This window comes from Pezoporus occidentalis, unplaced genomic scaffold (assembly GCF_034315485.1).
Source record: "Pezoporus occidentalis ecotype Australia unplaced genomic scaffold, CSIRO_AGI_Poc_V1 ctg78, whole genome shotgun sequence".
NCBI lineage: Eukaryota > Metazoa > Chordata > Aves > Psittaciformes > Psittacidae > Pezoporus > Pezoporus occidentalis.
In genome coordinates, this window is record NW_026916137.1 from 1,390,041 (window position 1) to 2,511,596 (window position 1,121,556).

The window sequence follows — 1,121,556 nt, forward strand, 5'->3', positions numbered from 1 at the left end:
TTTGAGTTTTATATTTCATAGGTCAATCAAACTCCAGCAAACTAAAAGGCTGGCAAGAAGAAATCAGTGAGCTGGGGGAGATAATTTTGTAATTTTGATTACTGAAATGGAAAGGAAAATATTGCCAAGGGGAATAAGTGACTTTTTTTTATTTTATTTTTTATTTACTTTATTTTTTATAAATTCCTAGGAAAATCCTCATTTCTGGAAAGCTAGTCTTTGGAAGGAGAAACAGAAGTACTTTTACAGCCAGCACATCTGCTATCTTACGTTCTCTCTGATCACATATGCAGACGGCAAGAGGGACAAGCCTGGACAGCTGGGGAATACCCCTGAAGGTCATTGACACAAATGATCAACTTTCTGAACCTTTCTTTGGTGCTTATTAGCAAAAAAGGAAAGGAGCTACTGAAAGACAGTCCCTGTCCATTCTTGTCAGGATCAGTCAGGACACAACAGCAACATGGTCTCAATAAATCAGTATAGAAAAATGATCTGCCACCTTTGTTAAGAAGCCCTAAATCCAACAAACCAGTGAGGTCTCAAATACTGAAAGTTATTTTGCAAAGGGTGGAAGATTTACAGAGTCCCAAAGAGCACTCAAGTCCCTCTCTACTGTCCCTTCATTCAACTTTCCCACAAAACCAAAATCCAGGGGCTGATGGGTATGCATATGTTGTCAGTATATACACACTGTGAACAGTCTAATTTGCAGGCTACATCGCTTTCCTAATGTCTAAAAGGTCAAAAAGAAAAGCCAAAAGAAAACTCAGCCTGAAAAAGACATGACATCTTTCTGCTCCTGCAGAACCAGCCCTTTCATCTCCACTCTAAGGCTACTTGTACAAAGACTAGAACTGTATCAGAAAGGTACCTGTTTCTTTCAAGCAGCACGTTGGATGTAAAAGCAGGTTAAGTATTTCCATTGGTCAAAGCCTCACAGTGATTATAACCAGCAAGGAGAAAAGCTCTTCTTAGCCTCAAAACAGACAAAGAAGAATGTTTCCAAACATTGCACCAAGCCCTTTCTTCTTGGCCTGAACATTGCTCTGTAGAAAGCAATGTAGTTGAAGTCTCCTAAGGAGCCCTTCTGGCTGCCAGACCCCCTGTGAGGTTGGGTCAGCTGCAGGTATTCTAGTTCAACACTAGATTTAACTTGTTCAGCTTGGTTGAATTCAATGAACTTACTATTGGTTTTACACCAGCAAAAGCAGAGTCGGAGGTAGTGTGAAAGAAATCAGCAATAATAGGAAGTGACTGCTCAACCTGCCATTCAGTGGGCTTCTACAAACCAATGACAGGAATGCTCTAGTATAGTTAACAAAGCCATTTATTCCTGATCATACAGTACTAGTTAAACTGTAATAGTAGGTATTCATAAATAAGCAATTATTTCTTGCTGTGCTTTACAAAAGGCTTGCTTTTCCTTCCAGGTTGAGAGCTGACCAGTCAGAAATTTGTGATTCTCATGATTAGGCTCTGACACTCTTGGTATTATTTCAGTTTTAAGGAAGGCATCTGAGATAAAACTAAAGGATGGCCAGAGAAGAACAGGAAACAATTGGACTGTATAGTTTATATCCACCTGCCAAAGTAAAAGCTAACCTTGAGCCAGCCTTATTTGTCTTTTCAAACCATTTTGTGTCAGAGAGCAGGACTCGTGTCATTGCACAGAACCCCTGCAAGGAACAAACAGGAGAATTCATGTTCTCCGTGTGGCAGGTACGGGAAAGGGTGATACAGGATTTGTGACAGCTTCCCTCATCCCTGGGAATTCGCAGTACAGTTTTGTATCAGTTCAAAGTGAAAACTAAGAACAGTAGGAGAGGCAGAGCTAGAAAAAAGCCTTGGCTTTGGGTGCCTGTATCTGAAGCCAGGATATTGTCCTAGCAGTATATTTACCATGTTCATAATTAAACCCCTAAGTGCCAGCTGAACTAGAAATCATGCTGTGTGGTGCCTCTCCTACCATCTGAATGACTGTTAGACAGTTGGCACTGCTTTGACACAAAAATGCAGTCCATCATAGGCCCATTCATCTGTCATCTGTTGCCTGCTTGTCTCTTTTCCCATTTAGTTGTGTATAAGATGAAACGCTTTCCTCCTGCTGCTTGTCTGGGTTTTTTTTGCACTTCATTTTCTTTGCTGGTTTTTATGTACTTACAATGAAATAGCCACATAGAGTCACATTGCCAGACATAATAGCTGATTGAAGCTATATTGACTTAAGATATATACAGCCATTTTAATATTTTTTCCTTTCTCTTTCTCATTACAAATCTGAAATGAACATATCAATTAGTCTCTTCCCCCCTCCCTTCACTTTAAATAACTAGTGGGAGAGCAGGGGAAAACTTACCAGTCATTGTTACATGTTCATTACTGTGACATATTAAGGAGAGAGCCAAAGTAATGATAGAGTAATACAGCCAAAGAAAATTACCTGTATTATATTGTCACAGGTGATTGAGACACAGTCACATGTATACAAAACCACGTAAACTGTTTAAAGAGCAAGTAATTATGGGGCCAAGGGACAAAGAGTTTTAGATAAATACTCTCCTGAATTATTTACTGTAACACTGTGGAAGATTCTTTTTTCCTGAAAATAATTCAAAAAAGTAGCCACAAATCAGGCTATTTGCAGAGCTGCTCTGCAGTAACGAGTGAGTATGTATATATTTCTGTGCTGGACTATGCCCTTCATCTGTGCTTTTGCATAACACATGACAGCTCCTGAAGCCTTCTATGAAACCCTCTGCTTCTCAGACAGTGAAAATGATAAAGAAACTTTTGAGATCTAGAGTATCCATGATTCATCATGAGTCATGCTGCCTTCATTTCAGAGTACCCTAAACATGAAAGTTAAACTCATCTTTTGTTTCTTTAAGGAAATATCTGGGACTGGGTGTGCAAATACTTTCAGGCATCAGAAGACTTAAAAATAATGCTTAACAGGATCTTTAAGAGTTCCTGATGTGGTTATGCACAGGATTCATATCACAGACACATAAATATCAGGCACCTAATTTAAGCATGTCCTCCAGTTCCTTCTGCAATCAGTGGAACCAGAGGACTCCAACAGAGGAACATTCTGTCCGCCAAATGAAAAGGGAGAAGAATGTCTGTCCCATAACCTGAGATGCCCATGTTTTCCTGAGGTTAAGTGGGATGAATCCCACCTCAATGGCAGGTCTGTGAGAATGCCTGCCCCTCAGCCACTCTGAACCACAGCAGCTCTGAAGCAGCAGTGCCTCTGCCCATGTGTAAATCAGGTGCTTGCACTAATCTTGCACTACCACATATCACCCTGTGTGGGATAAGTTTTGGGAAGAAACAGGAAATGCCCAGTAGATGTGCACTATGGAATGATGCAGTAGCATCAGCGTGCAGCTCCCATCTGGCCAAAGCCAGTCCTAAGCAAAATATTTCTTCATAAACTAGTCTTTGCTATCTCTGGTTTGCTCCCCCCGCCTCACAGAACCAGTAGCACTAGAGGCCTCTATCGTGGTGCCTGGGGGGCACCTGAGCAGGCAGACCTTTGACAAACCTCAGTGGGCATCTGGATGGGCACCTCCTGCTCCTGACAACCACAGCTGGACATCCCTTGTGTCAAGCTCATCATGGCGCATATTCTTTTCTCTCCAGCCTCTTCACCTGTTTCTGGAATTGCAGCTCTGCAAAATAACCAGAGTATCCTCTGGATAAAAGTAAAGTAACTCAGGAAAAAGGAAAATAATTAGGCTCATGCACAAGTGACTCCTGCATGTTCATTGTGCTATGGGCACTGATTCTCTGGGGTAAATCTGTGTATAAAGATGAAGATGCTATCTCTTAGAGATACTCTGACACAAGGTTCATCAAAGCTTGAAAAACCACCTTATTGATACCAAAACTCGTCAGACCTCATGCTAAACCCCCACTGGCTCTTACCCAGATTCCAAGCTACCTGAGGAATTACTAGTTTCAAAGCTTCTTCAGATCTTGTCATCTGCATCTAGCTCACCACTTATGTAGGTAAGATTCACGGCTCCTCACAAAGGAGAAGGGATCTGACCCAGGGTTCCCTGTCCTATTTTAATAGTGCAAATTGTTCATGGCTGTAATGAGGGCTGGTTGGGAGTGGTTTTTTTTTTTTGCTATTAAGTATATTGAACTGAAAAATCATCAGAAAATATTTTTTCTTTGTTTTTGAAACAAAAAATGCAAGTTAAAAGGATTATTTAAAACTTTTCAGTGAAGGAATAAAGTCACAAGACCAGGGCTACATAAGAGACAGGGCACTCAAAATCAGTTCAAGATATGTAAAACTTATTAAAGTGAAACATTTCTCTCTCAGTTGAACTACTTTTTGTGTATGGGGAAGGATTCTCGCTATGAACATTTTCAAGAGATTGATCTCCCTATTTCTGCTTAGGTTAGGAAAAAATCTGAAATGTCAAAAAGTATTACGGGATTTGAAGGGTTTCCCATTCACATCATTAAAGAGAAAAAAGCAGAACTGATTTACTCATACTTAATTTTAACAACATAAACTCCCACCTGCTCTGACTAGAACACTGGCATGGTGATTTTACCTGTTATTATTACACAGTTAAATTTTCCCAAACTGGTATTTAACACTCTACATGTCTCCTTGCTAATGATCTTGATTAGATGTCCTCTGAGAGTTCCTTGCATTCACATTGACACTACCTGTGATACAATATTTCAGGCGGTCAAAATATGCCTTTACAAAAGTGTAAAAGGACAAATCTGTGCCTATGTGAAAGAATAACAAGCTTTTGACATTCACAGATTATAAAAAGAAAAAAAAGAAAAAAATAAAAACCTCTCTAGGGCTTGTCTAACAAGCCTAATTCAACAGCTGAAACAAGTGCTCTGTGAAGGGAGCTGTGTTCATTACAGTGTTAGTTCATTAGAGGTGAGGTGGCAACTCTTCTGCCACCTGCAGCTGAATCACGCCCCACAGCCTGCAAGTATAGTATGCAATTGCTCACTCCTCTGCCTCTTCACTGATGAAGCAGACATGCTGACATTTGAGACTGGGCATCCATTAATGCAAAGAAGGGCAGCTCTGCTCCACTTCAAGATGCAGTGGAGCAGAGCTCCTTTTGCCATCTCACTCCTCCTCTGCCTGGCCCATGTGTGTGAACCTGATTCCGTATTTTTGGCATAACTCAAACACAATTCTCCAGTGGTCCACATCCTCCTGGCCCAATGGTACCCCACAATGGCTGCTTGAACAACTGTACAGATGCTGATCTGGAGCAAACTGGTGTGGTCCTCCTTCTCCTGCTCCTGACTGCTAGCCTGTCGCATAGGATCTGAGCTGCTTAAGCACTCTTTAACCCTTTAGAGAGGCTGAAAGTGCACGGTCACATTCCTATTTATTACCCAGTTTCTGATATTTTGCAAGCAGTATTAGAAACACCACTTTCAAGGGTTTCTTGATGCTTCCCTTGTTAAGTCTTTATTTTCGGCTTTCACTCGCTTCAACGGTGCAAATGTTTCCCATGTGGGATTATATCTCAGGATAAGCACATGCATTTTTTAAGTTTTAACAAAAATGCATGAAAAAATCCCTGAATCACAGAATCCTAAGGGTTGGAAGGGACCTCAAAAGATCATCTAGTCCAACCCTCCTGCAAGAGCAGGGTAACCTAGAGTACATCACAAAGGAACTTGTCCAGGCGGGTCTTGAATATCTCCAACGTAGGAGACTCCACAACCCCCCTGGGCAACCTGTTCCAGTGCTCTGTCACTCTCACAGTAAAGAAATTTTTCCTGATGTTCACATGGAACCTCCTATGCTCCAGTTTACACCCATTGCCCCTTGTCCTATCACTGGACATCACTGAAAAAAACCTAGCTCCATCATCCTGGCACTCACCCTTTACATATTTGTAAACATTGATGAGGTCACCCCTCAGTCTCCTCTTCTCCAAGCTAAAGAGTCCCAGCTCCCTCAGCCTCTCCTCATAAGGGAGATGTTCTACTCCCTTAATCATCTTTGTGGCTCTGCGCTGGACTCTTTCAAGCAATTCCCTGTCCTTCTTGAACTGTGGGACCCAGAACTGGACACAATACTCCAGATGCAGCCTCACCAAGGCAGAGTAGAGGGGGAGGAGAACCTCTCTTGACCTACTAACCACAGCCTTTCTAATGCACCCTAGGATGCCATTGGCCTTCTTGGCCACGAGGGCACATTGCTGGCTCATGGTCATCCTCCTATCCACCAGAATGCCCAGGTCCCTTTCCCCTTCACTACTGTCCAGCAGGTCAGCCCCCAGCCTGTACTGGTACATGGGGCTGCTCTTCCCCTGATGCAAGACTCTACACTTGCCCTTGTTGAATTTCATCAAGTTCCTCCCTGCCCAACTCTCCAGCCTGCCCAGGTCTCGCTGAATGGCAACACAGCCCTCTGGTGTGTCAGCCACTCCTCCCAGTTTAGTATCATCAGCAAACTTGCTGAGGGTACACTCAGTTTCCTCATCCAGGTCGTTGATGAAAATATTAAACAGCACTGGTCCCAGCACCGACCCCTGAGGGACTCCACTGGTCACAGACCTCCAGCTAGATTCTGCCCCATTGACCACAACTCTCTGCCTTCTTCCTTCCAATCAGTTCTTGATCCAGAAATGAGTCTATGGGAAGAGATGGAGCTATTTTGCAATGCCAACAAGTAGCTAAAACTTTATTCTAGAAACTGTAGTGCCCCCATACTTTGGAGGAGGGACATAATATTTGGTAGAGGTGGCCTTTCCACTTTCTGCTGTTGCTATGGAAAACTGCTTTTACTGGCAAGGCTCAGTGTTTGAAACATTATATTTGTGTTTGTTACAGCCTTGTTAGAACTTGGCTGTTAAATGCTTGAGAAGGTTGTAAGGGCTAGCTTGGCTCTGAAAGCATTGCCCTTAAGGAAAACCTGTATGGGCTCCCTTTGGGGCAGGAAAGGCTCAGCAGTGCTCCAGGCAGACAGGCAGGAAAGCAGTGGGCTTGGAGCATGGTTTTCCAGCCTTCCCAGCATGGAGATTCCTCCAGCAAGGAGAAAGTACTGTGGCACAATGTGCTGGTGGGACAGGAGTTTATGGGGCTCTGTGGGGAATAAATGCACAGAGGAGTGTGAAAGCCAAAGACAGGAGGGAGGGGAGGGAGGAAAGTGAGGGAAGAAAAGGGGAAAGAAGAGAAAACTCCCTGGCCCTCTTCTAGCTACTGAGCATGCCGCTGTCTATTCTAAATTTATTATGCTTTTCTTTAGGTTGTGGAGGAAAAGTTCCAAAATAGCATAAGGTAAGGTCAAACACTTGCTCCAGGATAACAGTAATATCAAAAAAAACATATGCTGTGCTGTGTTACCACCAATTAGCAATTGCTTCCACTGTGACAAATGGTCTCTGAAACACCATACTTCCAGGGTAAGGAATATGTAGAAAGCAATTGTGAGTTACATACATCTGAAGTGTTTATGTAAATGCTTATTGTTAATAATAACAACAACCGTAATGACAATAGAGAATTCCCTCTTTTGCAGTGTTGTGGTTGCTCAGAACAGCTGTTTTAATGAGACATCTGCCAGTGAAACAATTTAGCCGGAGGATAACGAATAACTGTTACTTAACTGAGACAGTATTAGCATAAACTCTGCTTAATGGGGACACATTTGGCCAGTGAATAGTGATTTCTTGGTATTTATCTAGGTGTTTAATAGTGAAAATTTCAAGCGTGTGGCAAAAATAAAGGAACAAATGAATAGTCATATACTATATACTGTGATTTTTCCGGTTGCTTTAGTTTGAAATACCTTAAAGGGATCTTGTCAGAGGGTGAATTATGCAAAACTTAGGGAAACTTTGTGTTGGGTGCTTGGAAATGCTGAAACAAGATGATCGCTGAGGTCTTAATCTTTTGTTACAGAAGTTAGTAAAATATTAGGACACAATCATTTGTTTCCCTATTTTATGGTGTTATTTTCTCTCATCTGAATCTTTCCATGTATCTGTTATGCAGGTGCAGGTACAGGTACACATGCATGTTTAAGAAACCTTACTCTGGATTGTTTCAAAGCTGGGTAAGCCAAACATCCAGAATGGCATTTCAGGTATAGAATTCTGTTCTGATACACTCTGCTCAGGAGAATTCCCAGATTTTTCTAGTTCCTGTAGAGATGTGTTTCAGAATGCTGAGACAACTGCATAAAAACTTTGTTCTGTGATGGGCAAGCACAGCGCTATGCTGTAGTCAAAGCTATAGAGACAGTTTTTGTAAACTACTGGTTGTCTATGCAAGAAGTAAAAGCTTGCTAGTAAGTGAAATGTTACTTGCTTTCAAAAGAGATGCACTCTATGTGTGTGTTGGCTGTCATTCCCTGGCTCTAAGAAAAAGAAGTTAGCAAAGACTATGTTCTTTATGCAAGAAACTAGAATAATGAGGTTAAATGAGAGACCAGTGCAGTGTGATTCAATTTATTTGGCCAGATGTATGAATGAAATGAATGGGAGGCATGGGACCTTTGAACACTGTGAAAAGCTGTCTGCTGTTTCTCTTGAGGAAACTAAATGAATCCTTTCTTGGATAAGATAAAAGACACTGTTGCCATATTAGTGAAATTATTTAACAGATTCAGAAGAATGCCAGATAGTCTTTCCTCTCATATTTGTAGCTGTCTTTTCCTACATATAAAAAACACAGCTTCTGTCTAAAGGTAGAAGAGAGCCCTTAGGATCTAGAAGAGGAAGAAGACTTTGGGAACCTCTAAGCAACTGAGGTCTGGAGCTCACCAGAGACATACACACCATTTGGCAGGCAATCCTGACGCCTGCCTTCATTCTGGAACCCAGAAATGATGAAATTCCCACCTGGGAAATGTTAAGAAAAATTGGCAATTCTTTTGAATGCATTGAAATATCTTGTTTCATTACCGTTATTATCTTGTTCTAATAATCATTATCTTATATGTGTATCTTGTTTGATTATCATTATTATCTTATTACAATAATTGTTATATTCATCCCTTGTTTCATTATCATTACTATATCTTGTTTCAATAACCATTATTGATTACTTGATATATTGATACAGCAACATGTATGTACTGTTCCTATAGTGGTTCTAGTGTTGGAAATGTCTTGTGAGAATCATTCATAACAGAGACATGTATGTTTGAACAAGGCAAGTAGACTCCCTTCTAAGCAGGAATTTTAGGCTGTGATTCATTTGACCTATTTCAGACACCTACACTAAGGCAAGATGAATCTGGAGAAGTGAATCATACCAGTCGTGTCTACACTGCCCTGGACTCCTGTTGAAACTGCAGTAGAATTTCTGGGGGCTGGTCTAATTTCCTCAAGTTAGAGCTCTCCCAGTAATGTTCTCCAAAAAGTAACAGGAATCAAAGTCAACTTTGGAGTTTGTTAGCATAGCTATGCTTCTTAGAAAAGGGAAGGAGTCTTGATGTTGATAGCTTTTCTGACAGCAGTCCTAAATTCAGTTTTATCAGCAGCTTGGTGGGACAGCAATATTGATTTTGCAAGACAAGCCCTACAGTAAAAGACTTCTTTCACAAGGACAAGCCTTTCTTGTTTACACTTAGGGTGCATCATAAGCAGGGGACTACTATTTCTTTCAGCACCTGAGCTGGGAGTGAGAAAGCCTTGAAATCTACAGGGAGGAAACACTTTTGTCTGACTGAATGTAGGTGACTGCTGTTTGCCCAAGAGCTAAGGTCAGCACTTAGAGAGGATAGTGTCCCCACTCCATAGCACTCCATCTCTCATCAGATATTTGTGTGAGTGAGCTGAGGTGACATACTTTGTTGGCCTGGCTACATCTGGCCTAGCTCTAAAGAATCAAGGCAGTCTGCTCTTAAATACACTTAATATCATACTCACTGTCATGCCCGGCTCAGGAAAGATCACAGAACAGTTTAGATTGGAAGGGATCTCAGTAGGTCATCTGGTCCAACCTTCTTGCTCTAAACTGATTTCAGATTTACATCAGGTTTCCCAAAGCCTTGTCCAGTCAAGTTTTCACAGTGTCTGTGGATGGAGATTTCAAGCAACAGCTCTATTTAGTACAAAGACTGCAGACTTTGCTTACTTTTGTGTAGCTACAGACTGATTTCAAGTAAACGGCTGCTTTGTGGCCTGGTGCAAAATCACAGATGAAATATGCCAATATTCCTTTAGCATGTCACAAAGGACTAGCAAAATTATATACAATTAAAAGGTCCAAGGACAATGAAGAGAAGGTGTTGCCCTGTAGAGAGAAAACACTAGGAGAACTTTCACAATACAGCTATTTGGGGAACTGGCACTGAATTGAACTCTTACTTGCTCCAACTTCACAGACTTACTCTTGGCCAGATATCTAAACCATTTGGCCGAACAGCATTCCAGACACAGCCACATTTTCAAAGTGATGCAACAGGGAAATAAATTACCTCTATTATGTGAAAAAGCAATGGGTGTGCAGTCTCTAAGAAAAAGTAATTTTGAGAGCAAGAGACTGAATTTATCTTGGAAAACTTGAATACCAAGAAATACTGGTGATTGTGCATGCACACAGTCTTGGACACAAAGTTATCCAGACCACATGAGTATTTCATTGCTGCTTGAGGACTGGTTGGACAGCTTTGAATTTCTTGCTGGAATTTTAAAATTAGTGCTGTGTCTGGCTGTCTCAATGGACACCAAGTCAGACATAAGTTATCAATCAGGGTTGGGATGAAATGTTGTAGTCTTAGTTATGTTAAGAACTAACTAAAAAACTTCATTTTATTGTTTCCTCTTTTGGCTAGCGCACACCACCAGCACTACCCCCTCCCTCCCACCCAGCTCATCTGCACCCTTCAGAAACATTCAAGGACTGATTTCATTCAGGATTTGTTGTTCCTTTTGTATGTCCTAAAGAAGATGTGTTTGAATCATTGGGTTCATACTAATGGCTTTCACTAATTGTTCTTGGAGGGACATCAGACTTTTGTTTACGCTTGTATACATGAAGACTCTGTGAGGGAGTCTGTGTTTTCAGAAGCAAGCTCCCACCCATAAACCTGTTAACTCCAGTCATAGAAAGATCACACAGCTGGTGAAATTGCTTTAGCCCTCCCAACCTCTGGCTGATATAAGGCTCAAGTACTTTGACCGTGAACACTACTGCAGTCCATTAATGCCCTGCTTTTATTACATTCTTTCTCATCCGCAGATGTAATTACCAGAGATGTGTACTTTCTCTGTGACTCTTCTAACTTGATATCTTCACAGAGCCAGAAGGACAGTGCATATTCATACTGAGGAATTAAAATCAACCCTTCATCCTCACACTGCATTTTCACAAGCATTTTTGGAGATGACAGGGAGGAACCTCCTTCATTAATTCAAATAAAACCAACCAAACAAAGCACAGACCGTTAGTAAGGTGTTAATAGTATCTTATTCTGCGTCCAGCCAAGAAATAAACTTATTGTGTGATCATGTTTGTAAACTAGAAACAATTCTTTTGACTGATAATTGCTCTCCTGAAGAGATGTAAGATTTCCTACCAGGGTGCATGTGGGATATTCGTTCAATTGATAGGAAAATGGGGTTATGATCTAGGCGTGGAGTTCTCAAGTGTTACTGCTAAAAACAGGAAGAAAAATAATCTGGAAGGACTGCTGAAGGTGCCTTAAAGGAGCTCTCTTTTAACACCTCTGTTTATGAGTAGAAGAGTTCATGAGTGGAAGAGCTTCTAGATGCACAGGCACAATTTCAGGAGCATTTTCTCTTTCTTTTTTCCCCTCTAAAGTAACCTTTCCACTATGTGTGTACTCTATAAGCCAACAATCCTTCCTCTGCTGCAGGAGCTCAATTCATTGCTTAAGGGAAGAATAAAAAAGAAACACACACTGCATCAAAAAGAAACAAGGCTGCAGGTCTGGGAGAGATTTGCCTTTGGCATTTCCTCTTGCCCTTCTCCCACAGGCAAGCAAGACTATAGGGACCTCTGTCAGTCTTATGGAAATACATTTCATCTGAAATAAATGTTACACTAGTTCACAGATGCTGTAAAGAAAAATGTTGGTCTTCTAAAGTTTAAAGGAGAGATTTCAGTTGTGGAAAGGGCAGTGGCAGTTTTGGGGAGGCTTTGCTTGACCCCTCTTGATCTGGACTTTGCTGATAAATGCACATAAAGTGGCCCAACAAAGAATCCAATTATAAAGTGATTAAGAATGCTGAACCTGACAGTTCCCTTGGCTGACCAAATGTGTGTGCCCTGACTGTGAAACAGAGCGACTCCTGCTCACACTGTGCTGTGGGTGAATGTAAAACAAAATTTTGGGGACTTTGGCTTCCACTGTGGCAAACAAGAGGCTTCTGGCAAGAGTTGTGGCCCTTATACAGTTAGGCCATCAATCAAAGGAATCCATTTCAGGGATGAGTTTTAAACATGTCAACAAATTGTAGCACCAACTTTTTTGTCCTAACTTTTCTCGCCAGTTTTTCACATGCCATAGATGGTAACTACTGAGTGTTTTATGAAAACAGCAAATCAGAATTGAATGCACAGCACTCTTTCTCCAGCAAGTCAGGCTCCAACTGTTTGAGCTAAAGGAAAACCTGTGTAAACTACCAGTGAGGGAGAACCTTAACACACACATGATCTGCCCAGTGTCCAGGAAACTTACTGAAACCTACCTGGTTTAGCCCATTCACTCTTAATGTGCGAAAGCAAATTGCTGACCAGAGCCCTCATGTCTAAGTTTACATTTTAAAAAGTATTTTTAATCCAAAACACTTCTTAAGCATCCTAACTGGGGCATTAGTGACCCAAAATTCCTCAGACTTGGAATGCTGATGCCTTTAAGATTTTGCTGAAAGGACAAGAGAATAAAGAGAAAACCCTTTCCTGACTATCTCTCCAGAAAAGAAACAGTGGGAAGAAAAACTTCACAGCAAGTATCTGCCACCTTTCTTCTACTCTCCCTCCTGCTGACCAGCATCATGTGGAAAGTCCCTTCTATTCCAGAATCAAATGTCTCTGGAAGGCAAAATACTGTGGGAATTCCAGATTTTAAAGGACAAACCCCCATATTTCCATGACTTAGTCAGCAGCACAGCTCCAAAACCCCATAAAAGGATACAAGAGATCTCAAAATTCTATGTCAGAGCAGCCAGGACTCCAGTTATCTGCCAAATCCCCTAACTTCTCCATGTGTGCTAATCCTGCCAGTGCTCTGGAGCTTGTGGGCTGATAGCAGACTTTCCATGGGGGCTCAACTGGAGGTAACTGTTGCATCCGGGATGTGAAAGAAACAGGCTTAAACTGAACATAGGGACCAGTGTTCTGTTGATGGCTAAGTAAATCCTCCGTTTTGAAACACGAGATGCAATAAGCAAGAGACAGACCCCCATGCTTCCATTGCACAGGAACAGAGGAGGCAGCTCTGCTTGCCAGAAATGCTTACAGAAGCAATAGCAGCTTGCTGGCTTCCATGGAGATGTTTAATGTAGAATCATCATCAGTATCCCGGGGCAGGAGTGCAGCGGAAACTGTTAGCAAGATCTGTCCGCAGGCAGAGAGATCAGTGCATGAAAACAAATGGTAGTGCTCAAGAATGTCAGATTTCAGTTGAAAAGCAATTTTATTGTGTGGTTTCCAAGGTTTTATTACTATTCCAGACAAAGGAAGAAAACTGTATATTGGTAGCATCCTTTTAATCCTGTATCTTAATTGGATGAGAGGAGTGTCTGCCAGTACAGAGAGAAGCAACAGGCTTTTAGACTCATAATGAAATTACTTTCCCCTATTGAACTTTTCATGAGTAGATCTCAAAACACTTTACAAGAGGAAGTCAGCTTTGCTATTTCTGTTTTATAGAAATAGTTTATGCAGCTGATATTACACTCTCTTTTTATGCCTCCATACACTAGAAAAGGATTTTGTAATGGAACAAACTGTCTTTTGTAATGGGTAAACCACTAGTATTTAATTAAGCTAGCAGTGGGATGATGCTCATCAGCAGTTTTAAAATATCCCTGACTCCACACCTCTGGGAATATCACTTTAACAGTCAAATAAGAAAATGCACAAAACTTAACATTTGCATGGGAGCTTTATTCTCCTTTTATTTCTGTAACTATAAATAAAGACTTTCCTCCTGGACAAGGGAGAATAAATACCTTCAATGCAGAATGCGCAAAAGTTCAGTGAAGTAGCAGAATTATCTTATGGCTAATTTAGGGATGCACATAACCAGAGTAAAGAGGTGGCAGTTCTTTATGCCAGCTGAAGCTGCATTTCCTGAATTTCTCCTAAAAAGCATGGTGTCTTTGATCTTGGCACTTCACTTCTCTGAATCTCTGATTCTGCTGGGGCAATGATCTGTTAAAAGTCTGACATTTTCAAGCACAGACAAAAAGTGCCTTGTTGCTAGTATCCCAAGCGTTATCCACATTTGAGAACATAGGCTTGATATTGTATGCATGTATAATACTTTATAGTACGTATGTGCACTCAGAGAATTTACTGATCCTGAGGTGCAGTTTCTTGGTTTTCAGAGAGCACGTTTACAAGGAGTACCTGGTATCTTGAACAGGTATCTCTTCTTGTAGGATGGCAGCAGCTTTCTCTTTCAGTTCATGTTGTTCAACATTAAAGAAAAACACAAGAAACAAACAAACCTGACACAAAAGCAAAACCCAAACCAAATATCTACATAAATCATATCTGCTTTATTGTGAAACACTATCTTTTGACATTTCTAACAAGCAAGTCTTGAAGTTATGAAACCTCCTGACATATACCTTTATGTAAACTACAGGTAAAAGCATTCCAAAGGTCATCCCACAAACAGTCACATCCACTGCCCTGCTGACCAGGCTCTCTAAACACAGCATGCGATCTTGTATTCTTTCCCTAATTCTCGGGGTTAATTCATTAAGAAGAGTTTGATGTCTTAATTCATATTTTAATTCAGCAATGTGTTAAAAAATAGTTTAGTTTTCTCCTCTTTTGAATGGACTATTTCTCCCACTTAATGAGACCTTAGAGCATGATTTGTTCTACTGGAGTGGAAGGATTTCATACAGGCGCACCCATGCTAGCTGTGGATTCTACCTCTCCAACACCCATGGCAGTACAGAACTCAGCCCAGAATAAGTATCTGAGCATGTAGTATTGCAGACCAGTTTTACTGCCTGCTTTAAACTTAGCACTATGATTGCTATGCTGATAGAAATGTCAATGGCTCTATATGAGCTATAGTTAGAGCTATGACAATGGTTTTGTAAGCTCTCATTTTTACTTTTTCTTAAAACTTGTTTTCATCCAATTATTTACTTTTCGTTGATCAGTCTTCTATTTATTTCACACACACACACACACACCCACCCCATAATACTGGAGCACAAACAGAGCACAACTGCACTACAAACCCATATGATGTATATTCTAGAAGAGTGCATTCTGTAATTGCTGATACCACTGCATCTTGGTGATTTCCTATGCAAGTCTATTAGCTGTAAGTGACCCTGCTGAGGAAGATGCTCCAAAAGAGTAGTAACCAGGGAGGACAGCCCAAAGGGGGCTGCTTGGGCAGTGAGGTAGCTCTCTTATTCCTCTACCACATCTGCTAAGCTAATGCCAGGAAACCAATTCCTTTGGCATAGACAATAACCTCCCAAATCCCCAGAGAGCACACAGAAGCTGTTTCACAGCACTCTGTGCCTGCCAGCCAGGAGGGATGTGTGATGGGATATGGGATCATGAGTCCAGGGTGAGAAACCGCAAGATGTATCATTCATTACCACCACCCACCACATGCCTGCAGATGTGGGACCTGAGAACAGAGTGCTAGTGTGGAGAATGTCAGGATGCAGAAGCGTGGTAGGCTGCCGTATGTTGGCAAGCGCGAGATTACCTAACGCATGGTTAGCATACAGTGTAGGCAGGTTTTATTAGCAAAGTTCAGACCATGATGTGCTAATTAAAGAAGAGGTTGTCCTAGTTGCTAAGGAAATGAATGCTGTCTGTATTACTGCTTCTACTCCAACAAAGCATGTTCTCAACTGTCCTTCTGGTTGTGTTTGCCAGAAAGAGGGGTCAGGGCTTGATATTGTTGCTTTAGTGATTACAGTGCTCCTGTGAGCTGATTTTCAGGTCAAGTGTAGTAGGTGAAACAGATGTCAGGGAAAAGTGTTTTAAAACACTCTTTTATCAGGTATATGTCTAGTGAGAAGCTCTTTTTAAAACTCCCGGTTTCAGGGTATAATGTTTTTGTTTATAAGCTCAGTTCTGCTTCTTTCAGGAAAGATGCAGTCCAGACCAGGAGATTTGTGTGCTTTAAAATTGGTCTAACTCTTCTGCAATGCAGAATCTAATGGAGTGTTGGAACCAGTCCTAGAATAAAGGATATGTAATGGTTTGAATTTTTCATTAGTAAAGAAGCTGGCTACCACCAGACAGGCATCATGCTTAGTCTCATGAGAAAGCATTCTCTGATTCATTATTCCTCTACCACAATACATACTGTGCATAGGCAGCTGCTACAAACATAAGGATGCATCAACATCAACAGGACTGAAAACTGCATATTGTGAAGTTAATATGTAAGTAAGTGAAAAACTGTCTTCATGGGGTGGTCCATTGCTGGCTGCTAGTCCCACAGCAATTCTTGTCATCCTTCATTCTCAGTGTGAGATTTACATCAGTCCCAGCTTGAAACGTACATGATTATGTACAGCATCTTCAAAGCACTTAGTTTCTTTTTCTTTCCCCTCTGCACCTTCCATGGAAACCCTGTCACCAGCACTACAAATCCTTCTCCTCTATCACTCTCTGGGACAGCGTTTGTCTGGCTGTAACTTTGTGAGATCCCAGAGTCATGATCCTCCTGTGTCATGGAGATGGGCAACAATAATAAAAAATTATAAAAAATTAAGATAAAATTGTCTGTGTCTTTGGGAGACCGTAGAGCTCTACATTAACCTCCAGTTTCAAGTGTGCTGGAAAAAAAAAATTGTTTTTTTTTAAATTATGCTTTTATTTTCTGAAATAATATTCCTCTAGCTATTATAGCGGAACACATTCCCTTTATTTCATCTGCTCCCCTCCTACCTCGATGCAGACGTTGCAACATTTGGCATCACCCCTCCCTACCAGCTGGTTTATTGCTGCATTGTTCAAGGAATAAGTTGCCATTTCCAAAGAAAGACCTTTGAAGTCACAGAGCTCCACTTCCAACTTTCTCTCCCTGAGGACTTTAACACCCCGTGACATTCATTTTTCTTTCTCTTAAAAACGCTCCCTGCGCAATTTTATCCGGTCTAATTTTGCATTGAAAACTCTGCAATATCCTTTTGCCAATTCAAATGTTTCATGAGGGGCTGTGAAACCCTCATAACACAAAAATCTTTAGCTGAACCTCAGACTGGGCGTGACAAATGAACAGGAACCTCTTGCTGCCTCAGATTCATAGCAGAGACTGGAACCTGCCAGAACCTTCTGCTGCCCACTGGAGGCAGATGTGGACTGTTAGGCTTTGAATATTTAGGAGAAAGTTCTCTATTTAGAGCTAAGTTCTGTTATTTAATATTTAGGAGAGAAGCCAACAACCGCTGAGCCAAAGTTCTTCTCCCAAGTTACTTTGCTTTGGTGTTTCCGTGTTGATGTGGCTGGTTTTATTTTCAAACCACCTTTCTGTTAATAAAGCTTGAAGCAGAATGAGACCTTGGTGCTATGGTAAAGGCAGTATTTTCATTTGCATGTTGGTGGGGATTCATCATTTTACAGGGAGGTACAAAAGCAGCTGCAAATATTGTGTGTGTGTGTGTTGTGTGAAGAGCTGTGAGTGCTGATGTAGGAGAAACATTTGCCACAATTAGCTGTTATTAGTCTCAGTGGTCAATGTTCATCAGAAGTTCATCCTGTCTGGGAGTCTTGGTCTGTGATGAAGCCTAGTGTTTCAGTCCTTGCCAAATTAACAGGAAACCAAAATAAACAGACATCTCTAAAGACCCTTCCTGCTTATAAAATGTACCAACCATTTTAAAATCTCTTAGGACAATCTGCTTAGATAAGATGTTAATGCATTTACTGGATATGCTGACATTTAATAGAGGAAATTACTTTCAGCATAATCCATATTGGATAGTAAAAGGGGGCAGGATTCCTTGAAAGATGAAAAGAACTCTTCAAAAAATTAGGGCTTGTTGTCTACACTGTATTTATAAATCAAATATATCAGCTGTTGCTTAAATTCTAAGTTCATTTGTACTCAGAGTGGATAGTCATAAAATGCCCTCTCCTTTTTAAACGAGATCAGATCAGGTCTAGGCTCAGCCCTTTACTTGTAACTTTTGCATGTAACATTTGGAGACTGCCCGACTACACCTCGTTAGTGCACAAGCTTAGAGTGGGCAGTATTGCTGTTTTGTCATTCCCATTTAACCTCTACAGGATTAGCATTATTTTACCCATTAATGTTTCACTGCCTGTCATCATATTCAGTGGTCTCTCTATTCAAGTTGGTCACTGATGGGACAGTTGGGCTCAATAGTTAATTACTTGTCAAATTAATCACTACTTCCACTTTTGAGACACTTTTTTAGTGGTATAGAAAGAGTACTGCATTTCCAGGGAGGAGGTTAAAAAATTAACTAAAGGTATTTTCAGTGTTCCACAAATTGGATGAGCTTTATTGAGCTAGCCATTCAGTGCACTGGGAAATCTGTGGGCTGCAATTCAGAAGACGTTTTTAGTCTTCCCTGCTTTTTCTCTCTGATTTTCTTCCAGATTTCATTTTATTTACTTCCCTGAGTTCTCTGAAACACCAGTATCTCTTTTCACTTTATCCTTTGTGTTTGTCTGTGCATAGGTCTCTGGCTCCACTGTCTCCCTCCACCTTTTCTTTCACCACACTGCAATCTCCCCATTTCCCTCCTCCCCTCTGCTCCCCCCCCCCCCATGTTATTAATGCTTATTTTTATTTATTTACTTTTGAGGACTTGCATTCAAAGACCAACTTCTTCCTTAGACATTCCCAACCTCCTCTGGAGGCCAGGTGTCTATCAGTGTTCCTAATCCTCCACCAACCTGTTCCTGCTTATGGCTGGAGCATTGGCTTTTTGTCATAGCTGTAGAGGAGGGAGCAACACTGACTCTTTTACTGCTGGCAGCCATCCTTCTTTCCGTCCTGTGTGTTTCTTCTCATCTAGCAATACCCATGAGGTCTGTACAACCCATGAAAAAGTAATGAAGCTAGCAATTTTACTTTTTCCAGCACGCTGTTATCACCAGCATCTTAAGAACTGAGTTCCGACTTAGATACCAAAAGTGCATTAAGATTACATAATGTTCTAATCAGGTTGTGTCTTTTGCTAAAGGAAACGATCCTCTTATGGGCATTCCCTGTGCTTTTTATAGAAAAGCAGTGTAAAAAAAGGCTGCTAATTTTCAATGCCTACAACAGTATGAGCATCTAAATGTACATATTCCCAGATGAGAAACAGCATTAACAGTGAGTTAAAGATTTTAGACTGTGAATACCACCAACGCAAGCCATAAAAGGGGAAAAAAGAAGAGAAACCAAGAAAGAAGTAGCAAAGTTCTTTAGTGCCTTGTCTGTGCTCCATACAACTGTTCTTTATTCTGGCTAACTTCTACTCCCTCCCACTGCCCAACTGTTTCCACTTATACCCACGAATTGATGCTTTAACAAATCAAGGGTTTCTGAAAACAGATGAAGTAAATAGATCATAAATTTAGAAAAGAGGTTCTTAGAACTACAGAAATACAGAAGTCAGGTTGATTTCTTTCTTTCCCCTCCGAAGAGTATATGTGTCAAGCTGAAAAACTAGCTCTGTATCACATACAGATGACTACTTCAGAAGTTATTTCCCAAAGCAATGTTTTCATAACAATGTAGTAGATTCCACCTAACTAGCTCTTCTTTACTAATGCATCTTTTGGTTTTTTTTTGTTCTCTCTGTAACAAATACTTATGTGATAATCTATCCAGACTGTTTGATTTTCTTTTATTTTTATTGTTTTGCTTTTCAAATAAAGGGACTTGTAAGTGTAGGGGAACAGAGCAGATTCCTGCCAAAATCAGTAGAGAGATTCAGTGCCTGATGAGACATACTTTGTGTGTTTTTAGCAGAGACCCTGCAATTCTAAGAGAGGATTCTGTATTACTCATTCACTGAGTCTCACAGTTCAGAACACAGGCAAACCTTTACTTTGTGTGTATGTGAATGTGAGATAAGGTTTTAAAGAGTTTATGGATCTGCCTACTCAGGAAGGGGGTGTTCTTTTGGCTGTTGCTTTTAAAAAGGTTTTGAGTTTAGTTGTAACGAATGTGTATAGCACTGTATGAAACAACATCTCTCTCACCCAGAACTGCTAAGAGTAATACCTTTATGCAGTGTTTCTTGATAGAGAAAAATGCAGTAAACTTTTCCTAGAATAAAAAAAAAAAAAAGGAAGCAATTAAGTATACAAATATATGCAGCAATCCTACCTAATAATCTTGATGAATGATGATGAATGGATCGTGCACACTGGGTTTCTACTCACCTTCTGTTCCTGTATTGTCCCAAACTGGGTCACCTTCAGCCATTCAGAATTACTTAAGAAGCTGCCTTTTTTGTTTGCTTGTTTGACAAAACCTACCAAAAAGGTGAACAGGGCACACCAGTTTTTATAATTAAATCAGATGGGATTTCCGATATATATAAGCCCCAGTCCTGCAAAGCAGAGCCAGATCAACACTTCGTAACAACATATGTAAAAATTCAATGTTTCTGCCCTAAAGCAGACTAAGGATGGGGCTGCTATCTCCACGAGAAAGGAATTGGAGGGAGACAGGCGGTAGACCATGTGGAAAGTGTCCACTTCCAGCAACTTGTAAAGAGTTGGTAGCATGTTGCTGGGCACAGCACTGCTGGAGAGGCTGCTGAAACCCAGCAGTGGATATCACACCAGACATCCTGCCTGTTCTCTTATGACCTACAGTCATAGCTCAGAAGAGCTGCAGTCCTGGTTTTCCACAGCCATCGTGGTTTTTCCACAGCCCTGGCACAGCCAAAGCAGCCTGCTGGACCATAGCTTGGCTAATCCTAGTCTGCTGCAAAGGTTTGCATATTCCTATAAAAGCTATCTTAATTTCTCTGGAAAACTGTCCAGATGCAATGTTTGGTATGTCTGTATAGCTTTTTTGGAGTTGTGGTCTCAGCACCCATAGTCTTTAGCGCCTCACTAAGGCTAGAGATGGGACCTTCAGTCTTGTCCCAGAGCATCTCAGACTCCCACTCAAGACAGAGACAAAGAGTCTCCCACAGAGCCACAGCACTTGCAACAGCCTCTGGAAAATTCCTGAGCTCCAGCAGCTTGACAAAAACAAGTAAAGAGAAAGAACCTGTTTGAGATAATTTGCAGTGACTACTGAAATTCACTTGTAATATCCTCTCCGAGTCTTGTTCGTTTGGACTCATGTTACACAGCATGTTCAGAATCCTATCTAATTTCCATTTGTTTGGGGCAGATGTTTTAACATGCATGCCAGTTAGAAGCTATGTAATTTTTCTCATTAACAACCTTAATCAGTCAAAAAGACATTTGTGCCCATGTTTCCACTGGTTTCATTACAGCCTTGTGTACTGTTGTGTCCATTTCACCTAAACTTTTTAAGTACATGCTGCAACTCTTTGGTTCCTTCCTTTTTGCTCACAGGCCCTCCAGGTCCACACTGTAGTGTAAGTTATGGTGTCTGGTTTGTTTTGACACTGTCATTCCCCAGGTTTAAATAGCCAATGTACAGCTGATGCAGTTCATCAGGAACTAATGCCTCGGTCTCGTGAAAGCAGCGGGTTTGCGCAGCAGTACTGGAGACAGAGCTGGTAACAGGAAAAGGCTAAAGAATGAAGTGTACACTTATCTGCAAAATGGTTTGCTCTGCTACCATCTTAGCCATGTCAGGCTGACAACACTGTGAAAGGTCCCCATGCAAATGTGATTGGTTGCCCTCAAGTAGTTCTGAGAGTCATCTAGGATTTTGACAATCAAGCCAGTAGTCTGGTGTGGAAAAATGAATCCTTCAGATATCTGGTAAGGTTCCAGCACTGTCTGCCAGCATCTGCCAGCTGAAGATTTGGTGCTCAGTACCCAAGAGACAGGAAAAGTTTTGAAAGCTGAAGATGGAAAATTCTTTTTTTCTCTTTCCTGCTCAGAGAGGAGTAGGTGTGAATATAAACTGGTGGGGACAGGATATTTTTAGTACCTCTTAGCAATTTCTATTAACTACTTGTCCTCCTGCATTTACTCTTACCACTTCATCCATATCTTTTTGTCGCTGGTAAAATGACACACACTAATGGAAGCATGCATATTGCTTTCAGTTTGCAGCCTGCTAAGAATCATAGGACCATAGAATGGTTAGGGTTGGAAAGGACTTTAAGATCATCTAGTTCCAAGCCCCCAAAGAAGTTGACACACGGTTTTGAGATAGCCATCTACAGTCTCCAGGAAAGGACTGATCCCAGTCTGCAGACATTCTCTACTGAGTTTTAAGCTTTTGCTTACAAAAGTAAGAGAAGAAAAAGATATCAAAAAGGAAAAGATATCTATATGTTTGCATCTGTTCTGGTTTTGGCTCAGGTAGAGTTAATTGTACCCCAGCCAAAACCAGCACAGCATTAATATTAATTGGCAAGTATAGAGTTGTGGGACTACTGACCTTGTTGTGTAGTCCTGTCACTCAAGGGATATTAATCAGTCCAATATATGTTAAGATTCTAGGGTAGAAAGTGCCATTTTCTCACTACACTTGGTGCAGAACTGCACAACTACCCTGAGGACAGGCTAAAGACTGGGTCTACTGAAATTTTCTTCACAGGATGCCTTTGAAGTATCATGTTAAGCATCAGTTATATCAGAGATGTACGCTATGCTGAAAATCTATTGCACTGCATATCTGAGGCATATTCGTGAAGTATCAGGCTCTCTAGCCAACCCAAACATTTTGTGACTATTGGCTTAAAGCATGCCCTTCTTCTGAGGCTATTCTTTGCAGCAGAGAAAACTGAAGATTACTATTTTGCCAAAGGATACCTCCTTTCCTAGCAGAAGGAACATAGGTCATAGAAAATCAATTGGAACATAATTCATCTGGTGTCATTCCTCTTTCAAATCAGCCCTCTGCTGTCTTAAGACAGTATGCTCTGCTTACACCTCTGCTGGATTCAACATTTTGTCACGTGAAGTTAGGCCACAACTTTCTTTGTTCTGAGTCTAAATCTCCTCAAGAGTAGTGAGAGAGATTATCAAAACAATCATGTGCACCTGATTACTAGTACTTAAAGCAACTGATCTTCTGAGGTAGTAGTGCAGATAGACGGAAATCAAACAATGACAGCTGTATCTGCTAGCACCCAATCTGTTGTGCAGGTGTCACCTGCATCTAAGCCTTTCCCATGAGTATGATGGTAGATAGGATTATCTTCCTGTTCACACTCTATTACACTGACACTGTCAAAATATTCTTCAAAAAAAAGTAATTCATTAGTGCCCCACTTTCTTCCAAAATGCTCAAAAAGGAGAATACCTATTGTATTATTTCAGGGAGGAAACCACAAAACTGATGGCAGAATCCTATTCTAACTGTAGTTTACATTAAATATAAACTGTTTGGGGTGTCGTAGCATTCTGAGAACTTCAATGGCATAAAACCATCTAGGCATCTGACTCTTATTTGTGCCTATTAGGTTTTTTCTATAAATGTCATCACTAGAAAGAAACTAAGGAAAAAACCTTCCTGTTCATATAGGCACTTATCAGCAATGCAACCAGTACAAGCTTGAAGAAACAAACTTCACTAGACTCCATCTCCATTCTATTTCTGTAATATCCAGCCTTACACACAAAAAGTACATTAACAGAAGATTGCTGTGGTTGCAAACTCAAGTACACAAAGTTAGGAAATGATAACAAAATTCTTGTATGCAAACAGAATTTGACACCCCATTTTTTTTTCCACGTTATGATACAATTCCTAATTATATGATCACAGAGTGATTTCTACCAGACCCTTACTTCACTTGGTGTGCAAAAAGGTCAAGTGCAGACTTCACAGCACTTTTTAGGATACTCATCTCTCTTAAAAACATCTGATTTCTTCATCCAGACAATCCTGTTTTTCATCTTGTATCCCAACTCCCCATCAAATCTCTTTTGTTCTCCTTCTGGCTCCTATGGAAGAAATAAAGTCACCATTGTTAATTCCTGTATCCATCTCTATATGGGCTTGAGCAAAGAGGGGTAACCACTTTAGAAGAACTAATTTTTGTTCCTGCAGTGTCAACATAAAAGAAAATAATAAAAACCAAAACAATTTGCTGTTGGCTATCAGCAGCTGCAAAGCCTGGTAACAAATCAAAGGAGAGTGAGCTTTCTTAGCTGCTGTGTTAGACTAGTCAAGGAAGATGTTTGAGATCACCTTCTGGGTATAGATTCTTCAAGGGTGCAGCTCTTCCCTTTTATCAACTCTCTACTAAGCACATACGGATTTTTAATGTCTTACATAAGTAAAATCCTTTTAAAAAAAATGTTCACACACTGATGGCATTGTTCTCTAGAAGAATTCTGAGAAAATTGCTTAATCCAACACTAGTTTTGAGGCTCCAAAAAGTTGCTGAGCATCTAGTAATACATGGCCCACCACATCTCAGACTTGTCACAGATTATCCTGCAGAAAGAAGTCTTACAACTAGTCCTTCCTTTCAATGAGCTAATTGATATAAATGGGGTAAGACTCTTATATTACAGCCTAGTAATTGCCATAGCAAAGCTAGCACTGTATTTGGCATAAAGCTCATTCTCAAGGAATGGTATCTTTTTTACCTTGATCTGGAAGAAGGTAAGGAAATACAGTACTAATCTTGGCTGCATCTATTTTGCATTTAGTTATCCTGAAGGTGAGAAAAAGTCTCAAAAAGCCATTGGCATCAAGTTTGGTACTGTTAAAATCTCAACGTATTCTCTCCCATTGGAACTGCTGTAATATCAAGCTAGCATAGGATCAATAAGGCAGCACACCTGGAAGTATTTTCAATATGGGCAAAGGCACCACACCAGTGTAATTTCCAATTCCAGCACTGAGATCTTGTGTGTTGGTTGGAGAAGTGATGTTTAAAATTATTTTCTCTCTCTTCTTTTAACTGACTTAAACACATGCTGATTTCATTGGAAACTTTGCTTTGTATGGTCATTTCTTTCAGGTGCTGCAGGAACTATGAATTCCAGTCATCGATGGTAATAAAAGCCTACTCCTTTCCTCAGTCCACCATCTGAAACAAACTTCAGTTTTAGAGTAAGTAGCAATGCCAGCACAGGCTTCCCAGCTCAGAAATTCAGTTACACACATAGAGTATAAAATATCTATTGCATTGGTTGGGCTTTTTTGTATCTGTTGCTGGATTCCTTCAATGTAACCTTCAGACACTGAAGGACAGTCCTTGTTCTGGGTCTGACCTTGTCTGCTTGGCCTCTAGTATGTCTGACAGCTTTAGTTTCACCTAAGAATCAATGAAAAAAATCCTAATGTGTCAAGATAGAGTCTGAAGCACAGAATACTGAAGCGTTAAAGTACTCTGAAAAAGAGGTGTTTAATGTTGACAGGTTCACTGGCACTAATATTGGTCTTGCCTTGTTGCTCGACCTTAGCATCAACTTCCCTGTAACTGCTGTTGAGACTGAGGAGGATTATCCTTTTGTTACTGACATTTTTACTGCTGAGATGGGGTGACCTTTCCTATTCTTTTACAACGTAGCAAGTCCAGATCATAGCTCACAACTTCTCAAATGTCAGCAAGAACACAGAAACTTTCTTTAGCATTGACAATCTTGGTCAGAGAGCTGGATGCGGCTCACAGTCACATCATAGCTCCGGCAAAGAAATATTTTAGTTTATTCACAGCACACTTATGAGATACGCAATCACTTGCGGCCACTGAATGAGTTCATTTTTTGTATGCTTGGCCATTCAGACTATGCTCCTTGTTTATATTCAGATGCATGTACATATATTTCCATCGTGCTTTTGTCTGACAAGGACATGAAAGTGGACTTTCTTCTGCCAATTTTGTTAAACTGCCAGAAAAGATACATGTTGGGCAGTCTTACTGTTGTGATGGCTATAAAGCAAATAAGCCTGAGGCATTAGACAGGATATGGGTTTTATTTTATCACTTCATTGAATAGTAGCAGCTATAATGCATTTCTGCTTTATAGAGAAATCCTCTAGAAAATATTTAAAAGAATAGCCCTCATTGGGAAAAAACATGGAAGTTCTAGGATCTGACTGATAATTATGGTCACTTATTTTGGTCAAAAAAAATACAGTAAGTCTGGGGTAATTTCCTTCCCACAGTGCCTTTTTTAAATTCAGGCATTTTTTTATACAGTCTAAAAGCCTGACCATTGCTATACAATTTAAAGTTATTTTAACAAGTCTTGCTATCATGCATTAGTTTGTAACAGGATCTATGTTTTTATCATTCATCTATCTGGTTTAATTTTGTTTACATTTTACATTTACACTTACTCTTCAGTCCTGTACAGACTTTTTCTCTTTTTTCTTTTTTTTTTTTTTTTTTGGCAGACTTACATGAGCTTTAAAATAAAATCAGCGTAAATGTGACAAATGCCAGACATGTTACTACTGATACTCTGGCTGCGTAAGGAAGCAATCCAAGAATTCATATGCCACCCTCTAAACATGCCTAACCCACCTAGTTGGGGACATGGGAGCTAACAGATGATGCTGGCCACAAAGATCACTGCTCAGACTGCATGGAACTTGATGGACAACTTAACATTGTTTCCTTTATCATTATTAGACTTACTGTTGGTTGTCTGAAGAGGCTATTTCAGTGTGGGAATAACTCATTTGTCACATGTATTCTCTGAGTTCATATAACCAGCAGTTATTCCTCCTTTCTGGCAGAAACACTCTGGCAGTGATTGAATGAGCCTTCTTGCTCTCTTAAAGAAGACACAATTCTTGAGCTACTGTAATGACAGTTTTCCTTCCAATTAGCATCCTGGCTCTGGGGAGGCCTGTATTGGTAACACTTTCAGAAGTTAATGAAGCTATTCTGAAAACTATTCAACCTTCCATGCATAAGACAGGTACTTCTAATGGAAACGATAGGTCTTTTTTTTAACAGGTAGAGTATCCTCTTTTTTACCAGAGCAGTGAAAGGTGTCTTTAGATGAATTAAATTTGAAATGTGTTAAGATAAGAGCAGAGGAGTGATACATCCTGTGCTTTAATACTTCTAGAAAGGATAGCAGGTATTAATTATACAGATCTACAATTCATCTAAGGCTTTTCATGGTCTTATTTAGCATTCATACCACAGGGCAATAAACAGAGAAGTGTAACAAAAGAAAGTAACAAGAGAGAGACAATATATCCATTATTTGATTGAGAGTGAGGTAAAGCAGTCAAATAGAAACAATTACTAAAAAATAACTTCATAAATGTGTGTGTGTATGTATATACGTGTGTATGTATTTTTTTCCAAGAACACAGACTGGGACATAAAGGATCGTTTAGACTGAATACCAGTGAAACCAGTACAGTTGCTCCACTGAGCTTAACATACCTTGATCTAGTCTTTAGAGTACCTGGGTCAGTTTCATCTTCATAGACAGTGAAGTTTTAGATTATTTTAAAGTCTGTACAATGCTGCTTTTCTTTCCCAGAAGATTCTGTAAAGGGACTGATAGTTGTTAATACAGAAGAGTTATGCTACTTTAGTTTACCCAGAATTTGACTGCAAACAGCATAGGTGTGAAGATTCCTTTGTAAAAGAAAAAAAAACAAACCAAATAAATAAAAGAACAAAAACACAGGAGAAATTTCAGACACAGCACTTGTTACTTTTTGTTTGTTTGGTTGGTTGGTTTTTAGCATGCAGTTATGTATGACTAAGAGATCTGGAAACATTGGCATTGACTTTATGGAGTAAATCATAAAGTCTTTTCTGAGTTATACAAGTCATATTAACAAAAGAATTATCAACTTTTTCTATAAGTACAGGATTGACTTGATCACAGTAGGTCCAAACTCAAAGAACTATCAACCTGAAATGAGATTAACGTCATGAAAATCCACAGGAAGTTCTGTCAGAGACATAAAGTAAACAAACAGGCAAATACCCCTTTCCTTCACGTTTTCTTTGCTATAGGGTATAATATTATCTAAGACTCTATTATGTATATTTACCTTTTTTGTGTGGAGAAGTACAACTGAATCCTAAGAGAAATCCATATGAAAATCAAAATAAGTTAACACAGAACAACTTTTATTGTTTGAAATCTATTTTGGCATAAAAAAAAAAGAAATAATTTCTGGTTTAATAATGACTTTTTTTTTTTTTTCGTTTTTAAAGTTTCAGGGTTTCATGATATTTTGTAGTCTTTTAAAGGCACTCAGTTTACCAGTCTTTATTTTTTACCAGTTCCTACAACCCCAGAGAATCTGGATCTTGTTCTGACTTTCTTAGGTTTTGTTGACTTCTCTTTTTTCTGTTAGACACACAGAAAAATCTCCATTAAATTTTAATTTACTGCACATTGTGGAAAGCATATGTAACAGAGTTTCCACTTTATTTTCCCTGGGTAGATTAAATTTCACTTATTTCTAGTCGTACTACAAAAGATGCTAGGCAGCCTGGTAGTCCTGTATTTACTGCAGTGGCAGATGATAACAAGAATCTGAAGATTCAGACTTTTGGTCTTGCTCTTCATGCTCTGTTACTATTAACAGTTGTGCTATTTAGCATCCAGAAGGTAAGAGTGGCAATTTGTAAACAAAGAGTCATAACCTTCTGTGTTAAGTGGATCATTTAACATAATCCATCCAGCTAGCTAAATCAGATTTGAGTTTCTGTTCCTCAACAGAACACCCTGAATGGCTGATTTTATGAAAAGTGGTTATCAGCTCCAAACAAAAGCAGGTCATGGAGAACTTAGCTTTGTTATAGAATCACAGACTGGTTTGGGTTGAAGGGACCTTAAAGATCTAGTTCCAAACCCCTGCCACAGACAGGGACACCTTCCACAGACCAGGTTGCTCAAAGCTGCATCCAGCCTGGCCTTGAACACTGCCAGCGATGGGGCAGCCACAGCTTCTCTGGGCAACCTGTGCCAGCGCCTCATCACCCTCACAGGGAAGAATTTCTAGAACAGTCCAATCTAAATCTCCCCTCTTGACAGCTTAAAGCCATCCCCCCCCCTTATCCTGTTTGTTGAATGTAACACAGCAGCATCAGCCCAGGTATGGAGGAATGGGGACAGAACAGCCTCCTGGTTTTCAGAAATGTTTTGGCTTCAATTGCAGCTGGCACATAATGCACTATTAGGGTAGTAAAGCACTTTCCAGTCACCTCTTGAACAAAGCACCGTCTTTTTCCTCAAAAGACCTGGTAGTGGTTGAATTCAGCTAGAACAACAAAGCAACTCGAAGAACGTAAAAAGGACTTCACTGGTGTTAAGTGGGAAATGAACTTCATGCACTTCTATAAGTTTGAATACTTGTGCACCTTACACCTCTCTTTCACATAAAATTGTTATATTAGAAATAATCTTGTTCTTTTCATTAAAACCAGACAGCATGTGCTTGGGGTATTGTAAACAGACTTAATCCTATTTTACTTACTGTTGTTCTGGCAAAGGCATCACAACCCATTTGAAGTTGTTTACGTTTATGCCTTTATCTCTTGTTATTAGGAAAAAAAGAGACCAAATGGTTGTGTGATAATTTTACATCAGTGAAACTTGATCATATAACACTACCTCAAAATTGACCTGTTCCTATCATAAAGATCTGGTTTATGTAATTTTTTAATAATAGGACTGTTAAAGCTTTGAGCTTTTCAAACTTACATAACTGCCACTTTTTTAAAAAGCTATACACTTTAGGTTTAGCTTTTTTTTTTTTTTTATTGTAAGTAGACCTCTCACTCTAGAACTTGAGTAGCTTCTAGAGAAACCTTCCTTCTGGCTGAATGAAATCTGAAGTGCAAATATTTGCATCTCCTTTCTTCTAGCTGTCCTTGGCATAAGGATCCTTCTGCACTGCTTGTTTTCTCTATGTCCAAAGCAATTGCCACTTCAAGATTTTCAAGGACAAAGACTGATGGAGCTATTCTATGATGAATATGAAAAGGTTACTTGCTTATAAACACAGTTTCTTAAAAACTGTATCTTCACAGGTAGTCCCTCCTCCTGTCCTTGTTGGATTTTGTTAGCTAGTGGTAATTATTCTCAACTGGAGCTTCTGACAAATGCTGCTCTGGGTTTGGACAACTGTTGACCATTTTGTGAGTAGGTCACCACCTTGACAGATGCAGAGCAATTGTTCCAGTGTGAAGACATTTTGTTTCAGTGTGAAGTTCCATATTTCTTAGGAATGGCAGTACATTTGACAATCTTAATAATCCATGCTGCTTCTAAGAATTTTTGTGGGGGCTGAAAGTTGCGTTCTCCAGTAGTAGATAAGAACATACAGAAATTGTTCAGTATTTTGTGGGGTCAGACTCTGACAATTTGCTAGACAATTTTAAGACATCGCATGAGACTAAAATATGTGGAACTGCTGAGAATTCCAGTAACAGGCAGCAGACAATCTGGTTTTATTAATAATAAAGCTGTATACAAAATCTTGTTTCCTCCTCCTTACATCCCCAGCAATTCATTCATTGTGTCTGTCACCAAAGCAGTTACAATCTTTCAACAGCGCAAGAAAACATTATTACATGAAGGCTGATCCTTTAGCTTCACTTAGGAGAATGGACGGAATAAGTCACTACAGTACAGCTCACTTCTGACTTTGATTTGCTCATGAAAATAACTAGCACAACAGAAACCAATCTGCGTGTTACAACAGCTTCTCCAGAAAATCATTCATATCAGAATTAAGTGCTTTTTACAGATATGCAGAGGTTTTGTGCTATCGGGTTTTTTTTTGTTTGTTTGTTTTTTTTTTTCCCTAAAATACTTTCCTACTTGTCATAAGATGTCAACATTTGCAGTTAGTAACACATGATATCACTGGCATGTTCAACTTCATGATTCACTTCAGTTCATCAGACACGACTCTTGACTAAAGCATCAGGAAGTGGGCACTGCTGGCAGCAGAATACCACACTTGATGAACCAATGCCTTTAATTAAGTCTGGCAAATACTATCTTGCCATGAGAACCTATTCCAGCATTCACAATATTTTGGTACCACATATTGCAAAACATAATTTCTGCCCATGTTAAAGAGACTTTTGAATAAGTTATAGGATTTAAGAAGTTGATGTAACAAGAGAATTAGCATCTATGGTATCTTTTATAGAATAACATTTTTCTCTTAAACTATCCCCCTATCCTTCTGGAAGGAGAAAACAATACTGATACAATCCGTATCCCTATTATTTCTACTTCTGATTATTTACATTGCTACTCAAAGCACATGTATACTTTCCTTCCTCTTCCATTCTAAGAACGCATCAATGCCTTTCAGAATCGGACTGTATACACATTTGCTCCCCTCCTCTCATTTCTGTTCTCCTTGCAGTCCTCTCCAAATCTCAGGCACTCTTTTGCATCCACACACATAGAGTTTATCACACGGTCCTCTTAGCATGATAACGGATTGCAATGACCCACTTTACACCGCTAAGGAAGTTGAAGAAAAATTATGCATAAGACAAAAAGAGCGTTGTCCTATGCCCAAGGAAAACAAACAAGCAAGCAAGCAATGAATCAGAAGGTGCACTTATTACTTCACTCTCAGCAGTTACGAGCACACAGGGAAACAACACCGGGACACGCTCCGCCGCATTTAAGTGCAAAGCCGTGGTACTCAGTTCTGCGTGTCAACTATCAGTGCTATTAAGCCAGGTCTCCCACCGCCGAGCGCTCACGTTTGAAGGCTGGGCACCGCTTCGCCGGCGTGACGGGCACCCCGCCCCGCCGCTGCCTGAGGCGAGGGCCGGGCCACGGCCGTCCCTCGCTCTCGCCGCACTCACCACACCGCGCTCCGCCGTCCGGCCGGGACGGTGCACTCAGCTGCGGCGCTTGGGGTCACCGCCCGGCAGGCGGAGGCAGGCGGGCGCGGAGCCGGGTCTCCCCTCGCAGTGCCCTCCCGCGGGACGCGCTCGCTGTCCCGGGCCCAGGTGTAGCGACCCGCGCCGCCCCGCTGCGCGGTCGGGCGGGCCGGCCGCGCTGGCGGCAGCCGCTGGTTGGGCTCTCGGCGCCTGTCGCTGGGCGGCGTGTCAGCGGGCTGGCTCCGCCTCGGCCCCGCGCCTCCGCCCGCCCAGGCACAGACATGACACAGGCACACAGTCACTGCAGCTGCCGCTGAGCCCGGGGTAGAGCGGCGGCGGGCAGCCCGCTCCGGCACCCGCGGAACGGCAGTGGCGGCCACCCTCGCCCCGGCTCGCCGGGCACAGCGCCGGCGGCTGGCAGCCTCGGCACCGAGACCCGCAGGGGGCAGCCTGGCACCGGGCGCCGGAGAGAGCCGGCGGGGGAAGGCTGGCAGCGGGGAAGGGGCGGGAGGCAAGGGAGGAAGGAAGGAAGGAAGGGGAAGGGGGCACCCTGGCACTCAGACTCGGAGGCGGCCGCCGGGCACTGGCACGGAGCGAGCCCGGGCGGAGCGCGGCACCCAGCGGCCGCTGAGGCTGGGCCGGCAGCAGTAACAACGACCGCGGCGGTGCCGGAGGGAGACTCTCCGTGCTCTGCTCCACGCTGCCGGTGACCTTCCCGGGGCTGCTCGCCGCCCGCCAGGCCGGGGCAGGGCCTCCTCTCCCCGCGGAGAGCGTGCATCAGGCCTCGGGGAGAGGCCGGGAGGCTGGGCCGGAATCCCCCGTCGCCCCCGAGTCCTTCTGGCCGCCGGCGGGGCCTGTGCGCCTCGCAGCTCGCCGCCTGGGAGCGGGTCGGGGGGAGGCGAGCGGGACGGACGGACGGGTCCGGGCTGCGCCTCAGGACAGCCTGAAGAAGGGAGCGGGCAGAGAGCGAGAGAGCGGGGAGGAGAAGGCAGCCACTTCGGCGGCGCATCCCAGGAAGAGTGCGACCCTCCCCGCCACCCTCCCTCTCCCGCCGTCAGCAGCTCGTCCCACGGAGAGTGGAACCGCTGGTACCGCCCCGGCTGGGACCCGCCGGCTGACACCTCCGGACCGCCGGGCGGCGGGGACGGAGCTGGAGCTGCTCGCCTGGAGCAAAGGAGGAGGAAGGACTGCTTGCCTGTGCGGAGAAGTGGGCGCTGAGCGCCCGTCCCGGCGGCCCGGGAGCCACACGGGGAAGGTAAATGCCTCGCCGGGTCGCTGGTGCTTTTAGAGGCGAGGGGCGGGGGAGGGCGAAGAACAATCGGTGAGTGTCTGCCTTCCAGCAGCCCGGGGGAGGGGGCATCCGAGTCCGGTAGAGCTGAGAGGGTGACGGTTTTATCTCCTCGATTTTAATCCGCATCAGATCTGGAGTTGAAGAGATGATCCGGCGGAGGCACGCTTGTCGCTCCCCGGGCACAACGGGGCACACCCCCTGTTCCTCAGCTGAGGGAGGTTTCCCTGCCTGGCTCGCACTGCGCTCCACTCGTGAGTCTGACCGGGCGCTGGTTTACACCGCACCCGTGCCTCTTCCCTCCAGCTGGGTGCGTTCCTGTGCCGCGGGGCTCTGGCCGCGGGGCTGGCGGGAGGGACGGAGCCTCCGTCCCGCAGAGGAGCCCGGGGCTGCCGGGGCCGGTGGCTGCTGCCTTGGGGGGTGGCCGGGTGTCACGCCGTGGGGCGTGAGCGCCTCGCCCCGCGGCGTGTCCGCTCTGTGAGGCAGCTGTCTGAACGGGACCTGCCCGCTGGCCCGGGGAGAAGCCGGAGTTTCGCTGAGACAGTGAAACGGGGAGGGTGGTTTCCCCGTCCCCCTCTAGCCTCCCCAGCAAGCTTTCAGCCCAGGAGGCTCTCCTTTGGGAAAGCTTCTGCTATCGCCTCCTATCCGAGATGGTGTCATTTAGATCATTAATCCCTGCTCAAGGGGGGGGGAAGGAAGGGAAAATAGCAACTTGCGGCCTCTGTGGAGGTGATGTGAAGTTTGACAGTGCCTTATGTAACACTTTGGAGAGATTCTTAGGTCTTCTGCTGTGCCCAGTTTTGTTTTTAGAAAGCAAGTGATTTCTCGTCTTTGTAGAGCATCAGACAAGCGATCTTTATTTGTGTTTTCACCTAAGTAAAGTGTCTTCTGCTTTGTTCAACTTGGAACAGAGGTACTGTTAGACAGCAAATAAAGCCTGCTTCTTCTCTGACGTGCATTTTTTTAACTGAAAAATTAGCCCGTGGAGGCATCTGAACAGTTGTCATAAGGTCTTTACCTTTTTGTGGATGTATTGTAGTTGCTTTTTATAGCGCTCTTAAAATTACTACAGGAAACATTTTCACAGCACTGATTGTCATTTATGTGTTCTGGAAGATATGATGCCAGGATGGAAATGACAGTAAATCAACTGTCTTTTAAACATTGTTAGCTTTTTTTATAGTATTTAAGTGCTGTAATGAACAGAAGCCACCGGGCTAAACAAAGTACTATGTTAAAATCAGACCTGGCAATTGCCAATAGGTCAGCACATCTCATTTATTGAAATCTTCTGGATACAGATTAATTTTCTTTGTACAGCTTTTATTTTTTTTTAAGTTCCTCAGAAACAGCAGGAAATTAGATAAATGGGTTGAAAGGTTGCCTAGTTTCCCTGCAGTTTCTCTAAGTGGTTATGTCTTCTACTGAAAAAAGAAGCTAGCTTCACACAAAAAGACAGGGTAGTGATTCATGACATATTCTTTAGACTCCTACTGCAAAGGTACGCTAGGGGGACTAGTTTGGGTTGTGTTTTTTTTTTCCCCATTCAATGGTGAAAATGCATAGGCTATTGTAATAAGACCTGTAAAATGAAGGGTTTTTGTGTCACCTTATAGGGCTCCATGATTATAATTGTAAGCTTAGAGGAAAAATCACATGTGTAAACTTAGATGATGAGTTCAGGGAAGAGGGATCTTCTAAGAAAGTCGTTCTGCTCCCTGCTGAATAGAGAGATAGGTTATTAAAGGTTAGTTTACTTACAAGAACAGAACAAGTTAATGAACAAACCACTCCGAACATTCTCAATGTGTTGGAGTTTTTTGTTTGTTTTAAATGGAGAAATGACCAAGGTGGAGCACATATCCCTAGGCTTCTTGAAAACTGCAAAGTGCTGATAAGTATTCCAAGTTTTAAATATGAAACTCTTATTGCTTAGGTGTCTTGTGACGACCCTTGATCAACAAGGCTGCAAGTCATGTAGAAGCCGCAGTAACTGCAGAGTCTCTGATGGATAATTGGATTGGTAGGTTGGTTTTGCTTAATTTCTCCCCGCCCCCCCCGCCTTTTAATTGCCTGCTGTGGTAGCAGGTTCCTTTTCTCCATCCTGTTGATATTTAATTCTCATCATTTTTTATTTATGTTGTCTGTTGCATCTTTCCTGTTCAAAGCATATACCCTGTCTCAGTTGCTAGTAAGGAAAAATAGCTTGGAGGTATTTGGATGGCAGTATGTAGCAAGATATATTTATTTATCTGAAATATACATGACAACATTTTTTCTTCTCTGTTTAGATGACATAAAAAGATTGTAAGTTTTCTCAAGTCTGGAGAAATAAGTACTGTTTTTTCTTTGGAGAAGCACTGACAATAGTATTACTGATATGTTGAATTCCCAGGGCCAGCTATTCAATCTACAGGAATTCCAAAGTACGGTACTCGGAAAGCCAAAGTGCAGCGGAGTGGTGGATGACTGCCTGTCCTTTGGCAAATTCAGAGCTGTCAGAGGCTTGATCTGAAATTTCAGTGTGTAGGACTTAATATTAGCAAAAGTAGTATTCCTGCTGAATGAGTTATTTTAGAAAACTGGTAAAACTAGGCATCTCCCATGTGCACTTAAATCACTGAAGTGTTCTTAAATATAACGATTTTGAAGGAACAATCCTCCAAACTATTACTTGTGTGACTGTTTATTGCTCTAATGTGTATTTTTTGTTTTTACTTGGAAGAAGCTATCAGTTGTCAGTAGCCCCTTACTGGAATACTCTCCTCTTTCATCCTCTGATTTCTTTTTTTGTATGTGTGCCTTTATAAGAGCAATTTTAAAAAAACAAATGCGCATATACACAAAACCAACAAAACCCAAGTCATTTTTCCTGAGGCTAATATTGAGTAAAATTCATAACCTGACCAGAAAGGCTTTGCACTGTATGTTAAACTTGATCTACATGCAAACTCCTATCAGTGTTCATGGGAGTGCTTGTCTAAATTGAGAACAGCTTTGGTTTAAGACATTTCATCACCTGCATTAGAATAATTAAAAATACTATGCGTTTTAAGGGTGTGAGATTTCTGGTGTATCTGTTTTTCTTGTAACTTGTATGTGCTGATGACATTAAGATAAAGACTTACGTGATAATAGGGCATAATGACCAATGCAAGTTTACAGTTGGTTAATCTTCATGAGTTTGTCTTCATTCCCTCCAGAGCTAGGTATATTGGTTAATTGCCTAATTCTGTGGCTAAAGAACTTTCTGAAAAGAAGCTTTGTGTAAGGAAACATACACACAAGCACATGCACTATTTTTGCTCAGTTACTTGTCTGGGTTTGAATCATCTTTGTAGTAAATATTAGCTTTAAGAGACAATTATTGTTTATTACCCCACACTTGGCATAATTTAAGAGCTGGAGAGTGAGAACTACCATCAGGGAAGGTATTTTTCCTTTTTTTGCCTTTTTCACTGGATTCCTAGTTCTCCCCTTCCTTGTGGTATGCACACCTGAAGATAAATGTTAAGAAACGAGCTTTGTACCTTGTAGTGATTCATGACTCTCTGGTGTCATTTTGCTAAGTATTTAAGGTCTGTCCTGTGTCTTGTCAAAGCTTGTTCAATGCATGGCTGTAGAAGGGGAGTAGCAGATAAGAAATTCTATTTCAAATGGAAGTTGGTGGCTCAAAAATCGAGGAGAAAATTGCTAGAAAGGATTATCCTGGCCTTGGCACTGACTTTTAAGCAAAACTACCAAGCCTGGAAGCCTTGCTTAAGAGCCACGTGTGTCAGAATTAGAAGCAAAGTGTGTGGAATAGTTCCATTAACTGTTTCAATTTGCAGATCAGAGCAGGTCTGATCTTACAATGCTTGCAGTGGTATCCATATCACTGTTCTTTCTCAGATACAGCTACTATTTCCCCAATAATAGAGTTAACTGGATAGAAGCTGCACTTGAAATTGACAAGAAGAACCCCAGAAATGTCTAGCCAATGTATAACAAAAAGCTAGATCTAATCACATAAGCCTGATGATGGAGGAAGCTGGAAATCTCAGACAGTGCAGGCAGAATGTAGTCTTCCTTGCTAACTTCCGCATAAGATAGGTATGCTTGAAAACAATAAATAGATTGCTTTTTAAGAATAGACTTCCCTGTGCTTATGCCTCTGATCTCTTGACCTATGAGCAGATAGAGTGGTTGTGGCAGCTACTCTTCACCCATGCATTTTTGAGTACTGATGAGTCTTTTTTGTTACTCCACATCCATACCAGTTTTCTGTCCTCAGGGAATAGTTGCACATATTGACCCAGACCCTATGCATGTTGCCTGAGAGGCAGCCAGTCAAGGGTCACATCATTTAACACTGGCTGACGTTACTGTTTTCCCAGATATCTGTGAAAACGATGGAAACTCGTGACAATTTTTGATTGTTGTTTCGCAGAGCCGGAAGTAACTTACTAATACCAGAACCGTTGCTTTCTTAAATCAGAAGGACAACACCTATATCAGTTTAAACCTGCTTTTACATTCTGGTACTGACACACTTTTACAAGAAAACTTGCATTCAGAAAAAGAATTTTAAGCCCCCCTGTGCTGCTTCCTCCACCAGAAATTTTCTGCTGCTTTAAACTTCAGGGAAGTTGAGTTTTGCTTTGAGTTGCAACTTTCAACAGTCCCTCTAAAGTTTATCCCAGAATGCAATATGTTTACATGCAAAATGCCATCATTTCAGTTGTATCATTAGCTTTTGGGTTTTGTTTCCTGATAGGCATTTGGCAGCCAAGACTTGGGACTAGGAGAAAACTGTGTTATTGAGCAATCTTCATTTAAATACGGAGAAGAATGAAGGATTTTGATTTGAGGGGGAAGTAGAAGAGAGAAAGTGCAGAATAGTGCAAGAATTGTGGAATTTGATTTAATGTACTTATTTTATTTTTTTTTAATATGAAAGTCTTTGTTTTCCTACAATTGCCAGATGGACTTTTGTACCTGTTTAGGACTTGGGAGAAAAGAATGTTTCTCATCTTGGAATATAAAGTGCTACTGAGTGGTGAAATGGTGGGAGCAAGGAGAATTGTGAAATTAGATGTGAATTCAAGTGAATTGTTTAAACTAGATGAAGTTTCCAGCTAACAGGCTTCTCAACCCAGCTCCTTCTGGCTAAGTTTCACCTTACTCTCTCTGATTCCCCTGCTGTGCCCCTGAACCTCAGTCACCTTGGTGATTGTTTTCTGTTCCGTCTTCAGTTAATGGTACTGCTAGTCAATACTGTCAATGGAATTTTATGTTCAGAAATGACTGGACTTCAATATATGAATCTGCTTAATCTAATATTTTTCAGGATGAAGTTATGAGAAAGGTGTATGCCACTGGATAAAAATAAGAGATTAAAACCAATCATTCTAGCATTATTAAATCTCCAAATATATATTCTTTAGATCATGTTGTTGTTAAGGATATTAGCTTTCATTGTTTTCTAACAGAAGGGACTCATAGCCTTCTTGGTTTTTTGTAGAGCATGAACAGACATTAACTCTGAGGCTGTGCAAGCAGCAGTTATATTCTGTATTTCTGTAGTTTCATCTTTTTTCAGTTCTAGGACTGATTCTAGAATGTGACTCAGATTTAAACACAGGGAGGTTATCATTCATGTAAGACAAGTCTTCTAAGATAATATATTGGTTGGTGTACCTGAGAATTCTTATGTAAGATAAAAATGGTTCCTAACCTCTTAAAAGGGTACAGTTGTAGTTTTTAATTCTTCAGTGTGTACCATACAACTAGGTGCTGTTTTATCAAAGTAGAGAATTGGAGCATTTGAGATTGAGGTCTGTGTAAAGGTGGATGTTTTCTATTGTTATTTTTCAAATACTTTGTATTATTTTCTTGATCTTTCAGATCTCTTTAACATCAACTACATTTATGAGAAATCTGTTCCTCTTTAGTGACTCTTCCAAGTTAGATGTCAGCAGGTTGATGATTTGCTCTGCATGGTGGCAGAGCTACAGGAAGAGGTGGAATGGCTAAGGAGCATAGGGGAATATGAGGAGGAGATTGACTGGTGGACCCACACTTCACCATCCCTGAGAGAAGCAAGCTAGCCACTTGAAACAAAAGAAACGAAGGATACTCTACCGTCTAGCCACCAGGCAGATGGAGGAGACCTAGGAGACAGGGGAGGTTGGAAGCAGGTTACTCCTCGGTGTAGATGGTATATTACTCCCCAGCTTATGTCACCTTCCCAGTACCCCTCTACAATAGGTTTGAGGCCTTGGTACTTGAGGATCAGGAAGATGATGAATTAGATTTGAGGAGGGCCACAAGGATCATAAGGGGACTGGAGCACCTCCCGTATGAAGACAGGCTGACACAGTTGGGGCTGTTCAGCCTGGAGAAGAGAAGGCTGCATGGAGTCCTCATAGCAGCCTTCCAGTATCTGAAGGGGGCCTACAAGGATGCTGGGGAGGGACTCTTCAGTAGGGACTGTAGTGGTAGGACAAGGGGTGATGTGTTCAAACTTAAACAGGGGAAGTTTAGGTTAGATATAAGGAGGAAGCTGTTTACTATGAGGGTGGTGAGGCACTGGAATGGGTTGCCCAAGGAAGTTGTGAATGCTTCATCCCTGGCAGTGTTCAAGGCCAGGTTGGATGGAGTCTTGGGTGACATGGTTCAGTGTGAGGTGTCCCTGCCCATGGCAGGGGGGTTGGAACTGGATGATCTTAAGGTCCTTTCCAACCCTAACTATTCTATGATTCTAGATAAGGGATCACCCAGCGTAGAAGAGTCGCCACAGAAGAGTCAGAGAATGCCTTGTATCACAAGCAACTCTACTAGGAAAAAAAGTAGAGTGGTTGTGATTGGTGAGTTCATGCTAAGGGGAGCAGAGGGCCCCATGTCGACCTGACCCAACTCACAGGGAAGTCTGCTCCCTCCCTGGGGCCAGCGTAAGGGATGTTACTGGAAAACTCTTGTCTGGTATGCCCAGTGACTATTATCCTTTTACTAGTCTTCCAGGTGGGGAATGAGGAAATACCTTCAAGAAGCCTTAAGGACTTAAGAAGGACTTCAGGGCACTGGGGCAACTGTTTCAGGGTTCAGGAGCCCAAGTAGTCTTATCCCTCCTGCCAGTCGCAAACAATGATAGTGGTAGCATCAGAAAAATCTTGCCGATTAATTCCTGTCTCTGGGACTTGTGTCAACATCAGAATTCTGTGGGTTTTGATCATGGGTTGGTTTACAAGGCACCAGGCCTGCGAGCAGCATATGAGGTATGCCTTTCCCAAAGGGGGAAAAGGATGCTAGCCCAGGAGCTAGCAGGGCTCACAGAAAGGGCTTTAAGCGCTTAAAGGGGAAAGAAATATGAGAATGCTTGAAGGAGTAAATGAATATATCTTGGTCTTTAAAGGTTGCAGGTTAGTGTTCTTTAAATGTATGGAGTTTTGTCTATGGCCAGGTGATGCTAACGACCTGGAGAGGAAAACATGCACAGGCTATTGCCATTTAGCTGAAGTCACCATAAGTGAATGTTAAGGAGACCACAGTTTCCGCTGAATTATTGACCCATGCTAACTGGGTTAAAAATGGAGCACTTTTATTTATGACATCAGTTCCTATCAGTTTTGATGAGTGATAAGCAAGGGCAGGCACAGCATCTGACTGAGTAGAAGGGTATGGCTGTGTTGCTGGGCAAATTTGTAAGGGTGAAGGGGTGGAGAGAAATGAAGCGAGGGAAGCAGCACTGAGGTAAAGCCAAATTTGACAGGTGTCTGAAGGTGGTATAGTGTGATACAGAGCAAATTTTTCACATGCCCTGTTTGTCGTAAAGCTCTTTGGAATTTTCATAGGTGAGGTTCTGCCCTTTCTGTTCTAAAACTGAAAAATACTGGATTATGCATCAGTAATAAAGATTTCTGGGCCTGCAGTTAGTATAAGGGATTTCCCTAACTAGCTAATTTTGGAGCATGGTTTATTTTCCATGTTCGGTTTTGATTCTTTATGGAATAGGAATGCTTGCATAAAACAGCAGTATAAACCTTGGTTTATACTGGAAGTTGTCTGACACAGCAGTGCGTTCAGAGAATCACAGATTGGTTGAGGCTGGAAGGATCCTTTGGAGGTCATCTGGTCTCCCCACCATGCCCAAGCAGGCCCACCTTGAGCAGGTTCTGCAAGACAATATCCAGATGGACTTTGAATATCTACAAAGAGGGAGAGTATACAAATTCTCTGGGCAACCTGCACCATTGATCAGTTGCTCTTGCAGTAAAAAAGTGTTTCCTGATGTTCAGAGGGAGCATCCTGTGTTTCAGTTTGTGCCCATTGTCTCTTTTCAATCACTGAACACCACTGAGAAGGATCTAGCTCCATCTTCTTTATACCTTCCCTTTAAATACTTATTTTTGACATCTCTCACTAGTTTCAGCTCCAGGTAGGTTCTGGCTGTCCTGACTGCATTTCTGCATGCTCAGGCAATGTCTCTGTATTTCTCCCAGGTTACCTGTTCCTGCTTCTAGCTTTTTTATACTTTCTGTGTTTGAGTTTTGCCAGGATCTACTTATTCATCCATGTAGGCCTCCTGGCATTTTTGCCTGGCTTCCTGCTCACTGGGATGATGGATTTTTGAGCTTAGAGGAAGCGATCCTTGAGTATCAACCAGCTTTCTTGGACTCCTCTTCCCTCCAGGGCCTCTTTCAAGCAGACCCCTGAAGAGCCCAGTCTGTTATCCTGAAGTCCAGGGCTCTGATCAACTTTTCTTTTGTCCTGCGCTCTCCTCTGAGGATCCTGAATGCCACCATGGTCACTGCAATTTAAGGCTACTTTTGACCTTCAGATCCCTCAGGAACCCTTCCTTCTTCAAAAGAATAAGATCCAGCACAGCATCTCTTGTTGTTGGCACCTCTGTCACTTGAGTGAGGAATTTGTCATCAGTGCTCTGCAGGAAAGCTCTGGATTGCTTATCCCTGCCTGTGTTGTCCTCCCTGTAGATACCACAGTGGTTTAAGTCCCTGTTGAGGACTGGGGCTTGTGAGTGTGAGGTTGCTTCTGCCTGTCTGTAGAGGGCCTCATCCACTTGTTCTTGGTGGTCAGGTGGTCTATAGTAGTTGTCCACTGCAGTGTCACCCATAATGGTTTGCTCTTTAATACTTACCCATAAGCTAAACTCCTTGCTCTCCAGGTGCTCTTTCACATAAAGGGGTATTCCACCACCTTACTTTCCAACATGTCCTTCCTAAAGACACTGTAGCACTGTAGTCATACAAGCCATCCCACCATGTCTCCATCATCTCAACAAGATCCTAACCATGAAACTGCACAAAAATATTTTAATTCCCTATGTTTATAATCTTTGTGTTTATTTGTGGGGAAAAAAAACCCAGCCTCCACAAATGATGGAAACAATTCAGATAAAAGCACTGTTTTTGCCAATGTGACTGTGAGTACTGTGGCAGCTTCTGCTAGCCAAGTTATGTCAATCAACAGTCACTCTTCACACCATCAACCAATATAGCTGGGGTGTCAGAAATTCCCAAAGCAAGAAACTGTTCCTACCTAAAAGAGCTTGTAAAATGCAGAAGTAAGAGTGTGCTCAACTGTTTGAATACTGATAGTTTGTACTTTCCTTTTTTTATTTTTTTTTTTAGATAGTACATTTAATCTCAATAATTTATCATTTGAGTAATACTGGCTTATTTACACATGGTTTTGTTTGTTAAAATATCTTTGGAAAAAGTAAAATCTCTATTTCTGTGTTGCAATCCACTAGAAGCAGCAGCATGGGACAATTCTGAAAAAAAAAGATCTCTTTAGTTCTGGGACACAACTGCTTTTCTCTGTCAGATTGCATTGTTTTGGTTTGCTTCAAATTGATGTATTTTAAGTACATTTTTATATTTGACTTGAAAGTGCTAGAATAAAATCTTACAATAGTATATAACACCAAATTTTTGGACTAACCAAATGGAAACCTTTAGAAGGGTCATGACAGATCCCACTGCACCTGCTGTGTGATGGTAGTATATGAAGGTGAAATGCATCTAACATGTCAGGAGCTGAGTCATTCATCACAGAGCAAGAAATCTAAGTTCCCTTGTGTTTTTGTGTCTTTTCCTTTGCTGGTATTCACCCTGCCTATCTGACTTTGTGATACAACTTTTTTTGATCACCAAGAACATGTCTTGTTTGGTCTGTTTTTAGTCAGATACAGCTGTCATTTTTAGGACCTAGTGTCTTTGATTTATCAGAACAAAACAGGAGAAAATGGAATTTCTGGTAAAGTTTTACTGGATTGAGCACTGGTATTCCAGCATGCCAGCAATAACATTATTAAGAGTGAGAAGTATTTTTCAGGAGCTGTTTCTAATGCCAAATTAAGTATTTCTAGTGAGAAATCACTCTAATTGTTAGGTTGTCCCAGGTCTATTTTCAAATCCTCTCTGCTTTCAGATAAGGAGATTGTTAGATGATACCTAATAATGTTTTCGGTTGGATATTCCTGTCAAATGTTTACCTGACAACCAAATGTCATGGTTCTTTGTGGGTTTTTTGCCAACTGGAACTCTTATCTGAGTTGACTGTGGTAACTGAGTGCAAATTCCCACTAGTAACCAAGCCTGCTAAACTAGGCTGAACAATGGGAGGACGTGAAACTTGTGCTCCTTGCTGTTAACTAGCTTCAGTTCCTTTCTCTATCCTGTTCAAGCCCTTAATTTTTCAACGCCCTACTCAGAATCCCAGAGGGAATGTTTCTGCCAGGTTCACAGGGCTTCAAGCTGGGCCCTTAATGAGGTGAACATTAAACACCGAAGTGAAGAACTTTGCCATTCTTGCTTTACTTTTGCTATGAGTTGTTTCACAGAAATCAGCACTGCTAATAGTAGAGTGAGATACTAAGCAATATAGATGAGGATCTATCAAGAGTTCTGCTTTTTGAGATTGGGTCTCCATCCGTCAGCTACCAGTTTTTGCTGTGGTAGAATACTGGCGAGCATACAGTGATACTTCTGGATAGCATGGACTTCTCCGTAGGTTTCCCAGCGTTGATTGGTGTTAGTAGTATTAGACACCCAAATGAGCATGAATGGAGCAGATAATGTTTCGTGATGAATCTTTGCAGAAGTCTTTCCTGCCAGCTGTGGCTAAAGGACTACAAAACGCCCTAAAGAAGGAAATGAAATTCAGCAGGGCATGTAGTGGACAAATTGAAACAAATTACAGCTTTGTATCTAGCATCTTGACTGTGTTGGTATATGTGGCTTGGAAATGCAGTAATGGGAACTGCAAAGGAAAAACACTTTATTCCCAGTAACAATATAAAAGCTTTTTTTATGGTAGTATAGAAAAAATAAAATAACATAAAATAAAATAAAAAAATCCCAGTCTTCATTGAAGAAAAGAAATAGTAATTTCAGTTGGAAAAATATTAGTGTTGAAAGTGCGCTAGGTCTACCAGGATCTCTCAATATGCAGTAATTCCTTTGCTGTTCTAATACTGCAGAACCTGTTTTGATGAATCAATAAGATGGGAATGAAAACACAGTATACAAAACTGAAGTGTCAGCCATCCAGCCATCATCCATTTTGGTACCAAATTTTGCATCTTCTTTTCTCGCTTCCTTTCACTGAAACAATGGTTCTTTTATATCTTGACACTTTAGTATTTGCAAAGTGTTTTTGAAAGAAGAAATGCATCAGAAAGGTGCTAAGTATTCTTGCTTTCATTTAGAACTAATTTTCATTCAAGATGTTCTTGTCATGGCTTATACTTGGTGTGAAATCTGGAGGGGATGCTGTGATTTTAAGAATTTTGGGCTTACTTGTTTTGCTGGCAGAACACAAACACAGATATGTGAGGTTTTGCTCTAATTCTGTGGCTCAGGAGTAGCTTTTTGATGCAGATGAGGATTTGTATTCTAGAAGCTGCTTTGCTCAGGGCTGGCATAGAAGTGTATCAGAGATTACTTGTTATACCTAGATTGGGATGTGCTCAGTGCATTTAATTCAACTCTCTAAGCATCACTGAATGGCCAAAGTGCTATCATAATTGTAGGGTTTTTTCTTTCTTCTCTTTGCATATCTGTAGCTAACAGACTGAAGTTTTTGATTCTTAGATACTTATTTATTTAAAAACATTGAATATTCAAATAAAGGAGAGATTTTTCTACCCAGACTTAGCACAGTTAATGCAAAATTTCTTGCCATTGTTAAATTACAGGTGGGAAGAAGAAGTTCTGCAAGAACCTAATAGAAACACTGACATGTCTACCTGTCCCATGTTTATTACATAATAAACCAAAAATAAGTGGATGCTCTGTGTCTATTAGGAAAAACTTCCTTTGAGGTGAAGGCAGGTATGAAATGTTGCATAGTCAAAATTCTCATCTTTAAGGTCATTAATTCTTATGAAATTTTTTACAATAAATGGTGATCTGCAGACAATTTCTAAGGTTCTTAGTTCTTGACTTAGTGGGAAATGCAGATTCTTGTGTTATTTTTCCATCTGCCTGTGCATCTGTAAAACATTCAGGAATTCACAATCTGAAACCATTGATGTGAAATAAAGTGTAAACTGATACAGGTCTAATTTCTGTAAATACAACTTGGGAAATTGTATTAGGCATATTGCAGAGCCGTTAAGGCTTGCTCCAACTATATAGGAATGTAATGGCATTACGCCTGTTGCCTTGAATTTTGGAACAGGATCCGAATAAATGATCCTAAATAGTTCCAAGAACTGTTGTCTTTGGCTCTGAGTGGTATTTATTACCTCTAAAGTTTTGCCTTCAACAGTTGTCTTTATTCAAGTGCATGCTTACTTTCTGTAAGAAATGATGGCTTACTTCACAGGACAAATGGAGGACTTAGATGGTATCTCCATTCGCCATTTCAGTACTATGGGAAATTTCATGTCATAAGAAGCACATTTCCCTCTGTATAAATGTGAAATTGCGTTGTGAATGAAATCTCTTAATTACCACTCAGCTTTGCTAGTTTTTTACTTGAGTCAGCAGCTGTCTTCCTGAAAAGCACCAACATTTTGAAGCAGAAATTTAGTACTGAAGATTTTAATCCAATTTCATTCTTCCTCATCATTAAGAGAATGGTGGTGTAGCAGTCAGGAAGAAAAGCATTCTGCTTTTATAAACAGTACTCAACTTCTTGTATTAGTAAATTAGAACAGCATGTTCATGTTTATTCTTCACCTCCTCACTGACTCTCTCACTTCTGGTTTTGCTTCTAGTTTTTGGACCCCACCTTTCACTTTGGAGCTTCATTTTTTTTTTTACTAACCTAAGTTTCAATGCACATTTTAGGTCAAATGTATATATGTATCTCTGGGAAAAGGCTGTTGCCTTGAGACCAAAAGTGCGCAATTACTGACTCCAAAAACCAAGCTTACGGTAAGCTAGGTTGTGGGATTTTTTTTTTTTTATTTATGTGTGAAAGTGTTCTTAGAAATTGAGGGGAGTGTGTGTTTAATGATGTCTGTAATTTCGACAGACGTTGGGTGTCGTGATGACCTCTGTAAGATTTGTGGGCTACTTGGTGAAATCTTTTAATTGCACCAAGGATTTTTAATTTTCACTTAGGGTTGCACAGAGCATCAATTTTATCGGGAGTCCAGGTTGAAATCCTAATCTGTGCTATATGTAAATTGAGCAATTTTCCTTAACTGTAGTCTTCGAGTAAGACTGTGCCATGTTTACACACTGTAGTCTGTAATGAATGTTCTGAATATCGACAGTGAAAATGGTGCTGTAATTTGGGAGTGATTACTCCCTTGTTGCATCACCAAATGTGTGGTGACTGCTGTTTGCTATATTTGCCCTGTTTCCTCTTGTGTTTCAGCTGTATTTCCCTGGTTTAGCCACTTGTTTTCCCTAATTTTACCCTTGGATCATGTGAGTACCTTGGGAGAGGCGTAGTTTCTTCATTGCACCACTGTTAGCACAGCAAAACCATGGGTCTATGGTGATGCCTGGCAACCACAGTCCATTATGCCCAGTATAGTCCTCAATAATGAAAGCATTACACAGTTGGACAAGACTGGTAGGACTCATTAAAAACACACTCTTATCTAAGGTTATCAAATGTACCTTCAAAGTATACTCTAGATTCTCTCTTAACGAATGAGAGGGTTTTTTTTTTTGCCATTCATAACTACAGGGAACTCTAGTTTTCATATACCGCTGGTAATAATAGCTAAAGTATTAAAACAAAGATGGATGTACTAAAAGCAAAGAGGCAGGATTCAAAAAACATTTTGTAATCCTCTGGGATAATGGCCTTAAGCCACGTCCTTGGGATTTATGCACTCATTTTTATTATTTGTCCTTTTTGACTGAAAGCTTTGTCACGAGATTTGGTAATAGCCTGTTCGGTGTGACTGTAGTCTTTTTTATTCATGTAATAAAACAAATAATTTTGCACCATTTGTGGGTTTAGTCATTCTTGCTGTATGCGTTTCACCTCTGATTTCACCTTCAGTGGCTTGGATGGAGCTAGATAAGGACCTTTTGCTCACTTAGTCCTGTCCCATGGTGATACTACACAGAAATGCCTTCAATTTTGTGCTTTGATGTATTGGAACACTAGTAAGATACATATGTACCGTACTTGCAGTGTATATATTGTGTAGTTGGCAAATGTGAATATAGGTTAGTAGAATTTGCAACTCTGTGTATTTTGACAAGCATTGCAACCACTAAAGGCCCATATTAAGATAAACAATCTAAAGCAGAGAAAAATATAGGAAAACCAGAATTTATTTCTTTAACTTGCAGACTTTACTGCAGCCTCAGTTTTACAGTAATAAATGTTGCAGTGATAGAATCTCTAAAGGGTGGAAGTGAGTTTCAGATCTTAGACAGCTAGCTTATTCCAAGAGTCATGCACTCAAGTAGCTGAAGAAAGCATCCATGAAAAAAAAGGTAACATGCTGGAGTAGGGAACTAGGAGATTAAGATATTGCTGGTTGGTTTTGCTGGTTTTGAGGTGGAAAATGTATCTGAGATGAATTTTTCTGGAAAGGAATTTCTTCTGGAAAGAAACACAGCCTTTGCCTTGCTTTTTCTGTGACTCCACATCATCTCACTACATTAAAACGTTACCTTTGTTTTTTATCCATAACCTGGTAATGAAAAAAATTGCTCTAGAGCTAGTCTTTTATGTCCTCTAAACTGAGTTAGCTTCCCTGCTGTGACTTCAATAATGCATCATTTTGTAAGTTCAGAGGATTTAATGCTTTTCAGGTGAATTTGTGAGTTGCTGTTAGATGGTTAAAAGGAAAATAGCTGTAATGGATTGGATGCAAAGCTGCTTCCCTGGCTTCTTTCTCATCCCACCCACTAACATGTAGAAGCATCTACCTCTCATCTCCTCTTTGCCTGGTGCTATGTGTGAGTGCGTTTTGACAAACATTTTATGAACAGAGATCTATGAGGTGAAATAACAGTGGTGAGAAACGCAAATAGTTCTGACTTAGTAGATAACTATTTGCGTGTAGAGGGTGATGCTTTAGCAAATAAAAATATTTCTGTAGTAAAAGTTGCCGCAGCAAATTAACCTGTCTCCTCTAGCTCTGTTGAAATAGAGCATCTCTAAATTTATAAGTTACTTAGAATTAAAAAAAAAAAAAAAAGTAGGGGCTTTTGGCCTATATTCTTCATAGAAGTTAGAAGATACTTTTTCTTTCTGTAAGGTTTCTTGAATATATATTCTGTCTGGAATATATATTCTGTCTGAGTTATCTGAATGCTGTATAAAGGAAGAATTTTTTCAGTTAGGACACTTTCAAGATGATCATGTTGTGACAACACAAATGGCTTTGTTTTTAAGATTTCAGACATAGTATATTTACAGATAGGAATTATGACTGAAATATTTTCCATATGTGGAGGAAATATTGATGTTGCATGTTGATTCACAGTAACTTAGGGTAGTTTTCCAAGTATGCATGATACAAGTATTACTTCACTTACTGAAACACGTGTGTATGTGGCGTTTCCAAGATGGGAGGGTAAAACGAGTTTGAACCACTACATTTTATTTTGTTGTGCGAACTTGGTGTAGTGATTTTACCTGTTACTTACTCTGCTGGTGTAAGGAGTATTTTAGGTACTTTGACTGGAGAGAATGAATTAGTGTGCTCTGGAAACATATCCAAATCTTTCACAAGTAACACTATATAGCGTAGACAAAGCTTTAAATTATATTGCTAGTATCATGCAATTGAAGGATTGTTCTCATTTGAATTTAATCTTATAGCTCTCTGTGTCTGGTAAGGAACCTGCAAAAGGGAGAGCCAGGCAGTACTGGGAGATTCTGGAATAATATCCAAGGCAGCTACAGCCAAATTGGCTGTTGGGTGCTTAGTTTATACATGTCTTAATAGAATATATTCTTGGCCTAACAGGGTTAACCAGTGTGAATTCCTACGGGTTTCTTCTGTGTCCACTTGGTTTGCCTACATCTGTCCAGATTTTCATACTTTCAGCAGCTCATAATCAAAAAAGTTTGTAAAGCTGAAGTGGGATGGGGATCCTGGGGATGTGGAAACTTTCATACAGGGTATGAGTATGTTCTCCAAGTTGCATGCTGCTGGCTTCTGAAGGTTTTTTTGAGCATGGAAGATAGTAAAACAGTAAGAGCATTACAGCTCTGTAAAACCAAGTGCCGTTTTTTGTTCCTTGATGACTGTCCCTTTGCATTCATATACCAGAAGTGTGTTACAACTGTGTTTTAAATCAACTCTTTGCTTACTTGTACTGTTATAATGTGCCTTGAGGTTTGAAAGAGGTGCTATACTTTCAATCACACTTAAAACCAACCATACAAAAGAATTTGATAGAAATAAAACTCATCCCTGGTCAAGTACTTGGTAGATCTCTTTATTGTGACAACTGTGTAAGTTTTTGGGAAGATCCTCTCTGCACCAGAACCCCTCATTCAGTCAGTTTCAATCACAACAGTCAGTGGAGTTTCTAGCTAGAGTGGTCCAGTGGAACAAAAAGGGGTACAAAATAGATAGCTGAGCTACTAAAAGGTCAAGCATTTCATGTGACTTAAGAGATCTGACTTTCAGGATTGAACGACTTCATTTACAAATCTGTCCAACCCTATCATAACTTAGTAAAATGACTGTCTGTTGCTTCACTGGTGGGCTTGCAAGGTTCTTTAGTGTATGGGTTACTCCTGGTAAGAAGAAACCTTGTCATCCTGCTGAAGCCTGGAGAGAACATACTGTGGACTTCTCTAAAACAAACAAATAAACAAAAAAACCTCCATAGTTGAAGGTTTGCCTCATTAATGTGATTAAATGTTGATTGTTTGAGGGGAAGAAGTTGGTAGGCTTCCTTACTGATTTGTGTTTTTTGTCTTTTGAAAATGCACTTCTTTACTCTTATGTCCATGTAAGATGCTTTTTGTTTTTATGAATTCATTTTGTTACATTTTTTGCATTCAGTGTTATTCAAATTGATCTGCTTCTCTTTTTCTGCTTCTGCAGTTGTAATATTGAAGCTGACTGTTGTCCAGAGTATATTTCCTTTTGTGTTGTCTTTCCTTCAAAATGTTAGCCTGACAGTAAATTGTGTAGTGTTTTGTTTTTCCCCTAGGGATAGTTGCAGAGATTAGCAGGACAATGAAATAGTAGGGGGAAGCATCTGGAAGGCAAGACTTTCCAGATGGATATACTTTTGAGATATAATAATGGATGTGCATGGTATTTTGTTTTGTTTTTCAAGAGAGTAGGGTGCAGAAATTTTGCTCTGCATCTCTTAGTATTTTCATTTGTCTCTTTTTCATAATGAGATGTTTGTTAATGCCAGAGGAATTACTCTGATCATTTGACCCGATGGAATCAGGCTTTAGAATTCCAGCAGCTATTCCTGGCTCCAGGAATTAAAAATCCATAAATAATGATTAAGATGTATGCAGTACTGAGATTTTCCATCTTCATTTTTGAAATTTTGAGTCATAAAGAAGGTACCACATTTCACAGTTTGACCCACTGATTGTTTATCTTGCATTGTCAGTTATGTGTCCTGGTTTCTTCTCCAGGTATTTCTGTAGGAAGCCAATTGATCAGCATGGATTAAAAGCACAGACTATTCAGAAAATACAGTACACAAGTGCCCAGCTGACCTTGAGAAAATATTTAAAGAGCATGAATCAAACAAAAATTATGTGAGCTCAAAAGACTGGATACCTATACTGAGGTTAGTAGTAGCAAATCTTAAGTGGTATAAACAACTGCAGTTTTTAAAAAAAGCTTAAGAATATGACAGCACGTTCTGTTAGTAGCTCTCTGAATACAGTAGGTCAGTTGGAATAAAAAAAGGCTTTGCATTTCTCAACAAAAGATAACTATATCCAACAGATGGGAGCCAGCTAAAAGTTTCAAATTAACTTCTCTAGCAAGAATAAAAACCTAGATGCTATTTGGAATTATTCTTTTCCCTCCTTCTAAAATTCCTTGTTGCTTTTTGGCTGGTCCAAGATTCAGTATTACCAGTAAAAGTACAGTATTTTCCCACAAGATGATCTGTAATTGAAGGAAAAGAACAGGTTATGTTTCAATAACAGTTCTTAAAATCACTCTATTGAAATTTAAACTAACCTGTCTCTGGAAATAAGCAAATTCTTTTTCCCTGTAAAGCTAACTCATTTCTTCTCTAAGCCAAGTAGTAACCTGATATTTTTCTGAACAAAGTGAAAATCAATAACTGAACTTGGACAATCTGCTCCCTTGATAACTGCAGTCTACTGTTACTTTCCTGCATTGGCAGCATTAAGCTGCAATTCAGTTTCTTTTTTTATTATAACCTGTTATTATTTGGTTATAATAGGAGATCCTTTATAATTTCAAGTGAGTTTTCAGGGAAATTTTATGATAATTTGTCACTTCATCTGTATGTTTGCCTAAATGATCTTTATAGGAGCAAGAGGTAAAGTAAGGGGAGAGGAGAAAGAAGGAAGACTACAGGACTGGCTAGATCACAAAGCATCTCAGACTTAAGTGTTGTTCTGTTTTTGGGGTAGGCATCTGACTAGAAACACCCCCAGCTGACATCTGTGGAGTATGTGATCAGCTTTCAGTTGTCCCTGAAACTTGCTACTGAAGCATGAATCTCAGCATCAATCTCAAGAAGATTAGTACTCATCTGTTACCCTCAAGAGATTTAGTAGTAGATAAAACTGCACTAAGGCACATTTCTGTGCAGTTCTCTTCACTGATGCCATTGACTGCTTCTAACACTCTTAAAAACTTTAAAACATGGAAGATTAAAAAACTGACAAATTCCTCCTTGAGCTTTTCTTGGAGTGGTCTGTTATGCAAGTCATCTCCCTGTCTGTCTTCCAAGCATATGTGTGATTTTTTGCGGTATTTGGAAGTTGTCTTTAAACTAGCTGTGTGAATGTTTTCTTGGAATGGCCGTGGGTGATACTCTGTAATGGAGGTTTCCTCCTAGTCCCCAAAGGGATCTCCTTCTTATCTAAACAGTTGCACTGTTCATATTATAAAAATTTGTATTTGTCTATATGTGAATGGAAAACATTGAGACGGTTTTGGTTTTGTGTTTAAAACTTGAAAGGGCTGATGAAGGAAAAGTTTTGTTTCAGAAATGGAATAACACCTGAAACCAAGCCAAAAATACTCTTTGGCATATCTTTTATCTTAACATATTGTGTGCTAGAGCCATTCCATATATCGCTTCTGCCGTGAGAGGTGGCATGCTAAGTTACAGAACAAGGATTACTTTGCACCTTCTCTATTAAATTTGCAAACACAAATGAGGGGGTAGGGTAGAGATTAGTCGCTTCATCTTAAAAGAAGTTCAGATCCACAGTAGCTGTAAATTACTGCTTTTTTTTTTTTCCTTCTTTTAACCTGATGCAGGCTTAAAAAGATTCACCAGACTTGTGAATTCAAGAACAGACTGCTGCATTAGCATGTTTGGTCATGTTTTGCTTTCTCTGCCAAGAATTGTTTTTCTATCTATTAATTGGAGCTGTCGCTGTGCATGCTGAAGTAATAGTGATTTTTACGTGCTGAACTAGCATACCCATCAGTAATTAGCCACAAGTTCAAAGTTCTGCTCTCTGGTGTATTGGTTAAGGTTCACAACCAAAGTACTGCCTTTGTCTCATGGACTCTATTTCAATTTCAAGATGATATTAGAAGCAGGAGATAATTCTTTACTGTATGTTCCCTTGCAAGTGGGTATTTATTCTAAGTCAATCAGCACCATAACTTAAAGGAAGGTGGTCTGCTAGGGTGACACCTGGTCTGGACATTATGTGTGTAAAGACTCAGAGTGCTCCTGAGTTGGAACTTCTAAAGGATTCTTGTAAAACGTGATAAAAAGAATAGTTAATTGTGCATTTTTCACCTATTGATAATACCAATTTCATAAAGTTGATATGTGGTGCTGTCAAATTGTAGGCTTACCCTGCTTGGATGTGCAATCCTGCAGTGTTACTCTTGGACAAGCTGTCTATGCTAATTTACTCAAAATACTGGGACTGGTGCGGGGGAAAAGCAACAGTTTGCACATGTATTTATGGCCAGTGGAAATCTGAAGACAAAGCAAAGTGGTTACTGACTTCTTACACTTCTCATTAAATTATTTTAAAAGCAGTACCTTTATGTACTACCTTTATAGTATCTTTATGACCATTTCAGGATGGATAGTTAAAAACTCAGATCAATCTATCAAGACTAACAAGTGTTAATGACCAGAATGTGATAGATAACAGCACCCTTAGAAACACTTGGCCACTACGGGTGTAGAAGTGGAGATTTATAAAAGAAATACTAAGATTTTATGAATACAGTATGAATGGAAATGCGTAGATGTGTAAGCACCAGAAGAGACAGCCGAACAAAGCGGAACAGTTAAAAGCGCAGCCTGTATTGATAATAAAGAACACCATTCCCAGGACAACATTCTCAGCAGTAAAATGGAGGAAAATGGTTTTCCAGACCAAAAGACCTGCGCTTTGATAAAGCCAGTGCACAGATGGCTTGTAAGCGGAAGACCCTCTATCCTAGCACAAGAAAAAAACACTTCGACATACCATGTATGCCATTTCTCTTCCTGTTAGGTTACAAGGAAAACAGACATACATTCCAAGTGAGGAAAAAACCCAACCCTGATGGTACTACCAGAGTAGAAACTGGCCTGAAATTTTTGGAAATTGAATTTAGCAAGACTTGGAGGCTGAGAACCACAACAACTAATGATGCCTAAGTGATGTGTAAAAGTTTGTCTGAAAGCTGGCTTGTCAGGGAACAGGAATTCTGGAGACATGGTATGGACTTGACAGCTATGATCTTGTCTTCTCTGTGTAGATTATTTGGGCATACGTATCTTGGTGCTTGTGAGAGTACAAGGCTTAAACATTTAAATTAATGAAATCTATGAGAGAATGAGTGTTAGTGGGTAAACCCAGATTATTTGGAGACTTTGTAAAGCAATAGCATGCTTTACGAGCTATGAGTTCTTGTATTTTTGAGTAATTTCTATATAAAGAAGATACGACTTACCGTTTCACAAAATTACCATCATTAGAATGGTTGTTTTGTGCTGGTTTATTAGTTAAAAGATGTTGTGATAGTTTCTAAGAAGGCAGCCTATGAAAAATCTGGGGAACTTGTTGCTTTGTAAAACAAGTGCTACATCTGATAATACTAAATTGTTATCCTTTAGACACATGAACAACCTGCTTTTGTGGATACTATTATTGTCATGATATTTGCTTTGGAAGCTTTTGCTGATTTCATTAGAAATTTCTTTAAAAACGTTAATTTCCTTTCCTTTTAAGGAAATATAACTTATTGTTTGTTTCCTCAATCTTGATCATTGTAATCAATTGAAGTGTTTGTTAAATTTTGTGAACTCTTGACCATCCATAGTATGCAAGCCAGAAAATACGGCAAAGGGCTTGCTGTGTTGAATTGCTTCCTTTTGTAAATTTTGTGTGTGTCACTCAATGTTTTTATCTGATCTTTGGACTCTTTGTATTGCCACATGTAAACGGTCACATGTAAACATCCTTGAGGGGGTGATATGTGTGTTTAATGAAGTCTGTAAGAATCTGTCTGGAATTTTTGTGCCTTGGTTGGAAAAAGGGGGTTTGTTGTTGGCTTTTTCTTTTTTTCTTTTGGCCTCTTATGTATGTGGTTTTACATGTATAGCCCCTTTTCATGCATGTTGGGAAGCATTATAAATGATGTGGATTTTAATGGCATGGAGTAAAGGTAAAATCAGTGCAATCTCCTTTGGATGCATAACACAGCTGATTCCCATGAACTGAGGCTGTGTTTTATTTCTGGCTGTTGTTATTAGGGCTTTTTCTTTGATGTTTCCATTGGCTGGAGGAAATCTGTTGTTTTTTTTTTTGTTTTTTTTTTGGAGTAAACCATGAACAGCTCAAGGATGATGAGTCAGTGGTGGAACAGTGTTTGCCCCACTGACAGTCCTGCCAGGACCTTGAGGCAGCACTAGAGGCGGGTTTGGGAGACTCTCTGAGATGCTCCCTTGCACCTGGCTTTGAACTGACAGTAGGCAAGTCTCTTGCAGGCAGGAAGGCTGCTGTGTTCTGCCAAGCTGGAATAGAGATTTTGGAAAAATTGCTTCCATTTTCTGACCTAATTACAGTTAATTACGATAATTTTCCCTGGAAGTGATTGATGCAGGGACCAATGTGATATGGCCATGTTCTCATCTGGGAGAAAAGGCTGACATTTCCTAGCATGCTAGAGGTTGTATAAAAGGTTTCTGAGTGCTTGTTCTTTAGAAAATTTAACCAGAAAACTGGTATGTTCTTTAGAAAATTTAACCCTTTCAGAACGTGAGACCTTAAGTTTTTTTTTTTTGCAAAATCTCTTCACACTTTCCAGTAGTTCCAGCATGAACTTTTTCAGAGTGTTTAGCTTATTCCTTCAGAAATATAGATACAAGTGGTGGAAAAATACATATATAGTAATTGTACTTTCCTTTAAGCATTGTGAGAGAGGGCATCAATTGAGCCATGGGCTAAATGCATCTTCAGCATCTCTGTTCCATCACATTTCATGTTACGTGACAGTGATGCACCTCCATCTTGCAGGAGAAAATGTGTCTTCCTCAGCTTTGCATAGCAGCTTTAGTTGTCTCAAGATTTCCACGCAGGAAACACAAAGCTTGAGAGGTAATGTAGGTCCATGTTATTGAGCTCTGAGATTCCAGCACTGATAGTGGCTGATAGTCTGAGCCAGAATTGAGCTCCAGTGGTAGAAACTGCTTTTGAAAAACCTTATTGATGTCAAGCTGTGAGAGAGGAAAAACCAGCTAAGTGAAAGAGGGAAATCAGTATTGAAATTACTTGGAATAAATTCTCTGTTTTTTTTTGATTATTTTTTTTTTATTAATGTGTACTGAAATTTATGCAAAACGGCAAAAATGACAATCCCCTGTGCCCTGGAGTGTTTATGTCAAGTTTAGCATGGTGAAATTCTCGTCTATACTGGAACACTTTCATGCCAATAAAAGAAAATTAATGAAACAATAACCATGGGTATTTAGGAATCTAGTAGTAATACAGGTACTGGATCATAACTGCTGAACTGTTAAATTGCTCAAAGTTGCATCACAGAAAACGTGCAAGACCCTAAAATTAAAAACTAAGCACTCTAAGAAATGTCAGAATTAAGGCTTCCTATGCAGCTGTTAGTTAAACCTGTTGTACAGACATTTCCTGGAGGAGATAGTAAGCAGATATTTCAACTCACAATATGACTTGACAGCTTGAAACTTTGATGGAACACACTGTTCTGAAGAATGTTTTGACACTTCAGAATCAACTTCTATGGTACTTCTCAATCAAAAGCATAATTTTCTATATTACAGGCTGAAGTGTTTCATTTTGGGCATTTGAATGGCTGTGACCCTACTCCATGTCTTTCCTTAAAACATCTTGATACACCTGAAGGCTAGGCATGTTGATTGACCTCTTTGGTTAGATTGCATGTTGTGTGGTGCGACTGCATGTTGTGTGGTCATACAAAATGCTTGTTGCTCAGTGATTTATGACTGGAGATGTTTAAAGCTCAGCCAGTATCAGTGAAGTTATACAAATGACCTCCTTGTGCTAGACTGTAAATTGCAGAGCATGATGTAACAATCTTAACAAAATCAGTGTTCAGGGAGGCAGACAGCATAGAAACCCCCTTAGATTTGGGGGTTTTGGCAAAGGTATAAATGAGTGGAAAGAGGACCTTGTATTGAAGGTTGTGTGATACTCTCCAACCTAAGAATCACCACTTGTGCTCTCTATAACTAGATAAGGAAGCTTTTGTTGCTGTCTTTTGCAAAAAAATAATGTATTTATCAAATTTTCTCCTCTTTGGCATTGTTGTAAGCACTGCTTAGATACAGAACACTGTTTAAATACAAAATCAGAATACTAGCTGGTCCTGACTGATCACTCCAGACCCAAGCCTTTTCATGGCTTTGGCATACTAGGAGAGTTCTTCTTTAATTCAATATATATTATTTTTTTTTAATTTATTCTATCAGAGATACATAAAAGTTTTTTGTAACTAAACTGAATTTTTTTTTTTCTTTGGTGATGGTGGCGGTAGGGTGAATGAGAAGAGAAGGAGCAGTGGAAGTGGTAAAATAAAAGTCAATGCAGCTGTTTAGGGAGGGCTGAAGTTTGTGATCATCTTGATCTGCAGGGCTGAACTTGAGAGCTGAGCTGGTTTGCACTTTTACAGCATTTTGAGTTATCCTGGAAGATGCATGGATGACAGTGCGAGCCCATTTAGAGAGGAAGAGTCCCCTTGCTCCCTGTGTTCATGCAGTACAAAAGTATGAATACAAATACTTTTAAGTCCTACCTTGAAAATTCATTTTTCCGTGTTAAATTTAGCTTGACTTTCTTTCAAGAAGTCTGGGATGATACCCATTATGATAGAGATGTTTTTGAAGATTTTGTTCATAGTCAAGATGGTAAAACGCTTCAGTGGGGAATAAATAGGACCAAGACATCTACAGTTTCTCAAGTTCTTGAGGTTCACATACCAGGGGTTTCTATCAGCTGTGTCAATATATAAGTGTATGATACCAGAAAGTGGGTTCTGTTGCCAGCATTTGTGCTTTTCCTGTTTGTAAGAATCAGTAGGCATCACGTTGTCTTTTTTCCTAGGCAGTCTTAACAGGAGTTCTTTGCAGCTATTGACAGCCTTTCTCGCAGTGAACGAATGCACCAAAAGGTTTTAGCTTACTTCCTGGAGTAAGCAGGAATGCTTCTTAGATCTCCAGCAGACTATTAAAGAATTGGTGTCATCATTCCTGCCAGTTTGCCCATTTTCTGGTGGGTGATAATTGTGTTCAGTGAATAATAAACACTTATGTTGTGGATTTTTTTCTTTTCACTGTTCCTAACTTTCTCAATGGACAGCTGCCAACTTCATCTATCCTTAAAGTAAGCCAAGAGAATATGTGGGCTTTAAAATGAGTCTCTATGCAAGTGCTGTGAAAGCTCTTTTCCTTAAAATAAGAAGTACAAAAGCCTGTAGAATTGTAAAAAAAAATTGTGATGGTGATAAACATATCTTGGAGGATGACAAAATTGTTGTTGCCTGAAACCCAAACCCTGCCGCATTGATGGTATGAAAGTTAATCTGACTGAGTTTCATTACCGACCTTCAGAGAGGACCAAAGGACAACAAATGGACTTTTAAGATACTTAAAAAAAAATAAATCTATCTTATAAATTTGCTCTAGATTAATAAATTTGTTTGCAACAGATGAGTAAGTCAACCTCATAATTTTAGTTAGACAAGCAAGTCAGTAGTAATGCTGATTCTGTTGTTCCTTAATGGCTTCCTGAATATAAATACAGAAATGCTGCTCTTCAAAGAGGGAGAAAGAAACGACATACCACAGTTTTGTATCATATTTGAATATACTAACCATGACCTGCATTTCTACTGCCTTTCCTGACAGCTGGTTTTCATGGCTTGAGTGGCACATATACCTCTGTTCCCTTTTTTTTGTCTCAAAAGTTCAATCCAAGGTCTTTACCTTTGGTTGAATTTCAAAATCTCCTGAATCTGGGTTGTAGTGCCTCTGATACATTCCTTCTTAACCACTGGGTTGAGCTGCGTTCTTATACTTGGATTCTTTTCTTCAGATCTGTAGTGAATATAATGTCTTCTTAAACAGTTTTAAGTATAGAACAGAAGTAGAGGACAAAAAGTATTTTTAGAGTAAGTAGTTGTCTGCAAGCCTATTTGTTGTTTCTAAGCATCATGGCTAGATAGATACAACATTGTCTATGAAGCTATATGTATCTTTATGTCAACCTGTTGAGACTCCTCAAAGCCAAGGCTGTGTCATCTTCCTTCTGCAAAACCATTTTGAAATCACTGTAGAAATGTTGATTGTCTTGTGTTCCCAGGTCTCTGGATGTCCTGCAGCAAATCTTATGACTCCCTTATTGTTTATCATTAATTTGTCAAATAATGGGGGTTGGAAGGTACCTTGGGAAGTCAGCTAGTCCTGCCTCTTGCTTATGGTACAGTTTACGATAATCCAGTCAGAAGAACAGCTTTTTTTTTGCTAATTAACTGCTAAGTCAAGACTGTGTTAGACATGAGAAACATTTTACAGCAAAATACCTGTAAACTTCTAAAACACGTCTTAAAAAATGTTTTACTTTCCCTCAGTTGTATTTTATGGGCCTCTTTCTCTTCCCTTCCTTAATTTTCTCCCCTTTCAAGCAGTGCTTTCTTGAATGTTCTATTTCTGTGATGGATTATTCTGTTTGAAGCAGTGGAAAGTCATGCTTTTGCCTAATGCCTTTTATTAAGTTGCAGGCATCTGGAACCATGGCTGCCTTTGTCTGCCAATGTTGATAAACAGGGGAGTGGGGTGAGAGATCCATTGTGGAAAATGAAAAGAGAAGGGTGACAGGAGATACTGAACTCACATAGCATCTTTTTTTCATTGCAGTGTGTTAGATACCTTTAGAAAATGTGTTTGGGAGAATTGCATTCAGTAGTGTTTGCGGGCAGTGTGTGTAGAGTCTTTCAAATTAAAGCCTTCCTCAACCTGCACTACTGCAGGTTGAAGAAGATAACTAGTATTAAGGGAAGGGGTAGTACTGCCAGCTACAGGGCACCTGGCAGCTCACTAAGAAAGTGACATTTGGTTGGTGTTGGGAAGTGAAAGCTGCTTATAAAGTGTGTGTGCGAAAGGTGACCTGATGTCTGTTTCACAGTGTACTTAGATTTCTCAGCTCTGCTGCTTTTTTTCTGAGCACTAAAACTTGCTTGTGCTTTAGAGGAAAGCAAGCGAGATACTTTAGTATTTCAATTACTAGACAAAGCAAAGTTTGTAGTATGCATAGTAAAGAAAGTGCTTCCATAGAAGCCTAAAAGGAAAAACAAGAAACTTGGCTCATCGAGTGTGCCACTGAAATGATGTTTATCAGTAAAGTAGTTTTAATAGATTCAGTATCTGGTCAGCTGAGATGAAGGGAAAAGCATTGTCTGTGTGCATAGCACTCTGTGAAGCTTTATAATAAAGTGAACAGGAACAGAAATAATTGCTAATCTTGAAGCAGTATGTGACATCTAAAGGGAGGATTTAACCGGTGCTGTATGATTCATGACAGTGGCAAGGGCTGGGAAACTAAGGGAACAGTTGTGGGAAGCTTCCTGATTTTATAATGGATTCTTAAAGTAGCGTTCAGGTTGTTATAACAAGAAAAAAAAAAAAAAGAAAAAAGAAAAAGAGTGTATTTTCCACTGCTGGGGATGCTGTGCAACCTCCCCTCTCTCTGGGGCCAGGAGACATGAAATATTGATGCAGTGGGAGATATTTCTGTAACACCTTTGACAGAGTACTGTGGGGTAGGTTCTTTCATCCCTTTTATGTCTGATGTGAGTTCTGAAGTTCTGTCCTTCAGCCAGCCAAGTTGAGTTCCCTTAGGAAGTGGAAACTTCATCAAGTGCTGGTGGCCATTCTGTTATATACTCTTAATTCAGGGGAAAAAGGGAGCTGAAGCTTTGTGAAAGTTTAGGCCTGTATTTGATTCGAAAAGGCAAAGCTAGGCTGCTTCAATAAGCAAAAAATTCCCTTGCACCTCTCTCTGTTGTCTCAGGCTCCTTTCTAGCTTCAGGTAGTGAGTGTCTTACAGCAGGGCTTAGAGTATCTTTGCAGCTTTATGATGTATGTAGATCTGTATGTAAATGAAGGTTTAAGATTTGCAGAAGGCAATAAATCTTGTGTCCATTTGCCTTGCAAAATTTCTTATCCACAGTTGGTGAGTGGGAGAGTGTATTTGTTACTGGCAGAGCCTGTCAAATCTATAATTCACAATTGTTTTAAAAAAAATTACATTATAATACAACTTTCTAGAATGTTTCCTAGTGCTGAAAGTTTTAAAACAAATGTATTTAGTTCAGACTGGAGATTTTTGCTAAGGTTGGTTTTCCTGTCTGGGAGCTGGGAGTGTTATGGCTGTTATTAGATAGATATTCATTACACTGGCAGTGTAATGAACATTTTTTTCAGCCACTGAAACTATTTCTCCTGATCCTTTTACGTGGAAAACTTTGGTCTGCTTTTCTGTCTTGCCTGTATTAGCAGTATATGATGTAACCTTTTTATTCAGATCAAAGACAGGTTTCTGGATCTTTGTGTGTATATATATATATATATATATATATATACATAAAAATATATATAATTATTTTTATATTCAGTGTCAAATTAATTTTTGGAATGTGTGGTGATCCTTGTTTTCAGGATGAGCTGTTATTCTTCCCTCCTACCTCACACCTCCAGTATGTATGACTTGTGAGTAAGTTTCCATTTCTGCCCTCTCTTCTTTGAAGCTGGCAACCTTATCTGTGCTTCGTCCTATGCATCTGTATGTAATGCAGTGTGGTGAGCAGTAGAAGCTGTTTACCACAACTGCTTCCAGGGGAAATTACTTATATAGGTGGTATAGATCACCAAGGAATTGTCATACAAACCAAAATTTCTTACCATATATACCTATCAAATATTATTGTCTGCAAATGATCAGACAGTAATGTATTGCATTTTCTTTGTGTTAATGTGATGATTTAGTGTTTATTCCTTGCCGCAGGAGGGCATCAGGAGTATTTTCAATGATAAAACTTAACTTTGTCCTGTACAGCCAGAAGTGGTTAGGAATTGTATTAGTATATCATTCACCACATACCGCAGGTGCCAAAACCAGAAAGACATTTGTTCTTCTGAACTGTGACAGCTCTCTTACATCTTGGTGAGTTTTATTATTTAGTCATATGAGTAGGCATATTAGTCAGCAAGTAGATTGCCTCATTTTGACCTTATTCATTTATTTCTAAAGGAGAAAAATCTAGTCAGTAATCCTACTTGACTCAGGATTTGGAAAGGTGCCTAGGAAAATGGTTGTTCTATGCCTTGGACTATTCATGTGCCTTCATAATTGGTCATATGTTGTGTTTTTGCATACTCTGCTACTATTACTTATCCTATTGTAAACAGGAGGTTTTCGATAAGTTGTATTTTGGTTTAACTAATGGATTGTCCACTTGAGTTTACTGTCCTACTTGTAAAGGCAGTATCGGCATGGAAACATGCTCCAGATTTTACTTTAGAGAATGGTTTATTCCAAACAAACACTACTTTTAATTCTTTGTCAATGTATCCAGGCTGCCCTGTGACCTTTTCACTTCCTCCCGGCTAAAGTATGCCTTCATTACAGAAGGTCTGAGAGCAGCTGGGGAGAGTGGAGGTATTTATCCTTATTCTAATAATATTCTGAAGGTTTGCACTCAGTGCAGTGGGGAGAGGCCAGAAAAATTTAACTGTCTTTTCCCAGCCACAGATGAAATTTTGAATAAGGACAACTGTTGTGCAGAGGAACTGAGGGATACACCCTTAAGAATGTGAGCCCTTTTGGGGACTTATGTAAATGTCATGTTTTTAGTAAAAGTTGATAGGAGAATCTTACTAGGATTGTTTGGGTTTTGGAAGAGATTTCAGCCTACATTTTATGTAATGCTCAAAAGTTACAACAGTTATCTCTTAACAGAAGCTCTAAAACCAGGTTTAGGTGTGAAGGATCCTTTTGGAAAAAATGTTGGTATATGCATGACCTAAGTCAGGTTCAAACGTGTCTCCTTGTGCAACAGAGATTTTTGTTGATTGGTTCTGGAAGCCTGTGGTTCATTCCCGTGTGTGGAAGGCCTGCTCTTGTGTGAAAGATTGTGTTTAAAGTGAGGAGATGTGTTTGCTTCTCTCATTGATTGCTTAAGCCATGACCAGACAGCACTGGATAAGGAGGGCAGGAACCCCTAGCTCCTTTCTTCAAGGGAAATGCTATAGCAGTAATGACAACGAAGTTTGAACTAGGACATTGCTCAGACTAATGTTGTTTTAGGTTCTTTCTTTAAAACCTTCACTGTAATTATGTAAAGATACAGGCCCCAGACATGAGGTTAATTCCCAGTGGGACTTTCAGCGGGAACTGACTTCCCGATTTATGTCTCTGTGTTTGAAGATTCTGCCTGTTCAAGCTTAAAAGTGCAGTGTTTCATGGATGAGAATTATTTTTTTAACTAACAAATCTAATTAAAACCCAGGGAAATCACTAAAATAGAAATTCTTTAAAATAATGGAAGAGGATCTAACAATCAAATTGGTAACTGTCATTCTGGGAGTTGGAAATCAAGTATAGTTAGAAGACTTTCCTTGTTCTTTGTATTAACATGGAGGCAGAAAAGGCAAAGTTGTTGGGGGGCAGATTTGATTAAACCAACTTCTTTGCTTTTCTCTCCAATAATTGGCATATATATGAGTTTTGAAGCCATAGTTACATTTGAGAGAAATACAGGGTTCTTTTGTCATTTAGGCTCCATATTGTGAGTCTTGAAATCTCTCTGGGAGAAAACAAGATACAACTGAAAGTGCCACTATGATGCCTTTAATTATGGGCATATGCTTGCAAGGGTACATACATATGTAATTAGATAAAATTTAAGAGTGTACATGTTTTTAAAGTCTTTCACATCCAAGCCAGCATGGGAGAACATAATTTGGCTCTTCTGGCTGCCTATGGAAATGGCTAAGTAGAGCCTTAAAGAATCTGAAACCTATCTTAAGTAATTGCATGAGTGAAGTTATGCAAAGCCGTGGCAAATACAAGCTACAGTTAGGAGGTGTGATCACAGCTTCTGCAAATAAACAAAAACTGGATTTAACCTAGCTAGTGTGGGAGCTAAGAGTGTGGTCTGTGGGTTTTAGCAGTGATGGCACTGAGTAGTCCAGGGCTTCTGGTTCTTGTGTACTTTGCCACTAAAACCTGAATGTTCATGTACGCTATGCAGGTTTGCTACAAGCTTGTTGTGTCTGTTCACAGGACAGTTAAACGCTGTTGCAGCCTACATGGAGATTTTTGGTGCATTTTTGTTTTTTTTTTCTTCTGGAGGCTCAAATCTTGCTGGTGTTCACTAGATAAGCACAGTGGCTGGAAGTGAATTTTACTCCCAATCCATGAGTACCATGAGTACCATGTCCTAAAGCAATGAGCAGTGAAGGTTAGGCACTTAGCTTGTAAGCATCCTATCTCTCTCCCTCACAATTAAAAACTCACCTGAGAGGCTTCATATACCAGACTGCAATTTGGTATAATTTGAAGCAGTGAGTGAGACTGCATGATGACTTACTGGGTTTTATTCTGGGGGCTATAAATTAGAACTCTAGCACATGAATTTAACAAGAAAATGTATTCCCTTGAGGCAAGGCTTCTATAAAATTTCGTATGTGAAGTCAAGGATTACATACATGGAGACACTGGAAAACTGAGCTGTATTATTAACATGTCAGTGTTAAAGAAATTAGTTTAACTTGATTAAATCTTTTGTGTGGGTACAAGCTCTCTTGATTCTGAGCACAGGCATTCGTTCACACAGCCTCGAAATGTAGTCTAGCTGATCTGCTTGAATTCTACATGTGTATTTAACATGAATTAATTTACCTGAATGTCCTCAGGTATAGACAGACCAGCCTTACTGACTCTCATCTGTTTACTGCTAGCACTGATTCTTGAATGCCTGCCTGACAAGTATTGAGGAAAGTTAGTGTTTCTTCTGTACTCTGTACCAGCTCTTCTACACAGAAGTTAACCAAGTGAAAATGAGTTACCCTTTATCTTCCTGCACCTGTCAATTTTGTCTTTAATGTGGTGCTCAGCTGAAAATACCAGATTTGTTCCCATGCTCACTGACCTTTCCTCATCAATTTACCAGGATAAAAAAGGATGGTGAAAGGCTAGATAGAAGATGCAAAGTAAAAATGACTCCAAAGTAAATGTACCTATCAGGTAACTATCTTTAATGTACTTCATATAAGTGCAGGCACATGCTTTAAAAATAAACAACATGAGCATGAGAGATTCTTTGAAGCACAAAGAAACAAAATCACGTTTGATATATTTACAGAAGTATGATTTTCAGCCCACACAATATCTGATTGCTCTGGGACTGACGGCCTCCCATATGGAAGTAGGGAGGAAGAACAGCACAGACTCCTTTTTGTAAATGCTGTATTTGTGGTTTTTAGTAAGATATGCCTTTTTTAAATTTTTTTTTCTCATTATGGGCCTTTTCTTCTGCAGTAATTCTAAACTGGATTTTTATGGTGATATCAAGGACAGTATCTACATGTGAGTGGGAAGAAGAATTTGAAGAAATCGTTTTATTGATAAATGTCATCTAAAAAGGCCAGTTTTGAAAAAAACCCCAATATTCAGTATTCATCTCATACATTGAAGTTTGTTATTAACCCTTGAAAAGTTGTGCTTCTGAGGAGGGGGAAGAAATTTGGGACTTTCTTTTGGTATTTTTAAATTTATGTTTATTCTGTTCTCTTCAAGTGCTGTACGTAATTGCTTCATCAAGGCTTCTTTGCAGTTGCGTGTTATTAAACAGGTGGTTGGTTTTGGTTTCATATAAAAATATAGAGAATTTGCTTTCTCTTCATACAGTGAGGTCAAAATAGAAATCTAGAATCAAACTTGCATAAAATTATAAAATGTGGACCCATTTATACTATGTTTTCTTAAATAAAAGTGCTGAGATGCTCAAAACCATAACTGTACAGTGACGAATTTGATCATGTAGAATTGACAATAGAATCATGAACAGCGGCAGTAACATGTAATTGGTGCTGTTTTTACTGGGCTTCATTTTGTGACGCTCTTTTCAATAGTGTAAAATAACTTCTCCCAATTTTATCAGTTCAGATTGTCTTTTCCTCATTCATTTGACTGTGTTTCTGTCCCGCAAAGGTTTTATCGGGAATAGAACTTAATGTGGCATACAGTGTGTTTATGTTTGTTTCTTTTAGTTGCACGTGATAATCACCAACTATCTCAGCAAAGATCTGGGAATAGTTTCTTAGCTGCAGCTGCAGAGGAAGTAAAAAAAAAAAAAAAAATATTTGCGTGTGTCCTATGTAAACGGGCTTTTAAAAAATCCATTTCTCAGCATCTGTTATAACAGCAGCGACTTATTTTATTTTAAAAGCAGATTTCTGGAGTCCGGAAAATATTCTTCACTGCAAGTTCTTTACAGCTATTATTTGTGCCATTTAAAAGTGGTGCTGTTTTAACCAGTGCTTGCTGTACTATTTGTGAAAGGGAAATCTTTATCTATGACCATCATAACAAGTGGTGTTGTCAGATAAATGCAACCAAGCAAGTGCTAATGCTGCAGAATGGGTTAGAGACTTGCTGCAATTAAGGCATTGGCCATGTTTTAATTTTCATCTTGGTTATGTTGAAATAATCTAATTATTTCAGTAGCTCAAGAAAATATATGCTGATTACGGTGGCTTGATTTTGTTCTTTGGACTATTTCTTGGTGTTAATTCTAGACTAGATTAGTGGAGGGTGGTACAGCAAGGCAGTTGGATGCATTGATAAAGTCGTACTCCTCCATATATTGCTAACTCAAGAGTCTCTCTACTTTGAATTCTTCAAAGGACTGTATTCCCTTCATCCTGCTCATATCCGTAGTAGTATTGGAATTGCCTTACTAAGTTGGAGGAGGGACATGGAGTTCACTTGGTCACATGTAGATGTTGATATCTGGCTTTATTCAAGTACTCAAAATTTCCCTTGGAAGGTTAAAATTAATGTTGAAAGAATAGACCAACTTTTGTGTCTTCTGAAAATAATTACATAGTTGAATCAGAAATGTTAATATATATGGTAATCTATACAATTTATATTATAAAATCATGGTGATTTCAAGTCTGCGAGGTTAACTTGTGGAAATGGTAATTGGAATTTCCCTGAACCTTTTCGTTGAGGCAGAGGCTTTCTAAACAGAATCCCATTTAATTAGTGCTATGCTGTGTGCCATTCACCTAATTTTTAGACTCGGCTCTTCTGAAAATAGAAAGGGAAGGAGGGGGGAGAACAAGAAAAAAAAGTGGTAATAGCACAGATTTGCTTCTCAGCTTCCCCTGCTATGAGCAGTTTAAGGGCAGGTGATCACTGTGCTGTCTGTAACAAGCTTAATGATCAAAACCAATTATCATTATATGTGCTGTCACCTTTTCCTCTCAACTCTATTTCCAAACAGTATGTAGATTATTGCAGCCACAGACTCCTTTGGATCATTAGGGCCATAGTCAAGACTCTAATTTGCCACCAGTCTTTTAACCGTGTTGCACAGTTTGAAACCTGCTGTTCATAACAGTCAGAAATCCCAAACAAAATCTGTGCACTGCCCCACTACAACCCTAATCATAAACCAGCTCTTGCTGAAACCAGGGCAGAAGTTCATAACCTAGTAAAAAGGAAAGTTGGAGCAAGAATTGGGGGAGAGGTAGTATGATATTATTATTTAGATGAGAAACTGAAACAGTTGTGATGTGACCAACTTGTGTAGGTCTTCATCCAGAGTTATAGATAGAACTCATTTCTCTGGAGCCACATACCATTGCTTTTCATAGGAAACCACCATCGTTTTAATCTTGATCTGTTAAAGAGGAGTTTTGTTTTGCTGAAAGGTGTACCAAAGTATAGTTGTAAATTCTGTGACAGTGTTTGCCAGACAAGGAAGTGCCATTTTACAGCTCTTCTGCTTGGATTCCTTGCTTGATCATTGTAGAAATTTATATACTGCAGTCACAAAGCCATGCTTGTTCTTTTACCTGGTCAAGCAAGCATTTCTATAATCATCATTGTCCTATCTAAATACTAGGTCAAACAGGAGCAATTAAAACCTTTAAATACTAGATTTGAAATTCATTTTGTCTCTTTTCATCAGTAATCCCTCCTGATTGATTACACATTTCTGAGTGTTGTAAAGTCATGTACTAACTTGTCTGTATATTTTCCATTAGAAAATGCTTTAAAAGTTCTGAATTATGTTTGTTGCCATAGCAATACTCAGTTAAAGATTCATAGTATGGCTTTTATTTTCTTCCTACCATGGAAAAAAAATGTCCAGAGTTTAAATCTATTTCTGGAGTACCAAAGGTATTTATAGTGATGAGAAGGCCTGTGGCTTTTGGTTGTATCCTATTCCAGGGGACCTTGTCTTAAAACTAAAACTGATATGGAAAAGAAGTCCCTACAGAAGAAATCAGTTTTCTTTGTCCATTCTTGTTTTTCCGTTAAAATGTGATGTTTCTATTTCATCTTTTAATCTCTAAGAACTTGAAATGGTGCCACTCTTCTTGAGATTGTGAAAGCAGAATGGGCAAAAAGTAGGCTCTGAAATTGCCATTTATTGCTAATATCTCATCAGCTGTCTTCATAAATCTGTTTTGAGTAGTTTCTTGTCAATATTTAGAATTTTATTGGAGTGTCAGCAATTGCAGCCTTAGTAAACAACTGAAACCCCACATAATGCTACATTTTGAATAGCTGTGATTAAGTTTAATCCGACTTCTCTTCCCAGATTCAAGACTTGTAGGCGGCCTTGGAAAAGTTTGTCTTGAGTGTGTTCATCCTTTTTTGTTGAATGTTTCTAGACTTGGCTGGTCACAGAACACTGGACAAAAAGGTCTTGATTAACTGTGTGTGATGTTTCATATTTTGTTATGATGGTTCATATTTTGTTATTGAACACATAATTTGACAATCCTCCTTCTATGGAGGATTGCACATTTTGGAAGTCTAAAAAAGCTGCTTGAATTTCATGTGGTTCCAAGAGCAGCTGTTGTTTCCACGTGCCCAATGAACTGTAGGAGCATAAAGAAGTTAGGACAGTATTGGATTTAAAGGGAAATAGCAAGTCGAGTTCAATATTTTGTCCATATAAGTTGATTACAGAAGTGGAAAACAGTGCAATACAGGGTAATGAATGTTTTCAGCTTTTTAATTGGAAGAGGTAAAGTTTGAACAAATACTGCCTTAAACCACACTTGCTTTTGCTCCTGATCCAGCAGTGTTTCTTTTTTTTTTTTTTTTTCCCCCACTGAAAAAGAGAAAGACAATTTCCCATTGTGCTAGGAAATTCTACACAAGGTTTTGTAATGTTCTGTTTATTTAAAGGGTTAATGGGGGCTGAGGGGAGGCTCCCCAGCTGCTATCAGAATCCATGTGCAAACTGAGAAATGAGATCAGTCCTCTTATGTCAGTTTTAAAATCAGAAGTTTTCTAAAAAAACATAGAATTTTTAAATAGATTCTTGTTATTTACATCTGGGGTTTTGAGCTGTTATGGTTCAATTCTTCAAGCTCTTAAAGCTCTTGTGATTTGGAAGAAGAAAAACAAATATCAGGCAACTTGTAGTAATTGCAAGAGCTGCAACACTGAGATAACAAAATATTGAGAATGCAGTTCCTCTTCACTTAAGCTGGAGTTCCGCAAACACATAAACCGTGCATTCACTTCAGTAAAGCAAGCAATTTTGTAGAGAATGGACTACTCTTGATGATGAAGTTAAGCGTTTGAAAATGTGTTGCTAGGGTCAAAGCTATAGGTATCCGGCTTTTGGTTTCAAGGGCTTGTGGGTCTTTCTTTAAGATACCAACAATTTAGTATACTCTGAACTGCCAGAAGACCTACTGTAACATAGAAAATGTGTGAAATTTGATGTTTGGTTTGTTTCTAGAAAGTCCAGGACTACTGTTAAACAATAATCTCGTTAGTAAGAAATGTGAAGAATAAATGTTGCGAAGTGCAGACAAATCCAGAAAATCACTGTAAAAGTGATATTAATGGATTCATACTTTTTCCTAATTATATTTCTGTATTCCTAATGGACTTGTGGACGTAATCTTAGAATGGCTGGAGAGATCATATAAAGAAAAAGATGGGTGTGATGGGTAATGGGAGGGGGAAAGAAGAGGTGAAAAATGTACGAGCATGATCAGCAAATAAAAATGGGAGGACAGAGAAGGGCAAATAGAAGGCACTTGAAAGTTAGCAAATCACTGTCCCTCCTTCTGGCATCTATAAATTATTTTTGAGAGACGTATATGATCTGCAAATCTCTTTTGTTCTTTATTCCTTTAGCCTTTGGTGCAGTTCTCATAATTTTTCCTACATTCAGCTAGTTCAGAGGTAACGAGCTGTTAGGTTTTGCTAGGGTATGTGAACTCCTACTCAACTGTTCTTTATGTAGTATTCTACATCAGTAAAATGCAAGTGTAGAATAGGTAAAGAACATGGTGAATTGAAGACTGGCATATTCAAATTGTTTTAAGGGAATTTCTCCACTGACATGGCTTGTTGTGAGTTTGTGATGTTATTTTAAGGAGGTAAATAAAAAATGATGCTGGAATGGAATGTTCTTTTGTGAATCTCATTGTTCTCAACAGTAAAGGCTTGACTAGTGTTAGGTGCTGCATAGTGTGTAAATGCTGTTCACAGTAAAATATTACATAGAAATTAAATTGCATAAATATTAATAACCATTTTTATCTTATAAAATGGCTACATTCAAACAGCATAATTCTAGTGGAATGAAATGTGTGACATGGAATGTCGTGGAACCTATTTTGAAAGCAGAAGCAGAATAAGAAATATTTTTCAGTTTTTAAAAAGTTTTGAAAGGCTGTAAAATAGTCTCTGTAGGTCTACTACGTAATTGTTAAACGGAAGCAGAATATCCTTTCAATACCATGTAGTATGTGCAGGTGCATGTTTGTGTATGCTTTTGTGTGTGTATATATATATAGAGAGAGAGAGAGAGTGTGTGTGTGTGTGTGTATACACCCATATAGCATGTGTGTATGTATGTGTTTTTCTTTGCTACAGCTCAGTTGCTGAGAAATGTTAGTACTGAATCACAAAAAATGAAGCTTGCTGCAACATCTACACAAAATTTATGCCCCTTCTGCTGGCATATTTAACAAATACGAATTCTAGAGTGGTATCACTCATAGAGGCAGGTAGGTATTTATTGTTCTGTGATATAATCATTTTAGTAAAGCATGAATGAAGAAGTATATAAAATTGAGTTAATTTAAGCTTTTATTACAGGTTCTAGGGAGAAAAACTATTTTGCCAAAAAATCTCTCTTGCAAGAGAAATAATCAGTTGTGCTTGAGCCTTTAAAGCTGATTTATAAATAGTATTTCTGAAAATCTGGATTTTACTATTTTTGAAGTTTGTCATAGTATTCTAGTGAATGATGGGTAAGTATGGCAAGGAGTTATCACCTATTGCCTTCGAACTCACCTGACTGGGGCTCAGCTTCCTCAGTTGGTGGCTAACTTAGGCAGCGCTTTGTTGGCAGTTGGTGGCAGCAACCTTGGATGCAGCTTTATCAATCAAACTGGGGCATCCATCTCTGTCATGTCACTTTCTTTTGACATGTACTGTGCTAAACTCCTAAAAGGCAGTTTTACTTCCATTCACAGGAGTTCTGCAGAAATAGGAAACGTAAGAAGGAAGACAGTGCTGCAGTTCTTGGTGATGGCTCAGTTTTAGGTCAGCTTAAACTGATTTTATGATTACAGCCGATATTGCTGTGATAACCATTGCACAGCAGATTGTTTCTTTTTGCTGTACAATTAGGGTGGAAGGACCCATACCTTTGGATTTTGCATGGTTTACATTGCTCTTTTCTGAGGTGGGATACCTAGGTTATTTCCCACTTGAGTGTGAATTGAACTACATAGGCAAAGTAAAAACACCATCAACATAGAATCAGAGAATCACACGGGATACTCTTGTATATTATTTTTAAAGCAGGCTGCATTTTATTTCTCCTCAGTTCAGAGCCCTTATGGGTCATATGGGTTACATTTTCATGGTATGTTCACAGCCATACTGTATAGATACTTTTTAAAACTGAGATTGCCAATTAACCCAAGTGTCTGAACTTTTTATGTTAAAGAAAATAACACATAATTTGAGATTGTCAATAAATCCACGATTCCAATGATTCGTCTTGGGCATTTCCCCTGTTTACCTGTCAGTCATCTGCCACTACAACTACCCTGCTTCAGGCCCATGCTCTAGATTTATTGAATATCATTCTTGTATATCTGGTTTATAAATCTGATTATCTTAAAAAGTGGTGATAGAAAAGGGCAAGAAAGGAAAAAAAAAGGTGCATTTTACCGCTGCAGAATCTGAAGTAACTGAATCCCATCTAGTACTGCATGAGTTAATTTCCATCTTGGAGAGCCAAGTGACCTTGCAGTCAGTAATAAGAATTTCTAGGAAAAGACGCCAGGCCACATGACAGACCTGTTGTCAGCCATCCTGTGTATGAAGTTGGGTGAACTACCAGCAATCCCAGAGGCAAATGTAAGTTAGCAAGTCAGTAACAAAGCACCTCATTCTGCAGGGCAGGAGGTAGAAGGCTTTCTGTAGGGAAGGAGTAAAGATCCCAAGTGAATATATGAAGAACACAACAAGAACTTCAGGAATCAGTTTGTTTTTCTCAGTGTTAGTCATGAACATGTGTTTTGTTCCTTTGATTAAAACTTTTCATCCTAGCCCTGAATTGTAGCCCTGATGTTCTATTCTTCCTGACTGATACGTCTAGCAAAGGCAGGTGCCTAAATGGACGTTGAATCCTGTGGTTCTTAGCATGCCCGTAATTAACTGCCACTGACAAAACTGTTAGGCCTGCTGGATCTTGCAGGCTATGCTCAGAGCAGCTTGCTTTTACTTAAATCTTTGACAATTTCTGTAGGCAGGAGCTGCTCACTTTCGCATGTAGAGAAACTGAATACTGAGTGCTATTGTATTAGTATTTGTCTGTTACAGGGGTCTGACTGAGCAATTGGAATTGCTCAAAAATTTGGGAAAGCTGGAGATGTGACAAGTTAGACCAGCTCATGGGGTGACCAAGAACTAATAACCATTACTATCAGGAATGTGTTTAGTTTTCTGTATTTTAATCCTTTACAGTCTGTGACCCTAACCAGGAACCTACTCGGAACTTAAAAAAATGTAAAAGAGCTATGGAAATGCAAGTTAGGAGGTTTTTTCATCAAACCATTCCTGTATTCCAGCCCAAAGGAGCTTTTGTAGTTGTGATAGAAAACATGTGCATCATTATGTGTTGGTCCTTGCACATGTATTTCTTACATGTTATCTGTTATCCTGCAGAAGAAAATTGCCAGGTCAGGAAGTTTGTTATTCCATTTTTGGAAAAGTTGGACAAATGGACAAAATCTAAATTTTACCTTGTGTCTGGATGATTTTCCATTTGGAAAATTATATTTCAGGATAGAAACTGATTCTGGGAAACTACATGGTTCTGGATAGCAAGGTGGGAAAATAATTGGCTGAGCTATGTAAGCTGTTCCATACTTAACTTGACATTTGGTTATAACACAACAACACTTGTTTGGCACATTCTGTTCATCCAGGATTTCTGGGAAAAATTCTCATTTTTCATAATGCAGGTACGGTTTTTATATTAACCTTGGGAAAAGTAGCGTTCTCTAGAAAGTCCTGTTGCTTTAATAACTGCAAATAGCAAATTTTGCAATGGCAAAACTCAATAGTATGGAGTTACTAAAAGAGGCTATTATGCAGAAGAGTGACTAGGAGCTCAGCTACATCTTGGCGTGAGAAGCAGAATTATTCTGGGAAAAATATTTGTGGACAAGTAAAGGACTTGTCTGTGCTTGTAAAATGATAATCAGCATAGTCAGTGAAGTGGGATGTAAACCACTGCAGGAGATGCCCATAGTACTTTGCTTTGCATTTGATAATTTGCAAAACAGAGCCTTCTTATTTACCACTAATACTGTCACACTGAATTTAGCAAGAGAAGGCCATTTGACTTTCTCTTATGGATTGAGCTTCCCTGCCAGATTTCAGATCCAGGGGTCCTACTTTCCTTTCAGGAGGATTTTCTGGTATGCTCTTGATTTGTTTCAAACCACCCAGCCAATTACTACTCTTGCTATTTATTAGATCTGGTGTTTGTGTTTTGAATGAGGACAGTCAGTATAGCATATTTTATCCACTTTAGCACATTATCCAAATTCTTTTATAATGGGGATTGATTTTTAACCAAAAAGCTAGTCACGGGGTTTTCTTGTTACTGTCAAATCTATCATCTTGTAATATGTTGTGATATTTAAGTTTATGCTGTACCAGTTTATAAACTCACTAATCATTTGGTTTGTAAATACTATTGAATCCATTATAACATTATCAGTAATGCATAAGATAATGAGAGAAGGAGAACATTTTAAATACTGCTCCATGTTTTCATTTACTGATGCATTTCCAGGAAAAAACGTTTTATTCTGAATTGCTTCTTATTAAGGGACATTACTTAAAATGTTTTAGTTATGTAACTGTTTCAGTTACATGTTGACACAGGACAGGATGCTAGCTCACAGAATCATAGATGTTTTTTTGGGTTGGTAGTGATCTTAAAGACTGCATCCCCTCTGGCATGGACAGGATCACCTTCCACTAGACCAGGTTGCTCAAAGCCCCGTCCAACCTGGCCTTGAACGCTGCCACTGATGGGGCAGCCACAACTTCTCAGCCTGCTCCAGTGTTTCCCCTTTTCCAGACACTGAGAACTTACTGCCACGACTTCTCAAATATAATGGATAGTGGCTTAGCCACTTCATCCGCTAGTTCTCTCAGGACCCACAGATGCATCAGGTCCCATGGACCTGAACACTTTCAGGTTCCTTAAATGTTCTCAAACCTGATCTTTTGCTGGAGTGATGATTCTTCATTCTCTCAGTCCCTGCCTTTGCCTTCTGTAACTTGAGCAGTGTGGCTGGAGCACTTGCCAGTAAAGGCAATTTCCATCTCATCTGTAAATCTGTTTTATGTGACTTAGAGCAGCTTGATCCAAATAGGAAGCTCATGGGCCTGACTTGGCCTGTATCATGTTTCCATTCATCCTCCTACCGTTTCCTCAGAGAAGATGGACAGTGACTCTTTGGGGCTTGAAAGGCAAATGTCTTACTTTGTATGGGGGCACCAAGACCTGCCACCACAGCAACACTATGTAAGAAGTAATGGGAATTGAACAGTAACATGCATCTCACTGTCCACGTCTTGGGTGTTGCAGTTGCAGCTTTCCCACTGACACAGGTCACAGCTTGGGCACAGGAGTCTCATAGTTGTGAACTGGATGTATAGCTGCAGAAATTGGATCATGCAGACTTAAGTTATGTTTCTCTGAAGTGTGGCTTGCACTAAGCTAATCTGAAAGCAGTAGGGATGTAGATAAGGGGAGGAAGGTCTTTACCTGAATAAAGGATAACGGTCAGGCTTTACCCTGCAAGACTTTTGAACAGTCTCTTACTTTGTCTTTGGGTGGGTACCAGTGGGGGATATGTTGTCTCAATTGAAGAATCACTTGTGATGTCTCCTGATTGATTTCTACCTCATTCATAGATAATTTATTTTGTGCTTTACTCTTCAGTCCATGAATAGTCCCACTGAGGTATAAAGAACAACTGTTTGTGTGCTGAAGTACCTTGAATATTGAGCTAATTATCCTTCCTGCTCAGAGCTACCCCACAGTCATCAAGACGTTTGACAGCAGTATGCCAAGATGCTGGCAGTAGTCTTTGCCTGTACCTTTAGTCTCCCTTCTCTCCTTCCCTGCATGGCAGCCGTACTGTAGGTTCTTCTTGCTTTTTATTCTCTTTTTTTCATGCTGACCCTTATGCTTAGAATTCCTCTCCTAATGCATCTTAAAGCTGTTCTTACTTTATACATATTTGCAAACAGTAACCTATTTTTCTTGCCTGAATTCCTCCTTAAAACACACATCCTCTGCAACCCTGTCACTGTGTGCATGAAAGAAAAATGTTATATATATTAAAAAAAAAGCTATCAATTTCACTGCCTGTACTGAATACCTAATTCGCATTCTCTAATTTTATTGCATATTTTAAGTTTGCTTGAACAGAAGTCACCTCTTTCAGTGGTTTGCCAAGTGTAAGTTGATTGTGCTTAGTAAATAGTAATAGGATCCAGTTAAATTTTAGCTTTTGCCTTTAATTCTATAACTGTCTTTGGGAAAAGATCAATAAAGCAATATTCAGCTCCAGGAGAGGTTCCAAGTGAAAGAGCTAGTTGTTCTTACCTGTTTGGACCTCTTTTCTCAACCCTATTCTGCTGTGCTGTCTGGCATAATTGAGTACCCCTTTTCAACAGAGATCTGTAACTGAAATTAAGAGTCATTGCAGATCAGGACAGAGGTGGCTTGGCAAAGCTGGATGCAGTTAGCATACTACAGGGTTCTTTCTTCAGCTAATGCTGTAGTTTCCTCATTCTGTGTAACCCACAGATCGGTTTAAAGAGAAATAAATAACTAAAATGTCGTAAGGCTGGGTGATTACAGCATTGTTCTTAGAACAGTTTTGATGAGAATTTATAGGGGATTTTTCTCTGACCTGGTTCACTAAATTTGGGTTATATTAGCACTTTGTATTCTTCACTGACAGTACTTCTCTGCCCCAAACAAGTAATCTTAAGCAATCAATCAAACTTAAGCTTGTGGATAGTACGTCCATTCTTCCCAGTTGCTGCCTTTGTACTGGTTCAAATTAGTCCACATGTTCCTGGGATGTGTGCTACAAGATGTTTTGAGGACAGTATGAAAGACGTAAGAATTGGTACTTTCCGGACTGTGAAAGATCTTTTGGGAATGGGAAGAAGTTATGTTATACTGGTTTTATATAGTTACTGTGTTGTGGGATCCCCTGAGTAATTATCCTGATAAATAGGGCACCATGTTTTTTAATTTGCCAACTGTAGAGGTCCAAAGACTATGCGATTAGTATATAAAGCTATTATGTAAATCTTCTTTGCCCCAGTTTAAGTTAATGCTCTACATATGGCATGCCTGTTAGGGTGAAAATTCATGTTCGCTCCTTACCTAAGCAATACATAGCAGTGCTGCTAATGCTGTGTTCATAGAATGGGAGAGGTGGTCAAGGGGTTTATAAGTACTCAAGCAATCAATTTAGTTTTTCATGTACAGGATGTAGATGACTCACTCCTTCTGTGTTTTATCACTGACATGAGACTGTTCTGTAAATAGCACATGTTCAGAAATAGGGCACCTCCCTCCCCCATTAGCTATGAAATCAAGGTAATGTAGCTATTTGATTTTTAAACAAGAAACAGGAGCAAATTTCAACACAAGCAGCAATCTAGCATTGCATTCTGAGGTAGGGGACCAAATTTATTTCCACTTCCTGACAGTAGGCCGTTATTACTAGTTGCCATCAAGGAGATAAGTGGAAAATAAAGAAATAAGGGTGTCTGAGACGCAACGCCATGAAGATGGGCAAAGGATTTATTTTTCCTTTCTCTCTGAACGGCATTTCAAGATTTTGCAATAAAATGTAAGAGTTTCTGAAAAGGAAAAGTAAGATTGGTAAAATTAGTCTACAGAGTAGAGTCCTGATAGCTGAGGAGTTTGAAAGAAGTTCTGTTATGCTGTGTGCATTTTTATTTATAGAGTAGTTATGTTGTGACTAAGAATTCCCTGATTGCAAAGTTGAGAAAGGAGGAGAGGTTCACACTTCAGTCTCTCTCTCGGAAATCCTGGATTCCTACCACATTTACCTGTGGCTTACAATCTGGATGTGAAACAGGAAATTAGAAAAAAAAAACAAAACAAGAAAGAAATCTAGAAGGGAAGAATTAAAGGCAAATACAGAGTCCTGCGCCTGGGATGGAATTAACCTGTGCAGTAAGTGCAGGCTGGGGGCAGACCGGGTAGAAAGCAGATTTGCAGAAGAAGTCCTGGAGTCCCTGCTTGATGTCAAATAGAACGTCAGTCAACAGCTTGCCCTTGAAGTAAAGAAGACCACTGACATACTCAGTTGTATTAGCAGGAGTGTAACCAGCAGGGTGAGGTAGATGATTATTATCATCTGTTCAGTGTTTGTGAGGCCGCATGTATGTTACTGTGCCCAGTTTTGGGCTCCCCAGGACAAGAAGGCCATACTTGCGTGTGTCCAGCGGAGGAGTGCCAAAATGTTTGGGGAACAGGAGATAACCTGCTAGTAGATTTAGAGGATTCTGATACTTACACAGGTTAAGATGGATAACAAGCTACCATATGCTGGCTGCCTGTGTTGATTGTACACACACTTACCCTGACTCCATAATAGAGTATCTGTGTGGTAGTTTAATCTTTTTTCAGCTGAGGGGTGAAATACCTCGCACCTACTGCATTTTAGCATAGGATACAAGAATATATACTGGTTGTTTCTCAGCAGCTGGTACAAGTTAACTACCTGCCTCCTGATAGCCTGTGCATATGTCACAGTTAAGAGTTAACCTATTTAGTTGTACCTTGCAGCAACACAGCTGCTTTCTGAATGATTCAAGTTCACGTTAGTAGTTTTGTCGTATGTTCACTGTCAGGAAAGAATTAATAAAATCTGTTAAAAGCCAGTGATGTGAAGATGCAATTTTCTGTATGAAAATATGCAGTAGGTTTAAATGCTCCACAGCTACTGCATGGGCCTCTTCTGTTACTTCTTTACACCCATTTCTGCTAGATCTCCATAGCCCAGTTTTCAGGTTGAAGGGTGTGCCAGTTTCACAAGTTCTTAAACTTTATTCTCTCTCTTTTTTTTGGATTGATTCAGTGATTCCCACTGGTGAATGAGATTGTTCCTATTTATAGAATATCCTTCAACACACATTCAGTGCTCAAGTTTGTTACCAATGCAGAAGAGTAGATCTCTTTTTAAAGAAAGTCAAACCAGGTAGTAAACAGCTCTGTAACTTTAAATGTAATGAGAGGATGAGAAAGGAAAAATGATAACACCGTACAGAAATGATTGGGTGGTGATTAAAGGTAATCTGCGTCTGGCCAGAAAGCTAAATGAACGCTCTGCTGTTGTTTTCAGTGAACATGATAATGTAGGGCGTGTAGGGGAAGGCAGGGTAGCTCTTGAGAAGGGGTATATATATATAGAAATGGAAATTAACATTTCTGAGGTAGAAGCAAACTGCACAGAACTTCATATGTTGAAGCTAAACAGACCCGATAATTTCTGCCTTAAAGTATTCAGCACATGAAATTGTAAATCCTCTGGTTAGGGTGCTTTTTAGAATTTATCCAATAGGAGATTGTTTTCTATGGCTGGTAAAGGGTACCTGTGGTGTCTCTTTTTAAGTGGGACAGGGACATCTGCCTGACTACAGACTCGTTAGTTTGATCTCGGGGCATTAATTTAGAGCATACTTTGAGGGAGAGGATGTTTACAGGCATAGAGGTGAGAGCAAATGAGGTGAAATTCCAGTAAATGGGATTTCAGTAAAACATCTATGCACCGTTACATGGGGAAATGCTAGTCAAGATTAAAACAAAAGGAAGTTTAGAATAAGGAATGAAATGTAGGCAAGAGAAATGGCTGCAGTGAATCAGTAGGTAAAGTGGAAGAGAATGCTAGACTGGACGGAGAATAATGCTGTAGTACCTCAAAGATCAGATTTGAAAATACTGTAATGCTTTCTTGTTAAGGAAGTTGGCATGAAAAATAAGAAAGCTGAAGATTGCTGATGATGGGAAGCACTGGAATAGTGGACAGGAGCACTGGACAGAAGAATAAGATGTGTAGTTTGAAGTGAAAGATCATGCCCATAACATGCAATTGTTGGAATATATGTTTTATGTATTTTATATAAATATATATACAAAAATATATATTCTTACATGTTGGAAATGCTATTGCTTGAAAATGACTGAGGAATTTTCATTCCTCTTTCGTATGTTGGAAATGCTATTTCTTGAAAATGACTGGGGAATAGAAAAGATGGGGTATTGCTGTCACCTGCAAGGTGATTATGTTCTGTAACTGTGATGTAATTCTAATGGAAATGTGATCTTAAAAAGGATTGGGAAAGGTATTTTTGCAAAATAGGGAAATGGCAAAACCATTATACTTGTGTAGTATACTTAGCTGAAATGCTATACATCTAGATCTCTAAATAACCTGTTTAAGAAAGGTGAATATCATTTGGAAAATAAGCAGAGAGTAGGTACTGCTTTGGGTTGTCTGGAAATAAAGGTGGAGGAGTGGTATGCTGCTTTCTGTAAATGTATTGTGGAGAGACTAGGCACAGCACTGGAAAGAGCTATATATGTTGAAAGGAAGTAAAGTGCTATCCTTGAGGTCTGAAACATGTTTCCCAAAATACTTTCTTGGACTATGAGACATTTAAATATTTGGCCCTTGCCATCAAATGAACAAAGTGTTCTCTAAAAGATCGAAGACTGTATTTTTCAAGTACTGCTGGCTGAGGGAACTCCTTGGTAAGGTTGCATGTTTTCCCAGGATGGTCAAGCATTGCTACTCTTGGAGATTAGGAGGTTTCTTTTCTTTATTCCCATTTGATTTGGTTAGAGGAACAATTCCAAAGTTATCATGTTAACTTGTCTAGAGATGTAAAAAGTAGGTGTTTCACAGAATCATAGAATCAGCCAGGTTGGAAAAGACCTTTAAGATCATCAAGTCCAACCTTTACCCCAGGACTGACAAGTTCACCACTAAGCCATATCACTGAGGGCCTCATCTATACAGTTTATGAACACTTCCAGGGGCTGTGATTCCACCTGCCCTGGGCAGCCTGTTCCAATGCCTGAGCACCCTCTCGGTGAAGAAATTGTCCCTAATATCCAGTCTAAACTTCCCCTGCCACAGCTTGAGGCTGTTTCCTCTTGTCCTATTGCTTGTTACTTGGGAGAAGAGACCAACTCCCACCTCACTACAACCTCCTTATCCGGATAGTTGGGTTATTTAATTTGTTGTGATTAACCTCAGTTTTGTAAGGAAAATGTCATCTTCTGAGAAAGTGTGAGGGAATCCGTTTTAAACCCTGAACTGTAAACAGAACTGAAAGAGTTTTTGAATCCCTTCTTCCTGACATTCTGATTTGGCATTCATCCAGAATGGTGAGGAAGCTCAAATCTCCACTTTCATAATGACAGCCCTCAACTAGTTGCTTTTCAGACTGCTGTCTGATTCCTTTTTACAGATCTTCTAGGTTTTATATCAGTAAGGAGTCATAATTCTGGCTAAATTTCTCCCTCGTTTTCAATGGTTCAGTTTTCAATCTCTTCTCATGTCAAAACGCTATTTGTTCTGCTAACCACAGTGCTCAATAGCACACTGAGCATAGAATTTAAATGTAAAACAGGTTGTTTCATAAACAGCTGAACTAATGAGGACTGATTTTCTATTGAAATGTACCCTGTTATCCTAATTTACTTCTCTACAAAACATTCTCAGATCCCTCTCATATCACCTATTTACTTGGCTGGAGAATTAACAACAGACAGGGTCGCTAGTGCAAACCCATTCACATGCTAAAGTGTTGGATGAAGAGTGAGGTGTAATTACCTTCCTTCACGAGGAACACTCACTTTGTTCCTCTTCCTATGCTTCCTTAGTTGCAGATTTCCACAAAACTAGCAAGAATCCCATCTTTTGAAACTGCTGATGCTCTGTCAAATTTAGATAAAATTACCCAGAAGTTATGAATGGGAAATACCTAGAGAAACAAACCTTCTTTTTCACAAGAAATGAAGCTAAAGGCCTTCAGAGGAAACAAATCTGCAGTCACTTCAGGTCTTGATCATACCTAATAGGAAAGGTGAAAGCCTCTATGTTTTTTCCATCACAAGTAATTTAAAAAATACAGCTCTGAAAAGTCTCATGAGGTAACAAGGTGATGCAGAAAGCTGCGTGTTGCAGGAGAGACAAGTTGCGATTATGTCTCTCCATCTCAGTCCGCATAAAAGTGGAGCTGCCCTGTTGTCTGTGCTAGATACTTGCAGGCAGAAAGCATTTCTTTGGAGACATTCAGGTATCTGCCTTCTTCAAGCCTTATTTCAGACCATAGTAAGGGACTGACAGACTTTGAGCTATTCCTAGCCAGCTGAAAAAAAAAAATGAGGGTGACTCTGGAGACTGAGAGAGGACTTGCTTCTTTTTCCTGAGTTTGAATTAGTCAGGATCCAAATCTTTTCTTACATTGTTACTGTGTAACACTAATTTGACTGATTCTACTGAATCTACTCTGTATTTGGTGAAAACTAAGGTAAGAATCAGGTACGGTTTTAGTAATCTGGTGACAGAATCTCAACCAACTGCTCCACTTTTCTTTAAGCTAATTGAATAATAAAATTAAATGAAAGAGGACAATTTTTGAGATAATTGGGCTCAGGAGGCTTGCTTTCTCTTTTTAACCCCACAAAGTGGACAAGCCATTGATATTCTCTTAAAAATTCTTACAATACATGAACTAGCTAGCATCTTTTGGAATTACATTTCCTGCTTCTACGAATAAGCTGTGTATAGTGTGTATATTTTAAAATGTCATGGCATTTATCACCATAGGGGTGAACACAGTAGACTTAAACAGGTTGTGTATGTTTTATTTAATATGCAAGCAAACTGTGTACATACCGAATATGAAGTGTGTGTGTTTCTGTATCATCTCTGTGCATAATTCTGTGGTTCAGGAAGTGGGATGGATGGTGTTGAAAGTGCTAATACACAAATAAAATTGCGTTATGCTCCCAAATTATAAGATGCTATTTAAAAGGTTCCTGGTTTTGAAATTCTGGGTTATTTGGAAATGAAAAGATTTATGTTAAATCTTGGTTGCTTGATTTTTGTAGGTTATGTAGATTGAATGTGTTTCCCATATTAGTAGAACACAGTTATAACCACAAATAAGTCCTTCATTTCCTGCATGTTTTGAACTTACTGAAATTACTGAATGATTTGTACCAATTTAACCAGTTTGAGTTGGTTTTGTTTTTTTTTTCCAGAATCAGGAAAACAGGAAAGGCGAGAGAGAGAATGTGAATAAACATAGGCCTCATCCTTTCGACAGGTGGGGGTACTGTTCTAGGCCAGTTTGAGCAGGGCCTTGAGCAACCTGGTCTAGCAGGAGGTGTCCCTGCCCATGACAGTGGGTTGGAACTGGATGAGCTTTAAGGTCCCTTCCAGCCCAAGCCATTCTATGATTCTGTGGAAGTGAAACAGCTGAGCAATCAGGAGAGTTCCTGGTGATCTTTCTATACTTGCCTATAGAATTAATCTAACTAATGTTGCTGGTAATGATAATCTTTTTTGGCTGTGGAGAAAATAGGTGTTGTTTAGTACATGTAGGACACAACTCTTCTTCTCCTGAACTCTTGTCCAAACTGTGCTATAGGTTCATTGGTGATCTTGAATGATCTCTGCCTCCAGTTTCCCTTCTGTATGGGGGATGACACTGTTTTACAAATGTAAAGAGCAGCACTCAGGGGAGGGGTGAACGAGATGGGCTTGGCGGTAAGCAGAGGAACCGCAGCTTCATTTTTGAGGCAACATTTATCTTGCAAGGGGAAGGAATCCACTTTCTGTAGGTGATTATAGAACAGATGTTGTGGAAAAATAATCTTCAAAAATTCACTTGCTTTTAAGAAGCAGGCAAGGCAGTCTTGAATGTGGATAGCTCAAAACCATAAGCGTTGGTAAAAATCTACAGTAATGATTTTTCTTCTGTTGACTTCACTGATACATGGAGAAAAGGCATAGACTTTGGCTCAGGCCACTTGTCTTTGGAAGGCTATTTTTTATGAAGGGGTTAAACAATATATAAGCATAAAAAAATGTATATGCATGCATTGCATTGTGGTTTTTTTTCAAACTTTCCCTTTGATTTATTTAATTGACAGCTCTATAGATTATTCTAGGAAAAAGGACAGTTAAATGGTAGAGGTGGTTTTCTCTATAGGTATGCTTGAAATAGTTATTGAACTATGTATTTGCTTCATGTTTCTAATGGAAAACTTGAAAATTAAGATTAGAAATCAGATACCTCTTTTGGAATAAAACTGAGATCAAAATGCTGTTTTCAGAATCATAATTTTTAAGAGAGCTCATAGGTGTTCTGTTTTACTTGAAGTCAATAGCAAAACTGTCATCCTTTTCAGTAAGAGGAAGGCTAGGCTGGTACTGGGTATTTCTGGCGATCTCCCTTTTATATGTTGCCATAAGAGATATTGAGATGGAAATGGAAAACTTTCACATAAGGACAAACCAAACAAGCCCTCTCTTATGTTTTGGGAAACTGGCCAAATACAGTGAAGGTTACTTGGATAACCTTTACTCTGTCAGTGCAGTGCTGCCAGCTTCTCACATCCCACTTGGCTGACCCATTGGACCTTGTTTTGAATAGCAGTTCTCAGTGCATGGATGTACAATGCCTCAAATAATTTTTGTAAGATTGCAGGCACCTAAAATTGGAGAAGTGACTGTGGGGTTTGTGCACGGCATGCAAGAATTTGTACAAATGTATATTAGCGATGTGCATGTTCTGTTTTGGATGTACTTCACTACCTGCTTCACAGTCCTATTTAATCTGTGTACCCTGAGAAGTGTGTGCAAACTGCAAAGATACAGTGCAAAATCTTTCCTAGTATGATCTTGCTAAAATCATAGGGCAGATGGGCCAAAATAGCTAACTGAGCCCTTTCAACAGCTATTTTCAGAAGTGGGCAAGGACACCCTCCATCTCCCTTCCTATAGGGGCATGTATAAGATGTTTCTCCCTCTTGATAGTTCTTGTTTTTGAAGGATGCAAGAATGAATGAAAGATGTGTTATTGAAATTTCAATAGAAGTTGCCCAATAGATGCAGAAGTTATTAGAGACAACAAGTAATTGCACAAGCTTTGTTTCTTCAGGAGAACTGATTAAAAACACAGGTGAAGTTCAGTTTTAACAAGGTAGCAGTGTGTATTTTGCTCATGGATGTTTTTAATAAGAAGGATGAGAACACTGTAATACCTTCCTAAGAGTGTGGTTAAACCACTACAGGTACTGTAGTTCTTTCTTCTGTGTTCAGGAAGTATTTTTGGTCTGTCTCTTGGAACCTTACTCCACCACAATTTTTTTCCCTCATGAGAATCCCTTTATATTTTTTTAGTGGTTTTGTCAGTAGCTGAATTGGCTTTGTCTGTGCTAGTTCTTTTATTGTGTTTGTGGGCTGGAATATGTGTTGAGCTTGTAAACCCTTTGGATTGCAGAGAGACCTAATTGTTTATGGAACCAGCCTTTTTAATCACTCAATTGGAATGAAATTTAAAAATACACATGATTTATAGTCTGATGCCGGAGGCATGCTCACGCTCACATTGTAATGCAAGAGGTGATTAATAAAAAAATTATGTATGTGTAATTGTATAGGCAAGGTATTTTTCTCCTTGTTAACATTTATGCCTATTCTTTTGTGCTTTTAAACTGGCTAAAATTCTTATCTACTCATAGACTAGAAGCATAATAAGGAAATCCAGTGGTTATGAAATTATTTTGCTTCAGAAATTGTTAACAAACAGCTATTCTCTCACTAGACCATGTATATCAATTTTCTTGCAAAACAGTATGATTTTTTTGAGGTTTTTTTGGTTTTTCGAAGTGTTGAGTACTGTTGCTGTGAAATACAACATTTTAAGTAGGCATTGATCATTCCACTTTGGTTAAGTGTAAACTGTATCATTGGATTTCCCAGCAGTTTAAGACATCTGAACATAATTCAGTAATGATCAGATAAATGCAAATAGCCTGTTTGATTTCCTTTTATTAAAAAAAAAAGGGTAGTAAGAATATGGACTGCATCCTCCCAACTCCTATACTGGGAATTGTGCTACTCACTTTAGATGATTTTACCTCTTTTATATGTAACTCCATTGTTTGAAATACATAGCAAGAAGTTTGGGGAGCTGAGAGCTAAGTATTGAGCACTTTTGTTCTCAACTTAAGCCAGATTTGTTTCGCTAGTGCAGAGAACTGGACATACATTTGGAGAGGCAATAGTAAGTACACAGCTGTTCTTGTAAGCCTTTTAGTACTGCATCTTTCAAGTACAGCAGCATCTCAAAGGAGTCCAAAGCTTTCTGATTTTACCAGTATTCCAGCTACTGTGGTAGCAACTGATAATTGCTGTAATGAGCTATTTTGTAAGAAGTGTAGTAATACTGACAAGTTTGAAACCACGTGACTGACGGGGCAGTTGGATAGTCATTTATCTGATCCTCACATACAGTAAACACCCAAAATAGCTCTTGGGCAGCTGCTGCTCTTTCAGCTGTTCATCTGGCTGCTACAAGAGAAGCTCTGGGATTTTCAGGAATGTTGCTCTAACCTGCAGCACCAGGTACCTCCTCCTTAGGCTAAAGTCACTGTACGTCAGTTCTCTCTTTGTATTTGCATGCAAATCTGGCTGTGGTGTAAACCAGATTAAAGTTATCTTTAAGTAGGACAAGGTGGAGAAGGGACAAGCACAGGAGTGAGCTGAAGGTGGCTGTTTTACACCTCTCCTCCTTCTGTTAGAAGTGGAATGGTGTCATTTGAGTTAGGAAAGTTGGTCTTCTTTCGTTCTGTGTTCTAGATGTTATCCTTTTGAAGGGGGATGCTCCCAGGACAGCCTCCTCAAAAATAAGACCTAGCAGTGTCCTGGCACTGGATTGTGATAAAGAACTGTTCTATTGCGGAGAAAAAGATGTGTATGTGTGTGTGGGGGGGGGGGGGTATAAAAATAAAAAGTTGACTAGCATATTTCCATGTATACATTTATGAATTTTTATTTATTTTTAGAAGGTTTTTTAACCAGGCAAATCCCAGTCCTGATTGAATTTCTTGTCTTGCAAAGAATTTTATCACTAGGAATCCATGTTTTCTGACTGTAAAACAAAAAGTCATGTAAATAAAACCTGAAAAAGGTTTACAGTCCTTACAAAAAAAAAAAAGCAAATTTCAAACTGTATTGCAGCATGTAAAACATAAAATGTGGTTTTGGAGTAAACTTTAATCTGATTTGAATTCAGCAGTGTCTTCTCCCCTCACCATTCTCTTCCCTTCCTCCCCCCTGATTTCTTTTTTTCTTTCTTTTTCTCCTTTTACCTTGGCTTTCCTACAGCAGTGGAATCGCTTCAGTGGTAAGAAAGCATTTCTCAAGGACTGGTCTCAATCTGTAGTTGCATTGTTGGAATGTATAGTTGTGTAGAGCTAGATGTAGTGTATTTGCAGACTTGTTTTGATGGTCCATGGGGAGCTATGCTCTCCTGTCAGAGCTGATGAAGAGGGCTGCATTGACAATAGCTAATACTGAGCCTTTTACTTTTCGTAGGAGATAGGGAAAACACATGCACAGTTTTATTTGCAGGTTCGAGGCCAACACTGAACTGTGTCAACAACACTTGTGAGGTAGTTGCTTTTCCACTGGAAGTCTGAACAGTAGTTGGTAGAAATTGCCAAAGGAGACAGATTGCATCAATTTGAAAATGCAAGATTATAGACCTTGTAGGGAAGAGTAATCATTTATTAAAATTGTGTGGTATTTCTCTAAATACAAACATCTCCACTGTTACACTCACTGTGTTCTTGCATGCTGCGATATCATCCCCATTCAGCACACACCCGTGATGCATCACATGCCCCATAGTTCGTGCTTTATGTTTCTTGCTTCCTCATAGAATACAGAAACAGGATTTCCCTGTGCTTAAAGGAGTTTATGTTTCAACTGCCATTCTATTCCTTTGACTAAGGACAGACAGCTCCATCCATGCCAGAAGTACTTTGTTTAATATGTCATCTCTCCAAGATACATTTTGAAAGGGTGCAACATTAAATACGGCGCTGTCGAGGAGAGTTATGGCTATGACATTTATTACTGCTACTTGCAAGAGCAAAGGGATAAAGCACAGGAAACATGCCGTAAAGATGGACAAGAAGTTCTGATGTACACTACTGTAGCTGCAGTCACTGATTTTTGGTAGTGGAAGATGCTGCCCAGAATGTATGAGCATACCATAGTAAGAATGCTCATGTGAGGTAGTTACACTCTTTGAAAGCTTTGTCAAAAAGAAAAGGTACAAATCATTTTAACAGCTGTGGGAAGAATGGCCTTCCAGCAGTTACTGAACTAAGCTGGAAATGTGCAAAAAAATGTGATCTAAAAAGATTTGTGTGCAGTTATTGGCCTTTTTTTAATCCCAGTGATCTAACTTCAGTAGCCACAGAAGCGGTATCTATGTTTCAGGATTTCCATGGTGGTTGTACTCTCTGCTATCCCACACAAAGCAGCAGCAAATTTCTCCCAGAAGCTGCCAGCAGCAGAATGCACCATCTTCTTGGTACATAGAGCTTGTGCAGAGAAGAGGGATGGCAGGTGTCTTCTGCTCAATGCAGAAAGCTGCCTGCTGATACCACTGCAGTTGGCATGATGGGAGACATGGTACTGCAAGTTGAAACAACTGTCTGCATTACCCATTTCTCTTCCCACCACTTGAAAAAAGAATTTGGAATAAATTAAAAATAACCATCTGGAATTCTGTTATACTAGCTGGGGCTATTTTAGCATCCATGATGATGCAACTAGCTTTCTAAAAATATGGATCTTGCAAGTTAACCCCCTAATGTATAACTCTAGTAGATAGTGTTAGACATGAATTTCGCAATTTTCCAAAATTTAATGTTAAGGCTCTTGCCACCACTTCAACTTGATTTTTAAGTCTGCCCTTTGAGATTGTTACCATACAACCATCTCCAATCAGCATCATGCAAATCCTGAATATCACCATGAGCACTGGGAAACAATATGTAATTCCTTCCTTTGTTTAGGCTAGACAGAACTGAAGGTTGAATGAGAAATGCAGGTGCTACATGTGGATGGATTGCCTGCAGACACAGTAAACTCTGACTCATCAAAGCTTACCAACACTAAACACTGGGAGATATTGTTGTATTATTTCTATAACATTAAAGAAGTCTGTTATGTGCCACTGTTGCCAAAGATTTCACCACTGATACGAGGAATGGTTAATTCCTTAACTCACTGTGTAAGAGCAACAAATGTGCTGGTCTGTTCCAGTTTATTCTTACACACTGCAGTGCAACTTTGCCTGTCGCAATGAAGGCAGCTAGAATGGGTTCATTATGGCTCTGGTCTGTCAATGCTGCTCCATTCCCAGAAGCTGAGCTGCCTTTGATAATGATCTCTTATTTGCTGGGAGATCATAGAATACTGGCTGTTTGAAAAGTCACTCTGTCAGTGCTTTAGCTAGCTGCAGTGCTTATGTGTCATGCCTAGGGTGTCCTTGCCCCTCGGTCTCTGTACTTTAGTGGGAGTGCTGGCGAAGGGCTAGAGCATGTCCGCCTCTTTCAGTATCCTGCCTCTCTTCAATTTCTTCTCTATTTTCCCTTATTGGTCTCTCACCTGTCTCTTTCCTTCCACTGTACCGTAGGAGTCAGGAAATTCTAAATAAATTATGTGGAAAAATAAAAATAAACAATTAAATAAAATAAAAAAGGAAATTGTGTATAAGGTTGGTTTTGAGCAAATACAGCTTTTTCAGTCATTTTCCAACCTTTGGATTATCTAACTGTCTGCTAGTGTACTTCATTTTCCCTCACTTTTTCATGGTGATTTCTCAGTGATGCTTTGAAAAGAAATTTGGACTCTTGTTGTTTTAATCGCCTATATGCAAATGCTTTCTAATAAATATTGGTGCAAAAGAAAGCAAGCAAAGAAGATACACAACAACATTACAGTCTCAGTGTGATCAAGGATAGGGCTTTAAGCTCAGCATTTACTGACCATAGTTCAGGTTTAGTCGTATAGGATGTTTCAGGTGCCAGGCATCTTCTGCCATCAGTGATGCAAGTGTTTTGCTTTGCACAGAGCCCTTACTTTCTTGCTGTAGTTTTTGTCCTGTGTAGCATGTGAGTTTAACTAAGCCTGATCTAGAACTATGAACTTTTTCTTTATATAAACTTAACTTTATGTAAGTTAGCTTACATACCATAGTGTTTTGTTTGAGATTGACTGGGTGTTGTGGTAGTATCAGCGCTGCTTAATGTTAGAGTTTGGAGTTTGTGTTGGAGATGCATACAGAAGAAGTGATCACAATGTTTTTTAAACAGTTGCATGTGAAGCACATTGATTTTGGGAAGCCCCATCTTCATGCAATTTAGGATTTGGACCAAAGTCCCTATGCTGTTTCCATAAGAACAAACATCTGCAATGTCTTGGCTTCATCACGTCAGACTATTGTGTAAAGTTGTGTGGTGAGCAGCTTGTTCTGTGAAAATGGAGGGCCCATGTCAGCTTACTAGAGAGTATTACCAGAACTTTGGTTAATTGTGCAAAGCTATTTAACCTTATGAAGCTAGACTATGAGTTAAGCAGATCCGGAAGAGGCATAAAAGATGTTAAGAGTCTTATTTCCCAGTTGACATAAACTAGCTAATTTAGAAACAGAAAGCTGTCTTCGACCCTAGTACTGCACCATAACATGCTTAAATAACCATTTCTCATTCAGTATGTGCATCCTTCTTCCCTATCCAAATTCATTGCTGCTAAGGAGTCTGAAAGGGGCCTGATTTTCATGGAATATTGACTTTTACTTTATGGAAGTGGGGCCTCCCACTAGAATGTCTTAAGTTAGATGCTCACAAGCAATGATTCAAAAAGCTTTGTCACTTTAGGAACTGTATATCTCTCTGTTATAGAATGAAGTAGCAGACAATATTGAAGGTTAGACAGAGGCATGCCAGTTCAGCTGTAATGTGTGAAGAAGCATACAGTTCCTGCTTACAGAGGATTTATGCAGTATCATTCATTGCTACACAGCCATTTTCATGGATGTTAAAAATCTAACCATTATTTGAGATTAAGACAAAACAAACAAACAGGCTTAAAAACCCCAAGCAGTATGAATAGGTAGAAGTTTTAAAAAATGAATAGTTTTTGAAATGACTCAGTAAGTGCTATCAGGAGAACTCTGGAGTATTCACAGCATAAGAAGCAAACAGAAATTACTTGTATTCATAGGCACTGTTGCTGTGTAATTATCAAAAGGCTGAGTCAAAACTGAGCAAGTCTGTCAAAAATTCAGCATGTGTCAGGAAATATTTCCTAGCTAATAAATAACATGGCAAAAATCTTCCCCTAAAGAAATTACCAGCTCCTTTGCATATCTGAATGATATGTAATGGGAATAAGTGAATACAGAGTCAGCAGTTGTGTGAGGAAAGAAGCCACATTACTCCTTTAATTTTTGGCTGTGCCTGAGGTCAGAAGTCCCTTTGTTCTTTCTTTATGTCCCATTAGAGCAAACATAGTCTGCTTCTTTTCTCTTAAGGCTCTTTTTTCCTGTCCAACTTTTTTTTTTTTTCTTTATAAAATAAAAATGTCTGTCTGAGTTGCAAACCATGACTGTGTTGGCTCATTATTATTATTTTCAACACTTGCATGTTAATGACATGTTGCCTTATCCTAAATTGTAATATTTATCAAAGGAAAAAGCCCTCTTTAAAGAGGCAGAGTAATGGGGTTGTAATTTATTGCATTAAAACTTCAAACAGTAATAGTTAATGTGCATGCTGTAACCGTGCATCAAGTATTTACAGTGTATAAGGCTACTTGTATAATAACATGCTTTATTTATGAATGCTTCCACAACGTTGCATGATAGTGCTTTTCAGATGTGGAAAAATTGACTCCTTTTGTTTTGCTTTTCAGCTTTCAAGCTCTTTGGGGCCAGCGTTATTGTTTGCTTAAAAGTCATTACTGTTCCATCAAATGCAGTGGAAAACTCATCCATTTGCTTTAGGTGCTTACAGCAGGAAAAAGTTAAATAATAACATTGAGTGCATGTGTGGCATTATGTTTGTAAGCATGGTTCCTTCTGTGGAGAGTATGAATTGGAAAGGTTTCTTGCATCGCTGTTAACTAGGGACTGAGCTGTAACAAATCCGTGTCTGCTTCATGGCTGTCACTCTGTCGTTCACCATAACGGTATGGAATTTCACACTGACAGCAGGGGTAGTACCTGGATCTGCATGCAGCACAAATCTCAGCCCACTGCCACTGGAGGAAGGACTGTGCGTGGCTTTGGTATTCATGTATGGCTCTCTACTGGTAGATACTACCTTGTGTGAGGAAAGGCAATTAATTACTGCAGTAGTACCAATAATAACAGTAGAGCTGGTGGCTTTTATTTGTTCTAGGACATTAAGTTGCTTTATGCTTTCCCGGTGGTTCATTTTAGAGAAGACAGTAAGAAAAGATCGGCATGACAAGGGTGTTTGTGTTTGAGTGACACACAAATCTTTTTTTTCTGTTTATGAATAGATTTCCCTAATTATTAAAATCCCACCATGTGAGATGCTTAGGGGTAGTTATTTGATCATGAGGCATATGTTTTCACGTGAGACAATGCAGTAAGCATGCATTTGTGAATGGGGTCATATGATTCAGCATCCCCAAACATGTTGGCTTGTGCAGCAAGGAACACTGCTAAGCTTACTTCTATGAGAAGCATTTTATGACTCTTTTCAGTGCCCTGGCCTGAAACTGTAAGTGATCATAATTTTTGCAACTAGTATAACAAAATTTAATGTGGAAGCCCTTTACGGGGGGAAGGTGCTTTTGCTTTCACAAAATGCATTTTTCTTTCTGACACCCATTCTTTCACTGATTTCAATTTCTTACTCACATATCCAGAAGCACCAAGACATGTGGCCAAGTTATGGGGCTAGGATTACTTACAGTGAGAGGAAGGCTAAAAGATGACAGCTATTAATTCCTCATCATATCTGCTGGTTTTTCTTGATTGGTGATCACGTGGTGTTTTTTGACTGTACTTTTTGTACTTTCTAGGAGTTGACAGTGATTGCAATCTTAGCCTTTTCATTCTGTATCATCTCTGTAAGTCAGTAGGCAACATTGCTGATTTCCCCACTGTCCTTCTGCCGCGTTGTCTGGGTGGCTTAGACCCGTAATCCTGATCTTTTATCTTCCTGTCACCTTCTCTTAATGATTTAATTTTGCCCTTTATTTTGCAAACCCAGACCTCTTCAGAAACTGCATATAGAAGTACTGTTGATAATTGATGTATTTGGGAGTGCCCATGAACATGCGACATTTCTTATTCCTTCTTTGTCCATTTTTCTTGGTGCTTTCACAACACATACATGTCCATTCATACCTCATTCAGACTATTCTTTGTAGTCCTATTACAGATCTCTGCACATTTAATCCATTGTTTGGATTCAAAAATATCCTTTGTTTAAGCACAGGTGAGTTCCATAATCCATTTGAATTCTCTAGTCCTTGAGAAGAAGAGATATATCCTAAAAGCTGTGGGTATATGCTCTGTTCTGTCTTATTGCTGCCTGAGGAGTCACTGCAGTGTTCCTCTTCTCCTCTGTCCTCTCTCCAGTTAGAAAATACCACCTTAATTGGGTGGAGCATCCAATGAACTGATGAGTCCATGTTGCCTTATGACAAGGGCTGAACTTGAAGAAATTCCTATGTTGTGCTCCACGTTTATCTTTTCTGTCCCTTTATTAATTGGAATCTTTGTCTGGAAGATAGGACCTTTATGCTTATTGTAAAAGCATCATGAACTAAGGAAAAAATAGAAGATACGGACTTCATTAGCTTATATTGTGATTAAATGGTTTAAGAGACAGAGGAAGGGTGCTTGTATGTTGCATACATAATAAGCAGAGTAGATAATGTATTATATGGGGAAACTAACTTGTAAGGAGGTTGGAATATGTTTGTTTATTTTACTTAGAGGCACTATCAGTGCTAGAAATGTGAGTTGTAATACCTATTCTGCAATAATAGATAATCTTTTGAGAGTAGCTGGCTCAGTCGTCTGTTCTTTGGCTTTGGCTTTTTGCTGGGGTTGTGGATGTTCTGTTTCTTTGATCAGTTTGTGTTAGCTGGTTGATTGTTTTCCTAAGGACATTTGATGATGTTGAAGTTGAAAATAATTAAATTGCTGCTTAAATAATTAAAGAAAGGAGATGGGTGGGTGTTTAATTTGAAGTTATCTTCCATTGTATAGAGGATTTCTACAGAGGACTTTTATCTGTTCTTAGTATATGTGAGTGATAGTAGATTTTGTTTCCTTTCTACTTATAGAACCTTGTATATTATGATTAGCCTTTGCTTTTCCAGGGCTAAGATCAGGATAGCAAGTGATGAAGCAACCTTTCTTTTATTGGAGGTCAGGTAGGGGAAAGGTCTTTCATTTCCTTTCCCAAACTCTTGGTATTTGCCAAACAATACAGAGGTGATTGAAAGTGGTGTTTTGAAACTAAAGTAAAATAGTAAAAGATATTCTTAATGCTTTTACTAGCTCTTTCTTCTTTTTACCAAGAGAAGGGGTGGCTCACAGACATGACCTTTCTCTTCTGGGGCTATTTTTGCATTTATAATTTAGGTCATAACTTCTTAAAACCTACATAGCTGAAGCTAGCTGCTAATTCTTGCCCTATTAATTTTAATTCTGAATTTGAGGCATTGTAAGACCTTGTTTTACAAAAGTATTGAGCACACATAATTTCTGTAAAAGTCTCTAAATCTAGAACTTGTGGTATTTAATACAGAATATGCATTTTTGTTCATAGAACAGCCCAGGTTGGAAGGGACCTCAGAAGATCATGGAAAAGGGAGCCTATCTGAAATTATACAGCACCCTGTCTAGTCGCATCTTGTTGAGTCTTGACAGAAGTGGGTTTATTAAAAGGTAATGACACAATGGCAAAGCAGATTTTTTTTACTATTTAATTTTAGACTTCAGACAGTATTTTCCTCTAGATTACAACCTTTGAAAAAAATAGTTCATTTTGCACTGAAGCTAAAATTACCACCTCCTGTTTCTACAAAGCCAAAGAATGATGAAATGAATAGGTCTTTTTTAAGGTATTATATTTTAGGGTTTTGATAAAAGATAACAAGAAGTCTGTCTTCATTAAGTTACTTATAGTCCATTTTATATAATTTGAATCTAGTCATCTTTCTCCTATATCTTTATTTTAGATTTTCAATTTTTCTGTTGCCTTCCTAAAAAGTAGTGGAGTATCTCTCAGCCATTATTTTTTGTCCATGAAGGATTTGAAGGTGAATGATGCACCCACTGGTTCAGATAACATTTTCATGCTGCCTAAATCTGAGAATTACGGGGATCTAAACTAACAATCATAGTGTCAGACTTGAGTGTGAGAAAGTAGGAACTGAGTTAATGTGTAAGAATGGCTCTCTGATTTGTGGTTGCCAGTTAGCAGGGAAAGCAGTGATTTTTAACAATGTGTGAGCATTACAGAGATGATCTTTTTGACTTGGCAGAAGCTTATAAGGTCATTCCTGTCATCTTTGTTAGTGTCCTTATTCCTTTTTCCATCACCCTATTTAGGTAATGAAAGATAATGCTGGCCTTATTCAAGTGTTTTAATTACAAAACACCCATTCAGGCTGTAATCTCCCTTTCTGTAGTTCTGTACAGAGCAAAGTCAGCCGCTGTCTCAGGACAAGTGATATTAGCTCGAGTGTTTAGAATTGTACCTACCTCATAGGACTTCACTTCCTTCTCCTTCTTAACCGTAATCCCACGTCACAGCTCTGCTGCAGTCCTAAAAACACGAGTCTTCTAACCAAGTAAGATAATTTCTGTGTCTGTTTTCATAACATCTAGATTGTGAAAGTCAGCTCCATAACTCATGAAAAGGATCATCTACTTACATGTCTGTAAGGCAAAAATGTAAAAAACTGTGTTGTTCTAGTTCTGTAAATTCTTCATGCGCATAAACATGAGACACCTGCTTGTGTTCCCATTCATATGCGTAATGTGACCAGTAATAATGTGACTTAAATCAACCTCCATAAAATTGGAAAGAATTTCCTAAAAAACTTCATCCCCAAACGAAGTTAGATGCAAAAAAAAAACAAAACCCATTTTTCATTCTGTATGGTGTTCAACTGTTCTGTTAAAGAATGTTTTGGTAAGTGACAGGAACAGCCTGAGCCTGTAGATTCTCTTGGGCATGGAACTGAGAGAGAGGATCTGATCATGGCATGAAGGGTTCTGTGGTAATAATGCTTTTAAAAGAGGGATAAATTCCAGTTAAGGTGATGGACTTGGTCTTCAAAATCCCTTTCTCTGCTCACATTTCAGACTCAGTCTGCTGATAGACCAGGCACGTCAGTATGCCTTGATACTTTCCATACTATGGAAAATTCAAGAGTATTTTCTTTCTAGAGAATTCTAGGTCACAAGGTCTGTGGGGGCAAGAGCCTCCTGTGTTTGCATACCCCTTATCAGACATGATGCTCCCATGGTAAGGCCCATAGGCATAATTGTGCAAGAAGTCTCTGTACCGGGGGGAGGAAAAATGTAGAAATCTTGCCATTTTGATTGCAAATAAGTTTTTGTTTGCACAGTATGACTGATATTTGCACTGTGCAGGTAAGCCAGCCACTCGCTTCTAGGATTCAGTGGTACTTTTTTCCCACTGCTTGGCTACTGTATATTTTTCTTCAACTTGCAAATGTGTGTCATTATTTTTTATTGCCTACCATTTTCAGAGAGATTAATTCGTACTAACCTCTTCCCCTTCCTTGTAGTCATCTTCCTAAACACTGTGACATCTGCTGTCTGACTGTGGCATTGCAGTGCTTCAGTGTGTGCTGCTGAAAAATGCAAGCACTTGCTGGAATTACATCGCTGACTTTCAAATGGAGGACCGTTTTAGTTGAAACTCATTTATTTTCTTGGAAGCAGTTAGAACTACAACATTGGGATGTGTAATTTCAGTCGATCTAAGTTAAAGAATTTCTCTGAAGCGCTGAAAGTTAGAGTACATCTAATTCCTTTCATTGCCACCCTTGAGAAAATAACTGCTTGGAATTGTAGATTTGAGGAAAACAAGTGTTGATGTTAAATAAGTAATTTATCTTTTCCTCCTTTGCCTACTGTAAGAGCAAAAGCAGGAAAATGCCCCAAATAAGGTACGTTTATCAAGTACCTAATTAGCTGAGCTCTTGTGCTTCAACGTAAGACAGGTTGTGGATGGGATGTTAAAAGAGGAGTCCTTTTATAGCTTAATTTTTAGATGAAGAAAAAACTTGCATTTGATCACAGCTGTTGATTTTCCTGATGGTGCCACAGCCTGTGAGTTGTTCCTCATAGCTGTATGAAACTGGATTTTTTCAGTACACATCACATTTTGCGTGGTTTCGGATTTTCCTGCAGCTTGACCTGGTACAGCTTTGTCTCTGTGTTACCAAATACTGATGTCCAGCAGGAGTGGATTTGTAGAGTGAAATAGTTGGTGCTGAGGGCCTGTTACACAGGCTGCATTCATTGAAGGGTTTTACAGTAGGCTAGTTAGAGTCTTGTCCCAGCAGCTGAGCATCCATAGCATCCTTTAGCATACACTCTGGAGTGCATGGTTTTGTTTCATCCTATGGGTATCCAGTTTGTGCCCCATCAGACTCCTCATATATGTAGCTTAGGCTAGAGTAAGCAGGAATACTTGGAGGCATTGTGTCAAAAGGAATAAAGGCATTCCTTCTGTTGAAGAAAAATGCTGATGTAAACCCAGTCATTGACTTCCTTCTCAGTCAGAGCTGAAACTGCCTGATTCCCTGCTTTTTTGCAGATTGATTCACCAAAAGGAATGGAGATTGAATTTCTGGGACATATGTCATGGTAGCTGTAGGGTTTCAATTGATGTTGTTATTTCTATTAGCATGCTGATTGAGCATTTTTCCCCATAAACTTTTGAATTTTTATACCTCCAAATCTTTTGTACTATTTACACAGTAAAGCAATTTTAGATGCTGTTATCCAAAATCTCTTAACATCACAGGTGGCACTAAAAACTAAACAGAAAACCCAGCATGTCATTCTGAAGAAGAAAAAAACACAAACAAAAACACAAAATGTGTAGATCTGATTCATTAATCTTTGTTAGTGGCACTTAGACAATATTATTGAGCTACTCTGGTAAAATATTAATGAGGACTGAGGTATTGCTTAGATGCAGTTATCACTGCAGTAAGGCATTTTAGATGCTTCTCCTAACTTTATCATTGACTTTCCGTGTAACCAATTTTTCTTAAATTCTTAATTTGTTTTACTTTAAAGACCCAAGGATTCCTGAGGATGTGTAAATATTACAACATTTAATTTACAGATCCTGGTATCTTAATATGAGGATGTGTTACAGGTATGTTAGAAATGCTGCAAAGAAGTTGAGACCTTTAAATGAAGGCTGTCTCTCTTTATTTGTCAACATGACTTTAAGTATTAGAAGAGTGACACACACACACACAGTTTGATCGTATCATTGAATGCAACTTTGAAGACAAAAAAACCACCTCAACATGTATTGCACATTCAACATTACTTCTTAAGTGTCTTTGGATACTAGGAAGACATGATTCGACTCATAAAGGTCTGTTCTGCTTCGTACTACTGGTTTATAATATTAATCTGGGAAGGTCTTAACATGGATTCTTATTTCCATGTGAATATTTGGTAAGGTCTTCTCAGCATTTAAAGTATTAAAGGACCTCTACATTGATCAGTACAGACTATTCCAGGGATCTGTTTATTAAAGTCTATAAACAGTTTGTCACCACAATGTCTGTTTGGAAGACAGCGCAATGTTCCAGACCCAGCTGTGTATCTGCTGAATCGAGCTCAAAAATTCCAAGTGCTGCATGATAAAAGCCTGAATTTGTGATCGTTGCCCAGTATAGGTTTGAACTGTCTTCCAACAAGTATGTGCATCTTCAGTAATGCCTCCAAAGGTGTTGGTACAGTTTTTTACCCCTACAGTTTTTTTCAGGAGCCTCGAGAAGGTGGCATTTTATGTCAAGTTCAGTCCTTGAAGTTCTAATATGACATAGCAGCCTTCCAGTATCTGAAGGGGGCCTATAGGGATGCTGGAGAGGGACTCTTCATTAGAGACTGTAGTGACAGGACAAGGGGTGACGGGTTAAAACTTAAACAGGGGAAGTTTAGGTTGGATATAAGAAGGAAATTCTTTCCTGTTAGGGTGGTGAGGCACTGGAATGGGTTGCCCAGGGAGGTTGTGAATGCTCCATCCCTGGCAGTGTTCAAGGCCAGGTTGGATGAGGCCTTGGGTGATATGATTTAGTGTAAGGTGTCCCTGCCCACGGCAGGGGGGTTGGAACTAGATGATCTTAAGGTCCTTTCCAACCCTAACTATTCTATGATTCTATGATTCTAAGATTTCATTAAAAAAATAAATGGAAAAGTTCCAGGTTTTCAAAGTTGTAAGTGTAATTTGGGATAGAAACTTTTAAAGTTTTCCAATCTGACGGTATGATTTAAGAAAATGAGAAGAAGAGCAGCCCCTTCTTTCTCCTCTCTAGCTGGTGTGGCCTCTTTTACCAGTTCTGTGACAGCAGGTTGTCAGGCTGCTAATGCTTGTTGTTAAAATGGCCACTTAGGCAGAAAAGACTTACTTATTATTGTAGTTTAAGGGGCATTTTACAGGAACACTATTTTCTGCAGAATACTTTTCACTCAACTATACATTTTTATAGTCTTCAGCCCTACTGTCCAATTATCTAAAGTTTCAATTTCTCATTTAAAATGGTACGTACTGTCCCTTTCAATATATTTCACTGTCTCTCTCTTTGAAAATCACCTTGTAAAAGCCCTTACCTGCAGAGATGAAATATAATTTTAAAGGCAGCTGTAACAACCAATATTAACAGGTTTCTTTAATCTGTTCAAGTCTGTTTAAAAAGTATTCTTCTAGCTACTGTATGTGAGCTCGAAACCAATACATTTCACAGGTTTTCAAATGTGAAATATTACTCCATTTTCCTACACAATGCTGAAACAGTGCATAAACTTGACAAAATACAAAAAATATACATCCATATGTAGCATTTTATCAAGTTGAAACCCTTCAGGAATAAATGAACTTTCTTTTAAACATTATCTCATTTTAGAGAAATGGAATCCAATGAAGATGATTTTGTTTGGCACCAGCAAAATACAAAGTCAATGCTGTGCACTTTAGAGCTAATGCATATTACTGAAACTCTTCACATTTTTTTTTTTCTTCTTTCACGGGGTATGTTTTAGGTTAGGTTAAGAGATAAGAAATAGAGTTATGGTCAAAGAATCCACTACTTAGGTTATAATTTAACTTGTAATTACAAAATCATATCTCAATATCATCAAATGTAAGATCACACTATTCTTAAGACTGTACAAGACACTTTCAACATATTACAGAAGAGGTATAAATAGCCTTGCATCACTTCATAGGTCTGTCCCTCATCTCCAGCTTTTTCATTATTAACACATTCAAAACATGCATCTGAGCTGTCTTCACCTGATGTACCAGAGCACCTCCTAGTAAGCGGAATACATTGTAAGATTATTTTAATAGCATGGTATAAAACGTGTAGTCACTACAAGGTATGCCTCGACATTTCCATAAAACAAGGCAGACAAAATAAGCCTTGTATGGCTTGGAGCAACCTGGTCTAGTGGAAGGTGTCTCTGCCCATGGCAGGAGGGCTGGAACTAGATGATCTTTAAGGTCCCTTCCAACCCAAACCATTTAGGATTCTGTGGTTCTATACATCTGACACTTTTTGGTCCACTAAGGAAAAGTAATTGAAATATTAATTTCAGAACTTTCAAGACCAAATTATAAGTTGCCTTGAAAATATATGCAATACATATTTTTCCCAAGCAATTAGTGGTGAAAAAATACCTCTAATTTTCTATTAACTTGTGTATCCTAAGTTAACATTAGGACTATGAACTGCAATGATTATTGAAGCTCAAACTGTTTCATTTGAGCCTGCTATCTAAATTTTCAAATGTTCTTAATGCGGTTTCATTGTTGTATTGGAAATAAAGGATTTTCAGCTGTGCAATAACATGTAATCATTGCAAGTATTTTATATATCTATAGTTACAATCCTCAGCAAGCAACCCCGCCCCCCACCAGAAAAATCAGGCACCCAAGGCCTTTTTAGCCTTCTTTTAAATTCCTTTCATCAATTGAAAAGTAGTTAATATAATCTTGGCAGTAAATAAAGCTCGTCCTATCAACATGTATCCTTATAGCTCTGGGTGAATCTTGGAAAAACAGTATTATGTAATTTGTTGTCAAAATCAACCAATTCGTGTCAACCACTATAGCTAATAATACTGTGGTACATTTTTGATAATACTATGGACTACTTTTGTTGCCCTTCAAATAGCTGCATTGTTATGTCCTATATTTTCGTATCTCCTGGCAACGAAAAAAAGTTTTAAAAAGTTTTATTTTTAGAAGTGTGCTAGAATTGTTTTCACAATCATTACATTTTCATGCTGTCTTAGTGACAGTTCCCCATGAGCAACTGAGAAAATTCACATAAAATGCAGTGATATATAGTGACTATTGCTATCTGTTGCATTACATAGAATCATAGACTAGTTAGGGTTGGAAAGGACCTTAAGATCATCTAGTTCTGTCTTATTGGTAAAACATTGTTTTTGCAGTCAGTTGCATGATCCCAGCCTTTGTACTGGTCTAAGTTTTAGTTTATGATCATTGTATCTGCTGTGTACCTGCAGTTTACATGGCCTTGTAGATTCTAAACATTGTGCCCCATATGGTTATGATAAAAGAGAGTGCTTATGGTACAAGAACAGGCTAAGCCATCTGTAGATAACAAAATAAGTGTTATAGCAATGACATTTATATGCCAAAGGCATTGCTTCCAGACAGTATATCTTGATCTGCAGGACAGAAGGTGGAGAATGGCCCTGTAGAGCAAACTGGCTGCACTTGTGTTGCATAGCATGCTTTGCCTAGGTCCTAATACATTATTCTTTTTCTTTATATAATTCAGAAAAACTGCCACCATCCACCCAAGTCATGACATGGTGCAAAGTGGCATATGTTTCCTTAGGCATTCCATGATGGCAGCATGTGAAGGCATCAAACCTGCTCAGGCAGTGCTGGGGGTTTGTTGGTAGTGCACAGGGCGCAATATCATCCATGATGTCTGTAGGCAGTAGTGCCTGCAGTAAATCTTCTTCAAAACTTCCCAAATTTGTGTCAGAAAGACCTAGCTGGCTTACCCTGAGAAGCCCAGGAGCCAAGAGACCTGTGGAGAGCTATAGCAGATCTGGAACAAGGAAGGGAGCAAAATCATGGAACAGTATTGGTAACAATGTGGGTATTTTAACTGTAGCTTCAGTGGTTAAACTTTTCTTTGAAATATATTTTAAATGTGTTATTTTGGCTTTGATGTTAGTTGAAGTTATATATGTGTGTTCGTGTAAAGATCTTTTGGTTTTAAACTACTATTAAGATGTAATATGCAGAAGTGTTACAGAAATAGGTCTTCGGTATAGAAAGTTCAGATATCTTTCAGAATTCTTTTAAGGTGTGAGTATTCATAGTATGACTTTCAGTCATTCCTACTTGATTGTCTCACTGTTGAAGTACTTCCATCTTGTTGACAACAGTCTCAGACTAGAGAGTAACTCCTTCACCTTAATTCTTCTGTGACTTCTACCCGGTCTTTTTCTTACTCTCAGAAGACTCACTGTTGGAGTTACTAGAAGTTAGCTTTACTTCTCTGGATTTATATTAATGATTGGTAGTACAACACAGAGTCAAATTGTCTTAAAAGATACTAGGAGATAGAAGCAGAATTAGGAGAGAGAGTAAGAGGTGTTCTTCCACTCTTCGCCTCCCCTCATCTCAAACATCAGCGAAAGCATGCACATGTGTTATATGATGTGTCCATGACTGCACAGTCCTCTGTATCCTTTGATCCTCCCTCTCGTCATTTTCCTCTTTTGCTTTGTTAGAAAAGATCTGGCAGTCTCCCCTCTGCCCTGAAAATGATGAATTATAATCAAATTTAAAATGGAAGTTTTAATTATGTGCATTTGAATAAGGTACTCTTTTCAGTATATTCATTTTCATTCCAAGGGACTTGCTAAATATTTTATATTTATTATTTCTGTACCCTCATCTAATTGCAGAATTAAAGCAGCTTCAGAGAACAATAATGATGATAATGAGATCAGTAAGAGATTACAAAGACTGAAGTTCTAATGCAAAGAAACAGTCAAATGTTCAGTGAAAACCATTACAATTTGAGGAAATGGAGAGAGCATAAAAACCGTTAGCCCACTGCCCTTTCTTTGTAGGCAGACCACCCCCTCTCAGATCATAGTTTTAAAATGAAGAGTAAAGAGCTCAGATTGCTTTCAAAGAACAGTGTTCAACCTGCTGTGTGCAGAGGGTTGGACTAGATGACCTCCAGAGGTCCCTTCCAACCTAAACTATTCTGTCATTCTATTGGAATGCTAACTCTGCCCATGGAAAACTTGAATTCTTTAGGAAGTGCTTTTGCCAGTGTCTCCTCTTGAGGCTATTTTCTACAGCTTTGTTCAGCTTTAATAACACCTTTCATGCTCCTTTTGTAATTGCATTAAACTTGCATGTCATTCTTGTCGAATACCCACATTAATCTGTGTATTGCCAAATAAGAAGCCATCAGAAATCTGTGTTTACAAATCCCAGTTTATCAAGCCCTTTTCCAGTGCTCCAATCACAGAATCAACCAGGTTAGAAAAGACCTTTAAGATCATCAAGTCCAACCATTCCCCAGGACTGTGAAGGCCGCCACTAACCCATGGCACTGAGGGCCTCATCTACATGCTGTGTGGCCGCTTCCAGGGACAGTGGCTCCAGCATTGCCCTGAGCAGCTTGTTTCAGTGCCCGAGCACCCTTTGGGGAAGGAATTGCTCCTAATCTCCATCTAAACCTCCCCTGGTGCAGCTTGAGGCCATTTCCTCTTGTCCAGTCACTTGTTCCTTGGGAGCACAGGCCAGCCTCCTCCTGGCTCCATCTTCCTGTCAGGCAGTTTTAGAGAACAACTAGGTACCCCCTGAGCATTCTCTTCTCCAGACTAAACACCCTTGGGTCCCTCAGCCCTTCTGCATCACACTTGTGCTCCAAGCCCTGCACCAGCTCTGTTGCCCTTCTCTTTCCCTGCTCCAGCACCTCCAGCACCCTCAGTGAGGGGCCCAGAACTGAGCAAAGGAGTCGAGGTGCAGCCTCACCACTGCTGAGTATTTCAGTGCTTAAAATGACATGTAGCCTTACAAAGGAACTTCAGACTACAGCTGCACTTCAAATAACCTTTCTCAACTGCGTCCAACCCTGATTTCCAAAGACATTTCCTTGCTTAGCTGTAGAGTTTTCCTGCAGGTGGACATTTTTGAATACCTTAGGTCGTACCCCAGTCTTTACAGAAACAAGCAAGTCAGTGTTTAGCTCACTCCTGTGCTTGGTTGGGATCCAAAACCTTGATGTTCTTCTTCCCAGTTTCCCTAAAAGGCTTGCCCCTGTAGACATTTAGTCTTGAACACTGACAGGGACTGTACAAATTGCAGCTGTGGCTGTTGTGTTCTTTCAGACATTTGCTTCCTCATTCCCCTTACATGATGATGCGTGGCAGTAAATACCACAGTGAAGGTTCAGGTGTTTAGGAACAGTTTTCTCTTTTCACACAAAAGAATAGTCCTATATGAAATAACCTAAATCCGCTGCTGCCTTTCCTACTTTAAAAAGTGAATGACACCAAATTACTTTGCAAAAGGTTTGCTTAAGTGAGAAGGAGTATGGGGGGAAGCACCTTTCTCATCAACTTGTGTAGAACCCACTCAGCCCTGGGAAAGCCTGGGCAATGGATAGTCCTTGTAGCCTGTCTGGATGGCATTATATTTAAGAAGAAATTAATTCTTAACCTTGAGACAGAAGGATTTCAGCAGGAAACTTACTAAAAAAGTTGCTCACAACTCATGGTGCTATTTCATGTTCTGTAGTAGCAAAGAATTATTGAGAATGTATAATGTGCTTGGTAAGGTAGCGCATCATCACAATGAAGAAATTCTCTTCTGCTTTGCATCATGGCCATGTATATATTATGCTGTTTTACTATTTGCTGATTCCTTGATTATTCAAATACAAAATTCCCAGCAGTTCTTGGAATTTTCATTGCATTGTTTATTTTTTACATAAATTTGCTAGAAATATTTGTGGGTTTAGTAATCTTTAAAGCGGTATGTTGTGGTAGTGGTGAGGTTGATAACTTTGGTGCTTATATAAAAAATTCTCTTGTCCCTTAATTATGAGAGACTTTGTGAATTAATGCAGGCTGAATTTACCTTAGGGAAGCCATATTGATTTATAAAGCTAAAATTTTAACCTGGGATTCCCTGTGTATATAATTGTTCACGTGCATTATTATTCATGCATAGTGAAGTAGATGTTAGTTGGCATTTTTGAGGATTTAAATTGAATGGCCACTATGTGTTTTATAAGTGGGTGCCACACTGTAGAATTATGGAATTATGGGATTGAGTTTGGAAGGGACTTCTGGAGATCATCTGGTTCAACCCCCTGCTCAAAGCAAGATCAACTAAAGCAAGTTGCTCAGGCCCATGTCCAGTTGGGTTTTGAATGTCTCCAAGTGTGAATGCTCTACAGCCTCTCTGGCTGTATCCTTGCACTGGCAAGCCCAGACCTGGACATAGCACTCTAGATGTGTCTCACCAGTGATGAGTTAGAGGAGAAGGATGCCAAGGAGAGCTCCATGCATTTCTGCTGCTCTCACATACAAGGCTGTTTCTTCTCAGTGTCTTCTTGGCTAGTCCTTCCTAAAAAACCTGAATGTATCAATTACTTGATAGCCACAGACATGTATTTCTTGTCCACATCATTCAGCATCGTTCGATTGCTAGCCATTCCACTGCTTTCTTACTTGTTGGTGGGTTTTCACTTCTCTCCTTAATACTCACAATTTAATTCCTCACCAGTTGGTGCCCACCCTATTGGAAAAGACGCTTTTGCCCCATGTGGTCAGATGGATTCTGTGTCTTGTTAGCAGTCTTCCATTTTCAGAGAGGGTCCCATGGTTGTAAAATCAAAGTATCTCTTCACAGTGCCAGCTGTGCAACTGTCCCGGTTTTGGCTGGGATAGACTTAATTATTTTTTTATTACTAGCTGGTACAGTGCTGTGTTTTGGTTTTAGTCTGAGAGCAGTGCCGATAACACACCAAAGTTTTAGTTGTTGCTCAGTTGCGCTTACCCTGATCAAGGACTTTTCAGTCTCTCAAGCTCCGCTAGTGAGGAGGGGCACAAGAAGCCAGGAGGAAGCAGAGACAGGACACCTGACCCAAAGTAGCCAAAGGGGTATTCCATACCACAGCGTGTCATGCCCAGTATATAAACTGGGGGGGAGTTACCCAGAAGGGCCAGATCACTGCTTGGGTCAGGCTGGGTATTGGTTGGCTGGTAGTGAGCAGGTGTACTGTGCATCACTTGTGTTTATTGCTTTTTCCCTTTCCCCTTTTAGTTTTATATTCTCTCCCCTTGTTTTTTCCCTTATCATTATAAGTAGTATTATATTATGCTTTAGTTATTAAACTGTTCTTACCTCAACAGCGACAAGCCATTGTTGTCACGGGGCGGGGAGGGGGGTGAGCGAGTGACTGCATGGTACTTATTTACCGGCTGGGTTTAAACCACAACAGCAACCAATTTTTGACCCACAGGATCTATCCGCTCATCCTCAGCTCATTCCTCCTCACTGCAGGATTGAGGAGAGAGCCACCTGGGCCCATTTCTCTCTCTTTTTATTTTTTAATGTAATACGAGTATTTCATAAAGAGCAATTTGCAAGTACGATGCTAACTTCTGTTTCCATCTGACAAGTAGCTGCTGTAAGCATGTTACAAATCCCTATGTAAAACTAACTTGTAGTGTGAGATGTAGGCAGTAAAATAAAGGGTTTCTTTTTCTTTTTTTTTTTTTTTTTTAATATGATAAGACTTTGCTTCATAGAGGGACATAGGTTCATATATTCTTTTGTCAAGGAGAAACACTTCAGGCAGTAACTATTTTCTCCTGGGCAAAACCTTCTTATGAATCTTTAAAAAATTTTCTTGTTAAAGCCGCTTTGTACATAGAGGATTTTAATGAAGGTAAACACTGCTTTTGAATGAGCATACGAGAACTTCGGCTGAGAAGCAAAATGTTAGCATCAAAATTCTCAAGAGGTGTTACTTATGTTGCAAGTAGCACTTCTGATTTAAAGACCATTTTGTTTTCTATGTGATTGCATGCACACAGTACCTAAGAAAGAGACTTAATAAAATGGACAAGCCCATGACTCTTCAGTACTTTATTATGAAGGAAAAAGATGCCCTGGCATAGAGTTGTTGGACTTCTGTCATACGCAAACTGCATCAGGCTCTGTTTTATTTTCTTTTAACTGCGCTGAGTCCTGAGATAAACTGGGGAATCAGCAAGTACTGATGCTATATACCCCTATAGGTGAAGGGGTAGAATAAAGCAGAGTTTGGAGAACTCACTGAAAAATGAGGTCAGTAGCTGCTTTGAAAATAAGTATCGTTCTTGGGTTGCAAATGGAATGTGAGTAACAGACAAGATTGATCTTTCTGTCATGATTGTGTTTTGTTGCTGTTATCTCTTCTCAACCAGTAGATTTATTTTTTCCCCTCATATTCTTGGTGACATTTTAGAGGAGGGTTAGGAAAATATCTGTATCCTGTTCATCTTAAATTGCGTTATTCTTTGAAAATAATTTTTGAAGTTTCAGGCTTTCCATATTTTTGAGCAGTCTAGGCTTGAAAGTATAAAGGAATGTCATTAAAAAGGCATCTATAAATATATATCTGTACATACATATAGAGGAATAGATAGGAATGAAAATGGAAAAATGTGAAAGCAAATTATTTATTAACTTCTGTCCTTCTGTGACTGTGCTACTACAGGTTAGATCCCCATTCACAGAATCATAGAATCATTTAGGTTGGAAAAGAGCTTTAAGATCATTGAGTCCAACCATTAACCTAGCAATGCCAAGTCCACACTAAACCACGTCCCCCATTCCTGTGCTGGTGTTGCTTACACCTGGAACCTTCTAAAAACTTTGATTACCAGACTTTTCTGTGAACCACAGCACATACTGAGTGAAAATATAAAAGAAGGTGTCAATCCTGTGTACCCTCAGAGCTGCTAGCACAGTTCCAAGGAAGAACTCATTTGGGCTGTCAACTTACTGGCTATTTTCTCTGTTATAGATAGGACTGTTTTTTTTTGTAACTAGTTGGGAAAGAGTAAATTTGGAGCATCTGGAAACGGCTGTAATCTGTTCCTTTAAAATGGATTTACAGAACTTCTGAGGTGGGTGCCGAGTCCAAGTTCACCCCAATTCCTTCTTTAAAGTCATGATACAGGGGTTCTTACAGGGATTAAGAAGTCTGATTTGGGGGAAAGATCTCCAATGCCAAGAAAAGTTGGAATTTTGGAGCCCAGTGAGCCTCATATTTCTTTCTGAAGCATGTTCTGCCATGTGGGAGAGGAAGTTGATAAGAGAGGAGATGACATTTTCCTTCAAAATGCTATTTCTGTTCTAAGAACTTGAGAAGTGGAGTACATTAACAGAGCTATGTTATTTAAACAAAGATTTACCATTTACTTTTTTCATCTTTTATTTCATAATGTGTTTATTCCACACCCTGCCTTTATGGTACCAAATTTTTCTCTAATATGACAAAAAATCTGTCACATGACAACCAACTTTCATAGTTGGAAGACTGCAAAGCTGGAATATAAAAAGCTGACTATCAAGCAGTAAACTCATTATAACCCCACATTATCAAAATTTTGAAGAAAAACAGAAAAATACTGGCTAAGTTACTCTTTTTTTCTTTAGGTTATTTATATTTTGAGTCTGGCAAAAAACCTGTGAAAAATCTCTTGTACGGGATGGATGCTACATTGACACAGAGCCAAGGGAAAAGCTTTACAGTAGAAATTGTTCATTGACTCTGTGACTACAAGTGTGGAAAAGCAGAGAGAATTAGATAACATTAATTCAGGAAACACAGCAAAGCCAAGGCACAGGATTGGTGTATAAACAGCTTTAACTGTATATATTCATCTCAGTGGCTCTGAAAACAAATGAAAGATTACTGGGATAAGATTATCTGCAACAAATGCAAGGAAGTGTATGAAGCAGTTGGAAAAGCTTTTTATAGTGGAGCTGTTAAATCTACTTGTGTTTGATTTTTGTTTTCATAATTACTTCCATTGTTCCACTGAACTCCTGCTGAATGTCTGACATCGTCGAGCTGTCATGCCCTAATTAAAAAAATAAATGAATAGAAACTGAATACCAAGGTGATTAGTGTTGTGTTCCATGCTTTAATATATGTCCTGCTCCTACTGGTTGAGAGCTACTTCATACTTAGCTGAGGAGATAATCTTTGATTTAAAATGAAAAAGCCACTATGATAAGGTAGTGTGGTTAAGGGAAGAAGCATTTGACCATATGTGATGGTAACAAAAGTAATTCTGTTTGCTGTTGCCATGTGGTAAGAAGGTCAGGAGTAAGTAATGAGAAACCCAATTTATGTTAATTCCCACTGTGACCCCTCACACAGGCACTGTCCAAGTTAGTAGCATTTTATAGCTCTGTTAGAAGTAGTCAAGGATGAGCTGGCCTGAGGTTGCTGTATTGTTGCTGTATTGTGATCTGTACATGTGCAGTAGGTTTTATAAATCTTGAACTGGGTTTATTGTGGAACTGTAGAACATTTGACTTACAGCAAGGCATACATGCGTGATGTACATGCAGCTGTTTTTGAGGATATTACTTATTTAATCAGATTAATTTCTAAAATGCAATTATATGATGCTCTTGGAGCACATGCAGTGTGCACTGAATTCACAGACCTTTCCTATATCTGTGGCACAGACGTAAAATCTTATTGTATCTGGAGAAGTGTAGCTGAGACCATGTTTCAAAGTACAACCCCCTTTCCAGAAACTCACAGCCATTCCCATTCATTCTGGGGCTAATTTTGATCTCCCTTGCTTTGAGATAAACCCAGTAATGGTGGCTGAAGTTGCAGATGTTCATGTGGGCAACAAATAAAGAGAAGCCACTGGCTCTATTTTGATCTGGGTATTGCACCTAGATTCTGTGCTTAAATTGGCCAGTTACTTCCTCATCCTATTTTTTTTTTTTCTTTCATATTTAATGCTATGAATTTCTGAGTGCAGGCATTATGTTAGCACAGTTTTTAAGGCTGGAAGCTGTCAGGAGGAACACTGCATAGATTTGTGTAAACGAAGTGAACTGTCTTAACAGTGCTTGTTATTGCTGGAAAGACTAATATAGCTAGCAATGTCACATACAAAGCTGCTTTCTAAGACCTTTTAGGCAGGTGGCCATCTGAGTCAGGTAGGACTGTGGCTTGAGGAGCAGTGGATGCTGTGGAAGTCTAAAGGCAAGTTCATATGACAGAAATATGTGCTCCAGGCAGTGTTATCAGTCACTTTCCTTTCACGATGGGTATCAATCTGGCCACCTGTTGAAGTGAAAGGAAAACCGAGTCAAAGAACTGCAATATCTTCTTTCAGTTTATTTGACAATGGTGTGTTAGGTAAAAATCTTTAAAAAGGAAAACTGATAATCGTGAAGTCCAAAGCTTTTCTTTTAAGCCAAGCATCTTCATTACCATTCATGGGCATTTTATATAGTTGTTCGTGTAAGGTTTGCACTTGATTCACATGATGTATTACCTAGTTTGAAAAAAAACTACTCAGCAGGTGTGGTGATACTATATACTGAAAATGAATATTTAAGACTCAGGGGAAACTATTTACAACTTTGGGGAGGTGGGAAGACAGTACAAACTTCATTTAAAATAGTTTATGTCTCTTTCCCCTTTTAAAGCACCATTGAAAGAGGTATATCCACTTTTCCTAGGGTGATCTGTCACGAGCTGACTTATCTATGATTTTCCCAAATATCTTCCTAGTTAGATAAAACATGTGCATGAATGTGCAGAATGATTTATCTGTTTTGTCTCAGTGATGAAAATCTGTATTCAACTGAATTTGCCACTTTCTTAACTTTCCTTTATAGCTGAATTGGGAGTTCAGTGTTGCTTCTTATACTTTCTTAATTTGTTGTGGTACTTCACACTCATGGGGTGGAAAAGCTAGATTTCATCCTCCATGTCGACTGTTCAGAAACTTGCATGGATATTTAAAAAAAATATATAGGAAAAATAGAATTATTTATTACAAATGCAGCCCCAGGATGAATCCGCCTCTAGCACCATAGCCCCAAGCTTCAGAGCCTGGTTGTCATTACCCCTAAAACTTCTATCAGTGTACTTGTAACAGCATGATTTCAGAAACATCTAGCGTTGACTCTTACTTTGCTACCATAGGAGCAGTATCTAACCCGTGCACGTTGAATTACAAGATGTGGCTATTCGAAAATGACCCTACTTGTGAGTTTATATTTTCAAAGATTTATTTGTCCATGCATAGACTGATGTCAGTGGTACATTTGGTGATCTTAAAGGAAGAAAAAAAATATTTTCCTACTTAAAGTGATTCTGTGCATTTTACAATATGCACACGTGTAGCAAGTGTGGAACACAGAAGCAAGGAAAGTTATCTGTGTTTTTCAAGTAGGCATGTAAAGGAAGCTGTGTGATGTAAGGAAAAGAAATTAAATTTAATCATTATTCAGATATAGCGAGTAAAGATGAAAGTTCTCCACAATTTATCTACCAAATGTTTGTGTCTGACACAGTGACTCTAATACCACAGTTGTTAATATTAAGTCTGTCCACATATTTTGTGCAAAATGTCTGTGGTGAGGCATTCATTGTGTTGAAAAGCTGACACAATGGAATGCTTTTTGTGCTGGCACTGGACAAATTACAGTCCATTTTATTAGTTCCAAGGTCAGAGTACTATCATGGCTCTTAAAGTGTAGAGTAGTGAAGTGAGCCCTATTGAATGAGGAACAGCTCTAAGTTTGCCTGATTATTGCAGCCAGGTATCTCTAATAGCAGAGTTCTTCATGTGAGCCTATTTCTCTTGTCTAAAATTCTCATTTTTGCTGTAATTTGATTTCAGAATGACTTTCACTGCAGTATATGTACAGTTGTAGAGCTCAGCCATATTTTCAAGGTGCAGAGTAGCCATTGTCAGTGCAGATATGCTTTCATTGCCTATTTCAGCTCTACTGCTACTTTAAGCATAAGACAAAGGGCGCTGTTATTAAACACCTTGTACTGTCAGAGTCTGTGTTTCTTTCCCTGACATTCTGGTAGATCAATTCGTTTCTTAAAATCAGAAAACATAAGCTCTTTCACACAAAACTTGGAACTAGATTTGCATGGACTTAATACATCCCTTTTCCCCCTACCCTCTCTGGTCTAACACTAGCCTTTCCTCCTAATATGAAACATTATTTTTGTGCCTTGCAAGCCTGCACTGGTTTTTCTGTGAATAAGAATCATCAGATTATTTTGCCATCTTGGCCTCTCTGAAATGCAGCATGATTGTTTTAAACAAATTAAGATCAGAATTAGTTTTTTTTTTTCCTCATAAAAACAGTGGTACTCTCCAGAATCCTCTTCTTTTCTCACAGCGTGCAATTTAAAGTTCTTGATACCCATTTTGTGATTAATGAAGCTTTCTTGCCCATTTTGCTCTTCTCCCCTTCTATAAAGCAGTTCATCAGCATTGCTTTTTGATTAGCAAAGTGAGTCATTTTAATAACATCCGTCTGCACCCAAAGTGTACCTTTAATTCTTCAGTTCACTCTTTTGAGTTCATGACCACCTGCAGCCAGCTCATCGATTCACTGGTGTGATTTTTGCTCTTTGGGAGCAGGTGAAGAAATAGGGTGGCTTTCTCTTATCTGCCCAGGGGCACCAGCACACATAAGCATCAAAGGACCCAGAGTTTCTGTAGAGTAAAAGGCTGGAAAAGAAACAAATAAAGGTGATGTCTGGTTGTAAGACTAGCTCAATGTGTATTTAGGTTGATACAATGTGTTTTATTGACTTACTGTCTTAGTCTGAATTCTAAAACTTGCTTTATTATTACTTAGTCCTGGGTAATTTTGAAATGGGTATTGCTTTGCCGTTGTTTGAACTCTATCTTTAGCCTTGTCCTTTTATTTCTTCAGGATCATTGGTGTATCTAAATTTCTGTATAGAGATAAGCTGTTAAAATATTTTGTTTTTCCTTTCCTTTGCAGGGAGTAATATGTGGGAGGCTGTGGACTATTTGCTTCCAACATAGGAACAGCGCTGGGTTGGGAATCTGCACTCCTGAGAGAATGCTGGGAATCTGCAGAGGGCGACGGAAATTCCTGGCTGCCTCTTTGACCGTCCTTTTTGTCCCTGCCATTACGTGGATTTATCTGTTTACTGGGAGTTTTGAAGGTAAGAGGAGAATAAGGGCTGGAGGTGGAAGGCTGGGGTGTTGAATGTATCAGGGCAGACAAATGCAGATCATTGATTTTATTGAAATAAATCTGGTTTGACTTGCAGAGGAGGTAGCTCGCAAGGTGCAGATTTCAGTGAAGGGGCTTCCTTACCATGTTCTCACTGCTGAGGAGGATGTAATTGCTGGCCCCAGTTATTTGATGTTTTTTCTCATTTTTTGACTTGTAAAAAGTGAAGGAAACCCAAACAAATCCACCTTACTCATTTCTTTTCAGAGTTTTCTAATTTTTAAAAGTTGACCTATCCTATGCCCTGTAAGATTTTACTTTTAATTGAAATTAACATCTCATTTCAGATCTGCCCTTAATATTATTTTAAAGTGTTTAAAATATTTATTCTGGGCACTCTTTACACATCTCTGTTTTTATGGACCTGTGTGTTAGACCTTATATGTATAGATGAGACTGAGCCTAGTTCTGGGACGCAAAGCAGGAAGTGTACCTAGCTGGAGGGCCTACAGGACAAGCCAGGAAAACTTGTGTCTGGCATGGATCTTTGCATCATGGACTGTGCTAGGTCATGGTTACTCAGCTGCAGGCTTTCTCTTGTCATGTGGTCCATTGTGCTGCAGCTCACTGGACCATGGAACACATGGTGGTACCTAGTTCGGAATGTCAGACAGTGGTGGGATGCTGCTCTATGAAGCGTAAATGTAGGAGCAAAGAATTCTATGAATGTTCTCTAGGCTCCTGATTTGGTTATATAAATGCATACATGGCCAAAACCTGCAAACACATGAGGCTCTTTTCTTGCCATTGTGTGAATATTGTTAGTTCTAGCCACTGCCTCTATGTTTATTGTGCTAGGAGGCTGAACGCAGAAAATCAGCAAATACCTGTATAAAATCTCTTATAAAATCAGTTCAAATCCATATCACTCTGGGTGGCAGTGGGCTGCTATAGCTGGAGTATCTTTGGCCTTTTTTCAGGTGGAGATCCTCAAGCTTCTAGGTACATTGACTTGCAGCTTTTTATAATCAGACTTGAAATAACCACTACTTTGTCTTTTGTCTGTCTGATGACCTCTTTTTCTGGCTTTAAAGGAGTTCAGTAGTAATTAACTTCAGTTAGGTGAGGTTAGAAGTTGCTGGACCTCCGATTTCTTATTACTTTGTAGTTTTGAGGGGGTTTTGTATTTTTATTTTTTGATTTTACATGAGATGGAGCATTTTATGTTTGGCAATAGGTGTGTTGTTTTGGCATGACTGGAAAAAGCTGTTCAGCCTTTGTAATTCTCTCAGCACAAGGAAAGGTGTTTCAGCTGTTTAAAAACTGTTCAAAAGCTAGTTCACAGTCTGATAATTTTAAAAAGGCATTGTTTAAAATGTCAAACTTCTTTCATGTAACCTTGGCTGATGAATTTGTGCTTTGTTTCAAAACAAAATTGGATTCCGAGTTAAATTACGAGGAAGAACGTGTGAATATTTTTAGTGTGTATTACATACATTTCTGTATTAGTTACATGCCAGGTACAAATATTTGCTTATGCAAATTTATTTGCTTACATAAAATTCTGCCTTAATGGGCAGTAACTCTATGAGCTTATTCTAGGATGAAACACTTAGGGATTCATGTTAAATTGGAAATATAAAGGGTGCTGGCTGCATACTTGAAAGCTAATGATCTGGCAGTCAGAACAGTACTGATTGTGTTTGATTTTAAAAGCTGAGCAAATGCAGGCCTCACCTTTTTGCTTTTAGAGGAATATTATGCTGCCTTGTCGTAATGACTGTTTTAATTGTGTCCACAATTGATAATGGCATGCTGCTTTAAATTCCTCTGTGTGTAGAATCCTTTGTTTTTACAGAGTGCTCAATACAAATCTTGAAATTCACTGCTAAATGTTATTTGAAGTGACTTAAAACTCTCAGTGTGAATTAATCTTAAATGCAAACCAGGGAGCAAAGCCCATTACCTATTAAGAAGCCTTCTACTGAAAAAGGACTGGAAATTACATACAAATAGTAACTCTTTCTGTTATTTTTCTGTATCTGTTTTTTTGTTTTCAGTTGTTTTTCTTTTTAAATTTTTGGGTGGGGCATGACTGTTGGTTAAAAACTATGATCAGTTAAAATATTTATTTAACCAAGTGATAGCTAGGATTTTCCTTAACTTGTAGGTATTACGGACAGAAAGTTAAGGCCTTTTTGTCATTTTATCAGCTTTTTGAGCTGTACTTCACTGTGGTTCACACAATTTACTTATGTTTTAAGCTGTCTGCGTATGGTTGAGTAAAAATGTCCCACAGCAGCATCCTGCCTTGATTTGAAACCAGCAGGAGTGGAAAGTCCTCTCTGTCTTCTGGCATTAGCTTCTTTGGTTAATAACAGGCAGCACCAGAAGCTTTCTTTTCAGCTCGTTTGGTTTTAGATTAAAGTAAATGGTTCTTGTTATACTTTTATCCACTAAGTTAAAGAAATTGTCAGTGCCTAGTTTCTTCATCAGCTCAATTATTCAGGGTGGAAGGGGCCTCAGGAGTTCTCTGGTTAAACTTTTGCTCAAGGCAGGGTGGGCTTTGGTGTCAGGCAAGATTTCTTAAGCCTTTATCCAGTCATGTCTTGAAAACCTCCAAGCATAGAGACTACATTGTGTTCCTGGGCAACTTGTGCCACTGCTTGACTGTCCTCAGGTGGAAGGGTTTCTCCATATATCTACTTTGAACCTCTTTTGCTTCAATATTTGTCTGATGTCACTCATCCCTGCATCATGTATCACTGTGAAGAGCCTGGCTCCATTCTCTTGCCACTTACTTGTAGGTGTATTTCCATTTGAAGGTACTTACATGTAGCCGAACCACCTCTCAGTCTTTTTTTCACTAAGCTAAAAACGTTGAGCTCACTGAGATGTAATGGGAAAGAATGTTGTGCTCTTTTTCTGTATTATTTTGCAGGGTTTTGTTTGTTTGTGTGTTTCAGGGTTCTAGAACCAAATATCACTCTTCGGTACTGGTATCTGCAGTGCTTTGTCCTGGAATTACTTGTTCTTGATGTAATTAGGGATTACATTACTTGTCTATGTGTTTGTATCTAAGAAGTTCTTAATTTGCCATGCCATGGCAGTGGGATCACATTTAGAAAGCCTCTATAAGCTCTTTGTTAATGTGTAATACAAAATATGGGCTAATGTAGTCAAATCCCACATTCTGCTTTTTAAATAGTTTGCAACTCTTTAAGAAGAATTTTATTTCATTTTGGGTCTTGTTTCTCTGGTCAGAATGTACATTGCAGCCTAATACTGCACAGTTGTCACTCAGACTCTACCAGTAAGACTCTTTCCTTGGAATATTCATTGGAGGAGGCATTACCCAAACTGTGACAGTGACAGCTACTAAAAGCTTCATTAATCATGAATATATGTCTATTAAGGTTATGAACTAGAATATTAAAGAGGATTTTGAATATTGTATAGCCCTTGAATGTAACTGGTTACTGTTGCTGTTTTTAATAATGCATGAGGACAGTGTAGTCTCAGTTATTAGTTACTTTGAATGAAAAAGCTAATTGTTCCAACATCCTTAAATCACATTCAAAGGGGAAGGTAATAGAGTAGAAAGGGTGGGGTGCATTTGAAACAGGAAAGAGGAAATAATCAAATAATATATGATGAATTTTCATTAGAAAGAATATAGCAGTTTTGGTAAGCCATAGAGCTCCAGAAATAGCATTATTTTCCAAGCTATATGCAGCAGTTTCCTATCCCCTTTACCATAAAAGTCATGTAAAATGAAGACTTGGAACTGTAATTTGACACATGCTCTCTAGATTAATGCTTCCTCAAAAAAATGCCCACTGTGGCTATGTGGCCTCAGTCACCTCTGTTTTGAAAGGATGAAAATATGCTTTAGTTATCAGTTTCTGTTCTGTGGATCCATTTGAGGTTGAAATCGCCAAAGTGGCTGTGGAGGGTTTCTGTGTAGAATGTATTTCACAGGAAAGGAAGAGTCAGTAGTGTAACCTTAAGATAAAGACTTGGGAAGTTGTGTGAGACACTATGTGGGAGGTCTGTGAGAGAGCAGGAAGCTGACTCTGTGTTTTGTCAACTGTCAAGGTAACATTTTAACAGCACAACCTGCCTTCTTTCCTGGGACTTGCTTTCCTCAGTTGTTGTTTTTTTTCACTCCAGTGTTGGGCAACTGTAATTTTCTGACTACTTTTTATTTTATTCCAACTAATCTGTAGAGACATGATTGAAGCCAGAGTTGGGCAAACACCTCATAAAATACAATAAAGTAAAATGAAGGAAGGCTGCAAATATTCATCTTAGTATTTAAATGGCTTCACTTTGATGCTGTTCACACTCTTTTTGTGTATGCTTTCCATAAATATTCTAGTGAATATGTTAATTGGGAAAAATGTCTACAGAAACAATGAATATCCAGTTTTAATATTCATGGGAAGCAGATTTCGAAATCATTTTTGTGAATACTTGAATCAGAAAACCGATTCTGGGAGTTCAGCTTTATAGAGTTAAGTGCCAAAAGTTTATCACATGATCTTATATGCGTGATGAAAACTGCTGAATTTTTAATGCTTGCAATAAGTTGCTCATAGGAAGAGGCAAACAAATAATTAATTGCTAAAATGTCTATCAGACACTTGCAACTGATTAACAAACATCAGAAAATAATCCCTTCACAGACAATGTAATCAGAAAGAGGCAAAATCTGAAATTGCTTTTTTCATTACAATTCACTCAGTTTGCCTGAATTTTATCTGCTGTGTGTCTCAGCAGGATTAAACAAGAAAACTTAATCCAGTGTGCATTTAAAGTAGAAGTTTCAACCTCTGTATTTATTAAGTCTTTTTAATAAAGTTCTTAGAAGAGAGGTCCTGAAAGGGCTCCTTTGCATATAATAAGGATGTTACTGTGATGGGTGCTGAACAGCTTTACGTGTTCAGTTACTCATTATACATGCTTTAGTTTGGCTTCATAGCAGCCCCTTCGTAAAAGCTGCTTCTGTATACATTTCCATTCTGGAGCAAATGATGGTCATTTACTCCTCTCTTGTTACAGTTTTTTTTAGGAAATATGCTGAGAATTGTCATTTAAACACTTTTATCTCAGCTGCAATCAAAATACCTTCTTTAGTGTTTGCAGTTTTTACTGGAGGATCCTCCAAGAATAAAATCAGTCGTGATAGTAAAGACCTCAGGCTTATGCTAGGTTTTATTGCTTTGTCCTTGAAAGCCTGACTTTCTATGCAACCCTTGTGATTCAGATATGCAGTGTTTGGAATGTCTGGTATACTGATGAAGTTTGATTGAAGTATGCTGTTGACCAGGAGGTCCATGCTGTGAAAGCTCATCATCTTTAGCTTGCAAGTCAGTATCCCTGCAATTAGATCTTGTTTTGCAGACATGTACAGACATGAGAACCATTATTTCACCATCATAGAAGAAAATAAAACTAACAAGCGAATATGAAAAAATCAAGAGCTTTATTCCCCATTATATAAAGACATAGTCTGCTCATGAGCAGTGACTGGAAATTCAAGTAGTGTCTGTGGCAAAAAGAGAATGGCCTTAGGCAAATAATGTGAACCAAAAGACAACATAGTCATGAGAAGCTTTTGAAGGTCAGACTGTGGAGTTAGTGAGAACCATGTTTGTTTTTTTCTTCTCAACCACTCTTTCAACTGAACCAAATGATTCTGCAATACACTTTTTTCCTTAACTAATAAGGTCCACCAGGTATCTCAACACCTAAATGCTGGTCTCAGTGCTGTTTCTTTTGCTTGCCAGGAATTCACATCCTTAAACCAGTATGTTATCGTCTCAAGAAATGCCATGAATCTTGTAACAGCCACTTCTTTTGTGAGTATGTTGTGCCAAATAAAAGCAAGTACACATTGCTCTTTTGAATTCCAGTGTAGGGCATACGTGTTCTCTTTCAACACTTCTCTCAAGGCTCTTATTCCATCTTTGACTTCCTCATTCATTGAGCAAACATTTGGGAAAAATGTTGTCCATGAAAGTTGCATTACACAAAAGTGAGCAAATTCCTTCCAAGAAGAAGGGACATCTAGATGCCTATATTCTATTCGGACTTCATGGAAGAGTAGCAGTAGGGGAGTTATTTCCTGATTATTCCTCTTTCTCTTCAAAGAAAGATTCAAAGATAGGTACTTGTAACTTCATATTCAAAATATGGTTTTCTTCAGAAAAACAAGATGAGCTTAAATGTCTTGTTTCTAAAAAAAAAAAAAAAAAAGGAAATAAAAATGCCAACCTCCTAAGCAGTTCTGCTTGGCTGTTTGAAACAAAATGTGCAGCTTACAAGTCCACCAGACCTTCTTTGAATGTTGGAACTAATGTAGCCTGACTTGCTGTGATTGATGGCATGCGGCTGATTGATGTTGAAGTCGTTTTTCCTACAATTAGGGCATTTATAAAAATCTAGCTCCCATATGGGTCTCCTGGTATTTAAATAAATCTTGAGTTCATGCTGCAATATATTTCTCAATAATGAAATGTATAGCATCTCTCTGTGTGTTCCTGACGATTGTAGAAGCTTCATTACATCTGACTTCTTTCCCTCTAACAAAATAATTTGAAATTAACCAGTGAGCTTCGGGGGCAAACAGGTCAACAAATATATGTGTATGGGAGAAATAAAATACCTGAAATACAAATATTTTAAAAGATTGAAATGAAAATTTAGTATTTTGTTTCTGGCAAATGTTTCAGTTAACTCAGAACAATTACGATATTTGCTTTTAGTGAAATATTTGTGGATGTTTTTTCAGATCTGGGAAAAATTTGTAATCAGAATCTTTCCTGTTAGCAAATTGCATCTGTAGCATCTTTCAGTAGTTTTGAAACTTACGTTTTGAATATTTATTTAAATGTGTATAATGCCAGAAGGGGAAGGAGTCAAGGTAAAAATACATTTGAAGAAGTATTTCACACATCATGTATAGTTATTCTTTTGTTCTGTAGATAATGCTCTGGCATGGTTTAGCAAAAGCAACTGAGTGTGAAGGTTAATAGCCTGGTATTGGATGGATATGTTTTAGGTATGCTTACCTTAAGAATCCCAGTATCTTCAAGACATTTCTTTATTCCCTCTTTACCCATTTCAGACATTTTTTTCAGTCATGACAACCATTCAGTTTTTCAGTTGAGTAGTTATTTCCCTCCCTTGAAATTTTACCTCTCTTGTGCTGCTTTTCCTTCTGCAGTTCTTGTTTTGAGACTTGAATTTGAAAGATTTTTTTAAAGTTATCTCAATATCCTTGGACAATTGAGTGAAATGCACAGCTAACTTCAAAAACATGGGCTGACAGCAGTCAGCTCGGTTCACTCAGCTTTGTAGATACCAACAACAGGAGGAAAAGTTTATGACCTGGAGAATTGTATGTTTTTAGCCTGATTCTGTTTTGCAGTTTAACAGTGTTCAAGCCATTTGAGCTATCCTGTGGTAATACTTTTTTCTAACCTTTAGCACAACCGTCCTTCTCCATACTTCTGTGGAACATGAGTCAAAGTCCAGGATGTAAACATGAAGGTTTTAAACATGTTTTGTTTTCATTAGAATTCTGTTTAGCTTTCAAATTGCTACATGTCAGCTTTTGCAGAGATCAGTAATAAGGGGGGAGAAGTGAAAGTTTTCAAAGTTAAATTCAGAAAGCATAACAGCTTGTGTTTCTGTTTGGTGTGTTTACTTAAAAACAGAAATAATGGAAGATAATTTGTGGGCCTAGATAAAATATTTTACTGTCTGAATAAAGTATTTCATAAGGTGGAAACAAGGGTATGTGGGTAATGTGGGCCCCCTCTGGAAGGAAATGGGAGAACTGGCTACCCTGGATTTGAAGAAGGCTGATGTTCTCAATGACTTCTTTGCCCCAGTCTTCACCAAGAAGTGCTGTAGCCATGCCACTCAAGTCTTGGAAGGCAAATGCAGGGACTGTGAGAATGAAGACGTTAGACCCATTTTAGGGCAAGATCAGATTCAAGATCATCTTAGGAGCCAGAATGTGCACAAGTCATCCTGCCCCTCTACTTTCTCTCATGAGACCCCACTTGGAGCACTGTGTGCAGTTCTGGTGTCATCAACATAAGAAGGACATGGAGCTGTTGGAGCAAATCCAGAGGAGGCCATGAGGATGATCAGGGGACTGGAGCACCTCCCGTATGAAGACAGGTTGAGAAAGTTGGGGCTGTTCAGCCTGGAGAAGAGAAGGCTGCGTGGAGACCTCATAGCAGCCTTCCAGTATCTGAAGGGGTCCTACAATGATGCTGGAGAGGGTCCCTTCATCAGGGACTGTAACGATAGGACAGGGGGTACTGGGTTTAAACTTAAGCAGGGGAAGTTATGGTTAGATATAAGGAAGAACTTCTTAATGTGAGGGTAGTGAAGCATGGGAACAGGTTGCCCAGAGAAATGGTAAATGCTCCATCCCTGGTAGTGTTCAAGGCCAGGTTGAAAAGAACCTTGGGTGACATTGTCTAGTGTGAGGTGTCCCTGCCCATGGCAGATTATATTTAAGGTCCTTCCCAACCCTATCAATTCTGTGATGCTATAATGCAATACTTTTCCAGTGAGCTTGTAGTAACAGGTCTGCATACTGATTCCTGAACTCTGGAGAAGCCCAATGAAATCACTGTCATCAGGATATAGTTTAGGACATATAGAATAGCTTACAACCTTGTTTGTAATGTGTTAAGATTCTGAATTGGAAAATCCAAAATCTGTATCCACAAAATACACTGAAAGTGTGATTGTAATAGAATCAAATCTACTTGTGCTGGCTGTAATTGAGCAAGCACAGGTACTGTTAGGAATAGAAGTAGGCCACTATGAAAAGCAGAAGAAGCCTGGTCAGCTTGTATACTGTTTTCTAGACAGTGAAGCCTGGGCCCCTACATCTTCAAAGTGATATTTGTTCTTCCTAAGTAGATTAAAACCAGTGCATTTATGGCTGTTGGTGCTACAATAGCATCTTCATTTGGCTCTCTTAACACAGTATTGAGGTTGTCATGGTGTAGTTTAATATCAAACAATGTCACATAACATTCATGTAATACATAGATGATTATTTCTGGAGCCGAAATAAAGCCATGGCTAATAAAATAGAAATATTCTTATATGCTGGAAACGTCTTGAAGAAAGTGCTAGAATAAAAAAGATGAAAGAGCTGTATGTGATTGCGTTAAAAAAATAAACTCTAAAAGCAGTGTTGCTCCCCACCATTTTCTTTCTTTCCTTTCTATTTTATGATTCATCTTTCCTTTACATGTCAGCACATCTCTCTTAGAGTAGTTGCACCAGGCTTTTGCTTGTGTTTCAAAATTGAACTGGTAGACAAATTTGTAGATTCTCCCCAAAATCTCATAAAACAGGTACTTATGTTTTGTTGGCTTGTGAAAATTCGTAGATTCCTGCCATCAGATGAATGTTAACATCTCTCATATCTTGCATAGTGTAGCTTGTATTAGGTTGTGGAGTTGATAGAATAATGTTGACTGGTAATTCCTGCATCTGACCCATGCCTTCTAGATACACCAGAGCTTTTTTTCTAATCAGACTTCCAAACTTTATTTTAAAGCTGGTGGAGGATTTTAGCACATCTCTGACTAAATTATGCCACCTTTTTTCACAAATACGTGCTTTAATCCTTGCCTGTATTTTTCTGGCTTCATGTTTGGAAGTGAAAGATGAGAAATAGATGAGGAAAAAATAATAAAAAGGGATCATTTAAACAGTTTCAGTTTTTGTGTAAATAAGTGCTCAAGGCTATGAGATATTGCAATACATAAAGTACACTGCAAGAAATATCACCTTGAGAACTATAAATGAGAGTGCTACAGAACTACAGTTACCAAAACATATAGCTGTTTTGTTTTTTTTTTTAACAAAAAGGTATATTTATAGGATAATTACTAACCTTACCATAGCTGACAGCCCTAGTTATCTGGATGATCAGTTGCCATCCTAGGACAGAAAAACTAATTTCCCAAGTAGATTCTTTGTTTTGGGCTTCAGGTTACTCTGTACGTTTTCAGTAGTGAAAAATAACCCTTCAGAAAAGATCAAATCAAGCACAGTTTCAGGTGCAAGTTAAAAATGTTTATTAAATTTGAGAAACAAGATTCATTTGAGCACTAATTTGTCAACCAATTATTCAGGCTTATAAACTTACATTTTATGAGTGTTGTAATCTCAGTTCTCGAGATAAAACAGAAAATCACTGTACAGTGTTTGCAAGTTACCTTTACAGCATTAAGAAATAAAAGATTTCTCTCCCACTGTTTTCATATCATTAAAGCATTCAGTATTCTAGAATTGTATTGAACTAATACCACAGCTTTAATATTTCACAATCAGTAAATTTCGTGCCTGTCACTGGATTTAATTTAACCTAACTCCATGATTTTACTTGTTAACTGTAGCAAGAATAACATTTTCAGATGAATGGGTGCTATAAAAATCTGCTTTTTATTCTCTACTAATCAAACTGTTACAGTATGTACCTCAAGTGATCTACGGTGACTTTAACAGAGATTTCCTTTGGTCTGAAAATGTGAAAAACACACAGAATGTTTTCTAGGGGTGTTAACTATAATGGATTTATCTATTTCACCTCTTGCTTCAGTGCATTACAAACCCAAGGGTTTAAGGTAAAAATCTCAACAGAGAGGTTACATTTTGTAGAGTATTCTTACATCACCCAAGTAGAAAAATCTGTCCGCGCAGCTAAATGTAATTATTAGCTTCCAAGGAACTCCAAGTAACTCTTTAAAGCTTTGCCAATATACACAGGGATAAGTAAATCTGAAAATAATCATTATCTAACATACTTGAGTTGGGTGAAGTTATTAGTTGCTTGTTCGCATACACTTTAATGGAGGTGTGATGAATTAAGTACTCTTCCTGTAGAATGCAAATACCTTTAACCAAATGATTGAAATCTGCTATTTATCTCCTTTAAACTGAACGACTTTTTTTGCACGAGATCTGCCTCATAGTAACCTGACTTCAGAGCCTCTGATGGTGACTCTCAGCTTCATTCTGAGTTTCTTGCTCTAAGAGATTTAAGAGCAAAACATACCTCAGTTATTTTTGTCTTTTTTTCCTCTCCTCAATTTTAAACATTTTCATATGCCCCCTTTCTCTTCAGCTACCATACTTACACCTCAGTGATTTGATATTAATAGCAAAGATTAAGCAGTTTCAGCTCATCAGAGAAGAGATATTAATCATCATCAAGCCCAATGAGAAGTTTAATTTTCTGCTTCTCTTTTTTCACTAAGCTCTGGCGGCTGTCACTCGCACCAATGTCTGCGGGACATTTAATAATCTACTTCTGAAGATGCATTTCAGTAGTTTCTTTCCTTTTATTTCCTCTGTCAATCTCTGAGAGTTTCATCTTTGCAGGCTTTAATTGAAGACCACTGTCAGGAGATGAAGAGAAGAAGATTATTTCTTGAACAAAGCCAGTTGTGGGACTCATGGTTTTTAACTGTATTCAGGAGGAAGACGGGTTAAATCAAGGTATTGAAAACTATGGGTTTGGGTAGGTGACTCACTACCCATTCCCTTCAAAAATATCATATGCTCCCTGTCCCCAGCTCCTGTTTGTACACATTTACTTACTGGTGCCTCAGAAGTATGGTTAGATTTGCGGTGCAGTACAGATGTGCAGCACACTGAATCAGGGGATGACAAGAAAGAATCCGCATAGAAATCTTCATAAATTACACAGTTATACTGGTCCGTGTCATTGTTGTAGATAGCATTATTGCAGTGTAGGAATGGCTTTTGCCAGCTCAGTTAAAACAGCTTCCAAAACGACATACGTACCAATAAAAAGCCACGTGGAATATTGTGCTAGTTGACATAGCAATAGCTGTTTAAAATGGCATGTCGTCTTAGACTGGCACAAGCTTACCTTACAGAGAAGCACTAAAAAGTGAAATACTGTCTGTATAGGTGTTAATGTGCAGTTTGCATATCCCACCTATCCGGGGGGTTGTTTATCAGGTTCCAAGCAGTTTTAAAAGCAGAAGCTCTCCATTTCGGACAGAAGGTTACGGTTTTGTTAAGTCAGAGGAGAACAGATCAGACTGAGACAAAGCCACACAGGGAACTCAGAAGCATAATGGTTAGTCTTCTGTATGCATCAGATAGACTTCATTTATTGGATAGTGGATTTGCTGTTTGATCTGTGATGTAGCTGATTAATTTGTACAGCACATGCTGTGAAAGCACTTAAGAAAAATTTTAAGGAGTTTGTAACTGTGGCTGCTACTGTCTTGCTTTATTGGTTCTGGATGCCTGATTTTGAGTCAATGTTTCTCCTGTTTAAAAAACAGGCCCTTCTGAATTTGGAGAGGTTCAGGTTGAGCACCTGAGAGCTTTAACCCAAAATCAATCATTATGGGTTTTTTTTTGCAGAAAAGATGGCTCCCAGCCTGATACTTCGCTCTACTGAGAGGACTGATTTATTCCCTCTTGCCAGGAAGACTGTTGTGTAACTGCATTTTTCCTTTTAGCTTCGAAAAAGGCCTCTGTCTACACTGCTCATTTAGGATGTAACTGCAGCATGCCTCTAAAGTTTTCTGGTCATGGAACCTTCCTGAGCTTTATTAAAAATAGTTTTTTAAAAAGAACTTTTTGATATCAGTAGCCACTTTTCCACCTTGGGTACTAAAACCACAATAGGCGGGTAAATCAAGGCAAAATAACATTAAGCTTAGAAAAATTTGCTATTACCCATTGCAATTGCTGCCACTAAAGAAAGGGCAGAATCCCTTCCTCCACCAAATCTACAACAATTAGTACTGTTCTAATTGGCATAATAATTTATTTTGCAGGTTAACTCAGGCGAGCCAGATCTAAAATAATATTGCCAACCTGAAGCATAATGGTATTTTTTGGGGGTGAAAAAATATTTACAGAGTACCGTACTGTTCATAGTACAGCACTCTATGAACATATGTAATGTACATTGAATTTCCTCAAATTTTTTAAATGGTATTGTCCTTGGAAACAAGGCAGTTGGGAAAACATTTGCATATTTGAGCAGACTGTTATATTTGTAATAACTAAATGATCATTTACCTTATATATCAACCAGTAAAGCACAAGGAGTAGGAAGATACTGTATTATTATTTTGATACTGCTTAGAAACATTCCTGGTGTTTTTGTCATAGTTTGACTGCACAGAAGTAATGGGAAAATCTGAGCCATTTCTGAGCAGGGGGTATTTTTTGTGCTATCACAGTTTGGTTGCACAGAAGTAATGTACTTGATTTAGGAACTGTGGTGGAGTAGAGACTCCCCTTGGAGGCAGACAGGAAATGGAAAGCTTCTGCTGGTTGAAAGATGTTAATTTTAGGTGGTGCTTGTTGGAAGAACCAGTTTTTCAGTGAGTGAGAGTAGGAATTGCAAAAGGATTGGTGAAATGTGGGAGCTATGTTTTCAGTGGGTCTCACAACAGAGGTGTTCTAACAGTGTGGTGAAAACTGAGGACATGAGGGTTTAACTGAGGATGGAGGAGCTAATGAATGAGAGTTGGGAAAGAACTGTGCTCAGGTGTTACTGTCACTTGTCATAAAGGCTTTCTTGGTAGGAAGCTGAACAGAGTACTGAGAGATGACTTTTTTTTTGTAATAACACAGGCAAGGAAAAGGTGTGCATGCGCAAACCTGAGATGTAGTAAAAAAAGTGGATTCATTTTGAAAAGAGAGAGGATTATCTTGAGGAGTCAAGAAGACACTGAGTTCCATTATGAAAGCATCATTTGCAATGTTACTATAAGCAGTCTCACAGTGCCTCAGACTAACCTCATTGTATTTGAGCATCACATACATGTGAAAGGATTCTGCATCATGGAAACCTGTATGTTATTATCCATTCCAAACTATTCTTTTAGGTTTCAAACTTCTGAAATTACAGTGAAATTTTGTATTTGAAACTCAGTCTAAACATAAAGGTGACCAGTCGAACTTGCAAATGGATAATGGATATTTGTTAGTCATCAAGTGTTTGTTTGTGGCTTTAACTGAATCAGTGTTGTCAAGTTGAAGGAAATCATTAAGAATTATTAAGAGATAATTTGCTGTTACAAGGAATATGGAAAACCTGCCTATTCGATCCTCTCAAGAGCAAATATAAATTGAATGAACAACACGTTGAAGAGAAAGAGGAGAGTGATCCTGTAGGTGAAGCATTTTTGGTGATTGATAGTAGATGGAGCAATGATTTTTTATTAATTTAAGTCTGTCTAGACCTCCCAGCACCTTTTTATTATCAGTCTAGCTCAAGAGCAGAGGCTTTATATTGTCAACTCCCCAGTAAGACAGCTGAAGGTTATGAGGTTAAAAATAATAATAATAATAAAATAACTGAAAGACAATGACTGTAACTTAATGAGCAAGTTGTATTCTGCCTGTGTACTTTAATTAGCAGTTCCAGTATATCTCAAAATAATCAACTTAAGAAGTAATTAGAAAACTTAAATTTTGGGTACTTATTTTCTATGCATATATGAAGGGACAAGTACACTTCTGGATACTGAAACTTAAGAAAAGGGAGAAAAGTTAAGAGACTGAACTGAGAGAGTCACCATTTTCATTATTTTAAGTTGCCTGGTTGAAAATGAACAGATAAAGGCTGTGAGAATCCAGAATACAGGTAAAACCACATTCCTAATTAATTCTATTTATTATTTGCCTCAAAGAAAACAGCAGAATGTTGTTACCAAGTTGATGGAGATGTCGGTCAAGGATACAGGAGAAAAAGGTAAATTAGGAGGTCTTTGCTTCTTCAGATAGCAAAAAATAGGGTAAAAATGTTCAGAACTTCAAAATGCAGTAACGTGAGATATTTGAAGTACTTCTGATGATATTTGTTGAAAATGAAGTGTATCTTAGTACTGTTCTAAAGTGTATGGTGGAAGGTCAAACATCTTCCCTGGATGTTTAGAGAAAGGTTGATAAATAGTGTAATTCTCAGGAAAAGGAGGACTGCACATTTGTAGTCAACACTGCAAGCTGACTAGCCTTTTTATAGCATACAGAAGTGGATTTGATCTGAATGTAATTAGTTACAGTGGGAGATTTAGGTAGAATTTGACAAGAGAAAAAGCAGCTCTAAACATGAGTGTGAAATGTCCGGGTAGATAGTGAATAGGAATCGTGGAATCTACACCATGAGATTTTTTTTTAAAGCAGGGCCATACAATGGCAAATGAAGTTCAGTGTTTGTAAGTGTAAGGTACCTTGGGAAAGAATAAGCTTAATTCACTATAGTGGCCTCTTAGGTGATTGTCACTGCTCTAGAACTAGGTCTTGGACTTTTAAGAAAGCTGGACTTGACACTGGAAGTTGGTAGGTAAGGTATATGTGTCAGCAGCCACAGACAAAATTTGATAGACCTTGTTAGTTATTAGAATGGGAGACTTAATTGTATTTTCTGTTCTTTTACCAGATTGAGAGCTTTCTAAATGCACAAGGCAGGGCAGAGCTTTTCTCATGAACGGGCACTGTTAATACCAAGACAAATGATTTTTATCAGATCAACAGTACATTTAGGATGGACATGGGAGAAAAATATCTGTTTGTCCCATCAGTGCACTTCTAGCAAAACCTCTCAGTGGGATTAATGAAAGGCAAAAGGCACTCACTAGTTCTAATGCAAAACTTGAGCGGTTTGAGAAAGGGCTTATATGATATATCAACATGGGACAATTGGGCCTTAGCTCAATAGCTGAAAAGGTCCCTTCTAATCCTCTGTGGTATCTTTGCAAATATATTCCCTTTTTGCTTCATGTAGCCCTCATGGGGTCCACTGAACAGGCAATAATCTCCTTTGCTAGAGAAAGCTAGAGAAGGTGTATTATTTGGAGATTACGTTTTGGCTTCTTCATGGTTTTAAAACACCATGTGTAAGGATTAAGGTAGCAGCAGAGCTGATTATTCAGTGGGTATTACTTGATGAGGTAATAACATTTGCCTTCTTTACTTTTTTGATCTACGGATGAAAACCACTATATAGGCTAGGTAATATTGTTATTATAATGGAGTGCTGGGGACTAATTAGTTATACCAACCTTTTCAGGCAAAGGAAAAGAAGTGTTGATGGAGAAAAAGGAATGCTGTTAAGCTTCAGGAACACTGCTTTGAAAGTCTTCTTTTGAGTGACAGTCTCTCTGTGTAATCTGAACTACTCAAAGCATTTGTGTAGGAAAGTGGATTTATTTCAAAGTGGGTGGTTCAGGGTGTATTGAGTTTGTGTGGCAAGGTTTTGGTAGCAAGGGGGCTACAGGGGTGGCTTCCGTAAGAAGCTACTAGAAGCTTCCCCCATGTCAGACAGAGCCAAATCGAGCTGGACCTGCTGCTGCCCAGGGCCTAGCTGGTCAGCAGTGGTGATAGCACATCTGGGATAACATATTTAAGAAGGGGGAAAACATACTGTGGAAACAGCAGCAGAGAGAGGAGAGAGAACAACTGCACATCCCAAGGTCAGCACAGAAGGAGGGGAGAAGGTGCTCCAGACACTGAGTCAGAGGTTCCCTTGCAGCCAATGGTTCAGACCGTGGTGAAGCATTTTAGTTGTTGCTATGTAGCGCTTACCCTAAGTTAAGGACTTTCCAGTTCCCCATGCTCTGCCAGTGGGGAGGTGCACAAACTGGAAGGGAACACAGCCAGGGCAGCTGACCTGAAATAGCCAAAGGGATATTTCATGCCATAGAACATCATGCTTGGTATATGAACTGAGCGAGTTGGCTGGAGGGGATGATTGCTGCTTGGGTCTGGCTGGGCATTGGTCATCAGACAGTGAGCAATGGTATCGTGCATCACTTGTGTTTGTTAGGCTTTATTCCTCTATCTTTTTCCTCTTGTTGTTATTACTACAATATTTACTTCATGTCCTTATCTCAACCCATGGGTTTTACCTTTTAACAATTCTCCTCCCCATTTCACCAGAGAGCTGGAAGGGGGAATGAGTGAGTAGCTGCGTAGTACTTAGCTGCTGGCTGAGGTTAAATCACAACGGTTGGTTTTGCCCTCTCCTTATCTCAACCCATGAACTTTTAATTATATTTTCTCTCCCCTATCCAGCTAAGGAGGAGAGTGACAGAACAACTTTGGTAGGCACCTGGCATCCAGCCAGCGTCAACCCATCATGCAGGGAATGCAATTTGTAAAGAAACACACAGCATGTATTGAAAAGGCTCTGATCTACCTATTATTTCTTTGCCTGACACATTGATTTTCTGCCTACTATACTTCCTGTCCTGAAGGATACAGAAGTATTCTGCAAAATGCAGACTTCATCCTGAGAGATGCTGAGAACCTGTAGCTCCCAATGACTTAGATTTTATTTGTGGGGAGGTAGCGTCCATCATGATCGAACATAAAAAGCCTCTTGCACAAGAGGAACTGTTTGAGGAATAATGCTGTAACACACTGATACAGAAGGAGGAATTTTAAAGATGAGTACAGTTATTATATACATACTTGACCAAAATGCAGGGGCGTACAGCCCTGGTACTGCAAAAAATGCAGTAAGATTGTTAATAAATGGTAATGATCTCTCTTCACAGCAATTCCAAACCCCGTTCGGGCATGGTGACTAAACATGCTGTGGCTTGCTGGGTCTCACATACAGTTCCTAACATACATGTTTTGGTGCTTAGTCAAGTCAGGTGCCCCTCAGCTTATACCCAGGCCCATCTTACATGGTTTCGCATTTATGGTACAAAATTTATGTTGTCCAAATCTATAGATTTTTAACAGAAAGAGAAGGTAGTCTAGTCTCTTCAACGTATAACTTTATGTATGAAAGTAATTAGATGGAATCAACTTTCTTTTGGATTCACTTCCCTTTTCATATGCTTTTTTCATTGTTCATCAGATAATTTTTTTTTTTTTTTAGCACTACAGAGCCATTCCATGGATAGGAGAATGAGCTGTAAACTCTTCTGAATTGACTATCAACAGAATTACTAGCAGCTGAGCAGCTCATTTTATTGTTGCAGGGGAAAAAAAAGGATTCTTTTACTTCTGTGATGCAGGTTGAATTTTGAGTATTTCTAGTTCCTGAAACTAGTTTGTAAGTAAACCAAATTGCTGAACAATAGTTAAAGGACAAAAAGCATTTATGAAGGTATTTGTGAGTATGTATGTGTAAAATATAAAGGCGTGTTCCTATTTGCCCAGTTGCCTTTGAAAAAAAGTAAAAAAAAAAGTAAAAAAAGAGTAAATAAAACTGTTTTAATCATATATTTCATAATTATTTATAGTATATTCATTCTGTAGTTTTTTAGAAAGTTATTGATGATATCTAGCCCATAAGATCCAAATTTGAGTCTGGATAAGCACAAATAAGGTCTTTATTCACCACATAGACCTTCAATAACCTTCACTATAGAAATGAATCTATGAGAACCTTTTACTGCAGTTTTTCAAGATTATGACAGGAATATGACAAATTGAATCTTTTATAAAATAAATATGACTGAAGAAAGGTTAAATGAAATCTGTATTTTTGAGAACTTGAATGTTCACAGGGAAGCCATCCAACCTTTTGGCTTACACTCTAATAAATTTGAGGCTGTCTTCAAAGAAACAAAAGAAGCAGTTTCTCTGTCATTAGTGACACAAAATGAAACAACTCACTCTTTCTTGACATTTTACATAGGTGGAGATTATCTTGAAACACTTGGAGAGAGTACTACATTAAAAAAATAGCATCCTGTAGTCTAGTTATGAAAAAAAGACTGCAGGAGATCCATCAAGGCTGTTTGGGATAAGCCGAGTAATTCAAGCACCATAATTGTTGTTATCAAGAGAATTATTTGAATACCTGTATTTCTTTCAAGTTTATTTTATGTGAATAGAGAAATATTTCCTGGTTTCATATTTTTGTGTACCTACAGCTGTGTGGGAGAACTTTTGTTTAGCCATCTCTAACAGATAGTTGTGCGTAATATCTGTAGTCCCTAATTTCTCTGCCCCTGATTCCTTGCAGAAGATATTTTGTTGTGATACTATATATATGTTTGCCATCACAGTAGACAGTGATAAGAACAGTACATCACATAAGGAAGAAAGCATGTAAACACTCAGCTGCACTTTTGAAGTTACTGGTTCCCCTTTCTTCCAGTTTGCTGTTTTCCAAAGGACATGCTGCATGGTCACTCTCACCACCTCAGCTTGGTGGATAAAACTGAAGGCAATTTCTGAATGTTTTGTTTATTAATAATCCTTTGTAGTTACTATGGCTCTTTGTCTCTTTCTTATATTGCTCTCTGGCCTGTTTTTTGTCTAACAGTCTCTCTTCTGATAAATGTTGAGGATAAAAGAAAGGGAAAAAAAAAAAGAAATACATTATTAAAACTGTATTCTATCTGATTTTCCTACTTTTGCCATCTCTTACTGCATCCCAGCCTGTCACTCTGCCATGCTCTATTGCTCACTTGTATGCTCATTCATTACGCTGTTTTTTCTTTCACGTTTATGCTTGGTTGCCCTCTATCACTTTCAGCTTCACTCGAAATCCTGTTCCTGTTTTCATCTTGCACTTGCAGTGATTCACACAATCCCTCACACTCTCAGTGTTTTCACACCTTGAGCCCTTTTAAGCCTTTTGTGTCGTACTTCTTTTTCGTGCTTCATTTCTCTCTGGCTCTCTGTCACACATGTTCAATTTTCTCTATTTTATTATTGAATTCCTGGGGGTATATTTGCAGTAATGCTGAGCGGCAATAAGGACTGCAATTCTAGTATTTCTCTAATAGTCTTATGTTCCACGTTCAGCCCCAGTGATGATGTGATCAGAAAATCTTAACCACTGCTAGTTTCCCTCCGCATGTACATTATTAATTCTCTCTCTCCTAAAAAAAAAAAAAAAGTTCCATTTGCTTCCTCTTTTTAAAATTGATTTTTACTGGGAAAACAATTTTATTTTGGAGATATAAAAAAAACAAGCAACATTGTTAGCAAAGTTACAATGTGTTCCATGCAAAAAGTCCCAAGGAGCCTTGAAATGGAGCTAAAAGAGGAAATTGTTGCATCCTTCCAGTTACAACAGACAAGATCCAATATGGCTCAGATGTTCCCTTCTATACAGCAGTGCCATTTCGGAATAGAGAAGTCATGTAAACCAGTTGTGCACAGTTCACCTGTATTGCTTTACTTTGCTGTGTATTCTTCTATCTAAATACCTGCTTAGCTATGCTTAACATAAAAACTCCACTGACTGCAGTTTCTAATGCTGTATTGGGACTCCTTCTTATATGATAATTAATTATCCTTTTTATGTGTAAACTTCCCCTAACCAACTTAGCTTTCTGTTCTTTTTATGTAACATACTCTTCAGCTGTATAATTTTCTTGCATCTGGTTTATTTGCACAATCTTAAATGCTGTTTAGGAGCATTTATATTTAGGGGTTCCACTGAAGAAAATGTGATTTGAAATGATACAATCAGGCAAGAGTAACTAGAAAAGTACAAGGTTTTCAGGGAGTTCAAATTTTCTTCACAAATCCATGCACTGCTTCTCTCTGCTTAGTGTTCATGATTTAGCATCTTGGGCTAATGGTGGTGTTGTTGGAGGGTGTTTGCACTAGCTAGTTGCTAGATGGTTTTAGCATTCTTTCACCTTAACTGATGCAACTAGGAATATGCAAGAGGTAAGAACATGTTTTCTGTTACAAAGAGAACAAGCTCTGCCTCTTTTTCAGTCATTTATGATAGTATCCCAGGCTTGGGGAGGGCTGGGGGGAGAAGGTGCTAAGAGATGGTTAGATATTTTATAGAAATAAGCAAAGCAATTCATTCTGACAGGATAGCAAACTCAAAGTATGTCTACATTGCATTTAAAACCACAATTGGAGCACTGCTGTTGCACATCCAGTATCTTCACTGCTGTTGGCAGTGGCAGAATGGTTATTTTGGGATTCTGTGAGCAGATACAGTCTCAATGTTGTCAGTGTCTGAACTCGTTAATGAAAACATCTCTGGTGTGTCTGCACTTCAGAGCTGCCATGACCCATCGCTGAAGTTACACACATAATGGTTAGTGTGATAGGAGTAGGGGCAAGAAGGAAGCTTAAGAGCAGAGGAACAAAAAAAAAAAAAAAGCCAGCAGAAGCCTTTCCAAGTAATCCAAGCCACTGATCCATCCAATTATGTCCTGTCTCTCAACCAGCACCTGCTTGCTTCCTGGGAGGTTTGGATCTGCAGATGGTAAGCGCAGAGAGGGCAATTTATCTCCTACCTCCTACTTCCTGCTGGCAGAAATCTGCAAAGTCTTGGGGCAAAAGATTCAACAGAACTCCCAAATTACTGATTAGTAATTATTGGGGTAATTGCTGTTAGTAATTATGGGGCATTATTCTGATACCTGTTTGTAGTCAAAGTAGAACTTTGAGAGTCTGAAAGGCAATTGAATTTAGGACATTCTTAAAGAACCAAGTGTTATTGAAGGAGTACGTACAGACTATTTCTCTGTACGGTCTGTTTTTCGACAGTGACAAAAAGAGTATCTTTTTGAATGATGAAGATTTAAATAGAACATCAGAGCTGGAAGTGCATTTTACTTTGGGAGCAGGGGTTGAGTGGGGAAAAAAATGTTGTTCCCTGTCTCTAAGGCTTTGAGTCTTGGGTTGTTTGAATTGCATATAAGGACTGCAAATGTCTATGCAGAGTAGAAGCGCATGTTACTTGAGCAATTTAGGCTTGATAAATAGCATGCAAAACTGTGTGCATGTTATGCTGCTGCTGCAAAGGGGGAGATACTATATGCAGGTAGGAAGCAGCCCTAAATGTAGTGTATATGACATGGCAGAAGGACATAGTCTGCTCCTAGCTTGAGACCTGGTTTTGTTATAGCGGGGATTCTTCCTGCCAGCTATACAGTGGGTGTGAAGCCCAGCTACTTCACTGCAGAGCCTGACAGTGTTCCCGGGACATTGAAGCCAAAACCAGACAAACGGCAAGACTGCAGGTTGTAGAGAGAGATGCCCGGTATCCGTGTGTTTTCACATATATCTGTAGAAATGTGACTATGTTCCTTGTTTATTTCCAAGTCTGTAGCAGCAGATGAGTGTAACACTTCTGAACGGGAATGAGATACCAGCTTACTGGAGGTGAGGAAGGGAGGACACTAAGATACATTTTACCACATAAATCAAACTGGACCTCACAATTTTCTTGAAATTTATCAGAAAAGAAAATTCAGTACATTTCTTTTTTTTTTTACAGTTCCATGAATTTCTGTAATGAGTGTCAGAAAATCTTTAACGCTCGTGGGTAATTATTCTCTAAGTCTTATCCATTCTTTCCATTTTGTAGATATTTTTCTTCCTTTAAAAAAAGAAAAAAACTGATGAATTATAAGAAGATGGATGCTTAACCGAGCTTCAGGCTTCTTGATGAAACCCAGCCTGAAGCTGATGAATGTTATCTGTGAGAATACAAAGAGTTTTTTTCTTTTATTTGAGGTTTTAAAAAATAGGGATATGTTAAAAAAAATTGCAGGACAAGGTGATACATAACTGTCATGAATGAATTAAACTCAGCCTTAGGAAAGCTTCATTACATACACATTTTCAATTCAGAAAAATGAATAAAGACTCTATCTGTCTATCTTGGTGAACAGAAAACACTTTTATTAGTCTGTAAAATAAGAAAATCTAATAGTAAAATCATAAAAATAGACAAAAAAACGGATTTAATTCCTCAAACTTTTAAATATTTTAAATACTCTTTATTTTTAAAGAGGTAATAGAATTTAATTTGATTAATAGTGTCTCTTTGGCTAGAAAAGGAGATCATTTACAGTATTGCCAATCCCAAATGTCCTAATATTATGAGTTCTGGATCACAAAAATCATGACACTGGGTTTTTAGTTTTGTTTCTAAAGCAACTCCGCATCTGTTCTCCTAAAAATAAAAGTCCTCATTAGTTGGCATTTGAGTTATGAATTATTAGATCAGAATTTGTAACTAGATAATAATTTCAAGCTTTGCATTGGCATTCTATGGAACAAGAAATCTATTTGTTTTTTTATAAAAAAGAAAACCAAGAATGTTTGAGCAGCAACCCACATGTGCATTTACATTACTGGAGATTGTATAAATCTAAGCAGTGCTCGTAAGGGAGGTACATAGGTTTGTCATGTAAATGACTGCTGAATTTTCTTCTTTAATCTCTTGTACAGTCCTAAGGAAAATTTGTTGAAGAATTATGATATCTCAAGTAGTACTTGGGAATGTTGATCTCTATTTCCTGCCTTTCCTGCCCTATCCATATTATGTGCAACTTGTTGGGTGCTGCATATGTCTTTTTCTCTGACTCCAAAATAGACTTAGTAATCATTAATTTTCAGATGAAATGACCAGAGAATAGAAGCTCTCAGGAAATCCTGTGTTAATCCACATTAATTTGCACTGTAGCGTGCTGCTACCAGTGGTCACATTGACATCTGGCAGCTCAGTAGGCTCTATGGAACTTGGCCACAGATGCCTGTGGCGATTGCCGCTTGTTTACTTAGCAAAAGGTTGTGAAATATCTGCTTCCTCTCTTGATAGTTGCCTTTCAATTAAAATGTAGCAAGAGAGACACTTGGGGATGGACAGCAAGGCGTATGTTAGGGTAAACCTTGTATGCAATGGTGGTGTAGGTAGAGTAGGGCCCGATCCTGACAGCAACAAAAATGTCAGTGTCACTGTGCTCTACTCAGGACCAATTAGAAACCTTGATAGAAACCATATGTTCTTGGAGTTCTAGGCCAGTAAAGACCTCTCAGTTGTCTGAGCTGGTCTTTTTATTACATCATTGTATTTTACCTTTATGTTTATTGTAGTGAGGCAAACTACTTATGTTTTGCTGCAGTGTTACTTTTGTGAGAGTAAAGCCTATCCTTCAGAAACATAGTAATGATTCAAAATGCAGAAAACTATCTCTCTGCATGGGAAGCTTATGAGGTGATGAGTCATGTTCAATGACAAAAATGTATACCCCATTTCCAATTTGAAATCGTCTGAGTACAGCTTCCAGTTGGTTCTTGCTCTAGCCTTCTCCACTAGATTAAAGAGCTCTTCAGTACCTGCTATTTTCTCCCTGTGAGGGAGCTTATACAGTTTAATCAACTCCTTAGTTTCCTTCTTTATAAGCTAAACAGATTGATCTCTTTCAATTGTGGGGCATTATCTCTCGTCATCAGCTCATTTTCTGTCTCTCTTCTGAACCCTCTCCAGATTTTCAACATGCTTTTAAAGATGCATGTGGCAGAAGTCATAGTGGTAGGAAGTATCATTCCTGTCAGTACTACATATAGGGGTACTACATGTATTTATTTCCTGCTGCTCTTTAACTCCCCCACTTCCAAAGACCTAATTACTTACACATCCCTTTCTTTTATAACTGCAGCTCTTGGAGCTATTTTTTTCAATTGCTTGCTTATATTTTTTGACTTTTAAGTCCCTTCCATGATTCTTCTTTTCCAAAATACATGATTCTCTTTAATAGATACTGTCTCTACATTGTTTGTTCTCAAAAGTATACCTTTGCAATTGGACATACTGAACGGCATTATGTCTGACTGGGACATAAGTCCCTGTCTTTAGCATAATTTAACTTTCTGTCATATGTAAAGTTATTTTATTTTCTTTTAATTTACAAAGCATGAATGAACTGTTAAATAAGAACCAGCAGAATACTGTCTTCTTTGACGTCCCAGCAGATATTCCTGTTTCATTAATTGACACCTGTTGCTTGCAATCTGTTTAGCTAGCCAGTTTTTAGTTCATAAAATAGAATGCCCTGGTATTGTATCTTTTCTACATGAAAATTTGTTACTAGATCAGGCACCTTGCAGATGCCTCTATATGTTACATAATCTTATTTGCCAACTTTAAGTCTGATCAAAACATAAATTTAGTCTGATCAGAGCAGATCCATAGTAAAAAAAGATAAAAGCTGTGTATCGTAAATTATATTTCTATAAATTCATTTTCTATCTACTGATTTCTGGATTAACTTTTTCATTACTTTAAGTGCACTTAGTGCATTTGGCATCAGTGTAACAGCCCCAGGAGTCATCATCATCATTTTGTTTCCCCTTATTGAGTACTGGCACAGAATAAATACTCAGATCAATAAAACAGCCTCAATAAAACATTTCTGATAGGTATTATGTAGTGGTTTTGGCTCTTCCCTGGAAAAATTCCCTCCTTTATTCTTGAGCGCGCTGTCTTTCTCTTGTTATTTAGTATGGATCACTGGATAGAAGATATCCTGGTTTACATTCCTGTTAACAAAACTCAAGTCTTAAAATTCCCTTCAATGCAACTATTTATTTTATGTAAACTGATAGTCCTCACTGTGTTCAAAACCTGCAGATTTTCTAAAATTTTTAAATAAGGAAAAAGTTTACATTCAGTTTGACTTCAAATAGGTTCAGCTTTCCAAGCGTGCTGTCTGTCCTTCCCAAGACTTTGGTGTGTGATGAGCAGACATATTTCTCCTCTTTTGCCATCCACAAATTGGCTTCCTCCATTTTTTCAATTAAGTTTCAAAACCATTGCTTGAGGGAATATCTTTCTAGCTTGAATCATCTGTCTTCAAGACCCCTTTTGAAATTTTGCTGAAGCCCCATTTTAAGTCTGCATTACAGCGTCATGGGCTGAGTTTACACAAAGGTGTATTGCATTACAAAGAACTGAATGGCTATATCTTTGCACAGTAATTCTCCTTTAGAATGACTAAAATGGCACTTCCAGCTGTGTACCACAATGAGGCTTCACAACGGAAAAATTATGAACTCTTTCTAATCTTCTCTTCTTTAGCTTTCTAGCTCTCCATATGTCTGTTTTGTTGTTACATACCTTTAAATCTTGCTGTTATCACTGAGAACTAAGTGATTGATTTATAATTTTTATAGCTCTTAAATTGACTAAACCACACAAATTTAGGAAGTAAAACTGAAAAATCTTCAATCATCTCTGTTATGCAAAATGTTCTTCCTTATACAACATTGGAGTATATACACCTGACTGGTCTGCTCACTTTGTTGTGAGAATTCCTCTTAAAAAAAATTGAGTGGAATACCTTTATAAGAAATAGGTGCTACTTATTGCAGTCAAGTCATTCTTCAACACCTCTGCTAGTAGGTCTGTCTTAGTTTCCCTTGGGATTTGGATTATTTTTCCCTGGAATTTAGCTTGTAAAGCCCCTTGTTCTTCTTGTTCCCCACAGACAGATACCATCTGGACATTGTTGTGTTGTAATTGTGGAAAGCGTAATATTTTTGATTGTTAGGATTACAGGATTAGTTTGGCTTTTAAATAAAGTGAAACAGGCATCTTCTCATTAACATTTATATTACTTCTTTCTTTGGTTGCAGCCAATAATACTAAAGCATAAGGTTTGTGTGATTTAGTAGGTTTTTGAAACAAAACCTGTCCATTTTGGTGCTGTGGGATATGGCAACAGATTAATGTGGAGTTTGGCTGTGGCTGGCTTCACAATAAAAGTGTGGTAGAACTGCATTAATTCATATGCCCTACACCTTTGAATTCTTGCCCTTCCAAATTCCAATTTGAAATTTCGGAAGTGTGGTCCCCTAGTCAATGTCTAAGGTGCACTGTGCTCTGGGTTGTGCATGCTTTAGCTCTGTTAGTGCTCTCAGTCATTCACCCAAATCAGTGATACAAAGGGAATTCCTCATATACCAAGCAAAAAAAGACACAGTTGTGTGACACAGGCCACAAGATTTCTTTTTTTACTGGCTTTCACAAAAACTTGTCCTTGATTGTTAAATGTACAGAGACAGAAAATTGGTGGTGATTCTTGATAGTTATTTCAATGCTTAATTACTTTTTTTGCTCAAATTTGTACCCTGTTCCTGTCTTACATTTTTGAAAATACAGTTATCAGCCACTGGTTCTTGTACCATTCTTTTACAACTGGAAGAGTTTTCTTGGAATGAATTTTAGTATTTCTCATAGGTATTTAAGAATGTGAGCAAATTGCCTATTATCCATACTTTTGTCTATCTGAATAGATTTCTGTCGTTCAGCAAATCATTCTGAAAGAAGTTTTCTAGGATTTCAGCCATTCTGCAGCTCTTTGCATCTTCCTTCTTGTCAAGTTCCTCGTTTAGTAAGGGTCACCAGAACAGAACAGTGTTCCATATTCTTCATGTATGTATATTCTGTAAATTCATGTAGAAAAATATTGAAGTGTCAAGAGTTAAGACTTTCAGAATGTTTCTATTCTAGATGTCTTTTTCAAGAGGCTTAACAGTTTTGCAAAGACTGTGACTGTTCAGGCTAAAACTTTACATTTTTTATGCAGACCCTAATAAAGATTCTTTTAATTATTTGAGAAAACTGCTTATTTTCCAGAAGATAATTTTCCTTGCAAATATTGTTCAATCACTGTTTAACTGTAACAGTTAAACAAGTGCTTTTCATTCTTTGTCTCTGTTCTTGCTACTTCTGACTTTAAGGATGTTACCTGTTGAGTTGATGTTTCTAGTAGTTCTTTGCTTAGAATTTCATTTATTTCATGGTGAGGAAGGGACATGGGTTCAAAGGAGTTGACTAAAATGCTGTGCAGATTGTCACAGCATAGGGGATAATGCAGTATGTTCATTGCCTTGTCCTGATCTTATTTTCTGTGAGTGGGTGATTTAAAAAAGGCTTAACTGGAAAACCTCACGTGTGGTATGAAGATGACCTTTCATAAGGGCTAGAGACCATGACATCAGAGGAAAAAAAAGACACACATCTGAGAAAATGTTAGGTGTGAAAATTAGGTGTTGTGCAGGAGCAGCAATGAATGACCTGCCATTGTTATTTCAGAGTGAACTAAGAAGGCAGAGCTATTTCAGCAGGTCAGTATGAGTGTGTTGGTTTTATACTGGGGAAAAAAATTAAATCTAGAATTGAATTTGAGTGCAATAAAAGGCTTTGGTGTATTGCTATGAATGTTAATTTAAATGCACAGAAGCCAAGAACTTTAGAGTTACAGCAGCTGTGGGAAACGTAAGTTGGTAATGTTTTACATACACTTCGGGGCATAAATTTCTTAGCATAAACAGCAATGCAAAACACTACATATGTGCCAGTAGATAGAGTAATGGATGCTGTGGGAACCACGTATGACTTTGAATTTCTGGACTTTAAATTCAGAACCCCAAGACTGCAGTCACTCACAGCTGTTTTCCCACTGAATATATAAGGTATAGAATGAATTATGTCCTGTTCTAAAATACAGTGCCCTGATTCTGCGTAAACTAAAGTGCTTACATAAATTCAAGCATCTAAGTAGCCACACTGTTTGCTATGTAACTTCTTCCTCGTATGGATTAACCCACCTGCAAGCTTTTATCAGGCTTAGTTACTGACATCTTAAAAACAGTGAAAATCAAGAAATGAAAATGAATATGTTACGCAAAGTGGAAGCTGTTACATTTTCAGAATCACCCAACTTTGGATCTGACAGCCCTGTTGACCCTAACTTTGAGCAGAATGGCCTAATCCTGAACATTTTTGAAGTTCTGGTGTACACAAAAGTTTCAGTGCTGGTGTTTTGTCTGGAGCTGAGCAAATGTGTCTTGAGCAGTGTGTGTTTCCAAGATAACTAATTTATTTAGCTGATAGTTCACACCCTTAGGTGTGAAACTGCGAGGCAAAGAGCATGAATCATTGGTCCATGCCATGGTGACGGAAGGGGCAAAGAATTATATCATGACAGCCATACAAGTCACCTCCTGTAGGTGGGAGGAGGAAGGATCCTATGGGATTAAAGACTTTTCTCTGTTATCAGCAGGCTCTGATTTTGCTGCAAGGTGCAAAGATAGATGCTGTCTGCACAGTGACTTTGGAAGGCACTGTATGTTTTCTAGAAAGACAGTAGCCCTAACTCCTTCCCTCTGCCCTGCTTCTCAAAGCACAGTTTCTGCCTGAAAGCAGCTAGATTAAGATTCTTGATGGTTTGTCAATTGGCTTCAGCTTCCTGAACTGCCTGTCTTGAGCAACAGAGGAGATCAAGGATTCTCTCTGGGTACTTTTGCTTTTAGCTAATAGTTAATACTGGCTAAGATTCAAGTTAATTCACTTAATGCTGTCTCAGTCTTTATGGACTGTGGATCATCTAGTGCTGATGTCCCTATATTACATGTGCAATGTGGTTGTTGGCTCTAGTCATAGAACTTTTCAATAAAAAGTAATAGGTTTTGTGGTTTTTATTCTCTCCTTAACCCGCCATTCATAATATTTACTCAACGAGCAACCCACTATTGCTTAAAGTGCGTGTATTATAAAATAGTCTGTGTCCACTTGATTGATTTATTCTCTGTTAAGCATCAGGTCTACATAGTGTTGTGTTCATTTCTGACGTTTAGTGTGACAGTTTATAAATACACTGAGTTGACTTCCATTTTTTTCTGATCCACCAAATCAGCCTAACCAGTAAGAAATGATTTCTCCTTTTTAAACTGTGTATGGTCTGAGAACAAATCAATATTTCCTTATGTCTTCAGTGACCTTTCTGCTGATGTTTTTGTTGTGAAACTTCTAAGAACACACCAGAGTAGGAAAATACAAGGAACTTAGCCTGGCTTCTTCGCCTATATTTAGCAAACATGGTGATTTAAGAAACAGCTGCGACTGGATGTGTTTTGGGGCTTTTTGGTTTGATTCGGGTTTTATTTTTGTATCTATATTTGTGATTTAACAAAGACTGAAAGAGATGGTATCAGAAGTTTGGAATTTTTACCATTGATATTAGTGGGCTAGGACTTACTTTAGAAAATCTTGATGGGTGGTCATGGAGAAGGTTTATTTACTGTTTTATTTTTAAGACTTTAGGGAACTATTTGTCAATCTTTTTCTACCTTTAGCAGGGCTAAATGTCCTTTTGTACTCATTTAGAACCTGAGATCCTACATGATTCCATTATGGCAGTTGCGAGAGACTGGAGAACATCACCGAGTATTTTGAAACTCATTATAGGAGTTTCATGTCAGTGCTCATAATGGCTAGATTCTTTGCCATATTCCTTCTATGGCAGTTCATTATAATCTGGTTCTCCTGAATGATTGACAGTGGTTGACACATGGACTGGGTATGTATCTTTCCACTCTTGATGGCACTGCAGATTAAAATGACATGGGTTTGTTCCTGAAGAAGCATTCAGGGGGCTTCTCAGCATGCGTCTAAGGTTGCTGATCAAAATCCGGTTTAAAAGCTGGAGCTGAGTTCACACTAGCTACCTCGGTGCCTAAATTCCAGCACTGAAGTTAAACAGAGAGATGAACAGATAATTTTCCGTCTGAGCAGCCTGACGCCAGTTGCCTGTATAGCTGCTAGAAGGAGGAAGATGCGCTACCTAAATTCAGCAGACCGTAGTTGGCAACCTGAATTAACCTGTGACTACCAGCCATAGGTTGGTACTACAAGCCTTTTTAGCACATAATGATAAGTACCAGAAGGGCAGCTGTGCCTATGAGCATACTAGTTCTGTCTCTCTCTGCCTTAACAGCAGCCAAGAAGGATGGACTAGGAAAGAGATGCTGCACACTTGCCAGTATAGCCAGTATTCTGGATGAGGTCTCCAGCCTCTGTGTGGCCTCATCCTTTCTCCTCTGACATATCGATGATATTTTGGCCATGATCTAGCCTTCGGGGATTTGGGAGGAGGAAGCAATGGAGAGGAGGGGTGAAGCTAGCTGTCTGTTTTATAGCAACTGTAACAGATGTATGGCAATGTGCTCTTCTTTGGCAGCTGCCAGCAGCAGTGCTATTAGTTGCCAAGACAATTGGCAGCAGATGGCTTTGTCCAATTGTGCCATGAAATTCATTTAAACTAAAAAGATGGAATATTGTAGCTGATTCATTACAAGAAAATGAGACTCCCTGTACTCTGATTTTATAAGTACTGAATTTCACAATTACAGCTGAGAATCCAAATATTATGTATCCCCCCCACTTCCACAGCCCACCAGCATAACCATGCAAAAGTGAAAAAAGCTTCGTTGTTTTTCTTCAGTGACATTGAAGGAAGATTTCCTGTATTTACTGTAGCTGCTAAGAAAGCTTCTTAAGGTAGGATTGCAACCAGGGAAACTTTGGACCTGCACTTCCTGTGGGGTTTTTGTTCAATTACTCAGCCTGTTCTTTATTTTGGCAGCTGACCCCATCATCAAAATAGTATTACATTGCAATATCTGAGTAAAAATATATGGCATCTGCGATAAGTTCTTGAATACATTTTTTCCTGCAAAATAACATGGGCTTAATGTAGTTCCTCTTCCATCTTTTCCTCTATACAGAGGGCCAGAATTCGTATGTGAGTTTGAACTGCTAGTCCTCACGGAACTTCCTGAGAAAAAGGAATAAAGTATAGAAGAAGAATACAGTATAGAGGAAGATGTCCAATTTATACTGTTTTAATGCTAACATGAGCCTCACAGAATACAGTATCTCTATATAGTTTGCAGTTTTGTTTCCAAAATAGGCCCATTTAAGTAATAGCTAGACATGGTAGACAGCTGTTTTTTCTGGCAAGAACAATCTACTCTATCAGTGTATACCCATTTTTTTCTGATATTTGCTTTTTAAAAAAAAAAACAAATTTCACAAATTCATATGGTTGTTGGCCAGTCTCTTCCACCGAAGTAAAAAATTGTAGTTCTCACAATTCCAAAAGAAAGATTAAAAAAGTAAATCTAAAAACCACCATAATATTTTTCAAAATTTATAATTTGAAGAAAAAACAAATCTGTTATTTTGGGTATCTAGTAATTTTTTAAGTGCTTGGACTTAATTCTGTTACTACCAAAAGCAGATTCATTATATTTTTAAAATTTTGGAAAGCTAAACACAGCAAAACAATTTTTAATCTCTTTTCAATTCATGTCAGAGTTTGAATATTGACTTAAAAGCTTAATCTTGGCCATCCCATTTTAAGGGTCTTGAAGACAATTTGTTTTGACTAGGAATATATTTTTCAATTGTACCTGTGTGATTTAGGAGCTAGGGTAATAGGCCTACGTGTCAGGCTCAACAGCATTCAAGAGATACGGGAAGGCGCACACAGACTCTGTTCTTATAACTGATGAACGCCATTCTATAGTTCCCACTCATGAGTCCCAAGTTTTATAGATATGTTAAATAGCTGGAAATAAAAAAAAATAAAAAAATATCTATTTATAGAGTTGTAAAAGAAGAGAAGTAATAGAGGAATTCCAAAATACTGCAGTGGCCTAATCAGGGTCTTTTCTAAGAGCACTTCACCAGCATGCAGTCATTTATATGTTGTGCTGGTAAAGCATTTCTAGCATGGAGGCAACTGTACTGGTAAAACCCCCTCTGTATTGATATAATAAGCAGCTTTCCAACAATGAAATGTGCAGCTGCTGAACGTGAGGTTTTTTTCTGGTGTAGTCGTATGTACTCACAGTACTTCCGCAAGGGTAACAGTTCAGTCAGGGATTAAACATTTTCATACCCCATTTCATGTCTCAGGAAGTCTCCTCAGAAGCTTAGCTGTATTGCCCGAAAGCCTGAAAAATCCCCTGAACAACAATTTGGTTGTTAGTTTGTTACCAAAGTAACAGGGCTTTTAATACAATAATATACAATCATTAGAGATTGTTGGGTTGTTGCATTTCTTTATTACTTTCCTGATCTCTGCCAGGAAAAAGGTACTCTTAGGACCTCCTATTTCGCGTGGAGCTGGTGAAACAAATGGGGAATATTTTAATTTTAATTAATACGATCCTACTTAAGAAGAAAGCTAGCTATTCTTCCAATATCTAGCTATTCTTCCAATAACTAGCTATTCTTCCAAAAATCTTTTTGTCAGTATTCCATGTCGACATTATACATCCATACAATGATGACTGAATGTATACAATTTTGTGAGGCTGCTTAGTATTCTTCTCTCAAATTCAGCTTAACTACTCCATGGTGGCTTTGAATCAATAGCACAAATAGTTCTGCTCTGATCCTGAAATTTCATAGCAAAGACAGCCTCAGGGTCACTGCAATGAACTGAGCGGCCTAAATCTAGGCTGCATTTATCAAGACTCATACTTAAGAGCTGACTGAAATTCTTTGTTCTGTCACTATGTATGACAAGGCAGTACCCTGTCTCATTTATTAAAATAGGAAAGAGATTTCAAATTTCAATTTTGGCAGCATTTTCACTATCAGTATAATAAATACGAAGCAGAGGTTAACATCCTCAAAGCCAAATTGTTGCAATAAAACGTAGAAATAAAGGGTTTGACATGGTCAGACCCTTTAGTAGCAGCCGTTGACATACAGAACGTGTTCCAGGTTTGTGGGATTTCTTCTCATTTAAATATTCCTTGCATTTCCTGAGGCCTGTCTCCTTACAGGGCATTGGCAGGCTGTCAGAATCGATTTATAGTAAGTCTTGGAATAGCATTTTCAAAAAGAATATTAAGTCTCACAGTCAAGAGTGAAGTTAGACAGTTAGGACTTGCTTTGTAAAGTCATTTAAGCAATTTGAGTAAGGCTAGATGCCTAAAGGTGCACTTACCTGCTTTGTAGACACCTGCTTTTATTTGAAAATCTACTTTTCTCAATCCTCTCAGGCTGCTCAGTGTCTATTTCTTTCAGTGGAATGGGCTTCTAAATCATCTAAAGTCCTGACTTTTGTCAGAATGGTATAAATACATACAAAAAATCCAGAGACTATGCTTTCATTGGAAAGCTTCAATATAGGTGGGGTTTAAAATTAAATAATACTCATCTTCATCACCTAAATGAAAACAATAATTATGGGTACCTTACTATCTCATTGTTCTTCCATCCCCCTAGTCTATACTGGAAATGGGAATGAGAAACAGGGCAAAAATAAAATGGAAAAGTTTTTGATGCTTGGACTTTATTTGACAGCTGGGGAATAAATCAATTTCAAATTAAGATTAAAAAAATAGGTTTGGTTGAGCAAGCTGTTCTGGGAAGGAGTTCTCAGACAACTGTTAATAATTTTGGCCTGCTACATGAGTGATATTGTCGCCCTTATCTGAATTATAAAGGCAATCACTACTTTTATTGAAGTTAGTAATTTTCTTTTTCTTCCAAAAGATATGTTGGTAGATATGTTGCTGCTTATGGACAATTGTTCTTACATAGGTATATCCATTGATTTAGATTTATTTCTCATACCTATGAGTAAATCAGCATTACAAAAACTTGCGGTACTTGGAACTAGTTTCCTAGTTCTCTAGGATTTCATTGTCCTCCAAAAGTAGGATAGGTGCATTAAGAGTAATATATGTGATCTTCAGATTTTCCTAAAATTCAGTAGTCTTAATAGTGTTCTATCTCTTTTTCTTCAAAAAATTAACCCAAAGTCATGCAAGTATGTTTTTCCTTAATAAAATTTAAATTAAGGTCAGTGTCTGCTACTCATGTCTTAAACTCAATGGATTTTTTTTTTGACATCTTCTCCTTAGCAGCTCCATTTCTGGGGTTCCATTATGATTTTTTTTTTTTTTTCTGGTTTGTGCGTTCTCTATTCTAAATTGGCCTTGTGCCTCTCTCTCTTTTGCTATTTTCATTTTACTAACCAGTATATGAAATGTAACCTCAAGTTACCGATTTTCATGTTTCTCAGGGCAGTGTTTCACTGCTCTCTGCATCCTCCATTCCCCTAACAGTTTAAATTCTTTTTCTTGAAGACATATATAATCCCATATTGTACTGTGCCCTAAATTCAAAATTCTCCAAGCACTGAAATTCAGTCAGCAAGATAGACTCATTGTGATTTATTGGTAGCTTTAATTGATATGGTAGAAGTGGTCAAAGAGGGAACAATTTGCAGTCTGCCCTTTGTTCTACCTGTGTGGCATAGGATGGAAGTGTTCTTACACCCCTCAAAAGTGCCATTGCCTCACCTGTCCTGACCTGCCACATTTGTGAAAGTATCGTGGATCATTACTGTATTTTCAGTAATGTTGCAGCTGAACTGATAATAGCTCCAGATGAGGCTTCTTCTGTTTTTTTCTCTGGAAGCCTTCAATAGATATGCATATAATGAGCATGCACCAATCTCATACGTACCTCAGCATCTCATATGTGACTATATTGGATCAATTCCCCAGGGATACGTAAGTCTCCAGTAGTCACTTTTTCTCATTTCTTTCATAATCCATTTTTAATTGAGATCACTGACTGTATAAGCCTTCAGAGACCCTGCAAGTTTTAGTCCCCTGAGCAGAAGATCTTTCCATTTCCAGGTGAGACAACAGTGCTCAGTAATAAAGGGTGGGATATTATATTACCTTGGCAAGCAGAACTCTGTCATCTATGCCACCATCTTTTTGTTGAACTTACCTGTCTACAAGGATCTATGTGAGTTCTTTTTGGTTCTTGTTTTGTCACTAACTCATCTCAGCAGCTTCCTTTTATCTCCCCTAAAAGTTCTTCAGTAACAAATCAAAACTCATGCACTTCGGAATACAATTCAAACCTTGTGTTTCAGAGTACAGTGGAAAACCTACTATTGTCAGTGATGATTTGTGGTTCCCAGTAGCATAAATTAGCTTCACTTCTCTTCATGGATCATATTTTCTAAGACTTCTGAGTGGTAGCTCAGCTGTGGCCATACTCCAACCCTTCTGTTTCTTGGGCTGCAGAAATGTGAGCCTTTCAAATATATTTGCTTTTGGTCCTGCCAAAGCCTTTGAGAGCTTCCCTACTCAGGACAGATGTGTGCCACTGTTGTTGAAAGGGTGCAGCCAAAGGTGGATTTCCATGAGGCTCTGGCTCGGCTGGTTTAGGATGTTTGAACTCCCTACCTATGCTTCTAATCTCTCTCCTAAGCAACTACTCATTGCCACTGTTCTGTGTTCTTGCATAAGTTTCTAACCTTTGTGAGGCTGTGCTAAAACCAACATTTAAGTGTTCTGCATTCAAAATAGCTCATTCTTTATGGCAGTGGGAAAAAGAGCTTGGGAGATTTTTAAGCATGTGGGTCATAGTACTAAAGTTTGTCAGGCCATCACCTCTGCAAACTGGAACCACTTCTAGTGTTTGCACTTCAGCTGCTAGTACATGCAGAAGTGGTTTTTGCTTTGTTCTGTTGTGTACACACATGGGGAAATGAAGGTTGATGTACTTCTGGTATGTCCTAATTTTTCAGAGTTTATACTTAAAATCCATGTATTCTTTCCACATAGTATTATTAAGTATAGTGTGGTATAATTGGCATATGTTCCTAAAGTCCCTTTCCCTCCAAGTACTTCTATCCCCAGTGCAGGAACAAGAGATGCATGCATTCCTATGATTTGGTTTACTCCCTTTCTGGACAGGGATTTTGCCTGTAGCAGTAGCACAATCTACGTCCCTGTTCCCCAAAGCAACAAATGTTTCTTTTCTTTCAGGCACACAACACCAATTCTAAGCGTTCCAGACCACAACAGTATTTTCCTTACTATCCTTCTTTACATACACATATCTTGAGAATTGGATATATGTCTCTGTTCAAGAGAAAATGAGTGAACAGCCTGCAGAGTGCTAACAAATTATCCTTATTAGTTTTATCCATGAATGCATGATTCTTGTCAATAGAAGCTATGCAAAAATGAGTTTTGATAAGAGAGGTTTGTTTTCACTTGGTTTTCTTACATATTTCTCATATAAGTAGGCTGTCATTATTAGATTAAAAAAGAATTTTTTTGCTGCTTCACTACTACATTTAAAACCTGTAGCTCTTGGTTATGCCTGTGACTTAGTGCCAACTTCTTTAGCTTTACCTCACCAAAGGAAAAGCACGTAGAGAAAGAAAAGAAGAAATGTAAGATAAACTGAGTGTTAACAGCACCTCTGTGGTGTCTACAGGGTTTATGGTAAAAAGTATTTAACTGTAATTGTTGGTTTGTATTTTTTTTTTTGCCATGGTGGGTGTGAAATGGCCAGGATTGAGAAAAGAAACAAGCATTTCCAAAGTCACACAACAGCCTGAAAAAACATCTCGCAACAGATACAGGAACATTTGAACAATATGGGAGTGCATTTGTGGCTGCTAGTAATAGCCCCTCCAGAATACAAAACTCACTCCCTCATTCTATAGATCACTGTTTTAGTGGGAATTGTGCCCATTTGAGCAGGTACTGAATTTTGCACAATGTCTTAGAATATTTGAAAGTGAAAGCTCAAGCTGTTATGTTTTAGGCTGAATTTATACATGAATTTCTATCTAATTTAGAGAATCCTCACCTAGATTAGATGCTTTATATCTTGAATACTTCTGTCACTTCATCCCTACTTAATTACTTTCATTCTTCCCTAATTGAGTTTAGGGTAATAACTTTGATAACTCAGACACCATCTGGCATGGGAATATAGATTTCACAAGAAGGAAGCAGCAGAATAGCACTTGAAATTCGGCTGTATTTGTTTCCTCTCTCTTTTTAAGAGAAATAGTAAAATCCAGGCATGAAAATACTGTCATTTCACAATTTTCGAAGAAACATGCACCATAACAAATCCAGTGGTGTATAACTACAGAGTGTACTTCAGAATTCCTCACACATTCTCATTCTGTTAAATAAAATAAATAACATGGTTGTAGCTATGCGATTGAGGCTTGAAATGAGGCTTATTTTCACATCTCTTGTGTGCAGCTGATAAAAGCCAGTTGGTTAGATTAGATATACCTGGGCTGCTCGGGGCTGAGTTTGGAAGGCATGAATTGATGAAAATTCATTACATAAGCATTTTACATTGCTTAATCCATAGAGCAGGATCAGCATCAGACTATTATGGGGGATTACAGTCTGCACAGCCACACTGAGGATGAATCTAAAATTTGCAGAAATTTCAAAATGAAGAATGGAACTGGTAAATGCTGGGCTCTGAAATTAAGGCGTTAAGGATCTCCAGGACCTGCTTAAGAACCAGGTCCAAAATGCCTGAACAAGAGAAGCATAAAAAGGGGAAAAAAATATCAAAAAGGGAAAAAGCACAACCATGAAATTAAATACATGGTAATTGATATCTAACAGATTTGGAGGGTTTTATATTGTTGGCAGACTTAAAGACTTAAACTGCTTTGTAAGTGCTGTAGTGTAACAGAATGGAATTGATATCACTTTACTTTGATTTGTGCATTTTTTCTTGGGATCTGGAAACCTGTGTGCCCCAATGTGAAGAGTTACACCTCGGAGTGTACTGGGTATGTATCTGTGAAAATAACATGTTTTTCAGCATAAAGCTCTCCCTGCAGAACTTTCTCAAAGGTAATTCCAATGAAAATAAACAAAGAGAGCAGTAATTCAAATGGTTGACTATATACCCTTGCTAGTTTTGTGTGTTTATATATCTGGCATACTACTGTTGTCTTGCAAGTTCTGCTAAAGTTTACCACGGGGTATTTAGTGCTCCTTTAAATGCCCAGCAACACTTATGATTGCGTTAGTAATCATTCCTCAGGCGGAATTGATGGCTCCACCATAGATGTCACAAGTTTGTCACAGGTGCTTGCCCTTATATTTACCTACCTTAGCTGACATGTCTGTTGTTACAGAATGTACCTAGCGTAGTAAAGCACAAGTAATTTGAAAAGCAGTAATAAAAAACTGGAATTGCTAGTTCAAAGTGTTCAAAAGTCATAATTCACTATGTTTAAATTACAAGGTTTTAAGAGCTTTGTCTCCTGATTTTTTTTCATTGTGACAGGTCGTGGTTTTTCTCAGCTCTCTCCTGTTGAGATAAAATGAGATTTTACTGCAAAGGAAACAAACCAGCCAAAACCACTGATATTTTCTCATGTAACTTCAAGATTTGACTTTCCAATATATCTAAGATATTGCAAGACTTTAAACACAATTTTAAGAACTGAAAATGCTTAATACAGGCAGCAAATTCCTTGCTCACTGTTACATCTTGTGTGTTTCTTAATGTTCCAAGCTGGAGCAAGATTTAATGACTGTCACGTAGCAGTAGACTAGAATAGACCTACGTGGTCTTTGGGCAAGTCTGGAATTTTACTTTCCCTCTTGATTTGATTCAGTCAGATTATTCAGGAGAAGAAAGAAAAGCATTGTCTCAGGGAATTTACAATAAATACTTGTGCTCATCAAATAAGAAACTCAATTGTTTTCATAGAAGGTACTAACATAAGGTGCTAGTATGAATTTTAAATATGTACCTAGTGAAGTTACAGTTTCTCAGAACAGGAACGACTGTCTTTCAGAATATAAGAAATCACATTCAAATGTCCTGCCAAGTGGAATTTTACCGTAAGGGACAGAATACGTATTATATACTGACAAAATATATGGATTTTCTTCAGAGGAGCACATGAAGTTAGAACTGGTACAACTCAATTTCTGTACGATTTTAATGACAGTTAAGAACAGAACAAGGCGTGATATAAAAAAGTAAATTTGATAGTAATAACACAAAAAAGTATTGTTATATTGTCTGCTTCAGTTTTTCCTGGGTGTTTATAACTTGAAAGTAGGGAAGGCTGTATTTTCTTATTTGCTGCAATGGTATGTATTGCAGCTGCCTGGTCTCAGAATGAAAAGGGTGAAGTAAGCAACGCTCTTCTAGCATTCACTCTTCAGCCTTATCTTATATCCATTCTTAGCAGCTGATTCCTGTCTCTAGATTAATTCAACTTGCTACGTACGTAACAGAATATGTAACTGAAAATAATAAGATCCTTCCCTTTGCCTCAAACAAGATGGGAGTAGTTGTGAAGTTGTGTCTTATTTCCCCCCTCTCCCCATTGTTGTTTCTTTTTTAGCTTGACCTTTAAAGGACTTTTACAGTTGCAGCATTTTTTTGTGTAGCTGATCTATTGTTTGGGTTTCTTTTTCCCCCGTGTCTGATTGTTCTTTAGGCATAAGGTTTGTTGATTCATGTTTTTTTATATGAAACAATTTTGGCCAAGTCTCCATCTATTCCACTTAGACTTCAAGATAACAAAAGATATTTCAGATGATAGAAATAAACCTATAATTACAGTAACAAAGGAAGATGGGTAGGTATTTTAAGTCTATCAACAGCAAGAAAGGGTAATTGCAAAACTGTAATTGACCACTACACACAACCCATTTACTCCTAAACACACGAATTTTTGTAAATGTCTCCACCTTCATCTTCCCTTTAGCGCAACATGAAAACTTATCGTAGACGTCAATTAGTTCATAGTATAAGTCACTGTAGAAGGGCTATCGCTGTCAGCTCTGATCAAAGGCTACTTAACTTCTTAAATTGCTATACTGTAGTATTTCATTTGTACTTATTAAAGAGGTCTCCCACACTGTATTGTACTTTTGAGAGAAATTCCTGGAGGTAATGAAAACTTAGAAAACAAGAGATCGTGTTGAAAAAGAAAAAAAAAAGAGAACATGTTTATTTAAATACATACAGATCCTATTAATATTGAGCACTGCTGCCCGGATTGAGTAAAGCAACTCTATTTTAGAATAGTAAGTAAACATGTCAGTGGAACTTCACCTCAATGTCATCTTGCACAAGTGTAGGCATATTCTTTAGGATCCTTATGTAGGATCCTAAACATACATTAAGATGTTTCTGTGCACTGGAGCAGAAATTTCAATTAGTCTCACAGATATACCTCATCTATTACAAGACAAAATCTTTGTAGGCAGAACATCTAAATCTTCTTGTAAGTTGATGATATTTAACCCTAGTAAACTCGTGGCTGCTCAGAAAGGGAAATTTCCATTTGCTTGCTACACAGGAAGCTTGGCAGGTTTGTGATGGGGCACAGGGGATATGGCCCACATTCTGACCTACCACAGAGCAGCACTGTGTACGTTTATGGTACAACATAAAAATGACTAACAACACCATGCTGTATGCATGCAGAATATCATGAAATATTAGCCTATGCTTGTTTTCATCAAAGTCACTGAGTTTTGCCTTTGAATCACTTGAAATAGGATTACATTTCTGATATGCTGTCTTCACTTTTGTAACAAAACAGGAGAATCATACAGAGGAACTTCCCCATGTTTTATAGGAAATCTAGGTCACCAGTTAAAATGAAATGTGTATCTACCTGATATATCTGATATAAAATTAATTCAGTACATGCCTATTTGTAGAGGGGGCATCTCTAATGTATTAAAGCTAAATGGTTTTTAAAGAGGTAAGTGTTAAGTAAGTCAATGCAAAAAAGAGGTTCCATATTACATGTCAGTGGAGTCTAGTTACCAAAACTATATATTGTAGTCCTGGGGTGGATATCTGGCCACAATTAAGCTAATTCTGAAGCCGCTGTTAATTTCCATGGGATTTAATGAGAATTAAGACTACATTTTCTACTTTGTTTTAATTTCACTACTCCGTCTATGTATACTATGGGATTTGGAGATTTTAAGTAGAAAAGTAGTATTTTATCAAACACAATATATCAGGCAGCTGTGGCTTTCTATTTGGAAAACATGGTGAAATAAGAAAATGTGAAAATCTATTTAAGATTCTACCAAACTGAATGGACAACTCATTGCTGTTTGATGTAGTTGTAACTTCTGCAGATAATCTAACTAGTTGCTTTTAGTTAATTTGTGAAATGTTGTTCTAGCGTTAGGGTTTTTTTAAATATATGACTTATTTTTCTATCTACTATCTTAAAATGCTTTGTGTTTCATTTCTGATGTCATAGCCATGACAAGTAAGCTACCATCTGCATCACTGCTGTGATGTTTCTTTTCTCTGCCAAGTGTATTAGAAATTTTGCTGTATATATAGTACATGACGATCTGTTATGACATATTTCTTCATGAGGAGGGTGGGAAACTAACTCATGAGTTATTTTATCGCTTGTCATCGGTGAAGATAAATGTCATAACACTGATCAGCCTTCATGTGTTCTGAATGTGCTGTTATTTGCATTTTCCCCTCACTGTTCTTCAGGACTGAAGTGGCTGAAATGACAGGTGCAGCAAATGAAAAGGGCTGAGAATGTGTGGGGAAAATAGAAGACTCAATACTGAAAGATATTAATATCTTATGCACTGCTATGTCATCAGTGAAGTAACACTGATGTATTTCATAACATATTAAACTAGAAGTATAAACTTGAAATATTTCTGTCTGCATGCGTAATATTCAGGTACATTTAGAAAGAAGAGAAACCATTGTTTTAAAAATTGGTTCTTTGCTACTTGCCTTTAGATATATCCATGCTCATATCTGTTGCTGGTGGTTAGAGCTCTGTAAGATCTGAAGGTTCTTACAGATGTGGTTCCTGCTAAGGAAGAAATTGTGTGGTGCAGAATTTGGATTTTTTTTATTTACTTACTCATTTATCCTTGAACAATCTTTGATGCTCAGTCAGTATTCAGGCAATCTCCTTTTTCAGCAGCATCAATCAAAATACTAGTGCATGGTTCTCTGGTGGCATCTCTCTGCCAAGGGAGATTAAGGGATGTACATACAAGCTTTCCAGCAGGCTTCAGTAGCACCAACCAGCCTGAACTAATACAGCATTTCTGTATATGTGTTGAAAATTAACTTTTGAGATTGTGTGTAGCAGTGCTACCAGGTGATTTCTAGCATTACACATCAATTTTGCTATAGGTGAATTTTAAACTACCACTTAGGAGCCTAAATGCTGTCTTTCAGAGGGGCTGACCACCTGCATTCCCTTAGACCATCCATGTTTAACCAAAGCCAGACTCAATCATCTTTTCCTTTACTATTCATTGTTGTTTGATAAAAAGCATTCAGGTCTGTTAATAGTAAGCCTGTGATGGACTGTGGTACAGTAGCTACATGGGAGCAGGTAGTTGTGTTATGGATTCCGTAAAGATCTTCCCAATTCTTTGCACATTTCCTTATCCCTAAAGTAAATGTGCCTATGAATTCCTTTGATATTAAGCATATCTGGACGTGCCTTGTGTGTCATATAATTGTGAAAATGTGGAGAATTGCACACATAAATGTAAACTACCCATTGTGTGTGTTTAAATGTATTCTTGATACTATAGTTAACTGGGGTGGGAAGGCTATGGCTGGTGACCAAGAATCACATTCAGGAAACGAAGTTTTTATCTGGATAAAGGGAGATAAGAAAAGGCTAAACAGGTAACCACGTAAAGATACTCCTTTGGAGGAGAGGGCCACATCTGGAGGTCACTAGAATTAATGGGCTGAATCTGTCCACTGGAGTTTCAGCATGTCTTTTAAGGGCACCAGGCTGGCTTGTCACAGAGCAGTTGTTACACATTTTTTGAGGTTGTAAGGAAACTTAGGTAAATGTTATGAGGAATATGCAAAACTCTGTCTTATTATTATTAGAGATATTCTGGAAGAAATGAATGATTGCATTTTTCCTGTTATGCAGGGGTAGGACTTTTTTTTGCTCTAGCTAGTAGATGTCAGTGTGTGTAAGTGCGTTTCTTCTGAATGGTTGGCCTGATGAGGGTAAGGAAGGATATGCAAAGCAGACTCTCTTGCCCAGGTTCCCCAAATCCAAGTGCTGTACAATCAGGAAATGCATTATAGCATCTATTGTTGCTTCAGCAGGGAAAGCATGCTTTACATATGCAAATACTGCTCAGAAGTTTAACTTAATAATTATCAGCTGGAGACTCTATTGATGAGCAGCTGAGGCTAATCATCAGCAACAATCTGAATTAACTACTACTAGGCTTTGATTGAGCACACTTGTCTCATGCTTGTGGTTACTGTGGCAATTGTAGAAACCTATAGGTATTTTTATAATCTTTCCTAAGCTTATAGATAGATATTTCTTGTACTTTCTGTACTCTTAAAAAAAACTATTAAATGCTGTATTTTAGACTTTTTCCCTTCCTATCTCTTCCACAGCGTTTTACTGAGCAGGAGCCAACGTAGAAGAGTTTCATTCTTTTACATCCCACTGCCATGAATGACAGTCACAGTACTGTGTACAACCGCAGGGATCCATCTGGGCACATGCTTTACCTTAAAGAGCTTGTAATGGCTGCCTGCTATTGATTATGTATCCTGCTTTATTGGGGCCTCAGAAGTTACCTTAACACCAAGCTCACACCTGGACATAGAGAAATCTCTGGGCATAAGATATCCAGATGCTTAAAGAGAAAAGAGGTACAGCTACTCCATAGGAAATCTTCAAATTAAGAGGATCCCATTGTCTTCCCTCCCACTCTTACTCTACACAAGGGAGATTCAGCTGGCTACAAATACTAACCCCGCAGATATCATTCATATGCCTTTTCCTAAGTGTGCCTTATTATTCACATCACACTCCTACAGTCCCTCCACAGCTTCCCTTCTAATTATTCCCTGCTTGCCCATTCCTATGAATAACCAGTGGCATTCACCCATATTCTGCCATTTAAGGCAGTTAGTAGTCCATCCTACTATGAATTAGATTTCTCGTTTTCCAGGAGGTGCCACAATTTATTTAAATTCATCTGGATTCTAACTCTGAAGATTTATAATTGAGTTGCAGAAGGTTTCAGCTTTGGGGGAGAGACACCCACTAGACAGTGCTTTGTCTCTACTGCTTTAGTGGAGGTTGTAGAGGGGAATGCTTCAGGGCAGAAGCAATCAGACTATCTCAAACCAGCTCCATTGGTGGTGTAAACAGTTGGATGCTTTGCACTGCAGAAGGTAAGAAATGTTGCATAACCCTTTGGGTCAACTAAGCTGTGGGAATGGTGACCTCTAACTGAATGATAATGTCTGCAACTGATCTAAAAGGGGTCATTTATTTGTGCCCCTAAGTGACCACTGCTAATTGTGATGTGGTTGGTTGTGACAAAAAGTCATTGCTAAGTGATGGCTGGTCATGGGCTCTGTAGAGAAGTGCTTCTGCCAAAAATGCTGTAGGCACCACCTCTGAGCCTGGCTAGGGTGGTCAAGGACAGGAGGGGTATTAACCCTCCTCTCCTGTTACCAGATTGCCTGCAGTATATTTGCAGAGTGTTGTAGGAGTTTTCCCTACAATACCCTTTTGGTGTCTGAACATTTTAGTCTTGTGAGTTGTCACATGAGTCTTTACCTGCATGCAGAGTTTTTTGGGAAAAAAGGATAGATAATATCCCTCTAGCTTTGTGGAGAAAGAGCTTGCTTTTCTCCTCCACCTCCCCTACTTCCCTAACTGCTACAGAAAAAAAATCAGCCAAAAAATCAGCATCTTTACAGGAATGAGGCTTGGAGAAAATAACAATTCATCAAGAGCACAGATGGCTTATTTAGAATCTAATAGGTATTAAACCATTATTTTCCCCAAGCTTTACTCCTGATATTGATAACGTGTTATCTTTGCCAAGTTCTCCTCTGATAGCATGTTCTGTTTGTCAAGCCAAGTCCCTGATAAAATCTTATTTTCACTCAGTGCTTACTCTGATAAGACATTATTTTCTTACATCTCCACTCCCAGTGGAAAGGAGGGAAACATTATTTTTAGTCATTTTCTGGGGGAGGCATATATTTTGCCAAGGCAGTGCAAAGCAGGGAAAGGAAGAATGAGAAGACAAGAAAAAGAAAAGTCATTGTGTTCTAGACAAGGGAATGTGCAAATCATTTAAGCCTTAGGGGCTTTTGTTTTAAATTTGGTAATAAGCTAACGTTCATCACATTAGCTAATAAGCTGATATTTCATTTGAAAAAAAAAACAAGCTATTAAAAAGAGCAGCATCCATTTTCGGGAAAGATGTATGATATGTTTAGATTTCCTTTCCCTCTTTCTTCCTGTATTCTGTTGCTACGTGCTTTTGCTTTACCTAGAGTCTTTCACTGTTTACCATCCCTATTATTCCTGTTAGAAGTACCAGAATTATGTTCACTCAGGCAACACATAAACAGCTTTCTGCAGCTATGCAATGGGATGCCATCATTGACAGTACAGTAGCTAACTCCGAGACACAACCCCTTCCTCATCTTGTGTGCAGAGCAAATGCAACAATGTGGAGAGTGGTTCTTGGACCACTCTGTTTAGTTAATTAAAGAGACTTGAAGGTGTGTCGTGAACAAGGCAGAGGAGAGTAGAAAGAAAAGGGACAACTTTGTAGTTTATGAAGTCAAATCTGCCCTGGATTATTGTTTCTGTCTCTACTACTGAGTTCATAACACGTAGTTCATGACTACATGATGTTCATAAAACAAAGCTATTAAAAGTGTCTGCTATTTTTCCCTATTTTCTGTGTTTTCAGCTTGCAGACTCTTGCATTACAGAAACCTTAAGCATATATTGTTACATACGCAGATGATGAGGTCTGTCCTTTGAGCAAATGAAGTGCAAAAAAGGTGCTTATTTGTTGAAACACTGCATCAGAACTCAGTTATGCATTCCAGCCTAGTATTTTCTTTTGGTATTAATGACTCCAAAGTTCCCTGCCCTGCCTGTAAGGAGAGACTAATAGCACCACATTTCCCTCGAATAACTTAGAAGAATAAGTCACTGATCCTTGTGCAGTGTTCAGGTGTTACAGTGACGAGCATCATAGGCCAATATGGGAATAAATAAGTCCTTTTGCAGAGCAGGGTATGTGTGGTCACAAACTGAATGATGAGCTGAAAAAAGCACCATCCACCCTGTGCACTCAGTGATGCCAGGCTTCTCTGGAAAGAAAGTGGTGATCATGCAATTAATGATCCTGTCATTATGCATAAGGGAACGACTGCAGGTTTTCCCTTCACTCCTCCCTTCTACACAGGTTCAACTTCACTCCTGAGCTCTCTTCCTCCTTCCCGATTCCTGAGCAGCGTAGGTCCAGGGAACGGTAGTTGTGCTCAGTTCATCACATGTTGTCTCCGCTGTTCCTTCCTCCTCAGGAAAGAATTCCTCACACTATTCCACTGCTCCACCATGGGGTCTCTCACTGGAGAGTCCTCCATGAACTTTTCCAACTTCAATCCCTCCCACAGGCTGCAATTCTTCATGAGCTGCTCCAGCGTGGGTCCCTTCCATTGTGTCACAAGTCCTGCAGCAAACCTGCTCCTCTCTCCATGGGACCACAGGTCCTGCCAGGAGCCTGCTCCAGCACATGTTTCCCATGGGATCACAGCCTCCTTCAGGCATCCCCCTGCTCTAACATGGGGTCTTCTGTGGGCTGCAGGTGAATATGTGCTCCAGCATGGACTCTATGATGGGCTGCAGGGGACATCCTACCTCACCATGGGCTGCACCACAGGCTGCAGGGGACTCTGCTGCACTGCCTGGAGCACCTCATCCCCCTCTTCGTGACCAGCTTTGGGGTCTGCAGAGCTATTCCTTGCTTGTTCTGCTTGGCCTTGGCCAGCGGTGGGTCTATCTTGGAGCCGGCTGACATTGGCTCTATTGGACACAGAGGAAGCTTGTAACAGCTTCTCACCGAAGCAACCCCTGTAGGCTCCCAGCTATGAAGACCTTGCCACTTTGCAAACATAATAATGTTCTGTGGGTGTAGGGTTTTTCTCTGTGATACGTTTAATTTCCAAATCCACTGAATATAGGAGGCTGTCTTGTTCAAGGGCAGTAGGAAGGTATCTGCCTGTGTATGTATACTGCAGTAGGCAAGGTATCTGCCTGTGTATGTATATTGCAGTAGGGAATAATGTGATGCTTGAAGTAAGGCTGGCCTGCAGTGGAAATTAATGGTTCAGGTTTGGGTTGAATAAAACATGTTAGCATGTGCGTAACTACCATTAGTAGCAGTGGAAGTAAACAAAGATTTAGCACTTAAAGGACAAGCTGAAGGGCCTAAGTGCAATTACTGTTGCCTAAGTCTAAGGCTGATGGTTGATGGGCATCTGGTGTGGAAACAGTCCTTACAATGAACATGTAATTTAGCACATATGCTATCCGTGCCAAATCCCAAGAAGGGCTTAATACTTATTATTATAAAATAATACTTATTATATATAAATAAGCTGATGGGAGCAGCTTTTCTGTTAGAGCTGAGGAAATATGTTTGAGCAGTATGAAATGTTTGGTTGCCATCTCTTGCACTGTTTCTGTCTAGTGGGCATCAGCCTTCAGTGTGCTCACTGTGACGTCTTTCAATGGCACAACTTTCTACCACTGAAACTTGGAAACATAAGCTTATAATTGCCTCATGTCACGTTAGAATGAAGAAGTTCTGTGTTCACAGATCTGTAGTAAATTGCTTAGACTATATTCCACTATTACGATGGTTATTTGGGGAAGGTTTTCTACTTCCAGCTGAGATCACACTTCAGTGATTCAGAAAAAGGTGTCAGAGAAAAAAAATACTTTAGTGAATGTGGGAATAGTCACCTTGGGATGCCTTAGCACCTACTCTTGGAGGTATATATCTTAAAGTTCCAAACTGTTAACAAAAAGGATTTCATTCATAGCTGCCTGTAAAACCAGTACCTACCAGAGCATCCAACTGAGCAGAAGTGCATAGAGTACTAAGGTTTTAGATGATTAAAGCTGAGCTAGAGCTCCAAAGGAAAAGGAATAGTTTATTTGCTTACACAGAGCTTTAATGTCTCCATAGTCCTGACCGCAGTCTTCTTATTTTAATTTTCCCTTGGGGTCCATGGAGTTTTCTACAATGATCTGTATGGGGAAAAAAGTAATTGGAATGAACTTCAAATGATTTTGCTCTTGGCCTTAACAGAGGGAAATTCGTGAGGGTAGTTGCCTGCTATCCCAGTTCTTTCTGCAGAATGTTGGCTTTTGGTTAAAATTGTTATACTGATAGTCCTCAAAGCGTGCAGTGATAATGTGAATTTTCAAATGTGAACACATGTGAAATGGGGGAGTGGTGTTTTCCTGTGTCTGTAGTCAGACAGACTGAAATACTATCCGGAGCAGCATAACTTGCTCTTATCTCAGATGCAGCCTAGAGCTCACTGTCATCAGTTAATTCATTATAAAGGCATTACATGCTATTAGATGGGATGAATAATATCTAAACCACATAGAAATATCTAGAACTTATAAAAAGGCCAAAACCAAGTAGTTTGCACTTATAAGAGCAAAAGAAATGTAAAAAAAATAAGGAAAAATAGTACCCAACATGCTACATAAATTTGCCTGTCTCCATTAGTTCTTATCAAAATTTTAAGCATTTGAGTTCAGATGAGGGTCATCTGAGAAACTTGGTATCCCTGCTTCTGTACTTGTCTTCTCCTCTGAATCTGGGTGAAATTCTCTTTCCTACACTCTGCTTCTTTCTCCCTTATTCACCTCTGCAGTTAGCCTTTGGCTAAACTTTTTTTCTCTGTGGGTCTTCCCCAGCAAGCTTCCAATGCCGCTGAGTCCTTTACAGGGCTATCACCTCTCCAAGTTTGGTAACTACAAAGCAAGAAACTTGATGTTAATATTTATGTTTTATGTTTTGTATGTAAGAAAATTCCACTGGCCTTTCAATTAAATTATGCTGGTTTGCTTTCTGTAGGCTTTATTTCTTCTAGTGTCTTAAGGTGCTCTGCTTAAGTAATGTTTAGTGAAGTCTCTTGCCTTAAACAGAGGTGACTCCACATTTGCAGAAGCATTCAATAATCCATAGAATTCATAACTTGCATATTATCAAGCTTTCTGAATTGTTGGACCGACTGTGATAAGTCATTGACTGCTGTCAACCATGAAATAATTATTCAGGTTTGGGTTTTGTTTTGTGGACAAGGGAATTTCACAGATCATTTTTATTTCTTTGGTACAGTTGTATTAGCACAAAGAGTCTGAAGTAAAAGGCTTGAAAACCACACACAGAAAAATAAATCCAAGACTTTCAAGGCCCAAAATTAAGCCCAAATGAAGAATAAAAATTTGTAGCTTTTTTATTATTTATTGCACCATTCAAAATTATACTATTTGCTTCAGAGCACAGCAATGTTTCTTGAAGTGATCCTGGGAGATCTTCTGTCCTGAAGTCATTCAGACCTCGTTATGTGTTATGTTACTTCATTTTGATTTAGATTGGTTAAAAAGTGTCTAGATATCAGCTCAGAGCACTCTGCCAGTTACTTGAAACTATGAAATTCAAGTGCAGTGCAGTCAGTTTAACTCTTATACCAAGCAGCACACACAGTCAAGTATTAGTGGTCCCTTACATGAGCTCACTTACTTACTCCTTTTTCAAAGATGGGGTGACAAGAATAAGAAGAGATAAATGACATCTGTGTCATACTGGATATTCACCAAGTAGGGAATGAAATCTTTGACTAGATTTGCATTGTAATTGTATGTCTGATGGTAATGCAGATTGTTTGGTGTATGGGTAAGTAGGGGTGCTTGTTTTCTTTCTATCTGAGAGTATCTACACAATATACTCTTGCTGTCCAGGAATGGGAATGCAATATAATCACATCCAAATGAGTTTTATTCTTTCTAGCAGCTGAGAAATAACACAATTTCAGTTCCATGGCTTCCGAGCTGGATGGAGAAAGATAATTCTGCATTTTATTTCACTTCTAATTATAGCATAGTTCTGTCCTTAATGTTGACATTTCTCTATTTTTGCACTCATGATTTTCATGCTCTTCAAATCTGTCATTTAATTTTTAATAACTATTTGCTTGAGCATTCATGTTCCAAAATACCAGTGGCCAAACTTCAGAATCCGACTTGAGACATTTTTGAAGCTCAGATTTATCTATAAGCTTTGCTAATACTAAAAATAAATAAATTAGATTTTTATTTTCTGGAAAAAAGTCTGCAAACAAATGCAAGATAGTCTATCCAAATGGTGCATTAAAACAGGATAGCTATTTATATAGATAACAGGAAGTATGTATGCTGGTATACCTCAACGATGGGAATTAACATTGTGGTTTTGATTTCTATAGCTGTTTTTTTCATGAGCTCAGTTTGGAGGAGTGCTCAGCATTCATGTAAATGTGAAACAATGGAAGAGAGCAAGCAATGAGCAGTTCATTATAGCAGGGAGATAGTTTTGAGTCAGAAGTTGAGAAAAGAAGTACTTTTTTTTGATAAGGAGAACTGCTAAACAATAACTGTGATTTCCATTTTCTGGACCACTCAGGCTGGTGTTTATTTGATAAAGCCAAAGGAACTCTCTGCATGGAAAAAAAATATTAAATAGCAAACTTTTTCTTTTAATGTAAGCATGTAGAAAGTTATTTCAGAGAAATGCCTTAGTATATGATACTCACCTATCTTCACTTTAAAGAAATGTCTTATTGATTATGACACTGTAGATAACTCTTCCCATATTTTGCTTTGTTTCAATTTCATTTCAGTTGAACATTTTAAACCAGTAGTTTAGTTTGAGGGTTTGTTACCACCCATCCAGCATTTCTGGTCTGTGTAAAGTTATATGAAAATATGTCTCCTTTGAGAACACATCAGTTGCATTCCTATTTACTCCCTTATGGTTTGGCAGCAATAATGTACTGTGAGGTGATGGCAGACTGTGCTGCAATTGTTGTCTTTGGTTATGGAATTTGGGTTTAAGTTAATTTATCTTTTTCTTTTTTATACTTTATTTCTCGCTCAGTATTTAATGCTGTTTTGCAAAATGAAGATAACTTTTGAAAATGTGAAAACAAAGTGTTTCCTGTTTCTGGAATGTAACTTTTTAGTTAAATGCGCTGGATTGAACCATTGTGATTTTTTGTTAAATTCCCTTGTTGTCTTTTTCAGCCAAAATACTTTCCAGAATTTGACCTACATGTATATTGAATGTTTCTGTCCTTCGGAGCCTCTCATTTCTCAGCAAGCACATAATACTGTGCTGCTGAATAAAAACCATCTGCTCCTCACATGTGAATCAGCTGGGGCCACTGTTTGGCACAAAATTGGTAACCAAAATGCTGTAGCTTGACTGTGAAAGAAATGGGGAATAGGAAAATTATTTTGTCTTGCATACATTTCTAAAATATATGTAGCTGTATAGTAATTGCTTTCATATTAAATTCTTCTAGTCTTGACTGTCTTCCCAGACCAGAGACTGGCAGGCAGCCCTGTCCAGAACAAAAGAAACACATGCTTATCTTTTAGCGTGGTTTTAAAAATAACACGACTTGGAGCTCATAGAACTTTAACATTTGTCCAAGTTTACCGTGGTCTTAAGCACTGCCTTGAAGTGTCAATTCTATACAAAACGTGGCTGGATTTGAAACACATCCCTGCCTCACAATGCTGGCATTAAAGGGAAACGCAGCTCCAACTATATTCTGACAGAAGTGCTCCGTTTCCTCCTCTTGCAGATGGGAAGCCAGTGTCACTGTCTCCACTTGAATCCCAGCCCCACAGTCCTCGGTACACGGCGTCAAGCCAGCGGGAGCGCGAGAGCTTGGAAGTCCGCATGCGGGAGGTGGAGGAGGAGAACCGCGTGCTTCGCAAGCAGCTCAGCCTGGCACAGAGTCGCAGCCCCTCACACCACCGCGGCAATCACTCCAAAACCTACTCCATGGAAGAGGGGACAGGCGACAGCGAGAGCCTGCGGGCTGGCATTGTGGCAGGGAACAGCTCTGAATGTGGGCAGCAACCAGCAGTGGAAAAATGTGAGGTAAGTAAACAAAAGGAACCTGCCAGAAACAAAGCTTCTTAGATTTGATCCTTCAAGGACATTGCAGATCCCTATCTCCTTCCCTCTAAAACCTTCTGCTCAGAAACCAGACTCTTTGGGGACTGCTGAGTGCAACTTTTTAGATAATTTTTAATTATTCTTTAAAAAAAACCCAACTTTAAAACATTTAATCATCTGAATAACTTTTGAGTTACTAGTTGATCAGAGTGTTTTGTCTTTTTCATTCTTGTGTTCCCAAACCTGATGTGAAAATCAAAGCCTTGTTCCAAGCTGACTTCAATACAGCTGTGCTGATAAAACCCGTGGCAAACTGACCCCGTGCATTTCTAAATGAAAGCGCCACAGTGCTTTCAAAAACCTTATTCCTTTGTTTGTGTATCTGTGCTAGAAGAGTTCAGGGTTTACCATTAATTAAATTGTGGCTTATGGAGCCAGCCTGTGATTTTGAGTCACTTACAGTAGTATTTCTGGATGCTACTGTGGAATGACCTGCTTTGTGTGAGCTATGCGGAAGAGGTGTGGTTAGCTGCAGAGAAGAGGAAGTCAGTTTCTGAGAAGGTTTGGGATTTTTCTCTGGTTTGGTTTTACCCATTTTATGCCAGTAGTTTTGTGGATGTCATCCAGCTATGTAGTTGTCAGTTATGTGAATGATGACAGTTCCGAATATGGATAGATCGAAAGCAGGAAGCCTTGCTTAAAGGCCTTGTGCCAATCCCAGCTGGTGAAGACATCAAAAATAACTTCCTCCATTTATTTCTACAAAAAGGGTAATACTGTATCACCTTTTATCTTGCTTTCTGACACTGGGAAGATAAAAGCTAAAAGAAAGTAAGTGGGAGAGAAAAAGATGTCCTAATTATCTCTTTAAGTAAAGTCTATTTAATGGGCAAATATCCAGTATTGTCTAAGAATGAATTATTGCTTTCCACTTAGACATCTTTGTCCAGCAGTGTGGAAGAAAAGAACCAACGTTATTTTAAGGACAGGGAAAAGGAGGTTTTTCATTTTCCCTCTTCCTAATAATGAGGGTCTGATTTTCTGCCCTGTGAGCATTTTGGCATTTATTTTAATGAGGAAAGTTCAGACCATCAATAAAAAAACTTCACTTTTCACTTATTTTCATGCCAAGCAGCAATGAACTGAATTTCAGTTTTTGTTTTTTCAGTGTACCTACCAATCTGGGACACAAAAATAGCAGCTTAAAAGGGGAATAGTTTAAGTGGCCTTTCAGTTTATAATGTGTTTTTCCAATAAAATTGCTTGCACTGTAGGGTTTAGGATTGTGCTGAAGGCAATGGTTATATAAAACATGAAACCTCACTTTATTTGCTATGCCCCTATCTCACCACACACTATTTTCATAACAAAATAGCTTTTTCTTAAGGAATTCACTCAGTAATTCAGTAACAGCAATGGAAGTTAAAATTAAACTTCCTTATTATCAGATTTGCTGGGGTCTCATCTTTTATCCTACTACTGTAGATTCTGGTTCCGCGTTTATGTGAATGGTATCTGGACTACATTCACCCTGTGTTTCAGTGCTTCAAAGGTGTGAACTAGATTTTTTTTTAGCTTCTGACTCTGGAATATGTCACAGCAAGGGTCAACAACTTGGGAAGAAAAAGACAAGGTACCTGAGAAAAAGACTGGGGATGTGGGGGAGAAGAAGAGAGCTAGAAGTATGGTGTTTCATTGAATCAGTTCTTTGAGAATCACTGAAGGTAATTTCAGAATTAATTTGGGATGGTCTTTAGTGTTGATTAAAGCATTTGCAAATGCATTTACAATGAATGGACGTTAAATCTCTGATAAAGCATAATCTGTGGGATAATTTTGATCTATATCAAATAGTAGTGGGTTTGTTGCATTCCAACCACTGCTTCCTACTCTATTGCATCACAGGAGAGCTGTTCTGATGTTATAAAATGGACCAGCATTATATTGCAAGACAAAAAATCAGTTCCAAACAGGGCCTTCTCACTGGAGGGAGCAGATCCTGGTTATGCTTTCCCAGCAGGAGACAATTTTAACACAAGCTTGAAGTATAAGTGAGGGAGTCCTTACACAAATGTAAGCACGAATAACAGGCTTCAGGAGACCATAACGCTGATGGAAGCTGACAGAATCATTTGACTCTCCTATGATGTTAGCCCAGTATCTTTCCAGCTTATGCCTCCATAAACTGGACATCTAGTTTGAATTAAGTGTGCATTTATAAATATTTTAAAAAGAGATTATATATTAGAAAATGGTTCATTAGCAGCATAGCATTTAGTAGATGAACAGAATACTTAACATCTGAAGCATTTTTTACAGGCATATTTGTATTGTCACTAATCTTAACTGCTTTGCTGAATAGTTTTAAGTGTGTAGTACTCCAGTACCACAAAGACCAGGGCCCCACCAACTCCAACACTGTAACACAGGAAAAGCAGATGTTACCTGCCTCTGGGAACCATTTGTAGCATATTTACATTTTTGTAACATGCTTTTAATATCTCTTAATCACATTTAATGATTATTTATAAAGGATTAAGTAACTGCAATGGAAGCCCTGGCTAGTGCTACTGGAAAATTATTAGAGTATGAAATGCTTTACCAAAGATTATTTTCAGCTATAAGAACTAATTGCAGTTTGTTAAGCTCATTATTTCACCATTCTAAAAAGTAGCCTGAGGAGGAAAAAAAATAACATCTGTTTATCTAGGCACCTTATACTCCTCATCACTATGGGATCTTGGGTATTTTCTTTCCATTAATATTACCCCAGAACAGACTTATATTAAATACTGCTCTCAGAAACAGTTTTTCTACACTGGTCTCTAGTGGCTAAATAAATGGTTCCTAAACTATGTTAGCACGCACCTTGGTGCTATTTATTTAAACTCCCTTTCCTGAAGAAGTTTAACTTCCTTAAGTGCCTTGCAGTGCCTTTGCCTGACTGCTCCCTAAATTATTTAAAGCCAAAAATAGTTCTGTTTGTGTTCCTGATCCCCAACCTGTAGGAAGAACAGCATGATTAACTTCCACAGTGTTTTGATTATCTATTCATATCTGTATGTATAAACAGAGGGAGAATTCGTTGAGTCTGGAAAGCAAAAAGTATCATCATTTAATCTGTTGTTGCAATGAGTTCCATTGTCTAGAGGCAGCTCCAGTGAATGGCCTGTGTCCAGACTTCTCGCAACATCTATTAGTGATGAACATATCTATCATTCAGTTGAAAAAGAGCATTGTAGGAGGCTAGACTCTTTCAAGGAGCTCAGTTTAGTCCTGCAGTGACTTTTGAATGTCTAGGCTAGAGTTAGACAACTGGAACTATCATGGGCTGTAGACAGTGAGGAGCAAGTGCAGCGTGCAGAACCTTGGTGTGAGAAGTTTGGAGGGTCATGTTGAACCAACAAGACAGGCTGCTTCCATGTTGTGGAAGGTATCTTCGCTCCTAGGTGTTGCAGTCATCAAGTCTGGAACTTGTGTGAATCACAGTGCACAGTTCTGGTGGGATGGAGGGACAGTCTTCTAGCCATCTCCAGATGGAAAATGAGGATTTTGAGAGAGCTGTGATGTTGCTGACCATTTTATAATCCGGGACCTAAAGCTTACAGTAGGATACTCAGGAGAATGTAAGTTCTTTGAAGTGCTTCCTTCTTCCAGCCACTGTTGCCCTGTCTTGCTAGGATTTGCCTATAACCAATCTGCTCTCTCTCCAAACACGTATTTGGAACAAGCATGGAGAAAACTGGAAACAAAAGTTCCTTTCATTAGGATGCAAACGTGTGCAGACAGTTCAGGTTGATGACCTCATGTTAACTTCCCTGTTTGACAGTTAAAAAGTGAGGGAGAGGAAAGTGAATCAAGAAAAGGAGAGGAACAGACAGAGTCTTGCAGCATGCTGCAGGCTAAAACTTGGGGGAAAAAAAGGACTAGGTTTTTATTCTCTGAGGATTATTGCTTTTACTTGTGGCTGATTGCAGGCAAGAGTACAAGTGATGCGTAGTATCAAACACCGCAGAGAGGCTGAGTAGAAGGTGTATGGATGCCTGTGTCTTTGAACTGCAAAAGGGCATAAAGAAGAGCCTCAAGTGCTGTCTCCTCTCTGTGCTGTGGCTGGAACAGCATGCAAAACAGCACCACCTGCTAGAAGACAGTGAGGAAAGCATGCTTTTAATTTTGAAACAGACTGATTTAGGAAAAGGAGAACAGATGTGGGTAAGTTGTTGACTGAATAAACTCTGATTTTGAGGAGAGTTTGAAGATGGAGAGAGAGTTTGCAAAGAGAGCTTTTCTGGCAAGTAGAGGTAGTGTAAGATGTTAACAGTGCCATTCTGTCAAAACCCATAAAATGTTTGTGTCTGGTCCAGTGTCTTTAGGTGAAGTGTTTAAAGCAGGGATGAGACTATTCTCAGTTAATTTGGGTTTAATTGGCGTTGAAGGGAAGGATCTTAGATCTTCCAAAAGCCTGAGAAAGACGAGGTGGCAAACAGAGAGGAGGCAGTGTGTGCAGGGTCAGGAACCAGTGCACCTATGCCCGTACGTATGGTACAAAACACTGCTGCAATAAAAGGCGTTAATAAGCAGTGTCTGTTCTCCCATACTTTTATCACAAGAGAGAAACACAATCTTTTTGCCAAGTGCTGAGGCGTGCTCAACTCCAGTTGGCTTTAACACAAATTTGAAGTGCTGAATACCTCACAGAGCTGTTGCCAAAGTGTACTGCAATAGCTTTTCTTTCTCACACCTCTCTGGACGGGCAGTTGCCTTATTAATTCAAGTCCTCTTAAAACCTCACATTTTCAGTGTGCCTCAGCTTGTGAGGCACACTATGGCTGGAGGCAGCTGCAATGTTCATGGGGAGGTTGCACAATGGCGCAGCCACTTGACATGATTCAAATTGTGCCCTGTACCAGGCAGTGTTAATGGTTGGGGTATGGACTCTTTAGACGTGCCTAACTCATTCCACCTCCTGTTTAAATCTGCTTCTGTAACAAGCCAGACTTTGGGAATCTATGTGAGGAGACAGAATTCCTCATTTGTTCTCTGCGTAGTGGGCTTTCTGTGGAAAATGAGAGCTGTGTGTGTGAGAAACCAGCTAACCAAGCTTCAAATGGAAGCCAAATGAGGCTTCCCTGCAGTTTCACAGCTGTGTCCCCAATCACAGCTTTGTGCTGCCAGCATGGTAAACTCTCCTTCATTTCAAAGAAACAGAAAAATGCAGAAGCTGGAGTCAAAACTTGCTAAGATTCATTTTCTTTTGTCCTCAGGGAATAGCAGTGGCTAATTTTAACACTAGAGAAGAGTAACTTAGCAGCATTTTTCAAATTATTAGTTACTGCTTTAATAATAATGACTAGTAGCGCCTTTTCACTTTTCCCTTTCCTCTTGAAGAGATGAGTAAACCTCTGCCTCGTACCAAAAGGGAGGTAAGAAGGCACAGAATAAGTGATAATTTACCAAGGTGCTGGAGTGGGGAGAATTTGGGGGGGGGGGGTGGGGGGTGTATTTAACTTCACATTATCATTGCCCACTACAGCCCATAATGGTAGTCACAGGCAGGGAAGTGACCACCCACGTTCACAGCTCGTGTCTGATCTTGTCACTGCAATGCAGCCTGCCACTGGCAAACCAATTGTCTCTTTCATGATCATCCATCAGAGCTTGCTCACCTTCTTCTTTGTAGCTCTTCTTAAGATGGAAATAATGCAAAATTTCTAAGAGCAGATCTGCTTCTAATTGTCAGATGTAATTTTAAACTTCAGAAGGCTGAAGTGTCTGCATGTTTGCATAATCAGAATTTTGTGTGCTGCTAAATGGGGGGGAGTATGTACATACGCGCACACATATGCTCATGCGCTCTTAGCTAATAAATGCAATTCTGTTCAGACATCTGATGCAATTTAGGGATAGTAATGACTTTGGAATGATGATGGTGTTATAACTCAATTAGGATGTTTTTAACAAACTGCCTCAAGTGGGCTGCAAACAGCTGCAAAACACCCACTCAAATCCTTAACAATCGCCGCACTAAATAATAGCACTGTCATGTATGTGCTGTCCTTAAGGAATGATAGAACACAGGAGCAGGCCTTAATTTTTATTCTTTCTGTTCCTTTTCTCCCACAGACTATCCACGTTGCCATTGTTTGTGCAGGGTACAATGCCAGTCGGGATGTTGTCACGCTTGTCAAGTCTGTCTTATTTCACAGGTAAAGGTAGCTTTCTTTTCTTGTATATTGTATATCTGGTTGTAGCTAAGTAAGCTCCTTTTGCATTTATTCTCTTACTTCAAAAGACAGTCATATTCACTTCCCTGGTTCCTTTTTCAATGGAAGGAAAAAAGGATGGAATTTATGCCAACCACAAATAGATTCACCTGTGTAAAGATTTCTACAGGTAATTAGGGGGATCAGAGATCTACCCGCTACCTTTGTTGTATTGTGGGACTAGGGACACTATCTCTGTAATGTAAATCATCTGCTTACTCCTGACTCTTATAAAATAATAATTCTAATAGCAGCATTGTGTTCATTTAGTCTATCTCTGGTATTAGTTTATGGCACAGGTGGAGATCGTAATATAAAATCCATAAACATAAATAGACACTGGTTACTTGACTATTCCAGCTTCCCATTTAGACATTTATTTTTTTATGTAAACCTGTTACTACAATCAGTATTATTTTATTATTTATTGCCTGTCTGCCTTTGGAAGGGCTACATACAGCCCCTCAGGCGGCTTTGCAACCTGATTCTAACCCATGGAGCATGGTTAGAGCCCAAAATTGGGACGCATAAATATACAATGAAGTCAAAATGACCAGTTCTCTTAGTAAACAGCAGCTCCAGAAAAGGAGAAATGCGTTTGGGCATATGTGTAATTCCCTTGTCCAGTTTAGTAGTGTCTCTCAGAGATGTTTTCCAACAGTGTTTCAGAAACTGGATTAAAATAGGTGAGCGGTCGGACTGTTTGACTCAAACAGGACAAATAGACTAATAAAACATGCACAGAGCATAAAGAGGTATACTGAGGTGATAGGTTCAACATACTGTTCTGTTCTGAATTATAATTTTGTACCAGGGAGATTGACTCTTGTTTGTGTCATGTGCTAAGATCTTCTTATAGCTAGCTGAAGTAGAGCTTTCCAGTCCCCCACATTGCTCCTTATATTTGCCTCCAGTCCTCTGCTGGAACAGTCTTAGTCATCAATCCCTTACAATTGTTTTAGTACACCATTTTAACTTTTACCCATTTTTGGTAAGCTTCATAAAAGAGTGTAAATGCTTGCTGTGTACAATGTGGAAAAAGACTCGGTAAATATTGTGTAAGAGGTTGGCTAGGATGCAGGTGAAGAGGGGAAAGTCTTCAATATATGAGAACAGATTTCACTGTCAACACATAGACTTTGCAGTCTTTCCAGAAGCAGCATGTTCATGTTAGATGAGGGCTAGGAAAAGAAAAACAATGCTGAAATAAACATAACAAAAGCAAAACAGTAAAACACTGTATCATGCTCTGTGCAGAATTTTTCTGAATCCTAAAATCTTGTTAAATTTTAAAACTGTATCTATTTCCAATTAGACTTCTGAATTATTCAGTGTAAGCTGACTTTATATTGCAAGGAGGAGGGGGGGTACTATCTATTTTGATTGTTGTTTCTAAGGGATTTCTAGCAAATACGCATTTTTATGGTGACAGGATTTATCCTCACCACCATGAGTGGTTAGCTCTACAAGGTTTTTGTCTCCTAGTGCTTGCATCCATTTTGAGAAGACTCTAATCTGTTCTGTAAATAGTAGGAATCTCACAGCTCACAGCTTTAAACAATCTCTCCCTCTGTTACTTAAAGGAAAGGTCCCTGTTTTATATAAGCCACTCGTGAGCAATTAGGAAACGTATAAACAATTCTGTCATATAATGACAGAATTATGTAGTTTGCAAATATATTTAATTAAAAATGTGAAGCCAAAACAAAGGGAATCAACATTCTCATATCTAAGTCTGGTGGATTCTGCCCTCGTCAAGAACATATTTGCTATCTGACTAGCAGTACTGCTCATCTCAAAGGATTTGTCTAGCTCAACAGAGGTGATAAAGTCCAGTATAGCTAATGAAACTTTAGTACAGTTAGTTACATGCAAGATAACCTATCTCACTTGTTTATTCAAAACATACATAGAGACAAATCTAAGTCCATTCCTGCCTAGAACTACCTTGTGTAACTAGTCATTAAATTGTTCACTATAAAGGGAATATGTTCTCAAAGAGACAGAGCTTCTTACAGCCCTTTCTTCGTTACCATCTATAAAACACAGTCTTCTTAAGCATCTGTTGATGCTTTGGCTACACGTGCAGAGGGCCATGCTTCACAAATGCTCCTTTCGTGGATCTTTATCTTTGGAGTGGCAGTGGTGAAGAAATCTGGAGAATAAACAATGAACAAACAACAACCTCAGATAAAAAAATTATTTAGAACCAAGATTCCTTGCATTGGTTGCCACGTGCAAACAATGTTATCTTGTAGACCAGTGTGCACTTCAAAAATTATGATCATTGGAAAGAAAGCTTCTTTTAGTTGCTAGGATCTATGTAATTGTAAGAATTAAGGACAAGACAGGTCATGACACTGCATTAAGAGGAATGAGTTAAGGGAGTTGGAGGTGGTTGGTTTAGATAGTGCGTGCTTTGTGACATCAGTAGCAAGTTCACTATCTAACTTGGGGGTTTTCAGTGAGAACAGGCATGCAGATGCTTCTTCTAACCACTTTATGTGCACGAGGGAATGCATCCTAGCTGTCATTATCCAATAAGCCAAGAAATTTGAAAGGACTGTATGCTTCCTTTGAGAAGAAATTTGCTTGTTCTATCATAATCTCTAATTCAATCTCAAATACAGTTTTGCAGGAACACAACAAATGTGCCTCCAAACATATTGTCAAAGAGAGGGTTTTTTTTTTCCTTTTTTTAAGTTTCTGATGATCAGTGTTCAGCCAAACCTGATGACCGACAGTAAAGAATTTGCCTGAAACAAGAGTGCATTGTATAATTGAGAGATGCTTGTGTAGAAATCGTGGTTGTTGGTATGTAGCCAGGCACAGTGTGGGGTCTCCTTGGGCAGCTGTAGCATTACATCTCAATCCTACCCTGCAACACCCTGAATATGGTCTACTGGTTAAGCGACTGGCCCTTCAAAGTAACCACTCTTAATAGCCTAACTTGTTCCCGCTACGCTCCACTTGGTGTTTGTTGTAAGAGCACTGATTTCAGTGAAACTGTCTGGAATTCATGGAGATGTCATGAACATTTATTAGTATTTCCATCTAGTTTACTAATTAAAGTGTGTTTCAGCTGTGCATTTTGATGCAAAAAGAGGTACCTAAATTCCCTACTTCTGTAGGGAATACCTACTTCTCTAATAGGAAGATTCTGAGAAACGAAGGTCATGTCAGTCTGATCTTCTTCCCTTCATGCATTAACATGTTTGTCATACCCCCAACTTTGAACTAGAGGGACACAAAACAGCAGGGGTGCTGGGTCATTAAGAATAAAAACTGCAGGAGTTTCTATAGATGGAGTGTGCTGTCTCTTCTCTCTTGCATGAATGTACAGCAAATCTTGCATATTGAACAGTGCAATTCTCCCCCGGTTTAAAAAAGCAAGTTTCTGATTCTAGTCGTACCATATATATCGTAAGACTTAGGCAAGCTACATGTTGGAACTGTTTGAGAATATATATCTGTCTTTAGATTCTAGGGAGTGGGAAGAAGAGTGGAAAAGGAGTGGTGTGGTCGATTCCTTATAAGAACATCGTGGTTCAGGAATGTGTTTCATTCCCAATGGAAAAGGAGCTTGATTTCAGTTTTGTCTTTAGAAAACGTATGCTCAAGCCGCAAAATCCCAGCAGCTTTTAACACCCAGTTTGACATAACTGACAGTCTGTTCTCAGGAGGAGACTCAGCAGATCTGGGATAGTGCAGGGTTTGCAGAGTCTGATAAATATGCATTGGCAGTGCTGCACAGAGGGAGGCTTGTAGAATAAGTTCTTAGTCCTAGTCTGCAACTTTCCTGCTTTCTTTCTTGGTCATCTAGTTCCTAATTATAACAGATTTTATAAATCTGTTGCAGGGTTAAAAACAAAAAATACGTATTAGTCAATTTAACACAGCCAAGCTCATATTGCTGTGTCCTCAGTGCAACTTAACTTCAGTTTTTCCAAAGCAAAAGACTAAACACTAAAAATAGTGGGTCAAATCGGCAAAATGAAATGTAACTGCTTTTGGAAACTGCATATAGTAGTATGCAAAGCATCTGCGTTTCTTTGTCAAAGCTGTGGGTAATAACTCTCCTTGAAACTTTGGCAACTACCAGTCCAAACTACATTTGTAATTTTCAATGTTTCACTTCGTTTCTGAAAATTGTAAAGCTTAGAGTGCCATAGAAGCAGCCCATGAGTTACAGTTTCATATCGCAAAGATCATTTCTGTCTCTGCTTAGGTAAGTCTTAAGTAAGAGCTAAAATGGTTTTTAGTGTACTCTTTATCTTTTCCAAAGACATGCTAAACGCCATGTTTCATTTGGGAACAAAGGCCAAAATTACACAATTATAACAAGTTGCTGGCAGTTAGGTCAGCCTGAGAATCTGTGAAAAATTACCTTCTCTTTTGTGCCAGCAAATACTGGCTTGTTTTTTTTTTCTTTTTTCCTGTGTTACTCACTCTTCTTTGGAGAAAACATTATGAGTACTTCTTCAGCTGCATGCTTCATCTATCATATAGGAATAGGGGCATAGTAATGGTGGTGGTTTTCTTAGTGTAAACAAAACCAGACAACCAGACAAATGCTTCTTAATACAAAGTAGCCTCTTGGCTTCAAGTAGGTTGCTTATGAATTTAAAGTTCAGCATAAGTCTAAGCTTTTATAAGATTAGGGTATGAAACTATGTTATACATTGCCGTATGTACAATAAATGTGGGGTTTTTTTCTTGGAACAAGTAGAATAAGGCAAACCAAATGAAAATCTGAATTAGATAAAAAGTATGACATGTAATTTCCAAGTAAGAGTCACAAGTCAACACTGGCTGGTAATTAAAGCTTATGTAATCTAATGGCTGTATTCCATGGAGACCACTTTGCCTTAATGGAATTAATTTGAGAATTTAAAACCTCTGTCATGATTTCCAACTTTTCTAATATTCAGTCTGTTTTGTGGGAGATTGTTCTGGCAAAACGTATAAAGCGTGTACTTGTTTCTCTGATCCATATAGATTCATCAATAATACACACTTTTTGTATTTTCTAGTTGTCATAACAGTGGAGGCATCACGGAGAAAGCAATGTTTAAAAAAAAATAAAATCTGCCCATGAAATCTCTTATTATTTCCCAAAGTGCTTCTATAAGTTAACAAAAAGCAAAAAGATCCATGAACGAGGCAGCTAGTGAATCTTTAAGATCTGTCCAATAGTTTGGGGAGCATTTTAATCAATACTGGATGTGAAGAGGTATGAAAAATCTTAATGATTTTAACATTAAAATTCTCCCTATATGAAAAAGGGATTGTCATATGGGCATTAGGAAAAAAAAAATACTTCCCAAGCTACCTTTTATAATTTCTGTTTGAAGCCCTTGTAACCATTTGTTACAGATATAAAAGGTATTACCTTGTTGTGCTTCCCTTAATAAAGTATAGGTTTTGGAAATAAACCCCCTGGGCTACTGACCTTTTTATATGCTTAGAAAATAAAATTCCTCTGTTGTGGAGATAGAACTGTGCAACCAAGCAGCTGCTTTTTAAATTGCTTACATTTGAGCTATAGAATAATCTGAAAGAGAAGAGTGAGCCTTGGTTCAGTACTCCCTTTTTCAATTGTAGATTTTTGCATTTAAGTCTGTGGCAGTGGCTATTCAAAAAGAATGGACCACAAATGCTTGAGCAAGCGGGTCAAAACTCTGATGAAGGATGAGAAGTTTTGAAATACAAAGATAAGACATGATGATTTAAAAAAAAAAAAATTGAAATGGGTACCTTGGAATGGGCTCCTAAATTCATAATCTGACTTTTAAAATTACTGGTTTCTTTACAGTTTACTAACTTCATAGAATCTCAGCAATTCTAAAAATGAGAGCATTCATTTCAGCTTCTATATTTAGGCCTAAGAGCCTATACTTTAGCATCCATGCTTAAAAATCTTGGGCAGAATATCATTTCATTCACTTTTGAGGAAAGCAATTTAAGACAATAAATGGGTGCTCTTTACGTATGGTTTACTTTGTCAGATATCATTCTGATTTTAAGATAAGTGGAAATAATTTAATACGTGAAGATTTGCAGCTTTCTAAATCAAGTGGTTAAAACCTTGACTTTCCACTGATGGGAAATACTGATACTTTGAAAAGGAGTTCTTATGCATTAAGACATTAGAGCATCAGCATTTTCCATGTAGCAGAAAATGTGAAAAGTTGTAGTTCATAAAAGTTTAGATGTTCAGATCTTTGAGGTGAATGAGATTAAGTATTTCTGGAACTTGAGAGAAATTCTCTGGCTGTTTCAGTATCTGCTTTTATAGTGGGGAAAATAGAAGACCTGGTGCTCAGAATTCAAGAGCTGTCTGTTCTGAAACCTGGGATACTAGAAACCTTGACTTCACAAATTCATATGAATACTGGTAATTTTCTAAACCCTATTGATTTTGTAGGTGAAGTTTATAAAATCTCTCATATATTGACCTTTCTTATTCCATAGTTGCATATACTGTCACCATTTACAGTAGAGTACTTTCTAGCAGTACAAGATACTACCGACCTCTACTGTGTGTGGATCTTCCATTCTGTTGACATGACCAGTGGAACATGAGTTATATGGGGTAATATATGCATTAAAAGTAAACACAAGACACAACTGTGCTCTGAGTTAGTTAGAGAAATTCAAGTCAAAGGAAGTCCATCTCATGTTTAGAGTGAGAGAAGAGAAAGTTTATATTAGTCATCCCTTCCTCTGAGACCTGATTCCAGGTTCCCTTCAACCCAAGAAAGATGTCTTGCACTGAAGTCCTGAGCCTCAAGGAATTGGAAAAAATCTGTTGAGTCATCTCATTAGCTCCCCTGCTATTGCAGGAGCCAACCTTATTGAGACCCTTTTCACAACTTCATCTACCTTCACAACAGAATGAAATTGGGTTTTTCTTTAACCAGAGCATCATATTTTTCAAGTTTCATGCCACTCAGTTTCCACTAGCAAACTTCGGTGTCTTCAGCTTCTCGTTTCTTCAAAGGCCATGCCACCCTTCCTTGTATACCCAAGTGAGGGACTCAAGCCTCCCTCTGGAAGACTCAGGTATCAGCCCCCACCTTTCTCAAAATTTTTAAACTGTAGCTTCTAAATGTCTGTAAAGAATAGCTTTCCACATGGCTATCCCTTCACTTATCATAGGAGCAATAGGATTTGATTTTAGTTTTATAAACCCCATATCCCAAAATAGCTCTGTCATGGACGAAGACCAGTCTGAAGAATGGAATAGTTTTCACTTACATCAAATGGTACAGCAAAACATCTGAGTCTAATTATATGTCGCTTTCAGTGGAATCCCTTACAATACCCTGATTGTCACCCCTAATTCTTAGAGCCAGTGATTCGGCCGTGTTAGCAAATAATGATGACTTCCCTTTCTCATATGTCTTAAGAAAGACTTCTCATCCTACAGAATCTCTTCTGTATCTTTTACAGTGGATGTTGTTTGATCTTTAAGCTTCTGAACTTGCTTCATAAACATTCTGAGGCAATCCTTGTCTTTTAGGCTTTGCATATTACAGAGACCAGAAGAGGTAAAACATGTCATCTGTGTGTATGCTAGTACTGTTACTTTCAGAAGGTCTTACAAGTTTGAGTCTGTGCTCTGTTGGCTTCTAGCACCATGCTAAACCTCACATTTCACATAACTAAAATCTCGTCTGGAGTAAAATTTTGTGTGGATGATGCACATTTAGTTGTAGATGTCAGTGGGTCAGTGTTTTGGGGATGTATTTTTGTAAGTGATAATCTTCTGCTTTTCCTCTGACACATACTTTCCTTCCAGCTGAATATCTACCATGAGGCTAACAACTTGAAAGAGATTTCTGTGTAGGAGTACAACTACTCCTTTTTTCTTTTTCCCAGTAGGAGCTGAACTAAAGAAAATGTCACCCTCTTGTTCCCATTTAAGTTTCATACACTTTGGGTCATTCAGATAAGTATAAACTGCTACTGAAGATCTGAGTCTTTGTATCAGATTTTTTCTTTTCAACTAGTGTGTTTCATCTTGAAATTTTATATCAGTTCCATTTAACTAAATGATGGATTGAAAGTGATATAGCTTTCTTGTTTTTGACTGATTTTTTACTCTTCTTATTCTACTTTGCAGTATCTAGATAAATGACCCTGGAAAAAGGGAAAGAAGTTACTAAAGAACACCAACTGGGGAATAGTTCTACCAGATACTGGCCTCAGCCCCTGCTAAGCAGAGGGACCTGTGTAGGATATGTATGTTGATACTCGACACCTATTTGCCTAGAGATATTGCTTTGCCAGTACCCAAAGCCACTGATGTTGTACTTTGTTTCTCTTGGCCTTTTCTCTGCTAATGAAATGTATTTCTTTATCACTGCTATTTCCCGATATTTTCTTGGCAAGGTGCCTGGTTGCTGCGGAATCTGCATGAGCCAGGATGTCCTCCTCTTCTCTCCTGCTGGGCTGGTGAAGCAGTTATAATTGTTGTGATCCCTTTAGCTTGGTAATGGGACACTCAGCAGCTGGCAGCCTTCACCTTTCCCTCTTCCCCAGTCATTCCAGGGCAAGCTGGAGATTGAAAGACCTTTGCCTTTTTGGAAAGCAATGTTTTGGGTATAGTTAAACATAGATCAGATGTGGGTTTCTTCTGCTGTCGTGATTAGCTCATACATAAGGCTTCTAACCAGCACGTAACATGTAAGCACATTATTTGAATCATGGTGCCCCTGAAGCCCATACAACACCTTCACTGGCATCCAGGGGTATTGGATCTCAGGTGTAGTATTTCTAACTGCAAAATCCAGCCATATATTGCTTCTCACAACAATCTCTTGTTTCTGCTGAGTGGTGTGTTATGATCTTACGAACCGTTATATATATTTTTACATTTTCTTGTGGACTTTGTTAAGTGAGAAACAGTATTACTCATCAAAGCAAGAAGAATAGCATTAAAGAGAAAGGCACATTTTGTCTAATAATGCAGGAAATGGAGAAAGAAATAATAAGCTCAAAAGTTTAATGGGAGTACATTGTCCTGAACTAACATAGATTCCTTCACTTCTTGTTCACACAGAAGAATGTAGTAGCATCAGTCATCTTCCACTTTAACCAGCATCTGACACTAAATGCTTCTCTTTCTAGATGAAAAATATCAGATAACAAGTATACACTGATTTATCTTTACAAATTTCACATAAATAAAGCTCTACTATTCTGCCATAGGAATTGAAGAAAGGTTGAGCCAATGCTAAAGTCTGCATGAACCATCTGTCTTCTTAGTGGCTTTTGAAACTCTGTCCTTCCCTGCTGACTTGGAAGTTTGCTAAGCTAGGGATAAACACAGAAAACTACACATCACAACTAACTTCCGCTGGCAAATTTTCCTACTCCTGCCACAGAAGTTGAGTAAAGATCAGACTTTGTTGTTTACTGTCCCTTCAAGAAAGCAGCTAAAACATGGTATTTGTGATGTCTAAGTTCACATTACTGTTGAAAACTCCATATGCTTTGTCAAACGATGCCAGTCTTGCTGATACTGGCTTCATTCATCTTGTTTTGAAGCTTTTCACTTAGCTCAAGTCTTGTAACAGAGGTGAACCCACAGCTGGTGTTTTTGGAGGAAAATAATTCTTCCTCCTTTTCTTCAACCCTCCCTCTTTCTTAGCAACAGGGATGTGGGGAAATTTACAATTTCCATTCTACTTACTGTGCCAGTACCTAGAAGGCACTCACCTGGAACACCTGATTTTGTGTTCCCATAGGACAGCTGTTGATGCCCCAAGTTTGCTTTGTTGAAAAGATCTGTGTAAACTCACTGGTCCTGGAATTTCACCTCATTCAGATGATTAGCTTTTAACCTTCCTTTCTACCCCTACTTCTCCACAGAAAACTGGTCGTACCACAAAGATAAATTAGCAGGTTGACCTAGAAAATGAAAGCAATCAGTTTCACAGCTCAAGTCCCCAAATGGGATTAACTTGACCTTCTTTTAAGGAGCTGGCAGAAGGGACCAGATCCTTAGCTGTTGTAAATAATCACATTCCACTGAAGTCAGGGGAGCTATGTTTATTTACAACCACCCAGAAACTGGTCCAGTATTTCTATTGCTGTCATGTTTATTCAAATTGTGTCTTAGCATTTTGGCCACAGAGCAGGACTCCACCAAACATGCTGTATGCTTTACCTTGAGACCTTAGACATAGTTAAAGCTTTGTAAGTTCCGATGTTGTCCTTTCACAACAGGAATTAGAAACCTTTAAACTAATGCATTTCTTTCTCTTCTTATATCAGGCGAAACCCACTCCACTTCCACCTCATCGCAGATGCAATTGCCAAACAGATCCTGGCGACTCTGTTCCAGACATGGATGGTCCCTGCTGTGCGCATAGACTTCTATGATGCAGATGAACTCAAGGTAAAGAAAGACAAACACAAATGTTGCTCATACACTTCATGCCATCCCTTTTTTATTCATTTCTCTGGATTGGTGACTTGTGGGAGAACTGCTGGCTAAAATATTCTTCCTGGCTAAAATTAATTTTAACCCACGTGATTGGAATCCCAGTTACACTTAACTAGAAGATACTAAATGGCCAAAATCCGTTCAGTTTCTCCGCTGAGGAGGCATGTTCTTTAGCATCTTAGAATTTTATCTGCTATCAAGAGGTTTCTGGCTGCCCGAGTTGAATTGCATCTGATCACACTATGGTTTGCTAAAGGTACTTCTTTCTAGTAGCAATGGTGGAATTGTAAGTATCTTGTTCAATAAGCCCAAATCTGTTATTGGAAGCACTCAACTTCCCTGCATTCCTTAAGCATGGGTGTGTAACACCGTAAGTGGGCACATTCTGATGAGGTATTAGTACTACATTTTAAAATAGCTGCCTTCTTTATCTGGATGCCCTTTCAAAAGAATGAATATGAAGAGAATTCTAAGGGGGGGTGTGGGGGGGCAGGGTGAAAAAATCAATTACTCAAAGCATAAAGTAATTATCTTTTCATAGTTACGAAGTTTAAATTAGATCACGAAGGCACAGCACTGAGTTTGAGCTGCACATTTTTTAGCTGTGGAGGTAGAATGAAGTAGTCTGATTTTAGCATTTGAGGTTGGTGGCAATAATTTGAATGACTTCCCAGACTGTTCTGGGCAACACCCTGAAACAAGGAAAAAAGCAAAATTTAGCAAATTGCTGTGCTAATTAAAGGGTAAATTCAAAGCACACTGGGTTGTAGAATCTTGAGAACAAAAAGTTGTAGAAAGAAGGAAAAGGCAAAAATTGATCCTTGAGAAAAGTGTTTTGTTTCTGGCTGGTTTTATTTCTTTATTGGTTCTTCTACATGAAACCATAAGCTGGTATTAACCTAATTAGCTTGAGAACTCCCTTCTGTTCTTTAGAGCTTCATAGCAAGGAGGAGGTTTATTCTTGTAAATCTTGTATGTGTCTCTATTACATGTGCTTTTCTGCAAATTGTAGGGTTTTTACAGTGCTTAATTAGCCTCTCAGCTGGGGAAGACAGACCTCTTAGTGTTTTCCTTCTGGTCATTTGGGTATGGTCCAATCTAGTTAAGTAAATAATAACCAAGAGAGCTTACTTCAGTGATCCCAAACTTCCTGATTTATAGGCAAACACTGTGCAGATATGAGGCTACAGAGCAGAGTCTTGCTTTGTTCCTCCCTCTTCCAGTCAGCTTTAATTTTCATATGGCAGGCAACCTAAAGCAACACTGGACTTATCTTGCTTTAGGTTGGGGACCACTTTCGTACTAGATACAGGTACTGATGCATGAATACATTTTTCTAGGTCTGCCACTCTTGCTCGGAGCTCAGCATACTGCATACCAAGCAATTTTCCTGATTTCAGTACCCAAAAAAAACAAGTATAAAGTAGTACTCAGCATAGGTGAATGTGACAGACACTGCCAAAGGACAGCAAAGAGTTGTAAATATAAATGGGGTTTTAAGAAGCCAGGTATGATGCTGGCTCATATCCAGATCATTCTGCAAGTTTTAGCAAAGAAAACAGGAGCGTTTTACAGGCAGCAGTAGGAGCTCATCTCAGTGTTTCCTACATAGCCTCTAGAGAGGATTTAATGATTGGTTTGGGTTCATGTATTTCACCCATACTCTTAAGAACTGTATTATGCTGTCCAGTGTTTCAAAAACACAGAGCTGATGCTGGAATGTTTACTAGAAACTCTACCTTTCTCTAAAGTGACATATGAATACAATGTTACAATACATACTGTGTTTCAGTTTTAATGACTTGCCTTAGTTCTTTTTTGAACATGTAATCAGTGCCAATTGCTGGCATTTTTAACGGATTTAGACAGAACAATAGCTTGAACATTTTCACTTAGCTTTCATTTACCCAGGTTTCATTGTTTTGGAACACAGATGCTACAGAAAACATTTCATTTCATGTTTATTTTTTTCCTTTTTGATATATATGAGCTTCCAGCCTCATACTTCCAATGCAGCAGGAGCTGGCATGTTAGCTCATGCCCTTAAGTCATGGGAAATGTCCTGTTCTGTTCCTGTTCCTGCTCAGACAGTGAAAGGAAGCACATAATGTTAGATCCTCCATAAACAGTATAGATGTTTGGGCTTTTTTCAAGGAGCTGTTTAGAATTACGGCAACAGTTTCCACTAGAGTTTTGTTGGGATTTTTTTTAAAGGCAGAATTTGGAGACTAAAATATTTGGCAACATTTCTTAACATATCCTGCAATTCTTAAAATATTTGCCGTTTAGCATAGAGTTAGGCCAACCAGTGTCCTGAAGGAAGGTGTAGAAAATAAGGCTCTGCAGTAGGTGTTGTTTCTTCGTGGGTTTTAGAGGAAAACTGGATGCTTCACTGCAAGAAAGGGAAGGCAAGGTTCCACTGATTATCCCAGAATTTCTATGGCCCAAAACCAACATGTCTGCTTTGTCTGCTGCTGTGAATTATGCATGTCAAATGTTTCTTTTGAAACTTAGAGAAGACTTATTTTTCCTTTGCAAGGTGTCACATCTGTTCATGCTCATGCTGCACCACAAAGAGCCTGTGTTCATTCTCTCCCTAGCGGCAAGTGCCGCCAAACTAACACCAGCCTGCTTGGAAGAAGGATGGAGCACAGGGAAGGATGGCCAGGGAAAGGCCTATCTTTGCTTGAGGCATGTGATAGGGAATGGGGTGGGAGAGGAGGAGACTTGGCTGTGGAGCTGAGCCACGATAACAGCATCTCTAGGAAAAAGGTCAGCAACAGTTGAGATGGAACCTTTCTGGCTATATTTCTTTTAGACAGCTAGTTTGATGATTTTAACAGCCAGTTCTACTAAGACAATTGTAACCTCCCCCAGCATATCTTGGCCTGTCTCCCTATTGCTTTACCAGTAACCACAAAGGTGATCTGTGGTTAAAAGCTCTCCCTCAGCTTAGAAACTGTTTAGATTGTGAACTGTACTGCCAGTGCAACTCTCTCCCATTAACTAGACTTGCTACATGTGTGTAGTAATCAGCAATAAGCATCCTTGAAGTGTGGGCAGCTGATAATGGTGTCAGTAATTGAGCCATTCCATAGCTGCAGATTTCATTCTTGTTCTACTCAGTATGGCCCACACATAGCTCTTCCAAATTTGTGGGGCCACATATGGCTGTGACTGCAAACTGGAAAGTTACTTGGCAATGGAGATTCACTTTGTATGGTTAAATTAGTTATGTTACTCAGCTTTGGTCCTAATGCAGTAGATGTAGCTATTACAGCAGTGCATCCCACAAAATAACTGGAAGCTGAAAATTGTCTTCTTTGAACATTAAATAAAAGAAAAAAATCATACCTGTGAAACACTGATCTAAAAGACCCATTACAGCAGTGGCTTGCAAATACCAGGCTGCAGGATGTTGTGGTTTATTCAGTTCAGTCTTACATGAAGATACTACAGAGCTAACTATTGAAGATATGCAACATGAGCACTGAGATTCTACACTTCATCGTTCGACGTGGAATCTCATGCCAGTTCACTCGTAGGGAAGTATAGACATTAAACCCGTTGTGATCTGCATTGGCCCAGAGGAGAGGGAGCAGCTGATAAAGCAGTAGTTTGTGTTGTGTGGAATACAGATGAGTTGAAATTGTTTTCCCAGATGTTGTTTGACAGACTGCTGACAACATCAGGTGAGCGAAGGGAAGCAGAAGGTAGAATGAGTAGTTGCCTGCTCTGCTCTGTGTGAATCTTGATGGCCGAAATAAATGTAGTCTCTTCATCACCAGTAAAGCAGAAAATCCATTTCCTTTAAATAGTTCAGCCCACAAGCATGCATGCTGCAAGTGATCTTTGAACTTGGAGGTAGGAATGGTGAATTGGTTTTTGCAGTAGGTGAGCATTTGACCTGGAAACAAAAAGTGGAAAGCTCCATATTTTGCTGCATATATCCACAGTATTCCAGCTTTTACTGTTCCCAGAAACAATAAACCACACATCTCACTGCAAGTGCTGCCTTAGGTGATTTCATATCAGAAATGTTGATGTTTGCACGCTCAAATTCAGTGATGTGATCCAGAGATCAAAACCAAGCTGGGATAAATGTGATGTATGATAAATGTGATATGTGATACTTATGCATACCAAAAGTACCACTTAACTTTAGGCTTTTACTTAAGCATGAGATGAGTCACTCCTTAGCCACTTCCATCTGAACTGGGGAGGTAGTTCACTAGGTCAGACGTTGACATCATTTGGTCAGAAAGATGGGCAAGGGCTAGAAGACTTAAGCAGAATAATAACGTTTAATTATTTAATTATAATTGTAATGTAGCTGGGTCTCAGGGCTGTGCCTATGTGCACTCCCAATGCACTTAAGTTATTAATTCCCAGAGTGGTCCCAGAACTCCCAGGCTAGTCGTCTGCGAAGATGAGATAAAGCATTGGTTTGAGACAGCAGACCAAATTGAAAGGAGGTGATTGACTGAACTGCTGGCTATCTGCACAAGAAGTATTTGACAGATCGACACAAGAGCTGCCCCAGCGGGAATTTCAGGCAGTTCTTGAGATTTCCCAGGCGGTTCCTGCTGTGCCTAGACCAATTTGTATGCTTAAATGTGTTGATTAACATCCTGGGTGGAGAATCTGATTGTCCCAGCGATTCCCAGACAGTTCCTGCTGCAAAGTTAATCAACTGTGCAAAGATAAGACCATCAGTAGAAACAGTTCCAATGTGTAGGTGTGATCATGTAGGACAATGTTTTGTACATTACTTAAGATAGTTAAAAATCTTTGTATGTAGGTTAAGGTGATCTGTAACAATGGATTATACGTGTTTTGCAGTGGTCATGTAAGACCACAGACCCGCTGATCGTAAAAATTGGACAGAACTGTGTTTTAGGGAGTCTCACTGAAGTCTTACTGTTTTTTTATGGAGCTTTTACTTAGGCATCCAACTAAGGTGTCCCTGCAAGTACCGTTACCATGGTGACACCCTTCCTCATCCAGACAGCAACCAGCTGTCCTCTTTGACAACTATATTGTCCACACAAGAGTTACCCTAAGACAGTGATGATTTAAAGTATGCTTGGTTTGTAAGTGTCTGTGCAACCAATGAAAATCAAATCCAATGCCAGGGATTTTTTTTTGCTACCAGTGGAAACATTTCCAATGAATGATAGTATTGATGGAGATGTATGTATCATACATTGCTGTATGCCAGTTTTGGAACCATGTTCAAGCAAACACTTCCAACAGAACTGCAGATCCCGCAATCTGAATATGGAAGAGAGGGACCTCTTTGGCGGGTGGGAAGATGTGAGATTTGGTGGAAAGATTATTTGTTTAGTATTAGTTGTATCAGCTGCAGAAGATAACAATGATAACAATGCTGATAAAGCCTTGAACAACAAAACTGGCCAGCATTCTCCTGCATTCCACCATCTTCCTATTCAAGCACTTCCACTGGATGCTGCAGAATCAGATATTCATAACAGTTTATTTTCACAAGACTAGTGACTGCCTACTAATTATCATGGATTATAACTGTTGGACTATATTTGCATTGCACTGCATGCAGATAATGTATTGTTCAAGGGCAGTGCATGATTGTTTATCTGTTAAATAGTTCACTGTATGCCTCAGAGGCAGACACACAAAGTTATTAAGCAGATGTACGTTACTTTCCTTCTTTCCACTTCATATGCAAGATCTAATTGCTATTAATTCAATACAGGATGTGAAATGCAGCATCTCTTTATGCTTACATTCATTTATGCAGTGGTAGGTATTTAATTAAAATGTTTCTACAGCACTGTGGTTTTGGTCAAATACTGTCACATATTATAATGGACTTGCAATGCTGCTGCATTTCACAAGCCTTTTGTCTTTTTGAAAACTGGCCTACTCCACGTCAGTGAAGTAAGAGGCATAGACTGTTGTTTCTTCCTGCCCTTTCCCTTTCTCTTTTACAGAATTATTTAAAAAAATAATTAAATGCAAATTGAAGATTCCGAATACCAAAATTTATAATCAAAACATTGTACAGGTTTTGATAACTTGTGTGGCTTAGTTTTAGATATGAATTTCCAATTATGATAGAGATTTTGTGTATTTGCTAATGAACATATTGAATACTGACACGTGAAGTCTCAGGTGATGAAATACGCTTGTGGTTATGACACAGTGCTGACACACTAAGAACAGGGTCTTTTATCCATGGTTTTCAATACAGATGACTAGACGTTAACAGATCAGGTTTTGTAAGCCAAGATATTTTCCTCCAGACTGCTTGGGAGGAAATGAGTATCCACCAAGAAACAGATAGCAATTCAAACTCCCCAGCACAGTGGAACCTTTGTGAAGTGGTCAGAATCTATCCATGCAGTCTGAGTAGCCTAAGCTGTACTTCCTCTATCCTCTTGTCCCTCTCTGCACAGAACAAAAAAAGCCATGCAACATTACAAATTATTATTAGATGTGTTTTCTGTTATTACTCAGGCCTAGAATATGAAAAAAGTAATTTTAGATAAAATCACATCTGGTCTTAAATTTATGCCTATTCAAAACAGGCAGTGATGAAAGAAGTGCTGTGGAAATCAGTGAGGCTGGTCAGAAACTGGTCATGAGAATGGGAATCATGGTGCTGTTACTGACTTCCAGCAGTTGTTATCTGCTTAGTGACATCCAGCTTTCATAAGCAGCCTCACTTCTGATTTTGTGGAGGAAGACAAGTTGCCAAAGGTGCAGTAGCTTTTTGGAGATATCTGTGTAATTTCTCCTGAGACTTACAAATGTTGTCACTTAGTTTAAGATTTGGTAATATAAGAATTTGGTGTACTGGGATGAAGCCCAATGTGATGAAAGGAGGTGCATCCTGGGCCACTTTCAAGGGTCCCAGTCTGCCTACATACTGTGTTCTGTTGTGCAGTGCTTCTACTGCACAACTGGCTATTCCAAAAGAAAGCCTCATCCCTGGCTTTTATAACACCTTTATACTGGTGTTTTAGAAACATTGGAATTCTTTGTTTATTTTATAACTTTATCTGTTGTGAGATTCTCTGTATCTCCACCTTATCTTGGCTCTAGGGAAAAGCAGTACATTCACTATGTACTACCTCCACCAAGAAGCCAGGGTAGCTGCTCTTTGTAACTAACATATGTGAAGTGAGGAAAAAGGAGCCAACTCCTTTTTTTGACATCACCCACATTTATATCATAGTATCTGACTGTGACATTTGAATAGCAAGGATTCCTGTTTCACATTTGGCTTCTTAAACATCACTCATTGCAGCAATGTGTTGCACCTTCAGGGAAGGCTATTTTAGCAGAGAATGAGGAAAAGATAAATAACTACACATGAGATTTTCCAAAAATTATTCAGTTTGACAAAATATCCGATGTACCCTGGGAAAAAAAAGAAGTTAAAAACACACTGTTCCTCAAACTGACTGCTGCAACTATTGCTTGTGCTATGTATCCCCATTACAGCAACTGCTTTCTCAGAACTTCATCATCCATCCATGAGAAATGAAAGCATTTTGCTGTGCTAATATGGGACATTTGACATACAGAATTTATTTGACACTTTGATATGCTGTCGTGGTTTAAACAAAGTCGGCCATAAATCACGCAGTCGCTCTCTCACTCCCACCCTTTTTGCCCTCCCCCTGCTCCTGGAGGGACGGAGAGGAGAATCAAAAAGAATGCAACTCCCACGGGTTCAGATAAGAACAGTTTAGTAACTAAGGTATAACACAAATCACTGCTGCTACCACCAATGATAATAATGATAAAGGAAATAACAAGGGAAGAGAATACAACACCTCAGCACCTGCTGACCGATAACTCGCCCCCCTCAGCCTGACCAAGCACCAATCGATACCTAGTCCAACCCCGCAGTCCTAGCCCTTCCAGGTAACTCTCAGTTACATCCTGGGCATGACGTGCTGTGGTATGGAATACCTCTTTGGTCAGTTTGGGTCAGGTGTTCTGTCTCTGCTTCCTCCTGGCTTCCCTCCTCCCTGGCAGAGCATGAGGCTCACAAAGTCCTTGGCCAGGCCAAACATTTGAGCAGTAACTAAAAACATCGGTGCTATCAGCACCATTCCCAGGCCGAAAGTCAAAAAACAGCATGGCACCAGGTACCAGGAAGGAGAAAAAATAACTGCTACTGCTAAACCCAGAACATATGCTTAAGGGTTATAGTTTGTATATCCCTAGTACTTGCTGAGGAGAGTTAATGGTCAGTTTGTGTTCCAGCACAGTTTCCTCTCTTGGCACTAATAGATAAAAAGGCTGGGAAGACATAAAATGACTATGGTCTTAGGTCTTAATGGCTATTTACTTGCTCACAAGGACATAGGACAGACTGTTCAAGGTGTTCCTATTCACTATTGGTATTGATGTGAGCATCTTATAAAAACGTTTAGTGATCCTTGCTTTTAGATTTACAAAGAACTGAAGTACATATATGTCCATGTCTAATGGATAAGCTGAAAAAAGGTAGCAGGCTGGAAGGACTCCAAGAGTATCCTTGATTCACCATGAGGGAGCTGCAATTGTTAGAATTCATTATTTGTAATGTACTTGATGTTGGCTTGTTTCTGAGAAACAAGTGGAATTCAGGGATGTGTTGCATGATAGTTCAGATGTGAGCTCCTTCCCATGGAGAAGTACAGCAGGCAGGGTAAGCAGAAAGTATTCTGAAGGATGAGGGCTGAAATGGTCAGCGTTGTAGTGAAAAATTGTATTCATCTTTACCTGGGCACATCTTTTTGTATGACACTTTTCCACATCACTGGAAATTACAAGCCATGCTGTGTATCTGATGTAGCACGAGCACACAGTGAAGTCACTCTTCTTATAGGTCTGAAACCATCTGAGCCTGGGTAAGGGCATTCAGGCAGATTTGGAGTTTGAGTGCCTGCTTCAAATGGGAAATACGTACTAAGGTTATTAATGAGATGCCACGGAGTCAACTCTTCTTGAGTCAACTTGTTATGAGAACACTTGAATTTCTAAATTGAGTAATTTTATTTGTTAGTAGAGATACCACTTTTCAGATCAAACTGACTTAATCCTGCAGAAGTTTCATTTTCTGATGGTGTGACGCTGGTGTCTAGGTCTCACCCTTTCAGCAATAAAGATGAAAACTCAGTAGCATTTCAGTCCCCTGATAGTTTTCTTATATACTGTTCCATTACTTCAGGTTTGACCCTTTTCACAGTTGAATGGATTCCACAGTTTTTAGCTGATATAGTTGAAAGCCTTTATAAAATGGTTCCATCTGTATTGTTTTAACCAGCCATTTAGGATCAGTGTTCACCAGTCTATCTGACTGCATTTTTATCTGATGGTCCTTAGGGTGAAATTACAAGATTATCTGGAATTAGGGTGACACAGGTGACCTTGGCTCTCACACCAAAAGTTTCAGGGAGTGTAAGAGATACATGCTTTCTACATAGACACTTGATTTAAACACCACTCATGTAAACTCACTGTTATCTCAAGTATTTGACCAATACTTAACCAGAAACTAGGCAAGAAGGTGTCATGAACACCAAGTTCAATATTTCTTGCTTTGAAGGAGCCCAGCTTTCCCGATAATGTCTTTATTTTCTTCAGGTTGTTTCTCTAGTTAGTCTTGCATTATTCAAGAGACATTTTATCTCTTTCTGGTAACAAAGAAAAATAATGCTTCCTCCCTATCCCTCTGTTGCATTTAGTGCTTCTTATACTATGTTATTGTTAGTATTGCTTGTTCTTACTTGTAATACATTTTATCCTTTAATATCCTTTTTATCCCAGATGTATTCCTGGAGCTTTTTTAGTCCTCAGGAGTTCTGATCTATTATAATACCATTGGAGAATAGCACACTGCTTCATATAATTTTTGTTCTCTTCAAGCAATAGTTGCGATATAAGAAGTTTCCACTCTGGCCTCCAGACGTGCAGGATGGAGGATGATTTATTTTCCTGCCAAGTCTTTGCTTTTGCAGAAAACAAGAGACTTAATAATGGGCTATGGCATTTATTCCACCAACTGGATGGATGTGTGTTCTAACCACTGATGGCCTCTTTCTTGGTGCAGCATTTTCAGCTGTGAAAAGTTTCACCAGAACAAGGCTCTGAAGACAGAAACAATGAAAGTTTAGGTTTGGAGAGAGGTGCTTTTACAGGTGAGATGCTGGATAGTAGCTAGTAATTGCCTTCTCAATCATAGAATTAATTCTTTTTTCTCGTATGTATTTGCTATTTTTTTGACTTCATATTAGGACGTCAGTGGTCTGGTGGAGGCTACATTCCCACATACTTTCCAGAAACTGTCACTGGACATAAGGAAAAGGTTCTTCACTGAGGAGGTGGTCAGTCACTGGAACAGGCTCCCCAGGGTCATGATGGTACCAAGCCTGTCAGAGTTCAAGGACCTTCTGGACGTTGCTCTTAGTCATATGGTTTGGTTTCAGCTAGTACTGCAAGGAACAGAGAGTTGGACTCACTGATGCTTACAGATCCCTTCCAACTTTAGGTATTCTTTGATTCTGTGATTCTGTCTTCTGCAACTCTTGTTGCATTGCAGTGCATTCTGTTTTGTATTGGATATAAACAGGATGAGATCTTTCGGTCTCAAAAGGGTGAGAAGTCCTTCCTTCAAAACTTTGGGGCTTTGGTTGGGGATGTTTTGCAAATGATAACTAATATTTTAGACCTGCAGTCTCCTTCCAGGAATTACTTGGTTAATAATAATCAATCACTGTGACTGTTCTGCTACCTTCTTTCATCATCCTTAAAAAAAAAGGGCTCTTGCACAAAATCCATTAGAGGAAAAAAGTCCCACTTCAGATACATTTTTGTATCTGAAGGTACTGTCTGTCCAACATAAGGTGTTTATGCAGGAGAAAGTGCTGCTTTTTATTCTGGACAGTGTGTCTTGATTACACCTGTTTAATATCCTGACAATAGGAAAACTATACATAGAATGACTCTGGGCTTTCACCCCAAGAGCTGCATGGAGTTTTGCCAGAACATATAATGGCTGCAGCATGTATTTGTACAATGGGCATGTATTTGCATAGTTACTAAAATTAAAAAGCTGACAAAATAATATTTTCATGGATTTCTATCTTCCCTGATGGATTAGGACAAAGAGCTGGTTGATTGAGTCCACTGGCAATTAAAACATGCAATTGATCTCTCTTATCTTTCCATACAGGTGAAGTGAGAAGGGCAGCCATGAGTTGCTTTTCACCACTGGCCAGATTCTTGCCAGACCTACCTGTCAGTCAGCTTTTAGCAGAAATGGCTTCTTGCCATTTGATCTAGTCCAGCTTATGTGTCTCTTTTCACTCATTCACTGACAGGAAGAAATAAAAAGGAAAATAAAAAGAAGTTTTTTTCTTCTCTTACAGGGAAGACTGTTTTTTTTTTGCCTCTGCTGAGGAGGTAGGACAGGGAGGCTGGTGTTTGGTTTATTCTCACTGACCTTTGACAGGATGCCCTGACTCTTGTAGGTCTTCCACCCTTGTCTGCCACACTGAAAACATGCAGAGTTGAGACCGAAGGGCCCAAAGGAACAAGAAACAGCACTAACTGAAACTGGCCAGACTTTTCTTTTCTATTCTGCAGTCTCATCTTGCACAAATGAATAGAGAAAAGCAGAGGACATTTAGCACTTTGGAGATAGTGGAGAAAATTAAGACTATCTCAAATGAGAGTGCAGGAAAGAACTCAAGAGTCAAATGGAAACTGTCCGTTTGAGTTTGGGGCTAAGCGAGGAGGGAGGAATAGAAACCTTGTGGAGAAAAGCCAGCCAAAGACTGAGGGAAGGGAGCTAATCCTCAAAGATCCAGGAGGTGAATTACTTTGTGCTTATTTCTTTTCTGAAGAAGCTGTATGGCTGAATGTCTTGTTACCTAAATAGCAGAGACAAAAAAACATCCATTACGCTTATGTAACAGTCTGCAGTCTCATCCATTTAAAGCATGTTGGTTCCAAACATAGAGCATGTCTTAACTCTTAGCACCCTCAGTTAATTTTTTTGTTAAGGAAGTTGTTTTGAAGATGCATTCTTAAATCAGGTTTTTCCCACTTCTCTGCCCTGTGTGTATTGGTGAGAGATTTGCGAAGGAAGAAAAACAACCCAACAAAAAAGAAAAACAAGCATCACTCAGACTGCATTACAGAGTTTGCTACAGAGAGGAGAATTAATTTGCAGTTATTCTTCTTTGCTGTATGCTGATGCTTTTTTGGGAGGTTTTTTGTTCTGCCTTTTTAATATCTAATCTTCCTTTCCAGTTGTGGCTTGTTTCACAGTTTCTGCATTTGCTCTACATTATCCAGGACCTAGAGGTTCAGCTAATCATCCATTTCTATCTCAACCTTTTTGCTCACTGCTATTTGTATCCAGACTTGTTGCACGTATGTGTGGAAGATATCATCTGTTCATAAAGTGAGAGATGAGGTGGAATTCTATTAAAGTCTCCCAAGCTTCTGTGATGAGTAAGAACAACAGCCATGAAGGCCAGCAGAAACAGAAAAATAATTTTAGCAAAAATGTGTAAATTCCCATCTCCTTAGAGTTGTTTCTCAGTGTGAATTATTGTTATTACTGTAAATACTCAGGCACCAGAAATTCTGAATCTAGAAAAGTTACCCAGCTTTGCTGGATTCCTGGTTTCCTTGACAACCATTCATATAAATAGTAAGGACCTGTTATGGGGAGAGGGGGGAATATCAAAACCTGTGAATCACCAGGACAAAATTAAATCCAGGGCTGAAGTTACAAGATATCCAGCAAGCAGAGTCTGTTTTCATGTTTTTAGAGTCTGTTTTCATTTAAATATGGCTCTTCTGTTAATTTTTGCTAGATACCTGACAAGGATGAAGCAAAGGCAGTGATTTTCCAAAGGTGAGATGCAAGGAGATTCCTTTTGACATTCCTTACAGGTGACAATCACCTTCTTTGTCCCAGGCTCTTTGGTCACTTGGAATCAGTCTCTCTTGTGTGATTTTGATTCCTTTTTTTTTCTTACTATTATTTGTAAAAAAGAAATACAGTGTGCTAAAGACAGGCATGACTGCTACCCATATTTAAATGTTATCCTGTGCCCCCCTTCTTTCTCAATGATTCAGTTAACCCAGTCTCAGCAACAAGATATTGATACTGCTTTCCTGGAAGCAAGAGCCTGCTAAAGGAGATCAGCCACATGTCCCTGCAGAGAGTTTAGATATCGTGAGGGACGGTCAGTGTGAAATGGGGAAGATTATCCTGAAAGTATCCCTGATCTGTGCTAGTGCCACTGGAATTGTGACTCAGGTTTCATTTATGTGGGAAGAGGTATGGCAAAAATTTATAGTAGGATGACGTTCTCCCTGTGTGAAACTGAAAAACAGTGATGAGGAAAACTGTACTTTTGGAAATTCAGCTTTCCATCAAGTCATTCATTGCAAGGCTCAGTTAGCATTTCTCTTATTTCAGTCACTGTATTCTAGATTCCAGATATCTTTTTATAGCAAAACCTGGGTGAAAGCCCAAAGGAGGCAGAATTACCTACAGACTGCCTTTTCAACTTCCTCCAGCCTTTTCTGTTTTCTGGCTCCCCCTGTTTGCTGCTGGCTTTTCCCCCCACCATAATGAATCTGCACCCATTAACTCTGAGTGATGGTGGGATTTGGTTCTGTTTGACCCCCTTTTTTAGTCCACCTCTGAAAGGGGTGCATGCAAGTGGCACCTTCTGCCTCCAGGCTTGCTGTTACTCAGCCTGGTGCGTTAGCCCAGCCAGTCTGACCTTCAGGCTCTTGCAAGATACTGGCCTTAGTGATGCTTTTGTAAAGTCAGCTGAGCAGAAATGGTGTCTTTTATTTGGAGTGGGAATGGGGATATTATGTCATAGCTGAGGATTATTTTTATTGATTTTTTTTTTCCAAAGATATCTAGGAAGATGCAGTGAATGTAGTGAGAAAATCAATACAGTATTGAAGGTTGCATTTTTCCAGTGTAAAGTGTTTAAGGACATGCTGCCAGGGAAAACACTTCATCAGCCAAACCTCCCTCATCTTACCACGCTAAACAAGAAGCGCTTTTTGCAGCTCAGGAGGTGCTATGGTGCTATATATTCTGTGGGACAGTAAGGAATTCTATTAAGAAAATGGAAGACAAGAGGGTCTAACAGAAACTTCGTGAAGTTCAACAAGGAGAAGTGTGAAGTCTTGCACCTGGGAACTACACCATGTACCAGTACATGGGCCACCCAGCTGGAAAGCAGCTTGGTGGAAAAGGAGTGGGTGGTCCTGGTGGATACCAGGTTGAACATGAGCCAGCAGTGTATCCTTGTGACAAAGAGAGCTGGTGGTATCCTTGGCTGCGTTGAATAAAGTATTGCCAGCAGGTTGAGGGAGGTGATCCTTCCACTCTACTCAGTTGAGGCTACAGCTGGAGTGTGCTGGGTCAGGTTCTGGGCTCTTCAATACAAGAGAGACATGGGCATACTGGAGAGAGTCCACTGAAGTCAGGTTCACTAAGATGATTAAGGGACTGGAGCACTTCACACATAATGAAAAGCTGAGAAAGCTGGCACTGTTCAGCCTGGAGAAGAGAATGCTCAGGGGGAAACTCATCAATGAATATAAATACCTGAAGGGAGGTGAAGACAGAGTTGTTTTCAGAGGTGCCTAGTGACAGGTCAGGGGACAGTGGGCACAAACTGAAACACAGGAGGTTCCCTCTATAGCTGGGTCCAGACAAACAGGAGTTGTAAATAAGGTATGGCACTCTGCTGCAGGATGTTGTGTTTGCTAAAAACTTACAGGACATAAAAGATCGATGAAATTCACAGGTGAGAAATCTGTCCAAAGTTGTTAACAAAAGAAATACCATCTCTAGCTCCAAAATCTGGTGCAGACTGCTAGATGATAGGAGTATATATGTGGGTGGTATGGCTGTAGAATTTCCCTGTTTTTAAATTCTTCAGTAGGCACCTGCCACCATCCACTATCATATACTGTCTCCTGAGCTCTATGGACTTTTGATCTGACACAGTATAGGCACCTGTAAGTTGTTCATCCTTTCCTGTTGGTCAGTGTTCCTGCTGTCATTCTGTTCATGTTAGTAGTGTTTTCCAAATTTGCTGTCTGCTGAGCCTCAAGAGTCTTTCAAAGAGGCTTAAGATACCTGCCCATGTGCAGATTTTGCTTACAGCTACAGAGCAATCAGTATTCACCTGGGAAGCCTGGGCAAATTCCTGCATCACCTGTTTGTGGGGAAAAAATAGCATACTTAGGGAAAACGGTGTCACTGCGATTCGCTAAAGAAGTACAGTGTAAGAGTTGAAGTCTGGCTGAATGTGTTTGTGATGACTTTGTAGAAGAGTTGTGCTCTTGATCTCAATGTGTGAGCAACCATACTCAAGTGTTTTTAAGAATGAAAATACTTGAGAATGTATACAATTCATTCACAACCAAGAAGGAGCTGCTGTTTCCCCTCTCTCTGTCACAGAAACAGAGAATCATGATTTTAAGTTGTATGTCTCTATTAGATTTCACTTCGTAAAAACAGCAGTTCTGATAACTCTGATGAACGTTTATACAATGGGAGCAACTGTAAAAAAGCTGAGTTAGGATGCACACAGCCACTGTGTTTCAGCCAGCTGTTCCCAGAGGTAATCAGAGCACAGTTACAGAAGACAACATGCTGGTGAAGTATTGCTGGTCACGGAGACTGTTCCTCCTGCTTCTCTGGCATTTACCAGGGTGATCAGTTGTATACAGCATGCAGACTCATGGGCATGTAATTTCTATATTCAGAGCCAGAAGCACCAAATAATTTAGATAATTTAGTGTATTTTTAGTCTTCAATTATGGAAAGAATAAAGATGATTCTGATGAAAGTTCTATACTGAGTAGGTATTATTTCACTTAGCTTACCTAAAAGAATCACTGTCAGCACCAGCTAAATGCCTGTCTTCACTCTCCTCTCATGAACAAAAATCCAGATCTTGAGAGCCAGAGATCCAAGGTGTGCTATTTCTGCTGAACTGAGAATTATACAAATGGCAAAGTGTGTCACACTATTTTGTTTCGCTTTCCTCTTTTACTTTTTTTTTTCTGTTCCTGCCATATCTTATAGGAGTGTTTGTTCTTTGAAGGCAACTCTTATCTAGCTTGTAAAGCAGATGATTCACAGACATTCCAAATATGGGCCATTTTAACTACACTGGAGAGAAAAAGCTGTATTAAGACTTACAGAAAATGTTTAGACAATATTTAGGTAAACGAAATGGCCAAGTGTTACCGGTTATACCAAAGTGGACAGCTTGCAGGTTGAAGAATTTACAAGAGTTTGTGCTTATGCCACCTTGATTATCTCAAACTGGCAATTCTTAACTACTAAGCACCTATTCAACCACAGTGTTCTTGTATTCCTTTTAGCAAGACCATATGTAACAGTGCTGTTGTGTAGTGTAAGTTTTCCTCAGCACAAATCTGGAATGGTTAGATTATTCATGAATAGCAAAGCCATGAGGAAATTATACGGGGGACAAATTAGGACCCCTCTTTATGTCTTAGACAACAGTGCATCAGAGGAGATAAAACTTCAGGTATATTTAACTGATTGAGAGTTCAAACTTCACCATATGCTCAGATCAAACATGTGCCTGTCAGCTGTGATGGACCATTTGGGACTGCTCTTTTCATTTTTAGAAGTGATCCTTTCAGGCTTCAGGATGGTAGGCTTTTGGATTCTGTGTGCCAGATCAGAAGGAACTGCCAGGCAAGGATCTACTCCTTGCAGTGAGACATATAATGGCTCCTTAAAGGGGATATACTTTTCTAGCCACCTTTTACCTTCCCTTCTTGTCTCGGGCTATTCATGCAACATCTGAACCCCTGCCTTAGGCTTATTTGCATAGGAATATTAGGAGTTATTCTGGAGCTACAGTATGTTGGACTAATAAAATGAAGGGCATGCCATCCAAAATTAACAGCACAGGGATATGTAATAACAAAAGCAAGCTCAAGTCTGTAAAAGTACTTTGACTCTTTTACCTTGTCAGTATGACTAGAGAGCTGATCTCCATGGCTGGTCTATTGCAGGGATGTCAAGTGGCAGATTCAGAATGATATACAGAGTACGGAGAAGCAGAGTAAATTCTGCTTTGCTGCCTCCTTAATGTGTTGGTCCATTCCTAGGTCCCTCATGTGAGAGAGCTAGTACACAAAACTGGAGTTTTGAGGGTGTGCATTTGAAATTATCTCTGATTCAAACTCAGAAAACATTTCTGGGGAGCATTGAGGTTTAGTTTTATATAACTAGAGACTTAATATTGCCATGCGTCTGGGAGACCCAAGCTCTCTTCTAAGCATCATACAAATTACAGAGGGAGCAAGCAAGCAAGAATGAAATGGTGCTTTAGACCCATAAATTAACCATGCTGTGTATTACTTCCCTCTATAATTTCTTTCATAGTGGTTTATACCACAGTCCTAGCAATCATTGCTTGTATTAATTGTGGCATTTTACAGTGCAAATCCTATAGAAAGCACAAGTAAGTAATCGATACATATGGAGGTGATAGTGCCAGCCATATGTAAGTGATTGCATATTAATTATATACACAATGGGACACACCAATGGATTGCCAGGATGCGGTGCCTTTCGAAAAAACAGCTGAAACTTCCCACTTCAGTTTGCTCTTTCTGTTGTTTTAAGACAAGCTGCTTTTCCTGCCTTTCCCCTTGAAATTTTGCCTTTCTCCTTAAAGGTTTGCTCTACTACCTTCAGTCTTTTTATCAACTTAGCAGTGGGGGAAATCTCTGCCCTGGTACAGTAGCCTTGATAACACAGAAGACAACTGTTTGCCATTTTAAAGGGAAAAGAGCAGGTCAGCTTACATCAGCAGTGGCCTTGTTACTTTATATTCATAAAAGAAATGGTCTCTAAGCAGCTATTATTAACCTTTCTTCAGCTACTCTTCCAGCTTCCAAATAACGTTTAGGAACCTATCTCTTGTCAGGTTTTCTTGAAGGTTTTTGGAGGAAATGAGCTCTTCTGTGCAAAAAGATGTTTCACATAAAAACTTTACAGTACCAGTGAGCAGATATGAGACAGTTAAACAACAGAATAAATCTTCTGTTTTATGAATGCAGTTATTTTCTGCCTACGTTCTCTGAAGTGTAACATGCCAGGACAAATCCTGAAATCAGCCTCACTCAGGTCCCCGACAGACAAAATGCTAATTGAAGTTAATGGGAGCATGACTCAGGGAAAAACTTAAAATCTGAGAATTCTAGTGCATGCACTTTTAAACATTAAATGAGGACTTTCAAACAGGGCAACAGGAGCTGTACAAAAACTTCTATATCCCGTTTTTATATCCCAGTGATATTTGATATTTGAGAACTTGAGTCTCAAAGAAAGAAAATTCAGCAGAGCTCATGGAACATTCTAGTGCCAGTAGATACTGAGTTTAGTATCCCAACTTATTTTAGAAGCTGTAGAAATGTTTTGTTTAGCCCTTAATGAAGAAATGTAAGTGTTTGGGTTTGCCTCTTCAATATATAACTAACAAAAAATGTGGCTAAAAATGTTCTCATACTTTCTCCACTTTGGGGCATGTCTGTGTGATGTCAGTAGTTAGAAATTAAAGATGTAAGGCTTAGGAAAAATTTGAGTTCATAAGAAGTAATTCTTTCAGAGTTTTGTGGCCCAGTGTTCTAAATGACTGGCCTTTTGAAATTCAGCCCTCCAATCTGTAAGAAATAAAAGAAAACCAAAAAAAGCTTGTTAGTTCTACTTGAGTCATAAGATTCTGGGAATGGCAAACACAAAAGTTTTTGTTTTGTTTGAAAATGAAAGCAGGATACCTTACACCTGAAATTTTGATTTAAAAATATATTTCAGTTTTATCAAGATACATGGATGACTCCCAATGGATTGTACCAAGTTGGACAGGCTCAACTAATTTCAATTATATTGTGTAAAGCAGTTGCCTGGAAGAGCCCTTTGTCAATCTTTTAGCAGCTTTATCATATTGTAAAGCTTCTGAAGTTAATTTAAAAGCAGGATTTTAGATGTCTGTTTCCACCTCAGCAATCTCCCACTATTACAAGAAACTAGTGTCAGGAAGAGTTCCTCTTTCTAATGAAGATTATTTTTTTCTTCCTCTTTCCCACTTCCTTTTTCCTGTCAGTCGGAAGTGTCTTGGATCCCCAACAAACACTACTCTGGGATTTACGGGCTGATGAAGTTGGTTCTGACTAAGACTCTACCTTCCAATCTTGAGCGAGTCATTGTCCTCGACACAGACATAACATTTGCCACTGACATTGCTGAGCTATGGGCCGTCTTTCACAAATTCAAAGGTATTCTAATGATTTATTTTTACTGTCTTTATTTGAGGGGGAGGGAAAATGGTAAAGCAAACAGTGTAGTGGGGGTAAAGGGCTATCTGAGATTTGTTAAATGTTTTCACTTTTTCAATTTTTGGTATTTGAATATAACTGTTCTATTTGTGAGCTCTTTCCTCAATGATTTGCTGTACAGAGTGATTGATGACACTGATTATCTATGTAGTGTGTTTTATTGGTCTCATTATTTGGGACAGGTGAGAGCTTGACAATAAATTAGGTGATAAAGAATTTTGATGAATCTGCAGTGGTGTGGCATTCAAGTACCTGTTGGTATTCAATACTTGGAAGAAAATGGTTTCTATTGCATTTTGGTAATGAAAATTAATTATTACTTTCAATATAACTTCTCCATGTTGCCGCTGAAAATGAATGAAGTTAGAATCATACCTGAACCAGGGAGGAGGATGGAGGGGGCAGAGTTTTACATGTGAATAGAAAGAAGTTACTGCTTACTCCTCTTAGTGAGTTGATAAAGGGCTCTGAAGTACCCATCTAAAGTAGGGTTTTTTTTTACCTATCCCTGTTTCATGCAACTCCTTGAAAATTTCCTTAATAGTTTGGCTAAGAAAGGAGACTTTCAGAGTAACTGTGTAAGGAGACAGTCACAAAAAATGTTCCCCACTACCCTGTCACAAACCAGAGCACTTTCCTGGCTGACACACTGCAAAAAACATTTAATCCTCCCAGGCTCCGGTGTTGCCAGCTTTTCAGAGTCAGACGTGCCCTATTGTTCTCCTCTTGCCCTCAGAATATGTATTGCAGTGCTGGTGAGTGCAGAGACATTCCAGTATCCTGCTTTGAAGTTGTACAGCCCCTCAAAAGTGTAACCTTGATGCATATCCTCGGCTCTCTTGACTCACCTCAAGCAAAGTCAGCCTAAGGAAATGGGAGTATTTATTTACAGAAGCAAAATACACCACTCCATTAGAAAGACAGAAAAGACAGCACCTTTGCTGTACTTTACCCCATGCTGAAATGCCTTTGCCTGTACTTAGCTCATGGGCAGGACCTATTATCTTCAGCTCTACAGTCAAGGCTTGGGTTCTAGTGCTTGCTTCTATATACACTTGTTTCCTTTCCCTTCTCTGGATTTACTGTTGTCCCTTCAGCAGGCCGGAAGCAGTTAACTTCTTACTTAACTGAACTATTCACAAACTTTCTTCATTAAGGAATATTAAGTTTTCCCTCTTCTTTGGGTATTGATCAAACCTCTTCACCAAGCCATTCCTTACACTGAACCTCGAGTTTCATGTAAACATACACCTTGAGAACCATAATTTACATAAATGTATGTCTAGGGAGTAACGCTGGAGTAATTTTTGTACTGCCCCACTGCGTATTACTGTCCCATTAATAATAATATTTTACTGAATATGGTGTATTAGCATGATGTAGAGGGTAAAGAAATGCGTATGAACTTGGGCACTGCATGGTCAAACGTAGCAAAATCTGCACGGAGATAATTAGGGGATCATCTCCTTGCTTGTATTTTCTGCCATATTTCAATGAAGGTCTGTTGGGGAAAGAAACCAAGCATAAACACTTAATGTAAAGAAAGAATATGGAGCAGAGGCAGGCCTAAGATTGGAAAAAAATACCGACAGAAAATACAGGAACACAGAGAAGGATAATTAATGGAAGTTAAAAAGTGGGTGTAAGTCAGTCTCCATAGAGCAAGGCAAGGTTGTTAATCTGATAAGAGCTGTGAAAAGCTCTAACTTACACATGGAGACAGAATTCCTGTGCTACTGCCAGCCCTCATAACGTACATATCACAGCTCCCAAATGTATGATTTTGTAAGTTGGCCAGCCTGTCTTTTTAATTCTGTTTGACCAGCTGCTTCTGTACAGTTTTTTAATCCTGGCAAGAAACTGATCAGCATCTATATCTGCTATCTCCCAGACAGTCATACACAAAGAAAGAATTAATGGGACAGTTCCATAGCCCCAGGACTTTGCAAGGCTCATATGCCCAAAATAGTGATCCTGTATGTTGGGTAGGAGAGGGAAATGAATGTGTCCAAGCACAAGCTTATTCTCAAGCCTCTATCAGGGGATGCAGTCCCATTAGGCAAAAGTGAGTTTGATGGTGGTGACAATAGGATTGAGGGTTTATGGATAAGAATCAGGTCTTTAAAAGACATGTAGCACGTAGTGACATGGTTTAGTGGCGAACTTGGCAGTACAAAGTTAATAGTTGGACTTGATTATCTTAAATGTCTTTTCCCACCTAAATGATTTTATGATTCTGTGGTTCTGTGACTCAGTGGAAATCAAACATCCTAGAAAGCTAGGGCAAGTAAGTTGGAGCGATACTGTTGCTCTTCTACTGCTGTAAATACTGGTTTATATCTTATGGTGATTCTCAGTTTGTCCTCAGCCTGACAGCATTACAGAAGATTCAAAGGACGTCTCATGTCATTTGCCCCAAATATTCTTCTAAAAGAACTGGGTTTAAACTGATATTTTAATCCCTTCCTTGTTTCTCCCTCAGAAGTCCCAAGTGAATTTATAAAGATTTCTTTGGGACAACCTGATGTGTTTCTTGAAATATTAATTTAACAGAAGAAAAATAAAACTCCTGTGAAGGGAAATTGTACTCTCTAGAGGAATCTGACACTATACCCAACTCCAGTTTGAGGGCACCTTAGACCCACAGGCCCTCCCAGGAGTGTTCAAATACCCACTCGTGGGCTAGAAGTGGCCATTATAAACTTGCTTGCTCCAGGATGTTGTTAGAGCAAATAGAAGATTTTTTTCACATCAGTGCAGGAAAGGCAAGACCTTCCTTCTTCAGGTTGCTGCAGGATAACAGTTCCAGCACAGCCTCTCCCAAATTACAGCCATGCAGATAAAGAGAAGAGGTCCTAGAGTCTGCAGTTCTTTCTGTGCCCAGGAAGACTTTCCTTCCCAACAAAAGCAGTGACAGAGCCCAGTAGCTCAGACTCCCTTTTTCTAGGACACCATGCTTGGAAGAAATTCTGATTCGGGATTGTTTTCAGTTTAATTAGGTCCAATTTGCTGTGTAGAAAGGCCCATAGTATGTTTTAAATAGCACCTGCAATACCCAGTATTCTTGTTCTGCAAATGTTCTTCTTCCATTCCTCTTAAGAGTTGCTGAAAAGATCAGACCCTTACCCAGTAACTTAATATTTTAGGTGGTAAAGCTGCTTACTGCATTTGCTCTCTCTATGGAAAAAAAGGAAGTAGGATTCCTTTGTAAATTATTGCTCTTCTTCCCTTTTCTGATAAGCTTTTTGCATATGCCTTTACAATAAATGAGCCAACTATTCTGTGAGTGCACAAATTAGGGCTGTACATATGTGATTTCATTTTAAAATCTCTTCTTTGAAGTTGCAACCTTAGGATTTGGTAGAAATTCACACCTTTCTTTGGTAGCCTGAAACAGTGTCTCAAGCAATGTAACATTTAAAAACTTCTCAGCAGTTTATGGGGGTTTTATAGTTATATTCTATATGCAAGCTTCAATCTCTATGCATAAAAATGTCTTCGGGAAGCAGTAACTTATATTTCAAGAGTCAGATACAGCTTTTCAGCTGGGATTTGGACATCTCTGCTTTAGCCTCATTCTCTCTTGCTCTTCCAAAGATAGGCAGTCTGTTTCTCTAGGACAAATATATAACTCCAAAATATGGACTTCAAAGGTGTGAGATTGCAGCCAGCCTGGTGAAGATAACCTGTCATACATGTTTTCCGTGACTTAGTTGACATTGATTGTGTTTTCTGTTCATCTTTCACTGGATCTTGACAGTTCTAAACTTGAGAAAGCACCTAGCCTAAGGGAAGAAGAGTGGGACTGTAGATCATAAGCATTCTTGGATAAAGTGCTGCGAAGTGTTTCAGACAGTAAGGATTAGTGTAACCAATATGCCTTTATTGCAGAAATTGTGTGAATTCTTCTGAGAAAAGAAGCAATCTAAAGCGATGCTCTCAGCCATCAATCTTTAAGTTCTTTTAAAAGCCATATCAGCTAATTGTTTTATTATTCTTGCTGACCCAAAATATTGGTATTGAAATGCCTAGGTTTTTTCCAAACTCACAGTTTTTACTTTAAATGTATGGTAAATACGGATTCTCAAGAGCATTCATGGTAAGTAGTATTGTGAATTTATTTGGGACCTGACTATAACAGTTGTCATAATTACAGGTTGTGTTACAGGTTGCAGGTTCAGTCAGAATCACAGTCTCTTTGTTCTGGGTGCTGGACATATAAGTAGCACGAGACTGTCTTTGTACTTTACCTAGCATCAGGTGACAATTCTTGTGTCTGCTTGTTTCTTTAGGCCATTGCTGTGCATGAGTCACAGCTGAGACTGACAAATGAGGCCTGAATAATCCCTGTAGAGATCAATTTTGAGAGGAATTAGAGATGTGTGCACGTCTACGGGGGTATGATATAATGGGCATCACAGAAACATGGTGGGATGGCTCCTACAACTGGAGTGTTGGAATGGAAGGTTACAGGCTCTTTAGGAAAGACAGGCCTGGCAGGTGGGGAGGGGGAGTTGCCCTTTATGTTAGGGGTTGGCTGGAGAGTATGGAACTCTGTCTGGGGACAGGTGAGCAGTTAACAGAGAGTTTGTGGGTCAGGGTTAAAGGGAAAACAGCTATGGGGGACATTACTGTGGGGATCTGTTACAGACTGCCTGATCAAGGAGAACCTGAGGATGAAGCACTCCATAGACAGATAGGAAAAGCCTCGCACTCGCAGGCCCTTGTTCTCATGGGTGACTTCAACCACCCTGACATCTGTTGGAAGGACGGTACAGCCCAGCACAAGTAATCCAGGAGGTTCCTCAATTGTGTAGAAGACAACTTCCTTCTGCAAGTAACAGAGGAGCCAACAAGGAGAGGTGCCATGCTTGACCTCGTGCTCACCAACAGAGCTCGTTGGAAATGTGATGCTCCAGGGCAGCCTTGGATGCAGCAATCATGAGATGCTCGAATTTGAGATCCTCAGGACAGTGAGAAGAGCGTGCAGCAAGCTCACTGCCCTGGACTTCAAAAGAGCAGACTTTGGCCTCTTCAGGAACCTGCTTAGGAAGGTTCCATGGGATACAGCCCTAGAGGGCAGAGGAGCCCAAGACGGTTGATATTCAAGGATCGTCTGCTGCAAGCTCAGGAGTGTTGCATCCCAACCAGAAGGAAGTGCAGCAGGAGGGCCAGGACACCTCCTTGGATGGATAAGGAGCTGCTGAGGAAAATTCAAATGAAAAAAGAGGCTTATAATAAGTGGAAGCAAGGACAGGTGGCCTGGGAAGAGTACAGGGATGTTGTCCGGGAAGCTAGGGACCAGGTTAGGAAAGCTAAGGCTCAGTTAGAATTAAACTTAGCTAGAGGTATTAAAGATAACAGGAAGGGATTCTGCAGGTACGTAGCAAATAAAAAACAGACAAGGGAGAATGTAGGCCCCCTCAGGAAGCTCTCGGGAGAACTGGCTACACAGGATTTGGAGAAGGCTGAGGTTCTGAATGACTTCTTTGCCTCAGTCTTCACTGCCAAAGGCTCTGACCGCACCACCCAAGTCTTGGAAGGCAGATGCAGGGACTGTGAGAATGAAGACCTTGGGCCCACTGTAGGAGAGGATCTGGTTTGAGACCATCTTAAAAATCTGAACGTGCACAAGTCCGTGGGACCTGATGAGATCCATCCGCGGGTCCTGAAGGAGCTTCAGAGTGAAGTTGCTAAGCCACTGGCCATCATATTTGAGAAATCATGGCAGTCAGGTGAAGTTCCCGATGACTGGAAAAAGGGAAATATAACCCCCATTTTCAAGAAGGGGAAAATGGATGACCCAGGGAACTACAGACCAGTCAGTCTCACCTCTGTGCCTGGCAAAATATTGGAGCCCATTCTCCTGGGAGGCATGCTGAGGCACATGGAAATCAACAAGGTGCTTTGGTGACAGCCAGCATGGCTTCACTAAGGTAAATCCTGCCTGACCAATTTGGTGGCCTTCTATGATGAGGCTACAGAACTGATGGACAGGGGTAGAGCCCTTGATGTCATCTACCTGGACTTGTGCAAAGCGTTCGACACTGTCCCACATGACATCCTTGTCTCTAAATTGGAGAGACATCAATTTGATGGATGGACCACTCGGTGGATAAAGAGTGGTGGATGGATGGCCACACACAAAGAGTTGTGGTCAATGGCTCAATGTCCAGCTGGAGACCAGTAACGAGCGGTGTCCCTCAGGGATCGGTGTTGGGACCAGTCTTGTTTAACATCTTTGTCGCTGACATGGACAGTGGGATTGAGTGCGCCCTCAGCAAGTTTGCCGATGACACCAAGCTGTGTGGTTCGGTTGATACGCTGGAGGGAAGGAATGCCATCCAGAGGGACCTTGACACGCTTGTGAGGTGGGCTGATGCCAACCTTATGGAGTTTAACCATGCCATGTGCAAGGTCCTACACCTGGGTCGGAGCAATCCCAAGCACAGCTACAGGTTGGGCAGAGAAGAGATTAAGAACAGCCCTGCAGAGAAGGACTTGGGGGTGCTGGTCAATGAGAAAATGAACATGGGCCGGCTTCAGTGTGCGCTTGCAGCCCAGAAAGCCAACCGTATCCTGGGCTGCATTAAAAGGAGCGTGACCAGCAGGTCGAAGGAGGTGATCCTGCCCCTCTACTCTGCTCTTGTGAGACCTCACCTGGAGTATTGTGTGCAGTTCTGGTGTCCTCAACATAAAAGGGACATGGAACTGTTGGAACAAGTCCTGAGGAGGGCCATGAGGATGATCAGGGGACTGGAGCACCTCCCGTATGAAGACAGGCTGAGAAAGTTGGGGCTGTTCAGCCTGGAGAAGCGAAGGCTGCGTGGAGACCTCATAGCAGCCTTCCAGTATCTGAAGGGGGCCTATAGGGATGCTGAAGAGGGGCTCTTCATTAGAGACTGTAGTGACAGGACAAGGGGTAAAGGGTTAAAACTTAAACAGGGGAAGTTTAGGTTGGATATAAGAAGGAAATTCTTTCCTGTTAGGGTGGTGAGGCACTGGAATGGGTTGCCCAGGGAGGTTGTGAATGCTCCATCCCTGGCAGTGTTCAAGACCAGGTTGGATGAGGCCTTGAGTGATATGATTTAGCGTAAGGTGTCCCTGCCCATGGCAGGGGGGTTGGAACTAGATGATCTTAAGGTCCTTTCCAACCCTAACAATTCTATGATTCTATGATTCTATGACTCTGAGAAGAACACCGCATCTAAGGGCATTGTGGTATTTCTAAGTACCTGTCATAACTCAGAGACTATATTGAACAGTGATGTTCTACTACTACATGTTAGTCTCATACAGCTATCTGATATGATAAATACTTTAAGTACTTCTGTGCAACAGCGACTGGATAATACATAACTAATGTATTTCAAATAACTACTTGTACACTAAGTCATCCAGAGAGTATAAATTAAATTAATGTTCATCCGTGCAAATAGTCTTCTCTGGAAAGCTGGTGAAGGCAGTAAAGCAGAATCACCTACCTCCACTAATCAAGCATCCAAGAAGGAGAAATGTCAGGCTTGATAGGAAGACTGAGATTCCCATATTCGCACTTTGCATGAACAGAAAAAAATTATATAGAAGCTGTTTGCTTTGTGTCAGGAGCTCAAACAATGATAAAAATCCATACTGACATCATAAATACCAGAAAAGGTCAACAGCGATTTTGGTGCAGGATTAAATGCCCACAGCTGAAGAGGGACCGGCACATAGTCAATCCCAAACTTAAAATTTGCAAACACTCAGTATGTGGGTGCTTTGGCGTATTGCTCTGCAGAATGCCTGAGGTAACAATCTAGGTTCGTGCTATTTTTGCAGCTTCTTCAGGAAAAGGAGCAAACAAAAAAAAAATCACAAGCATAAAAAAATTCAACATCCTGTGTAGGTGGTTTAGTAATGATATTCCTACAAGAACTATTATGCATAAGGTTGTAATATCAAATGCATGCATGACTTTTCATTTGTGTGTGAATTTAGTGTGCCAGTAAGTGAGATGCTGATGGCTCTGGTGAGAGTCAGGCAGAGTCAGCAGGTGCTGTATAAATTTCCCTGAATTTGGCTCCATCAGTGAATCCCCAGTTTAATAAACTATACCTGTCAGAGACCTAGGCTCTTCTGCAGAAATTGTACTTTTTATAGGTGTGCTCTTCTTATGGTGATGTAAAATGCTCAGTTGTTGCCAAGATTAAAATTTAAAATTCATTGTCACCTGTAGCTGAAGGCAGTAGTTGAGCCACAGAATTGATTCTGGGCAGATCCTGTAGTTCAGTCTGTCAGTTTACACTGAGTAAATCATTAAAGCTTCCACGGATCATTTTGAGACAGGATCTCTGCAGGCTGACACACTGTTTGTGTTAAATCCTGCAGAGATCTTTCTGTTCCCTCTGGTCAGTACAATAGGTTTTCTTTTCTTACTAATCAAGAGGAAGGCATTAGCAAGGTGCACCTAAGTGTATGAAAAAATCCATGATATGAGTCAGTCTTTTTCTGAAGGAAACAGGATCACATTGTAGCAGAGTGCATTAATAAAATTGTCAGGCAGTTAATAAAATAGCTTAAAATGATCTGAATTTTTATAGGTGTCTAAAAAGGCCGAATGGCACTTTTCTTTGCTCATAAAAGGAACATCTGTTAGCTTCTGAAAGACTTGTGTAAGTGTTTAATGGTTAGACTACAGTACATAGCTCATCCTAGGGTTATTCCACAAATGAAATACATTTTTTCTTTGAAAAGGTCCCTGTGGAGACTATCTGCTTAAGATTTTCTATTCCTGGTTGTTACATTGTGATGTTTTCTTCTTTTCTGCTGCAGAATCTCTGAAGCTTCATTGATAAAGGATCCTATTTGTTAGGTATAGCTGATAGAACTGTTGGGGTGTGTTGTGCTCCTCTGTCTCATGATGCTGTTGTTATCATCTGTGTGTGAAACTACAGGAGTGAACACTGATTTATCTTGGTGAAGTGTCAGGAAAGTAAGGATTTAGGATATTTGGGAAAAAAAGACAAGTTTCTAACTGTGGTTAGCGGTTAATTTTGCTGATTTTAATTAGGAGGTGATCAAGCAAAGAGATGGGGCTTACTGATTCTGTGGGCCCAGGGAAAAACACTTCTGTCTCTCCGTACTTGTTCAATATGCAGTTTGCTTTGCATATAGGTATTCCTATATTGAGAAGGAAGTATGTGAGAAAGTTGACCTCAGTAAATGAGCTCAAGGGGAGAGAGTTTATTATAGGGATCAGCATGTGCACATTCTAGTTTATGGGTTTTAATGTGACAAGGGACATAATCAGAAAATTCTGATTATGAATTGCTGCCAAAATAGAATGGCTGCAGTTTCTGAGACATCTGTAGTTCTTTTTTAGCTGAATGGTTCTTTGTCTGTTTCTGCCACCAGACAGAAACATTTAGAGGTGAAAGGCCAACAGTGCATAGAAATTAGGTACAACTCATGGTGGGGAAAATTCTAAATAAAGTAAAATAAAATAAAAGGTTTGGCTTCTTTATTTTTCCGTTTTGATTTCCAAGGGGTACCCTTTGGTCATGTTTTCAAGCTTTTTCCCATGGGGGCTAGGAATGTTTTAGTTAAAAATGAAAGCTGATATTCTTTTGTCATCTTTTGATTCCACAACTGGAGTTTTCAGAATAAAAACCCACCACATACTACAAGATTTGTAATAAAATCTTGTTGGCTATATTGAAATTTTGAGGACTTTTTTCTACCTTCTCAGCATCAGTCTAGTGCTTTTCCTGCATTATTTTTCTCCAGTCTTTTTAAACCTGCCACTAATTCTACAGCTGTCTTTCTGGGTTAGTTGCTTTGATGTATCAAACACCCAAACTAAACATTGCATGACTCACAGCATTAAAGCAAAAAAACAGTTTGTGTCTCTTCAGTGCTTTACCTTCAGGATTTCAAGATACTTTAACTCTATTCATCTCTTGTATTCCAACCATGGGGAAGGGTCCTACAGCTTTTTGAATTGCCTTGCAAATATTTATTGAGAGAAATCTGGGTAGAGTGCAGCATCAGAAGAGCAAAGTCTATATCTCCATCTCCCTTGACCAGCAGAAGCTGTGACTTACCAGAAGCTAGAAAATCTGTCTCCCAGAGGGTACACACTGGGAGAAGAAGTTTTTCTGCTTTGTTTGTTTGATCTCAGCAGAGAAAAAGTGCATTTCTGGGAGTGGGATGCCACTAAGCTGTGCTGAAATGAAAACCTAGGAGAACAGAGAGGGGGAACAAACTGAGGAGGAAAATAATAATAACCCCCTATCACAACTTCAAGGGAAGAATCAGTCAGGAGTTACTGTCCACCAATAAATGTTTTGGACTGATCATTTTCTCCTGCAATCTGTTCACCTTCTTACGCAATTATAGACGTGTTCCTCCTCAGATACACTGAGTACTCCTGCCCCATCAACTCACAACTTGCTTATTTATATATATTTTTAGAAGGTTATTAAAAAAATCTCAAACTGAATGTCTGCCGGTCTTCTTGGGTGGAGTACACAAATTAAGTCCATGTATTAATCCCTCTGGCAAGTCTGTCTGCATTCCCTGGGTGACAGTAAAGCAGAGCAAGTGTATGAGTAGGCACTGAATATGGAGGGAGTGGCAACTTGTCCATTATTCCAATTAGTAATGTGTAATAATGATTCACCTCTGCATTTATGAAAAAGCCAAGCAGATGAGACATCCAGGTCATTCCCCTAACAAATGAAGTTTTACTCTAGGGTTTGATAGTTATATTTCTAGGGCTAAAGAAAGAATGATATTTAATAGATAGGTTTCCACGCCTAAGGCCCTTATTCTAATCACATGCAATCTGTCAGACACATGTGCTTTTCACAGTTCTCTGTGAAATGCATTGTAATGAGTTGATATTCTGTTTTCTCCCTCTCTGAATCAGGCATATTCCCTGAGCCTACCTTATTCTACGTTAGCAATCCATATTTTTAAGGACCTAAGGCCCCATTTCCAATTACAAAGCTCTCATCTGAGGTTTCACCTTTTTGGTTTTATGCAACAAATTATGCCTGTAATACTGTCCTTGGCAGCACATGGATTTGCACAGCGTAAAGTGGAGTAGGGAATATTTGTCTCACAGGCTCAAGTTGGAAGGTAGAATGTGTCGCCCAGAGGTCAATGGTATGATTGTCCCATCAGCAGGGTGCGTGCAAGGCACTGTTTTCTGAGCAAGCAGAGGGGAGGGAAAAGGGTCTACAAAATTAAGCCAATATACGACAACTGCACTAAAGCTGTGTACAAATGCACCACGAGCGATAACTGGGCACGGTTGCATGAACTAAAAGTTATCCATATAAATGAAAACAGTAATCAGTCCAATTTTGTGGAAATAGTAGAAACCTCACAGGGTTCCTTTCCCCAAGCAATCTAGAAAATCAGGAATGTTTGAACCCCCATTTGAACCCTCAAGCTATAAGAAAGAGTTAGGTATGTCTTTAACGGCTTACTTCACCCTGCATCTCCCAAGTGTCTTTACTTACATCTCAAGCTTGCTGCACTCCATGTGCTTTGCAGTAACCTCTAGCTTGCATTCAGCACAGGCCTAGCAGTTCAATTAAAAGAAGAAGGGTTTTTTCCCTCTGACTCTTTCCTCAAGGTACATCTTTTTGTACAAGCTTTCAGACACTACTAACAACCAACAGATTTTTATCCTGTCCCTTCCAGATACATACCAAAAGGTGATTGATAAAAATGTACAGTAAAACAAAGGGATTGTGTCCAAAACTTTATTGTATTTTTATTTTATTTCCTGCATGTAGCCACAGTGGAATTCATAGTTTGGTCTTAAGTGTCAAGTGTGGTGATCTGTAACGTCTTCTATTGCACAAGGGCTGGTCCTGAAAAGAATTTGGACCAAAAGTGCAAAATTCATAACTGTAGTAAATGGTGTACAGGTTCATGTCAGTAAAAGAGATGCACATACAACATTTCCTCGTGAAGACCCAGGCCAATTTATGTTTCCTTTGCACTGCCTGAATACGTAAAAGGATCCCAAGATCTAAGCTGATGATTTTCCTGCTTGGGTGTAAGATGAGCCTTTGTCAGCTGCTTGTGCTCCTTGTGGTTCTGGGATTCGTTCCAGAGCTGGAACTTAATATGTCAGCAGAACAGCTTCTTGAGACCCAGTAGGCACAACCAAGTGAAACTGAAGCTACTTATGTCCATCTTTAGGGATGTGGATCAGGGCTGGCTAATCAGTCCACATGAGTAAATACTCAAACAAAACCAGCAAAACAGGAGCTAGGGTTTACATTATGTACCCAGGAGTTAGGATAAAAACAACTTGTCATGATAGTTTTAGTCATCAAAAGACGGGACTACTTCAGTGTTCTCTGCATGGAGCTGCTCCTTGAGACTATTCAGTAGCTGAAGTGAGAACTGCCGAACAAGGCAGCCGTCTTACAAAGCACTGCTACATGCTGAGAGTTGGTTCCAGCAGCATGCTGATAGCCTGCGAGCTTTGGAGAATTGGTTGTAACCTGGCAAGCCCTAAATTGTTTGGGATCTGCCTGTACTGAGGACTTCCCCTCTCCCTGTGTGGTGTCTTTAATAGCTGTGCTCTGTAAAGTCTCTTTTGCTTGTAAAGAATGATAGTAGAGCTTTTCCTTCCACAAATCTCTATCTCCATCTACTCATTATTTGGTTCTCCTAGAGCAGTGGACCATTGGAGCATATCATCTCTCCTAACTTCTGATAGATTACTGTGCATCTCTACTATCAAACTTCACATTGAAGTTATGGACCAGTTGCAGACCATTTACTCTGTCCCACCAAACCGTTGTGGTACAGAGTGCAGTGTTATGGGATCATAATTTATGACAAGCCACACGACGCATTTGGAAAGAGGGTAGATCAGCCTAGCCAGGCAGCCATGGAGATTGTTGTTCATCAGTGTTTTTATGGGGAGGCACAAGTGGGTCAGTTTTCTGAAATCAGTTGCATCAACGATGAATGAACATTTCTTTCCTTAAATGCATGTTCTAAAGAACATGAAAGATTCCTGCTGTGATCTTGCAAGAGTTTCCCTTGTCAAGGTCAAGCAGGCAGCAGGGGACATTGTATAGTTCAGACATGCTTTGTGGTTTCTGATCCCTCTGCAAGCCTAGACAAGTCTGCTATTACTTCCTCACAACTGACCCTCAATTCTCCAGGCTCCATTCTGGATTTTTCAGCCCTGCCTGCAGGTGGTGATTAGTGAGAAACAGTATTCCCTTCCTACTTTCTCAGTGTCTCCCTCTAACCCTCGGATATCATATTCAAACAAATCACATTCTAGGGTGCTACTTATCCTTCATTTTTATGGATTGGGAATCTCCTCCATGATCTTGAAGTTTTCAGATGAGACCTGTTCCATCTAATCTGGTCAAGATTTGCTGGACACAATTCCTTCCTTTGGTCTTCTTCAACTCCTTTCTCCCGTCAAAAAGTTTCAAGTTAGTAAGTCAAAAGTTGAAGTTAAATGTTTTAAACACTGCCTTCTCCTTTTCCCATGTATTCTGATGACATGTTGACTTCTACTCCATGAAAAAAAATTGTAACCAAGCTTCAGAGGGACTTCTATATTACCTTGAAATTAGTTCCTGTTTCAGTTAAATTACTGAGGCTGACCACCATGCCTGTGATTTCTACTCATTAATTTTACTAACTAGCTAGGTTCAGTACAAATCCATTCTCTGAACAGTCCTTCTGTCTCTAATGCACAGCAGGCTGCATAGCCTCTTCTTTTTGGGTGGTCTTGCTGTAAACTCTATGGTTGATACTTGGGGTTTATGGCTGGACTAGATCTTAATTTTCTGAAGAGCTGGACAGTGGGCAGATGCTCAAAGCTGCCATCTTTTCCACTTCTTTAATAATTAGAAAACACTGTTGAGCAGGACATATGCATGTGTGGGTTCTTAACGAACAGTATTATCAAACCAAATAATAGACATACCCCTGAGCTTTTTAAAACTGATGTTGCCTTACCCGGCACTAATGCTAGGACAGCTGTTACTGCTTATAGGAGCTTCATTTTTAATGAGGTTTTCTATATCATCAAATAGTCCTTCTTTCAGTTTCTCCTGTTTCACTTGACTGAGATTGCTGTAAGAGGTGAATTTAAGTAAAAAAGCAGGTTTGCAGTCCAAGGGATCACATCAGGGTTGGATCTAGATCTGGAATATGTACCTGTGCATAAGGAGAATTTGTGGAGATTTCTTTTTAAAGAGAAGCAGAAGTAAGAAAGAGCTGCAGGTTGCAATAAGCTCTTCACTAGCCCTGTACCAAGAATACTTGCCCTAATCCACTATATTCCACTGGGACTCCCCTTACATTGGCAATACAGAACATATAATCAGCATTAGCCTGACCTGGCCAGTACATTCAGTGCTGTTTAAGAGTAGGCAGCAAAAACCACACTTGAATATTAGTGTGTTTCAGTGACAATAGTTCTTCATGTGCTTCAGGGATATTTTGTCATTGCAGATGTGATACCAATATTTGAGCTGCCTTGTTTTTCACCTTTCTTACATTTTACAACCCTTTTTCTATCTTCCCATCACCATGTGTTTTCTATAGAGCATTGAAAACTTCAGCAGCCTACACCTGAGGTCCATCTGCAGTTTCTTGCTGGGACACACTCTCTGAACTGCCAAGGCACACTTCCCCAGATATCCAGATCTGTACTTAATGTTCCCCTAAAAGGCGCAAAATTACGAGGCGCAGAAACTTACTGATGATGACTGCTGTTTAGTGATAGAGTAAATAAAAACCTAGAGATGAAAATGTCATATCCACCTAGCACTAAGTGGTAATCTGGCATAAATTCACTGATTCATTTCTCTGCCAAAATATTAATGGATTAACTATTCTGAGAAACCTTACCCTGGATCACATACCATCTGTCTTTCTATAGAAAGCTTAAAGTCAGCATAAACTTCAAATCATGTGTTCTGGCTAATGCAGTAGAAATGTCAGTCTATGCCCACACTTGACTATCTATCAGATTTGCTCTGCTGGGTGTCTCAGTCATGAACAGATCCTGTATACTAATGAACATAGAGCCATCTCTGGAGTGAAGCTTGGACTAACTTGGTTGACATATATTGCTCTAGGGTACCTCACTATGTAGGTCTGACTTTCACACTGAAGGCAGATGGGAATGCTAATTTCTTGGGATGAAGTTTGGAAGGCAGAATCTAAAGTAGGAGAAATTTGATTTTCGTGATCCAAACCTATGATTAGTCTTAATTTGTCCCTTGGTAGATAGAGGAGATATTTAATAATTTCTCTAACAATATGTAAAGTCTTCAGGTTGTCAAAATTAAGGCCTAAAGACTGGGTTAGAAATCTCTGGAAAGAGTGTTGAGACCTGAAGAGCACCTTTCATCATTTTTGTCTCCCTGTGAGCAGTGCTTGGAAAAGCAATGATAAACTCTGAAGGAAGTTGCAACTAGAGTTCAAAGCAGAGACAGGAGAGCTGTGATTTAAAGACTTGGGGAGGGGTTGGGGGGAAGTCATGCTTACATGTCCACCTCTGCAAAAATGCACTGAGAATATGCTTCTGAAGACATCCAAAACAGCTATTACTTTTTGTTCTACTCTCCAAAGACTGCCTCTGTCAGGCGTAGCTGTCAGGCAAAGCATGAGCTTGTTCCTGGGAGCTTTGCAGGTCTTGATGCCTTGTTCATAGTGGGTCCGTTGGCAAAGAGGAGGCAAACTCTTCCAGATGAATCAGGATAAAGTACTGTCACAATTGTATTATTAGCCTGAAAGCTTGAAGCACTTTTACCAATTACCAGTACCCATTCCCTGCCTTGCAAGTGGGATTAGGATCTCTCAACAGTATATTGAAAGCAATTGAATATTGTCTAGCGATTGCCATGAGTGAACTTGTAAGTAATTAGTACTAATGATACTTATGAGGGAAAACAGGTGTGGTTGAATCATGCTTTTCCCTTATAGACTTACAATACATGCACACTGAAACTAATTATGTAATTATATGCTAGGATTGTTGCAGAGTTTCTTTACGTATTTCTAGTGCTGTTGGTAAGGAAGTACATAGCGATAGAAGGACATTGTAACCTTTTCCCTTGAGATCTCACCCAAAGTTTCAAGGTAATTGTGTAGAATTAATGTTCTTAAAAATGTCGTTTTTCCCCACCAGGGGATCTTGCAAGAATGTGGTGCATTTTTCACTAAAAACCCAGTGTTACTAATGGAGATCTCAAGGGAAACATTTGTGAGATTAGGCCAAGATCCTTGTCTCATTTACCATAGACTGAATCCGGAGTAACTCCATTAATTTAAGCTATCCTTGGATTTATATTGGTGAAAATGAGATGAAAATCCAGCTTCTAATTAGAAACAGTGCATATGTGAGTTGTACTGTGTTTCTTTTTTCATGAGACATCAGACTTCAGTGTGCAGCAGAGGTGTCCCAGAAGTAATCTTACCACCTATCTCAACTTAAAACCAGTTGATCCAGATATGGGTTGTTTTTTTTTTTTCTTCTCAAAAATAAAAGCCTGTGAAACACTGTTAAAAAAAAAAAACAAGAAAAATCTAAGGAATCAAACTTTTGGAAACTGTGAGATGTGGATAAATTTGATGATCATGAAAGAGAAGTTGTGATAGCTTTCAGTTAGCTTGGAATAGCATGGGAATTGTCTGCTTATGCCTGAGCTCTAGTTTAAGGGTCTCCTTTGTTTATTCCATACACTGTAGCCCATGATATAGTGGCACGGCCCTGTTCCTAAAATGCCATTGCAGTATCAATGGCTGTTGATCATCACTTGCTTGCCAAACTGATGGGATTCCTTGTGAATCACAATGAGATTTAGCTTATGTGAATCACAATGAAATTTAGCTCACAATGAGATTTTTCTTTCACACGAGAAACAGATAGATTTGTCTGTACAGCACTGTTACGAGGGCATTTTAGATACTTGGTACCATAGAGATGCTCTGCTGTGCTCATCTGCTGTCAGCAATGACCAGAGCTGTTTCTTTCCACATTACTTAAAGTTCAGGCAAGACTCAACATTAGAAGAAAGAGATCTAGCTCAAGTGGGGGCTCAGTGCCAGGGAGCCTCACAAGTGAGACAAGAACCAAGCAGTTACTGTCTCAGTTCCTGTGAAAAGCACAACAGATCACAGCTCTCCCTCTTTATTTTCTGATACACTGCTTTCCACCAATTTCCACCCCCTTCATTATCTCTCTCTGGTTTGGTTTCTGTTCTTCAAGCTTACAAACTTGCGCTTTTTCCAGGATGATTTTTTTCTTATTTCCCCACCCTCAGTGTTGCCCTTCTAGGTCTCTCTGTAACATTTCTGGTCTAGTGATGTGTGCAATAGTTCTCAATTTAATGGTACTTAACACTGGTAATCAAGGTGCTGTATACCCCTCTTTCAGTACTGTTAACATTCAGTTGGGCAGCCTCATCTGAAGAGAGTAGAGGAATTTTAACAGCCTGGTGTATTACAGGTCATGATTTATGGACCTGGCCAAAGCGCCAGATGAGAAGCATGTACGGCATAAGCACACACTTTTTGTAGCTGTGAAATAACTGCAGCATTCTGCAGGTTTTGTTTTATATGCCATTCCTTTCTTCCCTCTCATTTTAAGGTTAAATCCGGTCCTTAGAATTTCCCAAGTCATGGGTTATTATTTTCATAGCCAGTTCAGCCATTCCATTATGAATGCTTCTGCTTTTATGCTGAGTATCACTGAAAAGGATGTATTTCTGACCCACCTCCACTGCTGACTAAGTCAACGGCCTTTGAAGTATGTGTAATAAAGTTTCTCTGATGGCAAAAAGAAAAGCCTCATTAGTTCCAGCCCATATTTGGGATGTGCCTCTAATCCACACTTGTTCTGCTTCTTTCTTTTTAATGTTTAATTGTTGATAAACCTTACCTGACTCATGCAGTCTTGTAGCGGTAAGATTTTCCCTGCATTTTCCCAACCCTCTCTTAACATTTTCACTCACTCACACAAAGCCTGGGTAACATTTACATGAGGGTCTGTGAAATGTCTGACAAAAGACCATAGCAAAATAAACCTATGTGGAGTAGGTTCTTGTCATGGTTTAACCCCAGCCAGTAACTAAGTACCACGCATCCGGTTCCCCTTCCATTAGGATGGGGAAGAGAATTAGAAAAAGCTAAAACTCATAGATTGAGATAAGGACAGTTTAATAATTGAAATAAAATAAAATATTGTAATAAAATATAGTAATAGAGATAAAAATAATAATAGGGGAAGAGAGAAAGGAATAAACCCCAATAAACACAAGTGATGCACAGTACAACTGCTCATCATCCATCGACTGCCCGGCCTGTCCCTAGGCAGTGATCAACCCCTCCTGGCCAGCTCCCCACAACTTACATTCTGAGCACAATGTTCTGTGGTATGGAATACCCCTTTGGCTACTTCAGGTCAGCTGTCCTGGCTGTGTTTCCTCCTGCTTCTTGTGCACTGGTGGAGCATAGGAAACTGAAAAGTCCTAAATACAACACACAGCACTGTACCAGCTTCTAGGAAGAAAATTAACTCTATCCCAGCCAAAACCAGGAGAGGTATAAAAAGTGCTCCCAGCTAGCTTTCAGTAGGGGACCAGTATCCCTTTATCTCTATTGTATCTTTGCTGGCTGCATGAGCGTTTGATGGATACCAAGGAAATACCATTTCTCTTTGTAAAACCCTGGCATCGGAAAAGGTACTTACAGTTGGGCCACAGAATATAGGAAGTATCATTATAGCCTTCTGCACACAGGAGAAAAGAAGTCCCCTGCGAGAAGGAATGTTTGGACCATAGATACTGTCTTTGAGAGTTTAGGTCCTGAGGCCTGCCTTAATGGAGATAGCTTACCATGGTAAAACACTCAAAGATCAGGAGACTTACTTCAAGATCATGATGTTAAGAAAAAGGAGAGTATATAGGTCTTGTTTGTTGTCTGGCTCATTAATGTTACACTTCCTTGCTTTTCATAGCAGCCATAAGAGCAGAAAGCTTACTGTTTTAAAAAAGCAGAAGAAAAGCAAGTTTTTCCCATTATTACATAGTTTTAGAATGTGTGATGCTAATAAATACCCTCAAGTTCTTTGGCATATATGGCAGGGATGTTTTGATCCTCAAAACCCAGCGCCATTTAGCATGGCATATGTCAGAGCAGTAGGTACTGCAGATCTCAAAATGTCAGGCATCATTAAATAACAACAGTGATAGTATGGTTATAATACCACTCTTTCCCCAACAAGTAATAGGAATCGGGATTTTTAACATAGGGAATTATTTTTGCCTTTTAATTTGTAGTGCTGCAGAAGCCTACCCAGGACACACCTCATTGGAGTAGGAGCTGTGTCATTTTAGTATATGGGAATTATGTGATAACATATCAAATACATACTTCTGTGAGCAGAAGCAGCTCAAAACCAGAGTAACTGATGTCTAGCATAATCAAGCCTCTGCTACTGTGTTTTTGGAAGTTCTTGTTCCACATTCACTATTTCGGTCCCTTTTTTAAACATTGCTTAGGAAACTCCATCTAATGATGTCAGCAACTGATCTCGACTCATCTGGAATAGTCTTTTTTAAGTCTGAATGAGCAAGTTTAGCACAGTGAGGTGAATCAAGGTAAAAAACCTTTCCTCCTTGCAAGAAGTTTGTTGATTCAAATATTCCACTAGGATTAAACTTGAGCCCTGTGCTGATAGGTCCCTTTATTTCAGGCCTATTCAATCTCCCAGTTAGCTGTTAAAATAGGGTCTTTCACTGATAGTGTCTTCTGTCTCTGTTTTTCAAGGTGCTGAAAGCACCTTCTCCAGCCTGCTCCCCAAGAATAAAGCATGCCCCACCTTTAAGCAAGTAGGTGGAGCCATGTGGCATCAGGGGCAGGTTAAACAGCCAGATGTGCCTGGCAGGTACCAATTGTTACCCTGCCAGTTTCCTAGCAAGAAATGAGTAACCTGATGACTTTCCCTGAAAAGGGCTTGGGAAGCCACTCAAGAAACCCAGAGATGTGACAGTAAAAAGTGGTGCAAAGAGAGCCTCTGTTTCTTACAGTGTTTCCTTTAGCTTTTACCTGCTATGTTTTTATACTGGTAGAATCATCAATGGGCCTGGAGCCATAGGAAGAAAAGTCCTTTTTCTGATACCCTGTCAAATCCCTGAATAAAGACCCCTTAACAGGGAGAGTGAGAGAGTTTGGCCAGTTTTTCAGAAGCATTCCTGTTAAAATCCATGTGAGTTGTGGGTGTTCTTGCTCCTTTGAGAATCCAGGCTCAGCATTTACACTTTCTTCTTAGCAGGTCTCTTAATTTGTGCTCAAATCACTCTCTTTCTCCAGCAATGTAACCCTCACAGGCCACCTGAGGAAGAGGAGAAAGGGCAAAAGGTTTAGGGTAACCAGCTCAGGAGGAATTTTCCCTTTTCCAGTCACTAGAAATGGGCAGAGAGAAGCCTTCCATTGCTAATCTGCCAAAGCTGTAGCTCCTGGTTCAAGACTAGATTGTGCTATGATTAATGAAATGTGTTTAGCAGTCTCATTTGAGCTTTTAATGGTCTGTTGTCTGCATTATGGCTTTAGCATACACTTCAGCGTGATTGATCACTTGTTTGGGAGTAGGAAGCAGGGTAGAGGGCTGCTTCGAGGTGCACACGCTGAACACAGAGAGAAGTGAAAATAGCTTCTGGAAACGCTGTGTTAATCCTTTGGGATATGTCTCTATGGGGGCCAATACACACACGTGAACCTGAGCTAGCTTACCGCACTAGCAAAATACTGTGTTGGGCTGATCAGTCCTGCTGAGAAGTGGCAAAAATACACAGTGGCAAAATGCTGCATTAACACAGCTGTGTGGCTTCTGCTACTCAAACAAACCAAGATATCTCTCTGCTAGACACTGCGGTATGCCAGTTTCCTACAGCTTTCCTTTTCTGTGTACCTCATCCTTTTCTGAGAGCCCTAACATGCTGCTGTTCTTCCCTACCTTAGCAGTAGGGTAAGTACAGCTCTCTCTTGAATCAATCAATTTCCCATGTCTCAAGTTTAGTGGGAGGATTGCTGACATGCAGATTGGGATATTATTTTGCCACTTGTTTTGCCAGCCATGAGCCTGAAGGGAATATGTTGCAGGTGAGAGAGCAACCTTCAGGAGTACCTTGCAAGCATCGACAATTTAAATTTAATGACCTTATTTAGTGAAGTACTTAATCATAGGCTGAAGTGTAAAAGCTCATGAGTAATCTCATTGACTTCAGCAAGACTGAAAATGATGATGCATTTAAGATACAGCATTGACTTCGGGATGATAACGTCTGAGCCTGTCCTGGTAATAGATTCAGGGCCAAGTGTTGCTCTTCACTGGCATCCCCTTTTACCCCCTCACTGAACAGTATCTGCCAAATGTGGTCTTTTCCAGGTTCAGAGGAGATGATGTGATATACTGACTTCCCATTAGGCCTTTGATGCTGAAATTTAAAGTGAAATTTAGAATCACTGAGTTTAGCTTTGGGAAAAAGATGGAGCAGTCAGCAAAATGTCACAGGTGACCATGATGTACTGCTGCTCCCCACTGGCATGTGCTCTGACAGGTCATGCATGCCTGAGGCTATAGAGCTCAATGATCCCTAGGGAAAAAAAAAACCCTCTTGCCCACAACTCATAAATTCTTAATACTAAAATAGTTTTGTCACTAAACTTCATCAGGTTTAAAGTGTTTGTAGCAAAAGAGCAAAGCTAACTGGAAACCTCCAGCTTCCATAGAAAATGAGTTTTTAATCTGGCCTCTTCTGCCCAGTTTCTGAGCTGTCACATCGTAAACTCTTAGTATAATCATTTTGATCAATTTTTTGTGAATCTTAGGAATATGTCACCTCTGTGTCCATCTGAACATGCACCCATCAATTTGCTTGTCACCTGTCTACCTATTTATATCACATAAAAGATGTGAGCTTTGTCATCCATTTATTCATCTTCCTAGGAATGTTCATGAATTATTCTGGTCATTTAATGCATCCTAGTTCTGCATTTTGTGGGTATGTGTTCTTGGTAGTAGTAAATCTGTCAGTTTAATTGCTTTCTCTTCATCCTCAAACTTTTTTTCATTAAGTCGATGAGTAATCATCTTATATTATTAAGGATACTAGGGTGGAAAAGTTGTTACTGGTTCTCTTTGAGTTCTTTTATTTAAGAAAATGAACTAGCTAAATAACAATCCCTCCCCACTGTTTCCTAAATGGTACTACTTCCTGTTAGGCACATGGGAGCTTCAGCCTGTTTGCTTTTTAATTAAAAGTAAGTTTTCAGCTACCTCTTTCATCATCAGGATTTTCTGTCACCTTGAAATGAAGGCTCTGGCATTGTCTTTTAAATTATTGAGCGCTGGCCAACTGGGGGAGTTCAGTTTAGAGTATACATTAATCTTCTTAACTACTCCCATCAAACTGACTGTCCAGACTACTGTGGTTTCAGTACCCCTGTTTGCTACCCCTCCTTTGTTTGTCTACCCACCAAGACATACAAAACATGAATATAATCTTTCTTCATGCTTGCTAATTACTGAATTATATATTCTTTGTGTTCTGACATGTTACAAAACATTCCCCAAGGTCGTGCCTGACATGAATAAGTTGGTGTAGAGAGCTTTTCCTTTGCCACTTGGTTAGCAGAACTTGGAGTTGAAAGTGGTATTGCTTCGGGAGTTACTTCAGACCTTCTGGGAAAACATTATATATCTGTCTTTTTTTCTTTTCAATTACTCTGATTTGCAAAAGATCAAAAAAAATTAATCCTTTAAGCAGAGCTGAAGTAATTTGCAGTCTTAACAACTATTTAGACTCTTCTGTTGAAACAAAAAAAAAGGTTAGTGATTTGTGCACATTACTGTTGTCAGTGTATTGGCAAACTTTGTTGCTTGTGAAATAAGCTGTTAAAAATCCATAGCAGGGTTGAGAACAAGAAGAGCAGTCCCAACGGGTGGAAGAGCAGGGATCTGGGGTCTGCTTCCTGTCTCTGATGTAGACATATGTGGATATCTTACTGCCTCTGCAGTCCTGAGTCCTGCCTGTGGTTTCCTTTCTCCTTCCCATTGTCTGTCTTGCCTAGTCGTTACCAGTTGTGTGTTAGCACAGCACCTAGCACTGCGGAGCACTGGGTAAGTTCCCCCTGTACAAATAAATTGTCCATAGGAATAAGTATTTTCTTTACTGAGCCCTTTTTACACTGGGAATTCACAGTTCCCTTTGATTTGTCTCGCATTTAGTCTAGGTGGAATAATTGTGCAAGATTTACTGTCAATACGTGAAGTTGTAGCTGTCTGGTTTCATAGTGGTTGCTCAGATGCTATTGTGTGTACTCCTGAACATTAGCTGTCAGACACTTTAGAGGGCAAATACTGACTTCTGTGAATTTTACCATTTAGTGCCACACATGATTCTGGTACTTTCTTCTCTCAGAGTTTCTTCCTATAAAAATATCAAATTAGATGTACTCTCGCAGCGATCAAGCATCAATTTACACATCCTGCTATGCCATCCTGGTATCATTTCAGAAATAGTGGTTGGATCCTTTTGCATTTGGGGAGGTTGTTAGTTTTAATTTAGCTTGATCTTCTACAGAACTAAACTTGGGCTGCTATGGATTAGAATTCATGAAGCCCAGTTTCCCAAATGGCAAAGCCTCTCTTACACAGCTGCGTGCTTTATGGAGCGTGCCTTGGCCAGAGCATAGCTTGCCAGCAATCCTGTTCTTGGTCTGACAGCTTTCCTCAGCAACTTGCCCAGAACGGGAAAGTGGGAGGTTGTTAATCAGCAGCAAAGCCAACAGCCGGTGTTTTTATGAGAAAATATATGAAAAATGCTTCATTCTTCTGTAGAATAAATTTAGCCAAGTTCTGACCTGCTACAGGTTGGAATGGCTCCATTTGATATAAAAGGAGTCATACCTGCTTACTGTATCCCTGTATTGACTCTTTCAAGTCAGTGTGTGTAAATGTAGGGTCTTCAGTTCCCTGTTACACTCTCTCACACCACTGAACCCATTTTATCAGGAACCACAGCAGCTGCTGTTGCTGACATCCAAGATCACCCTGTTGAGTATGTTTTATTCAGCTGCCCTTCAAAACCAGCAGGGCTGTGTTTCGAGGGCTTGATAGTGCTGGTGTTCACTGGAAGCACCCTTGACAGATAGCATCCAAGGACACAGGTGCCTGTTCTGTGCAGCAGAACACATCAAATTTTAATCCAGACCCAGATACATGTGGTATTGTTTCATTCCTCAGGTATGGTCTAAAGTACAAATCAAAGTTGTTAAATGGAAATAAACCAGAGAAAAGAGCAAATTCCATGTGCAGAGGGCCATGAACCAGAGATTCTGTAGTGTCAAATCTAGACTAAATTTAATGATCAAAGCTGCTGCAACAGTCATTGAACTAAGTTATGTACTGAACTAAGTCTGAAGTTATGAGTCAAATAAGTCAGTCTTCAAAAAGTGACTGACATATTCTTAAAATCTCCATTACCCACAATAACCTTAAAAACTTTGTCACAAGCCTCTATTGTTATCAGCTCCCAAGCAAATTTAACTGTACAGCTTTGGAATTTTTTTCTTAGACATTGTCTTCCCTTAATTATTGATTAGCCTAACCAAAGCAAGTGTATATAAAAGAGGGCTGGGTTTTTTTCTCCCTTTTCCAGTCAGTTATGACCCACTTACCAGTCTCATTCAGGAGTGTATTTCAATCTGTCACCATGGAAATCATTTGGTGTCACAAATGTGAGACTGTAGAATCAGTTAATACATCAGGCAGGTAGACCCAGACTAATTACAAGGGAGAAAAATTAAATTTAACACACACACATTTATTGACAGTAAGTAATGAAGGGAAAGGAAATTAAGCAGTAGCTCATGATTGTTAAGTGGTCCAGAAAGAAATACATCAAACTTCTTATGAAAGCTGCTGTACATATTTAAATCACTTTTGGATTATACCATGGAAACATTCTAATATTTGCAGTATCATATACCTTACAGCTTTCTTCAGACCTCCACTTTATAATCCTTATATAGAATTCAGTTAATTTCCATTAACACTTCCATATGCTTGTTTCCATTCCCCCCCTTCCCCCTGCATTTGTACATGATAGAATTGCAGGCATATTTATCGTGTTTGTTAGTCTCTCTCATTCATAGTGCCTTACTAATAAAGTATATCCAGAAATTATTGGAATTATTAAAAGAAAACGCTTGCTTTGTTACATTGTTCAGCAACGTCCATCTAGGTCCTGCTAGATGTGCACATGAGCATGTGGGTAGCTATTTGAAGCTCACTGAAATTACTGAATGTTAGGCCATGTTTTCTCTTGCACATATATTCACATAGCCTTTCCACTTAATGATTGTTCGCATAGGACATTTGTTACCTGTTCTTGCTGTCCTTGAGAACAAAGAACATATATGCTGCTTCCCAAACAGTAGTGTTGGGAAGAAATAATAATAGTAAAAAATGATAGGTTTTTTTTTACCAAGATTTCTTTTTTTTCCCCTTCAGAAAATTATTTATTTTACCTTCCATACAGCAGAGGGAATAATAAAGTTTGACTAGAGGTAGATTTTCCCTTTTACTTGTCATTTAAAGGGACTCCGACAAGGTTTGGTATACCTAAAAATCAATTCACGCTACGTTTTTATTTGATGTATCTGTAGTGATTTTGTACAAATTTTTTTTTCTACTTTTTGCTACAGTTTGCAATTAAAAGAAAGAAAAAAAACCCAAAGGATTGATTTGCTTACTGCGTATAAGAAGTAGATATCCAGTATGTAAAATGGCAACACCTTTATCTTCTGAAGGGAGATATTAAGGATTTGCATTAATAACCAACTCAGTTCTTCCCCACTGGATTTTCTTCCAGCCAAGATACTAGTCCAAATAACAAGCAATAGCTTGAAGTCTTTCCATCCTAGTTGACAGTGGCTAGAGAATGAAGTGCAAATCCTTGCATTTATCCACCAACTTGATTATTTTGTTCAATTCTGCAGCCAAATGAAGGCAGATCAATCTCAGATGTTTGTTTGTCAGAACAGTTTGCTTAATATGACCTCAAAAGACATTTTCATGGCAGCAAAGAAATTTCTCTCTGCCCGGGCTCAGCCACAACTTCCGATGTTCTTCAGTACAGTCCGAAAATCTCTGGGTACATCTGTGTCAGTTCTCCTGTCCTAGGCTAGCTGTTTCTCACAGTTGCTGAAGTGGGCAGTAAGAGAGGCAGAGGACCTCCTGACCTTAACTGAGCGACTCTATCCACAGTATTGGTTCTCCCTTCTGGTAGTGTAGAAAACAGTCTCAGGAGAAAGAGCTATTTCTGTCTCACTCCCACCTTGCTGTTCTGAGGAGGCAAAAAATCCTTTGTGCTGCACATGCTTCTTCTTTGCTTAAATAGCAAGCCTTTCCTTACTTCCCGCTGTTGTTTGCGTAAAACAAAAAATTGACAATCCCTTTTCTCTCTCAGAGTCCACTAGCAGACTGCTAATGTTTAGTAAGAGCTCACTGAAGTGACTCACAACTTTACATTAAGGAGAATTCCTGTGTGTAAACTCAGACTACGGAGGGACACTGCCTTTTTGGTCTGGAAGCTGTCCTTGTTCCAGTAACGCATTTGTATAACATTGCAGTCATCTTGATTGGGTAGAAGAGTGTGCAGGGAGATAACTTTCAAGGTACGTCAATTTATCCTAATGCTCTTGCCAGTGAGTCACTGCTGTTTTGATCATTTTGGGTTTTGAACTACAGACTCAATAATAGATTGTAAAAAACAAACAAAGGGAAGCTTTTTTTCTCTCTTGCAGCAATTTAAAAAATAATTTCCATGTTTCATCTACACAAAGATGATTTAATTAAATACTTTAATCCTGACCACAGATGATTTATGTAGTGGTTCAGTCAGAGAAGCCCAGCATTGTCTTGTCATAGAGCATTTACTTAATCCTGTCGTACCTGCTTGATAATTATTCCCTCAGATCTGTCCTTGCATTAGCTGCAAAATTAGCTTAAAGGACTTGGAAAAAAAAAAGAAGAGGGGAAAAATCCTTCAAATTAGTTAATAATTTATGATTGCTCTTGAGTTAGTCCTCATTCAGTCTTTCTGAGGGGTGAACCTTCCCATCTGCTGCGAAATGAAGTAACATTAGTACTTCCCAATTTCTAGAGCTGATCAGAATCTGATAATGATATATAGAAGAGCTTTTCTCCACCTCCAAAACAGATAATGATCTCTTTTTAATGCCTTTGTGTCTTAAGTCACATCATACATAAATCTTCCTTTCCTTCAGTGCATGCATACTCACACATTACTCTTCCTGCAGCAGTGATCTTATAAGCTTAAATGGGAAATTGTTTATTTTCCTTTCATGGAAAGCCAGAAGCCGAGTTCTTCTTCATGTGGTGACAACAAATGGAAGGCTGTCCCAGAATTTGATCTGCGCCTTGGAGTTTGTTTCCTCATGCAATTAATGGGCTGAGCCTGAGTGACAGAATAAGAGCTTTAAATTCAGTCAAAAGGTTGTATCTTACTCTAGCAGGAAAGAAACTGGCATTTCACATGTTGTAGAAGGGGTGTTGTTCTCTGTTCTTGTTTTGAGTATGTATGTACCATTGAAAATGATCCCTACATTTCATATGCCAATTTACAGAGCGCAGTTGACAATCCGTGTTTTGTAGTTTGAACACAGAGAGAAAATCATACAAATTAGAAATAAAACGATCTTGTGAAAAAGAAGTTCATTTCTGAAAACCCTTAGGGCATGATAGGGAACAAGTGTAGATCCAAGCTAAAAGCAGCACTAATGAAGTGGGGAGTTAAGAAATGCCCCAGGGGGAACACTGTACTAGAAGGAGGCTGGGACTGGATGGACTAAAATAAGAGTTAATTAGGGTGCATTTGGTAAAAGGAAAAAAGTCTGCGCTTATATGATTTCACAGGAGTTATTCAGAGCCACCTACATTATTGTTTTTGAAGAATAAATCCTAGGCAGGTCTGTCTGGGACTACACAGTTGGATTTTATGAGTGAGTACAGTATTTGTGCACCTCCAGGAAAGAATCCTAAAGAAAAAAAAGATCAATTTTGACTTTTAAAGGGCAGATGTGGGAGCTAAAGTGAGATACAGAAGGGAAACTTTCACAGATCTGTGAGGTTTAGGGTCTGTCCTCAGTGCTAGCAAAGGATTTGCCTTTTCTAGAGATTAAGATAGGTTAACTGTAAATGTCCCATTTACTGGATGCTTTTGAAGACATAAATTGGCATCCAGACAATTTTGGTTGGAGTGATTTAAGAAATGATTTCCAGCGTGTCTTCATACTTTTCCATGAGCTGCATTAACAGATTTTATGGGGACTCATTGTCCCTCTCTCCATACAGTCATTACAGAGGGCCAGTGAAGAGGACTGCAGCTAATTCCAGATGGCTGTACACTAATTTGAACTAGGTAGGCAGCGACTCTTGCTATGGGGTGATAATTTCTCAAATTAGTGTGCTTGCTTGTATAGCATTTATGTGATTGAGGTCTGAATTAACTCTCAAAGCGTTAAATCCAATAGAAGCCAAGATTTCATCACTAGATTTAACTGGGTCTTACTGACCTTCCCAATACACAGCCAAAATTGTCATCTACATCACCCTGTCTTTGACTTACTGCTTTTCTGATCTGCAAATGCATTTTAATTTGTTGCTATTTTTCAGTACTTGAAAGGCAATCCGTTTTTAATTTGCCAAAGTGTTAAATGTGTTTCTATTGTAATTTGTATTTATTATGGTGCTTAATAGATCTGCAGCATGACTGACAAAAAAGGTGACATCAGTTTCCAGTACAAGGAGCTATGAGCTGGTAAAGGGTCTGTCTTGTGATCACCTGGTGGGTGAGGGATTCTTTATATGCTCCAAAAGGAAAACAGAAGGTGAAGCCCTTTTTTTTTCTGTTGTTGTAATACCTTTTTTAAGACAAAAGAGTCTTATCATATAGATAATTTTATCTTATTTATTTCGTAAGTTTGTTCCCTTTTAAGAGGAAGTGCAGTGTGTCGTCTGACATCTGTGGTTGAGAGGGAATGAGTTAGCCAAGTCCATTTTACAGCTTTCAATTTTTATACTGTTTTCCATCTTGTCCCTGGACAGCTGAAGAGGAAAGTAAGTAAAGGGAACTTTTCTCATATTTGACTTGCTGTTCTTAGCCTTTTGATTACCAGATTCATTGAGATGCAAGATAGATTCAAAACTCATAACATTTTACTGCTTCGTAAAAGAAATGGTGCTTACACTCCATGCATTAATAGAGATTAAGAGGATTAACTGATACCGTAACTTCCTGCCCTTTGCATGCTTTCCTGCAGTGGTTGCACAGCTGGTTCACTGCATTTTGATGTCCTCAGAATTCTTAGTACTTTCACGCTTCTCATTTTATTGTGGAAGTATGGTTTAGCTTGTCTAGACATTTTCAGTATTTGAGCTGATTGTGCTTTGATTCTCCGATATTTTTGAAGGAAAGCTTGCATGCTAAACCTTATTATAAAATCACTTTGAAAAGTAAGGCACTTAAATTAGGCTCTGATTAACAAAGAGACACTGTTTAAATTTAAATCCAGTTGGAGTTTATACACCTAACTAACAAAGTGGTTCATAAAAGTTTTTCAAGCTGCTGCTTTTAACCACAGCACACAGGCAACTTAAGATCTGCTGCTGTGCCTGCCTGCACATGCTGTCATTTGGTCAAGCCAGACAACTGCCAGCTATTTTCAGCCTAAATCCATTTTGCACCTAACCTTTTAGAAGGTCCAAACAAGTTGACCTCATTACAGGGGAAAGAGTAAGAAGGAGAGTTTGTGGGGTGCTAGTGCTACATTTTACATAACAAATAACAAATTTAGTACCTATATTTAAGGACTTGCAGTGTTTCATACAACCACAAGCCCATTAGTCTGACCTCTGTGCTACAGTATGCTGGAGATTGGAAGGGACCTCAAAAGATCATCTAGTCCAATCCCCCTGCCAGAGCAGGAACACCTAGATAACGTTACACAGGAATGTGTCCAGGCGGGCTTTGAATGTCTCCAGGGAAGGAGACTCCACAACCTCCCTGGGCAGCCTGTTCCAGTGTTCCGTCACCCTCACTGAGAAGAAGTTCCTTCTCAAGTTTAAGTGGAACCTCTTGTGTTCCAGTTTGCACCCATTACCCCTTGTCCTATCATTGTTTGCCACTGAGTAGAGCCTGGCTCCATCCTCGTGACACTCCCCCTTTATATATTTATAGACACTTATAAGGTCACCCCTCAGTCTCCTCTTCTCTAAACTATAAAGACCCAGCTCCCTCAGTCTTTCCTCATAAGGGAGATGCTCCACTCCCTTAATCATCTTAGTTGCCCTGCGCTGCACTCTCTCCAGCAGCTCCCTGTCCTTCTTGAACTGAGGGGCCCAGAACTGGACACAATATTCCAGATGGGGTCTCACCAGGGCAGAGTAGAGGGGAAGGAGGACCTCTCTCGACCTACTAACCACCGCCCTTCTAATACATCCCAGGATGCCATTGGCCTTCTTAGCCACAAGAGCACAGTGTTGGCTCATGGTCATCCTGTCGTCCACTAGGACCCCCAGGTCCCTCTCCCCTACACTGCTCTCTAGCAGGTCGGAACCTGGGGTTGTTCCTGCCCAGATGCAGGACTCTACACTTTCCCTTGTTATATTTCATCCCGTTATTCCCTGCCCAACTCTCCAGCCTGTCCAGGTCTCGCTGGATGGCAGCACAGCCTTCTGGCGTGTCAGCCACTCCTAATGCGGAGGAAGGAGCACATGGCCAGAAAAGGGAGGGCCTGTTCTTCTTCATCCTGTAGGGGTTTGAACTAACTTATGTTGCTTAAAAATTCATCTATCTGTGACATGTGGCTGCAGGCTGTTTCTCAGTGAGGCCATGCTGCTGTGCATTAGGAATGCAAAATTAACGAGGCTAGAAAGAGAGGGAGAGTAAGCAGGGATGATCATAACCCAGTCATTCACTGCAGAGGATAATTCTGTAAGATGGAAAGTTCTGGATTTTTTCCCAGAAACCACTTTTACTTTTTGCATTCTCCTCTTAGTTCTTTCCAAAGAGAGCAAGGTTTGGAGTGCTTTTCCCACTAACATTGTTTCAGAATTCATTTTAGCCTCTACTGGGTGGATTTGGGAATAGGCAGTTTATTTTGGGATGCTTTTTGAATTCCCGTACAGATGTGCATTTCCTTCTTTCTGGTTTGGCTTTTCCATGCATTTATTCCTGTGTCGTAAAGGAACTCTGAGTTCTTCTTTTCCTCTCAATTGGTGCAACCACTTGTAGCTATTGAGTAAGTAAGTAGACTTCCAAGGCTTCTCTGGTGATATTTGCTACTGGGGTTTAAAGAGAACACACTCAATTGAATACATATATGGATCTCCTCTGTGTTTTGTAAGCCAAATGCAGAATATTTCCTTAAAACTAGATGCCAGAAAATTTAATAGCTCATAGACTTCTAATCTTCTCTCTTCCTATATCAGAAAAGAGCGGTCAATGCAAAAGTTGAATCCTAGGCTAACAGAGCATATCTTAAAGCACCTATGTGAGAAGTTTGAGCAATGCTTTTTCACAGATGCAGATGATATGTGAGGTGTGCTGCAGTCTAACCTGCTGAAAAGCCCATCAGATTACAGGAAGAGAACCAAAGAGACTTCTAAATAATAGGACCGGTAGACTTTTGCGCTCTTTTTGCTTCCTACCCGTATAATGTCAACGTTATCCAGCGAGCAAACTGCCAGTAATGAAGTCTGGGTCTCTTCCCATCTGTCTCGCTAAATGCCACTTGGAACAAGCGCCTTTTCATTTGACAATAAAATCAATGAATGAAATATTAGAGGCTTGAACGATATGATGTGCAGAATACATTATGGGAGTTGTTGTGTTTCACTGGACAGCAAGTCTTGCCCTTTCTTCCCGTTATCATCAACATATCTACTTAATGAAACTGGCACCTTCTGCTAGTCTCTCACCTCTTTGCTTTTAGACTTTAACTCTTTTGTAACACTTCAGAGTCTCGCTGGCTCTGGGCTGTGTAATAAAATTCTGAGCTCTCTGAGTACTCATGGGCTCACATTTTGTCTCAGTTAAAACCAGACCTGCACTAACTAAATAATTAAGCCACAGAAAAAGAGAAGGAGCTTAAGCTGATTTTTGTAACGCTTATTTTTATCCCTTTACTCAGCTGAGACAGCCTTCTTCCTCTGCTCTGAGATGTTTCAGAACAACAGGAATCACTCAGTGCTAAGCCAATAAACAGGGGGGAGAGGGAAATGTCAGTGCTGAGGTTCCTAAAACCTCTGGAATGCTCCACAAAGACTGATCTGCAAAAGACTGAAGGATGAGATTTTTAACTTCTTTTTCTAAGCCTTACTGGGTTCTCCATCAGGAATAGTAACCACTTAATTGTCATGCTAGCCAAATGTGTCATACATGTAATAAACAGCTGTAAACTCAGAAAGTAAACAGTAACTAATGCTTACTAGCAGTCCACGAGACATATGATACTGTTCAACCTTACAGCTCAAGGTACTGTGTGAGTGGCAGCTTCATAATTTTATCTCTGTGCCAATCTTGACTCTGTAGTATTGGACAGGGTTATTACATGCTGGCAAAAGTGAGACAGTGCTATATGTGATTTCAAGTTGAGTTTACGAGTAGACACATTTTCAGCAAGAGAACATCTCAAGCACTTTGCCCCGTAAATCCAAATGTCTGCAGAGTACAGGTTAAAAGACAGAGAAGGATGCAGAGAAACATCAGCTCTGTTCAAATTTAAGAGCAATTCTCTGCATGTTTATTAGGTATTTGCAGTGGTCCATCTCTTTCTGACAAAATAGCTTGCAACACTGTGTCAGGATAATTTTCCATTCTGTTCTTCAGCTTGTTCTTTTCTTCTTATTTGCACATCCACTATTCAGCCTGACTGCAGGTTCATGCTCAGCTTAGAGAGGCTGAAGCTCAACAGAGAGATGACCCATCTGAAATTGAACAGCTGGTCAACATTAGAATGAGGAACAAATTCCAAGACTCTTGAGCTCATCACTAAAGCATGAGGCTTCTGGTACAGCCACTGTTTTGTTGTATCAGGGGAAGCATCTTTTATGCTGTAGGCTCAAGATGCAAAATGGCAGGTTTTTGTTTGGTATCAGAGCTCTTATCATATTTCCTGAGATAGGACTAATTGTGCTTAACCATTAGATCTGAAATAACGTTTGCTGTGTTATCTTACCATCTGATACTCCTAATGCAGAAATAATTCTTAGCTGTAGTGTTTATGATCTCTAACCTGTCTTGAAGCACGTAATTAAAATGATAGGTGAGCTGTTTACATAAACCAATTTTCAGTATAGCAAATGCCATTAACAGCACTGGCAAGAAGTGATAGGCAGGTAGCAGCATCTTACTGTAATCTGTGTCTACCGAAGAGCATTTTTATCTACTCCTGAATTTTTATCTTGAGAAATCTGCATAGGCTGGTAAAACCACATAGCCAAAGGCAAGTGCAGAGCTTGTTTGTTTTTTAACAGAAGTAAACCAAATAAAGTGGAAAAATAATGTCAACATAGTTGGATTTTAATACCATGTACAATAACTTGGCAACCTTTTTTACATGGAGTGGGTGATTACAGGCCTTTTCTACTAAATATGGCCTTTTTTTTTTTCTGGTTTGATTTGGAATTTTTACTTGCCACCAAAAAAAAAAAAAAAAAGTCCTTTTCATTTTGTTCATCTTGAGGTTTTTTTCTGCCTCTACTTCCACATTCTGGGACTTCTGTCATGTTCAGAGAAACTACTTACGATACCTACTGATTTCTTGCTTACTAAAAATCCTGGTGTGTCCATCAATTTAGGAGATGTGTTCCTTTTATATAAAATGGAAGGGATTTTAGTAACTTGCTGTTTATATATGATAACTGCCAAAAAGGATATAAAGTAGGAAGCTGTGCATAGTTTCCATGAACAGTCTCCAGAATATAGAATCATAGAATCAGCTAGATTGGAAAAGACCTTTAAGATCATCAAGTCCAACCATTACTCCAGGACTGCCAATGCGACTACTAAACTGTGTCACTAAGGGCCTCATCACACAGATTTTGAATGCTTCCAGTGATTCCACCACTGCCCTGGGCAGCCTGTTCACCCTTTCAGGGAAGAATTGTTTCGTAATACCCAGCCTGAACCTCCTCTGGCACAGCTTGAGGCTGTTACCTCTTGTACTATTGCCTGGGAGAAGAGATCAGCCACCTCCTCACTATTAGAAAGCTCTTACCTACCCTCTGTCTCTAATTCATTGCTAATAAGCAGCAGTTTACTATTCCAACAACCTCAAACACCAATTACTGAAACCTGATGGAGTGTAGTGAAGAAGCGGTCTTATCCTCACTTTGCAGATCAAAAGTGAGGTGCAAACAGCCAGCTGCTAACCTCTGTTACCCTGGTGTGAATCTGAGTTAAGTTCATTTGTTAACAGAGGCAGTTCAAGGCTTACATTGCTACAGCTGAAATGAGCAGCTGCCTGAACGCCAAGTGGAAAATAAAGAGTCATCACCCGGAATCCCAAAGGATGTACCCAAAGTAAATCTATGGCAGAGCAGAACATAGCATTCAGGGATGTGGTGAGAAAAAATCAGCCATCAGTGGACCCAGTAGGCTGACAGCTGCTCAAAAGACTAGCTGAGTGGGAATTTCTGCATGATTACTGGCAGTGACAGTTCAGGCCCTAAGCTACTAAAAAGGACAGTATCTGTCAGTATCTAAGAGCAGTGCTCTGGGTCTCACAAGTCCTGGCACCCGTTTATACATCACCACTCGCCTCCCCAGTGACCTTGGAAATGTCAAATGTTGCTCCATCACCACATGCCTCATCTTCTTCTGATGTAAGGAGGGCTCTCCTTTCCCTTGTAAAGTGCTACTAGGCATTGCACAAGAGTTAGATTATTGATTACACATTGCAACCTGCTGCTCAGCTCCCCGTTACTGAGATGCATTTCACAGATGGGGTTTGTGCCCACAAAAATGTGCATATCAGGACCTTATCCCCTTTATAAAATTGACACAGTTATGACAGGCAGAGTTGTCACAGTGCATAGGCAGTTACTTTCAGGCTTTTTAAGTGCTCCTCCAAGATGTTTTATTGCATGGTCTTCGGCAGCAAAAAAGAAAGCATTTTTTGTTCAGTGATCATGTATTCCTGCCTAGCACAAATTCAGGCCATGGTTTCAATAGCTTGTATATTCTTGAAATCTGGCACAGTCATTTAAAAATATACTTTTTTTCAGATCAATGCCTGAATGTTAAAAGTAACGGATTTGAATTGACTTTGCTCCCAAGGATGTTTTGCTGCTTTCAGAGAAAGAAGTTTTCAATTTTCTAAGTTTGGGAGTTTGTATTGAATAAATTAAAAATTAAAAAGGAGACCATGATGAGGAAGCAGCAGTGTCAGGGCACACAGTCATTAAGCTGCCATCAGTGTGAATGAAAAATTGAGGTGTGTAGTCAGAGCAGTGAGTACATCTTGCTGACCTCCTGCAGCCTGGTGAGGAAAGAATACTTGCCACCTGAGCAGGGGAGGGGTTTGTGTCAAGTCTCCTAACTGAACTGCTGTCAGTTAATGTCAGTTCTACTGCTGGGACATTTTGTTGATGTAAAAACTGAGGTCAGGAAGGACAAGTGAAGCTGGGATGGGCATCTCTTGCGGTCTAGCTTACAATTTCACAGTGGTCAGGCTCGTTCTTCCCCAGATTCCATGTAGAGCACTTTTCTTGGCAACGTGTGGGGCATATCCTTACCTGCCACATAGAAGGCAAACAAAAACTCGTGTGCATGTCCAAATCACAACACCTTCAAATTCTTCTGAAGTTGCTGGCAGCCCAGGAGCCCAGCTGTCATGGGCCCATGAAGATCGGCTGTTGTCACAGAAAACCTCAAAAAGTTCTGTTACAAAGCGAAAGGTTTTTTCTGCACTTACTCTCTTGTGTTCAGCTACTGAGAATCCGTTTCCCTGGAATTCTGCAGATGAAAGGGCTGCAAACATGAATGGCAGGTTTGCTAGCTTTGCTGTGGTTTGCTGGACTCCTCACTGTCCTCTTCATTTTTCTAAAAAGCTCCTTGGAGAAGAGGAGAGGATGCGTGGAAACCCAATATATTCTCTTCTTTTGATTGATTTCATTCTTTCATCTTTCCTTCTGAAGATCAGAAATTTAGCTCTTTACCCCAACCTTTCTCAATACAATTCTCAATACATCATCCTCTTGATCACCTTTTGTGTATGATTATGCCTTTTGAATCCTCCCTCCTACCACCTACAAAACACTTGTCAAGTTTTTTTATGTACAGACTGTTGCAGAGTTATTCTTCTCTGGCTCAAGTTACTGAAACTTCTTTTGCCCTGGCCATATCACCACCTCTGAGTACATGCAGAAGTCAGCTGATACCACTGCTTTAATCCTTGTTCCAGCATTACCAGCACCTTCCTTTATTTCCTTCACTAGCAACTTTCTCCTTTAATGAGTCAACCTGGCCCATCTTGTCTTTCCCTGTCCTTGGTATACTCTGCCTACCTCTTCTTCACTTCTCTACTCTTCTTTCTTATCAGGTATTCCATGTCTGTCTTCTTTCTTCCTCTTCTGGCACCAGTGTGCTGTCCAATGTGATGCTCCCACAGAGCAAGCTATCCACTCTTCTTCTGAGGCAGTCCTGCTGTTGCTTAAGTGAGTTACTCCTTGTCTCCTTCTCATCCAAGTTGCTCCTTAAGAACTGTCTGTGCAGTTTATGTCTGTGAGCAATTAGTCCCCTAAAAAGGACCAAGGGCTGTTGGAAAACAGCAATGTACTTAATGCAAATGAGATATCAAATAAAAAAGTTAAACTAATATGGTAGGTATTTTTCCCTGAAATTTGACTTTTTCACATTTAAAAGGTAAGTTCTTCAAAGGAGAGATTGGCTTTTTCTATATCTGCCTAAACATGCACACACACAGCTATGCATTTATGCATGTAATATATGTGTGTGTGTGTGTGTATGCATGTGCACGTGCACATACACCTATAACGCATACATCTGTTGCATGCAAGCACATTGTGAAATAAATGCACACTAGAGGTTAAAGTATTCTATTTTGTTGAACACAGTATATCCTGTACTATACTGGCATAAGAGAAAATGTCATGCCTTGTTTCTGGGGACAGGCAAGCTTGTGTTACACACAAGATTTTATGTGTGTATTTTACACTGGATTCATGGTAAAATTTCTAAAAGCTTCATCGATAAAAGTGTTGAGGGGTTTTGTGCTTAAAATTATTTTTCAGAGGTAACTCAGGGCATTTGTTGCATGAGAAGACAGTCTTCTGTAACGATGAGAGGGGACATGGCAGTGGAAGAGAGAATTGAGTTTGAGAGCAGGAAGAAACATGAATTGATATAGACAGTGAAAGAATTGCACAGGGCATCAATAGTGAGGATGAAAAGCTTGAGCTTGACAGTGATCTGAAGGGACAGATGTATGAGAGATGTGGCAGGAGAAGTGAAGGATTTTAGAAGCTGCATATTTTGTATGAATCGGTGCAAGATCAGGGACTAGAAGGCCATAGAGAAAGGGTCAGTCACTCGAGGCAAGACTTAATGTGAAGTGCAATATATTCAGCTGATATCAGTCAGTGCAAGTGCACTGATTTCATTGAAGTCATGCAGATTTAGACCAGCTAAGGATGTGGCCTCACACCTTTCAGAAAGGGTGTCTTATGCAGGTGTTTAGAGGATAAAGAAAGATAAATCAGAAAGAAGGAAGAGGAAAAGGACATAAATAAAAGATTTTAACTGAGTTGTGCAGAAAATAACCCAGCTTCATTCTACTATTAAAGAGTCAGTTAGTCCTATGTTCATCAGACGTGGTACTGGCCAATTTAGAAATGTTCCAACATTCAGAATACGTACGCTTCCCCTCCTCCCTCCTGTCACCTTTTTATTCTCTATTTCTCTGTCCCATTTTGGGAGCAGAACTCTGCAGCTCTCTTGATTCCTACCGAGCTTGAATCTTAAATTCCTATTGAGTCTTCTCCTGTTTTTTCAGCTTACACTGCAAACATGGATTACTCTGGAAGTACTTGGCTGTGTCTCCAGCATTCATATATGTATTAAATTCCTAATGATATAAACCACAGTGGTTAAAGTAGTTAGAAGTAGCAAGACAGAGTTATGCTCTGTCTTCCTTTAATAACATCCACAGTGTAGAAATTGCTTACTTATGTTTTTCAAGGCTGAAAATTATTTGCACGTGCATTTCACTTTGGAGGCCTGTACCAAATACGACTAAACCTTGTGAATATAAGAACCGGGAGAGATGTGCTAAAGCAGATCTCTCTTGTGGTATCAGCTAACCCTTTGGCCATAGGTGATGAAGAGGTGCCACCCCACCCCTCTAAAATGTCTTTTCGTCTTCTCTTTCTGGAAACAGCCCGATGCCCTGAGGACCACAGAAAGTGCGGCTTACCTGAAGTGTTTGCTGTGGGCCCACTGCTCTTTATGTGATTGCAATAGAGTCATATGAAAGAGCTGAAGTTAGGCTCCTTTGTACCAAAGACTCTAAAGAAGATATAATTCTCTAAAACTAGGGAAAAAAATCAGGGCAGAATAGGAAAGTATTGTTCACAGGCATGAAGATTGTACTGGGCACCAAAGGAAACTAGTGGATACCAGATGCAACATAAGCTGATGCTTCTTCAGATGTGTCATGTGCTACAAGTGACTGGAAGCCTGAGGACCACTATTAGGAAGTGCCACAACAGAGCTTTGCCGTTGTGCTCCATACTGCACAGCTGTTACTTCCCGCTGCTCAAGAAACAATAGTGTGTGGATGGAGCTTCAGGCTGGCCACATGCGGGTGCTGTTAAGTTTTCAGTAGAAGCTAGCACACATAAGTCCCTCAGAGGACTTATATTTGCAGTATGTGAAAGAGTCAAAATGGAAGAGAGGTAAAAAGTTATTTCTATCCCTATTTTTATTAAGGGAGATTTGAGCAAGAGGTTGGTATGTGCTCTGTCCAGTGTCACTCAAGAAATCAGTACCAGAGGTAGGAGCTGAAGATACGGAGTCCATGACAATGCCTGAATTAGAGGATCATTCTTTCCTCTCCGTTAGCCACCAGAAATCTATGAAGTGAAGGCAGACTCGAAGACATGGAGTTGTCAGGCTCAGAAGTATCTGTTTTTCCATGGAAACATCTTCCCAGCAACAGCTAAGCTTTTGCAAGGAGAGAAGCAGTTCTCATCATGCGAGAGCTGTCAGAAATCTGTACTGTGCAAAATGCTATGGCTGTGCAGCTGCCTTCTGGAGAAGTCTCACCCACAGCCGGGCAGCATACAGCCCTGTTCCTGACAATCCAGCTGTAATTCTGCCTGCCTGGTAATTTTTCACCCTGGTCATGCCAGAATCATAGCCTTGTTTTCTGTTGTCTGGCTGTTAGTGATGATGTATGAATAAGTAGGAAAGACAGCTTCATTTTCATAAGCTAACTTGTGCCTGGAGGAACAGAGAGTGCGAGGAGTGCACTTAATCATAACTGCAGGGCCGGAGCAGCGAACAATGACAGAGCTTTTGCTGTTAGAGATGGTATTTTATTATACTAACTCTTAGGAAGGAAGACACAGGCAGCTCAGAATGCTGAATGATTCAAATTCATTATGGTAGCCACCGTGTTCTCATCTGCTGGAGGAATAACTCACGTAACTCTTTTGCTCTTGCCTCCTACAAAAGGCCACTGTGGGAAGGGACTCCAGTCTTTCTCCTCACAAAATCTGAATTCAGACTGTGGTACGACCAGCTGGTAAAAAGTTTCTGCAGAGCTGCAGACGCTTTGCGGGGAAGGCATGAAGAGTAGCAGAGGGACAGGCTGAGGCCGATGGATGGTCAGAGAAGTGAGGGCATGGAAAGCCTTCACCATGCCTTCTCAATATGAAACATGCATTGCTTTGGCCAGTGCCTCATTTCTATAACTCCGTAACGTATTTGGAAAAGTAAATAACTAAAAAAAAATAACTGTTAATGCTCAGATACACTGGACAGATATTCTCACAATGTATGAAAGAATTTTGATGAAAGCTTTGAGTGAAACGTATTTAACTGTTCAAAATTGGAAGGGCAAAACTTAAGAGATTATTTTGTTTGAACTTTTAGATACATAGAATAGTGTGGTATACATGGCATCAATTATGCAGCTGTATTATGTGCCACACTGATATTAAATATATAATACATATATTTTATATATATATATAAAAGGAGGTTTATAGATTTATATGTGGTTATTTTGGTATCTTCAGATTAAAATATTTGGGAATTCTTTTTCATAGAATATTTCTGAATTTGAATTGAGGCTTGGAGCAACCTGTTCTGGTGGAAGGTGTCCCCGCCCATGGCAGAGGGTTGGAACTGGACAACCTTTTAAGGTCCCTTCCAACCCAAACCATTCTATGATTCTGTTATTCTCTGATGATTTCTTTTTTCCGTACTGATTTAGAATGAAAACATGTTTTGGAACCATTAATATTTACTATGCAGCTGCAGTTCTCGTTTCCTGATCACTTCTGCCCTAAGTCAAGATCATAGAGACAATGTAAAGGGAAATAAAAATATGTTCTTTGGCAGAGACATCAATACTATTCCAGCCTAGAGAAAGCAGAGATATAACTAGAGAAGCTACAAAACACATCTTCATCTCTTTCTCCAAGGTGACTTGGCAGACTTGCCATCTCGTCTGCCTAGTAGGGTTTCAGACACCAGCAGGAGTTACAAACAGCCTGACAAGTTGCATAATGCTCTACCCGAAGACAGTACATGAACATGTGCACATTCCTAGGCCATTCAAAAGCAGCGTTAGCTAATATATTGTACTTCATATTTGTGACAAGCTAAAAGGGCATCTACAGACAGTTATACCAGCTCAGTTAATGTACAGTAAGTCACATTATATCTGATCCATATATCTAAGCTCTAAAGCTTACATGATGGTAATTTCTGCCATCATCTGTGTCCCATATCAAACCTCAAAGGATACTGGTGAGAGCAGGATTTGTTCTGATGTCTTCAAAAGCAAAGGGAAAAAGGGGAAGGAAATGGTACAACTGCAATAAATATGTGCGACCGTAATTTCCTGAGACTTTTCAGTTTACCTTGGCATGAAAAATAATAACTGAGAAATAAGTATTTCAGGGGTACATTGTCAGAACTGAGATTTTGGACTGGTAGGTGGGAAAGAAAAGCCATTAACAACCAGCAAGGTTTGTTCATTTTTTATTATTCGTCAGCTGGAAGGCTGAACTCTGTGGCTTGTTGGGAAATGCATGGGGCTAAGATAATGAAAGCAGATTGATGCTCCATAGTAAGGAAGTTCAATATCTGCTTCTTGCAAATGGAATTCTAACATTTCTTTTGATGTTAGCAGTACTATCCCAAGAAGGATCTGTGGACTGCTGAGTTGTGAAATGCGCTGTTAGAATACAGGCAGGGTTACTCTCTTTGTACTAGCTGTGCCAATCCCTGCTAGCCCAGCTGCACCTGCATTTTTTATTGGTTTTTTTTCTCATCCTTTACTAGCCATAGTAGTTTCTTACTTTGATTTACTTAACCTCAGCTGTAAGTGATGTTGATAAAGAACAGGCAGTCTTCCATCATGGAATCAACAAGTGTCGGTTAAAATTGTGCCCTTCAGCTGTTTTGGGGTAAAGGCTTGTTTCAGCCAGTTGAGATCCCTTTCATATTTCCTCACAATATATGGCTCGTGGCCCCTCATGTGCTGTTTAGTGTGTTCTGTGTGTCTCACAGGTTAAGAGATCCTACAGTTTATTTATATGAACAAATCATCAGCTGCCTAGGATGCATCTGCCTCTAACTTGTCATTTCCTTCATTCTCTTGTGCTTTGCCCTCTGTTAATATTGCCAATTTGCAGTAGCACCAATGGGGTGATAAATGTGCGGTGGTCTTTTATATGTTCCATTCTGCTATCCCCCAGATTTTCCACCTTCTTGAAAAGTGAGTTATGCAGTATAATGTAAAATTTTAAATATATGTATTACATGTAATCTATAATGGAAAGGGAGAGATATCATCGGAAAATTAGGTCTGGCAAGCACTGGCATGCTCTGATTAGGATAGAGTAGGGTGATCCTGAGCAGAGGTGTGGAATGGATTTGGTAATTTCTCAAGGTTATTTCTAGATTGATTTCCGTTCACCCCTTGAATGCTTTTGTAATGTTGATTTATTTGTTATATGCATCAGCCACTCATTGCTGCTCACACTCATTGAAACAGCATTTGAGGCACATGTGGGGGTTACTGACAGAATTAGAGATATCACAGGAGAGTGCTGTAATCACCTGACCTATCCTAATGTCTTCCAAGCTTATAATAAAGTATGAATTAATCACTTCTGTCTTAATGTCCTGCTTCCCAGCCTGATCTTGACTTGGGCCATACTGAAATGTTAGTTATAAAGCTGTGGTCCTACATAAACAAGATATAATGATCATTTAATGCTTTCAGTGGACTGCTGTGACCATACATCCAGTTTTATGAGCATAGCTGGGATTTGAAAATGTGCCTTCAGAGCATGATGCTTAATTGCTTTCTCAAAAGGTTGCAAAATAATCTCCAGTCCCAGTCTTAGTGCCCTCAGTGAGCGGGTCCCTCTGTCAAAACACCATTTCCTTTTCTTTCTTTGAATAGATCCAAAAACAGTTTTCCCCTTCCCTCCATCCTCTGTCACCAGAGCTTTATTTCAATCACTTCTCTTATTTACATTTTATACAGCACATTTTAGGATAGGTAATTAAGTCCTTATCTATACAAACATTCATTTTTCAGTTGATTTTTAAGCAGTGCAAACCTTCTAGACACATTTGATTTAAAGCACATTTTACTCCAGCTGGAGCCAGCTGCTAATCAATGTAAGCTAAACCAAAATAAGCCCATCCAGAACTGAAATCATAATATCTATGCAGCATTCCACACAGGCTTACCTAAATGACTTTTGAATTATGCTCTTAAATTAAAACAGTGCAACTTTCTTATGTAGGTAAACTCTTAGAATCCAATAATTTTCTAAGCAAAAGGGATTTCCTTTGTGACTGATAAAAAAAAATCCCCAAAACTACTGGGGGGGAGGGGGGGAACATGGGAAGAATAATTTACTGTACTGAGCCTTTTTCTTCAACTGTATTACCTCATCAGAGTATGAACAGATCTTCATATTAAATGATCATTTTACCAACACTTACTTCTCACTAGGAGAATTCTTCATCATTGTATTCCAAGATCAGGCAGCATTCAGATTTGTCTGGGTGATATATTTTTGTCAGTATGACAAAGGTTCCCACAGTGTTTAATTACTCAGACTAGCCAGGGGAGAAGGAAAGAAATGAGCCATGCTCAATTTGCTGTGGCAGACTTGCTATCTGTTGCATAAGCAGGCTTCTTCTAAGTGCATGGAAGGAGGGCAGCACCCAAACTTCTGTCTTCTCTTTCCATTGGCTTTCCCTCTCCAGATTTCCTGTGAGTTTTCCATTGGTTGTCTTTTGTCTCATGATGTTTTTGCAATTTGTTCATTTCCAGGGCAGCAGGTTCTTGGCTTGGTGGAGAACCAGAGTGATTGGTATTTGGGGAACCTTTGGAAGAATCATCGGCCCTGGCCAGCGCTTGGGAGGGGCTACAACACAGGTAGGTCCTGAGGGTTTTTTCTGAATTAAGGTTTCCATTGGGCATGCAGTCAGTCTCCCGCTGTAAAAGTGTATGAGATGTGGTAACTTGCACCTCCCTTCCTAACTTACTGCAAAACTTGTCATTTAAAGCAGTAAAAATGATGCAGTGTGATGCATTTTGAAACTTCTGGTACTGTGCTACTCTGAGAAAAATATATTCCTTCTCTAAATGGTCTTAAGAGAGATTGTATGGCATCCATCAGGGAAGGACTGAGCTTCTCAGCAGTCTGACACATTCTCAGCACATCTCCTACAAGATTTCTGTCTATGATAAGCTTTTGTAGACCCAGGAAGAGGGAAAGAACAGGGATCAAGGCTCATTTATTGTAGAAAGGTAAATGATATCACAAAATGTCAGCCCAATAAAGATATAACTCCTCCAGGACAGCAACAGAGTCATAATTGTCCTAATAAAATGCAAACTACTGGCCATCAATTTCTGCTGCTGTGGGAAAGGAATAAAGGCGTTAGATCAGAGAATTTGTTAGGTTACAAGAGAGAGGTCTTCCCTCTGATTTGTGTTTGGTATGTGAGAAAACATACCAGGTGCATAAAGAACACACACGTACATCTAAATCATTCCAATGCTAGGCTGTACATGCTGATGCAGGGAGTTAGGTTCCCTCTCTATTTGTAATAAAAGGGCAGAACAGATGGTGAAGCCTCCATTTAGAACAGGTGAGTCTATTTAAATACCCCTGCACTATCAGGAAATTATTCACCGTAATAGAAGTTTCGCTTTGCAGAAATGCATTCAATTCAATTAAACAGACTAACTAGGAAAAGGATTGCACAAGTTGTGGTTGGGTCATCTGTATTTCTATATTCCTTTGTCTATTTGGCGGAATCACTCCAGTTTTTGTGAGTTTGTATTTCAGCCTCTGCAAAGCATCTCTGTTCTGTGAAAAGATTCCAAAGGATAGCCTAACAGAACAAAATAGATATGAATACAAGATTTCAGCAAAAGAAGTTTTTGTTTCCTGGCTCTCCACTTGCCAGAGCAGAACTGCATATATAAAGGTTTGGGCTGCCCACTCCTGCCCCTCACTCTTCCAAAAGCATTAGACAGAGCCAAGTTTCATGGATTTGTCCTGAAAACAAAAAGCTTACGTTATACACAGCTGTATACATTGATGTCAGTTCTGTTCACTGTTACACCACAAAACAATATCTTTTGTTCTACTGAGAGATGAACAACTTTTACAGGTACTTTCTTTCTGCTACATTTTTGCTTTTTCCTTTCAGACATTTAACGCTGGCAGAAAGCGTCACAACCACATAACATTAGAATAACCCAAAAATGTATGGTATCTAAAATGCAATTAAGTAAATCAAAGTGCTATAAAGCTTTAATTTATATTGTCTTAACTTACTGTTCCATATGGTTTATAGGGATACCAAATGCCAGTTTATCACAAAATTCTTCCACTGAAAGCAAAAATAATTGAATGCCTGCAGTCCTTCAAATAAATGTCATGTGTTAATTCCTGGTATGTGTTAATACGTACCTACCAGGCTATGCATAATCCTGCCAATGATTTTAGTCTGTTCCTAATTTCTTTCTTCAGACAACTCACCTGTAATTGTAAAAACTCTTCAAAAAACAAACAAACAAACAAAACACCAGAAGGTAGATAATGAATGGAAGAATGACAAGTGATCATAAGAAGTGGATTGATGTTTTTTTAACTACATGCAACAGGAGGTCACTGGGTGAAGCAGTTCAAGTTCTGAGAAGTAGCAAATGATGTTATTGACAGAATCAGCATAATTTACTGTGATTTTCTTAATTGAATTTATTGTTTGCCTCAGTAATCTAGCCGAGATTGGAAGTATAAATATTTCAATGAAGATGAAATGTGAAGTGAAGCTGGAGCTTGTTTGATGTGTTCAGTAAATTAAAATAATTGTCACTGAATGCAACACTTGTGGCCAAGGAGGATTCAGAAAACTAAGGGTGGGGGAGGAAGAGGGCAGGAAAGAGAGACTATAACTCTAAGCAAAACACTCATCAAAGGCAGTGGGCTGGGAAAGGAAAGACTCAGAAATTCAGCTGCTTACAGCTGTACTTAGGAACAATAAAAGGGCCCCCAAAACGCTGAAACTTCAATGGGCTGAGCAAAGCTGGATCAGACAGACTTTGCTTTTGCTCTTGGGAGAGTGTTTACTACAAACCCAGGACACAATCCCAAGACAAAGTTTTTATGTGGGCCTCTTCAGCCAGTCCCAACATTGGCAGGTTTGATGCAGAAGCACCCCTTGAAGTCAAAATTACTCCATTTATTCCTCCCACTTTCTGAAGGAAATAATTTATCTTTCATTGTACTTTTCTGAGTCACTCTGGAAAAAATACAGGTTGGGAGGAGTCCCAAAAGGCAGATACGTAGAAGCCATAGGTGTGCTTGTTCCTTCTCCACTAGCTCTTTAAACACAGTAATCACGACATGTGTTCTATTACTGTGTGCCCAGACCAAACCTCCTGACAACCAATACATCTTCAAGGGAAGATTTTTTGGGGGGTTGTTTTTCATCCTTCTTCCTCATTTGCACAGGCAGAAAATTTTTTAGAAGTGTGTGTAGGGATTTAAACTGGCAGAGCAGAGATCTAGATTAGACATTAGGAAGAAGTTCTTCCCAGTGAGAGTGGTAAGACACTGGAACAAGTTGCCCAGAGAAGCTGTGGCTGCCCCATCCCTGGAAGTGTTCAAGGTCAGGTTGGACAGGGCTTTGAGCAACCTGATTTAATGGAAGGCATCCCTGCCCATGCAAGCTGGTTGGAACTAGGTGATCTTTAAGGTCCCTTCCAACTCAAACCATTCTATGATTCTGTAACCCAAATCACACTTAAATTCATGATATAATCTTAGGAAAACCAGATCAAACTCAAAACTCAGTTCAGTGACAATTTAATTGGTGATTAAAATACTCTTGGTTAGAACCATTCTTTATTTGAGATTATATTCCCTTCTTCAAGCCACTTTAAACACAGTTTCTTCTGTACCACAAAGGCACCCAGGTTTTTTCTGTACCTCACTGGCCAAAACTGGGTAAGCTGCTTAATCAAATGCATTTTTATGTATTGCCCATTTCCTTTTGCCTGTCTACACCATTAATTCTCACAGACACTATTCTCTCTGTATCATCTGCATTGTCTTTCACTGACCAAACCTGTGCTTTCTAAAGTATTGTCTGAGCTGCACTATGATTTTTCTCTTTACGGATGTTAAACTGACAGCTCCAGAATTGGAGCTTGATGTTAATTTCTGAAGTAACAGTCATCTTAGACCTCAGAAAAATATCTTGTCAAAAAAATTCTAAACATAAAAGCTTTTAGTACATTGTCGGCTTTATACTTTCCATCATGGTGGAGAACAGCTTTTAAAAGCAGTTTCTGGTGGCTGTTACCATGATTTCAGGCCACTTCCTCAGCTGGTGTGAATCACCCCTGTCTTCTCTGGCTTCAGTGCAGCAAGGCCAACTTATATCTGCTGCAAATGTTTTCTCTGCCTTTCGAGTAGAGCTTTAGGATGGATTTGTGCCTGTAATTTGGGTGCCAGGAGGGGCATTTGGAAAAACTTTGGCAGAGGGGATTTCAGAATTCTAGACTACAGAAGCCCATGCTGAGAGTTTGAGGCTCATCTGAAATACACTGCTTCAGTGCAACTACTAGATACAGTAAGGATGTGTCTCAACAGCTTGAGCTGAGGACTCATACTCCCACGCTGAGAGATGTCACTTTACCAGATTTGTGGATTGAGAACAGAAGGGAATGGCTAGCACCTAACGATTACCAGGCTACGTGTGCACCATGCATTATTACTCTGATGTTTGTTATGACTGGAAGAATGCTTGAATGAATCTCTTTATTGTTTCCCTGAAAAAAAAAGAACCTATGAAAGATGATTTGGAAGTGAGAAGCATATGTTGTGTCATTTTTGCATAATATTTAGCAATTGTAAATAAGAAAGACAAGCATAGGGCAGGCTGTTTATATGAAGTTAGACTGGATCACATCTTGCGTTTCTTCATGACGATATTGTGCACCTTCAGTGCAGAGAGCAAATGACTAGTAAAACAGAGCACAGTGGGGTGGTTGTGGTCATGGTCCTGTCCTGGAAACATGGAAACCGCATTCATCTGCACTCCACAGGCTTCTGTTCACAGCATTATGATAATGGATCTGATGTTAAGAAGTGCTGAGCACTTTTAATTTAATCAGACATTTCTGTGTGGGTTTATTTTTCAGAAAGCCTCACAATTAATGCTTTATATAGTTATTGTTGCCTAAGTCTGGATAGATCTGTTACCAAAATGCCTTTCCCTCCCCATGGAAGAGTCAGAATTCTATGACAGCCATCTGAATATAGCAATAATTTATGAACTATTCCACAGATTCTGACTTAAACCACTGCTTTTCTCCATGGTGTAAAGAAGAGTGTACTGGTCACTTGAGAGGGAAGATTTTTTCCAGATTGTCTCAACAAATGCAGAAGTCAGAAACCTCATGGTTTATGGAACCTTTAAACATCCTTGAAACATCAGGGCCTGTCTCAGTTTAGCCGTGTCCTCTCTAAAAGCCATCGCAATATTCCTATCTCCCATTACATAACACATTAGTCTCATTTAATACAGGAACTGTTATCATACAGGTTTGGATGCAAGTACAGGAGCATTTGCAAACAGTGTAAAATTATTTTAATGATAAAAAAAAAAGAGAGAGAGAGAAAAGTCCAACACTAACATCAAGGCAAAAAGTAGTAATTTCTTCACCTACTCACATTCACACTGTGCCAGGGCTTTTTATTAGATTCTTGCTTCTCTAAGGTACTGTGAGCTCATTCAGCAAATACTGTTATTGATGCAAAACATGCTTGATATACCTGTGCTTTATAACTCATGAAGATGCATTTGAAGTACAGGTGTGTGCACATTGTATAGGTAGTGCCAATACATTGTTGCTTTTAGGCTCAGCAGGAAATATCAGTCTGTTTGTGTCAATGTTGGGAAGCTAAAATGATAATTCCAACTTTGATGACCACATCCTTTTCTTTGTTGGCTATAATCTGTAGCTTGCAGTTAAAAATAAGCTTTCTTAAAGCTGACTGCCCTCAAAGAATAGCTTCCTTTCCAGTCTTCCTCATACATTTTCTAAACCATGTGATGCACCGAGAACTTGTTTACAGCACGCTTGACATTTCCGAAATGAGGGCCAATATGTATTTGATTTTGAAAATGGTGCCTCTAGTTTGAGAGGCCTACCCATGTGATGGCATTGCTGTGGCTGAATTAGTCTACTTTTTATTGTATTCTGTGAGATACGTCCTCTGCTCCTTAGCAATTGAATCTATCAGACCCTGCAATAACTGTGTTTTTTAAAAAAAAACCAACACCTGACTTTCTTTGAAACACTGAAAACTTTTGTCTGCTAAGAAACCTGTGATAAAAAAGCAGTGGCATTCAGACAGTCTATACCAGATTTTAGTTTCTATTGTATTGACGTAAATAAAAAGTGGGTTTTTTTAGTTGTTTAAATTCTCCTATTTAGGTTTTTTCTTTACTGGTCTGACCTAAGTTCATAATGTAAAGTTCTCCATGTAATGTACACCAATAGGATACATATATATATCTAATCTAATGATTTAAAGTATCAGTCGAAAGTGTGATATTTTTAGCTTGATCAAGGCAGTTCTTCATGTGAACATACCTAGCTTGATGAGTAATTATGCTGTCCAGCACTCTGAAATACCCTCTCTTTATTGTAGAGAGACCATCATTATCAGGTTAGATTTAGAGGAAAGACTTGCACATAAAAGCTTAGTAGAGGTATCCAGGTGCCTAAACTGAGAACAGAAATTTCTATTATATGACAGGAGAACCCCAGGCAAATGCATAGTAATAGTAAACCCAGTGCTTTTTCTTCTGAATTGCAGGTTCACTTTCCAGTTTCTCATTGTGCTTATAAAAGTGGTTGGGTAAAGGCAGTTCTTCTTTTGTAGGTACAGAAACAGAGGTTGTAGCCATAGTCCCAAAACAAAGAAGGAGGCATCACTGTTAGACTCCATCTTCGGAGTCTAATGGGCAGCCTGGTGTCTGCCACACAAAGTAGCAGAGTAACTAAGATTTCTTTTCTACGCTTTTATGTCAAAGCTGTCACCTGTAAATGAGTGCCAACAAAAAACAGTTGAATTTGGTCATCTTCAGATGATCAGATCAGAGAGCATCTCCAGAGATCTTCTAGTCCTCTTCCCACTGAAAACCAACTCATGTTGCTCAGGGCCTTTTCCAATTGGGTATTTAGTATCTCCAAGGATACCTCCCAAAGCAGCCTGTTCTTGTTACTGTCTTAGTAAGAAAATTAAAAAATAGAAAAAAAAATCCTTAATTTGTAATTAGAATTTTCTTTGCTGCAGTTTTTGTCAGTTATGTCTCATTCTGTCTCTCTGCATCTCTTAGAAGAGTTTGGCTCCATTAAGTACTTTTAGACAGCAGTAAGAGATCCCCTCAGCTTTCTCTTTCCAGGTAGAACAAACCCAATTCTCTCAGCTTCTTGTATGTCTTTTTCAAGCCTTTAACAATTTTGGTTGCTCTCCGCTGGACTTACTCCAACATGTCAGTGTCTAGGTTTGACTAAGAAACCCAAAACAGTACTTCAGATGTAGTCTTACAAGCACTAAGGAGAGAGTGCTAATCACTTTCCATGACCTAAACAGGGCTAAGAGAGCCCAGGATGTGGTTGGTCATCTTTGCTGCAAGGTTGCATTGCTGCTTATGTTCAACTTGCTGTCCACCAACCAGATAGGACTTTTTCTGGAAAGCTCCTTTCTATCCAGTTGTCCTCCAGCTTGTGCTGCCCATTCAGGAATAGTCCCACGCAGGGCTTCTCATTGAGCCTTATGAGCTTTCTCTTAGCCCACTTGTCCAGCCTGCCAGGGGCCTTCTGAATAGCAGCTCTGTCCCCAAGGCCACAGACCCCAATTTGGTGTCACATGTGACATTGCTGAGGTTGTGTTCTAGCTCATCTCTATCTAATTAATCGGGATGTTAAACAGTATCAAACACGGTATTAACTCCTGTGGAATACCACGTGTACCTGGCCGCAGCCTGAATGAACACACCCCCTGAGCTTGGTACTCCAACTTATTTTGCAGGCACCTTGTAATCCACTTATCCAAACTGTACCTCAGTTCAGCTATATGAGCATGCTAAACAGCTCCACATGCATTTTCTCCTTATGCAAATGTATCTATTTCTGTTGTGAACCTAATCCTGTCTGTTACTGGAAGAGAAATAATCATGGAGGGAGGGTTGACCTGCAGCTGACCTTTAGTTTAAATCATTTCATTAAAGTACGTAGTGTTTCCTGTTTGTTCGGGTTTTATTAAGGCTATAATTAATTTTTAGGCTTGTTCATTCTATACTGCTTCTTTATTCCTCTAAGTCATTTCTTAGAAATCTTCTATTCCTCCTGAATGTCATCCAGTCAATAAACTGCCTATTAGAGGGAAAGAAAAGTTGTCTGGTTGTTTATGAATGCAGAACCCCAAACCTTTTTGTCATCCAGCTCTAAAGAAACGCTTGAGAGGCTGTTCAGCCCAGGAGCCACATCTCCTCCTCTGTTGCTAGGGCACTGGCTGAACACCAGACCAAGAAGAGCTATGACGGGTTCTTACTCACTGTGCCCATCCCTGTAATTAGCCTTGAGGACCTCTGTTAGTATTATAAGCCAGGCAAAATAATTATCACCTGCGCAGGATGTATTTTTCCTCTTCACATAGTCCAAAGTGGAAACCTTGTAAAATTGTTGACATTTCAACCCCTATTAAATATGATGCTTTTGAGAGGCTCAAAACCAGAAAAACTCACATAATTTAAAGCAATGGTCCCTGTTACCTTTCATTTTTTGCTGCTTTCTGAGGAAGAAAAAAACATAGATAAGCATCATGGATGAGGTCCAGATCTGATATAAATGCCTGACTCTTGCATTAAAGAGACCTAAGCTGATTTATAGGAGCTGAGAATCAGGAGATAAACTTTTTTCTTTTAAAGGCTGGTGATTCTTTGGTGAAGAGTCCAAGATAGATTAGTTTTGGAAGATGTACTTGCTTTTATCAGGGCAAATATCCTGCAAATTCCAGCAGATCTCCTCATTTTTTATCCATGAAAACAAGGTTTGTGTGATCCCTTTTTCCAAACATCCTGCACAGGACTGGACCTCCTGCACAGTAACCCTGTACAGTTTGTACTATGCTGTGATTCCTTTTCAGGACAGCTCACCCGAAGTCCAGCTACTCTGGCTTGATGTAGAGTTGTGACACTCACTCACACTTCCATGTTTTGAAGCACTGGCATGTAAAATTGTACGCTTGGAAGGAATGAAGAGATGCATGAGAATCAGTCCAGGATAGATAATCAGATGAGCATGACCTCCAGGTTTAATACAGTTGTCAAAATACTTCGTGTGATCATTGGATGTCTAAACAGGGATCTTTCAAGCATGAGTGCAAGAAATATACTTCTTTTTTGTATTGGGTGTGGATTTCTTACTCCTGACATACTGGATGTCTATGCTGTCAGCTAGCTTAGCTCCCTGGGTCGTTCTTTGTTCTTGGCACCCTAATCATCAGCAGGACGTAGAAATCAGTTGGTACCCTGTCTTGCCTTTGCCAAGAAAAAAGAAACTGAGTGCGATTTTTTGATACTCTGGGAAGTATTTCTGGAAGGTAGTATGGATAGGACTATTCTTACATGCCTTGATGACATTCTCCCCTGCACACAACATAGACCCTCAGTTCCTTGCTGAAAACTCCAATCTAGAAGCTTGTAACATGGCTCTCATAATGTTGGATACTGAGAAATGCAAACAAAATGACTGTTATGCCTGAAAATTGAAGGAACATGAGCTAGGCCCTCAGAGAAAGAGCGTTATGTAGTGTGGATGTGGCCAGCCTGCTCAATGAAGAGCTAGACACTGGGCAGTATGTGCAGCCACTCTGCAGTCCTTGATCTGAGTGCTAGGGATCGCTTCTTGGAATGGGTTTATTTTACAATGTAGACTTATATACTTGTCCAGGTATGATCTTCACAGGTCAAAAATAAGTACTTATAAATTAATGAAGTTCAGAGAAAATACTGGATAAAATACCATAAAGTTGGGGAAAATAGCTCCCGGAGCTTATTTGGGAGTGAGTCAAGAGATAGTTTGATCACAGCTTATTAGTATCTGCAGGATGAAATAACATTTCTTAATAGAGGGCTTGCCAATTTAGCAAAGGTTCAGCAAGATCAAATGACTGCAGGTTCAAAGACATGTTCAAACCAGAAATAAGGGAAGTCTCCTTCATCAGAGTAATTATGCATTGGAATAACTTGTCAAAGTTTGTGATAGATTACCCATTATTGTAGGTTTTTAAATCAAGGCTGAATGTTTTTCTAGAATTTATGTTCTAGTTAAAGCACAAATCGATTTGGAAAAATCCTATGGCCTCTGTAATGCAAGAGCTGAAAATCATCCTTTCTGACTTTTATCACTTAAATATGTATTTCACTGGGACTTTGTTTTCCTCTCGGCTGAAGTCACCTAAGCATCCATGTAAATGAAATCACAGATAACCTGCCATGTAAGAACTCTGCATTTTTAGCATTGAAGACAGGAAAAGTTCTCTAAAACTTTGTAGAAATTTTCCACATTTCCCCCATTCTTGTTAAGTCTCACGTTTCAGAGTGCTTCATAATAAGAACTGTACCTGACCATCTTTTTGTTAGTGTCAGCTTTTGGCAACTCCATTGTGACTTCCAGATGCACACAGAAATGCACACTAAATAGCTCTTGGATGATACTTGTGTGTGACAGTGATGTGAGTCACATCTTTAAGACAGCTCTCCTCTGCTCCATTTAGAATGGCCATTGTCATTGTGTTACAGCATGTAGAAATGAAAACTGCCCTCCTCTCTCCCTTTGGGAAGAATTTAATGATTTGCCTCTTGGAAGCCATCTTCCCAGTTTATCAACTGAGAAATCCCTTTAATATTTGCTTTCCACTGCATTTAAAATGTAATCTCTGGATCCTATATGCTCATAAGGGTCACGGAATGCAAAGGAGGAGCTTTTTAAAACCCATGTAAGGAGCTTCTTCACAGGTGGTTTTCATCTCCCATAACTCTCTGCAGAGTTCAGGAAACACAGGGATTCAAGGAAGCTTACTATCCTTACTGTCTTCATCAACTCCCAAAGCAAGTAGAGCAGATGGGAGAAACCCTAGCTTCCCTTTCTGATTTTGCTAATATTTGTCTTTTTGTGAGTCATGTTGTCTTCTGTTACAGGATTTAGGAAAACTTTATCAGCAATTTGGCCAGGAAAATGTATGACTTGGTACTTCTTGGGATCTGTGTAAGAGAAGGCCGTTTCCTCTGGGTCTCAAGACATTTTTTCTTTGCTGACATCTGAGAGTCCTGCAGAGTTGTTATTTCTCTTTGTAAGACTCAGGAAGATAGGAGGGGAGAGCATTACTTAGCAGGATGTTCTTTAAGTAACAGATTTTTCCTCCTTAGGCTTCGTAAAAATCTTAATGGCTCATGACTTCTCTCCTGTAGACCTTTCAGACTCCTGAATCAAGGAAATTTTTCTGTAACAGCCTTTGGGGATTTAAGAAAGTTGGAGAAATTCCCCAGAAATCGAAGTCATTAAAGAGAAGACAGAAAGCAAATGTTTCTTTTTTCGAATTGCTGAGGAAGAATATCATATAAACAATAAAGAAATAATTAGAAAACTAGGAAATTCTGAGCTACAGTCAGTAGCTCTATAAGAAGTTTGAATCATGCTTGAGTACATCCTTCATCTTAATTTTGCCTAAGGAGAAACAGCATACTTCTGAAGAGGAGAAAAAAGAAAATAAAAGTGTTCCATTTCATTAAATGGTCATCAGGAAGTGTAAGCAAAATGTTTATAATGCTTCAAGAGGAACCAGGCTCCCAACAGAGTGACTGCAGTATATTTCAAAATGCACTCTATCACAGCTTCATTTTCAATATATGTGCAGAGAAAACAAGGGCTATTGCATTCTGTCACCATGCCCGGAGGGACACCCACTCTCCATTTCAAAACAGCTTCTCAGCCCTATTCTGTTTTCTCAGAGAAAAGTTCAAATGTGGAGTCATTGTTTATTCTCAATTAACACACTGTGCATCCCTGCAGGTTTTCATTAGGTTTTTTTACATTGTAAAATGCCTGGGTTTTTGAGGGGAAAAAAAAAAAGAAAAGGCTGTTGTATGTAAATCCATAGTTAAATAATGTACCAGGATATAAAAAAATCTAATAGAAATAGAATTAAAGTTCTCTGGACATACTGTGTTAAAAGCTATAGACACAAGCTGTGGTTTTATTGTACTAATGATACGGCTAGTCAGACTAGGAACATCAATTAGATAGATGGTCTATAAGTCAAGTGAAATAAATGCATTGTTTTTAATCCACACAAAGACTTGAAATGAAGATTCAAAAAGGTTTGCAGTGGCTTGCTGTGGAATTGCAGCTTTAGTTCATTTTTTAATCCCTAACAGCTATATAGTTGTATTTTATTCTTTGCTATAGATACTGTGGGTAGATAGCAGATGCCACAGCCAATTGTGTGGAGGTGTAGGATAGTGGATTTCAGATGTAGTCCTTTGCAATACTGGTACTTTGGGCTTTGATCCAGCAGGGGCATAGTTGCATTCCTAGCATTACACACTGTGACCACTTATGTTAATTTCAGGTACAATAAATTGGAATTCAAAGAACATGCATAAACATTTGCTAGGGCACTAAGTGGTCAGCACTGCCGCGGCACTTCTGGGATAGCAAAGCTGCAAACCCCTTCCATAGTGCCTAAAACTGAAATTGACTTTTTGGTGCCAAATCTATTTCACAAAACATGGTGGTTTGTACTGCGTTAAATCTCTGCGTCAGTTATTTATTGCGGCAAATCCCCATAATGTCAGCCCTGTTTAACATTGTTTCTAACAGCATCTGAGACTCAGGGTTTTGGTGTATGGTCTTTGGTATGCTTGTTAGGTATTGTAGAATCCTAGTAATTCTTTCAAAAGTCACTGTTGCTTTGTAATATATTTTGAAGTGTGTCTTGCCTGTCTTTCTCAGATACTGTAATGGTATCTACTTGCTATCTGTCTAGATGATTCCCTGTTATAGACATCGTTTTGAGAAGAGTTTTTAAAAATCTGACAAGGATAGGCTCTGAGATGCGGCTCACATAATACGGCATTGCCTCAACAGCTCACAGAAGCGTCCTGTTCCACCTGAAAGAAACAGGCAAGGTAGTGCTTATAGAAAATGATCTCTTGGTAGCTATACCTTTGTTCCACCACAGCACTGAGCATTTTTTCAGCCATCTTCAAAAGGCCATTGTCATAAATTGATGGAGTTTGAAAGCTTGTCCAGTTTCACTATAACTTCTATAAGTGATCCTGTTCTATCTAAAATGCTGTTTATGACTTCCAGCTCTGATATATATTCATCTCTGAATTCTGGGAAAAGCTATAGTCTGTGTTCCCAAAGCAAGACGTGGGGATGCTTGGTAGCATTCCAAAGGAAATCACTGGTGTTTCTGTAAATTTTCACTTACTATTCAGAAAAAATAAATATTTTGTAGTGATGCAGTTGCTTAGTCAAAACACTGGAAAACCAGGAAATTTTATTTGGATTGAATGAAAAAGTGAGAAAAAGACAAAACACTTAGGTTACCTCCAGAGTTTTGTTAGACGCAGAATCAAACATTTATTTTCCTTTTCAGAGCTTGTAAACATTTTCAATAAGATTTATAACTTGTATCAATTTTGGAGTGAAAAATGCTATTGTAGAATAAGTTGGTTTTTAAAATATGCCAAAATGAAGTATTTCCCAACTGGACCGTTTTAGTCCAAAAATGTTAATTCAGGTTTCTTGCCCTGTTTTCTCCAGTATATTCACCAAATTCCTTTTTTTGTTTGTTTGTTTTCTTGTGGGGCTGGGATTTTGTGTGTGTCCTGAAATTGCACAATTGAGAAACTCCTTTGTTGTTTGCTTTCTTATTTGTTTGTTTGATCAATCCAGAATCTGTCAGATTTTGTTAGTTCAAGTAAAGTCTCATCAAGCAGGGGAGAAAATGGCATTCAAGTGAAAACTAGACTAGGACGTGTTCCACAGGTTTAGTAATAAAGCATTGTTTTTCCAAGACCTCTTTGAGGTATTTGCATCTCTGTATATGCCTGAACTATTTCCTCAAGGTGACAAAAATAGGATATTCTGTGGCTGATCATTATTTGTTTAATACTCATGAGACAATTGGGTTGCCACTTTTCTCCTTCTGTTTATTTGCTGCCAAGCTTTCCCTTTGTTTTTCTCAGGTAGGTTAGGGCAGGACAATGCTGCACTCATCAAAAGATAAGTCCCAGTGCCTGGGGGCAGATGTTCATAAAATATTCCTTTGATTTTTTTTTATTTTTATTTCAGTCTCTTCCTCCCCCAGCAAGGCAGCTGAGAGTAGGTCCCTTTTTCTGTTATGTTCAGCTGCATGTCATCTTAAATTTAGTCTGAGATTTCAGTCAGTTTCACTCTGAGGGAAAGGGCTCCCGAGGCAAATATTTCCCTTATTTCAGACATTTTGCCTTCAAACTAATTGCACAGATTGGAATAAGTTCGTTTTTATGTTTGCTTTTGGTAACAGAACAGTATAGAAGAGTAACTTAAGTGCTCTGTGCTGAGGAAATGTAATTTTTCCTTTGCATTAACTGAGTTCCCAACACACATGGTTTTGCTTTGCTTTTGCACTAAATAACACTAATTAGCTGAATAGTATTAAATTCTCCTCTTAGTAGAAATCTCTTGTTCTCACTAATTCTAATGAGTAAATATTTAATCTCGATATAAATATTTTCTAGTAGTTATTTTTACAGCAGCAGTAAATTAGAATTCCACAGTGGGAGAAGCCTTGAACAGGGGCTGCACAAAGGTGTTAAACCCAAGCCTGTTGGTGAATTAAAATAGAAATCACATCAAAATTAGTCTTGACGATGGAACATTAAAAGCCTGTGAATATCTTTGATAGCCATGATTGCATCATAATTTAATACATCCTTTCTCACATCTATTCCAGTTTTTCCACCACATCTGCCTCTTTTATTCTCAGCTGCTACCATGATAGCCCCTCAGGACAGCATAATCTCTTTAGCTGCAATGCAATAATCTCCTGCTAGCATAAGAGTGGAAGACAAATAAATTGAAGAATAATGCACATTTTTAAATATTTTCCCTTCTCCTCCTCAGACTGGAGGCTTAAAAAAATTAAGAATAATTGTTTTATTGTCTGTAAATTGTAAAAACTATTAAATTATGGTTAACCGAATCTTACAGTTATGTTTTATTTTTCATAATAAAAAAATCTTCTCTGTTGCATTTCACTGTTGAAACAAAGCTGACAGTTCTTGCCAGCTGGAGAAAATCCACTGCTAGAGAGGAGCTTATCCCACACAGTTTATTGCTGCAACACTAGGAACCTGCTTCACATTGATGTCGAGTTTCAGACAGTGCACAATGGCTCTCTGAGAAGCTAATGTGCACACACTGCACACTCCAAATAGGCTTCAGTTATGCTGGAGACAAGACAAAACACACTGGCAAAAAGGAGTTGTAGCATGTTGTGACAATACGACCCTTTCCAATCCAACAGCTGGAAGCAGAAAGGTTGACTGAAGATGAAAGGGGATCCCTCCAGTACAGGTTCCAGCATCCTTGGGAACCAGATGGACTGAAATGGAAAACAGAACTAAAATAGGCCACAAAATTCACTGCCAGAAGAGGTTTTCTTTTTATTTATGGCAGTGCCAGGTTTTACTAGAAAGAAATTTGCCGTGTCAGAAACTGAAGATAGGAATGAAATGGAACCGCCTTTGCTGTCTTCCCACCAGTGGAGGGAAGGTACACTTTCTCATCTTTGTGTAGCCTGATTTTTAAAGACTCATGAAATAAAGCATTTTATCTGCCATTTTTCGTTTATTTCACAACTGCTTTAGGAGGTTTTTTCTAAAGTATTCAGATTACATTTCCTTTTTTATTCTCATTACTTTTAATTTTATCATTTTAGACTCCCTCAGGCAGCTTTTCCCAGTGTCTGCTTTTTGCCATTTCATATTCTCCTGTGTAGCTGTTATGTTTCTCTGCAGTTGCCATGATATTTTTTTGTAAGACCTCTTGTTTAATGTCACTTGCAGGTGTCATTACTATTCTGTTCATGTCCCCCTTCCACTAATGAAGACGTGAAACAACAGACTTTGCTCTTACTAGGTACTTCCTGTCAACTTCCTAGGCTGCTCTTTATCAGTAGTCTTCCTTTATGGTCCTTCAGTTTGCCTTCATTCCCAATGACACTGCTCTTATCTTAAGTCTTCCCAAATTAATTTGTCATGTAAAAATTTCTGACACACTGGAGAAGAGGTTTTGCTGATGCTTTGATCCAGCTTCATTGCTTCTCCTGTTTTCCCCTCTTCTACAGTATGGGTTTTGTCCGGACAAAAAGCAGCAGAGGAATAACAATGCACGTTGAGATAGTTCTTTTCCCACTTGTAGTGTAACTTTCTTATCTGAGGATCCTGCACTATGAACACTTGCTGCCCTACTGGTGGTCACTCTCAAAGGCTAGGTTGTAGCCAGCACTGATAATCTGTTACTCAGAATCAAGGATTACATGTGTCAGGTGGTTAACTTCTTACTAGGTGGAGTACGGGCTGCGATTTCATTTTAGGCAGCGTATATATTGCATCCTGTGCAGTAAGTAGTAAGAGCCAGATTTTGCCACACACACCTTGAGTAAAACGTTTTATATAAGTGAAAAAAATTTTGTCTCATCATAATCTTAATTCTGGGCCAGATAGAAATTAATTTAAACAATGGGATTTTGGAAGAAGCCATCTTCAGTGTGAAGATGGCAGAAATGGAGTCACATAAGATAAATCAGGATTGATCTCTACCCTTTTCCTAGTAGACAGTGAAATGAAAGAATGTCCTCTCAGAGCCTGTAGCTTTTCAGAGTAAGGAGTGGGGAGGGTCACTTCCGAGTGTTAAGAGGGTGCTGCTTTCTTTCTTGTAGGATATTGTCTAACTCTCTTTGAAATGATAATAACCTCTGGATGGAGTTAACCACATCATGTGGTTAACCACATCATATTGGTTCATTTTTTAAGGAATAACCCAATGCTAATTAAGTCATAATGAAATCAAGCTGTATCCATTAAGACTACTAGAAATACAGCATCCTTCTCTTGACTCTCTTTGCAACTCCCACCAGTTTCACACTGCTACCACCAATGATCTTAAAGGAAATAACAAGGGAAGAGCATACTTTCGCCCCCCCAGCCCGACCAAGCTCTCACCTTCTTGCAAGCCTGTATCAGTTGCCTCCTGGGCATGACGTGCTGTGGTATGGAATACCTCTTTGGTCAGTTTGGGTCAGGTGTCCTGTCTCTGCTTCCTCCTGGCTTCCCCTCCTCCCTGGCAGAGCATGAGGCTCACAAAGTCCTTGGCCAAACCTAAACATCACTATAGCATGCTCTGCTGAACCCAGGACATTCTCTTGACTCTCTTTTTCCCAGTTTCACTCCTCTTTAGCTACTTTAGCCTTCTTGCAAGCCTGTATAACTTAGCATTCATTTGTATGCTATCTCACCATTTCTTCTCTACAGCCCCAGGGGTTCAGGAAAGCTTTCTCTTATGGCCTCTTGAAATCTGAAGCTTTTTTTTTAGTCTGTCTATCTCCTGTGATAGCATGGGGTAAGGACTGCAGTTTCCACTGATAGATCTTAGCTCAGGTCCTTGTTTTACCTGCTGATTCAGCACATGGACAGGAAGAGCCCTGTCTGGCATGTGACATCATGGTTTCTCTTTTTCTCTGCACTGTGTTTTCCTTCAGGGGTTATCTTGCTGCTTCTCGATAAGTTACGGAAGATGAAATGGGAGCAGATGTGGAGACTGACAGCAGAGCGGGAGTTAATGAGCATGCTATCCACTTCACTGGCTGACCAGGTGAGTAGGATGTGGAAGAGGAGGGGTACAACCACTGCTCTGTGGACTGAGGGAAGGGAAGGTGCATAGGATGTTGGAAAAGGTGGGGAAAAGATACTGTGCGTGTAGTCATCATTTGTGGAGTCGTCCTGGAGAAAAGGTGCAAGAGAGGAATGAAGGTTTACTCATGAAGTTTTTCTTACTACACTGACATTTTTACCTCCTCTGCACAGATGATTCACAAGACAGACAAACAGTGTTTTCAGGCTTTAATTTTCTGTCCTCCTTTCTTCAACATAAAACTCCCCAGACATGAGAAGTCCAAATATACTGTGTCTTTTCCTGCTGCTTATTGTCTAAGAAGACTTTAGTTTTAAGAGCCTCCAGATACTTCTTTACAGTTTCTGGCAGATGAGTCCCAACAGTCTTTGAATGTACTCCTTGCCATAGCACCCCTGTGAAGACAAAAGCACTGCTTTCTTCCTGCCCTGGATGGGAAGCTGAGGCCAAGAGAAAAAGTAGTGTACCTGTACACAGAAATGCATATTTGCTCTTCTTGTGCTTCCTGCCAGCTCTCAGTTTTAAATCCAGAATCCCTGTTTATATAGTACTTGACCTGAACAGATAAGTCTTGCTCAACATCTCGAGTGTATTAATTCAATTCAGCATCATATTTAGATATTTTTACTGCTTCTGAGCTATATCTGGTTTATGAGTCCTGGGGTAATGGCTGGACTTAATGATCTTAAAAGCCTTTTCCAGCCCAGTTGATTCTGTGATTCTGTGGCTAGTCACCACTAAGGAAGCATGCAGCTTACTGTGCGCATAGAGTTGTGCACTTGTGTACAGTATCCTTGCAGGTTGATCCAAAACCTACTGAAGTCCATTAAAATGATTCTTAGAACTTCACTGTGTTTTCAGTCAGGTCCTGAGCTGCTGTCTAATACTTGCATGGGGCAGAATTTTGCAGAACGAACTAAGGTTGCTAATGCCCTACCTAATACCTTAACTACAAGACTGTCCTTATAACTTACTTTTCCAACCGGATGGCTGCACAGAGGCAGAACACATTCTGCCCCTTTATGGTGTAGGCTGTTCTGCAGATCTGTCCTACATGCCCTTTCCATGAAATACCTAGAATACTTGTAGCAACAATGAAATGTTAGCTAAAATCCCACATAGTAATTCACCTTGAAGCAGCACAACTGCCAGGATTACTTTCATCCCCTTTATTGAAAAATGATGCAGTACTTACTAACAGCAGACAGTTTGTCATTTGCTGCTTGTTACTCTCCCTGGTGACTAGAACAAGAACCGCATCTTTTGCCAGCAGTACAAGATACATGTTTTGAAAACTTTGCTGGAGTCTGTTAGCTCTGTGTGTCAAGAAAGCCTGTTCCTCTTGTTCAGACCTATACATCACGCCTCAAATTGATAGCCCCCTCTATGGAAACAATGACAAAGCAAGGTTTGCAGAGTTCAGCTCACAAACCAATTGCATCTCTACCTGTGATAGGGAGAACAACAGCCAGCTCAGACTCAGGGAGGGGTTGAGATCACCTCACTATATAAGCAATGTACCCTACTGTTTCTCTGGTTTTGTCTGATAGGATATCTTCAATGCAGTCATCAAACAAAATCCCTTCCTTGTCTACCAGCTCCCATGTTTCTGGAATGTACAGCTGTCTGATCACACCCGTTCCGAGCAGTGCTACAGAGATGTGTCTGACCTGAAGGTATGTTTCACAGGAGGTTGGATGGGTGATATCCTTTGGGACAACACTCTGCTGTGACAGAAAGATGATGTCCATTGAGTGGGGGGTTGAAATAACACATACAGTTTGAGGACAGCCAAGCAGGGGAAGCAAATAGGACTTTGGCTTTGTGCATTTTCACTGTTAGAAAAGTCGAGGATGAATGCTGCTTTGGGGTTTGGCAAGGTGTTAGAGTAGTCCTTCACCTTTTTACGTTCTGTACCCATCACCTATGCCACTGCACCTTACTGCTGAGTTCCTCTTGCTGTCCCAGTATTAGCTCTTCCTATCCAAAGAATATGAAACCATTTTCTTTTTGTACTGGACAAGTTTGAAACTCTTTAGTCAGCATCATTTAATAGAGTGAAATTCACAAAGAGGGTTGGGCAGACCCTAGCTAGAAATACAGTAGCCAAAATTCAAAGATCTTGCACACTTCTTATTTAGCTTCCTCATATGCTTAACCCAGCCACACTGCCACTCATTTTCCCAGGATTTGCCCTTGAAAAAAGGCTGTATAGAGTACTATTCATTTAATAGAGTCAAGCTATAGTATCAGTTTAATAGCACATTTTCTACTATTGTCAAGTAGAATATAAAAGCAGGATGGATTCGAACAATATGGATAAATTAACATCAATTGTTGTGTGGTCATTTTGAAAGGCCAGACTCAAATGTAGCATGCAGAGAGTTCAGAATTGAAGCTGATTGTGCTTCTACCAGGTGTAGAATAATACTGTCTGGCTAAACAGCAGTAGATTCCATCAGAGCAGAGTAGTGGCATCAGAGCTACCTAAAGTTTTTGGTGATCCATTTTAAAATTCAGTTAAGATTCATATAGTTAATTAATGTTCAAAGAATACTTTAGTAAGTGAGGTTAAAAAAGAAAAAGAAAACCACAGAACCATAGAAGAGGTTGTAAGAGACCTCTGGAGAGTGTCCAAACCCTGCTCAAAGCACTTTAGATCAGGTTGCTCAGCGCCTTGTGCAATTGAGTGTCAAGTTACCAAAGACTGAGTTTCCACAACCTTCCTGGCCCCCTGTCCCAGACTTTGACCATTCTCCTAGTGCATTGTATTTCCTAAATCTAACGAATTTTTCCCTGGTAACAATTTGTAGAGTGACAGCAGGAGTATTGAGTATGAACATAAAATACTGGATGAATACTGAAAAGCAATCACACTGATTTCAAAAGCTGCATTTCCCCAGAAACAGAAGATCTACTACATGGGTTAACTGGCATATCAAAGCTGGCCAATATTGCTTGAATTTCATACATAAGGTATTTACAATCAACTGTTCAGATGTGGTCCCTAGAAGGCAACTTTTAAAGTTAGATGGGTATACTGATCAGTACACTGATAACTCAATGTTTTATAATTGATGCTTGTAGGGCAGGATCAACACATGGACTGAAAAGCATCATCGTTTTATGACTTGTAACAAAGTTCTGGTAGAGATTTAGTTCTGTGCTGGTGCTGAGAATCATGCATGACAGCGATTTTAAGGCCTGAAACAAAAGAAGAGATGTAGTAACAGGGAAAATGTTTTCTAAAAGGTGAATACACCTCCTACCTGGGAGATATCAAAGTATTTTTCTGTGACTTGGAGGCTGACATTAATTCATATGATCCACTGAGACAGTCAGATTGGATTCAACACAAGGTTAAGACACATACATTTACATGAGAAAAAAATATTGAAGCTAATAACTGAGGATCTAGGGCTTGGTCCAATTGCCTAAACATAATTAGAGTCATCATCAATACTCTCAGATATCTACGTGGGACTAGCAAATACAACACAGACCTACATCACCTCCTGTAGGTCTGTGTTGTATCTGTATCTTTTGGTAAGGCAGATGATGGGCCAGTGGGGTAACACCAACGTGCTTCTAGTGGTACTATGCGCCTGTATTTAGGGAGCTCGACTGTGATCCCAGCGAATGGTTCTGGAGACTGGTTAAGCTCACCTGAGAGTAGACAACTGACAACTAATTGAGCAAATCACTCTTTAGGCTCCAATGACTTATCTGCTTCCAGTGTGGGTCATCTTGCTCATATGTAACATCTACAAATAATTATTTAATAGAAGTATCTTAAAATCAAATTGAATCTTCACTGTCAATGAACAAATTTATGTTTACAGGTATAACTTGGGCTTGGTTGTTTATTATAGTATATAGTATCACACTGTCAATTCTATTACAACATAGGTAATGAAGTCTAAGATGCACAATATCCTCTACTGGCTTTCTGGTCTGAGATATTTTACTCAAGAAGGGGTGCAAATACATAAGCAATTTCTTCAGCTGAAATGGACTTGCTCACACTGCTAAAATTACCCCTAAATACTGAATCAGGGCTGAAGCTCTTTGCTTTGAAAGAGAGGCCAGAGCCTTATCATCTAGTGCACATTAGCCCCCTGGTTTCAGTAAAGCTCTTCCTATATTCAGCAGTTAAAGAACTAGCCCTCAGGCAGCACTGGTTAAAATTCTTCATGCAATTAAAAAAAAAAAAAGGTATAAACCAATTAAAGCTGTGATTTGCACTATGGAAATGAGCAAAATTCTAGTTCTGAAAAGAAACCGTCTGGTTTGGTATGTTATCCTCTCAAAAAATCAACAGATGTCGTTAGCCCAAGTTAGAAAATATACTCTTAAAAAATCACCAAAGTTAGTCAGTTCCATGGCATTTAATATAAATCGTATGACACAACATATTTGGCACATCCTGTATTTCATGGTAAGACTGGAATAGGAAACGAGGTAAAAGAAACCTCCAGGGTAAGAGGGAGAGAAAGACAGACTGTGAAGTTTGTACTGGAGGATTAAGAAGAATAGCATAGGAAAGAAGGAAATGCAGGGAGAAATTTAAATTCCAAGGTAGAGCTGGCCCAGTAAAGTTTTCCTCAGTCAAATCAGACTGCATTCCTCAACTCAGACTGAAAAGGCATTGATTTAATTCCATCCAGCCTCAAAGTCCATGGGACTTGAGAATTTGTCATCTCTTACATACAGCACTGTGTCACACTTGGACCCCCAGGGCTGACTGCTGTTCAGGTCACAGGGGGTATATATACACACTTCTTTGCTGCTTTGGTCACATTCATGCAAACACAAGATGGCTGGCATACTTTTTGGAGCACTTGGATATTTCAGATTGCTTGAAGAAGATTCTAATCACGTTTTTCTCATTATAGGACTCATTAAGTTGCATCTCTATCCATTTTGTTGGGGAAAAAAAAAAAACCACACCAGTTTTTTTGTACTGTTTTAGGTTAGAGGTTAGACTTACCTCCTGTGCCATACTCTGTAGTGCTAGATGCCACACTGTACACAGCTAGATGGAAGTCTGTGGGTTTTGTTCTGCTGTCTGTGGCATATGGAACCAAATCTTACATAAACAATTACACTTACAGAAGTCTTCCTTTTCCCACCCCAAGGGCACCTGTGATAAAGATGGTTTGCATCAGTCAAGAATGTCTTGACATGAACAATTTTAATAGAAACAAAGAGTAGGCTAAATGGAAGCAGATGCCCTTTAATTCTTTTTGCCAAGTAAGCCAACTGCAATTTCTAAAGGCCAGAGGTGATTGGTTTTGTGTGTCATTTGTTACACCTTGGAGAAACACTCAGGAATTGTTACTGATGACTAGTCTAAAGGTATGGAAGTGCTAATAGTCATTCCATGTAGGCATCCACTGTCTGTCTTACTTATCTCAGCTCTTCACATGGTCCTCAGTAGCTTGTCCATGAACAAGCATGTGTCCTATAGGACCATACCTTGCTGGGCTTTGGAGCCTGTAGGGATCTGCCTGGACCTGAGGTTCATTTATGCATTACTTTTGGTGAGTTGGGTGTTTGTTTCCTTTTTGGTTAATCGTTTGTTCCTGTCTGTAAAGGAATCTCAATTACTATGATTTGGCACAAACCAAATGGCAAGAAAAATCCTGTGAAAGCAGGTAATGAATTGTGATGCCTCTGACAATGAATCATGACCTCATTGAATGAGTCAGTCTTGAAGAGAAGTCTGGTTGTCAAGGATACAGAGGCTATTTACACACAGAGAATCTGGTAATTCACAATCACAAAAATCAGATGCTGGATTCTTCAGTGAGAATGTGTCAAATTATTAGACTTTACCCCTCAGCTCCAAAGTAAGAAAATACTTAAAGACCTGTCGATGGCTTTTCAAACTGGTTTTGAATACAGCTGATGTTAAATTAGCAGATAAATAATTAACCTCATAAATTTCCCTTCTGAAATTATATTATGTGATTCACTGTGTCCTCCCTGGGAATGTCTTCTACACTTTGTGAGATTGCTTGCAAAAGTTTACACAGGTTCTTGCCCATAACCCAAATACATCATTTTCTCATCTGCCTCAAACATGATCTGTTGCCTTCTTGCACCTTTCAGTACCAACCAAGAAAGAGCTACACTGAGTGGAGAAAGGGCTCAAGAGGGTTAAACATACCCCTCTGTTAAATGAACATTGGAGTCAGTAAGGTGTTTCTGCTCTCCCAAATAGGGAATATTGTGGTATTATAGAGGTGGTTTTAGGGAGTGTTTTTGCAGGCAGGAGGCCTCTCATTAGACATTGATACAGGAGTTGAAGGGAGAGCCGCAAATCCTCTCAAGGAATAACAGAGAACTTTGAAAAATACAAGACAGGGACAGTCTATCACCTTACTGTCATACAGTGTAGGCAGTAAGCTGGGGAGTAAAGCAATACCTGGGGCCATGGGCACCAAATAAGACAAGGCAAGGATTTGAATCCCACATCCAGAAGCAGTGCGTGGGCCTCTGGGTTGCTGGATACTGCACTGTGAGCCCCTTCTGCTTATGTAGTTCAGAAATATCACTCTGAAACCTCCCTGATGACATTTTTGTGAAGTATTTCATCCTTTCTAAGGAAATTGGTTCTTTTATTAAACCATATATTTCTAACAAAACACAGTTTAAAAATAAAATTTCCAGACGTCTCTAATTGAGGCATAAGTTACACACAGGGTGCTTGTATGCAGTGTGGCTTGGGGCATATTTAAACTTCTCAGTAATACAAGCCTGAAAAGAAGCCTGTTGAGATGCATTAAAGTGCTGTGTATTATGTGGCTTTACTGTGCAGATTTGCTGAACATTTAACTCCTGTTGATCTCGGTAGGAACTGTCTGGTTGCCTAAACAAGTAGTCTAGTTTTTAAGCAGGAAAGCTCCCCCTCTACAAAATACCACTTCTACTTACCTGAATTGTGAAGTGCTCATGGGCTTAATTAAGAATATCTGTTCAGTGCTTTGCAAAATTGAAGTTCTTTAGGTTTAAATTTAAGCTGAATTTATTCTTACTTTTCACCTCTTCAGCCTGGAAAGTATGTGTACAGAATATTCTTTATTCTCTGATATTATAAGGGCTCAAGCAGAGTGAGAAATTATCAAGATTTGTCTTTAGGTAAAAAATGGAAGAGGTTGTTGTTAAGGAAACATTTGGCCAAATACTTTTGGAGAGAGAAGATGCTTCAGGGGAAAAATGGATAAAAGTACCTATAGAAATAATGTTGTGTTGAAGCTTAACATTTAGTGGTTGGAATATCAGAGTAAAAATATTTCCTCTCCCCAGGGAGGACAATGCAACCAGTAACCTAAGGATTTTTGCTGGGATTTTTGTTTTCAGTGTATTTCCATGAGTGTAAATGAGCTTAGGGCCATGTCCTATACTCCGCCAGCATATGACATCCTCTGTTACCTTCCATCTACAGCTGTGTCTTCATTTGGGTGCTTTGGATCAGAACCTGGTGAATAAATGGGAACTACTGGTGCAGTTTGCCTGTTTCGCTAGGTCATTAAGTGCATGGCAGTATTTCAGGAGGCTGCCTGGGTGTAATCAGCGAGTGATAACAGTTGCTGATTAACTAGGATGGTATTAACAGAAATGTAGATAGTGCCAAGTTGCTTAATGACAACTAACCAAGTGTTAAATAGATGTGGATTTTTAAATTCTGATCTTTCAGTGCTTAAATTGCTAAGTAAAGATTAAGGAGCATATTTTTCTTAGTTCTCAGGAGGCCTTGATCAAGAGTGGAAAGGATCTGTTGGACAGCCTGAAGGTTAGCACTGTTCCTGAGCTATCTACCCAGATAATGGAAATGGAATTCTGTGTGTTCTAGCTGCAGTTCCCTTTGTAAGCCAACAGAGCTTTGGAATAGCTTAGAAACTAGGAGAGAAAATAGAAGAAATAAGCACAGTATTATGGTACTATTCAGTCTTAGAAAGAGGATGTAATAATAAGTGTTTTAGTTTCTAGATTCACTTTCTCTTTTTAGTGTTGAGGTAACAGTTGCATAATCTGCAAATAAAATGCATTCTAAGTTTGAGGGCTTTTTCCTTTCTGATTTCCCTGTAGTCTCAAACTGATTTATTTTTTTTCTCCAGTCAATTTACTGTTGCCTGCAATAAACTTTCTAACATAATGGCCATAGTTTTACCATTGTCTCTGTCGTGTACTTCACTGATGCCCATGACAGGATGTCATACATGCAAGGACATCTTGGCCTGTACAACTTCTGCTATAGCTGATGTGCATCAAACCAAATCAGACAGCTACAGTCTGAACTGTAGGTGAATTTGTGGGCTGACGGCAAGATAGGAATACGGTCTTTGAATGTACTGTTCTATGTCAATGGTTAAGAGTCGTGCTGCTTTTTGAAACCTGCTGTTCTTTTTCATGCTTTCAGATATCAAATAATATTTATCTAATCATGTTACATTTGAAAAGCAGCCTGCTTTTTCACTAGGCCTGTTTCATGGTTTTCTTACCTCAGGTCATCCAGATGGTTGCATAGTTCCTTGATGTTCTTTAGCACATCATCTTAAGCACACACTCACATGTGCTGTCTTTCTTGATTAAAAAATCAGATTTTATGGATAGTCATCAGCTGCATTCAGCTTTCTTGAGTTCACTCCAGGCTTCACTGACATCTGTGCACATGCAGCATCCTGACACGTTTCAAATCCGATCAGATGTGAACCACCAGCTAGGCCCTTAACAGCTTTTACACACACAACATATTTTGAAGCACAGCAGCAAAGAGCCTCTACGCTGACAGCTGCAGTTGCCTGGCTTTGACATCCCCCATACAACCGGGTAGAGGCATCAACACCAGTACTTGGCTATGACGTGACATAGTGTAAGTTGATGGGAAATTTCTGCAGCACTGGGAAGCCTGTTCCATAGCAGTTACTGAGTTTATCATCTTTAGCCATTTCTGTGCTCATGGTCCCCACGGTGAGCGGTCAGAATGCTGAGCAGGGGAGTGGCTCATGAAGCTATCCAATAGGAAACTCACGCGAAGTGTAGGAGTAGTATGAAGAACACACAGAAGATTTTTCTTAGTATTTTTGTCCCTCTTGCCAGCTTCTCACACTTCTTTGATCCACTCTTAAATAAGTTCAAGTTACCAGCAGACAGTTTCCGTTCTTTGCCTGCTTATAAAAATGCATACTAGTACCCTGTAAAACTGTTAATCAGTTCTTTAGGTTCCTTCAACCCTGTGCTTCTATTACCTGTGCCTGTTTCCCTGAGGTAGGATTCAATCAAACTTTTTTTGCATGTATTTAGTACCTTTGCTGCAGTTAAATGCAATGGATTAAATGTCAAGCTCTTTTCAAAGAAATAAGATTTTGGAGATCCATTTTTCAGTGGAAGAAATCTGTCATCTTAAGTTTATGTCCTAACCTCCCTAAAGCTCTTTCTGTTTCTGTGATGTTCTGTATTTTTAGCAGCAACGTGTTATTGCACAGATAAGTTACACTTCCGAACATATGGACAAATGTAAAAGCAGCAAAGAATGCAGCATTACCTGAGAAAAAATATCTACACTGAGTATTTTTGTCCAAGCAAATTCCCAGATTTATACAGCATGTAGATGCATCGTGATCTTGCTTTGAAGTGTCCCTATAACCGGAAAAAGTGATTTGCTGATTTCCGAAATGACTTTTTTCTTTCCTTACAGTTGCTTTTCTTTAACTGCATGTATGGTTTTTCTGACATCCTGGTGGTCTCAGCAGTGAAATTGCAAGAAAGGATAAAGCTTTCCCTATCAGGAGATACTTTCATTGGTGTTAGGTACATGGAAGAGAGTGCCATAGCTTTGATGGAAGTATAAACACTCAACGGAGAGACTGTGTTGTTTGCTCAAGTTAGTCCAGAAAGAGTTCAGGCTGTGTCCTGCTAAGTTCTCCTCCAGTCCAGTCATTCAGCAACAGATAGCATGATTTCAGAGGGCTCCCTGTTCCTGTGGAGCACTGTTGCTGACACCAAGGGAACTGCATTCCTCTGCTCTGGGCTGCTTCTGTTGTACCTGCTGCACCTCAGCTCTATGCATTCCTTCCCACAAATGCAATGTTCAGAGCAAAACTCACTGTGTGATCAGCTAGGCACAGCTCGGCAGCTGGCATTGCAGCTCTGTGGCTGTGTGTGAGTGACACGGTGCCTTCACGCAATTAGCTTAATGGATTCAGAGAACCTGCAGAACTCCTAGCTTGGAAGTATTCCCAAAGGAGGCTTTTTTTTTTTATTTCTTTAGAAGTCACAGGAATAAAACTGAATACAAAGCATTTGGTGGTTTGTTTTTTTTTCTTATGCCTAAAATACAGCCTCTATAAAATGAAATAATTCCTGCAAGCCAATTGTGGCTCCCTCTTAGTTTTTCCTGGGGGCCCCATTCTCATTCACATTGGCAGCAGTGCAAAGTTGTCTTGGTATAAATGAGAATCAGGCCCTTTATGTCAGCATTAGAGTTAAATCTAGGGCAGTGTGAAAGTCATCTCTCATAAGCAGACGCTAAATACCTGCTAGAAATTGGAATTCAAAGGGTGAAGCACTGTACTGCATCTCTGTGTTGTGTAACACAACTGGAATCAGTCTTGGCTAAAAGAATGGCAAAATGGAAGTCAAATTCAGTCATTTTGGGAGGGTATAAATGGGTATAGGAATTAATTTATTTTTTTTTTCTTCTCAATCCCTAACCAGAGAAGAGTCTGTGTGGCCTGAAACAGTGAATCAATTTCATTAGCTGAAACAGTCATGTGGAAATCTGAGATTAATGTTTAATACCCACATCCCTGTGTCCCTCGTCCTTCTACCTTCTTCAACAGAGTCCATAACCTATCAACTCCATGATTAGAGTGATGGCAGCATTTATGCAGTGCTGCATCACAAATTAGAGCAGCACCCTAACTCATGTGCAGGTAATCCTGTGGAGGAGTTTCAAAGCACATCACCTGTAGAGCTGGAGTTACTTGTGGAGGATATGGAAAAGCCTGCCTGATTAAAAGACAGAAGAAAGTCTGTGTGGGTTTGGGGTTGTTTATTTTGTTTTTAAGAGGGCAGCAAACTGAAAACACGTAAAAAGAGGAGATAAAGCAAATCTGTGTTCTAACCGCAGGATGTGTTTTCTCTGTTTTTCCCTCTGAGGTGATTCACTGGAACTCACCAAAGAAGTTGCGAGTGAAAAACAAGCATGTGGAGTTCTTCCGCAACCTCTACCTGACATTCCTGGAATATGATGGGAATTTGCTGAGACGGGAACTCTTTGGCTGCCCCAGTGAGGCAGATGTTAACAGTGAAAATGTAAGTGGCATGTGTAGGGCTTGACGATTTAAAGGATGGTTTATACAAGGCACAGGCTACATGAAGGCTTGGAGAGCTGGTGCAGGTAGTGCAGTGCAGAAGGACTCAGGAGAATTGAGGTCAGTGCTCAGATTCCAGGAGTAACACTGTAAATCATGTAATCTCCCTGTGCCTCTGTTCCTCACTTGGAAAACTGTGATATTAATGCTGCCTTTCCCCTGATTTTTGTTGTCTTTTTTTTTTCCACTTTGCCTTTTAAAAATCCCCACGAAAGCTAACATCACAAACTGAAAATGAGGAATTGAGCTCTTAATTCCATTGGCAATTTCGCAAGTCTCACCACTAAACTTAAAACTTTCTGGGGGAAAGGCTTGTTTCTTGTGTTTGTTCTGCAGATAGTGATGTCAGTTTGGGCTAGTAGATACTAATGCACAAATAATGAAGAAGAAGTGAAAATATCGAGATGCTGGATTTGGGTCTACAAGGTTTTGCCATGCTGCAAACTACAGAACGAGTTAATATTTCAAGGTACACATAGGCTGTGAGACTGCAGGTTTTCTCCGCACTGCCCCTAATCAAACACAGCAGCATTTATGTGTATCTGCATAGAAATTGCAATCAGAACTATTCAAAGTAAATCATTTGAAAATGGTTGAAATCAAGGATGTTTATGTACAGATGTTCTTATGTGTGTGTATGCCTTAGTACATGTAATTCCAAAGTAAAAAGTGTTATCTGAGATGTTTATACACAGATTCATATGAACTCCTTGTTTATAAGGGCATTAAACTGAAAGAGGGTAGGCTTAGATTTGGTATTAGGAAGAAATTCTTCACTGTGAGGGTGGTGAGACACTGGCACAGGTTGCCCAGAGAAGCTGTGGCTGCCTCATCCCTGGCAGTGTTCAAGGCCAGGTTGGATGGGGCTTGGAGCAACCTGCTCTAGTGGAAGGTGTCCCTGCCCATGGCAGGGGGTTGGAACTGGGTGATCTTTAAGGTCCCTTCCAAACCAAACTATTCTATGATTCTACAGTGATGTAGTCTTTGGATATTTCTAGACCAAGTACCAATTTTGGCTACATAGTCTGAAAGGAAATAAAAAAAAAGCAACCTGTAATACTTTATGTTATCTTCAAGAAAAAAGAATTCTAATATGTGCTTTATCTATATAAAAATCAATAAAGCAAAGCAAGTATCATGTACACATCAGCAGTTAAGATGTAATTGGTAATCCATAGCATTGTTGAGGCTTGTAGTATTTCCATTTAGTCTGTTGATAAAATGACCACAGGGGATACCATTCCCTGTTTTTTAACTATAGCACTCATAGCTTGGGTAGATATATTTTAACCTAAGTCATGACTTCCCAGATATACATATTTAACCATCCCACTGTCTTCTGAAAGGAGTGGGGAATGGTGGGAAACCGGAGATCAACTTTAACTGGAAGAGACTGAAGCAGGAACGAGAGAGAGAGAGAAAGAGCACAGTAAGAGCAAAAGCACATGGAGAAAGAAAATCTTCTGCAAGAGTGAGAGGCTTTTAGACAATCAAGTGAACTGAATGTGATAAAAGACCACTCTGACCATCAGAGACATCAAGATACAATAGACAGGGTAGAGGGCAGGAGATGGAAAGGAAAAGGGGAGTAAGACATTAAAAAAAAAGACCAGCAAACAAAACACACCTTCATCAGATTTTAAAAGTTCAGGTTAAATTTATACTGAATTCCCAATATGTTGTCTAGGTTCGAAAAGCATGAATGCAGTCACAGACTCATTGCTTTATTTTCCAGAGCTCTGTATATCCTTATTAAATAGATTTATTCCAGACATATTGCTGGGTAGCAGCATACAGTGAATGCATTTTCTTGCTACTTGAAAATGGCAGCCCTGAAAGTTTAAAATGGCTCATTTTACTGAACTTGTATCTAGTTGACAGACACTGGAAATGACTAACTGTTCAAGCCTGTTTCTTATTCAAGACAAGTAGAACGCAATATGGTATATGGTATGGCTTGTGTCTGAAAAAGAAAGATAACTCATTTTTCCATTTATAAATAATTAAAAAGATACTGAAAAAAAAATGAGCTAGACATACAAAAATACGTAAGTCCTAATTTGTCAAGAGACACCAAAAAGTTAACAGCTTTCTATCAAAACAATCAGATACATTAGAAAAGCTAACTTCAGATAGCTTAAAACTAGTCACTTAGGGGAAGACATTGTTTTTCTAACTTATCCTTGATGTAAACTCCTCTCTAAACTTGGTTAAGTCATTTGTATTGTAGAATACAAAAACTTAAGTTTCAGCTCTGAAGTTACGAGACCCTAGGAATAGGTTTATTGCAAAACCCACTCTCTCACTGTGACACACACAGTGTCACAGGTGTCCTATTAAAGTACAGTACATTACCACAATATATTGCAGGATAATCATTAGAAGTAGAACATCTTGTAAGGTGAGCAGGGAACCTCTGTTTGTCATTCCTCCCACTGCAAGAACTGGGGGGCATGAAGTGGAAACTGCAAGTAGCAGGTTCAAAACAAAGATATTTTACCCACGATGTAATGAAGCTTTGAGCAGGAGGTAATGTTGCTAAAAGTATACACACGCTCAAAAGCGACTTCTCATGGAAAGCAGATTGGTCAGGAACTGTTTAGCTTTCATGCAGAAAGTCCTTGAACCACAAGCTCAAGATCAGGGGAATGTTCTGATAATGCATCACTGTACACTCGTCCTGCTTTTACACTCCTCTCTAGGCAGCCAGGTCACAGCTGGAGGCAGGATGCTGGGCTAGATGGACCTGTAGTCTGACAAGAAACACCCATACATTTCCAGTTGGATTCCTAAGCATATATGTTACATAAAAGGCTGTAATTCCTGTGAAGTAACATTTGTATAAAGTAGAAATTGCCATTTGATTTATCTCATTACCTGTAATTTTTCCTTTCTTTGAATTGAGACTATCAGCCCAAAACCACAGTTGGCCTTTATTGTGCTAAGCATTGTATATGGGTAAAAGGTGGTCCTCTAGCTGCCTGTGTTTCTCTGCTTTGTGCACAGGTGGACAAGATATTAGAATATCTCTTCTTGTTTTATAATCAAAGATAATTACTTAAGCATTGAATGCGCTGAGCCGTGTCGTTGAAGCAGAGGCTTAGTGTGAGTCTGTCACTCACAGTCTGGCTGTATCAGAATCTACCCTTAAGTTCTTGTTTCGATATGTCAGCCATTGTTTTCTTCAGAATGCAACCTGTAATTAAGGAATCTCATTTGTAATTGAAATAATGTGGAAAGGAAGTATGGCAGTGGGTACCATTGGACTGGTTCTGTTAACTGTAAGGCCCTTTACACTTCTTACCAGTACTGAGATGGCCTTAAAGTGAATGTAGATTATGTATCTTTACTTTTCAAGGACTGTTTACATTACTAGAGAGACATAAAGGGGCATTAGTTTAAAAGGTAATCAGACCTTACATTAATATCTCTCTGTATGTATGCACATGCATGTATGCTTAAATATGTGTCTATATGCATGTCTCTTCTTTTAATGTTTGCTAAGGACATATAATACCACAGATTGAGTTCTAAGAGGTCTAAAGGCAGTCTTTGGATCTTATACTGCACAGTCCTGACCTAGACAGCTCTTGATCTTCAGTGCACCAAACAACACTGTTCTAAGGTTCCAAAATATTACAAATGGGAATGAACAGAACAGATAGGGTTCTGAAACTTGAATATTGAAGGCAAAGGAATACAGATGTGGTAATTTTTCCGTTTATGTAAAAATGCTTATGTGTATGTCTATGTGTACATGCATGTTTCATCCTTTCCTTGAAAATGTCAAGCAGAGAGATCCTGTGTATTTCAGGGACAGGCTGTGGACAGGAGCCTGCCACATGCTCCCTGCCATAGAGCAGTACTGTAAGTCCCTGTAAGTCAACGTGTTAAAATGAGAATACCAAGAACATACTCTTCTCTGCAAATTGATATTACAATCAATCACACCTTTGCCTTTTGTTCAGATTCTGGGTGGGAAATACAGAATATGAACCAAATCCTCCCGTAAACATAGCCATTGTCTCAAGTGGCCTTTGGAGCACCTACTTAGTCACTCCATCCTAGTTATTCCATGCTATTTCTCTCTTCTCAGTCCTTCTTTCTTATTTTGATAAAATGCAGAAGATTTTAGGGAAAGCCACAAAGGCAAAGCTCACAATGATCTCAAATCTGAACATTTCTTATTGGCCTTTAGTGCTTGTGTTCAGCATTTCATTCTAAAGGACCTAATGTAAAGTCTAAAATATTTCAACAGGATCTTCTCTGTACCAGCCTATCTCTGTAGTTACACTATGAGATAGATACTGAAAAGCCTGATTTTAGCACACAGGCCCACAGTCAACTCATAAAACCTCTTTTCCTGCAGACAGTTTCTCATCAGGTACGTCTGCCAAAGCATTAAATCTGAAGGTTGAATGGGGCATCCCCTATTAGTGAAGCTGTGTCCTGATACAAAGTCCAGAGCAAGATCAGTGGGAAGTTTATCACTGTTTTCACTCAATTTAAGAAAAGGACAATAGATTCCCATTGGAGAAGACTTTCAGAAAACACAGGACAAAAATCTCTGCATATTTTTATTTTCAGACTTTCAAAACAACAATACAAAGAAACAGTGTAAAAAAGAAAACACTTGTTTAGGTGTATACTTACTTACTAAACGTGTTTTTACTTATTTACATTTTCACGCAAAACCAGGGATTCTTAATACTAGCAAATGGCTGTGCATGCCAGTTGGTAATATCCACCAGAAGAACAGGAAATTCTATCAATGTGGCACATTCTAGAAACTCTACTAATCTAGCAATTTTCGAATGTCTAAAAATAGCATGCAAAGGGAGCTTCCAAATCAGTATCAGGGCACTGAACGTGTAGTCAGACTGATGCTTTGAGTACCCTTTACTTCTGCAGAGTTTCATCATTTCTAAGACTGGGAATTAAAGTTGCTATTTTGTGGTGAAATGGTCTTTCTCTAGTAGTAACAGGTGGTTTATGGCAGGTTTTGAGGTGAATTCCTGACTTCCCCAGCTGTGTTGTTTCTATTATTATAACTGTTATTGTTATTAAATGCTGAGCTGGTAGCCCATCCTGTTAGTTGCCTGAAAGTTGCTGTTATACTGCTTTCAATGGCTTATAATATTGATAATGGGGATCATGTGGATGGGGATTTATTTGGGGTTTTTTATGCCATGCTGGTTACCTCTTTCTTTCTTTAATTTTTAAAGTGAAACATGGGGAAAAGATTGGGAGGGATTGCCCACACCACAGGTTCTGATGAACTCTTCATGGAATTACTCCACACCTTACAGAAGGAACTGACTTTTGGGCTCAGAACATGTGTTTTGCCAACCTGGTGAGAACTTAGGCTAATTACAATGCTGAAAAACCCTGGTTTGCATATTGTTGGTAATGTTTTATTTGACTTTAAGAAGGCTCAGGTCTCTGGAGACTCTTAAAGAGATTTGGCAGACTACTTTTGAGTAAGAACCATTGGATTAGAAACAGGACTGGGACTGACCATGAGACTTGTCACACAAGAAGGAACAGGGCTAGAAACAATCCAGGATAACAAAAGCAAAGAGACCAGCTTTCTTTCATGGAACTGGGCTGCCAGGGAGGACTGGGAACAGCTCAGCCAGGAAGGTTTGGCAGGGACCTGGGGAAATCAGAGGCAAAGGATTACCATGATCCAACATCAGCAGCTGAGATGAAGGGAATTTGTAATGCACGTATACAGAACTGTCTAAGATGTTATGCGTGCCTCAAAATTGGGTTCTTAATTGTGTTGATTATTTGTGGTCAAGATAAGACATTTAAGCAAGAGGGTTAGCTACTTCTTACATGCTGCATCAAAATTCCTCTTGCTAGGTAGGCTTGCTCAAACATTATCCTCTTTGTCCTTAGCACAGCTTTGTTTCACAGAAGGCTCAATTTGACCCATAGCAAATGTACAAAATTTTATGGTGTGGGAGGAATAAAGGTTTAATTGACATGGGATTAGTCTGGCTTTTATTACTAATCATTGAAGAAGCCAGAAGTACTTTATGTAGGTCATCCCAAACAAGATTCAGTGAATGCTTTTTCCTCTCAACATCATCATCTGCTTTGTTTGTGCATGCTGTAGGCAACAGTTAATTCACACACATTGAAAGTGCTAAATGTTCCAATCCAAATTGCCTACTGGTGGGAACTGGGACAGCTACACAGGAGGAAATGAAACTGCTGCAGTTTATAACCAGATTGTAGTTTCATCCCAGGCTGGTGTTAGTTCTCATCTCAGCAGCTAAGCTGAGTTGATTTTGTACTATGAATCTTAACTGCATACAGCTGGGAGAAGGAACCATGATCTGAAAGGTAGTTTTCATCTAAGCTGCTCAGTTCCTGTTGTGTTGGCATGAATATCAAGTGAGTGACTTAAGCCTAGTGTCATCTCACCTCACCTAAACACTTGATAGAGATGCCTACATTAGTGTTTCTGTCCCTTCCCCAAGATCTAAATGGCTGCTAGACACAAAGTGTTTCTTGTTGGTGGTTTTTTGAACATCACTAATCCCTTCAAAATACTTCTGATCCCAGATTTTGGGTTGATCTCAAGTGAGATGAAGTCTTTTTGATTTTGGTGGGGAGTAAATGGTTTCTGTGGCACAGCAGTTAAAATGAGGCCAATCACAAATTTGCTTACACTAGGAACAGCCTTAGGAAGGGAGATTTATGAGCAGACTATCTAGTTTGCTGGTGAAAGGTATATGTTGTGTGCCATGTATCATATGGGTCTACCATTGATCACATGGATAGAAAACAGCACCTCACCTCATACAAATGTATTTCAGACAAGTAGACCTGGTAAATCATGATGATTTATGACAGAGTTGAATACCTTCTGGCCTGCCTGTGCCACTCTGGCCAGCCTATCTTCAGAGAGCTTTCCCTGAGACGAAGTCTGATCACCTGCCACAGCTGGTTGCCCAGAGAGGTAACTTAGTGTAGATTTCTTTTTATCTGTTTTTCTCTTTGTTTTGGCACAATGAGTGTCATGGCATTTTTATTGCCACTTTATATGCCATTTTTATTTCCGTAACATCATGATGCTAATGAGAGCACTTGTTTCCCACTACAGTATTTCCTAAGAGAACGTCTACCATACACAGCCTGAAAAGAATACATTTTTCACTGTGATAGTGTTTCCTAGAGGTAACGTTTCCCACATGCTCAGTGGCAAGTAGCCTTAGCATTGAAAATCTTGTAGAAACAGTGAATCTTATGCTAAGCAGGTACTCACTTATGAGAATACATGCTGTCACTCTAAGGTTAAGAAGTCTTTGCTATATTAGGCATATTGTTGTAAGTATAATGGAGGGGTCCATAATGAGGATGCCGTATTTTTATCAAATCCAGCTGATATTTTGATGGTGCACTAGTGCACTGTTTAAGTAAGCATCTGTTTGCGTAAGTCGTGTCAGCATTCCCATTATAAACACATCTTTTTCAGAAGACATAATGTAGCGGCAAACCTTAAACCAAGCTGTAAGCTCTTTGTCTGTAAGTAATGGACCTCTGCAATGTGCATGCTATAGATAAGATTATATCACTGGAGAAATTTTATGTGATCATGTAACTGAAAATTAATATGAGGTAACTCAGAAAGATAGATTTAAGGATATGTATGTGTATGTGTCTGTCTCAGACAATTCACTGTCTTTTGCATGTCACACATCTTTAACATTCTTCATTTTAAATATGAGTGAAAAATGGCATATGACTGCACAATATGTATGTATAGGTTCTGTGTGTCTCTTCATAGTAAAGAGGAAGCAGGCTTTATGTGTATGCAATACTGGGGCACTGGTGTCTGAATGTATATATGAATATACATATGTATATAAATGAAGGGAACAAAGAAAGTGAGGGAGGGAAAAAGGCTCTTAAACTGCATTAAATGTACAGCACCCTGCTGTTAGTCCTGATAATTTGTGTAGGTCATACAGCTATCTTCAGTGAGATAGCCTGTGATCTTACAGGTTTTGCTGGACCAAATCCAGGGTGCCTAGCATGTCTAGCATTGCTTCCAGCAGGAGAGGTATTTTCATATGGATAATCACATACTATTGCATTCCAGGGCCTGTTGCCTCAGCATTGCAGGATAGCTCCATCCTTAATGCAGACTGCTTGCCACATATGCAGAGGCAGTGCTACAGGCCAAGTCTCAGCCTGTCCTGTGCTGGTTTTCCCACCTGAAGGAGCACACCTTAAGCAAGCTGTGTTTTCCCAGCCTGCAGAGCATGGCTCCTGAGGTAGCCTAGCAGTTTAGGCTAATGGTATGAGTGGGCAAGGATTGCACAAGCATTCCTGCAATGTGCTGATGAAGCTGTGTCTGATCCTGCCAGGTGATGTCTGCATATTAAGCAGGGTTCTCTGACAGCCTGTGCTTGGGCTTCCCCATGGCAGCCTGCCTGCACGCGAGAGGAGGGTGCTAAGGGCAGAGGCTAGGGTAGATAAGCAGCACATCATGCACATGGTTCTTCTGGGGAATGCTCTCTCCAAGGGTGGGTTGTGTTTCAACTCTTCTCCTAAGAGAAGAGGTGAGACATGGCCATCACTTGGGTCCACCGCTACATGGGGTACTGAGCATGAGTCATGCGAAGTGCCAGTGAGAACTTTGCAGACCATCAGCATAACTGCAGGCTCAGAAAAAGTGTGACAGGACAGAGATAAAATCCTGACCCTACAAGATGCAGAGGAAAGAGCAAGACTTCTCCTGCCCTGTAGCAGAAGGGATCTTCTGCTGTTTGCTGCTCTCCTTCACCTCCATCACCAACTCTGTGACTTGGTGAGTTTCACCATCTGGGGCCTCTAAGAAGCTGTGTCTCCTCCTCCCACCCAGGGCTCTGTAGATTGCAAAGCCATAATTTAGCCCCAAATGTTACTGTTTAACTCATAATTAAGTATTTATATCCTCTTAGCTTGCAACCCAGATGTAATCTGATAGTCATTCAGTGACTGCCTGATTAATAGCTGTTGTGTAATTACAAAATTCTAGCCTGGTCATTTATATATACAGCAGGATAGTAAGGTATCCCTGAAATGTGCTTTGCTATTGTCTTAACCATTTAAACTTCAATTATCTCCTTGATAATTCACTTAAGGTCATACTAGTATCTCTTTTCAAGGAAGAAATAGAAAGATGCAATAGTCTTTCTAATCACTGTTGTAATTATTGGGTTTAATTCAATTACTGTTTGAATGTGACTTGGAAAAGAAAGTACAGGCTCAGCTGAATGACAGTTTGTGAAGTAGAATCAATGAAACTCCAGGAATGTGGAAAAGAACTCCCGATTTCTATTCCACCAAAAGAGATCTTGATTTCAATAGAAGTTTTGCCTGAGTAAAGATTTGTCAAGATTTGGACTCTTGTCTTTCTAAAAGCAGTCTCTCTTCAGGGATGTTTTAAGATCTGTGCAGAACAAAAGCACAGAAGAATGAGAGCCTGATCCAAAACTCTTTGAAATCAAAGGAGATACTTCCATTATTCAAAAGAAGATTATAGAGTGATGTACAGGAAAATATCAGGAATTATTCCATCAGCCTTCACAGGAAAACATTCATCTGTAAGCATTATTCTTGGTGGCAATCATTATGCTTATAGTTCCAAGAACAACAGCTCTTCTACAGTATTAGAACAAGAAATGTCTACTTTTTTTTTTTTCTTTTGAAGGTAAGGAAACTGTTACTTCAACTCGTCCTGAACAGGACAAAAAGAAGAGATTTTTAAATAGAAATAAATGTCTGTAATTCAGTAATCTGTTTGTTGCATGAAATGCTTTTGAAGTGCACTGTGATTTTTATCAAAACTTGTAAGATTTCCATTAAATTAATCTTTTTCTTATTTACTGATAAATATACAATTGTATTCTTCTTATAGGATGCTTTCTAAAAATGAAATCTAAAAACACCTTTATTAATAACATACATTTCAGAGCAATACAGACAGAACTCTATTTGACCTGTTAAGACCATATGTTATTTTCATCTTCATTACATTTTATAGTACATTTTACAGCAGATATGATTGATTTTTCCTTTTAAATAATCTAGCTGGATGTTTTCTTTGAAATAATACACTTCAGGGATGGAACTAGGCAGCTGCATCGACCTTTGGTCAGTTTTTCTCTTCCTCATTTCCTCAGAGCTAAACTTTTATTCTCTTAAAGCTACAGGTCTAAGTGACTCAGGATTGAATTGCTCTGAGATGCCCATTTTAACTTTGAAGGGGCTTGGTTTCCAAGGGAGAGAAAACAATACCTGTTCTCTGCTAATCTGCCATCCTTTGGATTTCTCAAACTAGGTATCCAGAAGCATAAATGCCATTAGAAGTGTAGGCTTAATTCTGCAGCTGAAAGAATATTTTCATTGCAAAATTGAACTGGTGCAGATACATAAATCTCAAGAGATAGAATAATGATCAGTTAAAGATGTTTCTTGCAGCTGTCTGTCCACGCTGCTGGCAGCAGTTACTATTCTCCAACAGAGGCAGCAGAATGCGAATTGCTCAGTCCAGGGCATACAAGCTTAATGTGCTGCTGAGTTTTGTCTACTGAAGCTGTATGTCTACGAGTAGTTTGAAACACTGCTTCTAGTAAGGAATAACATCATGCACCACATTGGAGTGTTAGCTCTGAAACTTGGGATTGATTATGAAACTTTAATCGTTCACTGTTTCATTTCTGGTCTGGATGTTGAAGGTATGTAATGCAGATAATACATATGATATCTAGACCATAAGACAATGTCTTATGTCTGCCTTATCAGTTTAATTACAAGTGCTTTCTGCTTGTCTCTTGTCCAGTGACTTGCAGGAGCAATGCTACTCTGCATGTTCCGCTTCCGCTCCCCATTGCAACATGCTGCACGATGCCAACTTCATTCTTTCTGATTTACTAAAATAATTACAGAGAATTTATCTTTATGTCCACTCTCTCCTTACAGCTCCAGAAACAGCTGTCTGAGCTGGATGAGGATGACTTATGCTATGAATTTCGTCGAGAACGTTTCACCGTCCATCGCACTCATTTGTATTTTCTACACTATGAATATGAGCCTGCTTCAGACAATACTGATGTAACACTGGTGGCTCAACTTTCAATGGACAGGTAGGGAAAACCTCTTGTTCACCTGAAAGCACGACACAATATTTTCTCACAGAGAAATCCAACTGTATAATGCTTTGGGGAGAAAAAAGACTCACTTCTATAGAAACTTGGATGTCATATTGTAAGACCTTTCTTGAATTAGGAGTAGCATGGGTAAACATCTGAATGCAGACATTCAGACTTCAGCTCTGCAGTGCACACACGAGTATGGGTAGAGTTCATGAGAGGCTGAATACTAGAACTGCAGGGGTTGTTACCTGTATTAGGAGTTACGAAGGGGTTTTTAGAAAAAGCAGGAGTTGTTTGTAATAGGGTTAGGCAAGCAGTTGTAGCTGATGAGGATTTTACACTCTTTATTTCCTCATTAGACATTTGCTTTCATTGCTCTTTTCCTTGCAGAAAAGCTCAATTGCTGATTTTTCTTACAGTGAAAATCAAAACTAAACATTTTAGTTTCAAATTGGGAAGTTGAAAATTAAACTCTTTTTTAATGCACTAGTGTGAAACATAAGATCTTTTGAGTGGAGTCACTGTGTTTTTATACAAATGTTGATTTTCAGAATAACATTTCTATTTTAATTCTTCTGAACTTTATGTTCTGGTCTAAAGTGAAATTTTTGCTTGTATTTCACTTGGGAAAATATGAAAATTTTCACCTGCATCTTTCTGATTCCTACCATTGCAATTAGTTGTCGTTTTTCAGAAGCCCTGGATAAGCCAAACTTATGAAATTTTGAATTGTCAGTCTCCTTTTTCCTTCTGTTCCTCAGTTTTAATCTGGACCAACCTTTGTAGTTACTGGTATGAGAATGGGTTACAAACCAGGTCAGATCTCCTTGAATATTGGCTAGGAAATGATATTTCATTTAGCATAGCACACACAGAATACAACAAACATGATCCGTGAATGCCACCACTGCTACACTAGCAGAAGGTCAGCAATATTCCAGGAGGGTCAGAGAAAATCAGATCAACAAAACATTAACAGCCTGTTTTAAAATAAACATGAACGAATGAGGGCTATTCTCTTTGGCCAGTGCCTCAGCACTGCAGCCTGCACGTTGTGTTATGATTTGCTCTGCACATCAGTGTCTGTTCTGTTGATTTTGAATTGAGGAAACATTTCTTAAGTGTTCACAAACCTTTGAGTAAAAAACTAAAGAAATAAATTAAGCCAGGCCCTGAGCGAGTGCCACAGTAAATTAGTAAAGCTGGTGTGTGCACATGGTATACTTTCCCCCCAGAATTTAATTCAAAAGGATGAGCTGGGGCTCAGTGCTCATTCACTGGCACTGATGCAAAGTTTGAGCATCTGTTTCCCTTTCTAGATTCTCACTGGGGCACATGTATTTATTGATAGACAAGACCACACATTTTTATTCAGGAAGAACAGGCATCCTGATACGTGCAGGAAGAATCTGAAAAATTTTCCCTGCTTCTTTGGTGTGTTACTCTAAATTATTGATTTGAGTTGGAAATACCTTTCAGCTAAAATCAATGAATAATACCATACCAAAGAACTGTTTAGCTGCTTTGTTTTCTTTCACATCTTTCAGATACTTTTTTTTTTCTCTTCTTTAAACCACTTTTATTAAACTCCTCCAGCGTAGCTGTAGACATTTAAGAATTGTGTCTCAGATGTAAGATGGCATGTACATAAACAATGTGCTATATGCTGCATTCCTGCATTGTTCTTTCAAATTATCATCCAAGATGAGGAAAGGCAAAAAAACAACTCCTGGTTTCTCCAATTATAGTCCTGTTGGATATGAGACTGACATGACTGTTGTGACAGGCTTGTATTTGCCTATGCTTGAGGAATGGAAGAGGGGAATGAGGTTTAGGAGCTAAAACATTAATTTCTTTAGGTAGAAGTTTTGAGACCAACCTCATTCAGTGCTGTTCATTACTGGTTAATTGTCACCTTTTATACTGATACGACATTTTCTTGAATAATGGCTTGGTTGCATTGCTGTGTGTTTCATGCTTCTTTTGGCTAGGCAGCCTTTTTTAAAGGCATGGCATGTACCTGGGATTGAGAAAGCAGAGTGGGAGTTACAAAAATAGGAGACTGGGATGTGGACAGGAAAGACATGATTATCGTTACACCACTTGACATGTGGGCGAGAACGAGTAGTAAATTGGTTGAGTATTCTTAAGAAAAGTGAAAACAAAAAACCTAACAAAGTAACTGAATTTCATGAAAATTCACTTGGCTGAAACAGATCTGTAAAAAATTTACCGACTAAATGATGACCTCATTATTATGCAGTACAGCAGTACATTTATTTTCTCTGGAGTCCTTAAGAGGATGCATTCCTCAAGACCGCTAACAAAATCGAAATTACTCGGTCGTGTTGTGCTTAGAAACTCATAATTCTGAGCTTTATGGTGAGTGAGACTATTGTAACAACCTACAGAGGGTAGATTATCGAGCACCCACCCAGCAGTCCCTGCATCAAACTCATGGAAGTGGAGCCTGTCAATGAGCACCCTGCAGCAAAATGGAGTATTCTGAAGGGCACTAAGCTGTCCAGCTGGAAATTTATACCAGCAAAACCCAGTTTCCACTTAACCATCGTGAAAAGCTTTGCAAGCATTATCAGGTGCGCCATTTAGATAAGTTATGTATGCCATTTGTCTGTTGCATGGAGTCCTTGAAAGGCATTTTGCTGCATTTCTTGCTAGGCAAGTATTCCGTTTTTTAAAGGCTGCCCCTAAATCTGAGTGCTGATAAAGTGGAATCTCCTGCTTAATAGGTTTCCAGTAGCTTGGAAAAAGGAAATAAAAAAAGTATTTTTCCATATTTATTATTTGTACAGTCAAAAGCCTAAAGCCTTCGCACACTTTTTAGATCTTTTTTATTGATTTGTGTTTGTAGTTTGGCTGTATGTTTCAGGCTGATAATAACCTTTGTTTCAATAATAGATAAAAAGAAAATAATGTACCAGGTGTAGACTAGCAAAGGTAATATCTCATATCGAAGAAAAATGATTGTATCGTCTTGGATGTCATCACGATCATTCAGAAATGCAGGAAAAAAGCTATTAATGTTAAGTCGGAATGTGTGTTTGCTGGTATATCATTCCTTTCTGCTGCAAAGCTTAGATAGTCGGAGGGGAAATTATTTTCTCTGATTACAATGATGCAGAAAAGTTTTCTTGTATTCTGTATAAATATTCATAGGAACAATCTAGTAATGTGGATTTGGAAGGGAGAGAAGATAATCATGTTGCATAGTCTACTCTTCCTAATTTTTAATAGAATATCTGACTGGGCTGCATAGGTTCATTTCCCTTTGTATTAACTCAAGAGGCTTTCTAATCAATCCTTGCTGTATTTTTGGGTGGCATATCTTAATCTCTAGGTAATTTTCTATAAATTACCCAAAGTGCCTAAAAGATTTTGACCAGCCTGGGTTTGATTTACATTTCTGTGTGAGATCTTTTGTTGTCATTTTCATCAATAGTATTGTAACTGCTGGAAGTTTTAAGAAATACACATCGATGCAACCTGTTCTGAAAATGATTTAATGACATTGGAGATACTTCTAGAGCATATACAAATTAGTAGCTTAAACGATGGTTTTGTCTGAAATGTTATTTTGATGTTCCACAGTAATGGTCTCTCCTTCCTTCTCTCCTTACTCGCTACACACAGTAGATCCCACTTTTACCCTTTGTCTGACAGTGAGGCTTCTTCTAGTCTATGCAAATGTCTATATTCCCTTGACCTGTTGTTTTTAACATCTTTCAAGATCCGACTAACTGCCTCGAAAAATTCTGGGGAAGGTTTTCCTAAATAGGAGGTAAAATGATTTGTGTGTCTGTACATCTTTCTCTTCCACAAGAGTACTGTAGTATGCTGTAAGTAGATCCTCATAGATAGAGCCCTATAACTGCTCAAAGCTCGCATCAGATGAAGTCGTATCATCCATGTGGGTTTTCCTGCAGCATCAGCACTTAATGCAGCAAGGATGGTGTTGATTTCACCTAGCTTTAGGTATCTAAGTTGTGTTTGTGTGTATCTAAGCTAGGGCCATCTCTAGGTTTCCTTGTATTCAGTGGAGAGAAGCAGGCATATCTAGGGTGCCACCCATGTGTCTAGAAGGAGACATCAACTTACATGAGGTTAACTGTGGTGTAGAAATACTCATCGCTTTCCACAGCATATGAAGTGACTCTCACTTAGAGACAGATACCTGCATTGATGAACCCAGGCAAAGGGCCCCGGACAGGAAGACAGCTTTTTCTTATTCTCACCCTTCCTCTTTCAGGCTCCAGATGCTTGAAGCCATCTGCAAACACTGGGAAGGTCCAATCAGCCTGGCACTCTATCTTTCTGATGCAGAAGCCCAGCAATTTCTGCGCTACGCCCAGGGCTCAGAAGTACTTATGAGCCGCCACAATGTTGGCTATCATATCGTGTACAAGGAGGGCCAGTTCTATCCTGTGAATCTGCTAAGGAATGTGGCCATGAAGCATATCAGCACACCATACATGTTTCTGTCCGACATCGACTTCTTGCCCATGTATGGACTCTACGAGTACCTCAGGTAAATGACCAGTGGAGAAATTCCCACTATCACACGCATTTTTAGCCCCTCCACACCCCATCCTTCTCATACATTCCCAAAACAATGCAATTTGAGCAGAACTGGAAGAGGCAACTGGTAGATGTTTAAGTGCCTAGCAAGCTGCAAGAGTTTTTAGGGTAAAAGGCTGTAACTGGAAGGAAAGCAGTACAGTTATGAAAGAAAATCTTGGGTCTAAATGTGAGCCCTGTTAGCCATAAGAGTAATTCCCTCAGAGCAGCAGAAGAATCAATTTGAAAATTGAACTGGACTAAGTGTTATTAAATGTGCAAGAGCATCGTGTATTAGCAGAGATGTGAACTGGGCAATTTGCCTAAAAATCTGTGGTTCTTAATGTCAGTGACAGAAAAAACACATTCAGAGCATTACTGAACTTACTGTACTCTGACACTCTTAATCCAGTTCTGTAACTTGAAAAGAGGGAGCTAGTCTAACCAGCTCAGAAATATGACTGCAGTGCCAGCAACTGTCAGGGCAAAATGGTTAGCATAAGGAAACTGGGAAGAGTAACCTCAGTGTGTATTGCATTATAATGAATGTGAGCAGGTTAGGCTGAGCAAGCTACAGACCTCTGATCCATTAACTGGGCTTTTTTTAATAAAGACCTTTTTCCCCTGCAGAGGCTGGTCATTTGACGCCAACACATAGAGCAAGGATGACACCCTGTGGCCATACAGGAGGATTTCAGTTCCTTAGTTCAGACCACTTTGCTTGTCGTCTCTGTTCTAATTCGGCAAAAGTTGATCAAAATGTTCCCGTGAGGTGATACTTTTCAGTCCATAGGTCCCAGGTTCTGGAGTGTAAAGGGAAATATGCATTCTGGTACAGTAAGCTTATGGAGGAATTCCTTTGTTTCAGGCTTAACAATTTAGTAAGCAGCTTCTCACTTCTCCCTCATATGGAGAATTAATTGCCTTTTTTAATGTCTGTGTCCATGTACACCGTTAAATTCGCTGTTGAGAGAGATGTAGAGTAGGTTCCAGGGATACCGTATAGCAGCCTTCCAGAACCTAAAGGGGGCCTATAAAAAAGGATGGAGACAAACTTTTAGCAGGGCCTGTTGTGATAGTACAAGGGTTTTTAATGAAAAGAGCTGACATAAGCAAGAAATTTTTTACAATGGGATTGGTGAAACACTGGCAGAGGTTGTCCAGCGAGGTGGTAGATGCCCCATCCCTGTAAACATTCAGGGTCAGGTTGGACAGGCCTCTGAGCAACCTGGTGTAGTTGCAGATGTTCCTGCTTACTGCAGGGTCCCTTCCAAACCAAACTATTCTATGATTCTATGGCTTTAAAGACACTGTTTTTGATAATATGACTGAAGTTTTCTCACACTGTGTCAGCTTGTTTCCCGCTTAATTTAAGGATATTTCTTTTTGACCTGTGATGTCAGGACTCCAAAGTAATTCTGTCCCTTCCACACATTAGTTGTCTCAGGGTATATGTAGGGACAGTTGTTGTTAGCTTCTCTGTTCTTCAATGTTAGTGTTGCGTATTGTTACACTTTTCCAGATTGATGCTGGACACAGTAAGGATGGCATCTGTTGATACTGGCATGTAGTACTAAAAAAGCAGCTCATTCCTTCATGCTGCTTCACAGTGCATTTACGGGAGCCAGCACTGAAAGGAAGAAAAACATAGACAAAATGATGGACCACAACGTGCTTGAGATATTACAACCATAGAAATAATTCTTGTATGGTAATAACACATCAGAGAACTAAATGTACAGTGACACCACTGATTGGTGCTGTTTCAGAAATAAAAAAAAAACAACACAGATTCACACTGAAAGCTCTTGCATCCAAGATGTGTTACTCTACCAGCATTTTGTGACTCCCGTACCACCTTTAATCTGTGAGTCTCAGTTGCCTGGGAATATTGAAATTACTAATCTGATACTGCCAACGTTTGAAAAAGGGGTTGGAGGTTTTTCTGCATGTGTTCTAGAGGCTTTTGTTGCTTTTTCAGTAATAGTTTTCCTAAGCAAAGCAGCAGGGAGGTGCAGTGAGAATATTTTAAATACAGATAGCCTGTATCTTTCTTCATTGTCTGTTACCACTGCCTCTGCAAGTAGCTGATTAGTGCTATCTATCTGAGTGGCAGTGATTGTTTATTAGAGAGATGTACAAACGTTTTCATCTTCATTTCCTCAAATAGAGTAACCAGAAACAAACAGAAATAGTGTGGTTTTTCAGGGTATTGCTTTGTACGATGAACTAGACAAGTCCCTCTCACTGCAAGTTTGCTTATTTATATATATATATTGTATGTTGTGTCTCTGCAGACAATATATTCTCAGAAAGAAAGAAATTTTGTGAAACATTTTCACAATATTTTGAAGGTATTGTTTGTGAAAGTTTACAGCCAGTTTAAAAAAAAAAAAAAAGGTGGTCCCTCTAGTTCTCTGTTGCTAACACTTAGATTTTTGCTAATTGAGCTTTTCACAGCTGCTAAGTAAGACCATTTTAATGCTTTTAATCTCCATCAAACCGCCTCCCTTACTCTTTTGTGAGGTACTAAAGGAATGTATCATTTCAAGACTTCCTGTTTAGGAAACTCAGACACTTTCATGGTCTGGCTGAGTGGAAGTCTTTTGTCACCATCCCTCATTAGTTACTAAGGTCATCTTGTCATTGCCCCAGTGGTAAAAGCTCTTTCTGGTTGCTACAAGTAAGGTGTGTGGGTCATTCTAAAGATTCTTCTAAGACAGAATAACTAGACAGGCTGCTTATCTACAGTTGTCACAGCTAGCATTAAAGTTCTTCCTTGACACATTTTGTGTAAAATATGGCCTTCACTTCCAGTGACACATTTAGCATGATTGGGTCCTGGCATCCAGTCTTTAACCACAGGTTTTATACCTGTCCCTGCAGCATTAGTTGTGAAGTATTTCTGGTTTTTCTTCAGCACTTCATGTAGTGTCTCTTGGTTTTTATTTGTCAGATGCCTTTGTAGGCTATGCAGTCATTGCTTTTGCAGAGAGAAGGAACTTTATAAGGATATGAATTCAACACTGGAGTGACAGCTCTCCAGTTCTTACCACAAACTCTGTGACTGCTGTATTCCTTGATCTCGTGCTAACCACTTACTGAGTCCTGATGGTGGAAGTTGATTTGAATTAGTGGACTTTTATCTTTTCCCCTGAATTCAGTGCTTTAGGATAAGGTTGCTAACCTTTCTGTGTTTGAGCTTCTCTACCCTCCAGAAATGGCCATGATATTACTATCTGCCCCTATAATGATGAAAATTCTGTGTGAATTTTTGGAAAGGATTATGGAGTTGAAAAGATTGACACCAATATGCTGGAGTTCATTTAACTGGTGAGGAGACCCATGATTTAAGATTCATTTCTTCAAAGCTTTGCAAAAAATAGGGTTGATTAGTAGATTTAGAAATTTAACCTAACCTTCACTGTGTCAGAATGTCATACATCAGGTCTGAACACAAAGATGCCTGGGAAACGGTTTCCTGGACAACACTAGCAAAGAGAAAGCTCTTCATAAAACCATGTATCTTATTTTGGGGTTTGGGGGAAAAGGACAGATAAAGGAAAAAGGATACTGAATCAATATTACTGAATCCAAAAGCCAGCCTTCATTAGGATAGTGCAGGAATTAAACAGTTTACCCAGTGTTAGTTTGCAGAATAGCCTGGAAATTTTCCTATTCCCGGTTTACCCAGTGTTAGTTTGCAGAATAACCTGGAAATTTTCCTATTCCAAGTACCACAAAACCAGTCAACCAGCAAATGGCACATCCACAGAAAACAGGATAAAAAAAGTCACCCCATGGAAATGGAAAAATAGCTTTGCTTCGAATAAGAAGAGGTTGTATTTTCAGCTGTTTGGTTGAGGAGCAGACCATCAGCCAAGTCACCAGGAGAAAATGGAAGGTGTTCATCTATCAAATCCTCCTGCCATTATTACATTTTACATGACCTCTTTCGTCTTTTGTCACTCAGGTTGAACATCTATATGTCAGCACTGCTTCCTTCTTCCCCTTACATTAGTTCTTTATGTCATATAGTCCACATCAAAGGCAGGCTATACTACTCGGAGGTCAGTGCTGCTGGACTTCTTCACTGAGCATATCTCAAGTCCCAGCTCAGTTTTGAACCCCTCCACTTTGACCTGCCTGACATGCAACTTAGATGCTTAACATATCTCTTGAAAATATTTCTGCAGAGATTATCCCACTCTTTTCTTTCACTGTTGAAGTACCTCTACCAGTTCTCTGTGTTTGTATCTATTACAAGCATCTTGCTTTCGGACCTCTGCTTCTCTCCACTTACCTATCTTTTCATGTTGACCTTTGACAGTACAAATGATTTCATCCTTTTGTATCAGTTTATTCCCTCTTCCTTTTGTTTGTCTTCATGATGGTACTGTCATCTATTTTTTCCAACAGTTTTGCCATTGATACCTATATTAAATTTGCAGATGACAACAGTAGGGAGCATGCAGAAAGGATTATTGATACCCACATTGGTTTTGTGCTTGTATCCCATATCTTACAAAATTAGTCACATTCAACACTAGCTTCAGCACAGCTTGCTCTGTCTGACAGTCTCTGCTGTTACCCTTCCTTGATACCTGTCCTGGGTTCAGCTGTAGCAGTTATTTTTCTTCCTAGTAGCTGGTGCAGTGCTGTGTTTTGGTTTCAGTCTGAGAACAATGCTAATAACACACTGATGTTTTAACTGTTGCTAAGTAATGCTTATGCTGGTCAAGGACTTTTCAGTCTCATGCTCTACCTGTGAGAAGGGCACAAGAAGCCAGGAGTGAGCACAGCCAGGACACCTGACCCAACCTAGCCAAAGGGATATTCCATACCACAGCACATCATGCCCAGTATATAAACTGGGGGGAGTCACCCAGAAGGGACTGGTCGCTGCTTGGTTTGGGCTGGGTATCAGTCAGTGAGTGGTGAGCAATTATATTGTGCATCACCTGTGGTTTCTGAGCTTTCATTTCTTCTCTTGTTTCCTATTGTTATTGCTGGTATTCTTTCTATTACCACTATACTTTATTGTAGTTACTGGACTGTTCTCATCTCAACCCATGGGGTTTACATTCTTCTATTCTCCTCCCCATGCCTCCTGGGGCTGGAGGAAATGGAGGGATGAGTGAACTGCTGTGTGGTGGTCCTGAGTTACCAGCTGGGTTTAAACCACAACAGTACCTGTACCTGGTTCAGCTTTGTTCAGCTTCAGACTATGAACACTGCTGGACAGGATTGTCTCTTCCTTCTTGACAGTGCCAAGCACATCAAGGACTTCATTTTTGCCTGGGACTTTTGAGCTCCCCATCAAACAAAGAGACAGTAACAGCCATAAATGGAAGCTGCTATTTCCTTGCAGAGCCCAAAGGGTGAGCATCACTGCAAATGTTACTTGCTCCTTCCTAGAACTGAATCCCCAAAGCTTCACCACTCAAGTCTGATAGATTGCAGAGATCAGAAAGCCTGAGATGTTGAAAGAGAAACTATGTCAGTGTCCCCTGCTCTCAGAGAAGGTGTGAAGGGGGAGAAACATTAACAGCATCATAAAGACTAGATGCTGGCACTACTCAATGATTCTGGAAGGTCATGGAGGCTGACTATGAAGGAGTGGTGAGAGAGAAGGTAGTGAAGAAAGTACAAAAAAGTTATAAGATGCTGTTAAAATCCTTCAGTTGTGAAAAGTTTACTGGAATGTAGCATGGCTTCTTTAAACAATGCAAACTTTACAGTAAGGTGCTGAGAACAGACTTCTTTTTATAGAACAGGACTATAGGGTGGTGTGAATTCTCTGAACTTCAGGATTTATTAAATAGCCCTGCTCCTCTTCTTTTTCTCTGATAGCAATATAAATGAATTTTAGATATTCTGGGCCAAGAAAAGTGGTTTGTTTGGTTCTTCTGTTATTATGACAGTGAACCCAATTCCTTCATTTTATAACGCTGCAGAGCTTTTGCTGCTTGTCAACATTGTCCTTGATTGCTTGTTGCAGTAACATAAAAATCAGGACAGTGAGTCCTGTTAAAGGGAACTGACTTTGACAAGGAGAGAGAGGCATATTTCTCGTATGAAATATGAAGATAATGAAAGGAAAATTGAGACAGAGTTATTTCTAATGACAAGCATAGTAAAATTTAGTTTGGGGGTGGAAAAGTAACTTCTTTTTCTTTGGGTTTTAGTTTGTTAGGAAAGAACAGGCTGAATACCTCTGGCAGGCAGGCCATAAGATCACCAATTCCTGGCTCCATGACTGGTGTCAGAGTCAGAATGTTGGGGGTTTTGACCATGGGTTAGTTTTTACAGCACCAGGCCTGCAGGCAGCAGATGGGGTATGCCTGTCCCAAAGTGGGAAAAGGATTTTAGCCCAGGAGCTGGCAGGGCTTATAGAAAGGGCTTCAAACTAGTTTCAAAGGGGGAAAGGGATAACACCAGGCACACTAGACGTGATCTAGGGGATAGCGTGCTGCTGTTGGAGTCCACATCCACAGGGCAATTTAAATGCATTTATGCCAATACCCACAGTGTGGGTGACAAACAGGAGGAGCTGGAAGCCATTGTGCAGCAGGGAAATCATGACATAATCGCCATCACAGAAATGTGGTGGAATGCTTCACATGATTGGAGTGCTGCAATGGGAGGCTACAGGCTCTTCAGAAGGGATAGGCAAGGAAAAAAGAGGTGGTGGGGTTGTGTTGTCTGTCAGGGAGTGCATCGACTGCCTTGAGCTCAATGCTGTGAGTGAGAATGCCGAATGTTTGTGGGTAAAGATCAGGGGGAGGCCAACCAAGCAAATATCCAAGCAAATAGGAGTCTCTTATAGACCACCCAGCCAGGATAAAGCTATGGATAAAGTATTCTTCAAACAAGTAGAAGTTTCATCATCCCTTGCCCTTGTTCTCTTGGAGGCCTTAGTCTGCCAGATGTTTGCTGGAAGTACAACACAGAAGAGAAGAAACAATCTAGGAGGTTCTTGGAGGGTGTGTAAAATAACTTCCTGACCCAGCTGGTTAGTGAGCCAACTAGGGAAGATGCCTGGCTAGATCTGCTCTTCACAGAGAAGGACTGGTGGGTGATGTGATGGTTGGAGACCATCTTGGGCAAAGCAGTCATGAAATGATTCTATTTTCAATCCTTGGAAAAATCAGGAAGAAGGTCAGCAAAACCTCCCCCTTAGATTTCCAGAGGGCTGACTGGCCTGTTTAGGATGGTGCTTAGCATATTTCCTTTGGAAACATTACTGAAGGACAAAGGGTCCAGGAAGGCTGGACACTCTTCGAGAATGAAATCCTTATGGCACAGGAGCAGGCAGTCCCTATGTACTGGAAACCAAACCAGCGAGAAAGAGACCAGCCTGGCTGACCAAGGAGATATTGCTTGAACTCATGAAAAAAAAGAGAACTTACCACCTGTGGAAGAAGGGACTGTCACCCCATGAAAAGTACAAGGATGTTAGGTTATATAGAAAGTTTGACAGGCGAAGGCACAGATGGAACTAAATTTGGGCACTGCTATAAAAGATAATAAAAAGTACTTTTACAAATAATAGTGTTCATGAGAGCAAATATCTGGTCTATAGTAATGTTAAGGTAACACTCCCCTTGCAGGACAGACAGAGCTCTAAAGCAGAGGTAAAAAGCAAGTATGATGGCACAGCTTAGCACAGAGAAGAACTAGACTGAGGTGCAGTCAAACTTTCCAGCTCCTCATCTTGTGAAATCCCACTGAATCCTGAATAAATCCCATTTTTTTTAGAGCTGCATTGACTAAGCAGCTCTTTCCCATATATGTATTAATATTCAGCTATGTTTCTCTCAAAGGGGTGGTCAGTTGGCTGTGCTTAGAGTGCTAGTTTAGTCCTGTGCACCCCTGAACATGCAGTGCATCATTGATCAGTCAAACACACAAGTTCTTTTTGAACTCTGTCGTTCTTCCTGCTCAAAAGTAGCACCTGTGGGAAAAATACAGGCTATAGTTACATTTATGGTATCAAACTGCCCATTCTCTGTGCTTTATTTTGAAAAGCCAAGCGATTTGCTCTGTTTACAATTTTCCTGCTTTATTTGTTGTTTCTCTTTGCCAGGAAGTCCGTCATCCAGCTCGACCTGGCTAACACCAAGAAAGCTCTGATTGTACCTGCTTTTGAGACCCTACGCTACCGCCTGTCCTTCCCCAAGTCAAAAGCAGAGCTGCTCTCTATGCTGGACATGGGAACCCTCTTCACTTTCAGGTAGTGGAAAGTACTTTTGTTGAATGTGTGATCATGATCTCTAAAGAGATCCCTCATGTGACCAAAAATAATTTTTCTCTGCTGGTTTGTTCACTTCCTTACTGAGTTATGGGAAAAAACAAATGCAGGCTTGCCATGTGCTCTTTCAAAGTGTGGAACAGCTGCTTAGATAGCTAGAGTTTCTCAATGCAGAGGTAAAAGTGTACTCTGACTAGAAGCTGAGAAGTGAGGAACACCTAAATTTGGAGCTCCTCTCTGAAGCAGGCACCTTTTATGGCTGTGAACAAGTCCCTTCTATTATCTGCCAGACTCTTTGGTTTTAAAATGCAACTACCAGTGTTAACTGTCTCTTGGGTGTGTGTGGGGTAAGGTCTGATTAGCAGACATTTGTAAAGCATCGCAGTGATGGGAAGAGTACAATATGGCCTTATGATGTTGCACAGAGAGGGGGCTTAGGAGATGTGCGTTCTCTTCCCAGCTCCACTACTGCCCTGCTGGGAGGTGGTACACGAATCAGTTCATTTTCTTACATCTCTGTTCTCCATCTCTGAAATGCAGGTAACAATGTTCACCTCTCCTTTTTACAGTATTTTGAGATCTAGAGATAAAAACTCTGAAAAAGCTAGGTATTATCCATGTCCAGTGGAGCTCTGTATCACCTTTCCTATCCTTCTCTTTATAGCTTTCCTCACACTCCCATTGTGTGTATCACACACCTCTTTTTGCAGCAGCCACCCTTCCCTCATTTGGCCGCATAGCAAACACCCTGGTGAGCCTGAAAACAATCCTGACACTGCCTCTACCAGTGACCGACTTGAAATAGAAACTTGAGGCATGCCTCTCTCTGGAAAATTACTTAAGAATACTGATAAAGCAAGAGCCATTCACTCTTCCATCATTCTTTAACAGTCAAAGACATACAAATTAACAAGAGATTTGTTGACAGAGCGACTATGTTCTATGAAATGACTGTTTCCCCCATAGCTGAAAGAAAAATATCCTTCCAGTGGAAAATAACACCCTCAGGATTTTCAGATGCTGCATTCCACCAACAATCAAATTTTCAACTTGCACAGCACTGGGCTTCCACTACAGATTTTATCCTCAAGCTATACAGCATGTTGGCATGTTACGTACACAGACAGATTTGCATGTCCTTTCTTAAGTCTCACTTAGGCAAAACTGTCTTTAACATCATTGGGAGTTTTGCCAAAGCAAGGTTAAATAAGAACTGAAGGACATGCGGTCTGTAGCTGGTGTTCTTATTAATGTAGGACACAATTTGCAAATGCTTCCCAAGTTTGCTTTGGCTCATTTCATTGCTCAAATCTATCAACAGCCACAAAGCAGCTGTGATCTGGGCTGAGAATTTCCACCTCCACGTTCAAGGTGCTGTAATAACGCTGCAATTTGAGGCTGAGCGGGTGGGAGTGAGTTGGGGAGGGCTGCTGTGGCAGTGATTGCTGAAAGTGCCTGCAGCATCCCAGTCCCTCGTGCCACATGGTAGATTACAATCTTTTCCTCACTGAAATTGCTTTTGCCACCTCTTTTCCAAATGGTGACCTTTCCTAGCTCTGGGCAGCTAAGAAGTACAAAAAGGTTCTCAATTACATCCCCCAGTCACCATCAGGAGAAAAGGGAAGATGTGAGCATCTGTGGCTTGCAAGGTGTGCTGTGTGGAAACCCTCCACAGAAGCAGGTTGCTCTGTGCCAGCTTCCTAGCTTTGTTTAAGATGAAACATTTGATCAAAGCGGTGGGTATGTTTTTTTCCAGTTGTTTTCCATAAACCATAGAAAACAAATTCATCAGCACTTTCCTGAGGTCAGATTACTTTTTTGGATTTGCCAAAATTGCCAGTGGTAGTGAAAGATACATTGTTCACAATTTTCAGGAAGTTCTGGGAGTCAGTGAGTGCAGCCTTAAAATTTGATGAATATTTAAATCTTGAGTGACAAGGGCCTGAGCAGGAAAATCAGATTTATTAATTTGTCCTGTGAGATGGAAGACCAGTGCAGACAGTGAACCACGTCCCACGGCTGCATCTCTGAGAGTAAAGTCTGTTGGAAATTACTCGCTCTTTTATAGTAACTTCCTCTGTATGGACACCCATGTAATGGTCTCTGCATATCTTACTGTGCAGTACATGTCATTTAATGATCAGCCATTTGCCATGATCCACCTCCAGCAGATTATATGTGTGTATGTATATATGTAGACTTGTCTGTATTGTATGTACAGATACTTATGGAATCCTGAACCCTCACAATTCTTGTTTCTGGTCTAATTATTCCTTTAGAATTAATGTGCACACACCTCATTTGAGCAACATGTACTCATTTTTCTCTTCATCCTGACCTTAGCCATCCTTTTGTCTTCCTCTTTCCCTGCAGTACATCTGTCACTCTGAAGAGGCAAGTCGATCATCTCTGGTATTATTTTGTTTGGTATAATCAGGTCTATTCCTTCCTTTCTACTTTGTTTCATCTCTTCAATCTCATTTCCGTATTTTCCCCTCCCTGTCTCTTCCCAATTTTTTTTCCCTGCTGGTCAGCTCCCTCGACTCACAGTGATTATACCTGAGCTTCTGTAGCAGCTTACACTGATATCCCTAAACATGGTGGAAAGAAATTGCTGGGTTTTATGGCTGGCATCCTGTTTAAATCAGTTGGAGTGTTACTAGAACAACAGCAGCACTTGACTGCTTCTCTGCAGGGATCTCTCAATTAACTGAAGTTTGTACGGGGCTTTGAAGATACAAATCACTTTGGAAGTGTTTAGTAGTCATTATTATTATTGCCATAATTAATTTCAAAATGCTGGAGGTAGGATTTTGGAAGATAAAGCATCCTCCACAATCCCATATAATTTTAAACCCCACATTGTGATAATATTTTTTTTTCTGGCATAGATAGCTTTCCATTAGTGACTAGGTGGGTTACCCACTCGTTTCCAAGAGACCAAGAAAAGAGGTAGGCTTTTTGGAGATGATTGCAAAGGGCATTAAGCATTGTAAGCATCTTTGTGAATTTGGCACTCTCTTCTAATAATCTCTGGAGAATTAATTCACCGTTATTTTCTTTTCATACAGAAGGACTGTTTTCCCAGGTCCTTGAGCCAGATAACTGAAAGTGATGCAACCTGTTTACAGTTTAGAAATGCAGCCTTCGAAGGGCCATACATAACTTGGGACCCTGCTGCTATACTAATTATTCTACCTTCCTGACTGCCCCTGAACAAGAGTAGTCAACACCTCTGTTTTTCCTGTTACAAGCCATACAAATATACAGTCCTAGTGAAAACTCCTGGGTGTGATTTTGCATCCCTGCTTTTAGGAATGACTCCCAGTGTTACGAGAATTTCTGGGGTTGAAACATTACCTCAGGTCCTAATTCTGAAAAGATTTAATGCTCGAATCGCAACACTTCTAGTGCAAATCATCCCTGTGAATTCAGTGTACCTTACATTATGAATTGGCAGGGTGTTTGTTTTGCCTCTTCTGTTACACGTCTCTGAGCACTGTAGTACAGATGGCCAGCTATGCCTTTCTTTCATTATTTAATCTATACATCTGCAGAAAGAACCCGTCTCATTGATTTTTGGAAAGTGTAAGAAGAAGAAGTGGGTGAGAGAGTCATTGACCCTGGCACTAATGGGGTGCATTCAAGCTGTGCTTGGAAGAGACCTGCTGTGACCTAAACAAGATTAGCGAAGTATAAAAGGATCTTTTTCTGTAAATCAAATTGATTACCTTACTAAGGATCACATGGGTACTCCCCACAGTGTAGAAAGCACAATAGAAAGCTTTTATGTAATATTTTACTTATTCATTTAATTATGCACTTTGGCTCCCGCCATCATAATCACAGTAACTAATAAAACAGAACATCTATCCGGAGCTGCAGGTGTCTCTCATACAAATTAAAAAATTGCATATAAAACAAATAGTGAATGTCAGTGTAGTGTAGAAGGAAATAGCTAATTTTAGGGACCTTATCTGAGCTGCAGACTTTCACACTGATTTTAAAGCACTGATACAGCTACTTGGTTGCTAGGTACAAGCCACAGCACTTTGTAGTGCAGATGAGCTGCCTGCGTACTTTGTAATTGTTTCTCACATTAGCATTAGGTAGTGTTTTCACACTATCCTTCACCAACTAGATGCGTTTAAGCATTGAGTACATAGAGGCTCTGGGAAGCGTGCTGGAAATAGTCCTAGAAATTGCCTCCGCTCTGTCTTAAAAATGATGATGTGAACTGTATGCTAATGTCCTTATTTCTGAGCGTTTCATCTAACAAGTAACATTTTGTTGCCTCGCCAAGATGCATTCTATCTAATTGCCTCCCCGCATCCGTGCCATTTATGTCTGTTTAAGGTATCACGTCTGGACGAAAGGGCATGCGCCAACGAACTTTGCCAAGTGGCGAACAGCCACCACCCCCTACCGTGTCGAGTGGGAAGCAGACTTTGAGCCATACGTTGTTGTGAGGAAGGACTGCCCAGAGTATGACAGGAGGTTTGTTGGATTTGGCTGGAACAAAGTAGCTCACATCATGGAACTGGATGCACAGGTGAGGAGACGGCGCCTGCATATCTCACCCAGCGGCTAGGCAGGAGGGTTGTTAAAATGAAATCAGTGCTCTGTAGAAAGGCTTCAGGCTTTGCATCACCAAAGTACTCATCTGGCCTTATTGAGCTCCTGAATGAGTGCCTCTTGAGTTGGGAACACTCAGCTTAGTCCTTGTCAAGCATTAGAAGCAGAGCTAAGCCTAAGTGAGTTTAATTGTCAGTACTGAGAAAGTTGTTTTGAAGTGGCACAGTCCCTGCAGTGTCCACCTCCTGCCCAGCAGTGTGCCTGAGCACTGCAGCACATATTGCGAGTCGTATAACCTGCTAGGGGATCCGCAGACTTAGCTGGAAGTTTTTTCAGTTAAACTGGGGTTAGTGAGTCCCAGATGCTAATTTAGAATTCAAAAAGCAATCTCAAATTGAATCCAAGGCAAGCTTCTTCCATTTCTGGCCTGAATTTGCAGCGCATCTCTGCAAAGCCAAGGACTTTGCATTTCAAAAGTCTCTGGCTGTGGAGCAGCCTCTAGAGGATCTAGCTACTTGATCCTTGGGCTACCTCCCTTTTGTATCTGTGACTTGGGATGAAGTTGTTGGGCAAAATATTTAAGAGTAAGGATGATGCAGAGAAAGCTTGAGAGTCTCAGATTAGCACTAGAGCTCTCAGTCCCTGTCACTGACCTAGATCTTAGGGTCTGGCAGTGACTATGGCTCCATGAGAGCCTGGTGCTGCTACTCCTTACTGAAATGGCAGGGTTTGCATCTCACTACTGCCCTTGAATGTGAAGCTAACAATATAATGTGGTAATCAGCAGTATTTGTTACAGCATTTCTTTATAGTTTGGGATTTGTTTGGGGGGGGTTTGTTTGGTTTCAAACCTAGTTTTTGAAATAGTAACATTTCATGCTAACCAAAAAACATGGGGTTTGGCCATCTATATCCTCCTATGGTAGCTTCTGCTATGAATCTGGAAGAGAGCTGATCCTTCTCTGCTCAACTCTTAACAGTTTATGTGAAGCAGAGCAGCACAAGGCATACAGTAAGATACTGGGAAATTGCATCTGAGGTGTGGGCTATTTGTGTGCAGGCATGTTTGTGGGAGGCATATTTTCTACTGCTTACAAAACCACATGGTCACCTTGTGCTGGCAGCCATTTGCCCTGTTTGTAGAAGGGCATTCCCAAGGAATTTGTACCTACTTATGTTGTGAAAAAAAATTATGGCAGACTAGAAAAAAAAGGCCCCTTATATTATCATTAATAATAACACTTCGCTCTGCTATAGCACTTTAATTTTTCAATGCACTTTCCAAACACTAATCATTTAACCATCAGTTGTGGAGAGTGCTAGGGTAATGATATATTATTTGTTAATCTGGGTAACAAGGCTTTATGTTCCCACTGGCAGCTCTCATCTAGCACTCACAATTTAACTCTTCCGTTCAGAGATGTTTGCCCAGCACACAGATTTGCACGTGAGAAAATGGAACATTTTGCAAAGTTGTTCATCATGCAGATATTTTAAAAAGCCATTGAGTTGGAGCTAACTCTGGGGAATTGGTTTTCTCACTCTTCCAGCCTTAGAAACATTCTCACATTGAAAAGAAGCTTAATTTCCATCATGGGTAGCAACATGGATGTTGGCCTGTTCTCCCACAGAATCAGCCTGGAGAGGATCTGGAATCACATAGCTACATCCCCGTATGGCATTCCTCTGCTTCAGGGTGTCCACGGATCAGGTTGCTGCCAGCCACTTGGCTGGTTTCATTACCAGCAGGCAGAGGAGCTTCTCAATTGAATTATTTCACTGCTCCTCACAACTGCAGTGTCTGTCAAGAGGACTGTTTCATTTTCCTTACCAAGGGCCTGTGCCACTGCCATCCTTCAGAGCAGCACACTGTGACAAAATAAGCATCATTATTATTCTGGAGGCATGTAGATGTCCACAGAGCTGGATGCTGTCCAAACACATCGATAATGACAGCGTTCATCTAAAGAATTTATAACCTGTGAGTTAGGCACAGAGGTTCCTGCAAGTGCATTGCTTTGTCCATAAATGTTTATATGTAATAGAGTAGGATCATTAGGAAGCCTTTCCCTGTTCGTCTAGTGACTGTGGAACTAGACTGTGAGCATCCCTTTTGCCAGGACGCTAGCCCAGCATCTTTCAAAGAGGCTTATTAGCAGTAGACTCATACAAGTTTTTGGAAGGCTGTAGGTGCCTGAAGGATTTTCAGAAGGATGGGAGCATTGCTGTGCTGGACAGTTTACACTACAGAGCATAGACAGTCCCTGAACTGCAGGATTACGGACTTGAGATGCAAACAGAGAGCAAAGATTGTAGGAGGGGAATGGGTCTTTCTCTGCAGCTTCAGCTCTGTTAGTTTTAAGGTCTTGTAAAGACATATTTTATAGTTTGTAGTTTATCAGCTCTCCTCACTCCATCATGACAGCCTTTTATTTTGCATTTAGCTCCCCATTAATTCCAAGTGTTTTCCAGCTAAATAAGTTCTGCCTGTGAGCATCATGATTATTTTGCTCTTGCTGTACATTCATCACCCCAAACAGAAACTCAGAGGGGCCTATTCCCATATATGACAGCATTGTAATCTGGCACAAAGATTTGCTACTTCAGCACTGTCTGGCAGGGAAGAGGCATTCCCATAATAAGAAAGGAGCAGCCATACAGCTGCATCTGCTCCTAGCTGTCTAGTACATGCTGCTGTTTCATAGGTGTCTCTGGGAAGGTACTGCAGCCTTAGCTATACTTCAGGGTCACCAGTATCACTGCCTGAGTTGGGATATAGCTCCACATTTCATTCTGCTCACTTTTTTCCATTTTATTTGGGCTTTATTTTGAGCTGTGTTGCTTAAACACTTGGTTTCTGGTAGCATTGTAACCCAGCAGCTTTCAGTCTTTTCTGGGTTGATCATGTTTGTTCCACTAACAGCTTCCCTGGGCAGCCTGTTCCGGTGCCTCACCACTCTCACAGTAAAGGATTTCTTCCTAATATCTAACCTAAATCTCCCCTGTTTAAGTTTGAACCTATTACCCCTTGTCCTGTCACCATAGTCCCTGCTGACAAGACCCTCCACATCATCCCTATAGGCCCCCTTCAGGTACTGGAAGGCTGCTATGAGGTCTCCACACAGCTTCACTTCTCCAGGCTGCACAGCCCCAACTTTCTCAGCCTATCTTCATACGGGAGGTTCTCCAGTCCCCTGATCATTGTTGTGTCCCTCCTCTGGACTTGCTCCAACAGCTCCATGTTCTTATGTTGGGGACACCAGAACTGAAAACAGTGCTCCAGGTGAGGTCTCACAAGAGCAGAGTAGAGGGCCTTCAGGCCTGCCTTTTGTACCATTTCCCCATTATTTGGCTTATATGGAGTAAAATATTTAAAATATAAAGTATATCTTTCATAAAACCAAGCAAAATCAACTTTAAAAAGAAGGCTTATTTGTCTTATCTGTATGAGTTTGTAATTTCTGAGACTCACACTGCACTATTGTGTGACGGAGCATGTATGACTGTGGAGGTATGGCAGAGATGTGTCGCAGGGGGGCTCGGGGACATCCTCACAGCCAGTGTCTTTCTCCCCCAGGAGTACGAGTTCACGGTGCTGCCCAATGCCTACATGATCCACATGCCGCACGCCCCCAGCTTCGACATCACCAAGTTTCGCTCCAACAAGCAATACCGCATTTGTCTCAAGACCCTGAAGGAGGAGTTCCAGCAGGATATGTCACGCCACTACGGCTTTGCAGCCCTCAAATATCTCACGGCAGAGAGCAACAGCTAGCACAGCAGAGCCCGTGTGAGGGAAATAGGGACACCGGAGGGAGGAGCCGCTCAATGTTTGGGGTCTTCAAACTTCGAACTGAGAAATACTTTCTGGTTTTATATCATACTTGGCAGTTCTAACAGTAGAAATTTGAAGTGAGATGTCTTCGAACTATGCTCATTCGTCTCTTCCCCGACTACCCCAGGCCTTTCAGCTTTAGCATTCATGACGTGTCAGCGAGAGGAGCCGGCCACGCGCCCGCCATGCCGACTGGAGCTGGGGACTGGGCTGGGGCTGGGAAAGCACTCTTGCTCTGTTAACTGCAGAGCAAAGACAGACCTTAAGAATATAGGATTTCATGTTGCTATTTAATAACTTGACATGCTTTTTATCTGTAAAGGAAGATCTTCGGGTCGCTGTCCTGTGAATTTCAAATCTGCACTACTCTAAAAGGGAACTCTCACCTGTGAACTTTCACAGGGGCCCTGTTACCATGGATGACCTTGTTAATGCAGGATGAGCCAAAGGTCTGAATTAGCCTTGAAAACAAAGGGGACGCTTCTATAGTACTGCACTCCAGGGAAGGTGTGTTAACTGGCTTAGATGTATACATGATACCAGTTGGTCTTCTACTCTCAAATTAGTTGTTTTATCAGGAAAATTCCCTATACCCCACCCCGCCTTTTCCCCAGTCCTAAATGCTGCTCCTTTCCTTGCCAAGGAAATGTCTCCCTTGTGTTTCTTTCCCATCTTCAGTTCTGGTGGTCCCATAAAGAAGACGAGTAGGCTCTGCCAGAACATGAACAAAACTTGTCAGTGTAAGGTTTGTTTTCACCAGAGCAACTTGTTCGTGTGTGTCTCACAAAATAAAGGGCCTGGCTGAAACTCTTTATCCTTTTTTAGGCAAGAATTGGATTTTGCCTATGAGGCACATTGTGCCGGGGGGGATATTGATTTGTAGGCTTATTTCAGTGCATGCCCATCTGTGAAGGCATTGGGCCTTGGGCTTTAAGTGGATTTCTCTGATGAGAAGGGAATATAAACACAGCAACTAGTAGCCTTGGTGCTCTCCTGCTGCCTGCTGCAAGGTCTCAGAACTACTTCGTTAAAGGAGTTTATAATTAAACGGAGCAGAACTGTTAGGAATAAACTCCCCATTCGAGGGGGAGAAAAGAATGTGTTGGGAAATCTGAGTGTGAGTGTTTGCTTGAACGTGGGCTGGTCAAGTTCACAACTTTGGTACACACAGGAATATGCTGGTGGGCGGACAGGAAACCTAACAAGCAAAATGCAGAAAACAAGACACTGGACTTTTTACCATTTTCTTTATTCTTCAGTATTAATGTTGTGTTTACATGGGATGCAGAGATGAGGTTTAATGCACTACCCCTTGCAGGGCTATTTGTAATTTCTGTTGCAATGTTAATAGAGAAAGCAGAAACAACTCAGTGAGAAATGTGTCTGTCTCCTTACCCCAGATCCCCATATAACCACGGTACCAATACCACTGCCTGAGTTGGGAAATGGATCCACATTGTGTTCTGCTCAGTTTTTTCCCCTTTTGTTTTTCAGCCACTGGACCTTCTACTTTTCCTCCCCACCTCCTCTCTCTAGGGCTTGGTTTTATTTCTAACCTGACATTTCGTGAGAGCTTTCTGTTACAGTGGAAACCACGTGGTTAAACCAGACATTTAAACTACAAATATCAGTTCATCATGCTGTGTATATGTAAGAAAAGCCAAAAAAGGCAACTTTGACAAGAAATAAAAAGGGGCGGGAGGCTGTGTGTAATTTTCACTTTTTCCCCTGGGAGTGTTGGCTGCATAAGAATACATCACTGCATAATTTTCCAAAGTGCTTCTCTTCTGTTCTTAATGGCTTTGTGGAAAGATTTACATAAAAAAAAAAATGGGAAGAGCTGGGAAGAAGTGAAATGAGTGCTCAGTCCTGGCTAAAATATGTTCTCTTAAAAACACCAAAATCTTAACTACCTATGACCTATATTACTCACCATTAAGGGCCAAAGTCGCTGTGCATATTGAGAATGAGAACCCTGTAGCACAGGGGCCTGTTCATTAGCTAATGTGCAGAAGGATGTCAAAAGTTGATCCTGAGAGAGCCTAACACCAGTTGTCCCTACATAAAATCTCCAATCAGAGCTTCAGAGTGACCATCATTATGTTTCATATATATTAGAAACTTTCATTTCCAGATGTATGTTTTTCCTTGGCTTAACAATGTTGCCCAAGGGTGGACTGGATTGTCCTGCAGCAGCATAACCTGTAGCATGGGCCTCTATGTTGTTTTGATGTGCCATTATCAACATGAACATTATTTTCTCCTCAGTGGTCATGAGATGATGTAGATGGGGGGGAACAGGGAGATAATCATTTGCTATTTGCCTGTCTGCATAGCAAGTCATGGAACGTTCTGGGTAGGCTTAGGTGTGCTGGCTGGTGTAACCAGCTCAAAGATTGCTAGTAGGTTCGAAGAGCCCCTTTTTTTTACCTTTATAGACACTGTACTGACTTGTATCTGTCACGTCGTGTTGGTCTATGTGGTTCATAATTAGGGAAGTGTGAGGCTTGGGTTTTTTTAACACATTTCAGCCATTTTACATGATAGCAAATTAGAATTACGTATCTGTCTGTAACTGCCAGGGCTCCTCCAATACCACGAAAAAATCACCACTGACAACAACAGAAGTCCCCAACTCAGTTATAACACTGACTGTCTTCCAGTCCTCTGCTGTAGTAACTATTTGATAGCAACTTTGTTACTTAATTCTCAGTTTTCTCCTGAAATCTTCAAGAAATATCAGATAAACCTGGTAACTTAATGCCTTTGATTTATTGATTTGTTCCACCAACTTCTCTCTTGAGTCTTCAATCTCCTTATCTTTAGTATTTGGAAAGTGTGAGTCTTTCATTTAGTTTTCACTCCAGCACCCTCCCTGGTGAAGACTGATGCAAATAAATCATTTAGATTCTTGGCAATGTCCTTATTGTCTTTAATTGTTTCTTCTACTTACTATTTGGGGTGGCCTTCCAGTTATGTCCGGTTTTCTGCTTTTGGTGTACTGAGCAAATGTGTATTTTCAGTTTTAACTTCCTACGATTTGCTCTTCAGATTCCCTCTTAGTTTGCTCAAACTCCATCTTAACTATTACATACTTTCTTTTCAGGTTTACAAAATTCTGATTTCCATTCTCTAAAGTTTTCTTATTTGGCCTGAATAACTTCTAAAATTTCCAGTTTAGTCATACCAGCATTTCCTTGTCCTCATCTTCCATTTATCTGAGGGGATACCATACACCATGGCCATTGATAAGCCTTTTCCATTTTCAGTCTGAGGATTTCAGTTTTTCTTTTCTTTTTATTTAGGGCTACTGGTTCTTTAAAAGGAAAAAGGGGTTTTGTTTTAAATTTTTTATATCAAACATCAGCCTATTATTGTAGGTTTGTATTTTCCTCTTTACCTTTCCTAAATGCTGCCCTTTTTCTGGTCAAGGGATCAGAAATAAAATCTTACAAAATTCTTTTGTTCTTCTAATTTGGGCTCTTACCTTGACGTGTTTTGTTCTGTGGCTCCCTTTTCCCCCTTCACCCAAAAACATTGACGTGTATGAGTCACTGCAAACTTTTCAGTTCCAGAGCCTGAAATGTGTATTTATTTCCCAGCACCTTCTGACATCCCACCACATTTCAGACATAATTATTATTCCAAATAACAATCTGCGGGCTGGCACCCAGTCTTCTATTTTTGTTTTCATGCTTCTCCCTTTGATAGAACAAGCTTTGCAAGTTTAAGTTTTGGGCAAAGCACTTGCCTTTATTTAATGCCTTATTGTAGCCTTCTAGTAAGTTTCCATTATTTCTCTCTGTTGTCACAGTATATACCTTCAAATGTTTGGCTGTAGCTTCCATGCTGTCATTTCCTGGCTGAGTCATCTACCACTTGCCTACCTGGCAGACCTAGAAAATGTCTTTCTTTATTCTGACTAGTCCTTAGTATCCATAACGGGTTTTTTCCAAGTCCTACTGTTAGTAATTCCTTACAGCCTTTCTTGTTTCCTGTGTCAGCAATCTGGTTCCACTTCATAATTTGTTTTGGGTTTTTTTTTTACTATTTTTAATCATCATCTTGGTCTCTGTGATACAAAGGAATTAGCAGCTGTACTTGCAGTTCCATCACTTTTGTTAGACTTCATATCCCATATGCTGACATGATTCCTAAAGTGCTCGTTTTTTACCTGGTAGGCGTCATGTGATTTGTATGTAAATCATAAACTGCATTTTTCTTTTACTGCAACAAACAGAGCTATTTTGCAGTGTTACTTGCAGTAGCTGGTGCAACAGAGTAAGCCCTGTGTTAACAGCAAAAAGCACAAAAACTTTGTCAGAACTGTAGCTACTGTTCCTCTCCAGAGGGGAAATAAGGCCCTAGCACAGCTGAACAGTTTTATAAATGCCCTGCACAAAACACATTGCACATTATTTTCTGGTAGGTATAATCATACATTGTCCAATTAAATATGAAAAATACATTTTTAATGTTCTCATTTTTACATGCAATTCTATCCAGAAGATAATGCATTTCCTTCTCTATCTTGCCAGTTTCTCCCATTACTCCAGCCTGCCTAATAGCCCCATCTGTTTTCAGCTGAGAAAGATTAATGACCAGCAGCACTGGGAGTCCTGGCAAATCAGCAGAGATATTACTCTTAGGCATTGCACAGGACATTCTTTGCTATTCTGCCAGATACTGTATGGGTGTTCCTCAGGTTTCAACACAGCAACAGCAGAACACAGCAAGCTCAGCAAGTGGGGTGAGAGCATCATTATTTATGAACTTCAGCGAGGCCTAATACATTAGATGGTGGGACTGCTAAAAAAAGAATGTATCATTGTGAGCTCAAAAAGTATTTCAACTTTAGGAAAAGAAAGCAGCTAAGTTTCTGCAACTCAGCAAGTGAGACTGGAACAAATAAGTCACTAGTAGACGGTGACAGTCTAGTATTTCCACTGCAGTATTCAAAATGCAGAAGCTAAATGAAGTCACTTTTACAGCAGGAATTCATAATGTGTATTTATATGGAGTGTTTATGTCCAAACACGTAGGTGAACTGGGGATTGTTTGAAGGTTGTTACTTTGGTTCACAATATAAAATTGTTTGGAAAAGCTGCTGGCTGTGCACAACAAGTTGCAGCTCAGGAAATGCTTGCAAACTGGAATTTAAAAATACCTTGTTTTTATAGGAATTTGTTTTCATGAGTAGTTAAACATTCCCAAAACAAAGGCTGTGGGAATTTCAAAAGGTGCTATATATGTGTCAGTTGTCTGGAACATTTTCCTTGTATGGCTACTTGGGATTTGGGAGTCATTTGCTCTTCAGAGATTAATTGTTATGATTGGTTTTAAAAATAAGCTGGGAATTAGAAAGCCAGCCAAATATTTATTTGTATGATTGATCATAGGAATGTATTTGTGCAGACATGTTAATGGGTACAGCAATGGAGTTAGCTCATTGAAGGTGTTGGGATGCAAAAGATCTGAAACCCAGGCTAAGAGCTTAGTATCTTTTCAGTCATTCTGTGCTAGAGTTTCCCCTTATAGCATGAGAACACTTTCCTGTCTCCTAGCTGATTGCTATTTTTGTAGGGTTAAAATGTCCTAAATCTCTGCAACATGGATTCATGGGAAGTCACTGTGCAGGTGACAGAGGCTGCATTTGAGCTCCATGGTCCAATGCTGTGACATACAAGATTTCAGCCCTATAGAAATAGTTCTGACCTGGGGGTAATTCTCTGATCAGGTGTGTAGAGAGGTCCCCAAACACATAAAGCCAGGTAATTCAAGGCAAGCTAAGCCTATTCCTCAGTATTATGGTAACATAGTTCTCAGACAATAGATGTGTGACATTTCAACATTAACCATTATATCACAAGACTCCACTAAGGCTGCGTACATAATCAGTCATGTGAAAGACAGAGGATCTGAAATCCAAGTTGCAGGTGGAGCAGGTGATTTGCTCATAGAGCTTCTTTCTGCCTCCGGCACATATGTAATATGTCTCTACATAATTTGCTGGGTGTTTTTTAGAGGACTCCTCTCATTCTAGGCAGAGTGGATAGGATGATACTTAGGGAAAAAAGCAGCTTGTGATACTTTCTACTGTTGCTCTCATTGATCTTTTCCTAATACGATAGCTGCCTTGATTCTCAGCAAAGCCAGACTTTTTTCTTTTTTTTTTTCCTAAAGGATAGGTATAAACTGAGATTAGAAAAGGCAAATATCCCCCATACTCTCAGGCTTTCTGAGCAGAATGCCTGCAGTTCTCTTCTACAGGCTTTTCCTGTGTGGAGGGATCCCATGCAGCTGATGGAAATGGCCTCGTAGCACTCACTCCCAACCCATGAATGCTAACAGCTGAACATGCAAGAGTGGTGAATCCCAGCTCTGACCAAGCAAGTCTGCTCCATCTCTGGGGCATTCAACAGACTTACCAGGAGTCTGTCAGGTAAGCTGTGAAAAGGTAGAGTAAATAACAGGGGTGGGGAGCATGAGGGGTTTAAGGAGCCAGATTTCCAAGAGTGAGGAAGGCAAAAGCATCCTGAGGTTCCTCAGAAGATCTGTTAGTAGGAAATTTGATGCTCCAGGGAAGCCTGAGCTGTAGCTGTCGTGAGATGGTCGAGTTCAAGATCCTCAGGTCAGTGAGAAGAGCATGCAGCAAGCTCACTGCCTTGGACTTCAAGAGAGCAGACTTACGGGTTCAAACTTAAACAGGAAGTTTAGGTTTAGGTTAGATGTAAGGAAGTTCTTTACTGTGAGGGTGGTAGGGCACTGGAATGGATTGCTCAAGGAACCCATTCTTCGGGTTCCTTGGGCAATGTGAATGCTTCATCCCTGGCAGTGTTCAAGGCCAGGTTGAATGGAGTCCTGGGTGACATGGTTCAGTGTGAGCTGCCCCTGCCCTTAACATCCTATCCAACCCTAACCATTCTATGATTCTATGATCTGTGGGTTGGACTAAGCTCGTTCTACATCTGTGTCACTTCTTATCCAACACTGGCCAATGCGGCCCACCTGTAGTAAATCCTATAGGTTGTAAAATGCATGAAAGTGAGCACTGAGATTAAACCATTCTCAGCTCAAAGATGTTTAATTTGTTTCAGTTCTTTGGATTCCCACATTGCTCCTTTGCTGATCATGAGAAAAGGAAAAAATAGCAGTTTGATAACAGTTGGAGTCTGACTACTCAGGCTTTTTCAAATTATCAGCACTGTGGTCAATGGCTGGGGCGAAGCTGGAGTTAGCAAGGCTCATAGAATTTCTTCATTTTATCTGCCTAAGGATCTGTTGTTCCAGCAGTGCCCTCCAGCAACCCTGTAAGGGAAGGAAAAGCTATCCATGAACTCTTCATCCAGCTGATACCAGCCACTGGCAGCAGGAAGGAAGCTACACAACTGTCTACATTAAGGTTTTCTAGCTGGCAATAGTGAGTTCAGCATGAAATCTGTTGTTCTGATGATAGACTTTGCTGAGCTTTTCTGCATTTTAGGTGTATGCTTGAGTATACATCTGAGTGACAGAGGCTCCTCGGGGCTAGGAAGAGATGGGATTCAGCAGCTTGCTTGTTCAGAATAAGAACAAGAGAGGTATGTATTTTCCCTCAACATCTTGCACAGTTTTTACTAGTAATATCAGCATCAATCCAGCTGGCCTGAGACTCAGTGTTCAGGCTGGGCAGTAAGCTTCTGTTGTCTGTGTTAAGAGGACAGATAAAATGATGCTTTCTGTCCATAACATCAATGAATATTGCCATACAGGTTCAGATGGCTCATGTAGAATTTACATCTTTTACTTTTCAGTGCTGGGGTTTATTCAAAGAACAGCAAAGGCAATTAAAAATTAAAAAAAAGCGCTGAGTCCTGCAAGGACCCACAAGGATTAACATTCATGGAGATTTGCCAGTGCAAAATACCCACCAAGTTAACCTGCCAGCTTTTGTCATGGACATGGAGACTGCAGGTACCATCCTCTCCTTTCTGATTACCTTTCATAGAGCAAAACAAGTGCATGTAGTAAGAACAACTCTCTGACCGGATCACCCAAAACCCAAATATTTTATATGTTTTGTTGCTTTCATTTCCATTTTCATATGTGGAATTTACAGTTTGCAAAATTTGGTGATTTTCTTAAGCTGATAGGGCTTTCTTCTGCATCAGTCAGACTTGCAAACATCATAGAATTGTCTGGGGTGAAGAATACAACCGCGGGGTCATTGAGATGTCCTCAGCATCACTTTAGTGCAGAGAGAGCTCCTCCTGTAGCCTGGTGGATTTTTCTTTCCTTTGTGCTATCACAGGCTTTATTTTTATCTTAGCAGTGTCTCTTCCAGTAAGTATGAAAGACTACTGGTTTGTGCTAGACCACTGTGTGAGCTCATTACTAAAGCAATGTTTCTGGCATGGCACCTGGGCCTTCATACAGATTTATTCTGCAGGGGTTTTTTCCAATTTTAGTCTTCAAGCCTACACCTGAGAGAAATTTCAGCAATTTGAAGCTGTAAGAAGGGATCACTATGCTTTATTTTTAGCATATTCTTACTGTTCAAAATTTTCTGGCCGCTACAGCCATATATCTTCCAGAAGAATATTGTTTTGAGAGGAAGAGAGTCATTGCCAGTAACCCAGTGGGGCTGAAATCATCACCATTTATGAAGATAAGCAACTTACCTAAGCCAGAAGTTTTAGCTTAAGTTTCTACAATTTACAAATTTGCTGCTATTTCTGTAGGGCTTGATTTCAGGATCCTTCTTCAGCCAGCTTATTCTTACACTTTTTTTCCACATTCCCAATCTGCTGCACCTCCAGTCCATGTTTAAACCAGCCTTAGGCAGGTGTTGGCAGGTATTTTAATGACAGTACAGACAGTTTCCACAGTGCTGAGGTCTGGTTACAGCTATTACATAGAAAAAGGTATCTCACTATTGCTGGTTGTCTTAAACTGGCAAGAAAAAATAGGAGAAAAACAAATACTTGGGGGCTGCTGGGGGAGAAGAGAGCAAGGGACTTGAGTCTTTAATGTCATTACTACCAAAGCAAGATCAGGCTGCTTAGGACCTGACACATTATTACAGGTTGGTAGCCATGTATAAGATGACAGTGGTGATTATGTGTGGCTCTGGAAGAAACAATGACTTTAGAAGACTTGATGTAGATCATTTGATCTGAGACCATAGGTTTTGCTTTTCCCATGCATTTGAATTGCCTTTCATAAAGCTCTCTCTCAGTATCACGATTCCCAATGTGCAAGCACTAACTAGGATAACAAATTGATAAACACTCCCTTTCCTTCTAAACTCACTGTAGGTCGTGTTGCCATCAATTACTCTGTTTCTCCAGTCTACAGCAGAGGGTCCAAAACCTGAAGAAGGTTATCACCAAAGGGATCTAAATACCAAGTGTACTTCGCAGTGCTGGAATCCAACGTACTTTGCAATGCTGGGTTTTTTGGTTCCCAGCTGGAAGCATTCAGGCCCCAGATTCAGCCCCTACAATGTGACAGCTCTCTGAAACCCACAGCGTTGGACTTGGTCCCATTAATTTCCTTTGATAGTTGATGGCGTGAGCAGGACTTCTGCAGAATATATTTCTGTTCACCTAAACCCTACATGACCCTTTGCTCTCTGACTACCAGAAAAGGTTACAGTGCTGATGGTCCTCACATGAGTCCCTCAGGTGTACACCTGCCCAAAGTAACATGGGAGACAAACTGGGCTAGTGAGCATCAGTTTGAGAGCTACCACCTATTCAGTTAAGATTGCAGGTGTCAAAATCCCTTGGAAGCTAAGCAGAAATTGCTGCGATGCTGTATACTCAATATTAGCTGAGAGACTTGAAAACAACCATCCACATAATGGAAAACATAGGTGGATCAGACATGGGAGGGAAATGATTTGTGGATTCTGGAGATTGTGATACACGTTGTGGCAGACAGCCTGTGTTAACAGCCAGGAGAGCACTCATTCTCAGCATAAAGCTGTGGGCTTCACAATGGTCGTTAAAATAATACCCTTGGCATTGCGGGTCAAGTTGTGCAGTGTTTGTTGCACTGCATTATCACTGTGCATCTCTGCCAAGAGCAGAGGCAGCATTTGCAATGTGCCAGCCATCACTTTTCCAAAAGTGCAGGTAAAAAATCCATGAGAAAGAAGGGCCAAAGAAAAAATCGGAACAAAACACAACAACAGTGTTCATGTGTGTTTCTTCTTGAGACTCAAACTTCATTCCCTTCCTGTCATGACCAAGGCGATTCTACATTCTCCAGGAGACAACGGGGATTGTTCAGCTTTAGGGTGAACCATGCATGAAACAAGGCCTGTAATTTTCTTGCAAGGTTTGTGGCACTGAAGGGTTTTGAATCTTCAGCTTACCACCCTGTCAGTACATTATCTGACTGGCTGGACTTGTAATTGAACTAATACTGAACTCTTTTGCTTCTCTCCCAGGGTTGGGGAAAGATCCTTAAGTAATGTTTCAGGAAAGGAAAAAGGAAAATGTGTCTTTCCTTGTGCTGCTCCATCTCCCAAGCACCTCTCCCTCCTGGGTGAGACTGAGGCAACTTGCATTTAGCACAAACCACTTAGTTTACCCATATGCTTCAGTCCATGTGTAAGTTTTCTAGGTGACAGTTTTATCTGGGAAAATGCTGTTTAGATTGTGTGCAAAACCAATGGCTTGTAAATATTAAAAAAAAAAGAAAAAGGAGAAAATTTAATTTTCAGTTGTGCAATAAAATTGTGAAATAATCCTCTTAATTCCTTTCCAATCCCTGACTTGACATATGCTGGTTTCAGGAGCTGGTTTTCAGTTTCCGGCTGTTGTTCCTTCAGACAGAAACAAAGAGAGGTCATGGACTGTTTTGTTTTCATCTTTGAGCTTTTTATTACTATTTGATTTTGCATTGTCATTCCCTTTAATCTGGTTTATTCCACCAACCCTGGGTCAATTGGACACATTAGTACAAGGCTGTTTCCACTGCAGACAGGTGAGTCATTATCTGCTCAGTGTTAATCATATGTTTATCTGCTCTACTTGACCTTCTTCCTGCTGTTGTCTTTTTGTAATCAAAGATAAGACTTTAGTAGATGAGGGGAGTTTGTTCAGTTCGTGTTTAGAGTATGACAACAAGCAGATGGAAGAGGAATGACACCAACAGCATGGAAGCAAATCCAGCTAACAGGTTAGCATTGCAAATGCTTTATGTGCCAGATGGAAGCATGGATTTTCCATTACACAGAAGTCCTTCACTTGGTAACAGAAAAATACGATGCAAAACCCAAAAGCCTTCACTTTGCTGTTAATTAACCCTCGCTGACAGGTTTCTCAGGTGCTCAGAGCTGCAATTGCACCTCCCATAATCTCACAGCTGATACATCCTTTAGCACTAATAACTGGAACCATAGGACTATAGCTCTCTTCCTCCCGCCTTCCTTTTTACTTGGTGGCCAAAGGCTTCTCTACAGAACTTCATTATCAAGAAAGGAGATGGGATGTAAGAGTGGGGACACAGGTCAACTGCATAATCCTTTGTGTTTGGGTTTTGGGGTTTTCTTTTAACCAAAGTTCAAAGTAAAGTCTGCTATAAGAGCATGTTTGCTGGGGTGACAGCACAGATATTCATTTGTAGGGATATCATAAAGAATAGCATGTCCCTGAATGTGGGTTATGGAGTCTCTCTCAAATACTGAATAGAATATGAACAAAAACTAGTGTAAATTGGGAGGCTAGCTGAATTTAGAATCATAGAATAGTTAGGGTTAGAAAGGACCTTAAGATCATCAAGTTCCAACAATTACATGGATTCAAATGGATTTTGTGTGGTGCAGGAACAGGCTGGGAGTCCAAGAAGACTTAGAAAAAATGAACTTTGGATTCATTATCAGAAACATAAATACTTGGAGAAGTATATATACATATAAATAGGTAGAAAAGAAGTCACAGAAAAAGATGAAGGAGTGGAAATATACAAGTGGGAGTTTTATAAGCTGAACTCTGCAATCATTGGAGAAAAAGAAAGAAAAAACCTGCAGGTGTAGCTCCCTTAAGCTCCCTTTCTTTGCAGCAAGGCAAAGCTGGCTTGTACTGGGAAATGAATGTTTGAGCAGGTGCAAGAAGTGAATGGCATTAACTGTGTAAATAGCAGCTGATTTTCAATAATCAGGCTCTCAGAAGGGATGCTCTGTCGATGCTATTTCCATATTACTCACAAAGCTTCCTATCCATCCACCTCTGACAAATTGGTAACAAAGAACAGTGCTTCCTTTAGGATTTATGTCAAATATTAATCCTCCAGGACAGATGCAGTAGGGCAGATTACCTTGGGGTCAGAAGTTATGTTTCAACAAAAGGGGGCAAATTGAGTTCCTAAGGCTGAAGTAGTGATGGGGCATTACCCACTTCTGTACCTACTCTCCTACAGGCTCTCTGTATGATTCCCAGTGGTCTTTGTGTAGCCACATTTACCTTCAAGCTGTTTTAAAAGAAGAGTTAGCTAGTGACCAGATCATTCAAATAGATGGGGAATAAGCGTGTGTGTGTGCTGCCTCAGGGTATGTTATGCAGTTCAAGAACCAGGTGTTAGTCTGGGAATTGCAGAATGGTTCATGTTGGAAGGGACCTTAAAGATCATATAGTTATAACCCCCCTGCCATGAAGAGGGATACCTTCCAGTAGAACAGGTTGCTCAATGCCCCATCCAGCCTGGCCTTGAAACAAGAGCTCTTCCACAGATTTATCTGTTAAAATGGCATAAGTGAGGGTTATCTCCCTAGTTTGGCACTTGATCTTTTTTTGTCTCTGGTTTCCACAGACCAAATCTGGCTACCATTCTTCACTTTCCTATCATACAATAGCAGTCTACAATACCCCTCCTTTCTCTCCCCACCCAAATTATATGTCAGGAATAACTCTTACATGATGGTAATATGAATCGCATGCCCTTTATGGTCAATGTACCTGTAAGATACCCAGTGTCTGAGGGGCAAAGAAGAATCGAGATCTAATTCACATGTCAAAATTTGGATTACATAGCCCAGGCACTGGAAGATTCTGAAAGCTTTAGTCTTGGTAATTCCGTATTTCAATATAAATAAGAGCATAACATATTCATTCAACGCCAAAAAAGGGTGGCAGTTGTACTAACCCAAATGTGGTGAAACCTGTAGCATCAGTTGGTCGCTAAATAGCCTTTGTATACCAGGAGAGAAATAGTATTTTGCTAACATTCACCCCCTAGTTTGTCTCCAGAGCTGGAAATTTCAGGTGGTAAATGGCAGCAACCTCTCAGAGCTCTCATTTCAGGCTTTTGCTGATACATCATCTTCATTTATGCTTGGTTCTGATTTTGAAGGTTAATTTTGCAATTATAAGTGCTCTACATAATTTTTTTAAACAAAAGACTCTGTTTTGAAGTGACCACCGGGGAGAAAGATGAACAACTCTAATGGGTTCAATTCATCCTCTGCTTCAGGGCATAACAACAGTTCTTAGAAGCTATTGTTCCTCTTTCCCGAACTGCATAGACAAGTGTGAGACATCAATATAGAGTTGCCTTTCCTTTAACATGCCCTTGGATTATTCTTTCACTTGAGGACTCCCATGTATTTCTTTCTGAGAATAGCTCTTTCAGCTTGTTTTCAGGGAGCAGCCCACCTGCTTTCACCCTGTTAGTCTCAGCACTGCTCCTAGAGAGACCCAAGTCTTTGTTTCTTCTTCAGCTGATTAAAGACTTTCTCAGTGCTGGGGGAGCATGTACCTGCTCATTGCCTACTCAGCTTGAGCAATGTATGTAACAGGTGAAAGAAACAATCTCTTGATGGGAAATCCTATAAAAAAACTCAGAAAGTTTTGTTCTTTGTGTATCTTTGGGAATCACCTGGATTGTCCTATATAGATGTCTTTACATGCTTTTGCAAGGAAACTCAGTCCTCAAAGGCTCAGCTAAAGGAAAGCAAGCATGAGATGCTCCAGTAACATGTATTGGTCAGCTTGGTTCCAAAATTACTTTAATAGAGGAATAAGCATCACAGCTCAGAAGGCTACCACACTGCTCCATCAAACATCAGACAGCTTTCAAGGACCTGAAATGACACTTCATAGTGACAGCATTTATTTATTTATCTATTAAGAATTTAAGAAAATCCAATACTGCCCATTCTCAGTCCTGAAGTAACATTCCTCCTTGGAGCTCAGCTCTTGTTTTAGTGATGCTTGTCTTCAGCCTTTCTTGACTTCTCTTTGTATTTTTCCATTATGCAGTGGCTCTTCAGGTAGCGAGGCTGTGGCTTTCATATGGGTAGGCTGGAAGCCTACAAACCACAGGCCACTTCAAGTGTGGGGAAAATAGAATCATAGAATCATAGAATAGTTAGGGTTGGAAAGGACCTTAAGATCATCTAGTTCCACCCCCCCTGCCATGGGCAGGGACTCCTCACACTAAACCATGTCAACCAAGGCTTCATCCAGCCTGGCCTTGAACACTGCCAGGGATGGAGCATTCACAACCTCCCTGGGCAACCCATTCCAGTGCCTCACTACCCTTACAGTAAAGAACTTCCTCCTTATATCCAACCTAAACTTCCCCTGTTTAAGTTTTAACCCATTACCCCTTGTCCTATCACTACAGTCCCTGATGAAGAGTCCCTCCCCAGCATCCCTATAGGCCCCCTTCAGATACTGGAAGGCTGCTATGAGGTCCCCACGCAGCCTTCTCTTCTCCAGGCTGAACAGCCCCAACTTTCTCAGCCTATCAAGAACTGCCATGGCAGATATCCCCTTGCTCTCTACAGGTTGCTGCCTCACAGAAGGGACTATTTGCACAATGTCCCTCTGAGGTGCCTCAAGCTGGCAGAGAGGGAAATCTCGGGTTATTCCAGTGAGGCTCAGTGGCTTCCTCAGGGTTACCTGGGAGGCAGCAGAGCTACAAATCCACATCACTATGTCCCCACGCAGTGAATCCATTAACACAACATTATCATACTTCTGCTTTCCATCACAGCAGGATGTTTGGTACTGTACTTGAACAGGTTCATGGATCTGAGCTTTCTTCTGACAGGGAATCACCTTGCTATAGAGCATCTGCCTATGCATGGCCTGGCTTAATTTTGTTGTGTTTCCCCCTGCAGCGAGGGCAAGTTTATTCTGAGCAATAGAATCAATCCGCCAGCTCTGCTCATACCGGTTAAGTGTGAGGTATAGGACCTTAACTTTTAATGTTCCTTAAAATAACAACAGGGTGTTTAATTTTCAGCTGGAGCCTGTAAAAGTCCTTCTGCTGCAGTGCTCCTCAGCTGCAACAAAACACATCAGAGGCCTGGCAGTTTATCTGCCCTTCCACACACAGCAATTAGCATTCACAGCCCTGACCCTGGGCTGGGTGACTTCTCCCTTCATGTCTCTGACTTGACAGGAAAGGCAAGAACCATACAGTGGGGGCCCCTTTCAGCTCAGTGTCTTGAGTCTGGTGATTATTTATCACACCTGAATCTTTGTGAAAGGTTTGTTTCATGAAAAACAGATTTAAATTGGATGGTTCATTCGTTTGATTAAGAAAAGTGATTAGTATGTCAGTGAAAACTTGTTAATCAAAGATTTTTAACCCAGCTGTTTGGGGGAGGGGGTCGGGAGAGGGAATCAGATGGAATTTTACTGCTGATTCTAATGCTCAGTGTAGTTTGCTTTATAAGCTGTTGCAGAGCTGAAGGCACAGGAACATTTAGTTATTGAAAAGGAAAATATTTCACCCTGTGTCACATCTTTGCTTGGCTTTGACTAGAAGAGAAAGGTGTAGAGATATATATGTGCATGCAATGTGATGAAATGAGAAATGTGTGACTGGATCCCTCCTTTTGGGGCAAAGCTGCCATGCTATATTTTCTGCCTGTCTTTGATTGAAGGCTTATCCTTCTCTTGATAAGGAAGCAGTGGTCTGATGGCTGCCAGGATTGTCCTTTGTAGGTACTTTTATTCCTGTACTTACCCCATCTGTGGAGTTCAGGAGATGGGATCAAGATGAGAAGCAGATACTGAAGCCCTACACCAAAGGCTGTAATGCTCAGTGTCCCCTGAACATCCATCCTCCATGTACCAAGTCCTGTGATGCAGAAAACAGGGCGTAGCCCATTTTAGAACTGAGTTAGCTGAAGTAGGTTGAGGTTAAGTGGCTTGTAAATGTGTCAGTAACTCCAAAAAAACTCTCCAACCAGCTGAAAAGCCTCAGCTCTATTAAAGCACATATTCAACATGGGTGAAGGGTTTCTAAACGTTATCACCTCCAGGGTGCTCCACACAAAAGGAAAAAAAACCCAACTCGGGCCTTACCAATGGATTATTAAGCTCCTTCAGCCTGATTGCTTTCCCTTTACTGCACAGAAGAGACTGGAGAGAAAGGTAAGGAAGTGGGAGGAAGGAAACCTGTAAAGGGCTTGTCCCACATTCTCACCAGGCACCTGGGGATAGGAAGTTCCCACTGCTGTGTGCCAGCCTTTCTGGAGAGGTACAATGAAGTGGTTAATGGATCATACCTCACCTGGAAGCCAGAAACAAGTAGAATAGTGCAGGAGTCTTTTCTGGCACTGCTGTTTAGCATCTTTATCAGTGACTTGGAGGATGTGGCAAGGTGTGTATTCATCATGTTCTCAGGTGACACAAAAACCTGGTGATGGCAGCTGGGCAGGTCAATGCAATGGTGGGCAGGGTGGTGGTCCACCTGAAATACTGCATTCAGTTTTGGGCCTGGACACTGACAAACTGGAGTGAGTTGAGAGGAGGGCACCCAAGCTGGTTAGGGACTGGATGGAGCTCTTGCTCTGTGAGGAGCAGATAGAGCAGAGAAGACTTCAGGGGTACCTAACCATAGAGGCCTTGTGTCTAAGAGGAGGTTATAGAGCTAGGCTCTTCACAGTAGTGCATATTCTCCATGCAAACTCATCTATCCTATAGAGAAATTCCTGTAATCACCTACCCATCACAGCCCTGCTTTGCCCAAGCATCTGCCTGAATTGCTTCCCTGTTGGCACCTCAATCTCAACCCTTTCTGGGAGCCTAGCAAGCCCAGGCACTCTCTGGCTTTTTCTGCACACCAGCTCTCCTGCCCTTAGCTGTGCTTTGCTCCTGCCACTACATAAACTACTCTGTATTGCCATGACCTGAAGTTCATGGTCATAGGCAGGCAGTATTTTATTATCATTTAATGCATGAAAACTCTTACAACAGCTCAAAATTTGAGTGCTTTACTTTTGGAAACAACTGATGGGGAAGGCAATAGCCTGAAAGAATGACCCGGGACTGTAGCTCCTAGGTGGGTAAGTTAGCACCCACCTCTGTCCTGCACCCTGTTAATTGAGACTTCAGTTCTGCTTGGCATCTTTCTGAATGATGTCAAGCTGCACAGTCCAAAGGCTTAATCAGGCATACTCTAAAGAGACAGCAAAACCATGCAGCACAAAACTGCTTATCATCTCCCCATCTTCTAGCTGAAAGATGGTAGATAATAACTCAAACCTTTGTGCATAGCAAATGATTCAGGAAAGCCAATTGCATGGTCTGCAAGCCTCATAAAATAAAAATTGTCTGTACTGAATGGGTCAGACAGGCACATTATAGGTCCCTGTTTCCCCACACTGTGGCACGTAGAGCTGTTGGGGGCTGTATCAGTGAAAGAGGGACCACAAGCAGGACGAGAGTGCCACAAATCTGCAACAGGAAACACCCTAATTAATTCACAGATTGCAGACAGTGTGGGGATGCAGGCTGGCAATCAAGGACACTCCTCTTGCTTTTGGGAGTGAGGGGGCGTGTGCATGGACTGGCATTGCCCTCTGCTGGCTGCTGCTCCGGTGGGTGATGCTGGGTGCCCGGGTGTGCTGGGCTTTTTGGGACTTCGACGGGTTTCTTGCCATGCTCACACAGCCTCTCCTTCCCTCTGTAGGATATGAAGACCAACGGGTGGTTCTGCTTTCCTGCTTTTCTGCTGGAAGCTGGGTAGGGTCCAACTTCAAAGTGTATTTAACACTTTGTTCCACTTTTTTTTTCTCCTGTGGGTGTAGCTTTGGCCTTGTGTTCTTCTTCTCTCTCTCAGTAAAAAAGTTATTGCCTCTCTCTGTAAGGGATGTCATTACCCACTGTGTTAGTAACTCCCTGAAAATGCTAGCTTGTGTTTTTAACAAGTCAGCTAGCAATTGCAGTGTAAAATGCTGAATAAACAGGGCAGGATCCCTTTGGAGGCAGTCAGGAAGCTGAAAGAGCTTTCTTTCAGTTTTATTGACTTTTGGTGTACCGGTTAATGACTTTCTTTCTGCTCTTGCATAAGTTTCTGGAGCATTATTCCCTGATGGACACAGGCACATTGTTTTTAGTAGCATTGCATTAAAAGAGACCAAAGCTCACAGTCCCAGCAACCTTAAGTCTTTAGTGGTCTCCTATATCAGATTGCACACATTGCACTTTGCAGTCTTCCCCTTGGAGAGCTGGTATCTTCGTGGGAGAATAAGCATCACTTGACCAAGATACAGGAGTGAAGAGAAGCCAGATTTCAGGAGTGCAGAATGGAAAGAAGTGGCTTTTTAACGAATTGTTCCAATCTCACAGAGCAACAACAGCCAAGCTAGTGTCTCAGGGACTGTTTCAGTTTTGCCTTCACCCATTGCTATATTCCTCCACCAGAAGAGCTTATGCTGCTGTCTGATGAGTTGCATAAGCTTTTATTGCTGGAGATAAGGAAGTTAAAAAAGAGCATGGGGGGAAAGGCTGGTTGGAAATTATTTCCTGCCATACTTACACTTCAGAGCCAGATAACACTGCTGCCTCAGTTTCTTCTTCAATTTGACTCCCAGAGTCTCCCCAGTGAAACACTGCAAACGCCTTTGGCAGGCAGAGCAACCAAACACTGGGAGAAGGCAAGAGTAGCCATGAAAAAAGAGTAGGCATCACTCATCGAAGGCAAGCAATAGACATTCTTGATATTGCACCAGAAGTGCTGGTGCAATAGACATAGCATTTAGCACCAAAATAAACAAACACCTTTGGTGACGGTAGCCTGCAAAATTGGGCCAAGAAGCAAAAACCTAGGGGAAGAGCAGGGGATGAAAAGAAGCTGAAAAAGGTCTCAAGACACTACTGACAAAAGATTGTGAAGGATGTTCAACAGGGAAAGAACCACTGTAGGTGAAGGCCTTGCTGTCTGGGACCAAGTACCTAGATCTAATTCAGATGGAGCTCAGAGGCAGGTAAGATGTATCAGCAGAGTCCAGGATGATGGAGTTGGACAGGTACAGGTACAAAGTCACTGTTAAGTACCTCTCGCTGAGAGGATTGCCATGAAGCACTGAAGTGCAACACAGGTCAGCCACCTTAAATGAGCTGGGAGGAGGTGCCCCATGTATCTTCCAGTTGTAAGGAAAATCCTGCAAAGGGAGGCAGAAACCACAAATGTGGGCATGAAACCACGTGGCTTCCAGACCTGGCACTGCAGTAGCCTCAGATAATCTACTACATCCTTTAGTGTCTGTGTTTCACTATACAGAAAATTGAGATATTCTTGCAAATGCTTTACAGTCTGATAAATTATCTGTTATGGTAGTAAGTTCTTGTTGTGATTGACAGTGATGCTTCTGTGGTAGAGCAAATTTCCAGACTAGTATCATGGAGTAGAGCCTACACTGGGCCTTTATTCTATACAATTACATTGCTTCTCAGTGGCTTGGATCCTGTTCCTGCCAGCTGAGAAAGAGAAATAGAGTTTATCTCTTTCCCTGAGTACTTGGGACATTACCCTGTGCTGGACATAAGCTGATGGTCCTTGGAGACATAACAGCAACAAAGAACATGGCCCTTAGTCTCAAATTCCCCAAATTAAGATGCACTGCTCTCAGCCAAGCATCCTTTGATGTGGATGCCTGGGCAATCAGGTGGAAGATCGCTCTCATGACTAACAAGCAGGAATCAGTAGTTTGCTCAGTGTTGTTTTGCACTCAAGATGATTGGCAACAACAAAAATACAGATGGTAAATCATGTAGAACTTGAGAAGCTCCTGCCCTGAAACTTTACTCTGAAGGGTCAGCAGTAGAGTGATGCTAATCTAGTCTGAAAACAACTGTTCCTTGGGGAGCAGAAAATAACTCATTTGGGGAAATCATTAGTATAATGATTTTTTGTTTCTATTTGAAACTCTATCTGCCTGTTTTCTGCTGCATTTTGAGCTGGTTTTCATTTTTGTTTTCAGCAAAGACAACCATTTCATCTGGAGGGCCACCTGCTTATGATGTGCATTGCTGCCTGCACTCTGCAAGCGAGAGTGACAGGGGGAAGGAGGAAAAACAAGAAATGGTTAATTACAGCCACTGTTCGGCCACTAGAGACTCCTGGAAAATATCAGTCACCTTCCTGAGTACCTCAGAGCAGTTACAACAGGTTTAATAATCCAAACAAGGTGAAAGTCTGTATGAGGTAGAGAGAAATCTCTGAGGACGCATTGGAAACACTTGAAGGAGGCTAAGTAATATGTCAGACTGACATTATGGTTGGAGATAAGGTTATCCAAGAGGCATTCTTAGCAAAAGACCCAAGGAGTGAACAGCTGTTCCCCTGGGAGTGTGCTGCTCTCCCTACAGCATGGAAGTGTCTGTCTAATGGACAGGAGTCACATTTGCATGACCCAAATAACAGAATTCGAAGTGTGCTAATGATCCAAGCTGTTGCATTTGGCATTGACTGGTAACTTGGGAAGCTCACTCTTGACCATGGAAATGGCCAAATGGACTTCAGAACTTGTAAGCTTATGCCCCACAGTACACAGAGCATTCTACTTCATCCACTGCCCTTCTGTTCAGGCCAGAGGTTAAAAGCTCTTCTGACATTAAGCCATCTCTGAAAATTGTACCCACTAGGGGTAGTCCCGTCTCTGTCACCTTTAGAGAGTTCTGTGCCAGGATGAGGAGGAAATTTCTGGGATGAGGTACCCAGGGGAATTTGTGTTGCTGCAGCTTGTGGTGGAAACAAAGAGTTAAGATCAAGTTTTGTCAGTCAAGTTCTTTGAGAACAGCTAGCCTGGAGCCTTTATTGTGGGAATAAGGGAACACTTAGGGAGGAAGAGAGTTCAGGAGGTGTTGACATGTGTCAAGATGCAAGATCCCTGTTTATGGTGGGGCAAGTTCCAGGGAAGTCTTTGCTGGGCTTTGTCTCTGTTTCCTCCCTGAAAGAGAGGGAATTAGGTTCAATTCCTCTACCTATCAGTCTCTCTTACATGCTTCTTGGCACAGGGACAGTACACCTCTTCAGGTCAAAGCTCTTTACATCATTTACATCTACATTGATTGGATTATCTGCAAACACCATAAGGCTGCAGGTTTAAAGTGTCTGCAGTGACTGCAACATGTTTTACACAGGTTATTGGTGTGATGCTCCAGGGGGATCTGAGTCAGTCAGGATTTTCAACAAGCCAAATGAACTAATTCCTGTCTGTACAGCCAGCCCAAAGAAAATTGTATTATAACACAGACAGGGTTATCTGGTGCAATTGACAGAAATTTTACTCATGCTTGAAATAGAAGAGTTCTTCAGTGGGCTTGTCTGAAGGGCCTATAAGCCTGGAAGTGTAAATATGCTTTGTGATGCTCTCCTGTGACTTGCATGCCTTGAGTAAGTTGAGGTAAGACAGGCTATGAATCTAAATTGCATTGTCATTCCTGGATATTTCCGTGAGTGGCCTAAAGTAATCAGTGTTTCATCTCAAACACAGCCTGATTTCTCGGGCTGCAAGAAGGTCAGTACACTTCAGTGAGACAAAAAAAAAAAGGGATGTTTAATCCTATGTGAGAAAAACTGATGTTTTTAACTGAGTTTCCCACTTCATTTATCACAGGGCTCTATTACCCTGTCCTGGGAATCCACATCATTTCAGGAAGCCAAAGAAAAACTCATCTTAGGAAGCTATGTCCTTCTGCTCGAAATGCTATAGTTAGCTAAATGTCACCCCTAGAAACACTGTAATTCAAGTTAGTGGGCTGTATGGGAATATTTGTGAGAATTTGATTTGCTTATATCTGTCTTTGTGGCCATAATCTCAGATCCTAGCATTGCCCTTTCAAAATGCCAAATGCAACAGCTTGGATCATTAGCACACTTTGAATTCTGTTATTTGGGTCGTGCAAATGTGACTTCTGTCCTTTAGACAGACACTTTCATGCTGTAGGGAGAGCAGGGAGGAAAAGGGGCATAATATTTAAAATACCGCAGGAAAATTCTCATGTCATGTACAGTGTTGTAACTCCAGTGAAACCAAATAGACCTATCGCCAGCTTAACTGACATGAAAAATTTGCCCACATCTGACAGGTTTATTATTAACCCATTTCTCTCTTTGAAATTTCATTTCCCCTGCAGTATTTCCCATCACGTTTGCTCACTACGCACTCAACTTTGAATTGTATTTCTTCTCTAAGAGCCTAAGTTTCTTTTGGGTGACTCCATACTGAAATCATACTGAGGAGGAAGAAAAGGCAAAGCTTTGGGCAACCACCTTTTGCACGCTCTGCCACCCAGCCATACAGGCTACACAACTGCCAGGATTGCAGGGACATGCTTCATTGAGCTCTGTGGTATCTGCAAACCCTCCTGACCTCTGCTACCTCTTGGTTTTTCTCTCTTATTTTGGATTACTTCTCAATTCCACAGTGCAGTTTGTACTCAAAGTCATGCCAATCTGTTGCCACAATTTTTGCCAGAGAAATTTTTTATCATCTGAATGTGTTGGGCTGGGGAACTGGAAGGTCATAAAAGGGGCTCTTGCAGAGATAACACAGCAGATTAACTATAAGTGAGGAAAAGAGAGGAGAAAGACTGGGTTCTGAAGAAGAAATGGAACTGTGTGAGGAAAAAGCAAAGAGGAAAAGGAGGAAGGACTATCAGAAGAGATGAAGGGAGAGGAACAAGAAAAGTGATGTAGAAACTGAAAAGCAGCAGTCATGTCACAGGCATGGCAAAACCTGATCAAATAGAAGGAAAAGCAACAGCAGAATGAGTTAATTAAAAATAAAATTTAAGAAAAATTGAATGGTCAAGTGCTAATCAATCATTGTCAGTAACACTACTGTATGATGCATTGCTTTCCATTGGTGTAAGGTATAGAATCATAGAATAGTTAGGGTTAGAAAGGACCTTAAGGTCATCCAGTTCCAACCCGCCTGCCATGGGCAGGGACCCCTCACACTAAACCATGTCAACCAAGGCTTCGTCCAACCTGGCCTTTAACACTGCCAGGGATGGAGCATTCACAACTTCCCTGGGCAACCCATTCCAGTGCCTCACCACCCTCACAGTAAAGAACTTCCTCCTTATATCCAATCTAAACTTCCCCTGTTTAAGTTTGAGCCCGTTGCCCCTTGTCCTACCACTACAGTTCCTAATGAAGAGTCCCTCCCCAGCATCCCTATAGGCCCCCTTCAGATACTGGAAGGCTGCTATGAGGTCTCCACGCAGCCTTCTCTTCTCCAGGCTGAGCAGCCCCAACTTCCTCAACCTGTCTTCATACGGGAGGTGCTCCAGTCCCCTGATCATGCTCGTGGCCCTCCTCTGGACTTGTTCCAACAGTTCCATGTCCTTTTTATGCTGAGGACACCAGAACTGCACACAAAACTCCAGGTGAGGTCTCACGATAGCAGAGTAGAGGGGCAGGATCACCTCCTTCGACCTGCTGGTCACTCTCCTTTTGATGCAGCCCAGGATATGGTTGGCTTTCTGGGCTGCGAGCGCACACTGAAGCTGGCTCATGTTCATTTTCTCATCAACCAACACCCCCAAGTCCTTCTCCACAGGGCTGCTCTGAATCTCTTCTCTGCCCAACCTGTAGCTGTGCCTGGGATTGCTCCGACCCAGGTGTAGGACCTTGTATTTGGCATGGTTAAACTTCATGAGGTTGGCATCAGCCCACCTCACAAGCATGTCAAGGTCCCTCTGGATGGCATTCCTTCCCTCCAGGGTATCAACCGAACCACACAGCTTGGTGTCATCGGCAAACTTGCTGAGGGCGCACTCAATCCCACTGTCCATGTCAACGACGAAGATGTTGAAAAAAATACCAGGACGGGTACTCCCAGCATCATGTTTTATCACACACCTCTAAATATTTGATTCTTTGTCAGCAGAAGACTTCCAGGTAGACAGCCATTTAGGCTTTTGGCCAACTCCGCTCACATCCCCTCAAGGAGTCTGTTGCCTTTGTATGTACATGTTTCCTTCTGTGTATACACTGATAAAGGGAGAACATTTGCTCTGCAGCTGCCATATATATATATGAAATATACATGTCAGAATTGCAGTGTAACACATGCAGACAGAGAAGCCAAACTAGGAATTCACTAACAACCTTAATTTTGGCATTTCCCAGCTTTCAAATGCTTTAGTTTGCAACCTTGATGTTTTTAACATAGTTTTTTTTTCTCTGCAATTGTAAACAATACTTTGCATTTCTCTGACGTAGTCTGCCCGAGAATTTGATAGTGTTCTATAAACATTTTTGTGATTAGTCATGACAGCAGCCTTTTGAAGTAAGTAGCTGTTACCATTACTTCAGCTTTTGAAATGAACACATGCAGAGATCATGCTTTACTGAGAGTCACACACTATGTCAGTGGATCAGAAGTGACAGCCTCTTCTACATCCTGACCTGAGTTTTGACCTTCATCCACACTTCTTTTTCGGCTAAAAAAAACCCTTTTACAGATCACAGAATTGCATTTGTGACTGCCTAAGGCCACCTCCCACCCACAGTAAGTCTGAACAGAGTGCTCATTAACAGTAGAATACCCAGCCAGCCTGGGGTTCACTGTAAAGGGCCACATGAATACTTTATGAATAATAAAATGGACTGGAAAAGTTTGGAAAATGCAGGTGAGGTCTTCTGTAACAGCTATCTGAATTACTAATGACAGAGCATCATTAAATTCTTGTTAGCTGAGTTCAAATTTGACCTCCTTGAAATAGTTTCCTATGTGTCCATCAGCAGAGGTCTTCTGTGCATCATGTTGCCTTTTGATGAAGTAGTCTCTGTCTGTTGGTAAGCTAATTACTCTTGTTTTCATCCTGCCTGGTAAAGAGATCTCCCCTTGTTCTTATAGCAGTTCACGCCTCGCTTGTTTTCTGGTAGACTGCTTTATTTCTTCTGTCAAGCTATAAAGGTCTTTTCTTCCAAGGGAAGAAATAATAAGCATTAAAACCAAGTTCAGACTGAAACTTTATAGTCTTTTGACTATGAACTTTATAGCCTTTTGGCTATGTACAGGCAAAATATTTCATGAATTCAGAGCAAACAAATCTTCAATCTTCCTGTACTTACCTTTTCACTTTGTTCCCCTCCCTATGACCTCACATTTTACTTTTACTAGTTCCCATTTCCTAAAAGTTATCTATAGTGGTTCCATCTCTAAATCCCTTCACAGAGCTTTTCCAGACCACCTTCCTGAGCTGTCTCCCAGAACAGATCTTTCTTCTTTCAAGATGCGTATAGCTTGGTTGGGTACAATCCCTGGAACACAGAACAGTGTTTGAAGCTTCTGTGAAGAGCCAGTGGTAGTAGCAGCAGGAAAAGGAGATGGACTACCTCTCCTATGGTTTTGATTAATAGGAGTGTCACTTCAGCTCCCAACCAGCAGTGGCCCTCCTCCACAGTTACAAACCAGTCTGTGAAAATCCCTCCTCCTTGACACCTCTTCTGAAACAGACCTTTCTTGACACCCACTCTCTTCCCTTCTCTTTGCCTCCTCCATCATGTGAATTGGACTGATGGATAGGCTGATAGTGTAAAGCAGCCTTTGCTGAAATAAGGGGTAGATTGAGATGTAAAACCTGGTGTCAAGATCATATATTTCTTTCTGCGTGCTTTGGAGCTTCTGACTTTTCTCCACTTGGTGATGAATGGTAGGAGGGGGAGAAAGGAGGTGTAGAAAGCCCCCCTGCTTTCATCTGAGGAAGAATGCTTAGTGTGCAGTAAATTTGCCATATTTCAAACTCATTCTGGAACATATTTGCCAAGATTTCATAGTTATAGGCCCATAAGTCAAATACCTCGCAAAATAGGTGCCATTATTCTCCTGTTTTCCACCTGAGCGTCTAGGTAGCCCCATATATCTTTGGGTCACTCGGCAGCACAGATTTCTTCCATGCTCTGTATCCTTATGTTCTTTAAACTCCAGCGGGGAAGTGATGTATGAATTAATGTATTTCATAAAAATAGCCACTCCCAGAGCCTGGTGATGGTGCTCCAACAAAAGCCACGTCACTGATACAGCATGCCACGAGGTGTCATCAGAATTTATTCTGGTTTTACCCAGATCCTCCTATGGGCAGCACCACAACTGCTTCATCACAGCGGACACATCAGCATCTATTGCATTAGACATGTAGCCTGCACCCTGCCATTGCTCCAGTGTTCAAATGCTTCACAGCATGCCTCTCCCCTTGTAGCCATACTTGGAGGAAGAGAAATATTCTTACTTCTGTTTTGTGGTGGGAGAACTGAGGTAACACCAGCCTAATTCACTTACCCAGAGGACTTTTTATAAGGATTAAGGATGTCTAGGAAGAGAAGGGATCCACCTGGCAAACAGTGATGAAGTAAGTGCAGAGGCATTCAGTGCTTGCTTTTTTTTTATTGCCCAGTGTTTAATAGTGCTGTTAGACCTTAGGCTTGCCTGGTCCTCTGAGTTGGAGGACCCTGGCTGTGGGAACTGTGATACTAGGAAACATTTCTTTACCAAGAGAGTAAAACATTGAAACAGGCTTTCCAGAAAGTATGGATTAAAAGATGGCTGCAGCATGATGATTAGAAGCCTAGGCAGGGAGGACAATCCACTGTGTTTCCACAGCTGTAGCAGGAACTTGCAGAGGTTCCTTATTCCTTGTAACACAGACCCTTATGGGGAAATCTTCCCATCACCATATAGAAGGACATACACATGTCCCTAGAAGCTGTATATGATAATGAGTTTTCCAAGTGATAGTAGCAGCGTGGAAGAAGGTTATTAGCACTGATCTTCTCTCCCTTTGTAGAAGATAACGAAGTGTCTGTAAAACACCAAGTGCTTCAGTTCATTTTTTTCCCTTCTCAAATGGAGGATGGTGACCTCTGCCATGGGCTATTGAGCATAGCTAAACTGCTGCTTGTTGTTATGGCAATAGTGGGAGCAGTCAGCTGCTGCAGGGAGTGGGAAAGTGAGGAGAGGAAGGGAAAATCACCTGAAGGAGGATCTTGAGGTTGGCAATGAAAAATAGGCAGCAGGGGATGAAAGTAAGCACGCTCAGTGTTAACATCCTATGTCAGGAAGACAAAACTCTCTTGTTCTGTATGGATTTTACAGTAGAATTCTAAAGGAGGTAAAAGTCCTGTACATCAGGACCTAGAGCACCCTTGTAGGAGTGCTGCAGGGACTGGTGGGGAGCTAGGGTCATCCCATGCCTCATGGAGATGCCTTAGGCACTTGCACAGGGACAGCCCTCAGCAGTGAGCAAAGAGGACAATGCAGTTACTTATTTAGATGCCTATAACCTCTCCTCAGCATTAACATATGCAGGATGTTGGTCTTCATTTGGAAGTGTTCCACAGGAAGGGCTGCCTATAGTCTCAGCACTAAAAGCTGATAATTGACAGTATTTCTCATCCTTCACCCAAACTAATCTTGGAAAAGAGAAACTGGTATAATAAAGAAATGGCTAGAGAAAGCGTAATTGCAAATAGAGTAAGGATTTTTATGTGAGAATAAGAAACTTTTATTAACACATACAAAAGAAGTTCATTAAAATGAGACAGCAGGAAATAACAGGACAATGTTTTAGGCTTTTCTAATTCTGTCTTTCCCCATTCAATTAAAACCTTTACTAGACACTAAAAGAAGCTCTTTTTTTCATCCAAATGAGTATTCACTGCTATATTTTTCTATTCTGTGATAGTTCAGGAGCACCTGCATTAAATACCACACTTATTTTAGCTTTGTCCAGTAGTTAAAAAATTACATACATGGTCACATTCAGTAATGCGTTAGATGTATGTGTCTGGTAGGGAAATCTTGGTAGTTAACAGATGGTTTTAGTTTAGTGTCTCTAGAAATTTCAGTCTTCTAAGAGAAACAACACAAGTTTTGCTAGGTAGGGTAACAGTGAGATGAAAAGGTAGCTCAAGACTTTGCCTCTTGACTGTTACCTGTTAAGTATACCCAAAGCTAACAAACTCATCTTTGATCAGAGTCTTGAATGACAGGTTAAATCCACCCCTGGTTTGTTTGGTACCATAGACCCAGTACTTTGCTACACAAAAACAAAGTCAAGGAGCATGGCCTAGTGTCTTGTCACCAGGCATAGCAGAAGGCACATGCTTTTACTGCCATTCAAGTGCTCTTGGTCATGGTAACAAAGCCCAACTTAGTGCTGGAGCTGGGCAAAAGTTTTCATTTGGGAATGGCACCATGACAGTGTGTCTCAGACTTCATTCAACAGCTCCTTGGAGTGGACTTGGCCAAGCTGTCATGGGCATAGAGCAAAGACTGAAATGTGTCTAAGTCAACCCAGCTACAGGTCTCCCTCTGCTTTCCCAAGTGGTTCTCTCTAAGTCTTGATGCCATTTTACCCTCACCAGCTTGTTAATATGTCACTTCTTGTATTGACTTCCCAAGGCACTTTCACGCCAGCAACCCAGCTGGGGATAGGCAGGTACATGCATTTTTCAGTCAGACTCTCCCTTTGCCATCGTTTGTAAATGCAGTGCCAATGTGGTGTGCACTAAGGAGCCACTTTTGCCAGCACACACCTTCTGGGTCTTCCCTATTGAGGGCTTAAAGAGAGGGAATGAAAACATGCTCTGGAATACTGGATGTGTTCCTTGACCTCAAAAAAAGGCCATGGTCATCACTCAGACATAAGAGTCTAAGGAGCACTTTTCTAGAGCCATCATATCCAAAACTGGCTGCCTAAAGTCAAGCTTCTCAGAGAGAACTTAGACATCTAAAAAAGAGATCTTTTCTTTCTCAAAATGTAGAATATCTAACTTGATGTTTTCCAAAACCAGGCATCAGAATGAAAAATAAGTGTTGAAATGACACCATGGTTTGTAAAGCTCTCTTACAGAAGGAGGTGAAAAAATAAATTGAGGTTAACAAGACAAGTCAGGAAAGTGGAGAGGCAGGAAATTAAACCTTACTGTTCTCAGCACTTATCTGGAGAAAACAAATGAGTAGCATTTTGTTTTGCAGCAAATATTTTTCACAATGGTTCCTAGCAAATATCAGCCACAGATCTTTGCTTTATCAGAAAGCTGGCAAGCAACAAGACAAAGAGCACAGGTGGGAATGCAGAGTTGGGAAAATAAGCAAAAAGCATCCTGGCTTGTATCTTAAGTATGTTTAAGGTACTGGACTGGTATCTAATTATAGGCTGTGCAGGAAGTAACAACTGTAGTTCATATTTCTTGACATACTTAACTGCATGTCTTTTGTTGCTTTCAACAGCAACAGATTGTTTTAGCTGATGTTTTCCATGGTGGGCATCTGCCTCTGAATATATTCCAGACAGAATTAGCCCAACTATTTCAATGGTTTTGCAGAAAACAGTAAGGGAGGCTACCCTGGATCTCAAATGTGCCCATCCTAAAGAAATATTTGCAGCTTCTATTTGCAATGTGCATTTAAAGATATACCTCTGTAAAGCTGTATATTATTGTTGGCACCCACAGTTACTGAAAAGGTCTTGTTTTAATTGCAGTTTAGTACTAAAAGAGAGCTCCCAGCATAACCATGGTCCAGACATGATCCCTGTTAGGGCCAAGGAGAGACCCCATATTAGTGCCTGTCAAAAAGTCAGGGACAGAACCATAGGTCCCACCCCACCACAGGTCCCACAACCCATAGTGTGGCTCCCTCCTGGCTTGAGGTTGGAGACAGTTGGTGGGCTCAGCTGTCACACTGGCACCACCAGGATCTCCATTCTCCTCCCACTCTGACTGCACTGTGATCCTGCACTTGCTGAGCAAAATGGATTTCACTGCAGTGCTCCTTACAGGCTCTAGTATGGGGACCAGTCTGACTTGAAGAACACCAAACTGTAGGTATAGTATTGGTCTGATAGTTCATTAATTTTGGAGAGTTACTTGACAAAACCCTGTTTAACCTGGAATAGTGCTTCTAGTGCTATATCTGCAGAAGACACTGAAAAGAAAAAGCTATGTTCATAGTTACAGGTGAGGAAATTCCAAATATTTTATATCCCTTAAATAAATATCACTACAGGATGAAAACTGTCCTTGGAGAGACAGTATAAACAGTAAAGGAGCTGCTTTCCTTTTTAAGTGAAGAGTAAAGACCAAAGCAGCTCTGCTCACAACTACACAAAATATCAATGCCAGAAAAGGGTAAACCACTGATAAGGAAAAAGTGACAAGAATACTCAGCAACATATGCAAAACCAGCTCAGCCCTATGCTGGGAGACAAAGTGAGACGAATGCCTACAAGAAAACTCTTAACCCTTGTGCAGGCTCAAGCTTTACTGCAAGAGGCAGGACATTGTTGTCCTTGGATGGTATGAAAACATCACAACTAAACAAATAGTGTGAAAACTTTATTATTTCCGGTATTGAGCAATAATAATTATGGAGCAATATAGTTGTGTTTTTCATTATAAAATTTAGGATAAGGTCCACTTTATCCTGGATGGACAGCAGCCTGATGGAGCTGATTTTTGGCTTATGGAAATAAGAGTCCCCCAAAAACAGATTGAGCTTCCAGACAATTGCCAGTCACCCCCTCTCCACAGGGCTCTCAGTATCTTCTCCGAGTTTAGATCACCTTACCCTTTAGAAACAACTAGAAGAGGTGCCAACAGATACTTTGCCCATTATATAACTGAGCACAAACAGATCACTCCTGAGTGATCCTAAATAATACCTGTAGACAGTGTTTTGTTAAAGCAAAACTGGCTGTGGTGACACAACAATGGGCATCTTCTGACCAAAGTACCTGAGACTTCAACCAGCACTACGTGGTACCCACCAGGTCCTGTGAGATGAAAGGGTGGCTCATCCATAGGGAACTGAGGCACAGGCAATTTCTGATCAAAAAGATGTTTGCTTGGGTGCTCTGTTTTCATATATGACTATATAGTTTCAGTTTATTTTGAGGTGAGGTTTTTTTTCTGATTATGGAGCTTAAGGCTGCATTACAGAGGTTCAAATCACAGATACCACCCTCTGGAACATATAGAAAAGAGACTGTTTTTTTGCCCAGTTTCACTACAAATGCAAACTTTTGACAGGCTAAAATTTGACCTTAACTACCTTGTTATCCAGGAGGATTTACTAATCCCTCCTTACTTTGATCCCTGTTTTGCTGGAGGGCCCATTTTTCTGGTCAGGGCTATCTTAATGTAGACATTCAAAGCAATTTTGTATTACCCATCCCTCAGTGCTGGCCACAGAGAAACCCTTCCAGATGTCATGGTTTTGCCCTGGGGTACCCAGAGTCAAGTCCATTGTACCATCTGTTTTCAGGGTCAGTACTCCACTGTCTTTAGTTTTACAGCAGTGGTATTCTGCCAACCACACAAGTTTGCTCCAGATTTCCAGTGTGAGGGGGGACCTCCAGCCAAGACTGAGAGCTGCAGCCCACCTAACAGTGGTGTGACACAGGTGAGTTTTCTGGCTTTCTCCTGCTGTCCCAGCAGGCAGGAATAAGCCCAGTCAGTAGCCTCTTTGCAGATGCTGTGGCTTCTCCTCACTGCTTTGCCACACTGCAGGACCCCCCCACCCCGGCCACAAAGGCAGCCAAGAGGCTTTTTCTAGTCAGTGCTTCTTACCAAGCTTAATACCACAATCCTGCCTTTCACAGGACCCACCACCTCTCTCTAGCCAACAAACTAGTTTGTCAGCTCCCTATTGCTTCATGACATCCAAATAGATTCTCCCAAAACATTTCTTCTCTTCACTACTTGCCCTCCCTCTTAAGGATAATAATGCAGTTTATCTGACAATAGCTACAATAAAAAGCTTGCTGTAATTACTATATATGGGTTTTAGGCCAAATGCAACCCTGGCAAACTTGTATTGAAATTAATGCAGTTGAGCTAAGGATACATTTTTCCCTTTTCCTTCATTTCCCTGCCAGCAGCCATTGTATGATAAGCTTTGGTACATGGAAGATGAAACAAAAGGGTATCAGGAAAAAACAAAGTGGTTTCGTCATCTGAGGAACAGGTTATTGTTTGGGAATGCTAAGACCTACGTATGCCTAAACATTTTATTTCAATGCATAGTCCTGTCTGACCTCTGAGATTCAAAAAAAAGAGAAAAACATAAACTAAAGCAAAACACAAAACACCACAAAAGTGAAATAAAAGAGAAATATTTGATGAACCCATGTTCTATCACTTTTTCATTGAGGTCCTTTGTGGTGTTGCCTTTTATTAATTCTTAGAGATACTCCATCTATGTCATAACCAGACCATAGAGAAAGCACCAGTTAATAATGTTACCACTACTACTGTCACAAGTCTTTCACAGTCTTTTTTTTCTTTATAGCTCCTATGATGTTTGGCTAGGGGGTAAGAGATTAGAAAGCCATCCCTGCTTTGGAGACTGTCCAAAACTTCATACTCCCCTTGGCTGATGTGTTGACAGCTGTAAGCCCAGCAGATCTGATTTCAAATAGGGTTTGCTAAAACAACTTTGAAATAATTTCTTTCTAAAAGCTAAGGGTTTTCTACTACTGTAAGAAGCCCAATGGGCCACTCAGTGGATAAAGAACTGGCTGGATGGCCACACACAAAGAGTTGTGGTCAATGGCTCAATGTCCAGCTGGAGACCAGTAACGAGTGGTGTCCCTCAGGGATCGGTGTTGGGACCGGTCTTGTTTGACATCTTTGTCGCTGACATGGACAGTGGGATTGAGTGCACCCTCAGCAAGTTTGCCGATGACACCAAGCTGTGTGGTTCGGCTGATACCCTGGAGGGAAGGAATGCCATCCAGAGGGACCTTGACACGCTTGTGAGGTGGGCTGATGCCAACCTCATGAAGTTTAACCATGCCAAGTACAAGGTCCTACACCTGGGTCGGAGCAATCCCAGGCACAGCTACAGGTTGGGCAGAGAAGAGATTCAGAGCAGCCCTGTGGAGAAGGACTTGGGGGTGCTGGTTGATGAAAAAATGAACATGAGCCAGCTTCAGTGTGCGCTTGCAGCCCAGAAAGCCAACCCTATCCTGGGCTGCATCAAAAGGAGCGTGACCAGCAGGTCGAAGGAGGTGATCCTGCCCCTCTACTCTGCTCTTGTGAGACCTCACCTGGAGTATTGTGTGCAGTTCTGGTGTCCTCAACATAAAAAGGACATGGAACTGTTGGAACAAGTGCAGGGAGGGCCATGAGGATGATCAAGGGACTGGAGCACCTCCTGTGTGAAGACAGGCTGAGAAAGTTGGGGCTGTTCAGCCTGGAGAAGAGAAGGCTGCGTGGAGACCTCATAGCAGCCTTCCAGTATCTGAAGGGGGGCTATAGGGTTGCTGGGGAGGGCCTGTTCATTAGGACCTGTAGCGGTAGGACAAGGGGTAATGGGTTAAAACTTAAACAGGGGAAGTTTAGATTGGATATAAGGAAGAAATTTGTTACTGTTAGGGTGGTGAGGCACTGGAATGGGTTGCCCAGGGAAGTTGTAAATGCTCCATCCCTGGCAGTGTACAAGGCCAGGTTGGACAGAGCCTTGGATGATATGGTTTAGTGTGAGGTGTCCCTGCCTACAGCAGAGGGGTTGGAACTGGATGACCTTAAGGTCCTTTCCAACCCTAACTATTCTAGATTCTACAGGCCTATGACAAAGGAGATAATGTCATCCATGTCTAAATTTAGGGGGGCTGGTTTCTTTGGTTTTGAAACTTGCCCTAAGTCAACAAGCCCTCAATGCTGTTCCTGCAATGGGATTTTCCCCACTTAAAAACTAGCTGCTGCCCAGCATCACTGATGGGCCTTCAGCCCAGCTTTGCCTGTGCTGTATTACCTGGGCAATCAATCATTTGACTCACACTGATGGGTGTGGTGGATGTCTCCGAAAGTCCAGGGGGGACCTCCTACTCCCATTTGATTAAAGGTTGTGTTGGTTTAGCAAAAGTCCAAAGGACCTTGCAATGTTGTGAGAAGCTATGAGGCTGTTGGGGGAGGGCTGGCTTGGTGCTCAGAGAGGTGTGTCAAAAACTGAACAAATAGCTAATGAGGGGCTTTGACGTAAAGGAAGTTTCCAGGGAAGCTGCCTTGTTGGGTGTCCTATTGGAGATGGTAGAGATGAAGTGAACATAAAAGATGGATATCATGATACGTTACTGGAAGGTAAAAAATGCTGAACAGTTACACTGTGTCATATAACTGTAGTAAATGCTGTGCATGGACTGCTAGCCAAAAAGTTGTGAGGGTAGCTCATTACTCTTTTCCTGAACATAGAAAAATCCTATATTCACCATGGGACAAGAACGAATCTTTGTGTGTTATCATCGAATAACTGAAGGTTGGTAAGTTCATAGCACATTTATCTCCTAATAACTCATTTAAGTGCATGTAACTAAAGGGAGACTGCACATGCCAAGTCCTAGGCATGGTTTGTCCCTTAGTTTGTGTTAGTGTCTGCTTTTTTTGGCTTTCCTAGAGAAGTACAGCAAGAGGAATACAAATAGCTGGCAAAGGCAAGGGAAGGGTAGTCTTTACAATAACTGTAAGAGTCTTATTGTCCTCACAACTGACTTTTGCATTACATGGTCATATTGTCAAAATAGAGTTTCGCCCTCTGGCACAGCTAAGGGGGTTAGGCTTTGGTATGAGGACCCTATTTTTTACAAGTTCTTGCCTTGAAAAGGGAGATACTTGCTCTGGGATCACTATTTGTGGCTCTAGAAGCCTGCATGTCCCTGGGCATCATCCAGGGGTAATACCCCTGTGTTGTGCTCCCAGCAAGGGGCATCGTGCACTGACATTCAGTTCAGCCTTTCTATACAGCTTATTTTAGGCTAGAGCTTGCCCATGACTGAGGACCAGTTGCTTGTCATACCTGTTTCTGCAAGGTTGTCCTGCCTACTTTATGTTAGGTTTCCTTCCCTGTCTGGAAGGGGGTAGAGGGTGCTCACCTGGAGTATCGGCCAAAGTGTTTCTGTAGGTCTCAGAAACAGTAACTGCATGAAAAAGTGAGTTTTCTGGGTTTTCTAGTTTTCTCTAGACACCACTAGATGGCCTCCTGTCGCTATCGTTGGGGAAATTGTGATGCGCATCCAGGGAGAGGGAGAACAGCCGAGAAGGCGAGGGGGTGCTGGATTGTGCAGCTGATGGGGGACCGGAATGGTCCAGCCTGGGGATGCGTGTGCTGTCCCGCAGAAAGGCCAGTGAAAGTGAGTTTGTTTTCGTCTGTAAAAGACACTGAGCTATGGAAACATTAACGTCTGTGTAATGTGAGCTCACCCCAATTAAAAAAAGGCTGATTTAGGGGGGAAAGAGAATTTTGATTCTGTATACGCTGGTTTCTTTCTTTTCAGCATAGAAAGAAATTCAGTTGCTCATACTTGCAAGAAGTCCATGCAATTGATGAATTGCAGGTGCAGAAGTAATCCCTGGGTCCTGTGGCCTGTGAGCTGAAGGATTTATATTATTCAATTAATAAGCCAAGTGTGGATGAAAAATATCCAGAAGTGCTGGGGTTCAGATACGTTTGAAGTATCAATATTAGCTAAAACAAAACAAGCAAACAATTAGGACTAACCCCTCCACTGGGAAGGCAGGGGGGAGGGAGGAAGTAGTTGACTTCTAAGCATCTGAAAGTCATCATACATGTTTTTAACTTTTAAAATTAAATTTTTATTTCCTGCACTTATAATCTTCACTTATCATATTTTTATTCTTGTGTCTCATCTCTATGAGACAGTTCTGAAATGCTCAGGGCTGGATTCTGGCTTGGTTAAGTCTGAGGTTACCCTTATCAATAAGTTTACTCAAGGACTATGAATAAAGTTAGAGAGGTGTCAGTCACTTCCCAGAATGACAAGTACATCTGCAAAACAGATAAATATTTGACCGTGTTCTCACCGCACCAGGATTCACCTCTGTTCTTGAACTAGACTTATTTTTTCCTCTCCCTTTTCCAATTACTCCAGTGCTTACTCTTCTGCTATTATAATCATACCACGACAATGAGCGTGCTTTCTGCTAGGGGATGAAAGCCTCAGTTCCAAGACACGTCATCCTCTGCCACTGTGTTTTGGTGCTGTGGCTTATGCCAAGGCTGGTGGGGAGGAGAAGCCAGATCTATGAGTCCTTGAGGGAAGGGTGTGTGCTTTCCTGCGGTACACATGCAAAGACAGGATGTTGCTATGTTTAGCTTGGGTTCCTCTTGGCAATAAAATATTTTCCATAAAGTATCTTCCATAAACGCCAGGTGGGTCTTTGAAATCCCATCCAAAATGCTATGATTCCAATAAAAAGCACAGTCAAAAATCAAGACACTGAGTAGCATGTTGGGAACACATGATGGGAAAATACATAAAGCTTGGAAAATCAATTGGTTTGGGTAGTAAAAGACAACCCTGCAATTAGCAAGTCAGCAAAATGACAACCTGCAAAACAGTAATGCTGCTACCCCTTAAGTCCCTGAGTGCCGTTCATCAGCCTATGGTGCCTACCTTTCAAAAAGGATAATTGCTGGTGGGAGAGGTCTCAAAAGGTTTAGAAAATGTCTATGAGGCTAATTCAGGAAAATGTATGTAGCAAAATTCATGGTTAGTTTGCTTCTATGAAAGATGATTAATGTTCTGTAGGAGTCTACGCAGAACTGAGACTACTGCTAGATGGCTCTCTAACCTAAGAGAAAATTCCGATACACAGTGGTTGGCAACCGAAGTGAGACAAAGTAACTAAGAACTGAATTCCAGCTCCCAGCAGTGAGGATAATCGGTTAATGGGATGACTAATTGCAGGGAAAGCATGAGAACTCTATGACTTGAATCTTGATTAGAAACCTGGCACTCATTCTCAAAATGCTGTATAGCCCAAAGGTGGGTTCTGGGCTTGATGCAGAAATTTGAATGAAAGTTTTAGGTCCGCTCGTGTGGAGGGCTAAATTCTGTCTCTGAAGTAAAGCAATTATAGAAGGACAACCTCTGAGCTGGTAAGAACTATGGTTGTGTAGACTACCTAGTAGGAATAATGGATTTTGTTAAGTTACACAGGTGAGGCTGAGATTGGATGAATGAGATTTGCACAGTGACAGCAGTCATTAGAAAGCATGTGGACATGGGTGTTTACTAGAGGTGAGTAATGCAGAGGAGGCAGCACAAAGGCTGCTGTGCCTTGTCGGTTTTGTGCTAGAACACCCTTGCTGCAAGAGGTCAGCCTAAGGTGCTCAGTGTGGATTACGGGGTTGTGCTGTCTCTGGCTCTGATCTTTCATGAAACATGAAGTACTAAGAGGATCTCCTATCATCTGTGGTCATAACTTACAGCTTGGTAGTTTTCTCTCTCCTTTGTGGTGACAAGTATCATCTTGTATCAAGTATCACTGGTTTGGAGACGTGTCTATGATAGGATACTTTCCTTTTTCCATGTACCTCGAGGTGCTGATGTTCAGTCCTATCTGACTGTTATCAGTGGTCTGTTTTCTTCCACACTTCCTTCGGTTTTGGAGTTCAGAGCCCCTCGCTTGCCTCAGATGCATATTTGTAGCTGAGTTTACACACCAGTAATTATAAATAGATGTAGTGGCATAGCCCAGAGAGGCTGTATTGGCTTTCAAATAAAGGCTTTGTTGTACAGCTGCTTTCCTCAGACCAGAAAGGCAGTGTTTTTCATGTCATGCTGTTCAGGTGTCTGGAAAAGTCATCTGGAGCAAAGGGGAACCTTCTCAATGCCACTTTGATGGGCATCTGAGGTTTCCTGAAATGATGACATCTCTGTTATGCTGATAGCACTTCCAATCATCTCTTCTCTGTCTGCAGAACAGGGTTCAATCTGGCTTGCTCAAAGACACTCGCTGAGTCTATCTAGCCCATTCTCTGTTTCACTTCCTGTGGCTAAACCAGACAACTTTTTTAGGGAAATTTGGATTCTAGGAATGCATCCTGGTAGGATGTTACTGTGAAGACCACCAGGTTCAGAGAAGAATGGAAGGATTGACTTTGAAAGGTGCAGGTCCTATGTGCAGTTAACTTTCCATCAAATAGGGTCCTATAATTCTTGTAGGAGAGCTCTGCTCTGTAGTCATAAACAAGAGACACAATGCCAAAGTGTACTTATAGACTTCAAAAACTGTGCTCATAAAACAGACTCTGAGGTATTCCACTTGCAGGTGTACTACCTTGACTGCCCTCTGTGCAGTTTTCAGAGATCTGAGCAGCTCCTCCAGCTGTTGATGGCCAGAGGAGCACAGAGACATAGCAAAGAAATGCAGCTGTCTGCTGAAGCTGCTCTGAGGACTAGCCAGGGTCTTTGGAGAAAATGAGATTCTCTGGCCCTTCAGTCAAGCAGAAGTGAGCACAAAAGCCCTGTTGTTATGCAGTAACCACTATGTTAAATGGATTTTCTTGTTACTGCTGTGTTCTGCAGGATAACGGAGACAACGGTCAGACACCTGAGATGGAAGCTTCAGTGCTTCTTCCTGTTGGTGGTTGAAAATTTACCTTGATGTTTCTAAGCCTCTGTAGCTTTTAGATGATGTAAGCCTTATCTACTTGCTCACAGAAGCACTCAGTGGATTTTCGTATTTAAATCTCACACACTGTTCATTGAGTTTATGAACAAGAACAGTTTCTGAACCATTTGTAGGCTTCATCCATCTGCAAAAACATCTCATCGTGGAGACTCTGCTCGCTCCATGGTATATGAATAATGCAGAAGAATTGCTCTGTTGAAGCTGGCTTCATTGTCAGTTTAAGCTGAACATGAATAATTGAATACATTTTCTTTGCGGGGACAAGAACAGCTGCCATCTAAACTGTTTAACCCCATTTGCCTTCTCATGTTTCTCCTTCAACTTGCTAAAGCCCCTGTGCTTAGCCATGCCATACAGGAATGCATCAAATTCACATGAGGTTTTTCACTTGCTCGAGGTTGTCTCACAAATAATCTGCTGTGCTCCTTAAGCAGGCCAAAACGAGGGCTAGTTACAATTATTTGTCTCCAGCTTTAACTCTATGGCTGCTGGCTCCCTGCAGGACTCCACTGGACTTCAACAGCAGGGTGCTGGGCAGCTAGTAAGTGCCTTCACAAAGCTAAACCTTCAGCAGTGAGGAATATCATTAAGACATGTCAAGAGATTAAATATTTAAGCAGTTGGTGTGGAAACTATAGAATAAATATCCTGTCAGTTAAGCCTTCAAAGCTATAACTGACTTCCCCATGGAGCTTGGGCACAGTTAGTCCCATTAGATGAGCGGAAGGAAACCTGTGATGTCTATTTCCCGTGTATTTTAAATGGAACATGTAGGTTTGAAATCATGGGAGCTGTTCTGCCAAACTGAACTTGCCTGTCCATTGAGAAATTTAGTATTTATAATTATCCACTTTTAAGCAAAATTGCATATGCATGTGTAGCAGATATTCTAATTAGATGTGAGGTCCATGATGGGGAAACCTGAGGGGAGAGATTTTTTTTCCTGAAGCCTGATATGGGAGTGTTAGGAAATCATGAAAAGGATCTGTAAAATGTTCATCCTAAGAGCAGTGAAAAAGCATTTAGAGTGTCATAAAACTTCTCACCTTCAAAACGCTCTTACTTGTAATTGCCCAATTATGTTCCTTTGATATAGTCATTTCACACGTATACTTGCAAATGTTATATATTAAAGTGTCTAACCTTGGGAGTATACTATTATAATGAACGTATCTTAAAATGTGTCTGTATTTCCTAGCTTTTTTCCTTAGAAATCGTATTCCTTCTTGGTTAGTAAGTACCTCTTTACGTGCTGTTTCTGAGGCAAATTTCCTCATATTTGTGGGTTTTTTTAACAAGTCAGCACTGACATTTTCTAATTGCAATGCATTTCCCTCTGTGGTAGAGGCTTTGTCCAGCAAGACATATACTACATTATTAATGAGTGGATAAGTAAATTCATAAAACAAAAGTGATTTGAGTAATAAAAGCTATACTTAGTGATAGAGCTGTTCCTCATGTTGTATGTGCTGACTGAATTATACTCTATTTTTCACATACTTAAAGTGATGGAGACTGATAAGCAAGTAGCTATTACAGCTATTTAAGCTGTCTCTGAAAATAGTTTTCTTGAATGGAGCAAGGGAAGCTGGGTGTTGGAAAGTCTTCATCCTTCCAGAAATGTACTTCTAAAATGTTTCATATTTTACATGATGAAATGTAAAAATGGGACTCTGTGGAACTGTTGGCTTATATCATGGCAGGGGTAGAGTGTTCTGTGGTGTTATGGGAAGCAGAAAAACAGAGCTCTGTACAACTGGCTCTGTGTTGGCTGTTGGAGGAAAGCTGTAATGACTCACAACCTACATGATTTTGTGTCTTATGGTACTTTTCAGAATTGCAGAGTTGTTTGCCAAAACTTCTTTTCCCTGCAGCTGTGAAGTTGGCTGTCACCTTTCAACTTCCAAACTGTGTTTTAGTGGTGTCATGGCTTTGACCCTGTGAGATTAGTAGTAAAGCATGAGATTCCTGCTTAAAAAAAATAATACATCTGAATCGCTGAACAAATTTGCTTCAGGATAAGAACTAGGAGACAGGAGCAGGGGACCTAGGATAATCTGAGACCCAGTCACTGCTAAGCTACTGCACCAAAATAGCTGGAGGTTGAACCTTCTGCATTTGATGACCTGTGTTATGCCAGTAGTCTGACCATGGTGAATATGGATACTGCTGAATTACCTTGTCTTTTCCAAGGTAGGCTACAACCAATGCAGGAAATACCCTGTGTGTTATTTTCACTTTATGCTGAACAGGGATCTGGTGAGAAGGCACAAGCTCTCAGATCCCTTCCCAGCAGGTTTCAAAGGACTGTGGCTCCTACCAGTAACATTTATGAGAGGAATCTGGAAAAGGCTCACTTTCCCAGCCCTCTTGCCACAGAAAGAATTTATTTCTTTTCTAATAAGGAAGCATCACAAAACCCTTGAAATCTGATTAAGCTATTAATTAAACATACTGCTTTAAAGTGTTTTTATTGAAAGAATAAAGACATCTGCCCAAAGCCTTTTCTGTGCAGATGTCTTTGCTTTATCTTGACTTTAAAAAATCCAGCTAGCTTCAAGCAGCTCATTTACTGAAAGCAGTAAACTGGCTGAGCAGAAGGCACTTACGAAATTAGTGAGGGAATAAAACTTAAACACAAGCACTTTGATCCCAAGCTCTAAATAGTAAACAACTCTGAAGATACCAGTGCAACCTGCCTCTTCAGCAGCTGTGCCAGGAGGTGGAGAGATAAGTGTAATTCAGCTGGGCATGTTGCAGGTCCAAAAGTGATTTGCAGCCCACACAGCCTGAGGTTGTTATCGCTGAAGTGGTGGTAGGCAATGCAGAAATGCATTTTTACTGGCCTTCAGGATGTGCTCAAGTTGTTACTTTCTAGTCAGTGAGTTGGGAAGTGAATGAAGCAGCTGAAGTCATCTAGTGTAATATAAATCAATGGACTCCCAAAGCACGAAAGAAGCAATTAGCAGCAGCAAATGTCTGTGTTTTCATGACATGCAGCAGCTCCTTCCTCATGGCAGCAGCAAGCTCTGACTATCATGGTGTCGGTAGGAAGGAAGCAGCTCTGTGAATTCTGCTCAGTGCTAATTTAATGAGATGCAGCTCAGTAGTGTGGTGCAGACCTTCAATCACAGTGAAAGGCAAGAAATTCCCTGTAGGCAAGCTGGAAGAATTTGTCTCTGACAGCAGCTTACTTCCAGCCAGGTGATTAATTTTCTGTGGTGGGTTCTATGGAGAAAAACGAACCAAAAGGAGTAAACATATATTGCCTGTTCAGCAACACATTTAGCACTAGTTGCCATTTCCATTGAAAACACAATGAAAGGCTAGAATCTGTTTTTAAATGTGCTCCCCTTTTTTAAAAGTGCCTGACACTACTCAGTGGAGCTAAAGCATCTTGTCCAGGGTGAGGAGAGAGGAGTTACCAATTTCCTTCTTGTCATTCTTTCAAAATGATCAAAATTCCTCTTGACAGTGATATTTAAATAGTTGCTTTGGTTAAGGTATGTAAGTTGTCAATTTCTAGATGCTCTGTCTGGATGCATCTATAGAACACTAATCTTTTCCACTCTCTCTGTTCTAGTAGCATCCCTGGACATAGGCATAGGCATATTTTTCTACCCCTTCCCAGCAAGACCTAGTGCTCCACACACCCAGTTACTCCCTGGCTAGCTTGACTCTGGTATACATTAAATAAGCAGCAGCTCTGTGTCCATTCTGCTATCCTGGCATATTTGCTAGTGTGTTCTGTCTTGGCCTGTCCCACCAACGATAGACAAAATGCACTCACCTGCAAAGAGTGTCTGAAAATGTGGTATTGCATGACATATGATACTCATCCTTGTCATCAATAATTAATATTTGTATTCCTATAGCACTAAAATATCACCCAGACCTGTAAACATGCAGTCAATGTAACAGGACAGTGTAAGCTAAAGAGAGGACATAATGCACCTCTGGCCTCCAAGGGCGAAGCTTAGATGGCTCCAGAAGCCAACTGGCTAAAGCCTTGTGTCCCAAAGTCTGTCACTCTTTAGAATGCAAACACAAAACACTTCTCAGGCATGCAGGTGTGTTCTGCTGTGCTGAGAGGGGTCCTCGGTGCTTGAAGATGTATACTTCAGGTGAGCAGGCCAGCGTTTGGTTTCTCCTCCAGAAGCTCAGTGTGGGAGCAGGTGAAGGGGAAAATTAGAGGACATTGAGAATCTGACCCCTCGTTTGCAGGACACAGAAGCATAGAGTGACTTAGAAGCATCAGTAGAAGATGAGTCTAACTGAAGTCAAGCTGAAGTTTAGCATTTTAATTTCTCTAATTTATTTGAGATACATGGAAATGTAACTTAGTATCTGACACATGGAGAGTGATTGAGGTTTTTACACAGTGTTTTAAGAGAGAGAAAGACATTCAATGTTTCTTAGTTATTGCTCTAGATTTTTAAGTTTTGGTTAATATATCATTTCAGAGAGAATACACTTCAGTTGATACTTTCTCACCTAGCTATGGGACAGCAGATCTGAAGTCTGTTGCACACTTTTGCACACACCCTCTGAGAAGAGAAAGTAATTGAATTCCTCATAGTAATTGAATAAGGCCAGGATTCAGTCTTTCGAATTGGTACCCTTTCCTTATCCACGAAGTCCCTTAGAATGCACTACTTCTCTATTTTCTTCAGTTTCTTCCTCGTTAACAGCAATATCAGATATATGCTGAAAGATTTCTATCCTCTATCATTTTTCAGAATGATAAAAGAGGTTTAGAAAATATGGAGTGAAAATACAGAAAATATTCCAGCCTTCACCCTGCAGGAATAATTGTCTAGTCGGTGGAATTGATTTTTCTATTTAAAATTGAAATGTCGCCAACTTCCTTCAGGCTCTTTGCAATTTAAATTTATATATGTGTGTGTGTGTGTGTGTGTGTGTGTGTGCACCCCCATATGAGCTCTATTTTTCTGTTTTCTGGCCAGCTTACTACTGACGTTTCTGCAAAGATAATATTAGTCTCTCTACATATAGCTCTGAAATGGAACACTAACACATTCTGTTGTGATAGCAGCTTTGTTTCCCTTCTCAGGGAAGGTAAAAATGCACTTGCCTAAATTCAGAATTCAATGTGTATTTTATTAGATCTCCATCTGACACAAAATTCCTCAAGGTTTTTTATATGCAACTGTTGCTAATCTCCTGTAAAAGTCTTGCAAATCACAGAATCACAGAATCCTAAGGGTTGGAAGGGACCTCAAAAGATCATCTAGTCCAACCCTCCTGCAAGAGCAGGGTAACCTGGAGTACATCACAAAGGAACTTGTCCAGGTGGACCTTGAATATCTCCAATGTAGGAGACTCCACAACCCCCCTGGGCAACCTGTTCCAGTGCTCTGTCACTCTCACAGTAAAGAAACTTTTCCTGATGTTCACATGGAACCTCCTATGCTCCAGTTTACACCCATTGCCCCTTGTCCTATCACTGGACATCACTGAAAAAAACCTAGCTCCATCATCCTGGCACTCACCCTTTATATATTTGTAAACATTGATGAGGTCACCCCTCAGTCTCCTCTTCTCCAAGCTAAAGAGTCCCAGCTCCCTCAGCCTCTCCTCATAAGAGAGATGTTCCATTCCCTTAATCATCTTTGTGGCTCTGCGCTGGACTCTCTCCAGCAGGTCCTTGTCCTTCTTGAACTGTGGGACCCAGAACTGGACACAATATTCCAGATGCGGCCTCACCAGGGCAGAGTAGAGGGGGAGGAGAACCTCTCTTGACCTACTAACCACAGCCTTTCTAATGCACCCTAGGATGCCGTCGGCCTTCTTGGCCACGAGGGCACATTTCTGGCTCATGGCCATCCTCCTATCCACCAGGACCCCCAGGTCCCTTTCCCCTTCACTGCTGTCCAGCAGGTCAGCCCCCAACCTGTGCTGGTACATGGGGCTGCTCTTCCCCAGATGCAAGACTCTACACTTGCCCTTGTTGAATTTCATCAAGTTTCTCCCTGCCCAACTCTCCAGCCTGTCCAGGTCTCACTGAATGGCAACACAGCCCTCTGGTGTGTCAGCCACTCCTCCCAGTTTAGTATCATCAGCAAACTTGCTGAGGGTGCATTCAGTTCCCTCATCCAGGTCGTTGATGAAAATATTAAACAGCACTGGTCCCAGCACCGACCCCTGAGGGACTCCACTAGTCACAGACCTCCAGCTAGATTCTGCCCCACTGACCACAACTCTCTGACTTCTTCCTTCCAACCAGTTCTTGATCCACCTCACTACCTGATCATCAAGCCCACACTTTCTTAGCTTATCTATGAGGATGCTGTGGGAGACAGTATCAAATGCCTTACTGAAATCAAGAAAAAACACATCTACCGCTCTACCATCATCCATCCACCTAGTTACTTGCTCATAGAAGGCTATAAGGCTGGTCAAACATGACTTCCCCTTGGTAAAGCCATGTTGGCTGCTCTTAATGACCCCCTCATCCTTGATATGCCTAGAGATGGTATCAAGAATAAGTTGTTCCATCACCTTTCCAGGAATGGAGGTAAGGCTGACCGGTCTATAATTACCCGGGTCCTCCTTCTTGCCCTTCTTATAGACCGGCGTGACATTTGCCATCCTCCAATCCTCAGGCACCTCTCCTGTTTCCCACGACCTACCAAAGATGATGGAGAGTGGCTCAGCAATGACCTCCGCCAGCTCCCTCAGCACCCACAGGTGTATTCCATCCGGTCCCATCGATTTATAGATGTCCAGACTACTTAACTGATCCCTAACCCAATCCTCATCTACCAAAGCAAACTCCTCCTTTATCCTGACTCCTTCCGGGGCTATAGGAATCTGGGTCCCCCAGGGAAGAGTCTGCAGGAGTAAAGACTCTTTGCCCCTGGCAAAGAAGGCATTCAGCACCTCTGCCTTCTTTATATCCTCTGTCTCCAGGGCACCCACCTCATTCAGCAGTGGGCCTATACTGCTTCTTGTGTTAGTTTTATTCGCTATGTATTTGAAGAAGCCCTTTCTATTGTCCTTGACCCGACTTGCCAGATTAAGTTCCAAGGAGGCCTTAGCTGTCCTAATTGCTTCCCTACACCCTCTAACAGCTGTCCTATATTCCTCCCAAGTGGCCAGCCCCTCGTTCCATAATCCATAGATTCTCTTTTTCCGTACGAGTTTGCCCAGCAGTTCCTTGTTTAACCATGCTGGTCTCCTGGCTCCCCTACTTGACTTCCTACTCATTGGGACACTCTGATCCTGAGCTCTGAAGAAGTGGTCCTTGAATGCTGACCAACTATCTTGAGCCCCTTTACCACCTAGTACCCTTTGCCATGATACTTCCCTTAGCAATTGATTGAAGAGGCCAAAGTTTGCCCTTTGGAAATCCAGAAATGTGGCCTTGCTAGGTATTCTATTCCTCCCACACAAGATCCTAAACTCCACCATCTCGTGGTCACTGCAGCCCAGGCTGCCATCGACTGTCACTACTTCAACCAGACCCTCCTTGTTGGTGAGTACCAGATCCAGCAGTGCTCCTCTCCTAGCTGGTTTGTCCACCATTTGCATTAAGAAGTTATCATCAGTGCACTGGAGGAACCTCCTAGACTGTGAATGACTGGCTGTGTAAGTCTTCCAGCAAATATTGGGGCAGTTAAAATCCCCCATAAGGACCAAGGCATGTAGTCATGAGGCTACACGATAAATAAATGGATATGGAAATTTTTTCAAAGTCCCCCTGACTGTGGCACCAAAAAAACAACCTACCAAAAAAAACGCAGTAAACAAACCACAAACACAAACAAACAAACAAAAAACCCACCAAAAAAAAAAAAAACAAAAAGAACCCAAAACACAAAAGTGTATGGCAACATAAATGTCTTCACTGATGGTGGGCCCAGCAGTATATATAGGTCATATATAGGTCTTCTCACGTGTGGTGAAGTCCTTGTGGAGAATGCCCAGACTAGTTATTCTGATGAAACTCAAGCCTCCATTCTAGATATTAGCTACATTGTCAGTACTTCTTGCAAAGTAAGCTACAGTAAACTGCCATGGAACTGAAGGCATTTGTCAGATCTCTGATCCCATTTGCTTAATTATACTATTTGAACATATTGCTGTACAGGTTAATAGAAAGGCATGTACTCTGAAAGCAGTTCTTGAGACAAGTTACATCTTTTAGAAGTAATTTGGACTAAAAATTTCTGCTTTAGTAGATGCCAGCTTATTGTGATATGTTGCAGTACATAATGAGGAAGCTGTTCTTGTGGCTTGACTGATGGGGTCAGTTCAGCAGGCACCCTCATTGAAAGTCTTTCTGTCTCAATAATTATCTTCTTTACTCTGTTCAAGAGCTTAAAACGTTTCAGACTGTGCATCATCCATTCTGTGCCATTTCTTAAGTATGTGAATTGATACTTGTGCTGGAAGGCTAATAATTCCTCTCTAGTGAATAAACTGAGGTTTATAAACAGTACAACTGTGGCTTTGGTTTTCCTGAAGCATGCTATCAAAAAAAGAAAAAGATTGAGATACCTAGGAAATTCTCAAGCATTTCTGTGTACTCTTTACTTGTTCTCTTGAGAATTCATTGAGTCTCAAGCCCTTTTATGACTTGGACATTTCCTATCCACTGAGTTTATTATATTAGTTGCTTTCCTTTCTTTTTAAACTCACATTATCACCATGCAGTATTATCAGAAGGCACAGAAGTAGTAACTGTGTGAGTACACATACCTTCCTTTTATTGTTTTCCCACTTTTTCTTTTCTTTTTTTAATTGCTTATCCTTGGATGGACTTGAAATGCTGGGAACAGTATACAGCTGTGGTGTTTAAGAAGTATTCCTCACCTCACTGCATCTACATTGCAAATACCTTTGGGTCACTAAAGCTGTCAATAATGCAGGCCATTTGGAGACTGTGCGCATATTTCACCCACTTTCTATATTTATTCCCTAACATCCTTGTTGCTAGCATAAAAACTATAGGACTTCCTGGAGTCTTCCTGACCAAGCAAACCTCACGGGTGTCTCTCTTTTAGGAAGAAGTACCATTGCTTCATATGTGTGCACATCCATGGGAAGGTGGCAGCTTTCCCAGGATCATTGACTCACCTGTGTTCCCCTGTCCAAGGTGCTGAGACAGGTTCTGCTTTGTGGGTCCTTACCCGAAAAGGACTCAAATCTATTCAGTTTCCCTGGGGTTTGGGAGTCCTGTGCTCTAAACCGTCATAACATTATCCGTAGATATTTAAGATGCTGAAAGAGTGATACCAAAGGTCTCAAAAAACCCTGCAGTTTTCTGTATCATGAGCTTTCTAAGGGCTGAAACAGCTAAGTTTGAGGTTGAGTGCTGCAGGTATCTGCAGGTAATGGGTTCCTAGACCTGTTTCTGAAGAGTTTGCTTGTTGCTGGGGTGAGCAAGATAAGGTTGAGGATCCCTTTAAGATAATTTCATTGTCTTCAGGATGGGTGAAGCTCTGCCAGGGAAATACTTCATACATAAGTTTCAAAGCTAGTTATAAAAATAGAGGAGAGGATTTCAGAGTGAACTTCAATAAAAATTATAACGAGCCCCACTAATGCTTTTTACTTGGCATTTCTTCATATCCAAAACCCTTGTCCATTGAAAACTTGAACAGGAAAAAGTCATTCAAATTGATCCAAAAGAAAACTCTGCCTGTTTAAATGAAAATATTTTTCTTCAGGGCATCTGAGTTTAACTGAAATCCAGCGTTGCCTTCTGGGAGTATCAAAAGAGGTGATTCATGAAAATGTATCTCTTCAGTGGATTGAGTGTCCTGGCTAAATTTATCCAGTGAGGAATACAAAAAAAGTCTACCCTGAGGAAGTGTTGAAGTTGTTCCTTTTGAGATGGAATACATCAGGGCTAGATCTTGAATCAGTTATCTTGGATTTCTTTATTGGCCATCCAGTCTATACAATTGGCAGGGGTCTTTGCAGAGGTTGAGCAAAAGTCTAACATCTGTGAGTTGATTCTGATCAGAGAGAAGAAAGTACAGTATATGTCACATTAAACAGACTTAATGCAAACTTTGTGGATTTTTCACTTCTGATCTCAGCCTAAGAATTAGTCAGGAATTTAGCATCACTCACAAGGAATTTGCTGTAGAATATACCTGTATGCTTTCATGACAAATTAGGGAACATAGCCAAAATATGCTTTTTCTCTTCCCTGAATATCCTGGGTAGAGGGTGTGGGGACAATATCCCTTATTCTTCTAGCCAAACAGTTTTGATTTTACAGTTGAGGCTGCATCACACATGTGCCAACTTCATGCTGTGCTAATATAATTTACCAAACACACAATGCTAAGAAAGAACAACATGACCCAGAACAAAATCAGGTCCTTTCTAGTCTCTGAAAAAGGAGTTCCAAAGCACAGATTAATTCAAAATGAAATTTAAAGTAATTTAGTTTTGTTCCTTCAAGCAGCAAATTAATTACTGAATAAGGAAGTAGTTGCACCACAGATTACCCTTTGCTTCTGTAGACAGAAGAGAGGCAAATCAGATGACAGAAATGCTGTGAGGAAAATAGTGGGGGAAGCAGCAGATTACTCTCTTTCCTACCAGTGCATTTGTGTCAGTGTAATCTTCTAATTCTCTGTTGCTGGCTGTAATTACATGTCGCAGAGTTTTTGGGCTGGGGTGAGTTCACTGCTTCCCTCTGCTAAAGAGAAGGCATTCATGGTGTGTTTCATACATTATGCATCAAGGGAAGATGTTTTAGCCTAATTATAGGTGGTGGGTCATTTTCTTAAGTAAAGAATGAAAAATAATAGCTGCTGCAATTTTATGCTTCCTGGTGTTGTTAGAAAGAATGTCTTTACAGTTGTACAGCTTGAACCAACATCATTTGAGCCCACTGATATGTACAGCTTGAACCAACGTCATTTGAGCCCTACAGAGTCTAGTGGTTTTGCTGGGGCACTGGAAGACCTTTAAGGTGTAACAAGTGACCTATTTGACCTATTTTTCTCATAGTAGGAAGCTACATCGGTTAATCAGAATTTATATGGATTTTATTTTTTTTAATTAACTAAAACAATTGGGTCAACAAGAACATGTTTCAAGTGAGAGCAGTGTCTGTTAAATGCCCACACATCCTACATGCACAATACAAATGGCACATGACAACTTTTGGGGAATACTTAATCTACCTCATCTCTGGTGCCCAGCTAACACTGTATGTTGTCTTCTAGCACATTATGGACTGTGTTCCTATTATAGTACTTTAGAATTGATGTATCCAGATGGCCCAGAACAGTAGGAGTCAGCCTTATGGAGACTTTCTGAGGGCAGTAGAGATAAGTTATATCTGTACACATGCCTGAACAACCAACAGCCAAGACATTGTTTCCTGAGGGATGTTTTCTCTCCACAGGAGAGTGGATCCAGTGACCTATTAAGGGCCATGCTGATCTCATGAGAGAGCATGATGGTCAGGGAGTGATTGTTGTTTAGGTAGGCTGCATTCCCTTCTAGCCACAATCTGCTAACCAAATGTTGGTAGTTTACCAGAGCACTTCACTGACAGGTCTGAAATACAGACTTCACTGCAGACATGATGCTGTGGGTCTAACTTAGCATTCCGTAGTCCCTAGCTAGACCTATAGACTTCCATCAGCATAGTCTTCCCACCCCGGTCTGCCCTTTAATGAGAAGCCTTCTTCACTGTTTTTCCTACTGTGAAGGAGAAAAAGGGCAGAAAATTACCGTTCTTTTTGATAATATTGTCTTTGACCAGTTCAATCTCCAAATCTAAATGTGTCAAATGTTTCAGACTAACTGAGTTTTCTGTAGAATGTGTTGTTCAATGTATGTACCTGAATGCTTATCTCCCATCATTGTGTATGGTATGTGAGACTAAATCTTGGTTAATCTCGGCATTTTCAGCAAACTGTCAGGCATTTTGTAATCCTTAAGGGACTATTAGAAGAATCATCATGCTGCAGAAATACCAGCTTATTATATGCATATAAACTGGTAGCCCACCTTACAGTTCTCCTGAGCTGTGAATTAGACATTTGGTACACAGCAACAGGGACTCTCCGAATGGCATGTCAGGACTGATGGCTGCTTGGCAGCCTGCTGTAATCTCTGTTCTGGAAAAAACTAGCAACTGTTTCACTCTGCTGACATGAAAAATACATCCTTTCAGCTTTAACAGCTATAAACTGGAGCTGTTCTGGTGCCAGGCAGGTTCAGACTCAAGAGCTGGTGACAGGAGAGAGTTGATAGTGCTGGCAACCATCTTGCCATCTGTCATTTCTGGTGTAAACCCTCTCAGTTTGATGTCAGCCCTATGTATGTGATGCTACACTCCATGACCAAAGAGCAGAACCGGGCTGGCTTCGTTCTGTGCGTCTGAAAGATGGTTTCAAAGTTCTTTCCCTGCAAAAAGACCAAACAGCACACAACATAGAGCTGGTCCAGAAATAGAGCTTTCATCCCTGGAAAGCTTAAACATTTCAAAATTAGCTCCTGCTCCGGTTCACAACCACAGAGGCGTACTGAAAGAAAACACTTTCTGAAAGTCTTCAAATTGGAGATGCTGAATTCTTTTAATCGGAAATTACATCCTTCATTCTGACAAAGGAAAATGAAGGGTTGACACTTCAAATCTTACCAAATACAAGATTGAAAAACTGTGCTTTCAAACTCTTCTAAGAATCTGGTGTAATTTTGATGCAAGGCTATTGCTTATATCCAGGCTTCCCCCTAAACTTCAGTTGTTAAAAATCTCCAAGTTCCTAATGTTATCTCATATCACATGTGAAAATTCAGAAATAATTTAAGAGCAAAGTTATGCCTGCTGCCAGGAAGAAGCAGAAAGAATCTGCTGGTGGTGGTGGTTTTTGGTTGTTTATATTCTGTGAAGTGGACTGCAGGGATGGAGGGATTTCTTTTGGTATGTGCTGTAATAATGATCATAGTGAGGCAACTATAGATTCACTGTGGATTAAGCTCCAGGATAACTTTGTGTTTTCACAAGATTGTTTCTACCTTTAATTCTCTGGAATTGCCACTCATTTAGTATAGCTGGTAATACCGGGGCAGGAAAACTTGTTAGATAATTCCAGGGGTTTGGCACCCTTCTTTTCAGTGCTGAGGTGTAATTTTTAAAGTTCATAGGAGCACCAGAGCTAGAATACCAGTAACTTAATCCATCTACTTGTATGTTCTTTTAATTAGTTGCAATTGTTCAGGTTTTCTATTCTGTTACCTCTAAAACTGCTCTTTTACCTGATGGTAATGGGATGGCAGCTTGCACTTCTGTAGCAAACATGCATTGTTCACAATATTAATTGCAATTTTTGTTTACACATACCCCCATCTGTCAGTCCACCTGTGTCATCCCCTATTCTACATCACCATCCCATCCCTGGAAGTGTTCAAGGCCACGTTGGATGGGTCTTGGAGTAACCTGGTCTAGTGGAAGGTGTCACTGCCTGTGGCAGGGAGGTCAGAACTAGATGATCTTTAAGGTCTCTTCCAACCCAATCTATTCTGATTCTATGATAAACTCTGTGCCTCTGGATCTCTGAGGTGCTGCCTACGCCCTTCTCACTTGCCCATATAGCCCTACCTAAACTCTGACACCCTTCCACACTTTCCTGCATTTCACTCCCTCCCCATTCACCCTCCTTCTACATTTTGGATTTGTGCTGGAACCAACCTTGATAACACAAGATTGTTCTAGTGACTGCAGAGCAGTGCTTACACAGAGTCATGTCCAGTGGCTGGCTCATTACACCTCCACACCAATGGGTAGGCTAGGAGTGCACAAGAAGCTGGGAGAGGACAGCTGATCCCAACTGAGTAAAGGGATATTCCATGCTCACCCGACGCATTGGCAGCACAGTTCACCCTGCTTACAAAATATTACGTGTTGCAGGCAGCAAAGTGTAGCTGGAGTCACTTGCTAGCAGGAGCAACAAAGAGTGCAGAGCTATGATCCTGTACAGAGCAAAGATGAGACCTCCTGGGCTCCACGGTCATCTGTGTTGTGGTTTAAACCCTAGCCAGACAGCTTGTTCACTCACTCCCAGTGAGTGGTGCCGGGCTGAGATCAACCGAGGTCCCCCCCCCACCCCCGGGGCTCTCCCCTTCCCTGCTCCCAGAGGAACGGGGAGGAGGACCGAAAGAGTGCAACTCCCACGGGTTGAGACAAGAACAGTCCAGCAACCAATATACAACACAAATCACCACCGCTACTATCAACTACAACAATGATAAGGGAAAATAACAAGGGAAGAGAATACGATACCACCAGCCAAGAAACGAGTTCCACCCGGAAGCCCGTGTCCTTCCGGGTAACTCCCAGTTACCCCCCACCCCGGGCATGACGTGCTGTGGTATGGAATACCTCCCCGGCTAGCCTGGGTCAGGCGCCCCGTCTCTGCTTCCTCCCGGCTTCCCCTCCTCCCTGGCAGAGCATGAGCCTCACAAACTCCTTGGTCAGGGTAAACATCACTTAGCAACAACCGAAAACATCGGTATCACCAGCACTGTTCCCAGGCTAGAAGTCAAAACACAGCACTGCACCAGCTACCACGAAGGAGAAACATGACTGCTACTGCTGAACCCAGGACAATCTGCTAAGGGCATCTATACACCAACATGCCTCTTTGCTTTCCCTACTTCATGTTTAGTTACTTTGGCAGAGAGTAAGGCTGCAAATAACATCATGCAGTGTCTTTTATCTAACTGACAAATCCAGCACAGGAAGCCTTGCATGTTTGCAGGATTAGGTGAATGGTTTACTAATAGTACAAAGGTGAGGAAAGGCACAAACAACACAATAGTCCATATAGAATAACTATTTCTTTCCACTCTAAACTAAAGTGAGAATAGAACAAATTAAGCAATGGTTTCCTTGACGCTAGAGCAACCTAAAAGAAGCTCATGCAGGGACAAGTCCAGACAATTTCTGACTCTGTACTGCCAGATGAGTACAAAGCCTTCAGCCTCTAAGTCATAATAAGAAAAATCAAATTTATTGGGAGACAGAACAAATCTTGGAGGCAAGGCAGGAATAAAAATCCCATTTGATGTATCTAATCAGTATCAACATCGCTATACAACGGGACCACCTCTGTAATCTAGTCAAATAGGTTTAGTATGTTTCTTTTATATCAACTCAGTCAAGCCTCACTATTTCTGTTTACAAAAATCTTTCAAAAAAGAGCATAAGAGCATCTTCTATGTTTATACACCCTATTTGCAATCACCTTACTATACCCACTCATTTTTTTTTCTTTTTAACACTGCTGGCTGCAATGCAATGCAGCAATGCAATGCACGGAATGAATGTCTTGCAAAAGCTTAGATGCACATCAAAATTGCTTTCTGAAGTGCAGTAGAAATTCAGTATTATCAAATCCCTCTCCTCATATGCTGGGAGCAGTCAAAATAAAAGAACTACTCAGTTTTCACAAGCAATTCTCCTGCTGAAAGGCAAAATGACATTGCATCACAGGAACTCTTTGTGAAAGAACTTTGAGCAATACAAAGAGAAATGAGTACTTTGTGCATTTTGCTCAGCCCAACTTTGACTGCATCCATGCAACAAAACCCATCCAAAGATCTGAGGAATTGTGAGGTTTGAAGTGCTGGTACCTTCACCCTTGGAAGCTTGGCTAGGGAACTCTTCACTGTTCAAAAATGAGGCAAGAAGCTAGTTTGACGAACAATGTGAACTGGTTCATGACAAACAAAATCTCTCTTTCATTAACCAGTAATGAGACTCCTAAAGCATCTCTGACCATTGTTGTGACCCAAAATAAACACTTGGTAACCTTGAAACTATTAACACTGAGGGAACAGTGGGTGCAAACTGATGTGGTTGTGCTCATGGTTGTGCAACTCCCAGCACATTCTGCTGACTAAAGAGGGGATGCACAACAGCTAAGGAGCAGAAAATGTTCCATTCATTGTGAGAGATGGGTGGAACAGCAGTTCAATTCCTGAAGAAGAGAACTACAGTACTTAAACCACATGGAAAAGGAGGCTAACCAGCAACTTGGGAACTTGGGCTGCAGGAATTAAGTTCAGTAACTCAAAGGGTCAAACATCCCTGTCACTGTAGATACCGTGTTTAGCCTGCTTGTTGTTCTGTTAGATTTAGCTTTGTTTTTTGCTTTTCTGTCTATCTTAGGGTCAGGAAAGGCAGGAACTACCACTGTTTCGTGTAGCCATTTAAAATGCTTCTGCTAGGCTATGTAAAAAGTGGTGGTGTTGCTGGCACAGTGAAAGAGTGGTGTTCAGTAAAAAGGAACTGAGATTTGGCCCAGCACCTCTGCCTATCTGACTTCCCCATGCTTGCTAGCCAGCAGGCAGAGACCCGTGGCCTCAGGGTTGTCAAGAAATTCCCCCACTCACACATTCTTGACAGATCAATAGAGCCTCAGCATAAAGCAATTACAGCAAATTGGAAGAAGAAAAACACTACCAGTGAGTCAGCAACAGTTGGGAGTGGAGGAGGAGGAAATCCAAGTCATAAAGTATAGCAAGGGGGTGGCATGGGGCTTCCCAGAAGGTTGTTTCTTCATACTGGTATAGCAAACGCTAATAGGGTTGGAGGGCACTGCTTTGGGTACTACTCTGACTGGCCTTCAATGCTTGGAATAATCCTACAGCAGTGTCTCAGAACAGTTTCTTAAGGTCCTGCCTTGTAAATGTAGCTTGAACTGCTTGACTCTAAAAGTTGTTGATATTTTGTCATGTCTTCATTGCAATAAATAGCTTGACATGTTTCTGGGTTTTGTTTTAACCATAGTACTGCACAAAAAACTTCTTTTCATGATCCCATGGCTAAATTCCCAGTTCAAAAAAGTACTGTTACATTCTTAAGTGTTTGGCCAAGTTGGGCTGGAAGGGCATTCATGAGTCCAAAACAGTTAAGAATTCCATCATGCAAATTTGGGCTCAGGAAACTGAACTCATTAACTGACTGAGCATTGTATGACTGATGGACCAAAACATGACTGAGTTCATGTTTCCCCTTTGAATCTTGAAGGATTAATCAGTTTACCTCTCTTACAGCTCCCTTCTTTGAATGCACTTTTTCCGTGCATTCACAGTGTGAAAAGCGTAGTGTGAAAAGAAGAGTTATTTACTGGTTTTGCAGCAAAAGCCACATCCCAATTACACATTGAAGAGACCCAGTTAAAGAGAGTTTGATTAGTAGGCGCTTTATAGACACACTAGTCTCAGTTTTGTGGTGATGAAGAAACCATCCTAGAAGGGATGTACATGCAATGCATGTTATATACGATGGAACTAAGGAATGCTGTTAATTCTTCCTTTTTCTGCTCAGACTGCTGAAGCTTTCACCTGTGAGACATGTAATGAAAATGCTTTTCTTAAGTTTTCTTTGTGTCACCTTGACAGTCTAGCACCACTGATGACAAATGGAAGCAAAGTGGCATTTGCATTAGTAAGAGATTTAATTAAATGGGTTATGATGTCTAAAGACAGTACCTTTAATTATTTTGTCATGTGTTTTTGGGGGTGTTTTTCCTCTCATTACTCTTTGATTGCTTTTTCTCTGCAAGATTTGCCTTGATAAACTGGTAAATTGCTGCTTTGAAGCCCATTGGTTCCTGCTGCTCATTCTCCTGACGTAAACTTGAAATAGAGTTTTTGCTATAGTATTAGAAACATCAGACTGGTCCTATTCCAACAGCTTTCTGCCCACTGCAACTCCATTTATTTACAACTCAGTTACCTTAATTTAGAGCATGAGAGAAGCTTTTAAACACAGATTAAAATCTGGACTTAGTTGACTTGTCCATTTTTTCTGAATAGCTGTTTTCAGTTGCATATAGCTTTCTGCAAGGTCATTTTGGTTCAGGCTTTCTGAAAAACAGCAAAAACTCTGGAAGCCTGGCAGTACTTGTGCAGCAAAGACAGTATTGTTGCTTCAATTAAAACAGCACAGACCCCAGTGGCCTTTACCAATGCCTTATTTCTCTGTGCTGTTCTTGGGGTACCCACTGAATGTCACTGTAAATCAAAAGGTGGCTGCACTTTGTTATTGCTATAGAACCTACCAGGCAAAATGATGATGGAAAGCTTTCACGTCAAGTATTGCTGTTCTTTATTAATGAGGCTACAACAGCAGCTTTGCTGATAACATTCCCAGTAGTGGTTTGTCAGCTAAACCTGGTCAGGCTGCAAGGCTGGGTAAGTGTATGTATATTGTCATTTGTATTTTATTTTGGTGATGGTGGTAACTGTGACAGAAGCTTTATCAATGATAATTGCAGCTGCATCCCAATGCAAGATAATGAAAAGGTCACTTGGGACAGCAAAACTGAGATGCCTATGTGCATACTTGCAGCACAGTTACATCCATTCTAATAAATGATATGTGTCCAGGAGTATCCCTGGGTTCTAAGGCCAGCTGGAATGGAGTGGCCTTTTTCTGTGGTGGTAAATACTCCTGGAATACAAAATAGCAAAGCTTGTACAGTCTGCCTATTGGGAATACTCCCAGCAATGCCCTCATCACCGAACCAGGCATAGGGATGGTTGGTGGGTGTCCTAGTGCAGTTTGTATGCAAGGTGTGCATTCAGATGTCTTCCCCTCAGGTCAGAAAGATCCTGCCCATGTCCCACTTACCTCATCACAACTGACCTCCTGTGCTGTCTGAATATGGAAGATTTGCAGGGAACTACTGATGCTTCCACTGCAGACTTAAAAATAGTGCTCCCAAATTTTTGTGTCTGTATTGAACTGCAGCTATTTCTTGAGAGCAAAAAGCTGCATTCATTTTGATAAATGATATGCTGTGAATTATTTTCTCAGCCTAATTAAAAACTTTCAACAAGAGAAGGAAAAAGCAAGATGTGATGCAACTGGCATAAATACTCACTGGGAACTGAATGGTGTTGCCCAAAATACATTCAGTTTGAACAAAGAACAGAGAATAGGGGATGCTAGGAACCATGCTCTGGAATATCTTGCTTGCTTTCTGCAGCTGGCATTATTCCCACTTTGTGTGACAAAACCTAGTGTCTGTATAAGCTAGCACACTCCCAGTGAGTGAGAAATCCACTCCCTCTGCCATCTGCTCTCCTGCATGAATAAGTAGGAGGACGAAATGGGCCCCGGTCTGGAAAAGAGAAAAGCAGGGAGAAGGCTAATGTGGGGAGAAAAATATCCCATCAAAACCAGTGGCGGGCTGGGAGGAGGGAGGAGGGGGGAGATGGATATCCAGCCTTAGGCAAGTGCAGCATGCAGTGAATGAGGCTGTTCACAAAACAACCGACAGTGCTTGGAGTGGTAGAGCTGTCAATGGAGGGAGCAGCACTCCAGTTCCAGGAAACAGTGTCCTCACAAACACACTTGAGTGAGCACTGTCAAGACCACTGGAGGTTTTTAGGCTTGCAGCTCATGACTTGTGCGTGATGTTTGAGGTGCTCTGCATTGGCCAAGCAGCAGGAATGGAGACATGGTCCCCTTCAGAGCAAGCCTTCTCTGAAAGTGCTTTGTTTACACCCCCTGTGTCTCTCGTTCAGTTGATCCATTTTCTTTTGTTGCTAACAGTCTCTTGTCATCCTTTATTTCTTAGAACAAGAGATTTACACTCCACGTGGCCTTGTGGAATATTCAGAAACAAGTACCAAAGATGTCCCCCACAACATGACTCTCTGTCTGACACTCTGTCTTACATTGACTGTTCACACAGAGGGAAATGTTAGCGCTGGAGGAAATTGGAGCTTCCACTTGTAGCTCTGGTTTATGTTCTGTGGGTTCATGTCTAAATGAACAGTCTTTATCACCCACATCTCTTACTGATTGTAAATCCGTATTTCTTTTGTGGAAATCTAGAACCACAGAAATACAAGCAAGACCACAAATGCTCATCTTATGCTTCCAGCGAAAATATTTGCAGACCACCTTATAGGTAACTAAAGAAGGCAATTGCTATCTCAGCATTTGACTTGGCAAAATTCTTCAAGCTAGTTAATCCAGCAAGTTTATAGTCATTCATTTCATACCTCATACTCAATATTGCGGCAGTAAACCTTTAAATGAAAATGTGGAAGGTGGCACTGCATGACTTCTTCCTGGTCATCATCACACATCATCAAAAATCACTAAAGCAGAATGTACATATTTTATCTCCTCTCACCTTTACCTCACCCTTGTGGTTACTGCTAATTATTTGAACTTTAATTTCATAAAGTAATTAATGTGCTGTAATAAATTAATTCTTGGCTTTCTTTCCTCCTTCATTAACGCAGGAAATTCTTTGTTGTTCAAAGAGGTTATGTGTCTGCCAGATTTCACACAACTCATTAAAAAGGAGCTTTAAATACTGTAAACAAATCAACCCTCAACCCAAACTAAATGGAAGGGAATATGGGAAAGCAAGGTGCTTCTGTTTGCATACGAATCTCTTCTGCACATGTAGGCAGGGCTGCTGTGCCCTTATCCTCTGGATCATGGGTATTGTATGCTTCTCTAAAATAGATAATGAAAAAGTGTATTATTTCTCTCTCCTTCCTTGAAGCAAGAGGTATTTTGGTTTTTATTTTCTCCCTCTTAAATAACCAGCAGTACATAATCTGGGGCAGTGCCTATCTAGTCACCACAGTGAACTTCCTTGTATCGTAATGGCTTGAAAACCTGGAGAACTTAAAGACATGTCAGAAATCATTAAAATGTAGAAGCTTCATCCACCCACAGTGGTTCCTGTTGATCCTTTTAACTTTCACTACAGTAAAGAATCCTTGAGTGTTTTCCTTCTCTCTTTAATTAAAGCAGACAGAAGACTTCTCTCTGAGGTTCTGTGTCTGTTGAATTTCACACATTGCTTTATTTGAGTAAACACACCCCATAAATATGTATAGAGAAGAAGTCCCAGCACAAATAAATTGTTGCAGCTCTTTTCAGAAAATAAAAAGCTTTCTAAGGGTTTTACTGGTAGTGTTTAGTGTGTAGTTGCACTGGGGGTGTATTGCGAGGTGGTTTTGAACTTCTGCTCCAAGTATAAATTTAAATGGGAAAAACATCCATCTTTTTGTTATCGTGTCGGGCAGGAGGTCATTTAAGCAGCAGCAAAAGGAGAAAAAATTGAGAAGTAGGGAAGACCCCACGACAGAGACCTGTGCAAAGTCAGTCTTAACCGTAGATATGAAAGTGTTCTCCTGTTCAGGAGACGGGATTACCATGTGGTCTTGAAGTGTATTTGTGGCACAATACTGGGGAAAACCAGTATCATTACCCATCACTTATATATATGCTTTATATATATAACATATAGCACAGTTTCTACTACTAAGGCTCTAAACAGCCTTAATCTGTACTGCAGTCTCTATAGCAAGAGCTTCTGTTTTATGAGAATGTGGAAGTGTACATGCATGGCACAGAGCACTGTGCTGCAAACACCAGAGCTGGGGCTACAGCAGTAGCACTGGGGCCAGGGAGACCTGAGCTGCACTGGTTTGCTCCTCTACCTAAGTGCCTGTAGCACAGTAATGCAGTTGGGATGGGATACAGATGTGAGCATGAGTATGCACCTTCACATGGTGTGGGGTGCTGCATAGACATACTCCAAGAAATAAATGTTAGGTGTGACTCTTATTAAATAACAATTACCCTCAAAGAACAGGCTATTTCAAAAATTACACTGAAGTCACATTATTTATGATACCCCAGAGGAGATGTCAAAGGTACTGAGTGGGAGTAGTGGTCAATACATATCTGTCCTGTTGTGTCATTTGGACCTTGCAATCCTGTCTGGTGTTGTAGCATATGCCCAGCTTTCCCTCAGCTCATTCCAGCTTGCTGCTGCTGTCTCCTTCTCCTTTAATTTGCTTTGAGAAAGGCATTTTGCCATTAACATTGGGGAACATATTCATATTTTGGGTCTCTTATCAGTCAGTGAATAACTCTAAATTGAAACATGACATTTAACTTTCTATGCAGTTTCATTTTACAGCCTTATGAATAGCTTTTAATTTGATTCCCATACCCCTGGGAAGTGAGCAGTATTTAAATATGATCGTTTCTTGCCCACTATAGACTGCTATTTGAAATGCTCTCCTAGGACATGTGCATTCATGAAGGATTTTATTCCCTCACTTTTCACCTTTCTTCCACACAGAGTAAGACTTCAATCATCTCAAACGAGAAGAGCTTTCATGAGTCCTTCCATGCTACCTGCCCTTCACCCTGCTGGTTCACTGCTCCCCTCCCTGCACAATTTGCCCCCCACTCCCTTGTCTGCTCCTTCTCCATTTCTCTCAGCCTCAGCCTGGTTGTTGCAATGACGCTGGGCTGCCATGGCTGATGCTGCCTTCAAGTGTATGTAGTCAAGGTCTATGCACCACACGTAAAAATGTGTCTGTCCATCCTGCCTATCCATTTCTTCCAAGGAAACTCATCTCTTATTTTCTTATTCTAAGGATTCTCCCTCAAGACCTAGTAAAGGGATAGACCATTTTAAAAAATAATCAAGTTTAGTTGCTAGAATTTATAATCCTATCCATACCCCTCCCATAATAGCAGGGGCACCTTGACATTACACAGCTGAAAAGAGCTTTTAATCAGAGCATCTGTTTTGTTTTCTACCCTTAGGTACTAAATTTAAGTGGTTTTTAGAAGGGGGAAAGGGACAACTCAGGAAAAATTTATTCCTAAATCCTAATTTCCTTTTCTTAATCACTCTAAGCTTCAACTTTCTACTCTAAGAACAGCAAAAGTACCATTGAGATTTTGTAATAGGGTACTGCTTTGGACTTCAAACCTCAGCAAAAAAGGCATCAAGCCAAACTGTGACCTCAGGGAATAAGAGAACCTTGGATGTGCCAGGGGATTAAAAAAATAACCAAAAACCATAGGGACAAAGATTAACCACCTGTATTGAACTGCTAGAGGACCAAAGGAGAAATCTGCTTATAATGGCTGATTTAAGCTGTAAACTTAAAGGCTGGATGCAGTTGTTTAAGAAAGTCTCTAACAAGAACAATATGACCCAGAGCAAGACCTTTGCAGTCATGATATTATCTCATTGATGGCAAAAACCAACCTTGGTTGAGGTGTATGGGCGGCAAGCAGTAGCATTTTTCCTTTCAGCTGAGAGCAATATGTGGGTCTGGTTATGACTATGTAATTTAGATCAGTAGTAATTAACTCTGTGGACTATGAAGAGATAATAAGTGGCTACTCAGAAGGGCAGGGAAGGAAACAGAGTTCTTAGGGAAACTGGAAATTTCCACTATTTTGGGGATATGTGGTTAAGAGGATTTGGTCCTTAGCTATGACTTCAGAGGCTGTAGTGAATATTATTAGGTTGAATGGCCTCAGGGTACAGCCTTTATCAATTTAGGCAGAAGAGTAGATAACAAAAATGGAAAACTTTGCTTCGAAAAGATGGACTTTCTGGCATGACATATAGAGGAAGAGGTAAAAAACAGATTTTGTTGTGCAATAATAGGTTTCAAAAATATGCCTGAAATACTGAAAAGCATCAAGAACTCAGTCTGATTACAGGAAACAAAACATAATATTAAAGTTGCTGAAATAGATGGTTTCTTTTCTTCTCCTGCCTTCCTTGTTACATTCAGTCCTACACAGGATAAGACTTTACAAATTCAGCTTGTGTTGAAAGTGAAGTCACAGACGTGTGTCTAATCTTTCAGGTATTTTTTACTTGACTTTGTACCTGCGTTTGGTTGAATTTTTAAACTAAATTGTATTTTAAAATGCTAATTATTTTGAGATATAGGTATACTTTTTTACAGCTCCAGTCATCAGCATCAGGGGGGTTTATTCATATACTTGAGGCTTATTCCTCAATTATATCCCCTGGGGGAAGGAAGCTGGGAGAATGAGACAGCCTCTCCCCCACCAAGTTGACCAGGGGTTTTCATGGAGCCCAATACAGGTCTTTCCATTTCACTTTCCAGTGGCTGATCTCAGTTATTTCTCATCCAAAAGTGCTTGAGCTTTTATAAGCAAACAGAGTTTTGGTTAAAAATGTCATGTTTCTCTTGCATTTGCCCCATGGGACACACTGTTAAGTCAGTACTGTAAATATTTGGCTATGGCCAGCTACTGCAGTGATCCTCAGAGATGTTGCAACAACTATACAGGGTATCTGGTATTGTGAAATCTCCTGCTGTACAAGCTGGTGATTTCCATGCTTGAGCTCCTTAAATGATTGATCTGTGGAATTGATGGAGAACAGCTGAGCCCCAGAAGCAAGTCTGAAGTCAGTGAAGGCATTTATTTTGGTTATTATGGATATACATCACTTGCCACACAACCAATGCTCATGCAAAGCAACGCTTCACAGCAAGACATTGCCTCTGAAGCCAAGTCCTCTTTGCCCTTGAGTATTTCTAGGAAAGAAAACCTGAACCCACACAGAGCTGTACAGGGTGGTTTCTACCAGCATGCTCTCTGGTCCTTTTTGTAGTTGCCTGGCAACTAGAGAAGAGAGGAGGAGGAGGGTTTGGGATCATGAAGACATCTGAAGAAGCAGATTATTTCTAGCAAACCAACTGGTCAAATCAGCTCTTGGTTCTCCTGAGCTATTCCATTGCAATAGATTATCTGCACTGGCCCTTTTTAGATGAGTGTCTGCTGGAGGTGAGGATTATGATCCTGCTTGAATTTTAGATGAGTTTCATCCTAACGTGAATACTTTGGTGTTGCTAAAACTATTCTTGAGTGGTCATAAGTAAGGTAAGAAACAAGATTTGGTCAGTGCATTGAGTTTACCTGTAGCATTATAGCTACACTGTGAGACTGAGCAGTGCCCCTTGGCTTAAAAGAACTAAAAAAAGAGTTCAGCTCAGCTGTCCCTTCTAAACATGATGTTTAGCCTCGGATTTTGAATGAGATGTTCTTCCTGGTAGCTAAAAGGGTTGAGAACTCTGGAAGGTTAAATAGGTTTTTCTAATTCAAGAAAACAAACAAACAAACAAGCAGAAGTCACTGCAACTGATAAACTAATTATAGAAAAATGTTACCAAATCACAGAATCAGAGAATTGCTTAGGTTAGAAAAGACTTTAAGATCATCGACTCCAAACATTAACTTCTCACTGCCAAGTCCACCACTAAACCATAATCCTAAGCAGCACACTTACACATCTTTTAAATACTTGTAGGGATGGTGACTCAACCACTTCCCTAGGCAGTTTTTTCCAATTCTTGACAGGGCTTTTGGTAAAGAAACTTTTCCTAATATCCAATCGAAACATTTCCTAGAACAACTTGAGGCCATTTCCTCTTGTCCTATCGCTTGTTACTTGGGAGAAGTGGATGACACCCCCCCTTGCTACAACCTTCTTTCAGGCAGTTGTAAAAAGTGATAAGGTCTCCCCTGAGCCTGCTTTTCTCTAGCCTCCTTTTCTCCAGTTCCCTCAGCTGCTCCTTGTAAGACTCGTTTTACAAACCCTTCACTTTAATTTACTGAAGAAAGTAAAGAATACCGATAGAAAAATGTTTAGGTTTTTTCCTTAATTAAGATGTGATACCTAGGTGGTCTTAAAAAAACCACCAAAACCAAGTTTATTAAAATAACAAGCCACTATTGCTGAAGAATGAAAATTTATTTTAATCTGGGACACTGAAATGTGTTTTCAGGGGGATGGCAATATGTTTCTTAAAGTCCACCAAACACATATGCACTAGCATTGATGCCCCAGGATAATGCATCAGTCTAACTAGGCAAAATGCAGCTTCTCCCAGAGGCATCTCACTTCAGAAAATAGAGTCTCAGACAATTCTAAGGAACCCATTCATTTTCTGCTACACATCACCCTTTCCTTTTCTTTCTCACTTTGTCCTCTATTCCTCAGATTTATTTCTGTGGAATCTGCCACTTGAAAGCCTCTGCTGCTGTTACACCATCCCAAGAGCACGTTTGCCACACTGACAGTTGTTAAAAAGGGTGTTGCAGTATATTCTGTATGAAAAAAATGCTCATTTCAACCTCTCAACTCTGTCTCTTATTCTCAGTCTAAAGCAAACCTACATGGCTTGTGTGCAGCCTGACCTATTCCTGATGCTACAGTGCCATTAGCTAATAAATGCTTTTTGCAAGGCTTTGGCAAAATAGCTGGGGAGGGCAGGGAGTCTCATTTGCAAGTCAATAACCAATTAAAGACTTGTTTCCTATCCAGTTCCAACCAATTAGAGTTTAGACCTTATTAGCAACCTATAAAAGTGGTACCCAAGCACAAGGAAGAAGACCCTGTTAGAAGATCAACACCTCCAACTCAATGTTGCTGAAATATTGCCATAACATCCCAAGTAAAGCAGACTGACAATCAATCTTGGACCTCAGAGGGTGAAAAGGACATCAAATAAGGGGGAATTTATATCCTTGTTATTAGCTGCTTTTTCACAATTTCTTGAACTTTTAGATCCCTGTAGTACGTATGCTTTTGCTTTGGCAAGTATCCTGCTTGGAGTATAACACAACAATACAATCACATGTTTCTCCCTGAATTTCTCATTTGCTTCTCGTTTTCATCACTATACACAGTTCCTTTCATCTGGGCATGAAGAGGGAGCAGGAGAAACTTTCACGGTTTACTCCATTTGCTTGCGTGTGTCATTTTCTTTAATTTTGAATACGCTCCCACTTATTGTTCCTACCCTCCACAAGTGGCTTGTGCCCAGTGAGGCATCATTTCAGAGAAGAGCGCCAAAGCTTCCAATGGCAATAAATACTCTCATCAAAAATAATTATGAGGAAGGAGACATCTTCCACATAAACTACAAAGCTTTCAATTTTTTTCTCAAAGAAATGTTCTTTATTTTATTCCAAAAATACCTCAGCTATTTCAATTGAGAACCAAAAGACTTCACTGAAAAGTTTCTACTAAAATAATTATTTTCTTAGAAGGCTTGTAACAGAAAATGTGTTCAGTTGAAAAAAAAATATTACACAGAGATCCAGCTTTGATGGAAAATATTCAGCAGTCCTACCAAGGATTCAATTCCTTAAAAAGAACTCTTGTAGCCTATCTTTAATTTGCTCAGCCTGTCAGCTTCTTCTGATACCACTGATCCTTCTTTTTGTCTTGACATTTTGGTCTCTTATTTGCTTTAATTCATTTCTTGGGGTTGGCAGAAGACTTTGCTCAGCTTATTCCAATTTCCATAGGGTTTCCATGAGCAGAAGCTGGGACCCTGCTTCCTTCTCTTCTTCCCCATCTACTCTCTTAATGTTCTTATTTACCTTTACTGCATCACGGAGTCATGATCTGCCTTTCTATTCAGCGCTTGTCTGCAGTGAAGCCTCCTGCCAAGTCTTCCACCATGCTTCATGTGTTTATGTACTACTGCTGCCACTTCTGTGATTGCTCTGTGCACCCTTCGGCTGAGCACCTCTTACCAGAAATAAATTCACATTCATACTGAGAGAATTGGTTTGTGCCAAAGCTTTGCTCTCAATTATTAAACCCTTTGTCAGGGAGGCTTTGATGCTAGGAATTAACTTGAAAGGGATTTGATAACCAAGGGCCATATTCATGATGCAGAGGTCTCCTGTGAAGAGCTCTTCCCCCTCCCCAGCATCTCCTGAATTTTGAGCAGATTCTCTAGTTGTCATGGCAACAGCCTAATTTGCTCTCTTTGTGATTTAAGTAAGCATCATGTAAAAACTCTACAGTAAATGATGCTAAAATATCCTAGGTTTTGGTAGTGACGTTGGGCAACTTGCCACATGGCTTAATTTAATTGCCCTGAATATGTCCCCAAGTGCATAATTCAAGGTTTCCTTTAACACAAAAACTCTTAAAAGTTTGGATGGCTGCAAGGGAAAGAGGAGGAGGAAAAAAGCAGCTGCCGTTCTTCTAAAGAGAAGCATCTCCAGGAACAGGAGGGCAGTTTTGTCCCATTTTGTGGCAGGGAAATCCGTAACAGACAAAGACAACAACTTGGTTGAGAATTTTTCTCTCTTTAGATGACCTTAAACTCGGTGGGAAAGACAAAAACATCCACCATTCCTGTGCCCTATTCTCCTGGGGAAGGCAGTATGACTCCATCCTGCAGTGGGGCTTTGACAGAATAAAGACAGCCTCACAATTAAGAAGATGGCAATAGCCACACATTATCCCAGTCTCCTGCCAGTCCTTCAACATGAAGACAGTGCCTAAAGAAAGACATTGCCTTTAGGAAAACTTCTGATCAGTGGCGGTCTGCCTTTGAGATGTGCTGATACTTGGGCTTGACTTCAACCTCCTGTCCCTACTGTCTCTAGAGCCAGGCAGTCCTGGGAGAGGAGCCAAACCAAGAGCTGGTGTAGGAGTTGCTCGAAGGAGTTTGGGCTCTAGTGCAAATATGAACCTCACACTATTATGGTAGTAAGTATATAGACTCTGCTGAGTAAATATTAGACAGGGGAAGCAGAGTAGAAAGGGTGTCCTTGGACTTTGAGGGACACAAGCTCCTACGAGGGAAGAAGCATGGCTTCTTCATCTTGCCTATTTTTCAGCTACAATGGAATGAGGTGGCTGTAAATACTGTACCTGTGAACACATATTCGCAATAGCTTTCAGTATTGCTGTCACTGGTCATTAAAAAGCCCTTCTGGCTGCTTGGTCTGATCTGAGGGTGGGAGGGGTTGTTCCACTGAGCTCCTCCACTTCCAGCACCAGTCCCATAACAAAACTGAGGTGGTAAGAGGCAAAAGAGGTGATCTGAGGCTTGATTTAAACAGTGGTGACCCTGTTAAGGGAAGCTGCAGTGCTCTGTAACTTTTCAAACAAAGCATAACTTGAGGACAAAGAGCAATGTTTATTTTGTTCATTTTGGGAAAACTGTTTCTTGGAAAATACAGGCACAGTTAGATGTCACTACAGATTTCTGGTCAGGAAATAAAAAAAAAAAAAAAAAAGGCAAACCAGAACAGCTTAGTCATTTGGTCTGAGGGAAAACTGTCAGTTTGGTGTGCTTTTTTTGATGTGGGGATTCAAACTCCCACAGCAGGCATGTGAAATCACAGTCCCCAAGCAGTGCGAACCATGTACTTGCATCCTTTGGATAACTGAACTGACAGGATGACAGCGCAGTTGCTGAACAGAAGATGTCGTGATACAAGGCAGACTCTCCCATTTCCTTGTGATCCGCTTGTCTTGTCACTCCCTTCTGCAGAATGGTTTTATTCTTTTCCCACACCTTGTATTCAAGGAAGAGGCAAAGTGTTTGGAGGGCTGCTGTATTGCTTTGCCTGGACAGAAATCTCTGCATCCACCGAGACGGTAATGGCCATTCACCAGGAAAATACTGTGATGGGCTGGGGATAGATGTACAATGATAAAAAGGGAATGCCATGGCTTTAGTGGGAGGAGGACAAGAGGGATGAAATGGGAAATACAAGCGGGTAATCTAAGGTCTCCTTTTCAGGAGAGTGACAGATTCTGGTTTCTTTACCCACCTCTTTTTGATAAAAGCCTACCAGTGGGGGTGAAGTCTGTGACACCAGAGCCTGCACACCCTTGTTGTTTTACTAAATTATTCATCCTGTTCCTGTGATAATATAGTTATAAGGAGGAGCCTAATTGAATTTACTGTCTGGCTTTGGCCAATAGGGCGATAAGGATCCAGCAGAATGGGATGACGGTGAATCCTGCTAGTGTGCTGTGAATGTGAAGCAGGAGGGACTGGCAGTTTGTGTGCAGGAGAGAAAGCAACTCAGTCCAGGGCCCCTGAATTAGCAGACTAAGGAAAGGTAAGGGAACAAGTGGGAACAGCATTTGCCAGATTCATGTACTGACCCTGTGCTGCAAGGCTGATTTTGTTTATAGGAAAGCACTCTGCAGGCAGTGTTTTCCTGCAGGGTTTGGAGAGAACAGGAATGCATGTGGTGGCACTTGCTCAGTGCATGTAGCTTGTGCCTTTGTCTTTATATGTGCTGCAGGGGTTTATAACATTGCGTGTTCATTGTGCGTGTCTGTATGGAGATGACTACGTTTTATGTGGATAAAGCAGCAACGTAGGAAGCCTGTGAATTATAAATGTAATGAAAGGAGTCAAAAGGGAGAAATTACCTCATGGGCAGTGTGGGGAAAACAGTTGTGCTTTCTGGTTTGATTAAAAATGGAAATGCTGAGGTTCTTAGTGAGCTGTTTGCCATTAAAAAAGAGCAAGTGTGTGTGCATCTGTTTGTGTATGTATTGGACCTGCAGTGAGATGTTAAAATGGGAAAGAGGAGGTCAGAATGGAGCATTAGTCGTGGCAGGTGGAGATAAATTACAAGCAATCTGCGTAATCAGATTCTCTAACATGGAGAGTGCAAGTGAGTAGGAAAGTGGATTAATCCTGCCTGCAGAGCCAGCTACACCTGGAAAGCAAGGCGGGGGAATCAGGATAGGTTATTTGACTGGCCAGAAGAACTGAGGATCAAACCCTCCTGTTTTCATGCTGCTTAAGTGATAACCTATAGAGTTGCTTCCACAGATTTCTTATCTCCCTTTTAATGATGCTAAGAAAGGGTGAGCATCACTGAGGATCAAGAGCCCACAGATTAATGTTATCTGGAAGAGCAGGAGCACATGAAGCAAATTAGCCTCTGTCCTTTCTTTTGTTTCACTGGGTTTGCTTTGATAACAAGTGACTGCTAAACAGACAAGGCAGGTCGGGGAAGCTGGATTACAAATGTGACAAGTGGTATTAAGCTGTGTAGACAGGGAATGTTGTTTGCAGTGATAATGATGTAATTGACCTTCTGCAGCTTACATCTTTGCAAGCCTTTAAGACAAGGCTGTCCCAGGCTTGGTAACATGTCACTAACCTGAGTGGGATCACAGCTTGCTGTAAGGCATTAACAGGTCTGTCTGCTTCTCATATGCTCTCCCCTACTCGAATTCTTTTTAAGCTAGGATCCAGAGGAAAGTGTTGTTGAGACAATGTTGCTCACCTGTGGATATCTCATCTCAGTTGGAAACTTACTCTTATGATGAGTGCTGAGGGAGATGGGCTTATTCTGTGATCTCAGAAAGCAATAGCCAGAAGCTCCCTCTGAAAAGAGCAGTAAGGCAGAAAGCCTCATAGGGAAAATCAAGAAAATGGCTTGTCTTAGATTAACCAAACCTGTTTGCCAAGTTCTCCTGCCTCCCTGACATCAAATTTCATTGATCAAGAGTCAACTTTCCCCTACCTGAATTCCTTTTTTTTTTTATTGTGGTTTTGTCACATGCCCTGAAGATGGGAAAATACAAACCCAACTGACATTCCCATCAGAGACCACCTCCATGCTCTCCTGAAGTCTCTGGGATGTGCTGCTGGGGGTAGTGGGCTGAGTCTGACCCCTTTTGTCTCACAGTTTGTGCAGGTGCCCCAAGTGAGACCAAAGGGGCACTCACCTGGCACAGGTACAAAAAGGCTCCACCTGTTTGGTGATGGAAAACTCACAGGAAATGTGTTGCAGATTCCTATAGGATGGAGTCCTGCTCTCCTCATCTCACCTGAAACAGCTGACTGAAATACAGGTGTAAGACAAGGCTTGATTTCTTGCCTTTCCTGTCCTTCAGCTTCTCTTAAAGAAAACATGGTCATAGTTGAATTTGACTCCAACTTTCAAAGTGCTCACAGCAACAGAATGAGCTAAGAAATGATGCAAAACAGGCCTGGTCATCTCAAAATAAACTTTCCCATTTCTGCCCCAGGATCAGAGGAATAGCTAAATAACCTGTTTATACACATACTGCAAAAGGCTGCATAACTTCCAGGCGCAGAGTAGGAGCCTGTCCTTACTAAAAAGGAGGTAGATACTCAGTCCACCTGGAGAGTCCATCCCTCTGCACATCAGAGGAAGCCATTTACACTTGCCTATTTTGGGATACTCATCTTCCTTGGGATAGGCACATGGCGGGCTTTGGCAGGAGGAGCATCTCTCTGATGCTGCAGCAGCAGTAACCTGGCATTGGCTTGCAGCTTTTATCACCGGTTGGGTGACTACATTGTTTGCTTCTGCCCTCAGAGTCAACACCAAGGCTCAGGAACAGGCAAAACGCCAGCGTATTCCCAGGGCAGCTTACGTCATTGCCAATTCACTGGTGCCAGAGACTGTGCTGGAAACCTGAGGTCTCTTTTGCTGTTAATTGCCCAGATGATTAATTCATGCAATGATATAATTTTCTTGGGTGGAGGCTGGGAGGTTGTGTACTCTAGTAACGAGGGGCATGATGGGTGGTAAAAATTGTGCTCTTTATTGATGTTAATGCTAATAACAGCAAACTAGCCACAGTGTTCTCTGCATCATCTTTCCTCCCCCAGAAAGGGCAGAAACCGTACTGGCTCTCCCCTGTTGATGTGTGAGCAAGAGCTCTTCTGAGATTCGTAACGTAAATTCTACCCTAGAGGACTGAAACATAATGCCCTTAACTTTCACAACTCCTCTGTAATAAAGGCTGTGGCTTTAATTTTAACATTTAATTCAGGCTTCTTTCACCTTGCAAATCTCACACTGCCTTTCAAAAATTCCTTGTATTTATGTCATTTATGTTGCACTTTCTGGCAAGAAAAGAAAGCAATTCTCCTAATTTTTTGAATTAAAAAAAAAAAAGAAGAAAAAGAGGAAAAATGTGATTTTGGTTCTTATTGCACAGTGACTGATATATTATATTGTGGCATTCTCCCCTCAGAGGATGCTGCTGTCTATAAGGGTGTAGGATCACTTTTTAGTCAGCCTGGAAACTCTTCAGAATGCCTCACTCTAGGATATTTTATTCTTTTTTTATTTTCTTTTTAGGCTAAAAATCCCTTTCTTGACACCTTAATAGCTAAGCAAATAAGCCCAGAATTCCCAGATGGAGATAACAAAGAGCTGCCCTGACCCGGATACAATTAGTATCTGATAAAGGTGCAGTGACTTGATCTGATAATCTATGGGTAGGTGAAACTGCTAGCTTGAAATGTCAAACAAAACACCCAGGACATTTTCAGAGCTGTTGTAAGAGCATTTGCTTTCAAACAGTGTCACTGCTCTGCCTCCTGTACCCTTCCCCCTTGCTCATTCCAGTGTTTCTCTTCTCCCCTCAGGCCTCCATATTTTTGGCTGGCTTCTGTCCCTAGAGATATACAAAGCACTGGATCATAAGTCTTCAAACAGATTTTCTAAGACCAAATAGAAACCTTCCAATTTGTAGATATGCCTGTTATCTGTGGGACAAAATGGTTTCCTTTCTGTTGAAGCAGTGAGGAAGACATGCTATCCGTTCTGGGTAGTTTTTCACTTCTTCCTGTCTTTCATGGTTTGTCGTGGTATTCTCCTATTTATCTAGGGATAGTAAACGTAATGGAATTTTTCTTGAATGCTGACAAACAATAGAGATCTGATTAGCAATTGTAACAGATTTGTTACCAGTTCAGTACTGTCAACTTATATATATATATAATATGGTTATTAAGGAAAATTAAGTGATTATGCAGAACTAACAATGTCTGTACTAGTGGCTGTCCAATTCCAGACACTCATCCATTGTCTGTTTAATGAGAAATCATCCTACTGGGTCTGGGAAGACCAAACACTAAAGCAAGTTTGCAGTATGAGTTTGCTGCCGTTAGCAGACTACACCAGCCACAGGAATGGTAGCCCGGGGCACACGCTTGTAATTCAGACTCTGCTCATAAAGGGGAAAAAATATAGTGAGATGACCTTGGAAAAGTAAGAGAAAGAGTCTGTGATGGGCTATCATGAGTGGGAAACAAAGGAGATTGGATGGAGTAGGTAAGCCTCTTTTCCAGGCTTCCTGAAACTGGGAGTATTGCCTTCAGATCACTTCAACTGGGAATGAAGCATGTTAAAGCATGGGCTTCCCTGTTTCTTCTTATACACAGGAACAAACACATGCATATCAACTCCTTTTAAAAGATGCCAACAAGTGTTGTCAACCAGTGTCTTCAGCCAGCTCTTCATGGTTTGAAATGGCTGCTTGTTCAGCTCCCTGGAGTCTAGAAAGTTTGTTACTTCAAGCTCTACGTGATTTAATTTTACATTTTATTGACAATGGCAGAAACACAGAATGAAATATGGTTTTAACTTGCTGGGTCGAGGCCTTTAAAACCACAAGGTTGTTTAAGAAAAGATACTAATAAGCCACTTTTGGTGAAAGTGATAGCTAAAGCCATTCACGTTGCTTGGAAGAGAGTAAGAGGTTAATTGATGCATCATTGCAAGTGAATGGAGAAAGTCCCACTCCACTAGGACTTCCAAGCTTGGTGGAAAAAACCCAGCCAGAAATGTTTGTGCCATACCTCTTATATAGTGAATGTAAACCATTTTTAATCTAAAAAGACTGATAGACTTTCACCAGCACTAAATTAACTTCATAAGCAAACACAAGCATATTTACACAGGACCATTAGAAAAGCAAAACCAATAGCAGCAGAACATTCAGCTCCAAGATGACTCAAACCTTTAAAATCTGTTGTTTAAAATATAGTAACACTCCTTCTTTAGAGAAAATGTATTATTTTTAATATAGGGTATCTTGGCCCTGTGTGGTTGCCTTCTTTAGAATAATACAGTGAACATATCCGTTACACTGTCATCTTCCTCCTCCACTTTAATCTGATTTGCTTGGTTTAGAGTAAGGCTGAACAGCCCTACAGAACATTGCAGCCTAGGAATATGTCAAAGACTTTCCTAGCTGCAGAAACACATTTGCTTGACTCCACAGAACAAGCTGATAAACTCTAGAGGAAGATGCTAGAAAATATAGATCCTTCTCAGAGAATGAAGTCAAGAAAATCAGGAGTATTCTCAGTTTATCAAGAGTATTCAGTTTACCAGCAGAGCACAGTGGTTTATAGCCACTGCTGTAGTGCAGTGAACAAAAAAGGCGGAGATTTGGGATAAAGAATGATCACATGGTCCCAGAGGTGATGGAATGGGTGTTCCTGAGTCACTGCATACACCTCTGATGCACTGTGCCCATCACAGGCAGCTGCCAGGGACGGCGGACATACACGTGAGCAGGGAAACATACTCAACACCCGTATGTTTTCTGAAGTGGGCTTGGCAAAACCAAAGAATGTGACAAGTTAGGAAGCTATTGTTCATTTTTTTAGCCCTGAAGTTTTGGGGTTTGTTGCTTAAAGATGAGACTTAGTGCCTGTATTTCCCTTCTGGTTGCTGAAGCATTAATGCGCTTTGGTGAGAGGGATTGGATGAAATGCTGCATTCCCTCCAGCAGCTCAAGGCTGCTGTATTTAGCTCGATGCATCTATCTAAAATAGGCCTGTGTGTATTTAGTTAATCTTGCAGGCAGGCTTTCTTACTTCAGCAGCCATGTGAAGTGTCTTTTAACAGGAGAGAGAAGAGTAGGCGAGGTGAGGGGCGGGGGGACTGTTTCATAATGAAACTGGAAGAGGCTGACAGAAATTAACACGCAGGTTACCTTGGTTTACTCTGGGAAATCTTAATAATTCAACAGAACCTTTCAGTCAGGGCTTCCCCTGCTGTTCCCCACGGGGGCACTTTCATGTATGAGAGTTTGTTGAGGCCATTCAGCGCACCGGCTCCTAAGAAACACAAGGAGAAGCCTGTTAAGAGCAAGAACTGACAATCCCTATTAATGTGAAAGGAGGCTTTTTCCAGGGAGATTCTTTGATGTCTCTGACTCTTGGTCACAGGTCACAGGCCTCTGGCTTCACATGTCAGGCCTCTGTCTTGAAAGAAAGTGACGCCTCTTTTGCTGAGCCCCACTGTCAGACTGCATAATTATTGTCCCCTCCTTAGGAGCAACCCACAGGAAGAGCAGGGTAGTGCCTTCATCACCCAGGGCAGTCACAGGCCTTCTGAAGTCACTAGCTGGCATCTTCCACAAACATCATGCCAGTAGTGCAAAATCATCTCCCTTCCATTGCAGTCAGCAAGAGAGAGGGATCGGATCCAAACGCCAAACTTTTTTTATTTCAGTGAGAACCCCTTTGAAGTTAATGGGAATTTTGCTTGAGCTGGAAGGGAAGGAATCGACTCCCTGCTTTCTGAGATAGTTGCCACTTAAATAAATAGCACAGTTTTTCTGTTTCTGCTAACTTGCACACACTATTGGACTTTGGTAAATGTTCCAGTAAAGGTAATGCAATAATCAGAGGAAGATCTAAGACATGAGCTTCTGCATTGCTATGGCATTTCATCTTTTGGAGAGAAAAGTTTTGTGACTGGCTTTGGTTGCCTGGAATAAATAATAACTGTATTATGCTGCTAACCTGTGAGATATGATGTTCCTTCAACCCCACTATTAGAAACAGTCAGCCAGCCACATTTCAGTGTCTCTCTCCCTTGAAAGACCACAGCTCGTCAGCTATGAAACAGGTTCTGGAAATGCTGTCTTTGAAAACCTGTTTGGAAAAGGAAGCCTATGAATGAATGGGATATTTGATACTAGATGTAACATGTAAATGTTACAAGAAGTTTTGAAATATTTGTTGTGCTGTTTTGGAGGAAAAAAAAATGTATAGACGTGGCAAAATTCATTTGAAATGAGCAGACCGGTTTCCAGCCTACTCCTACAAATAAAATATTTTCAACCGGACCATCCTTAGCCCAGCTCCATAAGTTTCCCTAAGCTGTAATTCCTCCCATACAGCCATGGCTGAAAAGACCTTAGTGCTTCTGTTCAGAAGAACCTACACCTTCAGCTCTGCCTCTGTCATCTGGTCATTAGATGGCTGAGGACCCTGAGGTAGTTCTGAGGTAGTTGTCCTCTGGCTTGAAAACAGAGAGGACACCTACAGGGTTTAATTCTTAGTGAGGCATCTACAACTGCGGCTTCCTTCAGAGCCTCCCACACCTTGGACTAATAGAAGCAGTAGCTGGTTGGCTTCATGTGATGCTGTTGAGACCAGTATATTTTCCCAGAGCAGAGTAGGTGGTGACGAATGAATACACTCTTTAGTTCTCTAACCTCCTAAGCATGCTTTTAAGCACTCTTATTAAGGAGCATCATGCAGGTGCTGTGATTGCACAGAGATGCCAGCAAAGACCGTCAATTTGACTGAAATATGCAGCCTCACTGCTGCTTACTTTCAAAGAAAGCTTGGTGGGCCGTGGCTGGCAGCAGCCCCAGGGGATGGGCTCTGCTGTGAGGCTCAGTGACACACAGGCAGAGGGAGGGCCGGGCCAAGGCTGCCAAACAAGCTGCCATCTCGTGCATCACTTGGCAATGTTTCTTGTTCAACCTTCAGGGTAGCACAAAGTGTAGAAACAACTCAGGTGATTTTACATCAGCTCAGGAATGCTGCCAGGCACTGACTAGCCCTGCAGCTGCTGCTCATGATCTAGGCACCCAGGAGACAGAGGCTGCTTTACAGAGTGAACATCTGAGCTCTTCTTAAGCAAGTGTCTTTGTGTTGGGGTACCATATGGTCATGCAGTCCCCGCTGAAGTTGAGGGTTTGTCACAGCCAGACCAAATGCTGTTTTCTTCACTCAGGGTGCTGCTGCTTTGCTCTTGCTGCAGTGGGGATGCACTGGTGATATAAACCTGGTTTGGACCACACCAGTTTGCAAACTAGCCTTGACGCTGGTTTTTCAATCAGGAATGAGAAAATCATGGCAGGAGCTGTTGCGAGAAACTATACAAGCTGCACTGCGTGGGAGGCCAAGCTCAATGATCCCAGTCTTCAAACCTATTTGATTTTTTACAAGTACTCTGCAGTGCTTTAGTAGTAATTGAAGAGATCCAAAGCAATTATCCTCTTTCAGAAATGAGATACAAACAATGAAGAGATGAAGCAAGAAGTGAGGAAGTGTTTAAACTGGTAATAATTAAAGATATTTATATATTTGTTATGATGCATTATTATTAGCGCTCACAATATGACCCTCTCTTCCCCTAGTTTTACATGTGAATTCCAATATGAAGTGATTTAACCAGGTTCTTCCTGCAGATCTTAGGAAAATACATGTGGATGTGCAGGAGCTATCACCAATGTGTGCAGGTGATCCACTCCTTTGATGGAATCGAGCGATGATATCAGATTTTCATAACCCTGTCACTGGACCATGGTTGGATACTGGTTTGAATTGGAGTAGATGAGAAAGGGGACAGAGAGCTTTCTGTCTAACCTGGCTTATTTATAAAAGATCACTCAAAACCTACTTTCTTACATAAATAACATCTTCCAGGTATCCACAACAGTTTTTTGCAGTGATCAGCTCTGAAACTTGACTCTGATGACCTCAGAAGCTCTCATGTGAGCTGAGAACTATGTATATTCTCCCATGTTAAAAAGTAATACGATTTTCAGGTAGAATTAATTTTAAACAGCTTCTATAGAATCATAGAATAATTAGTGTTGGAAAGGACCTTAAGATCATCAAGTTCCAATCCCCCTGCCATGGGCAGGGACACCTCACACTGAAACATCTCACCCAAGGCTCTGTCCAACCTGACCTTAGCACTGTCAGGGATAGAGCATTCACAACTTCCCTGGGCAACCCACTCCAGTGCCTCACCACCCTTACAGTAAAGAACTTCCCCCTTATATCCAGTCTAAACTTCCCCTGTTTAAATTTTAACCTGTTACCCCTTGTCCTGTCACTACAGTCCCTAATGAAGAGTCCCTCCCCAGCATCCCTATAGGCCCCCTTCAGATACTGGAAGGCTGCTATGAGATCTCCACACAGCCTTCTCTTCTCCACGCTGAACAGCCTCAACTTTCTCAGCCTATCTACTTACTTTGTATATTATAGAGCACCTCTACAATCTGTATTTATATCACCATGCATCTCAGCCTCTCTCAAACTTGACCTAGTTTAACCTTTCCATGCTTTATTTAAAGGAAATATCATTATACAATCAGGCATGCTAAGCCACAAAGTCAATGATGTGCTCCAAGTACAAAAGCTTTAAGGAGAAAACAGAGAGAAAGGAGCCGCTCTCCCTATCCACAAAGTAACACTGGTTTCCTTTTGTGTGTAGTCTTGAAATAGAGAATAACATTTTGTGTATTTTTAATGCTCTGACTGCCATACTGCAACACGCAGGAATATCAGCTCTGCTGATTTCAGTGGAAAACACTGAATATACAAGTGTAAGCACAGGCAGAATTCAGCTTGCCATCTTAACAGGGGGAGGCCAGGCTTCCCTGAGTGCATAGCTCTGTGCGAAGCTGCAGGGAATAAACATAACTCCTCAGCCTGCTGTACTTAACACCTTGCCATTCATGCCACTTCTGAAATCCTGAAGCTAAGAACTTGTGCCCTGAGGTGGGTTGGGTTGGGTTTTTTAACCAGTTGTGTGATTGCATAGAGATGACAAAGTGATGTGGTGGCCAGTTTCAACATGCGAAGTTTTAAACCCATTGGCCTTTATGAACCTGAGGGTTCAGGCACTTGGTCTGGGCAAGAGCTGAAAATAAACCCAGCAGAGCAAGGCAGCTTTCAGGCTGTTACTCAGAGCTCGGTTGAGTTTGTTTTGGACTCCAGCTGATCTTACAGTCCACCCTTAGGCACATCTTATTTTCTTCAGTCACATGGGCCTCATCACTTTAGCTCTGATCAAATACACATTGTCCCACAGAGGAATAGGACTACTTAGCAATGCTGTGTCTACCATTAGCTAACTCATCATGTAATTATACGTAAATAACAGCTGCCTACCTGTCCTTCTGGTCAGGACACAGATACAGAAAGGGAGGTCGCAGTGTGGTGTTCAGGTAACTTCTGTCTGACATTTGTAGGATGTCCCTGTTCCCCTTCTGCCTACTGCAATGCTCATGTTCTGTAACCAGTTAGTCAGACTGTACTTTTGTGTGTACCCATCTCGTGCATGAGTTCCACTGTGCCCTGCTTGGGCTGTCCAGCTGCAGAGCTCTTAAATGCTCTTACTGTTCCTCTTCCCCTTTCTTCTCTCCTTTGGGAAAGAAGTTCTGCGAGTATGGGAATAACAGAAACTAAAATAGCTGTGCAGATCAACCCTTCACATTCCCAGTTACAAAATTGTTCCAGTTGTCACATTCATTCCTCCAACAAAACTTTTTTTTCCCCTTTGTTCATGGTGGCCACAGCCCCTGAAAGGCTTGGTGGTTTGGTTTCTGAAAAAGGCTGGCCACTTTTGTAATCCTTAAAAGCTTTGTAATTGAGTTATTGATCAGCAATGGAACCAGAACTTTTGAATCTTCTCATGCTTGGTTCAGTATTGCAGCATGGAGGCATGCAAGCTAAGAGTTATGATAGCTTTGCACTCTACAAAATAAAGTTTGTCTTCTTAAATGAGGAGACTAAGCACTGACGTTGACTGACCTTTCCCCAAGCTGATGGCAGAGGACTCTGTTAAAATCACATTGTGCTTCATTTCTGTGCCTAGGCGTAGCGCACCAGTCTACTCTCTCAGGACTTTGTCTGGGTCAAGAATCTGTTCCAGTTCCCACACTCATGTATAATATTATCTGACGCTTTTTGCCTAAACATAGGTTTTGGTGTTTGTGTCCAATTATGGAGGTCTCCTATACTGTGCAGCATGAATGCAAAGTCTGGATAAGCAAGCAGACAGGCTCCAGGAGAGAAGACAACTTGGTAAAGGACAGTTAGTGAAATAAAACAGGGGAATAATTTATGATTAGGCTTTTAAAACATACTTCCTAGTTATAGCAGTGTACTTCTAGTGATGCAACTCTGTCAGCATCCCTATGATGCTGACAGATAAATGGCATTTGAAACGTGGCCAGATCCTTTATTAAGGAAGCAAAACACCTAACCTCTGACTGTCCTGCACAGGCTCCTGATGGCATGAAAAATATATCTGCCTTGCAGCTCCAACCTGCCACCATGCTGGAGCAGGATCTCATGGACACTTTTGAGGCTGCAGCTGGGAAGCAGGCACAGGCAATGGTGAAAAGGCTGGGATGACCAGTCGACCTCTAGGACAGCAGATTGCAACCATTGCTAGGGTGAGAAGTGCAACCAAAAGGAATGTATTACACAAACCCACACAGCTTTTCATGTGTTTCCATGTAATCAATAGTAATGATGAAAAAAAGTGAAGAAAAATGTCTCCTACAAATAATCGGCACAGTTTGGGCTGATCATCACAGAGCTTGAGACAGACATAGCCAGCTAGACCCCTACATTGCTCCAGATGAAGGTCTACCAGCCCCATTTTCTCTGCCTATTTGGGGACAATAGTCTAGCCATTCAATCTCCTTCCACTTCTACATCACATGGAAGAATCTGGAATCAAACTATCTTACCGTTATGTCAGAAATCTTCACCAGAGTACAGTAGAACATTGTCTTTCTCCTCCGTCATCAAAATAACTCAGTAAATGCTCAGATTCTCAGCTATTCTTCTCTTTGTAGTAAGTGCTATTACATGAGATGGGCACGTAGGGTTAGAAAACAAATGAGCACCTTCCTGTACAAAGGCAAATTACAGTCTTTATTTCTCCAGCTATCTGCTCTTCACACAGTCAGGTTAAGTAAATCTCAAGTATTACAAGCAGTTCCTTGCCACATGGGAAAAAAATCTGGGAAATTGGGATATGGTGGTGTTTGGAATGGTGCAAGTGGGAGAAAAGGGGTGGGTGCAAACTGCAGTAAAACTTAGATGGAATGCACTAGCCCTACAGATGTTTTAGAAGGCTTCATGTGTTTGAAGGAAAACTTTTAATCCCCAGAAGCATAGAACATTTAAGAAAGAAATCAGATTTTTGCAGTATTTTTAGGTGAGTTAGAAGCAGTAATGCAAGAATTGCAGAGTTGTGTTTGAAGCTGTTATTTGGAAATATGCAATCCATATTTATCTTAAACATATGAAAAATAACATAATTTGTGCTCCAAAGAAAATTCCTTTGATCATTATCAGTTAATTAATAATAACATTTTTGACATCTATTAAGAAATCTTAGTGAATTGTTTCTTCCCTTTCATGACCCATAGCACTTCCACCCCCCCCCATCTAGTTAAATCTATAGTAACAAAATATTCTGTTTATCTGCATTTTGAATAACTAGCTTATTGTGGCAGAGTTGAGATACAGTAGAAAGAAAAAGGCATAGGAATGAGGAAGAATGTGTGATGATAATCAAAACAGGAGCCCCATTAACACTGGGCAGGCTGCTGCAGTTTCCTCTGAGAACCTGTGAGTTGTCAGTCCCTTAGGCATCTTTCATCTGGATGAGCCCTAATGCATATTGGCAGGCCCTACATATTAAATACATCCAGCTTCTTGATTTTATTCAGATCAGCACTCTTCAAAGCAAAGGGTCTCTTAGCTGAAGGAAACCCCTGCTCTATTAACAGCATGTCTGGTACCGCTTTCACTCTTATCATCATGAAATCAGGACTTGTATGGTTACTGCAGGGAACTTAGAGCATGTTTCACAAGCACACAACATGAACTGTGTCAGATCCAAGACTGGGAAGGAAAAAGATGAGGGCTTCAGAGTCCTGCTTGCTTCCTTCTTACAATTTCCTCTACTTAATATACAGAGCATTTATCTCTACAGGTTCTCTGGTTTGTACTGCTGTCTCCTGCTTTTCTTTAACAGAATCGTGAGAAGCTACTTTGGCATATGTGTATTAGCCTTAATGGAAGCATTAGTGTCAGTATTGCTCACAGTGGGAATGACCACAATACTCTAGGGAAATAAGAAATGGAGACATTATGCCAACTCAACTGACTTTCAGATGGAGAGGGCTCTGTAGTATTCAAGGATAAGCACAGGATTTCTTTGCCCCATACTGCCTGCTCCAGTTGAGCTGCATCTGGCTTTGCTGATAAGCACGTATTGACGTTGAACAGCGACAGGCCACAAAAGGTCTCCCCAAGCTCATTGACAAGGCGATATTACCAGTGAGACAACACTGTGGCCTTTAGGTGCCAACAGGATTTCCACAGTGAGAATAAAATCAGGAAATAATATATTGTTTCTAAGAAGCAGCACATCATAATTTGTTCTTGTGGATATTAAAGCCATGGAGTATTATCATAATATTCAGATTTATTTTTACTAGAAAATTTTTGATTGTTCATGGCTTTAGTCATGTTCCTTTGCAATCTACCTGAAAGCCCGACGGTCTTACAATGACATTTTGTCATTTTTAAGACTCTATTTTTTTTCCCTTCTTCTTTTCCTTGCCTGCTATTATGAAGTAACAGGCAGAAGAGTAAAGAGACCAACTCATTTTCTATGCTGAGTGTAGCTCTTAGGAAATGGTCCCATTGGTACTCAGTTTGGTACGTGCACACCCATTATCTTCAGGATAAGGCAAACCCCCTGTGGTGAAACCACTATATAGAAAGCACTGACATCTTTGCAAACTGAAAATATAAGTAAGATTTGTGAAGCCCAGACTTTTCCAGTTAAACAGCCACCCAACAGAATAGATGGGATTTCTTGCCTACAAGAATGCAGCACCTTCGTATGTATCAGTCCTGAAAGCATGTTGAACATTGTAAAGTGATTAGTTTCTGATAGAGACCTCCTGGCATCCCTGGGGTTCTCTACAGAGAAACTGGATGCACAGGACACTGTTTTCTTGCTAAAACCATTAAAGAGTGTATTTCCAAATGAAATAAATAACTGATGCTGTGAAAGGTAGTAAAGAATTTGGGAAGCAAGTGGAATTCTGGGAAGCAGCTAATACACAGCAGGGAACTTGGGCTCTGGGTAGCATCATTGTCCTGATGGCCTCTTGCTTCTGCTCTCCTGCCCTACCACCCTCTATAGCTGCAGGGTCCTGACGTTTTACAACTGCCTTGGAGAGGCAGCACAGCTCTGCTGGTGTCAGTCATAGCAGATACACAATTTCTAGAGGTGACTCTTGCACCAGAGTGGGCAAACCCTTCTTGTTTTAGGTGGGATTCATGCTGCAGTTTCACATGCTTTGGAAAATTTCCACCAGTGTTTACTTTAGAGCTGCATTGCATTGGTTATGCTTGGGAAAGCTCTCTGCAAACTGAACATCAGCAGGGAAACTCTGCTTTCCTCTGTTCTTTGGGGCAGCATACAGTTTTTTCAACCCTTGTGCTTTTTGTATATGCTTCAGGTTTACAAAACATGGGGAGTTTGGTGGGGTATCCTTTTCCTTTTCTTTTCCTATTCCTATTGTTTCAATTTCCTGATTTATGGAATTTCAGCTTGCACTGAAAAATACCAAGAAATGTTTGAACACATGAGCCTCTTGAGTCCAAAACTGTGCCGAGCAAGGTAAAAATGCAACAAAAGTTCCAATTAATTTCAGAACTAATTGTTTTCATCCTGCTTTCAATTCTTCACAAGAAATGCCAAGCTATGCCAAGCTTGGGAATGTTGAAGCTATTCAGGGTGAAACACTGAAAGCTTGCCAATAATAAATAATCTCTTGCTTTCCTCTTTCTGAAAATATATGTGGAAAGCCATCCATCTGGATTTGGAGCTCCCTATATGGCTGTCCCTTCATAGAAGTCCACTCCTACATTGTGTCAATATGCCTGAAGTCAAAAAGGGACCTATGGAAATACCTTAAAACTTGAATGTATACTGAAGGCTATCTGCAAAATGTAGGTGAGGGATATCAGTAAGTGGCTGTTACCAAGCGAAGGCCTCCTCATCTTCCCATCCACCATAGGGTCAGAAATAAGTGTGCAGTCCCTTATGGTGAGGTGGGAGGATAATCTCTCCGCATTGGTTTTTCATGTTGCTACCTCCAGATTTGCTCCATTGAGGCTCTTAAGAGCAGGAATCAGATGCAGGCTGGTATAGTCATGTCAGTTCATTACATGACAGCATAGATAACAAGCTCCAGGGAAATCTAAGCACAGTTAACAGACATCAGCCAATTGAGTTCGGTTCCCTGTAGATGCTACCGCACGTTAGAAAGCAGCCCCACAAGAGGTTTAAGTGAACGTTTTGTTCTTGTTTTCTAACACATGTCAACAGGTTTTCTGAGATAACTTGCATCTCTGTGGAGTACATCCTTGAGAAAAAGCAGGTAGGTGCCTGGCTGCTGTCAACGTGCTGAGGGAGCAGATTGCTTACCCTTCATTGCCCCTCCAAAAATATCAGCCAGGAAGTTTAACTGCGTGATAGTAAGGGGCTGCTGGTGCCAGCCTCTTTGCTGTTGTTTTCAAGGTCAGATCTAATTGACCTTCTGCTTGCTTCACTTAGCTGCTCACATTGTTTCCTTCTGAGTCCCTGACTGTGCTCTCATTGTTGGCATCTCTGCATATTCCTGCACCATCTTTTGGTTAAGCTGACTCCTGCCTACTTCCTGCCTTTCTGCTTGTACCTTCTCCTCCTCCTCCTCCTCTCTCCCTCTCTCCTGCTTTCTTTCCTCAGGACTTACTCATTCTCCTATGCCTCATTTATTATTTCCCCACCCTGAAATATAGCCCAGTTCCTTGACCTGCAGCTCCATGGCCCAGATCCCCCTGTTTTCCCTGCTGGCTTTCGTGAGCAGATGTATGACACAGCAGCAGGTTACTCCTGCCTCGTGGGAGGCAGCTGCGGTATAGCAGTTTGAGGAACACAGTAAGACCTGGTGCCTCACCTGGAAGTAACCTGTGTGCTGTATACAGATGTGGAGGGCTATAGGCCTTCCTAAGGGTGCGTTTATGCCTGGCATAGCATTAAGTAGGCAACTTGTCTCCATGTGAGCCATATGAAGACACTACTGTACACAGAGGCAAGGTGCAACTTGATGGTGTGTAGCCAGCTGTTCCCATACCTGTTGGCTCTGGAGTGACAAAATACCACTTAGCAGATTTGTCTTACTTCTGAAGGAGGTCCTGGCTTTATTGAAGTTACAGCCCCAGTTGCGTCCTAGCATAGGATCTGTGAATACACCAGGTGGATGTTGTTCTCTGTGAGAGCTGCATGCTGTGAAAACTGCACAGAGCCAGATTTGGCCTGACATGCTGAGCACTCAGGATGTCCACAGGGAGTTTTAAGCAGCAGGAAAATTAGGTACCGACTCAGCCTGTACCTATATGAAAATGCCTACTGCTGAAAGTTAAATAACAGCAAGTGTGCATGATACAGAAAGAGAACATGAGGTTTTTCAGTAAGCAGAGGAATCCACTGACAGCTTACACTGCTCCCATTGCGGAGAAGGCCTCTGTGGCAGCACTAATGGCTATCAATAAATCAATACAGTGAAGCGACCAACAGCTTCACTCAAAAACGGAAAGTCTATTTTAATTACATTACCCAGCTCATCAGAAAAATGTAAATAACAAGAGGAGGGCAGTCTCTGTCACCACTTTGACAGATCCAAAGTCAACACTCCTGGTAGGTTTGCCATCCCCCATCCCAGAGTGGAACCAGTCATTACACTCTGCTGCAGCAGTGCCATCCTGTTTGAATTTAGCCTCTGAATGCTTTGCTGGATGGAGATTTCCCCCTGACATCAGCTGCTTAGTTTTTATCTCCTTTCACAAGCCAGCAGCACCCAGCCCAAGTCTTCGCAGCAAGCAGGGGCAGTGCCAGCCAGTAGAGGGAAAGGCCAGCCTCAGTGCAGCATCCCAAATTTTGGACAGGAGAATTTTGCCAGCTCCCAGTGTTTCCTGGGCAACATCTTCCACTACCAAACCCCTGGTGGAAGAGAATGATGGGTCACTGTAAATATTACTGTCCAGGAGACAAGTGGTCATGGCCTTGCAATAATTATGATTGTAAAGAAACCTGTGTTGTAAAATACCTGTGTACACTTCACAGGGTACCCTGAACCTTCCCAGCCCTGGGACACCATATGCCAGATGCCTCCGTGCCCTTCTTCCTTCAGTGCAGGGCAGAGCATTAGCCTGTTGCTTTACTTGCTAGTGCTTTACTAGGAGCCCATGTGCTTTTGTAGAGTGCAAATCTCGCACAGAAGGAAGCAGCAATGCAAGCACCTGGCAGTGGGAGAAAATCACTTTTAAGTGAACACAACTGGTGAACCCTATCCCGAGGATGCTGGCCTGAAAAAGAGCCTTGTCCAGCTTGTATGGCTGAGGCCAGGTTCCCTCCCGTGGCTGAGAGCTGTCACAGCAGGAACCGGCAGCTCTGCTATGTTGTGCAAAGCATACAAAGGGCAGGCGTCTCGTCCTAAACAGATTCTCCTGAGACTGGTGTCAAAATTACATCCCACCTCTTGACAGTTAATGTCAAGGTCCTCCAAGAGAAGGTCAGTAACGGGGTACTCATTTGAAGCCCCTCTAACGGTAGACAGATCTCTGGGATGCTCCTCTTAACTGGACCTATTCTTGAGTGGACTGTCATTAAAAGAATGAGGATTTTTCTTATTTGTGGCATACAGGGTAGAAAATACAGTTTCCTGAGTAGAGGACATCCCAGTGCATATTTATACAGCCTATAGCATATAAATCCCCCAGAGTCTTTGTAGGCTCTACCACTCTGTTCAACCCAGGCAGGTAACAGTGGGTGGCTCTATGCTGGCACTCACAGTTATTGAGGCAGGACATGAGCAGGCCAAGTGCTGGGTGGCTGTGTACAATCAAGTAGCTAGCTCATAATTCATGGATACTGTATGTTACTTGCTTTTTGGAACAACTGCTGCATAAACAGTCTGCGCTGCTGAAGTGCTCACCACCGTATGCGTTTGCTGATGTTGTGCAGCCACAGGGCGCGCCAGGACCAGGCGGGAAGTCAGCACAATGCCCTGAGATACGTTATCAACTGTAAATGTGGCAGGAAGTCATTAAAGATTTCCTGAGCTATTCCCTGGGAAAAGACTACCTCCAGGGTCTGGCAAAGTCAGAGGACTTGCATTGCCAGGGCTGAGAAATCAAAAGAAAATTGCTCTAATAATACAAAGTCAGCAGCTTCAGCAGGGAGCCCTCTGCTCCAGAGAGATCCCATGCCTATGGGGTCAGGGTGGTGATGGTTGATTTGGTGAACATGTGCCAAGGACCTTTTCGTACCTCACTGACTCCCAGCAGGCCCATCCAAGCTTCCCTAAGGCTCTGGGGGCTAAGAGGTGTATGAACACAGGCAAGTCTGAATACTTCATCTCTAAAGCCTTGTAAATCCGTATAGGTGAAAAAAAATCGCAGCTTATTTTAAGAAAGCTGTTTGATTGCACCATGAGCTCTCAGCCACAGCTCCAGGAGAGAGATTTGGAGATGCCGAGCTCTCTTGGACCAACTGGGAAAAAAACATCGGGAGGCAATCGGACACTAGGACATGAGTGTGAGCAGTGAGGGAGGCCAGACCAGGCAGATGAAGGCAAGGAGCTCCAGTGTTTGTAGGGGGCTCCTTCAAAATGACTTGAAGGGGGTCATTGACGATGATGCTAGGAATTCATGTGACTCATCCTACTTGATGCATGGGATAACTGTCACTTTTGTTGCTGCAGATATGTCCGTCCTGAAAAACATGGATGTTTTACCAGCAATGTGTGTTGTGGGCTTTTTCCCTTCAATCTCGCTAACCAGCCCATGGTCAAGACTCAAAGGTTGTCTCAGAAGATAAAAGGTCTTGAGGAATTACTGTGGAAATCTCATTTCTGGGCAGTGCCTTCAAGTGAATAATTGTTTTAAAAGTAACTCCTAACTGTGAGATGATTTAACTGCTGAAAAACTTAGAGTTCTGTGTGAAAACAAAGTCATCATACTATGGTCAAGTGAATAGAGCCAGCTAGTTATATTTCACACTGCTCATTTTCTCACTGGAAAAGATGAGCAAGTAAGAGACCATTCTTCTTAACACAAAACAAAAAACTCAACAACAGAAGAAAAGGTATGAGAAGATTGGACAAACTCCTAGTTTCATGTACCTGCAAAAATCCTACAAGTGAATTTGTAAAATCAGCTAGTCTGCTGTGTTAGCAACCAGCAGCAGGCACTTCAGTCCAAGTCTATTTGAGTGCAGAGAGTAGCGGGACAGTAACAAGAAGAATCGTAGAATCACAGACAGTTTTGGGTTGGAAAGGACCTTAAGATCATCCAATCCCCTGCCATGGGAAGGGACACCTCACTCTAGCCCATGTCACCCAAGGCTCTGTCCAACCTGGCCTTGAACACTGCCAAGGATGGAGCATGTATCACTTCTTCGGGTAGCTGCCACTGAAATTGATCAAGATGTGTATTTTTCTGCTATTTATTTTCTACATTGTATTTGAATTTAGGACCTTTCTTAAGTTCACGGCCTTGCTTACAAACCAGCTAAAGATTATACAACTTTTTATCCTTTGGTCATTTGCTGGCTATGCTGTAACAAGCATGTGCTATTTCCAACACACAAAATACCAGAAATAAGCCGTCTCTTTTTTGAAAATTAACATTTAGAGTGAGCAATTCTTCTTTGTCCATAATGAGCAGTTATAAAATTGGTAGCACCTAAGCAGCCTCAACCAGGAAAATTCTGGGATGAGGGGGAGCCATGAAACAAACTTATCTGTTTGGCTGTATCAGTGTAGCATACTGGATAGAAACCAGTAGTCCCTTTTTGTCTCATTGTTGACTTAGGTACCTATTTAAAAGCCAAAAGAGTTTTTCTTATTTCATGTTGACAGTATGTATGCACATACATGTTTTTAATTCTCTTCCCACAGGAGAGAAAGAAAATACAGCTGAAAAACTGAGGTATATATCTCCACCAGGATTTCAAGGGGGAAAGCCTGTCTGGCTGGACTGCAAGGAGGTACCTACACACACAGAAACATTCCCCAGGACTGGTGACACTGTTGTTCAGCCCTACTCTTGCTGAGAAGGTTTCCACACAACGCTGCAACAATGAATTTCCTCCGGCGGCGTCTCTCGGACAGTAGTTTCGTGGCAAATTTGCCCAATGGGTACATGATGGACTTGCAGCGCCCTGACAGCTCCACGAGCTCCCCGGTTTCTCCTGCTATGGAGAGAAAGCATCCTCAGCCACCGCAGCCCACGCACTCCTCCTCTACTGGCGCCAGCATCTTCAGCTCCATCTCCAGTGCCATGAAGCAAACCACTCAAGCGGCTGCAGGACTGATTGATCACTCAGCCAGCCCCACACCTCCTGTGGCACAGAAACCCAAGATCCTCCTAGTGATTGATGATGCGCACACAGAGTGGTGAGTTATCACGGTCCCCCCTGCTGAACTCAGCTCCACAGGGTTGGGGGATAAGAGGGATCTGGGAAGCACAGGGCATATGCAGGGTAGGTGTTTATCTAGGTCACAAACTCTGGCCCCAGGTCAGTGTCTGGTGACTTGCATAAATGCCAGAGTAGGCTTTTCTCATATCTTTCTTGAAAAAAATGTTCATTTGATACTCATTGGCAAACTTCTTCATAGCCTCAAAATATGACCAAGCTTAGTTGAACTGTCACATCTAGCAATGGTCCTAAAGGTCACCGCTGAAGGTGTGTCAGTGATGTGGGTCAGGACCTTAGCCTGCTGTTTGTGTTGGCTCCAAAAAATGAAAAGGGACTCAACCTCTCCAGCTTTCCATCTCTCTTGGGCTTTTCTCTGTATGCAAATTTGTACGTAAATTATGAAGAGATAAGCCAAGCTTACTACTACTAATAGTAATGATTGGAGTTCATTCACTAGTCAAGGGCCCTTCACCTGCTAAACAGAGCGGCTATTGGTAAAAGGCTCTCAGAATCAGGTAAATCTTAGATTTGTCTTGTACATGCAGGTGTCTCTTTACAAATAAAAGTTTGGAAGTTTGTTACCTGTGATATTGGGCAGCAGAGGACAATTCCCAAAGGGCAGGAAAACTGAAGTGTACCGAAAGGCTGTGGAAATTGCTGCTTGCTGTGTGCTCCTTTTCAAAGTTGACTGTTTTAGAAAGCATGAGGCAAACGGGCTGAAAGAAGACTTTTCTGGGGGAAAATCCAGAGCATGTATTTAAGGAGATGATCGTTTCATCAGCCAGCCTGTCAAAACACAGAAAAAAGGAAAGGATAGCACGGGCAAGGGGACTGTACTGAAGACTTCAAAGTGAAAGAATTTGGGTTACCAGGTCTTGACCAAGTGACATTATTTTATTGTTCTTTTCATCTCATAACACTCTTCGGTGAAGTTTTCACCTTTGGTCTTCTCTGCTGTCCAGGAGAGTGGGGACAAGGTGGGATCTTCCTCCCTGGGTGTATCTTCACAAAGCAAGAGCTTAGCTTTCAGAGCACAGAGCACAACCAGCTCAGGCTTCCTCAGACAATTTGAATTAAGAGAGGGAAAACAGTGGGATTATTCTGAAAGGAAAAGCAACTTTTTAACTGAGCTGGAAACTCCTTGATAAGGTGATTACACCCACAAGCCTCACAGGAGGCTGATGCTCACCAGCTTCGGTCTCTCATTAGCTTTTTTGCAGTTCCTTGAAGATGCTGCCAGGTGGCAGTCCCTTAACATAGCATCCTCCAGCTGGGGATGGGAGTGCCTTTAATGCACAGCTCCAGCGTCTGTGTGTTAGCCTGCACTGCTTAGTCCAAGCACGGTAACCAGAGAGGAAAGCCCTAGCTCAAAGGCCAATTCAGTTTTCCCTTGAGATTAATGGAACTGAAGGTAGCCTGGGCAGGGGAAAGGACAAGGAGGGATTGGACTCTTGCAGTCTTTTCATGTTTTAAAATACACACTGCATTCAAATCCCTGCCTTTGTATCTCCCAACTGCTGTTCTGTCATGCAGACTTCGTGTTCTGAGAGCTGAGCTTGCCCACGGAGCAGCAGCTGGGAGATATAAAGAGGAAGTATGGCTACCCTGCTGTCTTCACTCCTCCACTCGTCTGTAAGCACTCCATGCATCCTGCTGTCTTGGCTATCCCTCTGCTGTCTATAACTTAGCAGTTTCTACACATTATGTGGGACACCTTTCATTTCTCTCAGCTCTCTGCCTCTATCCTACAGGCTTGCCGATGTCAAATAATGCTTCTTGCAAAGGCTCCCTGCTTCATTCTCTCTAAGGTTATAAGGGCACTGAACAAAATTAGTGTGTGCATTCAGGACCGTATCCTGACATATATATGACATGAAAACTAATGAAGCAACATTATTAACCTTTGCCAGCCACAGATTTCCATGGCTCTCTGTAGCATCGGCAGAAACACATGCCTAGAAGCTTTGCCAGCCTAAAGGTAGCACGTGGTCTTCTCTGAGAGAGAGTACCAATGCAACCACTCCTGGATGCCAAGAGTGCTACTTGGCAGTCAATTTTTGTGTCTCCAGGAAACTCAGTGAGCCCTTGAGAGCAGCTCTGGAGAGCAGTGGCTCCATGGATGTTTATTCTTGGTAAGGTACTTCTGAGTAATGCCAGTCATCTCCTTGCTCTCAGCCACAGTGTTATGTGATCAGCCCAAGGCATCAGTGTTTGCCTTGCGAGAGCACAGCTATAGAAGCTGGTTATCCAGGGATTCTGGCTGTCTACTCTGTATCACATAGGGAGGCAGTCCCAGACTTCAGAAGGTGAACAACAACATACAGTTACTTCTGTGCCAGCAATTTTGGGTTCAAAAGAAGAATAATGTTTGCAACGCATTACACCTCTGCCTGCTCAGGCTCTTGCTACTTGTGAAATTACTGATTTGTTTTTCTAGGAACCCTTTTCTTCTACTTTTGAAATAGTTAACTCTACTAGAAAAGATCCCAAGAAATAACTACTTAAGAGCTACCTTTATTTTAGGGGGGGGCTTCCACAATGCTTCCTCCCCCATGTCAAGTTATATGAGGTTTACAACAAGGACTAGCTTGTTCACAGACAGGAAGGGTGAGAGACAGTGGAATCTGCCATTTGATTTCTTTTCTCTAATGAAAACACTTTCTCATAATTGGATACTGTAGCAATATTGCCAAGACAGACATTAATTTATCATCACTGTTTGTATTACAGCAAAGAGCTGCAACTGTGGATGAGGTGTTGCACAAGCGCATGACGAAATGGTCTAACAACCCAAAGTGCATACTGAATGCACTTTAAAGTGACAAATGACAATCCTTTGTGTTTTTAAGAAGCACCTATGTGTCTGCTGGTATAGTATAGCACTCAACTTCTCTCAGAGGTCTGGAGGAAGCAAAAAGAATCCTTGGGAATCCATGGCTTGTCTTCCTCCATAAAATCCTCACCATTTTTGACATGCAATATGCTCTGGTTTGTTCCAAAGACAAAGTATTAGAAAAATAATGTGAGCCCCACAGAATATGATCAGCTGCTTTCTGCATTAGCAGCAGTAAAAGAAAGGTACATTCTATTAAAAGTAATGGAACTCGACCAGCTTTCTGTTAAAGTGGCAACGTTTTGACAAATTTTCCATCCTTCTCAGAGCAGCCCTGAGGAGAAGGACTTGGGGGTGTTGGTCAATGAGAAACTGAACACAAGCCAGCTTCAGTGTGCACTCACAGCCCAGAAACCAACCATATCCTGGGCTGCATCAAAAGGAGTGTGTCCAGCAGGTCGAAGGAGGTGATCCTGCCCCTCTGCTCTTGTGAGACCTCACTTGGAGTATTGTGTGCAGTTCTGGTGTCCTCAGCATAAAAAGGACATGGAACTGTTGGAACAAGTCCAGAGGAGGGCCACAAGGATGGTCAGGGGACTGGAGCACCTCCTATATGAAGACAGGCTGAGGAAGCTGGGGCTGTTCAGCCTGGAGAAGGGAAGGCTGCGTGGATAACTCATAGCAGCCTTCCAGTATCTGAAGGGGGCTATAGGGATGCTGGGGATGGACTGTTCATTAGGAACTGTAGTGATAGGAGGAGAGGTAATGGATTAAAACTTAAAGGGGAAGTTCAGGTTAGACATAAGGCAGAAGTTCTTTACTGTGAGGGTAGTGAGGCGCTGGAACAGGCTGCCCAAAGAACTGATAAATGCTCCATCCCTGGCAGTGTTCAAGGCAGGGCTGGATGGACTCTTGGGTGACATTGTCTAGTGTGAGGTGTCCCTGCACATGGCAGGGGGCTGGAACTGGATGATCTCAAGGTCGTTTCCAACCCTAACTATTCTATGATTCCGTGATTCTTCTCCAAGTCATGTCTCTAGTGCTTTGCAAGGAGGCACAAAATGGATCTGTGATATTCAGAGTATGCACAAAAGGAAAACACTGTCTGTATGGCTCCCTTGTACTCGTGGTTTCAACAGCCAGCCCTCAGGGGCACCCACAGCAGTGAATGTGTCTGTGCGTCAGCACACTAGGGAAAAACTCTGCTTCTCTTCAGTAATTACTGGTACCTAAGCTGGGAGGCCTCCACCTGGAGAATGAGGCACCTTCTTGTGGGCCGGGAGTATCTGTGCCTTGGGAGGCTTCCAAAAATGCATCTACAACACACCTACAGCAGCTTCCAGGAAAGAAAGGGGAGCTCAGATGTGAATACACACACATGTGCAAACACACAGCAAAAGGGAGTGGGACCATGGGGAAGGGGAATGGCAGGACTCCATGTAATGGCAGATGGGCCAGCTCCGGCAGCCTAACCTCAGCCAGGAGGAAAACATCCTACCTCTGGCAACCTCCTCTCCCGACACGCTATTAAGTAAAATCATGCTCTTGCTGCATTGAATTTCTCAGCGGATCAAACAGGGTTTAATACTCTGAATTGTTAACCCCTTTCCTCTGCAAAACTGCTCAGCATTCTAGTCTAATGCTTTGTGTTTAAACAGCTTATTTGGGAAGTGATCAAGCACAGCTAAGGCTCCTATTAACAACATGTGATAAAAGCATTGCTTCCTGGACCAGACAGCATAACAATGTGGTTCTTGTTGTATTTGTTAGGTATCTTAGTTGCATTTGTGAAATACCTCATGTTGCTTTTCCAAGCCACTGGTGTGTTTTGTCCAGATTTCATGCCATTTCAAGTGCTAACGGTGTTACATGCTGTCTTGTACAAAATACATGTGCACTGTGTGCAGCCATTCTGCCCGCGAGGATTGTGTCATGTTTCATAGGAAAAAAAAGCCAGAGAATATTTTAGGAGACACAGAATTGTATTGTTGTTTTCCCTTTTATTTTACAGCCAAAACTGCCTGAACAAACTGTCTCCAAAAATTTAAAGATGAAGGAAGAGAAAAATTGTGATTAATGAATGGAATCCTCTTAATGCATCTGAAATAGTTCTTTTTATAACAGCAATGTCATGATTCAGGTCTAATTATGGACTGACTCATCAGGATTACTGTTTTACACTGTTCAGAGGAAATTATTAATAATTTTTTCGTTAAAATAAAACTATTTTTACTTCCAATAGTACATGCCAATATTGAGCCTTAAATAGCATTTGTACAAACACATAATTGGTCAAATAATAACAGTCTAATACTGAATTTTGGTAACATGGGACTTCCTAAATCCTACATTTTTGGAAGGAATTCCTTTTTAAAAATATTCAGTAAGTATAATTTCATGTTTTTGCTAGGCTGAAGATGATGTACTAAGGCTCCCACTCTGAGAATTATTTCTGTCCTTAACTCATTTAAATACAATGGGAAGTTTTGGATTAGCTTTTGGCTTCAGACTTCATTATCATTTACTATTATTATTATTCAGAATTGATTCTCCAAGTTTGACCTCAGGCATTTGCAGTTTAAATTTGCAGTTTAAATTTGCAGTTTTGTCTGTATCTCCTGATAAGAAGCCCAAAATAATTTAACATGGTGGTAACTAACAGTAAATGGTTATGAATTAGCTTTTGTTATCCAGGGGTTACCTTTTAAGGTTTCACAACTTCTGTGCAACTGTGCTACTATAATTTGAAAAAACTCACAGGTAAAATTTACATTTTCACTAATCTTGCTAAAAAAACTTGCTTACATATTCATCATTTAGCCATGTCTATCCAAGACTGAATGATTCGTGCCAAGTGCGACATGAGGGTAAAAATTCTACTTTAGGGAAAGAGGAGGCAAGTTTGTGTTAAACGTGTGTGTATGGGTATGTTATATGTGTGTGCTTGGAAGCAACATGAAGGGTTTCTGTATTGCCTAGCACACAGGCATAAGGGTGAAAAGCAGGTAAGGATGTCAAAAATATTCAATAAGTTGTATATATCACATTGCTTTCCAATCTGTCTTAGGTATGTCACCATCATGTCTGCCTGTATTTTCGTCCTGCATATGTAAAGCAGCTTGCGATCTAGTCCTCCTAAATGAAAGGTGATACAGAAATGTAAAGGATTAGTATCATTACAAAAATAGACACAAGCAATATGGAAAACATTCCCCACCAGGTTATAAATATGCTAATGCAAGTCAAATCTGGGACCTTAATTGCTTTACCAGAATTCCTATAAATGCACAGAAATTAACCTCAGAATGTCCTGACTAGTCCTGTACATATTAAAAAAATGAAATAATAATAATCCTTGAGATGTATTTCTCAAGGTTTGTGAGCCAGATTTCTTCTGCTCAAAAGCCAGCAGCCCTGCCTCAGTGTTGGTTCAAGTTAGCCCCGTTCCCCTGCTCCTCAAGTTCATGGAGGGCAGAAGTGGGTTGGAATAAAACATTGCACAACCCTGAACAAAATGATACCCCTTGCGAGCAGCTCCAGGCCATACCATCTAGATTTAGCAATGTAGAAATGTTCCAGCAATGTACTATTTTGATAATACGCAAAATAAAATTGCTGTCTCATGTTGTAGTTAAAGCAAACTCCCACCTCCACTCCCCACCCACCTCAGGTCTTTGTGGCCAGGAGGAATGTGACTGCAATGTAGCCGGAGGTGGGGGACCAGACCCACAGCAAAGTGTTCTTCTTATCCTGACAGCTCAGGGAAGCACAAAAAAGCTGTGCCCAAAAGCAATAGCACTGCACTAACTAGTGCTTCTTCTCTTGGGGAGGGATGGCTTTGAGTAGCCCCATTTCACAAGCAGGAGGTGGCACAGGAAGATGCTGGGAGGCCGGTATTGTGTGGGACTCCATAGTTCCTTGAATAGGAAGTGCAGCCTGAATGGTTGTTGTCTGTGATAGCTAAAGTGCTGGTGGTTTGCCAGCTCAGGTCTCCCTTGAAAACAACCCTTCAGTTCCCTTAGAGAAAGGGAGGACTCACAAAAGACAATTTAAAAAATCCTTCTCCCTTCCCACCCCAAAGTTTCTCTTTCTGTGTGCATTCAAGCCAAGAAAATCCTTACAGCCTCGGAGAGTGGAACCTCAGACCTATCAAGGACCTCACCATGAGCACTTCCTCTATCAAAAAAAACCCAACCACCATACCACAGACAGATACAGACCTATTCAGAAGAGGCGTTTCTTCCCTTTATGTGATCCCACAACTAATAATGCCTCAGGGGTATTTTACGGTAACAAGAGTGGGATGGGTCTTGTGGTTCTTCCCAGAAGGCAACAAAGGCAGTCTGTTCCTACAGCATGACCTTGGACACCAAAGACCTACCTGCAGAACAGCTGAGCTGGCTCTCCATCGGTGGCTCCAGCAAGACAGCATTGAGAGCAAGATGATCTGAACACAGATGACTGCAGTAATACTGCACTCCAAGGATGGAGATGAAACTTCTGTGGAGCTCCTGGAAACGTATCAGTGTAGTTAGTTTTTATCCAACCTATATCTTAGATTTACCTCTTTGTCCCTCACTATCTGTCTGTAGAATGCAGGTACCCTTTCCTTCTTTCTGCACTTGCCTCTGGTCCATTTAACCTACAATTCAGACCTTGCTTTCTGAGGTGTTGAATCACACATCCATCATGCCTATACACCATCTTTAGCATCCTGACACCCCCCAACCCCTGGCCCAAGGTACTCCAACAGAATAAATACTAACTACCGACCAGTCCATCCCACAGCTGAACATAAGGGCCTCTGGGCTGAGGCAGATGTGGACAAAAGCTCCAGTAGGCTGCAGACCTTAGCATTTGTGGAGTGAGTTTTCCCTATGCCCTTGGCAGTCAGGACTTTACCATCTCAGAAGCCCTTACTATTTGCTGAGAATTGCTAAACTGGAGGAAAGTGGTGAAGGGGTTGAGGGCTGGCTCCTGAAAGGAAAACCTTCCTTGTTTTCACCCCTGAAGAAAAAAGGGCACAAACACATCTCTCCTCCCTCTTCCCCTCCCCTCCTCACTGCCTTTATAGAGCATAGGGGCTGGGGGGGTCAGGGCATTCCAGCGGCTGCTGGCCAGTATCCTGGAAACTGTCTCCTTTTTCCCAGTCCCAGCCCCTTTTACGAAGGAGACAATGCAGACATACAGTGAGTGCCTTGTGCATCACTTGGGCCCCCAGGCCCTTTGACACAGGGATTTCGTACAGTGGCTAACCCCCTCCCCTCCTGCCCCGAGGTCCCCCACACCCAATCCAGGGGGCTTCAGCCTGGAAAACCAGGCTGATCCAGAAAGAAATTGCATGCCTTATTTTCCCAAGCAGCTTGAGAGAAATATGTGTAATGTGATTCCAGGGGAATAATCCAGATCATTCCAGAATTTACCCATGGGTCCTTTTTGGTTTATTTATCCAGGTCTCTTCTTCCCCATTTCTTTCACTCTTTTGTCCACCCACTCCCTTGCCCATCTCTCCCCAAGAGTCCTGCATGTTTCCCCTCTTGTCCTCAGTGTGTTTTGCTCTGGCCTCGTCACAGAGTGGAAAAGGCTGCTCCCCACTCCAGATGAGAAGTGGTCTCCATCCAAAGTGTGGCTTGGCTTTCTTTGTTTGTTATGTCTTGCTCCAAAGGCACAAGCTCAGTCAGAGGACTTGGAGAAATTAGCTATTACAATATCCCAGTGACCCTCTTTGGTACACATGCAGTGATACTGAGCCCATTTCTGGGGTGAAGCCACAAGCCTGCTCCTAAGTTTGTAGCTGAAGGCCTCTGTTGGACAGTGATGCCCTAATAAGTGCCTGGGTTCATTCACACCACAGGAGATTTGGGCTCAGGTTTGTTTGTTCATCTAAAGGATGGCTTCCCACTTATGAAGACATACTACAAGCCGTTGCAATGACATTTGCTACATCAGCTCCACTGAGGTCTCTCACAAGAAGATTTGAGCTATACTTCTTTGATTTCCTTGATCTCTTCCTGTCCTAGAAAATTGCTTTATACAGAAACCATTTTACAGGATACCTGAAGAAATATCATGAATTTAATACAAAATACCAGCCTGTCTTCAAAGCTGTATTACCTGTCATAACTTCTGCTTCACCCAGCTAATGAATCACAGCACTCCTCCAGGCCATCACAATCACTTCAGATCTCTCATCCTTCCTGGCTACTCCCTTCCCAATATTGAGGCCAGTGCTCTGCACCTCTTACACGGGCAGCGGTCTAGTGGCACTGTATCTGGGGAAGAGCTCCCTGGGCACTTTCTTTAGCCGATGCTTGATACCTGCTGCAGTCAGGTAACAAGCTGTAATACCTGCTGTAATTGTACCTGCATCTTCTCCTATTCATCACCTGTGCATAGCATTTCCCAGCGTGCTAGAAGTTGTGCAGTCCCCTGCTGCATCCCTGATGCCTCTCTTTCCCACAGATACAGGGGAAAACACTGAAGCAGTCCTCTTAAACACCTTGGATATGCTGCTTTGCAACAGAAGTCAAAAAGCAGAGGGAAGAGAAAAGAAATAACTCCAGAAGAGACAGTACAATCTCTGCGGAAATAGCTTCTCCTGGATTCCTGTGCTGAACATGTTTATTGGCTGGTGGGTTGAGCACCCATTGCACCAACTTTTGTTTTAAAGCAGAAAAAGCACAAGGCAGATGTAACCAGTTATTTATCATACAGAGAGAAACTGCTAGACGATCTGTGTTCACCCAACAGACATAGCTTGTGAGTTTTCGCCCTTTGCTGCTGATCCTGGGCAGCCCTTACTCCAGCCCTTACTCTCTTCTGCATGTTCCTCCATGACACAGGACCAGCACGGCAATGCAGGCTGGCCCCAGCTCCTGTACCTGTAGCCCTCTGGCCCAGCTTTACCTCCCCTGGGCCTTGTGACACATGAGGCTTTGACAGGAAAATTTGCACCCATGAGGAGTGAATCCATGTGTTTGCAGACTAGGGGCATTAGTAGGAAGGAGCAGGGGAGCATGCTGATTTGGGCACCCCTCACACAGGCACAGTACAAGTTGTCCCAGCTGTCAGTGACACCCAGAGGGATAAACTCTGGTATTCAAGTGTCTTACAAATGTGTTTGCAGTGTTGGGTCAGTGATGGCATGCCTTGCTCAGACAGATGATTTGCAAACACCTAAAGGCACTAATATTATACATGGGCTTTGTGTGAATTATCCCTTATGAAGTAACCAGAGATAAATTGAACATTTATTTTTCCTTTCTGCTATTAAGGATGCACTCTGTATGTGACAGAGAATTATGTATATGCCACAGTCGCTGAGGCAGACGGGGCCTGTTTCATGGCAGCTCTGGAAAATAAGCTTTTATTCTTTCCAAATTACTTCATAAGAAGAGTCATCAGGTTTCTTGTGGCCCTGTAATCATGTCAGGGCTGAGGCAGAAAGCAGAAGTTTGTTTGATGCTCTTGCACCCAGAAAATATGTCCTTTTCCAGAGCATGTGGCTTCTTCCATCACAAAGAGAGAAGGATTCAAGGCAAGCTTTCTCCCTGGAAAAGAAACAGCCTTTTGCTGTTTATTATGGTGCTTCCTCCCTCCCAGCCAATGCAGCTACATTTACATGCATTGCCTAGCACTGTAAATCCTACCCAGGAACTGTTCTTGAGCATGGCTGTGCAGTTTTCTTCAGTCAAACATGTTTACATGCTAATTTACTGAGATCACAGCAACCACACCATCCCATCTGCACCCTGCCTAACAAATTATAACTCTGTGTTCTGGCGGGTTTGAACATCTGACATGCTTGATAATAAAGGGATGGCCAGCCAAGCAGTGGTCAGTGCTGCAGGCTGCCCAGGAGAGGGGGTAGGTTTGTAGGGCCACTGCATTGCCCTGTGTCCCAAGCTGGGGGGACAAACAGCCCCCCATCCCAGGGCAATGAGCTGCTCCTCTGATCACTAGCAACTGGCTATGCTAGAGGTGAATGGGGACACTTCTGAGGCTCCCCAGAAAGGCTTTTGACTGGTCTTCTGCATGTCACTCCCCTGCTGCACTGCAGGATCACTAGATAGCCCTGGAGCATGTCACTTCCTAGGCAGAGGTCTGGAAGAGCCTTGCACAGGTGGTTTTGGGGCAGAAAGCATCTTACAAATGGATTGCACAGCCTCACCTACCAGAAACATCAATCTACCTTTCTCTTGCATCCCCAGCAGAACAGCATAATCTTCCTTTCTTCCATCTCATGTCCACCATAGGAACCAAAAGCCATTTCACACATTGTGCACTAGTGACCAAAAGATTCCCTCTTGTAACAGAGGCATCATGATGTTTCCACAACATCAGCAATGATTCCAACTTGCTTGAAATGTCAGGGCTCCAGGGTGAGTCTAAAGCCATTTTTCATTTCAACATGATAGCCTCTACTTCCCAGGGGCTCCAAAACCCCAGGTGTGAATTGAAAACCTCACTCCAGAGGTGCTTCAGTAAGAAATGTTTCATTCCTACCCTGGGCCATGTCAAAATGATGGGCTGACCAAAATATTTGGTTGCAAATTGCTTAGCACCTGTAGTCTTCAGAGACACTCAGAGCAGGTTAACCCTCCTGGGGGGCTTTCTTTGAAAGAAAGTGATATATTGTGCTGTTGACAGAAAGTTACCTGAGACATGGGGTGCAACAACCTGTGTGGGAAGAGGGCAAGAAGATCATATAGTGCTTAAGTTGAGATCCCTTGCTGTATTCCAATGACTCCTTGCTCTGGATATCCTCTCTGTGTGATCACCCATGAGTAGAGCCAGTACTGTAGAGATGGGAGAGAGGACATTTTTAACCATGTGAAGGCTCATTTCCTGCACTAGGCAGTGGAAGCCTCTTTGCTGGGCTAAAGACTGTGGTTAATCACACTTCATTACAAGCTGAAGCAAAGCAGCACCAAGGAGTTTGCAACCAGCTGGTCAGCAAAGAGGAAAGGCCATAGAGGGAGGAAGTGTGTTTCATAAATGGGGATAAGTAGTATACATTATGAGTGTGCTGGGAATAAAAACAAGCTTGTACCGTGAATAGTGTGCCTCAAATTTCAGACCAGTTCCTGTGGGCCCACTTAAAGCGTACTCCAGTTTTCAAGAAGTCACTGATTCCAGCAATATCCCCAGTGTTTAGGAGCAAGGAATGTTGCCAGGCCCTCTAGAGCGAAGCCTCCAGAAATACGATGGAATTATTAAGTGCATTTAGCGTTCCTGTTTATTGTTAGAGGCATGATGTCTCCGCTTGTCTGCTGAGCTCCTTTTCAGGCAACACTCATAAATTCAAGGAAGAGAGAAAAAATGGCCACAGCTCTGCTTTTTATACCGGACAGGGTCGTTTGAGTGATTTGGTCTTGGTCACACCTGGCTGCTACACTGTCCCCCACTGATCTCTGGACAGAGGTCTTATCACCACCATGCTGATGGATGGGCTGTCTGGGAAGGGAAGCCTGATACAGCCTTCAGATATCCTAATAAGAATGAAGCAGACAACTTTTGGAATTATTTTATGTAGGTTTGCTTCGGTTTGTTTTGTTTTTAATAAAATGTAAAGTTTTGAGTTGGTTTTGAGCCAGAATGACAAAACAGGTTTTTATTTACATGTCACATTCCTGGGGGAGGGGAGCATGCAGCTGAAAACTGGTGTGTTTCAGCCATGGGGAAAATTGCCTTCCTACTGCCTCTCCTCTTTTTTGTTTTTTTTAATTGGAACAAACAGACACATAGTAAAAATGTGAGCCAGATTCTTCTTTTTTTTGCTAATACTATAAAACAGGGAGCAAAGTCGGCTTCCCCTCATTTTCCCTTACTTCTTTATTCTGTCCTCTCTCTGCCAATTGGAAACAGAATGCAGAGAGTTACTTTGTCTCTGGAAACAGCTCTTGCAGGGCTGAACTGTGTTTTCAAGGGTTTCCAAATAGAACAGCTTTTTGGAACCTACATGGTCTTCCTGAAGTTTTAGGGGGGAGATCTGAGAAAATAAATTCATATTTTCTTCTGCCGAGCTTGTTTGGTGAGGGGAAGAACTGGGGAGATATATTCACAGTGGAAATTACGTTGGCAAGTTCCCTGCTGACTATTCAATGTAAGGAGAATTATACACAAATACGAATAAAAAAGCTAAAACTGCCTGTCCTTTTCCTATGTTTTTTTTTCTCCAGCACTACTGTCAGCCTTTCCCTATCATAAACAACCAGTCCTTCTGAAAGTACTTTGTTGTCTGCAAAGCGTAGGCAGATAGGAGCAGAGTGGTGGAAGGTATATGTCCTTCTCTTGACACTCTTCAGCTCCAAAGCAAACACAGAGGTCCTTCATTAGTAACACTGTAGATGCAGATACTGTTTTTCTAAATCAGTAGTGGAAAATCAAACAGAATCAAAAAGCAGCTCTGTAGCAATAAAGCAAGGGAATAGGCTTCACAAGTAGTTAGCTATGATGATAAAAATCCTTGCTCAAAGTCCGAAGTAGTTTCTAACGTTGTGCCACATGTTGCTTTCCTTCTTTTACAGAGTAAGATGGAGTATTAAATGAGACATAGCAAGGAATACTCTATTAGAATCTTTGCTCTGGAAAAGATTAGGAGAGCATTTGGTTTTCAGTTTGAAAATAAAATGAAAAAGTCACAAGCCTTGAAGGAACTTTCCAATGTGGTTTTCATCTGGCTTGGAGGGTTTCTTTTGGAGAACAGAAAGCTGAAAGAAGATAGGAATTAGGAAAACATGCTGTGACCCGGATAGAAATTATTCAGCAAAGAGGGAAATGCAGAAGCAAAACAGTATGTAATGAAAGCCAAAAATCTTCTTTTACCATGTTTGTCTCTCTCATTTCTTCTGCAGGGCCAAATATTTCCAGGGGAAGAAGGTGAATGGAGAATTTGATATCCGAGTGGAACAGGTCAGTAACAAATGAATTTGGCTACAAGAAATGTGTGTGGACAGGACTGAGGTTTTGATCACAGACAATCTGTGGATATTTCTGGTCTTGAAGAAAGGAACTAATGAGCCTTAAGATACGTCCATTTTATAGAATTGTGGAAGCCATAAACAAAAATATCTTAATTGGCCACCGGTTCATCCTCCCTACCTTTGCAGAATCAGTTGCTATTTCACCTTAAAATACAATTTTCTATTCTGGTGATGGGATTATAATTTCTTCCATTAGAAGACTACCTCACAGCTCTGTATCTATGCCTGAAAAAGTGTAAAGCCAGTATACAACAGTACACGGTGATGTTATGTTCCACATGAGATCTATACAAGTCTTCTGACTTACCCTGATTTAAGCCTAAAACCTTTGACTGAAGTATGCAAACCAACTGCATATGGCAAAATCTTTTAATCTGTTGAAAGTCCATAACCAGTAAGGAGGTTCAATGCCTGTTTTCTGATGTGCTGTGCAGGGCATTGAATAAATTCCCCGTTTCTCTTTTAGCCTTCACCAGCCATTCATTTCAGTTGAAAACTCTTGATGTTGGGTCTGTCCCCTTCTCTCTGTGTTGGTGCAGCCTGTCAAAATGAAGTCCCAGTATTGACTGGAACTTTGGATGCTGTTGTCAAAGTAGAAATGCTTATTAATAATCATTTGCAGGTACCTAACTTGAAAGCAGGCATAAGGAGAGATGTAGAGATGAACTGGTGATCCTGAAGGAATCATATGGTTGCTTTATACTCATTAGGGCTATAAAATTACTTGGATGGATAAAGAAATGTGTTGAACGTTGTTTGAATGACCTGATTTTTTTCTGTCTTCATAAAGCTTTTGATTCTGCATCGTGTGGTTGTGCACATGTGCATATGTGTGTGTATAGAATTATTAATGCAGTGATTTTGAAGACTTTCTCAGGACCCATTGTCCTTGATAAAGTGCTCCTTCTCCTTTCAAAGGGGTGCTGTCCCATTGCCTACGACTATACATGAGCACATATATTCTGATCAAAGGCTGTGTGTGGAAAAGTTAACAAGTTTGGTTTTGGTTGGGTTATTTTTGCAACTGTGATACTATGAACACTTAATTTTCCTTTTTATTGGTATCACACTTGCCACCACTGGGTGGTATTAGGAAGAACAATTCTCACTTGCACTTCCTTATCAAAGTCTTTATTTTACTGGCTCCTTCACTAAATGTTCTAAAAGACAATTGGAAAGGAAAAAAAATTCACACCTTTCACACAGAAGCATGAAATCAAGTAATAATTCAGAGTTGTCCTTCAAACCTCTGATCTAAGCCACTACACTGCAAAGCAGGGTGAGCTTCAGAGCTAGACCTGGCACTCTTCAAAATGACCTGTTAACTCCTTCCTAAACCTCCAGCCTCTGCCTTTCCCCTTATAGTCCTTCTTCTCGAATGTTACTGCACTTGAAGTCCTTATAAAGAAACTATCTTTAAATGGTTGGTGAGTGGAGAAAGACCAAAGTGGACTCTTGATCCCTGATGGGTTAAACCCGGTAATGACCCTCATCATCGTCACTGGGCAGCTTATCGCATTTTTCCAAGGACCCTTTGGGGGAGACTTTCCCGGTCTGTCACTTGAAATCCTTCACATAGGCTGAATGTCCATGCTTGAGATGAGGCACTAAAGTGCTCCAAGTAAAGACCGTAAGCCTGGTGTATAATCCTGCTGGTGAGGACCATTGCCAGAGCCCTTGCAGCTTTCCTTGTTGAGCATAGTGTCTGCAGCTCTGCCCAAGGGAATGAAAAGCGCAGTGGGTAAGACAGATGAGGAACAATGAACAGAGGTCCTGCCTACTTCCCTTGAGCTGCTCCTGCCCCTTAGACCAGGCAGCCAAGCCTCCAAGTAGTGGGCACCGAACTGCTCTTGTCTCACCCGGACCTCAAAAGCAGAAGGGATGATCACTTTCCCCAGCTGGGTCACTGTCGGTCAAGGGAAACACAGAAGCTGCATTTTCATGGGCAGTCCCTGAATCTGACCTCTCCGTATCACTGAGTCCAAGAGAGTGGCTCTTCTTTCTTCAAACTCTGGTTTTTTGTCCCCTTGTTTTTTCTTGCCAATCAATCCTTGCTCAGTATTTCTCAAAAATCAATTTTCTTTCCTTGCTCCCACCCTAATTACCTGGAGCTTTCCTCTCTTCTTCCTCAAGAACATGTCCAGGAGCCTAAAGTGCTGTGGAACAGGTCCCTGTGGCTGAACACAGATCCAACCAACCTGAAAAATGAATGTTCATCCATTACAGGGAAAAAAAGTAGGGAATAGCTCTATTTACCAGACTGGTCCACACCCTTGTCTTTAAATGCCTAGCTCACCAGTCTTCAATACTGTAACTGACCCATGAATGGTACATAGACTGTGCCATCATGCTCAAGCCCTGTTCAGGTCTGAGTAATATCTGCATCAGATCAAGGTTTGACTCTCCAGCACCCCTTAAGCCACTTGGTCTGCTCAGGAAGTTCATTTAGTTTTTCAGTTTTCCATCTGATCCTGCCTCAGATAACCACACGTTATTGACTCAAATAGGAATACAGTTTGCCTTTGGAAAGTTTTTTATATTTTATAGGAAAAAAAAAACACTTTTAATCTGAAAAGCTAAATAGCAAAAAAAGTTTGAATGGCAGAAGACAGTGAAAGGAAATATCCAAATGTTAAGTACTCTTGAAAAACCACATTGGGAAAAAGCAACTGCCCTGTTTTTCTGACAGTGCTAATTTTTTTGCCATTCTTCCAGGATGGTCTGTGGTTGGTTTAAACTGAAGGGAGAGTTTGCCTTGTTACTTTTTCTCTTCCTTTTTCATCTCCATCTCTATTACATCTTTATTCTTTCTTAGCAAGCCATTTCGGAAGTCTTTGGGGGGAAGCGGTGCAGGATAGTAGGTGATTTTTTCTTTAAGTCATGACATCACTTATTTGTAATGGAGCAGGAGTGCTGAAAGCAGCACTGCCTCTCCCTCTCTCGGCAGTGGGAAGTCACTTATCTAATCTGGTTCTACACCCCTACCAGCTCTCAGAGCTGCCTCTCCCCCTTGGCTGTCATCCAAGGAATGCAAGATGTATGTGATCATGCTGTCTCTCCCCATCTATCCCCCACACCCAACACTGTCAAAGGCATTGGCTGATTTCAGCCAAATTGGAGAAACAGGCAGAATTTCAAGATATTGAGTTACTACAAGAGGTGAATTCAGTTCAGATACTGGGTAATCTACAGGGAAGAGACTATCAAATGCCATCCTGCTTCTCAGGGAGCTGCTTCTGTAAATCTCAGTTTGTATGAAAATAGATTTTATGGACTCTCAAAGAAGGTTTTATAGTTCAGTAACACAGAAATGAATTGTATGACCTTAGTACCACCGCAAGGTCCTTGCTGTTCAGCTGTGTCCATTACCAATAGTGAAAAGCAATAGACAAGACATGCTGTGGGCACCGCCTGGTACCTGTAAATAGGGGAGAGAGTTGTAAGGGATAAGGGTGGGCACAGTCTTTCTAGCCTCTGCTGTTTCCTGTCTCCCCTTAAAATGAACATGAAGCCTAACTTTGTTTCCATCTTTGTTTCTTCTGATCTTCAGTGTAACACCCAAAACATATTTATTAAGGTGCTTTGGAGGCTGCGGGACTTATTATTGGCTGTGCTAGACTGAAACCCAGGCATGCACAGCATTGCCTTCTTACTGTTGACTGCAGGGGGAGAGATGCGGGGTTGATTGAGGGCTGGAGAGGTGAGAACCAAGTGCAAGTGAATCAGGCCCCTTTTTTCTTTGAAGGCAGTTTGGATTTCATTTTGATTATTTGGATAATTTTTCACTACAAGTCCTTCTAGAGCAATGATAGTTATCCATAAAATCATGGAATGGTTGGGGTTGGAAAGGACCTTAAAGCTCATCCAATTCCAACCCCCTGCCACAAGCAGGGACACCTTCCACTAGAGCAGGTTGCTCCAAGCCCCGTCCAACCTGGCCTTGAACACTGTCAGGCATGGGGCAGCCACAGCTTCTCTGGGCAACCTGTGCCAGTGCCTCACCACCCTCACAGTAAAGAACTTCTTCCTAATGTCTAATCTAAATCTCCCCTCTGTCAGTTTAAAGCATTCCCCCTTCTCCTGTCACTGCATGGCCTTGTAAGAAAACCTTCTTCAGATTTCCCAGGTCCCCTTACGCACTGGAAGCTGCTCTAAGGTCTTCCCAAAGCCTTCTCTTCTCCAGGCTGAACTACCCCAGCTCTCAACCTGTGTTCATAGGAGAGGTGCTCCAGCCCTCTGATCATTTTCATGGCCCTCCTCTGGACTCACTCCAACAGGTCCACATCCTTCTTGTGTTGTGGGCCCCAGAGCTTAGCCGTGTACTCCAGGCGGGGTCTCATGAAAGCAGAGTAGAGGTGGAGAATCATCTCACTTGACCTGCTGGTCACACTCTTTCAGACTGAATGAAACACGGATCAAAAAGCGAAAATCTGTTTGACCTATTGCCATTAAAATCCTGACGGTTTAAGCTTTACTCAGTGTGGGTAAACCCCTAAGCTTTAAGAAGCAGCTGAGTCTAAAAATACTATCCCTATTTTATGCTAAAAATAAGGTTCTTAGATTTTGATTCATACTGTTGCTTTTACTTGTCTTATGATTTCTATCTTTGAGAACTGCTGTATATATATATTCAGTTCTTTTCTCTAGAAATACAAATGCTACAAAAATTCCTTTACATATGAAAAGTGTAAGTTTGATTAAATGGTTCTAAAGCTGAGTTTAAAGAAGAATCTTGAAGTGCCACAGGAGCTGACCACATGCTTTTAGTGTTTCCCAAAGTTAATTTTACTTTTGTCTTCTCCGTCTTTCACTGGCCAGAAGAGCATCAGGAAGCACAGTATCTTCAGGAAGGGGAGGAATTAGACCATAGGCCTTATGCTCCGTCAAATGTCTTTCATCACCAGAGGCAACTGGTAGTAACTCAGCAGCTTTCCACACCCAATCTGCCCTGTCCCAGAGAAAATTAAGCTTTGCCTGCTCTAAGGATTTCATATGACCCTGCAGTTTCCCATATAGATCATAACATACCCAAGGTGAGGGGCTCCTTGGGCGCTAGGTGTGCCACATGTATAACGTGGACGCCACATGGGTGTGTATCCCTAGCACATCCAGGTACAAACAGAAGAGGGCAAGAAAGCTGAGGCTGAGACCTGGACAATCCAGGCCCATCGAATAGACTGTGACATTGTGGGTGGCAGCCAGATGAGTGGACACTCACTGTCTGTCTGGGAGAAAGATGCCCACAAAGCAGTATGTGCAGAGCAGGGTCACTGGGATGACCATGGAGACCTGATTTATGAGAGGAGGCTGAAAGAGTTGGGTTTGTTTATCCTGCCAAAACAAGCTGAAGAAGACATGGCTGCTTTTAATAAATACTGGTTTCCAAAAGGGTTTTGTGATAGGGTGCCTGCAGTAGCAAGGGGTTAGACCTATGGCTCTGGTGCGCTTTTCCAGTCCTGTGCACTGTGTTGACCAACCAAGGGAGAGAGGAGAGCACAGACCTAGCAAGGAAAGCAAACAGCAGCTCTTAGACAGGGCCTGCCACCTTTGGGGTACCTTTCCTTCAGACATTTCCCAAAGACATTTTAATATATGCAGAAACATCTTTCCTGGCATTGACTCATTGATGGTGGAGGGGGGTGGAAAAAGTGCAGGGGGAGTGATGAGGCCAAAAGGTTCATCTAAACTTTTATTCCTGTTGTTTGTCCACCCGTCTCCTTCCCACCATTTCCTGCTGTGATGAGGTGGGTCCGTCTGTCTGCCTGATACACATTCTTCTCACACAGCTCATCCACTTGTTCCCGCTGCCTGGTTTATTTTCATGGAATGATTATTCAGTGAACTCCTATGTACATTCTTCTGGAAAAGTCTTGTGGTATAGATTATGACTCCATTGGCAGCATTGTCAGGAAAAAAGTTGTACTTGGCGCTCACAGAAGATAATTGTAATACAGATCATGAATTCCAACTCCATTGTACTTCCCGTCCTAAAGAGGTATTTTCATGTGCTGCACAAAGTGGTCCTTTCAAAAGACAGACTCTGATAGGCCCATGTGTGATGAGAGGTAATATTAGTCTCTCATCAAATAACTGCATATTTTTTATTCAGTATATGTTTAGGCTTGGGGGTTGGTTTGTTTTTTTTCAAGTGAAAGCCAAAAAGCAGTTCAAGAACAGCAACAGCAGTTCTCATAGCTTTGCCACACACAAGCATTCAGAAACTATGAGTAAAGAGACCTGGAGAAGCAGCAAGAATGACTTGAAAAATAATTTCTTACATACATAGTGTCTTCTTGTTTTATTATGTTTTTTTCCTTCCATTGGTTTTTGGAGAGTTCACGCTTTTGAGCTATTTTTTCCTGGGATCAAAAATTTAGAAATGTGCTTTTGCTAAAGTCACACCACTTCTGAAAAGAGAATTCAATACACAGTTCCGAATGCCATCAGAGCTGATGCACCAAAAGGCACTCACACAGGTGAAGGTATGTGGACCTTCAATGTCAGCACTGTCTGCAGCCTAAGAATATGCATCCTACCTTCAGGACTTATGAAGAGCAGTTGTAGAAACTCTCCTTAGAGCCAAACAGCAGCATCCCCTTCCCAGTTGGACCTTCTCCATGCTTTTCTCCCAGAGAGCAATCCCAGCACTGCGGGTGGGTGGGGAGGAAGGTGCCTCCCAAAGGGATGATGTCTCAGGAAAGAGACATAGGGAATGAGGGTGTGTAATCTCTAATTCTGCATGCATGTGCACACCAAGCCCGCGCAGCCCCAGCTCTCCCCCATGTTCACATCCATTTGATCTGTTCACCCTTCTGCCTCTGCAGGATTTAGGGATTGCTTACTTCCCCCCTGAAATGCTTGCGATGGTTGTAGTGAAACACTGCTACAGGAATGCAGTCTGGTGTCTGCCAAAGTCTTTCTTTCCTTGTACATATCAGAAGATCCACTAAAATGTAAAGCATAAAATCCACCGAGGAATGTGATTTGAGTAGACAGTAGTAATTCCTCATTCCAAGTGCTTAAGCCATGACATGGACCAGCCTGTTATCCTGACTGCGTTTTGTGTCACAGGGCAGGTGGATCAAAACAGATACGTAGTGATAGTTGGTGAGGAGTTTCAGGAGCAAGACTGGGAGAGTGGAGAGCCTTGGTCAGAGCACAGTCAGTGGGTAGGGAAAAACCAAAGGATACGTGGAAACTGGGGAGCACCAGACATACAGAAGACCCACTGTCCTGCAAGCTTTGTGGCTCCAATGCCACAGGTCAATCCACCTTCTGCCACGTCCATGCAGGTGAGAAGGGCTGGTCGGAGTAACTACCAAATGGGATCCTGATGTGGGTACTCTGCATTGCCCCAAAAGCCAGTGTATGTGTTATAGCATATAGCATGTTGCACTGAGGAAAACACGAAGGTTCCCTGGTAGTGCTAAAACCCGCTCTTATTTTTGTGTATGTGCAGTATATATGCAAATGCATATATAAATGAAAATATTCACACAGAAGTTTACAACCTTGTGTCTCCCTTCTAAGCAATAACTAGCCAGAGCAGCTTTTAGCTAATTATGTACAGAGGAGGGTTTAGAAAATTCAGTAGCTAAAAAAACCCCAAGGTGGTCGTCACTGCATGGACAAGCCTGCTTGCTTTAAAAAATATATAAATCAGCCACCATGACCCCAAAATATAAATCTGAAAACCTGTCTTGTATCCCTACTTCTGCATTCCTCTGCCACAATGAAGATGAACTGGCCCTCAGCATCTGCTCAAGCGGCAAAATGGAATGCTTTCCTGGGCTTCCCCTTTGACATGCAGGGAGAAGTTTATTAAGGACATCTGCCAGATACCAAACTTATCACAGGATGATTGAGGCTGAGAGGCACATCTGGATATCTCATAGTCTGATATCTTGCTCTGAGCAAGGACGCATAAAGCAGGATTCCCAAGACCATGGCTAATAAAAGTTTCATGGTCTCCAGGGCTGCAGACTCCACAGCCTCTCCAGGCAACTTGTTCCAGTGTTTGACAATCATTGCAATAAAAAGGGAGTTTTCTTGTTTTTACGTGGAATGTAGTGTTTCTCATTTTGTGCCCATTTCCCCTTCTCTTTTCCCTGGGCACCACTGGAAAGAATATGGCGCCATCTTCTTTACTACCTCCCATTAAGTTTTTATAGATGTTGACAAATCTCCCCCTTTTATGCATCAATCATCAGTGGCAGATTCACAAGACAGGAAACGGAAGGCAAGTCAGTAGCTGAGACAAAGCAACGCAAGGATTGCTGTGGATCTCAAACAGAATCTGAGCTAAAAACCAGTCACTTCACTGCACATATGACAAATCCATGCTGGAACATACGGACAGCAGTATTTTATGTAAGGTGAGTGGCCTTACTTCTTACTCAACAACGTCTAGGTCTCTGCTGAAGGATCAGGGGGAGTTTGGACCATTACAACTCAAGGAAGTTGCAGGCCTGTCAGAAAGGATCCCGGTGACAGCAACAACATTAATCAATGTGCTGAAAAACATCACCTACATGAAAATGCTCCGGGAGTGGGGCTGGTTTTGTCTGGGGAAAAAAGAAAGGAAGAGGGAAGGGTTAGCTTTCAGGTTCTGCAAGAGAAAGTAATGGACAAAAAAAAAAAATATACAGTCTTAAAATGTAAGGGGAGAGATTTAGGCTGGATATTGGGAAAACTTTCCAAGGTTGTTAAGGCACAGATCGCCTAAGGAGGTTCCTCACCTATGGAAGATGCAAGAAGACCGTGTAGTATCTGCACACAATGGCAGAGGTAGACCTGATCATGACTTAGGAATGAGAGAAAGTTATGTTATGTCTTGAGGTCTTTCCAGCACAACTTTCTGTTATTCTATGAAAAGTGCTAAAAATCCACCTTGAACACATGCTTCCCACAAGTCATTAATAAGTGCAGCTACCAAGCCAGGTGTTTCTAATATTACACAATTTAGAAAGACAAAATCCTCCCTGTTCTATTATCAGCAAACTCTAAAATAGCTCACCAAAAAGATCTCCAGCACCTAGAGAACACTGATGGGAGAAAATGATAATAGCTTAAGCTTTAGTTCAATTGATCTGGAGAGATTTCTGAGTCTGGATACCTGAAATAGGCATTAACAGAACTGTCCTAAGAATATCTGTGGGCATCCTCCAGGTCTGGGCCTCATAGAAGTATGCAATAGTTCTATTCCCACAGTCCGTATTACGTTATTGTTCAAGACAGATTGTGTCACGTTTGTCACACATGGTTCAGTCTTCCCCTGAATGTTTTTGCAGACACTGGCACCATTGCAAAGCAAGTATAAAACACCATCAGGCTAATATAATGCCTCCTTCTATTTGATGAGTCCTAATACAAATGACTCTGCAAGACCACAGGGCTCCAGGGTCTCCTGTGTTATGCATAGTTACCTGTCACTCTATCTGCACGGACGGCTTTCAAAGACCTCTTTGTCTGCAAGGTAAACTCAGGCTGGAGATGATCTCAGACTTGAAATCCCAGCCAAGGGAAGTCATCAGGCTACAAAACCCACAAAGTTAAAAATACAGGGAGCACTGGAAAATCAACAGGAAGCAATTTCTGCTGACTGAAGTTTTCAGTCTTCTTCTAAACGCCAGCTAGCAGCGGCCTGTGGGGTGGGACAAAGCAGCTACATGAAAGCAGCAGCAGCCCTTAACTTGGTACATTAAAGCATGAGCAAATGTCATGAAAAGATTAAGACTGTCCCTCAGCTGTGATGGTATATCTGGATATTTTGAGGGCAAGGTAGTTGAGTTCCCCAGACCATCTCTTCTCCCTCCTTGTCAGGGTCCCCTGGACAATGGTTGCCAAAGGGGATTTCTCCTTTTCTTTTGGTTCTTGACATTAGCAGGCCTGAAATTGGTCCTGGCAGTTTGGTATGAAGTACTTACCATCTCGGGGGATTCCCAGGCCTGTTGGACATTAGGTGTCTGAACACATTTTTGTTTGGTCTGACTCGGGGCAATGCCTGTCAGACCAACTTACTTAGATCATAAGTACCAGCCATCAAATGAAGATTGACTATTTCTACCCCCAGCAAAGCAAAGTGATAAGCTTTTTAGTGCAAAATCCCAGTGGAAAAAAGTTACAGAATGAAAACATAAAAACATGAAAACACAGACCTAAAATTTCTCTTCTTGCTCTGGTGTTCACATCAAATGATTGCGTCCCTCGGCTTCAGAAGCTGAAGATGCAGCTCAGTAAGCCTCTGCCTTCAGAGTGGGACATCTCTGAGGCATCTGAGGCACATGCAGATACAGATGCAGAAAAACTGCCATTTCATCTCCCCAGTCCATAGAGCCTCTTGAGCCGATGTGTAAGCTGGCAAGTTTGCCTTGACCCACTAGGGAGCTCACTGATGGTATACAGACCATCCACTCTTGGCTGAAATTCATCAAGGAGGACTCCCCCCTCCCTACCTCTATTGAGATTTTTTAAATATATAAAATGCAGGTGCCCTGTAGAGGGACATATTTTCTTACGTCTTATCCAATATGATCACTCAGGAAGCATGGCTGTGGCCAAGACAACACTGGGCAATCTCATAAGAAAGCCCAGCCAGTCACCTGAACAACTGTCATTCCCTCTGTTCATATGCGTGTGTGTCTGTGTGCGTGTGTGTGCGTGTGTCCTTGAAGCAGGATTTATTTCCTGGCAACAGGAATTTTCCCCCTCCTTTCATTGTAATTGGGAGTTACAGTGATGTAAGATCATGTAAGGGTGTTGCTTTGAAAAGTTTATACAGGGCCACAGACATGAAATCTCATTACATCATTGGGTCACCAGTCTACGGTCATTGCTTTAAAATTAGGTGGATTTGAAAAAAAAAAAGGAAAGTTGGAAGTGATTTCTTCATTTGTCGTCTGGCCTCTGAGCATTTACAGGTGTACTGGTTCTCCACTGGCAAGTTTTTTCCATGCGTTCATGAGGACAAAACATACTTTTTTCAGTTTGGGGGGAGTGTCTGTATAAAAGTTGTTCCTGGCACTATCTTTTGGTTCCAGCTAGTAGAAGTATCAAAAGAACATTAAATAGTACAAGGATCTCAATAAAATTACAAGCATTAGCAGCAACATCTATGTGCTATGGTATTACATGGGCAATGGTTAGAAGAGGAGTTTACAGCTGCCTAGTCTCTATCATACTAAGTCTGAAAGAAAAACAGGAAAAGGGGAAAAAAAGCTGTTTAAAGGGAGAAAACCAAATTTTCTGTCTCAAAAAAAAAAAAAAAAGAAAAGAAAACCTGATGAGTTGTATTTGCATTTGTATACAGAGGCACTAATTTAATATAGGATTCTGAACCTATACAGGTATGTTTGCATCAAGCCAGAAAGGGACAACTTGCATGTCACAATAAGAAACTATTCTAGTTTAAGGTCTACTCATTTGCTCATAAAGAACAGAATCAGGATTTAGAGACCAAGATGAGCACTGATCAGCTAATCCTGCCATTCTCCTCCTACAGAGAGTGAACTGAGACCACTGAGTCTTGCTGGCACTTCTGAGGGGCAGCAGAGCCTGTGGCCATGCAGGGGGATTATCACGCCTCTGGCCCAAGTTAATCATTCTGATTTGTGCCTTAACCTTCACTGACACCTACTGCAGTCATAATCGCCCTCACATACATTGCCTTTTGCTCCCCATAGCTTAAATATTCCTGGCCAACATTTCCAGCCGTGTAAATCACACCTCTTTGAAAATATAAAATGTTTGAATAATCGAGCAGTACTGTTAATAGCCTTCCCAGCTTTGCTAACCCTCTGATAGTTAAAATCTTAATAAATAAACCAGATCAGGTGGGTTTCTGTGCTTATCACCTTCCTGCCGCTTAATGAGGCTTTTCAGCTATTTAGCTATTTAGGTTTAAATCTTTTGTATTAGGTTTATAGCTGGCTGGTGGCACGACAGCCAACTCAGACATAATTCTAAAACTGATGTTTCCAAGTGGAAACTTGGAATTTGAATTCAAATGACCTTACTTCTTTTATTATTATTATTATTCTTTCCTGTATGCGTTTTTCAGCTTGCTCATTCTTAATTCCTGCAGTACTTACTACTGCAATAAGCCTAATCCTTTATACTTGTACACCCCAAGAGTGGGAGCCATAAATACTTCTGCAGTCTCTCCAGGGCAAATCAGCTGTAATTGGATCTCCCATTGCCTCGCAGAAAAAAAAAAGGAAAGAAAAATAAGGAAAGGCGCATTCCAGCCAAAGACAATTCTATGTCTGTGTCTGTGTGTTTGTGCCCTCGAGTAACACTCTGTCCTTTTGCTCTGCTCTAGGCTGAGTTCTCCGAGCTGAACCTGGCTGCTTATGTCACAGGCGGCTGCATGGTGGACATGCAGGTCTTGAGGAACAGCACCAAGGTGGTAAGGTGAGGAACACCAGCTTGTCTTGAAAATCAGGATTCCTGGAGCAATGTTGGGGCAAGCAGGATGACTTCAGGGTCTGATTGGTACCTGAACTAGGGCAGCACAGTCCTGAGGACTTCAAGGTTTCCTGGAAGCAATGGAAAGACTGACCTGGCTGATGGTTTTGTATAAGGTCTCAGATGCACATTATGCCATACAGTCATTGTTTCCAGTCTAGACCCTTCAGGCAACTACAAATGCCTCCTTTTTGGGTTCTTTTTAGCCTCAGGCCTCCCAGTAAAATGGACAATGAATCTTCCTTTCCCTTGATTTTTCTCTCCTGTGTCAGCTAACCCTCATTGTAAACAGTGGCTTGCCTTCATTATCCTACCTGTGTTAGTAATGTTAGTCCTAATCCCAGTGGATTACCCTTGCAGTATCCACAAAGCCTTTTCAGTATCCTGATCTTTGCAGCCTGATTTGCTCCTGAAATACCACCTTTTTTTTTTTGTCAGAGACTCCCAAAGCCTAGACTTGCACTGTGATATGTCTCAGAGGTTATACCGTATATCTGATGGGGATTTCTGACCCCACTAGCATTATTTCATAATTGCAGTCATTGCAAACAGACTTTTCCTGAGCAATGCTTCCCCAGTCATGCACCCTATTCACTTTCCAAAAACAGTGCTTGACTCCATTCTGACACCAGGGTGCCTGCAATTTGGAGTTAACGTTAGATGCATTATTACTGGTACTATATAAAGAGCAGTATGAGCTGTTACATCTGTGTATGATGGTAAAATGCCTCTGTTTACATAGCCCTGATATTACCTCTCACCCTTTTATTCCCAGGCCTACATCTTAATGAGTTTCTGTCATTACAACTTCTAACTCTACATTTCATCTTTGATAACAACAGCTTTTCTGAGCTCATGTTGAAATCTCATTGCTATTCCCAATCCATTTTTCTAGCCTCCCTACTTCTTTTGTACAAATCTTTTGTGCTTTTTGGTGTATACAGCATCTCCAAATTTAATATTGTTCACACATTTAGTCAATGCTTTTGTCTGTTAGCTTCTAGTTCAGAAGTAAAGCTATAGACACATAATATAGCATGCAGGGATACTTTTGAAAGAGATTATTAGAGCAGCTGAAAAACAGTGATTCTGAGTGTGCTGGCCTCAGTTTAATTTTTCAAGATGTCATTTCCAGTCCAAACAGTGCAAAGCAACACTTGTCACTGTCAATTAGCTATGACTGTGGTCTATCAATTTATTTCAGGTCTTGACGGCTCTTAATCTCCATTCATTCTTAAGTGCAATTTCACAAGCCTCTGCTAAAATTTTGTCAGGTTGAGTCTGTTACATCCATTTGCTTTTTCTCGTCCCACAGATGTCTGCTTCTCAGTGAAACAAAGCGTATGTCCCATGAACCAGCCTCTGGTGCATCCATCAGACAGTGCGCCATGCTAATGTGCTCTTGTATTCGCTTGCTCACGATGCTGGAAGGTTTCCGAAAACCATTTCCTAGGTTGATCACATCTTCATTTTCCCTCCCTTGCCTCCCAAAGCCATTCATACATCTTTCCTCCCAAAGCCATTCATACATCTGGCAGAAAGATCTTGAGCTATTAAACTGAAACTGAAGACAAAATTTATTTCACAAGAGTGTCTGGGACATGGTGTTCATGCTTCTGCTCACAGTAAATACACAGGTATCACAGCTAGCCTTTTTGCGTGGGTATTTATATTTGAAAATTCATGTCTTTATGAATGGCATTAGTTCAGGGTTTTTGGGGCTGTGTATGCATGCTTAAGGACACATGGATTTGTGTGGTGGGAAATGGATTTGGCAAATATATGCTTGTCTCTATACCCAATTTATACGGTATGTGTTGTCCATGGTTTCTTAAAAGTCCTTACAAGCACTAGCCATTTGTTTACAGCCTGTGCCACTGTGCCCCTGTCCTGCCCAGCTCAGAGGGGTTAAGAGCTCAAGCTAAGCAACTTCCACAGCCATTCCTAGAACCTATAGAAATAAAAGCTCTTCTTCACTTTCAAAGGGGAATTACTGAGCTGTGTGGAGGCTCTTCACCCACCCTCATGGGTGCAGTTTGCTTCTCATTCCAAGTTTCCCATCCCCACAGATTTGTCCTGCCTGACCACAGACACCCCTCAGGATGCCCAGCTGCTGGGAGACGTCACACAGGCCACCTTCAACTGACATGTGTGCACCAACGCTGCTGCTGATGACATCTTTTTCCATCACTTATTAGACCTCTGCTAATTATCAAGCAAAACAGTCACAAGTCAGAGTGTTTCTAGACAGCGAGATACAACACTCATTATGGTTTTTGAATACTCAAAGCCCTTGGAAATCCCACTGACAAGTTACAGGAAGGAAATATGACATCTTGCTTACAGGCACATTTGGGATTCCCCCCTGCAGGAACCGTGCCTTCTTCATATTCTTCAGAGCAAAGGCAACAGAGAGTGACTCTTGGCGTAGTCAAAAACAGTGAATGTACTGCAGACCTGTAAATTTTAAGTCAATAAAATAAAAAATGTTTATAACAAGAGCAACAGCAACAATAATAATAAAGCAACCATGGGGCTATTCTCTCCAGTTTGAAATTATGCTAACTGATAAACTATCATCTAACAATCTATTAGCCTATTGAATTCTGTCATTTTGCAGCAGGTCTTCTAGATGTTTCTTCAAAATGGGGACATCCTCTTGCACATTTAATTCAAAGCTTTTTCTTTGCTAATCCCTTGATCCTTTCTGACACCTTGGAGCTCAGGCACTCTTTTTTGACTTGAACATGACCAGGAAGGAATTGTGGTTCTTTTACCTGGGAGATAAATCCCCTAATAAGAAAGTATAATGGTCCTTGAAGCCCTAGGCTTGCCTCAGGCAAATTTAAGAAAAAAATATATTAAAATGAGCTTTAGAAGCATTGTTGTCAATTAGAGAGAATTAAAGAGAACAAGGAACTGGAAGTATACGGATCTCCATGACTATTAGACTGTCTATGTTGAAACAAGTAGCTTCAAGCAAGCTATCAAACTTCTCTCCAAGTGCTACTGGAGAGAAAGATCATCATCTAACAAATCTAAAACAAGCTGCATGTGTTTTTTCAGCTCCAGTCCGACCATGGTGTGATGGCTCCATCAGCCCATTCAATACACTTTCTTCAGAGATAGAAGAAAAAGAACTGGCCATGGAGTAATTTCTAGGTGCAATGGCTGGACTACTAAGCAGTGTGAAAAAACAAGCATGGGCTTATGCCTGCTTTTAAAACACTTGGGTGGATTCTTCATCCTCCTTCCAGTGCATGCACAACTTCCTTTTGCACAGGTCTATACACACAGACAGAGTGAACTGTCTGGAGTCTAATTTACCATAGAAAGCTCTTGGGCTGTGTCACCTCTACTGGGATTAGACATAAGGAATAGGATTTTCATTTCCACTTGTCTTCATTTCTCTGTAGGGCCCTTCCTACAGTGTTTCCACAGTGCAAAGAGGCTGTCAGTGCTGGCACAGCACCCACTCTGAGGTGCATTTATGCTTTCAGGATATTATAAAAGTGTCTCAGTATAAACGAGAGTTTGGGCAGTCTCTGCTTCTGACAACAACACTTAGACTCCCAAACTATGATCTCAGCCTCTGTGTTAGATTAAATGCAGTCCTGTGTTTGCCTTTTGGGTTTTACAAGCCTTCAGCTATTAATTCCAGTAGATGTGGGAATAAGACAGGGATATGTTGAAAATCTGGACAGCTTTTTTTACATGGGGAATACTAATGTCTTTGGGAGCATTTCAGACTTTTAAGGATATGAATTAATCATGCACCAGACTGCTCTCATCTCCTGTCTCCCCATGGAGCTGGTTCTTTTGCCATTGGGGCTGATCATCTAGGGGAGAAAGCACATTTTTGTGTGTCTGCATGCGACCTACCACAGTGGTGGCTGTACCACGTAGAGTGTGCTTATGCAGGCTCACATATGCCACAGTACAGACAATACCTGATAGACCATGAGGTGCCCAGGGTATGAAATGGGGAGGACCCTGCATGGAGCAATGGCTCTGGCAGGAGCTGAGCACTGAGGACAAAGCCTTGCTGTGGGACAGGACCTATTCCAGTTTATAAACTGGTGTTTAGTCCTATAGGCCTTGCCTGAATTTGGCCTGTCTGTATAAGAAGGTGCATATGTCACCCAGTTCCCCCTGGAAGATATGCCTTTGTCACTCACAGCTGTGCTGAAGTCAGTGAATGCTCTAATTCCTCTATACAAGCCGATTCATTCCTTTAATTAACACTGACTTTCCCGTTGGTTCCAGCTGATTCAGTGCTTCCGTACTTTGATAACAGGACAGCAGCCTGTTGAATCACCGCCCCGAATAGGCTAGGACCTGAGAGTGTTTTTTTTCCCAGAGCATATTTTTGCACTGCAAGCTGTAGTACAATCACAACATGAGGAAGCAAATCCTTCTATATGGGAGGAAGATGGAAGAAACCGGCCAGCCCAGTAGCAGGTGTTTTCCTGCTATTCAGAGCTTCCAGACCCCAGGAGATGTGTACCCTGGCTAAAAAAGGTCTGCCTGCTCCAGGATGCAAGACTCTTTAAAGTCCAGTGAGGACACTGTCCTTTGCCCACTGCACCTTTTCCTTTCCCAGTAGGTTCACCCACCCCACAGGGCCATCGATAAGCTGTTCCCTGGAAAAGGCATATGGGTTTTCTCATTGCACAGTAGCTGCACATTGCTAGGAGATGGATGTTTTCTTGTCACTCGAGGGCTACTCATTCAAGAGAATTGGTGGTTTCTTGCAGTTCCTATACAGGAAGAATAACCAGGGATGTCATGGGAGTAGCTACTGTCCCTGAACAGTGGTATAGGACATATTGGTAAGAATTAGGCCACTTTCCAGCTTCTCATCTTCCAGGAAGCTTGTGTCAAAGAGGAACCTTAGGCTCCGCATAGTACCTATCTTTTAATTTAACTCTTGATTTAATTGGTCTGATTTTTTAGAATATCTTTTTCTATTTTTTTGTTGCTTCCAACCTAAAATTCTGAAAATTTCTGCAAAGATGCAGATGGGAGAAAAAAAAGGAGAAACTGATTGGGAGAGTTTGGGTTTCTTGAAGCCAGATGGAAAAATATGTTGAGTGCCTGGTTTTCCCAAAATTCACAGTATGTGCCACATGGTACAGTACAATATGTGCTATATATTTAACATTGAGCAACATTTGGGCAATATTTTTGTATGGATGGCATGACAATCTGTACATGTATCGCAGAAGTATGTGCAACAGCGAGTAAGTTTTCAGAAGTGCTCTTTAAGCAAAACACCAACATGCCAAATGACCACTTCCCTTATTGAAATACCTTGCAGAGACAATGGGCTGGGACAAGGTGTCAAATAGGATATACCTGGGCAAGTTGCAGTCACACATAAAGCAATATATCGCCTTGAGTAAACAGTTATAAACCAAGAAGTTATTTCCACAAGAGGGATGATTTACAATCACCCCTCACTAATATTCTTCCCCCTCCTCACCTGCCTTTCCCAGACCTGTTTTTCTTTCATTTTTTAAGCAGGAGCTAAAAAAAGAGAAGTTGGAGTGGGCTTATTTAGGAATTTATTCTCAGTTGCTTCCACCTCAGCTCCTGCTGCTAAACATCTGCTTGGAGACCTGCTTCTCCCTTCGGGGTTGACAGATCTCCCAGATGAATAATGTCCCCCTTCACCTCCCCAGCAGCTGGCGCCCAGCCGACGTGCAGGCAGGATGCTGACAGTTACTGGGAAAACATTTGGCTTGCAGGCAGCTGCCAGAAAGCAAAAGTCACTCTGAGCAGACCTGAGTGGGGAGCATCTCAGAGACTAAGCTACTCCCTCGCCCCTTTCACATTTACAGTAATTCTTTCCAATAAGAAATGTGCTTCCAGGGACTAGAGTACTTATTAATTAGTTAATCCTGGGCTGAATGCAAGAATGATTAAAGGCTGATGTAGATTGTTTCAGTCTTGATCAGCTTTATTTTCTTTTCCTCAATCCTGCTTTAATTTGCCTCCTTTATAGATGGGTTTTTACTAAGGCTTCTTCCAGGGAATGGCTAACAGAGAAATGAAGGGCCAAGTCCTGCTGCACCTGCATTGTACTGGTTGAGGTAGATCTTCGTTAATGACCTGATTGATAGTGAGACAGAGTGCAGCCTCGACAAGATTGTGGGTGGCAACAAGCTGGAGGGTGGAGAGCGATAGGTATGCCAGAGGGCAGAACTGCCTCAACAACTGGGGAAATGGTCCAACAGGAACCTCATGGAGTTCAATAAGGACAATTGCAGAGTCGTGTGGTGAAGGAGGAATAACCCCAGTATTGCTGGGGGGCAGCTGGAGAGAAAACAGCTCTTCACAAAAGGACCTGGAGGGGAAGAAGCCCTGTGGCTCACTGTGAGTTCTTAGCAAGCATGTAGCTAACGAGACACTACTCACATCTCGAGTACTGAGTGCCGCTCTGAGCTGCCTAGTACAAAAAAGACACTGACAGACTGGAACGAGCTGAGTGAAAGGCCACCAAACTCATTGAATTGGTCTGAAGACACCCAAGGAGAGACTGAGAAATGGTTTTGTTCAGTCTGTAAGAGGAGGTTGAGGGGGATCCATCTACAGTCATCAGGCAACTAAGAGGAGGGTACAGAGCTGTACTCTTGTTGAAGGTGTGCAGTGGAAGGAAATAAAAAAAAAGCAAACAAACAAACAGGCAAGTTGCAGCAGGTGAAATTCTAATTAAGAAATAAAAAATATTCCACCGTGAGGGTGGTCAAATACTGGAACAAGCACCCAGAGATGCTAGGGGAACTTCATCCTTTGGGGTATTCAAACTTTGGCTGGGACAAGTCGCTGATCTACCTAATGTCACTTTAAAGTTAGCCCTGACATGAGCAAACAGGCCAGATGATTTCCAAAAGTCCTGTCTGACCTAAATTACTCTATGGCTTTATTCTATGATGTTGGGAAGTATTTGGATCACCTTCTGTAAAAGCTTCGTGTCACAAGCATTCTGAAAGCAAGCCGCTGGTGGCAGGTGTGGTTGGTACTACTTGAGGCATCATCTGAGTCCACATGCTTCTCCCTGTGAAGGCCGACCAGTTTACAAGTAATATATATGGCAGACTTTGGAAACTGCCATGGTACAGATCAGAGAGTGTGTGACATGCAATTTTATGGCTCATTGATCATTGGCCTGTGGCTGAGAAGCAAATGAGGGCATCTTCCAGGGTGTCCTCGCCTGCTTATAGTGGTACTGGTTCTGCTGCAACCATGATTCCTGGTTTCTGCTGCTTTTGCAAAACTGATCTCCCCCCCACCCTGTGGTTTTAACCCAGCTTTTACAGCATCCCAAAATACTCTGTGCTCCTCTCCTCCTGCCTGGTCAAGAGAGTTCATTCTTTATTCTATGTTGATTCCTTTTTTCTCTAAAACCAGCTCTGTGTTACCTTATTCATATAAATAACCACATTCATTCTTCTTTGAATAACTTCGGCATGTTTACTTCTTTCTCTGGAAAAATCTGACAGGAGGTTTTGACTGAAATGAGATTTTTTTCTTAACAAATATCCCATTTTGCTATGGCATCCAACATAACATTAAATTTAACATCGTGATAAGTGAAAATGTCATAGATTTCATATTGTCAGTAATGTAATAGAAATATTAATAACACCCAAGCAAAGGACAAAAGGAACGTGTTCCTATTTGTATATGCCATTTTCTATTAGCTCTCGGGCATTGGAGGCACTGCATAGCTGGAAGGATTATTAAACTTCCCAGGTAGCTGCAGCCACTTACAGCTTGGGGTTGTGTCTCAGAATCTTGCCTGAAGGCTCCATCAATTGCCAGTAATGCAAAGCTTGTATCATATTGTTTAATTATTCATTTTTCTCCCTGTCCGTGTTGTGCTAAGCAGATAGGAAAGGCTTTAGAAGAGAACTTATTCAAAATGTGCTGATCACTGGGAAGTGTCAGAAAACTGAACTAAAAAACTCCTTGAATAATGGTGGTTAGGCAGAACCTGAAGTGAAGATGTGCATCTTCAGTGCTCAGGGAAGATCTTTTTCTATTGATGTAAAGGATGAAGTGTCTTGTAAGACTGGCACTCTTTCAGGAAGAGAGCAGGAGAGCCCATCTTACAGCACAGGCGAAAAGCTGCCTAAACCCATCATGGTACTAAAGTATAAAGCAGGTCTACCCTTTGGCTACAGTTGATTATTCACGGTGGAAGGGATCATTAGAATGTATTTTGGCAACATAAGCTATTGTTGTGTGTTCTTTCTTCATGTCCGTAAATCTCTCTGTGCTTAAGAAAAGCTAAAGGACCAGGAAGAAAGCCAGAGTTATGGATTATACGCAGAAGTATAAAGCATGAAACCCCCCAGGAGGATTTGCTGTCATCATCTTCTCTATACCAAAGCACACTGGGGACCTGCTTTCTGCAAAGAAATGTTATCAATGATCTTTTCAGAGCTGATCCTCTTCTCAGAGAAGTTAGACATATGGGCACCAGAATAGCTACTGCAGTTCCTGACGTGTTTAATTTCTGTATTTTACATCAGCAATCTCTTATATAGTTTTTTTGTCATTTCTGACAGAACTATTTCCACGACAGCTAATACTGTCACAGATTCAAGGGTGGATGGGTCCAACCTAAGAAATCATGTTCTGCGGTCAGACCTCTTCCTATGAGGTATTTGGCATCCAGGCTTTATACTTAGGTTTATCTCTAAAGTATAGTTTTACTGCCAGGAAAGAAAAATACTGCTAAAATGCACTAGAACAAGTTGGGAAAGAGTTAGTTAAATGCAGGCAAGCGTCTTGCCCCACAGAACCGGAGTCCAGGCTCAGGACTGGCAGCACTAGCAGCTTCCTAGCCAGATACTCACCATTGCCCAGGGGTGACTGACTCACTGGCCTATCTCTATTGCCAGGGGGAGAGATAGGCTGGGGGGCTGCCATGTGCCTTGGCTATCATCTGGGAGAAGAAAGCAAATGCAAAAGGAGAAAAGCAAAGGGACCTGGGGGAGGCTGCTTCACTCTGTGGGGGAGGGGGTCCTGTCTGGTTGTACACTATTTGGAGTGCTGAAAGGCTCATGCTGTGCATGGCAGTGGCAACACAAGCTGAAAAGAAAGCTCCTTTCCATTCCAGAGGAAAAGTAAATTTCACCAGCTATTCCAATCTGAAAATGAAAATTTTCCAGTCTCCCAGATATTATTTTTTTAAACAAAGGATTCTTTAATCTCTACACCACTCTGGGGAGGTGTTACATGCATTTCAGTGGCCTTTATTTTGCCAGGGCCGAATTCTAAATGAGAACTGAGCCCTTGGGGTCTGAGAAAAAGCTTCTATAAAAGGGCTGTGGCCAAAGATGGGCTCCAGCTTTCTCTTGGAAGCTTCATTCATCTGGCTATCATGCTAAGGAAGATTCACAGCTTCAGGTAGGTGTCTGCCACACAGCCCACAGGCAGAGCACAGCTTATTAGCCACATGCTTTAAATGTGTTTTACATTCAGTTCCACTTACCTGTCCCATCTTCCTGTCCATTAGAGGTTCAAAGGGGCTCTCCTGCATTCTTTATGTGACTAAACCCATTTCCATGACCTGGCTTTAGCAGGAGTCTAGGTACATTTGTACTCAAGACCACTCATGGTCATCCAACCACTGGCTTGACAGATCTAGTGAAGAGGAAAGGTATGTGCTGCTGCCATAGCCATCCTATGCCTGCTGGACTTGGGTGCTAAGGACCTCAGCACAGTAGGTGCTACTGAATTTGGCTCACAAAAAAGTTTTGGCAACTGTTTCAAATGTGGGACTTCTGCCTAACCTGTCTGCCAAGGATTTCAGGTTCCTGACATGGGAGATGTTATTGGGTTGGGTTGAAATAGCAAAGAAAACAGTTATGCTACTAGCTATTCCAAATCCAAAGCTTGCTATATTAGCTTAAGCTTTACATTCTGAGAATGAGCAAGAGCTTGCAAAAGTAACTGCCTACCAAAAAAAGCAAGAATTCTTGTGTGAAGCATTTGAACACTTTTCTCCCCAGATCACTGGTACGCCCAGTTATTCAGTTTTCATACTGCCACTCCTACCCTGACTATTCATTTCCCTTTTACTACCTGCTATCCTTCCTAACCCCTTTTCTCACATATTGCCACAGGTCTCTGTGTCTCTGTTACAGACCTCTCACAGACTCCAGGGCTCTCCAGCTGATGTTTATTCCCAGCTAGTTCCAGGCCCTGCACTCCTCTGCCTTGTTCTCAGTATCCATGGGAACATCTTTATTGTCCCACGGCTCAAAACAGGGATTCAGTGTCCACCTTCCCTTTAGAGATTCACTCCTCATCGTCTGCATGAGAGAGGGCTCTGCCTTCCTACATGATGCAGAGTTTGAGAATAGGCTTTTCTACATCAATTCTGTATTCTTGTGTCCATCTTCTAAGTTGAAAAACTCTTCCTTTGCCAGGATATGTACAGACAAGAGCTTTTTTCCCTAAGCCTTTGGCTGGCAGAAGTAAAGCCATTGAAGGCAATTTCTCAGCTGCTGTGTGTACTGCCTGCCACCCCAGAGCTGGCCATGATCATTTGCATTTGCTTCCTCCCCACCACAGCACCACGTCCCCACAGTGAGGTATTTGGGGAAATGTTCAAGGGCAAATACTGCTGCTTCTTCTGGGGAGACTGGGACAATGGTCTGAACCATTACCCTGCAGCCCCAGTAAGTGCTGTTACCTAAGTCAAACCTGGTGAAAGACTTGGGATCATTTTCTTCTTTGTACACTTAGAAAGCTGGATGAAGGAGGGACATGCCTGAAGCTCCTGCCCACCGGGCACTGCCACTCTTTAGTAACTCAGTGTACATACCAAGTCCTAGTCCTAGGAAGCTGATTCCCGAGGACCTGTGCCTGCCTCTGGGGTACTTTCGGCATGGCAAATCCAGCAGAATGGAGCCAGTCAAGCTTTCCAAGATTTTCATTCACTTGCTGTTTCTCAGCAGGGGTGCACCATTCTCTTCACCCCCATTGACATCAGGGAGGTCCATAAATCAACTGCACAGTGATAGCGCAGCCCTCCCAATGCTCATTATGCATTTCTTTGCTGGAGGAAAGCACCAACTTTGGTGCCAAGTACATTAGGGAACATGCCTGGGTTTAAAAATTCTCCATGGGAGGGAATCACAACATTTCCGAAGCTTGGCCTCTTGCATCACAAAAGCAGAGCATGCTCCTCACCATGTCTCTGGCGATAACAAAAGTCCAAGGCCAAAACCCAAAATGAACAGCTGTAAACCAACAAAGCTGTCACTGGATCTTGTACACAGTGTTTGTTGCCACAATCTGTCCCAGAGTCACCATCTCAGATTTCCCTGCCAGAATGATGGAAATATAAATAGGGGCTATAAACCCAAAGTATTTCCAGATCATACATCCAAAGGATAGAAATTATAGTCTCTTAGTAAGGAAAATGTTCGAGGGTAGTGAGGTAATGGGACCTGGTTACAGAGCTCATTTCTGTGAAAAACTTTCATACAGTATGGAAATTTTTCCGATGTCCTTGATGCAACCTCCATTAAAGTATAAAATAATCCTCTGTTTCAGTGGAAAAGCCCCCTCCATGCCTTCAAGAACGAACTGCTGAGCTCCATTTTGGGAACAGTTTCTTTTCCAGCTGCTGTTCCCAGAGATTCCTGAATGGCTCCAAAGACACAGCATCAGCAAGGAATGAAATCTGGCTGTTTGAAAGCCAATCCATCGCCTGTTGGCTTAGCTAGAAAAGGACCTTGCTTTTCTGTGTGTTTGCTGCTGTGGAACCATAGGAGTCCCAGCTCTAGTCTCACTAAATAATATTCTGGAAATCCATGCCCTGAGTCACAGCACTGGATGAGGGACTCTGCTCATTTGATTAATTACATTACCATGCCTGCCCTTTACTTGTTGACTCACAGCCGTAAGAGCCTGGGATGTGCTGCGTATGTAGTAAACTGACTAAAGGGGTAATGTGTGTCAATGTATGGATGTGTACAATAGCTTTTTGAAATCCCTTATGATCTTCCCACCCACTGGGCATTGCTTCAATATCCAGTTCAATCATCAGGAAATAAACTTGCTCCCTCATCTGTGTCGCACATTGCAATGAGCTTGCCAAATATGGCCACGCTTTTAGAAAGAAAAGAGAATCCCCCCAACCAGTGAATTTATGACCCTTGGCTCCGCTTGTGGCTTGTTCCTGTGCATGCCTGAGTGACATGGAAACTGCAGCGAATCTGTTTGGCCTGATTCTGTGCTCTCACACTTGCAGCTATGTTGGATTTTTCCCCTTTTAGATGACTAGATTTTTTTGTTTGATTTGTTACCTCCAAATGCAAGCAGTCCATGACGAACAGCCCAAAGGAGAGCAACATATGTTAATGAAAAGAAAGGGAAGGATGAAAAAGGAACAAGGGGAGGCTGGAAGTGTTGGTGAGCATTTGAAAACAAAACTTCATCCCCTTTGTCTCTTGCAGATCTTTCAAGCCGGACTTTGTCCTGATTCGGCAGCATGCCTATAGCATGGCGCTGGGAGAGGACTTCCGCAGCCTCATTATTGGCCTCCAGTATGGTGGCATCCACACGGTCAACTCCCTCTACTCCATCTACAACTTCTGCAGCAAGCCCTGGGTGGTAAGTGCCAAGCCACCTCTACTGCATGCCAACACTGCAAAGTCAAGCTGGTACCAATAAAGCACTAAACTCAGCTTCCAGCCATGGGAATTCATCTCTTTAGGTTAAAAACACCATCTAAATACCTTAGGAATCCTGCTGGGAATTCTTGGGGGGAAAGCTAGCAACACTGCTCCTTTGCCAACCCTGTAGCACTATGTCAAGGTGTTCTTTCCTCACCCTGAGTAAGATGCTTCACCTGTCCCAAACTCTAATGTGTCACAAACAGCTAACAATACAGCAAGACTTAGTTTACTTGTAAGGCAGAGTAGGTGAGTAGTAATAGATTGATAATATCAGCTCAATAGCAGCATGTCTCTGTCCTGACCAAAACACAATAAAAATACCTTAAAACAAACATTTGCTTTTTTACAAGGTATCTGAATTATGCTATTTCTAGCATCCTTTATTAGATGCACACTTGTGGTAACCAGGTGCCCCAGCCTAAGATTATCCATTCTTTGCAAAAGTAAAAACTGCACTTGTCTTCTCTTCCTACTTTTCCTGGCTATTGCTTTGTTCTGAGGAAATTATACTAAAAGAAAGGCAAGAAATGTAGAAATGATTTCTTCAGCCACTAGGTCTAGGAAAAAATAAAGGAATTTAGAATGACAGAGGTATGGGAAAGAGGCAGAAGGAAAGCGGAAAGAGTGTCATACTGGGTTTGTGTGGCAAGGTTTTGGTAGCCAGGGGCCTGCCAGGGTGTCTTCTATGAGAAGCTGCTAGAAGCTTCCCTCATGTCAGATGGAGCCAATGCCAACTGTCTCAATACTGGCTGAGCCCATTAGCAATGGTGGTAGCACCTCTGGGATAAAGTATTTAAAAAGGGAACAAAACTGCTATGGAACAGCCAAAAAGGAGAAATTAAAATACGTGAAACAGCTCTGCAGCCCCTAAGGTTGGTGAAGATGGAGGGAAGGAGGTGCTCCAGGCACTGCAGGGTGTCCAGAGAAGGGCAACAGAGCTGGTGAAGGGTCTGGAGCACAAGTGTGATGAGGAACAGATGAGGGAACTGGGGGTGTTTAGTGTGGAGAAGAGAAAGCTCCCAGGGACCTTATCTCTCTCTGCAGCTACCTGAAAGGAGGATGGAGTGAGGTGGGGTTGGTCTCTTCTCCCAGGTAACAAGTGACAGGACAAGAGGAAATGGCCTCAAGTTGTGCCAGGGGAAGTTTAGATTGGACATTAGGAACAATTTCTTCACCAAGAGGGTGCTCAGGCATTGGAACAGGCTGCCCAGGGCAGTGGTGGAATCACCATCCCTGGAAGTGTTCACAAACCGTGTAGATGAGTCCCTCAGTGACATGGGTTAGTGGTGGCCTTGGCAGTCCTGAGGGAACAGTTGGACTTGGTGATCTTAAAGGTCTTTTCCAACTGAGTTGATTCTATGATTCTATGACCCTGGTGACCAGACAAAGAGCTTCCGCCTTTACACTGTCTTTTGCTGAGGAAGACAGCCCTGTGGTTTATCCTATCTGATTTTGGGGTTGAGTCAGTCAGGATTTAGTTGGCATTTTTCAACTCATGCCTTGTAATTATGTTTCTAATGGTGTACAAGGGACTCAAGATGTGACAGGCCTATTTTTAGGAGCCTAAAATAAAAGAAAACAAACAAACTCAGCACATTGGGTTAAAAAAAAAAGAAAGAAAAGAGAAGAAAAAGTAGGGCTGGCAAGGCAGTGTGGGAGAAATTGGCTCTGCCAGGAACTTGGCTGTAGCTATTCTGGGTGCAGTTGTGCCATGCTTTCCTCATGGGGAATACAGCTGGCACAGACAACCTTCCTAGACAAGTCAGGGAAACCACTTGTAAACACTTAAAATACGTTTGCAAAAATGCCTCCTTTCCCTACTGCCCTTGCACACACATAACCCCCAAACACGACTGTAGTGCACAGGGTAATCTAAGAGCTCAGATGGGACCTGAGCTGGTATTCGGCACCCTGGACATTTTACGAGGCTGAAGCTCGTAGAAATTGTGATGGAGCATTTGAGGGCAGAAAGCTTCAGAGGCAGCAGAATGAGAAAACTGATTTTGCGGTATCTACCTCATTTAGAGATAGGGACAGAGTACTCCGGTGCATATTCCACTCTGATTGCAAAACAGGCATCTCGAAATAAGGGATCTGCTTACCACAGATTACTGGAAACTTTCTGGACCTAGAAAACAGTTGAGGTACATGAAGAAACGAAACTAAATACCCCTGGGAAATGTGCTTTTCACTCTCCCTTTTTATTCTTTCCAAAAATGGTTCCATTTCATAGAAATGTTTATGATTTTCTGGAGGGTGGATGGAAGTGAGACTGTTTTTCCTTGGCAATTTGCAACGATGTTTTTTTTCAGCAACTCTAATTACAATCAGCTGAGTTTGGGGTTTGAGTTTACTCAAACATGCAGCCCCATTTCTTAATGACATTTGCCAGGTTTCCAGTACTGAAACACACAAATTTCTTCAAAGGTTAAAATTTGCGTTAAATGTGGGCGCAGTTTGCAATAGGCATTTCTGAAAAAAAAAAAAGAGTATTCAGGGGGTCTCACACGCACAGAAACATCTAACTTTTAAGATGATTTAAGAATTATTGTGAAAGAATGTTACAAGCACACTAAAGACAACGCCTCAACCAGTAATTGTAATTTCTGTGTTAGAAAAGTTGTGATACCAAATGTGCTCAAAGTAGTGCTCATATTGTATGCAGTTAATATTCGTAGTTGCCAGGCAAGTTTTGCATCTGTAAAACTGCAGGAAACATGAAGTCTTGACAGAGTCCAAGAGATTCCCAGCCAAACTTATTGACTGTCAAGGGATATAAGATACCTGAAGGCCTTGAGAACAAAGAATCATAGAATCGTTAGGGTTGGAAAGGACCTTAAGATCATCCAGTTCCAACCCCCCTGCTGTGGGCAGGGACACCTCACACTAAACCATGTCAAAGGCTCTGTCCCACGCGGCCTTGAGCACCACCAGGGATGGAGAATTTACCACTTCTTTGGGCAATCCATTCCAGTGCCTCACCACCCTTACAGTAAGGAACTTCTTCCTTACATCTAACCTAAACTTCCCCTGTTTAAGTTTGAACCTGTTATCCCTTGTCCTATCACTACAGTCCCGGATTAAGAGTCCCTCTCCAGCACCCCTACAGCTCCCCTTCAGATACTGGAAGGCTGCTATGAGGTCTCCACACAGCCTTCTCTTCTCCAGGCTCAACAGCCCCAACTTTCTCACTCTATCTTCATATGGGAGGTGCTCCAGTCCCCTGATCATCCTCGTGGCCTCCTCTGGATTTGCTCCAGCAGCTCCATGTCCTTATTATGTTAAGGACACCAGAACTGCACATGGAACTCAGGTGGGGTCTCACAAGAGCAAAGTAGATCCTCCAAATGGACCTTTTTATTTCTCTATAAAGACTCCCCATAAGTAACTCGGGTGTCCAACCAGCCAGGCAAGGCTGTTGGACCCTCTTCTGGGTACTTAAGACCAGACTGTCCCACATTGCCTTGCCCCATGTCTTGCTCTGAAGTTTGGCCACAATCTCACTAAAATAAGTGGAACCTCAGCAAGTAAGAACTGATACCAAAATGTGGAAGGGGCAGTTACATCTCGTTGAACTGCTGATAGTAACATTCCAATCCACCTAAAATGCACTGGGAGGTGCTACTTGAGCCCTGCTATCAGGTATCTAAGAGGCTGCTGCACCATGTAACAGGGGTATCTTTTTGCCAAAATCCTGTCCCTAACAACTGGCAGAAAAAAAGATAGCAAAAAGGAGGGAATTTTCCCATGAGGGTCAATACCAAGGTCAGACCTTTTCACATGCTTGGCCGATGGAGGAGCCTTCCAGATGGCTGAGCCTCTCATCTGTCCCTATGAAACTTGCTATTTCAGCAACAGCCAAGAGCTGTATGCTTCAAAAGGAACTCCAAGGAACAAGTCCGAACACTCTCTGTCAGCTGCACAGTTGTTCCAGTTATTTTGTCAGAGCTGTTTTCCTAGGATAAATGTATGTCCATGGTTCACCAGTGCTGCGTTCACGGGCACCAAGGGGTATGTGCTGCTCACAGCCAGGGTGTTTTTCCTCCTCTCCCTGTCTCTGCCTCATTCTGTTTAATTTTTAAGCCCTGTTTGCTCAGTTTCCTAGTCAAAACAGGCCTTTATTTTTCTTCTCTAGGATGTGCAGATCTAGTGCAAGTAGTTAAGAGGAGCAAGCTGTCCTCCCTCCCCAACATCAATACCCTCTTTGCCAACAATAATCATTCTACATGGGGAGTTTTTCTCTTATCTGCTGATGCAGGGTGGGAGGGGTGTCAGTGATGGGATATGCCACCTCTTGATGTTTTCTGGGGTTTTTTAAATGCCACATTTTAACCTATGAGATTAGGGTAGGAATTCTTCACATTTGTTTGCAGATCTGCTGGCAGCTGCCCCTTCAGCTCTGGCACACACCTTGCAGCCTCAGCTTTTGCACACTGGATGCATTTTGGCTTTCACACCCATACCACCCTTTAACTCACAAAAGGGTATTTCTTCGCCACCACCAAGTGAAGTTTCAACTTCTTATATAGAAATGCTTTTGCTTAACTGGCCCACTGACCATGACAGGAACCCTTAAGGTAGCAACTCAGCAGAAAATGTTTTCATAACTCCCTCTTTATCTGCAATGTAACCTTGCGGGTACATACACTGGCTTCAGCCATTGCTCAGAAGTGCTCAGAATATGTAAGATGAGGCAGCTGATGCTATTGGGAGGAAAAAAAGGCTTTCTTGCCTTTCCCTTTTTCCCTTGTCTCCTTCCCTTAAATTGTGTGTTACCTCCCTCAGGTGACACAAAGATTTCCTTCAAGACAAATGCATCCATTTGATGAGAAACTTGAAGGAACTTGTGCAACAGTGACTCTTAGCCCAGACTGGAGACTTTTATTAATTTAACTTGATTTTATCAAATTCTGGGGTGTCTTTGAAACTAAATTCAGTTTGTGAGTTACTTTGCAAATAGGACATCAGTGGGGAATAGTCACATCTACCAGCGCAAGCAGGAACCAAAATCCTTATTCATGGAGCAATCCTCAATCATTTTATTTTCTTAATATCGATGAAAATAATCAAGCTACTTCATTCAGCTTTAAGGTGTTGGAACTAGATGATCTTAAGGTCCTTTCCAATCCTAACTATTCCCCCTTCTGCAAGGCTGCCAGTCTAACCACTTCACCAGCAGCACTGCCAGCTCAGCATTGTCCAAGGTAATGGGGCTGTACCTCTTCAGAGAGAAAGTAGGATGGTTAGATGTGTGATTGTAAAGAATCTAAGTTGCTCCTGTGATCCAAAAGGTTTCTGGGATGTATTACCTCTTATTCTCTTTGGTAAATCAACCCTGCTTCAGCAACATTTTATGTCATGGTTGTTAAGTTCTTTTCATAGAGCTCTGGGGTTTCCTCCAGCTGATCAATGATAGATTGAACAGGGAGGCTGAATACAGTGTACAGAATAGTCTGCTCACTTCACAGATGGCTGATGTTGAGCAAGAATTTGTTGTACGGCACTTCTGATGGAGTTTTGGAACCTGGAATCAAAACTCAGTCCTGCCAAGGGGAGTTTTGTGTCTGGCTGGGAACAACCCTGAATGATAAATAGTTTATAATAGTAATGATAATGGTGAAGTTCAAGCTGACAGGTGGGGACAACGGCACCTTTTACATGAAATACCAGCACGGTTTCTTTCCCCCTCAATGTTACATACTGCTTTCTCTAGATATCACCCTCACAGACTGGTACCTCCCTCAGACCTCACTGGGACAGGGCTAGCAGATGATGACGTCTTTCTCCTGCCATGCACCGGGGGCTGTTGAGAGACCCTCGGTTCATAATAAATGCCAATTATGATTGACAGTGGACTCACACTTCCTTGGTTTAATAGCCAATCCAGGTAGCACTGTCAATTCCCTCTAGACATCTCTGTGCCTTAGCAATTCTCCTTCCCTTCAGCACAATGAAGAAATGTGCCTTGCTTTGATTTGGTTGTGGGGCAGAGATCCAGAGAAGAGCTTTAATTTATTTTGCCTGTGCTCATGAGTGGTGGCACTGATTTCCTGCCTGGTCACTCCTCTGAGCCCTTTCCTCTACCAAGGGCCCCCCACTCTCTCCCCAGCCACAACTGGAAAGCGCAGCTTGTTCATACCAGATCTGTAATTAAATCCAATCTGATCCTTTCTGGCTCTTGAACCCCTTCTTTGCTCTCTCAGTCCAAGGTTTGTGTACACAGGCTGGCTTAGCCCTGGGTAAATACAGCAACTTTATATTTTCTCAGGCCAAGAAAGCAAGGTGGGAAAGGCACAACAACATATTTCACTCACTCACAACTCCCCCACCAGTATCAGAACATTTTGCAAGAACTTACTTATTACACAGTAAGTCACTGACACCCACTGTGTCTGTTTTTTGTTCCTCCTCCCTCACCCCAAGTTCTCCCAGCTCATCAAAATCTTCAACTCGCTGGGTCCTGAGAAGTTTCCCCTTGTGGACCAAACATTCTTCCCAAGCCATAAGCAGATGGTGAGTACCTTTGCTTTCTTCTGATGCCACCATAGATGGGGGAGAATCAACAAATACAAGCTGGGCACGAGAGGTGGCAGTGGGAATGCTGGGAAGAGTCTCAATTTTACTTACAGGGAGTTACTAGCTAAAAAGCAATATGCAAAAGTCACTGCTGTGGAACCTCGTTCCTTTCTTGCCCAGCCCTCCCCAGGTCATGTATGAACCCTGAAAAAGTGAAAAATGAGAACAGGCTTGAAACCAAAGCAAAAATTGCTCGTAAAATCTAGTCAACAAAAGCTCATCCCTTAGAGAAAGAAATCATTCAGATAAAGTGGACTTTTTCCCCTCCTGGAATTGTTTAAAATATGTTGACGATTCGGGACATGGGCCATATGAGGTGTTTCTTTCACAATGTCAGTTTGCTTGGTCTATCTGTCACATGATTGCCATCCATGAAACATTTATCAGCCTGACTAGGGTCTCGAAGTAAAGGGGAGCTCTTAAAAAACAGTTTGTTTCAGCTTGTAATAGTCCTTTGCACAGTGGCTCTGGGGTCTATTCTTCCTGTCAACATCTAAACACTTAGTGTCCTGTGTGCCTGCTGGGCACTGTACCAAACCCCTGCAAAGATACCTGCCTAGGTGCCTTTAGTCCTGGGCAACATAGCAAAGCAAGTGGCTTTGTTTAAAACTGTTCCTGCCTCTTGTTTTCCCTGGGTTAAAAGGATGACTAATCCTTCATGAATTTTCACTCCCAACTTGGGAAAAATCCCACTGGTGCTCCCTATGTACCTGAATACCTTGAAGTAACAGTCCATCTCCCTGCTCCAATACTCTGGTCTCTACCAATGCTGTGTGGACAGCAGCGCTTCCGTATTTCACAGGCACATCACAAAGGTAAGTGCAGTCATGTACATACACTGCAAGAAACACAGTGGTATGAGCTGTGTTACTCAAGATATGGATGGTCCTTCAACACTACGTGACAGTTTGTTGCAAACATTTAAGACAAAATAGTTGATAAATCCTGTTGCATATAATTCCTGCTGATTTATGAAGTGGGGTTTGTGGCATGCGATGCTTCAGAACACTTACGATTTTTGTGACCATTACTTTGGGAATGGTAATTTTGAAAGAGTTGATTAAGGTTTTTGTTGCAAATATATTACCCAGCACTTCTAGCATCATTTTCTTGTCTGGGAATACTGTTCTTGATTCCTTGGCATGTAAACACATTTGTTACCAGCCTAGTAGTTTGGTTTATCAGAGTATTGATCTTAACTCCATATATTTATTATCTTTATAACTGATCAAATACCTGCAGATGCTATTGCTTACTTCCAAAAGAATACAGGAATGTTTTGAAACTGTAGATAATGTCATCTGAATGCAAACACTATAGTGGACAAGCATGTTTGAGTAATCTTGTTTAAACCAATCACTTTCCAAACATTTACACAAGCAACACTCCACTTCAGCAAATTCAGGCCAGCCTTTTCCAGGTTGGGGGTGTTTACCTCACAGAATGAATCTACACAACTTCTCTAGATCTTATCTGGGGGCACCTTCACAGCATCTCGGGCTGTGAGAGGCTGAGAGGGCAAATGCTTACACCAAGTAAACTCCGCTGCAGTCATCCTCCACCAAGCACCTCTGAAAGTTGCTTGCCTGCTGCGCATCAACTTCTCCATGTGTCAAATAGGAATATAATGATCCCTCTTTCCCACTCTTTTTCTTCCCTTTCCTGGAGGCATTTTCAAGCTGTACCAGTTAGCACTCATAAAATACGCTGTGGTCCTTTGATGGCTGACCCCCTGGAAGTGTTTATAACTAGTGTTATGGTTTTACCTCTTTGCAACGTGATAAACTTTAAGCAATGGAGGTCTCACGTAAGACATCCTCATCCTTCTATGTCCAAAACGTTCCAAATCTTACTCTTAAAACCTTTAGATTAAACATAGAACATATCAAAAATCTGTTTCATTCTTTCATCCATGTAGAGACTTTCCTATAGTAAAAGTGAGATAAAGGAAATTTCTAAGAGTAGGGACCTTTCTGTAAGCATTTTAATTTAGTTGAAAACGCTTTTTCTGAAGCTTCCAACTCGAGACAACAGCGCATTTTTAACCAGCCTTAAAACAGCAAGCCTAAAAAGCGCACACAAGACTTTGACATTCCACAGCAGAGAAGATCTGAAAGATGAATCTTTCTTTCCTTTGCCACGGGCACACACCATTTAACCTTCCCCCCAGTGATCTGTCTACTGGAATTAACAGCGATCTGGCAACTGTTCTTCCGAGGGCCTACTGGTGCTACATGACAGCCATAATGACTGCCTTGCTCTGTAGTGACCCCCTATGGTCAGTTAACAAGTGGGATACATTAACTTCAAACGGGGTATTTCACCTCTCCTGAGCTTATGACCCCAATAATAATTCTTAAATCAAGCTCCTAAAAAGAGGGAAGGACTGCTGGAAGGATCTTCACCAAAGTGAAAGAGTTGCCAGAGGTGGAGTATCTGCTCTGGGTCCAATAAAACGGTATCACAAAAGGGAAGGAAATTAATAAATCCACTTACAAATCTGTTTGTGTACACTTGAAGTGGACAGAAACTAACAGAAGTGAAGCAGAGACAGAATGTCTGTGATAGAAATAAAACCACTTTACTGTTTAGAATAAAAGGACACTATAAAAAGTGAACATTATGCAACATTACCTTAAAAGACAATATACATTCACTGAATATAAAATTTATAAATAACATGGAGGAAAACTGTAAACAGTGCTAGAAAATTTAGCAACAAATACATTCCTTCTGGACAAGATTTTTCACACGGGTTTGGTTCCCTCCCCAAGTTTCCATGACTATCAGGAACAGCAGAGCAGCTCTATGAAGGAAGGACAGTGACAGAGAGAAGGAAAAGCCAGTACAGGCAAAGCAGCAGCAAATGTTTAGTGGATTGCAAAGATTGTTCTCAAGACTGGTAGCCCCAAAAGCCACTTATTCTAAAAAAGACAAGGGTTTTGCAGTTCACTAAATTTTGTTCTGCCCTTCTAAGCTATAAAATACATAGCAAGTGAGATACACTTTCAGAGACATCTGAAAGAATAGAAACTTGTTCCCATGGAGCCCTTTACTTCAAACAGTCTTTACTGTAAAAAACACAACAGAATGCTGCCCTTCAATGTGAGGTAGCATTTCACTTCAGCCAAGTATGAATGGGATACAGCCACATAGATTTAGGTTTTAGAATAGTCCTGCCTGAAGGGCCATATAACTCTTCAAAACATGGGAAAGTTAGACCTAAACGGCAATTCTGTCCTATGCAGGGGAGGCAGAAGCCTCGCACAGGAGAACTGTATTCAAGGTACTCCACACACAAGTCTCCCTTTGCCCCCTACCCCCTCCATTTCGGAAAAGGCAAATCAAATCCCATCTTTCCCAAACAGTCAATATATTTTTTCATAGTTTTTTTGTAATTCTAAAGGGAAAAACACTCCAAAGGAAATATCTGTAAATCAGAAAGCCATCAGCAACAGTCTAGAAATGAGCTATGCATTTTAAAAAGTACTTTTAATAATGTTGGTATATCTAAAGCATGGAGGGGGGAAGCCCTAATTCTGTATGTGTCCAAAGGTCATGCTCACATGAGCTGTGCCACTGAGTCTGACCTTAGGCTATGGGGCGAAGTGAGGAGCTTGTCAGAGGTGACAGGAAGATACCTGTGCTGCTGCAAAGCATTGTATGCCCCACAGCCTAACAGTTTGGGGAGAACTTCACACCTGCCTCCTCACATCACCATGCCTCGTGTTCCCGCATATTGCATGGTCCGCTGTAAGGAGGGACAGAGTTTTGTCCATTGGCAGGCAGAAGTGACTTAGCAAGACAGAAAAAAGGAGAGCAGATAGAAAGGAAGAAGTCTTTGAGTCTGATTTAGAGCCTCTTCAATCCATTTAAAGGCCCCATCCCATTTCAAGGGAGCCTTCATTCAGATTCTTAACAGAAGCACAATCTAAAGCTTAGCCCAAGAAACCGATGTCCCTGATAGCATGCACAGAAACAAAATCAAGAAGCCTCCCAAAAGAAATGTATTTTTACTGGATTCTCCCCCCTCCTTTTGGCTCCACATTTTTAAAAGCCTTAGCAACTGTTTCTTTACACAGCAAGGGGAAAGATTTGCTACCAAATCCCTACCCCTGCTGTTCTAGCTGTCTGCATCTCAGAAATATTTCACCATCTGCAATATAAAATGGGAATACACTTCATTTTCTGGTAATGCATCTGCTGGTTTGTTGTTCACAAAGCACATAGCTATATTATATCCTACTTAGGGACACATGTCCTCTTAGTACTAGAATGCAAATATTCTCACAATAATTTGAGTGCAATACTGTGATGTCTCAGCTTAGCTAAATGGATCAGTGATAGGTAAAATATGCAGAGCTGCAGTATAATGAAAATTCAAATCAACACTTCACTGCACCGAGGGGCATTTTCATTTAGCCTTCCAAAGCCATGAAAGGTGGCTGCAGCTCAAAGAGACGTCAGCTTTGCAATGTCATCTTGAGCCTGGGGATGGCCATCTCTGGCGATGCTGACTCCACACGATGCAAACAGTGAGGGTGACTCCACTCCGTCCTCAGTGACTCTCAGAGATTTTGTCAGCTGTGCACAGCTTGAACAGAGATTGTCCCATTATGACCAAAGCCCAGGCTTGTACTCTGCCAAAAGAGGCGACATTCTGACCCACAACATGATCCTATGCAATTTAGGAGTAGTCACTGGGAAGAGGACTTCTGAAAAGTGTTCCAAGCCTGAAGCACAGGAAAATCCAACACTTTCAATGTGTATGGTGCTGTGTTGCCACTAAGCAGCTTGAAACAAAAAACACACAGCAGATCTAGGCACCTCTTACACCAACTCTTTGAAAATGCCCTTTAAAGTTCATGTCAAACATGAAGCTACATGCTTTTTCCTGCAACAATCATCTCTAGTAAATGGGGCATTTCAGAGGATGTAGGAACATTAAACTGCATCAAGGCCCATCTCAGACACCCCTTCTTTTCCTTCTGGCAAAGAGGTCCCAAACAACTCCCCAGTAATTGAGGTCACTGACTCTAAAATGTTGTATTGCCTTGAGCTAGAATCACTGCAATGCTTTTTCCTGCTGGTGGCAGCTCTGCTTTCTAAGTGGAATGAACTGAAGATATATGGAAACTTAAGATAAATAATCATAATAATACAAAAATGAAGTTAAGCATAATCTTCTCCCTGCCCAAGCCCTCCCCATCCAAAACTCAAGTCACCCATTTCGTCAGCACCCCTTCTTCACCATCATTAAAACTTAAAATACTTTTATTTGATAAGAAAAATTATATTATAGTTTTCTTAATAAAAAACAAAATAGAACGAAAAAAACTTCTCCAGTCAACAGCAAAGCACAAGACAGTAAGGCTCCTCCTCCCACATCACTGCAGGACATGGTATGAGCACATGCAGAGAGCTATGCTTAACGGTGCCTAGAGGGAAACACAGCACTTGACACAGAAGGAATCCTCTGGGCAGCTGAGATTTTATGATCCCAGCCAGCACTTATTAGGAGACCACTTTTCCTTGCGTAGTGCCTCACCCACTTCCTTTCACTATATAAACAGATGCAGCTAGTGTAGCTGCAGGGGAGGAACTGTGGCGCAGGGAGGTACAGAGGAAACAATGACTGTAGCCACTACTGCAGATACACTGGAGCTTCAATTATCTTAAAAACAACTCACTGACTCGGAATGTCAATATTTCTGTCTTTAAAACACAATCAAACCATTCTTTTGTTTACAACGCCAAAAAAATTCCATGTCCTGTCAAAAATAGCTTATGTCATTATGTGTATATACATCTTAGTTCAGCAAAACACTATTTTGGCAATAGACTTCTTTTGTTTTTAATAGTAAGAGCTCTAGCAAGTCTCCCCTTTCCCTCTTCTATGTGATTGATTTACAGTTGGCATTTTGCATCTGTTTGGTTGAAGGTGTTCACAAGCTGGTTTTGCTGTAGAAGCTAAGCTGCAAAAAATTCAGGGGCCAATGCTGCTCAAAACAGGATGGCACAGCACTTCATCTGTTCTGCTGTAGGCAGATTTACCTCCCTGAAAATAGGGATGGGGCTTTTGTTTTTTAAACAGCAACAAAAATACAAAATACTCTTTCTTTTGTTCTGGAGAAAGCCAGAACTTTAAATGTGCTGTTGCATCCACACTGTGACTGAATGAGCTAGGACAATCAGTCCACAATGCTTTTACCAGATGATGCTGTCAGACACCAGGTGAATTCTCCCACTGCTGGAGTCAATCACATTGCCAATCTCTCCCATAGAGGAGGATTTTTCTGGATGTCATTTTTTCCACAGTTTAGGCTGGGTTTCTTTTCAGTTTGCTTCATTTGCCAATCTGATTAATGGATCCTGTTTTCCTTCAAATAGATTTGTCTACGTATTTTCAGCACTTAGCACATGAGGAGGGGTGATGGGAAGCCAGCGCATAGAAGAATATAGTGCCTAACTGGCATAGTTTTTAGATTTTTGTTTTCCTAAAAAAATAGAGATTATATTGCTACAGCTAATGATACGTGTAAGAGAGCAAGAGCTCCAGCTTTTTGCTTTTTTTTTTTTTTGCTTTTTTGCCTTTTATTTTTCCCTCCCGTTTTCCCTCTGGTGTGCAAAAGTAAGCTCCCAAATGTCATCTGATCAAAATGAGTGGTATCAAAAAATGGAAAAGGTGACTACAAATTCAGTAAGGTAGCACAGACATTTTTTCTTTTCTTTTTTTTTTCCTTTTTTTTTTTTTTAAGTGTTCGAAGTGCTAAAATTTGCATGAAAACAGGCACTAATTTCATTGTCATCATCATGATCTGGTAAGAGTTAGTGTCCAAAGGAAGATCAGCCACAAGTAAGGGAGAGGGGAGATAAGGAAGGGATAGCGTGCTCAGGGATCTGTGGCATTGATTATCGTTTTATCCGGAGGCGCCCATCCTCTGTACCAGCTGCAGTAACCTTCCACCCTCTGGATGCAGGCATAGTGCTTCGCTTGGTATCCCGAGTGGCCGAAGTTGGAGAGCATGTCTGTCCAAATGCACTCATTCTTGGAGGTTGCAAAGCAGGGCAAATAGTAGCAGGGCCTAATCTGCAATTGTAAAAAGCAGTCAGGTAAAGGTACATGGAAAAACATCGTAAAATGCCTTTTTACCAGAGTCAAGGGACTCAAAATTCCACACCCACAAACCTTACTTTCTAACCCAAAATTCAGCCTCAGCTCAGCTAGCACATAAGCGTGTGCTTAGCTTCACATACACAGGTAATTCTAGAGTCAAAAGGGCTTTTTAGGTGTAGAAAAGTTGAGCTTGTGTCTTATGTTTTTGCAGGCCTGGGGCCATGAGCAAAAATCTCAGTTCCAGTGCCAGGCTGTAGGTTTTAAGCGCTCAAAATGTTTGCACAGGAAAAAAGCTGGACATATCTTGCCAAGCCTCTGGTACGTGATTTCATTCACCTGCAAATGATTCTGCATGGATTCTGAAAGCCTTCCACAACCCCAATTAACTCCAACAGGGCATTAAAAAGGCATAGACTCTGCACTTTTATTGGATTGTTTCTTCTCTGGTCTCAGCACTACAGCTGAGCTTTACTTTCTCCCTGTAAAACTTGTTGTGCTCCGTTTCTCTTCCTGGCTGTTCACCAGCATCATTGATACTACCAGCCAGGGGAAACAGAATTCTAGGGTTTGAATGTCTTAATGACACCTAATTAGACACACATACCTTGCATCCACAACCCAGATGATAACGATGATTCAGTCCTTTACGCTGGGACAGAGTCAGCCGGTCCCATTTCTCATACCAGTTGCACAGGCCAGTGTAAACCTTCCCTTCATACACACGGCCTTGAAAACAGAGACATGGTCACAAGTTAGCACTTCTCAGCTCAAGCACTTTTTTCGTTTCCTGATACTGCTAATGCTCTCAATATGTTTGGCCTCAGTCACTGCTCAGCAACTGCTTTCTTTTTATTAACTGGTTCAGGCATCTCTGGCCAGCAAGATTACAGCACCTTCTGTATGTTATAGGACTGTTGTGCCAGCTGTAAGCACCAACAACATGCAAGTGAGTAATGCTGTCAAGCTCCTCTTAACAACAGAGCAAAGTGAATTAATACCTTCACTAGAAAGAAAACTTGGCAACTGCTACACCTTTATCTCCTTGCATCTCCCCATCTCAGCAGCCTGCATTTCTGCAGCTCATTCCAAAAGGTATCTTCCGTTTCTGGCACAGCTGAGTAGCAACCAGTTGTATGGGACAGACGTGCCAGCTCAGGTACAAATCAACAGCTGTGGACTGTCACACAGCATATTTGTCATGACAAGACTGGGTATATGAGATACTTTAGAAAAGAGAGGGAAATCTAGAGAGTGAAATGACTCTCAGCATTAAAGAGTACTGAACACTAACATACTGTTGAACATCTTAACACTTGGGAAGCTGCACATAGAGCTGTCTACACAGCTGCCCATGCCCATGTCTACCCTTAGCAGATGTATGTCTAGAACAGAAGAGGTTTTGTATATAAAGAAGTACACTGTCCTTTACCTGTAATTAGATACTGGTACTTGTTGACCTCCAGCTTGACTCCACAAAGACTCTCAGAGGCTTCTGTGTAGATGTACTGAACATGTGGCATTATCTGAAAGCCCCTGTACATCTAGAGAAAGAATAAAATGCTCTAAGTCATCTTAACTAACAACTTTTCACTTCTTTACAATCTATGTTCCTAGACTTTGGGGTGGCAAGCAATGAACTTTTAATGCTTACAAGGACGAAGGACTAATGGCACTAGCTAGACCCTGATGGAAGTCTCCCCACCTGATCTGCTGGTAAGGCAGAATACCCACCTGCTAACAAGCTATTGCAATTCAGCACAGGGACCACTTTTTCCCACTCACATTAGTTCCAGTGGCACTGAGTGAGCAAAGTGCCAACACTGCAAGCTCTGCCAACATCCTGAACAATTTTTCCCCTTATATAGCTCATAATTAGGGAGAAATTAAATTAGTTCAAGTTTAGAATCTTAGTCCTTCATGTGATTCAAACAATTTCTTCTGAACCAAAGGATTTTTCTTTTAGACAGCAACCCTATTTTCCAGTGCTGCTGCTGCAAGAGTTTCAAACTTCTGGCACTTGTTCTAAGTTATCAAGCCAGACACCTCCTCAAGCACCCAGCATATGCAACTCCTGCTGACCTCAGCAAGGATTTCATGTTTGTCTAATTAAATGAATGCAGAAATAGAATTCTACCCCACCTCCTAAAATTAGCCCAGCACTGATGGGCGCCATAAAGAAAATATCATGTATACATAACTCCTCTACACTCCTTCTCCTTTTTCATAATCTTTCTTACAACACAGTTTAATTGAAATATGAATCCATAGATATTCTGGCAGTTGGATACAGTCAGAAATTAGCATGTGTCCCTATCTGACCTGACCTTACTGCTACAATTCAGGAAAACCCACCTGTTAGCAGCATAATGAAGTCTATGCATAGCAATGAAACAACCATTGCATGTGTACACTGGACCAAACAAAACATACCCTATTTCTGAAACATTGAGGATGATTTCCTGAAAATTTCAGCTTTAAAATTTGGATATCTTTTCAAAACACTCAGTCTCTTTTTTCCCCCCCATCAGCTCTATGAATGGCCAGTGCTTAAAAGTTAAACAATTTAGAGTCAGTGAGAATCACAGTTTCATAGTGTTTCCCAGCCTATTCCTTAGTGTTTCCCAGCCTATTCCTTTCTCTGTCAGCTTTATTTATAGAGTGCACATTCATACTCAGTTTAACTGTTAATATTAAAGTGAGGCAAAAGAGGGGAAAAAAATCCCAAGCAATCCCAGGGCTATAGGCGGCACAGCAGCAAGGATCTAAGCTGTGGTTTTTTTTTTCTCCAGGCTGTATTCCATTTTTTGAACTCCTTTGTTATCCCAGGGTATTTCACTATTGCCCACCTCCTTTAAAAACAACAAACTTTTTTCTTTCTGATGAAAAAAAAACGTTGATTTAACAGATCTTATGCCAGGCCCAGATACTGCATATAAAAATATAAAGAAACTACTACTAATTCTGCTATGCTGAAAAGTCTAACTAACTTCTGGGCATCCACAGAATGTCTACCAGTTGGGTTGTTTTTTTTTTCTATTACCCAAATCAGCATAATCTTTTAACAGTATCACAACTCAGTAACAACACTGCTGTGTACAGCAAAAGGCATTCTAAATTAATAACTGGGTTTTTAATTAATCATACTCCACCTACAAGCTCACAGGTCATATCTGGAATACACCATAGTGTCCATGAGTGAGCAAAATCTTTCAATGAGTATGGAAGAACTGAACTTTGACTAATATCTGCTTTATCCCTGCAATTTTCATGGTATAGGAAACACAGATTTTCCAATTATGCTCAAGACAGCTGGACATCTAGGCTCTGGCACAAGCATCCTGCCTGTCCTTGGATGAGCTAGCCCTCAGTACACTTTTATTCCTCATCTGCAGAAATCTCTGCCTTGCTTCCCAAGGAAAGGCACATAGAATGTTCAGATGCTGTTCTGGTAGGCGTTACACCAAGAAGCTATGGTAACAGTACCTAAGCAGGTAAGACTAGCTAACAACTGGGGTTGCCAGGTCTCTCCAGGCAGTGCATTACCTTCACTGCAGAGAGCTGTATGCTGTGCATGTGCAGTACAAGTGATACGTCATTCCAAGTGCTAAGCTCCAAGTAGTGTTGGACTAATTAAGTCTATCTTATCTGTGCTATAAAGTCCACACATGCACAGGCACGCTTTGAGCCCATTCTCCCCCTTGCAGAAAAGGCTACAGGCTAGATTAAATCCTCTGAGAAGCTGCTCAGGCCCTTCCTACATGACCTTTACAGTCTTCACTCCTTGCATGTTCTGCTCCATCAAGCTCAACATGACTGCCTATGAGGTAAACAGTGATGCTGAATTGGGGTTTGGCTTTCAATTCCTTGACCTAATAATTTCCTACTTACATTACCATCAGGGACACCACTGTCAGGGATGCTGAAGGAACTGTGCTCAGCCTCTCAGAAAGCAGTTCATGTCACCCCTCAGTGATCCTCATCAATGCTAGCAACTGTCACACTAATTGACCCATTGCTAGGGGCAGACAGGGCATACCCCATCCCCTGATGACTAAAGAAAATTCACCGTGACCTTGGTTCTCAGGGGAAGAAAATTTGGCAAAAGGGAATCTTCTACATATGTCCTCTTTCAAAACTAAAAAAAAAACAAAAAACCCCAAAACCAATACCTTAAGCATTATTTTTGGATACACAAAATATCCTGGAAATGCTACTAGACCAGTCAGAAGAAAACCAACCATAAAGCTATCTGCTCTCCCAACTGCTACCCTCAGAGTCCTCCTGTCACCAGAGATGTATATTTTCAGAAGCATAATGACAGGGAACATATTAGCAAGCATCACATAGTGGTGTCTGCTAGTGCTGCTCCATTTCCAGCTGTGTCAGCATTTTCCTCAGGAGCCCCCATACTGCCTCAGAAATGCACATGCAAATTCTGTGGTGGTTCCTACAATATTAACTTCACCCTGTGATATGATGTTCCTTCCATTATCCCTCTCATGTGAGGGATACTAAGGCTTGGAATCATCCTGCCTAACCTTTAGCTACCTAAAATTACCTTCATGTGAATTAGACATCCTTTCTAGTCAAATGCCAAGAGCAGGCACCTCCAGAAAAAACTCAGCTCATCCTAAAATAGCTGTCTACAACTGGTGGGCTGAATTACACTTTGGGGGTTCTTGTCTCTCTCTATTGACAATCAAGAGAATGAGAAAGTCTCCACACCTCATTTTAGTCCGTCTAAAATTAAACTAAATTAATCCCACTCCACTTCTTTCCTCTTGGAACTATTATGTTTCACCCCTTAGACTCACTTTACAGATTAGCAACAAACCAAGGAAAGCCTCCTGGCAGCTTGTGCTAAGTGCTGCCATGGTCAACCAGAACTGTTTGTGCACATGCAGTAGAAATATCTTATCTCCTTGTTTCCTTTGCAGTTTCCTGAAATAGGCTTGGGCCATTCTCAGAATGCACTGAAGCATCACAGAACATGCAGAGGTTAGATCAGTCCTGTGCAGATACCTGACATGTGATCTTGAAATATTCTTGTTTGAGAAAGCAGTGGGGGTAGGCAGAGATTGTTTGAAAAAGCACAAGACCTTTTCAGACAACCAACCTGAAGGCTACAAAGCCTGGCACTATTCTGTGCCTGTGGGCTGACCTGTGCTCCAGCCCAGGTTCCAAGCTGATTGAGTTGTGAAATTCAGCAATGAGTTCAGGAGTGTTAGCAAGAGCAAGAATCAGCCACAGCAAACTCCAAGGAACCCATGAAAGAAATACAAAGATTGTTTGTTGCCTTTTAAGGCTCTTAATGCTTTTCACATGAAATTCAGTACTCACTGATAGACTAAATGGCTTGTTTATTTTCATCTGCAGGTGCATATGGGTTTATAGGTGGCCAAAAGCTCACTGACATGTTATCTTCAGAGTTGTTCCCACGCAGCTGTGCAGGGCTATAGGCCTCCTTAGTTTTCTTTTCAGCAGGACAGTCAGCTTTCACTGGGCAAGCAAGGCAGAGATTTGCTGTGTCATTCTGAGCTCCCCCACTGTATGGAGCTGAATCCCTCTTTATACTGAAGTCTCTAAGCTCAGCAGAAAGACAGTGTCTTTCAAAGAAGACACTTGGCTTGTTTGTTTATCAAGAACCATGTTCCCTGGACATTCCAGTTCTACTGAGCACTCTGACTGCTTCAGGTTCCTTCCTGCCAAAGGTCACAGTTGAATGTGTGATATAACATCTCATCAGCCCACCATCTATGTAGCAGGCACAGAGCCAGTTTGATCAGCTCATGAGTTCCCCTTTAAAATCACTCCTGCTTTTGTCACGCACATAGCTACCTAACAAAACACTGTGGAACTGCTCCTGCAAAAGGCTAATTGTTCTCTTGTGGTCTCAGTACAAGGGCATTGGATATTACTGCAGTACCTGCTGTAAACACCCTGGCCCTGTGCTGCAGAACAACCCAATTAAAACAGCCAGGACAGGCTCAGGCACCTTATTTAAACATTGATATGATGGTCTCTATTGAAAGCAGTGGCTGCTGCTTTACTCAATATGCTTGCCTGGGTTTATGCCCCCTCCCCATGCCACCAGACACATGGAAACCTTTTCAGTTCATAGGAGGGACACTTCTGCAGGCTCCTAGGTCAGAAGAGGAATGCTCAATGCTGTTCCAGAGATCTCTTCCACTACAGCTCACTGGCTGACAATGGGGCAGACTGTATCTATCATTAGTTAGGAGAGAGGTTAGTGTTACGGTTCATGAAGGGCAGTAATTCATTCTGGGGGCTACTGTTATTCTAGATTCACCACTGAACCCTGTTCATGGTCATATCAGATAGGAACTATCAACCGTTATTCTAGATTCACCACTGAACCCTGTTCATGGTCATATCAGATAGGAACTATCAACCTCTTCCAACCAAGTAGGAGGGAAAGTAGGGGTCCTGGACAGACTAGGATGAAGTCAAAGAAAGAAAAGTTGATGAAGCCACTGCAGCATGTGAACATTGAGCTGTTTTGTGAAGCAGGGTACACTTGCTGAGAGTGACAAAACTGGACAAATACAGCATCCAATGTTGTAAGCCTGATGAGGCCAGGGACAGCCACCAAAAAAAACCCAAGAGAAAACACCAAAAAGAAAGTGGCAGCACTGTCTTGCTCTTGCCAACATAACCAGGTGCCTTTTTCACAAAAAAAAAAAAAATAACCAACAAACATGTATTTCCTTTTGAATTTTTAAGATTAAGGAAATTAGCAAGCCCAGCACCTCATACCCTCTTACTCAAAGCACAAGCATTCCACTCTAGTGGAAGAGCTCTGCCAGGACCAGATTTGGCTACGCGTGCGGTTTTGCGACAGCTTATGAAACAGGCTTTGAGTCTCCTCCTCCCAGCTTTCGTGCTGAGCTATAAACTGCCTTATAAAGAGAGTTACTGTTACAAGGCAGGCAAGTGACTGTTTTTTTCTGAACCCTTACTTTGTCTAATATGTTTCAGATTTCTGCAGTCTCTGCCAAGCTTTTCCATTCCCTCTTTTTTTCTTTTTTTTTCCTAAAGACATAAACCAGTCTTATGACTGGAATGGCATAGCCAAGAAAAACAATCTAAGGCTGATTTTTAGCATTACATAACAAGGGGGTCAGTTTAAGAAAAAGCCCTGAAGTCCAAAGCAGCAGGTTGAGTGCAGTTTGTGCAGCAAAGAAGTAGAGCTCTGAAGAGAGATACATCAGTTGCTTGGTGTCTCTAATTCATCTACTTGTTTTCAACTTTCAGTCAATACTTCACAGTTCTTCTGAGCTGATATTTGACAGCTACAGTGCTTGGTTTAGTTTTTTTATACAAAGACTTCACTATACAATTTCCATTTGTTCTATATGTGGAAAAAAATGCCATTACTCTAACTGGTGGTCACAGAGAATGCAAGGAAAGAAGAGATGAAAGACCACTCTCCCTAGGGCAGCAGGCCCCCTACCCCCACCACATATTGAATTTAATGAAAGCGCTAGATGGAGAAGCTTGCATTGCCACAGTCTAACACAAACAGGACTCCAATACCCAGAGAAGCCCATCTGGCATCTTTTACTACCAGAAATTTTAAAAATAAAGGAAGAATTAGGTATTCAGCATTGTAGGGCAGGAATGACCTCTTCCTTTGCTCTCCCCAGGCATATTTCTACTAATTGCCAGTAACTGTCTATTCTGGCTGACCAATATGAAAAGCTGAAATGCTATTATTTTCAGCATGCAACTTTGTTCATTATTACATGCTACTGTAATTTATCTACAAGCCTACATGAAATGTTTGCAAACATACCTTCATCTGCTTGACTGTGTACCGCATTGTTCCAAATGGTCCATCTTTCATAAGCTTCTTCCCCACAACTTTAGCTCGGATCACTGTCATAAGAGAGGAGAAATACAACAAATTATAAACAACTTTACACAACATTCAGGCTAGACCCTCCACTTCAAAAAAGACACTTAGAATAAATTGAGAGGAAGGTTGGCCTGGAGTTCTGTTTTATTTTACAGAATAATTTATCTAATTCTCACACACAGTGAAGGCATGTAAAGTGGGATGCCAAAGCAAGTATTTAGAGGAAATCCAGTTCTCTGTGAAAAATTAGAACAAGCATTATTTATGTTGAAATCTGACAGCAGTCTGCAAAGCAGACTATAACTGGGACCAAGCAGACTATAACTGGGACCAACTGCTATTTTTATTCCTTGGGTCCCCAATGCAGCTTCTGTTTCACAATAGCCACAACAATACAATACAGCACAGTGGAATATCTGGGGATTTCACTACAGCTGCCACCTTTCAGATACTGCAAAACTTCAAACAAATGGCTCCCTTGAAAAATGGCTACTGTGCAAAAGCAGATTGTTCAGCAACCACCAAGTCCACACTGAAAGCTGCCAGGCCAGGCAGAAGCCACCTGGAAGACAAAGTAAAGCTGATCCATCCAACCTTACATACACTGCACTTCATTTCTTCATGGATACTAAGGGGCAGTGTGTGTGCATGCATCAACGCAGCACCCAGCCTGACACAGATACACTCACTGCACCACAGATGAGATACAGCAATGCCTACTGAGCCCAAGTCACCACAGATTAAGGATTTTGTGGTCCCTTGGATGGATCTAGTGGGTAATTTACAATCAGAGCTTAATGAAGTTTTCCTGCTCATCTTTTTTTTGCTGCATTCCACAAAAAAAACTACTGTTCCATTGACCCTTTTTGATTAAGTTCTTCAATCACCTGCTCATCTCAGTAGAAGAGCAAAGCTTAGTGACCAGACAGGCATTATTTACCTAAAGTTCACTACACCAGAACAATCATCTGACATTATACAAGCACTAGAAGTGGCTTAATTTTTACAAGAAAATGAGATGGAGAAGACCAATCATGGAAAGAATAAGGATCACCGTTAGAAAATGCTATATCCCAAACACCACTCATACGAACAACAGGACAAAATATAAAATAAACCAAGGAACTCATCCATCAATTAAGAGAAAAATTAAAACTATACTATAGCCACGCAAATCACACCTAAAATCTTACACATCAAGCTTCTCATTACAAGGGCTATGAAAATTGTTCCAGTAGAATAATCCAAAGAATGCAACATACTCACAACTGAAAATTAATAGCTATACATAGTAGTGTGAGGTGTCCCTGCCCATGGCAGGGGGATTGGAACTAGATGATCTTAAGGGCCTTTCTAACCCAAACCATTCTATGATCCTATGATAAATTCTGCAGAAACCCTTTTTTTTTGTTGAAAAAGAGGTATTAGCTACCTTTGCCTACAGCTTATCATTACAAACAACGCACCTCTGCTGAATATATGGCCCAATGGCTCCACACTACTGAAATCCAGCAACAAAAATGGACCACATATATTTCCTCTGAGCCTATGAAGGTCCTGACCGTAACTCCCTGTGCAGAGGTACTGCTTTCACAGCAATCATGCAATATTTCATCTGTGTTCTGCTGAAATGTATCATACTAGTGCATCACAGATAATAATTCATTAAAAAAAGCAGGAAGGCATGGAAGGGAGACAAGGAGGTGGAGGTACTCCCTTGCAAGCAGGAAAACCCAATGAGTTATTGTTTGCATTGCAACACTACCTAAAAGAAGCAACAAAGCTCAGGGATCCATTCTGCTATGTATAAAAGACATTAAACAAGCACCTTGTTGCTTCATAGCTCATTTACGTTCCAAGCAGCTACAGAAGTCCCCTCAAAGAAATGGGAAAAAGAGGAGGCCAGGCCAAACAAATGAAGCAAAAAGCTTGTCCCAACTTTCTGAATAATCTGAAGAACAGATTTAAAGGAAGAGATAGATCTGGTTTATACCCACCAGTTCCTGTAACTTATTCCATGAGGATGGTGCGAAATCAAGGCAAACTCACTCTGCTCTGATTTATACCCTGTGTTTCAGCCAGACTTGTCAAATAAATTTTAAAGTAGGTAAGACAGTCCTGCTGGCTTTGATTCAAAGGACCAACAAAACCTTCATTCACTGGGTGTAAAACTTCATTCTTAATTTTTTTTTTATTTCTATTATCCAATGGCAGTAAAAGCCAGTACAATTTTATTGATTCTTCTATTTAACAAGTTGTTCAGACTTCAATTTGCTCTCTTCTTCACAATTTAGTGGTTATACTGAAGCATGTCCTAGAGGACTGCAAATATCTTGGAAGAATTAAGTTCTTCCATTAAGGTTCTTCCATTAAGACCTTACATTAAGGTCCTTTCCAACCCTAACTATACTATGATTCTATTTGCTGCCTCCAGCTACCACAACCACTACTGAAGCTACAAAAAAAAACAGACTGCTTAAGGGTCAGTGAGAAAGAATACTATTTCTTTAAGGCTTTGTGATTCCAGGGCACTTCACTAATGCTGGAATCTATACCAAATGGTGTCTGAAGTCTTATCTTTATCTATTGCATAACTGATAGATTGCAATTTAAAAACCTGGTGTTTGCCCAACACATCTGAAATCAACAATCCAATCTTTTATCTTATTGACAATGATAAGAACTATACTAAGAGGCAATATTGCAAAATGCTAGGGTTCCCAAAACAGAACATGGTTAGCATAAAAGATGACAGCACATTCCCAATTGCTGACAAAATATCTAAACCCCCATTCTCTTCATGTGCTTCACTGCTAGCTTGGCAGCCCTCTACTTCTAGCTAAGTAGCACAGCCACTTCAGAAAGAAACCAACTTTGATTTATGGACTAATCAACAGCCTCACCACAGGACTGAAGATCCAAAATGTGTATCTACACTAGCATGTAACAGCATCCCAATTTCAACTAATGCTACCCTTGCAACCAGGTGGAAGGATCTGTATTTTCATATTACTGTTCCCCAATAAGGTTAGAGAAGAACAACCATCCTAAAAACCATGAAAAACTTTAGTGTGGACCATCACTTCAGGCCTGTTGTAAATGGGCAAGCCCTCTGTATCTCAGAGAAATTGCCTTTACCACCCAACTGGTAACTTTTCTAGGTAAGTTCCTTTCTTTATCAAGAAGCTAGGCATGAACAAAGAACCCATCCTGCCTCATTTTTCCCATATTAAAGGAAAAGTCAAGCAGTTAGCCAAGGAGAAGAGGATACTCAAACTTAAGCCTATCCCCTGTATTTTATGATGCTAAATTCTCACCCCCTGAGGATCAGATTCATCTGTGTAACTGAAGAGAAATGCTCGTTTAACAGGACTGCTCAGAGGTTGCTCTTGTATGTCCAGCTTCATCCTAACCCTAAGCCTCCATGTATGAGAATTGTCTGTAAATCTGCCCAGAACACAGCTCCAAGCTGCAGATCTACAGCCATACATGTCCCTGGTCCTATTTTGGCTCCTTCAAACCACTGCTCACTGGTTATGCCACCTGAAGATAAAGAACACTGTTCCCAACTGAGTGAAGGCCATGCATACTTGCCAGAGGAATTCTTCATGCTCTACAAATTATCAGAGATTTACATTATTTCTGCTGCAAATTCAGTCCATGTTATGTTAACAAAGTCAACTGTTTACTTCTGGGTACTCTTACTGCTTAAGCTGAATGAGGCAAAAGGTGCTGTGAATGCTCCCCTGAACTCTTTCCTTCTCCCTGAAGCTCTATTACAGTCTTGCTATTACTAATGGGAAACTTTATCCCACACAAGTGGTCACCAAAATAGCTGCATATTTTTAAACCACAATTCCTTTGAAGTACTGCCTATGAAAATACTGAGATGAATGTTTCTCAGTACTTTGGGGTTTCAGGTTGGGTCACTTTGTGAGACTGAAGCAGTTGGCAAGGTCTCATGAGTGATTTGTAATTATTTATAAAAAGTTAAATTAGATGAGGATGTAAATCTTGATAAGCATGGCAGCCTTAACATGATTCAAAAAGGAGAAAACATATGCACTGCTTCTCTACATCTGACATGATTAAAAAAATGAGAGAACAGAAAGAAAAATGGATATTTAATTGATATTTAAAACTGTATTAAGAAAATAACCTGATTTTGAGAATTCAAAATTCAATTTCCTGAATTTGAGAATTCAGGAAATACATCTAACAATCACAAACGATTAATGTATTTATCTCTTTACCTTTGCCTTTTTTTAATGTAAACTGGCTTAGTGCTTACGAAAATAGAGATGGCTCAGATTTTCTGCTGGACTAGTATAGAATCATAGAATCATAGAACAGTTAGGGTTGGAAAGGACCTTAAGATCATCTAGTCCCTGCCATGGGCAGGGACACCTCCCACTAAACCATGCCACCCAAGGCTCTGTCCAACCTGGCCTTGAACACCACCAGGGATGGAGCATTCACAACTTCCCTGGGCAACCCATTCCAGTGCCTCAACACCCTTACAGTAAAGAACTTCTTCCTCATATCATATACTGCAAGCAGCTAATGGGTTGTATTTCAAAGACATCTCTAGCATGGTACAAGCTGTCTGCATGTGTATGTATACCCACAAAAATGGCTTGCATCTTCTCCAAAAGTAGGCAAAGAGGCAATGCCTGATGTGAGGAAGTAGACTGGTGGGATTAAGGCAAGCATTTGCCAAGATGAGGAAACAACATGGTGAAAATACTTGTCGTTACCACATTATTTCATCCAGGCACATGTGTAGTAGCTCTTTTTCCCACTGAAAAGTAAAGGCATCAGCAGTCCTAGTTCAACCAAGCCTGTGACCCTCATCGGATCCAGCCACTAGATGGTGACACTACCACAAATCTCACCTTTGTTACCGAGAGGCAGTGGTACAGGCGCAATCCAACACCACAAATCCCACTTGCAAGCCCAAACGCGCCATGAGAACTAGATGCTTTCAGTGCAAGTGGGCTGGCTGTCAACCATTAACAGCATTTTAAGTGGAGGCACACACCCTTTAGAGACCAGGATTTGCTCCAAAGCCATTTCCCTTGTGACCAGTTACCAGCAATGGCTCAGGAGAGCAACAAATGCTACACTTCTCATTATTGTTTCAAGGATTTATTTTATTGGTATGCAATATGAGTATTTTTAAGTGAGAGGTTTGGCTGAGATGCATGCTCACTGCACTTAAGGATGTGGAGGATTCATGTTGTTTACTAATGGAGACACAGGGGACAAGTTATTCTCCAAGCCCATTCTTCAACATCCAAACAGTGGCAATATAAAATACAGGGGGAGCAGCAACGTGACCAAGAAGCTGAAGAATTCTATCCTGAGGCCTGAAGAATTCTATCCTGAGGCCACCGACTACTCCAGAAAATGGACAGCAAAACCAATCCCCATTAGAATGGTACACTTGGAAATGCTGCCTTAACACTAGACACGGGACATACCAAGGAGGATGGTTGCCGTTTTATTCATCCAAAGATTATACAAGGGCTCACTTCCAAGAGCAATTTACTGAGAACTTTCTACCAACTTTACTAGCAGGTATGTCATACAGTTCGTCTCACAAAGCCTCCTCACTGCCCTGGTACCTGCTGGAGGGCTCACATCATGCAAGGTTAAGTATACCTAGAACACTACTGAAGTATTGGTTCATTCTGGCATTTACTGAGGCGTCTCCTAAGCTGGTCAAAACAGGGTGTTTTTACAAACAGATTTTCTAGCATTGATGCCGGTGGTACTGCTCAAAAGACAGAATCACTGTGTCTGTCTTGCTTACTCTCACTAGCTGCATTCCTTTTCCCACTACCCTGGCTGATCTGTTAGCAATTATAACCAACACTCTTGACCTCCCTAAAAACAGAGGACCTATGGTCTACAAGTGGATTATGTCCTTTGGACTGTAAGTCTGGCCCAGCTATATGCAGCCTCTTGGGAAACTGTTAAATTGCCTGGTGGCTATAGGCTTGTATGAGAAGTAAGTGTGTGGGGCCTGCTTTGGAAGGGGGATGAGAAAGCAGCCTCTCACCATTCTTCCACATCAAAGCAGAACAGAGAGAGAAAAACTGAGGACAGCAGGGGACTCATGAAGAGGGTAAAAAACAACAGATATAAGTCTCCAGTCTGTTTGATGATCTGTCTGTACTCTAAGTCACCTCACCCTATATAATCAAAACACAATTATTTTACAAACTAAGAGTACTGAATTTGAAGGTTTCCTGCAACACGAGAGGAGCTTCCTCTTGCCTTGTTCCATCATGAAATCCAACCAAATCCACAAAGGCAAATCAAACCTCTTTTGCTTTGTCTTGGAAGAAGCCAAATCCAGTCGTGTTGACACACAGCATCACCAGAGAACCTCATCAAGAAAGCCAAAAATGATACTGAAGCAAGAGATTCACTGCTGGCTGCTTTCCTCTCATACCCCTCAACAACAAACTACCTCTCATTACTGGCAGTCCTTGACCTCTTGCTTTTTCAAAGAGCTGGGAGGAACACTGACTGAGAAAGAATACCTTCTTGACACCAATCACCTCTACCAGCCAGACAGTTGCCACATAGATATTGCACTGGAAAGGACTTGTGCTTACTTCAGCACGCGTGTTGGAGCATTTGAACTAGCAATAGAAGTCTAAATAAAACCAGGAAGGCTAGACACCCAGATCTCTTCCGACATTCTAACCATAACTATGGCATTTACTTTTGATCTTTGCTTTACATATCCAGAAAACTCTCCCTGTCTGTGCACAGCAAGGCTGTTTGAGGGCTATCCAAAAAATTGGAAGACAATTAAATGGCTTCACCCAGGCCCAAGCTCAGCCTAAAACAACTGATCACAGGTGCATTTGCTAAATATTAACCAGGTTTCGCATCCCTGCAGATTTCCTTGCCACTGGGGGTCTGTTTGAACAACATGCTGTACTGCTGTATTTCCAACACTACAAAATGAGTGATACAACTCTTGCATACAAGCCCATGAGTGCATCAGACTTCGCAACACTTCAAAATATATAAACTACTCTAGAAGGGCTTTACTTGGGAGAAAGTGAATCATCCCAACAAGACCACAGATTGAAAATGCAAGGTTGCATAAAACAGGCAGAACTCGGTTCATGCTTGGTATTTGACCTGCAGCTTACCAACTGGATACAACTTTTCTGATGGCTACAGTAGAAAGCATTTGTCTCCCTCCCTGTATGGTGCATCTCATGCTATGGAAGCCCAAGCTCCCTTTGAAATACAGTAGAATCAGAAAAGAGAGGTCCCTGTTAAAGAAGAAACTGCAAAGTTTCTTCCAGACATTTCATTCAGATTCCTATATGCAATTAGGCTGAAGACTCTTCAGACTGCCCAGCGCTGCCCCCACAGCTAATTCGTGATGTTAGCTCCCTTGCTTTCCCATCATACACAGATAGTCTGTTGGGAGGATGGAGGAAAGACTTGAAGGGAGGAAAAAGAAAGGAAGGATCTAAAATGCATTTATATCCAGCTATAAGTAGAAACTTTTAGATCCTTTAGATGTAGATGGTATGTTTCATGCCAAGGGAAAACAGCTTCAGGAAATACCTTGTGATAAACACAGAGAAGGTAAAGGAAATAAAATAAAAGAAAAATAATACCGTGTCTGTTCTTACCAGCTGTTACACCTACTAAACTCAGGGAAGCCAGGTAGACCCAATAGATTATCTAGAACAGGTGAGTCACAGGAGTTACAGGCATCACTAAGTTAGTCTCAGCTTACATCAATAAAACATTCTAGGTTTGCTATGGTTGTAAGCAAACAAGACACACTGCAGACTACATAATGAGCATGCCTATAGCCTTGAGAAACCTCTGGTAAAAGAAAAAGAGGAATCAATGTCATTCCTGCCAACTAGTCACTTCTCTGTCTTCTTTTTGGCAGGCGTTTTTTTAACTTCCTACCTAAATATTTAACTAGTTACTAAAAGCTAAATTCAGGCAAAAGGCAATAGGCAAGTATCAGATAAAAGAAGGAAAAGTGATGCAAGCAGAGGGAAGGAGTATCAAGGGACAGAGTGCAGTAGAGAAACACCTTGCACCTCTCTCCAAGGGATGTTTTCAGCAGAGTGTGTTTTGCCTCATTTTGTGCCACTGCCAAAGGAAGAACTGCTTGCAGCCAAGGTTAGTGTTGGAAAGTTGGTTGTCAAAACCAACGCATAAAAGCACTTCCAAGCCCAGCTTACAACAGTGGATAAAAATAGCATGCACGTGACTCAAAGCAGGTCAGGCAATGTGCAGCTCAGAACACCTTTTCAATTTTCTTTTGTTTTTTGTAAGATCTGTGCAGTAAGATTTAACTCAGTCCTCACTTCCAGATCAAGTACTTCTAGACAGAGTAACTACTGCATGAGGGGAAGCCAGGCTGAAACAGACAAGGCTCTGGTTTCTCATAGCTCTTTGGAATTGCTCAAAGGAGCCACGGGTCTAAGCGTTCCACTCAGAGAACACGGCAGAGCTGAAGTGAGACCAATTAGGGGCAAATGGAAACCATATGTGATTTTAATGAAAAGAGGAGCTGGTGCACATGACTTACCGCTGCAGCGGCATTTACTGCCCAAAAAGAATGCGCATCTGGCATCGATCATTTCCCAACCCATCAAGTGAGCAGTAACATGGAAAGCAAATTGCAGCATATGATGAGAGATGAATTGCCTAAGGAAGCATAGTTAGGGGAGCAGCCTCTCAAAGGAGAAAACATGTCCTCTGCCTGTGATTTAGTGATAACAGTTGCAAGTGAGGCTGATCTTCCATTTCCATGGACCATGATAATAAGCTACAAGAACGAGTGCTAGAGTGATTAAAATGGATCAAGTGGTATTTTAAAGAACCTACTACAATCATAGAAATCTAATTCTGATTCACATGGGGCAGACTTTTACTGCCGTGAGGTTACGGGCACTGCTTAAAGAATAAATACAGTCCTCAAGTGTGATGTCCTTTGCTGCCAAGTATTCAAATAAAGTTGCTTTCACACATACATCAAAAGCAAGGAAACTTAAGGCTGAAGAGGCAGTGTAGATGGCACTCTTTTTTTCCATTTTTTTTTTTCTTTTTGACTGCGTACTTCCCAGGAAGTTTCAGTTCTGCTGAGAAAGGAAAGTCCTTAGCCTGCAAAGCTGTAGATAAGTTGCTCTACCAGGATATGGTCATTCCATCTGCAATCTATTGCGTGGCAGCTTGATATCTGGTTCTCAGAGCAAAACCACTATCTTCACCAAGCAGCCTAGAGACTGCTCACATGCATCCCAAGATGGGGGGTGGGGAAGATGCTCTGATCCAGCATTCAACCATGTACATACAGTGAATGCTCAGGGGTTGAAATTAGTAGATGCTACTTTGCATGTCATTTAATAGTGAGACCTCTGCAAAGCCAGATACAACAGAACTGGCATATCCTTGCTCCTTGATGCTAAGCTTCCTCTGTTGGATATCCAGATTTAATAAGTGTAATAAAACCATCACTGTCTTTTTTAAAGAGACGAGAAAATTCTTGAGCCAAACCTGCTTATTTCTTAGTCTTCCTTATCCCACCATGCAATTCGTGAACACTCTGGGAGCTCACATTCAAATGGTCCAACAGGAGGAGGAAGGAGAGCTCAGCTAAAGAGAACAACTGAAGGCACTTTTCTCCTGCACATTAGAACTAGGGCAGCTCTGACAACCCATGTAAACCTTTCATAACAGGGAGTATCAAAAGCTACAGGCCTGGACACTCCCTGCTTCAGCAACTTCACAAGACTCTTGCTTTAGCACCTTGCCCAGCTGGGATGGGTGCCAGCGTTCTACAAGGAGGCTGCACTCCACTGATCACATGGTTTACGCTCAATTTTGCACGTAGGAGCTAGGGAGGAAGAACCATTTGGGAACATGTATAGATTTCAAGGGTACTGGGTGGGCCTGCAAATTCCTTCCTGCATTAGAAAACTTGCATTAAACTGATAGGCTGAGCAGCTGTCCACACCAAAGAAGTATACGTATTTAACCAGATCAGGCCTATATGTGCTGCTCTGCTGTTCCTATTTGCCCTGGACCTGATTATGCCTGCTGGACCCTGGAATTAAACCTGTATTCAAACATTTTTTTCCTGTGAGAAGACAGTAGCATTGCCCACCATTCTTGAGCCATTATAAATAGTTCAGAAACTGACAGCCTCTGCAGACTCTTCACATACACTGAATGTGGCCATGACACAGTTCTGGTTTATCATAATGCTTAACAAATGTACTAATTGCCCATTTTATTAATGTCTATTATGCAATCACAGTCAATACTATATAGCTGAGCTTAGCTACATGAAGAATTTTATCCTAGAGTCTGAGCACTATGTAAAGACTTAGGTATAGCACTCAGATTCTGATAGAGTGTTCATTAAAGCAAACGGAAAACCTTCCTGGGTCCTAAATCAGCCTCATATACCATGATTCCCAGTCAGACTAGAGGTCAAGATCATGACAGTATCAGGGCAAACTTCACACTGACCAATTTTCCTACTTTCCAGGAGAGTGATATGAGAGATGTCTCATGAAAGAGGTAATGAGAAGACCTGGAAGTCTAAGAACATCTATAAGCAACAACTCTTTACATGAGTAACAGAAATACTGTACATCCTATAGCTCTGAAGACACAGGGCACTGGCAGCAGAAAAGGTAGGCAGGCACTAACCAGTTATTTCAGTTCTCAGTAGCTCTTTGACTATTCTGCTGACAGACTGGCCAAAATTGTTTGGTAGGAACTGCAGTAGAGAAACTGCAACCATCTTGTTCTCTTATTACCCAAGCTTCCTTCACACAAACTTTTCATTATAATTTCATGTTCATAAACAGTCTATCAGAATAAGGCTGTTCTGATAGGCTCCAGAACAGCCATCATCAGCATAGATTTCCAGAAGTTTTGTGGCATTACTTGGATGCTCATATGCATCCTCATGTTCCCAGTGAAATATTAACGAGATAGGACTCTCAGCTAGACTTCTGTAAGCACAGAGAATACACAGAATGGTTAACAGTGCCTGTCTACCAACAACTGTTGACTTTTTTTGTTTTTTTTGCACAACAGGTACTTTTATAAATCCAAGACCAACCAATTTATTCCTAGTCAGAATTGCTAATTAGTGGGGTTTATATGGTAATTTCTAAATCTGACCATGTGAATCTGATAGAGATTTACTTAAAGCGAACCTGTCAGTTAGCTCATCTGTGCTATTAGAGAGCTTTGTCATGTATTCTTAGCAAAAATTTCTCTAAAATTCCAGTTTGGTGAAGGTAAGCCTGCATTCTGGTATGACTTCTTAGGTGTCCTTGTAACTTTATGAAAAAAAAAAAACAAACAAACAAAAACACAAGAGGTCACAAGGTATGGTTGGATAGCCATTTCACAGCCGCCCTGGCACACTGATGGCTATTTCTGAATGCTCTAAGGCCCATTAACTGTTTGGGACGCAGAAGTTGCCTGGACACTGCACTGCTGAATGTTTACAGATAAGGGTAATCCAGGGTATATACTAAACCTGACTGCTTCCTGCCTGTCTAGGTCTCCTGAGACATTGCTTTAACAGGACTGTTCTGTAAAAGTTAGGAACCACCCTCCCAAAAGACAACTTTTCAGGGCTCCAGTTCAGCTCACACCTGGAACACAGGTGTAAGCATGTTTAAATATTGACACAGAGGGAACTAACAGAAACACAAGGGGAAATACCTTGTCTCAGTCCAGTGGCAGCAGTACTACAACCACAAACTTGTTAGTTCATTAATACAGCAAAGCCAAAAAGAACTGCCCATTGCCAAGGACATTGCAAGTGAATGATATGTGGATTTGTGTTTTAAATGGAATTCTCAGCATTCAAAAAAGCTAACTATAAATCCCAGAGGACTTGTGAACTGCATTCTCTCCCAGCTTGAGAGGTAGTGTGTAACCAGATCAAAATCAGCACTTCCACAAGGAGAGGCTGTTACTGTTAAACTGTCAGGGATAGCACTGGTAGAAACGTTTCATAAAATACTGTTTCCTGCCAGGAAACACAATTTTATTTAAGTCACAAATTTCTAAGGAGAGCATTAACTGCATCAAAATTAGGTTTTATTTTTCTTCTCAGAAAAACTGAGACCTATTTTCATCCTGAATCAGCATTTCGCTTCAACTGCACTTGAAGTCTAAATGTTGATGTGAAATGACATCTTTGTTCAAAATGCACCATTTTGAATAAAGCCTTCCAAACATTAGATTTAGATGTGTCAGAATCACTTTTCCCAGAAGATGCCATGCAGAAGATTGGTATTTTCAGATTTCCCCTCACATTTCAGATTGGATAAATTTCCAGCATTTCAAAATTCTCTATGGAACAGAAATCCTGACCCTCTCCAGGAAGTTTCTAGACTTCTTTTTCACTGTATAAATCAGACGTGACAACAAGAAGCTCTAACAACAGAAGCAAAAGTAAATTCCATTTTTCCCCTCATTTTTCAGAAGCAGTGAGTAAATTCAAACCAATGAGAGCTGCAGGTGCTGAGAACTGGCATAACGTCAAAAAGTAAGCCATTACTCCCTATGATCTCAAAGGGTATCTGAACTAAGCATTCAACATCAGAGATCAGTCCTTTAACTTACTGTGCCAATAAAAGTCTGTCAACACCACAGACTGTAAATGAACACAGACATACTAGAGCCATCTTTAAAAAGTGACTTAGGATACCGCAAACACACTAATTTAACCTGTTCCTCAAGTAAAACACTGGCCTGCTGAGCACTTGTACTTTGAGACTGCAAGCAAGTCAGCAAGTCAACTGTATGACAAATGCCTTCCTAGTCGCTTTTTCCTTTTTAGCTGTTTCCAACATTTTGAAGCAGTATTGTTTGATTGCAGGCTGCTTCCTGAAGCTGTTTCCTTCAACTGCCTGTTGAACCCAGTGGGAATCTTTCCACTGATTTTAACTGGAGCAGGATCAGGCCCTAAAAAAAGTAGTGGTGGAATCCCCAGACTTACAAACTGAACAGCTGTCTCTGCCTTGCCGAAAGAAAAGTTATTCCTGCAGCTGTTTTCCCCAAAGTGCCATTGCTCCAAACTGTAACAGGACTGGAGGGAGGGAGAGAAGGTGGAATTTTAATAACCTATTAAAAAAGGAGCATGGGCCATTGCGCAGCAGCTCTTTCAGTTCTGCTCAAGCAGGGTCACTGCTGCCAGGCTCAGACAGCCCTAAGGGCACGGGAAAAGTCATCTTCTTGTTTTCACATCTCATTCACAGAATGGATAACTATGGGGAGGGGGGAATCAGCTTTAGGGTTAATTAGCACCATGAACAGACAGCTGCATTGTCATTAAAAGTTCAAGAAGTCAGCAGGGTCATCACTGAACTGCAAGATGTACACACACGCACACACGAGGCACACGTCTAAGCCTGGATTTTTAACAGGCTTGTTGCACTCTGATTTTCCACCACCCCAAGGGAAACACTTTGACTCAAGAACACTGAACTGCTGTAGCTCTGTGGAGAAGACAGAAGCACAAAGACAGTCCGTCTGAATAGCAGTTTTTCATCCCCTTGGAACTGCTTAATTTCACACTTTAATATACCAACTAAGAACAGTTACACGGCTGTTTTTCTCTGAGAAAAATCAGAGGTGTGGCTTACCAATGTATATTTTCATGTCCACTTCTAACCTTCTGTGGGATAAGCAGAACCCCAGTTAACAAAACCAGGCTATTAGTGCATGGTTTCCTTCCACAAGCAAGGAAGCTGAGGAAGTGCAAGTGCATATTAGCAAATACAGAAATGAGCATGTGCGAATAATAATGAAAAGATAAAACCTCTAAAATGACAAGGACTGCTATTAATAAGTTTTGAAGCCACACTAGCCTCAAAGAGTCACAAATTGGCTTAGAAACAAAACCAACAAACTATCCAACTATGCAAGACAGCCATAGATTACATTCTCATTGCCACAGCTTGCAGGAACATTTTCTAGCAAGGGATTTTACTGAAAATGCACCACAACAAGTAAGGATTCCCCTGCCACCTTCCAAACAGGGCAGGGAAGAAATACAACCTTGTATAGCTGAAGCATTACTGCTTCTACAGAAAGCAAACTGGCATTGCCTGGTCCTGTCAGCTGTAGCTTTGCTGGCAATACATTTTAAAACCAAAATGGGGCCGAAACCACTGTCATCGTAGTGAAATTTCACCAAAACATAGTTTCTGCAAAAGGAACTCAGATTCTGCTTGCCTTTGCTATGAAATTGGCAGACAAATATGTAGCTAGCTCATAAGTGTGTAAATTCCATTCAGGGCTTGGTCTTTGCCAAGGGAAATTTCTCTGGGAATACAGAAACAAGGTTACCTCTTATTACTACTTTAACCATTATAGCTCCGTTGATTCCAGCATACACTCGTTATACAAATTACTAAATTTAAATACATTTATGACAATACAGTTGTTGCAGCAACTGTAGCGGGGATGGCCTCATGAGGAAAAAGAGATATAGTCCAAAATTCAGTGGGAAACAACATGCATCAGCACTTTCATTCTGATTTCCCAAGTGATGATGGCTGCTGTGAGCTCTGATAGATTTCATCAGAGAAGGACATCCAAGTGGGCTAAAGCAGCTCCTCTTTCACAACTCATCTCCATTTTTTTTCTCTCCCATTCAGGACTCTGGGTAATTTTTTGAACAAAACCTGCCTTTTCCATATTTTTCTATAGTAGAACCTGGTGGTGCTGCCTCAAAACACCACCACAATAACAGTTTTGGTCAATCTTTCCTTGGTCTACATATATATTGAGATATATACACTGCAAGGAACCCTGCCATGTGCTGACCTCATGATGGCTTGATGAACAAATATGGAGCCTGAATAAAAACATGAACCCCCAAGTGTGCCAAGGCGACTATCACCCTAAGATCCTGTTCTGCTCGCTCTCCTGTCCAGCCTAGTCAGGATGTGTGTAGGCAATGTTGTCAAATTCAGAAGAGGGGAGCTTTGAACAGCACAAAAGGACAAAGTTTACGTCAATGGCCCAAGCTGCCATACTGCATAAAAGACAAACAGGAAAACAGTTTCTGAGACAGGAGGGAAAGAAAGACCCAGTGCTTTCCTTTGCCCTACCTCTTCCAACAGCCATTAGTACTGGAGGAAATCGGTATGAGAGAAGGGCATTCAGAAACAAACATGAGATCTTGCACTGACAGGAAGGAACCTATTGGCTTGAAAACTTTCCGGTACTAGTGAAAGCTTTGTTTCCCACCCAGCCAAATACACAGGTGTTGTACAATTCTTTCAGTCCACATTACTTCTTCAACCAGTTTAAACATGGCATTGGAATAAAGGTGTGTAAAGGCCTGCTCCTCAGTTAGTTAGCTATTTTCTCAAAGTGACAGACTATAGGAAGGCACAAGCCTCCCTAGGATCAAGCTGGCAGTGCTATTCCAGCAGGGTCCTACTAAATCACACAACACAGAGGGATGCAGGGCTCTGTAATACAAGAATTTATTAGTCCTAGCTTTATAGTCCTGTAATTATTTGGCCTCAGGAGAATCCTCAGAATAAAGTATGAGTAAATACATGATTCCCATCCTGTTGGCCTCCCAGACAAACCGAAGAAGAACAAACCAGAATACACTGGGAAATTCAAGAGATAGCTGCACATGGGAGGTAGATTAGACATTGCTACTGATTAAAAAAAAAAAAAAAAGTCTCTAAAGTTAAAGTAACAAGTTCCTTTAAAGAGTTTTGGAAGGAACTTAAAACTGCAGGGTTTGAATCAATCTCTAACTATGAGGAATTAGGATGACAGCAAACAAAACAGGGCTATGGGAAAGTTAGACTATCCCACATCAGGCTTTGGGGAGCATCAGCATCAGAACTCCAGCCTAGCTGGATGATGCATATGACTAACCATCTCAGGTTCTGCTGCAGGGTGCTTGTTCCAAAGCAAAGGTGTTAAAGACAACATACTTCTAAGGGTCATTGGCTATTTGCCACATCTAGTCAAGGTCCTTTCTGAATGGGTAATATTCCATTAAAACCTTCCTGTGATAATTTGGGATCTCTTGAAATGCCACCTAGGAATTCGGTTTGATATTGTAGACTCCTCTATTTCTGTGCCTCTGTAAAGCTGCAAATTGTTGCATAGTGGGGGAAAAGCAGGACAGCTGCTTAATTCTATTGAAATATACTGTCTGTAGAGAAGATGGAAACAGACTTATTGAAGTCTCCTTTTTATCTTGATCCTCTAAATAACCAACTAAATCCTTAATCCCCCACCCCCTTGGAAAAAAATAAAAGGAAAAAAAAAAGGAAAATAAGAACAAGGGTCAGGTGCTGCTCCTCATATTTAGAGAAGTAAAACAAAGGGCTTAAGAATTCATCCTGCCCTTTCCCCCAGCATAATCCTCAGCAATACTGAGGCTCTTGCACAGGAACTGCCGTTCTTGTCTTCCCACGCTTCTCTGCGTTGCGATTTTTGCCCTGCGGGATGCTAAGGGAAAAGCCCTGTGTTTTGTGGCTATTGAAGTACTGTACATGATGGCTACTTAAGTGCCTCAGGGGTCACTTTGCTGGCTTTTTCCTCTTGGTCTGATCCTCATCACCAATGCATTTAATGTATTCATTATTGCAATTTTGCCTGCAGTGTCACACTCAACTAGTGTCTCCAGCTCCTTCTTAAACCTCTTTTCCTCACCCTCCCATCTCCCAAATACCAGAGGTTTTTCAGTTTTTAGCTCTGCGCCATATGTAGTATATTATTTATTGGAGGAAACTGTTTACTTGGAAACAGGCCCATGTATCCCAGACCAGAGGTATGATAAACAGGGAGACTGTTTCATTCTTAAAGGATTCCCTCCATTTTCCCAGGGAAATTTAAAGCAGGGGACCCAGCAACCTCACACTTCACAAGTTAAAGCAGAGGAATTGTGCACTTCAAAAGAGCTGCTCTAAAGGCTGCTTCACAGTGTCACCTCAATCCCCTTTAATCTGTAATGTCCATTTCTCTGGACCTATGAAAAGCAGGCGGGATACTTATAGCAGGAAAAGGCAGGAAGTAGGAAACTGGGGTGGGTGTTTGGAAAGCATATAAAGGGCTTGGCACAGAGGGGCCATCCTGGAACTCCTTCCCCAAAAAGAACCTGGAGCTGAAGGAGAAGTGTCTGGAGAATAGCTGGCTCTCTACAGATATCCTCTGGCTCTCTCTTCCTCTACCTGCTGCCTTTCCAACACCAGCCATTTCCTGTCTTTCAAAGTCAAGTGGAAGTTTTCCATTTTGTGGTTTTCCTGTCTTGGTACAAGCAAGCACATTATTTTCTCCTTATATTTTAACTGTTTGGAGACCAACAACAAAACCTGCTCACTAGGGGGAGAGCTTTCTATCCACCACTGATTCAAGAAATTTGAGAGGGCTGATTACAAGTCAGAGGATCAAGATCTTTGCTTGTTCATGTATTCAGTGAGCATGAGAGAGTGAACCTGTTGTCTGAACAGATGCTCCAGTGCTCTTCTATAGATAATTAACATAATGCCTGGAGGCCTCCCTGCAAGCTGCACTGCAGTAACACCCAATACTGAGGGAAAAATGGAGAAAAGGAAACAGATATTGAAGTCCCCATACTGTAATTACAATACAGCATGAGGGTGTTAAAATCCATGTCCTTCAGTCCTGGCCAGCAGGAGCTTGGGTTTGAACACAGCCCTTCAGAACAAAAGTACTCCTGTTTCCTAGGTGCTGTTGTGGGATTTTTTTAGTATTTTTTTTTAATGAACCACCAGGAAGCAAGAAGTAATAATGTGCAACGCTGTTGCAGCCAGTGTAACCATTACTACCTGTGCAAGCATCATGCAAATTTGGTGCAATTACTGTTTTGCTGAAGTACCAGTGATCATGCAGGCCAGCAGAAACCTGGGCCTTTTCATGTCAAATTTAAGGAATTAAGAAGGGAAAAAAAATCTACGAGGTCTTTTTTTCACCCTTAGATCCTTTCACATACTTTTCTTTCCCTCCCCAGTAAATTAGTTCTAACCGCTTAAGAACCAGCAAGATTCCAGTGCTATGACACTTCAACAACAGATGGGTAACTAAGGAAGATGTAACGACCTTTAACTCACCTGGCAGAAATAAAAGGAGGCCAAGCCCTGCTCACATACACATGCAACCTGCACTTCTTAAAGGGCTATTTGAAGGAATTTTGCATTCATCTGAATGAAGGAAGGCAACAACTTGGCTAGTGTCCAGATGGAGTAAAGTGCGTGTGCTCTATGGCCAGTCCACCCAGCCAGTTTTTTCCCAAGCCTAAGCCTCGATTAATGTCATAAATAAGCATTCTACGGGCTGTTAGAGATCAATCAGTAGAACATCATACAGTTTTATGCAGGTTCTCCTACTTATGTGTTCCCTGAAGCCACAGTACCCATTCACTTTCCTGGATGAATAAGATGCACCTTACGCATGCCCCCCATTGTTTCAGATGGTATGGCTTATCACATGTCACAGCTGATGATTCTTCTTAGCTTAACCACTTATATCTAGCTGTTTATCAATGCTTCCATACAGCATCTTTTCCTTCTTCAGTAAACCTCTCCTTCTCATATTCTAAGACTAGCCTTTGAAGGGCCTTTACCACTTCTACAGCTCCTGAATACCTTCTCCAATGACAAGTTTCCCACTAAATTGCTGTGATCATCTTCTTCCCCCACTTGTTACAAGACTTAAGTTTTCACAGCTGAGCCCACAGACACAGAATACTAGTTCCCCACTAGCACTGCCCAAAGACCTTATCCTCAAGTTGACAATGGCCTCCCTCACATTTTCCCCAGGCACAGCTTTCTGCTGGTTCTTGTTGCATTGCAGTCTTGGGAGAAACACCCAGAATCACCTCCTTTCTTCCCGAAATAAAAACGAGATTCTACATCTGAAGCAAACCATAGCAGGTATTTGATGAGGGTTGATGTTATTTTTTGCATATGCACGCCTCTGCTATTTAACTTGAGTTTTATTGTCTGTATACACTGTTTCTAAGGGCTGAAGTTGCCCTCTGGAAAGGTCTTATATAAACACTAGCAGGAATTTGGACTATTCATAGTCAACATTTATTTTAGCAGCACACAACTCAAGAGACTTCTATCTTGTTTCCAAAAGACTCCCAGAATCTTTTCTAGCTGGCAGCAGCACTGAATAAATAAAATAATCAGGGTTGTGTAAAACTACTTGCATTTTTATGCTATTAGACACTGTCAGTTAATGGACTAAATCTTCACTCTGGTCACTCAAGGGAACTACTTCACATAACAGTAAAAGGTTAACTTTTTTTAACAATAGTTTTAAGTTTTCTAGTGTTTGCAACAGTCTTTTTAGAAACCCGAAACCATCAAGTCAAATCCAACTCTGATAACAGATGGTGAAATACTGCTAAGACCAGAGGGACTGCACCTGCTTTACACAAGTTAATGAGGCTGGTCCCATATTTCTGTTCTATATTGTTAACTGGGACAGATTTTAGATCTAATGTAAGAGGGTGTAAATCCATTGAACCCACCTTGGTCCAATTTACCTCAGGCCCAGCACCAGCCTGTTATTCCAAAGCAAATAAAGTTTAACCCTAGCTTTAAATAAGGACCTAGCCCACTTTGGGCAAATAACATTGGTAGCAGGGTCACTGGTGGGCAGAGCACTGATAATTTTGGCATGTTCTTTCAGCTACCTGCTCTAGAGGAAGAGCTCTGGGTTTTAATATAGCCCCAGCAGTATGCCTCCCTTCTCTGTGCCCAAATACTTAGACACAGAGGGTTATCGAGGAAGTTGATCTTCAGTTCGATTTGCAACGAGTGTTCAGTGCCACAAAGCTGAGGAAAAGTCAAGATAGTTGCAAATGTAGTTAGTACTTTGTTCAACCTTGTCTCAGAGAAATCTATGTAAGGTGCAGTTAACTTAAAGAGCAGTAACAGTCCAATAAAGTTACACTAGCAAAATTTCAAGTGTCATGTGGAGGCTCTTAAGAGGTTGAGTTGAGTTACAGTAGGCCTTTTAGTTTAATGAACTCTGCACTTGCTTAACGAATTGGTACTTGAAGGCCAAATTTCCCCTCATCTTTTATGCTTCTATCATTTCAACAGTATCATTTAAGTCGCTTCCAATTTATAACATCATATGAAAGACAGAATCATACCTTGAAAGTCTAGAGATGTAAGTAGTACATCAGAGCAAAACCCTCTTCATCCTGAATCAAAAAAAAAAAACCCAAACACAAGCCTCATAATTAAAAGGAGACTCAACCACATGCACTGCAGACATCATTAGGATTGAAATGAGTCTCAGTTTCATTTGGTTCAGAACTGGCAAGCACAGCCTTCCTTGGCCTTCCCTGGCAACTCAAACCAAGCTGTCCTCTCAGGTCTACTAGCTCTTAAGAACTGCCAGAGAGCATCCAGAGGAAGTTTCATTTAATGACAAGACCTCCTGCCCAGACCAAATGGGCTCCTTTCTTCTGTAATACTTGCTTGGTTGGGCTACATAAGAGCACTACAAGGTACTGGAGCTGTGAGGGAAAAGAAATATGACTTCAGACAACATCACGACATTAAAAAACTTAAGTGTTTATCTTAATAGCTTAAGTGTTAAGACCAAGGTGACTCACTGAGTGCTTCTACTAAAGAGCCTCAGTCCCACCCACCATGACTGTCAGTGGGTCATGCATAAATACAGACATCCATTTCATCAGATGCCAATCTAGTTGCCATATCTAAGAGACTCTGAAAGGTCAGGATTAACTGTATTTAGTGCCTTGGAAAATCTGAGTCCACAAATGACCTCTCCTATGGTAAAACAACCAAATCTGGTCATCCTGAAAAACAGACATGAATAAAGCAGGCCCTTCCCAACCCCAAATGAAAACTTAAAATGCTGTTAGTGTATATGGCTGTATATAACTATGTTCCCCTCAGCCTGCTTCTTCCCAGAAACATTAAGAGAGCAGTTGGCAGGTAGAGAATTCTCAAGAACAGGTGGAAAAATCAGTGAAAATGAGAACAAAAGAAATGTCTACATAAAGCAAGCAGCTCTAAAGCTCAAGATTAGAACATCTGGCTCCCTGCTGGCTCAGAGGTCTTGCTGGAGTTACTTCCTTCAGGAAATCTGGGGTAAGCATATGCAACAGTAGCAAGATAACAAAGGAGCTTTATGCAACATTCGGCACTGCATCTTCCAAACAGTATTTTCCACCATATTTTTTATTAATACATACATTTGGAGAAGTGGCATATTCCAAATCCCACAAGGTGATCTCTCTTCTCTGCTGTGCACTTTAATTGCAAATAACCAACAAAACTGATAAATAAGCAACTTCTATTTCCACTTCTATTAAGTAGGGAAATTCAGTTCAGAATAGCCATCTTCCTGACAGAAGACATGACCAGGCACAAGGAACATGCTCTTTCACCACAGCTTTTACCATGGACATTAGAAGTTAAAAGTTTAACAAATCTCCCCAATTTCTTCCCATGTAAAATGGAATTCACAGTACCCTTTTATTTATAGGGTACTTCTCAGATTTCCTGCTTCTAAAATGCCTCAAAGGGAAGTCCAGTCTAAAAACAAAACCACATTACTTCCTCAATAAAAGCCAGATTCCAAAGTGGATACAATGCTTTTGCAACCATTACTATGACATGCAGTCCAAAAATTTGTTTCAAATTCATCTCAACTAAAAAGATTGGCATAATAATTAATGGAAGCTGGTTTACTGTAGCTTTAAAATTAATTTGGCAGACCTTATTTGTCTGCCTTAAAGGATAAAGCATCCAATGTGACCTCACTACAGAGTTCATGTCAAGGCAAAGAATGCATGTCAAAATCTCATGTATGATCAAGTTGTAAGCTAAAAGAGATATGCATAACTAGTGAGAAGGTGGAATGATCAATTCAAGAAAACCAGTGAAAGACAAAGGGCAGGTTTTCAATTAGGTGCTTAGACTTTGGGCCAAACAAATTCATGAGCTTCCTCTTTGTCTGCTATTTTCTGCTCTTCTTGTATCACATTCTCAGCTCAAAGGAGGCCACTGCAGATGTTGTGATCTTAGTGCTATGGGTACAGCAGGATGGAGGAATGACTGGCTTCCTTGGCACCAAGGATTTCTTGGCTTACCTTCACCTCCCCAGAGCTTGCCAACTCTAGCTCACCAAGAGTCAGGTTATTTAGAACAGCAAGGGGCAATACCCACCATCATCCTTACTGAAATAGATACTTCTTCCCCCAACACAAACTCTACAAGGGAGTGTTATTTTGAGCTCCTTTGAACTTAGGAAAGAGACAGCTAGCAGTGCCATAGCTCTTTCCTGAAGTACATGCACGAGATGAAAGCAAGATAGGTGTGGAGTGGACAAAGTACTTATCACTTGCAGACTGGTTTGACAAAAGTCCAGTAATTTCATGTATTTTTCCTCTTTTTTTTTTTTTGTTTGTTTGGGTTTTTGTTTTGTTTTTAAAGGGGAGGTGAGGGAGAGGGGGCCAGCTCAAAAGTTCCTGCTGCTCCTGCAAAAAAAGGACAAACAAGCCCTTTTCATGTCAGCTATGTCCAGCTGGAAATGTCACAGCTTTGTCACAATGGAACAAAGCATGCCTGGTGTCTGTTCTTTCAAAAGGTCTCTTAATTCAAATAAAAGAAAAATATTCACATCTGGAAGGGGTCGCAGGCAGGGGGTGGGAGTGGAGGAAGCAAAGTTCAAATGGCAACTCATAGCAGTTGCTGTTTGTTTTGCTATTTGTCTGATTATTGTACTGCCTGTTCTGGCACTTATTGATCCAGTTAAAGAAAGCAAGCCAGGAGTTAAAACAGCAATTTTATTATTGATTGACCTCAGACAGCCAGATGAGACACACCTCTTCGCTTTTGCTCTGTTCATCATGCTGGAATGCTCAGACTGAGTAAAAAGACCCTTTGTGACCAGTCTGGCAGTAGCTACTCTTCCCCCCCACCCCTCTTCGTTAATAATAAAGATATTGTTGCGTATCGAGTCCAAGCTTCCTTTAGAAGACAACCTTCACTTTCAAATGATGTACATTTTGAAATCCTCCTCTTTCTAATGGTTTATTTGTCCATCTGTTTCTGTAAAGATTAAAATCTTCTAATGACTGCAGAGCTGGGAGGTCATATCAGAAAGGAGCCACACCAAGATCAAAAATTAAATGTCCAGTGAGATCAGATTAAAGGAGAAGAGAATAAACTTGAGAGCAGGACTTCACTGGCTAGGCATGAAAGACCAACACTAAGAATTTGTCTTACACTCCTAAATGTTTTCTCCTTCTTCAAAATCCAGTGCTTCTGAAGATGAAAAGCCACTCGTAGGCTGCCATCTAGCTAGTTAATTTCTTGTATTGTTTTAGGAGCTATTTTAAAAAAGCTCTTTTGCTCCAGCCCTTACTGCACTGACTCCTCCCTTTTGAGCTGGTATTTTGTCAGGAGTTTCAAGAGCGATAAAAACTTGCTGCCAAGTCCCCTTCTTCCCCACAATGTGTTTTATAACCCAGCGTGTAGTTTAGTCTGTCTAAACACTGCATTAGTACACTGCTATCAGTTTCCATGGAGATAATTAACTCCTCCAGAGCCACAATGCTTTAGCATGCTTTTTGCCCTTTCAGCACATGAGGGACATGACAGCATCTACTAAAATCAGCCTGCAGAAACATCATGTTTTCCAGACAGTTCTAGCAAATGTAATCATTTACTTTTGCTTCAACCCATCACACAGCTGTGGTCTTAACCAAACTTGCATTTCAGTCATCTACTAGAATGAGTTGCTCTTTCCCCTCTTCCTTCTCCTCCTTTGCCGTGATGTCTGAAGGTATGACAGCCCCACTGACACCAACTTTTTGAACTACTATGTCTCGGGGCAAAGCCAAGGCATGAGATATAATGAAGCGTCCAGAAGAGAAGAAGAAGAGATGAAGGTGATGACTTTGAACTCAACCAGAAATCAGAGTAGAAAACAAAAAAAAACTTTGCATCTTGAAGTTTAAGATGAAACATCATAATTTACCACACTTCTGGTTACTTGTGTTTAGCAAAAATATATTGTTAGCATGTACTCATTACATATTTAACACCATTTTCATAAGTTGAAACAAAAACCTACCCTTAATCTAGTATAACACAACCTAATTAAAGCAACAAAGTAGACCTTTGCCCAAAATGGATCTAATGAAGCCCACATGCTGTCATCAGCTCCAGCTGTGGAAAATACAGTTTCCCAGCCTGACTTTCACAGAAAAGACAATCTCTCCAGCAGTTGCCGCTTTGGTGGCACGCTTATTGATCCAAGCTATGAAAACAGTAACAGAACTTTGTATACTGCAGTTTCCTGGGAGAATTCACAAGTGTATTTTATAAACATTTTCCAGGGTATCATCACTGAAGCAAACGGTAGCCTTCCCAGCACTTTTAACATATAATGTTTTTCTTAGCGTTTAAGAGCTGATACACTCTATAAGCTACACATGAATACCCAGGCATAACTGCAGTTTCTGTACAAGAGTTAAAGGCAAGAGGGAGATTTTTTTGCCAGTAAGCTTGGCTAACCTGAAAGAGCCACTGGCAGGGTTCATAGCAATGGGTGTTCTGCTGCTGTGAGAATTATTTTCTAGTTGACTTCCACAGCAGTTGCCAGAAGGCTTTCTTTGTAGGTTCTACTAGGAATCAGTACTGTGTAGGTACCAGCAATGCAAAGTCCCCCAACCCCTTTTACACTTCACTACTAAGCCTATAAAGGTGCAAGAAGACTTCACTCATGCAGCCCACTCACAACTGCTGAAGTGACAGCCTTTATTTACTGTTATGTTGATGTGTGTCAGTATTAACTCAAAAGACACCACTAATTAATTTCAGACACTTTCCTACTGGACACTTACCAAGCAGCAACCATATTTGGTTAACCATCCTTGGCTACAATCTGAGACCAGACTCTCCACTACCTCCTCCTCAAGAGATTCTGAGAACACTTGTCCCCTAAAGATAGTGTAGTAAAGATCCCTAGGGGTGCTAAAATCCACAGCAGAGACCATCAGCAGGGAGCCAACGAAAGTGTTCGACTTTCCAAAAAGCATGCACTTTTGCACACCTCCCACAGCTGCAAAGATCACAATACAGCATGCAGAAAGACACTTGCTGCCTGCTTCTCCAGCCCTCCCCAAAGCGACTGGTGCAGCACCACCGATCCATATGAGCTATACCTTTCATACCAACCGCCACATGCAGTTTCCCAGCTTGAAAGAACTTGTCCTAATCCTGCCTCCTAGTAACTGCCACCAGGCTGTGGAGGAAATTTTGCCGCCCACACCTCCAATTGTGTTTTTGTTTTGCTGTAGGAAACAAGCCACTCTCACAATTACTGATTTCTTACAAGTATTTCTTGGAGAGGCTGGCACCACTGCCATGGGACAGGACCTGCTGCCTCAGGAGAGATAAGGGGGTCCGCCACCACACACCTCTCCACCCAGGCATATACAGCAGCTACGGAGCCGTTACCCATCTTGCAAAGGCAGGTCACCCCTCACAGGTTTAACCCACCTCACCTCCACTTCCATCGGGTGACCTGCAGGACGAAGACTCGCTTGTGGTGACAGCTCGACTGCTGCCCGCACCCCTCAGGGTCCCGCGGAACTTTCTAAACAGGCGAGCAACAGGGCAAGTGCCGAGTCCCCCGGGGAGCCCCTCCAGCCCCGGCGGGGCCGCCTCAGGCTGAGGGGAGGCTGAGGGGCGGCAGTCGCCACCCACGGTACTTACCGATGTCGGAGTTGCAGAACGCGTCCTGCGGGTGGATGGGGACGCAAGTGCAAGCCTCCACCACCAAGTCCCGCAGGCTCCAGCTGCAGAGAAACACGACGAGGAAGCTCAGCCACGCCGTCATGTTGCCCCCCCGGGGTGCCTCCTCACTTGTGCGGAGCAGGAAGGCAGCCGCGCTTCTCTTCGCCTCACTTTACTCTCACCTCCTAACACCCCGTGCGCTGTGACCGCCTGCCTGCCTGCCTCCTCACACTACCCCTCTGTCCCGCCGGCCTCAGCAGTACAGCCTTAGCTCAGGTGCGAGCCTGATGGAAGAGCAAGTACGCAGAGGGCGCAGTCCCGAGCCGTGCAGAGCTACACTGCACCACGGAGCGCCGGTGAGCGGAGTTATAGCCTCGATCGCGCCCTCTCGGACTCCGGGGGCGCCGCCGCCCCGGACCAATGGGAACCCCGCATTACCTCATCGGCGGGAGCGGCCAGCGGAACGGGACGGAATGGGGCGGGGCGGGGCCGCGGCTTCAGCGCCTTATACGGAATAGTGCGGGGAGCGCCGCTTGGTTGAGTGCGGGCGGCGGCGGTGGGGCGGGTGGCCTGCCCGCCGTGGCGCAGGTAGCCGGGGCTCTGAGGAGAAGTGCCCCGTCCCGTCACGGTGCCACCGAGGTGAGTGTGCGCGCTGCACTCTCACAGCTAGTTGTACCCGCGAGTATCCGTCCCGCAGCCGCCAGTGCCCAGAAGGGTCTGGCCCTGAGGAGCCTGTGTGTTCCTCTTCAGCCGGGACCCTCGGCTGCCCGCTCTGCACCTCAGGGTGCGAAGAGGCACCTGGAAAACGCGAGGGGTTTGCTGTTCTGCTGGGAGGAAAATAAGGTGAAGACCTAGCTGAACCAGAAAGCAGGACTGCATCCTGCGGGTTTTAATAGAATCGTAGAATGGTTTGGGTTGGAAAGGACCTTAAGATCATCGTGTTCCAAGCCGCATGCCATGGGCGTATACTCTTGCTCAAATGCTCCTTCTCCTGTCACATCGTTACCCACTGCTTCCCCTTCTCACGGCTCTCGGTCAGAAAGGGGTCATAAACTGCTAAAACCAAGCTGGCAAAAGCAGTGTCATATCTACCCGGGCACTCCCAACATTTCACCTCAAAGTATATTTTAGCAGAGCAGCTTTAGTGGAATTTATAGAAAAGTCCTGTTTGTTTTGTTTTCCCTTATCCGCTTTTGGAACTGTAAATTTATGTCAGCTGTAGAAATGTAAATGTTATAGAAGAGATGGGACTGTAAGGAAGGGGATTGCCAGCTGCAAGATACAGACAGCCTTATTATCCTGCAAAGGGGACCGAGGGGTGATTAATCACAGTATCAAACCAGTGTATATAATATCAGAGTACTTTCCATGGGGTTTACAAGACTTAAGCATGTCTAGTTATAAATTATGCTGGTATTAAAGGCCAGGGACCAGCTGTCCTGAATTTCTAAATAGTCAACTAAGTCTTCAGATTTACAATTCTGCTCCATCTGGGTGAAGCACAGCCTGCCTACACCTTTTCTTTAATCATACTGTCCACAAAAAACTAAAACCTCCAGTCTTATGGAAACATAGGCTTTTATTTGGAGCACACACAAAAGCTCCAAGATGGGTGTTGCTAGTAGAGATCAAAGTTACAATGCTAACAGTGGGGAGTGCAGATTCCTACCCTTGGTGTGACACAGACAACCTGTGTGACAGCTTTGCCTCACTGCTTCAAATCCCAGTCTGTGTAATGGGGATAATAGTGATGGGAGCTTCTCAGGAATGTGTATTAATGAACACACGGAAAAAATTAGGTGATGTGGGGGTGCTAATGGATCATGAAGTAGGGTATTAAACAGCACATTTAATTTAGTCCCGTCAGTGTTCGAATTGTTGTGTTCCAAATTGCTGTATGAGAAACTGTGCAAAAAAAAACTCTTTAGGTACTTGGACTGTCTGCTCAAAGTACTGCAGCCGAAGTTGAATCCATCAGATTGGACTGTCATTTCAATCTCACCGAGTGTAAACACGGAACAACTTCACTGATCTCAGCAGAGTAACATGGAAGAAAAATGAGGTGTGTCTGGCACTTTCATTTTTCTTTTGTTGTTGTAAAAGGCTGGGTATCACAAACATCATGATACACCTGGTCCATCAGCATCTCAGATCAATATCTGAGGGAAGTGGAGTTATTCCATAACTTGACACTGGTGTAAATAAGAAAGAGTTTGGCCCACACACAACTAGATTATAATCAAAGCTCCACCACCACCTCCCTTCACTCTCTGGGCAAGTAACTCCTCTGAGTATGTTTCTTCATTTCTATAATAACACCTTTCCTGCATGTTCTGAGTTCTGACAAGCTGTATGCTTTGTAATAAGCTTTAAATTGGGTACTGTGTATATGCTGAGTGTCTGTAACACAGAGATGCAGGACACATTCAGAAGAGACTGAAAAACAAACTCTTCAATTATCTTCTCAAGAGGGAAGAGGGAGAGGAGGGGGGCTAGAAGTTACTGCAGTTATATGGAGCCCTCCAAGGCATGGAAGTAGATCATTTTCAGTGAGACTGACCAAGCTTGTTAAAGTAACACCAAGTATGTGTCGTTTAGAGGAATTAGTTCAAGCTGAGAAGCAATCTGCCATTACTTTTCAGGATGAAAAGAGGTGCCACCACTTGATCCAGTGGCAGGGCACATCTGTGTGGAAGGGATGGTGTGCAGGCTGTCTTTGTGGCAAAGCTTCCATACCATTATTTGAGAGGTGATCCAGAATTTTTTTTAATGCATGTATTAGCATTGCCTGGACAGGTAATACCTGTGTCCTCTCAGTTAAGGTTTAGCTGATTCACCAGCTTGTTGGACACTTAGATACGCTTTTACAAAGAGATTAACTTCTCTGTTAGTAGTAGGGTTGCAGGTTTTCAACCAGGACTGTATACTGTACAATAATAACAATATTTATTTGCCATTTAAAGGGCACATTTCATGCACAGAGACCAGAGTGCTTTATTTTTGTATATCACAGGTAAATAATACTGAGAAAAGCTCATTCTGACCATCGGCCTGCTGGCAGGCCTTGGTTAAATAATTTCACCTGCCTGTACATTTGTCTTGTTATCAGTAAATAGAAATCTTGTGTGCTATATTAGCCTCTCTCACTCTGGAAGAGCCAGGTGAGTGTTTATTTGTATGAGAAAATTTGATAATGGTGTCAAAATAACACAGAAAGTCAGTAAGGGAACTGAAAGAAGAGCTCTGTCTGAATTCTTGTTCTATGCTGCATGGGAGAAACTGCAAAGGAAAAAAAAAAATAAAATAAAACCTAGCATTCCTCTCCTTTGACTAGATAAAACTTTAAGCCTTATATGTCCACCAAAATGTAGCAGAGAAAGAAGGAGGAAACAGAGACCTTGACCTTCATATGAGAAAATTAGAGTTCACATTTGGTTAATGTGACCAAATGAAAAAATCAGTGCTATTCCAGTCCTCCACCAAGAACACACTGTTGAACACAATTAAGGATCTCTCTGCTTTACTGGGCAACTACACCACTTCATGCTGTGATCTTCTCGGATCCCACAAGCTAAGCATGACCGGGATGGGTCAATAGTTGGTGTGAAAATTCCCAGGGAAAGCCATGTCATGCAGGTGGTGTTGACTGAGCAAAGACGCCTTCTTCCCTCCCTCCATCCTGCACGAATGTGTAGACACAGTGCTAGGGGGCACTGCGCTGCAAGAGATGGTTACAAAAGGCAAGAAGCGGCTCAAGCTAGGTTCATTGCAGTATCTGAAGAACCGAATCTGGAAAAGGAAATATGTTAAGCCAGGTGTGTTATTTAAAATTCAGGAGAGAGCCCTACCTTCTGATATCATAGATACTCACTGAAGATTACATCAGGAGCATATTAACAATATCATTTACTTCCACAAGTCCTGCTTGTGGCTGGGAAGGACTAACTTGGAGCTAACTGCAGACGCTGAGATAAAAGCACTTTGGGATATTCCTTCCAGAGGCATAAGGTGTTGCTGTAAATGAACTAAAGTCATATTCCCTTCTATTCACATTTCATTGTGAGGGATGCCGGCTGCCTGAGAACTGACAAAAGCATTTGAATGTAAGTAGTACAGAAGGGCTTCGTCAAACTACAGGAACTGCTGGCCAAAAAAAAAACCAAAACCAAAACAAAGCAGAAAGAGAGGGAGAGGAAAGAAAAGCAGGAAGAAAGAGGGAGTGAGAACAAGAAATACCCCCCACTATCACCACCACTAGAGAAAAATAACCCTGACACATGTAGTGGCTGAAAACACTCCCGCTCATCAGCAGACCTCAGCTGGTTTAAACTGGGCATGGCATGAATGAAGTCAGGAGCCTTCAGCTTATGATCCAAACAGTACTGTCACCTCCTTAACAATATATTAATTTTAAAAGCTTAGGAGTATGGGCATTTTTCCATTTTAACTTTTCCTCAGTAACTTCACTTGATTCATGAGTGTGGAGTCCTGCTGTTAGCATTCTAAGCTGTCCAGCTGCCAACTTACTCAAAGGCTTCCTCTTGTCCAAAAAACTTCAAGCTGACAATCCTCGTATCTCCTACACCAGCTCAGCATCACATCCTCTAAGAGATGTCACTGTTTTTCTGCTTTTATGGGGAGGAGAGAATAGGTACTTTCAGAGTCATCTGATGTCCTTTTTTACAGCACACTCAGTGCCATCGCATATGGTAGTACAGACTGATCATGCTTGCATTGGAGAAAGATTCTTGTGTTTCATGATTATCTATTTCTTTTCCAGAATGTCTGTTCTTTTCCTGACAATATCATCTGAGAAGACTGTTTTGTTCAAAATGTTTGGATTTGATATGATTCATGTGTGACAAAGGTTGAAAAAAAGCCTCATTTATTTCCTCCATTGTATCAGTGAACTTAACATGCTACTTAAAATAAGAAGTCTCTTTCTTCAAAAATGTCTTTGATTCTATAAAAACATATTAAAAAAAAAAAACAAACATTTGATCTCTTTCTCTGAGGTTGCAAAGGAATTGTGTCACCTTCCTGTCTGCAAGCCAGACATAGGTAGCACTCTATCCCATTCCCAAGCTTTTAATTAGAGGTACGCCGTTAAACCTTCATCAGCTCTAACGGTTCTATACTGTATGTTCAGACTTCAAGGAAACTTTACAGATTGTGCTTCCTGAGAGCGCCCAGCCCAGGATCAGAACATAGGCACCATGTGTTGCAGGAATATCACTTCAGAAAGGATTGTAAAATATGAAATCACCCTCTCGGTAGTGGGGGGATCTCCAGTCAGGCTGTGATGTGGCATCAGCTGTAGAAGGGCAACCAGGAAATATCTTTTAACAGCCTTATCAAGCTGAAAATGTTTCCTGCACATGACTGCTCTTTGGCCCCAGTCCAGCAAAACACTAAGGCACATGTTCAACTTTAAGCACACAAGATGCTCTACTGAAGTCAACAGGACCATTTACATGCACGAAGTTAAATATAAGCTTAAGTGCATTCCTGGATCAGGGCCAAAGGGCTCAGTACCATGCAGAGTTCAAGCCAGGAGGCCATGATTAGATGGCCTGACAGAGTTTGGGGGGGGGGAAGGACACAACATGATTTGCTTGGTTCTACCTGCCTGTGTCTCATTCCAAGCAATTAATTTTCCCTCATTTTTGTTTATAATAGTTTTTCTATTTCTCTTGCTTTCCTTTCATGCTGCTGTAGCCATTTCCAAATTGAAGTTTTGTTTTTCCTTTTTAAACCCTTCTAAACTGCATCAATAGCTTTAAGTGACTGAACAAAGAGATTTCAGATAGATGAAGTGCTTCAAATGGTAATAAGGGCTGGTGTTCCCAGAGCTTTGGAGGCTCACACTAAGAAGAGAAGAGAGTGAGAGCGATTGAAAATCACTTTTCTGTTGTTCCTTTGTATGAACTGGTTTCTGGCTTATGCAATGCACAGTAATTAAAATGGCTGGAATGCCTCACATTTTTAAGAGAGCTTTAAGGCAGCTCTGTGGCATTGTGGCCAGCAGAGTTCATGAGCAGATTCGTGGCTGCAATCGAGGTTTGACATTTCCATCAGCATAACTTGAAGAAGACAATGGAGGGGAGTTGAGGAAGAATGGGTAGACACACTAAAGCAGTAACATCTGCTCCCTGTATCAGCTCCATGAGGAGCTATGGGGCAGCCTTCCTTTTGATAAGAGCCTAAAGGCTGGTGTGGTCATCAGAGATCTCATTGCTTTCTTTCACTGTAGCCTTCATTTCCTGCCCAAATTCAAGTGTGGGACAGCACTTACAGCTTCTCTATCTCTCACTATATCATTTACTCATAGTGCTTCTTCCTAGGCATTGTACAGGATATGTCTCTTTCTGTGAGAGAGGGTTTGCATTTGAGTACTGGCCACTGCAGTTACTGGGAGTACTTGTGGGGGTCCAAACAACTCCCTGACGTTTAGCAGGCAGACAGCCCAGCAGACTGGCAAGTCTCTCTAATCACAACAGGTTGCTCTCCCTGTGATGAGGTTTACTCTGCTTGGCAGTGGTAAGGCAGTATCTTGCTGCTTTCAAGTCCTCCTGGCACAGCAGAGAATTTCATCTTCCTATTTTCCACTTTTATCATTTGAGGTGGCTGGTTACTGCATCCCTAGTCTTTTGTCAAGAGCTGGCCTGGCTTCTCACAGTGGTGAATGGCCACAGAGGAGCAGGAGATGAATTCAGCCTCTCTTGGGAGGGAAGATGACTGGCCTGATGATAATGACCTTTTTGGCATGTTGAGCAACCAGATCCTTCTCCCCTCATCTCTCTGCCTCTCACCAGCCTTCTGAGGACATGAACTGAGCCCACTCCCTTACCTCCCAGCATAATCCTTCTCCCACACGTCAGAGTGCTTTCCACAAACCCATCTGAGTGTAGGGAGGTAGAGAAAGATCCCAGGTGGGAGACAATAATCCTGTATCTCTTAGACCATTCTGTGGCTAGCAGAGCTGCAGTCCCTCTAGGTAGTAGGCCACCCAGGCCCTAGGATATAGCACTGATTTTAAAGCATGTTGGAACCTTCTGAAATCACCATACTTGTGAAGAGCAGAAAGAGCAGCACCAGGGGGTTGGCATTCCACTTTTTGTTACATTAATGAGCCTGAAAACAGTGTCAGGCTGTCAGGTCTGTAGGAAGGGTCTTTACCTGCAAAGCATGTGCAGCTGCAAAAAAAGTTGCTATCTCTTGCTTCTCCCTGCAAAACCTGCAAAAACTTCCTGCAAGAATAAGCCACTCACTTCATCCCCATAGTCCAGGTATTACTAGTTTCACCCCTGAAACTGCAAGTAAAGGTGTTTGTTAGTTACAAAAATGGACTCTAATGATGAAGATAGTGTTCCAGGAGGGAATGAACTCGGTGATTTCTGTCATGCATGTCAGCACATAGGTGTCAAAAGTGAGCAGCCGTTCCTCTGTGGGGAGATCCCAACAGAGATTGTTGCCTTGGCATAGGATTTTTTTCCTTTCTAAATCCAAATTGACTTTTTCAGTGCTTTTGTTCCTGTGTTCCCAAATCAATGCTGTATTCTAAACAGCTGACTACTCACTTACACCAGGGCCTTCCTGCACATTCATGGTCCCAGCCAGTAGAAGCTAGGGGATTTTTGATCTGAGATTTCAAGGACGAATCTCTTTCTTCTCTGGAGCAAAAGGCAGCATTTCGGTTTCCTCACTCTTTTGGATTTTTTCTCCATAAATCTTGGCATACAGTGTGAGACACAAGATGAGGAGATGGTAGATCAGCAGCCTGGAGTAAAGGCTCTTTCATTTATTTATTGCTTTTCCTTGAGTGAAGAACAATACATTCCTCAAAGGACCTTTTCATGTGTGAGTTCCACACCTAATGTATTAATGTCAGGAATGAAAAGATCAGTGTTTGATTTAGCACAGATGTGTGAAAATAGTATTCTTTCTCCACTGAAGACAGAGGTAACAATCTACAGCCCCTCCTCCCCTTTCCTTTAATCTGACTGCCTCTACCACTTAGTTATGCCTATGTGCTTCTGAGGGGTGTTTCAGTGGAGGATGCAGAAGTATGAAAAGACATCACAGTGTAATTATAGAACCTTTCTGTCCATTTAGCAAAGTAGCCTTGGTTTCCATTTCATTGCGAGTGATAACAGATATTGTGCAGCAAGAGTTAATCTGTAACCAGATACAGAGCAAACTTCCTGTTTTTCCTTTGCAATGAATAAAAGTATCTTTACCAGGGACTGTAGGGTTAGGATTATGATCACATCCTTTATTAGCAGAACCTTAAAAGAAACAGTGTCCTGTACTGACAGAGTTCAGCTCTTTCTGATTTTAACTCAGTCTGTAGCAAGAAAAACATGCTAGCTCATAGTGGGAGTGCTCTTCTGAGGGAGAGACACACGGTTTGAGTGAGGGTACTTGCATCCTCCTAGTACTACCCAGAAAGAAGGACTTGCAGTGCATAGCAGAGACAGCAATGAGAACTACTCAGAGCTGCCAGGAAGCAACCTCTTCTATTGGAAAGTGTCCCTGCCCATGGCAGGGGGATTGGAACTAAATGATCTTAAAGGTCCCTTCCAACCCAAACTATTCTATGATTCTATGAATGTATGCACAGATCACATACCAGGAGCTGAGCTGTGAAATTACCAAAGCTTGAACATGTGCCCTGAGCAAGAGAACAGCTCTCTGTAGCTCTGTCCCTAGTAAAAATGCCAATGAATCTCACAGAGAGTGTTGGCCAGGGGTTGGCAGCCCTAGTGCCCTGATGTGAGAGCCTGGACTGCTTCAGTGCAGTGGTTCGTAACAAGAGGCTAAGCAGCCGGAGAGGTACTGAACATTTTTAGTGGTAACAGATGTCCAACACTATCTTAATACAGTACATTTCCTCTCCTTTCCTCTCCATTGATGACTGTTGTGTCTAGGGCTGACAGTTGGCCAAGAGGCTGCTCCACAGCATAGCTCCCATTCTTGCCATCTCCCAGCATCTGCAGCAATGATTGTAAGCAATGCTTAAAGCTAACTGCAAGAAGAGATAGAACTCTCACCACGCAGGCTAGGGCTCTCCCTAGACACCTAGCTGAGGTCAGTGAGGAAAGTGCCCTCAGTGACAAAGTTTTGCAATGCACAGGAGGGATCTACAGTTTGCTTACTTGATGATTACTGGGAAACAATCAAAAAAGGGTCTGAGCAACAGCAGTTTCTACCAACAGAGAAGTGGTTCTCCAGCACCCAACAGCATGAAAGATAGTAGTTTGATAAGCATTTTCTGTATTTTCACTTGAAATGTGACTTTGTGTTCTGTGGATCTTTTTTTTTAAGCAAAATCTTGCTTCCCATTCTCTCTGTTCAAGTTCAGTAGAACCACCATAACCCCAGTGAGTAGAAAGGGAGGGGAGGGAAGAAGGTCTGCTCAATGCAGGCAAATCCTTACTGAAGCTAGAATAGAAGGCACTAATCTCACCTCCCTTATCTCATAGGATAACTATGGATACACCTTCTGAAGGTATTGCGATTCTCTCTCCCACTGTTCAGATTAAATGATCTAATGCTCAAGAAAACCTTCTTCCACTGATACTTGCAAAACTTCACTTTTGTTTAAGGGAATTTATTGTGCCAAAGAAGCAGGATCGTCAAGAAGAGCACAGCCTGCCTCATGGAAGGATAAGGAGCAGGCTTGGAAGGGAATTGGTTTCCCCATCCAGAATAAACCTTCACCCCTGAACATTATATATAGCGGCAACTTAGTCTAGAGGGGCTAGTACAACATTCGCTGTTCATGGCTGTAAGAAAATAGCACCACAGAGAGCTGGCTGGAGGAAGCAAAAACTTATTCCCAGTGTATACAAGAGCATTTCATTCTCCTTGTGGAGGCAGAACCTAGCTCCTTAACACAGACAATGACTTCAACTCCCCTAAGGTGTTTCCACAAGTATCAATGTGATTACTTTAAACAACTTCTCCCACACACCCCTTATTCTTGTTATTCCAACCTTATTCTATCTGGCATTTCTGGGAAAGAGGAGGGAGGGCAGCAGTTAAAGCTATGCCTATGGCTGAATGTAAGGGATAGTTCTCAAAGGATTCCCTTAATCAAATTCTGCAGAAGATAGGCTGTCTCTCTGTAATTCACTTCATGTCTTATTCTAAGGCCATATGCTCTGGTCACGTGAAGATTTACAGTCTCAAATTTACTGGCCTCAGAGAATCTGACAGAATTATGCAAGAAATCATGTTCCATAATAACTGAGGCCTCACACAGCCGTGTTTTCTAAAGACTGCTTCTAACTCAATAGATGGCTCCTCTAGAGCTTTGTAAGCCCTTCTGGGGAAGAGGGAAAGGGAGAAAAAGGGGGAGCTGCTGATCATTGCCATATGTGAGAAGCATCTCTGCCTGCATGTGGGTGTGACGTCCGTGTTGTCACAGAGGCTGAGCTCTGCAGAGCCCCTCTGTTTCCTGTTTCCAGTCAGCATCTTGCTGCTGGAGAAGGAATCCCAAATCGTTCTGTACTGCAGTTACAAAAGAGGAAAATGATGGCCAGTGGAGGGGGAAGGGGTGGGGGAAATCCTCTTAAACAGCCTCGTAGGATGTCTGGGCAGGGATATGCGCCAAGAGTCCTAAGAGGCAGTAGAATAAGTGGGAGTTTAGCAAACAACTGTTTTCTTTCTTTGACTAGTGTTCCTCAGAGACATCAGCACTCCAGTTCTCAGAGCTAATTTTAGCTGTTTGTGGTTGGCCTGTTCCTAATGTCCCTTTCCTATCTCTCACACACACTGAACCTTGGGATGCTCTCTGTGGGCTGACAGATGATGTGAAAACCTCTAATCTGCAGGTCAACTGTCAAAAATTAAGTGGGATCAGGGAACTGGAAGCACAATTTGCTTTTTTCCAAATAAGGGAGATATATTCATATTAGAAGTTCTTAGCATACCAAGTTAGTGGTTTGTTGTTTTTTCTTAAAGTATATGAGGGGAATGACTTATCCTTGAAAATTTTATGGTATCCACCAAAGATGTTATCATCCCATGGACACTGCCTTTCCTATAAAGACTATGACTGACATGCTTTCATTATTTATTGGCCCTGCTCTTCTGTAGGAAAACCAAAACCACATTGTCCCAAACACTGTACTGATATAAAACACACAGAGGAAGTCCCTGCCAAAGGGCACAGAGTACATGCTAGAGAGGGTTCAAAATTAACACAGTGGCAATAAAGCTGCAAAGCCAGGAGAGAAGAAACTTGCAACGAGTGGCATTCATACTCACAGGGAGTCTGAGTCTTACCTGCCTTACGCTCCTGTGATGATTTGATGTCAATGCTTTATCTTCCACGAAATTTGCTGTAGGGTTCTGGAAGTGTTCAAAAACTGCATGGATGAGACCCTCAGTGACATGGTTTAGTAGTGGCCTTGGCAGTCCTAGGGTAATAGTTGGACTTGATCTTAAAGGTCTTTCCCAACCTGGCTGATTCTATGATTCTATGATGTCCAGAGGCACCACAGGTTACAAAATGAAGGTTAAAGGTTTAGGACAACTCCTCCTATTTCAATGAAATTTTTCCAGGTAGATGAGCAAAAGATGGCACTTTTTCTTCACCTAAATTTCTTGTGGATTCCCTCTCTGTATCTCCCCTTCTCTCCTAGTACAAATCTGTAGAGGGTGCTGTGGAGGCCCAAAGTGTATGGTGTGCTCGGAGTTATGTATATGTGGGACTGGCGACAGTAAAAAGACATGTGGACCCTTAAGGGATCTGCAAGAGATGCTGGCTCCATTCTGTAAGAAAACTAAGTCCAGCGTCTGGGAATCAGATCAGTGACCTTATTTTCACTTGACAGATTTAAGAAGGCTTTGAGTCACATGTGGAATCCTGGGAAGCTGTTTAGGAGGAGAAGGTAGTTATTATGTCCCTCAAGGACAGGAGAGCACTATTACTTGAGCTGACAGAGGCCAGATTTATGTTTTTAATTGGGCAGAGATCCCTGGTTTTGTATTGGACCGGAAATAAAAGACTGACCAGGATATCTTGGACAAGACTGCCTGTAGCACTCTGCTCTGGCTCCAGGAAGCTGTCAGTCTGCTTATAACAGACCTAATGAACTGCTCATCCGTATTCTCTGTGCCCAGCAGGTATTTATCAGGTGAGGCTATGCTACACAAGGAGCCGTTTTCCACTCTATAGAGACCCAGCCAGGACTCTCTAGTCAGCATCACTGTCAGCAGAAGCATAGACAGGCTGCTTGCAGTAGGGAGAAGCCCAGCAGTGGGAGCACAGCAGCTATCTCATGTTGTCTCTGACTTCCCACAGATTCCTGGGAGTTCTGCTAATTGCTGAAGATCTCCCCCCATTTTTAAGAGCAGTGTTGGCTGCTTGTTTCACTTTCATACGGAGATAAGCCCTGTCCAAACTGAAGGGATGGATGGCGGAAACCTCCCCCACACACCATCTACAGGTTTTCCTAATAATCCCTGGACAGATGGACACAGTTATGTGAGTCCTTGAAACCCTATCTGCATTGGAGGAGTAGCGGGTGTGGTGCTGTGAACATGGCCAGATGTATGTGTTGCCCTTCACATAGAAGCTCACTGTCCTCCAAAGACTGAGTATCAACAAAATCCTTCCTGTGGGGACTTCCAGCTCTGCCCGAGCCAGCTGTAAATTCCTTTGAGGCTAAGACTAAGAAAACTGGAATCCTGGGAGGACCTTGGTACAGTCCCAAAACCATTTCCACTGAACCTTCCCAAAAATATGGTTTTTTTCTGACCCAGGAATGTGAGCTCTGTAACAATGGCAAAGCTGAAGTCCTAGACCATTGGCATTAACTAGTATTAGCTCATTACTTCTTTGTGCGCCGTCTGTCTCATCTAATATGAAAATCATTGTCCCTCTGGGAGACAGACACTCTTTTTGTGCCATTTCTGCTTTGTGCCTGACACGATGGGGATGCTAGTGTTTGAGTGGGGTGCTATCTCCATATAAACAAATGGAAAATGAATGGGACTCCTTGTTTCTCTGTTTACCACTTTCTTTTTGAGTTGATTATTTTGGAGTGAATAATCGTAATGTATCTGAGTTAGCACAGCAGAGCTGATGGCTGCTTCAGCCAGGAAAACGGAGACGGGCATATGAATTGCCATCGCGCAGTGGAACAGAAGCCATGAACTGGTGTGGAGTGTCTGAAGCAGTAGATAGCAGGACTCCTCAGCTGGTCTCAACAAATGTGGAAAAAAGCTCCATTTGCTCCAAGGCAGGTGAAGTTACCATCCTTCAAACCCAGGACAGCTGGCCACTCTGACCACAGGGCCTTCCAGCTGCCTCTTGGCTTGCCAGGCCTCTATCCCTCACCATCTGTTTGCCCGTTCTATGGGAGTGCTGTCTACCAGTTGTCACCCCCCGTATGAACCAGTTGAAAAGTTTGGCTTCCCTGCTGTGACAAGATTCCTGCACACTTTTGTGCTTCCTTGCATGATGCAATGTCTTCTCTGAACATGTGCAGGCTTCCGCTTTTAAATGCAGGGGTTCTGGAGGGACATAACACCTCTTGTAGCAAATGCATTCCCCAAAAGCCTTCCCCATGATGTGTGGCCCCAATTGTCAACACTCTTCCCTCCAAGGATGGAGAATGCAATCCAGGCCTCCCTCCCTTGCCTGTGGTGACTCCAGCAAGCAGCCCGCCGGAATAGCCACCAGCATGCTGGGAAGGGCATGTCAGGGGTGGGAAGGAAGAATGCAAGCACCACATTGTGTTCCAGGCATGTTTAATTCGCAGATGGTCTCTAAGGGACTATCGGGTGCTGGCATATGTTTAGGCCAGCTTCTGGACTACTTGCATTCATACTGATAGAGGTAAGGCAAAGTGATGCAGCTGCAGCCAGCTCCTAGGGGTTCTCCTTCTTCCCATTGCTTGTGAGCAGAGTCTGAACAGAGCAGAGAACCTAGCCCCTTTTACACATTGACTTTCCTGCCTTTTGCCATCTGTCAAAGGAGTGTGGGTGTTTCAGTGAAATCACCCCTCCAGAGTGAGGAAAAAGGCAGAAAAGTTCTCACTTTTCCTTGCATCCTAAACTAAACCCACAGACTGACATGAACGATCTTACTTGTGCTCACATGCAATACACACAAGCACTGAAGGAGGGAAGGCTCTCAGGGCTGTGCCCAGCTGTAAAACAGCCCTTTGACAGGACTGGGCTTCTTTATTTCTTCTTTTTTCTTTCCCAGATGAGAGGCTGGTCATCACCACCCCTAAACCCACCTCCACCCCAAACAGCTGTTTTGCCAAAGGGTGGAGAAGCAGACCTCCTGATTGAGGGTGGAGCAGTTTGAAGGGGAGGAAAGCAGTGACTTCACTTTTTATTAAGTAATAGCAGAGCAGGGTGTGCGTCACTCTGAAAAACAAGACTTTGGGTGGGGGCAAAGGCTCTCTGCAGCATCTTATGCATGGAGCCTTCCCATTTGTGTGAAGTAAGCAGAACACACCATTCTGAAGAGGGAATTCAGAAAATCAGAAAAAAGATGTAGTACATCAGCCACTTTATAATCTCATTTGAGGGGATCCAAGAAGAGCACCAAGATGAAAGGGCATGTAATGGCGAAGGTGGTTTGGGCTAGGCTTTAAGGAAACATATTCCTCCTGCAGGGATAGAGGAGCATGGGAATAATCAAGTCCATGTGAATGGAATAGCATGGGAACAGATTCAAGTCCATGTGAATGAGAGTCAAAGAGTGGGCTGGACATAGTGCTGCATCCAGCCCTCAGCCAGGGCGAGGCAGGGCAGGGCAGCATTGGAGAAGGGGCTGCTGTCTGCTTACCATGGAACCTGGTCAGCCTTAGCTGCAGCACCAGTACCACCGTAGCTCCAAATGCCCTGCAGCCTTCTCTTACTCATGTTGTTGGCCTGGTCTCTGTAAGGAATCTGAAACTCACGTAGTTTATCTGGCTTGCCCTTTCCGTGGTGCCAACACACCACTTACTGTGCAAACAGGCAATTTTTATACCAGGGAGGATTCTCTCCCCTGGCAAGGAAATTCTGCCCAGTAGACAGAATGGAGCTGCTCAAACAGCACACAGGGTCAGCTTCCATGGGAGCAGACAGCACGTACAAATACCATGGGGGATGATGGCAAAATAGACAAAGGTGTCTTTCACAGAGAGTTAGCCGTAAGGGGACTGCTGTTCTTCGGCTGGCAACAGCCTCATCTCAGTCCTGTGCTAGTGAGCAAGTACCATAAGATTTGGATCTATCTCCCCACATAATCCTTTCCCTGAAGGGCTGTATGGGCAGCCTCAGGCCAGACTGTAGCTGCATTCCCTTCTCCCTGATTCAGTTGGCTTATGCTAGTCCTATTGAAAGAGTCTGTCAGGCTTGAGAGCAGTCTGGTATGTTAGAGATCACTCCAGGCTGTTCTCACCGTTATAAGAGTTAAAAGCAGCCTTAGACTCAAAAGGCTGCAAATATAACAAATCTTTTCAAACCGCTTATACTGTTTATACTGCTCTGAAAGCGCAGTCGCCAGAGTGGCCACCAGAACAGAAGCTGCTTCACAGATGTCTGTGGGCTGTCTGTAAAAAGTGTTCCTGATGGCCCTGGGCAATGCTGATGGCGCAATCACAGAATATCTCTGGTCCTACTTACAGTGGGGACATAACCAAAGCCACTTCAATCCTCTCCTAGTCTTCCCAGGTGAAACTCAGAACACCCTGACACCATCCTTCAGAGACATGACAGTCTGAGGAACATCATACCTACTTCATGTTCCTCTAGCTACCACAGGTACTGAAGCATAGTGCATCAGTCCTGGCATGTGCTTCACTTTTTGGGTATTTATCCAGGATCTCGCCTGGGCTTGCTTGACCTGTCTCAAAGTCCAGGCTGTTGTGTTTAGACTTGTGCTACCACTCACATGAGTTATTTTATATCTGGTTCCTACACACCTCTGCATACTGCAGCCTCACGTGGTGAACATTTCTCAGACACCGTGAAGAACTCAGGCATTGCTTAGCAGAGGTGTAAAACAATGCTAAACTGTCAGGCCCTTTAATAAATGTTCAGGCCCTTTATCTATCTTTTTCCTGTATGTAAACTGAAACCCCAGTTTTGTGGTACCTAGCTCCCAATGGCTCCTCATTGAGACTTTCCCTAGAGACTTGCCAAGTCTGCAAGGAACTCGAACACAAGCAATATGCTGCTTTCCTCACTCCTGCCTCAAGTATATGAGAGGTGAAAAATAAAAAATGAAGGATGCAATAAACGTACCCTTTCTGCCACACTGATTGATAACTGCAAGCACAGTTCAGTTTCTACGGGTCACTAACAAACAGAATTTGGTGTTCCCACTCCCAACCTGAGAAAATTAAATGAACTGAATGTTCAGAGAGTTCTGCTTCCTTGCTCACAAATCATCAATGGCTTAGCAGAACAGCACTCTTTCAGAGGTAAAGAAGAAAAGGACAAAGGGATATAAACAAAATAGGCATCCACCAACTCCACCAGTGATGCTTGCCGAAGTCGTCTCTCATTGCTTGGTGATGTAGGTGCTACAGCAGACCATTGCTTCTCTGTGCTCTAGGAGCACTCCACACACAGCTGGCAGTTTAGAAGCACTGCCACTCACCTGCTGGGTAGCAAAGGCTTCTTCAGAGTTGGAGCCGAGACGGGGTTGGAACCCCTGACTAGTCCCTTTGGCTTGCTGCTTCTTGTAACCAATCTAACTCTTTTAGTGGCTTCTCTTGATGGCTCCAGCTAAGCATCCCCCATCATCATCTGCAGTTCCTACTAACCACTTCTAGTCCTCAGTGGGTCCTAGATTTTTGTTGCTTAAGGGCAATTTCTTAAACAAACTTTCCTTTACCTCTAGTTTGCTGTATTTTTACCTCCCAAGGTAGAAAATGAAGCTAAGGGTGATCATCTACTATGGGTACAGCTAGTCTCAGCTTTTCACACACACTGAAATTCATTTTATTCTCCTTTTCATGATTAGATTAATGTTGTTTTCTTACGCAAATCTTCCCACATGTGCTAGCTTATAAGAATCAGAATGTATAGGTATTAGGCCTGCCTCTAGGCTTTTTCAGTTCCTTTTCTCTGCAGCTGAAGCCAGCAAAGCAGTTGTACCCTTCTAGCTCTCCATCCCTTTGGGCCTCTTTGCTGGCAGGCCAAAAAATCACAAAGAAAGACATGATGTCCAGGTTAGTTCTTTGTGTCTTGCAGTCAGCATGAACATCTTATCAGGATTCACAAAAAAATAATAGTTGTCCTATCTAAGCCTCAAGACAACCCTCTATTCGTAACAATTTGAGATCCTACTGTTACATCTGTGCTGCAGACACATGAGCTAAGAGACGCTAATAAATTTGTGACCTGTTCTAATGCTTTTCCACCCCTTCCCTGTTTTCTTAGAGTGGGCCATATTCCTTTCTAAACCAAGGAATTAGTAACACTAATGACTGGATACATCACCCCTGGATGCTGAGCATGACTCACAAAGTCAATATGGTCCTAGCAGCTGAGGAGAACAATGCCCTGTGTTCTCAGTTATTCTTTATGGCTATTTCATGGCTGGAGCCCAGAACAAGGGCAATGATGTCATGGCCACAGGCTTAATGTGTAAGTAATGTATACAACACTACAAGCTCTCTGTGATCTATTATTTCCACATCAATGTAACTTAGGGCATATATGCACAATTAGGTGACGGAGCCAAGAACAAGTCATTTGCAAAGGATTATTTTATTTCAGCCTTTTAACAAGGGTAGTTCTCAGTCCCAACAGGCTAGTTCTGGAGAGGTAGTACCTAGCTCAGGGTTGAGCTATATAATTCAGTCAAGACCTCAGCTATAAAGACAAAAGTTTGGAATGTAGAAATGGGCAGACAAGAATCCCACTAAGAAATAGCTTACATTCTTCTGACAATTAGCCATTGTTGCAAGTATTTACATAAAAAAAAAACAACCAAGAGTAAGGAAAAGCTCTGAGGCAAAGAAAGAAATTATTCCCTGCCATATTCAAGAAAATGACTTTGAAGCTTTTCATGCACTTGTATTTGAACAAGGCTTTTCTCCATTAGCCTCTGAGTGGAGGGTGGGGGGTTGTTCCTTCCTTTCAGAAATGTGTTATATGTATTTAGTGGCCTGTTAAAGGAGGCAGTGCAGGAGGGGGCACAGAGGCTAAGCATGCAGCGACACCGTAATCAGAGGCCAGCCAGCGGCTCCTGCAGACAAGCCCGTACTGGCTTTAAACTGTCTCGTGTGTGTGCTGCTGGCTGTAGCCACGGAGTTCACGGTAAAGCTATTAGCAAGCATACTGCCCCAGGGAGCTGGGCAGGCTCTGCAGCCTGCCGCAGCTGCCTATAGCACCCAGCACAGGTAGAACTGAACACGGATGGGACTACATGAACCACTCTTCACTTCCTGAATGGATAGGTGTGCCAAGGGTGACAGCTCCCTGCTTCATAAAGCCCTTCCCTCATGTACTGCCAAGTGGCTTGTGGGCACCTCAGGTAACAAAGCCTGCCTGTGTCCTGTATTATGGGACCCTTTCATCATTTGCTAGGTTAAGCCAGGATTCCTCTACTCAGGAAAACAGGGGAAGCCCTGAGAATTCATAACAGAAAATCTTATCTCGAGTGAGAAAAACAGAGCCTTGTGTGTAGAGGCTTGTTGAACTACGCATTCCTGCAATAGTTTCCCAACGCTGAGTACCAGGGGGACAGTCACACACTTCGCTGCATGTTCCCAACAGGCTGGAACCTTTATCTGCTGGACAGGCTCAGGCTGGAGCGCCGCCAGTCTCTGCTGGACACCAGCTGTGCCCCTCCTAGGTTCCTGTGCCTCTGCACTGGGCAGTAGATTGGCAGAAGCTGGTGCAAAGCTGCCCGTCCGATTAAATTTGTTGTTTTGCAAAAGGATTTAGCTTTGTTTGCTGGTTATTACTAAAGAAAAATCCTAAGCTGCTGCTTTAACCTGTGTTAAACCTTTCACGGGGTGAAGGAATCTGGTTCCTTTTCTTCCAAGTTGTAAACAAGGAGCAGAAACTGAAGAGAAGGCAGAGAAAGAAAAAGTTTTAAAATATCATTTTTATTACGTCCTTTTTACTTTTCCGATCAAAAAATATTTTTATGTTTCCTGTGCTGAAAGGCTGCCACATCAGAAGAATTGCTGAACTGAGCTTCAGAAAAAGATCTGACAACAGGTCATCAGCCACATCTCAGACATACTCCAGCTCCCACACATACCTGCTGTCTTTTCAGGGATGTGCTAGTAAGTCCAACCAGAAGGGTCTGTAGAATATAAACTGATGAGAGATGTTCACATATTTCATAATGTTTTTCCTGTACAAACAAACCAAAGGAGGCCAAATCAAATAAACCACTTATTCCAAAACAAGCTTTTTATATAAAAGATTTGCTCTGGCTTAATTGGGGCTGTCGAGAAAGTTTTAGATCACCAGGGACTCATAGGCTACAAAAGAAGATGACTGTAAATATATAGGGTGAACACAAAAACTCAACTACTACTGCAGCTGCAAAGCCAGTAAGTGCCTACAGGAATTGCCCTTGCAAGGGTTGCCACTGAAGATTGCCCTTCTCTGAGCCCTGCAACATAGATCATTTCTTTCACATGATTCCTGCCACAGAATTTCTGTAATTAAAAAAATAATATTTCATACTGAGTTTTATCCTTCTGCTTAGTGGATGGACCTAGATCTTCTCTAGTAAACAGGATTTAAGCCATGTGCTGAGAGCAGTATGACTAAAACCCCTTTTGAGTTCATGGCATTCAGCAAGATATCATATCTAACTGCTTCAGAAACATCAACAAATTTGTTTTTGTAACACTACAGTGGATATTATATATTTTGTAGATGAGAGGCTGCCTGATGAAAGCCCAGAGTCAAAAGATTATGTGTACCTGATACGGAATGACAAGGACTTGGATTTTCAGTTTCTAGCATGCTGCAGGACTTTGTATTCAAAGCACAAAGCCCAGATGCAGTTACAAATGTTCAGTCCCTTTTACAAGTCGGCTGTGGTTCAGCCATTAAGGGGCTCTGGCTGCAATGCCAGCTTCAAGAGCTTATACCCCTGTCACCAGAGCTCATGCTTTCCCACTCTTGTCCTACAGCAAATCAAGCCCTCGCAACACACACACAGAGCTGTTTGTGGGACTGTCTGCAAGTAAGAGCAGGGAATCAGTTCATATTAAAAGTAATCTTTCTGGGCGTCAGAGAACAGCCTAGGACTGGAGGGTATGCCAGGCATCCAGAAAGCAAGGGATAGCCATGTCACAATCACCTGCAGAACTGGAACCAAATGACTTGCCCAGCATCACACTGGAGCTGTGTGGCAGTGTCAGGGACACCAGCCACTTCTGCAGGGCAGCAGTCCATTGCTTCCATCTCTGATGCTCTTCCACCTCCTGCAGTCTCCTGCCTCCTCCAGTACCACCACCACAATGCATAAAGCAGGGGGTACTGCAGAGAACTGCTGCAAGGCTTTCAGAGCCACCAGTAGCCCTAAAAGGAGTTCCCACCTGCCCATGGAGCAAGGGAATGTCCAGAAAAACAACAGTCTATGCACTTTGAAATGAAGGCAGAATCATCTGCACAAATGTTGTCTGGGTAACTTTAATCCCAGATTTCCTATCTTTTTAAGCGTTTGGTTGTGACGTTTAGCACAACCTTCTTCCTAACCCATGACACCGGTGAATATGGGAATTAGTGGTTCTGTTGGACACACAGAGCATGCATGGCAGGCTCTGCTCCATATCACTGCCTAGCAAAATCCCTTTTCTCCTCTCCTGTAAGTAGAAATACATGAGAGGTGACAGTTCCTCTTCAAGGATTGCCATCACTGGGATGGTCTGGGAGATGCCCTCAACACAGGTCTGACCAGCTCCCTCCAGTAAGACAGAGGGAAGAGTCTCAAGGCCTTTCTGACAGCTGCATGATACATAAAGTATTCTTGTGTCTCCTGTTTCCTTACCTGACACCATGTCAGCAGGGAGGGACAGCAGTATTATTCATTTTGCTTATATTTCTGTGCACAGAGATAACTCTTCACCAGCTAGTTATATCAGCTTTAGTGAATTTGTGTAGCTAGTGTCACAGAGCCAACTATTTAGAGGGTCTAAAACCTCACACAGAAAGACGAGCTGTTGTGAAGTTCACTAAAATAACAGACTTAAACTCAAAAAGATCATCTTTTTTGACTTCCTTCTTTCATTGCATCAGATCCAAGCTCCTCTTTCTCAGTTTTTAGACTCAGAATATCTGTGTCTTCCTGCCCCCAGTACTATCCCAATCTACCTTTGTTTTCTTAGAAGTACCCTTCCAAGGCTTACTCTTTTTGCTGGGCTGCTTGCCCCTCTCCCTCTCCAGAATCCATGGGACAGACTCAGCCACAGCCAATGTATTATATCTATCATTACATTCTGCAACACACTGAAAGGCAGGGTTGGTACTTGGGTTTTCTGTAATGACCTCTCCATAGATATTTCTATGTTAGTGATAATAATGACCATAAAACTAAGAATGCAAATAGCAGGAGTAATGATAACTGTAAGGTGAGTGGTAGAATTACTCTTGAAATCAGCCTTAAATTTGAACAAAATGTAGTAATATTCCTTCTGGAGAAGCCAGAAGCACTCTACTCTTGCAGGATGAAAGGAGCTGAGGAATGTGCTGGCTGGCACTGAATCCTTGTCCTCTTGGGCCTTTAATGGGTTTCCTGCTCCTGTAGGTTCAAAGAGCAATTAGAGTCTCCAGCAAAAGTACAGCAAATGGAAAACAGATTCTTTGGCTCTCACGAAAATGCCAAGAGAATAAGTAACCAAAAGATGGACGAATCAAAGTCATTTCATTGCAGCAGTTTACTGAGCTGAAGGGAAATTTCCGTCCCTTCAATCCCAAGGCCAGAGGAAGTCCCTCCATGGGGTGTGTGGAGGGAACCCAGTGACCAAGCTCTGTTCACATTCATCTCCCTGGAGGGGCTTACATTAGAGGAGAGAGATATCTGACTGCTGGAAATTGCCTCTGGGGTCCATTACCTTCACCTTTTTTATTGGAGGGTCATTTTGTGCCTTTGAATTCACCGTCAGAGAGGAGCAAAAGCAAGGTCTGCGGAGATTGGAGAGCAGCAAAGGTAGGGCAGCTTCCTTCACTACAGCAAGTTATTGTAAGGGTATATAGAGGATAACATCCAGTACAAGGCAGCTGGGTAAGCAGAGATAGGGGCTGAGGAAGCAATTTTAGCTACCACCAGCTTGACAGTGGCAGCACTTGGTAGCTAATCCAGAGAAAACATGCTCTGTACAGAGGAAGAAACTTGTGAAGATGAGTGATGGAATATGGAGGAAAAAGGCCCTCAGACTCAGGAGAATCCTTCCAGAGAGCTACTGGATGTATGTAGCACAAGAGGTTATATCAAGACAGACTAGTGGGCATGAGTACTGTGAGCTGCATACTAATGCCTTATGATCTCTTATGATCGTGTTCAACATCCTGTTCAAACATCATCATGCTCACAGGCCCTTGTTCTCATGGGTGACTTCAACCACCCTGACATCTGTTGGAAGGACGGTATGGCCCGGCACAAGCAATCCAGGAGGTTCCTCGATTGTGTGGAAGACAACTTCCTTCTGCAAGTAATAGAGGAGCCAACAAGGAGAGGTGCCATGCTTGACCTTGTGCTCACCAACAGGGAAGGGCTCATTGGAAATGTGACTCTCCAGGGCAGCCTTGGATGCAGCAATCATGAGATGCTCGAATTTGAGATCCTCAGGACAGTGAGAAGAGCGTGCAGCAAGCTCACTGCCCTGGACTTCAAAAGAGCAGATTTTGGCCTCTTCAGAAACCTGCTTAGTAAGGTTCCATGCGATATAGCCCTAGAGGGCAGGGGGGCCCAAGACTCTTGGTTGATATTCAATGATCACTTGCTCCAAGCTCAGGACTGTTGCATCCCAACTAGAAGGAAGTGCAGCAGGAGGGCCAGGAGACCTCCTTGGATGGATAAGGCGCTGCTGAGGAAAATTCAAATGAAAAAAGAAGCCTATAAAAAGTGGAAGCAAGGACAGGTGGCCTGGGAAGAGTACAGGGATGTTGTCCGGGAAGCTAGGGACCAGGTTAGGAAAGCTAAGGCCCAGTTAGAATTAAACTTGGCTAGGGATGTGAAAAATAACAGGAAGGGATTCTATAGGTACGTAGCAAATAAAAAACAGACTAGGGAGAATGTAGGCCCCCTCAGGAAGCTCTCAGGAGAACTGGCTACACAGGATTTGGAGAAGGCTGAGGTTCTGAATGACATCTTTGCCTCGGTCTTCACTGCCAAAGGCTCTGACCAAACCACCCAAGTCTTGGAAGGCAGGCTCAGGGACTGTGAGAATGAAGACCTTGGGCCCACTGTAGGAGAGGATCTGGTTTGAGACCATCTTAAAAATCTGAACGTGCACAAGTCCATGGGACCTGATGAAATCCATCTGCGGGTCCTGAAGGAGCTGGCAAATGAAGTTGCTAAGCCACTGGCTATCATATTTGAGAAATCATGGCAGTCAGGTGAAGTTCCCGATGACTGGAAAAAGGGAAATATAACCCCCATTTTCAAGAAGGGGAAAATGGATGACCCAGGGAATTACAGACCAGTCAGTCTCACCTCTGTGCCTGGCAAAATCTTGGAGCACATTCTCCTGGAAGGCAGGCTAAGGCACATGGAAATCAACAAGGTGCTTGGTGACAGCCAGCATGGCTTCACTAAGGGGAAATCCTGCCTGACCAACCTGGTGGCCTTCTATGATGGGGCTACAGAACTGATGGACGGGGGTAGAGCAGTTGATGTCATCTACCAGGACTTGTGTAAAGCGTTCGACACTGTCCCACACGACATCCTTGTCTCTAAATTGGAGAGACATCAATTTGATGGATGGGCCACTCGGTGGATAAAGAACTGGCTGGATGGCCGCACGCAAAGAGTTGTGGTCAATGGCTCAATGTCCAGCTGGAGACCAGTAACGAGTGGTGTCTGTCAGGGATCGGTGTTGGGACTGGTCTTGTTCAACATCTTCGTCGCTGACATGGACAGTGGGATTGAGTGCGCCCTCAGAAGGTTTGCCGATGACACCAAGCTGTGTGGTTCGGTTGATACGCTGGAGGGAAGGAATGCCATCCAGAGGGACCTTGACACGCTTGTGAGGTGGGCTGATGCCAACCTTATGGAGTTTAACCATGCTAGTGCAAGGTCCTGCACCTGGGTCGGAGCAATCCCAGGCACAGCTACAGGTTGGGCAGAGAAGAGATTCAGAGCAGCCCTGCAGAGAAGGACTTGGGGGTGTCGGTTGATGAAAAAAATGAACATGGGCCGGCTTCAGTGTGCGCTTGCAGCCCAGAAAGCCAACCATATCCTGGGCTGCATCAAAAGGAGCGTGATGCTCCTTTTGGAGATGGTCAAAGGAGGTGATCCTGCCCCTTTACTCAGCTCTTGTGAGACCTCATCTGGAGTATTGTGTGCAGTTCTGGTGCCCTTAACATAAAAAGGACATGGAACTGTTGGAACAAGTCCAGAGGAGGACCACGAGGATGATGAGGGGGCTGGAGCACCTCTCATATGAAGATAGACTGAGAAAGCTGGGGCTGCTCAGCCTGGAGAAGAGAAGGCTGCACGGAGACCTCATAGCAGCCTTCCAGTATCTGAAGGGGGCCTACAAGGTTGCCAGAGAGGGACTTAGCATCAGGGACCATAGTGATAGGAGGAGAGGTAATGGGTTCAAACTTAAACAGGGGAAGTTCAGGTTAGATATAAGGATGAAGTTCTTTCCTGTTAGGGTGATGAGGCACTGGAATGGGTTGCCCAAAGAAGTGGTAAATGATCCATCCCTGGCAGTGTTCAAGGACAGGTTGAACAGAGCCTTGGGTGACAATGTCTAGTGTGAGGCGTCCCTGCGCATGGCAGGAGGATTGGAACTAGATGGTCTTAAGGGCCTTTCCAACCCTGACTATGATTTTATGAAGATCTGTGTAGACCACACAAGGTGGCCTCAAACAGGGCAGCACTGCCCAAGCATTTGCTGAGGGGCAAGCACTTAAGGTTAGAAATGAAACCCACAGATATAGCAGGACTAGATTTAGGACCAGAAGAGCACATGTTTTTCAGATTAGGGCTTTGACTTAATAAAAGGTACTTATAGCCCAGGATTAATTAACAGAAAGTAGTATAAGTACACTGTGTGTATAAAAGGCAGCCTTGAATAGTTCTTCTCTCTTATACATGGCTCTAGGAAATGAATACCTGTGATCAGTAACACCTGCAGTATTAGCGCTACAGCACTGGTGTGTTGTAGGAGAGGCTTCTCTTCCTAAACTAAGAAGAGCTACTCCTTTACCATTAAGTTTCTGATTTAGTATTAAAGTAAACTATGCCATAAAAGGGAAAGTAAATAAACCTGTTTGAAGTGAATAGCCCTTTAAGTTGCTTTGCATCATGTTTCATTTCTACCTCAGATTACTTGAGATTAAATCCTATCAGGGATGGCAGAGAGAAATAACTTGTAAGTCTGAGCATCAGCAATAATACCAACTTTGTGCTCAAACAAGGATGCTCAGTATCCAGTGACAGTACAAGTAGGTCATCCAGCCAGCTTAGCAACCAGATGAACTTCTCTGTTAGAACCTACTTCTGGCACTATTCAGACACACTGCACACGTATGGGTTGTAGCTAAACCCTGCAGTTTCTCAGGTGTGAGAGGAAACTGTATCCTCATAATTACATAGTTGTGATGTAATTATTGCTAAGGATTTTGTTGGTCATCTTAGGTTACAAATTGATGCTTCCTCTAGATTTTCTTGCTGTTCATAGAGGAAGAACGAATCTATTCTCTCCTTACCGTACGGATGTGTAATTCCACTTAACCTAACAGGAACCAAAAAGGAATTGAACCCAGGAGAGAAGTGGTAAGGAAGAGATGAATGAATAAAAGGCCCCTTATAAAAGCTCTAACGCGGATGTGTGAGGTGGTTTTCAGCTCTGACCTCCTGCTGACAGACATAGACTATGGACATAGAGTTCACATAAGAAATATCTGAATACAGAACACTTTTGGACCAGGAATGTCTTTGATTTGGCCCCATCTTTCAAACCAATAAGAAGGACTTGCAGCCAGAGCAAAATTAAAGATAGATCAATTTAATTTGTTTGCCTTTTGAAACTCTTCCAATCTATCGGAGGTGGTGGGAGAAGGCTGTTTTACTTAAGTGTTACAGAATCATAGAATAGTAAGGGTTGGAAAGGACTTAAAATCATCTAGTTCCAACACCCCTGCCATGGGCAGGGATTCCTCACACTAAACCATGTCACCCAAGGCTCTGTCCAACTTGGCCTTGAACACTGCCAGGGATGGAGCGTTCACAACTTCCTTGGGCAACCCATTCCAGTGCCTCACCAGCCTTACAGTAAGGAACTTCATCCTTATACCCAATCTAAACTTCCCCTGTTTAAGTTTGAACCCATTACCTCTCCTCCTATCACTACAGTTCCTAATGAACAGTCCCTCCCCAGCATCCCTATAGCTCCCCTTCAGATACTGGAAGGCTGCTATGAGATCTCCATGCAGCCTTCTCTTCTCCAGGCTGAACAGCCCCAGCTTTCTCAGTCTGTCTTCATACGGGAGGTGCTCCTGTCCCCTGATCATCCTCGTGGCCCTTCTCTGGACTTGTTCCAACAGTTCCATGTCCTTTTTATGTTGAGGACACCAGAACTGCACACAATACTCCAGGTGAGGTCTCACAGGAGCAGAGCAGAGGGGCAGGATCACCTCCTCCGACCTGCTGGTCACGCTCCTTTTAATGCAGCCCAGGATATGGTTGGCTTTCTGGGCTGTGAGCGCACACTGAAGCCGGCTCATGCTCATTTTCTCATCGACCAGCACCCCCAAGTCCTTCTCCGCAGGGCTGCTTTGAATCTCTTCTCTGCCCAACCTGTAGCTGTGCCTGGGGTTGCTCCGACCCAGGTGTAGGACCTTGCACTTGCCATGATTAAACTTCATGAGGTTGGCATCAGCCCACCTCACAAGTGTGTCAAGGTCCCTCTGGATGGCATTCCTTCCCTCCAGCGTATCAACCGAACCACACAGCTTGGTGTCATCGGCAAACCTGCTGAGGGCGCACTCAATCCCACTGTCCATGTCACCAACAAAGATGTTGAACAAGACCAGTCCCAGCACCGATCCCTGAGGGACACCACTCGTTACTGGTCTCCAGCTTGAGACAGAATGCCAAGTAATTTTTCTGAGAAGAGGATGTTTTGATTTAACAGATTTGGACAACACAAGGTGAAAGTAGCCTTTTCCCAGTAGTTTGTTTGGGTCTGTCGACACTAGCTACCACTATGAGCTTTGCTGTTTCTCTACCACAGGCATCATCCTTTCTCCTTAAACTGTGAAATCAACCTAAATTTCAGTTTCTGTAGGTAAGGAATTAAGTAAAGAATGGGAAAGGAAAGGTAATAGTCTGAAGCATCTTCATTGCAGATGGAGGTGAAGGAACTGGAGGGTGTTCAGCAGAAGTCTACCACAATGCTCAGAGACCTTGGAGCACAGAGTCATCAAGGGTATGTTGAAGCATCTTGGCTTGTTTAGGAAATGAAGAGAATTAATAGTCTACAACTACCTGAAGGATAATTACAAACATAATAGATCCACATTCTGCTCAGAAGCATCAGATTATACTGTTGTACTGGAAAAACAGCCACAAACTGTCACCTGGGACATTGATCTGGACATAAGAAAAGATTTCCTATAAGGGTAATGCAGCATTGGAACAGATGAATACCCAATTTAGGCAGTTTTCAGGACTCAGATATTCAAAGTTAAGGCTGACTTAATGATGTGCTGGCAGTAGTACTTCTGTGAGTAAGTGGGTAGACTAGATGACTTCTACAGCTGCTTCAGTCACAATATCTATTGTTCTGTGATTCTTTACAGTCAGTAGTCAGTGGATTTGACAAGGGTATTTCCCAAAGTTCACTGCCCAGATAGATTCATATCCTAGCACAGACTTGCATCATTGCATGCCTGACAGCCAGTTTTCCTCTGAATTATGGTGAGCAGCATTACAGTTAGATTTCCTCGTACCCAGCAACATGATCCTAATTTATTCTGTGGGCTGTGGGTTGACTACTGATCATGCTTAGGTACAGCCTGAGTTTGAGACGTGTGCCCATTGTGAGCAATACTGTGATCAGCTGCACAATCAACCTCCTTTCTTGAACTAGTCTTCAGTCAGAGAGCACCTCACCAAGCAGTAACATGGGATTTTAAAAGCTTACACTTTATCCTGGTCTTGAGAGCAAGCTCAGATCTGTTCTTGATGGTCAGAGATACCTTTTGGATTTTCTCCTTGGTCCTGAGAAGATATAAAGACATTTTCAGAGGTATCCAGCCACAATGAAGAGATGTTGCCCCAAAAATCCTGAAGCAAAAGGCCAGTAGGCTTCAAATAACATTTTGTCATCTAAAACATCTCTGGAAGCCCATGCCTGTATTCAAGATACATGTACCATACCTATGAGACAAAATGGTCTTATTCAGGTAGCAGGAATACAAGAATCATTCCTTTGCTCTAACAGCTAGAAAGCTATTGCTATGCCCTCTTTTTACCAGTCTAGGCTCTATCACAGAGTAGTGTCCTGTGAGAATCCTGCCTATGTACACAGAATGATGACAAATAGCCATCTCCAAATCTGGTAACAGCCAGATCACAGCCCACATTTCAGTTAGTGATTCTTTAGCTGAAAAGGCTGAATGGTACCAAGGAAAAACCCAAACCCAAACCCAAAGTGTTGTATTTCTACAAAGAATGCAATGGTTTTACTCCACTGTTTATGACTAATGAATCACAAGGGCTCAGAGAACCACTAGTTAATTTGTAATAATATGTGTGAATCAGAAGAGGGACAGCCTTGTGGTTAAGGCTGGACTGACATTCAGGATGTCTGGGTCCAATTCCAAACCTAGCATAGATTTTCCTTTGTAAGCATTGGCAGGCTGCTTAACCTCTCATCCTCAGTTCCTTGCCTATAATTTTCTTCCTTTCTTTGACTTTCTGGCTGTCTGAGCTGTTTTAGTTCTGAAGTATTCCTGTAGTTTCTGACATCCAGGAAAGTACTGAGCAACACATATGATGTAACATGTGTGTACTTTGAGCTGCAAGTATCTCTAAAACTGCCTAAAGCCTGGATACGTTCACTTCACCCAGCTAACAAACACATGTTTGAAGAAACTAGCCTGGACAAGTGAATGCAAACACAGAGACTACCTTCAAAAGTAATTGTTTATAGTGATTGCTGTTAAATGCCACCTGCGACTATTACCATTGAAACCAGCACCAGCATAGCTATCTTTACTACCGTTTCATGCAAACCCATTTAAAGTGATGGTGTGGGTTTCCACTGGTGTTTACATTATGGGCACCAGAGCAAAAAACCTCACATATTTGTGTTTTTTTCTGACCACCAAACAGACATTTTATGTTTCACATTTCAAAATATTCTTTACAAATTGCAACATTCAAGTGATTATCACTGATGTCTCCCAGGGCTCATACCTCCATCTTTCAACATAGAAAATAGTTCTAAAATTGAGCTTCCTGCTGATTAGGTTGCTTTCTAGCCTGAATTTTTCAGAGATTGATTGAGATGTCAAGAGGAGACCAAAAAATATGTGGACATCATTATCTCTATCTGACTACCTAATTTCAGAAGAACTTTCTTGGCACTGGCAGGTCTAGATTGAAAGAAATAAAATCAAATATAAGCAGATAACACTGTATTCTCTTCGTTCTTTGGACCCGAGACTGGAAATATGGATCCCAGGGTATTAGAACTAAAAAAATATTAAAAAAATAAAACAAACAACTTTTTTTATTATACCAGAAGAGTTTTGCATCCTTACAGACATGTTAAAAGCTGTTCTCAAAAAGTAAAACACCAGTATAACTACACAAGGGAGATTTAACTTGTAAATAATGCCAGACTCATATGGGTGAAGAGAGAATGTCTAGAGAAGTGCGTACAAAGATGCCAAGTGAAAAAGACTGACAAAAAAAGCTTCTGGTTTCCTATCAGAAATGCTATAATCAGGATAAAATCCATGATACAGGGCATATGAGCTTTCACACTAAGCTGGATGTCCGCTACATCCAGCAATGCAGTCAAGTGAACCTGCTTTTTCCCTCACTGAAAACAGTCATTGTGCAAGCCAAGCATCTTTCATTCTTAACTGGGTGAAGCCATAGGATGGAGTTAGTGGGACAGTGTCTGTTCTGAGAAACAGTATGACCTGGAAAGGTCTTGAACAGTACTAACGGGCAGCAGGACCAGAGAAACCGGTGAAGTTTCTCCCTCTACAGAAGATAATAACTATAACAAATAGTTACATGTGCTTTAGCTCTTCCTGCAACACTGCAAACAACACTGGTCACTGTGCCCAGCAAATTGTGTCTCCTTGTTATATTTGACTCTGAATGCAGTAGTGCTACCGAATTCAGGAATCTACTTTACATGTAGCTCTGGCTGTGTAGTTGTAAACCACAAATCCTGAGGGACAAATGAGCAAACCATAGGGAAGTTTGTCAAAATTGGTGGTAGGAAGTGATGAACTCAATGACTTTCTTAAAACTTGCTGTAGGGGGATGAGGAAAGTTTATGGAGCCTCAGGCCGTTACCCCAGGACTGCCAAGACCATCACTAAACCATGTCACTGAGGGCCTTATCTACGTAGTTTCTGAACACTTCACTGTTCTTCCCTTTGTTTAGTTATATTCAAAAATGAAGTAGATTCTCAGAGCAAAGAATTAGTGTAAAGAAAAGCTAAAGTTGTATAACCTTCCTGCATGATTCTAGGCCAGCAGCAAAATGGTATAGCTGGATTTCTAAGGCTCTAACAAACACCAGATGAGTCTCCCACCTCAGAACATGGGAAAACAAGAACTGATGGCCTCGTCTGAGAGCTCAGCCTCCTTGCTGCCATATGGTGAATCTAATGACTTAACCAAAACAGCACACTGTTGAAGAAAGGGAAGACAATAAAAATAAATGGAATAATGTACTATAAGAACAATGGAATGTAAGGGCTAGATTAATCCCTTAGCCCTTTCCTATAACACAACCATCACTTCAGGCCCTCTCAGGTTTTGCTGAAGCAGCTGCTAGTGCTGCTGTGGATACAACTGTCTGCAGTTTCTGCTGGCCTGAAACGGTCACAGCACATCCAAGCCACTTCAACCAGTCACTCTTAGCCCATTAACCATGCCTACTGCTACTGCTTTATAGCAGCTGGCCACCCACACCAACTTCAACAGCCGCTTCTGTCCTTCAGTATCACTGTGTTTTAACAGGAACATGCCCATCTTAGAGACACATACATACTCCTTTCTATCCAAAGAAAGGCATTTTAGACAACATATTCTAATCCATCTTTTAAACTGCTTTTTCACCACCCAAGAATACCAGCTATTGCCTAAAATGAGGGGGTTCCAACTCTTCCTGTGCACATTTAGGTACCACTGTTTTGCCCCACTTATGATACACAATTAAAAGCCATAATATCCCCTATCTTTATATTACAAACTTTTTTTTTTTTAACAACTCTCATGATAAAACCTAATGTGCCAACTGAACAGACTCACAGCTACCAATCAGTCCATTTCAATTGCTTCCCAAGATGATGAGGGGACACTGCCCCTGCCAGATCCCTCTCTCCTCAGCAGGTAGAGTCCCCATCCCCTTCAAACTTCACCTATCCAGTTCACAAATGGTAACCTGCTTCAGCAGTCAAAAACTGGCTGTTGCTGGTATTACTTACAATCTCTGTAAAACAAAGTAAACTTCTTCCTGTTAATCTCCATCATGAAAATAATGTACTAGCTTTTGGAAACCACTCACCAAGGCTGGCTTCAAGCATGAGACCTTACTCCTGTTATTCCTAAAATGACCGTTTTTGTTCCCCTCTTGATTTTAAGTGTGATTTCTCAGATATCAGAATGTCTTAGAAGATAAACAATACAGTGTAGGACCAAGACAGAGAACCAGCCTCACCCATGAGCAGGCATCAGAAATTAGCCTCTGTCAAAGCTGTATTGTTCTGACTTGGACTCTGAAGTAACTGTGGCAGACTGGTCAGGGGCAGGCCCTCATCCTGCCTTGAATGTAAACATGCATGAGGCTTCTTTTACCACATGTTTTGGGAAGCATCAACAGCTCTTGGCAAGCAAGAGGAAAGAGATGACTGTGAGGCTGCTGGCATGCTCCTTTGGCTGATGTCATTTTACAGCCTGACTAGAGCACTGGATGCACACACTTAGTCACACATACACACAGCTACCAGTCACCAAACTTCTGTTATGGCTCAAAAAATTAATTAGTTATTTTTGGCTGCAGAGTTCTCCTTCCCTCCCTGCCAGACTCACTACATTGCTTTCTGGCTCTATCTGGCAAGGCAGCCGCTCCCTCTAGAGCACCCAGCATCCAAACACCAGGATAGCTCTGTCAGGGAGCAGCAAGAACAAGGCTGCTCCTTAAAGAAAGGTGAGCCAGAAGCCAAGGGAGAGCCTTGCGAGCCATATCTCAGTCCCACAGTGCCAGAGAAAGGTGAGCAGGACAGACCCAGAGGTGATGGCAAGGTCCAACCAAAAGTCCAGGTCAAAATGCAGTATAATGGTCATAAGACAGGTCTGAGGTCAAGCCAGGAAATCAGTCAGTAGGTCAGGAATAGGATCAAGTCCAGCAATCATCAGGCAGGTCTGTAGTGACAAAAATCAAGGCAGGAAGCCAATCCATAGGTTGAGGCCCATCTCAATGGGATTCATAGCCAGGCAGGAGTAGGAGACCTGCACTCCTCCAGTATAACTCATAAAAGAAGTGAATGCCCAGGACTGAGCTTAAATAGAGCTCCTGGGCCCATGGGTGTGAGCCACAGGTGAGGCATCAGGGTCATTAGGGCCATTAATGAGCTCAGTGCTTTGACAAAACTAGACGGTCCATGTAGTCTGGGATCATTTGGTATTTACATGTTGCCTTCTAGGTGTTGACTCCTTACCCACATGGTAACTGACATCTCTCCTTCAACATGATACACCCTTCTTCTAATCATACCTCTGTCCGTCCCTCACTGGGAGGATATTTTGCCTCCAGATCCAGCTGTAGAGATCCCATTGGCTTCACTCTCCATGATTTTCTTGTCTTGTGACTCTCATTAGACTTGCAAATGCTCAGGACTGAGTTGCTGGTTTGTGTAACTGAGACAGCTTTCTCCCTAGTGTAGGCTCAAAGGAGATATGCCTGAATTTATGTCATAATGCAGTTATATGTTTTACTACATTACATTTTTGTGTGTGTGTCTCCTATGCAGGATGTATCAGCTAATAAACTGAGGAACATGATCAGGCTGAAAATTCTAGGTTTCTTTGGAAATGCCAGAATAAGGGTTAATTGTGCAACGTTATTTGCTTCCCTTATGCATATGTGTCAATCCTTGCTTACTGGACCGCATACTGTTGGTTTAGGGGTTGGTTTTGTTTTTTCACAAGATTTCTGCATCATTTAATACCCAGTTCTGACTGAATGAGCTGTTACCTCCTCACAATTTTTTTCACAGTATTCAGATGCTGTCCTGAGGTGAGAATTATTCTTTTACCCATGGGTGTTTCAGTGGTTCTCATCACTGAAGATTCACAAATGATAACCAGTATACATTCAAAACATCATTTCCAGCTAAAGGGAGATTATCAGCCCCATTTTATAGATGGAAAGTTGAGCTAGTAAGAGATTAAGTTCAAAAGTATGTACTACATTGGAGTGTCTTAAGTGAGATACCTTAGATCCTGTTATTTCTGTCTGTGTAGCCCTATTTAGCATTTTATATAATCATAGAGAAGTTTCCACTGACTTCAGCTGCAGCTATGACTGCCTGGCACTTGGATTAGTAAAGATAAGGGCTGTTAGGTCACAGAGTCTGACTTCCTGTACTTTACAGACCCATATATACATTTCACTCAGTTATCCCTGTAATTAGTCCAATAATTCAGGATTATCCGAGGTGTAAAGCAAGTAGTGTAGGAAGGCAGCTAGTCTCGATTTGAAGACCTCAAAAGATAATGGGCTGGTGATTTGCTTGGGTGCATTTTTGAGGGGTGATTAATTACTCTCACTGTTAAATCTTTATGCCAAATTCCTCATATGTCTGCTCACAGACATAGGTTCTTACTTTACTTTTCTACACTGGATTAAATATTCTTTTTACAGCTGCTATTTACTCCTCAGGAACATATTTGTAACCTGCATTCAAGACACATGTCAAGAAGTTTGCAGGCAACTCACTGATAGACATTTTATTCAGCTCTTAAATAATTTCAGTTGCTCTTTTCCATGCCAATTTTTAAGTCTTTCTTCTTCTTTTATATATGTGAACACCAGTCCAAGATGTCATTCTCAGGAATTAATTGCAGCAGAATTTTCAAGTCAGTTTCCAGTGTTTGAAACTAAGAGTGCCAAAAAAATTGAGGGACACAACATTAATTCCTACAGAGAAGTGTGATTTAAAGGATTTTCTCAGAATTTCACTTGGATTTTTTAGCACAGTTAGAGAGAGGATCCAGTTCACTAAGACGCTTTTCAGCTGCCTTAATCATCAAAGTGCCCTTTCTTTTTCCACTAAACCCTGAGTCATAATTTATGCATTTTCCAACTTTTGGAAGAATTGAAGCAGGGGTCCTGAAAACAACCTCCTCCTGAAGTCCGGATTTAGCCTCAGAGCAGATCTACCTGTTGGAGCCTTCTGAAGGGGAACAGTGGAAAAAATAACTCACGGTCACGTAATTAAAGTCTGATTCATAATGCTTATGTACAGGGAAGGAAAATGGAGGCTGTTTCCTAAAGTTTGGGTGCGTAACTTTTTGACCTTAATAAGGTTCTTTTTAGATGCTATATGGGCATGGTGGTTCCTAGGCTTACCACAAAGTAAACTGGAAAAAATCCCTCTGACACCTGTATATTGGCACACACATGACTCACCAAGGCTGGCACTTTGACCTGCACTTCATGAAGAGCAGGCATGTGTTTGCATCCATCACTTGTGGCCATACGGATGTCTTCCCAAATATTTCCTATTAGGAGAGAACTGATAACACTCAGGACATTTAAAATCCATGCTGGGCTCTGAAAGGAAAAGGTCACAGTGGAGACAGGCTTTCCTTCCCTATTCCCTCCAGTTCATCTATCTTCATGCTGGTTCTGTCCTATCCTGGCTCATTAGGCAAGTCCCATTCTCCTCTTGTTGTTGGTTTTAATATCTATCCTATTCTTCCCTGTCCTAAACATTTTGGCCACTGAGTCCCAGTGTTTGTCACCAGTGCCATTGGGCTTGGCTGTCCGGTGCTTTTATCCCTGGCTCTCTGTCCATGCTCTCTCCCCTCCCTGCTAATACTCTGCCTTTCTGCTTATTTCTTCTTTCAGACTTTATTCCCAGACACTTGGTTCATTCACAGTGTACCCCTTTATTTAAAATTCTCCCTCCAGCCCATCCCAGTTCTGTTTGCACCTTGATCCCTGTGAGATATCTGTCTTCCATATGATACTTCTCCACACCCTGCTCTTCCTTGGTCCATAGCTCCTTGCCCAGCCACTCCTTACCTTCCTCATTGCTGCACATCAGATTACGTCTGTGCTGTATCTCCACACAGGCTTTTTGTCCCCATATATTCTGCTTTTGGTTCCTATCCTTATTCTTACCCAGCCAGACCTTTACTTCTAGTTTCTCTCTTCCACAGCAGTCTTCAATCCCAGTGTCATTGCCTGATTTTCCATTGCTCCCTGTCTAAATCCAGTCCTTCTTCCCACAGCTGGCTCTTCTTTTTTTCTGTTTGAGCCATGGCTTTCACATGCAGCGCTGTATTCCTGACACTGGCCCATTACAGAGAGTGTAATATGCACACAGAAAGGGACAGATATGCAAAATCATTACCATGCAGGACCACATCCCCTCAGCTTTTAATGACCATAAACAGGTATTTGTCTGCATGACAACACATACCATGTTGTAAACATAAGGTAGTTTATTTGCCTTCTATTGAAGATTAAATTGCCATAAATTACTCCTCCCCCCATTTTTGCAGAGTAAGAATGAATAGGAATAATTGCTACATATCAGTTCACACAAAGTAATTTGTTTCCCTATGTTTGTTTGTTCATGTTTCCACAACCACAGACGCCCTTGTTTCAGTTCAGTACTTACAGAACCTGAGACTTGCAATTGCAGGGGAAGATCTTGGTGAGCCTCTGCACTTCAGCAACCTTCTCAGCGCAGGTTGATGCTTTGATAAGCTTGGGGTAGATCTTTGGCAACACTGTGCTTAGCAGGTGCTAACTGCAGGTACCAGAGGACTTTGAAACTTGACCAGATTTGGCCAAGTTTTTATTAGGATGAAGAAATCAAAGGACTGGTGCATTTCACTGGCTTTTTTCATAGCTGGAGCTGTGAGTTTCCTAAAGAAGCAGTAAGAAGTGTTCTTCACCATGAGCAAACGAATAACTCTTCCTTTGCTTGTGTGTGTGAAAGCGTATGTGTAAGGGTTATTTAGCCTCCTGGTTTACCTGTAATTCTCCCTATATTCTTCTTAAGGGAGGCACTCAGAGTGGAATATTCCAGCCTTGAATGGTCACTGAAAGGAAATTTGTCAAAAGGTAAACCAGTATGTTTTAAGTTGTAGGCAGCCCGAATATCACCGCTCCTCTGACAATGCTGCAGTGTTACAAGATCGGCCCAGAGACCTGACAGCACGTCTGCATGGAAATGAAACCAGCTCACAGGAGATGTTGTTAAACATATGTATCATTCAAAGTGTGTGTGTATATACATATATATATGTACGTAGTGCAGTCTGCTGGAAACAGCAAATAGTAACTGCATCCATAAAGTCACCAACATAAACACTTGTGATCCTAATAACAATAATAAGAGTAACAACAACATGCCTGAGTATGAAACATTCTGCATATATGATGCAAGCCCAGGACTGCTTTCAAGCATGCAGTTAGACAAACTAATATATATTAGCCTAGCATAAAGCTGGCCTGAGTGATAGGAAACATATGTTTCTTGGTACTTGTGGTTGCACAATGGTATAAAAAGAGTCCTGACATTCTATAGGTCTCTGGACAATTCTGCTATTGATGTGTTGTGAGTCACTGCAAACAGACCATCGCATGTTTCTGATTCACTTCCTGCTCGAGGGGTTCCTCCACTTCTTCCAGAGATTGTATGCTGGGGAGGAATTCAGTGGGCTAAAACCCTGGAGACTCATTCTAAATACTTTCCCTTTCCCTTCCTTTCTGTGTAGCTGAATGACTCAGAGAGGGGATGACACCTTGAACCGCTGTCCCTATTCCCTTACTGGGATGGGACAACCCTATAGGGACTCCAGAAGGAAATTTAATTATATATTTTATTTTAAGGACATCCCTTTAGTTTTGCTTTGATTTAATTTTTGCTGTTGAGGTTTATAGAGTTTGGGTCAGGGAAGGGGTTTGGAAGTTAGAAGCTATGCTCTGATAAAATAAAGGATGCTTCAGCTATCTTCAATACAATTGCAACGCTTTGTCTCTCTGCCCCAAAAGTGTTAAGGCCCCGATCACAGAAATGGTCAGTAGATATGTAGGTATGCCCAAGGCCTAATTAACTTGACAATTATTAATGCTTGTAACTAGCTGCATTGAGATTCCTGGGACATTCACAGGTGCTTCTGTTAGATCTGCGCTGTTGATTTGTTGGTATTCTGATAACACAGGAGACTGCAATCCTAGCAGAAGATAGCAGGTAGACCATTACAAAATCCGAAGTCTTGTGTGATTTGGAATTTCCCAATAGTACTGCTCTACATAAAAAGTAATGTCAATAGACTTTTTTAATGTATTTTCACAGAGAAAAACATCTGTGTTTAAGGGAACTGAAGTATTCTCCTACTATTTAAAATGCTCCTGCTTTCATTTGACATTTCTACTAGAAAAAGGTGTTTTGATCACTTTTTTTTTCACAAAAAGATAAGCCATTGTGAATTGCAGAAACCTTGCACTTCAAGTACTTTTTGGTTTTGTTTTTCCCAAGCTATACTGGACTGATACATGATCTTTTGGCAAATCTGTACTGTGATGAAAGTACAATCAGTTTCTGAGTAATTGCAAAATTATTTTGACTTCAAGAGATGCTTATCCTGAATGCCAGCTGATGCAGTACTTTCTCACTTAACAGCAGTAAACAGTATTCCTGAATGAGCTGTACCTGTTGTTCAGAAATCATTTAGAGCGATCATATCTGAAGGAGGTGTGCTTCACTGGGGCCTGATTTCCTCCTGTCCATCAATGCATAACATGGGCCTGTGAGTAAGGTAGTTGCTGCTGCCTCTTGCTTTTAGAAAGCCCCTTAAATGTACAGTTCTCCATATGCATCTTTGCCAGCAAAAAGTAATACAGAATGCCAGATACACGTGTACAGTTACAGCACCCTAACATTATCTGTTTAGGTACACAGTACGTAACACTACAGGGTACAGTAGTGTTGCATGGACCTTCCCAAGATCCCCATCAGTGCAAAAACACTAGCACGGTTACTGATGGGCACTTCTGTGTTTGTTATTTCTATTGCCATAATCTAGGATACAGCTGCCCCAGCCAGCTCATCCACTGCCTGAGATCTTCCTGAGCAAAATAACTCGCTTTGTGATCTTCATCTCTCTGTCACTTTCCAAAACCTGAGAAGTTGCCTATGTTTTTAGAGACTGAATTTCCATTTGTTACAACCTCATGAATTCAAGACTGCCATTTCCAATCTCACTACTGTTTGCAGCTGTAAGAGTGGATGGTTCCAGGACCTTAGTTCTTAAAGGTTTGGTTTATGCCATCTGTTTCTTTGTAGATGTGTCTGCCTTTGGTGTCATCAGTTTCTAACACTGTAGGCATTCTTACTTCCTCACATTTTTGCTGAAGGAAACTTTTTGTAGCTGGCAAACCACTCAATCCTGTAGTTTAACAATGCTAAATGCAGATCTCGGTTAACCTCCTCAGCCTTTTCAGTGGGTGGTTTCTTATTTTGATATTGCTTTCTACCAACCTGTTGTACTGAGTGCAAATTTGGACTGGTAATAAAATGTCTCGTACTGTGTTCACCACAGACTGCTTAAACTCAGATCCACTAAACTGTGGCTTAGTGTGTTAACCATTAAACTGTGTTAGCCATTAGCTGTGTCAGACAACTAGAGCTAGCAAAAACGGAGGTCATGACTGTCTAATAAGGCTGCCTCTGAAATAAATACCTCATTTCTCCACCATGAAGAAATCAGCTGACCAACTGTTCCCATACCATGGGAGTTTTCACTTCACAGGCCTGTACTTTCAGTATATGTGACAAGCCTTAACAGGTTCTCTTTCCCTTGGAAGATATCCTCAAACCCTTTTTCAACTGTTTTGATCTTCTGCCTCTTTGGTGAGTTACCTCCTTAATGAGATGAAGGGAGTGGCATGTTTTTATTCATGGATAATTTTTTTCCCTTGGTGTGATTATAAACTGTACTTCTTCCAATTTGCTAATTGCCCATGAGTTTAGTCACAGCTCTAACAGGAATTAGCTCGCTACAGTAAGTCCTGAGCTTCACCTAGTTATGGTCAATTGCCTATGGTTTTGCTTTCAATGCTAACATGCTCATTCCTGGCAACACTTCAGCTTGCACCAACATCTATGTTGAAGGCACAGGCATTTCAGGATGATAGTGCTTTAATCCTCTGCAGCACTGCTCACCGGTCCTATGAAAAGTCATCTGAGGATATGGTGCCATTGTCCTCTTTGTCCATGCTGGGGAATCTCTTGGAAAGTGATAGAAATTACTGTGGTTCCTAAAGTTTTTTCCAAATACCAGCCATTGTCCTCACTTGTGTTGTTTGCAGATCTGTGTGCTACTTTATGGGGACTCTCAGTATACCATTCTGCTGCCACTATCCTGTCTTGTAACAGACTACATCCTCTGTTGCATGATAGTACTGTCTCATGGAGGTTTTAGTCTGAATTAGGTAACTTCCTTTGCCTGACAAATTTTCCTCCAATAGATTTTGACTGCTGTTTCTCAGGTTCTAGGCATGTTTGCTTTCTTCCTAGAGGCTCAGTTCCTCAAAATCAAGGAGCTTGGCTCTTCAACCCCCTAACAGCCCCTAATACCACTGCATTTTTGCCTGGTTATTGTACTGTTTAATGGCATATGGTTCACATGTTTCATTTTTATGTGAAAGCCAGTATTCTTCAAATTCCTGTGATACAGCATCCTGGTGAGCCTCAGATGTCAGGTTTAATTCAAAACTATTAGAAGCATCCAGTACTTCAGCATCAGCTATTATCAAAAGTAAAGCCACCTCCAACTGGTGTAGAAGCATTAAGCTCTTTGCATGATTTCCCACAGAGGCCCACATTCTAGTAGTGGAGGCCAGAAAGACAAAGAGCATCCACACTTCTATACAATCACCACAGATTACTGCCCAGCACCTTACAGCAAACCAGTTTCCTTCTTTTCCTTGGACCCCGCTATCTGTTGGCAGACAACAAAGCCCTACTTAAACTGTCTCCAATTACTCTCCATACTCCCAGAGAGCACCAGCTCCTGTGAGGTGAGGACTTCAGTGATTGCATTCTTCCAGTCAGAGCATTTTCTTATGGTTTTTTACCTACGGACACCACAGTGTTGCTCAGAATCAATTTAATTCAAGGGCTAGGATTCACCTAACTAAATGTAGACATGTATTCTGTAGATGGATATTTTGTAGGTGTGTATATTTGACCTGGGTCACCGGCATCAGTCTTTGTCATCAGTGGGGAGAAATACAGGCATTACTGGGAAGTAGCTATTCGCAGACTAAGGTATGTGTCTGGACATATCAGGCTCTGAAACCTCCAGTTTCTCTCCATTGATTTTAAGGTTTGTCCAGACTGGCTGCTGCAGATGTGAAAGTGAGATTCACAGGAGTCTAGTGTTAGGTGAGAAGTATCTCACTGAAGGAGTGTGACAGAGGTCTGCTTTGTTCAGTCTCTCATTGCCAACTCTTCAGCAGCAAGTAACATAAACCTGGGCACAGGAATGGGATCTGTCTAGACCTATGAAGGTTTTCAAGCTTTGATCATGGAAGAAAAGTAGTTTCTCCTGGAAAAGGATGCAGTGGCTGGAAGGATGCAGCCGCCAGGTTCCAGTTTGCTAAGTTTCTGCCTCAAAGTGCCATCTTGGACATAATGCTGGGTGCATCAAATACTGACATTTTCTTCACAGACAAGAAAAATACATAAAATTTCCCGGTGAAAAACAAAGCAGGGTTCATGTGATACTTGTAGCAATGTCACAGGAAGAGAGTGTTGTGCCTTTTCAGCTCTGTAGACAAAAAACGGGTCTGCCAATTTTTCTAGTTTTACTGTAACTGTGGGAAAAGAGATGCAGAAGAGACCCCAAGATAGTAAAAGCTGATCTACGTACAAAATGTGCACCGAGCAGACTTGCAGTTGTTCAGCATGTGCTCAGGGCTGACCAGGAGATACATAATCCTTCTAGCATAGCACCAAGCTCCAGCTGGTATATTCTCATCCACAGAGGTAGTTGCCTCAGGCTTAGTACTCTGCTGTCAGGGGTGGTGATGTTACTGTGATCTGGGAGGGGTGTAGCATGCAGACATGCGGCTGTGCTTGCATCATGCATTGCCAAGAGCGGTTACCACAAAAGCTGTTGCCTTTTGACCTTCCCTGTGAGCCTGTGCTGACCAGAGCTACATGGCCCTTGGCTGGTAAGCAGGCCTTGCAAAATAATCTCTTGTTTGCCTGTGAACACCATCCCCATTGATCAGTTTCCAGCTGGCTTATATTGATTTAGTTTAATTCAATGCAAGTGTTTTGCATGTAGAAAAGGCTCCATCAATGTTCCCATGAGGTCTAAATCAGTTCCTCTGTCTCTCTTTCTCTTTAAATCCTATTGTCACTCATATGCAGCTTTCCTACACTCAGTACATGCCTGTTCCTGGGGGGAGCAATTGCCAGGGGCTTAATTTTAGAGAGGAATGCTCACCCTGCTCTCTGGGAATGAAGCCTGGTGTAGCCAGCTTCAAAGACAGATTTGTTGTTGAGCTTAGAAGGCATCTTCCCCTTTACTGGGATTTGCTATTGTATCTCTTTTGCTCTCATCTTCCCTTTCAGGGCATGAGAGGTCTTAGGTGCTTTCCAGAGTCCTTCCATCTTTGGACCCTTTCAAATGCACTTACTCAGTGCTCTGCCTCTTGCACTGAACATCACTGAGGTGACTGAGAATGCAGTGGATTTGATGGGATCTGTGCTTAAAGAATCTGTCATTTGGCTCTTCTGTTTACACAGAGCCCTGGCACCCAGGCAGCACAGACCTAAAAGAAGGGTTATTTTTAATCCCAATAAGCACAGAAGGAGAGAGTTCTTTGCCTTCTCCCTTCACATCACATCACAATTTTAATCCTAACGAAGGACTTCACACCAAAGATAATAAAGGGATGAACTATTTTTCCCGTGTGTCTGTTGTTTTTCTGACAGACATATGCGTTTGTTTATTTTTGGGTTATAAAATGCAATTATCATGTTCTCCGAAGTACACATGTAAAATTAAAAACATGTTGAGTCAACTTGCTGCTTAATTTATGTTAATTAAACTATTCAATGGGAAGGATGTTCCTGGTTAGGTTGCTTCAGTGGGATCTGGATTTTATTCTTGGCTCTGCCACATATGCCTGTTTGATTCATGGCAATTCACTTAATCTCCCAGTTTTTCAGTTCTTTATTCCCAAAATGAAGATGATTCTCCTTCATCTTTTCTGCTTTGACTGTAAAGGCTTGAAGCAGGGTACATTTAGCACACCATTCAGCACAGTATATTCTAAATTTAATTTATAATTGTACATATTGATTAAGCCATTTTGTCTCCAAGAAAAAAAACACCACTGCAAGTCCTTCCCACTGCATGGGTTTGCAAACAAATATACTTTCCACCACAGCCAGACAGGCAGAAAGTCAGAGGTCTGCCAGATCATGCTCATAACCGAGTTTTCATCAATGGGAATCTGCTGATCTCGGGTTTCCAAACCCTAGGCTTTTATTCTGGAAGTCGAGAACTCACCTTCAAGAAGAGCTCAGTTCTTTCATTGTATTCTTAAACTTCGCCTAGGCTAAAGAGTGTGTGAAATCTCATCAGGAGTTTTACTACAGATCACGTCCAGGCCTGTGGGTTAGGTAAGACAGAAACTCCAGCTTGAGCACTCTTGGCCAGCATGCCTGGGAAAACTCAAGATCATGTGAATGGCTGAAGGATGTACTTCGCTGTGATGGCTCCTCACATCTCCATCTGTGAAATAATCAGTCTCAGAATAGGCTACACCCTGCTAACAGGATCTACCCCTGATTAACCAGGTAACTACTTAGGAGCAGTGATGATTTCCTATCGCAACTTGACGTAAACTCATTTCTGCTGTCCATCTTCCCATTACACCCGCACATGTCTGCTTTCCTGTTTATTCACCAGTCGTGTTTGCCTGGATGTTTGCCTTATGGTTTTGTACAGTGCCCAGAGCACTGAAAACCTCAACCTCAAGCTGGCAGCCCTGGAGGAGCAGATACCAGAGGAGATGGCTTCTGTTTTCAGTCAGTGATGGCTATAGCTGAATCATGTTCTTAAACTGATCAGCTCTACTAAACCCTACATCTAAGCCCTTATTTCTTCATATCTGGGATATCAGGCTATATTTGCAGCAAAGAAGGTGAGTGGGAGCTAATGCATGGTGGGATTACACTGTTACTTTATTACCTGACAGCGCTCAGCCAGAGTGCTTTGTCAAAGATATCTGTGGTCAGACTAAGACCCATACAAAAGACCATGGTATGTGTGGGGCTTACTTCCTTCCTGCCTCAGAGCAGTGTAAAGGCTAGGTCAGCTCTATAGCTTTCCTACATGCACAAAGTCCCAATGTAGGCACACTTCTACCATCCTACAACTCCTTTCTTCACTTGGCGTACATCGTACTGTCCTTTGCAAATGCAAATGAGACACATCTAACACAAGGTTCGCTATATGAGCTCAGGCTGTCATGTCACAGAAGAGTCCCAGCCTAGCACTGCTGACAAAACACACACGAATTTCAGGGCCCATACTCCAAATGAACTTCAACTAACTTATACACTTTCCACAGCCAACCTGGCAGCAAGGCCCACACCCCAAGCATGACCGAAAGGACCAAAGTAGCCATTCTTCTGTGGCTTGTCTGATCATGTTCACGGAGAGGTATTGGTGAGAATAGCAGTAGCAGTAAGCTTTCTCAATGTCATCTGGAGTCAGTAAAAGCCCCACTCATAAAAATTTCGTGCAGAGTCTAAGTCTGCCTTTCTCATTTCTGGATACATTTGCCCAACAACATTGTAGGCTGCATGATGCAACTCACCCTGCTCATGAGCAACCTAATCATGCAATACACCTCTCTGTCACTATCCCTTGGGAGAAAAGTTGTGGCCACAAGCTAACACTCCTGAGACAGATCAGACTAATGAGCCTGAAACAGAGGTCACTGAAGTTCAGAGCTGGTTCACTTTGCACCTGGGTATTTAATTCTTCACGTCTCTGGTTCCCATCAATGAGCTATAAGCAAAGGAGAGCAGTAGGAACCAAAGATCAGAGTGTTCTTGGGCGTCTGCCTCCCATAACACTCACATTGAATTAAAACAAATAGCCTCTGCTTCACCTCGTTTAGCCAGCTCACTTTGCAGTTCACACCTATCCCATACAGCCATTTCCGTTTTCATTTCTTCTGCCCGATTCACTGAAAAATTCTTCCTCCCTCTTTCCGTAAACTCAGCAGCTTGTTTCTGTTGAAGTTAAAAGTCAGATGTTAACTTAGACGGTGATTAATACCTTGAAAAGGTCAACTTTGAATCTCACTGCCAAGTTCACCCATCTCTCTGGGCAACTCCTTATACCTCTTCCCTTCATAACATATTTGCAGTTGAAAATAATTAAAACTGATACACTACTTTACATCTTGGAAGCACAGTAGTTGTAATCTCGCTTTTGGGTGTTGGGAAATGTTTTGAGGCTGGGCTTGGAGAAGAAAGACCTCTTTAATCCGCCTCTCACAGGGACTGCTTGCACTCTGGAAATCTGATCTCTGACTGTCTGTCTAGTGCTATGTACCACCAAACCACCTCTCCAAGCAGCCTGGTGGATCTGAAGAAGTGAATTCAATCTAATTATTGTCGTCTATTGGTGGGGTCACAGAAGGACCAGAGCAAGGTTTACAAACAAACTGAAGGGTCCTCATTCTCCCTCACTCCCAAGCCGGGGCAGTCTTTGTAAGCTTGGACAAATAATCTCACTGCTTTGAAGGTAAAAGCTGGGTTTGTCACATACTGCACAGCTCAGCTTGTCATGGTTCTGTCTGGGCTTCTATATGTGCAGTGTCACCAAAGAAGCACCTCTGCTGTGCATCAGTGGATGCAAAGTAACCCTTTTGAGAGGTAATATTTAGGGAATTTGATCTTGGAGCCTCTCGCATGGAGAAATACATTAGGAGCAAGCACATTTTCCCTGTGTTTTTGTTTTCTTAGAATCATAGAATCATAGAATGGTTAGGGTTGGAAAGGACCTTAAGATCATCTAGTTCCAACACCCCTGCCATGGGCAGAGATTCCTCACACTAAACCATATCACCCAAGGCTTCATCCAACCTGGTCTTGAACACTGCCAGGGGTGGAGCATTCACAACCTCCCTGGGCAACCCATTTCAGTGCCTCACCACCCTAACAGTAACGAATTTCTTCCTTATATCCAATTTAAACTTCCCCTGTTTAAGTTTTAACCCGTTACCCCTTGTCCTGTCACTACAGTCCCTAATGAAGAGTCCCTCTCCAGCATCCCTATAGCCCCCCTTCAGATACTGGAAGGCTGCTATGAGATCTCCGTGCAGCTTTCTCTTCTCCAGGCTGAACAGCCCCAACTTCCTCAGCCTGTCTTCATACAGGAGGTGCTCCAGTCCCCTGATCATCCTCGTGGCCCTCCTCTGGACTTGTTCCAACAGTTCCATGTCCTTTTTATGCTGAGGACACCAGAACTGCACACAATGCTCCAGGTGAGGTCTCACAAGAGCAGAGTAGAGGGGCAGGATCACCTCCTTCAACCTGCTGGTCACACTCCTTTTGATGCAGCCCAGGATATGGTTGGCTTTCTGGGCTGTGAGCGCACACGGAGGCCGGCTCATGTTCATTTTCTCATCGACCAACACCCCGAAGTCCTTCTCTGCAGGGCTGCTTTGAATCTCTTCTCTGCCCAACCTGTAGCTGTGCTTGGGTTTGCTCCGAGCAACATTTCTTGTTCCTTTTGAAGTAAAGGAGGAAATGTGGGAACTATTTCTAAATTACCCATGCAGCAGAGTGACAGAAGAAACCCAGAAACAGATAAAGACCAACAGCTGGAACACATTGTGGTACAAGGAAGCAATTAGCCTATGGCTTTAAAGAATAAGAATGAAATCACATATAGAAATTATTTGGGTCCCCTAGCCTAGCATTACCTCAGCAAACTGGAAACTTTGGGGCAAAGAGACCCATGGTGCCAGGCCAGAGCTGGTGTGGTGGGGAGTTGTGCCACCTGAGGGGGAAGAGTTCCAGCCTTTCCTTAATGGTCTCATATGAGAGCTTGTAGATGTGGGAGAAGAGATGAGAAGGAGGAAGGGGTCAGTCACTTCCCCTCTCTCTGAGCTTTCCCAGCACTGGTCCAAGTTCCCACAAGAGCTTGCTTTTCCCTGCCCCGGGGTTGCCCTGAGGTAGCCTTTGGTCCGCCTATGTCTGGGAGCTTGCATCATAAACTGGGTGACTGACTGCAGCCTCTCAGCTGCTCTCCTACTTTTGATCAGCCTCAACTTTGGGCACAAAAGGCCATCCTCATAGTATTGCTTAAAAGTTACATCATCAAGCAATAAACCAGTGAAAATACCTCAGAGTGGGAGAGGAATTTGAGATAAATGTTCATTACTAGACATTGCAAAACAAACCATAGCCTCATCAGAATGAATGAGCTAACTTCCATCACCTTCAGTGCTGCCAGGCCTTCAGTCTTTACGTGTGGGATGCCATACTGCTATAGTGATGAGTTCAGGATAGCTTTCTTTGCATGAAGTCAGACAGCTGGATTGATGGTTGTAATCAAATTTCCTGCCTTGGTTACAGTTTTACCATCCAAAGCCTCAATTTATTCAGCGGTCATACTAATAGTGGGATTTGTTTCAGGAGGAACCCCATTTTCCACTCCTAGTTTCTGAGAGCTGGTTAATTCTTTCATGGGGCAGGGTTCATATATCATGCCTCATAAAACCCCTATATGAGGATTTAGGAAGAAAGGATGGGATTTGTCATAAGTACTCCACAAGCGTGTCTTCACAGCAGGCACAGAGATAGCCAACCAGATGGCTTCACCCCATTAACTTCTCACAGGTGGAGACAAAGGTCCAAAAATACACAGCAGCCAGATCCATGTGTGCTAATCTCCCTCTTCCTCCCTAGAAATGTCTGGGAACAGAAACACCCAAGCTGTCCCTGCAAAAGCCATTTCGTCCAGCTCTACATTTCACAGCTCTAAACATGTGAGCCTGCATCATGATGTGCTTTGTGAGCGCATCAGCCCAGAGCATCTCCATGCAATGTCCCTGTCCCGCCATGCGGTGGACATGTCAGCCCCAGTCCCACTGAGGTTATGAAAAAATCCACTGCATACAAAGGGTCACAGCAGCATTTGTGCTATTGGGATCCCTTCCCACCAAGGACTACTGCTAGCCCTGTGTGGTGCAGGATCAGTTTAAAATAACTTCACTTTGAGCGCCCCATGGAAATCCCCTGCCAGTCACCCTCCTCACGTGCTTTTTGTTCTGAGAATCAACAGGCCTCAAAGAGCAGCCTCAGAAGAGGCCACATCTGTACAGAGTTTGCTTTCATCCCCACAAGGGTTCCCAAACAATGCCAGTGCCAGCCGGAGGTTTGCTGAATGGTATGAGAACCAAAGGCTTTCTTTGCTTTCTGTTCATCCATTAAAACCTTGTGAGTCAAAATTAAGAGGACAGGAGTGGGAGCGTTTGGAGGCTGTGGTTTCTCACAAATGCCTAAAGCTAAGTACTAATGAGAAAGTTTCAAAAAAAAAAGAGGAAAAGTCTGCAACCCATCACCACAGCAATGGCACAATTAGAGACAAATCCAGTGTGCGCTGCTTTACATTTATGATGCAGACAAACTAATTTAGCTAATTAGGGCTGTCTACAAAGCACATATGAAATAGTGTTCTGTCCTGAAGTCCAGTACCAGAGATTCCTGCTACTGAAGCCCACAAGTGTAGAAACACGCAGCCTGGACACCTGCTACTGTCTGAGCATGGAATTAGCTGAGCCACCTCTGCATGGCAAATGTTGAACATTTTCTTCATTGTCCACCCACAACTCATGTGTGAAACCCCATCAGCTGAGAAGCCCGCAAGGAGAAGTGTAAACAAAACTCCCTTTGAGTTCAGAGTTTAAGAAACAAAAGCCAAGAAAAAGTGAAAAGCTCAGTTGGCTTCTCCCGCTTGAGACTGGGTTTTATCTCACAGGTTTTGAGTAGCCCTAAGCAGGTTAAGGTGTGATTTCGCTTCTTTGAGAGAGCAAACATTTTGTCTTTGTCAGTGCAAAGACTTCCGTTGTTGTTTGAAAGGAGCTCCTACTTTGCTGAAGTTTGCTCTATATGTTTTGATAGCAACTCTTTTTGTGCAGCACAGAAGCCCTGAGCTTCTAGAGGAGTTCAGCTGCTGCATTTCCAAGGTGAGGGCGCTATTTCCAGGTTAAATCCAGGACCTCTCTAAAAGACTTCAGCAATCAGTTTTGGAAAGTAACTTAATGACATAAAGTCTGATAGGAAGAAAAGAAGTAGAATTATGAAGTAAACAAGTACGAGTCTTCATAGACTAGTTTCAGACTTTGCCTCTGAGTGAGCCTAGTGCTCATGCAGCAATGGAAAGACAACACATTGGGTGACAACTAGATAGCATAGGCAACTGGTACCTCCACTTCTCTTGCCTCACCCTCTGTGCCCAATACTGCCTCCAACCAGAGTGCTAAGCTTGAACTCCCCTGCAAGCCCAATGCCCTTCTTTCGGGCATATGCCCATTTACCTCCATATGGGTTTCTGCCCATATTCCAAAATCCTACCTGGATCCCATGACAGCCTCAGCAATGTGCCTGGGAAAGAAACAAATACCTTCCTCTACTGGGCGTGGACCAGCTCACTCACATTTGTCTCATTTATCCCAGAGAAGTGGAGATATTGCCTCACAGATGAAATCAGCTCAGGTCTCCACCTCTTTTTCCAGTAAAGGGCAAACCCTTTCTCTCTAGACAAAACAGAAGGAGTAGGCTCACGGAGACCACAGCATCCTTTGCTCCTCCAGGCTTGCCCAAGCGAAAGAAGAGGGTCTATGTGTTACTCCAAAAGGAATTTCTCTGCTTCCTGCCACTTGCCATTCCTGGCCGCTGCAGCCTGCATGCGATACATCAATGTGTATGCTCAGCAGGGAAAAAATGCCACTGACTGAGGTGGTGGTTGGGAGATGAAAAAGGCTGATCCACACAGTGGTTTCTTCTGTCTTCCTCTAAATGTGTTCACTTCAGGAGCCCCTTTCTCATTAGAGCTGGAAAAGATGTAAACAGAAACCAATCCCTGCTGAAAATAACCCTGCTTTGTCCTGTATGGAGCCTGCTTGACTCTCCTGCTGGGTTTGACTCCTAACGACAAACTAGGTTGTTACTAGTTGAAGTTTTCATATAGGATAGTTGCGCAGGACACCCACTGTACACATTTCTTCCACTTCATTAGAAGCTTAAATGGCTTTAGCAAACAGGTGGAGCAGGATTGTGTCTTATCTCATGGAATAAGCCACAAGAGGGAGACAGATACCCATGTGGTGCCATTAGGGGCTCATGCCCTTAATGCTTGGCTAGGAAAAGGTTTTCTCAGCTCTTGAGAGCTTTCAAGGTTTCAGATTCTTTCCCTAACCTAAAGTCAAAATCTCAAAAAGCCTCAAGAATGAAGCATGGAGAAATAAAATACATGTCAGAAAAACTTCCCATTTGCAGTTTGAAAGTGTTTAATTTCCTTTTTGGATTAAAAAGAGAAGATAATTGTTGCTCATTCACAGACTCATTGAAACATGACACTTTCAGCTTTCAAAATATGAAGTCTTTGGAACCTCATTTTCTTCCCCAAGCAACTGCTGAATTCAGCAAGATGGTGAAATACAGCCCTTCCTACAGTTTTTGGCTCCTACCAAGAACATGTAATTTGGAAGTTCCTAAGAAATCTCAAGAGACACAGAGCTAATTCAATCATAGGATACAATTGCTGCCTTTCATGTCCTCAGTCTCTTTGACATGGGTCAAAAATTAGTCTGGAAACACACAGAAGATTTTTATCTGGAGAAAAAAATGAAAAACTGTAGCACAAGAATGAAGATATAAGAAAAACAAGGCTCATACTTGGCCCCCACCTGCTCTAGCTGCATACAAAAGATGCCACAACAACTTCAAGGTTCAGAAGAGCTGCTGCCAGCGTTCAACTCCATGTACAGCCTATGGAGGAGGTAGGTCCATGGAACAGGGCTTTGGAGACACTCCCCACATTTATGTCCCAGAGCACAAAAAGTAGGGTATGTGTATCTCACTGACAGGCCACATTAGTGAAATATTTGAATTCCTGCATGAGCCCAAGGACTCAAAATGCTGAAAATAGGATCTGCCTGTAAAACAGGACAAACTGAGCCCACAGCATAAACATTTCTCATGTGAGGTAATACCTTACTTTCCAATGCAGTGGACAAAAGAAATGCAGTGGAAGTGTCTGAGGCTGTAGGTGAAGAATACACCTACTATGAATTCAGTCTGAAAAAGGCAGTCAGTAGAAATTATTATAAGGGAATGGTGTGATTTATGGCTGCATGTGACCATCCATCTCTACAACTGAAATAAAACACTAACGTAAGAGTGCACAAACATAGGGCGTAATGTGAGATACAAACTACTCTTCTGCTCAACCCTGTACGACTGACTGAGGCTATATTAACAGCAGCAGAGCATACGGTGCCAGTTCTCTGGCAAATGTGGCATGGAGCAATCCCAGCTGTACTATCAAACTCTTCTAGCTTCCAGACTTTCCTATAGGGTATAGCTGCAGACTTACACTGGTTTCCATATTGTGCTTTGGAATAGTTTGTGAGAAGGCTATTTGGCTTGAGCTAGAATATGCCAGAGATCAATCTAACAGTTTAATAGGATATTCAACTCATGGCTGTTTTCCTTGCTATGTCATTGCTCTGTTTACTAGTATAGATGTAGCCTGAGATGCCAGCTGCGGGGTGACACTTCCCATATTCCCCCTACTTCTTTATGTCCAGTGTTCCTTATGCTCTGGAGCATTAATCAAGATTACTAACTGTGCTTTTAAAAAAGGTATAAAAATAAAACACGGATCTTTCAAAAAAGCCCTACTGTGACTGCCTGGTTCTCTGTGCTACTATTTCTATAGCTCTGAGTGCTGAAGAGTAGCAAGAAGGAAGGAGATGGTGACCCATTGCCCAGCAGCTTTTGGGAGCCCAGAGGGTATTTCAAATGTTCCAGTGGCCCATGGTATCCTGTTCCCTGTACCAGGCAACATCCATGGCTCATTGCTGGTTGCCCTCTTCCTGCCAGCATCTGACAAGGCAATGTCAGCCAAGGCCGCTCGGGGCCATTGGCACAATTACAGTAGCATGAGACTTACAATAAGACATCAGAGCCGTTTCTCAATGAATGTACAAATAAGCCCAGAGCCCACTTCTCATTTTACACTGACTGCACCACTCTCAAATGTGCTACAGAAGGCTGTGAAATCATGACCAAGCTCTTGGAGTCATGCGTGAATCTCTCCCAAGCTTTGCAGTCAGGCACACAACTTCACTTTGTGTAAAAGCTGGGGTGAAAACAGTATTCACTTTGCCCTTTGGAGACAGGAAAGCACCTGCAGCAGACTGCATGGTGAGGTTAGAGACCAGCAGTAACACAGGAATGGTCAACTTCCGTGAGACCTAATTGCTCCTGTGGTTCCTGTTTCTGAAGGTTGTTTTCCACTGTGAAGTTCAGGGAAGTTCTGTTCCCACCAAAGAAACCTCATTTTGAAACCAGTGAGAATTCAGAGTTTGCCCAAAAAAGGGGCAGGGATGCCTTGAGAGTGAAGCGAGAGCTCTGTTGGCCAGCATCTTGTGAGTGTTAGGGGCTCTTGGAAGAAAGATTGCTTTGGCAATCCAGCATAAAGCATTTTTCCCCCTCTGTCTCCATCCTGTATCTTCTACCACAGCTTAGGCAGTACAGTTTTCCAAAGGTAACCCATCAAAAGAAAATTTCTAGAGTTCCACACCCTGTCAACAGCTGTTGTTCACCATCTTTCTCTCTGTGATGTGTTTATATGAGGAAATAAATTTTCAAATTAGAGAAAAACATAGCAAAAAGTACCCACTCCACATCAGGGGAAGAGGAAACTCAAGAGTTTCTTCTTCTCTTCCACTGCACCCTGCAAAAATATATTTAAACCTTTTTCAATACCCCATCTCTGTCAGTGTTCAAGGCCAGGTAGGATGGGGGCTTTGAGCAGCTTGGTCTAGTGGAAGGTGTCCATGCCCATGGCAGGGGGTGGAACTGGATGAGCTTAGGGTCCCTTCCAACCCAAACCATTCTATGATTCAGCATAAGGAGTTGGGAGAATGAATACACTCTCCCAACAAACAAGAAGAGACAAAAGGCTTCCCCAAAAGCAACACTGCAAAATACTGCCTAAGCGAACACCATGCATGGAGAAATTGAGCTTTTCTATGTACTCATAACAACCTTTAAGAAAACTTGTCTGTATTTCAAGGTGTGGTGATGGGGATTTATTGACCAGGACTGCTAGATATGTGTGTGAATACAACCATGTGCACAGGCACACGCACACACACTATATTATTTTCTTTTTTGCTGAGCATCTGGTTGTCTGGATAAGTTCATAGAATTCTCACACTTGAAGCTCCAAGGGAAAGAGAGCAATATCAAATGTTCACACTCTCATCCTCCGAATGCTGAGGGGGGCTTCTGGGAACCCAAAAGCATCCTGTCTCAAATAAAGGAGAAGTTAAGTAACATTAGAGGCGGAATTAATGACAAAAAATTCCATTTTGTGCTTAACCCTTTCCCCTCACTTCCATGACCTGTTCTAATCACAGCAAGTGTTAGGAGCCCTGAAACATTGGTTTGTGGTTTGTTTACTCAGGGATGTGGGGACTAAGTCATGTTGTTGTTTCCTTTTTTTTGTGTGTGTGTGCGTTGTGCTTTTTAAAAGCAATGATGGAACCAAAGGATATTTTTTCACCACCCTGAAGGATCTTCGCACCCTAAGGCACTGCTGACATCCTTTAGTAGCACAACTGATTTATGCCATATCCATGTTTAGTTATTCACTATGTTCATTCCTATCTGAAGCTGGAGGTCTCAGCTCCAGTGTTAAAAGAAATGAAAAGTCCAGCCATCTAAAACATCTTAAATCTTACCCTTTGGTTTGCACTCATTCCTGGTCCTCCCATTGCTCTCACAGATATCCAGGCCTGCAGCAGTGAGGTCCCCTTCAAAGCACTGAATGCTTTCTCTCCCTCCAGAACCTTGAATGAATCAGCAGCCTCATTCTTGCCTCTTCTTTATGCCACCTCTAGAGCTTGCCTGCTTGCTAAAAGTTTGGTCTCTGCCCTCACAGTGCTTTACATAAAGTGTGTTAGCTTATTCCCATTTTACATTACAAGCTTTCCGTACAGACTACTAAAACTACCATCTACCTCATCCTGAGCATTGATTTCATCACCCAGCTCAACAAAGCTCTGTAAAACTTAACTCATCCTAAAATTATATGTTGTCTTCTCTTTTGCTGGAAGGGGCACTGTTGCGTTCCAGCTGACATCCCATCTATCAGTCACCATACTGCTTCAGGTCCTACTTTGTACAATGCTGTCTTTATCCAGCTGTTACTGAACTCCTCCTATCACAAGTATCCCATTATTTTTCTCATCATAACGCCAATGTCCTTCTTCCTTCAGAGACCCTTGAGAATACCTAGTCTTCATACTCAGATGAAGTAAATCCGAGCATAGGCCCTCTTTCTCCAGCTAATGATGTTTTCTTCATTGTGCCATAATTATAATACAGTCGTGTGTTTTAAATGTGTGTTTTACAGTCATGTGTATGTTTTAAAAGAATCCATATCACATGTCTTTAATAGAGAAGAGATATTAATTTGTATTATTTGACATGTTCTCCCACCATTTCTCATTGTATTTCTGATCTGGTAAACAGCAGAGGGGAAGGACTTGTCTGTCATAGTCATTGGCTACCACAAACCTCCATGGGGCTACAGTATTAATCCACTGAGTGATCCATGCTGCATGCAGTTGTTCATTACATAAACTCATGAGTAATTAAGTGAGCAGTAGGGAGTGCTACTTCTCCTCTATATTTCACTATACAGCTCTGACTTTGCCATGCCTGGCAAGGCTGGCATGCAAGCAGTGCTGATCTTCAGATCAGCTTTTCAGGAAGATAGTTCCATAAACACAATGACATCATGTCATGACATCATTACTTTCCTGTAGGTTTGAATCAGCTTGCTTGCTTTTACAGGAAATTATATATATTCACTGCTCCTCCAACTTGACATCAGGGAAGTGCCACACACAATTGCTTTCAACATTTAGCTCTCAAGTGTATGAACATTCCCATAATCCATTAAGTACCCACCCAGAACAGACTTTGCCATCATAAAACTAAAGGCAGCTAAATAAACAGAAAGGTCAGTTTTAGACTATAAAAGCTTGAAAAAAATTACAGTATTACTTCTGGGGAAAGGGTAAACCAAAAATTACAGTACGTTGTGCTATGGGGGCTTCTGTCCTGATTGAAAACACCAGGTAACAAAATACTGGTGCCAAGAGACCAAAGTTTTAATATCTCCATCTCCCCAGGTCCTTCCTAATATTATCCATGATGTCATTGCACCCTGGACTATTCATTTTAGCATTGACTGGAAAGTCTTTGCAGAAGAAAGAATTACACTGGAAATTGGAATTATACCGTATGAGATGCGATGAGATAGTGTGAACAAATGCACAAAACAAAACATCTCAGAAGGAAATCAAAAGAGACATTCTGCATTGCTTATGGACTACAGGGCAGTACACAAAACCAGAGACCTTAGATCTTGAGGGCCTCAGTGAAACAAGAGTGGAAAGCAATGTATTTATGGGGCAAATGAGGTTTCATCTAAGATTCCTCCTTTCAGATCAATTTAGATCCAACACTGTTCTACCGGTCCACCAGTAATAAATACAGAAACTATTCATGTATTTACAAGAAGTATTGAAAACCTCACTATTTGTTGGAAAGGAGGGGCAGAGGGTAAGGGGAAAGTGTCATAGTTTACAGCCATGCGTTTTCAAATAGAGGCTAATGCATGCATACCGGCACTCACTGCTACACACCAGTGCCAAAATACTGATGAACTGCAAAGTGATCTTTGCAGTGACACTTCACACAAAGCAGAGCCCTTAAAATCAGGGGCTAAAATGATATACTTTGGGCCACCAATGTTGTAAGATGGAAATAACTTCATGACTCTCCCTTCCCTCCTACCAAAGATGGCTTTGCTGAGTTCCAAGTTCAGGATTCAAACTCCTGCTTGACTCTGAACAGGCATCTTTATACACCAAGTTCAAGACACATATGTAAACTTTGCCATCTGAAGGCTTTTGTGTGCCATCTGGGAATATATTTATGGGATGTTAATTCAAAGAGATGAGTTATGCATATGAACTAACACCCTGAGTCTGATCACCAAGCTAGCTGCAGTGCTACAGTCCCATCCCAAAAACTGCAGACATCATCTATACCAGACTGTCAACAGTTCATGCACACTTTGAAAGCATCAAAATGTTTTTCCCCATTTTCCAAGAAAATACTGCCCTTAGAACACATAAACACATAGAAATACACATACATTTTTTTTTGCATAATTTCAGCAAAAACATGCTCTTCTTATTACACTCTGGTGCTATCCTTTCATTACAAGCATCTTCTTTTCCAGTAAATCTATGACCAAGTATGTGTAAATACACATCTCAGGGGTCTACTACCCCTGTGGTGGCTGTGGCCACCCCCAGAACTTCTCACTATGTATCTGTCTGAATTGCCTCATAGTCGTGTGTATGATACATTCCCCCTTCTTTTGGCTCCCCTATCCACCTGGTTGCTTGCCAAGTATGTTGGCTGGCTATCTGTTAGCAACAGAAATGGGACTTGAGTCCTGTCAAGACCCTGGTGGAAGCTGGAAGTATCCACACTGACTACAGTGGAGTTCAGCTAGCTTCCACCACTTCAGCAAGGGCTTCCCAGCTCCATTATTGGGTCGTTGTGGACTCTGGTTTCTTTAGTCCTATGGGCTGTTGAGAGCTTTCTATTCCACTTTACTTCAGCACAAAGTTCACTCCATTGTCACTAGATAAACCCATTACAAAATGCAGCTAAGTGTATGTGCCGTGCGCTGGCACCAGCTGGTCACCCTTACGTGAGACAAGACCATGCCTTACAAGAAAGCTGAGCTCACATCTCCAAGAAGCAAAGAGAAAGGGAGAGGTTTGAACAGAGAGAGCTGTCACTACTGGTGGTTTATTTAAGGCTAGCAGTAAACTTGGGTTGTTTATTGTATCCCAGCTTTCTTTGCATGTACACAGGAAAACAGATGCTTCCCACTCCCAGGCCCCATGCTTGAGCCATGCTCCCTCAGCAAAACCCACAGGTAGGGTACACAAACGGGGCAACAGACACGTTGCTTCCTGCCTCTGGCTGCTCTGAGCTAGTGATAGGACATTATCTATCCCGCACACTTCTTTGGCCTCCCTGGCAGGGTATCAAGCCAGCTCACAGCATGCACTTTGCTTTTCCTGTGCAGTAAGAACAGCTGCAGCCTCTGCTCACAAACATAGAACAGAGGCCAGGGCTTGCCAGCGCTTTGGCTCTAACAGTGTGCATGGGGCACGGATGACAGTGCTGGGAAGCAAGCCGGGTCTCCCAGAGCCTGAGCAGCTGGGTACCCTAACTGGTAGGTTACCTTTCATCTTCCAGCATTAAAGGCCTGGCATGGTCCATCCATAGCCCTGTCTTTAGCGAGCCTCAGGTGCAGTCCTCCACTCATTCATTTATGTCAGCTGCAAATTAAGTTTCAGGCTCTTACAATGCATTAGAGAGGCAAAGGGGAAATAGAGCACAAACTCACGTGCCTGGACATATGCTTAACCACGGGGCCTCAAGATGTCAACCTATCACAGTTGTTTGCTGAAAGAGTGGGTGCTGGTCCCTGCCTGTGCCAGGACCATGATTTATTGCAGCTGTGGCCATTCTGTGGTCTGAAGGGAACCTTCTGACTTTCTGCCTGAAGAAGGTCCTTACAAGTGACATAGGTTGTTGGAGAATATTGTGCACTCCCTGCTCTGCTCACCTGTGACATTCCTTTACACAAGCAGCTGAAGAGCAAAACATATTAGTGCTCATTGCTAATTTTGTTATTTATAGTGAGCCGCCACAGATGGAGACTGCAGCACCATTCTATCTTTAGGATGTAGCGCCTGCCTGTCCATACAGACAATTAGTAATTAGCACAAGAACAATTTGTTTATCCATTCTTAAACTTAAATAAATAGGACAGCCATTTATCTGTCAAAATTCAACTCCCTCCCATTGCCAGATCTCCATGTTAACTGCTTAATGAATAGAGCTCATTGCTTCAGGCATTTAGGTAAAGAATTCCCATTAAAGAAAATGAATATGCAATAACAAATAACAGGTTATGCACTGAAGGGATAGCATTAAGATCACAAGAATCAGGAGAGCAGGACGAGGTGAAGATCACAGCAATGTCAAGCAGAGGCATAGAAATGCACTAACCTGTATGCAGGTGAGGTATGGTGTATATGTTACCCTGGTTACTCCTGGCTAGTTTCAATCAGTTCAACCACCCGGCTCTCTGCTCCAAGTAAATCCTTGTGTGAGCATGAAATAGAAGACAGAGAGGACACCTACAGTTCTCAAAGTAAAATCCCACATGTGCACTAAGATGCAGTTGCGTGGCTTGGATGGCAGGACCCTGCCCACTGTAAACACCACACAAGCCAGGGAGAAGACATGACATTTTTTTCCCTATTCTTATTGCTGATTCCAACCCTTCTCTGTTTTCCTTTATTCTCTATACCATCCCCTGAAGTTAGAGAAGAGAGGAAGAGGCTTTCTGAATAGATGGACTCCGTGAGTTGCACCCAAGGGTTGGCCCCTGTTCCTTCTCTCCTGGCCCCCACCACTGCTGACTGGAGGGGAATGGGAGCTGTGAAGGACTGATCACACTCACGTTAAAGGTCAAAGTAGTCTGTGTGGAAAAGTAAAAACAACAAACCCTTGTCTTTCTCACAGTTCAGATATTCTAAGCACCTGAAAATGTTCACTGACTCAACGCTTGCATGTGCAGCTTCTTTTACATGCATATGGGTACACACACATCCATATGTACAGTGTGGGAAAAGCACTGGGAAAAAAATAAGGTTTTAGAGGTTACTGCTGTCAGGCAGCAAAGGTAGGTGGGATCTGAGGAATTCTGCCTGGCCTCCATTTTCAATCACATGGGTCCACCGATCCATGTTAGTTATTTACGTATTGAGCTACCACCTGGACCATCTTTATTTGACCATTTTATTCTCCCATCAGCATACAGGAATGGGATAAAAGCTACTAAATAAAAGTAAATTATTTCAAATACAGTGGCTGGAATGAAATAACTAATGAGAAGTTCCTTCTTTTGTCTTTCAGCTCACAACTCCAAACTTCCCTGTAGTGGTCAAACTGGGACATGCTCATGCTGGAATGGGAAAGGTAAGTTACAGAAAATGCACTTATAGCTCCAGAAACAGCTATATAAGTGGCACGGCATTCCTGTTATCATACATGGTGTGTGGACAGCCAGAGAAGGGGTTAAACCTCCCCGCAGCCTATCTGGGTTGCGCTGGCTGTTCCTTTGGGAGAAAAGGCCTTTTTCTGCTGTCACGCACTCAGGGACAGGCAGTGGTACTGGGTTGGAGGCTGTCTGGGATGCAGGAAGGGGGGTTGTGAAGAGTGGGGGAAAAGCTGGCTGGGCTGAAGTTGTTAGGCTGGTCTTTTATATGTTTTCTTCTCTCCTGAAAGTGGCAATGCTGTTTATTCAAGCACCTGTAATGTGCAGCTACACCCCATAGCTCTCACAATGAGGAGCAGGGGTCTTTTTGAGAGCATTATGATGACCTGATTCAATAAAACGGGAGCCCTTCAGTTATTTTTTTCCTCCTTGCAAGGAAGAACAAGACCTTACAAAGCAGAATGGCTGGTTGCCTGCCAAGGAATCCTGAAAAACATTTCACTCCCCAGAAGGACCTGTTTGTTTTTCCCAGGCTCTCTGGGATCTTTATTCCCCCAGTGAACTAGCAGCCCCTGTTTCTTGGGGTGACTGTGCTCCCCTCTCAGTGAGGCATCGCCAGCACATTCCTACTGCATTTTAGCCTCCACTTTCTTGTATATACCTTGTAAAAAAGCATCCCATATCTGCCTAAAACTTGGTTTGCTCACAAGTAGGAAATTCTGATGTATCATCTCTGAATCCAAATGGGAGGTACATGAACTTTGTACCACTGTCACAGTGCTTCCCTAGAGCAGACAGACCTTCTCCCAGCCTCACACTTCACCTGAAAATTATATATAGGTACACCAAACTTAAACTTGGTCCAGCTTGTTTACTTGTGCTCTGGAAATAGGAGCTCATTCTGGCTTCCTGGCTTGCAGTGAAATCTCTCATAATCTTTCTTGCTTTGGTGACAGTGTTCCCCTGTCTGGATGGTAGCTGCTGGAGAGGAAGTGGGCTCAGATCCCTGGGCCAGTGGTGAAGTTGACTTTCAGCATCAAAGAGCAAACATTTAAATAAGCGGGAAATGTATGTTAAAATATGGTACTGTGTGTGTTAAACAGACAGAGGTGTCATTGAATTAGAGTACATGGAGACAGCCTAGAGCTGCTTGTAAAGTGAGCCACTGAACATGTCCCTAGGAAGGATTTCATTAGCAAAATCCTAACTGGAACACCAGGAGGAAGAAACCTCTTGCTGAGGAATGGTTTCAAGTTCCTTGAGATCCTGCAGTCCTGGATCTCTCTGCTCTGCAGTTTGACCTGTAATGTGGGTAGGGTTTCATGTGTCTCTCCTGTGCATAAAGGACCCTCAGTGACTATGGAAATATGTGCAGAATCAGAGAAAGGTACCCCAATCTGAACAGTATTTCCAGACAAAACAGTCAGCAGAATATTTACCTATTGTCTTCTGCACCAGACACCAGATCTTCTTCCACCTCTCACTTTCCCTCTTACTTCATTCTTTAGTAATGTTGGGTTTTGCTGTCACAAGTTATAAGAGAAAAGCATTTGTAGGCAAACTTTGGGCATAGTTGTACACAGAGGTACAAGGGGAGTATGTAGGAAGTCATTCCAGATGAAGATAGGCTGACATCCAGCATCTTAGAAGAAAGTATTTGTCTGAGGCCAAGTTTACTTTTGTCTGTTATGAAATTAAGAACTACAAGCAAAGTCTGATGTGGATTTGGTCGGAGAGTTTCAACACTGCTCTGTTTGATAGATGAGGAAGGAATGGGAAGGAAGCTTTGTTGACCTTATGGTTTTAGTTTGGGCCCTTCTCCAGCCACAAGCAGCCTAAAGGAAAGTTGAGACTGATTAAATTAGTCTTCTTTAAGTCTCACTGCATTTCCTTGCAGAGAGCAAAAAGAGAAGAGAGAAAGTGAAAATAAAATAAATAACAAGTCTGTTGGTTTGAAAGACAAGTTACAGGAATTTGTTTCATGTTGGTTTTAAGACAATAGGGTTCAAGCCCAAGTGGAACTGACAGAAAGAAGCCATAGAAGATGTCAGGAGGAATACGCATAAGGAGAACTATGGGTATACTAGAAAAATAACATTCATAGGTAAGCAAAATCATACCTCCAATTAAGTAATTCAGAGAAGGAAAGTTTCTAGGAGACAATACGGTGGTTTTAACCATCATAATATAAAAGCAATAACCAGTGATGATAAGGAGATTACAGAGAGATAAAGAATTTCTTTGCCGTGGTCTTCAGAAGTGGAAATGATAGCAAGAAATAGAGGGTCTTTATCTGTAAAATGTAAGTAATATGAAAGAGAGAGATTTGCTTTTGGTCTAGAAGTGTATAAGAAAGTAAACGTTAATAAAGCACCTGCATCGGGTCATGTTTTCTATAGCAGTGACTGAAGAAACAAAGGATAAAATAACCAACCTATTAGCCAAAGTCCACATGTGAATATTAAAAAGAGTACTTACAGCAACAAACGATGCCAAGATAGTGAGCCCTGTATTTGTACCTGTAGCAGGTGCTTCAAAGGATGTGAGCATTCAGATTACGGTGTCATTACCAGCAGAAATTGTTAAGGAAGTACTTACATTTTTCTTGTTATTAATGATAAAATCACATGTAGTGGGAGGCACCAAAACTTTAAAAAATGAGCAGAGATGGAAAGCCCACTTTTATTCTTTATTTGTACTGAGGCAGTGGCCATGAGCCAGAAAAGCTTTGGACATAGGAAAGGCTCCTTCCCCAAAGAGATCCACCATTGACTTGCAGGGAGATTTATATCATTTCACAGCTCTTCTCCAGTTTCTCTGTGTTACAAAGCAGAAGGATTACAATGGTTACCTTATTCTTTCGCTAATTCATGTTCCAAAGGCTCTTGGCACTATAAGAAGTACTACATGTTTATTATTTTGCAATAATGGCTGGAAAGAGTATAATTATAATGGCCAGACTTTCATTGTCACATATCATTTGTTTTCACAACATTTTCACAGAATTCACTCACCACATTTTTTAATCAAAAGGTTGAAGAGGGAATCCTCAAAGCTAAAATAACCATGTTAGGACTTGTAACAAACAGGCTCTACTGTCTTTAGTTTGGAAGAGGAACAGTTAGAACTCAAGCTCAGAACCAAAAGGGGTGGCAGTATACCATTAGTGATAGAAATGCTCTTGCCAAGTGCATGTCAGGTGCAGGTGGAGATAAATAAAGCATATTTGCAATAAAAGGCATCTTCAGAAATCTCCATTGAGAAATCCAGAAACAACAGCCTCTCTATTGACTTGAACAGGGACACCAGGAATAGCCTTTGCCTGGACAAAGGGGCCCCAGACAGTCTCAGCTCAAAACACGACATATGCCCCTCAGCCTCACCCATGACCATCATTATATCTCTTTTCAAATTTGGAGCTACTTCATATTTTGCTGGCACTGGAAAATCATAATATGTGTTCTCTGCTGGTTCAGAACACTATCAATACAAATAAGGTATCTGTAGAAATTCTGCTTAGACAATGATTTACAATGGAGTCAGGAGAGATCTTTCCCATGTTGTATTTAAGTTGCCTGGGCTCATGGGGTCAATAGTAGTCAAGGACTTTTCCAGGGAAACTGTGGATGGACACAGAGAGAAGATGCCCTTCACTGTGCAGAGCTATTGTTCACACAACAGCTCCTAATTGGTCAAGACACTTTTAAGCATTGTGCATTTTGAGCCCATCTACCCCAGAAGTGATTGGGCATCTCTGCTGAATAGGGTGAGCACTACAGTGAGAACGGACTAACACTTGTTCCTGACTCCGGATCCCATAATGCCAGAGTCCATGGAAAAGAATAAAGCTCTGAGTGTGTTGATATCTGCCATTTGTGTGCTAACATGACCCTAAAGTGCCCTAGGAACAGAGCCCAGCACTGCAAATTCACTCAAAGAGCCTCTTCACCTCTTCCTGATCAGATCATGAGAAGGAAACAACTGCCAGATCTGCAAAGAGGAAAAACAGTATCTGTTCATGTGGCATTATAGCTATTTATATTAATTTAATAAATATATATATATTGCTTCTCTTACTTTATTTTTAGACCTCTCTAATTTGGCCAGTTTAAGAGTCACCTCCTGTCCCCGCCTGCCCCATAATTATGAAAACACCTCCCCAGTACAAATCCTGGCTCAGATGAATTCATTACGTTGTAGAAGAAAAACTTGTTGTTCATAATAACATGGTCAGAGTTATTTTCTCTCTTACTGGATGGGAAAGACTTCTCTACTTTTTTCTTTTTCTTTTTTCTTTTTTCTTTTTTTTCCCTGGTATAAATATAGCACAAACTAAACAGAACCACACTGTAATGTAAAAATACTGCAAGCTTTTTATCAGGAAGGACAGCTCGTCACCTTGTCTCTCTCGGGACTGGAAATAGAATGTTCCAAAAGTGAGAGCTTTGAAAATCCAGTGTGCTAAAGAGGAAAGGAAGGGGAAAGGGCTACCTCGGTTTGTCAAGGAACAAATATTTTCTTTTACAGAGGACAAATAATGACTTGACATGTAACATTCACAGCAGAGCAGCCCAATCACTGTGTTCCCACTGACTCATGAGCAAGGAGGTACCACCCGTCTTGAAAATAGCATCCCCATTTCTTGCACCTCAGTCTGGAAGCATTTTCTGGACACAGAAAATGGTGACTGATCCAGGGCACTGGAGACCAAAGCTGCCAAGGTCTGGGGCTGAGAAGCTCTTCCTTAGGAAGTTAGTAGGGATTATAAGGTTCAATGCATTAAAGGCAGCATAACATATAGAGAACTTCATCATGAGGATAGTAAGGAAATGCAGACTCTGTTGTGCCTCTATCATTTTGAGGTGAGTCAAAGTCAATCCTAAACTCTGTGTATGTTGGTTGGATCAGGTATTTTCTGAGAACAGGAGTATTAAAAGGCAGAATGAAGGAAAGACTCAAGAGCCCCTCTCTGCAGAGCCATGCCTGCAGAGCCATACCTGTTGCCCTAGAATGGTAAAGTAGCTACAGAAAGGTTAAGTGCAGGTTGAGATGGACAAAAAAATCACAAATTTTACTTGGCCATGCCGGTTACTCTGGAGGAAAGTACTCAGACTGTGCCTTTTCACAAGTCTACCAAGACTCAGTCAAACATCACGTTGCCAAGCCAGGCCTTGGCTCAGCCTTGGACGCTTGCCTTCCAGCTGAACCTGCCTCTAACCCCAGTTTGGATGCAGAAAGTGCTTCTGCAAGCCATCTCCAAAGTGATGTGGGTTTAACCTGAAAGGCAAAGTTACCTCTGGATGACACTCAGAAAGGCAAGGCTAGGGCTTCCCTAGCAGACTACTATAATTATGCCACTTTGGCTGACTGACTATTCTTTCATGTGGCCACTTAACTAATGAAAGCAAAAGTAATACAGTACTTAGGCTAAAGATGAGAGTGCCGTAGCCCTGGCACCCTGGTGTCCAGGAATATCTAGGATATCCTAGAGACAGGAGAGTCAGAAACTACAAGACAAGAAGCAGAAATTTCTACCCAGGAACCTGCACTCACATAGACCCCAGGAGTGGCTCAGACTACACAGGAAATACCCATGGTGGGTTATTAACAATGCCAGGACCCACTCTCCAAAATCATGTCTTGCAGGAAGACCTCAAAAGAAGGTCCATAGTAGAGAGGTGCTTTTGATCAGTCCCTCAGACTGCCAGGGGCAGTGCTTCTTGAGCAGGCTGGGGATAGAAATGGGTACCAGCTCCAGATCACGTAGCAGACCACTAACATCAGCCTCTGAGATGCCACAACAGGGCAAAAGCATGGTCACATCTGCATGCACATGTCTCCAGGGATCCAGCTGGACTCCCTTCTCTAATGCAGCAAAAGGGAGCATGCTAAGGCACAGCCAGTGCCTGGGTTAGAGAAGAGAGCCAGAAGGGAAGCAGACTATCCCAGGGAGCTTTATTACTTAGAAAAGGCATTTGTCAACACACTGGCCCAAACTCTCCACAACAGGTCACTAAAACGCTACTGCAAACAGCAGCTGATGGCTCCAGAATGAGGCTATTGCTGCTCAAACAGCCAGCACAGCTAAGCAAACAGGCCACCAGGGCAGGGGCTGTGTTTGCACTCACTGTTTGCACTCTTCTATGCAGCTAATGGGGTATTGCATTTATCCTAAGGTTACAAAAAAGAGAGAGGAAAAAAAATGGCTTCCTGTTGATCTCTTTCCAACTTCTTTCCTCAGTTTCATGCAGTGGCTAACCTGCCATTTTAGAAGACAGATTTATCCCTTATTAGGTGAATTGGTAACTGTTTGCTTTTGAATTATTTTTAATAGTCCCTTCTTAAATAATGCCCTCTGGTGTCACGCTACATCCACCCTGGCTTTGGTTATCTCTAGAGATTTTTCTCCTGTTAGGAGAATGGATATTTTATTGACATGTAAAAGGGCTACAAAGCAGGAGGAAATGAATTATACAAAATTCAAAAGCAGAAAGCTAATAAAATGGTGGACTTGCTAGATAAGGCAGGAAAATAAATCTAATTTGACTGTAACTCAAGTGCTTCCTGTTAATGAAGTAATAACCATACCCTGGACTAAATCAGTGTTAACCCAGGGCATGGCTGTTATTTTGTCAAATTTGGCCAACTCTAACAATTAACAAATAGTGGATCAGATTTCAGCTTTGGTGTGGTGATTATTTTGATGCCTGGTGGAAAATAAGGCCATGATCTCCTTAAAGAGGACCTCTGTGAGGTGCTTTCTCTGAAAAGTCCATGGGAAGGGCTCTGGTACAGGCCAGAGATAGATGGCAGAGGACTGAGGACTGTGCAGTGGTGTAGCACTGTGGGAGTCATCTTCTTTATCATTTCTTACTTGTGTCCCTGGTGAGTCCCCCTCTCTTTATTTATCCAGCCAAAAATCCTCAGGCCCATTGGAGAAAGCATGTTCGAGTGCTTTCCCTCTCTCCCCATAGGGAGAGGGTGATGGGGAGGAGGAAGAAACGAACCCTTCCTTTCCATAGCATGCTGTATTTAAATAAATTTAAATAAATTTAAATAAATCATTAAGATGATCTTACAGCTAGCAATAACAACACGTTCTAATTCCAATCTGGAGGGGGAAGCAGCATCCTTTCCTCTGCCTCTGGGATAAATGTTCCTGGGCTGGCGATGCACATGTTTCATCCGGGGCCCAAAGACATCTGCTGCACAAGCACAGCACTTTGTTTCAGACCCCAAGAATGTCCTTATTCCAAGAAGGTCATTATATAATGGCTTTTGTCTTTCCCATTGCCAAAAGGGTCTGGTAGAATATGTTGTAACACCATGCATCGCCTGCCCGTGCAGTCCCTCCTGTGATCATCTCATCAGGGTGGGCTCTCTTCACTTGATCTCACTCAGACCAGCGCAGTTCTTATCTGTGCAACAAAAATACCCAAAATACCCAGCCCCTACACAGCCTGCATTGTTCCCCCTGGGGTTTTGCAAGCTGCGCCCAGGTTGAGGGCTCCCTCCATATGAGGTGCTCCCCTCTCCTGCTCCTCCTGCTGCCTCCAGGGCGTTCCTACCACCTCACCCTGCCCTGCCGCACCAGCACTGCACACAGCCCCAGACAGACATAGAGGGGTACAACACAGCCCAGCGCAAGGCTGCTCCTCCTGGATGACGTGCAATGGTTGCTTTTACATTTCCCCTTTGTGTTTGTTATTTCCCTTTTTTTTTCTTACTCTCCCACCCCCACAGACGACTGCCTTCTTCCTCTGATGCTTTTCTGAGTGGTCCCTGAATAGTGAAAGTACAGTTCTCACCGCAGCAAAAGGGAGGAGGACTAGTGGTATTTGGCATTCAACAAAAGGAGAAGTAAAGACCAGGTCTTTTTTCCTTCTTCTTCAGGCATCTAGATGGTCACAGGTCAAACTAGTTGCACTTTTCACCTTCCCCACAACCTGTCCGGTTCTCAAGAGATTTTCTGCACCAGGATGTGGCTGCATCTTTGGCTTATGTTACAGCTGGCGCTTGCACAAAACCATCTAAATAGAATAAAACAGGTTAGCAACAAGCTTGTCCTCTGTTCTCTAGTGAAGATGGCTCCTGCCCTCTCATGGTTGAAGGCAGATATGTAAAACCACTTTGTTTGTTCTTTGCAAGGAAACACCAAATACCACTGAACACATTTCCTTCAGCTGGCTCCGCACAGTCTGGCATCACCCTCCTTTAACACACAAACTGACACAACTAGAAAACTCTTCTGTGGCAGAGACTGACAGGTTGTCATGAGCAAGTAGACACTTTGCAATCCCCAACCGTGGCCTCCAAGTGTTACTGAACTACAAAGTGTAAAAGAAAACCACTCACTTGCTCATCATTTTCACACAGTGTTGGTCTTTTTTCACCAATTAACCCACCCTTACCGCATCCATCCAGCTTTAAGGAGCAAGACTCACACGTGTTTCTCAGATGCACCAAACATGTTTTTGCCAACAGACTAAAGGCCAGGGCTGATGGTGTGAATGACATGAAACTGTCCACTATGTCCTTGTTACCTGATGTGCAGTTTTTCTCTCCCAAATTAATGAGCTTTTGTAGAGATCTGATCATATTGTTAGAGCTCCCACTCACTGTTTTACTCCTTCCTTAGTTTGTTTGGTTTTGGGATAAGATACAGAGCATTTCTCATAGCTGAATACAAAACTGTGAAAAGCCAGCTTCTCAGAAAAACTCCAGCTCATAGGCCACTGCCCTCTCATTTCCAAGTGCAACTCAAGTCTAACACCCAACCGGTTGTCCCACGCGCATGCCTGTGGCATTGCACTCACACAAATCTCCCCGAGAATCACAGGCTCCCTCAGTGACACCCTTTTCCTGCAGAGCTTGCTTCCAGCTGGGACACCTGCACAGCTCCTCAAAGAAAGTCTGGAGCAGGGGTAATGTGAAATGCCAGGGAACTAAAGCCTAGAGGTGGCAGACAACCAGCTCTCTTGTTTATTTCCCGCTATTGGTTTATATTTCCTGACCACCCAAAATACTCTGTTTCATCCATCCCAACATAGGAAATAGCAGTTCCAGTGTCTGAATGAAGTAATGCTCCTGAAGAGATCAAGTATTTTTCTGAAGTATCATAAAAACAATGAGCATTAGCAAGAGCCATCTGCCTCTTGGGTGCCAGGTTTACCAGACTTGTGCATAAGGAAGGAGAAAGGGCTAGATTTGCTCTGGGTTGGGTTGGTCTGGGGAGCTTCTGTCTTTAAATCACACAATCAATCCCTGCTCTGTCCTCAGCTCCAACTGTGTGGGTTTTAACTGGTGCTGTTCAGGCACAGAGATGACTTCTGCTCACAAAGTATTCCTGTTCTTTTTGCTCTTTGTCACTTTTCCCTGTATTTTGGCAATCAAGGTCAAAGTTGAGAACCAGCACGACTTCCGGGACATGGCCAGCATAGTAGCCATGGCAAAAACCTACGCCACCACTGAGCCATTCATTGACTCCAAGTATGACATCCGAATCCAGAAAATCGGCAGCAACTACAAGGCTTACATGTGAGTGTACGGCTATGCCAGAGAGAAAGGGGAGACAGTGCTGTGGATGTGACTGAGTCGATGTCTGCTCTGGGCAGGAGTAGGAAGTTGATTAATTTCCTTGAAGAATAGCCCTTCTGTTCTCCTCCCACCTCTGAACCCAGATCCCTCATCCACCAACCATCTTCTCCATTACTCACCGTCAGCTCACTATGTCTGGAATGCAAATCTCACTACCTGTTTCTGAGATTCAGTTAGTTCTCATTATAACAACTGTGCTCTGCCATCACATGTGACCTCTCCCTCCTGCTGTCAAAGGGCTCATCTTTCCCAGCAAAATCCTCCCCGTACCCTCTAGCGGGAACCAAACTCACTCCCTTCCGCACATGGGGGAAAACAATAAAGCAGGTTGAGCCAGCTGCAACTCATGGAGTCCTACAGTGTCCAACCCATAGCAACAGCCCATCCTCCCCCAGCTGGAGATGATGGCACCACATTCACATGAAGAGCACACAAATGGCCAGGTACAAATGGCCTCAGCCTGGCCAGCTTGCAGGGTTCCTCTGGGCTTTTTGCATCTGTGTTCCTTGAAGCATACAAAGAAAGGAAAGGAGAAGGAGGGACATACCCTGCCTTTTGGGATGTGAGGGAGGTGGCATGAAGGCAACCAACAGCACTAATATGTTTTAAAATATTAAAAAGCATGCAGCCAAACTTCAGTAGTCCTCAAGCTCAGTTAAAGATGAAACCACAAGAGTCAGTAAGACACCTGTTTCTCCTTACTGCAAACCAGTAGATGAGAAAAGCCAAATAGCACAGCTTCTCCAGAAGCTCCTTATCCAGCCACAAAATTCTGGACAAGTAGACAGCTCCAGCAGTACATTCTTCAGGTCGCCAGACAAATTTCATATGTTACCTAACACCCATAACACTGTGAGTTTTCAGTCCATGTTTACAAACCCCTAGGCCACAGTTCTGGTGAAACATAGTTAAATAAGACAATCAGATGTACATGATCACATATTTTTCAGCTATAGCTGCCTAAGATTCCCAGTTGGATTCCTAGCACAGAGGTATTTAAGTAACTAGATAATGACTGAGTCACATTCTTTATGGGAAGGACTTGTGGGACACCTGGCTACTTCATGAGAACTCAGTGAAAGAAAATTTAAGTCTTATCAGGTCAACAATAGCACAGTTGCCTAATATTACATTAACATCTCAGGGAGTCTGGCGCAAATCGGCCAAAGGAAGGAAGGTTTAAAATATCAATTAAAATTCCCTATTCCTGCCAACCTACCCAGCCTTGGCTCCAAAGCCTGCTCCCAGCCTGCCTCTAAGTGAAACAAAGGTCCAGTTAGCCTTACCATGTCCTCTCCTTGTTTATTATTCACACTCACCACGCACTCATGCAGAAAGGGATCAGAAATAATACCAGATGATTGAGGAAAGAAAGCGGTCACACCAACAGCTAATCCCACTCGGGAATATAACTGCGCAAACAATTGTTTCCTAAACGAAAAATGCTTTCACATGAAAACAGCCATGAACTGGAAACACCTTAATGAGAAATGAAGCTTATTGGCAAAGAAAGCAAATGGCAAAATTCCAGCAACTTGCTAACCAACAAGGTTGATTTATATTGAGAGCCATTTATGGACGTGAGCTTGGGAGAGCCATACAGTCAGTCCCATTGGGAGCTGTTCCTTCTGTCCCAGCATCAGACAATAGAAAGTTATTTCTATGGTATAAATAAGTCCCTACTATATCTAAAGACAGAGGTTAAAGCACCCAGAATATCAGAGTTCTCACTGGTCTCTCAAATAGAAGACTCAAAGTCATTAGTCATGCTAGCAAATCGCAGCCTTAAAGGCAATTACAGCATCTGCAGTAGCGTCATACTGAGTGAATTGCTTTGATCTGTGAGCCATGGAATCTACCCAATATTTTTATACCTTCACCCACACATATAGACTTTTAAATCCCCCTTCCTTCTGAGAAAAGACTGTACTGAAATTCTCCAGAATATGTTTACTTTGCACCAATCATCTGCCAGAGGGAGGATGCTGCAGGGTGACTCATGCATTCCTCCCCACCCCAGATGTTCAATGCACTTCCTTCCAGCCCATGACCCAAGGCTTGAGTTCAGTTTCCCATTGATTTCAGTTCAGTGACTCCAGATTTACACTACTAACAAACACCTACTTAGCCCATGCCTTGGGCCAGTCTCAAAACAGCAGATAAGCAGCATGTGATACATGCCTAAAATTCCACCAGAAGTCTTTGACTGTCATTGTAATACCGGCAAAGAGAAAACACAAATACTTCTCATGTGGCTAGGAAAACTGGGGCAGAAATTATGCTTCTACCCTTACCCTAACCGGGGGCAAACAGGGGTATTATTTCCACTTAAGACTCATTAAATGTTCGCTTTGAATTAAGCCAGCAGCTGTGTTGACTTTTAGGGTGAGATATTCCTTGCCACCAGCTCTTAGTAAGAGGGTAATATCCTTTCCTTTCCAGTTTCATAAGTGTGACGTCTGATCTTGTCACCTCAAAGGCAGTTCAATGTGTTCTGCAGGGGATACAACATCAACTGTATTTAAACCAGGGCTACTTTTAGACTGATATGGCCCAGCTTGGAGATGGTGAATATAATACGCCAACAGCCTGTGATCTCCTAGTCTATTCATTTACCCTAAGCAATACTGCAGGTGTCTTGGTCACAGATCTGCTTGATCCCTAAAAGTCTGCTTACATTTGGTATGCCACGTACCTCTTCTAAACACTGATATACAATCATCTTGTCACTAAGCAGCCTCCAGGAGTTCTCATCAGCATTAATGGAATTCTGGATGCCATCTGCCACTGTGGGGCAATTTTCTGAACCTAAATCTTAATAAAGAGTGGTTCTTCCCATTGCAGAACTGAAAAATGCAATCCTAAGAATCCCATGTCAAAAGAGAGGCTGAGGGTTGAACACTGACCTTGCAGGCCACCAAAGGGCTTGTAACAGTCAAAGCTTGAGGAGAAATACATTCTTCTGCTTAGAAAGTAGGGCAGGAAAACGGATGTTGGGTGAAAAGAGCGACGGACAAGAGTCAACTACATGGAAACACAGTTATTCAACACAGTAACCATGATCATTTGCCTCCCCCCCCCCCCCCCCCCCCCTTAAATATGGTTACAAAGACCATTTAAATCTCACAGCAAATATGCATACCACTTGAGAGGAGACATGAAAAAAGACTCTGGACTTTCCCTCACCACAGTAAAAGGGAATCTTAGGCAGTTGACTATAATGATCCAGGTTTATAGTCTAGCAGGACATCAGTATTACCAGTGCTCCACATACATTTGCAAGTTCACAGTCTCTTTTCTACATCAGGTAAGAGAACTGGCAGTGAGGGTTTCCACAACCTTATGTTGAAGTGTTGGATCACACCTCCTTTGCCCTGCATAAACCTCTACCTAAATCTTCTTCAGCTTGGAGATGCTCCCTGGAGCATCCTGTCAGCTTGTTGACTTGTCCTAGCTTGTACACTATGCCAGGGTTATCTGCACAGTGTTATCTCAGCAGGCTGGCCAAGGTTTGCCTTGTGCCTCAGGTAGAGAAAAAGAAAGTGTTCACCCCTTGATGGATGATGCTGAAACCCAGGATTTGTCAGCAACAGTACCTTGTTTTCTGGAAATTAACCACCAGCAGCAGCTGATGAGACTCCAAGTCCAGACACAGTGAGCCATGGACAGGTCAACACAAAGTCAGTGACAAGAAAGTATAATCGTATATTCTATGACACCAGTACAGTTGAAATCAAAGTAAGGGAGACCCAGAATGTCAGAGCTGATATTTGTGAAGCTGCTCAGGCAGATGTTTGCCTGGAGAATTGCTCTTCCATGGATGGATGATGCTACCCACTGCAGAACACATGGGTGATTATCCGAGCAATCTACAGACATTTCAGCTCTGATGTACAAAGAAAGTAATCACAGAGCTGATGTGTGCTCAAGATTCCTTGGAGTTTTCCCTGTCTAACTCCTCGTTCAGTTTTTTATTAGCCTGAAAAACATATCCTGTATGGAGTGTTGTTGAGGCAAGATTTATGAATGCTTCTGTGAGGAAGAACCTCACCTCATCCCCTCTTGTACAAGCACTGAGTCAAGGGTGAGGAGGACTACAGTACAAGGGAGGATGGGGCAGGAGTGTATTTTCATGTTTGGATTATGTTTTTGGTTTGTTTTCCTAGGAGGACATCCATCTCTGGAAACTGGAAAGCAAACACAGGGTCTGCAATGCTAGAACAGATTGCAATGACAGAGAGGTAAGGAAGAGGGTTTCAAGACAGTGCTAGCTATTCTCGGGTTAAAAGGGAGGAATTGTATTTTAGACTCTGGTTAATTGAGAGAACTGGTAAGTGAGGTCTCCTGGGAGGTGGGATAAAGGAGTTTAAAAGACCAAGTGTTTCCTTACAAAAATACTAAGGGCACAAAAGCAAACTGTCCTAATTTGGAGAACGGACTGGAAGTACAGCTAGAGACCGACATCGCTAAACCATTAGAACTTTAGTGAATGTAGCCACAGGAAACAAGACCAGCATGCTAAGGTCAAGCACACCAGCAAAAACATGTAGGGATAAAATCAGAAAAGTCACAGCACAAAACAAGAAGTAACAAGAAGTTATTCTAAGTTCATTACTAATGAGAGACAAACACAGAAAAGTTCTTCTGCTCAACAGAGGGAAAAATCTGTCAGCTGAAGTGTTGAAAGCTTTAGTCTCCCAGAAGTGGACTCTCTTTTTCCTAAGGTCTTCTCACTGCTGAACAGAGCAGAAGGAATTGTCTCATGCATCTTACACTGAAATTTGCAGATGGGAATTCCATATATTCACATCACTGTGATATTTGCTAATATTGCAACTGCATGACATTGTTGACACATGGTAACTCATGCCTTGCTGTAACTCCCAAGCCCTGTTCTGCAGAAGTGCTATCATGTCACTTGTTCTCCGTACTATTTAAGTAATTATTTATAGATTTATAGAATCCATGGATTATGTGTAGGCACTCATCCCTAGTGAATCTAAGATTTTTTTAGATTATACCTCCAGTTTATCAGGATCATGATTCATTATGCTGCTAATAATAGGCATTACTCACTCTTTATATTACTCTTACAACACTATAAGAGTTAATGGACTTAAATTACAACAGAAGAGGTTCTTCTGAACATTTCCCATATTTCCTAATAATAAGGATGGCATAGCACAGAAATGGATTGCCTAGATGAGATGGGGAATATCTGTACTCTTTCAGACCAAGTTAAAGAAGTATCTCCTGTTTGGGCTACAAGAGCTGTGCAGGTGCTTACCTAAAGTCTCTTCTGTACTTTTAGTTCTGTGAAACAGGGAAGCCAAACCCTAAATCAGATGCTGAAAGTCACTCTGCAAGACCTTAATAGGACTGTGGGATCTGGACATTATTGTGCATCCTTGTTGTTTATAATACAGCTGAAGCTGAAAAGACGAAGGGTAGGCATTCCCTCATTGCAGTGTTGTAGGACTATAATCCAGATTCCTGCCAACCTGCTACACTGCATTTTGAAGGTTCATTGTGTAGATGTAGCACCACAATTCACCACTCTAACCTTACACAGACATAACTGCAACAAATTCCATTGAAATCTCTGAGTCATCGCTACATGCAGCAAGGCAAGAGTGTGCTGAAGTGCTCTGATGAGTAGGAGCAAACTGAAGTACTGCTCTGTACTGAAGTGTACTGAACAGTAGCCCAAAGGATAGACAGGTTCAGGTAAAACTAGGCAAAATGTCAATAAATCCTCTGCAAATGCTACCCCAATGCATATGCATAAATATGCTTTTCTGTTCCATAGCACTGCTATTACACCCAGCAGCCCTGATGCCTCCCAGTGCTTACCTAGGGGCAGCAACATCGAAGACATGTGGCTATCAGGGTCTCTGGCACAGGCAACAATTCCCTAAGCCTGGCTGCTGAGACATCCTCTGGGAAGAGAGGTGGTTCCCATGATTGTGCCCTTGGTTGTGGAGCCACAGCAATGCCCGAGTGGGGCTCACTGTGCCTCCCGCCAGGCTCAAGGGGTCCATAGTTCTCCTCCTCCTTATCCTACTGACTCTTCCTCAGGTGCTGTCTTCTTCACAGGGGCTGGGGTGGACACGTTCCTCATTAGGGATAAGAGAGCACTGGTAGTATGGTTTTGCTGCTTCCCTCAGACACTGTGTTCACACAAGGTGATCACTATGTTGTCGAGCTATAGGGACTCTGGCTGGCTTCGAGGATATAAACTTGTTTGTAAGCTCATTTCCCAGTCACTGTAGGGGTCTGCAAAATGTCAGTGTTTTCATGGGACTGTGGCCTTCCCTCCCCTCTCCACATCTTGTCATGGTCCTGCTCACAGATCTGCCGTTCTGAGATTATTGTTTGTATTGAAATGGTCAGAACTGCGGCACAGCTGCACAGGAAATAAAACCAGGCCAACATGTTCTCTCCTCATTTCCACAGCAGGGGGATGCAGTCCCCCCATAATACGCCCCTTGTCATGCTCTCTCCTCCTCTGACACCAGGAGAGCTAAGGGGGCACCACGTTCCCATCCTAGGACAGAGGAGACAAGGGCTGCAGCCTGTAGCTGTCCCTCTAACAGAACAGTGCTTGGTCCATGTGGTGGGACTGCCTGGCTAGGAGCAATGCCAGGAGATGGAAAGGAGGCAGGAGACTGTAAAAGAATGAAATAGAAAGAGTAAGTTGTAATACGTAGGAGCTGCTGGGTTACAGATCGGGGGGAAATGGCTACTCCTTGCTAAATGCTGTACTCACTTTCTGATCCTATTCCAGCCCCAATGTGCAGGACATCTTATCAGGAGAAAGCTGCCTGCATAATGGAGGACTTTCAGGCAAAGCCAATACAAACGCTAAGGGGCCAACACTACCAGGAGATTAAATGAGCTAAATATTTATAGCTTGGCTAAATGACAACCAACCGGAGATCTGATGTAAACAGCAAGGAGGGAAAGAATATTTTAAGGTGGCTTTGAGGGATGGATTGAAACAATCTGAAATGAACGAAACCTTCAGGCAAGATTCTTGGTTTTTTCGCTCCATCCCATGTGCAAGAGGGGGAGGCAATGACCCAGCAAAGCATATGAAAGTATGCCTTGTGACAAAAAGGGCTCCTGAATCTCCTTGTGCTCCTAGGGGCAGCGGGATGGGTGGCTGTATGTGATGGACTACCCAATGGCAGCTAAACTGTGCTTCTGTGGTTTCTGCAGGTACAGACTCTGGGCAGACGCCTGTGCAGAAATGTTTGGAGGTCTTGACATCTGTGCTGTCAAAGCCGTCCACAGCAAAGATGGAAAAGACTATATCATTGAGGTGAGAGCGTGGGGACCCTGAATGCAAGCCTCCTTTGGGAAGGGTACCTGCAAACATGCTCCCTCAGAATCCGCACGCACCTTACTCCTGTGTGCATGGTTCAACAGACCTTGCTCCTCCATGCCCACCTGTATCCTCCAAGCTGTGGCCCACCGATATGCAAGAAACTGATTTAGAGACCCAGCTAAACTGGCAGATAAGCAGCAAGGTGTCAGAGTTGAAGTGCCTTCATTTTTCAATGTGGACTTTGAAAGTAAATGGAGAGCCACAGAGTGCCTGGCCACCACGGCTCTCCAGCTGATCAATCCCCACAACCTTACAAGCATGGGCCAGATGTGAAATTTACCTTCTTACAAAACTGCAGGTGTTGCTGATGGCATCCAAAGTTTTGTGTGTCTCAGTGCACCAGTGCCCCAGTCCCACCCTTCCTAGGCTAGGTGCTTGCAAATCCAGTGCATCTCCTATAGTTGCTAATAATAGGGACCAACAGCATCATGAATAGACATGCTCATATCCAGCCAAACCTGATTTCAGGTGCCAGGTGATGCTAGCGCATTAGTCCTGTTAACCTTCCCTCATTACCCGAGGGCCAGCAGGTGAATAGGTCCAATAAAAATCTCATTTCTTTCTGAATGAACCAGTCATTCTCATTTCACTTTAAAGAGAACCTCAGTAACAGCAACCCTAGCTGTATCTAATTCAAAAGAGTAAAATAAATGGTGAGAGTGTAGCAAAAAGGTCCATAAGCAGCAGGAAAAAGTTAATTTCAAAAAAAAAGATGGATTTTATAAAATCTGCCCCAACAGTATTCACTTCAATAACGGACCAGCAGGACAAAGCACCACAGGGTTACTCTGGGCAGTGTGGGCTACGAACTTTTGTGTTCAGAGCTGAGCAGACTGTGGCTCTGAGAGCTAAAATTCAATGTGCTCCTTGCCAGGCCAGGGGGCAGATGTGGGAGTGGGGTAAATAGGGTCATCCTAACAGGGCAAAGAAGGGAAAGCTGGCCAGAAAATCAAAGGGGAACTTAAGAGACACGCTGGGGGAGAGAAAATCTGGCAAGTAAGCAAGAGCCTCTGTCACTGTGACTCAAGGAGGCACAGCATCTGACCTGCTGTAAACTCCACCAACACAGGCCAGCTGAGGAAGATGAGCAGAGGCAGCCTATGGCTTCATGCAGGGGTGCTGACACACTGGAAAGCTATGTGTGGGAGGGCAGTCCCACCCGCTGAGGGTTGGGATGCTGATGAGAACCACATGAGCCCTCCAGCGACTGCGCATTCCTGCATTATGTATCTGCTCTCCAGGGAGCAGTGACCTGTCAGAGGCCATATGATATAAGTGTGCTGCCAGCAACCAAACACTCCATCCTGAAGTGATGGGGCTGTGGCTGATGGCTTTGCTCCTGTATGCGACTCATCAGCACCTAAGGGAGCATCCCCCAGAGCAGTCTGTCTCCCTGCCGTGCACTTTTATATCCCCATGCACATGTAGCTGAGAAAGGAAGAGGAAGAAAGCAGTCTTGCTAGAGATAACTGTAAGGACTGTGTCCATACATGGTCAGACGTGAGATGTGGTTTTCATATCCCTGCACCTATTCTTGCACATAAGCCTACTTACGTGCACACATGGCTAATTCTGCACTCAAGGATTATATGCCTCTGTCTGGGTATACCTCTGGGTTTTCACATCTGCCCCCATATGTGACTGACTGGATGGAAAGCACATCCATATGCTAACAGCCATCATCAGCCTGCACACAGAGAGAAAAGCACGCTAATACTCCTCTCCCCAAGGACAAGGTAAAAAGCAATGCATATAATACGACAGAAATCAGAAGAAACACAACAGCTACAGATGGGTCATCCCTGTAGATTTGATTGAGCAGGCCTGATGTACCAACATCTAGCACACATTCAGATGCCAGGCTGATGGACGTTGTTGGGAAAGGAGTAGAATAGTGCAATACAAAGAGCAGAACAAAGCCAAATGGGCACCTTTTCTACTTCATGCATATCTGAAGGAGATGCTGACAAGTAATTAATTGCCTCCAGCCTACTTCCTGGGGTACTTTTCTTGGTTTGAAACTGATCCTTTATTTTGCTTTCTTCTATTGCTCATTGGAGAAAGAAGTTGTTTGACAGTGCGACAGTTGTATTTTTCTTGCTGAGAAGGAGCAGCGTGCTGTGACATTTTACAAGAAAGCACGCCTAAATGGGCTGAACAAATAAGGAATTTGCACAATGCAATTGCAGGCAGTAATTAATTTTCACAGTCCAGAGCAGTTCTCCAGGAAAGATTTGCAGAGAGAGTGATGGGCATTTCTAAGAACTGAGATTTATCAACAGTGGTTTGTTGCAAACAGAATCAGATTAAGACACATGAGCAGCACAAGTGTAATCTTGCACCCGTGGTATTTGCTGGTACTTGAACTTCACCTTCTTTTCCCATGGCAAACAGCAGAACCCAGTACATTTCTGCCCTTCCAAGCACTAGCACACTTACAAACCATTTTCATGGCTCATATTGAAAACTTTGTCAAAATCCACTGATTTCTTCAAAGTTTCATTCTCATTAAAACAGCTGTGAATTTAATGGTTAATGCTGGCACTTCTTTTACTCCTGTTTTAAAGAACTTTAAGGGAATATTCACCATGAATAGTCAACACTGGATCAGAAGGCCAGATCCCCGAAACAGCGCAAGTTTACTACCACTGGTAATAGCCAAATTCTCAAAAGAGCTCAGCATCTTGTACAGTTTAATAATCTTCCCACCTCCCTTTTCTTGGGGGGGAAGGCGTAATCTAGCCGTTTTCCACATCTCTGCTATGCTGACAAATATGGAACGAGTACAGAGGGCAAATAATATCATCCATGTAATTCATTCTTCCTCCCAGATCAGCTAAGCCCTACCTGCCATACAGCTAAGCTGTATTACTAAACACGTTCCTTGCTGCCCTGCAAGAAGGCCTGCCCATCCCTTCAGCACTGCCATATCAGTTCTTTTGATATGTCTAATCATCTGTTTCCTTCCTTCCTTCCCTAAAAATCACCTAACACTCTGCTCTTGCACTCCAGAGCATGGAATAACAAGTCCAGCCTTCAGGCCTCAGTGTCAGATAGGACTAGGATGGGGTTTTCCTGAGTCTCTCCTCCACCTGGCTGCTTTCTGCTCCCCCCTTGTAGACCTCATCAGGCAACAGCAGCTGCATCAGGAGCAGGCACTGACCTTGGGTGGCTACAAAGGCCGGGTCCATATGTGCCAACATCTTCTTGTCTTGCCCAGCTATCCTGTGATCTCCCTAGAATGAGACAAGTGCAATCTGTCTGTGATTCACATATTCCTCTCAGCCATTTGATTTATTTCAGCATTGGCATTTGCATCTGCCTAGTTCCAGAGAAATTCCCCTTTCCTGGAGAACAGACAAGGTGACGCCTCTTGATCCTTTTCAGTTCAGTGGCAACCAGCTGCGTAATTTTGCCCAGAGAAATCACTGCCATTTTCAAAGACCTTCCCCTACACTGTTGTTCATTCCCATATTTGCAATCTTCCACCACTTGTGTTCCCCTGCCAGACACTACACAGCAGGACAGCAGATACTCTCACTGCTCATGCACCTTCACTGGTTCAGGTGGGACCCTCACCAGGGTTCATTTCCTTTGTTTTACCAAATAGCATCTTCCCCTTCCTCTCCAGCCACTGCTGCCACAGAACTAGAGAAAAGAAAGTCCTTAAGATGGGGAAATGAGGGTCTTGAAGCGTTTTGACCAGAGCTTTATGTCAGTTACTCAACAGGAAGGGCTAGGGAGCCAGGAGCTAGGCTTAGTTGGCCAACCTGTTAGTAATGGCAGAGTAATGGCATCATCTAGTGGTCACACAGGTCCCTCGCACGGTGCATTGCAGAGAGCTGGGAGACCTCTTGTCACCGTGAACTGGAATTGCCAAATGAAATGGAAGTGCTTTTAAGGTGGGAGCAGAGGGATGGGAAACCTGCACAGAAACCTGCCGGAGGGACCCCAGGAACCACTGGCTAGTGAGACACAGGCAGGAACTAGCCATTCCCTGACATCGATACAAACATCTCCTTGCCCTGCTTTATTTTTTAACACAGAAACAGCAAAGTGGACAGTGGAATGAAAAGCCACCTTGTGTATTTAGCCAAGCACTGCCACCTCATTTTCCAGCCTCCTCTTCCTCCCCCCCGGGCCAAGTGGGCCATGAATAGTAAACACCAGACCACTTCTCATGTGAAGCTCACTTAAAACTTGGTAGGGAGCTTCCCTAGTGTTTGTAAAAGACACCTATAGAAATAAATCCAAATTAATATTTGCAAGAAAAGACTAGAATACAGACTCGGTGAACTCATCTCACTGATTTCCCATACTTTAAAACTAAAAAAAGGGTGCAAAACTTTCCATTTCGCCCCAAGAGTGGACTCTTGCAGCCTTGCCAGGGTGGAGTGCACTTGTGATTGTTATCTGAGCGTGAGTCAGTGCCTTTCTTAAGCAATGCGGCCCTCAACTCTGCATTTCCAGGGCTTTTAATGTTTGGTTTAAAAATAAAAGCAAAATAAAATAAACTCTTCCAACCCTGATATTTTTGTACAATTCTATTTACTCCAGCTGAATCTTAACTTCATCATAGTGCAGTTCTTCCTGTGGGACTTAACTAATGTTTGCAAAGCACTTGATTTATGATGAACTGTTGAAAATCCTGTTTAGGGCTGCTATACAGCTGAGGGTCTGCTGTGCTTTACTTATTACTGCTGTTATCACACCATTTCTTACCTCAAAGACCCTTTGACAGTTCTCCTTTCCCTATGCCCTTAGTCTTGCTGCCCAACTTTACCCAGCACACTGTAGTACCTGTCTGGCAGTCACAACCATAACAGGAAGACAAGCAGAGAATAAGTTTACTTTCCTGCATTGGGTGCTGTTGTTTTGGTGACATCCTTTTCATTACACATCTGCAGTGTTTATTTCCCCTCTAAGGGTGCAGTGCTTTCTGATCAATTCCAAATGTTTCCTAGTTTCCTCCAGTTCCTGTTACTCCCATCTCCTCAGGCTTTGATACATACTGTTTCCCTTCTCCTGTGGCCCTTTCTGCTGCAATGTGTCCCCCCCCCCAGAATACTGTGGGACAATGCTAGAGAGACCTCATCCATCAGAAGCATCTCCTCAGGATGTGTGAAGAAGAAGGTTTGTGTTTAGTTGATTTAGAAAGCCTCCAGCCAGCAGAAGTCTTGGCTTGGCTTCCAAGTCGTGGATGGAAGGAAGATGGGGAGTGGAGAGGAAGTACATGCCATTTCCAAAAAATCCTAAGCGAAATCCCACGCCTCAGAAAGTCGAGCATGTTTCAGCATGGAGGGGAGTGGTGACTACAGGTTTTGGCAAGGATTTTAAGACACAAAACAGGTTAATGTGAGAGGCGAGTTGAAAGAGGCATCTGCCACCTGAAAACCTCCTTACTAAGTGTTGTTCTTCCCTCCTGTGGCAGGTGATGGACAGCTCGATGCCCCTGATTGGGGAGCATGTGGAAGAGGACAGACAACTTATAGCTGATCTGGTTGTTTCCAAAATGACTCAGCTTGTCACCACTGCTGGATCTACGCCGTCACCACTGAGGCCTTGGGTATGACTGAAGAGAGCCTTATGGCCAAGTTGGTTTCCTGAACTTTTTATTCTCTCTTAGCTTCCCTCAGGTATCAGGCAGTCAGACAGCTCAGTGATCAAACAGTCCCATATGAGAGTGTACTGGATAGACTGACTCCTGCTCTTCCAAAGAAGTCTCTCATAGACTCTGAAGTCTAAGAAACACCTCTTTCTCCCTTCCTCTCCTTCCTCATAATTGTGACATCACCCCAGCAGTGTGGTCCGTATACCTAGATATTCTGGCTTGCTGAATTCATAGATTCATACCAAAGACAGCCATTTTTAGAAGTTCTTGTAACACCCAACTTCATCTCCATCTAACACCATGCCTCAGGATAGGTTTCGTTCCAGTTTTTGCATCCCTAATGAAAATCTGTGCTTCCCAGAACAGAAGTGAGAGTATCCACCAAGAATTATTCCATTCCTTAATGCAGCCCTTCTTCTTTGGAGATTTCCCTCACCCTCTTCATCAGAAGGAGGCTTGACTAATGCTAAATTCATGTAAGAACCTGTAATTTTTGCATTTAAACTGCCCCCTTACTGCTTCTCGTGTATATTTATTTTGAGTATCAAATGCACTCAACCTTAGTACATTTTCCAGTGGCAGTTCTGTATAAATGAAACACACCAGAACATAATCTGTGTCTCTGGGTGTATATGCTGCACTTTCAGTAAGTATCTAGCAGGGAGCCAAGAACAAAGGTTTGAGGGCAACAAATCTGTACAAAAGAAAGGAAAGGAGAGTAAACAGGCTGAGGGATAATGTTGACTGGAATGAACTGAACAGTTTCCATTTCCACTTGAGACCAAAAAATGGGAAAAAGCACTTTATAGCTTTCTGCCTTTGTCATATGACACTCCTGCTAAACCAGATGCCCAGCATGAAGGGTGTTCATGGTAAACTCCAAGTTTTAGCTTGAGGGAGCAGGTAAACATTTAATAGACACTAAAAATGCTTTGGGGCAGGGAAAGTGTTACAGAGGGGATAGGATTTACTGGGCAAAGTGGAATCAACAACTGCCATCTGAAATAGCCAAGATAGAGAGTGTATAAACTAAGAGCAAAGGAGAAGCCAACAGAAACTGAGAACATGGATGATGCATCTGCTTTCTATGTCTGTATATACTGGTACAGGGTTGGATTGGATTACAACAGACCTAAAATATGACCAAAATAAGAACAAAACAAATGGTCTTAGAGGGATAGCATGTCAAATAAAGTTAAATAAGAGAAGGGTCTTCGTCAGGAATATGACCTACAAATATCTGTATAGAAACCCAAGAAAATTAAAACCACAAACATTTAACTACAGTATTTTGCTATAGACAAAGATCTTGGTACAACAAACATTGCAGTGACTGCACACACTACAAAAATTAGTGCAATGCTATAACACAAAGTTACAAATATGCAGAGAAGTAATTACATGTGAGGCTGGTGAGATGTGGAACTAGAGCTACAGGTGAAGACTCACAGAACCAAGAAAAAAGACAATTCTGAATACAAGGACAATAGTACTGAACGCATAGAAATATGAACTCTTAGATATCTGGTGGGTATGTGTAAAATATTAATACATATTATTGGAGCTGTCTGTACTAGTCTCTACATCAAGAAAAGCTGAGAAATTATGAACCTGAGTACACGGCACTGGCAGAGATGGAAAAAGCAACAAGTCATAATAATGTGAGACTACAGCTATCAAGCAGCAAGTCAAATCACACAACAGAAATTCAAAGAGAGTTCTCCATCTCTGTAGGTGTCTGCTTCCTGTAACTGCAAAATCCAAGCATAACAGGAAACAAAACCTGACCTAGCCTTAAGAAACATCCAGGTACAAATTCAGAAAGTGAATATGTACCATTAGGTTTGATGTCCAAGGGGCAGATATCAAAAAGTAACAGTATGATGCAAGCAGATAGAAAATTAATCAACTCCCTAGCATTAGAAGTAAAACTGTATGGATGTTATTTGAGAGACCGTTGTTTCCCAGAATGCATATATGCATTTCTGATCTTCTCCTGAACCAGGAATGCAAGAAATAAACTTCTAGAGTTAAGTGGCAAACATTCAAGACAAACAGGAAAAAGTATCTTCCAAATTTGGAAATCTGCTATTTAAGAAGACCTTTAAGCACCATCATGCAAGTAATAAAAGGAAATGTGAAAAGGATAGAAACTGATTTTGAAGAGCAGGTAGACGAAAGAATGAAGCAGATTCCTTGAGTTCTTCTGAAGATGGAACCCTATCAAAGAATTGGTGGGCTTCATGGATCATCCGAAGTTAAGGGGGAAAAGGAAGACAAAAGAGACAGTGTTGAGACTCTATTAAATTTAATTGCTGAAAGTGGGGAAGTTATTAAACTAGATACAGGCTTTCCTGATAAGAAAGACAGGGGAGAGAACAAAAACAGTGATTGAATCAGTGATGACTTATATTTTTAAATATATTAAGCCCCCCAACCCAGATGGCTACGTCCAATGAACTGAATTTAGGAAGTGACTAAGCTGCCAAGAAAAAAACCATACAATTTCATTAGAAGCAGTTATTGCTCCAGAGGATTGATGTACAGTAAATACAAAATATGTGTTCAAAAAGTTGAAAGAGTAATCTAGGAAAATGTAGACAAGTCATAGACCTTATGAATTACCTCAGACAATAATTTCAAGAACAATACAGAAGACTAATAAACTGACAGAACCACAGCTTAAGAGCATTTACCACTTGAAGAAAAATGTCCCATTAATTTCCTTTTGATTCTTTTACCCTTTTCTATGAGAATTCTTTCATAAAGTGGTAGATAACAGGCAATCAGTCAAAATGCATCTAGGCTGTCAGAAAGCTTTAGGCAAGGTAATATACAAGACCTATTAAAGCAAGCAGGGAGAGACTAAAAGGCAAAGTTTGATTTGAGAGCAGAAGCTGGCCTGAGGTAAAGATATTGACGTGAGAGATTTTAATTCTTGCAAACAGTTATCAGAGTTGATACTTAAAAGTATCACCTTTTAATATATTTTAACTTAAAAGACTAAGCCGGGTCATGTTGATATTTGGGTGGAGACCAGGACAGGATGTTAATAACAAACATGTTTTCATGCCTACAACGTGAAACCTGGTTTCATGATTACAGCTGCAGTCCTCCCCTTGCCTCTCTGCCCCCCCCCCCCCCCCCCATCCTTTCCCCTCACTGTTTCCCTTCAAAAGGCAGAAGATCTTGGGCTGGCCCTCACCCCTTCATCTCTGAGAAGCCTTGGTTGGCTGTAGACAAAAACAGCAGAGGTGAATATGAGCTCCGATCCCCTCTCTTTGTCTGGTCTAATCAGGATATCTCACAGCATTAGGACAGTAAATTTCCACCAACACCAAGGCAAGGTTTATTTTCCCAAGCTATGTAGAACTAGAAGCCACGAATGGAAAATTCCCAGGTTTTCCTCCTTGTCCATTTGCAAGTTCCAGATAAAAAAGCATAAAAGATGGCCTGGCAACCTTATCACATTCATGTTAGTTAAAACTCATTTCAATGCTTACAACTATGAAACATTTCTTCCCATTTACAGACTCATTTAGCTCATTCTCCTGACCTTCCAGGAGGCTTTGAAGACCCTTTTATCATTGTGCTCTCCATGTAAATAACCTTGCACATACCAGCCTATCTGTCTCCAGCTTCCCCTGCTCTCATAAGCAACTTTGTGCAATAGGCTTACTCAGACTTTTGTTAACTTCGGACCGGCTTTTTGTGCAACAGTTCTGTGTTGCTTAATCTGTTTACTAAAATATCTGTCAAAAAGAGTAAGAGTGAGAGAGAAGAAAGTATAGATGGCATCTACTTATTTGCATTAGTCAGGACCAGGGAGGCCTGTGAAGAGCATCTGGCAGAGCGATATATACGTTCAGTCACCACAGCAAATAAAACTCCATATGGAAGATTGAAAGGTAAGGTAAGCTGGGGGTAGAGAGAGGGAGGACATAAATGATCTGTGGACCTTGCAAGTGGCACTAGCCCTTCCCCTTGAGAAAGACTTTGTCACATATAAGCTAATGAAAACCATTGCTCAGCCTATGGTTGTGTTGACAAGGGAAAAGCAGGAAATAGGATGCAGGAGAAATGAGCCAGTGATGTTTACAGAGAACCCCGATACTGCTTCATCTGAAATAACATAACCAGACCTGCCTCTGGCATCTGCAGAAAGAAATCACAAAGCTGGGAAAGAGAAGTGGGTGATGAAAACAATTAGGGACCTGGAAACATTCCCATGGAAGGACTGAAGGGATTCAGTCTCTTGGCTTTAGAAAGGAGGTGAATGAGAGAGAAGGCAGCAAAGGTTTGCAAAATAATGAACGGCTTAGGAAGGGCAGATTGTGAGAAGTATTCTCAAAACTCAGAACAAAGCAACGGAGTTAAGAAAGGGGGAAGGCAGTGAGGCTGATTGCTGAGCAAGACTCAAAGGGTCTGCCTGTAAATATCAAAACAAGGTATCTGGAATGTTTGCAGAGATTTTGTGGAGCAGATAATAAGCTTCATGTTTCACAGCTGAAGCTGGCCCCTGCTTATTAGCAATCAAGAGGAGACCCCTTAGGGTAAAGAGATGATTACTCCATAGATGTTTCCACGGTTCATCCCACCTTCCTTTGGAACATCTGGTGCTGGCAACTGTCCAGAGTGGGAGAAGGGACTAGGAGACCCCCTCAGGCCTGATACATTGGGTAATTCCCAGTTGCCTAAAAAACATTCTAAACTGTAACTTCATTGTTATTCCCCATGAGCAAACAACTTCTGTGCTCTTTATTACGCAGCTCTCCATTTCAGTCCCACAAGATTTTACCAGCCAGATGCTGCATGTGTGTGCGTGTATTTAAGGAACACTTCATGACTCTGCAGTTCCTGTATTACTTCAGGGCTTCTCTCTGGGGACTCTGTATTAACTGGAATGGCTTCTTTCCCCCTCTAGCCTCCACAAGTTCAGCCTGCACCAATGAAACCTCAGACTGGACCTCAGCTTGGACAACTGTCCCAACCACGGCCCCCTCCTCAAGGTACCGTTCTTTGGGTCCCATGACAGTGCAGACTGTGAGACCAGTTTGCCCTCTTAAATGGAAGCTATCAGGATAAAGGTTTCACTCACTATTCCAATTCACCGACAAGCAGGCATCAAATTCAGTGTGCTCTTAAAGCAGCTGCTGTCATATTCCACAGCAGCTCAGAAAGTGGATGAAAATTTGATAAGGATCCAGTTGATACTGCTGGTAGGACTTGGCTCAGCCAAACGAGGCCACTTGAACTGGCACTGGAGCCGGATTCTGGGCACAGAGTATATTTGTGTTTGCACAAAGCTGGAGGAGCTGCAAGTGTTAAGAAGGGATGGGAACATGCTAGTGCTGCCAGGCCTGGGACAGGCACCAGTGTGGTGATGCCTAGGTATTCCCCTGTCAGCAGGAGCACACCCCTAGCTCCTCCTGACAGAAGGAGCTGGTTTGACTCATGTTTCTCGGTCACAACAAGAGGTGTGATTTACTGTTTTGATTTATGCTGAGGTAATGAAGCACAGGGCTGCCCCATGGGTACCCAGACCACACCAACCAGTCACTTCACATAACATAATTAGCCCTTCCTTTTTTGTTACCTTTATACCTTCCTTTCTTCACTCCAATCTCCTACCAAATTAACACCCACCTCGAATAATCTTTTCCTCATTGGTCACAGTTTTGCTGTATCCAAAATTCAGTATTTCAGACACCAAATGCATCGATGTAATCCTGGCATTGCCTAATGTTACTTGTAGGAATCATTGGCCTTGCAGTCTGTCTCCAATACTCCCCTTCAATTCCCTGTGAAGTGTTTCTCTCACATGAGTTCCCCTTGACCACCCGTGAAATCCAGCCAGCCCTCTCTGTAACTTCTGTCAGTTTCTCACATTGTTACCTGTCACATCCAGCAATTCCTCATGTCACATCCAGTTGTTTTCCACATCCTCTTCAGCTTTGAGAGTCTGTTATCAATACGGCTGAAGCCACCTGATGATAATACTGGAACAGATGTATGTATAGCAATAGGGTGTGCAGTCTGACATCAAACTGCAGGGCCTGTGAAGGGACTGCTGACACAAACCAGCACATACAGCTTTCATTTCCTGCACAGAGTTGGTTCTGCAGTGATTCTTCTTTCCCAATGCAGGAAGCACTTGCCAAAGCTAAGAAATATTAGTTACATGGAAGAGTACAGTACATTGAGTGCACACTGAGTGAGTACAGGACACCTGGGGAGAATGGCAGAGCTTCTTTAGCACTGAAGGAGGCAGAGGAATGGACAACTCTAGAGACAAAGGCATGACATCAATTTTAGGCCTGTAACAGAGGTTTTCCCTTCTGCATGAAGCTACTCTGAAGAGTTTCCCCCTTATCAAAACCCATTTTTGCATACAGATGCTCCTTGTTTGTTGCCCACCATGTTCAATTCCTCCTGTCTACACATCCCTTCCAGGTGGCCCCCGCCAGCCTCAGGGATCTCAGCCTCCACGGACAAACGCACCTCCACAGCAGCGGCTCTCCCCTCAAGGACAGCAGCCCCAGAGCCCCCAGTCCACTTCCCCTCAGCAGCAAAGGTCACCTGGATCTCCACAGCAAGTCCGATCAGCAACTGGGTCCTCTCCAGTCCAGGCTCCCAAGGCAGGCGTGTTCCCTCCGCAGCAGCCTAGACCTCCTGCTCAAGGCCGTGCTCCTAGCCAGCCAAGCCCCACTGAAACGTCCAAGCAGCAACCCACTCCTCACCCACATCTGAAGTAGGTGCTCTGTTAAACTGGTAATATCTGTAGATATTAGAATAAGGCTGTCAAAAAGTACCCTGAGCTGGTACAAGGATGCTGGAGAGCAACTCTTCATCAGGGACTGTAGCGATAAGGGGTGATGGGTTTAAGCTTAAACAGAGGGAGGTCTTTACAAGGAAGAAGCTCTTTACTGTGAGGGTGGTGAGGCACTGGAATGGGTTGCCCAAAGAAGTTGCTCCATCCCTGGCAGTGTTTAAGGCCAGGCTGGACAGAAACTTGGGCAACCTGGTCTAGTGGAAGGTGCCCCTGCCCATGGCAGGCGGTTGGAACTGGATTGATCTTAAGGTCCTTTCCAACCCTTAGGATAATTATTCTATAATTCTATGGTACAAAGAACTCCAGATGGTGACTATATGTTTAGGAGCTTTTCTGGAGCAAAGCATACCACTAAACTACTGTGGATCTTTGGTAGCAGACTTTGATGCCACCTTTCATGGAACGTATCTGGCTGGCACCACGTCAGGAAAGATGGGCAAAAAAATGTTTGGTGTTGACAAAAATCTGACAAGTAGATATGAGCAAATTGGTATGATCAGGCCAGAACAAAATATAGGCTAGGAATCAGAAGGCAGTTTCTAGGCAGCGGAAGAGTGATGTTCTGGAACAGGCTTTCAGTGATGATGTCTTTAGCAAGATAAACCAAGAGCAGTGCACTTAAGGATGAAAATGTTGGTGCTAAGGATGAAATCGCCACACTACACATATCCCAGGTACCTTAATTTAGGGTCTGGTCTTATGCTGAATGCCTACTACTGACCAGGAGAAGCCACTCAGTGACAAAGCATGATAATAGGGAAAATTGGGAGATTTACTTCAAAAGCACAGGCCTGATCTGAATTTAAACACTAGCATATAAACACCCAGAAGGAGCAGCATGGCCAACCAAAAGATGTGCATAACTTAGCTGACAGAACAGACATGCTGGGGGAGGCAGGCAACAGGACATATTGCAGGTGATATGCCTAACAACTTGTCAAACCTCTCACGTTTTCACATCTCAAAGGACAGGATCATCAATCGTACGGCTGATAAAGACACAGGTTACCCTCAGTATGAATCCATTCTTCTGTATTAGCAGCAAAATTACTTAAGTGATCCTCACAACAGTTGCATTGCGGTAACTGAATACTTTTAGTCAGGTGTTTTCATGAACACTAATGTGGACTCTGATATTGGAGCTACTTGCCCATGTCCCATCCTCTTCCACACACACACCCCCACTGGCTCCCCCATTCCTGGATGTCTTCACATATAGGGATTCTCCTTGCTAACCTTTCCTTTCATCCTTGAATTTGTGTGATAGAACACAAAGCATCAGTAACCAGCTTTGAACTACCACCTTCTCTTGAGTCAGAACTCCGTTTTCCATTTCAGCAAATCGCAGTCCCTGACAAACACCTTCAGCATACCTGAATCATCTCAGCGGGGAAACGCCAATGAAGATGAAGCAAAAGCCGAGACCATCCGAAACCTGAGGAAATCATTTGCTAGCCTGTTTTCTGATTAACAGCCCTGCAGCTGATCCGTGCTTCTGCCCGCCCTCACTCTTCATATCAGCGTACCTGATGTCACCCTGCAATACTCTCAGTGGTACCCAGCGACTTACAACTAACATCTGGGTAAATGGAATTTGGAAAACTGTATTTGTTTTAATACAAAGAAAATATTCCAATAATAATGGTCTGAAAAGTGACTGTATAAAAGTGGCACTATTTCATTGGGGGTTTTGTGCATAATCAGAATCACATCTGTTCAAACGACCGAGTCCTAAAGCAAATTTTATTCTTGCTAACCCCTCTGGCATCACCACAGTTATAACAGCGCAAAGTAAATTTTACTTTGATTTGTAGATAGTCAGTACAGTTTGGTAACTCCCAATAACTGAAAAAATATAGGTCTGCTTCAGAAACAGATGTGCAAAGATGGAGTCAAGAATAAGTATTCATTGACTGATAAAGTAAGCATGATTGAGCATGGAGACAGTGACCTGTGAAACTTCATGATACCAATTTTATAAAGAGTCACTTTTCAGAGCAAAACAACATTTCAAGTTAAATACAGAACCAGGCATCATTAAGCACCAAAGATCACATGAGCAGGTCATCCAGATGGACTGCTGGCTTGTTCCAGATCATTCTGCTCATAACAGATAAAACATCTCTGTTTCATGCCTTGCATTCATGTCCTCTGCATGTGATGGCTGAGTTCTGAGATAAAAATGTCATGTTTTAACCCTGTAGCCCTAGCTCAAAATAACCTGAGAAAAGGGCCTTCGACACAAAAAAAAACAACTTCTTCCCCTGCCCCTGGAAACACCGGAATTCACATTCACATTTCACACAATTTCTAGACAAAACCCAGCTAAACTCCAAGCACTTTGGTGACTTGGTCACATCTGGCTAAGTATGTCCCCCAGGAACGTGCTTAATTAATAGCAGAGCTGATGAAGTGCACATACTTGTGTGCTGAGTGTTCCATAATACCAAATGCACAGAGAGATGGAGTGAAATCCTGTCTCCCTCCCTGAACTCCCACTGACTGACTGGGGGGATTGCAAAAATGCGTGCAAGGTGACAAACCTGTAATAGAACGGGCAAACTATCCTTTCCAAATAAGATAATCTGGGGTTCATCCAAAGACACCAAGCCATGGGAGGGCATGTTGGGATTGTCCCAAGCAGGTAATGAACAGTATTAGTCCTCCCTGACCACCTCCAAGACTTATTCTTCCAGAGACAGAGATGGTTCTTTTTGGTGTGCTTTTATAAGAATGAAGCTGTGTATGAGCATATAGAATCACAGAATCAACTAGGTTGGAAAAGACCTTAAAGATCATAAAGCCCAATCTTTACCCCAGGACTACAAAGTATACTAGAACCAGGCAAAAAACCCAGAAAGGACACAAGCATGATTGAAAAAAACCCACCCTAGGTAAAACAATCTCAGCTGGCAATTTCTACCAGCTGAGAACCCACCCCTTGCATAGTGCTCTATTTAGAAGACACCTAATGCAGGCAGAGTCCCCATCCCACCTCCTCAAATTTTCTTCAAGTTTTGTCAAGTATTTAGTCACAAACCACACATACAGCTTCACGGCCAGACTTTAGGCTTTGTGCTTCCCTTAGCAACTTCACTTTGATGACACTTCGGAATGCTCCAGGAGGCAGGGATGTCAGTAAGTTAAAAACATTTGAGCCAGTGGCACAGATCTTTGCTGTCACTGAAACAGGGAGAACCCCAAAGCAACAAGAGCAACAGCAGCACTTGCCATCTTGGAGGGAATAAAGTCAAATAAGCAATTCCTTCATGCATAGCACCTGTAACTAACATCTAAATCCAATGCAGTCATCTGGAACTTGTATGACCTACCCCTGAGCAGTCCTTCACACATATAATGGCTTTTGTGACCTGTGACCACTTTCAGGCTAGTAACAGCATAGCTTTTCCAGGTTGGAAGGCTCCCCAGAGACTCATCTGGATCAATGATTTATACCTCAAGTTCAGTATTACAGAACCACCCTATTCCCTGATTGTTTCATTTTCCCCCCAGTTCTGTGTTGTCTTTCCAGGTTTGCTAAGCATCTTACAGTATAGCATCATAAATACATGTCACTGAGAAAAAAAAACAGACCCTGCTGTTTTGCAGTCTCCAGGAGCAATAAAAGAGTGACAAATGGCCTTGAGCAGGCACTGTCCCACTGGTAAAAACAATAGCAGATTAACAGGCTCCACTATATGCAGAGGAGGTAATACAAGCCTGATGGGAGAGGATTTCCTTCTGTAACACTTCCCTCAGCATGATTTATGCCTTTTGCCACTAAACAGTCACCAGATATAAAGACAGAAATAAAAGTTTACTGCCAGAATACTACTCAACTGCTCTATCCCCTGGATCTTTTTATGTCTCTCTCACAAACACAACCTAGACAAAAAAATAAGTAACCAGTGACTAGTATGGCACAGCCCCATAAATTGACCCTAGTTCATCACCAAAACCACAATAGTTGGATCATTTGCTGATGCTGCATTTCAACACACCAGCAGTGTTCTCCAACAGACCACAGTTACAGGATAGCACGGTTGACTTCATACCCAGCAGTGGCTCAAATCTCTTCATTTGCTTTCAGCTTCCAGCTGTCATCTTTCTAGGAAGAAGCAAACAGAATGGCATCATCCCTCCTCCGAGCTCCACCTTGCAAAAAACAGTGAGAGCAACAGGCACTTTCAGCTTAGGTTGGTTACTCCTATAGATCCTGAAAAGCAACTTCAGTTCTAGCCACAGAAAGTGCTCTAATGGAAGCATTGAGTCAATTTTCCAAGTCAAAATGCTGAAATTCTATACCGTGTTCTGTAAGTGTTCCAACAGTACACTTCAATCTACAACTAGATTTTGTGGCTAGCAGGAGATTCACAAATGCATCATCACGTATTTGTGTTATACCCTTTAAGGCAGGGTTCCCATTCTAAAACCCCTACAGTCTAACAAAGCAAGAGAGGGAGGAATAAAAAGGGTATCTTTTATATGAATGGGGAACTAAAGTCTACCCAAGAGGTATTTCAGGCACTTAAATAGAACAGCTGGAGTTAGGGGGCAATAAGAAGGCAACAGGAAAGTCAATGAATAGAAGTTGCATTTAAATAGCAGGGCCGTCAATGCCCCAGAACATGCCTTGGGATCTCACACAGCTGTAAAAATGGAGCATCTGGTCAGAGCTTCCCTTTTGTCCTGCATGCCTCAATTTTCTCCACCTGGGAGCCAGGAAACAATAATAATTTGTTTGGATCCAGCCCAAGGAGCTGGATCCACCTGAAAATCAGTTTCTGTTTTGCTGTTTAGATACAGCCTGAGACGCATCTTAACTTTCTTGTAATATCTAGGTGTGGTATTTCAAGAGGAATGTCATAGATTCCCATGAGACTACAAGTCTTGTATAAAGCCAAGGTTCAGAAGAACAGCAGTCCTGCTCATAACTGCAATGCTATTTCCCCCTTTCACTATCGACAGGCAGGTATGCAAGACCTTACACCCCACGTAAGAACATGTTATACCATCTAGTTGGTTTAAGTTTCTTGAATAAGCTAAAACAATAAATAGAAAAGCCAAGGACTATAGTTCCTTATTTCCAAGGTATCCACACGTATCCAACACTGTTAAGCAACTTTAACAGTGCTGGAGACAGGTGAACAGTACAGGTAAGAAACACTCACCTTCAGGCATGTCACTTTTTGTGATGTCTCTTCTCAAACAGTAATGACACGCATACCTGACTTCAGAGCTGTTGAGCTAGTTTTCAAGTATTTCCTCTATTTTGTCATCTAATTTAACACTGTTGGTCCCAAGATACTCACTTGATATATTTCAAATCCTGTTTTGGGAATGAAGGGGACACCTCTTTAGGGAACTTGACAGTTCAGACTAAGTCACATCCCTTTACCTTTCGCTCACAATAACCTTACTATAATGTGAAGCCACAATGAAGAACAGGAAGGAATATCTTCAGGTCACTTAGTGGTGTATCTGTAAAAAGGCTGAGTACACTTCTTCAAAAACTAACATTCAGATGACAAAATCCAGGATAAACAGAACCTGTGGCATCAGCCTGACAGAAGTATAATGATGCTGTTTTCATGGCAGGGAGGACTCAACTATAGAGCAGCATGGGGCACACTCATTGGAACAAGGCAATTCAACCACTGCAGGAAGATGTTAAAAACTGAAGCTAATCTTGGTATTGAAGGGAAACCGGTGTCCCCAGATTCTTAGGTGCTTAATTATGGCAGGATTTGCACATGCCATTGCTGTGAAATAGTAAAGGGAAGAAAGAAGCAATACAACTTTTGACAGCAAAATAAGGTATTATATTTTACTTCCACTGGAGTTAATGGCAAAACTTCCTGGCCCTACCGAAGTCAGCTGATTTTATACAAAACAAGATGATGAATCACTAAAATATCACCTGAAAAAGCACATAAGTATTACCCATTAAATAGCTTGTATTTAAGAGGAAGTGTCATTCCATTTTCACTAGTGGAATTCCAAAAATATTTCAGAAAACAGTATCAGCTGTCACAACAGTCATCAGTACAATTTACATTTACAGGAACACTGAGGTCAATCCATCTTAAAAAAAATATGTAAGAAATAAGAAGTTCTAGCAAAGTTTAGTCATTCCAGTCTTCCTTTAATTCAGCTCCAACATCAGCCTGCAGGTCTGATCAGACAACTTTAACAGTGGTCTTGTCATCTGCTCGTTAGTTAATAAGACAACACTTGAAAGGTGCTCATAAATTCCTACAACACATTTCCTCTTGGCAAGACATATTTTGATACTCAAGCAACGGAATTAAATGGCATTTACTGCAGTAAAGTCAGAATTGGTTCCACTTCTCCTGCTGGGTTCCCATTTCCACTGCAACCAGGTCAACCTATTCAATTCCTTAAGTTATGCAGGAGAAAAGACAGATTTTTTGCACCAGTTTCAGTTCACACACAGTAAGTGCAGCCATGTATTACAGCTCCTTATTTGTAAAGTCAAGGAAGAAGACTAAAGTTTTGCTGCTGGTTCTTTGTAAAATTGCTCTGCTTCTGTTCAGACTTCTGAGTTGCACTGTAGCATGACTTTACTCAGTTGTTTGTAAAACAAATTGATTTGTGTTCTGTTATTTCCATTGTAAAGAAAACCCCTTCCCTGTACTCTTTGTGTATTAAGTAACAATACAAAAATGCTTTTTACCTAATAAAACATTAAAGAAAAAAGGAAACATCTTTGAAAATTTCCACAAACCCGTATCTACCAAACAGTGGCAGTATCCTGTTCTACATGGAACTCTGTACATTTCTTTGTTAATAAAGATTATTAGCCAGGCTGACTTTAAAACAACATCATTTTTCCTGGCAATTTAATAAAATTCTTCAAATAAGACAGACAAGTATAGGGTTTGTATTTAAAGTGCTCTTTATCTGATGCAGCAAATTACTTGGCTGGTATCCTTCTGGTCTCTAAGTAGCACTTCACAGACAATTATTAAGGGCAAAGGCAGGGGAGAGCAAAACAAACTGTCCTACATTGTAGCTCTGTGAAACAGAGCTTAGTGCCAGGTGGAACAATACTACCAGAGCATAAAACAAACCCAGCCTTAGTGGTTGAAACATTACCATGCACACATGTTCTTGCTACAATCAGAAAAGAAGGCAGAAGTTAGTGCCTGCGATTTGCAATCTCCTGCAGTTAAAAAGCAACCTAAGGGACTAGAAAACTCACTGAAGGAAAATGCAGCAATCAAATGAATGCACGGCGAATGTCCATGGGGCGGCCTCGGCTGGGTCTAGGTGGAAACCTGTCACTGGGACCAGCTCGTCCTGGAAGTGTGTGGTTTGCTCCTGGCAAAGACCCAATTGGGTCAAAATGTGGTCTGAATGGAGGAAACTGGGCTGGTGCTTCTCCTGGGCCAGGAATGAGTGAGTTAATTGGGTCTCCAACATATGGAAGTGTTTGTCTTTCATCATATTCTCCACCAATGATCATTGGGGGATAGATTGGGTTTGATGGGAATGGGTTGGGAGGAAAGGGATTAGGATAGAATGGGTTGGGATGAAAGGGGATTGGATGTGGTGTAGGGGGCAGAAACATCATGTGCCTCCATCTGAGGGCCTCCTTCTTCTGTTTCAACTTTTTCTTGTATAGCTGCAGACAGAAAACAAAGGCATCTTAAAGCTCTGTAACTGCTTTGCATTCCAGCTTCAGCAACAGCATTCAGTTCTGCAGCAGAAAAGCACTCCTCACCAGTCTGAAAACCCAGAACAGCAACTCCCCCACCTGACAAAGGCCAAACACAGCATCTTTGGAAGACCTGTAACTCAAAATTTGGACATGCATCATCTAACTTGATGTTGTGTTCTACTCTGACCAAACTCAACATGTGTACACAGAGCAACACAGTTTAAACTAAAAATTAACTCAAAGTTCCGCCTTCCAAAGCCTTTGCTTTATTCTCAAGTTAGCCCATGGACACTAATCTCCAAGAGATGATATAAAAAAAGGCACTTACTTCTTTCCAGTCTGTGTCACGAGGCCTTGCAATAGGATCTACAACAAGAAGTGAAAAATTAAGAAGAGCAATCTATTTTGGTTTTAAGCAGCATTCATGCTACAGATATGCACAGTCTTTTCAGAATTCAAAGAATCAAGAGATTAAAAAATTTTTGGTCAATACATTTTTCATAAAAAGTATCTTAAAAAATATAAAAGCTCCAGGACCATTCAATAGGTAGCCTACTTGCACACCTATTCTACATAAAGCATCACCTCCAAAAGTTACTAAGCAGAGAAATCCCACAAACACTGTCCCATCTTTGATTTCTATCACCTTATTTCCTCAATCTATTGTGAGAAATTATAGCAGAAATATCTCTTTACTTCCTAGTATCTGCAACAGCTGGTACACTAAGGTAGCAGGGGATACAGGTGAAAACAAGGTAAGTCTGCACCACACAACAGGAAGAACTATGTGGTTCATCAGTAATGGCTCAGCAGATTGTCAACAGTTTTCCCAGCAGAAAACTGTGAATCCACATGAATTACACCTGATCATCTGTATGGTTAGCACCACAAATGACTGTGTTTAGTCATAGTGTTTAATAATAATAAGTGGTTGCCTGAGGAGCATCTTATCAAAATCTGTCACACATAACCCCTCTGCTCACGTGAGAATGTAAGTACAAAAACATGTGTCTCAGCATTACCTCGGAAGTCTCGCAGATACATGAACCTCCATAGAAGCTGGTCGTTTGTAGCTGTGTAAAGATCATGGCAAACAGCTGAGAGAGAGATAAGTGAACGGACATCCAGAAGTCTGAAAATCCGAAGCTTGAGCTCAAGAGGAAGGACCACTAACCCAAACACATCTGGCAAGTTCAGAGCTACAAAGTACAGAAAACAGAAGAATTACATAAGCAGTGCAGAGTTTATTTCTAAAGGCCCTAAAAGAAAGGACATTATAGTCTTTCCCTTAAATCATTTCAATTTGATGCCTGAGTTACACCAACTTTCTCAAAGCACTGATGTGAATTCTTGTAGAACAGATCTCTTGCAATTCTAAGTGCATTTACAGAGTGCACAAAATAGGGCAGATGGCACTTTATACTGACTGCTATTGGCCACTAAGCCTCAGAAACATTCCACACATCTAACTATGTTTACAGGCTACAGAACAAAGGGATAGCTCACAAAAAAAGACCTTCCCAATTTCATGAGCCCACAAAAACCACATCAAATACAGAGCACATACTTCACATAAAACCTTCCTGCACTGAAGTCTAGAGAAAATTCTCCTGAGTAATCTTTAAAGATGAGAACTTTTATGGCAATACCTATGCAGAGAAAGCCTGGCATCCTACCACTGCACAAACACCAGCTTGTGTTACTTCCTACCATCTTTTCCAAACCCTCAATGACCAGTTACTGAGAAGATCATTCCAAACATGATGCAACATAAGTCTTTCTGCTTTGCCAAAGAAATGGATCAAAACTACAGATCTACTGCCATGAAGTTATTGTGATGTGATTTTCTCACTGCTAAGTGTGGAAAACAGCCACTCCACTTCAGTCTCTCAAGTGAGACTAGAGCAATCAAAAATTAAAATCAGGAAATTACCACTATATTAACATTTTCTAGGATACAAAGATTAATATAATTTCTTTAGAATGTATAGATTACTTTATGCTTACTGTTTATATCACTGAACAGCAGTTTCTAACACTCTTCCCTCAAGGCTTCAGATAGAAGTCCTTCCTTCCATCCTCAAAACTTAAGTACCATCCCAAACTGTAAATATGTTCTCTCACCTTGTCGGGCAGCTGCCAGAAGAGAGTAAACCAACTGGTCTTTAAAGAGACGGGATAATTTCTGAAGGTCTTTGTAAACACCTGCAACCTTTTCTGTCATAGAAGAGAGGTAAAAAGCTTAACTTCAGGAGGTTGTAATGCAAAAATGATGTAAGATAAGAAGAATAATGGTTTTCTTACAAGCAAAACTGTAACCTGCTTGTAATCTTGATGAGAACAGCTATGCAGTTAGAATGTAACTAGCATGCAGTAAGTAATTCACTGAGAAACCAGACAAGTTCCACAGTCAGGTGAGGCTTTCCTTTGGCCTTAAAAGGCACCACTAGAAGAAATACTTGAGTTCTTCACAAACAAACCAACTCTTATGCTGGCAGAGCTTCCTTTGTCAGATTTCAAAGCTCACGTGTAACATGTGCCTACGTTGTAAATGCCCAAAATACTCAGTTTTCTGACAGGAATGGTTTTCTACTCTGTTCTCTGAGGAAACGGGAGCCAGAAGACTCCATCGTTGTATCAGACACATTTCAGTGCTCAGTTAATTCTTCTAAAGCCTTTCTGCTAGACTTGTACATCAGCAGCTGGGGATACCCAGGACACAGTGTAGCACTGTGAGTCAGCCTCAACTGCCATAAAGCTGTTCACATACTTCAGAGAACAAAAGGTTATTTGGGTCTATGCTCACAAGGACCAACATCTGTCTGCCCTTCTCTCCTCCCCCACCTTAGTCTTCCCTCTAATTTTGGCATTCTGGATAGTGCTACATGGTCAGCACAGGTTTTTCTGACAAAAAGTACGTAACAATTATGGTGCCACAACAAGAGTGTAGGTACTATCAGCCTCTGAAGTCCTGAGCTGCCAGGCTTAAAGGGGGTATAATACAGCACTGCTGCCCCAGAGATTCACGTATGTGCTTAGGACCTCATAAATAATAAGCATGTGGGCCAAAGGATGACTCGGGCTTTGTGAAGCTCTTTCCTCACACTGTTAATCTAAGAAATTTAAATCATTGTAACAACAAATGTAAATGAATACAATCTGAATTCCTTTTGTTACAAAGCTGTAGTTAAGCTAAATGGCAACCACACTTTTATTCCTTTTTTTTGCTGTTCTATACTGATTTTGTTCCTCTGCTGAAATATATTCCTATCCACTGTGTCACTTCTTTACTTTACAGTTTACTTACTACAAGTATCATAGCTCAATCATACCTGGCTCCTGAAAGCAAACAAAGGATGCTGGCAATAGCTGTATTCTCTTAACACCTTTAATCTCTTTGTTGATTTTTAATGTTGCTGCAAATACAAGAAAAAAAGACATTTCAAAACATAAAACACATTGAGAGATGACAAAGACTACTTCGTTAATGCCTTACTCTTTGGAGATGCTCGACTTTGCTCCTTACCATATCCCCTCAAGGAAAATACCTAACTAATAGTAAGCAGTTAGACAAATAATTTCAGAAAAACAAAATGGAACATAAAATAGCAGGGAATAAACAAAGACCTTGGTGACAGAAAATAAGAACAATTCTACCACATGAGAAGAGATGTAACACAGCTACAGAAGCTATACAGAAAGCCATTATTATAAGCCAGTCATTAAAAAAATATTAACTAAAGACTCAACAAACTTACTATATGAACACTATATGCGTGGTAGCTGTAACACTGTCCTCCATTTAACCTTAACCTGACTTGGTTAAAACAATTTGACCAGGATGTATACATGTTCTGAGAAAAATATATGTGCTCATACAAATTGGCACAATCGGTTACAAATTTTACAAACAAACATAATGAATTTAATTTAGGATACCTTGAAATTCAAATCAAGTCCCAGTTTAATATTGGCTCTGCAGAACCATGGAATTTTTCTAATGCTCAATAAAATATGAAAATGGGGAAAAAGACAAAAACACCCCTCCAAGTGATATGGAAGTCGCTTCAAAAAAATAGACCACGGGTAAATTGCCAGCATGCTACAGGAAAAATTAAAGCTAAAGAACAAATAGTCTGGAAGTTGTTTATAAGTCTTGCAAAGAACATAAGAAAAGACAAAATACTGTAGCTGGAACAAAGCTACTTCTTTTAATATTTGGCAAGTATACCGAAGGTCCTATGAAATGAGACAAGAAACAGATCTCTACCACACTGCAATGAAAAGGACAGCTGAATCCCCTAAGGACTGATCTTTTATGATTAGAGAGAGAGAAACAGTTAACACTGATCCAGGAAATGCCATCAGCACTAGGAAGTGCCAGCTCTTGACCTCAGCAACACTGATAATCAAGTTGCAGTTTTAAACAGAGTGCACAGAAGCACATTTAAGTTCTCACTCACTAAACACTAGTGATATTCAATGTGTACCCAGGATAAAAACTCAACTATCTTACCATTAACAGCAACAAGATCTCCCAAAGGCACACAAGTCAAACCAGCAGAACCTTCTTCACAAAGAGGATGTGTGTACTGTAGTTTATAGACACCATTCCCTCTCCATTTCTCTGGCATAGACACTGCCTTGGCTTCTGTCCCCTAAAAACACAAAGAGATAACACACTGACACACTTTAGCCACATACCAAAGCTGAAGGGTTTAAAAAAAAAAAAGAGGATTAGAAGTTAGGAAATACCAGATTTATGCTTGCAATTAACTCTTTAAGTTTAGTCCCAGTGCACATTATGACACAGACTATAATCACAAGATATAAGCACATGTAGTGACAGGACAAGGGGGAATGGCTTTAAACTGAAAGAGGGCAGATTTAAATTAGACATTAGAAAAACATTATTCCCTGTGAGGGTGGTGAGACACTGGCACAGACTGCCCAGAGGAGCTATGGCTGACCTATCACTGGCAGTGTTCAAGGGCAGGTTGGATGGGGCTTGGAGCAACCTGGTCTAGTGGAAGGTGTCCCTGCCCGTGGCAGGGGGTTAGAACTGAATGAGCTTTAAGGTCCCTTCCAATTCATCTATGAATACATACTGTCTTCCCCAGAGTGACAGCAAATCTAAGGTGAAGTTTAGAAATTTTCTGTCCGGTCCGAGTTTCTGACAGGAAAGGTTGTTCTATGAGCACTCACACCTATTTATTTTCTGTCATGCATTTCAACATTCTGACAACTTCTGCATGTACATTAATCTGCTGAATAAAACACGTTGTTGCACCTTTTATGTGAAGCTTAGATGTCTGACAAGACTTGAAGAACCACAGCTTGAAATTAATTTGAACATCTGAGCAGACTAACAGTTTTTCCTTTCAATTTCAGTATGAAGAGGCTCAAATGGAATCACAGAGAGGAATAACAAAATCGCAAGTACAAATAAGACTCACCCTTTCCCCTGAAATCTGCAAAACAATCATTTTTTCTACTGCCAAGCCTACTCAATGACAAGAACATTCTTCCCAGTGGCAAATGTATTCTTCAGATAGTGTTTCAGGCTATGTGCATGCAATCAACTTAGCAGATTCATTAAACTGGTATCGGCCAACCAGACACCTAAAGCAACCCCCACATGTGCCTAGTTAGCCTCACTGCAAGAAAGGACACAAGAATTTAAACATCTTCTCTGAGACAAAGTCTTTTTTTGCTATGATTCTATGATATTCAGGCACACATTAGCAAACATACAATTCAAATCTGAAAATTTAAGGGGAGAAGGTGAATTTATACATGGTAACAGAGGTACTGCCATAGATGCTCAAATACAACACCTCTGTAGGTTACTGGCACCAAAGCCTAAGCTAACACAGGTAGCGGCGTTGGAACTAGATGATCCCTAAGGTCCCTTCCAACCTAAACCATTCTTATGATTCTGTGACATATAAAGACAGAAGCAGATCTTCAGATGCATCTTGTATCACACATTCCCATGGTATTTCACAACTGTCATATACTGACCAAGGAACTTCCTGTTTGGTTCCACACCTACCTGAGGTACATAGCCTGTCTCCATCATGAGAAGATGTAGTAGAACGATCAAGGCATCAGCGGCACTGGTACACTCAGCAGAAAGATAAAGCATCTCTAAGGAGTGTGGTATTTCACCATCAGCAGCTTCACTGCACAGCATGGGTTCAGAGGGATAGGAACCTGTACCTTCTTCCAGGTCAACATCTTCTGGGACTAATCCTGAAGGAAATTCTAGGCTGGATCCTGCCTTCAAGGGAGAGAAAAATATACCTCTGTTCAGAAAATTACATCTATATGCATCAACATTACTAGTCTGCTTATTCCAGTCCTCACAGGCACCAAGTCTCCTGTACTGATTTCCCATATTGAAGAGATTCATTACACCTTCATTTTCTCATATCCCAACTGGAGACCAGGATTACACAAATAGCCTCCCTGATTTTTGATATTTATAATGCAAGCCCTCCATAAAAGTCTGTCATGTTACTGACTATACTACTTGAAGACAAAGTGATAATAATGTATTAAACCTTCATTAGAATTTTTACAACATGCACAGGAGCAATTTACTCACTACAGTATCATTTATTTAAATTTAGCCAACATGTATGGCAAGTAACCAAAATAATAACTTGGGCCACTTAGAAACACAACAGGCCTAAATAGCTGGGGAAAAAAAAAAAAGTAATCACTGAGTGATTTTATCGTGGCTTCCTTCTATACTAAATCATACCATATTATCACATTAACTGATAAAACCACCCACAGACACAAAAAGAAGTGGTGAATGAAAAATATAAGTCGATCTATCTAAGCGAAGGGTCATGAAAAAAAACTGTCTAAAGGAACTGTAGCTATTTCTACCCCACATCCACGCCCAGTGGCACAAGACACCCTTATGAGCCTGGCATGGCCATCCACACATGGAACTTCCTTTCTCATTAACAGCAAAGCACACAGCCCCAGTTAAACAGATTTTCAGACTTCCACAGTTCTTCTACAATGACATTTGCTTTGAAACTTTCTTGCCATCATCAACTATAATTTTGAAGGAAGATGTCAGAATCTTTCAGCTAAATAAACAGGGAACATACATAGTCAAATAACTGGCTATGTATACACAGTGTACATAGCCAAATAACTGGATATGTATCAGACAAGTATAAGGAGCCAATGCTCTGAAGATCTTCTCTACTGTGTAGAACAGCAACTGACATAATTTCTTTGTTTTGCCTTGTGTTGACAGTTCAATTTTTATGTACTTACCCTCTCATCACACTTTTGAACTTCCACCTGAGTTTTCTGGTGATCAGACTGCTCATTTTGCCCTTCCTTTGGCCTGCTGGCCTGACTTTGGTTGGATGGCTCATGACCATTCTGAAGTGGGTGAGAAGTAGACGAAGGAGGTAGATTGGGTTGTCCATCTGCTTCTTCTAGTAGCAAGCATATCAAGTCACCAGAAACAATCCCATACGAAGCTAATGTTTTCTCATTTTCTGTGAGAGCATCTTTTCTGTTCAATGTTATTGCAAACCTAGTATCCGGACTGCAAAATAAAAAGGTAAGGAAACATAAGGACTGCACCTGGGACTGCATACTACAACAGTATTATGCCATGAGTTTTAATCCATTAATAATCAGCCATATATTAGAGAAAGAGTGAAGAAAAAAATATGGTATTTAATTATGTTTTTCTCCAAGCACATTTTAAGTGGCTGTAGCTGCTTGGTAGGTATAACTTCACTTTATTAAATGTTTATAAAACAGTTACGAAGGAAAGCAAACAAGTGCCCTCTAAATTAGAAGGTATCACACCTAGCAAAACAAGCTTTAAATAAACTACTAGCTGAGATTATTTAAAAACAAGAGAGTGTTGCAGACTCGACCACCCTGCTTTCTCATTAAGCAAAACATTCATTTCGAAAGGCCAGAATGCTAGTTACAACTGAGGGTACTAAGATGTTTCAGAGTAAGCACAATAAAACCAAACAGAAACAAAACTGGTTAGCACAGAAGCAGCTATCCAGTATAAGCTATGTAACACACCCACTGTGGCAAAACAAGCAGTTAACTTCAGATCTCCCCTGTCCACGCTGTGGTGCGGCACAGTGCGGTGCTACCAATGTGTTTCAATAGCGAAGCATTAGCACACCGCACCCAATCAAAGGTGAGCTTCTCCCAAAGCAAGTTTCGCTTTCTATCCCCGCAGCGACCGGCCATGACGCAAACCCCACCTCAGGCAGTGGAGACCCAGTCAGCAACCCCGAGAACAAGGCAAAACCTCCAGCTGGGATCGTTTATAACCCCCGCGATGGGCTGCCCATAACCCCGGCTCTGCCCCGGTGCCCCTCGGCGGGACACCGCACACAGGCCCCACCGCCAGCACCCGCCCTGCAGGGGGCAGCACCGCCGACGCCGCCACCGCCGCCACCACCCCCCCGCCCAACGCGTGGTACGGCCCTGCCAGGCCAAGCCCCGCGCGCGCGCGGCCACCGCCTTCCCCAGACGCTTTTCCCCCTCATTCCCCCCCACCCCCGACCCCGATCTGGTTCGCTCCGCACGTTACCTGTACCCCCAGGCAGGCAGCAGGCTCTGGCGCAGCTGCGCGCGCAGCTCCCCCAGCGTTGGCTCCGCCCCCTCTACCTCCAGTGGCGCCGTTTGCTTCTGCATTCGCACACGAAGCTTCATGGCGATGGCGGCGGCGGCAACGGGGTCGCCCGCCTCACTCCCTTAGACTAGGCCCCACCGGAAAGCGGTGGCGGTGGTGGCGGCGCAAGGGCTGCCGGGGCGTGCCGGTGTTTTGGTTGGCGCGGCACCGCCCCCGGCCGGCACCGCCCCCGGGGCCAGCGGCTGTCCCGTCAGCGCGCCGCCGGCCGCGCGCACGATCGCTGCCTCGGCGTGCCGCGTCCTGGACTGCGCGGCGGCCCTGCCCGGCAGCGATCGATGATTGGGCGCTCGGGCTGTGCCGCGCATGCGCCGGGAAGGGGGTGGTTTGCCCGCTCTTATCTTCATTCGTGTGGTGCTTGTTGCTCCTCTTCGCCTCCGTTACTGAGGCGGTTTTGCTGCTGTAGTTCAGCGGTGGTCCGTTCCTTTCAGCAGTTTATCCCCGCCGTGCCTGGAAGGGGATGGACGCTGGCGGGAGTGGCTTCTGCGCGCTGTTTGCCTGTTGCCATGTGGTGTGGAGGGGTTCTGTTTGGCTGCTCTTTTCCCTCGTTCTAAAACATGCTGAGAGAGTGTTCTGCTGGCTGGGCCTTAAACTGTTGGTGAAGTTTATGGAAGCGTGCTAGAGGAAGGGATGAAAGATGCTGCCCTCAAAAGCGGTTAGTTTTGTAAAGGAGTGTGGCGGTTTTTTAAGGCAGATGACTGAATTGGCATCTTGAGGTAATGTTGTAGTGCGTGCGGTTAAATAGTCTTGCCAAAAATATAAAGTGGCACAAAGTCAAGATTACTGGCGTTAGTTCCCCTTTATCTGTCACACTTGGGGAAAAAAAAAAGCCCCTCTCCACATCTTAGATCTTTTTAAAAAAAGTATATTCAGTTTCATCTAGAAAGACACACTTTGCAGACATGTCAGTTGGGGAGGAAATGTAAAAGGCGTGATTTATTCAAGCTTTTACTTGATGAATTCTATTAGAGAACAGTGAATTCGAATGTAACTTCAGAGCAATGGTTAGTCTCAGTTCATCTTGGTTTACTTTCTAATCATACAGTTCATACAAGGAACAGTAGAAGAAATAAGAGGTGCAGGAAAGCTGTGATACTTTCTAGGAGTATAGTACTAAAACAAGATGTAAAGTGAACTTGAAAGACCTGTCTTACACAGGTAATACAGTTATACACCAAGTATAACTGCTTATTATGGCGCTATTCACATTGTTTAAACCCACATTTATAAGAACAGCCTTGTCTGTGTCCGTTCAGCACTTACAGGGCCAGTCAGAAAAAGGAGACTGAAATGACAAAATTATGTTCTGGGCTACAGGTGAAATCCCCTTAATGTCACCTGAATATGGTCATCCAACCCACCTAAATGTGGTTGCTAAACTTCAGTTCACTTTGACAGCACTGGTTTGCTGTCATGTAAGTCTCAGACTGAAGGGCAACCATTGTCTGGTTTCCACACATCAAATCAATGAAAGGCAAAGGCTAGTACTGAGGAAGGTAATGAAAGGAAAGGCAAAGGGACTACTGAGATGGAATAACACTCTTTGGGCAATGGAAGAGCTGATGCTCATTACAATCAGCTTGGTGTTAGGTACCAGGCCCTCAGCTGTGAGCATTAAACCAAGTGATTTCCCAAGAAGCTTGCTGTGGCGTTTGCCACTACCCCTTTTAAGAAGTGCTTATGCAGTCTTCATCAAATGGGGCCACATTCTGGATAAATCTGGAAGAGTAAGTTGCTGTTATGGGGTGAGGGTGGGGGTGGCAAAGGCAGGGATAAAGAGGCTAGAAAGGCAGAGAACACATGAGAAGGCATCGAGAACATTGTGTCTATCAGAATTGCTCTCGTCTTTCTTGAAGAGGGTTGAGTCCAGTGAGTCATGCTGCTGCTTCAACATCATGACCATTATCCAGTAACCATGGATGCCTCGCTCAGTTTTGTCCTTCAGTCTCACACCTGTCCCAGCCACCTTCTAGCACTCTCACTGTCACCAGGGCAGCCTAGTCTGCACTCTTTAGGAAGGGTGGAGAAGGCTTCCCTAGTATGAGAAATGTTCCTGGGTATGGTTGTGGTATTTCCAGCTGAAACACTATTTCAGTATCTTGCACAAGCTAAAGCAGTTGCCTGAAACAAAATAGTTTAGTTTCTCAGGAGCTAGCTATAGTAGTTATTATTAGGTAACCAGCTACACCAGTTACAGCTGAGCATTTCTGATGGCATTCTGCCAATTTTCCCTTTGAATTCTATGAATCATGCATCAGTGGAAGGTTTAGACATATTCTCTGCACAACAGTAAGTATTAAATAGGAGAACACCTGTGAAACGGTCATGATGACAGGCTAAAACATTTTCCACAGCCTTCAAGTTTGTCTGTACAAATTTCAAATAAACTGGTATTATTACGTATTTCCTCACATATCTTTCTTAAAGGGGTGTTATTTAATGAGCAATATTTTTCTCCACCTTTTTCATTTTGTTTCAGTCTGCAAGCAGGAGGCTTCCAATGCCCATGTATAAATTTCACCTCAGGCTGGGAAGACCACTGTGTCAAAATAGTACAGGAAACCTGTGTGCTTACAAGCTTGAAGAAATGGTTCTATTCAGAAGAATTTTGACTTTCAGCATAGTTCACTTTCATCAGAAACTGTGAATTATTTTTAAGTCAAATTCATTAAAATAATACGCAGTATGATAACTAAGGAAAACTGGCTATAAGTAGCTCAGAATGGTTGTTAAAGAGACATGGTTGAGTTAAAGACTCAGAGTACTTTATTGAGGGTTTTTCTCCCCTACATGGTCTGTGTAAAACACAAGCAATAGGATCCATTCCACCAAAGAAGGAAAACCCTATTGATAGCCCTGGTGGTTTCTCTTGAGAAATTTGGAACTTAATATAGTTGGAGTCCTGTTGACCTGCAGTCAACTTCCCATGGTAGGGAGCTATAAAAAGTAAAGGTCTCTGCTTCAGTTATATACCTCATGGAATTAGTTCCTTTTTTTTCCCTGAAAACTGAGTGTGAACCTTTTCCATTATTTTTCTTTCTGTATTTGCCACTATAAAGAGTGTATTTTATAATACATCTAAATAAATGCATATGTGTATATATTAAGCTTTAGGATACTCATATTACGAATGACTACAGTCACACTGGAAGATGTGAGAGGTGGTGGAATGAGAAGGCTGGAGCATCATCAGGAGATCTGTGAAAATCTGAAGTACCATTTTAAGTGTGCCAGTGGGGGAGGAGTTTCAGATCAAGCCCAGTGGAAAGAACCTCCTGACTTCTTGCAACTTGATGGTGGTCAACTTTATTCCTAAAAGGCATTTTAAAGCCCATTATGCTAGTGCTCTATGGCTAACGTATTTAGTGGAGCTCTGCTTTACACCGTCTCAGGATGGTTGTCTAAAGATGACCCTTAAGTGGTGTCTGAAGTTTACTAATGTGGCTTTTGACATCTCTGTTTCTGATGAAAACCTTGAGCGTCATATGGAGCAAAGGGCCTTTCAGGTTTTTTCCTAGGGTTTGCCAGACTGCTTCAGACCTTTTTAGCTACCACCATGTTTGATCTACATGTTTCTTTACAGTATTTAGTTGCTGAATTGTGTGCAGAGCAAAAGTCTTTGACGTGGCATATCAAAGACAGGGTTTGATACCTTTGCATTAGCAGCACAAAATCAAATTTCTCTGTGTAGCAAGAAGAGGCTCCATCCATGGAGGAGGATTCTCAGAGGAAGATTTCCCATGTCTTGTGATGAACAAAATGGGTCAGGAGGATTTTCTTAGTGAGATTACTGCATCCACCTTCTAGGAATCTGTGGTGACTTCTTACATGACTGCAATTTATGTAAAACCAGGATAGGAGTTGCATAGGTTGAGAGAGTGCCTCATGCTGCTGCCACCTCCATTAAAGTAACTGAATGTGTACATTCAGTTGCACAAGTGATTAATGAGTGAGCCAAACAGCTGGAAGCAGAGAGGAAAGCTTAGAATAGATATACACAAATGATGGACTCAGGTCTGAATCTGGGTAGATCCCAGACAACTGATGCATGCTTCATTCCTGCTGAAGGTCTAGATATTTCTTAAGTCTTCCCCTGTCTCTTGGGGACCAGCTTAAGAGCACCCTTACTATTCTTGATCGTGAAGGCAGTGTGCAGTGCAAAGCTAGAAGAACACCGATTATCTTTTTGCTAAATGGACTTTGGTAAAGATGAATGTAGTAGTCCTAGCTCAGGTGCTCTGATAGGGCGGTTACAGAGGTCAGCAACATGAACTCAGTGGATCCAAATAGTGGAAAGGGTTTTTTTTTCCATCAGTTCATCAGACAACTGCCTTCCAACAGAGTTATCCATTGTTAACGGATTCTGTTTAGGCTCTGGAGCTATGTTACTTGTTTTGCAGACTGGCACAGGTTAATAGTTCTCTGGCAACTCTACTCCAAGGCTTTGAAAGACTGTATGAAGGGCATCAGTAGGCAAGCCACAATCAGGAAAAGCTGTGCTAACACAGTGCTTTTGCAAAGCTTTCAGAAGATTAGGGGGGTCCCAGACCTCCTCACAAATATAACCTATGGGGTAAGCTCAGCGTTTTCCTCCCATGGATTCTGTTCAAAGATTTCATTGTGCTGGAGTGACTGCTGCCTCATGAGTTGGGAAGTGGATAGCATTGCTTTCCACACTAAATGGAGGAAACCACAAACAAAAACTTACTGGAGTTTTTCTGTGGGTATTTCCTGTGGTTGTGGAGAGGTGGAGATCACCTGCTTTTATGTCATTTATCAAACTGGTGTCTTTGTTATTTGCTGCTTTCTTTAAGTATTCCACCAATATATTTCTCCTGTCAAACATAGATTTTGTATTCCTTTTCCCTCAGAGGTGCTTTTCCGTATGGAATACCAGTGTGTAGGAAGGGTTAAAGTCTTGAAGCTATTGAGTCCTTTTTGATTTGGCATTGTTGAGTGAGGTGTAGAAAATGTACCTATGTTTGAGCGTGCTGCAGAGTAACTAGAAACAAAGGAGCAAGAGAGAAACTGAAAAACTCCGTCCCAGTTCTGTGATAACAGCAGAGATATTAGTGAAACTGAAGTGCGCTTTCCGGACTTCAGGTTGGGAAACACTGTATTTGCTATCATGTTTCAGAGCTGTTTGTGTTGTGTTTGTTACCTGTTGAGGTTTCTTTTCTGAATATTTGGAAATGAAAGAAATTCCTCTGTGGGCTGCAACTGGAGAGTTTAGTGCAGGACTAAGGTGAGACAAGGATACAGTTCTTCCTCAGAGGTACTCTTTAAGTCATAGAGTGTCAGTTTGTGTGGTTTTATGGCTGTGTTAAACCTGTACAAGACAGTGATAGTGACTTCTCTTTTTTCCTCAGAAGCTTTCTTAGTTCTTGGGCAGATTTCAGCTGTAATCTTTATTGCGAGTTTTATTTAAAGTTTTTGCAGACTGTCAGCAAAGGAGAAACCAGATGTGGTTGGTATCTACAGACTGGTTAAGTAGGGTACTTCACTAGGGTGAGAAAGGTACACAAATAGAAATAAAGGAGTTTTTCCTTGAGGGAAGTGATGGATGCGGATTTTTTGCCACTTACGGTATGCATTGTTTATGATCATGTTTGCATCATGAATGTTGTTAACAGGTCCTGAGACAAAGGTGAGAAGATGCTAAAGACATGGTATTCTTTTCTGCTGTGTTGGCTGTCCTTGCAGCTTGAGGCTAATCCTGGTCTTAAAGTGAGGATTACTCAGAAGGGGCTGGACTACGGTATGTCAGACATTGCCAGAAGTCAATACATGATAAATACATTATGCACAGAATATAGTTCTTTAATAAAGGTGCAGTGTAGAAGCTCCTTAAATACTGAAATAGAATAAATTCCTTTTGTCACTTCACACTAGGAGCACCCTTTGTCTCTTCTTTCACTTATTTCCTTCTTTTTTGTGCACCTTAGGTGTGAATTTATTCTTCCATTGGTGATTCTCCTACACTCCAAGTGTTTCTACTGTATTCCTCATATCAGTCTACTTTCTTAGAACTAGCATAAGATGGCCATATAATTGCTTCTTTTTTTAAAGTGTCAAAAACCTAATTGGAATTGCAATATTTTATTGAAGATAATAAGACATAATTTGGAAAAAAGCTTATAATTTTGGGACAGACAAGTAGCAGCACACCTTTACTCCCATTCGTCTATTTGGTATGAGATAGCATCTGATATCAGTACACTAATAACTGTCTGCCATAATTCTGCCCCTTAACAGAATATCAGCAATTTCCACAATATATTTTCCTTATTCTTCTATTCATGCTAACTTTCACTGTCTCTTACCTAAAACCTAGTCCATGGGTGTGAAGGGCGCATAGTATAATTTCAGTTGTTTACAGAATTAATAATCGAGGTTAACAAGGTGCAAATTCAACAAAGGCTGGGTCATGCTAAGGATTAATTGTCATTTATGTTCTGAACATACTGACAGGCAAACAATAGAGTTGTGTAATGAAAAGTAGAAGCTCGGTGTTTATGCCTTCGAGATGAAAGGATCAGGTACACTTATTTCTCTGTATGAGCATTGTTTTAAAGGCTTTTGAGGAGTTGAAAAGTGCAGGGCAAACATCAGTCACCCAAGACAGACTGATCTTCATACCTTTTTATGATATACAAGAGATTTCTCATGTCTTTAGAAATGAGAATTCAGACTGGTATTTCTTAAGTGTGAGCCCAACATGTTCTGTGACATTCAGCCTGGCTTTCAAGTGCTGAGCCAACACCCCTGCATTAGTAGCAAGAGCAGACATTAACAGTGTGCCTCCCAAACGTATTTCTTGTATTTGAAGAGCATGATGCCTTTCATGTATCTTCTCATAATATGAGATTCGAAGGCTGAGGCAATAGATCCTTTCTGCATGCTCCTTTCCCGCTGCAAGAACACTGAGAGAAATTCCACCAGGATCACTGGCTGCCTCCACTGACAGCCATAAGAGAGGTTTAAATTATTTCAGTGGGAGCCCATATTTTGCTTTGGAGGTAGGAATTCTGAGGGAATCATAATTTATCTCTCCTTCATAAAAGATGCATTTTATAAAAAAGTATTCCAGTGATGAGTTAACATTGATTTCAGTTCTTTGTTTTTTTAATATGCTGAAGTCTGGGGGAGAAAAAAATACATATTTTGTATTCAGCAACTGTATGGCCAAAAGCTAAAGAAACTGATACTAAAAATATCTGAAAGCAGAACATCATTCGTGTATTAAAGTTTTAGCAGTGTCTTTATCACAGATGAGCAAAACCAAGGAAAACACGAGGAATTTGGGATTTAAAGATGTTCTGTTTGTCGATTATAGGTGTATTATCAATGCATAAGTAGCACTGAAGTATTCAAAACAGTAGGGCTTCCTCAAAGCAAGGAAAGTAAGGAAATAAGTCAGAAATCTTCAGCATGCTGTAATATATAAAGTGTGGTGGCAAAACAAGTGTACTCCGAAAGAAATGGGAAGAAAACGTTTGAAAGAATTGTCTTTAAACCTCAAACAACTTCCTGTACACACGCAGCAATGCAGATAGTTCCACATTTGACATGCCAGCATTTCAGATGCATATATCACACTTTTTTCTTAAGTAAACACTGCATATAGAAGTCATCTTGCTCCGTCTTAACTCTTTTTCATCCAAAAGCTGTGAGGCAATTTGAGTTAAAGGTGATGACCAAGTGTTTCCCAAGGCTATTGAAGTGAGGGAAGTATAACAGTTTCAGAAACCTGACAAAAGCTGTAAGATATAAAATACAACTCGGGGACAAGGTGATCCTAATAGATGATCTTTATCTTGGGTTAAATGGTTTGTATTTGAGGCTAATAGAAGTTATAAGTGGGTGTATAAGTAGCTGGAAGGAGGTCTAGGTAAGGATCATAGAATCAGAGCATTTCAAGAACTATGTTAAAAGTGATAATTAAATTATTTGGCAATATATCTGGACTTTTGGGTGCCTGAATCCAACCTGCAAGGCATATGCTTTCCTCTGTCCCCTTGTAGGCAGGAGGATTGGGATGGAGCTCCTGAAGCAAGAAGTACTGAAAGAGACTTTCCCAAGCTGGAGTGGGCAGGAGAGTTTCTCGGTTGTTAAGGTCAACTATGTCATTTCAAGGTAAAATAAATGCGTTTCAGTGTTTTAGGATGACACAGCTTATTATTATGATATAGTAATAATTACACAGCCTTTTTGTTGTTGTTCTGATTTGCTTTTTAAGTCCTTCCTTCTACCACACTTGGAGATGAGTTTTAGAAAGTTTCTGCAGGAGCACCTTGATATTATTTTAGGGGTTTTTTATCAGAGTTTGAGGCAAGACATGTTCATGACTATGATAGAGCAGGGGAAATGGGTGGGAAAGATGGTGGAACTGGTGTTACTAATAGTCTTATACTAGAAAGGACCTGTAGCAGTGAAAATTGTTTGTTTGTGTTTGATGAGAAAAAGCCGACAAAGGGCTAACATGAAAATGTGTGCCGGGGGTGGTGTCATCTGGGCTGACATGGTGGGAAGATGACTTCTACAGAATCTTTTTGTATGGATTTACAATGGTGAATCAAGATTTTGATTGAACAGGGCTCAACACCTATTTCCTGCTGAGGAAAATCATTGTACCAGGAGTAGCCAGTGGAAAAAGTTTTGTAGAGTTTCCTACAGTTTCTCCAAATAAAACTAACAGAAAAGCAGGTTTTTCTACAGCATTCAATCCCGTCTTCTAACAGGCTGTTTTTCTGTTTCAGAAAAACAGAAACTTCTGGTCTTTTAATATTATTATCAAGCTAAACTGTGCTCATCAGTAGCATTTTTCTTCCTTTTCCTTACATATTACCCCTGACAAGAAATACCAATCTGTGAGACATAATGTACTTTCTGCTGCATCTTTTGCCTATGCCTGGTATTTTCCTAATAGCCTGCCTTCCGGCAGAATTCATTCTATTATAACAGCCTGCTTTCCAGCCAGATTCATTCCATTATACCATCCTTGTGACCTTAATCCCTGCACATTTGAGAAATCTGTGTTTGTGCAGGCTGGAGAAGAAGAGGCTATGGGGGTAGAGGTGCATGTGTCTTACTGCATGTCTTCCACTGTCTGCTGGGTGGTAATTATAGAGAATATGGAGCCAGATTCTCGCTAGTGGTATACAGTGGAAGGATGATGGGCAACAGACATAAGTTACATCAAGAAAAGTTCCAATTAGAGGTTACCAAAAAAATGCTAGGGCGTACCAGAGAAGGGGCTCAAAGAGGTTGGGGAATCTCCATCCTTGGAGGTGTTCAAGACTCAGGTGAGCATGGCCCCTGAGTTGGCCCAGCTTTGAGTAGGAGGTTGAACCATAAAATCTCCTGAGGTCCCATTCCAGCCTAAATCATTACATGGTCTTCAAAACCCTGGTTCATTCTTCCAACCATAGTTCTCAAAATTGGCCGCCTTCCCAGTGGATAATCTGACTTTAGCTCACTGCAAGCAAACAAGATTACTAAAGGCATCCTTACTGCTGCCCAACATGTTACTGGAAAATTATGGTAATTTTAAGCAAAAGAAGCTGGTGCCTTCTGCCCGGGGAAAAGTAGATTAAAGGCAATTGTTTCAGATATCTCTGACAGATATCAGGAAACAATGAGGAATGTATGCTACATGGTAAGATTACAGCTGATATCTTTACATTGTTCAGTTTAATTCAACACAGCCATTTGCCAGACAATATGCTTGAGTATCAGAAACATTTGTTTTGACAGGGAATTCTTAAAGTAAGATTTTGTTAAGAAAAATGGATCCTCTCCAGAGCCCTTTGCTGGGGAAAGGGAGTGGACTGGGGAAAGAGAAACTTTGGTGTTCTTCAGCAAATGCTAGCTTTCAGGCAACCTGGATGTATTTATACATGTAGCATCTGGGTTTAACACAGACTTATTTTACCCCAGTGAGCACATTTGCTTTAAGGAGTTTGTTTTTCTCCCAAGGGGAGGTTTTTGTTTTAGCCAGACATCCTTTTTTGCCTGGCCAGGTATCAAGGATTTTTTTCCAAGGATGCTATTAAGTGTAATGTTGCAAGTGTCTTTTTTTCCCTAAAATGTACAAGGGTCAGTCATTTCTGAGGAATTCTTTCACCAAAGCACAAACTTTGCCTTTTATAGTTGAAGGGTTTTCAGTGATCAGAAGTTGTTCTTACTCTTTTGACATGCAGTCTAATACCCCACTTTCTGTATTCTGTAGGCTGAGAATTAATGCTGTACATTTCCCAGAGTCTTCTGCTTCCTTTATTCCTGGCACTGGCATCAGTCTGTCAGTGGCACATGCTTCTGCTACTATCAGTGCAGACTGGAAAATGAATGCATGGCTGCTGTAAGTATTGTACAAAGAGCTGCAGGTGGGAGAGAGTGGATATGGGAGAAGGATTGCAAATGAGATTAAGAAATGTCCTTGGTAATTATTCTTCAGGTCAGATATGCTTTATCATTTAATAGCAATTGATTAGAATAAACTTCTTAAGGAAACACATCCCCTGCCAGCTAATGCTTTTTTGTTTGTTTGCTTTAAATTATTCTGCCCCTCAGATTGTCTCTTTGGGAAGTATCAGGTCAGACATCTGTTAGTATGCTCATGTTTTCCAGGCTGTATATTACATGATATTACAGAAATATTGAGGACCACAGAGGCCATGTTTGTTACTTTCATTATACAGTATAACTAGAAGGTTGACTTTATAGCTAATTATCTATTTGCTGCTATAGTGTATATTCTCTTTCAAAGTGCTTCTATTAAAGGAGGGGCACTGTCACAATGCCAACCAGTTCAGAACTTTGGAAACTCCAGAATTAAGGTCACTATGGAAAACCGACCTAGCTTCATGAGCCTGTGCAGTATGAGATTGTTTTTAATGACATGATTGAATACTGATTTTTCCACTTTTTTACCTCAGCATTTTTGTTCTAGAATTTTAATATAATGTTCTAGATTTTCTTGTGGGCAAGGAGAGGGCTAAGACTTCTGGCATATCAGAAAAGTTGACAAGGTGCATATCTCTCCAAGTTTGGGTTAATGGAGTAACTGGCAACAGCAGTAGGTGTTGCTCTATTTGTGAGCCAGATAGTACAAGATGGATCACCAGGCTGCAAGTTTTACAGTATGTCCTGATTTCAAAGGAGTGTGGACATGCAGTTCTGCATTCGGTCTCAGTACTGGTGGCTGGAAATTGCTGTCACCGTGTCCCCAACCTGTATGTTGTTCCTTCTGATATACCAATATTGTGAGGAAAAGGATACTGTGTTCAGCAGAGCAAATCAGCTGTTCCCAAACACAAAGCCACCTTCTCTCTTGCTAGAGGATAAGGACCTGGGCACAATCTGGAGAAACCCCAGATGTGTAAAACTCTAGACTTCAAAGCAAAAACTCTAAAGTGAAGGAGGCAGGAAGCTGGTGTGCAGGATTAGGTGAAGCAGATCATGGTGGAGGTGGTCAGAGCCAGCTTTGGTGGAGTTTAGGGGGTGAAGGGATTTTCTTGCCTTTTTGAAGGGCTGCTCTGTTCAATGTTAAGTTTTGTAAATGCTTGTATGTTTAGACAGATTCAAAATATGCCCACTCCTCACCCCCTACTTCTCTACATGTTGCTTACTGCATAGCAGACTAAGAGGAGCCAGATGAAAATGAGATTTCCAAGGGAGACTGTTAACCACCTGCTCCTCCTGGGCCGTTGCCAGGGTCAGTAAGATGGGTCTTACCACATCTTTTTAGTTGTGATAGTGTTATCCCTGTATTTCCAGCTCTTACTGTAGCCCTCCTCTCCACTGTCCCAGAGCACTCTGCCAGTTGTAAAATCTCTTGGCAGACTTTGCTTCTGGAGGCATGGAGCTGAGACCTTGACCCAGTGACTCAGGATTCCTCCTGAAGAAGAGCAGATATAAGGATGCAGGAACAAAGGACCTAAGTAGCTGGGTTTCTCCCCATCTCCCAAGCAGCCCAGAAAGGGAGGAGGGTTGAGATCCTTTTGCAGTGGTCCCTGTCACTCAAGGATGAAAGTAGAAAGTATCTCTGGAAATCATTTTGTCCAGCCTTCTTCTCAAACCAGAGAAGTCACCAGCCTAGATCAGGTCAGCTGTCCAGTGATTTTATTTATCCAAGGATGGTGATGACACAACTTCTCCAAGGCGCCCGTTCCAGTGTTGCACAACCCTCCTTGGGAAAATGTTTTTCCTAATGACTTGTGATATGGGGGTTTGGTTAAGGACTGGAAAATGAGGGTCTGAAGAGTGGTACTTTCTTCAGATAGCCACTTAATGCACATATATGGACTGAAAGTTGCATTTTAAAATGGTAGTGGTGGTAGGAGGGACTATGTGACTGGTAGTACTACTCACTGCTTTGGTCAGGGGTAGTCTGTGGTTTGGGGCTGGGTTGAGATTAATCTAGGATTACATCTTCTTTCCTCAGGACTTGCTTAGCTCGAAAAATAAAGAGGAAAGCAGAAAGACTTGTGGTCTGAGATTCCTTTTGGCATGGGCTCTTTCTCTGTAGTATGGTGCAGCTACTTTAGTAATGCCTGGGGAAAGAAAACCTAAGTAATCAGGTCAAAGGTATGAAAACTGATGCTTTCAGTGACAGTCTGTTATGGTTAATAAGGTTTGTACAAGGCTATTCTAATATCTGTTCAGTTCTTTGTATGCTGTACAGCTTCCGCAACTCCTAATTGTAGTCCCAATACCTAAATTAGATGGAATTAGGTATAAGGATTTAGATATAAAGATATTTTTGTTGGGGTCTTAGTAGGGATTTTTACACAAAGGAAGATTAGTGGGTTTGGGGCTGAACAAAGAATGGAACAATCTATACATTTTAAAGGGTTATTGAAAATTATTACAGTAAAGAGGAACGTATAACAATTGCAAAGGTGAGAACCACTGGGTTATATTGGGTTATATATTTATTAACAACCTGGCTTCTGTTGCTGCAGTCCTGAAGGTCTTCAGAGTAATCCATTTGAAGGACTGGGATGTCTTGTGTTGCTATGAAATCGTGACGTTTTTACAAACTTGTCAAATCCTGCACAGCACTGGAAAATTCACATCCTGGAAACTCACACATATAATCTGTTTTTTGAATACCATGCATGTCCCTAATCTACTTTAATCCCTAGAAAACCCATTCTTCATTCTAGATGATAGAAGCAAGAAGTCCTTTCAAACTTGATTTATAGATAGTTTCTTACATTGTTCCCTTAAAGCAGATGTTTCCTTGACTGAGATTGTTTCTTTTCTCCGAGCAGCAAAGACCAAGGAGGAATTACGGCGTCAATCTCAGGACTGTTTATTGCAGTTGTCATCAAAGTGTCACGGGATAGCACAGGCCACTTGTCCATGTTGCTACACAATTGCCAGACGAGCATTAATAGTGTAAAAGTCAAGTTAAGTGGTAAATCTAGGTAGGTAAATTAGGTTTTCAAATTACTTCATGGGAAGTAGCAGGGTTTGTAGTATATTCAAATTCTTATTTTTAGGGATCCAGTTACAGAGTGCAATTAATAATTGAAGGTGTATAAACAGATTTCAAAATCTATTGAAGGTGTATAAATAGTTTTCAAAACCAGGATCCTTTGCTGAGTATGTGAAGTGTGGTTAATCCACGCTTCTTCATGTATGTGCCAGCAAATGAGCTGACTAGACATATTGCATATGAAAAAATGGCCATTTGAGCATATTAAAGAGTACAAGTTTCCAAATGGAGGTTGGAGGTTTGCAGGTATGAAGGTGGTCTGGGCTGATTATGCCTTTTGACAAGCTGACCTACAATTTAAGAATAAAACTTTCAAAAGAGAATATGAAACAATGCTTGGAGTTCTCATTGTGATTTTCTGGAAATTTTTTTGTCTTACTCAAAATGTGGCTAAGTGAGCGTTGTTTACCAAGATGCTAACATGAACATTCACAACTTCACAGCTTTCCTTCTAAATAGCTCTTAAATAGGGACTGAGAACCCCTAGCATTTATCTTGAGACTCACAAATTAATAGAAACGGTCAACTGTTCACTCTACCAATATAGCTGCAATGGCTTTTCATTATTGTAAAGTACATTGGTGTCCCAGTCTGCCAGATTTTATCTTTCAAGGATATCAATCCATGGTAAAAAGTCATTGTTTTAATTTCCTTTCCTCCAGCTGGATCTACAGCTTTCTATCTGGTTACCTTGAGAAGCCCGTTCACACCAAATTGAATAAAAATGTAAGTTTGCAAAGGTGGTTTCAGCTAGTGAAGGGAGGAGTTGAAAAAAGGTCTTTCGTTACTGACTTGTCTCTCTTTTCATATAGCTATGCATAAATATCAGATACAAAATCCAGATGATGGATGCGCAGCTTAGAAAGCATAAGGGTGAGTTGTTCATAGTGCTCAAATTGTAGCCTTTTTTATTAGACACCAAACCTTTTCTGTGTTCACAGTACAAAAAAAAGGGGGAAAGAAAAATACTGCCATTGTTCTGTACCTTAACCTATTCCATACCCCACTCTAGAAATCTCTTGCATGCACCTTATGTATAATATTCTTCTGTGCCTGTAGCAAGTCACCCGTAATTTTTCAGTCTGCTGTAGCTGACCTGTGTTATTTCCTTAGATTTTCAAGATGAACATTTTCATGCTGATCCTTTATGCTCTTGGTACTGTGAACATAAGAAAACCTGGACTCAGAAAAACTGAGTTAGCAGTAATCTGCTAAAGACCTCACAAATATCCCATCCTGTACTGCAGTCCTGTAAGATCTTATAAGCATAGCACATCTTGTTTTCAGCTGTGGTTCAATGAGATAACAAGATGGTGCAGGAAGACTATCACAGTAACCATGTTTCTCTTCCTACCAGTTACAATTCCTGTGTCTTGCAAAGACATGAAGACAATAGAAGTCCATGTCCAAAAACACAAATAAGGTTTTCACTACTATAATCAATGCCACAGCTTTTTTCTTTTTTTTTTTTTCCTTTTTCTTTTTGGTGGTTGTGGTGAGTTTTTTTCCCAGTACTATTTGTTGGACAGGTTGGACAGGGGACTCTTGGTGTCAGAGCTTAAAGCTTAATGTTACCTTTGCTAAATTGTTTGGTGCACTTGTTCAAATTTTAACAATGGGTAGCACTTTATCTGTGTCAGATGGTGACCATAGAAGTGAATCATGGTTTGTTAGGGCAACAGTCCATCAAGTACTGTATAGAGTTGCAAAAACCAGATGAAACTAGGGGAAATGTAATCCTGGCAGGGGGAGATCGTGATCACCAGCTCATAGACCACTCATCCCAGGTATAGCACCTCCTCAAAAGATTAAGGAAGTGAAAATCTTAAAAAACTGTAGTAAGCAAGTGTATTAATCTACATGGTATGTGAGTTAGTTTTAGCCAGTCTGACTTTTCCAGAGGGAATACTCTTTTTCCCTTATAACATGTTTTTATTTTCATCTTCCTTTTCCCACCATTATTCTTCTTCAGATTCATAACTTCTATCATGTCTCTTCCTTTAGCTAAATAATAACTGCTTGTGATGTGCTTTTGTAATAACAGATGTTTTGGTTTTATCCATCCTTCTAGTCTTAAACCAGATTGATGCCTTTGCACAAATAGACTATTCCCTAGTTAGTTCTCCTGCAGTCTTCAAATCACACATGAACTTGGATTTGAAGGTAATTTGTCTTTAATACCATCATGCTTTCTGAGACTTTTTCAGTTCTCTTTTGTGTTGATTCATTTTCTTTTACTACAGTCTTACTCAGCCTCTCCAATATTTAGTTGGAAAAGCAGTAAGACAGTTGGACATTTTGGTCAAGAGCTAGTTTGGAAACCAGATACAATTGTTCATTTAATAAATTAACTGCATTTGTTAAATAACCAAAGCTGTTTCAGAGCTGAAACCCTTCAGAGGTGCTTTTATAAACAGCATAAAGATGTTCTTTCAGTACATGGGTCTTCCACTTCTGCTTGGTCTTTGCCTGTTACCGGTGATACATAATCCATGATGGCTACCAATGTTATTGCAATCCAAAGCATTTCTTTTGAGATGACTCAACATCTTGTATATGTACAGGTCACACCCAGAAAAAAGCACTTGAGCAGCAGACAGCAGTTCCTTTATTATCTATTTTTCACCTTTGTTGGCAAGAGATATCTCAGCAATGCTCAGCTTTTCTAGCAACTTCAGCAGTCCTTGTAATTCAGAGCATCCGCATGGCTCTCAAAACTGACTTCAGTTAAAAAAGATGTGCTAGAGTGATGGTTGGAACTCTCTCTCTTAGTTATTTTGTTCAAGTAACTTTTGCCACCTGCAAAACCCACTGCAAGCAGGATATACATAGCTTAAATGTACTAAGCAATCATTTATCAGGTACTATAGCTAACTAGAACTTACAGGCTAAACTTTAACATGCTGACACCCCAGTGGGATACCAGATGAGTCTTTCTAAGTCAGTTATTAGTTAAGGAAGTTATTGCTCTTCAGTGCTCCTTGGAACAGGCTGCTTCTTGATGGTTATGAGTTGCCATCTTCCAGCTCTCGACTCTTTTTCTTAGAGCTTTATATCTTTCCATGTCCTGTTGAATCTTTCAGCTGCTAACCATTACAGTGTCAATAAATACATTACTAACCATTACAGTGGCAATAAATACATTACTAACCATTACAGTGGCAATAAATACACTACTTACTGTCTGTTCTCACTTCTCTTGTCCTACATGGTCTGAGCTCACATACCTTCTCAAATTTTAAGAACTATTTTCTGAACCAAGGTTATTTTCTGAATTATTGATTGAACCAAGGTCCACACCTGTGTATCACCAAAACTGAGGCAGCTGGACCAGGGCTAAGAGTTTGGAGGTATAAAAGGCTCCTTCGTGTCCCTGTCCTAAGCAACTTCCAGTGCTTTTGGGCATGCTCAAAGATTTTCCTTAAATGCCACTATTAGAATTAAATTAACAGATGTGTCTTTGCCACAAGAGAAAGAAAACTGTGATCCAGAGGATGGTTTTGGTGTGTGTCTCATACATAGCTGCAGTTCAGAATAGTCACATGAATGTTCAAACTCAAACTTTCTCTGTGATTTCTCTCTTTTTTCAAAAGAGCCTGAATTTTCTGATTTCTAGAGCATATCAAAAACTTCTTTGCTTACTTCAGGTTTTCTTAAATGTCAAGCTTTTCTTCAGATTAGGAAGATTTATTTCTGTTTAACCACTGTTAATGTATTCTGACAGATAGAAATGTTTATTACTAGAAATATGTGATAATGATTCTTTGCAGGGCACAGTCTATCCAGTAGGCAACCGCACAGACCCTCCCTTTGTGCCAGCTCCATTTGCTCTCCCAAACAAGGATGATTCCATGCTATACCTGGGAGTTTCCAGTTATTTTCTTAAGTCTGCTTCACTGGCTTACTACAGAGCAGGGGCCTTTAACATCACCATGTCCAAAGAGGTGAGTATAATTTGCATGTAATAGAATTACATATATCAGCAGTATGGACAGTCAGCAAAGGAGAGTAACGCATTATATTTGCCATTTCGCACACATTTGGGTCACACTTCTGCCACTTGTAGGAGGAATTCATGGCATTCATTCTGTATGTCATCATTTAAAAAGTCAAAATCTGAACTTCTTGTCACCTCTAAGCAAGGAATGACATATATGAACATCACAGAGTTGATGTGCAAGAAGTGGCAGAAAGAACCAAAAAAAAAGGTTTTCTCTGCATGTATTCCACATAGGAAAGGGCAAATCAGGAAAAAGTGTACTGAAGCCAAAGTCTGCTGCAGAGAGGCTCACAAGTGTATTGGTTATGCTGAGAGCTAAAACAAACCCTCATACTTAACAGAGCAGCAGATTGAGGTAAGAAACGGGTACAAGGAAGCTAAGCCTTCAGCTGTGGGGGAAGAGCATACAAGACTTCTTTCACAAATGCTATTTCCATACTGGCATTAACAGTCAGGAGTTTCCAAGAAGTTTTGCTAACTGAAATGCTGCTAAGAGGGTCTTGTTAAAAATTGGTGATGCACTGACGAACATCATCAAAAGTCAGTAGCAAAAGACCAATTGAGATTTTTGGCTGCCTCTGACAGATTTAGTGTATTTCATCTAAAAAAGTCCCAAAGGCAGGAAGTAAGCAGGATGCCACATCTGTTCTTTCAAGGAATAACGCTTATTCACTGGTAGCTCCTTCTGAAACATGTCCATGAGAAATCTGTCACTCTTCTGTCCCACAGAGCACTGTGGGCTCCCTAGGAATCGCTCTGGGGCAAGGAAATACTAAATCAGAACATGGATTATATAAAACTAAAGTAAACAGGATATGTTGTGGTTTGTTTTGTTCTTTTAAAAAAACTAATTCATTTCCAAGCTGATATAATGATCTGATTTTTTTCATTTGTTTACAGCTTGCTACAACTTTTAACCTAAATACTGCCCTATTCAAAGATTTCGTTCCTGAGGTGAGTACTTTTACTTGTACAGACCTTTTAAGAAAGAGCAGTACCTAATGTTTCTTATGGATATTACTGTCTAGTAGCTCATCTGCAAAAGTCTGGAAGAGAAAGAAATTGAGCTGGTCTATGATTAGTATAAGATTCAAAGATACACGTCTACCCCATCATAACTCTATGTTCTTCCTAACTGTATCACACTACTCTTTGGTAGTTCTCTACCTCTCTAAGTGCGGGATTTGCTTTCAGTGTTTGAAACAGTTATAAAGACCAAATGGTAGACATCCGTGAGATCAGTCTGCTTCATTCCTGTTAAAAGTGATGGTATCTCTGCTACCGGTAGCCTGATCTCTTATGCACAGATACCTGGTGATTATATACAATGGGCAGTAATAGTCATGAGTAGCTAAGTTTATAAATGTGATAGAAGAAGAAACTAAGATACTATGAGATGCTTTAAAAATCCCTAACATAGCAGCATTTACTATAAAATTACAAAATTTGCAATCTGTAGCACTGCAAACTAAAGTTTTGTCACAGAATCATAGAATGGTTAGGTTTGGAAAGGACCTTAAAGATCATCTAGTTCCAACCTTCTTTAGGAGTTTCTGTTTTTCAAAAGATTGGCTCTTTGGGAAGGCTGCCTTTTATCCAAATTCTTTATATTGTCAGGGCAATTTTTTTCTTCTTTTTTTTCTGGAATCACTTGTTTGCCTCGTTTCTTTAACTCGCAGTGCTAATCCCCAAATTTTGAAATCTGTTTTTCACAAGCAACCTTTAAATTGCTTCTCTATATATGTTCAACATCAGTGGGTCTAAAACTTCATCATTTGTTTTATGGTTTCTGAAACTCAGAGTATATGCAATGCTGATTTCATCATTTCAGTTGGTGCAGTTAAAATGGCATGTTTTTAATACAGGTTAACAAACAAGAGGATCAGTATATAGCAGGCGATTATGATTCAGCCACAGAAACTGTGGCTTAAGAAAAGCTTAACTCTGTGTTCAACATCTTTTTCCTCTTTGAAATTCCACAGATTGCCCTGAGTTACGTAACAGCATGCCCAATGCTGCTGAAGCTGATGGCTACCTCACCCCCTGTTGTCAGTTTAAATGCAGACAGATGCATCCTACATATCACTGGCTGTGTGGAAGTGTTTGCTGTTCTGCCATATTCAACCACCCAGTACATCTTTGCAGGAAACCTAGTAAGTAATATGCGCTAACATTAAGTGCTGGGGCTGAACAAATCACACAGTAATCTTCCAGATCCTTTGAAAATCAGCATAAAATAGCATATAGTGGTCTGCCAGAAATGTGCATACTGCTCTGTTGTATTTCACAGGGAGGAAACATGCACCACATATCGTAGAGTTTAATAGGCAGGTGCAAGAGCTACTTAAGAAAGCCCTTTTTTTTCCATGTGGGAGGTTGAGTCATCATTGCAGAATAAATTATAATATATAAAAATGTGATTAGCTGATGCCCACTCTTTCTAACCCGTTTGTTATAAAATAGTTCAGTGTGTCCCCAGACATCTTTTCATTAGGTTGAAAGTGAGCCAGTTATATCAGCCATGCAAGGACTTAAATGATCCTGATGATAAGGAGGTAATCAGGGCAGTATTACCACTTTGCTCACACAATCTCAGTTGCTGGCAGAAAGTGGCAAATTCACAAATCATTTCACTATCTACATATATTGACCAAATAAAATGTTTAGACATTGTGTTTCCAATCACAAAAGCAATTGTGTCTGTGCCTGTATCTAAGACAGTATCTGTCTGTGTATACAGTCACAGAAGACTGTTTTTTGTTTTTTTTCCCTGCAGACAGCCAGTACCAGAGTCTATTTGACAATAACCAAACAGAGGCTGATTATCTCATTACTTCTGAAGAGGTAACTAAGGAAAATTCAGGAAACAACAACATGTTGGTTTTCCCCATGATTGTATGTACAATGATCTGAAGATGAATGGCAGGCATGTGTGTCTGGCAGTTCCAGAAAAATTTGTTTTCCCAAGTCTTACAATCCTAGCCCAGTACTACAAATGACTGTAGGAAGAGATTAGTATCAGAGAGATCCCAGTGGTTCTAGAACTCAGTTGTAGTTTTGCCAGTTTTGATCAAAAGCCGTTGGGAATCAAACAGTCTTTGACAAAGTTAAATGCATGCATCAGCATGAAATCAGTGTGAAATTCCACAAATGAAGCTTCAAGCAGTGTGTGTAACTTGTGCTTTCATCCTGTTTAGTGAATTGTCTTCTTTTAATTCTTTTCCTCAGGCTCCACTTCTCCCTGCTGCACTCCATTCTTGGTTTCTCTGAGGTAAGTTGATGTTTTCAGTGCCTAGGAAAGGTAGCTGAGCCCTTCAGAGTTAACAGAAATTCATCTGATTTTGTTGCTGAACAATTTTTGGTCTGTCTTGGGGACACCATGCCACTGCTCTTTCTGCTTTTAAATAGTATATTCTCTGTTCTTTTTCTTTCCAGTAAGAGGAAATACCTCTTAAGGTATTTGTTTGGGTTTGGGGTTTTGTTTTTGGTTTTGATTTGTTTTGGGGTTTTGTCTGTTTTGTCTGTTTTGGTTTTTGTTTTCTCATCAAAGGCTCCAAATATCACAGAGTTATTGCCATGTAACATTAATTGAAACAATCAGAAATGTCTGCCTGGGTCTACATGACATATCAAGCCATCAAAGTTGATTCTGCTCACTTCAGCATCCAACAGCACTAAGACAGGCATAGGATTAGCACCTGTTCTAGCTGTTTCTGACAGCCAACCTGAATTCACATCTGGATTGAGTAGACATAACAGTTGGAGTGAATACAAAGTCAGGCTTAAGCTCAGTTTCAGGAATTATCTTAAATCACTTCAATGAAATATCGTAAAAAGGGGAGTCAAAAAAAGGGAATAAAAGAAACCCATGCCATTTGTTAGATCATCCACTGTAGACTGAGAAGTGGTCAGGGTGACTCTCTGCAGTGAAAGGAGGGCACTAATCACAGTGACATAAGACAGACCACCAGGACAGAGCAGGTTTTGCCACCCAGAAATGAAAAAAGATATTTTTTACCTGAGACTGTCAAGCTCTGTTCTGACCTTTTTGCATGTCACTCCAGTTCTAACCCTCCATCTCCCCTGTCAAGCTGCAATACCGTAGGTATCAGGCAATAATCACCAAATATGTTTTCCCCCTCACAGCAAATGTCCTTGGCAGAGAATTTCCTGTCTTATGCCTTGCGGAGTGCAGTGATCCCAGTAATCAATGGTAAGTAAGGACTGTGGCCAGTTCCTTAGCACAGTTGGTGGGAAAGCAAGACTGAAACCGTAAAAGGGAGTGCCCAGCTTTAAACACTATGTTATGGCAGGTTTTCTGTCCATTTGGCTACATCTGGACAGGTCTGCTCTGTGCTGGACTTCAGTCACAGTCCCTCAGTCACACAGATCAGGAGCTAGGACAGAGTAAGTCATGGCTCTCTTCCAAACACTGGGCCTGGGTTTCCTTTTCACTGGATTCAGCATGGCAGTAGAGCTGAGGTGTGCTTGAGTCTTGTTCTGACAGTCAAGCCATGACCAGAGAGTGGCCCAGAGTGGGGAAGCACAGCACAGTTGCATCTTGGGGGTTCAGGGTAACATCTCTAACTTTATCACCTCCCTCTGCACTTGTCTTCACTTGGCTGCCACAGACAGGAGGAAATAGAAAATCAGCTCAGTGGGATGCAGAGAGTGAGGGATGATGAAGAAGTGAAGGTGGAAAGAAGCAGGTGGAAGAGTACAAGAAGATACCTATGAGGTAAACAGAGGTGAGGAGACTGCTGAAGAAGCAAGTGAGCTTTCCTCCTTTGATGAGGAGAAAGGAGATAGAATCATAGAATTGTAGAATGGTTGGGATTGGAAAGGACCTTAAGATCATCTAGTTCCAACCCCCTGCCATGGGTAGGGATGTCTCACCCTAGAATGAAAGGGAGGGATGCAAGAGAAAAAGAGAAGCAAATAGAAATAGAGTTGAGCTTGATCCAGAGATTTGGGAATACATGACAATAGGAGAGACACACAGGATTAGAGGGTCAGATTGAGAAGAAAATGAAAAGAAGGTGGAGAACAAGTCTGAATGGCAAAAAGCAGAAACCAGATCTTGTGGCAGATCCTGAAGAGGAGCAAGGGCAGGTCCCAGTGTCAGACAGCCAAGAGATTTGAAGAGATTTGTATGCAACTTTTCTGTAGGATTTTTTTGCTCTTGCAATAGCTCCCTTGAGAAGCAGAAGGGCAGCTGGTTAAAGGGAAATTGCAAAACAAACTGAGTTCCTTGAGAAAGATGTGTCTGATGTGCATTTCGGAATTACATTCAAATGGATTTATATATCTTCTTTCCAAAGATAAACTGGGAAAAGGATTTCCTCTCCTTAACTTGGCCCACACTACCTTGACTGGACCTGTAATAAAAATGAATCCGGTGAGAAGACCAATTTCTTGTTATAGAATACTGGTTCTTTGTCAGGCCTGTGCATTTTTATGTGTTCCTGTGTTGGTTAAGTCTAAATGTTGCTAATAGTAAAAGCTTTAAATATACACTAGATATAAAACCCAAACTCTGGATCAAAAATGAGCCCTCCATCCTCCCCACCCCTAGCAGTTTTAGGTTGCAAAGTGTCCATTAGCCCTTTGGGATATGCCAGCATGGGGACACCACAAGGACAGTTCCACTATTTCCAGCAGGACTTAGGAGCACTGAGTGTGTGGGTCCTCACTGCTCCCTCACTACGCTGACCATTCTATGACCTGTGCTTACAGGCAACCTGAGTGTCTCTGTGGTGTTACTCAGCCTTTTGGAGGTCTGTATTAACTTACATCAGAGCCCATTCCTACCTTAAAGTTAACTAAAGTTCAGGAGGCATAAAGGCGCTCTTGTCTCCTGTCCTGCTGAGGATCTTACCATGGGATCTAGTCCCAGAGTACTGACACTGACTGTCTGTTTGAAACATAAGGTAATTTTATATGTTCTTCTTTCCTCAGGGTCATCTGGTGATTGCCACTGATGTTGATTACAAACATAAGGAAGGGGGAGATGAGGACCTTCACAGGCACTCCTAATGTCCCTTTGCTTTTAAACAGTAACCGTTGGCTTGTGGGGAGTAGATGCTATAATTAGGGAGCTGGCTTCTTGGTCACCTGAGAGTGCTGTTCAGAGTCTTTACATGGATGGAGTTTTAAGTGGCAAAGGGTAGATATCCATGTTGGTGCACTGTTCCGGAGCTCACCATGTGTAGGTGATGCCCAGCACCAGGTTTCTGTCCTGGCACCTTAGGAGCAGGCTCTGGACGTTTGCACTTTGGGAGCTGGTTTGAGGGCTCTGAGAGCCTGCCCTGAGCCTGGGGTCCGGGTGAGCCCCCCGGGGCTGGGCTGGTGCCAGGATTGGTGCCAGGGCTGAGGGAGCAGCCTGGGCAGAGCCAGCTTCTCGCTACTGGGGCCGGCCATGGAAAGCGTCGTTCAGTGCCCACCATCCCCAAGGAGCCGCTGTGAGCTGTGCCTGGCCCCCCAGGATGCCGGTTCGGTAGGGATCGCGTTTCCAGGCTGTCCCCGCACAGCCGGGTCCGTTTTGCAGCGGCACCAGCGCCGGCCACATAAAAGCCTCACCGGGCGCCCCGCGCAGAGCCTGGGAAGCGGCGGACACCGGCACGGCACCGGCACGGCGAGGTGGTCCTGGTCCCGGTGCCGCCTTACCGGCGCGGAGGCCTGGCAGCGCCCCCAGCCCAGCTGAGGCTCTATCCCCACATCCCAAGTGACAAGTCCCACTCAGAGCCCCGGGACTCGCGTCCACCCCGCCCGGAGCCGGAGCAAGATTTGCGGAACGGGGCGGAGCTCAGGGAGCCGGGTCGAAGAGATTTGAGTGCCGGCGGCCGCTGTTGTCGTCGGCATCGCTCCCCGCCTTTGCCGCGTTCTTCGGAACCTTCAGGAGGGTGCTGGGCTGTCAGGAGGGTGTTTGGGTGCTGAGGACGCGGGGCCGGGGCTCTGCAGGATGGACCCAGCTAGGCATTTCCTGGCTGCAGAACGGAGCCCTGGCCCCCGGGGCTGAGCCAGAGCCCGAGCCCGAGTCCTGTGCCTTTGGGCTCAGAAACGAGCGCCAGTGGGGTGGTTCTGGGGTCAAAGCCGGGTCCTAGTTGGGTGCGCTTGGGGGTGATGGGCTGGTGCTTGAAGCCCCTCCGGAAGGGGGGGGGGGGAATCCAGTCACGTCGGTCCCTGACTGCCAGGACCCTGACATGCACTAGCCCAAGCTCAACATCTGAGTCCCTGGGGCAAAAAGTGCATCTCACACTGGGTTTGGGCTGTGCTGCTTTCTTTACTTCATTGCATGTACAACCACCATTGTACATGATATACATTGCATGTACAACCAGTCATTATACATGAGTCCTGAGCACTTTTTAGCCCAGGGCTGGACAAGTGAGCAATTACAACAGGTCATACTCATCTCCACATCATGACATTGATTTACAGCCTGGCCACAAACCAGGCTCATTGCGCAGGCCGTAACTGGCTGGAGCCGGAGGCGAAGATGGGCTGGAGATGGACAAGAGCTGCAGACGCCATGGTACTGGCGCCATCCAGGGGGCAGAAACAGACCTGGAGCTGTGACAAAACAGAACTGCTATGGGGACAGAATCCACTGACCTGAAGCTGCAGATGAGCTGGAGTCATGACGACCAGGAGCCAAAGCCATCCATCAGCTGGACCTGAATCCATAGCAGACACCAAGGAGCTGGAGCCAAAACCGAACTGGGAATGCCCAGGAGCTGTGGCTGAAAGAAACGGGGACCTGAACCAACACACAAATTGACCAAATCAAAACCCAAAATCAAACAAGCAAACCCAACTCCAAAACAACCCCAGGGCAGGAGCCCGGCTACTTCCTGGAGCTTCACACCACACACGCTGTGGCTGTGGCTCCTCTGTTCAGCCCTATGGCACAGTCAGTGACTGGGAGCTGAAACTGGTCAGAGCTGTCTGTGAGCTGGAGCCAAACCCAGAGCAGAAACCAGCAGGAGCTGCAAATGAACAGGAGCTGGGCCTGAAAGACATGTGGACCTGAACCAACACCAACCAACCCAAATCAAATGTGCAACATCAAAACAAGTAAAAAAAAAAACAACCCCAAAACAACCAAACCCAACCCAAAAGCAAGATGGGGCCCAAAGCCCAAACCTGTGTCTGTGTCCACACTGGAGCCATGCACTCTTCACACTGTCACGGGTGGGCACAGGCAGGGCAGGTGGCAGTGCCAGCCTCAGCACAGGCAGCCCAGCTGCTTCTGGGGCTCCTCTGCCTATGGCTGTGTCCATCCCTGTGCAGGCACAGGCATGGCACGGTCAGATCCTGGCAGCATAGCCCTGCACTAAGAGCCCAGAGCAGCTCCCTGGGCAACCCCGGCCCCACAACCTGGCCCAGCACCCCCAAGACAGCCGGGGAGGCAGAAGTGGGACCAGGACCCCAGGAATATCTCGTTTTGTCCCAGAAGGGCGGGAGAGAGCCAGGATCTGGCTGAAACCCCTCCGGGCCCGTGCGGCACCAGCGGCACAGACCGACCCAGGCAGCGCCCGCTCCCGCTCCCTCCTCCCTGTGCACCCTCATCAGGGTGTCCTTGCCACCAGTGGGAACCAGTTTCCCCCATCAGCCTCTCCCACACTCTCCGCTCCAAGCTCTCCCCGGCTCCAGCAGAGCCAGCGCCAGCCTGGAGGGGTCTGTCCCCATAGCAGCTGCTCCAAGAGCTAGGGAGCAGAAACCAGGCAGGGACCAGCACCAGGAGGAGGGAGCCTGCAGCCAGAGCAGGGAACCAGAAGCAGCAGCGGACAAACCCAGCAGCCGCAGGCAGGTGGAGCCAGTTGGGTGCCTTTGGGTACTCACCGGCATTAGGGCACTAACTCCTCTAGTCGCGGCTCCCACTCTTTGGAGACCCCGCACTCATCCAGGCTGGGTGTTCCAGTGTCATACCCAGGTGTGTGGGAATGCCCAGCCGGCACAGCCACACCGTCCCGGCTTGTCGGGTTGGAAACGCTCCGGGTGCAGCCCAGAGAACGTGTCTCATTGCGGGATGTGGCAGATCCAGAACCGCTCGCTGGATTTAAATCATAAGCCTGCACCAAAAAAAACAACAATAACTGCACCACAGGGGACCCCGAACACTGCCCGCCCCCGAGGGCACGGTACCGACCCCAAGCACACCGTGTGGGGCAGGGACAGGCGCCGTGCCCCCTGGCGGCTGCGAGCGGTACCGCGCCCCGGGGCCAGTTGTAGCCTCGGGGAAGCTCGGCACGCAGCCGACCGTGATGGGCTGCCGGCGGAGAGGGTGCGGGAGCGGTGCGGTGCGGTGCCGCCCTCTAGCGGAGGAAGGGGAACATCAGTCACAGCGTTCCAGGCTGTCCAGAGCACAGGGAGGTCCTGTTGTATGGAACAGGGGAGAGCAAGGTGCGTGTTCCCCCGGGGGGAATGACACGTCCCATGACTAAGGGTCTCTGTGGGCAAGGGTCTTGTGTCTGAGGGGTGATTTTAGTATTATCATGAACCAAGTTCCTGTAGCAACACAGCTGTCTTCTGTTTTGCTGGTCTTGTCAAAATCACACCTGCCTTCCTCCTCTGTCTGAAGTCTGTTGTTACCTTTCCTCTTATCCAGAAGGTTCACTGATCAGCCTTCTACTTCTCAAGCTCTGGGAGCCTGAAGGAATTCCTTGCTCCATGGAATTCTAAATGCCAGTTTGACAAAACCATCACTTCTTCATTGCCTCAGCAATGTTGTATGTGGTCATTCCCTTCCTAGCCATGGTCAGTCAGTAAAGCATCTTGAGAAACACCGTGAGACATCAAGGCAGGAATGAACATACACCCAAACCCTCTTCAGATGGATTTCCAGAAGCTGTAGCTGGAAACTAACCCTCACCCCAATCAACCTTAACTTGAGCCCTTCAGAGCCACAAGAGCTGTTGCTGCTGGAAATGTGTCTGGAGTGGTATTTGGGCACTGCCCAGACTGGATCCTGGCTGCTGTTGTAAGGCAGGATCTTTAGAGGTGAGTTTAGAGGTGTCCAGGACTCACCTTGCACCTCTGCTGCAGCCTCCCTGCAGCCCTATGGCTGCACCATGGTGTTAACACCACATTCAGGTGTGCTGAACTGAAATGACAAAGGTCCTGGGTATCTCAGATTGAACTCCTCTGCCATACTGCACTCACACTGCATCTTACATCCCAACCTGTGCTGCTGAGCCCACCTGAGCTCCTATGCTCAGGTTCTACAAGTAATGTTGCCAAGAATGGTCCCTGCCCCACAGACACCAGCAAAGTCACCCCGGGCCCATTTTCCTCCCAGCCCTGAGCGACCTGCCTGACTCCAACTCCAGTTACAGCTTTGTCACTGGCTGCAGAAAATTGCCATGGCCAAAACCCATTTTCTGTCAAATTCTCATCTAATACATGATAGAAAACATGCAGTTGAGCCACACAGGACAAAGGAGAGCACAAAGAGCCACCTTGAACCCATTGAGTGCCCTTTCAGTACTTTCCTGGAGCTAAACATGTTGGTCCTGTGTTCTGGTATTTACCTCTGAGATCCTAGAGCAGTGACAAATGAGATCCCAGAATGAGATCCTGCCTCAGCAGGTGCTGTTTGCAGTTCCTCTCCTCCAAAGGGCAAATTCTTCCAGTCCCTCAGCAGCATCTTTTTGAACTCATTTTAAATTGACCGTTCCTGAACATGTGGGCTGTGACTGACACAGACTATTCCAGGTGAAGGCTTTCTAGTGTTTCAGTGCTCTAGTGTTTTTCTAGTGCTCCAAAGTTCCTGGGGGGAATAAACCCTGAGCTTCCTTCTTCCCCGGTGTTGCTGGTGAATGAGCTCCCAGAATGTAGAGCCAGAAATCCTTGCTGTGACACAAATCCTGGCCTTATGCTCAGGACAAAGTTTGGTACCAGTTTTACTCTCTGACCTGCCCAGGTTGCCACTACCCTCTCAGCCAGTCCTCACGTGTATCATGATGGCACATGCGCCCATGATGTGCTGGAGCAGTACAGAGAGCAGGCAAGCTGCAACTCATACATACACACACAGAGCCCAGAATCACTCACCCTGAGGTGGCTATATTTTGGGAAGGATTGCTCCAGAACACAAAGCAGAAGGGGTCATTTTCCTCTGAGGGATCACAAGCATCTACAATGATGGTTCACACAACAGCAATGTCACAGGCCCTGCAAGAACAAAACCAAGTCTATACCTGCAAGCATAATTCACCTCCTACACAGCAACTTCTCCTCTCACCACTAAAAGACTGCCAAACTAGGAGAAGAAATCAGAGCACAAGACAGCCCCACAATGCATCAACACTTTGTGAGCCATTCACCCCATCACACCCACAGGCAACTCACCCAGGACACAAACTTGGCCTGATCAAAGATTGAGATTGATGCTTCTGTCCCTGTACAGAATCCATGGAGGCCTCCTGGCTTCCTTCAGCCATCCCATGCTGCTGGCCACACATGGTGACAGCCTGGTACTGCCCTTGATGTGCTTGGGATGGGTCTGGGATCTGGGAAAGCTGGAGATGGTTCTCCCTTGTTCGCTCAGGTATTGTTTTAAATGGGTCTTTCTGATTTCAGCTGCTGTGGATTGATGTGAAGGGCAGTAGGCATCCAGCTCATAGTCTGTGTCCATCATTTGCCTGTTCTAATGAGAAAACAAAGGAGTGGACTCCCTACACAATCAGATTTGATGCCACAGATCCCAACAACCATGGTGTGTAGGGTGACTCTTGGCACCCCACAGCTGTGTCTCACCGCTTGCCCTCCCTCTGTGTCACTGCTGAGAAAACACTTTGAGGTGCTGTTTGTGCTCCCCCCTCACTCCAAGGTGATGAGGGCCTGTCTGGGGAGCCTGACCTGGAGGTGGCTGTGGAGATGTCAGAGCTGCTCAGTTCCAGCTGTAGCTGAGCAAGGTTTTCAGGATGCCCAGCAGGTCCCCATCACCCTGACGGCCTCACCTGGACCCTCCCCAGCCACACGCCCCATTGGCCCCAGCTCTGTACTTCAGCTCAGGTAAGGGACCTTTCCTTTCTCTGAGAGGTGTGTTATAGATTTTTCATTTTCTATTAGTTTTTATATTTTATGGCTCTATTTACTTTTTGTCTTTACTGCAGTAGTGTTATTGGACTGCCTTTGACTCCTGTTTAGGTACTGCGGGGCTGATCTCTGGTTTCCTGCTGTCCTTAGGTTCAGGCTTGTTTGTCTTTTGGTTTTGTTGTCATTTGCCTTCATTGCCTGAGCTGGTACCAGTATGTGACTTCATGGGGATTTTGCTTCTATTGATTAATACAAGAAGGCTAGAACATGTTCTTTTTAAAGTGTGCTTGTTAGCTTTTGTCCTATTGATTACACATAGAAATGCTCAGTCTGCTCACAGCATAATGGTTGAGCTTGTTGTTATCCTGATGTCTGGCAAGCTGCTGCTTATCTTTTCAAGCCTAGTTCAGATTAGAGAGGCTCTTCTGGTGACAGGTACCTACGGAGGGGAACTATAAGGGACCTGCTGAAAGTAAGGACACTTTTTTCAGTTCAAGTCAGAGCCCCGGAGCTTTCTGTTCTGGATGTGGATGTAAGTAAGGGCTGGAGCACTCACTGTCATTCCCGAGATTCCTTTCCTCTATCCTTAATCTGTATGAGGAGGGAGAAGGCTTGCTGTGATAATGGTGGGATGACTATTACCAACTCTGCTATGGGTCTGGATTTTGGGGAGGGAGGCAGGAACAGGAAAGGCAAAACCTGTCATCCCACATACAAAGGCCACCTAGTTTAACTTGGGCCATACATACTGTTCTTTCCCCTCCTGGCTCCTGCTGCTGACTAAAAAGCTCCCCTTGTCTTCTCTAAATGCTGTAGCTCAGCATGCAGGGTGAGAGCCTGAGAGCTGCCTGCTGTGCTGGGGAGAGCTTAGTATGTTGGGGATGGTTCTAAAGGGTTGTACCCCAGCTCTAATGGCTGAAGGGATGTCAGGGAGCTGGTAAGTTAGTCCCTGACCCTGTGAACAAGTTTTCTAAGGTCAAGGGATGCCTTAAAAAGCAGAAGTAGGAGGGTTTGCAGAGGAACACATTTAAGAAACCCAGCCCAGATGTGCAACCAGTTGTCCCTTTCCAGTGCATGATGCTGGTGGCTGCAGGTTGACAGCCTTGTTGCCCCAGGGCTTGGGAGCTGGGCTTTGGGCTGTCTTGCCCAGTCCCTCCTTCCTCCTCTGCCTCCTCCCTGCATCAGGCAGGAGCTGCAGGGTGTCTCTCTTCCCTCTCTCTTGCACTTGGGGCTGCATCCTTCTCCTTGCTGCACTGAAGAAGGGACTGCTGTGGAGCTCTTGCACCTGTAAGTGGGGGTCTCTGGTTCGAGTGGGGTGGGGAGCTGCTCTTAACCTGGGTTGGGCTATTTCTCCCTTCCTGCTGTAGCTGGGAACTGAGGTAAAACTGCAGGTGCTTTGTTAGCAACAGGTTTTGTGTGCGGGTGAGGTGGGATGCTGATCCTGCTGCTCCGAGGTGGGGCTGGGGTTGCCCCAATTGACTTGGGGACATAATACTGCTTGTGTGGGGCTCTGAGTGATGCCTCTTGGTAACCAGAGCCCTGTGTGCTGCTTAGGTTGGTGCTAGGGAGGTGCAAGGCTGCAATCCTGACTGCTTCATGCCCTGGGGGGTGGATAACAGGTGGCTGTAAATGCTGTGGACCCAAATGGCTTTGTAGTTCAAAAGCTGGGTATACAAAGGACAAAACTTCCCTGTGCTAGTGGGGATGACTGTGTGTGAAGGGAGAAAGCATCTGTGGTGCTGCTGCTACTGGAAATGCCATTCTACGTGGGCTGGCTGCTGAAGCCCTGAACAGAGCTCCAGGTTTTCATAGAGGAAAGCCTGCTGCCACTACAAGCCCTCCTGTGGAAGAAGGGTGAGTAGAGCCACTGGTGTCACAGGATTTGATTTTTCCTGATTGACTCTACAAAGAGCTATCAATTTAAAAGGGCTGAAATGATGTTGTAAACGTCAGTTGTCAAATGCTGCCAGTTAACTCTGTCCCCCTGCTGACTCCTGGGGACTTCAATGCCAGCAATCAGAGTGATGCTAATTTTGCTGTGAATGAAGGTGAAGTGTTTTAGAATGAGTTTTATGTTGGCTCTACCTCTACTAGTCCATGCTAGCAGTGTCACTGGATCCAGATCAAACGGCAAATATGCACAGGGATACAGTGGAGAATTCTACCTCAATTTCAGTGTTATTATGAAGGGAATTGACATGAAGAGTCTCATTGAAGATGTATTTCAATGGACGGTTTAGGTCAAGGACAACCTCTTGTCAATTAGAACACCTCTCCAAGGGACAACTCTGTAATTTTTACTTTTACATGCTCTTACTTTGCTTTTAGATCAATAGCAGACAACTACCAGTAGAATAAAAGTATCTGGAGCTTGAAGTACCTTTTGTTATCTAACTCTATGTACAGAGGAGCAGTACCTTGTTCTTTAAATCTGAACCGTGTTTGAGGGCTGCAAAGGATGAAATGCAGTGGGAGAACTTTCAAGTGTTTTGCTGGAGAAAGGATAATTAATTCAAAGCAACTCTGTGCAAACCTCAAAAATGGCTCTCCCTTGCAATGAGGGAATGTGAGATGTCACCTCAAACCAAAGGGACAGGCCTGGGCTGCTGCCTCTCTCAGAAGGGGAATCTTAGTAAGGAAGACTTAATTCCAGTCCTTACGGCTTGAGGCAGAGAAGCAGCATGGCTGTTTGCCCTTCTGGCTATTGCCTGTCCCAGATCCTGGCTTAGTTTACCTTTGCCTATTGCACGTCACAAATTCTGGGTTGTGTTGGTGTTAGTAGTGATTTTAATGAGCATCTCTGAGAAGCTTATTTGCTCCCCAGAAATCTCAGTCTCTTGAAGGGTAAAAGCTGAGTTTATGTACCATGTGCTTTGGCAGGCAGTCCAATTGCTACAGCCTACATCCTGCCAAACCTCATATGGTGACATTCTGCCACTCTCATGGATTTTTGCATTCATCTGGACTTGCTCTTTTGCTGAATCTGGTGGAGCTGATGGTGTGGCTCTGTACAGCAGTGCCAAAGGCCAAGGTACTGCCAGGGTTTTTAAGGGGCTGTGGAGGGACAAGCAGGTGGCAAACTGCCTGGAGTGGTGTGGCTGTTACTGCTGTACAAGCTTGCAGGGCTCTATAAGGGAGGAGTAAGATGGAGAGAAAATGGGTACAGAAATGCAAGTTAATTGAGCTAGGTCAACTGCTTCCATGGCATTGCTCTAGCTGTCTTGTGAGCTGTGGTCTGAGCTCCTCAAGCTATAGTAATGGGTAGTTTCTATGCAAACTACAGCTGCTTATTAGATGAGGATGTCTGTATGGTGCAGCTACTGCCATGCAAGAAATAGAATGGGACTGTCTGCCCTGGCTGTTGCTGCTGGTGTGAGTGGGATATCTCAAGGGTAAACTGAAGTTAGGATGAGCCTGACAAGGGACATCTGTGCCCTGAGCCACTGACCTGCTGAACACCCTCAACTCCTGCAAACTGAAGGTAGCACTTCATTTGTACTGGGTGAGAACAGTGCTAATTAAAAGTAGAAGTTTAACAGTTGGTAGTAGCTGATGCCAGTATTTGATGTGTTTGTGCCCTTAAACCAGGAGAAGTGATTAATCAATTCTATAATGATAGATGGCTTTATAGATATAAGTAACTTCCTCCATGACATTTAAATCTAAGGACAAGATGTTTTGAAGCTTTTGGCCTGACCTCTCCTGGGAGCAGGGTCATCTGTCTTGAATGCCAGCTTTCTGCCATGGTAAGTGAAAGCTCTCAAGAGTACAGAAAAGCAGTTGTCACTCTAGGAAGGTAATGATTAACTCTGCCTTTAGAAGGGAAGAGTTACTGTACTGCTGGTTTTTGAGTGCCACTGAGACTGAAGACTCAAATCCTGAAGCTGAAGGTTTCACTAAAATACCACTAGCCATGAGGTGACCCTGCTAAAGATGGCCAGAGGGTGCTTTTCCTGCTGTTGCCTTCCAGCTGATAAACCCAGGATGTTTGAGCAACCTGCTGGTAGCAGTGTTATGATACAGCTGGCAGACCTTATGTTATTTAGCTGAATAACATCATTAAACGGAAAGATGAGAACAGCCTAATGACCCATTAAATACACTACACTCTTCAGCATTAGCTGCTTTGAGTCCAGAGGCAAATGCTGTTTGGAGCGATTGTGGCAAGCTTGAGATTCAGCTAGCACTTGTTGAACACTGTTGGCTTCAGGGGAGTAAAGGGAGCCAAGTTCCATATGTGAGCTCAGGTCCATTGAAATGGAGACTCTGAGCAGGGGCAAAATAGAATCCATCTTTAGAGCTGAAATACAGACGTGTGGGTAACTTGCCAGTAGTTTCCAGCTATTTTGACTGGGGTGCTGGTAACCTGGTGAAATGATGGTTAATGTTAACAAGTGACAAAAGGGATCCTCAGAAAGGAGAGATGACAAAGCAGGACCAGCTTACAGTGTCACTGACCCAGCTGGGCTCATCCCTGTCACTAGTGCTGCATGTTGCTCTCTCCTTCATCCCTGACAAGATGCAGTGTACATGGAAAGAACAGAGCAAAGGGGACATGGATGACTGTGGAACAGCCTATGTTTGGACAGAACACCACTTGTACGCTGACAGCTTGAACTCCACAGGTTACATCACAGTATGTTAAGAGTATGTAAAAATTCTGACCTCTTCTAGAGGTACCTATCAGCATTATTAAGGTGTGGGTTGAAATTGGAGTGGTTTTAGTGGCTCAATGCATAATGACAATAAAGTCACTGAGGCAGTAAATAAGAGTTCGAGAGTACTAAATGGATTCAAATAATTAGAGCAATTCACAGAAAGAATTGGTGGATCAATCTGTGAGTGTGTAGCTGTGTAGATGATAGCGTGCCAAGTTGGTAAATGTGAACAGTCAGAAAGCAGGAAGGTATGGGAGTTCACTCCATAATTCTACAGTCCTCCTACAAACTACTAGCTCTTCCTAGAGAGATGGCATTATGCAGATGAAACCCTTTCTATATCCTTAATAGCCATGTTTTGTTCTTCTTTTAGTGTTGCTGTCCAAGTCATGTTTCAGATGTGTCTGATCCAAGGACTGCTCTGGCAGCCTGAGCAAATGGTTCTGTTCTGGGACCTGAATGACTTGCACTGCTCCCAGCTCTGTCTGGGGTCGGCTTGAATGGCGATGCTGGCTCCTAGAGTAGCTGACAGCAGGGCAAGTTGAGTAATTATTTACTTAGGACCCTTACTTCATTCTTAGGATCAACAGCATCTTCCCACATCACAGAATGGGAGCTTCTGTAGGTACATCCCGTGGAATGGTTGTCCCACTTGCAGCTTCTGCCTAAACTATGATTACACTTGCTTTCACCTTCTACCTGCTTCTCCAATTATTTGGTTCCCTTTCAATACTCCAAATGACATAGCTGTTTTCTCTACTGGTGTGCTCTGTCAGGGACTGGCTCATGTGCAGAACCTGAATCTGCCTGTAAAATTAGATGAATCAGCTTTGTGCCTACCCTCCAGCCAATATTGAAGGACTGGAGATGGTAAAAATCAGCTATTGTGCTGGAAGGTGGCAATTAAGGAGGCTTATCTCCCATTAGTGAGGACTTCAGTGCTGAAAAAGGATCACCAGTGATCTTTCAGCTGTTCCTAGGGCTTAATCCACACCACTTAGCGCTAAGTGCTCACTGGAGTGTGTATGTAATTTCACTGTTCCCTACTCGGCTGAGTGCTTTAGGATTATTTTTCCTTGTGTTGTTGCTATTAGTGGTAGTACTTTTCTTATTTCTTGCTCTGCTGGTAGCCAGGAGTCTAAGGCTAAAAAGACTCCTTAGATTCTGGTTGCAATAAAACCACTAAGATGCAAAATTATGATGTTTGGGTTGTGAGTAGTCTTGAGGGAATTCTTGTGACAATGACAAAAAGCCATTTTCATGTCTAAGGGAGCTAAATTCTTGTGACTTGCCAGGCTTCTTAACGAAGTGGCTGGGTAAGTGTGCCTCTGTGTGGAAATCTCACTTTAACCTAATTTCAGGGAACAGTTGGCTGAGGTTTGAGTCAAAATTCAAAGCAGCTTGTGAGGATGCAACTAGAAAAACTGTAAATTCAGAAGCTTAAAGGCTGAGTAAGCAAAAAAATAGGAGCATAATGATAAGCAATAGGGGAGCAAGCTCTAATTTGTCAACAATTCAGACATTATAAACTTATTAAATCGTTTTTCAAACCCATATATTTTTTTCCTGCCATTCATATATACAGAGGGGAAGTGAGGACCTCATGGAAATGGTTAAGCAATGGTGTTGCATGAGTGGGACTTCTGGAAAGGGTTAATTCCAGAAAATTAACATCCACATCCCCCTTAAAAACCATCCTCTTGCTCTGCAGTTGTGTAAGGAAGTGGTAGAGTCACCAGCCCTGGAGGTATTTAAAACACATGCAGATGTGGCACTGAAAGACCTGGTTTAGTGGTGGACCTAGATGATTCTATGATTCAGTGCCTGAAAGGATAAAATTTGTACACTGACAGCTTAAGGTCAACTAATAGCAAATGGCAGAAAACTTTTAGCTAGAGCAAAGGTTTGCTATGGAACATTTTCAGCTTTACTCACCTTGAGCGTGGTGATAAAAATCAATGTTGGACATGAAAACTGCGTCATTATTTGAATGTCAGAAAAATGAAGGAGGATGGAAAAAATTCTCTCTTCTAGAGAAACATAACTTGTAAATCAGAAGATGGCAGGGGAGGCATTTACGTTTGAGATTTGGCTTTTGGATGAAATTTTTCAGGTTCTTAGCTCAGGTGGGTGAGTAATTGGCAATGAAGTCTTGGTTTATTTATTATAGCAATATTACCACTACCATTGCTCTGGGGGTAGGCTTGGGGCTCTAGACAAGATAGGAAAAGTTCAAGATATTTAAAAAAATAATACTTTGACAAAACCCTTTCTTTGGGCCCAGATCAGACTCCCCAGATAAATGGCTGTTAGGGGAGGAGAAACAGTTTAAGTCCATTCACAAGAGCTCTGCGTGTGCCTTAGATTGGTGCCTCTCCCTGGCATTGCTCAGTTAAAAATGAGACATTTCATTCTCACTGGATACTTGGTTTTCCTCATGGAAGTTCTTGTCAGTAAGAAAACGTATTTTTATGGCAACTTACTGGTTTTAGTGTGACTTTTCTTTCACAGCTCCTTTTTCTTAGCCAAAAGTATACTATTTTGAGATTAGACACTGAAAGGTATTTCATACATCAGAATTTCCATCGTTTGTTGTATGAGAAAGTGAATAAAATAAAGCTCTACTACCTTAATTCATAAGTATCCTCAGTTTGTACTTTGCAGGTTAAGCCTTGTATTCTACAGCCTGAGAACTTCTGCATAGGTGGGAAGCTGACATTAAGTGCAAAATGAAGTTAAAACGTACCTTAAAGCAATTTCCAAGCAGTCAGTGGTATTCTCATGCCATCCAGACCTGGGGAAAAGGCTGTCTGGCCTGTGGCCTATATCTTGCTGAGCCCAGGTTCTGCAGTGTGTTGGTGACAGTCTCTGCACATCATTTACTTAGCCTCAGCCTGGATCCTGGTGTTTGGCTGATATTGAAGTCTCTCTTCTTGTCTGGAAGAGAAAGCAAAGATGCGGCCCACTTGCACTGAACTGCAGACATCCATCCTTCATGTCCAACCTATAGAATGTGTGATGTTATGATAAAGTATTTTTAAAATATACAGCAAAATGGGAGAACATATTGCCACATGTTATCTTTTGGATTAAAAGACCCCTTATCTTACAGTAGTTCCCTGTAGGTCATACTTTTGAGCCCTCTGCTCTTTCTTATAGGCTTTCCATACTCCATCGAAGTCTGTATCAAGTTCAACAAGCAATCACATCTATGACAAGCTATTGCTTCCTTTGGAAACATTACATTTAAGACAGAGGTCACTTGTGACAACTTTCTGGTCTCCTACTACTTTATATACCCTAGTTAATTACAGAAATAGCTGCTAATAGCACTTCACACAGGTGGGAATGGTCACAGTTGAGCTTTTTACATGTTTTTTTTTAGGCAAGAATAATTAGTTTTGGTCAACAGTATCTTCTGATCCACTGAGGCATTGGGCAATCCATGCATCGGTCTTCTGTGAATCTCTAAGACACTTACAGAATGAGCTTGTGCTATTTTTGCCATCCCTCAGCAGCAGGATTTTCTAATGTTCCAGCAGACCAGTGAACGTTTTCCAGGGTCTCCAGGAAATGGCTGTAGCTGACCCATTACTGAGTACAGAGCTCAGGGCAAGGAAAGAACACATATTTTTAGCACTTAGCACACTGAATTCTCTTTTCCTGCAACAACATGCTTCTGTTCTTCATGTCTCCGAAGGTTCCTTGTCTCTGTTTCAGCTTCTAAAGGATTCTGTGATAAGATTTCAGACACACAAAAATCAAGATAAAAACAGATGGCTGGTTGTAACAACAGATGAACCTGGCTCCAGTGGTTACTGGATTTCTTCCATGTGGCCAACTTAAGAATAATTGCATTCACTTCATAATTACCTTAAGCTGTTTTTGCTGAATAAAACACTGATTTTCCATACCCAGTGACATGGGATTGTCCTGGTCACACTGTGAGGCTTTACATTGACTATTTGTATCTGGGTGCTGTTACTGAGATTTCACAAGTGTACCAGCCTCCTCTTTAAAATCCCAGCATGTGGGACTGGGCAGCTTTTCACTAGTGCAGGCTCTTGCTTTACTACTTTGCAGATCTTCCTCTGGTACCCTAAACGAAGTGGGGAGGCCATGCCCTTATCAAATTGCCACATGGAAGCAAATTACTTTTCTTCATCATCTTGTTTTATTTTTGCATTGCATTAATTTTGTCCCTTGTCTTAGATGACTTCTGGTTCTGTCTTCTGTTCCTCTCTCGAGTACTTATCCCTGTGTTAGCTGGCACATACACTGTGAAAACACAAGGCACTGCTTTCATTTCTCCTTCCAGCCAATCTTTTCCCCCCCTCAGCTTCAATATAATAAAAATACAGATACCTTTTCCATTCCCTGTAAGCTATGGTATTCGTACAGCAGATTCACTGTGTTTGCTACAGCGACATTAGATTTCATTAATGCAACTGGGATCAGACCACATAAGACAAACAGACACAGCTCCTGATTTGCTCTGAGGCTGTTTACAGCTCCTTGTTTACCAGTTAGGAACAAGAACTAGTCCAGAGTTCATTACTGAAGAGATTGAAAGCTGTTGCTTTCTGATACATTGGTACACAAAGAGAAAAAATCCAAGAGCTGTATCCAAAAAGCAATTTTAAAAATGATTGATCCTGCTTTTAGGGTGTTAAGGCATTATTTCAGTTGTCTTAATGAACAGAACTGCGTAATTAATTTGCTAGAGAACTCCCATTGCACAGACTGAGCCACAAGGGTTTGTGCTCCTGGGACCAAAGCCCTCAAAAAGCCAATCTACAGAAGGCAAGGAAGGAAAAAGCCACCTCTGTCTCATCTGCTGGAGTGTCCTTCTTCAAGCACCACCCCTGGGAAGCAAATGATTACAGAAGAAAATTAGTATTCATTTACAATAATAGTAAGATTGAATGCATTTATGCGTGTTCTATTTGCAGACAAACATTGAGAACATGAACTTAGGTGGAACCTCAGAGAAGCTAAAACAAAAGAAGCAAATACACATTTAGTTTTGTTAGAGGCTGAGACGGGCAGAGGGCCTGACTATCCAGATTCTTGGGATTGGTTGCTCTGTCAGAGAGATGCTGAGCTTCAAATGGAGTTTGAGTGACACAGCATCTCCTGGGACTGATAAAGCAGATCCAGGGCTGTGATTAAAGAAACAGAGTAAGCTACTAATGTCAAACATCTGCCTGTGAATTCTGCCAATACTCTTCATCCTGTGTGCATGCAAAGTGAATGGTAACACTGCCATTAAAACACTTTCCATTGCTGTTCACTCTGATCTTTGGCTATTTAAAGCATTTGGCACTTAATACACTGGAATAGAAATATTCTCAATCCCTGGCACCTAACACTCATTTTCTTTTCCTGGGAGAGGGCTGCCCTACACAGAGTGACAACAGAATGTCACCTTCCATCATTACTCCACAGATAGAGAAAAAAGCAGCACACGCCTGGTCATCAGGTACGTGGGAGGCAGCTGAAAACTGAGCAGCACAAAGCAGGGCCTGCTCCAGCTTCCTTTTCATAAGAAAAGAGATGTAGCCAGCACTTCCCTTCCCTCACATACAAATTCACCAGGATTTGGGTACTTTAATTTAAATCTCATTTATTCTAAGGAATTTCTAAGTGTCCTAAAGGTACCTGCATCCATGCATTAATCTTATGCCTTCTGCCACCAATTAATTTTGCTGTTCTTTTATGTTAGGTAGTCCTCCATCCCCCTGCCTCTTTGGGCATCTCCATCTGGTAGGTAAAATAAATAAATGTGGGAAAACCTTTTGAATGCTGTTTCCAAGTCAAGTTATCTGGTATCAGCTGTAAATGTCCAGATGCCCATGTTGGCCTGTTATGTAGACTGCTACCATCTCTGTGTGAGTTGTATAATATGTATGTTGGAATTTTGCCATGTGAAGATTTGATTTAGAACTTTGGTGCAGCATCTGGTGTAACCTGATGTTTCTTCAGGACAAGAAAACAGATTGTGATCTATGAAGTTAATCTCAAACAGTTTAATTTGGAAGTAACTCAGTATGGGGCACACAAATTCTGTACCTGCCTTAAATGGATTCTTTCAGCTCCAGGCAAACAAGAAGCCTCACGTCCCTTATGTTCAAGCCATCACACCAGCCCAGATGATTCAATATCAAGAAAGTTCAGAATTCTTCAAGTCTTTTCTAAAAAAGCTTTGCAGTGTTTGACAACAGTCATCTAATAAAATATAAAATACGGGAACTTACTTGACAGTGTAAACAAACCTTGTGGGACAAGTATTACTCACATTTCACAGCAGGAAAACTGCAACATGGAGAAATTACCAGTCCCCCAGTATCCCATGGGAATTCAATAGCAGAGCCAGGAAATGAATCCAGACACCCTGTACCTCACTGCGTTTTAAACACGGTGTGGTCCTTGGTGTTTGCGGACTCGTCTCCTGATCTACACAGCTTGTGGGCAGGGCAGTGACATCAACTGTGGTCTCATACCAACTGTACACAAAAATATTTCATTTTCAATCAAAGGGGATTGCATTTGGATGCATTCAGGCAGAAGGTCTGAGCCACTTCACAAAGATTTCATTTAGTCACCGTTTCTCCTATCCAGGGAGGCTCAGAACATGGCCTGTTAAAAAGCCACAGAGGGATGAGTCTACATAAGCTCTGCATGTTTTTCAGCACACAGTATGTCCAAACTAGTCATATTTCTTCAGATCAATTCCAAGCACACTAAAATGACCTCTTTTAAATGTCTGTTAAAGCACATTAGAATACAAGCAAGAAAATGGACTCAAACTCTCCGTTCGAATGGCCTCACATGCTGAATTATAACAGGACTTACAACTACCTCTACTTAGAAGGGAATGTCTCCTACGTGGACTTCTACCTTCATCAGCCTTTAGTGGCAGCTGTCTTCATCATTTCTTACCTCCTGATCTTCCTGCTCTGCATGGTTGGCAACGGAGTGGTTTGTTTTATTGTGCTGAAGAGCAAACGTATGCGTACAGTCACAAACATTTTCATCTTAAACCTGGCTGTCAGCGATTTGCTGGTGGGAATCTTCTGCATGCCTACCACCCTCCTGGATAACATCATTGCAGGTAGGCTGGTTCACACCCCTTGGTGGAAAGACCTCAAGGGGGGACTCACCTTGAGGTCCTGAGAGCCGGGTGCCTGTTTCTGAGTGGGCTATGAAGGGAGTTCACAGAATGGGTTGGAAGGGACCTTAAAGCTCATCCAGTTCTGGCCCCCTGCCATGGGCAGGGACACCTTCCACTAGACCAGGTTGCTCCAAGCCCCGTCCAACCTGGCCTTGAACACTGCCAGGCCAGGTTCAAGTCAGTGGAAGTCAGAGATAAGAAAGACAAGCACCTAACCCACCTCCTGACTGGGGATGTCTTCACTGACTTCCACATCCCTCGTCTTTCAGAAGGGATTCTCCCACTGCCAGATGACATGTTTAGAAAGAGGGTGCTATGAGCCAGATGCAGGAACAACCAACTGTGCTGGTCAGTTCTCTTCCTTGTCTTGAGATCTCCTTTTAATGGGATGTTAAATGGGATGTTTCTGGACATGAGGAAAATTTTTCACAATGGGAACAGCCATTGTTCTCATAGTGAAAATCCACTGGGGTAGTGGTGGATTCCCCAACACTGGACGCTTCTAAGTTTTGGTTGCACAGGGTGCTGGGACATCTAGTCTAGGTCATGCTTGCCTAGAAAGGTTGGACCAGATGATCCTTGAGGTCCCTTCCAACCTGGGATTCTCTGACTCTATGAAATGTTGCTTTGCTGATTTTTGGAACATTAGAAACTCACCCAAGGCATTTGGCAAAGTGTTTGTTTACAAAACCTCTGCTTTCCTGACCCTTGCTATGGCCTGACACAACCAAAGAAACTTCTTAGCACTGGGGTGGAAATTTCCTGTTACTTGTATAAGCATAATGCTGCAGTGAGCTGGTGGGAATTTCAATTGCCTGTTTCCTTCCAGGATGGCCATTTGGGAACCTGATTTGCAAGATGAGCGGGATGGTCCAAGGAGTCTCTGTTTCTGCCTCTGTCTTCACTCTAGTTGCAATTGCTGTTGACAGGTAAGACGGTGCAGAGACTGCAAACTGCCTCTTCCATCTCCCTCTGCCACTTGACCAGGCTGAGGTTGATTCATTAATCCACACAAGAATGCAATGAACTGGGTACATTTTACTGCTAAGGCTACTAAGCAAATCAGAATGTGGCTGGGTCTAAAGAGCACCCATGACAATTTGCTCCTCCCCTGGTATCTCTTAAAGACACTAGATATGGGCTATGCCTGCCTGCCTAGAATTAGACTGTTCCTTAGCTATGAAGATATATAGCAGAGGCACTAGTACCTGCTTTGGTTCAGTGAAGTAGCAGTAGCAGGAGGCTGATACATAGCAGCTGTCCCGTATCTGAAGGGGCCCTCCAAAGGTGCTGGACAGGGACTCTTCATCAGGGACTGTAATGACAGGACAAGGGGTAATGGGTTTAAACTTAAACAGGGGAAGTTCAGGTTAGATATAAGGAAGAAGTTCTTTACTGTGAGGGTGCTGAGGCACTGGAACAGGGTGCCCAAAGAAGTGGTGAATACTCCATCCCTGCAGTGTTCAAGGCCAGGCTGGACAGGGGCTTGGGCAACATGGACAGGCAGAAGGCATCCCTGCCTGTGGCAGGGGCGTTGGAACTGGATGATCTTTAAAGTCCCTTCCAACCCAAACCATTCTGTGATTCTATGATATGGAGATTAAAATGAGGAAATTTTAATAGTGAATGTGCCCTTTTTTTTAATATTGTTTTTACCACACAGCTCTTGAACAGAGAATCTCAATGCAATTCCAGTGGTTCATGCAGGATGAGGAAATTATTCCATCTATGTTTTTAGAAGCCATACAATTTCAGTGCATTTGTAGGCTTGCCTGTTAAGATTCAGCATTCCTTAAATGGCTTTTCCATGTCTATGTTTGCTGCAGGTTCCGGCGCCTCATTGACCCATTCAAGCAGAAGCTGAGCAGTGCAACTGCAGTTGCCAGTATTGTGCTCATCTGGATTCTGGCCATTGCCATCATGTGTCCTTCTGTGGTCATGCTACAGGTACAAGAAGAGAAGCGTTTCAGGGTCATCGTTGGCTACGGCAATGAAACCCGCCCTGTGTACTGGTGCCGGGAGGACTGGCCTGACCCAGGAATGAGAAAGATCTATACAACAGTTCTGTTTGCCAGCATCTACCTGGCTCCCCTGTCACTCCTCATCCTCATGTATGCCAGGATAAGCATGGCTCTCTGCAACACAGCAGTGGCCATGGGGGACAAAGACAGCCAGGAGCAGCAGCACAGCAGATCCAAGAAGAAACAAAAAGTCATCAAAATGCTCATTATTGTGGCTCTGCTCTTCGCCGTGTCCTGGCTTCCCCTGTGGACTCTGATGATGCTCACAGACTATGCCAACCTTTCCGACATGCAGCTGCAGATCATCAATATTTACATCTACCCCTTTGCTCACTGGTTGGCTTTTTTCAACAGCAGTGTCAACCCCATCATCTATGGGTTCTTTAATGAAAACTTCCGTCGTGGCTTTCAGGCAGCCTCCAAACTCCAGCTCTGCTGCAAGGAAATGGATCACGGGGAGCTCTGCTCTCAGCAAGGCCAAGGTAATGCCATTCTGCCAGCTGCCAATGACCAAATGCCCCAGGATCAAGCTTGTCAAAATGTAGAGGAGGAGGCGGGGAAGACAGTCAAGAAAGGAAATTGGGTGAATAACCAGCAAGATTTGGTAATGGAGGATTTAGAAGAGCCCTGCAGTGATAGTGATGGGCTCAAGTGAAACGTGCTGTGAAGTCCTAAATGATTTATGCCTGGCAGAGTTTATTTATCTTGTGAAGTTCGTGCTCTGTAAGCAACCCTTTCTGACAACGACAAGAAGGAGATAGATAGGCAACTGTTTTGAAGGAGACAGACAACTTGCAGCACATCTGAATATCTGACATCAATAAGAAACTGAATTCAGCCCTTTGTGTCACCAGTTTAAACCAGTGACAGCTCCCCTGCAGTGGGTGCTGACTGACTGCTCTTGATCCAAGCTGCAGAAAGGACCTCATTCAAATGGGAAAGCCTTACACTTTCTGTGACATAAAAGAGAAAGAGAACTAAGATTATTGACTTGGATACAATTACTGTGGATACTCACTGATGAAGAGGAGAACACTAATTCATTTTCTTCTGTGAATCTGAAATATTAGAGGTACAGTCTGAATATTTGAACTGAACTCACTGGTTCATGGGTCTTCTTGTGATTGAACTTGTGTTGCTTCTGCCTGGATGTTTGGAATGCCAACCAGTTCTGACCCAAGTGACCAGAAAGAAGCATCTTCAGCCACATTCCATTTATTCCCCTTTCAAGTTGCCTGTCCTGTTCATCCTGCGATATCAATTATTGTTGCAGCTAGAAAAATAAATAGGTGTGAAAAGATGAGAAATAAAGGATGAAAAATGGCCTTTGTGATACATTTTTTTGGGGAACTCAATTCTATTTTGGAGTGGGGGGGGAGGCAGGGGGATGGAGAATATAATTCACCTAAAAAGATGAAATTTCAGTACTAGACAGAGACAGAGCACCTTTAGGGCCTATTCAGTCTGACAGAAACCAGCACATACAGACAGCAACCTTGGAAGTGTCTCAGGAAGGATCCTGAAATGGGTGAGGAGCACAGGGTAGTGTCTACACAGATTTGCCACATGATTAGAGCGTTGCCATGTCTCATCCCGTGAGGGTCTGTAGGGACCAAGCACCAGAGAAGGTCATTCTCCAGCACAGTCCTCCTTCAGGTAAACTGGAGCACCTTTCAGATCATGACATATTTCCACAATTCAGGAAACCTGACAACTTTTCAAGCTGTGCCATCCCAAACTATGTTCCTTTCTGAAGAGCAGAAAATAAGGAAAACATGTGGGCAGTAATGAGAAGAAAAGCTACCAGAGCAGCTCTGATTTCACCAGTCCATTTTACCTAGGCTGAGATTGTCAAACAAGATGATCTTAAAGGTCCCTCCCGCCCAAAACATCATGAAATACGGATGCCTGACCCTGCTGCGCTTTGCTTGAAAACCCCACCACAGCTGTTTCCCACCCTTCCTGCACCCCTTCCATCCAGAACTTTGTCCTTCACGTGTAGTTTGTACTTCCCAATGATTCAGCAATGTTTTGAGAATATTTTAAAGTGTAACTAACTGTATACTTATGTTCATCCCAGTTCAGCAAAACACTCAAAAAACTCCCAAAACCTGCACAAACTGACTGCAAGGAAGACACAAAAATGCCCCAAAGTGTTTGGCTCAGTCTGGTACTTCTTATTCCACTGGAGAGCAAGGGTGCTGAAGTGAAGTCCATCAAGTGGTTTGCCTTCACAAGACACTGGCCTGTGCTCAGCGCAGATGTGCGCTTTCTAGTTGGACCCATGGCTACCAACATTTGTCCACTTTCCCCACACGAAAAGCACATTCATAACCCAGCACCAGTGAAAGCAGCTGGTCCTCTGGATCCCTGACAGCCCTACCAGTAAATAATTATTGCCTGTATTGCTTTTCCTTTTCTTGTGATTCAAGTTACATTGATCACGAAAATGATCCTTTTCACTACAGAAGTGATTCAGTCCTGAAATCATTTGACAGCTTATAAGAGCAAGCAATGAAAATTACTTTAGACAACACAAGCTTTAGGAGATGGTTCAATACCCATGCTCAAAGACAGAAATTGTCCAAAATCAGCAAGGACTAAGCGTTGCATGGAGTGTGGCCAAACGAAATGTGAAAACACAAAATGGGGTTACACTGTGTAATACTAGTGCAAAAACAGATCTGTGGGCTTTGGTGGGCTAAAGTGGAGAGCAGTGAAAACATCCTAACAGTGATGGTGTTGCAATAAGAAAGGCTGATATTAACAGCAAAAATTAATCATTAAGGTTCAGTTTCCAGGCATGAATCAGTACATTTCTCATGTCAGCTTGGACTAAACAGAACTAAACACTATATACATGCTGACATTATATATATTATATATATATAGATGTATATCTCACTCTGGTCTGAATTTGCAGCAGCAGTTGAGAACCAGAAAGAACTGCCTGAAAACTATAAAAACTCTGTTTTTCCCACAGCTAATGCTACCTCTTCACAATTGTAATAAAGGAATTCTGGGGAGCCAGGGAGCATATGTGGCTTACACACACTGTAAAATTTACTGTGCTGGGGTTTAATAAACACTCTCAGTTTGCAAATACAGAGCTTTCTGACAGCAGTCGGGATCCCAAGGTAGAATCATTGGCTGTTCTGCGGACTGCAGCAACAGCAACCATCTCCCAAAAGTATGAATTCATGTGAGTGCGACCAAACATCCAGTGATGTGTGATACACAGCCCTCTCTAAGTACTGCCTTGAAGTAATTCACATTTGCTGGCAGCTCCCCCATGAGCTTTGATTTAATCAACAGCTCCCATGCTCTGGGATGCTGTGGTAGGGCCCAGCAGAGATGGAGCAGCATTCAGTGCTTCCTCACCATCCTTCTCTCCCAAAGTGCTGCTGTATAACAGGGGGCTTCCAGACTTTAGAACACAGACTGACATGGTCAAGATAGACATTTAGAAGAGCTGGAAGAGACTTGCCCTGTCTGAGGACAGAGGAAAAGCCTCCAGACAAGTCTCTTTGCTCTAAACTGGTAGGCAATGCTTGCGGATATTGAAAACCTGGTAAATGCTATCAGTCACTCCTGGCAATTCGATTAACAAGAAACCAAGTTTCCAGCCTCATGTGCCAGACTAGCAAAGAAATGCCACAGAGAAGTAATTCTCCCATCCACAGAGGAAATAATGGATGTTTCATCTCCCTGGACTTGTGCCTCTGAAGCTATCAGCACTCTGACTCCATGAAGAGAAGGACAAATCTGTCCCCATAACTCGTCCAAGGGCTCAGACCACATTTTTGGCCCTGTGCTTCCACCCTCATGTCTAAGAAACTGATGTAGTAATAGAAATATTCTTCCATCCTATACTCTGGACCTTCCATGAACAGTCAAGAAAGGCAGCTATGGCAAAGATGCCCCCAAAGCCAGCACTGCCTGCTTTCTTTAGCTCCCAAGGTGCAGTGGTGCACAGACTGACAGCCAGATCTTACTCACAATGGCTTTCATTTCATTTGCTCAAGGGACTGCAGGAGCACTAGACATCAGCAGACACCATAGATGGTAAATCATACCCTTTGCCACTCGTTTCACCTGCGTCTGTGTGTGTTCTGTGGCACTGCTGCTCCTGCTCTCCTCTAACAGCCAAGAAAGATGCAAGAGGAAGACTTATGGAATGAACACGACATTTGCAGAAGATAACTTGCTTCCAATCCATTGTAAGGCTTGCTCTGTCCAAGAGGTGGAAAACACTACTCCAGGTATCCATTCCCTGAACCACAACTTCCTGTGCTGTGCTGGAGCGCCAGGCTCAGGACACTTGCTTAGGAAGTGTCACTTGCAACAGAAGCACAGATTGCAGCAAACGCAGCTGGTAACAAAGCTAAAATGTCTCCACAAAGCGGTGGCAAAGCAAAACCACACTGACAAAGGGCCTGCCTCTTGCTGCAGCATTTCAACACTGCCAGAAAACTGCTTTCCTTTCTCTGTTTTCTGCTGCTTATTAGCAAACATCCCTCCTGCACCAAGTCCAAGACTGGAATTTCAGAATTACACACCCTGTTCCTCATTGCTTGTTCAGGAGGTCTGGGGATACCATTATCAGCAGGGACTCCCAGGACCCTCTCACTACAGATACCGCCTTTGGCTTACCCTGCTGTCCCACCACTGCAAAGTTCTAGGACTGAGCCATCTCTCTTTACTACAGAAATGAGCTGCCTGGAGTGAGCTTTGGCTGCAAGGACCATTTCTCATTAGGCACCTCTTTCACACGTTGCATTTGTAGGCCTAAGTACTGGTATCAACAACTCACCACTTTACTGCTAAGAATTCAGGGACAATTTTACCATCTCCCAGAAACTGAGCAATTTATTGCCTGTCTTCTTTGAAAAATAAACAGAGCCTGTCACAGACATTGATACTGAAATGATTCCAAAAGCACTTAGCAAACACCCTGCAAATCTGGAAACCTTCACAAGAAATTCATGGTCCTTCCTCTAGACATTTATTGCTCCCGTATTCTGCTCAAACTAAAAAGCAAATGGCTAAAATTTCTGCCATAAGGTAAAGAAAATGCTATAAAAATTAAACTAATGTAAACCAACAAAAATAAACAGATGCTAACTGGTAGAAAAGAGGGAAAGTAACCTTGTCACTGGCTAGAGAAAAAAAAGGGTCATTAAAATGAAGTGATCCAAAGCCAGCAGAGTATCAAGGGAGCAAAGCGAATTCTGCAATATGTCAAAATCCTCTGCAGTGATGACTGTGTTCTGTTTGCTTTTCCATTGCTTGCTTTTCTTTACCAAATTAAAATAAAGAAGTTTTCCTCTAACATACTATTAGGCAACATCAATTCCTTTACATGCTTTTAACTTCAAAAGAAAAACGTATTCCACTGAAGCTTGGCTTTGCAAGCTGCTCTTATTGAGGGCTTGCAATTATTTCAATTCCTTGCTCAATCAAAAAAAAAACAGCAAAAAGCCTTCAAAACCAACACTGTGTGCAACTGTCAAGCAATTCCTCCAGAAAAGACAAGAGATATCAGACACCAGCCATGCCTGCAGAAGGTACCCAGGTAATGCTCGGGGGAGAGCAGCCATGAGCAATCTGTGAGGAGGAGATAATGGAGGTGCTGATTGCAGTGAATCGCTTGAATTTCATCTGGTGGAAGGGAAATCTGAGCTTTAGGATAAATTTAAGTTTCTCCCTTACAATCAACACGTTACCTATAAATTTAAAACCTTAATGCGTTCTCTTTTTTGGGGTGGAGGTTTAGTCAGAAGGGGAATGTAATTTTCACTGAAAAAATACAACTTTTTCTAGCCCCTTTTCTAGCCAAATGAAGATCAGTGTTATGACAGCTCTAACCCCTCTGTCAAGATCCAGTTCTACCTGCACCAACACCTTCTCTGAAGGAGAGATCACAGTCTGCCATCCTCCCTGCAGAAGCATTCAGGAGAGAGGACATCTGTGTATTTCCCTAGTTCCTTTAACACTAGAGAAATCTCTAACAGTTAAATTTACACTGGCAGAAGGAGAACAAACAGCAGCTTTGTCCTGGCTTGGAACCGCTCACTTCAAGTCCCTGGAGAAGGGTTGATAATAAGCTGTGTGGTGTTAACAGCATTTCTAGCTCTCCTGCAGTCACCTGCCATTGCAATCATTTACTAAAACCACACAGAAGTCACTCATTACAGTCAGTTACCAACATCATAACACATTAGCACATCCACGTCCATATGTCCGGTTAGAAAAGGCTCTTGTGTGTGCATGTGGATGCAAATAACAGCGCGTGGATGCAAAATTACTCCTCCTCTCTGGGAATAAAACTCACTGACACCCCTCATCTCTGCAGACATTGCGTTTTAGAGGCCAGAGAGGCCCCAACAAAGTCTCCACTGAGTGTGGAAAAAGCGTTGTCAGCTTTCAGCTCACCCTGGTGAAGGCTCCCAGTATCGGTGCAAGCTGGGAATGCCAACAGCAGTGGGGGGGAATAGACTGAAAGTACTCAGCAAGGACCATTTCCATAGCAGAAGAGATTTTTGGTAAATAGAGTATTTGCTGTGTAAAAGCCGACTTCATTTTGCAGAAATTGCTCACAACACCCCACGTGCAGCCACCAGCGATCGCTCCCAGAGTCCCCTGTTGCAGCTCTCCTGACACGCCATGGGGACATTTTCCAATGGAAAATTACCGTTTGGAAAGTTTTTATTAAGAATTTGAAGCCCTTTGAATCTTGCTCAGTTCTTTACTGCCGCAAACACACTGAATAACATTGCTACCCTGACCACCCCACACCAGTTCTGGGGTGAGAGCGAGCTTTACCTGTTTGCACATCTCTGCTCTTTCATAGCTAAGCAGGCTGGAAATCCATGGATCGACAATCTGACTCGGTGCGTGCCAGATGGGGAGCTGGGTGATACCCGACACACACTGCACCAGGAGCAGAATTACATCCTCAGTAAACATCTAACATATGCGAGGAAAAACCCCAGTATTTGTACAGAAAATGTTTCTCACCCTGGGTGACCCTTGTGTAGATGACAAAACGCTCATGAGCATCATGTACTGAAGTCCAGACACGTACTGGAGAGGTTACTGGTTTTATTATACTTATTTCAAAAAGCAAACAGGAAAGAAGTAGATAATTAAGACTTGCTTACAAACAGGGGATTAGGTATCCAACAGCACAAGTCCATTTTGCAGAAAGAAAGTCAGTCTGGAAAAAGAAACAGAAGAGAAATAGAAATAGAACGGAAGCCCATCTCAATACCAACCATAAGCTCGTAGCTGTAGGGAATTCATGCAGCAGGTGGAATGACATAGGGAATACCTGTAAATTCAAAGGCAGAAACACAAGATATGCCAGCAGAAAGGCAAGAAAAGGGAAAGTTTTCAAAAAGCATTTCTGAAATCTAATGAAGAATCATTTTCAATCTCCCCAGTAGGAAAAATACTAACTGGCAGCTATTAAGGCTTTACTCTAAGATCCAACTAATCTATACTAGTGAGTTTTAGAGGAGATGAAGCTTTCTGAATTGCAAGGAATGCTGCTCAATAACACATTACAAAGTAGCGTGTCTTTGAGGTGATTTATGCTTTTTTCCAGCAGTGAGGAGGTGGCTGAGCTGGCTCTGCACCCAAAACCAGCCCAGTTTCTGTGTTACCTGCCCATTGCACCTCTCTCTGACACAAAGTGAGCAGAAATAACTGTGTATGCAAGGAAGATGCTGTAACTAACAGCCCCAAGTTACAGCAGCCTCTAACTGCTAAGTTAAGCTAGTTTTACACTCGAGGGTTAAACTACCACATGCATCAGCAATCATAGCTGTTTGGTCTGAAGGAATAAACACACACATACAGCTGTATTAAGGTTACCTTCACTTGAAAATGAAAGGTGCACATTTTGACATTTCATTTCATGAAGTACTGAAAATAACATTTTCATTCTGATAAAATTCAAAAGAAGTCAAAAAAAAAAAAAAAAGAAGTTGCTAGCAGGCAGAAAATACAGACTGATAATAGCCTGATCCATGGGTATGTTACTGATCTGCTGATCTGAAAAGCATTTGATGACGATAATGATAATGGTTTTTTGCCCCCATCTTCCCACTTGTCACTCTATAACAATGTACACCACCACTTAGAAGGAGCTATTAATACTTTCAAAATAACCCAAACAATCATCAGGGAACTGTGAAAAACTTTTAAGCAGACCCCTGATATTTGGTGACTGATTTGCAAATCAGAAAAGTTCTTCAATTAATTAATTTCATTTAATCTAACACTATTTGACAAGTCTTCTCATAGGCTATGTGGGCATTGCAATGCTTAGGTTGCACAGGCAGACTAAGCTGTCAGCCACATCTTCTCTAAACAGAATTAGTCTCCATTTGAAACTGTCCTGGGACTTTGGTGTTTTCACAGATAAATTAAGAAACTGCTTGTGGCAGTTTGGAGATCAAGCTCTCACAAAGGGAAGAATAAATATCCATTGAATAGCTTTTGTGATCTGGTGGGCTGGATTTAGAAGGTTGAACTATCAGCGCTCATGAGAACCTCAAGTGGAAAACAAAGACTGTCCAGTGGTGTATGAAGCACCAGTGCAACAAACCTCTTTATTTTTCTGGTGACTTTTCAAATCAAGCTCTTAAACTGACAAGCCTGAACTTCCAATGATGCTCCATCCCGCTGGCCTGGAGCAATAAGAATGCTCACAGTGATGATGCATTTAAAGCTATTTCCAGAAAGCACTTACAGCCCATAGAGAAGATACAAACAGAGGCTTGTGGTTGTGTTTGAGGTTGTAAATCACTGCAAGTAGTACAAAACTCCCCAGGCGAGGTGGCCTTTGTGGTGGCTGCAGCTCATCTTGGCCCTGGGGAAGAGAAAGCATTAAGCAGCATGAGCAAAGCACACAGAGCATTTCTGTTTTGTGTGGCCTTAAATGTCATGCTTATAAAGAGAGAATGCCAATTCCAGGCCGGAAGGGCAGCATCAGGGACTGTTTTGCTACTCTTCAAAATAACCACTGCCAGAACTGTGAACAGAAAATCACAGATTGTGTGTACATCACAGAGTGTGACCTAAAACTGAAAGCTTCACTCTGGTATGAGCAATGAGAAAGGCTTTAAGTTAGATAGAGTACACAGTATGGCCTTCACTTTTTTTATATCTCTTTGTGACCAATGAGCTGAGTGACTGTGTACACAGTACACTCAGTGCTTGAGAGTTGAGTATGATGATTAACCTATGTACTTCCTAAGATCATACTCTGGTAGATGGGAAAGGAAATATATACATCAAGGCATTGGAACTCTGTATATATTTTAACGTGCATAACCACATTATCCAATTTATCATTGGGCTGCTGACCTCCTATCTGGTTTGAAACACTGGGAGGTCAACTAATTCCTGATTTAAATCTACAGAAATCAGGGAAATCCTGTCAGAGATGAAATTTATTCCACGTGGGCTTCTGAACAGCAGAATACCTTGTTGCTAAGGTTATCCTGAAGCCTAATATAGAGTTCATCTCATCTTTTAAGTTAAAAGCAACAATTTATCTGTTAAAAATAGTAATTGCACAGCAGGTCAGCTCTCTTTTGGATGCAGCAAGCTGATTATTTATATACACTCCAGCTGTTTAGGAATGCACACCTGAAATCAATAGAATATTTGACTGTATATTGAGTCATGAAGCAGGTACTTATCAATATAGCCCTTTTGTCATCAATATTTTACCTTTTGTCCCATAAGGACATAGAACAGAGATGGTAAAAAGAGCTTTGCCTTGGAGGAGGCTTTTGGAAGCCCCACGTGATTTGTGAAGGTTGATTTAAAAACCCCAAATAAACAGTCTCTCGCTGTGAGCTTCTGCACCCAAAAGTTTAATTCTTCCTTCTCAACTGAAAAACCTTGCTATCTCCTACAATAAAAATAATATAGGCTAAATAATCAGTCATGAAGATGTCTGAAGACAAAGTACTTGATAAGATTCCAACCAGGCCAGATTTTTAAGTGGTATGGGCAGGGTGGTTGGAGCCTTTGATCTCTAAGGTCCCTTCCAACCCAAACCAATCTGTGATTCTATGTTTTCCAGCCTTATTCTGCAAGGAGTTATGAACTCAATTAAATGAGGACTCATGCAGGTCCTGGACACGAGCTGGCCACGGACCACAGAACAACCCGGTTATTTTGGCACTTTCTAAATACACAGATAATCACGCATTCAAGTCCAAGCGCCTTGATACATTAATGACAAAAAAGCCACAAAATGCAATGCATTTCACTGCTCTGCAGGCTTAGCAGCATATGCTAAGCTTCTAAAGTAACAGCTGAGCCTTCCTGCTGCCTCCCTTAGGGCTTTGGAATAGGTCTTTATTTATCTGCCTCACAGACACCTCTTCCTCATATTACTGAACTAATCCAAAGAGATTTCTCTGATAAAAGCTGCAGTGCTCATTTCCTCTGCATTTACAGATTCTACTGCTACAGACCAAAGGCAGATAGGATTATAGGACACAACACACAGTTTTTAAGTTTACAATACAGAAAAAAGAATATGTGGAGAAAATCGTGTTTCTTCCCTTCTCCCTGCTCTCACACCAATATGTTGGATAAATTGTATATTGCTCCCAATGGTAGCTCATGCATCATCCTGTGCTGCCAGCCAAACAACCTGGGAAAAAAAAGGAGAAAGACAGGAATATAGAGAAGATAGAGCACAAGAATCTTCTTCCCAAGTAAAAGAAGAAGCTCTAAAACTGGTTCTCATCTCAGCTTTTACCAGTGCACTCTTCAGCAGTCTGAGCCTTAGGAAGGGAGATGTGCAGGCAGGAATTGGTGCTGTACCCATTGCAGTGCTAGGAAGCAGAGCAGCATTAGCAACACACAGCCAGGACAGTAGAGAGCAGGAAGAGAGTTATTTCTGGAGGTGTCTGTTATGATAGTGATACAGGGTTAGCCAGTGTACAAGGGGGTTGTACAAGAGGGTTAGAGGAATTTACTTGCTTAAACAAAAATATTGTCTGTACCTATTATGCCTGCTAAGCAGAACAAAGGCACTAACTATTGATAAGAAAAAGTAGACACCTGGTTCGATTGACAAGGAAAAGCAGAGCCTGATTCTACTGATAACCAGCTACTGATAAGGAAAAGCAGGTGCCTGAAGGGGGAGAAGCAGATGGTTTATGGCTGGGACGCCGACCAAACCCTAAGGCCATACATGAAGACTAAAAGGTGAAAAGTTCAAGAAGAGGAAGACTCATTTACTTCATCTTGAAGATCCCTATCCACAGGAGGAAGACTAATTTACTTCATCTTCAGACCCCTGCCCATGACCAGAGGGGGCACTGCGCAGGCGCAAAGGACCTTCTAACTCATTATAATACGAAGCAGGGATAGGAGATGAATATGTATATGCGTATTGTGCAACCTTACGAATATATATAACTTTAGAGAATAAATGTAGAGGGAAACAACACTGAGGCACGCATGACTTTGAGGAATTATCCCCATGCGTCTCAGCGCTGAATAAAAAGCATACCTACTTTACAACTTTCACAAGTTGTGGAGTCAATCCGCATATCAATAGGATGGCAAGAGTCATCACAATTTGTAGTCAAAACTGTTGTAGGGTGCACCTAAACACATTTATTACCCTGCACATCAGGCAAAAGCTTTCATTTGCTCCTACCTAACTAGCATGATGGCTCCTATCTAACTAGCACAGATGGCTCTTCCCCTTTTTTGTTGGAAGCACACTGAGAAAAACCAGGGAGGTGACAAGGGCAGATTCAACCTCTGATAACTCTATATGGTCTCCCTTGAGCTATACATAGAGTCACAGACTGGTTTGAGTTGGAAAGGACCTTAAAGCTCATCCAGTTCCAACCCCCTACCACAGGCAGGGACACCTTCCACTAGAGTAGGTTGCTCCAAGCCCCGTTCAACCTGGCCTTGAACACCGCCAGGGATGGGGCAGCCACAGCTTCTCTGGGCAATTTGTGGCTTCCCCCCTCACAGGGAAGAACTTCTGCCTAAGAGCTCATCTAAATAGATATTAGGAAAAAAAAAAGTTTGGGATTTTTCTCCTGTAAGTTGGCTTTCTCACTCAGACTTAGCATCTTTTTTTCTGTTAAAACATTCTCTGTTGATATTTGATTTTAGCAGAGGCAGCATTAGGTTCTTGTGCTTACAGACATCCACATGCACAATAAGAAACTTATAAATGGTTTGCTGAAAGTAATTGCACCAAGTCTTTATTGTGATATCTTGAAAGATAACCTGAGAAAAACTGTTAGTTCTCAAAAAACAGATTGTTAGCTTGGTTTTGGTAGCCTCAGCTGACACAGTAATTGCCACTCTATCTACTGCACTCACTCCCACAGAGCAGACATTTGATTTCCAAGACAACAGCTAAGAAGAACCTGTCAGCTTTCAGACTACAAATACTTTCCTCTTTACTTGCCCAATTACAGTTGAAAAGATGTAAGGGAAAAATAGAGTGATTCAAAGCATCTCTACTATCATTACTAGCACCTTCCACTACAAAAGAGTATTTTCCTTGTGGCATAAAAACACATGTTGCTGCTTAACACTGACCAAAGCAACTCGATACACACAGGTCTATCACATTTACCAATACCAGCTTGCCCTTTTTTGCCCTGTCACGGCAGCAACTACCTCTCAACATTCACCACTTTCTTACTAACTAGTCTCATGTACAGAGGTTTCTCTCGTAGAATATGAACAGAAGTCAGTGCCTGGATTTTCCAGTGTGTTTAACTTACTGCTACTGTGTCAGCCGATGCACAGAATCTAGAACACAGAATGGTTTGGCTTAGAAAGGACCTTAAAGATTACCTAGTTCCAACCCCCAAATTCAGTTCTTATTGTTGAAACCCATCCAGCTGGTGAGAGTTAAAAGCACATCTCAAAATACTTGGGAATGTGCTACCTTCCACTTCTCTTTTGCATAATAAAGCTCTGCTGTACCCCCAGCTTTTTTAGGGTTTCAAAGGCTTGTTTAAAGCAAACTGCCTCACCTGGATGCTAAGTGTGACAACTGGAAATCCCAAAGTACCCAATGTGTTGGCAGAGGAAACTTAAAATTCCTCCTCTTTTCTCGTGATAGGAAGACGTAAAGAAGAGATTTGTTCTCTTCATCTCCTGTAGATTTTTACTAGGAGCTTTTTCTATGGAGGAATGACAGATAGGAAAAGATACAGACTCTAGGGCATTTTGTTTTGCTTAAGAGCCCGTCGTCAATGACCCCAGCTCACAATTAGGAAGTACAACTTCCCTGCTAAGCTGCTGTTTGCTAGACGCTAAACTTCAATTGCATTGCTGCCTTGTGTTTTCCATAAAATCCCCAAAGATGTGAGTTTGTGTGCTGGGGCTGGAAACTGCAGTTTGGAACTGCATTTGGAGGAAGATTTGAATGCTGAGAAAGTTGCCGAAATCCCTTGTTTTGTAAAGGAGATTTTGTAATCTGGCAGCCAACAGTTCTTCCCAATCCTCCTTAACACAGACCCACCTGAAATTGGCCTCTCTTGTTGATGCATCACATTAAAGACTTCTGTACAGGGGAATGAATTTTCTTTATTTCAGACTGGTTTGGTTTTCCTCTACAATACATAGTGTTATTTCTTTCAATAGCTGTTTTTAGCTTCTTTATTTTTCAGCAGTACTTTTGCCATCTTTTTCATAAGCAACTTGCCCACAGATAGCAAAATGAGATAAGCACACCACCAATGTCCCTGCAATGTCCAGGTCTACCTTCCCTTCACTTTGATGCAAACATGATCCTCCACAGTGATATACTAGGAGGAACTCTCATGTTGGGCACAGTCACTTCCACCATCACGAACCTTTACTACTATAGAAGCACAAAACCCTTGAGAGCCTATATTTATCTAGTACCAGCATTAGGAAGTCTTCACATGCCTAAACATGGTACCTCAATTCCTGCTGGAGTAAACCCAAAACATACCCCTTAAACTAAGCCTGGACTGAAAAGCCAGCCAGTCTGCACACAGCCAACCAGAAACCACTTGGTTCTCTGACAATCCAGAAAGAGGGAAAATGCAACAAACCAATCCTTCACCACAATTACAGTCTTAATTCTGATCCTAAAGACAGTCCAATGTAATCAGAAGGCAGTAAAGTCCACTTTGGTGCTATACCCTTTTCTTTGTAGACCTTATGGATTGCAACAACCAAGGTGCTTCAGCACGTAAAGCCGGAAACCAGAATGAATCTCTCAATTTTAACTCTGCATTGGCAATAAGCTGTTTACAACTGGGAAAAAATACCACAAACCATCAGCCTCTGTGGCTACTACTTCATTTTAATGACGTGCATTGTGCAAAATTTAGGAATGCAGCCTCTCAGTCCCGCTTACCGTGAAACCTAGTTCTGACCCAAAGCATGATACTAGAATTGAATCTGAATGCGAACAGTGCCAAAATACTCACAGCAAATCTGGAAATAACCTTGTGGGTTACATCAGAGTGATTTGTGTCAGCAACTCAGGGGTCCTAGTGATCATTGCACTTTGTGTGGAGATGGAATCCCTTGTGAATATTGTGCTATGTGCAAAGGGTATGATAAGTGTCCCTGTCGATACCACAGTGAGGAGGAAGAAGAAACAAGGGAATAATTCCCCTGGGTCAACCGCAATATTGTGCGAAGAAATGTTTTGTTCATTGTTTAAATTGCATGAATGTTCTTAGAAAAGGGGGGGTAGGTAATTTAGAGATACGTCCTATTACAGAACGTTGTGAAATCTGTGCGCTGAACAAATAAACACAGAAGGAGTGGAACTTATGGGGGCTAAGATGGTGGTCAGACTTGTGATAGACATAATATTTCTTCACCCGGAGACAAGACCCCAACAACAGGTGGGGAAGCCCAGGAAAAGAAGACAACAGGATTGGCTGAAACCCAAGAAGCCCGGGAAACCAAAAAGTATAAGAGACTATCCCCAGAAGTTCCCCTTGTGCGTCTCGGGCGGAGCAGAGACTCCCCAGGACACCCAGCACTGCTTGCTTGTTGTCTCTTAATAGTAATTATAATAAAAATCAATTAAAACAGATTGGCTAGGTTTTTATAACAACCTTGCTGCACATCCACCATCATGACTAACACATACTCAGCAAAATGCACAAGGATAATCACTTTGTGCTGCTTTCATAAGCCTTCAGCTGGGCTCTGCAAGAGGTAGTAACTGCATAGTGATTCTGAGAAAACTCCAGGAACAAACTCGCCAACAGAGCTCCCAGTCGACAAGCAGGTATTCTTTATTGTGGCGCTGGGAGATACAGGGAATAACTCCTCCTAACGTGTGTTCCCGGGTTCCTACACAGGTCATCCTTATATGGTCACTGGACATATTACATCATTTTCCAGAAAGTTCCGCGCATGCATACAAAAATGTGATGGTGGTCTTTAAGGGTCGTTTTTCTCAACAATGTTCAGAACCAGCTTAATTAACATTACAGACTTAGCAACCACCATGTCCTTCTACTTATCAGTTAGTTTAACTGCTCTCACCCTGGACATCTGCTAGTCCAGGATACTCCCTACTAGGTGCTTACACCAGCTTAATGGGTTTATTAACACCCCAAACATAGCAATCATCCTGTTAGTCTATCTGTGCCCACCCTGGACATCTGCTAGTCCCAGATACTTCCCATCCCCAGGTCCTGTTTTTCTATTCTGCTTTTCTCACACCTTTTGTGCTAAGGTCCTGAGGACCTGAACCTATGTCAACTACCTTCAAGTACCACAGTTATTTTCCATTACAAAGTCATCAAACTTAACATTACTTAGAACTGATTACATTTTGTACTTCTGTGCCCCCTTGTCTCAACGGTCCATGCTTTCCAGAACACAGGTCCCTTCCCACCCAAATTGTGGGTTCTAACACCAGCCATTAGTTTCCTCTGCTTCCCTGGAAAACTTTTCCCAGCCATGATAGGCGACAGGTACAGATGCAGCTAGGCTGACCAGAAGGCATTAGGTTTCACTAGGAAGAACCCCACCTGATTGCTGCAATTTGAGCGAGATCCAACTACAGATGGAGCTCTTGAAGTATCCTCCAAATTTTTCTATAATCAAACCTTTAAAACAAGAAAATGGCTCAAGATTGCAACAACTCCACTTGCAGCTTGGTAGCTGCAAGAACCCTTATCCCAGTCATGAAATCCTTATGTGCACACTCCCAAATGAATAAATGGTCATACCTTGCTTTCATGGTTCTTCCTAGCCCAAAGCCTTGCCTTTCCTGTCCACATAGGCAGGAAAATCTGGCCTAATATTAATGAATAACCTTTGCTGAGAGCAGTCATCACTCCAAGCTTTTAGGCTTTGCAAGATTTTGTAATGGACAGCCCCAGATTCTCATCCTAAATCTAAATCTCTATCAACATTAGCAATATACACGTCCCCTGTAATGTGTCAGTACAAAGACAGGCATTCATTGTAGTGACACAGACTCTGCAAGAGGTACCAGAAGGGAGGGCTCCCAGGCTTCAGGACTTGCAGGAACTAATTCTAGTCCTAAACCAAGAACCAGTGGTAGCAGAGTAGACAGGCATCTGGCATGGCCCAGAACCCCTCCTAGCACTACAGGCATTACGAGATGCACTGGTAAAGAGAGATCTTCCCTTGTTGGTTTAACTAAATCTACCCCTAGGTTTTCTGTAGAGTCTGGAGATACAGGGAGAGGTCACACTCTGCTGTGAGCCAGAGACCTGTGGGGACCAGCCTTTACTGAAGGGTGACAGTCCTTCCAACCAAACCTTGGCATCCTCAGCAGCCTATGGGGAGCACAAATTCACCAAACCCCAAGATGACTATTCTTTCTTGTCACTAATGAGAACTGTTGCTGAGAACAAATTCTTCAGAGTCCTGAAGCTTCCCAAGATGCAGCAAAGAAGAGAGACTGGCATTCCCAAATCCCCATCCACAACAATAATCAGCCACTTGTTCTGATACTTACTCCATCAGCTCACCTTCTCTTTCCTTACTCTATTCCAACGCTAACCCTTGCCTTCTGCAAAGCTTGCAATAGATCTGGCATTACTAGGGTGTCTCTCCCTTCTACTGCCATAACTGACATGTTAAGAAATGACTGTGCTCTTTAGGCCTCCTTAACTGCACTCTGACCATAGCCATTAGCCATGCACAGCACCAGATCTCATCCCATCCCCTCCCTGATTCCGATACTACTTCAACAAACAAGTGCAACAAACCACAAAGTAGCAGATATTGGGAGAGGTTTTGGCCAGAAACAGATTTCTTAGCATGCCACCTGAGAGATATGCAAAAGACAGCCTGAAAAGAAAACAAGAATGTATTAACAAAAGACTTGACAGTAAATCATACAACACAAAAGACTGCACAATGAATAACAAGGCAATTAGTGGCTTGCCTGAAAATAGAAAAAAACACGCATTGTGAACATGAGAACAACAGTAGTTCCATACTAGTGACACCATGTTGCCTATGAGAGAACCAGGACAGTTGGAGAAATTAAGATTTTCTTGTTGCCCCAGATGTAGATTTAATTCATTAAATTTTTGGCAATAAATTCCCAAGTTATATAGCCCTGCAAGCCGTGGAGCTGTTCCTGTGCCTGGGAGTGCATGAGTGACAGGCACTAAATGAGCCATCTTTTCATACAGTGCCCTATTGCTATTTTTCTAAGTGCGAGTGGAGCAGAAATTGCACTGGAACCTACAAATAAATGCTCATCTTGGAGTCGAGCAAGAGAAAAGGAAGAAAGAAGCTTTGTCCAAAGAATCCACAGGACATTTCCCCATGTTTCTTCTTCAGACTTCACAATTTCAGAAGCATTAACAAACCTGTAGGTGTTTCAGAGCCCTGCTGACTGGCCTTAATTAACTACTGGGTTGCTGCCATGAAATTAGACATGGCTAAAGCTCCCCGAATCGTTTCCAAACACTTTGGTGTGGGAGCATGATGGTCACAAAATCAGGGGAAGTGGAGAAGCAGCCAAACTAGTGAGAACTTCTTCCTTCCCTTCACAGTCTCCAGAAGACAGGGAGAGGCAATTGCTTTTCCTGCTGGAAGGAAGCAGGTGGCAAAATTACAAGCAGAATAGCAGCACCAAAAGATTGGTGGGAGGCAGAGGGTGATGTTGATATGAGTGAGATCTGATATCTTGTGTCTGGCTGCACATCTCCTTGTTTCAGGGTATTTATTTTCTTCCTTCCTCAGTCAGCTCCTGTTCCTTTCCTCCCAAGTAGGACTGAATCTATGCAATCAAGTGACAATAGAGTTGTTATCAATACTTGGGTCTCTCAAACACGGTTATTATTCAGAAAACCAAGCCAGCACTGAGCTATTCACACATGCCTTGAGAGATTACTGGGAGAAGCAAGACAACAGCGCACTTTTGTTTGGAAAGATTCAAGATACTGAAAGTAATATCACTTATCTCTCTCTGACCATAGCTGAAGCAGTCACATAGAACATGGACTATTCATTGAAGACCACAGTAAAGACAGCAGCAAGATTTTGAAAGTAAAGGGCAGAATATCAACCTGCTAAACCAGCATAAAGCCAGACATGAGTTATTCTACCAGACTCTTTCTTAATAGCTCCCATTATAAGTTGACTCAACTGTTCTGCACTAAAACACTTTCTTGTTGATAATGACAGAGGAAATGGACTATGTATCATAAAAAAAATACCAATGATTTCCTCTTTTCTAAAAGGAATTAATAACTTGGTTTGCTGTTGAATGGTTTGAGACATCCATTTACATTTTGGGGACTTGGTGGGGGTTTCTTGGCAAATACCGACAGATCTAGACAGAACCCAACTGCCAACACCACTGCAACACAGCAGATTTGGGCAAAATATTTGTGTAGTTTTATAAATACTCTCCTTTTGTGCTACTCAGTCCTTACTGCACAACTTTATTATTGCTTCTGCTCTTGGCTTTATACATTAGGTTTACTTTCAGACCTTTACAAGATTTATTTTGGGCTTTTGCAGCTCTTGCTTACACCTACAATTGAACACATGAGACATCCCATAGTTGGCTGTCCAGGCTCTTGCCACTTCTCTGTGATTGTGACCCTCTTGGGGAAAAAAGCTTCACTAGGAAAATTAAAAATTAAGAGAAAAATAAGCTGTAAATCTTCTCAACACACTTGGAGTGTCAGTCCCTCCAGTGCATCACCAATGCTGCTGCATATCCAGCACCTTCACATACCTACAGACCCAGCCAGTGACGAAGCCATTGATCAAAGTAGATCTGATAAAGCACAAGTCCATAGTTAACACTAGAAAATCACTCCTAAAAATACCCCTATAGCCCTCATGCTCTCAGAGCCCCATGTCCAACACGTAAATATTACTGGGTTACAAACTGGCTGCTTAATGTGACCAGCACTGCTTCTTCTCCCAGAGGCATTACAAAGTCATGGAGCAGACTTACTCCATTCTTTGTTCCTTAACAGTCTCTCTCCAACCTAAACCAAATTTCTCACATACACAAGCTAACCTAACTTAACACAATTGTTCCAATCAGTACCTGGAATTAAGTTGCCTTTGTTTTCTTTGCTTTTGTTCTGGTCCAGCTACTAATTTCTAATCATGACCAAACATCCAAAGGCAAATGTCTAATCCATCACTCCCCTTTGCCCTCCAGTATCAAACTCAGGACACCTTGCCACCTAGGAATTAAACTGCCATAAACCTGTAATGCAAACACAAAACTGGACAGCCTACCAAGTCCTACACCAGGGACATATGAAACAGGAAGAACACTTCTCTCACTCTCCAAGCCCGCCTCACTTCAGCATCCAGCTCAGGTAACATGAACCTGGTCCTGGACTGTGAATGTAGAGATTGCCAAGAAACATCTACAAGTCACCCCTGGGATAACAGCCTCCCCACTATACTCTTTAACTTCCCTCCCTGCCACTCCGCTGTTTTCATTTAGGAAAGGGTTTATCTCAAGCTGCACTTCTTTTCTGTCCAATGCAGACATCTGCTAGTCATGCTCGTGATGTCAACTGAACAACAGCACTCCTGTCATCAGGCAAAAAGCGACCAGCAGACTCATGTTCACTGCCCACTTGAACATGAGTTTTTAGCGCAGTTTGTTGCCCCACCTCAGCAAGAATACAAAGTCTTTTTCCCCTTTACAGTGGCAGCCAGCGGTAGAACGATGCCCTCCTCGGGGGTGGAGCAGGCATCGCGTTTCCATACTGTCCACGCGCAGCCAGGTCCGTTCCGCAGCGGCACCAGCGCCGGCCACACAAAGCCCCGCCGGGAACCGGGAGCCTCGGGGGGTTTGTCGGTGCCGGGGCTGGGATTGCCCACGGCTTTGCTGCTGGGGCCGCTCTGTACAGGGGTCATTGCCTAGAACCGGCCCCGTGGGGCTCCGGCCGACTCGAGCGGCGGTGATGGGTCCCGGGGCCGTACTGCGCAGGAGGAAGCCGCTGTGGCTCTCCCGTATAACGGGGTCGGAGGCTGACGAAAATACAGGGACGCCACGGGCGAGGGGTTTGAGCGGGCGGCGGGACCCAGGGTGGCCCTGAAGGGCGCAGCGCTGCTGGAGGAACGGGGGGGGGGGGGGTTACATCTATAAGAGGACCGGCAGGGCGAGGCGATGTCTATAATAGGAGGAGCCGGGGCCTGAAGGTCGGGGCGATATTCATACAAGGAGCAGGCGAGAGAGCGAGATGTGGCTCATTTGTCATGTTGCCGCTCCCGAGGCAGCCGGTTCTGGCATAGACCTCGGCGCAGAGGCAACCGGGTCCCCGGGGAATAAAGCCCGCAGGATCGGAGCACTGCGCCCTTGCCCGAGCCGCCCGCAGGTACCCGGGGCGGGCTCCATCCCCTGGGGAGGGCTCAGAGCAGTCCCTGGCTCGCTCTCCCATCACATCACCCACATCTCCCCAGACACAGGTCACATAAACACCAGTGAACCTCAGGAACCGCTGTGCAGCTCCAGCTCCTCGTGTCCCCTGTCCCGCAGCCCCTCGGCGCGGTGCTGCAGCACGCTCCTGGAGCGCCGTGTACCGAACCGGCATCCTGGGGCCAGGCACAGCTCACAGCGGCTCCTTGGGGATGATGGGCACAGAGCGACGCTTCCCATGGCAGATCCCAGCAGCGAGAAGCCGGTTCTGCCCAGGCTGCTCCCGCAGCCCCGGCACCAGCCCAGCTCCCGGAGGCTCACCGTCAGACCCCAGCAGACACACGGCTCAGGGCAGGCTCTCAGAGCCCACAGACCAGCTCCCAAAGTGCAAACATCCAGAGCCTACTCCTAAGCCTAAGGTGCCAGGACAGAAACCTGGTGCTAGGCATCACCTACAGAAGCTGCTCACTGGAATGGTACCACCACCAACGCTAATCCACCCTTTCTCAGAAACCTAAAACTCCATCTGTGTACTGCCTCTTTGGGCAGCACTCTGAGGTGTCCCAGAAACCAGATACCAAAGTGCAAATGTCCTCAGTATGCAACTAATCTTGCATTAAGCATAAGAAAGTATACACACATTCTAAAATGCTCTGTACTGGCAAGAGCATTTCATACAATAGGTATCTCACTGCCAAGAAGACACCTGAGGAACATACCATGTACCCTTCCACAGTTTCTCTCCCTGCATATAGGCAAAGAATGCAAGATGCTCTTAACAAAAGGAATATGCAATATTCTCACAATAGTCTGAAACTGACTGAAGCTACACTTCAGGTCTTAAAACTATGGAGAATTATTGATTTTCCTATTTCCTCACTGTGACCTCTTATCTTTGAAACTACAGGGAAACAATTCAGTCAGGTGTTATGGATATGAAGGGGTTCTGACTCTTAAATTTCCTATCAGCATCCTGACATTTTCCTCACCTGACCTATATAATCCAGGTGTACACATTAAAGGGGTGCCTGGATTTTCTAGAAAATGGAAAGGCTAAGCTGTTTGAAAGCATCCGGTAAATGCCAGTGGTTTGTGCTGGCTGGTTCCCTTTACTAGCTCTGAAGAATAGGAATGATTGAAATTAGATTTTCTGAGCATTCCTGAACCGATGAAAAATGCAGTCGGAGAGGCTATATGTTGTTACTATTACAATTACTATTATTATTATTATTATTATGATGATGATAATAAGAGGGAGGAAAGGAACATGGATAGATCCCACCAGGGGAAGTCTGAATGATTGCTGCTTTATGCAAAAGTATCACTCTCATTTTTGCAAATACACCCTCCTCCACACACAATCACTGACACAGTCTAATGGCTACAAACCATCCAGCACTAAAAACATCAAACTGCAGAGCAGCTAGAATCCTTTCTTATTCCAGAGTGCAGAATATTGAACATACCATCTCTACACATTTACTAGCTATCATTATCTAATGCTTGCCATCATCAAACACCAGGCTAATTTAGGCTTTCAATTCTCAAAGCAATTTGTATCTGTTCCTTCACAGTGCACCTAGCTTCTCCTAATCATTATAATGGCTCAGCCTAAAGGCTGGTGGGATTTTACTCTAATGTGTTAATAGCTGTTGCACTTGCAAATATTGATCTGCACAGAGAGGATATACCCCTCACTTTGGATCAAACTATACTTTCCTACAGCATAACAGGCACAGGCTTCTATCCTCTTCTAACTCCCCTAGGGCCTACTGTACTGCACATAATTATTGCCATTATTATGTACTTATTAGGACAAAAGAGCATCATCAGGACCAGAAGGCAAATCTGTAAGTGCTGGGAAACCAGCATGTCTGTGATGGGCCAGGTTTGGCTCAGGCATGGCTGGGAACTGTAGTCTGCAGACTTCGTGTGACTGTGCACAGCCTCTGACAGAGTCATGTGAGTGTCTGCCTGCATCTAAATAAAAAGAAAACTCCTGCATCAGTGGAGATGATGGCATTCAAGGCAAGAATTAAATAAGGTTTGTTGAACAGCGACTTCCTGAGCAGTCAGAGTTAAGAAAGACTAGCCTGGTGGAAAAGAACAAAAAGACTTGTCTTTTCTGACTAAGCCATTTATTGAGCTTTTTCACCTTTTTTGAATCATTTGCAGTAATGAATGAGCACTTCGTAAGATGCTTGGGGTACTTTACCTTTCTCTTGCCTGCTGCCTTTGAACAGCTGATTGGAATAGGCATGAGGGTGACATGATGCCTTCACATGCAGTAGCCTCAAGTGTGCTGTTCAGACCTGCTTATCTACCTCAGCTCTGGCTCATCCTGACTCTCCACTGCGCGCTGCATCCACTATGAATGCGGTGAGGCACTGGAACAGGCTGCCCAAGAAACGTGTGAATGCCCCATCCCTGGCAGTGCTCAAGGCCAGGCTGGATGGGGCTCAGAGCAACCTGGTCTGGTGTGATGCTTCCCTGCCTGTGGCAGAAGGGTGGAACTGGGTGATCTTAAGGCACCTAGCCCGACTCACGTCCCAAGGAACGGCGCACCCTGCCCGGATGGACCATCGATGCGCTCGGCAATCCCTTACCACGTCTTCTCCCCCGCCCCGCGGGTGCTACGTTGAAGGCTCTCGGCGCTCGGTTGGCTCCCCCTGTCCGCGGCGCCGGGTGGGTGTCCCTTGTCTTCCGGTCCAAGATGGCGGTCGCGGGTGGTGGCGGCGCGGCGGGAAACGGTAGTGCCAAGTGAGGCGGTTGTGCCGGCTCCCCGCCCTGCGGCTGCGGCTCGGCACCGGCGGGCCCTGCCGCCGCTGACGGCCCTACCGAAGGGACACGCTCGGGCCTGCTGCAGGGGTGGAGCCGCAGGTTGGAGTGAGGCCAGAGCCGGCTCAGGTGAGACGACGTGCGGGCAAGCGGTAGTGGGGTGGCCGAGCCAGCTTTAAACGGAGGCGGCGGGAGGGGCGCAGGCCGTGGCCGGGCCGGACCCTGAGGGTGTTGACGCGCATGCGCGGGGCTGTGCTGTGGGGTGCTTCGGGGTGCGGGATAGCTGAGGCCCCTGGTGTGCGGGGGGGTCGGTGTTAGCGTTTGTCCTCTTGTCTGCGCTCGGAATTCCCGGCGGGACCTGCCTGCCCACGCGGCTCCTCCAGGTCCCCGGAGCGCTGGCGGGAAGCGGGGCAAGGGTACCCGGCTCGAACCGCCGCCCCTCCGTTCTCACCCACCGCTGCCGGTCGCCAGTGGGGTGTGCAGACGCCTTCGGGGACCCGAGTCCTTGTGGCTTCGGGATGGCTGAGGAATAGCAATGCTTGGCGTTAATCCCGGTAGCTTGAGCGTTAAGTAGGGGGATATGTGGAGAGTGAGTGTCTGCGCTGAACCTGTGTGATTTCTGCTGAAACCGAAGAACTTGAAGCAGGGGAACCTAATTAGGATTTATAGGTGGTATTACTTAAGAATAATTTTTGTCTTTGCAGGGTTAGAGGCTTAGGTTATAAGCTCCTTTGGGTGTTATCTACCAACCTTTTTACCTACCAAGTAGATAAGATTTAAAAAGAGAGTAAAATGTAGTAGCTAAAAACCGATCTTAGTTTCTCCGTATCATCCATTCATGAACGACTGACTTCATCTTTGTTTTGCTGAGCGGTGTCTAGACGAAGTCCTTATCCTGTTGAACACAATGCTTTAGTATCAGGTGTATTCCCACTGAAGTCACATCTCAACATAGAATCAACGAGGTTGGAAAAGACCTTTAAGATCATCAAGTCCAACCTTTATCCCAGTACTGCCAATGCCACCACTAACCTGTGTCACTGAGGGCCTCGTCTACATGCTTTGTGAACACTTGCAGGGACAGTGACTGAAGCACTGCCCTGGGCAGCTTATTGCATTCCATGAGCACCCTCTGGAGAAGGAATTGCCCCTAATATCCAGTCTAAACCTCCCCTGGTGCAACTTGAGGCCATTACCTCTTATTGTATCGCTTGTTACTTAGGAGAAGTAACCACCCTCACCTCACTACAACTTTTAAGGTAATCGTAGAGAGCAGTAAGGTTCACCCTGAGCCTTCTCCAGACCAAACCCCCCAGGTCCCTCAGAGGATCTTCCATTCCAACGCTTACCATGTGTTTATCAAATCAGATTCATTAATAGAAAGGAAATAAATAGTACTTTTTCTGTTCAAAGTATCCGATGTTATTTCTTAACAAAGCCATATTTCATGGTAAGAAGAATGTTGACAAGATCTGGTTCAAGATTGTGAGCCTGCAAGCGGCAGAATGCTCTTTTTTATTCCAAAGTGCAGTGCTCTGTTGTGTATACATATTGCAGTGCTCTCATGTATATACATAAATTCTGCCTACAAATTGCTGTGCTAGCTACCAATAATACATAGTCAGAATACTGTCTTAAAACATTTCCTGGCAGATGGTTTCCCAAAACCTGAAGAAGTTACATGTATTCCTATGAACTTAAACAGAAGTACCTCCCATGTAACTGCAAGCTTGATTTAGTTGGGACTTTGTTGTTTCACTTGAGTAACCACTATAGGATTAGTATGTTGTACATTCTCAGCCTCAGCCAGTTATTTATAAAATTGGGATGCATACAGGGATGTATAAGCACAGGGATGTAGAAGAGTTTCCTGCTATCAAGGTATTCAAATGTAACTGGCAAGACTGAACAAGCCACAAGGTCCTTGTGGCTGAATGCTTACACATGGAAGTTTTCAAGGCCAAGTTGGACAGGGCTTGGAGCAACCTGATCTAGTGGAAGGTGTCCCTGCCCATGGCAGAGGGTTGGAACTGGATGAACCTTATGTCCCTTCCAACCCAAACCATTCTATGATTTTGTGTGTGCACATGCACACAAATATACAAAATTACTTAGGTGCAATTAAAGTTTAATCACTTCTGAGCAGGTTGATCTTTTCATGTTAAGCCAGTTACTGGCTGTAGAGCTGTCACTTTACTCTGAGAGAGCCAGAGTGCAGCTCTGCCATAAGGACACTGTCCTGCTATATACTAGCAACTATGGAACAGAATTACATAGTTCTAGCAGGCCTGAAACCTGAGATTGCGATGCTGGGAAGGCCTAAGTGAAAGGAGTGATTTCTTCTATTCCCTCTCCCAAGCTGGCACTCAGAATGGCTGCAGTGGTAGTGTTGGGAAACATAGCAGAAAGATGCACACCTTCACTACAGGATGTGCAATTCTTCACTTAGATTTGAAATAATTCTTTTGTAGTACGATGATTTCTAAACTGTTTCCTTCTTTCCCTTCACTTCATCTGAGATTCAGGGGTTTGAAATCTCTCTTTAAACATCCCACTCCTAGCTACAGTGGCTCCTGACAAAAAAATCGGTTGGTAAGTTTGGGTTCAATTTTGTGTGTCATGAAAATCAAACTCAGCTGTCTTCTTACCCTCTTCCTGGTTTTGTAAATAAACTACTTCAGTGATTTGGAGAATTTCCAAGGAAGAGGTAGTATTTTATATCTTTGAAATAGTAGAATAACCTCTTATTTAATTTTAGAAAAATATTCTGTCAAGCCTGAAGAGTGAGCATCAACCAACCATAAGGTAGAATCCTTTCTTTTCCCAGTGTCTTCTGGAGAATCTTCACTTGGTTCAGAGGAAGTTTCCCATTTTACATCATGATTCTTTATGGGAGGGTTATTTTCATTCTCTGTTTCTCAGACCTTTTCCTGTACATGGGAACGGGGGAAGGAGCCCAGACGTGGCAACACATTCTCAGGCTCCTGCAGGACCACCATGGCTTATGATGACTCCAAGAGGAAAGAAGGTATGACTGCTTTATAATCTCAGAGGGAGTTGATAAAAAAGGGGGTACCTTCTGCAGTCCTTGCCAGGCCATGCAGTTAGACTGGGAAAAGAACCTAGTATCCTGTGGAGCCCTTAAATTTAATCTGGCCAAGTTGCTGGAGGATCCCAAGCCCTTGACTTCCAAGTGTAAAGTACTGGCATAAGAATTTGAAAGAAATAGGTGGTATTTCCTGATGCAAACACCTTGATGTTTACAGGGAATTCTGCCACTGCAGCCATTCTTCTCCCTGCCATGGCAATGGAATGAGAGACCAGGGATAACGATATGTTTAGTCATGATAACATTTCTAGGTCCAGTTCTCTTTAGGAGGAAATATACAAGGGTTAGAAGTGAAATACAGAGTGACTACTGTTACAGTGTTAAAGCACTGAGCCCCATCCCTATGGTCAGAGGGTACAGATTGTAATCTTTTAGGCCTCTGTGCTTATTGGGTTTTGTGCAATGTCCACTGTTCTCCTATTTTGTGCATAGTCCATATGTCTGTCATTTCTTAATGGGGTATTTAATTTCTTTCTTTTTTTTTTTTTGTTCTTTCCCATTTCGTGTAAGTCTCAGAGTTCCTAGAGAGTGACCGAAGTGTTGATGATGGGTTGGCAACTGGCAGGATACACCGAGAGAAGAAGCGCTCTTACAAGGATCTGCGGCAAGAGGAAGATGAGATAGCAGCTCAGGTCAGGAAGCCCTCATAGAACAGGTTGAAGGTCTAAGGATATATATAAAGCTAGTGATGGAATGAGACAGATGAGTGTCTTGTTCTTTTCCACATAGAAATGCATGTCAAAGACAGCAAGAGCAGCTAATCATGTCTTGTATTATTCAGTAACTTTCCTGGGGAAAAGGAGGGGGTCAAGCCAAATTACAACTGATTCTGATTTTTCAGGCCTCAGAAAATAGGATAGTAGGATGCTGTCCTAGCCTTGATGTACAACTGTGCAAGTCATAAGACAGCATGAATAAGTTTTTACACACTAAAAAAAAACATGATTTTAGACTTCATCATTATATAAATGGCAAAGGATGATTATAATGTTAATTGATGCTCTGTTGTCTTCCTAATTCTGCAGATAGGCTGAAATGGTAGGTCTTGAGAGGTATGAACTTGCCCTATTGACCTTATAGGGGCCTTAACTCTGAAATCACATAGCGACAGCTTAAGTTTCTTCAAAACCTTCCTCTTTGAGTTAAAATTTCTGCTGTTATGCAAAGGTGACTACCTGGTAATTTTTTTATTATTTTTCTTTTTATCTGGAAAAGAAGTTCTAGATGGAATTCTGCAGAAGGGCTTCATTTTCAGACCATAAATTGGTCAAGAGGCAAATAATAATTGGGTGACCTGGCATATTAAGGACAGTTATTTGGCCCATCATTTTAATTTTCACTTCCTCCTTTCACTTACTCTTATCTTTTTCAGCACATTAAACATGAACTGCTCACCTTCATTTTTAGGGTTTGACAGCCTGTGTGCGCTTAGTTATTTATTAGCTTTATTAAGAGGTCGATATCTGTATTTTATCAACTTACCAGCTTAACTCCAAGTGCTGGCTTCTATTGTCCATTTCTTAACACTTTCAAATGTGCTTTTTCAAGTTTTCTGGTGTATTGCTCCTTGCACCTGCTGAGAGCTCCATACAGAGATCTGTCTTTCCGTTTCCTTATAGCCCCGTTGTGCTGCAATGCCTACAGAAAGCTTGGTGCTGGTTAGGTGGCTGATGTGCTGAAATGGATCCTGACTAATACAATTTTTTGTATTACCATGGTTTTTGTCTAACCTTAAACCTATACTGAGGGCTCTTAGAAGGTGCTTGTTTTAGCACCTAGAATAATGATCCTGGTTCATACCTAGGGTTCCTTGATGTTACCATAGTACAAATAACTCTTGATACCTCCTACAAATTATTATCTGTGTCAGTAGTCCATGTGAATCTTACATTATTTCCCTCTTGTTTGTCAGCAACTTTATTATTCTTATCCTAGGACAACGAGCGTTCTCCAGGGACAGAACCTCACAAAAAGAAGAAAAAGCACTCCTCTGATGAGTTCTGCTACAGAGGTGAGATAGTAATCAAGCAGGAGAACAGGCTAACAGATCATGACTTTGAGGAAAGGATGATGTTAAACCAATGTCATCAAACTTTGTGGTTAGCACTTTATGGGGGGAGGGTACATCAACCTGTCTTAGGAGAAGTAATCAGAAACTTGATGCTGATCAGTGTCAGACAGCAGAAGATTGGGCAATAATATTTTCAGAGTCTAGCTTAACATGTTTCCACTGTTTGGAGTAGAGATCTTCCACCCCCGTTTCATTGAAAAATTACAGTTTTCTAACCTATTCCTTCCCTTTTGACATTTGCTTTTTTTTTTTCCTATTGCAATACAATATTTAATTTTACTTGCAGATAGTATTACTTTTGCTGAATATATAAAATAGAGCCAGTTATAAGCTGTATAGATCTTCGTTTTAAGACAGGGTGTAAATCTGTCAGCTACAATTATGTCTTGCTTATTTCTGCTTCAGTTCTTCACGCTAGTGTAATGCTGTCTTTAAGGGAATCATCTTTATGTACATTTCTGTTCACCTTTTTCAGGTGTTACGCCTCTGGATCTACCATCAAAGAAGAAGAAAAAAGCAGTTTCTAGCCCGTCCTCAGCTGATACAACCACAGATTTACTCAAGGCTATCACCTCACCTTTGGCCACAAGCTCAAAGTCTTCAAAGAAGACCTCTGAAAAATCATCTTATTCTTCCTCTGGCCATTCTGAAAGCAAAAAGGAGCACCCCAAGAAGAAGCTGAGTGGGAGCAGTGGGGAGCACTCAGTGGATGATGGTAGCTTCCACAAATCTAAAAAAATGAAACCTCTTTATGTGAACACAGAGACACTTACTCTTCGTGAGCCTGATGGCTTGAAGATGAAGCTCATCCTTTCACCAAAAGAGAAAAGTAGTGCAGCAGATGACGATTCTTTTTCTTACTCCTCAGCACCAGCAGCTTCAAAGAAATCTTCAAAGAAATCAGCTCGAGATGAGCAAGGCTCATTCCTGCGAGGTCATGAAATGCAGAGCTTTCTGAAGTCATCCCGGAAGAAGCACAAGCCACCTCCAGACTCCCATCCACCTTCTGAGAGTTTTGGTGCTGACACCTCTGTTTATTCAGAGGGCCATGGGAGCGAGTATGAGATTTCAGGTATGGAGGCTCCACCAGAATCTGGCTCCTCTTCTGGTGGGGAGTTGGAGGCTGGGGAGCTCGTGATAGATGACTCCTACCGGGAAATCAAGAAGAAGAAGAAGTCAAAAAAGAGTAAGAAAAAAAAAGACAAGGAGAAACATAGAGAGAAGAAGCACTCTAAGTCTAAAAAGAGTTCTGGGCACAGTTCTGAAGTAACAGTGTCACCACCGCCTCCTCCCAGTACCCACTATGTTCTTCCTCCACCTCCTCCTGCTGTTTTCCACTCAGATGGTCAAAGTGAGAAGAGAAGGAAAAAAGAAGACAAGGAGAAAGACAAAGCTGAGAAATGGGAAAAGGAAAAGGAGAGAGAAAAGGAAAGAGAAAGAGAAAAAGAAAAGGAAAGAGAAAGAGAAAAGGAAAGAGAAAGAGAAAAAGAAAGAGAAAAGGAAAGAGAAAGAGAAAGAGAAAGAGAAAAAGAAAGAGAAAAGGAAAGAGAAAGAGAAAAGGAAAGAGAAAAAGAAAGAGAAAGAGAAAAAGAAAAGGAAAGAGAAAAAGAAAGAGAAAGAGAAAAGGAAAGAGAAAGAGACAGAGAAAAGGAAAGAGAAAGAGACAGAGAAAAAGTAAGGAAAAATAGAAATTGGGTGGTGGGTAATAATGAATTAGGTACTCCATTACAAAAGCATGTTAAATTGAAATAGAAGGATGACTAATACCAGGATCTATGGTTTCACTGAAGCATGTTGGGAAAAATGTACCAGCCACTGGGATTTCTCTTTGTAGTGAAAGGAATATACAATATTCTGGTTTTGTGGCACAGGCAGTCTGTAGGTGATAGAGGTTCTTTAAAGAAGTTGTACTTAATTTGCTTGGTACAGGTTATGCATAAAGCACAACTGCACCGTTTTCTAAGGTAGCTGGTTCTACCTGTTGCCAGGCAGTACTTTTGACTAGTGATCTAGTCCATCATTACAGTTCCTATTAAAAGGAACTGAGCTCTAGCCTGGCAGGTGAAGACATTTACCCATTCACTCTTGTATTCGAATGAAATTCTAATTCTTACAGACTGCCGCATTCCCAGTTTTGTTCTGTTCCCATAAATTCAGTTTTCCATGGTTAGTGTATCAAAATGTGACTAGGAGAAACGATAATTAGCATATGAATGAGATTACAGGTGATAAAAGTGTAATTGTGTAAATATATAAATGGGGAATAGCAGTTTATTCAGATAGATAAGAGTTGCTTTGTGTCCGGAAATGGGCCCAAGGTTGTTCAGCTATTATTCTATTCTATTTGGTAAGTTTTCTCTGATCATAGCTCAGCAACTGCTTATGCCTCTGCTGTCAATATACTTAAATTGTTTGTTTTCCTGCCAGTTTGAAGTGTTTTGTAAAGATGGACAAAACATAGAATCATAGAATAGTTAGGGTTGGGAAGGACCTTAAGATCATCTAGTTCCAACCTCCCTGCCATGGGCAGGGACACCACACTAAACCATGTCAACCAAGGCTTCGTCCAACCTGGTCTTGAACACTGCCACGGATGGAGCATTCACAACCTCCCTGGGCAACCCATTCCAGTGCCTCACCACCCTAACAGGAAAGAATTTCTTCCTTATATCCAATCTAAACTTCCCCTGTTTAACCCGTTACCCCTTGTCCTGTCACTACAGTCCCTAATGAACAGTCCCTCCCCATGATGACAACTGAATTGTTTTGGCAGACCTGTAATAGGTACTATGAATAGAGGGACAGATATTTTTTTATTATTATTTTTAAGTTTTAGAACTGCGATGCATTAACAGAGATGTGTATTGATCCTGAATTTAGAATATCAGGTTGTTGAAAATTATGAATGAAATGCATTGATCAGAATTGTTGCCAGATAAGCCTTGTGTTAAGGCTGGTTCTGGCTGGTTCCTGTGCTTACATGAACACCACATTCAGCCAGAACATGTAAAACACTGTTTTTTTAGGTTCCTGATCTAAGCATGTCTTTCCTTAATTCTTCAATAAATGCCAAATTCTTAATTAATTTAAGTAGGTCTCATGATAATTAAAAATTTTTGTTTCTTTTTCTTCTTCTGACTAGCCAAAGAAGAAAAACATGTCTGCCTATCAAGTGTTCTGTAAGGAATATCGTACGAATATTGTGTCTGAACACCCTGGAATAGGTAAAACAATAATCCCTCCTTCTCTTGATCATACACCAGTTGGATTAATTAGCAGAATATGTCATCTCTGTTTTGTACCGTCCTCTTTAATTTTGCAGCATGCGAAGAATCTGCCAGTTTTCTTTGAATAAGAGGTGGCAAAGGGGACAGGAGTGGATTTCGTTACTTGATTTCATTGCATTTTAACCAAGCTGTGAATCTGGATGAAGAAATTGCTAGTTCTTTCTTTCTTTACTTAGAGAGTTACTTTCATTTGTCACCTTTTTGTACATACACGTGACTTCATATTCCTAGTATCAGCTTGTTTTCATTTCAAACAGTACTGGGATTCCACACTGGCAGTCATTTTCTGGTCAGTGTGAAGAGTTCTAGATGTGGAATGGGTTGCTTCCTGAATGTGTATGCATGAGCCAGGAAATTTCCTATGTTCTCTTCATGATACTATTATTTAATTTGTTTTAAACATTTGTTTTAAACAGTTTTCTTCTTTCCTTCTACCAGATTTTGGAGAGTTAAGTAAAAAACTGGCAGAAGTGTGGAAGCAGCTACCTGAGAAGGATAAATTGGTGAGTGTGTATGAGATGTTTTTGTAAACCAATTTGTGTAAACTAGGTGCTGAGGTCCGAACATGCTGGCAGCATTGCCACCATACCTAGAAAAATACTACCTATGTCCCCAAAGTATGGAAATACTGGCCTTGTGATCATAAAGTCATCCATTTTCTTCTCATGGTATTACTTCACCAGTTAGCCGCTTAAAGTCATTCTGCCTCCAGGTCTTGGCATCAGGTAGCAGAATTGCCTAATGTTATGAATATGTCTTTTGTACCATGGTAACTGCAGATCTGGAAACAGAAAGCTCAGTATCTCCAACACAAGCAGAATAAAGCAGAGGCTACTACTGTGAAGAGAAAGGCATCATCTTCAGATGGTGCACCAAAAATAAAAGGTAATTGTTGCACTTCATTTGCTCTGGTCTTTTTTCTTGGACAGGGAAGATAATGTTGCCTGTGAGATTTGAACTTTACTAAGTAAATAGGCTTGTAAGTAAAAGAATTAAAGAAGAAATAATGGAATTTGAATTTGTCTGTATCCAGCTTCTCCAACAGGAGTGATTTCTCCTCAGAAGAAATCCCCCACCAGCACTGTGATGGTGCCTTCCTCACCAGCCAAAGCCCCTGAGACAGAACCTATTGATGTAGCTGCACACTTACAGTTGCTGGGTGAATCTCTGAGCCTTATTGGACACAGACTGCAGGAAACAGAGGTGAGTCTGTAACCAGCAGTGTCACAGTGATATCATGTAATCTGCACACAGGATTTGGGTGGGGATTACTGTTTTATTTTACTTACAAGTTTAACCAATGCTTCTGTGTTAGGAAGAGAAATTAGAGATGGCGTGTCCTGTTTCTCTGATGCATTGCTCTTTGATTTCCATGAAATAAAGCACCATGTTTCTTAGGCATCAAAGACAGGTCCCTTACAGCTCTAGGTCTCTGAAGGCAATTTGGGATACTCGTCGGTGTTTTCTTACTGTATGTTCACCTTTGGTCTGGTAGTTCCTTGCTGTCTTTGCCAGTCTCTAGTCCAGTTTCTGTTACAGTCTCAAGCCTTCTCAGAAAACTATCAACCTTTACCAAGATGGTTTTTGCATGTCCTGTTATGTTCTGGCAGTATCATATTGCCAGTGCTTTGATAGGGGCTACTATTGTTTCAACTTACCTGGTAATGTAGAAGCTGTCATTTAACGTTTACCTACTGTTAGATGATAGTGATTCGGTGCATGCACGCACACAGATGGGCACTTCCAGAATTCAGTCCAGCAGGAGAGCACACATTTGGCTCAGATAATGTAATTTAACCTCATGGCTAGTACGATCCTCTCATGCCACTATGCTTGCTTGTTTTATCAGCAGTGAAATAAATGTTCTTGCATTTTGGTTTTGGTGTGAATGATTAAGGTTGTTCTTCAAAGAAACAACTGAAGGAAAATCTCCCACTTTACAGAAGGGCACACAAGCAGATTCCCTTTCCTGAAAGTGTATCAATGACTAAAGCATTTGTTACAGACTTAGCATTTCTTTAGATTTAATAATAAACCACCCATTGTCTTTAGGACTTGTGTAGATAACAAAATAGATGGTACGCAATGTCAAAGAAATGACATTACAAAAAATTCTGGAATTAATTAAAGTGGTTTATGCAACTGACAGCTTTCTGACCCTTTCAGTTGTTTCCTATTTTTTTCCTACACCAGTTGCTCAAGAGTGAAGATACTGTATCTGCATGAGAAGTGATACAGTTGTGGAGGAACCATAATTTCCACTAGTCATCCCTATCTCTTCTCTCTCCTTACAGGGAATGGTGGCTGTTTCAGGAAGTTTGTCAGTACTTTTAGATTCAATCATCTGTGCTTTGGGCCCATTAACATGCCTGACCACACAACTGCCTGAGCTGAATGGCTGCCCTAAGCATATTTTGGTGAGTTCCTTGTGGTTATTTCCATTCTAGCACTGGTAATTTCAGTAGTCCAGCTAGCTTTTTATGCATCAGTCTTATGATGTGATTATGGTTCCAGAGCAATAAGAAAATTGTCTTGGTCGTACGCTTTTATAGAGGAATGTTTCTTTAAATTCCCTCAGAGGTTACTGTTGTATGATACTGTGCAACTTTTTTTCTCCCAGTGGCAACTGGCCTAGTATTTGTAGCATTGATTGCAATGTGTGCAGGTCATGTTTTAGTGACTGAACCAAGCCATCCAAATCAAAGCATCTGTACAAATATAACTATTTATGAAAGCTCTTATTTTTCATAAAAGTAAAACTCACCATCTGGTTGCTTTGTATGACACAATCTGTTTTTCCTTTAGTAACACATCAAATAACTTGTGATCTCAGGATTCCTAATGTGATTGAGTGACTCCTTTTACATGTGGCTGTAACGTTCTCCAAGGAAAATAAAACAGCCTGTTTTAAGGAACTGCAACTAGAGGTTCTTTCCCACTTTAAACTACACATAATATTGAGCCCTGGTTTAGCAACAGCTTGTGGCATCTATGTAGCATGATGTGGACATAGATTAAGATGGCAGCAGCGTAAAAGGAATTAGGAGTCATACCTCCAACAGGAGACATCAATAAAGCAGTGAAGGAGAGGAGCAGAAATGACAAATAAATACATAGTCTGCAAAAGTTAAGAGGTTAAAAACAAATCTTGCAGAGAACAACAAAAAATGGGATATAAATTGGCATGTTATAACAGAGCAGCCAAAACATTGATTCGTTTTGAGAATGACTGTTAGCAACAGCAAAAAAGTTGATAGTTTTAGGCTGTGAGCTCCCACAAACTGCCTGTCTGCACAAAAGGTGAGTCAGTGGGGTGTTCCCATCCTAAACCATGGAAAAACATCCTATGCTTTTTTTCCTTCTTGCTTGCCAAATGCATTCAGAGCAAAGACACCACATGACTAATGGTGCCTGTATTGGAAATTTGATCATCTTATTGTTACAAGGAGCAATGGCGCTTTAGGTGGATTAAGGCACTCACTCTTCACTTCTGAAAACTGGCATTCAGGCTTGATACTAAATGAAGTATTCTGATTTTCGCCATGAGATACATACCAACAATGGTGTTTTAAGCTGGGTAAAATTGCCAATGGTCCTGTTGCGTGTAGGATGTTATTTATCTTTTCGGTCAGTAGGTGGCATTGTTGAATTCCAAAGTCACAACTGGTTCAGCTCTAGGTCCATTGTCTTCAGCAATTAAAAGTTGGTATTTCTAAGGCCTTCTTCAGCCATCCAGCCCCAGGCTTGAGCTAACTGAAATACTGCATTTGAAGGACATACAGATAATATACTGTTGGGTCTTGTTTTCTGATGTGCATAAGAAGGACTATTATTCTCAGAATTCTGTTACGTTTTGCAAGAAAAACTGGAGGGCACTTCTTTTTCCTGTCTTATGCCCTATTAGTGGGTGTGTTTAAGGGTTTTCTTTTTTATGCAACAGACTTTCATAAGGGATTTGTGAGTGTAAAGTAATGTTGGGGGTTTTTATGTGCTAAACTTTGATCACTTTGCTTATATCCTTATCACTGATCTTTCCTGTGGTCGATGTGGTTTGTTTCAAATTCAGAGATAGGGTATAGGGTTTGTAAGGAGGAGGTCACTCAGGGAAAGCCTCAAGCATTTTCATTGTTTCCAAGTTCTTACAAATACTGAGGCTACCTTTATGTTTAGTTAACCTTCATTTGCAAAAAGTGAACATAAGCCTAGCAGTGGTAGTGATGACCAGACAAATAGGGTTGTCTCATCATATGATAACTTGTAAGGCAAGTGAACATGCTCAGTACCCTTGCCTGTGTCATTTTGTAAGGATTTTGAGTCATTACCTTACACTAAAAAATACTGACTTTCTTTCCCCAGTCAAACACACTAGACAACATCGCCTACATCATGCCTGGACTTTGATGGGAAAGGATCCTGGGATGTACTCAACCTCTACATTACTGACTTCATACATATACACTACACCGGCACTCCTGAAGGGCTCCGTGTGTAGGGTTTTAAAGTTTTGTATCTGTATAGTATATACATAGGATTGTAACTATTTGATTTCTGTTTTATGAAAAGTTGTGAAGTTAAGCTGAGAAAATCCTTTTGTGTTGGTGGATGAAATGTCCTCCAATCTCCAAGTATTTTATACGAAGAATTCAGAAAGCTTTTGAGATACTCGCCTTAAATTCAGACTGCTTAATGGGGAAGCAGCCAGAGAATGGACTTCTTGATATGAAGAAAAAGGTCACCATGAGAAAGGGCCATTAAAACAGGTGGCCCAGGTTGGTTGTTGACTCTCCATCTTTGATGATATTCAGAAACTGAGTGAGCAGCCTGCTGTAGTTGGTCTTTTTTGATGCAGGGGGATGGACTAGATGACCTCCTGATAGCTCTTCCAACTTAAAAGTATTCTGCTATTCTTTGGGCACGTAGAGATGGTAATGCATTTTGGACCAAGGAATAGAACTGAACTCTTCACCAGCCCTGTTTCTAAATGTTTTTCAGTTTAAAATCTGCCACTTGAGGGGAAAGCTGGATAGCTGATGAAAGATACAAAGGTCTTTGCCTCTTGATCACTCCTTCTAACACCCTCTTCAGTCAGTAGTAACTGAAAGTTGTCAGCATCAGCTGGCATTTGAAGTACAGTGGAAAATGACAAGAAGTTTAATCTCTTCTTGTGGACTTGCATCCAAATTGTCATTAGCACGGTATACCAACCAACTGCATTGGCCTGAGAGAATGAACCTCCTGCTGATTTTTCCAGGACATGGTCAGCCTGCTTTGATGGAGAAGAGTGTGGAAGCAGGTGTGAAAAACTTGGATTGCTTCTGCCCATCTTACACCTCTTTTGTGAACAGACAACTTTGGTTTCTGAGATTGCTCTTCCCTTTCACCAGCAGTATTGACAGAGCCATGGTGCTGCTGTGAGGCAGTGAGCAGTGACCAGTTTGAAGCAGTTATGGCTGAGTAAGGCATATGTGGGTTGAATGGAGCAACTCCCCTTCCTTCCAGCCACATACTCGGTGTTTGGTTTTCTGCTTCTCTGGAAGAGGACCGCAGGAGAGCAGTTGATTCTAATGTAGGCTTTTTTGTGTTTGTGTGTATATATATGTGGTGTTCACATCATATGTATTTAACTTTTCCCAATATCTGTAACAGATTTTAATTTATCCTGTATATTTCTCTCTACATATGTGTGTATATATATATATGCACATAATTTAAAAGCAGAAATCCCTCCCTCCACCAACAGTGTGTGGAAAGTACAAATCGTTTGCCTCACCCCACTTCCTGCAGAAATCAGCTGTATGTGTAAGCATTGGCATTGTAAGGGGAAACATCAGGAAGGTTTTAAAGCATTTACAGAAACAGGCTATCTTGTGAAGGTAGGTAGAACAACTGAAACTGTAGCCGTTCCAGCCTTATAGAAGTTTTTAAACGAGAATAACACTTTTTTACTTTCAGCCTGAAGTTTAGCTTCTGTTTTTTAAGGCAGTTGAAAGCAAGCTATTCGTCATTGTGGCTAAGCCCCAAATCATGTTTAAATTAAATCCTCAGGTGTGCAGGAGAGTTTTTCCTCCCATTCCTCTTTGCCACATATTCCCCAGCTGTGCCTGTACAAGGTAGTCTGTCTCTTACAGAGCTTTTCTCAGTGCAGTGTTAGGTTTTCTCAGTCAGTAGAGGAGGCAGAAGGTTCTCAGACCACCGTATACTTTCTCAATTCAAGCTTCTCACCAGAGCATACATGTTTTAACACTGTGTGACTAATTGCAGTGAGCCTGGAATTGAGAACGGCCCAGGAGGGAGGCAATCCCAGTCTTGCTGCGGATCCAGGCCTGTCCTAAAGCATCTGCTGTTGGGAACAACACAAAATCACTGGCTGTTTCCAGCCCTTCACAACAGAGCATTGTGGTGAAGGTGCAGACCTGTTCTCTAAGGAACAGAAGGGGATCAGCTTTAGCTGTGTCATCTGTACAACAAACCTGTTTGACTAATGAAACACACACACACAACCCTGGTGTATTGTATTTTTATTAAAATTTGTACACTTTGTATAATCTGTATCTTGTGGTATTTGGTACTAGAGGGAAAACTTTGGCAAGACTTGTTTTTATATTTTTGTTATTTCTTTGCTGTTTGATCCAGATTACACTTATACAAAGACACTTCGGTTTTGGTTTTTTTTGTACTGTACCTACAATATAATTTTCTTTTGTAACATCTGGAGTATTGTCATTCATTTCTGGCATTCACTGTGTTTTTGGCAGCTGTTGTTACTAGTATTTACTGTACTTCAGCACAACGCATCCCAATTAAACTCTTTAAACTCAGTTTGCAGGCAAGCTGTTCCATTTCCAGGAGCACTGGTCAGTGAGAACACCGCTCCAGGACTGCCGCTGTACGGGAGCCTTGCTGAAGGGGACCCGGCACCAAACACTGCACATAACACCGCGGCTTTTCCCTCCCGTGCTGCCGTGCCTCAGCTCGGGTTTGCGGCGTTAAGGCGAGGACGCTACAGGATACCCGAAGCCAACGCGCGTGTGTGTGGTGGTGTGCGCCGGTACCAGCACACCCCCACCTCCGTTTCCCGGGGCCTGGCCTCGCTCGGCTACAGCTTCAACTTGGGCGGGGCGGTGGCTCCGTAGGGAGGGCGTCGCGGAAGGCGGTGCCCCGCTTGCCAGCCCGTACCCGTTGCGCCGGTACGCCTCAGCGCAGCGTTACGGAAGCTAACCCCATCAGCACAGGCTCTCCGCACCGGGGCGTGCCTCGGCACCCGCGGCCCCTCCCGTCCCGGCGAGCGGCGGTGCGGGACCCGGCGTCGCTCCGCTCCTCTGCCCCTCCCGGGCGGCGGCCGCTGGCGTCACTGCGGGGCCCACGCGGCGGCGATGGACTTTCTCCTGGGGAACCCCTTCAGCTCGCCCGTGGGGCAGCGCATCGGTGAGCCCCGCAGCCGCGGCCCCCGCCACCCTCTCCGCCCGCTCCCCGCATTCCCTCGCCCGTGCCCCCGGGGGCGCTCGCTCGCCCGCCCGACCCCTTCCTCCGGGAAGCGTCGGCACCCGCCTTCGCGGCGGGACGGAGGAGGGAGTGGGTCAGTCAGGAGAGAGCTCCGCTCTGACTGACGGGTCTACCGGCCAATAGGGGGTGCGCAGCCCGAGGCGGTGCCGCCGGCGGCCCCGCCAGCCAATCCGGGCGCGAGGGGGTCTTGAGGTGGCGAGGTGAAGTTTCCGCACTTAAAGGGGCCGCGGCCCCGTTGTGGGAACCACGCCCCCCCCCCCCCCGGTAGAGCCGAGGCCCGCGATTGGCTCGGGTCCATTCCCGCCCGGGGGCTTCGCGGGAGGCACCGGGTGCTATCGGGGTCACGGCGGGAGCTGCTGCCGCATTCCAGGCGGGAAGGGGGTTTGCTCTCCCTGAGGTGACAGCGTGGTCGGTGGAGGCCATCACCGAGCTGGAGGCTGCCGGGAGCGCTGCAGCTCACCCAAACGGTGTTCCTCACCTGAAGGATGAGCTCTGCAGGCACCCCGGGGTGGGCTGCCCACCCTGAACCTCACAGCATGGAGGTCTGGGACAAGGGGTGGGTAATGCTGGCTCTGTGGAGCGCGCCTCCCCTGTGCCACTGGCGTTCTCACAGGGCTCCCAGCTCCAGCAATGGGATCAGTGTCAGGAGTCCAGCCTGTGTCTCTCTTAGTCCCTGTACTCGGGTCAGCTAGGTGAACACAGGAGAAGGACGCAGCCTGAGAAAGTGGAGCAAAGACATGCTATAGTTAGAAAGCACAAGAGCGTCAACAGCTACACAGGTCTCAAAATAGAGATGCAGCACTTAAAATACTCAGAATCCTTCTTCCCATTGTCTAAGTGCATGTAAGTTGTGCTTGAAGGGTGTTTTGATGTTGCCCATTTAAACTCTCCAGGTCATGCAATAGCCATATATGAACGTATGCACTTGCTTAATCTTGCTTCTTGTCGCTTGTGCAGACCTCTGCTCCTCACTGTGAATGCCTTTGTCCCTGATTCAGTAGGTTCTGGTGTGCCTGCATGGTTGAATGGGCTTCTGCGCTGGGGTGGGAAGGCAGCAAGCAGCTGCTTTAGGTAATGCTTTTATAAGTGTTATTTTAGAGGCTCCCCAAGAGCTCTGTCCAAATGATGGGTCAGGGACACTGTGGTGTGCCACTCTCTAGTGCTGGGAGAAGTGGGTGAGACACACTATAGCAAGGTGGGAAAAGGATCCCCAGGGAAGGTTTTCTGTAACAAAAACCTCAGATGATCTTTAACATCTCCCCAGATGAATGTCACATGTTTCATCACGCTTTCCAGGCCAAGCTGTCTCTCCCTTTCCAGAATGAATGCTCTTTGATTGCCTCAGTGACTGCATCAGATATGGTTTTTTTGAGGTAGAGGCAATCTGAAGTTGTCACAGACCCCATCTTGTCCTCTGAATCTTCTGATCAATACAGATTGCAAGTGGGTTCCCTCTGGGCTTTGCTTCAGTTAAAGAAGGGATTTTTAAGCAACACCAACAACAAAAAAAACAATAGAAAAGAAGAAGAAAAAGTATTTCAAGAGTGTTGTCAGAGAGGATTTTCGAGTCGTTAGTATCAGAGGTATGACAGTAGAGAGATGTTGATGATTTGGGTTACTTTAGGTTATGGGAGTCCAAAGGGGTGGAGGAATTGCAGCGCATGGGAAAGGAACTCAGTATGGAGACTTGAAAGAGCTGGAGACTGAAAATATGAATGTTTTTCTCCCTTTGAACATCACCTATCAACATCCTGGGGACGTGGATAAATGCTATCTTCCCTGTTTAATTTGGGACGCGAAGATGACTTACCCAGACTTGTTCGGTAGGTCTGTGACATCTGCATGTTGAACCCATGAGCCTGATCACCAAACCTGCACAGCACTTCTGCTTTGGGCTATCTGTGTCCTTGTAAATCACTTTGACAAAGTCATGTATGCCTGATAGAGCATATGAAGTCTAAAATAGCTTTAGGTGAAGGCTGAGGAACAAAAAATGCAATCCTCCGTGGCACACTGCACCGATGTTCTCAAATTCCTTCATCAGTGTTAATCTAGTAAGTCCCATTTATTTTGCTGACAAGGAAACTGATGCTCAGGTAATCTCAGTGATCAGTCACAGAATGAGTCAGTTGCAGAGTAGGTTTTCTAACTTCTTAGACTCAGTACTGAGATTTAGTCACAAAAGCTGCCTCTGTCCTGGTTTTGGACTGTGATGTCTCTTCCCAAGTAAGATGAATACAGACTTGTTTGTTTGGAGAATTTTTGGTATTTGTTTTTGTGTATGTGGGGTTTTTTTAAACACAGTACTTCTGGCCAGTGGGAAGTTTTCCAAAGAGTGCTGAAGCATCATTGTTTGGATTCACACACACACCCCCGCCCCCCCTTCTCCAAAGGGAAATCTACTCCATCTCCATGCAGGAGCCAAAAGAAACTTCAGAATGGAAAGTCTAATTTCAAGGTGGTGCTCTGAGTGAGAGAATGGAGAGGAAACCACCAATGCTCTCTCCTGACCCTGGAAGTCTGGAATAACTAGCAATTACAGCAATACCAAAAGGGACAGAGACAGGTTATTTCAGTGAGCGAGGGCAAGCAAGAGAGAGAAGTAACGGTGTAAGCACAGAGATGAAGAGGATTTTTTTATGCTTGGGTATTGCTTTAAGCATGAGAACCAGGAAAAGTCGAGTCTGTAGAGAGGGAGCAGGTAAGAGAGGGTCACGGGTGAGGAAGAGGGATACATACAGCACAATATGCCAGAAAAATCCCAGTAGCCATTTGGATCCCAGCTTGCAGGTGTCCTTGCACCCCTCTGTGAGTTGGGACCTTGGGAGCTGGTGGGCAGCAATTGTTGTCAGTAACACTCTGCTCTCATTACAGCCAGCTGGGTCCCTGCAGGGTACTGCTTCTCAAAAGGGTACTGCCTTGTCTGCTGTGACCACTTTGTCAGGAGGATAAGGGGCAAAGGCAGCAACTGAAGGGTTGTTTTGATACTCAAAGAGTATCAGCTGAGTCACAGGAAAGGAGCAGGAGAAGTTCAGAGACCCAAATACCCACAGCACTATGTCAGCAACACAAGTCTGTGTCCATCACCATCCTCTAATTAGGTCTGGAGCTGTATCTCTGTTCTCTCTAGAAAGCGCATTGTCACCTCTGTCTTTGGAGGAGCAAGACAGCTAAATGTTGGAGTCCTGACTGAGCTGGTGCTGAAGTTTCCTCAAGGGAAGCAAAAGCACAAGGCTTAGGAAGGAGACTTCTTTGTACAGGATGCTGATTTGGGCCACGGAGAGTATGAACTGAATGAAGGTTGGGAGAAAGGGCTGTTGTGTTGCTTTGTGCTGAACCTATACTGTCTCATGCAATAAAATGCTTGTGCCCTCAAACACCTGAAATGGATGAGAAGACGCTTGGTGCTTTGCTGAGGAGTGGAAAGGCAGTGAGACAGAGCACTGTGGGGAACACTGGTTAAGGGCTTGATGTGAAGGAGGGAAAGGCAGTCTCTGATAAGCTGTGGCAGAGCACTTCAGAGGCTTCTGAATGCGCCTGGCTGGTTACGCATGCTTCAGGTCTGTGATGGGGAGCAAAGGGAACAGGATCTTCTGTTCCCAGCTCCTGTACTTCTCCAGGCTATTGACTGTAGCGCTGGTGTGCTGCTGCAGGCACGGCTGGGTGGGATTGCCAGTCCCACAGCAAGCTCTTTCTTGCCACAAGGGCAGAGACAATAAACTCAAGAAGGAGCAAAGCTGTGAAATTTACTCAGCACGAAGCAATGTACAGCCCTGCTGCTGTGTCAGTTGTGCCCAGCTCAGAGTTCTTATCTTATGATTCCACCTCTACTTTTATAACCCAGTTACAGTCAGCAGGAGCACATCAAATGCCAGGCAGGGAAAGAGTTGATGCTCTGGTTCAACCCGTACCACAGTCCCCAGCGGTCCTGGGTCAATCCGAGCAATTTGTGAGGCAGCAGGCTGGAATCAGACAAACCCCAGTGCTGTCACACCCGGAGAGCCGCACTGGCTGCCAAAACAATGTGGCTTTGAAGTGGCCCCAGGAAGGGCCTCCTGTACATTCAACAGCCACTTGGTTTCAGGCTTGGAGGGAGATGGCATTCATAAGCTCTCTGATAACCTCCTCCCCGGGGACTTCTCGTTTGCGCACATAAGTAGAGGCTGCCTGATGAGCCCCACAAGGCAAAGCACTGGGCGGGCAGCCGTGCCCTGCCTCCTGTGCTCACCGTTTTTAGGGCCTTGCTGCTGTCCCCAGCCATTCCAGGCTCAGATTTCATGAGGGGCAGAGAGTTCATGTGCTAATTACGGCTGATGAAATGGGGCCAGCCGCCCTGATCCTTCATGTGATCAATGAATAGACTTTGTTTCCTTCCTTCTGCAGGCCTTAGTAAAAGGCTGAAGTTCAGGATTTCAGAGAGAACGCCAACATATCTTAGTAGGCTTGGACAGCAAGCAAGCAAGGAGGATTTAAGGGGCATTAGCTCCAGCTCTCCCAAGGCTAGCTAGGCCAGGTCTTAATCTGTACGGGGTAAATTCAAGCACTTTGTCCTTGAAAATGCCTCATGGTCCTTGAAACATGCTCCTGCTTTCCATGTGCCCTAATACTGCTATTCTAGCTTGTATTTTTGAGTCTCTGCTGTGCAGGTTTGCTGCTTTCCTGCAGTTCCTAATTGACCAGCGTGTGAGCAGGGATGACGGTAACAGGATGAGCACAGCGCTGTAGGGTAACAGCAGGGCAGTGTATGTCACCTCTGAGGAAGCCCCGTTTTCCCCTAAGTGGCCACCGGGTGAAGAGCATGCACAGTTTATTTGCATTCCTGCCTGAAAAGCAAACCTGTGGTCTGACCTCGGCAGGACTGGTATGTTTAGAGGACAAGGGGGGTTGGGGGGGATAGTGGGGAGCAGGTTACAGAGTGCCACCAAACACAGGGAATGAGGGAGGGGTGTTTGCAGACTCAGTTCATGTTTGTGTATGGTGAAAATGAGCACAAGGAGGGTTGGGGAGACTTGAACAGCAAGGACTTGATGGTTAAAGGCAGGTTTTGTTTCATCCTTGGTTTGTCCTGTAGCTCAGAGCTTCCCAGCAGGCTCACCCCCGTTCCTGCATTGTGGGGTTTTTCCTTTAACATGCAGTGTTTTTCTTCAGGGGTGAGAAGAGTGGATGTGGACTTCCTTTCAGTAGAGCAGTCCCTGTGTGATTGATTTGCTTCACTGCCAGAGGCAGCACAGAGAAACCTCTGGCTAGGCTGGGGTTCAAACTAACGTGTGTCATGGTCAAGGGATGCCAGAGGAGAGCACAAGTGAAGGGTGGCTTTGTGATCATCACAAATCCATCAGACCAGCCTGACCTGCATCAGCCTTCCCTGGCCATGTGGTGTCCCAGAGCAGGAGGAAACCTGGAGCTCTGCTACTGTATTGAGTCCTGATCCCAAAGGAGCCCTGACAGAAAATATTTAACCCCCTGCATTGCAACAACTTCACACATTCATTATTCTAGGCATAGAATAGAAACACAGAATAGTTTGGGTTGGAAAGGACCTTGAGATCATCTAGTTCCAACCCCCTGCCGTGGGCAGGGACCTCTCACACTAAACCATGCCACGCAAAGCTCTGTCCAACCTGACCTTGAACACTGCCAGGAATGGAGCATTCACGACTTCCCTGGGCAGCCCATTCCAGTGCCTCACCACCCTCACAGTAAAGAACTTCTTCCTCATATCTAACCTGAACTTCCCCTGTTTAAGTTTAAACCCTTTACCCCTTGTCCTATCACTACAATCCCTGATAGTAAGTCCCTCTCTGGCATCCTTGTAGGCCTCCTTCAAATACACTCCCCTATAGCCCACTGCCCTGGATATATTCTCCACCACATCACCCAATGTGATGGTACCTCCTATGCCTCACTGAGGAAGCTTGGCTCTGCAAGAGGCCAGGATTCCTATATAAAATTAACACTCAAAGTGAGAAAAGGTCAGCTGAATCAAGGGGCCTTCAGGATATCACAGTAGTAGCCAGACCTTGAGAAAGGTGAAAGAGCCTCAAGAACATTCTGCCGCTCTACTTCCCTTGTTTGCCCTCTTGCATCTGGCTGTGGCCACAATGTAATCTCAGTGTAGTCAATACATTCTGCAGCCAACGGAAAAGCTGGCGGTTGGATTGTGATAAGGGACAGATAGGTAACTTTACTCTGTGATGTGTAATCTGTTGGAGGGACACGTGTGTAAGAGGCTGCATTGCACAGTGGTGTGAATAGCTCTCTGCCTGACCCTTAAAAGCAGGACATCCCCAAACATGATGGGTGTGCTTACCCAGGCAGGAATTAAAAAAATCTTCCTCTTCCTGTGTTTTGATCCTATCCCATTACTGTGTGAATGGGCATTTCATTTCAACCCCGCAAAGGGATCGTTAGCTACCTGGTCAAAAGCAGAAAAAGGCAGCTCTGCAGAGGAAGGGCCTCTCCAAAGGGGTGGAAGACCCACAGCAGCCAGGGCCAGCTCCAGGTTTTGCAGGGAGAGCAGTTTTGGAAATGCAGGCACTTCTCTAAGTACCTTGTTGAGTCTGAGCTCTTTGGAAGAGCACCTGGTAGGTGCTAAACCGGTCTGGCTAGTTCTAATTCTCTTGCCCCAGTGCTAGGTCAGGCATTTTGTAGGATGGGAGAGCTGTGAAGGACGGTTCTTGTCCTCTGTTTGCCATCTGCTGCATGTCTGTGTTTTCCAGTGGTCTGGAGAGTGCCTGGGCCCTGCCTCCCCCACTGGCGGTTCTCTTTCCCCCAGCCTCTGGTGGTGCCCCTGAAGGCATCAGTCAGTCAGTGCGGCTGGGGACAAGGCATCCTGATTGCAGGGTGGAGACGCTGGTGCTGTCAGTAATAGCTGCTCATTTCCCAAATCTCTGCCTTGAATAACATCAGGGCTGACTGAGGAATTCCTAATTAAAGGGGACACAATCAAAGCTGAAACAGTATTGCTCCAACATCAGCCTGCAGTCCACTTGTGTCCATAATCCTCAGGGGCCAGAAGTTCAGGGGAGAGGTGTAAATGTGAAACAAGAGAGAGCCCTGCCTTGGCTGTTTATGTTTGCTTGCTTGGTTTTGTAGGGCCCATGTACAAATAAGGGGGTTGATTTCTTTTGTCTCCCTAATTTGGTGCAAAGCAAGAGTGGTGCCATTGGCATTAGATCTGTGTCAGTGTAAGCCGACTAAACTCACAGTTTCTGGCCCTGCAGCAACAAAACAAGCCCTCTTTTCTCCAGTTGTGGAGCTGAAGCCATGCTGAGCCCCTTCCCTTCACGTGTGGGACACCAGAGATCACGCAGTGTGTGTTTGTGTTGTTGGTAGCACGAGTGGCATGGGCTAAGTTGAGCAGCCACCCTTGCCAACGCGGGCCTGGATGGGCTTTGCGGTGGTGACACCTAGTGGGGAGCACTTAGTGACCCGGACTTTGCGGCTGCATTCACCTCCTTGCCTCTTGTGATGGAAGCCAGGGAGAGGGAGGCTGTGCTCTGGGGTATTCCGACAGGTGAAGAGCAGCCTGTGAGTGCCAGGGCTGCTCTCAGCCTTGCTCTGTCTTGGTTTCTGTTTTCCAGAGAGAGCTACCGATGGGTCCCTGCGGAGCGAGGACTGGGCTCTCAACATGGAGATCTGCGACATCATTAACGAGACTGAAGAAGGGTAAGGGAGCTGGTGCACATCCAGCAGCAGGTCCCAGCACATCCTATAGCATTGCATCCCTAGACTGCAGTAGCAGCATTCACTGGTGGAGGTAATAAGCTAGCTTTCCCAACAGTCCCTTAGACAAGATTCTCCTGGGAGACCCTGAGAGACAGCAAAGCTGTCACAGCAGATACTTTCCCATTATCTTCGTGAGAGCTGGGAGCCATTCAAACAGTCCATCAGGGTCCCCAGGAAAACCTCAGTTCAAGCCAGGCTGCCTCACATCTTCCAAAGGCATATGTGCAATTCTTCCACTTCAGTTTATTCCTCCTTCATACCCCTCTCTTTCTTTCCTGTGGGAATGTAAAAATCTGCAGGCTGGTGACTGAGGAGAGAGGAAAATCTCAGGCTGCTATTCAGTCTTCTGAGTGTGCAAGTCCTGCTGAGGTTCACTTCTCAGGTACTTCCATGTACAGTCACTCAGACATATGCAAAGTGTGTGGGGGAGGCCTTGTCCCCCTTTCCCTATGGAAAGATATTCAGAAATCTGCCAGACTCGTTAGCTCTGGATTTGCCAGTGAATTCAAGGGGGGCTGCTCCTTGTCACAGTGGAGATGTAAAGAGCAGCATTGAAAAAGGAAGGCACTACATGGAATAAAAAATGTAGGGTTCACCCTTGTCCAGGAGGAAACTAGCAAATTTCCTTGCTAGTTAGCAAGCCCAGTTTTCATCTTCACAGTTGTATGAAAACAAAGCCAAATATCTCTGCTCAATCCTTTTCCATGCTATTCTCACAGTGCAAATGCACCTCACTCTGTCCACAGTTCTCAGTCCCAGGCTGTGACCACTTGGTGTTTCGGTTTTGAGTACCTGATAACACAGCTGTACTGTCTTGGCATCATGGCTGTCCCATTGGCCTGCTAGTGCCCATCCATAGCAACCATGCTGCCCCGCAGGCCAATACACTCCTGGCCTCCTCAACACCCTGAGTTGTTGCAGACATCAGCACAGAGGCCTCCAATTTCAGTAAGAGCACTCATTAGCAGGACCCCTCTCTTGCAGAACCACGGGCAGAAGCTGCTTTGCCAGCCATTGCTTCAGGCTGTCCTGAAAACATGGTGGGGAAGGTCGCCTCCTGAGTATGGGTCATCCAGAGCCAGTGGCTGTTTAGCTTTGCCTCTCTGTAGGTGGGTCTCAGCCTTCTGACGATCTTTCTTTGATTTCTCCTTCAGGCCCAAAGATGCCTTCCGAGCCATTAAGAAGAGAATTGTAGGGAATAAGAACTTCCATGAAGTTATGCTGGCTTTGACGGTGAGTGGTCAGGACTCTTTCTCAGCTCTCTGGTATGCTGCTGGAAAAGACACAGGTGCCTAAAACCAAGGCAAACAAGCATACATATAGAGAAGTCTATAGTTAATGCTTCATTGCTTTTGAAGGTCCTGGAGACATGCGTCAAAAACTGTGGCCATCGCTTCCATGTCCTTGTGTCCAGCCAGGACTTTGTGGAAGGTGTCCTGGTAAGAACAATCCTGCCGAAGAACAATCCACCTGCCATAGTGCATGACAAGGTGCTGACCCTCATCCAGGTGAGACAAGAAGCATGAGTATCTGTGCCAGTTCAGACAGTGTTTGTCTTTAGGTGTTTTTACAGAAGACTCCTATAAATCATATTGGGCTGTACTGTCTCCTTCTCCCTAGTCCTGGGCAGATGCCTTCCGCAGCTCACCGGACTTGACTGGTGTCGTTGCTGTGTATGAAGACCTGAGACGGAAAGGCCTGGAGTTCCCCATGACTGATCTGGACATGCTGTCACCCATCCACACACCACAGAGGGTATGGGAACATTGCTGAAGAGAAGGGTGTAGGGCAGCTATTATTCTGGAGCTATGAGGGGGACTTCAGGAACTATAACTTGCATTTAGAGGGCTTTTGGGGAGTGAGAAGCTTCAGGACAGCCTCTTTGTTGAAACACCTTTTGAAAGCAGATGGGGAGTTGCCATCAACATTTCTCTGCTAATTCCACTGTCCTATCAGCTGTGAGTGTCTAAAATCTCCCTGTGACTTTTCCCACCTCTGTGTGTAGACTGTGTATAGCTCTGACTCCCAGTCCGGACAGAACTCTCCTGTGGTCAACTCCCCTCAGCAGATAGAGTCCATCCTCCATCCTGTCACCCTGCCCGCCGGGAGAAGCACATCCAGTGATGCGCCCATCACACCCACACCAGAGCAGGTGAGTTGGACGCGATCCCCAGTGGTGTTGTTGACCCTCCCTGCATTTGGGGGCTGTTTCATAAACACTTTTCTGGGACTGCTGTCTTGGTCCTTCCTCAGCCTCTGTCCTCAAGGAGCCATTCCTCTAAAGCATAGTCCCTCGAGAGTTCCCCAGAGCTCTGTTGTGGCCACAGTGATGAGCTGGGATGCCACAAACACTGAGTAGTTACATTTTCCTAAGATAGGGTTGCTGGCAGGTAGAGGGAAGATCTGGCTACAGGGAAGTGAGGAATTGAGACACAGAGGTTTTGAGTGAGGTCTTTGTATTGCTGTATAGCAAAAGCTTGTTCAGTAGATGCCTCCTTATAATCTGTATCTTGCCTCACTGCTGACTTAGTATGAATGAACCTTATCTGCCTATGTGGTTTCCAAAGGCCAGGGCTTTCTCACTTGTTTCCCATCCTCTTTTCTTCTTCCTCACCCTGACTTCATATGACTTCAAACCTCCAGCTGTTGGTACACTGCAGAACAGAGGGTAGAAACCATTCTCAAGACACTCATTAGTAGCTTGTGAAACCAGAGGGATAAAGCTTCAACTGTACACTTGGCCAAGGCTTGCCTTCTGAATGGGAATACCTTTCTCCCTTTCACCTTTTACGCTGCTTTGGAAATGAAATTATTTGAGTGCCTGCCACACAGGAGGTGCTAGCTGGGGAGAAATCTGAATCATAACAGCAGCCTGTGATAGTTATTAAAGATCAAGGTTAGGCTAGTGCCCAGAGATCTCAGGTGAGGGCTTGACATCTGTAACCAGGAAATGAACTTGATGGTAAGTAATGGAGCTTCCCTCTGCCAGGAGCTCCTGAGAACTAAACTTAATAGTAACAAGAGAGCTCTCCAGTGGCTGCTCAGCTCTGTGAACACATGCATACAAGTGGTGCACTGCCATTCAGAGCTTCCTTAGCTATCTTCCTTGTCTTCTGAGGCAGAGCTGTCATTTGCCCTCCCTTTTGCAGGTTGGGAAGCTGCGCAGTGAGCTGGAAGTGGTGAATGGGAACATGAAGGTCATGTCAGAGATGTTGACTGAGCTGGTGCCCACCCAAGCTGAGCCTTCTGACCTGGAGCTGCTGCAAGTAAGGAACACTGGCAGGGTGGAGGGCTGGCACATGCAGCTTGATTTAGCAATGACTGGATGGACTGAGGCATGACACATGGTAGGCATAGGGAATAACTGGAGAGTTTAGTGTGGGTCTTATCAGGCAATGATGGGATAAGGGAGAAATGGGGAAGGTGGAGTTTTAACAGCCAAGGGAAGTCACAGTATTGAGGCTAGAATCATCTCATACGGGGATTTATAGTTCCTAAGGGCCTTTGTTTCTGGGCAAAGTGTTACACAAGAAGCATACAGTTATGGTCTGTAAAGCTTAAACTCAGTTTACATCTCACACCCGTACCTGTTGCCTATCAATACTTGCTGATAGACCCCAGTAGCTTCTGGGCTCTGTCCCAGTCAGACTTCCAAACCTGTGAGTGTTCAGCCTTAGCTTGACCTTTGTGGTAACTTCCCCTTGCTGTGAGCAGGAGCTGAATCGGACATGCAGAGCCATGCAGCTGCGTGTTCTGGAGCTGATTCCCCGTGTCCTCCATGAACAACTCACTGAGGAGCTGCTCCTCATCAATGACAACCTCAACAACATGTTTCTACGCCATGAAAGGTACCTCTCTTCCTTTCTCTGCTTTGATCTTCCACAAGAGTTTACTCCCCTTTGATGGCCTTCTATCCCACCCTTTTCATCTGCCCATGAGTGTAATACTCAAGATGTATCAGCCTGTATCATCCATCTTTGAGAACAAAGCCAGTTATTGCTGATTTATTCCTATCCCTTCAAAACTGCTGTGTAAGTTACTGGTGGAATATAAAGATGTCCTTGTAGCATAACCCAGAAGAAGGAAGGAACTGCATGGAAAGAGCTGAGTTTCTAGCTCTGAGGCAGACAGGGACAGACAGGACTTTTCCAGGTGAGGATCAGCACTCCTTGCTTTTTATTTCCATTTCATCAAACCCATCTGTTAAGCTAGGGTGAAGTCTGGAGAAGTTAGTCTAGATGGAGAGCTGGGTTTCAGCCATTTTGGTTAAAAGTAGCTCTGGAGGATCACAGAAGTTTCTTCACACCTTCTCTCAGGAGATACCAACTCTGAGGACCTTGTTATGGTATCTTTGGTTTTGGGTGTCCTGGGTGTCCTTGCCATCAAGCTGTCAAGGGGTGGAACCCATCTATATTTCTGGAGTAACAGGAGGATCCCTCTGCTGTGGGGTTGCTGAAAGTTGAAGAACAACAAGTTGCCTGACTGGGTTTAAACCACAACATTGGGGAAGAATTGGGCCCTAAGCCATGGTCTCCCTTTCCTAGTATGTAGGAAAGGGCAGGCTGTGCCAAGCCTTTATGAGAAATCTCTTTGGTTGGGGGTGAATAAGCAGATGCTACTGAAATACATCCTGTCATCTTTCTTGCAGGTTCGAGCGCCTCCGGACAGGACAGCCAGTAAAGGTAACTTGGAGCAACTGCTCCTCTGTGCAGCTCAGTTTGCATCTTGCAGGTCGGGCAGTGTCCTGCTGAATTGCAGAAAAGTTCAGTCTGGCTTTGTTCTCTCCCAGCCCAGCTGTACCAGGCCATGCTGGTGTGCAGGACGCTCCCATTCCCACTTCAGGCCTCTCCCTCCCTAACACTGGGAGCCTTCCTCTCACCTGAAGAGCATGAGCAGATCAGCAGCAGTTATGATTTTCTGGCGTTGAACATTGAGAAGACCAATTCCCATATGAACCTCCCTTTGTCCTCTGAGCATTGTCCTGTCCTTTGAATCAGCAATCATCTACCCCACTTTCTGGAATCCAGCAGAGCTGGGAGGCTGGCTACCGTGGCCTACTATGCCCTGGGACACTATTCCTAGCCCATTCTCTCTGATCATTGTTCCCCTCTTCACAAGGAGAGGCTTCACAACTGGTATCTTCTGATGGGTAGAGAATGGCTTCTTTCTGCAATGTCAGTGAGCTAGGACTGAAGAGTCAGGGTGTCCAAATTTCAGAAACTCTCTGTCATCTTGCTTTTTTTTTCCCCTCCAAAGGCACCAAATGAGGCAGAGAATAGCTTGATTGACCTGGGACCCAGTACTCCTTCTGCAGTGAGGCAGCCTGAAGTCACCAACAACCTCTCTTCTCAGCTGGCTGGAATGAGTAAGTTACCATGCAGTTTTCCCCCTAGTCCTCCTATGGGGATCCTTTCATGCTCTTGAATCACCTCCCCAGATTATTTAGCCACATTCACAAAATAACCTAGAGAAACAGGGTATATTGTCAACTAATAAACTTGTGAAGAAACTTGTATATGCCCCAAGGCACATAAGCATATGTCTCAGCATCCACCTGATGCTGTGCAGGTCATGACGCAGTGTTAGGCTGTGGCTAAGTATTGGGCCTTCCAAGGAGAGTAGGGGAGAAAGTTGCTCCCTCTGCAATGCCAAGCCACAGTGCGGTTGCCTCTGTTGCTGTGTGGTGTCAGGCTGACCACCGAGGTCTTGGAGAAGAAAAGCAGCTAAGTTGTGCGGGAAAGGCAGCCATGAGCATCTTGGGCTCAGGACCCAGGATGTGACAGGCTGTTTGCTTAGAAAGCCTGAGAAATCCTGAGGGTTCTTCAAGACATACCAGCAGCCTACATAGCGCTGCCTGAAGCTCTTGCTAGCTATGAACACATTCAGTAAGGCTTTGGCTGCAGCTACAGAAAATTGGCAAGACTTTCTACAAAGCCAGTTGGGATATTTTTGAAGTCAGGGTTTTTCAGATGATGCCTGAGTCATGAAAATCCACTCACCTGTCTCAAAGATGCTTGCCCAGAAGCGCAGGTTATTCTCTTCCACAGGTTATGGAGCAGTTCCCTCTGAGTTGTCTTAAATGGTCAGGAATATCTGGCCTTCAGCATCAGTGCAGAAAATTGCTGCTGCTGCCTCAGATTAAGCTAAAAATATCTGCTCAGCAGGCGGAGAAACTGCTTCTGTTACAACACTACACATATGCATACAGAAGAGTGGGCCTAAAGTGGTGTAGCCAGTTCTGATGCTTGCTTTCCACCCAGTACCCTCCAAGCCCACAGGCCCCTGTTCAGTGCTCTGTGCTGCCTGCTCACCCTGCTCTCTCTCCCACAGACCTGGGCTCAAGCAGCGTAAGCGCAGGGCTGCACTCCCTCGACACCTCTGGCAAGCTGGAAGAAGAGTTTGACATGTTTGCCCTGACCCGTGGCAGCTCGCTGGCTGAGCAGCGCAGAGAGTGAGTGTAGCAGCCCGCTTGGTCCTGTCCTGCCTTCTGGCAAAGGGCACTCAGGCAACTGGGGCTGTGGCCCAGCTCCTGAGAGACAGCAGGATGCAATAGAAATGCATTCTTCTGATGCGCAGGGTTTGTAGGTGACCTCTGTCTTCCCAGTCCTTCTGCATGCTGATCATCTCCCCTTTTCCTGGGCACACGGAGAACGTAAATGGTTCTCTGTGTGTGGAGACATATGCTAGGGAGACTCAGTGTCTGGTGATGAAGGTGTAGAGTGGGACTGGCTGAGTTTTCTTGTCTGTCTCTGAACTCATGTGCTCTGACTGGGCTGATGTTGAATTTGGGAATTGCTGAATATCAGTGCAGCCTAATGGACAGAATATTGAACTGGAGTGCAGGAAGTATGCAGCCAGTTGTGGCTTGCAAGGCAGGGCACTGCTCTGTGCCTCAGCTTCCCTGTTGGTAAGGGGGACTGACGTTTCTTCCTCCATAACGTGTTTTAGACCTGGTGTAAAGCACTCAGATCTGGGTCTCCATAGTATTCTTGAACTGAAGATTCATGACTGAAGAGGTCTCTGCTGCAAAGAGTGGATTCCTGAATCCTTGTTCTGGGAGGAGCCAACAAGAGTTGTGCTGTCTGGTCTCTTTGGCTTGAGAGACTGAGGTTGATCTTGTGCTGTTTTGCCTGTCACTCATCCACTGCTCTCTTTCAGTTTCCAAGCAGTAAAGCCCACAGGTACACAGCTGTCCCCAGCTCCCAAAGACCTGTGCTCCTGATCTCTGTCCACAGGAGTGCCTTGTTCTGCAGCTGCACAGTAGCAAGTTAAGGTCTCTTAAGGATGTCTCTTTTAATTCCACTTCCTCAGACTGTTTCTGGTAAAAGTGATGGGGAAGCTCCTGTCTGACACACATCTTCGTGTGTTTTGCCCATGGGTTTCCCCACCACTTTTAATGTGGGGTGTGCTGCCTGAGGACAGAGGAAGTCTAGGACAAAATCAGTGGTCACAACAGCACCCAGTCTGGGCCTGAAATCTGAGCCACTAGTATGAACTCAGTGCTAGAGCCTGGGGGAGATCTGGACATGGCTGGAATCATATCCTCTGATGTGGCGCAATCCTTAACAGACTGAGGCTTATGATCTCTGCACAAGTAACGAGACATCTTCTATTTATTCCTCACTGCCCTCCATCTGCTTGCACTTGCACTCCTGCCAGGTAGCCTCTACTCTGACTGGCTCAGGCTTCACATTTCACTCCCCAGCCTCTGCTCTCAGTGCATCTGAACAGACCCATTGCCCTGCTGTTCCCAAACGGGACGTGCTGGCAGAAGACACAGGCAGGGCTGCTGGGGTTTGTTCCTGACCCACCCTATGCTTCATGTGTGTCTCAGCAAAGCAGTGCTTGAAGCACCTCAAGCCTTTCCTGCCATTCTTCCTCATCAGTGGCATGATAGCAGCGTTGTACTTCATCCTTGATGCCATTGTCCACAGTGGCCCCTTCACTGATGAGCACTTCTTTGAGAAGTTTGAGCGCCGGTGGCCCAAGCCCCTGGCTCCCAACAGAAACAGATCCACTTGATGGTCTGCTGGATCTCCAGAAACGGTCCTGGGAGCAGCTACAGAGGAGACTTGCAGAGAGTTTCTGGGAGAAGCTTCATTCTCCCAGCATGGACAGACTGTTTCTCCACTCTGCTTGGATCAAATGGTGACGTGTGGTGTTAGCATGTGTGATGGAGCCTAGAGGGGACATAGAAATAGGATGAGGGAGATTATGCCTGTGTGTGGAAGAGGGTTGCTGTAACAGTGCATTTGGAGACTGGAGCAACACGAGGCTCTTCTAATCATCCAGTCTCACCTCCTATGTAGGTAGCATAGACCAGTGAGTTCTTGAGTAGTATCAGTTAAAGAAATGGTTTTGAACTGTGTTTGTGTCTGTGAAGGTAGGCAAGTATGTAGGGGCTTGTTGCTCCAATCCTTTCTAAAGTAGCTGTAATATTCTGGTCAGTCTGTGTTAGTTATCTCTCTCCTGTAGTCAACCCCAGAGAAGATGAGTGTCATGACTGATGCACCTAGCTCTGTAAGTCTGTGGTTTAGTCTGTTGGATGGTTGTTTTCATATGTTGCCTTGTCGTCCTCCTGTCATGTGCCAGGGCTGTCCTGTGGTATCCCAATGTGATATTACAGTGAGTAGCTTAGTCTGTTTTGTGATGGGCTACAACTCTGGTAGGGGTTTTACACACCTTTCTAGAAGCTCTTGGGAGCAGAATGATGAGAGATGAAAGGTTGTGCAGTCAGAAGCACAGAATATATGTTTAGGAGTTCCTGCTCTTCACTCTCAGGAATCTTATCAGCCTGTGTGTTATCTAACTTCATGCTTTCAGGGTAAAGTACGAAGATCCCCAAGCCTCCAAAGGACTCGCTGGTGCCCTGGATGCCCGGCAGCAGAACACAGGAACGGTAAGTGGCCACAGAGCTTTTAGTGCACTCCTGGAAATAAAAGCATTCTGCTTGCTCACCAATGCAATAAATGTGCTGTCTGTTTGGAAAATTTCAAGTGTTAACTTGGCTGATGTTATACTGACTGATACTAGAACTGACTCCCAGTCTATACCAACCTGCATTTCCTACCTGGGCTATATGCCTCATTCTTTAAACCCCAGAGGTGGAGAACTATGGAAAGTCTGGGGTTGGCTTAGCCAGTAACAGGATGGCCTCCTTATATCTGCAGGGAAATTTCCACCTGGAAATGTATGTTTTACCCCACTTCAGCAGGTTTCCAAGTCCAGTTGCCTTCTCTCTGTAAACAGAGAAGTAGGCCACCAGTACTAGTGCGTTCTTTCCCCTACCCTAAACCCACTGCCTTCCCTCTCCCTCACCTTCTGCAATAGCAGCTTTCAGTGCAGACTGTCTCTCAAGCAGGGGGAGTCTGGTGCCTCTAGTGATGGAGCCCAGCTGACTAAGTGGATGATGCGGCAAGGAATGGTGAGATCATGGAGTGCCAGCAGGGAGGAAGAAGGAAGGAAGCTGGGGCTGCTCAACTAGAAGTGGCACTGGCACAACACATGAGGATGCACAGCAAACATCAGCAGAGGCTGCATACTGAAATGGAGCAACCCTGGTCTGGGCCAGTAAAGGAGACCAGGGTTGGGAAGGAAGCAGGCAGAGTTTCAGTCCTTCCTCAAGGAAACATGACTGTAAGAAAAAAGCATAGGAGCTCTGAGGCCAAGAGAGCATGTGCCACTCTGAGTTAAGAGGATGGCCTGTTTTGAGGTGGGTGTCTGGGGCAGAGGCAGTAGCTGGTGGCATCCTGAGGAAGCTGGTGGCATCATGCTGCCATTCATTCCCCTTGCATCCTCTCCTGCTCAGCATGAGCTGCCCCATTTGGAGGAAAACATTCTGGCTTTTACCCTGTTCAAGGCCTCCTCCTCTAAATTGTTAGAGCCTTCAGGCTGTTGAATTCGGTCTTTCGGCAGCAGGAATTCCTGCAATTATGTGACACACTCCCAGTTCTGAAACTTGCTAGCCTGCCTTCCTGAAATGGGCACTGCCCAAACTGATGTCTGCTTTAGGAAGTTTCCACACATGCTGTCCAGTTGTCATGAATGTACTTCTACCCCAAAGACTTCCTTTCTGGGTAGAAAAAGCCAGTTTGATTCGATACTTCCCTAATCTCCCACATCCCCCTCTATCCCCATTCATCCATCTGCCAGCTGTGGTAATTATCTGCTCCCTGGTTTGGGGAAAACTGCCTGTCCTTGGTAAGAAGGCATTGCTCTTTTTCTTGGTCTTGCTGTTCCCCTGAGATTAAGGGAGCTATACATACTGGGACACTAATAAATAACTACCCACAAACACTCTCTCACGCTTCTGCTTGTGAAGCCTCTATCAAGGGCTGCTCCTTGCTCAGCTTTGTTCAGGAGCTTGTGGCTGGAAAAAGGATCTGGGGTTTGGAATCAGACCTGATTTTTTCCAAGGTTGTCTCTGTCCACTGGGAAGGTGTCTCTTTGCTGTGCTCCATGGGAATCACTTCTTGGCAGATGTCTTCCCCCCTTATTGTGTGCCAGACCTGGCACATCCAGTATCTTCAGCTTCGCAGACTTTGATACCACCCTGTCACTGGTTTGTGGAAGGGAAGAGGTGTGGGAAAAAGCACACCTCTTGTTCTCTGGTTGCCTAACACAAGCAGCTGACTTCTACCTAATGGGTCCTCACCAAAATGGGAGGCCTGGTCCAGTTCTAATACCCCAGAGCCAACCACCAAACCCCAGATGCTTTTACTGGCATGTATTCTGAAAGCTGTGTTTGGGTGTGGATGAGGCAGAGGAAGCAGGTGAGCGGTGGCATTGGTAGCTGGGAGAGCTTTGCAGTGGCTTTGGCTGGAATGGGAAGGGCCTCAGCAGACTGAATAGTGGAAGGAGGTTAGCTTTTGAGTTGGGCTTTCTTTTTGCAGGGTTGGTTTCCTGGAACACCCCCTCTTTTCTTGGCCTCATAGCTCTTTTTCCTTCTGTCCCAGGTGCCGGTTCCCCAAGCCAATTTCATGGAAGACATAGAAAAGTGGCTCTCCACTGATGTGGTAAGTGAGGGGCTGCTGCCCTGGAGCCAACAGTCTTGCCAGAGTTGTCTGCAGGGCTGGATTTTAGGCACTGTACAACAGCGCTGGCACTGCTGAATCAGCTCAGAGGGAGCAGGGGAGGAAAGGCCAGGGACATAGGGTTTGGGATACCACACCAGTATAGTTAGCCTTCTGGGAGGCATAGCTAGTGACCGAGGCTCAAGGCCACTCTAACATGTCTGTACTGCAGAAGTAGGGGGATCGCTGTCCTGTCTCTCTCCATGCAGACGCCTTTGTCTACCTTGCTTCTAACCATGCCCTTCTCCTCCTTCCCTAGGGAGAGTCAGAGGATGCAAAAGGTGTCACCAGTGAAGGTAAGACTTACAAGCCAACCCCTTTCTCCAGCTATTCCTGGCAGCACCTTGGTTCTTTCACAGACCTCCCTCCTTTCTAATGCTCTGCTCTTCTCTTGCCCAGAGTTTGACAAGTTCCTGGAAGAGCGAGCAAAAGTTGCAGACCGGCTGCCCACCTTGTCCAGCTCCTCAGCAGGGACATCTGTCTCCCCTCCTGCTGCCAGCCATCATCGGAAGCAAGCAAAGAAAGATGATGCTATGTTCGCCTTGTGAATGCTATGGACTGGTGTGCTGTGGAGCAAGAGGCTGTGTGTGCTGTTTCGCTTGCCTCTGACCAGGGGCCAGCAGGGGAAGGATTCTGTCCCCTTCCTCCACCCTCTTCCTGTTTTCCCTTTGAGTTGTTTTTATTTTTAAGCTGCTTTAAGATTTCAGATAATCTTTATTGTGTTTAGGGATGTCACACAATATACTTGTGAAGGGGGTTTTCAAAGCTGCTAGAGAGTGTGGGAGTTCAGTGGGCTTTTCTTTTGGTACAGTGTGGGCAAAGCTGAAGAAGCTGCTCATCCTCCTCTCCGGGGGGTAGATAGAGCTCTTGCCCAAGAAGCAGGAGAGGCTGAAATCATTCCTGCCTGCCTCTTTCCTCACCCCGTCCCCCCACCCTCCTGCCTGACAGTGTTAGAACAGGAAAGCATGGGGATGCAAAGCATTACAGGTGGCAGAGGAGGAACACTAATGTTAGAGGGGCCCTGTCACTCTAGTATCTCTTGCACAAGTACTTGTGGTATGCAACACCTTCTCACTCACAACCCCTTCTCTTCCTCTCCTCCTCCTCTCCATTGTTTTATTCATAATCCTGCCCACAGCTCGAATGTTTCTGTTGCATGACAGCCAGTTACCAAAGCCCTCGCTGCATACAAGGCTTGAGCTGTGAGCGGTACCCCAGGCTGTCTGCTGTCTGAAGGGGCTGTCTGCTACGGGGTAGGATGTGCCTTCAGCAAACTCTTTGCAGTTAATTTAATTCTCCCATTATTATACTCTTCTCCTCTCTTTCCCCAGTGAGATCCCACCTCCCTGTCTCACATTCACTGATGCCTTCCACCACATCATGCTATGGTGTGGGGGTCTCACTGAGCCTCTGATCTGGCCACTGCCATAGACTCCCTTAGGGTAGCTGTGTGTGCTGCTCCCTAAAGCAGGAGGCCCTTCCATCAACACTGTTACACCATGTCGTTGCTGGGATCGCTTGTTCAGCTGGTGGGCACAGAGGTGAAGTGAGACATCAGTCATCTCATGCCAGCAAAGCAGCCCTGCAGCAGCCAGGAGCTCCTTTGCTCATGGGAAGGAGAACCTTTCTGAGTAACCCACACATGCTGCCCTATGGTAAAGGCAGCCAGGGAGGAGGATGCCAGGCACAGGGCTCCTGATTGTGGGGTTTCTTGTCAAGCTCAGGAGGGTTGCCTTTTTTATTGCACATTAAAGGAGCAAAGTCTTGAGCCTTCCTTGAAGATCTGTGTGTGCTCTCAGTGCTGGGGATGGGGACAGGAGGCCCTGGTGTGGGAGAGGAGGGGTGCAACCATTCACCCACATTTGCTCTCCATGAGAAGGCCAGGGCACTGTGGTGCTGAGATGAGGCATGGTGTGGGGCCCAAGGGTGCTGCGAGACAAGGCAGGTGCTCACTTGGGGTGGTGACTACAGCCCATCTCAAAATAGCAAGAGGGCGACCTACCTCCTCTCCTTTCTGCCTTGTGACCAGATCCAAATACCCACCCTGCAGCCCGTAAGTCACTTCAAGACATGCAAGAAATACAGTTGCTATGCAAGGCCTTTGTGGTATGCACAGGGTGTCTTCAGTTGTCCCCATGCCATCCCTCCATGTCCAGCTGGGGGAAGGATTCTTAAAAGGAGGTTGGATAGCTTGAAAGTGCCATCTGAACCCTAGGCTTGTAGGAAGGAGTTAAATTATCACAGAAGCATAGAATGGTTTGGGTTGAAAGGGACCTTCAAGCTCATTCAGTTCCAACCGCCTGCCATGGGCAGGGACACCTTCCACTAGAGCAGGTTGCTCCAAGCCCCATCCAACCTGGCCTTGAGCACTGCCAGGGATGGGGCAGCCACAGCTTCTCTGTTCAAACATCAGCACCTCCCTCTCCCCTAGGCCTGTACTCAGCTGCACCAAGCTCAGGCTGACAGATGCCTGAGGATAAGAGCTGTTAGCAAAGCTGGTCTGCAGCTGGTGGCAGCAGCACTGGAAAAAGCATGGTGCTGGGTTTCCTCCTTTGTAAGCAGTTGTGGGGAGGGAAGGGGCTTTGTGACTTCAGCCTTCCCAGCTGGACAGCACATACTGTCCTTGGACAGTTTGTCCTCTGGAAAAACGAATCACCATTTCCAATTCTATTGCATTCCCAATGCCTCCGTGAGGAACCAGGGGAGATCCTTCCTCCTTTCTGAACCAGGTGGTATTGTGTGTTCAATATAACCCTCTGTTAGATGTCTGTGTGCTGTCTTCTGGAGGTGGTGGTGAGGGGAAAGCCCAGCCTAATGAGCTTAAAGCCTGTCCTGCCCCAGCAGAGGCCTCTGCTGGAGGTTACCTGAGGCTGAACAGTCGTGGCTTCATCTCTGAGCTACTCCCACAGCCAGTTCTGCAGCAGGACATCATTGCACCACAGCACCCCATGTTCTGCACCTAAGAAGGGCTTAGATGGAATAGAGCATGCAAAGCACTTTCTCTCTAAGCAGCACAGCCTAAGAGCCACAACTTCCTGCCTTACCAGCTGTATGAGCTGTCCCTGCCCATGGCAGGGGGATTGGAACTAAATGATCTTACGGTCCTTTCCAACCCAAACCATTCTATGATTCTATGAGGGTTTCATGCAGCAAGCACAGGTAAATGCAGACCTCCATCACAAGTCCATTTTTACCACGCTCACAGCCTCCTGAAATATCCTCTTTGTTTTTAACCTCCAAAGGATCCCTGTCCCAGCAGATGCTGATGTGAAACCTGGAGAGGCTGGATTTGCACACACAGCTCTGGCCTCCGCTGCCACCCCTGCAGCAAGCCCAGGGCAGAACTCAGCTCCCTGGAGAACAGGACCCCCCCTGCCCCAGCCAGAGCACGCAGGGCTTGCACCAAAGGCTCTGTGCTGGGAATGTGGCCTGCAGGACACTCGAAATCAGGTGACCGTGAGGACCCATGAGCCACAGGCAGCACAGCATCCCCCCAGGGCTGGTAGCTCCGGTGAGATGGGACTGTGGGCTGAGACACGAGCTTCCTCTGAAGCTTCCCTCTTTCCAGTCTCAACAAAGAAGGAAAGGCAAAGGGGCCAAATGCTTTTCCCTCCTGGACCTCCCACAAGAGAAGCAGCAAGAGCAGAGGCATGATGGTGCCCAGGCTGGAGGGGTTTGCAACTGTGGGGCCAGAATGGCTTCTGAAGCAAAGTCTCTGACACCCAAACCTTCTTGTCAGTGCCTGGACTTGGGCTACCTGGCTCTGCTGGGAAGGGAGGGCTTCTGGCTTCAAACGTTTCAAACACCAGTTCATGCCTCAGAGAGCACTTCAAGTTCTCGGTGTCTCCACCTTCCTCTGTGCATTGCCTGTGGCTGCCTCTGAAAGTCAAACAAATCCATCCCCAATGGATGGCTCTGGGGATAAAGCTCCTCCTTGCTCCGCCCTGCCACCCCCCACCCCCCCGGGGTGTCCTGAGCCCCTCTCAGGGTGAGGACCCTTTCTCCATCCTCACCTTGTTTCCTTCCTCCCCAAACAGGCAGCAAAGGAGCTGGCAAAGCTGAGAGGGGACGGTATCTGAGGAAGACCTGAACACAGGGGAATGGGCTCACCGCTATTTCTGTCATGGGAGAACATGTGGGAAGTGGTTTTGGCGGCTGCCAAGTGGGGTCAGTTTAAGAGACGACGAGCGGGTGAAAACCCATGCCCCTCCAAGCGAGCCCATGCCCTCCCCACCACGCAGCCAGCCTACGGGACTCCCAGGCAGAGATTTGTCCTACAAGGATGATGTACCTGAAAACATGAAAAATGGGGACGAGGGCATGGAATCTTTCCATGCCCAAATTAGTACTGGCACACTTGTTATAGGTTATACTGGTGATAGCTTGGATCATATTGCAAGGTTTCTTTTGAGGAGGAACCTGAGGGAAAAACAACCAACCTGCCAGCTCTGCAAGGGATTATTGTAAGCCGAGGCCAGGGGGGTGGCACTGGCAAAAGCTGCTTTATGACTGCGAAAATATAAGATGACACCACTATAAACAACTCCTTTAAACACTTTTCCCTTTATGAAGCGTTTTCTAATCTTGCTGTTCTAAGAACAAACGCTGCGTGCTGGCTTCTGACCACCAGATGGCTGTGGTCCCTCACACACTCAGCGCCAGTCACACTGCAGCGGACAGCCCCTGGCATCGCAATGACCCGCTCAGCAGGCTGTGCAACCACTGGAAACAAAGCAAAACAAAACAAAACAAAGCTTTTCCTTATTCCAAGTGTTATGCTGAGACCATTATCCCAGTGCAGTGTGGGCTCACACAGCGACCGCTCCAGAGCATGGATTCATGCACTGGGACTGCACAGGAGCCGCAGGGGAAGGAGTGCTCCCGCTGTTCCAAACATCCATTAATAACCACGCTGGGAACAGGATCCCGACCCGAGCAACTCTTTTGCATAACCCAGAATAGCTGCTTCTATGTAAGCTGAAGGAAAGCGTAACTTCTGTGGACTGGGTCAGAGTTGCTCCAAGTCTCTAAAGATCAAATATATGCTGAAAGTTAATGTGAATTTCCATGATGTTTGGGTTCTGTGGTTTTTGGCACACCAGCGTTCTTAGAGGCAAAAATATGCAAGTTTCTCTTTTCCCTACTACCAGCCTCCAAATAGTACATGATCTTATTTGCTTTAAAGAGCAGTTAACAAAAATACCTCCTGATTTTCCACAGCATCATCTCACAAATCAGCACAGAAGTGTCTGGGAGGGCTTTTCTCCATCCCACAGGACTTTTATGTTGCTCTGCCATGTCAAAACTCCCTCAGAGCTTAATATGGGTAATAAAATTCTCCCTTCCTTCACTAAATGAGATTAAAGCCACTTCCACTTCCTTTCAGATCACTGTTAGTGGTTCTGCTTAGGGCAGATAGAGATGCTGTGAAGGGATGTATGGTGGGGAGCCAGTGGGCAGCAGAGAGAGGGGTTATGAAGGAAGGAAACCATTCCTGTAGGTAACTCATATTTACCTTTGTGGGGGCATAAGCAAATGGAAGCACAAGATGAGAGGAAAGAAACAAAAAAAAAGGAAGGATAGGAAAACGTGCAAACACTTGACAGGAAAAGTGGATACCCCAGTGCTTGGAAGCGAGGAAATGGAGGTGGCCAGTGGTCACAACCAGGAGTTGTTGACAGCCAGTCTGGGTTTTGTATTGTTCCTTCTGAAGACATTTCCAGACCAAGCAGGCAGAAGTGACTTCTTGTACCAGGGTGATGCCAAGGTGGTTGCTAGCTCTGAGGAGATTCCTCTTTTGTTAACTTAGCTGCTTTCCTCTCACTTTATGGCACCCACAGCACCCCACACGGCAGCTCTGCCACGTTTTGTGCGAACAAGTGTCACTGTTGCTTTATGTCAGTGATGGAGACTCAAAGACACGTGCTCGGAATCAAAAGCTTCCCCTTCCCGATCTGTCGTTGTCTTTGCAACATCCCGTGTGTGCGAGGGTGTATAGGAACCGCAGTGGGTTTGCACTGCATGAGTGGGCAGATTCGCTTCCCCATCCCAATGGGGTCACCAGCAGTCAGAGGGATGGAGATGGGTGAGGGGGGACAGGATCATTCCATAGGAGCAGAAGTTGATTCTGTGCTGCCTCCAGCCCTGTTTCTGCAGGGCTGGACCATGGTCTTTGCTGAGAGCCCCTGGCTGGGGGATACAGGAGTGTTTTATGAGCCCTGGCAAGGACAGAACCAGGGAGAAGGGCTTGGGATCAGTAAACCCACCCAGCACAGAGAAGCTGCATGTTCCCATCTCTGGGCACTGTGCTATCCTGGACAATCCTGGCAGCAAATCATGGATCAGGCACTAGGTATATTTGAGGGTGGGGTGAGGCAAGGACACAGCTTTCCTGTGGCTTTAGGGGAGGCTCTTTCAGCGGCACTAAGAGGCAGGAAAATCTGTGTTTATAAAAGCTGCTGTGAGGCACTTCAGTGGTATTTTTAGCTCCTTGACCAGAAGAAAAAAACAGGCCTTAAATACCAGAACAGCCTCAGAGGGAGGAGATGCCAGTTTCTCTGAGCTCCTTTGCATGATTTCAGTCCACAGGGTGTGGGTAATCCCCTGCCTGCAGTGCCTCTGCCATCCCTGCTGCCTTCAGTGCAGCAATTCCCACCATCAGCCACCAGCAGAGATAAGGGGATGCTCACCCCATGCCAAGCACCTTCAGTCCCTCTCACCTCTGTCAGACTGCTCCCAGCAGGCAGATGAAGGCTTTAATTCCAATCCCATGTTGCCCAGACGCTCTTGTTAGTGATTATTAGTGAGTGCAGAGGAGGCCATGAGGATGCTCCAAGGGCTGGAGCAGCTCTGCTCTGGAGACAGGCTGAGAGAGCTGGGATTGTTCAACCTGGAGAAGAGAAGGCTCCAGAGAGACCTTAGAGCAGCTTCCAGTGCCTAAAGGAGGCCTACAAGAAATCTGGAGAGAGACTTTTTACAGGGGCAGGTAGGGATAGGACAAGGGGGAATGGTTTTAACCTGGCAGAGGGGAGATTTAGATTAGATATTAGGAAGAAATTCTTCCTTATGAGACATCAGTGGTGAGGCACTGGCACAGGTTGCCCAGAGAAGCTGTGGCTGCCCCATCCCTGGCAGTGTTCAAGGCCAGGTTGGACGGGGCTTGGAGCAACCTGCTCTAGTGGAAGGTGTCCCTGCCCGTGGCAGGAGGTTGGAACCCCCTGGATGAGCTTGAAGGTCCCTTCCTACCCAAACCAGTCTGTGATTATTTAACTTAAGAGCCACAGCCATGGCATCAATGTCCCCCTGTACTAGGCAGTGTGCAGGGGAAGGGGGTCTGTGCCACACATTGCTGACAGAGCCCTGGCTCCTCAGTGCCCAGGATACCAGGAAAAGCCTTCCCCAAAAGGGGGGGGGGGGGGGGGAGGATGTTCTTGCTCTTTTGCACTAGTGGCTGCAGTCACTGTGTTGCACGGCGCTCTCCAACACTGAGCCCACTCTGCCCCTAAATGAAGAAACACCTGCCCTTGCTCACCTGTCTTTGCTTAGGTGTTCTTGGTTGCATGTAGCCGTCACCCTTTCAGAACAGCAGCGGCGGGGGTGGCAGTGGTGTATATACAGTCTCGCCTGCCAGGAGCTATCTTTGGCAATGACAGAGGGAGGGAGAAGGGAGGGTCACAGGCTGTGCCACAGACACCCTGTGTGGCCTTGGGTAAACCACTTAAATTCGGCACTCTCTGCATGCCAGCCTCTAAAATAAACTCATTCCCACACCCTCTTATCATCTGGATTTGGAGATACAACAGGCAAAGCCAGGTGCCCATCCAGCACTCAGAGAGCAGTGCTCCCTTCACTTTATTCCCTCTATGGAGGAGTGACTGTCCTGGTTCCAAGGGCAGATAACCACAGCTCCCTCCATGTCCCCATGTCAGTGAAGAGTACAGCTTTCCTAGCCTTTCCCAGCCTGCCGGGTGCAGCTACAGGGGGCTAGCAGTGTTTTGCTGCTGGTGGTGATGCTGCACGTCCTGCATAGCATCCTCACTCTTGCGTGAACCCCCAGACCCCACTAACGCTGACTCACCCCTTCCCCAGCGTGGGTGTACTGCTGAGTCAGGGTCAGCGCGGGCTGCCCCGAAGTGCTGAGTAAAGGTTCTGTGCTGTGTCGGGGGCTGTTTTGCTGAGTCACGGCAGAGCAAGGTCCACATGAGGCTGTTTATTAAGGGGCGGTTTCCTGCGCACTGAGGTTGCAGCTGCTGCTCTTGGATCCGGTCCCGCTTCTTGGGACAATGGGAGAAATCTCCAGAAACAGCCCCATGCAGGAGGAGGAGGAGGAGAGTGGCTCCATACCCGCAGGGCAGGGAAGCACGCAGGGGTGGTTTGGGAGCCTTGAAGGGGGGTTTTGGCTTCTCACTCCCTTTGCAAACCTTGGTGTCCAGCTCCATCTCTTCCCCTTCCCTGTGAGCTGTGGTACAAAGTCCTCCTTACTGCGTACGTGTGATTTTCAAACCCAAGTTTTCACAGTCCGTCCTGTCTCGCAGTCAGGACTTTGACACAAAGGAAGAGGCACAGGCTGAAACATTTGCACAAATGAGGCTTTTATTCACTAACTCTGCCCTGCTCCCTTCCACACCTCCCTTTTGCTCCCAAAGCCAATTCTCAGCAGTGCACCGATTGATCCCTGCCACCACCAAGGCTCCAAGGAGTGTGGTGAGCTCTATGCACCCTATCCCGGAATTTCAGCTCAATGTACCCGTAACCTGCAGAACTGCTGCACGCTTGTAGGTCACTGCTGGACCTGGGTCTGATCACAAAGCAGGCACATGCCTTGTGGGGTGTTCACTCTGTTCTCCCTCCTCCTCCCTGTTCTGTTCCCAGCCAGACCACAGCGCTCTCTTCGCTCATAGCTATGTGCTGGAGACACTTGTAGAATCCCAGACAGGTTTGGGTTGGAAGGGACCTTAAAGCTCACTCAGTTCCACCCCCCTGCCACAGGCAGGGACACCTTCCACTAGAGCAGGTTGCTCCAACCCCTGTCCAACCTGGCCTTGAACACTGCCAGGGATGGGGCAGCCACAGCTTCTTACAGCAACCTGTGCCAGGGCCTCACCACCCTCACAAGGAAGAACTTCTTCCTGATGTCTAATGTAAATCTCCCATGTGCTGCAGCACACATATATCCATACATCCATAGAAACACGTATTGTAACCTGTGTCTCCTATTTTTGTCAAGGTGGCTTCTTTATGCCTGAGAAATCTCCCTGCACCTCCACCTCCCACCACGCTGTCTCTAGGTTCCCGTGTATGGGGTTTGCCCAGCACAGCCATGGCACCAGCAGTGCTGGGCTGGAGGACCTTTCCTGTTAGGTCTGCCAGCGCACTGCACTCCTGACCTTCCTTTTTCTACCTCTACCCTTGATCCAGGTGTGGATTGTTTGATGCTGACCACAGTGAGCACAGTCAGTTCTGCCAGGACCGGGCAATCTCCCTTTGGTAAACATGAATTAACCCACAGAGTATCCCTGGAAACTCCAGCACTGATTCCCTTCTTCAGCAAGTTATTAAAGCGGTTATCGCAACTTCTTTTTTTTTCCCCTTCCCTGCAATTACACAGCAATTCCCGGTTACTGAGTCAGCTTTCCGTGTGCAACCCGGGCAGCTGAGTTTTGCTGTGTCATGGTCCGAGACCGGCATTAACCCCTCCCAGCCTGCTGGTTAAGGCTGGTTTCACCGGGTGGTGCGTTCCCAAAGGAAGGAGCTGAGGGAGCTGCCTGATGGAGTCCAGCATGGAACAGTCAGTGCTTTCCAGGCAGCCTCAAGAGAGCTGACTTTGCACTTCGTTACTGCCTGCTTAACCATAGATCTATTGGCAGAACAGGCTGTTTGTTAACTGTATAAAGAGGAGAAAATCCCCCACTTTCCTATACCAACGGACTCCTCAGTAACTTTCTGTTGTTGTTAACCATTGATTTACACCATTTCTTGATAAAGTATTTCCTCAGTTCTGGTAGTGCAGACAGAGGCTTTAAAGCTCAGCAGGAACAGTGACAAATATCCCACCTGAGGCTACTTCATTCAGTTTTGCTAGAAATACCCCAGGAAAATGCCCAGGCACATCACCCTCACAGTGAATACTTCTGGCACCACACAGCCACACCTCCACTGCAAGAGTAGGAGGTGACAGGACTTCTGGCAGGTACGGTGGAGACCACAGGTCTGACACTTGGTTGAGATTCCAGCAGAATCCCCTAGTGACCTGGGTGCGGGCTGGCCTCTGCTTTCCATGGAGTGAGCTGCTCCCAGAGCCAGTGTGCTCCTTCCACTAAAAGCACACACCTCCTTCCCCGTGTATCACCCTCTGGTGCCAGCTTCCCAGGTTCTCTTCATAGAAGAGATGGGTCCTCACAAATCTCTGCCTGCACGTTGGCACACTCAGTGTCATTAACCTTCCCCATGGCATGCAGCAACAGCACAGCAGAAGCAATACAAGTCCTCTCTGCAAAGCACTGGATGGAACCAGAAACGCCCCAAGCCAGCAACTGCAAAGATGATGACACCCCACTTTCAGTTCTCCTTCCATCTTGCTGCAGGGCATTTGGGCCTTTTAGGAGAGCTGGGTCCCATCTCACAGCTGCTCCATCCCAAGTGACCCTGATCAGCTGAGATGAGGCAGCATAAATCAGTTATGGAGCACAGCTTGCTTGCCTACCTCTATGGAAAAGCTTATAGCAGAGGTGAGCTCCATGGGGACCTCATTTCTTGTGAGCAGCCCAGGAGAAGGTGAAGCCCCAACAAGATCCAGAACTGGATAAATTGGCTCCATGTCCTGGGGCAGTGTGGTTACAAGCCAGCGCTTCTTCCTGGGAATGATTATTTTACCTGGAATGACAGTGAAATGACTACACACCATCACTCTCTTCTCCCAGTCTTACAACCCCATCTACTGCAACCCTGGATGGCAAGGAAGGGGGAGGACCTTTTAGATGCATCCTTTACAGGGCCTCCAAGCATGCAGCCTCCTGCAATGAGGCAGGCAGGGGACAAAAGCAGTGGCCTGAAAGCAACCAGAAAGTCCTTAGGGAGGAACTGGGTGTGTTACCAGAGCTGCATAACAAAGGTGAAAGACAGGACTTGAGGGTTGGGTTTATTTTCATATTATCTCATGCAATGAACAATATTACTAATTTTCATATTCATATGTATTTCCTACTTCCCTCCAGCAGAGCAACAGGTTCAATCTGTGCTCCAGCTTCCCGTGTCAGAATAGGACTCACTGAAAAGAACAGAAAATCTGAGCTTTAAGGAGCAATGCCAGAGGGAAACGTTCATTTTGGGGCCATCCCTATGGCCAAAAATGGCATCAGTGTTTTCCAGAGGGATTTGCCATGCAGCCCTGATATATTTATTTTACCTTATAGAAAAGCAAGCAAGCCAGCAGCAAGTTGTCTGCAATGAAATGGGGGTAAGAGTGGAAGGTGACAGCTTTTGCTAGTGTGCACTGGTGCTTTAAAAGACAAAGCAAGACAGGAAAAGTGTGGCTGAGTCAGGGTGGAAGCGCTGAGTAATCCTTCCTGAGTAGCTACACTGCATGCCAGATGTCTGTTAGAGCTGCAAAACAAGTGTGGAAGTGTATTTCCTCCAGGACACCTTTCTATCCTGCAGCACTTAACCCAGTTATGTTCACATGTAGGTGCAGTCATAGGGAGACGTGCAAGGAGCGTGGGGACAGATAGACAGAAGATGCCCCAGTCCTTCTCCCTCTTCCCCAGGCTCTGCCTCCCCACCACCCCCTGCACAGCCGCAGCACAGGGGTTTCTGACACCCGCAGCATCAAGGGAATGGTGACTTTAAGTGCTCAGCTCTTTGGGTTGATCACAAAATGTGTGCTTTTCCCAAGTACAGCTGCTCCCAGGACAGCTACAGCTGGAAAAGAAAGGTCCCACTTCATCCCCTGGCTGCCTTGTGGACCACCAGACAAAACAGCAGAGCAGCCAGCTATGGGTAGAAGCACCTTGTCCAACTCCCAGATCAGAGAAATTATTTACCCTCTGCAGACTTCCTCAGTGTCCCCCAAGCCTTGTATGACATCTTTTCAGTGCACCCGTTACCCCAGCCTTCTGTGTGCCTAGGAGACGGAGTGCTGTTTTCCTAAATCACCCTGCACACAGGAGGGGTAACAGACAAGTCGCCGGCCACACAAATCAGATGGTATTTATGCCCATGTGGAAGAGAGTCTGGAAAGCCTTTTGCTGTGCACCAGTGCTGGCATACCCATGCTGTCTCTGTGTGATGTGACAGGGTTTATTCCCCACTGCTCAGCACTGTGCAAGGGCAGTTCTGGTGCTTGCAGACCAGAGCTGGTGCATGCATGTGCCACCACAGCCACATTACCCTCGGTGCCCACAACAGGTACATGCCCCAGCGTCCTTACTGTGCTCCCTGCCATGCAGGGGCTATACTCCTAACCTGTACTGCTCCCCATCGTATGACCCACAAGTACCATGTTACCTGACTCTGAATATAGATAGGCACAGTCATGGGGAATAAGATGTTTATACTCAAGTTGTGCTGCATTAGCTCCCCAGGCAGGGTGAAGTCCCAAGGGACTGAAGCTGAGCACAGGGAGAAGAGGCTGCCCTCCCTGCCTCAGGCACTAGCCCTGTAAATCCACCCATTTGCCCAACCCATCTGCCCTCAGCACAATAAGCACCTCTTGCATCACTGGGGCTCTGCCTGCCATGAGCACTGCGCTGAAAGGGTTACAGAGCCAGGCACCCTTGAAGGAGAAGTTGCTGGACATCCTCTTGTGTTTGTGCTTAGTTATCAAGGCGAATCAGGTGACTTCCTTCTGGTCCCTTTGGATCGCAGGCGCGGGGAGGCTGCCAGCCACGCTGGGAAGGGAAGTGCAGTTGTGTTGCAAGAAGTTTGTACTCACGCTGAGGTCAGTGGTTTGGCTGCTCACGTGGCTTGCCAGTATAAAGCTGGATGCGGGAGGTGGGCTGCCCAGCTCAGAGCTTCCCTATCCTGGGAGAAGAAGGGAAGGAAGGAGGAAGGCACAAGCGAGAAAAAACAGCAGGGAAACGGAGGAGTGAAACGACTTGGATAAACATGGAGACTTCCTTGATGCACAGCTCTGAAAGGTGAGAGCGGAATGGGAGGGAGAGGGAATTCTTTGCCAGAACAGTATTATGTTTCTCCCTTGCTTTTACACGTGCTGTTCTTGTTTCTGCTCTGTGGCGAATGGCATGCTCCTGCTTTCACCTCTGGATGGAGTCTGGCAAGTTTTACTTGCTCAGGACAGTGACTGGGATGCTGGTTTCCATCCGTGGCTCTCGGGAATGCTCTGCTCCTATTTCTGCCCTCCTCTTATCCACTCTTTTCTCTCCCAAAGAGGTAAGGTCTGTTTAGCCAGAGGAGAGCAACAGCACTGACGTTTGTTTTGCTGCTCTTCCCCAGCATGTCCAAGGACCTGTCAGAACTGTTGAAGGAAGCTACCAAGGAGGTGCACGAGCAGGCAGAGAACACGCCGTTCATGAAGAACTTTCAGAAGGGGCAGGTGTCTCTCCACGAATTTAAGGTATTTTATAGCAGCATTGCTTGGGAATGGGATTTCCTTGCCAGGAAATACACTGTTAGATCACATGGAGTGTGCAGGGACTAAAAGGGGGAGGATGGGGATGACACAAGGAAGGAGGTCCTGTGTATTACAGCTGCCTGGTATCAGCATCTCCTGTGCAAAACATGCTCTTCATCAAACTCCAGCACCCTGAGATCTCTCTTGTAGAAGGCAGGGCGGGATGGTGCATAGCAGGGTGGGCAGCCAAGCTGAGGCAGGATGAAAAGACAAAGAGGTTGATGAGATTGATGCAATTGATTTTCTTCATAAAAGCCTGCATGTTAATTACTGGCAATGGTACTTAATGGAGATACGACTGTGTGCAGATACTTGAGTGGCTGAAATGCCAAAAAGAGGGAGAATATTAAATTTACAACCCTCTAAGCAGCCACAGCAAGAAATAATGGTGGAATGGCAAGAATGTGAGGATGTGGGATCATCTCTGGCACTGGACTTCGTGGTGTTTCAGTTGTCACTTGGGTTATACCAGAGCTGAGCTCATGAACAATAACAACTCAAAGGCAGACTGAACTTGAGCAAGCCATGTCTGACACTAACAGGTAGGAGCCTGTTGCTATTCCTCAGATAAAATAGAAAACATTTGCAGATACTAGTCTGCACACAACCTGGCTAGATACGTGATTCCTGGCATCTGAGCCACATAACAAAGCCATGGGCAAAAACAAAGCACACACCTGGGCCAGAAATTCCTGGGAGGCTATAGGATGTGACGCATGGTCTTGGAAGTAGCAGCTAGCGATCCAACCTGTGTCTTAATTACTTTGTTGTTTGAATTGTTCCTTGGCAAATAAATCCACCAGAGTGGGAAGAAGGCGACTTATTTCTGACAGGTCACATTCAGGATACTTGGTCAGGCACAAATTTAATCTAAGGTGCTGACTTCCTGCTGTTAGGAATGTGCCGCTGGTTAGGCAGTGAACTTTGAGACAGGCTAGCAAGAACATAAAACACCAGGCCCTCAGGAATACAGCTCCATTTCGTAGCAGACATTTACATGCTGTCGGGGGAGTGAGATGTGACATGGGTTTGAAAAAGTAATGACAGCTTTCCGAAGCCATGTTTCCCATTAGAACTCTACCTGCCTCTGAAAGCAGCCACGCAAGTTATACTTTCTCCATTTGTTAGGCAATGTTCCTGTAGTTTGTTTCTTTCCCAGTAAGCTGGCTACCAGGTTATTGTTTAAAATCCTCTGTTTTTGTTTACTGTCTTGGCACATGCATGTATCTACCCTGATACGTGACTCAGAATCTGAATATTTGTTTCCAAGTATCCAGCCAAGCCACTGCCCATGTGCTTATCAAAGTCCTATTTGCTGTCACAGTGGGGAAAAGTTGAAACGGTAACTCTTTTACTGCAGAACTGATTGCTTTGTGGGAGAGTGACCTGCTTTCTCTCCTGTCATCCATGTAACCCACCCCTGCTCAAACCTGACTCACTGCAAGACCTTCATGTTTCACCCTTTGTGGCTGATAGGGAATTCCAGGGTCAGGAAAGGGTGGTGTAGGTATAAATATGAACACAGCCCCTGAAAACAGAATGTGCGGGGCAGGAAAGTACACAGCTAGATTGTCTTACACCACGTGGAAAAGCTGGCAGATGGAAGAAAGCATCGCGTAAGCTGGGAAAAACAACAATAACAATGGTTTCAAAATAGAAAGGAGAACACACAGCCTGACAGTGCTCCTCCACAAAGGCATCTTTCAGAGGCAGGCTGTGCTTCCAGCCCCCTTTTATCTGGTCTCCTTGGGGCAATCCCTCTTGCAAGTGTGAATGAGGAGAGTGTGGTGCCTCAGTTCCCAGGATGGTGGGGTGCCAACAGGACAAGTATGTTGAAAAACAAATAGGGTGTGTCATCTTCTTACAAGGCCATGCAAAGGGAAGCCACATCCTAAAGCATTCAGATTTGAACAATGCAGTAGAACATATACCTTTGGGAATACCCTCTCCATTGGACAAGGGGATGAGGAGAATAGACCAGGCGTGATTTAACAGAGCTCCTGTTTCCATTACATCAAGCTGCCTTTAACTTGATGGTTAAGTTACCTTTTAAGAGCAGGTAAGACCAACAACTGCTGGAAAGGACTTAGGTCTTACCTGATGCTGCCTCAGACAGGAGGGGAAGGGCTAAATTGCACCTTGTAACTCTGTTTTCTACATGGGAAACAGATGTGCATGGCTCATACTGGGTGTGCTCATAACTAACTTTTTCATTAGCAGGATTTGTCCCCCAAAACCTGAAAAAGACATATATATACACCCACAGCTCACCTCTTCATTCTCTTTCAGCTGGTTACGGCATCCTTGTACTTCATCTACTCTGCTCTGGAGGAAGAGATTGAACGGAACAAGGACAACCCAGTTTATGCCCCTGTGTACTTTCCAGCGGAGCTGCACCGGAAAGCTGCCCTGGAGCAAGACTTGGAGTACTTCTATGGCAGCAACTGGAGGGATGAGATCCCATGTCCTGAGGCTACTCGGAAATATGTCGAGAGGCTCCACTACATAGGCAAGAACCACCCAGAGCTCCTGGTGGCCCATGCCTACACTCGCTACTTGGGAGACCTCTCTGGAGGGCAAGTGCTGAAGAAAATTGCCCAAAAGGCCCTCCAGCTGCCCAGCACTGGGGAAGGGCTGGCTTTCTTCACCTTCGATGGGGTTTCCAACGCCACCAAGTTCAAGCAGCTCTATCGCTCCCGAATGAACGCCCTCGAGATGGATCTCACCACTAAGAAGAGAGTCTTGGAGGAGGCCAAGAAAGCATTCTTGCTAAATATACGAGTGAGTAACAAACAGCCAGCCCTGCCTGCCCACACCCTCTGTGAAATAAGATAATAGCCACAGGGGAAAGGCAAAGCTGGTATTTCTGCTGTGGAGCTTACGGGAAGTTGTGGATTACAGCAAGCTAGTCAGGGTTGGATGGCTACACTTGTCCAGCCTGGGAGCCTAGTGAAAGACTGGTATCTGAAAAGCTGTTCTCCCTCCCTTAAAGTTTGAATTTAGCCTCTTTCATGTGCCATTAAGGGCTTATACTTGGAGCAGGGATCACCACCTATCTGTCCTACCTCTGTAGTACAGATCCACAGGTCCTCTGTGAATGCTGACCAGATGCACAGGTACCTTGTTTTCCTTCCCATCAGAAGGAAGGAGCTGGAAGCTTCAGGGAGAACCTGTAAAATGAACAAGGAGTTTGAAAGATATGCTCTTAACCCCACAGGCAGATTATGTGCTATACAAAAAGTGCCAGAAGAGTTGGACTGAGTTGTGTCTTCATCTGCCTCCTAAAGTGGCTACAGCAGGAGCAAGGGGCAAAGGGGCAGACAAACAGGAGGCCTCATAATGAGACAATGTTCCTTCTTCTCAGGTGTTTGAGGCACTGCAGGAGCTGGTATCTAAGGGCCAGGAAAATGGTCACCCTCCGCAGCTGAAGGCAGAACTTCGCATGAGGAACGTTAACAAATCATATGAGCACGGTAAGACACTGCTAAGGGCAGGGGTTTAACATCGCCCCTTGTGGTTTTGTTCTCCTCCCTTGCTCTATTCTTGTTTGTAAAAACCTCTGAGAAAGGAGCATGAGGTGCTTGCCCCATCTCTTCCCCAGCCATCAATAGGTAGTGCAAGGACAGGCACTGTGTGTGCAAAGCTGCTTCTGGACATGTCAGAACAAGGATGACACACGTGGGCTCTCCAGAAAACCAGTCAATAAGGGAACTTGACAAGAAAAAACTGCCCTCTCCTCCTGTTAGGTTTTAACGAGCTTAAGGTGACTTTTGAGCACAGTCAAAACCAGCCTTGACTTCACAGGAGCAAAGGCAGCGATTTTGGACCCAGCAGATCAGCCGTGGTGCTGTGATGCTCACAGGATGTATTTCTTTACACACAGCCCTATCCGGTGGCCTGTCCTTTCAGACTAAATCTCCCTCTTATGATTTCTCTACCTTCTACAAGTATTCACTGAAAACTCTCCTGAAAGCGCTGCAGTTATATCCAGATGGTGAAACGCAGCCAGCTGGGAAGTGGGGCTGCCCACCCGTTTGGCAAAGCTGAGAAAGCTCCACTCCTGGTGAGGGTCAGTCCCAAACTGGGCAAAGCCCGAGCAGCAGCTGCAAGCAAAGCAATGCCTTTACACAGTCAGACTTGTTACCAAGTGAGGAGCTGGCTCAGACGTTTACAGAGGAGAGTGGTTTCCCTGATAACATGTGATTCAAATAAAGAAGCCTTATGACCTACCCACTCTGAAACCAAAAGGGAAATCTTTCAGTGCACGCTGGACTGAGCCATCGTTTTCCCATGGCAAAGAATGAGAAGCAAACCTCATCCTGCGTATCTCTAGGCAACGAAGCTTAAAGCAACTTCTTTGGGAAAGGCAGTAAAAGTTCTCTGTGAAACTTTGCTGCTCCTTTCCCAACACACTCGTAAAAGTAGGATTTTTCTGAAAAGTTTGGTATAGGATGAGGTATCCCATCCTGGGAAAAATGTCTGGAGTGCTGAGGACTGTTTAAGGCCATTAGATGCCTAACCAATTAAATTGGTGAGAAGTAGGACAGAAACCACCTTTTAAAATTCTCGCTTAAGTATTTGACCATCTTCTGCACACACCAGGGGTTTGATGGAGCTGGGCAGTACATGTATATGGCTGTAAGGAGACAAGTTGGTACTCATGTACATGCAGAGTAGTTGTGAGCCTTTGTGGTTTCCACATCAGGTCTGCTGCTTCCCTTCTTCACCTACGGCAGGAGAGCAGAACCTCTGGGCTTCCTCCTCTTCCCCTTGGCAGCTCCAGCACTTGGTACAGCAAGCACGGCATACCAGCAGCATCTTCCCTCAACCTCTTCTCACTTGCTTTTCTTTTCCCTCCCTATTTGATCTAGGCCCAGCACCTGGGAAAGAAAGCGAGAGGACAAACAGGAGGCACACAGACATGATGCCCACCACTCCCCTGGTGCGGTGGATCCTGGCGCTCGGCTTCCTAGCCATGACAGTTGCCGTGGGCTTATTTGCCATGTGATGGAGCAGGAGCTTCACCTTCTCTTCGTGCCTTCCCTCATCCTGAACTAATCCACCTTCCCCAGTCTTTGTGAAAGAAATTTCCCCACCGGGTACTGTGATCTTGGCTCTGCCACTAATATTAGGAGACTTTTTCTCCCCAGAATCAGAGTGCTGTAAGGGGGGTTCAGGCAAAGTCTCCCTCATGCTTGGTGTGAGCTCTTCTCAGAGACTAACTTTATCAGCAAAGGGTAGAAAGGGCTAAAAACAATGGCCAAGAATTGTTGTTGCTTTACAGAGTGCCTGCAAAAACTTCTACAGGATCAGAAATGCAGCTTTGACATCTGTCTCTCCTCAGAAACACGAAGCTCCCTGGAGCTATGTTTGCTCTATGTTTTATACTGTTAGATAACACTGTGATCACTTTTCCTGTGGAGCCGCATGGCTCCCGTGGGTTATAGACTGTTTTATATGACACGAATAGGTCTTTTGTTAATTCCTTTTTCCAATCATTTTTGTTTTTTTAAGAGAGAAGCAGAACGCGGTTGTTGAAGATACACTGTCATTATCTTATCTGGTGATGTAATTTATACACATAATAAACTTCAATTAAACCCTTCAGGCCTGGTATTCCCTATTATTTAATCCTTACCTGGGGAGAAAGGAGGTGTCTTTTGTCCTCCAAGTTTTTCGGGGCTGCTGCCTCCACAGCCATGACAGTAGATAAAAGTGGGAGCTATCATCAGAATCTGACTCTTCTCCCACTTGGTGCTATCAATAACCTGTTAGAAGCTGGGGCAGGTTTCTGTATCTCCTACACGCTGCTCTCTATTTCTAGAAATGGCACAAAAGCCTGTGAGTGTACAAAGGATTTTTAAGGGGTGGAAGGCATATATAAAAGCTAATAAAAGCAATAGGTGATGGGACCCTCAGCCACTCTCAACCAGGGCAGATCTCCCTGACCACTACCAGCTAAGGGCTCCATTCCCAGACTGCCTTTGCAAGAATCAGAAAAGCAAGTGTGTTTTCACAACCCAGAAATGAAACACACTTTAGGCTTTGATCCTATGAGGCAGCTAAATGGGACGCATCAAGCACACAACCGTATGCTCTCACCTATGTAATAAACCAACCCAACTTCCTCCCAGGACTCAGCACACACACACATGGCGTTGCTAAAGACACTCCAAACCCACAGCACTGCTGGAGCAGCCCATGCACACAGCTTTTTTTCCCTCCCTTTTTGCTGAGGCAGCTCTGGATGGATGGCTTTGTGGTCAGCCACTCTTACAGCCATAGGCCCTATGTGCTTTGGAAAGTCTTCTAACACAGGAGTCACTGCAGGAGAGGTTGCAGTTCATGTACGGAACAGTAGATACCCACAAGGCCATTATCTATCACCTCAGAGGCCTTTCCACTCTTTCTACCAGAAAGCCTCCATGATCAACCAGTCTCCATGATGCTGCCTGTTCCGGCTGTGACCTTAATCCCAAAGACATACATTCCTAAAGATCTGTTTTAATGACCAGCACTGAACCTGCTCAGAGAGCAAGCATCAGAATGCAGGCTGTGCTGAGAATAAACAGTGGGAGAGAGGGGCTGATTCAGGTATTTATTCTCAGGCTCTATATTCCTTCTGAGTCCCCTTTAATACTTCTCTATTTCAGCCCATCCAAAACCCCTGGTAGAAAAAATAGTCCTTAAAAAGATAGTCAGGTGTTTGAAAAGCAGGTGTATGTGGCCTGATAGCTATTCAAATATAAGAACTTCCTCAAAGTTCAGCCCATCCAGTCCCTTTAACCAACCCCAACTAAATCATTATGTTCAACCATGCTGAATAACTAAACATCCCAAATATGCAAATGCCCATGAGCTCAGAAATGCACACTGCCACACTCAGCTTCTCTCCACTAACCAAAGGGATTGCAACTGTGACCTCGAAGTTCGGAAATCTGGGTTCAGAGTGACATCATCCCCTCCCTGCTCATGGCAGAAGGGGTATGGAGCTTTGAGTACCTCTGTCATTGTGCTATCACACGCTGAAGGACTCCACGCTGAGCATAAAGAAGTCTTCAGAGGCAAAGACTAATGCTTTGTTTGTACTTGCCTATGATCTTTATGAATATATAAAGAAGGACAAAGACCTGCTAGAGTGAGTCCAGAGGTGGGACATGAAGATGCTTTCTCCTATGAAGGCAGGCTGAGAGAGCTGGGCTTGTTCAACCTGGAGAAGAGAAGGCTCCAGAGAGACCTTAGAGCAGCTTCCAGTGCCTAAGGGGGGTCTACAAGAAATCTGGAGAGGGACTTGTTGCAAGGGCAGGTAGTGACAGGCAAGGGGGAATGGCTTTAAACTGAGAGAGGGGAGTTTTACATTAGATATAGGGAAGAAATTCTTCCCTGTGAGGGTGGTGAGGTGCTGGCACAGGTTGCCCAGAGAAGCTGTGGCTGCCCCATCCTTGGCAGCGTTCAAGGCCAGGGTGGACGGGGCTTGGACCAACCTGCTCTAGTGGAAGGTGTCCCTGCCTGTGGCAAGGGGTTGGAACTGGATGAGCTTTAAGATCCATTCCAACCCAAACCAGGCTGTGACTCTGTGGTTTCCTCACAGTGCGTCCCCCCGCACACAGCAAGTTTTTCCTCCGCCCTCTTCCCCTTGGCCATGGCCGCACCAGCCGCCTGGGGGCACCCAACGTGCTCCCTCCGCCCGCAATGGTTTCACCCGTTCCCCCCCTCCGCTTACCGCCACGATGGTCGCACCCACCCGCCATTTCACCTCTCCCCGCCCTTCTCTCCCAGATTTCGCGCCAAACTGCTCCAGGCCGGCAGGGGTCTGAGCGCCCCGGCCAATCAGCGGCAGAGGAAGGCCGCGCTCTTCCCCTTGGGGCGGGCCGGGAGAACGGGCGGGGTCCAATCCGCGGCGGCGCGCTGAGGGCGGGCCAATCGGAGTGCGCGGCGACAGCGGCGGGGCTGAGCTTTCGTTTCCGCCGCGAGTTGGTTTTGCCGCGAAAAAGTCGGTGGCGGCTTCTCTCGATCAGCGAGGTGTGGAGCGGAGCGGGATCGGGGGGGCATGGGGGGGGGGGCAGTGCCAGGGGTGGCGAGGCGGGGGGCAGCGGGCAGTGTAGTCGGGAGGAGGGTATCCCCTGGGGCATTTGGTGCGGGGACGGGAGGGAGGAGAAGGTGGAGAAGAAGGAGGGAATATTTGGTGCTGACCGTGGGCTCTCTCTCCCCTCAGGGCAGCAGCAGTCGCCATGTCCGGCTTTGACGACCCCGGCATTTACTACAGCGACAGTTTCGGGGCCGATGGGTCTGTGGAAGAGGGGCACATTCGGAAGTCGCAGCTGCAGAAGCGGTTGAAGGAGTTCCTGCGGCAGTACCGGGTGGGCACGGACCGGACGGGCTTCACCTTCAAATACAGGTGCTGCTCTGACCGCTTTTCTCCTTTGGTGCCGCTCCTTTTCGGACACCCAGCCTGCTATTAACTTCCCTCCTGCTATGTGCACCTCACATATACAGTGGCATGTGTCAGCTTTTCTCTGCCCGTGGACCATAAATAACTCTTTGTCAGTATAAGAAATGTTCCCGTTTAGTCTTATAGGAAAACTGAGGTCTGGTGTTCTGCCACGTTGTTAGACAGCCAGCAAGTGGCACAGATAGCAATAGAGGGAGCTGCACTGCCAAGCTTGCACGTAGCTATGAAATTCAAGGTCTGTCTTCCAGTTCTAGTACTTGCTGGTATAGTATCCGTTGTCTGTATCCATTCAAATCAGTGCAGCACTGTCCATATGCTCCGTTGGAGGCTGCGAAGGTCAGCCCTTTGCCTATGCAGTTTGGAGACACAACTGTGAGAGAACATGGAGATGTGTCATGCAAGGGCTGAGACAGGCCTTTCATTGCTGAATTTCATGGACCCGGGGTTTTATAGAGATTATTGCCAGCTGTGCTATTACTTCATTCTTTAAAGTCATTTTTTAGGTATAATAGGTTATCCTGTGTGGGAATTTTCTAGTTGCCTATCTGGTCGTGTAACTCTAGTGAAAATTAGTCACTGTAAGCACTGGTGTGTCCCTGTCTTATGTCACATTTCAGAATGGTTTTGCATGAAAGATTTGCCCAGGTCCCCCTACACTCTCCTGGTTGTTCCTGTTTGCTTTCCAAACCAAGGACTTCCTGCAGAACCTGCCTTCTCTGCTGCCTGCTTGTCATAAGGTTGCTGTGGGTAACTGTTGCTTTCTCCCCTGCCGACCTTTACTGCCTTCCAGGGATGAGCTTAAACGGCACTATAACCTGAGTCAGTACTGGGTGGAGGTGGAGATGGAAGACTTGGCCAGCTTTGATGAAGATCTTGCTGACTATCTGTACAAGCAGCCAGCAGAGCACCTGCAGCTGGTAAGGAGGGAGGAGATGGGCAACCTGGTGTGCTGACATTGTCACATTATGACAGCAGCCCTGATAATACACTGTAATACACCTATAACAGCCTAGTTGTTCCCCTTATAGTTTGAAGAAGCAGCAAAAGAAGTTGCAGATGAAGTCACTCGTCCTCGTCCTTCAGGGGAGGAAGCTCTCCACGACATCCAAGTGATGCTGAAATCGGATGCCAATGCAGCCAGCATCCGCAGCCTGAAGGTGAGGGGAATGGGCTGCCAACTGAGCAGTGAGTGGCAAGGCTTGCTTATGTGGGCATGTGATTGCAGGGAAGCTTTTGGTACTTGAGCACATAGTTCAGGATGTTGGTTGTACACTAATTTACAAGCAAGGATGCTCTGCAACTTAATTGTGACTACAAAGGACTTACTGCTGGCTTCTGTTGCAGGGACATTATTGCTGTTAATGATGTTCTGCACAATGTTTTGTCCTTAGCCTGTACTGCTTTGAAATCCACAGGCTTAAGTCATGCAACATTCCTTTACTGCTGTAGAGGAGAAGACTGACATCGTGCAGGCATTTTATTCTGGTACTGTAGTCCCATAAATGTAGGAATTGTAGCTAAGAACTGTGTTTCTTCTTCAATTTCCCATCCATCCTCCAGTGATGGCTTTCTCTCATTCCCTTTCAGTCTGACCAGATGTCCCGCCTTGTGAAGATCCCTGGGATTGTAATTGCGGCAACCCCTGTGAGAGCCAAGGCCACCAGAATAGCCATCCAGTGCCGCAGCTGCCGCAACACCATCACCAACATTGCGGTGCGCCCGGGCCTAGAGGGCTATGCTCTCCCCAGGAAATGCAACACGTAAGGACCAACGTGGGGATACATGTGGGCAGGCTGGTGGGGGGCGGGAAAAGGCTTCATGCCTTCCTCCTGCTTCCCTTCCATCCCATGTGTGCTGCAGAGTCAGCTCTGTGATGCATAATGCAGGGGCATCTGCACTGCTTTCTGCCTCCTCCCTTCGTGTTGACCTTGTGCCTGTATCTGTGGCATTTGCTGTAACCGGTTGCTGGAGTTAAAACTGGCAAGTTTTAACTCCAGCAGCTGTCTGTGGTCATGCTGGTGGTGACACTACATGACCAGTGCTGCAAGTTGTCCAGAGAGTTCTTTTTGTCTTTAGTGCATTTTGCCTGTTGTACCTAAAGGTTCATTCCTGCTTATAGCTGCCCCATAATGCTGTGCTAAGCCGCTGGCCTAACTTCCTATTAAGTTCTTACCTTTTTCAAACAAACCTCTTGCTTCCACATTCCCCCTCCCCAGGGGACTCGCGTTACCTTCTGTAGTAAGGCTTTGCTACTAACCTCCAAATCCTGCTTTATAGCTCTTGGTGTCCAGGTGATCCATGAGCATTGAGCTGCTGCTGTGCTGCTGCTCTCACATCACCCAGTCCTGGTGGGTTGTGTCTTAAAGCTTATGCCTGCCAGTATTTATTTTCTGCTCCTTAACTCTAATGTAGCTTGAGAGGCCTTTGGAATAGGGATCATTCTTGTGCGTGGCCTGTACAGCACCTCGCTGCTGATCCTTGACTGCACAAGAGCATCTGCAATCTCCTGTTACCCTCCCTGAAAGCCCTGCATGGGGTCAGGCATCAGCAGTGATGTACTGAGATGGCAGCAGGACGTGGAGGTTCTTTTTGTCTCAAAGAGCTTGTAGTTTAGCAAGGCAGGTATGTCTCAAGAGACTGGAAGGTTGATGGCAGCCTTGTCACATTGCTAATTGCTCTCTCACCAGAAACCACTTAACATTTGTTTCGTGCATGAGGTTATAAAGAAAAATGCCCTGCTGTGTCGCTGAATCTATACTGTTACCTTCTGTGTAATTAATGAATTACCTTCCTCCCTGCTTTTAGCTAGCAGGGGACGGGGGTGAGACAGGGGAAGCACTCAGACAAGTATCAGCCTGTCTTTGGCTTGTTGTTGTGCGTGCTTTTGGCAGCTGTTGAAGGCAACGCAGAGGGTTGGTGAGCCTTTGGTTCAGCTTATGTGACTGCCCTTCTCACCTGGTGGACACCGCTTGGAGGGGTGGCTGCTCTGGGCTCTGTCACCACTGTCCCCTCTTCAGGGGTGCTCATAGGGTGGTTGTGGAGTGCCAGCAGCCTCCCCTCATTGGTGTCTCTGCACAGAGAGCAAGCTGGCCGCCCAAAGTGCCCGCTGGACCCGTATTTCATCATGCCAGATAAGTGCAAGTGCGTGGACTTCCAGGTGCTGAAGCTGCAGGAGTCTCCGGATGCTGTGCCACACGGGGAGATGCCCCGGCACTTGCAGCTCTACTGTGACAGGTACCAGTGCAGTCTCCCCACCCTCACCCCGCTGGGGCCATCCTTTCTTCCACTACCATCTTCTCTGCTTTCCCCTTCCTCCTCTTAGGTACCTCTGTGACAAAGTTGTCCCAGGGAACAGGGTCACTGTCATGGGCATCTACTCCATCAAGAAATCTGCCCTCAGCAAGAACAAAGGCCGTGACAACGTGGGTGTGGGTATCCGAAGTGCCTACATCCGTGTGGTGGGCATCCAGGTGGACACGGAGGGATCAGGTGAGGGCTGCTTTTAGTGCCCATCTGGTCTATGTGGTGCTGGTAGAGCCCCCTCTCTGAACACAGTGGTCCCTCACCATGCATTGCATGCAATCACAAACTGGGTCCTTCTCTGATGCTTATATAGCAGAAGGTTCAAGCTGATTCAAGGGTTTGAGTTGCCTGGATGCTCTATAGTCATATCCTGTATCACTTTTTCTCAGTGATATTAAATGAGGAGGCTTCAGCCTGAGTCCTTCAGGGTATTTAAGTTGCTTTTATCTTATTGATCTTAGTGGGAATCTGCTAAGCCATCCCTGAGGATCCAGGCTGCAGCCAACGGTTAAATTTGAGCTATGTATTGAAAACATTGTCCTGACTGTAATTCTCCCTCTGGTTCCTCCAGAGCTGCTTTGCCCCAGATCCTTGTTTTTTCATACCAGCCTCTGAGGACACAGCCTGCCTTGCTGGGATAGCAAATGCCTGCCCTCTCCATCCTTCCCCACTGGCAAGAAGGGGTTTTGGTGGTAGTGGGTGTCCCCACTGGCATGATCTGAAGAAGGGGTTTTGGTGGTAGTGAGTGTTTGGGGGGAGTAACGTAATTTACTTTAAATAACATCCATTTGTTCACTGTTGCATCACACAAACATTGTGTGCAGGACATAGCATTGCTGGCTCGGTAACCCCTCAGGAGGAGGAGGAACTTCGTCACCTTGCTGCCATGCCCAACATCTACGAGACCATCGCCAAGAGCATTGCGCCCTCCATCTATGGCAGCACCGACATCAAGAAGGCCATTGCCTGCCTCTTGTTTGGAGGCTCCCGCAAGAGGTGAGGAGAAGTCAGCCTGGTGGAGAGAGTGGTGGCAGGGGTGTCATTCATGGCACAAAGCCCTCGTATGGTCTTCTGGCACTTGGTTATTAGCAGTGCTTGGTTATCAAAATCAAGGCTTGCCATCTCTCCTCCTTCTCTTCCTCCCATCCTGTCACTCCAGGCTCCCAGATGGGCTGACCCGCAGAGGAGACATCAACTTACTGATGCTGGGTGACCCTGGCACGGCCAAGTCCCAGCTGCTGAAGTTTGTTGAGAAGTGTTCGCCCATTGGGGTAGGTGGTTTGAGAGACCATCTTGTAGTGCAGCGTGTTTCTTCCTTCTGCTCCTCGCATAGCATGGAAGACCAAACCGTGATTGCAGCAGATACCTGCCCATGCATCTACAGCTGGCTGGCAGGGGTGTGAACTGTTAATTCTGGTGCTGGCTTGGGAGAGATGGGGTGCAGGATGCAGGACAAAGGAGGGAAGGGGAAGCAGGTGATGCCTTTCATTATGATCTGAGCCAGACTATTTGCAGACGTCCAAAGACGTGACTGGTGCTGTTGTTTATTGTTGAGATTTGATCAGTGGAGATGCTGGCTGGTCAGGACAAATGAAGTTGACTGCATCTCAGGCACGGACCTCCAGGCTGACTTCAGGCATGAAATTATATTTTCAGCTGTGTTTTCTTGTAGTCTCTATTAAACTCAGCCTCTGACTGCATTGTTGCCTCCGGAGGGAAACAAACCTAATAGAGCAGACCACCAAACAATGGATCGCTCCCTGTTCTGTACTTAATACTTGTGTTTGTGTGTCTGCAAGCCCTCCGGTGCGTCACAGCTGCTTGTTCCGAAGCCTGGGGCTAGGCAATAGTCTGGCTCTGTACACTGCTGGTCTGCTTCCTGTATGTGCTGAGGGGTTTTCCTGGAGATCCTTGTGTTTCCTCTGGATTTTGTGGTGCTGGGAGTGCTTTGTCCTCTAGCTGGAGCAGCGGGCTCCTGGGTCCCACAGCAGCTGATGTGCTGTCCCTTTCCTTGTCCCGTGTGCCACTAGGTATACACCTCTGGGAAGGGCAGCAGCGCTGCTGGTTTGACGGCCTCGGTGATCCGGGACCCTTCCTCCAGGAATTTCTTCATGGAGGGGGGAGCCATGGTGCTGGCAGATGGAGGAGTGGTGTGCATTGATGAGTTCGACAAGGTACCCATGGCACTGCCTGTGAGGGAGAGTCCTTGGGCTGACAGCTTCTCCTGGGGGAGCCCAGAGCCGCAGGGGGAGGCCAGGGATGGGGCTGCAAGGGAATTGTGGTTACATCCTGAACTCTTGGGAAGAAGTCCTCACAGAGCTTCCCCTTGGGGGGCAGCATCCGTGGGTGTGTATCTGGGGCCTGGTGGAGGTGACTGATAATGACTTCTTTTTTCTCCTCACCTCATTTCTCCCACTTTGGATGGGAAGATGCGGGAGGATGACCGCGTGGCCATTCACGAGGCCATGGAGCAGCAGACCATCTCCATTGCTAAGGTGAGCTATGAGTGGGTTTCTGAGAGGCGGCGCTCACGCATCTTTTGCCAGACTTCTGCCATTACAGAGTCCAGGCAGTGTTTCTGATGGTCACTGTTTGATCTGAGACCACTCAGCCCTACCTGTAGGCTTTGGATTGTCTCTCTCAGATAGCCTCAGCAGGACTGAAACGAGCTCCCTCTGCTCTGCCTGTCCTCTGCTCTAGATGTAGTAGTTCTGCTGATGTCAGATCCTAAAGTCACTTCTTTTCCTCCTTTTCCTCCACCCCTTCTACAGGGGCTGCCTGGCATGCTGGTGCCTGATCTCTCAAATCACAGTTTCTCTTAGTCTCTACTGCTCAGCTTCTTTTGGTAGCACCTCTGCTCCCTCCTGGTTCCTCTGTTTCACCCCTTACCTATTGAGTCCCTGGTAACAGAGCACCCACCACTGCTGTCCCTCTTGCCTTTGCTACCTGCATACCCAGTGCTTTGCCACCGAGGCTGCCCAAGGAGGCTCAGTCCTGGCCACCCAGTTTCTAGCTCACATTGCAAATGTGGGGTGGGGTCTTGGTGTCCTTGCCCTTGACATAAGGTTTTAAGTGAAACTAGTTAGTGCTCAAGTGTCTGCTGAAGCCAGTCCTCCAGAAGACCGTGTGGGTCCAGCCCGATGTAGTTCCTGTGCTGACCCCTCTCCAAGGAGGAGCCATTACAGAGCAATTGGGTTTTATTTAAATGCAAGTGATTGATGAGGAGTCCTTACAGACTGCTTTGGACGTTTCGCTATGATTTAATAGCCGCCTAGCCCTGCTGTGAGGTGGTTGTGGTCTTGACCCCATCCATTCCTCCTTCCGCCTGCAGGCAGGAATCACAACCACACTCAACTCCCGCTGCTCAGTGCTGGCAGCTGCCAACTCTGTCTTTGGGCGCTGGGATGAGACCAAGGGCGAGGAGAATATTGATTTTATGCCCACCATCCTGTCCCGATTTGACATGATCTTCATCGTCAAGGATGTATACAATGAAGAGCGAGACATGGTGGGTCAGGCTGCATGGGTGCAGCTGAGTCTCGTGATGCACTACTTTTTTGGGAGGGGGAGGTATTGCGGTTCCTACTGCCTGACTACTTCTGCTCTTGTAGACACTGGCCAAGCATGTGATGTCCTTACATGTGAGTGCCTTCACGCAGACCCAGGCGGTGGAGGGTGAGATCGATCTGAACAAGCTGAAGAAGCTCATCTCCTTCTGTCGGATGTAAGTGACTTCTTGGCAGTGCCTGGGCTGCACGGTGGGAGGCAGTGATGAGAAGCAAACTGTGCAGCTGATGCTTGCAAGCACTCTTATATGCATGACCTTATTTAATGCCTACCTTGAGAAAAGAGAAGCAAGAGCAGCTCACAACAGTGCCACAGTGTGGATCAAGGAAGTGAGGGGTGTCCGGGGACCCCCTGCACAGGGGGACCCTCTGTGGTGCTGCTGCCTTCCAGCTCCCATCCCTCCTTGTAGGAAATGTGGCCCTCGGCTGTCAGCGGCAGCGGCGGAGAAGCTGAAGTACCGCTACATCCTGATGCGGAACGGCACTCGCCAGCACGAGCAGGAGAGCGACCGCCGCTCCAGCATCCCCATCACTGTGCGGTGAGCAACACTGCCCTCCTTGTCCTACCAGAACCCTCAGGGGTGGGGTTGTATTGCTGGGACTCACCTCGGGTATCCCAGAAAGCGGGTTAGTGGGGTGCTGGGGTTTGGGGGAGCTCTCTGAACAGGGCAATGCTGGCGATGCCTGGGGTGTGGTGAGCAGGGTGTCAGGGGGAAGGAGGAGACCTATCGGAGCTGCAGTAGAAAGCAGGGAACATCTTTGGTTGTAGGCAACTGGAGGCCGTCGTGCGCATTGCTGAGTCCCTGGCAAAGATGAAGCTTCAGCCCTTCGCTACAGAGACGGATGTTGAGGAAGCCTTGAGGCTCTTCCAGGTGTCCACGCTTGATGCAGCCATGTCGGGCAGCCTGTCAGGTGAGGGGGAGATGCGCTGTGCAGGAGGCACATGTTGGGCCTGGCTGTTGAGGACAAGGAGAGATGAGCTCCCACCCCCAGGACCGGGGGGACAGGGGCAGTGAGTGCTGCCAGCCATCCGCAGTCACATGCTGGACCTATATTTTGAGCAAAGGCAAAGCGATTTGTGCTTTTCCCAAGAAAGGCTGGGCCAGGTGATCCTTGAGGCCCCTTCCAACCTGTTATTCTGTGATTCTATGAATGCTTGTGGCAGCAAGGCACCATCATGGCCAAGGGGTTTGGCTCACAATGGAAAATGACGCCAAGGGTTTCCACCTGTCATGAGCAAGGGAGGGATGGTCTGGCCCCTTGTGGGCCAAAGGCTATCATCTACTGCTGCAGGTGATTCCCCAGCCTGTTTGTCCTCCAACATCTTTCCCTGTGGGGCTGAAGGCAGCGTTTCCTTGAGAGGCAGCGTGGCACAAAGGGTTTGAAAAGAGCTCCAGCAGTCTGGTCCACATTCCTCTGTGTCTTTGGAGCTTTCACCACCTTTGACTGTGGATTTGCTCCTGGTAAGGTCTTGGAAACATGCAGGTGTGGTGGGAGACACAGGATATGGGCACCCTGGCTTCGAGAGTGACACGTGGGTGCCACAGAGAGCTCACACAGCCTTTCCCTCCAGGGGCAGAAGGCTTCACAACACAGGAGGACCAAGAGATGCTGTCCCGCATTGAGAAGCAGCTCAAGCGCCGCTTCGCCATCGGCTCTCAGGTGTCGGAGCACAGCATCATCCAGGACTTCATGCGGCAGGTAGGCCATGGACTGCGTGGTTGGGCTGTGAACCAGGGACCCTGGGCTGCTGCTCAGCCCTTGAAACCAGACCTGTTTGATTTGTGACACTGGCTGTGGTCAGAGTGGAATAGTGAAAAGGAAACGTCAGCACATGGTGCTGCTGGGTCCTGCATCCCTCCAGGGAGGCATAGCCGGGCTTCAGGCAGGCTGCAGCATCCTGTGGGTGCTGGTGAGCTTTCCATGCCGGCTCATCTTCCCCTGCTCTCTCCTTTTCCAGAAATACCCGGAACACGCCATCCACAAGGTGCTGCAGCTGATGATGCGGCGGGGGGAGATCCAGCACCGCATGCAACGCAAAGTCCTCTACCGCATCAAGTGACCTCCCTTTCCCACGTGCGGGGAGGGAAGCGCTGGTGCCTGACACCTGCCCAAGTGCAGGCACAGTGCCCCGTGGGGCTCCTGGAAGAAGCTTTTCCTTGGGGAGCCAAACAGCCTGTCCCACTTGAAGCAGGGTTTGGGGTGGGCAGGGTTTGGGGTGGGCAGGGTTCCCCTGTCACAGTATACATTGATGTTTCTTTGAACTCCAAAAGCTTTTAGTTTGTATTAAAATAAAAACTTATTTGTAGCCCAGGTTATGTTCCCTTTCACCTTCAAAGCTGGTGCAGGATCTTGGTTGCAAAGGCATCTTTCCTGCTCACCCTGTGTTGACCAGTGCCCACCCTGGGGACTCCCCTTGAGGCAGGGCATAGCCTCATGGGCAGCACCAGCAGCCTGGAAAGCAGAAACTGATTTCTCACTCAGTGTTTGATCTGCCTGTAAAGGCATAAATTCCATTGGTGCTGGCTGCCCTGTTGGCCTCAGCAATTCAGAGGCACTTACCGGATCACTGCATGCAGGCTGCTGCCATCTTCCCTGTCTGTCAGTAGCAGTGAAGGAAATGCACTACTGTTTTCTGCTTCAGAGCTGCTTTTAGCTTATCCCCCCTTCTCTCCAAGGACTAGAGCAGCAAATGCTTTACCCTGCAGTGTAAAGGGCTGCATGAAAGCCTTGCTGGAGGCATCAGCAGAGCCCCCTGATTGCCCCAGTGAGGATGGGAATCTGGAGTGATGCCCAAGAGCTGTATACCCTCCTCCAGCTAGGCTCTATCACCTCCTTATGCCAACAGCCACAGGGGAAGGTTTTCCCACTTGCTAGGAGCCTCTCTGGGCTGTGAGCCCCAGGTGGACTTCTGCAGCCACTTGCCCTTCTGTGTTTGCTGTGTGACCTTGCACTTGTCAGGCTGCAAGTTTTTATCACTGCTAGCAAAGCAGCGTTGGCTCTGAAGAGGTAAGGTGTGAGTAGGTCCTTTCCTTGTCCTCTCAGGGCCAGCTTGCATGTGTGATCTCTGGTGGGGCATTCTGGAGACAGTGCAGTGTGCGGCAGTGCAGGCAAGTGGAAACGCTCCCTGCCGGCAAGTGACCTTCAGGCTGAGAAACATCCCAGGAGAGGCTTCATTAGCAAAGAAACGTTCAGGGCCAGCAGAGGGTACCAGAGCACTGAGGATGCTGGGCTGCGGCTGTGCACAGAGCTCCCTTGGAGAGGAGAAACCAAGGGGTCCCTTTGGGCTGGGTAGTGGGGTGAAGGGTGCACCCAGCCTGGCAGATGTCCCACAAGGGAAGTGCTCCACTGCAACCCCTGTGGGGTTCAACAGCATCCCTCTTTGCTTTGGTCTGGGTGTTCCGAGAAGTGCACAGTGAACTGATGTGGCTGGAGGTGGTGTTAGGGTTTGGAGTCTGTCTGGAGGGGCTGGTGCAGTGGTGGCCCTGGGGAGACTGATTGCACATTGGAGAAACAGCCTCCTGGTCTTCATCCTCCAGTTTTTTCAAGAGGAGCTGACCTTTGTGGAGGGCTGGAGGGGAGAGGAGGCTGGCACAAAGCCTTCCATGGGATACGCAGGGATGGATCTCCAGAAAGCTCACCCCAGTGATTTTATTGCCCTGTATTTCTACAGGTTCCAAGCACCTCACAGCGCTTCTTGGAGCCTGTGATGCTGGGGCAAAAGCAGGCACCCTTCTTTTCCCTTTATAAAGAAAATGAGACACTGTCTCTCCCCAGACTGCTTCCTGACTGGGAGGCAGGGCTGGACCAAGAGAAGGATGCAGCTGCCTTCAGCTGCTGCTCCATGGAGAGGATCAGCTCCATGGAGGAGGAATAAGTGAATGTGGGAATAATAGGGCAACATTCTCACCTGGAAACTGAAATTCCCACAGCTGCCAATGTCTTATCTGAAAGCATCCCGCCTTCTCACAAGCTTCTGTGCCCCTGATCAAGCACTTGATATTGCAGCATCAGGAGGTGGCCCATTAGAGCAGTGTCAACACAGCCCCAGAGCAGCAGCATGGTGTCTTGCCACATCCCATGTAGCATGGTAGCAACTGGTCCTACAGTTCTCTCAGCCCCTGCCACCTTTCCACAGTACCTCTGTCCTTGCTTTGGAGGTGCTGACAGTACTTACCTATCTGCGGTCCTTCTTCCAGAGGTGCAGCAATAGCAAAGCAAACAGGGATGTGAGATATGGAATCAGTAACCACAGCCTGCTCTTAATGCTGCTTTTGGAGGAGGCTATGAGCTCTGTTCCCAGAGAGCTTGGAAAGAGCACCCAGCAATGGAGAGGGGCTGGACAGGGAGAGAGCGTCCTGGGGCGAAGGGCTCCATTTCCATCACCCTTCTTGTTCCCTACCCTTCCCTCCACAGACATATCTGAAGCCTTTCTCCATGATCTTTGCTCTGTGCTGCAGCAGAAGCTCATGGCTGGATGTCAGTTCCTGTCTGGCAGTGGTGGTGATGTGGTGCTCACAGGTTTGAAAAGAGCCAGCATCTCACAGTACATGGAGCTGTGCTGGGCGTTGGCAGGTGTGGAGGTTGGAAATCCTTTTTGTTGGGTTTTTTTTTTTTGTTGTTTTCATGGTATGAAAGAGAGCAGAGGTATAATTCTGTGACAGGGATCAGAATGATTGATCTCTTTTTGTTATGAAATGTGTTGATTATATGGTACGAGGTTATGTAAGCGTACGTATGGTTTCAAACAACATTGTTTAGCAGCTAATGTATGCAGCTTTATCAGAAGAAACGTGTTGATGTGCACAACTCGTACTACCTTGGAACTCAAGATCATTGATTACTAATAGCTTGTTTTGAACTGCAGGTGGAAACTTTGTGAGGAACAGCAGCTCTCAGTTGGGTGGATGCTTGGCGATACCTACTTGATAAGGGACTGGTGGTCCTCCTGCTGAAGGTGACCAGATCTTTCCTCAGATGATAGCTACTAGGTAAAGGGCTGGTCATCCTCCTGGTGAAGGTGTCTTTTTTTGTCATTCCTGAGATTCTTGCTTGCTGAGACTTGGGACAGCGTCTCCTTAGATGACCAAAACCACTGTTCTCAAATTTAATGCTGACAGAGAGAGCAAAACCAGCCAGACTTAGCCACTTTACATCTGAGCAGCACAGCATTCTCTTACCTAGCCTACCACCTGACCTTGTCCCTTAACTTAGTGCTGTGTCACTGGCACAGGAAGCCCATTCCTCAACCTTGGCTTGCCCTCCTGGGAAGTACAATTGGAGAAGTGTAACCACCCCAAACCAGGCAGCTGCCAGGGATGCTCAGGTGCCTTTGATTCAAAGCTTGGGCTGGTATAGGAGCCACCCACCTCTTGCCACAATGAATTATCCCCCAGAGAACTTGCAGATTACATGTAATTCTGCATGAGATGTGTTCATCTGTGTGAGAGGAGGGGAGTTTCTCACTCAAAAGAGATTCAGTGCATGGGCTCTTCCCAGCCTTTCTGGTTCTCCATGAGAAGACTGGGTTGGGGTTCATCTGACCAGGCATCAAGAGCTGTGTCTTGAGCAAGGTACTCTGTGTGTCTTGCACAAGGGAGTGAGCACTTTTGTTTTATCCAAACTAAAAGTTCAAAAGAAACCAGGCAAGCTGTGCCCCAGTTGCATTTATTTTCTCTCTGTTGACTACAAAAATGGGTCAGGACAACTAGATTGAGCACGTATTTTTGCATCAAAAGTGTCTCAAACCGGGGAGATGTGCACGTCCTTCCTTGTGTGCTGCAGTGCTGCATCGGAGGGGGAGGGCTTTGCTGAAGGCTTGCTTTAGGTGCTAATTTTGGGGCAGCTTCACTAGGTTTGATTCTCTCCTTGTACACCGAGCTCATCAGAATGCCTCTGTGGGAATGTCACCGGAGCTCCACTATAGTAAAATCCAGCAAAACTGAGTCATCACATCTGCACTGCTTGGATCTCTTCCACCTCCATGTAGGATGAGAGCTGTTGCAATGCAGCAACCTAACCTCTGAGCGTGTTGTGTCACTTCCCCCATAAAATAAAACAAAGCCAAACTGCAGAGTCCTGAGGGCTGTTGCTCAAGGATGTGAGATAAACAAGGGCTAGTAGAATTTGCTGATAAGGGCAACGTGAGAAATGATCGGAGCTGATCCACCAAGCACCAACCCCAGATGAAGGAAGCCTCAGCTCCTTTCCCCTCTCTGCTACTGACTTGCTGGGCCAGTTGAGCAAGTGACTTCCTCTTGCCTGCTCTGGATAATGACCTTTTTGGAGCACAGATAGCCTCTTACCACCATTTTGTGTAGTACTTGACACAACAGCAGCCCAATCTCAGTGTCAGAGTTACCCTGCTGATACAAATGACACTAACATGTTCTAGGGCCTTGCCAGCCCTCGCCAGACTGAGAAATAATCTCCCAGCTGCAAAGAAATCCTTGTGCTTTGCTCTGGAGAGTGCCAAGAGATGAAGGGAGAAGTTTGGGGGGGGGGGGAAGACCATCGTGCAGCAATGCCACACTGCCATAACATCAGCTGGCAGAACGGTGCACGTGTCATGGGTCCGGGTGCCTGTGATGTGGTCTGCTGAGCAGGGGTGTCTCGCACTGAGTTTCAAGTCCTTTAGGAAGTCTGACTAATGGCCTGTATCCCCATTTCCTGTGTGGGAAGTCTGGCCAGAAAGCACACAGACCTCTGGCCAGAAATGCCAGGCAACACTGATTTATATGCCCTCTGCACAACAGACTTTTGAACCCTCATAGAATCAGCCAGCTTGGAAAAGACCTTTAAGATCATCAAGTCCAACCATTATCCCAGGACTGCCAAGGCCACCACTAACCCATGGCACTGAGGGCCTCATCTACACGGTTTGTGAACACTTCCAGGGATGGTGATTCCACCATTCCCTGGGTGTTCCAATGCCTGAGCACCCTCTCTGTGAAGAAATTGTTCCTAATGTCCAATCTGAACCTCCTCTCGCACAGCTTGAGGCCATTTCCTCTTGTCTTATTGGGCAGAACAGGGAGAAGAGACTGACCCTACCTCTCTCCATCCTCCTTTCAGGCAGTTGTAGAGAGTGATAAGGTCCCCCCTGAGCCTTCTCCAGACTAAACACCCCAGTTCCCCCAGCCATTCCCCATCACACTTGTGCTCCAGGCCCTTCACCAGCTTCATTGCCCTTCTCTGGACCTCTCCAGCACCTCAATGTCTCTCTTGTAGTGAAGGGCCCAGAACTGAACACAAGATTAGAGATGCAACCTCATCGGTGCCCAGCACAGGAGGATGATTACTGGCCTGGCCCTGCTGCCACACTGTTGCTGGTACAGGCCAGGATGCTGTTGGCCTTCTTCAGAATGAAAGCAGGAGCATTATCCTGCCTGCCTCGATCAATGTACCCATGAAATGCTTGCTGAGCGGAAAGCAGGTCTATCCACAGCTGGCCACATGCTGTGTGCTCGTCAGCATCCAGCACCTCTGCGGTATAAATAGGCATCTATAAATAGGGACGTAGGCATCTTTCCTTTCTGGAAAGCCTTCACTTGATGGGATCTGTCAGGTCTCAAACTGCACCTGGTACTGTGTGGACTCTGTCACAAATGATCATAAAAATGAGCTTCAGTATATCGCTAGGTGTTGAACACACAGTGCTCAAGATATTTATAAGGTTGTTAGAGTTACAGTTGACAAGTCTCCTAGCATACATATAATAGCACCATCCTAGACCCTTGCACCAGTATAAGGTGCACATACAACATTATCAATTATCTTCTAGCTGTGTTTTGCAACGAGGAGGTATTTGGTGGTCTGACCAGGAGCGCAGAGACTGTCACCAGACTGGCAGGTTTGCCATCCTTGTGGGTCCGGCTTTCCAAAACTTCAGTGGAGAAACCAGGACTTCTCTTTTGTCTCTTGCACTGGAAAAAGGGGAGCATTAGGTCAGAGAACCAGCTGAGAAGGAGAAGCCCAGCATTTGAGCCCCTGCTCTATGAGAAAAAGCAGAAGACCTATTTGTTTGTGGCTCATGCTGCATGCCCCAAACCCAGAGACGCACAATTTACAGTCATGACCCCTTAACCTTTCTTGCTCCTCAGAGGATAAAATGGTTTCCTGTTTATTCCAATGGGCAGCTGTTGTATCCACAGGGGAGAGCAACACTCATGGTTAATATGGCTGATGTCCAGATACGTTTTGCAGAAGCTGCTTGTTTGTTTCCTGGGCCGTCCAGCAGCTGCTGAAGGTCCTGTCTTTGAGAATAGGAGTCTCGAGGCAATTCTCAGATGCCTGAGCATGGGAGAGGACTTGCTCTCCTCACACTGGGATCAGCAAGCAGGAAGATGGTCCTGAGAGTTTCTTTAAAATGTGATGTCTGCTGGAGTATATCAGGAGCTATAGGGCCTCCTTCATCTGGTTCATCTGTGCACCAGGGACATTCTGCATCGCTCAGGGGAGAGTGTCTTGGGGTCTCATAACCTCAGCAGATGCTGCTAGACATGAGGTGGGGTTGCCAAAGCTATTGGACATCCTGGACCGTGGAGGGAAAATCCTCAATGTAGTCAGTGCCCAGGCAAGGAAAGTCCAGGGACTTGGGCAATCCCTGGAAATCACCAGAGGAATACTAGCACCATGGGAGCCGCTCCTCAGGCTGCTTTTATGGACACTTGGGCAGAATAGTGTCCAGGGATGCAGAGGATGCAGTCACTGGTGGGTTCCCTGCCAGGTATGCAATCACCATAAGACATTTTTCCATCAACATGGACAGTTAAAATTCAACGCCCTTGGGAAGGAAGCATCAAGGACAATCAAATGCAGGAGAAAGACAAAGCCTGCTGCCTCCTTTGTCTGTCAGTTTCTCTTTTGACATCAAGGCCACCCCACGTTTGCTTTCCTTCTTTACCTCTGCCTGGCAGGGCTGTGTTGGCTGTTTATATTTTTTAATGCCACAGTGACCCAGATTTGGAACAGGCAGGTGGTGATCCAGGCAATGGGTTTGTATCTGACTGCTTATGCAGTCAGCTATGAACTGCTGAAATCGAAAGAAATCAAAGCCTAATATCCAGTGGCCCATACGCAGGCATCAGAGTCACCATCACTCTGGAACTGGGGCACTGAGACACAGGCTGCGAAGTGGAGACATGGTGAGCTGGCTTAATGAATCAGTCATGCCCCCTACTCAAGCAATACCTGGTACCAGCCCTGTATCTACTCATTAGCATTGCTTTTCAGTAGCACCTACCGCGCACATCTCCAGGCTGGGAAGGACGCTGGCTCATGGGCACTGCAATAACCTAGGGCTTTGAAGAACCCCTACTGAAGTGGTAATTTGTTTTAAGCATTTGTTTTGACCTGTTTTAAGCAGGTTTACCACCTGCTTATTACATAAGAAAGGATGTGAATGGTTCTGCTCTGGGTCCCACAGTGGTAGGTGGAATCTGTACAGCCCAAATTGCTCTAAATAAGCTAGCTTCTCTGATTTTTCTGATCACTTTTGTGGGCTCTCTCATGTGCAAGTGACATGGAGGCAGTCCATGTGAGAATATCAATGGGTGCTGGTGGAAGCAACAGGAATACAAGGCTAACGGGCTGCTGAGAGGCAGGAGGAGAGAGATTTTGTGTAACCCATGCCTGTGCAATCTCACTCCTCAGTCCTAAACTGGTTCCTAGTCCCAGCAGTGACTTGGCACCTTGCAATAAGTAACACATCTACCCTTTCAGATCCTTTGGTGGCAGAGGAGTCTGGTCATCCCTCCTGCAGAGGAGGGAGCTGGGGCACAGGAGAAGAGCATGTCTCAGCCCCAGGAGCCCAAGAGTTAACAGTGAAGGAAGGTGAATGAAATCCAGCTTCTTCAATCCCAGGCTCTGCTCATGAGGGTTTCCTTCATCTTACAAATGCCACATCCACAGCATGTTTTAATCCTCCTGAACTCTCCCCTGCTTTTTAAAAGGCAGAGAAATGTGTGCCATGACTTTTCACCTCCGTGATGCCCCCTTCCTTCTGTTGTTAGCTTTTTTTGTTTTCCCACCTTTCTTCTGCCTCAATCCTTCCTCTCCTGGTGGGCTGAATCCCAGCCCTTTGTGTGGAACACCCTTGCTCCACAGTGAATAAATCCACCCTGAAGAGTTTTGCCTGGCTGATCTATATTTGCTGCTGCTTCAATTATGTCTCCTCAGCAACTTTAATGAAATGAAAGCTAATTTCCCTCTTCATGCAATTAATACTAATTTGTGGCAGGATAGTCTTCCTAGCGCTGATTTCTCAGGTTCCACTCTCAGCCCCTGCACTAGCAGCAACAGTGTGCCATGCTAACCTCCATGCTAGTGTCCCCTCCCTGCCCCTTGCCTGTTCTCATCCTGTCTTGTGCTCCTTGCCCTGTGCCCATTTCCTGTGGTGCGTGCATGGCCTCATCCTGTTCATTTCCTCAGCTCCTGCTCAGTGCTCACCCAGCCACCCCTCTGGGGCCCCCTCCACAACCCATCTGCTCTTTCTGCTGGATGCTACAATCCGTTGCCTCCCAAAGCTGCTCGCTGTGTGTATGAGTTGGCTAGAACTCATAGACAGGCAAGTGATGGTGGTGCTGTGTCCCTTCCATGCTTTCAGTCAAGAGGAAAGTAGGAATGACCCCAGTTAAAGAGCAGCTCAGAGCTGTTATGATTGTTGGTGGCGATCACGTTTGTTGCAGCAGGGTTTCAGGAAGAATGTGGATCTGAGCTCACTGTCTGGAAAGAAAGGAGTCTCTGCTTCAGTGTGTTTCAGCCAAATACATTGACAAATAGCAGAGGTGAGGACAGTAATATGTTAGCAAGAGAAAAAGTGATTGCAGTGCTTCCCTGCAGAAGGTAAATGGGTTTCTGTTTGAGTGTAAATTAAACATCAGAGGAATGATGATCCTACGAATGAAACACAACACCTCCAGGGGCTTAGACCTGTATCAGCCACTAATTTACTACGTGACCTTCAGTATTTCATTCAAGCTCTCTCTACCTCGGTCACTTCTCGTGTCAAACAAGCCCAGTGACAAATTCCTTTCCTGCAGAGGTCTTGTGAGGACTATGCATCTCCATGTGATCCTCACAGGATACATCGAAGGCAGCGCGTTTTCTCACCGAGACCGCATTTAATGTGCCCGGTGATGTAATGTGGCACATTCGCTCACTGATGCTAAGCCTGGAGCCTCCCACTCAGAGCCTGTCCCACCTGCCTCATGCGAGGGCGTGTGTTGCCCCTCTGCGGCACAGTTCCTTCCTCTCCCCCTGCTTCCCTGGGTATCTTTTTAGCCTCCCTCACACCTCCTCCCTTGCCATAGCATGCCGGTCTTCAAAGACAAGCCCTTGCCTCAGCACAGATGGGCACAGCCGATCGCTTCCCTTTAAAGGGAGACGTTGCCTCAGCAACCGAAGTTTTGAAGTTGAGCAAAGTTCTAGGGGGAAAAAAAGAAAAAGCCCAACTAATTGTGATGGGAAATGACACCGGGAACAAATGCACCACGTTGCCATGGCAACTGGAATACTTGGTGTTTTGAAAATATAAAAAGACTGTGCTTCAAGCGAGTCCAACCAACTTAATGCCTTTGTCAGGTAGCTGCACAGCGCCAAGTGTCTGATGTTTATGTTTTATACCTGGCGTGTGAGCGACTCCGGCACTTCTGAAATGGAAGTAGCTTCTGCTCTCAGTCCAACAGAGGACTGTTTGAGACTGCTGGTTTTTCTGGGCTGCCCGGTCTGGTATTGATCTGTTGGGGTTACAAAGTCCATCGGTTCTTGGTTGTCTTGGTTTCCACATCTGCATTTTATCCGCTGTTTCATTTGGTGCGCTTTCATTCCACAGCGTCTGGGCTGGAGACAGCAGGTGATTTGTTCAAAAACATGAACCTTTTTCCTAGTCCCACAGTAATCCACGCTTTTCCTTTGAGTCCTAAGGTGTGTGAGTGGCTTTCAGGGGCCGCAGCCTGTTTTGTTTAGCTCTGTGAGCTGAACAAAATACGATTTTTCTCCATCGGGATTTTTCCCCATTTTCTCCTAATTATAGTGAGGAAGAAGAATAACCAGCCTGAGGGTAAACCTGTGCCTGTTGGACAGACTGTCTTTGCAAACCCAAAGGTGAAGCAAGATCTTGTAAGAGTTTGTAAGAACGTACAGATCTTGAGTTCCTCACTATTTCCTCTAGAAAGTCCTTTATTCTCATATGGCATTTACTTGGTAGGACTCCCTGTGGCCTGGGAAGCTGGGAAGAGCAGGAGGAGAGAGGAAAACTGTGTTTTAGTGGTCTGTTGCTGTTATTCTTCGCTGCCTCAGGCAACCAGCCCTCTGGTAAAAGCAGTATGGGTAGGAAAAGGGCTGTGAGATGGAAAGCAACCATCGGTCCAGTCCTGAGAAGATTAAGTCCCAGATGGCTCATAGGAGGAGGAGTATTCTTAGTATTTAATGGAGAAATAATCTGGGGCCCTGACACCCCATTTCATACCATGCCAGTGAACCCGTACTGAGAGCTGAGCATGGGGGGCAGCTTTTTCAGCTGGGCAGAGCCAACCAATGCCTTTGGCAGAGTCAGCTCTCCTCTGTTGGCAGGAAAACACCCTAGCTGGGCACCCACCATGCTGTGGGTGCAGTGAGGCCAGCGATGGACCCCCATGTACAAGTCTGGGCTGGGTACCTGTGCAGAGCATCATGCCGTGAGGGCTTCCCACACTAGGCTGGGCCACAGTTCAGAAATCATGTTCTACCATCATCCGTGAAGACCTTTTGTTTTCCCTCATCCACTGGAGTGTATGCTTCTATTGCCCAATCCACCCTTACATCATGTCATTTGTGGTTCTGCTGCATCTTCGTTAGCCTCCTCCCCGTTGCCCTGGGTGGTCCAGCGTTGGCTGCTCTTACTTACAGGCTGTGTGGGAGTGACCTAATTTGGAGAGATTGTGGAAGGAGCATCGGGAAGCCCACAGAGGAGCAGGGATTTCTGTGCTCCTTGGCAGGAGCTCAAGCCACGTACCCAACCCCTGCAGCTCCTGGGCTCTCTTCCCTGGGTCACCTACTCCCCTGGTGGTACATACCCCGCATGTACATCTCACCCCGAACTGCTTGTCTCCAATTAGAGTATGAAGGAGACGGTTTATCCCAAGTGCTTTGGGGAGGGCGTCACTGTTCTTAACTTAATTACTTGGCGTTGCAAAGGTTTTCTAGTCTCTCATTTCCCCTTGACAGTTTTATTATGGAAATATATTTTACTCTGGGCTCTCTCCTTTGTGTTTCTGTATGGCGTTTACAACAGGGGCTCCTCAGTGCCTCTTCTCAAGCAGCTCAAATGAGACATTGGCTTTGGACAAAACATGCAGCTGGCTCCAAGGAGGCAAGCAGAGAGATGCAGTGACTGTTTCATAAGGACACACTCTGCTCAGCCACAGCTCCCCAGCCTTCAGTCCCCTACCTGCCTATTCTTCTCTTGGCCTTGACATCTGCAGCAGGCTAAAGGGAGAGGACCAGCTCCATGCCCTGTGGCAGGTTCCTCTTTGCAGCAGTGCTCTCTCAATGCTATTTGGGACCGTAGGGCTGTGAGCTTTGTCCTTCGTGTGAGTGTCCTCTGCTACTGTGCCTAATTTCTGCTTCTTACCCACTGTTTGTGCAGAGCCATGGCAATGCACGGAAAGTTACAGTACTTACTAGCAGATGAACATGGGATCTGGAGAAGGGTGCAAGGAGAAATGGAAAGGACATGAGGTCACTTTAAATATTTACTTGAAATGGAGCCCTTGATCTGAACTTCTTTGATGTACGTGGCAGTTTTCCTGGTGACTAATCCCACAGTTACACGATTTAGAAACTCTATCAAGTCCGTAATCATCAGTACCTTTGGGATTGTTCCAGTTGACCAGAAGAGCACTTGCTTGTGCTCAGGCCTACAGCAATCCCATGCAGGAGCTTTATTTTGCCCCCTGAGGACTAAATATGTTTGTGAGACCGATACTTAATAGACTTAGAGGGACAGAAGCCTCTTCTCAATATAATTCTATAGAATTAAAAAGGAAAAAACTATTTCTGGCAAGCACCATTTACAGAAATTAAAGTATGGCCCTGCCCACGATTTTGTTTTGTTATTTTTGTTATTGTGCATTGCACAAGAGTATCACAGTTACCATAGGATGGACAGGGCATTGAAAATAGATGGTGTGTACCCCAGCCTGCACCAGTCACCCTGCCCCAGTGGCTTTCAGGGAGTGGGGTCCGTGTTGGGTGTTCAGATAAGGAGTGAAGGTTGGTTTCATGCTGTGTTAGTATTTTCCCCGGGGGTGTAGTTTGCATTAGTAGGGATGAGTAAAGCTGGATTGGTGGGAATGAAGCAGAAATGGTTTCTTAGAGAAGTCCCAGTGGATGCATGGTGGTTGTTTTCCTAATAATTTATTGCTCAGAGTTGACTCACTCTGTCCAGAGGGGACCTGATTACCAGTGGCAGAATCTGCCTTGTAGGACAAAGCCTGGTGATGTGGATTTGTGGAGATGGCCACAGGCCATTACCTCTGACAGTTCCTCACTGTCCTACTCTAAGTAAGGTTTCTGCAGTTGGCAAGTGTTGTGAGACTATGTGATTGCCTGCAGTTTTGGTGCCTTGCTTGGGTTTTGCCACTTTTGGTACATGCAAGAGTTTGTGTGTGTGCACTCATCTATAAGTTATAAATCATTATGCCCCTCAGCCAAAGGAAACTGTAGCTTCTTGTTCCCAAAGACCCCTGAGAACTGCCAGCTGAAAACACCACCAGCATAAATAACCAGTGACTTGCAATTTACCACATCCCAAAATAGGAAAATGGCTGCAATTTCTCACCATACTTTATTTATCATCTGTTTTGTAAAAATGGGATCATGGCTGGATGAATCCCTGCTTTCTGGTCTCAGCAGCTGGCACAAACCTCTGTTTATAGTGCGTGTACACATGGGCAGAGCCAGCCCCAATCCACAGGTTCCTGCCACCCCTGGACTGCTGAACTGAAACTGTGGGAATTAACGACCAGGCCAGGGAAGGAGGAGAGGGACAAGGGAGTTGAAGGTCAGACTGGATTTTGGCACCCTTGGGACAGAGGGGAAGGCGGTATCGATGACAGCTCCAGAAAGAAGGAGGAAGGGCAGATGAGAGATTAGGTGTTTGGTGCCAGTGGTTGCCACAGATTACACAGATGGAAATACGAGAAAGATCGCAGGGAACCTACATCAAGGAGGAAGATCAGGGATGGGACATTGCAGGGATGCCAGAGGAAAAGACAGTAGCTAAGGGCACAAAAGCGTGGTTGTTGTGGGAGTGAGCAGAGGAGACACCAGTGAGGCAGCATGCTCACAGTAAGCAGATGCCAGCTGCTGGCCAGCCACATGCTTGGCCAAGTTGGAAAAAGTGGCAGCATCCACCAAGATAAGCACATCCTGCCATTGAAGAACATGTTTTCCCTCTGGCCTCCTCTACCCCAAAGGGACCTCCAGTCCTCAGACACAAGGACGTTGGTTACCAGGAGATACGGGCTACTCCTGAACAAATGCTCTCCACCTAAAAGCTGTACCTATCTGTTCTCCAGTAAGGCATGCTATGATATCCCTGGTAGGATATCCACAGTTTGAGGTAGTAGCACTAGATACAGCCCATCTCCTTGCAACTAGGGCAGAGCATTTTTTGGGCCCCAGGAGAATGTGGGCTACACTCCTGCTTCTTGTGTGCATCCTTGAGGACCTCTAGTTTGGCCCTGCACTCATCTGGGTTTCACATGTGACTGTTTTCTAACAGCCAGTGTGAGATTCAATGGTAAAATGGGTTACCCAGGAAGTGTTTCAACATATCTCCCATCCTGAATGAAAGGAGGGCCAGCACCTCCTCTCGGGACTGGTTTTCACCCAGCCCTGATCCCAAAAGCACTATTGCTGTGCACAGGCAGTGGCAGAATAGCTCCCATGTCCAGGGGAACATGCAGAATGCAGCAGAAAGAGGCGCAAGCACGTTTATTAATACCTGGAATCAGCAAGGAGGAGGGAAGCATTGTCTCTAAGTACTGAGGCCGTCAGGATGGACCTGCAGTACCGCAGAGTGGAACAAGCAACGACAGGTACACTGAAATAAATGACTCAGAAAAAGGTCGGTTATACTTGATTTGCCAAAGGCAATTTGTGGTGAGCCTGCAGGCTGTGACATGCAGCAGTGACAGTCTTCAGGTGATTCGTTTTGAGGCAACTGTAAATCTATCATCTTGGGAGCCATTGCTCTGAGAGCCTTCAGGCAGTGACATCTAACCCCGAGGAGAGTGGATTTCAGCAGAAATGGATGAAGGGGGCACAGGTAAGGGTCTTTGAATTGTTGGTAGGCAAACTTGGTCAGCAAACTAAAAACAATAGGTGTTTTCTTTCCAAACCTTCATCTTCCAAACGTTTTCTTTGTCATAGGGAAAAGAAAAATGTTGGGATCTCAGAAAGAAAAAAAATCCTTTTTGATTTCCCATTTTCCATCAAAGCCAGGAATGAAAATTGGTGATGACATTCATCTTGGGAGGAAGAAAACAGATCTTCTCTAAACATGCTAAAGGAAAATTCATATGGCTTTCCACAAGTGTTTTGCCATACTGCATCCCAGGTCTCTCCCTGTTTGCACAGAGGATCATTCCATAAGCACGCACTTAGGACACCCTTTGGAAACAGCATCCTCTCAGTGGGATATTCCTGGGACATCCCTGATAACAGAACAGAACATTTCTTCTTCTTCTGAAAACAGCTCCCAGACAGTCTCTGGGCACTCTCAGTCTGGTTATATGAGTGGCTTTTTGAGTACAAGATGTGGTTTGGCCATTGCAAACTCATGTTGTTAAATAGATTTACATTGGTGCTTCACTGGGAATGTTTACTCCTGCTTCCCTGAGTTCCAGCCATCAAAACAAATGGGGTTTGCTTAATAAAAAGCACTCTGCAGGAGTGCTCCCTTAGCTGGAAAATGGGGGGTCAGAAAAGGAAATAAATGGGGAAAAAGATGTATTTCTTCTCTTTGAACTGCAGATTTGTGGCAGGATCCCCCACTCTGATAATTTGTTATACATGGGGTTGCTTGACTTTGAAGTTAAAAATCCATAAAACAAACTAATTCATTTTAAGTTTCCCACATGGATCTCAAAAAGAACGAGATATTCCTTTGTACTACAGCACAATTGGAAGTCTTTCATTATTTCATTAAGGTGTTCTTTTGCCTTTCCCTACCCTAGCAGGGAGGGATGTGTTTCTGAAGGATACTATGGTGCTTTCTTGCCTGAGCACAGCTCCCTGTTTCATGGTGGACAAGTGCAGTTGAGAAGGATCAGGACCTTTAGGGAAAAGGAAGTGTTACCACATTGCAGAACTGCAGATTTAGCAGAGGGATGATTGCCATCACAACTGACCCTGTAAATGAATGTTCTCAAATACAAATCTCACAGACTTAAAAAATGCTGGTGTTGAATATTAAATGGAAGTGAAACTCTAAAAATAATCGTAATATTAATGCTAGTGTTGTAGCAGTTTCTAGACAACGATTCTCAGCTCTTTTCACTGGTGCATTGTGTTTGCTCTGGCTTTAGGAACTGCACTGATCCTAGTCTCAGCACAGCCTATTCATGGAAGAATGCTCTCTGGGATCCTGGATCCTGAAGGCACGGCCACAATTACAACTACATAAGCCGTTAAAGACCAGTTGCACTCCCAGCAGTGAGCTGCAAGATGAAGAGGATACCTGTTAGCAGACCCATAGTTATCCCTGTGTGCATCCAATGTGGTGACAGAAACAAGAGTCATGATTTCCGGGTTAGGTTCATGTGATTTATGTCAGTGGAGCTGAGGTAAAAACAGCCCAAGACCCATCTTCCCTTTGCCTCTTCCAGCAGAGAGTTCTGCAGGCATAAGGAAGAGTACAGCATGCAGGGTAAATCCTGAGTAGTCTTCCCCCATGAGGACCCTTCCAAAAATCAGTGGCTGTAGGAATTCCTGAGCTGGGAGATGCTTCTGGGTGATTATGTTTAATAATCACTGGAGAACCCAGTTATAGTTACTACAACACCTCAATGAGAAGTTTGACTCTGCAATAATGAGCATTTTTTGCCAAGATTCAGAGTGTTGTTACTGCTGTCATTTTAACTACATTTTGATACTTGACAGTTTTCAGAACATTGAAAAATTATAGGAGAGTGAACTGGATGCAGTTCTGCATGTGTTGGATTGTGAACTGAATTTGGTGTTTCAATTTAGCCTCTTCACTAGCATGCTAGAGAGAGAAATACACCCAGCAGCCTTGTGATGAGGATAAAAACCTCCCAACCATAAAGGAAACAGAGAAAACAAATAACTCTGAACTCTGTTGTTATTATTATTCAGTATTCATAAGCTGAGAATATTCTTATTCCTAAGAAATAATGTGCAAAGTTATTTTCATAGAACATTTTTGCAGAGCATCTCTCTGCTGAATTCTATGACCAAAAAAGGGTTTCTTGGTGTTTCTGAGCTGCTTTTCCCAAACCCAGGTATCACATAGGATTTTCCAGTGATCTTAAACACTTACTTGGCCAGTGAATTTATGGGATGTCAGTGTCCTGGAGTCAAGTGATATTCCTATAGACTTGTCTGGTACTGAGCTTACCCCTTCATGCAAGCAAAGAGTACTGTGGAGCTTTCACCTTATGAAAATGTTCCCAGAGCAATGGATGAGGAAGAAGTTTAAAGAGCTGTTGAGAAAAGAGGATTATGCAGGAGTGAAATGCTTCACATTACAAGCAATATTAGAAAAGTAAGCCAAGCATCAGAAATGAACATAACAACAGAAAGAAAAGCAGAAATATTTAAAAACGTATCAGCGCATCCTCATGGAGTTGGCCTTTATACAACCTAGTGCCATTGGGTTTGCTCTCTACTCACCATTTAAGGAGCTTCTTGCATTATCTGTGCATCATTACATTGGTCTTAGTATGCAATGAGTAACTATGTTTGCTTTCAGTGAAAAGTTCCAGCCCCCCAGCTTGGTTTCTAAAGCCATGTTCTTGTAACCATTCTTGAGATGGTGCCTGATATTGTTCCACTTATTCATTAATAACATGTGTTGTGGCTTCTTCTGATGTAAACATCAGCCAGGCTTTCACAAAGTTTTCAATAAAGTTCTCCAACACCACATACATTAAAATGAACAATTATCGATGACCCCTTTTGCAAGCCATTAATGATGACACGCAATTTGGCTGATGAATCACAAGCTTGCTGTAGATTTAGGCTATGTTTGTGTCCATCTCAGTGGAGTCTGTCCCTTTCTTCTCCATGGTAACTGCTCTGCCTCTGACATCACCAGCCAAAATAGAGCATGGAGGTTATAAAATCCTGAGGGGGTGTGGGGCAGGGAACGATGATAGGGACAGAATGAAAATATAATTCAATAAAGGAAACTTCCTTAACACTTAAGTCACCAGGCAGTGTCCAGTGCATCAATCAGGCAAAGCACATCTGAAATCTGAGATGAGATTATTAGTGTTTTGGAGCTGGAAATTTGGGTGAGGTTATTGAGAACGTAGAAAACAAAACAATCTGTGACTCCTTTTTGGACTGTGTCGTGATGCACTCGATATATGATTTTCTTTCTTAGCATCAGAAATCTTCATTACAGTGAGGGTGAAGAGTCCTACGTTGGGAGTCAAAAAAATCTCTTGGGCAACTAGGGAAGATAGTGAGACGAGCAGAAATCTCAGAGTCAGGGTCCTAAAGAGGATGCCAGTCTTACACAATCTTATCACAACTTTTATGTCTCATCCGTGGTGCTGCTTTTCTAAAATCCAGACCCCAGAAACCATCAGCTAGATGACCATTTTAACTTCAATTTATAAAAAAACAAACCAAGACCAAAAGGGGGTCAGGGGAGAGCAGACTTTATATGTTAGGAGAGACAAACCTGTCTTTTTGGAAGTTCAAAATCAGAAGGGAAAGTCAATGAACCCAAAGTTTTTCAGCCATTAACATTTCACAGTTGAAAGTGCAATTGGGAATTTCCTAGACCCCAGTTTAATGCCCTGGAGCCATCAGTACTGCAGTTTGGATGCCAGTGGAAGACAGGAGAGCTTAGAAGTTGTAATGTGGGGTGGGAGGAGACAGCAGGCACAGGGAAAGGTCGAGAGGATGGGAGGATGTTTAGGCTCATCTCTTTTCATTTGGACAAAGCTGTCAGTCTTGGGAGGGTTAAGTGTTTCCAGGGGAATGGAAACTCAGCTCCAGCCTTGTGAGAGCTCTGATGTGACAACATGTATAAAATAAACACAAGTGGAGTGTTAAGATAATGCACATACACCAGGTCTGTGCAATGTCGGGATCATTTTGGTTCACTTCACAAAGCTATTATCCCTTTCTGACTTGCATGGTTAGCCAAATTTAAATGTTCTGAGGACTGTTTCATTTAGGAGGCAAAAAAAAAAGCTAATAATGGAGCCCTGTATTTCCTTACTGCAGCCCTGTTTTATTTACAAGAAGGTACATGAAACCCTCTTTTCTTGGACCAAACAGGAATGAAACAGCAGGAAACAGTTCCTTTGTTCACAATTCTGAGCCAGCATTTAGTCACAAAATCTTTTTCTCTGTGTTCTTTCATTCCCTTTCCCAGTGTTAGCTTTTTCCTCTTTTCCCATAAACCAGATGTATGTAGGGGTTTTGTTTATTTTTACTTTAATAAAATGTATTCTATGAAATTTAGAAAGCAAGTTGTCACGATGAGCAGCAGAAAGACTGCAGTGTGAGTTCCTATAAATTTGTACCCACTGTCCCTCTCTCTGTGTCCACTCAGAGCACAAACTACATAGACAGTGATCATCTGGCTGACACCCATCTGCAGTTTGGCTGGCTTGACAGCATACCAAACTGGAACAATAGCTGTTAAATCTGCACTGGGGCCTTTCCCTCAGCAAGTTCCTAGCTTGGATATCTTCACTTGGTCATTGATTCTCATGCGATGTGTAAGAATTTATTATCTTTGTGACTTCCACTGTAGAAACTAGGGAGACCGACAGCCAGAAAGTGTTGTCTTAAGTCCTTTTTATTTAGGACAGACAAAAAAAAAACAAACAACCAAATAAATCCATTTTTTTTTGGTCTTTTTAGTTCAATCAACTAAAGAAAAAAATTATCAAGAAAAGAAGGAAGGAGGGAGGGAGAAATCTGAGGAACAAAGGAAAATTACATTTTACGCCAACGTGAGAGGAGAAAGAAACCAGGGAACAAGAAACTGAGGAGAAATAGAAGATGAAAAATCAAAAGTAATCCACACATATAATTTAGGTAAAGGAATTTTATTCTGCTTATTTTGTAAAATGAATTAAAGCTGCCTTGCAAATACTGGTGCAGTTAAATCACTTTTCCTCATTTAAGTCAAACATGAAAGAGTAATAAAATTCAGTTGCACCATCTGTAGAAACAGCTGTCAAATGTCTGCTGTTTCTGTTTATTTTGGTGAATCTGAAAGAGTTTGGGCTATTTCACTTATGCACTGTATATATATATAATTACATTAAGAGGACAGCTGACATGATGTAGTCCTTTCTTGAGCTGGTTTTAGCCAGGTGCTTAAACATACATGTTCCAAAATGCTTTCAGCTTAAAGGATGGGTATTACATAGTGGCCAAAGTCTTAGTGTTGAGGTTCAGGCTGGTGTCCAGTAGCACCAAGGGCAGTGGTGTGCAACCACGCAGGATGATTTGCTCCCAAGCAAATTCCCAGGTTAGAAACTGGCACAGAGCAGGAAAGAGAATGCAAGAAATCGTCACCGGGTGAAAGAAATTGTGAAGGAATGCTGCCATTCCTTTCCAGATCACTGTGCTTTATCGGTGGGCACCTGCAAATCTGTAGTGTTAAACTCCCACCTCACCTGCCCCCCTATCTTGCACTTCTGCTGCATCATGACGTGTGGCCTGAGCTGTGCAATCAATCACCATGCTGCATGGTGATCCATGGTATCACTGAAAGTCACACCTAGCAAAGAATAACAGCACATAGGGATATTTTTAAAGCAGTGAGTAGACAAGATGACAAGAATCAGGCCAAGAACCTAACCCCAGCTAACATTGCAGTTGGGATCCAGCTAAGCATCAGAGAGGGTCTATGAGTACACTTCTAGGGGTGAGCAGGCAGGCTGGCTAGTCTTTTAAGGCAGAGATGGAGCTCCTTTAGACTAATCAGAGAGCATTGTGAAGTGAACAGAAAATGTTTTGTTCTTTGGGTTCAGCTGTCCTGTCCTCTTCTGTGTGACGTTGAGGACACTTGTTTTCAGGCTGGCTCCTTGTTGCAGAATTGACTGGAGGCCTGACCAGCTTTAACAGGTCCCCATGTCCCACAGGAGCCTCAGGAAAAGGAGCTTCCAACTGTTGGTTAATGTGGAGGTCTCTCCTTTGTCCTGGGTTAATCTGCAAATCTGTTGAATGACAAGTGTGGGTTTGCTCCAGCCATGTGACAATGAATAAACCCTGGCTGTGTGATTCAGATCATGCAGAGGCTGAATGATCTGAGCGAGGATGCAGGGGCTGAGCGTAGGTAGGAAGAAAGTGGAAGAACCTGCCAAAGGATGTCCTCCTCGTCAGTCAGGGAGGTAGGTGCTGGTTAAAACACAATGTCTGGTTTCTCCAGGAGTAATGGCTTCTCTGCTTCATACTGCCTGTGCCCCCAGGGTTTGCAATCTGCTTCAGGAGACACACAGTGATCTAGGTACATGTTTGATTTCAGCAGTGTGTGCCAGGCATGTGCTGGTGAGAAAGATGGGGTGGATCTTGACTACGTCCTACAAGAACAGCAGATTTAAATACAAAAATGAAATGATAATGAAAGCAGTTTTAACTGTGGCATTTATGGATTCCCTGGTGATTCTTGGCAGCTGTACTCAGAAGTCCCCCATAGCAAGACAGGCTTCTGAGCGTGGGGTGGAAATGCCGTTGCTGCCTGGTTGGGATGGTACTCCTTCACTGCAGCTTGGTTGTGGAGAAGTTGCTTTAGGAGGCAGAGGATGTCTGCCTGCTCATAGGCAGAGAATGCGATGTGATAGCGTGGCTTGCTGTCATTGGTCCCAAGTTGTAGCTATTACCATGGATAATTACAGGTGTTGGAAGTTCATCAGTTTGCTTTTCCCAGAACTGTGTATCTTAGCACATTTCAAAAGAAGCAAGCAACCCACAATGAGATGCTAATTAGCAAGTGGCGCTGATGAGAGACACCAAAGAGATGTTGGAGGAATAAATGCCACAAGTCATTTGCAGGATCAGGCATTGCAGCTGTCATCCAAACTCAGATACTGCAGTCAGTCTCATGGCTTTGTGGGGTGACATTTCAAGCCTTTGAAGTCACATTGTCTTTTGACACCTTTGTGTGCCCATGCTGCAGTCCCTGATATTCAGAAGCAGATATAGATGGGCTAGTACACATTAGTCCTGTGGCAGAGCTGAGCTGAGCACAGCCTGCAAACCCTGCGGCACACTGGGGACAGGCTCAGTTTCAGCAAGGATGTCCTTAGGCAAGCCAAGCCAGGCACGTGCTCTGCACAGCAGGTCCCGGTTGAAAACCTGACTGCTGGGAATGCCGGGAGGCTGTTAGGTCTGCTGCTGGATGAAGGAAATGGCACCTTGCTTCAGAAATGAATCACAAAGTCTTCTCTTGCATGCTGCCATAAAATACACAGAAATTGTCCTCTTTTTTTTTTTTCTCCTTTTCTGGGCTCTCTCCCAAGTGCTTTCTCAGAATTTCTGTGAAAACTAACTGACAGAATAATGGAAATAGGATTAAAAAATACATTATCTCTTTTTTCTTGCTGGCCTCAGCTTTTTACAAGGCGTGAACGTCACGATGGATGAATGGGAAAGTTAATTTCCATTTTCATTTTAAACTGCAATGGAGTGGGTCACTTGCTTCGTTCTCTGATTGAGTCACCATGTGCTGAAAGCTGTTATCTCTGGACTGGGCTGCATTAAGATGTGTATTACACTAATTTCAGATCTCTTTACATTATAATTAAACTCTAGGTGTGCCTACTGACTGGATTTGCAGAGGCTACTGTTAGCCTAGTAAATCCAATCTCTCTGTTGGAGCTGCCCCTGTAGCCAAAGGTGAAAGAGGCTGTTCAAAATCCTGTTTTAAATGGTAGAATGAAGGCCCTGACTGGGACTGGGTGAAAAGAGGCTCCATCTTAGTGTGTCTTGTAGTGGGAAAGGTAGAGGCGATTGGGTCAGGCTGAAGGAGAAAGTTTTACATATATTTTTCTCAACAAAACAAATGTAGAAACATGAAAACCAGTGTTCAGATAATCTTGAAGCCTTTTTTCTCAGGCCAGGAGAAAACATTTCACTGTTATCTTGTGAATTTTCTGCAAACCTTACTTTTTTCTTTATTCTCTCTTCTCCTCTCCTCGCCACTTCTTTCTCTTCTCTTCTCTCCTTTTTTTGTTCTTTAAACAGAAATGCTTGTCAGCTCTTCAACCAAAACCCACTGTTTTGAAATTAGAGGTTGGAATGCAGTTTAGAAGTCTGAAGTCACTCTGAAAAACTTTGATGAAACTTTGCCTTTTCCAAAACAGAACATCTCATTTTTCACACGTCTAAGTGACATCACATGGCATTTTCAAAATTCCTTCTTCTCATTACATTTTTTTTTTGCCAGCCAAAATTGTTTGCTAATTTTGACCTAATTTTGCAAGTGTTTTTCAAAAACTTTTCCAGATGATCTAGTTGTGCTGGAGTGAGAGGCCAGAAGACATGGGCTCCAGCAACACGGGCCGTGTGAGGAAGGGGTTCAAGGGCAGCGATGTGGATGGTTGTGCAGGGGCACAGTGGCTAGGGGTCCTAGCCCCTGTCCTCACTAGGGATGCTTAAGTTCAGCAAACAGGTCATTACAACATGGGCACTGCTTAGGGGACAAGAAATCTCCAGGAGGAAACCTGGAGTGCAGAAGGCACCAGCAGAAGAACAGAGGGGAAACACTGAGAGAGTTAACTGGAAAAAAAACAAAATAAACCTTGAGTGTATTCTCTGGTGACAGTAAGATTGCACTAATTCGTCCCAGCTCACTAAGGAACTGAAAGCAACAAAACTGACTTAAAGCAGACTCAGTCTATTAAGAGGGTTGCACAGAGGGTTAAGCTCAGCCAGCTGAGCAATATATCTTTGTCTGCGCTGGCCCAAAAGTGTATGGAAAGAGGATAAGGTCCTAACTGCAGCTCAGGAATGCTTCACAGGTAGGGAGCAAAGACTTTTTGCCCATTAGCCTGCCAGTCTTAAGTCTGCGAATTCTCTTGCTCACTTACAATAAGCCAAGCTCTGTTTGCATCCCTATCCCTATGCAGGCTGCAGAAGGCAAGCCCCCATTGCCCAGATGCACCCTGGAGCAAGTGAGGAGAAGTGCTGTGTTCTCTGTATGACACCAGGTGAACAACACACTGAAAAACCCCAAATCCACCCCTACTTGGTTAATGCCATGCTCCCTGAAGGTAAAGTTTCTGCATTCAGACAGTGGTTGGTTTCCTTTCACAGCCTGGGACTGAGCTAGCATCAGACACATGGCACACAGCAGAGCAGACCTGTGGGAGACAATAGCATCTGACACTGCAGGCAGTAAAGGGAAGCAGAGGCAGGAGCACGCTCACACATAAAGATCAGGAAATCCAGGAAAGAGTTCTGGGAAATGACATCTTAAAAACTGGCAGTCAGTTTTCCCTTCTTCCTTTTTGGACTGTCACCACATCCCTCTACGCTGGCTTGGGATGGGAGCATCTGGTGGGGCTATGCAGCACTGAGATGTTATAGCAGTTAGAGCCAAGCAGATCCTCAGGGCCCATGGGGACCTGTCCTTCGTTCTATTATTTATGCATTGGGCTGGCTTCCATGGTAAACTACTGTAGATCTTTTTCTGTTCATGTCTGTGTCATTGTGTGATATTTAAGTAGAAGAGATATCCATGGGAAAGAGGATTCATTCACAGAGCTGGGGGAAGCCCCCAGTTTTAAGTATTCCTCAAGGATACAGAAGATAGCCAGGGATAATGGAAGTCTGGCAGCTTCAGACTTGTGCAAGCAGTGGTGGAGGGAGGCAAGATAAATAATAGAGCCTGGTGATTAAAATGTGAAATTCATAATTGCCTCACTTTCCCTTGCTGCAGGCCAGGTATCTTATGTCGTGTGTAGGCCATAATACCCTGGCTTTTTCCTTTGCCACAGCCTCTGGGCCAGAGGGAGCTGCACATCCTGGGTGTCTTCTGGTCCACAGTGCCTGGGTGGGAGACGCACTGCAGTACCGCATTGCTGTAGGGAGTACACCAGGCTCTACGGCTGCTGCTTCCTGATGCAGGCTCTTCCCCATCCTCCCTGGCATGCTGGATACGTCTCTCATCACATAACGTGACCGCTCAAGCATTACACAGGAGGATGCTTGAGAGATCTGGGTAAGCAAGATAGGGCCTTTTTACAGAAGAAGGGGGATAATGTTATTCATCTCTCCGGGGTTAATTGTAGAGAGTTATTGCAAGCTCTAGTTTCTTCTCTGCATAAAGGAATAATGGGGTAGATTCTCAGCTCAAGTAAATTTGCTGCACAGCCAAAAAGAGCCTCCCTTCACAGGCATAGCAAGTTGTTCTTATGCAGTCTCCTCTGCCAGTAAATCAAAAACATCCTTCTCAGTTCAACACTGAGATTAAAATCTTTAAATCTCTGATGGTGCCATTGCTCCTGCAGCTCTCTCTGGCTCTGGCTAAGTCCTAAATACTTTTCCTTTGGTTCCCTGTTTCTCACAGATCACTTTTTATTTTATGGAAGTTTTTGCAGTGAAAATAACAAAACAGGTAAACAGAGAGCTCTTGGGTATGCACAGAATGGGAGAATGACTCCACAGTGAAGGCTACAGCTTGGCCACACCATGGTCACGACTTTGCTCTAGGGTCCCGAGGCAAGTCCTCTAGTTTCTAACTGATGACAATAAATCTCCTGTAAAAATAGAAGCTGGAAGCATGAAAGCCCACTTCTATCGATGTTGGAGAGTTTCAACATCTTCATTCGATTTCTACCTCATCCTAAGAGTATTTATGTGCAGTTCTGCCCTGCTTGCATGGTGCTTCACATGCAGATACAGAAAACTATTCTAGGAGCCTCTCACAAGCCCCATCTGGAACAAGGAGCCAGGCTGTGCAGAGGTTGAAGTAGGAGGTATTGTACAAGGCTGATCTCTTACAGAGGAGGAAGCAGTGCTTGGCCAGATTTTTTGGTTTAGGATGATCACAGAACACAATCACCTCAGTAGGAGAAGGGGACTCCAACCTGACCTACAGTTTCTTGGAAATGTAGAATTGAAGAAGGATTAAATAGCACTGCAGTCTGAATTTACAAGCAGGAGATTCTAGGAAAGACAAAAAAAGTCTGATAGAAAGATTGAAACATGTCAAGGTCAAAATGAAATATCTCAGCAACGCATTTGTAAACAAAGTACAAAGATCTGGTGGAAAAGGTAGGAAAGTTTTAATTCTAAAAAAGCAATGCTGCAAGCTAGGTTAGCTGATTCATTAGTCTAATCCCTTTGTTTAAATTCGAAAGAGCACCTTCTGTCATGACAGCAGCTGCAGGCACACAAATCAGCACTGCTATGCAGTGCATCTGGGGTACCCCTTTTGCTGAAGGGGGAAGTCATATCCTCCTGTTGCCTCTCATGCACACTTCTGGTATGCACTGGACTCCTTGGTTTGCTTATTTGACTTGCTAAGTTGACAGAAAATTAGTTCAACCACAAAATAGAAGTGGTTAGTCTGCTGCTGAGCTACTGAGGGGAACTGAGCTCTACCATGGGAAGGACAAAGGCTTGCCAGTGGTCTGGGTTTTGCTTCAGAAGAGGATGGGACAAGGGCACTAAAGAGCACACCAACCTCTGGGACACATGGCTTTGTGGGAGGATGAGTGATACAGAGGTGTAATGTACAAAAGCACATTGTACAAGAGGTTTGATTCCACCTGAACAACTCTACCCAAAACCTTCTTGTATATGAAGGACATACATTCAAGGTCCCCTTTCCATCTTCACAGGAGTCTTCTTCACACATGCCTTCGCCCTTTGGCTACAGCGCATGGCTTCAGGCTGTTCTGCCTGATTTGCTCATACCCGCTGGAACTATCCCGTGTCATGCTGGGATATTTCTGCCAATGCTGTTATCAGTGAGTATTAAGCCCTATTTTCAGTGGCAGATTGGAGGGATTTTTTGAGCCCCAGACTGATTGGTTGTTGTTGACTCAAGACCTTGACATGGTGCTTTCCACCCCTCTTACCCATGCATCTCCTTGACAGTCTCACATTCCTCAGAGTAACAAAAAGATGCCTCTTCCTGACTTACTGTGTAGAGCCACTAGAGCTAAACTTATCAATCAGAAATGCCCTTACAGCAGTTTCACAAGCTTTTAAAATCCAAGGACCACCTTTCCATACTGAAAGGGCTCCAAGGACATCCTATGCTGTTTGTCACCATGGAGGTTTTCATTCACAACCCAACAACAATTAATCCATTAGAAATGCATCTGTTAGTTTTGATTATTCCATCTGTGTGTGTATTTTCCAGCTCCTACATCAGGAGAATGGTGAGTGGGAGCAGGTTAGGAAAGGAGGGAGTTGCAGTCATTTTCCTGGTCACAATCTGATGTTTCTCCAGTGCCATCTGAGGATACCATAATGTAAGGGATGTTTCTATTTTCCTCCTTACTGACAGCTACCATCTCCCCTCCTTCCCAATGGGACTGGGGCTCATTTGACCCTTCAGTATGCTGGTTTAGAGACCGAAAGAGGTGAAGAACTAACACTTTTATTATTTCTGTGACCTAGCCCTGTGCTGCGGATAACTCTGGGGACAGAGGATCACCAATGTCAGGGCAAGGGAAGGGACAAAGGCACCTGTCTGGGGACAGGGTGCAGGACAAGCTTGCCAGAGACAGATGGTCGTTGGATCCAAAACCAAGCATATGGGACCATATTGGTCCAGTAGACAGAGAAGGCTGCCTAAGGACCTTGATGCTGGCCTGGATGCTGAACTTCTAGTACCCTCCATTTGACTAAAACTGCTCACACATTTATTCCCTCACTATAGGTATTCACTAAAAATAGTCACATTAAAACTGAAGCTTTGTCTTTAGAAAAGAGTAATAATCAAATCCTCAACAATGTGAAAGATCACAGGTTTAAGAGAGTCCTTACAAAAAAAGAACTGAAATTAAGGACTGCCAGCCACTCATTCAAGCCCAGCCTTGGTCATTACTAACTGGAGTGGTTCCTGCCTGCTGGATTTTGCATTGTGCTACATAAAAAAGAGGTGCAATGGAGAGGACCCTTTATGCAATGGCCAGATGCCAATATCACAGCCCCCTGATACCGTTTTCAATGGAATTGAATGGATCAAATGAATAATGAAGAGCACCTGTTTCAGTCAGTTTCCATATTTTCCTCCACATTCCTCTCCTGGTCGTGAGTAGTTTGCCTTACTGCTATCACAGCTGTAGCTTTTTTTGTGGATAAGTGGAAGATTTCACTCCTCTGGGCTGCCAATTAGGTGGCTTTCACTACCAGCTAGAACCAGAGAGGTGATTAAAATAAAGTGCCTTTTGTCCTGCCTTTTGCAAAAGGAACTATCAGCCATTTCAGACAAGAATGGAGACAGCTCCTACCTCTTGTAGTCCAAAAGATGGAAGAGGATAGCTTTCAAAATGTTAGAAATAGATATTGATTTATTACAATTCTTATTTCCCATTTAAAGAAACGACTTGACTTTTTTTGTATTACCCCTGGCATTTTATTTTAGCATGTTGCTTTTTCCAGCACCTCTGCTCACAGTACTAATGCAAGTTAGTGATCAGTTTTAGCCTAGCTTTTACTCACAAAATAGACATTTCTTTTCCTGTTACATGGCGTAACTGTATAATTTTCTGTTCTCAGAAATGTAATGATGTTTTTAATAGGAGACTGACATCCTGATATCAAAAGATGCTCTAAATTCTGATGAGACAAAAACCCAGGCTACTCACCACTTAAGGTCTTTTGCAAACAAAAAGCACCTTCTCAAAGAGCTGCAGTCAGACTGCTCATGTCCTGGACAGATCCCAGTCTGGCAAACTTCAGTTGCAGTTTGGGCTGGAGCATTCTTTCACTCTCAACCCTAAAGCTTTCTGCAGGCTGTTAAACATATGCCGCATTTCATGCCAGATGTGAATTTCCCAAAGTAATTCCTGCTGTATATAGAGAGGACTAATCTAAAGCCTTTGAAGTAAGCAGTAAGACCTGCTGTCAACTTTGGATCACATATGTATGGGCTATAAAGATATTTGCAAGTTCTTTGGGATAAGAAGACCACATAGATGCAGAATCGTAGATGCTTCTACAGGCCAGTAGAAAAGTCTGTGATTCATTTAAGATGGGACTCTGCCTGCTTTCTTCAAAAGAAGACATATTTTAGCCAAAATAGGGATAGTAAGTGTATTTTTGCATCATTGAAGGTTTTTGGAATGGTAATAGTCTTCTATTCCTGCACTGATAAGAAATCTACTAGGGGGTCTCTCTCCAGTTTCAACAAAGGCAAAAAATACACAGCAAGGTGCTGAATAATGGCTATATTCCCCCAAGGACAGTTTCATCCCAGATGATGTATCCCTGAAAAAAATCCTCTGTTTCAGTTGACAGTCATGACAACATGTTAAAAAACGTTCCTTTGGAAAATTCCTGGTTGGGAATTTTGTTACAGACAGTTCTAAATAGAAGCTGCTACTGAGAAGGAGATTTGGAGATATTTGATTCCTGCCAGGCATTGTTTCTCAGTTTGATTAAGCTCTTAATCTTGTGTTTCCTCTGTGGGTATCAAGCTCCAGGAAACTGCCTTATTCAGATGCCTAAAGGGAAATAAGATTCAACTTCAAACAAACAACAACCATGGCTCCATTTTTGATCACAGTCTGGGGGGAAATGTATAATAAAGCACTGTGGCTTGATACCTCAAAAAAATCAACTTTGGGAGTCAGAATTTAAGAATCTGTCAGAGCTAATCACTTCAAATAACATTGCAATAGAAGATTGGACTCGCCACAAGAAGCAATTGCAGCAGGAGATAAAAAGATTACATGCTAAATGATCTGATGTGAATAGGAAAGATGCTATTCTTAAAGCCCTGAGCTCCCATGATGCAGTATTTCAGCTTTGGACTGAAATGGTAAAGCTAAGCTAGAATTGTGCGCTGATAACGTCAGAGCAATCAACTGCTGGGATGGGAGGAGAATTCCTACTTCAAAACCATTTTTTTTTGGTTGAATTGCAATTGTTTGTTAGTATTCAAAACAGCAGTAACTGGAGGCACTGAATAGAAGCCACATTGTGCTAGGCTTTATTCCATACATCATAATATGCAGGCATTGCCCTGAGGACTGTAAATGTGTAAACAGACAAAACAGACATATGGTTGGAGGGGGTACAGAGAATAAATGGTCTGCTTAACCCTTAATGTCAAATCAGCATCAGAGCTAAAAATACAAGGCTGGGTCCTAGTGCACTACCTGCTTCAGCCAAACATCCCCCAAAGCTGCCTCCCACAGGGATTCACATTTTGCGTAAAGGAATCTCATCTCAATGAGACTTTACTCAAGTGGAAATAGGGAAGGAAATGACAGCAGCTGTGATAAAGTAAATCTCAAAGCTTAATTACCTGCTCTGCTTTCACCTCTGAAATGAAAAGCCTTTTGGAATGAAGGATAGAAAGAGCTGTTCCTAAGGGAGCAGGGATTGAGTCCAGATCTTCCTAGATAGAACACCTTGTGGGCACCTTTTCAGGGAATTAAAAACTGCTCTGCAGATGCTCAGACATCTGAAGAACAGTGGGTATCGGTTGCAGTGAAACTTAGGCTGGCAGGCTGCATTCAACCCCAGTCAAACCGTGTTCAGAGCAGGTGAATTCAACAGAGAGAGGAGTTTTGTGGGGAGATTAGGGAAACACTGACATATGAGAGCCTACCTGTCTGTTGAGTCTGGCTCCAGCTAAGCACAGCAGGAGGGAAATGCAAAGTTGGAAAGGTAGCTGTTAAAGGATGATGTGTGGTTCAGTTGATAGGCTGGAGGGAAGGAATGCCATCCAGAAGGACCTTGACACGCTTGTGAGGTGGGCTGATGCCAACCTTATGAAGTTTAACCATGCCAAGTACAAGGTCCTACACCTGGGTCGGAGCAATCCCAGGCACAGCTACAGGTTGGGCAGAGAAGAGATTCAGAGCAGCCCTGTGGAGAAGGACTTGGGGGTGCTGGTTGATGAAAAAATGAACATGAGCCGGCTTCAGTGTGCGCTTGCAGCCCAGAAAGCCAAGTGTATCCTGGGCTGCATCAAAAGGAGTGTGACCAGCAGGTTGAAGGAGGTGATCCTGCCCCTCTGCTCTGCTCTTGTGAGACCTCACCTGGAGTTTTGTTTGCAGTTCTGGTGTCCTCAACATAAAAAGGACATGGAACTGTTGGAGCAAGTCCAGAGAAGGGCCACGAGGATGATCAGGGGACTGGAGCACCTCCGGTATGAAGACAGGCTGAGAGAGTTGGGGCTGTTCAGGCTGGAGAAGAGAAGGCTGCATGGAGACCTCATAGCAGCCTTCCAGTATCTGAAGGGGGCCTATAGGGATGCTGGGGAGGGACTCTTCATTCGGGACTGTAGTGACAGGACAAGGGGTAATGGATTAAAACTTAAACAGGGGAAGTTTAGATTGAATATAAGGAAGAAATTCTTTCCTGTTAGGGTGGTGAGGCACTGGAATGGGTTGCCCAAGGAAGTTGAAATGCTCCATCCCTGGCAGTGTTCAAGGCCAGGTTGGACAGAGCCTTGGGTGAGATGGTTTAGTGTGAGGTGTCCCTGCCCATGGCAGTGGGGTTGGAACCAGGTGATCTTAAGGTCCTTTCCAACCCAACTGTTCTATGATTCTATGATGCTTAAAAGCAGCAACTGAGCAAAAGTTTTCCACAGATGCATTTAACCTTAGAGCAGCTCTGGCTGATAGGACTAGTGAGGTAAAAACTTCCCTATGGAAAATTGAATGGAGTAAACTGATCCTCCCAGGCCTTTGTTCCTAAGAAGACACTGCTGTTCTTGAAAAGTTACTTTTCAAGAAAAGAGCAACATATTTTTGAAAAAGCTCTGCTTTCCTCAGAAACCTTGTGAAGCCTCTTTCCTATTGTAACTTCATGACATATTTCAGAAATATGGGAATACCTGACAGCGTCTTGGGGAGGCTCTTGTGGTCATTGACTCATTTAGATTCATTTTTATTCAGCTGGACTGTTCATAGGTTTAAGAATGATTCTTCTAAAACCTGAATCTTTTTAGTCAAAATAACCCAAGCTCCCCCTCAAAATGCAGGCAACTGAAAGAACAACTGTCCCCATATGAAAAGCAAACCAGCAAACTGCAGTTATCTTGGAGTTCGTAGCAGACATATTTATAGTGATCTTTTGACCCTCTTCAAGATGATTCATTTTTCAAGAAATTTGAAGCCTGCCTTTAAAGGATATTCTCACTGCCACATACATCCATATCTGTTGCCTCTTGGAAGAAAAAGACATTATAATACATTGCGTTGGTACTGGTATGTTAATCACACATATGCGATGATTATTCTTGATAATGCAGCATAACAATGTAAGACAGCATTAAGGTAGAGGTCTGATTAAATGTCATTCAGCAAGGATTGAGCCACTATATTTAGATGCTGAGTAATTTGGGAGAGCACTTATCCGTCTTCCTGAGGGATTTCTGCAGCTCCCCTTTCTGAGGAACCTGAAAACTTCACAATGACCTGGGAATTTTGCTCCCTGTGCTCCTTCAACATCGGAAACTGTTTACCTCCCCTGCCCCATACCTGCCTCCTGGAGCAACCTGCCTCTTCTTGCAATGGTGGCTTACAGGTACCACCACTTCTCTCTATGGATGTTTGCACCATAAATCCTAAAATATTGGTTTGACTTAACTGAGCCTGATTCTTAGTTAAAATATGGGCACAGTATATGTAGAAGGTGAGCAGAGAATTCTTGAGTAGGTGTAAATTCTCCCCAGAGCATATGTCCAGGTCATCTGCAAAGTAGCTCTAAGGAAGCATCCTCACCGAGGGGACATGGGGTCCCCGCATCCACACTGCTGGGAGCTAGATAAAAACACTGCTCACATCTAAGATAAGGGGCCATGGTTGCAAAGCCCTCAGGGACAGCAGAAGTCAACTCAGATTGGGACAGACCCTGGGACTTGCAGCCAAAGCCTCTTTAGGAGCCTGTGAACTGACTGTGCAGGCAGACCCACCAGTGGCAAAAGCTGGAGGCAGCAAAGGGCTGTCAGAGAGGCTGGCAAGCAGAGGCTGCGAGAGTGAAGCTGACCCAGGAGGGCCAGGAATCACCCATCACTCAAGCCAGAGCTGTAGCAACACGAAGAGACAAGACAATCAATCTTTCTAACTTACTTGGCTACATGAGAGAGGAACATTAAGTGGTGCCATCATAAGGTTGCTGTACTTGGAAAGGTATTTTGAGTCCACAGTGTACTGAACCAGAGCGTACTGAGCAAGGCTGGATGGGAGGTTACTGATTGATCCTTACAAAGACAACTAACTCCTCAGTGTAGCAAGGAAGGACCACACATAAAGATCATGAGCTATACACGAGCTATACAACTTTTACAGTCCTTTAATCAGGCCCCAGGGATCCAGGCAATGAAGCACATCTGAATATCTCTCCCACAGAGCATAGACAGCGTGGCGCACACAAGGTTAGAGATGGCTGAGCCAGAGGACACGGGAACTCAATCTCAATCTCTGCTTTGTAACAGGTGGACAACCAAATAACAGGATCATATTTGATTGCCCCTCTCAGAAATGTCAGGTCACCACTGCAAGGGCAGCTGGCTGAAATGAACGTGACCTTAAAATCACCACATTTAGCTGTGATTATTAAAGCTAGCAAGCAAGCAAGCTTAATTTATTATTGTTATTCATATTTGGGGATTTTTGCATTTTTGCTTTTAGATTGCTTCTCTGGAAAAAGACTAGTGGCTTCTCTCTGGCTATTTGACAGTCATATTTGCAACTAGCAACAACCTGAAGAATAAATAAGGTATTTGGTTTGGCTAATCAAGAGAATAACACATGCTTCAGGTATTGAAACTGCCATTTACAATTCCCTAGTTACATTTATAAAATTCCTAATCTCTGTAAAGATCATTTTGGAGAAAGATTAGGTAACAGCTGAGAATCCATAAAACTAACATTTAAACTGATGTTATTAGCTAAGTCAGACAATATTTCATGTGCTAGATAGAAGTCACTTATCAAAATATTTTACATTAAAATATATGGGGTTTTGTCCAAAGAAAGCATGCTAATGGATGCTATTTTCCTTTTGGAGCCCATCAGGATTGTAAGGCCAGTAGATCTCAGCTTAATTGTTAGACCTGACTTCAAAGAGAAAAGCAAACTTCCCTTTTTCAATGTCTATTCTATACCTTAGCTATAAGTGGGTTAACTGTTGGACTGATATAAACTGGAAACAAAGGCAGCTGCCAAAGGGATCTCAGTTGTCAAAGCGATCAACCACTTTGGTAAACTCTCACTCCTGGCAATTAGCCAGTGCAGCCAGTTTTTAAAACTTAAAGCAGTTCATCTCTCGTGACAACTGTTATTTTTAAACTTCAGTCCTCCACCTTTTGTATCCCCCAGAGGAAACAGGCCAGAACTTTAAGGCTAATAGCAGCCTCTGCAGCCTGTCCTATCTGTGTCCCCCTGCCCCCCCCCAGGCTGTAGAGGCAGCTGGCTAGGAAACAGCCAAGTACAGCTCTCTTGCATGGGGAGAAGGAAGGGGAAAGAAGCAGAAGATGCTACAGGCAGATGCTAGAGGAAGGCAGGAGATAGCTACCTAGCTGTCCCCTCTGAATTAGATGTCTAAGCAACTGCAATTGCTTTCCTTGTAGACAAAGATGGTGCCTAAACTAGCCAATTGCTTTCCTTGTAGACAAAGACGGTGCCTAAACTAGCCAATATGTGTCTGAAAAGATTATGGCTATACCCCATCCTTCTCAGGTACTTTGCTGTCTGAATTCCTTGGCGAATACTGCAAAATATCAAGGTGCTCAGATACCACTGCAAGAAGCAGATAGGGACGGACTGCATTTTAGAACATGTACGTAACCATGACTTATTTTTGTTCTGAAAGCAACTTCTGTTCTTCACATATGGGTGGTTTTGAATGCAGCCCCAAAATAACAACCTCCAGTTGGTTGGGAGTGAGAATACAGAAGAATGAGCAAAGCTATAAACAACCGAATTCTACAGGGAAATAAGTAGCAGTTAGGAAGTCCTAATCAAAGGCTATTTCATATCTTTACAGACATTATTAGACTCCTAAAGTAGAAAGTTTGACCTGGAAACTCCCCATCTCTGCCATTTCCTCTGGCAAGTAAGTCTTGGACAGAAGTTACATGGTTTCTCACCAAGTCGTCTCAGATGTTGGAGGAGCACTGTGCTCAAAATCCTCACTGATTTTGAGGACATCATCTCAAAAGCAGTTCCCACAGATTTGAAAGGTGCAGAAACTGCTGTGGTTGCTGGGGAGAGTGCTCAGGGATCATCCCAAGGCTCGTACCAGACAATCATTGCTCTGGGCCAGAGGAAGAGACAGAAAAGTGCCTGTGGCAGAAGGTGGCTATGACTACGCTGTGAAGTTACCCATTCCAGCTCTCCATCCTCTGGCCACACAGTACAGTGTGAGTTATATCTGTCTTGCTGAGAGCTGCCCACATGAGACTGGCTGCATCTCCATTGCAATGCAATGAGCCTTTTTCAGACACCCGTGTGCATCAAAGACATGTATTACTCCTCTTGTGTTTGCTCTTCCACTACACCCCTGTACTTTGGAGCCTGAAATCATGAGCTCACCAGTGTTTTTTATAGCTCCATGCTGGGTTCATATGTTGCATGCCTTGAAAAGTAGTGTAAGAAGGGACATGTAAGCACGCAGTGCCTCGGGACACAATACTGGCAGGCTGTACATGGCTGAAGAAACCAAGTCGGGCTCAGACTGCACCACCTTGCTGCCTGAAGGGCAGAGCTAAATGTCATGGACATTCAGCTTTTGCATCAGTAGCAGCTGGTTTATCCATTCCAAGATAGGACAGGAGTGAGCTAATGTACGTGCAGTGTGGATGATCCCATGACCAGGACTCAAGATCCAGAATCACAAGAGCTCTGTCCTACAGCTGGTGTGTAGGACACACAGAGTTCACAGCCAAAGCAACAGACTATTCCCCTGTTCAGGTCTTGGGGTGCCTTGAAATGCCTCTTAATAGCAAAACCTGGGTTTTGTTTAACCCTTCCTCTGATGTTGTCTCGGGTGCTGTCAGAGCAGGGCTTCGGTCTGTTCGAAGCACAGGATGGTTATTAGCACTTACACCAGTGCAGACAGGTTAAGTGAACATCATCCTATCACCCAGGTGGTAACTGCAACATAATGCTGCCCTAAGTAAGCTGTATGCTAAAGCACCCTCTGCACAAAGCCAATGTGCTGCACACACAGGGAGATGTTGAGTCACATCTTACACAGTTTTCTGAACTACGCCAGCACTGAGCTGAGCTATTCCATCCATCAGCCTCTGGTATTTATTTTCAGCTGTCAAAAACCAAATCCAAGCCTGAAGGCTTCCAGGAAGATCCTGGACTCCGGATCCAAGCTTCGAAAAGAAGGAGTAAAAAGTCACAGGTATTTATATTAACGTGTACGGTTTCATGCATGTGGAAAACATTTTAAGGAAGACAGAATTATCAAATATACACCAGATCTTTATCTCTAATGTTCAACTCTACGTCCATGTTCACACTCAGGCTTGCTAATATGTTTTGCAGCCATATGGAGGTGCCATATTTTAGTCCTGGAGTCAAAAATATGACATCAGTAAACTGCCATATTTCAGTAAAAAAAAAAACCCTTTTTGAAAGAATAGTCTGGTCTACCAGTAAATAACACAGAAGGGGAAATTACATCTAACAGGCTTTATCACGTAAGGAGGAGATGGAAATGGGAGAACTGCCAGATCCCCATGTCCTGTTTAGGACTGGGCTTTTAGTGGCAGGTTGTAATCACTTTCAAATTATCCCTGAGCAAGTGTAAAGGCACCCTCTGACTCCAGTCAGTGTCACCAATGGTTCCATGTATCCATATGCCTTTTTCCACAACTTTTTTCTTTAAACTCTCTCTTTTGAAGAATAGGGAATTGTAGTTTTTGTGGATTGCCAGCTGTTCTGATGCACACATCATTCATGAGCCAGGCTCTGACAGTGATGTCAGGCTGCCACCAAGACTTAGGCTGTGGACATGGGTTATCCTGACAGAAACCATAGCAATCTTTCACCACTGAGCAGCTAATTGCCCATAATGTGTTGGGACACTTTGCAGGTACAGATGAGGGCAGAATTAGCTTCTATAAGTAAGCTGTGTTAGTTGGTCTGTAAGACCTGCATCCTGACTCTAACAATAGAAAGACAACCTCTTAATCTCTTTCAGTAAAGGTCTAGTATAAGCTCTGAATTACAAGATTTAATATCTCTTCCAGGGTGGATTAACAGGCTCTGACTCTACCCTTTTCTTTTAACTCAGATGGGGATTTGCAGCTGTGTAAACGAAATGAGAATTGCATCTATATCTGTGCCAAGAAAATGTGCTAAATATACAAATAGGCTGAACTGAATATGATTTAATCTTCAAAGCAGACACATTTTGAAGGATTTGATTTCCTTTCCCTTCTATAAGTCAAGCTTTTGCTGTGAGCCTGTATCTATAGAAAGATACTGTTTGTGGGGACCCATTAGCCCTTTCTTTGGCTTAGGGAGTACCATGACCCACACCAGCTAAGGCAAGGAGCAGCCACTGTCTCAAGGTCCAAATAAAGAGTGGGGAAAGCTCAGAGGAGCTTGCTGGGCAATTTTATCCCCTATCTCTCTAAATATGTACCCAGGACTAGCAGCAGAGTTATAAACCAGACTGACTTGCTAAGGAAAGATACTTACCAGTAGATGTAATAACGTTCCCTCTTGCTGGTCATTATGGCAAAAAATACGGAAGAGGCACAAGCCTACACAGTGTTGATGAGGAGCTGCATACACAGTGGTAAAGCATTTATCTATGGCTTGTTAGCAAAATGGAAACCCACCTGGGCGGGATGAGAGGAGGAAAGCCCTTCCGTGGGTGGCAGAGTGCGAAGGGATGTTGCCATTTTGGAAAGGGATCCATAATCAAAAGCTTTGCAAGACATTATTCTCCGATGAATCACAAAGAGGGTGACTTGGATTAGCTCTTTGATGAGGATGCCTGTTTCTCAGCACTATGGCTGTTCACTTTGAAGAAGCTGGAGAGGCCATGGCTCGGTCAGCCATGCGCTCTTGGTCTTTGCAGAGACACATCAGAGAGGGGCTTGGGGCTGTTCTGGCGATGTTGGAAGCTTTGATTGAAACTGTTTATTAAGGTGATGTCCCCTTAACCCTCAATGTGCTGAGGGTTTCCTGTGAGTGTGCAGATAGAAGCATACGTAGGTGCGGCATGGTGAGTAAGACTGAGAGGAGAGAAGCAGAGAACAATATACCCTTATGTAGCAATAACGCGCTCTGGGGAGGTGGGATGAGTGGGTAGAAGAGGGCCGTTACCCTGGGGGACCCAGCCGACCTGGGACATAGCATTTAGGGGAGTTTCTGTGTGTTTGCACAGGGACTGTTTCACATTAGGGGTATGATTTAATGAGAAGGATCTACCTTCCCTTGCAATAGGCTGGGGCACTCGCCAGATGAGCTGGGAAGACTGGGCTGCAAAGCCAGGGGAAATCAGTCTTTTACTGTAGGGTGCCCAGAGCCTGATGTGAGCGGGAGGTCCATCTGGAGAGAGCAAACATCGATTGCTTCTGTTAAAGGAATTAAAAGAAGCAAGAAAAGAAGTGAAGGCTGCTTACTCTTGATAAAGCTTTAAGCTGCAAAATGTCACATTCTTCAAAACCTAATCAGCCAATCATGCTTTAGGCTTTAACAGCTGTAACTCTAATTGGACCAAGAAAATTAGTTGATCTGCAGCATAAAAATACAAAACATGGCAAAACCCCCCTGAGTTTGCATAGAAGGAAGGTTTGCACTACACAGGTGTTAACTGTGCCCACTTCATTGACAATGTGGCCTCTCCAGAACCTCCCCAGATATCAGTCTACTCCAAATTCTGCCTCCAAAATGCCTGAGCTCCTAAGATGCAGCAACCACACCAAGTCGCCCCATAAAGAAAGGCGGTTTTAATTACTGCTATCAATAAGCCTGGGAGCTGGGAGCAGCAGCAGCAGAACAACCAGCTCACCCAGATGATTAGCATTCTTGCTGCTGGAAGAGCATGAGTCTTGCCTCACCGAGGGAGGCAAATGTTGATTGACATCTTACCACCCTCACTGCACTGCTGTCTCCTTCCTTGGGAGATGGCATTCTCCTCTTTGTCCACATCTGACAGCATCATACATCATCTCTCATCCTCCTGCAATATTCATCCAGTGACACCAACAAGAATAGCTCCAGACGTTGGGACAGGGAAAGATCTGCCCAAGGTCAGGTTTTAGAAGCAAAGAAAATTCTTCCAAGAGACAGTCAGACGGGCAGCTCCCAATTTAAAAGCTGTGCATTCCTTATTTATTTATCTGCACTGCCTCCCAACCACCTTCATAATGGCAGACTAGACATGGATTTCTGTTTGCAAGAGTTCCCTGCAGTGCTGTGCCTGAAGGCTGAGATGTGCTGCAGCCTGTGCTGAGAGGGTTCTGGGACTCTTGTCACAGAGTTGTTCATGAAAGGCAGGGCTGTGCATGCTGCTTGGGTTATTTAGGGGTAAGAAAGGCTGGCATTCATTATGATGGTGTCTTCTTGCAGAGATGGAAGAGGACCTGAGGTGGTAGCTTCTTGCCAGAAGGGGACTGATCCCTACGGGGCACTTCCCAGGGTCTGAGCCAGCTGAGTTATTCAAACAACAAAAAGCAACACAGCTTTCACCATTTCCTCTGGAGTTTAGTCCAAAACCAGCCATATCCCAGCATTCAGAGACTCTCATGGCATCAGACTAAATGTTCTGTTCCTTGACTCATGCCAAACAGTTCTCTGTTTTCCTTGATGTCTACATCCTCGGGGTGTTCGTGGACTATGGTTATATCCTGTATTAATCTCCCTGTGTAAGGCATCTCCCATGTGCAAAGGTCTTACCACTTACAGAAGGATAGTTATACAGCTGTTCTCTCTTTCAACCAAAGGGTAATTTTCATCAGGCAAATGAATTGTTGATGCAGTTGGGGATTTTTGACATGGTCCTGTATGTTTACAAAGGAGGTATTAAATCCTGCTTCTGCGCACACAGCAGGCACCAAATGTGTAGGGAGATCTTCTTTCCTCTTGGGTCCTAACATCTTTTAAAGTGCGTACAGCATGAAAGCCTCTTTCTCCAGGCTCTCTTCAGGGTCATTCTCCCATGCATTTTCTTTTCCAAGCGTTGCTGCCTGTTTTTCACAGGCACCCAGAACTCCACAGGACAGTAACAGGCAAAAGCCTTTCATCTGCCTTTAATTTGGGCAGAAAACCCTATCTACATTTTAGGTAGCAGATGCTCTTGATTTAGTTACTTCACAAAGGAGCTTATCTACTGTCTTGTAGGAAAGGCTTTATGGGTATCTCATACATAAAGCTGCATAATTCCTTGATTTACTGAGGTATCACAAAGATCATCATTGTATCAACATGAGCATATGAAGAAGCCAGAGAGGAGTGAAAGGCATTGTTCCAGGGTCCATGGGAGAGCACCATGGCCATCCCCTCTTGCAAGGAGGAGTAGCCCCAGCAGAACTTAGCAACCTCAACTCTTGAACTATCGGGGATGTGATAGTTTGGGTTTAGTCCAAGCTCTAAATAAGGCTAAATAACAATGTCAAAAGCAGGTTTCTCCCTTTACAGATTTCTGTGGGGGATTTTGGCAGGCTGTGACTGAGAGGACAGGCCCTCTGGGAGAAGAGGGTGATCAAAACTGGATTCCAGTCAAGTAGTCACAGGATACTCCACCATTCTCCAGGATCTTTCGGGTAAAGGACCACACTCGAGCTCATTATCCCAAAAGGTGGTTGGTCAGAATCACGTAAATAGCTAGCTATCGCCTTTCAAGGCTGTGACGGAAACCAATGCAGAGCGAAATGCTTGTGTTTGGTTTTCTGGCTGACATACATGGCCTGTGTAGCCAAGATCAATTTGCTGCCCACTGTGTCTCTCAAGTGTCTCTTCAGCCACTGTTGCTTTGTGTTTCTCCCTCCCAGGGAGCATTTGTGCTTTTTGCTGTTTTCAACAGTTAGCGTTTTACACAACTTGCTCTTACTGTCTTCTCTACATGTGCCTTCTCTCTTTAGGCTTCTATCAACCGTGGCTGATGCTTTTGAAGCTGGGCTGGTGTGCATATCTCACGATTACTTGTTACCGCAGGCTGGGTTTCAGAAATTAAGTAAGTGCTTTGTTGGGGTCCTTTCTGAGAACTGGAGAAGGGCCAAGTGTGTCCACTATCCAACAATCCATCTCCCTGGAGTTTCATAATATCCATCTGTTCTTTAGTTTGCTTATGAGAAAGGATTGTGGGGTTACAGTGGTACCAATCAGCACATCTTGTTGAGTCTGTGTTTAAAAATATTCGCTGCCCATCTGTATGGAGAGAAAAATCCATTTCTGTTAACAAGGTTGTTTTCCTTCTGGTGCTTGCTGTCTGCAGTGCCTGACTTGGTACAATGAGTGTTGGGAAAAGGGGGAGCTTTACAGCAGGTGGACCAGTACCTAGCTGCGAATGCTGGAGAGTGAGAAGAAAGTTTTGGGTGCAGGAAAGAGGCAGAAGAGTATGAAGAAGGGGAAGTACTTGTAATGGTCTCCCACCTGCAAATCCCAGTAGAGACAAAGCCTACAATGGTATGGTGCGACCCTTGCTGTGCATTAACAAGACTTTGTTAAATGCACGCTCGCTTGTATCTTGCTGGTCAAAGAGGGACCACAAAGGGTGGTTTTGCAGAGCACAAGCACAGCACTGCCCACAAACTGGGATCTGCATGTCTTACAGAGGTCCTTAAAGGTCTCACGGCAAGACAGAGCCATTCATCGCAGACACTGACTCCAGCTCCATCATGCCCGGGTGCTGTATCCATGATAAGTCTTTTACCCTCCCTGACAATGGCAGACAGCATAAGGCAGCACAGATGTGAAAGAATTTGGCTGTCCTCTCAGTTGGGCGTGACTTTGGTCATCAGGCCAAATGCAAGAAAATGGCTGGCATGGAGTGCTTGTAAATCCCTGTGTGAGCACAGAGATTGAGGAGGGCAGCCACTGGGGAGGAGAACAATGAGCAGCTCTCCACAGTCCGTCTGCATTCCCCAGCAAGGAGACCCCTCCAAGAGTCACGCAGCCCATTCTTAAATTTATCCCCTGTTGACTTCCTTCTCAGAGCTGGCTCTTTCCTCCTGCAGCAAAGCACTGTGAAAGGCACTTACTATGTCTCCCACAACTCCCTCCAACACCAGCAATTTGGCTTCCTACTCATGTCTGTACACTGGGTTTAGGCTTGCTGCTGGTGCCATGGTGAGGAGAAATGCAAAGCAGCCGTGGCTATAGAGACACTTGAAAGAAATGACAGCAGCAAATCATGCTAGGCTGTGCGGTCCATGTATGCTGACCAGAAAGTGACATGTAAGCTTGGCCTCCGTTATTCACTGGTCTCTGTCATGACCTCAAAAGGCAATACACCCGCTATATAACTCTGTCCTGCTGTGTCAGACTGTTTCTTGGACAGACAGCAGTGAGGAAGGTGGATGCTATCTGTGTGTAGTAGCAAGGTCTCACAGTTTGAATAAAGCTGAGGGATGCCTCCATCACAACATGTAAGGGATATTCCAGTACTTCACTGCACTGCAGCTATTGGACAGTTAGGGAATACAAAAGCTTTAGCTTCAGTAACATTTAAAAGGTGTGCTGTAACATATTTCTTGGCTATTTATGACTTTGCGAGAGCTCAGTGGAGTCAGGACTGACACACTGCGGCCTTATGTCTGCTTAGCTTCCTTTGGCAATAGCCAGAGGGGAGGTGTCAGTACCTGACATTTCATTCTTATGGCTACCCATAGTTTTCATCTTAGTGTCATCACCTGAGGTTGATTGAATAGGTAGCCTGAAGGGAGCTTACAGACCAAAGCCACTGAATGTGAGCACCTCTCAGTGCAGTCTGCCTTGCATGCAAGGGTTAGCTTGTCCAGGTGCTGCTGAAGAGACCATGACTTTGCCCAGCCAAATGCTCTTGAACCCCTCTGATCATCCGTGCTTAAAGAAGCTTGGCCAAGTTCACTGAGAAACACAGCAGAGCATGTTTGGCAGGCCAAGGCACTAAGAGGTATCAAAATACTAATATCTGGGCAGCCAAGGTTTTTTGCTTATGTGGTGGCTATGTAGGAAGTCCTAGCACCTCCACCTAGGTGCTAATGGGACACTGAAGGCGTTCGTAGCAATGTTTGAAGTCACCTCTTCCCAAATCATGAGACTGCAAGTTATGAATATTTATTTTCTGGCTGAAAATAGGAATAACCTGCCTTAATTCCAAACCTTTGAATCTGTAGGGTTAACTCAAACGATGCTTACTGAATTTTTTCTGCTCACATGAAAACTCCAGTTTGTTGTCTTTGTGTGGCTTTCCCTGCTTCAAATAAAAATAAAACTGTGGCTTTTCTCTCTCACATCACACAGCACATATCTAAATCCAGGAGGGCCTGAATCTCATCAGCTGTTAGGCGATTTACTGTAAAACCACAGGGATTTGCACTCGTTATTGAGCAGCCGTATGCTTGGCTCTGTGCAGCGCCCTTTTGTAGCTCTGACCGAGCTGCCTCTCTGTCCACATAAAGCTCTCCCTGCTGGCAAGAGTTTACATTAACTCAGATAGAGCGAGGACATCAGATTTATTCTCTATTTGCCCTTTTCAGTATTTGCAAATAAAATTTGTCTAGCATGATAGATACAGTTGCTAGTGGTGTCTAAAAACCTCATAACTGGGGATGCAATGAGCCAAGATGAAAGCAGAACTCCAATCAATCAGCCCTGTGGACTGCTTGCATGCGGGAAGAGCCTCTTGGCCATTCGTTCTGCAAACAAAAACCCCTGGTTTCCATTCACCTTTCCCCTTTTTTTTATAGGGGGATGATAGAAGAGCTGTTTAGCTACTTACCTGCAAATGCTTGGTGCCTAAAGCCTTCATGCTCCCTATTGGCAATGAGAGCAAAAAGCTGTCATAGGCCCTCAACATCTTGTCCTTGGAGCTGCATTTCTGTGGTGCAGGACTGGAGCACAGGGTTTTGTAAGGCTCCCCAAGGTCTACAGCATAAGTAATATTAGTGTTAGTATTGCACCGTGTACTTGAAGCACCTTTGGTTGGCTGCTGGTGCTGGGCAAAAGCACTAGGCCAGTAACCTTTCTCAGGGCATGCTCTGATGGGTGATGGATGGGGTAAAGGGTGCTTTGGAGGCTCCTGCTCTTGCCCAAAAGCTTGTGAAGGCTCCGGAAGTAAGTACAAGGTAAGGGGGAGGCTTTGCAGGAAGCACAAAGCTCTGTCAGATTGCTGATTTCTGCTTAACTGCCAAGGATGTGAAGTATTGCTCGACGAGGTTTTGCATGTGCAAGAGGAGGGAAGTGCCCTTTCACACCTTCCCAACCTGCTTGTGGTTGCATAAGCCTGAAAGCGCAGAGCCTGTGGTTGCTATGACAACTTGTGTCCCTTATTCTTTCCATCCATTTCCCTGTCTGAGTCTGAACAATACCATAGGCCTGAAGGAGCAGGAGCCCACCCCAGAATGATCCACCAGTGGCAAAGGCTTTGCTCCATCAGTAGAACAGGCTGAAGGATTCGCTGTGTGTGTACCCATGGTGCCACTGATGAAGGACTGCACCAGAGCGACTGGTTTCCAGCACCTCTGCTTCATTATCCTGAGTGTTTTACCTTTGCTGATGGATTTGGTTTCAAGTCCTCACTGGCAGCGCCGAGCCTGTGCTGTCACTCATCAAAGGAATCGCAAGTGCAGTATGAATCTGTGTGCCTGTTTTCCTTTCTGTAGTATTAAAATAGCGTAAAGTGCCTTTCAAAGACACTGAGAAGGAGGAATTGCTATTTCCGGGTACTTACATCAACTGTCTTCAAGACCAGAGTGGAAAAAATTGAACTCCTTATGTTTTTCCTCTAACCCCTCTTTTAAGAAGGGCACTATACAGAATTAGGTTGTATGGTAAAGGGATCACATCCTTAAGTCAGAACAAAATGCAATGTGGCTTAGGTCTATACCACATGGAAGAGGCTGGCAGATGAAGCAGCTCCAAGTTTTTTGCATCCTATCCTAATTATCAGCAATTTCCAGCTCAAATTCTTCGGTTATCCCTTCCCTTTCTTTGTTTGACCTGCCATATAAATCCCAGCCCCTTTTCTATACACTCCAGCCCTATCAAGAGTGGAAATCCTGACGGGTTAGTTTGCCAGTAATTAAATTTGTCCCTTTGCTCATTTCACAGATGCAGCTGCCCTCTGCTTTGAAGCAAAGTACAAGTCAGAGCCAACGGGAGCCTTTAATAATATGTAGTCTCATCCAGCATTAAAGACACACAGTTTTCTTGGTAACTGGATTGTTGTGAGATTATTTGAAGAGGAACAATCTCCTCTGGACAGAGGGAGACTGGGAGCGTGCAGAGTGATGGAGAAGGTAATGGGTAAATTTATACTCCTGTACATGTCCTTTGAGCCTTCAGCCAGAACAAACATATAGGAAATGTCTTAGATCTGATTTCCTTTGACTTGGCAGCTTGCTTAGTCATTTACACCAGAATAAAAGCCACTCTGATAGGCTTTCATAGCAGAATGATAGCTTTGTACACTGCTAAAACTGGGGTGCCAGGCTAGCATAGCCTGCAGCCTGAGCAGAGGAAGCAGGCTTGAAATCTTGTTTTGAGGAGGCAGGCAGCAGCACTGCTGGCTCCATACAAACAAGAACAGTTTGTAGGGCATCACCAAAAAATCTGAATATTCTTGGTTCCAGTTCATCAGAAAGATTTGCAGGCAAAGGAACCAGACTGGTTCAGGAGTATTCTCCACTTTCACATTAACTAAATGGACCCATTCAAAATTGGCCCCTGACAGCAAATATGTGCAAATACAGAAGCTTTAGTATGAGCTCTGTTGGGGTTTTTTAGATAAAATTTTAGATGCTAGTCATTTCTGCTGCAGAGAAATACCTGACCCTTCAGCACCTTGAGAGCTTCTTCCCCCATATATATCTGTGGAGAGACTAGCAAGCAATGCTGCCTCTTAAGAACAGGGCTAAAATGGTTTTGTTTTATGATTCCTTTGAAGGATGTAGATGAAGTTATTGACATGTCATTAACCATACTTCCCTGGAAGGTTTTGGTACTCTGCAGCGAGCATTTGTTATACACACATCTCTATGTGCTGTGTCACCTCCTGGCCATACAGCCAGTGCCTGGGACTGGGGACAAGGAGATGAGGACTCTATTTCCAGTCCTGCAGCCTGGAGGCTGTTATTTGCATGGCCCTTTGCAGACAGATAGAACTCATTCTGCTCATACTCTGCACTGGCCAAAAGCTATGTAATCTCTGAACAGGACCGGTTAACTCACACTCAACAGCTCATTAGCAATGGCTGCTCAGTTTTCAGTTAGTTTGTAGTATAGGCAGAGGGAGCTCATGTCCAGGGACACTCACCTTGAGTCACCTGGGAGTAAGAGCCTGTATGCACATTCAGCTTTTCTATTTGTAAACTGCTAAAATATGTGTGCTCCTGCTCCAGAGGAAGAACTGAGCCTAACTTCCTGGATATTTGCAGAATGTGTGGAGTTATTAGCAAAAAAGTTACACGAACAGTACACAGTATTGCCATTATTATGATAATGGATTTCACTTGGGTTCTTGAGTACATGATTACAGTCCTCTGAGAGGGGGAAACAGAACAAGAACAAAAAGAAATATAAAAGAACAATCTGTCATTCTTACCTGTTCTTCTCTCTGGAATGACTCTCATTCACTGTCTTCCTTTTATTATAAATAAAGGCGTATAATTTCTCAAATCAAAGAAATGAGGCATTTTTCAATGCTCAAAACTTTATTATTTTCTTAATGAAAGGAACAATAAAGAAAGAACAAGTGCTGTAATTGCCCAGGTTCTAGCATAGGACTGGTCCTTTACATAGAGGAAAGCACAGAAGCAATTAACCTGTTATGAGGACACAGTACCCTAATTCACACTGATCATCATCATGTTGCTGTTGCTCTTGTAGTGAAACCAAGTGCCAAATAAACTTCTGCAGGATCATGCAGATGTAGGGCCAGAGCCACCAAGAAGCATCCAAGAAGATGATTTATACTAGACAGCTTTGGTGCTCAGGCTCTGGCTCCAGGAAGGCAACCAAGGGAATCACCTGAGCATTGAGCTCCAGGTTGCACAGTCCTCTCACATGGCTTCAGGGCACAGCCTGTCACTTCGGCATGAAAAGACAACAGTGTTAGCAGAGTTGTGCTAGGACACTTCTGTAAAGACCATCAGATTTTACAGGTGAATTAGCCCATTCTCTGAAGGCAGAGCTGTAAATGGAAGGTGTTGGTAGAGTATGAATGAATGTGAGAAACCAGATCCTTAGAGAAGCAATACTTTTCACTTGACAGCTTGCAAGGCAAGGAGGGCTTCTGAATGGGAATGTTTATATGGAACCAGCTGATCCCACATATAGTGTCCAGACCCAGACTTGTAATTGCCACTTCTTAACGGAGACCAAAATAGAACAGCTGGTCTCAGGCAGAATCATGTGTGCTGCAGAGGGTTCTGGCTTGTCAGTCTCTGTTTCATGCATTTTTCATGCATCTCCTCTTGTACCATTTGTTTTGTCTTTGTTTTGAGCTGTATCTAATGAGCCTTCACTGTGCTTTTTTGATCAGAGATTTTTCTGCGAAGACTGACAGAGCTCTCTCGTTCCCAGTTCCCTTCATCTTTTCTCAACTCCTTCTTCCCCTCTGCTCTCCTTAGCTGTTCATATTCCTATTGCAGGTAAAAATCTTCCAGAGACAATCATCAGCCCTTGTAAATCATCATCTGTCAAAACAGATGATAAAGGAGGACAATCAAGGGTGCATCTCGAGGAACCAAGTAACAGCAGTGGAAACACAGCTATAGAAATGGCCCCAAAGGGATCATGTCTCTCTCTGTCTTTTAGAGGCACTGGGATGGTGTCAGCCAGAGGAGAGCTTTGGGGGCCTTTTGAATGAACCCCTTCCTACCACCATCATTCAGCAGAGGACACGTGTGTTGGCTCCCTCCCAGGTATGCAGCTATCTGTCTGGACACAGAGCCTGGGAGCAGCTAGGGAATTGGGATGATGAACAGAGACTATGAGTCATGACGTGTACCTATGCTCCTTCCTGAAAGGCTGACACAGCACTGTAGTCACTGTCAGGTGAGGGCGACTTGTCCTTCCACTCCATCAGGCTCATAAGCTACACAGTTGGATGTGGTGGGGGTCACTTTTCCTTCATCAGGGCCTGGGAGACTATAAACCATTGGTATTCATGGAAGGTAAAGAAATGAATCATACACTTCAGGGATTTTTTTCCTTTATGTTCTACCCTGAAGCCTTTTTGAATAATGGAGGTTTTTTTAAGCCTCAATTTTGCTGCTTAGTAATTTTTCAGAGATGGGGAAAGTTTTAAATAATTCCAACAGTGGGATGAAAATGAAAGGGTGCATGTGTGTCTGCTGAGGAAATCTGGACATGCTGTGGCAGTGGCAAAAGGAAAGGAGGGGGACTGGAAATGCAGTCTTTTCTCCAAAATATTTCATTAAAATCTAATTAAAATAATTATTCACAGCAAACGCATCAGGTAAGAGTTGACTTGGATGCTTTTCACAACAAAGTAATGCTTTTCCATTTTGCAGGGATCTCAGTAAATATCACATTTTACATCCCATTTTGCACCCTGGGATGCTGAGAAATTACAGTCATACACAAACTCTGTGACAGGACCAAGTCAGACCATCACTTTCTCAAATGGATGCCTTCTCCAGCTGTATTCTCCCTACTGTTACTGTTCTCACTTGTATCTGATGATCATTACTTACTTTCCCAGTCACTGTAACACCCATGGAGAGCTCTTGACTGAGTTTGAATGCTGGGGGGTGTGCACAGGTAATGGAGGGGCAGTAATACTTATGACTGCTCATCTACTTGCTGTGCAGAATATGACTGAAGTTTACTGACTCCTGAATACCAATTTTTCAGCATTGCTTGAAGGGAGGGCACAGAGCAGGAGAAATGAATGTGGGAGGAAGGGAGGGAGGGAGGGAGGGAGGGAAGGTGAGGGGGTGGAAAATGAGCCTGCTTTACTGAATAATGAGGGGAGTGAAAACGAATGGGGAAAGAGAGAGAAAAGCTGGTTTAAATATTTAATCTCTGTTGCATTTGCTTTTGAAAAGGAGACAAAAGCCTTGGAAGATCTTTTGTCTTGAACTAATTCTGACCAGATATGAAGGGCTTGTGATTGTCACTTCTTTCATTCACTTTAAGGAGGAGAGAAACAGATTGGTCCAGATGCATCAGCCCATCACAGGTGTCTGCCTCCAGCTGCAGCGGGTACCCGAAGCTGCAGAAGGTATAAATTACTCATGACAGTGACATTTCTGCCCCATGAGTTGACATTGCCTAACTCCTGGTGCTGGCATGCTCAGTGTGTGGGCAGCCTGGGAGCAGAGAGGAAGAAACTCCTTTGAGGAGTCTGAGAAGCATTTGTGTCCCACCATAGAGCAAGTCACTTCACTTTAGGTCTTCACTATTCGGAGCCAGGTGGTCAGCAGTATTTTCCCCTTGTCTCTCCCCTTCCTTTGTACGTATTTCTACCCAGCCTCTCCCTGCAACATTTCTCTTCCCCTTCCTTTGACTTGCCCTCTCAAGCCCTCCCTCTCTGCTCACCCAAGGTCTAGGCAGTGCCAAAAGCACATCCATCCTGTGCACCAGCCATAGCTGCACCACCTTCTGCCCCATGGATGAGCCAGCAGGACCTGCACGTCAAGTGCTTTGCATGAGTACAGGTAGATGACATCTCAAATGTGATGGGCAGAGGCTTATCAACTTTAACCACTAGTTTCCTCAGGACTTGCAGGTGCATCTCACCAGGTCCTATTGACTTCTGCCCCTTCAGGTTCCATAGATGGTCTCAAACCTGACATTCAGGTGCTCTCCTGCTGACCTGTGATCCCTCTCTAGGCTCTGGGTATCTCTTGCTAGCACTGACACCAAAGTGGTAGAAGTGGGATGGATTTAGGTTCCCCCCTCCTGGCAGCTTTAACTTAAAGCCCTTTGCACCAGCGCTTTTGGTCATTTGCTTTCAGTGAATCCTATATGAACTATGTTATTCAGTTGATACAGCTCATCTGCCACACGTTCTGTTTATCTTGTCTCACACTGGACACTCAGGCTCAAGGACTGCACCAAAAGCCATAGCCAGTGTCACCCAGTGAGGCAGACACAGACCTTTGTAACTGTGGTGGTTCTCTGCAGCCACAGCTTTATCATCCTCTGAGACAGCCTTAGCCATCTAAAAACCTCAATCAGGCTTTCTTTAGAGACTGGAGGAGTAGGAGGCAGAAATACCTCCGGAGAGTAATTCATTGTAAGCCTGGCTTTTAAATTGGTAAATATCTGTAAGCTCTAAGAAAGGCTGATGGTCTCTGACCAACCAGAAGAAACTGCTGAGACTCTGAACTTCTTCTGTTGTTTTTGCAGTGGCTTTGTCTCTCTGATCCACTTATTCCCTTAGTAACCCTAAAAGCAAAGAGGTGCTGTTATTTCTGCTTCTCAGGTGGGGGCAGATATAAGATGACTTCCCCATAAGAGCCCCTCAAGATGTCTTTGAAAGAGTGGATTTGTTGAGCTCTGCACTCCTGAGCCCTACAGGAAGGCATGAAAGCATGGCTTTTCCTCTACTTCTGAACTAGGAGCATACCAGAACAAAGTGAAGGAAAAAAAACCCAACCCAACAAGCTACAGCAACATCTCTCGACCCTCTGAAGCCTCATAGATAGCAATTATCTTTCAAAGGCTTACTTCAAAAGTAATTTATTATTTCATTAGCTGATCACTAAGAGATCAAATAGTGCCTAGTCAAGTATGTTCCTATTTTATTTTGATATCATTTGAGGAACCTGATTTGCTACTTTAAATGCTGGAGAAGACAGCTGAGTAGGAGTTTGGGCTGGGCGAAGCCAGCTAGGCAAGAGTTTTGCATTTGGTTTACAAAAGAGCTTGAGTAGGCTGAGATTCCAGGCTGATGAGATGGTCCCCAGGATGACTACAATTCTCTTTTGGCAGAGAACTTTTACCCTCAACATTGAAGCTATAGCGAAGAAAGAGGAGTTTATTCTCTGTAGCTCTGCAGGACTTGACTTTGCTGCTTTTTTGCAGCATGGCAATCATACCAGGATGCTGCTCTGTTTAGATCTAAGCTACACAAGTAGTTGACCAGACACCAAAGATGGCAGCTTTTGGTCCAGGCTTGATCTGAACCCATGATTTATGAATGGAAAGCATTGTATCTGACTTAAAAAAAAGTACTGTCTGAGCCATAAAAGTACTCCTCTACATCTGCCAAAGTGAAAAGATTCAGAAGCTGACAATCCTGGTACGGTGGTCAGGTCATGACCCATTAGCAGTTCACTACTACTGCAGTGTTTCAATGCTGCTGTGTCAAGACATGCCCTTCCTCCCCAGATCTACAGCTGTCTGCTGGAGGTGTTGCTTCCCAAATTCAATCACTGGTGTTTTGCCTTTGTGTTAGCCTGGGAGCCCCAAATCCACCTTCTGCTCTGGCCTGACCTTAGTAGGAGCTGCTGCCTCTCACAGATGGTTGCAGCAAGACTCATCCCATTGCCTGTGTTGTGGCCTTCAAAGTCTGTTAGCCCAGAGAGATGTACAGATGTGTCAGACCATGTGCCGATGGCTGGTGTGCATGGCACAGAGGAAAGCATTCTTCTGAGGGTGACAACAGAAACCTCCTTGTGCTCTGAGGAGAAGCAGAAGAAAAAGCAAAGCATCTCAGGAATTCCTCAAAAGCTGCAGGAATTGTTGGATGAAACAGACAAGGTAGTTGGAGGAACCTTTATGATCAATGAAGAATAAAACTGATCAAAGAGAGAGAGAATTGTGGGTAGACCTGAAACCATATTTGGATTTGGGAGATTGTGCCTCCCTTCTATTTTCTTATTGTCAATGTATATTTCAAATCTTTCTTTCCCCCGCCCCCCCCCTTCCCAATCCCTCTCTGATTAGGAGTTTTAGAGTGGGAAATACTGAAATACCTCACCTTGAATCTTTCAAAATCTATCTTTTTGACATCTTTTTAAATAGACTTGTAGATCTAAACTATTATTTCAGGTCAAAAAGGAGAAAAAATGAGAGTCAATAAACAGTGAAATATACCACAAACATGATTTTTCACTTCATATTGAACAAACACCTTGAATTCGCCCTAATTTTTCTTTGTTTCTATTCTTTTTCTTCTGACCCTCAGTCCCCCACACTTTCTGTTTGACCTTCTTTTTAAACATTTTTATTACCCATCCCTGCTTTTAATTTTTCATTTATTTAAATATTAATGTAAGAACAGCAGTTACACATTATTCTTATTTCTTAATGAAACCAACCATCAATCCTAACGTATTGTCTTCAAGGCTGAGGGATCAGGAGAAAGTATTCCATATGGCAAAAGTATTACAGGAATTATGGACAGAAAGCCCCTACTTGGGAAATGAGTCAGTCTGCTTCTGTCTAGCAGAAAAGATCGGCACAGAAGTAGAGTGCTTTTAGGAACAGCTTATGAGTTTACAGCTTGCAAAGTAAATGAAGTCTCTGTGTCTCTCGTCCACATACACTAACTCAGTTCCCACATACGCATACATACAGGTCTCTGGTGGAAAGACGGGAATGTGCAGTCTGCAGTGCATAAGAACTTTCTGTTTAGAGAAGAAAAGAAAAGATTTTTTTCAATAGGCACAAAATCCCACCCCCTCAGCACCCCTCCTTCCCCTGTGTCTGACACTGACTTCAAGGGAGGAGTTGAGCCAATTATCTGTGAGTCCTCCAGAAGGAAAATCTGCAATTTGCCAGTAGTTGTGAGAGCGAGAGAGAGAAAGGCAGGGAGGGAAGCAGAAAGACTTAATTGGTGAATGTAAAGAAAAGCCCCTTCTGTCTTCAAAACAGAATATTTTAAAGCAAATTTCGGACCAGAAGTAAAGAAGCTCGGGGGAAGGTGTGCCAGGCAAGACCTGGGTAAGTGTAGGTTCACCACAGACAGCTTCCATGCCCCCACTGATTTTTGCCCATAGGGTCTGAGGTGGCATAGAAGCAGGGTGGGCCAGCCAGATGCACCCACGACCCTGCTCAACTAGGTGACGCTCCAGAGATCCCCTCCCCACAGCACAGCCCACGAAGCACAACTTGCAAGAAAAGCCAGTGGGAGTGGAAGAGATTCTGCCTCTCCTTCTCTTGAACTGAGGCTGCGAGAAGAGCTCATCTCACAAAAGGGAAAGCTACCACTGGTTCTGAGACTCTTCTTCAGCCCTTGTCAGTCATCCGATCCAGTACCTGTCATCCATGGGGGAAACTGCCCTGGAGCCCTGCAGTCCTTCCAAATCCTGCTAAGTTCCTGGGAAACACTGGTGAAGAACTGAGCCCAGAGCAAGCAACGTGGGATCCACAGAACAACAGCCTCTTACAGCAGCAGCCACCTCTGATTAAAATTATCAGCTTCACCAGACTGTACCAAGACCCAGGACTGCTCCTCCAAGGAGAGAGGTAAGAAAGCAGCATGGAGTTTGGGATAAAAGCAGGAAACAAACATCCCACAGGAGTGATTCCGTTGTGTATGAAGATTACAGGGACGTTAGTAGTGATTAACAACTGTTGGGTCTGTTATGTATGATTCAGTCTGTGTCTGCCTATGTCTTTTTTAGCTGGGTGCACTGAATTACACTGGGATAGCAAACAGAGACACAAACAGTAGCTGAGGACCGAGGAGTGCAAGTGAGGTAGTTCAGAAGTCTGTGCAAGGGTGGGGTGTGCTGGGGAGCATACCCGTGATGGGAGGATTGAAAATGAAGGTGTAAAACCTCTGGGCAGGTTGAATGAAGAATGTCTTCCTTAGATATCTCTGCAGGTGCTCAGGATCAAATCTGTCAGCAACTCACTGGAATCAGACAAGCGCTCCTCGGAGCATACAAAAGCAGATTCACTGTTATTAAATCTGATGTCTGCTAATGAAACAAGCAGTGGTGGTTAGCAGGTAGAAGATGACATAGGGAGTCGAAAGAAATAGGATTTAATGTTGATTTGGGGCAGCTTTTTTCAGCTCTCCCTAGGTGTATGAGTGTTTTCCTTTATTAAGTGGAGATAACATTGTCTACATTTCTATGACATTTTGGAATCTCTATGCTGCAACAATATACAATACTAATGCAAAGTTTCTAGTATCAAGCCAGTGCATAAAGCAGAAGGTACCACTGGGAATTAATCTATGCTTAAGCATTTAATAAACTGGAAGGAAAAGAAGTAGATTAAAGCCAGCTTGATGTTGTTTGTCTCCTCATTCTCTTCTGATTGATTTCGCTTTACTTAGTATATGAACATGTGGTCTCTGTTTCCTTTCTTCTGCCTTTAATCTTTTTCAATGTATGCATCCCTGTGCTCCCCCCACTCACCCCTGGGTGTGAAGGCTGAAGTTTCATTCCTTTTCTGAGGAGGAAAGCAGGCAGATTATATTGAACTGGAGAGAAACTGGAGTAGGGGGATAAGAAGAAAGCACAAACCACAGATAAAACCTCCTGGTTCAGCAGCACACTCTGAGTCAGATTTGCAGCAGAGGTGACGAGATGAGTAGCAACTCCATGAATCAAAGTGCTGAAAAGCATCTTTTGACTATGTGTGAAATGAAACACAGTCAGGAAAGCACAACAGTCCCCTTGAATGAATGCCTTGAGAGATGGAACAAGGACAGCATAAAGTGACTATTTAATACCTTAAAGTCTGCATGTTCTTCTACCCCTCCTTCGCTTTCATCATTGGGGCAAACCATCCTGAAATGAGCATGTCTGCACATAGGATTTTGCCTTTGATGGGGGTGGGAGGCAATGTGATTTAATGAGCAGAGATGCAAGGGTGAGGAAAGGTGGAACAGAGAAAGAATTTGAAATGCAGGGTCTCAAAGTCTGTTCACATGTCTCATTTGTTGCACATTGGGTAGTCATTCAGCTTCCTCATGCCTTAATGTTCCATGTCTACAGGTAGCTATGGTGCCAATTCCTTCTCCAAGCTGTTCAGTGTACTGTGACATTAACTGAGTTCCAAAGCAGTGGAATTAATTTCAAGGAAGTGGAGGACAGAAGTGTCTTTTGCACTAAAGGTGCAAAATTAACCCTCCAAACAGCTGCAGTGACACAGTCCACCTCCTTTGCTGTATGATGGAAGATTCTCCAATCACTAACAGCTTAGTGATTACCTGCCCATCAGCAGTATAAGTTTTAGGACTGTGGCTTGTAAAGCTGCTGGCCAGGATCAGGTCCCTCAGCATGCATGTTCTGTGCAGGACATATAAGGCATTTGCTTAAAAAGCACAACTGTGCTCACTCACAGATGCTGCCACACCAAGTTATACAAACCTGATGTTTGGCATGTGTGAACCAGCACAATCCACTTGCTACTCTGCAGCTACATTGGTCCATCCCAGACTGAAGAGCTGACTTATTTCTAAATACTGATCCTGGGCTGTAGAGAAGTTTGTAGTTTTTCCCACAAAATCTGTCTCCCTGGTTTCTCTGACAGCTAAATAAAACCTGAGAGGGTGAAAGGAAGCATCCCAAAGCAGCTCCGTCACCATTTGTCTGCCCATGAATATAGGACAGCATTGGACTGTCTACATAGGAAAGGGCGGAGATAGTGTACATGGCAGTGCTTTTTCAGAGATTGAATATAGAGTTTCTGTACGGTTGGAGATAGGTCCTGTTCTAAATAAAACACAGAGTCCAGTTCAAATACCAGATGTGCTCCTTACTGTCATTCCAACCACAGCAGTCCCAACAGTACCGTAACTCTGCACATTTGTGTCCAACCAGATTTATGTTCTCCCATTACTGTCTGCCTCTAATATCATGCTGTCCTGCCCACTGAATATAATTCAGAGTGTAAGGTACTCTGAAGAAAGCATTGCATTTTCTTCTGTGCTTTAGATAGGGCTGAATGTGCTGCTGGCAGCAAATTATAGCAATAATAATAATAAACAGTAGTGTTTTGCTGTTGCCTTGGGCTATAGCACAGCAATGATGCTGGATCAGAATTCCACACACTCCTTTATTTAGCAGCGACTGTATCTTTGCTGCTGCTTTGGCGCTTAGCACATGTTAAACAAAGTGAAAGATTCTAAGCTTTTGACTGAGATAAGTGTCAGCTAGATAAAAGCTTGGGAGATAAAATTCACTCAAGGGAAAGATAGGAATCCAGATCTGGACCCAGATATGATCTTTCAGTGTACATAAAGTACTTGAATTGTAATATTAAATAAACAACACTTAAGTTAAACAAACAGCACAGTGGGAACTTGATTATTCTTTAATAAGATCCTAGTAACCAAAATAAACTCTGTCAGAAATGTGCTTTCTTTGCTCTACACGTAGCTTTCCCCACACAGGGGTTATATTTTTCCCTTCACCCACATTTGAACTGGTACATGAAAAATGTCGGAGCAGCACTCTTTTCTTCCTAGCAAAGTTTTCTGCAGCTGAGTGCTATGTCAAAATATGAACTCCAAAGTCTCAAGACTCATTTTATTTGTCAGGGGTTGGGAATCTTGACTAGTAGCTATGTAAGATGGCTGTCCTTTATTTTTAATCCTTCTTGTACTTAGCACCCACACAGACTGTGACACCCACAACAGCTGTGTATGTATAAAGACTGAAAATCCCATGAAATCTACGTTTTTGCAGTTCCATCCATTGCCAGATATCCTGCTGAAATGCTGATAGTTTGTTATAGGGGGTTCCCACACTACCAGTCCAAACTGCATGATTAAAATCTGCTTTCTAAAAGGTCACCGAAGGCAGAGATCATTGAATTTATCCTCGGCCAGTGCTATTTTTTGGCTCAGACTCCCTGTATCAGAAATGAAGGTTGTATGGGACCAGCTAGTTAAAGTTACTGAGATGTCTAGCTTCCATTGATGTCGAGCCTGATTCTTGTTTCCGTCTGACTTTTGGTTGATCTCAGAAAACAAGTATTATCTGCAGCTCCTATTTAGGCAATCAAACAAAGCCATCAAGGCCCTGATGGCAGCTGCAGTGGATGCAGTATATTGGGAAATCTGACCTCTGTGTTTATGTATCTAAATGAGAATCAAGCTCTTCTGAAAAATCTGGCAATGTCGAAGTGACGCAGATGGTGGGAAGGAACTTGGTATCTAAGTTGAAGCACAGATGATAAAATTAGCCCTTAATGTTTAAATGAAATAGCAAATACAGTTCAAAACCATTCTATTTTCAGTGTAAAAGACTTCAATTTTATATGACTTTAAAAGAAAAGAAAAAATACACTACCAACAAAGAACCTCACTCCCTGGAAATGAGACTGAAAAAATTGAGCATTTCCAGAGAAAAGATTTCTGTATGGACCATTGATCTACTAACTACTGTGCTCCAGAGCACTGTTTGACAAGCCCGTGGTAAGGAGCTGCCCTACTTCATCCTCTGTTTAGTTTCTGGTCCTCACTGCCTTATTACATCCTCTGTTTAGTTTCTGGTCTTCCATCCAACTCCACTATTTCTTCTTTCAGGACCAAGCAATGATGAAGACTATGTCTGGTGGAAACTGCACTCTGAATGTGCCAGCTAAGAACTCATACCGCATGGTAGTGCTGGGAGCCTCCAGGGTAGGGAAAAGCTCCATTGTCTCACGCTTTCTCAATGGTCGGTTTGAGGACCAGTACACTCCCACCATTGAGGATTTCCATCGCAAAGTCTACAACATCCGGGGAGACATGTATCAGCTGGATATCCTGGACACCTCTGGGAATCACCCTTTCCCTGCTATGAGAAGGCTTTCCATCCTGACAGGTGAGAAGAAAGTGGGGAAAGTTTGCAGATGGGGAACGGTGGGTGAAAAATCATGAGGATAGACATTACCTTGAAAAACTGCAGCCTGGAGATGAGTCTTTCCTGGGAGGTAGCTAAAAGGACTTGCACTTCTCTAGAGAGATATTTCCTGGATGGGATATTCCAGGCACTATAGGGAGTGCATTAGCCACAGAGGAGAAGTCCACTGGGTGAAAGTCTGAAATTGAGATTTCCCCCAAGTTTATTTCCCTTCTACCTTCCCTTTCTGCTCCATATCTTTTTATTGTAATTAAAAAAAAATAAAATATATGGCTGAATAAAATCTTGTGGGCATACAAAGCAGCAAGGGACAAAATAAGCATGTTGATTCACAGAAAAGGATCCTAACAAAAAAAAAAAATCTCAAAGATTTATTTTTTTCCTAAAATTTCCAGTCTGATTCCTTGATTAGATATTCCAGTAAAAGGGTAGCTCTAGTTTTACCATTTCTCCTTAATCTGTGGTTAATCAAATGCATTAAAGGGAAAAAAGGGAAAATGATGGGCTCATTTTAAATGTTCTTATTGTCAAGCAGTTCCTGTTGTGATGAGCTAAGATGTATTCTTTAATTGTGAAAGTGACAGTGGAGATATATTCAGCCACAGGAAAAACAAACCCACTTTCTGGATTTGCTGTCTACCCTTCTAACTACAGAGAAACATGATGTTCAGATCTGACTAGGCTAGTGTCGGCATCCAGTGAGGTCCTAGGGCCACTTTCTGGGATGCAGATGTGAGCTCTTGTCCATGAAAGCTCTCTTAGCATGTTCCACATGAATGTCATGCAAAAGGCAATGATTTACATTACTTTATATTTGCAAAAGGAATTGTAAGTCAGGAAATGTCAAAAAGGAAATGCCAGGGGATCTGTGTAATTAATGTTTTTTTTTATTTTTTTTTTTCCATGGTCTGTTTCTCTGGAGCAAATGAAATGACAGCAGAGCACTGCACTTTGGAAAACCTCTTATTCCTGACTTAGGTGTTCAGAACTGACTAGGTGTAAATCTTCAGTTCGGGTGTTGCTCCATGTATTGTACAATCAAAAGGGCAAGGCTGAGTGGCTATTAACTCTCCACTCATCCCGGTGTCAGAACAGGCTGTATTTTATGCAGAGATACAGATAAAAGGAAGAAAGAAAAGCAACGCAACAGAGCTGAGATAGAAACATGTTTACAAAAGAGATTAAAATGGGAAATAAATTGCAAGTCCAGTGTGAGGTAGGAACACAAACAGATATGGATGAAGGAGCGTCATAGCCAAAAGTCTTTTCCATAGTACTACAGGAAGGTGTGAGGAGTTGAATTAGGAGAACTGGAATTAAAGTACAGCTGAGTGAATAGATTTAAAAGGACTAAACGAAAAATATGGGGAGGAGATGGCAAAGAAACCTACTGCTTTTTTAAAATTAGCTTTTCTTACATGTGCTGCAAGCAACAAGCCTTTACAGTATCTTTTTGTAATTGCAGGGGATGTTTTCATCCTGGTATTCAGCCTGGACAACAGAGAATCCTTTGATGAGGTCAAGAGGCTCCAGAAACAGATCCTTGAGGTCAAATCCTGCCTGAAGAACAAGACCAAGGAATCAGCTGACCTCCCCATGGTGATCTGTGGCAACAAAAGTGACCACAGTGAAATCTTCCGCAAGGTACGTTCAGACGAAGGGGAGAACCTCGTCTCCAGCGATGAAAACTGTGCTTATTTCGAAGTTTCAGCCAAGAAGAACACCAATGTGGATGAGATGTTCTATGTCCTCTTCAGCATGGCCAAGCTACCTCATGAGATGAGCCCTTCCCTCCACAGGAAAATCTCCATCCAGTATGGTGACCCCTTCCAAACAAAACCCTTTCGCATGCGCCGAGTCAAGGACATGGACGCCTATGGTATGATCTCTCCCTTTGCTCGCCGGCCAAGTGTCAACAGTGACCTGAAGTACATCAAATCGAAAGTTCTCAGGGAAGGTCAGTCCAGGGAGAGGGAGAAATGCACAATCCAGTGAAGGGAGCTTGCACTTTTGTCCGAAGTCATCATCCACATGTAGTGCCTTAAAGAAAAAAGATCTGTGGAAGCACAGAATGGGCTTATGGGGTTCAAGAGAACCCAACATGGAGAAAGGATAACTTTCTGTGGATTCTGCTGAGTCATGAATGTAAATAACATTGTTCTTGTAAATGACTGGGAAAAATCACAGGCCTGAAATATGAGTCCATTCCCCCGTCCGTAACGTAGTTCCTCGTCATTCCCTGCTTTGTTTAAAGAATAGACCTGAGAAGTATAGACATTTGAACTTCATCCTTAGAAAGAAAGTAGGTAAAAAATGCACAGAAGGCATTAAGTTATCCAGCATGCAGCTCTTGCTAAGAGAGAGGAGGTTATAGGTGTGTGTGTGTGCGTGTACATATCCTTGTGTGCCTGTATGTATGTGTGCATGCATGTGTGGAGCACTCCTTTAAAAAAATGGGACTATCATTTCAAAGGGCAGCAGTCTTAACTGGGGTTTCCCAGATTGGGAGTGGACTCTATATACGGATGCACGACTAACTGATTTCCGAAAAGACCTGCATTAAGAAGATCTTGATTTTATGTTTGCTGGAACAGTTATCGTTTGATGTTGATATGAATGTTGTTTTGTATTACAGATTTTATTTGCTTGCTTTGCTGTTTTGGTTTTTTTTTTATTGTCTCAGGGTAGGTTCTTAGCAAAATCTGATGTCAAGTGTGTTTGACATCAAAACAGTGTCTACTTTCTAGCAGTGAAAGGTCATCTGTAAAATCAATGTATGTGCATTGATTGAAAGTGAAATTGTTCTGCAAAAAGCCAATACATTAGACTGCTTTGCAAGCCTGGTGTGATACTGTCTCTCAAAACCACACTGCTTTGAATAATGTAGTATAAATGCCACCTTTTGCCTTGCTAGCAACCAGAGCAATGGTTCCATCCTCTGCCTGTATGAGCTGAGACTTACCAGATTCATATGTAGGCTTAGACCACTTCAGAGGCAGGGCTGGATTTTCCTTCAAATTTAAGAACTGAACAGTTGTAGAGCCATCTCCATCGTATTTCTTCCGTTAACATGCTTCTAGTAATTTTGTTCATGGTTTTGCCTGTTGTCTGATAAAAGTTGCCTTGCTGGAAACCTTTGCACTGTAGAAGGCCTTCAGAACAGAAAATCTCTGCTGGCAGTTCAAACAAGGCTGATGTGTCTGGCCATGGCCAGATAAATCTGGGGCTGTCCATTCACTTCTTCCCTTTCTCAACCCAGTCCAGGCTTCTTTGTCCTCAGCTTTCTTCCTGTTCTGCTTCTGGCTTTGTGGTTCGATGTGCTCCTGTATGCCCTCAAAGCCCAATAGATTCTCTCAGATGTGAGCTTTCCACTCTCACTGACTGGAATGAGACGTGTGCACACATAACTGTAGGCAAAGCATCGCCCCAAGACTGCACACAATAGAAGAGTACATACATTACATATACCTCAGAACAACCTTCAGATATCTTGTCCTTCCCTCACCCTCAAATTCTGTTCTTGGCTGTATCTGCCTTGCTGAGTCCTGGGCATAGCTGTGAGCTAGTTCATGCTATAAATTGACAGGAAACCAAGAACGATGGTTGCCTGTAAAAGTTAGCCTCTGGGACTCAAAATCCCATATTCATTTATCAGCTCCACCCTTCGCTGGTACTATATATTGACTGGTAAAATACACTCTGCCAGTTGCCAAGGCAGCACCTTTTGGATCACACACCACTCACCCCCCCCCCCCCCCCCATCAATAAATATGTACATGGTTTATGATTAAACTTGGTTTATTTATTAGCTGCGTCCTGGTCATTTTTACTTTCTTCAAGAATGATGATCAAGGTCCTATTTTTCTGTCGTGCAGGTGCAACTACGCAAGTGAGTTGTGGGATGAGGGCTTTGATGAGACTTCCAGTAAGTTCTGGAAGATCCTTTTATGTCCTCCAGACACCAGGGGCTACACATTCGTCTGTTTGGAGCAGAACTGTGTCGCTATCTATATATTTCTTTCTATGTATCTATGTATGTATATACGTACATATGTATCTATCTATTTGCACATTAGCTTATATATATAAATACCCTCACAAGCAGAAGCAGACTGTTACTTTTCCCCATGCTGCCTCTGATACAAGAGAACAACTCTGTTCTTCACGTACACAGCTGGCATACTTATTCCTGATGTGATTTAGTGTGGTCTCTGCAGAGACATCACTGTTGCTCTTAGCAGTCTCTTCACCTTACCATCTGCACCTCTCAACTTTGTGAGTCTTGGTCCCCCTAAGCATATGCCCACCTCCCTACAGACACTCCACCCAAGTGCACTAATGCTGAATGTACCGGTGATCAACCTCTGGGACTCACATGCCACAGGGACATGGTGAGGTTGAAAATGGAGTCAGAAGAGCATGGGCAGTGGGCATTGGCTGGGTTAAGGGGCTCTAGGAATCTAAATCAGAAATCCTTGCACTGTAGACCATGTGCTGCCCCTACTGAGCCTAATGTCCTCTCCTCCTGGCCTACTGGATAAAGCTGGATTTTTAAAGAGCCTTCATAATCACCCAATCTCTGTCTTTGTCTTACAACACTGACCTTATAATTATTTTCTCTACTGTCCTTCCATTTCCACAAAGACACCAGCCTTCCTCACCCTTCCACGTCCTCCCATTCCTGCCTTTTCCCCATGGATCTGAAGCTACAGGGCATGGAAAAACAACATTGCAGTGACAAGGGTGAAAGAGTAGGGGAGGCTGAAGACCAAGGAGCAGGTGCTCACAGAGATATTCTGGATCCCAGGGGAAGGCCAGTGAGCCCCAGCTTCACAGTAGTCCAGCTTGGCCTTACAATGCTCAGGGTGAGAAGCATCTGGGAAAGTATCTGGGAATGAAGGTGAAGCAGCATTACAGACACCCACAGAAACAAATGGTATTAAGCAGGTAACCTTATTAAAGTAATCCTAGTCTTCTCTCTGTATTTTGTTACTGATGGTAATTGCTTTTGAAGTTAGGCTATCATGCCCCTAAGGATATTTATTTTTTGGCTTTTATTATATCATTAAAGTCATTCTATTAATATTCATATATTATTTGGGCACTAGAAGTGCTTACAGCCCCTTAAACCAGACAGTATGTATATCAGTTGCTTATTCACAGCAGCCATTATGTTCTGTGAAAATGGCTGGGGCTGGAAAACAGAGCAAGGCTACACATCTGCACAAGGGGCATAAGATAAGGCAAGAAGAGGATAGGAAAATTGTTTCTTCCCTGCTAACTGCTGAATGTGTCTGACTGTAAGACATAAAGAAGGGCTTTAAGGGCTTTCTACTACATGCGTGCAGAAAATGTGAAACCCTGAAAGTAGTGAAGAGTAGATCTACAGCCAGGCCTTGGAGGCAACGGAATGAGAAGCAACATTTTTGAATCAGCCACCTTGGGATTCAGGGGATATGCACAGAACTTACTCTAACCCAAGAGGTCATGAAAATGCACAGGACTGGAGGAAGGGATACGTCTTGCAAAGATGCTGCGAGGAGATGGACCCTTACTTGGCCTTACGTAGTATAATTAAATTGCTTTATTACACTAGCTACCTTGTCCTACACTGCAGTATATAAAGCCTAACATTAATGATACAAACCCTCACTGATGTTTTTCATGTACCTACTTTCAGGACAAGAAGCAGGGACATACACCTGACTGAGGATCAATCACAGCCCTGGAATAAGACAGGGCTGAGATTTATTTTGTACGTTGCTCTACACAGCAAGAAAGTTCTTGTCCTCAAGAAATTACAAGCAAACACATCACAGGAGCTACTATAAATAATGACAAAAATCTAATTAAGCCACAGGGTCAGTACAAATCAGGAAGGAAATAATGGTCATGGTGAATTAAGTCAAAAACAAATAGAGGGTGGGAAGGGCAGTGAAAGCCTGTTTTGACATCCAAAGGACTAAATTAGGCTTCTGTTCTGAAGGATTCCCAGGAGGACTGCTGCCACCAGGCCAGCCTGATGCTAGAGAGAGGCTCATGGTGCAGCCTCACAAAGAACACTGTCTCCTTGAAACACCAGGGCGCAATAGGTCTCATTGTCTGGGAGGGCAAAGGGCTCATTATTTTCATGAAGGCAAGTAGGAAATGGTGGGATAATTTTTAAAAGGGCTGCAAAAGAGAAAAGAGCTTCAAAAGAGGGCTCACAAAGATAGGATGGCAATACGAGGTTGGGTGGTAAAGAAGATTAAAAATAAACTAGACTATATGCTATAAAATACACCTTTCACTTTATTTCATCCTTCTCTACACATCTATAAATCTGAAGACATTTTATTTAGATTTGTCTTTCCTCAAATGTTAACTGCCATTTACCGCTATGTAGGACCCCCCCTCCCCTTCCCCATCACACCTTTTGCTGCCTTAGATTTGCCTGTCATGTACCATATTGTAGGCTGCCTTGATAGCCCTGTCCCAGTGTCTTGGCTAGGGTAGCAGGTTGCAGTCAGAGGTGTTTTTGAAGTAAATGATGATTATTTGGTTTGATTTGAAATCACTATTACTCTTATGGGATTTATTAGCGTTATTGTTTCTGTGAAATTACATGATGGCAGGCTCAAAGGGTCTCCTTGGAAAAATATATAAAACATGATATAATGTACATTTCCCCACTGGTTTCTATAGCAACAGCCTTTTCTATGCACTCAGAAAGAGCAGAGAATTTGCAGGGGGGAGATGAGTAGCAGTGGCTCTGCCCTAGATCTTTCACCTCTGAGCTCTTGGGAAGTTCTTCTCCCTTCAGTATCTGTTATGCGGAAAAACACAGACCAGCCAGACCCACCTCACAGACCAATCAATATGTCTGGCAAAGCTGTAGGATGGATATGCTACCATAAATAAGCAAGTCATTTCCATGATGTGATTGTAAACTGGGGCATTGCTCCTGGCACAGTACCTGACATGGGGAATATACATCATAAACTGCTACAAACCAAACTTCGTACTCAGGTTTGGTTAGAGCTTGCTATGAGTCTCACCCAACTTCTCTCTTCTCTGTGTCTTTATAGGCCACTATCTGGTACAGTCAGTGCCTGAGACTTCCCAGAGAAACATTTCCTTTTGCTCTCATGACAGCATCAGCCAAAGACCTTTCTTTGCCCCTACCATCACTGGCCATCCTTAGCATGCAGAACTGCCCTAAATCCCACGCATCATGTTCCTAGAAAGTTATTGACAGCTTGGAAGGAAGCCAAGAACTAGCAAGAAAAGCATTTCATAAGCCTAGAGGAATTGACTTCAGTAAGCCTTAAGAAAACTCTGAAAGGGATAATTCTGTGCCACGTAGGTAAACAAAGTCTGAGGGAGGCTGGCTCAAAACCCTAGATATGTTTGGAAGGTGGAGATGACAACTGTGACAGCACTTTATTAAGAGTTGGACAGTGGGATATCTCAGTGGGAACAAGATTATTAAGCAGGAAATTGTAGGCAGAAGAGCAGAGCAGACTTTGGGGCAGTAGAATCTATTGGGAAATTTTCTAAGAAATGTCATAAAAGTCCCATTAGGAAAAGACTTGGAAAAACATCAAAATCTACATAGCCAATGGTGGCAACTTGGTGCTGGCAGTGGGCGACCCTGACTGAACCTGTAGGTTATTTTGATCCTCACACTTGTTTCTGTGATGAAGCTTGATCCCAAGTCTGCTTCAAAGAATTTTCCTCAGACTGCCTGTCCTCATTGCATGCTCTTGACACCCCAAGTGGAGGGTTGGTAGTTCACTGGTCCTTTACAGTCAGAACATGAATAACAGAGACAGGACTTCTTATGTCAGACCATGCTTTCCAGAGCACTTCCACAAAGATCCCTGGACTGTTTGCAGAAAGCAGCTCCCTCAGTGAACTGTCTATGAACTGTTTCATGTGCATTTGTTTCTTGTTCAGAAGTATTTGATGAATGACTTATGTAACATGTCCTGTGCTTTGGATGGGATGGATAGCTAAGTTTAGTTCAGATTAAACATGAAGACAAGGAGGGATGAGGTCGCTGTATTTCAGAACATCTTGTAGCAAAGTAAAAGAACATAAATGAAAAAAAAAATCCAACTTGAATATGTGTCCTTACATCACTCTGACCTAGAGGGAAGCAAAATCGTCCTTTCCAGCCCACTCCTGCCCCCTGCCCTCCAGGCTCTTGCAGGAGGGATTTCAGATAGATGGACTGTATTTATGCAAGTGTCCTCTCACAAGCATTTGACTTTCAGCAGTTAGTACAGAACACCAACTCACACATGAGAGCGCTGAATATTCTAGATTGTTTTTAGCAATATGTCTTGAATCCATATTTTGGAAAATATGGAGGAAAGAAAAATAATCTCTACAGTTGTGCTGAATGAAAGGGGACAAGCGGATAATTTCTGGCTCCAAGAAACAATTCCTTCACACACTGAGACATTTTCTGGAACACTGCACAACTGTATTAAACTGGGACTAGTGGTCTTTCTGCGTTACACTGAGAACCAAAGCAACACAAAAACAAGCTCACAGCAGCAAAACCAGATCTTGCATTTCAGACCCCGCTAACATCAGGACTATGACAGATTCCACCTAGTTCCTCAATGTCTTTGCAAAGCTCACAGGAGCTTCAGAGTTAAAGTTAAAGATGCTAAAATAACTAGGTGTTAGGTACCATGGGTTTCTGTCTTACTCTTCAGATCAGAGATCTAACAGCCCCTAGGAACAGCCCCTCCAGTTTCCAAACTCTTTACGTAAATCAGCATCTTGGTTTCCCATCCCTGACAGAGGACCAACAGCACTCAGGGGAGAGCTGAGAGAGGATAAACACCTTCTAGATTGCGAGGCACTTGGGTACCGCAGTGATGGATAAACATGTTAAAAGGTGAAGAGGCAGACCGGAAACAAGTATCACCTCAATCAGGAGCTCAGCTGCTGCAGTGCCAGCTACACAGGAGAGCAATTATTTTGCATAACCCCTGATTTCTGACTACCTACAGTCTTATTCTCCTCAGCACATGCTCGTCTGGCAAGTCCCAGGAGCCTCAGGATTAAAATTACACACTGGCTACCCACTGCTCTTCAATCACTGCATACCTGTGTGCTAAACAAGCACTGCACTGCAGAAAGGTTTTTGCTCAGGGACCCTTGAGTGGATGCACAGCATAACCTCCTCTTTCACCCTCTCTCTGCTGGAGAAATGAAACACAGCCTTGTTAAACATAACCTGGGAGATTAGAGGACAGTACAGGGAAGGAAGATCACTGGCATTGCTCTTGGATGGTCCAGAGCAGAATGTCTCACCTTTTCTGTCACAAAACAGTTTGTTCCTTGCTGGGTGGCTCATTGACAAGGTAATAAATAGAAGTTTCTAAAAAGAAATAAAATAAAAAGGAAAAATAAATACAGAGCAATGACTTTTTCTGCAAATTGACAGGAGACTTGCCTGAGCCTATGAAGAAGGGATGACAGGGATGAACAGCTCTCTCGTGGAGCCTTATTAGAGGGCAGACCAGAGCTCTTCTCAGATATTCTTTATGAGATGCTGCCATCTGGGAGAAATCCAGATTGGCAATTATTAGAGAGAACAATTCCAGCTGGCCATAACACTGCCAAAGCAAAAATCATCCCCTTACACAATAGCACTGACTCAGTCTGCCTACAACTTTTGTTGAGTTTGGGGCAGTCTTACAAGGTCTGCCATTAGTCATGGTGGTATTTATTTGTATTATGGAGCCCTGCCCACAGACCAGGACCCAATTATACCAGAAAATATACAAACAATAAATATACACACAACAAATAGAAAGCCCCAATGTACACAAAGGCCAGGGCATCTTAATCATTAACTACATTTGCCACATCCATCCTGTGCCTCACAGCACCTGTCTTATCTCATGATGGCTAGCCACCTGTTTCGGACCAACATCCTATCTGTAACCTAAAGTGAGAAGAAGCTGCTATTAATCCATTTTCCTGATTAACATCTGAGAGCTAATTATTTTCAGAGACCTTGTAGCTACTACACTGTGGTAGTAGTAGCACCAAGACCTAATATAATTTAGTAGCGCTCTTCTTTCCCCTGGACTTACTGAAACAGGGAAAGCAGATATAAGGGTTATGCACTGTTTCCAAAATGCTCATGGGTTGGGTAAATTCTGCACTGTTTCCTTGCACTGGTTCCTAGCAGTTTTGCCTAGGAGAAATCTCTTAGGTAGACAGAGCATCTTTGTGCTGTGTTGGTGGTCTTGTGGTTGTGCAAGCCCCAAGGCAGCTGCGGCTCGTGGTAGTTCAGAACTACCTCTGAACTGTGTCTTGTGACAGGCAGCAGAGCTGCCTTATACATGGCTGTCATGAAACCTGAATTTGGGCATGGTGAGGAAGTAAGGCAACTGTGCTGGCATAGCCAAGTCATGGCAAAGGCCTGGTGATTGCCCTTTAGTGACCAGCTGATGCCTCAGGAGATACCTGCTCATCTCCTGCCTGGCATGCCAGGACATCCCACAGCTCTCAAGGGAAAGAAATGGACCATATACTGTTAGGAGTAGGGTGTCTACTCACCTCTGAAATACAAATTGATGGAACAGAAGACATTTTTAGCCACCCATAGAATTTAACATTGAAAGCAGTGAAAAAATATGGAGAAAACTATGATTCTCCTCTCTGGCCCCTTTGTGGCTACTGCAAGACCTGTTATTCGCCCTTGATCTCCCAGAGAGGAGGAATATCTCTAGCACAGACTTTAGCAAAACAGTTCACAGTATCCTAAAACTTCGTTTCCCCCCTCCACAGCATGATCGTCAGAGATAGGCGGTGAAACCCTTCCAGATGATACAAAACCCAGCTGATGGAGAGCACCCCAGCAGCAAAAGGTCACTTCACTGTGCTAGACAGTGAGCAGATGCACAAGAAGTGAACACTCCTGGTGCAAGCAAGAGCTTAGGGATGCTTTCTATCCCTTCTTCTTGGGACTTGACACATCTTCCTCAATGCATTTTCTCTTTTCAGACAAGAATTCCACCAGAGAAAAATGTCTGAAAGCACTTCATTAATTAAGGGGCCTTGAGTTTTGCTGATTTTCGATGAGACTTCAGACTCTGAATTGACTTTTGAAAATAAGATGAGCTTAGGCTTACTTAAGCACTTTCTCAACTTCACGCAAATTGGTTGCATGAAGAGGGAGCATTTAAGGACTGAGATTTATCAGGAGGAAATGTTGTTCTGAACCAGATTTGCACTGAAAGAGAAAACTGGAAAGACATGTGATTTTGCATAACAGGTGCTTGAGTAGTGAAGGTTTTCTTAGTAAAACAAGAACTGTCTGAGAGTCCCTTCTGCTTTCCCACTCATTTACATTAGGAAAAAAGAGAAGCTTGCTGTTTCTTGAGAGAACTGAGAAAAGTAATGTATTCCAGAGTGAAATGTTGGGTTTGCATTTTCTTCCCAAGGTATCTTTATATCAGCCAGGAATTAAAGCAAAAGAGATGCTGGAGGCCCAAACATAATCTGTCATGTGTGCCCCAGCTGGGTTTGGCTGGGTCTGTGCTCCCTACCTCTATCTTTTCCCTCACTGGCTAAAGGAGAATATGAAGCAAGAACACATAAAAGAGCCAGTTGTTTGATTTGGTTTTGGATTTTTTTTTGCCTAGAGGTATGTGGGGTGCTCTAAGACTTCAAGGCAGTAGGAAAAACAGCATTACCAAGCAAGTGGGAAAATTATCTCCAAATTAGCTCTATGTCTAATGTCAGCTGTCATTCTTCTCCAGAAAGTTCCTGTCATCTTCTGTTCCCCTCCAGCTTTTCACAAAAAGTCCAGACAGGGAAAGATAGCACCTGCTATTACTAAAATTCAGGTGAAAGCTTCATCTTTTTTCTGCTTTGCCAGAATAAAGAAGAAACCAAATGGTTCTGTTGAGCTGTGTCTATATTGCGAGGTATTCCTCATTTTTCATGTCAGTCCTTGTACTCTGACTGTCCTCACCACCTGCATGTTGTTGAGTACTGCAGTGCCACGTCTGTGCCTGCTGGATGGCTTTTAATCCATGAACTTGCACATATGCTGTTACGGGAGTCTCCACAGATGCAGTTTCCAGTACCCTTCTGGCACTTCTAAGGAGATGGCTGAGGAGACAAGGGCTTTTCATACACAGTAACTCTTCTCTTGTGTCCTATCTCACAAAGCCATCAGATGTCATTTCATGCCATGGCAAAAAAACAGAGTGACAAACCACTGCCAGAACAGAGGGTCTTCCCCTGTCCTGTCCTTCATACAAGTACTGGTGCCAGGCAAAGCATTAGGAACTGTACTGTAAAGAGAAAGCCTAGATTACAGGAGTCTTTCAGAATTTCCATGCAACAGTCCTTATTCTATCTGTGCCCCATAACCGACATGACACACTGTCTTAGTCTGCACAGAAAGGAAACCTAGGTGAATACCCTAAAAAGGGACTTGTGGAGTGCTCCAAAAAGGCTTTTGTGGGGCACAACCAGAGACCAAAATTACTTTAACTTCAGAAGTGAGAAGTCAAAAAGAGAGCGGTGTCAAAGCTTTGCAAGGCCAGTCACTGAATAAACTGTGCCACATTCAAACAGCTTGATCCTGGGGTATTTACAGAAAAGCACAGCTGAGCCCAGAGCTTGGGGTCAGCAGCCTTAGAGGGACCAGAGTATGTTGGCACCACCCTAACAAGCTGGAAGGGTAAGGACACACCAGTCTTTAACACCATGCCAGGAAGGCACCAACCTCACAAAGGCTTGATGCATGATAACTGGTCCAACAGTTGTCTGCTGTGACAGGAAATGTCTGTGTGGCCCATGTCTTGACAAGACTCCAGCTGAACATGGGCATTTAGCCAGAAACTGCTCTGTGGTGGGATGTTCTGCCTGCCTGTTTGCCCAGAGGGTCAGAGGGGGAGCAGCTGAGTACATCAAAAAAGGTCAGGCCAAGAGGTGACAAGAGTCAATCTTCAGGTTTCCCCAAAGTAACTAGAATCAATTTATTTTTCAGAGCCTGGAAGGGGCAGAAGAAGAGAATGTACAAAACAGTGTTCAGGAACCGGGAAAAATTAAGCAGACATAGTAGTCACTGGGTGAGGTTGTCCTGTGGACAGGAAATGTTTCCTTGGGATAGTTTAAAAAGTTTAATTTTCTGCCTCTGCTCCAGAGGCCAGAGACAAGAAGCCTGACTATTTATAAAGATAAGTTTGACGCATTATGAAGGAGCTTGTGTGACATGATAGGCTGTTGCAGTCAGGAAATGGACACCCTGACCCAGGAGAGGCATTCCATCACTGTGCTCCTGAGCTCAAGCTCTGGCCGTCTGCAGGCTTCACTATCTCAGGAGGAGACAGGAGAAGAAAAGGAAAAGAAGTGCCTTTAGTTTCAATTCAAACAGAAGTAACTCTGATTAAAACAGCAGACTTCAGGAAGCAAACTCAGATGAAACAAAAGAACATGACTAAGGATATGAGTATGTCAGGCGTTCCCTTTAACTAACTGGCCTGTAGCGCTGCTCCTGGAGTTTGGGGTTTGATATCAGGCCAGCAATAGCAGTTGAGCACCAATGGCGTATGACCTGTTGGGTTGACATGAAAACACTAGCCCATACAAGGTATCACAAACGCCTGTGCCTCCAATTTAGCTGTGAGAACATGCTGCCAGCGTGAGCTCATACTCGCATGTAATCTGATGCAAGCCCAAGGTGTTGATCTGGAGTGTTAACCGAAGACACTGGAAACTAATACCTCAAAGACTTTTTTATTTCCAACCAGAAAACTCGAGAAGCTGAACAGTGGTTGAAGTGGCAACTTACCTGTTGGAAGAACATGTATCATCCTTGACTAGAAGTACTGACTTCTTCACCCAGCATGGGGAGCACAGCTTCCCAGCTCCTGCCTCCCCACAGAAACAGCAAATGCACATTCAATGAGGGGGACACTAAGAAACAGAAGCCACCAAAAAAGCTGGAAGGGTTTCCCACTAGGACAATTACAGTCTCTGGTGTTTTCCTGGTACAGGCGGAGTGACACAAACCTCCACCTACAGAGAGGGAGATCCTGCCAGGGAGATTCCCACCCACTGGTGGTTTGGGTTGGAAGGGACCTTAAAGCTCATCCAGTTCCAACTTCCTGCCATGGGCAGGGACACATTCCACTAGAGCAGGTTGCTCCATGCCCTATCCAACCTGGATTGAACACTGCCAGGGATGGGGCAGCCACAGCTTCTCTGGGCAACCTGTGCCAGTGCCCCACCACCCTCAGAGTTAAGAATTTTTTCTTAATGTCTAATCTAAATCAACCCCATCACCTTTCACCCCAGCACAGGAGAAAGGGATTTGAGGCAGCAGTTGTGTTAGGTTTACAAAATCAAATGCTCACATGCAAGAGGCATCTTGACAATGACTATATTCAATCAATTAAATGGTGTCAGAGCATGTTCGTGGACTCCAGAACTGAATCACCCATTGTTAATTGTACATTCCCTGTCACAGTTTTGAACCAGACCAAGGAGGGGTCCTCCCAGACAATCCCTTCAAGCAGTCTGCGATTTATCTCAGGCCAGGAATAATTCTTCATAAGGAGTCTGCAGGAAGCTGCCGACTTCTGGAGGGTAATGAGGTTTAATGAAGTCAATGCAGACCTTTCTATTCCAGTTGGTTTCATTGCCAGAGAAAGATCTTACATTTATTTTCTAGTACAACTGTAGCCTATAGTACCATTCAAGGAGCAGGGCAGAAAAGGTTACAAGGTTTGAAAATATCTCTGATGTAAAATGTCACCCTTCACATCTTTTCAATAAACAGAACTGTGCTGCTTCCTTCAGCTCTATCTCAGTTTACAAAATGTCCCACTGGCAAACTTACGGAAATAAACTAGAACAGGCATGAAACTCACCCATTTGAAAGATACCATGGAGAACAGCAGTACATTTTACATCCACATCTCTGGAGTGGTAAAAATAAACCCCAAACATGGTAGGGAAGAGGGAAGGAAGGCTGCTCAGAAAGAAAAGGAGGCATGAGGGCAGCTGACACAGGACAAGGCTACTGATTCTAACCATGCTTCAAAGGTCTCATACCAATTCACATTACCCTGTGGAGGCTATGCAAAAAGCCTAAATGCAGTTGCAAGTAAAGTTACAAACCTTCAGCTCCATTCATTTTTTGCATCAGAAGTACCTGGAGCACAACAGCAGTAAATTAGTGCCAGCTCTCCTGCTGAGATAATTCAGGTATCGTTCCCTACCCAGCAGGGCCTGATTTTTCGTGTCGATTACATATTGTGATTAACATGGAGGCCATTTGCTTATCTAACAGGGGAAAAAACCCAAATGCTAAAACCTTCACCAAATTGGGCTTCTGGGGGGAAATCTTGCTTTGTTTATTCTTCTCCACTTAGTGAACTATTAATTTCAATGAAGAACTGCACCAGAGATGGGCAATGATACAAAGAGATTGATAGATCTAGTCTGCTTCACCCTCACATACCTACTGGGGTACATGTACATTGAGTGAGGCTTGCCAATCACCCTGGTGCTCCATATTGTCCCTACCTCCCACACCACTGATTAGTGTCACTCACCGAATGAGCAGAGGGGGCGCAGAGGCAGAATCTGTAGCAGTAAGAAACTTACTTCAAATCAAACCTGTGAAATACAATCTAAGATATCTAAGATTCATGCCATGTAGGTGGGGGGGGGGGGGGGGGGGGAAGAGAGGAAAACATTTTTCCCTAGATCCCTGGAAGGCCTCATGGCTGCTTTTATTTCTTGTAAAAAAAAAGAAATTATCTAGTTTGCTAGAGGGGAAGAGAAAAGGTAGGTTGATTTTAGAAGCACTGTGTGATGTTTTGGCATGGAAACTGATCAGGGTTAGGGGGTGCAGGAATATAGTGGGAAATTATGCTACTTGTGGAGGGTCCCTGTTGAAGGCAGGTGATCAATATCCATCTGCCAGAGTTAGCTAGATTGTCTTTATAGGATTAGCTCCACAGGGCAGGAGCCCAAGAGACTCTACAGCGTGATACAGAGGTAGGGAAGGAAGGGGGAGGCTTGTTTTCATGTCTGCATGTTGACAGCTAACATCTTGGAAGCTCAATGCAGAAGGGCTTTGCTAAAGACTGTCCAGAAAGAGATGACACGCAGTAGCTAGAAACAGTGCTGAGATGCAAAGAGCTAAACTGGAATCTCTCCACAGCCTGAGTGTGCTGGGAATTGGAGCTACGGTCAACATTCTGCAAAGGGTTAATTTGGATGTTGGGAAGTTGGGAGGGAGGCTGGAGGGTCTCAAATTAAATCTGGTTAAAGTTGAGAACAGGAATTTATGCCTCAGGATGGGGTGTGACAGAAATATCTGTGTTGCTTAGTGGTTATTCAGTGCATTTGGAGTCAGGACTTCCGGAACAAAAAGAAGGAAAGTTCTGTCTGCAGTGGGACAGAAACTTAACTGTATGGTATCACCACACATGCATACCAACTGTATCACCTTCTGCAAAACTAGACTGTTAATATTGCTGAGACAGACATTGTAGGGCTTAGGAAGTCTTGCGAAAGAGTACAGGGGAGCCCAAATACCCATCCGAAGAGATACCTGAAAGTCAAAAAACATCAGGTATGCCTGATGCTGAGCACCTACCGCTTCCAGTGATGGCAATCACATCAGAACAGAGAAAGGGGATGGGGAAGGCTTTTGATATGGCTGGACTCAGCTTTTAAAAGAGCCATATCATAGAGTCTCATGAGCTTTGACATCTATGGGATGAGGAGCCTAGATAGATTAATTTTACTGTGGGAAGGGAAGATCCAGATCCACCTCAACTCACCTTTCCTGTAAGGTGCTTTAAAAGCAACAGGCACTGTGCTATACCAGCCCTTTGCAGCACCTAGCACATGGGAAACCATTCCCCCCTTGGGGCTCCATCTGCAGCCCACAGAGCCATCACTACCATTAAAAGGCTATTGTGTGGTGACATACAATTAGGGCTTACAACACAACTTGATTCTGCACCCTCTGCCATTGTTGACAAAGCCCTACTAGGGCAAGAGTCCTTTTTAAGGCAGCGGCAGCAACGGGGTTCTCCACATGATGTTCACACTTTGGTGAACTGATCATTTTGCTGTCAAACAATAGTCATACAGCTGGATTCCACACACAAATTACTTCATCTAGAAAGAGATGTCCAATTAAGGCAAAATATGTTTCCAATAATAATTTTGTTTCCTACCATTCATTTTTTGTTTGTTTATTATTGCTTATGGTTTTTTAAACTGACTTTTCATGTCAGTCAGTTTGGAACTGGTTTATTTTTAACTGAATTAGTAAACTCCTATACACCAACCCCACGATGAGGCAGGAACAGTCTGCTATTTGATTTTGTGGTTTTTTTTAATTGCTGAACAGCTATCAGATTTTCCACTCCATCTTTTGCCCCAAAGCCTTTCATGCCATGGTAATACACTGGATCTAAATGTTTTTGTAAAGGAAGCTGCAGAGGTTCAGAAGGCCCAAAATTAGGCCCTGTTTGATCTTATGTGCTCTTAAGGATGACAGAAGTGCAAAATTTTAAGATGAGATTAGTGTAATGATCTAGTTTACACTCCTGAGTAAACACATCCAACAGTCCTGGCATCAAATGAATCACCTTAACGAGGACAGAAAGATGAGAGTAAACAAAGCAGATCCTTCTTCCCTATACCCTCGCATGCAATCAGTCGCTCCCTGGAGGTGGTGAAGACAACAGGACACATGGAGAGAGGAATGGGACGCTGCTTGGAGAAGGTGTATGGTAGGTAGGTCTGGCTGATTGGGGTGTTTGGGTGCCACATCTTCTGGGCTTGTCCATCTTCAGTGTCTCAGGATTGCCATTCTCCAGCAAGTGTTGGGGTCGGATGGATGTGAGGGTCCCTGTCCTTCCCAGGCCTCCGGCAGGAAGTGAAAAGCCTCCTGGATCAGTGTGCTTTTCAGGAGTGCTGGGCTGGAGCTGTACAGCTCTTTTGGCACCAGGTTTCACTGGGATTTCAATCCTGTTGTGTATCCCCCAGTGCAGGTACAGGGTAATCACAAACAGATGAGAGGCCAGCGGATGGGAAGGAGGAGGAAGATTCAATTCACCTTCATCACACTTAATATGGATTTGAGCACCCTGGTGTGCACCCGGGACTTGCTGACCCTCACTGTGGATGCTCTCCCTTGGCTACCTGGGGGCCACCTTGTAATTACTGCGATAAGGGAAAAGCACACTGCCAGTAACCTCAGAAATATTTAGGAGTTTGCAAACCAGTGGGAAACCATTATCCTGAAGTCAACCAGCCTCCTAAAATGCTTGCTGGGCTTGTTTCACCAGAGCTGTTCTGCATGTGTTGGTGCGCGGGACAGGAGCTCCAGCGGGCTTGTGTGGGCAGCAGAGGGATGCAGCACCACGGTTTCCCTGCCGGGTGCTCCCCGGAGACCGTCTCTCATGTCTCACACACCTCCGCCACTGCTGGCAGCCGGGATCGCGCTGCGCAGCCCCCTCCTCCCTCGCATCGCTCCCCAGATTGTCGTTGGGAAAATAAATAAGAAAAAAGCAAAACAGAGGCTTAAAAAAAAAAAAAAAGGAGGAGGAGAGAACACATAAAAAACCCACCGAAAAGAGCAGTGGCAGCTGGGCCCACTACGCGCCGCCATCGCTTCTTGCCGGGGCGGCTGTGGCAGAGGGCGTGAGGCGCCAGGGCGCCATCTTGTGGCACCGATGCAGGAGCCTCGTCTTCCTTCCCCCTCCGGTGGCTGCCGCATCGGTGCGAGGAAGGCGGGAAGGGCCGGGCTCCAGCGCCATCCTCCCCTGAGGGTGTTAACAGTGAAAATGTCTGTTGAGGGGGAGTTGAAATTGTAGGGAAGGTCATTTCATTATTTTAGCGACAGCAGTGTGTCATGGCGCCATTGCAACTGTGTTGGAAGCAGGCCCATGCAAACATGGTTTGCCCCCTTCACCTGGGCTGTGTTTCTCCCCGCAAGAAACATGCATGCAGCTCCCAGCAGCCCAGCTTTCCCAGCGGACAGGGGATGACTTCTCTGACAAAAAGTGGTTCGAATTAGCAACTGTTGCGAGACCACTTTAACCACCTTGAAGCCTGGTGGTGTGCTCCTAACTACAAGCCTGAGTAATCGCTCCTTCGCTGCATATGCCAGGTAGGCAAATCCTCAATTGGGAAATGACATAGCCGTGAGGTCTGAGGGCAGCTTGTCTTGGCAGTGTTACAGGAATGTTTCCGTGGCCCAGCATGGAAATCCTTGTCTAGGCAAGAGGGAAGGCAAAATAAAAGTTCCTGTGGGCAGCTTGCACGCAGATACTGTCCTCCGTGCTCACCTCCAAGTGCTCGGCTGACATCCACAGAAATGATGACGACCCAAAGCTTGGGAAGAGGACATGGTGAAAATGAGTTCTCAGGATTTATTCCATAGTCCTCCAGTGCCACAGCAGAACTGAAAGAAAGGTCTGGTACCTTCATTTCTGAATGATGTGGTTTTGACCTTTGTAGTCATTGGGCTCAGTGCAGTGAATCAAGGCTGAGAGAGTAAGAGCACCTTCATGTGAAAGTTTCTCTTCCTAGAGAATGGTTTCATGCTGTTCCGCTTAACTCAAATGTGGCAATCCGAGCCAGATAAGTAGAGGGAAGTCTGTTACGACAGTATCAACCAAAACATCATGTGTATAACAGCACCCCTCACATGACATTCATGTTTGCTCTGGCATCACTGGTGAACCTTACAAGTGCAGTTATCTTCTATGCATTTTTCTTTCTGGTTCTTTTCTAGGACAGTAACAATGTAGTTAAGTCCAATTTGGCAACAGAATTGCTTGTTTACTCTGAAATAAACATCAGAGAAATAAAGACTATGGAAAATAAGCTCTTGCATGCAGTTTTCTTTCATCTGATCTCCTTATAAGTTTGTCTCACATTCTCTGGGAAGGCAAACTGCTGGGTTTGAGGTCCTCCGAGAGGTTAGAATTCTTCTAGGCCAGTGTTGTAATATGGGCTGCCATATGGCATGGCATCAGGTGTGGTACTTTAAAGAAAATATCTGCCCTTCTGTTGCCTCTCCTTACCCATCACAAATTAACATAAAAACCATTTCTTAAAATCTGATACATTGAAGGGAACAGCAATATTTTCTGCAAAATTCCCCATAGAAGAATCCTTTGAACTTTCTATTTCTGGTCTTTATGACATAAGTGCAAATGTGCCCTGGATAAGTCCTGGTAAGATCCTTTATAGGAACACTGTGTGCTGCATAGTGATACACAGACATACATATACCTTCTGTCAGAACCTCATGTGTTGGCATATCACATCTCTCTTTCTTTTCCTGTACCTTGAAATTATCACATCACATAGTCATGCAGGTGTTTTGAAAACATAAGGAGCTGTTCCACATCTCCTGCTTTGTTTTCATACAGTGCTCTCCAGATTAATGACAGTCACCAGAAGTGCTATAGTGGCCCTTCTGATCTTAAACTAGAATTATTTTTTCTTTTTCTTTAGAAAGTAGAAAAGATCTTTTGTAACATCTGAGGTCATTTTGGCTGTCCTTCAGTACAACATGGTTAAATAATTTCCCTCCATAAACTTTGAGTTGAGCTCATAATTAAGCTAATGTTCAGTGTGTCATACCTTTCTTTTTTTATCTGTAACTGAATTCAGTTTCATTGCAGTCTTCATCTTCTTTCCCTGGCTGCTCTGTAACCAAGACAAGCTGCCTCTTACTCTGACACCCTGAATTGCTCTGCTATCTTATGTGTCATGGTGCCTATTCCTGCAGATTCAGTGCATTGTCTTTCACTACCACTCAGAGGAGTTGTGTGGAGAAGAAGTAAATCCATTTGAGTGTATTTTGTGTCTGACTGGTGTTGTTTCTGTATAGTTTAAAGCTGTGTTGTATGTATGAGGTCATGTAATGAGATAATGTCACATTACCTTCTGCCACAGGATGTACGTAGTGTTTGGAAGCAAATGAGCCAAAGTCCGTATTTTGTTGAAGTGAATGCCTTTTCTGGAGCAGGTTATGCCTAGAAGAGAAACAGCAGGAGTCAACAACTGCATTTCAGGCAGGCTGTGCTTCCACCCAGCTTTTCTTGAGAAACATTGAAAGTTACTCCACAAAACTGCGTGCTATCTTCTGTAGTGGTTGTGTCAATGCAAAGGTGAACCTCTAGCAGAAAACAGGCAGATACCTTAGGGAATGATAGTTGTGCTTATCTTAGTTTTTCACATTCGTGTGGGGTGAAGCTGATTGCTTTCACCTCATTGTGAAATAGTCATGGTGCAGCCCTCACTGGCAAGACCAAGCCAGCTGAGCAAGGTTGTCCAAGTCTCTGGTGGAGCAAGGACTGTTCATCTTTGGTGTCCTGTGCTTTGTCCAAACACAATGTCAGCCCTCCACCAATTATAATAAAGGTAATATCTCAAGCAGATCGAAAGCTTTTTATTGAGAAAGGACATTTTTTCTTTCGTTTTCAAATAAATGATGTGTTGTGGAAGTCTAGGAAAGATTCCGTATAAAGAAATTATGAAGCTAGTCCCAGTTCTTATTCCAGGGTCTAACCAGATGTCCAACACCTGCTTGGTGTTGCTGTGTGAGTGGCTTTCTCACACCTGGGATATTGGGCAATAACAGTTATCTGAATGAGAAAAGGAGTCTGAACCCAGAGTCCCAGCTTAATAGCTGTCTTGGTTTGGAAAGAACTTTAGGATTTACTTGGGGGGTGGGAGGAATAAGTACTTGTACTTGGGCCAAACAATATCTCCTCCAGTAATGCAGGTGACAACACTCCAGTTAAGAGACGAAAGAAGAACTAGGACTAGTCACTGCTAGTTAAAGCTCTTTTTGTTGTTTCCCTTTGCTCTTTTTCCTTGCTCTATTCCCCATTCCTCAGGGGACTACTTCTTGAGACAGTTGTGCTGTGGAGCCACGCGTAACTCAAACTGCTACTTGACTAACGTTTGCTACATAATTGAGAATCTTTCTCTGCAGCCTGGGTGGGCAGATATGTTTCCCATTCCTGTCTCTGTCACAGGCCAAGTCCCAGTTATTCAGATGTATTTCAGGAAAAAACAACCAACCAACCAATGTCATGACAACTGGTTTATGCTGTACTGGAGGTTTTCATTCGTGACTCCATGAAAATTATTTTATAACTCAGGAGTGGAGCAAAGCTTGGTATCATGTGATCTCAGCCTTCCCTTCCAAGCCCTCCATAATGTTCACCATTTGTTTATGAATTGCATGGTCTCTTCTGCTACCAGCTAGCTGAGCATGATACACACCATGGCTGCAAGGGGAAATGTGTCCCTGGTTAGTCTAGGCTGCTCTTTAGTCTGGTTATATCATACTAACTGTAGCTCATGTCTCTTGAATTAGCCTCGCAATGCTTAGTAAAACACATCAGAAGCCCTTTGAGACTAGGAAAACCCAGATACAGAACCTACTTTTGGAGAAAAATTGGCTATTCTCTTCCCTGCAGCCAACATCTCTTCCAAACAAAAATACCCTGCTATTGCTGTGCGTAAACTAGGGACTTAAAATTTTTATTCTTAGCCACATTTATTTTTTCCTTCATGAGGTGGTTGTGCCTTCCAGGAATTTCTTCTGAGCAAGCATAAATTGCATTTGTTCCTATAACTTCCATGTCAGTGTGTGGCCTACAGGTACAAGGCTGCAGCCATGATGCTACAGTACTTTATAGTACTGTGTATGGTACTTAAATACTTCATTTCTTGCTTCCTGTTTGAGGGTGAGATCATTTCATTCATATAGGCACTGATGAGAGGAACAGAATGGAAAAGCAGAGTGACAAGCCAGTAGGGAAATGAGAAATAGAATCACAGACTGGTTTGGGTTGGTAGGGACCCTTAAAGACCCTCTAGTCCTACCCTCCTGCTATGGACAGGGTAGGTCTGCTACTAGACCAGGTTGCTCAAAGCTATATGCAACCTGGCCTTGAACACTTCCAAGGGATGGGGAGCCAAAACTTCCCTGGGAAAGCTGTTTGTGTGTTTCACTGCCCTCATTGCAAAGATTTTCTTCCTTGTATCTGATCTAAATTTACCCTCCTTCAGTTTAAAAATGCTGCCCCTTGTCACTATAGACTCTGGCAAAAAGTCTTCCTCCACCTTTCTTATAAGCCCCCTTTATATATTGAAAGATTGCATTAAGGTCTCCCCAGAGCCTTCTCTTCTCTAGGCTGGACAATCTCAGCTCTCATCCTGTCTTCATAAGAGAGGTGCTCCAGTCCTCTGATAATTTTTCTGGCCCTCCTCTGGACCCGTTCTGACAGATCTATGTCTTTGTTGTACTGGGGACCTAGAGCTGGACAGTCCTTCAGGTGGAGTCTCATGAATGCTGAGTAGAAGGGCAGGATCACCTCCTTCAACCTGCTGGACATGCTTCTTTTAATGCAGCCAGGATACAACTGGCTTTCTGGGCTGCAAGCCAGCTTTGCTGGCTCACATCTAATTTTTCATCCACCAGTATCTTTCTCTGCAGTGCAGCTCTCAATCAGTCCATCACTCAGCCTGTACTGACATTGGGGATTGCCCCAGCTCAGGTATAGGATCTGGTTCTTGGCGTTGCTGACCTTCATTAGATTCACATGGGCCCGTTTCTCAAGTGTGTCAAGGTCCATTCAGATGTCATCCCTTCCTGCTAGTTTACCAGCTGCATCACTAAGCTTGGTGTCATCTGCAAACTTGCTGAAGATAACTCAATCCCTCTATCTATGCCATTAACATTAAATGGCATTAATATTAAATAGCACTGGTTCCAGCATGGACCCTTGAGGGACACCACTTGTTACATGGTCAGGACACACACAAAAGGAAATCATTCTGCCTCCAGAGTGCATACCTGGTGTCATTTTTGCTCTTTTATCCGTTTGCTTCATACATGCCACATGAATTTAGCAGTAACATCTTTTGAGGATGCAGAGCTAGGCCACAAGAACAGCAATGACTCCTCTCCTTGAATGCCCTCTAAGGGGGAGAAATGAAAGAGAGGGAATATGAAGCAGGGAATATAAATTACAGCATGACTTTGCCAGGAAACCTAGCCTCCCTCCAAGCCCCAAACCACCAAAGAAGGAACCAAAGCCCATCTTCATGTGGCAGGAGTTCAGTAACTGCCAGTGACTGGGATGGAGCCTGGCCTTTGAGCAGCAACACGAGTTCATTTTGACTTGCTTCTGCAGATATCTGCTTCTGCTGCATCTGCTGCAGGAAACTGCAGTTTGAAGGCTTAGCACTTTAAATAGATAGCAGGTATTGCCACAAAAGGCACTAATAAAGGGACTCGTACTGCAGCTGATGAATTGATGCAGAGCTGGTTTCCAGGTTTCTACTGCATCATGAGCAGAATAAAAAGAGAAGTCCGAAGCCTGTGGTGAAAAATGTTGCTGTATGAATCCAGGTCTTTAGAAAGTCTCACACCCACTGAAATTAATGGGTGTTGAGAGGCTGTGTACCTTTGGGACTCCAGAACAAAACATTTAGTTCTATGTACTAACTATAGGCTTTGTGCTGTACATACATACACACAACCACCCACACACTTTCTCATCACAGACTTAATTGTAAGCTGAGCACTCCCACCAGGAGTGAAATTAAATGCTCAAAGAAAGGTTATTCCTTAAATTTATTTCTAAGATTCTCTGCCCTCAAGATACAAGTGATGTATGTTCTCTCTCTCTCTCCCCCAGCTTTTCTCCACCTTCCCACCCCCTATGTATTATCTCTTATCTCACCATCACCAGTACTTGAAAAGATGATGTACTCTGCAGCACTTTCTTATTCTGTTTTGGTCTATTTCTAACATTGAAAGTCTCCAATACACTTTTCTTCACAGATATAATTAACCCTTTTGTTGAGGTGGATGTAGTGTTGTCCATTTCCAGCCTGACTGTAGAAGGAAAGCAAAGGCATTGCTTCCATTTCTACCTATATTTTCCCACTGTATGTTGCCAGGAGGACTGGAACTGAAGATTTCCCAGTTATGAGCCACTATGTGTATGAACACAAACATGATGAAGTTAGGAGAGGAAATGTTTCTTCACCATCATACGTGAGACCTATAAATTCCTTCCAGTCAGGCACAGCTGCAAGCTATCCTCAAACCAGAGCAATGAGAAAAGAAAACCTGCTTTCTCCTGTTGCACTTGCTCTCTTCCATAGAGAATTGTGAGTGCGGGTCAGTCCAGATGTTACTGTCAATGAGGTGGGAGAGGAAATTCAACCATAGCTCACAGGGAGAAAAAACAAAACCAAAACAAACTCTCCAAGCACCATATAGCAGGTTCTCACATAGCCTGTTGTTTCCAAACAGACTCTTTATGCTTTGCAGCATATCCCTTAATGCTAGGCATTGAAATCTTTTCTCCCTCCTCTCTTCATTTTACTTTTCAAAGAGACTCCCCTTGGGGAGGAGTGGTCCCATTCAAGACAGTAACAACCTCGAAGTTGCATGAAAGTTTTAGACAGACCGGTTCTACTCCTGCTGGAGTAGAATATGAAGGCTGAGCTACTTGTCCAGGACTCCAGCATACTGCTAGAGAGTCTGGTTGTTCAGAAAGGATTCAGCCAGCCATGTGCTGAGTGGGAAGGGTTTCCAAAGTACAGCCAGTATGAAACCCAGCTCTGTGGTTTTTTCCCCCTTTTTTTTTAAAGCCTACTCTTTTAGAGCCTAGGCACCCCTGTCAAGCAGTGATTCGTCAACCAAACCTGGTTTTGTGAAGGCAAGCCTTTTCCAAAACGGACTGCAAGGCACAGCTCATTTTTAAAAGACCAGAGGAGTATGAGCTAAGTGATCTATGTGGTAACAGGCACACACCTGAACCGTGTTCACTAACCATACTTTTGGATGGAAGCAGCTGGAACTGCAGATTTTGGAGGTCAGATGTAAGTAAAATTTGTCTAGTTTCTGCCAGATTAGGCAGAGGAAAGTCACGTATGAGGATTATAAATGAATTTAGCCAACACTGGCTGGCTTAGACCCATCCAAGCTGGTGGAAGATCAGGGCATAGCAGAGGCAGAGTGTTAGAAATCAAGGAGGGGTTACAGATAGAAATGCAAGCATGTGAAGAATTACATAGGAGGATCTGAGGTTCATACACTAGGCTTTAGGGACCTCCCTTTTGCTAGTAACGTGGTTTAGATATTTGCATCCTCTATTATCTCAGTCCAGGGCCTTTTTCTTTGGAAGTGAGAAGATTAGCAGTGCCCCAAGTGATACCATAGTTCATTAATATCTAAAGCACTTCATCCAAGTTCAGCCTAAAGGTCTTTACGCTGCTTTGCTTTGTATACAGCATCTGTAATCTATCTGGGTATTTACACCACACCACTGTTTCAACTGAATGTCTACATACAGGATGTCCTTTGACAACTGCTGAAACTCAACCACATCAAAGCAAGAACTGCTTACTAGCAGATGGCACAACTTCACATGTCTTCCTACACAAGAAGCTCAGCAACATCCGCTGCCATGCAGTCGGCAGCCTGGCCTAGTGGACAGCTGAATGACCAAAGCATGAAACAATGAATGTACTGGTGCCTTGCTCTGCTTCAGTGTGCCATCTATAAAAGCACAGATAGGTCCCTAACTAAGGTCTAGGTTAAAAACAGTACAGCAAATACCTCAAGCATATTGTAAGAAGAGTGTTGTTTCAGATGGTGCATTTTGTAGACTGAGAGCTTTAAACTGGATGAAACCAAGTTCTTAATTACCACTAAACATCAGAACAGAGCTTCTCCCAGATGACACGCATAGTCAACAAGTTTCTGATCTAAAACAGACAAGGAAGCCACAACACAGCTGAACTAGAAAAAAACATAGTTGGAAATATGTTAAAGATTATTCTCTAATCATTCTTGTTGTTATGAGCTAGCAGTTTGTGACTGTTACAAAGAACTCCATTTTGGGACAGAGAATTTTGACTGGAAAGAAAAAAATTGATGACTTTATGCACTAAGGGATCATTTCAGCTGTAGAGGGAACATAACAAAAGACATAGGGACAGCAGCTTAAACGTGACATACTGAAATCCATTGGGGGGTTAGCTAGTTAGCAATACGTGCCATTATCAGTGCAAAAGCAAACTGTACAAAAAGTCTCTTTCTCATGATTTATGGGCCAGCTTTGTGAAAGCATCGCATCCACAGTACTAGCACCATGAGAAAACTTCAAGCCCAGCTTGCTTCCCATGCAAAAGCACACAGATTACCAGCAGGTGTTAGGAAACTCCTGCCATCGCATTACAGCAAAGTGATTGTCAGAATGATGCTGTTGCTCTTCAGAAGGCACTTATAGCAGTAAACAGGCTCTGAGGGAAGGCAGTTGTGCCTCCATTTCCCACCTGTATTTAATTTTTCATTCTTCCTTACTGACCACACAGATCCATCTGCCCTCAGAGGGGGATAACTGCAAGTGTGGCACATGGCTTGCTCTACCTGCGTTTCCTCCATCTCTGTACAGCTTGTCTGAGCATGTCTGGTAAAAAACTTTTGCTTAGCGCAGGCTCTCACACAGACTGCAGGAACACAGGATGGCTGGTTTAGTTAAAACTGTGCTGTTGGGTTTTTTTTTATCCTTCCTCCCCAACCAACTTATAGTTAATCCATGACATACTACATCCCTCAAAGGGCACCAGACTATTCATCCAACTGAGAGGTGAGTGAAAAAATACAGAACCACTCTGACACTGTATCAGCTAACTCTTCAGATAACCCAAAAGCTCACCAAGAGCCAAAAGGAGCAGCCTGCTGTCATGCAAGCCCTCGACAGAGCAGTCCCAGATCTTAGGGAGGGTATCAGCTCCTGGAATTTCCCACCCCTTTGGTGACAGCATTAGTGCTGGAGTTTAGGTTGAAGAAGGAAACAGACATGTTGGGGGAGGACAGAACATAGAAAAACTTGAATGAATAAAAGCATCGTTACTTATACACACTGGGAAGCAACAGGAGATCCTCAAGTTAAGCATGGAGACAGAGAGAATTAGTGTTAATAATCCAGAAGGTCTTCCACCCAAAGCTATTCTGTCACTGGAACATTTGAACCTGCTTTAAGGGCAATCTAAAATAAGATTAAGACACCCAGCAGCTGCATTCATACCAAGCTTTCCTTGGAGAGGGGAAATGGGAAACGAGCATAATTTTCTTTAAGCTCTACTCCAGACATGAGGCTGCAACTAAGATATACATGCCAGTATTAGCTTTAAAGCAGCCTTCTTGGATACATATACAGCCCTACAACTTGGGGAAATTCACAAATTCCTATACAAGGGTATCTGTGTCATACTGATTTCTAATACCTGAGGTAGTTAACTGGAAAACTGGTTTGGGATCATGTCTACTGCTGGTTTACAGGGTAGCCACACCACCAACAGCATCCTCTCACCAGCTCTGGGCAAATCCAGTAAGCCAGCCCCTAAGTGCCATGGCATGTATCCAAGCCAGTGTCTTAAATGAAGTGGAACAGCCTCATGTCCAAGCTATCCCCATTGACCTCATGACACTTGCATTTACATGGGCATAACCAAAGTAACCATTTGGCCAGCTCAGGGCCACTGAACTGCTGTTTTTTTCCAGCATGAGATGCTTTTCTTGGTATATTGAGGGAAAGACAGAGACTTCAATACCCACCCCACCCCAAATATACATTGCTTTGTCCATCCAACTACCAGCCACATTGGCATGCTCTGTGCCAGGGCTTGCCTTGCCTTGCCCTGCCTTGCCCAGCAGAGGCCCAGACCTTCTGTTTGACAGAGCTTACCATGGGTGGTCTCTACAGGGCTGCAGGGTAAGGTGGAGGCAGCCTGTTCTGTTTGTATATTTAGAGAGGATGAAAGCCAAATAGGGAAAGGACTTCGGTACAGTGCAGCCAAGTGACTCTGAAGTACTGCTTTAAAAAGCCACAAGGTCACCTTTACTGACATTTGGATCAGGATTTTATAGAAGTCACAGGGCTGGGAGATGGGCTTGTTATGCCTATGATCACAGAGGAGGGAGGGATTTATGTGCTGGTCAAGAAGGCTGCATTGTTGCGACTCTTTCATGTTCATAAATACTCATTTATCAGCCTATTGGATAAAAGAGGCTGATTGGGATTTCTGTTTTCACTTACTGTAGTTCCAGGTGGCTTCCTCAACTCTGCCAGCACACCTTCATGAAATTTAACAGCCCCCTACTTACCAGTACTCCCGAGGTGCCATGTCCTTGCACGGTCTGTCTTTTTAATTGGTTAGACCTTAGCAAAACCTGGTTTCAGGGCCTTACTTCATTTAAGCACAATGTGAGAACTAACACATATCATCCTCTTAAATGAAGAACCAGCACACAAGCACAGTGAAATCTGAAGGATTTGGACAGAGTGTCTTTGCTAATGATGTATGTTGTGAAGCTGGTGCATGTGTACAGATACCCATGTGTGTGCGTGTGCTTAGTCATAGAAGCAGCACAGACTGATTGTTAGGCCCTATGCAAACCTTAACAAACCTTAATAGGTTGAAACCTTAACAAACCTTAACAAACATGCAGGGATGCAGCCTTTAACAAACCTGAGAGATCTGAGTCCAGGAAGAAGGACAAGCTCTGACACCATGTACCTTATGAAAAAAATGTCACTAGTGAGCAAGTCTGCTGCAAAGAAACACCTCTTTGTGGTGGCTCCACCACGGGTTTCTTTTTCTCAGTGGCATAACATACAGGACAGGTTTTGAGCAGGTGGTAGAAAACATAGGGATCATGACAAAAATAATCTTCATCTGAAAGCTTGTGGTATAGGTGAGCATTTGAGTCTCCTTATTAAATTACAGTGTCATGTAGACAATACATTCTTTAGACAACTGTGCTTCAATACTCAGAAACCAGACCTATCTGTTCAGTGACTATGATGTGGACTGGAAACTTCCCTGCCCTTTCCTGACATTAGCCCTGCAGGGAGTTGCAAACATGAAAAATGTCACAAGCTTCATGATAATGTGCTAAATGTTTAACACAGTTACTCATTGGAGCCCCATCCCTTTCTCCCACTAAGGTAACCAAGAGACAGATCACAGGACTATTAGTCAGGTCCCCAGCATTTGCTCCTTGATGCCCCTTGCCACTGACAGGTACAGGAGTGAGGCAGGATCAGCAGTCAGAAGTAAAGAGAAAGCATCAGGCAGCGCAGTCTGCAGTGTTTTTGCACTGTGGCTTGGGCTGACTCGCACAATGCCTGGGAAGTGAGGACCTGCTCCCCATGTCTGAGATCCTGATGAGCTGCCAGCATCTGACACTGAAGCCCGAGAGAGCATAAACAGGTCACTGGCTTGGTGCCATAGGGAGCTCTGCCATGCAATGGAAACGGACACAGTGGGAGCAGAATACTATGTCAAGTGCAAAGCAACAAGGATGTTTTTCAACCTAAGGGCGGATGCAGGTGCATAACCCACTTGCTGCCAGAAACAGCATTATTAGCATAAAAGAAATTGCAGGAGTGCATGGAAAGCATATGACAGCCATGAGCCTGACCTGGCTGTAGTCATGTATGTACTAGAGCAACGAGGCTGGCAGCCACACAATCCATGTCCCCTTGTGTGACCAGGAACGTGTATGTGACACCAAATGTTGCTAACGGAGGGGGGCTGGGCACAAGCCCCTGGGACCCATCTTCCTTATGTAAAGCTATTCCTGGAAAGGAGGCAGGAAAACACTGATATGATTTATCTCTATTAAGGGACTTTGTCCCATACATGAACCAGAAAAGCTATATGTACTAATAGCACAGTGGAGAGGGTGACTCCAACAGAAATGCTGAATCAATACATACTGGACCTGAAAAACCCTTTCTGCACCATCCCCTTTCCTCTAGGAAACTACCCTTATCCTACAAGGAGGGGCTGTTCCTGGAAATTGAAACACTCATTGCAGGAATTACATATATTGCTACACTATGTCAGGACTGCAGCCAAGGGCGTACTTGGTACCCAGAATAGCGAAGGTGCAGACACATGGATTTCACCACAGCCATGCCAACCCACTGAGCCTGCTGGAGATAGCTCCACAGTTCCTGGTATCTGAACTTGCTGGTTCATCTCAGTTTGCCCATCTTCACTGGGCCGTAGGCACAACCAGAAAACCTGCACCAGGCCCTGCATCTGACCAGCACAGATTTAAGGATGGTCCTTAGTGCACTGACACAGTGGAGTAAGGCTAGCAGAGTAAAGGGTTAGTGCTCCCAATGGACCAACATTTATTCCAGGCATCTAATAACCAGTAGCTAGACAAAACATACATGCAAACCCTCTCTCTTCCACCACACTGCCCTATATAAAAATATCAGGACACGACTCCAGTCCCACTCAGACTGACAGTGGCAGCTGCTGTAGCAGAGATGTTAATCCTAAAGCAGAGCGTGTTGTCACTGGCAGGAAATCTTATTGTGTTGGACAGGCAGTCCTAGACCTTAATTAAATAGGTTGCCGTACCCTCAAAGGCAGACAGACTAGACTGGAGTCAGATGAAGCAAGTTGCTTTAGCCAGTGACCACCTGGTTGTAACTTCATCTAGGTGACAGCATATGCTTTTGTGACCCTCTCTGAAAGGTTGAAACCCCAAACAAGCTCCCAGAGGTAAAGTGAGGATTTGTAAAGAGCAAGAAATCAGAGATGCGCCCTTCTGGGAAGGAATTCATTCCTTCTCCTTCCAGAGTCTGAAATTTTGTGGCCTTTGCCCTGATCCAAGACACAGCAGATCACGCTGGTTCAGAATTTAGGGTAGCTGGTGGCTCCACCTCTGTCTCCGTTGCAGACAGTGCAGCAAGGAGTGCTGTGAACCAGCCCATGCTAGTAGCTCCTAGTACTGAGCACCTCATTTTTCTTTCTCATGCTTTCCCTCACACTGTCTCTGTGAGATAAGGTGCATTACTTTCTCCCTGCCAGAATAGAGCAGCCAGGTCTACTCTGCACATTTCCCATAGCCACAACCCAGCTGCTTGCCTCTGTAGCATCCTGCGGCTGTGCCAAGATGCAACCCTGTCATGAATGCTCTCAACCCTGTGCAAATACACAGAAAGACAGCACATTGCTCATCCAACTTGCTTTCTGCATGGAAACAACTTGAGTGCATATGCTAGAAGAGAATGCAGCAGCCTACTGCTGAGGCCCTGAGATGGATGATGTGGATGGAGGAAGGGGAGAGAAGAAGGACCCCAGTGCTCGCTGTGGGGTATAATTGCCTAATAACTATGTCCAGCCAAAGGAGCTGCATGATTCACCAAGAGTCAGCTAGTCCGCTGTGAACCTGAGTGTCAGGTCAAGACTTTGCACTTAAATCCCTATTCAGACTCCAACCAGTTCTGACTGATCCTTGGGCAGCCTTAGCACAACGTGGCCCTTAGCCTCTCCTACCCCAGTAAAATTTAGTTACTTGAACCTCATTCTGGTACCAAGATGGGGAGAGGGCAACAGGCAAACGTAGGTGCCTTGACACTGTGTCTGTTCCTTAAGCTCCCCCACAGGATGTGGGTATACATCTGTAAACACACCTCAGCAAAAATGCAAAATGATACAGAGGCTAAAGCTTGGGTCTTAAGAGCATACGCTGCCATTGCATCCTTCCTCCTGGGCTAATTGGCCCTGCTTTCCATTGCTTGGGGGGAGCAACACACTGTGCTTTCCTGGGACCCAAGGCCACTTGTGCGTGTTACCACCCCATAAATAAGCAAAGGGCCTTTCCTTGCCACCTTCCCCCCTGCACACCAATGGCCCTGGCCTTTAGTCAGCTTTGAGGCACTGAGTCCATGCTGTTGCTTTGCGTTGTGAAGCCCAGTAACCAGGTCATGACCCCATGGTGACATCTGAGTGCCCCAGGTCCCCTGGCTAAGACAGATGCCAAGTGCCACTCAAGTCATGGACTGACACTGCAGCTGGATACGTGTACAAGACACCTTTATGCTTTCTCCTTTCTCCCACTTCTCACTGGTGTGCCTGTAAAGCCAGGAGCAAACACACGACACTGGTGCAGGAATTTTTATTTTCTGAGAAACACATACTTGACTTCCCAGTGCAACAGAACTTCAGATGCGTAGCAGCAGCTACCAGAAACCTACAGATGTCAGGGCGTACTGCTTTTCCTAGTTTTGCTAACGTGAGTTTAACAACTAATACAAGTTTCTGAGCTAGCAGACACTGGAGAATGACTGGCTGAATTCACCCCCACAAAGCAAGGTAGTACTGTGCTGGAAGCTCTCCACAGTAACCTGCTAACAGTCTCACCTGTGGGAGGAATGGGACGCTGTGCCCCTGCTTCCCATCCTGACATCTCTTTCATACCATTTGAGTCATCCCTTCACTCTCTCATTCACTACACTTTCAACACTCCCCTTGTTACTCCACATCCCTTTGCCTCTGGCCATGCCATTCACTTCTCAGATGGGACTGCGTTTTGGGGAGGGAGAAAGAAAAAGGGGGTAGGGTAGGCAGAAGCTCACAGATAATCCCTTACATTATTTCTCCTAAGGAAGCAGATTATTTCTCTTGTATACATGAAGCCAGGAAATAATGGTTTATGATGGATATCATTTTGAGTGCCTCTACACTGCCTGGAGTGACTTTTGGCCTCTCATCAAAACTTTCCCACAGATCTTGGATGGCCAATTGTGAGATGTCCGAAACAGTGCTGGGGAAGCTACTCTAAGATGCATGGACACGCCTCCATCGTGGTGTTCCTCTGTGCGTATGTGTTAACCCTGGAAACCGAACTCCTTGTACTTGGCAGCCATATCATTCCGGAACAGCTCTAGGGCCTTCTTCATTGCAGCCTGGGAATCAGCCCCAAAGTCTGCAGCATGTTTTTCAGCAAGGACCTTGATAATGACTTCAGAAATGAACTGTGAGGAAGGAAAGAGAGAGAGAGAGAAAAGCTGAAGGGACACTCAGGGTTTATTTTCAGAAAAGCCAGACTAGGAAATAGGTTGCTGAGCCTGGAAATATCTCCAAGCTAATTCAGTAGCCCTTCCCACAGTCTCTGGAGAGACAGTGAGGTCTAGCATGCAAGGAGCTTGGCTGGGCAGAAGAACTGGGCTCTATTCCTAGTTCTGACATTGATCTGCTTCATGACCTTGAGTCGATCATGGACCTTCCTACTCTTTGTCTGCCTAATCCATTAAGGCTGAAAATTCATGCCCTGTGTTTGTGCACTTACTTTTGTGGGTCTTGGTCTCCCATAGATCCCCCAGGGCTTACCCTTAAACTGTATGTCCCTGGTATCCAGTCACTGACAGCTCTTATGTAATGTAGTTGCCCAGGCATGCAGAGGCTGCATAGGCTGGTTTATTATTGTCAAAGGTTGGTCAGACTGAGTGTGGTGTTTGGAATGGGAAATCTAAACTTGGATAGTCACACACCATTCACATACCATGAGCCCTTTCCATTCCTCCTCTTGCCTGTACACAGAGACATTGGACTTGAGGGAGAGCTCACTGAAGTCCAACTAGCCATCAGTAAATAAAGGGCAACTCTCACGTAGCCATCTTGCACACATTCACTACACATCAGACAAGAAGGCTCCCTGCCGTTTTCCATACCTCCAGGTATTTGACAGGGATTTTGTGCTTGGTCGCATGGGTTTGAGCCAGGGGCTTCAACTCTGCCTCATGATTACCCTTCTGCTTCAGGATTTTGCCCAGTTGGGTAAGGACAGTAGCTCCATGTTTCTTCAGATCTTCCGAGCCCTTCATCTGATCAGGGGTCTTCAGGCCTTTGAACTTTTCAAAGCGATCCAAGGTCTCAGGGTGGTCCTGGAAGAGTCTGTGAACAAAAGTAGAGGGACTTGTGAGACTTGAGAGAGCTGTCTTCCAGGCCGTAACTGAGGTCCAGCTGCTCCAGGTATTTCAGACAAAGGTGTGATAACCCTCTTCCTTCCCTCTTACCTAGTCCCTGTTAGTAGAGGATACTTTAACCTGGGAACTCTGACACTTTACATCCTTTCCAAATTACCACCATTCACAATCACTTCTTTTAGCAGGTATATAAGCCAGGGAAACATCTGACCCTACTCGGAATTTGGTTTAAGTAAGTGCTTTTCAACCTTCCTCTGGTAGGTTGTTCCACAACCTGATGACAGTCTATGTGGAGAAATTTCTATTTATTTTATACAGGCTGCTTTTTATCATTTGTTAATGATGTCTCAGGGAGCAGAAGCTCCTGACATACCTCCCTTTGAGTATTGTTTCTGCTTTAATCCCATCCTCTTACATGTCCTAAACATGATCACTGCTGCCTTTTTCCATTTCCTCTGGCTGTGACAGACACTGCCCTGAACATGTCCAGCTAGAGTGACAGAGCATATTTTTCATATATATAGCTCTGCTAACTCTTTGGCACCAGTCCCCTGGGTTATGTCAGCTGTATTAAGGTAGAGAGAAGAGCCAAGGTTGGTTGTGGTACTGAGAGGTGAGATCTCGCATTCCTATGAAGGAGAAACAAAACCATCTGTCTTTGTTGACTTACTATTGCTGAGGAGCCAACCTGTAGACCCCTGGCTCTCACCAGGACACTCTTACCCAGCCCATCTCTGCAGGAAAAGAGACTTCTAGAGGCTTCTTGTACACACACACACACAAAAAGGGAGCAGTCCCCAACCTCATGTCCTTCACATCTGGAGCTTAGGTATTCTTGAACATCAGCTGAATGGGACAGCTACTGTGTCTCCACCCTATGACTGCAGACACAGACATTTGGTTCCTTTCCCTCTTTCCCAGCCCCCAGCTCAGCCCAGCTACCAGCAGTGTAATTTGTCCATTGAGAACCACAGCACCTCAGAGAGTCCTTGGGAGTAAATGGGTAACAAGACCATACAACCTTCAGGCATGTTGGTGCCATGCCATGCGGTCCTATACATAGGCTCCCTGATCCAAAAATGGAAATGAAACCAAGAAGGTGGAAGTGTCTAAAAGACAGACTAAAGTTGTCCCTGGTGCTTCCTCCCTGTTGCATTTCCTAGGAGACAGGATGCAGACACCACTGGCAACCAAAGTAGTAGGAAATTTCACTCTTCCCTGCCAGGGTTGAGGTGAAAAGGGGATACTGTCTGTCCTGATTATTAGGAGAAGTCTAATAATCTTGTGTTAGATGACATTAGCTCCCTTGCACAAGTCTATCTTCAGGTATTACACCCCCTGATGGGGATAATACAACCAGTTGAAGCACCAGAAAAAGCAGTATCTGTCTTTACAGCCAGGACCCTACAGCTCACATCTGTGAAGTGGCTTGCCCAAGTTACTTGCAGCAGTGTCTGGAGCTCCAGCCCAGGACCTCAGCCATGAAACCACTTTCCCTCTCATGGTACAGTGACTGCACACTTGCTCTGTCCTTGAGAGGGTGCTGGGACTTGTGTCCCATCTACAACTGGACATTCTTCTTAAGTAAGTTGTCATGAGGGCCAGACTCTCCACTGTATGATGTGAGTATAGGCAAAACTACACTAACAAATATCTCAGGCACATGGAAAACACAGAGGGTTCTGCAGCAAAAAGATTCAGTAGAGGAGTCCAATCTTTGGACCAAAGACCAGTCTTTGCTGGTGTTTCATTTCAAAGAATTTTTGTACTCTATCAGGTGCTGAGCACACCACCATCAGCCTTTTCTTTTCTCCTGTATCTTTCCATGACACAAGTTGTGTCCCACCCAGAGAGAGAAAAAAGCCTTGCACTTTGGAATGGGATGCAGTTACTTCTAAAGATCTCCCTCCACTGTGTCCGGCGATGCCTGAATTGTGTCTGACAGAGATTATAGACTCCCAAGACACTTGAAAATTCTTCCAAGGAGTATTCTTTTGTTTCCTTTGGAAGACATCTGATTGAATAGGCATTTCCTAAACATATACCCAGAATGTGACATCTACCTGAGAAGCCTTTAACAATTCACGTGCAGACACATATCTAAACTAAGAGATGCTGGGCTTCCCCTGCCTTTCTCTTCCTTCAGAAACCCCTTGAAGGAATAAGAAATTATCTGGGTTGGTTTGGCTGGGGAGCACAAAGTCACAAGGAAAGGGGGTGTCTTCTATTTATTTAATGCCATGCTCTTTCCTGCAATACCTGTAAGAAAAATGCTATGATCTTTTCAGCTAGAAACTGCTTTTACTATCTTGTGGCACCTCCAGAGCCAAAGTAGCCACCTCACAGAGACGAACTGGTGGGGAGGGCTCAGGTTCCTGCTACCCCTGCAGCATGCCTGCTCTGGACCTCATGAACCATCACACTGCCACCCGGCTGCCCCACCTCTCCCTTCCCTTCAAGCTAAACTGGGCCATGATAAAGAAGGTAAATGAAACAGCCCACTGCTCTGGCTCATCTTTGAAAAAGCTTTTCAAAGGTTTTCAGTGGATTTACCTGGTGGTGTGGGCTCCTTCAGTTGTGCTTAGCCTGGGAAGCCTCCCAAATGAGTGCTATATCCCCACTGCTCTCCACAGCGCCTGTACCCTTCCAGCACATTATACTGTGCACAGGCTGAGGGGGGAGACCTGGAGAGAGTATCCTTGAAGCCTCCATTCCTGCTGGTCTTTAAGGACAGGCCCCAGTTCCACCCAGTGATGTTTCTAACTCCACATTCCTGAGATCTCTTCCAGGTTGCATTTCTGTGACTTGTTGTTGGTGCCTGGAATGTTCCCCTTGTGGGGGACCAGGACCACAAGGGCAGCATGGGTGCAGGGGTCCTCTTGGATGCAGACCTCGTGAGCACTCCCACTCTGACACCAGGATCATGGAGGAGGGAAGTGGGTAAAAGGATGTGCCTTGTTTCACAACCAGGCCTCAGATACATCACTGGGAAGTGGACAAGTGTTACCACCCAGATTTCTGGCCAAAAAGGAGGTTGGGCAGGGCTCTGGCAGGTGAGACTAAGTTGGGGAGAGGGAAACATTCATGTACTTCACAGTTAATTTTACTGAAATCATTGACAGAGGTGATTTTCCTCTCCTCTCCTTCCCTGCCTCTCTACATCCTTGCTGCAGAGCATCTGAAGCCCCAGGTCACACAATTTGCTCCAGCATTTCTTGCCACAGTGCTTGAGCAATGAGGATCCAAGCAGAGCTTTGCCAGCAGAGGCATAGAGAGTGAGTGCCACCATCTTTTGAAAGCATCACTGGCGTGCTGTTGCACCCACAGACAGAAGCACAGCCACTTCACACAGTTTTTAACCCAGAAACCATAGCAATGGAAAAAACACCACCCTACAACAAAGAAAGCAAAGCTGGTTGAAACAAACACTGCCAAACACAAGTCTCTATGCTAAACATACACCTTCCTTGGTCTCTCATCAGGAACTCTCAGCTCTACTCTTAAGACCGAAGCTTCTTGCCTACCTCATTAAGATCTCATGCCCATGGCCAGCGACGTCGGACTCCACCTTTCCCCAGATGGCCAGCACGTGCTGCCATTCCTGGTCACTGAGCCCCATGGTTCACTGAAGTCAGGTCCCGAGTGCTCCCCGCAGCCGTTTGCCTTTCCCCAAAGGGTGTCTGGAGAGCTCACCCATGGGATTTATAGCCCCTGCTCACAGACCTACACCTGTCAATCGTCAGCTGGATGTCTTGCTCTCTTTCAGGCTTGTCTAAACTAATCAGCCTCCCTATTTTTTTCTAGGAAACTATTTTGGGTCAGGTGCTATTGTGGGTGCCACTGATGGCATCATTTCTGCTTTTCATGTTGGACTGGCTCATGTCCCACTCTAGACAGAAAGGGCACCGCTGAAACACAGTGCCAGGAGCCTGTCCCAGGTTCACAAGGACCCAGAGACAGCGTCAAGCTGTATGGCAGGAGATTCCTGTAGAGCACCGTCATCTGCAAGGCCACCCTACCCCCTCTCCCCTGGCCTGCCAAGGGCAAGCAGGAGAAAAAGCCACCAGGACAGCTGGTAGCATCGGTTCTGTTGCTCCAAAGGCCTTTCCTTTCCCATGATGATCTCACTCTCCTTTTTCCCTGGGGTAACACACACCGTTTACTTATAGAGAAAAGCACAGAGTTAGAAGAGACAAGTCCTTAAGAGCTAACCATATTCAAAGTGGCCCCAGCCTCTGCAGCAAGGAGGAAGTGGATAAAAGCTATACGGGAGCCAGTTACCCTGCATCTACCTGCTGGGGTCCTTCTGCCTGTCTCTTTGGGGAACACCCAGGATTAGCTGATGGCTGAGCCTGGATATTGGAACCAACAGACCTATAGCTGAGCCAGGAGGGTTTGTGGCAGGCCAGAGACACAAGGCCACAGGAGGGCTTCACTCAACACACACCCAGCCAGCAGCTAAGGTCTCTGGCTACCTCTGTCAAGTCAAATATCAGTGTTGGGAAGAAAAGCCACTGGGCTGACAAGCAGTGTGGGTATGCTTCAGGACATGTCCCAGCCGTTCTCATTTAGCCACATCAGGACTGATAATGGCCTGGCACACCAGCAGGGTGATTAGTCCCTTCCAGGGGGTGACTGCAGTCAGAGCACAGCCTGATAACAAAGCCCAGCTAGTGCTGCTGTCCTGAAGCACGTACCTACCTCTGGACACGTCCAAAGGGGCACATGCTGCAGACCTTGGCAGGTGGGAAATGTCAGCTGAGCACTGAAGACACTTGCTCTTGGGGCCCAGAAGAAGAACATGCGACCCCACTGTCCCTGCCAGTGCTGCAGGACCTGAGGTGCATCACTGCCTCTGCACCCATCCACTCTGCAATGTGGGAACAGTCTCCGTGCTCCAGCCCTGCAAGGGGAAAGAAGTGCCATGTACGAAGGAAAACAGGCAGCAAGGAGGATGGAGGCCCACAGCCACCATCCCCTCACAAATGCACAGGTTTAAAGGGAATCATTTGAGTAAGAACAGTGGTAAAAGCCAAATGGAGGCATCCGCTGGTATCCAAGCCCAGAGGTAAGGGAATTTTGGCCATTACACGTTGCAAGACTCTGTCAGAGTCAACCTGCAAATCCCCGCTTTCTCTCTTCTCTACACACTAGTTTGCTTTACAGCCAAAAAAAAAAACAAACCCATGTCCTAAACATTCCAGTGCCAAGATTCAATCCTGATTTACCTGTGCAAACACAAGGCCACACCAATTACCCAAACTAAGCTAAACAGATGGAAGAAGGCTCATTCCTCATGATGTTCTCTACAGCACAGTGCTGAGATGAGAGAGATCACATACCTGCAGACTCCCTCTTCAAGTACTTACAGCAGTAGACAAGCATTAGCACCATCCCAGGCTCAGCCTTGGGCAGGATCCTGAATACCGACCTTACTGTTTTACACACATTTCAGACTTGACAGAAATGTGCTCCTGGTACACGAGAGGCTGCTGCTTATGCACTGAGCTCTGTCATATTCCCCAAGCTGAAACTACTCAGTTGCCATAATAACTTCATTTGAAGTTGGGTGACCCTCTGCTCCCTGTAGATTTAACCAGGGTTGGTGAAGCCAGAGGTCCTGCTGTGGGCATTAGTGTTAAACGGTCAGAAGGCTTAAAAAGTGTATGGGATTCCATATTGTTGGGGTTTTTTTCTTAACGTGAAGTAGCAATAAAATTATATCGTAAGCTCTCCTTCCTATAGCTTAAGTAAATAGCCTGCAGAAGCACTCAAACCTTTATGGCACACCACGCTGAGCCTCAACCCTGAAGCGGCAAAAAGGACATAACATTTTAGTATCTACAGGCCTCTCCTCTCTCCCTCGGGGCAAAATCTGTCACTTGCACGATCCTCTAATAAATGTAAACTCCAGAGAGCCAAGATACCGGATGCCCTTTCAAAAAGTGCCTGGTGACTGAATAACCTGTTTCAAGCAGCCCTGGCCACAGCAGAGCCATGCTGCCTCCCATGTGTCTGCACCTACACCAGAGGCACTCTCGCTAGACCAGCATAAGATGGACCGTCCATATTTGTGGCCACGTTTTGGGGTGCATCGCAGCGTGATGCGAGCGCTGTCTCTGCCTCGTTGCCAAGCCTCCGGGTGGGCCGGGACCAGCCGGCGCAGGGACCGCCTGAGGCTCCCGCTGCCCGGGCAGGAGGCGCCGGAGCAGCCCGGCTCCGTCGGCCAGGACTTGCTACCATCTAGTGGCCACGGGCGACAAAGCTACGGGGACTGGAGGTCACGTCCAAGCCCCTTCCCGCTATTCGGAAGCTGGGGAGGGGGCTCTCAAATTTCGGAGGCAGGAGGGTGACCCTGGGACACGCAGGACTGCAGAGTCCCGACGCAGGGTCACTCTGCGGCTGGGTGGCAGATGGCAGAACTCTTTGTAAAGGGCTCTTTCTCAGTGTGAGGCACAGAGACGGTCTCTTCTCCTCCACAGCAGGGCCTTGGGGTGGCTGGGCAGCTTTGCTCCCAGCCCTTCAGCAGGTTGCTGGCATGGGGAAGATGCTGCACCTAAACCCCCAGCTTTGAGCACTGGTGGTGGGATTGGAGCAGAGGAAGATCCCGTGGGACAGCCATAGCAAAGCCTTGGGGTATTCCCAAGGAGGAAGGCTGTCCTAGGGGCTTTGTGGTTCTACCCAAAAATGTTACCAAAAGATGCTTAGGAGAGGACCACCCATCTAATGGGTGCAGCAGGCAGTGGAAGAGACATTTCTGGCAAAGCAGTGGGTACAGTCTCACCTCTGCTTTGCTTGTCCCTCAAGCAGCAAACCTTTCTAGAGGCATTAGTGGATTTAGACCATGCCACAATCCCAGTAATGGAAAAGATGCTTGTTTTCCCTATTTATGAAGGATCAAAGAAGTTCTAAGACTTGCTTCAGCCCACAAGCACACCAGTGAAAGAGCAAGGTCTGGCTCTTGGGTATGGTTTTAGAAACAGCAGCTGTCTGGTGGTTATTAATACGTGGCACAGACACCCAGGTGGAGAAGAGATGCACAGTAGGAATCACACACTAGCCACAGGGAGGGACCAGCTCAAAGTCTGTTTGACCACAGAGAAGAAGTAACCCAACCCCAGCCTGTAAAGTGAACATCAGAGGGCCCGGCAGTCCCCAGCATTGCCTTGGCAGTTAATAGAACAAGTCACCAATGATTTCTAGCCCTGTCTACCCTGCAGCCAGACCTGCTGCAAGCAGGGAGCTGTACACACAAGAGAAAGACACTAGCAGAAATAACTAATAGGTTTTTTTCTTTTCAAGTAAGTTCATGAAATAAACTTTCCAGCAAGAAGGAGAGAGATGCTCCAAAAACCACTCAATTTTCCTCAAGGAGCAACCGAAACCATCTTATGTGCTTACACAACAGAACAGCTCAGAGGGACAAAGAGGGGGCTTTTGACCAAATAACATCTTTTCAATGAGCCTTTCCCCCCACAACACAAAAACTCTTGAGAACAGCCAAGGGAGCGGTGGTGGTGATGGCCCTGGCTCTGCTATGACTTGGGGTTGTATAAAGCATGACATGACGTGACATGACATGATATGACATGACGTAAACATGGTATATGCCACTCTGCAAGGGGAGCTGTCGGGGGAGGCCGGCACTCCAAAAAAAGCTGGGAATGTTATTATATAATGGGAACTTACATAATTACCTATTGCATAATGCCAGGGAAAGGGCCCTCCATAACGCAGCTGTGGTTTCTATGGCATTTAGCTGATAACGTGACTGCTTCTCAGAGATTCATTTGCACTCTGCTTCAGGAGCCTGCAGCTCAGTCCATGCAGGTGAGACTGTGCTTCCAGCAGTGTTAGCAGGACAGGTAAGGGCAATAGTAACAGGATCTTATATGCATAGCAAGGCAAGAACATTGAGTTTTGTGCAGCTTTACCTTTGATTTCAGTATTCAGAGGATCAGAGGACTGTCACAAAAGAGCACTATATGAAGCCACATCCAATGCACAGCCTCCACTCCTTGTAGAAAACAAGGTGGAGAACTGGTGGTGGCAGTGGCCAAATCCACTCCAGGCTCAACTCTTCTGTTCCCCTGGCACTTAAACACTATTCTTAGCAGTGCCTTCAGGCAGGGCTCCCACACACTGATGGATTTCAGCAGCTGAGAGGTGACCCAAGGCGACTGCTTAAAAGGAAGAGGAAGGATTAGGAAGAGATTTCAGCATCAGGACAAGATTTGGGCTGTGAGCTTGCAGAGCTGTGGTATATACTTATTAGTATCTTGGCATGGATTTGTTCATGGAACATGCCCTGTGCCATAAAGTCAGAGGTAGCATTACCTTCACTTCATTGCTCACAGGATCCAGCTTTCAGTGACTATGAGGCAAGCAACTGTATGACTCAGTCATTTTCTTTTTCCAGAAGATGCCTAGCATAATGCAGGCATGATCCACAGCTCCTGTGCAGTCATCCAGGCATCTCACGGTATATAGGACACTGCACAGCACCTGGACAAAATGTATACCTGGGCTAAGCAGGGCACTTGCTGCAGGCCAGTACTTGGCTTCAGTGTGAGAACAAGCAGGAAAGCAGCAGGGCAGTCCAAGACCAGAATATTTAGGTCCAGTATAGAAGCTGAGGCTGTTTCTGAGGCTGCATGAGCTCTCTCTGGGGATGCAAACCTCCTCGGAAGGGCTGGGAAATGAGAGCACAAAAGAACTGAAGATTTCCGAGGGAAACTATGAGTGCAGTAAAAAGAAGGGGGAGTACGATTAGAAAACAATGGGCAGATTTTAAAGGCTGGCCCATCCCATGGGCAAAAGGAGGAGATTCTCTTTTTGGAAGTAAGAACATAGATTATAGCCGTGAGACCCTGGGTTTGTCTAGGAGTCAGTGGGAAGGCATGAAGGAACTGTGGCATACAGCAGTCCCTTCAGGTGGATTAAACTTCAAAACTCCATAATGGCACACAGAGATTTGTGCACTACTTACTGAAATAATAAAGCAAGAAGCTAATTCCTCCCTCATCCCTCACAACCAACAAATTACTGTAACTAGAGCCTGCAAGGGACAGCTGGAAAAGGCAAGGGCCTTAAAATCACATATGGGCAAAAAAAGCCAAGCAATCAGTATCCATGCAATATGGTGTGGCTGCCTGACACCCTGAACTCTGTAGCTCAGAGCTACACATAGGAAGCTGTAACAGAGATGCTTGCAGCATGGCTCAGGCTGGGATTTCAAAATCAGGTTGGACTGAAATGCAAGCAGTTGGAAGGGGTGGCTGTTCCCACACCATGCCTTATGCCGCAGAGGGTCCTCCTCGCCCTCCTCGCAATGCCTTGGGAATACAGGTGCAAGGGGCACCTTGCAAGGTGCTTTGCCCTGTAAGAGAGTGGGGCGTGCTTTGGGCATGGCTGGGTGCTGCTGGAGAGGCATACACATGCCTGCGAAGGCAGCAGCAACTTCATCACAGCCAAGATGAGAGCAAGAACAGCATCAGAGGTGAGGAAGCTGAGCAACTGTGCAAGCAAGCACCCTTTAAACAGCCCACCCTTCCTTGGGACTCACATGCCCTGGGCTGCTCCTCAAGGAAAAGGAATTAACCAGGCACAACCAGGCATTAACCAGGCACTGTGCTCAGCTCAGCTGTGGGATTTCAGGCTCCCAAAAAAGGTTGGGAGAGCACATTGCTTCATGATGAAATTGGGTGATACAGCTGCAAATTGCCTTGGCCAGCCCCAGTGGGCAGGCAAGTAGCCCTTCAAGGTACCAGCGCTGGAGGCTGTGTGTGTTTTCAAGATGGATTTGGAGGCAATGTCAGTAGAACCTCCCCCACCCCGTGATGCTTGTGCAGCTCTTTAGGAAGGTGTGAAATGAACTGGATCAAGGAACTGAGGTGAGTTTAAAGTATTTGTCTTTTGGTGAACTTATTTTGAAGCCAGCTGAGTTCTGCTCTCTGGTTTGTCACACAGCCAGATTGGCAGATACTGGCAGAGGGGAAAAGGGAGGCAGAGCTACTTACGTAGGCATTGCTTGTGAAAGAAACACCCATGAAGCCATCCTCCAAAAGCCAGGGCAGCGCTGTGTAAGCAGTGGCACAGCACACAAAATTAGTGATTCCCTTTGCCTGAGTTTTGGGGGGTGAAAGGCAAGAAACAGACACATTTTTCATTCCCTTTGCCTGCAAAGCAGTCTCTCATCCACAGAGCACAGAGCTCCTGCAAGATAAGAGCCCGTGAGGAAGCCAAGATCTACCCCTTGTTTGTACTGCTGTTTACACTTGCCTTTTAACAAGCTCGAGCAGGTTCTTGCTTCCAGCTGCAGTTGGCCCTTTTCAAAGTTCACGCTCTCATTTTGCATTATCATCCCAATGCCAAGCGCTCCCTAAGAGAGGAGAGGGACAACCGGGACTTCTTCTCTTCTGAGAAGCAGCAGCAATTTAAGCAGTCCTTAATCCAGCAGTGCTTTCTCGGCTCTGCTGGTATCATGGGGAACGGCTGCAGGGAAAGCGATCCCTCTGAAAAAAACACTTGGCAAAAGAATGTTTTCTTCCAGCAGATTAACACTGGATGGCTGTGAGCACCCTCAGCACAGTGCTGGTGGCCCGGCCCCTGAGCAGGGCATCTACCACTCAGTTTGGGATGGGGTCTCTGTTCTGCATCTTTTCCCCATATTGTCATCCTTGCCATTTCATATAATTTTCACTGCTGTGCTTGCAATCAGATCTTTTCACTAGTCCACATTAGGGTCCTGCTGGCAAAACAGCCATAGTGGTGGAGCTTTGTAATGGTTGCAAGATACTGGCCCAAAAAGAACAAGCACTGTAAGATCTCACCTGTGTTGAGAATCGTGGTCCTGTGGTTGCTTTGGTGCTGGTACAAGCCAGCATCCTTCCCAAGCTCAGCCTGGCTACCTCTCAGCTGTTTGGGTCTAGGGCTGCCTATATGGATGTCCCAGGCTGGGCACCTTTGGAAAGCTCACCCATAAGTACCTTACATACACAGGATCCATGACAGCTAAAAGCTTATCTAGCCTCTTCCCCCGATACCACTAGAGGCAGATGGTCAAGAGACGTGGAAGAAGCAGTCCTACTCCGTCACAGCAGCTTGAGGGTAAAGGACTTCCCAAGGTTATAGTTGCATGCTTGTGTTCAACAGCCTAAGGCAGAGCTCTGCATGAGTTTATCATTTTTTAACCCTCTCATACATGCTCCCCAAAACATATTTCAGACATGGCTGCAGCCTTACAAGGTCAAACTGTTAAAACCAACCCGCTGACTTGGTGACTCTGCAGCAGATTAACCAACGTGCAAAGACAACAGTTTGCTCTCTAACCATTCACAAATGGCTTCAAGGCGTGTCCCCCCAAAACCCTCAATAAAAAGAAAGCTCCATCACCCTCAGAGATCTCGGCACCATGCAGGGCTCCCACCCCCGGCACCTGTTTTATTGTGGGTTCCCCAGACATCATGGCTTTATATTCTGATCTTCCTCCTTCCGCCAAGTGCTTCAGTGCTGGTGGCTCAGCTGGTTGGATCCAGCTGGTCTGTGGCAGCATCTGCCTGGAAATTGCTTGTCTTAGCCTGAGGTCCTTTATTTCATTCCCTGTCAGCTGCAGCAGAGATCTCGCCGCACACTGTGGAGCTCTGCTCTAAATGAATCCTTGCTCTTTCTTGGGGTTTTGCTGTTAATTTTCTGTCTGTCCATGAGTTTACAGCAAGGTCCAAATCACACTGGGTTTATTATCCTCCTGGGGAAAAGGCCAGTGGTTATCTGCTGGACAGGGACAACACTGGGACCACAGGTCAAACAGGGACTGTAGATAGACCGGGAAAAGCAGGTAGACCTTTTGTGGGATAAACAAGATATTACAAATGTCCCACCCACTGTACATAACCTGGGACTAGAGGGAGTCTGTGGGGTCAGGGAGAGAGTTCAGGAGGAAATTCAGGTGGGAACATGGGCAAGATTTGGCTTTTTTTTTTTGTTTTTTTGAGCAACGTGAGAGGAAAGGAAGCAGGCAAATTAAGTCCTGGCCAGTCTGTCCTGACCCGAGTGAGCATGGCATATCATTGATTCAGTATCTGTTCCCTTCTCAGGGCTATGCATCCTGTTTTCGGGTGTTTTGCTTTACTGGCAGAGATGACCAGGTTGGACGGGGCTTGGAACAACCTGCTCTAGTGGAAGGTGTCCCTGCCTATGGCAGGGGGCTGGAACTGGGTGAGCTTTAAGGTCCCTTCCAACCCGAACCATTCTGTGGTTCTCTGTGCCTCTCATTTGCTGAGTGATGAGCCTGATGCCAGGGGCACTCCAGGTACCGGCTCTGCAGATCAACCCATTCTCTTAGCCTAATTCACAGGGATGTTTAATACAGGAGTTATTGTGAACCATCACGTCCAACCATCTCATTTCAGCTCACAGCAAAACCATCCGAGTTTCAAGGCTGCTAGCGGCAGCCACCAGACACTACACAAAATAGAGGCGATTGTCCACAAGAGGGAGAGTCGGCGCCAGTCTCGACCGTGATTTTGTGCGAAAGGCACTTCGTTGCCTGGCGAGTGTAGCAGAGCCGTTCCCGTTGCTTCACTTCCTCCTCTAGGAATGTTTCTTCCTCCTGGAGATTCCCCTTTCCACACAGTTTTCCCTCCTCCTCTTTCTGCAGATGTCCACCATTTAATCTTTGTGTGGGGTATGCCGAAAAGCCACACCAGACAGGCACTGGATGCTGTGCCATGGGAATGGGACTGTGATTAAGATGGTGTCTCTGGTCATGTTTGGAGCTCTGAGTGAATTAGTCAGAGAACCAGGTGAAGCACCAGCTCTTCAAACCAGTGACCTTCCTCCAGGCCATCCCACCCCAGAGAGATGTCCAGCTTCAGCTCATTTCCACAAGCCTGGACAGGCTGGGGCCACCACAAGCTGCTCTGGCAGCAACTGATCTCTTCCATACATCCTTCCAGTTGTCCTCACATCTACACAGGAAGGAGGCATGGACCAGCTGTCAACCCTGTGCTGTAGAGGGGATCATCTGCCAGCTGCAGGTCCACATACCTTTCCCTTGCCACGGTCCATACACCCTGCACTACGCAGCCTTTCCCAGGGTGAGCCCTCCACCATGAACAGTCAGGGCTCTGTGCCAGCCTCTGCCGATCTTGCTCTTCCCTTTCCTTCCCTGCCTGCTTTTCCCTCATCAGGGTTTTGGTGAGACCTTCTCCACTCGGCAGCCTCTGTGGCTGAAGGTGCTCTGTCGTGCTGCACCAGCAGCATTTTCCCTGTGGGATCATCCCAGTAGCTCCACAAACAGCATCCCTAAGCCACCAGGTCCAAAAGGTTTCAAGATACATTGTGATGATGTTGGCCAGTGATTTAGCAGAAGCTGTAATGAAGCTCGTAGCATTCCTGGGGGAATTTGCTAACCTGAGAGCTTAGAGAAATGTATCCGAAGGAGATCCATACAAACCGCATCACCAGGATGACCACAAAGACCCCAGGCATTGCTCCCGTCACCTTGGCCACCCTCTGGCCACCGCTGGCCTCCAGCTTGTGCCGAGCTGGCTGTGGTGTGGTGGCAGCAGCAGCCAGCGATGTTTCTGCAAGCACGGAGGAGAAAATCAGCTCTCCCAGGGAAACAAAGCAGGGGAGCTGCTGGCTCCCTTTGGAGAGAGGGATTTCCAGCCTGAGAACAAAGCTATGGATGCTTCCCCCAAAGCACATTGTGCATGCTGGTATTAATGTTTCAGGCACTGCATACAGGACCGCCCCAGAAACAAGCACTGACATGCAAGCATATGAGCTCCTAGGTCTGAGCACTGGCCAAACAGCAGTGCCAGCTGGGGGCATTGGGCAAGCAGGGCAAGGAGAGCTCTACTGTGTCCAAAGAGAGATGATTTATCAGTGTGCCCGCAGAACCTGGCTTGCAGGACAGCCACGCCATTGTGAGAGATGCTGCACATGATAGGGGATGCAAATCTACAGAGAACATTGAGGGAGGAGAGAGGTGCCAGCTTTATTGTAAGCCAAAGCTTTAATTGCTCTGCTCCAAATTACAGCTGTGGGACTGGGAGAGCTCATGCACCCAGAAAGCCTTTTAGAGCAGCTTATCACCATCCAGCGGGTGCAGAAAAGCACAGCGTGAGGAACCAGCACCTAATCCCAGCTCCTGCAGTCACTCAGAGCGCTTTGTTCAGCATTACCTGCTCCTTTAGGGTAACCTGAGAGGATACAAGAAGACAACAGTGTAAGCAGCAGCTTAGCAAATATGACTAACTACTGTAGGTAGCGTGTTTTAACTTGGCTTTAGGCATGCTGACAGGAAATAACATAATCAAAAGCCATCAGACATGAGAAGGTGAAGAAGGAAGAGAAGGGCCACCCCCTTGGCAGGGCTGAGACAGCAAGGTTATTTACAAAACAGCTGGTAGACATATGTCTTATTTATACAGGATAAGAAAACTAAAACCATCTGCTGTTAGTGCAAAGTTCTCTTTGTGTTATGAGCAGGATCATTTAATAATATGCAGTTACTTCATACAGATTAAGACAGAAGTAATTAAAGGAAAGGTTGTGCTCTGAGGCAGAGTTCCCCCGGCACTCAATTCTAGTCCTTGGGGAAGCTCTCACTTGTAGGCACCCCCAAAATCAAATCCCCAGACTTCAGAGCATTTTCCCCAGCAGCTTAGCTGTTGTGTCCTTTGAAGTAACATTTTAGGTTTAAATTCAGATCTTTATCCTCCTTTCTTACCTTTAGCTTCTTGCTAGTTTATTATCCATGCAGCCATGAATTTCAGAACGCCTTGCCTCGTTAACATGCAGACCCCCCTTTGATGTGTCTCTGTTACACCACACTCTGGCCATTCAAGGCCAGGCTGGATGTGATTCTGGGCAACTGCTGTAGATGAAGATGTCCCTGCTCATTGCAGGGGGTTGGATTGCATGAACTTTGAAGGTTTGGGTTTCCAAGCCAAACCGTTCTGTGACTCTATGTGCATTGCTGAGAGCCCAGGTTTATGGGGCAGGTTCCCATGCTCCTGCCAGGGATCAGGGATCAGGGCTTGCTCCCTGCCCTGATGAAGAACCTGAAGGTCAGAGTTAGGAGGATATTAAGGGTTAGAAGAAGACCTGCCTTGGTACCAAAGCTGGGAACAAGGTCTCCTGGGAAATGTTTTCACCTGAAAGCAAAATAAACCCATGTAGATCCCTGGTACAAAGCACTGCCAGGATGCCAGGAGGCTTTTGGCTTGCCAGGAACCTAGAAGAAATAATTTGAGCCTGAGTGAGGTTGACATCAAGATTTTCTCTCTTTCCTCTCCCCTCTATGAGCTCACTGGTGAACCAGAAGCGATGGTTTTGGCCATCTGGAGAGTGAAATCACAACAGCAGCAAATGCTTTTCAGGTGCCTCAGTGAAGTATGAAACTTGCTCCTTCCTTTCTGTCTCTGCTCATGTGTGCGTGCATTTTGAGCCTCCTTTCACCTCCGCAAGAACCTGACTTCAGTCCTCTTGCAGCAGGAAAACATTAAACCATGTCTGCCCCAGCTCTCCATAATTTTTCTTACCTGCACAGCACACACTGGCCATGCCGTGGACCAGGGCACTGTGGCACAGAGGTGCCTCCAGCACTGCCTCAGCACACAGGTGCTGCTTTGTACCCACACGGGGGGACCTAGACAGCATCCTTGGGACAGGGCATTGACGGCTTCAAGGGGACAAGGGGAGGGAAAAAAGAAACCAATAAACTCAAGCGATGAAGAGCACAAGTGCTCACCATCCACTGACCAATACCCAGTCTGGCCTGAGCAGCAACTGGTCCCTTCTGGGTGACTCCCCCCAGTTTATATTCTGGGCATGATGTGCTGTGGTATGGAATACCCCTTTGGCTGGTTTGAGTTGGGTGTCCTGTCCTGTCTCTGCTTCCTCCTGGCTTCCCCTCCTCTCTGACAGAGCATGAGACTGAAAAGTCCTTGGTCAGGGTAAGCATTACTTAGCAACAACTAAAACATCAGTGTGTTATCAGCATTGTTCTCAGACTGAAGCCAAAACACAGCACTGCACCAGCTACTAGGAGGGAGAAAAATGACTGCTACTGCTGAACCCAGGGCAGGAACCAATGCAGCAGCTTTCTATAGTGATGAACCCAAGGGAACAAAGCAGCAGAGGGATATTTTGTGAAGGCCAAGCACACCCCCCCATCTTTGCAGATGTGTTTTGCTCTGTAGCCGCACATTCCCGTCCCGCTGAGGCAGCCTAACCCTGACTTCTTGCTCCTGCTTTTTATAAAGCTACCGACATTTGAAACAAAGCAATCTAATTAAAGAATAACTATTTAGCTTGAGACAGGCAGGCAGGTATTCAGGCCCATTTTCTGACATGATGCATGATCCGACGGGAGCAGCGCTGCGGGCGTTGTGTGCTGTTCAAACCCAATTTAAAAATACACGGCGTGGCAGCAAAAATAGACGTGACCCTCGGCACAGCCATCACCACACGCATAAACAGCTCCTGTAAAATGCCACCGGTGATTTGCGTGGCAGCAGTGGAACAGCAGCACCCACCTTCCTAAGTGCTGCTGTGATAAGCCCATGTGAACACCATTGCAGCACGTTCCCATGGCAGGGCTTCCACAGCTGCCTCAGCTTTGGAACCCCAAATTGGGGCCCAGCCTTTCCTGAAACCTTAAGGGAAATTCCTGTCCCCTTATGCATGTGACCTGACATCCAGCTCTTGGCACGCTGAGGGATACCTGAAATGACTCTGCTACCTTTGCCACATCTGAATTACTGTGACATCTAAGTGACAGGTGAGAGACAGCAGTGTGGGGAAAATAACCTTTACACCCTTAAACACTGAGGAGCTCACATCCAAGCATTCACACCCCAGAGATGCTGAGGAGCATCTGCAGGGATGCAGGATGCAGAGATGCAGGAGCAGCAGCACCAGCTCCAAGCCCACATGCATGCCTGGCGATTGACCCAGTCCGAGAGCTGTGGGTCAAACCCTGGTGCTCCCGAAGCAGCCCTCAGTTGCAGCAGAAGGGGATTCAGGCACAACCCCAGCTTTGGTGAGAGGGGTTGGGAAACACAAGCTATAGGGCCACACGTCACCCGTGAATGAGAAAACCATCTCTGAGTGGCCTGAGCCTGTGCTGGGTCCCTACAGGAGCAAAGGGGTATGGCCTCACACATGTGTGGCCCCATGTGAAAGCACAGCTACCTGCAAGACCTAATGCAGTCTAGAGGTAAAAGAGATATGAGAGACCCTTTCAGGCCCACCTTGGTACCCATACATGGGAAACCAGCAGGGCACTTATGGGGTTAGATACAGAAGGAAAACCCTAAAGGAAGTAGCTCTGGGATGGGAAACCACAAGGGAACAAATCACATAATACCGCTGAGTTGGTGTACCCACATCCAGGGAAGGCATTAACCAAGCAACGCAGTGTCTCCTCACCACCATCGTGATGTCTAATGGCCCACACATTTTGGTATCAGAAAAGTGTAAATTGCAGCGATGGCAACTTCAAGCAGGCAGTACCAGACCCAGGTACATCATGGCCCTGACTATTCCAATGGGTAAGACACAGCTCCAGGTGTTCAGGGTGCTGCTGAAGCCACATCCAGGCAACCCACATGCAGAACAAGTCAAGAGGGGATGCTCTGTGTCCCGAGAGGCAGCCTAGACCTGGCTTTATTTGCTCTGGGTCCTCATTTTAGTTCTATCTGCATGAGCAGATTATAAAGTACAACTGAAAATATGCCTTTCTGGTTTTGCTGCCTTGGATCATCCTGTCTGCTCCAGCCCTGCCGTTCCCGTGGGTCATTATTTGGGCACATTCATGGCGTGTGGTTTCTCTGACATAGACAGTGAAATGGCAGTGTCTAAAAGCATTTCTATTTCCCCCAAAGCCTGGAGTCAAATTGAAGGCAGAAACATTTCTGGGCATGAAGCTTGGCTCTGGGCATGTTAGGGCTTTGTCCTGCAGGGAATGCCTGGCTGCCAAAGGGCAGAAGTGAAGGGTTTGGAGAAGATAACTCCTGCTTTGCAGCAGTCCCTGAGCAGTGCAGCAGAGCTCAGCACCTGGGACCTGATCGTTTGCAAGGCAGAAGAGATTCACCCATTGCTGGTTTTCTCCTCCTGGCAACTCTCGCTGTGTTTTGGGCACAGATGTTCAGAATCAGTGCTGGTAACTGATCTAGAAACACGTGGCCCCAGGAGACCCAGAAAGCTGCGGTAGCAGGGAGGGAATGGAGTGGATGCACTTCGTGAGAAACATCTCCAGGGTTTGCCTCAGGGCCTGGCTGTTTTCCAAGCCATGCTTTCTGCACACCTAGGCTTGCTGGGATCTCAGCCTTGGCAGTGCCCATAGGATGCTCCTCTGTGCCTCTGGGGCCTCTCAGCTGTGAGGATCCAACACCAGAGCATCAAGTACCTCGCATCTTCCCAAGGAGACCCAAGTGTAAACCCACCATGCATCTGCCCAGCTCAAGCTGTTGCCTCACAGGAACAACCTCGCTCTTGGCTCTGCACCATGGCCACACCAGACGTGCCCCCAGTGCCATCAGCCGCTGGAGGCAGAGGGGTGCTCAGCCAAGGTGTTTCTCACAGCACCACATCATTTTTGTCAAGGTGTTTCATTTCTAACAGAGAAGCTTGAGGAAAAGCAGCTGCTGAAGACTCGCAAAGCAGGATGAGAGCACACCATGGGCGAGGCTCCAGAGCACTCATTTCATTTCCTTCAAGTGGGTTTATTACCCACCCAGTAGGGAAGGGGGTTGGTTGCCTTTTCCCAGCATGAGAAGCCAGGGGAGGCTGGGAGGCTGCTCACCCCCAGCCACAACTCATGCACTCCACATGCTGTTTCTTCCCCCTAACGGGAAACACTTACAATCATAGGATCATAGAATCATTAGGGTTGGAAAGGACCTTACGATCATCCAGTTCCAACCCCCCTGCCATGGGCAGGGACACCTCACACTAAACCATGTCACCCAAGGCTTTGTCCAACCTGGCCTTGAACACTGCCAGGGATGGAGCATTCACAACTTCCCTGGGCAACCCATTCCAGTGCCTCACCACCCTCACAGTAAAGAATTTCCTCCTTATATCCAATCTAAACTTCCCCTGTTTAAGTTTTAACCCGTTACCCCTTGTCCTGTCACTACAGTCCCTAATGAAGAGTCCCTCTCCAGCATCCCTATAGCCCCCTTCAGATACTGGAAGGCTGCTATGAGGTCTCCACGCAGCCTTCTCTTCTCCAGGCTGAACAGCCCCAACTTTCTCAGCCTGTCTTCATACAGGAGGCACTTAAACACGTGGCCAAGGAAACTTGGTGAACACAGCTCCTTGCACACCACACAGTGATTCATCACCACCAAGAGAAAGCCCCTTGGTTCCCTGCCAGAGGACCAGGTCATGGCCTGCAAGTCACAGTGGGTTTTCTGAGATACCTCCCTGCTGTGGCTCCGAGCACCCCAGGCCATCGCTGGGGGCCTTGGATGGTCCCCGCTCCCACAAGTGGGGTTTAGCAAGAAGACACTGGCTGATGGTGAGGAAATGCTTCACCAAAGCCCACAGCTCACTGGTGATGATGGGGACTGTTGACTCGCCAGCATCCATGCTGCTCAGCAGAAAGACCCCTGGTACTTACGCTGGTGTGGACAGGTCCTGACAGCGTGTTGCACGTAGTATTCACCATCACTGGCAAGCCTGTGGGAATGGCAAGCTTCACCAACCCTGTGGTTAGCCCAGGTATTTGCTCCTGTCAAGTCAAAGCTATTTGAGAGCCCAGGGCTGAATTGCTGTTTTGCACAGCCACTCAGTGACCTGAATTGCAGAGCTGGGCTCTGCCTGGCCTCTCTCACACACACAACAGCCCTCAGCCACAGCAGGACCTAGATCTCAACCAGGGATGAGTTGACTGCAGCATTAACTGTCATCTCCTGCCTTCAGGGCTGAGTCTCATCCAGTTTGACCCCTAGCAGTGTGTTAGACTCGTCTCTCTGGAACTTGGCTCAGTTGCACTCATGCCACAGCATTAGTTGCAAGCAAGGGTGGGTCAGGTCCATTTCTACACCATGAGCCCCATTGCTGGTCTGTGGAGGAGAAATCAGTGCATTAGGCCCAGGTCACAGCCCTGCAGCAACTCATTCCTTACCATCCAAGGCAAGCTCAGCAGCCACTGGCTTTTCCCCGCCTCTGAACATTTGGTTTTGCCTCCCCAACTTTCCATTCAGCCCACCAGGATGCAGGTATGAAACCTCCTACCACCACTGCACAGGATTGTGCCTGTTTTCCCTTTTCCTTTTCCTTTCTCTATAGCCAAGTGCCACATGGGAGCAGGCAGCAAACCCCTGGTGCCTGCCCGTGATCACACTGGGGTGAGACAAAAGCCCTCCCAAGCCTCCCATGCTCAGGCCACCAGCATCTGCATCCACTCTTCACTGGGAAGAGACCTGCCTCCATCCTCAGTGGAAGCATGGGGACAGCCAGTAGCATCTCACCAGAGTGAGTCACACAGGGCCAAAAGCAGGAGCTCTTTCAAGGGAGCAGCATCTCTTGGAGCAGAGGCAGCAGAACCAGGGTGCTCAGACCAAAGAAGTAAAGCCCCAGTGTTCTAAAGGCAAAGGGAGGTTTCCCACCCTCTCGGTGGTGAGGACGGGGGACATCCTCTCAAGAACAGGAGAGGGCTGCAGTGCTCTGAGGCTGCAGATGAGTGCAGAGGCTGCTGCAATAGAAGCATAAACCCGCCGGACCCGCTGTTGCTGCAGAGCTCTATGAAATGGGTGATTTCTGAGCAGAGTTTGGCTGGAGAGCGCCGGTGCTATGAAAACCAAAGAAGTGACTTTGGGCTTGGGCGCTTCCTCCTGGCACGCAAAAAGGTGATTTGTGATTCAGAGGATGAGGAACTTATCATCAGAAGGAGCTGGGACAGAGCTCGGTGTTTACACATGGAAGAACAAGGCAGGCACCAGGAGCAGATATATTTATACCCATCCATTAATAAAAGAAGCCGAGTCAACCATACCTTTGTGCTAAAGTTAGAGCAGAGCACTCAACACGGCCTTAAAAAGGCAAGAAAGTTTCCACAAAGTGGGACAGCTGCTCCCGGTGTTGGCTCTGCGCATCCTGAGCCCGGCACTGGGAACAGGAGCCAAACGTGGAGAGGCTTCTCCATGCAAGAAGGCTGACTGCAGGGGTCTGGTCGTGGGGTGATGGTCACTGCACATCAGGAGACCTGCAGAAGACAATGACCTCTTCCCATAAGCAGAAATCCTCTGGCTTTGACTCCAGTGCTCTTTGCTTCCCCAGCCATGGGGCTCAGACAAGCCTTCACCTCCACATGGGAGAAGCCATGAGGGCAGGCTGGCCACATGGATGAGGACTTGGTTGGTGAGGCTGTGTCCATCAGCCAGCAGAGGGAAGGGGAGCAGCACCCAAGGGTTGCAGGTCTGGATTAGGGAAGGGTCTGTGCGAGCCCAGGGGGAACAGAGAGCACCCAGGACAGTCAATAGCTTATTGATATAATGGTTATATTGCTGGCTTATATTGATATAACCTCCAGCCGAGGTTATATCAATAGGGCTGCCCAGCATGGATCACTGGAAGCTCCTGGATCAGGACTTGACATTTAGAAAGGCTTCAGAAATAACTAACTGCAGCAAGTCCCTTAACACACAGATAAGGCTGGAGCTGGGTGGCCTCAACTCCCAAGCACCAGGGAGTGTTACAACACTGACTGGTAGGAAAGGCCTAGGAAAGTTGGATCTTTGTTCCTTGCTTCTAGAAAGCGATCTGTTGTGCTTCTTCTTGCCAATAAACACGAGCTCCCATAGTCATTTCCCTGTCTGCCATCCCTCTTCCCCCCCACTCCAGCCCCTGAATCATACCGGAAGCTCTTTGCTGAACTGGTCCCAGTTCATGTGGAGCCGCAGGAGCCAGCACTGGATGTGCTGTGACAGAAATGACCACGCTGCAGGCAAACTGAGAACAACCACAAACTATAGATCGTGTTTAAATCAACGTTAAGTAAGTGCATCGCAGTCTTTGTTCTCCATACCCCAGTGGAAACAGCCACAAGTGACAACCAGTCCCAGGCTGTGCAGGGAAGGAAACGGGACTGAGGGCAAGCACAGGAGGCTATGGGTCACCTCTCACCCTGCAGGATGTGTTGAAGTTGTTGGCATTCCAGCATGGATTTCGCTCCTGAGCTCATGCTGAAAATGCTACAGTTACATGAACTGGACTGACCTTTGAGCAAGACCTATGTCTTGGACCTCCAGGGGTTTCTTCCAACCAACATTATTCCATGACTTTGTGATTTCCTTTATAAAGACATAAAGGAAGCATGCAGGTAGCTCTCCATCCCTCTCCTGTTACCCAGAGGGATGCTCAGGCTGCCATCCCCAAACTCCTGTAGTCAGTAACAGACCAGCAGCAAAGTCTGGAGAACAGGTCAGCTTCCCACTGAGCCAGGGATCAGGGCTTCTTCCTGCACCTCCAGGCTCAAATCTCCTGGGGCAGCTTGTCAGTGCCAGTGTAAGACACAGCCTTAGCAGTCACACTAACCTCACCCTGGAGCTCTTCTGCAAATTCAGGTTGGGTTTATCAACCATTTCAATAAGATCCAAATGCTCTCCAGCAAACACTATCATTTAGTGACCGTGTCCCACCATGCCACTGCCAAACACAGCTGCACAACACAAGGATTCTTGCTCAGCAACCATGTTGGTAGACCTCAGGCTGGCACTGAGCCCTGCGGCCTGGAGCCCATGTCCCTCTTCTGGGCTACTTCCTCATGTGATGGAGGGACTGTCACTTAGTAGATGCTACCTTTGCACACTGGAACAGGCACTGTGGCTTGCGGTGGGCAATGGGCAGCTGTGACTTGTGGGGTTTGCCTTTTATTTATTATAATTACTTATAGTTTACAGAAAGGGAATTCATTACATGAGCAGTGTTAATTTCCTTAGCCAGCTTGTAGTGCATCCAAGGAATCTGTATCTGGTTCCTTTGACCAGCTCTACTTTCGATAAACTCATCGTAAGCAATGCAATGATCATAGACTCATAAAATTATTTGGGTTGGAAGGGACCTTAAAGCTGATCCAGTCCCAACCCCCTGCCGTGGGCAGGGACATCTTCCACTAGATCAGGTTGCTCCAAGCCACATCCAACCTGGCCTTGAACACTGCCAGGGATGGGGCAGCCACAGCTTCTCTGGCCAACCTGTGCCAGTGCCTCACCACCCTCACAGGGAAGAATTTCTTCCTAATGTCTAATCTAAATCTACCCCCTTTTAGCTTAAAGCCATTGACTGAAATACCATATTGCAACATTCTGAATGACTTACGAGCGAATCCCAGGATCAGCCATTTTATAGCTTTGCCTTGAAATGAAGGTAGGCAGGAAGACCTGGAGCACCTTTGATTTCCTCTGGAAGCATGCCTCTGCACCACCTTTCTCCCAGTGAAGCAGAGCTTTGTTTCAAAGCCTCTCCCTGTCTCCTGGATGCAGAATCCCCATACCAGCTCTTCCACAACAATTATTCAGCCCTGATTTCCAGGCATCTAATTTTAGCAGTCACTGTTGAACATCCTCTCGAGTTATTGTTAGAATGAAATGAGGATCTGACAGGAACACATTGCAGCTCCTCAGTAAATACTGGGAAGGAATGCTTAAGGAGCTCAGGTGCCTTCCTGCACCCTTACCAACAACCCCACTACGTAGGGACCCATCTTATCCCACCCCTTTTGGTCCAGGTACCTTGCATTTCCAAAAGAGCAAAATCCTGTGCCCACCTCAACTGTACTGGGCATATTTCGCTCCATCATTTTGCTCAGTTACCAGTTTCTATAATTACTTGTAAATTTGCCACAGGGATTTATTATTTATCATTTTTAGGATCATTTCAGCTGAAAGGGCATCTGATTATATGCATATATATTTGCATGAGCTCTTTTTCTGGAGGATCTCTTAAGTAGTTCACAGAATATGAATGAATTTCTGCTTGTCTGCAGCACTACTCCTTTTACAGGCAGGACAACAGGGGCTGTCATTAGGAGACATGTCCAAATTCCCAGAGGAAATTTATGCCGAGCACAGGAACACCGGCTTCCAGTGGTGTGTGTTAACTATTAAACCTGCTCTAACACAGACAGCGGGAGGTTGGCAACACAGGCATTAAAGAAAATGCTGATACTGTGATTTGAAGTCGTCGTCTCTCCTTCCACACCAACAGGTTCAAACACAGATTAGGCTTGGAAAGAGAAAAAAAACCCAGGCTCCTTATCAGATAGCAAACAAATGGCCCTTTTCTGCTAGTAAGCAGCTATGGGAAAGAACAGCAAGGAAAGGTGCTGGTGTATGAACAGACAGGGCTGGGATTTTGCCCTTCACAGAATCATGGAAGAGTTTGGGTTGGAAGGGACCTTCAACGGGCATCGAGTCAAACCCTCTGCAATGAGCAACTTCAAGGAGATCAGACTGCTCAGCACCACATCCAGCCTTGAGTATCTCCAGGGATGGCGCATCCACCAACTCTCTGGGCAACCTGCTCCAAGGCTTTGCCCTTTATCACTGTTAAGAAGATGCTATCATTCTCACTCTTCACACCAGCCTCCCTTCTTTGTGTTTTACCTGCTAGGGATGTAAACCAGCAAAGTTCATCCAGATGCACTGAAAAACAGACAACACATGGGAGCCAGCAGACTGGTGTTTCTCTCTTTTATTTAAAAACAGTGCTTCATTACCATTTGCAAAGGGTTAGGAAGGGTTTCCCCCCTTGCTTAGAGTTTATAAAAGCCAGCAACATGATCAATAATTTATACACATGGATAGTAATACAAAAAAAAGGAATAAAAGCTAAAGATCTAACTACTCCAACCTTCACAATTCCAGCTACTTGATAATAATAGGAATAACCCAATGAATACTGTATGGTCTGAAAGCTACTATACAATATGATACTTAACGAGGGAGGGCGGGAAGTTAGAGGCTGTCACAAAGCCCTGGGATGCAGATACTGCTTCTCCAGAGTCAGCAGGGAAATGGGACCCTGGGCAAGCGGCTCGGGCATCCTAGGAAATGATCCAGGGGAAGGGAACACATCCCACTCGGGACACATCCCGTTCCCCGGCGGTACCTGGCAATGGGAGGTGCTGGGGAGACCGCGTGAAGGGGCAAGTCCGTCGTTGCCATTGGAGGTGCTGCGGCATCTCAGCCTCGCACTGAACGTCTCCAAGTCTCAAGTAGATCAGCCTGTGAGGTCAGTAAAATGCTCCACCAGCTCCGTAACGCTCTACAGCCCTGGTTCTCATCTGCTATCAGCCCCAGGTTTTAGCTCCAGGTATTTACAAGCGGGATTTATCATATTAAAAAAAAAGAAAAAAAAAGAAGAAAAAAAAAAAGGAAAAAACCCAGACCCAAATCACATCCCCTGGGGTAAGAGAGGATTATCTCGTCACTTGATAACACAGCTGAATCAAGCTGCTGAAACTACAACACGTGCACACACAAAATACTGTGAGCAGGAAAAGAATCAATAGAAAAACATGACCAAAACTGAGATTACTGATGTGGGAGAGGCCCAAATTCTGTAAGGAATTCCCTCCTCAGGGAAGCAACAAACCCCTCCAGCAGCAGAGAGCTGGGAAGCTGGCAGAGATTTACTGACCCACTTGAGAACACACAAGCAAACAAAAAGAAGAGTAAAAAAGCAAATCCATTCCTAAGGTGAACCAGCACTTTGCTGACTGCCAGCCAAGGCAATGTGCGGGTGGACGGCTTCAGACACCAGCAATCTCCTGGTGAAATCAGGCAAGGGGTTTTGGCTGATGTGTTCTTGCTCTACCACGAGTCAAGAGGCAGCGTGGGAAGCCCCAGAGCCTGTTTGCCAAGGGCCCCATTTCACGCTCTGGCTATCAGACTCCTGCTTGCCTTGTTGGCTGGAGTTTTTACTGTAGAAGAGAAGTTTAACCAGGGTTGGAGGGCAGAGAGGGCGATCAATGAGGTGGGGGTGGAGGGAAAGGGCTTTTCAGACATTAACATCACCAAAAATAGTGTTTTATGCAACAAGGAATCAAGTCTCACTGGTGTATACTACAAAATGTTTGACGTTTCCCAAGAGCATGTCAAAATAAAAACACAAAGAAGTTTACGTTGGATGTTCATCTTGTTCACTAGGTTGGGGTTTTTTTATACCACACCCCCCCCCCCCCCCCATATCAAAACAGTGCAAACAGGTAACACACTTGAAAAATCACCCCTCTGCACCAAGGACAGCGTTACCCTGACCCTGCCAGGCTGGAGGGCCACAGCAGCAGGCTGCCTGTGCCTGCTGCTTTCCCTTTGGAGCTAGACTCGGCAAAGGCGCTCCCCAGAGCTGGTGTTTGGGTTTCCCTTTATCGAATTCCTAAGTGCTCCCCAAACCCGTTCTCCACTTGCCTCCTCCTTCAGGGCCGGGATGGGAAGGTACACATAGGGATGGGTGGGAACTGGGAGGCTCAGCTTTGTATTCCCTGCTGCTGTGAAGCCATGGGTGCCGGAACTGAAACCCCAGCAGCCAGCTCTCTTCTGGGGCAAGGAAATCATTTCATTAACCATTTCACAACCAGAACTCGAGCCAGCTATTCAGGTAACCCTCCTCAGCTCTCGCTGCGCCCTTCACATCTGTAAGATCTCAAAATGGGTGAGAACAGGGGATATACTTTCACTTCACTTTAGGGACAGGGAAGTGAGGTCTAGAGTAGCAACATGACTGCTCCATGATGACCCTTGAGGATAACTGACAGAGCCCAGCCCAAAACACAGCTCTTGGCCTCCTGAGCTAGCACTCTTCTTGCTGGGCAAGTCTGCTCTCGGGCACTGAAACAGCCGAGCCACAGCTATTTTGAAACATGGCTTTGTCAATCCGAACTCGTGACACAGCATCCACGTAACTGCTTAACCTGGGAGAAGCTGGCTCTAGCAGGCTCATACTGAGCTCCCCGTTGTCTCCAGGTCCCATCATGGCTTTACTTAGAAAAGCTAACCCACCTACAGCAGTGCAGCCTCCCTAGCACAGGGACAGCAACAACGGTTTGTTAACATGCTGGGTATCAATATAACTTATTCCCAGTAGAGAATATGCGATACCAGCAGAAGTCATCTTTGTACCAGCACAACTGTACCCACAAGGAAAGACAGAACAGCATATTAAATGAATCAACTCTTCAGTCCAAAATTTTATCAGTATAATATCATGTGCTGGCCAGACCTATTGCAAGACAGTACAAACAGCAAGACTTAAAGAAACATCTTTTCCTCTACATCAAGAGGAATCCCAGATGCCACCAGACTAGAAGGTGACACACAGCAAGCTATTTGCCAGGCTGCCTGTGCGGTTTCCCTTGGAAAGCCAAGCCCTGCTCTGCAAGGGACCTGTGGCTGCAGACCCATCTCAGGGCAAGCACCAGCTGCCATCGGCCAAATAAGCCAGGGCCTAGTTTAATTCATTAAGTTTAATTCATTAAGTGTAATTAATTTTGCATAGGGAGATATAGGCTTTGTCCTCACTTCTTTAGAAGATGGATATAGCCACGGCTTGGTTACTCTGAATGCATATCAAACCAGTTCATAACACATCTGAGTGAAACCAGAGCTGTTGTTTGCCAAGAGGGAAGAAAGGCTGAAGAGCTCTCCCACCATGGCCCAACACTCACTCAAAATTCCAGCTGGCATGCAAGTTTCTGGGAGGTCCAGTGCTCTGGAGACCTGGAACCAGTGAGCTCCCTCCAGCCCCCAGCTGTGCAAGCATCCCGGCATCTGCAGCCTACTACTGAGAGCACGAAACTGGGATACCAGCGAGCTGCCTCAGTGGGCATCCTGCAGCATTAACTATGGAGTCAAGGAGACACTGGCTGGCTAATGCACTGGAGAAGCCTGGCAGGGAGCGACCGGAGCAGGCCAGGCTCGGATACAGGAGAAATCAGGCTGGATGGTCTAGAGCAGGTATTTCTCGGAGATCATACAGCAAGGGACCACAGTCCTGAAAAGGCTGGGCGCTTCTGCATTAAACCCATCACTCTCCTAACATACTCAGGAGGGCTGAAGCTGCCATGCATAGACTCTGCTCGGAGGCAGAAATGGGGCTGGCTTCCCTACTCCCAGAGAGGCCAAGGGGTGGGGGGGATTGCAGGCAGCACTGCCAGGGCAGGGGAGGGCACTGGGGCAGTCAGAACCAGCTGAACTGAAAGGTAGGAAAAGGGGCAGAGGGATGAGCAACCACCACTGCCGGGCTCCACAAGCTGCACTCCTCCCGCTCGCAGCCTGCTGCACCAGAACTGCCTGCGGGTGAGGGAAGGGATGGCCTCACACAGCCTCTCTGCTCACAGGTAGGTAGAACAAGTCCAGTAGAGACTTCTGCTGCAGAAGTCCCCTGGCTGCCCTGCGGTGGAAACGGCTCCCCCTGAATATGACTATTTCTCCCACCAGTCCTCACTCCCCCCTACCCCAAACTCAGGCAGTAAAACCCCCGGACACCCTGAGTGCCCCTCATTTCCTAAATTTTGTGAACGCCCCAACACACTGTTCCCCCCTCCCCATTTTCAAGCTAACTAAAATATTTATATACAAACAACAACGAAATTGTCATAACAGCAACAAACCAAACTTTGGCTTGGAAAACAAAAAAGTTTAAAAACCAACAATAAAACCAGAAAGAAAAAAAACAAACCCAAAAGGTGGCCAACAGGCTGGCAGTTTGGTGTCCCCTTTTTATCTAGCTATTCCTCCAGAGAATCAATAGCTTCAGGGTCTCTAGATTAACTAAAGGCTTCCTCATTCTTCCCATTCGAGGTGCCTCCTCTCTGCCACACACAGAGAGGACACGTGCATCGCTGGGGAAAGAGCAAAGAAATTCATGGTTGTGCGTGGCTGGGCCAGGACACCTCCCTGGGAGCTCTGCCTGTTGACATCGCTTAGTGTTAAATGCAGCAGGTTTCCCATGCTGGTATCAGCAGTGGATGGAGCAGCCGGTGTATGACAGGAGTTGGAGAGGCTCCACCAACAAACCCACACTCCAAGCAGTCTTTCTGTGGGCAGTGAGCTCACCCGAGTACCCACTGAGGCAGCCTAATCAAACCATGCTTCTGCACTCCTCTGCCATGAGGTTAAGAGACCCTGCCTCTGAGCATGTGGTTACTGGGGGCACTCTAGGAGCCAGCAGCTGAGTAGGGAGGTCTGGAGAAAAGCACCTCCCCATCACAGCACAGCTCACATGGTCATCCAAGAATGCTGACTTTGAAACACAGTGAAATCACTGTCCATTGAGAGCAGAAGGGAGATGGTCTTGGGAGTCGTGGAGCCTTCTGCTCAATAGTCTCTCTGATTCTGAATCTTCTAATATGTAGTGTCTATAGGGACTCAGCAGACCAGGTACGCAACTTTCTATAAGAGGCTGGGCAAAACACAACTATGTAAGGGTGTGGAAATATGGTGGGAAGTTCCTATGAATTCAGAGCTTGCACAAACTGCTTCTGCCTCCCCTTAAAACTCCTGACAGAAACAAAACTACTTCAGGATCAGGTTTAGATGTAAAAGACCCTCTTCCCCCACACAAACCCAAACGCTTGCCCCTTGCCTCAAGCAGCTTATACATGACTTGTGTTTCCTCACTCATGTTATTTGAAACAGATTACTTGCAGAGGCGCCTACACATCCCAAGATGAACAGGAGGAGGGACCTTGTACGCTGGACCTCGATGCATCGGAGCATGGTTCTTCTGCTAGCTTTCTTCCTCTGCGAGGCTGCATGTGCTTCACCCTCTGCAAGCTTAACCACCTGCTGTCCGCAGCAGAGGTTCTCTGTGTGATGCTGCACTGCGTCTGCCACTCCTCGAAGAACGAAGGGGAGGAAAGGGACAGCAAGAGAGAAAGATCTTGAAAAGGAGGAAGGAAAACTAAGGGAATTACAGCCACCAGCAACGGACAACAATCAGCTAGAGTATGTGGGGGGGGGGTGGTGGTGGGAAAGATCATCCTCATCAAAAACTCCTTTCAAAGTCTTGTCCCCTATACAGCAGGCAACAGCCAAAGTCTTTGGGCAGGTTGAGGAAGTCTTCTCTTGCCACGTCTAGAATCCTGACACTGCTGAAACTGTCCCAAACCTGTGCGTGTCAGATGGTGATAAAAATGAGAAAAGTCTCTGCATTTCCCCCATATTTCCAAATGTAAATGACTATTTCCCACCAGCACTTAGGTCCCAGCCACAGCCACAGAGTGCTTCCTTCTGCAGACCAGAAACACGGCAGGTGGAGACTTCTCTCTCACGTCCTCCTGTCTCACAGGCACCAAGCACCAGACCCAGGGAAGTAACTCTGTCTGCGTGTTCCTCATTAATTGCATGATATCAGTTTCTAACAGCTTTCCTTATCACTAATTGCCTTTTCCGTGATTGGTAGGATAATCTATGCACCAACATACAGACACGGAAATGCATTATTTTTACCACAGTTAAAAAAAAAACAAAAAACAAAAACAGAAAAAAAAAAAAAGAAGCACAATCTTTGGAACAAAAGAATTAAAGGCAGAAATTTAAAGGAAAAAAAAATACATATTCAAAGAACATAGTGAGGTATAAAAAAGTATTTTCTCCTTTGTTGTTTTTTTTTTTTGTCTTGTTTTTGTTTTTCCTCCTCATCTTGCTATAGAGTTCCTCTACTAGTAAATATTGCAATAGCCAGGCCTCATGAACTGGGGGGGCTGTCCCACTTGCAGGGGGCTCACGTCACTTCAGTAGGGGGCAAATCGGCTGTAGCCACCTCGGTATAAACTCGCCTGTAGAAATTAAGTGAGAGAAGAAGAGGTTATTAGGAGGAGAACTGGGAAGAAATACTCAGGACAGCACCCAAAGGACTAATGGATGTGTCCAGGCACTGACCCGCCACCATCAGCACCTCTAAGAAGCAAGAGATGAGAACCTTGCCTGCAAAACCAAAGACGTGGCTCAGGAGGATATGCTCGTGGCCAGCCAGCTGGAGGTGAAGTTTGGCAAGTCTTGGTCAAAGGGAGTTCAGTACCAGAGAGGGGACTCACGAGTCCTTATCTCTGAGACAGCTGTCCAAGCTGTCTTTGTAGACAGCACAGATCAGGACTTCTAGGATGCTTCACCTCACCTTAAAGTCTAAAATAGACATGATGACTGGTATCCTAGAAGTACCTGCTTTCCTTTCACTGACGCTGAAGAGAATCTACATGATGAGCTGATGCTCTAACGGAGGTGCTACACTGCAGCTATCTATATTTAGATGTCTTTTTCTCTGAACACATTTGTATTCCAGCCTCTGCTACACCACAGATACTGCAATGGCTAGCAGATGGGCAGGCATGTGTTTTCAGCAAGCTCCTCCACTCCCCTCCAATGCCAGCATACCTCGTTCCCATCTTTGTGAGTTACACTGCTGGCAGGCAGGACACCGCATCCCTCCACTAGAGGAAGAGGGAACCAAGTGGAGCAGCTTTGCTGCAAAATGTCATGAGAACAACTCACTCCCTTGCTTCCTAGAACTGATACCTCAACAGCAACACGACCCTTTAAGAAAATGGTGTCTTGAACCTCTAACTATTGCTCATTTTTGTTCTATATTATCACCTTGACAAATTTCTACTGATTCATTAACAATATTCTGGCTCCTGGTATTTCTGGTCTCCTTGGCAGTAGGTGACATGCAAGACCAAGTAATAACTGGTCTCCTACAACCTGGCTCCTTTCCTAGTGCACACACAAAAACATATGAATGAGGAACAACTAAGGACCTCCTCCATCAACAAAAAGGTTTTTCTGGGTGAAGTTTTATTATCTGATAGCCCAAGCTGGAAATGAGAAACAGCACAAGAAACAAAATACCACTTACCACAGCGCCAACTCCGTAGCTAGCGGCAGGGGCAAGGGCATGGTACGGATCTGCTGTGTACACCCTGCCATAACTGAAGAGAGGGAGAAAAGATATATAAAATAAAAAGAAAAAAAGAGAGAGAAAAAAGTCACTTCAGGGGGACAGAGAAACCAGCTGTCTGACCACAGGCAATGGAGGAAGCTGCATGCCCTTCTACACACATGTATGCATACATGCACACACATGCAGGCAGCCCCTCTTCGAAGAGATCCTATGGGCATGCTGCCATGCATCGTATGAGATGGGCCAGAGAACAGCCTGCAAGGAGGAATGTGGCAGAAGCCATGAGCTCCACCTGTAGGAAAGAGGTCAGCACTTTTGAAATGACAGCCAGTGCATCCCTTACCGCGTGATGCACTTTGGGAGGAAAGGGACTGCTGGTGCTAGCACTACTGGCATGGAAACAGCTGCTAAATGGAAAGCAGTGAGGGGTTCTCCAGAATGAGAAGGGAGTACAAACTTTAATGGTCTCACATGTGCCAGGATTAAAACATGGCCTCGTTGCACAGGAGATAAAAAATCTTAAGGCAAGCACTCTGCTGGTGATAATCCTTTGTATCTATACAGAGCAGCACGTTACAGCATCCTGAATCAGCTGAATATTACTTCACAGATTGGGAGAGAAATGCACCCAGTGATTTAAACAACCTGCCCAGAGTCGCAGAGCAAGGAGCTGGCAAGGCAAGCCAGATCTTTTGACTCTGAGGCTACAACCACACTGCCTCCTTTGTGCAGAGAATCATAAGGATAGGGAAGAGGCCAGGATTTGTGCCAGCTCACATACACCGGAGGGCAATACTACCCGGGAGCAGAGAGACAAACCGTGCATTCAAGTCTTTCATGTTGGGTTGTGCATGCATGTGTGCGAGTGCAAGTAAGACAAAGAAACAGGGAAAGAAGTGGAAGTGCTGTAATGGATCAATGCTCCTTGATTCCCTGAGCACAGCAAGCTATTCCCCATGGACACCTCCCCCTTACATACCCATCGCTGTAAGCTGCTGCAGCGGCTGCAGCGGCTGTGGCTGCTGTTGCAGTAGCAGGCTGTGCATATCTGTAGGCTGCGTATCCACCCTGCAGGAGAGAAGAGAACTGACTTTACAGATACCTGTCCACCCACACAGAGCGTAAAAAATAAAATGAAATAAAAAGTCACACACATCACAAGGAGAGGAAGTGTTTCAAACTGCATCAGCTCCCATGTCAAGCCTATCGCAAGCATCACCCATTAACTCATGTATGTTCCTTTCCTCAGAAGGACCGGGGAGACTCTTCTATTACCCCATTTAGCAGAAGGAATAAACTAAAAGCAAGTCCGAGCATGGTTATATCCTGCAGGAAATTAAATTTGGCATGGAGAAACTGAAAACCAGAAGAGAGCTGAAATCTTGCATGCAACGTCATTTTTTATGTCCCCTTCCTCTTATGCTGGTGAAACCAGAGGCAGGTACTTTCTGTGAATGTGTATTTTAGAAGGAGACCATTCAGAGAATTTCCTGTTCTTTTCCTTCTATCTCCTTTCTTAAGCCTCAGAAACACAAAAGGCCATAAGTTCATTTGGTCCAGATGTGTGAAAGTATCAAAGGCACAGAAATCAAAAAGCAATCAGGAAAAGACAGTCAGAGAAGACAGTCTCAGGGCTGGCAACAAGCAAACTGACAGTGATACCAACCAGACCGTTCTACCATCCTCCCTCCATGTAAGGAGGAAACAGGTCAGGGGAAATTATGCCAGAACAGTCTGTATTACTGCTGCATGGGCAGAAACCCATGCTACACACCTGTAAAGGTCTTCAAAATGCCATTAACAGGGGCAAAGGCTGCATGGCAGATAGCAAAGTGACAAAGAGGGCTCTGAAGCCCAGGTTAGATTTTTCCTTATTGTGCACTTCTAAGCATGTTTTTGTTAAGGGGGGGGGGGGGGGGGGGGGGGGAAACGGGGGGAAGGATACGACGGGGACGGTAAATGAACCGTGGCTCTGATTTGCTAGAAATACAATGAGCCATAAATAACAACAGAAAATTCCAGATTGCTTCTGGCTTTTTTTCTCCAATTGACATTTCAGAGTCCAAAGGACCAGAAGGCAGACTTACGCTCTTCACATCCAGAATCAGCTCAACATGCCTCTACCACTTTTTCCCTACAGACCTTTTGCATATAAGTAACTAAGAGTGCAAGATCAGGTCTATTACAGGACAATGCGTTTGTTCAGCAGTGCTCAGTTTTGGGCTAGAGAGCTTTGAAATTAGAAGTAATGATTTTAATTTAATTTTGGTTGCTTTTGTGGGTCCTGTGTTGGCCCCACAAAGACTAGCATTCTATCCAAAATATGGCTGGGTAGCCTTTCCTGTGCCAGAGGATTGTGACTTATAGCCTTTTCAATCTTGTAGTTGACAGAAGAAAAGAGCTACACAAATCTACACCTCTGAAACATCACCATGTTGCCCGAAAGAGATGTCATATTGCCCTTTTAATCTCATCCTGCTCTTTCAATCCTGCATTTCAGAGTGATGGTTTGTGGAAGTTTAGCTTGGTACAGGTGTGCTATTACTGCACCATCATTACTGCCACCTCCAAAACATGACGGAGATGAGAGGAATGAGGTGCAGCCTTAATCCAGATCAAACCTTCATCAACCTCACCAAGTCAAGACACAATTTCATACTGATGTCACTGTGGTAATCCTTGAAGTTTAGCAGCTTCCTGAGCTCCTGACGGGGTCTGCTGTCACTTGGGCATGATGTACCAGGCAATTCTACCTGGCGCTCCCCTCCTGCAGGGTGGCTGGGATTCAGTGTGCACCCGGATTCCCACCCTGCCCCACAGTTGCCAGCGACATTCCGGATCAGAAGCCGTTTCAAATGTGCCTGGCCCATACTCTGAACATGAGAGCAAGATGCAGCTTGAAACCAAAAAGGGTTATCATGTAATTCTCTTTTAACTCATGTCTCTCATAAAGGAAAACGAAATCAAACCAAACCAAAACAAAAAGAAAAGAAGAAAAAGAAAAGAAGGGTTGGAATCAGGTGTGGGAGGGGGAATGGCGTAACATTTATTAATCAAAATTAAAAACTAAGCATGCTGACATCTGGAGCTAGAACAACCAGCAAAGTCACCACGTTCAGACTCATATTGGCTAGTTCTATCCATCCCAGCATTCTCTTGGGACAGCAGTTCGCCCTAGGCTCTACCACAAGCTCAGTGAAGTACACAGCCTCAAGTACTAGAGCGTGCAGCCACAACAACCTGCTATTACGGAAACAGTCAGTCACCACTGGAGTTAACATTCCAACCTTAACGACTCCCGCAGCCTCCCACCCTCACCCCCCAGAATGGCTCCCACCCTAGCCCTGTCCCACACCACAATGTTAATAATTATAACAAGCAATAACCCATCTGTTATATCAGAGAAGGGAACAGAGACTCCACTGAGAGATTTAGAGCGGGATGTTAACATTTCTTCAGTCAACTGCACAACAAAAAAAACAGGAGAAATAATTCATTGGAGAAATGAAGTTAAGGAATAGCTGACATGTGTATTGCTTTTAAACCATGCACTGATGCAAAACTGAAGCTACTGTTAATTCAAAACCAAAGTAAATTAAAATCACAGGGTAGAGGTACACACGCATGGGCAGACCTGCTCCGTTCAAAGTGGTCTGCAAATTCTACTTGTGTGTACTTCAAATATACCAAAAATGGGGATTATAATGGCCATGGTACGTTCCTGTCATAGGAGCAATGAGCGTGGACAGCTGGGGGATTTCTGGCACGCGGATGTATTTAGCATGACCAGCAGGTCCAAATACACCAAAACAGGCTGAAGGAGGGAGGAGGAAAGTTGCAACTGTAACTTGTTATTTCATAAACCCTTCCACCGAGCTCTGGAACCAGTATACAGCAAAGGAGTCACTGTGCTGGTTGCCTTACCCAGCTGATGCTCCCATTCTCCATAACCCAGGACCCACCTATAATTCCACCAGTGTGTCTAAAGCCTTGCCCAGTGCACCAGTTATTTTCTCCTGTTATTCCTGTTCACACACAACTCTAACTGGTATGCAGAGCTCATCTGTAACCTCACCTACCTACCACCTCTAATGATTTCTGATGCCACTCACTTTGGGTACTCTATTAAACATAAACTGTAACAGAGTAGAACATCTTAAGCAAACATGTGTTTCCCAACAAAAGAAGAACATTTTTCAAAGTTCTTTGCTAGCTGCACCACACTTCTCCAGTGCTACAACCCAACTGCAACAGAAGACACCATTAAGTGGCATGGTCCCTGAAACCCAGCACAGCCATGCAAACTCCCACTCCATCTATTTAAGTGAAGTGATTCCATGGGGACAGGTTTACCTGTCTAGGTTCAGTTTTTGAAACCTTCAGCCTAATCTTAAAAGAAGTAAGTGTGGCTGAGCTTCTCCTGAAGATGTTATGTCAGAGACACTCCTATCAAAGGGATAGTTTAATCACTGCCTTGACAAGGAAATAGGGGAACTAAGGAAACGGCATATGCATTTTTACTGGGCAGTAAGTAACAACCAAAAGGACTTTCTAAATCGAGATCAGTCCTTTCCGGTACAGTCTCTTGGATTGCCTGGGGAGGACATAAGAAAGTCAAACACAACCCTAATGTTGCTTATCTTAACTCAAGTTCTCTTTCTCTGGATAACCTGCCTGCTAAACCCCTTTCCTCATGTCCGTGTGTAGCACTTGAGCCTGTAGATCTCAAGTGTCAAAAAATGGTACTTGCTCACATATCCACTAAAGCCCAAATTTACTATGACTCTTGTGATGTTATCGTCCTTGGCTCATCAGCAAAGTGAGAAAACGTTTTTTAAACTCCTTCTTTACCATTAGATGATAGCTGTCTCAATCTTGTCATATGTTCTCTGAAATAACACAAACACTGCAAAACAACATATACAGGAAGCTGCAATCCCAACTAAAGCAGCATTCCAATTACTGAGCATGTTAATGGAAATAAATGGGCACTTTAAGACTATAAGGTTAAGCTCAAAGTAAACCCATCTTCTCTTCCACTCTTCAGGTCCATATTAGGTGATCAATCCAACGAGACCATGATGAAATCCAAAACTACATCTTACTATATTGGTGTACCCTATGGTATAAGCTTCCCTTTTCTTTTTCCCTTGCTGCCTTAGATGGGTGCACGAAGTGTGTTGCTGGCCTTCTTTACTCCAAAGAGCCTTTATGCACTAAGACACAATCATTCTCATATCCCTGGACAAATGAGTACCAATTACATACATCTGACCACCTGCCAGGTTTAGGCAGTGAGCCCAACTTTCAGATCTTTTTGATGTTGTATCTCAAATGCCCTATAATAGAAGTGAAGAAGCAGAAAGGGCTAGAACCGTTTCCAGTATTTCTGTATTAGAAGGGTGGCATATGTGCACCAGGAATGAGCATGAATGAATTAAAAGAGGTGACAGGACAACGGTGTCCACTGCAGCAGGTGCTTCTACATGGTAATGGGACAAGCATGACCTTGTTAACCCTTCCACTGAATTTACTTTTTTTGTTTTTTTGAATGAAATGCCACTTGGTGTGAAATCTGGACACACGCCGCCCTGCTACAGCGGGGGCTTGGCTCACACGTGAGTCTGCGCTGCCCTATAAAAAGCCTCTGTTCCCATCTCTAATGTGGTGCTGGAATGGTTAGTATAATTCAGTTTTTTCCACTGCAATCCACAATCTGATCGGTTGGCAGGTCACACTGGCACTCCTACCTGAGGTATTTTAGCGCTAATGATTGGTTCCTGTAAGACTATTCTATAACAGAACACAGGAAGAGCAGTTCAAAAAAACACAGCTGTGGAAAGAAACAATCATACAAACAGCCCGCAGCGGGGCTCACCAGCCTTTTCTTTCCAGTGGATGCAAGCACGCTTTTCACAGGCAAGAGCAGTCGTCGCACAGGTGGGTTTGTTTGGGTTTCCCCCCCGCCGCCCAGATTGACCCCATTGTAGAAGTAACTTTTCTTATGAGCCGAAATGAAGCCCTCTGCATCCTGGGGCAGGTTGTTTTATGCATTCAGGTGTCTTGCCAGAGTGAGATGCATCCAACAACAGATGGAATGCCTTCTTCAACAGAAGAAATGGCTAGCAGGATGGTTGCCCCAGGAAAGAAAAAGGAGTGAGGAAGAGGAGGAGGAGGAAAACGAGAAATCTGTGCACAACACGTATGCAGAAAAGCAGCCCAAACTTGGGACACTTCCCTTCACCTTATCTACCATTAACCTCTCCCTGTCAGCTCAGCTCCTTTCCGCCCTTCCTTGACACAACCCTACAGACTCAAAAGACCTGAGGGAACCTCAGTTTTACTTTACCGCCCCTGGAGTCCTAACTGAAGTACCCTCTGTCATCCCTTCCACAATCTGGACAAGCCTTTCAGAGCAACTAAAGGGGCAGAAGCACTGCAGTGAGAAGCATGACAAGTCAGTGTGGCACAGCAATGCTGTCATCTTTCTACTCGTGCCAAGCAAATTGTTTGGAAGGGTAAATTCATGTCTGGATTATGGCAACTTTTTCCTCAGCTTCATCAGTGAGCTCTGGGCACCAATAACATAAGGAAAAACACCACCATCTACCTTGATGAGTCCCCTTTGCTATCATCCTGCTTTCTGGCAGTGAGACCAGAGTCAATACATCAAAGTTGTCAGATGTCAACCTAATGGTTCCAACTGGACTTGGGAGCTTGGTTTCGTGTTATGTGATGCTACTGTACTGCAGCACCAAGTGGTTACGGGGAGTCTTCATTAATGAAGTCTCTGTCCTTAAAACATGTTAAATAAGCCTCTCCTCATCTGCCATGGAAGCTCTGAAGGAGCTTTCTCAAAAGAAATAGGAAACAAGCCTGGCCAGTCCTCCCTTTCAACGTGACAGCCTCTTATATGCCATACTCTGAAAGAAGAGGCACTAAGCATTGCTCATTTGCTTGCTTACTTGCTGTAGCAAAGTCAGTGGTCTGTAAAGCTGGTGTTTTAGCAGTGAAATGGGAAAACCCAGAACACTCTGTAGTCCTTGACACAGTTTTATAAAGGAACACTTGACTGGGCAGATCAATTTTTAAAGGACTGCACACATGATAGTATATGTAAGAATGAAGAAATGGACCCAGTATCGCTACGCTCAGAGCACATGTCTTCCAACTGCTGTAACTGTGTTGGGAAAAGCACTTTACAAGACCTGACCCTCCATATAAGCCAACAAAATCCAAGAGCTAATTCCATCCATTATCTTGAGTCTAACCCCAGGGTCCTCTCTATGAATGTCAGAAGTAGCACCTTCAAAGGACTAGGGATGTGAAATCCATGCTGACAACTGTGCCACTACCTGCTACAGAATTGCCCCCAGCTCCAAAGAGTTATTACATATGATACCACAAAAGGCAACTCTGCTAGAACTAGGCAGTCCACAAGCTGCAATGGCAGTAGTGGACCTCAACACTTTCGGCTTTGAAAGGCATATTCCTACCTTAACTGCTCTGCAACTGCTCTCCATGGGAGAGGAAACCGCTTTTCTCAGTGGCCTGCCAGAACCCCTCCCATCCATGACCCACCTATGTATACACAGATGCCCTGGAGATTTCCAATACAGACTGGCTGGACAGGACAAAGATAATGACAGGACAAACTCTCCTATGGTATCAGAGCTAATTCCCAGACAGGAGGAGGCTGCTGATTCTTCTAACTGAACATCTCCACATATTTGTACTTCACAATTCCCCAAAGAGGCGAGAGAATCTAGCCTATTTAGGTACCATTTCTAGCAGCAAAATGAGATGTCAGTTTTCACTCCAGCATCTTAGTCTCCATTTTTAATCAGTCCCTGTGTCTTCCCCAAAGGGATAATCTCTACACCCCAGTGGCACACAAGCATTTTTAAACATACAGCTTGCTCAGTTTAGTGTGGGCTGCACAGATCAAACCTGAAAGGGTCCCAAGAGGGGAGAGAAAGGGGAGGGCAGAAGGGGGAGAAGGAAAGGGAAGGTCTGAGGCTAAACCAGTCCTGATATTTTTATATCCAAATTATGTCAACAAAAGAAGTGTTGAGAGAAATTTGAATTCGCTAATCATCTCTCAGGTTGATTAGTACCAGTGTGCATGTGAGGGACAGGACACCCAGTAGACTGACCCTGGCAATGATCAGGAAACCCAAAGGCTTAGGTCTTGCACCCAGGGGCAAGCGCAGTGACAGAGAAGCATGCTTGCATTCCTAAATATATAAATATATATATCCACAAGGAAGAAGAAAATTAAAGTAAATGATATTTAAAAAAAAAAGACAAACCAAACCAAACCAACAAACCAAAAGAAAAGAAAAAAAAAAAAACCAAAAAAAAAAAAAAAAAAGGCTGGCTTGTCAGGGGTTGGGGACAAGAAGGCTCCGGTGTGTGTACTTACATAGAGGTCAGCACCGTAAAATCCGTCCTGGTAAACCACACTGCAGAAAATCCACACAAAAACAAAAAAACAAAAAACAAAAAACAAAAGAACAGAAAACACATTCCGGTTATTGAGGACGGCAGCATGCACATGCGTTTTACACAGGCAGGTGATGTATGAATCCACAACCTAGGCTTTTGGCAGGAGCAAATCAGCGAGAGAATGTGTGTGCGCACGCACGTAGACGGCTCCAAGTCATCTTCCATGGCATGCAAAAGGGGGAAGGGGCGGGCAGAGGGGGGAGACAGTATGCAAAGGAGAGAGGGAGGGGAACCACCATCTTGTATGGTAAAAATAGACCGAAAAAGATCTGATGTCCTGAAGAAGAGAAACAAGGGTTTAGAAACCTCCACTCTGCTTATTCTCCTGGAATGATTTTAATTACCCCCTAAATACATGGAAACGCTGGCTTCATGAAATGGGCTTGTGAAATCGAGGAGCCCCTCGGAAGGCCTCCCACAGGGGCTGGAGTCACCTACATCAGAAGCACTCTTCAGAGAGTTGTGTATGATTATGTATTTTGAGCTCCACGGGGCTGCATGACTTTTGTTTCTGACATCCATACATCACCTGCTTTTACCCTGCACATTAGACATGCGATAAGATCTGGCTGATCACACAAGCATGCAAAGTATTATTATTCAGCATCTTAAGGAACTGATGCAACACCTCAGGAAAACAAGTCAATCAATTCTGATCAAAGTAAACACAGAGAAATGTAATTAAAAAGAAAAAACCAAAAATACCCACAATGCATTGCTTTCACAAGCAGAGATAATGAGCTAAAAAGGTTAGGTGACTGGTCCAAGGTCCGAGAATTGAAAGGTGCAGTGGGAATCCCTGGTAGTAACAACCTATTCCATAGCAGAGAGGAGCAACTGGAAGGGTTTCCATGGGATAGTGCTTTTTCTGCTTTAAGCCATAGTTTTCTTTCTCTCAGAACTTCAAGCAGGAAGACGGTTAAACCAGAGCCTGGGGTTCCCAAAGAGCCACTCTTACCAGAGCATTCGCTAGCGTAAGACTATGCAGCTTGCTTTGGGGACAGGGGTCGGGGAAGGATGAGGAAGGAAGAGAGGGGATGCCTCCCACCCATGTGCTTTTCAGCGTGTGCTTCATACTAAGGAATTTCCTCCTGCTTTGTCCTCTGAATAGCTCCGCACAAACTTGCTCAAGGCTTTAGAAAGCATTAGCCCCACCATCTGTGATGTTCATGGATCTGATGTGCATGACTTACCAGTAGCATTAAGGAAAAAGAAGGTATGGAAAACTACCTTTCCTTTTGATTATCATTTTTGACTCATCAGATGGAATGTGAAAAGCTGCCAAGAGCCTGCCACCCTCAGACACCCACCTATTGTAAGGCACGCACACACAAAAAAAGCCCAGCAGATCTTGCCAAAATTCTGCATGCTATTACTAAAAAGTAAAATAAAATTAAAAGAAAATCTGTTGCAGTGTTAGCTACTGCTTGAATAATTTAGTTTTGCTGTCTTCCCCAGGAAAAGTACAATCCATTCCCAATGGACAAAGTTACTATGGTCTCCAAGAGCGCTGGGAGCAGGTGTGAAGATAGAGACCCTTGTTAGAGGAAGAGGGGAGCCACTTCAGCAGGGAGAAGCAGGCCATAAGATCATGTTTGTTGAAGCTAAGTTTTTACAACCACATAACAAAGAATTTGGCTCCTGGGGCAGTGACTTACATTGCTGGGTTCTCTATCTAGGACCAGGAGTGTTTTAGCAGTGATACTCCACCTGCTCCTGCAGGAAAGGCAAACGCATGACAGAGGAAGTGACTGTTGGTTTATGAACAGGTTAGCAGTTTTAACAGTTATTCTGAACACAATCAGTTGGATGAATATAAGCATTACCACATTGGATCAGGCCACTATTCCTGTAACTCAGAATACTGTCAACAAGAGATGCTAGCATCAGTTCTCCAGAGAAAACTGCACAGAACACTAGTAACAGGTAAGACTTCCTGGGTTCAAACCACCAAGCAGATGTGCATCCTCCATCTCTCCTTCAGTTAGGACTTGACTGCCACAGCTAAAATTTAGTGAGGTTTATTTATATGCCAGAATATCCGTATCTGTGATTCTTAATGCTAGCAAAAACTGAGAGAATTCCTTAATTTGAGAACCACAGAGACCATTCTGGTTATGCAGACTGACCAGAAGCATGAAGAAGCCCAGCAGCTTATCAAATCTTAATGGCATCTGCAGAAAGCCCACTGGCTGAGCTAAAATACATCCATGATAAAAAGAAATATGCTGTTTGTAAAGCAGCCATATCACTTAGGTGTAACAACAATTGACTGTGTTGTAAAAGGAACCAAAATCCACTCCAAACCCGCAAAGCTCCCTATTGCCTTATAGCTAATCTGATTTTTATCTACTTTTAACTTCAAGTCAGTGAATCCTCTACATATTTACACTCCAAGACTAAAATGTTCTTTACTATGGCAAGCCTACTCCTCATATAGATACTTAATGACCATGAACAAGTCAACACCTAACCTATAGTTTGAGAAATAAAAATGATCAATGTTCTTTAGTTTTGAGAGTTTTACAGTAGGCAACTTTTTTTTTCCAGACTGACTGAATTCTTACAGCTTTTGGTCTCAAGTGTAATATGTCAGCATCCTTGTTTAGAAAGCATGGCTGCTACAAATCAGGGCAATATTCCAGTAAAGGTTTTACTCACGGTATATATCAGAGGTTATAATGTTTCCTTACGTCTACTGAATGCTGCCTCTGTAGTAAACTGAAGGTTGCATTTGTATTCTGAGGTCAGACCCATGTGACTACCTAACATCGTCTCCAACAGTCTGAACAATTGCTTTTTAAGTTATGAATAGCCTTCTCTGGATAAACAGCCATGTCCATAGGTAAGTATGTACATTCCACATACGCATTATTAAACCTTACTTCGAGTTCTTGAAATAAATGTTAAAACTATTAAGAACAACATCATTTCTTGCACCTTCCTCTCGGGTATCTAGCACTAGACACTGTCAAAACTTACTCTAACCTGAATGACCCTCAGGTCTGATCCAGTATGGCAATTCAATGAGCTTTTATTAATCTACATTCTGTATTTTTTAAATTCTGTTAAGCTCTCAAATGCAGTGATACCTTTAAGTTTTGTAACTTAAACACCGCTAAGGTTTGTGAAAACCAGTTCCTCCTACCAGGTTTGAGTTAACCTGCAGCTTACCTTACTGTTGTTTTCCAAATGACTCACTACATCTTAACTCATGTGTTGCTGACTGATCTTAGGGTGTTGTCTTTCCACTGGCTAGGAAGAAAGCAACTGATGCAGGGTAAAGTGTCAGGAATGCGTGCCTGCCCCTAACTCCATGGAGGTCAGCAGAACCCACATGGAGCAGCAGCTGTCCTACAGGTTACTGCAACATGGAACTGCAGGGCACATTTTGCGTAATTCCACAAGGAATTGAATTCCTTCAACAAAATATCTGGCAGAGATTGAGACTATGATGACAACAAGCATGAGAATTAGTTAATTACATCCCAGTGCTTGGAACTAGGGACAGTCCTGGGCCGTTTGCACATCTGCCTTGTTTACTGCTGCCCTGTAAATGTTTACTAGGTAACATGCTGCACACCAAGATGTGGTATCACTCAGCAGGGTCAGACAAACTCAACATAACATAAGTAAATGCAGTCATGAGACAGTATTTGGAAGGGATAATCACTGGAGTCTGGCCCATATTCCAAACAAAAATAAACCTTTTATACAGGACTCAGGCCGGACAGCCCAGAGTCCCTCCCAGTGTGCCACTCGTGACAGTCTCTTGCTAGGAATGCTCCAGCCGTTACTCTGAGGGATGAAGAGCACATCCTCCCTCCCCAGTGCAACTATTTTGTATTCTGCCAGACGGCAGCACTCAGCTCAGCTTTGCATCTCTGTTTCACTGTGGAGCACTTCCTAATAACAACGGACTGGGTCATGTTTATAGCAACAGACAAGCTGCAGGTCAGAGGCTATGGTTAGAGGATACAGAGCATGACCTAGCAGCGGTGGCAAAGAGAGGTGGATCTGAAAACCCAGAAGAAACACTGTTCGGAAAGCCAGCGGGTCCAGACAAGAGCTTTTATTTAAAGTCTTCTGGTGAACTAAACATTGCCAGAGTTGCTGGAGAGCAAAGCTAGACAGATACATGACCACTGCAGCTTGCCTCCTTGAGCTCTACTTTAAATATGAGAGTGGACTCTGAAAAAGAAGGGCCAAGAGTAGCTCTCACCACTTAATCTGCTAGAGAAGGTTCTGCAAGCTTATCCAGCATATATGAGGCCAGCTCCTTGCATTGATGTGTATGCATTCCACCTCCTTTTTTAATAAGGGGTTTGCAATTTATTTTCTTCCCTTTTGGGGCTAGTTTAAAGGAAAAAAGGGCCAGTCCATTTCTTTGTGTTGGAGGATTCATTCCTACTTCTATTCTTTCTGAGAAAGTTGCCTGGAAAATATGGCAAGTAAAATCCCAAAGACAGGCAATATGAATAAAGCATCCTCAAAATCAGAAACAAAATGAGAGAGTTTGAAAGGGATTTGCTGATTTATCTGTTGTTACATCACACTTAAACAGAAACCCAACCCAAAACTCATACACAAACCTAGTTCCCTGTACTTTTAAACAGCAGAATACTCTTTTGTAACAGCATCTATTCCACTGCATTACTACTGAAAAGTCAGAGGGCAAAGAATCTAAGGCCACGCATCCACCATTGCTTCAAATAATAGTCGGAAGAACACTGCACTTTTGTTCTCCCTGTATCCCCAAAACTCCCAGATTTAAATTAATGGACTTGATTAATCTTTGTTTTAAACCTTTTTAAACCGTCTCCAACAAAGAAAGCAAATCCATTGTGGGTAACTGGCTCTTCTGTGTCCTACTGCCAGATGGTGAGGCATGATGGTAATGGATAATATTCCTCATTCCTGGATATGAAAATGCAAATGGAATGCAAAGAGCAGAACCTTTTCAGAAATTTTAGACCTTCTCTCTTTGTGTCCTTCTCAGCAGCACTATAACTACTGGGTCAATGGATGACAAACACCACACAGAAAAATTGAGGAATTATGAGAAGGAATCCATCAGCACTTTAAGCTGTTACAAGTACTGAAAATTGTTTCAGTCAGGAACTTAACAGAGATAAATTTAGATTTGACCCCAGTGGATGCCATCATGTGCAGAATGCTCTGGCACTAGCAATATCCTGACTCTCACCATCCAGACAATTTTAGTTATTTTATGGTTAAACCGATTAGCTATTTGACACGGTTGTGCAGAGCACTCTGCTCTTGTGACTAAGTGCTTACCCTGGGTAGGCAGGGATGGCTGTGGGAGGTACCGCCCGGACTGCCCCATACACTGTCCTTCCTCGGCCCCTCAGGTGGGCTCCCCGAAATGCGGCTGCTGTGGTGGCTGCAGTTGGATAGGGGAAGCCTGGAACTGGAAAGACAGACAAGGTGGAGGTGAAAAGGATCCGAGCTCCCTCCCCGAAAACAATCGTCTGCTTCAAACAGAGTGACACAATAGCTCCACAGCGGTGGGACATTTTGCATCAGTCCTGCAGAGGGGCATGCTTATAACCCAGCAAGCATCCGATACATACTTCCTGCTACACCATGGCCTTTGGGGAAAGAGGGGTTGCAGAGAGGTTTGGCATGCAAGAGGTTAATGCTTTGGCATGCCTCGCCCACCACAAACAGGGTATGAATCCCCCCACCTTTTGACACCGCCATGCAGTCTCGGTTAGAGTCTGAGAAGCGCAGAGAGTTACTATCAATATAGCAGGCGGCTCTTCCAAAACTGCAGAGGCTGTTTTAAAGTAATTTGTCAAGAGGCCCTTAAAGTCAACCAACTTACATCAGTCTCTTCCCTCCTTTCCCCTCCCACTCTTTGCCACCCAATCCTCTGTATGTTCATTTTAAAGCCTGAAAGACAAGATAGCCCATATAACAGCAGCAGAAATTTCCCAAAAAGTGCCAGTTTACTGAGAGCTCACCTTCATCTAACAAGCATGACCAGTAGCTGGCTCTGTTTTATTACGCTTTACACTGGAATAAACTGGCTTGTGACGAAATGATGTAAAACCTCAGAGGCATCTGCAAACACGTAATAAACAGATACCAAGAGGGAAGGAGTCCCAGGACGCAAACCCAACCCAACGTGCGTCCAGGTGCATGCCACCAGGGGCCCTGCAGACTCGCGATTTAGCAGCTTGTATAATATGTACTTTAGGGATTTTGTCCGTTTGGTTTCTTTGAATTCAAAAAGGGGGAGGGGAGCAAGGGAATGGCTGATTCCTCACACATCCCTTCCCCTTGTTCTGCAGCCTCCTCATCACTCAGAGAGACCAACTCGCCAGTAAAGAAACACACTGCAGATGAACAAGTTACAGCACAGTATACTCTGGCTCATGGTAAACCCATTCCCAGGGTGACCCATCCTTTCAAGTATATATTATACAGACTGGAGAAAAGAAGGGTAACAGGTCATTGTTAACTCAAGCACAGTAACAATACAGGGGCCAATGGGGGCTACTTACTGATTAAAGGAATGTAAGTGTTAATACCCCCCCTTCCTGACAGGGGCACTGCGGCGTCATTGCCCAGCGAGACATCTGCTTGAAAGCTGGACGCTGATTTGATTTTAAAAAGAAGAAAAAAAAAAAGAAACAAAAAGAAAAAAAAAAAGAAACAACAACAAAACGTAAAAAAGGTTATAAAGAAACAGCAGCTTGAGAACATAAACAAACACCACTGCAGTCAAATGGCAGAAGTGGAAGCATCTACTTAAGCTCTACCTGCATATAACTCAGGGCCGTACACCGCTCCAACCACAGGACTCAACTTCCAACCTGAAACAACAAAGACTGCAGTGAATGCCAAAATCTACACCAAGAGAAGGAGCGGGCAGCGTGGGTAGGGGGAACGGTCTCTTGCATGCGCCCCAGCTTCACATGCACAGCTCTTTCCAATTTCTGCTTCGCCTCAATCCCCCTTGGTGTAGATGGAGGCCAACTGCCTTTTTCTAATGTCAAGTTCTAGGTACAGGTCGCTGTATCGGAGGGAACAGCAAAACATCAGCTGATCCGCAGCACAGCAGAGGCTCCGCTGAGGGAATGCCAACTACCTTATATGCATATTCGCCACGAGCACCATGCGACCCTGCGTTCCCTGCATGAACCTTGCTGCCAGCTCCTCTCTGCTTCCACCAGGCACACTGTGAGTCCAAAACCTCTCTAAAGCCACCAGCCCAGACTGTCTTCCTGGGCAAGTCAAGTTACAGCCTGAAATTCTCAAAACACCTTTCTGTCTTAATTTGCTAGAGACCTGCTAAAACCCAACACTGTCTGAATTTCCTCATTAACTGAATTACGTGACTACAGTGCAGAAAAGCAATTCAGTCTCTTCATCTCACATTTTCTCCTGTCTCTTATTTTAGCATTTCCTGTCTTCTTTATGTTGCTTTTTCAGGTGAAAGCCTTCCCAGAGAATTGATTTTAGTATCATCTGGGTAATTGGCAAGAACTGCAAGTCATCAACATAAAACCTACAAGAGAATAGTTCTTAAAGAAGTCATCACTGGGGCATAAGGAGGAATACATTTCCAGTCAGCTGTGGAAAGCTATCTGTCCCGCTGCTATCCCCATTCTACTAGGAGAGAGAAGGGATCTAAAGCCAACAACATGATTTGCTTCCACAAAGCATTCCTTTCAGGAAAGACTTCAGCTGTTTAGCTACCAATCATACAGGTATTTTTACTTAAATAAATCCATACTCTTCCTCTGTCTCTGAGTCCTGATGCACCTAACTGCACTTAAACACCTCTAACCAGCCTACAAACCATATGAACAACATTGCAAACTAAAGCCCATCAACACCACCCCTCGATCTCCTGGCTCGATGGCAAAATACTAAAATGAGCAGTGACAATGAAAAGACTTGGATCTACCCTCATGTTTACTAACAGCCTCATGTTTACTAACAGTCGTACAACCACTCGTCAGTATGCCTTAAGCCTTGTCTAATACTGAATACTAATAACTTTAAAGCTGGCTTTAAACTGCAGGTTGCAAAAGCAAAATATGCCTGCCCATTAACTTGGCTTACTTGTAAAACCCTGATATTTTACCAGTCATACATATTTCCAGGGCAACATAAAATGGCTGACTAGCATTTTGCTTCAAAATCTCCTGGTTCCTTTCAGACACTGAGACTCAGAATCCCAGACTTTCTGCCTGGTCCTGTTCCCCCATTTCTGTAACCAAAATAAGATTTATCTGCTAAGAGCCACACAACAAGTCAGTAGCAGAGCCACAGATAAAACTAATATCCTCCGACTTCAGAGTCTTATGTTGTAATCAGAACCGACTCCTCCACTAGCAACTACCTATATGCAGCTTCCTGCCTTGTTGAAGCCATTTGGGAACATTTTCAGAAGAAGAAGAACTCTTCTGGCTGTTTCAGGACAAAGACTTAGATTCAAAATCTTTATCAAGGCAACATCCATGTTCTGTTGGGAGAATGACTTTTTATGCTATATATGCCTATGCAATAAAATTACTGCACAGACAGAACCATTAAGATATCCTGATGAAACAGGACTCCTCACTACCCAAGCAACTTGGTCTTTCTCTATTCAGGGTCACTGGAAAATGGCTGAACATAGGCAGAGTGTGTGACAAAAGGGAGCGAACAAAGCAGCGCAATGCCTCTGTTTTCCCGGTTGCTTGGGGGCAGCTGTACTTTTACAGCTAGAACCTAAACTGAGATACATCTAATTACGTATCTTAGTTATGCTTCTGCATTCATATTTAGGTATCAACGTGATGGCAAGGAGACTCAGGAGTAATGCACATCCCACTGTCCAGCATCAGCCTGCAGCAGTGGCAGACAACCCATTGGTCTTTGGCTTCTTCACTGAGCTTGGTCACGTTGAGTGAGTCACTACTGCTCTGTGTCCCCACTTCTCCACCTATAAAATGGTACTTCTCCATAAATGCTTAAGGGTTACACTGAAGAATAATGCTAGAAATTAGGATTTGTGGGGTTTTGTTGGTTTCTTTTGGGTTTGGGTTCTTTTGGTCCTGAGGAGAGGTCATGACTTTTCCCTTTGTCTTTCTTCCAACCTTTCAGCTCATCATTAGTACAAACAGCTTCTCTTACCATTTGCATATGGTGTGACCATCTTCTTATTGGTCATCACTCGTGCAGTGGCATTGTTAACCTAAAAGTAAGAAAGGGGAGGGGGGGAGAGGGAAGGAAGTACAGGGCATTAGGGAAAGTGATGGAAAACTCTCCAGATACCACACACAAACACTGTATTTCTCTGAGCAAAAAAAAATTTTAAACAACTAATTTTAGAAAAATGCAATCTTTCAATTACTTTTAACAGTTGCCATTTAATGATAAAAGTTACAGCTAAACATGGCACTTTAAAATTATGCATTAAACACAAGGCCAGTGAGAGTAAAGTGCAGATTCTCCATCACCCTGCCACCCCTTGGCACATGTTTTTTTCAGCTCATTGATTGAAAGGGTAAAACTTTGGAGGTTTTGTCCAAGTTCTGTTCAAGAGGCAACAATAATCTCTGCAGCCCAGTGCAGGGGAACTGAACCAGGCGATGCACTAACCAAATTGTTTCTCAAGCTCACCATTTGGATTGGGTCCCAGCAGGTTGCTGGCCCATATACTTTTCAGATAGAAAAGGTAACCTGGAGTCCATCAGCTTTAGATTTGACCTCTCCTTGAGGAGATTTCTGGAATGCTAGCAACTGTTTGAATGGCCCGTGTTCATTGATTTCCTCCTCCTCATTTTCCAGTCTTTTCCCAGGTTATTTTTTCCTTGTCACAAATCTCATGGAACAAAAGAAGAAATACATAGCACCAAACCTGGGTCTTTTTGGGTTTTATTGTGCCCTCCACCCTCTTTACAGAGCTCTGCATAGTTCCAAGCAGTTTGATTGCTCAAGCGAGGCGTTACCACAGAGATGGCGCTGATAAAGAAAAGATGGACCAGTTTGGAAGCCAAGTTACTGCAGCCCCATGTCAGACAGCCTCAAAGTTCTTGCAAGGAGGGTGAAGTCCTTCTACAACATCCATAACTTATCAAAACCCATGCCAAATGGGAATTGAGGCCAGCGTGAAGAAGGAATAAAAAGAAGGGCTACAAAAACAAAAGCTGCCTCGGGCCCTTGAGACTTATGGATGGTGAGCGTATGCAGGGTGGGGAGTCTGGAGCTACATTTTACTCTCATTTCAGCCCCAAAACAATAGAAACATTACACACTTAAAAAGAAAGAATGGGAAACAACAATGATGAGACTGAGAGCATGCAGTTAAACACACACAGATAAAAGAAAGAAAAAAAAACAAACCACAACTGATTCAGAGGGTGGGGAGGGAAGGAGGGAGGAGATAGGGTCTCACAGACAATCGTTAAGATGGAGCGAGTGCCTGAAATCAGCTGCTATAGCAAAGTGCAACACAAGCACTTAAAGGAAAAATTGCCAGAACCGATCAGAAACCACCAGTCAGCAAAGAGACCAACAGCTGCATTTAACCGAGTAAAGAAATAAACGGGGCGGGGGGAGGAGAGAAAGAAAAAGAGAGAAAACAAACAGTAACAGCTACAAACAGGTCTCAGAAAGAGAGCAGCAGGAAAAGGGGCAGGGGAGAGAAGAGGAAATGGGTGCATTAATAAAAACCAGCCAAACTGGAGTTCAGTAACTCTGAGTAAGATGTGCAAGGGGAAATCACCATGAAGTCAGTAATCAAACAGCTCAGACTGCTACAAAACAATATGTACATCCAAAGTCCAGGCGGCATTACTCAACAGCATTGAAAATAAAAGGGGGAGAAAGGGGAAGGAGGCGGGTGGGGACAACAAGTCAAATCACATTTCGTAGTGTTAATGTGAGATGGCAGATGGATTTTTTTCTTTCTTATTTAAATTTTTTTTTTTTTATAATTTTAAGAAAAAATTAAAAAAGTAAAAAAAAAGAAAAAGCTTCTTCTCTAGCGCTTTTGTTTCACTTACCGCCAACTCGTACCATCGCCAGCATTGTGTATAGTTACCATGGAAAGAGTGAGTCAAGTGAAGGGCCCTAAACGCTAAACCATCGAAAAGGGAAATAAAAAAAACAAAACAAAAAAAAGGCAAAATATGCAGACATCTTACTCAAAAACGGTGGCTTTTCTTTTTAATATTTGTATATTTTTCTTTTTTTTTTTTTTTAAGAAAGAGGGAGAAAGGGAAGACGCCAGTTAGCCTTCAACACAGTGGAACACCAAAGAGGTCAACATCAGGCATGCCCAATACATGGCCATGTTGGCCAGCCAACATTAACCCTTCACTCCCCTGCAGTGAGAGCTATAAACTTTAAGGATTAGCCTTCACCGAGCCAACTCCTGACAGCAGGCAGGTCAATAAAACAGCAGTATGTGCATAGCATGACCCACTCAGGGCTTCTGCCCTGTGTCTCCCCTTCCCTCCCACCATGGGCATCATCTCACACTTATGTGGAGGAGAACTGGCCTCGGAGGAAAGAGAGGATACTGGCTGGCCCCCTGCTTTCTTTTTTGGACACAGAGTTAGAAGTCAGACAGTACTCTTTCAGTTAGTTTTGTTCAGGCCTGGTAACAGGAAATCGGAGCCTCGCAAACTGAAGCAAAGGAAAAATCAAGACAGCAGAAGGGCAAAAATTTGGAGTGGGTAGGAAAAAAAAACCACAACAAAACTGAATAAAAGAAAAAAGAAAAGAAAAAAATACCCAAAAAGAACAGTAAAAATATTCCATAAGGGGTGTAAACTTTTATACATTTCAGTGCAGGGAGGTGAAGGACAGACACAAACACACACGCACACACAAGACTGGGATCCAAATGTGAAATAAGTGAGGCAAGACACAAAAAGAAATCAAAAGAATAAATATAAAGAAGAAATTGAATTACTGAAGACATGCACCTCGATTTTACGGCCCTCTACCACGGTGCCGTGTAATTTCTCCCTGGCCCTGTCTGCATCAGCACTATTCTCGAAAGTTACGAACCCGAATCCCTGCATGCAGCGGGAGAAGGGGGGAAAACATGCACATCGTTATATATTGAAATACTGATCTCTAGGTAAATAGAGAAAAAATATCACAGTATGAAATCAACATCAGCACAACTCAGCAATAACCTCCTAGAGTCACATTGTTGGTTCATGCATGTTTCATAAATGAAAGAAATTAAATTTGATAAAATAAAGGAACTGTAATCATAATAAGAATAATAATTAAAAAAAAATAAAGAAAGAAAACATAAAAGCAATTGAGGCCAGACCAAAAAAGAAGTACAAAGTTACTCGAGACAATGTTTTGGTTCGTTTTGGTTGTTTAAAAACACTAAACCGTGCTCTGACACAGGCAAGCTGGTCTAGCCCAAGCTGGGCTTCTCTCCCCTCTGCTCATTAACACACATGCTTTGGAGGACCCGCCGCCCACCCCAGACACAGTACAGGACATCAACACTGAGCAGCACTTCGTTCTCTTGAGAAACTGCTACGAGAGCGAGCAGCGATCTGAGTTCACGCCTGGCACCAGGAATTCTGCGAAGCTTTGGGTAAATCAAACACTGAACCTTGCTTTTCCCACCTGTAAAATGGAGACAATAACAATTACCTACCTTAGAAAACTGCTGAGAGGAAGGGCTGTTTGTAAAGCATCCCTTGTAAGCTCTTCGGGGCCCAGCTCCTGTCTACTCCTACTTGCCTAATAACTTATGGGGCCCTGGAAGTAAGCAGGGCTTCTAGGTGGCTCCACCAAATAAATATTATTTAATGTGAAGATTTACAGTTTCACATTTTTCCTATCTATGTATAATGTGTTGGACTTGAGTGCAAATCGAAACACCTAAGTACCGATTAATCAGTAAAGAAAGGTTTTGCCTGACACTGCTGACCACTGCTACCTCCCTCCCACCCTGCTACCCATCTTACTTAAGCTTTGTTCTGAGATGGCAACCTCTGTGCCGTGGACAGCAGCAAATCTCCTAGTTAGAACATGAAATTGGAGACGAATTGATGTTGATGTGCCCTGTCTGCAGCAAGCACAAAGGCTCAACGACCACTAAAATGTCCCTTTAGTTAGATGAATTTAGGTTTACCATACCCATGAAGGCACATGCAACATGCCTGTCCTACATGCTCAGGCTGCTGCCAACTCATGCAGTCGTGTAACAGGGCAGAGTAAGAGATCATGCTTCTTTCCACGGAGATCGGTGCACTGACATTAAAACAGAGGCAACATGACTGAGCCAATTACGGTTTTAACAAGTAAAAAATGGTGTGTTACTACAGGCAACTGTGATGAGATATTCTTCTTGCCATTAGAGACAGCAGGGCCAAACAAAAATCTTTGTTGCATTCTGCTTTTAAGGTATCTTAAGCACAGGAGTAACTGACTCCTGTGGCTTGGTAAAAAGCAAAGAGGGGTTTCATGTATAGAGAGTAATCTCTGCTGGCTCCAAGGCCCTCGGGAGCAGGAAGAACAAAGCTTGCATGTGATGCAATGGAAACTCCTGATACTAACTGGAGAGGGAGGTGATGTAAGTGATCTACAGCTATGCCTTGTCAGGGCAATGGCATGCCAGCCTCACAGCCCACTCCATGCATCTTGGGGTCGACATGTAGGGACTAGACCCCCCACATCTTGATTTCTGAGCACTGCTGGCAACAAGACACATGCAGGCCATCATTCTTCAAGTGCTTTTTAAAGGTCTTTACAATACTGATCTTACAAAGCCCAAGAGCCACTTTCACATGCTGGCCTCGATCATCCACAGCTAGGTTTCCAGCACAAAACTGTTACGCATTTGTAAAATGCAAGAGTCTTTCTTCCCCTCCCCCGAACAGCAATAATAAAAAAAACTTAGCCAAGTACTGCAGTGTTGAGATCAACAAGAGTGCTCTTTTGGGCTCCAGCCCAATAATTTAGAGCTTCAGGTAATTTCATTTCTCCAGCCATAAATAAAAAGCTATATAAATAAAAAACTGATGCCTTTTTCAGAACAGCTTTTTTTTTTTTTTTCCCCTGTTTAAATGATTAAAATTGGAGCTACAAAAGATAGGGGCTAATAAAACAGCCTAATGTCATGTAACTCTCAAATATGCTTCAGGGAACCAGGGAAGGTACCGGGGGTGTAATAGCAAAGCTGATTATGTAGGGATAAGGTATCATGTCTGCTTCAAAGAACCCCTACAGAGAAAGGCAAGACTAAGAAATAGAGCAACACCTTTCCCTCTGGTTCTATATAATGGGGAAAAAGCATCTTTAAAAGGCTATGGGAGGAGGGGAGGTGAAGACTGCAACAGGAATCTCTATTTCTCTCTTTTTACATTAAAATTTCTGTTTGTTCTAGGCAAGCCTGTGGAGACCGAATGAAATTTATGTCTTCGGTGATGATGTGAACTGAAAGCTAGAGAGCACAGGGAAGGTAATTTTTTAGACATCAATCTGTGCAGGCCAGAACCAAAGCAAGACTATTTGAATTCCTATTTGTTTGCAATTAGCGAAGTCTGTACGGGATTTTAAAACCACATTATCAATAGATATCTTTAAATGGAACAGGAGTTTTCAATGTTTTTAATAAATTAACTGAAGGTAGGATAAATCCACATGTGAAAATAAACAATGTGAATTAAAACAGAATTAATCCTATTCGGAACAACGTAACTGATTACCCACAATTTTAGTTTTATTGACAGATCAGTCCTTAGCTTGTGCAACTCTCTTTGTTGAGAACCATTTAATGTCAATGCTGAATTAATGCTTTACATGGTTGACTATGGCAGTCAGTATTTGTGCCCCCTTGGTTTGTCATCTTAATGCATCTCTTAAACATTCAAAATTTTTCATCAGGATAAAAGGTGAGCCATGCTTGACATTTTTGTTATTTCTAAGTTTAAAACCTAGCAATTATATATATACACATGTTTGATGTGGGAGAGACAAATAGCACATACATATAGTTTTAACTCCTTCTCACAGATGACCTGTAAAGAATAGGGATCAATTTGTACCTAAATACATATGCAACAAACAATTCTCTGTTTCTCCTCCCAAGGTTGTCTTGCCCTTGAAAAAAAGAAAGAAAACAAAAAAGAGGTGGCCGATGTCCAGTATTTACTTGCTTAGCTTTAGAGCAGGTACTGGTTTGCTCCATAATTAGTAGGTATGGAGCCAGAGGAAGGGAAGATACAGTCCTGGGTAAAAAAAACAAAACACTTAAGGTTTCTAAAATTTAGATTATACAACTAGGTTGGTTTAATAATGCTGTTACAGTAACAAGGCTGAAATTTTCAACAATTCCTCTCCACCAGCAATTGCCAGGAACTTCTGCCAAGCAGAAAATAAGTTTAAACCTCAGTGTACCCATAAAACACTAAATAACCCCAGCAAACATTTTTAGGACTGGTGAGTAATTTGCAATGCCAGACTAACCCCTTTTTACCCAAAGGTTTATTCAAAGGGCCTGAAGGGACCGAGTAACTGCCACCCTTTTAGTCTGGCCTCAGATTCTGCAATAAATAACAAGCAACATGATGAGCAGTGAAAATAAAATAATAAATGTGTATATATATATATATAGTATTTGAATGTTTCCATCTCTGAAGAATGAGAAAGAAAATTTACCATGTAACCGTAAAGGGAGAAATCAAAAGCAGACGGTTCTCCTGGGTGTGGCCAGAACACAGAAATTAAACAGAAAAAAAAAAAAAAAAAAACAAAAAAGAAAATAAAGTAAAATAAAATAAAAAAAAGAAAATAAAACCAAAGGAAACTAAATAGAGCCCCTTGAAATCCATGCATTGTTAACCCTTCTTTTGTCACAGTTTTGACCAGTCACCCCAGCAGCAGCGTCTTTGCCTTGTACCACTGGAGCACGCAGCCAGCAACCGGCCTTGCCATTATCTGCTGCTGTGATTGGTTTTAACCAAGTTCTTTCTTTTCTGTTTTTTGTTTTTTTTTGGGGTGGGTTTTCTTTTTTTTTTTGTTTGTTTGTTTATAATGGAAATAAGGAGAGAAAAAACACTTTTAGGAGCCTGAAAAAATGGCCAAGGAGACAGCAGTTTAGGCTATCCGTTTCCAAGGCATATGGAAAGAGTAGGAGGGTGTCAGCTATAATCCACCTGAGATGAGCAGGACTGAATACACCGACAGAAACACAGCATGAAATTCAGAAGCACATTACTGAAGTTACACACAAATGAAGTTACACTTCAAATTGGTGAGGGAATCGGTGTACACCAAGCTGCCACCATTCAGCAGCTCTTCCACCTCCTCCCTTGCCTCTGTGCCACACTTTGAGTGCATTCAGGTGCATACACATAAAGCACCCATCTGAGTACCTGTGCAATCTGGTGAACCAGATGCAAGGATTAATCAGGCTAAAACCCCCAAAAATGTACCTTCAAAATTAAACCCTGCAGGGCTGGATCCTTTTTTTTTAAGCTGGATCATTTCCCTGGTTCTGCTTGTTATGTTGCTGCACTGCCAAGCCCTCCTGCAAAACCGAGAAGGGGGCAGAGGCCAGGAGTGAACAGCAGGAGTCTGGCCAGTAGCTGCGCAGAGGGAGCTTGGGGCTTCAGAGGAGCTCCAGCCACCTTGGGCCAGGGGCTTCCACCCAGGTCAGGGGCTTCACAGCCCTGTATTGTTCCCAGCTGTGCGCTCGTCTTCTTCCTTCCATCAAACGTGGATCTTACTGCATGGTCTGCGAGTTCAACTAGCTAAGCTGGCAGAAGACAAGCTCCTTTCTCTCTCTCTTACTGCTGCGCCAGTTTTGGCTAATTTAGAGCCCTCAATTCAACTCCCTGCACAGTAAACAAGCACTACTGGGAAGGCACTCCCACGGGAGCAGTAAATCAGTTTATACTATCAAGCCATCAACTTCAGCCTTGATTATTCAAGTTTAAATAAAACAGTTCAGTGTATGGACTAATTTAACTTGTTAGTTTAGTATCACAGAGTTGAAGGCATAAAACTGTACTTCACTGAGCTAGGATAAAGGGACACAGGTCAGGTCTCTTTCACTCTACTGGCATTATAAAGGGATTTGGTGACCTGAGAAAGCAACACTGGTCACTGGTACTTAATTTCTTAAGCCTCTTTGCGTTAATAACGCTATTTGTATTTCTGGTTCAACTCACGACATCTGGACAAAAATTATAAAAATAGAATTAAAATTAAAACAAGACCTCTAATTCTTTTTATGTAACAAGGGGTGGTATCTTTTTCACTCAGTGGAAACTTGTGGCTCAACTCAAAGCACCTAATCCATTCGAAGAAGAAATAAACAGACACGCAAGCATACAGTCTTTTCAGCACAGTTATCAAACCCTAAATTCATACTCTCAACCTACAGTTAACTGCAAATGTAAAAAACAACCCAAACCCTAAGTGTTTCCACATTGCTTTGTGCACAAGATTTTAGTTAGTACCTCTTTACTTAGAGAACTCAACTCAGCCATAGATGCAATTTCTTGGTGAAGACACAATGTAAACTATTATGCGACCCATTTCTTAATTAAATCTGAAGTGCTTCTATGATTCTATCACGTCAGTCGTTTGCAAAAAACTTGGGATATCTGGGACTCCCAAGTGGAAGGCAGTGCATAAACTTACACTATCCTGAAACCACGAGCTTGCAGTCTGCACTGACATGAACTCCTACTGCTCCCTATTCTGCCAAGATTTTGCTGTGTGCTTACGCACTCTTGGTCTCTGAATGTCATTGAGGGCACATCTTGGCATACCACATGGTACACAGCTGATGAGCAAAGAGCTTGGATTCTCTTCCCCTGCAGCTTTATGAATGCCACAGGGTACTTGATATGCAGGCAGACTGCATTAATTCTGAAAATATGTCCACTTGTTCGGTTCAGCACAACAGTGCCAAAATATGCATCTAGAGGATGCACCTCCACTAACAAAAGGAGCAGGAATCCTCTCTCTGTACTTCTTCTGGAGGTGTTTTATTCACGGTCCAGTGAAGTGCATGGTAAGCTGCAACCATGAGCAGAATGCTATTTAAAGGCATTTATATGGGTCAGAACTAGAAATGTAACGGTAAACAGGATAAAAGAAGCAAACAGCTAGTTTCCTGGAAGCAAGCAAAAAACCTGAACACATCAAGGGAAGACTGATGTCATTCTATTAAACAAGAACAAACCAAAATGAAACTGAAGGGATGTTTAAAGTTTGTATCTTGTTTGTTATATGTAGCAAATGGGTATCAGTGTGATGTCTACCAGGGACCACATAATCCTACTAAAACACATTGAATACAGGCAGAAATGAAGTTAGGAAACAAGGATCTGCACTCCTTTGAGAGGAGAATCAGCAAAACTAATTTTTTAACTGTCTCCTACTCTGATGCAATACAAAAAGTCAACAAATAACATTTCCTAAGCCAAATGCAAGAACCTGAGACGTGAGGAGGCTGTGATGGACACATGCTGCTCTCTCTTTGGTCACCAAACTTCCTAAACACACAGAAACCCCAAGGACACAGCCAGTTTGATATCGTTCCCCCAGGCTGTCGAAGAACACTGCCTGCTCATCTCAGGTGGATTCAAAAGGAAGGATGCAACCCACACACTTCCTCCAGTCCCTCCTACCAACCAGCACTGGAGCGATCCCAGCAGTGTTCTGCCAAATCTCGGCAGGGACAAAGCGCTGCTCAAACCCATTGTACACTGGGTGGGGGCAAACCCAGGGCAGTTTGGGATTTACCACTGTACCTTTTACATAGTTACAAAACATAATACACAAAACTCTACAACCCTTAGGAACCCAGGGAAGGGAAGGGAGCATTGAGAACACAGCACAAGGCAGGCAGCAGGAGCATCTGCTTTCGGATTCCCAAGAGAGAGGAGGAGAAGAAGAGAGAGAGGTTTCATATCATTAGATTAGAAGGGAAACCACAGGGCAGGAAAATGCATTCAGATTTTTATTTTATTTCCCTAAGGTGGAGGAAGAACCCAAGAGTGAGTGAGTGGCCTCCAGAAAGATCCATTTCCTTTGCTTCACCATCAGATCAAACTATTGCTTTTCCATTATTATGTGAATACCAGGTGCTTCGTGCAGCTACACCCCACTCAAACACTGGGGCCTCCCATTTTCATGCTAAGCAGGAATAATCTTGCATTCTTTTTAAAACAGGAATTATTTTGGGTAAAGAAGGATGCAAAGACACCACAAAATTATTATTTGGGTGCTTCTTCATTCTGTTCAGATTCTGCCCCATTCCTCATAGTGGCTATCAGTTTTACAACTGCTTTCTGCTGTAAGATGACAAAAAAAGCAGTGGAAAACTGCATGGTCAAGGACTGGAAGAACATCTCTTTGGATCACTTTCTTTTTTCATGTATTTATTAAGGGTCCAGGATAAAATTCATCAAGGAACTCTTCAGCAGTAACTTTTGTTTTAGCTGAAAACCAGAAGCCTTGGGCTGTAACAACTGCACAAGGTATTTCATAAGTCATAAATTGTCTTCACAGAAAGCCTCCGACGTCAATGTTGCCTAGAAGGGAAAGGGCAGCTGTGGGCGTTTTAATACAGGGTTGTATGGATGGAAAAGAGGGAGTGAAGTTCATGTGCAGAGAGGGAAATACTGCTCTGGAAAGCACAGGCAGTGGGGGACGAAGGATAGAGCTCACCACTTTGCCAGGCCAGTTATTTTTGTTCTTTCTTTTGCAATTACATCCAAACAAGCAGGGATTTGACAGAGGCCAGAGGCTATTCCCAAAGCCAAATAGAAATGACTAAAATCAAGACTAATTCACAGATAGGTCTGGCCTATAAATATCATAAGAACAGCCAAGAGCAGAATAAATATTTACAAACTCAGCATAGCTGTTTGGGTAAAGCCTATAGATTTGTATTCACAGAGGGACATAGAACTCTCTAGCTAAGCCATGCAGACATTGACTTGTTCAGACTATCTAATTAAAAAGAAAAAAAAAAAAGCAAACCCACAACAAAAAACACCCACCAAAACCATGGTATTAAGCACAAACAAAGGATGGGGAAAGGGCTAAGGCTCATCCCTTTTCTATACACAACTGCTTTCTGGTTTCCAGCTAATATAGACACTGAAGAATTTCAGAATGCATCTTGGGCAACGTGGGTGGAAATTTGCGGAGGGCTCTGAACATGAACATACCTCAGGTTGTATGTTGAAGCAAAGAGGCCACCTTAAGACTGTGAACCTCAAATCCAAGCGAAAGACATAGACTCTAAACCAAAACTGCTTAGATGAATTGCAACTTCAAAATCTCTTGTGTGCATGCACACATGTGCACACACGTGTGTGGGGGGAGGAAGGAAATTTTGTTTTAATTGAAAATGGGAATCTTAGCATTGATTAAGTCAAGCAGAGTATAGACATGCACTGTGCAAGCTTCCCCCATAGAGCTTTGGCAATGCACCTTGCTCCTGACCTGCAAAACTCCCTGCTATTCCAGTGCTGAACCTCCTGGGCAGAGAGAGAATCACATCAATTTGTCATTGTGGTGATACTGGTTATGTGAGGAGAACCAATTGCCAATTAGGACAAAGATCACTGACTCTCTCTGCAGCTGACCTGAGCAACATTTGAAATCTCATCTCCAGAGAAATAAACTATTACCATTAACTCTCAACAAAGCATCCCTCTTAACACATCTGTAAGATGAAAATAGATGTGTGAGCGCAAATTCAGGGGGAAGAGGTCCACACTGGGCAGGGCAAGTGGACTGAGAATGCTTGTATTAAGCATCAAATATCTCAAACACGAAAGGTCAGTATCTCAGAAGTGCCAACTAAGTCTGCAAAATAGAGTAAATAAAATCCTTTCGCATATGAGATATGACGCTTTTTCTATAGAAGTATTTTAATGCAAAAGAAATATGGTTTGAGGGTTAGGGGCCTTAGGCTTTGTTCTTACAGTCTCCCATCACTCAAAGCTGTTTTACCTTGTTCTGCCTTCCCCACAGGGTACCCATGCTAGTGCAATGGGAATGGGCTGGTACGAAGGCTTAAGTGACTAACTCCCTGTTTGTTCAAAAGGCTGGGGAATCTGATCCCACATTATGGACAGGAGTGTCTAGGAGCATTTGTACATGCTGCCCAGAAATGACCATGCTCAGAGTCTGGAGTCAGAGGGAACAGGAGACAGTCCCCAAAATAGCTTTTCCCTTCCCCCATCACACTAATTCCTGCTGATCTCTACAGAGGATATTCTCTAGGCAATGAACTGCCTTTTACTCTGCAATCAAAACAAGAGAAGCGGGTACAAAAACAGGACTTACCTTCGAGCCACGCTCATTAAAGATTATCTCTACATCAAGGATTTTGCCGAATTGCTGCAGAGAGACAAGGGGGGGGGGGGAGAAGAAAATATTTACTTTTGGCAGTCCATTTTTCCTACCTTTTGGGGGCTGGCTGAGCGCAAGAAGGGAGCTGAGAATATTTCCATTTCTATCATACAGGCAAAGGCATAAAAATCTCAGTGACATGACCCAGTTCTCTTGGGTTAGGACATGAGGATCCTCTTGGTCACAGACCCCAGGTTTTCTCACAGAAGTCTACAGGAAGAAAAACAATCTCCAGAAGCGTTTTAGGGATTTAAGGTTGCTTTTCTTTCCTCCCTTTTAATCTAAACAATTCTTTCTTCCCTCATTCTATTTCATCTAAGACATGGTTATACGATTTCATCTCAGACATCTAACAACATTTCCCAAATGCAATTCAGCATTTCATCTTCCTCCTGAAGTGGCTATCACAAAAAGAAATTTGTTTCTCTGGAGGGGATAGTCACATAAGACACCCAAGCTCAGGGATTCCAAACTCTAAATCTCCTTTCCTCCCACCTTCCCTTTATTTCCCAAAACTCCAAGCCTTCACAACGATTAATGACAGATTCAGAAACCATGAAAATGGCCGTCTCCCAACAGTTTGCTCTTCAAAAAAGGATCATCAAATTTCAACTTGTGACATACAGCAGGCTGTTGATAACCTATGCAAATTTCTCATATACGATAAGATTTTGACCTCTATTCTCAGCCTGGAGACCCTGGGGAAAGCAGGACCCCGCTACTCTGTTCCCACACTGGCTCCAAAGAGCTTTCTACGCAGCACAGAGCAAAAATGGGAAACAAGAGCTACGAGCTAGAAAGGAGATTATCACACTCTGTGGAACCATACATGGATCATATCCTTCTACTTGGATCATATGTAAGTATTTTTATTGAACTGGCCAAATTCAGAACAGCAGCCTATCGCTAAAGGTATTACCAATACTGTGTTTCCAAAAACTGGAGGTCTTCTCTCCGGAAACACAGGTCTAAGGTCTCATTTGCAGTAAAATATATATAGAGTGGTCTTCACTCTAGAGATGCATATTGCACTCAAGACAAATGCCGTATCTGAGCATCTTTCCTACCCCATTATTTATGGAAGCTTCCATCAACATGGGTTTGATATTGCTGCTTGCAGAAGATTTACAGGTGGTAGCAAATGAAGGAAGGGTCAAAAGAAGAAAGGATGGTTTCAGGTTAGGAAAGACGATGACCACAGGCTCTGCACACTGGGACACTACTCTCTGCCATGGTGCTCTTAATATTGTATTTGCCTTTTTTTTTTTTTTTTAAATTAACATTTCCTTGTGGAGCCAAATAGGTATAATGCTCATTCTGTGGGTACCCTGCTTGAAGAAAGACTTGTGGCCAGATTTGCAAATATGGGACATTTACAACAGTGAGCCACGAAGACTGAGGAGAAGTTCTGAATATGTAAAGCAATAAAAAGCTATTAAGTCCCTTGAAGAAGCACTCCACAACTGCCTGTAAGCAAGCAAAATACTTGCAGCAATTTTAGCTATAGTCTGTGTCTGCTTCCATTTCCCATCCTTAAGAAGGAGATAGTTGTATTCTTTTACAAATGTTGGTTCACAGATGCTGTTTTTATTGTTCTATTGTTTAAGGACAATACTGGATCTTCTATTCATCCCAAGAACAATTGAGTTCACAATATCCTACGTTACACAAAGTTTGAATAATGCTAATGTAAACACGCATCTTCCTTGAAACCTCAACATCTCAATAGCTTAGGCTTGATCCATGCTGGATCCTCTTTTGACCACTGCTGTGCCAATCATAGCTAAAATACGTTTTCTATTTCTATCCCATGCTTGATGTGGGCTTCTCTATAAAGGAGATTAGCTGTTGATTGCTTTTTGTTGTCTTTGTTGCATATGACTTGGGCACTGCCATGAAAGAAATCAATCATGATTGCTTTCTTGGTAGACTATTTCAGTGTCGGTACACGAGAGGGGCTGAACCAATTTAACAGCCCCCAGCTGCTGCAGGGCTGCCCCTACTCCCTTGTCTGGTCTCACCAGCTTCCTGAAGCTGGTCCCTGTTTTCATTCTCACCTGCAGGTAAACTGACAGAGCTCACCAATCCTGCAAAAACCTAGCTCAACAAAAGGAATAAATATTAAGTTTTTGATGATTTACTGCTCTGAAGTGCCTCAAAGGGTCAGGCAAGCATTAAGGCTTTGGGAAACACAAGGGAATGGAAAGCAGCACATGCTGCTCAAGAGCAGGATCTGGCCCTGGCCAGATCAGTTCGGCTACCTAGCCTTGCCACACACACTGAAAAGCTGGGCTCTCTATAAATGCAAATGCCAGAATTATTTTCAGAATCTTCAAAGCCTAAGAAAAAAAACAAACTTAAAAAAAAAAAAAAAATCACCATTTTCTACCTCATTAGAATCATCTTGAAAGAGAACAAACTGTGCAGCTTCTGGTGCACAATTATGCCATGCCATCTTCCCCTTTCTCCACACCCAGCTGGGCCTGGATCCTCGGGTACTGTTGCCAGCGCTGCCTGCCAGCCCCGTTGGGCTCAGCACACTGCACAGGGCTCCCACACCAACAGGAAATCCTTGTCTTGTGCGTTTCATGGCTTGTGGCTGACAAAAAGCTGGTGGTAATGCTGAACACAAGTGGTCTGACCTAGCTTCACGAGAGGTGGCAGGGCTGCCTCCCTGCCCTGCAGATGATGGAGGTACACAATCTCCTAGATGACAGAATTAAGATCACCAAATCCTAAGGCTGCAGCAAGCACAGGCTTGATGTCTACTGCAATGGGCTACATCCACCCGTGCAAGCAGCCCCAGTCTCTTTTCTACGTAGGAGCTGAGGGTGTTTGAGGAGGCAGGAGGGAAGGACCTGCTTGGGAGAGAAGAAGCAGAGACAACAGGAGCTAACTGCTGAACTGAGGTTTGCTGGGGAGGGGTTTCCTGCTCTATGAAATTCCCTGGAAGAAAGTAGCATGGCTATGAAGCAGAAGGACATGCACTGGACTCTTCAAGACTGCTGCAGTCATTGTCACAGCTGCTCTGACAGCTCCTAACACCAAGGCTCTCGTCACTGCTGCTGCAATGGCTACAGCAGGTCCAGCCCTGGAGGCACTTTTGCTTGGGTAGCATGCCAGACTTTTCCTGAAGAATGAAAGCAGGGAAAAAAAAGAACTAGTCCATTTTAACAGTTTGTATCTCCTTCAAAGCTGAATCTAATTTAGTGGAACATAAAAAGGCACTTTGTTCTCTGATGTTGCTTGGCCTACCAAATGTCAACAGCCTACTGCAAACAATGGAAGTTTTAAGAGCTCCTTAGTGAAAGGTCGCAATTTTTGTATGGAAAATGCTAGGCCATTTAAATACAAGGGTCAACACCAAATGCCCCCATAGTAATTTTTAAAGATTGTGCATACAGGCATGTTTGTATTTTCTAGCAGACAGAGGGGCTATCCAAATAAAACAAAACCCATACTTAGGTCATCCATGAGCACTAACCCTCTAATCTCTAACCTTGAATACATGAATCACTTTGCTCACAGACTTGATTTGTTCACTCAATGATCACCAAGAACTTCTATTTCCAATCCTGCACGGCAGCCAAGGAAAAAAAAATCCTTGGCAGAGTTCATAGCCTCTGAAGAAGGCATTGCAGGACTACACATTTCAGATGCTCCCCTCCGAGACTTAAAAAGCTTCACAGTCACACACAGTAGTGTGACCAAGAAACCAGCATCCCCCATCACACGTCAAGTCATGCAAGAAGCCTCCTCCATGAACTGCTCATGCACATGCCATACGATGGATTGATAGACACACACACTTCCAGTCATGCCATGGCATAGCTACTGCAGCTTATTTTAACTTAGAGCTCCACTCCCTGGAGTGACCTTGTACAAGCTCCTACTTATTTTTCTGTAAAGCAGGTAAATGAGAATCATCTCCTCTATAACAGTAGCAGGGGCTGTGGGAAATAACAGCCTTAAGAGGCATAAAGATATTAACAGACATCAGCTATGACCAGAACGCAATTTTCTTGCTTGAACATTATGTATCTTATCACAGATGCAAGGGAATGGTACAAAGAAAGGTATACACATGCTGTGTGCTTCTCTCCACCCAGATGCCATGAAGGCAGCAGATTTTTCCTGCAGAGGCCATAACTCCATTACATATACTAAATTTAAGAGATCTGGCACCAGAAAGCTTTTGCCTTCCAAAACACTGACAGTTTGGTAGGGCCTCTCCTGTATACTCTGTTCCAGCTGGCCCTGCCTCCTCTCCCTGTCTAGATCTTTCAAAATCAGCTCCAATACATACCAGACAAATAACTTAACCCTAAAGATGATAACAAGAGGGAATATAAGACAAATTCTCTAGAAATTACAGAACAACAAAAGTAGTGGTGAGACACCATTAATGACCTCACATCCCTCCAAGTGAGCTCTGTACTCACACCAACTTTGCACTGGCCCTACAAAATTCACTTAAAGATGAGTGCAGTGAACTATCTAAACCTTGAAGACGCCAAACAGATCCTTCTCAAAGATGGTCAAAAAAGCCTTTTCAGGTCCTCAGACTTAAGCAAGAGCATTTCATATGCAGGATAGGTCCATGCTGCAGAGAGCATCCTTACCCTAGCTCCCAGCTCCACAGGATATACTTTCAGCTCAGAACATCTGTCACATAGTACCATGTATTAGTCAGTGCTTAATTATGGCAGCATGGGGTCTGCCAGAGCTATGCTGCTATGAGTACATGAACTTTCTCACCTAAAGCTGAGGTGGGCCAACCCACCTACAGCCAACCCTCTTCAGCCAAGTTACACCAGTATGCTTTGCTGACAGGAAGATGGAAACACTGAGGATTTATAAACCAAAGCACTACCATAGTTTACCAACTGAACAGACAGTAAACAAGCACCACCAAGCCCTTATTAGGGTTGACCTGTTGCCCAACAAAACACATTTTCTACAAAACCAGGCTTTAACAAGAAGCCACACAAACAGCAAAGATTTCTAATAGGATTTACAGACTGCAGCCATCCCAGCAAATAAAGTGACAAGGAACGTAGTTTCTCAGTCATTTGTTATGCTCTGACTCACAAATAAAAGATTTTCACACAGAACAGTGAGATGGGGGTGAACAGTACCACCGGGTACTGTCCAGAGATCTTAACAGCAGGCCAGCTTCCAGGTCTACCCTTCCAGCTCCTTCCTGCCTTACACCATTCCCAGAGGTATGACTGCACTGTAACCTGGCACTGCTGCAATGGAAAAGCTACTCGAACCCATGCTCACAAAAGCAACATACACTCAAAACTCAATTTGAGAGGACTCAGACTGAATCCATAGAAAACTGGGTTATAAAAAGACAACTCCAGGTAATTTTACCCAGATCTTTTATGCAAGTAAATCCATCAGCTACAGCACAGCATCATTTCCCAAATGACATTCAGCCCTGTTTCACTGCAGACTCATATGAAAACCTAAACAAATCTCAGTTAAATGTATGATCCATTCATCGCTGCCTTCCACCAGATGGCCACTCCAGTTTCTATGTCCTGTGGCATAAGCACACAGCTTTTGCAGAGCAAAACAGACAGCATAGTAGCTGCAGCAAGCACCCCTATGCAGAAGTACTGTGGTCCCCAGCATAGCTGTGCAAAACAGGATGCTCAAGCAGCACTGAGCACACAAGTCCTTTGCAAAAGGCAATTCCAGAAATGGGCCTGGTAAAAGACATCAGTATGAACAGCATTGCTTCTTCAAACTCTAACCAATTTCAGCAGGAACAAAATCCTGTCCTGTGATAGGGCTGTACCTCTCTCACTGCAGGAAGAGCCTGGAAACAAGAACCATCACAAAGAAGCCACCTTGTGTCAGAATGGTTGTTATCCAGTACTGAAACATAGGACTTGTTATGTGTGATGGGTGGCCAGAACTATTTGGAGATAAATAACCCTAAAATACATCTTGATATCCAGAAGACAGAAATTTCCTCCTTCAGGTGTCCAATCCACTCAGAAACCAGAGTCCCTTTCATCTACCTTCCTACTACTGTACTTCAGGCCTCACGGCATCAACACCTTCAGATCACAGCCTCTTGGTCTAGCCTATTATTTACCTACTTAACACCTAACAAGTAATTTTCTACCACTGCTAATGCCTGTGTATCATGAATTACTTGTGCATTCAAATTTATTTACTGGCAAATGCAGACTTAAAATTCTACCAAAATCTTGGTGAGAAAGAGCTCTAATCCTGCTTGTCATCACTTTAGCCTCAAACTCCAGGCTTATGGAGGTGTTCTGCACTCTTGACACCAGAATGAAGTTGCATGAGATATCATATCCACTAAGATATTTTAGGAAGCGCAAAGTGCCAAAATGTTTCCCCAGAGGCTGAGACCTAAAGTCTACAAGAGCTTCCAAAAATATCTGAGCTCAGAGCTGTGTTGCTTGGGTCATACAAAGCAGTGGTCAACACAAGCATACACCATAAAGAAATTTGCAGAAGAGATATGAACTATGCTTGGAGAACAAAAGGATAATAACATCACCTCCTTTAAAATCCAGTGTTAAAAATAAAAAAAGACACTACCATTCTGTCACCTTTATTAAGTTATTAATAACTTCATTAATAGAAAGTTATCAAATGTGACAGAATGGTCATCTTAATATAAAACAGCTATGCATTATTACTGATGTAGGTGGTAACACACAAAGACCATTTATCAACTTGGGCTGATGATGTTCTCCAGCAGAAATAGTTAACAGCCTGCAAGTAGTAGCCATGGAGTGAGCATGCTTTTAAAAAGCTGATGTCTCCATCTGAAGCCAGAGCCTGAGAGAATTTACACCCTGTATGGTGCTACCCCACCTTCATCTGCAATTGTCATCAACACAGTCCTTTATTTTTATGTTACACTATCTCCTTCTTTTAACAAAGTTGAAGATTCTTGAGCAAAGAGCATTTCACCATTTCCTATGGGGAAAGGCTGAGAGAGCTGGGGTTGTTCAGCCTTGAAAAGAGAAGATGCTGGGAAGACTTTGTTACAGCCTTTCAGTTCTTAAAAGGGGCCTATAAGAAAGATGGGCAGAGACTGTTGCAATAAGATGAGGAGTGATGGTTTTAAACTACAAGAGGAAATTCAGGCTTTATGGGAGGAAGAAATTTTTTACACTGACGGTGGTGAAACACTGGCACAGGCTGCTCAGAGACATGGTGGATGCACCACCCCTGGAGACATTCAAGGCCAGGCTGGACATGGTTCTTCTGAGCAACCTGATGTAGTTGAATCCTGCTCACTGCAAGCGGGTTGAACTAGATGACCTTTGAAGGTCCTTTCCAATCCAAACTATTCTGTAATTCTAAATTCTGAGAACCATCTATTCTGACTCCTCATACCACTGGCTCTTTCAACAGATAAGAAGGATTTAGTGCACAGAACTACCAAACAATCCACTTTGCTTGTCTTTGTGGAGATAATTGATGATTCAGCTTGAGAACAGATGGATTTTCTTCTTGCAGGCAGTCCAATCCAGCATCCATCTTCCCCAGGAGACTGAAGTCCATCTGACTCTGAAGTCCTGAACTAACCAGAGCATCCTAGCAAATTTTATACTGGGAGGAAAACTGCTTTTTGAAGCCTGAGAGGGAATGACTGAAGCTATAATCCATGAGGTACAACCACATGCACTATCACAGCACAATGTTGAAAGGACCAGAAACATGTTGAGAGAAAGGTGAACTTATCTTCTGTATACATAGTCCAGTAAAGAAGGGGACAGCAGTTATGAGGACTGCTACCTTCACATCAGAGTCCTTACAAGCACTAGCCAACGAACATCCCTCAGAAACTGGACAGTAAGATTTTGAGGAGTTGGTAACTTGTTTTTAACACTGCTGGAAACTCTTCCACTCCCTGGAAAATTGTTCCATTGTTTAAATTAGCCTAAACGACTAAGATTTTTTCTCTTATTTCAAGGTTAATTGTGTTAAATCTCAGCGTCCAACTGGAAAATCTTATTATGACTGTAAACAAGACCTAAACCCTCTATTAGTAGGTATCATCCATGCATAAGCACCTGTACAGAACAGATTTGTCATCTTCCAACCTCTCTTTAATAAACTGAGTAAATCATGTACCCAACACCTTACACAGTTAAAAAGCCATTCATCTTCAAAGCCCAAGATTATTTTTTTGGTCCTAAACTGATCTCAGAACTGAACAAATTTATGCAGTCACAGTCTTTTTGTCTTTGAACATGATTAAGAACACATCCTTCCTTCAGCCTAATACCCCATCCCCCTTTGCACTGTTGAAGCATATGTCTTCAGCAATCACTAGTACTCTCCCAGATCAGTGTTTTCCAAAGAAAGCTATCCAACCTACAAGCACACCCTGGTTTCCTCATACTCGGTTCTCTGCACTGAGTTGCATCAAACACGTTTTTGTTGGATTTATCATCAGTTAACCAGGCATTTCAAGTAATTCTCTAACAGGAACCTTATCTTTCTCTTTCCTCCTCCTCAAATAGTTTTTAAACCACAAACCTTACTGGCAAGGTTTTAATAGCACTGTCTCCATAGGCTGAGATACAGATACTGAACAGGACTGTGACTGACACAGACCCCTGGGGAAACTGACACTTGAAACAGTCTTGATCACCAATTTCTCCCCAGTAACTACAACTTATTATCTATCGTTTAAAAGGTTTTTAATCCTTCTGATGCGTTGTGTTTATTTGACATACGTATTCTTCTCGTTAAAAACTGACACTGGTCACTTGGATGAATTCAAGTGGTTGGGCAATGTTCAACTGCATCAGTATCGCTTTGTACAATCTTGCCAAAATAGGCAAGACAGCATTTATCTGCAAAGACGTAGATTACATTATACAAAGTCACACTGAATAGATATTAAATGATTTCTTTAGATTCTAACGGTTTTAAAAACTCTCCCAAATTAGTTTTTATCTTGGATGAATATATAGTTAGATAGTTTGCAGCTCTTTGGGTCATCCATTTCAATTCTTTCAACGGTGAATCCGGGTGGGCAGTGCTCTAGCCTTCTGCAATTCCCCTAGTTCACAAGAATTAGCTAAAAATTAACATTAATGAACAAAACAGCTCCTTGCTTTGGCTGTTATCTTTGGATGCTGCTTATCTACATCTGCTGGATTGTAAATATTAGCAAGCACTCTTATCCTCCTTCGTTATAAATTATATACAAAACCACAATATGGTCCAAATACCACCTCTTAAACACAGCAAGATGGGGGGGTTTGTTGTTCTTTTTTCTGTTTGGTTTTTGTTTGTTCATTTGTTTTGTTGTTATTTGTGGTGGTTTTTCTCCAAAACACACAACTATTCCCTAATTTTATATTGTACCTACACCTAGATCTTTTCTCTCTGCATGTACAAATCTGATGCCTTCTCCTCTGAACCCATATCACCACTATCTCCATGATTAGCGTATGTCCCTTCTCACTTGCTTCTTTTAAGTTTGCAATTGTATTTCCTGCCATTTACATCCTCATCCTCTTCATCCTCCCTCCCTAAGGTGCAGGATACTTTGAGTTTTATTAACACAGTTTCAGTGACTGTGGAATCATGTCTTTTTGGCCATCAATATGATTTTGTTTAATACTTCATAGCTTCCATTAACGCCTCCCTTTTAAAGGTACCTTCCCAAGCAGTTATCCTGCCAATTGTTTAAACTTGAAGAAACAGAGTCTTCTAAAGCTCCTTACATTACTGCTTGATGCCATATTCTGTTTGCACAAAGCAAATACAGACAAATAACAACCACTGGTACCTAGGCAACGATGGGATTTCAGGTCAGCTATTAACTCTTCTTTATCTGCTAGAACAAGGTCAACTATTGATTTACTCCACAGTGGGTGCAGTATTGCATGCATTAAAAAATGACCTATTCCTTCTAGAAGCTTTCTGGAAGTCGTTTTCTTGGCATCATGAAATGTCAAGTAAATATTACCCAGTTTAAGCAGCCTATTTTACTTGCCTCCCTATAAGGAGCATATACATAAGGAAATGTTTGCTCCATTCCTGCAGATAACTGAGGGACCTGTTAGAAACACATACTAGGTGAGAGAGGTGGTTTGAAACACGCATAACTTGAATTCGTCACGAAATCCTTCAGTCTGTAGCTCTTTCAAATGGTGAAGGCTTAGAAAGTGTTATGTAACATCCATTTAAGCACACATGGGACAACACAGTTGAAGTCCACCTCTACTCAAGTCTGGGTGAAAGCATTAGCTACTGTTCTGCGCCTCAGGACTCGGCTGACCTCTTGCATGCTGCTCCATCCTCAGGGGACTTCTTTACTCCCCCCCCCCCCCCATCACTTTTATTTCTTCCTCCACGGCTTTGCTGTCTACCCAATTCCTCTCTTTGTACAATAGGTTGGGAAAATCACTCCAGGCGAGGATTTTGAGTCTCTTAGATATGACGTTGAAGAGATGTGACCTGACACACAGAAGGGAGAGGGAAGAGATGGGAGGAGAGATGTTACAGGCTAGGTGCAGCTGAAGACTAAGACAACCATGAGTCTCCTATAGGAAAGAGGGTAGGTTTCAGTGAGTCACCCAAGGGAGAGCACCCTGATCCTAGAAAAGAAATAGGAGCAAGGAGGATTCAGAGAGAAACTCTCTCCTGCTTGAGTCTCGGAGCACACTGACAGAAGCGGCACCCAGTGAAAAAGGGAGATGTGCAAGAACCATTGATTATTTCATTGTCAAAGTAGCAAAGTTTTCTATTACAGGAAAACGGCACATGCTTTTTTTTGTGACCCAAAAGATGAATGTTCTTCTGGCAGGCATACCTCTCAGAAAACACAGGGCCAGGTGAACTAGCAAAAGGCTTTATAGGCAATGTACCAACTTAAAATCACATCACTGTGCTGGAACTTGAGATTATGTTTAGAGAAAAACTAAACCACCTAAATGAAAAACGAAATGACTTGAGGAACACCAGAAACCAACTCATATGGCATATTTCCCCACCCCTTCTATGTACAACAAATGGCACCATATGGGCCCAAAAGAGAACAGGAAACCTTAATGCAAACAATTAGGCTGCATTTTCCACAAGCCCCTTCTCAAGACAACAGTTCATTAAAACTGCTTGGGTCTCCCAATCTGCAAAGCAGAGGTAAGAGTCACCAGGACAGGGACATCTTTCATTTCCATCCATGCTCCCCACACCAGGAGCTCAGGGAAGAATAGCATCAATGTGAGTGTGAAAGGGGCCAGTCGTCAAGCCAAGTACTGGTCCCCAGGGAAGGGGCAGTAACAATGTGGAACAATTTATGTCAGCAATGCAGCTCCCAGGAAAGGGGAGCAGCAGTAGCACAGATCAGGATGTGCTAAATACAGATTGTAGCAGGTGGTCCAAGAACTGGCTGTGATTTCAGCAACCAGTTTATCCAAACCGGACGGAACTGCCTACCGCACAGCCCTGCAACAGCAAAAAGCAAGCTAGGAACACAAAAGCAGAGCAAGTGACTGAAGATTCGGCAGCTGCAGATTGCCAGGAGATGAGTTTCACCCTCAAAACATTCCCAAGGATGTCAAAGACTGTGACAATCTAATGTATGAACAAGACAGAAGCAAACCCAGGCCTTTTGCAACAGAATCACAGAATCCTAATTTTGGCTGGGATGTACCTCCAGAGGTAATTTAGTGCAACCCCTGCTCAAAACAGGTCTAATGAGACCTGGCTGGCCAGTCAAGTCAAATGTCTTTTAAGGATGGAGGCTCCACAACCTCTCCAGGCAACATGCTGCAGTATTTAAATACCCTCACAGTTAAAAAAAATTCCTGATATGTGATCAAAATTTCCCATGTGCCAGCTTGTATTTGTCGTCTCTCATCTCATCATTACACACAACCAAAAACAATCCGGCTGCATCTGAGAAGATGGCTTTGCCTGGAGAAAAGGAGTTTCAGGGGGGACCTAATCACTCTACAGCTACCTGAAAGGAGGTTGTAGTGAGGTGGAAGTTGGTCTCTACTCCCAAGTAACAAGCGACAGGGCAAGAGGAAACATCCTCAAGCTGCACCAGGGGAGGTTTAGATTGGACATTAGGAACAATTTGTTCACTGAGAGGGTGCTCGGGCATTGGAACAGGCTGCCCAGGGCAGTGGTGGAGTCACCGTCCCTGGAAGTGTTCAGAAAACGTGTAGATGAGGCCCTCAGTGATATCGGTTAGTGATGGCCTTGTCAGTGCTGGGGTAATGGTTAGACCTGATGATCTTGAAAGTCTTTTCCAGCCTAGCTAACTTTATGGTTCTATCTTTTTTGTATCTTCTCAGCAGGTAGTTGCTGACAACAAAAACATCCCCCCTCTGCCTTCTCTTCTCAAAGCTGAACAGGCCCAGGTTTCAGTCTCCGCTCACATTCCATGCTCTCCAGCCCCCTGACCGCTTTAGTGGTGCTCACTGGACTTGCTCCAGTATTTCACTTACACGAAGTGCACTTCTTGCACGGGGGAACCCAAACGGGACACAATACTCCAGATGCAGTCTTAACAGAGCCCAAGGTGCGGATGGCCACCTTTGCTGCAAGGGCATGCAGCTGCTTATGTTTTATTTGTTGTCAATTAGGACAACACAGATGGCTCAACAGATGCAACAACTGAAACAGGAATACTGCAAAATTTGGAGGAGCAGCTGGGTATATAGTTAGGGCCAAGGTACATACTAAAAGCCAAAGGTGGCAAGAGGTACCTTAGCTTTCATAGAATCATAGAATAATTAGGGTTGGAAAGGACCTTAAGATCATCTAGTTCCAACCCCCCTGCCGTGGGCAGGGACACCTTACGCTAAATCGTATCACCCAAGGCCTCGTCCAGCCTGGTCTTGAACACTGCCAGGGATGGAGCATTCACAACCTCCCTGGGCAACCCATTCCAGTGCCTCACCACCCTAACAAGAAAGAATTTCCTCCTTATACCCAATCTAAACTTCCCCTGTTTAAGCTTTAGTCTATCCTGAGTCCTCTGCACTGCATCTTAAGCAGGCAGCAACCCTGAACTTTATAAATAAGATTTATTTCTGAAGACTTCTGAATGTGCCATCAATCAAGGATCAAACAAGTCAAATATTCCTGATGATGATATACAGGTATATAACTTTACCTGTAGGTTAGGTCATGAAGCATCTAGCTCATTTATCTCTGTTCACAGGGAATGAGTCACCACCTATACTCATGCAAACAAACTCTTCCCCAAAAAGCTTATAAACTGAGAATGATGAATAGCATACAAAGATTAGGGAAGGCAAACTATTTGGTCAGAAGAAACAGAATGTATATTATACACAATATAAAATACCATCTGACTTGCACTAGCTTTTCCACATGCAATTGCTAGTTGGCCAATTCCTTGCAGCAATTTTTCATCACAGAAGTAGATCATGAGGAAAGACATAAATATTTCAACAAGTTTCTAAGCAACTGAAAAACAGTGCTCTGCAAGGGATATATTAAGTCAATGTTTAATCCTAGCCTTTACTGGGAAATAAGATGAAATTTCATTTTGTGGTTTGTTTTTTCTTTCCAAACCAATTGTTAGGTTACACTGAACATCTTGATATGAACAACACCGTTATAGTTTTCATGTGTATTTACCAGCTGAGGTAAATGCTAACAATTGTTCTAGTCCTGCAAGTATTTCAAAGTGTGCTTCATTTTCCTTCACACAAATACACCACCACCACGTGTCCCACCTGTGGGGAAGGAGAATCTATCATTCCTTTAAAGGTGCTAGTAACTTACCCCAAACATCTGCCGAAGGTCAGGATCTCGAAAGCGGAAGGGAATGTTAGACACATGAAGTCGCTTTGGAGTGGATTTGCTCTCGGTATTCTCACTGCTCTGTGTCTGTGATTGCTGTCCATCTGTCTGTGCCCCTCCTTCTGTCTGCTGAAATCAGAAACACAAACGCATGTGCATGAATAGAAGCTATACAAATTCCTTTCACATGCTTTGACTGTCTTTTTTTAAGTATTAGTATTACACTTGCAACTGCAATATCTTGCACTTGACAATTATTTTGATAAAGCCAGTAACAATTGATCTGTTGTTGTTCCCCTCCCTTTCCATGAGTAAACAGTAATGAGATCTCAGCCTCCCTCCCCTCATTATCACCTTTTAGCTCAGAAGATTTGCCTTTGGTTTTCTTAAATTGCTTCTCTCTTTTCTCCTGTTCTTCCTCACTTCAGCTGCCACATATGTAAGCCCTAATGAAGAGGCGGATCTTTCATATCCTGAAGCTGGGAGGTAGTACCGCCACTCTAATCTCATGTGGCAGGATGTTCACGCAATCATCCAAATCCCACAGCTGAAGTGGCAGCTCTTCACTTGGCCAAAACCAGAAATGCATTCCCAGGCAAAATGGCATCTGCTCTGTCAAGCTCCCTTCAGAGAAACATTACCCCAAAAGAAGATCTATAACTAAATAGTAAAATCCATACATGAACAGCTTACGGATGTCTTTGATTAACTTTTCTCATACATTTAAAAGTCAGCCCAGGGACAGGAAACAGCCATTACGCCTGCAGGCTTTATAAATATATACTTTCTGCTACCAACTTCACAGCTAAAACAAGGGGATTTGCTCCAGCATTCCCAAGCACTGACTGGTATGACAAAGCCAGGTCAAGGCGTGGGACAACGGGACTTGTGCTCAAAAAAGGTACAGAGGAATAAGGGAGACCAGTGTGCCAGAGCAGGGAACTAACACCCCCACAGAAATGATTGGCAGGGGAGAAGAAAGGAAGAGAGTGTCAGCCACTTGTGTTGGGCTTCGACTAAATAGGGGTGAAAATTGAGCACAGCACTAAATGTAAAGGTAAGGTCCCTTTTGCAAAATGGCTTGATGAGAAAATGGTATTTTTCACACCTTAGTCACAAAAAATGACCTCAAAAGGTCAGAGCTACAGAACAAAGTAGACTACAATTTGGCTGTTTTATTGCTCTGTCCCTTTCAGAGAGCACGCGTTGACAGGTCAAGCTATTCAAAGAGCACTCACCCACTCACTCTATCTCCTGCTGCTTGCCTCAGCCTCGTAAGAGTCATGCTTTGACCACCTGTGTGATGCACTTTTAAGTGTCATTTCATTTTTTAGATGATAATCTGATTTCTTCCTTAACCCATCAAGTGAAAAGAAGTTCTACAAGGCAGCAAGGACCATGTAATTGCTAGAGCCAACTTTATTTTTAGGCACCTTCCAGAACACATGCAGGCCTTAAAAGTAAAGATTTAAGAGTAGGGTTTTTTTTTTGCTGGTTTGGAGCCTTTTTGCCCCTTCCCCCTCCGCTGGCTGTTTTAAATACACCATCTGTGAACCAAAGAGGAAAGAAATCTCACGAGAGCTGCAGATACTGACTCCCCAACCACTGACTGGGCTTGCTAGATTGCTCTGCACATTACTTAATATACAACACTTCATGAATACTTTGAAAGAAACATCTCTCCATGGTAAATTAAACTGGCAACATTAAGAGAGCTTCTTCTGGCCAGAAATGTCTCTTACAGGCATGACCTTGAACTTGTATATTGGTTATAAAGCACTGACAATAGCAAGCAAACAGCAAGCACTGGGGTCCTGTCACGCTGAACAAAGCAGTGGCAGCTTTCCATTTTACTTTCGTAGGGCTGCACAGGCAGCACAAAACATGCTTGATCTAGTTAATATAAATTAAGCCGTGATAGGAAGGACAAAAATATCACCCTGCAAGTATCTCTACTTCCCAGAGCTGTGCAAGTCGCTGGAGCAGCCTATCAGGATGAAGCATTTTTATCTGGCTAAGACTCACCCATCACTCAAGCATCAGATTCTTCTTTGCAACCTCAGAACTTCCATCTGATCATATCTAAAAAGCTGCCTCTCCCTATTCAAGTTCCCCCTCTTCTCCTATCCTCACCCTTATGACAAAAATGCATCTCTAAACATACAGAGAGTGCACCCTGGGGGAAGAATCAATGCAGCTGGCCTGCGATTAAATCATACCACGCTATTTGGTGGTTTTATTTTTATGACTCCATCAGAGTCCTTTGCTCCTCAGGGCAAATCTCTCCAAGAAGGACAAAACATAGGAGTAGCCTATCCATCACCACCATACACACCACCTGCAAGTGAGTGCTCCAAAGTAACTCCCCAAAATCATCAGCACTTCTGCTAAATGGGATCTCTACTGTCAGTTCTGGAGCTCTGCTAGTGCAATTTGCAAATCCCACATTTTCTATGGCTTTGTATAAACTGACAAGGTGGGCAAACACCCATGCACATAGGTGCATCTTCTGCAGTGTGAATGAGGAAAGGCACAGATTCTGAATGGTGGTGACAAAAATGGTTTAGTCTTTAAATTCAGACATAGGTTGCACAGGACTGGATCTGCCGCTTCTACAGGAGAGGGAGCCCGGAGGTCATCTGCACTCCTCTCCCATCCTCTCCCTCTCCACAGACAGAGGGCAGAACTCCCTTCTTACCAAGGGTGTGATGTTAGCATGTAGCCATGGCCTGCCTAGAAACACTCACAGCTGTTCCTGCATATGGCAGAGCGCTGCTGCCACGCAGGAGTTATTTTGCAGCACGAGATGTGTACAGTAAGACAAAGGCTTCAAAGAGGAGGCAAAAGATAAGGAACAGAGGATCTCTGTCCATTCTTACTTTTTTGGCTACACTAAGAGTCCCTGAATGCTTTTCAAGCTTTCACATATCCTGATTTTTCAGCAGCAGTTTAACACTGAGTACCTTCTCGTGCTGGATTCAGTAGCTCCCTCGTTTCTACTGTCCATGGCCCTAAGGTAAGATTTGAACTTTCAGCCACTATAACATTAGCTCAATGCATCTGTCTACTGCCACACATTCAGCTACAACGTAAATGAAAGAAAGGCTCCTCAGATCTTGCCTCTTTTCTTTTTTTACCCCTTTTATAGTTATTCCCTGTCTTAATTCATTAGGAAGGAGATGAAAGGAAGGGCCTGGAGCATGTTCTCAGACAGCACATAATGGAGACCAGCAACAGCGTTACCCTGACCAAGCCAGATGATGAAAGCCTGCATTTCAGAGTGTCCACTCTCCACCCTGACACCTTCCCCACACCAAATTTCAGCTCTTTGCTTCTGGCCTCACATCAACATTTTATAGCAAAGAACCAGCCCTCACCCTTTGCTATAGACAGCAATTTGGCTTGGAAGGGAGCTAATACATGTTCCCCGGGTCTCAATGCCTGTCATCGGGCAACACAGAGATACACTGCAGCTAAAATCCTGTGTTTAGAAGCAGTGTTGGATTCACCTCCTCAGCACAGCCTGTGTAACATATACTTATGCAGGTGATAATGTCATTCATGCCTGCACACGCAAGCTTTGAGCTCTTCTCAAGGTCACCGAGAAATACATCGGAGCTCAGGACACGTGCAATATGTGCTTCACTTTTAACTGCTTGCTGCCTGTACCCCTATGCCAGCTTCTCCCTTACACCCACCAGCAGTAAGGAAACCCTAACCAAGAAAAGGCAGCTGCAAAGAGAAGCATGGATGTATATATGTGCATGTATGCATGTAAAACGGGAGAAGAACACCTGGCAATGCAAGGGTATTCTGAAAGGTTTGGGAGCAGCACTACAACTACCTTCCCACCTCTCGACTACACTCTTCATTCTAAAGCAGCTGGTGAATAAGCAATTGCTGAGGATTCCTCCGACAGGAAGGGGCTCCAGCCCCTCCTGGGCTCCAAGCAGATCTCCATCTGTGTGGCCAGACAAAGGGCTACCTCCCTGATGAGCCAGACAAGCACCAGTGCGACAGGCCAGCACATGGACTATTAATACCCAAGTACATTCTGTTTCCGTCTCCCACTTGCATCCAGAACTGGAACTGATTCAGGTCCAAGTTATAGAAAAGGAAAAAACAACCCCCCATCCCCTCTCCCAGGAAGCAGGTGGTCCAAAATGTTGTGAATCATAATGAGGAGGTTAAGAGCCATAAATCACTGCAAAGAAAATATTTACAAAACACAAACTGTAACTAATAATTGTATTTAAAAGGGGACTTGGGTGGCTTACAAAATCTGTGAGGCAGCCTGTGCTCGCTCCACTGCTTCTAGATCAGTCTTGGATCCAAAAAAGAAACCAAACCCAAAGACCTTATTTGAATCAAGAGCTTGAGGAATTGTGTGGAGACAAGGACTGCAAGCTATGACTGGCAGAAGGCAATCTTCCCACTGCAAAGGAGAGCACAGACAACGTGGGAAGATCTCTGCAGCTTCTAGTGAAGAACTCGCGTCAAAACAACCAGCCACCCACCACTGAACTGGTATCTACTGAGCAGGTTTGGTGGAAAAACAAGTGAAGAATTATGCACCAGACACAAAACCCCTTCCTTGCCCCACCACACTCTAACAGAGTAGGAAGTAACACTGTCAATGGAGCAGTGATAGACTAAGATCCATTCAGCCCGCTGTTTTCTGACAGTGGCCAAGTCTGTGGCATCTGTGGAAGAACACAGATCAGGGCAAATATGCAGCGATTTTTCTCCAGATCAGCCTCCAGCAAACTGAGCCAGTTGATGTCTCAACTTCCAAAGCACCTTATGGACAGGAGCTCCAATGCTAAATTCTTGGTTATATGGAAAAAACTAAGAAACAGAAACCTGGTTGGGTTTGGTTTTTTCCACACGTGGCACCTGATTATTTCCTATGTGCATCCTTGTAAGTGAAAATGAGACAGTTTCCTATTTTATTTCTCAGACCATATGTATGCATGTACTTGTCATATGCCTTCACTCCTGTCAGCTCTTTTTGTAAGTGAAGATTTCATTTCTTCTCATAGAGAACCTGCTACATCCCTTTCATCACTACCATTATCCTTCTCTGTACTACTTCTAGATCTGCTACAGCCTTTGAGAGATATGCAGAAGTACCACAGCTGTATACTCTAACATAATGATATTTGCTGGTTTATTTCCTATTTCTCTTTCAAAATCATTTTTAAATTTGTTTCACTAGGCACAAGCCTACAAGTGCTGACAATAATCTGCCTCATACTCAAAATAATAAAATAATCTGCCTCATACTCAAAGCAAATTCCTGATGCTAAATGTCAGAGTTTGCTACCTCAAGACAGCAATTTCCAAGCTGAGGTGGCCAAACAATCAGCAGCTAGTTACTTATTTGAAGGTAATTCTTCCCAGTGTCTACCTGCTCAGCAGTACTGAAAGACAAGTGAGTATATTCATTAAACATACTCTTCACCTGAAATACCTCACATGAGCAATTGCTTTAATTACTAAAGTGATGAAAAATAATTACAGAAGAAAATTCTGCAATCTCAAACTAGGCAAAAAATACCCAAGGGAAAGTCATCATTATAATATCATCCATGTGTTATAAAAGGCAGTTGAGGAGCCCCTTGGTGCCATTGGCTCCCTTCTTTCCAAACCCTTGCCAGATGTATGACGCACAGCCAGATAACCAAGCAGCTTCCCTGTCTTGCTTCTGAATACAGTATGTAGGGGTCTCCCACCACAGATGGGTCTTCTTTAAGGAGTCACAAAGTCAATATCCCTTTATCATACAGCAGATGAGTTAAATATGTTTCAGTATGGCACATTGAGAAGCTGAGAGACACGACGCTCTGTAATTAAATGATGCTGGATGCTGGTTCATGACAACGCAACACCAAGGCGACAGCACCTGCCATTTTCATGCAAAGTAATTTACATAAACTTATTCCTCTACTTCTATACCTCCAGCTGCATTCCATAATTTATACAGACACACAAATTCTTCCCTCTGACATTAACAAGAGAAATGAGTTGAATAATCAGCTCACAGTGTTAAGTGCATTGCATTTACTATCAAGCAAGCTTTTTTAGTTCAGCGGATGATTAATCTTCCCTCTGCGGGTAGAGTAGCAGGAGATGCAGAGAGCTGACAATTGCTCTCGGCTTCTGGCCATGCACTCCATACGCTCACCTTGCAAGAGCAGTGTTTGCTGGATCCCTCCAAGAGCTGCTCTAATTCATTAACCCAGCAAAAGAATTGGGCAGCTTTCTGCCAGGTCAGTGAATTAAAGTAGCTCACATAAGGAATGCCAGAGCCAGTAAAAAGGAGCAGGAGTTTGTGCTTAAAGCCAGAACTCGCCTTTCTGACAGCAGTGAATCTTTAGATCAGCTCAGCTGCCAGAGGTACTGCAGCCTCGTTAGCATCTCCACTCACAGCTATCTGTGCTGGGTGCCTCCATTAGGGATAAGCACACTAATGTAAACCAAGAAGGGGGAAGGGGGAAGTAACCAGGGGACCCAGCACCATAAGAAGCGAAAACAGAGTGTCAATGGTTGAAGAGACAACAGGCTGCAACAGGCAGACTCAGTAGGCCAAATATGGTCTGGTACCTCAGTCTATTTTTAATCCAGGTCCTTCAGCTGTGCTTTGGGACAGTATCAAGAGAAAGGACAGATGCCTGGAGATGAAGACTGGGAGACCCACATGCCAGGCAAGAAACAAAGCCCCACGGATGAGGCTTGATCCTAAAATAAAAAAAGATTCCAAAATACTAAGCTGTTTGTATTACACAACCTATTGTGCCAATTTCTTCTCCATGCCCCTGCTCTGAAAGCTTTGAATGCTTTCCACTACACTCAGACCTCCAGAATCAAGCTCATCCTTAGCTGATGACACCAACCAGTCATTCCCCTTTTGTTCAAGGCTTTTAGACTGCGTAGGAAGGCATGGACTTTGACTCTCAAAGTTTATTTTACTGAAGTTCACTGCTGATGTTTGACCTCAGGCTTCCAGACCACTGTCTATTAACTCAGACACCACCAAACTCAACTCATTCAAATGGACTTCCTCACCAGAATCTGCCAAGTTTCTATAAGAAGGTGCTTCTACAGTTAGGGACTTCTTATAGACCCCATTACATTGCTGCGTAACATCTTGCCAAACAAATGGAAGTTCCCTTTCCGTGAGGGACCTTTAAGCCACTCCATATTCTCTGCTACTTTTGCATTTATCCTAAAGGCTACCAGCAAGAAAACCGTGCCAACTGAGCACACCTTTTGCTATCTTTGCCAACGGGACCAAGCACAGGCCTTATTCTTAAAAGCAAAGAGAGACCTTATCTGTCTGGCTGAAGGAATTTCTGAATCATCCCACGGGAGCACAGGCCTTAACTCAGCAACAAAAAAATGCACCAGCTGTCTGGTCTGGTGTATCGCCTTCACATGACAGCAGCTGCGCTTGTCAGTTGCAAGTAATGGGACGGAAGGACCATACATCACCCGTGATGAGTTTTTGCTCTGCTGAAGTTAGCACTGTTGTTTGAGCAAGACAACAGAATGGTGAAAGGAAAAGATACCTTAAAGGATAGCAGTCAAGTCCACATGTCCTGTAAGTAAGAACAAGCATGTGTGATGGACTAAATGCTTGACGTTGGCTATAGATGTTCAGGGTGAAATAACCAAGTTGCTCCGTTGTATTTTAATAGCACACTTTCGTTTGAGTAACTACTGAGTCTTCCTCCTTCCCCTAGTTCCTACATCATTAATCAGTGTATTGAGAAGGAGAAAAGTTACAAGCAATTACATCCCAAGGCAGCCCACAGAATCAAAATAACTTCATATAGGAGTCCTAAGCAAAAAGATAAAGGGAGTCAGAAGATCCGGGACCCTGTGCATGTGAAAGTTTGGCACGTGAAAGGTCCTTATCTGAGCTGCCTTCTCCTTCCCCCTGGATTTCTTCATGTGCTACCATCTGGGATCCTCTGGGTTTGATCAATCCCAGCCATAGCAGCAGCAATGTGCTCATCTGCCCCCATACTCTTTTCCCAGCTATCTATGGCCTGTGAGCCCAACTCCACATGCTCAGCTCACACATCTTTAACCACATCAAATGGTCAGACCAGACGTACCCACCTGCTTCCATCAGCCAGTACAAGCGTTACGTGTTACTGAGCCTGTTTCTCACATAACCCCTGCCAGCCAGGCTCCCTCCACAGCCTCCTGGCAACACCACTACCTCCCAGCAGTCTCCCAGCAACGCTCCCTCCGGCACAGATGGGCTCCCAGTCTCCCCTTGCAGGCTAGCCAGCCTCCCTAAGCACTGCAGGCTCCTTGGAGCCGCCATCAGTTGATGAAACACAGAGCTCAGGCCTGCAGTGCCACGGAGATGGCTCCTAATATGGAAGAGGAGCAGGAGGACTGGCAAGAGCTTACATCCAAGGTCAAGGCTCGCATCATTTCCATTAAAAACGAACACTCTAAAGCTCTGGGCAAGGCTGGGAACAGCAAAAAATACACAGGAAAGCCACTGCCCTGTTTTATTCCCTGTTTCCAGCTTTCTCATCCAACTGGCAGCGCTTGAGATAGCTGCTGGAGACGGGCAGCCCAAACCTTACGAATTGGAACAGCACTGGCAACCTGGTACTAAAATGATGACTTGCATTTCTGCATACTGCACCAGCTCGAAGTTTTATTTTCAGCCCGATCTCATCTACATTTGTGTTTGCTGAGGCTTCATTTATGCACTATCAATGCACTTTACAGGGTTTGTATTCCTTTTCTTCTTCAAGATGCTGAAGTTGTTGCATTCCTAGGATGAACTCATAGATACCAAAGTCATAGCCAGCGGTGCCAACCATGCAGCCCCCTGCCCACTGCAGAAGAGGCAGATGTGCATCCTGGGGACCATGCATACTTGAGCTGGCACTATCAGCTCTTCCAATTGTTGGCACTGAATTCACTCAGTACTTAAAGGGGGGAAAAATAATCTCTATGAGCCAAACACCCAACCACAAGTAAAACTGAAAGCATTAACAGATTAAATCCACCCCTGAGAACCGAAGGCTCACCATAAGGTTCTTTATTAGGAAGTTAAGTCTTAACAAGTGGTTTAAGGGGTGGATAAAGCTTTTGCTGGGATAATCTGCCAGCATGCTGCCCAGTGCCAGTTCCAGGCCATGGGAAGAAAAAAGCAAAAAACCTAAGAAGGTGAAAATCTTTGTCTGGCAAAGTAGCTTTGTTTAGCCCAGTAGCTAAGAGGTCCTCTCCTATCTTTGCCCCCTGAAGCTCCTTGCCATCTTCAGAAAGTATTTTTGTACTCTGCTAACTTCCTGAAAATAAAGACACATTGGGATTACACCTACATGCATGTGCTCATCCTAATCCTTTGTACCATCAACCTTCCAGAATTTGCCTCCATCACATTCATTTGAACTGCTTGCCAATTAACACAAGGTAATTAACACCTTTGTAAAGGACTGTCTTCAGACAATGCCTCCATGGTAAAAACACCATGATCCCAAGTACTACTGCTCTTTGCAAACACCAATTTACAAGCAGAACATGTACAAGAGGAAGGTAGTAGAAGGTCAGAAGCTATGTTTTATTTATCATTCTCTCCTTTTCAAGCCTACCACTGATTTGCTGCATACTTAAGAAGCAGTCAGCAGCCTAATCAATGGCTGCTTTTCCCCACAGCACTGTGCTGCTCTCCTGGCTCCTCACCCTTCTGCACTTACTGCGAGAGATCCGTTCTGCGTGCTGGCTGTGTTCGTGCTCTGCTCTCCATGCGGCTGCGTGCTTCCGTAGAGTGTCAGATTGTGCTCGCTGGTCTGGCCTGCATAGTCCTGAGTGTGTGGCACCCCATACTCTGTGGGAATCCCGTTCTGTGGGGGTGGCGGAAATGGGATTGTGGTGAATGGCTGCACCATTGCATCAGGAGTTGCTGCTGGCTCCTGGTTACCCTGAAGAGAGGCAAAAGGAGAAAACAGCTGTATACTACAGAAGATAAATCAAACCATCAGCATGAGAAATTACACACAGGTGTTCATGTGAATATCCCACCCACTGCCACCATCATATTGCACAGTCTTCTATTATCTTCTCTATCAAAAAGAGCACGCCTTGCTTCTCTGAGCCATGACACTATTTTCTTAATCTTTCTGGGCAACTTTCTCACTACTGGGTGGCACACAAAGAACCAATTATGGGGCTTGCAAATTGCATGCCCCTGTAATCTCACACAGGGCTTTATGCACAGTAAAGCAGTATTTTGGAAGCGGAAAGAGGCACTGAAACATCGGAACAGAGAAGGAAACACAGACAAGAACAGGGTTCTTCAATATCCCTAGAAGTACCATATCTGGGTCCAGCTCCTCCAGCCTGACCCTCATGGTCCTGCTCACAAGCAAGCACATTGTGTGGTTCAGAGCACACTTCCCTATTGTGTAAAGAGGAATGCTCTCTAAAACTCATCTGTGCAGCAGTTTCCTCCTTTGCTGCAGCAGCACCAAATACAGAGCACGAGTGCTCAGGAATATCCCATTTGCTTCTTGCTGGCCATACAGAAGACACCGAAGAGCTGTGGGGAACTGAGCCGAGACTGGAAACCTAGAAGACATTCCCTCCCTCCCAGTGCTGAGCACCACACATCACACTACCATCACATAAGGCATTAATAACCCACTCCTCCCCCAGCTTACACTATCCCACAGAGACCTCTACACTAGGACAGTGAACTTTTTAGCAGCTTTTAGCACTGCCTTAGATGTAGTTGACACCAGCCAGATGACTCAGAAACAGACAACTGACCATGCAAAATATATTCCCCAAGGACAATTAAAATGCTACCCCACCATGCCTGAAAACCACCCAAGGCAAACACAAAAGCATGCAGCCACTGCAGGGATCTCACCGAGGCGGGAGCAGGGAGCTGTATTCATTCAGCCACCTGGGGCAAAGGAGAACGGCCTTGACATTGAAGCCCAGGCTGCTGCACTGCTCCTACTGCTTCCACTGCCGCAGCAGGGGAGAGAGAAAATCCACGGAACAGATTTATGATAGGAGGGCTGTTTGATTTATGTGTGTGTCAACAGACTAATCCTGATTTTAAATTCTGGCTGCTGTTCCAGCCCTGGGTCCTCCGCCACAGAGCCCGGGGGTGCTCCGAGTCTATTCTGACACCAGCACACTTAAATCAATGGAGAAAAGCGGAGCAGACCTTGTCCCACGGATCGGAAAGGCAGTAGGAATTACCAAGCAGCCTGTCAGCAGAGAGCGTGCAGGGGCTGACGGACCTCCAGTGAAGCCGGACAAACCTTTCAGTCCCTTTATCAGCCTACCTGCAGCTTTCCCTTCTGGGCGAAGGAAACAATGATGAACGCAGCGCACTTCCAGCCAGCACCGGGTCATTCAGACACTGGCTGAATCCCAAATTTGCTCTGACATTAGTCTATCTGGTCTGCCTCCCTTGGGGGCCACGTGCTCCCGCAGCTGGGGAGAAGGAGAGGGAAGGGCATTCAATACCACTTAGCAGAGCTGAGCTGCAGCCTTGGCCCGCACCCGAACGGGCAGTCTCATTAACTGAAGTCCAGCCCTGCTGCCTGCAGGAACACAAAACTCTGCAGCTTTATCGGAGAAAGAAGCATTGAGGCAAGCACGCCAGTCACAGCCAGGGCTTGGGTCCTTGCACACACTGCCCCAGGCAGCTGCAGCCCTGCATCGCCTGCTAGCAGCTCTGTGGAGGCTTTCCACACACCCAGCACATCTCCTGAGAGCAGAACAGGGTGGAAGGTTTTCACCTCCGAAAAGGAGGGCAGCTCCACCAGCCCTTGCATCTGCTCACTCCTTTGCCATTGTCAGCTTCAAAGCAAGGAGCTTCTGGCTCATCTTAAACCATCCCCAAGATCTGCAGGGAGAGCATGACAAACGGGAGGGAGGAGAGGCTGAATGATGGTTATCCCAAACCAGATATCAGCAACCACAACACTCGCCCACTCAGGCTATTTATCCCCTTGTCATGCTAGCTCCACTCCATCCGCATACTCTTTTGCTTACTGTATTTAATCATATCCAACTGCCTGGTGTACTGCTTAGCATCATAGATTAGAATCATAGAATAGTTAGATTGGAAAGGACCCTCAAAGGTCACCTAGTCCAACACCCCTACATTTAATAGGGACACCCTCAACTAGATTGGGTTGCTTCCATACAGCCCATGTTGCCTACCCTTTTCTTGTGTTTAAAATACAAGCTAAATATGAAACTGATGTTTTTAAATCTAAATTTAGAAAACTGGCAGGGTAACTCCAGGGAAGATGCAGTAGCAGAAACTATTTCCAGTTTTCTGAGGACAAGTTGGATGTAAAAGCAGTAGTACCCCAGATCAGAGGAAGAGAATGCTAATTAGCCATAAACAAAACCTATGCTGCCGTCCTCTCAGCAGTGCAGGGCTGTTCCCCAAAGGACACACTCCAGTGTTTTGTTTCATCTCACTCTTAAGACTACTTAAAATGCCAGCCCATCAACCTTATATAATCTTATTTTCAGCATTTTTACCCCTCAGTTAACAATGTTCCTTCCAGTTTAAATGCATTTCAACCTTTTAAATACTTCTGTCCCTTCTTCAATTATCTCCAAATGTTTGAAGGATGAAAAATGCTCTCTCTCACTTCTGTTGCTTGTGGCATTTTGATAATACATATTTATTTTGAGCTTAATCAAACCTTGCAAGCCAAAATACCTGGTAACTTCATTACTTCCCTCTGACCTTCTTCAGATTTTCCAATAAGGGATTTCTGGTGCAGAATGAAATGTTTTTAATACCATTGTCACTCCCTCCCAATCACACCAACATGCAAAAATCGTATCTTTTATTACAAATGTAGCCTGAATTTAATGTCTCAGGTTATCTGCAGATCTATCACCATTATGCTTGCTCAGGTTTCATAGTCCCATAGAGTATCTCTATCTCGAATTTTTTTCTCTTGATATGACGATGTACACATTTCCCATCTGATTTTTTTTTTGTAATTTTAATTTCCTTTGATGCTTTACAATTACTTTTTTCTCCTGTTTCCACTAGCGTCTACAGAAAGGGGCTCCCGATGCGATCTCTGCAGGTTTCACGGCATACTGATATCCTCCAAACCCAATGGAGATTCTACCTCCTCCGTTATTCTACCAAACTTCAATATTTACACAACACTTCATATTTTCAAGAACTAACACAGAAAAGAAAAAAAAGTCTCCATTTATCTTCAAATACAGAACCTGAACTCCTCTCCCTACTCCTAACCCACCAGGGAAAATCCTGCAGCCACGCATTGCTTTTCCCACTTCTCAGGAGGTACAAAGAACATGGAGAAACACCCAAACCTCCTGGTGGAGGTACATAGGTAGAAGGGGAGACCCACATGAAGGTATTTAGCCCATGCAATCTTCACAGCATACCCCACTGCACTGCCAGTCTTGTCTGTGTTAGCTCATCAAATTCTCTTCAGCATTTACTCAAATGCAACAACAGACCACGATGGGTATGTCCAAGAGTAGTCACCATCCCCAAACACACACAAGTATGCCATCAGAGGACTAGGAAAGCCTGGCTGCAGCTCCCCACAAGAACTATTAGCCATCTTCACCTAGTGTGATGGATTATCTTAACTACCCCTTAGGAGCAGCCAACCACAATGCAGGGTGGCTGCTGGAGTCTCCAGGAGGTGAGCCTTAGGGACATTTGGCTGCAGGAATAATTTCAGCAGATCCAGGTTAACCAATTCTCTCTGTGAGTTTATGCTGCCATGCACAGACCACGCTAGCTGCCATCCTGTGCTCACCAAGCTGGGAAAGGCTGTTCAGTACAACTGGAACTCAGTGTAATTAACACATACTCCTCTTCTTTGAAAAAAAGGAGAATACTTCAGTACAATATATGGTAATCTCTGGTTCAAAGAAAAACAGCAGTTCCTATGTTTTCTATTCATTCTGTTGCTCTGCTCCCAACAGAAATCACTCATCCACATCAGGCAGGAATTCAAAGCAGCTCCCCTCTTGCAAAATGTTGACATCTGATTCATCAGCACCCAAGCCCTCAGGGCACAAAAAGGATACCCATCAGGGCTCCCCTTTCAGGTCCCTATTCTCAGCCCTACAAAAGTCCAGTCATGTCCTCACAGGTACCAATTTCCTTCCTTAAATCAGGGTTTTGCCTATACAGGTCAGTACAAACCCACCCCACGTTTTGTTTAAAAAGTCAAAATAGCTATACCAGTGAAGAATCCCTAATGAGGACACACTGCTAGGAGTTTACGCAGCTTTAACTTAATTAACAAGCTCTGTAGCTCCAAGCTAAGCAGAGGAGCAGTAAGTAACTGCATGTAGCAGTACCTTGCAGAAGGGTGGAAGCTGGGGACCACGTCTCAACAAGGAGCAACGTGGTTCATTCAGCAAACGCAACACAGGATGAATTCTTTCAGCAGACAGCAGGTGGTGATCCAAGATCACGGCACCGGGGCTCCAAGAGGGAACACCAGAAAGGCACACAAAGGCCTCCTACTTCCACAAAGCTGTCAAAGATCAGTCTATTCTGTGAAGGGCTGGTTTTGTTTTGCTCATTAGAGAAACAGGTGTAATTACAGGGATATGAAAGGAGCCTCATAGCAGTGCAGCTCCACATCCCTTCTGCATTGGTAGGCCACAATATGCAAAGATATTAAAGCATGACCAACCACAGAAATTACAATCCTTGTGAAGCTGAACTGGTACAATTTCTGTACAGACATTTCCATGCAAACTGCCACAAGGTCTGTGCTGTTCATAACCCTCTTGCAAGTCATAAGCATCACAGAAAGGTGAAGAGAAATGCTACAGCATGAAACATCAAATAATCTCTTAAATATGCCTTTCAACTCTGGTAATCCCCAAATCATTGGGATAGATGTGAATATATGCCTATTACAGGGAACAGGGTTTCTAATAGGTATGCCTTCACTGAACTCATTTGACGACAACTCGAAGCAGCTGACTTGCAGCTAACAGGAGCAATTAACCTGTTTGCGAAGACCAGCGTGTTCCAGGCTACCCGTTTGCTCTCTGCACTAACCTAATCCTTTTCGTAAACAGCACAAACATTTGTAGCTCAGATCTGAAGAGCCTGGTATGCCTGTTCAACCTGGAGCCACTGCCTGCCCCCAGCTCTGTGCATGAAAGGGATCCTTGTGAGCAAGGGGGATGTAGGGACCGCACTGTCCCTCCTCCAACCCAGGTCACAGCATGACACATGGCTTTGGCAGAAGAGGCCAAGCACTGCTCCCAGGCTGTATGAAGAGAAGAGAGAAAGGACCTGCCATACCACACTGCTACCCAGGAGAATATATAGGAGAATGCCCAGAGAATAATAAGGAACATGGGCTGGGGTTTCCCATTCCATCCCCCCACCACCCCCCCTTCTCACAGCTGAACACAAATTAAGATTGCTGTTGCAGGCTCCCCTCCCCAGCCTCTTCCAACACAACCTCTCCTTCCTTCAAGGGCTGCCCCAGCAGGAGCCCCAGTGGGACTCATGCTCTCAGCCATGACTCCAGAGTTGCTCTCCATTCCACCTCCAGCTGTGCACTCATGTGCTCTCTCCCCTGCCAGCCACAGTGCTCCATCCATCCTGTGCTGAGCCATTTCAGCACATATCCCAGGGAGAAAAACCAACTCACTTTTTATTGTCAGGTTAGTTTGTTCCCAGTTAAGAGTGCTGAAATGGCCTGGCAAAGAGTTGGAGGAGAACCAGAGCCAGAAAAGAGAGGGGGTGGAGAAGCTGGGGAGGGAAGTGCCATGTGCACCAGCACTTAAGATGAGCTCAGGCAGTCTCTGACATCCATTAACCCTCTTCCCCATGCAATCCCACAATTTGCACACTGACAATGAACGTATCAGCAAGCAGTTTCTTTGCAAATGGGAATGGATACAAAGCAGTGTGAGGCATGCTCCGAGACCCACCAGGAACTCAAGCATTATCCCTTCCAGAAAATCACAGCTTGGTGCTATTACAGACACAAACCCCAACCTACATTAGTAGCTCTTACAGCAAGATGGAACCTTAAGCCTTGATTTTAGAAATTGGTTTTTTGCTCTTTACAGTCATGAGGATACTCAAACACAAGGCAAAGTGATGTACAGGGTGACAAAGTGATAACGGCTTTCTTACAACTCCTCAGTCATGCTATGTATGACGCCCACGAACATCACACCAGCTCTTAATCCCTCAAAAATAATAACACTTTCTCCACTATTACAGATTAGCTTCTGAATGGGAAAAATGGGTAAAATGCCTATGGAAAGGAAGTTTGGAGGTGAAAAGGATATATACAAAGGATACAACCATCTTGCATTCTTCACCTTTGTACAGACCTGTTCTTAGATTCAAGGGGTATGTGACCCTAACCTGACACCCGCAGTCCACACTACAAAGGCATCTGTTCCTCCAGAGAGCAAGACTGCCATGTCTGTCTGTTTGGCGACCCAGACTGATGAAAATCAACACTCTCTTGATGTGGGTTGAGCATAAAAAGCACCTTGAAGAGGATCACAGTAATAAGAGGGTTTATATTTCATCTGCACATCTGGCACTTGATCTTCATTTGATCTATGACACATGGTGGTAACAGGAAAGGACAGTGAATTTGACTCTGCTACCACAGGCACAAGAGCAATTCCTCCTGAATCCTCCCAGAAGCAGTGCTCTACTTGTAATTTTTCAAGTTTTTGGTGCAATTTTATGCTAGTTTTGTGAAAACAAAGGGAAGCTCGTATGCATGCATTCTTTCTCTGAAGCCAGATGTAATCAATTTAGGAAAAGCTTTTTGCACTGGTTAGCATAAGCCTAAAAAAGCTAATCAGAAAAAGATAAAAAGAAAAAAAGATGCCTGCACTCAAGCTTGCACCTAACTAACCATTTAAAGGCATGTTTTCTTTAACTTCCTGGTGCAAGCTTGCACTAGATTATCTAATCTTTCCCTTCCTTTTCCTAGATACAGAAAGCAAGGGAAGAATAAGTTATCTTCCAATATACACTCTATTATTCCAGGCTACCAAAACCTGTTCTGTAAGATAAAACAGATGGCCTTTTTTCTTTAAATGCATTTAAGAAGTTAGAGAGAAAGATCAAGTCCCTCTTTTGTAGGAAAGGATGAAAGAAAATTATAGTCTTATCTTACTCTGATACACAGGAAGCACTCACTCATCCCCATGCTGTCATTATTTCCAGTAATGCTCAACTTTTGCTCTAGCTCAATGTACAGATGCAAGCTCTCTCAGTGCTGAATGTGTACATGCTTAATTAAGAAGCCTCTGGGCAACCTGCAAAGAGGCTTCCTGTTGGATATAGCCAAAGCTTTAGAGTTATGCAACATTAATAAGGCCCAGAGCCACATCTACTTACCAGCCTGAAGCATACCTTTCAGATTGTAAAAAAGCACTGATTTTCTGCTCCCAAAATCTACATTACTCCTCGTTAAAAAGAAACAAAAAAAAATAAAATAAAACCAAGGTTAAATGTTACTGGCACAAAGGCATCCCAACAAATGCTTTCAATCAATTCACGCTCTTTGGGGTTGATTAGAAAGAGAGAATTGTGCTTCAAGAGACGACATCAAGGTCTCAACATCTGTTTCCATTCCATATTAGGAATGAAACTACCTCTGAGAATTACTGGGGAGAAAGGGGTGGGGGTGTGGAACAAGGGAAAAAGTCACCAGGATGGAGTCCTCAGAGGCAAAGCCAGCAAGTAAGAGAACAGCTCAGGCTCAATTTTTTATTCCAGATTGGCCCTTTAGCACCTACCCTGGCTGTGTTCTTCCCACCTCTGCAGTTTTCCAAGTGAATATTTTCCACTTCATATTTACAGTCAAATGTTCTTGGGGAAAAAAGATTTCCAATAAGACAACCAGCTTTCAACAAATCAGTGTAAAAATAAAGTCTCAAAATATTGTGGATCTAGTCAGGCGTTAATCCACCAAGCACCCAGAGTGGCAGCAGCATCCCCCACATAAGTGAGATTAATGTTGGGCAAAGAGGGTTAAATTTCTTCTTTTGGACCAGGATTCATAGTGAATCATAGCTGAGAAAGTGTGCTGCAGATGTGGTGTGTGCGTTTAATCCAAGCTAACTACAATTAGCTTTTCAGCAGATTAGCAAACTAATCACACTCACAGTTTGCATGATTGCGGATCCTCGCACAGGGAGGCAGCAGGAACCGGAGGCCACTGGTGGGGAAGGAGTGTGGTAACTGCTCTTTCAGGAGCGGTCCGTGGTAGCACCAGGGTACTCATGGACATGACTTTAAGATGGCACAGGGGACCTGCCTGTATTGGATTTCTGCCTTCCTTCTGAATGCTAACCAGTGGTTCATGGTGCTGCTCAGTAAAAGAAGGGCTGCAGAACACGGAAATACAACAGGGAACAAAATCCCACCTCATCCCATGGTAATTCTTGACCAGGCTGTCAGGGTAGCATCACAGCTACTATCACCTCAGCTAATTCTGCAGATTGCTCACTTCTCATGGCTTTGTTTCAAGGGAAGCCTAGCTCTCCAAGTGACATATTTTTAAAGACCAGTATCTGCTTCTCCAACCCCAATCAGGTACCTGAGCTAGGCTGATAAGCAATTTTTCATCCCGTACTCCTGCTCTGCAAATGGACTATCACCCTGTATCTACAAGTAGATCACTGAATCTCAGTGAGCGTGGAGCATTACTTCTGCAACCTCAAGAATTCAAACTCCTTCCTCATGAAGCTCACTCAGTCCCTTAGAAAGATTCTATCTACTTCAGTCATAGGAATTTTCAAAGCCCTTACAGTGGGACACAGCTATCTGCAATATACTCTTCCAGATCTCTCTGCATACCCAGTGCTCTCCTAGGAAGGATTTTGAAGGTCACTTTTAGCATCGGGCTTCCCTGTCCCCCTCTCCCCTGCTGTGAAAGGAATGAGCTGAAAGCCATAGTGAGCTGTGCAGAGGTGCTGCGCTGAGCTGACTTGGTTCCTGAAGGATGGATAAACCTCAAAGCCCCATCAGGCAGCTTCACTTACACTGGCCCCTTCAATTCCCCTGATTTCAGTGGCCAGCAGGAAAATCCTCGTGGCTGCCTGCACTAATTCCAGCACCTCACAGGGAAACGCAGCCCTGCCTCCCCTGCCAGCACAGGAGGAGGAAGGGAGAAAGTGCCGGGAAGCAGAGAGCACATCTGGAATCAATTGGAGAGTGCTGAATGCCTTGGAAAGAACTGCAGAGCTGGCAGAAACCATAGCGAGGAGCCGTGCGTTCAAACGCGACTATGGAGCAAAGGTGGGGGACGAGACGTATACAGAATATTTAAACACAAAACCAAAGCTCCTCTTGGGGCTCTATTCTTTACTGCAAGCAGCTAGATGTCTCAGCCCTGTCACATTTTTGCTGTCACTGGCCTGTCACGGGTACAGGAAGAATTCAGTAGGGAAGACTGGGGAGGAGATGCACACAGCCCAACCAAGGCAGACGGGACTCATCCGTGACGTAAGTACCAGGACCCAGTAACAAAGCAATAATATATCAAACTGATTTCAGGGTGCGGGGCAGAGGTAATCTGACTTGGCACGCACTCGAGAACAGAAATTTGACGGTTTAAAAAAACTCTGATCTGTTCTCACAGTTACTTTCCATCCCAGCAATTCATTCTCCTATCTCCTGCTACTCATTTGTTCCAAGAGGAGTTTTCCATTTTCGAGGAAGCCTCCACTATGTGCCCTGGAAAGCAGAGGTTCTGGAAAGGAGCAGAGGATCATGGAGAAGCAGCTCACCCGTGCAGCAGCCTGGTACAGCGTGACTACAGTTGTTCAGACATACAAGCAACAAGTAGGATGCCAGAAGTATTGCTACTTTGGTACTTGGCCTCAGCCAGATAAAAAATAAGATACATGCTTCCACGTATAAATTTTTAAAGGGAATTTAAAAAACTCAAAAGGCAACACAAAAGTCACAAAAAATACCACAAAACTGGAAAAAGCCACATGGCTGTACACTGAAAAACATGAAAAGCCCGATCTATTTTGCTCATAATTAAAAAAATAAGTTGCAACAGATTATTTTCTGCAAGGGGAGGGGGGAAGGAGGCACTAATGATATTTAATTTAATGAACAAAGCCATCAAGAAAACCAATAGCCAGAAGCTGAATCTGATAAATTCAGCTCTGGTAAAAGACACCATTTTATTTTGCTTACTGATTTCTAAATGACAGTCATTAAGTCAGCTGGTGAGTAGGACTCAGTCCTTTCCACCTCTTCATGCCTGCATGCTGAAAACATTATGCCATTCAAAACAGAGGTACGCGAGTGAGACAGAATGGCCTACAACGCACATGGCCAGAAGAGATGCTCTAAAGCTAGACCTATAGGCCAGCACCCTGGAAAGCTAAGAGCTGGTGGAAGTCAATGCACATAAATTAAAGCAGATTAAACTAAGCAGGAGACACATAAGTCAAATGACTTCACCTTATGGAGAAGAGCAAGCTATTGAGAAGTATAGGTGCAGTTTCATGTACAACCTAATATGATAAACTACCAACTGGCCTCAGAAGCAGTGGCTCCGCTTCCCTCCCCGGCTGTTGCAAGATTTAGGCATGCCACAGCCATAGCCAGAAAATTAATCCAAACAATAGTTCTCTGTTTGGTCATAAACTGAACTGTCTCAATTTATATCTGCCTAAGCATGATGCCCAAAGTGGTGAGGAGGCTGAACATATGGCCAGGGCAGAGACACGAGGGGGACTATTCTTCTCGCAGCAGCACATAGTTACGCTAAATTAAGCGCAACTTGAAAACGCACCTGAAAGCCATGTTCATATCAGAACAAGACGTTACATGGACATTTAGCATATGTTATTGCCACTGCCTGCTTCGCTTACGCTTAACTTTTAGGAGTGTCCCCATGTAAGCCAGCATAAAGCTCGTTTATACACAGTGAATTTGTCAAGTGTCTCAGGAAGGATTTCCCCTTTGTAATAAACTCCCTTTAAAGCCTCTTACCCCCAGGCCTTCCAGCTAAAGTATGTTTACCAAATTCCTGCTGTAACCACAAACCAGCACAGACTTCTCCCCTACACAGCTCGAAGTCAGCAGAGCATTTGACCACCTTTCAGATGGCTCCTCCTGGTCGGGGGGGGGGTCATTAATGCAGCTCCTGCAGCCCCTGTGCTCAGCAGTATCTTTGGGAGCATGCTGCTCTCCCTTGTCATCACCCCATCAACGCTTTGGTCACATAAAAGGTGCGTGGGTTTAACAGCAGCTATATACTAAATATTCACATTAAACTACAGCATATTACTGGCAGGCCCACTTTTAAACTGCTCAATTTTACTGAAGCTAGATCGATAACCCTTAAAAGCTAAACTGATGTAAGAGCATCTCATTTTGGTGGCACGCCTGTCAGCATCTGCAACTCCATTAATATGTTACTGCATGAGTTCCTGTGAAATTTACCCCTCCATAACTCCCAGCAGACCTCTACCTTCCACAGCCAAGTGCATTAAAAGGTCCTTTTTTTGTATTCTCCCCCTCCTCGCTCTGTTTGTCTGCTCACACCTACAGAAAGGCAAGAGAACAGGCTGCACAAAACTTAAACCCTTTCATCTAGTCGGTCTCCCCTTCTGTACATCCCCTCTCACGCACACAGTGTCAGGCTAAACAAAGCCGCTCACTCCAGGATACAGGCCTGGAAAAAAAAGCATTAGCATCTGGCAACCAAGAGCAGCATCCCGGCATACGAGCCTGAGAGCAAACACAAGTCTCTGGCATGAAGAGGAAACACCGAGACGTACGCCTGACTGCTCCTGTCAATCCTGCAGTGGGGGAATGCCTGGTTTTGGGGTTGTTTTTTTTCTGAATATATTTTTATCATATTACTGAAAGGAAATGCCAGGGACTGCTGCAGCCCCTGTCCCTTGAGGCTCTGCTGCTGCCATCAGGCTGTGCTGCCTTTGCAGCGATGAATATTTAAACAGGGCAATAAATATTTCAGAGCACATTCATCCCGATGAGAAGTCTACTAGCGTAAGAGAGAGGAGACAGCCACGCAGGGCCAGGACTGCTCCCTGCTCTGCCCTTCCAGCTCCCACACTGCCTGCCTGCCCTCCTTCCCCCCAGCCCTCACAGGCACCTGAGGGCCTCAAATATTGATGAGCACAGCTCCGGTTACTTTCCAAACAAGCAAAAACACCCCGACAAGGTAAAAAGGTGCTCTGCTTTCCAGAGAGATGAAGAACACAGCTACTGCGTGCTGTGCTTTTACCGGCCTCTGGCTTTTGGGTGTAGTGTTCACACTCAGGGAGAAAATAATTTGCTTTAAATCTTACAATACTGTGCCTTAGAACAGCAAAAACCCAAGACCAGCAAACCCAAAAGCTGGACCAGCACCTGGTGAAGTGAGAAAGCCTGACTCTCCCTCCCACAACTCCCTCTCTCCATTTCAGCAGTGCATATACTCGGGCATTCCCTGGTTGCTAGCAGCTCTGCTGGGCTCTCTGTGGGATGCTAACAGATGTATACAACTTGGCCATCACTGGCATAAATAAAAACTGCTATGAGATAGGTTTAGGACGTAACAGAAAATGCAGTCATTTACTCGGCTGTCATCTGCATGTCGCTCACGTACTAGGGGCTGTTTTGACTTTCATAGTGCTAAAAGCTTGGGGTTTTTAACTAGGACCTAGCTATGCTCTCACCTACAAAGAAACTTTTCTTTTTTAAAAAGACTATTTCAGGGGGCAAGTAAATTTTTCAGTAAATTTCAAAGGAAATCAAAATCGCATATAAGACACTTGCTCAGTATCAAATTTACAGGGCCAAAAAACCCATGACCATGCTCAAAAATGAACTTTCATACCAGCTTCTACTGCGTATCTCACCAGATTCAAAAGATGCACGATATTTGCTGGTCACACAATATATGGGGAAGCTTTCAGAAAACAGTTAAGCCTACTGAGTGAAGGGAAGCCAGAAAGAGATTCTCATAAACAGCAGCCAAAGGGTTATCCTTAAGTGACAGGCACAAGCCGGCCTGTCCTGGCTAACTGAGCTGCACCAGGGCATCTCCTTTCCAGGTAAAGGTTGTAATTACTAGTATATAAAAAGAGAGGCATCTCTGGCTTTCCTGGTGCCCACATTTTAAAGGATAATAGTAACTAAATCACAATCTCAAGGTGCCTCTCAGACTGTACAAGGAGAAGACACTCCTTGTACCTGGATCCTGGCCCAGCTGAAGATACAAGCTGGGCACCAAATGGCTCAGCCCTGTCACAGCTTGGGCACGGCAGGGCGCGTACAAGGTTATGCGACAACTCAGCAAGGTCTGCAGATGCACAGTCCTGGATTAAACTGCTGAATTCCCCTGCAGTCTCATTTCAGCTGCTTTTATACATTTAAAGGGGAACAGCTGGGTCTTTGCTATGCACAGAAAGGGCCCTGCAGCACATCAAGAGTGAGCTTCTTACCGCAAGCCAGAGCGCCTGCTATTTCATCTATGGTCCTCATGGTGAAGAGAAGAGACCAAGGCAGCATCTGAGTGGCCAGTTTCCTGTTAATGAAATTCTCTCTCATCCCTTGCTCTATGCCACGAATTGGCTCCAAAGTGAAGTATTGAACTGTCAAACAGCAAAACCACTCTCCAGATAGCATTTCAAGAGCAGCTGCTTACTGAATAGGTGGATCAATCACCTGCCGCCTCCCTCTATCCCTTCTGACCGAAGGCTCCCTGGAAGACCAGCAGCCTCCCTCCTTCAAGACTGGCCATCAGCCACATTGCCAAAAAGATGCTGTTTACGTTAAAAACATAAAATAGCAATCACAGCAGTGTAGTTCAGAGAGTGACAACAATCCCGCTGCTTTGCCAGTAGTATGTCCCGGGATTGTACATCTCTGCTCCTAACCACAACCCAACTATCCTTCCCCTATCGCTAGAACTAAAAGATGCAGTCAGAAGTCAGACCCAATATGGCCCAAGAAACACCTTGTGCTTTCCTATCCTATTAACACACCTCACATAGAGAGGAAGAAAAATATCCCAGAAGATGAGCAATTACCTCACCAAGTAATTTAGAGCAGGAGTCACCATTTTGCAGCAGACATCAAATAGTAAGCACTCCTCTGCTGACTGTGCAGCTCCCTGTTATTCCTGTGATGGGCCGTGTTATACCCAGCAGCACACTAACAGGCAAAAAAAAACCAGGCAAGAATGAAAACGTAATGTTTGCTACAGTACAAAAAGTGTTAGGAAGAAAAACAACATTTAATCCTGTGGCTCCCGAGGACCTCTCATGACTCAGAAAGCAAATGCAAACAGATGAAAAAGTTAATTTGGATCATATCAGCCCCACCGGCACGCAAAGGGCAGAGCAGGCACCCTAGGGAGAGGGAGGGAAAGATTTGCCATAGATCAGGTTACTATCACCGACAGCTGACCTAAAACACTGTAAGATTTCAGCAGACTCTGCCAGCTCCTCTGATTTTCAAAGGTGCGACCACCTCCTTAAAGAAATGTGATGTGTGGAGCTCGTAAGACTGTTACTGAGGTCAGGGGGGAAGGAGATCCTGCAGCCCAAGTACGTAAGTGGCCAAGATGATAATCCATGCTGCTTTAGAACAAACACAATTAACTGATAACAAGAAGAAAGCAGAAGTGAATTGTTCCTTTGAAGATGTGGAAGTTTCAATCTGAAGCAATGAAGACATAACGAATCAGAGCGATTTCTCACGAGCCTGAAGCTACTTCATGGAACAGACAGACAGACAAACTGCTGTCCTACAAATGTGCTCCTCTGAAACAGATGTCCCTCTGCAATCCAATACACTCCTGCCTTAGGAAGCCAGAGCTCCAGCCTGCTGGATGGGCTCTACAGAATCATCCCCCAGATGGAACACCACAGCCCACAGACATACTTCATCACCATCAAATCTGAGAAATGTTCTTCAGCACAAGCCCTCAGCACTTGGTTTTAACTTCACCTCATTTGAAGGGATCTGAACTGCCCTGCTCTGCTGGAAGCAAAGGGCAGGCAACACTGAGAACTTAAAGGACTAGCCAGGCACTGAAAGCAAGAACAAATCAGTGCTATGTAACCTGTTTTTCTGTTCTGGGTGATCCTTTCCAATGTCATCTACCTAGGCTGGTCTTTAAAGCTCATGCAAAGCTAAGTATTGTGTCCTATTAATTTTTTTGGAAGAGTTAATGTTCAAAGAGTTAATGAAAGCATGAGTAGCAGCCCAGAGCAATGTGTTTATTGTTACCTCAATTCCCTATGCTTTGTTAGGTCTTCAAAATCCAGTAGAGGATTTGCAGGAAGACTGATACACATGAAAAAAATGCCTTTAAATCATTTAAGATGAAAACTGCTGTTAAAGGTTCCCCTCACGCGTCCAGAATGAGAAACCTTTCCAGAATCCCAGAATTTGGCACAGTGCACAAGGACCACCTGCATTTTGTATGTGGGGTCAATCTTCATCGATCACAGAGGGAATGGTTTCAGCAACTGCCTCTATCTGCTTCTGCTGGGTACTACTACTAACATCACACCTAATTAACAGGCTCTTCTCCACGTACTTCAGCACGAGGAGGACCAACACATCTGACCTCACATGGGTGCACAGAAGCAGCTCACACAGGCACAGTCCCCACTGGCACAAAGTTGGGACACACACAGTGAAGGGCAATTCCCAAGCCACTTCACAGCTGGATTGGCTACAGGAGGCCTGGAACCACACTAACACTCTTCTGCTAGGACTGCCAGAATAGTAGCCAGGAGGCTCATCACACCTCTGCATTTAAATTGTGTCAATCAAACATGTTCTTTCCTGCCATCAGCTTCTTTTCTCCTAGATTTAGGCCACGGAGTATCTCAGAGTAATTGAAAGGTGACACACAGAGCCTCACAGCTAACCTAGAGGCCTACTACACTTTTGAAAGCCACTACAATCCCCTATAAACCCCCTGGAAGAATTAAATTTATCTTCCTTTATGCTCCTCCAAAACACTCAGAAATTCCTATTACTCAGCTCCAACTATTCTTCTCAGTGTTACAAATAACATAGCTCAGAGTTTCCTACCCGCCCATTAGGAAAGCCACTGGCTTTCTGGATACTTCTGCTTTAAGCAGAAGTGTGGCCAGGAGATGTGTTCCTGGCCCCGTGGCTGAGCTGCCAGGCAGGACCCTGGCCACCCATGTGTCAGGGAGGCTTGGAGCTAGCAGGCACAGGTCTGAGTTGAGAAGCTCAAGTCTGCAGCCTCTGGTGCAGCTTTCTCCTAACTTGTGTGCCACAGTTGCAGTAACTCCTGCAGCTCACTGTCAAAACCAATTAAAGAGTATTCCTAACAACAACAACAAAAGTCCTGAGAAACCACATGGAGATGAAAAGGACAGTCACATCACAGCCTCTCTTACCTCCTCACAGCAGGGCTTGTTTCAGGAGAACCTTCATTTCGTCTACGGCCAAAGTTAGCATCAGGCTGCTCAAAGTTACAGTTTCAGACTTGATGGAATACATGGCTCAGGGATCTTTAATCTGATTTAACCCGATTTACTTAGGTTCATCTCATTGAATAAGTCAAGGCATTTAGAAGTCTTGTTTTCTGATGGAGCATAGAGATCTTCACAGTGTTTTTTCTATCCTTCTGAATTCCGTGTTACCAGTTAAATTAATTCTCACACCCCTGCAGCATTTTGACCAAAAAAAAAAAAAAGAAGCTTTGAAGATCTAGAGTCCCTCAGAAAATTTCTTAGGATGAAGATTTTCAGCTTGCTTGGGATGACCTGAATTCTTTCTGCCACCAAGAGGGACAGTCCCTCCTTGACTACACCTCTTCATCAGTCACACCATATGCTCATTCACAGTCTGTCACCCATGTCCCTGTGAAGGACACATGAAGTAGGGAATTGTCCCAAGTTCTCACCACAGCCTCCAGTCACCACCTTCCTCAGTACTATTTTTCTCACCACACTACACTCTACCACAGACTGGGCCCACCACACCATCTAAAGTGACCCCAAAAGCCCATCATCACCCCCAAACCCAAACTAGACTTACATAAGAGGGACTCCTAACAGTACTTTTCCTTCCCTTCCACTGCTTTGAGACAGAATACAGCTTCATCCTGGAAGAGGGTGGAGGCAGACCAGAGAATGGTTTTGCAAAGCAAATCTAACACCACCGAACAGCTTCATCACACACACAAAGGAAAACAAGGTGTAAAGTCAAAGCAAACTAATCCGCATTAAATATCTTAACATGAAGCGAAGCTATCATACCACAATACCTCATAGTCCAACCAACAGCCAATAAATCAACTAATTCACTAATTTCACTAAATTATCACGCTCTTCCTCCTCTCCCTCCTGATTCAGGCTGCAAGGATCCTTTCTAAGTTAACATAGATCTAAAACTCCACCTGTTGAAATGCTGAAATCCTTCCCCGTGCTGCCCGTTTTATCTCAACCACATTTGAGAAGGGACAGATGCTGGAAAACAAAAGCCTTTCATACTCCTGCTCCCTAATATTCCTAAGTGCTTTGCATAATTGCTCAGTTTGGATAATCTTGCATATGCTGCAATAGCAGTAAAATAAGAAAAGCTATGAAGAACAACAAATCAAATTACGGGCTTCACTCTTCATGGAGAGTGAGACAAAGGAAGACTAGTACTATCCAAGAAATCCAAACTCCTCTCCAAGGCATTTTTAAATCAGTCTTTTTAAGTAATTTAAAGCAGGTTTTGCTATTAGGACTGGAGGGAGAGCGTAAGCTTCAGATAAGGAGCCTCTGTGAGACCCGATGGGTGAATGATGGTCTATGCACTGCATAGGTCAAACTCTGATTATCTAAATCTTGGTTAATCAAAAGCAATTATCTGAAAGTCAAATATGCCCTCCAACTCAGACAGCTCAGCGAGAGTAGGGCTTATAAAGCACACCGAAATCCTAAACTCCACAGGACCACAACTGCAGAGACTATGAATTTTAAGCAGGATAACCGGGAGGACAGTTCAGAGGGTTTTAACCATACTCAAGACTCCCAGCCTGAGGGCAGGCTTCAGAAGCGGCTAGATTACCCTCGCAATTACTCGGACATTTTTGGTGTCTCCATGCACCCTCAGATTACAGGCTACTTGCAGTGCAATTCCAGTTAGGTATTTTGACACTGCTCAGAGTGAAAGTCTCCATTACAGGCAGGGCTGGTGGAGCCAGGATGGCTGATAACTTCCCATTGTAAGACCCTGTTTTCAGCTTACAATTCTGAGAAACCATCCAAACTAATGTATTTTTCCTATTATCTATAATTTATTTCAGATTTGGTAATATTTTTTTCTGCTACTTCAGTCATAGCATTCCAACACAAGAAAGAAGCAGGGGGTGTATTTTGTTTATGATTAAGATGGGGGGAAAGAAAAAAGAAAACACACCAACCCCCACACTTTGAAAAGCCTACAAGACTTCATATTTAACAGAAAAATTTGCATTTTGGGAATCCATATTTAGCAATCACACTAAAAAGCTACCAAAATTTGACCAACATTGTAACAAAACTGTGGAAAACTACAGTGCCTGTCTTACATATCAACTAAATCTGCTAGTAAAGCCATATATGATTGTCCAAAAATGCTAAAAACAAGCAAGAAAGAAAAAAACCTGGTAAGCAAAACCTACCAAAAAGCAAAGAATTAATCAATTTTTTGGATTTGTCATGGAAAGAACAAATGGAGACAAGAAGCTTTACGTTAAATTTTACGGAGGGTTCAGCAACGCTCAGGAAGGAAAGGACTTGGATTGTCAAGGCTGGCAGTGGCACTGCAAATGTTTTTAAGGCAGGTTACTCACCATCAGAAATGGCGACATGGTTTATTCTATCAGGAAACAGAGAGGGTGGCTGGCAGCGCCACTTGTACCCCTCTTTCTCTGATTTCATGCTCTTGTTTGGGGGACGAACATGGTTTCAGAGAAGAAACCAGCCATGTCAGATCCAGGTCTGAAGATCAATGACAGCAGGGAGATGACCCAACCGCTGTATTTTTTGCGCCATCCCCTTCATAGGGATCAAGTAATGTGGGGTAGCAAGTTACGCACCTCAAATTCAGAAGACCAAAGAAACAGATGTCAAAGTGTAGTGGGAGGAAAGTAAATAGGGATAAGAAGCCTGAGCGTCAACAGGACACTTACTGGGGGGGGGGGGGAGGGAAGGGATAGATCAGACAAGTTTGGCTGTAATAGGAGCAGAAAAGGCAAACTAAATGAGGAATGCAAGGAGTGGGTGGAGAATCAAAAAGGTACATGACAAGGAGACTGTAGCGAGGACAACGAGGAGGAGGAGAAGCAGAGAAAGAATAAGCAGACCTAAAAATCAGCTGAGAAAAAACTGAAATGATCATGGTAAAGAAGTAGTGTGCTGAAACACAATGACACGTAACTGGAGAGGAGCAGAGACAGGGTTAGCATAGACATGGACTGGTGTAAGAGAAGCTACTGACCAGCGATAATAAGGAGAAGATGAGAGAAAGAAGACACATCCATCCATGATGGATGGCAGAAGCGAGACAGGAAAGGTCATGCAGGAATGGAAGTGAGGGGTAAATGTGCCTACTAATGTACACTCCCAAAGCCTAAACCAGAGCCTAATATTACGAAACATCACCACTTCTTTGCTGTCAGCAAATACACAAAGCCAACTGGCAAACACACATCAAGCTGGCCTGCACAGCAAATGACAGCTAATTACACATGCAGTGTTAAGTGGCAGAGGTCTGTGGGATGCATCTGGGACAGCCAACCCTGCTACTGATACTTGCAGAGGTCATCACGGTGCCACATATACTGGAGCTGATGGAGACGGGTGGAGGGTTGTCTGGTTTTGCTTTCCTTTCTTGTGGAAAAAAATAGCATGTAATCATGTGATTAAAGACCACCACAGACACAGAAAGAAAAAGAACAATTGAAGGTTTCTTTCCCAACTTAAAATACAGAAATGCCCCAGAACTGAAGTACCTTCCCGCTACTATCCTGGTAACTCTCAATTCAGTTTGTGAATAGCATTGCTCGATGAACAGTTTTGCAAAGAAAAATAAGAAGTCAGATGTCAATTTTAAACAAAGCACACTGTTGAACAGGCCCAGCATTTGTCCTATTTTCTTTCATATAGGCAAAGTGCACTCTATTTTTGCAAAAAGCTTTCAATTGAGCATTAATTGCTCTGTGTTCTGCAAACCCTACAGAACCAGCCTATACACTGCCAGCCCCCACTGGTCGTAGCACAACCTCCAAGAGCCCAGCAAAAACCATCCTGCATAGCACAGGATCATAAGTAACGCTACAGGAGCACACCAGAATACCTCTGGGTAGGAAAGTTAACATTTCTCAACTCTGATTCCAAGGAACATGTCAGATAGGAAGAGTATGTGACCATAAGCTTTTACATAATATTTGAGAGCAAACTGAGGCAAATTAACCACCTCCTCCCCAGTACCTAGATCTCCAAGAGCTGCAAGTAAGTAAATCCCGGGAGACAAACAGGTTAAGGATCTCATTGCTAAGGGGTGGCTAACTGCACACATCATCTGCTGAAAATGTGTCTAAAGGAGGAAGATCCAGCATTTTACATGAAGCAGTTAAGACCAGACTCCAGATCTAGAAACCATCAGACTCCCCACTGCAGCTCCCTTCCACACTGGTGTTAGAATTTCATAGTAGAAGGCTGGTCAATACTAATTAAGTGCAACGGAGCCATTATGAATTAATAACTTGCAGGGAAAAACATTGCTGGTTTTAAGGGCTTCCCAAGCTTCTCAACTTTCAGCATTTTTGGGTAGCTCGCTACAACCTTCTCACTAGTCCAGATACTTCACAAATTAATAGTTCTTAAAATAACAATAAACCACTATGTTAAATTTACACAGCCCTTCCATGTGAGTATCACAGCACGTACTGTGGCAAACTTAGGCATCCTCATTTCTCAATTCCCAGGTACCCAGGGGTAGTTACTTAGTCACCTGCAGGAGAAATGCATTAGGGAGCAGTGAGGTTATTTCTAGGACAGGGACTTAAGGAAATGGCACTGCTGTATCAAGTTCCCTCTGACAACACCATCCTGCCTAGGCAACATAGAATGCAGCTTCTGCCATCCCAAGGCCACACTGCAAGCTCAGTTTGCTTCTACTCCAATGCATCTGAAAGTGCTCAGCAAAGGTGGTAATGAGAAAAGAACTTTAAAAGACACTCACAGGGTTCTGATTTTTAAGCCCTTAAGAACAAGCCCTTCCCACCCAGCAGATAAATCTCAGTATTACAAAAGTCACAGACACAACCCATAGGCCCACCTTGAGCAACCATGTCCTTCAATGAGGACTAAGCCACAGATCTGTCTTTCAGTGCCCAGGGGAAATTCTCCTGGAGAAGGGCCTGGCCAGAATTCCCCTCACACAAACCTTTGCTGTGTGCACCTACGGTGTGTGCAGCACTAAAACAAAGTCCTATGACAAACAGAAGAAGGGAAGCAAAAACTCAGGGACAGGCATAGGCTCAGAGCCAGGTAACACAACAACACAAGGTATCAACCAAGAAAGAGGAAGAGCACAAGGCTGTGAGCAGGGAAGAGAGTGATCCTATTCAGACTGCTCACACAAGTTTACAAGGGCAACACCAAACCGAAAAGCAAACTGCAAGGACACTTGGCTTGAAAGGAAAGGGAGATGCAATCCTCAAAGCAATGAAAAGGGACAGGGGAATAGTGATAGCTCCTGAGAGAAGTCAGCAAAAAAAGAAGCCTACAACCACACAGAGAAAATGATCTTTTTTTTAACTTCTTACTTCTTTTAGGGCAGCAGGGGACTCCTGCAGCATCCAGCTTGCCTGGAGGGGAACAGATCCCAAAGCAGACATAAGGGGACAGGAGGGGGGAGGCTGTGCTGGGACTCAGTCTCCCTTGCAGACAGTTCAAACAAAGGAGGACGGTCTCCTATAATGGGATGCATTGTACAATTTTAGCTAGCACAAGGTGGCTGTCGTGACAGGGCTCCCCATCTCCTGTCTTCTCCCCACCACCTCCTCAAATACGCACCCCCTGCAAGATCCCAACACAGAGTACAGACAAAGATCAGATCTGATTTATCACACCATTACTGTAACGGGAGGTAGAGAAAGATAGGGAAAGGGAATGAGGCAGAGGAACGAAAAGGAGACAGAGAGGCTTTTAATGAGTCAGCCGCTGCTCTGATTTAAATAAGATCTCCATTTAAGGAGCTCTGCCTTTGGTTTTGTGGGGTCTTTCTTCCAATTAAAAGAAATAATCAGTGACTGAGCAAGTAACTTTTGGCTGCACAAGGCTGTCTCACAGCTAGACATGGGGTGTGGGAGGGAAGGGGTTCTAGAAGGGGGAAGGGAAAGGGAAGAAAACCTCTGGAAAAAATGAGGCTGCTTGCTGGTTCATTTTAACAAGGACATAAATTAGTCTCAAAGCCACAAACGCCATCACCTCCCTGAGCCCCGGGCAGAGCGTAGCAAGTCAAACACGTGCCAAGATAAACGGCGCTGGCTGGAGCCTCTGAGGGGTGCTGGGGGGGACACGAGGGAGCATGCTGGCAGGCAGGGCAGCAAAGATGCTTCAGATGGTGCCACAAAATGGAGACTGATGATCCCACAGCTGCACAAAAGGGGACCTTCAGATGTTCCTGCCTACACCCACATCAAAAGCTGGGAACTCAAGGCAGAAGAGGGGAAAATGGGGTGCTGCAGTCAGAAAATAGCAGCTCTCCCCAGTCTGACTTGAATTACCATGAGCAATCCTTCCTCCTCCTCCTCCTCCTCTTCCCATCTTGGAAGAAGACCCGCCAGCAGGCAACTGCCCAGGTGAAAGGCTCCATCAGCGGCAGCAGGGAGGGGAGCAGACAATGGCGGGGGGATTCATTACAAAGGCATACATACATACATACACATGCTTGCTCGGCACTGCTGGCTGCCACATGGGCTGGCGGGACTCCTTAAGGAGGCAGCAGCTCCCTTCCCACTCTGCGATGCTCGACACCTTCCCCCTCTCCCAGCCCTGATGGGAAACAGATTCGGAGGAAAACGCCAGCAAGGCACTGGGCTGTCCAAGAAAGGGAGGGCTTTGTGCTCCACGCAAGCCAGGAACCTCGCCATGCACCGCACAGAGAAAAAGCCTTTTGGCATATAATTCCCGTCCACCAAAGACTCTCTTTTATCTGCAATTAGCACATGATGTACCGGGCCTCGTTTAACACTCATTTTCACTGATTTAGGATTAAGGGGGATAAGACGAGGGTACTTTCTGTTAATGAATCTGAGCTCTTGCTCTCATTAGCAATTTCAGTTTCCTCCTTTTCAAGCACATTTCTACCTTCCAGCATTTCTCATTTCTTCTCATCAGTGTTTCTAGTTTTCCCACCCCACACACCCCATTTATTTTGTTTTACCAGCCCCTCATGCCTATACAGAAGCTGATGTCCCAGATTTCCAAGGAAGATGCTGCCTAAAACACGACAGAGCACAGACCAGGCAGGCAATGTTCTCTGAAAACTGAACCAACAGAGCAAAAGGCTATAGCGATGTTGAATTCATTCAGTGGCAATTACCAGCTTAACATACTAACAACGTTTACTTGTTATAAAAGAGACAGAGCCCCAGCGAAATAAGTTCACCGTTTGTGAGTAAGGCCACTCCACTGCTTCAAAAGGCACTGCAGAATGAGAGTAACACTGCTCTGGATACTGTCCTGGATGTGCCACGCTCCTCCAGCCTCACAATTGGCCGAACCTGCGGTGAAGTGCTGCCAAGGACCAGCCTGCAAGCCAAATGCTCCCCCTGTAAGCAGCAGCACTATGCTATAGCTGAACTCACCTTCACTCTCTTCCTCAACTCCACATGAAAGGGGTATTCACAGTTCATGCGGAGACCCTGACTGAGATATGGCCAAGCTCTCCTCCCCTGCTGGTTACTTTAATATGCCTCTTCTTCAGCATCAGCGTATAAATATGCAGCACAAATCCTGAAAGCTATCCTAGACAGTACATACTCTTAAGACAACTGTAATTCAAGGTCAACCAATACTAATAATGCATGGTCTCAATGCCTCCTTTCCTATGTCAGTAAATTAACAATCTCTGTGGAAGGCAGATTTCCCCAAAGTCTATTAGGATGTCCCAAACCTTTAAACGAGTTTATGCACCCTCCTGTTTCAGCCACTGCTCCAGCAGAGTCCCACCCTTCCCAGCTCAGCATGTATCCAAGCCAACCAGCTCATGTTTCAGGGTGCTCAGTCCTAGGCATGCACAAACTATGCACGCTTGCGTACCGGTGATCCAGGCACCTTTCTGCATTGCACACACATATGTTATGTGTGTAACAGTTGTGGCCGACAGTGGATTGCAATGCAAGGCTGTGCAGAACAACTCTCTGGAACAGGCACATGCCAGCCTACAGCTTATGGGCATACACCTCCATCTAACCAGGCACAGCAATATACAAATGGACCCTGATTGCAGAGCCTTGGCTTTTCAGCATCATTCACTCAACTAAATATAGGCACAGAAAGCCTCTGGAGGTTTCTGTGGAGCTCCTCTGTCTCAAAACAGAAAGCCTTGGTCCAGATAAAAAAGGAATCAGCAATGGAATGGACTAAATAGCAGAAAGTGGGGTTTGGAGCCTGGGAAGATACCTTAAGAGTGGACAGAGACCTATTTTTCAGCCGCTGACAATCAACGCACGATGAGAAATAGGGTCAAAGCAGGTGTCACTCCTTACAGTGGATTCACTCTGAGGCAGGCACCCACAAAAGTGCTGGCCCTCGCAGTGGGACACACGGGATCTTGGCAGCAGCTAACGGATGGGGGTTCCGCCAGGGCAAAAGAAAGGCAAGATGACAATATGCGCCTAGCCTAAAAACCTGCAAAGCTCTGGAAGAAAACAGCACTTATGAAACCCAGATCTGAGGAAAAGTTCCTTTCGAGAGTCCTTCCCTCCACCCCCTTTGGGAATATCCCCCAAAGGCTTCCAGCTCCGCAAGGCACTGCGGGGGCATTATATAATGCCCAACTCCCAAGGATTCCAGCTCCGTGATGCCACTCTCCTCCTCCTCCCCGCTTTGCCCCCTCCTCCGGTGGCAACTTGCAGATGCCAAGCCAAAAAGACAAAAAAAAAAAAAGAGAGAGAGAGAAATATTTAAAAAAACCAAACCGTACAGCAGCCTTAAAAGGCATAGATGTCCGATAAAACCCTGCTGCGAGGCAGGGGAAGAGCGATGGCCCCTGCAGCTGGGTGCGCTCCCAGGAAACGTCAGCCGCTTTCCCCCAGGAACAGACGGGCAGCCCCATGCCTACAGCTACCTACAAGGGCTTCCCAGCCCTCCCGGTGACCGCAGCCAGATCAGCAACGCCTGGGAAGACGTTTACCTTCGGGATCGCTCGTCCAAAGGCGGGCTCAGCCGGTAGCGGGAGCACCGGTGCCCCGCACGCACCTCTTCACCCTAGAGAGCACTGCGAGGCTGCTGTGGGCAGGGGGACTGTGGGAACCCCTTCTCCAAAGAGCCCTGCCCGGGTCCCCGGCACGGCGGGGCTCCCTCCCGCCCTAGCACCGGGCTGAGGCGGCGCGGAGCCGCGGTCTCCCCGGGGAAGGCGGCGGGGCAGCCCCGCTGCCTGTCGCTCCGCTCCGCACCGCTCCTCGCCGCACCGGACCGGACCCCCCCGCTCCCGGCCAGACAAAGCCGGGCAGGCAGCCGCCGCACCGCGGCACCGGCAGCCCGGCCCGCCCGCTTTACCTTACCTGAGTTACCATTTTCTTTTTCTCCATAAACCAAAATGGGGGAGCCCGGCCGCGGAGAGGAGAAAGAAGAAAAATAAAGAGGAAAAAAAAAATAAAATACTAATAAAAACGTAAAAAAGCGGCAGCCCCGTGGAGGCGGGCGGCGGCGGGTGCCTGCGCTGCGCTGCCTCGCCGGCGCGGTGCCCCCCGAGCCCTTTTTCCTCCCTTTCTTCTCCCGTGTTCCTCCCTCTCTTCCCCCTCCCTCCCTCCCTCCCGGCCGCCGCTCCCCCCGCCGCCCCCCCCGGCTCGGCCAGATGGCTGCGGGAAGCGCCGCCCCGAATGCCGAAGGTAATTAATGCGAGCCGGGACCGCCCCGCTCCGCCCGCAGCCCCGGCGAGGCGCTCCCCGCCTGCCCGCCGGGAGGGACACCCCGCAACGGGGAGCGAGGGGCTCGGCAGAGGCTTCCAGACGCGAGCCGCAAACAAAAGCGAAGCTGGCCCAGCGCTGCTGCCGGCCCGGCAGGACCGCAGGGCTCGGCCACACCTACCATCGCCCGCGGCTCCGGTCTGGCGGACAGGCCACGACCGGCCGGCCCTCAGCAGGCGGCAGGGAGCATCTCCCCGCAGGAGGATGCTCGGGAGAGAGCTGTCAGCTTGGCACAGACCTCGCTCCTGCCACAAAGGGGAGAGAGAACTCGTGGGTTACACGGTGCTGCGTCGGCTGAACCGGAAGCAGTCACCGTGCCAGGATCTGCATTTCTTTCATCATAAAAGCTGGAGAGAGCTGGACTCCTTCCCAGCTTTGCTTTTTTTCCCTCTCCCATTTATCTTCAGTAAGCATCTGGCCCTTAACACCTGAGCACGCCACGGTTGGCAGCGTTTGTTCTCCCGCCGACCCCGCAGAACAGACCGATAGGCTGCTCCCCCATTTGGCAGAGGGGATCTGAGACGCACGAGTGATTTGTCCCAACATTGCACCCACGGAAACCCACAGACAGGGCCAAGCACAGGGCTGGCAATCCCTCACTTAGACAAGAGGGCTGTGCTGATGCTCCAGTGCTCGTGACACAGATAAAACCAGAGGGGCAACATGCCTGTGCTGATGCATCTCTTCTTGATACTTGGTACCCAAGAGACTCCTGGGGCTTTAGCATCAGAAAAGCCACATTACAGTGCAGCGACACCTTGCATGAGCCTTGGGCAACATGGTCTAGTGTACAAAATCCCTGCCCATGGGAGGGGGTTGGAACTAGATGACCTTAAAAGTCCTTTCCAACCCAAACCGTTCTATGATTCTATGTTTCTATGTGCTCTCCTTCCCATGAATATGCCCAGTTATAATTTCCACTGGTTTTGCTTGGTGGCCTTCTGCTACCACACTGCTCTCCAGGCAGCCCATGCTGACCCAGAGTGCTTTTCAGTTTCCCAATCTCACTCCCTGCCAACTGACGTCTGGCTCCCTCCCTCCCTCCCTTCCCCTTTCTCTCCTAAATCAGGAGGCCGCCAGCAGGAGCACACAGCCCAGCCCAGCTGATACTCCTGTGGTGAGAAAGCCTAAAATGAAGGCATCAGCACACCCTTAACATCCCACCCTCTACAGGTTTATAGGCAATATTGCAAAAAAAAGGGAAAGTACTTGATTGTCTGGATTAGGTTTTTTTTCTCTCCTCCCCTATTACAAACCTGAGATTCTGGAGCACAATTCTGGGTCAAATGTAAATTCCATCTCAAAGCAGCAAAAACCCCACAGTAACCTCCTTAATACCTTTGCCATGGCAAAACACCAGGTTTCAGCAATGTGCATCTCATTCACCAGACCTCTGCAAATGACAGAATGGTTTGGACTGGAAAGGACCTTAAGATCATATCTAGTTCCAACCCCCTTGACATGGGCAGGGATGCCTCGCACTAGACCATGTTGCCCAAGGCTCTGTCCAACCTGGCCTTGAACACTACCAGGGATGGAGCATTTATCACTTCTTTGGGCAGCCTGTTGCAGTGCCTCATCATCCTCACAGTAAAGAACTTCTTCCTTGTATCTAACCTGAACTTCCCCTCTTTTAGTTTAAACCCATTCTCCGTTGTCCTGTTACTACAGTCCCTGATGAAGAGATGAAGAGTCCCTCTCCAGCATCCTTGTAGGCTCCCTTCACATATATGTCACTCAGGACAATCTCCTGACTCCACTTAAATTAACTACTGCTTTCACTCAGTCTCCTCTGTCCCACAGGGTGTCAATTCTTGTCCCAGATCTAGGGCTGTATCGCTGACCTTCACGACAGAGAAACAACATGCTACCATCATCCCACCACTGTTAACCAGGACAGCATAATTTCTAATCCACTTTGGCCTTCACATTAGGAACCTCTAGAAGTATTTGCCATGAAGAAGAATCTTATAAGGAAAAAGAGGTGCCCAGCCACATGCTGAACCTTCACTTGCACCACCCAGTTGGTACAACTGCTTTGCTCGTGTGCCAGCGGAGTGGGAATTCCCTTCAGTGTGATCTACTGCTGGTCTCTCTCTTTCATCTCCATTGTAGGCCAGAAAGCATCTCCTCCCCCATGCTTGGAATATATCCACCTTTTCTCCCATTTAGCGAAAGACAAGCCCCTATTTCCAATGAGGTCCTCAGGCAACAAGAAACACAGGTCTGCTGGAGCTCCGATTGCCGCAAAACTAGCCGAAATCAACATCTGATAGAGAGTTTCCAAAGCTTCAAGAATACCATGGAAAACATGACCAGACTTGAGAACACTTAATGCCTTTGTTGTCTTGGGCTCTACTGGAGCCCAAAGCAACACCTGATAATGAACAAGACTAACAAAATTAATTGGTGAATCTATGCAACTCACCCTTCCTCGCTGAGGGTTCAGATGTTGTCTCATGGCCAAGAGATATAAGTTTAGTGGGCCTCCACTTGTCCTACATGCAAATCATGGAACCAGGGCCCAAATTAACCACCACCATTTGCCACCCTCTGCAAGGATAACCAAAGACTCAAACTGCGGAACATGTTGCTGAAAGCAACAGAGAAGCAGTAGAGCTGAAGGTTGGAAGCCTGAAGAAGGTACAGCTCAGAGCCATGAGATCATCCCTTCCTACTTACTGCATTTATTCAAAAAGCAGCACATTCAGAACGGCTCTAGATGCCAATGCTTACGAGTTCTCCTGACTTCTCGTGCATCACACGCACATATGCTTTGAAGCTTCATTACCATGCTGTCGAAGTAGCCTTCTGAAATAACTATGGGCACATTTAACTAGTCTGCAGTGCCAGGGCACAGCTTATCATCTCTATCATGCCAGGCAAAGCTCATTGCTCCCACCTGAGCACGTCTGCACCACTTTTATAGTCCCTTTTGTATTCACCCAACGTACATGATGGTTTTTGGTTAGCTCCTATAATTCAAATCCTAACTGAAAATAATAAACATCCTGGAGAAGGATGTTTATGCAGCAGGCGACAGGATGAGACCACTGAAATCACACTGGTGAGATCACAGATGAAGAACTAACCTCTAGTTTGACAAAGTGATCTTCATGTACCCAGTGTGCTAAGCTTTCAAATACTTGGGTTAGTTTAACACTCATAGGACTCATAGAAATGGAGATGAGGAGAGGAGGGACAGAAGAACAGACCACAAGTACTCTGCTTTAGTGAGTTTCAGGATTTGTTTTCCTTTTTCTTTTGCTATGCCTGTAATTCCCCCTTGCTGCTAGGGTGGAAAGAAAGCACAGTCTTCGATTTTAACATCCCATTACCTGCATTTCTGTGCTGGCTCAAGTTTAGATGGAACAAACCTGCCAGCTGGATCAAGGCCAAGGGGAGGGAGAAAAAAGTTTCAAGTGCAAAGAACCAATTTATCAGGTACAAATCTTAACAACCGAAAGACACACTTCTGCTGGTGGATTCTATTCATGTGCGTAATAAAACCCCCAGTACAAGGTAACCTAACAAAACACTCTTTAATGACTATCTGATGTATCTCAGGGTAGTTAATCTTCAATCACTAGTCTATGTTTCACGTTTTCTGGATAAATTTGGTGCCTGTGAGGACAAGGAATGCTGATGCTGAATAGCCAAGGACTGTGCAGAGAACATCATCTTTCACTTGGCTCCAGAAGTATTTGAGCCTGACCCATGGCCTCTGGCTTTTCCAGGACTCCACACGCCGGGCCAGCAAATCTCACGTGTGCTCCAAATATAGCCCCCTCCCCAAGCAGAGGCTGCAATACAGGCTTTGCCCTGCCCCGAGCGCTGCTCTCAAACCCACCCACATCCCTATCGCCCCACACATCCTTGCTGGCCCTCCAAAAGCAAAAAGGTGACAAGCAAGACTTTGTTGGAGGTTTTGTGGGTGGTTTCAGAAGAAGGAGAATAGGTGAGGAGCTGCTCTGGTGGCTCACCATCCCCGCGGGACAGACTGCAGTCACACGTACAAGTCACTTGCACCCGGACAACGCAGTAAGGCACGCAACAACACACTAGCTTTGCAGAACATGGCATTGTTGTCAGGTCAACCCTTTACAAACAAACAAAATTGAGAAAAAAGCCAAAACTGCAAATCCAAACACACAGGTCTCAAATGACACAGACTTTGGAGTTAAAGCGTCAAATGGTACTGCTCACATATAGGAGCCTCAACACCCTCTGAGCATCTGGGCTGCCTCCAAGCCTCTGAGCTGCCAAGGCCTGGGAAGCACTAAGCCAAGGAAGGAGCCCAGCATGGAAGCAGTGTCCTTCTGGAGCTTACGTGCCCAAAGAACACAGAGAGCAAACACCAAGACTCTGTATCACCACTGTCCTTTTGCTTACCTGGACGACTGGGTATTGGTAATCCATACAATACACACCATACATAGCCAAAGATCCTCCAGCTAAAGGCCAAATGGACACAGGACTGGAAGCTTCAAACCCGAGTCTCCGTCTTTCAGCCTTGTGGGAAGGACTCTGGCAGCCCTGCGCAGTGCTTGGCTCGGGCCTCTGGGGCCACTCAGGTTGACACTAGCTCAGCTGAAAATAAAAAGGAGCTGCCTGGCTCAGCTCAGCCCCTCTCTTCTGGGATCCAGCGAGGCAGCGCTCAACCATAGGTGGCAGAGGCTCCTAAAATTAGAAATCCCCTACTGCAAATGACCCTGCAAGCCTCGCCTGAGGAGCGTCCTGCGACTCCCGGGCAGCAAACAGAGTGACTGCCGGGAAGAGGGGGACCCGGGATCCTCACAACCACTGCCGCCAGGGATGGGAGGAAGCAGGCAGCATTTAGGATCTGAAAAGAGCATATGTTCTGGGCTCTAGGTGCGTCAGAGGGAACACTCCCAATCCAGGACAGGGAAAAACATATGGGACTCCACTCCTCCCCCACCCCCATACCCTTCTTGCTGTCCTCGGCAGGGACAGGTGCTGGGATTAGCATAGTAAAACCCTTTGGTGCTGGGGAGGGAGGGAGAGGGGAGAGGCCACTCTGATATCTCGCACTGAAGGGATCTCTTTCACGAGGGTGTATGTGCCCGGATCGCTTAACACCCATCCCTCCCTCCCTTTGCGCATGAGGCAGGCAGGGACAGCTGCTGGAACCAAGGCTGGTAGGGGGGAGCCAGGCCCCGGGATTGCCCCCACCACCCCGGCCTTGCACCGGCAGGTTGCCCCCTTCAGCTGTCCCAGCCAAACTGGGGGTGGATGGGGGATTAACTTTACCCCAAGGAACAGCAATCAATGGGGAGAAGGGGGCAAGGCTGGGCAGGGCCAGTTGTTGTGCCCGTTTTAGGAAGCCTGGCCTCCCCATTCCCAGGCAGGAATCCGCTCCCTGAGCGACGGGAACAGATGGGGAGCTACCCGGGCAGAGGCCTGCAGGCTCACCCCGCCGGCCCTGCGTGCCAGGCGTTCTACCAGACACCCGAGAGCCTGCTGATGGTTCTCAGAAGACACACCGTGGCCAGGGGGTGCCGGGTCCCATAGCAGATCGCATGAGGTTTCACCCATCACTAATACAACCCGCGCCAGGCCCAAACCCAGGCTGCCAAACAGTTAACCAGCTTGGATGGGGCTTGGAGCAACCTGGTCTAGTGGAAGGTGTCCCTGCCCGTGGCAGGGGGTTGGAACTGGGTGAGCTCTAAGGTCCCTTTCAACACAAACCATTCTATTGATTAACAGTCCCAAACCGCAACAGATTCCCACCTTCCTCCAGTGATAAACCCTCTCCCATCCAATAATAAGGATGTTACAGTGATCAAACCCCAGAAGGACTACCCGAATCCCCATATATCTCCTATTTTAAATCCACACAGTCAGGGCTTTTTCCATTTCTATCTTTAACCTTTCTGCAGTGCTGCTGTGCACCACTAAACAGCTACCTCAGCCTAGCCTTTGGTAGCTGCCTTTCTACCATTACTGATCATTTCCTGCCCCTCCAAAACATTAAAACTTGAGATCTATTTTTTTCCTTAAAGAGGTTAAATACTTGGATCATTTTCTAGCACAATCTGCACGTGTGGCACTTTGTAACTGAGGTAAGGGGTGCCTAATCTGCAGCCCTCTGACCCAGCCAGGCTAGCAGGACAGCTCTTGGCTTGTCTGCTCCCACTGCCCTTTCTCTCCAAGATGCCCGGGGAAAGGACAGCTACGAGCTGGGTGAGTGGTTACAGCAGCTGCCACCCACTCTCATCATCTTTCCTAGGGCCACAGGGCTGCTGCTTTCTTACAAATGGAGCACAGCCAATCTGGGGACTATAAAGCATGACATTTCTGCATCCAAAAAAAAGTTTCTATAGCCATTGTTTCTGTGTGAGGATTTTCAGAGAGAGAGAGAAATTAACTGCCCTTAAATGGGAAAGCAGCTATGCTTCTAGAGCTCTTCACTGGGGAAAAAGGATGAGGCTCCCACAAGGAACTTCCATCTTGTTCTCTCTGGCCAGTTTATTTTGCCCCAGACCCAAGCACTCCCCCTGCAAGTCTGGCTTCTAAGCAATCAGGCAATTTAGTACCCCCAATAACATTTACTTATGAAAAGGCATTAATTTTTTTTTTTTTTTTAAAGTCTTTTCCACAGCCTGTTTCAGATACTCCATATTACTGCCCCAAGTCTTAAAACCAAATCCTTAACTAAGTTAGAAAACCTTACATTTATTTCACAATCCCATTCTTGTCATTTCCAACCAGGCCTCAGGGGAATAAACATTTCCAAATCCTAGTGCAGATATCTTACCATCTATAAATAACCAACACATGGGCAAAACAAAACAAGGAGGGGGAGCCAGAAGCATCACCTAAGCTCCTCTGTGTTTTAACTACAGATCCAGACAGAACAGCCATGCGTTAACATTTCTGATGCAAATTTAAGTATCCTGCCTTAACCAGCACTAAGATACTTGGGTGACACTTCAGTAACAAAGCATCACAGCTCATGTGTCCTACAGAAAATTAAGCAACAAAAACTAGTTTTAAACTTGTATGTGCTAAGATGGATAGAGCAAGGCTTCCTTAACCGGTAATGAACTACTGACTTTTCTGCAAGGCTGGCCATTATGGCTGGTTTACTACTACACACTGAGTTGCAACAAATAGTAGTCAAATACAGGATGGCGCTGTGCTCCATAATTTTATTTGGAGATAAAGGCCCAGCTACGTTACCATATAACCTGCTATGCACATGCATTTCCAGTAACACAAGTTAGGTAACTGTTATAAAATCATACCCTTGTTCCTGCAAATGCTTACTCATATGAATAAATTTAGAATTATAGAAATATTAAGACTGGAAAAGACCTCCTGACAGAATCAGATCAAATGCTATCATACGTCATCTAATCTTCTTATTATAAATTTATCACACTCCATCTTAGAACTGGGGTTTGCAGCTACGTAACCCCAGCCAAAGGCTGCTCTAGAACTGCACTCCCCAGCAGCTGGGATCTGCATCTGTCTCCAGCTTAATGTTTCTGATATTCTTTCGCAGTTCTGTCCTCTGGCTTAACCACATTTTCTCTTTCTGTTATAATTAACCTTCCTCAAATATCCCTGCTTTACCCATCTAAAGCAGCAGCTGTTCCAGTCTTTCGTCATAAAACCAGCTTTGAATTCCCAATCTCCAGAAGCCCTTTCCAGCACCTGATCTAGCCTGTGCTCATTTTTTTCTTCCCCCAAGACATTACCTAGAACAACACTCTTAGCTCCTAATTTGTTTCACAATTTCAGCACTAAACTGCCTCCTCTCTGGCCTCATCAGTACTTTCCTCTAAAGCACAACATCAGATGCTGTACGACCCATCTACAGCAAGACACATCATCCTATTAAGAAAAATGCATGTTTTCAAGTTAAGAAAATTGGTTATCTTAAAAACAGATAGGTTGATATGGCACAATCCTGTTTTGATGGATTTTTGTTGCCCTTTATTGTATTTTTCATTCATATCCAAGCCTTTAATTAATATTTTTGTGTCAGCATATCACTAAAGTTGGACCAACAGGTGTGTATTTACTCAGGTCATCTCCCACCACCAACAGGGCTGTTACGCTTCCTGTTCTCCAACCATATGCTAGCCCTCCTGATTTGATAGATTAAAACTTGTATCAGATGTGCAACTTTATGAACCGCTTCTTTCACTTTCAGGAATAGGTATCACCCTTCCGCAAGCAACCCTGCTCCCCAGCCCAGCCTGCATGAAACTAGGGTCTTTGATGCTTCCAATGTGGTTGCTTCTACGGTAGGTTCATGCCTGTTACCCATCCAGCCCTTGCTCCCATGGTCAACTCCACCTTCAACAACAACAAAGATCTGTTCAATTCTGTGATCACAACAAGAGTATCCTCATCAGCTACCCTACCCCCAACACTAAGTGGCCCCACATCTTCCCTTGTCTCTAACTGTATTTTGAGAAACTGTCACACATTTCCTTAGCAACATTTGCAAGGTTTAACTCAGCCTGATTTTTGGCAGTTCGCATTTTATCCCTACTGACTTTAAAGGCACAGCAATCTCTGCTGAGAAATTATCTTTTGTAAGCTCTCTTTTTGCACCTAACAGCCTTTGTAAGGTGATTACGTGGGTTGGAACTAGATGATCTTTAAGGTCCCTTCCAACCCTAACTGTTCCATGAATCTATGATTATGCCTTCAGTTAGGCTGAAGTTTCTTCTTACAAGATTCTTCCCCCTCACCTATATCTTCAAGAATTTGTACCCAAAGTACCTCTAATGAAAAACCGCAACAACAACAAAAACCCCTTCAAACCACACACTTCAACCTGCAAGTCTGAGTTTTCAATCCAGTTCACTGACTTCATCAAATATTTTGCTTCATGAACCAAAGCCTGTATCACAGGGAACACGTCCAAAGGTGGGGACATGAAGGCTTGTTTTCTGTGGTAGTCATAGCACCAATAATTCACTCACGGTCTCAACAAAAGGTGATGATGCTACAGTGACGACATCTTTTGACCCTATTATTATTAGCAGCATTTGTTCTCCAAGCCATATCTGAGAAATTAAAGTTTCTCATACTAACATTTGTATCTAATGGCACTGGGAACAGTATCATTTCAGAGCATGAAGTTTCTATCTGAATGCAAGCCTACGAGGGATTAGAGCAGACTCACAGTACTCCCTCTGGGACCTCTTTTACCATTCTTCCCCACAGCAATTTTGACCAGAAACAGATCCTGCATTATCAGTATTACTCTTCATTTTTCTTTACAGTCTACTGCATACAACATAGCCTATCACCTTTTACATCTACCCTATCTGAACAATACATAATCTTGAATGCATGTTAAAGCCATAACTACTATTCTTGCCGATTGATATTATCCCTATAATACCCAGTTTCATGTTCTGCACCAGTAGCTCTGGTTCCTCTACTTGTTATTTCTAATGCCAGGAGCCTGAAAAAAAACCTGACATGGTTGTGAGTTTATTGATCACACAGCTCACACAACTAAGAACATCGCCTGTCTAGTTACTACTGAATTTTAGTGTTCTTTTTATAACATCCAACTTTATTGTTTCCCATCTCTACCTACATTGGTTTTTCTGGAGATACTGTTTTACATGCTACTGTAGCAGCATTTACCTCATCTTCCTCTCTCTGTCTACTAAGCAAAGCACAGAGATTACACAAGTTTTTCCCAATGTTCTCAAACCCAGAATTTCACTTCACATGCACTGCTCTCTTTGATGTCTGCAGATTGAGGAGCTTTTTAGGAAAATGCAAGACCACAGCCCTGGGCTTTGCTTTGCCTGCTGCTTTCTTCAGCCTGCTTATAGCAAACATGCTAAGTCCCAATTACAAGTACAGCTATAAGAACATATTCTAGCCATAGTGTCACTATGCTTGAAGTGAAGCCGTGGTAGTTCTAGGCATTTTCCATGTATACATATATTTATTTTTAATTGCTAAAAGCTGTGGTACTGTGGGAACACAGCAGTACAGCATGGAGTCTGAGATATTTCCATGCTGCACAGTCATTACACCACATTGATCTCTACTAAGGAAATTACACCAACAGTTTCATTTTATAAACTGAATTTATAAAATCTTTAGTATAATTCTCTGTTCTCCAGACAAATTAATCCAAGCCGTATCTAGTTACTCCCACTAAAGAGCTCTTACCTCCGCTGATTCTAACTCTTCATCGCTAGAAGCCTGGCTGATGCTCTTCCTCTCACCCACCAAAAATGGCATCTTTAACAATTAGCCAATCACTACATCTGCTAAACTGGGTCATCAGGGATCTGATGAGCAGCTTACAATATGTCTCTGCTTTTTAAAGACTGATGTAAATGTAGGAAACATGCCAGCAAGCAAGGATGCATTTTCTGGCTGGGTATGTACTGATTTCCATAGCAGCTAAACAGATCAAGCAGCTCAGCCAGCTCATACCGGTGTTAAGACAAACAGCACACAATACCAAGATTATATCTTTAGAGCTGAAAGAGATCCTCATTTTGCAGCAAAGCATGTCCCATACGTCCTGAGCACGAAGGCGGCTTTCACTCACTCCAGGTGAGTATTTATACCAGGAAGCCATCATTCCTCCAGAGGGCTACATTTTCTAGGCTGTATTGCTTCATTGGATTGAAGAGGTGTAGTGTTTTTCAAAGAGAAGCATGATTTTTTTCTTCTCAGTTTTAATATAATCATCGACTAGGAAAATTACATATGGTCTAGTTGTTATTTTGACACTGGAATCATTAAGAGATTCAAGTGGGAAGGACATAAATATAGGCAGAGCATGCACAGGAAAGCTCAACAGCAAGGAGCAAACAGAAGCAAAGATGATGACAAATAGGTGATTGCTTAAATTAGTTTTCCTCATGTTTCAGAAACCTGGCAGTTTTACACAGGTGTCCTGATCTCAAGAGCAAGAAAATCTGGTGGTGGATCAGCTGCTACACAGGAGAGCAAATAACTCAGCACTAAGCCAGTGCGTTCTTTGCAAGTGAAGCACCCAAAGCATGCAAATGTTGAAGATCAGGAACAAGATGCATTAAGCAGAAATGGAACCAGCAGTTCTGGGGGGGTGTGGAGTAGCAGCAGAAGCAAATGAGAGCATGTTGGATTAGCATAATAAGGACATCACAGGAAAGAATTTGAATGCGTTAGTAAAGCCATAGGAGCCACTGCTTGCCTGAACCTAGTCTGATTAGTTAGTGCAACTGATTCCTCGTGTTCATTAGGATTAATGTTACTAGAACACATTAGCACAAATGAAATTACCAAAAATACACTTCGAATCCAAGGAAACTAAAATCCTTCTGGCAAATGGCCTAAGAAGCCCAAAGCTAGAGAAAGCAGCAAATACCAGGTTAAATGTAACAGAGATGATAGCCCCAACACACTGCTTCTGCCAGGAAGTGCCTCAGGAACAAGCTCAGTCATTACACATTCCAGTTTTCATGGATGAAATTCACAATTTGAAGAAAATTTAAGAGAGAAAAATATCAAAGACAATATTTAATAAAATGGAAGCTCTGAAATAGTTCCTGCTCATGTCCTTTCCCCTCACAGTGCTGGAGATCTCCCTTTTCAAGCTTCTTATGCAACACATTCTCCATTCACAAGGCAATTTACTTAAAGCAATGGAATTTGTTTGCATCTGCCCCTACCACTGTAAACACTTCCCAAGCAAGCTCTGTAGTCCTGAAACGAATCTAACGTGGCTTAACACCTAGGCACCATGCACACTTTAAACTGTGGACATAAGATACCTGCATCCTGTTACCGCCCTTAGCTCTTCACTGCATCATCTACACGTAGCTATTAAATATTAATGGTTTGTCTAGACTGGAAAACTAGCACAGTTTTAAAACACAATTACAAATGCACAGCATAAAAGGACAGGTCAGAATTAAAAATTATTCTTTCTTAGGTACCACTTATTTCTGAAGCCTCAACAAACTCTGCTTCGGAAAACAGAGGCAGAGCAGATACCATGTTGGTCTGCTAAAGCAGTATATTGCAAGACCTTTTTTTGGTGAAAACTGACTTTTGGCTCGTTGAACCTTCTTACAGCCATCCAGAAGAATGGTAGCATTAGCAAACCCCAGAAACCTACAGACCGAAAAAGGAGTCATGAAATCACAATCCTGGATCTTCCTCAACTAGAAACCAAGATCTCTGAGCACCTGATCTATGCATCCATGGCTGTCAAGAGAAACAAAGACTCTTGGTGAAATTACAGGAGAGTAAAGACTCTTGATCCTGAAGTTAGACCTGTGTAGGCAGAGCCTTCCTGCAGTTGGAAGCACAGAACCTGCCCACACAACTTCAGCTGCCGGATAAGGACCTGGAGTCAATTCAGGTAAAATTCAAGATTGCCCAGAGTCTGTCGCTGAAAAGGAAGGAAGTGTAAGGCAGCAATGAACACTCACCCGAAGTTTGACAAATCCTCTGTCAAAGGACCATGCTTCCAGAACCAAGGTTTTATGCACGATGCTAGCTAACAAGCTGGCTCACAGGAAGGCAGCTTCAACAGAACAATAACTCACGAAAATATATTAGCAATTAAGTTACAAAATAAAGCTGGCAACAGTCTGAATATACCAGCAGCATATAGAAGACACAGCTCCAACTTCCATTTCTACTCCAACCCATCGCTTTACATGCATGAAAACAGGTTTTGATTATGCTATCTTGAGGAAACTCCAGCACACCTGAGTATAATATGTGACAGGTCCAAAAGGAGCTTCTAAAGGCAGCCAGGCTCCGTCGCCTTAGTTACTACCAGAGGCACAGCATAAAGGGGGAAAAGAAAGTATACAGAGACTTTCCAGCAAAAAAAACCCTGGGCCTCCTTTCAAGAAGAAGTATAAGTGCTTGGCACAGCTTCAGGAAGAAAATAAGTGTACTTTTGGGCTAAGCCATTTGGCAAAGAAGGTGATCGCAGCACGGCTTTCTTTTGGGACCACTTGTATATGCACTGATCTTGGTAATGGTACCTGTCCATCAAAGTGCTTTTTGTTGCTCCTTGAAAATCAGAAAGGTGTGCAGATGCAGAATTTCAACATCAAAGAAGAGACGGAGTTTTCTCTTGGTACTTTAGACATTAGATGACAGCCACGCTGCCTTTCTATGTTACTTTGGGGGCAATGGAGAAAGGGGAAAGAAAGAGTAGAGTGGAGGCAGTTTTCCTTTGCTACTGAGGCTATTTGTTAGCTCCAGAACCTCAGCCAGATAAAAGCTTTGCCCATTTTGCCTCTCATACTCCCACTTCGTTCTTCACTTAACAAGCAGCAGCAGCTCAATTAGCTGATCCTAAAGGGGATGGCGGGGAGATCTGAAAAAGGAAGACTTGACTCTTCTGTGAAATATGGCAACTTAAGCCTAAGCATTTCTCCCAATCTATGCTAAGCCTACAGAAATTAAGGTTAATTCCTTAATTAAAGAACTGTCTTCCTAAGTATTATTAAAAGTCACCAGATGGTAGTATCAGAGATACTCTCACCAAGTATTTTTAATTGAATGAATCACAAACTAAGTCTAGGTGATACTGTCAATTTTCCCCATGGTATAAGTATAGTTATCTCAGCCCACCAGCAAGTTGCTGCGTGGCAGCTGTGGGGCCGAGAGTGACGGCATTCCCAGTCTATCCCAGCAAACAGTCCTGGGATAAACCACTTTTGCCGAGGGTGTGAGCTAACACGTTTTACCTTGCCTCTGCCTGGGGCAAAGGGAGCACATGATCAACTATCGCAGAGCATTTCAGTACATGGCCGTGTCTTACTCATCTGGCTGAGCACTTGCTCCCTAACGGAGACAGCTTTGGAATGGATTTTCCTCCCCACCTAGCCTCCCAGCTTATCAAATTGCTTCCATGTGACAAACTGAAATAGAAAAAGGCATTTGTTCTAAGTTAAAGGGTGTCCACACAATAAGTTACTCTAGTATTGACTTGAATTTGTGCCTACCTTAAGAGTGGCAGAGCTTCCCACCTCCACATATAAAAGTAGAATTCTGGGGTAAGTTTTTTGGGGGGCAGCATCTTGTTCTTCTGACACAGGAGAAAAAGCATTCCCTTGCCCAACTTGGTTCAACCAGAATAGCAGAGCTGCTGCCCACACACTGTAACTATGCATGCAAGAGACAAAACATGTCAAAAATCTTAAACCAAACTCTTAATTGAACAGAAGTAAAATGGAAATAAACAGGCAGCACAGTCTACGTGAGATAGCTAGGTCTGAGGCAGCACTACTGGCAGGAACTGAGGAATTTGAGAACATCATGCAGGCAGGACCTTTAGCTGCCGCAACAGCAAGTCCCCAAATAAATCTCAGGAAATCATTTGGAAACAGTTCCAGCACGGCAGTATGCAGAATATGACACCTTCAGCGTAAATCTGCAAAGACAGTTTCATGATAGAAGAATTACATCTGTCCATTAATTTCTGTATGCCTCAGTTCAAAATCCTGCTTGCCTGCTTCAGAAGATGAATCCTGCTTTTTCCCCATTCCTATTAAAAACAATATACATATTATATATATGTATATATATAATCCTAAACTCAGACAGCTCTAAAGAGATTCAAGAACAACATGCCAGAAATGCTGCAGTTAAGAGTTTGGTGCATTTGCTGAGTGCACAGAAAGGAGCCAGAAATAGCACGCAAAGCTGAGGTTTGGCAAGAACGACACAGTGTGTACCCTGAAAGAGGAAAATCAAGGCATGCTAAATGAACGGTGACAGCAGCAAGTCATGCTTTGATGTAGGGAGTGATCCCAGGGATTACTCTTGTTGGGGCAGAGGTGTTAGTTACTGCTATGTCCCTCCTCTGGTGCTTTTAGTGGAGAAGCAGAAGGCTGTGGTGGAGAACAGAAGAGGTATGTTGAGGCTATGCCAGCTCTTGGGCAAGAGGCAGTGTTCACATCACTGTCTGCCTCAGACTAAGACAAATGTTGTAAAAGGCAGCAAACACCTGGAGTTTGGTTGGTTGGGGTGGGGGGGGAGCCCTGACCTTTTCTGAGATAGCAGGAGTGATCAAAATTCTGGACACCTTTTTATTCTCACCCAGAGCCCCAAGATGTGGGCACAGAGGTCTGCTATGGACACATAAGCTAACTACTACTCACTCTTCTCCCCAGGAGTCAAAAGGACAGACATGGTTCAGCCCAAAGCCCATTTCCCAGGCTAGCTTCAATTCCCAGGAAGCTCTAAAACAAGCCACAGCAGCTGAAATCCCTGGACAACAAGAACCAGCCAAGGGCTTTCTCGTGTTGCACCATCTGCATGATCAAGATACCTGCTCTTGTCAGCAGCTTTCCGTAACCTCTAAAGAAAAAAATCATACATGTCCATTCACCCCAATTTGCCACTATCTGCATGCTCTGTCCCAAAACCAGGAAGCCATAAAGATGGTTTCCCGGCTCCCATGAAAACCCTTATCTCTGTTTTCTGTCATTATCAAGAAATCTCCATGAGAGACTTAGATCATGTTCTCTGCACATCTCTCCAGTTACTCTGCAGTGGGGCTACTCTGACTTCCTGGTAACAAGACTACCAATGCAAAAATCAACTGCAACCCCCCTGCATTATCAGCTTGGATATCAGCAGCACTCAAACTTCAGCCTCTACAGCTTTACAGGTTTCTTAGCATGAATTTAAAGGAACCACTTATCTCAGGCTACAGATTCATGCGTAGGCCAGAGTTAAAGTAGGGCAATACTTTAGCTGCATCTCAAGCTCACACTGTAATGAAGCAAAAGCTGCAACTTCAAGCTCTGAAGGCGCACAGCAGGCACACCTCCTGCAACTGCTCTGAATTAGATAGCTTCTGAGTAACTTGTGTGAATCTTGAAAACCTAATACTGCTCGACAGCCTGCCACTGAACTGCTTTAGCAGGCATATTCTTTCATATACATTACTGGGTCCTCAGTATGGTGCTGGGAACAAGACCCTTTTCTGCAGCAGAATGTGGTAGATAGGCAAACCCTGCATGAAGCATACTTCAGAATGGCAGATTTCCAAAGGCATCTCTGGTCAAAATGAAGCAAACCTGCCACTGCCAAACTGCCCCAGATTGTATGCAATAGGACAGGAAAATACTTACCTGCCATCAAGATGAAAACGAAGAAACCGACAGCCACATTAAAAACAAAATCCACACCATGCTTTCTGCATATTCTGTTCCTGACTTACCTTCTTTACAATTATGAGACCGATCTAATAACAGCCCCTAGAAATCCAGCTGTCACATTTTGATAGTCCACTGATTGCCCACATAGATCTAATTACTCAGCCAGTCCACATGCCTAAAACTTCACGTGGACACAGCCATTCTTCAGCCTTGCCCTACCAGGGGTCTGAAGAATGGAAGCAAGAGCAATGCTAGGATGATCAGATGTTTTTTGGAGCCACCAAGGTCAAAGTATAGAGAAAAGAAGACAGAAAACAGCTGCTCTAGAGCTAAGAGACAACAGAATGCTTACAAACCTAGAAAAATAATTAAACGAACTAATGAGCCATAGTTGGCAAAGGAACAACAGGTCAAGGAAGATACAATTCCTCATTGTAGGGACAGGTGAAGAAGGAGGGAAGCTCTCCCACGTCAGGGCAGACTGGGACTGAGTTAGCAGCTCTATCATGGAGCTGTGACAAGGAGGGATATCTCAAGAGATGAGGCGATTTATTCTGGAGTTTCAGGGCTGGAATAAGCAGCAGGAGGTGAACAAAAGGCAACCTCTGTCGTGGATCCAAACAGGAGACAGAGGTGGGATGGCAATGCCACAACGTTTGTTTTGTTCTCGGTTTGTTTGTTTTAAAAGGAAGTTAACAGAAAAACACCAGCAGCTTAAAATGCTCCAAGCATACAGCCTGCCACTCCTCCTGGGTCATGACAAAACCTCCTGCCCCGTAATGAGAAGGGCTCCCTGGGATCCAGCAGGCCTCCAACTCTTCATCCCCAGCTGGGGGGGCGGACGTGGTTCCCATATCAGCGGCTCAGCAGCACGGAGCTCCCCACACTGTCACCGGCCGCCAGCCCAATTCAGACCTGTAATCTCCCTCGACTTTGATTTAATGCAGCAATTACTGGTAATGTGGTTTGAAGGAGATAAATGCCCAGTACAGGGCTGGCTGGCACTGACGCTCATTCCGCTCATGATGCGAGAACAGTTTTAATTAAAATCCCCTTTATGATAAAGGAGCTGCTTGACTGGATGTTTCTGTGCAGCCCTGATACAGAGCCTCCTCCAAAGCGGATTAGAAATCAAAGTTTCCCCCTTCTCGCTACTGGCAACACACAAAAAAAGGGAACACAGTCACCATGTCACCCTTCTGCAATTTCCTTAACCCTAGAACTGCTGGGAAAATGCCCACATTTGCTTAAAAGCAATTGCCACCTCTTCTCATAGCTCTAAGTGTTTTCCAAAACCTAAAAACACAGGGACTGCTTTAATTATAATCAACACATCCATAGAGCTCAACTTCCATGATCCAAAATGGTTTTCCTCTCTGTCTGGTTTAAAAGGGAATCGGCTTGACCTCTTCTATGGCAAATGCATCCATACAACCTGCATTCTGGCAAGGAGAGAAAATCAGGCCCGTGGTGCTCTGGCAAGATGGTAGGAAGTCAGGATATGGCAGAAAGGCTGGAAAAGCAGAAGCTGCTGCTGACTGAGGCAGAGTGGCACAGACAGGGAGAGGGAAAGGAACAGCACTGCAAGATAAAGGCATAAAATTTGGCAGAGCGGTCAGGATCCCAGCACAGACATGTTCCAGAAATGATCTGTCAGCTCTTGATCGAGTTACAGCAAATCTAGGTGCAATTTTGGGTTGGTTTTCTTCTTTACAGTATAGGAAATACCAGAGATGAATACATTAAGCACAGCTAGTTTCTATTATAGCAAGTGCCAGGAGCAGATTGTCACAGTGAGAAATTGGCCTTGTGCATTACACAGAAAAGGCAGTGCTGGGCTTGGAGGCCTGCAGACAGTGCAATGTGAAGATAAAGAGCCTCAAGTCTGAATGCACATTATTCCTCTCCTTAAGCCCCCAAACACACATAAACATAAAAAGGCTGATGTAAGCAGCTGAATTTCTCCATGACCTTCAGAATCCATCTGTGGACCATGGGACTACTCAAGCCTTGTCCCTGGAACTTCCTCTGTTTTCAGAGCCTCGTTACCCTAGAAGTGCTCCATATTACCTCACATGGTCTTCTCCTCCAAAGCCCTCCAAATGCCAGAGTCAATGGGACTCTGTTCAAAAAAAAAAAAAACATTTTTCTTTAAAATAAGAAAGTATTTGAAAGTGGCTGTCATGTTCCATGATTCCCCACCCCCTTCACACTGCACAATACAGATGAAAAAGAAGAAAGATCCTGATAGAACCAGGAAGGATTCAGCACAACAGCATGACCAGTTGACTCCATGGGAGTCTGAAGCATCAGGCACCAAAGGCTGATGCGGGTGAAATGGTTTAAACCAGCCTTCAGGAGCACCTTGCTCCTCAACAGGATGAACAAAGAGTAAAAACACCACGTTAAGAGACAGCAATGTGAAGATTTAATGCTGTTTTGCTGGTCCATAAGGGAGAAAAAAAAAATGAAACCAAAAAAGGCCTGGTATAATTAACAAGATTAAAGGGGGATTTAGGATCAGGACAGAAAAGCAACGGGCCAGATTGATCCTTACAGGATTAAAGCTGGAATCCTACTAAGAGTCCAGTGGTTGAGAGATCAACGCAATGTAATGGGATTAAATCAACATCAGCTTTTGTTTTTACAGAACTGAAGCCCAGCACCCATGTCTTACCACTTCAGATAAGCGCTGGAAAAGTTTGCTGGTACCTACAGACCAGTGTGCAGGTTTGTCTTCCTACAGGGACTTCCCCCTTCAGCCCTCTCACAGAAGAGCAACAGGCACTTTCAGAAACAAAGGACAAAAACCATGTGGTTTGTAACAACTTGTCCAACCCACCAAGAAAGCTGAGGATTTACCAAAGTCCGTGTTCCAGCCAGCTCTACATTAACTGGTATCAAGTGTGATGGGATCACCCCAGGACTGATGGATGGGGAAGCCAGGAGGACAGTCCCAGCTGCACCCAGACATGCTGCCGACAAGCAATTGGATTTTGATATTGTCTCTTGCTGGCACGGAACAAAGGACGCAGTATAGTGTACAGAACATATCAGCAAACACATTTAAGACAAATTGTCGCATGTCCCCGTGGCGCAACAATACCCAAGAATTACAAAAGTGAGAAAAGCCTCTTTCAGCATGTTTCATTTGCATTACAGCTGGTGCAACACATGCAGGCCAGCTGCACCTCTGTTCCCCTGCTCCAAAGTTTCCAAGGCTTCCTGGTAATTTGAGTTGGTACAGGGGGGAGGGAAAGAGGGGAACAGGACAAGGCACTCAGTTCTGCATAGATATGTGTACTATTTTTGAAGTTTTTACCCTTGCAGGAGAGAAAATCGCGCATGTTTAAATGGGAGGGTGTCTATCACCACCCTGCTTGGCTGAAGAGAGAAAGGGTGTTTATTGCACACGAGTTCACGGCAGCTAAGGAGCTGCACTGGAGAGCAATACTCCCCCCATGCAAGGAAAAAGCATTAAGGCACCTCATATTTCTACTGTACTTGTGAGTCCTAAAGGTGTTTTAAAAGCAGCAATTACACATACACTATATACTCCAGCAAAGCTTTTGCTGCAGAAGAATTCTCCAACACTAAAACTCTAAGATGCAGATACCACCCATTTCTTAAAAGATGCCCTAACCAGTAGCTTCACCTATGCTGAAAGTGCTTCTCCTTTTCAGCTGGCTGGACCAAAGTAACTGGCATTCACTGCTCCTCCTCACTGTGCTGAACAGTGAGGAAGCAGCCAAAATTCTCAGTGTAATAAATTCGGATGAAGCTACTGATGGATCCAACAGGCCTATGCAGCATTACTGCGATGGGCCTGATAGAGTTACAGGCCCCGTGCACACTTCCAAACAGGCACTGCCAGCTTCCTAAGAGATGCTTCATCCTTACTCGGGAGGCTTCTCCATCCAAAATGGTACATACGTTATGGATGCTAGCAGACATCACTGTAGTGATTGAGGGTGGGCTGAAAAAGGAGGCCATTACAACAGAAATGAAAAAGTAAAAAATAGCAGCAGGCAGATCATACTGCACATTTTCTGTTTTCTACCCACGTATACATATCTGAATTTCAGCATTTTTCTACATTTAAGCTTTGTTTCAATACTACATGCTTTATAAATGATAAAAAAGTACAGGAGTGTTCCAGTATTATCCTCTGCCAGCTCCTTAAAGCACGATGAATAATAATCCCTAAGAATATCTAAAAAAACCCCTGTCATCTGGTCAAAATATTTTCGCTTCATCACTATCTTAAGTCCAAGTTTCAATTAGAGCATTGTGTGGGGGACAGCATGTTTCATTTGAAGCTTCACTTAAAGCAGGAGCAAAACTAACTGCCTTTGCCCTGGATTCAGCTTCAAACCCAAGAACCATCTGGTAAAAAATCAGCCAGAGCATTGTGCAGGCAGTATATTAGTCATGAGATGCAGTACTCTGAAAACAATGAAACCTAAATTTAAGGGACAGACAAGGGAAACGTAATTACTTGTTTAAATTTCTTCACAGCTTTGAGGAATCTTTAACACTTTCAGCAAAATAATTTAGTCCTGGAGGGCACCAAGCACATCCTAAATTGATTTCTTAATTTTCTTTAAGCCTGTTTAAACTTCAGCGCGGAACTATTTGCACTGGTCCATCAGCACAGCCTGCCTCTCCAGTGCACAGCCGCAGGATGCGTCACACAGTCCTGGGTATGGAGTACCAACCAGAGCTGCAGATACAGACTGCAGATCCTCCTCCAAACTGAAACTCCCGAAAGAAAACACTCTGTCTGACCCTACAACCCGACTCAAACTCCTGCTGTATCCAGTAGCCTTCACTGAAGGACAAAGGGATCTCTTCCAGCTAACCACACAAGCTATCCAGTCACACCATGCACATATACACAGTTGATACCCTAGACTGCTCAGAGCTGTAGCAAAAGGCCATCCAAATTCATATCACTCAAAGACTTTTCCCATACCACTGCTGTAACTTTGGGGGTCAGGACAAGTGTAAGGTTCTGGTGCTGCTGGAATCCAGATTTGCAAATAAGCACCACAGGAAGTGCAGGAAACACAGATGTTCAATCTCAAATCACTATTATCTGCACTCTTCCTCAAGCTTTCAGCTGGAAACCAGGAAGGCTGAGGTTTATTCTCCTCTTATTCTCTTATGGTTTATCCTCTTCCTTCCAAGACAAACAGGCTGTTTTGTGAAAAACTAACTTTAACAGGACCTGGTCCTGTCAGTCTCCCAAGACTTGGACAGGCTTAGAGCAAACAGGGTCCCCTGTGCTCCTTGCTGTTTGGACAGGTGGGAACACAGCAGTCAGGCAGAAGAGCCGCTGGAGAAAGTCATATCAACTCAGCCACCCTACAGCCCTCTAATTCTGTTGTTTAGACTCATCAGGGAAGAAAATTCCTGAATGTGATCGCAATGTGCTGGGCACTGATTTTACCTGGGTTTACATTAATCCAATGTAGCCTACAGAATAGATTATCCTGATCCTCAATCTCCTTTCTCTGAAACCAGGACCTTAATTTGAAATGCCTTCTCATTTTTGAGCTGCACCAGGCTTTTTGGTATCAGCAGTGACCTTGGCAGCTTCCAGGATTACAGGCTTGCAGGAACATAGAACTGGAAAAAATCACCTGGATTATCAGCTCATGGTGCTCTAATAATATAGGTGGTCACATTATATAATCTCTTTTCATAAACTCTTTTTTCTCTGTTTCCCAAATCTCCAAAGCCTGTATAAATCCTAGATGCAAATAGATGCAAGTTGCTTCATCACATTAACCCCCCCAGGGGAACATAAGGCAGGCATTCCCAAACCAGCTGTGCAGGGAGCACCTTGGGTGTGGAAACAGCACAGACACATTCACAAGGTGCTGCATCAAAGCAAATAAATCTTATCGAGCAGCAGAACTCATTATCTCAGTTGCAGTGCTGGACAAACATATTACTCCTGGGTTCATACAGCTATGTATGCAGGCCACAGTATGGCACCATGGGGACTTTCAGACCAGAGAATCAGCTCACAGACTACCAGCTCAGGGAATTTTTCCATGAGCTCCATTTTATGATTCTCCAGGGCTTTGCTGCTCTGGAGCAAGAATCCAAAATCAGTGTTATATAACATTAAGCGTCTTTTACCATATTCACAGAAATTCACACCAGGCCTGACCTCTAACATGCATTCAGGAAAACCTTCCTGCAGGCTCAGAACCACCGTGTTCCACATCTTAACCTCTCTCGGCATCGACTGAGGCTGCGACTGCTGCTCTTCATCCCATCAGAGCTTCAGTTGATGCCCGATGTGTTTATTTGCCATTCCTACAAAACAGGTTCCAGCCAAAGACCTACAGGCACAGCCAGACTTCCCCAGCAATAGCTGCCCTAGGCTTGGCACCAGAACAGAGCAAGGAGGCCGTTTTCCTTGGATAGTCACTTGCTTTGCTGCTATCAGATGCATGCTTTGAAAGCCACACCATAATGACCGTACTTTTCACTGCTGTAGTTACCTCTCATGAAAAAAAAAAAATCCAAACAAATAATAGGAAGACCTGGCGTGAGGGAGAGCACGTTGCTAAGACCCAAATTTGGCAGCAGAGTTGGATTTCCAGTCCCTTGGTGGTAAAACTGATGAGCTCGGAGCCTAGGGGGAAAAATTATTCCAGTGAATGGAAAGAGAGGCTTTTAAGTGACAAAAAGGCAAGTAAAAGGCAGGTCAGGAAGAAAACCAACAAAAAATGTTTCAAAATGAGCTTGGCAAGCTTACTGGCACTATTCTTGCTTGTATGGTAATTAGTAGGTCTAGGTAAGATCTTCACTTTCACAGGGCTCTAGAGAAAGAAATCATTTCTTGTTGCAATAGGCAGCCGGCCCTCTCACAAACACTCAGCATGTACTCTGTACATGGCTGTAAGAAATGAGGAAATTATCTATACCCACTATAATCTGAGATCAGAGCGATGAATCCAGTGCTTTCCTACCAGAAGCCTAGCAACAGCATGGACCTCCCCTGCCTTGGTCCCTCCTGCCTTTGATAGCTTCAGCTGTCTTTGAGCACAGGAGAAGGATGGTTGATAAATTGCTTGCTAGGGCTGCTGCCCCTTCCTTTCAACCTTTCTTGTAACAACAGACCTCCAACAAGGCAACATTCATACATGCGACTCTCAGAACACATCATGCTCTTTAGAAAATACTTGGAATGAAATGACTCTAGATTGTATCTTATGACTCACAGTACACACAGATTCATCTGCTCATAAATGAAAAAAATAGGCTTTCTTATCCAGAAAAGGGTTGAACACTTTTCCCACACTCAAACCACTTTGCTCCTGGCTGTTGCCAGCAGAATGCCTGCCCCTGTTGTCAGTACAGACCTCCTCCCAAGCAAAGACCCCCCCCACCTTCGTAGCCCCAATTACCCGATGGTAACTGCTGACTAGGAGCCCTCTTGAGCAACTCAGGACTCCACACATCTGCAGGTAAACAGGAATGAGTGCATGACGACACTAAAATAGTTTTAGATGGTCCTTTATGAACAAAAAGAGCCCCTACACACACCTCCTGTATGTTGAAACTCCTTGAGTTTCGACACCGATTATCAGACCTATGCGTTCGGTTTTCAACATCAGAAAGACTATCACACTGTCTCTGCTACAGAAAGACTTTATACAACTGCATCCTACACAATGAAAGTGTTAAGATAAATAGTCTCTCTTGCTATTTATTGGCACAGCTAGTCTGCCACCTTCCCTTCCCTCACAATGCCAAGCATTAGGTCACCACAACAGATACTTTAAGTTTCCCACTCTTCAGCTCTCCACAGCCCACAATCCCCTGCAGTTTACAAGGCCCTTATTTAAGAGTATCCTGCAACAAGTTTCACCCGAGGGAATACAGTTCAGCGAGCAGGAATGTCAGTCTGAACCAAGGCTACACCACCACTTCATCTCAGAGACAGCATTATAATCAGGACGGGACTGTGATGTTGCAGGTTGTTGTGATGTTTGGGGTTTAGTACTCACACCATACTATAGCTGCAGAGGAAGGTGCGTTCTCATTTTATTATTTGTCAAGTGTGACAGCATTCAGTATTGCACAAGCTCTTGAAGGAAGACAATTCTGTAACATGCACCCTTGGGGGACACACACACACACATTATGGTTGCTGTGGGAACCTTAATTCTGGATTTCAGGACTTGCATATTTAAAACCTCAAATTTAACATTGCATTAATGTAGCTTCATGCATTGAATTAAGGAATGACTCAGTACAAATCACCATGCATCTACTGAAGTCCTGACATTCCAAGGACAAGAAGCACAGGACTGAAAAGACACAGCATGGGAACAAGAAGGAAAAGAGGGGCAGGGGGAAAGGGAGAGGAACCTGTGAGCAGAAAAGCAAGAAACCAGCACAGCCGAGGCACAGCAAACCCCCGATCAAACCAGATCTGTCACTCAGGGCTCCTTGCTCTCACTGCTAAAGGTTATGCAGCCCATCAGGATAAAAAGAGCTTAAAGCAGAAACACAAATGAGCACAGAGGAAAAGGTTCCTGAAAGGACTGAGGAGGGGAAGATTCCTGAAAGTAGCAGGGTAACTTGTACTGAGAAAGGAAAGATTATACCCAGATAGCAGAAATTCACTGATTTTTTATTTAATCATCATGGCACAATGCCTGGATGATGCCCTTGAAACTCCTTCAGCTATTCAGGCATTTAGCACTTCTTTTCCCCACTCCTCTGAAGTTGAACTGCAAGGCAAGCATAGCAATAGCACTGCCCAAAGTTACGGGTGCAGGCAGAAGCAGCAGCCCATGGAGGGATACTGGTGTTGGTGTGCCAGCAAGTGTCCCAAAACTCAACCCTATCTTAAGGATCTAGGACAGCACTTCATCTTTTGGGCCAAAGCTGCCCTTTACACAGACTGACACCCTCTGCTTTGTACTACCGTGCCCACACACCCCTTGCCAGAAAGGGCAATTCTCCTCAGCTCCCACACTCACAAGCCGGCATCCTCCATACTTCAGCCGGTAAAGGAACATCTCCATTGTTTACTGCTTATCTAAAATCAGCAACAGCACGGCTGAACTAACTTCTATTACCCCACCCACCAAAAGAAGCACAAATCTTTGCTGAGCCATGGGACCTGCCCAACCTTTCTCCCTAAAAGCCAGCACCCCGTTTTGGGGCTCCGCATGCCAGGCCGCACGGCAAGGGGGAAGAGTGAGGAAGGTGAACGTGCCTGCCAGCGGGGCCAGCTGGATGAAACCAAGCAAGTGTGCATACCCCAGCGCAGAATCAAGTTACCCTGCAACAAAGATAGTGTGTGTATGTGCAAAGGAAGTAAAATCCTTCTGCCCGGCTTCCAAAGCTCGCTTTGTTGCTAAAATAAACCAGTGTTTGTTCCTGGGAGTGATGGGAAGCTGGACTCCCAAAGCAGCAGCAGGGAGAGCCTCCACCTTCAAACCCAGAGACTTTTTTAGAAGACTCAAAACAAAAACTTGGGAACCGATTACTCTGCACCTCAAGCATCCAAGGTAAGGAACGCAGGGGCGAACTGCTGATCTCAAGGGTGCCCAGGAGCAGACAGAACTTCACGTTGATAACTAACAGAGCAGCCTAACAGCTGACTGCTCCAGAGGAAATTCCAGTTCTCGCTCAAAGGCTGAAAATACATATACACTTTCATGTATGCTTTTACTTTGCTTGCTGAATCTATGTAACGCTTCACACGTTTTTCCTGACATTATTTCCATACTCCACCAGAAACTTGAGTAGCTGTGCCACTTCTGGAAAAACAACCCTGCATCCAACTTCTGTCGAAAAAGCTTCTTCCCTAAAGCCCCAAACTGCAAAACTATCTATTCCCTCCCTGCTCCTCTCAAACTTCAGCGACTACAGATGCCTTTCAGCAGCACTCCTCCACTCCCTGGGCTGTCTCTCAGTAACACCAAAATCCCATAAAGCGGAAGCACATGGGAACAAGTCGTATGCATAGGAAAAAAAATAATTAATAAATACATATATACACACAGGTCTCTCAGATGGCAGACAGTGAGCAGCCTTACACCAAACATTTTGTCTCTGAAGCACCTGCCCAAAACTTCTTCCTCCAGAGGAACTTAGAACCACAGGAAAAGCCTGCTCCATACCCAGTTAATACTTGCTCTAAACATTCTTTTTTACAACGGAAAACTAGAGCGCACTGAGTGTAGAGGCTGCAGAGAGCTAAGCCCAACAATGAAGGCCGATCACATTAGTGCAGAGTCCTTCAGCTTTCCACTCCTTATATGTGCAAAGTGTGCAAGCCCTCACACACGCTTCTCTACTCACCCAGAGGTACATCATGTTAGCCTGGGTCCGTCAAACCCAGTGAGGTGATCCGGCAACACAAGAGGCACTTCAGAGAGGCTGTCGAGGCCAAGGTTGGTTGAGGTTTTTTTGCTTTTGGTGTTTTGGTGGTTTTTTAAGGAAAAAAAAAAATATATAATATCCAAATGGCTCAGTTTGAGGCTTAGAAAGCGTCTCGCCTCCTCCTCCACCCCCCTCCTCCAGCTCTGGCTGCTCTGCGCTCTTCTCTCGCACTTAATCTCTCCCTGGGAGTTCCCAGCCCCGTGTGTCTGTACTGGCGTGCACAGCACACACTCTGCATTCGCCTCCAGGGAATTTCTCTCTGTCATTCTGCTTCTAAAAACACAATCTCGGCCTCACAAGATTCTTGCAAGAGGCAGGGATGGGTGGGGTTAGTAATAAATGCAGCCCAGCTCCCAGTGCCCGAGTGCTTACTTTAGACAAGGGATATTTAGACGTGAACCAGGCAGAGCGTTGTCCTCCAAGGTCACTGGGGGTGAGGACCCATTCCCTCCCACTTGCTAATTGCTTCTGCCAGAACCATGCTTAGGTGCAAGCGCCCTGCACGGTGCTATAGGCAGGTTCTGCATGTCTTCATCCACCCCATTAGCCAACACCCAAAAATTCGGCCAAAATTCAGTAGCTGTATTTAATCATTAACCACTGACAGGCACCGAGGAACACAACTACAGGGATCCTGGAGCTAAGGAGGAAACCTGCGCTGTGCCAGCCACCCTGGAGCTCCCACAGGAGCTCACTGTCAGCATGAGAAGCGCCTCACAGATAAAGGGGTTAATTTTCTTTCGCAGGTGGCTCTGCATGAGTATTTTACAGGCTTGAATAGACTGCTAAAGGGAAAGCAGCAGCTGGCTCCGGTTCCTCCGAGCGTATCGGGCTCCTGCCTGCCTGGCGGCAGCTTCCCCCCAGGTCTGAGAGGGGCAGGCACCCTTGCAAGCTCTGCGCTCCCGTTTCAGGCAGCCCCAGCGCGGGCGCACGACACACTTGCCCCAGCGCCCTCGACAAGCTCCAGCAAGCCTTTCCCCAAGCGAGCGGCTCCTTGTCCCATCCCCCACGCCCGTGCCACAGGACAAGTGTCACCTCTCATCTCATTAATCAGTTAAACCGCTCTTCCAAACCAGGAAAACGGGTTTCTCGCCCCCTTCCCTTCCCTTCCCACCTCAGGATGAAGAATCGACTTCCCTCGCTCGGCTCCAAACGCAATGTTAAAATCGGCCTCACCTCAAACCGGGGGGGGGGGGGGGGGGGGGGGGGTGGTGGTGGAAGGAGGAATATATATAATAGAAAAATAAATCATGTTTTCATTGAGGCACTGGTCTCCTTGGAAATGAGTTTAGAAGAAGTATTTTTATCTCAGCTAAAGATATAGAAATGGTGCTTTTTTCACGTATCAGCTCTACTTCCTTCACCGACAGATTACAAGAGCACAATCCAGCGGGCTTGGAGCAAAGCAAGCAGCCATGCGGCCTGCCGTGCTCCACCCACAAGTCAAACCCTATCTATCTCCTCATGGAGCAACAAATGGATGGGCCTCCTGTGGCAACCAGCGCAGATATCCCAGGCAGGCTCGGGGATCCCTGGGCTCCCCTCACCTTCAGCAAGCCACAACCACACCCCAAGCCAGGCTCGTCCTGGGTACAGGCACGAGCACGTGAGATGCTGACAGGCTCTGAGGAAATAAATACATGGCTATCACTGCAGTCCTGTATAAAAACCCAGAGAAAAGGCTTATCGCTGAGACCAAGACATGGCAGCCACAGGGAAGCACTCATCAGAGGCAGGCAGGATGCTGCTCAGCTTTCCAGCAGCCAGGAAAACCCAAGTCCTGCTGCTCAGGGGAAGGAGCACAAGTCTCGATTCAGGAAACTTGAATGATCAAGAACAGCACCTCTCGGGCTGCCCGTCTGCCCTCTTTTGGCATGCCGGGTCAGATTGAGAAGGTAAAAAAAAAAGCGATGTTTCTAAAATTCACTTAGAATCATAGAATGGTCTGGGTTGGAAGGGACCTTAAAGATCACCTACTTACAGCCCACTGCCACTTTCACTAGGCCAGGTTGCTTACTGCACCAAAACCTATGTACCACAGTCTCCAAAGAGCAAAACATGAGATCCATTCACCTCCAGTGCTCCAAGAGGAGTGAAACAGCATCAATGCTGACATTTTTATCAGGGTTGGACACTTCAGCAAACGTTTCAGCAGCAGGGTCACAGCAGCAGTAGCTATATGAGTTTAGCCAGCCTGCACACTCAGGCAGCTCAAATAACCTTGCACCAAATAACCTTGATGGCATTTTCAAGGTTTTCTTCTGATCCACAATCCCAAACCAAAATATTATTTTGCTGTCATTTTAATGAAAGCTGAGATTCCTTGTGTGCAGAAGAGAAAGGGAGAAGACACATTTCGGATGAGGAAACCCAAATAAATCCTACTTTTAGACATGAAAAATATGAGTGCTTAAAACTAAGCTTAAGAATGACCCAGGCACTCTCATCTTTAATCCCCATGGGATTAAAAAGAAGCACTTTCAGACTAAATCTGTTTTCCTTAATTTCAATAACTGAGACTGGTTACAAATCATCCCAGCAACTCCACAGTTGGACAGGTCACATTCAGCCCCCGCAGCAAAACATGACCTATAAACCCTCCTTGAATCATTCAAATACTGGCTCGAATCCATTTGCCACTGTCGCTACTAGGCCACCACCTCTCCGTGGAAGGTATATGGGAAGATTACCGAGAGCAGCAGACTTCTGGTGATGAAATCCCGTCGTCCTGGAGCACTTCTTGATGAACTGCAAGAGCAGGTTTCTCAATGCTCAGTATTCTCAAGCAGTGAGAGGAGTGCCCAGACCCGTCAGCAAACGCTGCTGCAGGGTGCCTCTAGAGGCACCGCTGTTTCAGACAGAACTGGTGGCAGTGGGGTAACTATATTAGCCTTCAGATTATAAACAAGAAAATTTCCTACTTGGCCAATATGATTTGGGGGTGGGAGGAAGAACTAGATGAGTTACCAGGCCTTCTTTAAGTTTTTATTCAGATTATATAGATCTTCAAACTACATTAGCTAGTATGTAAAAGACAGCAATAGAAGACTTTTTTTTCTGGAACATTTATCTTAAGAGAACACAAAATACTCCGTAAGCAGCAAGAGGACAGTGGTATGTTAATCAGTCTAATTCCAGGAAAACAAAGACAGACATGACTAAAATGGTCTTCTGAAACAGGTAGCTAGGTCCCTCTGCAAATGCTTTGTCTTAATCCTAACAGCAATGCTTTACAGGATATATGTCAGGGAACCTGGAAGGCTGCGGTGTGTGGAAATATACATGATCTCTCAGGGATCCTTCCCATCTCAAAAAGGATTAGAAGCAGACAGAAAAAGATTTTGAAATTAATAATACCGAGCTAAGAGAAAATTGTTCAGAGTGGTAGCCTAGTGAAACATTGGTCCCTCTTCTCTGGTGGGAGGCTGTTGGGTAAACCAAAGCGAACAGGGAAGAAAGCAGTCTGCAAAGACATTAATGCTTGTTAGAGAGGTAAGGAAGGTCTTAGCAAGTAACAAAAGGGGAAAGAGGAATAAAAGGGAGCAAGTAACCACCTATTTAATATTATATCAAGGTATTTGCCAAAATAAGAGGCACTGGTAAAACAGAGAAAAAAATTCTACCTGCTTCTGTACCAGTATCAAAAGTCTTACTTCCATATAAAAGGATTGCATCTGCTTAGCTGTGTGCATAAATTCAACCCTCAAAATACTGCTGGTAGGTAAGTTTCACATAAGCCAAATGCTTAAAAAATAACTTGCAAAAGATTCTTCTAGCCTACTTAGGAAAGATCTGAGTGGGCAAACAGGGAATAGGTACGGCACAGTTTCAGACTGATGTTACCAGTTTCTAGCTGATTGTGTCTCAGAGGCGTATGATTTCAAATGCTCGTGGATTAACATTCTAGCCGATAAAGCTCAAGACGGTACGAGGTGGTGTGTCTGCCTCACACTGCTGAAATCACATTAGACAGTATGCAGGATGAGTGACTTGCTAAGCACCTCTTCATAATAGAGGGAGAAACCCATCTGATCACCAGGAATTTCAAATGCAACAACACTTGCATGAGGCATCGGGGGGCTAATGCCAAAGAACACCCTTGAAACGTCCAAATTACAGAAAACAATTTCTTAGTTCAAGAAGTGTTACATTGAAAATGAGCAACTCCATACTCAATTCTATCTTGACACAAAAGAGCAATCAATTGTAAAAACAGAAATTAGCGGTAGCTTAAGCAAAAATGATTGTGACAATTGCATTTGGATATATGAAAGGAGAACAGAGACCAAACCAGTGTATCTACATAAATACTCAGCACTTCAGTGGAACCACAGGTACACTGGCATATTTTTCTTGGACAGTCAGATTGTTTGTTGGGCTTCCCTGTGACATCTCCAACACTTGTACACATTCTAGCACGTGAAAAAAAAAAAAAAAAAAAAAGAAGTTGAGAGAAGGAAATAGAAAGGAAATCAGGAAGGGGGCAAGTAAAGTTTACCCAGGAATCCTAATGACAGGAGGTGAAATCCACAGCCAGAGCTGGAAGATGGTGAGTTTTTCAAAGCTTCTTAAGAATAGCAACCCCAGCAATTGCCTTGACCTGCTACTACAGGGAAAAGGTAGAAACATTCCCAATACTGAAGAAAGAACCAAAGCATTCCATATGTATTTCTGTTCTATATTTGGAGAAAATTCAGCTGTTGCAGTCTGTGATAACAAAATGCTTTTCATTCCAGCAGTGACTAAGGAAGATGCTCCAACAGCCACCCAACAAACAGCACTGTGGTCCTCTTATCTAGCTCGAGCTTACAAACAAAAGGGATGTAACCAGATAACAAGTAGGTTTTAACCAAACTACAGCTGTGAACATATTCCAATGGGGACACTCAGGAAAGCCAGCAGTTTGCATCGAACTGCATGACCTGTATTTGCAGTTCTAATAAGCCCTAACTACAGCACTAACATTAAACCTGCTGTAAGGCCAAAAGTACAACTGTGATGCAGTGACATCCCCAAATGCAGGTGCTTGCTGGAGCTCATATTATTAAAGCCCTGCTGCTGTTAGCTAAGCTCAGCCAAACAATTATACCTCTGTCAACACCAGAAGACTGCGTCAGGAAAGCAGTGTTACCAGTGAAGCCACCAATAACCAATTTCTGCAGCATCTGAATTTTCCTAGAAGCATCCAGGTTGGAACTCTTCCACTAATGAGAGCTAAAATAATATCCCAATGCTGAGCGAAGCGAAAAGATGAAGTGGGGTCTGACAACAGGAGGTTTGCAGAACAAAGATGCAGGTGGAAGGCCTCGGGTGGGGGAGTGCAAATTAAATGGCACACCTGAATGCATCTGGGAGAGCATTTGGATATCTGAATGAAAAATACTGACCATAAAAAAATCTACTCCTGATGTTTAATAAGGCTTCCTGGCAACCTCACCTGTAATACAAAACCATAAAAGAGTTTTAAAAAACAGCCTGAACTCTAAGATGAAATTCTTTTATAGTTAAGAGGTGCTGTTGAATCTATGTGTTCCTCTTCACTGTGCAGTTTTCCTTGGCTGAAACCTGGGAGGGGAGGTTGGGGCAGGCTGAAGAGGAAAATCTCATTTCAAACCAAAGGAAAACAGTTGGCCTCACAGCCAAGAGCCAGACTGAGTTTCCACATCTTATGCAGAAGCTAGATTCAGAGAGAGGATGAAGACTCAATAGTTGTCACACCACAATAAACACTTCAAGAACCATCTACTAAAGGTCTGAGTGGAGACAGGAAGGGAGACATGGTCTGCGGTGCTCAGAGGCAAGTTTCTCCAACACAGTGGCTGCTTTCCCATGGCTTATCTGCCTCTGGCAGAACACCCCAGCAAGAGAACAGGGGAAATCATACTCCTGCTAGCTGTGGGGTTTGGGCATGCCTTGTGTCTTGGCTTTTATTTGGTTTGGTTGGTTGATTTTTGTTTTGTTTGGGTGGATTTTCTTTTCCAAAGAAGATTAGAGACAGGGCTGGGAGCTATCTGGAGAGAGGCACAGAAGGCAGCCCTGGGCACACATGCAGTTCCTACGGAGATAAGAGGATCTTCTTTGAGGCTGGTTTACCCCTTTGGGTGCCACTGGAGACTACCCTGGTGGCAGAGTACTGCTCATCTGCGAAGCCTCCCTCCACTCAGGATCCTGGCATTATCTCTGATTATCAGAATTTCTGAACCACAAGATAGATTTCCTGTCAGCATCCAAAAGGACTCCAGGAAGCCTCTTTCTGCATTATCCTGTTTGTGAAAGGAAGCACGAATACAAAGTGCATACAATAAATCACCCAGAAAAATACCACAATCCCTTTTAGATGTTCTGCCAAGCAAATAAGCCAAATGTTGGCATATAAGGAAAGAAAGACATTTTGTTATAGAGCAACCCATTTTATTACTGGAAAACTGGATTCCCTATTCTCTGTCCTGTAGGTATGGTTTGGCTACACAGCAAGAGGCTTCTGAGCAGAGATTACTTATTTAAAAGCAAAATATCAAGGGCTAGTTGATCGTCAACAAAAAGCAGAAAACCTGAAACAATAAAACACCTTGACATGCTAACAAAACCAACGGTTTTCAGGGACTGTCCTGCTACTGACTTCGCACAGTCATTACATTTAAGTCTTTCAATAAACTTCAGAAGGTCTCACTTCACAGGCTTATCTTTTCAAGTACATAGGGAGGAAAGAAGGAAAAAAAAGAAGAAAGAAAGGAGGAAAAAAGAAAACAAAACACACCGGGTACCAAGAAAAGCTTTTTATGCTTTATTTTGGATCTTCCTCTCCTCACAAGTATGGTCAAGAGCAGTATTCTGGAAGGCACTGTCAATCCTTCAGGAGAACCACAAGCAGCTCAAGAGCAACCAAAAGTACTTTGCTGAAAACGCGCTCCCAGACAAACATACACTTTTAAATTAAAACCAAGGAACACACACATCAACAAAACTAAAATGTGAATTCAAAGTTAAAACATTCCAGGTCATGCAAACATTTAGATATAAGGAATTCTTGCAGCTTCAATACATTGTTGTGGGCATTCATCTGCAGAAACTAAATGGTGATGCAACTGCTCCCAGGATATTTTGGGAATGATTTGGGGAACTTCCATGTATTACTCCTGTCAGCCTCACTATGGTGGAACAGGAGTGAAGACTGCAATCCTCCAATGTTCTGAAGAAAAGCTACCAAGCTTAAGAAGTCAAAGCACCTCTCCAGTTGTGCTGCCATCCCAGGCTTCATCTTCAAGCTGTACCTTCTCCATTCTGTCACACACTGGATCTATTCTGAAGTCCATACTGAACTGGCATATAGCAAATATATTTAGATATGTATAAGAGTGGATTAGAATAACCCCTAACACTGGTATTTAAATATATTTTTTTAAGTTAACTAATAGCTGCCTTAATAGCTTCACTAGTAATGTCTAGAGAGCAGTATTTGATCTCCCTTCAGTTTTTCCATTAAGTAGCACAAGTATTACACAGCATCAAACTACAGCAAAAGTGTATTTTTAGTGTCAGATCAGGAGTACAACATCCAGTTGAACTTATAAAGGGCAGAAAGATTCTCTATGCCCTAGACTTATTTGTCAGTGCTAAAGAGGATATTTATTTAGTTCTGGATTTTGAAGAGGAAGTAATAAATAAAAAAAAAAAAATGCAACTTGGCTCCTACATCAATAACTCATCTCTTTATGGTCCACAAAGCAAAAGGATGAACTGATGGCATCCAAGTATTAGCCTGTTCAAGATGTGAGACTTCAGGTGGAAAGAGACACTGCTTCAACTACCTCATCAATGGAGCTATAAGCATCATTACAACACTTTTTCTTGACTCGGTGCTTACCGTGTGACGTGCATCAGTCGTTCATCAGCAACACCCAGCAAATTAAGAAAGGATATGAAGACGAGAGTATTGCAACAGTGGGGAAAGGAGAAGACAGGATGTAGCTCTCTTTACTGCACCACACAGGGGTTTATTAATAATGCTGAAACTTTGGCTTAGGCCTGCTGCTGATAAAGGAGAATACTGATACAGAACACCACCATTCTGCAGAAAGGGACTCCCCTCCTAGCCTGTTTGTGCAGAGGAAGGTTAACAATGTTAGTGAGTTATTCAGGAAGTAATGGATACCCCTCTTGCCCTGAGCAAATTCCTCTTCAATAGCAGTAGTCATTTCCTAGGCAATACAACTCTATCAAGGTATAATGGCTACTATATTTACCTACAAGTCTCTGTAACATTGGGATCTAATTTACTGCAGCGTAGAACACAGTTTACAAATCCTGCGACAGTAAAGTCGCTAGCAACAGGAATGAAATTCTACCTTGTATCAATTAGTTTGAAGGCTGGGTTTTAACATTCCTTTTTGAGAGTATAAAATGCATTCTCTCCAAATTAAAAAGACTCAAAGACTAATAAACCCCAGAAGCAGACTGCAAATACACCTATGAGAGGTAAGGAATCGACTTCACAAATACTACATTGTGCACATTTTTTTAAATATCCTTATTGTGACAGCTGTTTTATTTCTTCTTTTATTCAAGTAACATTCTTTCATTTGACCCTCTGAGAAAAATATTACCTAGACATTGCCTAGAAGCCTTACATGAAGACAAAATACCTGATTGCCTGAAATACGGCTTCAGCATGAGAAACAGCAGAAGTATATAACCAGCAGAGAAGAAAGGAATGACTCCAGCTAATGAAGAAGTAACACCGATAAACACTGAGTGACAGCTCCTGGGAAACAGCAAAACTGAATTGCTAAGGACTTTAGTGGAACACAGCATCAACCTGTGATAAGTAAGGGTGGGTGGAAAGAGACCAAACACACGTGTCAGGGGACTGCGGATACTGACATTACGTAATGGTAGTAAGGATATCCAGGCAAAACTGCCATTAACAGAACTAAAAGCAAAATACTTCAACAGGGGTATTGGCAGTTGTCAAACCACATAAAGGAACAGCAGCCTGTTCAAATGTAACAGTCATTAATAAAGCATAAGACAAGAGGCATAAATAGATATATAGAGGAAGATTTCTAGAGGACAGAAATGCTACTGGAAAAATTCAGTTATAGAATACAATATCCTCAACTTCAATTCACAGTGATCAGCAAAGGTCAGTTGTCAGAAAAGCAATTCTGCTTCTGATCTCATTCTGAGCAAAGCAGTCCTTTAACCGTACCTGTGCCGCCACCACCTATCTGGATTATTCTCATGGCTACACCAAACAGCTCCCTCAATCTGACTGGTTCCTCAGAGAATTATGAGCATGAGAGTTTAGAAAAGCATATGTATGTAAAGGCTAACTGCACTACTTGTTCCCTGCTTCATAAGACAGTCCATTCTTCAAAGCCTTTTTAGCATATGTATTTAATATGGGACTTCCAAGAAGACATGCAGACAGATATCTGTATCTTTTAACAGGGCATTCTGCAGATCTTGCATACACTGAGTACAGGAAACATCTCGAGCTTATAACATGGGATGTCCCAGTGAGTTCAGATGTATTTCTTGGTACTTGTGTCAACTGATATACTTGAATCTGCAGGCTTCTGGTTCTCATAGGAGCAGACCAGCTATATATCTGGTCCTCAGCTGCAGTCTGTGGGCTACAAACATACCGTGACCCTCAAACACCTTCAGCTGAGCTTGTATTAAGGCTGTTCAACCTTCCCTTCTTTTCCCAACACCATACCATAACAAAAATACCAAAACAAACAAAAAACCCTAGTACTATAAATTCAATTCTTATGCCTTTTCTGGAAAAATTTGGCTCTTCTGTTAGAGACTGATTGTACTTCCTTACTCTTTCAGTCCCCAAGACAAACTGAATGAGTAGCAGCTTCCCTCACATTTGATTTAGACAAGATGAATGGTATGGAGTAACTATGGCCATAGTCAACATGTGCAGTTATTGTGCCCTAGGTCCTATGCAATAAATTCTCACCTGATCTTAATCCAGATTTAAGCTTTGAAGTGTAGCCATTCTATCTGACAGCTATTGCACACACTAGAGAAGCCACTTGCTTTGATAACAAAGCAACCGGCGACAACAATGTATTAAATTCCTCCCTGTTCCCAAATTCCCAGAAAGTGACCAGAATGATCTTTTTTCACCCTTGTATGACCTGAAGAATGCATGTTTCTTTTCAGATAAAGGCCTTGCTATGGTTATCTAATGGTAATGTCACTACAAACTGGATTAGAGACGACCAGAAACCTCAAAATATGTACATGGATAGTCAGCTGTAGCCTAGTTCCAAGTCTAAAGGAAATCAAATGCTCCAAATTGTGCCTAATGTAGTTAAGTTTGCCCTTTAGGTAGGCTAGGCCAGTAAGAACATATTACACAGTGATTAGATTAATTCTTGAGTGGAATTCAGAGGGATGTCTCTATCTGTTTATCGTGCCAGTATATTTCAAATTATTTCAGAGACTATCACTCTCTCCGTGCTCTGCTCCACAGCAGCAGCTGCTCATGAAATACAGCAGTTCTCTGTCTGGGGTGAAGTTGGCAGCAACTGGGGACAATGCTGCTGTCAAGAGTTCAGCTCCCAGTTCTGAAATGCCATTCTACTAGAAATACCAAAGAGCCTAAATCCGGCTACATATACCGCGGGATGTAAAATATCTCTATCTCAGCTTTCAGCAGAAAGCTCTGGAGTCTCATGACATTTACTCCTTTGGCCCCTGTCAGTCTTTCTTCAGACCCTGCAAAGGAATGGAGCTAGCTGCCATAAATGGTTGGAAAACAAGATGTTCTCCAAGCACTTGGAATTGAGGAGCACTGTTTTAGCTTAGGGATACCATGGCAAAGAGCCAGGGTGACAGGTGCCCCAGGAATGGAGATGACTATCAAACTGTGGCCAGCGTTAGCCACCGCTTTCCTCTTGACCTGTAAGAAAGGGCAGTCCATGCTCTCCAGGTGTATCAGCAATAACGGATCAGAAAAAGCAAGGATGTGTCTGCTGGCAGCACTTGAAGTCTCTCCTCAATAAGCAACAGAATTTCAACAGGTTTTATCAGATAGAGTTCTAATGGAAAACCTTTATTAAGCCTGGAAGCAAGCACAGCTCAGTGCTGCCGTGACACCAGAGTGCAGCTCATCGCAATCCACAGGCACCCAAAGAGTTAAAAACGCAGATTCCTGCTAAAACTGCCAAAAGCTACAAACCTTCTCCTGTGTGGGAGGCAGCAGCAACTAAACTCACTCCCCAAGAACTGGCTGGCCTGTGCAAAGAGAGGCAGGAAGAGACAGGTCATGGGGGACAGTTTCCCCCGCCCCAAAGTAAATAGCAGCACAGCATCTGCTCAGGTTTTCCCTTAAAATCAGTGAGACAGTTCTCTTCATTTTATCACCACCCTCTCGAGACATCAGCCTCTGACCTTTATCAGGAAGAGCACCCTTGTCCTCTAATCACAGACTTCCTGGAAAACGCAATCCAGCCAGCAATTAATACAGAATGGAGAAGAAAAATAACAGCTCCATAACATCAAATTACTACTGCAAGGTTTTTAAATACACCCCCCACCAAAATGGCAGAAGAATTCAAGCATGTTCTCACAAGCCATCTCACTCCCACTAGCATTATTTAACAGTACTTACGAAAAACATTTTTTCACCTCTTCCCCACCAAAAAAACCTGCCCCCCCCCCCCCCCCGTCTTGTTTTGCAGATGTTGCCTGCAGCAGCATAGCCTCTTGCTGTGAAAGCTTCAACACAGGTGTGCAGAGCGTGACCTAGGCAGAATTACATGTGCTATTTCCACTGGGAAATCTAAGAGACTTATTAAGCCAGGACAGTGACGATTAATCTACTAATGGAATGAATCAAAAGTGTGTTCCTGGCCCTTTCCCTTTCACATCCCAAAGCCTCGGGGGAGCTGAAACCATCTGGCAAATGCCTGCTCCGAGCAACATTATGCTACTGCTGGAAATACCTCTCCCTTAATATTGAAAAGAATGAAACCATCTTCTATCCACCAGCTATTCTCGGGAGCATCTGCGTAGCTTGCTGAAGTCGTCTGCTTGCACGCAGCATCCTTCCCCAGCCAATGCAGGGCTGCTCACTCACCATGCAGGAGAAGCCAGCAGAACAGAACGCAATCCCATTCATTTACTCAGGGTCCTGCTGAAGCTGCCGGCACGAGCGGGTACTCAGTGTAGTGCACACAGGCTGCCCTCCCACAGCAGATCCAACCGCAAGCAGGCAGAAGCACGCTCCCTGCCCTGCTGAATGCTCTCAGTCCTTTCTTCATGCAAGGGGAGTTGCAGGTAGGAGAGCAAGGAGGTGTTTGTTTATGTTGGTTTAAAAATAAATAAATAAATAAATAAATCTCTCTCCTCTAAGCACGCTCGAGATGGAGATCTGGCCAGGGAGCTTAAAGGGAAATCAGGATAGCAACAGCTCCAAGGTTCATACATGATACATATTATTACTGTGAGACAGAGGGAAGGACTGACTCAGAGATGCTGAACACCCCGCACCCTTTGAGTAATAAGCAAGCTCAGGAAGAAACAGAGCTATGAGGCAGCTGTCACAAAGAAAGGATCTCTGGCACTTGTAAGATCAGACAGGAACAGAGGAGCCTCCTATCTCACAATTTAGACATACAAAAAAGAGAGAGAAAGGCCCAAGACAACAGCAATCATAAAGCTACAGAATCATGTAGATGGCAACAACTGGCTTTTGACTGTCACAGAAAACACCAGTACAGGGCAGGAGAGACAAGGTCCTCCATGCTCAGACACAGCACAGAGCATGTTTAGACAAACATCCATCAGGAATCGCCTAACTTGTTATTACAGACTCCTAGAAACAGGAACTCCAGCCCCCTGAATTACCATTCCAGTGCTTTACTACACTGAATCAGGAAAATACTGTTTTGCCCCTAACACCCAATTTAAGCCTTCCTTGATATAAGTTAAGCTGCCTTCAATGGACACAGCTAAGGATCAATCCCCATCCTCCATCCTTTTGTACTATTTGTTTTTTTTTTTTTTAAAAAAGGGAACAAGTTCAGTATTTCCCTCTTACAACAGGCTGTCTGAGCCTCCTTTTCTTGTTCTTCCCTGGACTCTTTCCAGATTATGTCTTTATCTTTCCTAAAGCGGTGCTCCGCTCGCTGCGCTGAGCTCTAAAGAATAACTGCCTTCTGCAGTTATGCAACACACCTGGAAATGCATTCCAGGTTTTCCAGCTCACAGCAAAAGGCACCAATACACTTAGTTTGCTATCTGCTGTTACCCCAGATCCTACCTTCAATATTACTGCATCAGCAACTGTTCTCCATTTTGTACTGCATATACAGCTACTTTTGTTAATTCAGCTTGGGTTTGCCTAATCTCAAATTGTTAGATTTCAGGCCGTTTCTGCAATGTACTGTGATCTTTGCCTGGAGAAGAGAAGGCTCAGGGGAGACCTTAAAACAGTCTTCCAAAGTTTAAAGGGGGGCTAACAGGAAATCTGAAGAGGGACATTTTATAAGGGCATGTAGTGACAGGACAAGAGGGAATGGGTTTAAACTGACAAATGTAGATTAGATACAAGGAAGAAATTCTTCACTATGAAGGTGCTCAGGCGCTGGCACAGGTTGCCCAGAGAAACTGTGGCTGCCCCATCCCTGGCAGTGTTCAAGACCAGGTCAGACAGGGCTTGGAGCAACCTGCTTGTGGAAGGTGTCCCTGCCTTCATGGTGGAGGAGCTTTAAGGTCCCTTCCAACATGAACAATTGTATAGTTCTATGATCTTTTTGACATCTAATCCTATCTTCCAAAGGCTACCTTACCCCTGCACACCCATGTATTCAACTGGCTATTTCATTACTGTGATGTTTGATGACTAGTACAGAGTAGCCACAGCAGCGCACATGAAGACCCCGTATCACACATGCAGAGAAATGCAGGACATAATTACTCCAAATATGGTTTTCTAATGATGCTCAGCCCCTTCTTAATTTCACCTTTCATTTGCTTAGTTTATGTAAAGGTCATGCAGGACTAGGTCCAAAGCCAGCAGCTTTCTCCATCTGCCAAGCCTGCCACCATATCAGAGGAGAAAATTGAATTGATCTGTTTCTTAAAAATTAGCAATATGCATCTGCTGTTGTCGTAATTTCCTTTTGTAAAGGGTCCGACCATAAGCATCTGATCTTTTCCAGCATCTTGCCAGGTTTTGTAACCACACTGGTCAGTTAGTTGTATTTCCCGAGTTCTCCAGCTTCATTTTTGGGAGTGAAGGAGAAAAGAAAAAAGATGGAAAATACGTATTCACTCGCTCCACTCACTTACAAGCTGTGAGATTTCATGATCTGCAGAACACACACTGGAGACAACTGATCACTCTATGGGCCCGAGGGAGGCTGAACCCTCTTCCCCCTCTCTCCCTACGGCCACGGTCAGAGCGAGGCAGGAGCGGCGCCCGCCCCTCACCGCGCCCCGGGCCTGGCCCCAGCGCCGGGCGGGCGGGGCGGCTAGCGCTGGCTGTGCGCCGGCTGCCCTCTCCTGGCAGCCCGCCGCCAGAGCGGCACCCTGGCCCGGCACCGGGGCTGCCCCGCTCCTCCTCCACCCTTTTCTCCTTCTTCTTGTGCTTTTTGCTTTGTTTTCCTTCAGTTAAGCAGAACATCCTCGCCCGTGCAACGCCAGTGCAGCCCTCACCTGACAGCTTTAAAACCAGTTTGGTTTCAAGTTAGCCGTGCACACAACAACTTTCTCCCCCCATAAAACAAATCTCGTTGCCACAGGATGTTGTGGATGCCAAGGATTTAGACGGGCTCAAAAACAATCTGAACTAATTAAATAAAGAAAAATATCACAGGTGACTTAAAAAGAAAATAATAATCTGCAGCCAGGAAATCCCAAAGCCACGGGATTGCTTTAAGAGTATGGAGATGGGGAAGTATCACCAAATTTTGGCACTGTTCCCTCTGCTTTAAGTACTTGCTCTTAGACACTGTCTAAGCCAGAACACTGGAAGGCAGAGAGCTCCTGTCTGACCCAGAACAGCTGCTTTCATGCAATCGGTAGGACAGAACACCCATCAACAGGCTGTGTGTGCTCAACACCATTTGGTTTTGGTCCTCCGACCAACCATTTCACAGACTACTTCAAATACACATGCCATGCTCTCTAGCACTCGTCGTCATTTAGAAGGGGAAATCTAAAGAAGATACTGTCCCTCTTGCCAAAACAACTAAGAGGCTTGGGAGTGTCCAAGACCCTTGCAGACATCGGGTAACACTTCAGCAAACAGTACCTCACAGGGATAGAAGTGGTCTCCTGGTCCTCTCCCAAGGATGACTCACATCTCTCTTTAACCCCAAGCAGAGATGAGAAATTGCCTGAATTGGAGGGCTCAAACACGAAAGGAATTTGTATTACATCATCCAGCCCATTTCCTGCCAACGTCTTACAACCCCAGAGCTTTAGCAGGACTATTCATCAGCAAGGTAATCGCTACTTCCCTTGAGAAGCTGTTTACAGGACTGAAGGAGCTTATTGTCAGGAAGTTTTCCCACATATCTCAAATTGGATGCACTCCTCAACTTCTTCTCACACAACTTTTCTCCACGTGGTTACTTTTTCCTCTCGATATTGAGCAACCACGACCAAGGCATGCACTGGTATGGAGCTTGCTGGAGGTGTTTATGGAGTTCTGCAAGGAAATTATTCCCTGGTTTGTATGCAGAGAGGCCACAAAGGCAGCAGACACAAGGGAAAAGGTAAATAAATATAGGGCCAGAGACCTATATTTGCCCTGTTTGCAAGGCTTGTGTCAACTGCAAGACACTGTGCTTCCTGTATTATTTAAGGGGTTTGATGGTAGGAAATAAGCTGAACAGAAAGGAGAGATTTGGGGGAATGCGGCCAATATAAGCACAGAGACTTGGTTCAGAGTGACATTTCAGAAAGCAGTTTTATAACAAGCTCAGTTATTTAGTGGAGTTACAGTTCCTTCTAATCACAATTCCTAAGTCCTTCCTGCAGTTTCTTAGAGATGTAGTCTGGCTTGAGAAAACAAGGAACCACTTCTTTGTGCTTCAAGTGATCAACCAAATGTCTTGCCAAGACAGCTCTGGATTCAGGGTAGAAGTATTGCTACATTAGTTTCTATGAATCTTATCTTTTGTCTTCCAACTCATCCTGATTGATTTGACTTCAGTCTGTAACCAACTCCTCCTTCAATTTTTAGCTAAACACTCTGCTCTCTATTTTCCTTCCAAGATATCATGATTTACGTTGCTTTTAACTTAACCCTCTCCACTCTCTCAACACTTTTTTTTTTTAACCTTCTGAATGTGCTGAGTTATAAACAGTGTCAGATGCAAGCCAGGATTGGATAATAATAATAAAGGATTTCTCAAACTCCCAGCTCCTGCAGTGTTAAATGCCTTTCCATAACACATCTTAATTACCCCACATCCTTCACAGCTTAGGTGCTAAATGGTAACCCCCCACCTTACCCCACTGGTTATCCAACTGCACAACCTCTGCGTGCAGCTGCTTCACAGATGCTTCTCATCTCCTGAGTATGTTGGACATGTTTGCCCAGACCCCATTCTCTACCAGGAAGCTCATTAGTTTCTATAGAACATTGCAGTTATGTCAGTAACAGAATATCCCTTTTGCTTCTGTCTAGTATAGAGTGGAAACATTTCACTGCTTGCCTGAAGAGAGGCTTCGGAAGCCAGGAAGCAGTAGATCTAGTCATCTTAATCCTAGTTCACCTCATTTTAAACAGGAGGAAGACACTTAGAAGTTTTCCTCTCATTAGCTTGCTCCCACCCCAAATCTGGGGTTGTTTGCCTTCAAGTACAGAGGCACTCCTCAGAAGCACCAGGAACACCAAGTCTGGTCTTCCCCATTTTGTTTGGAGGATCTCAGCTGCTTCCTGATCTTTATCCTGGCTATTCATTCAAGAAGTAAGGTCTTAACTTCAAAGCTTTCCTAGAACCTCTCTGTCCCCCAGTTCAAGCACTTGTATTAAATACAGTCTAGACAAACCAAAAGCGTAAACAACCAAACCAAAACCCCACAAATAACCCTCCCTTTTAGCTCTTGAAAAACTTAACACTTTGACTGCCACAATCTCACAGGTCACCAAGGCAGTTAGCACACATACTACAGGGTTTATGTGCATGGCGAGTTGCAAGCAGGAAAACAAATCAAAAACCAAGATGCTTTTCAGGAACAGCAATAACAGATTCAAACTCTTCAGACAGGGAGTCTTTGTTCCAAGTCTGACAATACAGCACTGGAAAGAGAGTGTGGCTGGTGCTATCATGGTACAAATAAAAAACAACCAAGTGGCCAATCCATTTTCCTCAAGAAGGTGACTTCTTATTTGTTTTATGACAACAGCATCTCAGCCTGTTAATACTAAACCAAGAGGGTTTTGTGGATATCCTAAACCATGCTGCTGCTAAAGTTCCCAATATCCCCAAATTCCCAATTCATCCACATGATGGAAAAGAGGAATTTAGGTGAAGGAGCCTCAGACCACACAAAGGAGAGGACAGAGGTTTGCCCCTTTGAACTCTCTGCTGAGATCCCCACTGCTCACTGCAGAGAGACCACCAGCAGGAGTAGTGCCTCTGTGCAGGCAGCTCCAACAGGAAGCCCGGTGACCTGCTGTCCTGCCTCCCCACGGGAGCTCACACACACCCTTCACATCTCAGGATGAAGGGCTTCCTTGCCCAGCTCCACATGTCAGGAGGGACTAAGCAAAGAAAACAAACAGGGAAAAAAAGCAACAGGGGAGGTTTCCTGTTCTCACAGACTGCCACCACCGAAGTTCAGTTTATCCAGACCAGCTTGTAGCCCTTGGGAGAGGAGTGCACACAGACACCATGCCCCAACAGATATTCCAAAGCAGCAAGCGAGTGAAGACCCAGGGGAACAGGCTGACAATTGGAGAGGATTTAACAGCATTTCACCTTAAGCTTGAACTCAAACCAAAGGGATAGTGATAAAGCTGTTCCTAGCAGTTGCCATGGGCACCCACACTATCTTATATTGCAGTCTCATCTACATACGTGAGAACAACAGGTCAAGCCTGGCGAGTGCTCTGATGGAAAACCAGCCAATGAAATTAAGCTGTTGAAGGAAATGTCACTTGTGACGGGTAACAGTGTTTCCACCACATTAGTACCAAGCCAATGGCCCAGTTTGATTTAAGAATTATACTCACGCAAGTACAAGCTTTTAAAAGAGGCTTCAAACCAATATCCTAACCCGTTGTGATAGCTGAGAATCACTTTCCGTAACAGAAGAGGTTTAATAGCTCAAACATCCTGACCGAGTTCTGGTGTGTGCAATTACCTCTCTCTCCTCTTCTCTTCCTTTCAGCAGCAGCTAAACAAGGTGTTCTTGACCATTTTGCTTCCTGTTGGGGCACAAAATTACTCTGTGCAGCTGCCAAATACTGCCACAGAAGTGACAGTATTCAGCACTCAAATTTCAGATATCATGGTGAATACATTTGGACATGAAAAGCACTAGAGCTGTATGACATAGGCCTTGGTTTTATATAAAATGAGCTGGCATAGCTGGCATGGAATAGCCTTCTGGAAGTATTTATTCTTGATGAGTTTGTCTGTATGTAAAAGTTATATCAGTATAGCTGTAACAGTCATCTTCCATGCTGAGAGCAACTCATAGTACCTCAGAGCTGTTTGTCACAGTTTGGGAAATGAAGCAAGGAAGTCTTGGTTCACTGCCTTGTAGGCAGGCGCTCGTGTTACTAAAAAAGAAACACTGTCTTGTTGGCAGGCCCAACAGAGGGATAAAGAACTGAACAGTCCCCAGAGAATAAGCTCTCCTCACCAAAAGATTTGGTTCTCTTCTTGCTTAACAATGTTACACTAACGCTTCCCTTATTTTCCTTTTACTGTCCCTGCTATCAGCCTACCTCTGGGGAAAAGGAGGGGCATCCTGCCATTCCTGTATGTGCATTAGACATCCACAGAGCAAACCTTGAATTCTTGAGAACAGCCCCAGAGAGCTCTCCAGCTCCTTACATGGCTGTAACATAGACCCAGTAATATACACTGCAACACAAAACCTTCTCTTTTCAGGCAAGCATACACCATAATGACTTAGCATGTGTTCCCCCGGCCCTCTCACCACAAGAGGTCCACTAAGCCAGCACTCTGGCAGGGCAGGTGAGGAACGAGGGGGCTGCACAACAACCTAAAGTTCTGGGTTATCGTAAGGTAATCACACAACACCAGAATTAAGAGGAACACAGTCTCAGCATGAACCCACCTCATTTGCCTCAGTGCCCATGTGTGATGATGACAGAATGCTTAAATATTTGGGAAAGGATACAGAATAAACTTTATGCTGTAGATCTAAGCAGTCCCACATGGCCAAAGTGAGGACTCAAACCAATCACATATTTCCACTAGCAGGAAGAAAAAAACCTATGATAATCTGGAATATCCGGGCATGATTTAACCACTAGAGGGTGTAAAAACAGCATAGTGAAAGGTTTGCGGCCAGCAATTAAACGGCATTTAGAGCTTGAAGGAGTGAATTAAAAGGACATACAAAGAAGTGAAGCAGTAGGATGCTATGTAAGGTGAAAGAGAGGGCAAGTTATAGCCACAGAATTTCTAGCAGGACTACTGTGGCTACAGAGCCCTAAAAATAAAGGTCTGCTTTTGCTATTTCTGCTAAGGAAAACACTGTGGTAAAAAGCACAAGCATTTTACAATCAAGAACTGCAATGGGAAAGAACAAAACACAGAGATTTACACTCAACCAGGTTAAATTCAGCTCCTAATCTGAGGAAATCAGACATAATTGCTCCTGCATGTCATAATTACTTTGTTACAAGCTCAAGATCACTGCACGTATTCCCACACCACTTCCTTCCTCCTTCCCCAGAGCAGAAAGGCAGGTGATGGAACAGCCATTGCTGTCTCCCACACCAGCCCAAGTGTGTGGCAACAGAAGACTTTTTTCCCTGTTATCATGTTAAAGGCTCCCTATCAAATTAGCTAAAAGCTTTGAAACCTCATTAGTGAAAACCAGACCTGAATTTAAGCTGCTTCAAGGCCAAAAGCAAGACAGAAGGACAAACACCACAGATCAAGACATTACCAAAATGAGAGGGGGGGGGGGGGAGGCCAAAAAGGTTTTTTTACAAGTATTTGCTAAAATGAAATCACACAAATTAAACTGAAATCTCCCTAAAGCTACCTGTCATCTGAAATACATATGCACACTTGCTAATATACATTACTCCTATGTTCACCCACACAGATCCCTCCAAGGTTGCTCAGGCTGTAATTCTCACTTCACACCCTAGCTGATGTAGAGCTTCCTGAGCCCATCTCCACTGATCTGGTGACCTGCCAGCAACAGCACCCCTGGGCTTTCAAATCAGAAGAGTTACTAAGGGATGAGAAGGAGGAAATTGTGAAGCGGGACATGCTGGTAGTCACCAAAATGAAACACCTGAAAACACCCCTAAATAGTTAGGTACAGTGAAGGGCAAAATTGGGTGCAGAGGTTCCCACCAGAATGGAAAAGCTGAAAGTAGATATGAACTGCTTTAAGGATCTGGGACTGGCTCTGCCTCTCCAACCCAGCATATCTTAGCCTGGGTAGAGTAGGAACCCAACTCTCACAACATCCCAGTGTGTAATACTTATTCATGCTAGTTACCACTTTAATGTATCCCAGTAGACATTCTGAATAATTTCCTCCTATGCAGAAACCCATAGACATGTTACAAGCACCAAAGATTTGAGCTCTTCAATTGCTGAGGCTACACTATGCTGCACTTCCTTCATAAAAACATCTCCCATTAAGCTGTTGCTACATATACTCAGGCCTCATCAAGATATGATGAAAATCACTTTCTTTATATAGCAGTACCTGAGAGTATTGAAGAATTTGATTCTGGTTTTGTTATTTGCTCATTTCTGAAATGTGCTGCATTATTGGTTTTCTGTGCATATTAATTTCCTGTTACACTGGTTCATACTCTGCTTTGCATTAGCGCTGCAGAACACTAAAAAACCCCACTTCATTCTAAGAAGGGAGATTTAATGTGTGGCAGTTGTACCTTACAACCCATTAAACTTCATTTGTTCCAAAGCATCTCCTCCTTCCGACACACAAATTCATCAACTGGGATTTCTCCGTCTTGTGCTAGGAGGCAAGAGAATGCTTACAGATGTAACACAATGAACAGTGTGATTTTTACTGCTGTAGGGGAACATTCTGAATAAGAGCAAGGGGCAGGGGCCCTGCAGGACTTGAAAGGAAGGCAAGACAAGTTCACAGATACTAGAAACAATCCAATGGGATGTGTCACTCCCTAATTCCACCAGCAAAGCAGACTCTCACAAAAACTCAGTGCTGTTTTGCTCCCCGGATGCTGGAAATACAGCAGTATGTATAAAACAGGGCCAAGCATGCACTGGCATTGAACATGTACATTCACTAACACTGAGGAGATAGAGTGGGAGCTTATGACAGTGATTTTAAGTTATGACATTTCTAAGAATAAAGAATTTCCTGAGCTGTTGGTAATGCAGATCATGTTTAACCCCTTACCAGGCACATTGCCACATACTGGCTGGAGGCCATAAAAAAGGTTCATCTTACCACATATATCTCTGCAGGCATTCCACAATAAAACAAAAACCATTTCCACTCCATAATAAGACAGCCGGGAAGCAGTTGGACAAAGCACCCATAAATGCACAGAGACACACACACACATTTACTGCAATCAGACTCTTACTTGATTGTCTCTTGCTGGGTATCCATGATAACCTGAAGTCAGAGGCTCGTTCTGCAAGACAAGAAAACAAAGAGTGAATGTAGGGGTTACAAGGAAGAGAAACCAAGGAATTATGTATCTGTCTTGACTCAAAAACAAGAACCTGCATGAAATGGGGGAAGGATGAGCTAAGATTAAAGCATTCTGCTAAGTTCCTATTTTCCATGTAAGCCAATACACCTAAATTAATTTTCAACTGCAGGTGCCAAACTGTGCAGAAAGGAAAAGAATAAAAGAGAAAAGCCATAAAATAAGCATAAGCTAATCCTGCCTTACCCTCTGTAATTTCAGTGGTGTATAATATTCGTAATTTTCCAAAGAATTCTTATATGCGAACTCCATTTATCATCACGAACACTGAACAAAACAGAACATAAAATTACAGAAACTACCGCCCACCTTGCCCAATCTTGAAGAAACGTTTCCCTAAACACTAGCCATAAAGTGTAATTTTCTCCTTTTCAAAACTGTACTAATAGCTTAACACGAACTTTAAAAGCAGTCAGTGTATCTTCAAACACCCCAGTAAGCCCAAGCAATATGTTGCACACTCCCAATGGGAGATCAGTGCTCTAGACTTGCTTATTTCACCCCACCAGGGCCTCTGAGCCAGCATGTTTTGTGCTATTGGCAGCCCCATCACACTGTTCTGTGGGGATTTACGAGCCTCGAACACTTCTGGAATCTCTCCACGAAATTCCCAGACCTGTCTCTATTTTAGCAGTGCAGTAGGGATTATGATAACATACTTCATGATACTTCCCGAATGTTTATTTTGGTCTCTTAATTTATTTTCTGTTACTCTCCCTCCAACACTTCCTACTTGAAACAGGGAGAGGGCACTCACACATGCCCTGTGCGTGCATCTGCCTCTCTCTGGGTGGAGGATAAACTAAACTAGACCAAGCCTGTATCAATTTCACCCTGGTACCCGTGCATTCATGAGCAACTCCTGGCAGAATGCTAGGAGGAGGAGGAAAGGCAGTAGCCACCCTCCACAATCAGCTTTTAAGTCTGCTCCTATCTGTTGTTATGACTTGCGAGGAGGAACTCCAAAGCCAGCCATGCACTTTCCCCAGCAACTCTTGGGGAATCAGGGGTAGAGAGGCAGGCCAAAGGGGAAGACCCTAACAAAACACAGCAAAACAATTCCGAATTGTCAAAACAAAGATATTCTGGGCACGAAGCTGACAGAGTTGTGTGACCGCTGTCAGCAAGAGGTTTTGTTGAGATAGTTTGAGTTTTGCGCTGGGATATTTGAGTTCAACAGGCCAGCTCCTACCAGAAAGGAGTCTTCTGCCCTATACAGGGCCTATGGTCGCTGGCACAACTTTACAGTTTATACAAGAACACTTCAAACACAACTTCTGCTAAAAGCAAGGTGCTAACATTTCAATACAGGGACTTGCAGTGCTATTTTAAGTTTGTATTCATCCTCCCTCTCTTCCTCTTTACCTCAAACCTGCCCAGGGGATTCTCCATGGAAACTTGCCAGGAAACATCCAGCCTCTCAGGGTCTCACACTAAAGCTATAGTAGCACGCACAGTATTAGAGCTTCAAGGACAACAAAAACTTCTGGCAGCCAGTTTTGGGGGATTAACAGTAATTAATTAGGTTGACCACCCTGTGAGTACATTCTTCTCAAACACTACTAGCCAGCAAGCAGGTAAAGCAGAAGTAATACAGAAAGAGAAGGAACGACAGAGAAGTTGGAAAAAGCAAGTGGAAACTGACAGTTACAGCACCATCCAAAGCATTTGGGTTTTAACTATGAATGAAATTAAGAACCAAGCAACATCATGATGAAAAGGCAGGCTAGTACTTCCCTCCCTCAGTGTAACTACATATTGCAAGTTCTGCGATTGTGTCTCTCACATGCTACAGTCTACCAACTTGTATCTAAGTGCCATAAATGTTCACTTTGTATCAGGAGATACAGTCTTCTCCCAAAAGACCATTCCAGGTACTCTTTTTAACAGTACTTGTTCACAGCACCTGCAAGGTCAGTACCTCAGACATGCTCATCTGGCAGTCTGTCTCAACACCTTGGAAAACAAAGATTTCCACACAGAAAACAATGAATAAATGGAGAATTTGCCCCTAGAGAAAACAAGCTGAAAGTTATCATGAAGAAAGGAAATCGTTATTTTGAGGATGATGTTCTTCACATCAGGGACTGTTACTATGAGGCTGTAGCAGAAAAGAGACAAAACAGAACCTTGTGGGATTTCCTAAAGTCAAAGAACTTAAATGCCCAGAAACCATGTCTAGAAACAGAATGGTTTCACCACAGAAGTAAACTGCAAGAGTGAGAAAAGGAAGACAATTATAGAGATCTGAGGGCAGTTCACTCTAGGGAAGAGAAACAAACAAGAAAGATGTGGAGGAAAGAAAAAAAAAAAACCAACAAAAAACGACCAAAACCCACAGCTAACAATTCGCACTTTGTTTTTGGAAGACAAATCCCACAGATCACAGACTGAAAACGTTTGAGGGGTATGGCTGCATCAGAAGGCAAAAGAAGAGGTGAAAGAAGGTTAGATTAGGAAAGCTAGAGTTTGGAGAAAGCAGAGGTTAGAAAGAGGGTAGCAGCTAGAGCATTAAGGTCACAAAAAGGCCAAAGATATCTCTGCTTCTCATATAGCAATGCCACCACCAAGTACTGAACCCTTTACAAAATCCCTGCTGTGCGTATCATTGCTCTAATTGAACTTAACTCTCCAAGAGAAGGCAGGAAGCGCCTAGGGAAACTGTCTCTCGCCAATAATCTCCAGTGCTGCCAATTTTACAGGTCACTAATGGTGAATCCAGGGCCTGCTGCATGATTATTCCATACAGAGTTTGCTTTTGTTGAAAACTAAACAGAACAAGAAGTAAAAGTGATAAACTCCTGCAACTGGAACAGGACAGTCAAGCAACATCCAGACAGAAAACCCCTGATAGTTAGCGGGTGACCTAATGCAGCAGAGGCTGGGGATACAACTCAATCTCCTCCTCTGCCTGCACACACACAAAACTAATCTTACAAGATGGAAGTAAAAAGAGAGAGAGGGAATGTTTGACACATAAATACCCTGCCAACAAGCAGCAGCCTGGTGGGAGAGGGAATCCCCAGATAGCTCCATCTCTCTTGCAACTCCCTCCTGACAATTACATTTCTCTTTCAATACCAACATGAGACCAGACATTGGTAAAGAAATTGAGTCAGGCAGTGGTAGCCTGCAAAATCAAATCAAACTGACACTGGGATGTTTCATTACTTTGTTTACCACGGAAAGGCATTTCTCAGGTACTTGCAATTTGCTTTAGAGGGGGGAGAAAAAAAACCCTAGAAGCTAATACAGTACATCAGCTTTCTGCAACACATACTGTGATTTTATTCAAACCGTACTGATGATCTCACACATGGGCTTCCACACTTCCATAGGATCTGTGAGCATTGTGGCTGTACCCCAGCAACAGTCTCTGTGCCAGCCAACTGGTTTTAACAGGATGGAAGTCACAACTCCGTCGAATCCATGAAGCCTATAACCCTCTCTCTTCCCTTCAGATTTCCCCCCTTTAATTCCCCAGCCTTGCTAACACAACTTCTTTTCCATTGACATTTGCAATAGTAATGTCTGACACAACTGCAAGCCACGGGTACAAGGTAAACACAGTACAGCCATTTGCAGATGACTGAAGGAGATGCTTCTGCACTAGCAGGACAGCTGGGCTTTGGGGGTCATTGAATTTTTTGACACCTCTCAACTTGATAAATCTTAAAAGTTGCTGAATTAGATGCATCTGGAACACGTGAGGAACTGCCAAGAAAACAGCACACCACTAAGAAGTGATCAGTTCTGCGGGTGCTATTAACTTACAAAAGGCCACAGAGGACTGGAGTAGAGTGAGTCCTCTGTAGGAAATGTCACAGCTGTAACATAATGGAAGGTCTGGAAGTCCTTCTTCTTAAAAGTAAGTTTTAGCTTAAAGAGGCAGTAATTTTCCTTGACCTAACTTGACCCCAGAACAAATTAATTTTACATCACAGACTCACCACTTTGCCAGACACAACAATTAGAGAGGCCCAATTAGCAATTGTTTCTTGACAGCCAAACTAAACCTAAAGCCCACAGATTAAAACTCTGCTGGTAGGAACTCTTATCTTAGCGAGTTTATCCGTATTTCCCCAGCCAGAGAATCAATTCCTGCCACATCCAAGCTTCAACTTTAAGTGTCACGTCCTTTCAGTTGCAAAGATAACCTCAGAAACATGACCAAGCAATCTCTTCCCTGGATCTGCACTGTGCCTGCTTTCCGGACAATGCTGGAAAAGTGAAGTCAATGCAATTATTCTGAGTTTCACAACTGCCTCCTAGGTTCTGAGCAACAGCAGCAAAACCAACACAAGACCAGCTCATCGGCCTCTGCTCTGGCTGCCCTCAAGAGTTCCTGGCAGCTCAGCAGCCAGGACAGAAGTGGCAAGGGAGACCCGCAGCTTCAGAAACCCCCACACTACAAAGAGCAACGACATAAAGGCAACAAGAAAACATTTGTTCCTCCTGAGAGCGAAATGGGATTTTGAAGCGGTGAGATAGCACAAGCTACATATATATACCAGAGGCTCGTGCTACACAGAGAGAAGTCACTTTTCTAGGATACAGAGAATAAGATGTTAAAAAATAAAACAACAGCAAAAACAGAAAGCTGAACACTGGCAACTAAACTATTAATCTGAAAGTGACAGCTGCGAAAAAGTAAAGCTTGTGAGCCAGACAGAAATCCCAGCACTGTTCACCGCAGCCCAGGCATTTCACCGTCTTTCCTGCTTTACTCTTTGCACAGCAGGAAAGACAGAAAGCCTGTGCTGGGCAGCAAGGAGGAAAGGGGGGGGGGGGGGCTCGAAAAAGGCTTTTTAGTATTTTAACTGTGGCAGAGCACAAGCAAAACTGTAAATGCTTTGATCTTATTATCAGTTACCAAGAAAACAGGTAATTCTTCATTGGACATGTACAAATTACTGCATATAAGCAAAAAGAAAATACAGAATCATAGAAATATCCGTTTCTTTGTCTAAGTGTATGTGATGCATTCAGTCTGGCTTCTCAATTGTGTGTGCCATCTCCCTACCCCAAATTGTCTGTGGATAAAATTAATGGGAAAAGCAGCATGTAAGGGTGAATTACCGATTATTAATGAAAACCTGAACTAAAGTAGTTTTTAAATGGATCTTAATGTCACCCTTCTCCCTCGATACTTACCCTAATTTGATATACAGCTCTTGCTAATCACTCTGCAGTTCCAATAACTGCATCTATAGTGTGGGACAAATCCCTTCAGCCGTCTTCATTTTCAATTAAACTTGCTTCTCAGCTTTTGGCCAGTTTCCAGAGGCACAAACGTCATCTAGCAAAGGACTTCCATTTATTTGCTTCCTTTGTCAGTGTCCTGAAATCAACAACCTCAACTGTTTTGTGGATGCAAGTAAATGGATTTATATTTTACTTATTACCTGTCCCTTCAGGGTTTTTTTAAGTTGTGTTTGGGGACTAAAGGCCTCATATTTTGATGAAAGGCGCCACACCAAGTGTGCTGCATGCCACTGCCCTTGATGGCTGGGAAGACTCATGCTGGCTAGCACTGCCCTGGCTTCCCATACACACCCAAATCACTAAGGACACTTCCTGAGGGAGGGAAAACCGGAGGTGCTGCTGCTAACACGGTGCTCCAACTGCATGGGGCCTGAGGCTGGCAGCTGCCCCCAGGAGAGCAGAAGAGCACCCACGGGCTCCCTGCTTCAGGGCCTGGCGGAGGCTGGGATGCAGGCCCATCCAGCCCCTGTTCCTTCCTGGAATTCTGACCCAGCTGCTGCAGTGATGGCAGCCTCCAGCCTGCCCTCCTCTCCCCAGGTTTCTCCTTCTCCTAAAAAAAACTTGTTTTAAGCAGGAGCCAGTATGATGTTGGACAGATAGGACAGGAGAGCTCCTGGCCGTGACCCCGCTGCCTTGCACGGCCCCCCAGATGGGGTTCCACCCCTGTAGTACCCTGCAGCCCCAGGCAGCCCGTCACCTGCCTCTGAGCCTGCAGGACCTCCTCTCCACCATCATTAAAGAGCAGGGGCCAGCCAAGAGGGAGGCCAGGCCTGCCAGAGGCCTCCCCGGGCGGGAAGCCCAGTGACACAGTAAAGACAAGAAAGGAGGCTGATGTCAGATTAATAAAAATAGCCGCCTGCCCCGACCACAGCTCGAATAGTTTGGGAGCAATTAGCTAAGCAAGCCCACGAGGTGGCCAGCAAGAGGGAACAGGACAAGTCAGTGGGAGGCTGCATCCCCGTCACAGGGAGCACCCTGGTGAGGCTGCCCAAACGTGTCTGCGCAGTTTTCTGTGATTGAAATACCTCTTAACTCCGACCTCCCAGCAACTTCTGTTCTGCAAAACCCTGTATATACTACAGGAATAACAACTGGTTGGTATAGCAGAAGCTGCAGAATGGAATACACACAAATATACATCTGACCAAACCACACAGATTGAAACTTTCAGGTCTGTTAAATTCAGCGTGCAATAAGTTTACTCAGTGTTTAAGCAGACAGCGTCCATATGAAGCTATAACACAGATGTCTCATTTTGCAGAAAGGAGGGGGACTTTCATACACAGAAATCACTTCCACAGCCAAAACAGAAGAGCTAAAATTGAAGTATTTTACAGAGATTTGGTATAAGAAGAAGTAATGGAAGTAGCTTTCTGGAGGTCAGAAGCAGCTTTCCACCACGAGGCTTTTTCGTTTTCCAGATGAGCCAAAGGGTGTTTTCAGCTTCTCAAAGACATAAGATTTCACTAATTTGTGTAATTTAAATGTACAAAACAAAACCATACAGTTTTATTTTGGACTACATACGGCAGCATCCTCATACTGCTCTGGGCATACAGGAAATACAGCCTGCTTTTCCTGGTCCATGACCTAGGTTGGCAATAATAGATCCAGTGTGAGTTAAAGCCCCTGGGAATACTGTGCACAGTGTGACATCTGTGATCAAGCAAATGCAAGGACACTCTGCATGCACAGAAGCCAACAGCACAGAATATTGATTTCCCTCCTCTTTTACCAGGCAGAAGCATTTTAAATGGCAGCTCATGTTCACTTCCACCCTTCTTCAACAGGACAGGGTTCGTAACAAGGCTTTAAAATCCAGCACTGGGGCACCTTTGGATGCCATAATTGTTATATGGGGCTGAGGAAGCATTTCACATGTAACTTATGCTAAGCCACTCATGATAAAGCAACATGCTCAGAGCATAAAAAGCCAGCTTGCTCAAACAGGCCAACTGCAAGCTTTCACACAGTGGAGTACAGAGTTCTGCCTTAGTAGATGGTTTCATTGCTCCTGCTGTCTCAAAAACCAGCCTGGAGAACATGGAAGAGAACAAGGTGAGGGAGATGACAGACCACAGATCCAGAAGCAATGTCAGTTTATCACAAGCTTCGTGGCTGATTTTACAGACATTCAGAGGCTGTTGCTCTCAGGCAAAAATGAAAGAAGAATACCCCTAATTTTGAGAAGGAAATTACAGTTGTTCTGTTACCTGCAGAAGAAAAAGCTGAAACCAGTTTGTTAGGTGGGTGTGAAGAGGCTGTGACAGAAAATTAAGCCTGCCTTGTTTTTAGGGAAATGGGCACAAAAAAGAGGTACAACAGCACACAATTCAGACAAAAATCTTGCTGTATACCAAGTGCTGCAGGCAAATAGGTGCGAGAGACATTTTCTGTGCCCTGGACACGCTGGCCTGATTGCATAAGCTACCCTAGATAGTTACAGAAATTATTTTCCCAGGTTCCCATTACAAACCAGCTTTCCTTTCCCCAGAGACATAATTTCTTCGAGCAGTCTAGCCAAATGCAGTTCCATCTCCAGGGCACTGTAAGTGCCCAAAGCCAGCCTGAGAAAGGATTGAAGCGAGGCGGGCAGGCTGATGGGACAGAGCCGTAATGGCAAGGGGTTAAAAAGCCTGGGGGAGGGAGAGAGCACAGGGCTTGGGGCACAGGGTGAAGAAAAGGCAGGCTTCAGGAGTGCCTCGGCAGCCAGAGCTGCTTCTGATTAAGCCTGCAGGATTGTGGAGCTGCACAGGAAGCGCCGGGGGGGCTAAGGGTCTCACTGCCGCCATCCCAAACACACTAGAAATCTTTGTGTTCCAGCAGCACCATCTGGAAACAGTTAGAGAGAAACAACTCCCAGGCCTCCCCTCCCAAAATAATGAAAAAAAGAATAAATCCACTCTTAAGACCATTAAGCCTGGCCTCTCCATCCCCCTCCTGGAAAGCTCCTCTCCCTGCAAGAGTGGGGAACAAAAGGGTGTCTATAAAAGAGAAGAAACCCCCTTGAGTGCTGTGAGGGCGACCTGCACAGCATGGCAGCTCTCTCTGCTCACAAGGGGCAGCCCAACGTGGCATCACAAGGACAGAGAAGGACTGAGCCCTCTGTCCCTTGGCACAATGCTTCAGAAGCAGCCCTCATGAAAGGGCATCCAGTGCACTAACTGCACATAGTAAGAACAACAGGGGGAAAACATGAATGGCAAGTCATTCTGAAGTTAGAATAGCCCCAAATGGGAGCTGCGCATGTTGAGGGCTCACCCTGAATTTTGCCCTCTTGAAAGGTCTCATCTGTGTGCCATGTATGAACACATGGATGCAAGAGAATCCACTCCAGCAGAGATGAATATCCCAGTCACAGGCAAGAGACTTAATTCCATTCTTAAGATGATGGAGAGACCATGATGTGAAGCACATCAGCATGGTGATGCTCTCCTACTGCCTCAAAGGTACCAAGAGTGAGAAGGGCAACAGAGTCTGATACAGGCATTTCCAACCACCGAAGGGCTCCTTTCAGTAAGGCCTGCGATAGCTCGTTAGTGCCTCAGCACATGTTCTGGAGACAAAGAGGGTGTCTGTTTCCAAAATGCCATTCACTAGTATTTTAAAAGGGAAAAGGAAAGGTCATGACTGTTGAATTTTACCAGAGTAAATCCCTGTGTAACAGTTTATAACAGAGGTACTCCCCTTGCAAGGGTTGTTATCTCCACAAGGAAGTAAAGCCTGCAGTTTTTACCCTTCCCTCTTTGCCTTTACCTTTATTCACCTCTCCCACACACATCAGTATTTTTCAGGGGTTTTCTTCTAATTACACATCCAAGCACTACACACTTGCCTATAAAGATGTAAAAACATATCAAAACAAAATCAAAGCTAACCTTTCAACATCCCAATTAAGCAATTACACATGGAAAGTAACACAAGTGATTCCTGCTAGAACACAATGCCATTCCACTACAGAAAGCACACCTTTGCTCTTCTTCTTACACCCACCCTGTAACTGAGTGCCATCTCTTTATGGGCCACAGACAGTCTGGATGGGATGTGACCACATGCTAAGGCAATTCATAAAAATAAGTCTTAAAATAACAGGCTTCCTCAGCCATTAACGAAGGACTCTTTGGAATCCACTTCTGTGACACAAACCTCCTCACTCTTCCTGCAAAGCTAACTATTGCTAAACATGACTGTCCTGAGATGCCAGCATGGTAGCTGTGGTCACACTTCTCTACTAAGTATATGGAAAGAGAGAAATCCTACCTAAGCTATCAGAAATACCCTACACAAGCTGCTCAGTATGGCAGATTATAGCTGATGTCCCAACCTAGCCAAATAACTTATGCTGGAAGTATGAAGCATCCCACTGCAGCCAATGGTCACAGCTAGAAAGGGGTTAAAAGAAGGAGGAAAGGAGCACTAATCAAAGAATCTCCTTCCCTCCCAAAGGAGGAACACCTCCTGTGTGGAACAGTTTTGAGAGGAGTTTCAGTACGTGCTTTGTTTCGGAATTGTAAGAGAAAGGAAGAAAGACCTGCCCTTCATTTGGAAGGCTGCATCCAAAAACTCATGAGAGCTAGGAAGATTCAAAACAAACCACCTCCCAGCCCAGCTATATGGGGACAAAACTAGGCATTTACAGTAAGTTACTGTTTCCATTTCATTGCACAGAGAAGCAAGCCAAAGCCACTCCAAAGGTGTTTTTAAGACCATGTTACTGTAGAGAGCAAAATTATCCAGCGAGATATCTCTAACTGGTCTGAACTCTTCAGTTTGGCCCATACGGGAGTGCTAGCCCTGCTTATAAGGGGAAAGTGGTTTTCTGCTGCCTGTGTTCTACTCTTGTGGGCCAAGAACTTTATGTATTAATGGAAAAATAAGTGAGACACTGCCAGCAGTCTCAGACATTGGATATTCTTATACTACTGTACATTCTGTGTTTAAATACAGCCATCAACCACAAAAATAAGATTGCAATTAAACAGTAAGAGGTCGTAAGAACAGATCGTGCCTGTGAAAGGTCAAGACACGTGCCAGGGATCTTTGTGGTGCCTGCAGCATTAAAGCACCAGGCTGCTGCACACCAGGCACATAGGAGGCTGTGAGACATGGGTCTGCCAAGCAGGCAGGAGACACAGTTCTCTCTTGCAGCATCCCACAAGCCTGTGATACATTTCTCTCTTTTTACCAGCTTTAGGTTTAGTTATATCCCAGAAGTCCTCAAAAACAGCAGACGACCTCCTGACAGAGCCTCAGTTCCATCCCATTGTCTTTAAGGATAGTCTGAAGCCTCTGGAAGAAAAAGACACACACACAGAAATTCGCCCCCAGGATATCTCAAAACCCCTGGACTGCACATTCCTACCAGCACCACACAAAAGCAAAGTCCCCTCCCTTCCCTGCCGGCAAGACAATGTAATTATCAAGCCACAATACCAGTGGTGGAACTGACCAAAACTAGCTCCTTGCAGATTTGTGCCCTTTGCCCCACCCCCGGGCTGGCTTCCCATCCCAGCCTCCTACAGCTATAACCACAGACCCCCTCACCACGTCCCCTGACATGGTCCCACGGGGCAGAATGGAGCACACACCCCAGCACAGCCAGCCAGTCCATCCGGCTGCTCCATATGGAGTGTGTAATACACAAGCTCTGACCGCCCTGCCCTCTGTGGGCACTTCTCTGCATCTCTTGCCCATCACCAGCCCATCACCATTTTCCACAAAGCCTTCCAGAAGGCAATAACATTAAAATTCTAACAATTTTTAAAAGCTTTTGAAATTACCACTCGGTTTGGAAGCGTGCATGTGTGGGAAGGGATTGTCACAGCACATCCACCTAAAGCTTTTTCCTTCACAAATCTAAAAACCTCCTCTGCGTGCAATCCCTGGAGATTTCTTTGCATCAAGAAGTTCCATTTCCGTCCCTGAGCCTACAGATGAAATGCAGAACAGAGATCTAAAAACACTCGGCTCCTGAAATTACAGTGTCATGTATCTTATGTGGCACATTCAGACGAAGGAAACAAAAAAGGAAGCCACCCTCCCACTGAACATGAAAACATCTTAAATTAGGTACAGAGAAACTGGCAGTATAGCAAACTCCTGAACTGGAGCAGACCAAAGGCACCGTGGCAAAGAGCAGATGAGAGAGCCAGTCAAAGCATCAAACCATGCCAAGGCATCACTTGCCTTTTTTGTTTCATTTCTCAAGATTTCTTTGTAAATACAGCCAACATTCTTATTCAAAGGTCTAGACAGTCGCAGCCCTATAAATTCAGTTCTACCTGCTCCCTTCTTCTGCAAAAAAACTGCTGGGCCCAGGTATAAAGAGACTGAACATCCCTGGGCTACACAGTGATACAAACCTTCTAAGAGCATGGTTTCTGCAGTCAGGTTAAGCCAACCTCAAAAATCTCACTACCAAAGGAAATTGCCCTGTTTTTTTCCTCTTGCTCCCAAGTGTGCATCCCTTACCTCCTGCATGCACTGTAGGGATCACAGAAGAACACTGCAAGTCAGATCAGCTTGCTCATCCTCCTCGAAACTAATCCATCAAAAAGGAGAAGGATTAGCTTCATGAACAAAGGTGGGCACTACAGGCCACGTAATCCCAAACACCTGTACGCTGGAGGGTGCAGGACCACATGGTCAGTATCGGGGGAAAGGCAGGGCTCCTCTTTCAACAAAGGCATAGTTTTAGGACAGCTTAAACCAGTGATGAAACTGCAACAACATGAGCTTTGCTGACACATTTCCTTCTAGAAATTATCAGTCCTTGACATCCATGCCTTTCAGAGCCTTCTACACAGGCATCTTTAACACCGCTTTAAAATTCAGCTTTTACTCCCTCAGAGAACTGATCATAACATCCCCAATCCTGTATAACCTAACCAGATATGGGTGGTGTTTGCTCATACTTTTCTCCTTTTTTCATCCCTCAGAGCAGGGAGCAATTCAAGACTGCTGTTGCTCTATGAATGACTGTAGCTGCTTAAGTGAGTTTTCACGATCAAAGGAATGCTTTATAGTTAGTAGCCGTTGAGTATCCAAAACCAAGCTGCCATACTTGATCTGTTAATTATTTACAGAGTTGTGAGAATGCACAAGGGAAAAGGTATTTTTATCGATGAAATCTACCCACACTTGGTAGCTAGTTTTCAGATCAGTAATTGGGGAGGGCCTGCAAACACAGACGTTAATATGTTTTTCCCCATTAAATTTGCAAAGAGACACACAGACCCCTTCTGTCTTCAGTGCTTTGGATTTGTGACCTCCACGACTTCCAGAAAAAAACACTGCTCTTCACTACAGGCCCATACACCACCATCACAAAGAGATGTCAAGGATTTGACAAGACCAACTGCAGAACTACTGGCGGACGGTGGCTCTGCAGAGGATGCTCGTGGTAAGATGAGGCATGTAGAAGACTTCGCTATTAAGATGTGCAAAGTATGCATGTTCTGTCATCAGAGCTATCTGTATTTTCGAAATGTTCCTGGTTCTCATCTTGATGCTGCTCATTCAAGAGCTTTTCCTAAAGAGGACAGGAAAAACAAACATTTCATTTATATTAGCGACACTGCTTAATGCATTACAAGCACCGAAACTATGACCACAAGGAGATAACACTGTGTGTATATAAAATATACATCTGTGCACATATATTAAACATTATCTATATATGAGCCTGACCAAAACTGAAACATAACAGGCCAAAAGTCAAGTCTTAAGGCACCAACACTACCACCTGCAGTGTATAAATGCCTGTCAAAATGAAGCCTGTAATCATCACATGTGAAAAAATGAACCTCCCAAATCCTATCCAATATGAAGACAGCATTGCATCAGTCAGAGTTGGTAGAGAGACAGCACTGGTGCCTGGAGGATTACTTGCAGCTTCAAAGGAGCAGCAGAAAGGAAACAAAAAAATAAAAGATGTTGAAATTTCACACAGATGCAGCTGCGGCATGGGAAAGCTGTTATCACCCACACAGAAAGGCACTGTACAGATTCAGGACAGGAGGGTTGAACACATGCAAATCACAGATTGAATGAGATTGCTTCTCTCCCCCACTGCTCTTCAATCAGATCAGGAGGATGAGGGAAAGAGCTGGAAATCTGCTACTTTCTGGAAGCAGTCAAAAACCTCCTGGGGGAAGAAAAGAAGAGGGAGGGAAGAAGAACAAGTTTTCCCTTTCTCCTGCTGCCATTATTAAAGCCAAAACGGATATAAATGAGAAGCTCAAAAACCTGAAATCTCTGCTCCACAAAAATACTATGAAATCACAGAGCCCCAGACTCTGGCAATGCCAATTCTAGCTCTCCCCTGCGTCCCAGAAGCCATGTATTACAATAACCCTTAGCTTCTCCAGTGACTACGTGTAGAGCTTGCCATTCACGAGTCCCAGTCCATCAGCTTTTGTATTTATTTCTGGAGGGGCTGAATGCTTTTACCCACAGGAAAAAAATCACATTTGCAAGCCCTGTGTGACAATAGGAAAGCCTCCCAGACTGCCTCCCAGCTGCTGCATGAACACCACTGCAGGCTTCACACCTTTGCAACTTGTTGTCTCTTACTCATACAACTTTAAAAGCAATAGGAGCAAGCTTGTTTCAGACATTTCCCTCTTCTCTGTTGACAGGGAATACTACACCTGTCTCCATTCCAGCTTGATGAAGGACAAAATAGGCATCTTTACCCTGTTCCCTTCCTTCTAGCCTTTTTGATGCACTAACCAGTCAATGCTCATGGACATATGCAATGATCTAGGCTTTCCTAGAGTTTGTTTTGCTTTTCTCTCCATTGAATCACTTCAGGTCTCTGCTGCTTGCTGCAGAGAAGCCACAGCAAGCAGCATTGCAGCCACCACTTCAGAGGTAACAGCATACTCTGCTGCTCCAGGTATGAGTCAAAGGAAGGGAAAAAAAGGACAGCACATCCTTCCTCTGGGTTGTCCATCACAGCCACACAAAGCAAACTGAGGACAGGAAGATAAGCAGTGACTCTGAAAGACTTTGTCTTCGGCTGAGGGGATGACGTTCAGCAGGAAAAGCTTTGCACTACCCAGCAGAGGTGCACCCCTCCAGCATCCAGAATTTGCACTGGTGTGAAAGGGCTGGGTTTCTCTCTGGAAGGGAACTTCGTTTTTTCCAGTCTCTGCAAGGCCCTATGGACCCCTCAGCACTTTACCAAACACTAAAATCCCAGAGGGCTGTAACAGCACAGGATTTAAATTAAAAAACAGGGGAAAAAAGGCAGCCAGACCCTGCCACTTTGTACTGAATCACATACCACCTACAGAAATCAGGTCTTGAGGGAAATCACTGGTCACAATTCTGATTATTACCCCTATTTGCTCCTCAGATACACCAGGTTTTAAGTATCAACATGACTATCGAACAAAAATTCAACCCGTTATCAAGGCCGATTTATTCATCAAAAATCACCAGAAGGAGATTCTGCACAAAGAGGATGACACAAAGGAAGAGCTGATTTACATGATCCAATTAGAGGTGAAAAAACACTCACTCCTCTGTGTAGTCAGGAAGACCTGAAACTCCATCCGATCCTGTCAACCGGGACTAGAGAGCACTCTGGTCAAAGGGAGTTTCCCCAGGGACCAGCCACCTGCTGTAATTACTTAAAAGAGAAAATAGAGAGGAACAAAGCAGAGAATCAACACAATGAAGGTGGTACCAAGCACACACCCAGAAGTTCTTGCACAGAGAAGTGACCATCTCCTCCAAAAGCATAAAATGCGTCTTACAGCTTTTATGTGTTGCGATAATGTGAACAGTAGAAATCTTTTAAACACTTACAAAAATTAGCAAGACTAACATCATAGGCAAATAGGGAATGGTTTCCATTAGAATAATAAAGGAAACATTTCCTCTCAGAAAATGTGAAACGTGATTGCTTTCTAGCACACCAACCCCTGAAAACTTGGGATGCAGAAAAGAGAACCTCAAATTGTGTGTAAAAAAAAAAAATAAGGATGTGGTTTGAGGAGAAATCCACACCACGAAGATGAAATACAGATAGGGTACAATACCAGATACCACACATGGAGAGCTAATAGAAAAAGATGAGGACCTGGGAGCCCAGGCAGTCTTCAGTATGGCTGCAAGGCAGAACCAGATATAGACACGCAAACCTGCCAACAACCCTTCCAGCAGCAAAAAGGCTGGTGCCCACCTACACTGCGGATGGTAAGACTGCAGGGCAACCCAGCCTCACCGCCCTGCCGCTACACAGCTCCCCAGCCCTGAACACACAGGGTGCACGGTGCCTCTGGGGCTGGTGCAGCAACAAATTCATCACCAGGTGCTGGCAGCGTGCCTCACACAGGGAATTCAATAGGAACAGCAGGCCGAGGAGGAGTGAATAATTCAGGCACTCTGCTCGTTTACATGGTGTTCAGGAAAGACGAAGCCAGCTCGCATCACCTTCAGTCACCCTGCATGCTTACATGTGGGGTCCAAATGGGAAGCCAGTAGCACACTCATGGGAAACCCCCACGCTACCTGGGAATGCCGCCAGCTTGCCGAACTGTGCCATGCTGGCAGGAGCTGGCAAACCCCGCCTGCCCTTGCCACCAGCGGGAGCAGAGAGCCAACTGGCTACACAGCCCTGCTTGTTTCCCTCACACACAGCTCCCTGTGTCCCGCCGGGAAGGAAAAGCCACTGGGAGGGTCATGTGCTCTCCATCAGCCCAGCTCCCAAAGCTTAAAGCAGAAGAGGATGTAGGCTAATCTCCCACAGTCACCACTCTGCCCTAGGAAAGTCTAATGTTATTCTATCAAAAATAGGGAAAGCTGCAAAGGGAGGGGAAAAAAGAGATAAGGAAAGACAAAAACGTTTCAGGGATATGAAAAATGTCAGCCTTCAAAGCGACAGGCTTACTGACTCAACATTGCATCATGCAACAAAGGAAACAGCTTTTGGAAAAAGCTGTCTGTGCCCATCAGTAATGTCTGCCGATGACCAGGAGCACACAGAAACAGTGGGGAGAGTCTCTGCCTCCGTCACCCGGACTGAGAACAGACACTGATTACAACCCAGCACACTCCAGAAACCCAATTTATCTTGCCACCACCAGGAATGGGAACACCTCAAGAAAGTATCTCTGGATTTCTTTCTTCATCACATGTAATGGTGAAACTGCTCTGCCAGGCCTCAAGTCTCAAGGCCAGAAGAGACCTAGCAGATCAACCTGATGTTCTGGGTGCTCCCATAATTAAGGGATGCCTCCCCCAGCACATGCTGCAACACGGCAAAAATGCTGCCATCACGTAATGAGCGTGTTGCCTCCTCCTCCAGCCCAGCAGCCTGCTTCGCCCCAAAACCAGGTACCCCACATTATCCCACCAGCCAGAACAAAAGCACGCTGCATCAGCCAGGGCATGAATAAACAGCAGTTACAGCAGCCGACGGCAAAGTGCAGAGCCTCGCTGCATACCAGGTGGCTGCTAACAGCACTGAGTGAGTCAGTCTTCACTATGAGGAGCTCTACCCATCATTTCTGCTCTCCAGGACTTTCCAACAGACCGATTTGGAGCCAAGCACTTACAAGGTGGCAGCACCAGGATTGTCCAGTGACCACTTCCTGGGCATCGTGCTCCAGCCTGTGGACACGCTCAAGCAAACAGCGTGTACAACGGCACTGTACAAAGCAAAGCAGATGGAGGTAGATCAGGTCCACTGTGCTCAGCAGGAGCCCCAGGGGAAAAACGAGAAAAAAAGAAAAAGAAATCTCATTTGCTACCTACTCCTTTTCCTCCACAGGCAGACGGACAGGGCAAGGCATCTTAGGCACAGATGTCTGTCCCATTACACATATCCCTGGGGCCTGCCAGGACTTAGACTGTGGTTCAGCAGACAAAGAATCCCAAATTGAATATGAAGCCCCAAGTAAATCCTCACAAGCCTGGGCTGCAGCCACAGCTTCTTTATCTTCACTGCATCTCTAATGCTTTTAAACATTTCTGGCACTCTGCTGACTGTCACAAAGGTAATGTTTGGAATGCACAAATCTGCACCCAAAAAAACAACTGTAGAGAGAAAACCTTAACTATGCTTCAGCTGAATACAAACTTAGCACATGGCATATTTAGATCAAGCCTTTTGACACTTCAGATCATACTGTACAAACACCTGCAAATGAGCAGCTCTTCCTCTGTAAACAGAAGTGGGATGAGAGAGGGAGAAGAGTTTGAAGTCCCTCTTAGTCTTAAATCTCTCATTCCTTTTAACAAACAGGAATTACTGCACCATTAGATTTAGCAGCAGTACTTAAAGACAAATCAGATTTGGCAAGAGGAAAATTAAGCTATTGACTCCTGACATTTGCAACTTCGAGTATATTAGACCAGCTACTCCATTTATATTTAGTACACCAATGAAGAAAGCAGCAGTCTCTAATTAAACAGACACAGAGTAATCTTTACCGAAGGATCAAACGCACCAGAAACCTTCCCCTTCCTGGTGCCACAGCTCCCTGGGAAGCCAGGCTCTCACAGGCTGCGGAAACCATCTCAGCCACGTGAGTCACTGCTGCTAGCCCAACGGGGCACGATACAGAGGGCAGTTGCAAGAAGCTGCTGGGACATCAAACAAAATGAGGGAGAAAGATTCAGACAAGGTCCAGATCTTGCCTGCTCCAAAAGGCAAATGCTTCGTCTCACTTCTCTCTTGGTCTGACCACAAGCATCCTCCCCCAGGCTCCCTGGGTCTGTCTCCCCATCAAAGGGGACTATCATTTTAGCTTCACTGACATTGTGATAGACTCCAGAAGCTGGGAGAAACTCATGTGATGTGCCTCTCGCTGGCCAGAGGGGGCCTCATGGAAGAGCTCCCGTGCAGAAACGTCTCGGGCCATTTCCTAGCGAAAGGGAAAAGAAAAGCAGCACAAATTGGAGAGGACAGGGGGCTGTGATTTGGGGGTGCAGGGCTCTGTCAAAGCAGGGTTTGGTATCCCTGAATTTTTACAGAAGCAGCAGACTTGCAGCTCTCACCTACTTTTCCAACTCAAATCTTTCAAGGAATTTGTGTATTTCCTACAAGCTCCTCACTATAAAGTGTTTCCTGTTTTCTCTCACTTTTGCACTGGGCACCAACAGTACTGGCACTGCTTGAGCACACACTGCCCAAATTCAGTGAAAAAAAGATGAAGGATGCAATTTAGCTTTAAACTCTGAAAACCATGAAAAGACAACATCTGCCACTTAACCATACAACACCCACAGGTAGACAGGGATATACACAGGGGTCCATCATAAACTGGACCGTGTCAGCCTTCTACTGACACAGCAGCACCTGAGAACCAGCAAAGCATCTTGAAACAAAACTAACCTCAGTTTTTATAACCAACCCTTCTCACTCCAAGAAAATTGGAGCTATTTTATATCACGACCTTCAACCTACAGGAAGCAGCCAAGAGCCGAGAAGGAATATTTAGAGAGAGGAAGCAGCTGGAAAGGGGCCAGATGAGTATCTTCAACACGTATAAAGTTTTCCATCTCCCCATTTCAGTTCCTGGCCCAGCTGAGAGTCACTGAGCAGCACTATGCTGAGCCCAGCTGCAAATGAGAACTTCAACCCCCAGGCTCCCCTTGACAATCAAAGGAAGGGCGGGAATCTCTCAGTGAGCCTGCCCAGGAGGTGGAAACACAGCGTATTTGGCCAAACCTCATTACAGGGCATCTGCGGCCTTTCTCTCCTCACCATGACAGCCCATCTACCAGTCACACAGCTCATCAGCACGCAGTCAGCCTCCTGTCCTCCCCCTGCACATTCCCCAGCATGCAGCAGTAATTGCCTTTCCTATTAGCCCACAGCGACAACAGCTGCCATGGCAACCAGCAATGATTTTAATAAGTTGGGTCTGGTTTCAAGGGCAGCACGCGCGTGCCGGCACACGAGGGAAGAGGGCCTGACGCCAGCTACATAGCCAGGGCTGAAAACATAGGTTAATGGGAGAAACCCCACAGACCAACACAGGTTTATCCCCCTCCTCTGCAGGACGGAAAGGCAACCGCTCATCCCTCAAGCAGTGTGGATGGGAGAGAGATCAACAGCTATGTGGTGGCACTAAACACGCAAAGGGTGACAAAAGTGATGTGCAGCTGCACTGTGGGTACAGCGTGCCATGTCAACGTACACAGTGCTGTATGTCTCTCAGCACCGGAGAGACAGGAACAGCAAGCACTTGATGCCACCTTCCTTCCTGAAGGGACAGCAGAGGCAACTCAGCTTTTTCCAACAGCTTTTCCTTCTACACTACTACCAGAGCCTACTCTCAGGTCATTCCCTGAGTCTCCTGGGCTCCAGAAAGTCAACATGCAGTTACTGGTTTAAGAAACAAAAAAGATCAGTATTAAGGAGAAAAGTTTTGCCATCATTGTTGTGCGCACACACACAGAAAAATACTGCTGATTTACTGGTTTACTTCAGCCCCTCAGCATCTGGGGTCACCTGTCAGGGCCTCAGCTACTAATATATGGGAAGATATGGAAAACACATGGAAAGATATGGACCTCTTCGAGAGGATCCAGAAGGCCACAGAAATGATCAGAGGGATGTAGCTGCTCTCCTGCAAGGAAAGGCTGAGAGAATTGTGGTTATTCAGCCTGGAGAAGACTTGACACTGGGGACACCTTAGAGCAGCCTTGCAGTACTTAAACAGAGCCTATAAGAAAGATGGAGAGAGACCTTTCAGCAGGCCCTGTTGCGATAGGACGAGGGGTGATGGTTTCAAACTACAAGAGGGGACATTCAGGCTGGATGCAAGGAAGAAATCCTTACACTGAGGGTGGTGAAACACTGCACAGGATGCTCAGAGAGATGGTGGATGCCCCATCCCTGGAGACATTCAAAGCCAGGCTGGATGTAGTTCTGGGCAACCTGGTCTGGTTGAAGGTGTCCCTGCTCATTGCAGCAGGTTGGACTGGATGAGTTTTGAAGGTCCTTCACAACTGAAGCTATTCTACGGTTTTATCCAAGTGCCCTCACTCCTCCCAAGCACACCCCCAGGCAGGACCTTCCTGGCATGTGCACGCTTCCAGCATACCACAGCCCCCCCAGACTCCCCAACTCCCCACGTAGCAGTTGGTGCTCTGTGTCCCTTGATCCCAGCACCACAGCACTGAGGTCAAGCCTGCAATACCTCAGGCTAACCTGCACATCAATGTAAATTACCCTGGAAGATGCAATTGCTGCACACCAAGAGCAAAGTTGTGCATTACAGATTAACTACTCCATAAAGCAGGATCCAAAAAGCACACCCTTCTAAGAATAAACAGGGGGTTCACAACTGATACCCTCATTTTAAACATGACCTAGCAGGCAGATAGGCACAACATCCACCACAGTGGATGCGGCTGAATTTAATGATACTCCTTCTCTGTCATTACTCATTTTCTATGAGATCATGAAAAAGAAACTCAGAACCAAATGGAGGACGGAGGGAAAGGATCACTTCTTTCAGCAGCTGTTTACTATCAGGTCAGCTTAGACTCGAGGTAAGGTTTCACACCACGCACCCCAAAATAAAGAGTCACTACGTAGGGGCTGTGTCTACTGTAGATACACTATGGACACAAGCTCTTGTGACCCAGAGCAAAGGGGTGTTATCAGACCAACCTACATCAGGTGGCCTGACACTGCTTAACCTAGTGGTACTGATAAAACATTTGCAGAGCATAAACTTAATACTTTTTTTCTTCTTTTTCCTCCCCAAAAGCCTTTAGAAGGTTTGGTTTAATCAGCTGTTGGCCATCCACTCATCAGCTGCTACAAAGGAACAGTTTCTGCTATGCAAACCGCACAACCATCTACAAATTCCACGTAAAACTTGAAGCAAACAGACAAGAGCAGCAAGTGTGGCATGGTGAAGCCCAGATTTCCAAATGGGCTGTGAGGCTTAACCCATAGTATCACCCCAGTCTCACAAGCTACAGACACTCATGGGAGAGAATACTGTACAACCTTTTCCACCACACTACCTATTCTGCACAAGCCTAAAGAAAATACAGAACATCTCTAACAACAGAATGCAGATCCATATATCTGTTTACTTTTAAGTGAATTTTGGTGCTATAGAAAGATGCTGTGGTTAAGTTAAAATATTGCAGAGCCTACCTTCCATTAACAAAGCAAGCTGACGCTGCATAAGATGGTAGCAGCATGCAGTTCACCATGCATTCCCAACACCTCCAAGAACCACCCTTAGAAAGAATGGGCAGCAACTGAGTGAGGAAGCCACCCAGCTGAAACTAGGGGAAGGAAGGATGGCCCACTGAACCCGGTGCTCCAAGATTTCTACTCCTCCATAGGTAGCCTGGCAGAGACATTTCATTCCTGTGTGCATTACCTTGCACCACTTTTTTCTTCCTAACATCAATGCTATGCAATTAAATGCATCAGGATTTAAGAAGGGCTCAAATCCACGATAACAGAGGGTAGGCTAAAGAATGCATGGACATTTAACTGCTAAAAACAATGGATTAAATCTATGAACAAGAACTAAGAGATTTGTTTTGATTTCTGTAATGCTATCCACCTTGAACAAACTCTGTGGATACATTAGTCTCTGGCTAGCCCATACATGACAAAAACACTTCATGCTACCTAACTCACTAGAGTAACAGAGCCAAACCAGAAACAGTGGAAGAAAAACACTGCTGTGATCCTCCTCTGTTCCCTTCATCCGACAACAGAGCTGTGACTGTGAATCTCTCCCCCAAGCAATAGTACTACTTCATTTTGCTGTACATCCTCCCTCTCCAAGCAGTAGGTAAAAATGATGCTTCATCCTTGCCAGACTCATTGCTGCCCAGGGGGTTAAACACAGCAGCAATGAATTGACCAGCCTTGTTAATTTAATTCAGCTACATGGGAAATCTGTAAACAGAAGCAGAAGCTATGACAATACTATCAGAGGGCTCTAAACACAGCACTGTATAATTTGCTCTTGGTTATTACTGCTAACCATGCAAGGAAGAAGAAATTTTCCTACCAGACATTTTATATCTTTACTGTTTAAATTCTTCCAACTAAAAAGAAAGTTTCCTACAGGCACATTGGGTTTTTTCTACCCTTCATGCATAGCACGCTGAATTAGCTTTTGACAAAACACATTTCCAGCAACTCCAACCTGGGGTAAACTTAACATTAGATGGTGGTGAAAGTCACCCTCAAGCCACAGGGAAGGCAGCACCATCCTGAAACAGAGCAGCCTTTGGGAGATGAGTGGTACCATGTCCCGTCCTCCTTTCCCACTGACATGTCCACGGTACACTTGTTCAAACATAGCCCATACAATGTTCATTTTTCAAATTCGATTTTTTCTAGCATCTTCTTGGAAACAGTGGCCTCCATGACAAACACTATGCCATCTATAGATAAGAAGATTGTTTGGAGAATGAAGCTAACCATCCAAATGAAGTTAACCATCCAACAGCCTTGGCACCCCAGGGGAATCCATACAAGACAGAAAAACACTTACCTAGGAAGTAAGATTAAGTGACCTATTAAGAAGTTCTCCACTACTTTGTGTGACTGTATTCATCATCAAAATCCTGCCCAGGAAGTCAGAGGCAGAGAAAGCCTTACAATGGTAGGAATTCACCCATGGAACAGGAACAATGCCACACGTTTACTCCTGCCCAAAGGGCCCAGAGGTTTAGGGACTGCCTTTAAAATCATACGCTGGAAACAAAAGTAAAATTTGCTAATCCCAGAATCAACCAGACAGATCTACAAACCTCTGAACCTTAACTGCAAACTCCCAAGAATTCAGGCATCAAGAAATTGGTGACCTAGAATATGAAACTGCTCAGGAGAATGGACATAAAAATTGTACTTCAGACTAACCCTGAGGTTCAAGTAAGCCACCCAAGCCAAACAACACACTTGATCCCACTGTGTCATCAAGGCTTTGTCCACTATACTACACCTTTTCTAGAGTATTGCATCATTTCTTTATCAAGCACCAAATCCAAGAGAAGCATCCCCACATAATACTTTAGAATAGATACAGCAGCCCAAACATAGAGATTTTATGCTCAAACACAGACCATAGAGTTTACAAAGGAGCTTGCTAACGCCTTGTCAGCAACAGTGACAAAATAGCTGAGACCAGGCATCTCAGAAAACTTCAGTCATCTCGGAAAACTTCAGCCGTCTCCTGCTACACCTTCCAAAAGCTGGCCAGGGGCAGGCACTACTTCAGGCAGCCTGTCACCACATTCTGAAAGGAGTGGACCACTCTTCCCAACTCACCTGCAATCCCCACACCAACAAATATTAAAACCCAACAGAAACACTTTTATCATAGGATGAACCAGACTTAGTGAAGCAGTATCCATTCCCCACCTACATGTTAAACTACACAGACTTGGCTAGTCTTTTCCCTATACATACAGATACCTCTGATTTTCAGATGCCAACATGGTAAGGAAGGAGAACCAGACCACCAAAGGCAAAAAATAGAAGCTGGTACAGAAAGGATGGAACAAATACAGAAAGAATAAATGCTGCATCAAATGCTGCACTGCAAAGCAAGCTAATCTCCATATCAAACTCCAGCAGAGCTGCCAAACCCTGCCCCATGAAACTACCAAGACTGTGAGCTACTTCTATGGTAAATGCAGTAATCGTGAGTTCCAAAAACGAGACAAACACCAAGCTTGAAAAAAACCCAACACAAAAACTATCTTCCTGTTTTCACTGGAAAGGTCATGCCTATTTAAGGAAACCTTCCCAAGCAACATGGACATGCTCCATCTACATCCATCAACTAACAGCCCAGAGTTAAGTGTAATCACTCATCAAAGAATTCCCAGTCCTTAAAGGAATCGTGGTCCAAGCTGCAAATCCAACCCATGCTCCTCTGGTATGCAAAGCAGTCACAGATACCTTATACCACTCAAGATGAAAACATCAACTCACTGATCAGCAGAGGAGGAATCCTTATTCACCCCTTTAAGCTCTGAATAACAGGAGGAGAACAAACACACGCACAGTCTCACAGCACCTCCATCTATTATAATCAACACGTTCCCCATGCGAAACACCCATCCCCAGGAGAACCTATACAATGGTCACAGTCGGGCTGAAAGAGATGGGCTCAGATATGTTCCCAACCCCATAATCAAAGGAGTTTCAGGATACAGCATGAAGCATTGAGAATTCTGAAAGGTGCTGATTTGTGACTTATGGACAGAGAGAAGTTATTTTTCTGAATCTGCAGTATTTGGCACTGACCACATGATGCTCTTGTTGAAAGAAGACAGAAGAGATCAGGCAAGGTGGTAAAATGCAGTCAGCTTTTCCCGGAACGATGCAATCAGTGGGCATAGGCACACGCACACACACACAAAAAAAAACCCCAGACCTAATTACAAGCAACATTTCGATTTCCTGCCACAGCCACACACATACATATGAATATATATATATATATATGAGAGAAACACACATCAGATACTTGGTCAGACAACATATAGTCAAATCCTAGTCTCAGTCCCATTCACCACATCCAAGCCCGCCACAATGGTTCAGTTCTTGACCAAGACTAACTCACAGGTCAGAACTGGGCACTGGAAGAACGGATGGACAGACGTTGTGCTGGTTTTGGCTGGGATAGAATTAATTTTCTTCATAGAGTAGCTAGTATGGGGCTATGTTTGAGATTCGTGCTGCAGTGTTGATAATACAGAGATGTTTTAGTTACTGCTGACCAGTGTTTACACAGAGTCAAGGCCTTTTCTGCTCCTCACAACACCCCACCAGCGAGCAGGCTAGGGGTGCATTGGAAGTTGGGAAGGGACACAGCTGACCCCAACTGATCCAAGGCATATTCCATACCGTATGACATCATGCTCAGTATATAAAGCTGGGGGAAGAAAAAGGAAGGAGGGACATTTGGAGTGATGGTGTTTGTCTTCCCAAGTAGCCGTTATTGGGTGATGGAGCCCTGCTTTCCTGGAGATGACTGAACGCCTGCCTGCCAATGGGCAGCAGTGAATTAATTCCTTGTTTTGCTTTACCTGCCTGCACAGTTTTTGCTTTAGCTACTAAACTGTCTTTACCCTGAAAGTTTTCCCATTTCTACTCTTCTGATTCTCTCCTCCATCCCAACAGGGGAAGAACAGGATATCTGAGTGAGCAAGCAGCTCTGTGGTGCTTCATTGTTGGCTGAGAGTAAACACAACAGATGGAAACACTAGAAAGAGTTAAGTCCCAGTGTAACCCTCTTTATTTGAAAACCAAAATCCACAGTTGGTCCATTTCCTTTTTAATTCATCTTCTCCTCTTCTCTGAAGCTTTCTCCAGCCCATAGTTGACGTTCAGCCACCACACAGACAGCACTGTTCACCTTCTGCTGAATCCATCCCACCCTGGCAAGCCATAGCCATGTCTCCCACTGTGTTTGTGACTGTGACCTCTCAGCCCAGTTCTCACAACACGAGGTATGTGGCTTGCAGATCACCACTCTTAGAGAAATCTGACCAGCCCAAGAAGTCAGAAGTTTCCAGGAAGAACTTAGGTATAAAGGTAATTCAGAGAAAAAGCTTTTGGATCCCACGGGTGCCAGGTCTCCACCGGATTCATGTGAGCACTTGGGAGGCCTCCAGCCTCATCTCCTCCCCTCGTTTCAAGGCAACAAGAGCTCCTCAAACACACACAGAGACACAAAGGTGGCATTGCCAGGTTGGTGTTTATCTTCCCTTGGGAAAAGGCAGTGGGATGGATTGTTTTATCCTTCCCTACAGCTTTATACTACTTCCACTGCTTTAGTCTGACAATCCCGGCAACAAGATAAAGCATCCAGTCCAACATCCTAGTCTTCTTGTACAGGACTCTGCAGATGGCAGAGCCCCAGCCATACAGCACACTTCTGGTTCCCCCCCTCTTCTCAGCGCTGTCAGCTGAGAACAGAACTAAACACCCATGCAGAAGCAATAAAAACCAGGCAGTAATGGGATGCATTAGGGACATGTTCTTCAACAAAAGGATAGAGATACCACAATCACCCAAGTACTTTTCACCCAAGAATCCCAAGTAGCAGGAAGGTTTTGCAGCCCAGATGCGTTCACAATCCCTTCCTACCAAAACATGCCTTAGCTCCCTCTCGTCACCACTATCCCCACAAGTGCCCATGCTGAGACCTGTGTCCCCAGGAAGGGGGAAGAGTGGCTCATCTGCACAGAGCCAGCACAGAGAGCAGACTGGGAACCAGTTCCTGCCTTTCCTGTCCACAGAGCAGCTTTCTGCTTGCCACCAGACAGAAACATGCTTGTAACTCAAGAGACAAGGTAGCTACTTTCTCTCCTAAAACAGCACTTCAATTGCAAAAGTCAAGACTGTGGATTAAAGGCACCAGTTACAGCCACCCATGCAACTTCCACCGCTTCCTCATGTGCAGGGATGTTACCACAAGTCAGGCTTATGTGCTGTATTCTCCCCAACTCCTGCTTCATTCAAGCCTAGGAAGTGCTGCGTTATGAGCAGGAAAAACAGCTGCAGAAACCAAAAGGTAAAACCAAAATGGTTTTCTCATTAAAGAGAAGGTAAAACGAAAATGGTTTCCTCATTAAAGACAAGCAATATCCCCTATACTTAAAAAGTTAGATTTCAAACCTCATCGTCCAAGTGAAATTTTGCTATGATGGTGACCAAGTTACTTAACTCAAGCTTTTCCACTGTTTTTTACATCACTTTATGTTTGCCCAACATAACATACCTGAGCATCAGCTTGTGGAAGTGGTAGGCATTCATATACACAGTGGAAATTATAGAGAGCTGCAGATCAAGGATTTAAACATCACCAAAACCCCAGCAGCTACAATACAAAATACAAATCAATCAGGTTGCAAGTGTCAATCAGATTTTTGCAACACTAGTGTTATCAACAGTACCTCAATTCCCCATTTCTCAATTCCCCATTTCAAAAGGTATATTACACCTTTTCTATCTCTCAGGAAAACAGCAAAAATAAGATTATTATCTGTGAAGCACCCACGCTACACTAGTAAGTACTGTAGAAAAGACCATTAAAAATTGATAGTTCTGTATTCAGTGCAAGGTTTAGATTATCTGCAGTAAATTCGGTTTGGGGTCACACATGAGATGAAAAGGAAGAAATGAAATATTGAATAGCACTCAGCCCAAAGCCTGACCTCACACCCATTTTAACTGATAACCAAGCTTCTGCTAGATATAATAGCACTACAGCAAGCATTATCCATTCAATGCACTTATGGAGATGAAGTCATCTCTAAAAACATAAAATGTACAACCACATTCTTAAGACCTCACACTGTGCCTTGTCATGTCCTCCTGCTGGGCACTTGCTGGGTCTGAGCTCCAGCCACCACCACGCTGGATGCACCATGTACGAGAGCTCCCTTGGCTGCAGCCTGCTGCTGCACTGGTTCTCACTCTGGCACATTCTCTGTCTCCTCACCCCTGTGCACTGAGGAGACAGCACCTAGCATCTTCAGACCACCCAGGATAAACACCAACTCCCAAAGCACAACATACCTCTTCCTAAAACTGAGTAATTGAAGACATTCTACATCTTCACACACTGCACTCCTGGACAAATCAAGTAACAGGACAGACAGAAGCTTCAGAAGTCAATCTGACTTCTGCAGGCTACCTAAGATCCCACCAAACCAGCAGAAGTGATGAGCATGCTTTACTGCCTCATGTTTCCTCCACAATCCGGGTCATTCCTGAGGCCAACATCACACAAACCCCTGCTCCGCACTCTTGTACATCTCACTGGTCCCAGGACATCTGCCCATACAATGCTACCAGCTTCCACCTCCTTCATACATACTGTCTGCAGTTCAGTCTGCTGTGACAATACCACACGAAGCTTAGGTTTCCTTCCCTAAACAAACCCTTGGATCTCCCCATGTTGCATGGCTGGTCCCACTCATAGGAGTGGAAGCAGCATCACTTAAAGAAAGTGGTCTTTAATCCTGGGAACTGCCTCAGGTCACCTCAAATCTGAGCTTTGAGAGGAACTGGTGCCTACAGGCAAGGAGAAGCACCTACAAAAGACACTCCATCCTGGTCCAGCTTTGCTCCGAGGCTATGCAGAGCTTTTAACATGAAGGATAAGAATAGATAAGAGGCCTCTGATGAACCTTCTCTTCAGGACAAGATTGTACAAAGGGTAATGTAGAAGCTCTTTAATGCACACACTTCCTCTCATTTCTTCTTCCCGCAAAAAGGAAGCAAAGCCACAGAACAGAATAAAAACCAAAAAGATGGGCAGAAATGGCTCATAAGTACCATCTCGCAGCAGCTGCTCAGAGCACATGGGGCCCAGGGAGAAGGCACTCAGCCCTGCAGCAGGGCACAGCCCAGCGTTCTCCCACTTTGCCTGCCCAGGAAGGCAAAGGCAACCCTTACCTGGAGAGGAGTGGGAAGGAACTCAAACACAGGCAGCAAATTATAGGTCCAGGATCCCATCTACAGCCTCTCCTCAGCCCACACATAACTAATTCAGGGCTTTTAAGTGATGCCTTGGTGGGATTTTCTTCCCAGGCATCACCCCCAATGGCAACAACCACCCCAAGTGTCTGCAAGAATCTCCTACTGAAATAGCAGGGGGAAAGCTGTGCAGAAAGCCTCAGCCAGAAGAGCACACTACCGTCCCTTGAAGAAACCTGAGTGGGATCCAGATCCCAGGGCCCCAAAGGCCTCTGGGGAGAATATTTTGATAGTTGCCACACACAGAAATGCTACATAAGGTTGTTTCTTCAGCCTCTCTATTAAAGGAAATTTAGCTACATACAGCCAGAGGGGTAAAAAGTGCTTTTTAACACGTTGGAGTTTCATCTCCCCTTAAATGGTGCAGGTTATTCCCCCTGTCTATGCTAATACCTGCATTATTACCAGAGCAATTATGAGCAGATAAAACCCCAGACAGTCATACAAAAAAAAGCAACAATTGCTTGTAGACCACAATCCTTGAAGCAAAGCACCCAATCTTCCTGCACAACAAACTCTCATAGACAAACACAAGCAACAGTCCTGGGAACACACAGCCATTTCAAAAACATGTCAGACTGAATCCAACTGCCCCATCCAAGGGATGCAAGTAAAAGATCTTATGACCTCTTTTCTAATCAGTATGAATCACAAGTACAGCCTGCCCACACTCCAAAGGTTAGGAGGTGGCAATGGTATATAGCTTGTTGAACACCAATGCCACACCAACTGTGCTGGCAGAAACAGCTCTGCCCAAAGAGATGCTGGATCTAGCTCAAGTTCAGCTGTTGCCCCTCACTGAACAAAGGGACTGTGGTATACAACCCTTCCAACATCCCTCCAATCATTTAGGGCCACAAAAATGATCACAGAAATGGAGCAGCTCTCCTATGAGGAAAAGCTGAGAGAGCTGGAGCTGCTCAGCCTGAAAACTCTGGGGATATCTCATGCAGCCTTTCACTTCTTTAAAGGGACCTGTAAGAAAGAAGGAGAGAGACTATAGCAGGGCCTGCTGGGGCAGGACAAGGGGTAATGGTTTTAAACTACAAGAGAGGAGATTCAGGCTGGATGTGAGGAAAAAAGTCTTCACAATGAGGGCAGTAAAACACTGGCACAGGTTGCCCAGAGATGTGGTGGATGTGCCATCCCTGGAGACATTCAAAGCCAGGCTGGATGTGGTTCTGGGCAATCTGGTCTGGTTGAAGATGGGATGCTCACTGCAATGAACAGGGACATTTCCTTCACCCCAGCAAGAGATCTGCAAGGGCTGGTTTTGATAGATGCTGTATGCATGCATGACAAGCCAAACAAGAGGGAAACTGGAATAGCTCACAAGCCTCTCTCCAAACACCCTGGAAAACCTCAAGAACCAAGAGCATGGGCTAGAAACTTCAACCTACAACAGGCCCTTCTCAGTAAAGCCCAGCAAACAGCAAAGCTCCCCTGCAGAAGAGGTGCCCTGCCACAGCTTGGTGGGACAGCTCAGCCCTGACAAAGAGCACTGCAGGTCAGGACAGTGGCACGGGTCTGGTGTGGTTACAGCCCCTAGCATCACTGGGCTTGGCTCCTGCAAACATCTCAAATTCAACCCATAATAGAGGAGGTGCACTTAGGAATGTGAAGTGGAGGGAGGGGGAAGCATGCTGGGGAAAATACACACATTTTAAATTAGAATTTTCCCAAATTTAGAGAAGATTGTTGGCAAAAGTAAATTTACTGGAGAGCAAAAGGACTTAAGGCCCAAAAGGCAGTGAAGCAGCTCTAATCCCTAAACACTGGAAGTATCTCATGACAGCTACACTCCAGCTTCCATTCAATACCACTGTAAAAATGTAGATCAACAGAGTGCTTCAATGAGCTGGAACTTGTTACCTCTAATTGCTTCTCTCATTTCACATCTAGATGTTCCTCTGATCCCTCAAGCCACTGCATTTCAAAAGCATATGCACAAAAGGTCAAGTAATACCCAAGATGGGCAAATTAAATAAAGAGGTTTCCAGCTGACCAAAACACCTGCCCTCCTCTCTTGCTTTGTACAAAAACTAAGGTTTTCCCCACACCATGAGACAAGTCAGCAGCATGGAGCAGGTTATAAAACACCTTCAACCAATGCGACCCCTAACATTTTCCAAAGGGGCAGAGATTCCTGTGCGGCAAACCAAAGGCTGCTAGTGACAGGCTTTATTTTTCAAAGCTAACAGGGTCTGTCCTTCAGCAGCAGTCTCCAGGGCACCATGGACCACACACAGAATCCAATTCAGGTCTGTCTCAACTTCAGTTTGGCTTCCCTACTGCAGGTGCAAGAAAAGAAGTTTATGTTACTGCTGCTTCCTTAGCATTTCCTGTGTCCTGGTACTCCTGATGCCACCAGCTTCATCACAGCAGAGCCGCTGAAAGCCATGTTAAAGCCACGTTAAAGCACAAAGCAACACAGTTGCTAAACCTTCAGCGACCAGCACTGCTTTGAGACAGCCTTGAAAACAGAGGTGTGAACCCCCCTAATGCAAAAGGGCAAGTGGAAGCCATGCTCACAAGGTCAGTAGGACAAAAAGGGTGTTTCACAGGACGTGCCTGGAAGGGAGGTACGCTGCTCTGAACTCACCTAGGTGGGCAACCTTTTCAAAGTGCAAGGCAGAGCCCAGGCTTTCTGCAAAATGCCAGCGGGCTCATGTTTCTAAATGGGAATTCTGAAAAGGAAAAATAAAAAGCATATGTCTACACACAAGCAGAAGGAAACCATCTCCAGCAGAGCCAGACCTCTGTTCAGCTTCCAGCCTCACAGCCACGACCATCACCTTCAAACACAAACCTCTGAAATCCAAAGAGAAATACCAACAGAGCCTGGAGGGGTACAAAATCATCCAGAATACTTTACTTGGGCTTTCCATTCCCCTGAACATGGGAAGAAAAGACACAACATTAAAGTGCTCTCAACACCTCTAAAATCCCAACTTTCAGTCTGTTTGCCAATGCTTTCTTTGAACTGGCAATTTTCTAAGTCTTCCCAGACTGTGTCAGGACCAACTCATGACACTAAAATACTTCAAAAAGAACCCACAAAGGACAAAAGCAAACACAGAAATAACAACAAACTTAAAGGTGATTCATTATGTCTCATCACATCAGCAACAGTTTGTCCAAACAGCATCCCAGGAAACCCATCCTAGATCCAAGGCAGGGGTCAGATTCTAAAAACTAAACACCATTTCTTTTCTAGAATATACTGTATCACCTGTATTGCTCTGCATCTCTTTACGAGATGGCCACGCCATAAATAATAAGAGGGATTAAAAAGCTAACCTGATTATACTGCTTTCCTGCAATTTACTGGAAGTAAATGTTTTCTTCTGAAAGATTTAAAAATACAGACTTCCACTGGGTCCACTACAGCACAAAAGCTGTTATTCACTGTCCCCCTCTAAATTACAGTTCCAGTCAGCCTCGTACTTTTAAAACCCAAACCTGTCTTTGGAAATTATCAGCAGATTGATTTCTTGCCCTCCACAAAAGGGCCATAGTTTGAATGAGGACACTGGTTGTCACGAAGCACCAGCAACATCCCCGCTCTCCCCCTTCTGTGGCATGTTGCTGTTCAAGGTTTCTGGTGTCCATTCTGGAAGGAATTAAGCTGGTAGAAGGTATTACAGGACATCTTCTGGTTTGTGGTAGGAAGAGAAATCGCAGATTTCTTGCGGAGCAAAGATTTATTGTCTATTATGTCATTATTCAGTCACAGGGGACTGCTCTCAACACCACTAGTCATCTTTACTAACCCTATGCAGACACCCCTGAATGACACACCAAGTCACCACCCCTTGTTGCCCATAAAAGTTTAGGTAGGCTGGGTAAGGCATAGGTCACGAGTCATTCATGCACATAAGGCATTCCCGAAGGAGGAACAAGGATCAGCTCTGTTCACACCTCACATCCAATTCCAACCACATATTACCCCTAGGTATAACTTTAATTCACTAACCAGCCTAGAGCCCCATTAAAAAGTTAAATCAACATTCAGCTTGGGAACCAAATGAGGAGTTGATTAAATCATTCAACCTCATGCAAAGGAACTGGAAGGTATTTTAATAACTTTCTTCAACAGATATACGGCTGATATACCTCTAGCACCTTGATGGAGAAGACAGGACAGCACCCTGGAATTACACCCTTGTCTGCAGATCCAAAGGGAAAGAAGGGATACTTCCCACCTAGACATAACATTTCTCGTCTTTCATCCTGCAGGGAACGGAGGAGGATAAAGATTATTGCAAGGGTACTTTCTCTTCCATCTGCGAAGCAGTCAACCTCTTCTGACAAGCAGCAAATACAGCTGCATCAACAACTGCATTTCAGTGCAGTTTCACATGTGACTTAATCCAATATAACTTTCTTTTTCCTCTCCCCTCTGTTAGGTTCTATTTTTATCCAGATCAGCAAACTGATCCAAAGATTCAACTCATCCAAGCCAGCAAACAGAAACCAAGCTAGTATTTATACAGTTAAAAAGCAGCAGTACCTTTGGGGCCCTTCACTTCCAAAGCTTACAAACATCCAAATACTTCCAGGAGACATTCTTGGCCAGTAGTGTTTTATTTTTGCCACTTATGGACCAAAAGGAACTAAAAAGCAGCAGTTCATGCTGGACCTTTTCATCCCACACCATGATTAACTGAAATATGGCCCAGAAGCAGATAGCAGCCATGATCCGATTTGTCCCAATCCCATCTCAAGCAGCTTTACACCACCCTCCTAACAAGATCAGCACTGGCCAAACACCGTTTATCCGGCCTGATCAAAGATGGATTAGATAATGAAACCCTAACTGCATAAGCTGTCTGAGCATGCTAGCTTGAGACAGCAGAAAACAAGAAACGCAGTAAATTTAAAGGTTACTCTAAGCTTTAAGGCACACTTTGCCCCCAGTTCTTATTAACTAGTTACTATCTTGTCTTCCTGTACGCTAGTTTTTATATTTCATATTAACAGACAATAAAAAAAACTATTAGTTTTAACACTGAAATAGTCATTTCTATAGCTAAATGATTTATTTCAGCATTACAAGCCATATTCATATAACGAAACATTGGTAGGTAGGGGTTATGCAAGGAAGAAACCGTGGCAGCAAGTGTGGCACCCGGGATTTCTCATTATCAGCCCAGAGACACGAGGTCACCAAGTTTACACAGCAACAGCCTGTGGCTCTGGAACAGGAAGTAGAAAATTGACAGGATCTGCAGGAAAAACAAGGTACAAGAGTTCCTGGTGTTATTTCCAGCTTCCAGAAAGACTCTGTTTTTTCTAGGGAAGAAAAAAAAAATATCAAGTAATAGGTTCTTTATTACTCTTCTAAGTATTATGTACAGTTAAATACAGAGAATTTACTAAAAGAACACGTTAAGTCTACAATAAAGTACTTCCAAAGAATACACTATTTGAACAGAAATCTTTCTGAAAGGCAGTCTTATGTTTTGATGTTTAGATAAAGATTATCAACTTCCCCAAACATTAAAGAACATTTTTCCTAGGTCTGATATGATTTGTTAGTTCAGCTTCAAATTAAGCATTTCTTGCTTACAACCATAACAAGATTCTCCACATAAATAAACCACACTCTTTAACAGGAAAAAAAAAGTCAAGGGAAACTTCTGGCCATAACAGTATGTGTGTGCATGCATATATACATATATATGTTTATTTTCATGTTTTATATTGAAATGATTGAAAAATCTTTTCTATATAGATACACACGTAAAGGTTAAAATGACACCAAGGATACTCGTAACTACAATATGGGGGTCCTCATCTGAAGAACAGATACAATGGCTATAAGCAGAGCCTTAAAAGTGGACTCTACTAGTTTCACTCCTCCACTGTCTGCCAGTGTTTGATACAGAAACAAAACCCAACTTTCCACTAAGATCCACAATCAATCCCTGCTACCATTACCACCAGTATTACACGCTGCTGTGCACAGACACTGTTGCAGTGCAATTTTAGTATCTTGTACTATTCATTGAACAGATAACACAAGCTTTCCTCGATGCTAATATAGAGGGGAGTCTTATATATATATGCAGAAATTACACTCAAAATTACCTTTTATTTTAATTACGACACTACTTTGTTAAAACAGTTCAAACCCCTTCCTGGGCAATTTTCAGTTGATTTACCACTGGTTTTCATCAACACCAACCAGTTTAACCACTAACTGCAGATCAGCTGGCACATCTGTAGCTACGCAGGACCTGTGCCTCAGCTCAACTCCAAAGAGCTGGAAGAAATTTCATGTCACCACGTATATGCACTCATTCACAATTCCTAGCAAGACACAACGTGCAAGCACTACTCCTTCAATACTGAGCATCTTTCTCCTTGCAATTATACACGTTGTCTGAGTCATACTTAACACCTACGTGTAGGAGAAGATACTACTTCAAGGAATAAAAGAGCACGGTGCAGTTTTCTCCGGCCCCTGCGGGAGCACGACCAGCAACACTCGGATGTGAAGCTCCAGAATACATTCAGCCCACACCATCACACCAGGGAAAAAGTGATGATGTGAGGTGGAGGGACCACCACGAAAGGCTGAATATCGAGCAGAACCACAAACAAACCCCTCCTGCTGCAAGCTACGTAAAAAATAGTAATAATCAACGAAAACCTCGAGCATGCAAACTGAGGACAGCCTGGGAAATGAGGGAAGATTGTTGGTCAGCATTTGGTGTCTAGATGAAAAGCATGCTGGAGAGGACAGGATGCTCCCCTCGGAAACTATCAGTAACACTGACCAACCCAAGAGAAGCTGAAAGAGAACAAGCCCAGGTGAACAAACTATGCTCTTTCCAAAGAGCTCCGACATACTCCTCACAAGAAACACAGCAGCAAAAAAAGGCCAGCACAATGGCCACAACAAAACGACCCTTCACAACACCCAGACAAAGGAAAGCAGAAATCCCTCAGCAGCATCACCCCACAAACACAAAAGCGAACGCACCTGGGAAGAGCAATGTTTTGGGGACGATCAAGACGTGCAGGCAGGAGACGGCGGGAACGCAAGATCCTGCTGGCAGCCCTGGGCCGAGCGGGAAGGCGCCGGCCCGACGCCCCGCGGCCCCCTTCCCAGGCAGCACCGGGGATTGCTCCCCATGGCTTACAAGACCCGAGGCGGGGAGGGTCACCCTCCCCCGGGCCCCCAGCCCTGACGGTGCCCGTGCCCAGCCGCACTACCTTGGCCTCCCAAGGGTCCTCAGCGGGGAAGCGATGCCTGGAGCACCGGACTCAGCGGCGGCTTCCCGCGGGCCACCCCACGTGTTAGGCTGCGCCCCGGGAGCCAGGGACCCGCGGGCAACAGACCCAGTGCCAGCGGCTGCGGAAAGGGCCGCAAGCCCGTAAGCAACGTGCTGGATCCCGCAAAGAGCAATTAAACGCGACCCAGCCTCCCCGCTCCCGCCGAGCCCCGGTGCGGGTGAGCCGGAGAGGGCCCGCCCGGCCCGGCCCTGCCCGCTACCTGCATGCCGCCGCCGTCGGCCTCCGCCTCCGTCCGCAGCCGCTTGCTGTGGCCGCCCTCGGCGCCGTCCCCACCGGGCATGGGCTGCTCCAGCTCCGGCTCCCGCTTCACGCCGCGGGCGGCCCCCGCGCCGCCGCCGGCCAGGAGCTGCGGCTGTGGCTGCTGCTGCTGCGGGGGCTGGCCGCCCTCCGCCATCCGCGCCGCCGGAGCCCCGGCCGCCCCCCGCCGCGATCGCCCCGCTCTGTCACCGCGACGCCCGGCGCTGCCGGAGACGAAGACGGGAGGAGAGGAGGAGGTCGAGCCCCACGCCGCGAGCAGAGCAAGGGGCGCGACGAGCTCCGACCCACCGGCGCGCCTCGGTCACGGGCTTGGCGGCGGCTGGGGAAGGGCCGAAGCCCCTCGGCAATCTCCGGAAACGCCGGCCGGGCCGCCGGAGCAGCACGACCCCCGCTCGGCAACCTTCGGCGGGCGGGGCGGGAGGCGGGGCTCGGCGGGAGGCGGGGCCACCGCGGGGCACAGGCCGCCCGTCACCGCCGCCGCGGTTGCCGCCGAGAGCAGCACGGGGCGGCGGGAAATGGCCGCCTGCCCGGCCTTCCCGCTGCACCCACACCCCGCCTCAGGCCGCGTCTGCACAGCCCCGCGCCAGAGCTGCTTCGTTCCCCGCGGCCCGCGCTGGGCCGGGAGCGCAGCTCTGGGAGCGGCTGTGGGGGGAGACGGGCGAAGGCGGCCTGGTCACTGATTGCCCCCGACGGCGTCTTGCGGCAGTGGGGCTGGGCCTCAGGCTCTGGGGGCAGGAGTCTTCCACCCGGCTGGGCAGCCACAGGGGTGCAGGGTACGCATCCCTCAGGCGCAGGCATCGCTCCCTTGTCCCCGAGCCCCCACCTCAGGCGCAGCCTGTCCCCGCTTGCTAGAGCAGGACTGCCTGGCAGGGGCTGCCTGTGAGGAGTGGTACTCAGCTGAAGGAGACGCAGAGTGAGGCATCAGCTTGATCCACCTCTTCAGCAGCATCCAGCTTTGAATCATAGAGTTACAGAATCAACCAGGTTGGAAAAGACCTTTAATATCATCAAGTCCAACCGTTCCCCAGCACTGCCAAGGCCACCAGTAAACCATGTCACCGAGGGCCTTGCCGACACGGTTTGTGGATGCTTCCAGGGACGGTGATTTAACCACTTCCCTGCACAGCCTGTTGCAATGCTTGACTACCCTTTCTGTTGAAGAAATTGTTCCTAATCTCCAGTCTAAACCTTCCCTGCCTCAGCTTGAGGCTGTTCACTCTTGTCCTATCACTTGTTACCTAGGAAAAGAGACCAGAGGGGGATGACTTCCAGGGATGTGCTGCCCAACTCAGTACCTGGTGCTGTCCCCACTCAGCACAGCCTCACGTCACTCATGGTGCATGTTGTTCCTGGCCCTTTTCAAGCTTGTTCTTGGCTGTTCTGCATGTCCCTCCGCAGGGTTCATCTCACAGCCCCAGTCTGCATCTGATTTCCCGAGAAAGGAGCTGATCTGCTTTCCCATTCCTGACAGCCTCCATGGGTTTCTCCTGCCTTTTTGTGCATTAACTCGTCATTTGTTCTACAGATGAGTTTCAATCAGATGGAGACTCCAGTCTTCTTCAAAAGCCTGAAGCCTGTTCATTAGCCCTTTTGTACGACTTTACATTTTTGATACTGAGAAACAAATCTGGGATCCTCAACAGAAACGTGGAGTTGATTTTATTACACAGCTGCTGTCTGGTGGCACCAGGGCTGATTTCTGCTCTAGAATGAGGAACGCAGAGGCAGACTGCACCTTCCTGAAGGCAGTCTGGAAGCCATCACAGCTTGATGGAAAAGTAATCAGCAGATCATAATACAAATCTGCAATTGGCTTTATTGTGGAATGGGAATCGCACTCCTTCTTCTGCAAATCCTTTGGAGAGAAAGGAGAAAACCAGGAACAGAGGTGATTATTGTGAGTCAGTGCACAAAGGAGGAAGACCTTGACCACTGTCACCATGTGTAATGAAGCCTGTGGACCAGTTTGGTTATCTTGGTGAGTCTTTACACATCTGCTGATCTTCATGAGATGATAGAGCCTTTGCTTTTGAGTGACAGTTACAATACACTGCTCCAGTCTTCCTTTACACCACATTTTTCCTGATCCAAAAATAGTTTTCAAGGCCACGTTAGAAGCTATTTTAAGTGGTATGTTTTGTGCTGAGGTGCCAGTTTGTCTCCTCCAGTGACAGGGAAAATCTGTTTTCTCAAAATGATTGCAAATCCCCGTGGAGTGGCAGGCACCCAAAGGACAATTACATGCAGCTTTTGTCTGCTCACCCACCAAGAGTAAACACATGTCTCATTCATCTTGACTGGGTTTGATAAAATGAGCCAGACTGTCAAACAACATTGAAGGAACATGTCCAGTCCACTCACTCTTAGCTTGAAAAGAAGCTGAGATTCTCGTGACTGGGATGCTACTCATTCAGAGGAAGGGAGCATTTCTGTATTTGTCTTCCTTCTAATTTTAATGAGGGGGTTCTAGATGAAGGATGCAGGTGAAGATGTTGCCCATGAGGTGTTGCAGAAGGCTTCAACCTGAAGACAAGTTAGGAGTAAACGCTTCAGAGACTAGTCTCTGTGTGCACTTGGAAGCGCTCCTCTCCCTGTGACTTAGGCATCCGTCTGATACTGCCCTTGAGGAATATCAGAAAAAGGAGCTGCTCTACAGTGCCCAGTCCCTATTTTTCCCCCCTCACCTCATTTCCATCATCTCCTGCCTTGTAGGTGCAAAGCTGCTGCCACTTCCCCTTGCATCCTATACCCACAGCGGTGCCTGGGAGAGCTGGCAGTGCTGTGGGCAGGTCCCTCAGCGAGGCATTTTCACTGGCTGTGGTCTGCAGGCTGCCAGTGGAGCACCACGGAGCACCCTCTGTAATGGTGCAGGTGAAAAGAGCTGAGGCAGAGCACTGTGGCCTCACTACCAAACTGACCTGTGAGTGCCGCTGCCATGTTCTAGGCTGTTGTTTGCTTTCTGTTGTTACTGCTGTGATGTTTCATATGATTATTTCTCTAGCTTTTTCCATTTCCCCTTAAAAAAAAAAAAAAGGATTAATGAATTAATTTTCACAGTATGCTTGTGGGACAGGTATTACCTACATCTCATTTAACAGCTGCGATATGAAGCATTCCTGAAGTCACAAAAAAGCTTTTGAGCTGGGACTAAAATCTTAATCCGTTGATTTCCTTTCACACAACCCAGCTGCCTTCTAGGTATTTGGATGTGACATCTGAGACATACTGAACAGACATCTGACTCCTCTGTTAACCCTACCATTGCTGCACAGCGCCTTTGCCAAAAGCTCCTATGTGCCGTGATTTTATGGGCAAGTTTGCAGAGCACCCACCAGTGTTTTGTCTTTGACGGCTCAGTGAGAGGCAACTGTAAGAGACGTTATCCTTCCAGAGAGTTCTCAGAAGCTGGTATGAAGAATATGTCTTTCTGTACAGACTCATATAATTTCCGAGTAAAACTGTGGGGGTTCCCCCTTCCTGAAAGACACCACACCCTCTGAAGGGATTCCTTGAAGGAACATGTGCTGGTGATCCCGCCGGGCTGAAGATCAGGTGGTATCAGAACACCAGCCATGAAATGTCTATAGAAGTGCAAAGAGCTGCGTCCCACAACATGCTTGGATGGAGCAGAGGCAATGACTCATGCAGGTTCTAAGGCACAGGCATGAATATGAGGCACAACCTCAGCTATTAGTCTTTGACCTGAAGGCATAGAAATCATTAGAAGGCAGTTCAGAGCAAATCCCTCCTTTCCACCACCACAACTGAGAATGGTTTCTTGCTGCTGCCATCATCTGCACACACTGTCTCATCCTGCTGATCAGCTCCCTCTTGTCCTCACAAACTCCTGCAGCTTTTCCCCTCTCCTTCCCAGTGGATTTGGTCTCTGCTAAGCAGGTCAGCGGAGGCTTAGTGCCTTGCCCAACCCTGCTCATTCCTGCTGTTTCTACCCTGCCAGCCAAGATCGTGGAGCCAAATGCTCTTCCTCCCAACAGCAGTACTCCCACAGGTAATGAAGTGCCGCCAAGGTAAAGTTTCAGCCTGTACTTTGGTCCTGGTTTCTCAGGAAGTGGCGATGGAGCTTTCCGTAGCAATGAGCATGAGTAAATGTTTCTCTTTGCTTATCTCAGGCCAGCTCTTTGCTACAAAATTCTATGAACAGGAGCTGCCTTTCCTTGTCACCAATTAGCACACAGCCAGAAATACATAACCTATGTCAACAACATCCAAAGACCTTGTCACCTGACTTACACAGACAGCAGGAAGGATGCCAGTCCCCCAGGCAGCAGCAGGAGGCCAGTGTTGACCTGTCACTCTGACGCAGGAGTGCTGGCAGCTGTCTGCCAGTCAGTGGGTCAATACCCACAGTGCACCCCGTCTTTTCACCGTGCCACTTCTTCCAATGAGGACACTTGGCTTCAGCAAACACCACCAAGCACCTCAGCGCTCCATCAAAGCAGCAATGTCAACAGCCGGGAATCAACCAGGGAGCCCAGAGCAGAACTTTCCTCATTCATTTTCCTGCTGCCTTCAAATAGCACTGCAGCACATTTATCGTTGCTAAATGCTGCTTGATCTGTGATTCTGTGGGGCGTACAGAAGTTGTGCCGTTTCAGGTATACCAATGCTGCTAAGGCAGCGCAACACCTGCAGTGCAGATGCAGTTATCTGCATATATGCAGTTAGAATAAAAATGCCATCTGCCTGCACTGCTTTATGCCTGGAAGGATGGGGAGTAATATGAAATTCTAATATGAATGGGCCTCCCACTGTATCCCCAAAAGGTATGATAGGAAGCTGTGTGAAAAGCTTGTCTGGGAAACAAAAGGACTTTTGCTTTCCCATGCAGACACTGGGGCAGACTAGTTCAAGGTAATCAGCAATGAGCCTTGGAGCTACAACAGTAGCTGTGTGGAGAGTCCATGGGGATGCAGACCATAAGAAAATAAAACATGGGCTCTCCCCCACCCTCTGCCATTTATTCCCCTCATCTGCCTATTGTGAGTGAACCAAAGGTTGTTGGAGGCTGGAGTCTATGTCAACAGGCCAGCAATGAAGGGTGTTGATGCAGTCCTCCAGTAGCCTTCCTGGAGCCACAGCCCCTACATAAATACGTCCCTGGCTGTGTCTCTGAAGTTCCTCAGGGCTGTGCCACCCTCTCCTCTTTCAGATACAAGTCTGTAGCATGGCCATGACATTATTATTCAGCCTACACAGGCACACAGAGGATACTAATCATTATTTGCAACTGCTTGTTTCCAAATAGGCTGGAGGCTGCACAGCTCGAGAAGGGAAAATGCCCCGCCGGAGGCAGCATTCATTCCTGATGTAATAGGCAGACAGAGGGAAGGACAAAGCGAAACACCCACTGTGGTGGCTGGGCACATCACATGAACAGAATGGCTGTTATCATGTAATTCCTGTTTGTTTCCGTGAAGCACCCTGTTTAATAGAGCCCCTTAGCTACAACTCAGTTTACTACATGGCTGATCTATAAAGTCAAGGCTGGTTCTTCCTCCCTGATTGGTTTATTGAAAAGCATCTGAATGTCATTGTTATACACAAAATGCCAAACTAAGATGGTCCTTAGCACAACCCAAATAGCAAGAGGAGCCATCTCCCAGGCCATAGAATAGCTTGCAGATACTTTCTACAGCAATCCCAGTATCACTTTTCACTTCTGCAACTGATGCAGGGATAAAGAAAGGGTGTGCGGTTGAAGCCGGCCCACACCCTGATGTTTCCCAGCTGTTCAAGCCTTCCCTCGAGACGGCTGCCATCTGTGCAAATTACAACAGCATGAATTATGCCTCAGGATCCAAGCCACGAGAGTGTTTCCAGGATTGCTCCAGCTTTCTGCTATTCCAAACATTTTGCAGGTCCCTCCTCTTCTGCTGCTAAAGCTTTACCTCTTTGTGTCCTCTGCGTGCGCAGAGTTTTCCAGTTCCATTCCTTGTATTTTCCTCGGTCTCAACTTTCAACTGAAACTTCCACGTGTCCAGTCGTACTTACTCAACTTTCCAGATCTCAACACATACATTATAGATGACTCCACCTGCTGGCTATTCAGTAGTCCAGCATTCGTATCAGAGAGTATACTCCTCATATAAGTATGATCCAAAAATCATGCCCTTAGATTGTGTGTTTGCCACAAAAGTTTATTAATCCGTTTTTCTTTCCACAGAGAAGTACTGTGTGAGTTTATAACATTGAACCAATAAGCACTTCCAGTCTGATTTTACCCTTTCACAGTGCTGTTTGTTGCTAATACAGCACACATTTCAAATAAGGGTTGAAAACATACTTCTTTATTTTTAATGTGATTTCTCCACTCTAGAAATAGTTACTGCCTCTTTGGCTTCAGACCCAAATTAGAAGCTGGCAGTAAAGCACAATAAATACTCTACATACGAGCCAAGAGGTTATTTTCAAGTTAAGCAAACCCCAGTTTATAAAGAATATCCCCCGTACGTGCTACATCTGCATAAATACTTAGAGTTCACATAAAAACTAATGCATGCACAAACACGGAGCCAGCTGGGTCGAGAGAACTGACTCTGTGAAAGTGCGAAGAAATCCTTGTCTTGTGATTCAGTGTGACATTTAAGCATTCACTTAACTGTAAGCATGAGAAATATCAGTGCAATCAATGAAGTTATTGACATGCTTCTGGACAAGGCTGGTCTGAATCAGGGCTGTGCCTTGCATGTGTGGCCAGAGCGCGTGTGCAAGCTGCAGGCAGGGGAAGCTGCCTCCATCTGTCTCAGGACACGTCCGTCTCTTTTATCTCCAAGAAAATGAAATTATTTCAAATGCAATTTGTGGCCCCCACTGAAAAAATAAAAAGGCTAACCCTCTCACCCAGGATCATCCGGAATCCAGACACACATAATCAACTACAGGAAATATAAATGCCTAATGCAGTTTTATAGGCGACTGGAGGGTGCCAAGTTTGCTAGCCCACACAATAGGTTGCAGATTTCTGTGTGGAAAGGCAAAAAGAAGGGGGCAGGGATGGGTTTCAGCTCTTCTCATACTCCTCAGACCTTGGGAACTTCAACTGTGGCTGCTGGCAAGAAGGGGACACTAATCCCGCAGTCTGTAGCAATCAGAAACACAGCCATATTTAGTCATGTTTTCCAGCCCCTTCTCCTATTCCTGCCTGCTCCACAGCCGTTTGGAAGGCGAGCAGGGCTACAAATTCAAACCAAAACAAAACGTTACCAGGCTATGCAGAATTCAGAAGGGGAGATCCGCAGCTATGCAAAGCTGATGATAAAACCAATGTGGAAATCCCTGCCTGGGTGACACTGGAGCTGGCCGGGGACACCCAGCCCTGCGCAGTATGGTCTGGCTGACCCAGAAATCATCTGCAATGACTCAGGATTACCACTGCCGTGCTGGCCCCACTCCCTCCAGAGGCTTGCCTCTGACTTTATTAATACTACTTTTCTTCACACAAGTTGCACTCAGGTGAAGTTGAGGTGGTTTGAGTAACGTGGGTTAAATATGGAATGGGGAAATTGCCATAGTCTCCCAAGTATGTGCTATAAATTCAGGCAATTTAGGGTGGAGGAGAAAGCTGGAAGCAATCTGAGCCTATATTTCAGCAGTGGGAATGCACAGGTAGGGCACCTAAATAAATGTAATTGCAGTACCAGACTGTAACCATGTCATTCTAGAGGAATCACTTCAGTTTTAGCTCCCAGATTCACTTCTACTGATTTTTAAAGACACAGCATCTTTTTCTCCCTTTGATTCGCATTCTCCAGCCATCAGCCTGTTAACATGCCTCAGCTGTACATCCCTTATTCTAATACACTTACCAAATAGAATCTGCATTTGACCTCAACACTGAATTTCATCAGTTTGCAGTATGTATATTTAGAAGCTAATTGCAATGTTGATGTGATGGGCTTTACTCTGGATACCATCCACATTGTGCTTAACGCAGACTTCCATACACGCTGTGTCTGTTTACACCCATATATAAGCTTATGTGTACATGTATGCACATACACACATGTACCTGGAAGGGTTTAAGAAAGCCTCAGCACTGCTCTTCTCTACTCCTTCACGGTCTGCTTCATGCACACAGGCTGCTCACCACTCACGGTGCCTCTCCCAGGACCCTCATCTCTTCCAGCTGCCTATCCTGTTTGGAAGTGAATGCTCTGCCCTTCCACCCCATGCATGGTGCCAGATGCTGGATCCCCAGGGAGCCCCTGGGCTCCTGCTATTAGAAGTTTGCTGGGGATCTGGGGGCACATCATTGACTTGCACCCTCCTGTGCAGCTCCCCACTGGCCTAGACTGATGGCAACCCAAGCCTGGATGTGTGTTTTGAGGCAGTGGGTGTCTGTCCTCACTGCAGTTCCTTCAGCACCCCTGTGTCTGCTACAGCAGGTCAGCCCCTTGAAGGCTGCTTTCCCCCTGCACTCCTCAGCCTTCTGCTTTTGTCGTTTTTCTTTTCCTCCCCTTTCCTGCAGCAAGAACTTTCCCTTGGGAGTCATTAGTAGGGGAAGGGAGATGGGGAGAAACAAGAACCAGAGGTTCAGATTCTGAACAGGCACGAACTCACCCTTCTGCTGCCAAATCCTCTTTGAAAGCTCTGAGAGCTACTGGGAATGTGACCTACGTCTGCTCAGCCCTCTTCTTTCCCAGCACCCCCCAAGGTCACTGCAGCATACCCAAAGTCCCTCCACAGTGTACCCAAAATCCCCATGGCCATCCTGTTTCACCAAGCCCAGAGCCCTGCTGCCAGAGACATCACCAGCAATCCCTTTCATTAAGTGCTCGAGCTCCAACTAAAACCACTGTTAAAGCTGTTTTCAGCTCCTCTATGGGGCAGCTGCTTTAGTGTTAGTTTATGGGAAAGCTCTCTGTTTAATATAAAGCTGTTACTAAGATGTTGCTTGGTTTTGAAGATCACCTCATGCTATCAGCTCTGTGCTGCAGTGAAATGCCAGCTTAAGTGTCACGGCACCAAACCAGTTTAGAAACAAGCTAAAAAAAGTTACCATGAAGTAGAATCATGGAATCAACTTGGCTGGAAAAGACCTTTGAGACCATCAAGTCCAACCATTACCCCAGGACTGTCAAAGCCACCACAAAACCATGTCACTGAGGGCCTCATCTACAGTTTGTGAACACTTCCAGGGATGGTGATTGGGATAGGATGGGATGCCCTGGGCAGCCTGTTCCAATGCCTGAGCACCCTCTCAGTGAAGAAATTGTTCCTAATATCCAATCTAAACCTCCCCTGGTGCAGCTTGAGGCTGTTTCCTCCTCTCCTGTCACTTGTTACTTGGGAGAAGAGACCAGTCACCTCCTCTCTCCATCCCCCCACCCCCCCCCGGTCCCTCAGCCATTCCCCATCATACTTGTGCTCCAGACCCTTCACCAGCTTTGCTGCCCTTCTCTGGACCCACTCCAACACCTCAATGTCTCTCTTGTAGTGGGGGGCCCAGAACTGAACACAGGATTCAAGGGGCAGCCTCACCAGTGCCCAGCACAGGGGGATGATCACTGCCCTGGCCCTGCTGCCACATTATTGCTGGTACAGGCCAGGATGCTGTTGGCCTTCTTGGCAGCCTGAGCACAAGCTGCTCATGTTCAGCTCCATCAATCAGCACCCCAGGTCCTTTTCCATGAGCAGCTTTCCAGCCACTCTTCCCCAGGCCTGGAGCATTGCATGGGGGTGTTGTGGCCCAAGTGCAAAACCTGCCACTTTGCCTTGTTGAACCTCGTACCACTGGCCACAGCCCATTGAGCCAGCTTGTTCAGATCCCTCTTCAGAGTTTTCATATTCCTCCAGCAGATCAACACTCACACACTGCTTGGTCTCATCTGCAAATTTACTGAGGGTGCACTCAATCCCCTCATCCAGATCATCAATGAAGATACTAAACACCACTGGCCTGAGAGACCCCACCACTGGTTGTCAACTCGATGTGGTGCTATTTGCCACCACTCTTCCAGCCACTTCTTTACCCAGTGAAGAGCACACTTATCCAGGCCATAAACTTCCCCCATGTGCTTTTGCACTCAGGCTAGCTGAGCAGCTTGGGCTCCGTGACACCCAGAAACAAGCCCCCGCTGCAGCGTGCAGCTGGCAATCACATTTCATCCCGGCACAGATAAATTCCTTCTGCACTTCCTCCGTGCTGCCAGGCACAGCACGCCCGCCCGGGGGAGCAGGTTGTAATCAAGCTCAGCAGGGCTCATAATCAACACAGGTAAGTACACACTGCGTCTTGCTGTGCCTCGGAAAGAAATAAGGCGCACTCTTATACACCTGCCGTATCGCTGATAATTCCTCCCCTTCCTCCAGCTTCTGACCCAGGAGAAGTTTCTCCAACTGAAACCATTCTTCATGAGTTTTCTGAGATACTTAACATTTAAATGCATCCCAGACCATCGGTCACAGCCAATATTCACGTTCCCCCTGGTTTTACCTGACAGCATCTGCATAAATCAATGCGCAGGCACAGATGCGGGTGTGAGGATTCGCTAAAGGCAGGTTTTGTCCTTTTATCACTGGCCTCCCTCCCATCAACGTCTGTCTCTGTTTTTTTCCTTCTCAAAAGGACAGAAGTTCCCGTTGCAGAGCAGAAATTGCCACAAGCACTCCTTCTTCCCTGTGAAATGTTATGCTGTGACTGGCTCTGGCATCAAAGTGTTCGCTGGGTGGTGAAGAGGAGAGAGAAGAGGAGAGAAAAAGGAAAAGATAAAGGGGAAGAAAAAAGAAGATAAGAGAAAATACAGTAAATATTTTATCTATTCACCACTCAGCAAAACAAGAAAGCAGCAGCATCAAAACCACATGAGAGCAGTCATTACCTTGTTGCAGCAGCAGCCCAGATTAGCAAGGGCTGTGCCGGTTGCAGCTGGGGGGGAGGAAAGGCAGCACCAGAAAGCTAAGCAGGTAAAGGGAACAAACTATGTCAGAGCAAGATGTTCCTGCACGTACAGCCCATCACTTCCATTTGGTTTGCTCTTTTCTGGCAACTTAAACGTGATGGGTTTGCCCTGCTCTGTGCACTGATGAGTCCCCACTTCTGTGTGAGGAGCAAGCAACACAGGGCTGGAAGGTGTGGGAATGGGATGGCTGTGATCATCCCTGTGAAGGTGCTGGGGTTGTGACAGTCAAATCTCTACACCCAGCCTAAACAGAGCCTAAGCACCTCAATTCTGGTAGTGGTAGGGGGATTAATGGTAAGGGTGCTCAGGCATTGGAACAGGCTGCCCAGGGCAGTGGAATCACCGTCCCTGGAAGTGTTCATAGGTAAATCCCTCAGTGACATGGTTTAGTGGTGATTTTGGCAGTGCTGAGGTAATGATTGGACGTGATGGTCTTAAAGGCCTTTTCCAACCTGATTGGTTCTATGGTTCTGTTAACTGCCTGCACGGAGGCAGGGGCCCCATTGAGCAGGTAGGAGGTTAGTGGGACCAAGTGGAAGGTTGTTGGGGAGCCTCTAGCCTGTTCTGGAGGAAATGGCATGCAGGAGGGAGCAGTGGGCTCTCCCAGGTGGCCCCATGGTGGGCCTCATGAACGTCCTACCAGCCCTCCAGAGTAGGAAGCGCTCTCTGCCTTGGTGGGATCGGGCTGCTGGAAGCTCAACTTGAGCCCAGACAAAGCACATGAGCAGGGCACAAACACAGCCCATGGGGCTGTTGGTGCTGGTGGGGGGACCTGGCCAGGCACCCGGCCATGTGGCAGGTCTCAGCAGGGAATACTGGGAAGGTGGCTGAAGCTGTGTCGCACGCTTTGTGGTGGATATGCCTCACCCTGTGAGAGCAGGAGGACTTCCTGCCTCTGAAATACACTGGCCCCAGAGACACTGCACCCTGGGAAGCTGGTCCACAGCCAAGAGGTGCCCTGTGGGCTCCTCTGCAGCACAGCCATGGCCGGAAGGGGAGCATTGGCCTTTCCAGCCCTGGCTCTTCCCACCACCATGGTGTCTGCTGCAGGGTGTTTCCTTCCTCTGCCCCTGTGGTAAGGAAAGGCTTTGTTTCTTGGGGGAAGCTGGAGTCAGCTGCCTGCAGCTTGCCGATGGAGAAGGGGGTCTGACAAGCCTCCCACCAGCATCCCCTCAACTGCCTCCCAACTTCAGGGCATCTCCTTTGCCTGCAAATACGGATTAATTTTCCTAGGACATGAAGGAGCCCAGCTCACGCTTTTTGTGTGGCATGAACATCCCGTGACATTTTATTTTAGTTGTCTTGCTGCTTTTAATAGTTCATGGCAGTGTCATGAGGCAGCTTCTCCTGCTAGGCGAGCTGGAGGTGCTGCAGCTCTATGGGGAGAAGGCATCCTGCAGCACTGTGCACAGATATCCCAGGGGCTGCTGAAGGAAGAGCTTTGGGCACTGCTCAGACACATCCTAGACAACAGAGTGGGGAATGGCTGCTCTGTCCACTCAGAGGACCAAGATCTTGAAGTCTTGCCTTGGAGAGAGGCTATTCCCAGATGATCCTGCAGGATAATCCTGGATGCAGCTCCACCTGTGCTCTGCCTGATGTCCATGCAGTGGGTACTCACCTCTTCTCACCATCACATACCTATTTGCTCTCAGGTTACAAGAGAGCCACAGAGAAGCTGCAGCCCTGTCTCCCTCCATGATTTCATTCCTAACCCTTATTCACCCACTGCCCAAAGCAAACGAGCCAGGTCCCTTTGTGGGAACGTGGTGCCAGGCTCTACTCATCCTCTGTGTCTCCCCAGTGCTACACCAGGGCTGCAGGCTACACTCTGCGAGGGGAGGACCAGCCCTGCAAAGCCCTGCTGCACTTGGCACCACATCACTGGCCACCAGAGCACCTTGGCAAAGGAGAGGGGCTGTGTTGCAGATGGACACCCTTCAGCTTCATTGCAAGCAAGCACGGGCAGCACAAACCCATAAGCACCTTTCCTCCTCTGGTATCCCTCCGCAGCTTCTTGACTCTAGATCCTAGCTGCAGCATAAGCCTCAAAGTTGACTCATGGAAACTTCCCAGGTGAGTGAGAAATGGTGAACCGGGCTTCAGGCAAAAGCTGATCAAGGGCTTTACCCATGGCCTTACCCACAAGGGCTCATCGGGGTGAAGCAGCTCCATGCCTCGTGCTTCCAAAAGCGAGGAGCTGCCTCAGTGCGAGCGGCATGACACGCAGCTCCACCGGCAGCAGGAAGGACCAGAAGCCTGTGCAGCACAATTGGTGTTACCTCATTCAAACCTGGCTTGGCTGTGCCCACACCTCTGCTGCAAAGCCTGCTGCAGTTCCCAACAGTGTCAGCAGCACTTCTAATGCAAGCCAAGAGCCTTGCCTGGGACCAGAGCGGGTCTCTCCTCCAGAAGCAAGCTCATCACCCCTGCACCGGCTGCAGGGGAGGCAGAAACAGGGCCTGACAGAGCCAGTTCCAGCCCAGGATGAATTTGGCAGCGTGGGCACAGTGCACGCAGCCCCCATGCCCCTCTCAACAGGGGGGAAGTGCTGAGAAGGAATTGAAACAAGCTTTCAACACTTGCCCGCTGGCCACGGGGAGGCCTCATCCATCCAGCAGCCTGCAGGGATGGGGAGCTTTGCCAAGGGTCCTCTCAAGCCCCAGGGACAGCTCAGGATTGAGAAGAGGGTCTGGGAAGGAAGATCCTGGGCCAGGAGGAAGGATGCTTCCCTTGCTGCTGCATTGGGAGTGCTCAGTGCCAGGAGTTTGGGGGAGGAAATGCAAAAGGTGGGCTCAGCTCTGGTGTGATGCTGTTTCTTTATAAGGCAACACAGGGAAATGTTTCCCTGGATACAGCGGGAATGAAGAGCAGGAAGCAAATTTCCTCAATCACAGCTCCAAGGGGTAGAGTTATTTCCCTCTTTTTTCCCTTTCTTTAAGCATCATTTCACCCACAGAGCTAGTGTGGGCTGCCCTGTGGTGCTGGTGGTCAGTGCTGTTCCATTCAGCATCTCACTGACCACCACCAGTCCCTCCACCAGCGCTTTGTCTCCAGGGAAGCTTTTTCTGGCCACAGAGCCCCACTTGCAGCCTTTATAGGAGGTCAGGGATTTGAGTGATGGCTCCTCTTATAAAAACGAGCCCAAGGAAGCAATGCATTTATCCCAAGCGATGCACTGGGCCATTACAGCCCCTTCCATGATGTTCTGCACAATTTCCATCAAAAGTCAATTAAGGCTGTAGTGGCTGAAGCCACCCACAGTATCATTCCAGGTTAATCAGCGGCATGCAACCGCATTATGAGTAACGCAGCATTGTGAGGCCAGACACTCCATCACCAGCAGTTCTCCATTTCCTCCCTTATCCTTCCTGAGGGCCTGGATGCTGAGCAATAGTGAAACCTCTGGGGCAAACCTCTCCTGTCACACACACTCCTGCAGCCTGCTCCTCATGCACAACCAAGTCATACCCAGTCCAGAGGGACCGTAATTTTACCGAATCCACTCCTGAATTCCTTCTCTGCACGTTTCCCCCACACTGAAAGCACCACAGGCCAGTCCGCCCCAGTCTGGGTGAGGGAGTTGGCTTGAGATGGGGCTCCAGCACCTCTCACATGCCAGACCATCATCGCCTGAGGCACTTCATGCCTTCCTCTTGTTGCTGTGCTGCTCAGCTGTGTTCTGCGCAGCCACGCTGGCTCCAAGTGCTAGCGAGGATGGGAGTTACAAATTTAGGACTGTGTTTGTTGGGGTTTTTTTCTCCTTTTCCTTCTGCTTTTGCTCCTGCTGCTGAAGCACCAGAGGAAGGGGAAAGGAGGTCCATACCGACAGCAAAATGATCTACTAGTATTAGTTATGTGTCCTGGAACTGGGAACACTGTCTTCCAGCTGTGCTTGGAGACATGCTTCAAAAGGACGTGCCCCCAGCAAAGTTCACATCCAAGCTCTTTGGGGAAGGCAACGCAGCTGGGATCTCACACGTAAGGCTGGGACAAAGCCTCTCTGGAACAGGCAGAGCAACGCTCAGGACTGGGCTTCCAGATGAGCCCCATCACCAGCCATGATGGGGACCCTCACCAGCTGCAACGCTTCCCCCTTCCCCAAGCTCCATGGACCAGGCTGTGCACCCACATGGATGGATGCATCCAGACAGCACAGGCAGCGATTAAGGCTTTAAAAAGACTTGTTGCTCGCTGACCTCCAGTTGGGCTGCAGCAGCTGCATTTTAGTGTCAGACCACTCAAAGCACTGTGCTGAGGCCCCTCACACCCTCCAGGCAGGGAAGGCTGCAGTTTGCCACTATAGCTCCCTTCCTCCCGTGCCTGTCACGGAAGCATCGAAGCTCTGCAGCCGTTTAATCTGCAGCCTCAGCTCTGACAAAATGATTCTCCATTTGCACTACGTGGTACTTGAGGCAATTCTGGGAGGGAATGGAGGAGGGCTAAATCCTAACCCTGGCAGGTCGGTGCTGCTGCACCCGGGCTCTAATGGCCACCAGCTTCACTCTGCCCTGGGGGATGCCGTGGCAGGAACAAGCAGCTCTCTGTGGAGAAAAGCTCTTAGCAGCAGGACCAGATGCTGCAGGCCCAGTGATCTGCCTCCATCCTCCAGAGGCTGTGACAGGGCTGTTGGCTCTGCCCCTCAGTTCTGCTGTTACAACAGCGAGGGCCATGCTGGAACCTGCATCAATTATTGTGGTTTTTAGCCAAATTTGTGGTATTTAATGATCTGGTTTATGGACCCTTTGTGCCAGCACAGTGAGCTGGGGCAGGGACAGGAATGCTTGAAGTTAACTTTGCCATTATCCCTTCCATGTTCTGAAGCTCTATCAACATGCGCCCTCTCATTCAGACCCTTCCAATGCCTGCCAGGATCAGCCTTGATGTTGGATGGTGCGGGCCACAAATAGGACTCCAGCACCAGCTTCCAGGAACAAGTCCCCTGTAAGTCTCATGGATCAGCTCCCAGTTCAACTTCTCTTCCACCGCATTTGTGACCACTCACCTACTCAGACCATCCTCAGCACCTCAGCAGAACCCACATGAGCCACTGAGCAGCTCTGGAGAGCCACAGAACAACCAACATGGAGCCATGAGGACTTGCTAGCTCAAGGTTGCACTTTGCAAAGTGGAAAATGGTGTGAGAAGCCAATTTCAGCCTTTCCTCGTGGAAGCACAAAGGTGGAAAGCTGAAGTTAAAAAGACACAAGTCTCTTTCCACCTTGCACAGGACAGAGCAGCATCCAGGCAGTACCTGGCTCATGTGCAGCAATGCAAAGGACACAAAAAGGAGCCTGAGCTTAAAAGGGTGAGCACGCTCTCAGCCCACCGGTGTTAGGGCAGTTCTGCTCTGTATCACAGCAGCGCCTGGCCAGCTGGTGTTACTGAAGATGGTCCTACATTGGGAAAGCAGCTTTATCATCACCTGAAAGGCTGTTGACAGAGGTACCCTTTGTGTTGCTGCAGAACACCATGGAAAAAGATTGAAGCATCTGAACCGGCAACCTCTCAGAAGAGCGTAACTCCAGTCCTAATGGTGTAGACTCAAACCATCAGCATGGCAGTGCCTGTGTCCCACATGCCACAAGTGCACCTCCATCCTCCATTAACCCCATCCAGGCCCACACAGGCTGCAGCCTGTGTAACACACCACCAGGCCTTGCTCATGCAACTACACACAAATCCTTGTGCCTCCTCCTCCCACACACCCCCACCCGCCTTTTATGCTGTAGCTTCTACCAATGCTGACGTTTCTTAACAGGAAGACTTTCCCCCCTCCAAACATGTGTTCAGACAGAAATCCCACCCTTCTGGAGCGGGAAACATGTGCTCCCCCAAGGATGTGCTGAGTGTGAGCTGAGTCCCCCCTGCCCACCATTTGCCAGCCAAAGGGATGAGGGTAATTACCAGGTGCTGGTGTCACAGGTCCACACACCTCTTGTGTTGGCAGCCTCAAAGCTGAATTCTAGACATCTGTCACCTCCTCCGCTGACCCAAGCTTCCAGTGACTCCAGAGATGGGAAATACAAGAAAAGCAGAGAGTTTGTTTGCTCAGTTGTTAGTCCCGGTTAGTCAGGCATACCACCTTCAGTCCCAGAACAGAACTAGCTCAGCTCACAACCTCGTGTTTGAGCAGGTGGCTCCCTAAGACCACACAAACAAGGTGTGTTATCATCCTCCAAAACCCTTGGTGCTGCCCCGCTGATAGCCCAGGGGTACCTCAACACCTGATCTCAGCACCGCTGACAGGACAGGCTGATGCTCTGATGCCGAGAGATGGAACGGCAACACACGCACACGGACTGCAGCACATGGATAATCTTTATTGGTAACATCAGTGGAGCACCAGTAAACCATTACTGACTGTAGTGGTGACACGCAGCTGAGGCACATGCTAAGGCACTTTTATTATATAAAAACAAAAAAAATCTAAAGTTCTTTTTGTGACAGCAACTGGGACACGAGGCTCCTGCACTGAGAGCGCTTCAGGCATACAGTATGGTGCTTCATATGGAATTCTTTTTACTTTGCTCGTAAGTAGGTCTAACCGCAGCATATACAATATGGTTAAGAATACAGGTAAATCCAGCAACCAGTGTACGGTGTAGAAAAGTAAAGACTATCTATATATAACCATGGTCCCAAGAGAAAGGCAGTGATAAAGACCTTTATTTTTTTTTCTTAATTACTTATTACAAGAGATACAAAGGCCTTACATATATCTGTGCAGATTAAAGGGTTTTTAATATACTCTTAGTCAACGGTGTACAATAACTAATCCCAACCCCTGGTTACAGAGCAGGTGCGAGAGGCTTGGACATGTCAATAAAAGAGGGATTTCCCTCCCCTCATCCCCACCCTCTGCCCACTACCCTATTAAATTCCCCTAGATTCTGTCTATTACCATTAAATATACTTGGTCCCCCAGAGATTCTCAGACAAGCCCAAGGACACTGTTCTGCTTCCCCAGCCTGTCATTAACTACTGGTCCACGCTACCTTAGATGAAACCGCTCAGAGGCAGACACTAACAGGACATCATTGCACTTCAGAGATCTGTCCAGACAGTAAAAATAAGAGGAAAAAGAAAAAAGACAACTTTGGCAAGTCCTCCAAATAACTGGTCCCGAGAGGAGCTTCCCTCTTCACCCCTCCCTGGAAACGTGTGAAAGCAGAAAGGGCAAATTGCCATGGCCAAAGCACACCGTTTTTCCTGAAACTGCTCCCAAACCATGTGGGTGGGCAGAGTAAAAGAGGCAGAAGTCTGAGGTCACTGAACATGATTGCCGAAAGCAAACAAAGAGGGAGGGGAAAGAATACAGGAAGGGGCTTCCCTGCAGCTAGAATTGAAGACAAAAGGAGATTTACAGCAAAAATAATCTTTCCCTAACCCCACTCCCTCCAAACCGTGTACGGATTCACCAGCAGACATGGCACGGACAGTTCTACAGGCCTTTGTGATGGCCAAACTGCTGGTCAGATTTCAGAGACCCAACTCTTTGGCATTAAATACAAGAGGATTAGGAAACTGGAAAGAGAAGGAAATGAGGAACACAGATGCCCCATGGCTCCAGATACACAGAGCTGGGCTTGCTCTGCAGATCCCCAGCCATTTTAGGAGGGCAGGGTTTGCTGAAAGTCCAGTGGAAGAGGGGAGGGTGGATGGGTCACTCCATCACGTGTAACCTGGGTCAAATGGGAAGACTTATTCAGTAGCTTTGGTATCACCAGCCTCTGCCTTGCCGTCCACTTCCTCATCGGAGCACTCTCCTGTACCCTTCCTGACAATTCGACGTGTCACGACAAACGGCAGGTCCCCACGCCTAGGGAAAGACAGACAGCACGTTAGCAACATGAGATTCCACTGACCTCACCAGACAGGGCAGGCTCTGCAAAGAGGTAAGCAAGTACCTGGCCATGCTGTTTGCAGTGGGCAATTACAGCAATGACCTAGAATGCTCCACCTTACCTGAGTTTGCTCTTCAGGGAGCTGACTTCTCTATTCATAGCATCAGCTGTTTCAGTGGCATCCTCCAGCTCACGCTGGAGCTTCCTACGGGACGCATTGGCTCGCTGGGCCTCCTCTTCTGCTTCCTCAAGCTGGCGTTTCAGCTGCTTCAAGCGCATGTTTGCCTTATCCGCCTGAGCATATGTGGGGAAGAGAGAAATACAAATCAATGTTTCCCAGAGCTGCAGCAGTTAGTAGTGAGAGCAGCAAAAAGCAGTTTTCAAAGCCCCCTCTTTGCTTTCTGAAAGGAACTGCCTAAGACTTGACAGCTCCAAGCTTTTCTTCCTTAAAAGCATTTACATCTGTGTCACCTTGTAATTATCACAGTGAGGAAAAAGAAAAGTCTGTAGGAAGGTTAATGCCCTCTTAATGCAGCCAATGCTTTGGCCATAGGAGGAGAGTCCTCCCACCACAAGGCTCACCAGTGCTGCAGTAACCATACACACCTGATCTTTGAATTGCTCAGCATTGCGCCTCTCATCATCCACCTGCAGCAAGATGTCTTTCAGCTTCTTCTCAGCACGACGCACTTGCTTGCTGGCAGCCTGGCGCTCCCTATACAGAAACACAGTGATGCTCAGACAAAAGCTCCTCTCCCGTTCTCCCCAGCAAGATGACACGACTTGGGCAAGTTAGAAACAAGGAAGATAGAAAAACTGCTCATAACCTAGGGGAAAAAAAGGGGATGGCAGGCCATATTTCCCAGAAATAACAAAAAGGCAACGATGTCACACAGACAGGATACTTTGTGAAGCTACAAAAGGGCAGCAAGTGTATCACAGCTGCAGTTTTAGGAGTGGTTAAGTCTGGAAGGAGCTAGAAGTCTCTACAGTGAAAAACAAGGAAGGTTTGCCAAGATCATGCTTCCATACTACCCACTACACCTAGAATAAAACCTTCACTAAGACAAATCGGAATTTAAAACAGAGTTTCTACTAGGACATACTTTGTCTCCATGTCCAACTGCTCTTCGAGCTGTGCTATCTTTGCTTCCAAGGCCGTGATGGTAGCCTTGTACTTGGACTTTACTGCACTCTCCATCTCCTGCAGTTTAAGCTTAAGCTCCTTAAGCTGGCGCTCCATCTGCTGGCGAGCGTTCTCATTCTTCTGTGCGTTGCTACGCTCAGCATTCAGGTCGGCATTCATCTGATCAATCTGCAAAGAGAAGAAGTTCTGAGCACATCCAGCGCTCCAGCCTGAAAGGCTGATTTACTTCCCAGGCACATGCTGACAGCAAAGAAAAAGGACTCTCAGGGTAAGCTGAATACCTGGAATAACTATGATGCAGAGGGAGCTCTCCGTAGGCAGGGCACTTCTCAAAATATCTTAGTTTACCCAGATTTTCAAAGGAATTCCTTGAATAACAGGTTTATCAGCCTCCTCTTAGGGCTAAACTTGCCAATCACACACAATGCTCTCAGTAGCAAAAGCCATGGTTTGGCATGTAACACAGTAGTTATCAGTCTTAGTGAATTACAAAAATCCTGAGGCAAATAGATCCAATACATGTGCTTTACTAATTTATCATTTATTTGCTGCCTGTCTACTCCCTCTGTCTACTACAAAGAAGCAGCTTAAAAATACTGACTTTTGAAGGGGAAAGGGCAAGAACTCGGTCCACTTCCAAGCCAGAGAGGGCTCTGGCTGACAGTCAACCAACTCGAGAACTATGCTCTCATCCACCAGAGTGAACAAGCCGTTTGGAAAACCATCAGCCTAGCTCCTTGGCTCTGGAATGCTGAGAAAACAACATGCTCAACCCTCAAAGTTGGGCAGACAAAATATGGCAGAGAACAGGCAGATCACAATCCTGGTTTCTATAGCGGCCTAACAAATTCCATATGGTTAGTCCATCAGAAGCAGCACAGAACTGGCAGAAAAGTCATTTTTCAAGCACATTGTGGCACTGTTCAGCACGCCAAGTTGGAGTAGCAGCATGGTACGGATCATCTTTCTCATAATCTCTTAATACAGAAAAAAAGGGACTAGGAGGTTTGGGGTATTTTTGTGGTGGTTGTTTTGGGGTTTTTTGGTTGGTTACTGGGGTTTGGTGGTGGTGGTTTTCCTTAGGGTTTTGTTTTAAATAAACTTGATTGTTGCAGCTACCTAATGATTTAAGTGTTCAAAACCAGTGAGCTAACATCAGCTCTGACTGCCCAACCTATCTTCTGTACTGTGGTATTCAGGTGTTTGATCTTGCTCACATCTAGGGACTTCTGAGGGCCTATACACAAAGTGGCAGCTGGCATTAATCAGAGTGCAGTATGACAATTTACACAGACTAGAGAACCCCTACTGACACACATACAGCCTGGATAGATACCTGAAGGTTTGCCTTCTTGAGCCGGTCATTGATTATCTCTGTGTTGCCCTGTTCTTCTTCCAACTCCTCCTCCAGCTGAGCTATCCGGGCCTCCAAGCGTCTCTTTTCCTCCATGGCCAGTGCTCTATACAACACAGAATCATTAAAGCAGTGTTAGTGCTGTTAATGCCTTGGAGAAAATCCACCATTTCTCGTATCTTTAAATAAACTCAGTCTTTTGAGAGCAGAGGGGATACAGTGCATGCTGCAGATTATATAAAAATAACAGCCTGCAAAGTATTTTCTCAAACCAGCTCCTCCACCCTTAAAACAGGGAACATTACTCACCCTTTACCACTGTTGTTGGCAATCTCATCAGCCAGCTCATCCCTTTCTTGCTGGGCCTGGCGCTTGGCACGCTCAGCAGCTGCAAGCTCCTGGAATGAAAATGAGACGGTCAGTGATCCAACGGGAAGATACCAATTAATGCAGCATAGGAAAAAGTAGTTACTGGCAATGGGTGGTATGGTCTCCAGCTACATCCAGACTTAATTATAAGACATGGTCTGCTCCACACCCACCCCATGGCTTCCTTTCTTTTGCACTCTCCTATCACAGCTGTCAAGAGAGGGCCAAATTCTGCATTTTGAAGTGGACCTCCTATTTGAGCAGAGCGAAAAGTACAGGAGAAAGGAAATAACCACTGAAGCTTAGACTGCTATGCTTAGTTCTTGGCCAAAGAAAACCAACAAACCCTTTACTTGCATGCATATTCCATTACCTCCTGCAATTGGATCATCTCTGCTTCCATGCTCTTCAACTTCTTCTCATTTTCTTTGGCCTGGGCCAAGATCTCTTCTCTGGAAGTACGTGTGTCCTCCAGTTCCCGCATGTAATCCTTCATTTGTGCCTGAAAAAGGGAGAGCAAATGACGGATTTCAGAGCATCCACATTAACAGAGTGGGTTTGTTTGTCTTACAGGAAACATGAAGGGAAATGGAAACAGGGATTCATTAATCTTCAGCTACCAAAAAGGCTGCTGTAAAAACAAAAGGAATAATCCTTTTCCCATTTCACAAGTAACAAGGAGAAGGAGTAATGAAAGCAAACAGCACTGCTTAAATTGCAAGGGAAAAAAACCTGTCAGCTGTAGGGAGGGGGGAAGGCAGGGTACAGGAAGCTTTCTAGTGAAGCAATACAATGGATGGTCTAGGGCAGATTTGGAATTTTTCCTAAGAACAGATCAGACAAATGCCTGTAGGAATTACAAAAGCATAGGAGAACTGTGGTGGGGCAGGAGAAGGCATAAGTGATACTTAGGCCCCTCTAGCTTTGCAGCTCCATAATCCTTTCCGAAAACACTGACATGAAGCAAGCGCTACAGTGGACAGCTTGTCTCTCAGGGAATTAAACAGGCTGATCGGGGTTAGAAGGATATTTGAAATGCCAATAAAACTTTCCCTGTAAATTGCTACAAGGTTCTGCTGCTCTTGTGCCACTGATGCATGGCTCTCACAAGATGAAATCTTGTATCCCATTTCCCTGGGTAAGTGTTCTACAGTGACAGCTAAGACGGTTGCAGCATCTCACCTGCAGTTTGCGGAGCTGCTTGATGGCTTCTTCACGATTCTTGTTAGCAGTGTCTATATGGCTTTCCAAATCCTTCAGGTCCATCTCTAGCTTCTTCCTGGCAGCCACAGCAATGGAGCGCTGTTTCCGTTCATCTTCCAATTCCACCTCCATCTCCCGCACCTGTAGAAAGAAATACAGGCATCAGCATTTCAGCTCCTTGATTTCCTAATGGCCAGTTTTCATATCCCCCTTTCAAACTGTACATAAGGGCAAGCATGTGACTCGTTCTCCTTCCTGGCAGGGGGATGGGGTTAACATTCCTCACTAATAAAGCCACACAGGTTCCTTTAATAGACAAAGGCTGTTTGAGCAATCATGCACACAAGGGGTGAAGTGTCTCACAGCTCTGCAGTGCTGCCTGGACAGTTACCATTAACAAGAACCTGAGGTTTGATGCTGTCTGTCTAACCATCTTTGGACACAAGTGTCTTTGGGCATGGAACACTTTCAGGATTTACAGAGCAATTCTTACTTGTCTAATCAGCTGTTTCTTCTTCTCTTCATTCTGTTCATCACGTCCCTGGAGGTCCCGGTCAAACTGTGCCTTCATGGCCTGTTGGTTCACTTCTAGCCGCAGTTTGGCATCCTCTGTGGCCTGCAGTTCATCTTCCAGCTCTTCCAGCTGTGTCTTCATCTCCTCCACCTGCTGCTCCAGGGCTCGCTTAGCCTTCTCCAGCTCATGGACCTACAGCACAGTACCACACGGGAGGTTTCCTCAGAGAGAGTCAGACAATTTCACCTATCCTAAGTGCAAAAAAGGCTAAGAACAGCCATTCACATAAGGCAGAAACAAGAATGATGCATGTGTCCCTTGTAGTAGGGCAGAGGTATCCCTCAAAGTCAGCTGCTCGCATACCTGCAAGCTGCCAGTCGAAATTACAACTACCTATTAGTTCTGGTCATGCATGTGTGGTGGGGAGAAAGAAAAAAGCATTTGTTAGCCCAGTCCTGACCTACTGCAGACCTACATCTACTGCAGTCTCCTACTGCTGGAGACTTCTGGCGCTGACAGAATTCAGGAAAACATTTTCTGGCCTCTAATTCTTTTCTTTTTATTTTTTAATTTATTTTCCTTTCTGCTTATCATAAACTTTTTTTTTGTTTTGAAATACTGGGTTTACTGTCTTCCATTGCCTGGGTAATCTCTGTATTTTACAAATCAGACTCTTATCCTATCTTCATTTCTGCCACAACAGTTAATTAACAGCAGTTCAGTTTCCCACTACCTCAGTTTTCAACTACTTTGGGTCATTTCCAGATTCTTGCAATCCATCTTTCACACTTACTAATGCAATACAAACATTCACAAACTCACAATGTGTCCAGTATTCTTTACTACATTCATCTGTGCTAACACTAACATAAGGTTTTTGCAGTATTAAACAGTATCACCTGTGTGATATTTCCTGGCCAGACATTTTAACTTCATACTTACACTTTTCCCGACATCATCCTTTGAACTCATCAGATCTTCCATCTCTGCACGGAACTGCTTATTGATTCGTTCCAGCTCATCTTTCTGCTCTATGGCTTCTTCCAGGGCTCTGGCCAGGGAGAGGGCCTTAGTCTCCTTCTCACGGGCTTCTGCCTCAGCACGGTCCCGTTCTTCTGCATACTTGGCAGAGATGCTCTTCTCCTCTGCCAACAGCTACAAGAGCACAGTATCAGTATTCTGAGAAATGAATGACAATTTTCGAACAAGGTAAACATGCACCTTTTCAGTAGTGTCTTAACAGTACTCTGCCACAGAAAGCAGGAACCAGCTTCCAAGAATGAAGCATGCCATCCCACCTTTTGTAACTGTGCTGATCCCAAATGGACAAACTTTCAATTCCCTAGGCCTCAAACCAAGTATTTCCAGCTCTCTCTCAATGATCTGCAAACAAGGTTTCAAACTTGATCTTGATATAAAAGCTATGCCTTTGGGAAAGAAACATCACTAAACTTCCTCTGCAAGCAACAGAATTAATTCTATGAAAGCTTATTTCTCCACTCTATATGCTATGCCTTAGCTTGGAAATAAATATGCATTCTCCAAGCAGCATTGCTTAGGTATTCTTAAAGCACAGCTGTTCAATAAGATGCACCTACTGAATGCCCAGTGACTGAAGTCATACCTGGTCAAACTTCTTCTGCTTCTTCTCAAGGTTGGAAACTATTTGCCGCTGATGATCCAGGTCCACAGCAAGGTCATCCAGCTCCTGCTGCAGGCGGGTCTTTGTTTTTTCCAGCTTGTCATACGCAGCTGTCTTCTCTTCATAACGCTGGCTCAAGCCCTCCAAGTCCTTCTGCAGCTTCTTCCTGGCTTCCTCTGCTGACTCAAGGCAGCCCAGACCATCATCCATCTTCTTCTTTGCATCTATTGCCTGGAAGCCAGAAAAGATCTCACATGAAGCCATACCACAGACAATGCTGTATGTAGTTTACTGGCATCAGAAGTTGAGCCTGCTCCGTTTTGAAGGTCCCACTCCCCCCCTCAACTAATACCTGACTGAATTCCTAAAGCAATTGTTGGATACAAATCTACAAGTAATTTGTAGGATTATCATCAGAGACCTCTTCATTTCCTCTCTTGCCCAAATCAGCAGGATCACCTTTCCCCAGGAAAGGTTCTGTTACTTAAAGTTGATTCTCCATTTAGATTTTACTTCCCTATAGACAAGATTGCACTTAAGCTTTCTTTCAAAAGACATTGGTTTATAGGATGCAGACTCTGTACCTGTTGCTGAAGCACAGCAATCTGTTTCTCCAGGTTTCTTTTAGCTTCCTCTTCTTCTTCCAGTTGCTCTTTGAAACTGTTCTTCTCATCCTCCATTTGCTTCAGCTTAGTGCTGAGGCTCAGTTTTAGGCGAGTCTCCTCCTGCAGCAGCTCCTAGGAAGCAAACACCCCAGTGGAATTCAGCACCGCTCCTTGGCCTTAAAGGCTCACAATGCTCACCCACTCTCTCCAGAATGAGTACTTTTGAAGTTGATTTTAAGTATGCAACTTATTTCACAGATAACACAACCAAAGACAGAATTTAAATAATTGTCTTCCAGCAAGTCCACGCAGAAACAAAATACTCTGAATGGTCCTATTCCCTCATACACTCTAATAATTAAAGTACATTAGTTCACCTCACAAGCCACCCACAGTCTTTTCTTGAGTCTTTTGAGCACTCAAACCATTAACCCTTCCCAGACTGTATTCTGCTACATGGCTTTCTCATATTCAGGTATCAAAGAAAAGGACAACAGGCTAAAATGATATAGCATGGCTAAAACCAAACTTAAGTAGATTTGAAAGACAGTGGTCATTTACCTACTTCAGGCACCAGCATCATCTTACTTTTGCAAATTGTAAGACATTTGGCTGCACTACACAGAGATGCCTTGGTTTCCAAAGCTCTCACCTGTGTATCCTGAAGCTGTGATTCCAAAGCAGAGAAGTCCTTTGCTAATTTGGCTGATTTGCTGTCAGACTGGTTCAAGAGACCTGTGACATTGTCCAACTCGACCTGAAGGAGAGATCAGAGTATAAGTTAGTGAATACATCTGCAAAAACAAAGCCAGGAACAGGTGAGCAGCTACAGGACGCAGAACTGAAAACTCAGGCACCTCATAACAGTAAGGCATGCATATATTCTCTCAGGGAAATGAATGCATCGTTTCCAGACTCCCAGGAATGAAATATGAGAAGCTGAAAAAAGATTTTTACATGGGATCCCTTCTGTAGCAAAAGCCTTCTGGTTCTGGGTGATTTGGGCTTTTTAAGGCCTATATAAGACTTTAGACAGCCTGGCAAGAATTTTAAAAGCTTTCATTAAACTAACTCCCTCTTTTATACTCTCTGCTTCAGGACTGTATCTAGAGTCTCAAAATTACATTTGCACATTCTAGAAGATAGCGCACACACCGGCAATGCTCAACTTTTAATAACAGCCCTCCAAAAATGAGAAGGCAGAAGACAATGCTCTGTGTGACTCAAAGCGGTTTGCTGTTCACTTGAAGACAGGAGGAGAAACCCTAAATTTCCACATCAGCCTTGAGCCACACCTCATCACCATCAACTGCATTACAAAGCTTCAAGAAGCTGTCTTCCAAATGAGTTATACAATTGCTGGTCTGTTTATGCCGGTCTACATCCACAAGCAGCTGAATGTTTGCACAACTGGAAACCGTACTGTACAAACCGCTGCATGCTGAAGGGAAGCAGACATGCTGATACTTTAAGGCTTACAAAACTCAAATGGCAACTAGTTACTTCAGCTTCTCAGAGCTGGTAAGCAGCATCAATCCAAAAGTCCTGCCCTGGCAATGAGTTAAATAGCTTGCATAGCCCCTGGGAAGCAAACTATGGATTTCCTTTTTGTAGGAACTTTATCCTCAGCAGGAACAAGATTTTTGAACTAGCTGTGGGGAGCCACAACCCTACAATGCTTTCAGTCTAACCCTGGGCTCTATCAGAAGCTAAGGAAAACCCATGCCACTCACCTGCAATTTGTTAACCCTCTCAACCAGTTCAGTCTTCACTCTTTCGCCTTCCGTGAATTTCACCTGGAGTTCTTGGAGCTGAGCATCTACTTTTTTCCGCTTGTGCTCAGCATCCCCTTTGCCCTGCAGAAGGGCCTTCACCTCATTGGCCAGTTCAGTCCTCTCACTTTCCAGAGCCTGTTTTGCTTTTTCCAGATTTGCTTTCACCTGAAGAGGGAAAAAACACAGCAAAACCTCTCAGACTTTAGATATGGCAGGATCCTCCCACCAAGTACTTTTTCCCCTCTCCCCCGCCCGCCCCCGCAACAAGCAAGCTAATGTTTCGTGTTTAGCAGCTAAATTCTAGGCTCTTACTCAGAAAAAACAGTTTAAGCAGCCTGTCCCTGATAAGCAGGAGACAATCTAACAAGCAGAGAAGACAACACAGGAGATAGTTTTCCATCATCAGATTCCAAATTAAGGCTGTACAAGTCAACAAGTGCAAGCTGTCAAAAGAACATCTTGGTTAAGCAGTATAACATGCCTGATTGGAACAAAGAATGAATGCAACTATTCAAAACAGCTTCATAGTGAAAAATAATCTACCAAGGGAAGAAGAGCACACATATCAGATGCCTAGTATCACAAACACTTTATGTTCTTCTGCAGTTTTAAGACATGGTCATAGAGCAGCTGTCCTTTCAGGGAGATTGACTGCTTTGGTCTTGTGTTTTCTAGTCCACATACCCGTTTGGTTTGTTCTAACTGCTCTGCCAGCTCTTCAATAGCTTGTGAATGTTTCTGCCTCATCTCTTGGATTTGAGCCTCATGTGTCTTTGCCTCATCTTCAAGGGTCTTCTTCAAAACTGTTACTTCTTGTTCTCTCTTTGACCTACAAAATTCACAAATTCCATTACTGAGAAAATCAAACAGAAGTGTATATCCACCAAAGCATGGCTAATGCAGAAAAATGCCAACGTCTGTTTAGCCCTACAAGCTACAAAGACACTTTTCAAAGTTAGAGCTTAGCAATGCACTGTTCTTAAGCAGAAGCTGGCAGCATTACTTTCAGCCTAAGTAGTAATAGCATGAAAGAATGAATGTTTCAGGTCTATTGCTAACACTGTGGTTAGGGAGCAAATTAACATTCTTACATCAGGTGAGGTAAATGCAGCTTTGCGTACAGCTTGCACACTACCTCCTTCTATAGCTACTGAGGCTGCTAACCAAACTACTCCAATAAAGGCAAAGACTTGCTTTGGTAAGAGACTGGATGCTCCAGCATTTATTAAAAAAAGTCAAAAAAGACAACAGCTACATCGTGGAGTTACCTGAGCTCTTGCTGAGCAGCTGTAGAATCTAGCGTGTCTTCTAGCTCCGTTTTCAATGCTTCCAGCTCTTCTCCCAGATCCCGCTTCTGTTTTTCAGCTTTGTTCCTGAATGCTCTCTCTGACTCCAGATCTTCCTGCAGCTCAGTGATCTGGGATTCAAGTTCCCTGATCTTTTTCAGGGCCATGTTCTTCTGAGCTGCCTCTTCTTCCACCCTGTGTTCAACATAGGGTTCTGGTCAGAGCCAGATTTAAACTGTAGGTAAATTAAAATCACCTAACCTATTAAGAATAATCAATAAAGAAAGCTGCCACAGGCCAGCTCTACAATATTACATTCAAACTTTGATGCATGTGTCACTACAGATTCTATTTCCCAATATCTGAGAGAGCACAATCACTTACCTTAAAGAAGGGGACACAGAGAGACAACAGAAGAAAGCAGAAAGGAAAGCACTGTTTTGCACTGGAAACTGGACACTTTACTGAACAGATGAATATAGCAACTACCAGTGAGAGAGTCTGTTGCCACTACTTTTTAACCCCCTCTGAAATCTTACAGCTCCAATTAAACATTAAAGTCATAGCCGTGCTCTGCACAGAGAATGTGGCAGTGAGCAGCAGCCAAAGAACTCCGATGCTGAGAACATGGATCCTAACAGTCCAGGGGCTGAAATGCAACTACCACAGATTATGTTTAGTTCCTATTCCAGAGGGAGACAAGACAAGAAATACTTCTCAACTTGGTGGACCCTGAACCCTGCAGGTCAGGTTCTCACCTAGCTAAGGCTGCCTGCAGCTCCTCTTCTTTCTTGGCCAGCTGCATTTTGAGTTCTGCAATCTGAGCCTGCAGCTCAGCAATCTGGTCATGCAGATCACTGGAGTCCCCTTCAAGCTTTCGACGAGTCTTTTCCAATTCTTGCCTTTGCTTTTCCTCACGTCGCAGACGTTCTGAAGAAGATGGGGACACATTAAGTTTTGCAGATGATACATACCCAAAGAATGTTGTATGAGCAGAGAAAGTAAAGTCATTTAATCAATAGTTTCTTTCCTAATAATACAACTGTCCTGACTATAGCTGGAGTGCATTATTTTGTCAGGACCTACACATGCAACTGCCCCCATATTCTGCCCTCAAAATATACCTGCATGACCTCCCCTCACCTTACAGCCAAACCCTCTTGCCCTCTTTTTCTATACTAAACAATGCCAGCAGAATGCTAGTCTCTCCCAACACCCACACCACACAGGCATAAGCACTCATTAAGTGACACTGACCACAAGGTCTGCTCTGCCTTTACAGAAACTAAACAGGCTGGCTCCTGCTGTGTTAACCTGGGAGGTCTCCAGATGAAGTAACTCTAGCTTCAACTCTGAAAAGCTCGTGCAAACAGGATATCAGAAACAGCACTAACCCTGACAGATTGATGCTGCTGCTGGAAGTAAAAAAGTGGTTACACTTCCACAGCAGGAAAAGAAAGAGAACCAGCCTCTCTTCTCCATTGGCCTGCTGCTTTAGAGAGGATTTTTATTTAGATCAAGGGCTCAGCTGACAAGGCACATAACCTTCAGCCAGTCACTGAACAGCTCCACCAAACCAATCAATAGCATACACACTATAGAGTAACTTTTAACCCCTCAGAACCTGGGGAGGACTAAAACTCCAGAAATCAAAATCAAGTTCAACAAATTTTAACAAGAAACCACCTAAAATTAAGAAGTAAACAGGCAAGTTCGGTGCAGAATCTGCCTTAAAAACAAACAAACAAAAAACACCCCCACACAAAATAGTCCTGAACAAAACCAAAATCACCTTCAAGGTCTGTGATCATGGCCTCATGTTTATTCTTGAGTTTGGCTAAGCTCTTAGATTTCTCCTCTTCCTCTGTCAGGTTCGTTGTAAATTCAGACATCCTGTCTTCCAACAGTTTCTTTTCCTGCAGAATAGAGAAGACAGTGTCAAAGCAGTTGCTGCAATTACAGGACATTTTTCCACAATTGACTGTGCTTAAATATGTCAATGTCATGAGTGCCTACTACTCCTGTAAGGAACTTGGAACAAAAGAAATCCTTTCAGGATTACAGATAGCATTCAAATCAATGGCTACTTAAAAATTTGTATTGGAAGCCTTTTCAAATCTGAAAGGGAAGTCTAATCATGGAATAACTCGATATTGTTTGGCATAATGATGTATCAGAAAACTTTTGTTCATGGATCGTTATTCAGTCAAGGCTATTTAAATATCATATACTACTGACTTGTAAAGAATATAGGCAGGCAGTTAATTTCAGGTCACAGCTGTCACAGACATGACTGAACTCATTTGAACATTTCCCCACAATATGGGAAAGGTCAGCCTTTGGTGGGTAGCTCCACAAGAAACACCCATACGTCTTCGGCCTGTGTAAGAAGCTTCAGGAATCTTACCTTAGCCAATTTGAGATTCTGATCTTCCAGAACCATCACATCTTCTTCCAGTTTCTTCAATTTGGCCTCTGTGGTCACTTTTTCCAGCTGCAACTTCTGCCTGGCGCTTTCCTCTTCTTCAAGCTGTTCCTCCAGTTCCTTTACAACATCCACAGAAAAGCAAGGCATCTGTCAGTGCTCCTAACCAACCAATGTAATAGCACAGTAGCAATCCTAGAACTTGGAAGTTTTCTTTACCCTTCTTCTAGGTATTAAGGTACCTCAAGGTACTTTCCAGAATTAACATCTGTTGTGGCTTGATGCAACATATCCTGTCCTAAAAAACAACTTTTCTAGCAAAACAAATAATACTTTTTTGCAAAGAAGAATGCACCATTCTAAAACACCTTGCTTAAGCTTACTTGTCTATTTGACAAGTGGCCACCATCTTCAAGAATGGAAAAGCTCATTCCAGATGACTGGCTGAACGCCTCAGACTCAGGACCAGAATCACTATGTTCTATTCCACAGGTAGATTTTTCTATGCTTTATTTTATATTCTCTCTCTCCTGTTTCCCTCCAAGCTGAAACAACAGAACAGCTCTGACCCTTACTATACTCTTTACTGACAAGAGTCAGTATTCCTAAGGCATTACCTGGATATTCTGTTGCATTTTCTTCTTTTCAGCCTGCAGATGTTGACACCGTTCTTCCTCTTCCTCCACTCTTGCTTCCAGGTCATGACATATCTCCTCCAGTTCTTGTTTCTTGGCTGTCAGGCGGGCTCTTATCTCCTCAGCTTCAGCACAGAGTTCAGTTTCTGCTTGCAATTGTTCCTGCAGCTGCATCTTCTCTGCCATTAGCTACATCAGACACAAAGCCAGAAATGAGACAAGCGCCAATTTACCAAAGCACTTAGCAATGTGTGTTATGTGCTCCTGTGTTCCACAGTTAGTCTTAATCATTGCAGCAGTCTCCTGCTGCTAATCAAAAACTAAATATCAAAACACAGTTTAAGTGTTTGTTCTCCTTTACAAATGAGAACACTGCAACCACATATTATATCAGCCTTAATAAACTTCTCAAGACCATATTCATTTGAAAAAAGGAGATTGTCTAGTTTTCCCCTGCAAAAGTAACACAAATAATTATCAGCCCAGAACAACAGTCCTGCTGCCACCTTCTGTGTTCCAAATGAAAACGATTCCATTAACAGTGAGACTGAATTCAACTAGCTTGCTATAATACCCAGCCAAAGAAGACTTAACGTAATGGCTATAGAAGGGCAATAAGTGGTCACTACACAAAATGACCTGCTAGAGAAACTGAGCTGGAAAGAAGGGCAAAGGAAATTGAACAAGATGGCAGCCAAGTCATATATTTCAACAAGCAGGAATCCTGCAGCTTGTCCATCAGACCAATAAAGCAAGGGGTGCTCTCAAGCAGTTGGCCAGGTAGAGGAGAATAACTTTTACACGTGAGATTTGCAAACTCACCTGGGCCTGAAAGGTCTCCATCTCACTCAGCCTATTTTCTGCAGCCAGCTGCTTCTCCTTGACCTTTATTAGCTCTTCTTCCTTGGCCATCATCTCCTCTTCCTGTCTGCTTACTTGCAGAAGGGGCTTCACCTAAAAGGGAAACCAAAGGAATGAGACATGTATAAGGAACAAGGAAAACATGAAGAAACACTCTTGTACTTGATAAGCACTGAATAAAACTTATGTAGAAAGTGTTATATACTCTGCCAATAACACAATTTCTGCCTGCCCAACTTTTTCTCCAGGATGGGATGCATCAGGAAAGGGTTAGGGCAATTCCAGGTCCTCAGGAGCTAAGTAGTAATAGCAGGAGAATAAAAAAGTTGCCATAGAGTGGGGAAATTCACAGGTGGGTCAATGTCACCTATTTGGACTTCTCTAAGGCCTTTGACATGGTCCCCCATAACATCCTTCTCCCTAAATTGGAGAGATATGAATTTAATAGATGGACTGTTCAGTGTATGAGGAATTGGCTGGATAGTTGCATCCAGAGGGTAGTGGTCAACAAATCAATGTCCAGATATAAATGGGTGCAAGTGATGTTACCTTAGAAGTCATTTCATAGGAAAGAGAAAAGTTTAAACTCTGTTCTCAACTCTCATTTAGCTGCAAAGTCTTATGTCTACAAAGCAAGAAATCCCATACGTTTAGAAAAAAGACCATCTCTTCATGTATTCATTGTCTTTATAAAGGTAAATTATATACAAGCCTAACAGCAAGATCAGACCTCAGTGATTTTCTTTTGCTTTTACAATGGAAAAACAGATGGCAAGCCGTTCCTGTATTATCGGGTTTTGTCTAGCTAAACTGACTAGCCATGGCGTAAGCAACTTTTTGAAGTGCCATACTACCAAAGCAAGTGAACCTCTTACTCTTCTTAGGCATAAAGCATCAAAAGATGACTTCTGCTTTTCCACAACATTATGTGGATATAGTCTTGAACTTGGTTTATGCAGATATACTGCATAGCTATAAAATATGCTACGATATTCTGTGCCTAAATGAATCAAGGTGTAGTTGCAAGCCAGCCCAACTGCAGAAAAGTGTTTTTTGGTTCTCTGGTTCAACCCCAGAAGCTGAAACTGAAACCAAATTGTCAAAATTGCAAAGGGAAAAATGTTACCTTGGTGAACAACCTCCACCACTGCCAGTTCCGCAGCTTCAAATAGGCAGCACAGTTTCTCTGAAGCACTTTCATGGCTGTCAACTGCTGCTGGCGCTTGGCAAAGGCTCTGCAAAGCAAGCGGAGGTTAGACAAAGGAACTTACAGCAGCATGCAGCTCTCTCCACCAAGCCCTTTCTTAGATGCTGCTACTTTTCTACTTTAGAAGGCTCCCTCCTAAAAAAAAGGAGCAAGACTTCCAGTGAACTTCCTCCATCAATTTTTTTTCTGCTCTGTTATGAGCACTTTTCCTTTCCTTTATCCAATTTCCTATTTATTAAAGTTTTTCCCTAATGTCTAATCCGAAAAGCCTCACTATTTTCACTTCAAAAATGGGAGATCTGAAACAGAGGTGTGTTCTGCCAATCTGGCAGACATTAGTTTTGTTTTTAGAACTGAATCATTTGCAGTCCTACTTAATATCTTAAGAGAAATCCTATACCTCCTGGATCAGTACTATACTAATACCTTTTCATTTTCACATTTGCAGTTTGCAGCACTGTCAAAAATTTTGCCTGCTGCACAGTATTCCTGTAGAGAGAAATAGACTTTATTGCTCTGGTAGTATGTGGGATAGCAACACATGGAGTTTCTTGCAGGTGCCAGAAGTCCAGCATTACAGAGACCAGAAAGCCCTAAAACACCACCATCTCTAATATACAACAAATAAATCATGGCTTTTCTGGCAAAAAAGAATATAATTTCTAGACAGATTCTTTTGAAGAAACACTTGTAACCGAGTGGGAGAAATATATGTTTCTATGTGTACTTTATGTACACATGTTTACATGCATTTATATATGCTCTTTACAAAAGATGATCCTTACTTTCTTGCCAAGTAGCCTCTGCAGCATGCTTGGAAGCCAATAATGACATCTGTGATCTTCAGGTCTCTCTCTTCTTCCAGATGAGCAAGGACTCCAGCTCTGAAGAACACTTTACTCTGTCCAATTCGGTAGAGGTTGGAATCCAGCTCCAATGCTTTGATCTAAAGTGAGAGAGGGAAGAATTCATGCCTTGCAAAGACTGCTTCATATGAAACATGACAAAACATATTTCTGTCTCATGGCTTTAAGATATCCCTTCCCTACAATAAGCACTCAGGCCAACCAAAGTTACTAGTTTCCAATACAGTTCTGCCCCAATTAGAGGAGTTAGATCTCAGCCAAGCACAGCATGAAACGGAGGTAACCAGAGAGAAAATATGACAGAAAGCATTGTTTAATACAACACCACATCAAGTATTCAGAACTATAAGGATGCTGTGAGGAACATATGCCTAGTCCAAAAAGCCCTTTCCTTTCTGAAAGTAAACACATATGTCGATCCTTCCTATTTATTTCTTCCCACTCCTAATCTTTATCAGAAAAACGCACTCCAACTGACTTCCTCATCCTTTAAAGGATTTGCTGTCAACACTTACACTAGTGTAAGGGGAATAAGGTACATCCCTTTAAGACAGAAAAAAGGGAATCAATTACAGCCAAATTCAATTCAGTCTCCCCTAGTCTTCAAGCTACAGAGCCAAAACTTTCCCTTAGAAGCAGGCAATTCTGAATAAACTAACTGGAGCCTTCACTGAAAGCATTTGTCATCAGCAGACCATTACCAAAAGTTTGTTGAAGCTCATACTTTAACCATGTGCTACAGATAACATTAATGCTTCTGAACATTTTGATTCCATGAATACTGCTGGCAACTCAAAGTGCATGCATCTGTGGAAAGATCCTCTTTGCCTAGGACTATCGAACTCCATGCTAGCCAAAAGCATCCATCTGTGAATCCAAGAGAAAGGTTTTTGTACCCTCAGACCAAATGTTTCACTTCAGAATTTTGGTCTGCAACTATAAGATGCATTTTTAACATGTACAACTCAGATTTCCAAACCACACCCCAAAATATATTCAAGTACAGTTTCTGGGGTGTCTTACCATCAGCACGCAAGCTTGCTTTCCATCCATGAATCCTTTTGGAATTGCATTTGGAGTTAGGATTTCATATCTGAAAAGGAGAAAGCATTAGACTACTCACACAAGTATATCTGAAAACAACAACAAACAAAACCTGAAAATCAGTAAAGCATTCCTATGCCATTTTGAATTTGACAATTTACAGTCTTACTAGAAGAAAAAAAATAGTATCTCTAGACAACAGAGTACAAAGCAGCAGTCTTGGATGGGCTCCCTCTGTGCCTCACCTTAACTACACGCTTACTAGAGAAGCCAAAGGTGGTTTGGGGAGGCTTTGTGCCAGGAAATACCAATGGCCAGATGTGTTGCCTTTGAAAAGAGCGGCAATCCTACCGCAATAAAATACTTCAATTTTTGCAATTTGCAAAGGTAAAGACTGCTTCAGACTCTCTTCTAGGCCTTACCTTTGTCTGAACTCCTGGAACACAACTCTGTTGGGGAAACCTTGACGACAAATACGGATTCCCTCCAGCACTCCATTACAGCGAAGCTGGTCAAGGACCAAGTGGGGATCTAGTTTTCCAGCCTAGTGACGAAAAGGCATATTTTATTAACACCACTAAGCTTGTACAAAAGGGGTTTATCCCTTGCCTCTTCCTCTTTTTTGGTAAAGCAGCCAGTTCTCCCTTTTCCAGTTAGAAGCATTCGAAAGCTTTTATGCCAGCTTAAAAAGAACCAAAAGATCAGTCTCCAAGATTTTGGGAAGTATACAGTTATTTAAGAGGACCTTAAAGAGATATTTTAAGGAAACAAAACTTTTTTTAACTCTCCTTCAAAACCTGACAAAAGATAGCAAACCCAGCTACATACGCCAGGAAGTTATTGTTGAAACTGTTTTTACCTTTTTTTCATGGTTGGGGATAATACAGCGGACGAAGTTAGGGTTCGTGTTCCTCAAGGTAGCCATCAGTTTAGCCAGTTGCTCCTTATAGAGCTGTCCCACTGTTCGGAACATACCCTTCCTGGTTTTAAAGGCCCCTGGCAGTGCTGTATCTGACATACCAGCTACCTGATCCAGCCCAACAATACGGTCAACTAAAGAGAGCACAAGAGGGAGAATTAAAATCCTGCCACAAGCAAAAGAAGCTTTGGAACATACATAGAACATCTGGGTAGAACAGGAAAAATGAAAGGAGCTGCAGGATCCTTTTTGCTTCATCTCTACACAGATGTTGACTCCTGTACAGATTTGTGCAGGGATAGGAGCAGGAAGGAAAAAAAAGGCAACAGCTCACTACAGGAAGTATGATGGAGTCAAACTTACTCCCAGACATATTCTACTGATGCTCTGGAAGAGCAATCTAGGAGTGAGTTTCAAAGGCTTCTTCTTGCTCAGGTTACAATGAAAAATAACAAACCAAGAGTTCTAGCTGTTGGCCCAGGAGAGTCTGTTAACTAGAGTCTACAGCTAGTTAACTCTGACCCAGAAGAGGCCACAGTTAGAGAGAAAGCCCAGCTTCACTCTTGCATTACAGGCAGAGCTGCCATGACTGGTGATCAGAAGAAGCAAGTCTACTTGTAAACTGAGCAAACATGGTAAAAGGCAAGACACAAACCAAACCTCAAGATACCACTGTCCGAGTTATTTCTGGAGTACAAGTATTCTATGACAGAGACATATACAATATCACTAGGAGAAAGTCAGAACTCCCTGCCCCAACAGTTTCTCCACTATGCCACAGTGACATCCAATCACTGATGAAGCTATCACCTTGATGGATGGACTCCACAGATCTTTTTTTCAATAGAAGCCAATTAAATCTGAGAGTAGCAGGGGCAAGAAGAAACTACATCATTACTTCTTCACATTGCTCTGCTACATGGAGGCAAAGGTACACCCAACCAACGAAAACCAACTGCAGCACTGTAAGTTTGCACACTCCTGGTCATCTTTATTAAGGGTTTTCAAGCTACTGCTTCACTTTATCTTTAGCGGCTGGCTGATGCCTAAACTCAGGCTCCCAATCCTCACTTCAGAAAATATATCAACTTGTGCTCAACTGGCTTCTGATTAAAAAAAGAAAAAACTGCTAAGAGAAACCCCTACAAAAGAAGACACGAGAAAGGATGCTCTGATTTATACCTAATATCAGTTCTAGAGCAGCTGTTAGAATAGGGTCAAGGTTGCCCTACCAGAAAAAGGAGGTTATGTTACTAGGTGACATCACAGAGAAATCCACAGAAGAATGTCCCATATTACAGCTGGAACAATCCTCTTAAAAATCTTGAGCCCTGCAGTCTACATCAAGATAGCAAAGAGGACAGTCACTTGCAACAGAAGATTCAGGTAAGAACAATAAATGAAAACTTATAAGCTGTGATTCGGCTGCCATTTCAAGTCCAAAAGGAGCCACACAAAGCAAAGGCCTTGTTAGGCACAACTTGCTGACAGCCATTTTTCATGCAGTACAAGTTCCTTTGCCAAACTAAGTTTGCTGATAAACTATCAGCAGCCGAAATCAAATCCCAATACTAGAATAATGTTAAACTGGATCTCAGTTTAAACCTAGTCACAGAAATCATCCTTCCAAATCTTGCAAGAAATACAGCCTTACTAGCTCTGCATTCAAACAGCTGACAGATATTTGCTTTTAGCTGTTAGAGCAACCTTCAGCACCTGAGCATGTCCATATTTTATTTGTATCCACTTGCAAGGTGAGTTTTACCTTTGTTTTAAAGTCCGTGAGGAGCTACCAGCACAAAGCAGAGGAAATGAACAAGAAAGACAAGCAGGTATGACAGAGGGACAAAGAGAAGTTAACGGAAGCATTTCTTGCATGGCTCTAGGATGCATTACACATGACACAACAGCTGGGTTTCTCAGTCACCTGGTTCTAGATGAAGAATAGGAAAGTGTTGATAGAAATAGGCTCTCTGAACGTTCTGCATCTCTGCAACAGACAGAGACGTCAAAGAAAACCTACCACAGAAAGTGACAGCAACAGTAAGACTCAAAAGCAGATAAACTCAGAGAAGATAAAAGTAAAATACTGAACAGCACTGCGGAAAGAATACACTAGCTGCAGGACTGAAAACATAGATTCAACCTCAGATCTTGCGTTTGACCGTTGCAGCTATGCAAGCTGCTGGGACATAATGGTATGTTCATATTTTATCCTGGCATTCTTGGTTTCGAGAAATAATTGCTATATATGCAGCAAGCTTAGCATAAATTGATGCAGAGAACCTTTAATGAGATACCATGATCTAAGCAAAGGATGTTCCAGATGATGCTCATCTTGGTGGCTTAGTCTTCAGGAAAAAAGCAACACAGCTCACCACAGACTTTTGATGATCAAACAAACTCTCCCACATAAAACAAGAGAAAAACCCCAACGAGATTAAGTTTAATTACATACCATCTTTCCACAGCTCAGACACAAACTTATCCGATGACTGGTGGAGAAGAGTAGCAATGTTATCATTCAGTGGATCCATGTTCTTCATCAGCCATTCATCTGCTTTATAATCCACCTGGAGAAGATAAATACGTCAAGAAACTGGGGGGGGGGGGGGGTGTATTTTCTGCAGCTCAAGATGCGCTGAGGTCCTGCAAAGTCTATAAAAGTAGCAGCGAGGTTGCACAATCAACAACAGATCACCTGATCATTCTTGGATTTGCTATCCAAGCAAGCATACCTACAAATTTCAAACCCTAACAAACAGCTGCATGTTCTGTTTTGTCAGTAAAGAGATTTGCAATGCTAGTTTGCTCCACCCAGAGTGTGACACAAGAAGCCAACCGCATCATCATTTTTGGTGATGAAGTCTGATGCAAGGCTTCTGAAAAGTACTTCCAATCTCACTAAGCCACAGAGAGCAAATTTAAACTGGTGACAGTTTGACATCATCAACTATTCTTATATAACTTGCAGGCAAACCTCCTAAGGCACTTCAAGGTCCACAACAAATGGAACAACTTTGTTAAATCTTCCACTGGTTTCCCCTAGGCAGATATTTTGGTAAGCAGCCATTCCTAAGTGGTGGTTATGCATTAGGAAATACAGCGACATTTAAATGTTCACATTTTAGCTCTGAATTCTTTACCTTGCCAGCATAATGTATGATACAGAAGTCAGCTTTGTCTTTCAACTGTTTTGGCTTCTGAAATTTGGGGTGGGTGCCTTGTTCTTGTACAACTTTTTCCACAAAGCTTTTGTCTGTTGCTTTTGGGAACCAGCACTCTTCATCCAGCAGGGCCAGGATACCAGGAGGCCCAGCCTTAAAGAAGGGAAACATCAAAACATTATTAAATACATGACTATACCAATAATTAAGAAATTTAGATGACTAGAGGAAATAAAACGACACCTAAGCCCCCATTACATTCACCTGTTGTTTGGTATCAGCTCTACTAGCTCTACCCTAATAAACTGTTAATAATTCTTCAAAATCCACATCTGAATTTTGCACATTTTTTTGAGAATGTCTCTTCCATGGCATTTGTCTAGGCTGGTTTACATGGAAAAAAATCTTTTTAATAGAAGGAACAGTATCACACTGTTTGTCAGATATTAAGGTGTCTAAATGCAGAAGACTGTCAAAGAACATTTCCCAAACTAGTACTTACATCTACTATGAAATTCATAGTTTTCCGAGTTTCATTAGGGCAGGATGAAAGCAAGAGATAGTCACAGCTTCCCATCACACTTATAGTTAAGTAAGAAAGATGTACACAAATGAAGACAATTTTGTGAGAGGAAAAAGTGTCTCACTAGATACATTTTCATGCCATATTACCTACAGAACTGATACTAACAGATTTATCGGTGACACACCTCAAGGCAAAGAGGAAGCTGTTCGCTTCCACTTCTAAGCATACCACAATGTCAGTAGAAGATTACAAAAGCTAAAAGGCTAGTTACCAGTCTACAGGTAGAGGTTATGTCCTCAATGGCAAAATAAGTGCAGCCATTTCCCGCTGCTTGATGGCAGAACAACAAGCTTACCGGCTTCTCTATGAGGTCAATGCAGGGCTGCAGATCCAGGCCAAAGTCAATGAAATTCCACTCTATACCCTCCCTCTGGTACTCCTCTTGCTCCAGAATGAACATGGTGTGGTTAAAGAGCTGCTGCAACTTTTCATTGGTGTAGTTAATGCACAACTGCTCAAAGGAGTTCAGCTGATGACGAAAAAGGTAGAAAGATGTTTGAACAGTTGCTTTTGAAGACACACCTACTATTCTCTTAGCAGGAAAAATCACACCTATAGTTCAGGAATTTAAGCTAGTGTTCTCTGTGGGGTGGACAGACCAATGTCAATAAACCCACTTGCTTATGAACTGCCTTTCCAGTCACGTGCCACTGCATCACTGCGGCAATCCCTAGGGAAGTTCATGCGCTCTGTTCCTCAGACTTTGCAAAGAATGTTTAGTTACAAACAGCAGAACAATTACTGCAGCTAATTCACTTGGGAACAGAAAAGACTCCAGTTTTCTCACAAACTCAGAGCTGACAAGTACTCTTCATAGGAAGAGGAAGCAACAGAAGCCTGAAGACAAATTCCTAGAAGCATGTGGACTGGAAAGTCCCTTTTTAATCCTCATATGTAAAATCAGATGAAGAAAAACGAGGGGAATTTCTTTATCTTCAGATTTCTTCAAACTGTAAGGACAAGGTTAATAAATGACAGCACATCTTCATGTCAGACCACACTAAATATAATGCAGCTGCTAAAGAGAGTGGTCCACTTCTTCCTTGTTTCAGTAATTCCTATAAATGTATTTCCATTCCCCTCCTTTTCTTGAGATCCAGCAACTATGAGACCAACCATGATCAGAGGGGGAATGAAAAGAATAAAGTTATTAATGAATTTGAAAACTAAGGCACAGAAAAGTTGATTTTCTTTTTTAAATTGGTCCAATTCATTTTGCAGCTGCACATGAGCTAGATCCAGTGCAATAGGTTGATAGGAGCTGCCTAGCTGGGATAATGACAGGACAGTTCTTTTCTGATGGCAGCTTGTTGTTGCTTCAGACTAAGCGTAATGCAAAGGCACATTCTGTTAAGTGTTTCACAGACGATTTTCCTAACAGCTCACTGCCACCTACAGGGGGAGCTCCCACTTCCCCTCTTTTCCATCTCTCCTTCAACTTTCCCTTCAGCTTTTCTTCACCTACATTTATCTTGCATCAGTTTTTATGCTCAGAGTCCCCTTTGCAGACTGATTCAACTATAAAACACCCTAAGAAGCATTTTTCACAGAGGTAAAGAGGTGATTAGTACAAGTGGTTGCAGCCAGGAGCGGAAGAGGAGAGAAGGACCAAGTTCACTCCTTTTCTGCATCAGGAAGTTCCTGTTAAATCCATTTAGCTGTATGTGAAACCACACTCTGATCCTCGATTTTCAGGCTTCTTTGCAGAAAGGAGCATACATAGGTCAGAATTTATGCTGGATCTGATTTGGTATATACCCTGCCTTTGCCTTTTCCCAAAACTCATCAGCAAGAAGAAGAAACCATTTCTAACAATTTTTAATGACAGTAATAGGTTTCAGTGGGTCACCCCTTACATGTTTCAGGACAGACTAATGTGACATAAAATTTTAAGTTCAGTGATGATCCAGTGATGACATTTTAAAGGACTTCTTTTGTAGGTTAACAAACTTTTAAGCTGTGAGCTATAAAGAATCGAGAATACCTGGAACTGTGAAATTAAAGTATTTCTAATACACATACCAAAAATGATGTAAGCATCAGAATACACAGTAATGAGGTAATGTTTTTTGCAGAATACATAAAATACTATAGAATGAGCACTTATTAACGTATCTGACAGTTCCCTTAGCAGAGATTTCTAGGAACAGGATTGGAATATATACCCTATCCAAAACCAAACTCTTCCAGTTTAAAAGTCACTTCCTTCAGCAGTCTTTGCTCCATGGTAAACTGTACCAAGTATAAGGACCTGACATCTCCTTACCTCAAAGATCTCAAAGCCAGCAATGTCAAGGATTCCAATGAAGGATGCACCCTGGCGCTTGGTCTTATCCAATGCCTTGTTGATCCGCATAACCAGCCACCGGAACATACGTTCATAAGTGGCTTTAGCCAGTGCTTCAATGGCAAAGTCAGCCTAAACAGAAAAAAAGTCAAAAATCGGGAGTTATATATCCAAAGAAAGGCACAAGTTACCCTGTTTTGGCATCTAATGGCCCAGCAGTAGGCCGATATTTTCTCTCCATCAAACTCACTGAAAAAGCTTAACTTCAGATGTTATTCCCAATGAAAAGCTGATGGCACAGTGACACCCCATAAAGAAGAGCGAAGAATTTGTCTTACTTAATTAGTGTGTGAAAGCCAAATTTCAGGATCCTGCCTGTTGGAGAAACCAATGCCTGGCATTCAAGAAAGAAAAGTTATGACCACTCACCTCCAAAAACTATAGTAACACAGCATGTTTAATAGGCCCAAAGAAAAGCATTTAAATTCTTTTGTAACTTGGGATTTCTGAAGCCAAATCCCTCCCTCTCATGCCAATACCCTTCCTGCGATGACACAGAAATACTATGTGTAGTAAGAAATCAAGTATCAGAATTGAAAGGCAGCATGGAAAAGCAATCTGTGATTATTACCAGACTTTGTGCTCTTCCTAAACCCTTCCATGTTATGTGGACATGTTTATTTACATTGAGAATAAGAACATGCTCATAAAGAAGCCATGCAGTGAGTAAGCACAGGGGCTTTCCTCCCTTCAGGAGGCCACTAGCTCCTAGGTCAGGATTTGTTTTGAGCACATCCTGATTTAAGAGTGTTACAAAACTTACAGTCAACTTGAAGGGTGAGCAGCAAATTCTTCCACCCTGGTAGCTGACCTACTCAGAAGTGCCATACAGAATGTACAATACAGAAACTGGTGCTTTCTGTATTACAGCAATTCGATAATGTCACCTTTGCATACAGCACTGAAGGAACACTGCCTTGGGACAGACAGATTTCTATCTTCATACAAATAAAGTGAGCAAATACTAGAAACAATATGTTTGCTACATTATTCAAGTGTGGTAGCCATACCTTGCAGTCATAAAGATGGTTATTAAAAGCTACAGAAACCTCTAATATATTTGTTAGCTTTGTAGTGGCAAGATTAAAGACTAAAGTACATGTTCACTTTAAGAGCATGCATACCTGCTCTTTGGTCTGAGCTTTCTGGACATAATCTCGCCCAACTTTGATGCGAGGAGTCAGGATACCTCTAGTGAAATCCGTCACATTGATACCCAAAAGGTGAGACACTTTCTGAGCAGCTAAAGATGGTCAAAGGAAACAACAAAAAGATGAATATGCTTTCCTTTTTCTCACAGAATGCAAGAGAAAAAGAAAAACATTCCTGCAACTGCCTGCCCAAGAGGTTTTAAACACCCTCCCCCAAAAAGAAGTTAAATGAAGAACAGGCTGATGAGACAAAAAAAAAAAAAAAAGGTATCTTCAAAAAAAAAAACAAAAAAACAAACCCTTGCAACCTATACTACAGGTTGAGATTCTCCTGAAGCCACGAGAGTAAATTTGAAATGTTACTCTCAGACCATTAAGTTATAACACAGAAGCTTTACAAAGTTCATAGCCTAAAATCAATTTAAAGCTATGTCAAGTAATAGATTCCTTAAGCTAACAGTTCTGTTTTCATGTACTGATTAGTCTTTGAGGCAACTCTGTATTTCATATTCAAGATCCAAAACCAAAACAGTTCACTCTCCTCCCCAAAATGCCACTTAGAGCATATTTTCCATAATAATAGACAAAAATATAAAAAATATATATTACCAGCCTCTTATATTTCTGCAGCATGTCTATAATAAAGGTATAAGTCTTCCTTCTATTATGTGAAACATGGTACTACTTACACATGCAACAATAGACAGTGCAATTAAAATATGTACATGTACTTTACACCCACAACAAAACTATCCATCTTACTCTTACAGCTACAAGTCTAACTACCAAGTCAGCAAAGAACATTCCTTAAAGTCTGATAATATAGGTTTGTAGGAGCAATTACTCCTAGATTGGCTAAACACACACACACTACATATTCCAATAAAGTAATTCTTTTCATCTGGTCATCACAAGTACTTCCTGCCTAGCCCTTTCACAAGAACAGTGCCACATTCTTGCCCATGGGTGGCTGCAAACACACGCCTGGCAAAACAGTGTGCACTTGTCTGAAGGAGCACGGCAGCTCCTTTAACAAATAATTCACTTTACAGAAAAACAGGACTCCAGCATTCCCTACATACTGCAATACATTCTCTTACTTGCAATAACTTCCTGTAGGGGTTTTTCTGCATTTTCCTTTGTGGATGGAGAGGAGATTGGTTACCTGTGTTGTCTGGCATAGAGGCTTGGTCTGTATTACGCTCCTTCTTGAAGACTATGTTGCCAAGTTGAAGAACACCAGAGATAACCTTCAGCAGACCTTTTAAAATAATAATAATAGCTTAGTGGAAGACATTACCAAAAGCCCTGATATGACCCACTTGTTTTTCCTGACATGATTAAGAGGCCCTTCTCAACATCCCAAAGACTGTTCTGGGAAAAAGCATCAGAGGAATTACCTTATATGACTCTCATTCAGGACACAGGACACACCCTATCTACCCTATGCAAGACTACACAGCCTGGAGATTTAGCTATTCTCAACTTCACTACAGCAAAGTGAGAGACAAGATTGAGGATAATATGCCATCTTCCAACATCTATATTTTTTTTGATAAAACATTTATTCCCTGATAAGGGTCCAAATTTACTCGATTAATTCAATACTCAATTTTCTTCAATGACACTGTTAAACACAGGAAAGAGACAGTTAAGAGTACAATCAGTTAAGAGGAGGAGGATTTTATTATTTTAACCTTGTATTGCTTTCAGCTCTCTAACCAAGGTCCATAGTCCATACAGACATACATTAGAGCGTATGAAGGGCAGCAGGATGTGGGCAAAAGTGCCTGTACCGTAACTATTACTAATTCCCTGATGAATCACCCCACCTACTGCTAATGATATATTCATAGTCTTCAAATGGTACATGTTACAAAAGCATCATCAGATGCTAGGAGAGGAAAGGCATTTTTCAATACCATAGCATCAATTCAGTTTTCACCACGTATTAATCAAAACCTATTGCGTAACAGCTTCTAGTTGCTTTGAGCAAAGCAAACTGCCAGTCACTTGCAAAGGGGATCTTGTACCACAGATGTTTTCTCAACCCCTAATTTCTACCTGCTTGTGCTGGTTTTGGCTGGGATAGTTAATTTGCTTCACAGTAGCTACTATGGGGCCATGTTTTGGATTTCTGCTGAAAACAGTGTTGGGAATACACTGGGAATACAGCAAGATGTTTTAGTCACTGCTGAGCAGCGCTCACATAGAGTCCAGGCCTTTTCTACTTCTCACAACACTCCAACAGTGAGTAGGCTGGGGGTGCACAAGAAGCTGGGAGGGGACACAGGAGGGACAGCTGACACCAACTGAGCAAAGGGATATTCCATGGCTTCATACTCAGCATATAAATATGGGGGAAGTAGAAAGGGAGATGTTTGGAGTGATGGCATTTGTTTTCCCAAGTGACTGTAATGTGTGATGAAGCCCCGCTGTCCTGGAGATGACTGAACACCTGCCTGCCCAAGGGCAATAGTGACCAAATTCCTTGTGTGCACAGCTTTTGCTTTACTTATTGTCTTCATCTCAAGCCAGGAGGTTTTTCACTTTTATTCTTCTGATTCTCTCCCCCACCCCACCAGGAGGGAGTGAGTGGCTGTGCGGTGCTTAGTTGCCATCTGGGGTTAAATCAGGACCCTGTTACAGAAACATTTGCTCTAAAAGAATATCCCTTTAACACCAGAGCAAACAAAGGCTCCATATATGCTACCTCAGGACTCACAGAAAAGAAAAATGTTAAGTTCCTAGTGGCATGTTATGAAAGTCAGTGGTCTGACAGCTGAGTCTGGAGTCCTGGCACTTATTTTGACATTGACTCATAAACAAGGATAGTTAGTGCTTAGACTTCACATCAAAACTAAGTAAGCCTACCATCCAGCCAGCTACTGTACATATTATTCTTCTAAGCCTATAAAGAACATTAGAGCACTTTACACTTTGAACAGCAAGTGCAAAACACTAAAGTTATCTTTGCTGCAGTGGCTGGAACCAATAGATCATCTACATGACAGCAAAAACATGCCCTAGAGCATACATTAAAAACACAACTCAAAAAAAAAATGGAGCATAGTAGGACATCCTGACAATAAATTACTCTGCCAATTCTTTCATTTGGTCTAGGAAAATTTCTCTTCACCTCCATACAGCAGTTTCAGTCTCAGATGATTCAAGGTACCAGGAAGTGTATTAAAATGTAGATAATGACAGTGTGGATTTATAGCACGTTGGACTGTGAAAAGCAATAGTTAAGGCAAAGGCACGTATTTCCTACAGCAACAAGAGCTGCAGCCTCCAGCAGAGGAGGTGGTGACCTCAAACCACCACAAATGCTTGCTTCAGTGTAGAGAAAAACACAGTACTAGTTTTAAAAGACTTTCTATATATACAGAAACTATATATTTTGCAGAACACTGGTTCCCAACCAGTGAAGCAGATCGTGAATGAGGTGGCACAGAGCTCTGGTGAATACATATCACTGCACTTTGTGCTGGCTGCATTTGATTCTAGCTTCACTGTCATGGTACTGTGCTCCCAGAATCAGACAATATTAATTTCTGATCAGCAGTTCAGTGTTAAGCTGGAAAGAAAAGCACTATGACCAGGCCATTCTCAAAGTACTAATCCAGCAGTGGCTGGATTAGATACTTTAGAGCCACTGCTTAGGGACAGGGGGAGCACACAAGCTGTGCATTGCACAAGAGAATGAGGGGTTTCTTTTATCTTGGATGTGCTATTCTTAAAGTGTTATACAGCCCTCAGATTGAGAACTAAAACAGCAAGCAGAAGCATGTTTTCATTAGCTGCCTGACTTCTAATGTTAACTGTATAAACTGAAACTTGTGTTGGCAGATCCAGAGATGGGTCACTACAAAGCCACTAAGTTTATTACTTGCACATTGTTCACTGAGGGGAGGTGGTGTGGTGTGTGGAAACAGACATCAGACAAAACAAAACCAACAAAAAAGCCCTGAAGAACCCCAGAATAAAAAAAGTCCAGAGATATAATCTGCTCGCTCTTTCACTTCCTCTCATTTTCAAGCCCTTCAGAGGTTTCATACCTATCTGCTCCTCATCTGGGATGCCCATGATCTTCATTGCCTCCATGGTCTCTTGAAACATGTCTTTGTCTTGCTGACCCGGGATCGTAACATGCCCATTGGAAAGGAAGCGGTATTTGTTGTAAGGTTCCAGCAGCAGATCAGCTTAAGAAAGAATTGAGAAAGAAGTTACCATGGTATTTGGTTTTGATTTTTCCGTTTTCTAATGGACAACATGCTACCACTGAGATCACATTTCTGATTTGCATATGCTAGCAGCTGATGGATGAATATGGGATCAAGCCCAATTTAACTGCATGTGGAACGTTCAATGTATTTTAGACAAAACTGAAGGTTTTCTGCCTTATTTCTTTGTATCTCCTCCTCTGGACTACTTCTCCAAAGGAGTGTCAGTCATCATGACACCCTAATGCTATAAGAAGCAGGGATTAATTTGAAAGTAAATTTGCCTTTCATTTCAGACACCTCATTTGTTTCAAGTCAGGTGGAAATTTATACATAGCACCTAAACAGTAGCAAATACAAGAAAAATCCTCACCTATCCTTCCTCCAAATCAATTTGCATCTCTTGAACAACATGGACCCCGATTACTAGGCTGAGGTACTAAAGCTAGATGTGCTAGGATCCTAGACTTCCAAAGCTGCTTAGGTACTGGCAGCTTTGCTCCATTCAGTTAAATGCTGAGCACATCAGAGTAGGACCATTCCTGCACTAGAAGGTTTACATCATGCAAGACGAGACTAAACACGGGACAGTGATTTAGATAAGGAAGGGCGTAGAGCCATTGCTGGCAAGGAGACAAGTGCAGGAAGGAACCAGAGAAGCAAGTTTTCAGGAACTGGGAAGTGCAAGGGGAGGGCAGCGGTATATATGAGTGTATGGAAGAAGTGGAGGAGGGGTGACAGTACCTAAAAGGTAGAGCCACTAAACTATGAAGGAACAGATCCTAGCCTACAGGAGTTTTGGACCTTGTCATTGTGATGAGGGAACCCCATAGCCACAACGAAATTATACTTACTCTTCAAATGTTCCCCTGCCCCAGACAGCAGGTAGTAAAAGATGTGGAAGGTCCTCTCCTCTTTGGCTTGACGAATTGCACGTGACTTCTCCAGCAGATCTTCAGAGAGTCAAGGCATATGTCAGGATATACAGATCACTTCCTATTCTATGGCAGGAGAAAAAAACCCTTGTACTACCTGCTGTTCTCTTCATAACAATTAACAGGGGTATTGATTTAGCAATCATTATCAGTCAACAACCTACTGAGGTTCTGGTCTCAGTTCTGCCAGCCTCTGAACAATGGCTATGATAAAAGACTTAACTGATTAACAACCAGAAAGACAGTGGCTATTCATCCCTTCTTGCCTTGGACATAAGTAAGAATGGCTTATCAAAAGCTATTAATCTTATCACAGTTTATGCTTCCATTTCAGCTTCCTAAGATTACAATGCATTCATTCATATTTCCACCATGGTGGAAAAGGTCACAAAGAAACAAGAGACTATAACAGTAATCTTGCTAGCATAAATTTAAGTGCTTCCAACAACTTTCTTGACCTGACTACAGAAAGACAGCTGTGAAGAGATTGCTAGGTACCGTTACTGCCACCTCTACAGCCTTTAACTTCCCCTTTTAAGTGGTTGTAGAAAGGATACAGGTCTCAATATTGGCTCCAACAATGTAACCGTTGACATCAAAGTTGATTCTGATGAATTTGCCCTACAAGGAAGATAATAATACTAAAATTAGTATTCATGCTATCTGGTAACAGCAGAAAACAGCAAAAGTAAACCTTCTCTTTTTAACCCAGGAGAAGAAATTCAGAACTGGTCAGGCAGGTTTCAGATCAGCCAATAGGCAATGCCTGACAATCACAACAGCAGTTTAACAAACAAGACACCAAACACTTTCAGACATACCTGACGTTCAGACACCCTACAATTTTAATTCATTATGCTTCAGTGTAACCAGGGTCCCTTCAGTTTCATGTGCTATATGATCTAGACAGTTCTACCTCCCTCAATCTTGGCTTCAACCGTTTTCATTAGGTACCAGCTCTAGCTCACCCATCTGCCTCTCAGATGCTGCCCACTGCTCTTCAGAGCCCAAAAAAGAAAAAAAATAAGAACCAGCATTTGTTCTCCAGGATAAAACTGACTGCAATAAGCTCATAATAAAAATCAGCATAGATGATCCTGGTCCAGGGTCTGGTTCCTTCATTCCAGAAATTTATAAGGTCTATTCTGGATAATTCAATGAATGAAATTCACTTCCCAGATTAATATGAACGAAATCACTCACAGGCAGTTGTCCTATCCCTGACAGCAGTTCACCCAAAAGCAAACCAAGTCTTCCCTCTGGAAAGTGTAGAATAGTGGAATAGTAATACTCACAAATCTTGAGGAGTTGTCATTCTTTACTGTCTTGGCATTTCCAAAGGCCTCCAGGATGGGATTAGCCTGGAGCAACTGTCTCTCCAGTTCTCCCTAGAGGGAAATCAGAAATTAATAAAGTAGGTAGCAGTTCACTACACTACCTTGGGTCAAACCAGCACTGAAGTTTCAATTCACACTAGCTTGGCATCTGCTGCAGAGAAGCCATATTAAACCTTAGGAGATGATCCCTTAAACCTTCAAATAAGACTCAGTAGTTATCTTGGTAAAAAAGAAGCATTCACAAATATGCCTTATCTTCTTCCTCAACACAAGGGCATTCCAGTGCTTACTTTGTGCTAACATGAAGCCCTTCAAAGCCACTTCACAGTAACATCCCACAAACTTCCCAGGATCAAAGTGAAACACTGTAACATCCAAGTGATAAAGTGGTACCATCCAAGCCCATCATCCCAGAAGTGTCTTGCCATCTAGGCTTGAAGAGCAAGGAAAATCCTATCTTGCTACTGCAAGAGAATCCTGAACTCAGCTAGCAGTATGTTAAGTCTGAAAACGCCCGATATTTAAACAAACCCAAAAGACTTGCACTAAGAGTCTACATCTTCCAAAATACAAACAATCAAAAAACTCTTTTGTAAGGAGACACACAAAGAGAATTCGTGGTATCCCATGAACTGCATGATCGCTTGCATTCTGCTGCCATATTCACACACTCCTCCCCTTAAAGAACACAAAATGCTGGAGCTGTAGGAAAAGAAAATTCAGAAATTCTGTCCCTGCCAAATAATAGACCGCTGGAGCATATACACATTTCCCTGCAGGCTCTAGATATAACCCTGGCTAGTTTAGAAATTACTTGCCCTCTGTGCTAAAAGCATGGAGTTCTATATATTTCAGGATTACCTAAAAAGCTTCAACAGACACAAAAGGACAGTTTAACATTTCTCCTTATAGCAGTTATCAGTAAGTACTCAAGACTTCCTGTGCGTAACAGATGGAAATGAAGTTTGATTCATGAGAATTGGAATTTATGGGCAAATTATTTAAGGGTAGTTATAAAGGAAAATTGTTCCCATTCATTCTCAAAGTGCATTATAAAAAAGATTAGTCCTTACACAGTCTCTCTAAAAATACATGCAATTAAAAAAAAAAAAGAAGATACATGAGAAACTGTACAAAGAACTACAAGTATTTATCTGTTCCTTACACAATTACCTCACTTCAATGCTTGCAAAGTGCAAGGCCAAAAAAGACCCTCAGTTCCTGTAGAACTGCACATACACAGCAAGGGCAGCTGCTGCAAACACTTTCATTCACTGTCAAGTATATGTAACAAAGGGGTTAGCTCTGAGAAGGGAACCTGAGCTGGGATATCTGCTCTCTAACAACAGAACGGGTATATCACTTTTGTAAGGAGAAAACCTTGAAATTAGGGTTCAGTCCTTGAAACTGCATGGAAGTCACATCTCCCCTCCTATTCTGGCAAATATACTGAAGTTGGAACCCTCTTCCCTCATCCCATTCCTACTCCCCATCCTGCAGTGAAGTCCCAGTACTTTGTTACTACAATCAGTTACTGTGCAAGTGGGAGATGCCAGCAACATAGCATTTCAACCCAATTATGGAACAAGGAGGGGAGATATGAAAAAAAAAAAAAAAGAAAAAAGGAAAAGGCATTATTTTCCCTCTAAACAGAAGTCAAGCTTTGACATCAAATCAATTTTATTTAGCTAAAAATAAAACTAAGGTCATGCTTAGCTACACAAAGATCTAAAGTGTTTAGAAATCCATACTGAGGACACTTGTGTGATTTAGTACCTAATGTCAAGTAGGAGCTGCTAAACTGTATTTTAGAGGTGATTAGGTCTCTTGAAACCACCAATGTAGTAATATGCATAGAGAATGCCAGCTCAGACTCACAGCAATATAAAGCTGTATGAAAAGGTCATCAGTTAGCTCTCATGACTCGCCTCAGCACCACGATACAGTGGAGAGAGAAGTTCTCAGCATTAAGAGGCTGTGATTACTGCAGTGTATCTGTTCCTCACTGTATATGATCCTTATTTAAAAAGACAATCCCATACCTTCAAAATTTTAAAGAAATTTTTCTGGTGGAGTTTGTTGTTTGGGTTTTTTTTGTCTTAAATTTTGATGGGTCACCTTTCAATGAAGAAGAATACTTCATTATTATTATTATCATACAATGGGTAATGCTGCAAAGCAAAACCAGTACAACACAGAGCTGTCTGTCACAAGCTTTCTAGAAATTCTAAGGTTCCTATCATTAAGCTGCTGCCAATTTTCTGACACCTGTAATTGCTATTCCTTGACCTGAAACAAATCTGTTTTATACTTGGCATGCATTTGAAGTATGTATAATATTCCTCATGAAAACAGAAGCAATAACAGCCACTGAATCTGTTAGCCTGTGGCTGGGCAGTACACACTCCGCTGTACACTCTTTCTACAGCTCTGAAGTTACAACATCAACTTAAAGCAACTAAAATCCTTGACAGCTATCTTGTACTCTGAATTTTTTGTATCTCACACACTTTTTGGAATTATTTTTATGCAAGGCAGAAGTTTTGCCAGCCATTTACTCTTCAAGTATGGAGAAAATCACAGATAACAGCATACAGTTTAAACACTAAAAGATGGGGAGGGTGTTTGGGGATTTTGTTGGTTTGGAGTTTACACATCAGGGATTTGCTTTTGTATTCTTCTCTGCAGACCTGTGAGAGATTCTTGGATAACTGAATCCCAAGAAGAGTTGGTTGGATGGGGAGGGAAGAAAGATAATCAGTAACCTGAACTTCATTACAAATTATTAAGCATTAGTAACTATTACCTATGAATTTCTGATTTTCTGCAAACATTCTCATCTTGAAAAAAATATTACATGATTTATGTCAGTAGAGAAGCAGAGACTAAACATGGGAAAACATCAATCAACTTCCATAAATAAAGCTTCATCAAATGAAAAAGAAGTGTTTATACAATTAGATTCAGTAGGCCCCAAAAGCAGCCTTAATGTGCTTAGTAGTCACACCATGCAGCTAGAAGCTATTTAGCTAAATACACTAATGCACTGGGATCGATGGAAGCTGCCAGTACCTCCAAACCAAGAGAGCTAAAGTTGAGAATCCACTTCACAAATCTGATTTTGCTCTGATACTTGAAAAAACAGGGGTTTACATGCAAAGCTTCTAAAAGATGACAATCAAGAAACCTTCCTGGTAGATAAAGCACACTAGTTTCTATACTATCACTGTGCCTAGTCTTGCAGCATAAAGGTTTGATGCTACCATATTTTACTAAGAAAAAAAATCTGGCATGAGCAGTATACCCAAGATCCTCAAAAAAATTAACTTATTCAATCTTCATAAATCTTCATACTTTGGTTCAAAGTTTAAGGTTTGTAAAGAATTGTTGCATAGAGCACTCATTACCAATTAACATTCAAAGACTCCAGTTCTAAATCTTCTGTGTTAAGGCCAGTGGCTACTGTTTAGTCACAAAACTGGAGGAAATGGGAGCTGCAGGATTTTTTGGAATAATCAAAAGTCAGGGGAACAAAAAAATATAAATATCAAACTTGGGCAAATCACCAACCAGTCCAGCTTAGGACTGTTCTATTCTCCTAAGCAGCTTGCCTTAGTGGTTGAAGTTTTGTTCAAGGATAAGCAGTGGAAGAATACTTAACTCAACCCCATGATTCTATTTTCCACATTTAAAAAAAGAAAAGAAAAAAAGGAGAATGTTTCTAAATACAGCTACTGACAGACCATGGAAAAAGTCTTCATATGTCTGAGAGTTTGGCACATACGAAGGTTTTTTTTTGGTTGGATTCCAGAAGTTACTTATTGCTATGTGCACTCACACATAGCATGCCTGCGTGCAGAGATGCCTTCTAATCCATGTACTCTACATGCATAAGACATGCCTACACATCAAGCTACTATAGGAAAACTCTTATGTAGGGATACCGTGGACAACACTTGGCATCTGGCTTTCATTACACAGCTCATCAGTGAACATTTCCAAAGTGTTCAGCTCTGGCTAACAAGCTCAGAGTCCTGGAACACCCTGGCTGCAGGGCAGCCTTCCCTCCAACCTTTCTTTGCAACCTGTAGCCACATCCCACTGCAAAGAAGAGAAATCCAAACACCTAACTACATTTATCATTCTAGGAGTACTACAAACACTAGAAAAGAAAGCCTCATCCAGTACTATTGCCTTGGAGGATTACTTCTGGAATGGTGTTATCTGGGAAAATCCTGCAAGAAAAAATTTAAATGCAAACTAGCATTGAGCACAGAACACAAGTATTCTTGATATTACTTTAGTCTCCAATTGAACATCCTCACAAAAAAATTACTGTGCACCACACACACAAAAAAAAAATAAATAGTGAATTGTCTATGGATTTGTTTTAGCTGCAGAAAGTGATATTGGTGTGGAGTGAAAAGCTGCTCAAAAAAATCACACAATGGGACAGAAAATGCATTCCTGGTGCAGAACGTGCAGTAAACGTGCAGCTCACCTACGAGGATACAACTGACGAATTCGGCAATAGTCCATCGGGGGAGAGGGAGGGGAAAAAAATATAAGTGAGACATCTTTTATGTCCTCCCACCATCACCACCACCCTCCTTTCATGTGCTAACCCTTGGCTGTTTTCCACCCCTTTCATGTTCTACCTACAATTTCAAAGTTTCCAGCTGATGTCCACTAGTCTATCACTGTATTCTCCAGTTTTGAGACTGTTTGTCTATATATGTATATTTAGAATAGCCAGACCTAATCCATAAAAGTACAGAAGAAAGAAGACAACTCCACAGAAGGACCAGTTTAAAACTGCCTAGATTGGTTATAAGCAATACATCTGTGTGAGAAGATCACTATGGGGGAATGCTTCATTTACAGTCTTTTGCCCATGCACTCACCCACAAATCCAAGAGATTGCAGATGAGTTTATTCCCACTGTAGCTCCACTGAACTCAAAGGAGTTATGACTTAGAACCATGTTCCCTGGCTTGCAATTTTGGCACACTTTTATTGCTTCATAGTTCACTGTTCTCCTCAGTCCCTTAGTAGATGTTAGTATCTAGCCTTTTATTGAGCAATATGGCTTTTACCACCATCAGCCAATATATATCTATTGTCCGAAGTAGACACAGCAACAAGGCATCATTAAACCTAGGTCTTACCTGGTCTTTTTTAGATTTGTGTGAGGAAGCAACATGAGCCAGATACTGAATGACCTTCTTGGTGTTCTCTGTTTTACCAGCTCCCGATTCACCTCTGTAAAGAAAATCTGCAATTCATTCACAAACAAGACGTAGGGAGACATATTTCTAACCCTAAGAGGGCTACAGAGCTTTGTTCTAGCCACTGCAGCACTTCCCTCAAACCCAAGTAAAAACAAATTGTATTGGTAAGCAGTAGCGGTGTAGCTGGGCTGCAGGCTACCCCTGAGCCAGCTTGCCACTGGGTGCAGGTTCCATATGAATGCATGGAGGAGGGAAGGCAATAAAGAACTGTGTTTCCTAGTCACTTGGATACAAAGATTGCCAAGTGCCCAAGGAATAATTCTAAGGCTGTTGTAGAGGTAGTGGGGAAAGGTAATGAAGCGAATCTTTCAAAAGGAAGCCTTCTGACTGCAAGAAGAAATACACCAATTCCTTAAGCAGAACTGAGGGCAAACCAATTTTGCTGTGTCTAGAAGAGAAACTGCTGCATCAATAGTATCTGTTACTCTACTAGCCTCATCAGGATGTATGTACTTAAGCATAACAGCTGCATCAAATCTGAAGAACTTGTCCAAGTCTTTTCCATTTAAAAGCTCTATTTCTTTAGGAATTTGAGCAATGGGGCTGTTTCAAAACTTCTCTTCTTCCTCCACTTCCTATAAACACTATTAAATATATATTGGAGAAACTGTAGTGGGACCTTTCTTGACTCTCAATTATTCCCTGATTTACTAAGCTTACACCCAGCATTTACAATTAAAAGAGTCCTCCACCCAAGAATTTAAAACCACAAACTTTGACATCTAGTCAAGCTAGCAACTGGAAAATACTCACGTGCAAAGGATGGACTGATCCTCTCGATCTAGAATAAAATTAAAAAGTAGTCAGACTAAGACTGTAAAATTAAATTTCTCTCTCAAAAGAAAATCACCACCAAAGACAAAACCAGGAACTAATAAACTCTGACAAGTATCTTCAGAAATATGGCCAGGTAACCCCTTCTCCAACAACAGACCCCAACCTCTCACCATATATCAAAGCATAATGGTACCATGCCAATTTTCTTCATCCAGAAAGAATACTGTTTACATTTACAACTTTTCTACGAACAATACGTAAGTCTCCCCCTGAACATTTATTTATCCCAGAGCTACAGTTTGATGTACATCTTGTTTGATGCACTTGTTCTTCAGTCCCCTCCCCCCATTACACTAGGCACATACTGACTTAACAAAATTCATCATCAGAGGAGAGGAAATAGAGGAAGCAGGACAGCAACCATCACAAATATCAACATGCCAAAACCTTATATCAAACAGAGGCTTTCACCCCCCAAACAAACACTGGAAACAGTGAAAAATTTTTGTTACTTATTTTGTACAGAATGGACTTCAAAACTACAATACTGAGGAGCAGCCCAAGTCCTATACAGCTGATCTGTTTGTAGCACCATCCCCTATTGTATTAACACAGCAACTGGTAACAGCGGAAACCTTTTCTTGCTCATGTTGACATACCAGTAGGCATACTAATCCCTGTGTTCAATTCCCAGCTGCGGATGATAAGATCTTTCCAGTTACAGAACTTACATCACCCAGCCACTTCACCACTATCTTCTCCCACATTTTTAATCTCCCTCCAGCTTTCACCCATGATGCCAATTCCTCATACACGGCCCTGACTTGTCATTCTACCATGCCTTCACCCCACTGCTCCTTCACCGCTTCTGTGCGAACACACTCCCCTGCTTCTGCCTTGGTCCACCCTGTGTCATCCCACGCCTCCCTCCCCACAGTGTGCATCCTATTCTTCCTCCATGCCACCAGAAACCACCTGGGAGCACTTGGCAGACTGGAGAGCGCCTGTTCCTACACCAGAATAGCCTTAGAAGCTTACACTCATTACACTGACGGTAAGACCTCTTCACACATGGAACAGACTTGGGCACAGCAAGTCATTAACAGACAGTCCACAAGAGCTACTGGGGCACTCACAGGACAGGCTGTCACTGAACTCAAAATCCCCAGTAGCTTCTAAGTTAACCATTTGGGGGTTGTTTTGTTGGGGTTTGTTTTTGTTGGTTTTGTGGGTTTTTTTGTTTGGTTGGGGTTTTTATGTGTGTATACTATTTTTTGGTTTGGTGGGTCTGGGATTTGTTTTTTATTTTTTTGCTTAAGATCAAGACCAAAGAACTACCAGCTCATCCAGTCCGAGAATCTCAGTAACACAACAGTCGGATTCCATCCAGTTATTCTCATTCTTCCCTTTTTCCACACAGGGCCCCAATTTTGTGCTGGACCAAAGTCTAATCTCTGAGAGAAAGCACAACTCAAACACCCAATTCACTGGATTGCTCCAAGATATTATTTCAGCAATTAGTAACCTTCATCAGTATGTTTATGGATGTTGACTGCCCTCATACATAGCACTGGTTCTTTCTATTCTTTTCTCCAAGTACATTCACTACTCTCCCCACCAGAGTACTAGCCGATATAACTGAGTCACCATTCAAGTTGTTTTGTGCAAGATAAGCACAAAACTTGATTTTGAACTGTAATTAGGGAAGGCTTTATAGTCAGATAGAGTTCAAGTACCTGCAACTACTTTCTATACTCTTACACACTGCTGCTGAAAGTGAATTTAGCGTTTCAGTTTTAACATAATCACTAGCATACTCTTATGTTAATGATGATGTTAACGTATGTTACTACATTAACATTCTGAAACCAATAATGGAAACATTAGGTTCACACACCAGACAGGCAATTCGTGCTCTTAAGCTTCTTTACGGACAATTGACTGTATGCAGATGAGCACAAAAATTAGAAGAAAATAATCTGCTTTATCCCTGTTAATACTGTTCTCAGAAAGAGCTGATTAGCCCTAAGTCTGGAAGAAAGCAAGCAGAAGAAAATCATCACTCAAATGGTTTTGCCCTAGCAAATTCTTGAGCATTCAGAAGTAGATACTGCAGCTTTACTGGCACTGCATATTCATTTTTTCAAGTGCTGAATTTTATTCATTGCCTTTAAGATATGCACCCCTTTTGCTGAGGGCCAGGCTAAGAGTACATGTTAGCCAGCTCCCTTGAATCCATTCAAGGGTTCCCAGTGGGTCAAGGGCTCAGCAGGAACATGCCAGACCTCTTTGTGACTTGGCCACTTTGAGGATGAATCAGGGGAATAACTAATGACTCATTTATGGATTGCCTGAAGTAATATATTCTTCGGTAGTGTGACTGCCTGGGTGCCATTCTCTATCACAAAGCAGCTATGCAAAAGGAAAAGATTGTGCCTCTGAATAACATCTGACTTTTGAAAGTTTGGCTATAAAAAAGCAGCCCATTTGTCCTAGAAAAGGTTATGTTCACATTCAGGTACTAGAGGCTCTTGAAACAGCCAATCTGAGAGAAAAATTAAAAAGGGAAAAGAAAGGGTAACCCTAAGGAAGGTGCTCCTTATTCCTGGTAGCCAGCTCTGGTTTTTGAATTATGAGCTGGGGCTCCAAAGACAGGCAATGAAACCCTATGCAGTTGAATTCTTTCCCATTCCCCCTTTTCCAGAAGCTCCTTATTCCAGAAGAAAAAGAAGTTGGTAAGCCGAGAGTTAAACCCCAACAGAAAAAGAGATGATCAACGTCAGATAATACCAAGAAGCTCTTTGGCACCAAAGGCTTTTTGATTATGACAACTTTTGTCACATTTGGTTGAGCAGCTCTTTTTGAGCCTCATGCCAGTAAGGCAAGTTAGTAACTGCACCCTGGAGTGACCTGAGGAAGTCCCAAAGGGGCAAACACAGGAGTTTTCCACACCTTAAACACAGAGCAAGGTGTTGAAAAGTGCTCAGGCAGGAAAAGTCACAGACAGCATTCAAAATCCTCTCGGCACTACATTTTCCTCCCCCGACATACTTTCATGGTGGCCCTCTGCAGCTGCGTTAGTCACCTCTGCTTTAAGCCAGCAGGAACGTACCTGCGAGTGCGGGCAAGTCACCGGCAGCGTGCAGACAGAGCCATAAAAGGCAACATTCCTGTTTGCAATCCGGGGGAAATTCTTTCCCAGGACTGCAAAGCAGCAGTCATTGGGATAGCTGGAATTCTTCTAATTGTGTACAGACAGACAACTCCAATAATGTGTTGAGCAACAGGAAACTGGAGCCGACCAAAGGGGCAAAGAGCTAACGCATACAAAAACGTAACTCTTAGATACACTTCCAGTTAAGAATTGCTTTAAATGCCAATATTCCTCTCCATACAACACTGACTGGTGCCATCACGAATCAAAATTCAGTTGTCCAGACAAAAGGCCACCTCCACACCTCTTTTTTTTGTTTTTTAAGGATCATTCTGCATGGGCGTAACTGCACTACTTCAGTCAGCACTTGCCTTTACTCCATTGTCAGTTGTGCAAGCAACCTACTCAGCAAAAGAGAATGTGCTGGGTACCATAAACTCAGTGGCTTATAATAACACCATCAAGAAACGCCTGATTAAAAGAAATCTACATCTGCTTTTCAATCCTAAACAGAGTCACTTATTAAAAACAATCCAGAATAACAACTCATTAGTTAATTATAGCAACAGTTCTGTATTTCAGACCAGCTGGCAAGGAAAGCCTTTTATCTAGCCTCTTCTTTAGGTCTCATCACCATAGTATTTAAGTGATCATAAGATGCAGCAGCCTCAAGCATCCAGAAATTCAGGAAGTAAAACATCCTTCAAATTTAAGCTATACAGCAGTATTGTATATTAAGATCAGTAGATTAATTTTACTATATTAAAAAAAATTATCTCATTCTTGATTTTTTCAGTCCAAAAATAAGACTGCATTTCAGACTGCTTCCAGGACATTGCAAATGTAATTAAACCAAATTCTGTTTTCACAAGAGAGACATCTTGTACATAAGAAGTCCTCAGCCAAATATTCTACTGCAAAACAACAAATCTGAATGAATGCTGAACTGCTCTGGTTGAATTTATTAGCACAATTGATAAATAAACAGAGCTCCAGAATCCTGAATTTTGTTTTTAGATGTTTTGGGCAGGGAAAAAGAAAAAGGTTGGGAAGCTAGAAGAATGTGCGATTCAAGCTCCACATCTTGGTCACAGAACATCCAAGCAGGCCTTTATCACCCACTTCCTCTGCATGAGTGACTCCAGTTTCAAGCCTGTTTATCACCATAAAAGGAGAAGTACTATAGCATTCACACACTGGTGACATCACCTCTGCAGCTAAGAGGAAGTGTAGCTGAAAGGCAAAGGCTTGGCTCGAAGTCCCCTGCCTATAGCTGACTCATTAAGGCTCAAAGCTTAACCATAGCTGGCTGGTACCACCCACCTCCTAACCACCAGTGTCTGGCAGAACCAAGCAGCCTGGCCCTCCAGGTTTCCGTTACTGCACTGCTCCCCCAGCACCGCAGTGTATGCTTCTACCCCAACTTAGGCAACTGGCTGCCTCAACAAGTTAGAGATGACCTAAAGCAAGCATTAGTCTTAAATGCATGTAAGTGCTTCAGCCATGCAGTAGTTTTGGTTCCTCAGTCCCTCCTCAAGCTTCTCTTCCGACCTCAACATCATCTTACAACCCACGTCCTTCCCTCAGGGCTCTAACACAGGAGGAACCCCAGGCACTTGACACTTGCACTATTTGGAACAACTGCACTGGCACGGAATCTAATCAAGTATGTTCACTGTGGTGCTTTAACCTACATGCTGGTGTGAGTAGGATCAAAACCACTCCTGGGGAGCACCAGAACAGAGCCAAAGAGCCTGGTTTTGCATTACCATTTAAAGAATACATTATAGAGAAGTTTCCAAATGCTAATAACCTGTCATCAAATACAAAAAAGAGAGAAAGGAATCAAATGAAGGACAAACATAGCACATCCAAGATAGCTCTCAATAACAGAACTTCAAGGTAAAACCAACCAACCAAAAACCACACAAAAAAGCACCCCAGCCAAACAACAACAACAACAACAAAAACCCCAACACTTGAGTTGGGAACACTGCAGTGCCAGGATTATCTGAAGTTTGAGGACAGTCACAAGAAGAAAAGTAAATCTCATTCCAAAAAATGAAATATGTCCTACTGGGTCAAATGAAAATATTTATTTCCCCAAGCCATTTTTGGACTAGAGCCCATACCCCTTTCTCTAACATTCCTTAACTGAATCTGGAGAGAGCAAAACAGGAAAACAAGTTAGGCTGTAATTTTAAGTTACACAAATGTTTATGAAGTTCTGACAGGAAAAAAAAGTGGTATACAGCCTGCAAAAGCTCAGGCAGCTCATGATACTGAAACAGCAAACTGCAGGGAGACTGACAGCAAGGGCTGAACCATTACAAAAGGGACTGCCAGATTGCTCCTGCTCTGGTTTACAGGAATGAAGCAAAAAGGGTGTGGTAGCTACTAAAAAACAAGTGGGCAACGGACTTTTTTAGCTCCTTGTTCTACTGAAAACCACATTTTGAGACACAGTTTTTGAGAGCTGCACTTAGAAATCTGAAGTAATTCAAAGCATGTAAGACATTTCTTAAGAAAACATGAAGCTACCTACATCTTTTCTTACATTTGTATGCAAACGCCATCAAAACCCTCCATAATTAGTATCCCAACTTAACACTGCCTTTTGCATCAGAAATCTGGATGAATCTTAGAAACTAGTGAAACCACAGGCTATATTCTTTTGGGTTCAGTGGAAACAGAACTTGACCTTTACATGCAAGTTGAAAGAGACATCTGTGCCTCTACATAATCTGAGCAGCTCTGTCAGTCAAGTATCCTTGAATCAGTAAACAGAGAATGTTGTATAGAAAACAAAGATGCACTTTGGGACAGCGCTATATACAGGGCAGTGTAGCAGACCAATACTAAGCAACAAGAGAAAGACTACTTGACCAAGCAAGTTAAAACAGAAGTGTTCTACTGGTTTGGAAACTTATGAAATACATAAACATCCAGCAGTTACAAATTAAATACTTCAAGGTTATATGTTACAGAAGCAGATGTACAGGACTGCTTCTTGTGAAAATAACGAATGGGCCTGAGGTGCATGTGAAGATCAACAAAGCAAGTGATTTGTCTTAAACAGCAAACACCGGTTCCTCTCTTAATGTAACAAGGTCAATCAAAATCATAAAGTTACTATCCTTCAGAGTTGGTTTTTTCCTTTAAACACCAAACCTAGAGATTGTCTAAGTCCCAAGTGCGTACGACCAACAAGCAAGCTTCATAGGCTCCTTCACAAACTAATCCATGAAGGTCAAGGAGGGTTTAATTACTGCACAATGATTTCTAGACTTACCGTTAGGAGCCCTTCACTAATAGGTGGAGAAACTAGATTAGAAATGAGATGGAGTACATTCATTACGAACATGCTATCTATTCCCTCTCCTACCTGTCTCTTAGTTGAGCAGGTTGAGTTTTGGAAAATAACCATATTCCAGAAGTTTCAGACAATAGCATTAAACCAGCCATCAACGAAATTTCTAGGTTCTATCAGAATTTGACCTAGAAAACATCCTATATGTGATCCAAATAGAAAAGGTGTTATTTAACAGCTTTAAATATATTTTTCTACACAGATTCCCTGGAGACTATAAACTGAGGTAAAAAATGTACCCCTTCAGTGTACACCTGCTGCATTAGCATAATAATTTGACACTGCTCCACTTGCAGGCACTGTGCTCCATCAGCACCAGAAAAGTAATTCTTCTGAAAGCACTCAGACCTGAGGCTTCTGGTGTCCAGGTTACCCAAGGAACAGGGACATTAAGACAAATGGTTGTTTTCTCTGAAAACAAAAATGCCACACCTTTTTTCAGAGTTCTCATCTTGAAGTACATGAAGTTATTCCAAGTACCATGCAGCAAAATAACATTTTCATCTCAATTCTGAGTTCTAATATGTTGGGTCAAAGGAGGGAAAAAAAAAAAAGATAAAAAAATAATCACTTTGAATATGTTCTCCATCATGTTATTGCTTCGAGGAAGTACTTCTAGGAAAATTTAACAAAAAGCGATGTAACCTCTTGGAATATACAAAGCCACATAACAGTTTTGTAAATGGAGTAACCAGGGTAGACACTAAAAGAGGACCAAGCTCACCCCTAGTGCATCAGCATAGATGCCTGAAAAGGGTTAAATAGTTTCTAAATTAACAGAGGTTGGAATAAAGCTCTCATCTTCCTCTCCCTTCCCAACTCCTTTCCTGATAAATGTCCCTTTGAAAGGCCTGCTTATTAAAATAACATAAATTGACTGAAAAAAAGATAATCAGAGTCCAAATCGATTGACACGCAAGGCTTTTCCACTCTGTCATGTCAGCTTAAGAGATAACTATACCCCATGCTGACAGAAGTCAGTCGACAGCTTGATATCCTTCTCCAGACCACAAAGGATTCCCAGCCTTCAGGGCTCTGAAAGTAACCTGGGGAAGACAGCCTAATCCTAAATGCCTCCAGCTCATGCAGAGCACCAGATCCTTTCATCTTCTATTCTCTGTACAGATTCCTGCCATACCACTGGCTGCTGCACCAAGCCTCCCTCACTGCTAAGCAAAACTGAGAAAGTGGAATAGGAATGCTGCTTTTCATTGCCCTAGAGGCTAGCCAGGACCAGAGGCACTGACACAACATACCTTCTCTGCATTCCCAGTAGCAGACGTCAATGCTACTTATTTCCTTATTGCAAAAGGTAACAAGGCAGCAAATAACCCTAAAACGATCTCTAGGGTTCTTGCTAGCACACATATGCACATGTGAAGTGACACGCACACACACAAATCTTTCCAAACCTAGCAGAGGTCAAAGCAAGCTAGTTCAAAAGTTGATTGGGAATGATACTCTCATCCAATAGGCACTCAGAAAAAAAGTCAAGTGACGATCTCAAACCAGGCAAAGAAGAGCTGGGATAAACCTCTAGATTGTCAATACTACTGAGAATACTGCATAGCTAGAATTGTTCTGGGAAAGGAAAACACTTCAGCAGAGCTCACAGCAATTCTCCCATGCTAGGAAAACAGAAGCAGGGCTGCCATTCTTTAGCTTTGTGATTCAAGTCTGGAATTTCCAAGTTTTAGACATCATTCAAGCAGTGGTCCAGTGGAGACGCCTTCTCTTTTCAAAAGGAAATAAAGTACCCATGTAGACTAATCACTAGCTCTGAACCACTGTCAGACCAGGGAAAGTAACCTGTCCTTTGTTGCAGAATTGCAGCTGTCTGGATATCCACTGCCACACACCAACATATCTGGCAGGGATGAAGGACAAGATGCATGCACGTGGAGTTCCAAATGGTTTAACTGTTGTCTATAGACAGACAAGGACTTCAATCCCTTTACAATAACGACAAAGAAACTGTTTCTGACTCTATGTAGAAAAGACTTTTTCTTTTAGGTGTCCTGGTTTTGGCTGGGGTAGTTAATTTTCTTCCAGGTAGCTGGTACCGTGTTTGGGTTTTTTTAATTTAGTCTGAGAACAACGCTGGTTAACACACCAATGTTTTAGTTGTTACTAAGTAGTGCTTATTCTAAGTCCAGGACTTTTCAGTTTCCCATGCTATGCTAATGAAGAATGGGAGTCCAGGAAGCAGCATAATCAGAATAGCTGAACTGAACTAGCCAAAGGGATATTCCCTACCACAGCACATCATGCCGAGTGTATAAACTGGGGGGAGGTAGCCAAGAGGTACCGATCACTGCTCAGTGACAGGTTGCACATTGGTCAGCTGGTGGTGAGCAATTGTACTGTGCATTGTCTTTCTTCGGTTTATTTCTCTCCCCCTTTTTGTTGTCTCCCTTCTCACTGCAATTATTACTATTTTAGTTTATTTCAAGTATTAAGCTGTTCTTATCTCAACCCACAGGTTTTGCCTTCCCCCACCCCCCCCTCCCCCCCAAATTCTCCTCCCCATCCCACCGGGGCAAGGATGTGAGAAGAGAGCTGTGTGGTACTCAACTGCCAGCTGGCATTAAACCAAGACATTAGAGAACAGTAACTCTGGTACGGTTAAGTCAATAGCTTGTTTAAGAAAATACATGTTGGTAATTGAGCTGACAAGGAGTGGACAAGGGAGAAAAAAAAAACAAATGAAGTGAAACAGTGATAAGAGGTTTATGGATAACTACACTGCCACATATAGTATCGGCAGCGCATCTGTCCTTGTCCTTCATGGCAGATCCAGCCTTTGTCTGAGGGAAGTGATGTCTTATATAAATGAAGTCCAGGTTCAGAAGTTTCTTCTTCTGGATACAGCATTCCTTTCACAGTAACACATCAGTAGTATAGCTGTATTTCTTAAAGAGTTGCCACATCTTCAACAAATTGCCATCAGTACCTCGCCATCAGTTCCCTGCAGCATGTCTGTATGGCTCACCCTTCCCCACCCAAAGCTTTTAGAAACATAGCTTAATCTATCCATCAACGTTAATGCTCCCATGTGTTCTGCTCTGCATGGCACCACGCTTCAGCAGACTTTTTCAGCATTCTTCACACCTAAAATTCGTTTAAAACCACAAGCACAGGTAGATGGAAGGAGTTTCTCTTGCACCCTTTCCAGTCTGGGCAACCATATTTTTATTGTCACCCATAGTTATGCTTGGGGGAGCAAGTGGTAGTGAGGGCAGGGGAAAAGCAGAAATCTAAAACTGATTATAATTGGAATTTTAAAGCATGATTTTATTATATCTGGCCTTTGTCATTAGTCTCACTTTTTTGAACAAGACCTGAGAGAGGCGAACACCTTAGTCATTGCTAGTCATCATAAAATAGAGGAGTAATCAAATTAATAGAAGCCATGCCAAATCAAAGCTTCCATTATAACCTTCAAACCTTACAAAGCACGCCTCTTCATATAGCCCAGCTACAAATAGCAAGAAAAGCCCAAAATACCTCCACACCTGAACACTCCACAAGTATGCCCAACACAAGCACTGTCTCTGTGTAAGAAAGACCTCCTCTCAGAGAGGGGAGATACAGGGGAGAGATGCACAAGACATTCAGAGCTCCGTATTTAAAAGTCCTCAAGTGACAAACAAGCAGCAGGTTCTTCATGGTTCTTTAATTCTCATTTGTAGACACAGGGAGGAGAATAGGTCAAGCAGCTTGCTTTCATTTACTCTGTGAAAAGCCAACAGATGTATCTAGTATTTCCTGATAATAAGTTTTATTCTTAGCAGAATAAAAATGTAAATAAACAACTCCTGATGAGTAAAACTACCAGTGACCATCAGACTTCAATAAACTTGTTTCACCCAACCAGACTGTATGACTGGATTTTAAATAATTCTGTTAAAAGCCTGTATCAACTAATACAATATTTGCCCACATACAGCTATCATTCCACAGGCTCATCACTGAAAGGGAAAGTTCACTACCTCAGTTTGCCTGTTCTTTATGTCAAGTTCAGCTCTTGCCAGACTCTTTGTAAGGTTCTTCAATCCAATAGAGCAGGAGAAAGCTATTCACCTCAATACAAAGCTGGCACCAACTAGGTGCCAGGTGTCTGTAAGCAAGGGCAGAGGAGGCAACAATGCCTTCTGATAGCAGTGAGTTGTTCTCCTACAGTGTTTTGACTGCAACCTTGATTTGTGATTTCAAAAAGAATCATTATCTCAGTCAGCACTCACCTTGCATCATACTCCTGTAGGCTGTGTCTGTGATGGCATAGATATGAGGCGGCATCTCATGTCTCTTTTTGCCTTTGTACATCTCCACTATTTCTTCTGAGTATATAGGCAGGTTCTTGTAAGGATTGATTACCACACAGAACAGGCCTGAGTAGGTCTGGAGAAAAAACCACCCCAACAAATAAAGACAGGAATTAAAAATGTTGTATACTTGCACATTTTAGCAGTATATTACTTGGAAAAAACAAATAAACAGGTCCTTTTTTAAGTGCTTCTTCCACTGACACCACTAAGCAATATTAGAATCTGAGCAACAGTTAAAGTCATGTCAACTTAGCTAGTATGCAACCTTTCCAAGTACGCAGAGAGCATCATCTGATACATTAGTCATACTGATTATCATCAAACTAGCCTGCTCCCTGGCTAACAAAGTCCTCTAGGGTTGGCTTTTTCTTCCTTCCAAAGTTCCTATACAATGTAATTGGATACTTGACTTGAATATAAGGTAGGTGCTCAGCTCAAAGAAACATGCATTTTATTATGTTCTGCCTTATATTTGCTATGGATTTGTTAAGTAATAGATCAATTACAACATAATAAAACTTTAAGCCAAAATAGTTACTAAAAGAAAAATAAGACCACTGTACTCGTTAGATGTTTTAAAGACAACTTGAAAAACTGGACTAGGCTAAATTCAGTGTTGACACTGCTCTGAACAGGATGTTAGATTAGGTAGCCTCCCAGAGACCTTTCCAGCCTAAAGACTTTCATGATTTATAAGGGAAAGAATATTACTAGAACTAGATTCAAAATGGTCAGGTCATTAACATAGTATAGTTCTGAACTAGTAAATATAGAAAATAATTCTAAAGTATTCCATGCTCAAAGAATCAATGACATTTGCCAATGTTCATTTCTCAATTGGTTTCTGCTGGCTTAAATTCAACAGTTCTGATGGAAGATGTCAAGCTTCTAGTTTAAAATATTAAGCTTCTTAAAAGAAAAAAAAAAAAACACTGAACCCTTTAAGATACAAATATCTAAAAAAAAAACCCCCAACAAACAAAAAAAAAAACCACCAAACAAAACAAAACACACCACCAAAAAATACCCTAACAAACATTTTACTTGCAAAGGGAATAGGAGGAGCAGAAGCTTCTTAGATATTTCCTTGATATTCTAAGAATAGCATTCAAAGCCTTGCTCCTGGGGTTTACAGCTACTCTAGGGTTCCCTGACAATTTTAGAGGCAGCTGTTTGAAACCTCTGGAGAGGAACAGCTTTCTACAGCAACTTGTAGTGCTACCAGAAGACAATATATTTGGCACTTTCCTATTGCTACCACCTCTTCTACTGTTTGATCAATGAAGAGTGCTTTAGAGTGGTAAAGAGTTGTCCACAGCAAGCACAGAATACTTAATCAGATTTAGCCTCCTTATCTAGATAAATGTAAGGATTAGATCACAGCAATCAGAAGGGTGAAAATAGCATCTACTACACAGTTTATTGTCTTATATCCAAATTTTCTACATGCTGGCTTAACATCACGTAATTAGCCCACTCCTGCACGCAGGAGGTTCAGATACAGCTTTCACCCTATGTCTCCCAGAAAGGAAAATTTTTATAGATATTTAAGTTTCCTTTTCCACACACCAGTATAAACTATCAGGGTATGTTTCCAGACCTACCTGCTAAGTATTTGAGGAACATTTGAAAATACTACATCTCTTTCCAAAGTGGGAAACCATGAAATTATGCAAGTTGGCTAAAAACCTTTTAGCACAGGACTTCAAGAGCTCCAGGAAGCTAAGCTTCAGTGAGATGTTCTAGTGAGGTTAGGTCTGAGGTAGTGCTTGAAAGGAACAGTTTCAGGAGTCTGCAGAAACCAACTTGGCTAGTTCCTTTTGCCTCAGCCTTAGTTCTCCATCATGTCAAACAGTACTTGTACAGCACAGAGTAACTGCTGAAAAGTCTGGGTCATGCTTTCCTGACTTTTGACTACACTAGTGGATGACAGAGTAGGACCAAGACGTAGGAGGGGGTCAACTCAAGAGTAGCATGTTCACAGTACATGCAGTACACATTTTTCCTTACTCTGCCATGGGAATAACTGACATTGGAGTCAACTGAACTCCTAGAAGAGAAGCTACCAATTTTATCAGACCTCTGGAAAACAAGCAAGCAAAAACCTTCTAGGTTGTCAGCTTCAGCTGTCTGCATTAGCAGCCATCATGCCTCAAATCCTATGGCAGTAGCAACAGGCACATAACAATTGGAAGAAGATGCCCTATACAGTCCCACTTCCCCCTGGCCCCAACAAAACTGTAACTCATGGCACAGATCAAACCTACCTCTCCTTTCAAGAGGCTAATAAGGCTGAGGGCCTGTTTGCTGCTTTTGGGGAATTAGAAGCAAAAGCAAAAGAAAAGTGGTAGCAAGTACTGTGGTAATATTCCAAAGGGAATGTAAAGTTTTCTTGTCTGCATTTGTGTGACTTTTTATGGCTGTGTTTGCTGACATATTAGAATTGTTGCTTTTCAAGTAAAAATAAAGGTCTGAAGCTGAACTGAAGCAGTCTTACAGATGAGAGCAGCAGTTTACAAAACAGAAAACATTAATTTCAATTAGAGTAATGAAGCCAGGAAGCAGGTATGCAGGAAGAAGCCATCACCTTTCTTCCAGCATTCTGGTTGCCAGGAGAAATACCTACAGGAAGTTTCCTGCAGTATAATGATCTCAGGCAGATGCATGAGGTGATAATTTTGTCTAATACAGAGAGGCAACTAATCATGGCTGGGATAGGCAACTGAGTGAGAACACCACATCATGACTGCTGTTCAAGCACAGACAGTTTTATATAGGAAGCAAGTTGAATTGAGCAGAAGCTGCCAGCCCTACAAAGAGAAGACAAGAGTCATCTTCATCTTATTAAAGAACAAGTAAAGATTTATATGCATAAATCCCTGAACTGAACCCAAGGCTCCAACTGAAAGGTTATTCTATTACAAGCATTGCTGGCTTGAAAAATCTGTACTTTGTTTCAGACATTACTATCTCAAAATAGAATTCTAGCATTACCTTTTGTTAGGTATTTCAAGTGACATGGGCCAAACTGGAACTAGTTTAATTTTTCTAACTGCTAACCTAGCTCTGAATAGCTCAAAGGACCATCTACAGCATGGCACAAAGCTAACAGCCTCAGATAGTTTATTTTCCAGCAACTGTTAACTTTAGTGAAGTAACTGGAACATGTAAGGCAGTTCAGGTAAGCAACACAGAAGCTGAAAATGATCTTGATAAAGCATTCATAACAGAAAGGGTTAATATGAAAGCCAGTCTATTAGCAAAAGTCACCTCAGTGCAGAGTTAATCAGCACACAGAAACAGCAAATTGGTGTTGGACTCAGTTCTTGAAATGTTTGACAAACTTCCTGATCAAAATTTGTGTGCACCAGCCTTAAGATTTCACCCTTCTTTTTATAGGATGAGTAGACAGAAAAAGTTAAAAAGAAACACAGCCCCCCCTCCCCCCCCAAAAAAAACCACACAAAACCACACATCCCTGCTGGCAAAGAAGACAGAAAGGACAAGAGCAGAACTAAATAACACTTATGATCTTTCCAGAGACATTTATGCTAGATACATTGCGTGTATTCTCTTTCTTCAAGGGGATTAATGATCAACCAACAGCCATTCCAATGAAAGTATTTTAAGCCTCCACATTAATCTCCTGACTTGCTGAGAACTGCTGACAGGTGAGATCAGTCCATTTCACAAGTGCACAGAAATACAGTTTTGGCAAGACTTAAGATTCTATAATACAGAATTACTATGCTAGGATTACTTTGGTGAAGGGTGTGGAGATATTTTAATACTTCTTACAATCCAATTAGAAGAACTCAATTTATTACAGTCACAGACTATGTCTGAAATTTCAGAGGATATCTTGCAAGATATGTGAAACAGCCCATTGCATAGTGTGCAACAGACTTTGAGATGCTGCTGAATTATTTTCCACAACTTATTACATAACGCAGCAGCTTCCTGTTCTAAAAGTGTTACACATGATCTTGCACATCCTATTTCACCTCACTACCAACATTCTTCTCCAAGAACATATTTTGACCAATAGTCAAAGGAATTATTGATTACAAAGAATAACTTACTGCATCAACCTCCAACCACATCAGCTCTCCAAATTTTGACATCACTCAGTAGGAATCAGACTGTTTTTACTTTTTACCAGCTTTGCACCCTTCAGATGTTCTCTGATAATTTCTTTAACAGTTCTTCATAATAGAGGCAATTTAGGAGGCGATCCTGCCCCTCTACTCTGTTCTTGTGAGACCCCACCTGGAGTACTGTGTGCTGTTCTGATGTCCCCAACATAAGGACATGAAGCTGTTGGAGCAAGTCCAGAGGAGGTCCACAAGGCTGATAATGGGGCTTGAGCAGCTCCCATATGAAGACAGGCTGAGAAAGCTGGAGCTGTTCAGACTGGAGAAGAGAAGGCTGTGTGGAGACCTCATAGCAGCCTTCCAGTATCTGAAGAGAGCCTACAAGGATGCCAAAGAGGGACTCCTCATCAGTGACTGTAGCAACAGGATAAGGGTAATGGGCTCAAACTAAACCAGAGAAAGTTCAGGTTAGATATAAGGAAGATGTTCTTTACTGCGAGGGTGGTGAGGCACTGGAACAGGTTGCCCAGAGAAGTGGTAAATGCTCCATCCCTGGCAGTGTTCAAGGCCAGGTTGACAGAGCCTTGGGCGACATGGTCAGTGGTGAGGCATCCCTGCCCATGGTAGGGGGTGGGAACTAGATGATCTTAAGGTACTTTCCAACCCAAACCATTTTGTGAGTCTATGTCCTCAATGCCACTCCAGAAGAGCAGTGGTCACAGCACTAGCAGAGTGAAAATTTCTAGCTTGTGTTCATGCTCCTTAGCTTAGAAGGCAACAGTTCACAAAGGCTTCTACCCAAGATGGATAACAAGGGTGAACTGCTGCCGTGTGGTGTCTTAGATACCACCAGTCCCTCTTAGGGCAGAAGAGATCATCTACAGTTTGCCACATAAGATGACTACACAAAACACTGCATCATTACAGGTATGATGAAGTAGCAGGCATTCAAAAAACCCCCCAAAACATACATACAGATGTTGCAGAGAGTTCTTACTCATGCTGTCTTCTCCATATGACAAGAGGGGCAGCTTTTGGGTTTTAGCAGCACAAGAAAGAGGGAGGGAAATCTAGACAGACATCTTCAAGGACATCTACATATGAAATTTATTCTTTATTTTGTTTTAATAGATCTTTTAATCTACTGTGAAGAATATTTCATAATGCCTAAAAATATGAACATCCACTGTTTTGGCATCCCTCAGGATTCCATCTCAGGCAGTCACATTTTAACACTGTTGGAAGCTAGTCTGAAAATAAACATACCACAACACACTAGCTCCTGTTTTAACCAGTCACTGCACCCAAATTTTACATTAACCATTCTTTCTATGCCTGCAGAATATTACTAAAGTAGATGCTGTCATGACCAACATCTGCTGGCTAAACAGAGGCCACATGAAGAGGAAAAGAGAACTTCAGAAGGGAACTGAAGGACCAGACTGAGGTTCCAAAATCTCCTTCCCCACTTTTCCCTCTTTATTGCTTTTGGTATTCAGTGAAGTAGTTGCTGCATGCTTCATTTGGGTATGCCCACTGGTTCCATAAATGGTATCTTTGTCATTTCCACAGCAAAAAAGAAGCAGGAATCTCTGCTCTTGTCCATTTTGGGGTGCAAAGAAAAGGAAATATTTCTTATCTGTAAACACATTCAGGCCCACATGTGCCTTCTATAGCAGGACACTCTGAGATCCTGAATTTTTATAACACAAAAAGCTTGGCATCAGCATTCTTTCCCTCTGAAGCTCCAGACATGGGAAAACACAATTCAGATGTTAGGTATATTAGGACTGCATTTTTATTATTACTTGGTTCAGTTCAGAATAGACTCTTTACTACTTTCCAACTGCTCTCATGTCTTGCTTAAAGAAAGTTAAATGGCATTCAAAACATCCTGCAAACGAAGACATTAAAATGTTAAAGACAGATTTACCACAGCATTCTTTGAAAGCTTCAACTAGAGAGGGATTGGCATAGTTTAGTGAAAAAATGTTAAGCAGAAGGAAGAAGCTAAGTCACATGAAACTTGTGTATAGGGGCAATGAAAGGTTAACATACACATTTTTAGAAGCAAAGTAATTACATTAAGTTCACATACTATGTAATCAAAAACTCTTACCCCCAACAGACAAGACTTACATAGATCAGTCCTGAGTAGTATCTCTCCTTTAAGTTGTGAAGAACAGAAGCCTCATTCAGGCATGTCAGCTCTGCCATATCTTCCACTTTAGAGAATTTGGGAGGGTTCATCTTCTGGATGTCATCCTTATTTACTTTCACTCTCTTCCCATTCTCTGCCAGTTCCACCACGGCCTCATCTCCTACTTCTTCCTTCAGGCTGGCTGCCTCAAACCCATTCTTCTCGGAGGGAACCCATACCAGTTTCTTAGCTGCCCAGTCAGCCTGAGTCAGAGGGTTATTAATAATATTTTTGTCCACATAAAGGTACTTATCTGCATCTCGTTGCGACATTGTGTTTTAGAACTGGGGACCTGTGAAAAGAGAAGGAAACAAAATGTATATATTTTTAAAGCCTCAAGTTGCCTTGCAAATTCCTAGAGGCAGACAGGCACATGCTAAGTACTCCAAGTCCCTGGTCATCAGAACATGCCTCCCCCTCCTTTAGTTTCATTTCTGGAAGCACTGGTAAGTTGTCAGACTTCCAATAAGGTCAAGGTTTTGCTTGCCAAGTGGACGCAAAAAAAAAAACAACCAAAAAAACACACCATAAACTAGCAAGTAGCTAAAAAACTCCAGCAAAACACTGACCCTTAAGCATTTGAAAGCCATTATTGAGCAGAAAAGAGAATGCACATTAAAGTAGCAAGAGTCAAACAACTTGTAAGATGCACCAGTACTCAGCATGAGATACTATGTCAGTAATGTTCAGTTCAAGATTAGCCTTTCACTGCTCTACTTGGTAAAAATATTACAAATATGTTTAATCAACAGCTTTATTTCCTACCTGCTGGTTCTGATAAATAACCAGTCAAATACCACAACTTCTTAGAAATGCCACAAACCAGTCCAGACAATACATGAGACACACTCTGCTTCTAGAAGACATCATCGATAATTTGAGGACAACAGTTAAGACCAACATAAAATACTTTCCATCACCAGCTTAGTAGCAACACCCAGCCCACTGATTAGCATCTCTTTTCTAGATCATGTTAAGCAGCAGAATACCTCCAAGACAGTAATAGAATAAACCTGTGGTCAGGAAATTTTACAACCCCAAAATCCTTCTATGTAGCTACAGTCAGGTAAAGGAAAAAATACCACCCCTACAAAAAGGAGATTTAGGCAGCATTCTCAGAAAACAGCACCCTAGATTTAGTGCTTCATCAAAACCAGAACATTACTGCCATGGATTTTCCAGTTTATAAGGCAGCGATTTTATTGGTGCCATTGAGAAATCCTTTCAATTAGGAGAAAGGACTGTATGTGTCAAGGCTCATTGACCATGTAACAGCAGCCTCTTTACAAGGTCCCATAAATATTACTTGTTGGATCCTTCCTCACAAAGATACCAGTGTCCTCAATACATGTTTATCATAACTTGGATAGAAGCTAGAGCTCTTTATCACCAAAAGAACAGAAAATGAAAATATCAATATTCATGTCACTGGAGGCTGTCAGGAGCTCCAGGGGTAACTTTTCTACAGAGCAAAACCAGCCTGCAAGTTACATAGGTGAAATCTTACTATAGATACCGAGAGCAGGACAGAAGCAGTTCAACTCCCAAAATATGCATGAGAGCAACAAGAGATGTTGAGTCCCAGCATTAGCAAGCTGTGAATGAAGCCAGAAAAACATCAGCTATAATAATGATAGGCACACATGCCCACACCAGTCATTTGTAAGCATGTAGGGAAATTCCTTTCAACAAATGTATCACTGTAGGTGGTATGCAACTTTATGCCAGAGACTGTATGGCTAGCTGTATATTCACAGTCAAAAATTCTTTAGCAAAGAGAAAATTACCCTATAAATAATTGTTTCATTTAGCTTGGGTTTCAAATCTTTGTCCCAAGCCTTACAGGATATGCCAAGCAGCTATCCCACACTTTACCTCATTTGTCCTTTCCCCACAGGGTCACTGACACTTCCACCTCAGTCGCCACAATGGTGACTCTCAGAGCAACTCCTCCATCCTAGCTTTTCATATTTTTTGTTGAAGCCCCAGATTTTAACGGGCACATGATGAAGAGACTTGTTCCAGAGATAAGATGCAGCAATCAAGAGTCTGCCATAAAAACTCTGAGTTCTCAAGAGAGCTGCAAGACCACCCTACAACAGCTAGCCCAGGAGAGTATTTAGGAAATAGAGAAGACTAAGAATTCAAGAAAAGATATTGGGACTCCATGACATTGCAGAGTATCATCTGCACATTGTGGTCAAAGGGTTAAAAAAAAAAAGAGGGGGGGGGAGAGGAGAGAAGAAGGGAGAAAAATAATAATGAGAAATAAATATTCAATTGTGTTCAGAGTTGTATCAGGTTTGGCAAAGCAACATCTCTGTTCTACCCTCCATTACAGAGTTTCCTGCCTATGCAACTCCCAGAATCTAACCAGTTGCCTTTTTTGGCTATAATCAGGCAGGACACAGAAGCAGTATGCTTCGGCTAAATTCAGTTTCATCATTTCCTGAGGAATCCTAAGTAACCAGCCATCTGAAGTGTCCTACGTTACACTGAAACATATTCCTCACTTCCTTACTGTTGAAATACATGCATTCAATACACTTTGGAGATTTCTTCTGGGATAAAGGCTAATTCTTTTCTTGGTAAGAAATACATAAGACCACAATAAATCTTTTAAAGAGTATCTTGAAAGCCAGTTCTAGAGCTGAAGAGAACTAAGGAAAGAAGATAGCTACAGAGAGGTTAATCAAATTCCTCACAGGAGGAGAAAGCTGAATTATCTTGCACACAGCAAGACTGCATTCTTCAGCCAGTACAGGATCTTTCTGTATCATCTGTCCCATTTTATTCCCAAAACTGAAACCAAAATCTTTCACAGCAATAAGTTAGATAGCCTAACAATTTAAAAAAAATCTCACCAAACACTAAGGGATTTTTTTATGCCAGTACTACCAAATAGCAAGGAGATTCAGAGATGGTCTGCACCTCAAAATTTAAACAGACTTGAAAATTACCCTATTGCATGACAGCAGCAAACAGTCTTGTTACCACCATTTCATATGGTCCAGAACAGAATCATCAGGTACTAGAACTAAAAAAAATTGAGGATCATGCTAAGATAACATGGTATTAGTGCTACTCTCAAGGCTGACTTCTAACCCACAGGGCCTCTAAACTAGCTGTACCACAAACCAACCATTAATTTGTCTTCTCCACAAGAACAGTACCAGAGGAATCAGATTCAGCAAGTTCCACCTCATGGGCTGCAAAATTCATCTTCCTAGTTTAGGCTGCACTTCACTGGGCATTTCTAAAAAACCCTGAAGTGGTGAAGGAAGCGAGCCCTCTAAGCTCTTGCAGCCTCACAGCAACTCCCAATGATTGCAAGTCATTGCCATTTTAGGAACAAATTAGGAAGTTATTTGTTTGCCTAGTAGCTTGCATTTTGGGTGTAGATAATTATGTGGGGCAAGGACATTTATCTTTACATGGCTATTGTGCAACTGTCAGAGGAGAATACCGTTAACAATATTCTTTTTGATGCAACAACAGTCTATGGCTTAGAAGACAAAAAAATACAGAAGAAAGACAGACCATCCTTGTTTTGAGTTTAAATGCCTCCTTCCTAGTATTGTTTCCAAATATGAAATACTACAGTCACTTCCCTGTTAACCCAGGATGCTTCCTTATTGTGGTTCATAGCAGTCTGAGGAACAGGCTGGTCAAACATTGCTTGTTTTTCATTATTTCATGTGCCAAAAGACATTCTTTTGCCATTTAACTAACTACATAATTGCCACAATGATGCCATGCAGTTACAGATGGAGGCAAAGCAATCTCTACAGTCATGAATAGGATGGGATCAAGACATTGATAATATTTAGTCCAACCTTAAAAAACAATAAATTCAAAAATCCTTTGCATACATATTTCCCTACAGATTCTTTTGAGATGAACAAGTTAAACACTGGCTTTAAGTTAAGATGCCATGCATTCCCTTAAGTAAGCAGAATTAACAAAAACCCTCATGTGAATACAATCATATGGACAAAAGTTTGCCTTAACCTCCTACAGTTCCACAGCCTTAAGGCTATCAGACACTTCACACACTTCTCTCCCTATTTAAAGCACCAAGTGCTTTCCAAAAAGCTGGAAATAAACACCTGGCTGGCTTGGAAAGGTCTAAAAGATGCCTCTGCTATAAAGCCCCTTCCTTTTGATCACAGTGTTATACAACTGCTAGAAGCATAGGACATTATCTGTTTGCAATTTAATTTTCCAGAACTATTTGTATTATTGCCTCCTCTCCCCCCAGTGTTTACTCTGTCAGCAGCCACAGAATTGTTTCTGGGACTAAGCCATTGCTCAATGAGAGCAGCTTGGGCTATGGTAAACTATGGAGGTAATGGCTGAAGTAGCAATAGAATTCAGAAGAGCATCAATAGCAACAGCTAAAGCATCCCACTTACTAACAAGTATTAGAGCCCTAACTAGGCAAGGAAGCACTTCTAGTTAGAGCCATATGAACTGCCGTTAAAGTAGGGATCTCCACAACATTCTTTTGAGGCTTCAGCCTCATTAATACAAAGATACACTGGAATAGCCAGTTTTAATCACACACTATTTCTCTACTTTGATGAATTATTAAAAGTTTGTGAAATAGTGGGCTACATAAAATAGACACAGGCATTGTATGTGATTCAGATCACCATTTCAGAACCTTGCTGTAAGACTGAGCCTGTGTGAAAAGGGATGTACATTACTGGAAGTTTTCTTTTGCTTCACATCCAACAGTAAGGCAGTGCTATAAAAACTTTCTATGATTTCACATTAAATGATCACACACACGTGGTTTGTCTAATGGCCTTTATATGAGCAGTGGAAGAGGAACTGCCCTAAAGATAAGGGTGACAAATAGAAAACACATATAGACTAGAATTAGAAAGTTAGCAAGTTAACTTCTCTTTGTTTATACATTTACATTTTAAAAGTATTTCAGGAACACAGTTCTCATGTTATATACCTCTAGCAGGTTGTGAAAGAATGCAATACAAAAGGTGTCTCACAGAGCAAAGGGAAGATGCATGATTTCTACAGGCAAGACAAGACTTTTACACTAGAAAACTACACCACTATGCTTACAGACCCATTTCAGTTACAACCAAGTTGTCCTCAGTGAAGAAACTTGATTCTTTATTAATACACAGCATTTTAAAAATAACCTGACTCTGAGAAGCAGCTAATGATTCAAACTAAGTTTGCTCAGTAACATTTATATGATGGGAATCCTCACTAAGCATACAATCTGAACAGCCAATTCTTGCATTATTTTTGCAGACTCAACTGTTTCACTTTCCCAGCCAGCTGAATGCAGTTCATCAAATCAACACAGTTGCATGCAGTGCAGCTAGAAAGCACAGTAAGTAGACTTCTGTGGCCAGACTGCCTACAGTGACCATGAACTGACAACATCAAAAAACAAAACCTCACCCACCAAAAACCCCTCCCTGTAATTCCCTTGGGTTCACTTAGAAAGTGTTCAGATCTGTTTAGTTAGGACATACTAGGCTGACACTTCACAGCTCCGTGTGCCAGGATGTTTATGGGAAAGAAAACTGTGAAGCTACTTAGCACAAACTGCTCCAATGTGTAAACAACACCTATATATATATATAAAATAAAAAAAAGGTCTGAATCATTAGTGAAATATGAGAATTGAATGCCACTGGGGTAGCGGTAAGGGGAAAAGCTGGCAGAAGGCTAAACTGATGGGCTGATGATACCTGCTTGTTTCAAGTTCAATATATTGTGACACACCAGTACTTGATGCTTCAGACTGAACTCAAAGAATCACAAGTTTACAGTTACCAGTTATCTCACAAAGGAATACAGCATCAGACAAGAGTTTGCCATTAATACTCCTTCACACATAGCCTCCCAAGCTGAAAGCTTTCAGCTCCACTCCGCCTTTGTGTTCAGAATGCCATGCTGCCACGCAGACTCATTTCTTCTAGTTAAGCTTTATTTGGGATTCATAATGATTGCTATTAGCTCACTGTAATTCAGTGCTTTCCTCTCTAGTCACAGTCTGACGCACACAATACATTGTTGAAAGATTTATTTCACAACTGGAATGCAGATTGCTGGCAATTATTCTTGCATATTCAGTTTGACTGTAGTGCTGCCCAGACTTGCAGCTACCATGTTTATTGCTGTAAGTTAAACCCAAGGTAGAGCACTAAAGTGCCCTCTCTGCATGCTCAGGTTCCAAGAATAAAGAATCTAGTTATCTAATGTATAAATGATACCTGCATTACACAAAAGTGATGTGCCGACCAGACTACACGCAAGACAGAAGAATGAAGTTAAAGGGAATTCCTTACCTTCCAAGTGGCCTAAATGTACCCAGCACACATCCTCAGACAAACATGGAATAAACGTTTCTCGGTTTCTGTATGTCCAGCCTTCTTCAGCTGTCAAGTACCACTTCTGGTATGTGTGAAGCAAGCTCTTGCATATTCTACTGTAACAGCTGACACAGGAGGTTTGCTCTGTGAAGCTGGGACTTTCCATGGCAAATTGCAAAGGCCCCAAAGCCACAAACAATTAAGACACTGTCCTTACATGCCACTTAGTAATTAACTTTTCTCTTCACTGAGTTCAAATGAATGGCAAGACTGGGAGAACAGAAGACACAAGCACAGCACCTGTGGATGTAATGTAAGTCAATGCTAATCTGAAGAGGCTAGTTTTGGGTACCAAAGAGTGAAAGCGGCGGGATGGTGCAGCCTTCACCACAGGGTATACAAGCACAGAAATTATCTTGGCCAACTTCACTGCATACCACAAAGAAACTAACCACTGAAGGTTATGAACAAATACAGGCAGGCATAGCTTCCCTAAGTAAATGCTAAGGAGGGGACGATTGCCCCTATTTTACTTGCAACTTCTCAGTTCAGTGAGACCAAAGAACCATTACCATGTACATGGCACCAATAAAGTTAATCAGTTCTATGAAGCCTGTGCACATTGTTTAAACACATCAAGCACTGGTTTAGGGAGGGGGAGGGTAGCCTTTTGTTGATTTCAAGTCCAGTCTTTAGCATGACAAAGCTAGGCTGGCTGCCACCCAACCCCATTCACTTGGAATAAATATTCAAAGTTTACAATCCCGCATAATACACTTTCTGCAACTGTTGTTTCTCATTAGTGCATGTACAGTACATGCCTTCTCAGCAGAGGAGAGAATTCCTTTTCCAGAGACAGTGTGCCCACAAAGAAAACATTCCAGGGGGAGAACGCATTCTTCGTGACCATTCAGCAAAGTAATCCCACTTAAGGAGACAGCTGTAGTTCAGAAAACTGCAGCCCATCCTGGCTGTTCAAGCTGTTTTGCTGCAAGACTTCTTTTCAGGAGACATAATGGACTGTAAAAGTTCTGATCAGGCATGCAGAATTCCCTAAGGACATTGCATGAGAGGTGAAGGAAGAGCTTGGAAAGTTTCAGCCTGTCCTTGTTACCTCAGGGTCACTTTTCATGCCTTCCCTAATATTCTGATTTAAGACTAAAGAGATATCTGCCAAGAACTCTGTGACACTGAAGTGGAAGGGAGCTCTTCCAATACACAGTTCTATATCAGTTAGGTCTCCCTATCATCTTTGTCCGCTCCAGGTTTCATTTCATCACAAGAGGGAACAAGGAACAAAGCAATCACACCTCAATACAGATAGCAAAACCACAGTTCTTTCAGTCTTTTAGAAAAAAGTATTTTGCATGTATGTGGCTTCTGTGGACACTCACACCTCAACCTTCTGTGCCAAACTATGGGTACAAACTGCCTTCTGCTAGAACTCATCTTTTTATTCTTGTTTCAAATAGTTCTGCTCTGCCATTAACAATAGCTATTAGGGATGGTAGGCAAAAACCCTGACACAGAGAAGTCTACCACTTTTATGGGTCCATGTTTGATTCTCAACTCTTCTAGCTATACATACAGATTAATAAAGAAGATCTACCTCTGATTATGAAGGTGATCTTGGAGGTAGGGGGCAGGAGGAGAGTCACTCTTTCTGGATAGGAGAACAGCAACTCCTCCACTGAAGGAAAAGCTACATAGCCTTTAGCTCCAAGATGTATAAGGAGGCCAGGTTGAAAACAACCTTGCAGAGAATAAACACCGAATTCAAGATGGTCTCAAAAACTTCGAAACATTCAGATTGCAACATTTGCCTGTTGTGTTCAACATCTTGCACAGCATCGTGGCTTCTTACTTAGGTATCCATTATAAGCAATGTTCTAGAGAAGCCCCTGGTGCAGCGAAGCGAACAGGAACACTTGTCCAGTCTGTACCTCTCAGCCTCAGACTTGTTCTCTGGTTACATTGTTCCTTTCCTTACCTGTGCTTTCTTTCCTAAATGTCAAATACATCAGTGTTTAAAAAGGAACAGCATTAGGCACCTCTTATTTTAGAAATCACCCAACCATGCCCTCCGGTCTGGATGTCCTGAAGTGTTGATTTGTGTTTTACAGGAGAAGAACAGACTCATCTTTCAGTCTGAACTAAGTAGAAGCAAGGGCATTTGAAGTACAATCATGGCTATATGGGCATATAAAATTTTCTACGTTCTGGTATTAGAAGAAAAGACTTAAAAAAAAAAAAAAAATTATCCCCTATTGACATCCTATTGACATTCCATGGTCCCAGTAAGAGAAGGCAATATAACTTGGAAGTTTCCAACGAAGTTTTGCTTTCTGGCTTAACAGAGTAAAAGTCAACATAAGGAAATGTTGACCACAGAGTAGCAGAATTGTTTCAAGTGTTTCTTCATAGTTAACAACATTCTCCACAACCATATACACTATAGCGCTGTGGTGGTGAGGCGCTGGCACAGGTTGACCAGGGAAGCTGTGGCTGCCCTATCTCTGGCATTGTTCAAGGACAGGTTAGACAGGGCTTTGAACAACCTGGTCTAGAGGACGGTGTCCCTAGTTTGTACTTGATGACCTTTAAAGTCCATTCCAACCCAAACCTTTCTATTATATTCTTCTCCTTATCTACACAAGTAAGAGCTGAACCATTACTGCAGTTGTACTTTTTCATGATAGAATTGGCATAATACAGCATGGCAATATTTATCAGTTAAATCTCCACTAAGTTTTCAGAGCAATAACGACCTAAAAGCTACCTTTATTGTTCTGCTCATTAGGAAAAAACTTTAAATTTGCCATGCAAAAAGATTAACTTCCACATGTGGAGGAAGAAGATAAACTGACTGTCAATATCTATATGCCAGTACTGTGCAGACAACATGCAGACAATTTTCAGAAGTTACACCAGTTTTTCTAATAAACTGACAATCCTTTTTTTAAAGAAAAAAAATACTAATACATCTTCCTCATTGTGGGTTCTCATTGTAGACTTCATAGAATCAGAATCTTTAGGGTTGGAAAAAGGACCTTAAGATCATCTAGTTCCAACGCCCCTCCCATGGGCAGGGACACCTCATACTAAATCATGCCACCCAAGGCTCTGTCCAACCTGGCCTTGAACACCACCAGGGATGGAGCTTCCTTGGGCAACCCATTTCAGTGCCTCACCACCCTCACAGTAAAGAACTTCTTCCTTATATCCAATCTAAACTTCCCCTGTTTAAGTTTGAACCCATTACCCCTTGTCCCGTCACTACAGTCCCTAATGAAGAGTCCCTCCCCAGCATCCTTATAAGCCCCCTTCAGATACTGGAAGGCTGCTATGAGGTCTCCACACAGCCTTCTCTTCTCCAGGCTGAACAGCCCCAACTTTCTGAGCCTGTCTTCATACGGGAGGTGCTCCAGTCCCCTGATTATCGTCATGGACCTCCTCAGGACTTGTTCCAACAGTTCCATGTCTTTTTTATGTTGAGGACACCAGAACTGCAAACAAAACTCCAGGTGAGCTCTCACAAGAGCAGAGTAGAGGGGCAGGATCACCTCCTTCGACCTGCTGGTCACGCTCCTTTTGATGCAAGCCAGGATACACTTGGCTTTCTGGGCTGCGAGCGCACACTGAAGCCGGCTCATGTTCAGTTTCTCATTGACCAAGACCTCCAAGTCCTTCTCCGCAGGGCTGCTCTGAATCTCTTCTCTGCCCAATCTACTTCCCATCATCATCATGGCTTGACTTTGTGAATGAAGACTTGGGAAGGGCTTTACCCACGCTTACTACAAGTGCACTGATGACTAAAAAGGCCAATATGAGATGGGCAAATCCAGCTGCAAAAAGCACAGCAAAAGGTCTCCTTGGGTGGTATAGGCAGGGTGCAATTCTTTCCACGTTGTCTTTTCTCCTCAAGCCTAGTTCTGCGTGAGTTCTCAAAGGAGTCAACGGCATTATGTATGGTGTGTCTCCAAGTCTCCCGACTGGAGGCCAAGGTGGACCACTGATGGTAGCCAATGTGGCCAAGGCTAAGGTATTGTTTCAGGGAGTCCTTATATCTCTTCTTTGGGGCACTTCTCTTGCGGATACCGGTGGCCAGTTCACCGTAAAACACTATCTTAAGGAGGTGGTGATCCTACTTCCCATCATATACTGCATTAAACTACAGGCTCAAGTTCATCTACACAAAACTTTGGCTTGGGAAAGGCCATTAAATAATTCAGAGTAATTTACTGCATAATGAAAGGTCAAAGACTTTAGTATCTGCTATAAACATTCATACTGGAATACAGCCTTGATGATAAAATCTAAGTAAACTGGTTTAAGCCACAAATTTAAAATCACAGTTTAAAGAGGTTTTGTGAAGAAATCTTACTTTGTATTTATGCTCTTTTGAGAAAGGAAATTCCCTTTGTCAATAAGCAGACATGTCCATTTGCAACATGACAGTTTCAAGTATCCAACTGCTTAATTACTGTTACTAGTCATCCATACTTCCATATCCATTTATTTAAACAATTCTGTAAAGTCTGAATACATTTTCACATAATCATAGAATGGCTTAGGTTAGAAAGGACCTTAAGATTACCTAGTTCCAACCCCCCTGCCATGGGCAGGGACACCTCACACTAGATCATGTCACCCAAGGCTCTGTCCAGCCTGGCCTTGAACACTGCCAGGGATGGTGCATTTACCACTTCTTTGGGCAACCTGTTCCAGTACCCCTTGTCCTATTGCTATGATTCCTGATGAACAGTCCCTCCCCAGCATCTTTATAGGCCCTCTTCAGATACTGGAAGGCTGCTATGAGGTCTCCACACAGCCTTCTCTTTTATTTCATGACAAAGAGATAAAAGCATCTTTGTCTCTGAACAACAGAAATGAAGACATCTGAACAACATCTGTGAAGAATAAAATATATTAAGTGATACTCTGCTAAAAAATGTAACTCCATTAATACTAATAATTTTTTAAAAACTATTTCTTTGACTAGTGCAGATACATTTACAAGCAAAAACTAACTAAAATGGTTTTCTAGCTACCTGCAATCAGCAATTTAGGAATTAATTTGATTTTGGATACCTTCATCTCAAATCCACCCCTCATCTGCTCCACCAACTGTGAAACACACAGCTACCCCCAAGCATTTAAAAAAAGAGCTAGGAAAAAAGGTCAAAGAAAAATGTCAACGCCTTCCTGTACACTTTGAACTAGGAATTACATGGCCAAAACAGAAGCCAGAAAGCATTTTTCTTCTTCTACATTTAAAAAGCTGTCAAAAGTCAATTTACCTCATCAACCAACTAATTCCAAGTGCTTAGGCAAGAACTTTCTCATCCAGTTCACTAGTTTGACTTCAGCTTTACACTCTGTATTTGTTGCCAAGTTCTTAGATTTAAGCATCTTAGATTTGTTCAACTCTGCCCAAACCCTAAAATAAGCTATCAAGTTTAGAAAAGAAACACCATGAATGAAAATTAATTTGTGCTCACACATTTAAAAATAATTGATTGTTAACGGCGAGGAGAGGCAAGACACGCCAACCCAATATGGGTGATAAGCAAACTTCCACTCTATTTGTGGCGCACTTCGCTTATATCCGCGTGGTGTTTAGCCACGCCTACTAGTCAGAACAGTATTGGTTAGTTCTACACAGCTTCCTTCACATTCTCCTCCCACATCCAGTTTCTGGTTACCTGTGAGGCCTACACCTTGCTTTGCTCACACAAGGCCTCTAAGGATCCATGGCCTTGCTCTTAGAGCCCTTCTGCAACAATTGATTTTATCCATTGTGAGCATAGCAAAATGAATCTCTTGCACTAAATGACAAGCAGACCTACAGTGTAACAGTCCCTGCCAAAAAAGACCTTACTGACTAAAAACTTACCTACAAACAGTTGATTTAAGTCAGTCACATTTGGAGAAAAAATAGCAACTGAAATAAATTTAAGTTTTGCTGTAGGTTTCCTTTTTTTCCCTTGGCTATTTAAAACAACAAGTATGTCAATAAAACTGCTGGACTAAGCATTGGCCAGAACCAACTTTTACCCGAGTCTAAGCTACATCACCTCCAAGGCTGATTTAAAAGAGCTTAAATTTAAGTGAACTGGTAAAGTCTTGACCTTAAAAGAAAAACACAGATGAATGTACTCTCATCACTACAAACAATAAAAAAGGGAGTAAACTATTACAAGAGCACGCTTTAAATCTTAGATTTTAAACAGGAAGCTGCCCAATAGGGGGGGGGGAAGAAGTCTGATTGCACAAGACTGTCAAAGTTGAGTGCAGAATTTCTCTAAACCTCTTTTCTTACAAGTCCAAATGCCTACTTTGCTTTCATTCAAATCAGAACTCCAGTTCTGTGTTGAGGCATATATCACAATGAATTTCCTGCCGAGACTCATTAAAATGGTAGCTCTTGATGAATGGAAGTATTCATCAGTTGAGGAGACTTTATGATACAGATTTCCAAGTTAAGTTTCCCTCAACATACATTAATTATTAGCCTGAGTTTACTGAAATCACTCATCCGTGCGGTTTTATTTACTACTCTCAGTAGAGCCGCATACATGCATTAGGAGAAATTTAGATTTCTGGTCATGAAGACAAGTAGAATACAAACCCTATGTACAAAACTCTAGAGGCATAAATTTCATAAAGAGGTCATGGAGTCAAACCACATTATTCAGAGATGTATTTCATTATACCTCTCTGCATCCAACAGCAATACATTTGTAGTACCTCCATAAGAAATAATTTGCAGTGGACAAGTGTGCTAGATCAATTTTACAGTCCTTTCAAAAGGACATGACTTAGCAGTCCTAGATCCAGAGGTATCAAACAATGAAATCAATCACAGTTCCCATCACTGGAAAATTGGAGGCCCTACTATTTCTTTACACTTTTTAGGATGCTGAGAAAGGCAACATATTGTACTGAATAGTAACAGGCCAAAGAGCCTCTAGCTGAAAAGAGAGACTGGTCCATTACACTGAACATGACTGCACTAGAGTGAGGTCTGAAGACGTTAAACACTACAGTAGCCTGGGATTGCAAGATGAATCGGTGTTGAGATTATTACTTTAAGTACAGAGAACAAGTTCTCACAGCCGCTAAAGAAAGAAGTGAAGCGGATAAACCATAATTAAGATGAACTTGTAAATTGATGCATTTCATTTAGTTGGACAACACCCATTTGCATTAGCTTCCAGGGCAGAAGTTGCATTTGTATATTTGTCTCATCATACTCTATTCAAATCAGGTTGCTAGTTTCCATCTCTTTCTAAACTAAGAAACTCAATTAGAACCATGGTGTGCTTAAAGTGAAAAGAAATTTAAGGTACAAGGTCACCAAGCCACCATTAAGCTAGAGCAATTGCCAGCAAAAACAATGCCGCTGTAGGCAATCCTATGCTATTATAGTTTTGTTTCAACCCACAGAAGACTTAACATAAGGCACACAATTTCTCTACTTAACATGCAGACAGCTGTGCCTCAATTATAAACTAAGAAAACAAAGACTAATAAGATATTTATACAAGAAATCAAAGACAAAAATCTATGTTAACGGGCACCAAGTGCATTACTGAGTCAAAACAAATTAAGTCATACACTCAAGACTTTTAGTAGATGCGTACCTAACACTGAGCCTCTGAAATGCACTCTAGTCATCAGTAAGGTTCAGCACATTACCCAATAGCCTGAAGTTACCACACAAGAAAGCAGATATAGTGTGCAGAGGTGGGGGTAAGAAAACCTTAAGTTTGACTTCCCCTTTCAGTAAACATTGCATTAACCAGATGAGTTCCTGTACCTCCAGTGGGTCCACATGCAATCTCACCCTACTACAGTCACACCAATTCCAAAGTGACATAAATCTGGACAAGACATGGGCCTATGGAAGCAGGGGTAGGAACAGAAAATTCAGCAAAATCAGCTCATAAATCACAACACCTGTGACATGTCCTGTCCTATCTGTTCAGCATGCCAGAGATTAACAGAACAAAATCTGAATTTTGGGGTATAGACAGGCTAATCCCCTAGTACAACTGAAGTATATTTTCACATACTTAGTAGACACACTGAAATACATATACTCCCTTGTACCTGCATGTAAACAGTCTGACAGAGGACTAACCTGTGAATTATTAGTTACTATAAGCATTTAGTACATTATTTTTAAAGACCTGCCAAGATAATAATGGTTCAAGTTTTGAAGACAGTTTGTTGCACTGGTAAATGTAATTTCTATTGCAAATGCTGAGACTATCTGCAGTGCCAAATACTGTTGCAGAGAGATTTAAGCATCTGTGGCATCTAACTCCACTGCAGTTTTTAACTCAAAGATGAGTATTAGATCTATCACCCACTACCACTCTTTAACATTTTGCATAATAACAAAATAATGTGTTATACAGCACACAACAAGGTTATTTCAACCTCCTAAATGAAAAACTCTTCTAATCCTTTTCCTGTAACTTTACTGGACAAGTAATTTTATTCCTCTTGGTTTTATTATTATTACTTATTCACTACTGATTCACTTAAAAGATTATGATGGAGCTCTCAACACTTTTGTCTTCTTAAAACCATTCTGAAACACATCAAAATCCACCTAGAAGAAATAATAATTAGAAAAAAAAAAAAAACAACACCAAAACCAAGAACTTAAGTCTCTCCAATTTTTTTCTTACAAGAATAACTTGAACAAAAAAAAAAAGTAATCCCAGAATCATGAAATAAATAACCTTACAATCTATGCAAACAAAGTCCAATAAAATGCTTTCAGTTTTTTACACCCATTCTTCCGGGACAGACAGAACCCAACTGTACAGTCTTCCTGTTTATACAGAAACAGCCACATGCTACCCAGCAGAGCAAACTTTGAAGTCAAAGTCTCTTCTCCAGAGAACTTCTAAAATCTTGGCTATACAAGGCAGGCATCAAAGACCTGACGTTATATTACAAAAAGAACCATGCAACTCACCAGCTTGGCACTGGGCATACTCACTTTAAGGTTCCAGGTCAGTAAGCATGAAAATTTCAGACCCCTGTTTCTATCCACTGCCAGCAATTTTGCAGCTGCCTTAGAGTTACTGAAAATTTTGCCTGTCCACCTCCAGAAAGACGGTGCACACATTATGAATAAGTGAACAAATAAAGCTATCAAGAAGGAAAACACATCGATTTAAACAGTTCCACCTGACATAGAGCTTCATGGAACCATTGCATGACTTCACTCTAGTTATTTTTACAAGGTCAGATTAGCTGCACAATCTTGTGTTTATACAGTTTTGACAATTGTGATTAATAACCTCAAAACTCTTTTGTGCTAAAGGCAACTCCACTTACATTTATCAATTGCTTCCTCCTCATTACAACTTTCTAGTTAACAAAAATATTTGCTTATCTCATTTAAACTTTGGAGAGAGTGCTATAGTTGCAGACAGTGCATCTATGAGTCAATACATATCTGCACCACTATTTGCCATTTTTACTGGAATGCCATGGATAAGTGAACTTAGTCACATTGTTACCTAGTGACTAATTTCAAAAGCGTCTTTACACAAGCAGTAACTGATTAGAATGCTGTTACTTTGCAGTTAAAACTTTACTGTATCTAGCCTTACAGACTGGAGACATATATGATGACGGTTAAGGATGTGCAATTTAATCTTTCAAGCCATGGTTCAACAGCCTCCCTGTAAATTAACTTATATTTCTTTATAGCGTAGGGCAGAGACATAGAAATCATCATCTACAGGCCAAAGTCCATCTACTACAATGTATCTTCAGGTTTGAAGCAGAAAATTCTTATGCATTATTTGAGAGAATATTCTCTTTAGGACAGACCTGCTCACTTAGAAAAAAGCTTAGGTTCTTACTCCACTCTAATGGAGTGTGGAGTAAGACACATGTCAGGACATCATGTCAGAGCATACAGAAGAAAAAGCTATGGAAAAAGACAGATGAAGAGCACAAAGCTTCAAGAGGGGAAAAAAAAATAAAAGGAGAAGGGAAACGAACCTTAAGGAGAAAAAAAAAAAAGAGGTGGAATTTGACAGACACTGCATGAAGAGCCTCCCGACCAATGCAGTTTACTTCTGAGAAATTCCACTTTATTACCAGAAGCATGTTACTGCTATAAAAGTCATTTCACCCTGTGTTTAGACAAATAAGAAGCAATCCTTATGAAACCCACTGGGTACACACTACCCTTGGGGGCTATGAAATTTATTACTTCCCACACCTACTGGAGGCAGGTTGGTAACGATACCACTAAAAGCCAGAGAACTTTCCCTACTCAGTTGGAGGTGATGCCTGAAAGCACAAGCTATCTGAAGAGTTTTTACTGCAAGCTTCATCTTGCCCTGTCACTCCCTCCTCCCTCTCTCCTGGCTTCACTGTACAGACCAAACCGAACGAGGAAGTCGAGATCTGAGGGCGGAAGCCAAGCCCATTGCAATGTCTGCAGGAGGATTGTCAGCCTGTGACTCAGGCTGCAGCCCTGACAGCTGCCAAACGGTCCATTTTTCCCCTACCCGCTACTTCCAAAGGACAGTCATTTAAACGCGAGGGGAGATATGGAGGGGGAGGGGGGGGGGAATGCACCGGAGGGAGAAGAAAGGAGACTGTGAGGTGAAAAAGAGCGCGAATAACGCCACCCCACCTGCGAGAAGGCCAGTTAGCAGGGCGTGGAGGTAGGAGAGAGGCAACTCCCTGGGCATAATGCAACCGTGCACATACGCCCCCGAACGAGAGGAGGAAGGACAGGGAACACCCCAAGCACGGCAGCTCGGCTCCCCTGCCGGGCTGCCCACCGCCCGGCTTCGCAGGGTAGAAGGAAGAGAGCAGCAGGAGAGCGGTGCCCTCTCGGCCGGCAGGACAAAGAGGCGCGAAACCCGTGAGGAGAGAAGCGCGGCGCCAGGGGGAACAAACCGGGGCCACCCGTGTCCATCGCCCTGCTTTACCTGAGCCCGGCTACGGCGGAGGGTGGGAGGGAGGGAGGGAAGGAGGGAAACGCCGCAGCGGTGGCGGCTGCGTTCCTCGCGGCGAGAGAGTGGCGTCTTCCTCACGCTGCCGGCTTCTCCCGCAGGCACCGCGACCGCCTCTCACTTCACCGGCACTGAGGAAGCGAGCCGTTGAGAAACGGGGCCCAGCTCCTCGCCGTTAGCAACGCCCGGGCGCGCTCACGGGCCCGCCCCGCAGCCGCCGGGCCGGGCGGGGCGAGGTGAAGGTGGGCAGCGGCGGCAGTAGCAGCCGAGGCGCTCGGGGAAGGCGCGCCCCGGCTTCATCCCGCCGGCCACGGGGTGGGCCGAGCCCCCGCTACTTTGCCTTTCGCTCCCCTTCTCCCCGGGTCGGGTCGAGCCGTGCCAAGGCGTCCCCACAGCGCCCCGCTCCAGGCCGTGCCAGGCCGGTCCCACAATGCCCCGCGCCGGGCGCTACCGGTGGCCGTTGCCAGCCGCTACCCCTCCAGAAGCGCTGCCTCGCTGGCACTGCGGAGGTGCTGCTCCAAGGCTGGGAGGAGGGAGATCGGGGTCAACCTTCGGCAGCAATGCGCGAGGCTGCGGCACCGGCGTCCGGAGGCCTTTCCAGAGATCATTGGAAATGAGGGGGGCTTAGCCCTGTTGTCTTACAGTGCAAAGAAGGAAGATCAGTTTCATAAAGGACTGAGACAAGCAGAAGCATTGGCGTAAGCAGCCCCTGCTGAGGTGTTTGCACAGCCAATATGTTAAAAGTAGGCTCCAACTGGATTACAAAAGGTATCCAAAACAGTAGAGGTGTGGAAAATCAAAAGTGTAATTCTGCCTCTTCACATTTACAACGGCGCTGTTTAGGGCTGAACTTAAGTAAAATGAGGAAGCATTTTACACACATAGCTAAGATGCAATATAAAAGTCCTTCTGAAAAGAGCACAGCAAATACCAATCCATACGTCAGATCCATCTATGCAGATGAGGTTTATTGCACACTTCACAAGCATGCTGAAACACAAGGCTCCCTCCCTTTGGAGCTGCCTACTTTCTGCAAGGAGAGCAGGTTTGCAGGCTGTAGATCGTAGTGATGGAAAACGCAAGGTGAGGTTTACTGATGATAGCACTAAAGGTACGAGTGCAGGGTGCAAATGACGTGAAAGAGACTTGAATAAAGAGAGAAGTTGAGGTGTAAGTGTCTCGAGTAAGCATCTCTTGTCCAAGTGGAACTCTTCAGGCTTAGAAAGATTCACTGCAGCAGTTTGGAAACAATGCTAGACCTTTGTATCTCAAGACACAAAAGGCAGCGGGAGAAATCACTGAAAGGTTTGTACAGCTGAGCATCAGGGATACAGAGGTGTCATTGTTAAAAGCAGAGATGATAAGTGTAAATACAGGTGCAAAACAGAAATGAGAATTTGATTTGGCAGTGAGAGGGAAACATACCGGATTGGTCTTTGCTAGTACATCAAGGCAGAAAATTAAAGAAAACTGGAATTGTGACAACCAGAGACACCTACATAACCATCTGCCTTAGATGGCAAAACTATCTGCAGTATGCAGTGACTCATTTTGATCCATGAAAAAAGTGACCAACACATAGGAAGGACATTTACTGGTTGCACAACAGGGTTTTAAATTCTCCCTCAGCCAAGTGGCTGTGGAAGGAAAGGTAAGTCAGTATAAAGCTTTTAAAGAAGAAAACCATCAGATCTTTCTTAGCTGGGAAAGCAAGGCAGAATGAACTGACAGTGGTAGTAATGTGGGAAGTAAGATAGAGTGCAAGCATGAAATGCAGACATAAAAAGCTGCCACACAGTCATTTTAGAAGAGGGTATGATATTGGGCCTTTTTAATTATTATTCTTTTCCAACTCTCATACTTTTATATATATACTGATAGAAGAGGTCCAGATATGGCCATGAAGACGCTCAGAGGGCCAGAGTACCTTTCTATGGAGACAGGCTGAGACAGCTGGACTTGTTCAGCCTGGAGAAGAGAAGGCTCCAGGGAGACCTTAGTTCAGTTTCCAGTAAGGACGTGTAAGGAGTAATGGCTTCAGGCTGAAAGAGGGTAGATTTAGATTAGAGTTAGGAAGAAATTCTTCCATGTGAGGGTACTGAGGCACTGGCACAGGGTACCCAGAGAAGCTGTGGCTGCCCCATCCCTGGCAGTGTTCAAGGCCAGGTTGGACAGCGCTTGGAGCAACCTGCTCTAGTGGAAGGTGTCCCTGCTTGTGGCAGGGGATTGGAACTGGGTGAGCTTTATGGTCCTTTCCAACCCGAACCATTCTATGATTCTGTGGTATGTTCTCTGCTCCTCCTGATGCTAAGATTTAACTTTAAGGTCAGGCTGGCCTGTCTTTGGCATCCATTTTTTTTTTTTTTTTTTAAATTTTGGAACTTGGTCCCATTCCTGTTTAATCAATATCAAAATTTTCTTGATGACTTCAGCAGTAAAGCATCAAAACTTGAGTTCAGATCAAAGGTTGCTGCAGGTTTACACCATCCTTTCCCTTAACAGAAAGTGTATCCCACCTCTTTTGAAAACTCCCTGTGTTTCCCTCATGGTCAGATTTGTAGATGTGTAGTAGCTGGGGCAAGTCAGATTTGAAATACCTGTTTTCCATATCTTGATTACTATGAAATAAATGCAATTGGTTTTTGTGTTGCTCTTGTGGCAGGAAGTTGCTCAGGAAAAGAGACACACCTCAGAAAGAGTCTGACTAAAAAACCTTCTATTTTACACATCTGTTACTTTCTAAAGGTTCATAGGATGTTTATTCGGATCCTTTTGATCAACTTCACTCACATTTTCCACTAGTGTTTGCAAGCCAGCATCCTTTGGAAGAATAAACCTGGTCATTGAATTCTGAAGAGCATATCTCAACTGCAGACAGATTTACCAGTTTGGTGGGAGTAAATTAATGGTACTGTAGTACTTATAGTTGGGGAAAAAAAATAAAATCTGCTGAGCAGTGAGCATCCATAGATGCCTCCTCAATTTGCCAGCCTTAGCTGCACCCCAAGCAAATGCCCACTTTGCTGGGCTACAGCGTTCTCCCATACAGTGGTCTAATCCAAGACAATCGGGCTTAAGTTTGTTGGCAAGCAGCAATCCCAGGGAGAAGCCTGCACTTCTGCAGTCAACAATAAATGCAAGGACATTTGATTTCTGTATCTGACAAAACGGGTAAAATGGCTAAATTAATTTTGTGAATTATTTCCAGTGCTTTGTAGGGCAGAAGAAATCTCTTTCAAAATGCATTTCTAGCTGACAAGCTTGAGTGAAACAAGAAGAGTAACAGATAGAAAAGGTGTTTACTTCACTGGAGAAGTCACATTGCTAAATGCTAACCACAGTGGCTTTAGACAGAAACCGCACATGTACAGATCTGGAGAATGTCACAATCTGGTATTGCTAAGAAGCCTAAGCTCTGCTTTTGCAAAAGCCTGAAACATCAGTCATTTCAGTGCAGATTCATAATTAGAAATTCTCAAAAAAAGCAGCTCTGGACTGGCTTTAATACATACACCCATACAGGAGCTATAAATGTAGATGACAACTTGAGGGGTTTTCACCTACTGTAATAAAAGGAAATGTCTCCTTGGAGGTGGGTCTGTAGAAGAAAGCCACGCATGTCTGTGTACTTCACACCTATGTCCTCTGACCAACCTGAAATCTGCCCGCAATGTAAGCATCATCTCTTAGCACATAACTTCCTTTTCCCCTTGTACTGATTCTTTATTTTCCTGCCCTGCAACAGATGCCAAATCCAAACTGTGAGACTGAAGAAGGTGGAGAATCATGAACTGAAGATGTGGAAGGAGTAAAAGCAAGTGATGTTTCCACTGGGGGGTCAGATCTTACAAATTTAGTGACTAATCATTTAAGCCCAAATTCTAGCTCTGTTCATCCAGATTCTACCAGGAGCAGCTGAATAAACGAGCTGCACTGGACCACAGTAAGGGAAATGGGGCCCAGTAACTTGTCTCAGAAGCAGCCAGTAGTAGATGTTGGAAGAAGAGTAGCCATTTTCTTACTGAATGATCTTATCCTTAACAGAACTAACCCTTCTGGCATGGCTGTGGAAAAGGAACAGCTTAATTGGTTCATTTTCGTATGTGGGGGTGTGATTCCATTGTGCCCTCTTCATCAGTGAAGCTGGTTTAAGATGTTGTCCATTCTCCCACTAGCAATTCATTCCTAGTGTTGTGTCATAGCTTATCACTGCCCCAGCAGTACCGTTGCAGATGTTTCAAAAGCCATATTGTAAACTGGATCACTGAAGTAGAGTTAAAAAAGAAGGTTAAGGAAAAAGATTAGTTCACTGATCTAGTTTATAGGCCCACTGAGAGATGCATCAGCATGGCTGAAGGGATTAAACTGAGGCAATGTGACAGGAGTCTTTCAAATTGACTTGGCTGATGGAGAAAATGTAAGAGGGAACTATTTCTGCACCCCAAGACTGAGGAGGAGGGGAGGAGCCGTACCTGACATACTCTAGCATTTAAAACAGTTATCCTACTTTTCACCTCTCCCTAACCCTCCACCCACACAGCCCCGTGTGAACAACCTGCTGAACTCCTGCTCCCTCATTGTGGTTCTTGCTTCAATGTCAGTAAAAGAGGAACACATTTTTACTTTCTTAATACCCTAATGACAAGATCTGCAGCTGAAAAATGAAGTATTTACGTACAGCATCTCTGCCCGTTTGGGATACCTAGAGGCATAAATCTCTACCCATTGGTTATGTAGCATAGTAAGTATTTTGTGCCAGAGTCTCTTGTTTCAATAAACTGGGAGTGACATCCTCTTGTAGAAGGGGTCTTTACTGAGGAAGTAGGTACCAAATAGATGTGCTCTGACTGAAGTCATGGAAACCTCAGAAACACACCTAAATGAACACTTCTGTTTTAGGCAGAGGAAAACTCCTCTTGGAGCTTGTGAGTTCTTCCAAACCCTGAGATGAGATTCCAAATTCATTATGCATGGATAGAGACACCACATTCCTGATCTGACATACTAAGAATAATGCCCCAGCGGTCTTTACCTCCAAGGAATTCTAATATAATCACCTCTACTATCTAAATGCTAAACAATAAGCATTTTTAGTTCAGTAAATCCCCTTCCTAACCTTGTTTCCTCTAGCTGTGTTCTCTTGATACTCACACTTTTCTGTTCAGCTTTAAATTCAGAGACAGCTGGCATCCAATACCATTATACAAAAAGGCCAATAGGAATACAAGCCATCCAGCAAAATTAACTTTGCCCCAAAACTGGGATTCAGAATCTGAGTTTTCTGCCTTGGGCCTACCCAGACTTGTCCAGAATGCCATCAGAACACATCCTGTTACCCGCCTGAAATAAACACGGCAATTCTTTGCCACAGAAAACTAACATTTTCACATAGTCTGTTACAGCTTAGCTCCTTCAGTGATAATTCAGCGAGTATGTTCAACAACTGCTAAGGATCCTTTATTAACATATAAAATACTGCCTTTTCCTTCTCCCTTTCTCAGAGGGGGTAAGAAATGCTTCAGATTCCTGAGTTTAGAAAGGCTTGGGGGCATTCTCACTCAGCAGAGGGCAAGCTGAAAAGAGACTAGCATCCCTCCTTAGCCTCTCTGCCACGCTGCACTTGTCATGTTTGTGACAGGCAGCAAGCACACTTGCCAGGCCTGGGTCAGATATTGGCAAGGAAAAGATACTTTAAAGAGGTTGACAAATCCATCTAAACGCTGTTTAATTCATCCTGATAAGGCAGGGCTGTGGAGCGTTTTATACCACCTTTTCTTCTCTGTTCCTTCCATAGGTCTCAGGCTGGGCCATGTTTTCACAGAACCAAGAGTTCAGTACCAGGGTAACTGCAATATTTGGAAAACAGGACTAAGTTCAAAAACTACATAATAAAAAAAAGGTGATAAGTATTTAACTACTTCCCTTTAATTTTTTTCCATTGTTCTAATACTTTTCAGCATCACTTACACATCTAAACCTCTAAGCAAAAGGCATCTAACTGGATGTTTACTTCCCTCTTCCCTTCCCAGCAGGATTTTAGTCCCCCCCTTTTTTCCCTCCTCCCTACAAAAGAATGAGAACACCCAGTTTTCAGCTTGCTGCCTTTCCTGAGGTTACTATGTGAGCTTTTGCTTGGCTAATGGTGCCTCTCAGCTTACCTCATGTTTGCTGTTTGTTTTTGGGCTCAGCCTGTAATAGCAATCAAGACTAAATATTTGCTCAAATGAAGTGGCTCTGTGGTTCTCATTCCAGGGAGCTGGATGAGGACAAAATGAAACTAGCTTGAAATATTCTAGTATGCCCAAGAGACGTGAGGAACAAGGGATTTTTCCACTGCTGTAGAAAGTCATCCAGATTCTCATTGCAGCTTTGTTGTGGGAACTGCAGGGGAACTAACTCGTTTATAGCCTGCCACAATTAAAGACACCGCTTTTGTCTGCCAGAAACCAAAGTCGGTCCAGTCAAAGCCAACCTTTGGGACCATTCTGTCAGGCCACAACCAGAAAGAAGACTCAATGTGAAGTTACGCAAACATCCATTCTCCCTCTTCTGCAAGACTGAAGCCCACATTTTTCTGATAAGAGGAGGCTACATCCTTTGTGCTTGCAAGTCAGTGGCAGGTCTTATAAACACACCCACAGATTCCCAGTGTAACATATTGCAAGCTCTGTGCATCTGGAGCCAGTGCATGCTTTGCTCAACAACCCCCCTTTCATTTCTGCCAAGATTCCCTCCCACATTTGAGACTTCTTTCCTGCTCCCTTGAGAGCCTCCTCAAGTCTCCCAGCTCCTCCAACCTCCCCCTGTCAGAGTGGACCGTTCTGTACAGCTTTGCCAGCTTGCTCTGCCTTTGGAAGCATATGGGCCAGTGCAGGAAGCTAGGCACAAAGAATATCCATGCACTGCCCTTGTTCTCAGCTATCTGTTTGGATCAGAGTGGTGGACCAGAAGACTGAATTGACGGCTCTACCACAGAAGGCAGAGAATTAGCCAGGACTTACTGAGGCATTTGCTTTGTAGGATGTGAGAAAATACCAACAGAGATACAGAACTGTATCACTGTGGGAAACCACCTTTTAGCTGAGGTGCAAACACCATTTAACACAGTCACCATCTTTCCCATTTATCAGAGCATCATTTCCTGGGATTATTCGGGAACAAAGGCAGCAACTCACTGGGTATCCTGCGTATTTGCATAACACAAAATTCCTGTCAAAAATCAATACCTCACTGAGGAGTAGCAGGCTACTGAGCCACCCAACTACAGGCTAGCACCTGCTCTGCATATTTCTCAGCTACCAAGAGACAGCAAAGTGTCAGAGGAATCAAACCCACAGGACAAAGGTGTGCAGGAGCTGCTTCTGAAATTCCTCTGCATGAGGCAGCAGCTTATGTTAGGTCAGTATGTAGAGAGTCCTGCAAGCACTGCTGCCAGAAAAAAATAAATAACAAGAGGTTAAAAGGCTTTTTGTAGAAGAGAGTATTTGTACTTTGAGTTACAGACCCAAGCGCGGTATCAATCTAAAGCACAAAATAATAAGATAGCTTTGCTGTCATCTACTTAGTGGGACAAGGCATTCAACCCATGGTAAATTGTGTCCACTCCCTCCTTGTCTTTTCTGTTCTCACATGGACTAAAAGCATCCTTAAACCTCTTGCCGCTCTATCATTCTCCTGATTACAGCCGCATCTAACACTGAACTTGAAACACACACCTGTACATAAGTTTGTGGCTAATTGCGAGACAGCACAGAGGCCTGTAATTCCTTGACTCTTTATAGAGGAATGTACATGTATAAAAGCCTTTTGAATTTTCATAAGCTGCCCTTTAGATGTGGGATAGCAAAACACAAAAGGATGAAAAAAAGATGCTCACCCAGTGATTCAGCTTTCCTGCAAAGTTTTTTCTGACAGCCATCATAACCCCAAAAATAATCATCCCAGCCCTTTTTTCCTGTGGGCTAAAAACACATCAGCAATGAGGATCATAATGTAAGTTTTTTGTTCCCATTAGGAATCCATGAAAAAGAGCTTTGCATTACATGAAATAAAAAAGAATCGTATACAGGAAAAGAAGGTATATGTATGTGTGTTTGGGTTTTTTATTTTATTTAAGGAATGCTAAATGAAGTTTGGCTTTGCTAGGGGACACACCAGCTGTCTTCAAGCTCTTTTTATTATGATCTCCCTTGTACCTTAATTGAGAAAGCAGGGTGTGGAAGTTTCAACAAAGGTTCCTCTTTGCAGTGTGCTAATTAGGCACAGGAGTTCACAAAACCCCTCAGTTATAAACAATTACCTTTCCCCAGGCTTACTTTCATTTTCATGCAATTGCATTTTTACTCATTTTCTATTAGTTTTCCAGAGTGGACAAGAGTAATTTCTAAAATTAGTTTTCTAATTAGCAAAGGGAAAAAAAAAGGCAAGAAAATATGTAAAGTGTGGGGGGGGGAGGTATAATTAAAAGCACTTTAAGATGCCTTTTTTGTGCTTCTTCAGTATACAGGAGCCCAAGGTGTTTTCAGATCACTGTGAAGTCTCCTCTACAAATCTAGATTATGCTCCCCTGGAATTTTCTCTGGCTGTGAATAATGGGGGTTTGTGTGCCCTGAACTGAGTGCTACACTCACCCCTGCAGGAGGAAGAGCCAGAGGAAAGCAAGAGGGGCTGTGAGCTCTAATTCCTCCAGATCTTCTCCATTCATTCCATTTGCAAAGCAAAATTTGGTTTAGAAAGAGGGCCCTGCTTGGCCTTCAGGATATCTATTTGCCTGTCAGTGGCGTGGCTGGCCTCTCAGTGTGTGCTCAGACCCAGAAGCACACACAGCTGGGAAGGGAGAGGCCTCTGCCCTCCTCCCTGCCAACTCGATGCTTCCTCCTTATGGCAATGACCTCACCTCTTGGCAGCAAGCTGTCCCATCCCGTCCCACAGAGGAGCCAGCTACCCTGGCACAAGCACCCCTCCTCCTCCCTCTGCCTCCTGGCAGGGGAAGGGAGAAACTCAGGGCTTGGGACAGTCCTTCTGCCCTAAAAAGAGGCAATCCCAATGATGGAAAACTGCATTGCAAGGACAGCTGCCCCCTTAATGCTAAACATTTTACGCCCTGCATTGGCATGAAACCTTTCACACTGCTGCTCTCTGATCTTGTTCTCTGTTGAATTTCTGGAGAAAGGTCAAGCAAGGCAATAGTAACCCACAGTATCAGGAGAACCATGTTATTCAGTCTCCAGTCACCATCATACATGTCACCTGTGATAGTGCTGTTTGCCCAGGACCTTTACCATGTAGAAGACACCCAGATATTCAAGGATAGATGGCTACATCTGTGTTTCCGAAGGTTGCTTTTGCATCCAAGGAGCTGCCTAGAAAGCAGGAGAGCAGTGTTCATGTGGGACTGGGGCAAGAGTCGCTCAAGATACAGTCCCAACAGGGTCTGTGTCTCCCAGTCTGCCAGCAGACCTGGAAAAGACCATGTAGGGGAAAACTCATAATTCTCAGTGGCAGCTTCCCAAGCATAGCAGCTCTCACTGGGAACAACCTTGCCTCTCCTCTCTGGAAGAGGCTGAGGATAGTCTAGTGAAGATACCTAGTGAAGATAGGCATTCACCCCTTTATTGTTGCACATCAGACCACAGTTGTTCTTTGTCACTGCGCTGCAGGAGCACAGATTGATTCTTAAGCCCAGATCAGCTCCTGTTGCTTTCCCAAAAGAGCTTTCAAGCTCTTTAAATGGACCAGACAAACTCAGTGTGAAAAAACAGTCAGAAGTGAAGAAAGGCTGAGACAGGCCTTGATACCTGCAGCGTGTCCCAGGCAGGAGCTGGGTACAGGATACTACCCCAGCTAGCAGGAACCAAGGACCCCATGGCAGCACAGAGCTACTTCACGTACGATGGAAAATGTTTAAAGTGCTGTAGTTGGGGCCCACAGGAAACTTTTGGGAAGTATGTGCTGGGTCTAAGACAGGAACCAAGAGAGTCAGTATTTAAAATATGCACTGACAATGAATTGCTTCATTACTTTGAGAAAAATTGAGAAGCGGGGGGAAGGAGTAAAACTCAGCCACATCAGGAAACAGACAAATAATTGTCTGATGGATACACCAGGTCTCCTGACTGCTGCCCTAAGACTTTGCTGCTGCTCAGCCCACAATGTCTTCCTCATCGTGATAAGCATCTCCTTCCGAGAGACAGCAAGCTCTCCTCTGCATTTAGGTATTGCCATAGGAACTCACTGCATCTCAGAATGGCAATATGCCCTTGGAAGATCATTTTCCCAGAGAGAAAAGATGGGGCAAGGAGGCCATTTGAAGGTTCACATGCTAAGCATAAGGCCTGAGGATAGCCTCCCTCAACACCAACAGCAGAGGCTGCACGGCACAGCTAAGTGCCTCAGGTCCCCAGGGACTGTGTAGGGTGCAGGGGACCCCGCAAGAGAAGTTCCATAGCCATGCTATGGGATTAGGGCCAAGCTCAGCAAGGTGGTGTGACCCCTGCCTAAATGCTGATCAGCACAGTGCCTTCTCTGTCACGCCTGGGTGCATCTTCTCCAGGGGGATCTCACACTCTGGAAAAGAAGCAAGCAGAAACGTCTTGCATAGGGCTGCTTACAGCGTCTGCTAGTGTCCTGTTTTCATAGAATTGTAGAATCAGCTAGGTTGGAAAGAACCTTTAAGATCATCAAGTCCAACCATTACCCCAGCACTGCCAAGGCCACCACTAAACCGTGTTGCTGAGGGCCTCAGCTACACACTTTTTAAACACAGGGACTGTGATTCCACTACTGCCCTGGGCAGCCTGTTCCAATGCCTGAGCACTCTCTCAGTGAAGAAATTGTTCCCAATAGCCAATCTAATTTTTGCCCTACTGTACTGCTTTTCTTTCTCCTCCTCCATCTTCCTCTGTACATAAGACTCTCAACTGAAGAATGAAAGTGCCACCCTTCAAACTAAGGGAACTTTTGACCCATGAGCTGCTGATAAAAGGCACACAGACATGTGAGCCACAGCCCCCCTCCCACAGCACTTTGTAAAGCAAGTGAATCACCTCAGGCAGAGAGGCTGCTGCACTTTGAACAGCTCAAGGTGAGGAATGGTGTAGGGCAGAGCACCTGGAGAAACTGGACCTTGTGTCTGGGGCTTGCACATCCGTGAGCAGAGATATGGGAAGCACTGCCTTTGTGGAGCTGGAGCGGAGCCCTGGAAGGTGCAGGCAGGAAGAGCTGGGCTTGGGAGGGTGCCCAGCCTCGCACGGAGAGAGGCAGGTAGTGATCATACCACTATTTATGGCTCTTTTTTGCTGCGACAACCACTGCCTTATTTGGGCAAGAGCGCTCCACTGGAGGCTGATGTGCAGAGGTGGAGCCTCCAGGGGCACTCCTGGTGCTTGCTCCCAGGCTATCTTCCCTGGAAAAACCCTGGGAACCCTCGCTGGATCCAGCTGTTTAAACCTCGGGCTGCAAAGAGACCCATCTCCCCTCCTCCTCGCCCCCATACCTCCTACTAGCTGGAGCTGCGGTGAAGCAGAAACGTCTGCATTTGTGATGTTGTGGGTATCTGGGAGCACTGGGTTGGAGAGTCCCCCGCATCCGACGTGGGAAACCTATTCCCATCTGGTTGTGACAGTACTGAGAACCGGAAGCAAAAAAAAAGAAAGGAAAAACAAACAACCCTCCCCTCGCCCCCCCAGTGTTGCTTGTCAGACACTGGTGACTGTGTGAAAGGCTGCAGCTGGCAAATGTGCTGCACAAACTCCACTGCAGATCCTTCTGCCTTTGCATGTGCTTTGGAGCCCCCCAGTATCTCTGGCTGAGCTGCAGTGAGTGAACAGGACTCTTGCACGCTTTAACCCCATCCAATCCACCCAGCTGAACTACACTGGCAACGGGTTGCAAATAAAGCCGAACATAAACATGCTAAAAATGTCACTGTCATCAGATAAGGTTGCTATGCACATAAAATTCCTGACACCAGTTCATTAAAACAAGGACATGAGAAGTTAAGCCACACACGTACGGTGGCTGGGATGGGGGGCAGGGAAGCTACAGTGAGCTGTAACTGTGGTTTTGAGCTCTACTTCTCCCAGTGGAGGTGAAAAAAGATAAAAAGATGTTACAGCATCCACCTCCTTCTGCAAACACTGGCATGTTTTGGGAAGGAGCAGCAGACAGGGGTTAGCCATGCCCTCACAAGCCGCGGAAGGCTGACCAACATCCCTCAGTTATCGTCACCAAAACCAGTCATATTTAGCACACCAGGAGGCATTTATCTCTGTTTTACAAGAGAGGAAACAGGCACTGAGAACTTCCTCCATAATACACTTCTTATAGCTGTTCCAGCCACAGAAATGCAGGGTGGAGCAAGCTAGATGCTGCTGCATGGGCTTACTAGTTCTGACACCCAGGTTTGCAGATACACATGAGCTGCCAGATGTAACAACCTTCCCTACCACATACTGAGTTTTTAGGGTTTTCAAACCATGCATTTTAAGAGCCAGGGTGAGGGCAGGAGCTGTGGGAGTCGTTCACAAGTGATTTCAGGTAAACCCCCTCTCCTGAGCTTACCACAGCAGTCAGTCACCCTTTACCTGCTTGCAGGCTGGCTGTGGCTAAAGACAGAGAAGCTGTGCACCTTGTCCCACGTGATGAGTGATGTGAGTTAGGTTAACCTGCAAGGGTTTAACAGCGTGTTCCTCCTCAGCCTCACAAAGGTCAGGGTTGGGGCTTGATGATTACATGAAGCCAACTCAAATCTGAGCAGCCCTCAAAGGGAGGCTGTTCTCTTCCCTCCTCTGATCTTCATCCTCCCATTGCCAGTCTCAGCTGATGCAGATTCTCATTCTGTTTTGAAACAAACTTGAAGCAAAAGAGAGGTGTTTCCAGCTTTATTATTTCTTTGGTCCATTTGGCTATCAGGATACTAGAGAAGCACTGGACGTGTACAGTCATGGGCAGCCAGACATGAGTTGGTCAGAAACCATGACAGAATGCAGCCCAGGAGAGGCCAGAAAGCCTCCTTTCCAGTGATACCATGAATGGATTGACTCCAGCTGCATGGCTGGTCACAGGGGTTGTTAAAGCATCCTGCATGCAAGTGGTTGCAGTCAGTATCTGAGTTAAGGAATGTCTATTGACGACCAAAATCACAGCATCATTGAGGGTAGGAGGCAACTCTGGAGGTCTCCAGTCCAACCATGTGCTCGGAGCAGGATCAGCCTTAAGGTAGATGAGGGTTCGCAAGGTCATATGCAGTTGGGTTTTGACAATCTCTGTGTTGCTTCTTGTCCTTTCACTGAGCACCTCTGACAGTTTGGCTCTACCATCTGCGCAGCCCCTTTTTGGGCAGTTGAAGACAGGGGGTTGATAGCTCACAAGCCTTCTTTCTTTGCAAACCACCCCAGCTCCCTAAGCCCCTGCTCATGTGTCAAATGATACAGACCCCAGTTCTTTACTGTGAGGGTGGTGAGGCACTGGAACAGGCCGCCCAGAGAAATGGTAAATGCTCCATCCCTGGCAGTGTCCAAGGCCAGGCTGGACAGAGCCTTGAGTGACACGGTCTAGTGTGAGGCGTCCCTGCCCATGGCAGAGGATTGGAACTTGATCTCAAGGTCCTTTCCATGATTCTATGCTTCTCCACTGGAATTCCTCCATTTGTTAATGTCCCTTTTGCAAATGCAAAGGACCATCCTGAAGCAGCCTGAAGAACTGTCCATCTCACCTCCTGGAGGAGAGCAGGAGCCTCTGCCTCCTTGTAAAAGCACAAGGCTCTGTGAGTGCGTTTGTTGGGGCATGCATGCACAATACCAGCATGTGTAGTATCACACGGGGTTAGTGCATCCACCCATCCTGTAAATACTGGCTCAGAAGTTTAGGTCATAAATATGGGTGCAAACTTAATCAAATATGGGGGGGAGAGCTGTGCTACAGGTACGTTGTGTGTACATCCGTGTGCGTACCCAGGGACATCTGTGCACCATCTTTCTTCTTCAGCAGCTCTGCACCTTAGCAGGCACAGATCCTCCTTCCCATTGTTATCTGAGAAGATGTTTACATTCAGGTCTAAATCTGGTCAGGTAGCTTCTCAATTACTCAACTCTCAGCTATTACTCTGCTTCAGTAACCCTGAAGCTGAGGGAGACAGGGTGTACCAGGCGGTAGCTGGGACTGGAAGACAACAGGAATCATGTTCTGCTCTGGTGCTGTTGCTGGAGGGCAGTGCATCACTGCGGTGATGAAGAACTGTCAGGCACAACCTTTGGAGCGTGAAGAAGAACACCTATTGCTCCATGGGCCAGCAGGTGATTTCCAAGGAGGTGAGCAAGAAGGGACACCTCCAGCTTTTACCTGCTTGCTGTCTTGGGGATAATGGTAGACAGAATGATGTGTAACTGCAAATCAGCGGCGCCTTTTGCAATATCAGGATTGCGGTGTGATGAGCAATCCCTCTGAAGTCTTCATAAAGGATGGGTAATGGGCAAAGCTGAGGTGAGCTCCAGGCTGTGGATGGGGGAAATACACCACAAGGATATGGGATGTAAGGCTGGCAGATAGATAGGTCATGGGCATGGTCTGCATGGAGGGAGGGAGGCAGGCAAAGGGCATCCCTGCAGTGCTGGCTGAGTGTGCACCCAAATCCACCTTACAGAGTTGAAAGCTCCATCAGGAAGAGTCCTTGGAGGGGGGGCCATTGGTGCAGGCCATTCTCTTTTTCCTGTGGTGTAGACGGACTGGGTAGGGTAGAGCCAAGGCTGGACCAGCGGCTCACCCCAACTACAGAGGCTGCAGCAGAATGTGAAACCCAAGAGCACTGGTTGTCAGCCAGTCACATCCACTCCCACTCCTTATTTGGCAGCAAGAACTGCCATCAAGCCTAGGTCAGAAGGAGCTTTGTTGTTGCAGCACAGGGTGCCTGGATGTCCGACACAGAAGGAGGAGGGGTGCCAGGTAGAGACCTCCTCGGGGTTAAGCTCCAGACTGTAGCTATGGGCTTAAAAAGAAGAGGAAGTGAAGCAATATAATCTGCTATGGGGAACAGAGATGTAATGTAGGTTAATGTAGGGTGAGGTCCTCAAAGGGCTGACCAGGCAGTTTGCTCCCCAGCAACAGAAGGTTATTACAGAAACGCAATAAACCAAGTTTTTGATACAAGACAAGGACAAGAATCATCAACCATTCAGGTCACCCAGCTCCCTTTAGTTCAAAACAGTTTGGGGGCTGTGCTATGTGGCATGAACAAAAGGCAGTCAGGTCAGGTTTGAAAGGCAGAGCTTGTTCCAGGGATCAACAGCTCCTTTTGAGGTCCTTTGGTAAATGCCAGAGCAAGGAAGGGAGGTAAATCACAAACTGAGCAGATCTCCGTCGGTTCCTCCTCTGGACCTATTAATCCCAGATGGGATGGGATGGGAAGCCATGTCTATGCCACCTCCGCTGCTGGATATAGGTTAGAGAGTCCAAAAAATGCACACAGCCACCCTAAGCCATGGGACTTCGTTCTCTGCCCTGTTCCACCCACTGGTGCATCTCACCATGCTTATCTGGTCGCTTGTCCTCCTGCCTCCCCAGCGGTACCCCAGGGCCAGGTTTTCCTGCTTCACCCCAAATGCTCAGTTTTATTATTTTAAAACAAACAGCATTGTGTCTGTTTTGGTTTCCAGAAAAAGGTTAGGGGGAGGTCAGAGCTGACATCTGGGCTGGAGATAACATTCCCGTCTAATTAGCAAGCCCTCAATAATGAGGGCCTTCCTGTCCCATCCCCCTGCCCTGGTGCAGGAGACCATAAAGACAGAAGCGGCTGAGGCAGAAATGGGGCAGGAGAACACCCCGTTAGGTGGCATTTCACTTCCTAGTGCCCCCACAGCAAGCTTATGAGGCTGCTGATTAGTGGCTGCGGGTGATGGCTGGAGGTTGCTCCTCCCTCATCCTTATGTGGGCTCCATTTGCAGACATTTATCATCCTCAGACTCTATTTCCAAGGAATTGCTCACACCTTTCTAAGGGCACTGCCAGTCACCACCAAGCCTGTTGCCCGGGGAGAGTCCCTTCACCCTTTCTGCAGAGCATGGGTTACAGATTCAAACACCCTGGGCGCTACCCGTGCTGCTGTATGTGTTGGCAAGAGAAGACACCAGGAGACATGGTGCTGGCTGGAGATGTGGATGAGGTCCCTGGAGCACAGCTGGCCCATGCACTACCCTTAGGAGCTGTACATGGGCAGTTCCATCCCTGCTGCCGGGAATCGGGTCATCCATCAGGCTGACACGATGCAGCTGCTTGTGCACAGCAGCACCGCAGAGAGGAAGCAGCCACGGCAGAAGCCAGCTTCGGCCAGGATGCCGGGCTGTGGGGGGCAAAAGGACAGCAGCACTGGGGAGACCCAGTTTGGGAGAGCTCCTGCATCCCCCCTGCAGCAGAGCATGGAGACATGGGACTAAATAAGCCTGACTCAGCTGGGAGCCAGGCTGAATCACGCCATGCTCTGCACCTTCCCAGCAGCTCCCCCTCCATTGCCCAGCCAGCACTTGCAAAACCCCATGAGATCACGGGTGCAGGAGGGAGCTGAACTGCAGCCAGGCTCCATCCAGGTGAGGTTACAACACCAGGCGCATCCGCTCCATGCAAAACCCCTGCTGACACCCCTCAGCAGAGCCGGTGACACATGGATCCAGCTGCCCAGTCAGCACTGCTCCGGGGAGATCTGCTTCCAGCAGCCCTTGACGTGAGGCTGGGCTCGTCGGGAATGCCGCAGCCTCTCTATGCCTCCAAGGGGACGTGACCATCATTCCCAGCCTCGGAGTAAAGCCCCACAGAGGGAAGGAGAAAGGAGTCAGGGGACAAGGGGTGGGATTTAACACTGGTGGAACTCAGTTGCTGTGCCCCTGGCTGCAGGATGGAAGCGATGCTCTTGGGTCAGCCATGTGCTGCAGAGCACCATGGCTGGGCATAGTGTCACAGGAAGACACAGCATCATGGGAGAGCCATGGAACAAGGAGATGACAGAAACCTAAGGAGTTTGCTTGTGGCCACAGCCACATGCTGCCAGTATCTGTGCTGCAGGCTCCACCGAGACCAGCAGTGACGGGGCCCTTGTGTTTCCACATCCTTTCATCTCGAGGGCGCTGCCAGCTTCTGCTTTCCTGTGCAATGCCAGACATGAAGAAAACCCCGAATGTGCTTCCTCTGAGTGTGACCAAGAAAACCCAGACTGGGAACAGAACTCAAGCCCAAAGCCAGGGAAAGGGGAACGGGAACTAACCAGGGAGCAGAGAGGTACAAGGGTCTTGGTGTGCTGGGCAGCCGCATAGTTTAGCATTAGAAACGCAGTGGCAGGCATGGCAGCAGCAACCTTTAATATTGCCTAAGTGCCGCGAAAATTCTCCATGCTCCTGCCAGGATGTTAAGGGCGAAGCCCATGGGATGTGGCTGGGGTTGGAAGGGGAAGCTGGACCTCCTCTGGTGGTGAGCTGAGCTGAAGGACCAGCCCCTGGAGAACAAACCTGGCAAGCAAGAAAGAAGAATGTGAGGGTTTTGTCTTGTAGCTTCCTGCCGAAAGCTGGCACAAAAGGCCGTAAACAGGAGCACAGAACAATGCGGCCTCCTGTCCCACAGATGCTAAAGCCGTCACCTGGGGAGCTTCCTGCAATCAGCCGGTGGAAGGACACAAAGGAGCCCCTACATGCTTTCCTGCTATTTGTCATGTGCCTGATCTCTGCTCGGTCCCCTCCATCCCCCAGAGCCGCCTGTCTCACGCTCCAACAAGAGGATGTGGTTACACAGACCAACCTCTGGTGAGGAGCAGGCTCATCCCTGAGCCTTGCTGCTCCACGCAGCGAGAAGTGCTTTTCTTTATGACTTGTGACTTACCCCACAGCCTCCCCACACTAAGCATTTACCCTGGGTTGGTTCTGCAGGAGCAGCCTTCTCTTCCCCTCTGCCTGGGTCCTGGCACCACGGAGGGACCCACAGCACTCTGCAGGTCCTCTCTGCCCGCCACGTGCTGTGGCTCTTACAGTGCCCAGAGCTGGCACGATTCTGCCAGCGGCTTCTCTCTGAGACTCTTGTATTCAGACCACTGCACCTCTGCAAGGCGTTAATCTCTGGATCTGAACGCTGCCATGCTAGAGCAATCCTCATGGGTGAGTATTTTTAGAAAGCTTGAGCTCAGCCCATGCAGTCACTCCTGAGCTATGCCAGGACAAAAAGAAAACAACCACTTGTGCCTGAACAATACCAGAACAAAAAGCCACTGCAAATGGTGTTTTCCAGCATCACTCAAAACCAGCCAAGCTTTGAAAGATGAAACTTGCAGTCAAAAAAGAAAAGGAAAAGGTTCCTCGTGAACAGAAAGGGCTTTGACAATTGACTTAAATAGCCAGATTAAAGCAAAACAATGTTATATAAATACCACTGGGCGTGCTGGAGCTTGTCTGCAGCTCCTGCCTCCGTCTCCATCCCAGCCTCCGTGCTGCACTAGCCAGACCCAGGGTGCTTGTTGCCCACTGGCTGCAGCATGGCATGGCCCTGTGGTTAAAACCACCTGCAAGGGAAGGAGCCCGCAGTCCCTGCACCCAGAGCTACAGGCCCCGAGGGAAAGAGTTATTGATGGAGCAAGAAAGCAACCTCAGGGGATGCAGCTCCTCTCTATCCCCCAGCCATGGAGCTACCTGCAGAGCCGGCCAGGACAAACACCCTCTTGCTGCTAGCTGTATGCTGGCTGGCATGCAGGAGCTGCAGCCATGCGGATGGCCAGAGGTCACCATGGTCTCCGGAAACCACCGAAACCTCTGGTGCGTTTTGTGCCCTCTGAACAGCCTCAAATGGGTGTTTCTGAGGGCTCTCATGGCAAAAATTCCCGGTTTTCCAGTATTGCTCAACCACTCACAGCAGACATGGAGCCAGAGGGTGCCTTCAGCAGCAGAGGGATGAGTAGCATGTGCTGAGGAGCGTACCAGGAGCTCAACCTTCTCTCGGGTGGGAGAGCAAGTGGGCTGCCTCCCATCATCTTCCATCAGCAGCTACAGCTGCTGGGGACATCCGTGAGCCCCAGAAGCTCTTGACACTCTCCACAACAGAGTGGATAAACACACACCTGTACGTGCAGGCACATTTCTTCACTGCAGGCCATGGAGAAAACCCAGTCAATTTTAGTGCATTTTGGTTGCAACTGTTTGGGTGATGAGGACTTGGGAAGTCCATGTGGGCAGTTGGGAGATTGGGTGCTGCCCTGTTGGCCATAGCTGTCAGCCCTCCTCATCCCACAGGACACAAGCAGCTCCAGTGTCCCCATCCGGCCTCTCCTCATGGGACCAAGTTCCCTCATCCCAGCAGGGAAGGCACCACAGGGTATCTCCTGGCTCCATCCCCACTGGGATATTGGGTGCCAGATTGTTAAGCTCTCCCTGGAAGTCTCTGGTTTCCACCCATTTGGCTCCTCTGGGTATAAGAAATGTGGGGTTTCCCCTGCTGTTCCTGCCTCCATCCCTCCCTGGATGGTAGGATGCACGTTGAGGAGGAAAGCAACCAGGCACAGCTCGGCACAGAAGCTCCTTCCTATCCTGTGGCTACAACTCTCACTGTGAGTTGCAGCCTGGCTTTTCCCTTTTAAGAGGGAAAGTGTTGCTGAAGCTACAAAGCTGCAGAGGAACTATAAAGCTCACAAGTGCACCCCACGTCCTTGAGCAGTACTGGTGTGCAGTGATGGACTTAAGCCTGGACAGGTAACAAGGACTGTGTAACAGGTGATCTGGTTTGGTTTTGTTCTGTAAGCCAAGCCTGTCTTATCTTTTTATTGCTTAGGATATTGCAGCTGTGTAAGATGTTATTCTTTAGCTTGCAGGAAGCTGAAACTCACAGTGTGCCCTGAATGACATTCAGCGGCAGTTTTGAACAGCACTGAGCTTAAGGCTGCTGCTAACAGCCTTGCAGGGGCAGAGCATTTAATTACTTATTCCTAATTACTTAGTTCAGGAAAATGAGGCGGGTGGAAGCCCAAAGTGATTAACAAACCGTTAAGGCAAACAGCCCAGCCAGGCTGGTGAAAGGCAGTGTCACTGTTGGCCGTTTCCCTGTTGACATGGAGCCTGTCTTTGTTTTGTTCTTTGCACAGAAGCAATCGTGTAATACATTGATAAAGCAAAGGATTTACTGTCAATGCTGGGGCTGCTGAGGGCAGACCTCACTGGAACTAAACATGGCCAAAACTATCCCCTTCAAAGGACTATATATATAAAGCCCACTGTGTGCTGCAAGCTGGATAACCTGAGTTTTCCGTCCTTTTCCAGCACTTGGAGCTGGTCTCAGCATAGCATCCCTAGCAGGGAAGGCAGCACAGCTCTCCCTCCTTGTAGGCATTCACTGTGGCCTGGAGCAGTTGGACGTTAACATGGGGTTCAACAGGCAGCACAAATGCCTTGAGGAAAGGAACAGCTGTGTTAGGGCTTGATGCAAGTGTAAAGCCAACAGGAATGAATGGAAAACCTCAGCCTGTGCACCTTCGACAAGGCTGTGAGGACAGAGGCACTGCACTGGACTTTGCAGGGGATCTTGGCATTGGGTTCAGAACATACCCGGGGAGGGGGGAGAAGTGGATTTAGGCACCAACCACCACGTCCTTGATAAAATAGCAACCAGGAACATTAGAAGCTGAGAAACCTGCTGTAATATAGCCAGGCTCAGGCAGGAGAGAGCAAATCGTTAGCTGATCAATGTGCTTGACTTCAAGAAGGAAAACCAACTGCATCCTCGTTGGAGTGAACAGAGGGGAAACTTTTCCCAGCCAACCTGGAAGAAGCAGCTGCTACTGAGGAATTACCTACTACCTTCAGCTCTTTCTTCTTGGGAAAGGTTGCTGCTAAAGGTTTCATGCACCACGTTCAGGTGGCGTGAAAACTGCTGTGCAACCCCTCTACAACACTGCTGGTTGCTTCCCACTTGCACCTCTGTTTCCAGCACCTGTGGGAAGCCCTGAAGCCTCGCCAGTAGTGAGCAAATGGGGACCTGAATTAAGATCCTGTCATAGAAAACATCCTTGTGCTTTGAGTCCTGTCCTGTGGTGAGAAGTGTGCAAAGCACTTGGGGAGTCTCAAGGTGCCCCCAAACCCCTCCTTCTCCTCTCCACCCGTCACTCTGTTTCTGAAGGGTTTCCACAGGACATGTGGGTCTTCAGCATTTATCTCAAAGAAACAGCTGAATGGCACCTTAGCTCTGTTTTTCCTCAGTAGGAAGTGATAAAATAGCTAATTTATACTGCCCCTTAGTTACACAATGCAAAGTCACTGTGTTTTTTCCTGTTCTGGTGATGGTGAAGCATGAAAGTTGACTGTTGTTGGGTTTGTGACGCTGTTCCCCTACTTTTCCTGCTCATGCAGGAAAATGGAGAGAGTCTTTACTAGAAGTGTTTACAGAGCAGGAACACCAGAACTGCAGGGGAAATTGCCTGGCCTGGAACATGAGCGGGACACGAGCAGCACAGCTTCTGTGGCCTCCTGAATGAAGTAAAATGCCAGGTTTTTTTATTGACTGTAACTGACCAACAGTTCTTTACCAAATTACATCCAAATGACATCACCTCTTGCAGCGTGCCAGGGGTGAGATCAGCCCAGCCCATCTTGGGGGACCAGCACCACCACTTTGTGCTGCTGCCCAGGCCCTGGGGCAATAGGAGCAGGC

General features: G+C 43.2%; 14 protein-coding genes and 4 long non-coding RNA genes across 69 annotated transcripts; 9 read left to right on the forward strand and 9 right to left on the reverse strand.

The window, feature by feature from the left end:
* The first annotated feature begins 33,201 nt into the window (after nt 1–33,201).
* Nucleotides 33,202–310,282, forward strand: LARGE1 (LARGE xylosyl- and glucuronyltransferase 1). Of its 4 annotated transcripts, XM_062602676.1 has the most exons (17): nt 33,202–33,336; nt 35,306–35,392; nt 51,415–51,572; nt 113,837–114,023; nt 166,206–166,507; nt 172,649–172,731; nt 183,073–183,196; nt 202,432–202,603; nt 246,353–246,457; nt 263,433–263,545; nt 265,135–265,260; nt 274,751–274,906; nt 285,949–286,112; nt 290,389–290,667; nt 298,786–298,932; nt 303,307–303,502; nt 307,103–310,282. In XM_062602676.1, the coding sequence occupies exons 4-17, from the start codon at nt 113,918–113,920 to the stop codon at nt 307,298–307,300; spliced, it is 2,271 nt and encodes a 756-aa protein (XP_062458660.1). In that variant the 5' UTR covers nt 33,202–33,336; nt 35,306–35,392; nt 51,415–51,572; nt 113,837–113,917; the 3' UTR covers nt 307,301–310,282. The 4 variants fall into 4 exon arrangements, with proteins under 4 accessions (XP_062458660.1, XP_062458659.1, XP_062458662.1 ...); XM_062602675.1 differs by lacking the exon at nt 51,415–51,572; XM_062602678.1 differs by lacking the exon at nt 51,415–51,572 and having other exon boundaries at nt 265,183–265,260.
* Nucleotides 310,283–318,783: 8,501 nt separating this feature from the next.
* SYN3 (synapsin III) lies at nt 318,784–576,017 on the forward strand. 4 transcript variants are annotated; one of them, XR_009961563.1, is made up of 15 exons: nt 375,622–375,761; nt 395,515–396,012; nt 409,725–409,782; nt 422,173–422,264; nt 434,801–434,957; nt 441,446–441,535; nt 541,458–541,520; nt 550,934–551,076; nt 555,303–555,377; nt 558,358–558,460; nt 563,958–564,092; nt 569,062–569,146; nt 570,591–570,888; nt 572,308–572,552; nt 574,502–576,017. XR_009961563.1 is itself a non-coding variant. In XM_062602685.1 (14 exons), the coding sequence occupies exons 2-14, from the start codon at nt 395,696–395,698 to the stop codon at nt 572,438–572,440; spliced, it is 1,749 nt and encodes a 582-aa protein (XP_062458669.1). In that variant the 5' UTR covers nt 318,784–318,841; nt 395,515–395,695; the 3' UTR covers nt 572,441–572,611. The 4 variants fall into 4 exon arrangements, 3 of the variants coding, with proteins under 3 accessions (XP_062458669.1, XP_062458667.1, XP_062458668.1); XM_062602685.1 differs by lacking the exons at nt 375,622–375,761; nt 574,502–576,017 and adding an exon at nt 318,784–318,841 and having other exon boundaries at nt 572,308–572,611; XM_062602683.1 differs by lacking the exon at nt 574,502–576,017 and having other exon boundaries at nt 375,615–375,761; nt 572,308–572,611.
* On the reverse strand, nt 444,155–482,702 carry TIMP3 (TIMP metallopeptidase inhibitor 3). Its single transcript, XM_062602695.1, has 5 exons — nt 482,409–482,702; nt 456,532–456,614; nt 450,145–450,256; nt 449,320–449,441; nt 444,155–448,688 (listed from the first exon to the last, which is right to left on the reverse strand). Exons 1-5 carry the CDS (start codon nt 482,530–482,532, stop codon nt 448,491–448,493), a joined length of 639 nt encoding a protein of 212 aa, XP_062458679.1. The 5' UTR covers nt 482,533–482,702; the 3' UTR covers nt 444,155–448,490.
* LOC134155460 (uncharacterized) lies at nt 535,176–541,451 on the reverse strand. The gene is made up of 3 exons (XR_009961570.1): nt 540,546–541,451; nt 539,713–540,230; nt 535,176–535,677 (listed from the first exon to the last, which is right to left on the reverse strand). It is a non-coding gene; the product is annotated as an uncharacterized LOC134155460 (long non-coding RNA).
* A 751-nt stretch (nt 576,018–576,768) lies between the features above and the next one.
* On the reverse strand, nt 576,769–587,522 carry FBXO7 (F-box protein 7). Its single transcript, XM_062602733.1, has 9 exons — nt 587,256–587,522; nt 585,956–586,235; nt 584,709–584,936; nt 583,170–583,311; nt 581,986–582,069; nt 580,778–580,870; nt 579,676–579,852; nt 578,982–579,019; nt 576,769–578,617 (listed from the first exon to the last, which is right to left on the reverse strand). Exons 1-9 carry the CDS (start codon nt 587,375–587,377, stop codon nt 578,213–578,215), a joined length of 1,569 nt encoding a protein of 522 aa, XP_062458717.1. The 5' UTR covers nt 587,378–587,522; the 3' UTR covers nt 576,769–578,212.
* A 2,364-nt stretch (nt 587,523–589,886) lies between these two features.
* On the forward strand, nt 589,887–610,911 carry BPIFC (BPI fold containing family C). Of its 4 annotated transcripts, XR_009961565.1 has the most exons (16): nt 592,918–593,112; nt 595,379–595,490; nt 597,586–597,714; nt 600,632–600,787; nt 601,521–601,584; nt 601,671–601,731; nt 602,930–603,021; nt 604,629–604,802; nt 605,759–605,812; nt 606,841–607,011; nt 607,635–607,702; nt 608,087–608,129; nt 609,005–609,071; nt 609,490–609,606; nt 610,180–610,256; nt 610,817–610,900. XR_009961565.1 is itself a non-coding variant. In XM_062602691.1 (14 exons), exons 2-14 carry the CDS (start codon nt 595,393–595,395, stop codon nt 610,350–610,352), a joined length of 1,350 nt encoding a protein of 449 aa, XP_062458675.1. In that variant the 5' UTR covers nt 589,887–589,997; nt 595,379–595,392; the 3' UTR covers nt 610,353–610,911. The 4 variants fall into 4 exon arrangements, 3 of the variants coding, with proteins under 3 accessions (XP_062458675.1, XP_062458674.1, XP_062458676.1); XM_062602691.1 differs by lacking the exons at nt 592,918–593,112; nt 609,490–609,606 and adding an exon at nt 589,887–589,997 and having other exon boundaries at nt 610,180–610,911; XM_062602690.1 differs by lacking the exon at nt 609,490–609,606 and having other exon boundaries at nt 610,180–610,911.
* An 8,887-nt stretch (nt 610,912–619,798) lies between these two features.
* On the reverse strand, nt 619,799–629,934 carry LOC134155458 (uncharacterized). The gene is made up of 3 exons (XR_009961566.1): nt 626,299–629,934; nt 624,305–624,487; nt 619,799–620,027 (listed from the first exon to the last, which is right to left on the reverse strand). It is a non-coding gene; the product is annotated as an uncharacterized LOC134155458 (long non-coding RNA).
* Nucleotides 628,339–631,424, forward strand: NPFFR2 (neuropeptide FF receptor 2). Its single transcript, XM_062602694.1, has 3 exons — nt 628,339–628,672; nt 629,562–629,661; nt 630,559–631,424. The coding sequence occupies exons 1-3, from the start codon at nt 628,357–628,359 to the stop codon at nt 631,406–631,408; spliced, it is 1,266 nt and encodes a 421-aa protein (XP_062458678.1). The 5' UTR covers nt 628,339–628,356; the 3' UTR covers nt 631,409–631,424.
* On the reverse strand, nt 630,594–639,805 carry LOC134155459 (uncharacterized). Of its 3 annotated transcripts, none has more exons than XR_009961568.1 (4): nt 637,774–639,805; nt 637,579–637,686; nt 631,856–632,026; nt 630,594–630,673 (listed from the first exon to the last, which is right to left on the reverse strand). It is a non-coding gene; the product is annotated as an uncharacterized LOC134155459 (long non-coding RNA). The 3 variants fall into 3 exon arrangements; XR_009961569.1 differs by having other exon boundaries at nt 631,772–632,026; XR_009961567.1 differs by lacking the exon at nt 630,594–630,673 and having other exon boundaries at nt 631,440–632,026.
* A 14,521-nt stretch (nt 639,806–654,326) lies between these two features.
* On the forward strand, nt 654,327–669,611 carry HMGXB4 (HMG-box containing 4). Of its 3 annotated transcripts, none has more exons than XM_062602681.1 (11): nt 654,327–654,565; nt 657,359–657,464; nt 658,062–658,177; nt 659,481–659,556; nt 660,092–661,290; nt 662,759–662,840; nt 663,342–663,406; nt 663,683–663,788; nt 663,937–664,106; nt 665,198–665,320; nt 667,260–669,611. In XM_062602681.1, exons 2-11 carry the CDS (start codon nt 657,434–657,436, stop codon nt 667,302–667,304), a joined length of 2,013 nt encoding a protein of 670 aa, XP_062458665.1. In that variant the 5' UTR covers nt 654,327–654,565; nt 657,359–657,433; the 3' UTR covers nt 667,305–669,611. The 3 variants fall into 3 exon arrangements, with proteins under 3 accessions (XP_062458665.1, XP_062458666.1, XP_062458664.1); XM_062602682.1 differs by lacking the exon at nt 654,327–654,565 and adding an exon at nt 655,022–655,230; XM_062602680.1 differs by lacking the exon at nt 654,327–654,565 and having other exon boundaries at nt 657,283–657,464.
* Nucleotides 669,612–670,272: 661 nt separating this feature from the next.
* Nucleotides 670,273–690,986, forward strand: TOM1 (target of myb1 membrane trafficking protein). Of its 4 annotated transcripts, none has more exons than XM_062602686.1 (16): nt 670,273–670,328; nt 677,990–678,074; nt 679,289–679,367; nt 679,493–679,642; nt 679,755–679,889; nt 680,140–680,286; nt 681,284–681,400; nt 681,849–681,982; nt 682,783–682,816; nt 683,391–683,499; nt 684,465–684,585; nt 686,958–687,033; nt 687,493–687,558; nt 689,090–689,149; nt 689,466–689,502; nt 689,606–690,986. In XM_062602686.1, exons 1-16 carry the CDS (start codon nt 670,277–670,279, stop codon nt 689,752–689,754), a joined length of 1,551 nt encoding a protein of 516 aa, XP_062458670.1. In that variant the 5' UTR covers nt 670,273–670,276; the 3' UTR covers nt 689,755–690,986. The 4 variants fall into 4 exon arrangements, with proteins under 4 accessions (XP_062458670.1, XP_062458671.1, XP_062458672.1 ...); XM_062602687.1 differs by having other exon boundaries at nt 687,496–687,558; XM_062602689.1 differs by lacking the exon at nt 670,273–670,328 and adding an exon at nt 675,167–675,267.
* Nucleotides 690,987–702,178: 11,192 nt separating this feature from the next.
* On the forward strand, nt 702,179–708,433 carry HMOX1 (heme oxygenase 1). The gene is made up of 5 exons (XM_062602627.1): nt 702,179–702,339; nt 702,656–702,776; nt 705,123–705,614; nt 706,198–706,306; nt 707,705–708,433. The coding sequence occupies exons 1-5, from the start codon at nt 702,185–702,187 to the stop codon at nt 707,839–707,841; spliced, it is 1,014 nt and encodes a 337-aa protein (XP_062458611.1). The 5' UTR covers nt 702,179–702,184; the 3' UTR covers nt 707,842–708,433.
* Nucleotides 708,434–710,723: 2,290 nt separating this feature from the next.
* Nucleotides 710,724–720,462, forward strand: MCM5 (minichromosome maintenance complex component 5). Its single transcript, XM_062602631.1, has 17 exons — nt 710,724–710,855; nt 711,049–711,231; nt 712,076–712,202; nt 712,314–712,442; nt 712,873–713,045; nt 714,364–714,519; nt 714,608–714,774; nt 715,413–715,584; nt 715,748–715,859; nt 716,619–716,762; nt 717,018–717,083; nt 717,920–718,096; nt 718,200–718,312; nt 718,565–718,693; nt 718,924–719,066; nt 719,728–719,855; nt 720,115–720,462. The coding sequence occupies exons 2-17, from the start codon at nt 711,065–711,067 to the stop codon at nt 720,214–720,216; spliced, it is 2,205 nt and encodes a 734-aa protein (XP_062458615.1). The 5' UTR covers nt 710,724–710,855; nt 711,049–711,064; the 3' UTR covers nt 720,217–720,462.
* Nucleotides 720,463–772,364: 51,902 nt separating this feature from the next.
* On the forward strand, nt 772,365–780,099 carry RASD2 (RASD family member 2). The gene is made up of 3 exons (XM_062602616.1): nt 772,365–773,110; nt 777,132–777,411; nt 778,916–780,099. Exons 2-3 carry the CDS (start codon nt 777,141–777,143, stop codon nt 779,443–779,445), a joined length of 801 nt encoding a protein of 266 aa, XP_062458600.1. The 5' UTR covers nt 772,365–773,110; nt 777,132–777,140; the 3' UTR covers nt 779,446–780,099.
* A 30,375-nt stretch (nt 780,100–810,474) lies between these two features.
* Nucleotides 810,475–816,045, reverse strand: MB (myoglobin). Its single transcript, XM_062602621.1, has 3 exons — nt 815,825–816,045; nt 812,046–812,268; nt 810,475–811,349 (listed from the first exon to the last, which is right to left on the reverse strand). Exons 1-3 carry the CDS (start codon nt 815,917–815,919, stop codon nt 811,203–811,205), a joined length of 465 nt encoding a protein of 154 aa, XP_062458605.1. The 5' UTR covers nt 815,920–816,045; the 3' UTR covers nt 810,475–811,202.
* Nucleotides 816,046–826,413: 10,368 nt separating this feature from the next.
* On the reverse strand, nt 826,414–836,653 carry LOC134155445 (uncharacterized). Of its 2 annotated transcripts, none has more exons than XR_009961560.1 (4): nt 835,641–836,653; nt 834,447–834,613; nt 833,317–833,526; nt 826,414–826,507 (listed from the first exon to the last, which is right to left on the reverse strand). It is a non-coding gene; the product is annotated as an uncharacterized LOC134155445 (long non-coding RNA). The 2 variants fall into 2 exon arrangements; XR_009961561.1 differs by having other exon boundaries at nt 834,179–834,613.
* Nucleotides 836,654–842,946: 6,293 nt separating this feature from the next.
* RBFOX2 (RNA binding fox-1 homolog 2) lies at nt 842,947–1,009,380 on the reverse strand. Of its 35 annotated transcripts, none has more exons than XM_062602633.1 (15): nt 1,008,898–1,009,379; nt 972,494–972,544; nt 897,656–897,880; nt 887,907–888,050; nt 874,053–874,106; nt 864,686–864,778; nt 861,885–861,945; nt 859,520–859,573; nt 859,262–859,354; nt 858,030–858,162; nt 852,649–852,688; nt 847,610–847,686; nt 845,203–845,291; nt 844,179–844,251; nt 842,947–843,102 (listed from the first exon to the last, which is right to left on the reverse strand). In XM_062602633.1, exons 1-15 carry the CDS (start codon nt 1,009,090–1,009,092, stop codon nt 843,048–843,050), a joined length of 1,437 nt encoding a protein of 478 aa, XP_062458617.1. In that variant the 5' UTR covers nt 1,009,093–1,009,379; the 3' UTR covers nt 842,947–843,047. The 35 variants fall into 35 exon arrangements, 26 of the variants coding, with proteins under 26 accessions (XP_062458617.1, XP_062458616.1, XP_062458626.1 ...); XM_062602632.1 differs by having other exon boundaries at nt 887,907–888,053; nt 1,008,898–1,009,377; XM_062602642.1 differs by lacking the exon at nt 864,686–864,778 and having other exon boundaries at nt 1,008,898–1,009,380.
* A 16,801-nt stretch (nt 1,009,381–1,026,181) lies between these two features.
* MYH9 (myosin heavy chain 9) lies at nt 1,026,182–1,100,026 on the reverse strand. The gene is made up of 41 exons (XM_062602626.1): nt 1,099,873–1,100,026; nt 1,082,480–1,082,832; nt 1,076,163–1,076,319; nt 1,065,371–1,065,398; nt 1,064,495–1,064,588; nt 1,059,285–1,059,377; nt 1,058,547–1,058,610; nt 1,057,909–1,058,007; nt 1,056,890–1,057,033; nt 1,053,994–1,054,089; nt 1,052,802–1,052,920; nt 1,051,597–1,051,749; nt 1,049,626–1,049,799; nt 1,048,724–1,048,897; nt 1,048,036–1,048,150; nt 1,045,518–1,045,711; nt 1,045,081–1,045,202; nt 1,044,638–1,044,707; nt 1,043,534–1,043,694; nt 1,042,668–1,042,776; nt 1,041,503–1,041,634; nt 1,040,663–1,040,869; nt 1,040,028–1,040,165; nt 1,039,413–1,039,536; nt 1,038,379–1,038,550; nt 1,037,603–1,037,815; nt 1,037,019–1,037,163; nt 1,036,293–1,036,499; nt 1,035,212–1,035,316; nt 1,034,539–1,034,691; nt 1,033,937–1,034,185; nt 1,033,255–1,033,467; nt 1,032,292–1,032,504; nt 1,031,778–1,031,939; nt 1,030,969–1,031,097; nt 1,030,536–1,030,624; nt 1,030,209–1,030,332; nt 1,028,832–1,029,040; nt 1,028,332–1,028,440; nt 1,027,847–1,028,019; nt 1,026,182–1,027,700 (listed from the first exon to the last, which is right to left on the reverse strand). Exons 2-41 carry the CDS (start codon nt 1,082,810–1,082,812, stop codon nt 1,027,583–1,027,585), a joined length of 5,883 nt encoding a protein of 1,960 aa, XP_062458610.1. The 5' UTR covers nt 1,082,813–1,082,832; nt 1,099,873–1,100,026; the 3' UTR covers nt 1,026,182–1,027,582.
* Between the last annotated feature and the right edge of the window lie 21,530 nt (nt 1,100,027–1,121,556).

What these genes read in the sequence shown, in the direction of transcription:
- LARGE1 (XM_062602676.1), top strand. Translation starts at nt 113,918, where the DNA reads ATGCTGGGAATCTGCAGAGGGCGACGGAAATTCCTGGCTGCCTCTTTG. An exon ending in GTTTACTGGGAGTTTTGAAG is followed by an intron (nt 114,024 to 166,205) that starts GTAAGAGGAGAA and finishes CTCCTCTTGCAG; the next exon opens with ATGGGAAGCCAGTGTCACTG. An exon ending in TCATGGAACTGGATGCACAG is followed by an intron (nt 303,503 to 307,102) that starts GTGAGGAGACGG and finishes TTTCTCCCCCAG; the next exon opens with GAGTACGAGTTCACGGTGCT.
- RBFOX2 (XM_062602632.1), bottom strand. Translation starts at nt 1,009,092, where the DNA reads ATGGCGGAGGGCGGCCAGCCCCCGCAGCAGCAGCAGCCACAGCCGCAG. An exon ending in ACCCAGCAAGAGACAATCAA is followed by an intron (nt 897,881 to 972,493) that starts GTAAGAGTCTGA and finishes GCCTCTCTTCAG; the next exon opens with GGTAACCAGGAGCCAGCAGC. An exon ending in TAGAGGGCCGTAAAATCGAG is followed by an intron (nt 861,946 to 864,685) that starts GTGCATGTCTTC and finishes TCTTACTTTTAG; the next exon opens with GTTAACAATGCCACTGCACG.
- MCM5 (XM_062602631.1), top strand. Translation starts at nt 711,065, where the DNA reads ATGTCCGGCTTTGACGACCCCGGCATTTACTACAGCGACAGTTTCGGG. An exon ending in CAGCAGAGCACCTGCAGCTG is followed by an intron (nt 712,203 to 712,313) that starts GTAAGGAGGGAG and finishes TTCCCCTTATAG; the next exon opens with TTTGAAGAAGCAGCAAAAGA. An exon ending in GGTGGACACGGAGGGATCAG is followed by an intron (nt 714,775 to 715,412) that starts GTGAGGGCTGCT and finishes CATTGTGTGCAG; the next exon opens with GACATAGCATTGCTGGCTCG.
- BPIFC (XM_062602690.1), top strand. Translation starts at nt 593,010, where the DNA reads ATGCTAAAGACATGGTATTCTTTTCTGCTGTGTTGGCTGTCCTTGCAG. An exon ending in AAGTTAAGTGGTAAATCTAG is followed by an intron (nt 600,788 to 601,520) that starts GTAGGTAAATTA and finishes CCTTTCCTCCAG; the next exon opens with CTGGATCTACAGCTTTCTAT. An exon ending in GCAGCTTAGAAAGCATAAGG is followed by an intron (nt 601,732 to 602,929) that starts GTGAGTTGTTCA and finishes CCATCCTTCTAG; the next exon opens with TCTTAAACCAGATTGATGCC.
- TOM1 (XM_062602686.1), top strand. Translation starts at nt 670,277, where the DNA reads ATGGACTTTCTCCTGGGGAACCCCTTCAGCTCGCCCGTGGGGCAGCGC. An exon ending in CTGACCTGGAGCTGCTGCAA is followed by an intron (nt 681,401 to 681,848) that starts GTAAGGAACACT and finishes TGCTGTGAGCAG; the next exon opens with GAGCTGAATCGGACATGCAG. An exon ending in AGTGGCTCTCCACTGATGTG is followed by an intron (nt 689,150 to 689,465) that starts GTAAGTGAGGGG and finishes CTCCTTCCCTAG; the next exon opens with GGAGAGTCAGAGGATGCAAA.
- HMGXB4 (XM_062602680.1), top strand. Translation starts at nt 657,326, where the DNA reads ATGGGAGGGTTATTTTCATTCTCTGTTTCTCAGACCTTTTCCTGTACA. An exon ending in GTCTGAACACCCTGGAATAG is followed by an intron (nt 662,841 to 663,341) that starts GTAAAACAATAA and finishes TCCTTCTACCAG; the next exon opens with ATTTTGGAGAGTTAAGTAAA. An exon ending in TACCTGAGAAGGATAAATTG is followed by an intron (nt 663,407 to 663,682) that starts GTGAGTGTGTAT and finishes TGGTAACTGCAG; the next exon opens with ATCTGGAAACAGAAAGCTCA.
- TIMP3 (XM_062602695.1), bottom strand. Translation starts at nt 482,532, where the DNA reads ATGACGGCGTGGCTGAGCTTCCTCGTCGTGTTTCTCTGCAGCTGGAGC. An exon ending in GTACCAGTATCTAATTACAG is followed by an intron (nt 449,442 to 450,144) that starts GTAAAGGACAGT and finishes TCTGTTTTCAAG; the next exon opens with GCCGTGTGTATGAAGGGAAG. An exon ending in ATCTGGGTTGTGGATGCAAG is followed by an intron (nt 448,689 to 449,319) that starts GTATGTGTGTCT and finishes TTACAATTGCAG; the next exon opens with ATTAGGCCCTGCTACTATTT.
- RASD2 (XM_062602616.1), top strand. Translation starts at nt 777,141, where the DNA reads ATGATGAAGACTATGTCTGGTGGAAACTGCACTCTGAATGTGCCAGCT. An exon ending in AAGGCTTTCCATCCTGACAG is followed by an intron (nt 777,412 to 778,915) that starts GTGAGAAGAAAG and finishes TTGTAATTGCAG; the next exon opens with GGGATGTTTTCATCCTGGTA.
- FBXO7 (XM_062602733.1), bottom strand. Translation starts at nt 587,377, where the DNA reads ATGAAGCTTCGTGTGCGAATGCAGAAGCAAACGGCGCCACTGGAGGTA. An exon ending in TTCAAAAGTGTGATGAGAGG is followed by an intron (nt 584,937 to 585,955) that starts GTAAGTACATAA and finishes TCTCCCTTGAAG; the next exon opens with GCAGGATCCAGCCTAGAATT. An exon ending in TGTTTGCTTTCAGGAGCCAG is followed by an intron (nt 580,871 to 581,985) that starts GTATGATTGAGC and finishes CTTCTATGACAG; the next exon opens with AAAAGGTTGCAGGTGTTTAC.
- HMOX1 (XM_062602627.1), top strand. Translation starts at nt 702,185, where the DNA reads ATGCGGGAGGTGGGCTGCCCAGCTCAGAGCTTCCCTATCCTGGGAGAA. An exon ending in CATTCTTGCTAAATATACGA is followed by an intron (nt 705,615 to 706,197) that starts GTGAGTAACAAA and finishes CCTTCTTCTCAG; the next exon opens with GTGTTTGAGGCACTGCAGGA. An exon ending in TAACAAATCATATGAGCACG is followed by an intron (nt 706,307 to 707,704) that starts GTAAGACACTGC and finishes TATTTGATCTAG; the next exon opens with GCCCAGCACCTGGGAAAGAA.
- MYH9 (XM_062602626.1), bottom strand. Translation starts at nt 1,082,812, where the DNA reads ATGTCGCAACGAGATGCAGATAAGTACCTTTATGTGGACAAAAATATT. An exon ending in CTGGCTTTGAGATCTTTGAG is followed by an intron (nt 1,049,800 to 1,051,596) that starts GTAAGGAGATGT and finishes TTTCGTCATCAG; the next exon opens with CTGAACTCCTTTGAGCAGTT. An exon ending in AGAGGGTTAACAAATTGCAG is followed by an intron (nt 1,035,317 to 1,036,292) that starts GTGAGTGGCATG and finishes TCTCTCCTTCAG; the next exon opens with GTCGAGTTGGACAATGTCAC.
- MB (XM_062602621.1), bottom strand. Translation starts at nt 815,919, where the DNA reads ATGGGGCTCAGTGACCAGGAATGGCAGCACGTGCTGGCCATCTGGGGA. An exon ending in GGGCATGAGATCTTAATGAG is followed by an intron (nt 812,269 to 815,824) that starts GTAGGCAAGAAG and finishes TTTTGTTCACAG; the next exon opens with ACTCTTCCAGGACCACCCTG. An exon ending in TCCCTGTCAAATACCTGGAG is followed by an intron (nt 811,350 to 812,045) that starts GTATGGAAAACG and finishes CCTTCCTCACAG; the next exon opens with TTCATTTCTGAAGTCATTAT.
- SYN3 (XM_062602685.1), top strand. Translation starts at nt 395,696, where the DNA reads ATGAATTTCCTCCGGCGGCGTCTCTCGGACAGTAGTTTCGTGGCAAAT. An exon ending in AACAGCACCAAGGTGGTAAG is followed by an intron (nt 422,265 to 434,800) that starts GTGAGGAACACC and finishes TGTCTCTTGCAG; the next exon opens with ATCTTTCAAGCCGGACTTTG. An exon ending in TCTGCAGCAAGCCCTGGGTG is followed by an intron (nt 434,958 to 441,445) that starts GTAAGTGCCAAG and finishes CCTCACCCCAAG; the next exon opens with TTCTCCCAGCTCATCAAAAT.
- NPFFR2 (XM_062602694.1), top strand. Translation starts at nt 628,357, where the DNA reads ATGGACTCAAACTCTCCGTTCGAATGGCCTCACATGCTGAATTATAAC. An exon ending in CCTGGATAACATCATTGCAG is followed by an intron (nt 628,673 to 629,561) that starts GTAGGCTGGTTC and finishes GTTTCCTTCCAG; the next exon opens with GATGGCCATTTGGGAACCTG. An exon ending in GTTGCAATTGCTGTTGACAG is followed by an intron (nt 629,662 to 630,558) that starts GTAAGACGGTGC and finishes TGTTTGCTGCAG; the next exon opens with GTTCCGGCGCCTCATTGACC.